This window comes from Molothrus ater, chromosome 2 (genome assembly GCF_012460135.2).
Source record: "Molothrus ater isolate BHLD 08-10-18 breed brown headed cowbird chromosome 2, BPBGC_Mater_1.1, whole genome shotgun sequence".
Classification (NCBI taxonomy): domain Eukaryota; kingdom Metazoa; phylum Chordata; class Aves; order Passeriformes; family Icteridae; genus Molothrus; species Molothrus ater.
The window spans coordinates 38,342,485-39,269,308 of record NC_050479.2 but is presented as its reverse complement, the minus strand read 5'-3'; the positions used below and the strand labels follow the sequence as shown (position 1 = coordinate 39,269,308).

Sequence of the window (926,824 nt, the reverse complement as noted above, 5' to 3'; positions counted from 1 at the left end):
CAGTTAATTTGTACGTTTAAACATCACCGCGATTTCCTCCTAAGAAAGTGTGATTAAGCATTGAACTGGTAGCACCAAATGTTCGCAGAAGCTTCTCTAAAAAAACCCTATTAAAACCTTAATATGCTGAAATTGGATGAGAACTCCTGGCTCTGTGCCAGGGAGTGACATACAATTTGGAGTGGGGTTTTTAAGATGTTTGCATTATCAAGCGTCAAATTAACAAGGTTATTTCATGTCTCCTTTGAGGCTTTAACTCTTGAGTGAAGCACTGCTTTGGGAAGGCTTTGGTGGTTGCCACCCATAACTGCCTGCTGACACCTGCTTTGCAACATCTGCTCTGCAACACGGGCAGTTCTGCTGCGTGTGAGGCAGCAGCTGAGCCAGCACAACTGCCAGGCTCGTCTATTATTCAGCTGTCTATGTGGAGCTCCTGCTTTTAAGATGGAAGTCTGTAACTTGTGCCTTGTGTTAAACAGCCCCCACAAAGTGTCTGAGGTGCTTCTCGGTGGTGAAGGGGCGCAAAGCCGGCGACCTGCTGTCATCAAGCACACAAAGCTCTGTGAACTGATTGCAGGCTTCTAGTCCCCGTGGTACCAGAGCTGAAATAGATATGCAAAGACCTGCGAACCACTCAATTGAGCCTTGTGCTTTAAAATGATCTTATCTGTTCTGGCTTTGTCCCTGATTTAGTGATCTAAATGGGCACAATGAGGAAGCTTTGCGTTTCATAATTTGCCATTGTGAAATGGTAAAAGTGAAAGATGTCTTTATGGCTTTTGGGTCATTTTGCCTTATAAATACAAGGTAAACCATGAGATAATCGACAAAAGCGTGTGTTCTAGGTTTCTGCTTCTACAATCCAAAGCATTGAGATTTTTATCGCTTCCTAAAAATAGCTGATTTACCATATTATTTCATGATTAGGGAGTGCTGGTTCATGTTTCCTGACATTTCCTTACTGTTTCAGCTTCCACCCCCCAAACTACCACAGGTGCGTATTATCAAGTCAAATTCTTGTCAACAAGAATTCTCAAATTCAACAATCTTCCTGAGATTATAACATGTATAGAATTTTTAATTAGTGTTTGTTAATGGAAGGGCCCTTACTCAGAAGAAAGGGGCCCAATTTTGAAAGAAATTCCTTAGTTGGAAAAGGCAGTATATAATGTATTCAATCTTATCTTCTATAACTTCTAATGAAGTAAATGAAATTTCTGTTCATGCTTAAGTTTGCCCATATGTAAGAATTTATTTTAATTTAAGCATATGTAAATATATGTAAGGTTCTGTGAATCAAGGTTGAGATTTGCTTCACCAGACTCACTGTGACACTTGCCAGACTTGTACTATTTGACTCACTTTCACATTTCTATGTTTTGTTCTGTAGCTAGTTTGACTGTATCACATTTGCTGATGTATTTATTTTTACTAATGGCCCATTTGAATCACATACTCTTCTTAGTAGCTCCTTTGCTCACATTTCTTGGATGTCTGCACATCTTTGATCTGTGCTTCATAACTGGAATTTCATTTGTTTAGTGTGTCTGCTGGTATCATCAGTTCTGGTCAAATATATATATTTCCACACAGCCAGATGCACATATGGTATAAATCACCTCATCACCACTTATGTCAATACAATAACAGTGATTAACATTTCTGCATGAACTAGTTAACACGGGCAGAAGGCTCTGCTTCCCATTATTTTCCATTTAGAAATAACATTTTTTTTCTTAGGGCTTTATTATTTTGCTTTTTATAATATGGTAGCTTTTATGATGACCTTCTGTTCTGCTTTAATTAACATGAAGAACTGCAGAGCAAATACCTGTTCTGGAGAGTTCCCTGGTTCCCTCAAAATCTGATTTAAATCAGCTACAGTTGCATAATTTATCTTCAGTCTGCTTCTTTGGAGGGTTATTATAGCATTTCAATTTGAAGCAGTTCCTAAATACAACACATTTTTTTTTTTAATCTGCAGTTTCTGGGAGGGTTGTGTGTATGAAGTGAGTATCTCCTCTCTCTGTAGTTTTCTCAGCATGCTAAATTGATCTGCCTAAGTGGCTATTGCATCCTTATTTTTAGCAGCCTGCCATTGCAGATCTGCACAAAGGGCAGCCTTGCTTTTGTAAGAAAGGAGGGTGCAAAACCCGTCATATTTCAAGGGATCAACACTTGACAGTGTCACAGTGACTTTGCAGACAAAGGGATAAAATGTCAGGGACTGTGGTAATGCAGGATTCAACCAAAACAGTTCAGAAGCTTAAAAAGGCTGTCAGTTGCTACCACAGTCGTTTTTGGAACAGCTGTGTCTTCTCCACGGCCTGGATTTTACCATCATAAATGTGGCCTTGGCCATTGAGAGCCACTGCTTGTGCCTGTAGGTAACCTGCAGCTGGTCCCTACCTGTTCCCTATGGTTGGGGTATGCACAGGCATTTTATATGCAAGTATTTCATAAAGAATAGGCATATTTTCTCTACTGTTGTTAATAGTATTTTGATGGTCTCTTCCTCTAGACAGCTGATGTCCCAATTAATTACCCTGAATGAGGCATTTGAAGTAGCAGGTCTCAGGCAGCTTGTTTGGAATGTCATGTGTTGTACATGTGTGTGTGTCTGTAAGTACACATACATATGCAGAGACAAGCAAACTCCTATGCCTGGTGCAGTTGCAATGTTGATCAACTGTAAGCCATAAAAACAAAATAGAAATGAGACAGAAGTTAAATGAGATTGTCACAAGAGGAGTACAATGAATGGAGCCTTGTTTCCTGCCTTTTCTGTGTCTTCCTACACCTCCTTGCTTTACTAACTGTGGTTCCCCTTGTGACCCATGTAAGTCATCCTCATTACGATCCCTCAGTATTTCTCACTTTGCTTTTTGGCTTGCCACCTGCTCCAGGTTTGCTTTATTCTGTGACTGACCACAGCTATGGGTGTGTTTGCTGGTGAACAGCCTGCCCAGACTTCCTGGCCAGGCAGTCACCATGCAGAATTGGTGACAGCTGGGTCTGTGTGAAAGGGTCTGTCGGGTTGCTGCCATTTATACAGCCATTATGGGCTTTTTTTAAAATGAAACATGCAGGAACTGAACATGCTTGAGGCTCCTGTACTTTGATAACTCTGGGTTAAATGGAACAGAAGTTATTGGAAAAGGATTGACAGAAAGACCCTACAACTCTAATTTTCTTTTGAATTGAGGCTTCCAGTGAAGTACTGAAAATCCTTTAGCCCTGCTGCTGTAGCCATATCCCTGCTCACTGGTTGAGAATGAGCAGGTCCATTGAAGGCTTGGTGCTACTATGTTTTGCTGCTACTAAAATGTTTAGGGTAGAGTTGAAGGATTATGGTTCACAGTCTTAAATTGTGTTAAAAGTATATATTTAATCACACATTCTCCTTAAGAAATATATATATAGAACAATTAATTCTGAATGTGAGAGTTATGTGTTCTTTTCAATAAAAAAAGAAAATGTAGTAGGTCAAAGACTTGTGGATAACAAAGATTCTGCTATTCTGTTGTTCTGAATCATAAGAATACTCATCACTGCTTCTCACTGTAGTACTTTAGACTTAGTACAAGCTATACTTCAGCTTTTATGGGAAAAATAGAGAACTGTCTATCAATAATCAACCTAAACCTTTCAAGGAAAGCACCAATGTAGTTATGCCAGCTTGTTACAAATTCACCATTAATATTGAACTACTTCACTCTGAGCATCTGCCTAGCTTTTTGTTAGAGAAAATACACCTCTGTTTGCCAGACATTGAAATTAAAATAACTATCTGTTCTTGACACAAAGAAGCAGAAGATAAAAAAAGAAAATTTAAATGGAAAGTGGAACTCTTAAATCATTTTCAAAGGTTCTCAAATTTCCTTCCTAAAATTATTTCAAGCTGTATGAGGAAAAGATTGGAGACACACTCTGAATGATTGCATGTGCTAACATTATGATTTAAGAATGTTTCCAAGTTTTACATTTTAAAATTGTATTGTCCTAATCAAGAGGCTGTACGAGCATCTCTGTTGTCAGAATCAATTTGCAATTCATTACTTTTGTCCTCCCTTTAATCGTGTTTTAACTACACACACATACACACACAAATATAAATAAAAATAGGCACTTTTAAAGACTGCTGCATCCATCTTAAAGTTTAGTTGATTAAAACTTTAATGTACTCTTTATAAAATTGCATTGGGCCATATATTAAAAGATTAGGAAAATTATAATCTGCTGCAGAAACTTTCCAGCATCTAAAGAAGCTTCTCTTGAAAAGCATTAGAAACCCTGGTCAGAGCACCAGAAAAATTATTTGCCTTTCCTTGTAATACCTAATGTTAGCACTTTGGACCTTCATTTTACACTCACATAGCAATTTGCCTAAATAAAATATAGTGCTGAATGTGGTAAATCAGTCAGATGATGTCATTTTGTACTGAGTAGTATAAAATTATGATGATGTAAAGTAGAAGAAAGAATGATTTGGGGCCTCTACCTTTTCCTGTTATTTTTAACTTTTAAACCATGAGTCTAACCTTGTCTTTTATTTCCTTTCCACACACCAGCTTACCTAACAATGAGTTCCATGAGATCCTGAAAGTTCATCTGCATGTGAAGAACTCCATACCTGAGGCCTATATTTAAAAAGTAGGAGGGAAAAAGGGATTTTTGATCTCTAAAAGTGAGAACTCTAGGGAAATACATACAATGAAATACTATAACACAATGAAAAAAAGAGAAGTTAATAGTGCATGATTTATATCAGTTTATAACCCAGTTTATAACTTCTAAGTCAAAATCTTTAGTGAAAGATCTTAAAACTGCATCTTTGTTTGAGGTATAGCTGAAGAGCAGCATGATCCAACAGGCAACCATTAGACACCATCAGACAGCAGGCCAGGATATCAGAGTAACACTGACATCAACCATAGAAATTATTTTAAAATAATTTATTTTCTTGTTGCTTTTATTTGTGAAATCAAATTGTTATTCTTACTAAAATAATTTTGTTTCATATAATTGTGGCTATAAGCATGAGATCATACAGTAATGCTTGCATTTTTAGTGTCTACCCAAGAAAGAGATATTTAAGACCTATGAGTTACTGTAGAGTGTAGTTAGAGTGGATGCTTTTAGATAATTTCCAGCTGTGATTTGTAAATAACATTTTTCTTTCTTTCCCTTCTTGCTCAGTGGTAATTATAGCTATATAACAAATTTAAGAAGGAATACTTTATCTATATCTATACAATCTATCATTGTTTTCATCTAGAGTGCTTGGCAAAGGAAAGCATCTTGCTTTAGAGGTGGAAAACCTGAAGAATAATGAGATAAAGTTGCTTTTCCATGATTGACAGTAATTCAATGGCAAGAACAAGAAACAGAACCCAACAGAGCTGTTCATAACATAATGTTTTTCTTCTAGTGAGGAGTTCTGAGGTTTCACAAAAACAAGCTGAGCTAGAAGGATGTTAAAACCCCAGCAGTTTCAAAGGACACAAACTGCACTCTTCTTCCACCCATCCAAGAGAGCTCCATCTCAGGAGAAATGGGACTGACTTTTTCAACTACCCAATTATCTTCTAGAAGACTTCTTGTTGATGGAAGGTGGATTTGATAGGACACTCCTGGGCAGGCTGCCAGGCACTGAATTTTACACCTCTCTCTCTGACCCTCTAAGAGGAGAGAAAAAGGATTGTTCTTTTCTCTCTCCCCACCCTGACTTCAGTTTTTGCCTCCCAGTCTTGAATATTTTTGCCTGTTATTTTGACTTTCTCCTGTGAGGAAGTTATTGAGAAAGATTTCACAACCAGCTTTGTAATCCTGTGTATGTAGCTTGTAAAAGAGACCCTTTTTCATGAGTTGGCCTGAACAACTTGTGGTCTGTTGAGCACCTGGCTTTCTACAGAGTGTGTAACATTTTTTCTTGTCTTTCTGGTTTCTACTGAAATGCAATTATTCTTTCCCCCCCCCAATTAACTAAGGCCTGTGGGTGAGACTCCTGTAGTGATAGATATTACAAAAAACATAGCAAAGACAGAATTCCTGCCCCAAAGAGATAATTTGTAGCCCAGAATTTTGCAACATTTAAATGGGTAGAGCAGCATTTATCTAATAACATCTAGTAGATCTGGTAAGGAGTAAGGCAGGGCCATCCTTCTATTGGTGGTGTTCCTTTGCATGGACAGAGGCAAACTACTGATGTGCTCCTCTGTTCTGATAATGCTATAGAGCTCATTAAATCTCCTTTTTGCAAGGAAGGCCTGAGGCCTATTAATTACCCTGATTTTTCCTATGTAAAATGGGAAGAATGCTACTAATCTGTTGACAAGTCTGCATGAAGCTGTCCAACTGTGAAATAATGTTGAAAATTTCATTTTCTGAGAGATACTGTCATCTCCTTTTGGTTTTTTTTTTCCTAAATGAGTTAGTAAAGCACTTCTCTCTCATTACCATGGAGACTTAATATTTTATTGCAAAAATTGTAATTGCAAGCAAGTTTCAAGGTTTCAAGCAGATTTTCCAGAAATCAGGTCAATTGATGAAGTACCTGCACTCGGTGTTGGCTGCTGCAGTGCACATCACTTTCATTCTAAGTCTTATTTACATTCCAAGCCTCAGGGCTCAGCTGCCAGCAAATCAATCGTGGAATTGTTGGGCTGTTATAAATTCTGCAATAGGATCATAAAGGAAAAATAGCTTCACTGAAGGGTAAACTTGTTTGGATCTACCCCGGGGTGTGTCAGAATAGAAATGTGTGCGTGTAAGCAGTGACTGCAAAAGAGTTGATGCCCCACAAGAACATATATGGGTTGGCTTGCCCATAGCAGGTTGTTCTTGTAACCACAGCAAAAGATAGATGACTCAGTGCATGAAAAATCAATTAATTATAAACATCTCTTGCAATTATTAGTTTGATTTACTAAGAAAGAAAAAGAAAGAAAAGCCTTAGTGGCTATTTTCTCACTATTTTTTAACACATAAAAAAGAAAAGTGAATAAATTAAAAAAAAAAGTCAAAAAGAAGAAGAAATGCCTCTAGTCTGCAAACTGGAAGTAAAAATATCAACCATGCAGTTCAGCCCCACTCCTTGAGGCAAATATATGGAGAGCTTTCAGCAAGCCTGCCTCTGAACTTTGTGTAGAAACCTTCAGGCAGGATTCAAAGACATAAGAGATTTCTTGACCGCATCTTGATGGAAGAACTTTTCTACTCATGTTTCTTACTCTTATATTTATTCCCTTCCAAATGAGTCAGAAGTATCAAGAAATTGTTCCACAGATGCAGTGGCCTATGGAACATGATCAAACACAGGCCAGGCATTAGTTATTTTTATGAAAGATATCTGGCTTTACGGAGCCCTTGGCAACCCACGTGCATTTGCAGCACTTACAGTTTTTATCAGCATCTGCTTGAGGACCCAGCTCTGAAAAGTTCCAGGTGCTCCAAACGTGTGTGTGCTGACTTCAGTGGCAGTAGTTGTATGAAAGCATTGACACTTGGGTGGGGAAGGTTGGAGCCAGGCAGAACTATAGCCCTAGCTGGTATGTACAGACATTCACATTAGCTTTTAAGCTTTCCTTTGCCAATCACATTTAGTTTGAAAACCATTTTGGAAGATATCAGAGATATCAGCTGCCTCTGAGCAAGTTTGCTGTCTTCAGGATCAAGTCCTGGTGATGCCATGTCCCTCACCTCAAATGCCAGCACTCTGGTGTGCTGCACAAATTTTGTCTTGTCCTGTACTCTCTTGCCTAAATTATTCCTTGGTACAACACTACAGGGAGCTGTCAGGAAATACAGTTGTGTAGGTTTATCAAGGAAACATTCATGAAGGACCAAATTAATCCAAAAGGAGACATCTTCTGTTCCTGCAAGGCTACTATGGTGCTCACTAACAGCAGAACTAAATGCAAAGTCTAGTACTAGACTACTAACCCCATTAGATGTAAAATAATAAGACCAGGGTTTAACTGTATTTCTACTCTTAAATTCTGGATATCATGAGAACTGATACTGGAACTCCATATTCTGAAAATGCATTATAAAATACTTTATTTGTGTGGTTTTTTAGCATATCACATTGTCTGAAATACTGGGCAGTACTCAAGAAATGGTGCACTGATACATGAAGAGGAATTTTATCTTTTCTATTTAGTGGAATGAGAGAGAAGGGAAAAATAGAGGAAGGAGAAAAAAATTAAGACCCAAGGCAATAATTATAGCAGGCAATAATTCCAATTATGTTGTCCCAGAAAGTTCTATAACACGAATTTTTAAATATTTGCTTTCATGCAGTTGTGTTCCCTTAAATATGTAGCAAAAGATTAATATCTCTTGACTGCAATAATAACAAAATTTTTTGCAACTGACTTGTGCTCATGTTGTTGATTTTATTATTCCCTCAGGAGTCATTATTTTGTGTTTAGCTTCACCAAGTCTCATTCTGAAATGGTGCACCATGATCTGTATCACATCATTTAAGTAGTATGGTAGAGCTGGTTCATAGATTTTAGCACTTATCTTAAGTATTTATCCATTTCTGAAATAAAAATAAAACCAATAGAAAACTTTGAGAAATATTTTCTAAAATATTTTTAGAGGCTGCAGTCTTCTTTGGAATGGTGTGAAAAAATTGTTTATTAAGATTGTATGGGGTCCAAACAGAGTGATATCTCAGTGGCTGCCCATGCTGTTGCACACTCAATAGTTTTGGAAAAGGGATTTCAGCTTCTTGAGTAGTGAATCTTCTGGCACCATTCATGTGCACTACCTTCACACATCATTGCTTCCACCTTACAGCTGAGAGATGAGCAATAACCTTGCCAATTTCAGCTTGATTTTTATCAGTTCAGGACTAGCCTTTCCCACTTAAGATCTTGATTGTCTAATGAGAAAATGAAAAGGAACATGTGGGGAAGGGAGGAATTTTTTTCTAATGGCTAAATTTCCTCTTGCTCTAAATTCCTTTGTGTGACTCCACTGGTTACCAGTAGAGATTAAGACTACCCTTATTAGGCTACTGTAAATTCCTGCCACAAACTGAAAACTAATTTTCTGAATCCCATGCAAATAGCATACCTCTAGGCCATCCAGTTTTATTACCACCTTTATTTCTTTTTTTTTTTTGCTGTTGAGGGTGTATTGAGATCTCACATTAAGCCATCTGTCAAATTCAAAAGGTGTTTCTTGCAAGAAAGGATATTGCCTGTGTGTCACATCTAACTACTATTTTTTATCTTTTGGCTTAAGTTATTTAACTACCTAAATAAATCATCTACCATATAAAGTGTTCATGTTCTTTCTCTCATGAGCAGCAAAGAAAACAAGCACATATGATTATTATTGTTATAGGCATTATTCTAACTCTTTAAACACAGAAGCAGCACTAAAAGTTTGTTAGAAAAACAGCTACTTGAGGAGCTGCTTTCCATAGGTAAATCTAGATCTTGTAGGCAGACCTATGGTCCTTTTAGGCATTCTAGGCTATTCCCAAGGGGACACTGCTGTCACTTCATGGAAGTTTTGGTTCAGGGGACATCTAGTGCATCAAAACCACAAATTGTATCCTGGGCTGCATGAAAAGGATTTTGACCAGTAGGTCAAGGAAGGTAATTCGCTCTATTCCACTGTCATAAGACTCCACCTGGAGTGCTGTGTCCAGGTCTGAGGCCCCCAGGATAAGGAGGAGGTGGACCTTTTGGAGGCCAGGGGAGAGCCATGAGGATGAGGAGGGGGCTGGAGCACCTCTCCTATGAAGGCAGGCTGAGAGAGCTGGGGTTCCTCAGCTGGCAGAAAGGCTCCAGGAAGACCTTAGAACAGCCTTCCAGTACCTAGAGGGGGCTGATAAGAGAGCTGGAGAGGGACTTCTTGAGAGAGCATGTGGTGAGAGGACAAGAGGCAATGGCCTAAAACTGGAAGAAGGTAGGTTTAAATTGGCATTAGGAAGAATTTCTTCAGTATGAGGGTGGTGAGACACCAGAGCAGGTTGCACAGGGGTCCTCTGTCTGCCCCATTCCTGGAAGTCTTCTAGACCAGGTTGGATGGAGCTTTAACCTGATCTTGTGGAAGATGTCCCTGTCCATGGAATTGAAACTAGATGGTCTTTAAGGTGTCTTCCAACTCAAACCATTCTATGAGTCTGTGATTTTATGATTCTATGATTCTGTGAAAATTGCCTGCTTTAAATGTGTACACCAGCTTCATTTTGGTTGTTGACAATTCTCAAGATTCAAGATGAAACAAGAGTCCCTTCTTCCAAGGTAGTAAATGATGAATTATTGGTTTTTAAATGTGAGAAAGTGTACTCATTGTAAATTCATTCAGTATTGTTTTACCAGTAATAGTTAAGTAATATCTAAGCAAGAAAAGAGTCCTCACAGCAGGTCCCAAAGTACCATTTAAGGTGGTGTTGTGTGTACTCACTGGAGAATGACTATCAAGGTCCACTGGAAGACTTGAGGAAATCCTTATCACTGTGAATAAGAATGGATAAGGAATCATCAGTAAGTCACAACTAACAAAGTGCAGGAAAAGAAATCTATGTGTGTAGACAGAGATATACATACACATATACAGACACATCTATCTATCTATCTATCTATCTATCTATCTATCTATCTATCTATCTATCTATCTATCTATCTAATCTATCTATCTATCATCTATCTATCTATCTATCTATCATCTATCTATCTATCTATCTATCTATCTATCTATCTATCTATCTATCTAATCTATCTATCTATCATCTATCTATCTATCTATCATCTATCTATCTATCTATCTATCTATCTATCTAATCTATCTATCTATCATCTATCTATCTATCTATCATCTATCTATCTATCTATCTATCTATCTATCTATCTATCTATCTATCTATCTATCTATCTATCTGTCTATGTGAGTAACTCTAATGACTGCTGAAAATAGCTCTGGAAACATGCTTGTAAGGGAATAAGAGCAGCTTTTTAACTATCTCCCAAAAACTTCATTGTTATTTTGGAGCATTCGCCATACTGCTGTTCTTTTCTGTTGTACATGACAGTTTTTGTGGCTTTGCCAGTAGAGGTTTTAAGCCTCTTCATTGCAACAGAATGGAAGTTTTGTGACTCCCAAAACTCAATGTCTATTAAACTCAATGTTACTCAATGTCTATTAAACAAATGACGAGTGACTTCAGAGGATTGAATAAGTGCATTCTTAAGACCCCATCTGTATTTCCTCTGCCTTGTTAGTGGGAGTCTGAAGGGCTGGAGAGGAACTTACACACAAGTGTATGTATGAAAAGCCAGATGATAGTTTTAACTGACTAAGGTCAGAAGTAAATTTCAGTGAGTCATCTTGACTTGGTTTCTCTTTGTTTATACACATTTGGTCCATATTCAGTATGTTCTGTTATAAAAGGCAAAGTTGAAGCAAGTAGTAGCTCCATCTGAGAGCAGTCATACATTCCTAAGGGTTTTCAGAGGTTTTCAAAGACAGCTTTGATGACCTAAATACAGAGCAAAGACTTGCCATATTTGACTTATAGCCATATTCTTATGACAAAAACATGTAGCAGATAAAACAGATACAGTAATTATTGAACCAGATAACAGAGAAGCTATTTTTGACAAACACATTTAAGTATGGCACATATGCAAAGTATTTCTGTGCCTTCTCCAAAAGATAACCCAGTAATTTTTTGGGATAAACAAAATGTCTAGCCACCCACTAGATGGTGGCAAGGAGCATAGTTAGGTAAAATTGTATGTACAGCAGTGTATGAAGTTTCTTCTTAGCAGTAGAACCAGATTAATCTGCCACCAGATTCTCCCACATAAGTAGACATTAGAGCCAATCCTGCTGAATAGTAGGAAAGTCTTTTTAATGGTGGTCTGGGATAATAGATTTTCCCAGTTAACCATGCTGTAGAGCAGCAAGAAAAACAATAGTTGGTGTCTGTGTGGGTGTGGGGTGCTAAATGGTACAAACAGTTCTACTGTTGAGATAACTCCAGCAACAGAATTATTTCCCAGTGGTAGCTGTTTCATAGAGCTCCAAAAGTGCACTGATATGTTCAGAAAAACAAAAGAGAAGTGACAGCAAATGCTTTTTTTTCCTGAGACAGAATAGTGATCCTGGTGAGTTAGAATATCAAAACAAAGGCTATGTGACAGCTGAAGGGCCTGCCTGTGCTTTCCCTCTCTCTGATCTGTGCTGTATCTCATTAGTTTCCTTCAGCAGTGGGAGGTAAGGGCCCTCACAGGCACACAGTCAGAACCACCAGCAGCCAGTCCAAGCCAACTCTTTTCCAGAAGGCATCATGCACAGTACACCTAGAACACCACCTTCCTCATTCGTTGCCATAGGGGTGGTGAATTTAAGGGAAGTAGTAAGCAGGAAAGAATCAGTACCTGACTCTGGAGAGGTGAAGTTGAGCACAGAAGGCACCTTTAATGTCTGCATGCCCTGTTATAAAAATGAGATACCCCCCCCCCCCCCCCCCCACCAAGAAGGATTCCCATGTTCTGTATCATCTGCAAAGGGCTAGTTGGTACCTTGCTGACAAGAGTTTATTGTTTGGGAACATAGCTGTGGAACTGCTAAGGGATCAGCAGAATTTTGCCTGCACTTTTAAATTGAGTAGGGGTACCCTCCCCAGACACTGCCCTGCATGGTAGGTGAGCCATAAATACCAAAACAGCCTAACAAAGCTGCCTGAGAGTCAGAGAATGTGCTACTGTATTTGGTGAGGGTTGGCTGCTGCAGCCACTGGCAGTTTAAAGGGAAGGATGTGCATTGGTGGAAGTTTTTTTGCTATAGCCTACAGAAGGAATAAAATACATAATAAATGAATATAAGAAAATATATTGTGCATGAAAGTACTTAACCCTAAGCCAAATGTTTGCTCAAGACTCCCAGATTTTGGTTCAGTAGAAATGACCACAGTAAACTTTGTAGACATGCAAAATTTCCTCATCGCTCCAAGAAGTGTGGAAAAGCAAGCTGTCTGAGAATGTCACTTCTCACTACCAAGTGATTAATTGAATAAGTGAGTTTAACAATGAAAGAAGAGGGAGTACATTGAACAGAGTAAAAACAACAGGGAGGTTGTAGCAAACAGGGCAGGATTCTTTTGATTCCACTTTAGGTATCTACAGTGCAGCCTGAGTCCTCATCTCTCCAGTGAGTGACTAATAAAAAAGCTGGGTACTACCTTCCTACCATCAGCATATTTTGGCAAGAGTGGATCTGAATGTGATTTCACCACTTACCCAATTATAGGACGCTGAGTAGTGTGCTGTCCTGTCCTCTTCAATCCCATGTTGCAAGCTGCATCTTTACTCTGGATGATTGCCATGTAACATTGTGCATCCTGACCTTCTGGAGTAACAATCCCATCTTTACCCCAGATTTACAGAGTGACTCTTTTTTTTTGGTAGAATCACCTTTCAGCATTGCACAATAGCTACTGTAAACTTAGCCTGCTGCAGTCTGTCTGCTTAGTGATTTTGTCCCTTTAAATACCTTGCTAACCATAGATGCTAACAGAGTGCCTATCTTCTGTTACAGGCCTTATAGCACCAAGCTTAGCCAGAAATAACCTAGTTTGTTTGAAAAAAAATCCTATTTTACTTTGTATAGTTTTTAAACCACCAGTGATGCACAGGGAAAGCAAATAAAAGGCTCTATAGATCGTCTGTCTGGGAATCCGTATGTTCAAAGCTCTTGTGAGGTTTTTGCCTAGCCCACAATTCAAGCACATTAAGAAAGGCTGACACCTGCAGTCACAGATAATTAGATCAAACAAAAACAACTATAGGATGATGAAGAATGAATTAGGAAAGTCTCTGCTTCAATCACAATGGCTGGTTAAAGTCACAAAGGCTATAAATAGCCCTCAATTCCACTCTGCGTTAACAGCAATCTAGAAAATGTTTCCCAGGCCCTCTATCTTGTGCTAAATTTAAGATTAAGGCACCCCAGCTCTCAAAAAAAAAAAAAAAGAAAAGAAAAGAACAAGTGCTTTTTTGTTCTTATCAGCAACAGAAATGTGATTTTGACAGTGCTGCCTACTGCACTGAGTAAACAGGTGTACTGTGTTGGACTTTCAACCAGACTGTGTATTCTGAATGACCCTTCAGATAAATTTATGCTGCTGACTCTGAAGTGTACAACATCTTAAGCAAGTCACATTGCTAAATATGCTGAAAGTTTCAGAAAATACTAAGGTGTAGATTTGCTATTGCTCTTTGAGTTTGGGTCTGATTTAGATCTAAAGCTTTGGGTCACGATCATTTGTTTCCACACAACTCCTAAAAAGGTTGAGGATTTTCTCTCTGCAGCAGGAATGCTGCCAAGGCAGAATACTTTGAGCAGTCATTCATTTTCAGATCATGACCAAGTGTGTCCAAGTGATGCACAGGAAGCAAATTAGTGACTTGAGGGCTAACTATCAAGACTAAATTATGAGTCAGGCAGACCAGTCTGTCAGTGTGAACTTGGTGGAAGATGCCCTGCAGATCATTTTATCTCACATTTGCTTGATCAGCATACCTGGGGACACATGAGCACAGGAAGCTGTTGTGTACACTGTAAATGAATGGAAGGCAGAACACACTGTGCTCACATGTGTCCTTACACAGCATTAGAGACAAATTTTTCTTTTCTTGGTTAACTACCACACAAACTCTTTGTTTCACAGTTAGCTGCTGGATATTTTTTTATACTTGTTCTAAAGCTCCAGAGAGGTTTCTGGTTATCAACAGGCTATGTAGAGTAAATGCCCGTTTTAATGTGCCCGATCTTTGGCAAAGATTGCATCCCTTAAGGAATTTCCTGCTTAAAAATGTTATCCTAATTGTGTTAGAATTTACAATTTCTGAAGGAAAGCAACGTCACTCTGAAAATTTTAGTACCTTGTCAGACTGGTAGAATTGCCAACTCTTGCAGAACACAAAATGTTCATTCCTCTTCCTCTTTGCTGGAACTGCTCCTGAAGATGTGAAGTTTTGAATGGGATTTATATTTCCCCTTCTAAGAAGACCTTTAGACAACAGACGGAGGTAAATTTACATCACTTGAAGTGAGGTTGGTGTAACTGATCACATGTAGCTCTTTATCTACATCTGAGCTACTCATTCTGGGCTTCTTTATAGTCAACAGGAAGAAAAAAAGCACCCATAGATCCCCAGTCTTATTTTAGAGATTTGCATTGGCTGAAGCTAAAATGTAATATAATAAAGCCTGTCTCCTTTGACACTAGAAACTCCCATTTTCTGGTCTCATGATCTTTCCAAAGAGCATTCTAGGAGCCAGCCCCTGATGAAAGTCTCTCAGCGTAACAAATATTTTTAATTTTTACTAAAAGTATTAAATAAATGATACAATAATGCAGAAGAATGCAATACAGATAGTGCATTAAGAATTCATATCTTCAATAATATGAAATATATTAAAAATTATTATTACAATAATAACCAAGGGATAAAAACAAATGAAAAGGAGAGATTAGGTGTTTGAATTCAAATTTTACATTTTACCAAAATAGTGCTATTAGGTTGTTAACCTATTTTGGATGAATCTAATTTACCCAAGTTTAAAGATGAACAGCTTGAGATAATCTGCAGATGGAAACCCCAGAATGAGCACTGACTCAATGCAAAGTACTCCTGCAGATCATAACTCTTCTATTATTTTAACTCTGATATAAAACCAGCTTAATATATGTAATAATTTATTATGAATTCTAAATTATATTAATCTATAAAAGATAAATGAGTGAATTACTGATAATACAAAACTGACTCACTTTTAGCTGAGGTAAATGTTAAAAATCCCATTTGTGAACGAGCTGGCTTCTCTAGTTTTTCTCATAGGAGGCTCTGACACATTTCTTGAATGTGAATGTTTTCACTAGCAGTATTTTCTGGTAATTTGATTTCCCATAAAAATTTTCATCCATGTACATTTTTGTAAAGCACTGCTTATGTTATTAACCTCAGTATTTAATAAACCAGGCTGTGATATGTGAATAACGATTTATTGGTAGGTCTGTAGAAGCCTCTACATGCTACACGTCATACCTGCCACCTGTTTTTGTAGTGCTTCTGAATAAAACCACAAATCCAAAGCCGTGAGGGCCATTGGAGTTGGTCAGATAGGAAAAAAATCCAGAAGAACTCCACATTGTTTTCAAATTTGCAGGTTAGTCTCATCTCTCATTTTAACACCAATTATATATATGATCTTGAACATAACTTACTTTTCATCTCAAGTCCTAACCTCTGTGAATAATTTCAGCTACCTTATTTTTGCAATCCAGCATTGGTCCAAAATCCATTGGATTCAGCAAGAGCTTTTCAGCTGACTCTCAAATGAACTTTGGATCAGTTCCTCAATAAATACAGATCAAATACAGGGAAAACCAGCTTCCTAGGATGTTCTGTCAGGATTTTCTGTTTACCATTACATTTTATAATGATAGCCTCTTCAGCTTTTTACACAGAAATTGCCTCAGATCAGTTGAAAGACCTTTTTCTCTTTTTAATAAAAACACATTTTAAATATCTCTTGAGATCTGGTCTGCTGACACCAGCTGAAAAATATGCAATTACATTATGCATGACTCTTGACTGTTCAGTGTATGAAAACCCCTCCTCTGCTATAGTCTTTTAATCATTGGAATGTTATGCTAAATGTTTGTGGTTTATTATTTCTTATAAATGTGGCAATCAAGTGATGAATATGTGTTGTTAATAAGAATACTGATTTGGTATTAATAAAGTCAAAAAGAAATTAATTCACTAAGCATCAGAGAGATCATTTTCAAGCGCATCAGTTTGCAAAGAGGCTTCACAATAAAGAGGGTTTAGGGAGGGGAAGTTGTTTACTGCTCTGGTGTTATGTCTTTCTAAGTAATTTAACATTCTCCTCCTTCCATGTTTTCATATTTTGATAACTATTATGATTCACTGGATGTAAAATGAATACTTAACTGCATTTATTGCCTTTACCAGTTATTTCAAAGTTGGGACTAAAGACACACAACTGAAGAGTTACAAAGGGGCAGCAGATCCTTTTGAAACATATCAAGGAATGAATCTCCTGTGTTCCAAGCTTCTGGCATTGCTTAGGCTTAACTTTCAGAATATCCAGTACTTTGCTAGAAAATGTAAAACATAAGCATAAAGAAGATCAAGATTATGTAGTATATAATTATGTATATATAAATACATAATATTAAATAAACATTAATAAAGGACAAATTGGAATGAATATAGGAAAAACCTGCTTTGCAGATTGGAGCAAAACACCTTGAGGTTATTTTATTCAGGGTGAAAATATTGAGCAGCAGCAGACCTCAAGTAACATCAAGTGTAACACAAGTGTATGCAAGATAAAATTATGATGGAAAGAATAATATATGACATAAAGGTAAAAGAAAATGGTATAAATTAGAATAAATTTTGTCAAGTGAGGTTTATGCCTGAATAGCTGAATTTGTTTTTTGGGTAACAGGTTTTATAAAGCAGAAAGATATGAAGGATCCAATTTTTTTAGTAATGAACTATGGGGTTGATCTGACTAAATGCATGTGTCCGGTCTGGTGACCTCTATTTCTGAACTACTCACCTCATGCTCCCCTTTTCTAGCAGTGCAAAAATAGCTCCTTTAGGGTATGATTCATCCCATCCTGAAATAAACATCTAAAATAAGCCCGATGAATCACACCTACAAGTGCTTATTTCTCTCCATTGAGTGCAAAGTTAGCCAGGGGTGACTAGCTCAGATGCAGATGACCACTCTAAAGACATCTGAAGCTAAATGGAAGTAGCTCCACTGAGACAAATTTACTAGGAAAGCATCTGAAATTATGCTTTCCTGGTAAATTTGCCTGTAGGAAACTGCTCATTAATAACACAGAGGTACAAACTTTGAGATAAGTTAGGAAGTTGTTTAAAGTGTATATGAGAATGAGCAATATTGCGAAAAATATGTAATGGGTTGAAGGGAACTACTAGGACCATTTTTCATGGATCAGCCTTGGAGTGCATCTGGGTATTTTCTTTTATGATTTTGGCATGAGAAGTAGGATTGAACTAATGATATCTATTATGGAACTGGGTCACACTGTTGATATGGAAGAGAATGAGGATACATGAAAAATTAGATGAGCTTGATAACAGTAAAGTGGAAAAAAGATGAAATTTAATAGAAGAAAAATGAAATATTTTTGAAAATCTGAACATATTGCCTCGGTGCCTTAAGTGTATTTTGAAAAACATAGATATATAATTATGACAGGAAAATTAAAAAAAAAAATATTCTGTTCAATCATCTCTGAAACTAAAAAGCAATAGAACCTCCAGAGTTTTTGCCATTCTGCATAGTTAAGAATACTGCTGCTGTGGCTGAACTGAACATTTGGGAACTTGTTCTCTGGACTTCTTTAGGGAGTCTAAGGTCCCTGAAGACTGCAGTGTCTCTAAGCTTTTTCTAATTATACCTAACAAATTAACAGTCAGTATTGCCACATTTCAAAGTCAGCAGATAGAAGCAGAATGGACAAGCCTATTTTCTGGTCAATGGCATAGCTGCTCTCATGCCCAAGAGGTATGCAATGCAGCCAGTGCAGAACTTGACCATCTGGTTGAGAGAAAGGCACTCTTTATTCTTCAGGGGCAGCAAAGAATTAAAAAGTCAGAGAGGTTAAAAGGGTGTGCTAAGAATGTCTTGCTTTCCAGCAGTGTTTTTTAACAAGGACCAAAGAGAGGACCTAGCTCTAACTTTAAGTTTTGTTGCTCTATTTTAATCATGATTGTTTCACTCAAGGAAGTGACAGGAACCCAGATAACCGTAATTCCATTTCAGGGGTATTGCCACTGGCTTGTTCCTTATTATTTGCTTGAACTGTGGCCCACCTGTACTGAGAGATGAGAGATTAAAGTTCCCTTCTCTCAGTAGGATACAAACCCAAATGCTGGTCGCTGGGGGGAAAAATGACATTCAAGTCTTCTACTGATCTGGTAAATTCTGTAATAATTAATCTTTTCCTGATCTCAGGCAAATTGTTTCATGACCATCTTTTTAATCTGATGGGATGATAAGAGTCATCTGTTGAAATGTTGCCCAGAGGCTGCAGATGCCCCATACTTAGAAATATTCAAGGTCAGTTTGGGTGGGGCTCGGAGTAACCTGGTCTACTTGAAGATGTCCCTGTGCTCTGCAGGGAGGCTGGAACCAGATGACTTTAAAGTTCTTTTCCATCCCAAATGGTCTATAATTCTATGAATACAGAAGTCAATATCTGAACAGTTACACAGAATCACAGAATATTCTGAGTTAGAAGTGATCAACGAGTCCAATTCTTAAGTGAATGGCCCTAGTGAGGATCAAACTGGTGAGCTTGCCATTATTAGCACCATGCTCTAACCAACTGAGCCAATTTGTTGTCTAGAAACTATCTATAGGAGTGCAAATAATGTGATTTGTGACTTGGGTTATCTCAAGATTGATGCTGAAAAGTAGACAAATTAATCTTTCTGGGAGTGCTCACATCTCTCCCTTTACTCACATCTCTCCTATTTACTGAGTGTAAATAGAGCCTGGCTATCTCATCGACATGTAGATTTTATAGGTAAGACATTACAGGTCTGTATATGTGTAACTTAGGTACTTCAGTCAAAGATGGTTTTTCTCTCTGAATTCCTTTCACATTCGTTCAATGCTTTCATTCCAAATCCAAGTTCTGCAAAATTCCCCATTCCTCTCACTTGGCATTGCTCATGGTGCAGTTTACATGTTGCTCCTTTCAGTGCTTTGGCTATTGCAAAGCTCATCTAGACCACATACCTTTTCTATGGACTGCAGGCCCCTGACTCAGCATTTTGGAGCTCACTCTTAGACTTGGTGGATAATTTCCAGGTGATGGAGTGCTGAATATCTTTATTGCTCATAGACAAATGAGCTATCAGGGTGTCTCAGCACTTTTGAAATGTAGGGATCTAGAAATTCAGTCTGGGTGAGAGTTCAGCCAAGAGCAGATGGTGAACATTCCGTACCACCCTGACATGGCATCCTGCTCTGTACATGGCACAGAGGAATAAAGTGAAGACATCTGAATCTCAGCTCCTTTGTAAAACTCTCATTTCTGCCCCTCAGAAGAGTGGAACCCTGCTTTAATGTACAGATTTTTGACACAAAGCATCAGTTTTAAATTGATGTGCTAGAATTTTGTGCCCCAAAAATTAGGGGGAAGGAAGTAAACCTTTCCTTTTTCCGCATCAGGCTCTGTTTTCTTAAGGCCTGTTCTCTGTCATAATCTCTTCAGTGTCAGAACTCGTTTTTTCCAATCAGTCACCTACAGGCAGTAGGGCAATGATTTTGTGGTGTGATGATTTATGAGGGTGAGTAAAGAATGACTTGGTTTTTATGGCTTGTATTTCAGAAAATTTTGAAGGCTGAAAGTAACCCAAGTGAGCATACAGAAAACAATGGCTCCGGCGTTTAGAACAAAACAAACCAAAACAATTTTTCAACAAATTTAAAAGCAAGAGAAACAAAACTAGCACAGGGTGGCTGATAATTTCTGTGCCTTTCTGAAGGATGATTCATACTCATCCCTGCTGGGTATATATTTTGGAGAAAAATTTAGAATACCTCAAGCTATTTTCCTTTTTTGCTCACTTCTCATCTGTATCACCAAACATCCCTACTGTGTGTTTTGGTTCTCAGGAGGAGGGGATTCTGTAGCTCTATGTGAATGCCTTGATGGGGTTCAGCTATCATACCAAGAATAGGAACAGACTATATTTAATGCCATTTTCTTGTTCTTTTGAACTCCACATCACTCCTGACATTGTTACACTAGAGTTCAGAAAAACTGTCTGTCTTTTATATGATGTTAGAATGGAAGTCCTGTTAAACTTTTTCTTCTCCACTGCAATTTGCCATTTGCTTTCCTTCTCAAAACTTGTCAGTTTTTCAACAAGGCTTAGGTAAAAATTTTGACATATACCATTACTCCCACCATGCCTTTTGCAATGCCAGCTATTCTCATGATTTGTGAAAATTTGGACTGTCTCCAGGAGAATGGACTGAAGCATTGGAGAAAGTCACTGTAGTGTCCTTTCACACTGCTGCACTGGCCACAGCAGCTCTGCTCTCACCTTTCCTGTGCTAGCTGCTCTTTGCTGCCCCAAGCCGTGGACCTCAAGCTGACAGAGGGAACTGAACTTGCCGAAGAAGGTGAAGACACGAGCTGCCTGCTGCTACCAGCAGCTGTGGGGAAAGGCAGGCTGCTCCTACCTGTGGGCAGCAGGTGCTCATGAAGTAAGTGCCAAAGAGCATTTGGGGAAGCAGTACATGTGTCACCTGGCACCGGAGTACTAGTGAAGCCAAGAGGTTGCCACTTTTTCACTCAGCGCAGTGACACACAGTGAAGTGGAAGATGAGCCTGTGCAGTCCCAAAGTCCCAAAGCTGAGGATAAAGACCTAGGAATGATTTCCCAGTCCTGTCAATTGTGTATCCTGTGCAAAATGTAAGTGGAAATTATTCCAAAGTAGTGTGCTGCATGTATGGGAAAAACCCTAAAGTGGTAGAGTATATGTCTAAAATTACCATTTGTTCCCTTGTTAAAAGGAGTGCCCTTTATCCCCTTCCCTAGGCTGCCTATATAATTTCTTGCTCTTAAGAACACTTGGCAATCTCAACTGTGTTTAATCCAGGTAGTGAGGAAATTGCTCTGGCTCTGTTCTTTTATTCACATGTGGCATGTCAGAATAGAAAGTTGTAACTTTTTTAAGATCTTCTTCTATCAAAATGCTTTTAAAGTGTACTTGTAAGTAAAAGGTTCCATTTGGCTTCACTTTTTTAATAGCAGCATTAAACATAAATACAAATCAGTTGGGCTGTAATATTTAAAGTGCTAATAAAAGCTGGAAAATTAAGAACTAGGATTTAATGTCCAGGGTGAATGCTCCAGAAGTTTCCAAGCACCATCTAACCTTATGTAACAGCTCTGGGGATTTACTTTGTCTCCTAAAGGAAAAAAAAAAAACAAAACCTTCTCATTAAAAACTGCAGAAATAAAAATAAATAAAATTTGAGATGAGCAACATATTTTGTTAATTCCAAGGAAGGTCTAGTTTCATAGTGACACTAAAGGAAATTCACTATCCATTTTCTTTCTTCTGTCTCTCTACCTTGAATGACTTCATGACTTCAAGTCCCTCCTAAACACAGCCTTGTGAGTGCATTGGATGTACTTTTTGACTCAGCAGTCAGTTTAGAATTCAGTCAAATAATTTTTCCTTGATTTTTGTAGCCTTTTCCTGGCAGCATTTGGCCAATGGCAGTCATTATCAGGACAATGGCAACAAAATATGTGTCAGGGAAGCCCACATGCCTACCTGACAAACCACAACCTTTCTGAAGCTACTACACAAGACTTCTTCTAAAATAGGCATTGCATTTCTTGCAGCTGGGGTCACTTGGAACTGTACCAGAACCCTAGTGTTCTCTCAGTAGTGTAAAATATCTGAATTCTCCTTTAGTAACTCTTTGGGGCTTCATAAATGGTAAAAACAGAAAAATGTGTTCAAAACAAAATAATGTGCTTTGTTTTAATTTTGAGATGTTACATCTAAGCATGGAGGGAGGGAGTGTGCATTAATTCAAAAGAAAGGTGTAATTTATTTTGCCCAATTTAAACCATGGGAAAGAAGAACAATCCAAGGAACTGCAGGCTGGATGACCTCATCTCAATCCCTGAAAAGGTGTTGGAGCAGCTAACCCTGGAAAACTTTGCCTAAGGTAATAAGGACAAGAAAGTGATTTGATTTAGATAGCAAGGATTGATGAAGGGAAAATCATACATCATAATCCTAAAAGCCCTCTATGATTCCATGACTGACTTGGAGGGCAAGGAGAAGAGTAGCAGATCTTGAGGTTAGCAAGGCTTTCAAACCTGTCTTCTGTAAAAGCCTTGCAGAAAAAATGTTGAAATACAGACTAGATAAACTAACATTAACACTGAAAGCCTGGATGTGTGATAGAGTGCAGCCTCAGCAGATTTCCAGATTATAAAAAGGAGGATTGGTTGGAGGATTGGTTATTATGTGGTGGCTGTGCTACCAGTTCATAGGGACCTTGACAGGCGGGAGAATCAGGAATCCCATGAAATGCAGCAAAGGTAAATGCAAAATTCTTTGCAGAAAAGGACTTGGGGATCTTCAAAGATATTATGTTCTTGCAGAAAAGAACAGAGTAGGTAATCTTTCCCCTCTAGTGGCATCTGTGTCCAGCTCTGGGCTCCTCTGTACAAGAGATATACAGACATGCTGGAGTTAGTCTAGCAAAAGATCTCAAAGATGATTATGGATTTGGAGCATCTGACATGTGAGAAGAAGCTGAGAGAACTGTGACTGTTCCACCTGGAGAAGATTCAGCTGGGGGTCTTATCAACATACATGAGTACTTGAAGGGTGCAAGGAAAGGAGCTCCACACTCTTTAATGTCGGTGCCCAGTGACAAGAGACAATGGACACAAATTGAAACAGAGCAAATTCCATTTAAGCACAAGAAAACACTAATTTCCTGGGTGGTAAGACTTGTAAAACATAGGGATGGTTTGCCCAAGTAGTTTGTGGGGTGCCGACTCTTACAGGCATTCAAAACCTGACTGGGCCCGCTGAAGGGCTTCTACAAGTGGTCACACATCATGACTTCTTATTCCACCAGTGCCATCTGCTGTATAGGAACTAGAAACAAACACCTCAGGAAAAATGTTAATTTTCAGGAGTATGGCTCTTTGCATATTTACTAAATCATCGGGTTCTGACTGGAGGAATTACAAAGAACAGATGCTTACTGATACAGCAGCTCACACCCTACCGAGAGAATAATGTAGCAGTCCTTGCTCTACTTGCTAAAATATATTTAAATTTAAAATGGCCTTGCATTGTTTCATTTCTCTGTGTTATAATGAACATTCATTTCAGTGAATGATCCAATAGAAAAATTGGCTTTAGTTTTTACCCAAATTTCCTGAGGGCTTCAAAACAATAAACGCTTTGGCTACATGTATTGGCATTTACTGCACACCAGGGATATGTTCCTCCCATTCTGCTGCATTGAGGAGGAAGAATATTATCACCCACATATCTCATTGTTACTTCCATTACAATTGCTCTCCGGTGATGCAATTCAGAAACGAGGCATTTTTCATTAATTTAGTTTACCATGGAAACCCGAGTGAGATAATCTACTTCTGCTGAGTCTGTTGGTAGTAGAGAGGATTTTTTTTTCTGAGATATGGCTGTGTTTCCTGCCACCACATCCTTGTGTCATGCTCTTGGCTGTAAATAAGGCTGAAGCAGTACATATGCGTGTGTACCTATGGTATCTCTGTGTGGGCATATGGGAGGCGTCCATGTGCTCATGCACACACACACACACGTTTGTGAAGACATACGTGGTCAGGGGCAGGTTGTGCTACCTCAGCCCTCCAGTACAGACATGGTCTTGAGCTAAATCCCTTCACTGTCTATTCCTCAGGGTGGGAAGAGATCACAGGTGATGTCCCCATTTACCCCGTGGATGGCTCAGCAAAGCTCCCACTCTCCAGCCTGGTGTAAGAGTGCCCAAAGGTGCAGGTCAGGGCCATTTTTGGGTGAACAGTACTTTTACAGGAAAACTGCAGTTTTGATTTGATTGAAAATGTTTGTGAAATGGTGATTCTTTCTGAAAAATGAAAAGGCTTTGTTCTGATATTTTTAAAGTGCTCTTTCAACTATGTTTCAAAATCATGCTTCACTACTGCATTTAACAAAATACGTCATGATTTATTCTGGCTAAAAGTAGAAACAACATTAGGAATATGTTAAAGAATAAAGGGAGATAAAACATCTCATTTGGGTTTGATTAAAATTTTTTCTTACCTTAGGTCCTTTCTTCACTTCTTCTTATTCAAATGAAGGAAATTGAAAAAAAAATCTTGGAATTTATTCCAAATCCTTTCCTTTCCTTTCCTTTCCTTTCCTTTCCTTTCCTTTCCTTTCCTTTCCTTTCCTTTCCTTTCCTTTCCTTTCCTTTCCTTTCCTTTCCTTTCCTTTCCTTTCCTTTCCTTTCCTTTCCTTTCCTTTCCTTTCCTTTCCTTTCCTTTCCTTTCCTTTCCTTTCCTTTCCTTTCCTTTCCTTTCCTTTCCTTTCCTTTCCTTTCCTTTCCTTCCCTTCCTTCCTTCCTTTCCTTCCTTCCTTCCCTTCCCTTCCCTTCCCTTCCCTTCCCTTCCCTTCCCTTCCCTTCCCTTCCCTTCCCTTCCCTTCCCTTCCCTTCCGCCAAGCTTTTGTTTTTGGGCTTTTAAACTACCTGCAGTAAGGCCTAATTTTGAATGACTTTGACCTGGATCAGGCTTGGCTAATAAGGGTCTAATGTAATGTAGCCTCCACCTTAACTATGCTGTGATTTGCAGGCAAGATAACTTAGATGAATTAATCCTATTGGATCTCATTGATTATATTTCATTTTAGGCAAGTTCTTATGCTAACATGTTTTCCTCCATCTACACCAGGGAAAAGGTGAAATTTAAATTAATTCCTGACTAGAGAAGCTTGGACTGCCTCTTTGCTGGAAACAGAAAATCAGTGGCGTGGCAGCTGGGAATTTCAACATGAGGTTAGTGTATTTAATGGCAAACTCATTCTTTCCATATAACAATTGGTGTCAGAAGATACCTGAATTTAAAGTAAAATATAGATATAAAAGAGCATTGATGTCATATTTCACCTGCTAATGGATAGCTGACAGTTTCTGAGAGAACTTCTAAATGTCTTTGCTGGTTACAGATAAAGCTGTTCACTGAGTAGTTGGAAAAATTAAAAATGAAATATTTTGTTTAGCTTTGCACCCTTCATCCTTTCCACTTGGAGCATGCACATCTCTGCAAGTTCCTGTGCCATTCCCTGTGTGGTGTTGATCTTCTCTTTTCTGGTTCTCACATTCACAGTACTACAAATATCCTTGGCATCTCCTTTAATGTCCCCTACAGTACTTTATTGTCACTAATAAAAGAAGTTTTTATGAGAATTGTGACAAAATGATAATTTTTGATAATAAAGGACATCTTAAAAATATGACCTATCTGTGGTCTGATAGAAAAGGGCTTGAAATTGTTGCTCAGAAAGGCTGTTCAGAAGGGCTGCTTTGTATCTCAGTGGCTGACTGATGCTGAGACCTCGAAGCTATGACTTCAAATGTACATCTACTTAAATATTTAATTACTGACTTTTTACATTATATTAATCAGGAAACATACTTCTGTATTTCCTACAATAGAGGCTTAGGAAAAACTGGATATAACATTATTTATTGCAATATTTTATTCAATCAAACTACAGTTGTCAGGACTTGGAACATTCTCTTTCTTCACTTTCCACAGAGAAATCATGATCCTTGGTCTGGATCAAAGGTTCAGTCCTCTTCACAGTACAGAGCTCTTGCCAATAAATCTTGCCTAAGTGTTTTGTAACACATTTGTTTACTTGTCTCCCCAAAGGGTGATATTTTCCTTTTAGTTGGTAGAAAGGTCCCTCACCAAAAAGACAGAATGTTTTTTCTTATTTCTTGGATTTTTCTTTCCTTAGGGAACCAGTAGTTTCCTATGCTTTAATTTTGGTTTATTTTAGGTTTTCTGTGCCCTCACAATGGTCCTCTTGGTGCTAATTCACAAACCTTGTGGGTGAGAATTCTTCCTGGATAACTTGCAACACAAGAACATTATTCTGCTTTCTCCCTTTCACTCTGGTAAGACTCAGCCCCTGGCTGAGCCCCACACTCATGTACGGTAAAGTATTTCCTTCATTGCTGTGCTGGTACCCTGCCATCTCTGCTCTCATAAAAGAAGGCTAACACTGCAGTTAAAAGGGAGTAGGAAAAGAGGTAAAATACAGGTTCTCACATCCAGCCAATTAAAATACATTGTTTCATGTAGCTACAGGATGATGAAAAGAATTAATTTTTCACAAATCACTTTTTCCGGTCCCCTTTTGTGGCCTACATCTTATGCACTCTTGTAATTTCTTTTAATAAAATGATAGTTTAAGTGTCTCACTTTGCACTGTTTCATTTTTTTCCTTTTTGGCATACGACACAGGGATGTTCTCTCACAGGGAATCAGAGGAAAGTGGTTTCCTAATCCTGTTCCCAAGATTACTCCTCTTTGCAAGGCAATTTATTTAAAGCACTTATATACCTATTCTAATTATCCCATCTCTGGCTGGCAATGAATGTCCACATTGAACACAGTTATTGATTAAAAAGATGGTAAACAAATCTAAATAATGACCTTATTAATTTTTCTTGTCAGAATGGGAATAATGAAATACATTTGACAAAGTAGATGTGGAGGAATGGCTACGTGACAGGGGCCACGTTCTGGACCAAGAATCAGGAGGATGCAGCTAATCTGGGTCTCTGCACCTGCAAACACTGTGTCCTTGAGCATGGCTGTGGTACAATGACAAGTCATGAGAGAGACATGAGAAAAGAAAGATGTAACCCCTAAGGTATGAGGAAGAGCTGATATTGTAGTATAGCCAATAGATTGCTTAGCTTGCAGAATATGTATGAGCTTATTACTTGTTGTGCATAAAAGTCTGATGCTCTCTTCAATAAACGAAGCTTGCTAAACACTTATATTGAGCGTCCAAGTTTCCCTCACCACGACAAGTAGGTAAGTGGTGAAGGTTCTTGAGTCTGTGTGACCCTGACAGAGGCCTGAGCCAAAAGTAAGGTGTAACATGGATCTAGAGATCTTGGTTTTGACAAGATAGGCAGAGTCTGTTAATCCATACAATAGAAAGGCTGTAGATCATTCAGGCAGCAAAGGTTAAGCAAAATATCAGGGAAAGAAATTTCTAGACGATAGCAGGGCAATGTCCTGCATGTGTTCCAGACCAGTAGACAAGTCAAACACAGATATTATGCATACCAATTTTTTTCAGGAAGCCAATAAACATGCCATGTTAAAGTCTTATTTCACCCCCTTACAGACAAAAAGAAATATAGGATTTAGGAAAGGAAAGGTTAAACAGATCATCTTGTGTTGCCACATTTCTCTTCATAGAGAAAAGCAAGGCACAATTCTTCCCAAGAATATTTCTGGGTTTCACATTCTCTGAACCTCAGAGAAAGGAAAAACAATTCCTACCTGATTTGCTGTGCCTGTGTAGTGCCAAAGTAGAATGCAATATGGAGATTGTTTACCCAAAGTGATGGTGTTTTGCTTCCTTGGCCTATCAGGGCCAAGTATGTGTGTGTGTCAGGACTGTCAGCTGACAGTCATGAGATTCAGTGCAGTGTGTGCAGAGCAGAGCGCTTGGCAGATTCAGTTTAGATGTAATGTAACATAGTGTAATATAATATAGAATAATATAGTATCATAAAGTAATTAATTAGCCTTCTGATAAGATGGAGTCAGATGCATCATTCTCTCCCCCTTGTCAGGGGCAAAAATATCCACTATAATCTTGCCTCTCTTATTATAACCAAAACCTTCCTTTTAGAGTCCATGTCCTTTTTTGGGCCAACGACTACTCAAGCTTTTTCTGGCTCGTCCTAAAATCTAAGGGTACCCAACTAAGGGTACCCCTAACAATAAAACACTTAAGTGTATATAAGCTTGTGGATGAAAATTAGTGTAGGATTTCCTGAATTTTCTATATGTAAATTTTCATTATAGGTATGGCATTAACGAGGTTATAAAAAGCAAAGAAGCTGGCCATGTGTCTCTAATTTATCAGACTTTACAAGAGCACATTAGCTGGACTCTGTTTTTAATTTTCATGCTTTGTATGTATTTCCTGTAAGTACATTGGCCTTTTGGCAAGAAACAGCAGGAAACTGGAAGCTACCAAAGAAATTTATTTTTCTCAAAGTCACGACTCCATTGACAGCAGGGATGGTTCTGGTAGGACCCAACTGCCCTGAGCAGCCACATCTGAAATCCCCACTTATGCATCCTCTTTCCCATGGCCCAGGAGCCCTATTTTGACTCAGCTGTGGGCACTTAGCCCTGACCCTAAGTCACACTGTGAGTTCTGGCTTATTGTTTACCTTGTCTGTCTGTGGACCCTACTCCTGGTCCCTGGCTCTGGCCTCTGCACTGACACTCTGTGGGATGGTGCTCACTAGGGAGGGCTCAGTCTGGGGTCTGCCCAGCTGTTGGCTCAGTCCCCACCTGTACTTCTGCTCCCTGACTGCACCTCTTGGAAAAATGGCTTTAGGGCTTCTCCTCTCATCCTTATTTATGGCATTGTGTGTGGACCCTTTGTTTAGGTCTTTTTTCCATCAGTGATGCTGGCTATAGGAACAGATTATTACCTCAGTGAGCTCTAGACAACATACTCCTGGTCAATATATAACAGCTTGGGAATCTGTTCTTTGAATTTTGAGCAACCAAGTAAGGTGCTTGCCTGGTAGTTGTTATTGATTTCTGTATGTTTGTGCCTGGGTCATCAAATGAACACACCGCATCTAGACAGGTTATGGAGACTTCCTCAAATCAGTACCTTAATTTTCAAGAGAAAATCTTTTCATCTCTCTAGAGAAACAGGCTCATGATCTTCTCTGTTTTAAATCAGACTGTCAGGGTGTTTCTGTGAAGGTGACTGTTATTAGCTCTGTGCCAGTTTTTCTTTGATGTAACTGAAAGGTAGCATAAATCAATTTTCTAGACTGAGCTGATTTCTTAGGAACTGTTTTTCCTAAACATCACCTTTATCATATAATGTTAATCAAAGAGATCAAACAGTAGACAAGCAGCTCAGAGATTTATTGCTCTTTGTCAAACACTCTGTGCACTTGGCTAAAACTGGATCAGCTCTCACAGAACCCAAGTGGTTCTCTATGAAACAGCACAGCAGAACCTACAGGTTGAAAGATGGCCCAGACTTTCAAGAACCAGCATGACAGTAACAGAGGAAGCAAAAAATTTAGTTCTCCAGGCATCATTTCCCTGGCTGAAAATAGTCTTTTACTTGCACTGCCAAATTTAATTTTGTGTAGCTTTTTATGTATGGGAGGAATTACCTTCCAAAAGAATAGTATTTCATGGATTATTATCACTTCAAACTCCCAAAGATGAAGGCTGATTTACAGAAAATAGCAACTGCCTATGGGGTTTTAATTATTATTTAGATTTTCAGTTTTTTGTTTGTTTAATTATTTGCAGTGAAATAAGGTGGCTTTTTTTCCCCCTGTTGTACTATTTTAAGAAAGTGTTTTTGTTTTTGTTTTGTTTTTGTGCTTGTTTTGTTTTGTTTTTTTCATGTGCTAAGTGTACTAAAACAGAACAAAACATAAAAATGAGAGAATCATGGAATCAGTAAGCACACCTCTTCAGATTACAAGTTTATTTCAAAGGAGGAGAAGTAGGAGGGAGAGAGGGAGGGAGAAGGTAGTGATGTGTCCTCATCTTCCTGCTACCTGGTGTTCCCATTTCCCATCTGAGTGATCTGAATTCGGGGATGTGACATTGGGACACTAGTAGGAAGAGTACCAGCTGTTTTGTCTGCCTAATGGGATCAAGCAAGGCGGGTGGTAATAAATATGGATAGGCTGAATTTGTCCTCAAGGTCATGCCATGTGTGGCAGTGTAGAGGCAGCTTCTTCTGTTGTAGCTGCTCCAGTTTATAAATTGCATCCATGCCTAAATTCAAGCTCTTGCTCCAATTTATATTTAGAATATTGCTGAAGATGCTTAGGTTCATTATCCTCTTCAGCATCTCATGTAAGTAATTTGGATTGCAATGTCTAATCCTGTTTATATCTTGTTTTGAGGCAGCTTGCCCTTCTAGTAGAGCTCCTGTGAAGGCAGAGGAGCTCCACCTGGACAGACATACTGCCTTAAGGCTGTCATGGCCTTGTGAAATGGGTGTGTTACAGCCTTTCATATTTCAGTGTTCCAGTCCCTTCCATGCTTCTTAAGCATATAGTTCTTGTTGAATAAGTTTTTAATGCAATAGGTGCTGCTTTATGACAAACCTGAATAATGACATATCTTGGAAAGGTGTGTATGGCTAATAATGAATCTTCTCATCTTTCATGATCATTTATTACTTGCTAAATTCTCAAGGGTCTAACTAAGAAAATACTTAACTGACTGCTAATGCACTGGCCAGCATAAAATTCATCATTACTTAAGCATAACACATTGTTCTCCGGGGTATTCTATGAATAGTGTATGTCTTCAACATGTTTTCAAAGAGTCTACACAATGGCTTGGTGAAGCAATTAATTTACCATTTATGTTTTTTACCAGAACAGAATGTTTTTATATCATATTTTTGCAAATGGAAGACCATAATTTAATCTTGGCTCTTTTGTTAGAATTTAATGATCAAAACAAAGCAAAAACTCAACAGCCCCAGACACCTGTCTGTTTCTTTTAATGTTTTATATGTCTTAACATCAATGCATCAATGTATATTATGAATAGATGAATGAATAAATTAAGAAACCATATTGTCTGCTCTCCTTTAGCTCATATTCATTGCAGTGATTTATCTGATCTCCATAAAGAGGCTGGTTACTGTTGCTGAAAATATTAGTTCTTCAGAGAATGAAACATTCAGTTGTTAACATGGCTCCAGGCAGTTTTTTCACATCTGAATGCTAGGAAGATGCACATGATTTATTTTATGTATGGGAACGCATACCAGAGTCCAATCTCAAGAATACTTTCTGCACCCTGTTATTTTTGCACACATTATACTGCACCTTTTGTATTGAAATTTTTGCTTCTGCACCAAAACATTATTTTTTGTTATTTGCTACTTATATAATATACTGATGATTAATTAATTTCTTTTTTTCCATTCACATTACTGATTTTAATGGCCAGTAGTTAGCTGGTAAGCTATCTCAGCCTGCTAAAAAAGTCCTAGGAGTGTACTTCAATTACCAGGGCTATTGAGCATGTCAGAAATTACAAGGGGAAATGAGATTTTTATGGCTCTGGATCTCAACATGACAGGTAATAAAGTTGTTTCTGGGACAGTATCACCTCTCACAACAAGTCAAGTGTGCTGGTTTTTACCTAATTCCTGCAATGGAGGAACTTTTATTGTCTCTTCTTTTGCACTGGGCTGAATATGTAAGCTATTCATTTTCTGTTGTGAATACTCACATACCATCAAGTGTTTGACCTAAAATATACATTGCACAGCTGTTCAAGGGCATGGAATATTACCCATTTTTTATATTGTATGATAAATGGGAAAATGCTTATAATAATGTACAGAAATCATGACTTTCTCTGTCATGAATCAATGAGCCTGGAAACAGAGAAAACCTAAGAAAGAACTTGTTCCTGATACTCTTGGAACCAAAGGGATATTTCATTAGAGAATGCTTTAAAGTTCTTCTTATCTGTTAAGGAGACTTAAATTACATGGCATGAGCTACTAACCAGCTGTGCTATAATATTATGCAAGGTTTTTGATTGCTCAGAGAAGCAACGCTGTACACCGTATTTAGTTATTTGTGATTTTATGCTAAGTTTTGCAATCTGGTACTGTCACTTGTCTTAATGCATTAACAGTTTGAATATTCATGTGGGCTCATGCAGCTGCAATTTTTGTTTTTCAGATACGACAAATAAAGCCTACTCCCGTGAAACTGCATTAACTGTGAGGTAGTGATACTTTGTACACTGCTGAATATCTACCTCCGGCACTGACATTTGCTAGGTAATTTAAGAGTTACCTTCTACTATGTGTAATTGAATAGCTGGCATCAGGTGACTTTCTCCAAGAGGAACAGAATTAGTTGCTAATTATTCATTAGTCTAATGGATAATTGGGATAAGCTAAATGTATTTCATTACAAATAGAAGGCTGTTTAAACACTGCAGTCATCACTTGGGCCCCATACATAGATAGTGTGTCTATCTCTGTTTTGTTTTTGATTCCAAGTTTTGCCAAAAGCAATTGAGGATGATCTTGTCCTGTTTTCACATCTGTAAGATTTTTGTGCTCATAGGAGCTACTGGAGCATCCGCATAAGCTGGTATTATAAGTAATCACCAAATCTTTTTTGCAGCTCAAGCTATAGCACAGATTGCTTTGGCCATTATCCTTTCCTTACCACTATTTGCCTCACTGCCAGGTCACCCTTTGTTAGAGTGCATGAGTTAGGTCTGGACAGAGCTGCTGGACAAAAACTCCATCACCAAGAAATAATTTCCATTTGCAAAAATATAAACAGATGTTTTATAGACGTCTCCTACATTCATATCATTGGAGGACTATAGGCCATGACTAACACCTTGAGTTTCTGTGTATAATTATCTTGCATCCTTTTTTTTTTGTCCTCTGTGAACTATGAGTTTTTATTTGCTTTTCTTTTTACACTGCATAGTGCCTGCCTCACTGGTGCCACCACAAGTATCTTACTACAAACATTTGCTTCAGACAAAGAGAAGTCAGGTGACTATACTCACCTCTGACTTTCCCTCTGAAAGTCATGGATCTCTCTTTGTTTTGGTCTTCACGCACAGCCTGAAGCTAGATTGTGTGAACATGCCCAAGTACTTGCAAATATTTGGGTGTGAGTCTGACCCTTTGCAGGCAATGCTTTACCTGCTCAGGATCTGTGGAACCTAACATTGTGGTTCTGTGGAGCAGTGTCATCTGGCAGCCTCTCCCAGTGCTATTTGGAATTGCTTGCATGAGCTAAAGAGCGTAGGTTTTGATTTATTATATGGCTGTGTCTATTTCATACTTAGCAGGTTAGCACAGTGCTCTAGCTCAAGTAAGATGTGACATACACCATCTTCATCTTTATACTGTATTTTGGACACTGTTTGTCATCAAAGCCTTTGGCACAATCTCCTCTGGCATATTCCTGGGAAAGCTGGCAGCCCACAGCTTGGACAGGAGCACTCTTTGCTGGGTTAAGAGCTGGCTGCATGGCCAGGGCCAGAGAGTGGTGATGAACAGTGCTGCATCCAGCTGGCATCCAGTCACCAGTGGAATTCCCTGGGGCTCCCACTTGGGCCAGTCCTGTTTAATATCTTTATTGATGACATGGATGAGGGGATTGAGTCTACCCTTAACAAATTCATGGACAACACTAAATTGAGTCAGCTTTTGATCTGCAGCAGGGTAGGAAGACTCTGCAGAGGGATCTGGACAGGTTGTCTGGGTGGGTTGAGACCAGCAGCATGAGGTTCAAAAAGTTCTGAGTCCTACACTTTGGCCACAACAACGCCATGCAGCAGTAGAGTTTAGGGTCAGAGTGGTTGGATAGCAGCCAGGCAGGAAAGGATCTGGAGGTGCTGGTCAATAGTGGCTGACCATGAGCCAGTGCGTGCCCAGGTGGCCAAGAGGGTCAGTGGCATCCTGGCCTGTATGAGCAATAGTGTGGCCAGCAGGAGCAGGGCAGTGATTGTCCCCCTGTACTCAGCACTGGTGAGGCTGCACCTTGAATCCTGTGTCCAGCTGTGTGCCCCTGAATTCAGGAAGGAATTGGGGTGCTGGAGTGAGTTCAGAGAAGGGCAATGGAACTGGAAAAGGGTCTGGAGCAAGCCTTATAAAGAGCAGCTGAGGGAGCTGGGGTTGTTTGCCCTGGAGAAAAGGAGACTCAAGGGAGACCTACTGCTCTCTACAAACACCTGAAAGGAGGTGTAGCCAGGTGGGGTCTTCTCTTAAGTGACATGACAAGAGGAAACAGCCTCAAGCTGAAGTAGGGAAGGCTTATGTTGGACATTAGGAAGAATTTTTTAAACAGAAAGAAAGATCAGACATTATAACGGGCTTCTCAGGAAGGTGATGGAGTCACTGTCCGTAGAGGTGTTTAAGGGTTAAAGACTGGATGAGCCATTTAGCCCCATGGTCTAGTTGACATGATGGTGTTTGGTCATAGGTTTATGATCTTGAGACATCTTTTCCAGTCTGGTTTATTCTGTGATCTTAAGGCATCTTGAGGAGATATTAAGGGTCAAGAAATTCTACCTAGGGCAGACATAGTGTAGGATGCCCTAGCTTTTCCTATTATTCACATCTTCCCCTTTTGTTTCATGCAAGGATGACAGAAGGCATAGGCCTAGTATCTGCTGTCCTTCTATCATCATCCACCTTCCCTTCCTTCTGTGGGTCCTTCTGAAGGCAATTGTTCATATTTTTGCTATCTGAAATCTGGGTCATTGGTTTACAATCGGCTGGCATTTTCTGTGCCTGCAGTTTTGCTCAATTTTTAATTATTTCATGCTATTTAATTTCATATTATGTTGGACAAAGCAATTTCAAATATTGCACAATACTCTGCAAATCAAATTTCTAGCACTAATAACACTGAGGTGGATTGTTGTTTATATGAAGAAAAGTTTTATCGAAGAGGGAACAAGCAAGGGAAGTTTTTGCACATGAAGCTTCTGCTGCATTTTTCTACTCAAATGTAGGATGGGGAGAATCTTTGCAGTGCTGTTGTGAGATCTAGATTCCATTAATCTAGCTAACGGTGACACCACCATGGATAGGAGCTTTCCATGCTGGAACTCAGGCATTGGTACTAATTTCCTGACACCTTACCTTTCCTCTCCTGAAACCAGGTCACTCTGCTGTTATCTCTGATCTTCAAGTGGGAAAGTTTGATTGTTTGACCCAACCAAATAAGACTGCAGTGAATAAAACAGAGTTCTCCCGTGGAGACACTGACAAGGTCAGATGAAGGCAAGCATAGATTGAATCAGATCCCTTAGTCTCAAAGTATGCTTCACTCTTAAAACTTCCTTGTTCACCTACTTCTTTGCCCTCATAGAACAACTTCTTGCTGAGGCATTTGGATAAGAACTTAGGACTTGCATGTGCATGCCACAGGGAGCTATAATATTAGTGGTTTATTTCTATTAAGCTGGATGTAAGAATCTTTGAATTAAATTTCTAGCATAGAAGAAGGAAGAGTGATTTATTTCCTGCATTTGTATTACAGCTTTTACTAATTTTTTTCTTACTCTAGTTTTACGCAGCCTCTCTTTCCCCTATAAATTATTGATTTTTAGACAAATAACTGTTCCACTGCCAGAAGTTAAGTGTCTTTTTCTTCCAGGCATATGAGCTGGCCCTCAGCTTGAGCTCTGAGATTCACTCAAGTAGAATTTATGCACAATAGAATTGATTGGCTCTCTTTGCATGACTACTTGCCCATGTGGGTTAAATACCCAGAGAGTAAACTTTGAAATACGTGTGTGTGTTGAAACAACAACAACAACAAAAGATAAATCATCCAAATGCCTTAGTAACTGCCTTTTCCATTAAAACCCCTGCTCCCTGTTGGAGGCTTGGCTGCCTCACTTCAAGTTTCCTGGGGAGCATGCAGATCTCTGAGCAGAGCCTGCTCTTCGCTGTCAGTGTCGCAGGTCGAGGAGCAGTGGTTTGCAGAAGTGAAAAACCCAGAGGGAAGATGAAAAGCAGGGAACCATTAGGGTTAGAGTGACAGGTGGACAAAACCACAGTGACTCCTCTCATATTGCTCCTGTATTTCAGTAGGATATTGTGCACATTTCAGCTTTCAGTGTGGGTGAATCTGGGTCAGGTGGAAAGTGCTCTGTTCAGAATGAGGCTCCTCACTCAAAGAGAAAGGAAACAGTATTAAAAGCACAGGCTCACTCACACGTGTGACAGCTGTGGGTAACTGGGAAGATTTCTAATAAGATAGTTTTATTTTACAGCTCACCTGTCAAGGTGTATGTGTAGAGTGAGTAATGCTAGTTGCAGGGAGTTTTCAGTGCTCTAAAAGTGGAGGAGGGGATGTAGAATAAATGTGCATACAGATGGGTGAAACAGGGAAAGCAAAGCAAAGCAAAGTACCCTACCTACAGACTGGGCTGCCTAGAGCTAATTCTTCAGTGGAAATATAATTATGTTGAGGAGTAGAGGAGGTTTTTAAAATCCACCTCCACCTTAGACAAATTAGAGAAGTTTCTATCTAGTAAAATTTTTCCTTTCAATGTTTGGTTTGAATGTGAGAATTTTCTTCAACACTTGATCACTTCCAAACTTAAAGTTTCATTTTATCTGCTTTCAGAGGTGTTGCTTACTCAAGGTTTTTGTGGCAGCAGCCTCATTTGCAAAGCCCATCTTCATCTCTCGTGTATATTCATTTAAGCTCTTCTTTTGAATTGATCTGAAACATGGTTTTCCAATATTTCCTGGTTGTGGTACTAGTGGGACCCTGTATCATGTTTGGTGTTTGTTCCATGTATCTCCCAGAGTATGTCTCCACAGATGCTGTGCTGATGCACCATGCATATCTTCACCATTTCAAACAGTGAAATTCACTTCTGTTTTGAGGTTCTATTGCCATCATTTGTATTAGCTCAGAGTCCTGTTGATGAGACATTCTCCGAATGCTGCAGTTGTGTTTGAGTAGTTTCTCTCAGATCAGGGTGTGAGTGAATTCAGAGTGCAGGTGTCATGAACGAGTGAAGATAGTTGAAATCCATTTTCTGCCTTATTTTTCAGTTGCTTCTTAATGTGCCATTTTAGAGAGTAAATTGGCTCAAACTTGGAAATTATTTGTGTACATGACTCCTATAAATATTCAGTTTTCCGTGGCATTTTTGAAACATCTCTTCCTTTTATCAATTACTGATCTTGTTGACAACAGACTGTTATCTTGAGAGATATTAAATCTCTGTAGCTGTCAGAGACTTGAGCTGGATATCAGCATACGCTCAAAGGGTCATGGAGATACAAAAATATTTTTCATCTTGGAAAGCCCACTGAACCACTGGCAGGGGAGAACAGGAACTCATTTTCTTATTCCTGTGGAATCATCAGCATTCCAGCAGTGGAAGGAAAACAGATCTTAGTTGGTTTTGGTGCTAGATTTGTATTTCTTAAATACAATGGTGAGATAGTCATGTATGATCAGCACCTTGGTGTCTTTGGTTAACATTTCCTCCCACTATATTGCTGGACCCTTTGTCTTCATCTGCGTGGTGATGCTTGTGACCTACTAACAAAAAAGAGGAAAGCTGTGCTATCTTCATCTCCAGGAGGATAATTGCCAGCTGACTTTCAACTCTTTCATCAGCTTTCATCATCAATGTTAATTTGATGTGCTCCATATACAGCCCCTGAAACTGCTCCTTGCTCTCTCATGCTTGACAACACTTTCCTAAGCAACTTCCAACACAGCTGTCACTGGAGAGTTCTGCTAAACACACTTGGTTGAATTGCTTGCATTTCACCTGCTGTGTATTGTGGGAGAATTTGAGGCTGTATTTCTTACAGTTCAAGGAAATGGAGTCCAAGAATGACTCTTAGCAGAGATGGGATTCATCTCATCTGATGATGGCCTTCTAAAACTGGGCATGCAGCTAGACCTAGTTATATGAAATGTCCTGTACCTTCACTGGCAAGGCCTGGGATTAGGTTATTTTTGTTATCTACCTTCCTACAAGCCTACCTCTTTCCATGCTCAAGTTCCTCTAATCACATAATGATTTTTTCTATGGTGCTTTACTGTGAATATGCAAACACTTCAATTGTCCATTGGTATCTACAAGTTCAGGTAAAAAACTATAATTCTTTGGGTTTTCAAAGTGTTTTTCACTTTGAAAGATACAGTACAAAGTCCTTTTTCAGCTGTCACCAAAGTCTGTGGAAATAAAAGGAAGCTGCACACAAAAGATCAGAAGGTAATGTAAAATGGATATGGAATAAAAAGAAGGAAGTGCATAAAGAGACTAAAGGGCATGGCTGAAGGAGGGTAAAGGAAGAAAGCAAACTTCCTCCCACATCTGTCTTTTAAGATTTCAATATTTAATTAAACATTGAGTATAATAACCTGTAATAACCGCATCTTGGGCTAATAAAGTCCTTGTCCTTCAGCCATGGAATCTATTAGTCCAGATTTTGCATATTACCTTATAAATAAAAAGTACCCTCAAGTTATTATTATAATTGGGTTCTTGAGTTGTTAATTTCCACTTTGGAAAAATGAACAGCAGCATGTTCAGCTAAGTCCAAAAGCTACAAAGCAAGGCAGAATGAGGGAGACAATTAGGACTTTTCAGTATGAAAATGTCCAGGTGGATGTTGTGTCTGTGTATAATGCTTTCAGATGTTCAGAGTCAAGCATCTGTTTTCAAAGATACTGGAAGAACATTTATTCCAGTTGAAATGTTGATCTAATGTGTGGTTTGTTCTGGCCCTATTTCTCTGAAAACCCTCCAGGTATTTCTGTGTGTTTGGATTGACATAGTCTTAGGTTTTAGGGCTTAAGGGCACTGCTTGAAATAAACAGAATGGACACTTAAAGTCTCTTTTCTAGTTTCTCTATCTAGTTTGCCTATCTCATTATTTAATGTGGGTGTGGAAGCATAATAAAATACCTTCTCTTAAAATGATGCATTTCTTGTATATACATCAACGTTGCTGAGGTCATATATTAACTATAATGAACATCCTTCCTCAATGTCTTGGTGAAAGCTGGAATTTTTCTAGTCATGTCTGTGTAGAACAAATGAATTTTGGTATTCTTCATTCAAGTGGTTTGCAGCATGTTTTCAAATAATAAATATACATTTAATGCCCACTACCCAGGAAGAATATTGACTTCCAGCAATTTAGGGTGATAAGTACTGAGTGCTGTGAAATTGTTTCTTCTCTGTGGTGCTATTTGTTTCTGGGTTTAAAAATGTAAAAAAGACAAGAAACCCAAAATTTCAAGCATTATTAAACTACAATAGAAAGTAATTTTTTGTTTGATTGCATGACAAGATGTAATCTTGTTTTTTTTGACCCAGTATTACTACTCTTAACCAGGAGTCCTGGAACTGCAAAAAGTATGTTGATTCCTTTTCAAAATTATGATACTGGGGATGTGTGGTTTTATGTTTCCTTCATATCCTTAAGTGTTTGAGATTGAAGCTGTAGAGATTATTCATTTACTTTGCACATAACATAGCACAGTATAGCTGGGAAAAAACCAAATTCTTAAAAGCATGAAAGCCTCAATAAATTCCATAAATAATAATTTGGTTGAGCAAACAATGAATATTTAAGAAAAATCCCCTAGCTACAATATTTAAATACAGTAAATGAAGACTGTGTTCCACTAAGGTTGTGCTGTTGCCAACATTAAAGTGACTTTGCTAAACTTTTTTGCTAAACTTTTCAGGCATGTGAAAGAGGATCATCCCTTCACTCAGCATTACCTGAAAGTGAACAATTGCACACAATATCCTGTGTCTTAATCTTCAAAACTTTTCCATGGACATGTGCACTATCCATAATTTTTTCCATGTCTGAAATCTGTCTCTTGAGGCTGTAGGAACTCTCACAGATACTGTGCCGTGTTGGAGAAGTATTACCAGCTACTCTCACAGTTACTCAAAGATTGTTTGCTAATCATTGAATATAAACAGTAAATGTAGCATGAGTAATTTAAATCCATTCTTATAGTCAAAGGCAGTAAATTCTATAGATTTTTTTCATTGTTTTCAATAGTAGAAAGAAACCCAGAAGAATATCTGCTTATTTCTTAGTTCTGGAAGCTTACATTTTCTCATACATTGAATTACAGATCTCCCTTGCTTATAACTTTTAAGCAGATAAAGCATATTTGGTTCCTACAAGATTCCCATCTTCCTTTGCTGTTGCATACAACAAGTTGGTGTATCTCTTCTACTGTCTGCTGTTTTATAAATTCTCTCTTCATTTCTTGCCAAACTGATGGAGAACCAAGGTGTTTCTTGTTGACAATTTGGAATATATTTCTTCTAGGATAACTTTATAGCTTATGCAAATAAGGGACTAATCTGCTTGTCTAACAGTTACAACTGCATACAACTCTGCATACATACTCCATCAATGATCCCTGCAACATTCTATTATATCCCTGACTTTTAGGTTCATGAAACACATATACTTGCCAAAAATTTTTCAAATGTCTCTATCAGGCACTTCATAAATTGCTGATTGCTAAAAATCAAGTATAATCTAAAAAGAGAAGGCTCCTTCTCTGACATGAGAAAGAGAATTCCCAATAATTTAATGCTGGTTGGTTGCTGTTGATCAAAACTCTATGGCAGATATGAGACCTTCTTTTGCAGAATACACTAAGTTGCAAGTTAGAACTTATGTATAAACTCAGCCTACTGGCAAAGGGAACACTGTAAAATTTATATTCTGCCAGGACATAACCTGATTCTACATTCTTCTGCCAGTTTGTGATGTTATTGACTCAGTGAGATCATTGCTCCTTCAAGCACCAAGCACTCTACACAAGTGCTTCTGTTTGCCTATGCAAGAATAATTTAGCAAGTCTATGAATCCCTGAAGATGAAATTACTTTGTTCACATTTAGAAAGATCTATAAGCAGTGCAAATTCCACTCCCAGCCTCAAGCTGCTTAATTGCAGATGCTGCACTTCTCACCTTGGCCAATCTTGTGTCCATTTGAGTGCATTCAGCACTGGCTCATTTTGTACCAGCACAATTCTGTCAAATATGTGGGAACCCATGAGGTTGTGCCCTGGGACACAGCTGGAATAGACTCTTGGATGCACACCTGTGTGCCAAGTGATGTGATGGATGAGCCTCTCCTTGCGTAGCAGCACAGAGCTGAGCTGTAACATCAAGCTGTCACAGTTCTCTGCTCGAGGACCCTACAAATTTGATGCAGTTAATTGGAGGGTCCCAGGCCTGGCAGCAACTTTGCACAAGCACCTGCTGCTGATGGCACCCCTGGTGTGATCTGCTGGCGCCCTGGTATGTGGCAGTGCTCTCTGCTATGCCTGCACGCTGACACCATCCAGGGAATGGCATCTCTGCTGCTGCCACAAAATATTTTCACAAATTCTTTTCAAGGCAAGGGTGAAAGTGCATCTTATGGTCCATGCAGTTTCATTTTGCTTGTGCTTGCGGGGTACTTTCAAGTAAAAACTGGATTGAAATATGGAAGATCTTTGAGCAGCAGATTTTTGTACGTAAGCTCAGATCTGACTTTTATTTGAAAGTAACCTTCTTGAAAGCACTCACATTTTTATGCACTCACATTAGTGATTACTATTTTTGTCGCCTTCCAAAAGTGGGTTATGTTTGGTCTAGTTTTAGAAATAATAGCTGTAACATATGATAGGAATCACTGAGCTTAAGTGGGAAAACCAAATACAGTAGAACATTTGGGATGAAAAAAATGAAATATTTATGGAAGCTGAAGTTACAAACTCTGAAAGAATATTTTGTTATCTATCCACTAGAAGATCCTGCAAAATAGTACTTGGGTAGGCTGACCCTCTGTGGGGTGGTTGGTATTCCCTGGAGATATAATGGCTACAACTAATCTGTAATATGGCTGAGAAAATTAAATATTGATTTAAGGCTAGGTCTGATGTTTCACAGTGTTATTAAATTCAATTCAGTGGTGTTAATTCTACGTTTCACACTTTCTCAGACGATTACACCATCATTTCAGTTTCCCCAGCAACACAATCCTTGGATTCTTTTTACTCAGAAAATCTTGTGAAGAATTATGAGTAAATAGAGCATATGAGAGCATGTGCACGTATGCATGCAAAAGAATTTTTCTTTTAAAACTGGTTATGTTAGAACTAATTTTTTCTTTGATTTTCTCATATCAGAGTTACTCTCTAATTTCTGACTTATGAATGTCAAAGATTTCTTTCAGTCTTCCTTTACAGTTTTTCACTGTTCATAGACAGTTGTGGAATTGTGCTAAATGGGAAACATGCTTCTAAGCAGATAAAGGTCTTAGTAGTATTTTTGTCTTTAAAAGCAGTGTTTAAGGTCTGCTTTCTGCCCTGAAACCTCTGACTATGAGCTATGAGATGCCTGCACACATCATTGGTGAATTACAGTTTGGTTTGGCATCTGTTTGCCCTGTGTGTCCTTTCACAGGCAGGCACAGGAGCGGGCCCCACATCCTTCTCAAAGTCAGCCCAAATGTCACGAATTGGCCAATTCTGCTTTACAGTTATCCCAGTGAACATCAAACTAATTAGGTCATTTAATACTTCAGCCTGCTGGGTTTGCTGTCTGCCAGTGTGAGTGGGACACTGGCAGCCCAAAGGGCAGAGCTCATTTCGGAGCCTGCTGGTGGCTCCTGCTTCTCCAGGAAGGAGAGTGAAGTAAGTGTTGTGAGGAAGAGCTCTGCCTTCCTCCTTGGCTGTGCCCATGCTGCTGATGGTGGCAGGGTGAGGATGATTCCCATGCCATGCTGCCTCCCCTTGCCCAGAGAGCTGTCCTCTGGGCAGGGCAGCTCTTCCTCTCTGTGCTGCATTTGGGTGCTGCTGTCCTTTGCATTTAGCATGACTCCTGTTTATTGCCCTCAAATGCCATAAATATTGGGTCTGCTTTTTCCAATGCTAAGAAATAGAAGTAATGTGAGGTTGTGTTATTTTTACAGCATAAATCTAAGTGTGTATTTTATCTGCTCCAGGATGTGGAGTGAGGATCCTGAGAGTGCAGAGCCTGCTAGGGTAGCAATTGAAGGCTGCATGGATAGAAGGTGGCAAAACCAATGTATGTCTTCTTTATAACTACCTTGTGAGATCTTGGGGGCAAGTTATACCTTGAAATGTCCCTGGACATTGTCATGAAGGCAGTTTTGTGTGGTGCCCCAAAACAGAGCCAGGGGAGAGGGAGCCACTCACTGATGGTCCCAAGCTCAGTGCTTCAATTTACTCCCTGGAAAGCAAATGTGCTCTCTGTTCTAATAGGAGGTCAGGCCCTAAACTTACATGCTCACATAGGCTTTTTTCCCCCTTCTCATATAGAAACAGGAGAAATAAAATCTTTATTGTGAGAAAGACTCTGGAATTATCTCAGGTTTTCAATACCATGTCAACATAGTTTGAAGGTTTTACTTCCACCAGTGTTGCAAGATTTATCTGTTTCTGTAATTCCAAAAGGCAATATAAATTTTGAAAATAGATTTCCCAATCTCTGAAAGCAATTGTTGTCTTGAAAGTGGAGACAACCTTGAATGAAATATATGTGAGGGACAGAGTGAGGGAGAGACAGAACTTCATCTTGCAATTCTGGCTTCTGCTGTGTGATCTACAGAGATAAGAATGAAATGAGAAAAAAAGAAGTATTGTTCTTGCTAAATTAGTCCCACGATACTTCTGACCAAAAATTACTGACTGAACCACGTGCTTTGGTAAAGAATAGGTAGTGTTTTGTTTTGACTAATTTTATGTACACTGGGAGCTGAAATGAGCCCATATGTTTGATGTGTTGTAATAACCTTCTCTTAAAATCTAAGGAATTGATGTTGGATTAAAACACTGTGCTTAAAGAGAGACATAAATATTTAAGAGAGTGATACTTTAGAAGAGACAGAGAAATTAAAATAGCAACCATTAGAAAAACTGTTACAATATTAAAAGACCCAATTGAACATGTCAGCTGATCTTTTAAATACGGAATGTTAATAAGGCCATCCTGTTATTATGATTGCATATTATTATGAAGGGTACCTGGGTATAAAGAATCCAGTCATATAAGCAAATGTATTTTTAAAAACTACCAGAAATTGCTATGAAGAGAGATGTTCTATAATAAATCTTTAATACAGTATTCACACATTTGTTCCTATTTTTAAAACACTGCTTTCTATGCGTAGCCCTCTGAATTCACAGTCATTAATATTTGGTATTTTCACAGAGCTCCTTTTGAAAACAAGAAACACATCTCTTAAAGGTTTTGTTTCCCACCATGATTTTCCTTTCACCTGATGTAAATCTGTACTTTTCTTTTCACCTGATCTCATCTGTGTCTATCACTGACTTGACAGAACAGTGGGTTTAACATCCTAGCTCAGCTGCATTACACTGTAGTTCATGTACCAGAGAGCCATCAGCATGTCCAGACACACTGAGCTGTCATAAATCTCACTCCTAGCCTGGCTAGAGCAGCTCCTCAGCTCAGCTTCTTCAGTTTGTTTCTGTGATACAGAAATGCTCAGGTATCACTTCCTATAAGGAAAATAACCACCCCAGATATAGGTAAATTTCTGGTGTTAAACAGCAGATATCAGGCTATAAGGAATCTTTAGTGAAATGGCTCTCCAGGAGGATGTCTGCTGGATACCTTTTTTCATCATTTATATATACATATTTTCTGACAATATTTCCCAATATCTGTTTGTGGTTTTTTAGTTGTCAAAGACAAAAAACAGGGGAAAGGGAAGACTTCAATTTATTAATAACACAATAGTTTTTGAAGCTGGAGTTTCTATTTGGAAGCACTGGAGGGAGGGTGGAATAAAAAGGGCAGAAGTCATCTGTCCCCAGATGTACACCAAGTGTTAGGGCCAAGATGGGATTGGCTATTTATCATATCTACACAGCCCTGGTAGGTGTGACAGGTAAGATCCAAGGGGGACCCGTGTGCTTCTGGAGATGCAGATGCAGTGCAGGTGTGATGTCCTGGAGTATTGCAAATGGTGCTTTGTTTGGGCAGCTAAATCAGGCCCCAGCAGTGCAGGATTGCTCTAAGTATTTTCTCCTCTCATTCTTGGTTGAAAAGCAGCACTAATGAGACTGAGACTGCTACTTCTCTCTCGCTATTTTTCTCTCTCTCCTTACTAATGGAGCCACTAATGGTGGTTTTAGTCCTGCAGTAATTATTACTCTGACCTGAAGCACAAGCTCATTGAGTGGAGTCAACTGGTAATGACTTTCAGTCACAAGTGATTTGAATGATTTTGAACCAGTGACCCAGCTGCTGAGGTGAAAGTTGCTATAATTATTCCTCTGAGCAATTTTATTTCCTCTGGATTAGTTTATTTTACTATTCTTCTCACAGTTTAATGAAAGAAACAAGAGTTGCATGTCTGAAGGCAAGTCTAAATGGATAGTTATTTAATCTCCCACCTGTGTCTACACATGAAATGGAGGTGTTTGAGCTAACAGAGGTCTGAGACAGTGAATCATTTACTGCAGCACTACATGCAGCTGAGCACTTCCCACTACTGAATATGTGCCCAGATCTGCTCTGCTGAGGTCTATGAGAAGTTCAGCTGCTATGTTGCCACTCACTACTGCAGGTTTTTGCTAGCTCAGATGTTTCTTCACTACTCTCCCTTTCCCTGTGTAGCTGCACTGCTTGTAATTTTGCCTGTGCTATCCTGTCATGAGTCCTGCCCCACTTTGGACTCCTCCATTTTAGTAATGTACCAGGTCCTTCTGTACAAGATGCAGACTTCTCCTGTTGCCTGGAGCCACCTCTGACAGCCTGGTGTCACCTCTCACTTGACTGGTTTTGATTGACAAGTCACTAGTCAGCCTGACAGGGACCATGGTGTTTGTGTCTATGTGCCTGTGGATCTCTGTGAGGACAGTGTTCAACACTGAGGACTGCAAATGTGAACTCCCCCTAAGATACCTGTTTTTCAAAGATGGGTAAGGCTAGAATTGTAAAGCTGCAGGATTTTCTTCTAGAAATGCATTATTCTAAAATGGTTTAGGCAAGATTTTAGCACCAACAAGGTTGATTTATTCCTCTTTTCCTTCATCACCTGCAGACAGCACTGGCTAAAAGGTACAGGCTGAAAATTTTGTAGATGTTAGGAATTTCACACACAGATAGATGCTCTTTGCCAGTGACAGACCATCAGTTTCCATCAGCATTACCTTCCATTTGGAAGGTATGGCTTCTTTCTGGCTTAAGAAATTCCTTTTGACATCCTCCTGGCTTTTGAAGCTGTACAACTCCTTCTAATGCATTGTCCTGGATTTCTGAGGAATTTCTCATTGTTCATTGCAATCAGGTTTTAAAGCATTGGTGTCAGAACCTGTTCATGTTCATGGAGTTTTTAGCTCTGGTAAATTGTACAGGTTTTTCAGGTAAAGCACTGACATTGCAAATGTGGATTCAAATTTAAATTAAATTATGTTTATTTAGATGCCTCATTATATTGCTTTGCTTTTTTATGAAATTCAGTAATATCTTTGGGTATAGCTTTGGCTTTTTTTTTTTTTATATTTGTTTACAGTTGGGTGAGCAGACTGATGCATTGAACAAAAAGTGAACTTTAACCACTTGCCAACATGAACAATGAGGGAGTTAATGAGGTCAGATCTGCCAACAGCAAAACTGTGGAACCTGTTTGCTGTACAAACAAAGCCAAACCAGTGAACCAGTTTTGTAGTTCATGCTAAAAAAAGCAGTGAATCAGACAAATAAAATGGGATGTGAAACAGAAACTGGAGACCAGGGTTCTTCCACTGGGGCTGAGAATCATGCCCCCTTTTTCACTGTCTTTGTCCTGGTAAGTTTGAGGGTTTCTTTCTATGCCGTGGAACACATTCAGTGGTAGAAATGAGGAAATTTTACTGTTTATTTCCACAGATCAAAATAATCTGTAGAATTTTGAATGAAGCCCAAAGGACAAGTCATATGGAGTTTCTCTAATCAAAACATCTGCTATTGAAGAAGAGGATGGATGTGAGCTGTTACTTCATATGCTAAATGAGTGCCCAGAAAAGACTGGTAGTTTGAAAATTAATGCCCTAGATTAAAATTGTTTTAATTTTAATATTGTATATTTTTTATTGTATAGGACTAAAAAGATGTCTTTCATTCAATCTGCTGCCTTTTGGTAGTGCACTTGGTGTCTTTTCAAATGTAATAACTAAATTTACACATGTACCTATGTAAGACTGGATTTCTTGGATTCCAGCTGTATTTTGCACTACCCCATCTCTTAAAAATCTCGTATCTTAAATAATTCAGGAAGGATAAGTAGAGTTGTTTTCCTGCAAGTGGAGACAGTGCACATGATGACCAATTGAAACAGGTAACTCATTGAAAAATTACATATGGAAATTGCTACCTCCAGAAGATCCACTCCAAATGTCTATGTTTTTAGGATTCTGTTTGAATATCATGTTGTGAAGGACTCTTGATATCTATATACATTTTTTTCCAGGATGAAGGATGGTCTGAAGTGTAAGACATCAAATGCCAAGTATTTTACAGAGCTTATTCCTGTTGCATGTCTTGCTATCTAGTCTATGGCAGCCTTGAAGTCTGTGAAGTCTAGAAGTGTAGTTTGTGAAATAGCCTACAGCCCAGAAATCCATGAAAGTGATCCGTAAAAAAAAAAAGATGTGGAATTTTGAGATTACCAAATCTTTATTTAATCTGTAATAAATTCCTTGTGTTTTTATACACTGGGAAAATGAATTTGATTAAATTGAACATTGTTCATTTTTCAGGTAAATGACATGGTCCAAGGAATTTTGTCTGAGTATTAAAAAAAGCAGTAGTTGACTTCTGTTTCATTAACATCAGGAGCATTTTATTATTTTCATTTACTTTTTCTTTCCAGTAAAGATATTTGAAACACCCAAGTGCCAGAGAAATGTAACCAGCATTTCAGGTCCCACAGAGTTTTTGAATCAATTTCCTGGCTTTGAAGTTCTGACTTCATATAGGTGTAATTGTGTATGTATATATATGTATGCCAGTTCATGCAGACTAGAGACAGTACATTTAAGAAATAGAGGTTATTTGTCCTTCTCTCACCAACAGCTGGGAACAATTTGTATTACTTAATTTACTCCATTATTGTAGCAAAAGTGTGCTGTTACAAGAATGCATGCAGGTCCTCACTGGAAGGGTGGCAGAAGGGAGGGGGACAGAGGTGGCGGAAGAATTTGACTAAGGAAATTTGAAAGCCAAGGGAAAGTTTGGAGGTAAAGTATAAAGTGGCAAAGATATTGATGATAAATTTGCAAACTCTTATTTTGTATGAGAAGCTGAGTACTGACACATTAAACCTTTTATACTGCAATTGAATTTTGGGAATTTTTCAGTTCTTATATTTACATAAATATTTTTAAAACCGAAACTTCTAATATTTTGCAGAAAGTATATCAGGAACAATTTCTGCAATGATTTCTTCATGCAGAGTTATTTTACAATTTAATTGTTTCCATGCCTGTGAATTAAGTAGGCCAAGATTCTTCCCAGAGGGGATTTTTATTGTGAATCTGACTACCTAATCCATTTTAAATTGGCAGTTTATAACTGACACTTCATTAAATTGCAACTTCTGCATGCTGCTACACTTGGTGCTTCAAGTTGGTTAGCTGGGACCTGATCCTGTATCCTTGCTTACACAAGTAAAATTACAGAGGTATCATCAGTCACTGCATAAATGAGGTCTCCAGAAAAATATATTTTGATTAGTTCAATAATTGTCTGTAACTGTTCCTGGTCTTTTATATGTGACTGCTTTTGGATGTAACTGTATAATTCTGCACATGTTTTAGTCCTTCATTAACAGTCACAATAAATTGTGCAGCTGGTGTGAGATAATTGCATCTGTGGGGCATAGCAACATGCAAGATAGATATACCAGTTCCCTGAGGTTGTGATTAGTCCATAGGAACCATTCTCCCTTGAGTCGTTTGGAATTAGCCTAAATCTTTCTTATAGGAAAGAGTCAGCATAATGAAAAATTTGTAGCTGCAGTTCAAAATCTTTAAAAAAGTTAGGTGACAAAGGGGGGTGGGGGAGAAGGCAAAATGATTTAACTGCTTACATGCCACACTACACTTCCTTGTGCCAGAAAGTAGAACAAAGAATAATCGTTTAAATGAAACATTTAGTGACTTCTGCTAAGGATGCTATGTGCCTACAAATGTGCCTACAAATGTGCCTATACAGCTTTGAGAGTCTTGCTACCTACCTGCCACTCAAGTTCCTCCATCTGAAGATGGGGCTAAAATTCTCACAGGCTAATGTAGAAGAACAATATTCATTTGGTATCAGTGGAAATGCACAGAGGGAAGTCAGTGTTCTTCAGAGTAATTTACTAAGTTCAGACATATTTCTTATTACTGTGGGTTTGGTTGTGACCCTCATGGATACAGTTTTTATGCAGGACCCATGCTTCTGATCCAGATAGACTTAAAAATTCTTTACACCATTGTAGTTGTCAGTGGTGATGCACAATTATGGACAAGTTCAAATAGTCTGGCAGACCAGACTGCACAGAAAGATAATGTGAGGATACTTCCTGGGTTCACTTATTTAGGTTTACTGATGATATTGATGACTAAGGACACTCTAGCTCAGAGGATGACTCCACTTCCATCAAATTATATGTGTGTTCTCTGTATGACATCTGGAAAAATGTATGTTCTAGTCATATACAACAACTGAGTTCCCTATTTTGTTTGCAGCAGTGAAAAAACTAAAAGCACTGAAAACTAAGAATAAGCAAGGTTATGAGGTCTGCCCTTGTAGTTTTAGTAAACAGAGGTCTACAGCAGATATTTTCTTTGTGATTTCCTGAGTGTGCTGGGGTACTTCCCAAAGCTAATTTTTTTTTATAGGAGCTATAAGAGTCTTTTAATTAAATGTTCAGGTGCCAAAAGATTAGAGCAGAAATGCTCTTTCCTTCCAGATTTTACAATGAAGACAGAGAAGAATCTCATTAATATTACAGAAGGAGTGAAAACTTCTTGAAGGCAGGGAGGAAACTTTGCCGAGCAAATAAAATAATTCCTGAGAGTACAAGAAGCATTTGAATCTTTGAGAAAGTTCTTCATTATTAGGGGAATTTTTGTTGGCAGAGTACTTGGCATCATGTACATTGCAGCCATATGCTTTACAATTCATGGGAGTCAAGTATAACTCAAGAAAAATATTACCACTTATTTAATCCTTCTACAGCTCCAGAAGTAAGTGTCAGATTTGTTGAAAAATATTGATTTTTTTTACAGTCTGTTGAAGGATTGATTCTCACTTTTCTCTGTCTCAGGAAGAATGTTTCACCAGAAAGTCACATTTGTACCAGGGGACAAAGCAAACAAACAGAAGCACAGTTTATACTTGATAATGTAGTCAGGTCAATTGTGTTTGAAGCCCCTTCAGCTGCAGCAGTTGTTGACAACCTTCACAACTAAATCAAGTTGGATTTCTTTTGTTTATTTTCTTTGGAACCATTCATATATAAACGCCTCTGAAAAATAGAGCTTCAAATGGGAAGTTTCCCTCTTGGCTTCCAAGCTGACTTGTGTGAAATCTGACCTTTTGAACTCACGCTTCATTACCTTAGAGGTGCATGAAGACAAATCACTGAAAGTTTAGGCAGGCACTAGTTTATTCCACACAATGCACAAAAATTCCCAGAACTGCATAAAAGATTCCAGTCAGTGGGAGCTGTTTGACTCAGATGCTGTTTGGAGAGGTGGGAGCTGTTGACCTGATATTTAATTGTTTTCTCATATGCTTCAGTTTCAGACAGCTTCAGTTTCAACGTATATTCACCAGAGGCTCAAAAAAATACCATGTTCTTTACTTCCAAAATATCTTATTCTCCATTGTTCTTGAGGACTTTCATTATATTATGTGAATGGTACTTTTATACCTGGTTTCCTGATGATGTTATAAAGCAATCTTGTGTTTATTTCTTGTGAAATTACTTTACAAACTTGGTCTTTTGATTTTTCACACATCATTTCACAAAAGCACAGCATAGATTTTAACTTCTCTCAGCATAAATGTCAATGCTCCAGTTTGTCTTACTGAAATGAGCATTTGCAGTTGAGGAAATAGAGAAAGAAAGGGAAATTATAATATCAATCACACAGATGGCTTGATACTGTGTGGTACCCACCACTACACTTTTAACACCCAGTTTTATCCTCTACTGGTCACTTGCTCTGGCAATGACTGGCAATTTAGCTTTGCCTAAAAGTTTTACCTTCTTGGTTACAAAAAAAAAAGATTAGGAAGTTAATTTTGTACTCAGTCTACACAACCACAGGGCTGCATAGTGTTTTTCTATCTGTTAAAAATGTAATAAAATGTATTCTCTTCTCCTTGAGGTAGCACTAGAGGGAAGTCACTTTACTAGGTGCTTTGAAAGGAGGTACCTAGAACTGTAAATTGTTCTTTTCCAAATTCTGAGTTAGTTCAGTGCCAGAGTTTTTTAGGACATTTCTTACAGTGTTTATTCCTGTTAAGGATGTCTTTTTCTTGTCTTTTGCCAAGTTTGTTCATCACTGATACTGATTTATCTGTGTAGAAACCTCTATGAATAGGGGCAAGAGTGACAAAATCTGGCCTGCAGTAAAGAACGGATTATTCAGAATTAAAAAAAAAAATCAAGTGGTAAAGCCAAGCAGACACTGAGTGTCATTTGCACTGACAATTGAGCATTCAGACATGAATTATTTATGCCAACCTCATGCAAAATCCTGAGGAACTTGTTATATAACATTAGATATTTCATTAGCAGTCCGAAGTTTGAGCACTGTGCATAATGCCCGTGATAGCTGAACAGCCTCTTCACAACTGAATGTTTATTTGGAAAGTGAAAAGCTTGTTAAAAGCCTCAGAATAAAATAATGCAAACTTTTTGTTATGGATTTTAAAGTCATGATGGTTAACAAATCATTTACCCTGTTAATATGTTAGTAATTCCTATCTGAATAGGTCTGGCTCAATAATTGTTGCAAGACATCATTCATTTGTATTGCTCCAGAGAACATACACTGTCTGAATTCTCTTCATGAATTCCTTTCCACTTCACACATAAATATGGTACTTGGCATTCTGTCCTTGATGATGTATAATAGCAATTTGCTTCTGACCTCAAGGTCACTTTCTTTTTGTGTGTGCTACAAGCTGAGATTTTGGGAAGCGTGTATGAATGCTTATAGTAGAGCTGGTGCTCTGTAATAACCCCTCTTGCTACGTGATAAACACTTAATTACTTCTTGGATGATCTGGTATTCTGAAGATACAGACCTTTTAAAGTTGAGTTTGCTGTGCCTCATGTATGCCAAACTTTATTTCATGGACTGGAAGGAGATATTTACCTACTTCCTTCCTTATATACCAAAGCACTTCCATACTGAGTTTGGTCTACTGTTTGCAGACTTAAAATTTTTTATTACTGTTTGCCTCTTATTTCCAAGACCTGAGTTTCATAATTGAGTAGGCTCAGACTAAGGATCTGCCTCAGGGAAGGCAACTGAAGCCTCTCCACTGGGAAAACATACTTCTTTATCATAAAATTGAGTTTAGTATGACTGTTGTAATTAAAAGTAGGACTGTGGTATATAGCTTTTAACCCACATACTCACAATTCAGTAAATGCTGTAAAACCCTTACATGAATTTGTAAGCTAAAGAGTTTTAAAAGCATGATAGAGAGGAACAATAAGATCTATCATGGAGCCTGGAGTGGTGGCTGGCAGCCCTTGCCCCAAAGGACATTCTAGATACAAAGAAGAAAGAGGTTAGAGGTGATTGTTCCCTTTCCCCAAGGCTGGCCAGTACACATACTATCCAGAAGAAAAAAGAAACAAGCAAGGCAACTCTCTGATGGGAAAACTCAAAGAGCAAGTAACAGTAGGTGATGTTATTAATTATTTGATTGTACCAATATGAAAAATGTTAAGAAGCAGGAAAAGATATTTTTTTGCTGAGATCATGTACATTGACACGTGAGTCTTCTCTGTTTAGAGATGGAGCTGAAGTTATAGACAGTAGTTCCTAGAGGTGTCAAAGGAAAAAAAAAGCTAAATGAGTAGGCTTCAACAGCCTCCAAAAGCCTCCTAAAAAAATATATTTTTTTTTGCTGTAGGTCACTATGACCTGTTAATCAACTCTCTGCTTCAGTTTTGCAGGTACTCTCTGTCATCCTCTCGTCACATGTGCCAATGACACTTCCTTAGCCCTTCTGATGGTTTTTCAGAAGCATTTGGAGCAAGGGACTGATGATTTGTCTAAACTTCTGAAAAGTAAGTCTTCTGCTGTCTGAGAAAGGCTTTCTAAAGATCAGCTTTGAACTGGAGCACTCAGGGCACAAAGTGCACTGTTAAGAAGTGTGGCCTCAGCCGACATGCATCTGGCATCCACTTCTGTAGGCTTTGTGATTTTCTTTATAGTTGTACTAATTAAAATTTGTGTGACTTGAAAAATTTTAATCTATGAACACCCCCTTTTTTTATGTGTATTTCAAGCCTTTTGTGTTTTCAGATGTTTTCTAAACTGTCTCATCTTAAATACATGACTAATGTATGACAGAGGGAAGAGGTTATATACACTTGCCTGAAATGAAGGTTAAGTACCTGAAATGGGGGAACACAACTATTAGACTCGAGCTTTTCATTCAAGACATTTCATTTCAGCTTTTATAAAACTAGGGTCAAGATGCAACCTGTAGAACAGATGATGCATGCAGCCTCTAGTCTGTTTTAAAGATGAATATAAGAAGAAAAAGGTATCTTCAGGAATTTAAGAATGGTAAGCCATATTGTGATTTAAAAAATGTAGAAAGAGCAGAAGGAGTAAGTGCAACAGTCTGTGACTGCTTTCCACCCTCATGGTTCTGATTTACCTTGAGGAACAGATTTACATTTGTTGCTTATTTAGAAATTTCTAAAAAAAATGGAGAGCAACAGAAAACGGGAGTGTGAAATTCAAAAGAACAACACAGAAACACTGTGGTAGTAAGAAAGAAAGTAGTGGGGCTTTTTCAAACTGCTCTTTCACCATCAAGGAGTTCTGATCAGGAAGCTGGAGAAGGTTATTTGCTTCTGCCTTTTTATTCTTCTCTCTTTCTTTCACTTCGGATTTGCATCTCTCTTGACATTTAAAATCAAAACTGTCCAGCAAATTCAAGCAAAATTCAAGGATTACTTGCTCTATAAATATGTGCTTTTTGGCAAAACTGTTTGAAGAGGGGAAAAAAATTTCCTATGCTCCAGCTCTTAACTGTGCTGCAGCAGATAACAAGAGAGTATAAGTAACTGGTTTTGTATAATTTATATACAATGTGATTCTGTGTTACATACAAACATAGGAGCAGGCACCACAACAGAAAAAGTATGTTTTGATAATTCTGTCTATGGTTAGATGGGTATCAATTACATTTATAGGTGAAAGAGAAGGAAATATGTTTATTTTCCAACATTACCTACCACCCTGAGACAGGCCCACAATTTTCATTTGTCCTGTTGATTTCTATAGACTGGAATATTAATTCTCATTTTGCAATAAGAACAATCAAAATTTATATTGTTTCTCAAGTGCTCAAATGCTAAAGTCTAATATTTCATTCTGCCACGAGTTTGCAAATAAAGGAAGAAAATGTTTCTTTAGGAAAAGAATTGCTGCAGTAGTAACATGCAAGATGTCTTTACACGGAGTGTGAGGTTTATTTAGAAGGACTGTTAGGGTAGAAAAGGTGAATTTGTTTTCCCTGTTCTTGTTTGCATTGTTGGTGTTAAGATCCCAAACTGAATGAAATCAGTTCTTTTTGAGTTGTTATTTTTTCTGCCAGACAATGAGAGCAGTTTCTCAGCATGGTAAAGGAGAGCTTTTGAAGGAAAAGAAAAATGTTTTTTGTTGCTTATATATTTCCTGGCAACTCTTCTTCAGGAAGCTTGTGATTTTCCAAGATATCCCTTGACCTGATCTAAAAAGTTAAATAATCTTGATATGGAAGATGTGAGAGCCTGAAAGTGTGAGACTCTGCAGTCTTAGAAAAGCTAGTAATCATTTGTGTTCTTCAGTGCCACGGCATGAATGGCCAAGTGACATCAGGACTCTGCTCCTGCAGATTCAGCAGCAGTGAGACCATCCTTGTGAGGGCTTCCTCTTCTATCAGGAATTTTTCTTTCCCACTGGCAGCTCTGAGCAAGTATCTAAACATTTTTCCCATCACTACAAATGAAGATAACTCTTACCTACTGCACTGAGCCTCTGTAAGACTTAATTAGATAATATTTCCAAAAGATTTTGAAAATGCTGTAGTATCACGGAAACATAGTGATTTGATCTTCAGTTTCTGACTGTTACCAGATTAAGGCAGGGGTGATATCTCTGGCATGAGCAGTGGGATGGATGAAGATGTTCTGCTTCTGGCTTGGATGTCAGTATGTCATAATGCACAAGGCTCCTCTGTGGATGGTAGCAGTTTGCTCCTGATGCCACGTAGATGTGTAGCCTCTGATTCTGTACAGTAATGCCATCCTTGGTGCATTTTGCATTGCACACTTGATGCTATTTTTGTGCTGATTTCATGTTGCTGTAATTCCATCGATTTCAGCAATACCTCATTTATAGAAAAAAGTGTAGAGTCTGTGCAGTCTCTGTATAGAGTTTGAATTCAGCCTAATAGGATTCATTTTTGCCTTTATAAGAGCAAGCCTTTTCTCTTTTCATTTATTCTGTTCAGGGTTACCATGCACAGGTTGTTTGATTGTAACTCTTATTATGGTGGATAACAATTGCTATTATTAGTGTTTCTTGCTGGGGTATCTGGGAGAAATGCAAATGGAAAAGCCATGCTCTGGAAGACTGAAATGGCTGGATTGGTTGTACTTTTGAGGCATGTTTTCAGTTTTCCATAGAATCAAATTTTGCTTCTATTTTTATTCTACTTTCACAGACATAAACACACTTTGACCAGTCCCTTAAAACTTTAACAGCACTTACTAAACCCATGAGACTGCTTTGTGCTTTACATCAGCTGAGAAGTGTTGAAGCTCTGGCAATCTTCACAAATCCCACACCATGTTTGTCCTTGTTCTTGCAGTCTGTGACAACTCTGGCAATGGCCCCAAAAGCCATCAAAATCACTTTTTCACTTGGATTATTGAAACTATCAAAGATCTCTGTAAATATATCTTGGAGCCCTTTCTTCTGCAAAACCAGACGTGTTTAAAGGGCTGAAATAGCTGCCATTTGCTATAATCTGGATGTAGAGGAAAATTATTAGAAAGCACCAATCTGATGGTGCATGCACTCAGCCATCTGCTACAGGGACAGTGAACTTTTCAGGCAAGAAAGGAAGATATTTTCCACTTTCTTTCAGATTCCTGTCTTGCCATAGTGATAGTGCATGATGTTTGGACCCTGCTGTAGCCTTTCTTACTGAGGTTTTTCTGAGCAAAATGTGGGATTTTTTTGTTACAAGAAACAACTTTTTGGTTGAATTCACTAATGATCTGCAAGGATTCAAAGCCATGAAGAAAAAACTCCCTGCTTCTGCAGGTGCAGAGCAGCATTTCCAATTCTGAGAAGATCAGCTTAGAATTTAGGTCAACTAGCTGTTTCTTCAAGTGGCCCAGAATGTACTTGTCTTTTAATACTCTGTAAGTGGATTCAGTACAGAATAGACAGAACAAAAAAAAAGTGACCATCAAACTGATGTAAGAGGTATTCTAACATTCACCATTTTCAAACCTCTCAGCTGTCTTACAGCTAAGAAAATTGGCACTTGTAAAATCTACTTTCCTCTGGTTATGAGCATCATCCTTGCTTGGTGCCTTAGTCTTTGAAATGCTCATGGTTTCTTTCTGCAGCCCTTTAAGACTTTTTTGTGTTGTGCTTCTCATGGTGTTGTTCTTGTGCTATTATTCCCACCATGCTATACCTGCAAATCCTCCTGTTCAAGGCATGATTGGACAGGGCTCTGAGCAATCTGGTCTAGTGGAAGGTGCTCCTGCCCTTCCACTAGACCAGGCTGGAACCAGGTGATATTTAGTGGGAAGGTTGGAACTAGGTGATGTTTAAGACCCCTTTTATCCCAAACCTTTGTAAGAGATTTTAAGCTTGTTATGATGAGCAATATGAATCCTTGCAGATTCCTCATGTGAAGCAATTGCTACCTGTGTGGAATTGGCACCTTTATAGCCACATTCTCATAGTCCTTAATTGAAGCTTTTCATTTACCTCAGGGGAAAAGCAAGATTTATTAAATAACAGTGTAGATAATAATAACAAATAATCAATAAGTATTACTCAATGATGTGCATGCACAGAGATTGACAATAGATGTCTATGCAACACCTGCAGCTGATCAAAATGTTCACCAGTCAGTGGGAACAGTCAGAAGGAGTTCTAACAAAAAGTATCAGAACTATGGAAAGGGCCTGGTGAAAGACCATCATCAACTTTTTTAGTTCTTGGTATCAACCTTGAAGTCAATGGAGGAAACCAGGCAAAGAGCCCACAAATGAAAATTTGTGCTTATAAGTCTATCTCAATATTCTTTTTGCAACACTATTCTAATATATGCCAAGGCAGCATTAAAGCCCAGGATGTCTCAGTGATCAGTATGAATAATTCTTCTGTTCAGGAAGTCTGACATAGTCTCAGATACCCCTAATCCTTTAAAACAGGAAGGAGGCTTAGCCCTGTAACTGAGCTCATTGCTTCAGCACCCACTAGTGCAAAAAGGGAAACACTTTGGTAAAAGGGTAAAAATTGAGTCTGTGGCATTGCTTGACAATGGTCTGTAGGATAAATGTGATTCCTCTTAATGATAGAGAAGAAGGAATAGTACAAGGGAGGGGACATTATTGAGCTGGTAAATTGCATTGTCCAACCAAATGAATTCAGAGTGTATTTCCCTTATCTAGAGAAAAAAACACCTTCCAGGTAGGTCTCTGGCATTGATAAACAATTCAAGATTGTTGATAAATTTAATCAAGGAGGATTTCTCCTTCCTAATAGTAGTTTAGGATAGTAGTTTAGTTTTCAGAGTGTCAGGTGTATAGCTAGATTTAGGACAAAATGTGGACCATCAAAAATCAGCTGGCAGGCCTCCACAGGTAGCCCAAGGCATATAGCAAAATCATTGAAGTTCCACCATAATTTAAATTTGGGAACTCTGTCCTTGTAAATTTTAGGATTGGATTCTCCTTTTTCCCTCAATGTTTTCTAATGTACTAGGCAGAATGACATTGTGGGGTTTGTGTTGATTAGGTCTATTGAAAAGCTTACCAGCCTTCTTCACAATGAAGAACTGTCTGGCTTTGAAATAGGAAAGTATGGACACCCAAATGTCCTCAGCTATTGAGACATGAGGGTAGCTGGTTTGGGCTCTGAGCCCTGCCACTGTACCCTGCCTGCATGGGACTAATGGAATCAGCATAGCTGCTGCTTCTATTTCCCTGATGCCACATTCATTATTTTTTTATGCTGATAACCAACATGCACAGTTGGATTATCAGTGCTATTTTCCAAACGGTATTAAATAAAGTGATTTTCAATATCCCAATATAGAATGTGACTGGAATCCCTTTGTGGCTTCACTAAAATTTCACTTGACTTCAGATCTGGACTTCCTTTGCACCACCATGCTATGAGTAGGAAAGTAATTAAATTAAATGCTGATGATTAGCTGCTCCTTATTTAAGTAAAGACAAAGGACGAGTGTCACTTTTGGAGTTACCTTCCTTGTGTTTTGTTCACTTTAAATGTGTCTTCTTCTCTCAGAATAAAAATCAAGCAGGCAGGCAAGCAAGACACCCAGATACCAGATGAGTATCTCTGGGGTTTTGTTCTTCTAATCTTCTGGTTAGCACAATTGAAAGCATAGTTCCCTACATGTCTCGGTGAAGTGAGCTGCTCTGCTTGGCTTAGCACAAGCCTGATAAACCATGCTAATAACAGCTGCCTTTTCACTCCATTGCCATTATTGCAGCATCTTATGCTTTTTAGATACCTTTACTTACAAAATACTGAGTTTCAGTGCACAGTCTTCTGCAAGAAAAGAAAAGACAGATAAAACACCAAAATGCAAACTCTGAAAGTAGACCAAATGGAAGACAGGCAACAGATGTTTCCAAGTGTTGGAAAATTTGTTGGGTTTTTGTTTGTGTTTGAAGACAAAATAGGAAAATAGCCATTTCTTGTCCTATTTGCAAGTAACTTTCTGCTGACAGGTTTTATTTTGCAATCATCAGTGTTAGCTAGAGCACATATTTTTACTCAGCCTGGGGCATTATTATTGTAAATGTCTGCTATTAATTTTATGCAAACTACTTTGAAATGATTCTGTCTGAAATTTTTGTAAAGCAACTGTCCTAAAAGCCTCCCTTGTGAACTTCCTCATTCAAATTATTTTTTTGGAGTTGATCTCAGAGTGTAGTCTGTGAGCAGTCTTCCTCTGTTCCTTGTAAAAATAGGATTATCCATTACATTAACATTTAATTACCTCACTAAATGGGATGCTTTGAATCTGCCCTCTAGGCCATTCATAACATCTGGGTGACTCACTAAGTAATGTGTCTGAATGACCAGGAAGATTAATACAGGAATATAAAACCACTCATAGGCCCTTAGCTTTCCTTATTACAGAATATTATAGACAAGGCTTCTGTTGCCTGGGAAAAAAAAAGTATTTAACTTGACAATAGTCTGTAATCTTGTTGTCTTTGCAATAAATACACTTTGCAATTGTCCCAATCCGCAACAAATAACACGTTATTGTCACTCCAGCTGACAGCAGAGGGATGCTGTCACCAGTAATAACAATTGCCACTGGCCAGGTAGCAGCAGTACTGTTATTACCCTCCACTGCTATAACTGTGTGAGGATGGCTTGAGGTGTTCTTGATCAAATTTCAGGTTTTAAGATAAGTATGATGATTTTTTTCTTCAATAGGTAGGCAACAATTCTCCCATTTTAGTAAGAATTTTTTTTTCTGAAGAAAACAATATCATAAGGCCAAAAGGATTTTTTTTTTAAATCTGTAAAGTAAGTAGGCTAAATAAAGAGAGAGGCCAAGCAGCAAAAGATGAAAAATCTGCAGTATTCCTGGTAAGAAAATAGAGGATCACACTGAATCATTTATCTCTATGAGTTCAGGCACACTGAGCTTTTTGCCAAACAACATGATCCCTTCCTCATTGATTTTTTTAGCTAACAGTCCTAAATGTCCCTTTTAAGGTAAATAGAAACCTGAACACAAAAATGATTGTATCTTGAAAGAAAAGGTCAAACAAATGGATTGTTACTGTTTGATTTTTTTCCCTTTAAAATCATGTCTAAATTCAGTAATAAGAATAAAAAAGTCCAAACAAATATCAGTCAGCACAGAGTCTGGAGCCATTCTGGACTTAAGTCTTCTGCCAATGTTTCTCATGAATTCTCAGTTGTCATCTGCTAGGAGAGAAAGGATTAAGGGGATTTTACCCAAGCCCTGTTATATAATTGGAATCAAATATTCTTTCAAAGCTTCTCTCTTTAAGGGCCACTTTTTCTGTGACTAGAAGCCAAAATAAAAAACCTGAAAGAGGCAATGGTGGAGCTCCCCATCCCAAACCCTCTTGAGAGACCCACACAAGGCCTCTCATGCTGTCCCTCTCTCCTCACAGCTCTGATGTTCCCTCCTAGTCTGATTTCCAGTGACCATATATAACCATAATCCTTCAGGAATGTTCCTTGATTATGAGACAAGGCAACACTTTATCCTGAGCCTGCCTGCATGTTCTGGCAGCAACAGGCAGCAGGTAAGCATGATCCTCAAAGCTGTGACTTAATTCACAGCTTTTAAACTTGTTGAAGTAAAGTTTAGGGGGTTTTTGTCACTTTAAGGAGCTCTACAAGAATTTGGAGGCTGGTTTTTTTTTTGGCTCTGCCAGTTGAATCAAATGGCTGTAAATTGAAGAAAACATACTGATCATACCAGGTGTTACCAAACCTCTTCCCTGTCATTTCTGCTGAGGAAGTGAGGCAGGGAGTAGCTATGGGAAAGGGTGGAGGGACTGGACTTTCAGCTATCTATTTACCATTTCTGCCCCCAAAAATGAGCCTTGAGCCAGAACCCATGCAAAGTTAGCAGGATTACCTCGAGCTCCTGTGCACATTTACTCTCATCTACTCTGTTTTAACCTTCTCACACTGTCTTGCAGATAAAGCATTCCCTGTTGCACCCTCCATCCCATGATGAACCATGGTTCTCCTGTCTGGTCAGTCTGGAGAAGCAGAGACCAGCAAATTAATTTATACTATCATTTTGGGCATACACCTCTTATCTGTCAGAAGGGAGGATGTCTCAGAAGGGCTGTGTGCTTTTCAGCTAGCAAGCACACAGCTTCTGCAGCTGCCTGCCTGGCAATGACTTCCTGGGAAGCCCGAAGGTGGAAATAAACAATATCTATGGACTGTGTCATGTGGAAAAAAAATAAGACTAATTCAGTTTAACTTTCTCCTGTATATTCATTCCTCCTTCTGGTCTGTGTCTGAACAAGGTGGAATTCAGCATTTGAGTGAGACTGATTTGCAGCTCTGTGAAAGAATCGTCTGCCAAATAAACAACCCAGCTTCAGAGGTGGGAAGAGCCAATAGCTTCACCCTTCAGAGCAGTCACTACACTGCCTAACAGCTACAGCAGAACCTGACAGGGCTGGGAATTTTGCAAAATGAGATCATGACACAAACATAAACGAGTAGATATGAGATGGTTTAGTAATCCATGTATTTTCCTGCTCTAATCACTGGGCTTCTGATTATTCCTCATCTCTTCTGACAATGTATATTAAAAAAAGTGTTTATTTCAGATCATAGTCCAACAGGGGCACTAATTCATTTCTGAAAAGATTGTACGTGAAAGCCTGAGATGAGACATTTTCAGAAGAGTGTCCTCCCTGTTTTCTGCTACTTTCTGAGACTGAAAATATGAAATGTCATTAATGTGGTTTTTGAATTTTGGTATTTTTTCACACTTCTACCTTTGTCCATCAACATCTAAAAACTGAAAGGATGTGGAAAATAAATGAGGATCAACAGAAGATAAATAAAATTTAATTAAGCCCTAAAAAGGCTTTGTTTACATGGAGCCAATCAGTATGTTGATACCAGCTTTTGACCAACACGACAATGTTGTTTTCTGATTTTCAGACTGTTTACTCTTGTACAAACAGATCAGAAATGCTCCTAGCAACCCTGGGGAGGAACTGCTAATTGAATCAGTTTATTTGAAACATGGGGGAACCGCAGCCTGCTTGCAAGCCTGTGCCACTGTCTAGGACTATTTAGCACAGTGCTGCATTTTAAGACTCAAAATTAGGAGAAACAGTGGATTTGCTCCAAAGATTTGCCTCTGTCTGGTGTGGCACTGCTGAGGCTGGGGATACACCAAAGTTACTTGATGGTTTGTCATTCCCAGATGGTGAAGAGCTAATTGTCATCACCTGCCTGCCAGGTGGAGGGCCCTTGGACCCACTGCACTCCTTGTGTTGTTGGTCCCTAATCTACCCTGGAAAATATACACCAGACATTTTAAGCAAATTAACTGCTAGATCTTTGCTAGCTCAGCTCCTCCTTCCAAAGGGAGCAGATTGGCACAGCTGGCTACCTGATCAGCTCTGCATCCTCCATCAAAGAGCAAGGAAAACCAACAGAATGTGAGCAAGGGAGGGAGAGCTCTTCACTCAGCACACCTGGGACCTGCTGAGGATGTGTCACAGGCAAATTCAGATCCCCTGCTGGTACAGGGAAAATATTTCTCGTGTTCCAGAATGAAGATTTCTATCCCTGGGGAGGTGCATGGAAAAAGAAACTCACAAAAAATACATAGAAATTGTGGAGAAGGAATTCTCAGAAATAAGGAATTCTGACTGCTCCAAAATTCTACTGTATTCTTTGTATTGCTTTGAAGCTCCTTTGAGATCAAAATCAGCACTGCTGAAGCTGCTTGGGCATGAACTTTTGCTGTCTCTTTTAAGCCAACCACAGCTACAGGATCCAGCTTATAACTGAGGGTAGATGGGTGAATTTTTCAGGAGTCTGAAGCAAATGGGAAAAAACTTGTTTGTGACATCAATGCACTGAAAAGATAAGAAAGGTACCACAGCAGTATAACTAAAGTTTCAGTTTGGCAGCTCTGGGGCTGGGTTAATAACCTGTCACAGCAGGTTTCCAAACCTCTCTAATCACAGTTTGTGAAGTAAGTTGAACTGTATGTCATGTGTGGAAGGAATACAAAGGACATGTAGCAAACATCTGGAAAAAGAGCTATAAGGAGGCAAAGCCAGACACCAAGAAAAGTATAAACATCAAGAGGTAGAGAGAAGGAAGCCTTTGTCAAGGAGCAAGTTTCAGGTGCACTGGGAGTAAATTCTCAACATACAGAGAGAAGGCTGAGGACATAAATATGCCAAGAAAAGCCACTTCCCAGCAGAGAATTAGAACAGGACAAGAAAAGAGCCCATCAAACAAGAATGACAGAATGAGATGCTGGCTTATTCTGAAAACACAGGCACCATTACCAAGCCTGAGGCAGCAGTGTGCTGGGTTTCAGGATCCCATTCATGATACTTCCAGAAAAAGCTCTTCCCCTGCTTAAGTCTGCCGCATTTCCTGTGCCCCAAGACCAGCATGAGAAAATTCTGGATACCTGCATGGATGCTGTGGATACTCAGCACCTCTGGGAAAGCAAGGGGACAAGAAATGCCAAGCCAGGTAAAACTTGCAATCCACCTAACCCACTGTGCTACCTTTCCCCTCCTGTCAGCACTGGTTGCTTCAAAAGGAGACTTGAGATGTGTGGAGCTGACAGCAGGTAATCTCTCCCTCACAATATTGCTGTGAAGGATGACTTTGTTGCCCTTCCCTTACCTCCAGTAAGAGATTCTAAAATGTCATTTCAATGAAATATAACATGGCTCATGACATCCACATTTTAAATGCTGGCATGAATCTCTAGGTGTCTTCCCATGGGACAAAAATCCTCAGTGACCTTTCGGGTGAATTACAATACTGACTAAGCAGTGTGGATAAGCAGCACACTAAAATTTTCCTGTTTACTGATTAACATCTATGTATAGAGGAAGAGAATGGACATGAACATGTCTGTCCTTATCTCACCTGGTATCTGCAGGAATTTAGAGTGGGGTCTCTGGCCTCCAGCCTGCAGATACCCAGCCTGGAATGATGTATTCTGAGTATCCCAGCACAGGGCTGGCCTGAAAAAAAAAGCAAAACAACCAACCAAGTTTGCTTTTCTTTTTGTTTGCACTGGAGATACTGAAATCACTGGTGCTTAACAGTAGAGGATTGAGCAGAATTTTAGGATGAGTGGAGGAATCTGAGTGGTCTGAGGCATGGTTAAGTGTTGATGTAAGTACTTTGCCCTCCCTTTCCTTTGACTGCCTTTGGTAGTTTTCTTTTTAAAGAGCATAGAAGCCAAAAAAAAATGAATGCAAAACTAGGATGCTTAACTCTGAAGAGCTGAGCTGCCATCCTCTGAGTGAGAGGAACAGCAGCCAGCTACAGATGTGAGCATCTGAAAATGAATCCTGTAAACTCAAAGAACTAAATCTAAGGACTAGGAACTTAATAATTTACAAAGAGTGCTTGTAAATAATTTAAAGGTTGCAAGAGAGCCATTCCTTGGCCTGAAATCAGTTAGTCTGGTTGCCTTCTTGTACTTCTCAGGCTGTAAGCTCTTCCAGGGAGAGGATTTGGACACTGTCTGTTCTTGTTCAGCCCCCAGTGAAGCACAAATGTTGGGAGGAATTAAAAATAATAAATCAACAGGGCCATTAGCTAGCAAATAGTAACCCCAAAAATAAAAAAGGGAGGTACTTCTTGCTGGTCCAGAGGAGCATAAACCTGTTTGGAGGGAACAATCAGGGCAAGACAAGATTTCTCCACTCATTACATGGCCAAATATGGGGAAAATTTCAGAAGGCAAAAATGTCACTTTGACCCCGAAGAGATAATTTCCATGATAATACCTAGCTCTTTTCAAATGCATGGGACACTACACACCATCACAGATTCCTAAAGTAAGAAATTAAGTTGGTGTCATCCTTTCTGGCCACCTGGCTCTTGAGACAGGTGCAATGGGCACTGTCTGTGGCATGATGGTCTGTCAACAGAAGTAGGTATTGGGTTGCAAAAAGGTCAGCCCAAGAAGTTCAAGTCAGGCAAAGTTTTAAGCAACCAAAGAATGGGGAAAAAAATCAGGAAATCTTAGCTTAGACTTTGTTACCAGAACTGCCTGTACTCCCATTTCTCTTTCCTCAAAACATCAGAGATCACTTTTCTCAAAAACAGGCCTGTCTTTTTTTCCTTATGGTTACAGGAACACAGCAGTCATTGGACTCAACCCTCTTCCTTCCTTTCCTCCTGATCCCAGCAGTTAGAGCATCACAAAATACAAGTTTTTGCTTTTCTCAGGAGGTATATCTACTTCTAAGCCAGCAGTGAAAAGAAATCCCAGCATGAGAAGAACAAGTGTTCTTTAGTATAAAATGTCATTTTTTGAATCAAAAGCAAACCCAAAGTTTAAACAGTTGTGTTTAGTACAGATGCATGCTGTTAAGAAGTATCCACAGTGTGTCCTGACTTCACAAGTTACACTTTGCCTGGTGTTCACAGTTTTGTGCAAGGCTGTCAAATCTTCAGGTATGAGCCCATTCCTGTTGCTTCTTTTCCCTGTAAATTATTTCTGGACATCATTGACAGCTTCAGTTGTTTTGCAAAAGGATAAACATTCCAAAGGTCATTGCACTTCTTTGAACATTGTGAGGGTGGTTGCTGACTAGAGAAGTCCTCTTGGGCCCGGATGGTGTGACACTGTCCTTTACTGACACCATAAGAATTAAACAGGAGAGATGAACTATAAATGTCTCAATTCTGACAATAGCTTCACTGCTGCTTGCAGCTTCTTAGGGACCAAGATCAGTCAGCTACAATATTCAAGTCTGACAGTAATCAGACTTTATTAGCATCTCACAGAACCACTTGTTCCTTCCTAACCTCTCCTGAAATTGGAATGTGAAATATGTTCCTGTTGCTGTCCTGAATATTTATGTGCTACCACTGCCCATGTGTGAGGGCAAATAATCTCATGTAAAAATGTCTGCCCTATAGTATGTAGATAAAAAGACATCTTTATTGGATATTTAAAAACATAACATGTTTTTGTATTGTTTTTTATTTAAATGCCACACAAGATCAATATTATTATGGAACAGATGAAAAATACGTGTAGAACTCGTTCATTAGCTGTTGGCAGATAAAAATCAGAGTGGGTGGACATGAAATAGCACCTTCAGATGTTGACTGCTTGATAAATACCTGGATTGTAATTGCATCTCCAGAAATCAGCTCTAAAAATAGAGTGAGACAAAAGAAAATGAGATGTGAATAAGAATTTATAATGGTATTTTGTATAATGTCTCCTTCATTAGCATCCATCTGGACAGAGCTGATTAAGTCTCTTAGCACACGTCACTAGGCAGGAGAGATGAAGATGAAAGGATATTCAACAGCAGACAGCCACAAAGTTGTACCATCAGTACAATGAATGCATAAACACTGACAACCTGCAGGCAGGCTGCCCTGCATTTCCCCTGCTTTACTTCTCTCTGGTGCTGTGCCATGTGATTCAAAAATGTGGTTTCAACCCAGACTTATCCTGCCCGCAATTCCCCTCACTGGGTAATGAATGCGGAGGGCAATGCACATCCTTGTCAAAGGCTCAAATCCAGGCAGAAGGGCCAAAGTTGGCAGAGGCAATTCTAAAGACTGGGGAAAAAATGCATTCTGTACAGACAACTAATTAGAAAAATTGGATATAGTATTCAGGCTGTTGTGCTGAGCTGAAAAACAAACCAGCACAGGATAGATTTTCAGGTAACAGGCAATTCATTATCAAAAAAACATATTTCACATTGAAAAGATTTACTGTCCATAATAATCTTTTTGGATTAATGGCTTTAATTAGCAGAAAAATAGCAGACTCAAGCTTGAATCAATCTGCAAATATACCCCACTCTCTTTGTTAATGAAGGTGTTTTTAACTTTAAAAAGAAGTCAGGCATGGAATGAGGCTTTTTTTTTTTTTGCAAAATTTTTCCTTAAAATATCAATTTAAAAATCAAGACATTATAAATACAAACTCAAGCAGATCATGCATTCTGAGATATACAGGCTTAGTCAGAAATCAGATAGAAAATATCTTTTAGTAGGAACCATCAGGAGAATTACTACAAAACTACTTAGATCAGAGGGAGTTCCTATATTTCTAGCATTACTTTCCAAAAGAGCTAAGTCTGTGTGAACTCTCTGTGGCTGAACTCAACCCAGTGTGAAGCCTGAAAGTCTCAAAAATAGTAAAGATCCTGAGCTTCCTCTAAAAGAAAGCTTTAGCATAATTTCTCATCTCACTGGGTAGCTGAGGCACCACCCAGGAGAGATATCTGTTAAGACCTCTAAGAGAGAGAAAAGCTTTGTTTAGAGCTTGGAGTTTCTTGCAATCTAAAAGTGCACATGAAGAGAAACCCTGCCTGTGAGGAGGAATCTGTCTGTGCCCTGTGATGAGTATCTGCAAAGCTAAACAGGGAAAAGTAATTTTGAACATCAATGGTAAGGCTACCAAGTGCTTGGGAATGGCTGAGCAAGATGGGGGGATGGCACAGGAACTCTTTCCCATTCCTTTTTGGGATAGAGAGCATGTTAGTGAGAATGGCTGATTTCCAGGGCTTCTGCTGCTGGCAGCTGAGCTGAGCCAGAAGGTTTTGGTGTCCCTTTCTGCTTTGCCAACAAATGCTGTGAAGAGTTTTATTAGTCTGGACGGCGTAGCAGAGTTCATCTGCAAATACCTGATCCTGTTTTGGGAACTCTAGCAGTTCTCCTTCTCCTGGCTGACCCTATGCCATGCTCCCCATGCCATCCTTTTCTTAGCAGTCTTGACAGCTTTCCCCATTGGAGAGAGGCTGGCTCATTCCCAGCTCTTCTCACTCAGGCTGTAGACTGTGCTAACCCACACTTTTTCCCCTGAACATTTGTATCTTGATTTCCCATGGAAACAAGCCTGGAATGATCCCTTCTCCTGTCTGTGGGTCTCTCTCCTCACTCCTAATAACTCTTGAACTCAGTAGCTGTTTTCAGCCAGTTTTGACAGAGAGGCAGAGGTCTCAAAAGTAATTATGTTTTTACCAGTTTTATAAAAATGAGCATTTGGGTGGATGAGAAATGGGAGTATGAACATTTGTGAATTCACCCCTGGCTTTTGTCTGATCCCTCTGGCATCTTGGCATTGCTGAATGTGTCAGTCCAAGGATCACTGCCAATGTATTTTGTGGGAAGACATTGCACGTATTTGTGGTGCTAATGGAAAGTACTTGTGTAATTTGGCAAACACAAATAATATCAGAGGACACAAATAGCAAAAAATTGAGGCTTTGTCACATGAGATGCTCATAGAGTTACTTATCCTGCATGAGTGAAAGACCTTTTTGCAGCCAACATTAGAAAATATGTTCATCAGTTCATCTCTAGTCTATGAAGCTGTTAAGCTAATTGCAGGCCAAGTGAAAGGTTTCATGGCAGAAGTATCACAGAATCACAGAATTAGCTGAGTTGGAAGGGACCCATAAGGATCATTGGGTCCAACTTCTGGCTCTGCACAGAACCATCCCCAAGGGTCATCCCACAATACCATGTGTCCAAGGGCATTTTCCAAGTGCATCTTGTGCCAGTTCCAGTGCCCAAACACCCACTGGGTGAAGAATCTTTTTCTAATATCCAACCTAAACCTTCCCTGACACAACTTCAGGGTCCTGTTGCTGGTCACTACAGAGATCACTGTCTGCCCCTTCTCTTCCCTCACGAGGAAGTTGTAGACTGCAATGTGGTGTCACCTCAGTCTCCTCCAGGCTGAACAGTCCAAGTGACCTCAGCTGCTCCTCATACAGCTTCCCCTCAAGGCCCTTCACAATCTTTGTTGCCCTCCTCTGGATACTCTCTAATATTTAATATCTTTCTGATATTGGGACACCCAAAACTGCACAGAATATTCAAGGTGAGGCCACCCCAGTGCAGAGCAGAGCAGGACAATCCCCTCCCTTGCCTGCCTGGTGATGCTGAGCCTCATGTCCCCCAGGACATGCTTGGCCCTCCTGGCTGCCAGGCACTGCTGGCTCATGTTCAATTTGCCATCGACCAGGATCCCCACATCCCTAAAATAATTTGATCAGTGCTGAAATACAAGGCAGGCCAAAATTCAGAGAGCAAAAATAAGGGGCCTCTGCATGTTTAACAGTTGATTTAAAACCAATGGGGAATGTTATGTCCTGAACTAGGAAGTGTCATTGTTCCATTATTCCTCCATCTGCTGTATATAATAAGGATTGATGCTCTAATAATGTATTTTGTAGATAGGTTGCTTATGACACCATACATCAGAAGAATGAAACCCTTTAGACAACATCACTGTAAATATCTCCCAAGCAGCACCATTCTGCTGATACTTACTAGAAAATTTGATTGTGTTCAGGATGGGGACCAGACATGTCTGTGAGCAATAATTGCTCTGAAGCTATCTTGTTCTACATAGAGACCCAAAATTTCTTAGAGTTACATAAAGCAGCCTGACTATTACTCCCACAGTGAAGCATAGAAGCAAAATCATGCTACTATGTTATGAGCTATTCATGATTACAGATCAAAAGAAAGATCTCTTGTAGATGAGCCACAAACTTGCCTAAACAGTGGTTATGAGCTTGCAAGTTTGTTTTGCCTACTTTTCTTGTTGAATATTGTCTGCTATGAAATACAAATATCCTTCTAGCTTTCCCTGTTTCCATGAAAATCTCCAAAGCTGTGAAAACAGAAATGTTGAGAAAGAAATGCTTTATATCATTATGAATTTGCTGACATAAATGCGTACTAATCAGAGTGATAAATTTCTGTCTGATCCAAGCAGTAAAATAAAATAAAAAGGACGTATTTGTGCCAGCATACATCAAAACCCCTTGAGCTGTGCTCCTCTGTCAGACTTCATAAATACTGGATCTGTCATCCCAATTCCACTGCAGCTCTGCAGACAAGACTGTAGGAATGTACTTATTTGATATGATTATGATATAAACTTCATGTCTGATCCCTCTCTCCCTCATAAAGTGGAATATTAGATTAGACGTTACCATGTGTGCATCGTAATCAGCTGTCTTTTCACTGACTTCTTTTTGATCAATGAGAGAACAATTTTGCTTATTTTACTCAAGCCAAGAAAAAGCTAATTATATTCTTTTTTGAACAAGTGATGTTATTAAATTTGATAGAATTGGCTCCAAATAAAATACAGAACTTGGAAAAACAATTATTTCTATTATTAGCAACAAGGCACATTCACTCTGCCATAACTGTGGAGGTACTTGAAATAATCTGTCTTCTTGTCACTATTGTGGAAGGCAAAGACAAAGTGAAAAGTACCAAATAGCTGCACTTGAGACGGGTGTACTGCATCTCTACCAGCACTGCAACCTGTATGTCAGCCACTTGACTTAAGGTAGTTTGGGAGGGAGCTCCTCAGAGGAAAGAGAGACAGACAGTTAAAAGGCTTCCCCCCAGATTCACCTCCTTTTATCTTCTGTGGTGTCTGTTTTTATCTAATCCCTCCCTTGGCAGTAGGGCAGCATGCTAATGAGCAGCTACCTGGTGCAGCTGGGGCTGTAATTGGAGAATAATTAATGCTGGTGTCAAAACCCTGTTCTGAGGTTTATCAAACACTGTGGGGCTATGCATGAGTACATTGGAGCTCATCTATATGTGAGGATCAAGAAAAGGGACTAAAGATACTTTTCTTTCCCAAGCCTGTAATGAAACAGTAAACATCTGATAAATGGATGTTGCTCCAGTTCAGCTCTTTGTCCCTTTCAAAGACTTACTATTATGCTCAGCTTCTTATAATTACTTCTTTATGTGGGTTTCTACAGAGTAGAACTTTGCATTTGCAATGGGGCTGCAAATTAATTGAACATTATTTCCTCTGCTCTCACACTAGAATTTTTTTTCAATGAATCCTTTTAGAGAAAGGCAGTGACAATATACTGAAGTGAACAGTCAAAGATATTTAAATTGGCTTCTAGATTAATGCAAGCAAATGTCCAGGCCACAGCTTGCTGGTGTTTACAGCTTCATCTTCAAGTGTCGAACTATGCATTTTATCTATTTATTAGAAATTCTTGGGGCAGCTTTTAACTTACTACCAGCAATGTTTTTGTGTGTTTTCTCAAATATGTGTCCTCTTGAACAGCCAACTGAAGTTAGAGGAACAATAGGAAATAGTTTTGCGTGTCTAAGAAGAGACATCCACTTTGTTGAAGGCGAAAATTTTGGAGAACAAACGTGATTTATTTTACAGTTTTCCTGTATGGAGTATCCCCTCTAAAGCTATGGTATATATGCTACACTATCAAAATATTTTACAAGGTTGCTTTGCTGTCACCAAGAAATTTTCTTAAGAAACATATCACAGAATAAAATCTGAATAATGCAAATGCTTGCTTTCTTTCTAAAGCCAAATATTTGGCTTTATGTATTCCAAATGATTTTTTTTTAGGAAATTGAATTATTCTGGATTCTTTCTCTAGAAATGGGGTAAGGCCTTTAAACAGAAATAGTATTTTTAATTTCAATCAACTAGACTTTTAAAAATATGTTTTATTCAGCAAAATTTATTTTTGATTTGCTGTAAATAACTAGAAAATGGTTACTTGAAATTATGGACTTGTAAACTCCTTTTTAGCATTTTATATAATGGCATTTCTGAGCTCAGCTAAAATATCTGTAGTGGAAACAAAGCCCCTATACTAAGTTGCATTTGTACCATGAAGAACATCCAGTGGCAAAATGCACAGTCTGGGCAATGTCACAGCTAAAACAGCACATTCTTCCTATAGAGAACCTATTTGCATAAATGAAAATTACATGTGTCCTGGTAAAGCACCATTATTTTATATTATATAAATATAACTTATTCAAATAGGTTTAAAGGCAAGCATGTGTGATAGCCTCCCACTATTTAATTCCTATAAACAAGCAAGTACGAAATTACCACACACTTACTGGCTATAATCTGATACTAATTAATAAGGAAAAAAACCCAAATATTTTTTCTGCTGAAAGATGAATAAAACATGTCACACAGCACACATCATCTACTGTAGAATTAATAAAAAATTTTGATTAATGACTCAGTGTCAGTGGCCACAGCTATGGTGCACCTTGGTTTGGTCAGTGGCATGATGGGTGTTTAGGGGCATACCTGGGTAGTCTAATCAACCATCAGAAAAGGTTTGGATGTATTTAAAGGTCACCCTGCTGGCTGGGTGTAGAAAAGAAGAAAAACTGAAACCAGAGTGGTAATTGTCAGAATGCAGTTGTTCTGCCAGGGGGGAAGGAAAAGAAGTGGGATTTTGAGCACACACACACACAATAGAGCAGGGCTATTATGCTTGGTGTTCCCAGCTTGTCTTCCAAGGTTCAAACAGAGGAAGAGTCTTTATGAAGATAAAAGGAAATCAATACATGAGAATTAAACTGCAACAATTGTGTTTTCTTTCCTGTGTGAGCAAAATGGCCAATGCAGTGCCTTGCAGTCAAAGCATAGTTTAAACAAAAACTTTAAGAGGAAGGATTTGAAGCAGGTTACCAGAGGGTGGAAAGGCTTTGCTCATTTTTAGGAAAGCCATGTGGAGGCAGAGCACTTGTGCAAGCTCTGCATCAGGAAGGGAGAGCTTACAATTGATGCTGATTTGGTGATTTAGAGGAAGTAAGTTCCTCTAAATTTGGAGAGAAGGAGACAGACCTCTGTAGCAGTGGGAGGGTCTGCTGGCATGTCCAGCAGTGCTGGTGCTGCAGTGCTACTCCTCAGGCCATGGCCAGCAGGTGCCTGAAGCTGCCTGCCCTGTGCTAGATGTTTGCAGGACCTGCTTTTCCTCTGACCTGATCTTGGACTTAGCTCCTGGCTCAGCCAGTGGCCAGAGCCTGGGATCTCCCCATGTTTTGCTATTTCAGAGGTGCCATGTCAGAATCTCTTCTACTGCCCATCTGGATTAGCAGCCTCTCTGCAAGAGACTGGTACAAATTCCTTGTTGAGGTGTTTGTTCAAATGCTTTTTGGGAGAGTAAGGAGAAAATGGTGCATCCCACCCTGCAGTGGAGGGTGGCAAAAGGGCAGGTGCAGAGGTGGGAGTTGGTTTCATCAACCCAAAACACTGTACTTCAGGCCCCCATGAGAATTCATTCACAGTGGGTCACTCAGGTGAGGTATCTTTTCTTCCCATATGTGATGATCTAATCCTTTGCCAGAAAGGCATAAAAATTTGAGTTAGGTATCAACTAATATTAAATTCCTGGCCACTGAGGCACAATTTCTCCAGCCAAACCAGAAAAGTAGCAGGACTCTCCCACTCAGTCAGAAGAGAGAGAGAGAGCTAGCAGTCCCTCACTTCCTTTTATTTCAACCCCTGCCAGGTGGAAGGAGATAAAAAATAGCAAATCTCAAGTATTTCCTTTCTCCCCTGCCCTTACTGCTAAACTAAATAGAAAAATAAATTCTTGATAACTAAGCAGAGCTCCAAACTGATGCTTGCAAGTCATTATAGTATGTAGATTTGTTTTCTTTATACACAAAACTAGAATCAAAATCCCATATAAGCTTCTTTTGGCAGTATCTGAAATTACATGCCTGATCTTTTTATGCAGCAATCCCTCACTGAAAATGTTTCTGCAATTTAAATGCAGTGTGAAGCATTTACTGTTCATACTCTATGCAAAGGTCTGAGGGAGAAAACAGGAATTAATCTTATTGGAGTCATTAATGTGACTGTCTTCAGCTAAGCAGGATAGTGCTGTGTTCCTGGTTAAACTGGGGCCTCAAACTGTATTTTTTTATGGTCACATATAAACTGGCCCATAATAGTGTATCAATAAACCCCAATTACACTCAGGAAAATACTAAAAGCAAAGCTCAAGTGAAGCTCAATAAAGTCTACAGGCAAATTAGAGCTGTGTGGAATAGTGACATCCATCTGGTATTTTTCAGTGACTTCTAGTCAATTACTACATTTCATCACATGTAATCCTCTTTTATCTTCTGTTCCTGCTGCTACAGTAATTCTCACTCTGCTACATCTGTGGCTTTACTGTGAATTTTTATCACCTATGTGTAAGTGGACCTTTTTTTTTTTCCACTAGCAGTTGTGCTGTACATGCTTGGAAAAGAAAAAAAAGAGCAATCAAAATCCAACCCAAGGAAAAGAAAGATTTAATTGCAAGAGAAGTGAATCACAAACTTAAAGACTGCAAGGAAAGAACATAAAATAAATAAATTCAGATATGGCAGATAATATTGAGCAAGGCAAAGGTAACTTTCGACTCAGAACACGAATTGTTGAAAACATGGTGTAGGTTGAAGTGTCTGGAGTGACATGCATTTTTAACAAGCTTCTATGATTCGATCATATCTGTGACAACCTGTTAAAAAAGAGCATTCTAAAATAAGTTATAATTGTATTTTTCTTAAAGAAGGAAACTTCGGCTGTCATGTTCTCATGACGAACACTAAATCCAGAAATATATTATTTGTATATGTTGAAAAATAGAAGGTTAAACCTGCAGCACAAGAGTTGATTTTACAGCTCTAGTACTCTGTGCTAGTCTATTAACATGTTAAATCCTACAAAGAATTCTAGTGATTTTTGTGCAGATGTAGAGCAGGAAAGGAAAATCTTCCCCATTTCACAGCTCTGTGCAAAAGATAGGCATCACATAAACCTTTATATCAGGAGGGACTGCTCTCTTGGGGCTTCAGACAGAGAAACCAGGCTTGGTGTAAATGGTGAGTTTGTCTGGGAATATTGACTGATGTATGGAGCCATCCTGACAGGTGCTCCAAAATCAGGGGGCACTTCCAGATAAGTAATCAATCAGCTGAAGGAGTGCAAGTGAGAATAGAGCCACACAGGAAAATATGGGAAAACTAGTGAGGAATGCATGGTATGGATCCATGCCCTGGCTCTTCTGCATTCTCGCAAGCACTCATTTTCATGATGTTTTCAGGGGACTGACACCCCTTCCCCAGAGAGGCAATTGAAAATGTCATCCAGTGGCATGATCTTTTTCTAGAAATGTGGCTTTCCCTCCCAAGTACAAATTCCCAGTGGAGTGCAGCTGCTTGTACATTTTTTGTTTGGAAGTTATTTGGCTGAAGATGAGATAAAAACAAACTAGACCTGAGCTTGCTGAGCCAAGTGAAACAGAGACTGATTGCTCCTTTCAAGTACCTCAGGGAAACAGGATTCTGTAAGGCAGAAGACAAGGCAGGGAGCAGAACTAAGAAATATTAGCAGGCTAGTACTATATATCATCTTCAAATTAGGTGTTTAAACAGAGGAAGAATGAGGGTCAGGAGCTGCTTCCTCAGGTATGGAGCTGATTCCCTGTAAGAACAGAGGCTGCAAGAGGTTTGAGGAAATTCAAGATAGTGCACAAACAGCTGAAGAAAAAAATAAAGTGACATGATTGAAAGATGCAACAGGAAACAGGATTTGTTTGTGTAGGAAGGTCTTTTCAGGCCTATGAAAAATGCTTTTTTAACTTTAAAAACAAGAAAAACTGATTGAAATATTTCTCCATTTGTCCATTTTTCTCCTTGTCTATTTCTCCATTTTGAATAAAAATATCATGTATAATGTCAATGCAAATTGCAAATGAGAAATAGTTTAAAATGCATATATTGCTCCTATTTTAAGTTCCAGGATTCAAGTTCAGGAAAACTTCTTCCCCCCAAATGCCAGCCAAATGTGGCAGAGGAACACTGCTGCCCCAAGGATGATGGTGCAGCAGTACTTTTGGTGTATTCAGAACCATTACAGCTCTAGAAAAATGGCTCCTCATACCCCCTAAAATCACTCTGAAGAGTCAAATCTATTCCTCTGTTGTGGTTTGCTTGAGGCTGGCACCAAATGTCACCCATTTGTCATGAATCAGGGGCTAGAGCCAGGAGCTGGCAGGAAGGATGGCAGAGCTCCCCAGACCACCTCGCTGCCTGGATGCTCTCATTCAAATGTCACTCAGTTCCCACAGTAAGCAAATAAGGAGCTGCCACGTGAGAACTGATAGACACCTTAAGTCCCGGTAATAAAACTTGTTATGCATTATTTACTCAGCACTGACAGCTTGCTCCACACTGTGCGCACAAATCAGTGTGTTCTCTGCCTGTGGGAGCTTTTGATCTCAGGGATTAAAAATCCAAAGGTTCAGGAGACAATCTGAATCTGGATTACTGCACCCATCATTCTGGCCTGCTGCTGTCTGGACTGCATATTTCCTTTCCAATGCACAGCTGTTAATTTCCTCTCTGTGGAAACCAAGATGCACCAAGGGATCTTGACCTTTCTGTAGTTGGGACACTGCTGAGACATGTACCCAAGTACCAGGAAATGGTTCAGATTTTTAATCCCCACATAGTCTTAAGCAGCTCTATATCCTATGAAAGCAGAATACCTGGAAGAACTGAATCAGTTATTCACAATGTGCATATAACTTCTTACCCACATGTCTCAGTGCTCCTGTGTATTTCTTTTCTCAACAGGTCTAGAGAGAATTACAGTGATGTGCACATCAATGCCTGTCTCAGAGATTGCTCAAACGCCTTCACAACCTGGGATCGTGACATTTGAAAATATCCAAGTTCAGTGTGTCTTAGTTTTGAAAGATAAATGTCTGCTAAGGAAGGCAGGAGCCTCCCCTGAAATGGAGAATGTAAACTCCCTCTGAATTGCTATAAATTTAAGATTAAGGGGCTCTCAGGCAAAAATATGGGAGCAGGAATAACAGTTCTTTATTAGGGAAGAAAATAAAAAGATAAAATAAACAATGCAGTAAGCTAAAACAATACTGACAGAGTCAGAACACAACCTGACACTCTGTTGGTCAGGGTGTTGGTAGCAGTCCAATTGGAATTGTGGCTGCAGTCCTGCTGGAGTGTCAGATATGGTTCTATTGGAACAGGGATCCTCTAGAAAGGTGTAGTTTTCCTCTGAAGATCCAGTGGAAGAGGCAGCTGCTCCTCCGGGAAATCCAGTGGAGAAGCTGTGCTGGTGTTCTAGAATCTCAAGATTACATCCGGGTAGGAATGCTTGGCTCCTCCCTCTGGGCGGAGCATCTCACAATGGGATGCTGTAGTTCTTATCAGCCATGCAGTGACATTATTATCAGCCTGTTATCAGCAGATGTCTCCCCAGAGGGAGGAGTGGTTGTGGAAGAGATAAGGAAAACTGCCCACTTAACAGAAGACAACTGCCATACAGATGGCAAATAGGATACAATTTGCTTGGCAATCCAGGACAAGTGTCTCCAAATGACATCAAAACAAGCTGACACAGAGACCAGGAAATGCCTAAAATTAGCTGACTGGATATGCCAAGAGCAGAGATATCTGAATCCCATAATTCTCCAAAACCTCAGTTGCTACTTTTTTTCCTCTTGTGTGGCACCTTGTTTCATACAGGAGCATTTGATCAGTGCTTAACCTGGACTAAGATCAAGGGCATTCCTCAGCTGGGGCAATGTCAGATGTACCACCCAGCGGGCTAAACAAGGACCTCAGCACTGTGGGAGAAGCTCTCTCCAGTTGTCCTGGAGTGGCTGCATTGCAAAGCAGCCTTGCTAATTTCTAAAGACTGACATGATTCAGCACACAGGATGTGAAGGGGGATGGCCATTCTGTGTACAGAGGGAAATGGATAAAAAAGTGGAAAAGGAAGAAGGAAAGACACTGAAATAACTGATGGAGCACAGGGACAGGAGGAAGAGAAAAAAAAAGAAAGTGAAAGGAGCTGCAAACAATTTAATTTGTATGCTGACTCTGAAGAGCTCTTTCGAAAATGAGTAAAGGTCAGTGAGCATTTATATTTTAGCCCTTTTTGTGTGTGTGTGTGTGTTTTGGGCACAATGAAGGTTACTGGGTCAGCAGGAAGGGGATTCAGTTCAATGATAAAGAAACTCAAATCCAAGTCTTTATGTATCTCTACTGAGCTGTGAGTACAAGCTCCTGCTACAGCCAGTGGAGGTCTAGGGGAATGACAGTGGCCTATGTGTAGGTGATGGATTGGTGCATTCTGAGATGCCATAGAGTATCCCAGATAATTCTCTGCAGGTACCAGGTGTATCACTGAATTTATTACACCTTGAAAATCTGCTCAGTGACAAACAAGATATCTCAAAATTATTCCAGATACCTAAGTGTAAGCAACTAAATCATGCACCTGGTCAGCAGAATCTGAGAGACTGAAAGAGGTGTTTTTTTAACCCTTGCAAATGATGCTCAGGGGTTGATGACTGTGCCAGCTGAAGAGGAATTCAATCCATCTCATCAACCTAAGCATCACCCTGGGGGATCTCTCCTGAGATCACTGATGGTGCCCAGCAGTCTGTCCAGTGCCTCTTCCCATGCTGGTTGCTCTCCTAGTTCTGGGTACAGAACAATTTCCAGGTCTTGCTGCTTTCTCAATTGTCAAGAAATATTTTCAATAATTATGTTGCAACCCTCTGCCCTACAACACAATCAGTCTTTATGAAGTTGTAGTGGGAAGACTCACAGGTGTCCATTAGCTGCTGCTGATTGATGTAATTCTTTTTATTTTGACCACTCTTGACCTTTAATTGCAAAATCAGAGATTTTTCAAAATGCTGCAGTCACACAGCCCATTGTTCCAGGTTTAAGTGATGAAATGGTCCCTGGCTTTTACTCTTGGAACTGGCTTCCAAACCAGTGTCAGGTCAGATGAGATGAATAGGGTTACAAAGCAGTACAAGAATTGATGCTCTGATTTCACAATTTTTGCTTTAGCATTTTAGGCCAAAACATTTTAAGGTTCAGAGCTACAGAACAAGAAAATTCAGCGGCCTTTTTAAAAGCTATCTCATGTTCCCTAAAACCGCCATTCTTCTGTCCTTTTCCATGTCCTGTGTCCATCCATTCACATTTTGCTTTTCTTTGGGGAGCAGAGTTGGTTGTGGTTTCAGAGGAAGATGACATGTATGTTTTTATTCAAGGGGTGACTAAAGAAAACACAAGTGAATGCCTTGAGTCCTCTACTGAAATCAAACCTTTGGAGACATAATTGTAAAAAGTGTGGGGTGATCTAAGACAAGCTGTGAAGGAAAGCTAATGTCAGGAGATGGGATCAAAGGCATCTAAGCTGCAGAGGCCAATCTTATTTATGCCACCTTTTTCAGCATTAGACAAACTGCAGCAGACAAGCTATGCTGACTTTAGCTTTTGTTTTGCAAAACCTTTTGATGCACATTTTGCAAAACCAAGTCAGAACAGTATGAATCTAGGTTTGCATTTATTCAGGATGTCAATGTCAGGGTCAGGAGAGGAAAGGGATTCTTGAAAAGAAAAAGCTAATGTTTTCTTGGTTGATTTCTGCTCTAAAGCTCAAACATGTGATTAACCTTTCTAATGCTCCTGCCTGATTTTCAGGCTATTGAGGAAGCCAGGCACCTTGTTTTTCTCAGTTTTGTATTTAATAAGGTTGTGTACATCTGTTAGAAGTCTCGAATCAGTCAAACTTGAACATATGGCAAAGTAAGGTCAATGAGACTATTTGCAAGCTTACAGTTAAGTGTGTGGATGGGAACTTTGCTGAGTCAGGGCCATATTGACTCACAAGGCAAACTGGCACATAGATTGATATTTAGCTGTTAAGAAGCAAAAATAATTGCCTGCTTCTTCCAAACTTTTTTTTTCCTTTTAATACGTCTCTTTCATAGGAAATATACAAAACTATAAACATGAATACACACACACACACAGAAGAGAGAACAAATTCTGTCAAGAATTCCAAAAGAAGAGTAAAACCAAGGGAATTTTATATGAAACTCTACTGAGCTGCCCTTTGTTCTCAGCTTCCTCTGAAAGTTAACTTTCCATATCATGCCTTCCAGAGTGTGCCAATGAAAAATCCATATCTTATAATATATATAATATATTAAAGCTTGCACAATGTGTGCAAACTGAATCAGTGGGGTGTGGCTGACTTGACATGAACCAACAGTCACTTGGTTGTTGTTTTCATAACCCTTACTGGAATTAGGCACTCATACTGAAGATGCAAATATTTATTCTCAAAGACATATAGCGACATGAAGAAGGTGGATGAAAACAAAGCGAGAGAAGCAAAGAATAAACAGTTGGTCAACTTCGAAGTGAACATGTCAGGATAAAACCTTCAGCTCAGCTAAACTAAAGAAAAGAGGAATGAGAGAAAGTGATATGAGAGTAGGGAGTTGAGTTTGGGAGCAGTATGTCTGTCAGAGGAGAGAGTGCTACAGGACACCAAAGTAGAGTTTGAAGCATGGACCTGAAATTGTGACAAGAGGGGGTACTAACTGTATAGCTCTGTATAAGTCTGTCCAAGAATGTAGTGTGAAGGGAGAGCTGTGGAAGGAAGGCTGTGTGCTCCTCCCCAGTGCAGAGTCACCTGTGGAGGCCAGGTTTTTGGTCAGTCTAAGGAATTTGCTGCCCAGCACTTTGTGTATCCAGTCCTAATACTTGTTTCCAAGCTTGTAACCATATTTAAGAAGGGTTGTGGCCCTGATGGATGGAGAAGGAGGAGTTTTGCACTTTGGGCAATGGAGACTTCCAAGAGGTCCAAAGGTGTAGTGGTCGACATGCTCATGAATTGGGAAAATCTTTGGTGGGAGTGTCTGACTCTGGAAAACAAAAAACTGGTGATTCAAAATGGCAAAGCCCACTTCTCACAGCTGTCTGTTGAGCACCATGATGTCTGGGTTTTGGATGACATTACACTGGTGAGCCACTCTGTAGTTTGGGTCTGACAGTGCCATGCCACACCACGCCACTGCTGTTCCTCTTGACAGAAGAACATCTGCATGGCAGAAGCACAGCATTGGAGCCCTGCTGGAGAAAGGGCTGTGCTCCTCCTGTTGTGGCTCCTGTCACCACATTCATCTCCTCAGCTCCTGGCTGGACTGGGAAACCTCACCCACTGAGGACACAGGGGAAAACTGGCTGTCATACCCAAGTGGTATTACAGCAGCAAGTCACAGTTGACACATTTTTTTTTCTGTGTCTTTTACCTATGTGTGTGTATTGGAGCATGGAGTAAGGGTGGAAAATTAGTCTCAAAATTGTCTATCAACAAGCAGTTGCATTTTAAGTTTTTATGGCCAGTCTCACTGGTTAACAAACTGAACATGAGCTCCCACTGTGATGTGCTAGCTGAGAGTGTAGAGGTAGCCAAGGAGGTGTAAAGAGCAGGATGTCATGCAGGAGTGGAGGGAGTGTGTATTCATCCCCTGCCCTCCCATACAGCAAAAGCAGAATTGTTTGCAAAATACTGTGCCTCATGCTAGTACCAGGCTTAAAAAGAAAAAAAAAAAACAAACAATAAAAGATGAAAACTGGAGAGATTTTAGCAAAGATAATTTTAGGAATCAAAAGGTATTTTAGCATATTTTAGCAACAAACATCTGCAATTACAGGTATGGAAAATATACTCTGGCATAAGGGTCTTGTGGAAGCAGCCCCTTTATCCTGAAAAGAAGATTTGAAGCTGAGCTGAGAGCAGCCTTTGAACACCCCTGGAGAGGATGGGAGTATCTGACACCACTGAATTGCTAACCTGGTAGAAGAAGCAAGAGCCTGTGTATGTGTTTGGACTGCCAGCCAAAGCTTGACATTTCGACGGGGATTAGCAGTTTTATGTAGCAAAGTTAATTAATTGTTGGAGTGATTTACCGAGGGATGTGTCTTTAATTCAAAAGTGATTTGGCTTCAAAAATATACTGTTTACCTTAAATAGGCATTAGCCTACTGTTTTGTAGGAATGTGACCCATATAACCAGAACAACTTAGATGACCTTAAAATCTACTGAACTATTATTTTTTAAAACCAACCCAGGTTATCTCTTCTCAAATATTTTAGTTGCTAACCCAATCACATCACCATCTTAGGGGAATTATTCATAATTATGGAGCAGAGTCTCCTCTCAAGGGGAAAAAGGTAGAGGCAGCATTTTCTTTCCATTGTTTAAATAAGTCAGAGCTTGGATACAGGAGAATGCATAAGAAATAGCAGCTGCGTTCAGTGAGGTCAATCCAAAAGGAGCCATAGCATAGCAGCAATTTTAGGGAAACAAAAATTAAATATGGGGAAGACTCTAGGTTAGTAATGTTTGTTTCAAAGAAAGGACAGCAAAAACAATTGTTGTCCTGGTCAAAATGCACAATGCATGTTCTGACTTAAAAAGAAAAAAATTAGGACAACAATACAAAACAAGTCAAGTCAAAACAAACCAAACCAAATTTATTCACACTTTATGTAGAACAGAGACTCTAGAAAAAGATGAGAGATATCATGTGACAGTCATGGCAAAAATAACACACTTTATAGTTCTGAACTTAAAAACAAAGTAATTTATGTCAGAGAAAATAGAGTTCAATTTGAGCTATTTCTGAAGTGGATGTAAGTAATGAAAAAATGTCAGCCTATGAATTCTGCATTTGCAGTTAGAGAGTAGGCAATGGCATAATGTGAATATGTGAATAATAAGATACTACAGACACTTGTGGAAGCAGAGGGAAAAGCTGAAAGGTGTTTTTAGATGCGATTCTGAATTTGACTGACTTTTTAACAGCATTCACAAAGCCTACCATTTTCATAGTATGCCTAATATTTCATGTCTGGTGCTGAGTTTTACACTGAGATTAATATTAACAATAATACACATTTGAACTGGAGGAGGTGAAACAAACTATGTGAAGATCACATCTGCTCAGCACTCACTTGTCTTCCTGTACTCGGACCCTTGTTTACTATTCCCCAATAAGTACATATGTCCTGTTTGAACAAATAAAAATCTTTCAGGAAAAACCAAGCCAAAGCAGCCCCTCCTTCCTCACCTCAACCAGTTGCGAGGTGAAGATGATGGTGATTCAACCCATTCCTTCTGCAATATGCAGTCTTTACATTACTTTGCACTGCATTTGCAAAGCAATTCTAATTTACTGAGTAGGTCATGTAGCTTATTGATGCTGTGAGTTGCACTCACACAGTTTGTCATTTTGGTATCAGTGAGATTCCTTGAATGTATAATATCTACTCAGTGGGACTGAGGCTTCCAAACTGGGACTTGGAGGATATAAATGGCTTGTGCCCTACAGCAATAGCGGCAGTGCCCTGGTGTGGATTTGCAAAGTGTGACAGAGACTTCAAATGAGGGACACAAAAAAATTAATTATGCAGACAACTGAAATTGCTGAGGATCCCTTCCTTTAGGGGAAAAATTCTTTCTGGTACCAGAGGCTCATGATTATTTATTTCTGCTCATAATTTTCCATTACAAAAGTGTGAAGACACTAATCTGTGTCAAAGGGAGATGGTTTTTGAATTAAAATTTGAAGCATCCTCAGGAGGCAGGGGGATATGTGCTTAAAATGTGACTTGAGGGACAAAGATAGAAGAGACTACTTGGGGGAACAAGGATACTCCCTTAGAAGGGGGGTAATGATGAAAAGACTCAGGATATGTTTAAACAGAAGTGCAAAAGTGAGCTGTCCCATGTTCAGCTTCCCCAGTAACTCACATGGGGAAAGCTGCATGTAACTCTTGCTATTTTCAAAGCTTCCTTTCCTGTGGAAAGCAGGCACAGGAACAGGAGTGACAGTGTCTGGTCAGGTTTTGGCTGCTGCCTGCAGCATGCTGCATGGCCAGAGTGTGCACCTTGAGCAGGGTTTTGAGCCCCGTTGAAGCCTGGGGATTGGCCTTCCCCATGCCAGGAGGAAGGGGCAGCAGTCAAATTCTTGCCATTAGTGAATGACTCCAGAATAGTCTGCAAGCTGCCACATGCCCTAAGCACTCCCATGTCCGTATCAAAAATGCAAGAATGCACAATGAGGAGGCACCTCACATGAACATTGCATTACACATATATACAAACCTAATTAGCTCATGTAGTGTTTAGACCAAGAATACAAGGGATATTATCAAGAAAGTCTTAATATTTCAAGAACTAGGGGAGTGAGAGCATGCAGGACAAATGAGGCTATTTATGAATTCAGTGGTAGAGTGAGTGTTATATAATTCTCTGAATAGGAATATAGAATTTATTTATATTAATATAAAAATTAATTCTTTGATTTAGGTCCCATTTTTTTCTGAAACAGAAATGGCTTGCTTGTAGTTTGTTCATGTTGTGAACTGATAGAGAAGCAGATAGTTTTGGCCTACCTGAATATATTAGCAGGCTTATTCATGTCACTGAGACATTTTGGCTGAATTGGCAACACCTTTGTCTTCTAACTTCAGAAAGATCAGTCTGGCTTAGCACAGGTTGCTTTCCCCATCTTCCTTTACTGAGATAAAGCCTTTTTGTCTGAAAATACTTCTCATTCTGGGGTTCAACTCCCTTCACGCTTTGCTGGGTTAATTTGTGTAAAACAAGAAGAAAACTAGATGGCATTGGGTTTCGAGGGAGCTTTAAAGCCTGAAGCAGGAACTGAAAGAGAAGTGCTGGAGAGCATCACACACATCAGCTTTGTGCTTGACATCCAGATGCCAGCATCAGCTTTAGATACCTGCCCTTAAAGAACACGCTTTGGCTATAAATATTCCAGTGAGAAAGAGAGGTGGGACTGATGTGTCACAGCTTTGATCTTCTCTGGGTGAGCTGAAGAAGACAGCTTGATCCTGTGCCTGGGCTCTTTGCTGATGCGTGCTCAGCAGCAACACACATCTACAGAGCCCAGGCCCGAGTGAACAAAACTCACATAGTCAAACTTTCAAGACTTCACTGAGTAAAAAGGAGCAAATATAAAAAAGAATTTTTTGAATAGAAATTAAAGAAATATCATCCTTTAGGAAGAATTGTTTCGGATTGACAAGTCTCTGTCAGACTGTCCTGCTGTGAATTTGGAGAGCTGGACTGGAGGGAAGTGAGACCTTCCACAGACAATTTAGTGGTGCAAATTGTTATTCTCAATGATATTGCATTGGAACTTAAGCATGCACTGCAAAAGATTGCCTCCATCCCCAGGGAAACAGTGATGTCAAGAGACAGAATAATCTCAGAGCTTGAGAGTACACACAGGCAGGGAGGACGACGTCAGCGGCACAAGGCTACACAGCAGGTCAGCAGCAGAGGAGCACAAAATTCCAGTCCCTGACCTGGATTGTGCTTCCTACCCAGCTCTCAGCCTTGCAGCCACAAGAGGCTTCCCACCCTTAGTGTTAAGTCTTAAAATAAACAAAGTGATAGCATCCCATATGTGGTCCCTGAATTAGTGCATAATGGAAACCGGTTTTACAATCTCTTACATTGTTACCCTGCTGCTGCTGTCACTTTTCAGCAAGATGCCCCAGACAGCAGTCTGGCTCAGCAATGACAATTTCAATTAAAGACATTTGTTTTCACATCCTTTTAACAGTTTCCTCATGGTGAGAAGTGCCTCCTCTCCCCACGTGAATTTGGGGCACAGGACTGTGAACAAAACATGTATGTTTCTCTCTGTGCAGAAGACTTAATTCCATTGTGGCTTCATTTGGCCTTGTGCTGTAGCAGAGCCATAGTGTTGCACTATTGTGTACCTCACAATGCTGATATTAGGGAGTTTACTTTCCCTAAGCAAATATTCTCTGTTTAGCCTTTTTCAAATGTAGAAACAAAAGCAACTATCATACAAACAAAAATGGAACTCTTGTGTAAGGCAGTAAGTTTGTTTGCTATGATATCCAGCCTGTAATTATGCTGTTACTAGGTTGCAGATCATATTTCTGCAACATCTGGGGTTAAGTACACTTTATCTTGCTGTACACATATTTAAATAAGTTGAGACATTTTATAGGTTAATGTACGGACACTGCAAAGTAAACACATTTTTTCAGCTATTTAATAGGGTTTTTTTCCACAATCAGCATGCTAGGTTTAAGGAAATATTTGTGATGTGCTGCAAATATGTACATTTTTTAAAGGAAAATGATGGGTTTTGCCCATTAGCAACAAAATCTTCTTCCTCCAAAGAGCCTATTTCTCTGCCAGTACCCAAGTTCACTATGTTTCACAGTACCAGCAAGTAGTCAAGGGATCACGACCTGCCCTGCATTCGAAAATGATATGCAGATATGTTCATGTTTGATATGACAGGCAGGCATGAATAAAACTGTCCTGGCGTTTTTGACCTTGCAGGAAACAATACTCACTAGCAGTGATTAAAACCTGGCCTGGGGTGAGACAGCAACCTGGTCTCTCCCTTTGCAGGATTGCTTGATATCTTTTTATCTACCTCAGCTTTAGAGGTACCTCCCTACTTAATTTGAAAGATCCTCTAGTGTTTATTATTAATTATTATGAATTGTCTGTGAACAGTCTCCCTGAAATGACTGTTTCTTGAGAGATGGGTACCTACTTTTTTCCCTAAACTATGTAGCAGGTACTTTCTTAAATTCCTGCAGAATGACAAAAGGTAGGTACATTCAGGCCCTACCTGCGTCATAACATCTCTCACCCTGTATGCAGAGGTCTAGAAGCTGCAGCACTCATCCAGACTGGGAGAAACTCAAAAGGAATGATCAAAAGGCTGAGGCAAGCTCACCTGAGGGGCTGCTCCTCTCCAGCCATCACTGGGACAGACAAGAATCTGGTGAGTTGACAACTTACTTCTGACATTGCCCTGGGTCCTTGTATAACTCTGTGTCCTGCATTTCTGTCTGGGAAGTGGCCAACTATAGCTCAGATCATCCCAGGGCAGCACTAGGGGCTGTTAATTCTCAGGAGGGGTACAGGAGGAAGCATCTGTGACCTGACCGAGAAGCTCAATATTCTTTAGTTTTCTTGTATTTTCAATGGAAGCATTAATTATTTATCAGAAATGGATTTCAAATGCTTTATTTCCTTACATGAGAAGTGCATGGAAGGTTCTTTCCAAGTGTCCTGGAAGCTGTGTTGGGTAGAAAGACCATTCCCTCTCACTGAGCACCAAGAACTTCAGCTGCTTCTGAGACATACTTAAGTCAGGCACCTAAACCAAGTGGACTGGAAAATCATGTTTTTTCTCTCTATTGCATCAACAAATGACACCATTGTGTTGCCTTTCTGTGTGAGTTCAGCATCTCTTGTGGGATTGGAACCAAGGACCATCCAAGTAAAATGCAGAGTCCATATCATTCCACATAGATCTAGGTTTTTTGAATAAAGGTGAAAATAGTCTAAATATAGAGGAAGTGATGGGGAGAGGTGATGGGATCAGTATAATTTTAACTGGACACTTATGTTTAGATATTAAAGTCATATTACCAGACTGCCTTCCTTTTTCAAGAGGACACAGAGCCCTGGGCAGAGAGTAGCTTAGAAAGGGCAAAAACAGGTGACAGGAATGGGATGAGCAAGTAGGATATGAAAAATGGCAGAGATTGGTTGTACTTCAAGGAACATGGAAGAGTAGAACCCTTATGGCACAAAGCAGTAGATGTAAAAAAGAGAATATATTAAGAGTTTTAATTAAAAGACAGCTCTAGACAACCAGAAAAGTGAATGCACCAAGTCAAGGAAGTCAAATGGATACTTGTGTTATATGAAATTTAAAACAATGACAACAAAAATTTTAGAAAAATCACCCTGTTTCTCTTATTCAACTCAAAAACTGAAGTGAGGTTCTGCTGACCTCCATGGGACAAGCATTCTGAAGAATCCTGCTGTTGAATCCTGAGTCCGACCAGGTTTTGTGGCATATGCAAAAGTAAAGGATGTTTCCTCAGTCAGGAAAGCAAAATTAAGTAAAGTGGTTTTTTTTTTGTAATTTTCAAAGTTCAGTAAATAGTTCTGGAGTTTTCATGTTCAAATGCACACATATCCTATAAGCATGTGGTATTACTTATTTTGTGTGTCTTTCTTCATATTTCTCTCTTTCTTCCACTGCAAAATAGACCAGCTTAAAGTAATATATATGTTACAGAACCTGCTATTTTGTAGAACTCACCCTAAAGATCAGTGTTCCAGAACAAAAATAAACAAAAGCATATTTTTACCAGCTAAATAATATGATCTGGATTCATTAGCAATGGAAAGAGGATAAGGTAAAAGTGAAACTATCTATGTATGACTGAAGCTTTAGTGTATATGAATAGTATAAGGCACAGTTGTGCAAGACTTGAAGCTGATTTGACTTTTCATTGACTTCAGTGGCCCCTTGAGAATATCAATCGATAATTGAATAGATTAAAACAAGAGGTCTCTAGAAAGCAAATATTAGAGAACTGTTTCAGTGTATTGACAATATAGCAATTTAATCTTGGCACGAGAACAAACATATCTACCAAATGTCAAAGTAAATAAATGTGTTTTTTAGAATTGTTGGTAATTTTACAGAGCTGGGGTCATGCTAAAATCTCCTTGTGTGTCCAAGGAGAAGGTGTGGCCTAAACCAGTTAATAGTTAAGAGGGAGATTGAGGTGGATGGTTTCAGGGTTCATCTCAGGTAAGACAGATACTTAAAATGCCTGAGATGAGCAGAAGGACCTGGACATTGAAAGTGCCTATTCCTTTCTGTTAGATAGTTATCTTGGTCTAGATAAGTAATCAGCAGGCAATCAGAGTTAAATAATGATCTTCTCCACTGGTCATGGCTGTTACACAAAGTTCAAGAGATGGAGGAGAGATACTCATCACCCATGACTGGGAGACCTTAGCACCAGCTAAAGTGGGCAGCAGAGAAAAATGATGACAAACACACATGAAGTGACAACTTCAAATGTCCACCAGGCATCAGAACTCCTTTTCCTCACTGGCCACTTGAGGAACTGACATTGGTAGGCCTGGATGCCTGTTGATCTGAATCATTCTTTGGTCTCTTGGGCTCAGATATGTTTGCCAGTCACCAGGATCATTAATTTAAGTAGTATGAAAATGGCCCCTAGGTATTAATAAAACAACAGTTTTCAGATGCCAAAAAATTGTTTCTGTGAATGACATCTCTCCTAATCATCACAGAAATGCCCTGTGCTTGTACAAAAAAATCTGAATTGAAGAAGGACCTAGAGTGGAGATGCTACACTGTAAAAGATTGAAATCTCTTTTTTTTTTTTTTTTTTCTGGTAGATGAGGAATTCCCAGAACTCAGGTTGGTAGCCCACAAAATTCTGGACAATTTGAATTCTCTCTTAGAGACCTGTGTAGTTATCTCTGAGTGTTGATTAGTTTTTGTGGTAGAGATGATAATTCTCTGGAGAATGGTGATAGTAGAAAATAAGTTTTTTTCAAGCTGTTTGTACAAACTCCTTTTTTATGTTATCCAAGACTGTGTTATTCTGTTAGCACTGCAGAACCAAAGAAAACTTGTGAACTCATCCCCTGGGGCATACCCATCTTGACAGAATGATTAATTAATTTCTAGTACCACCTGCTGTGCTTGGGAATGTTTGTCTTGCTGTAGCTGCACAAGTTAGAAGGAGGCTGGTTTGTCTGGCAGGATCTGAATGGAATTTAAAGAGTGATCAAAATCAACATTACCTCTTTCTGTATTGACAGAGAAATGGGGAAAACAAAGCTGGAGCTGCTCTCAGCAAAGGCAGGAAAGGGGAGCATCTGAATGTGCTCTAGATCCATAAGAAACTAGTTCTTACATTCATAGTGTTCCACAGAACTGATGATTTTCTGTTGGTTTCAGGAGTGATTCAGGCTGGGAAAGCCAGAAAATAACATACTCTGTGATCTTTTATGGTGACTGCCTCCTCACCACTCTCTGGTACATAATGGTACTTGCTGCTCATTTTCCCTTTGTAGTTTGATTTGTGGGGGTTTTGAAATGTCAAAACACAGTTTACCCACTTTTTATATACTCATAAATCCAACTAAATAATAAAATAAAAATTGGGCCATTTATTCAGTCACTTTCTGGTGTAGAATGTCATTTAAAAAATACAGCTTAGCTGCAGGGTAAGCAATCTTTCAGCATTATGTTTCCAATCTGTCAATCTGATCAGAGCTTAAAGGACTCCCATTCTCTCTTTTCCATAGAAACAAAACACTTGCTCAACAGTAAATATAGCTTAAGCTGCCTAACAGACAATGTGCATCTCTGCTTCTCCATTGTCATTATCTTGGAAAATTGGCCAGTTGTCAGCTGAATGGAGCTTGGCACCAGGCATTTTGAAGGCCATTGAGTGGCTCAGTATAGAGGATTTGGCAGCACAAACATTGACAGATTCTGGAGAAAATATGTGTCAGGGATGAATCTCATTCCACTTTTGTGATCATGAAAGTCATCACATATTTGCACATGTATATAACACAAAGGTTATATATCCTGAGTTATGACTTTGGCCTCATCTACTTCTTTACAAGATCCCTTTTCAGTGCTGAAGTTGATCAATGAATTTAAGCTTCCTCTTTTTTTCTTTAAGGCTAAGGCAGCCCTGTCCTGTTCTACTATTTGGACTTCATAACACTGGTTTCAAAGCTGGTTCTTTGTTTCAACAGTGCTGAAATAAAGGACTACACTGGTGCTATACTACAGAAATAAAGAACACCAGTGCTGAAATAAAGAACTAGAGTGCTATATTAATTCTTTTTTCACCATTATAGTTTTCTATAACAAATCTCTAAGAGGAGAAACTTGGCTCCTGTTTCTGAACACTGTGGTAGCAAAATTAATGGGAGGTTGCAAGGTCTTAAGTTGTCATGATTAGGGATGCATTATGGATGATCTGTAGTAAGTAGAGCTGCATGAGGCAGCAGACTATGAGTTTCTTGCTGACCGAAAGAAAATCTCATTTCTTAAATTGCAACAGCTGAAACAAACCTAAAAACCTGCAGATATTCAAGCTGATTCAAGCTGCCTAATTTCATTTTTTCCCAGTGTTTTAGTCTTCTTTTGTTTTGTTTAGTTTTAGCAGGAAATAGTAAAACTTCAATTCCTTTTGAAGGCTAAAACTGCATACTGAAGATATTCAGCAGAAAGGCCCAGAGTTATTATTTGCCCTGGAAGATATAAGTCAGAAGCCTGGAGAAATAAATATCCTAGCTGTATTCCAAGAGTAAAGAAATGGTACAATTTGTTTATTTTCTGAGTTTGGTATAAGCAATTCATATGTTATTTCTGGGTGGTCATGAAGTTTATACTGAAAAGATTATTCTGTGGCTACAAAACAAAGCCAAACCACAAATATTTAAACAGCTAAGAAGATTTTATAGTGAGAGCCACTGAAAAAACCCTATTTTGAAAAGTCTGTCAGTGAAGGAGACAGATGACAAATTTTTGAAAATTCCTTCAGAAAAGGTTTAGACAAAGTCAGTGGGAAACTCTCCACCATCTGATGTACTCAAGGTAACATTTGTAAATGTTAAAAATGTTGATTGTAGTTGTATGAGTTTAAAGTTTTATCTCAGTGTATTTTTTCCTAAAATAACAAGGAGTGTTGGACATGAGTGTATGAAATAAGGTGATGCTTCAGTATAATTTTCCAGCAAAGTGACCTTTTCTAATAATTGGTATTTCCTCTTCCATACTTGCTAGTGAAACCTATCAGGGAACATAATCCTATTGTTGTATCCTCAGCAACCTCTGGATGCAGGACCAAGATAATTCAGAGCTAGGCATCCAAGTATGAGTATGAAAGATTAATTTTTAAAAAATGCACAAAATTCTCTAGACCTGTTTTCTGGCTTGATTTTCAGCAAATTAGAATAATTTTAAACTTTGCTGATTTCGGGGGAAGCAACAGTTGAGACCTCACTCCAGAAATAGGGTTCACATAGATGGGATTAAGTTTGATCTAAATGTGGGTTTATGTCTAGCATTCTTTTCAAGAAAACTATAAAGAAGAGGAGAAGAACTAAAACCCCAACGTTTTAAGGTCTTCTGGATCTGTAAATAGGAAAGCTAGCTCATAAATACCAGTCCAGGATAGAGATTTAATTCTAGGCAAATAAGTTTAAAGTGATATAATTTTATATATCACTGGGGCTGTTGGAAAAAAAAAATGAAACAAGCTGTATCAGGTGGAATTTATCTCATCCACCAGAAGCCATGGAAAAATTAGATGTCTGTAAAGAGTTTATAATTTAGGCTCATGCTGTAGGCAGCAAAGTCATACCTTCCAGAGGACTCCATATCCCCCTATCTTAGGCACCTACTTTTACATGGGATAGGCTTTTCTCTGAAGATGTCTTTATTTCTCTTCTGACTACAAGGAAGATTTAAATAACTTGATTTCATTTGAAACCTGCTGTTTACAGCTCTATATAGACAAAATAAGACTGAAAAATAAAAATGGGAAATATGAAATAAATACATATTAAAAAATTTGAGAAATACAAGGCAGAAAAAATGAACCCAATGTAAAGGTCTTTGTGGAAATAAAATTATTAATTATACTTACATTGAAGGATGAAAACAAAAAAAATAAGTGAACTTAAAAAAAAAAGAAAAGCTATCATTAAATTACAAGAGCTTTACATTTAAGCAATCCACTGACTTCTCCTTTCATGACCTTCTTCTTAGATAAAGAAAAAGATAGCAAATAATTTTAACTATGGCTTTTGTTTATATTTTTGGGTCTGATTTTTTTTTTTTTTTGACCCTGAGTCACTAATTGCACAGCAAAGGCAAACTGAGAGTAATCTGCAGCTGGATCAAACTGCATTGTTTCACAGTGGTATTTTCATGGCAACCAAAAAGCCTCTCCATGCTTTGGAAGAAAGTATTGGGGCTATACAACATCACCAGAGCATTCCAATTACCCATCTGTCCTAGGGTGACGTTATGATGCCTGTATCCCCATTCATGTGTTCTGTTAATGTTGGATATTATGTTCTGTACCTTTAAGACCGGCTCTGAAGAGGGAAAGTTTTGTTTTGGTTTTCTTATCAGCCTGGCGGGACACAGAGACTGCAGCTTTTGCTTTTGCTGCTTTTGCTTTTTGCTTTGCTCTCTCGCTCTTGCTTGCTTTTGCTCTTTAGCTAGTTCAGCTAAACTGTCCAATTTCTTCCTGGACTGTTTCTCCTTTCCTTTTTCTGATCATTTCAAACCTGCTCCGGACTGGGACCTGGGAAACACCAAGATCCTGCACCTTGTGGCTGCAGCAGCTGCCCCAGCGCCGGAGGGACTGAGAACAGAGTGACCACCCCCAAGAGAGACTTTCTGAATTTGTCATCTCTTTCAGAGCGGTGTCATCCGGTATTGTTCATTCTGTGTGCTGGGGGTGCTGTGCTTGTTAAATAAACAGGTTCTTTCCACTCCTCTCCGAGGAATCCTTCCCGAACCGGCTGGGGGGAGGGGCTGTGTGGGTTTGCTTACTGGAGGAGCCCTAATTTGGAAATTCTCCTCCAAATTTGCCCTAAACCACGACAACATCAAATTATGGTTTTTTTTTCCTGATCCACTGACATGCACTAACATAATCTCTGTGACTCTCCCTTCAGTAGATGATATACATAATCACCTATTTAGGGATGCAGTGGTATTAAATATTTGTGTGGTGTCTTGGTCTTGTCTTTATACAAAAGTGTCCTGGTTCTGCATGTGAAATATGGTTTAGCAAGATACCAAGGAAAACTTAATTTCACCATAGCCTGTCACACTGGTTACCTCCACCTTCCATGAATCTAAAGAGCAATCTTTTCAGGAAATTCTGCAGAAGTAAAATAAAATCAAAATAGGTGGTGGTCAAGCTACTATATCCCCTTTACAAGAACTGTATTTTGCAGTGAATGAAAGATACAGAAACCATAGTGGTGAGAGAGAAGAATTCCATATGAATATATGGATATTAGTTATTCAGATAGGGAAAAGCTTGCATTTAACCACATGATGTAAAGCAAAACATCTGGGGACTTCTGATTCCTGAATAGTACACAGATTATGGCTAACTGTAAATAACCATGAACAAAGAATATCTCAGTAGCCAATATTTTTCTCTGTTGGTATCAAATGAAATTCATTTGGTATCAGCTGGAGTTTTTATAGTCCTAATGGAAGTTATTTTCAGTTATCACGTCAGCCCATAAGTATACAAAGGCAGCAATTTTGCTGGTAATCTGGAGATCAGTTTGTATGTAGGGGGTATACTTTAGACTCTTTCTGCAATGCAGGCTTTTATCTTAATAAATGTGGTGAATCATAAATAAAAAGGAAATGATAGAAAAAGAACATTCAGCTGGGGCTAAGGCTGGATTTGGAAGCATTTCATAGCATGAATGTCTGAACTCTCCAACATGCTGTCCAGTAAGCCCTGGCTCAGTGGAGAACCAAGGAACCTGAGAACTAAATAGAACTGAATTTTTCTTTACAATAACTCCTCTGATACTTCTTTAACACATTACACAAGACAAAATCTAGTTGAATGCTGTTGAGATGTGCAACATACACAAAATTGCAATTCTTTTTAATAAACTCATGAATTTTAGCATGTAGCATTTAGAAAATGCCAAAGGATTAAGTAATCCAATAAATAAGGAATGGTTTAACTCTGCCTTTTTTATAGTTCTGCAAATCCTATCAGCAATGCCAGTCTTTAATTGTGGTATGTTGATTAGTATTTCAATACTCTTTGTTAAGAGGTAAATCAATTCTCCAAAATTGCATTTTTAGAAGAGCTTTCATATTTCACAGCTCTGTTACTCATTTTCTCTAATGACAATTTTAACAGTAGCTAGTTAAAATTTATCTAGTGTAATGCATACCCAGTGTTTAGAAGTTACAGAATGTGTTGTTGCAGCATGTACAGACAATTTGGCTGTGCAAGAGAGTAGGGCCAGGCTCTCCAGAGGTAATACAGCTGAATTTTCTTTTACTGATTAAAATGTAAGTGACTGTCAATGCTAGTGGCCCTTAAAGACGAACTGCAATTTTCTAATGCCTACCAGCGCCATTATAGCTGTGTGAGGAACATATTGCTGTCCTACACAGTGTTTTCTGGATCCAGGGATCCAGCTCCTGGATCCAGGAGCTCCAACTGTCCCACTGGGACAACTATCAGGGCACACAACAGTTCCATCCAGGCTTGACCAGTAAAACACCTTCCCACTGAAAACAGAGTGAAGTGTGAGAGTACATGATATAGAGCCAAGTTCCTTGGCTAGAGGATGGTCTGATCTATTCTATTCTATTCTATTCTATTCTATTCTATTCTATTCTATTCTATTCTATTCTATTCTATTCTATTCGTGGTTGTGTCTCAACTGGAGATCATCAAACTTGGAAGTGATCCCATATCCCACCCCCTGGCTGCCTGCCTGTGATGCTTTCTGCAGCAGCTACTTGCTAGTTGCCTGTACATTTGTGTAGGGAATATATTTTTACTCACCATGTAATTATATGCACTATTTTGCTTTATGATACCTGTTATTAATGTTGATGATGTAACACAGTCTGTCAAACTGTTTGTTGATTTTACATCATAAATGTAGAGCATCATCAGCTAACGAGATAAACAAAAGCAACCAGCTGAACACAGAACATATTGCTATGGGCTTTTAACAATGTTAAATTCAACATTTACCACTTTTTTACCACTTCAGGTAAAATTTGAATAATAAAGAAGGCACATCCTCTAATTTTGTAAAGAATGAAAAGTTCAAAGTAATACAACAGTTCAAATGTTTTCTTTATTCAGTGAAAAACACTATTGTTTCAAGCTAAAATGCAGAAAACCAAAAAAACTGGATAATCCTAACCTGTCACAGATTATCAGTCTTTTTGTGTTTGAATCCCAGTAGTGAACCTGCTTTTATGTAGTCACAATAGTTACAGGGACATAATTTGAAAACAGCACTAGATTCATAATTTTCTATTTAGGTAACAAACCATTTTGATGCAATTGCTTGGTTATAGCTCTTTATTGGCAACTATCTTTGCCCGTGCAAATAGTTAAACATCAGCCCACATTCTTTTTGATATTCTAGGAAAACAACTGAGTCATGAAACCTACCTGAACTGACAGACAAAGGTAAACTTTCAGCTGCTGTATGTAACTAAGATGACAAGAACATTTTTCCCAGCACTACTGAGATTTGGATCTTCATTGCCTTTCCCTTGAAGCAGTCCGTTCCACTTTAACAAAGAAGTTCCAAGGCTGTTAAAATCCCAGCATCACCATGACATCCATGCTCACTTTGCATTCATGACTGTAAGGCAGTACAGAATTAGGATTCTTCTGGTGAGTACAGGTGCTCTCATTTCACACTAAGGACCAAGCGGGGTGAAGATCAATGTCTGCATTGATATTAAAGCAAAACCACTGAAGTGACATCCTGAACTGCATTAAATACCAAGTTCCTTGCCTGGAGGACAGTCTGATCTATTCTATTCTATTCTATTCTATTCTATTCTATTCTATTCTATTCTATTCTATTCTATTCTATTCTATTCTATTCTATTCCATTCCATTCCATTCCATTCCATTCCATTCCATTCCATTCCATTCCACTCTCCTGTGGTGTGCTGTGCCCTTCTGTCCTGTCCTAGTCTTTGTAGTGGTCTCACTATGAAAAGAGGTCCAGCATTTTTTCAGAAGTTTATTAAGCATCATACTTAACATCTCTCACACTGAGATCACTTTTTCCTGCATTTTTTTCCTCTGGGAAAAGAATAACATGTGTAGTGGTGTGTTTATGCTGGGTGGGACACACTTGGAGACTTTCTTCTGCTTTGCAAGTCAGCCTCTATTTGCTCTAAAGAGACATCCAAAATGCAACAAGTGCAGGGTTCTGTGACAGTCCTTATTTTCCAAGGTAGCTCAATCTGTGTAGTCCTGCATCCTCCAGTCCCTTGCGTAAGCTGCTTGTCTGAAACAGGAAAGCTATACACTTACAAGAGAAAAGTGCATTATACCAGCAGAAGAGAATTGTCAGCTATGTAGTCAGCCTGCAGCAGGCTTAAAGAGATGAAGACTGAAAGAAGAAGTGCAAGAACTTGAGCCTTACAAGACGTGCAAGGATTTCTTATGAGAATTTCCTTTAGGGAAGGGAAACGGAATCTTGCAATTTCAATGGGGACCAATTGGGCAATGTTTGATCCACGTCCCTGCACTTCATGGCATCCCATGTCTTTTGATGGCTTTCACTTTGGCAATGACTTTTTTGGTTTTTTGGTTTTTTTTTTAGTATCCATGCCATGTCTCTCATATCTTCAGCTCAAAGTTGTGCCTTCCTCCTTGATTTTTTCTCCTGATATTGCAATATTTGTGAGCTTAATTTTGGCATGTTTTGGTCCTTAGCACTGCACCTCATTTCCTCCCAGACCATTTTCTGGTAGTCACTAAATGTCCCAATTTTCTGTTTTTTTTGGTTTTTTTCAGTTGTATTTCATTTGATGCTATCTCCTTTCCAGTGTGTTTGTGAGCCTTTCTTTTCTGATTTGCAAGATTCCCCTTCCTGAAAGGAAATGAAATTTTCTAGGATGGCAATCAGAAAGCAGGAAAATGTTATTATATCCTCCCAGGCTGCTGTCTTGATGAAGATTACTGCTGAATATTCTGTTCTAGTTGTAATCCATATTCATTTATTATTTTTGTCCATATGGAAGCAGTAAAGGCATTTATAGGAAACGAAAGATCAATAGACAAATGATAGTATGCAGTTTCATAACCACACAGAACTAACTTGACTTCTTAGGAATGCTACTACAAAAGAACTTTGTGTCACTAAAGAAAACAGTGTGGGGACCTGAATTTGCCTATGTGGATGTGAACTCCCCTCTCTGCAAACCTTTCAGAACATTTTCCTTTGCTTTTCTACCCAATCGATTGTTCTAAGTAAATGATGGATATGAAAAGAGTTAAAGTAAATATTGGGAGACATTGAAAAGGGAGGTGGAGTCTCCTCTTGCCATGCTTCAGGGCAGATTTAAACTGATTAAGCAAACTTGAGACCTACTTTGAGAAGACATCACCACAGCTCATCCTACAGCCAAGCTCTGAAGTGATCCCAGGAAATGGCAACAGCATTGAAAGCAGCTGATCAATCACAGGCAGTACTGTGGCTGTTCTCATTCTACCTTGTAGCCTACATCCACAACTGTCAGTTTGCAGGTGGTAACTTAAGCTGAGTGTGTAGTTAGCCTTTGCCTCATTTCTCTTTCTGCTTGATTAGTCTGGAGAAGTTGGATGTTTGGCTAACAGCAGGATGAATCAATACCATCTTCTTCAAGGATTAGCAGGCAACTGGATGTGACAAAGACAAGGTTCCTCTAGAGAATGAGTGTTTTGGTGTGACACAGGCCTAGGCTGGTTGTGACTGTCTTCCAGCAGCCAAGAGATGGCTCACAGCTGCCCAGTGACACTTCTGTCTCAGCCTGGGGTTGCTTTGTGGGTGAGGGTGCTGAGCCCTGGCAATGAAAGCAGGATGGAAGCTGTGGTGCTCAGCCTGATGGATTCTCAGTAAGAAAAAGTGACCCATCAAATGTTGTCTTCACATGACACTGCCATGTAGGAATTTACTGTAGTTAACTTGGGGCTCTTCTGTGGAAAAAGCAGGTGGTGCGCAAGAATAGGAATGGGCAGTCATACTACCCTCAATTATAACAGTAACCATGTATTCTAAGACTGTATTTCAAATATTGATAGACCATGTACAATGCAATAAATGCAGTACCATTCTAGTAATTAGTGGTCCTAGGCTATCTTTCAAAGAAAGCTGCATTTAGAGCATTTATGCATTTGCATTCTGTGAAATTGTACTTGACACAGAATTTCTAAGAAATGGAAAAATGATTGAGACATGATTGAGGGACTCTCTCTTGTCTCCAGTTTTTCATATGATAGCTGATCTGAATTTCTTTTAAGTTGAAGGCTGCTGTGATGACACTGAGTATCCTTTAAATCTGATTTATCAATTCCACTGAGATTACTTGCAGATATTAAGGCTGAGCAGGTATTTGCAGATTTGAGCTGATATTTATCAAGTATAAAACTGCAGTAATAGTCTGAAGCCTAGAAAAATTATGATTCATTTCTAATGATGAAGAAAAGGACTAATTTTTTACAGGCAGTGATGCAAAGTTTGCAGTTCTCAAACTAAAAAAAAAAATCCCAAAGCTGTAGTAGAGACACTGAACAAGTTCCAAAACTATAAAAATAAGCAGAGTAAACCAGTAAATAATGAATATTGCAATGACATGTAGATTAAGAATAAAATTTGAATATTTATAATGTTATTGTGCTAAAAAAACCAGTTTGAATGATTAGGAAATCACCTTATTTTTTTCTGAATAAATAAATTGCTGCCTCTGCCTCCATCCAATTCCACATTCAAAACTGCATGACTTGAGTAATATGAGAGGAGAAAAAAATCTTAACAAATGTTTTCTGTGCTTTGCAGTAGACATCTGTCATGGCTGAGTATTGCTAATAATGAAAAAGATACAAGCACCATACCCAGATGCCAGAATTCTACAAACATTGTCAGCTGAAAGTTTGGGAAGAACATGCATTTATCAGGTTTCCAAAATGAAATTTGGTTTCCTGTCCTGTTCCATCGCCGAGTGTAGAAGTTCAAACTAATTTTCTGTTATCTTATTTAGTTATTGTTTTATATTATCTGTGTCACCAGCTTTTCCTATCTTCTAGATTAGCTTTATCTGATGTTTGCAGAGTGTTTTCTTATTAGCAGTGAACAAAATGTCAAGTTTCACTGATTTTCAGAGCCAGATTCTTACTTCTTTCCATTTCCTAAAGAGACCATTGAATTCCTACTGTTGAGAAAACTGCCTTTTCTTAAAGCACAAATCATGCTCTTTTCCATTCTAGAAGGTGCTGCTTAAAAAAAACCAACAACAAAAAATCAAAATACAGCATGATAAAATAATGATACTAAGCATCATTATATCATGAACACAGCTTGGAAAGAGTATCTTGCCTCTGTGACTGAGCTAGCATCTGAAGTGTCTTTCCAATGGAAGTCAACAGAGATGTATCAGGCAATTTTTTTAAATTGACTCAGCATTGGCTATCCTGCCAGGGAAAATGCAGAGAAAATTCAAACTCAGTTTTGGGGTTTTTTTTTACATTTCATCTTTTATAAAAGGAAGAAAGGAACAACTGATACACAAATAAAATGCTTTGACATTTAAGTATTTAGTAGACAGAAAAAAAATCCCATGATCTTTTCTTTGATGTTAATTTCTTGGCATTTTTGAGCAAAAAATGCCAAGAAATGGCACTACAGCTCCATTAAAACCAAATAAATTAATACACTGCCTGCGTTTCATCTGTTGGTGTCACAGGAATTCTTTATTGAATTAATGCAACCAATAAACTCTCTAGAACTGATCTTATAATAAAAACTTCTGGATAACATTAGACACACTGAGGACCAAACTTTCTAACATATAGGCAAAAAAATATTAGTAGTGATCTTTGTTTTCAGCTTCCCTTTATTTTTGAAGTTGAACTGAAGAATTCTTGAAGGGATTCTTCTTTTCTCTTTTTGTCTTCCTTTCAAAAAATCACCCAAACATTTAAAATAAGTGTTCTGTGAGCATACTGAGTCTGTAAAGAGAAAGAGGCAGCTCCAGCAGATAACTTTTCTTGTTCTCAGGTGATTGTCAGGTAGGTAGGATGAGCTGCCCTTGAAAGGAATCTCTTTCTGTCCTTTGCCAGATGGGTTTGTGAGGAAGAACTCATACCATCTTAGCTGAACCTTTTCACACACAAAAAAATATAGCCAGACGCAGGTTTCAGCATAGGATATCTTGCTGAGGTCTTTGCTTCTGACAGATCTCAACAATAGCAAAAGTACCTGCTTTTCAAATGTCTATAAGTGTTTTATTTGACCTGCTGTGTTAATAGCCAGGTACAGAACAAGTAAAAGGAAAAAAAAAAAAAGAACATTTGGCATAAACACTATAAATATGCTGCAAATAGCTATGTCTTTTTTATCAGTGTCATTTTGATGTTTTCTCCAAGTGAGAGATTCAGAAATCACAAAGACTGTAGGGGAGAAATGGACCAAACTAGTTATCAGCACTCTGGTGCATAGCCATCATGTTTTGTGAAACCAGAAGAGAGCTGTGGCAACCCCCCAGACTGCTATTCCAACCAGTGGCACTATTCCAGGCCTTTTCTGACAGTTGCAAAGGTGTATTTGGCAATGGTGTATTCCCAGGTTCTTATTCTGTGCTCTCAGGTGCCAAGAAGATATGTGGTCATTTCAGGGAAATCAATGCAGTCTTCAAGATTATATTTCATGATAGACACTCACCTATTGACCATGACATCAGTTTTAATCAATTTTTATAAAGGTTTTAGTTCACATTTAAGGAACTTGTATGGAGGCAGAAAACTTACTGGAGATTTAGGGAGTTATATGATCATGCAGTAAAAATGTCAAAATATTAGTAATAAAAAAAATTGATCTTACCTCCTGTTAATATAGGTTGTATTTTTCAGAGGACAGCTGGTTTTAAGGGACTCAGTGCTCAGTCTTCATTATTGTCCTCTGAGATGGGATGAATGGGAAATAGCCACTTCCTATATTGGAGTTACTAGAGACACCTCATGGGTCTTTGAGTTCATTAATTTCACTGAAATCCCTTCTGAAATGCAAGGAGTAGCAATGATGTTCTAAAAAACTGAACTTACTTTTGCATTTGGAGGCAGAACACATTCTGTGATTTATTCACTGAATGTTTTATAAATGTAATTACAGAACAGTACAGATCACCTATCTTCAATCATTGTCCCCAGTAATGAAAAAGGCATTGTTGACTCCACTGCTGTGAAGAGTAAGCTTGAGACAAAAGTTCAACTCACACCAAGAGAATGATAAAATACACATCCTTTGCATAGAGGAGAACTGATATTTAAGGCAGTGTCAGAGGGATAGGTAAAGAGCTGTACAGAAAAAGATTTTAAATACTATTTTTTGTTCATCACACAGAGACAGTGAATTCTTTCTTGGGCAACCCAGACCTGTATCTATCTTAACTCACATAAAAGTCAACAATATTTTTATGTCTTGATTTTGCACACTGAAAATAAACTCTTGCAACTTTCTGAAGGCATAGAATTGCCATGCCTTCTCCTGAGAATAATTTTGAAGTAACTACGTTAGTTTTCCATGCTAAATGTCCACTCTTTTTGTTGCAGTTTTTGAAAATTAAGAGCACTTCATCTTGAAAGGTAAGTTAGACTTTTGAAAGTAAGTCCTACCTTACTGAAAGAAAAGCAAAATTTCTTCAGTGGGTCCAAAATACTTCAACTTCTACTTCAACCTTCAATAGAGTAGTATCTATGCAGGGATTTGGTTATCATTACAGGTCTATGAAGTGCAAACATTTAATTGCCTGTGAAGTTACATCATAGAGAAAATAGTATCTTAAATGTTAATTATGGCCTTTTCTTTATTGCAAGTTATTTTATCTGAGGAGAAAAATCCCAGTAAACTTTTTAATCTAAAATAATTACTTAGATTATTAGGTCCCCTAATGTCATCTGAAGATTCACAGTGAAATTTCACTTTTATGGCCAATTGACACCAAATAGCAAGAACAGACCTGAGGGCAGATTGAGCAGACTACTTATTTTTACAGCTGAATTCAGCCAGCACACCAGCTGTGTAATTCCACCAGATATTACTACTTTCAAGGCAAATGTGGACATTATTTTTTCTGAAGGAATGTAGTGCAGCACTATAAGGCTTTTGGACCTTGTCCCCTAAACCAAGATTGTATGAAGCTTCAGTACTCTGATCATACCTTTAATAAATAAGATATTTGAGAAAAGGGACCCTCTGACCAGCCTTCACACTGTAGAAACAACTCACAGCTTTCTTTAATTTTCTGTGATTGCATTTTGAGGAAAATATGACTAAAATGGAAATTTTTAGGCAAAAGAGTTAAATGAAAGAAATAATCTGTCAATCTAGAAAACTATTCTCAGCTGGGAGTTGGAACCTTCTGTTTGGTTAGTCATACCAGTCTCAGTACAGTCTGTCACTTTAGGAGATTTCCCTCTGCATAAATTGGAGCGCTACATTGCTGGTGGAGTGAACGGCCCCAGCCAGGCCTGCATGAAGATAATCCTTGTGCATTTGCAGAGGTGGCCATCCAGCAAAAAGCTTTCTCTTCCCAGGCCACAGGGGCTTCATCAGCCAGTATTTAATAACTCTGTATTCAGAATGGTGACCTGGAATTCCCAGTCACACTCACACTCACCCCCCAGAAAAAACTCCCTGATGGCTCCTTCCCCATCCACTCACAGCCTGTAAATGCACCCACTCATTGGGGTTTGCTTACAGCTCAGGCACTGTTTCTCCTTTCCAGGCTTCTGAGCTTTCTGTAATGCAGCAAATGTGCTATTGATTTCAGAGGGATCACTCATGTGATTAAAATGGCCATGTGGGCCGTGTGTTAAATTGCCTACAGCACCAACACTCACTCAGCCATTTTCCATGGCAGTCTGTAGGTACAGAATCCCTCTGCAAGAATATAGGGACCACCGTGGTCTCTATACAGGTTCACTACCTGCACACAGTCTGTACAGCTATCTATTCTCTCTGACTATGGCTAAATGTGTATTATTTCCTGGTGGAGTACAAGAACATTATGCTTTTCTGAATCCTCTACAAGCCTCTGATTTCTAGCAGCTTGAGGGAGAATTTGATTGAGTTCTAGTTTCTAAGAATTTAGTAGCTGTCAGTGAATTTTCTTTCCATGAGCATAAAAAGTGTCCTGAACTTTTATAAGTGCTTCATCCCAGGGCAATGGGTTCTTCCACAGCTCAGTTAGGACCTCTCTTTTATGCCTACTCTGCATGAGTGCCGCTCATCACGTTTTTTGTAATATAAATTCATTTGAAGGTGTTTTCTAACTTTTTTTAAGGGTATAATATATAATAACTATAATTAAATTTTACTGCATTATAAATTGATATAAATAATATAATTGATATTATATATATTATATGTGTATTATTATGTATTATAATATAATTGATATTATAGTATATATTATATTATTTATCATATTTTACTTCAGTGTCGTGCATTGCATTGTACATTTGGACTTTTTATAACCTACATAACTATGAAAAATAGTAAAGCCAGTTAAGTCAGAGAAACTATGTACAGTTAGGCCCAAGATAGAACCCCAACTACTTTATGAGGTCCCTACACACATCTTACAGTGCTTCAGGGTCTCACATTTTACCACCTTCACTATTTTACCACTGAAAGTTATGGGACTTGTCACTGGCTTCCATGAGAGCAATACTGAGCTACATATGAACTATTCAAGGTCACATAGGTATAAAGTATCAGGTGCAGGAAATGAACCTGTATCTCCTGATTCCTATGTATTTCTTTAGCCTCAAGGGGAACCTTTGTTCCTTTGCTTTTATTTAAAAATATTTTTACCAAAACATATTAGTTAGTCCATGATGTTGCATGAATAATTCTTCTTAAAGTAAGACTTGGTTACTTTTCTCATACATTTTTGATCTAGAAAGAAAAAGAACATGCAATATCTTCCAGATAACGAAGTTCTCTGTTGAAAAATTAATGGATTAATTTTGTACTTCCCATTGATCAGATCTTCAGGCTCATAAGCCAAACCCTAGTGTTTCTTACAGGAATCAAAATCTAAAATCTTGTTCCATGCTTGCCCACAATTTTGGACACTTTTGCATAAGCTAACAATAAAATGAGGACTACTCCAGGCCCTGGAGATGTTGAACACAGGCAGAATATAGGTTGGATAGTTAGTTGGTGCCAAACCTTTGCACTCAGTTATCAGTGTCCTGGAACATGTGGAAAGACATGACTAAGTCCATGATCTTTTCATTTTATGATAATGTACTGACAAAATATGAGAAAAGGGGTTGTGAAAAACACATTTCAGTACTTAAAATACTTTTGAAATTCATCCCCCAACACTTCTCTGAACAACCTCAGTCTTTTGGAAAGTTTTTTCCCATATTATTTATATTAAGGACCATAAGGGACAGCCAGCCAGAAATATGGAAGTCTTCTAAAGGCAGAAATACTATTTATAACAGAATGTTCCCATGCTGACAAATAGACCAGATTCTATGGCAAGAGAAAAACAACTTAGAAATAAAAGGGCAGTAATCTCCATTATGATGTTTGCCTCTAAACATTCTCTGAAGACATTTTATAAACCCATTTGCAGGAAATGAATCCATACCAGATATGAGATTAGGAGGGTGAGAACAGCATAAGCAACTATTTATGTACACTGACCACAGAAACTATATCAGATTGGCTGTCAGTCTCTGTGGAGTAAGTTGAACAGCCCCTGACACTGGGGATTTATTCCTTTGCTTGTGCTATTTTGTTCCTGGAGAAAGCTGTGGAATTACTGCTGTTTGCTGACACTTGCAGAAGTGTGGCTATCACCTCACAAACATCAAGAAAATATGATAAGGATCTGAATTAATTAAAAAAGAAAAGCAAAAGGGAATTATTGATTTCATTGGGAAGTGCTGCTACCTATGATGTAACATACGTGGGAGATATAGGATACTGCAATTAGCACTTGGGATGTGATGTAGCACAGGATTTGCATCACTAGCCAAGCACTTTGCAGATTTGGACTGTGCCAGGACCAACAGCACAGGTCTGGCACCTTTCTTTGTTGCTGCATTTGCTCTTTGCTGTGGTATTGGTGGGAAGGAAAGAGCAGGACATGTAAGTGTATTTCTCATGTTGTGTCTAGTACAGGTTGAAGCATGTGTTGCTTCTTTCTAGTCAGAGACAGACAATCTTCTTCATGTTCTGTCATTTACCCATAATGTGTTACAGTGACACTCTTCAAATAACTTTGAAATTACTTTCACACCACCTTTACAGGCAGGCAAGATTATTGCTATATAGAATATGAACAAATGTGTTTGAAATCATTCTATTATCTAGTATATCAAATAATAATGAATAACATTGAAGCATTGGTTATAAGTGTAAATTTTCAACAGAAATAGACACTGAATAGTACCAAACCTTTACAACTGATAATTTTATTTTGATTTTAGCATGCTAATAATAGTTATAATTAGAAGTTAATATGTTAATAATTTTATGTTATTGAATTCCGTGGATGTAGCTCCATCTTATAGAGTTGACAGAAAAAATTCTCTTGATTCCTTGCTTGGAGAAGTCTTGACTGTTAGTGAAGCCTTGTTAGCAGTGATATAGATTATTACAGCATTTTCACTTTGTTTCCTTTTCAGATCTGTCAGTCCATGTCTCCAGACTTTCATAAAACGATTTTGCTTCTTAAAAACACAAAAGCTGTCTGAAGACTGAACTTTTCTAATGTCTGTGTTTCTACCGTTTGAACAATTTTCATGCTGTTTTTCACAAACTCTGTCTGGCTGCATTTTTTTATGCTTTTAACTAGAAGTTTTGTCCTAGCTCTATATCATCTTAATGGTTTTTGATCCCATAGTTCAGTGAACTTCTGCATTGTCTTCATTTTACTTCCAAGCCTTGAATCCTGATCTGAGGCTGTGTTCTCTGCTCCAAGTCGCCTAATTGCCTTTTTCTCTAATCCCCATTACACTCTACTTGGGAACTCCACAAGCCTGCCAAGAAAGACTGTATGTCGAAGGCTGGAGACATGACTTTGTTATTGCTTCACAAAGGATGCTGAGCCGGGTTCACCTGCTCAAAGACTTCTTAGCAGGGTCTGTAGCTAGAAACATACATAGGCGGTAGTCCTGAAAGTTACTTTGGGGGAAAAATATTAGAAATAGAAGAGAGAGCAAGTAGAAGAACAAAGCAGAAAGGCTTTTCCTAGGTCCATCCAGGAGAAAAAGTGATGAGGCTCCCTTGTAAAACACTCTCTGCAGATGACCTCTCTAGTGCATTAGGATCCCTTGTCCGCCCAGAAAAGTTTCCTAGAGTCACTACATTTTCTTTTTTCAGAACCTGATCAAACCCTCTTCTGTTGTGTTGCTTACAATGCTATTAGCAGTGATAGGAATATGCTTTGATGAGGAGTAGGTGCTGCTCTTGGTTGTAAAGCTCAGTGCATGCATATTATCATAGAATCATAGAATCATAGAATATTAAAGGGTTGGAATGGATCTTAAGGAGCATCTAGTCCCAACCTTTCCTGCTGTGGGCAGGCACATCTGCCACTGGACCAGGCTGGTCAAGGCCTTATCCAACTTAGCTCTGATCACTGCCAGGGTTGGGGCATCCACAGCTTCCCTGGGCAGCCTGCTCCAGCATCTCACCACTCTCACAGTAAAGAATTTCTTCCTAACATCTAACTTAAATTTCCCCTCTTTCAACTTGCAGCCATTACTCCTTGTCCTATCAGTACAGTTCCTGACAAAGACACCCTCTTGGTTTCCCTGCAGGCTCCCTTCAGATACTGGAAGGCTGCTATGAGGTCTCCACACAACCTTCTCTTCTCCAGGCTGAACAGCCCCGACTTCCTCAGCCTGTCTTCAACAGGGGAGATGCTCCAGCCCTCTTACCCACTTTGTGGCCCTTCTCTGGACTTGCTCCACCAGTTCCATGTCCTTCCTATGCTGGTGGTACTGGAGCAGGACGCAGTGCTCCAGGGGGAGTCTCACAAGAGCAGAGCAGAGGGGAACAATCACCTCCTTCGACCCATGGGCCACACTGGTTTTGATGCAGCCCAGGATTTAATTGTCTTTCTGGGCTGTGGGCTCACACTGCTGGTTTATGCTGAGTTTTTCATCCATCACCAACCACCAGGTCTTTCTCCACAGGATTGCTCTCAATCCCTTCTCTGCTCAGCCTGTAAGAATGCCTAGAATTGCCATGAACCAGGTATAGAACCTTGCACACTGCTTTGTTGAACTCCATGAATTTTTAATAAACCCACCTCTAAAGCCAGTCAAGGTGTCTCTGAATGGCATTATTGTCTCTCTTAATATAAATCAAATACTACAAGCAAGGGTAGGAGAAAGTGGGATTCTCATGCCAAAAACAAAAAGAAGATTCTGTAATGACACCTAGCAGAGTTTGGAGATGCAAGGCTGTGAGAATAGCAAGATGAGAGCAAATAATTTTAGAGCAAAAAGGGAAAAATCCAGCACTGGAGAATCTGGAAAATGCTGCTTTTTTAGCTTGACTGAGAGGGTACTGAGCTGGCAGGGAAAGGCAGGCTGCAGAATTGTGACTGCAGCACCCACAGCAATGTAAAAGATATTTTGGGCACTGAACAACCTTATGAAGTCCAAGAGTTTCCCTAAATTTTTCACTTCTTATATGGTAATATATTTCAAGTTCCATTCTTTATAAGATTATTATATAGTTCAAATTTCTTTAAAACACCCTGATAACTGTCCTGTTCTTCCTTGCTTAACTGCAGAGCTTGAGCCTCTGACAGGAAATATTAAAAAAGGGTTTTTGAAGCATGAGGAAAAGATGGGTTGTTTTCCATTCTTCATGTGCTCTGAAAAGTTAATTAAGAGATAAGTGAAGAACATGGCTGTGAAAGTAGGAGAAGTGCTTGTACTATGAGTATCAACTAAGTCTAATAGATCCCATTCACCCCAGAATGATGGATTTTCTAATAAGCCAAGCCAGCACGTAGCCTACTTTGCATATTCTGGCTGGGACCCCAGAGAGGAGCTACCTTTTATACAAATGAAGTCTGAGTAATCTTAGGTATCTCAGAAAGCACAAATCTTGATATCCAAGGAAGAAAAGAAAAAGCTATAATTTCTGATTTGGTTGTTAGGGCTCACTTCATGACCAAACTCCATTTTTTGTAAGGAAGAGTCTTTCCCCTTCAAACCTTGCCACTCTTACTTTGGTAGCTTTGAAAAGGCCCTTGAAAAATCTCCTCTCTACATTGCCTCTGCTGCCTTGGTGGACATGGCAGAAATTCCTTTCTGTGTGTCCTGTACCCTCCCATTACAAACTCTGGCCATTTGGAGGTTCCCTGTTGCTTTCCTCAGAAAAGAAGGCAGTTTTCAGAGCTTGACATCTCAGTGGGATAATGGAAATAAACCAGTAGGTGTGACCTATGTGTCAGGGTGCAACACTCTCCAAAAAAGTTTTGAGGGTAACTCTAGGGTACCAAGAGCTTCTTCTCAGGAATGAGAAGATAATTCAGAATCTTGAGTCCGGATGGAGACACATACATTGGCCATGATTGCTGCCTGTGGATGGTGGATCTGGCAATACCAGTGGGCTTTGTGTCACACACAACAACTTCTTCCACTGAATTATAGCCACCAAATGTTAGAACAGATGATGCAAAATCATCCAGTTCTCTTCAACTCTCTCCAGGTAAAGTTGCCTCTGTTCCCAACATTATCAGGAGGGAAGGACAGAGGTGAGCTCTTTACGTGTTCTCTGTTGCTCAGTATAGCTGCAATACAGTGGGATAACAAGTGTTGCTAACAGAGCAACAGATCCTAACAGATGAAAGCAGACATTTCCATTTTAGATATATATAAAAACATCCAAGGCATTTATGTTAGAGGAAACTTTGGGACTACAGACCTGCAAAGTGACATATGCATGTGTTTCCTAATTTGCTACAGGCAAAATCAGTCAGGTAATCTTCAACCAAATATTTAAACTGTCTAAGACAATCAGTCTGAGTTTGCTTGAGAAGAATTATGGTGCTGTTCCGCTGTCACATTGGGCAATGGTTTCTGACAAGGGGTAGTCAGCCTCTCTAGAGCTGGATAGGGAAAAGAAAAGCATTCCTGTTGCCTAGAAATGCTTGTACAATTCAGCCTTTGGGAGGTAGCGTCACTTCCAGGCTGACTGTCAGAACCTCACTTGTGTTTGGCTGTAGCACAGGAGGGAAGCTGATGTCAGTTGGAAAATGTACATGGCTATGTAGAGATTTCATGGCATTGGTATTAGTGGCTTGCTTGCAGTCAGTTCCCTAATAGATCTGGGACACTAATGGGATTCACTAGGGAAGCTTCTAGTGCTATTAAAAACTTCTCCTGAGATAAAGTGCATGGTCCTGAGGGCAACACTAGACTTTATTATCCTCCATGGGCTCAACCTGGGACCACCCTCCCAGGATTCTGGGCCCCATTTCATCTCAGCCATGCCCATCCCAGCTCCAGCAAAGCTGCAGGAGTGTCTGTGCTCGGCCCTGCATCTCTGCTAACTCTGGCCAGCCTGGGAGCCCAGCTTGCTGCTTCCCAGAAGTGTCAGAGGCTGTTGGTGTCCCTGTTACTGGTCCCAGCTCTACCCAGAACACTCACCCCTGAGGTTGCCATAGCACCCTGCTCCCCAGTTCCATGGGAACAACTGGTCACTGGTGAGCTTGGATGTTACATTTCTTGTATAAAATAACTCTGTCTGCCAACAGCAGTTAAGTAGGTCTGAAGGATTCTTTCCAAGCCAACTGTGTGTGTGCAGTGCACTGGTTTATACTGAGCCCTGTACTGCCATTGCACTTGCTCTGCCATCCTGGGTATGAGTCTCACACTTTTAGCTCTTTACATTGGCCTGCTTTCCAGAGTCTCATTCCCCAGTCTGTATATACATCCAGGATATTCCCACCCCAGGTGCAGAATCTGGCACTTTCTCTTGTTGAATTTCATATGGTTGGTGATTACCCAGGCCTTTAATTTGTCAAAGTCTCTCTGCAGGGCTTCTCTGCCTTCGAGGGAGACAGCAGCTCCTCCCAAAACTATTGTCCGTGAACTTGTACAAATATTTCCTGCTATTTGTAAAAGAATGTCCTAATTCAACTGCCATTTACAAAGCAGACATCCTTTAGACTGTTAGTGCTGATAAGGAATGCAGTACCTCCTTCAAGGTCCTGACCACACAAATTGTCCATCAAGGTAACACAAGAACACCCTTAGGAGTATCAGTCCCATGCTTTATCTGTACAAGCTCTCTTTCAGTAATGAACACACTTTTTATTTCCTTGTTTAGACACCAGCAGAGAGATGTGGTTTTGCATTTTACTAAGTGTATGCAACTCCATTAACAGTAAGAGAGATTGGAATGTGCGGCAAGAGAGGCTATATCCTAAGGCATTCATCTTTCATCTCTGCTGGAGAATAGTACTGTGTTTATCTGGGAGTACAGAAATTTCATCCTGGTCTTTTTGTGTAAATTCTATATAAACTGATAACTAACAAGTGCCATTTTTTCCCATGAGATGTTTTTAATGATAATTTTCTCTGTTTACCAATTGTGGAATATCAGCAGGTCATAGACTACCATAGATTACCTCTAAATCCCAAAGGCATTTATTAGATATGAGAAAAAAAAACCCCAAACAATGTGGTTCTGACAGAAAGGATATTTTGTCTCATTGATAAGATGTGAGATTTGATGGGAAATAACCTAGATCTCATTTTACTTGGGTGTGCTTAAAAGTTCTGTAAGAATTCATAAAACTACGAAGAAAAGAAATCTGTGTTAAAAATGGAAAAATATGTGTTTTATCTCTGTGTGTTTCTACCAAATATTGAAACTTGCAAGCCAGCCTAAAGGTAGGCTTGTAACCAAGTATAGACGCTGATGTTTGGATCTGCTTTTCAAAGGGAAGTTCTATATACATAGGTTTGAAGTCTGTGGCTTTTAAGTGAAGGTACCTTTTTCTCTTATGAAGTTGGAGAGAGCTACAAAAGTCGGATTTGAAAAATTGGCCGCAATCTGTATTTTCATGTCTATAATCTATGAATGAAATGTCTCAGAAAATGTTCCTGGGAAACTCTTTATTCCACTGAGAAAAAGATTAGAGAAAATGAAAACTGAAATGGGGTTGCAGTTAAGTAGGACTGGCAATTTGTCACTGGTGTGGGACTAGGAGAGCAGAGTGAGTGACACTGGGGCTGAAACACTGACAAATGTCTTCAGAGTGAAATTAACAGCAGTGTATTTGATAGAAGTGAATTTTCTTCCTTTATTCAATGTTTTTGTGTCAGAAATTGGAAAATGCAATGGCGCAATTATTTCTTTATTGTATTGGCATGGCTTCAAGTGACTGCCATTTCACACTGATTGAAGATTATAGTTGCTAACTATGCTACTGTAGAAATTGCAGAAGCTTTCCCCCTTCCATCTAAAAAGTGTTATGCTCAACAAAAATAGTCACTCTGTGCTAGGAGTTGCAGTTCAGAAGTTTGTCCCACAGGTTTTCTATTGTACTAAAGCAGTGAGATCCAGGGAATGAAGAAAGAATGAAGATACAGAAGAAAATTTTTTTCCAGTCTGACCCTTGTAGCTAAAACACTGGAACACCTTGTTCAAGTCAATGTGCTCTTTATGCATGTTCAAAAGGACATAACTTTCCCTTCATTTGCCAGTGAAGTGCCTTATATTTCACAATGTTTTAATTGGAAAGAATGACCTACATGCAGTCCAGAGATTCAGTGGTGGTATGTATGAATAACAAAAGTCAAAGGCTGAGGTAAAGCTTGAATCATCACCTCATTCTTTTTTATTTTTTAATTATGTGCTAGGAACATTACAGGCTAGGTGACTTCCTAAAACACTGATTCAGGTGTGAAATAAAATGCAATGATCTGTCATTTTATCAAACTACCCATGCATTGTTGAAAGGCTGCTGGGGATGGTAGAGCCTGAATTAATTTATACATTCATTGGCTACAGAGCTCTGAACTCCTCCATACTTCTGCTATAAAAGAATTCACATGTGAGTTTAATTAATGCTTGGTTTTAGAGTTATTCATTATGATTTACTATGTTGTTATGGTTTATTGTATATGTTTCATTTGAAAGGAGTTGACAAATTTGTGTCTGGAAGAGATGGCATTTTTAATTTTGCAGGTGATTAAAAGTATAGTCCAAATTCTGTCCCTAGATTTCACTTAATTCCTCTGAGACAGAGTCTGGCTTTAGTTTACAATAGACTTATGCAAGTCTTCACAGAAAGCTCATTTGCACAGTGTTGAAAGGATGATGTTCTACAAGGTATATAAAGCAGTTCAGCTTGTCTTTAACAGCAAACAAACTCATGTAGGTTCAAGCTAATTACTTTTTGGCACTGAGGGACCTGAAATCTTAGTTGCTTGTTCTTATCAGACACTTATAAATTAACTGCCAAAAGACCCCAAACTTGTGTGAGTTCTGTGGCTTATTGCTTCAGCCAAAGGGAGCATAAAAGCTTTATATATCAATTTGTAAAATACATGGATATTGTCACTTGAACTCTTTGTAAGACCATCATTTGTCTTAAGTTCACTTTACCCACTTACATTTTTAAAAGTTTGGTGCTGAGGTACCTAGGCAACTACTGGAAAAACTCCTTCGGAATGCATCTTACAAAAGTTAGAAACTGCTTAGCTGAGACAATGTAACAATTCCTGGTTAGAGAAGCAGATCTCCCACTGACGTGAGAATGCTCAGGATTGGACCTTTTGTGAATACATTTGTATTCTTATAGACCTCTGTGGCTTTTGCCATACTTTTCTGAACTACTTTCTATGTTAGGAAGGGCCTGACCATAAATCCAGAATACACCTAGATCATATTTTACTTGAATCTTCACATGAAATGGTTTATGTTGCATTCTAGAACACTATAAACTAAAATAATTTAATTTTATAGTCTGTTTTTTCTTTCTGTCATTGAGTTCAGCCGAAATGTTAATCTCTGAATCTATATGCGGACTAAAGAAGAAAGTTTCAAAACCAAGTGACTGGTATTGATTTCAGACATCTGATCATAGTTAGTCAATTGGAAAGTACTGGCCTGAGATACCTTGTACTTCAGAAGATTTCTCATGTAATAACTCTTTGAAACCTGATTATGCTTCATTTCAAATGGTGTTATTGACCTGTGCATGGAAAAGACCTTTCTTCAGAGAATTTTCATTTCATATATTCTTCTGCTGCTTTGCTTTGCTTTGGTTTTAAAATGTGTCTTTAGGGATTTTCTGAAGTGGTTAGTAACTAGGAAAATATTCCTGTGTCTTCTCATATACACAACTCCATGACTGTCTTGCTACTCACTATTGTTTGGAATGCAGCCAAATGAATTATTAGTGGCAATTGTTCAGTTGATGATTAATGTCTCAGCCTTCAGAAATGGTGAGAGAGAGCCAATAATTGTTAAGAGCTATAAAAGGCATTTCATGAGGATATGCATGCAGCCTTACAGAAAAGTATTTGCTCTTCTCTCTCCTGCTTTAGATCCATGTCTGCTTTTCTTTTATCTGCAAGCAGAAAATTGAAAGCTGTTTTGTTGTTTTACTCTCCTTTTTTTGAGGGCTTCATTACTTGATCTGGTGCCAGCATCTGTGTAACTACTAGTCAAATTTGTCTATTAAAGATAAACATTTTTTTTTTTCAGAAAACTCAAATCAAACATGAATGGAGCTTTTCCCCACATACTTTCCTTTCTCCCTCATTCAGATTCTGGTTGCAACTGGCAGCAGATACTGCAACAGTCTGATTTGTCAAATCTGTGTACTGTTGTACTTTGTGAGTACACATTTGTGCCTCCAATCTCTGCTTTATATTCTAATTTTGTATGTTCATTTCCTCCATTTCCTTTTTCTCAGTATATGATTATCTTATTTTTTGGTCAGTGAATATGCCCTTTGTGATACTGTAGTTTAGTCTAGAAGACTGCAGAAAAGGAGGACCCTCGTAAGAATTCCCATCCCTCCCCAAATATACCCATAATTAATATTCCCATAGGTTTCACTTACCCTAGTGTGAACAAGATATGAACAATCCAAGTTGGTGGAGTTGAGAAAAGGGCATAAGTGAGATGAGAATCCATCTGAAGGGATTCCATCAGATCTCCATCTTGCACCATCTGAGCAAGGTGCTTCAGGAATTTCTAAAATGCATAAATTACTGTGTCACTGCTTTCAGATTTCGTATGAAAAATCTAATTGCAGATCTGATTTGCATCCATGACAGAACACCAGTTAGAGCTTATGGAAATATATAATTTCTGCAGTCTTCATGTCCAAATCTAATTCTGAAAAGATTCCTCTGTAGCTGTAACTTGTGATCACTGAAGAAAATTTTGTATTAATCAGATTAGAATTATATAAAAAAAAGGTGTAGTGAATGGGCATATTTTACTTGTAAGACTTTAGTGTGTGTGTAATCCACAAGTAGACAGTTGACTGGGAATTTGCAGTCGACCTGGAGAGATGAGTATCACTGCATAGCTTCCCTGAATGCTGCTGCTGAGCAAACCACAGAGGAGTCCCATTAAAGAAAAGGGAAAAAAAAGTTAATTCTTTACAGCAGGTAAACAAATGTTCCCTGGAGCATTCATTTTGCCTTCCCTTTGGAAAGATGAACTTCCCTGGTGAAACATGCTGAGACCACTAGTTGTCTCTCTCAGGACATCTTCATTTTGATTAAGTCTGGATGCAATTTCTTCAAATCATCTTCACCATCTATGAGTTTAATGCATAAATTTAAACTCCTTTTTCAGTCAGTAGAGGGGAAGGGGCTCTGAAGAAGGCAGCTCATCCCTTCTTTGGACAGTGGTTTGAAAGTGCAGTGTCACAATCAGCCTTTGTGAGATGTGATGGTGTTGAAATGATGGGCCCCAAGCCACCTTCTGTCCCTAGCCTAGAACCTGTGCTGCCTTCCCTGCAGTGGGTCTAGACAACCTTCCATAGATAGGGTGAATATCAGTTTGGATTTTCCTATCTCTTTCCTGTAACTATAGGAGATGCTAATTAGATGATACAAACTGGGTGAGATGAATCTTCCCCTTGAATGGGAAAGTAAGAATAACTTGTTATGGACATAATGCAATACTCAGCTTAATTTTTGTACAGAAAAGCATCCAAACTACAGTCTGCCAGAAGAAGTTAATACCCAGAGAGGTTTTTGGGGAAGCTATGTCTAGCTGCTGTGCTTTCCTGGGAATTTATCCAGTATTTGTTTCCAAACTTTCATAGGATTTTATGGAAGTAAATGAAAATGTTTGTCTCCCTCTTCTTCTCTTAGTATTTTTCTTCACTCCTCATTCTTTGCTTTCATAATCTCTAACAAACACTTTGTAAGATTTTGAATAACAGTGCTTTCTTCAGGTAAGATCATCTAGGTAACTTGGGAACCCAGAAACTGAATCATCCTTTTGTTAGAGATAAGCAGAATTCTGAATTTATTTTAGTTTATTTTTTTGTTTTTTTTTTTTTTTTTTTTTTTTTTTTTTTTTTTTGGTGAAAAAGGGAGTCTCAAGTAATTAATTCAGGTGCAAAGATTTATGTTTTAAGAAGTCTTCCAAGGCTAAGTTTACTCTCACCTTAGTTACTGAATATTTATATCCATGACAGAAGCCCCATCTGGGAGACTAGTTGCCCCTGCTCACCTTTGCCAAATTACATCTGTGTGGTTTCTCTGAGATCTGCAAATGGAGGAACTTTGGCAGTAGCCTTTCTCTTGCTTTTTATAATTACAGGATTTTCTCATTTGCTAAGTAGGCTGATTTCACAGAAATTATAACCAATTATAAGACAGATACATGTGTAACCTGCAGTTAGGTGGGTTGAATCCCATCTAGACTGGTCATGCCAGACTGCCTTCACAGAAAAACAAGCTGAAATGGGTCAAGAATTTAAAATAATTGCTATCCCTCCATTAGTCTAAATGAGCATTTAAAAATAATGCTGGAGTTAACTCTTCAGCAGCACAAAGTGCATTAATTGTGTGAGGGGAATGCACATTTGAAAATTTCAATTAGACTTCATTGAGGGTTGCCAAAAGTTCAATGTGAATTGGAGCCTAAATATTGCAACTGGGCATTCCTCTTAAGTTCATCTGCCCAGGATTAAGTCAATAGTGAAAAGGATGTTATCAATTAGATTGTATAACAAGTGACTGTTTGACTTAATTACCTGCAGTACTATCCTGGCTGTAAAAGATGCACTAGCAGTACATATTTGCTTCCAAAACAGACAACTCAGTTTCTCTAAAATCACATTGAAACAGAGGTTAAAATACCTCTGTGACACTTTCTCATGGCTCAGTGAATGCAGTAACAAAAAAACCCTTATGTCTCTCACTTTGCCAAGTTGAGTGATGCCTAATAATCAAGAATGTCAAATTACCTCTAGGCTCAGGGACAGAACAGGCTGTATTGTCCTGTTCCTGAAAAGGCATGACCAAATGTACCTATGGCTTACAAAAAACTTAATAATTAAAAAGGCAGGTTTTCTTTTGTCCAGTTCTTCCAGCATAGTTATTAATACACATCCTTTTCTCAATTTTTTCCTAGGAATAGAACAGCAGTTTAAACAAAAGTAGCTCCATTATATTTCTACATTGCTTTTCCTTGTCTTTATTCTGTTCTGGTGACAAGTTCACTTGAAGGTTAAGAAAGTCTAATCACATTAGCTGTAAGTGTTAACAGTGAGGAGTTGTTGGATGCAATGATTTTCCTGGTGATAAAGCTGAATAAAGAAGTTCCTACATCCTCTCAAACCCATCAACACATATCTGTCCTCTGGAGGCAAGCTAATCCCCTCTTCTTAATTTTGTCCAGATAGCTGAGATAAATTTATATTTATGATCTAAATGGGATGAAGAAAGTGATCCAGATTCTGGAATATTGTTCAAAAATTGTTTGTGGTTTTTTTGTTAGGTTTTTTCTTTAAATCTTCACTTGATCTCTGTTTATAGTCAAATGAAAAATTAAGAGATTTAGACAAATTCCAGGCAATTCAAGCTCACACACATTCAATGAAATAAAAAACAGGATAAAAGGCAAACCCATAGCAACTTGATATACTTCTGCTTTTTATTAGCTGGGTGAGCCTTGACTTCCGTTCATTCAGATTTTAAAGACATCAATGATTTTTCCTAGCATAAAAACCTTTCATTTTTCTATTTCCTCATTATAGATATGGAGGATGTTGCGAGTTACATTTCTTCAGTGCCTCAGTATTTTTCCTGTTTGATGCTGAGATTCAGATGATCTTTTGACAGCTGCTTGCAGAGAATTTGCTGGGATTAGCAAACCATCATAGATCAGGCATAACCAATTACTTTTGTTGGTTAATAAAAGAACAACAGAAGTGTGTTGTCTTTTAGAAATAGTTTCATTTGTGCTGCTGGTTATGAAACACAGTGGTGAGGGTCTGATGTGGTTTGGCCCCAGCCAGAAGCTCAGCCACTCACAACCACTCAACGCCCTGGTGGGATGGGAGAGAGAATCAGAAACCACAGAAAAAATGAGACAACTCATGGATTGAGATATAGACAGTTTAATAGTTGAAGCAAAGCAAAGCAAGGGATTAATTCACCACTTCCTGTGGGCAGGCAGGTGTTCAGGCATCCACAGGTGAACTGGGCTTCATTATCTGCAATGGTGACTTGGGAAGGAAAACAGCATTGTTCCAAACATCCCCCCTTCCTTTTTCTTCCCCCAGCTCTATATGCTGAGTATAACACCATGTGGTTTGGGATATCCCTCTGGTCAGTTGGGATCCCCTGGCAGTGTCCCTCCCAACTCCTTTTGCACCCCCAACTTATTTCATTGGTAGGGTGAGAGGCAGAAAAAGCCTCGACTATGCGCAAGCACTGCTCAGCAACAGCTGAAACATCCCTGAGTTATCAACACTGTTTGCAGCACAAATCTAAAACAGTCCCATGCCAGCTATGGTGGAAAAAATTAACTCTATTCCAGCCCAAACCAGCACAGGATCATATACAACTCGCTGGCATTTGATTGCGAGGGTTTTCTCAATGCACATCCATTTTTGATCAAAGGCTCACACTGGTTGAATTCTCTGACTAGACAGCTGTACTTGACCATAAAGTCTGCTATAAAGAATGTACTTTGTACCTCATACTCCATAATCTCTCAAGGTTCCTCAACAGCTTCAAAGCAACTTCAGTGGTAGCAAACTTCTGCTTACTTTTCGTCCAGCTACTCTTGTAGCAAAGACGTTGTGATGGGTGGAGCAGTCCTTTGAACTCAGCCAGGAAAGCAGGACATGTGCAACAGATTTCCTGCACAGGTGTTTGGTTTATCCACCAGTTGGACAGCCCCTATCTTTGCCATTCTTGAGACAAGTTTTCAGTCAGCTTCTGCTATGGACAAGATGTCAGAATATACTTCTTTTAGAGTAGGTGTTTCATTAGGAAAATCTTATGTAAGGGGAGGAACCATTTTATTCCCAAGGATGGCTACTTTTGCTTTTTTTTTCCTCTTCTGAGAGTGAATAGAAGCTCCTAAATTAAATTGATTTGAATTATGCAGTAAGGATACAGAAGCAATCTGTTCAGATCTGCAGCGGCTCTAAACCACAATGGCTCAGATGCTTCATGGTCACAAGACTTGGCTCAACCAAAATCAACCTGTATATAAGAATTCTGCATTTTAATCAGCATGATCAGAGTGTTCTTCCCCACTGGTCTGTACTGCAAAATATCTACTTGGTGGAAAAATGTCATTAAGCACTTAACAGTAGTTCTTATGCTATATGACTCACAGACTTCTGCTCTGTAACTTTTCTGGGGTTGGTAGGCTGTTTTGTCCAAAGCTACATTTGGCAATTTTTTTAAAAGAAATCTCAGGTTGAAGTGACTGGAAGTTTTACTTAAATGAAGATGACACTCTCTGATTTACTGTTCTGTCTTAAAAATGATGAACAGCCACTGTGCTTAATCATGGCCTTGATAAGCTCTAGAAGGCTATGGCTCAGACACTGCTGGCTCAATCTCTCTTTGGGATGGCTTTTTGACAAAGAATAAGGTGGAATCAATTTGATATGTAACAGGTCACAGATCATTTATTTTTCTGATCTTCAAAAAATAGTCAAATGCAGTGAAGATTTACAACAAGATTTATGCACATTATGTTAATGCATCCCTACAGTCTTAATTTCAAAGTTTTCATAGTTCTGTCAGTGAATTTGATTCAACATTATAATAAAAGTCAGTCTAATTTTCCTGGCTTTCAACACACCTTTATTTTCAGCAAATCAAGCTTGCAATAACAAGAATCAGAGTCATAGACTATCAGTGCATAGTAACAGATGAATCTGCCAGGATAAGTAGCCATCTTTCACAAAGGGTGCATTGATTTATCTTCATTAAGGCATAGAAACCAACCACAACACATCACACTTGACCATTTACTTGTCTACCTTCCGATTTACATCCCTGGATCCTTCCATCAATTAAAAGAGAGGTGTTAACCCCATTTGCTGAAGTTACTGAAGACTTAATTTTGACCTTGTTTTTTTGTTACTGAAAATTTTCAAGTGCTTCTATTTCTGGAAACCCCCTTTAAGAACTCAGTGGAGCATTGCTAAGGGCTTATGCAAGCATTCCTCTGCAGAATCAGGTAGGTAAAAGTAAAAATTACTCAAATATTTCTTTTCTGCCCTAAGGGGGTGGAATGAGAGAGATTGGCAAAATTGATGAGGCATTTTCAAGTTCAGTGTGATTTAAAAAGAGCCCAAGTTTTAAGTGACTGTGTATGAAATTATATGAGATGAGTGAAAAGGCTTGAGGCTGTGAGTGGAATTTGGCAGGGAAACATCATTTGCTGAAAAGAAGCAACTATGCTTCTTTTGTGGGGAATTGGCTTCATTTGACCAAGCTAAAAGCCTTGTCAAATTATGAGCTGTAGCTGTAAAATATGCAGCTTTTAAAAAGTGCGCAGCACACATATGCATGGCAAACTTACTACATAATGAAAAGTCTAGTCAGGTAAATTGCTGCAATTCAGAGAAGGCTTCTTGAAAAAGGTACCTAGCAAGCCTTGTCAGGCACTAAATGACTGCTTGTGCAAGAAAGGGTTCCTGCTGACTTAGTAGGAGGTGTTATGTTGCACTTATACCTCCTAGGGATACATTGATTCCTGGCTATTGTCAGGGACAAGACAATGGACGAAATAGGATTTTGGTTTAGTTCTGTGTGGCAACTCCTATATTTCTAAGAATGTAAATTTTGCCTAAAACTGCAAAGCTAGTATTGTAATCTGGGTTCCCCTAGGCAAAGCTCATTGCATTACTGAATGGAAATAATATTTAGTGTGTCTAGTTTCATCATCAGAGATTTTGCCATGCTGCAAGGAAGCCACTGGGCCAAGATCCCTGTTAATTTTAATTTCTGTCAGTAATTATGGACATTTTCCTCTGCAGGCCAAATTCCCAGCTGAAGGCTCGAGGGTGGCTTTTTCTGCATATTCTGAGTCTGTTGGAGAAGCTGTCCATAGAGCTGCTCAGTACTGCTGCTGCTTAGCAGTGTCCATTGGCCTCCACATCAACTGTGCAGTGATTTCAGTGTCATTTCTCAAATCTCAGCCGAAACAACAGACTGGGATAAGTAAACTTTTGTTTAAAAAAGATGACAGACAATGTCAAATGAAAGAAGCACAGCTCTGTAGGAGTTTTCTGTAGGAATAGGGGTTTCACTGTCAAAGGTATTGGAGAGCTCAGGTCCATCTGAAATTATGTCTCAAGTTCCCATTCATTTCATCTGAGGAAAAAAAGAAACAGCTTTGTATTATCTTATTAGCTTTATGACACTTAGTTTCTTTTGGTCTTGATTCTTAAAATAACTCTTTAAAATAACTCCTTAACTGCACTGTATTTCATATTACACATGCTTCCTCTTTAATATACATTGCTTGCCATCAATTCACATGCAAGTTCTATCCAACACATCTGCTGGAAGTACCTACTCCTGAGAGTGCTAATCTCAACATTTACTTAGTTATGCACTCATACTAAACATCCCCAGCTAATACAAAAGGCAATTAGTTTGCTGATTCATGGACTCTCTTACTTCAGTTTCAGCTAGGAGCAATAAAAATTAAGGTTGAATGTGCCTTTGAAAAGGCAGTCTGGTTTACATGAGAACTTTGAGCTGAATGACGATTGATGTTTTGTTCAGTACTGGCACAGACTTCTCCTTTGGGGAGCTGTTGAGCTCCTTGAAGAGAGAAACCCATTTAGGAGGGCTGCCCAAGGAAGAACCACGGATCCCCTCATCCACATTACAAGAGGGGGGTGAACCTGAACCCAAATGCCTACCACACAAAAAAATCCAGCAAACAGCACAGGAGAGCTGGTCCTGGTTGGAACTGTTTGGTTAAGAACAGCATCAAGGAATCCTACCATATTCAGCAAGCTGATCATTTGTAAAAGGAAAACTTTGAAGAAACAGTCATTTGAGCTCCTGTGTGTTTCAGCTCTTGGAAGCAAGCAGGGCATGATGCCATATTTCCCCCTCTCTGGGACTTGTTTCAGGAGGCTGACTCCCGAAGAGCTGTCAGCCAGCTGTGCTTCTTAGCAGCGATGCTGAAGCGTTGACTCAGGAAAGGAGGTAGGAGGCATTTAAATCACTGTCTCAGGCTGCCAAGATCAAAGCAGAAGTTGCACATTTTTAAAAGTGTAATGTGGCAGAACATCTAACAGCTGTAGCATGGCAGTGCAGCCAGTGCTAGGAGTGCAACACATGAGTGGCCCTTGCCTAGGACATGGCTGGTGGCACCAGCAGGAGTTGCCTACCCCAGTGGGAGAGTGAAGGGGGAGAGACCCAGAGCCTCCTTCTAGAGGGCTGCAGCAGAAAAATGAACTTGACACTGTTCTGGGAAAAATAAGGCAAAGAAGCGGAAGAGAAACATCCCCCGATTTGGAGAAGGAGCAGACAGCTGCAGGTTTTGACTTCACAGTGGCATTAGATCTTTAAGGACCCATGCCCAGAAGCTCTCAGTCACCAGAGGGCAAAATAAATAGACTTTGTATGGTGCCCACTCTTAACTCTGTCATTACAAAATTCAACTGATTGAAATTGCTGCTGACACAGGGAAGAAAGCTGGGTAATTACGCAGCCATGTCACTACTCTTGTTTAATTTGTATTACAAAAGCAGCCAGAAACAGGAGGCATTTCTCTGTCACTGTGTGTTACACAAATATAGAACAAAGAGATGGTCCCTTTCCTCAAAACCTGCAATTTTAATATCCACAGACAAGAAACCTTAAGAGACAGGAAAAATGTTGAGATACATGAGAGGTAGCGGGCCAAGCATTTCCCAAGGACCTGCTTGTGGGGAGGGAGGAAGGGAGGGAGGGAGGAGGAGGAAGAGAGGGCTGCAGAGGAGGAAGGCACATACAACCTCTGGCTGACACAGCAGAGCTGCTGAAAGGTTGTGTGGACTGAGTGAAATGGCAAAGTCATGGGGTCAGGGAGAAAACCTTTGTGGTGATGTGCCGGCCGCACATCAATAGCACAAGGTGACATTTGTAATTTCTGTGGCAAAATCTGTTGCACTGGCTGAGGCAAAGAATTTTAATGGTGGGAGGAAGTCAGAAAAACAGCCAGCACATGTACAAGTGCATCCCAGGCAGTCTGTGTCATCTCTGAAGAGGAGAAAGCTGGAATACAGGTAAGGACAGTGGGGCTTCAGTAAGTTTGTGGGGCTTGACAGTCAATTGTAGCCAAAGGCATTTCCTTAAAAAAAAAAAAAAAAAGAAAAGAAAAGAAAAATCCAGACAATTCCCTCACTGCCACAGGATTCAGACCTTGCAAAAGATGTCAGTCTGACAGTCCTGGAGCCTGAAGCCCTCTCATTATCCAGAGAGCAGGTGCAGCACAGGGAGCGGAAGGACAGGATTTTGGTGCTGATCTAACAAGCCTGCCTTTAGCAGTAAGATGCCACTTTTCTGTGACAGATAAATTGTTGATCTCCTGATGGAGTCTGCAATTTGGTGGTAGGAGCAGTGGAGTTCAGAGACTGATTGCACTCTTACTGAGAGCTGAGGTGAGGCAAAGCACCCGCTTTGGATCTCTTGAGTGAGAAGACTGTCAGAAGCAGTGCCTTACAGTCAAAACACATTACATTGTAATTTAACCCAGCACCTCACAGACCAAAAATTAGAGCCCCACTTCAACACTACATCTTCTCACCAAATTTCTTTATCTTGGCTTTCAGATACTTGAATCATTCAATATCTTCCAAATTCCTCTATTGGACCTTATTGTCCTTCCTGACCTGCCTCAATAACTAGGGATATGAAGATTTTAGGAGAAACTATTGAGAAGGGTATGACACAATTCTGATGTAGAATTAGCAGAGCCACTTCACATGGATGCTGCACCCAATCATATTTACCTTCACCTGGAAGTGCTTTTCATTGCTTGTAATATGGTAAAATGCACATATGAACCATGGTCCACCTCTCAGCATCTCCTCTGCCAGCCAGCTCCTAGAATACCTGACAAGGGCCTCTTCTTTCTGACTTAGATATGAGGATGTCTCATTTCAATGTCATAATTTCCTACAACTCCAATCTCTAGTCCTAATCTATCTCCATGGATGGAGCAGAGTTTATAGGTTGTTAAAACACAAATTTATTCTAAACTATGGATTTAGTACATTTGGAGAACTTGGAAAGCTCTGATAAATCAAAAACTCTTCATGTCTTAGAAATGTGTGATAGGTATGTACATAAAGTTTTTTCTTAATTTTTGCTCATGTCTTCAACAATTTTGCATCTCTTTCTCAGCCTTGAAATCCTTATTGCCAGAGTTCACTGTTAGCCATAGTTTAACTCAGGGTTTTAGTTTGTTGTCTTCTGTTTTCAGTCAAACCAGCTTGTAAACCCCCTGCACTCACTTAACAGCTGTAATTACACTGGTTGTGCTCATGAGTTTCACTGGTTTTACCAAGTCCCTGAAGTACTATCAGTATTTTCCAGGATATCTGTGTACCTTTTTGACTTGCATTTTGATATTCTGAACTGCCACTGCAAATGTCACTGCTTTCCAACATCGGTCCAAAATGAAACATTAGTTTCAGGAAGGTTCTTCCCTACTTCCTCTTCAGATACAGATTATCTCTCTTTGTGCAACATAAAATGTGAACTTTATAAAATACTTCCCCACCACCCTTTTTGATGTCATAGCAGCACTCTCCATCAGCATCAAATAGGTAGGATACCTCTTCTTGTCTGATTTAAAATGTGGAATAGGATATAAAATGAATATTTTTATACCATTGCTTTCCACTTTTGCTATTTGCATCTATGTTATTTGAAAGGATGCTTATTTTCTTCTGAGTATTGCCTTCTGTTTTGAGTGGCTTTTAGTGCCTTTATAAGTAGTGACTGCTTTCCTCATCCATATTTGTGGCATTTCTTTTAACCCATTCTTTAGGCATCCAATCTTTAACTATTGATTTGTTTAAATTTTTTTAAATTAAATATCAATGCTTAACCCTTTTTTCAAAGCAAGGGATTTCTTGCCCAAAAGATTTCTGCAGACTTTAATTTTAGAGCATTTGGGAATCTCATTTAAAATTATGAGCTATGCCAATAGTTTCTTTAATTTTTAGAAAATGTGTTTTCAAAGACGTACCTTGATACAACATCTATGGGTATTCTGTCTGTTTCTACAACACATGTGCAATTAAATATTTTTCACTGCTACCTAGGCAACAGTTAATTTTTAGGTAATTTTGTACTAGTGATTGGCTCATAGAATACTGCATACCCTGGAAACAGGCACTTACTGCTTTGTGTGAGAAAAAAACTCTCTGCTCTAAACAGCAGCTATTTACTGTCAGATGTAAGCAATCACTGTAAAGTCATCTAAAAATATAGAATGCCTTTAAGCAATGGTCATTAAATTTTCATAATATGCACTATTCTATTACCTCAACAAGTTACTCATCCAAGTAACTTGGGTAACTTCTGAAGTTATCTGTAGCAAATGATCAGCCCTCCAGAGTGGGAAGACAGGTAATGTATCAATTCAGAATATCTTGTTTTGTGAGGTATTCAGTCCATTTGATTCACATACACCCTAGGGGAAACACATGGGTTCAGGAACATTCTGCTGTTTCTGGACTGTCAGCATCAAGACATGCACTTCTCCCACCTGTGTAAAAGTGAAAAGTTGCTAGGTGTGACTAGGACATGGACTCAAAGTTCTGGACTTTGTGTAAAATTGGTCTGATCCTGCCTGGCAGTTCTGTTGTTAAGGAGGGACTAAATGGGTGAGTGTGATGGCTCCTTATTCTACAGGGCTCTGAAACTACAGCTTGGAGTCTCCTGAATCCTTGTTTTGCTCTTTTCTGGGTGAGCTGACAACACCTAACTGCTCATATCATCACTGAGGCCATGTCAAACCCTCACAGGAGCATTACTGTTGTCCAGGGTGGCAGAGTCACATTCTGAAGTTCTGCATCCAGTGACTGGAAAATCTGCCTCCATGTCCCTTTGGTCAGGAAGAAGTCATTAGGTCAGATTATATTGCCAGTTATTCATTTTTAAGATAGGAAGATGGGGCTGTACATATTGATGGACAGAAATTGTACATCTATTTCAGCATCAAGCAGGGTAAACCTCCCCAAAGGGATTGTGTACACCCCATGCCTGGAAGTGTTCAAGGCCAGGTTGGATGGGGCTCTGAGCAACCTGGTCTAATGGAGGGTGTCCCTGCCCTTGGCAGGGGACCTGGAACTGGGTGATCTTTAAGGTCCCTTCCAGCCCCAACCATTCCATGTGATTCCAAAATTCTATAAAACAGGACATAACTCCCCAACCTTACATATTTTAAAGACTTGGGTAAGATAACCACTCAGCTTTTTAAGTGGTTGCCATAGGAGGAAAGAGAAACATTACCTGCAGTGAAAGAGAGCTAAAGCAAGTCTGTGAGGTACTGTTCTGCTTTATCTCAGTCACTTCACTGTCAATGGGGAATTGGGCATGGCAGGCATCCAAATACTCAGCTTTTTACTACCAGTGATGTTCCCTTTAATGTTTTTGTCTTTGAGGGAAATTCATCAGATGTAAAAGCTGAAGACATGTTCTGATCATCCTTCATTATTGTTGTTCCATATGTGTTTTAATACAGCTGACCCCAAATGTTCAGAATCCACAAATGACATTCCTGTAAGTGATCTTGAGTTAGAAGCCAGAAATTTTAAAGACAAAAAAACCTAAAAGTAATAAAAAGCTTTTTAATTTTCTTATCTTTTATGAGCTATTATTCTGGATGTGTCATTATTATAAGGATTCTTTTGTGAAATTTAAGTCTTGATATTTTTCCTTTTCCTTTTCCCTTTTCCCTTTTCCCTTTCCCTTTCCCTTTTGTTGTTTTATTCCTTTTTTTGTTTTTAATGAACACAAAACCCCCTTGACTATTTAACATAACATTTAAAAAAGTAATTTTACTTTTTTTGGAGTGCTGACTGTGGAGGTTAAATTCATTAAATTGAAGTGTCTGTCTGTGCTTCTATGTCTGCTTATGTACTGTGTGTCAAGCCTCTCTTGCAGGCCTTGGAGAATTCTGGAGGAATTGCCTTGGATAAACAGAGCTTTAGAGTCATTTTAGGTCAGACAGTCCCCAGAGTTTCTTCCAGAAAGAGCAGTCTTCCATAAGTTTGAGTTGTGCCTGCCCACCCTGTGTACCTATCTGGGATATTGATGAGCATCCCAATCCCTTATGGAATCTGGACATCTGAAATTGGTAAGGTGATGTGTGGGTGCCTGATGAATCCCTCTGCACACACCACTTAAGGAGGGGTCTGCTCAGGTATGCTAAACACAGCCATGCCATCCATCTCTGATGCCCTGAAGCACCTGAGACGCCTGAGCTGGACTGACAGAGCTGATGTGATGCTCATTCTCTGAGGTCATGGTGTGGAGGTAGCTGGGAGATTTCCATGGAGTTTATTTGGAACTAAGAGACCCAGCTCACACCTTGAACTGTCTTCAGCTGTGAACAGAATCCATGTTTGGTTGTTACAAGGTGCAAACATGTGCAATTTAAATCTCATGTAGGTATTTCATCCAGTGGTATTTGTACTACAAGATGTTACATCTGTACAAACAAAAATGAGACATTCTCCTTTGTGTAAGGAAAAAAAAAGGCAATGATTGCATAAACAATGGCTGGGGGTTTTTTTTGGCTCAATTTCCAGATTATTAATTTTTGTCTTTGTATGTCAGTGTTTTCTTTCAGTTCTGTGATGTATTTTGAAATCTGTACTGCACACTTTCTAAATTCCCAAATGACTTATTAGAGAAGCACACCAAATTATGGGTTTTCAATGGCAAGATGGGTATCTGCCTCTTTGCATATGCATTTTATGTAAAAATACAAGCATGCTTCTAATTTGCTCGCTACAGTGTGACCTTTGTATTATGGTTTTGCTATGGGAGTTTCAAAAATTGTTTCAGACCAGTGGATCATGTCTGAAGGAACAAAACAGCAAATATATTGTAGCTTTTTATTAAGGCTAATGCATGCTAATAAATGCTAATGCCATTTTCTAAAGTACCAAATTGTGATATTAGACTCCAGCATAAGAATCTGTGGATTAGTCTCAGGTAGTTGAGGGATGGAAAGACTTCTAAGCTTGAAGATCACAGTAAGAAAGGGGAAATGGAAAACTCAGGGAAGGAAGCATGTATTTTGAAACACTAAAGTCAGGTTTCTTTTATGATATGGGTCTCTGTCCAGACCTTCCCTGTTTTTCCCTAAGGCTCATGTGTCTGTAAGTCTTGTGCTTCTGCCAGCCCCAAGGATCACATCCAGTGCCTGCTGGTGTGTGAAACAGTGGTAGGTGCTTGGTATGGGCAATCAAACTAAAGGCAAAGGCTTGGGGCTTCACTGTTTGCCAAGATCATTAGATCTCAGATATTTGGCCTGGCTGTGCTGCTTTTACCCAGCAGACATGTCTGGTGTCCTCCCTGTGCTGTCTGAACGCCCCCTCCTTATATTTGAAGGATTCCTCTGCTCCAGAGTCTTGGGATACTAAATTTAGGTACGTTTGAGCCTTCCTAGTATCACTGAAAGAAGCTATGTCTCCCCCAGTGTAGCTCAGGAGGTTGCTATATTTCAAGAGGGAAACATCCTAGTCTGGTCTTCCCAGCACACAGAAAGGGAGGTTTTACTCTGCCTTGTAATGATAAAGCAGAAATCTGCCCTGACCAAACTGGAATCCCAGAAGTTAAGTATACCTGTGAAAAAAAGCAAAAGAGAAGGGATTTTCTCAGCATGAAGTCAGTCATCGATGAAGAAAATACTGGAAAGGATAGAGAAAAATTAATGCTAAGGATTGAGTTGTTATAGAACCTTGTTAACTGAGGGGCTAGCAGCCATTTCTACCATCTCTGAGGTGAACTACAGAATTGTGAGGGCTTTACATGTTCTATTCTTCTGGCTGAGCCAGACAACTGGTTATCACAAGAACTCTTATTTATTATACCCCAGGGTAGAAGTGAATGATGCATGAATATAATTCTTTCTCTCTGCTGTAATTCTGAGACCTGCCCCAGCAGGCTGTGGCAACAGCTGCCCACCCACAAACACAGAGCTGTGTGGTAAGGCTATTGTGAAGAAGATTACTTAATTGGATTGATAATACAATTACATAGACCCAGAAATAATCACACAAATAAACAGAAATCTCCTAACTGGAAAGAACTGTTTTTTAAACTTGTCACTTCAAGAGTGACAGAGAACATAGATTTCCACTGCAGAACTAAAAAAAAAAATCTGTTCAGATTTTTAAAATAAACTTCTTTAAAGTTGAAGTCTCAGAGATAAACTTCTTTAAAGTTGATGTCTTAGAGGAATCTGGGTGAGTCTGAGCCCTGCTCATGCCATGCAGCCAAACCTTTGGTGCTCAGGGATGGAGCTGTGGCTGCAGAAACCTCTTGTGGTGCAGCCATCAGAAGCACTGCAAAAGCTGGAAGTGAGACTCATCGAACATTGAAAGAAGGAGCTGTCAGTGTCTTTATGTCTCCCTTTATTATTTGTAAAGTATTTGGAATAAAGCAGTTGCTGTAAGCATTTTCCCGCCTTCTTAGCTTTGTTACTTCCCTTCTGTCCACTTTTAACCAGAGTACAATAACAGCACAGTTGAGAAGAGACAGCATGTTTTTGGTACCCTAAAATCAGAGGCTTGCTGTGCCTGGCTAGTATTGCCACCCAGTAGCCAGGGGGAAAGTTGATGGTTTTGCTTGTCTGGTACACTGAAAAATGCCTCACCCAACAAATTAGAGAAAGAAAATAATGACTGAACACACAAAATAGCCAACAAAATGACAGCTAGGTGATGACAGTAATTTGTAATCTTGAGAATGAATTTTGTTCACTGAGTCTGCAGGGATCTCACACTCTGTTTGTGAAACAAGGTCTTTAAAAATGGACAGAAATACTAAAATGGCCACAATACTTGCTTTTGTAAGTGATGAAGCAATCACCTTCAAACATTAACCAGGACTCTGCAACGTGACTTGGGTCTGTAGCTGAAAACAACCCAAATACATGAGTTCCTTTCAAAAATGTTTTTCATTAAAGAGTTCTGGAAAAATATGAGAATAAGAGAAGCTGAATCTCTCTTTAAATAATACAGAGAAGCAGTTAGTTGTACTTTTTTTTTCTGCTGTTATTAACTGCATTCTGTATGTTATCCACTTTTAAAAATCCTCTGGAGATGCTCTTTTTTCTTATATTATGTTTCTATTTCTGAAGTGAAGCTCTGGACCCACTGAAATGTATAGAAGTCTTGTCTAGCCTGTTGGCAAGGAGTCATATCTGGTTCACCTCAGCAGCCCAAACAAAAAGCCATGCTTTTCTATAATCCAAGCTATTTGTTTTTCTGATATCCCTTCCTCATTCCTCTGCTGTCTTACTGAGGAAATGTGTTCTCATTCTTCCTTCTTCACTGATAGCACTGGAAGTAGGTGCAAGAAGGTGCCCAAGGAGCACAATAACTGTGGGAACAGATGTAATTAGCTCTATTATTGACACCATCGGCAGCTATGCAGTGAGGGTTTATGTATTATTTGGAGTATGATGGAGCTGAATAACCATGTTTGCAGGCAGAGAAAAATAGTTTGATCAATCCACACATTCTTCTTTTTCATATTGAAATGACTTTTTAATATTTGTCAATAAATAATAGAAACCTGTTGAGGGATTCAGTCATTCATTAGGTTGGAGTGACATAATTTTATTAATATGAGGTGTCTTTGCACAAGTAACAAGAGTGAGTGGAGAAAACTAGGTTTTACCTTTAATTTATACTTGCAGTAGTTGGGTGCTTTTTGCATATGTGTGGAGTAAGGAAAGCCAAGCTTCAAAGAAAATGGACAACTATATTTATTGCAAAAAGACCTGTTAATAAACAGGCTGGGAGAAGGACAAACAAGTTAAATGTTATGGGCAAAAATCAGTGGAGCCTGTGTAAACTCATCAATTAAACCTTGCAGAGTCTGGTGGGGCAGTCTGCATGGGAGCTGTGACCTCTGCTGTTACTGACTGAGACCAGCCTTTTCTAATTAACATGACTCTCCAGGGACCACTGAATTGATGATGAGTTTTGTGCAGGTACCTGATCACCATTGCAAATAGAAGCTCAGAAATTCAGATTGCAGGTGCTTCACTCTGTGCTGCTGAGATGAATTTTCTCTGTGCATGCAGAATGTGGAGTCCTACAAAACTGTTACCCAGGCACTGCTCTGAAAATTCAGCCCACAGAACTCAGCTTCTTTTTCATTCTTGTCATTCAGCCTTACTGAGACTGTGACCTTCCCTTTATATGATTTTATTTAAGCGATAAATTGCCTACTCCATGAGAGTGTATTTTCTCATACTCTCATGATTTTCAATAGTATTTAAATACACCAGAGGTTTTTGCTTTGTCTACTTCTGGTCAGAGGTTGCCGCATATGGACACTTTTGCCTCAACAGAGAAGAGGAATGCCTTATTAAAACTAGTTTCTATTACATGACCTTTTCAAAAACCCTTTTACATTTTACTTAAGATTCTCAAGAAGTTGAAAGGCTATATTCACATTACATTTCTGTTCCATTTCATTTCCTCACTCCTATCTTGCAATATTTAGAAACAGGACTTCAATCTAGCTTTGAAGAAGAGACTAATTCTTATTGGAATGCAAACAGGACCTTCTTAGAAACAACATGATATCCTTACATGATGAACATACAGGCAATGAACAATGCCTAAATAATCTGGGCTGCCCTTCCATTAGGAAAATTAGAAGTGTCAGAATTTTGGCCTATGCCAAACCATACAGCCGGGATCAGTTACAAATGCATGGGCTGGCTTCAGGTTTCACATACTCCCAAGCAAACTGGCAAACATTCTCATTCCTCTCCCTTATGTGTCGTAAGCAAATTTCAAATAATTCTTGGAATAAAGTCACAGGTCAGGCAAGAAAGCTGCTCAGAAAAGGGTATTGGAAGTAAAAGGTGTAAAGCTGGAAATAGTTTTGTCTTTGCTACAGTAAGGTGAAGTCAGAGATACAAGTGAAGAGATGTCCCACAACTTCCCGATGAAATCCAACAGGGAGGGAGCTGGTGAAGGGATACAGAGAAGATCTGGGGTTTCAGCTGTGACAGAAGCCACAGGGGAAAAATAAAAATAATAGAAAAAGAAAGATGATGTCAAAAAGCTTGGAAATTGAAGGGTTTGGTTGTAAAGTTGAGATTCTGTGAGGAGTCCCACTGAATATTAACCCTTGGTGAGGTGTGGAGGTCCTCAGCAGCCAGCTCACATTTTCAATGCAAATTTGCCAACATAATTTAAAATGCCTGGTGTTTGCTTCTACAATGGCATTACCCCCATTTTCTGAAGAAAGGATCATGTAAAGATCAGTGAAACAAGGGTTAACATCCCTGGGAACTTCAATTTAATGTTTCTTTCTCAGAAGCCCGTTTCTGGTGTCGTGCTGGGATGCTAACAGATGAAGCATGTCTGGACCCATGTCCCTTAATATTTCAACCTTTTATCTTCTGGTCCAGTGAAGAAGTGGTGCAGAACTGAAATGCCACCCATACTGTGACAATTCAATTGTTGTTTTATATTTTAAAAATGTCCTGTTGTTCACAGAAATTTGACACCAACAAAAACCCAATAGGAACTAGATGGAATTATTTACTTGCCTAAAACACCAGCTTCTTTATCTGCAGGAAATCCATGTCTCTTTTGTAAATATCTGCTAGTGATGGGGGGCCAGCTGGATTAAAATAACTGAGGAGTTAAAGTATCAACCCAGGAAAAATGCTCATTAAAAATAGTGCAAACCCAAAAGGAAGCCATCCAAAAGTGTTGCCATTGTTCCTTAACTTTTTGTTGTATCTTAGAACACAAAATGAAGTTTGAGATTATGTGACACACCAATCCCAACAGCTTGAGTACTTTTATTTGTAAAGTTTATAAATTACACATTTTTATATTTTTTTATGATTTTGGACTTTTACATTCCCATCTTCCCAATTCAAATATGTTTGCTGCAAGTGGAAAGGATGACAGCAAAACACTTCAGAACTGCTTCCAATTATACTGACCTTGAATTGTAAATCCTTTTCTAGCAGGATAAGCTGGCTACTGCTGCACCTAAACTAGGGCTGGTTGACCAAGAGCTTCTAAACATGAAGGTGTGCAATAGTGGGTGACAAATTATCAGTACGTGCATGTACAAGGCTGAACCCACATTTGAATATAATTCAAGAAATATGTGGTTTGGTGTCCTAGGGATTGTGCATGTCACATGTGTTCATTTGATTCTGTGAACAAGTAGTAATGGGACCCTACAAAACCTCTGAAACAAAACAGGAAGAGGTATTTGAAACAAACTCTCCATTTACAGCAATAATTCTGTATCCTTTCCTGTGCTGTATAACACACGGTTTTATATCAGCTATGTGAGAAAGGAAAATTGCTTTTATATAAAATAACTGATTTTGAAATTGAAAAGCGAGTAAGAGCACTATGTGTACAAAATAAATTTGTAATATAAGTGCTCTCAATAAAAGGGGACTGTTATTTTTTCAATCATCTTTTATTTCTGGAGTTGCTAAAATATTTACTACTACATGGCAGTAAGAGAAAACCAAGTGATTATTGACGTATTCTCTAATTAATCATTTTCCTCTTCCAGAACTATGTTAGCATCATCATTACTCCTATTTTATTAACAAAAGATGAAAAAATAGGCATAATTCAAAACTGTTGCTTAGTACAACATGGATGGGTGTTTAAAAACCAGACAAAGTCAAGCAGACAAGCAGAAGTAAAATGATTAATGATTTCTTCAAAAAGCACCATTGATTTAATAATTTGGGGCTGAATGTGGTGCATTTTGGAAAGCCCAATTAACTGCTGGTTAGGAGGAGATAACTGTGTGGAATGCCCTTGTTGAGTGCGTAAAGACAGTGGTGTCTAAAGGTTAAAAATGGATGCAGGAGAAAATGCTTGGAAACAATTCAGGGCTGAACATGCATGAGGTCAAGTGTGAAAACTGCTTCCTGCTTATTCTGTTTCTTATCTCCAAGCAGAGAAGAAATCAATAAACCTGTATAGTGCACATTTCTGAATAAGAACTAGCCACCCCATCCTGAGTAATCCATCCACGTGAGCTCCATGCATTGACTAGAATAAAAAAGAAAAAAAGGACCTTTTTTCTCCATTGCCACAAGTTAGGAACAGTATTTTACCTCTTCCCTTTGGTGCTGCTTTAGACACGGATTAGCTCATGGCCACTGCACACCTGAGAGGAACATAAAAGGTAACCTTTGGCTATTTGGATATAAAATGAAAATACATCAAACAAACTGCTTTGACTTAAGCAGACTCTGCAGGTGAAGCTGAAACATCCCAGAATGGGCAGAATACTTCCCCTAATTCATGGAGCAGCATTCTATCATCCTCTTATCTTTCTTTCCTTCTTTTTAAACATAGGTGATTACCTACAGGAGCCAAGGCAGGAACCACAGACCCCATTCCATGAGTCAGTTCCTTTCAGTCAGTGCAGATGATTTTCTTTTCTCCATTAGCAAACATTGATTTTCCTAGTTTTGTTTCTTTGGACCTATACGCTGCAAAGCTCCACCTGCTCCCATTGTGCTGCTGCAGATCATCAGTAACACCAAGAAAAGCTCTGACAATAATAAAGGCTACTTACCTGCTGCTTTTGAGACAGCAGAGCAAGGACAAAAGCACAAAAGGATGCAGAATAAAGATGCTCTGGTGGTTAATCCCTTCTCAAAACCTTCCTCTATTGTGGTGCCAGCAGCAAAACTTGACAGTGGTCAGGCTGTGGCTGAGCAGAGACCTCTGCACGATGCTGTGGCGGGAAGTATCATCTCAACTTGTGGTCTCTTCTACTTCTCTGTCCAGCTTACCCATCACTTGTAAAATATTTTAGGTAGGCACCATCTTTCCAACTGCTATGCCACAGGGAAATGCCACACTGTGCTGTTTAAACCCAGTCTAGATAAAAGAGGCCTATTTACCTATTATTGACATATAAGGTAACAAGAAACCACTGAAATATCTATTCAAGACAAATGCAACCGGCAAACCACAGCACTAGATGTTGAAAAAACCTTAATGAATGCCCATTAATTTCTGAAGATCCTTCTATAACAAACCCCAGGATGTTTTAATCCCATGCCTTCCTGCAGTCCCCTTGGCAGCCAGTGTCCTGCAGTGCCATGCGTGGGTGTCTCAGCCTCATGGGGAGCCCTGCTGCTCCCCCAGCCTGCTGAACCCCAGCCCCAGGCCCTGGCATTTCCAGAGAGCCACCTCTGCTGTGTAACTTAACCCAGGGTCCTTACTTAAAACATCAGGGTGTGGCTGTCACACCTGTGTCCTCATGTAACACGTGTGTTATTTTGCCGTGCGCTTTGTGGCCCCATTGAGCAATCCAGAGGTGCTGATGTGCTTGTGTTGGAACCTGGGCTTGGCAACACAGTGGGGGAAAATCCTGGTTTGGTCTCTCGTTTCGCAGGGAGAGCAGAAACTGATTGAACTTTTTTATTTTTAATTGAAGTATGTCAGGATTTAGCTACCACTGCTATGACAAAAGGCTTTTGCAGAACCATCCTTTCTCTGAGGCTTAGAAATATATGTTTAATTTCCATCCTAAATTTATTCATGGCCACTTTTTACCCACCAGTGCTTGCACAAGCAATGTTCATTAGTCTGAATATCAGCTATTTCACAGGCTGCAGCACTGGAGGCCTGGTAGGAAGCTCCAACAGCCAGGCAGACTTGTGGGCATCCTAAATCCATTTTTCAAGGAATTCATCAAGGCTGGAGGAACAGCTTGGTGTGATAGCTGCATGGAAGCCAGACTCTCAGCTGGGGGGGAATGCTAGCAACAGTAGGAAAGATTTCTGGATGAAAACCAATAAATGCATTGTTACACAGGATTTTACATGCAGTGGGACACAGTTAGCTTCACTTGAGAGAAGAAGCCAAATTTTCCTTGGTCGTTATCTATCTCCCACACCTGATGCAAGATGACTTCCAAGGGAAGAGAGAAACTCTTCAGAAGAAAAATCTTCATCTGGATATTCAGCTACACTAACATAGATTTTATTAAACAAAAGGAAGAACAGATTACTGCTTCAGTTTGCAGGCAAGAGTGCTGAACTCAGCGTGGAACACTTTGCCAGTGTCCATGTGGCCTCCCAGGGGAGCCTCTTTGACAGCTCATGTGATAAGTGAAGAAGTAATTTGTGGGTTTGTATCTGTGAACTTGTTTTGCTAATTTATAGTCCTATTGGGAGACAGCAGCCTCTCTCTCAGAACACAACCTGCTCCTCATTGCTGTGTTCTCTTCTTCCAACCAGGATCACTTGAGAAGTTTTCAGCTTCAAGAATCTGTAGATGATCAACAAAACTCCCATGGAGGGAGGGCACCAGTTCTCTTTTCTCAGGATCTTCATCAGTTCTCAAATGAGGAAAAAAAATATCTTTTTCATGCACAGCTAAATCAAATAATCAGAGACATCCCTGGCACAAACAGTGTTGATGCTGTGCTCTGTTTTATTGCCCACAGGCTAGGGATCTTACCTTGCCTAAGTATCTCCAAAATGTAGCGTAAGGTGTCCAAGTTAAGTCACAATTTCTTTTTGCCACTCGTAGAGAAGTCCTGGAACTGCTGCTGCTGCTCCCAAACTGCCATGAGCCTGGAGGTGCCTTTGCACACATGCCTTATCCATACTGAATTAATTTGCAGTTTTTAAGTGTCCTGGATTTCTGTGTATAGCATCCAGTTTTGACTGTTTGCCTAACAAGCAACATTTTCTTACCTAAGGCTAGTGAATCAGCTTGCTCTACCTGAGAAGGAGAAAATACTTTCCATAATTTTCATGTCATCACCTTTTCAAACCACATCAAGAAATGAATCTGAGTATTTATATATTTTTTACTACATTTATATAAAGTGCAGACTGTTAGCTTTGGTTTTAAAATATTGCCTTCTCAGAGTTCACTGATGACTTTCAGATAGCTGGGAGCATGTTATGGCTCTGGCAGACATCCTGGGAAATTTATGAGTGCAACAAATCTCCAGTTCTTCAGGGGTCTTTGAATAAACTTCCATGCCAGCATAATGAAAACAAGCAGCAAGCTGCTGTTGGTAGTGAGGGACCTTATAAGACTGCCCTGGGATAGGAGGTTCTGGAACTTAACAACCTTTATACTCTAAGTTCTGCTTTTAAAATGTAGATGCAAATAATTGTGTGTGGTTGTGAACTAAGATCAAAAAGAATGAACTGTGGAAAGAGATTTATGTGTGAGGGTCATTTCTCAGTTTGGGCAGGGTAAGTCAGCTGGATGAGAAGTAGTTTTATTTAAAAGCATATGGCAAAATTAGGAAATAATTCTGCTGAAGTCAGACTCCTAAGATTTCAGGTTAGTTCGGCAGATGATGTAGTGCCAGGACTGTGTCTTTGAGGAATAGACTACTTGAGCTGCAAGTCTGGCTAGTAATAGGACAGAACTTATGCAAGGCAGTTTGTCTCTGGAATTCAGAAGCTGATTGAGCTGTCATGTTTCAGGTAGCCACATATCAGAGACAAATTTCTTTCAAGATGATTCATGTTGTTTGTGCATATTTTGCATGTCAGATGGGGCCCATGCTGGACTCACACAGTGATGTTATACTTTCATACAGGATCCTGTGATGATGGGGATTGGAACTAGATGATCTCTAGGGTCTCCTTCCAATCTAGACCATTCTGTGATTCTAGGAGGATTTGCCCTTGGTCTGTCTCTTAAAGGAGAAGGCCACATGGTATTTGGCTGCTGTTGAGAGAGTCAGTGTCCAAACTGAGCTTTGAGCATGGGGCTCTGCCAAAGATCCCAGATATTTCTGTGTGTGGGGACACAGAAGGAGGAAGAGCCCTAGTGGCAGAGGTTTGTGGAGTAGGAAGCACCTGGATAAGTCTGACACTCAGCAGTGGCATTGTCTGGTAAGCTGAGAAGCCCACCCAGCTGAGTTGTGTCACGTTTACCCCCATAAACTGCAGACTGCAAAGGGACAATCCTCAGCCACTACACAGCCACAGATACATTCAGATTTCTGTAAGAGAAAACTTTTCCATGCTACAGCCCAGGGATGAGTGCTGAGATATCTTCCAGTGCTTCAAAAGAAGCTGATTTTGGTAAAAGACACTTTTAGTTGACAGTAGACACAGTGAGCCTTCCTTTGAAGCAGACAGGAGCAAGGCAGTAGTGGGGCTGTGAGCATTATCTAGCATTTTGATAGGGCAGGAGCACTTCTGCTCAGGGATTTGGGAAAGTTCTCCTCAGCAAGCAGTGTCACAGAACCTGGTTGCTGGAGAGGCCCCAGGCTGTGGGCTGCAGGGAAGGAGCTGAAGAAGCTTTAGAGCCTGGCACATGTGAGCAGGGCATGGCTGTCACTGGGGACCTTGGTTATGGCATGTGAGATCTGCAGCACTGCCTTGTGCCACTGGCTTTTGCAGGTGTTTCCTCCAGTGCCTGGACACCTGAAAGCTGTGTCCCACGGGCTAGACACCTCTGCAACAGCATTTTAAAAAATGTTCTATTCCTGTTGTATAGAGGCTCTCCATGTCCACAGTGGTGTGGCCCCAGGCTTTTCTCCACAGGAATTTAAAGATACGGGGTCTTAGAGTCCTTTGGGGAAATGTTTCCTCTTTCTATGCATTTTAGAGCATCAAGGAGACCTGAGCTTAGCAGAAACTGTCAGATAAAAAGCATTGCTTTTGTGTGTCTCCCAGATATATATAGAGGAAAGTACCATTCTTGGCAAGGAGAGCTTTCTCTGAAAAAAAGTAGATGCTAAAATAATTATTATTTGGAGCCTGAAGGGCTTAACTTTGCGAACTCAGAGTAATTTTAAAGCAAATCTACTCTAAAGTTTGTTTCAACTAGGTTCTTTCATCACTGATCTCAGCAAAAGAACAGTGGCCAGGGCTTTCATGTCTGGTAGCTCATATTGCATTTATGTTTACATGTCCTGCAGTGCCCCTCATCAGTAGGAAACAGTAAAATAAAAAAAAGAAATTAAAATCTGCTTCTATGCTGCCTTGTTTTGTCTGTTGTTACTAACAGATTCACGGCAGAAGAGTAACAATTAAAAACTGCTGGAGCCACTTTGGGTCAATTTTTATTATTTGTGACACTAGGAATGAAATTCTAATTACGGGTCAACGTAGCAGAGGTTTACTACTCTTGCCAGAGAAGTCACAGCCATATTTTCACTGAGATCACACAGTTTGCTGCTTCAGGGAGGCATCATGCCAAAGAGGATACAATCAATGACAGATTGCCTCAGGTGAGCACACTAAGGCCATAGGACATGTCAGGTATGAAGATATTTGGGAAAGATAAGCAAGGATCCATTTGTGTTGGTGGTAGCTTGGCCAGAGGTGTTTTATCTAGTGGACAAGAAACCTTTGAGACCTTCATAGCACAAATAAATGCAAGGAGAAACTTGTTACTGCACCTCTGTTTGGCAAATGATGAACCATTGGTATCCCAAATCACCCAACCAGCTTCATGGCAGCAGGCTTACAAGACTCACAAAGCAAGGTGAAGAAAGGGATTTAAAAGCACATTTTTGAAATCAGGAGGCCACACTTCTAGTCCCTGAGTAGACCTTGTCAAATGTCCCTGGGCACTGTGCAGTCTTTTTAGGCCTTTTGTTTTACTTGTAGATCAGACAGGTTTCTGCTGGCTAGACCTATTCTTTATTCTGTCTCATCTCAGTAAAAAGGGAAAAAGCTTTTCCACAATGTGCCACACAACACGAGGACTATTGTTCACCATGGTAGTACAACAAACTGTACCAGAAAAGGCTTGTCTTCTACTTTATGTGGCATTTCAATATATATTCATTATAATTCTGTGAAATACTTCTATAATATCGTGGAAATAGAAAGCAAACGTTCCAGTAGGATGGTTCTGATCAAAACTGTTTCATCTCCTTTGTATTGCTTACTACTTCAGAAGACCAAAAAAGGGCACAAATACTATTAAAAGATTTTTTCCCCATTCGAGTATTTAAAGTTTTTCTTTTCATTGCTGCTACAGGCCTAACCATAAAACCAGAAGATTAGCTTCACTGAACCAATCTAAAGATCCAATACCCTGTCTTTGGCAGAGAGCAATGACAGATGCTTGGAGAAGGAATGTAAGAAATAGCACATTTATAGAGTGATCTTTCCCCTGGTATGCACTAGCTGTTCCCAGCAATAACCATTTAAGAGTTTGCTGTGCCAGCCGTGGCATCCAGACCATCATGTTTAATGAGGAACTCCTCTCACGGGGCTGTCACCAGGTTGTTGTAATTAGGTCCTAGGTAATTTTGCATCAGCTGGAGCTGGGCAGAATCCAGATGCCTCCTGAAAAGGGCTCCAAGGTGCAGTCCCTGGGGCAGACCTCTTGCAGAAGGTGGAGCTGCCACTCATCCACTCCTGGGGCAGTGGGCAGCTGTGTGTGCTGAGACCCAGCCTCCAACACACCCTGGGCACAGGTGCTCTGCTGCACAATGCTGTTCCTTGGGGTGAGATGGCAGTTGAAGAAAAAAAGAAATAAAGGAAGAAATATGAAACACAAGCCTTTCCAAGAGCCTTCCTGTAAACTTATACTGCTGGTAAGATGTAATTTTGCATGTTTTGGGAAAAGAGGTAAAACCTGTGTATACTTCCCTATGGTTTATTGATACATTTTTCAAGGAACAGAGCAGCCTTCTTTGTGAAGGTGTTAAGTGACTGAATGAAGGTGATGGTCTTAAACTGAAAGAGAGTAGGTTTAAATTAGATATCTGGAAGGAATTCAGTGATGTGGCACTGGAGCAGGTTACCCAGAGCAGTTGTGGATGCCCCATCCCTGGAAGTGTTCATTGTTTGATGACCTTTGAGCAACCTGACCTAATGAAAGGTGTTCCTGCCTGTGTCCCTTCCAAACCAAACCATTCTATGATTCTATAAGTCTATGGTTCTTGTTTCACTCCATTGTGAAAAACAAGGGAGGAAACATGTATGACACATGTTTGAGACAGCAGAAAGCACCTTCAATTAGAGAACTGCTGCTTTTGCTTTCTACCTCTTTCACCCATTGCTCTGTAACAGAAAAGCTTCAAGAGAGACCAACCTCATCTTTTCCACTATCTGAACATATCCCAGATTCATTTTCAGTGGTTCTTGTGTATCACTCCTTCTCACCTCACTAATATTGACTAATTCTCTATGCTGACAAGCTTGTGCAGCTTCAGCCAGATTCCTTTGTTTGAGGCACTTTTATTGAAGAGAGGTTCACACCTGAAATAAAGCAGGGTGTCACAGTTCTGGTTCTTGGTTCCAGTAATGCCCTTAGCTTTCAAGCAGCCTGAAATACCTGATACACCATCATCTACAAGAGGAAATGTTTTCCCTTTGTGCTCTAAGGAATTAATTCTCCCTCTGACTATTAATTTTGCAGTGCACTATGCACTCACTTGCAGGTGTTAGTGAAGATAATCTTTGTGCCAATTAAAGCTCTGACTTGGCACAGAGACGATACAGCTTTGCAGGTTGCTTTTCTCCTGCCTGGAGAACATATGTTTCCCTCTTCTTTCCACACCCCAGCTTTGGGGACAGCACAGTGATAAACAGTGGCATGACCTGTCTTCCTGAGCTGTTCCCTATGATTTTAAACAGAAGTCACCAGAGTGACATCCGAGGCAATGGTTGTCCCTGATTACCCAGCCTTGCACAGCTGTTGTGTGAACTCACCCTTACTACCAGTATGGTCCCATGTCCTTTGCAAATGACCCCAAAGCCCACGGGCTACTCGATGACCCTTGAGTTGGGTTCCCCTTTCACAGCTGCACCCCTGCTACCATGACATTGCTGGCACCTCAAGGACCAGCCCCATACCAGTTAGTAATGACAAAGCAACAGCAGGTTCCTGCAAGGCCCAGCCTACTCACTCCAAAAGATGGAAAGAAAGCTAAAATCTGCAGGAAAGCCCTGTAAAGATCTCCTGAAAAATTATTTTATGCATCTTGCATTCTACCTTTGCTGCTGTCCATTGTACAACTTTAGGATTTGCAGCCATTGCAGGGCTTTCTTAAGTAGACACACTTAGGAAAAAAACCATCCAGACCCTCCTCATCTTCCTCTTTGTGGGTTGAGGAAAGTGATGCTTGGGAACAGGTTGCCCAGAGACACTGTGGACACGTCATCCCTGGATGTGTTAAAGGTCAGGTGTGATGGGGCTTTGAGAAACCTCATCTAGTGGAAGGTGTCCCTGCCCATGTCTGGTGTCATTGAACTAGATGATCTTCAATGTTCCTTTCAACCCAAACCATTCTATGATTCAATGACTTTCTCTCCTTCATCTTTCCCCTGTGCCTTTACTGCCTCAATCCTCCCACCACTGCATAACTCAAACTTTGCTGCAGCATGCTTGCATTTATCAACAGAATGATCACAGAAATTTCCAGCAATTCCTCCACATGGGCTGACCCTCAGCTCCCCCTTCCTAACTAAATGTTGGAAATGGAAAGAAACAATAGAAGTTATAAACACTGATTTGGCTCCAGATTACATTTCCTGTTGATAGGTATCCCACTACACACAGGAAAGAAAAAGCTCTCTCTCTCGTTGCTTCCCTGGCACGCAAAAGCTGAGCAATGCAGACAGTGTTTAACTGTGATACCAAATGAGAAAGACAATCACAAGAGCAAACCTGCCCTCACTGGAAGGTAGCAGTGCCTTGTGTGCTCACAGGTTGTGGGCTGCTTCCTGGGCACCACCTTGCAGGGCACTTGCAGCAATTTTCAGATGCAGATGTGCAGTGGAGTTTTCAAGTGAAATTCATGCACAGTTCAAGCTGACCTTGTTCAGAGTTTACCTAGGAAATGTTTTGATATGGCAGAAAGTCTTATGGTTCATGTTAGCTGAACCCTTGAGGAGGAAGCCCAGATGTAATTAGAAGTGAAGATGTGGGCATGTAACTGAATGTGGGTGAACCACAACTGGACAAGTCACTGCACACAGCTGGGAGCTGCACATGTGAGCATATGGAGTGGAAATGAACCACTTTAGTCCAAAGCCCGTTGCATCTGTCCATTAGGAAGGACATCATGAGCTGACTGCAGGTGCAGGGAAACTTCATGCTGCTTTTAGTTGACATTGTGCTTCATTCTGTGCTTTTCTTCCCCTCCTTCCTCTTACCGTAAAAATTGTTACAAAAAAATTACCCCAAGAACTCACTGTTTTCTTGATGAAGCACAGAAAGCAAGTTGTACTTTCAAATATTTCTCAAAATGATTAACGGTCCATCAACAAATATAATCTGTTATGGTATTTCTCATCTAACCATACCTTGTATGTGAACATATGTGAGTACTTGCAGCCAGGCAAAGAAATTCCAGAAACAAAAAACAGGCACCATGAAAAGCAGGCATCACTGTTCAAATTATTGAGCAGAATTTCTGTGTCCAAAAAGTGAAACATGTATTTATCTTGTGGCATAAGGCTTTTGGCATCCATTTCTTCAGCTTTAGTATCTGGATTTTGAAAATGGTCTCACTCCCAAATTTTCCTGAGAATTGATATGCAAATTTAAACAGCATTCCATCTGACATGCAAATATCATAGTCACTGGAGATACAGAAAATGGAATGCTGTTGCTAACTCAATCTTCTATTACAACTTCTGTGCAAATCATATACAAGTGGGAATTAAAATGTCATTAGTTTCCCAAAAAGTCATGCTTCCACAAACAAAATCAAGCAGTGTTTTTACAAGTACTATAAGGTTAATGGAGGTCCCTTGTTGTATAATGATGGTAGAAATATCATGTCACTGTGGCATCTAAACATTCTACAAACCAAAATAATTAAACCAATATTAAACCACCACTACAATGAGGATCAAACTACTTTACCTTGTGTGAATGAGTGCAGAGACCAGTGTGAAGTAACGCCAGCCCTCTAGTGTTAAAAAAGAGTTTACATTTGTCATAGTTCTGTGATACCTTGGTAGAAGGCTCAGCTATTAGAAGTTGTTGAAATGGTCCCTTTTTGGCAACTCTGACTGTCCATCTCCAGGGGAATATAATGTTTGATTATAACTGGGGATGACTGATCGTATATTAAAACGCTGTAGTTAGATAACCTCAGAAAACAAGTCTTAGAGATTGTACAAAAACCTTCTCCTGATGAAAAACACTGATTTACTTGAAAATAGAAAGGGTTTGGTGAAAGCAATCTGAGCCCAAGTTGACTGTAGGTGTATAGACATGTGCTTTGTTCAGCTCAGTCACCTGGGTAAGGCAAGGAATGTATCTCAGCAGCCATAGTGTGAAACTGAGGATGGCCTGCATGTGCTGTGCCGTGGCAGGAAGGCTTGTAGAAATATTGGGGGTTAAAGAGCTACTCACACCCCATCCAAGGACTGCACGAGGTGGAGGAAGTCATAGCCAACAAAGACTCATCTGAAATGACTCCTCATGGGTGGTTCTTGGTGCAAATTGTCCCAAAATGCCCAGTAATATCTTGTGGCAAATCGGTTGGAGTGTCACATGGCAGAGCCAGGGCTGCCCTGGCACTGGGTTCCATGGATGCTCAGGCAGCAGGGAGGCAGCTGCTCCTGAGACAGCTTCTAGTTATCATCTCATCTGCTGCCAGAGACCATAAGAAGGGCCTCCTCTACTCAAAGGACTTAGCACCACATAATTAAAGGTGTGGATATTAAGACGGCTGATGTGTAGACCTGTGGGAGCACTCTTACCATTAGAATAAAAGCAAGGTTATTTGGGTTTAAACATAGATCAATATAAAAAAATCTTTAAACTGAAATAAGCATTTCCACAGGTATTTAAAGTGATTTAGAGAAATCAATTTGCAATAACAGGTTAAATTTAAGCTGGTGCAACTTCCTCACGTAGATAATCCCTTACACATACACACTGAATTGATGAATGCATATGAAGTTGAAATACATCTGTAGGCCAGCATCAGATAAATATCCTAGCTGTTGATGATGCAATTAAGATGAAGGTTTTAATACCTGGATTTTTAAATCTGGGGCATTTTACAGACCTCAGAAGAAGCAACTGGAGTTGCAGAGTAAATGGGTCAGTTCAGAGCATTGTACTTTCTGATGGAAGAGCTGGAGCCGAACAACTGCATTTGACATCTTCTCAATCACAGCAACCAAACCTGTTACTGGATCACACCCTCAAGATTGTCTGCAGCATAGGGGTGGATAAATTATAGACCTAATATCACTGATCTAAAAGTGTTGGTAAGAAAGCTTAGGCAAGCCTTTCTGTGTCTGTTGGCTGCTCTTGGCTGCCCAAGCACCATGGGGACAGAGGTGACCCTGCCCTTGCTGAGCAGCCTGAGGGGACCTGCCTCTTCTCATCCACTGATGACATTTTCAGAGCTTTAACTCCTCCCCACTGTGGGTACAGTGAAAAAGCAGAGTTTTTCAATGGAGGACAGAGGCACAGCTGCATCTACCAGCTTTGATAAGGAAGTGATTGTCTTAATCAGCTGGGTGGCCAGGGCCAGCAGTGCCTACAAGCACTTTAAAACTCACCACCAAGTGTCTGGTCACACTGGAGGACTTGGCAGGCAGTTGAGAAGGAACTGGGATGAGTGATTTGACTTGGAAGGATCTTAAAAGCTGATCTAGTTCAAGCCCCCTGTCATAGGCAGAGACACCTTCCACTAGACCAAGTTGCTGAAAGCCTGATCCAACCTGGTCCTGAACACTCCCAGGGATGGGCAATCCACAACTTCTTGGGGCGACCTGTTCCAGTTCCTCACCACCCTCAAAGTGAATAATTTCTTGCTAATATCTAATTTAAATCTACCCACTTTCAGTTTAAGGCCATTAACCCTTGTCTTGTCACTACAGGCCTTGATAAAATGTCTCTCTGCCTTACTTATCATCATCCTTTAGGTACTGGAAGGTGCTATAAAGTCTCTTCTGAGCCTTCTCTTCCTCAGGCTGAACAGCCCCATAGGAGAAGTGATCCAGCCCTCTCATTATCTTCGTGGCCCTTCTCTGGATTTGCTCTAAGAGATCCATGTCTTGTTTGTGTCAGGAACCCCAGAGCTGGACACAGCACTCCAGGTGGGATCTCACCAGAGCAGAGTGGAGAGGGAGAATCCCCTCAGTCTACCTCCTGGTCACCCTGCATTTGGTGCAGCCCAGGATATGGTTTGCTTTCTGGGATGGAAGCTCACATTCCTGGGTCATGACCAGTTTTTCAGCCAGATGAACCTTTTTCTGCGGGACTTAAAAAAATAAATTGGGTGACTTTTTATGCATGATAAAAATGTATGGGGAAAATCAGTTTATCATAACAAAGTATTAATAATTTTTAGTCAAATACAGGAAATAGGTTTCAAAGAGATTTAAAAATTAAAAGTAGAGACAAAAAGTGAAAGCTCTTCATTTCACAGCAGGTGCATTTGAAAAACGGAGACATTAAGAAAAAAAGTAAAACTTTCTTTGTTTTCTTAGATTGGTGAGAACAACCAAGAAGCTTATCTTTACATAGAAACAGAGATTTATTTATTTTTAAATAACTGCTAAAATAAAAAAAGGAAAACCCCCCAAAACTAAAACTCAATGGCCAAGTAACTACTTTTCCTTTTTCCTTTTTCCTTTTTCCTTTTTCCTTTTTCCTTTTTCCTTTTTCCTTTTTCCTTTTTCCTTTTTCCTTTTTCTCTTTTTCTCTTTTTCTCTTTTATTTCTCCGTTTTTAAATGTGCAGTGATAAGATTCCCCAGGCAGTATGAATTTAGAAAATCTGAGGAGCAATGACTTGATCTGTATAACATGTAGTTCTATAGAATAAGTGCTGAGAGAAAAAACCAATACTTACTACCCTTATAAACTGGCATCATATACATTATAGTGAAATCATAACTGTTGAATCCCTCATTTCTTGGGAGGACATGCTGAAAATGGAGAATATACATAGACACTGTCCACTGTACATGAAATTGGACATAAAAGAAAACCAGAAACAGAAGTAAAACATAAAAGAAAACCAGCAAATGGGGCATGAGAGAGAATGTAGCACCCAGCTTCTCTGCCAATGAACTCAAGGGCTAACCCTCTTCCTTAACCTTTGGGGGAAGATGTACTTACCGACAGCAATCCCACCAGAGTGACTTCCAACATGTGGAGGACCCAGTCAGAACCTGACTGCCCATCTCTAGGACACACTGATATCTGCTGGTATGAATCAGTTTGTTTCCAACCTCAGCAAAATAAAGTAATTCCCATTGAGACACTGGAGGCTTTTGGTTGATGCTTAAATTCAGAAAGAAGAAAAGGTTAATATCAACAGCTTTTCAGGCTGATGGATAGTGTCTGGGGTTTTCTTCTCCCTTTTCTACACATACCAAAGACATTTCTTGTGTTTCCAGTAGGACACCTGTATATGAAACACACTTTTGTAGGTGCCCAGGTAATTCACTCAAATTCCCCAGGGCAGATATGCAAGTCAGGTAAAAGTATGAAACCAGTAAGGGTACTGGAATAAGCATCTGAGACAGGAACCTGTGGAAGGGCGACAAAGTGCTACTGCCCATACACTTAGCTCATTGATGGGTTAATAACTTCATGCTTAGAGGTTCTTCATTGAGAACAATGGGCAACAGCTGCTAATGGGGTCTGACACCAGTGCCCTTGGGATGAAGAGGAAGGTTAATTGAATTCTAGTGAGGCTCCCTTTGTGCGGCTGCGCAGATGGCTGGAGTCCCGGCACTCCACAGCCCAGCTCGCAGTCCAGGTGCTTGCCCGACTCTGGGTCAGGTCCGCACCTGTGGGTCCGCAGTCCACGGGAGGGCGAAAGCCACGAATGCGCGCGAGAGGAAAGGGAGGACTCAGGTAGCTGAAGGAAGTCAGATTTATTCGTCTGACAAGGCGGGTGCAGGACGGGGAGGGATAACCTGGGAGTGCCTGAGCTACCCGAGCCACAGAAAACTGAAGTGCAACACTTTATAAAGACAGGGGGCGGGTAGGGGTGTACACATACAGCAACGAATAGGAACATTAATACTTGGATACATAGTACAAGTGACAGGTTGAATCAACGAATCAAAGAAAATTTGAGGAGGGGCCCCAGCTCTTGTCCAATCACCCGACGCCCAGGAGAGAAGAATCTAGAAGAAAAGGACGGGCCGCTGGGTGACAGACAAGGGCCTGGGGCGGGGAAGAACTTGGATACATTGCGGGACCATGGCAACCTAGGTGGAGCAAATGGATTGACAAGAAACTGCCCAAGGCAGGGACAAACCACCGCATCTCAGGGCAGGGGAGAACTGGGATGAACCAAAACAGAACACCACATCTCCCCCTTTTTTGTTTAAAAAGAAGAGGAGAGGGGTGGGACAACAAAACTTTTTGGGCAACAAACTTAGTCTCTTAGAGAAACAGCTTCGGGATCAATTTCTCTGGAGGCGTCAGGGTCTTCAGGATCAGAATTTGCTTCTGATTGAAAAGACGTGTCTTCCCACGAGTTCTCTTCAGGGAAATTGGTGGACTGAAGATGGAGGACTTCTGGTGAGTGGGCTAACTTAAAGATGAGTCTCTGGACACAGCCCCAAAGGATTGCTCCCGAAATCAAAATAACGATTAAAGTGAAACACACATACACAACGGATTTCAAAACAGACGCGACCCAGCCCGACAATCCCCACCCTGTAAACAGGTCCCCCAGCCAGTCTGCAGTTTGTTGTTTGATGTTTGAAATTAGTCCATGCATCTTGTCGATGGCGACTCTCGCATCTTCGGCTCGAGAGGACAAGTTCATGCAGCAAAGGCCCTCAAATTCCTCGCACCTATGATTGTGGAGCAGCAACAGAAAATCTATTGCTGCCCTATTTTGCAAAGTCGCCTGCCGAGTCATTTTCTCATCATATAGGAGGTCTGAAAGGGCGGCTGAGGTAAAATTGGCTTGTTTCTCCACCCAGCACTCTAGGCGGGCCAATTCGCCTAGAGATTTGGCGATAGACACCCACGGCAAAAAGATGGTGAGTGCTACGATTTTTGGCTTAGCCCAATGTTCAATGACTGAGTCACAGTCAGGATCAAGATCTTTTAGGTCTCTTTTCGCGCGGGCCGAATCAGAGGTCGAATTCAGGCTGTGGCTCTTGTTTCTCCAATCATAAATTTGGGTGATGTTGGGGGTCAACAGCGACAGCCGACCAAATGCGCAAGGGCCTCCTATGTGGTGAGAGGGGATGCCTGCCCAAGCTCGGTCTCCGCAAATGAAAAAAATGCCCCTGGGGAGGGCCAACGGCTTTCCACCCGGGGTGGAGGAGAGTGGAACCTTAATGGGTCTTTTGCACCACCGGGCGGCCTGATACCTGGGGTCGGATGGGTTCAGGACCGTGTACCCTTTCTCCCCGGGACGGGGGGTAAACCGAAACTGGATACAGACGGGAGCAACTGCGGAACCAAGCAGATGGAGCTCCTGGGGTTCGGAGTCTAAAGGAACAAGACCTCGGACTCCGTCTCTCCAGGCACTCCAAAAGGTTGCGATGGCATCGCGGGTTGTGGACAACGAAAAAGCGTAATTAAAGGGAGGGGGTAATTCTGAAGGAGGGAGAGGGATCCCCACAAGGCAGGACGACATCGGGTCCTTTGCTGCGCCGGTGTCCAGGCAGATGTGATCTTGCCCTAGGGCCTCCGCAAGAGTGCGCCAGACATTCGCTTTGGGCTGGGGGACGATCCACGCGTAGGTGACAAGCTGCGCGGACCACAGGATGGTTGCGAACAGGAGGAGGTGATTTCGGGTCCGGCTCATGTCTGCAAAAGAACTAAAAACACAGGAAGTCAGGCACAACAAGAGATTAAAGGTAAGGGGATTCTGGGCCAAACAGGTAACGTATCTCAGGAAGGATGTCAAGGGGGTCAGGGGGTCTCTTCTTCCGCCTCCAATGCGCCACCTGGACTTGCTCGACTGTTGTCCTGTGTTTCGCCCCCTTTGGTACGTAAGGCCGTACCCATTTGGAGGGGACCCACTTGGGGCCTGAGGGAGTAGAAACACAGGCGTATCCTCTCCCCCAGGTCACAAGGTTGAAGGGCCCCTCTGTCTTCCAGGTCTCCGGATCCTTAATGAGGACCGGAGGCCTGGATTCAGGCTGCAGCTGGTTGTGTTTCCCAAAGTGCCTAACCATCGGAGGATTTAGGTTCTCGAACGAGCAGTTCAGGAAGTTGAGGGTGAACATTGCTCGTGCGAGACGGATGTGGGGGGGCTCAACCTTCATTGCCGCTTTCTGATGTTCGAGAACTTTTTTCAGGCTCTGGTGGGCCCTCTCCACCATGGCTTGGCCTGTCGGGGAATAGGGGATGCCGGTCTTATGCTCTATTCCCCATTGCTGCAGGAACTGGCGCAATTCCTTGGACGTGTACGCTGGCCCATTGTCTGTTTTAATGAGTTTGGGGATGCCCAGGACGGCGAATGCTTGAAGCAAGTGCTTCTCACAATCCACCGCCCTTTCACCTGTGTGGGCGGAGGCGTAGATAGCACCGGAAAAGGTATCAATCGACACATGCACAAAGCTCAACCGGCCGAAGGCGGGGATATGTGTGACATCCATTTGCCACACCTCACAACTCGACAGACCACGAGGGTTTGTCCCCAGGCCCATAGATGGCATCTGGTGGGACTGACACTGGGGACATGTTGCCACAATCGCTCTGGCCTGTTCGCGGGTGAGGTGGAACTGGCGAACCAGGCCAGGAGCGTTCTGGTGGAACCGCTGGTGGCTCAGTTTGGCCTGCCCGAAAAGATCAGGGAGCGGGGCTACTTGAACAGGAGAGGCAAGAGCGTCTGCACGCCTATTGCCCTCCGCAATGTACCCCGGCAAATCTGTGTGGGACCGGACATGCATCACGTAAAAGGGTTGCTCTCGGTGGGAGACTAGAGTGACAAGTTTCGAGAGCAACTCGAAAAGTCGGATGTTTGAGACATCTTGGAGGATGGCACCTTCTGCTCTGGATACTACACCAGCAACATATGCCGAATCTGTGACCAGATTGAAAGGCTCGGAAAACCTCTCGAACGCCCTGACGACTGCATCCAACTCAGCTACCTGTGGTGAGCCTTCAACCACTGCAATGTCTGCCTCCCACCGCTGAGTTTGAGGATCCCGCCAAGTCATCACTGACTTGTGGGATGCTCCGGATGCGTCTGTAAAAACTGTCAAGGCGTCAAGGGGAACTCTGCTTTGAACCGACTTGATTGTTAATGTAAATTCTTGATTGAACAATTTGTGGGCCGGCCGATTAACTGAAATTTGGCCGGTGTAGCTATCCAGGGCTAATTGAAGCATTTCATTAGTTTCAAAGACGTTCTCAAACATCCTCATTTTGAGGTGGCCCGAATCAAATTTAATAGGGACGTGAATGCATTCCAGGTCCACACCTGCCAGCTCCCTGATCCGTGATCTTGCCTTCCGGATCAGGTCCGCCACCAGCTCAAGTGGCTGTGTCATTCTTTTGGACCTGTGATGGCTGAGGAACACCCACTCTATTATCAGGAGGGGGTCCCCCGAGCCCTGGTCCTTGCTCTTTTTGATGTTGCTGTCCCATTGAAAGAGCAGCCCATGGAGGTGTGGCAATTTTCCCAGCACTATAAAACGAAAGGGCAGGCCCGGTTGGTAACGATGGGCCTGCCTGGCCGCAATTGAACTTTGAATCTTTTCCAGCGCTGCCTGGGCCTCCGGGGTAAGGGTCCTGGGAGAACAGAGCTCCTCTCCCCCTTTCAACAAATTGAAAAGGGGGGCTAGGTCTTCGGTGGGGATGCCTAGCCAAGGCCTTACCCAATTTAATGACCCGCACAGCTGATGGACATCAGCCAAACTCTTGATATTTGTCTTAATTGCCAATTTTTGAGGAACAATGGTCCTCTTTGTGATCTCAAGGCCAAGGTACTTCCAAGGCGGCATCCGTTGAATTTTGTCTTGCGCCAATTCAAACCCTGCAGCAACCAACGCATTGGTTGTCAGGTCAAGAGCATGGGCTAGCAAGTCATCGGTCGGCGCACAAATCAGAATGTCATCCATATAATGATGAATGACGACGTTTTCCACCGCTGCACGGATCGGGGACAGCAGGGAAGCGACGTACCACTGGCAGATCACAGGGCTGCATTTCATGCCCTGCGGAAGGACTGTCCAGTGGTAGCGCTTGCCTGGGGCTTCACGGTTGATGGAGGGAACCGTGAAGGCAAAACGTGGCGCGTCTTCCGGGTGTAGGGGAATTTGAAAGAAACAGTCTTTAATATCAACGATGGCCAGATTCCAATTTTGGGGGAGCATTGTTGGGGAGGGCATCCCTGGTTGAAGAGACCCCATGTCTTTTATGATGGCATTGATTTGCCGGAGGTCGTGCAAGAGTCGCCACTTATCTTTGTTTGGCTTTTTGATAACAAAAACGGGGGAGTTCCAGGGCGACATGGACTCCACCAAATGGCCTTTACGCACTTGTTCTTGCACGAGCTCGTTGAGCGCCGCTAATTTTTGTTTATTGAGCGGCCACTGCGCCACCTGAACTGGTGTATCAGAAAGCCAATTCAGTTTCCAGGTGGGGCGCTCACCAGTGGCCGCCGCCCGAAAAACCTGGGGAGCCGCAGGTAGGTCAATTCTGGCTCCCCACTGGGCTAAAAGGTCTCTTCCCCACAGGGGCTCTGTGTAATCCAAGACAAAGGGACGGACTGAGGCCAATTGTCCGTCAGGCCCCGTAATTTGTACAACGCTCTTTGATTGTTTCGCTAATTGAAGACCCCCTACACCTCGGATCTGCCCAGGAGCGTTTTGCAGATCCCAATGTGACGGCCATTCCCGAGAGGGAATGACCGTGACATCTGCCCCGGTGTCTAGCAGGCCGCACATTGCGACTCTCTCTCCTCCTTTAGAAAGCTGACACATTATTTTCGGCTTCTCCCGCCCGAGGGCTTGAGCCCAGGCCACCGAGTACTGCTGTGATGACTCAGGCTGAGCGCTTGATGGAGATGCTGTACTCGGGCTCAGCTCTGACACTCGGATGGCCTGTGCGATGACTTGGCCTTTGGGCATGAAAAGAGGAGGGCTGACACAGTGCAGCAGGAGTGAAAACTGCTCCGAGCCCGCCGATAGCAGACCCGGCACAATTTCCACTCCCGGTGGAGTCGTCTTTGTGTCTCCGAGTACGATATACTTGCAGCGCACCCGCTCCCAATCCTCCGGGCACTCCGGAAGTACAGCAACCTGATGAAAATCGGCGGAACGAAGATGGAGTGGCTCCGCGAGCTGCAGCCTGCAGGAGGAAACACAAGACAAGGTAGTTAATTCTGTCTGAGTTGGGCGAGAAGTCAAGTCCGGTGATGGTGGAGGCTGACTCCCTTCATTCCCCCCTTCTCCCCTAGGTGTTATGGTGCCAGGGTCTGCCTCCTTATTTCTGTCCTGGCGCAGGGGGGCACTGCGCTGCAAAATTAGTTTTTTTGAGGCGGCCTTTCTGGGGCCCCCTGCTGTGCCTTCTTGAATTCGTAAAACTGCTTCCTCAGTGGACACTGAGGCATCCAGTGCCCGACCTTGCCGCACAGATGGCAAGGTGCAGCTGTTTGATTGGGAGCAGAGGCTGATGGTGGAGTCGGCCCCTTGAGGGCAGGACAACAGTCGGCAGGTGGAGTGGTCTCCTCAGCGGCAGCAGCGACGTGACGGGGGGGCGTCCTTTGGCGGTGGATGACGGCGGGAGGCGCTCCAGCGGGTGATGGAACTAAAACCTTTTTCCCACACACCTCAAGCATTTCACGTAGCGTGGGAGACGGCTCCAGGGGAAGGCTGTTGATGGCCTCGCGGCAGGCCGGGTTCGCGTTTAGAAACGCTACTTGCTTTAATAGTTCGGCCCGCACACTCTCGCTTTCCACTTGGCTGTTGATCGATTTCCGGAGTCGCTCAACAAACTCTAAGAATGGTTCTTCCGCGCCCTGAAACACTTGAGAGTATGGGATCTGAGGCGCTGCCGCTCGCAACCCCAGGAACGCTTTCTCTGCTGCTCGAGCAGTCTGTTGCAGTGCCTCTAAGGGGATGGCTCTCGCTTGGGAGTGGCCATCCGCCCAGTTCCCGGTCCCTAGAAGATGGTCTACTGAGAGCACTTCCCCCGATGTGCTAAGGCCGGAGCTCGGGCTGTCCCATAGGGACGGGAGCACCTTCAGGATCTCCTTTCTCCATGCTCCCTCCCAAATCACCTGCTCGGTGGGGTTGAGGAGGCAGGAGAAAACTCTGCGAAGATCGGCTGGTGTTAATGCCGACTCCGACAGAGCGGCCTGAAGGAGTCCCCGAAAATATTCAGAGTCCCGCCCGAACTCTTTTTGGGCCTTGCACAGCTCCTTCATAGAGGAGTGGGAGAAGGGGACCCACTGCGCCAGCGTCGCACCCTCCCTCACAGGATGGAAAGCGACCGGGGCGGCTGACGGGACAACAGCCGGCTCCGTCCTCCGGCATCCCGCGCCTCCTCCCCCCCCCCCCACGGAACCGTGGGAAACGGAAGGGGAGGCGTGGGAACCGGAAGTGGGAGAGGAGGAGGCGCGGCGTGGGAACTGGGTGGGAGGATCTACAACAGACTGCCCGCCCCCTTGGGAGGAGCTTGCCGACTCCATAAGGAAGGCAGGAGGCGGAGGGAGGAGAGGAGAAGGGGGAGGAGTTGAGGGAGGAGACGGAGGCGGAGGAAGGGGAGGGGAAGAAGAGGGAAGGGCGGGAGAAGGGAAGGGGTTGGGCTTAGGGTTTGGAGGATTTTGGGAAGAAGAAGGGGGGTTTCCCGCCACAACCACGCGGTCTCCGCCATCTTGTGGCTTAGAGGAGCCATTTTGATGGGGAGACTGAAAACGAACTTTGGACTTAACAGGGGTAGTGGGGGTAGGAGCGGAGGGTACTGGGTTAGGCTCCCCAGGAGACTGGCCAGGTCTTCTGGGGCGAGGGGTCCGAGCTGGGGGGGAGCCCAGGGAATGGTGGACACCTGGCGCGGGGCTGGCGCGGGCTGCTCTCCCCCGGGACTCAGAGCGGGAAAGAGGGTTACGGGAACGAGGGACAGGGGCAGAGGGACAGGGAGAACTGGGGCAGAACTGGGGATCTGGTGGCTGCCTTTCAGAATCAAATTTAGATTTTTGAGCAGACTTTAAAAGAGAAATCCAATATAAGTGTCTCCCCAGCGAACGCTCCCCGGTCTGGATATCCCTCAGTAATTTAGATTGGACTCTCTTTAAGAAAATGGGGTCCAGAACCGAGGCTGGAGAAACTTCTGGAAAGCTGGAGGTCAGCCACCGGACTAAGCATTTTATTTCTTTTTTATTAACTTTAGACTTCCCTCCCCCCAGGGATCCCACAACTTGGTAATAAATCCCTTTTTGAGTTGCGGACAGTTTAGCACCCATCCCGCGAAAATGGAAATTGGGGAAATCTGCAACTCAACTCAACCCAAATACTGCAGGGAAAGTTAAAGAAACCGAAATGAAAAGAGAAAAAGGGGAACCCAACCCGGCCCTTGCTCTAGGAAGAGAAGGAAAGAAAAGACGCAGAAAAGAGCAAGGTGGTGATGCCGCAAACGGCCCCAAGAAACTCACCCTGCCGGTGGGTCCAACGAAAGCTGCAGTACAGGGGAGGTCTCACGCGCAGGACAGTTCCTTGAGGTGCTGCAAGGAGGTGCTGTCCTTATCCCCCAGGAGCACCGCTCCTCTAAAACGAGGGCGTGCTGCACTAAGGGGCGGCTTGTCGCCCAGCAGGAAATTTATAATCCAAATTCGCAAGGCAGCAGGCTCCGGTCCCAGCCGACAGCTCTCCAGGGGGACTCCCCGGGTGACTCCTCGAAGCTGTGCTGGAACGGCGGCGTCCTATGGCTGCCCCACGTTGGGCGCCAAGCCTGCGGCTGCGCAGATGGCTGGAGTCCCGGCACTCCACAGCCCAGCTCGCAGTCCAGGTGCTTGCCCGACTCTGGGTCAGGTCCGCACCTGTGGGTCCGCAGTCCACGGGAGGGCGAAAGCCACGAATGCGCGCGAGAGGAAAGGGAGGACTCAGGTAGCTGAAGGAAGTCAGATTTATTCGTCTGACAAGGCGGGTGCAGGACGGGGAGGGATAACCTGGGAGTGCCTGAGCTACCCGAGCCACAGAAAACTGAAGTGCAACACTTTATAAAGACAGGGGGCGGGTAGGGGTGTACACATACAGCAACGAATAGGAACATTAATACTTGGATACATAGTACAAGTGACAGGTTGAATCAACGAATCAAAGAAAATTTGAGGAGGGGCCCCAGCTCTTGTCCAATCACCCGACGCCCAGGAGAGAAGAATCTAGAAGAAAAGGACGGGCCGCTGGGTGACAGACAAGGGCCTGGGGCGGGGAAGAACTTGGATACATTGCGGGACCATGGCAACCTAGGTGGAGCAAATGGATTGACAAGAAACTGCCCAAGGCAGGGACAAACCACCGCATCTCAGGGCAGGGGAGAACTGGGATGAACCAAAACAGAACACCACACCTTTGTGTTTCAGAGCAATTGAACAAACCAGGGCAGCCAACTTCCCAGCACCAGCCTATGCATTGTGGCAAGCTCATCTGTGGTGTGACTAAATTGCCTTCAATAGCAGGAATGAATTCAGCCTCTGAAAGCCAGATTCAGGGAGACTGAGATAATCCTATTGGAAATTTTGATTGACAGCTCAGGCCAGTGTTTGTTTTTGGATGTGGAAGTATTGCAGAAGGAATGGGCATTTTGGATGGGAGGTTGCTTGCTGGTCCTCCAAATGCACTCTTACAACAGTGCAAACTCTTCTACTTCAGTTATTCATGGACACTCTAATCTGCATGGGCATGTTGTGAATAAAAGAAGAGAACAAAATAGATTATTCTCACAAAGTTATTCACTTGCTCTTGGCATTTAATCTTCTTTGGCTTCTCAGAAGCTGTGATACTGGTCTCTGAATGCAGACAATTCTGAATGTAATGCTATTTTGAAGATGTTTAAGCCTGATTGCTCCACATTAGTTAAAACAAAGATGGTATTTTCAGGTTGTAAACGCATACTTTATGTTTTTGGTTCTTAATTCAGTTGGATGTCTTCCAAAAGCAGATGGTTTCAGGTTATTAGTTTCTTCATTAAAAAAGTGATTGTCTGAAATCTGACCCGACTTTGGAATGATATTGACATACATCCTTGCTGTGTGTTCTCAGACTTCCCACAAGCAGGTTTTTATTTGAGCACTGACAATATGCACTACTCTTTTTGTCCAACAAAGCCATGAACACTTTTATAACTTGCTTCCTATGAAACAGATCTTTCTTATTGGATGAAAAGAAGCCTAAACAACTTCCTTTTTTTCATTTGTATAGGGTGACTCTGCAGGTAGTAATATTCCCCAAGCAATTTTTTACCTTTGCTTAAGATCTATTCCTAAGGCTTTTCTCTAAGGCTGTCTGGACTCTCTGACTTCCTGACACACTGTTTGCTTTTTGTGTCTCTCCATTGTTGGTGCAATCTCTTTGAACTCCAGTCATTCTTCAACTCTCTTCTCTGCTTTTCACCTTCATGTACAAATGTGCATTGGTTTCTCTGCTGCAGAGTATGACCCTCTTTAGTTATGTTGGCAGTACTGTGCAAGGGAGGTTTTTACCTTTAACTGGTTGCTTGTGTGCCTGTGTATATATTATTTTAATAACTTCATTCCACTTCCAATATTTGCAAAAGTAAAATGGTGCACGCACCCACACCCACACCCACCCATACACACACCCACACACACATATCCAGGCTCTGAAGCAAAGAAAAAGTGGGTTAAATAAAAATAAATAATGAACAGTCCTATCTAGTGCCATCTTTTGATTGAGACCCCTTGCGGCAGTACTGATGAGGTCAGTTGCTGGATTGAAAAAACCAAAGACCCTCAATTGCAAGAGTTTGAAAGCACCTCTACATAATCCTGTACAAACCACAGAGATTGTTACTATGCAGGATTATCACATACAGCCAATGCAGTTTACAATGAAAACCAAAGGGAGGAATATTGCTTAAAGCAACTCACTTTTATTGACAGTGTACGGTAAGGCAAGGAAAAAATGTTTGCCAGATTTTTTAAAAAGAAGGCTTGCAGCAAGAATGATCTGCAGTTCAATGTATTATTGAACTGTCAAAGATACTCTCTTTTATAAATCCAATATTTGTCTTTTTCTTATATATACAAAAGCTCAACTTAAGCACAAAACAGAACAAAATAATGAATTTGCATATGAAGTTTTGTTGATGGTTCATGTTCTAGTAAACAAGAGAATGCATATATTCTTTTACTATAGTTACAGTTGACTAGATTTAAACTTAAATATACTCCAAAACACATAAACCCCCCACAAAATACAGATGAGTTCAATATCATTATTTTAGAAAAAAAAATCTAAACAATGTTCAACCATACACTGGGAAAAAACATTGCCAGATGCCAAGAAAGCTGTATTTCATAGTAAAAACTAATTTTGCATTTTTGGTGAAGGCATCTGTGTGTTTTCACTGTTGTATTCTGGCCATTTTAAATTAATATCTTGGCCAGAAAAAAATTGCAAAACACTGGCTTTTGTCTGTTTTGAAAGGATATATTTTTGAAGTGGTGATGTAAATAAACTGTGAGCCTCTTACAAGATCTCACATCAGGCCATGTTAGAGCAAACTATCATTTCCATAGGAAACAATGGTAACAGAAAGGTCCCACCTCTGCTATAAAACCTAGTCAGGGGCCAAGCAACAAAATCTGCAACCTCTCAGTTCTTCCCTGAGGGAAGGGCACAATTTTACCCCACCTTTTTCTGACAGCCTTAGATTTGGGAACTAGCAAACATGGTTGTGTTTTGTGGTTCTCCTTCTCCACCTCCATATCTGTATAGCATTGGCCTTTCACTGGAACAGCTTTTATGAAAGCGATAGCTGCTTTTCACTGGCAATAATGTAGCGCTACTGGTGCCTCCTAAAACAAGTGAAGGCCAACATGCCAAACATGATGTGCTGGGATAAAAGGGACAAAGGTACTCAGCCACAGCACAGTGCCATGCCTTACCTTTGCAGGCCTGTAGCATGAGCAGTAACCTTGGTAAGTAAAATTCTACCTATGCATCAAAACTGAATGTATTTTTAAAGACATACAATATTACTTTGTAATTAGAATCCCCAACATGCTAATTTTTATCACAGACAAGAAGAAAACCTTAGGAGTACACAAGCAAAATGGGACCCAATTAAAAGAAGAATAATGACACCACACATATATGTAACCAGTATATGCTGAAAATGAAGCATAAACACATGTTTTTAATGTGAAAATCTTCTGCTGGATGCTTAAATGCACAGTTCTTCATGTATTTATTTTCCTTTACCCCCACCCCATTTTCTCTATGAAAATCAAGCTCTTTGAATAATTAACCAAACCTCAAAGATATTTACATTTTAAAAGCCAATTCTTCACCTTCTAATTTTAAAATAAGTAATCCTGTATCTTGCATATTTTAAAAAAAGGTCCAGTGAAAGCTTAGAATTGTAATTCAGTATCTGTACTTAGTAAAAATACTTCCCTTGAACACGAAGTCAGTGCTGACCTCTTCAGGTCATTTGTGAATAATAAAATTTTTCTAAAGAAATATTACTAAGTAAGGAAAACACAATGAGAAGAAATACATTACCCCTGTATTGTAAAGTGTTGCCACTTTAAAGTATGGTAAAGGTTGAAGGACAACACAGAGGTGAGTATATCAAATTTTCACTATGATTTTACAGAACACATGACACCTTTCAATGCTCTGTCTGCTAAAGGCATTATAGTCTTTCTGGCTTTGTTAGTACTGCTATAGTATACAAGTTTCTTAGAGTACAGTTAGTACCTACAGAAATAAATTCTAACACAGAAGTGTGGGCTTCATATGGCAGGAGGATAAGCATAAGAGAAAATTTATGACATTGATTTTAAAGAAATCATACATCACAGCATCTTTAATTCAGCATAGAAAATTAGATTGTGACTGATATGACTTAAATATTTCTCAGATATCAAGAAGGTCCTCTCCACTTTCATCACTCTCCACAGTTAATTGTCTTGTCCACCATTTCTTGACTTCTGATCCACAGGAAGCAGCATCAGACATGGGATTCATTTTGCATGCAACAGATTTCATAGTTGAACGTCCACCAAAACGGAGGTTGACTGAAGACACTGAATGGCTTATTGGTTTGGGGGCTAGGAAATTAAACAGAAAGTTCAGAGAGTTCTGTATTAAAGTAGATCTGCTTGAACATTTTTGCTTAGAATTCAGGTATAGAGAACTAGTTAGACTAGGGCACCTTTAAAGGGATTTAGTTCAGAAAGGGTAGGGCTTTGTTCTAATTTGTTTGTTTGTTTGTTTTCCCAGCTCCAGATGTTCACACTGCTCCCACTAATCTGCTGGCAGAGCAGTTTAACTGAGCAGTGCCTCATTTCCTTCTGCTGGGATAACTGATGCAAAAGATCTCTTCTTATCCAGCTAATTGCAACCTAAATGATTTAGGCAGTACTTACATGAGCTAACCTGCTGGCAAAACAGTGAAAGTAGTAAATGTGAGGAAGGGGGGTGTGGGTGGGGAGATGCTTTTAGGATTGGCAGCCACATCTAGAAAGTGACACTTTACAATAGCCTAGGGGTTGAGACAGGTACAAGTTGCTGGTATGGCACTAAACTACATGTCTAAGTATATAAGCCCCACAACTGATCTTAATTATGCTATTCACGATCTGAAATACCTGTCTGCTGTACTGGAGGCAGACTACTTATAATACAGCTGTATTGTGCATGGAAATGACCCTCTTTTTCAGGACCATCCACTGAGGAACGTTCAAAACTGACACAGACAAGATCAGTGCTAAGAAAGGAACCATGGGCTATTCATTCTTTCAAGATTTCTCACTTGAAAAACCTGTGCAGTTGACTACCAGGAGTATGACTCCTCCTTAGCATACTTCCTCTCACTCTTTCTCTCTTTTCCAACAAAATGTTGATCTTTGCTGCTCAGTGATATTTAAATGGAAATAATGGATTGAAAGCTTTCTATTAAATTATCCTGTTTCTTGGACAAGTACACTGGCAACAAAAATAGGGTCAATGGTAGTCCACAGAACAGCATTACTGTCCCTCCTGTTTCCACTTAGATACGATTAGGGTCTGAACAGTGAGAGCAGCACTCTGATTCAGAATAGGACTGACTGATGTAAAAGGTCCTGAGCAAATGTATGAAAAAGTAAAACATGTAACCACTTGCACAGGGCAATGCTTGAGCCCATCCTCCAAACTTTCTGAATTGTGAAGAAAGGAAGAAACTGCTTTATTCCAACAGGCATGAGGACAGGAAAGCCCTGATGTGGGTCCAAGCAGCAGCCAGGAGGGAGAATTGTGAATCATGAAGCCTTTCTTGGCCTTGTTATTGCACAACAGCAATTTTGCATGTGGGGACTTTACTGATAAACCTTTTTCACTTACCTGATGGCAAGCGCCATTGTCCAAATTTCCGCTGAGGTTTCCCAGCATCTCCAGTGTCTTGTCTATAGCCACCTCTGTCAGAAAGTGTTGGGCTGAGGAGCTGCTGCTGGCTACTTGTCTGGACAGAGAAAAAGGAATCTCAGTTATAGCTCCCCTAGGTAACCCTAGGAAGGGATACCTTTCTATTCTGTTTCAAGCTTTATCAATGAATACAAACAAAACATATTGCCATGGTTAGGGCAGCATGCTTTCTGCTCTTTAATACCTCAGAAAACTACTACTGACAGACAAAAGCAGAAAGGTCATGTGGGCTCCCAAAGGCATTTGTCCCATTGAAGGCTATGAAATTATTCTCAGCCTACTACAACCATTGTGGAAAGCCCTTATGCTGTACCTTCTATATTTCCTATTCTGCTCAGAGGTCCCAGCATGCCCAGTGTTCTCCCTCTCAGTGTAAACACTACTTCAGAATGCCTGAACTGGAAAGCTTCACATCTCCAATCCTGCACACAGCTCATGCAAGAGCTGAAAGCTGGGGCTGACAGAGTTGTACAGCTGAGTTTGCCCTTTATGGTGATAGCTAGACAGCTAAATATGTTGGGGAATTTCTGCCTTAGAGCATCTTGCCTTTGCATCTGATGGCAAAGACTGAAGCAAAACAAGGTATTATTTTTTAATTTTTTTTTCAGTTAAAATGATGTTTAAAAAAGAACAAATAAGAAATATGGAAGTTTTCTGAATTTGTTATGAGTAGCTGATAGTTTTCTGGATAACATACCTCTGGCTGTGCGCTGTTATCTTGATTAAGAGCATTCATATCTTCACTTGGCTGTGTTGTCTCAATGCTGGGAGGATTCAGAAACCGGCTCAGCTCCTGCTGCTGGCTCTCTCGCAGGCTGTGGATAATGCTGCATGACTGCTGCTGTTTCTGTCAAGGTACAGTATGTGATGAAGAAAATGTTCTCATTGCTCTGTCACACCAAAGTGTTTGATTTTTTAAAAAAGTATTCCAAATATTTAACTGAACAGTGAACACCAGCTGTGGATTCCAGGTGCATCAATAAAGATCCATGTATTAGATGTTGCTATTTAAATAAAGTGAATTCTAGCATACTTCTAACCTTTAGGGAATAGAGGATGAAATTTATGAACTACATTAAGTGGAAGGCACATTGCTCAATGGTTGGTTTAAACCCAGAGTTTAAACATGCACAAAGTTTTGAACTTATCATTTAAAAGTTCTTGCAAAGAAAAAGAAACCAGGAAATTGACAGAGATTCACAGGGAATTACATAGACTCATAGGGAATTACATGAAGACAATGAAAAATTTCTGATTTCTTTCATGAGCTTTGGAGGAGGCTTTCAATAAAACTGAATAAAATAGTAGTGAAAACCTTGGGACTAAGTATAGATTTACAGTACAAATAGAAAAACAAACCTAGTATCATTACAATTTTACAATCTAATTTTCTTTTAAATTAAAATAAACAGCACTTAGGAATGGTTTCACTTTCCTGAGTAGTTTTCACATGATCCCTCTAGGGAGACTTAGAGAATAATAAGAGAATTTCAAAATATATCTTAACTTCCATAATTACATTCAGTTTATAAAAGGTTCAGAGAATGTGAAATGATCTGAACCATATTATTAGAGTGAAATGAATAGCATATTTACTTTATCACAGTGTAGTTCAATATCATAATGAAATGAACAACAGAGTTGAACAAACCCAGAACTGAGAGCTGAGATTAAATTTACTGCCATTATTATCACAGAGATGAAATAAAAATGAAACTATGTATCATTGAACACTGATGTTTCAGCTGGAATGTACATCATATTCAAAATATCCAGCTAAGTATTTGCATAAATTTACAAACGGAAGACAGATGCCATGATGACAAATCACTATGGAAAATCTTCTATCACAAGAAGTAATTTTTTATAAAAACAAAAAATATGTGTGTCAAAACCTGGAGTCAGACTCATACTAGCTGAAAAATCAGTCATCAATGCAACCAGGCTGTGACTTGGTCCATACACCTGCTTTCCATGTAGACACTCTGCTCATTTGCACACACAGTAACTGTAATGGCTCACTCAAATGATTTATCTTAATACAGGCTCCATCTGGAGAGTCATCTACAGGTTTCTCATCTGCCAGCAGAGGCAAGGAAACTATACAATTACATTATCTGAGGAAGGATTAGGCCTATAAAATTCCATCTAATAATTTTTTTTTCTTAATTCCTTTGACTTTGGTCTCTGCATATGCACCTTCCTGTTGCATTGAAAAGACACATAAAGTTTGGGCAGGAAGACAGTTTTTGCCTTCAAAAGATGCTTATTTTTGTAGCACTGTAGAGCCACAACCAACAGCTCTATTTTTGTAGAGCTGTAACAAACTTTTTTTTGCTCAGTTAGCAACTGCTACATATTTCAAATAAGTATTATCATGACTCCAAAGTAAATGAAGCATAGGGACAAAGATTCCAGCATTGTTGAGCAGTTCAATTTATGCAACCATTTAGATACTACTTTATCTTGACTTACTGCTCTGATTCGCTTTAAGCACTTTTTCAGCCACATTCGTATGGTCTGTTTGGCCACCTCCTCTTCTATGGTATATTCCAGTTGCTCCCTGGCAAGCAGCTCTTCCAGTTGAAGACTTTTTCTGATATCAACAGACCTATATGAAAGCATGCTGGAAGAAAAACAATTTATTTTTAAATTCTGGTGTCTTTGCATTTTTTAGGGAATCAAAGCTCATACTTAAGACCTTGGTGTGAAAATATATAATTCAGGTGTGCACAGTAAATTCACATTTGAAGCTAAAAAAAAATTGCTGAGATGATTCTAGAAAAGACTTAATGTGCTCAAAACAAAGACCTTATCACCAACATCCAGCCCTCCAGTACAGGTGATCTGCTGAACTGTAAGTAATTAGGGCATTTGTGGTGGTTTGGGCTTTTTCCCCCCCTAAGTATTTACACTTGGATAATGTTCCCATTTCTATTTTATTTCTAGTCAGGCTCACTGTCATGTTGCTTCACTTGAAGGTACATTTCATTAGTTGGGATACAAGAGGAGCATGTGACTGTAGTTTGTGACAAACCTCCTGCAATGAAAATGTTAAAATTACTTAGAGCTGATTCTCTAGGACCTGTGTTTGCCATCACTAATATTTTTGTAGGGAAAAAAAAGGGAAATCTAATTTTTGTAAAACATTTAAAATTACAGTGCCTCTGGCTACCAGTCTTGCCTTCTCCCGAGCCTAATGGATACCTGATAGCCTGGAAAGAAACACAGGCTGTTATATCTGTTCTAAAAATGTGGATAAAATCTCAGTGTACCTGAGCACGTCATGAAAAGTGACATCGCCACCGTTGTGGAGCCGCTCCATTTCATAGCACATGTGCTTGAACAGCAGCTTGTCCTTGTCGAGATCCACCTCCAGCCTGCCTCGCAGAAGCCTCAGCAGGAATTTCACTCGGAAGGTAGGGATTACGCCCTGTGTTAAATCACACAATTGATGGTAAATTATTACTGTGATCTAACAACCAACTCAGACATTCAACTTGATCACTGAGAGAAAAACTATTTCTCCTAGCACATTAAAGTCACTGTGAACTCATTGCTGAAGAATGTGCACACTCAACCAGTTCTTCAACAAATTCACAGAAGTCTTTGTGGTTATTTGACTCATATACAATGAGAATCTATGCCGTTCATTTTTCCAGAATTTTTCAAAATTGCTTGGGGATTTAGTTCCCCCATTTGCATTCATCTGTAATTAGAATCATATTCCCAAAGAGCTGCCTTTGTGAAATGGAAATTAAACTATAGTTTAAACACTCAAAGCCATATCTATAATTTGTTGTAAACCTGTGCCCTTCTCTGTGCATCTCTGAATGAGCAGGAGAATGTTGAGAGTTTACTGGCTTTTTAAAGGTTATCTGCTCTAAGAGGCAGCACATCCTGCACTTTAGGTGACAACAACTTCTATCTGTTGTAACAAAATTAAGACTGAGTGTTCATCTCTCTGAAATTGCGGTATTCACAATCTTCAAATATCTTTTGTTCTGCTAAACAAGCCTCATCAGGACTATTTTTGCTGTAAGGTGTTCCACATCAGAGAGATTCTGCCAGTGCTGGGCACCATGGATTCAGAACTTTCTACCCTCATGAGTACAGACTTCAGCTTCCCTCTCCAGCACAGCCATGAGCCAACTACAGACAACCACTACTTTCACCATAATGTTGTTCACACTCAAATATCAGTGATGTCATTAATCATTCAGATTATGATTTAATTTGTGTGGGCATCTGAGCAGCTCAGTCTCCTAGATGTCGTTCTTGTTTCAGAATCACAGAATGGTTGAGGTTTGAAGGAAACTCTGGACCTCACCTTGTCTCACCCCTCTGCTTAATCAGGGTCTCCTAAAGCCAGGATCAGGTCCAGAGGGTTTTTGAATATCTCTAAGGATGGACACTCCACAAACTCCCTAGGAAAACCTGTGCCAGTGCTCAGTCATCATCACAATGACAAACAGTTCCCTGATGTTGAGAGGTAACTCTTGTGTTTCAGGTTGTGCCTGCTGCCTCCAGCCCTGTCACTGGGCATCCCTGAGCAGAGCCTGGCTCTGTCCTCTTTGCACCCTCCCTGCAGGTATTTATACACATTGATGGGATCCCCCTGAGCCTTCTCCAGGCTGAACAGTGCCAATTTTCTCAGCCTTTCCTCTCAGGGGACTGCTCCAGTCTCTTCATCATCTCTGTGTCCCTTTGCTGGACTCTCTCCAGTATGTCCATGTCTCTGTGCACAGAAGAGACGAGAACCAAACCAGGATTCCAGCTGTGGCCTCAGCAGTGCTGAGCAGAGCAAAAGGACCCTCTCTGCCTTGGTCTGCTGGCAATACTTTGTCTAATGCTGCCCAGGATACCATTGGCCCTCTTTTCTGCAAGGGCAATGGTGGCTCATGTTCAGCTTGGTGTCCACGGGGGCCCCTAAAGGTCTCGTACTGCCAAGCTGCTTTCCAGCTGGGTGGCCTCAGCACGCACTGTGCCTTGGTTTATTCTTCTCCAGGTGCAACACTTTTGCAGTTTTCCTTGTGGAACTTCATGAGGCTTCTGAGCCCACTTCTCCAGCCTGTGAGGGTCCCTCTGCATGGCAACACGACTCTGTGGCATATGAGCCACTCTGCCCAGCTTGGTGTCATCAGAAAATGTACCGGGGGTACTCTCTGCCACTCTGTTCATGTCATTAATGAGGATATTGAACAGGACTGGAGCCAATATTGATCCCTGGGGAACACAAGAAGTTCCTGGCCTCCAACTAGAACCTGTCCTGCCCACCCTCACCCTCTGAGCCTGCCTATGCAGACAGTTTTCAGTCCACTTCATCTCACCCAGCCCATATTTGATTAGCCTCCCCATAAGAATTTTGCCGTGCTGAAATCTCAGCGAAGATCTTCTGAAAATCAGACACATAAAATGGATATGAATCTGTAGACTTCCAAGGGAATTCAGGGAGCTGTGAGGAAAGATGCTATTCATCCTATAAATAGGTATGTTTGTTTGTAAAACTGCTATTATAAGCACTTCACAGAATACAGGTTAATATCCGAAGGGCCATGAACAGCATTAGATCATGCTCACATCTCAAATTTGAACAGTAACTGCTCAGAGAATTTTGTCACACTTTTCCCCCCTCATATTCCTTTTCAAGAAAAACTGGTAATTTACTGTATCTCTTCTTATTATCAAGAAATTATTATTTCTTACCTCTCTTTTGTCATCAACCATGTTCCATATTATTTGAAAATGCCTTAGGTCATTATAACTTAAAAGCTGATCTTCTTCAGTTGAGTAAAACAATGAGAAATTCTCCACAATGATAGCTGAAAACCACAAGAAGAAAATACACCCAAAAGAAAGCCTGTAGTTACACTGTAACATCTAATTCTGTTGTGCAAACTCCACATTAACAAATGCCTGTATGTTAAGACAAGGATTTTGAAAGCATAATATACTGTCTTGCCACACCAATATTCACCATGCTTTTTAAAAACTGTATCTCAAGTGCTGGTGAGATGCCTAATCTAACATCTAAGATCAACTAGGTGAATTCCAATGATGTTTGAACAAAGGTTAACTGAAGAAATAAGACCTGAGAAAACAGTGTTCTGTAGGGCAACTCTACTCTACAAATAGAAAGTATCTCTTTGTTCCAAAAGCTTTCCTTCCCAAGCTTCCTGAGATGTAGCATTCTCATGCCAAAGAAGTATCAAAATCATTATATGCATGCAAGGTAACATTGAAGGTACAAGGTAGCCTCATATTGAACAGCACAACAGACTCACATCTAACATACTACATGCCAAGATGTACCTTGTTGGTATTAATGTCTATTTTCACTTACCAACAAGCAAATTTAGCATGATGTATGCAATGATGACATAGAAAGAACAGAAATACATGAGAGCACCAGCGTAATTTCCACAGTCTGTTTTCCAGTAGGTGCTGTTATCTGGTGTACAAAATGGAGGCTGGACCTTCAAAACAAAAGAAAACAAAGTAAAAAAAAATTATAATAATCAATCTAATATTTAAGACTATTATTTCTTTAAGGCTTCCCAATTAGGGAATAATACTGTGGGCATTATTGTGGGCATGTTGCTTCTCTTCCATGAGTAAACAAAAATCAGGAGAGAGAGTTATGACAATAAAGGCTGGGGCATAGATCTTACCACCACATAGAGGGCACATTGTGCATTATGCCATTATACAGGAACAAGCTGGTGCTCTGAAGTACAGTGATTTTCAAAATGTTTCTTCCCTGCCCATTAATTTTAAAAAGGAGAGGCATATGATCTTCCTTGCAATCCAAGCACAGATGAACATTTACTTGGGCAAAATATAATGATTCAAGGAGGAATTTTGAGGTCATCAAGACTGTCATTCACATAGAATAAGGCAAAGTGCAGGAATCAAAGACAAGGCAAATCTGAAAAGACACCTTGCCCCAGTCAAAGCAGAGATAATAGTGAAAAAGTGACTTACTGCATTTCTGATTTTGAAACCATCTGTTTATTTTTGGTTTTAAATCATCTAATGGCTTAGCTTTATGAAATACCATACTGTAAGTCTGAGGCTGGAACTGCAATTTGTGCATCATGTTCTGAAGTTTAGTGAACATTATTTTCTTGAAGAGATAAAGGCAAGTCCAACATTCCTTGTACAAAGTTAAGATACTGAAAACAGTTTGAGATGGAAGGGTATCTCTCATTTCTTGTCTACTTATCTCTGGCAGTATTGTAATTACCATGCAGTCATGCATAATTTTGTTCCAGTCTTCTCCAGTAACTATTCTGAAGAGTACAGTAATAGCCTTGCCAGCTGATGAAAAATTTGCATGTCTGTTTTAAAGAAAGAGAGAGAGAAAGATTGAGAGAATCACTTCACTTCCTAGAATAAAAATGTTGGCAAGAAAAAAATGTTTCCATTTTCTACCGTTCTTCTATTTTAAACAAAAAATAATTACAGTATTCGAATGAGCCCATTAAATTATTTATTTAATGACTTAAGATACAATAACTGAACTCTAGCTCAGAAGAGGTCTGAGTATGTTAGCTCATTTTAGCCAGAACTAAAGAAAACTCAAGGCCAGATCCCATTTCCTGCCTTCATTTTCTTTTGTAAGCCTGATGATATTGGGAAATCTCCAGCTAACAGCCAGTTCAAAGAACTGCCTCCTTTCTGTATCAGCCTGCTCTGTGGATCCTGTTCCTGGGTGATGCCAGTAAGATGCAGTAGGTGCACTGTGTTTCAGCCTCTTGTGGGCTAGCACAGTACTGCTTGGGTCATATTTCAGCTGGCATAACAAAGAGCAGCTCTCAGTCTGCTCTGGGTTGGATCAGGTGTCATTTGTCCAATGCACAAAGACTGGAAAGATGGCTCAGTGTTTCCTATCAGAAATTCTGTTTAGAGCTCTTCAGCCAGACCTGCAGATCTGTCTCTTTTTTACCACAGATAAACTTCTCTAGCAGAATGTGATTTCTTCAGGCTGTTTAAAAAACATCCCTGTGAGGTGGGAACTCCATACTGTACCTGTTAATGTTCTCTCCGTATTTCACTGTACCAAATAACACCACTCCAGCAAAAGCATAACAAAGGAGCAGTAAGAACATGCCCACTATGATGAAGAAACTCTTGTACATGCTGACAACCACAGTCAGGAGAAGCATTTTCAGTGTTACCTGGAAAGACAGAGAAAAAGCAATCCATGACAGCATTCAGGAAATCCAAGATAAAACATAAACGTGAGTTCTTGCACTTGCCATTTTTACAAAAAATCCTTTAGACACATTCATTAATGGATGAGCTCAGTAAAATGGTACATTATGAATGTGATTTGAACTGTGTGTGCTTTTTACTTGTTACAGACATCAGCATATCTTCCTCATTTACAAGGTCAAGATGTTGCTCCTTGGAAAGTAATAAGGATAATACAGTGCAGGATATTACAGTGGTGGTACAGCATAAGCTTAACTATAATATCCCAGGATCAGTATTCTCCTGAAGTATCAGCACTGTCATTGCATGAACAGTGGTGCAGTAAACTACTTTGGGCTAATCTAAAAGTGATCCTAACTGTTAGACAGAAATCACAGATACTGCTGCCTACGTAAAGGAAAACTTTCACGTACAGAGAAAGAGATTTTCTTAAGATCAGTACAGCTTCTTTAAGCCAGTAATTTCTCATGGGAGTTTGTGAAAGACCAGGGAGACCTTCCAGAAGTCTTCCAGTACCTAAGTGGGGGTGACAAGAGAGCTGGAGAGGGACTTTTTACAAGAGCATGCAGTGACAGAACAAGAGTAAGTGGCTTAAGCTGAAAGAGGTGAGGTTTAGATTTGGTATTGGGAAGAAATTCATTGTGAGAATGGTGAGGACTAGAACACGTTGCCCAAAGAAGCTGTGGACACTCCATTCCTGGAAGTGTTCAAGGACAGGTTGAATGGGGTTTTGAGTAACTTGGTCTAGTAGCAGGTGTCTCTGCCCATGGCAGGGGGGTTGGAATGAGATGATCTTTAGGGTCCCTTCCAACCCAAACCACTCTGTGAGTCTATGATTCTGCAAAGTTGGCCAAAGAACACAAAATGAGAGCATAATTTTGAAAACTTCATAGGCTGTGTGAAGTTTTGATAATAGATAATACTTTTCCATGCACGTACATTTTACATTTTACTCTTGATAAATTTATTGCCCTAGAATGTCCTAACACTCTTAAAAACTTTGGATATGATAAAAAACCCCTTTAATGGGACCGAGGGTGTTATTTTTCTTTATAATCATGCCAAATTCCTGCTGACCTTTAGTCATCACATTGCATTAGGACAGGTAAATTCGTGTAACTAATACAGCTGGTAACATGAAAGTACAAATGACTAGGTTAAAACCTGGAAAAAAACTTTAGAATCAATCAGAAAGCTTTGAAGGCAATCACGTGGTCTGGCTGCATAGGAGAAGCAAGGATTTTTCATTTGACTTCCAAGGCTCAACAGGCTCTGTGTAGTTTGATTTAAAGAAAACTTTTTATATTTACTGAACAAACCCTTTGACTTACTGTTCTTAACCCTGGCAACCTAGTACAGCAGTTTTTTCATCACATTTACTTTAATATGTCAGACTTCACAGAAGATATTTGGATAGTCTAAGAAGTTCTACAGCAAGGGAATGCAGTGTCACCACTTGTTAAATAAATATGTTAGTTCTCTGCTTATGCTTATTCTGCCAGTCTACTCTCAATTATACCAGAAGAAATCCAATCACAAAAGAAATGTAAACTTGAGAAGTGACTTGCTTTGTCACCATCCCAGTGTTTCCAGAAGAACATTTTGGCCCGAAATTGTTTTTAAATTGAATATAAATCCTTTATTGTGACAAGACATACATTGTAGAGACAAAAGACACAGACCTTTCTTTTTTCTGGAAAAAGAAACTTTTTAAAAAGAGCACTCTCATAATAAGATGATGCATTCAACCACCACTACAATAGTCTCACAGTGAAAATAAAAAACAGCATGCCCATCACACCTCACTGAAATGGAAAGGGCTGAAAGTAGCACAGTGTATGTTCAGAATTGTAGAGAGCATTTTAAAATGTTTCTTTTTGTAGAGAGCATTTTAAAAGCTGTGGTATTGCAGCTGCACTTTGTTTTCTAAAAAAAAATCAGCTTTTCCAGTAACCATAGCACTATTATACAATCTACTTAAAATCCTGACATTTTAAGCACATGTAAAATTGCAGACTGCTGTTTGAATTTTTTTTCCCTAGAAAACAGAGCCTTTCAGAATTTGCATGAGAGATGCACAGCATCTAGTCCTTTAATCTATATATGAGCACTGCAGTAATTGTAGTTCCTAATTTATACTTACATGCTTCCCACAAATGGAGAAAAACCTGAAGACAATTACACATGCCCCCATCATGTATGTGTATGCATTCTGGAACACAAATACAAAAGACTTAAAACATGGTCCCCCAGGAATCCCTTGAACAAATCTCGGTAACTGATTTTTTAGTAATGTAGGGCAGTCCCCATATGAAATAAGAGAAATCATAATTAGCAACAGTATAAAGAACACAAACCCAATCTCCCCACACATCAAGCCAAAACCCCTTCAGTCCTCTATTAATTATGTCCATCAGGCTTGGTGTATTTGTCTAGGAAGCTGCTGGATTACAGAAACTCCTCAGGTCTTCCAAGCTATTTAGTAGCAGGGAGAAACTGTGAATATCAGGGCAAAATGACTAATCACATGAAACAGGCTTTTCTTCAAACAGAACATGGGGCAGGCAAGAGAAAATCCTGCAGACATTATCGGGTTGTGACTTTGACAACTTGTGAATGATGACAATTATCAACCATCCCTTCTTCTTCCCGTGTAAATAAAGAAACTAGGAGTGCAGTTAAATTTTAAAAATTGGTGTGAAATGAAGGGAGAGCTGATTTCCTCCTCTCTCTCCTTCATGTCTTCATGAATTAAACACTGACCCTTAACCAAAACCAGTGCTACAGAATCACTGTTGGGTTTGGGAGGGTTTGTATAGTTCAGCAGTTTTGAACTATGCCTTCTTCCAGTCCTCTGGTCCTGTCTGTATTCTGTACCTTGCCTCTTTCTTCCTTCATGCTCATAAGATCTTTGTTAGAAGTGCTCTCACTCTCTTCAGTCTCCTTCCTTTTGTCACTTAGATCCCTCCTAAAGGCTTGTTTTCTACCACATTTACAGACTCTAACTTGTATCAGTAAGACGATTTTTGCACTACATGATTGTACAAGACAATAATTCTTAGCATCAAGCTTAGTTTCTTTCAGACTTATTTCAGCCTTATTAAACTCTCAAAGATTTATCTGTATATATAGCAGCAATCCCCCTGCTGGTGTCTCAAGAAAAAACAGTTTTAATCACTGGAATTGCATTTTGTATATCTTACCAGTAAAGCAAAGTGAAGTATGACCCATATAACTCCAAGAGATGTCACCAAGAGATCATACCGATTTCTTCTGCTTTGCCAGAAGCCAGAAGGTGACATGGCAATAATCTTCATTGTGACCTATGGATAAAAGAATTTCTCACTTGTAATGAAGAAATTATTATCCCTTGCCATGAGATCCTCTTCCGTTCTCCAAAATGTTTTATTGGGTTCATTTTATGAAATAGTTTCAAACAACAAGGGCCAGGTTTCACCTCAGCTAAATATTCCCATGTGGACTACCTGGATAATATTAGCTTCCCTTAGGTGGAGGAAAACTGGTACACAGATGACCAAGACCAAGGGATAAACAGCATTCTGAATTGTCTCTCTGCCTCCATCAAGTATCAAAGACAGGAGAGCAGCTAACAACCTCAGACTGAATGCTTAATGTATAGATTGCTGAGGTGAATGTGGGGTTAAAATAGCTTTAAGTTAAACGAGTTAAACAAGTCATGTCAATAACATGTAGCTAAAAAAGGTAGCAGTATCCTATCTAGCTAACTGTCTGTAAGCAAGCTAAAATCACATAAACACATTTCAACTCAGGAATATAATTGTGTTCTGCAGCACCTACAGCTCAAATTTATTAAGAAGCTTTCCTATATTGCAAATATTTCTTGCTTTAAGGAATACTCTGCACTCTGCACCATCTGTACTCAGCAGCATGGAAGATAAAAAAGCTAAGAACAGTAAAGGCAGTATATTTGACAGTGTACCTGGTAAAAGACAGCTTCCAAAGTGCTTGACATTTCCAGTTTAGGTAACATGAATGCAGATGAGAAGCTCAAGAATAGATACTAATAGTTACAGAAATAGTCACAACAGGTAATGGATACCAAAGTAGAGTGATGTATGTAGAGGGAACACTTAAAAGTTTCTCACACACAAGTTGTATTAAATCTCAGAACAGGTTATGAGTTACTTTATAAAGACTTTAAATGTCAGGCATTTATTATTTTATTTTTTCTATCCCACCTTGCAACCCTGCCATTTAACATTTCTGAAAACAACCCCAAATATAAGAGGACACTAGCTTGAGGTAAAAGGCTGATTTTCCAGTTAGCTTTTTGTTTTATAATGTTTTCTGAAGCCTGACTACAAAGCGATCAACATGGTCTCTGAATCTCTAATTACTATTTGAGTTACTAAGGTATCTTGCCTTCAGTTACCTGAGATGCCCTGGAGAATTGAAGAGGGATGGATGGGTCTGGCAGGGGTGACAGAAGACCTGTAAATGTTCCTGGCCTTGTGGAGTGGCTAGTGGAGGTAACTGAATCTCACCCTTCATCTTCCCCAATCACAGTAACAGCTTAAACACCTACCTCACATGTAGAATTTAAACACCTAACTTTAGGTGTCCATAATCTTGACCTGAATACCACACCGTGGAAATAAAAAATCACATCATCTTTACTCTGTCATCATCAATGTGGTAACAAAAGTGAGATCTTCAAATTCTTCCAATTTTCTATACCACATATATATGATGTGAGAAGTAGAGGTTTAAAGCGGAATCAGGAGTTGTTAGATTGGACAGAGGGCCATCAGCTATGCAGAAAGCAGACTTTGTGACCAGACTATGCTGCATTAGGGAAGATCTTTAGCAGGAAGCTGCTTCCTCTCTCCATAAATTTTGTGCACTCACAGTGTGATAGCTTGCCTGTTGAGACAGTCAACAAATTTTTCCTGGCTCTGACAAAGTTCCTTTGAAATCCTAGAAGTGTATTTGTTTCCCCTGACAGTATAAGAGAAAAAAGTATTTCCAAAGACATAGTTACTAGGTAAATTAAAACCTGCCTGTGTATGACACAAATAAAACTTTTCTGTGTTTTCTCAGTCTCTCTAGAGATATTGATTTCTCCTGGGTAGGGAAAAAAGAAGCAACAACATGGACATACTCTAGCTACAGCTGCTACAAGGTATTCACTTCATTTTTTATTCATCACTACTGGCAAAACCTATCAATGGAACATAGGAACTGTCAGATTGGATTAGAGCAGTGGGAAACGTAGTCTACTATCCTGTTTCTGATAGTGGTCAGTATCAGCTATTCAGAGGGGACTGACAAGAAAAGTAGTCAACCAAAAACTTATAAAGAATTATGTACTATCCTAACCACAGAGGAAGCATCTTCTTTAATCTTAAATGGATATCCTTATACATTAAAAAAGTATATGTTTTCCAAAATTTGTTTAAACCATTAGATTCTAGGCTTATGAAAATAGGCTAAATACACCTTGCAGAGTTTGTAATAACAATATTCTCATAGATAGAGAACTGCTACTACACTGGAGCCAGACTTGTGCAGCAAAAGATAGACAATACTGGAGAGTAGCTTATAAAATACTGGACAATACTGGAGCTGGAGAGTAGCTTATAAAAAGATATTAAAATGAAGTATGATATTTAAACCAAAACAAAGCTGAGAGAGGTTTGATTTTGTCACAGGTACAGAAGAGTGGGGATTAACACACCAGACAAAACATAAATGGGTGAAGCAGAACTTCTGCGAGGCAACACAGACCTTTTGTTGTATGGAGGGAATGTAATATGAGATGTTCCACAAGAAAAGAGTTCACTGGGTTCACCAAAACACACTGTAAAATACTCAGCCTTGAATATATGTTAAAAGACACAAAGCTCAAGGTGTAGAGAAGTATGACTATAACACATTAAAAGTTTATTCTTATAATACATGTTTAAAGACAAGTGACATAGAGAACCCTGAATGTACACATTCAGAAATAAACACCCTAGTGAAGAATGAGAAACATCCCTAAAGACAAATGAAATATATACATACAAGTCTTAATCTCAAGAAGTCAAAAAATATATTACTTTACCTCAAGGACAAAAATGAAGGTGAAAACAACAGACATTGTTGCTAAAGGCACAGTTACTGGATCTGCAGCATCCCACTGAAAAGCAAGCATAATCCATTAATAGAAGAATAGCTATTAAACAGAATAAATGCCTCTTTACTGCCTTAACTTTTATTAAGCGTTTTTTTAATGAATGAATTTCACTTTAAAATATACTCAGAAAGGAATGGCATTTTGGTATACTTCTCTCTCAGATCTCCACCTTAACTAGAAATTATAAATAGTGGACCAGACTACAAAAAGGCAGAAATTGACTGAACTCCACAAGTAACAATTAATCTACAGTGATCTATGCCAGCTGGGACTGCTGTATCTAGAAATCACATTTCCTTGCATTCATCACACTAATGGCTCAATTGGTGTTAGAAAATGTGCAAACACATGCTGTACTACTGTACTTACCTTAACTGATAACAACACAGACTGGGCCAGGACAAGTACAGCAATAGTTCTCTTAAAAAATGGATGCTGAGTTATATCATACATCTTTGCTCTAAAGCCATCATTATCTGAAAAAGAAAGAGTTTGAGGAGGAGAGTTAAAATACACAGTAACTTCCCCCCCTATTTCTTGACATATTTTCCATGTTCATTAGAGGCAAAATAATCCTTTCCCATTTTCAAAATACATTTCTAATTTTCTGCCACAATTTTCCATATCAAATAGGGCTTCTGAACATATAATTTCAAATACTGAACACCAGTGTTGCATGAAAGCTTTGGTACTTTTAGGGCAAGTGCATCATTCAACTGCTGTCAGGTTAATACATTCCATTCATATCATTACAGCCAACTGCAAATATTTTTCATTTAGAAAATAAATTTTTCATTAAGGCTTATCCTAAAACCATCGAAGCACAACCTTTTTAGGGTTGATTTTAATAGCCTTATGGAGAGATCTGTAGTTGGAGCCTGTTTCCACATTAACATATGCACAACCTCCTAGTGGCCTCACGATTACAGTTTTAATTTGAATCGCAGACTCCTGGGGAATTACGAACACTAGGGCTCAACATGAATAAAATCAAAATATCTTTGATACCCGGACGAGGTGGGAGATGAAGAGGTTGTGCTATCTTCAGTCTGCTTTTCAGATCTTCCCATCGTCTCTGATCTACAGTCAGCAAAGCTGTCCCCTTAATAAACAAAGAGAAGCATATAAAGCTTTTGTCATTTAACAGCATTGTAACATGAAAACAACATTCTCTTTGGTGCCTGAAATAAAGTTACATGCACAACTTCCCTGAAACAACACACTGCTTGGGGAAAGGAGTCTGAAGTATCAGCTGTTACCCAAGAGGATTTCTGGATGCATTAGCTGTGAGTTTCTGGGACTCAACTCAGCAGGCACAGTTGCTGCTCTTTGTAGCAGCAGCCCATTGTGGGCAATGAAACACTGCAGGAGGTCTTCCATTTGACTGGATGTCATTTGCCAGGAAGCAGAGTGGTGGATTTTGTCTGGACTTTGCAGAAGAAAGGCCTGTGGCTTACTAGTGTCACTAGTTTCTTCAGGGAAGGAGCCCTCCAGGAGACCACTGTTGGTCCCCACAGCTCTTCTGCTTGGGATGTAATTGAAATAAAATAATAGTATGCTATGAATCTACAAGAGCTCTCCACAGAGGAAGCACAAAGAGAGGTGAAGACACACCTTTAGGGTGGATGGTTGTAGCTGGCAATGTGTATAAATGTTCACATAACAGAGCAAACTTCAAACAGAATTGAACATTATCTAAAATGACCTTCAAATCGAGTTCCTTATCACTTTAGAGTAATAAAATCTCACAGAAGGATTCTAGAGTTACAAAAACAAAGGGTTTACCTTTTCAAGGTAAATGTCAAAATCCTGTCTCCCAGACACTTGCCTCCTGTCCCTGTCAGAAAGAGCCACACTGAGCTGGCTGAGGGCTGGCATGATCTTTGCCCTTACCTGGGCATTGGCTTGTGTAGATGCTGGAACTGTGGCTGGCTATGCAACTGATAAGGTCAGGATTTCTCCCTGTTAGTGAACATGATCTCTTTAGGGAGCTGTGTCCCTAGATGGTACCCTGGGAAGAGGTGCCTTCCAACACAATGCAGACAAAGTGAAGATGTAAAGATGCTGACTACTTCTGTCAGGCCCAAACGGCACCATTCAGAAACACTTAGATTAAAAGGTAACACATGCCCCCAAGGAGCGTGTCTGCTTTATATTCTTGGAGAATCTTCACTGCAAACAAGACAAAAGGTGGCAAAAAGGTGGATTTTTGTTAAAACTAGTGGTGCCGAATTGCTTTGTTCCTCAGAAACTGCCAGTTCCACAAGCAGGATCACAAGGGAACCACAGAGCAGAGTACGGTGAGCAGGGCTAGGGCTGGAGGAGCTGTGCTTGCATTTGGGCTTCAGCTCAAAGCGCCAGTTCTTGAGTCGTTCACACCTTCACTGCTGCCTGAACTCCTGGGGCTTGGGAGCTGAGACAAGTGGGGACTGAAATGGGGTTGGGGGTTGGAATAATTTGGGCTTTTGCCCTGTCATTGGGACAACCAACGACAGAGCCCAGAGCTTACTGTGGTACTTCCCAGTCCAATGTTTCCACACTTGCAGTTCCAACAACTCATATGAAAAACTAGAGCATATCTGAAATGATTATAAATTTTTCTTTCTAGAAAATTGTTTGTTCTCATTTAAAACAGTTTGTTCAGTAATTGCCTAACTCTCACCCTCATCAACTACTCCTGTAATTGTTCTAACTGTATATCAGCCATGAATTTTCTAAAGAAAATATCTACTTTAAACACTAATACATTGGTTAAGTAACTAGATTTAAGAAAATGCGACTGAACTTCACACTGTGGATTGTTTTGCTCTCTACTTTCTGGGCTAGTAGCAAGCCATCTCTCTACATTATTTTTTTTTTTAGTTTCTGGACATTTATTCACTCCACTTGAATATTAATTGGGCTGAAACTCTTGCCCATTTAATTAACATTAATATTTTCAACTCAAATCTGAAAACATTTTCTTTTCTCTATAGTATGTACATAAAAACTAATGAGTAGCCAAGGAAAAGGAAAGAAAAACAAACATTACATGCCACTACTGGTTACTAAGAAACAACTGAAGAAGCTGAACCAGAAGATATAAATGATTTATATCATGTGAATTCTATAGAATTAAATAGAATAGAATTAAAAAGAATAGAATTTAGAATTAAATAGAATTTAAATATCATGTGAATTCTATAGAAATATATTGTTCAGTGTAATTTACAGTGAACTGTTACTAGTGAGCAAGGACAAAAAACATAAAGCTTCTTGTATTCATGTGTGTATTGAAACATTTGAAGGAAAAGTAATATTGCATAGATGAACAAAAAGTGACAAAAAGCATCTATAAAAATCCAGTGGGGTTCTCATACTGCAGAAATTTCAGCTTTGTTAATCCACAAGATAAATTTAGTGAATAAGAAAAGGAATTATTCATACATTGCTCCTTGTTCTGTAGAGCAGATATATTTTAACAGGAATGACTGCACTTCATCTTACCAAAATTACACTGATGTTATGCAAACATAAAAATACCTTCAAAACAGTAGAAGTTTTAGGCTATTTATTTGGCTCACAACGTGCTTGACCCCACTTCAAGATGCCTTGCTTGCGCACATTAATGCACAGTAACGTGCTGCTCGTTTCCCTTCTGGAAGGAGTCAAGTGGTTTCCCTGATGGCCAAACTAAATGGTTGTGTTTGCTACTGGGCTCGGGTCAGGGGCAGAGCCAGCACCCAGCTCCAGAACAAGCACACCGAGCTGTCACACATCTCCATGCCCCATAGCATGTAGTCATCCTTTCCCTCAGAGCCATGAGTGGTGAAATTATCTCATTATTTTTGTGACTTTGAACAGAAAGAGGAAAAAGTTAATAAAAATTTTGTCTCTATGCCTCAGAGGCACCACAAGAGGCTCAGGAAAACCCCTCAAATTAAAGGTTGCGAAGCGTGCGTGCAGCAATCCCATCCAGAGGATTCTACCTTTTAACAAGTATAGACATAAACTGCTCTGAAACAATTCCCTTGAGGGCAGGTTTTTCTACTTTTCAGGGTAATCCAAAAAGCCCAAGTGAACTTGCCTAGAACACTAGCTGCCTTTTTATCTGAGTGATGGACAATTATTTTTACAATGTACACTGCGGTTTGTAAAGAAAAAGCCACACACTTTGGATCTGAAATACTGCAATGGCAGGGTTCTTAAGAGACCCCTTCATTGCAACACAGGCAAGCATAACACATCTTTTTATCTGCCGCCACATGTATACTTACATCAAACTAAGCAGCATCTGTAAATACATAGTGCTTTATGTTCAGTCTCCATCTAGCAGCACAGCTGCACTAGAAATAAAGTCTAACAGCTTTGATAGAGTGTGTGATGGATCGCTGTCATCACAGGCTTTGATCTTCTAGCAAGTATGGATAAGGTGTATCTGAAGCCATATTTGCAGTCTTGCAAAATGTAAGCTTGGTAAGCCAGTATTATAAGCAGCCTTACCAGGTAACGTAGACATTGTAAATAAGTTTCATGTTTCTCACCGAGCCAGTTCTACACTCAATAAACCCTCTCACTCAGAATAAACCACCTTACTTAGTACCTTGTTTTCATTAAAATTAGCGATGACAACTCCAACAAAAAGGGTCAGTCCAATCATGCAGCCAAGGAATACAAAAACATGGATGTAGATTCCATGGATCTGAATAGACAGAAATAAGATTAATAGTTAAAAAAAAGAAGACCTCATAGTTATTTGTTGCAGAATTCAAAGAGTCTGATGTATTTTCTTACCGGCCCAACACGATGAATTATAACATCTCTGACTTCCACCCAGCCTTTTAATGACAGAACTTCAAATAGTGCCAGCATTGCATTGCCCACATTATCAAAATTAAAATTCCGAGGATTTGCCCTGAAATGCAGTATACAAATAGGTGTAACCAGCAGTAAAGTTGTTCTATTTGTTACCTTGATTCTTCATAGTCTAACATTTAAATACTTCGCAAAGTTGTGGTGAAAGTCTCTGAAACATATCAAAGATCCATATCAGGAATAAGAAAACAATAGCAACAGTAATAAATATGTAAACATAATTTTTTAGATCCCTATGTATGTTTTACTTTCTTACTCAGAGTTTGACTCACAGCAATAAAGCTTATAACATGTTCAAGGCTGGGCTGGATGGTGCTTTGAGCAACCCGGTATAGTGCAAGTTGTCCCTGCTCATGGCAGGGGGGTTGAAACTAGAGAATCTTTACAATTCCTTCCAACCCAAACCATTCTATGACTCTATGTTGCTGCATTTTAAAGCTTTTGCCAGTAAAATAAGAAAAAAAACATTGTTGATGGAAAAAATTGATCTGATGGCATTGGCCAGATTCTAAAATAGATTTACCTGCAGGAAATTATTTTCTAACCCAATAAAAGATTTGGACTCCATGGTCAGTGAGATTGTTTAAAAAATGTTGTTCCCTATTTTATTATCTGAGGAACTGATAGCATAAAGCAAAACTTAAAAGAGGACATGAGAGGATACCACATCTTCATGGCTTTTCTATCATGTGCTCTGACCTTTTTTATCAGTTGAGATTAAAGAGAATGTTTCCAGCTGAACATTAAAAGTACTCTCTTTGGGCTAGGTTAGCATGTTGCTCTGTCTCTACAACCCAAGCCAGATAATCCAAGCAGCCCAATTAATTTTCAACAGTTTATAAGGTAAATAGTTGTATTCCAGAAGAGTTATTAAGTCTTTGGTGCTTTTGAATCCAACCATTCAGTGAAAAGAGAGCTCTCAGATGTAGATACTTCTTTTTAATGCAGTCTTTATACAGACATCTGTCTTGAAAATCTGGCCTGACAGCCAACAGGTGGCATAAATGTCTTTGCGGTAAAACATTTTTCTGCAATAACAAAACATTCCCCGAAGTTTACAGTTATGCTGATTAAGACAGTTTTTGCTTATTTCTGGACCAAGCTGAACAGGATTGAATTTGCTTACTCGAGGAAGAATTTCTCTGAAGCTTACAGAAACAAAGACTTCTGCAGATGTCAGAGTTTTACTGACTGTTCAAATCACAGAACACTATTTCTTTAGTGTAGGGTGGCTCTGAATCTACCACTGCTGGTACATTCTTTATCCACACACATGGCCAATTAAAATAATTGTGGCTGTTAAGCTGATTTTGCAAAATGCCAACCAAATGAAAACTGTAAACAATTAAAAGAGTAAGCTTTGCCTGTTCAGGTGTTGGGAAATATTAAATGTATTAGAATACAAATTAAAAAGCATACATTAGCTTTTAAATGAGTTTTACTGCACTTCTGTACCAGATAGACCACAAGGACTCCCCGCACTGGAAAAAGAAAGAAACTGCTGGCTGGCATGGTTGATGGCCATAGAAGAGAAAGGCTGTTTTTAGACATGATATAATCATTTGTTTTTATGGATAGCTGTAGGCAGGTTGATTTCCATTTCTTTTCCTTCCTATCTTTTCATATTTATTCTTAGGTTCTATTGTTGCTTTATGGCTCTCAGGTTGCCTTCATAATAGTACTAAAGAATAACTAAGTGATGATACTTTTCAAGAAAATAACTCCCAATGTAATAATAACCAAATCAAATCTAATTCCTATATAGTTTCAGTACCTAGAGGTTTTTTTCCTTCCTTTCTGGTTTATGAAATGGAGGTCAAGTCTGGAAAATGTCATATATTTGGCTTTTTACTAAATATGCCAGAATTTTTACTCTTAGTATCATTTGAATTACAACAAAACCCCTCCATCAGTGATTTAATGTCATCACATTTGAGCCATTTTTTCTACACCAACAGTTGCATTTTTGAAGAAATAAAGGCCAAAGTGTAGCAACTCACCAGACTCGTGGCACCCAAAATCCAGGCTTTTTCTCTCCAGGTCTTAACTTTAAATTGAGATTTTTGGAAACACTTACATTTATTCTGAAGATGCCATGACAATCCTCCTATAGTGAAATAAACCACAGCCTGAGATTAAACAGAAGCCTGTGAGAGATGCTAACATGCCAGCATAAACAGCACATTTGCCATGATGGGAAAGCAATATACACAGAAATGAAGGGTTATTTATAAATCTGTGATTAATAGTCATGGACCTTTACCCAAATGAAAAATCCATCTTAGTAAGTGTTCCATATACCCTTTTCCTTCAGGACTGACAGTGCTTTTCAATTTGCAAGACTACGTGGCCTTTCACCTCTTTCCTAAAGAATACTGCTCTCTTTAGGTCATGATGATATTTCTCCAAATACTAAATATGCCAGGAGTAAGAAACACAGATAACTTTCTCCATGCAACCTACTTGGCATCCCCATTGATTTGGACATCAAGCAGTCTAACCTGTTTTTCAGCTGTGGACCTAGGAATGCAAAGGTGTTATCTTCCACTATTAATTCCATGTGCCAGCCAGTCCTTTGCAGGAAACATGACATTCATTTGACAACTTTTTTAAGACAGTCCCAAATATTTGGACCTGCTTTAGTTATTATATGGAAACCCATCCTTACCCTCATTTGCTGACCTCTTAATCACCTTTCCCTCCATCATCCTGCTTCTGAACAAGAAAGAGCCCAAGACCTCTGTTTCTCATATGACAGCTCTGATTGCCCCTCTTGCTTTCCCCAGCAGGCAAAAATGGCACAGCATACCATTATTTTGAAGCAGAAAAGCAGTTCTTACCCTAGAGATGATGTGAGGGTCATTGCATTTAGCCAGTTTTCCAGCAAACAGCTGCACTCCAAAGCTTGCAAAAACAAGCATTAAAGTCAGCAAAAGAATAGAAACCTGTAAAGATGAAGTTGGATTTGTTAAACTCTTCTTCTGCAGACTTGAAAAAGGGGGTCAGCTCCCTTGGTGAACTGCAGGGAGGATCTTTTTGTGGTATAAACCTGGAGATATGGCTTTGGTGACAGACACGTTTCTTTAGGTTCTGGTCCAGTAACCAGGTGCAGTGTTATATTAGTCTTATTTTTAACATGCAGATAAGGATAAAATCTTTCTTGTGCTCAGTGTACCACCTTACTAAATTCTGTATGCATAAGAATTGACACTTAATTTAAAGGAACTGTTTGAGTACTTGCATATGTGCTGTTCCTGTTTTGCTGATTCAGGCTAATTAATCTGATTAAGCCCCTGGAAGATATTTGATTCCAGGATAGCTCCAGTAAAGATAAGCATGAGCAAATTAAGATGTAAATATCTTCAATAGAATATAGTATTTATGAAATGCCAACTAGCTTGATACTTTTTGTCCTTGCTCTATCACTGTCTGCAAATATTTTGTAGCTTAGTGTTTTATAACAACCTGACCTAATAAAGCCTTCTGTTAAGGAATAAGATGGCTGTTGCTTAGGCTGACCAATACCACATGGGGTCCCAAGACAATAGATTATGTCTGATCAAGCAATCACAGACTCCATTGTTGTTCTTATTACTGTAAGTCTGGCCATGATCATAATAATAACAACAATGACATAAGAATGAGATTCAGATCTGTGGTGAACAGCTGTATTGGTTTTGGCTGCCTCTCAAGAAGCTTGAAGGTAGAGACCTGTAGTCAGAAACCAGGTTTACTTTTGTTCTTGCAGAGCTTCCATACACTACTTCTCATATTCCTTGACCAAGCAGAACTGTGAAAAAGGGGCAGATTTTTTACAGTAGTCTTCCTATGTAATTATGACTAAAAGTATGCTAAACAAAAGTACAGTTTCTAAAAGAATTATTACAATAGCTTTACTCAGTATGAGTTACTTATATTCTAATTTTTAGCCTGTTGTGTGGTCATCTGCAGTGATACCACAATGAAAAGTAACAGACAACAATGGTGAAAAGGATAGAAAACATGAATTTTATATCAAAATGTTATCTTACTCCCTCATTGTTATCTTACTCCTTTATATATTTTTGCAAGAAAAAAAAATTGGCACATACCAAAAAAATTTCCTTGAAGCCACTAAACAGCTCTCGGACCACTTTCCTCATCTGAGGGACCAGTTTGAAAATTCGAAGAGGTCGGAGGCAGCGGAGCACCATTAAGAGCTGAGCTCCAGATTTGGCAGGGACATTCTGAGGCATCCAGCACAAGAATATCAAACTCACCTGGAAGTGACAGGACATGCAAAGGCAAAGAAGGATCAGGCTTACAATGTCTTACTTGGCATAGACACAGCACAGAAGGTCAATGAAGGTCTCTACCTTAAAATTAAAGAATAAGGCAAAAGAGCATCTAATTTAGAAAAAGGGCTTAGATCTCTTATGTCCTCGCTATTGTCCTAACTAATTGGCATCAGCTTGTCTTTGTCTCGCCCTTTGACTCAAAATCCATTTATATGCTTAATTAGATGGAATAGTTCCAAAAGCAGAAATCAATTTGGCTGACTCAAAACAGGGACACAAACTATATTCTTTGAGGAGGCAGGATTATTTCTCTTCCTCTTTCTAATTTCAGAGATTCTACCCTGGAACTGAGAAATCTTCACCTGCAAAGTCTGTTAACAGTTTCCCTGACAGTTTTTCCTATCACTTTGTAACAGGCATAAGTTGTTTTGTCACTATGTGGTTTCATTACATGAATGTTATGTTTTTGGAAGTGTTTTCAAACAGCATAGCTGTGTCGTGTAACCTGAACAAAATCGGACAAATGGTTATCAATTTAACATCTCTTAAGTGCTTCCTATTTTTTAAAAGCCAGTGTTATAATAGGGGGACAGAGGTGAGAGTATTACAAGAAGTAAGTGCACAAAAACTGGAGGATCAAGATGATATCAGCAATTATTTAAGACCTGATATAATTTGTTAAAAAGAAAGTGATAAAAGGCAGCTGCCCCACCAAAACAAACAAATTTAACCATCCAGACTTTCTTCCACAGTCTTTCAAGATCACTGCAGTCATATTTGGAATATCCAAACTACACCACTGAAATTTTTCCTTCAGACAAGCAGAAGGATTCAGAGACATTTCAAGAAACTAAAGCACACAGAAATTATGCATACTACAGTAGGAGTTTTGTGCAAGTATGCATATTTTTATTTCTGCTAACAATAAAATCTTTGATACAAATTGATCGTGACAAATTTTATGCAGCACATCTGCCTGGTGGATTAATCTCTGAAAGATTTAATCTAAATCCATCAAAGCCATTTTTCTCAGTAATTTCTTAAGTTAGAAAATATTTCATACTGTATTATACTGAGCACTGGCTTTGACACATTGTATGGTATTTACTGTCGTACGTGAAGAGGAAATGGACACCCTCTTGTATTTTAATGGAATGCAAGAGATTTCCCAGAAACTGTTGAGAACTGTTGAGAAACTTTTTTCCTGAGAACCACCACTGATAGATATGGGATATAGGTTTCTTTGCTTTCTTCTATAGCAACACCAGCAACAAAGATGTGCCCTCTGTCAAATGGTAAATGGTTTTGAAACACCTTCAATAAAGCAGGAATTCTGTACAGAGGGGAAGAAGCAATTAATATCTATGAAACAGGTAAAATTAAAATTCTCCTGCATAAAAATGCTGAAATGAGCTCAGAGTTCTCAAGTTTCCTCTGAAGGAAAATCAGATCTGATACTTAAAACATATTAACAAATAAAGAATTAAAAGGAGTTATACAAGGACCCCACACTGAATTGCCAGGTGTTTATCACATCCATGTATCACTACTATTTGTATCAGGGTACAGAGACAAACTTCTTCACATTACTAAACATTTATATAACCAAATATATCAGAGTTAAGAATGCCACAAAACCCTTCCATAAATATAAAAACTTACAAGATATATAAATATGTCCATAACTCCTCCAAAGTCCCTAATGACAGCTGTTGGTGTAAAGAACAAGCCATCTGCCATAATCTTCAGATTAAGCTCAATGCTCATGAATATTACAAAAACATATTCAGCAATCTGAAAACAAAAGCAGAGAACAACCATAATTTAAGAACAGGCAGTGGAGAAAAGCAAGGTGACTGTAGTTAAGTAATTGTAAAATGATTCAGTGGCAGTACCTGGAGTGTTGGAGCATGCATAACTCTTCTAAAAGGGGATTCGAACATCATGGAAATGCAGGAGCATATTGTAACAATGATCATGACCCAGTCCAGGTAAGTAACCAAACCCAGCAAGTCACTGCAAATGATACACAAGGAAATGCCATTACAGAAATGCCCAGATCTCTGTGTACTTGATTTGTGCCTACACTACAGTTAAGTGCTTTCCTAAGAAAATAAATTGAGCTGAGAAGTGTCAAAGATTTTGGTATTTCAGAAATGCATAATAAAACTAGAGAAGTTGCATGCAAGTGAAGAAGAAAAGTCTGATTAAAAATCATCTTCCTGTTCATCCTTCTCCCCAAAAAACTCCATGGTGAGAAAAACCTTTTGGAAAAAAAAAAAAAAGAAAATAAGTACACATGTGCATGCACATTTACACACATCCATGCACGTGTGCACACACACACTTATACTGCAGGCTTATGAGACCAAGCAAAGTTACTTTTGCAGTGCTTACTAAAGCTGATGGTATTTGGTATTTTTCACAGCTCCAGTAACAGGATCTGTTTTAGAACTATAAAAAGAAGAAAAGATACAGTCATTTACATTTTATTTTAGTCAGCATTATAATTACACCATGCATCCATCAACTCTAAGTAATTTCTGTCCAAAATCAAGGCTCAATTTTATCCTGTCAGTATTTTAAATGTCTGTATAAGTTTCATTTAATTCTATGCAATTTCAGTCATATTATCAACACAACTAGGAGCCCTTTAACTCATTGCATACCTGTAATTCCTCTAAGATTCTTTGAACTGACAGGTGTTTTTGGGTCTTGATTTTGTAAACAAGGACTTAATCTTGTAATTTTTTTGGGGAATAAGCGGGATAACTTGCTACTGAATTTTAGGCACCAAAATGCTCTTTACAATTACTTCAAAACTTCTTGGACCGTGGCTGTATGAGGCTCTGAGCAACCTGGCTTAGTGAAAGATGTCCCTGTCCAAGGCAGAGGGGCTGGAACTAGATGATCCTTAAGGCCCCTTGCATCTCAAACCACTCTATGATTCTGTGGTCATATGATACCCCTCAGTTAATACACACACAGACACACACACACACACAGAGACACACACACATACAGACAGACACACACATCCTTCCACAAGCTCTATGTGTTTTATTACTTTAATCTTTTTCTGATTAATATTTTTAGAATTCTCTATATCTGAAATTTCCCATGTAATTGCCGTGCTCCACCTGCCATATCCAAACAGCCATTAGGCAGTCAAAGAGTGAGAACCACTCTATAAGTAATATGCACATATATAGGTGACATGAGTTAAGTTCCTGCTGCAGCAATTATTTATCAATTTCATACAAAGCAGAATGACTGCTGCAGGAGATGCTACAAGAATACTTTCCAAGAAGCCTCCCCTGACTCACTGGTTATAGGCACTTTTACTTATCTTCCAACTCCCGCAGGAAATCATGCCAAGACAGGATCTGCACTGACATATCCTATATTTCATTGGAGGGCTCTAGCCATTGGGATGTGAAATTACCATTACTTCCTTGCTGAGCTTAAAGTGAAAAATGGACTGAACAGACTTGAGGAATTACCACCAGAGAAATTTCATGGTTATGAATTACAGGAAGGAATGCACAAGACATCCAAGGAGAACGAGGAACATCTTCCACAGACCAGGTTTATCCACTTACACCAGTATGCACACAGAACATACTGGATTAAGTGTCTTCCCACTGAAGCCACTGACTTTTGCTTCTTAAACTCTTTCCTCTCCCTACATTCTACACAGCAGCATTCCTCAGCCTTTTTTCATTAGATGAAAATATGCACCCTATCAGTTCAAAAGGATATCTAGAATAATTTACTTGATAAGCTAGATGGGACAACAAATAAAGCAGGGAGGATTTAAGAAAATTAAATAAAGAAGACTGTTTAAGAAAATCAGTTTATTCTTGTAAATGGAAACATTTTATTTAAGCTGCTTTAATATAAATATCCTGTTACCATTGGCCATTTAGCAATGCTAAGAGGCACTGACAAGTACTTGCTAAGTGGATTTGATTGACTGTTTGTGTGTTTTGTTTTTCTGTTTTAATTTGCAACTGCTTCATGGACCAGTGCACCACAATCAAGTTAGCAGTTGCACAGAAAAGTAGGGATGTAGCTCAAGGACATGTGTCTACAAAGGTGGCAGAAACTTAAATATAGGTATGGTTGAAACTGAGTATCTAACCATCCTGTCATGCTAACTAGAAGTAGTTTGCTGAAGGGCACAGAGAAAATCAATGGTAAAACAGCTGCTGAAACCAGTCCTTCTAAGGGCCAAGCTCATGGCCTTGAGCTATCTTCTGTCTTACACTGCTCTATGCAAGGTGACATGCATTAACCCTTTAAAATCCTGGTGCCAGCAAGAGACAGAGGTTTAAAAAAAGAGTTGTGAGATGATTTTATAGAAAGCTGCTTGTACATGGATTTCTATCTGCCACACTCACATATACCTACAGCTTAGTTGCTGAGCCTTCCCAGTTTTCATTCGGTTTCAGCTTTTCTCCTTTTATCTCCCACAGCTGAACACCTCCCCAGCCCATTCTGAGTCCCTTTTTACGGGCTACAGAGTATTTGTGTGAGCAGAGGTGCAATTCATTTCTCTTCACCTTCTTCTGTTCTATGAATAACTGTTGGTGAATAAAAACTTCTTGCCTTATGATGAGGAATAAGAAGGGAATAGCAAGCTTTTGTTTACAAGTGGGAAACATTAGCCTTTCCTTTCAGCTCATGCTTGCAGTTTTCCCACAGTCTTGTCTATCTCAGCATCACAGACTGCTCAAACACGTCTCCCCTAACAGAGCAGTTTATTGCTTCCTTTCCTCCAGCAGCAAGACTACACCACAGACACTGGCTGCCAGCTTGTGTGGTGACCATATTGTATGCAGTTTTCCTTGGAAAAGGAAAGTTAGAGCTTGGACATGGAGGTAAGCAGCCATGGAACCAAGGTTGCTACAAAATGAACTTACGCATTAAAGCGAGCCCGTACCACCACTCGGCAGAAGTTCCTGAATCTGTGCTCACGGCCAACTATGAACAGGGGTTTATCAAAATATGGGTGATTCTCTCGCAGCTCCTCCTCCTGGACTTTCCTTTTGAAAAAAACATAAATTATTAAGTGTTACACGTTATCCCTGGCAAAAATCCCTTACACTTTGCTCTTTTATTCATGTTGACTCTTAATACTTTTAACTTCATACAGAGAATAGTTAATACAGAAGATGTACACTCAGACTTCTGATTTTTAAATACCTTTTCATTTCAGCTTGTTCCTTTTTTTCTTGGATCATCTTTATCTCACTGTCTTCTCTCTGTGCATTTCTGTATCTCACTGTGTTGGAGTGCTAGAAGCAAAATGATTCCTTTTAATCGAGGTCTAAGGGTTGTTATTTTTTAATGTTTCAGATGAAAGCAAGATATGGTATTTTGCATAGAAATATTCAAATGAAAGATCTTTATTTCCAAATGTACTGCACATCAACTCAGTCAAGCATATTGCACAGCATTTTCTATCTACAGCGTAAAGCTCCTTATTTTCATCAAGGTTAATTTCAGTTCTAATTTCATGCTTGAAGCTCCATCCAATCTAACTTTTAACTTTAAAAACAGAGGTCCTCTAAGACCAGCCAACCTCTCTTAACTGGAATGAATGCAATCAAAGTTACTAAGGGCTAAGACTGGGAAAGAATAGGCATGCAGATCATACAGGTAGTGACTGCTGAGTGCAGGGATGAGTGAGAGGGAGGAAGGAAGCAAGGCAGGATGCTGTCTGAGCTCATGCAGTGGAGGGAACAATCAGCATTACTATTCTGAGTTATGCAAGGCTTTGAAGCACTCCTGGTGGGGTAATGCTGCTGGCTATCCTACAAGCAAAGCCACACTGCTTTAGTTACCTTTAAAGACTGAGATTGTTTGGAAATGGGGTGACTAATAGAGTATCTTGAAATTTCATTGCCACAGAGATCCACAAAATATCATACGAATTTTCAGAAATGAAAACGCACTGAACTGCATGAAATTACACCACAGTGAAATCCATGATTACTATTCCCCCTTTCAGTCTTTGTCCCTTTGTCTGACAGTTCTGCTGCCTGGAAAATATTGCTATACTTCCATCAGAAATTTTGAACTGCTGTTTTCCCAGCCTGAGTGATTTGTATAATTCCAGAGTAACGCTTTTTAAAGTATTCTGGGCAGCAATTGTTGTGTTCCTAATGCAGTGTCTACAGATTCAGTGAATCTATCTCAGCAAGTGTTCCAAAACCATAAGTCTATCAGTGAAATAACCATGTCAATTATTTTGAGGATAATTCTAATGCAGTTACAGCATTTGTCTTATGACTTCCTTTCAAGATTTGAAAAGACAAACTGCAAGTGAGTTCATAAATAGAATTAGTCCTACACAAGCATTTATTTGATAGCATATATTCTAATTTCTTTTGTTCTCAAACTGAAACCAGAATTTCTATGAGGACTTACATCTTGAGTCAATGTTTCAAGAGATTTTCCTCTGCTGATTCGCTGGCTGTTCGAACCATGTCTCAGTGACCTGAAACAATCATAATCAATTTAAAAATACATCTCAAGATGAAATTTTGACCTTTATAAGATGACCATTATAAAGCACTTCTCTTCAGCCACCCAGTATCTTGAATTCTTATCATTTTTCTCTTGCTAACATCAGAAGCTTATATGCTTTTCAATTGTCTACAATCTGGTCTAACATAAGCCAATTTCTGTCCTTCTGATCTTTAAATTGATAGCTTTGTAGTTGGTAAAGGAAATGACATTTGAAATAAAAAGGCATTTTTTCCATTTATACAGTACAATGAATTTCATTATGGTTACAATAAAGAATGTAGAATTCAGTTCTTTTTACAAGTAGGTTTTGGCTCTTCACATGTTAGGGATTGTTCAAATTTAATTCCCTTTGCCACCTTTATTTTAAGAATATTTTAAACCCATCCTTTTTGTCCATTATTACCTGCGTTCTTGTCGTATATGATGCTGGACACTAAGTATTGACCTTTCCTTTGCTGGCTGCCCCTCAAATGATCCGCTCAGCATGCGTTGTCTGGTGCAGGCCCTATGAAGAAATGTAAAGATGATGACGCAGAGTTTTCAGTATAAATTATGATTTCAGAGGTAGCACATTCAGAGAAATCAGCTTGGCTTTGTGGAAATGCCAAAAAGCTTGGCTTTTTGGAAATCAGTGGGGAGCAAGTACTTCAAGAACAATAGACAATATCCGTACAAGAGCAATGGACTTTCCATGAAAATATTTCCCAAGCAATGGACTCCCACTCTGCAACACAACTGGTTGTGTTGCATACAAAAGTCATAACATCTATGACTTTTTTTCAATTTGCTGCAAAATATTTGGTCTCTCAAGACTTCACTAAGAGTGAAAGGCATCAAGCAATGCACTAACCATCAGTAAAACCAGTTTCTCAGCAATAAAGAAAGGAATAGAAAAGTACAACAGAAATTTTAGTCCCTTTTAGGGCTATACATACACATTTAGGACCTAGAACATAACTTGGAGTGTTCAAAATAACTGGTACCATATCCAGTATGAAATAAAAAGCTGCATATTGCTGATATTCTGTAATATGAAATGTCTGCTCTCTGGGAATGCAGTCAACTTGCAGCATTTTGTTGTGTGGGTTTTCTCACTTGTTTCCTCATAGTTAATTTTGGCAAACACATTTTACACATTTTGGTAGAAATTAGTATTTGTTGGCCAGTAAGTGTGCCACAGCTAAACAGAGCATTTATCTTGATGGCTACAGTGAAATTGATTTGCTTATGAAAAAGAGAGGTTTCCACTAAAAGAGCTCAGACAGATCCCTCTGATGGCTGAGAAATAGAATTTCAACACTTGAAACATGTTTTAACTTTCCAGAATGGTTCAATTTAAAGTTTACAGTATGCACTCCTTATTGCTCATTTTGTGTTATGAGATCATTTAGAGAAACACAAGACCCAGCTGGTAATATTCCATACTTTTTATTGAACTGAATCCTCATTTTTTTTCTGAAAAGATAAAAAACGATACACCCTTTGTGTAACCACTCTATCTGCCAGTCTGTAAGGCTTAGATAAATGCCTTGACAGCATGGGATGATCATTCTTGATGGCAAAAGGTGTCCATGGCATATTCTTTCCCCACCGTGGCTTTGTTTTTCACTCTTCTCCACTTTTTCTCCTTTTGGATTTAAACACATAAATGATACACGTAGGAATCCCAACTGATATCTGGAACAAAAATGAGAAGCTTAGAATGCTTGTCAGTGTCACCACTGCCAATCAGATTAGCATCCTAGAAAAATACATTGTGCGACACTTGCTATAGAAAGCATCAGGTTACACTACACTGAACTAAAGCATTATGACATATAAGAAAATTACTGCATGTCTTATAAAACATAGCTCATCTTAGACAAATCATGAACATTTTAATACCAAAGGATTTAAAGCATTACATTGTGGAGGATGATGCCACATAACACTGTCAGAAAACAACTGAGATACTTGAACACCTTTGCAATTTTTGACTGAATAAAAGGAAAAAAAAAAGAATTATTTCCCAAAAATACATTCGATCTCACTCCATTAAAATGACAATCCAGTTTTTCCCAGCAGAGACAATGAAAATTCTGGGGTTTGAGTTCTCTTCTCTTGGTGTGACGAAGAGGCTAACTTATCTCTTTTTTCCCCTGTAGATATAAATTATTATGCTCTGCTTCTAATTGCTAAAAATTATTTTCTTGACATAAAAACATAACTTGTACATCAACTTTTCATGCTCTTGTAAGTAGCAAATTGAATTCCAAGTTACATAAACACTTAGTATTCATAATAAAAGACAGCTTTTAATGCTCTAGCAATAAATTCTTTACCTGAGTAATGAACAAGATGGCTTATTTAATTGTTAATAATACTGTGAAATAGACGTAGCCATATACTATGGACACACTATGGCAGAATGGGCATGCATAAAAACTAACACCTGCAGAAAGACTTAGTATTGTTTATGATCTCTAAGTTAGATTCCTAAATCTATATTTAGCTTTTACATCCATTGCCTCATTTTCAATACTCCTGGAAGCCCTGCAGCTCTTGTGAAGTCAACAGAGAAATAATGAAATACCTGATAATAATGAATACAGAGCAATAATGCTCTGTTGTTTAGCACAGAGATCAGAAATTTTAATCAAGTAATTTCAAAGAAACATTTATGTATTTCCCAAGAAGAAGACCTGCTGCAAAGTCCTTGTCTACTTTTGATAGCCTCTCTCCTGGAATTTTCCACTTTATGGGAATTACTGCCTTGGGAATTAATCTTCCTTGCATGAACTCTTAGTAAGAGCCATGCTTAGTTATCCTTTTGACTCAGAATCTGGGTATTTTTCAGCTGCTTAGACACCGAGAGTTGCAGATCTTTGGGGACTTTTGAAAAATATGGCAGGTGCCATGAATTTTTAAGAATTGCAGAGTTGCCAGTTTTAAAGTCTGCAGTAGGGGTGGTGTTCTCACTGTAGACACACACACATACGCGCTTCCTCTCAGAGCCTGCCTGTGAGCCATGTGTCCAGGCTTTGAGCCAACTCATAGCCCATGGAGATGTAGGGCCCAATCAAATTGGCTGCACAGAGGTGGCCAGAATCACCTGCCATGCCTTGGAGTATTTTTTTTTTTTTTTCCTTCCAGCTGCTGCTCCAGCAGGGTACAATACCCCTAAAAATTGGTGTATTACCTGCCATCTTCCAGAGGATGTTTTGGACATCCTCTGGCATCTCACACATTACTGTATGTCCATATGTGAACAACTTCATTGAATGCTTGGTGAATTAATTTAATTAATGATGTTGGAAGGTATTAAAGTACCATAAAGTGGGCATCTAAAGACAAAGCACCCAGGTAAAGATCTCACTGGGCTCCATTACCTTTATTGATTAGATCTCCATCACTAGATAGTAGAGTTCATCCCTTAGCTTACAGGCAGACTTGGAGCTGAATCCCACACCAGCCACCATCAGCATGCCACAATGTGAAAAATTCAGTCCTATGTGGTTTGAAAATCAGAGTTTTAAAAAACCACTTTTCTTGCCTTGATACATTTTCATGTAACTGTAGCTGGTCAGAATCTTTTGACCTTCAAACAACAGAGGCACAATTACCCTTTTTAGCTAAAATTGCCCTTTTCATCTTCTTATACCACCTCTCTGTAATATTAGATAGGTTTATTTTCATTTGTGGAGAAATAAAGAAGGTATGAAACAAAGGAGAAGAGACAAGAAATATCTCAAGCTTCTGGACTTTGTACTCACCTTGCAGAATTCTGAACACAGTTCAGCAGCTGCCATCCACATGCTCCAAATTTGCCTTGAAAAGTGCAACTGTAATAAAATATCCTGAAGAGAAAATGCAATTTCTTAGGTAACCAGAAAGCCAGGTGAAGATCACATAGAACAAGACAATACTGGGATACCATGTAATTTCTATCACCTAGTTTGTATTACCTGCAACCAATTAGAAGGTCCACACTTTTGACGTCCTTCAAACTATTTCATGCTTTGGAATTCCTGAAAAATAAGTTGTGAATAGAGTGTTCAAGTAACATTCTTTAACCAAATGTAAAATGTTAGAGGTTTTGATCAAGAATTCAAAATACTATACCTTTCATGAATATTCTGAAGTCTCTTGAAGAGGGTTAAGCCTGTGGCTCACGCTTGGATTTTTTAGTTAGGCATCCATTCCGCAACAAGTATTCACTCATATTGCATTCCAGTATAACACTGCTTTGGGGTTTTTTTTCTGTACTTTAATGTGTGAGTATTTATGTAGTAATTTTAGCAACTGCATATATTACTATGCACTTTTGTCGTTCTCTCTGAAACACGCTCGTACTTAAGCCTTAGTAGTGTGGGGCACTTCAGTGCAGTTATCAGCATCATTCAGCATTGTTTTAACTCTCTAGGACTCTCTATCCTACTAAATCATTCTATGCTCTCATTATAATTCCATAGAACTTGGAATAGATGGTTAAATGTGACAGACGACAATTTATGGGGATCCACCTGAGAGGCATGGTAGTGTTTCTTCCTTTCATTTATAAATTTAATTTAATAAGGCACTTTTTGAATAGCAAGCACAATGTACATTTTTACCACATGTACTCTACTGCTCTTTGTGGGAAAAATATACTATTTTTTAAAGAAATCTGAATCTGGCTGGTGAAATAAAATGGATTATTAATGCAATTTGGATAAGTCAGTTTTTTCTTGTTTTCTTCCTTATGTCTCTAAAGAAAAAAATCAAATAGTCACTTATTTTCTTTGGTGACCGCTCAGGCAGTAGAGCTATAGTAAGAGATTTTCTTTCCTTAGCAATTTTTATTGTGATTATCATTCTTGCCCTGCTGTTTTAGCTTCTCTTGTCACAGATGTTTATATAATAGCAATTTTTTATTGGACTGTAGAAGAATCAATAAAAGCAATGCAAAAGAAGAAATCTCAAGTGGCTATCCAGTCTACCACCTCTCTCAAAATGGGATCAATTCCATACCTGCAGTGTTGGAGATTCCATAGCCCAAAAACTTGGCTCACAACTGTGCTTTGCAGTAATCCATAATACGGTGTTCCTTTGGCATAAACCCCATGAAACAGAGTAACTTCTTTCCAATGGGTATGTGCATTCCAGTATTCCTTTTTGTTTGTCTTTGCATCAGGCAAGTGAAATCCAGTGATGTTGTACTCTTGTAGAGATTTAGGAAGGTGGTGACTAAGTCTGGATGTTGCATGGGGTGCCAAAAATCATCAACAGAACTTACCTGGAACTTACCTCAGAACTTTGTTCTGAGAAATGCATGGGGTTAAGCCCTCAAAGTTATGAAGAAAGAAATCATACTCTTAAGAGAGAAAACATAAAATATATGCCAAGAAATTTGTTGTGAGTCAGAACCAACTAATACAAGTCAGTTGTTTAACAAAGGCAAATTTCTAATAAAGGATACCAAAGGTATATCTTCTAGGATCATAGAATCATTTAGGTTGGAAAAGATCTTTGATCATTATCTGCATTAGTGTTCAGGAAGATTTTATTTACAGATAAAATTTATAGCTTTCCTAGAAATCACTATGTTTTGCAGAAATACTTGTAAGAACAAAGTCTGAATTATCTTCTAGCATATTCACAAACTAGAATAGGATCCTTAATTCAAGTAATTCTTTCTCCCCTTTCTTCCTTCCCCATGTGCCCCTCACCACCCCCCAGCATTCTTAATTAAAATAAAGATAAACGCACTTCTTTCAGTTAGTTGTTTATGAAATGCAATGTTCCACTTAAGCATGAATTATGTTACTCCCTCAGGATCAGAAAACACATCAGACAAATCTTGTCTAGAACAGTGAAAATCCTATTGCACACCCCTAGCATCAGTTTACGGTTTGACAATAGCATCAGCTATAATGAAAAGCTGCCCATTTGGAAAAAAAACCCCAACGTTTCCCAAACTGTCACAATATATATTTTATATGTAAGTTGTAGAGTCTCCTTCCCTGGAGATATTCAAAAGGTGTCTGGATGTGGTTCTGGACAATTTGTTCTGGGTGGCTTGCTTGAGCAGGAAGGTTGGACCAGACGACCTCCAGAGGTCCCTTCCAATCTCAACCATTCTCTGATTCTGTGAAGCATGGTTTAATGCACACCAAAATCAGGTTTTGCACTACTGACACTTTGATTATATTTTAGACTATGTGAGATTACTTTTAATTTGCTCATTTTCCCCACCATTCTGTGCTGTTTACAATTTATCCTCAGCACTGGAGAGAACAAACTGATTTATACACAACAGTTTGACTGGACCTGCTCTACTCTCTCTACTTCAGAAAGCCAGTGGGACTAATAAGGACTAGACCCCATTCTTAGATAACAATGGAACAAGGAATGAGGGTCAGGAGAACCACAGGCACAAAAATTGCTTTTAAGAGAAAAAGCAGTGCTTGCAGCAACAGAATGAGAGAAAAGTGTGAAGCACTGAAGATATGCAGGAGAAAGTAAATATGCTAGAAGTGGTTATTGCTGCTGAGGGAAATGCACTGTAATTCTCAGTAAGGAATGGAACTGTTTGCAATTCAGAGGCACTATTAAAATGGATCTTGTTTCAAAAAAGTTGTTCTAAAGGTCACTAACTTGTACTTTATTTCATTTTTCAAGGTTGAGGTCTCCACCTCAGAATGGATTTATGTGAAGAGGTAAGGCCCTTGTGCTCTGCCACTGGTAATGGTGACGCAAAACACTGATCAGGGTCAAAGTACCAGGACAGTAGTTACTACGTCCTTGAATTGTATCCCATGCCTAATTGCACAAGGACCTCAAGGAGGCAAGGTGAAGGTGCTTCTAAACAAGGATGCTCAGAAATGAGACATCTCCCTCGAGGTGTGCAAGAAAGCTGCAGGAAAACAAAGATACCCAAGACATCAGCTTTGCTGCATTATGTAACAGCAGATGAACAGGTGAGACACCTAGGACTGAGTCCATGAACCATCTCTCTTGGTGTGCAAGGGCTATTGATGTCCTTCATCATCTTGGGGAAGATGTCTAGCTGCAGTTCAGCATATGAAAAGGAATAAAGTTTGGATAGAGAAGGATGCACAAAAGAGACATGAAAGTACCTATGTGTAATGCATGGTCCTTCTATACAGCTGGTTATATTGAAACATTCACAATTTGACTAAAAATAATTTGGCAAGCTTTAAAAAGTGTGTGGAGGGGGGATGGTCAGAGGTGGACTTAGGCTGGAACAGAATTGAAATTCCCTTTAAGCACAGCAATTTTATCAAGCTGAAGTTGCCCATGGCCAGCTTTACTTTACAGAGGTATTGCTTTGGAAAAATTCTTATTAATTCAGGTAGACAAAAATGAAGATTATGCTGGAAGCAATTTTTTCAGAAGGGACATTCTGAGTTATCTCTTACTGTTCTTGGCATAAATGCCATTTCTTTTTTTGTCAGATACTCTGAATAGCTGAGAGTCATCTAAATTTATGAAGGAGTTTACAGCATTTACAACTAAAGCAAAAATAAGACCTAGAATCTCTCATGTGTTGGGAGTTTGAATTTTCCTGTGTTATTTAAACTGAATCTTAAGTTTCAGCTGCAAATCTTATCACTTCTCTTCCTGTTTTTAAAATTCCCTTGCATCAACAGTGCTGTCACTGTCATTAACAGGGAAACACTGGCAGTGCTCAGGACCAGTCAGCCCATCACTGGCAATCTCTGTCAGCTTGCACACCAGATATGCCATGAACACAATCTTCATATGCTGGAACAGATGCATTACAAGTGTCATTAGATCAGAACTTATTTAACAATTTTCAGTCAATAGCAAGGAACAATAAAGAGTATTTGTTCTTTTTCTCGGTAGAGAGAAGACTCTGTAAGACTCTTTGTAAGTGATTTACAAGCAGCCCAAGAAAGCATTAGAGGACACATGATCCATGTTTTTCTTACTTGACAGAAGTTCTCTCCTTTTCTCTGTGTTCCTCAAAGTTTATTGCTGATGATCCAGGAGATAGATTGGAAAACTCATTAAAGGTAGATTAAATTATCAGAGTAAACAGATAATTGAAAATAAAATAGTAAATTAGTAAATGAAAATTTCATTCTTCTGCCTCTGAAACTTCAGAGGAATCCAGGTGAATTGATAAGAAGTCCTTTTACATACAAGACTGGCAGAAGCCATGATCTGAAGGACCAAGTGGAATTCAGCAGGATTGAAACTGGCAGGACTGCTTTCTGGTTCTGTCCTTGTATCCCTGAGAACTTAGTGAAGTCCAAACAATGGTTTTCTCAGATTCTCCTCCCACTATTTCAGACTTCTCCTGAAAAGGAGGAAGTTCTGTGCAGATGGGAAAATTCTGAATATCAATTTCCAGAATTTAATTTTTTTCTCCTATCTAAGAAAGAATGGAGTTTCAATGATATCAGGGATTAAGAAAAAAAAAGAATATGTAAAAGTAGAGTTCTTTTCCTTTGTCTATGTTTTTCCTCTGCAGTGTAGCGTATGAAACACACCAAACACACTGACATTTGTGGAACCCTGGAAGTGTCAATAACATTTCACAGTTCTCATATAATACAGAATTTCATTACAAATGTTTTACTGAAATACTGTCAGGATGCCTAAACATGTATTGTTAGAAGTATTTTGCTTAATCTATCTGTAACAGTAATTTCTGTAAAATCAAGGCACACAAGTGAAAGAAATGCTTACAAATACTGCACTAAATTTTGTTAAGATTGAATACTTACAGTATAGCAGTTACATTTATCAATAATATTTTTACAATGAATGTTCATTTGAATTAGTAATTGTTTATGTTGTCATTACATCGGTTTAAACACAGAAAAGGTTTCATGTTAATTTCTACAGTTCTCTCTGTGCTGTATTCTTATAGAGCATTAAAAAGGACCAGAGCTGCAAAACCCCTCAAATGGTATTCAAGAAAATTCATAATTCAGAAATCACACAAAACCCCTAGTTCACTGCTCCTCATAAAGCATTGCCTTACTTAATCTGTACTTTTTAGATCAGTACTCCTGTTAATACTGTGTATTTACCTGGCACCTCTCACTGACAAAATGCAAACATAAATATAAAAATTGTGACCTATAAATTCTTTCCATTATTAATGCACCTTACGTTGAGAATAGTCATTCCAATGTAAAACCAACAGTGGCATGAAACAATGCAGCACTGAGTTACCTAAATGATAACTTCAGAAATGGGTCCTGGAGACTTAGGCTTGCATTATTCACTTACAGTGCTGACTACTTACTTGATATGGAAGATCAAAAGGAGTGATCATTATTACAGCATTCAGAAAACCTTTCTACAAAAGTCATGGTTCTGAAATCTTCTTCACTGTCCATTTGGTACTTAGCTGTAGTCTATGTTTTTTACTGCACAATCCCTGCAAACATTTATGCACAGATATTTGCAAGAACTGGACTAGACTTCTAAAATAACACCCCTTAGGAACAGACATGGTTCATTGAGAAGGAAGAAGTGAAAAGAGCTGAAATATGATCTTACTGCATGATACAATTGAAATATATATTGAAGAAGTACAATCTCTTTTTGCTGTTCAAGCATATAAAATAGCCAAAGAACAATTTATCTTTGCTAAAGAAAGCAACAGATGTACTACAAAGCAATACATTATTATGAATATTATACATGCAGTAACATTAGTAATAAACAGGGTTGTGCAAAATCAGATGACCGTCAAAACAGTATCAAATCACATCTGACTCTTACCTTAGAATTTTATTGATTGCTGTCTCTTTTTCCAGAAGGTTTCTTGCTCTGATGCTGAAAACAGATTTACGGAGCTATAAAATTAAGAAAAAGACAGCATACTTTTTAATTGTCTTAAAATATATCTTGTGCATGTCACAGAGCAATTAAATATTATGATGCTGACTGCATAAAAAGGATGGTGGAAAACAATCAAAATACTTATGTACATCTTTTGGCCTTCCAATCCCAATCATTAGGTAGTTCTGTGTAGAAAGAAGTAGATAGTTTTGCTGGCTAGCACAAATTTGCTTTATTACACATTTCTTCTTCAATTGGCCAAATCACACTGTTTTGCTATTCCTTTTCCACTTTGGATTTTAACTAGGCTTGATCATACTCTGGAGATGCCTTGATTGTACAAAAGAAGAAGCAAGCAAAGCTCAGACGTATCATTTCAATGCCTTTTTTTTTTCTCAGAGATGCAAACTAAAAATGTGTTAGGCAAAATATGCTTATGCTTGCCTCTGGTCATGAACAGTTTCAGGAATCTTCTTGTGAACAGGAGTCCTGAGCATGAAATGAAAGGACTGAGATACGTGGAAAAAGACAAGCAAGTGATTAACAAACATGGCACATCAAGGAGCAAACCGCAGCTGAAAAAATTAGCTCAGGAATTGCACCTGTGATGAACAGAAAGCCTCTGGCACATTGTAAGACTTAAATCTGTCAACTGTTTGGAGATCATTATCTTGAGGAAAATATTTCAGAAAGCTTTGGAAAGTTAGCAGTCTGTGTCCTGGTTTTGATCAATCTGAAATGGAATCTTTAAGCACATTTCTTTACGTGTTCTTTAAATTTTCTAAAACTAGCTAAATCCAGAGTCATTCGACAAATAATTTTGGCAGAACTTCTCTGAAGACTCATATTGACTCTGAGTCCAGTAAGATCTTACTTTGTAGATAAACAGAAGGCTAGAAAATCCCTTAAAAACTTGTTAATTATACTGGCTGTACTTAATAAAATGGATTTTGCTTTTTAAAACACAACTGTTATAGCAAGCTACAATCCCTTTCCTACCCCTTGCCTATACAAGTGTGGCTCCTTTAACCTTTCTCATGTCCTAGCTCTTTTCTGTACAACCTGCAGAAGTAATAACACAGATGATTTGAAAACTGCCCCATTTTGAGAATCTCTGGGTTCCTTAAATGACCGGCAGCTTGAAAATGGAAATGAGGTATGCAACACTTCAGAATATAGTTTGGAAAATAAGGTATTGAAATTTCAGTTAAGATTAAAGAAAGAGTAATAAACTTGTTGAATATTTGAATATAAACAAGAAAAAATTCCATTGCTTGGATATGGTAAACATAAAAATAAACTGAAATTCCTAGTATGAGATATACCTGTTGAGGAATACATCTAGTGCAGGCAGCTGGGTGTGCAGCTGCAGGTTAAGCTCTGGAGGTGCAGGAGCCTGAGCCCAAGGCAAGAGGCCATGAACTGATGACCCTTTGCCTAACAAAGGCCACAGGGACCTGTGGTACTCAAAGACATGGCAGGAGCTGATGACCCCAGACTTTTGCTTGCTTAGACTGTGAGGGTATAAATGTCCTGGGTGCCTTTGCTTGGGGGTCTCTCCTTCGAGGAACCCAGCTCAAGCTGCTATTTTGTTATCCAGTTGTTGCACCAAGATTAAATAATTTTAAGGATCTGGATGTCTGGCACTCTGCTTTGGGAAAGCTGAGGTCGAGCTGGTGAGGAAACCTGGTGTGACTGTGTGAGTGTGGGGTGTTTAGCTGGGCACCAGCTCAGGTGATGCAAGAGTGAGTGCCAAAGGGGCTCCTGGATAGTCAGACAGGGAAGTAATATACCATGATAATAAATATTCTGTAGGTATAAATATGTCATATATTGAAACACATTTGTGTAGGTTTTAACTCATTTGCAGTATCTTGACACAGGTTTAGTGTATCAGCATTGTACTTTACTAGGGCTCAAACTTATGGGAATAATGAGGGTGGAAAACCAGAAGTTTTGTCTCAGTTCCTTTTCCTGTTCTGAACAGCTGCTTTAGAATAATTGCAACTACATGAAACATCAGAGAAAAAAAAAAGTGTGACCTAGTAATGTGTTACGTTCATTTATTTCCAGTAACAATTCCTGTTAGCATCTTAGGAATTGAAAAGATTTCAAACATAGGAATCATTAATTTCCTACTCATTTTCTAGTTTTTACCCATTTGGTTTCAGTAAAAAAATCTGAGTCATACATATGTTTCCTGAAATTTTCTACAGCTCCTTATCTGTCATAAACCACTTCTTTCCAGTGTTTAAATTAAGTCACAGAACACCTTGGCCTTAAAGGTTGTGGCCCAAACAAGGAAATTCACCCAGGTTGTCAACAAGAGAACATGTCCTGGGAAAGCAGGAATGAGGAGTCTATGTATTTCTAAAGACTCCACAAGGATGTTGAGCATTCATTTAGTGCTTCCACAAGCCAAATATTAAGCTACCTAGTGTCAGCAAGAAGAAGAGCATCTAAAGAAAAACTGGCAGGTCTAGGACAAGGGATACTTATCAGGGACTGCTGAGCCCTCGCTGTTGGCAGCAAGACTAACAAAGCAGACAATGGTGTATGTTTTGCATAAAACCACTGCTAATTCCCTATGCCACCCCAGCTGGAAATGGTTTGACCCCCTGTGCTTGATACCTTCAATGAACACCATAGTTGTCTGCTGGGGATGTGCAAAAGCAGTGCTGTACTACGATATTTGGCTGTCACACAGCCAGAGGTACATCAGCCAGAGAGGTGAAGGGAAGCTGTAGGAAGGAGTGTATGTCTGGAGCCACTGAGATGGGAGAGAACTGGGCTCTGTTCACATTTTCAAAGCTGTTCATGAATTTTATTTAGTGATGCTAGAGCAATAGAATTACAGAATTGTGTAATATGCTGAGTTGAAATGAACTCAAAGGATCACAAAGTCCAACTCCTGCCCCTGCACAGGACACCTGAGGAGTCACACCATGTGCCTGAGAGCACTGTCCTAACACTTCTTGGACTCTGTCAGGCTGGTGCTGCGGCCACTTCCCTGGGGAGCCTGTTACAGTGCCCAACCTCCCTCTGGGGGAAGAACCTTTTTCTAATATCCAACCCAAACCTCTCCTGATACAACTTAAGGCTCTTCCTTCTGGTCCTGTCACTGGTCACCACAGAGAAGAAATCAGTGCTTGTCCCTCCTCTTCCCCTCATGAGGAAGTTGTAGACTGTGATGAGGTTTCCTCTCACTCTCCTCTCCTCCAGGCAGAAGAGATCAAGTGACCTGAACTGCTCCTCATATGGCTTCCCCTCCATGCCTAAGAAGTCACAGGTATGGAGAAAGAGATGAGAACAGGGTGTTGCATCACATTATTTGTGCAGAGTGCAAAATTTACTTTTCCTTCACTTTTTTTTCAAGAGTAGCTGCGGAACTTGCAGCTGAGACAGGACATCACTGGGCACTGATTTTGGCCTAAGCACACCCAATGGACTGAAGCTGAGGTGAAGTTTCGAAGGTTTTCTTACAATCCGGTCTGTGTATGGACTGTGACGGAATTTAGATTGGAGACAGGTATCCATTCTTTAATCTAGGAATACATAGGCATATACAAGATCCTAGAGAGTTTGGTGCTAGAGGTCTCAGTGGTCCAAAATGGAATTCACAAAACAACCTAGGCACTTCCAAGGATTATGACTTTTGAAGACAATGGTCCTTCTTTCTCTTTCTGACAGAACCAGGAGCCATTCCTTCAGTAGAACACTGGTGAATTTATCTTGAGTTAAAAATATCCAGAAGAAGGAATACAAGAAAGTACTTTTGGATAAGCACAATTGATCTATTTTTCATGTTCAAAGGAGTCAGTAGGCAGTCAAATAGCAACACACATATGTCAATACACATGCTGAAGAAAATCAAACATTACTATAGATTTTTAAAATATGCACCCTTATTTCTATATTAGATAAATTAACTAAACTACTTCCCATTTAATTTTCCAAATATGCATAGCACACCAGGCAAATGTAGTGGGACTATACAAACAGAAAATGGGGGTGATGATCAGTATTTTGTTTAATAATGTCTAGATGCCTCATGCTGGTGTACAATGAGGCTGGCAATTAAAACTTGTGATACCTGCCGAGTTCTGGAATGTTGCAGAGGAAATTATAAATAGTGTTAACATACAAAAGACATTACTCAATCAGACAATGGGAAATTAAATAAGTAGAGTACACTCTACTGAGGTTATTTTAGGGTGTATATGTCTAGCCTGCTGGGTTTTTTTATTACAGATTGTGCTGCACTGTGAGGACACCCTCAGTGTATCTTTATTAGCCTTTATTTATTTATTTATTTACTTCTCTCTACCACCAATAAGAACACTTCATGCAGGAACCACAGTGCCATATAGCTTTCTGCTAAAGAACATTTTTTTTAGCATATGACACTGTCTTGAAATCACCTAACAGCATCTGATCACTCTAAAATACGCTTTCAGCAACACACCTAAAATAACTCTCACAAAAAGGATTTGCTGTGGCAGGTCAGCAAATTCCCACGAGTATTTCCTGAATGCAAATGTTTTAGATGGATATAATGTGCTGCTGCTAAACCATGATAAAGCTTGTGTCTTCGTTCTTACATTTCTTTGAGCTTATTTACACAGACATGACCACAGAATTATGGAATCTGCAGGTAGTGCTTCTCTTCCACAAGTGTTGACATTCTTTGCTGCTGTCGGCAGGACAGACTTCAGACAGACAAAATAATTCAGTTCAGTTAGAGTGAACTTGGTCTAAATGCTACATCCCATGAAATCCCATTTGTCGACAAGAACAAAGCCACCGTTGTAAAATAAGCTAAATCACAGAACATTGTTGCTCTGCAAGTGCCACCCGCTGCTTTGAAAAGGTACTGCAGACACTTTCAATAACAATGTTTATTTAGTAGCACCTTTCAAAAATCTAGGCTTTCTACCCTGGAAGAAGAAAATCCTTGGCATAAGATCAAAAGCAAAGCACCACAAGAAAATACCTTGTGAAGTGTCAGGAAGTGACTGTGGACCAGTTCTACATACTAGATGTACTGGCACAGCACTGCTGACTTCAGGGGACGTATGCCAATTTACACCAGCTAAGACATAACTGAATGGTTTTACGTTTTGAGAAATGCTGTACATTTTGGTTTACTAAGGTTTGACGTGTTTCTCTAGAAACATGTTTGTAGTGCCCAGATCTCAGCAAATGCTAAATAAAGCAATTATTTTCAACTTGAATTTGATAAACAATTGTATTCTATCAAGAGGTAAAATCTGTGGTGATGTAGTGTATGATTTTTGTATCAGACTGCTTCAAAGCTGGCAGAAGAGACAAGTGTTGGTGGCTGTTCAGGAATACAAAGTCATAAAGACAAGGTCGTAAATAAATCATGAGATATGAATATCTGAAATGTTTGCTTGACAGTAGAATAAAACCAGTTCATGCAGTGCATTTTCATAATGTAATTTCTTAGGTTTTATATGAAAATAAGGAGTTTTGGCCTAGTGCTGTTAATAATGCTCTTACAGGCAACTGCAGGACCATAGGGGAATAGTCTGCTGTGCCATGCCAGAAATTCCAAGGAAGGGAAAAAAAAAAATCACCCAAAGCTTCTGTTTTAGTTCGGAATTTGTTGTATGCCAATATAGACTTGCAGAATGAACAGATTATTAGGTACTATATCGTTATTTAAACATTGTTATTTAAAGCTTCTGGGGAAAATACAAAAAGTCAGTACAATAAGCAATGTATCAGAATAATTTTCATGAAAGAGCAAGGAAATATTTGGGGAGAATTTGTTCAAAGCTCGAGCGTTCCATAAAACGTAGGATATTCCTAGCCCACAGGAATTTGCTGTGTAGCCTCTCAAATGCAAATATTTGTTCAACAACATTCTACCATATCTTTGGTTTGAAGAGATTGGACTCTTCCAAAATGAGTGCAACAAAAGTCATATGAAGAGTGACAGAAGACCAGACTGCAAGTTTTTGGTAGATACCTAACAAATCGTTCACAAAATTTTAAGCAAGTTAAGCAACTATAGGTAGCAGGGAACTTCTTAAGCTCTCTTGAAACCTTTGCATAAAGGCTGAAATTACAAGAGAGAGAGAGATCACTATTCCATTTCCCTCCCTCAAAGTAGAGCTAAGTATTTTCATTTGGACTTTGAAAATCTGGCCCTTTGTGAGGTTGTCCAATGTAAGAAACAGGCTCACTACACAGTCAAGAAAGTGATCTAGCATTATATAAGTGCCCCAAGAACTCAAAGGCTGTCCCTTTTGGATCAGATGTCTAGAATGAGAAGTGGGTATAATCTCCTTAACTCCTGGGAGTCATTGACCCAAAACAGGCTTGATTCATTCTGTAGCCCTTGATTGCTGCCTCTCTCTTAAGGAAGGTAAAGTTCTTCTAATTAGCTGGCTACTGGTCTGGAAAATCTACACATCTCTTCATAACCAAGAACTTTTTTAATTAGGTCTGAAAATGGACAAGGCTAATATTAGCACTCATAAAATCTCCAAAAACCTAAAGGGGAGATAGTCCATCCTCCACACATGGAGGAGCAGTTCCAGGGAAGGAGAAGGATCCCTCTCTTTTATGCCTTATAGTAACATGGTTGGTTTTTTTCCCCTTTGGTATACCTGAGTTTTAAACTTTCATAGGTTTAATGGGTAGATTTTTCATAAAAATATAGAATGGTTTGGGTTGAAAGGGACCTTGAAAGACCATCTAGTCCAATCCCTCTGCAACGTGCAGGAACATCTTCAACTAGATCAGGTTGCTTAGAGCCTGATCCAATCTGAAAGAAAATGTTTTCAGGAATGGGGAACTCACCATCTTGCTGGGCAACTTGTTTCACTGTTTTACTATTGTCATCATATTGTAAATCTCCCATACCTTCTAGGTGATTTCTCATGGGCAGCTCCTTGCAGCATTGACTCCTTCTTCTTCACAGTACAGAAAACAAACTCCATCTCGCTGCACTCTCCTCTCAACCAGCTAACCCACTCTTTTGTAGCGCTCGTCTCCTTATTGGACACAGGTGTGGCCTATTAAGGGTAGGCCTGTTCCTAATATTTGGCGATTAGTACAGCTGCAACTCCTCAGGTGTGAGACTACCTTCTGCACTATCTTTATTTCCTAAATTCTATCCCTCCACATTTTACCACTGTCACCATAAAAAAAAAAAATTCCTTCTATCTAGCCTGACTCTACCCTCATTTAGTTTTAAACCATTACCCCTTGTCCTATTGCTATAGCCCCTTGTAAAAAAAGTCCTTCCCCATACTATAAGCCCCCTTCAACTACTGAAAGGCTGCTATAAGGTTTCCCCAGAAGTTTCTTTCTCCAGGCTGAAATACCTTCTTTCAGCTTGTTCTCATAGGAGAGGCAATTCATCCCTCTGATCATAGTGGCAAGTGCAGCCTGGGACAAATTTGCTTACTTTTGTTTTCTATCTACTCAGTGCAGGAGTCAGGGATGCCCTGTGAAAAGCTGATGAAGAGCACAGGGAGATTACTCATGGCAGCCAACAGCAGGTGGAACTAAGAACTCCAGGCCAAGCTGATGTGGGGTTTTTATACATTTGGCTGGGTGTACAGTGCTGGAGGAGAAGTCTCCTCTCCACACTCTGAGCTGGGGATCTTGAAACTCTAGGGAAGAAGGGATTGTCAGGCTGGGCTGGACTTGGAATGGAAGATATGGACAGGGAGTTTCAAGGGAGAGGTAAGGAAAACTATTGCTTCTGGTTGTACAAGCACATGCACTTGCCTTCACTAGAAAGAAGTGATCATTACTATTGTTAATCAGTTCTTGTGAATGAGTCCTGTGAGTGGATGGAGGAGACTGAAGGGCCTGGAGATGGAGATCTGGATTCTTTGGTAGAAACAGGAAAAAGTAATGAAGAAGGTTCAAACAGAAGGGCTTTCCTGTAACTCAGTCCCTCATTGTCTCTTTCCTCCACACCAAACTAATGTGTGCTCTTTGTTAAAGTACAATTGCACTAAAACTTTTTCATGTATTTTTTTTGATTAAAGAAAAAAGAGAAGTATGATCTTATCATTGTATTTTAATACATCTCCACAGCCTTTGTATCAAACACTTGAAATATTGATGAAGTAGAAAGCAAATGCCAGAAGGAAGTCCTGAATTATGGCTCTTTTTGAAAATGGCAAAGTATCCAGTCCCTGGCCTCTTTTCTCTCAAAATGCAATTGAAAACTGGAATTCTTTCAGGCAGACTTTTGAACATACTATGCAGAGGCAAGAGTGACAAAGCAATTTAAAATCATCAGAAGTCAGAGACAGACCACAACAGAAGAGTCTTGCTACTATTGCCGTTGTGTGTTCTCCACTCTGAAGGCAAACATGGCTAGAGAGGTAAAACATTACCAGCTCAAAAGTGTATTTAATAAAATCCCTAATGAGAAAGAAATCTATAAATTGGTTATTTAGACACAGGGACATTTTTATCTATCCATGTTATATGAAAACCACAAAATCTTTAAAAAGCAAAGGAAACAAAGAGGTCAGCTGATTTTCAGTAAACCTAAAATACATCACTGTATTTATGTATATTAACTTCATTAGAAAGAACTGATGAGAACAGACATGGCACAAAAATCATCTTTGAAAATCACGACTGTAATGAGCAAGAAAATGTTGGACTCATAAGCCATTGTCATTCCGGCAGGTACATTGTTTTAATGACTTTTCTGAATGCCATAACAAGACAGATTTTGGCATTATCCTATGAATGTCATAAATAGGTAAGACTTGAAGCACTTGGCTCTGTTTAATTAACAAGTGGTATATGGAAACCAAAATTGTAGGACAGAATTAAATTCAGAAAAATTAGGAAAATGAAGAAAAAGTTTGAATTATTTTTGTTGATATGCACTAAATTCCGCAATGATTGCTTCAGAAAAAATGTAATATTTAGTAGTATTTAAAAACAAATAATCTTTTCCATTTGGAATACATGTGCAATTACACTTTACTAGTTTCTGCTATATTCAAAATTAATGTCATAAAATTATTCTTTCAAATTACTTACAGAAAATAATAAAAAGGAACACAACACTACTGTATCTTTTTCAGTTGTGCTTTGCACAACTGAATGCCCAAAATAAAGTTCAGAGAGGTTGATTAACTTGGGACATAAGTTTATTACAGTAAGAAACAGAAATTCTGAACATTGTAATTTATGAATAGATATTCTATCCTTAGTTTTAAGGAAAAAAGTACAGATAGCACTTATGAGCATGTCTTCAACCCTGATGGTTTTCTGGAAGGTATCTTGGGACATCTGGTCTTTTATACTAAAATATATGCCTTAGAAAACCTGAAAGGCTATTTCAACTTTTACAATTACAAATACTTTCTGCGAAGAAAAATCCTTTTGGAATACTCTCAGAAGATTGGTTTGTTTTTTTTTCCTCAAGAAACAGAATAGTTAAAGAAGCTGAGCATAGGTCAGGAAAAAAACCCATCACAGAACATATATCCAGATTAAACAAAAACATCAAGATTAGGTGGCATGTCTCAGCAGTTCAAAAAGCAGTATCTATGATATTAACAAAATATGTTAAACACAGATTTCAGCACGAGGTCTGCTGCTGAATATTCACAGTCCTCCATGGTCATGGCTCTGGCTACCTCTGAGATCAGCTTTCACTTCCTGACCACAACCTCCCTTCACAAAGGTACATTCTGCTGCAAGCAGGGAATCAGTGGGAGAGCCACATGGTGTGGGAGACCAAGCTTTCCCAGGAGCTAGACCTTAGTGCTGCACCTGGCTCCCACCAGACAAAGGAATGGCTACTAACTGCTTTGCTTGCAGAACTAAAACCAGAACTCATACATGTGAAAGGAGTCAGCAAAGAAACAGGATGATAGAAGGGAGAGAAAATAGAAAATACATTGCTACTATCCAATTAATCTTATAAGTGGTGAAATAAGGGAGCTAACTTGATTATATTCCTTCAATTAAGTGGGAGATGCTCCAAGTCCGAAGTATAAAATACATGGATATATTAAATGCTCTCATACTTTCTTTTGCAATTCACTCCTGCTTTGCCACTTTGTTGTGGACATGCACATGGGTTATCAGTACTATCTGTACATTTTGAACCATAAGCATTTTCAAAGTTCATCTCATGAGTCTGTCAGTCTTGAACTTTAATCTAACAGCCATGTGCTGTGTTGTTGGGCCAAGGATAATTAACCAGTTTAGAAGTGTCCATCTCACAATAATTTTCTGCAAGGTTTGGTAAAACTTGAATGTCTCTTAGGAAAGCACTTTGAAGGGTTTCTGTGCCCCTCTGATTCCAGTCTTGAAGTTAAGAAGGCAAAGCCAATGCTCTACAGCCAACTCAGATGTATTCCACTGGACACCTGATTTGTTGTAAATCTCACGTTAATTTAATTCTTTGTCCTCCTGAAACTTGCTGCAACTATACTTCAGGCTATGTGAAAGCCACTGAGATGTCCTTATTTTCTGCCAACTTCCTATCTTCTCATGCACCCACTCACACTAAAATTATGTTTCCATACTTCATCCAGTGCTTCTGGCCAAGAATTTACTGAAATATTGGTTATCTAAGGAAATTCCCAGCATACTGTGAATAATATTCATACAAGTGTAGAAGTATAAAAGAACACTTTCCTCTCTGTCCCTAATACTCCCCTTTTCCCTCACCTACAATGTACATTTAATGCCCTAAATCCCTCTTTTAATCTTGTACTTTTTCCAAGAATTCTTCCTTCTTTTACCAGAAAATACCTTCACAGTGCTTTCTACTACCACTGGGGGAATGCTGACCGATCTGAACAATCCTGGTTTCTCTAATTCGACCATGGGTTCTTCAACTCATGGCCTGCAGACGACATCAGGACAGACTCGATCAGCACACAGGAGGGTAGGTGTGTGGCAAGATCACTGAGGTTTAGTAAATTTGCTCTGCAGGACCTCAAGTGGAGAGCAAAAAATGACCATCCTGCATTTCCAGCAGTGTTAAGTTCAGAGAAGCCCAGAGAATCCCAGTTTTACACACCAAATGTTACAGATAATAATAAACAACTCAAACAAAGCACAGTGCTAAGCTGCCTATCAAGCATCTGTTTGTGTGAGAGCCCAGGTGTTGCTGGCACTGGATACAGAAGGAAGAACATGGTACAATCTGTATCCACACACCTACTCAGACTCCACATACTGACAGAGAATTCTTAGGGGATGTACAAAATGTAAAGGGCATTTAGGTATCTAAAAGTGATTTCTTATAATAGTGCTTGGTTAGTTTATAACTTTCACAGCAGTTTAAAAATTTGGAAGAGAAAACACCATGGAACCCACAGACTTGACAACAAAAAAAGGAGTATAGCAAAGAAATCTATTTCCCAAAGATGTTATTTTGATTTGGCATAGATGAAAATCATATCAAATGGATTGTAGTCATAGTTACAGTGATTTACACCAAAAATAATTTTTCCAGTTCTTTTGAGAAGGTAGAATTCCTTGAAAAAAAAAAAAAGAGGAAGGCACTGAAAATCTACTCCCCCTTTACACCTTAACTTTTAAAGGAAGTGGGTAATTATAATAATTATAATACTGAAAACACTAACTAAATTCATTCTATAACAGAACATATATAAAATCTGCTTTATTGATCAGCACAAATTATGGGCAGATTGATTCTAAACACAATTCCATATAGTGGCAGATTTTTATAGAAAGAAAAAAAAAGAATATTGCTGAAGCGGAAATAAGGGGAAAATAGGGGAATGTAAGGGATTCCTATCAATTAAACAGGTGTGGAACACAGAGATACTGACTTAAGTCCAGGAATAACTGGAGGGACGAGCCACAGTTCAGCTACCACAAAGGAAGGACAGAGTCAGATCTGCCAGCAGGATCTCACCTTTTGATTCTACCTTTTTAATTCCACTTTTTCCTCATCAACTACAATGCAAAAGCATGTGAAAAGTTTCTGAAGCCATCCCACTGCTCACAGGAGCAGTGGGAAGGCATCCTGCCAGGCACTGAGATCAGTAAAATGTTTTGTGATGTTTCTTTTTTTACAAGAAAAGTAAAGTATAAATGTAAGGTTAATACTGAAGCACAACCAGTCATTCCAAGTTTGTTTTAAGGATATTTTTAAGAAGATTTGATCATACAAAAATTAGGTTGTCTTGGCAACTGTAACTATAGAAAGCTAGAATAATTACTTTCAAAAATCCTTCTTAGTGCTATCTCCTCTTAATAGGAATGTGTAAAATATCTTGTTTTTAGCTGCATTTATCAGAAATACTACTCATCGTTGTTCCTACCCTTGAGGTATGGGGATACTAAAGTATGTGCCTAAAGCAGCTTGAATAGTGCAAAACCAATTTGCAAATGCTTATTTAAATTCAAAAATTAAAGTCAGATAATGCATATTTGCTTTTGAAGGGAAGCGAAAATTTGAAAAGAATGCAGCATTCTGTTTTCATACTGCAAGATATCATTGAATAAACTGTGCCATGTATTCATCTGTCTTCAAACACAGTAACAATTCACTTTTTTAAACAGCAAGCAAAAGGAATTAAGATGGAATTTAATATATCTAAAATATATTCATGTAAACAGATCTACTGAGCCACTGCACAGCTCTGCATTGCATACTCTGGACTTACCTGTGTGGCTGAGACAACTTTAAGGTCTTTGTTCATCTCTTCATTACATGGTAGAAATGTACTCTGATTACCCTGGCATAGTGTTTGAGATCCATTATTAGTGATGTTTGGCACAGTTCTGCTAGCCCCTAGGTTTACCATTTAATAACTTATCCAGTTTTCCTGCTGTGCTTGTTAAAGCAGATGATGTCCATGTAGGCTTGACTACTTCCTACAGCCTTCTTGGCCTGATATGCCACATTTTGCCACAGTCCTCCCTCCCAGGTCATGATGCTCAGCTTTGGTTTACTGATGCCATAGAATACACCAGCCACAAGAACAGGCTCTTGCACAGAACTAGAGATGGCAATTAACACTAGTTTACAAATTGTCTATTTTAATTCATTATCAGAGGAGTAATGTTTTCCCCGACTGTCCTTTCCCAATTCTGCCTCTTAGCTCTGCAACTCTGCCTGTATGAATGCTGCCCTGGGTTATGGCTACAAACACACACTAGGAAAGCCAGTTATACTATAGAACAGTAATGCATAGGCTCTATTTTCTTGTCTGTGATTGTGTAACTTAAAATGTATTTAAAAAACACGGATGTTAATATTCAAAGAGGATTCAACAGTGAACAATACTGAAACATAATAATACTGAAAGTACTTTTCTTTTGTCTATAAAAATGTCACTAAATTATGCAATATTATAAGTGGTCAAGGACTGATATCTCTGTAGATGCCACTAGAAATCTGGGAAACCACTTATCTTCCATGATGCACATGAATATTTTTTCTCACCCCTTTAGTTTTATAAGGTGTCAGAAGTCAGATACAGGTACTTATGCTGCTGGCATCATCATCATCATCATGGTCATCATTCCAAGCAGTGCTAGTATTTTTTCAAATCTAACCATCCATGGGAGATTAGCAGCTTTTAGCATAATGGGTATCAAATATATCTGTTCAGGGTCAGTTTTCTAGTGACTTCCAGGCTTACAGATAGAGTAATGGCCTCTAAATAATTAGAATAATTTTAAATTTTTACTCAACTTCAGTGATTACACAGAGATATTAATAACTTATCCAATTTTTCTGCTCTGCTTGTTAAAGTAAATGATGTCCATTTAGGCTTTATTCCTTCCTTCACACTTCCATCAGTGAAGTGTGTTTTCAAGGTTGCAGTAGTATTCAAGGCATTCAAAAATCCACTGTGATATTCAGAAACTTTAATTTTCCACTAGCTTCTCAGTGATTAGCAGCAGAACTGTTTCAAAAAATTTCTTCAGATGATGCATGCATTAAACAACTAATGTATCAAATCTTGAATTTTGAATTCAAAGGAGACGGGAAAATTTAAACCAGAATAGGATCTGCTATGATGTCGGTTTTAGGCTGAATTAAACATAACCTTTTAGCCTACATTCAATCATCCTAGCTTTAATTCACTTTTTATGTAGTTTGACAAACTGAATAATTTGATTCCTTTTCTCATAATACTCTAGGCAAGATATATACTACCCTATACTCTTGATTTACCTTTTGATCAATATATCTGTTTTCTTCAATGGCTGATCTTTTAGAGTGGTCACATGAGGAAGAAGATGCTGAAGGAAGTCTTCGCAGCAAACAGCTCGTATCTTGCTGCTGGCGATCAATAAACTGCTTCATAAAACTTTCCCTTGGGAACAAATAGAGGATATTGACACATTAAAACCCCAAGAAGAGTTAATATTTGGTTTTCCTTCTGACATGTCACAATCCATTAGTGCTGAGATGGATAAACTCCTGAGAAAAAGTTGTACTGGGGAATAGATGCATAAATGAACAGAACAACTGATAATACCTGAATTCATTTATTAAAGAAATCCATAACTGAATTGGGAGTTGGATTTCTTGCATGTAGATTGAAAAAAAAAATTGCTTTTATTATTTATTTATTTACCAATTAATGTGCTAAATATTTCAAGTGCCTTTTGCAGTTTTCAGCTCTTTTGAGCTCATTAAACAGCAAGTTGTTACTTCAATGTAAATCAAATGCTGATATAATCCAAATGAAACATACTCTCTGCATGAAATTCTTTCTTGAAGATTTCAAACAACATCTGTTCACATAACTGCTTTGAATGTCATTATTAAGGCACTTCAACAATTCTGTGCCTCACATATGCCATGTTTAAAAAGCAGAAGCATTTCTGTTTACAACAAATATACATTCATCTTACCATATTTTAAGTTCAGTAGAGCTGCCTCTTTCAGTGTGAACTATGTCAAAACTAACTTTTCTCTGGAGAGATATTGCTACATAGTACAATAGCTTCAGATTTAAAGATATGATTTGCTAGTGCTAGTTTGAAGTCTGTTTCAGTAGTTAATAGGATCATGAGTACAGAATATGCTGGAAAAAACACAACTAGAAAGAAATAACAAAAAAGACTAGGACTAGGAGAAGAACACCCTCCATATATAACCAAAGGGTACTTTGATACTAAAAGTAAAGCATCTGTGATTGTTTCCTTGAAATCTGGAAGGTTGCTTTTCATGACCCTTCTGACCAGCATTATTCCTTTTGTTCAGCTAAGGTACTACAAACAGGTCAAGCCAGTTGACTTAGCTTCCTTGTGAATTTAATCAAAAGAAATGTAACCTTGGTAGACTCAAACAATGGCAGCAATCCTTCACATCGTTCTCTCTTCTGGCATGTGCTTGTTGAGGACATTGACACGGGCACTTAAAGGATCTGTTCAGCCAGCTTGTGGCATGGCAGCAGACTTTGCAGCCTGTATATACTAGAGAGGCCCTTGGATTTCTGTCAGACTTTTTTGACACCACGGAAAAATAATTGTACTCTAACTGATGATCACAGATTTGCAGAATGGTTTGGGTTGGAAGGGACCTTAGAGATCATCTTGTTCCACCTTGCCTGCCATGGGCAGGGACACCTTCCACTAGACCAGGTTGTTCAGAGCTCCATCCAGCCTGGCCTTGAACACTTCCAGGGGTGTGGAAGCATCCACAGCTTCTCTGGGCAACCTGTGCCAGTGCCTCACCACCCCCACAGTAAAGAATGATCAAGTAGATCACTGAGCATCTGATCTTTAGTTAAGGTGAGTTTCACAGGAAAAAGGTAACTACATAAATACAAAAAAAGGACAAGGTCATCACAGGCTAACTGGTATTAGATGCTCTGTTTTATCCTCTCTAATGATTTACTGCCATTTCACCCTAGCTTTAAAAACCTCCATGAGAACCCATTAGACTGCAAGTCATCTATATGAGCCAAGAAACTAAAATCCAAAGGAAAGGAGAAACAACACAATTTTCAGTTATATTGTACTTGTGTCAGTTCTGATCAGTCTAGCTGCTTTCACGAATAAGGTATAAGGAATGCTAGTATTGTTTTTCCTCAAATGAGAGAAATGAGGTATACCCAAAATGCCACATCTTTTGAATGCCTATGTTAATTCTGTTTCATTTCTTATTTTCTGAACTATCTGCCTAACAGACAAGAAAAAAAAAGTTAAATATTTTGGGTGTTATGTGGCCCCAAAAAAGTTTACAACATGCTAGCAAAGGAAATATTTCAATACCTTATTTTTGGAACTGTGAAATCTGAAGGAAGCTTTGAGATTTTCACCATTTGTGGCCTGTTTGGAAATTTTTCAAAGATGCGTAGACGCAAGGGAAGCTTCTCCTTTGTATCTGCATTAGCTTCACTTTGCTTTAGCTGAAAACAAAGAAATAAAAAAATAACAGAAAGGAAAATTTGCTCTATAATATCCCACTCATTTTTCAGAATCCAAATAACAACAATGGCAATAATTGAAAGAAGCAGAAGATGGCAGCAAAGACCTACAGAAGGTAAATTTGATACAAGTTAATGGCTTGTGCTAGAAGATTACAAATGCCTAACAATACCATGCTTTTAACCGACAGACATAAAATGGGAAGATTGCTAATAATTTTAATTTTAAAGTACAAAGCATATTTGTGCCCTATTCAATATGCTTATTTCTATGTTTTCTTCATAGATTGTAACACTTTCATCAAATAAACACCCAAGACCTTTTCTTATTAGGCACATCTTCCTGTATATGCTGAAAGCTCTCTGACACAAAGAAAACACAGCACTTTAAAAGGCAAGAAATTTTAAGAGAATCCAGCTCCCAGAACACAAAATAAGAGGACAATTGCATGTAGATGAGTATTATAAGTAATGACAACGAACTCAAAAGAATCCATCTACATCAGTGATACTCAGCTATGGCAAATCATATAACAAATGTTGTATTTATAATTATCCAAAACCAATTATTCAATGGAATATCACCCAACCAAATACAGAAAAGACAGATACATGTATATACATGGACAGGTGATGGCTAAAAATATAAGATAAACAGATATGATATAGAGATATGATTCCTGAATACTGATTACCTTATGTAGCAATTCAGGTGTGTTATTGCAACAAAATACAAAGTCAAAAAGAAGCAGTGAAATTAATTTTCACATTTATTTTAAACTGTATGCGTATTGTATACTATTTGAGCATGCATCCAACTGAAATTCCAATTCTTCATCTCATCCCTGCTTGTAAGCAAAGGATTAGAAGCTTAAATTTTAAAAGACATTTTCACCATCAGCACCTGCAGGGAATACTGTTGATAGACACCAGCTACAGATTTTTACCAGGGGCAATAGCCCAGGAATTCAAACAGAGCTTTAATTCTCATTTGCCCTGCCTAGTGAAATGCATGTTCCCACAGCATGCTGTAGAAGAAAAACTGCTCTGCTGCACTGTCATGCTATGAGCAACATCACCACTTCCAGCCACAGGACAGCTTAAAATGAAAATCAGTTCATAGTCAGTTGGATAGAAGTTGTCATGTGGGCTGAAAACTGCAGAAAACTGAACAGCTACAAACAAAGGCTAATAATTAATGGTAAAGCTGATTCAGAATAAAAGGGGAATGTTGCATAAATCTGTATTGTGTCCAGTCTTGTTTCATTGCTCTATTAATCCTTAAAAGGAAGAAATTATGACTTTGGCGCACATGATATTAAAATGTGAAGAGTTGCAAATACTACATTGGACAAGGAAAAGGGCACATTTAGAAACAGTGGCAGGAAATAAGAGACTGAAAGAATTCTAGATAAAGAATAAGAGCAGAAACTAAACAAGAACTTGGACTTCAATATAGCATCAAAAGGCCAGTTTGAGCACCAACTGCATTACCAGCCAAAGGTTATGTTCACAACAAAGCTTTGTTGGTTAGATATTACAGGGGTATGAAGAATGATACACAACTTCCCAGCTCATTTCTGTGCTGCTTTGAAGAGAACATATCTGGGTATGCATAAATTTCTAAATGCTGTTTAACCATTTTCTCACTGACAAGAAAAAATAGTGCTGAAGAGAGCCATGAAACCAGGGGAGAGCTGTGTTAACCAACTGGGACAAAAGAGAAAAAGAAGAGAAAGACTTAAAGGGTCCCATTATTTACTCCCCATCTACTATAACTGATAAAGTAAGAGCAGGGGAGATGGAGCAAATTTAAGTAATAAATATTTGAAAATAAATTACTTCAAGAATACAATAGTGTATACAAAATAAAGGAATGAGAGAACAAAAATAAGAAACAGAATTTCTAGAGTGAGAATAAAGATTACTAGCCTTATGGGAAAATCTCTGAGTGTTCAGAGAGCTCTCCAGAGGGAAGTGCCTTATAATTTCAAAATCAGACTAGTCAGAGCCCCTGAAATGTCATAGTATTGCCAAAAGAGATCTTTCACTGAAAAGGAAATTAATTAGATAATCTAACAGGGCTTTTCTGCAACACTCTACTGTTGAAAGCTTTGGGAAGGGATTATTTTTAGAGGAAAGAAAGGTTTCCAGTTTCTGACACTTGTTTTTCAGTAAGAAAACATTGCATAAATATGCATATTTTAGGCACAGACAATGTCACTTAGAGCTATGAACTCCTGTTTTCATAATTCAGTGTATACAGAATACAGAGCACTGCAATGTTGCTTAAGTCTAAGTGCAGAACAGAGCACAGAGACATTGAAAGCAGAAAACTGTATAGTTCAAAAGGTAAAGAAGGGGATAGGAGAATGATTTAAGATAGACTTTAAAAAAACCTAAAGTCAAGGCAGTTCTATAGAATATCTCCAATTATTCATGCTGTGATAATATTACATACTGGGGAGTGTGAGGCATTTAGCTTCCCTGAGTTCTTCTCTGTGCACTTAGGGTGTAATTGTTGCTCCACACGACACACATCCTGGTTTGTATTGCTGCTTAGAATCTTTGTATTTCAACTTTCTCTAACACTTGACAAACACAGATTTTTAAAGGTACAGGATTATTTGAAATGGGGCTATGACGGTGCAGAATGTTTCTAGCAACAGTTAGACCCAACTAACCCAATAAACTCAAAATATCCAGACATTTTTCTCTATGATTTCTGGATTTTATTTCTTACTCTTACTATTGATAAAGAAATGCACACTGGCCTGATTTGCTCTGCATAGCCCTCCATCTGCAGCCCAAGAGCCTACTGGAAATGCTCAACAATGTTTTGTCAGCCTAGGCTGGCTAAATTCTCTTGTGGATGGTAAAAACATTAACATCTGTAAAGCCATTGAAGAATTTCTTCGTCTATGTCACTACTTATACGCTGCTTGAGTTTACAGTAGAAGATTTATTGCACAACACATACAGTACACCTGTCCACTCTGAACACAGATGCACTTTTCCAAATAGCACTTAAATGGCGAGGAATGTCAGAGAGGATATTTTAATTTGGGATTCTGTGTTTTTTTGAATAATACTTACAGGTCCCTGAACACCAAGCTCTCCCTGATCTGTTCACATATTTGTCTTATATCAATCCAAAAGACAGCTGTGAGGAAAGGCAGACTTATAGGTGAAAAGAATGTTTGTGTGACCCTTTTCTCACAGAAAGCAATATGGCCATGTCTCCATTTGGTCTGGAGCAGTTTGACATCTGAATCACCAGCACTTCTTATCTTCTGGCTGAGTTTATGGGCTGTGTTGGTAGGCAAACCAGATTCTTCTGGAAGGAAACAAACTGCAGGCTCCACCTTGGCTACTCAAAAATGCAGTCTGAGCTTAAGGATCCCAAGCAATGGCTGGTCCTTAGGATGGCTTTGAACCCCATGTGTGATGGGAGAGGTAGTCCAGTGTGAGACTGAATCTATTCTGAAGAGAATCCTTCTGATCTGGACACACTGTGAATGGGGTGGCAGCAGACACTGCTATATTGTCCCAATTCTCTCCAATGGCACAGGTGTTATGTGGTATTGTCTTAGCCATCTTACTTATTGCAGCTGCAGTTGTAAATTTATTTTTGACTTCAAGGCTTCCTTACAAAAATGTGATTGCCAAAAACACCTTTGGTATAATTAAGATCTGGGCCCTTAGAAATGAAGAGAACTTGTAAGTGGTTGTCCTAAATATACACAGTAAAAGGAGTGGTGGTGAAAGTGGAGGATTGAGGAAGGCAGGACACAATAAAGGAGACAGCAGGTAATGACTGTACATGAAAAAAAGGTCATCCAGACAGTAATCACTGTAAATGTGGTCAGGGTGAAAGTAGTGAGTTCTCTTAAAGTACATACTGCAACTCCTTTAATAGCAGAGCTGCTGAAAAATCTCTAGAGAATTGGAATGAGACAATCATCAGGAGCTGATTAGGAGGGCTGCATTTCCATAATCTTCCTCTGTGTTTGGCAGAAGAAACATGCCACAGTGCATTTCAGATATTCAGGTGAATGCAAGGCAGTGTCAAACCTGCCCTCCAGCTGACATCCACTCCTGTGGAAGCAGGATGTGAGAAGTATCTGCACATGCAGAACTCTCCTGATTTTCTCAGGGGGAATGGTCTGAAAGGTGGAAGTGCTCCAGGGTCTAGTAATATGAACAAGATCACTTTAACAGTTCAAAGGACAAACTAATATGAGTATCTCTTAATATCACTGATTTGCATTTAGGGACAGAAACAACCTCAAAAGTAAATCTTGCCCAAACAAATCAAAAGCTCAAATTTAACAAAGTCAATGAGTTTTTAAGATATTGACACTTTGGTAAGAACATGCTAAAGGAGATAAAGAATTAACCATATCTAAAGGGAAAGACCAACCCCTTATGACTTTGTTTTGTTCTCTATTCATTTAGTTCTCATCATGGAAGAGGAGCCAGTAAAGTGCAAAACTGAAAGAGTGAAAGATGCAGTTTTCATATGGTATATGAGGAAAGCGTATATGAAGTTCACTTAAACGCTCTGTAAGTATTTCAATGAAATCAAATTATTAAAAAACCCATACAGCAATGCTCTAACTCTTTCATTTTACTTGACAGGCTGAAATGAATCATTCCAAATAAAAAGTTTAGCCACTGATGTCCACACAACCTATTTAGGAACTGGCCAGCTGCCCAGAATAATTTCATGGGGACTGAAAAGTTTAAACCTTTTACCAAAGTCCAGAAGGTCTCACTAGTGGATGATTTTAAATGATATTGTTTGGTACATTACAGGGCACTGCTAAATATCAACATTTTTCACTGCAAATCTTCTTTAGGGGCTGTATTTGAAGAATAAAATGACAACACAGTATCTGTATTGCATGTTTAGCCTATCATGCTCTCCAACACCAAACACTGAGCACAAGAGTGCACATGGATAAAAAACATTACAAACTGATACCAGCACCCAATCAACAGTTTTGCAGAATTTTTTATTTATCCAAGTCCTCAGATTTACCATCACCTTTGCTCATCAAAAGGAGCTTTGAATGAAACCCAAGCTATTAGCATTAAATGACAATAATTAAAAACCTAAAAATCAGGAAGGCAGATTAAATGAGATTTTTTTTTCCTTTCTGTTATTCTGAAATCCTATTGATCTGGCAGACTTTTGGGTGTGAATGAGCTGTATTAAAAGAAGATATACATATGGGTAAGCTGTCACATCACACACTCAGATTTGCCATCAAATTGTAACAACATTTTTGTACCTGCATTTGCTTTAAAATTCAACACAAATCAGATGTTCAGTTAGTATTATTTACACCTGCAATTTCATTTACAATGAAGAAAAATGTTGAATTTGTTTGAGCACCCTGCACTATGAAATAAAAGGAAGGTAAAATCAACCTGGAAATTTGGGTAAAAAAGATGGATAAATAGAATTTGGGTAAAACTAACACTCACAGTGTTAAAAAGAAGTATTTATGAAGTGTGGATCTTATTAGTATGTCTACAGTGCTATATAAAAGATTGACAAAAGCCTAACCCCTTGCCTAAAGTCGCATGGCACATGGTGACCTCAAGCCATAATATTTGCCTCTTTCTTCTAGGCCCTGTGTGGTGGCCCTGAGACATAATGACACCAGTAATTTTTCTCCAGCTTTTCCAATTCTTCACAGCATCTAAAACAACATGTGAGCTTTTGTGTGCAATTCTCCTGCACAGAACCTCTGTAGGATGACATTTGGGTTGTGCATTGCCTAACTGAGAGGCAGTTTGGTGGCAGGTGCAAGAGCACTACAGAACTCTCTATCTCAGAGCCCAACCCGGTGGAGCCTTGTCTCTTCTTTCTTTGAAAGCAATCTCTCAATTAAAATATTACTTGAACTATATCAAATTATTGTCTGGAATAAAGTACCAGGAGCTACAGGAGAGAGCTAGCAGTGAGCGAAAAGTTTTGCAGCATGCACAGATAAGGGTTCAATGTTGGAGCTTGTTCTCTTGTCCTCTTTTACTGCTTAGATGTACCAGTAGTGAATTTCACCCTTTGGGTTCACCTAAACAAAGGGGACGTTGCAAGCAGTAAAAAATTCTCCCATGTAGGCATGGCTAAACAGAACCTAAACTGATTTTAACTGTGTTCAGCACTGCCATGGGGAATTTTCAGAGAAATATACCAGAAGCTATGATCACAGTGGTGTTGGCATTCAGAGTAGAGACTGCACTGTTGATAATATAAGAGTAAAATAAACTAAAAAAGTTCCTGACAGATGGAGGAACCAGACTACATTCATTTCCCATAGGCACAAGATCTGTTTCTTTAATAAACAACTCTGTAACAGGGTTTATATGCTGTGTGTAGTATGGTTTGGTACTGTGACTACTGTATCCTAATTGATCATTTAGATAACTTTTTCTAAGTTTTGCACTAGATCTTCCAAATTTAACAGATATTGAATAAGATTTCACAAATGTGGGATTTTTAATAACTTCCAGTAATTGTAGCTCCTATCAGTTCTTCAGAAACAAACGCTGCCAACATAAGATTTCAATTCAAATACTGGAAAACTTATCTAGCAAAATTTGGCTAAGATATAGTCTGTTTATCTAAAAGAAGACAGGAACCCAAATTTTCATAGTTTCTGTGATCAACTGAGATAAATAAGATGAATTTTTCAGAGCTATTACTTCATACCGACTACAGCCCGGCAAATACTGCTACATGGTTTACACTTTAGCCTTATTTCCAAATATTTTTGCCTCTGCAAGGGCAAGTATTATACAATGAAAAGAAAATAGGGCAATCCAAGATTCTGTGCAGGGAGAGGTTGCAATCAGGCCCCAGGAATGTGCTTACCCAGACTAGGTTCAACCTTCTTGCCCTTAAACTAAAGTATCCACCTAAATTAATTTAGTTATGTCTTTTTATAGCCGAAAGTTATGAAGAGACACTTGTAGAAGTCAGTTCAGATCTTAGGTTGGCTATTTATTTCACACATTTACTTTTATTCCATTGACTAAATAGGGAACTTGAATCCAGTATGTGCTTTAAATCAGATGCCTGACTCCCAGTGATAGCCAGGATGAATCTAGGCCACAATATCTATGATGGCATTCATCTCAGCTAATGACAGTCCTCCAAATGGGATGCAAATGGTACAATCTTCTAGGCACTTATATTCAACTGGAAAAGGTATCTCAGATATTGGCTCATCCCATACTAACACATAAGTGAGAGAAGCCAGATGGACTGTCACCTCAGGGTGACTGCTTCACTGGATACAGGGGCAGGGTAAGGCTACACCTGTGCCAGTAGTGGGCTATGGGTCTAAGAACTGGAGCGAGATCCCTCACTGTGTTATACTGTTAGCAAGACTGACAGCACCCTTTCTGGCCAGCTCGCTCTCTCCCTGATCATGCCTGAGCACAGTTTGGCACTTGTCCCAACTGGGCATGCTCCCTGTAGGCAGCATGGGCACCTCCCTTTAAATGGTAGCTAGTTTTGGGAGAGGAAAATAACTTGTATGTACAAGCCAGGCTGTGCCAGCTGGCCAGCTCTAAGGACAGAGAGCCTGTCCTGGACAGCTTTCTCTCTTGATGCAGATTGGTTAAATTACTATCTTTGACAAGATGCTCTAGTGTAAGGATGATAAAACAGTTTATACATTCATAGAATCATTCAGGTTGAAAAAGCCCTCTAAGAGCATACAGTCAAACCATTGACCTAATGCTGCCAAATACTTATCTTAGATAAGCTAAATCACACTTTTATTTAAAAACTGTTCAGAGGTAGGTACATATTTTGATAGATAGTTTAAAATAGATAATGAAAATGAAACAAATTTAATGCTAACATGCCTAACTATTCTTTTAATTGCTATTTCATATATAAGTACCATAATGAACATGAAAAATACCATTTTCATAGTCATTATTTTTCTCTTGGCATGAGTAGCAGATACATTTTTTTTCCTATACAAAGGTTAGTGAGCTACAAAAAAAAATTCCATTATAACAGAAAATGCATTACATGCTCCATTTCACCAGGGGAAACTTGAGACTTCGTATAAACTAGGTATCATTATTTGTTATGAACTATATATGTGATGAACAACAAGCAACTAAAATATTTTCAAGTGAACAAAGGCACAAGATGTATGAGGTCTGCTCTTATACAAAGGTAAAAATTCAATATTTGTTGTCGTTATGTGGCAAAGGTTCCATATTGTTGTCTCCTTATTGCAAGGGTTTCATGCCTCCTTGCTGTTTCTCATAGGCAGCTCCTCCAAGCACTGACTCTTCCTTCCTCTCACAGTTGCCCAACAACTCCAATTCCCCTCTCAATCAGCCAACCCACTCTTTTATAACACTCTTCTTCTTATTGGCTACAGCTGTGGCCTGTTAAAGTCAGGCCTGTTCCCAATCTCTAATAATTGGCTCAGCTGCAACTCCTTAGGGGTAAGATTACTTTCTATACTACTTTTATTTCCGTATATTCTATCCCCCTACGAATATTGACCAGTTACAATGTGTTCATCTTCAAGATTTAGGGTTAAATTAATTTCAGCCTGAAAGGGTGGTTCTGCATGGGAAGCAAACAAATTACCACTGCAAGACAACGCAGAGACTCTTGATATTTGCTTTCCTATCCTAGTTTCCACACAAAGAAAGATTCCTGGAGGTAGCTTTGCAAATGGTCCTTGCCTAAATGTAGCTGAGACAGACATCTTCATCTGCCCTGACAGGTTTGCAAGAAAACAGAGCCAATCTGGGAAATTTTAATTTTGTGGGCAGACTTTCAAAGGTTGTCACCACAGGCAGCTCCCATTTACGTAAAAAAGAGCTGAAGACACCCAGTGAACCAGGTTGTGATTGACTAAGGAAGTCATCATCTTGATTTTCTATCAGGATAAAGACAGCCAGAGGTATTTAAAATACTGAAGAGCAGAGAGGTCATAGGGATAAATGACTCAATCTGCAGAGAATGTGTAGGTCCCTGCCCACAGTTTAACAAAGGAAGATAACTTTTACCTAGGTCTTCTTGGACCTAAGTATAGAAAGCCTGAAATTTTTCCCCATATATGCAAAACTTTTATTCCACGTGATTAGTATAGGCTGCCCTATGCATTGTGTGGGGTATTACATGAGATAGATCACCACTGAACTGGAAGGGACAGAAGGCATATCTAACTTGGCTCACTACTTACTTTCATCTGCATGGTAGCAAACACACCCTGCTGGGTTTGGCTGAGGTAGAGGTAATTTCTTCATAGTGGCTGACATGGGGCTGTGTTTTGCCTTCTCACTGCAAGCAGTGCTGACAACATAGGGATGTTTTCCTTATTACTGTGCAGCACTTCAACAGAATTAAGGCCTCTTCTGCCACTCACCCCACTCCACCAGCAAGGAGGCTGGGTATACACAAGAGGTTGGGAGCTGACCCCAGCTGACCAAAGGGATATTTCAGACCATATGCCATCATGCTCAGTATATAAAGCTGGGGAAAGAAGGAGAATGGGGGATGTTTGGAATGATCGTATCTTTTCCCATGTCACCAATACATGTGATGGAAGATGGCTTTCCTAGGGATGGCTGTACACCTGCCTGCCCATGGGAAATAGTGAATGAATCCTTATTTTGCTTTGCTTGCATCTATGGGTTTTTCTTTACCAATTAAACTGTCTGTATCTCAGCTCATGAGTTTTCTCACTTTTACTCTTCTGATTCTTAAAGGAGCAACTGTGTGGCTGGGGTTAAACCTTGATACATACCTCTGGTACGTGAACATAATTCCAATTTTCAAATCCAACCTACATGATCCAAATGAATTGTGAGTGCTGCTTGGGGATGGAAGAAGTTTTGTGTAGATGCTGAAAAATTTTTGTCACAGACTGTGATGTAGGTGCTTGTGCAACAGATGGCATTTTGTTTCTGTTGGCCGTGTCAATGCAAACTTCTGTTTCCTTCTTTTAAGGCATGCTATAGTGAGTTTGGACACTCTTGTAAATGGATACTTTGCTGGCACAGGCCAATATTACAAAATCTTCTAACACACAAATGATCTCTACGAAGACCAAAAAGATGAGACACCAGATAAATATTCCTAAAAACCCACTTACGTAAGTACCAAATGTGATAATGAGTTCATTATTCTTGCTCTTATTCACAGGAGTAAGCAAACATCAACCACAGTGCACAGTACTTTTTCTAAACTTTTTTTCCAAGTGCTTTTACTATAAACACTATTATCAATTGCATTTGTTTCCTCAAATGCATTCAGCTAAATATGCATGTGGCTGTACACTTGATCTGATCTCCATGTAATTTATTTGTTTGGGATTGCCACATTGAAGAGTGTCTGTGCAGGGACCACAAAAATTTCTTCTGTAATGTAGTTCTAGAGAATATAAAGGAACACTCTTCACAAAGAGACCTAATCACAGGACAGGAAGCAAAGAATAAGCCATTTGCTTAATGATAAAGAGTCTCTCTAGACAGAACAAAGCAATTCTTCACTATGAAGACATCCACTGGAATAAGCTGCCTAGACAAGCAAAGGAAATTTTATCACTGGAGATGTCCAGGAGCTGACCTGATAGGACTCAGGGTAACCTCATCTAATGGCCTGCTCTTAATACAGGTTAGACAGGTGCTCTTCAGAATTCTTTTCCAGCATAGACTTTTATGTGATTCTATGATTTGCTGATAGCTATGAACTGCAGGACAACAGATAATTATGCTCTTCAGTTTTACTGCTGTGCATAGGAATACATCCTCTCTTAAAAACTTCTACTTTTTTCCAAGTCATTACTGGGGTCTATTAGATTCTCTAAGAAGAAAATGAATACAACTTAGATCTGAGTATTTGCCATCCACATAATGGAGTATTTTTTACAATCAAATATCTTTACTTAGAAAATGTAACTGAAGTTGAGAAAAAATTCACAGATGTAGCGGAGGCCAAAATCCAGGACATTTCTTTAAAGAGGAGAGACTTGAGACTTTTTCTTTGCACAAATTAGCTGCTCCTTGCCTTTTTGTGGATGGTTGGTTTGCTCGTTTTGAACTAGAGGCAGAACATTTAATTTGACATAAGTGGCCTGAATCTTAGATTCATTACAGTTATACAGTATTTTTCCAGTACAGAAATTCAGAGAGAAGATTTATTTTACTAAAGGACACACAGAGACAAACCTATACAAGTGGTAAATGGGAGGTCATAAAGGCTGATCCAAACTACTTCAGAAACCTTCATGGCTGGGCTAGATGAAAACAGAAATAATTTGATGTTACTGGCTGCTCTTTCTCCCACACAAGTTTGCTGATGAAATTTTAGCCAGGGCTAGATTCCTGAGTGCTGTTATTCTTCCCTTTCACAAGAGATGGGGATTGTTTTCTTTGTATCCTTGTGGTTATGGACTGCTTCTTTAAAGAGAAAGATATGTGTAAAAATTCTCCCTTCATTCTGAAATAGTGCTCCCACTCACTGGATATTATGCAGGAAAATCCTGCAGGCTTCCTCATCTTCTGTCACAGTTTTAAAAGAGTGCCAGGTCCATTCTTGAGGAACTATAGAAGGAGAAGTCCTCTGAATTCTAAGTGGAAAAGAAGTGCCCGTCTTAGGCTCCAAAAAATGCAGTAAAAATATAATTAATCAGTTATTCTAAGCTGCTAGCTCTTTTTAATGAAGGAGGAATTAAATCTCACGCAGAGGCCAGGCCTCTACTTTCTTTTTCAAGAATGCAGAAGTTAATTACAATGTGTACACAAGTACATATATTCACAGGCTCCTATGGGCATAAAGCACAGTTCAGAAAAGGCAACGCAGACCTCTGTGGCACAGAAGGGCACAAAGGCAAACTCAGCATGGGTTTTCATGAATCCAACTGCTATAGAAATAAACAGCAATGCTACATAAACCCTTCATTTCAAACTGCTGCAGGACTGTCCCTTAATTCAGAGGATGGAGCATCTAAAATCACCTATGTGCCCTGAAAAGCACTTGCCTTTTCCTTTGCTATCAACCAAATAAAACAAAAAGATTAAATGAGTTCCTGGTGATATAAAAGCTAGGTAAGCATTTTATCCCCTGGTGAAATACACAAATCAGCAGAAGCTCACATTTACATTTTTGTTACTGCTATTCTCACCTTCATAGCAAACACAATTCCCATCCCTCTTCCTTGAAAAAATGTGTGCTTTGAATATGATTCTTGGCTAGAATATTGAAAGGTCTCTATTTTATACCATTTTATACCATAAAAACTTCCTCCAGGAGAAACCCTCTTGATTTTTCTGAGTTTTTTGGGCAGATTGCATATACCAGGAACTGGGGACTTGTGAATGAATACTTAAGTGTTTGTTTCACCATTAAAAATAAAACATATCACCCAGAATTTGTGATCCATTGATGCTCTTTTTAAAAAAGGTGACAGATGAGGTAAGAGATAGAAAAAAAATTCAAACAACACTCGTGTCCTGAAGTTACAGCCATTAAAGGACTTTCAAAAATGTTTTAGTTAGTAAAGAAGAAATAGTCTAGCATGAGTAGTTTTCAAGATGACCTTATTTTCCAGTCTCAAAAGGTTGCCTTGTCTTCTAGAAATGGGCAGTCTCTGTAAAGCATACTACTTTTGAAATAATGCCTATTTAATTGTTCTGCATATGTCCCAGAAATGGGAGACCAACTTGAATTTTGTGAAAATTCTGTCTTTCCTCTATGATGAAAAGAAGAATTTTATGCATTTTATGTAGTCCATTAAATTCAGTGTGGAACCATTACTGTACTTTTCCTTGGTTAATGAAATGTGCTTGACACTTATCTTCCCTGCAACTTGTTAAAAATCCATTCACATGGAATCAGATATAATGAAAAGGTAATTTTTCATTTTTATTCTATTTTATAGTTATTTCCCATTTAGAATTACCTCAAGCACTGCTCTCAGAATAAAAATACTCTGGAGACAAGTAACTCTAACTAGGCTTAAAAAAGCTCCTTGATTTTCGCACACAAATTCACATATATAAAATTTTATGCCAAATGTGTTTAAATTAGATATACCAATTATAACACCTTGTTCACACAATATGTTCATGAAAAATCACTATGCTGAAACTCCCACTTTAATGCTGAAGCCTCAGCACACAAGATTTGGAAGTGATGCAACTGCTGAAATTGTCAGTGGTGTCTTCCTGGATCTTCTGAATGCCTAGAGGTGCTTGGTGAAAGGCACAGGGCTCCATCAACATATTCTGACCAAACGTGTTCAGCATCCCAAATCCTGTCTTTTCCAACTCCTCCTCTACTGACAGACAAAATGTCACTTCTGAGATACCACTCAACGTAGCTTTTGAAGCCATGTACTTGAAAAGCCAATTACCACTGTTTGACTTGTCATTGTGGTATCAATTAAAAGCAGTAGTGAACTATTGATAAGAATCAGGGGAGAAGGGAGCAGAGGGGAAGAAAAGCTCCTTCACACTGAAAAGTAAAACTGGGTCATAGAGTGTGAGTACAGTTTTGCTCCTCACTGAATAAAGGAGTTGTTAATAGGTCTGTCAAAATGATATTTGCATTACCAGGATAGTGAGACTCATTGGTATTAACCAAAGTAACATCAGAACTGTCTTCTGAATGAATAAGGACGGTATCTGGATGGCCTAGACTTCCCCTATAAACACCCTGCTTTCCAACACTAAGCTGCCTCACCAGAAAAGAGATCTAAGGAGAGCAAGTGAAGACAAAGGGAAAGCAAAATATTAAATCCATGGAAAGCAGGACCAATGAAACACCATCAAGCTAGCTGCATGCAGGGAGACAGGACTTCCTGGTACTTTTCTATTATGGACTAGGTATTGGAATTCTTGTTAAAAATAAAACAAGAAAACTTTCAAGAAAAGACATCACAGAAATTCTATCCTAGTAATTTCACATGCTGACTTATTTACTTTGAAAAAACAACAATAAAAGAGGAGGTTTGTAAAAAATATGAAGCGTGACTTTTTCCAAGATGTGTTAGTTTAACTGCCAAATTTTCTTGCGAAAGGAGATCACTTAAAATACAGTTACCCAGTGAAAAGAAACTTTGGTCTGATTCTGAAGTTAAATGTACAGGTGCACAAAGACATAACACAGAGTAATAACAGGCACTGTAGGAAAGACAGAGCACTGAAGAAGCATTTGAGTGGAATGACTGAACATCACAGGCTAGAGGGCATCAAATGAAAAAATCAAAAGGAAGGCTCGTTAGTTGAAAAAGAAATATCTTTTCACAAGGTGCATTGTTAAATTTATCTTTGCTACTGAAGGTAGTAAATGCTAGAATATATACATTTTTGAAAACAGATTTAACAAGCAAGAAAAAAAATCCATCAAGAACTACTAGACAAAGATACATCATGTAGGACACTGGAAGTTCCTGTGTCCCTGGAAAGTGACTATCACTCAAGTATGGAATATCAGCAGAGAAAGAAATATCCCTTTGTGATTTCCCTTTTCTTGTGTTAGTTCCTAAACACATTTTTCTGGCAACTGTCAAGGAACTATACATTGATCCAGGAAGACCTTTGCTTTTGTCCAGAAGACTTGTTGGTTTATTCCAAGCCTAGAGATTCTTCTGCTGTAAGCTTATTAATAAATTTTTGTATTGCTATTTGGCACTATTTTTTTAACCAGAAACATATATGGTGAAATTCTGCCAATCACTGGTCACAAGGAACTGCCAAGCAATTGTGAACGCCTTGGTTCCACTCTCAGGTGACACTGATAGTGAGAGTGCAATATGCTAAGGCTGCAGGGTCAATTCCACTATGGGCTATTCTCTGTTGGACTTGATGATCCTTGTAAATCCCTTCACAAGGATCATCTCACAAGGATCAGCTCAGAAGAGTCTGTGATTTAGTGATATAACTAGAGAGGCATGAAGATATGGGTTACTAGGATGTGAGGTTTTCCTCTTATGTCAGTGACCATCATGCTGAATACCAAGCAACACCACACTTAAAAAGAAGTCATTTTAATGTAGGGGTCTGAAAGGATTTATGTTCAAACAGTACTCTTGAGTTACCAAAAATAAGTCTTTAGTAGGACAGTCCACTGCCAATACAAATAAGATTTGTAGTTACTCCATATCATTTCATGGATGAAAATGGATGAGATAATATTGTGGAACTAACACAGGCTCAATGGGAGGAAAAAAGTGCTAAACAGAAGGAAGCTCATTAGAGGCACTATTGGAGATGTTAAGGATTTAAGGATTTTGTTTTAAAGAAGGATATAAGGCATACATGTACATTTTTAAGATTTGGGAATATATTCAGCACTTTCATAAAATTGGCATGACTTTGAAAGGAATCTCTTGTTCTGCAAACCATAACAATCGATCATTTTGAAAAACTCTGTATATTTGACAATTTTGTTATGTGTAGGTGCATATGTGCACACCTGCATTGACCTATGCATGCGTACCAAAGGTATTTGCAGGACCTGAAATGGAGAAAAAATTTAATGATTCTGAAATGGTTGGCACATATGCGTATGCCTGTGTAGTTCCAAAATCACAAACTGCTTGTATTAGAGAGCAAAAATATATTCCATGTTTTTATGGTAAACAGACCCAAAATACACATTTAGGATATGATAATCAGATGCATAGAATAGAAAAACAAACATTTGCAAGTACACTCAGGAGGTCTAAAATTTCTTATACTCTTTTCAAAGAACATGGAAACAAGTGCAGAGGGAAGAGTTTGTCCTGACATTTTGATCAGTGCTTTTTTGCCCTGAACATAATTGCTTATACTACTGCCTAGAGGGTACCTCATCCTCCCTGAATTCACGTTATTTTTAGTGCAGAATGGACTGTAGCACATTGCAAGCTTTTTAACTGCCTCAAGGCACTGACTGTATAACCAAAATACATCTGATTCAGAGGGTTTTTTGTATGTTTTAGAAGATAAATTTTAAAGTAGATAAATCTACTTTTTTACCCTGGCAAGAGGCTTGGACAAGATGATCTTCCAACCCTAATGATCCTCTGTTCTCACTGTGAAAGATCTTATGACTTTCTCCTGCCCCTGCTCAGTCAAAATTGTCCCATTACTTTAAGATTAGGGAGAGCCAGGGAAATTCCCACACATAAGCATAAAAATATGCATACTCAGTCACACCTTAAAGATAAAAAGGTATCTGTTGAAATTCTTACCATCTCTTACAAATTGCAACTTTCAACAAGTTTCCGCAAGTATTTTTTTCCACTTATCTTCACTAATACTTAAATGCATTACAGGCTTTCAAGTCAGTTTTTTAACACAAACACATTTGAAACAGAAAATATGAGTAGTGCCAAATATCAATGTAAATCCCATCGTTGTTCTCATAGAGAAAATCTGTTACAACTCCTGAACAAGCTGCAGCTTCAGCAAATGAGCTCTGAAAATTTGATCTCTTAGAACTTAACCAGAAAATAATTTTCTTCTGACATCAAGAAGGCTTTTTAGAGAAGCTTGATGCAGATCTGTTGATATCACTATTCAAAGATTAAAAATAACAGACACCACTAACAGTTTCAGTTCCTAGAGCCATTGCAAACAGCTTGATTATATTTTCTTAACTCTTAAATCCACATTAAGAAAAAGTGGGTTTTTTGTACTGCTTCTGGCATCCCATGATGCCATAATTATACATTCAATTATCCTTCATAGCAGACAAGCTTTCCTCTCCTACCAGAACCAAGGTTAGGTAGAACTTGACCTCACTCATAGTACTGGAGAACATGGACTTCAGTTTGGCTGACAGTCAGATTTTAACCCATCTTCTTTCTATGACAAGTTCTGCTTGTCTTTCTATTAGCCCTCACCTCTGTAAGGCTCACACAGGGGCTTAATTATGACTTATTGACAAAAACTAATGGATGAATGCAGAAATATTTATTCTTAGAAGCTTACAGTGCACTTACTTCAGGTTGCTCCCTTTATTTGTTTTACAGACAATAATAGAAAAAGGCAGCAGCAGGAGCATCTAGCAGAAGCTATAAAAATAGCATGAATTTTCACTAGAGAAAAAAAAAAATCACTGTTTCAGTTGTTAGAACTGCTTTACATGAAGACATTATGAATATCTGAAGGGAAAAAGTGTATATAAACCAAATTTCACAGCTTAGTATCTAGAAATAGTGAAAAAAGCAAACAAAAAATGAAAATACATAAATATACAGGATGACTGCTTCACCAGTCATCATAAATTTATAGTCAAGAGGTCAGTAGTAAAACCTTGGCCTTCTCTTCCTGGTATCTAATTTCAACAGAACAACAACAAGAACAAAAATCCTCAAACCTAAAAATGAGTGAAAATCTGCAGCCATCCCAAGCACTGAAAGCAGAAAGATGCTATGTGTGCAAGAGACAAAATAGCTAATAGAAGATTGGGCTGCAGACCTGACTTCCATATTTCATTCTAGAAAGCATTATTAAAACATTTTTATCTCTTTATTAGTGTTACTCTCATGTTGGAAACCTACTTTGTGTGAAAGCTTTGTCTCGCATCATGAATTTCAGCAATAGGTATTTGCCTGGGACACAGAAACACTTATAAAAGATTATTAGAAGGATGTTTTAGTCCAAAAAAGAGAGGAGTGAACACTCCCAGAGCAAGACCCAACTTGCAAAATGAGAGATACCCTTAAAAATGAGAGATTTAAAGAAACCAGTGCTGCATCTGTGGATTTATGGAAGCTCTCCTAATGAATAGATTATTGTTTTGCGAATTTCCAACAGTGGATGGATAAGTAAACTCCTTTCCTTAGAGAAGTGATCACTGGGACTAAGAAATGTATGGCCTAATGTGAAGGAAAGATGGAACTAACTGTTTCTGGATGTGAAAGAAAAAAAACAGCAGCTGAGAAAATGGGAATCATAATGGTGGTGAGTGGAGAAAGGTGATAAACACATTGGCAAGAATAATACTGGAACAACATAGTAAACTCAAAAAAGGAATTCCAGTATCTTGGTATTGATGCAGTAACCCTTGTTAACATATCATTGCAGAGACTATAAGATGGATATCCTCAAAATCTTGGCACAGCAGTGAGAGCCTCATTCTCTGGGGAAGCAATTATTTGTATCTTTGTCTTTTAAGACCAAACATAACTACAAAGTCTTAGCAGAAGACATTAAAATGTGCGACAGCAACAGTTCTGACCTATTCCCATAGCAAATGGTGAATGTCTGGTTTCACACAGACTGCTCTGCTTTTGCCTCTCAGTATACCTTTTGCTCCACAAGTGAGACAGGGCCTGTACTGCCTTCTGAACCAACTCAGGTGGAGGTCAGGAACCTCTACAAAGATCCTGTTAAATTTGTGCCACGTTCCTTTAAAAAACTACCTGAAGTGCCAATGCCAGGGACCTGCTATTTTATGAACCTAAATTCACAAATGCAGGCTTTGTTTTCTGCTGTGAGTGAAGAAAGATGACCAGCTTTGAATGTTGACTTTTATCCTTTGTTGTCATTATCATCTAAGTCTCTAACCTAAATTAGGATCCCAGCCTAGGCACTTCAGTAAGGTGCCTGCTGTTACACACTATGATTTTTTGCTCATTAATGTGAAAGCACCCATGTGATTAAATGCCAATGAAACACAAGTTCCTAATTCATTAAACTTGGGTATTTATGTCGTTTAATGTTATCCACTGAAAATCAGGCATTTTGCCTAATTAACTGTCTAGACTTCCCCTGTAACAGAAAATAGAGAGCACCCTACTTGGATGGGATGAATCATTCCCTGGAGGGTAACAATGACTACAGGCAAGTGCAGATGACTAGCTTAGATGACATGCCTAACTTTTTGCACAGTTAACAAAGTGACACGAATCCTGTCTCTTGAAACTTCAGAAAACTCCAACCTTTATCTAAATGAATGAGAATTTTTTTCCTTGAATATGTGTTCAAAAACTTGAAGATAGTTGCTTCTAAACTCCTGAGAGCTAGATTAAATATAAAAACATTAAAACTTTTCTTATGATGCTTACTGCATAAGCATACAGTATTATCATAATTTATTTTTTTCAGTCTATGTCAGAAGGTAATCTTACTTCTTTCTTATAAATAATAGCATTTAAGTGCATAAAATTTTTACTCTTGGGAGATTTATTAATATGGATTAAAATGTGAATCCAATTGCTCTGAGTTAGCAATGAAAAGCACAGACACTGGAATCAAAGTAATAATTGCAAAATCAACAAATGATTGCACATTAATTTAGGATCAAAAGTACAAATTGTGCTTCTTCTCTCTGGCTTAGAGACAAACAAAGCTGAATACTATAGGAATCACAGTAAGAAAATTTTATGTTTGCTCTGGGGATGTAAGTTTGGATTGTTTGGCATATAAATACTGCTTTAGTTAATAAAAATTCCAACTCTATAAGCAAATAAGTATATATAAGTTTTCAAAAATCAATAGGATATTGTAGTGATCAGTCATGCAACAATAAAAAATATTTTATTCTACTTAATATAAATATTTGATTTGAAAGTTCTATTCAAATGCACTTTATAGAAAAATGTAGAAGGACTCAGCACTATCTCTTTAGAGACTGACTTGCTTTGTCTTGACTAAAATTAACCAAAATTCCACTTATGTATTCTTGCATAAAAGGGAAGTAGTGTCAAATTCATATTTAGAATACATGTGCCAGAATTATCTTTACCAAAGTTCAGACATCAGATGCTCTCCCTTTAGATAGTAGGCTCCTGAAAGTCTTATTCTAAATCAGGGATTTTTTAATTTGAGTAGTGAAGAAGGAAAAGCAACTGTGTAGTAATAACAAAAAAGGATTAATTGCTATGTTTCCCTGACACCAAGAACAGAAAAAATAGAGAAGATAAGAGGGATTAACACATAAATATTTATTAGGTTTTTAAATTCTTTTCAAAGATGTCTCTACTGTGGTGCCATATTCTGGAAAATTAGGTGGCAGTAGATTCCAGTATAGACTTCCACATTGCCTCCATCACCATCACCACTACCACCAACAAAAACCTCTAAGCATTATAGAATGAGACTCCATGATAGCTCTGCCATTTTTGACAGCACTCAGATCCTAATTTACTTTATTCTACTGCAACTGCTCCTTTTTATGAGATAGATTGCCTAATGGATTCCTTTTATTTCTTTTATGCTTTTGCTGTAAAAGCTCTGCAAAAACCTCTAAAGTTTGCTTAACTGCCTCTTTTTTCCAAAGCTTCTAAGCATTTCAAAATGTGACTGAACCACTGGCATCAAATTGAAGTGTTCAGACATTAAATACTCTTGAAAACAAGAATCTATCTCAGCAGACAGAAGCAGAAAAGAATCTATCATTATCGCCAAGCTTCTTAATGAAAATTTCTGCTTTCGATATCAAAGAGTTAAAAGTGAGATTTAAGAGAAAAAATTACCATGGTAAAAATCTGTTACTTTTCAAATATAATTCTAAAGGCATCTCATTAAAAAAAAAAAGTATACTATATGTAGAAATAGATACATACCATGATATATAGGTGTGTGTGTGTATATAAAATGATCTATAGGCACATATACATATATAAATCTCAAAGCACTTGCTGCTTTGATACGGATTTAAGAGAAAATAAATATGATATGTATTTTATGGTGTGAAGCAGAACTGGAGGGAAAGGAACCTGTACATTTGACAAGTACCTTCATTGGTGAGTATGTGAATTGAATCAAATTAGAAGAAAAATGTCCCTGCTGCATATTGTTGTTTACTCCTCCAAGAATTTCTGTGGCCAGGTAGTAAGGAATGGGGAAAATATTTTCAGTAATGGATGCCATTTGTACTAATGTTGTGAGTGTGCACTAGTGAGCGTGTGTGTGATATGACAGAAATCTGATCTTCCTTAAGGGATTTTCTCTTTCAAGCAGAAAACTACACTTGTGTGAGATTTCAACAATTTAAGAGTGGATGTATGTTCCTGATTGATTCAAGGGGTCTATGAGCTAAACCTGACTTTTTTTGATTCTTCATCATGCTGGAATTTGTGTATGAACCTGGGGATATCAATTCAGCTTTGATTTTCCAGTAGGAAAATAGGGACACAATAATCTTATCTGACACAAGCTCTAAGATAAACCCTCCAAAGTTAGTGAGGTAAACTGGGTTTGTTATCACAAGCGTAAGGTAAACAAAGAAAATTTTATATTTTATATTGTTAGAATTATATATAGATATAAAAAATACATATGTTTTATGGTGGAATTCCAGGAAACAGGATTACAGAGGTAAGATTTCATGATCAAGGAAGTCAGACCATAGCTCATTCTCAGAGATGCTTGAGATGCTTGTTCTTTCCCTTGTGGAATTATAAAACAGTAAAATGACCATGCACATGGTTTTAGCCACCAAGATGGGTTCATCCTTATGGTATTTGCAAATTTTTTCTGAAATCCAGTTCAGATTCTGAAACACCAGGGGTGTAAGAATGAGTGCACTAGGTTAGATCAAAGGTCCATCAGTCCAGTACCCTTTTTCTGTCAAGGACCAGCCAAAGGGTTCTGAGATATAAGAACAGATCAGAGACAGACTAGTCTTATTTCCTGTCTGCTTTCCCAGGAAAAGTGGGATATGCACTTGAGAAGCAATGCCATAAAGGTTTCATTGCTGTAAACCACAGATTATGCTGCAGATGAAGGAAAGATAGTTCATACAGTGAGGGTGGCTTGGGGTGGCTTCAAATTTTCCTGCAGTTGCCCTATTAAAAAATGTCTCTCAAAAATTGCCCTCCAAAAGTATCTGCTACTCTTCAGTGACTAGAGAAGGAAATCCGCATGAATATTTCAAACTGCACATACAATGTTATAATATATTGGTGAAGTGAGGTGAATTCTACCCAGGTGTTCAAACTTGCAGAAATTTTTAAGGAACTTCACTGGCTGCAAAAGCTGTTAAAGGAGCAGGTACTAAAACTGTAGAGTAAGCTCAGAATAGAGTTGTCAACAAGGCAAACATGAGTTTCTCCGTATAGAATGAAGCTATGGGAAACCTGAAGGTTTAAACCATTCTGATAGGAAACAAAAACCCATAAAAATAAAGGCATATTAAGGAGAGGGCATAAAACTAGACAAGAATAATACATGTGCAGGCTTTTATATTAATAATAAAACTTAAAAAAACCCCATAGTTGCATTAGAATTTCTGTTATTAAAATCCCACAATGCTGACACAAAACACATCTCAGGAACTTGGTCGAAGTAACAGGCAGTAGAATCCTACAGAATCAGATTATGCAGAACAGGCAACGTATTATCCAGGTGGAGAGGGAGAGTACCTGGCACCAGTGAAAGACTGGTGCTATATGTTACAGAAATTCTTCAATCAATGTAGTGAATAAGGTCAATGCATTTAAAACCAGCACAGGAACCACGTGCATTGAAACTGTGTCTTGAACTGGAAGAAATTTTCTGCACGTGTGTAAATGAGGACTATAAAGTAATTTCAAAATGCAAAATAGTACTCAAAGCCAAAAGACAAGCAGTAATAACACTGGAAAGCCTTTATTTACCCTCATGTGTGTTTAGGAAAGGGAAGAAGAAAAATATTAACTTTTTACTCATAAGTGACTCCTTGCTGACTTACATAGCCAGAGAACAACTAAGTGAAGAAGTATCTCATGGTTTAGTACTGGGCAAGATCTATTATATGGCATAAATATCAAAAAGCTCTTCTGTAGCAGTGATAAAAATGGTCTATATTCAGATCTTACTTAACAAGTAGAAGGTCAAATCTATCTATTACACTGAATTTAAATGAAAAAAATACTTAAAATCATAAAGCCATAAAGCTTTTGAAAAGAAATTTAAAGGAATGGATAAATGACAGAATCTGGGAAGGGCAGGTGTATGGAGTAGCTTTAAATATCCTGTTTTATTAGCAGAGATACCGTGTTTTATCTACCAGCTACAGAAAAAACTCCAAGAAGGTCAACAAGACCAGCAATGTAAAAATGAGTGCAAAGAAGACTTAAAAGTAAATGGATATGTTTCAGAAAAGAAAGCCATCTGCTAAGCAAAGGATTGATAAAACAAAACCCCAACATAAATTTTAGAGCTTTTTTGGTATAAAAATAATGGCAGATCATTAAGGACTTTGAGGGAATAGTTTCTAAAGAAATAAACTCTAATAAGAAAGCTTTTAAGAACACAAGGAAAGCAGAAAGTCTAAAAGAGAAACAGACTATTAATTGAGTGTGTTCTGAAAAATAAAACCAAAGCAAGAAATTAAAATAAAGAGTGCTGGCCACAGACAGGGTCAAGAAGGCCCTAAACTCTGCCAAAGACTGATCTACAAAAATGTCAAGAGAAAGTTTTTGGAAGATAACTGACACAAGGTCAATTTGTTACTCCCTAACACCTGATAGCACTCTCTCAAGACTTCTAAAGGATCTCAGAGATAGCAAGGCTGACATACAGTAGTGGTAGATAATTTGTAACCTAAATAAGCTCTGGAGTGAGAGGAAAGGAAATTGGCAAATGTGACTAACTTTAAAAGAGGGATTCAGGGTAGAGCATGAGAGGTGAGAACCTAATCAGTCTGACTTGATATAGGCAAATTGATAAAAATATGTAGCAGTGGAATCAGTAAATATGTGGAAAATATAACAGGAAAAGTTAAAACAGCTGCTGCAAGAGAAAGTCATGCTTCAAAATCTGTTAAGGGTGATGAATTTCTAAAAAGAAAGTCAATGCTTTATCACAAAAGGCAGAAGACATCAAAGAAATCCTCTCAGTTTCTTTTAGAACTTTGGGACCATAGTTTAGGGAGCGTGTGGAGAAGACAGGCATAGATGAGAAGGAATTCAGGATTGTAGTTTTGTAGTTGATAGATTTCTTGTGCCTAATTTTGATATCATCTGTATAACTGATGTACTGAAGGCCCGAGGAAAGGGCCTCATGGCAAGATGAGCAGGATCACGGTCAAATCTGGAGACTCAGTAGAGTGTTAGGGTCAGCCTGGGTCACGGCAGAGGGTCAAGTTTATTGCACAGCTAGATGGTGACTATGAGCTATAGCACAAACACTTTTCACTTGAGCTATGATGGCAGAGATAGACAAGAGGATGAGATGTGGCAGAGGTTGGGAGATGCATTGCAAATCATTAGAGCTATAAGGATAGAGAAAATTATTCTGTTCTTAAACCAGCTGAATGGTGTCTTAGGAAAGCAGATTCTATTCTTATGTGTACCTGTGCTGCTAAGTAAATCACTTAATCTTTCCCAAGTTTTATGTCTGTTCTACATACTTATGAGGGGTACCATAAAAGCCAGAAAGGAGATTAATTTAATAGTTTTGTATTCATAGTAAAGCCTGAATACTGTGCAATAAATAATGCACAGGAACACACACTGCACAATAAATGGACTAGTGGCTCGTTAAAATAAGCTCTATCTACTCTTTGCATTGAGGCAAGACTTTTGGAATTAATATTATGGAATGGGGTAATTAAAAACTGAATCATGATGTATATCCTTAACTAAATTTGTACTGGCGTATTTAATTCTAAAGGTTTACTTTCTTTTAAATAAATTATATTATAATCTTACTTAAAATCTCCTAGTCTTTTAATGCATTTTTGCTTTTATTTATTCATATTTAAATACATTTACTGAAACAACATGAATACCAAATGTTTACATACTATTTTACTTTCTAGAGTACATTGCAAACACTAACTAATTAGTCCTTTACCAATAATCTGAAAGCTAAGTAATAACATTTTTCTTATCAAGTTCCAGAAAAGAAATTAAGCCATAACTAATAAGAACACAGCTCAAAAGGGATTATTAGGCAGGTGTGATTTCTGCCACAGATATATTCTCCTTCCTTCCTAGAAAATCATTCAGTGTTTCATCATCTGAAAATGCCCTGGGACTTGAGCTTTACAGCCCATAAAGGCAGGGAAAAACATACATCCCCAAGGAGAGAGAGCATTACAATTTCATAATTTTCAACCAATGAATGTCTTTTACATTAACAGCTTGAATTATTTGACTTCTCTCTTAGAATGCTATTCATCTTTTAATTATAGATGTCAAAAATTTTTCTGTGCAGCAATACAGGTTTATTTTTTATAGAAATTGTCTTGATTAGAACATAACAATTACCTTACAATCCTGCTTATTCTTAAAGTCCATTTTTAAACTGAAAATTCAAAATATCATTCAATTAAGAAAACTCTTTCTTGCTTTATCTTCTGAGATAAGACAAGCAATATTTCAGCGCAGTAGAGCACAGTCACTGTCAGCACTGAACCTGTGATACCATCATATTTACCCCTCATGAAACCTTTTCTGTTCTAGCAGCTGTACATTCATTCCAGCAACCTCATATCATTGAGCTCCAGGAACTGACTCCTTGCCTCTTTTCACCTTAGGAATTTTTAAAATATGCAACACTTTGTACAACATCCATTTGTTTGCATAAAATACCAGAAGGGAATGCATTCAGTAGAACTGAGTAATACTCTATGAGGAGCTGATAGTGAGGCCCTGGAAAATGTTAAAGATAGACTCTGAAAATGTTAGGCTTTGTGTTTTGCCAGATCACTGCACCTGCATAAGCAGTACGATAAATGATATAATTGTTAGATGTGATAATTGTTTAGTAATTAAATATAATTATTGTATAATAATAAGAAAAATAATGAGAAACTATGTTAGAAATTTAAAGGTGGGCCACGAGGAGCCATGCTTGGCTGAAATCTTTGTATACAATCGAGCAATATAAGTTTAATAATTAACATGAAAGTTATATAACGATAGAATATAAAAACATGTTCAACCCAAATGCATATCAGAGTCAGATTTGGGTTGAATACCCCTGACACCCAGAGCTCTTCAATAAAAAGCACCTACATATAATCGCTCTTGTGATTATGTGTTTCTGAATGCTAACAGAGCCACTACTGCTCAAGAAAACATTTCAAAAACATAAGTACAAATGAACCACTGTCAGCCACCTTGGACATTTTCATGCATCAGAATGGTGTATAATATGCATTGTAATGCATGTAGAACCCATATACCATTATGGCATTCAACTCAGTGGGTATTTCCAATGGCAAAGTGCTGTGATCTGGTTAGATGCCTTCTTGGGTCATGGAGTGGGATGGTAGCTAGAAGGTCTGGTGGCTGGGGCAGAAGTTCTGATGTAGTTATACTGCTATAGTCTCAAAGCTACGAAGTTGAGAGATCTTAAAACAAATTATATTTATGTCTTGCATTTAAATGTTCTCTGTTGCTATCACAGAGACAGAATTCCTGCCAGGCTAATAAAATTTCAGACTGAAATGTGGCAAGCATTGCTAGTGGTGGTCTCTCATTATTGCTTTTTGTTCACCACTTCCAAAACCAGCAGCTAAAGCACAAAGCCATGCTGCTGCCATTTAATAGGCAAAGGTGTGGACTTTTAAAGTGGTTTATGAATCAAAGATGTTTCACACAAAAGCCACTGGATTTCACATCTCAAGCGCTTCACTTCAGAAAATTGATTTGTGCTCCTAACTCACGCAGACAACATGAAAAATTTCCTGTAAGATTATCAGTATGATATGACATTGCTTACCACACATCTGAGCCCTTTTCATTTCAGATCATTTTACCTCTTGAGACTGGTAAAGAGAAAAATGAATGCCTTTGATTTGGCCTACTCAGTTTGCATACTCAAGACTGTCCCACCATCCCAAAATCATCTGTAAGATCTCTCACATATGTAAACTCGTAAACTGAAACCCAGTATTTGCATTTCATTGTCACAGAAAATACTTGTCCTTTTAACTTATTTCAGGTTTGCAATACATATGGATATTTAATACCGCAACAGCAAAAGCAGCATTGATTTCTGCATTGAATTCTCTAAAGAAAAAATAAAAGTATATAATATTGTCATGTAGAACTTCAGCATAAAATATCTCAGTTGTCTGGGTGATTATTTTTCAAGAATTGAATGAACCTAATTCTATGGCAATTGCTAATGCACATGAAAGATGAACAAAAGCTGTTGAAATGATGGCTATAAGCCAAATATTACAGGAGAATTTCCCATGTGTTAGCTCATGCTATTTCATGCGTGAAATAGGGAAACATTGATGACTTTGCTTCTCTTTGTACAGATTAAAGCACAACTATATATTTATTTAAAAACTATGGATACCTTCCTCTCTGGTGGTTTGTGCACAAGGGCAGAAAGGCCAACCTGAATTCTCTATTTGCATTTGTTTTATGTGATTGACATTTGGGGTTTCAGGTATGAGAGAATGTCTTCTTGGTCCCCAAATGAAGAGAATCAATCAAGTTAACTCTTCCAAGCATCTTTAGCCCTCCCCTAACACATTGACCTGAGTGTGCTCTGCTCCTTCCTAACTGTGGACCCTCTTCCCATTACCCTTCCCTGCAGTGGAGCTGTGCTGTGCTCATAAAGCAAGGGGAGGGATATCTTTCACTAGGTTATGTTGTTGCTATCAGATTTCTAAAGTCCATACCTCTTTGACATATTCTCATGGCTGCAGCTCTTCGCAGACTCCTTCTTCTGCATGCTGTTCTCTCTCAGGTCAGAGCTCTTCCAAGGCTCTCCCTGACTGGCTAACCCACACCCTTTCATCCCAGTTATCTTCATTGGTTACAGCTGCTCATTAAGGACATCACAGCTGCAGCCCATCAAGGGCAACTGGGACCTCTGGGGCAAAGCCTCCATACAGATATTCAAATACAATACACCTCCTCTACTATAAGGTTATAAGCAAAAACATGGCCTAGCTGTGATTTTAATTTTTTTTTTTAATTACAAGAGTATCTAAATTAAATTTGATTGAATACTAAGCCAAATTTCTACATCTCTTTTACAATATCTTAATTTTTCCTTAAGGTTGGTGGGACAGTACACTATCTAAGAAAATACTGCTATTTACCTCTACATGTAACGTTTTGTTCATTGTGATGAAGATGTTTCCCAGCTTTTGCCACACAAAATACCAGTAAAGTAAAATGCCTTATTGAAACTAATTTCAAGCACAATAAAAATATGTTCTTACTTGTTTAAGTTTCTTTAGATCTTCATCAAGTTCCAAGTTGTCCAAAATAACAGCAACAAACAAGCTGAGTAGAATCTACAAAACAATTGTAAGTGATTTGTTAAAGTTTATCTTATTTTTCTAAAGAAGTATTATTAAATAACATGGAAAAATGACAGCCCTGCTGATGTAAATAGGATTCTTGCCTTTGACATCTGTTGAACTAGTATCATTTGCTACTATCTATCTGCTAGGCCTTTTGCAAGTAGTAAACTGTTTTGTATCTTACCATACAATTATTGTGAGTTTAAAAATGCTAAATTCTAGGTTTTATGACCAATGAATTATATATGGGTATTAAAATGTACTTCATATGAAGAGAAAATTAAACAATCAGAAATAGTAGCAACAAACAACAACAATAATAATAACAATGACAATAACAACAACAATAATAAAAGAAATACAAAGCAAAATCCTAAAACATCTTGTAAAGCTAAGGTGGTTTTCAATTAAGGTGTGACTTTTTAGTCACCTGACAGTCATTTACTTTATGGCCTTCCTTTATGCTCAGAGTGCCTCTGTGAAAAGTAGCTAACTCCACTCTGGAAGAAAAGTAAGCTGGTTCATTATTTGCATACATCACATGTACAGGAAACTCATGTCACAGAAGAGGAAAGTCAAGTGTCTCAATTTACTCAACATTAAATGTTGTTTAGATATATTTCTAGGAGGAAAAATCCCAGGGAGAAAAAAGTGTGCATCACTATCAGACTATTACATTTCCCTTGCATACAGATGCTGACCAGAGGGCAAAGGAGCTGGAAATGTGACTGATATAGGTGAGAAGCAGACAGAATTAGGAGTATGGTAGGTGAGGGAGGATACCACTGTTCAGCATATATTATCAGACAACTTCTATCTAAGGCAGTAAATATATGTACACATGTATAAGTCAACAGCCGCCAGCAACTGCCAAGGTTTTAGTCTCTGAGGTTCGATGCAAACATCCTCAAAAGCACTGAGCTTCTAATGGCGAGCACCAATTTCTGATATATCAGAGGGGTACCAGAAGGTATCCTAACTCATTTTTAAAAAAGAGTTACAGGCCTACAATTTTTCTGTGGTCTTGGACCACTGAGTGACAGCCAGAGCAAACATATCCTTCCACCGCTACTTGTAAATGAAGTGTAAGTTTGCCTGTCACACTGGAAATTTATTCCCCACCTATACAAAAGATGAAAAGCGGCTTAATATACCAGACAAGGAGTTTAATATACCAGACAAGGAACTTTAACTGCATCGAAGTTGAGTGGATCTTATTCCAAAGCAGGATTTTCTTTTCCTCCATAAACTATAAAAGTACAGAAGACATAGGAAGGACTCTGGACCATAAATTTAAAAAATGTCAGTGCTCAGAAAAAAAAAAAAGTTCTTTTAACAAGAAGCTGGCTTTAGCTGGGATTAGAAGAATCCCAGGCAGCACCCTCCAGTATCCTGAACATCCCAGTGGCCATACTGGCCATCCGCACAGATGGATCAACACTCACTGGATAATCACCCCCAGGATCCTGGACATCTCATGATTTAGACTGATGCTGCTGGAACAATGCTGAAACCAGGCTCAGCAACCCCCCAGCTGGATGAACACTGGAAGCAGCACTAGTGATCACTTTTGCTCTCTTTTTCTGTCTCTCTTTCTGTCTTTAATTCATCTATACCCCTTTAATGTCTCTTTTACCTTTCACCTTACTCCATTATCCAAAACCCACTGCCATGTGCTTATATAGTAGGTCACAGACTAACATACTAATTTCCATGCCAAGTGGAACTTTCTGGTTGTTTGTGGACCCTCTGACTTTTGTCATTCCTTTTGACCAACAAGCATTTATGAAAACTACTTTGATCCCTAGTTGCTAATGAAGAATTTTGCTATAATTCTGTTAAGATTTTACAGTATGGTGATTTGCTTCTTTAGATATCCTGTTCATTATATGATACTCAGTACATGCTGCTCAAAGCATAACAGTTAAGGAAGTTCAGTTCCATGCAAAAAAGAAGTACAGCACTCGTTAAATATATCATCCCTTACAGTCTTGCTGATTCATGCACTGATATGTATCAAGGCAAGACTTTCATTAACTCCCTTTTTGTTTTTTTCCAACAAGAACCAAAGAAAATGTACCACAAAAGAGAACTTAAATGCAAACTTGTTATTTGTTTAACTTCCTCTGCCACCATCTCAACTAATTTACAGTCCTTATTTCCAAGAGAGTGATCTTTTTTGGGCTTCAATTTTTCTTTGCCTTCTTATGTGAAACCGATTAATTTCTTTCCAAGTCTCTACAGTCTGCTCTGCCAAATGCCTGCAATTATCATTCTCAATTCTAATTGTCCCCCCTTTTCTGGTTGGTGAAAGTAATTTCTTCATTTGACTTTACTCTTGTTATTCTCTGATGGCTGTTTATTCTTAGAATGCTTCTTTTTGGTTTTAGTAGCAGCCCAACCATTTTCATGCTCCCTTACTAGTTCCATGTTATTTTGTTTTAAATTTCTTTTGCCTACAGACAACTCTGTCCTACATAGTTTTCCCTTCCAAGGTCTGAGGAAGATCTTAGAATTGAAACCAAAATTTCATAAATCCAAATAATCCTGCAAAGTTTTCTTTGCAGGGTTTTTTCATTCATGTAGAATTTGCATAGGTGCATGAGAACAAAAGTGTACCCTTATGGAGCAAAGCAAGGGCTGTGTATTTAAATGCAAATTCCCTACAAAAGAACTGAGGATGGTGTACAGAAAAGTGACTTCACTCCTAGGAAAATCAGTGCTTTCAGTAAACAAATAGAGAAGTCCCAGATGATTCTTTCAAATTAAGGAACATAAAACAGAATACTAAAATTGCTCTTACAGCTAAATTATTTCTCAATTAAGATGTGAATTTTTAGCAGAGAGGTCACTTGACACAATTTTACTTTATGGACTTGCTTAATACTCATCTAAGAAGTAAAAATGAATTACTGATTAGAAAATATTCTTGATGAAGAATCAAAAAAACATCAATAAGATTCTCTTACCAGTAACTGCTTTCAACTCTATGACCAAAAACTCACTTTCTTTTTGCTTTATAACCTCAATTCCCAAGTTTAACTGATCACTCCAGCATGAAAAGTTGCAATTTCTGACCCTTGTGAGCAAATTACATGTCCTATATATCTTATACATACATTTGTTTGGCTTATACTTTGATGTGATTAAGCAGCTCTAAGAGCAGGAAATGCACTTTATTGCCATTTATAAAGTGGTCAAGTTTTCAATCCATATGAAGGAATCCATTGCACCCACAATTGTAGTCCAACTATTCAGTCTTTAGAAGTGAAATGGGATATAGTGTAAAGTAAAAGAAGTAAATAGAAGCCGGTGGAGATTGTAGAAATACAATTAGTACCTTATGTAAGTAGACATCTGAGCAAAGAAAGAAAATGGAATGAACAAAATGAAAATAAGACTAAGTGAATGGAAAATAAAAAATGAGCATAGTAGGAGTGAATAAAGGGTGCATAAAATGATTATTTTCCTGATTGTGGTATTTTATCTGTGGGGTATTAAAATAAAATAACAAGCCCTTATTGATAGAGAATAATCAAAGAGAGTTTTCCTTCCCATTTTCTCTATGAAGAATGTAATAATCACACATGAAATACATAGAGGGAAAAAAAAGTTGTTCTTTGTTTTTTTTATACACATTTCTGTTTGCATGCAGGAACTGCTGTATTAGTTCTTATCATTTATTGCTTGATATACTATATCATACATTTTCCATGCATTGATTTTGTATCAGGCAACAGGACAGTAGGGATGACTAGTTAAGGGTTTAAATAGTAAGGTTTTACACTTCTCACTTTAATTGCTGTTGCCAAGAGAATGCAATGAAAGCTGAGGGGACCGGTTCTAAATGACAAATAAAATAAAATCACAGCTCTGAAATCATTAGAGCTGTGAAGGTACAAGGCAGATAACAATTATATTGTTAGTCTGGTGGTGTGACTTGGATCTAAGAAGAACACCTCACACCAGAACAAAGCTCACCACCTCGTGTCACATGGCTGAAGGCTAAATTTATTCTACCACATCCATGAACTAAAAGCTGCCTATGCTAAAAATGAGCATCACAATTAGTTTTAACTAGCTGAGAATAATAAGTAGTACAAGAGCTAGGAGAGTAATTCAAAATGAAATGAAGCCCAACACATTTGCGAGTGAAAACTTACCAGAGTAGCAAAAAGATGATACAGTATAAAATAAATAGCAACTACTGGTGCCCACATATGTCCTACAGCATTCAGTGTCTGATCCATGACATCCACCCATCCTTCCTGTGTGAGAATCTGAAACATTGACATGAATGCCTGCAAGAAATAATATTGCAAACATATTAATGAATTATACTAATATGGTTTTATTGACACATTCCTAAAACTGATTTAAAAGAGATGCATACCTCTTTTGGTTTTCTTTTTTAAACCTTAGAAATGCGTTTAACTTTTAAAGCCAAGTAAAAGGCTACTCATGAGCTAAAGGAGAAATAAATAGCTTGATCTTTGGCAGAACTGTAATCTTCAATTGTTAACACAGTCCTAGCTAGCTTCATTAGCACATACAAGGAACCTTTTGGTTTTCTTCATGGACGAAAAAATAGGATAAATATCCTGAGCATCAGAGATCATTGTTTTGAATATGATACTGTATTGTGATTTTTTGATTATGCTTTCTCTTCTATGTTTCCTCTCTCTAAATATACCTATAATAAAGTGTTATAATTAAATGCGACCACAAATTATGTTATCTTAATAGCAGAAGCATTTGAGGACTCCACAGACAAGATTAACCAACACATGGCAAGCTCTCTGCACCTGCACTTGATTCAGCCAGTCAGATTTTTCCTCTATATTTTTTAAATAGTATTTTTTGTGGAACTACCCTTGCAACATTTTCAAACTCCTTGAGACTAGGTATATATATCAAAAATAGAGGAAATAATGGGAATGGTTCAAACAATTTCTTTATTTAGTGATAGGAACATATGAAATTAGATAAGCCTAGAACCCTTAGAAATTAGATAAGCCCAGACACCTTTGAGACCCCAGCTGGAGCCTACAGCACCAACCACAATTGAACTCAGCATGAGCAATGTGCAACTGCAAGATGTATATCCTACACAGACATTGAGGAATGCACACTGCCTAGAAAACAGAAGTTTGAGTGTGGTATCAAAGTGAAATATCTTGACAGTCTCAACTGTCTCAATGAGGCCAAACTACTGCACAAGTTTATTTTGCTTTTGCCTGATATTGAAAGTATTCTCTTTCCAGACAGAAAGGATCAAAGCTGGTATCTTACTGAAGTTTATGCAAAACAAAAAAAGTGTTAGAAACTGAAAACAACAATGCAGCTTACAGCTAACAGGATTCCTAGAATTCAAAATGTTAACACAGTTGCAAGGATGAATTAGATCTGTGCTCAGTGTGTCCAGCAGCAGCAGATTAACACATTAATGTGGTGGCACAAAGAGAAAAGGATTCTTGTCAAACCTGTGAGAAAACAGTATCCAGACAGCCCTTCACTGCAACTTACCCTGGGCCAAAACCTGTGCTGGAAAAGCTGAAAATATGTAGCTATACAAACTTATGTGCTTGGGAAACAATGAAATGGTTCTAATTAATTTTTAAAGCTGATGGGAAAAGTAACTGTGTGGGACACCCCAAATTTATATTATTATTATTATAAACTGCAGGAAAATACTTTGCTTGGGCTCTTTATCAAGTTTATCAAGTTTTTCAAACAAAACACTGATTTCTATAAGATATTTCTTCCAATGTTTCTTCTAAACCAAACCATTAAGGTTACATCCCCACCCTTAGGGGAGTCCACTCCAGATTGTGACTACTCACCTGCAGTAAAAGAAAATTTACTCTAGAGAAGTCTGTCCATGTGCATGCACACAGCACTTGGTTTTGGCTCTATGAGAGATCCCTATGGCTTACAAGCATTAATATTTGGTGACAGGAAGCTGGTTCAAACTATATGAAGGGGGATGTGGCATGACTTGCTATATGCTATTTCTGCATTGTGAAATCCAGTCTATATCAAGGGCTATCTGCCTAAAATTTGAAAGGAGGGCCTGCAGTTACAAAACATTCTGAGATGGGGTAACAGGGCTGGGTAAGGCAGGGACAATCTAATCCAGTGCATCTTTTTATACAGGCACTGCATAAAAGACACTGCCTTTTTGGAGTGCCCAGTGTGAGAGGACAATTTCCATATCTGTACCCAGGGATTACCTTGGAGAAAGCTCACTGGAACCAGAAAAGAAGTGGCAGAAGGTACTAAGCAGTATCAGAAGACCTCTGATACTGCCTGTCCATTCTTTCAGTGACCACAGATAGGATCCTAGCAGTAAAGCTTTTTCTCCTCTGCTGGTTAAAATAACACATATTTTAAAGTGCAGAAACTGAATCATGCTGCCTCTAGGTCATATTTGGAGGAAGAACTATGAATTTTTACTCTGTTACAGGGTTCACAAACATTTAGCTGCTGAGGGTTTTATAAGTCATTTGCCTGCTTACTCACACAAAAAAGCCCCTCATCAAAGTCCATCTTGGTTTCTTATTGCTTCTGTGTTCTGTGGCACTCTGAAGTAGACAGAAGCACAAACACCCTGCTAGATTAAGACCAAGAAGTCTGACTGTTGTTTTTACAGTTGCTTTTCAGAATTCACGCTAATCAAATTTTCAGAGATGCTTAAACCTACAAGTCCAAATTACAAGAAGTGAAGCTGAGATGGATATGGAGCAGACCAAGGCATCCAAATGAGAAATCACACGTGTTCAGAGAGAAGTTAAACATCAGACTTTAATTTCTACACCAGAAACATCTTGACCAAATGTAAAGTCCCAGGCTTTCTTTTGAGCGTGCAGATCCCACAGAGGACAAAGGCTACCATGAACTAGAAGTAGCAGAGAAAAATGCTGGCAACTACTTTTCTGTAAATTCTTTAGGGTGGTTTAAGTCTTTGGTATGTCAAGTATTTGGAGAGGCCAAGCACAAGGGCTGAAATTTCCACAGTGCCCTCTGCTTTATGTTTCTGCCAGTGATCTTGTCCTTAACCAGCACATTGCCAATCTGCAGCCACATCTACCCTTCAAATGTGCGTCCCCTCCCAGCCATGTGCACAGAATCTACACTGTGCAAAATTACAAACTTTTACTAACTCTTTTCCTTATTAGAGAATCATTTGCTCCCCATGAAAGACATGTAGAGAAAGAAACATTTGGGATCTTTATCTAGGAAAAGCCTTTTCTAGCCAGCTGAGCATGAACGAAACAAGAAGAAAACTCCTTTAGATCTGCCAGGGGTGCTTTAGGGTGAAGAATACAAGGACCCCATCAGTGTTCAGCCCTGCTTCTTATGTCTCAGGTTCCCTTTGTGATGGGGAGCTGAAGCTAAATCAGGCAGTTGTCATTGCCTGCACTCAGAGCCAGTGGCCATCATACCTGATTGATGTGGCACTGCTTGCTGAAGCATGAGGTGGGCACTATATTAAATAACACACCCCACTGCTGGCTTTAAAAACACCCGAGGGACTGGATAACTGAACTAGGGCAGCATCCTTCCTTCTGAATAACACTTAATTACCACAGCTTACTGCTTTAAAAATATATATATATTCTACTCAATTTTTCAAGTTATAAAAATACCTTCAGTATTATGTTGTGAATTCATCATTAAAACAATTAATTAATGTGGAGAAGATATTAATTTAATATCAAAAAATCTAATCTTCCATCAAAACCAGTTCTCAGTAAAGCATATAGTTTTATAAAATGGCCTTTCAATGTATTTTAAGCATTTTTTTATGATATTAAATTCCAGTATAATTCAAAACATCAGTTTTAAGTAAATAAGGCAATGCACAATGAATATGTGCTTTGCACCGAGCAATCTTCTTTGGAGCAAGTTATTTTTAACTGAAAGGTGTACCTCCCACTGTTTATTTTAAAATTAATTTGAAATGCAACTAGCTGACAGAATCAACATCTGTGAAGACGAGACTTAGAAATTTATGCAAATGGTGATTTTCTGAATTAATTTGTGTTATAGAAAAGACTGTCAATTACTTTGAGTATTTATGCCCTATTACTTAATGAGCTGTTTGATGATGGAAGTCAAACTACCTTTTTATTTATAGTGTAAGATTGGCAAAGGTTTGGTAGAATATATGAGCCAAAGTGCCATTTCTGACTTGTCCAACTGTTACAGAGGTGGTGCCAAACAAATTACTACTTACAGTTATAATGTACTTGTCTTGTAACTGGTGCTTGCCCACAAAATTTAAGGGACCAAATTCCACCGGCCTAATTCATGGAAGCAGTTCTACAATCATAGGGATTGCTTCTGCAAATTAAGTTAATGGGATTTAGGACATTGCTGCAACATCCTCCTACCAGCAGAAACTTATGTTTTCCTCCTGACACAGTCACAAGGACTCAGTAACACCCTAAAGAAGAGTAGCCATCCTTTAAAAATGTGGCAGTGATACTGAGATTTTAACTGAATCAGAGAGTTAAGACTGCATTGTTCATCTTTTTTTAATCGGTGTTGCTAAGGTTGAACTAATATCTCACATCATGAACTTTTTTCAAGGTCAAGACTAGGAGCCACTAGCTTTTGTGAAAACTGGGGAATTGTTGTTGGGATTAGTTGGGCCTGGCTTTCATCTTGTATTAACCCGTTTAAAAGAAGGGCAGCATTCCCAACTTTGTAAATTGAGACAGAGCAGTCGGCACAAGGCTGCAAACTTCAAAAGAAACCAGGGCATGGAAGTCAGAGACACTAACAATGTGTTTTTTTCTCCATACAGTGAATTTTCTTAGCAGCCACCCTACACCTATGTGTTCTTCAGGGGGCCCCACCACCCTGTCCTTCCTCATGGCTCAATATGTGGAGCCCAAGAAGACATGCAAAAATAAGAGATAGCAGATGGTTAAAAACAGTAAAGCAAACATCTATATTTTTGTACTTAGCATTAGAGAGAAAGCCAGTCCATTTGGCAAGTTGTAATGGCCAAAAGAAGGGTGAAATTAGTAGCTATGGCAACAGTGAGCTTGTGCCTATTGATTTTCATCAGGAAACCATGTGAAAACATGCAATTTAGAGGCATTAGCAAAAGGAGGAGGTCTATTTGTTCCAAAGCCCATACTGTGCCTTCTTATAAAGCACTTAGTTTCAAAATGATTTTAGGTTTTGTCTGTTTCAATGTAGAAAGCACTTTAATGTAGAAACTCAAAATTTAGCCTTTAGTGTCACCATTTTTGTTATCATGCTTGTACTCCCTGTATTTTTAACTGAAAAACTCACAACAACAATCCTGGCTATTTAAGGTTTGCTGTTCTTTGAGGGTAAGCTCCTTATCATTTATCCTAGCAAATTCTGGTATTGCAGACTTAATATGATCGCATATATTATATAGCATGTCTTCAGTCATGTTCTGAAAATAATTAGAATTGTCTTATTGCGAACCGATTCAGTGATCTTTCTTCAGGGAAGAAAATTGGAGAAGTCCTAAACTTTGCTAGGAAGACAAACTCCTTCAGAGGTATGCCACCATTTCACACCATCAATCACAATTTTGAGTACAAAATTTTCACTGACTTTTAACCTAATAAGAGATGCTTTACTATAAAACTACAAAAAGAAACCACACACTGTAAATTTTACGCTTCTGAAACAAATATAACAGGGTGAATTGAATACATCAAAAAAATACAGAGGCACTCATGCTTCTGGCTATCATATGAAAAAGAAATATTGAAAACATTTCAATTCAGTTTTTCTGTAATACTCTTCTATTGTTGTTAACAGCTCTTCTCTTTTTCCAGTACTTAAGTCATAAAATAGATGGGCAAAGGCATGTCCTGTTTGTAAAAACATTGTATAATTTGTTGGCAAAAATATTTTCTCACTCTTAAAACATGTATTTAGTATTTACATATACCTGTTAAAATTCAATATGCTAGAAGCCTTTATTGAAGCTTAAATGGCAGCAGATTAAAATGCTCAAAAAAAATCCAAAACTTTACTAATGTATTGATATAAATTGGCCATTTTTCATTGCAAGTGGATCTTTCTCATGTACTTATATTAATTTATCTAGTTAAAGTGTGAAGATGATTGCAATCCTGTCTTATTTTGATCATACTACAATTATTGATTCAGGACTTTCACTGACATTTTGCATAAATAATAAAATAATTTCAAAACTAAATTCCATGGCAATTTGAAACCTGCAGTTTTTTTCAGAAGTTGTACATGGGAAATGAGAATAGAATATGGTGGCAATATCACCTGATTTAGAGACCTGACTTAATTAGGAAAGCTTAAGTTTTATTTAATTTTTTTATTCAGTATTTAGTGAATTATACTGAATATCTAACTCTAGTGGCTGCTTTTCTAAACATGTTTTCCAAAATAGAAAGCATGGTGTTGCATTATTCCCTGAGGGAGGCATTTTTTGTTCCACATTGGATGGCCAGCTTCCCATAGATCAACTTCAGCTTGATAATTACAAATTGTTGTTTAGCCACTTTGTTCGCTAAATACATGACCCTTGAGACTGCCTTATTCATTGTTATTTAATTGTTCCAACCAATGCACTTCCACTAAAATAGATACATTGGATAACCAAACTGGAATGACAGAAACAAATAAATTGTCACTGGAATCAATCCATGTACACTCAGTCTAATCCAGTATTAAAGAAATTGCACTATTTTCATTCAGAACAGTGTGTTTTAACAAATACATTAGCTCCAATTTCCACTGATTTTCAATGTTCTGTTCTGAATTAATGTAATGCCCATAAATATCCATTATTTATACCCAAAAGGCAAACACTTATTTTGTCAATGCAGTCAGGTTTTATAACCCTGTGTAAAACAAGCATTCCTGTACAAATCAAGAACAACCACTTTCATAATAGGAAGGTAAAAATCATGTGTATATATGTTTTATATAAATTCTTGGGCTATATTCATGCCTGTGGACACAATTCTCTTCCTGTTACATGAGAGAGTACTGTTAAGCTGTATGCTGTGCTGTGTCATCATCACAGTGCATGGGTAAAATTTCTCTGTGTTCCCTTGACAGCAGAAATAGAATACACATCACAAGGAAACATAGTTTTCACTACAGAAGGACAACAGGGAGACTATTACACCCAGAAAATACAATTTTTAAAAACCTATACATATGGAGATAAACTGCTTCATGTTTCTCTGAAGGAAAGGAAGACCGCTAATATAATAAGAAATATGATAGAATCTGTCCAGGTTTGGGCTGGGACAGAATTAATTTTCTTCCTAGTAGCTGGCACAGTGCTATATTTTGGATTTAAGATGAGAATGATGCTGATAATACCCTGATGTTTAGTTGGTGCTGAGCAGTGCTTGCACAGTGTCAGGGCCCTTCCTGCCTCTCACTGTGCCAGTGAACAAGCTGAGGTTGTTATGAGAGGTAGGACAAGTGACTGCAAATGACCAAAGGGATATCCCATCACATATGGCATCATGGTCACCATATAAACTAGGGGAAAGCTGGTTATGGGCTGCAGACTGGAAGCTGGCTGAGCATCAGCCAACATATACTGAGCAATGGCACTGTGAGCCACTGATTTTGTATATTCTAATTCTTGTACCATTATTGTCTCCCCTTCCATTTCTGTCCTCCTAAAATTTCTCTATCTCAGCCCACAAATTTTACTTCCCCCCCCACAATTCTCTCCTCTATCCCACTGCAGGGGGAGGATTGAACAAGTGGCTATGTAATGTTCAGCTCTACTGGCCAGGTTAAACCCAACAGAATCACAGAATCATTAGGATGGAAAGGACCTTTAAGATCACTGAGTCCAATCATTTACCAAACACTGCCAAGTCTGCCATCAATGGTAAGAAAATATCCACAATAAGAAAATAGTGACATCCAATGAGTAATCAGTGCTTTTTATACTTGCCCTTGGAAAGGTTGTAAATCTATCCAGTTCTTCCACAAAGCAAAACATCTGTAAACTGATTGCTGACATTACAATTAAAAGGCTGGCAGTAAATACTACCAAACTTCCAAGTTTTTTTCCTGGTCCAAAGATCTTATACACAAAATCCTCCAAAGCGGGAGAAATCTTTATAAGCCGAACTACTCTAAGAACCTGCAAAGAAAGAGAAAAATGCAACCGTATCAATTATTTATCACATTAATCAGAAACTTTCAAAATATCAGACATTCATGGCAAAAAAGGGACCTAAAGCCTTGTAGACCCATAAATATCAAGTTGCCACCACTTGTAATAGATGACATGTTGTTAGGTTAAAACCACAAAACCAGGAAGATAAGCAGCATTGAGGCATACAGGCATGGGATGATTGTACAGGCATGGGAGGAGCCAAGGGGTCTCCAAGGCTGTAGTCAACTCACTGATCATGAAGAGTCATTACAGACATGCAATTGGGTGAAGCTGGTTTTGGGGTAACAAAGACATAGACAAAACACACCACAGTTATTAAATATGAATGTAATGTGAAATTAGAGACCAAAGGAGGTTCACAGTGTGTTACCAAACATAAGAATGCCTCCAGGTAGGAGTCAAAGTGCATCAGTGTAGATTTAGCAACTAAGAATCTACTGAAGTGCTAGGTAAATGGCTTCAGTTTGATTATCATCACTGTTAAAATTTCATTCTTATACTAAATAGGCAGGGTCTTGAACAGCTTTGACAAAAGCTCTGCTTTGAGCAGCAGGCTCAATGAAGTGGCTTTGAAAGGCCACTTCTAACTTAGATTTCTCTGATTTTATGAGGTTAGCTATATCAGGTTACATATTCACATAAAGAACTGCCAAGTCTTCTTCCCCAGATCATGTTTCTATTTCACTGACCTGAAGTAAAATTGTTTGGCATTGTGTACTACATAACCTAGTAAATTTGGTAATGAACATATTTTGCTATTTCATATTATATATAACATGGGAAATTTTGGGTTGTGTTTCTCAGTATCAGAGAAAGTCAGTATCTCACAACAGCATTTTCCCCTGACATATCTGACACTTCTCAGTACTGGCAGCAAAACTTTGATCTTGTGTGGAACTCCTGACCCATTCACTGCTGAGTCTACTTTGAAAGAGCTGCTGACAGCTCTGATTCTCCTGTTTCTGCCATTGGTGTTGACTTGTGACAAGAACATCAGTATCAACAACAGGCATGGCAGCAACATTAGTTGCTGAAGACAATGGACAGCAGCATATGGGGCAACTGAGATTCTGCAGTTCATAGGAAGAAAAAGGGTCTCTATTTCAAGGCATCACCTGGGTTTCCACAAGAATCATATTGAAACTGAAAAGTAGGAATTACAGTGCAATTATTGTCTGACCTTATGTACAAATCAAATACAATTACTATGCTGTTTTTGGAAAGAAAATAAGTGTGACAGAAGTTGTTCATACAGCGAGCTCGCTGTAGTCCTGTAGCTTGCTAATAGCGCACGCCTTTGGATTTCCTTGAAGCTTACCTTCCTACCCATTTGTAAGGTATGCAGAATATGCTTGTCATCTAGATTTAACTACCAAAGGTGGGGGGAGAAAGAGAGAGCCAACTCAAGAGAGCAACTTATTCCAAACATACCAGAGCCCGTACATGAGATGGGATAAGAATCCACTGTCTTCAGTGACAAAAGAGACTCCTAGATTCACAGGTTACACTAGACAGCTTAACTTTCACAATCTTAGCACAAGGTGAGATAAAGTCCTTTCTTTCATATTGGTACCACGACTATATTGCATATAATCTGAGTACATGAAACCGACTACCAAGGCAGATAGTGAGATGAGTGAGATTTCCAAGTACTATTAAAATGTAAACATGGTGCCTTCTTACTTACAAATACTCATGGTGTAAATGTTAGCTCTGTTCCCATCAATGCTAGTTTCAACACAGACCCCAGTGGGGAGAAGATTTCATACTAGTTGGTATTCCCAGTGGTGTTTTAGATAAACTCAATTATCTGCCTTACTTTTTTCCCTTTTCTTTGGGGAACTTTAATTGACCTTTAAGCCACACACTAATCTTATTGATACTATTTGGTTTCTTCATTTATTTTCATTAGGTAACAAACTGAATCTAGCAAAAGTACATTCTAATGAATTTATGCATTTTGTGTAATTAGATTGCAAATTGTATTATATTTAAGAGCCGTAGAACATACACTATTTGGATTAAATATAAAAAATATGTTAAAAACAAATCAAAATTAATAATACAAAAAAGGAACCATAGCTCTCTTACAAATAATGTCTGCATCTCCTGCAAGGGATGACAGTTATTCAGAAAATGACTCAGCAGTATTTTCCCCAAGCACAAATACAATACCATCTCTTTAGTCCAGTATAGGTTAAATTCTGTTTAAATATCTTCCTTTTATGCTGGTTCATTACAGATCTCTGCAATAATATGCAAAATCTGTTATTTCTCCACTAATTTTATGTCCTACAGATATAGCTAGATAACAGTCCTTTGCTGTAGTCTTTCACAGAGGGCTCTGCAAAGCCATCTTGAATGAATGCACAGTGAATGCAAGGAAGATAGGTGGGAGGGTGGACAGTAGCCAATGTAGTAAAGACTGAGTGATGTGTTGGCAAAAGGTAGTGATCTAGACCAATGAATAATGCAAACTGAAATGTACGCAAGACAACCCAAACAATAATTCTTGCTTGCTATCCTGGAATGTGTCAAGAAGGACTTCTGTTTTCAGTAATCTGTTTTGTTGGCTGAAAAGGAACACATTTACGCTGTCATCACAAATACCTAAATGCCTGGAAATCTGCCTAACATTAAGACATATTCATGTGAAAAAGGCATTTTGACCTTGGTTGATTTAAAAATGTGTTATCTAGCTTGCCCAGAACTTAACTGTGGAGGAGTATGGCGTGTACCTTACATGACTGACTTCAAAGGTATTCTGCAACCTTCCAATCATTCACCTCCTAGGGGACTTGGATTGCAAAATACAACCCAAATCTTTCAGTGTAGCAGGTATTTCTGCTTGTAAAATGTATGTCTTTCATATATTTTGGAAAAAAAAAAAATCACATCCTGAAATTATCTGTCATAAAAGCTAGCACTGTGTAACTAAAAAAACCAAACATCACCACCATCACTTCTCCACTAAACTAATTAAATCCATTAAAAAGAAAAGACTTATTATTTATTACCAGCATCTGCCTACATTTTAATCATACTTTCAATCCCATGAGTTAGTGATGATGTCATCCATTTAGTCCAATATTCATAATTTATGCTGAAAATTCTTACAAAGAAACCACCAGTCATAAGCGGACTATGTCCTAATAAATATCAACCAATTATTAACTAAATTGCTGGCTGGTTTAACTGAGAGCTCCCAGCTACGCTCCCTGTGCTGTGCTCCTGACACATCATCCTTCCTTGCACCTTAGATGCATCATGCTGCATAGAGTAACAACATTCTACATATTTGGACAGCAAAATCAAAGCTCTAATGACTTAAAAGGCTTCAAATTATAGCAGGTGAAAACAAAATAGATTTTTTCATCCTGAAAGCTTTCTTGAGAAGGTTTGCAGAACCATTTAGAAAAAATACAGGATGACATTTGCAGAAATCTGAAAAGGCCTTTATGTTTCAACCCACACTTGGGGAGACTGCTTCCCCCATGCTGTATTCATGTTGACAATATGTGTCACTATAACATTTATTGACAGAACACTGTCTGATGATTTATTATTTTCCCCTTTTGAGTATTACTTATTCACTATGCCAACTCATTGCTGAATAATGGCCAGATATAAATCCTTTAATATTTATATTCTTAAAAAACCCCTTTCTTTAGTACTGTGGAACATAACTCATAATGAATCCCAGTGCTTTCTCCCAAAACTGGATCAACTCTAAGCACTTGAAGGAGGATGAATGGGGAATTGGTTGGTCTGGCTGACAGGAAGAATCAGTCAGAATAATAAGTCAGAATTAATCAATCTTTTTTTGTCTCCCTTTCCTGCTCTTCCCCCAAGTGAAAATGCAAGAAGAGCCTCACACTCCATCTAGATAGGGAATGGCTGGAGAGCTAAAAAAACCCAAGTCTAGGATGATTCTGAAGAAATTTTCTCAGAAGACTCACAGTAACTTATCTCAGCATGTGACTGCCACAGAGATGAAGACTTGGAGAAACAACAGCAAGTGAATTGATGCCGCAGGGAGAGCAGCCAGGAAAGTAGTGGTGGACACTATGGGAATGTGATGTTGTAAACAGCTGTGTAATAGGTCAAGGCTCAGTGAAGAACAATGAAGAAACAAACCAGAACTTACTGAACAGTTCAGCTCAGATAAGAAATGAGAGTTACTGATAACAGAAAGGACTTCTCAGCAAAGTTGGAAAGAATGCTATTTTTTTAAATCCACCCAATGAACATAGTTAAAAACAGAGATTTTTTTTATTTTGAAGTCGTTCTCAAAATGGGTCAATACTGTGAGGAAATTGAAATTTGTGAAATGTGGATGGGTAACATTTTAATTTGGTATATAGGGTAAAAAGTAAAAGTAGCTGATCATACCTGAAAATATGTAAATTGAGAGTGATAGAGGTCTGGATAAATATGGAGAGTGGTTCCAATTACAAGCAGCAACTCAAACTTGTGGAGAGATGAGCTGATGTATCCTGTGAAGCCCAAACACCAGATCTTCAGAAGAGCTTCTAAATCAAACAGAACTGTAAAAGCAACCTAGATGGATATATAAAATAAGAAAGATGCATTCAAAACACCGAGTTAAATGAGAAGTTTCTATGTCATGATGTCTATCAGGGCTTTGTATGGCAAAAATAAAGATCTTCATAATATTTAACAAAACCAACCATATTTTAAACAGAATAAACAATAATAGATTTCACTTCATAGAATTTTCTAGACTCAACACAGACAGGTGGATTTCATTATTTGGAAAGCATGAATTATTAAATCCATCCAGATGACCTTTCATTTTATATATATAAAAAAGAAAATATGATGACATGACTTTTTCAAAATATGAAGCAACACATATGAGGTTTTTGAAGAATTTCAAGAGATCTAAGAAAGACACCAAAGTTTGAAAATTGCTACTTCAATTTTCTAAAACATCCATAGTAATACAACAACCAAAACAGGTAGAAAAGAGGTAATGGTTTTTAAACACCTAAAACAAATTTTAAAAGGAGAGGAAATTCAAAGTCAGTCCAGAATTAGTTAATTTTCATAATGATGTTAAAGAACTTGGACATGGTGGGAAGTTACAGGAGAAGAAATCTACTTGTAGGGAATGACTTTGGGATTCTTCCAGAGACCTTTCTTGAAATATTTGCACAGCAAAATGCATAATGTTCAGTTTGAAGAAAAGCATAGGTGTACATCTTCAAGATTTATTTTCTCTTACTTCTCTCATTACCAAAAATCCTGTTAGCTGGGCACACTTCCTCATCTGCCTTCTCATTTTACCACTGTATAGACTTTGAGATGCTCTCTTCCACACTTTCCAACAGCCAGGATATGCAATGGAAATGCTTTTCTGTGACTCAGAAATGTTCCTCTCTGACCCTTTACACACATTGAGGTTTAAAAGAGACCCTAAAATAACACTAGTTTATATCTAATTGCCACTAATACTTTCAAAGTGTAGTAGAAATAAAGAAAATATAGCTTAAATCTCCTTTGAAGACAAGAATTATAAGTCTGTTAAAATGAGAGACTAATTGACTGTGGGGCATGAGGTCTACTGAATTTGGCAGGGGATAAAAGATTTAGAGACTAAGATTTTAATCCTGACCCTGACAATGAAAATGTCGGGAATGCTGCCTTAAAAATTTAAACTCTGCAGTCCATCAAAAATATGTTTATCAACATGAAAGAGGGAGGTTGTGAGATAGCTAAATAAAATTTTACGTATTTTATGTGTACAGGACTGTCACCAGAAAGAGTGGATATGGAAATTAAACACTGAAGTTTATGACAGACAGTGTAGGGACACATTTATGCCTTTATCCTCAAATGGATCTTGCCAGTTTTACAGCCTGTGTTCTGAGATCTCAAAGAGCTCTAGGAGAGCAATAAGCCAGGTTTGGAGAGACTACTCCTTTACATGAAAATCTCTAAGACACCAGAAAAATGTTTTAGCAAAAAACCCTTAAAAGTAAAGCTCACTTTTAATGACACAATATCTAACTGAGTCCTAAAAGAAGAAGGCCATTGAATTGGGCAAAATGGAACTGTGGTTAGAAAGCAGCTGGGATTCAACTCAGAGCAGGTGGAATAACAATGACATTTAAATACACACATACAAACTTCAGAGCACATAGGCTTCCTATTAGAACAAGACTAACAAATATGATGTTAAGTGTATTTTAATTTATTCTAAAAATGTGTGGGCAGGATCATTTGCATTTCACATACTTGTCAAATGAATTCAAACCACTGGCACTTAAAAATGTATCAAATGGTTTGTGTAACATCTGATTACATTTATACACCTGTCTTCCTGCTGACAGAGCTTGTATTTTTTTCCTTCCTTATAATTAATTACAGGAGAAGATTCAGAATATCTGACTAGAACTTTTTGTTAGGTGTGAAATTAAATACAATTTTATAGTTTTGTGGGGTTTGTTTAAAGCTGGAATAATTCCTTTCATTGCTGTAAAGAGAAGGCAAAAGCAAACTTAGAAGCCAGAGCAGAAAACACGGGTGTAACACATAAGCAGGTGCCAAGCAGTCACCCTCCACTATGTTGCCAATTCTGCTTTGGGGAGGACAAAGAGGAGCTAAGAGGAATGGGCCATTTCCTTTTTGGTCACCTGGAAGCTTCATCAACATTACCTTTTGCTAGTAGCCACTCAACACCTTTTTTTGGCAGAGGCAGAGCTCACTATCAGTCAGCATCCAATCGCGACAGACTCATTTACTGCATCTTACTTGAAAGGTTATCAAGCTGCCAGTAAAGATAAGAATTCTTCCAAGAAGGATCAGTGGGATTAAGGGCACAGACCTCTAACACTTCCCTCACTACCAGATCTGACAGTATTCAATCCTTCCTTCATCCAGGTCAGGGCAAAGGCCACCCAAAGGCAGCAGTGCAAGGGGACAGGTTACAAAAGGAATCTAGGAGAAACTATAAAGGAGCACCTGGTTTTGGACTCGTATTCAGACAGTATTTGTAGAAATTGTATGCAACTCAAATTAGACAGCTAGTATGTAACATGTTATAATGGAAGAAACATATAAAAACCAACATCCACCACTATTCTGTCTAGGTATTGAGCACCTAAAGTCAGCAGCCTCATTAAAAATTACCAAAGTGTGTTTGAAGCTCTACTCTTTCCAGGATACTGCACTGGGGTTTTGAGTCATCCTGTTAAAATTTCGATTAATCTGCAGGACTGGTGCATACCAGTTGAAATGCCTGTCAGAACCTCTTATTTACTACTGGGTATACAATATTATACAAACAATGGGATCTGGGTATAGATTAACTCCTTTTACCTTCTTGCTTAGCCTTTGCCTTCATGAGTTTGTTTTTCCTTTCCAACAATGAAAACAGGTTTCTTTTATTGGTATAGGGCATCTCAATAAATTAATTTAGATTTTCCCACTGACTTTAAGTGGATGAATTTCTGCAATTCTAGGCCACTACAATGTGTGATACACAGGATGGACCAAGTGAGATATTTCATTAGACATGTCTTCTCCTAAAGCCAGCAGCTTCCAAGACAACTTCTGGAAAATGTATCAGAAAGCCAGATATGCTTACTGTAGTCTATCTGGCTATTTCCTGTAGCAAAGTGAATCCTCACTGCTATTGGCAGCTCAAGTCAGCTCCCACTAAAGGGAAAGCTTTCTGTAGCCTACTCTGATGGAAAAGGTAGAGCAACAGCATTGCATCCTGCTCCAACTAGTCTTCACCAAGAAAACAAACACTGTGGAATAATCTGCATTGCCTGAGTATTCAGTTTCCTCAAGGCTCTTAAAAATATTTCTTTTGTGCATCCTTTGTGCTACAAAAACCAAGTTTCACAACAACCAAATAGGAAATGACACCAGCTTATTGATTTTTTCTCTCTCCCAGGATTTTTTATTCTGCTCTTCTGATACTTTGTTCCTCCTTCCATAACATACTAGGGTTTTGTTAGTTTGATTTTTATAGTGCCTCTAGTAAAAGCTTCACAGGATTAAAAAAATGAAAAATAAAACCAGGAAATCCAATAAATGGACATAAGAAATGCTTTACAAATAAAAAAAACCCCACCTTTCTCTATCTCAGAATACTTTGCCTCATATACTTGGAAATGTAAAAAGCCAAACAAATGATTTTTCTGACAACCTTTTCACTAAGAAATCAATTATCTAAGCTATGCAGAAAGAGAAAAATGTATTGTTAGAGAAAACTGTACATTGCTTATAGGAGAGACACAGACAGTCTACATTATGGACTCACCTTGAATAAACCCTGGCAAGTATTTCTACTGGAAAAAAAACCCTGAAAACTTTATACTTGAAATGTTGAAGAGATTGTTTCTAGCACTGATTAATAAAAGCATAATTATACTATATATTCAGAGCCAAAATAGAAATAGGACATGCAATGTTCCCTATTTTGAATATAAATAGAATTAATGCTTTTTTGTTAAGAATCCAGGCTCTACTTGCTGTATCCTGGGCACAAAGCAAAAATGCCTGCTGCAAAGAGTTCATGGCCTCAGGCTTTAATGTTGACTTAATTATTTGTTTCCAGCCACGGATATTGTACCAGATTTGCCTGTGTCAGAGTTAATTTTCCCCACCATAGTTTGCATGTTGCTATTTTGGATTTGTGCCCGACACAGTGTTGATAACTCAGGGATGTTTCAGCTGTTGCTGAGCAGTGCTCGCATGAAGTCAAGGCTTTCTCTGCCTCTCACCCCACCAGTGATCAGGCTGGGCGTGCACAAGGAGCTGGGAGGAGGGGACACAGCCAGGACAGATGATCCCAACTGAACACAAGGATATCCTATGCCACAGGGCATTGTGCCCGGCATATTAGGCTGGAGGAAGCAGAAGGAAGGAGGGGCATATTTAAAGTGATGCTGCTTGTCTTCCCAAGTTACTGTTATGGCTGATGGAGTCTGGCTTTCCTGGAGATGGTTTCGCTGTCTATGGGAAATGGTGAATGAATCCCTTGCTTTGCTTTGCTTGTGTGTATGACTTTTGCTTTACCTATTAAACTGTTTTTTATCTCAACCCATGAGTTGTCTCACTTTTACTATGACCATTCTCTGCCCCATCCCACTGAGGCAGAGTGAACAAGAGGATGCACAGGGCTGAGCTGCTGGCTGGGGTTAAACTATGATGGAGATGAAAATGAGTTTCCCTCAGTTCTACTCTAAGATCTGTGGAGTGTTTTATGACAACCCAGCATTTGCTGGTTTTATTCCAATATCTTATTTTCAAGATAATAATTTTCATATTCATGTTGTTTTTCAAATAGTCTCAGAACCTGAGATAAAATAAAGACAATTCATTTCACAATTATTCTTGTAATTGTTGTCCGTGCCAACATTGACTCAATATTCATACAAAATCCAGCAATCCCCAGCATCATGAGAGACAATGAAGAATGATGCAGCACTGCTGTCTTTATAATTTGCACTTTTTTAAAGGTTTGTACTCTGGTGTGGTTTCTAACAGGTTTTTTTTGCTCTCATTTCTGTCCCAGAACTGGTGAACTCTCAGTTTCATACAATTTTAAGAGATCAAATACAAATTCTAAAGCTAAGATAAAAAATATGTATCAATTCAATCTTCCTTAAAAAAGGAGATTCATAAAGCATTGTACTGTTATAAGGACTAAAGGGCTTAAAGCTGGGCATGTGAGTCTGAATATCAAAAATATTTAGACATAGAAAACTACACAACAACCAAAACCAGAGAAACAACCAAGAATATTCTGCTATCATTCACTCTAGTCTAAGAGTGACCCCTCTGGCTCCAAAGGACTGTGTAACTATTGAAGCCAGGGAAAGTGCAGTAAGCATGAAGAAGAAATGAGCCCAATCCAGGCAAGGTTCTAGGATCTCTAGTGCATGCGCTACAGTGAGATCCTTGATCAGCTAATGACTCAAGCAGGCTCCCTGTCAGAATGTCACTTGTAGCTAAACTTAACTGGTTCAGCAGCACTTAACAGACTCCTCCTTTGCAAAATTCATGACTGCATAAATGGGTATTTTGGTGGTGTGCTCTTGTGATTGCTGAAGCCAGACTACTTGTAACAGTATTTTGGTTATGCTAAGGGACCTTCTGGCAGCTAAGTATATAATCTTTATATAAATAAAGATTATTTAGGAAGAAGTTCTATATTATATTTTTAAATACAATGCTTTGTGATCTTTTTAAAGTTAAATTCTTCTGAATGTTACACTCCTGCTAGAAAAAGATAGGAACTCAGCAGCCATGCATTGCCTGCAGATGTTACCCTTAAGCCTCAGCTCACTACCACTAACATTTTGTTTGAGGAAATTACCTTTCAAAAGGTTGTAAGATAGGGCTGTCAGCCACTGTCAGACAGAGGAAGTTGAAAAAGTGAGCAAAGTATTCTTGGAATGCTTGAGGGAATAAAAAATTACACACTAAAATGTTCTTGACAATCACATTTTTTACTTTAGCTTATCTTGAAAATTACCCAGATAGTCGTTTTACCATACCCACCTCAGCAAGGTAAAATTCATCATATTGTCTCTTGAAATTTTCTCCTTTATAGTAGTTGCTAGCAGCAACAATCACATCGACAGCAACCATACTTAGTATGAACATATGAAACACAGATGACCTCATCATTTTCTACAAAAGAAAAAATAAATGTTATCATCAAAAGGAGTCAAACCATGTGCATTTTAAAGTTATATTAGATTGTCAAAGCATAGTCAGTATAATAATATGTTATTCTAAAGCTTCTTTATATGATTTTCATGTTTTAAGCTTTAAAATATGTTTGAATATATTGCTTCAAATGGTTCACATGTGTAGGTTTTGAGATTTTTTGGTACTTTTTAATTTCTCTTTGCCAATTGACTTCTTACTGAAGGTTTATAATTTAATATGATATCCATTACTTTAGTATGTTCTAAAGCATAAAGAGCACATCTATCTAGTCATTTGGCCTTGTTCAATACTCCTGCATTATGATTTATTCATGTAAATCACAATGACTTATTGTTCAGGAAAAAGTTACATCAATGTCTATCTTATGCACTGCTTTTGCTCAAGAAACATGTTTTATGGGATTCACCTGATGTCAAACTAGTGCCTAAATGAATAAAACACATCTATATACAGTAGATATACACATCTGAGCCTATGAGCTATGAAGTACTCACAGATAATTCACACATCTGTGTACTTAATGCTTTGTGTCACTGCTGCTGCAGCCACACAGGAGAGAAGAGAGAAAGAGAGGCACAGAGCGGTGTCCAGGAGTTTACATCTGTGAGATGCTAAAACATTACTGATATGCAGAAGTTCAAAGAAGTAACTTCTAAGCACTCATCACAAAGACCATGAACTTATGATTTCCCCTAAAAGCCTAACCACTTCCCGCACTGGGTCAGCCACAGTAAAAGCTAGAGTCAAACACAGAATGTACTGTTATTAAACATACTGTTCTGTTCAAAACAGAACGTACTGTTATTTTACATTAAAAAATGTAAAAAATATTTGAATGAATGGTGACTAATATTGATATTGTTTTACACATTTCCACAAATAATACAGTTCAGGTTTTCAATACGAGTAAGTTATGTACCCTTATGGTTCCTTGTGTTTGTGTGTAAGTTGTACCTACTGTGGAAAAGGCCATTTTTATTTGTTCCTAAGTTTATACATAGAAGTGCCTAACAAAATCTCAGGAATAAGAGAACTAAAAATTTAGAAGAACTCTGCCTCCTTTCATCTTTTCCTTAAAAAGGTACTGGTTTATGTACACATAATCACATAATTATTTATGTTGGAAGGGACTTCTTGAGATCTAGTCTGGTGCTGCCTGCTTAAGCACAGTCAGCTAGAACAGGTATTCCAGAACTTTGTTCAGTTAGAGTTTGAGTATCTTGCAGGATGAAGGCTCTGCAACCCATCTGTGCAATCTGTTCCACTGACCACCTTCACAGTGGAAGAGTCTTTTGTTTTGTTCAGCTGTTCCTCATGGGTCCAGACTTTCTCCCAAAACTCAGGGGCTTGAGATTCCTGAAGGTCAGTCGTACCTATCAAGATGGGTGAAAAAGGCCTCAACCATTTCTATGCCACTGCCTTGCCTTGCAAGGTCTCCTAATTCTTTCAACAGCAGGCTCACATTTTTCTAGTTTTCCTTTTGCTTCTCTTATATGTAGAAGCCTTTCTTGTTGCCTTCCATGTCATGGCAGATTCAATCCTGTAACTCCACTCTCAGACAGGGTATTTGTAGTTCTCCTGGGCCACTTGGCCCTGATTCCATCTCTTGTATGCTTCCTTTTCAATTCTGAGTTTTGTCCAGAGCTACTGGTTCAATTATGTGGACCTCCTGTCTTGTTTGTTTGATTTCCTGCACTTGGAAGGAGACCATTTTTTAACTTGAAGGAGGAAGATCCTTGAAAATCAACCAATTCTTCCAGAACCTATAATATCTATGACTGTGTCCTATGGGATTCTTCTAAGCAGACACCTGAACATGAAAAATCTGAACACCAGGGTTGTGGTCCTATCTTTTGGCCTTGTTCCTTCTTTGAAGGTTCCTGAACTCCACATTCTCATGGTCATTGCCAAAAAGACTGCTCCTGAATTTCACAACCTGACCAATTTCTCCTTCCTGGCTAGTATGATAAGCCTCCAGAACACCTGATCTCATCAGTACACATTTTAGGAAGTTACCACCCCTGCAATGCAGAAAGCTGGACTGTTTTCTGCTGTATTGTCCTTCTAGCAGAGTAGTTACACTGCCCCAGGAGAACTGAGGCTTGTGAATGTGAAACTCATAGAATCATGGAACAGTTTAGGTTGAAAGGAATCTCAAAGATCGTCTACTTCAGAAGGATGCAAAATTTAAGAAACACACATCTTTACATTCGTAAGATATATTAACACATTAGGATATTCATATATAGAGTTGTAAAACACTGTCTCAGTCTTTAATGAGCTGAGATTGTTATATTCATGAATAGTCAGCATTAACATTTTATGTGAAATCCTGCCTGAAACCCAGTCTTAACCCAGCTACTCTTATACAGGATTGTTGGGTGCTTCTTTTTTGAAGAAACTAGAACATAATTTAGGATGTATGGGAGGCTGCAAGGACTAGTACTTGTTCAGCTTTTAGCAAAGCCTTGTGCCTGTCTATTGATGAATTCATCCCCTCTTGAATTCCACTGGAGTTTAAGATAGCTTGTTTAAAAAGCTGAATGGAGACTAAGCACATATTTACAAGCATACAAACTGATAGAATTGCCTCTTGTCTCTTAATATCTCAATTTTTTGTGTGAATTACAGATAGCATTGCAGACAGAAGCAAAACCTTTCTTATACAAGCTGGCTTCCTTTTGACCCTAGTGACATAAAATGGTTGTATTTTCTATTCTAGAAAGGGAGGTTCAGGAGAGAAGCTTTACATTTAGAAATTTACAGAACAAGCAGGGGTTAATAATACCTAAAGCACAGGTAAGTCACCAAAATAGTGGCTAAATAAGGTCTTGCTTTTATTTTTAATCCACAAGGCAAGCTATAAGAATACAATAATGAAAGGTAGGGCTGCTGGCATCAATCATGCATTTTTTTTCAGTGATATGATTCAAAACAGGTGTCATTCTACCCTTTACATTTCCATTTCACACAAATTCTAACCAGATAGTTAGTCTCTCCGCATATTTTACACTGTATTTTTAATGGTGTCAAAATTTCCATCATAATAATGAAGTATTCTGTCTCAATTGTGAAAGTACTTGCTAAAAGAAACTAGCAAGTGAGGTTGCAAAAGCCACTTTTATCTCCCTTCACAGGGAAGCAAAATGGTAATACAGGAAAAATAAAAATGCATAAATTGTCTTCATATGCATGTACATACACGCACACTTTGTGATCTTCTATGTCCTCAAGTGACATAGCCACATGTGCTTTAAAAATTCCAGGGATGGTGACTCCACCACTTCCCTGAGCAGTCTATTCCAATGTTTGACAGCCCTTTCCATTAAGAAATTTCTTCTAATAGCTAATGTAAACCTCCCATGGTGCAACTTGAAGTCATTTCCTTTCATCCTGTCACTTGTAACATGGAGAAAAGACTGACCACCACCTTACTAAAATCTCATTACATATAGTTATAGAGAGGAATAAGGTCCTCCCTGAGCCTCCTGTTTTCCAGGCTAAACATCCTCAGCTCCCTCCCTCCTCATAGGACTTGTGCTCCAGCCCATTCACCAGGGTTCTTGCCCTTCTCTGGACTCTCTGCAGCACCTTTTATTTTTCAGTAAGATTCAATAAAGCTTGTTGTCAAGGTTGCCTTCCCAATTAAACAGAAAGTAAACTATTTAGGTAATAGGAAGTATTACACTGGCATAAGATGATTCAACATTAAGATAATAAGGAAGGAGGCTCAGACAGGACTCAAGCCAGGCACAGGCAATGTAAAGGCAGAAACAGCTGGCTGAGGCAACAAATTAAGAGATAGCTGTGGTGAGGAACAATAAAAGCACCTAGGTGCTTGCAGAGAGACAGAGAGCACACAGAGCCAGCAAGGTGAAGGCATCTGAACAAATACCTCCACCACACACAGAGCAAGAATGCTATGCTGAGGAGATTTAAAAAAAAAAAAAATCATTATTTTTAAATCCCAGGACAAGCCAGTTCATAGGGGCCAGATTGGTATCTGTGTTTCTTGTTTTTTTCCTACGTCATGTCAGACTCTAGCTGCTCACTTGTCATGAATGCTGTGCATGATAAGCAGCTTTCCTGCTGGCATCTCACACAGCTTGCTGCATCTTTAGGAGATCAATCACAGTGCTCTAACCCACACACCTACCGTGCCCAGCTTTCCCCCTACTCTAATCTGCCTTAGTTTGTTCTTTCTACATCACAGAATTTTAATTTGTGTTTGCACCCTTAAAACACTTCAGATACACCTCTGCTGCTATGTTCGACCATGAGAATCCACTGTCTCTTTGTGTATTTCTGTATTTGGAATGAGGCCTAAATAAAAGCTGAATTTAGTCCACAGCTCTTGCCCAAGCCTTGAAAGTCATTCTGGATCATCAGATCAGCAGTGTATCATTTGGATTACAGCCCTTTTCAGAGCACACAGGCATGGAAAATTCTCCATGCAAACTTGAAAGAGAAGACATAATGCCAATTTTTGTTCTTGTTTAATTTACTGACCTTTTTTCAGCCCTTCGATGTGTGTTTCTTAAGCAGTGTAGGAATGAGATGAAAGAAATGTTCTGATGTTGCTGTCAGCCAGATACATGGTAAATTGTATCTAATATTAAACTGGATGTAAGATTAGCTGTGTTGAAGAAGTCTCAAGTGAAATGCCCTGCTGCTGTCATCAATCAACTACAACAGTGATGAATTTCTTACATTTACTATGAATTACCTATAATGCTGGCATCTGACTTCATGCAGGATGCTAATTCTCAGTGTCCAGGACACTGAAGAACCTGTATGGCACAGTGCTTTAGAGATGCAGTGGCTATAAAAACCAGTACATAACAAACTTTGTTAATCATCCAAATTCTTTCATTGTTTGGAAATACGCAAAGGAGCTATGGATTTGTTTGTGCTCAGATGGGAATTTCATGAATGCAAAAAACACTTCTAAAATACTACTCATTTATTTAACACTAGGGACATGCTTGGTGCAGCTGAGGAACTCTGAATGAAAAACTGTATTAAATATCCTGGATTCACCCAAAAAAATCAAGTAATGACACTGCAATTGCTGACAGGTAGAGACGACCTGGCTCACTTAGTCTTACAGAGCATTACAATGCGTGGCCTAAAGCAGTCTTTTGTCACTCCAGTAGTATCAGAATGGGGTACATTGCTTTAATACTCCTCCCACGCTCCTGCATGGCAGAGGAAGGATGAGTGACATAAATTTGCCTTTGCCAGCTCACTGCCCTGGAGAACATCCACAGCAGCTGCCACTTTGTACAGCCAGCACCACAGATGCTGGCTCAGGAAAGCAGTGGTCCATGTGAAATGCAGTCACTAAGCAAACTGGAATTATTGAATATAAAACTACCTTTTCCTAACGCTAGATTCCTTTTGGGGGCTTGATATGTACATCAGGTCAGGTCTCTGTATCACCATCCTTCATATAGCAATTTTTTTTCAAGTCCACAGTAGATCTTACTAAGCAAGACGATAAATGTTGCAAACTTGTAGGGTATGACAGACTTAATAATGAAAGAACCCATGGGCCCTGATATTACTAACTGAAAACTGACCCAGCTGATAATGTTTAATATCATCATGTGAAACCTTGAAAGAGGTGTCTTCAAAGAACTCAATGGTTTCAGTTTAGACCTACAGAAATTTAGACTTCATCTGATAATACTAACAGCGGTGGTGATCGAAGAAAACAAAAAACCCTGACAAATAGTCTTGAAGAAAAAAAAATTACCTAAAAAGCCATCAAACTTATTAGTACTGAGCAAGACATGGTGAGGATCTGATATGCAGAAAAGCTTTGCTTATTTTGGCTATTTAGTGTTTGAAAAGCTTTGACTGCATAATTGTCAAACTAGCAGGGTAGCTCATGAAAGTACCAAACCAATTAATGAACAGTGTAAACATCATTTAACTAAAAGGCTTTGATAATCACTATATGGGTAAGCTTTTTTTCAGATTTTGATACTCTTGAATTGTGCATTCATCAATGGTAAAAACACAATTGTATCTGTATTTCTTTATATTTTAGATATACTTTAATACTTCATAAACCAATAGTATCTCCTCCTCTGTGTTATAATGGAATAGCTCTGGCAAGCTTCTTACTCCCTTTTAGCCTTCATTGGTTTTTGCTATTTGCACAAGGAAGCTAGATTCTGCTAAAAAATTCCAGCCAAGCTTCCAGCTATACCTGTTTAAAGACCTTGTACTGGCTACATGATCACTGTGGTTAAGTTTACACCTATAATTTTAATAATGCTGTATGTATCCTGTACTCCTGTCTATACACACCTACTGGAAGACCATACTTTCTGGTACTTAGAATAGACTTTGATTCTTTAAAGCTTACATTTGTGCTAATCCAGCCTTATTTACTTATGGGCCTGTTGGAGCCTAGATCCTATCACTGCAGTGGCATGAAGGCAAATGCAAGTCCCAGCTTATTTCCATGCACAGAATCACCGTGATGTGTGGAGATGCTTTCTGGAACAGAACTGCCAAGCTTATGGTACCCATTCACTTCATAAAGCCCAGTTAGCTGGAGTCATGTGGGCATCACAGAATACAGAAAACTTGCTCAGAAGAGCTAACAAAGCATGACTCAAGTTCATTATAGCAGCTTGGAAAACACTAGGTCAAATAATAGCAAAATGAAAGTATTGCAAGTCAATTCTCATTCTTTCTAGACATTTCAGAGGTTGGCCCATGACTCCTAAATACATATAAAGGTATTATGGATTTTATAGAGCAGAGTCAGTTTAAGGTGTATGCAAAGAATTTATACCACTAAGAAAAGAACATGATTGCCAGTCATTCTTGATTAAATGTTGAAATCAGGACACATCAAAAGCTTCAGAAATAATGTAGAAGACTAGAAATAGCAAAATCCCCTTGACTTTAGGACTCTATGACACAAGATTTCTAAGAGTCACTAAGCAAAGATTCAATCCTGGCCTAAAGAAAAGGGCAAGCTTTTTTGTCCTATACATGTTTAGTATACTTATGGTGTTTATTTAGTCTTTTTTTTTTTTTGCAAAGTGCTTGAAGATACCTTGAATATGAAAGAAGCTTTAGAAAATCACATTCTATACACTGCTAATCACATATAATTCATAGCGTGAATAGGATAAATTTGATTTTCATCTTGTTGGTTAATGGCCATCTGAGCAAGTACAAAATTGTGAAATTGCAGAAAATTTTCTCTTTTGTTTTCAGGACATTGTAGAGCATTTTACAAGCTATGTAACTAATTTTCTATAAACCATTTTGCTTTCAACTTACTTTATGACTGCCTGACAAAGATATGCTTGTGAGGAGAATTTAGCAATTATTCCCATGCTCTGCAATCTGAACATTTTGGAAAATTATTAAGCATTAACCAGAAATGTTATGGGAACAAGTTTTTTAAAACCTTATATTGATGCAGTTATATATCAGTGTGGGACATTAAAAAACCTTGTAAATCTGAGAAAACATCTACTGTATTTGAGATGAACTTCAATGCAGGGATGAATTCAAATAATGCAACCTCATTAAGTAACAAGGTGAAGGATGAGTTTAAAAGATGCTGGAAGAAGTTGCTTTTAGATACTGCAAAGGAAATAAGTCAGAAGCCACAACTCAGAAGTTTGGTGATGTCGAGGGGGCAGTCTTGGCTTTACAGTACAGACCAATTGTCCCACTGATATGAGAGCAGGGTGGTTCTTCAGCAATTTTGTCTACAGACTTGCTTTAACATTTTTATGATGTAGAGAAGAGGTTCTTAGTGTTGTGATGTAGTAGAGATGAAATGTAAAGACCCTTTAAGATCCACAGTCCAATGAAAAATCTGCTTAGAAACTCTATGTTACTGTCAGATCACCTTAGCACAGAGAACCTTTGTTATCAGCTGCAGGAAATAATTTAGGTGGTATGGTGATAGTCAAGGAAGGGAAATGGTCCCCAAAACACAAATATCATAACTCTTGCAGTTTTAGAATATGCATTTGGAAACTTTTCTATAAATGTTTTCTGGCTGCAGCAGAGTTGACACTGGCCTGGCGGAAAGAGCACTATAGACAGTAAACTGTCCTGGCTAATAAAATATTCTACAAATTCACTTTGCTGTGCTTCTCTTTCTACCTTCTACTGCATCTGATTAGGATACAAAGCTCAAGGTAGCCACTGTATCTGTATTTTCACAGGGTCTCCTACCATGCAGCCTTAAAACAAGCTGGAAATGGGATGACTATTGAATAATGATAATGTTTCAAGACATGCAAATATGTTCTCCAATCAGTAAGCATAAGATTCTATGCTACCACAATAAGGTTGTAAGGCAACAAATGTAATTTTCAGATGTCATGGCATAGCTAAAATCATAAAGAAATCAGAAGTAGTTAAGATCTTCCAATAATCTAAATGTCTTTGTAATATTTGAAAATACAGGTGAGTCATTAATTTGCCATATTTACACAGACTCTCCTGCCTTTTAGCATAGCTAATTTTGATTTGAAAATTAAAAGCTACTTTAAAAAAAGGCAAACTGAATTCTGATCAAAGGAACAAAGTAAAGCCAATAAGACAGCAAGAATGAGAAAATACACACTTAGGAAGTAAACAAATGGAAATAATGATAGAAAGCCTAATGAAGAGAAATGAAAAACTCTTATCTTAGACTTTTTTAAGTAACCAAGCCTTTAAGGCTAAAGTTTCTGTGAGAAATTAGATACTTTTTTTCCCCCTTACATCCCAGATTTGAAAGCCAAATTTCTATTTCTGCTATAGAACTAAAGAATGTGTTGCATATGCCTCTTTCAGACTAGCTGCATCCTGTTAATTCACATCCTGCAACAACAGAATAAAGCAGTAGCATAGATACATTTCTGTACGCCTCTTAGAACAGCAGCCACTTTTCTCCTCCCACAAACTTCTAACAGAACAGTCAAAAAGAAAGTGGTGACTCTTCTGCCCTAAAAATACATGAAATAATGGCTTCTTTGAAATGAAACGACCCTCCTCCCCACCAATTTATAAATCAGCTAACACAGTATGTCATTTTCTTTTGCAAGAAGAGAGAGAGGAAGCAAGCAGCCTTTCAGCAACAGCAATCTGACTTAGAGAAATTGAGAGCAGCTGCTGCAACATAAAAGAAATCTAAAAATACTACTTAAATTGTTCATGATAACAACAATGCATAAAAATTGTTACCTACCTGTAAGATTTTTAGAACTGTTAATAAGTATATCATCACCTCAGCAGTAATTTTCTCTAAAGCTACATAGTATGAAATGCAAAACATAACCCAAATAATATGAAGTTTTATTCTTTTTTCCTAAATATAGCAATACAGATCAATTCAGAAAATATGAGTAAAAATAATTAGTGAGTAAATGTGCAATCAAATAGGCCAAATTAATTTTTGTTTTATATCTAGTGACTTCATCAAAGCTGTAGGGTGGACATCCACTCTCTACTTTACTAAGGTGTGATTAATCACACCCCTGTCCTATGGGGATTAATATGCTCCCTAGTCCCAGAGTATTTGCAAAGAGAAAGAGCAAAAGTTCTTTTCTTCTGACAATAAAAAAAACTGAACTAGTTTAAAATCACAACTCTAAATGCATTTAACTTTAGTGCATTTTATATGTATTAAAAGCCATTTAACCTTGATGCATTTTATGTGTTAACTTTAATGCATTTAACCTGTTTGGGTGACCACTGACTGAAACAGGTTGCTCAGAGAGGTTGTGGAATCTCCCTCACTGGAGATATTCAAGAATCCTCTGGATGCAATCCTGTGCAATGTGCTCTAGTGTGATCCTGCTTAAGCAGGGAGTTGGACCACAAGTCCCACAGTGGTGCCATCCAACCTTAGCCAGTCTGTGAACCTCAGGTACAGGAAGAGGTAATAGACACATTCCCAACTCCTCACATTATGGATAACCACCACATAAACGCATAATTATATAAAAAATATATGTATGCACATATATACATTTATATAAATAGACACTTTTAGGGCAGGCCAAATTTATAGCCAATTGCTGATGCTGTCCTGAGTCAATCACCTTATAATGGATGCACTTGACATTTTTTATCTGTATTTTCTAATTTCTTCTCTGAAAACTCCAACTGATTCACTATCTGCATTATAACATTATCTATGTTTACATACTGTTGCTGAATCCTCTAGATATAATATTCTATTTTATGCATGTCAACAATGCTAACATTTCCCATGTTTTCATATTTATATTTTGAAAATATGTTGACTACAAAAGAAAAATAAAAGAAGTAATCATGTTTGGCTTACTCTGCAGCAAAATAGCTCCATCTCTAATACTAAATCTATTTGCTACTATTTAGAAGCTGTGCCATTTATGAGCTGTGATACATGATGTATTTCTCACTCCTTCAGATGCACACTAAACATAATTTTGACATGTAATTGATTATTACAGGGGCTTCAACTTTTCCCTGGATTTCAGGGAGGGTGAGTGGCGCTGGAAAGAATCTGGACCCTATCTGTGCTGTAATTTTTTTCAATGCCTTCAAAATTTCTGTAACTTTTATATTTTAGATCTCTAGGAACTTCACTTCCAACAAATTTCAATTAACACTTGTTCCTTGAATTATATGCCTTTGAAGATTTCACCTGGAAGGCATCCCTGAAATTGCTTCAATAGACTACTTACTCTTTCACTTACATATCAATTCAAGAATCATGTCTCTGAAATGTCATTTATTAACCAGGTGTGAATCAGCCATTTTTACTGCCTCTGTTTCCTTTGGCCTTTTATTTCTCAATTAATTAGAATAATTTTTATTTTTATGTTATTGCAGTACTGGTGATTTACTAGCTGTTTTATAAATGTGAGGGAAAAGGTTGCTGTTATTATAATGATTAACTCATGAGCTGAAAGAGCAGAAGACCATAATGTAAGCATTGCACCTCATTCTTCAATTAGTACTTAGGATCATTGTGAAATCCTTCAGAATTCTTTATATTATTTTTAGGAAATTACCCGTGTACCAAGACAGGTGCAGCCATGTTGGAGAGTGGTGAAACACACTACCTGCCCTTCCCTTTTTTGTCCCCTCACAGTTTAAACCACATGGTCAGGAATTCAGTGCAGAATCTGTTTCAGAGTGGCCTCGTGGCTGCGCCAGCTCCAATGAATGAGCTGCTCATATCAGAGTTGGTAGCTCCTGACTCTGCAGATGCTCTGCAGGGGACAAGGCTCAGTGCTGGCCACATGTGCTGTAACCCAGCTCTCACAACAGGGTTCATCTCATGGATGACTTACGTGGGTGCTCTGCTGATAGTGTAAAGTGACAGGAGGCAGGAGAGAGCTTACAGAACTCAAAATGTGTTGGATGACTGAAAATGTAAAACCTGCTGTTAGGAAGACTTTAAAGCATATCTTTTCTTTTGGCCTCATGAAAAAACAACATAGAGAGAATTTCATGATAAGTAGAGATGGAATTTCTATTTGCCTGCAACCTCTTGTACAATGATGAAGCACTATTTTAAATTCCCAACTACTGAGAAAGCACTAACTGCAACAATTTAACAGAAAAGAACAAGAAAAGAAAAGAAAGAGAGATGGGAAACAATTTTCTTTATTTTGAGGAAGTGACGGTGAAACAAAATTAAATTCAAATTCTGAAAGGAAGCTTTTGCTTTTCTGACATGGAAACAGTAAAAATATGTCCATGTAAATTGCTTTTCTAACTTCAAAACATACATGTGGAAGCATCTAGTTCTGTCATTGGACAACCTGCTATCAGCGTTTCCATACAGCACGAGAACCTGGAAAATGAGATTCTAAAAACGCAATTATTCATGGAAGGAAACAAATTTTTCAGTGGATTTTCTTCCTGCTATCATTGAAAGCACACTAAGATAAAACCTTCCTTCATGGAAAAGTTTTATACACAGCTAGACCTCCTTATATTCTCTTGGTACTTATTCCAGCTTTTTATCTTAGTACAATGATTATTATAACATGTGTGCTTCGAAATTCTTTGGATGGCTGAGCTAAATTTCAGTGTTTTTTCACAGCTTTGGTATTGTTGAGCTGTTTAAAACTTAGAGAAGTACTTGATCAGCATTAAAAAAATTAGAATACTTCAGCTTTTCATAACTTCCCTTCTGAACTAAAAACTGCCAAATGTGTGCTTTAGGCAATTAAGACAACTCTATGCAGAATTAATGAAAATATTTTCCTGGGTCAGACTGGCCATTTGTATCTACCATTGGTTTCTGCAATTAAGGAATTAAGACAACTCCAATTAACCAGGAATTAATGAAAATCTTTTCCTGGGTCATACTGGTCATTTGTATTGATTATTGGTTTCTGATTGCAATGCCTTGCTTCACAGAGTACATTAATCTTCTTAGTTACTGGATGTACTGCATTTGTCTTGGGAACATGGTGTACAGTGTAGTTCAGACTGTCAACTTCTACCTCCTTTGGAAGCCTATATAAATAAATATCAAACATTCTAATAGAATTTCCACCTTTTGATTAGAACAGTTTTTCCTTGCATTTTCCTTGCATAATTTAATTAGCACACTCTCGAACTCGTGATTTACATATAAAAAGCAGAGATGACTTTGAAATAAATCAAATGCTCCATTAAAGAAGTGATCAGATGAATAATTAGAAGCAAAAAAAAAATTTTTTGCACTTAGGCTCAAAACCTACTTTCTAGTAAAGTGGCTTCCAATCAAACAAAATTTAACAAACAGAGAAGAACCATAGAAGTATTTCTCCCTACCTGAAATAGCACGGGAAACTGTGCACAATTTAGGCTCTATTTCCTTGGGCAAGGGGATAGCAGAGCTAATCAGAGATTTTGATTGCCATTAATTCAGAGGGCAAGGGGCAGTGATTTGCTTGATACTTCCTTTTTTCTTGCAAAGCATCTGGTCTCCAGCTTCATCTGCCAGACTACCTTTACTGCAACCAAGCCGGGATATCCCTTTTTCCTTCAGTAAGGTAAAACCAGTGGTTAGACCTGTCTAACCAAAAGATCTGGAAAGACTACGCAGTTTAACGTGGCTTGGATGAAACACAGTAGCATCCCAGAATGAAAACACATTTATTGCTTTTAACTGCTTCCATCTCACAGGTAGTAGCGGAAGAAACTATTTACCCACTTGCCAAAAAAGTCATTATGGTAAGGCTGGATTTGGACTGGACCACATAGGAACTGTGTCTTGTAAATCTCCTGGAGATCCTAGAGTTATAGGACAAAGGAGACTGTAACATTCTGGTTATATTCTAGAAACATTCACACAACTTCCAATGTTTTGTTTTGTTGGTTTTTTTTGTTTTTTTTTTTACAAATAAGATTAAGAAAAGTTCAAAATTTACATGGAATATAAAAAGAAATAAGCATAATGTGTAGTGTTCATAACTATGGTCATACTTAGAGCATAAAACCAAGCATGTCCTACAAAAGATAAACTAACAGATGCACCAAATGCAGGTCTTCTTTCAAAGGCTGGGAGATTGTGTGTAGAGGGGTACAAGGCAATTTTCGGACTTCTTTCACCATTTCAGCTTCACAGAGCTGTGTTAACTTCTGCTCATCTATAACCAGCAAACTAAAGAGTAGTTCAGTTGCATTTAGTGCTGATTTGTAACACAGAAAGCTTTAACACTACCTAGAAAAGAGCTGCTTCACTGAATGCTACTAGAGATGATTGGGATTACACAAAATAAAATAGGATTGATCAAGCAGTAAAAACATTAGAGACACATAAGGTAATGTGTGATTTTGGATGAAAATTATAAATTCTGGGGCATGCCCTCAATACTGAGAAGAGACATGGATAGAGGTTGATTAATAAGGGAGAGTAAAGAAAATACATAATTTTCCTTTCCTACAAATTCCTGAACTCTTAAAAAACCCAAAACCTCTTCTCCCTATAACCCACCCTTTAAAAAATTATTCCCACATGCCCTCTAATGAATTTTGCCTTCAGAAATACTTTCTTGATGTGAAAGCGTAGGGGCAGGGATTTAAGACCTGTTCACAGCAGGAAAGGACATAAAAGCAGAATAACAGCAAAGGAGGAAAAATGAAAAACAGGTTTAATACCATGGTGAACTTACTAAGAGTGTTTGACAGAAATGTGGGGGGATCTTGTAGGGAAATTGCTGTTCATGAGCTGTGAAACTCATTCTACAAAAAGGATTTGTATGGGCCTCACTTCTAGCTCCTCTTCTTCAGCTAGTGAGTGCATTGTCTGCCTGAAAACATAGAACATTAATTCAGGCTAAGAATTAATAAGAAAGAAAATTAAATAAAAGAAGAAGGCAGGTTAAAAGTTTGCCATCAGCACACACACAGCTGTTTTTAAAAGTTTAATTAATAAAAATTCTATAATTGTGATTTGATTTTGCTATATGCTAAATCAAAATGAAGCAGCTAATTAGTAAACTAAATCTCATCTGGTCTGTATGGAAGAGTTTCTATTGAAGTGAACTTCAAAGGATTTCTTTAAAAATATGAGCATCAAACATTTTTTGAACAACAAAGGAATATCCTTTGATAGAAAAAATGCTGTTGTCCTATATTTGTAACATGTAATTCTTATTTGATAATTCTCAATGGAATTCTAAGGTATCTCATAATACTTTAGAAAAGTAGAAGTATACTCTAATTAAATGATAAAACAAACTAATAACATGTCTGACAATATTGGTGCAAGTTCTGCAAATTTAAATGTTTTCTTATTTGAAAATCATTCAGCCTATTTTATATTATTTTATATTTTTCCAAAGAAGACCTATAGCACTTTTAAAAATTGTCACATTAATATATATCATTTATAGTCATTCCAGAAAAATGGGAAAATAAAGAAATTCCAGATTTTTTTAAAGTGATAGATTGATATAACTTTTTGACTATGTCAAGTATGAAGAAATTTGTCCTTTTTGAAAACCATCTCTTCAATTATGGAACTGAAATACATCCAAAACTGAATGTTTCTCCTTATGACCATGATGACAGTTTAGACCTACAGGAAGAGTAAAGCTTACTGAAAATGCTTTACCACAATATGTTATTCAGTATTTCCACTGTGAATTCAGGTGGAATCTTAACATTTAAATGACCAAGGTATTGAGTTATCCTCAATGACTGTCTTAAAAATACACAAACCATCTCTTGTTGATGCCTTTTTCTTTTGATTATGAAGTACCTTAGGAGATCAACTCCTATCAGTATATTTAATTGCCAGACTCATAAGACTGCCAAATAAATTTCATTCCTTCTATGTCTGTACAGCCATACCTATGCATAGCTATCTATTCTTGCCCTCATTCTCACCCCTAAGGCTTTTAAGTATTTTTAAAATTAATTTCTAGCTAATATTGCTATCCCACCAGTGCAAAGAATAAAATCATTAAAATTAAAATGGTATCTATCACTGCCATACATCCCCTTCTAAGCTGCAGTTTTATTCCATTGTTCACCCTTTACACACTGTATCTTACTATTCTTTTAAACAACCAGCAGGATTAACCTTTCTGGTTGTATATATAATGATTAATGCTGAATTGAAACAATCTGCACAGGTTAAACTGTACACTAATTTACAATGTGAGAGGGAGCTTTATGTCAAAAAGGAACTTCAGTGCCAGCATTAATACATGCAGTTTTCCAAGTGATCTGCAAAAGTAACTACACCAGTTTATCATCCTGTCATTTCAATGATGATGCAAGTTCATAATGCTTTTTGTTGAATACACTTGCAAAATCACAATTCACAAAAATAAATAAGTTTGTGGAATACAACATGAGTTATACATACACTTACCTGTCTCAATATAAACTCCTTACTGGTTTATGAAAACACAGCACACTCACATGCTGAAGAGTTTTCTTAGAGGTCAAGAGTTTCAAAGCAGTCAAGTGGATTTAGACATGTAAGTTCCACTTAAGTAACAAAATAATCAAAAAGCAATTCTTGGAATTCCTGCAATTCTTGGAATTCCTGAAGCATAGTACATCATTAATTGTGAGAACCAGGCCATGTTCTAGAAATGTGTTCAATGTTAGAAAGAGGCAGTAAAGTAAATTTAAGGAACTCCCTTTTTTCATTATATTTTTAGCTGGAAAAAATAAACAGCTAATTTCTCCCATACATCCCTAAGTCTTCATGTTTTTAAGGAGGAATACTTAGCAAGTGCATGACTCTTTCACATCATGGGTTTTTTTATTGTTTTGGTTTGGTTTTTATTCTTTTTGTTTTTCTTCCAAGACTGTTCAATATGTAGCTTTGTTTCAGTCTGCCATTTTTGATGACTACAAACCCATTCTGCTATATTTAATTGTTCTACATTTAAAATATTAGAAATTAAATTCTTCTGCAGAGCAGTGGTAAAACTCTCACTGAATTTGATGGTGCAAGGGTTCTATTTCTTCTCTTCTGTGCATCCCTTAAACAGAAAGGGGAAAAAAACCCTGTGATAGTCTCATCTCATGCCCTTCCCTCCTTACCTCTTCTCTCAGGAACAGGTAGAAGATCAAGCATTAGTGTTTGACTCAACTTAGCTTTGCTGTGCACTGAGAATCCCCCATCAATTTCCTCTCAGAAACCCAGTAAAAGAGCAGTGAATCATGCTCTTTTGCAGCTCAGTGAATAAAAACCTGCCTCAGAATACTCAGCTGGAAGACTGACAAGCTAAAGTTGGTATTTCTGTATCACACACATACATTTGCCCAAGTATTATTGCAGGCAGATCTTTCCTGTATGTTTGGTTTTAGTTTACACAATGGCAGTCTCAGCTATAACAAACTCCACTCAATTTGCTATATCCCCTAGGAATTTACTCCTATCACTTCTTGAAGGGTGCTATTCACTGGCACCTCTAAGTCTCCTGACATAAATTGGAAGATGCCAATGCTGTAACTCAGCTATACCTTGCCTGACTTCATCCACATCCTTTGCAATCTTCATGCGAAGCACATTCAGTAGTATCCTTGAAAAAAAGACATTGCTACCTGTTCCCATGGAAATCCTTCTGGACTAGTAGCAGCACAGGAGCCACTGTGGTTCCACAGAGCATACAAAAGGCATGAATTCAGCAGAAAAGCAAGACCTCCACCAGAAGAAATGGATCAGATTATCTTCCAGAGACAGAACATGAGATTGTTCACCCATAACAAACTTGCTCAGGGAGCTCTTCCAGTTGTTTTCATTGTTTCTGTCTTGTTTCAGTGACTCATATGCATAAAGTTGTACAAATGTGTATCCATGTGAGTGGAGGAGCACATTTATAAGTTCTGATTAAGTGGCAGCAACGAAAGAGATGGAGAGTAGCTCTAAATAGTGGAGGCTGATAACCTGGCTAAGGACAGATATTATAGACCAAAGTTTGCTGAATCCTGGCTAAAGAAGAAAGAAATAAGAATTTAAGGGTCTGTGAACAGATCTATTGGTAGTGGCTTCTGTGCTATGAAGCATTAGGAAATTTTACTTTGGGCAGAGGATGAAATGGACCTACTAAGTGTAAAAATAGTAAGACTTCTCTTGCAAGCAACCATGAATACTCAGTGACAGGTAGTTTCTAAGTAAAAGAGAAATGGCTTAAAGGATACTGAAGAAAACTGAGATATTCAGGATGATAGTTCTGAGCCAAAAGAATAACAGACTGGATAGCAAAGGTTTATGCAGCTAAAGAGAGGATGAAGGAGGGAATTGGATGTACAGTCTGCTTTCACTAATTAGTGTTTCAGTTCCTCCTCTCAGTTATCTAGGATCAGGGAAGTGAAGGCCAGAAATAACGAGGCATGGCACATGTACTGCCAACTCCCCTATTTTAGCAGTGTCTGTAGTAAAACACCTGAAATCAAGCCCACTAGTGAATATATCTGCTTTCCTCAGATCTTCTGAAAAGTTTATGACAGAGAAAAGGAAATTATTTATATACACCCTTGGTAATGGGCAATTAATGAAATGTCACTACATATAATATATGCACCAGGTGGCATTAATGGCAAAATAATATATGACACTTAAAGTATGATGTTTCAGGCTACTATTCAAAGGATAAGATGAAGATTCAATGAAAATGACTGATAATGGAAATTATTATGGAAGTTCCTGAAACACTGCAATTTAAATATGTTGTGGGTCTAGGCCTATAAAAATGGAAAAGTCTGTCACAAATGTTAAGACTGTGTGATTATTAAGAGATGTCTCTGCCTGAATTAAGGTGCCAGCAAGACCATATGTCGAAGTCAATAGTACTAATCCTATTTAAAATAAAATTTGAAGTAGAGAGATAGAAAGAAATAGAAGAGAAAGGAGGGTGGGGAGAGGAGAAAAAGAGAGAGAGAGAGAGATATCAAGAAGACAGTCACCACTCATGGATCCAGCAGCACCTCATTGATCCTCTTTCACCCCAGCTTCTTGGTGGCAGGGGGTACTGAGGTCATTCAAAACTTTTCACTATTTATCCATTTTACTAAACACTGAGAATGCTGACTGATTCCCACTAGAGGCAAGGGAATATTCCCTTGCCTCTAGTGGGAATCAGTCTGCATTCTCAGTGTTTCTCATCTTCTGGGTTGGTGAGTTTCTGGGGTAGGTGGGCCATGAGTTGGTTATGGTGATCTCCCCCTTCTGGAATTACTCTTTACCCAGTCAGAGCTGATTTCAGCACAGTTGCTGAGTTGGCTTTCCTCGTGGCTGCATTCTTTATGTCCATTACCAGAGATGCATTCTTCTCCCCCAGATTTGTTTACATACCCCAAGGTCTGAGATTGCACTTGAACAGTAGTACCACCTTTCTCTTATCTCAATCAGCTTGAAGATCTGAATCTACTGTATTGCACTGCAGCCTACAGCTTGTTAAAATGCATAGGGCAGGTAAAGATGTGGCTTTTCAGGTATTACTTTAAAAATTCACAAAGGATAAAGGATGTAGACTTTGATATGATTGTGCAAATACTCTCTGTAAAACAGCAGCATTTATGTGAATCAAATCACTCATAAGAAAATATGATTTTGAAAACTCTAGGTACCTTCTAATTATTTCAATAGGATTTAATAAATGCAAAATACTTGTGAAAATCCAGTATGCATGTTTACTGAAGCAGGACTTTTCTTCATCTTCACATCAGAAATAGATTATTAAGGCCTAGTGAAGACAAAGGAGGTAGACTTTGGCTCTTGTGAGTCACATGAAAAACACTGGCACACCTAAAATAGGAAGGTAAACACCTGCAGTACAATGCAATCTGTAGAGTGATGGGCACCACTGTATTCAGACCCTCCAGTGCCCTCTGGCAGTGCTCATTGCTTTCCACTGGCTCTGTGTCACTATGGTCCTACCACTGGCATCTGCCTGGGGCTTAAGGACACATGAGATAAGTCTGGACCACACTGATTCTCAAGAGTCACCTAAGAGACCCCAAGAGTAACAAAAAGATATTACAAAGTGATTTGCTTTAAAAGGTTTCAAAAATCTAAAAAATTACTCTAAAAAGAACAAAATAATAACATACAGAGTTGCAGTACAGGATATTCTTTACAGTCCTAGTGACAAGAGAGCTTTGTGAAATATTAGAAATATGGAAAATACTGAGGGGTAAAACAACCTGCATGAAGCATACAAACCAAAACCCTGCTAGTTTTGTTCTAAGACTCTGCAGTCTTCCACTTTGCTCAAATTTGTGGTCCAAATTACACCTCCAAAAGAAGTCATGCTGCTCCTGCTGCTGCTCCTAACACTTTGATTGCTCTAATTGTGCTAAGCACAGAAAAGCCACATGACAATTTAAATACCTGTTTTCAATTTGATAGGATTTGAAACACTGGACATATTTAACCCCAGAAGTAAGTAAAATTTTCTAAAGGAAATTCAGCTGAACTTCAGTTTTAGTGGCATTGCTGAATAGTTCCTATAATCCACTGATGCTCATGTGCCCCAAAATTTCTAAATACCAATTATAAGCACAATCTGTACCGAAGTCCATAGCTAAAAAAATTCTAGAAAAATGGTACACTCTGCCTGTTTAGGTCAAAGCAAAAAGACTGAAGTAAAAAAAAAACCAACAAAACAGACAAAAAAACCAAAAAACCAAGGAAAACACTTAAATGAAGCAAAAAACAATTTTCATATTTTTATTGTAGAAGATTTTTGCTTTATTAATTTGACCATGATGTTGTAGGAACTGAATGTCACTGCCTAATGAGTGAACTCTGGTGGTGGGTTGACCCTGCCTGGAGACCAGGTTCCTATTGACCCACTCTATCACTCCCCTCCTCAGCTGGAAAGAGTGGGGGAGAGAAAAAGCTTGTCAAGACAAAGGCAACTTAATAAAGTACAAGCAAAGGCTGCATGTGAAGCAAAAGGAAAACAAAGGATTTATTCTCTACTTCTTATCAATTATTTATTATCTTATCAGCAGGTAAAGTCCAGACACTTCCTGGAAAGCAGGGCTTCAGCATGCATAGCATTTTCTCTAGAAGACGCCTTTTGTAATAACAAGTATGTGTGTGTCCTCTCCTTTCTCTTAAAGGCATTCCTTTATAACTGAACAGACATCCTATGGTATAGAACATCCCTTTGGTCCTCCAAGCTCAGATGTCCTGGCTGTGTACCCTCTCCAGATCTTGCCCAGCCCCAGCCTACTGGCAAGGGGAAGATGTTGGAGAGAGCCTTTATGCTGTTCAAGCACTGCTCAGCAGCAGCCAAAACATCTTTTTTAACAAAGCACAGCACTATGAGAGCTTCTGTGGGGAAAACTATCTCCATCTCAGCCAGACACAACATGTCTGTACAGACCAGTACAAAAGAAGGTCAAGATTTATAAAAATTCCTTATGTAAAATTTATTTCTTCTGGAGCAGGTTTTCTGTAGGCCCATTTGAAAATCAGGGGCTACACAAAAGGTTCTACTTTAAGCTTGTCAAAAACCACAAAGTTCAAAGACCTTGACTAACTGTGTCAGCCAATCCTTGTGGCAGGATGGCCAAGCCCAGGAAGTGGTGGTGAATGGAGTTACATCCAGCTGGCAGCTGGTCACCACTGGGGTTCCCCAGGGCTCAGTGCTGGGGCTAGTCCTGTGTAAATATCTTTATCAATTGACTAGACAAGGGAATTGAGCAAACCCACAGTCAGCTCACAGAGCACACCAAGTACGGAAGTGTAGATCTGCTGGAGGGCAGGAAGGCTCTGCAGAGGGATCTGAACAGGATGGATCAATGGTCCAAGGCCAATGGCAGGAGGTTCAACAAGGCCAAGTGCTGGGTCCTGCACTTGGGTCACAACAGCCCCATGTAGCACTGCAGGGCTGGAGGCGAGTGGGTGGAAAACTGCACAGCAGAAAAGGACCTGGGCTGCTGGTCCAGAGCTGTTGAACATGAGCTGGCAGTGAGCCCAGGTGGCCAAGAAGGCCAATGGCATCCTGGCCTGTATCAGCAATAGTGTGGCCAGCAGGAGCAGGACAGTGATTGCTCCCCTGTACTCAGCACTTGTGAGGCTACACCTCAAGTCCTGTGCTCAGTTTTGGGCCCCTCACTACAAAAAAGACACTGAAGTGTGGAATTGTGTCCAGAGAAGGGCAACAGAACTGGAGAATGGTCTTATGAGGAATGGCTGAAGGAGCTGGGGTTGTTTAGTCTACCTGAAATAAGATTGTAGTGAGGTGGGGACCCAAGTGACAAGTCTTCTCCAAAGTGACAAGTGACAAAATGAGAAAAAATGGCCTCAACTTTCACCAGGGGAGGTTTAGATTGGATATTAAGAAAAATTTCTTCACAGAAAGGGTTCTCAGGCATTGGAATAGGCTGCCCAAGGAAGTGATGGAAGTGTTCAAAAAACCTGAGGGAATGAGGGAAATGGTTTAGAGATGAACATGGCAGTGTTGGGTAAATGATTGGACCTCTATGATCTTAGAGGACTTTTCCAACCCTAACAATTCAATTATTATATGATATAACTCTGACATACAATGGGTTTTGAAAATCTACTGCCTGAGATGAATTCAAAATACTTAATCCTAAATCTCCCTAGAAGATGCCAAGGGCCTGATGTGACCAAGTTTCCTGCTGCAGCAGGCTCTCCTCTAATAAGAACTATTGCCAAGGAAAACCACAAACCACTACCCTTTTATAAGCCTAATCATAGTTAAACACTTGTCCATTTTGTCTTTCTGATGTGATTCCAATCTTTTAAGTCTGCAGGAAAATTCCATGTTCAAACTGAGTAAGTTGTGCTTTATTTTTTTAAAATGCAAATCAGTGAGAACAATAACATGTTTTCTTTCTTTTATTGTTTACTTTCAGGAGCTATATTGCTACAAACTGTGGCTACTAATTTACTTTGGTTGCAATGAACAAGAACAGACAGTTCAGAAAGCAAATGGAAAGCTATGGAGAAGAAGCTACAAACTGTGTTTAACTCATTGTTAACATATGTGGTTTGGTATAATAGTTACAAAGAAAAATACGGGCAGGCAAGAAAGAGAGGAAGCAGGAAGATTAGGAGGGAGGTTGTACACCTTGGAAACTGGCAATAGGCATGCAGTTCTGTATCCTCTTTTTTAAGAAATTACTTTTCTTTTTGATGCATGTACGCAATACCAGAGAAAGAAAAGCATAGACAAAATTACAATAGAGATTTAATAACTATTAAGTTAATTAATATTTGTTAATGTCAGAATGTTGCCTATGGGAAGATTTAAAAGTTGTCTTAAAAATGACAGCCCTGTCACCAAATACATAAATGTCTTTTTATAAAGCTCCTTACTGATATTCAAAGTCTATTTCCCTTTTTGATGTTTCCTGAGCTTTGGGAGTTCTATATTTATACACAGGCATAAACAAAAAACAACCACGTCCCATGACTGATGTTTATAATCCTCAGACATCCCTACCTGCCCTCTTGTTAGTGATTGCGTGTTACAACAGCCCGTGCTCCTGACTGTCAAGTTTTGTTGTTTCAATTCTTTGTTTCATTGAAACTGAGCACCCATCTCAAAATTGCAACCAATAATCTTTGCACTCTTTTGTGCTATTTCTGCATAATTTCAGGAAAATTATTTCATTAATCTGCAACTGTAATCAATTAAAATGCCGCACTGTTACTTTATGTAACTTCTTCCTACAAAGAAGTTCCGGAGGCCAAAATGATAAATGGGTTAAAAAAAAGAAAGGCTAGACAAGTAGATAGGTGATAAATCCATCAATAGATACTAAATATAATGGCCCTAATTTAACATCCACTTCAGAAAGTCCCTAAATGATTTACTGCTGGAGTGCAAGGCAGGGAATGAGGGCATAATCGGGTATCCAGAAGTTCAGAGAAGGATAAGCTATATATGATTATTTCTGGGACTGGACAATTTCTAAGACATGGCAAATGCACTGTTTATCTGCTAGTTTTATGAGCACTGCAGGGTTTCCATTAATCTATGACATTCCTGGATATCCCTACAAAAAAAGGAATCAAAAGGAAAGCAATGTGTTAAAGTTATTTTTTTTGGGGGGATAGCCCCCCAAATGGGCTTTAATCTTATTAAATATGAATTATTGATCAAAATACTGTGAAAAGAAAGCAAAATCTTAAAATCTGGATAAACTCAAACATTTTACTAATCTCACCATGCATTATTGTTTCAGTTCTATCAAACCAAACTAAAATGAGTGTAGACTTCCTAAAAAAATCATGCATTTAAAGGCTTTGCAATATATTGAAGGCATTCTTTACTTATTAAGACTCTAGTGAGAGATATGTTAGCTATTTTCAGAGGGCTTGGGTGAGTTTTTTTTACTCAGGAACATGATGCATAAATTTGAATCTATGAAAGAGTTAATCAGACTGGGAAATATATAACCTGCCTTTAGGACACATTCAATTAATATGCATTCTTCTGACCTTTCTTAGCTAAGTATATTGCCACTCAATATCCTGTGAAGTATGAGTTCTTAGTAAAAGATAGCCAGGACTCTACTGCCCTGTATAATTTTAATTAAAATTCGCAGTAAGTTTGGTTTTATTAATTTTTCTCTGGGCTTTGCAAACATTACTGCTGCAAAAATGAAAGGGAATATTATTAAAAGTTCTGTTTCAACACTTTCATGAGTTTGGGCCTGTCCTTTGGTGGAAGTCTACTTATTTAGTGTATTGAGTTATTTGGAATTTAGTTCCTCAACACATTATATTGTGCATTGGGAGAGGAAATATTCTAATGGCTAAGGGAATGGAGAAAGACTCTGGAGATCTGGGTTCAATTTATTGGCTAAGCCAAAATTTCCTGTAGACCTTGAGAAAACTACTTAACAGGTTTCTTGCTGTTCACATTCCTTATCGTGGAAAAATATATCTCTGTGAGATTTGGCTACTGTGGTATTTAAACATACTAAGTAACTGCTTGAGAGGCACTGCAATAAAATAGGACTGTGTTGAGTTGGGAAATAGATATATCCAGCTCTCTAAAGCAGGGAGTGATGGAGAAAAGAATAACTTGACTTTTGTGTTATGTGTTTACAAAAAAATGTCCCTAATATATGCTTGGGAAGACACTTAGAATCATAGAATATCTTGAGTTGGAAGAGACCCATAAGGATCACCAAGTTCAATTACTTCCATCTACAACCAATTCCCATGGACCAGCTAGATCTGCTGGGTTTTACTAGTCTGGTCTTGTATAATGATGCTTCTCCCACAGACCAGGGTTTCGCCCTGTCAGGCCTTGCTAGCTGAGGTAGAACATTGCAATGGTGAATGGAGCACTGCAGGCCTGGAGCTATGTCTGAGGAAACAATAATTCAGACAGAGATACCCTGCAGGCTCTGTGCAGAGCCTTTTTAACTAGCTTTATCTCACACAAACGTGTGGTGGTTGCACCAAACTGCTCAGTTAGGTAAAACAAATGGGGAGGTTAACCATGTCTTCTATGGCAGCTAATCTACAAAGAGGTTTTACAAAGGAGGTCCAGAATCCCACCTGGTGAGTAGTGTGTGAGTAGTATGTTTATCCTGCTGGGTAGGTGAGTGACACTGGGCTTGCCAAGATACCCCTCTTGTCTCTCCCAGAGCCCACCTGCCTGTCCTCAGGGCGCACTGCACATGGGCAGAGCACAACTAACATGCATGGGCAGATATGGGATCTGCAAGGGACTCTTGCATACAGCAGCATAATAGGTAACAGTAAATCAGACAAGAGGGCAAGAAAAATGGGCACTATTATGGTGCTTTTGAAGAACTTTAACTCAGTCACCCAAGTTTTCCTTAATTTTACAGAAGTGGCTGGAAGTGGCAACATGAAAAATTAGTATGGTTTCTGATTATGACACATCCTAATGCAGGCTGTGGAAGGTTTTATTTTGGTATAATGGTTTTGTGTTTATTGTATTTTTCTTTTGAGTGTTCCCAAAGGTGCTTTGTGGTCTTTTGTTACTTGTTCTCACTGTTCCCTATGACTGGCATTGATTTAAAATATTGATTTTCTTTTCTTACTGAAAAATAATCTTTGTGTTTTCCATTTCACCAGGAACCATTTAGCACAAATTCATGCTGAGGCTCCACGTTGCCACATTATTTTGCTGTTGTTGATATTACTTTAACATATTATAGTGTGTTAGAACTTCCTGCCGACCATGAGTTACTCCTACAAGCTCAGTAGGAAGCTGTCAGTTCACAAATAAAGAAAAACTGAGGACTATTTTTTAGAAAAAAAGCCTTGAAAAATTCTTTGAGCATGTATTTACCCTTTAAAGGCACATTGTGTCTCTTATTTTTCTTTTCCTATTAATTTTAGAGGTTGCTAATAATTTTGTCACTATTTTCTTTTTGTCTTTCTGTCTGCAAATACTTGTAAAGAACACATACTCATTTAAAGCTGACCTGGAAAGATGCAAGTCATATCTTCCATGCAACTGTGGTTGGTATTACTAACTACAAATAATGACATCTTCAGCTTTCTCAATACATAGTTTTGTAATGAACAGAAAAATTATGAACAGTTTCCCACTGTGGCTCCTGTGGGAAACAAGCCAGACAGCAATACCCTGTTCATGTTAATAGTTTGGGCAAAAATGAAATGCACAGCTCAAGATAGAATGATATTTAGAAAAAGCTTGAGGACACTGTGTCTGATGTGTCAGCATGAATGGAAGTGGTCACTTACAAACTCCATGTGCTCTCCTACTCTGACACTAAAATCTTCAACAGATAAAATATTCACTTTTAATCATATGTGCTTCACCTAGGAAAGAAATAGAAGGTCACAAAGCTATGATCTGAGCAAGCAAATGACATTGTTATTATTACAGCACTTTTGAACATATGATTAGTGTCAGAAATTTAAGCATACCTTTTTGCATCAAAAAAGGTCAGTCCTTCATGCTACGTATTATCTCAATTTGTTAAAAGAATTCTGTAAAATTACAGAATTCTAGAGAAACTTGAAGGAGACTAAAATATGAAAAGCAATATCCAAAGGCATAAAAAAAGCCATAGAGGGTGGAGGACATGGCCAGAGAAGAAGGAATTGAGTGTTTTAGCAGCTTCATGATGGTTATATTAAATATGAGAGAGACATGAAACAAAGCAGTACTTAGGGATTTTCACTGCAGGAATAACAGAAAAGAATACACAAGTGGGTTTAATCTTCTTTTCTTTCATGGGAAGTAATTATTGGTGAACAGGAAAAGTTGGAAGTCTATTTATATACTAATTTGATCTTTAGTGTAACTTAGGAATTAACAGCAGAAGGTATTTGTCATATTCACTTCTTACTACAGTGGCTTTCATTAAATGATATACATGTATTTCTTCCAGTTAACTGGGATCCTCTCTTACAGTGGAAGAAAAATCTCTCTTTCAGTTTGCTAAAATTAAGTTTTGATTTAAATGAGTTTATTATTTGAGTACAGGAGTTTATTTAGAAGAAGATTAAGTGATTCTAAATCCTAAATTTCTGAGGCTGCAAATAAAAAAACCACCGTTTTTATTTTATGCCCTGTTCTCATTTAGAAAGCCTAGAAATTGCATCAGTTGACAGAAGCTTGGACACTTCAGTGATGCACTTAGCACTGAAACAGTACTGAAAACCAACCACATTAGTTTTACTGAGGGGACTCGGGAGCAGAGTATGGCAAGTGTAATGTAACAGCAAACGGGTAGTTTTGGTGAGGTAACAGAAAATGAGGAGGAATGGAAGGCTCTGCAGAGAAACTAAACATGTGGGCAACAGAAGAACATACACAATATAGTCCAGCCCCATCCCACTTGGTATCCTCAGTTGTATCTGGGGAGATAGTAAATACTGGGCATTATGAAAAAAAACCCAAAGAGACTTCCATTGTTTTCTACTTGTACATAGAGTATGGGAAGAAATGGAGAAAGTGTGGTGAATAGTGTAAAGGGGTGGATACCCCAATATCTGACTAACTCTCAGAAACTGGCTGGGGATTCACAAATGAGCTGCTGTTAAATTTGTGCTCAGTTTTAGCTTTATACTATTTCAGAAGCTGTTACTATCTTCTGCTGTTTGCTTGCCTTGTTTTTTCAGAGGCCTTAACCATAGTAGCAGCTGCAACTGAAGGGACAGTGTGGGGATTGACTGACATGGACTTTGCTTATGCCAGCAAAGCAAAGCTAGTTTATTACACAGTTTAACAGTATTTATAGGTCAATATGTTCATACAAAATTTTCTACTCTGATCCCTTTGTCCTGGTGTACGTTAGAAACACAATCTTCTGATTATTGTTCTTATGCTAGTAATATCCTTTGTTATTTCTTTCACTGGTAAGGTCTTTGTTACATCTTCTTTTGTTAAAGTGGTCAGTGTTAGAAGGTCAGAGTGACCAGACATGATGTCTTCACTTCTGTTCTTGCCCTGAGTTTATCTCTCCTTTGGCTTTCACTGTACCAGGGCCAAAAGGTCTGTGGAGCTACCCAGTTCAGCTTCTGTAGCTGTCTGATCTCTGACAGGACTGAAAGATGATGATTTACTCCTGGGACACCTCAGTTCCCTCTCTTGCCTGATAATATAAACTGGCATCCACTTTAGTTTATGTTACTTAAAGAAGGTATGAATTCAGATGGCTGAAATGATTGCAGTTTATTCAGCTCAAGGAAGGAGGGGACAGGACAAATAAAATGTAAATAAAAGTGGTAAGAACCACTATCCTTTTATGTTATGAATTAAAAGATAATCTTATAACATTAGAGTACCAAACATATTTTGCCCATATACTTTTTTTTTTTTTTTTTTTTGCATACTGTAATTCACCATTTTGTATTGAAAGAGACCAGAAAAACAGCAAGCTTCTCAAACACCGGGAGCCCCTCTGCTGAACTTGAGTTGGTTTGTCAATATTCATACTGTACCGGGGGCCCAAAACCAGACACAGTATCTGGATCAGGCTTACCAGTGCTGAACAACAGGAGATAATTCCTTCCACACAATGACCCAGGATCGTGTCGACCTCCTCTGTTGCCAGGGAAGGCTGCTGGCTCCTGTTCAGCATGCTGCCTACTGAGACTCCCAGGGCCTTTTCAGCAGAGCCCAGCCTCAGCTTTTGCCACAGCTGGTTTCTCCTGAAGTGCAGCCTGTCCTTAGTGAATTTAAGCTAATGTCCCTGCTGGTCCTTTCCCCAGGCCTGCTTAGGTCCCCCTGAATAGCAGCTCTGCCTTAACTGTTCCCTTCCCAATCTTGCAGTATGGACACATGTGCTGCGTCCGCTCTCACAGACATTAATCTACCATTTAAAGATGTAAATTTGTGAAGAACTCTTAAATTTTAAATAGATTTGAGGCTTGTCATTTGATACATGTGAAGTAAAGAGCAACCAGAAGTCAGGCAGTGTTTTTCTATCCCAATTGAGGTAAGCTCATTCTAACAGAGAGTGGGGCTTTGCATTACTCCAAGGTGGGAGGAGAGAGAATGAGACTATCAGAACCTGCCCTTCAGTGCTTCAGATTCCCTGTCACAAAAAAATGTCAACATGAAACATTTGGGATAGCGATAGGCTGCTGCATGGGGAAGAGTCTGAACACAGTCCTGCACTTGCATGAGCACCAGAAAAAAAAAAGTTATCCATTATTTTTTCCATAAAATGATTACCTAATATTCACAGATGCCATCTCTAGAAAGGTACTAGTATGTTCTCATAAAATCAATGAATCACAGAATAGTTAGGGTTAGAAGGAGATTGTCTAGTCCAACCCCCTGCCAAGTGAGGGTCACCTAGAACAGTGACACAGGAATGTATCCCTTAGGTTTTGAATGTCACCAGAGATGGAGTCTCCATGACCCCCCTAGGAGCCTGTAAAAAAGTGTTTTGTAAGATACCTGTTTTCTTTGTGACTTTGGTTCTCAGTCAGGAATGCTACATAACTTATATTAGTGGTCCTGTGGATTTAAATTTTGAATTGATTTTAATGCCTTTTAAGAGAAAAGAAGATGAGTCTGTTGGGGATGTAACATAGACTTTAAACAATTAAAAAATTTACTGTCAGAATCAGATGTAGGGCAGAACTCTGGGGCCATATCCTGCAGCAGTCCAGTGTAGCCATTAAGACTCTGCAACATCAACATGTTTAAGAAAGGCTTAAGGTTTTATTAAACCAAAAACCCCCACCATTCTCTGCTGAATTCAGTGTTATGCTTCTTCACCTTCATTTTTCCATGTTCTGTACAGTTGCCTACTGAGACAATATTGCATTTTTTTTTGTAGCTTGTCAGGATATATACCCTGAAACAATTGAGGAATTAAAGGACACAGGGTTTAGCTGAGTTCTTTCACTCCTAAACTTATTAATAATATGTAATTTCTGCCAGAGTTAGGTTTCAAAGCTAATACCCTGCCAAAATAAGTGTCAGCTTACAACTCTCATAGCTATCTCTTTTGTTTTGCAGATACTCTTTGCATATGTTGCCTGGAAGAATGTAAGAAGAAGTTGCAAATTTGCTTATAATACAGCAAATTTGACCACCAAAAATCAAGTGCATCAAGATTTGTCAGCCAGCCTTTGGTTTTTAATCAGAAATCGTTTGGGTTTTTTCCCAAATAAAATCAGGGTCAGTCCCTAAGATCCAAACACATGGAAGTATCTACTTGTAGGAACTCCTAACAAAGAGAAATGGAAGAATGTTCATGGCATAGGTGATCACCTTAAATACACAAGTTAAGATCAGATGTGGCATTTGCAATTCTCATTTACAATTTCTCTTAGAAATTCTTTGTTCTTTTTTTTTTTTTGTTGTTAAGCAAAAAATGCTTGTTTTCTAATCATCAATCTCACCAACATTATTAAGTGTAAAGCTTAAAGGCAAGCAGTTAATCATCCTAGTTAATGCAGTGGAGGAGGGAAAGGTGATGGTAGTCAGCAACAGCCTGTATATATGGCTATAAGGTATTGTACTTAAGAGGTAGAAGGCTTTCTGCATAATGTCCTTTGTCATCCCACTGGGGATATATTTACACTGTGAGTTTGTCTTCTCCTGTTTTGTTTCCAATTCCCCAGTGTGCCACAACACCTCCTTAACTTTCAACATCTTCTGGTGGGGAGCCCACAAGAATGGAGGAAGACAGGTTGAAAGACTAGGTACAGTCCACATCTATTCTGCCCATCTGAGGTGAAGTGTGGAACAGTTTTATTCCATGCACCAAAGTCAATCCTCCAATACTGCCTCCAACAGCCCTATGTCTTCCCCATGAATCACACAACCCATGTAGACCAGACTCAGGTCTCCATGCTACCAAAATCACTCAAACAGGGACACTGAGAGCCAGAGAGTTACCCAGGACAGCTACTAAAATTTACAAAGATGGAAACTCCACCACTTCCCTGGGCAGCCTTGCCAGCACTCAGTCACCACCAGAGTAAAAAACTGCTTCTTGGTGTTCAGAGAGAGCCTCCCATTGTTTAATGCTGTGCCCTTTGCTTATGGTCCTGTCTGTGAAAGAGGTTGTTAATGCTTTTGCAGGGCACCAAGGCAATGGAAGTTAGTTTATATCTTACTTACCAGTGTCTAACTAAACAGGTAGCACAGGACAGCCCCTGCAAAATCTCTGGTTCATGTCAGGGAAAATAGGAGTATGAACTGCAGGAATTGCAGAGATGTCCCCGGTGCCATCAACAACTCGTGATTGCGGTGCTTGGCACTAGACAGGTCTTTAATCTCAAATGTGTGAAATACTTCCTCCAGTTAACTTAACAAGTGTTTTTCTATGAGAATTTAGCCTGCAAACCCACAAATCCCAGAAGCACAAGTCTTTAAAATCAGGCAGGAGATAGGGACTGCTGCTTCTATTTAAAACTTTTCAGAGCTGTTTAAATTGTTGCTACATCTATTTAGTTTCTCTCCACAATATTATCAGCTGTTATTGCTATACCACAACCACCACACACCACCTCTGAACTCCATTAGGTTCCTACAGGTAGCTGGAACCTATCCATGGCTATGGAGAAACGCATCTCCACACCACCTACAACCTCTATATTCCACACCTCTGCACCCCATCATTGTCCTACAAATAGAATGCATACATGTATGGGACATGCAGATATCTAAAAATACAGATAAATAAAGTGTACCTAAGAATAAATCTGAGACCCGCACAGAGGAACCTAGGTGGTTGGAAGCCACCAGTGCTGAGTATTTTAGGGGTTCCTAGGAGCTGGCTGCACAGCTCTCTGATATTGGCCCAATGCAAAACAAGAAACAAAAAAAAATATATATATAACTGATTTTTATAGTAATTTCCATATGTCTTTAAAAAAAAACCCTGGATTGAAATTTATTGTAGTCATGCTTTATAGCTCACTGCTGCTGAAGGAAGCAGTTCTCACATTCCTAGACTGCTCCTACTAATGTTCTGGGCCCTTTCTTGTGTCAGAAAAAACATTTTTGCAGCTGCAGGGAGTCTGATCAATAACAAATTCACTCCTCTCCTCCTGCCAACTTTAACTCCATTTCCCGAACAAGTGCATAAATACAGTGCCAGCTCAGGCACATAGTGAGAGGGAAGTATAGCAATGAGAAAGGGTAAGACTATCTTCTTTCTGCAATTCTCACATTATGACCTGATGCAGACCAAAAAATCCATTTCTCAGACATTTTAAAATCATTAGATCACCCTACTATGTAGACCAGTAGTTAAAAAACCACAAAAAGTATTACATCACACTGAATACTTATATTAATGAATGCAGAGGTATCTAATGCATGGAAGTTCCAAATTATACAAAGCAAGTCTTACAGCTCAACTCTTATTTCTGATATCTAAAAGTTAGAGTGTGCATAAGACACATAAAACATAGAACAGCAATCCTGTTCACTGCCTCCATGATGACAACACCAACTCAATACAGCTTATTTGTCAATAGGGACAGTAATGCCATGAAAGATAAACTTCCTAATGGAAATTAGGACATGGACTTCATATAGTTAATGGACTATTGGACTAATGGACACATAATGGAGTTCATGCAGTTTAATGTCTTAAAAAGGGTGCTAAAGCACTGTTTCAGAGCTACCCCTATTTCACGAAAGGATGAAGAACAAGAGGGAAACTGCCGATTGAGTGGTAAATATAAGAAGTTGAATGCATGAGGTTTATGTCCACTGGAACACAATTAACTGTGTTCACATGATTCCCAAACTGGGCAAAAATGCAATGCCACAAAGGCAGACTAGGTAACTCAGATGGTATCTTAATTTTCATCTGAAGTTTTCACAGTGAGTTCACCTATATTTTATCCACATACTGGAGACTGTTACTTGAGAACACCACAAATGATGTTCCTGTTGCTGTCAAAATCAAGAATTAAATTTGGGAATACGAATAATCTATTAAGACATATGCAATAATCAAATATATGGCAGTGGTTTGGCAAAGAGATATTTGAGAATGAACAGCTTGTGGAGGGGATGGAAGGTACTTGCCAGCTTAGGGTTCAGCAATGTACATGCTGCCAACAAGAATGTGTATTTTAGCTTACACGTTAAACCAAACATAACCAAAATACATTGCCAGAAAATGCTATAGTAGATTTGGCCTTCTATTCTGGAGTTTGTTTTATCCAGAAATGACATTATTTAGCTTGCAAATAAAATTTTAAGTGGCTGTACAGTGCTCTGTTCTAAAAATGGATTTATAAAAACATTACCTATCTTAGTCTGGATTTATCTAAACAATGAGGATAGAGTTTCACAAATTAACTTCTATCCAAGTAGGAATATCAAATCTGGAAGTTTCAAACACAGTATAGCTTTCTCCCTACATGCTTCTTCTCCCTTTTTTGTGTGCCTATTTTCACAACGGAACAAGAGAAATTAGGCACTTCTGTGTTTATTATGATTAATAATGCTTCTTGGCATATGTATTGTATTTTGCACTTAATAAACAAGCATTTATGATGCAAATATCCTAGGAATGGAATATATTTGTATACAAATTCTGAGAGATAGAACATGATTAACTATTTTATTTTATATTTTACAATCGTAAATCTTTCTCTCATAAGCACATAAAACAACACCTTATCAGGAAGGATTTTTCCAACCTTTCCCTTTGGGTGTGGTACATCTTTATTTGTTGATCTGTGATTTTCAAGAAAAAAATTAACAATGCAGAAAGCAATAGGTTCAAAAAATATATGACTAAGACTATGGTAGTTATTTCTCAGTATAATTTCCCTATAGCAACATTTGAGTGATGCTGGTAACACACACACATTTATTAAAAAGCAATGTCATACCTGTAGACATGCAGGAGCTCTGCCTTGGGGTTTATTCACATCAACAGCCACAAGCTGCCAACCTCCAGCAGCATCTTCATGAAACATCTTGAAAGGGAAGACTGTTGTCAGAAATGTTTTGTGTGGCAATAAATACAAGTGAGATCTAATACATTCCCCTTAAGGACCAGCATGCATTTTCATGATAGCTAGTTTAAAATAACAGAGGAATGATTCTTTCTGCTACAGAAAAAAAGTAACATGCTTTTTCCAACAATTGTCTGATTTTACCCAGACAACATCAAACACAATGTGTTTCTATTAGTCCTAATATAGAAAACAATTCAGTTAATCTGCAACCAGACCAGCATCATTAGATAGTGGTACCTGTTCAGAATAATTTCCTTACTAAGATAAGCTTATCCTAAGAAAAAACAAATACATTGCAACCACATAAATAAGCTACATAAATAAAAGGTGCATTTGGTAATCTTTTTTACTGGCAAAATTATTTTACTGCAACGACCACTTTATTTTTGTTGCACTGATGCATATCAGCAAGAGTAGCTGGACAGTCCTTATGTATAATTTCACAGAGATTAAAATTCCTGTAAATAACTGAATGTTTCCAAGCTCTAATGATGGCAATGGAAAAGGCTTTCTTGACCACAGTGGTATTCACATTTTATCAATAGCCTCTGGAAGAGCAGACATAGGCATTCTGTTTCATTGGGTTTTTTTCCTCAGAAATTAGGACACAAAATGATGCTGGACATAAGGAACAGTGAGACACCATACCTAAAGGTGATTAAAACTCTCCTTGAAAATGTCCTTGAAAGAAAATGAATGGTTCTAGCATTTTGAGTGGCCACCTGCATATACTATGAAATGAAGTGTGGCAAAGTTCCCACCTCACTCCCACCTTTTCTTTGACACCCAGCACCCAAACGAGCCACCTCAAGAACACAGCCACAGGAGGGTGGTTGAAGCTTAAAAGTCATCCTGAGAGAAGTGCTCATTAGACTGGGGACAGTGTCACCCAAATATGGCTGTAATTCCTCCAAGTCTTTATTTAGCATCTCTGCACTGGGAAGAGTTGCCAACTAAGATCAGCACAGTTATTCCTCTTACCATGTTTTTAAGTAGATTGCTAAAGTGCTTTAGAAGAACCTTTTATCCTTTTATAGAGAACCCCTTCCTAGACTTCGACTCCTGGACACTCATTTCTTTTCTACAGGAATAAGTTTGAAGAACAGCTCAGTAATGTAAGTGGGAAAATTAAGGCATAGCTCTCAAGGCTACTTCATGCACAAAACAAACATGGATTTTAACTTTTCTCTGGTGCTCTGGAACAAGAAATCCTGCAGGATATTTTCTGTCCTTCTTAATACAGAAAAAGATAAATAATTTCTGCAGTTTGGTAACCTGGACTCTCTTGTCCCATTATGTCACTGACTTGAGGAATGAAGCAGCCATTAGAAAACATTTGCTTGTCTGCAGCCAGCAAGCTATTTTTAATTTGCATGATGCAGATTATATTCAACATATTCATGCTCTTTGGCATCATGACATCATTTTGGATATTTTATGTTTTTTAATGTTGGCTGCTTCTTGTGTTTCCCTACATTGAACTCTCTGTTTCATCCTCTAGTTCAGAGTATGTTGGATAAGCCTATATGGCTCAGAATTTGTCCTATGAACATTAAGTTCCTCAGGCTAAGCATATGTTGTGTAGAGAAGTCCTTGTTTTTAGACTTTAAATTGATATCACAAAGTCTGCTTTGAAAAAGACATATATATAGAGTAGAAATTACTGCCACAAAGTCTATTTGAGGCAAAAAGTATAGCAGGCAGAAGAAAAGGACTAGATTTACATATGGATTACAGGAATATAAAAAAGAATATAAAAATATTCAATAATTAATTTTGAAAACTTAAATCCTTTGGCTTAGTAAAATAAATAATCTCCAGCTACATGGTTAGAAAAAATTCCCTCGTGGGTATGTTTCACATATCTGCCTTTCTAAGAGCTTTTGCAGGCAGTTGGTACTGGTTCTTCTCAGAGATGGCAAACTGCACTGCCCTGGAAAAGCCTGGTCTTTTGCCCATTTGGGACACATAATCTGATTGTTAAAATAATGAGTGAGAGAATTTAAATCTCAGCCCAGTAGCTCTTCTTTTTCATACTGGGTTATTTCCCACTACTTAGCCCACCCTTCCTATCATGGTTTCTTCTTACCCATTATTTCTATTCAGTGTCTCACTTTCTGTGGCTGCCCCAGCTGTGAGCATGGCTCTTTCCTTGCCCTACAACCTATTCTCCCTTGGTCTCAACACACCCTTCTCAGTTCCAGGACCAGCTTCCCCAAACACTTCAGCTACCCTCTGACTCCTCTTCTTCCAGCTACTTTGGGATTTCAGCTCTTATTTCTTAGCACAGAAAGTGATATCCTACAGCCCTGACTTCAAACCCACCAATGACATGATAAAAAAGCATTATCATACTTTGTTAAAAAGAATACAAACACACAATAGCCATATGGAGAAATGTATTACGGTCTCCATTATTCCTTTCTAAGAAAGACAAGTTAGATAATGCAACCAAGAATTAAAATTTTTATGAAAATTCATATATCAGGTTTAGAATATAGGTACCAACGTGCAAAGTCAAATATATCGTATATGACAAGAACTTTTTGCTTATTATTAATTAATGAACTAAACCAAATCAAATCCCCAGAGAATCTCAGCATCTCAAGTGCTTCACCTGGGTGGTGGCAGTTGAAGTAGTACTGCTCCTGGACCCCCACATCTGCTGGAACTGCACTCTAATTTCTGCAAATGTCTCAATGATGACTGCAATAAAAACATTCTGTAAAAGAAGAAGAAAGAATGGCTGACACAAAGCTCAGCAAGCAGAAAAGAGAAGAAATTAATTCTAATATGATCTATGTTTCAGAACAATTTCAAAAGACATGTTTTCAGTACCTTAACAAGCCAGGCCAGAAAGAAAATTAAGGTGATGAAATAGAAATATGAACGCCATCGGGGAAAACTGTCAATTGCTCGGTACATAAGGAACACCCAGCCTTCCTGAGAAGCAGCTTCGTAAACCGTAAATATGCTTGTGCCTGTCAGAGGAAAAAATGAAAATGTTTGTCATTAAGCCTCCCTGAAAGTTTTCAGTATCAGCAAAAAAACTTTTATCTATCCTATTTTTGTTTTTTCTAAAGGAGGAGAGGGCTCCCCTCTCCTCCTTCAAAGTTTTTCAGGTGCATGTCCACATTTATTCCTTTTGCAGTTGAATATTAATTGGTATCAGATCAGACTGACTCTCTTCCCTCCCTGGACAGACACGTATAATCCCTTAGAAGAGTTCACTGCCAGTATGAAAATGCCTCCAAAGGCAGAATTTGTCCCATCATTTGCATTCAGCAGCATCCCTGAGAAAAAGGCAGATTTAACAAGAATCAACATTCAGTAGGTTAAAGAAATCACTTTTAATATCAGCAACAGCATCAGCAATACACCAAGAAGGTGCCTGATACGAGCAAGCACAGTAAGCACCTACAGCAAGCTACAGAACTGTTTTGAAATTCAGGTAGTAGCTGCATTAACATACATCTGTTGCCTTTAAAAAGCACTTTTAAGTTGAACTTGCTATATCACTCTTGAGGGGGTGGAGAGAAGATGAAAGGAAAATGATGAGAGACCTTTTTGTGCAGAAACCACTTTTGAATAACAGCTATAAAGCTACTAATTTTAAACACAAAGTCCAAACTCAACCTAATGTCTGAGTGATAATATGCTCTAGCCAGCTTGGCCTTCCTCTGTATCTCTGCAATGAAAGCTTCAAAATATAGACCAGTTATGGTTTGTAAGTCATTCTTGTTTAAAGCAATTTTATGTTCCAAAAAGAAACAAAATTAAACTGTGAAATTAAACTGTGAAATCTCACAAACTGCTGTGAAATCACAGAATTGTCCTACAGCCACCCGCCAGCTCTGCTCCACTACTGCTTCGTTTCATGGAATGGCTTTGATAAAGAGAGGGAGCATGAGGAGCGCTGCCCTTAGCAAAACACAGCAGCTGCTAGCAACATAAAGATAGAAAGCTGACTATCTGATCCTTTTCACAGAGAAAGAAGTGGTTCTGGGCAGAAATTCCAGACTCCAGGAGTTTCCCCCAAAATCACAGCAGCCTATAAGGAGTGCTACTATTTTCCTGTTGAATTTGTAACATCTATATCCTTTGTTCTGCTAACAGGGATGGGATGAACATGGAACCAGTTTTGTCTCAGGGTATCCCTTCTGCAGGTAAATTTTCACTGATGAGGGGAGAGAGGGAAAAATTTAATTTTTTCTGTATAACACCTGCTTTTGATAGGTAGGTGTCAAATGGTCAAGATGGGCATGGTGGGTAGGCAAAACTGATAGTTTATTTAGTTACTGGATTCCTTGCTTTTTACTGCACGTGGTTCTCAGGACCAAGGGAAAGAAATGAAAATAAAAGGAAAGGAAAAGCATTCAAGCATAGAAAGTAAAACCATTTCTATTACTTTAGAAGAAAAAGTGGTCTCTATCAATACTGAAATACTCATCAGTGGTTATTTCATGGGTATTTTACATTTCAAAAATTCAAAATGTAATGGTTCAATTGTCTAATAATATACTGTTGCTGAACTGATTAAATTATTGAACAAAACAGTGCTGTTGAGGACAGGCAGAGATTAAGGGAAAAAAAAGAATCTATTAAAAGTTGCTGGCTAGGAAACTGTCATTAGTCATTACCAATGGGAAAGTCACAGTGAAAATTAGTAAAATAGAGGGGATGTCATGCAAAGTATTTATAACACTTGATTGGGCCATCTGCCACAGTAAAGCAATACTGTGAATGGACAAAAATGCACAATTAACCCAATTAAAATGGCTTTGCCTGTGTCACTAAAGTAAAAATGTCTCTATAGTGTATAACTGGTAGAGGTACTCTTAAGACTGTCAGAAAGCAATCCCTCTTAAGAATATACATTCTTGCTTAACATATGCGACTAGAAAGTAATAGAACTTTCATTACTGATGCCAGGAACCATGCTTTTCACTTGGAAATCCTCTTTCATATAGAATAAGGGATGAAGAATAAGGGATGCAACACCATAAAATGTTTTGCTTTGAAAAAGAAGAATTATTCTTAGTTAACATCTACCTTACTGCATGTTTTTGCTCTTCTGTTTTGTTTTTTGTTTTCTGATTATTTCTTTAATTTTGGACTACATCTTCCTAAAGCCAATGAGTAAGTTATTAAAAGACTCTCCTCTCACAGCAACATATTCTGTTTTTCTCACCATGTTCAAAGCCATATGGAGGGTGAGAAAATATCAAAATTTTAAGTGATGGTAGGATACATCCCAAAAAACCAGACATGGGAATGCTGCCATAAATGAAACCTAACATATGCCCCTCAGATCAAATGGCAAATTTATTGTTTTCCACAGATGTCTGTATTCTATCTGTGACAAAGTGTCTTTTCCTACTAGTTCAAAGGGCTTACGCAATGACAGCGTAGTGCTAAGAGTCTCATGGTTAAGGCATGGGAACATAGATCCCTCAGCAGCAGGAATTTGGGTATTACAGGGAATGAGAACTTGAAAACCTGCAGGGCCTGGGTATTCAATACACAACAGAATACAGTCACCTCTTGTCAAAATCCTGAACATTAGGATCATCATTTATGCAAAGTAACTGCAGGCATCAGTGAGACTTTTCAGCCATGAAAAAGCTTTGAATTATGAAGAGAGTTAAACACATGGTTGTTATGATACTGCTCATCAGCTTAAGCATGTTGGCATGGGCAGCTTGATGAATTTGAGACATAAAAAGATGTAGAAAATATTTATGATAATTTTCCTATTTGTTTTAGTAAATGGTTAAACCTTGAAAGCATTAGATATTAATTTGGGAGGAACTTTCTGACAACAAAATAGGTAAAATAAAGTAACATGCTTTGAAGGTTTTGTGTTTTGTTTGAACTTGTCTAAGAAATTCCATTTTGATGTTATAATAAAACAATTCCTTTAAACACAATAATAGTTAAACAAAAAAAAAAAAAAGAAGAAAACACTTCTCAGTAGAGATTTAAACTCAGGAAATCAACATCATAATCTGTATCAATCTCAAATGACTACTTTTATCTAACCAAGAAACACTTCTACCTTTGGAAATGTTTTACAATAGTACGTGGTTAACATTAAATAGAAAACTAAAAAAGTTCAGAAAATGAAATATTTAGTGAAATACTGGGAAAGATATTGAATCTTGTTCACTTTATGTGACATTTTCACTAGCTCCATACTGTATAGAAGACAAGACAGCAATCAGAGATAAACTGTATCCTTACTGATATTGTGTGTTTAGGATATGGGGATTCAGCAGCAGAGTGCAGGGGGCTTATTTCTTCTTCAATACATGTGCCTTTCAGATCTAGAAGATGGCAACATTAGTCTGAAGGGGCTAAATAATGGTGGAGAAAGTAATTGATTTAACATCTAAATAATTGCAATAAAAGAAAATTCTAACGGTATCCATGCCTAATCAGGAAGCAAGGCAACCTGGCTCTTCCATGCTCTACAGATGAGTAGATTACCAGGGAAACAAAAAGAATTAGAAGAGCCAGGGAAAAAAGTGATCATTTTTCTCAGGGGAGTAAAATCACCTATCCTTTTAAATTTTTTTTAATTACTCTCTTTTAAATTACTCTTTCTTTTAAATTACTAAGGATTATAGAAAATGTATTTTTTAAAAACATAGGGACTCAAAGTTAACAGAAAAATAGTATTACTAAGCAGGCATGGTCTTTAATGTAGTGTATTTTATATTTATGCACATTTTGTAAATATACAGGATTTTCTGCTTGTTTCTGAGACTCTGATACACCACACTCTGTGACATCATCTCCTTCTATAACCAGCTCATGCTGCAAATGGACATAATGAAAAAGGAGTGCACTGAATAACTCTGTGGTTTTATAATAGTAGAATTAAAGGAGCAGAGCTAAAAAATCACATAAAAATTCACTGAGTTGGAAAACAGAACCATTTCCTCCTAACTGGATGATGCATTCTTGCTTCTTGATTCAAAATCCCATATTATCTGCTGAAGAGTTGTCTTTCATTAATTAATATCTGTGCTATGTGTAGCTATTCCAAGTGAGATGCAAAAACTGAAAACTAAGTTTACCTATGCATTAACACCAGCAATTTCTGCATGTGTAAGTTATGTTTATAGACTACCTTGGCTTACCATGTTAGGATTTTCTCAGTTTTCTTGTGACTGCTGTGAAGATGCTGAGAAGGAAAATCTACAGGAGGGACACTTTAGGTACAAAAACCAAAAAACCAAAAAACCAAAAACCAAACCAAACAAAACAAAAACAAACAAAAAGTTTGCTTTTAAAATTTCTTGTTTTTTTTTTTTTAATCAGGAATTATTCAGATAAGTAAAAATTCATGCGTTGTTATTAAAGGCCTAAACTACTACCCAGTGCCACGCATGAAAGGCAGCAGAAGCCCGGCAGCGCCGCGCTCCTTTCCCTTGCTTTACAGCAGCCGCTAGATGGGAGTCGTGCACCTCGGCCACATCTGGAACATCAGCCGGCGGGGGCGGCGGAGCGTCCAGCCCGGAGAGCACAGACTGTGTCAGCCTCCCGCTGCGCCAGCTAAAGGATTGATTCTCCTATTTGCCGGTAAAGCTAAGCCGCCTCCTGGCAGGTGCTGCTGTCTAATTTCACTGTGTCGCGCTGCACGCTGAAAGGCAGCCTTCCTTAGCACGGCCCTGTGAGTGACTGCCCATAAAGCAATGACCTCTGCCTTAGCTATGGAAATGTTATCATGCCTGTTCTGTCCCTGCTTACCTTCACTCATAAAATCACAAAGCTGCATTTTACTTCAGGGCATGGGTATTTCAGTTGACCAGTCAGCTTTCAATTTATCTTTCAGTATTAAGGTATTTGTAAAACACTGCATGCGGTCAGGGTTTTCCAAGTGTTTTACACTACTGTTTCAGTGAAACTAGAAAGGACTAAAAATTGTCCAGAAATGCAAGGACAAGGTTGTTAACACCTCTGGGAAGCAGCTGGCAGGCAGGATTGAAATCAACTAAAAAATCAACTAATCCTGAATGGCTTAATGGGGTTGCTTGCCCCTGAGTGAGCAACCTATTTTACTTTCCCACACCAACTCTCACCAGCCAGTCTGACAGCTAACAGAAATTAGGAGGAAAAGAAAAAAAACCCAAAACATGCTAACGCTCTACTCTTCTCTTGAAACCTCAAGCCCCAGTGCCATTTTCCTGTTACTAAGCTGCTGAAAAACTGATTTACAACAGCAGAAAAAACCCACACTGCCAGTCTAACACAGTCTTTTAAACCTTGCTAAGCATAGTGACTTAAAATATACAGTAGTGATGTGTACTGATTCTTCATTTTGAAAATCTATTTGCTTATGAGAAGATGAAGCTTTTATGTATGAGAAAAGACTATAAACAGACTGTACAGATAAAAGCACCAATATGGAGATAGAGAACATTGCAAATGTAAGTTCTAGGATCAATGCAATCTGATCTACATACTTAGTAATAAAAATACAGAAAATCACAGAATTCACAGAATTTCTAGGTTGGAAGAGACCTTCAAGATCATCAAGTCTAACCCATGCCTAACACCTCAATTAAACCAGTCAACTTCTGGGGAAAAAAATGGACTTTTCTGCACTGTTTGCACATATTTTAGAAATGTGTGCAATATTTAGAAGTCAGCTTACCAATATGAATGTAGCAATGCTGCCCACACGTATTGACTGCACAGGGTTCAATAGGAGCGTGTTCTGGGTAAAGAAGTCCATGCTTTGTTGTACTAATAATGTCTTACATGTGATAGTACTTAATAGTAGTACTTCATAGACAGTACTGATGTAGTATTTTATGCTTTGAAAAGAGAAATCTGCTTTACATTTTTTAACAAGTCCAAGGTATAAAGAAAGATGAACATTCTTCAGAATGACTTTATGTGTGCTTTGTTTATGGACATTTAGCCAGAATAGCATTTATATCTGCTTTTCTTTAATAACTTTTTGATTAAAGTAGCTATAGATTTACAAATAATTTAACAAATAGGGATCCAAAATGTCAACAGAGCTCATAAGCTGACTCTATGTGCAGAAATACTGTCTGCTTTTTCCTTTTGGCAATTAGACAGCTATAGGACTGTCTGTCTTATAATCACTTCTGTGAGTGTGGGGAGGCAACTTTATAAATGTAGTGGCAGCTGATGAGAATCAAGTAAACGCTGAGCTGTAGCACACAGCTAGCTGGAAACTCTGCAGCACAGTCAAGCCTCCCACCTCTTCTTCACTCTAGAGGGTATTCTTAAGGACACAACTGTTCTCAGATCTCTGGGGTCTCATCTTCAGCAGAACGGGCAGAGCTTCAGGCTGAAGCCTAGAAGTAGGACACTGCCATAGCTGTGCTTCTCCTTATCAAACTGTAAAAAACTCTTCAGATCTAGAAACCAAGAGTACAGAAATCCCTAGGCCTTGGCTTTAAGAGTGATGAATGCTGTGAAGATGGGCCAGACACCACCTCAGTCTTTCCAATGAAACACTTCTGATTTCAAGTACAGTCATAGTGGAGTCAATGCCTGTTTCAGTAAACGTTATGACAAAACTGTATAACATAAAAAAGTGCAATGGAGGAACCTCTATAATTTAATAACTTATTCCTTTGAAAATGAACAATCTTTTTATAGGACTGTTACTTCTTCTTTTAAAATGCATTACATATGTAGACACATTTATAGAGTAAAAGTGGCAGCTAAGAAATCAAGATTTAGAAATTCCCCCAAATTGTTACATTTTAAATTTAATGAACACTTTAAGGGTTATCATATTAAAGAGAATAGTTTAAGGCAGAATTCTTACTACAGATATTAAGTATTTGGATTGCCATTCAGCCAAATGCTGGGAATGACTATTAAAAACAGGGTAGTGATGGATTACTTTGTTAGAGAGAAAACAAAGTATGCAAATCTTTTTTCACATAAAGCATGCAAATTCAGCACTGAATTTTATACACTATTAATCAAAACTATTCACTTGTTGCATTAGCTTTTCCAATAGTGACAGACAGAGCAATCTAATTCAGTTTAAGTACAATCATGAAACAGCAAAGCTGCTTGGTCCTAAAGCTCTATTTCAGTTTCATTTGGCTCCTCTGAGCATCACCTGTGAATTGTAGGTGTTTCTCTGAGGATGTACTTGCTCTCTTAAAATGAAGAGGTCAGCGCCTTTCTCTTGAATGGATAACATTTTCAAAAGCAGGTGCATGAGATTTTACCACAATCAGTGGTAAAACTGCTGTCATCTTAAATAAGATGCTTTTAAAAATCTGCCCCAAAGAATCCCAATCTGATTTGCTTCAGTTATAGTGCACATCTGAACAAGATTTTATTCTTGTATAAAAGTTTCACCAAAGGGCAGCAGTGGAAAATCCCAACTAACAAGATCTGCTGAGCATTCAATGAACATAAGACAGTAAGAGCACTTAGATCAATGCATTTCTCTAAGAAAAAATAACAGACAGTAAAGCTGGTTAAGTAGACATTATGAAAACCGATACATGTTAGAAATCTCATTAGCCTCCACACATCTGAATAACAGCAGCAAATATACAGTGTCAAATGCATCCTAACAGACTAATCCAACTGAAGAGACAATAATTTCCCCTCCTAAATGGAAGGAAGGAGCTCTATGATTGACTGTTTCAAGAAAACCCAAATGAAACTCATTCAATGACTTGTTTATCTATTACTAACTACTCCCTGGTGCCTTTACATGCCACTAAAAGGAAAATAATTCATCTACTTTGTTGAGGTGAGGGACTGGTTTGCCCACTATCCTAATACATGGAGTTAGAAATAGTGTGGAGATACAGACAAGTGGTTTAGTGAGCCAATAGCACACTGAATCCCATAGCACCTTTATGAGATAAGCATATTATCCTGGTTCAGAGATGGCTGAATTAAGTTAGGGACTCTGAGACTCTCCTCAAGCAGTGACACAATCAATGTCTAAGATGAAACAAAGATTTCTGATTTTACAAGCGCTGGGTGTCAAAAGAGAAAAAAACTGCTTTGCTTGTTTTTTTTTTTTTAGTAAAAAAACCAAAACCATACATGGATGTCAGCAAAAAGCCATCAACTTTTTTTCCTTTCCTTCAGAAAACAAAATACTAAATTGGAAAGAAAACCAATTCTTGTAACATCTGACTTCTTTTATTCTGGACTGTCTTAAAGAAAGTATTTGCATGACCAGAGATCTACTGAATATCAAAAGAATTCTTGGAAGACTAGCACTAATGGACTAAAGCAGCTGGCAGATTTAATAGGAGATGAAAATCAAAACTTTGGCAAGAAAAGTTGTATAAACTGCCAGGTATTTCTTAGGAGAGAGAATTTCCAAAGTTTTAATACACTCTGTTTAAACCTTGTTTTCAGTATTATCTGCTTCTGCAGAACTTCTTTCTGATCTTTATGCGCTGCTGAAAATAATCCCACACACCCATAACAGAAATTTCTGGGATTTCTCACTGTCAAATCAGTGTGGGGTTTTTTTTTCTCAGATAGGCCTTTTTCTTTTTTTCTCAGCATCAAGTTTACCTGCAAAGATGTTTATTCTTTGAGTAGGTGTGTGTCAGCTCTGTGCTTTGACTCAAAGCTGCATTAATTTTCTACAGACCAATGATATTTAACGTATTTTTTCTTCAAAGCTTTTTGCTAAAGTGGAAAATGTGGCATTTTGTACTGAGACACATGAACAACACATGGTTTGAAAAAAAGGGCTGTGTATGAAAAAATAAGTTTTGGCATTGCTCATTGAAGCAGTTTCTCAAGAAATACACATCAGACCTACTCTGAGCAATCTTTTATCAAAGGATGAGCTAAAGAGATCTCATTTTCCATATGAAAATTATTTTCAGTGGGTGAAATAAAATCAGAGCTTTTAGATCTGAAGGTGCAAACAAGTGCTATGCATAAATTCAAGGTTGATTTTTTGCATGCCATTTACTTCACAGGGACTACCTCTTTGTCTACTCTTCAATTAAAAAAAGAAAACCTTGGAAGTCTATCCACTCCCTTCACTGAAGTAAAAGGCACCTCTAAAAACACACATAAAGATATTTACTGCTGCATGTTATAAACATGTTATCCTCAGCAATGTGTCTGCAAATCCTACCCTGGCTTGGGTAGAAATTTTGTGTTGTTACATTATGGTCCCATATTTTTCCTTATGAGTAACAAATCCCTATCCTTGTTTGTTAAGTTCTGCCAGTATATTTCTGTAACATTTTGAAGAAGAAAATTATGTTCCCAACTTTTAAATCACACTGCCCAAAGTCAGGCATGTGAGCTGATGTTCAGATAGCTGGATATAGTCAGATTCTTTGAGACATGGAAGGTCACAAATTAAAAATTTTCAACCCTGGCCTAAATGCTAGTACTTGAAGCAAAAGAAGAATCTATCAATCCTTTGGTAGAAACAGAGTTAAATTTATAGTTCATTTAAGTCCCCACAAAACATAAAAGGTGCTGGGAAAAAGGTATATTTTATCAACATGGTGTTTACAAAACACTTATTAAATTACCTGCCACATTAAAAAAAAACCCAGAGATTAATACTATAAGATGCAGTCATGAGAAAAAAGCACAACTGTTTCCAGACCCATTAATTCTACAATCTCTCAGAAATGGGCTTCCTAAATGAAGAGAAATGCAACAGGAGAACCTCAAAGAAATATCTGCTTCCAAAACTGACCATCAGGCAGATCTCTGGTACCCTGGCACTAAAACCCTTTCTAGTTAACTTTCCTAAGAAGATTGTAAAAGTACCAACTAAATGCTGTTAGTTAGGATTCACATGCTCGAATCAGAGATAATTGTAATTGATAAGAAACAACTGCTAACAGACAATAGAAAGCACTGGAATAACTGAGAGTTTGTCTCCTTGGAGCTTTTTAAGAACACATCAGCTAGGCATCTCTAAGAAATAAGATAGGAACAGGTGACTCAGTCCCAGAGTGGCCTGGCAATGAGCTTGACCTTCAAATAGATATCTTTTTTAGGTTCATACTAATTTTCTCCAATTAGAGAATTGGAGAAAGCAATAAAGAATTCTCTAAAGCCAGTGCAGCATCTTATCTTTACTAGTTATTAAAACAAAAAAATATATTACCATGGGTAAAATAATCTGTATTTGTTTAAGCTGCACATAGACACTACAAAGAAATTAAGATCAAAGTTCAAAAATCACCTTGCATTAGGGTTTTGCCTGGAAAGTGTTGTAGGAGTGGTGGTGCCGACTGAAGTTCCATTGCTTCTGAACTGGTTAAATCATATTTTTCAGCAAATAAAACATTTTTATTTTTCTTCCATAAAGGAAGCATTCATGAGTCATAGGTTGTGGTTCTAACTTCTGTAAAGTAAGAGATGTAAAAAACACTGGGAATAAATAAAATGCCATGCAGGACATGATTTAATGATAAATTTACTCTGTAAGGTTCTGACTACTGTGCTAAAAGCACTACAGCCATATGACACGAAGTAGTGATTTGCTATAAGCTGAGTCTGCCCCTTAAAATCACCCTTTTTTTTTTGAGGGCTTCATTTTGTAATGAAAGGTTGAACTGGCATTGTTTGTCTGCACCCCGACTTCCTCCAGAGCAGGTCTGCTCTTCTATTTCCAGCATAAAGCTGTCCTAAAGGCATTAAGTTGGTATAATTTCAGCATTCTGTGCCACCCTCAGTGACACTGACAATAACTCATTCATGTGCCCTGCCTCATCCTAAGCAATCACATGCCAAACCACAGCCTGAGGCTACTGCAAAGTAGCTTTCCTGTGGGCACTCAGGGAGTGAAACACTGTAGCTCCAGCTCCCCGACCTGATCTTTGGATGGATGTGCCTGCACCACGTCTGGCTCCCTCCAGCCTCAGCACACACCTTCAGCACTATTCCAAATAGGCTCACATCCTCAGCATCTTCCACTGGCTGACATTCCCACCTGCCATACATTCCTTCTGTATTGGGTTATGAAATCACATCCCTGGCAGGCTGCAACAGTGCGATGTGACACAATGCTCATGGAAATTTTGGACTGAAAGGTCTCATGTTTTTGATTTATGTTTTAGGGTCACAAGGGTGACTTATGGGGTTAGTGGAGATCAGAATCAACTTCTGTACATATGGATATCAACCATTCAGCTCTAGAATGGACCAGGCTTGAGCTGGTGGACCTGTCAATCCACATCATACTGTTTGCAGACCAAAGATCAATGCCAAGTACAGGATTTTATTAACGGAAATCCTGCCCCTGAAACAGTTCCACAGTTCAGGTTTCCACAGTATATGGCTCAGCAGCACTATGCATCTGAAAGATACATGGCCAAATATCCAAGTGTGAATACAACCAAGGGCAGTATGAAGTTCCCAAGTTCAGCCTCCCAAGAAATAGAACACACAGAGGGCAAAATAACACTAAGTACTTGTCTCTGGCCATAAAGAAAGGCAAAGGATAATACTGGCATTGAAACAAGTAGACATGAAATTGAGGTAGGCTGAATTCAGGTATTTTCCAATCAGAGAAATTAAGTCCTGAAAGAGTTTTTAATCCCGTTTTGCCTCTTTTTCTAAGTCAGGACTTCACAGTTTCAAGAAGAATGGATGTGACAGAGTTCCTATGGTCACAAGAAGGAGTAGACAAAAGCATCACCAGTTCTTACCAGGTTCTTACCATATGAAAAACAAGGCCAAACCAAACCCTAATTTCAATAGACCCCAGTTGTTTTAAATAACACAGTCTGAATCCTCAAGTAGAAAATAGTACAAAAATAAATTTTCATTTTCATTGGCTTCCTGACAGAGAAGATTTCTAAGAATTCTTCTAATGAAGTTATGCAGGAAAGATTAACACTGTGGTCTGGGCAGGAAGAACTCAGCAATGTGGCTGATTAAATAAAGTACTGCACAACAGCTGGGGAAAGTAATTCTTTAGTACAGTGTCTGGTTTTGTTACAAAGCATGTGTTCACTCTGAATTGCACTGAAATTCTCTAGTGAAAACTGAGTTCCTGAGTTGCACCTTCCCCCTTGTGCCTGAGGACATTGTGGACACAGGTGCAGTTGTGCATCTGTCTGTGGAAAATGAATTGCATATAAAACTAACAATATCTCTATACTTTGGTCAAAAATGTTCACTGCAGAATCTCTAACAATTTGAACACTCTAGAAGCTGCTGTCAGCATAGCAGGTCAAATCTACTTATAATTCTAATATTTAACTGAAATGAAAGACTACTTAAAGACTGAAGGAACCAAACATGTTTAGAAAGGAAGGAAAAAAAAGAAAAAAAGAAAAAGAAAAGAAAAAGAAAAAGAAAAAGAAAAAGAAAAAGAAAAAGAAAAAGAAAAAGAAAAAGAAAAAGAAAAAGAAAAAGAAAAAGAAAAAGAAAAAGAAAAAGAAAAAGAAAAAGAAAAAGAAAAAGAAAAAGGGGTCACAGCTCTTGGAGATCTTAAGAGTCCACAGGTCTATGAAAGCATCTGTGTTATGGATTTCATAGCATTTCTAAGGAATGAATGAAATCAGAAAACATCTGGAACTAGACATCCCAATAGAGACTTGTTTGTCTGGTATAACATAAAGCATAATATAGGAACAATTTGGTAAAGTATTTGAGCAGAGAATAGAAACAGACAGGTGAAGTAACTAAAAGAGTTTATTTCACTTAGGTTTAAGACACCTGTGAAACTGCTGTAGAAAACAGGTTAACTACAGTTTGAATAAGGGCACAATAGAAGAAGCATTCTTCAGTGGATAAAACGACCAGGTAAAAGCCTTCAAAGACTAATCTGATTTTGAAATAACCATGTAGACATCTATTAAATTAATCCTATAACCTTCCCAGATCAACTATTCAAAACTAATATTCTCCTGTGACACTCCAAAATCTCTTCAGAATTTCTCTTAATGCTCAAATGACTGCAGTCAATATCCTCAGCTATTTCCAGAGCATTTACCATCTTGCTTTGTGAATGCCAGTAAAATACATATTCATGGCTATGGTATAATAATGGTAGAGTGCTGAACTTTTAAATGCTTTTCAAAGGATGCAATTTCCATTCATCACTACTACCCTTCCATGAATCCTCATTATTGCTACATAGTTTTGTATTTGCTAATAAGGACAAAAATAAAATATCCAGGTAATGACAGAATTATGATTCTACCTGAACAAAAAAAGAAAATAGGAGAAAGAAAATGCATATGGCCTTTGCTCTAGATTAAACAGTAATTCAACTAAAGCATTTTGCCTCAAAGAGAGAGGCAGGTAGACATTTAATTAATTGTCACTTAACCTCAGAATTATATTTAAAATGCCTAAAACATCAGATGTAAAACAAATGTAAGAAAAATATTAACATGTACAATATAGCAATGGCTAATGCAGAAGGATTTGTAAGTAGTACACATACCAGTATAAAAAACCATGCAAAACCTGCCACTGGCAGGTAATTAGAAGAAACTAATGCCACAGTTCATCAGAAGAGACATTCAGAAGTCCTGCTGTGACTAATATATCTTATTTGAATTTGTCAGCCCCAGGGTAACTTCTTTCAAGATGAATCAGCTATGTGTAGAGTCAGCTCCTCAAGATATAGAACAGATTTCTGAAGTTTTTATCTTGTACACATTACCATGGAGCATCTGTGCTCCACTAACAGTTAGATGCCCCTGTCTCAATGATGACTGACAAAAGTCTTTTCACAGTAGATTTTCGAACTGTTTTCACTTTTTTGGATTTTATGCAAGAAATAATTTAAATTCTTTCAGTATCATTAATTTAAAATGTGTGCAGCTTAGCTGGAATTGAGCTCAAAGTCATCCAAGTTCACTGTAGCTGTGTAAATTAAGTGCCAAAATTTGGAGCTTAGTTATTGCAATATTCTTCATATTGGAAAGAAAAAGGTCATACTGTTGTATGGCTAACTCATTTTTGGATGTGAACTGTGATGCTTAACTTGAGGGTTGATACAGCAATGAAGTGAGACAAAGTAATGATCATTATGGTACTCTCCACAGCAAGGTGGCAATAGCATAGATTTGTTGGAAAAGCAGAGGATAAAAGAGGAAAGAGAAAAAAAGTCCTCTAAAAGACTTTTTGGATGAGAGTGGAGAAGGCTGATGGTAGTATGGGAGATGTATGTTGACATTTCCCGAGATGGCCAGTCAGTCCTTCTCTGGAGACAGAATTGCCTATCTTCAAAAAGTCTTAAAATCTGCTCCATATTTAGGAATACCTCCAAAGCAGCTAGAACAATTAAGCAGTCTGTTGACTGAAAATATCTGTAGATATTTTAGGAAAAATAGCAATTATTTGCATATTGAAACAATTCATGGAACAAAAATATCCCTATGGCAAAGAGATCAAGATGTATTTCCCAATACAGTGCCCTAAGTATAGAGTAAGAGAGAAGTGGTAACTATTTGTAAGATGCGTTTAAAATATATTAAAAAAATTTAGTCAGATCACCTTGCTAGATACTGCAAGATCTAGCTCTCAGTTTGTTTACAACCAAAACTTATGATCAGAGTAAGGAATACACAAGGTATTTAATGTTCTTAGAGAAGATTTTGGTCTTTCAAGTCATTCCTGTTCTTTCCCAGTTGCTATGAGAAAGGCAGTAACTGTAAGTAAATGGTCTAGCAAGTCTTAAAGAAGTATTCCAATATTTCACAGCAGATCCAAAATATTATACTATTCTTTTAGCTTGTACCCTAGATCTTTTCCAATACCACTCAATGCATACTAGATATTGTGTAAGAATTTCTTCACAGGGCAATGCCATGACATTGACAATGGCGTAGAATACAGTAGCTACTGAAAGCCTCTAAGAACAATAGAGAAAAGACACATGGGAAAACAAACATTCAGTATTTAAATATTTTAGTAACAGAGTAATAAAGTGAGACTGGGCACAATTTGATGAAAAAGGAGCATGGCATTACATATTTGCCACACGGTAGCAGCTTGTATGAAGCCAGTTACCACACACAAGCTGATGTGCTGGAGAGTCACACCTAAGCTGCTGCTCTGTGTGTGCTCTCCCAACTAGAGAAGCCATCTCTGAATTTGATTTTCTGGAATAGCATTATTTCCCCTTATTCCCCAGCAGAAAGGGGAAAGTTAAGCTGGAAGCTGGCCCTGTGTTACCAAATCAAAGATCTTAAATCAAAAATTATTTGGTAAACTGCTCTAATTACAGTAACAGAGGTTATGTTGCATGAGTATTGCACTTTGTATTTTTAGTCGGTGGTTTTGCTCATTTTCACCAACTTTATGAAAATGATGTCTAATAATGAAATCTCACGAGACAAGGTAAAAAACCACGTGTCCCATGCATTACACAAGTGTTGAAGGTCAAAGCCTGTAAACCGGTCACATCCTACAACTCTTGTCTGAAAGTGAAAATCTTCCACTGTGAAAACAATTACCTCTATTCCCAGTAACTGCAGCTTTCATTATGCAGCACTACATTGTCTTAATGGCACTGACTGATAATTAAACCAATAGGATCTAATTTTCTTGGTATGGAATGACAGGTTTCTAATTGCTTGACTTCATTCTCTGTCTGTTGGCTAAGAGTTTTCTGCTCCTTATCATGGCTGAAATTAGTCACACCTTGTGTTTCTAGGCTGTTCTCATACTTGTCACACATTTAACTGCTCTTTCTATTTTTTCACATTGTTCTTCATTCCTTGTCAGATTGTGAGTTGTGGAGTAGATATCCACACAAACAGTTATTGTCTTTGACATAAGCCTTTCTTCAACTCTCATGAAGAGTGAAAACTGGTGGGCTGGGAGGTTGGTTTTGCTTGAAGCAGCTCTTTCTGTTTGTTTCCTTACTAAATCCCCGTTAAGAAAATTATCTTAGTGTGCATTTATTTCTCTTTGACCATGGTATTCCTAGCACACGCGTGTCCCTTGGATGCTTTACTTAGCCTCTCAAATGATCTGACCCTTTGGTTGGCATTCTGCACTGGGGAAAAAGAAATGTCACTGAAGAGAATAGACTTGAGTGGTTTATCTCACACTTTCCATTGGAATTATAAATAAACTGTAGCAGTAGTTCCAAAGCAAATTTCCTCCTCTGCCTTCACAGAATGTGTAGCATAAAATCATGCTGGGAGGCCTTGCTGTGCTAGAAAAGGCGCAGTAGAAAGTAACCATGAGAAAGTTGCTGTGGAAATAACATTTACACTGCCTGTAACTCACACACAGCAGTGGGCACTGGCAGGCTGAAGGGTTTCCAGGGGATGCAGTGCAAAGGTTGTCCCCAGCTAGGGGTGCCCTCTGGGAGCTTGTATCCTGCAGAACCAGCTGCAATGTCTCCAGCACCATATTTCCCAGCAAGCTCTTATCCAGGCCTCCTCAAACCCTTATGCTGTGGCACATATGTCTGTCCTCTTGAGATGCAGCACAGGAGCAAGAGGTGGGGATACTTAAGTGGTTCACTAAGTACCCAACAGCTGTGGTGCCAGTGAGCTCTCCAAGGCTCTACTGCATTGAGGTTGTTTTTTTGGGTTTTTTTTTGGTTTTTTTTTTGATTTTTTTTTTGGTTGTTTTTTTTTTAATTACACTTTGATCTTCTACCAATCTCAGGAGAAAACTTACTTTTATAGAATTTAAGACTATGCTACTTTAGATAAATTAAGAAACAGTACACAAAAGTTTTATGTCAATAAGGCATCAATTCATCTGAGGTGATATAGCTTACAATTCAAAAAAACCTAACAAGATGCAAAACTTGCATTTGACCTGCCTCAACTTTCAGTTTCTTATACCCTTCTAATAAGTCTGCCTTTCTGCCACATTTTGCTCTTTCACCTTTTTCAGCTTATGATCAGTGACAGTTTGTGGGCCTTTTACCTAACATCGGCAAGTATGAATTATAATTTTTTTAACATTGTCATCTTTGTCATCACTGTAACACAAGTATTTATTAGCTAGCATATTATAAAGGAAACTTCAAAAATAAATACTTTGAAAATGAAATCTAAACAAAATAGTTCAGAGTGGAAAAACGCTTTCTGCATTCTCAGGAGAAGATGGGAATGAAAGAGTGATAGAAAGAAGTGCACAGCACAGACGTTGGACAGGTGATTAAATTCTGTGCAGCATACCATAACAACACAGGTGATACATCAAAATAGCAAAAGATGCCCACCAGGAAAGGTCCACAATTACAAATAAAATAGAGAACAAAAGAAAAAGAAAAGTTTTCTGGAAAGTTGTTTTATTCCATTATAGATTCACCTATTTAGAAACCAACACTAATACAGAACACCCCAAAATGGCAGGGGAAAGAATGCTCCACTGAAGATTCTCAGCAGCAGTAAAAGAAACTCAGAAGTTTTCTGCAACTGTCAGTACAACTATACTAATCTAGTCACATTAGTTTCACCTGATTGCCTGGTTTAATGCAAGACTCAATTACTTTGGGATTAACACAGCAATAAATAAAAATTCTGGAGGGCTGCTCAAATTCCTTTAAGTATCCAAAACTCTACAACTTCCCACATACCAATTGTTAGTGTAAGAGCTAACTCTACAGACATTATTTGTTCATTTTTTTCCTAATCCACTGCTTAAAAAGTCTTAATTAACTAGGAAACTAAAATGGCTTAAGTGAGAAAATTCAAGCCCACAGGAACATCAAATACTAAAGGAAGGGGGTTTTCAGTGTTGTTTTGTTGGGGTTTTTTGTTTATTTGTTTGGGTGTGAGGTTTTGTTTGTTTTGATTTCTTTGTTTGTTTTGGCTTTTTTCAGGTGTTTGGTTTTGTTTGTTTGCTTGTTTGTTTTTTTATTCAGGCCACTTCTTCCATTGTCCAAAATCAGAAGTATTGTCTTAGTATCCTCTGTGGGTTGAGGTATCCCTAACACAGAAATACAAAGTGCTCACTGTGACCATGAGTAACAGCGAATATTTACATATCAGTCATGTCTGTGGACCCACACAGGTACAAGCAGTTTAAGCAGTCAGTGTGTGCTGTAAATTGGCAGGACAATGCTGCCTCAGCTGCAGGGAAGTGGGGCAGCAGCTGCCTTCTTGTCCACATATTATGGTGCTTTCTCCCACAGAAATCAAGCAGGAATACTGCTACAGGGTCACAACAGTAGGTGGCAACAGACACAGTATACAGAACCAAGACCTCAGACATGCAATCTCACCAGCTGAGATATAAATTTGTTAAACTCACTGGTTTTCCACTGAACATTCAGGGTTGAAAGGCCTGTTCAGTCCTATAGCAATAATAATTTTGCCATGTGCCACAGAATTTTTGCTAAGCAGAGCTAATTGCGACTCATCTTAAAATTTCTATCAGTGCCACATTGTTTGTTAACTACCATATCTCATCTTTAGCAGGAAGAAACGGTGACTTACATGCATTGGCCTGCTTTCTATAAACCTTTTCCATAACTATTGAGTGAGAAAAACTGCATTTTTAAAGTATCTAAAAGGTTAATCACTTACATATATAGTTAAGAGAGGGTTGTGATCCCTGTCCTGCCAGGCTACAGGAGCAAGTGATTTACAAAAGATAAACAATATATATATATTTATGACCAAAGGAGTCAGTAAATAAGGGCCAATCCCTCGGTGTCTGCTCAACAGATACCTCCATACTGAGGATATCAGCATTTCTAAAATGCTGCTAGCCAGTTGTCCTGGGAAATGCCTAAAGACATGTTAGTGTGATTATAAGGTTTATGAAACCTCAAATAAACTTAAATCTAAATGGAGAATGGAAATCTAAATGGGAACGGAATATTATAATGAGGACAGGGTTGTCACCAAATAAAGAAAAACTTTTGCAGAATTAACAACCCATTATGATTGTCTTTGGGCCCTGCCAATATAGCAGCACAAATGTTCTCACAGCACTGTATCTGAATAAAACATAGACGCCTCTATTTGGAGCTGAGCTGAAGTTCATAAAGAAATGAACCATAAGCATTCATTTAAGGGGGTCAAGGGACAAGCATAAGGTGGGACATCCTTGCCATAGAAGCAGTGGACCACCACGATCCCACCCCACAACAGCACAGTTGTGGAAACTGCAGAACTGATGATCCACTTGGAAAATTATGCAGCTAATTTTTAAGTTCCTGCTAATATTTATCATCCAAAAGGTGCAGAAATAGGATCAAAACATAATTTGCAGAATGTGAGGATAGGTCAAGGTAAAAAAATATTGCTGTCTGTTGTCTACAAGGCGTTGGTTTACCAGACTCTGTTTTACCATGCAATACAACATAGGCACATGCCATGGACACTGCCAAGGCTGGGAATATTTGTGTCCTGTAAGCACACTTTGGTAAGGTAAGTTTACCTAGTCTTCACTTTTGTTTCTGCTCAAAAGCACTAAGTCTCTTAACTGTTGCCCTTCCTTAGTTCTTAGTACCCGAATTAATGATTATGTTAATTATGTATGTTAATTAGCAGTAAAAGAAATAAGTGAAATTCACTGAGTGGAGACAGTGAATTTGGAGAGAGAGAGTGGAGACCAGTGCCTCAGCTGGTGTCAGGGCTCTACTGCTCTCTGTCTGCAAGGCCTAGGAAGGAATTCCAATGGAAAAACATAAAAAATCTATCACCATTTTTGAAGTAATGATTTCTAGTGGTTTCTCAATCAGTGGACTAATGAGGCATGCTTTAAGTCATTTTGGCTCACATTTAGAAAATATGTGTTTCATTACTAGACAATCTGAATGGCTTCCCTAATTACATTCTGACACCTTCACACATTAACATCACTATCACTTGTCATGTTACCACATGGTAACTCCACAGGTTGAAGTAATGGATGAAGAGAGCTTTTTACTAGACACTGTGCATGAAAGTACCTGAATCAAAGAGCTGCATTAGTGGAATAAAGTAGACCTGCTTATAAAAGTATTTAATACTATGATATACTTGCTAGAATAAACAGAGCATGAAGACTCAATACATGTATCAAGCATACATATAATCCATAGATTTAAAGAGTCTGACTGAAAGTTTTGATGAAATCATTATTGAACCAATGCTTATTTTGTAAGAGCTCAACCTTTCAGTCTTTAATGAGTACAATTAAATAAAGGCTCTGACTAAACAATGACATCCCCTCACTGCTTTCTATCATCATACCAAATGACTCAGATCCCAGGGATCTGGGCTGCAGTAGTGATGCTGATCTGCATTTCTGGCCCTTTATGTCTGTGCAAAGTGACACCAGATTCATTCAGGAGACATGATTGTGTGAAAGAGCAGTGGAGGAACAAAGGACACATATTGGGAGTCTGACAAAAACTCTTGCAATCCTTTTCACTATCTGTTGTATCTCCAACATTGAGCAAATAACCTTCTAATGTAAAGTTTATTCTGCTCATCAACCCATAATTAACTGCTTTTCATGGAGGTTGAAGCCTCAGAGCTGGTAAAGAAGTCAGTTGCTTAGGACAACTAATCAATCATAATCCACCTGCCCCTCTTGCCTATGCCAGGGACCTGGAAAGACCAAGTGGCTGCTAATCCTGCCACCAAGAGCCAAGCCACCTGGGTCAGGTGGGTGGGTAGTGACAGAGTAACTAAAAGGTCAGCTTCTGCCACCAGTGAAGGACACGTTTCTCATCCAGTGGCAGCTGGAATGTCAAGTCAGATTTTCAAGTGTTCTCTTTCATCTTGGCATGCCTTGTTAACATTCAGCCTCCTAAGTGTTAAAGGTGGCTTTGTCCATCTTGGGATAAGGTGGTCCACGGAGAAAAATTTGAAATAATTTCACAGAACAATGACAAAGAGAAAGTCTGTATAGAACTCCCTTTAGAACCAGCCTCCAGTTGCTTGCTTTCCTAAGGTGCCTGCAGCAGGAATTCCTGCTGCCCCAGAGTCAGAGAAAAAAGGAAGGAACCATGCTCTGCTCAGCCTGTGCATAGAGATTAGTAGGGCATCCTTCCAGAATGGAGGTCTCTTGCTTTGACCACTGCACTACTATAGAAAAACATGGGTCACATCTACTTTAGCTTTAAGAATTTGTATCAAATTAATCATATATATGTCCACATAAACAAATGGACTTGTAGCTCTGAATGCTTGCAGTTTCTAGAAGTATCTAATTTGACATCTGATTTAGACTCACTTTTCAGCTTTTATTTTAGACTGGTGTGAGCATCCTTCCTCCTTCTTTAGATTTTTGTTAAGTGCTTATGACATCACACCACTCAAACTCTGTAGCCATTCTGAATTCTAATCCAAGAGATAGGATGTTTCCCAGTCTCTTGGAAGCATTAAAATCTCTCATGAAAATGTACTTAATGGATTGTGGCAGATCCAGATTCACAGCACACTAACTTAATTTCTTCCTTCTGAACAACGCACCTAATGCCACCCAATCTTCCGGTGTAAGAGCAATGCCTTTGCAATGCCAAAGGGTTGCACATGCACAAGTATTTTCCCCATCCTATGAGAACTTGTAAGAGAACCAAAATAACTGCCATGTTCAGTAGATAAAATTTTAATTCGTTCATAAGAAGGGGTTCTATTGATCATTGCATATTTTATTAAAACAATACCTATAAGTGAATTGAGGAAATTTGACCCCACTGTGAAGTTTCATTTCACAGACATTAAATTAGGTTCACTTTTAATCTAGCCACGGCAGACATTTTTCACAGTGACATATAAACTTTTATCATATAGTTATCAATTTTTAAAAGGCCCTTATATATACAATTTCTGGGTCCCACATTAGAAGAAGCCCTTTTAATAAAAGCAGGAAATATCTGAGACCCAAAGCTCTGTTGCTGTTTTACAGGCCATAAATCAGATGATTTTGCTGGCTCACCGTGCCAATGAACGGCATTCACTTCTGCTGTAAGGCAAGTAACGTTAATACAGATGTAGTCTTCACATATGGGTTTTGAAGCACTCTTACCATCAAAATTTGTTTTCTTTGTGATAGAATATGTGTGCTTATGTCCTATATATAAAGTGGTCATTAATATGGTAGGCTTTGTCAAACACTCTTTGCAGGTACAAGAAGTAATTAGTCTCATTTAACAGGGTACTGGCCCTAGCAATTGATAGGTGGGTTGATAATAAGGATAGAATTAGATCTTCTCCTTTCAGAATGATCTTTCATGGCCTAAAAGTTCTCTTGCTTACTTTGTAGAATATTTTTAAACCTTAGGTATCTTTATTCAGGACTTCCTTTTCCTTTTGAGACAATTTGAAGCAATATGTAGCACTGTAAATCATGAAAAAACCTTCTCCAGAATTATGTGAAAAGTAAAATCACTGATGTGCTGCAAGTCTACATCTGTAGATGATTGCAGATGATTGCACCCGTGAGGCATGTGGAATGATTACTAGCTGATGTAACAAAAACCTGAATGCAAAAGATACTGCGTGGAAAGTGCAGGTAAGGAGGAAATCTGTACAGGATCCAACCACAGGCGGGATTCTGGCATATTTGTATCCAGGAGGCACCTTTTTCATCAGCACCCACACAGACAGCTCTGCCAGCATCCTTAGTGTGGCCCTGATAGCAATTGCTGCCATGCTAAATATTGACTAAAGGTAGATGCACACTCAGATAAACAGTGAGATGTAACGTAGAAGTATTTGTCATAGCCCTCCAATTCCCAAGACTTGTATGCTCTCATTTAATCCAACAAAGATATATATGCTTTTTAGGTATATCAGATGCAAATACTTAAACAAATACAATCATATGACCAATAATTTTTACAATTAGTAGTGTCTGTTCACAAAAAAAGTAATTTTTCCTCAATATTTAGCTTAACTTTTTTACACACTCCATAATACTGTCACACTCTCAAGCTACACCCTCTGCAATTAAACATAGCTAGGGAAAAAACAGAGAAGAGAATAAAATCAGAGAGAAGAAACATCTAGAAGGCTAGCTGTGAATGTACCTGATGCTCTAAGTGGGAGACAAGGATGAAGGCTGTTCTAAGATGAAGAAAACATCAACCTTTCTACAGAAGCCCAAATCAAAACCAGCTAAGAATTCTGAGAAAGAGAAGAGCGTGTCAATACCATACAGGTAGAGACAATAGCAAGGAATTTTGCTACCCACATCCACACAGTCAGCCAAGCCTTTCATTCATATACTTTCTCTTACTTCCACTCAGCCTGACAGGTAGCATTCAAAAATCTTTCAGGCATCCTGAAGAATAAAGAATTCAATTTTATATTAAGGCTCACACTGTGTAAGAACAACACCTACTTAAGAAGCCAAGTTCTGTGTCTAACTGTTGGAAACTTGGATTTCTACTGAGTTCATGAGCAATTTACTATTGGAAATCAGGAACTTCCTGTAGGCTCCCATCAGGTGGAACCTGATGAAGCTGAAGTCAGCTCACCCTAGAGGGGTATCACTCTTTCCTTACTATTCACTCCTCCCATTTCAGAACTTCCCAAACAAAAGAATTTGAGGTACTGAGAGCTTTGATAATTGGTTCATATTTCATTAATTTAGTTTCATGAACAGTTATGAGATAGACCTCTGTGACTTTTGCTTGTAACTTTTCCAGGGGTACTGCCAGACAGAACTTCCCTGGATTTTAGTAACTCAGTCTTAGAGATTACACTGCAAAACTGGCAATACTAATTGGTGTTTATTTAATTCTGCATGCATTCTAGCAATATGTACATTAAAAGACAGAGGCATTAGCTGTAGATATATGCTGATGTGGCCCATGTTGAAAAAAATGATCTTCACAAGCATCTTGTGTAAGTTTCATGTTATTAATGTACATTAAAGGATGCAGGCACTTGAGGACCTATGACACAAATCTTCCTGTATCATTGCTGTACCAATGTAGAGGCAAGTTTTGTAAACAGAAAGGAAACACTACATATTTTAAAAGGCTTTTAACATTGTCTCATCATGACAACACACAGGAATATGGCTAGGTGACACTACTCTGTGATGGGAGCAAAACCATTTGTTAGGTGTCCTTACCAGCAACTATTCATGAAACACTGACAGAAAAGAAGATTATCAAACAAAGTTCCAGAGTCTGACCTTGGTCTGGTTCTATTTGTTTTTTCACTCTTGATCAAATTGTTTGAAAATAAATTATACTCATGTAATTTAAAGATAAAAGTAAACTAAAAGGCAGCGGAAGTAATTAGGAGGAGAGAATTAAAACTCCTGAAGATCTTGCAAACTGAAGAAATAGTCTGGAAAAACAAAAGTAAGTATGCTATTCAACAGAGACAAATGCAAGGGTATACATTTGAAAAAAAATACAAATAAAGACAAATAAAGGATGGGAAACAGTGATGTCAGGTCTTTCAGTAGGACACAAGGGCTGTAATAAATTAGAAAAACATGAAAAAGGAAAACATCTCACTGATATGTAGAAATTGTAGCAGAGCTTAAAACCACACAAAATAATGGCTCTGCTGGGGTATTCTGACAGTACTGCATTTCAGCTAGGTGGTGGATCACCCAGAGAAGGTCTAGAGAAGGAGAGTAAGAATTCAAGCTATAAAATATACATCTTCTAGCAAAAGACTGAAACATTTACAGCCATATGAAAAGTATAATGAAAGATGCAGGCAAGCTTTTTTTAAGGTTTTGTCCATGCCAGTAGTGAATAAGATGAGAAATTATGATCTTAAATTCCATAAAGAAGAAAGATCCAGGTTATACTTTATGAAAATCTTCCTAAGAGGACATACAATGAAGCAACACAATAAGTTGCCTGGAAAGACTATGAAGTCTGCTTCTCATCAGAAGGAGATGGCCTAAATTATTTTGACAAGATAACTTCACATCTATCAGTAGTCTATAACGATGTTCTTCCTTAAACAATACATATATACTTGCATGGAAACATACATAAAACAGGTAACTCGAACACCTCAAAATTAAAAAAGGAAAACTTGGAAAATAAATATATTTTATTTATTTAAATAAGTACCAAGACGTACACTATCATCTCTCCAACCTTCATCCTTTAAAGTCAAAGCCACTTATAAAAATGGGACCAGGGCATGGCCAAAATCAAGGTATTTTCCAAATACGAAGCTACCTAATTGGCATAGTCACAATATTAAAAACTCTGATAACTTTTATCTGATTAGGACAGTTTGGTCTTCACCCAGTAATAAAATGGTAAAAATCCATCCTTTTTCCTTTTAAGAGAAGAAAAAAACCAGAAATTATCAAATTCAAATAGCTTGTACTTATATGCCACAAATTAAGAGTTACTAATTATACAGTTGCTGCCAAACTGCTACACTCTTGTGATTTTTGTAATGATAGATTTGAGGATCCAACAGGACAGGCTGCATCATAATATCTGCAAATGAAATACCAATGAATGTACCAAAAAAGTAGTATAATTAGATAGAAAATATTTATTTAATTACTTACCCGCACACAAAAAGATGCATCACAAAATGGATATTTATAAAATATTGAGCTTGCAGGTTATAATCCTTTTCATAATAATCCTAATTTGAGGAAGCTTATTTAACACTTTTTAGGAAAGCTTCTGTGTTTTATCCAGTATTTTAAAATTTAGTTATCAGCCTTCAATTAATATTCAATTTAACTTCTGGCTACTATTCTGAGGAGTGTTATATCCTGGTTCCCTATTTCTAGACAAAAACAATAAGTCTTTCAGTATAAGTCTCCTAGGTCTATTAGCAATCTCTGACCTTTAAAATGCAATACTCAGAAATAAATATTGATAAGGCATAACACTGTGACTCGGGAGACCAGAGTTTCAGCCTTGTTTTTTTAGCTTGTTTTGAAGGCATCCATGGACAAACTATTTCACCTGTCTTTGCCAACCTGCCCCCATCATTAAAAACAAGCTGGTGTCCTTTATTAAGCACTCTCATTCAACTCTTCTACCCACTGAAGCTTTTCTAAGACACTGCAACTGGTTTTCCCTGGTGGGCAGCTGGAACAACAGCTTTCAATGCCAAAAAATACTTTTTTCATAACAAGATAAGAAGAGTGATTTCAATCTGAGGCCTAATTATTCTGGCAATATCCCTACCTCATGCTCTTCTTCCAAACTACCTGGAACTACAGAACTTGAATGTGGATGGTTTTACGTTCTAGCGTGAACTCAGCCCACGTTCATCCAGGCATGACAGTAAATCTGAAGGCTGACTGAGAGATAAGATAGGATTATCCCTTTGAGATCTACAGAAGAAAAAAAATTATAGAAGATTTGGTACTATCTATGGTGTTATCTATTTAACAGTACTGGAACAAATGGTATACTTCTGACTTGCAGAGGGAACAGAAGGTAGCTTGGCTGAAATCAGGTTTTTCTCCCTTTCTCACAAGTGAAAAGAAAGGACATAAATGGCAGGTTTTGTTCATTAATTATTTGGTATCCCAGAGTACTTGTAGCAGGACTCTGAGACTTCCTTGAAACTCTGTGGCTCATTGTGTATATCCAGAAACCTGAATATTCAGGAACCAACTGAAGCAATTTCTGCTACAAAGGCTTTCAATACTCAAAAAAACTTCTTGGATTTCAGTCACTATACCTTTTCATTACCTTCCAATTCAGCTGAGGCCAGGATAGCAGTCTGGAGCTCAAGCCAGAAGAATAAAAAAAAACCAAAAACCCACACAAAAAAATCCTTATCAGAGTCAAAGCAATGCATCAGAAAGAACTCACCCTGTGGGTATGCTCTGTCATTTGAAGGTACTTTCCTACCTGTCCTGAAATGAAAATTTACAGCTACAGGCTTCTGTTGGACCTTTGTCTGCTCAATAAATGTGAAATAACCACAATGTTTTGACAGAGTAACTGCATATATTCCATTTGGATGTGGAACTTACCACAGCTGCCCATGCTCTTGCCACCTTTCCTGCTTTTGTGTTCTACACTCATTTCCTCATGGGGATGGCACAACACATTGCAGCTGTCAGAGAATGTATTTTCCTGGTAACTGCAGGGTTTTGCACAGAACACAAATTGGACCTGTATTGCAAAATCCACCTGACTCTCAATCATTTTTCTGGCTGATGTTCTGACTTATACAGTTCGGATTAAGATTGCCACAGATACAGGATATAATTTTTTGTCCCATCTTCTCCTTAGTAACAAGATGATTATCAAAGTAATTCTGATTTTTTTATAGGAATTACTACTGAAATTAGACAAACAGAAGGGATTTTATGCTCTAAAATGAATCAAATATAAAACCAGAAATTAGTCATTGCATTTGCATACTGGTGATAATCAACAGTTAACTCCTTATAAAGACATGTTTTAAAGGTATTTAAATCCTGGGATCCCAGGCAATGCAAAAATATACCATAACTGCAAAGCAAATAGCACAACTTCTCTTTCTGGCATGTGCTCTACCTGAGTAGAATACTGATTGCACTTGATGTCTTTTCATCACAGACATGAACTATCTGTTCCATTCATTTCAAAAACAGTTTTAAATGAATACTGAAATGGATTTTACCAGTAAGACAGACCTATCTCATTAAAGCCACTGTAGCCCAGCTCTTGCCTGCTAAGTCCCAGATCTTCAAGGTCCATGCATTTAAATCCAGGTGGGCATTGGTAACCTTCTTCTAGCTCTCTGGAACAGTGGGTGTCTGGGATAGCTAAATTATTCCAGGTTACATTTCTGTGAAAAATACAAAATTAAGTTGTTACATAAACTCAATTCATAGCAAAACTAAATATTTGAAAGTGAGAGGACTAAAGGGAAAAGTTCATCAGCTGTTATTTTTACTATCTGATGTTCTTTGGTATACACTGTTTTCATTAATTAAGCAGTTATTGCAAAGGGCAAGCTAACACACTCCTAAAACTTCATCCTTATGTAATGACAGTACAAATACTACCAGCAGAAATTTCATACTAATGTGTAGAGACTCCATAAAAAAATGGAGACTCTCCAAGAAATAGAAGAGTTAACATTCAGCAGCCCCAACTGTTTTTTAATGCAATTTGAAGACAGTATTTCAGGCTCCTTTGCAGATCCTGAGAGTGTGTTGAACTAGAGTCAGTACTATGACTTTGACTTACAATGGCATTACCTGTGCTTGCTTTGACACTCCTTAGAAGGATGCTTGTGGATGACTTGTCATACACATACACTTGTGGATCACTAGAGTATGTATTCAGCCTCTTGTAACTTGCTCAGTACAGGTTCCCATCACAGATGAAGGGTCACAGGAAAGAAGCCAAACCACTACATGTCTAGTGCAATTAGTATCTAGGCACTGCTGTGACTGAAACAGATCTCTGACTTACTTTTAGGTCAGTCCAATGATTTGGTATAAGAGACGAAAAAATCTGAACTGGTTTGAACTGGGGCAAGGTAATTTATATAAGCAACCGTATTTTCAAATAGAAAGATCACGAGACAAGGGCCAGTGCCCCAACACAATGTCACAGTGTTGGCTATTTTTACTGTTGTCAGATGTTGTCATCTTATTGCAAGGTTCCATACTGTTGTCTCCTTATCATAAAAGTTTCATACCTTCTTGGTGTTTCTCATGGGCAGCTCCTCCAAGCACTGACTCTTTCCTCTCCATCAAGTAGCCAACTGACTCCAGTTCCCTTCTCAACCACCCAACCCACTCTTTTATAGCACTCTGCTTCTCATTGGTTACAGCTGTGTCCTGTTAAAGTCAGGCCTGTTCTTAATATTTGATAATTGGCCCAGCTGCAACTCCTTAGGGGTAAGATTACTTTCTACACTATCTTTATTTTCTTATATTCTAACCCCCTACAGTCAGAGGCTGAGCACTACTTGTTTTCCCAGTTTCTCTAGCAGGTGTGGTTGAGCTGCTGGAGGCATTGTCACACTGAAGCACAACAGGAATTTAGGTAGTCCCAGCACTAAGGGCCACAGAAACTAAAAGGATAAGGAGGACAAGGTTGTTGCTCTCTGTGCTATTAAATATATACCTATGGCATGGATGCATAAATATGGGTTATCTAAATACTCCCAAACTTTGGGAAGGAGAAGCTTAGGCAGTTGATTCCCCCTAATCTCTTACAGTGCCTAGTTAATGATCACAATACACAATCCTTTGCCACAGACTGATCACCCCATTTTCCCAGAATTTAGTTAAGAGGTAACCTTAGGAAACCACCCCCTCCACCCTGAGCAGGTCCCTGCCAGGATCTGCAAAGCAACACAGCCCAGAAATGGGGACTCATGTTACTTGTGCTATAGGGCTGCTGGGCAAATCCAAGAGAAGAAAGGTACAAATAAGACTCCAACTCTGCTGAATGAGCACACAGCTAAGCAACAACTGTTTTTCTCCCCGCTTGTACTCTCACCTAGAAAATGAAAAATCCTGATTTTTGGTTCAGTTCTAGGGCAATTTCAAATCAGACATAAAAAGCTAATCACAATGAGTTCTGGTCTGAGGAAAAAAAAGGCAATAGCATTTTCCATTCTTATTCAGGTTAATTTTGACTTCCTGCTTACTGCACAAACTATTTATATAAAACACCCAAAATGAATTGCTGAAAGTTATGAAAAAAATGCTGTTGTATTCACTCTGTTATCCAGAGGCATCAACCAGTGTCTTAAAATACAAAATTTCAAATTATCTCGCTTGTCCACAGAAAAGGTGAAACTTTTCAGCCTGCCCTTTAATATAATTAGCATCTTCTTGTTCTTCTGAAAGTCCTTTTCCTTTAATCTAACTCACAGAAGTATTTTGACAACTAAACTGGGTGAACAGAAGCTTTAATTATGTTTTTTTTTATTGCTTTTATGCACTGCATGGAATAGCATTACATTATTTGAAACCTGCCAGTGTGAAAACAAAACATCCTACAAAATTTTTCCCTAGGCAATTATAAATGCAGATAAATAATAATTGTGGTATCTATCCTGTAGCCATTTCTTCATGATACCAGAGAGACATATATATCTGCATGGATGCACACACAGACATGTACAATTCCAGATGGTTTTAAAGAACACCCTGAAATGTAGCAGTGTGCATAACTAAAAAGACAGACAGATCCACAAGCATATGTGTATTTGTTCCAGGTTTGTAAACATGCTCAGCACATGTCATTCAAGTATTTCAAAATTAATCTGTTCACCCTAATTTCTTTAAACTAGATGTTAATTCATACCCAGTTTCATGTTTTATGTTAGATTTATGATACTGCTATCCAAAAGCCATTATCATATATGGGATTAACATAAAACAATATTTTACATATATTTTTAGAAATTAGAATTATTCATTGGCACAGGCAGATTCAGATCCCCAGCTACTAGTAGCCAATGAATTACACATTATGGCTTGCATTAGAAAATCCCTCAAATCCCAAGAGGGCAGCAGCGTGAGGGAATATTATTAAAAGCATTGCTGGCTCTCAATCACTGCAATGCAAAGCATTCACTTAAGTGCTTTCTTTAAACTTAGATAATTTTTTTAATTTAACCTCCTCTTGAAGGGAAAAAAAAAAGCTGTCTCTGTGCACTGAGTATGATTTAGGCTAAAAATGGAGGTTCTCTGCTTATAGTAACTGTACAGATACAGGCCTTTTTGGATCACTGTCCTTCGGGAAGTTGTGTTCTGCCTCAAGACACAAATAAGCATAGACTGGTACACATGGACTAGAGAACATTAGATATCTAGAAGTGGCTAGAATATCACCAGATGTTTTCAGTATAAGATGATTTAAATTTTATTCCTCATTGACCATACTCATTATCAATTAAGTACTGAGATACTGATTCAGCCCATAACTAGTTTTAAGCATCTCAAAAGTCCAGTTAGGCAACGTGCTTAAATGTCTTGCTGAACAGGATAAATTGCCTAGATAAATTTATGAACAAGAAATAATTTGTCCCAATAGTCCCACAATATTTCTGTGCAGAGTCTGTGGAGTGCAGCATCAACCCAACAGGCGAGCTGAGAAATTAGTTCTCTACAGGAACACCAAGGATGGGGAAGGAGATAATTGACTCTACTTCACTTGATAGGCATCCTTCAATACCAAGATTGTTGCAAAAGACATAGGACTGTTACTCTGACATGTTTTTATGTCTGAAGAATGTTATGATTACATACATATGTATGCCACATGAAGGACATGAATTGATATCACTTGGGAGTACAGTGCCTGTTTTCCATGGCATCTGTTACAAAACTGGTCTTTCAACCACCATGCGCTCATGTGAGAACAATCCCTCTTTCAGCACCTTCTCCTTATCAGATCAGTTCTTCAAAGAGGGGTTTTCACACCCTAAGAGACAAATTACCATGGAAGATTCTAGCTTCCTGTTTTCTGTTAGCCTGACTTTCTCTGCTGAAAATAGAGATGGGGGGAAAAAAAAGGGATTTTTTTTAATTCTGGTATTCTATTAATTTTCTAGGATAACACCAGAAAGCCATTCCAAATTAGAAAGCTTCTTGTGCAGTTTCCAGGTCCAGAAAATCTGAAAAAAAACCCCCAAAAAAAACCTAAGTAGTGTACTTATTGGTTTATTGTTAAGGTATAAGGAATAATTTGAAATGGTTGATTAAGTAAAGAAGTTAATAAGTAAAACTTAACTGGAGCTGAAAGGTTTTCTGTATTTGTTAAAAGGAACCCTGTGTTTGTCCCTGTACAAAACCAGGCTGCCCAGCTGCTGACTGGAGAGATACTGCATGTTAAAAATATCATAGCAGACATAAAAAATGGCTGGTCAACCATGATGCAAATAAGTAGCAATGGTGCAGCTTCCAAAGAGGGAGCAATACATTAACTGGGGCTCAGAGGAATTGGCACTGTGTTCTGTGCTATCTATTTCCATTAGTGACCTGGGAGACCCTATGAACCCAGCTACATCAAAATCACACCAAGCATATGATGAAGGAGAACAAAAACCTTTGAGAACAGAGAATGATTATGCAGTTCTGAAGACTTTAAAGGTTACTCTCAGTAACTGTGATTTAATGTCAAGCAACAAATTCAGAAAGTGATAGAACCTAAACAAAAAATGGACACTGCTGTATAGAAAGTACTAATACCAAAATAAGCTTAGATCACATGACTGATAAAAGATTTTTCTTTTAGATATCAAGAATTATAGGTTTTTTCTTTTGCTAGACATCTAACTGAACATGGAATTTTGAAAAAAAATAATCCAATCCTATATGTTTCAGAAGAGATGCTTCTGCTTTGCCATATTGCCAGAACACAAGGGAAAAGCACCAAGCTAGTGAGACTCTAGCAATAAATAAATAAATCCAGAGAACTCCATGTTACACAGACCTTTTTCCTGAAGCTCAAATTAAATGAATGCTGAGCTAGGATCTCTCAGTAAATGCTTTCTGATGAAGTAATACTGTGTTTCTACATTGACTTTAGACAAGTTATCTGATGAATATTAATACACTGCTCTCTTACATATATAGGTCAATGATATCTAATAATTTGTCTTTATTCTGAAAATCAGGGTCATCTACTACCACAAAACAACTTCCCTGCACTATTCAACACAATTATTATAGTCCACAAACTATTTTTTAAAGCTTTAAATTTTATCTCACATCAGTATTTTATGAAATGAGATGTAAATTAAAAGCTGAATTCATACTGGGAAAGTAAGGTCAGCTGTGTCATAATCATCCTGTTTTTTTGGTGCTTTTTTTGAAACAACAGAATACAAAAGCAAAATATGTATAGATGTATATTAATAGTAGTGGAACCTCTGAAGTCACAACTCTGATATAGAAAATGCTAATTGCTAGGGTAGCAAACAAAAACTTAGTTTTTACAAATATATTTCTAATTCAATGAATCATAAAAAAGAACAGATTCTCACACCAAATGCAGAATAAGTTGTTTAATCACCAACACTTCACACTCTAGATTTAAAGCTCCCTCCCACAACTGAGTCAATGTAAATAGCCAAAACTTGTAACTCAATTTTATTTTCCTCACACTGATTACTGCTGCCTTGGGGATGCCTCATGGTAGCCATCAGTATTTAGATGCTGATCTAGGAGGTCCCAGGTCTCTGAGAGCTCTGTGTCCTACTTAAGCATCTTGAATACATCAGTAACACCAAATGCCTGCCCAGGGGTAAGTGCATCAAGTTAAAAACCCTTCAAGTTAAAAAAAAATGACACTTCCTATGATCAGCCAAGTCCTTAGCCTTAGTTTGTTTTCCCCCCTGTACCTTCAGCCAGTTATAGAGCATATAATCTTGTTCTCCAACCAAAAGAATTTCCTTAAGGAAGAGAATTTACAGAGATAAAAAGAAAAAATACTCATGGCATAACTATAATTAATTGCTGTAATTTTATACCAATAGAAATGAGAAAATCTGTGGTTAAGATTTTTATGACAATATTATACAGAAACATTGTGCAGAAAGGAAGTTTTAAATTACTTTTCTAATTAGACCTTATCCTATTAAAGGCTCAGATAATTCATGGCAATTGCTATACACCTGATGATACCATTAGGTAGTAAAAATATTTGAATTTTTATTTAGTATTCCGAGTTACATTTGTTTTCAGAAACTCTGGGAAGTTGAAAGACAGGAAGCCTAGATGGAAAATTTCTTGCTTTTTATCTGATTCCTTGCAAAAAGTGAAATTGAGAAAGGTTAAAGTTTATTTGTTGCATAGTGACCATGAAAACAATCTAAGTACCTAGGCAAATTTCCTTTGATTTTTCCTTTTATATGTATCTCTTATTTCCAAAGCCATGTCTTAATTCTTTGTGTGCTCATCCAATCAAGTACTTTTCTCCTTCTTCTTTTCCTTCTCTAAGTGGGAAACTCTGCACATACAACAAACATACACTGCTGTCAAGAGATAGCTCCTAGACTACTTCCTTACACTAGTGCTCTTTTTATGGGCCTAACAATAATAACAGCTGCTTCTGCACAATTGTTAGAATAGTAACAATATTGTGCTATTGTATTTGTAACAGCTTTGTTTGTATCACAAAGTCTTCTGTTTACTATTTTAATAATTATTACCCCATTATGATCTCAGCTTAACAAGGACAATATTAACAAATAAATCATGGATATTGATATCTGTAAAATTTGCAGTAGTAAGTCATTATGATTGGGCATAATTTTTTCAACTTTGCACTCAGTCTTGTCCCTGTAGTGAGACACACATATGATTGTTAACTTCAGTGAAATGGCACCATACTGCAATTGAGTTTTACTGATACACCTTCTAATTGGTGCAGAAATAGATGGTAACTTAGAACAATGCTGCTGCTGGAGCCATTACAGGTTCGAGAGAATCTAGGACTGTCATCCAAAATCACTGGTGAAAATGAAAGAAATGTCAGAGAGTAGCTCTCTGGTTTAAGGACTGCAGATTTGTTTAGGCATAATTCTTCCTCTGATGTTTTCTAATCTTAATATTCCTGAGTATTCCCAAGGGTCATTTTTAAATATTTTACTTTTGGTCAAATTTAAATCTAAAGTTTCATGTACCATACTTTCAGAGCCAGTTTCCTGTTTTTAATCCAACAACAAAATCTGTGTTATCTTTTAAACTCTAAGTGCAAAGTTTTCATCCATATTTAATGTTTCTCATAATTATATCTGTAATTATAACTATAAAGCTTTCAACTCTTTCTGGTAACAGATTTTGTCTTATATCTATTCATTACTTTTATCATATTGAAAGATAAGATAGGGCATGCTTAAGGACTCATGGCTTTACAAACAGCATAAACACAAAGCTTAAGATTTGGCAACGTTCCGTATTTTACATTTTAGCTTGGCAAACATAGATTCTACTAATCAAGAATTAGTAACTGAAGAGAATACCAGACAGCATCTGCTAGGGATAATTATATTCAAATCAACAAGCCCAAATAACCGAGGGCATCTCTTCCATTAATTTTTGATAAATCTTGAAATAGCAGGGAAATTCCGGAAGAATGCTAATGTGCCATTAATTTTTAAAGAACAAGCAGCCCAAGTGCTTAGCCTAACATCAAGCAAGACAAAAGAAAGAGCAAGCTGATAAAAAGCCTAGTTGGTAAAGAGTAAAGAACATTAATGTAATAAGTGGCAGCCAGAATGGATTTAGAGAAAATAATACTCATCATAGCAACATGATTTTTGTAAGATTACAGATTTGTCAAATGAAATTGCCTATCTTGGACTTTGTAAAGCAATTCATTCAGTAACATATGGCTGATTAAAAAGTTGGCACTATATAATATCAATAAAGTACCAGCTAAATGGGCTGAAAACTGATTAACTGACATGTCAAAAACACTTCCCAGTGAAATTATCAAAATGATCTACCAGAAAAAATGAGGGAGAAACATACGAAAATAAGAATAAGGGTGGAAACACAAATAACAATAAGAACAAGGCATTATGACAAGTTATCGGAATTACTTGGTTAGCTTGATCAAATAACCTAAAATATGCTTTAATACAGCCAAATGCAAGGTTATAATGGCAGGATCACTGGCCTGTGGCCTATGCATTAAAAGGGATAAGAGGATGGAAATACTATGTTATAGAATATAGGTGCCACACAAAATTTGAGATGAGGGGATATAACAAGGCATCCTCTCATATTAGTCCCAATAACATCATGGCAAGAAGAAACTGCTTCCCCAGACTGTACACACAAAAGCAATAATGAATTAATGTTCTTCTGCATATGAAACTCATACAAATTATGATTAGTATTACATACAGATTTTTGATCACAGTTTTAATATTTTAAAAACTGAAGAAGTCATAGAAAAAATGAAAATGATAACACTGAAGAAGATGGTTTGCAGAAAAAGATCTAAAGAGCTAAATAATGTTAGTTTATTGAAACACATATTGAAAGGTGCTTCAATTGTTCTAAGTGGATTCACACAGAGAAAATACTAGGAATTAAGGTTCTGTGTAATCTGGCATAAAAAATTATAACAAGAATAAGATTAGAAAGCTAACAGTAGAAGCCAGACAAATTAAAATTATGAATTAGGAACACTTTTTAACAATGAAATAGTTTTTGTAAGAAACAAAAAGTTCCCTTGCTTATGACTGTTCTTCTGCAAACCAGTCAAGAATAGATACACACCTAGGAGATGCACTGGAGTCAGACACAGGCTATAAGGTGTCATAGAAGGGAAAAAATTGAAGCCTGACTAGATGATACAATAGTTACTTTTAATTTTAAATTCAATATATAGATACTGTAATATCTTACTAGTGCTAATATATTTTCTTTCAGTAATTTTCCCCAATGTAAATTACTTTTTTAATATCTTGCAATTGAGCTTAGATCTTTTATTCACTATTTATCTGTTCACATTCAGGCTTCTGTATTGGGGGGGGGTTGCCAGTTTTCACAATCTTGTAGTGTCTAAATTGGAGTCCGTGGATGGAACTTGGATAATCTTACTTTTTTTCTCATTTTAGAAGACAAAAATTACTTACATGTTTATTCAACAAATTAAGAAAAGTAATGGTCTTATGCACTTTCTTCTCCTGCCCATATTCAGTAATAAGGCACCACATCAGATTGCCTATTATGTGAGGCAGCAATACTGAGTAAAGTTGGGTTTGATTTTGATTGTAGTATTTTTTCATTTCACATGTGACCTAAGTTAGGATCTAAAAATGTACCTTTGATGCTGCTTCTATTGCTACTCACTGCACAGGAATTTTGAACAGATTCAGATTAAATCACCAACCTTATCTCACACTTCAGGGTGCAAAAGTTCAAAGATCCAACACCTCTTTGCTGAACCTCTAGAACGAGCTGCACAAGTAAAGACTTCAGGTCTGATGTCCTGACTTACCCTACCTCATTTTAGGCAATGAAGGTAGAGAGAGGGAAATACAACTCCAGAGGTTCAAGATCAGTGGGTTCATCCACACCTTAAGCACCCTTCTCTCTCTGACAGCTAGAGAGGAAATTCAGGGTATTTAGATTCCTAGCACAGCTGCTATCATCAAAGTCAGATGATTCTGTTCTCATGGCAGATCTCATGGCTTATGTTACACAAAGGTGTCACAAAATGAACCAAATGAGAATGCCCAAATGAAAACAGGATGGTTGCAGGTACTCAACAAATTTGACAAGCTATTGGTTTGATCACTTGTTACTGGCATTAGAGGAAATTAAATTCAACTTACTCAGCCATTACCCTTCAAAGTAACTAAGTACTGAAGTTCACCACAGAAAAATGAGTGAAAGAAGAAATATATCCTATGGAAAGTGCTGAAATGTACACACAAGTACTAGAAAAAAAGCTCAAAAAAGAAAATGTCAGAAGTTCCAGTATACATTTTTTATAAAGTAACATGCACAAACAGTACTAGTTTGAGATTTCATCAAATTCCACATGACATAACAAATCTATGATGCCCCATTTTTGTGGCTGCAACAGTCAATCCTGACACAGCTGAATTCAAATGGCAATTGCATGATATGTATGCTAATGCAAAACTTATTTCAGAAGAATCAAAATAACATGAATTAATGGCATTTACACAATGAAGGAGGCTGTCACTCTAAGTGCTTAATATACAGGACATAAACAGAAGAGTTAAAATCAAATCCAGCTAGCTTGCATGAATCTGCATGTCATTGAGGTATATTAAATTAGACTTATTTACAAGTTGAAGTGATCTCATACATATAGTACCAAAACAGCATTAATTTATAGTATTTAGAAGAAAGATTAAAAATCACCTCTCTTGTCTTTTAAATTGCAACATCGTGAACTGAAATTTGTATAACAATCTAAGCTGAAGACTCTATCCAAGTTATTTTAAAGTATTTAGTGATTTTGAAGCTCAGGACCACTCCAAAAAATCTTAATGTTATATATTGGAGTACTCTGGATGAAATATAGAAAAATATCTTCTAAGTTGCTGTCTAACCACTATAAGGAAAACACAGGGCAAATAATCTGCACTGGAGGATTTGAAAATCCCAAGATTGACATTCATCTGGGAATTACTTCCATCAAACCTTACTTGCACTTTTGGATGCCTCACCCACAAAGCAGAGTTAGCTGCATCCAATGAGTGGGGAAAGTTTTCCTGACTCTTTCTTTGGACCACTGCAACATGCAGTTTTATCTCACTAGACTTTTTCCTTAGTCACCAGACAGGGTGATCTTCAGCATGAAAAGAAAATACTGCCCTGAATCCAAATCTGAACTACATGCAAAACTAATTCCTTCCTAAAGGTTGTGTTGCAAAGTGTGAAGACCATACACAGGATGTCTTCATCAAATGCATTTACACACACCAGTCACAAACATCTGAAATGGCAGGAGATGTGATTAGCCCAGAAAAAGGGGATGCTACCACTGAGAACCTAAGAAAAAGTTTTCAACATCGTCCAGCTATCTCAAAAAGGAAACTACCATTTGATGACTGGCCATCTGACAAGGCCCATCTGCCAAAGCTCTCACTTCACCTGGGAAAAAGCAGCTTGATATCTCCATTTGATAGCATGACTGGTACTCAAAGTATGCAGGAAGACTTACTGCCAAAACTGGATTGCTGTTTTATCTGGTGAAAGGGCTTCTCTGTCAGGGCATTGCAGGCAAGAAGTATTATTAAAATACACAGCTGCAGACCTACAGTAAGGTCAAATAACTTTTTCAGGGATCTAAAATATTGCTGGGTTTCCAAGAGACCAAAATGTAAAATCTCAAATTGGTCTAGCCTTCAAGCCTTCAGGCTGCCTCCAGCTCTAAAGAAAAATTGAATGAGGTATTGACAGATTGTAACCAAAGCTTTGTCCTCAAATAGCAGCTGAAAAGCCCTTCTCATTAACCTGCCAGGTAGAAGGTGTACAATAAGTTGGTTTGGATTGTAGTTTTAATACTGCTGCCGGGCAATGGCCATGACAATTAATAAAAGAGTCAGACAGCACAAAAGGCTAAACTGTACCAGGTAGTGACTCTTGCTTCTGCTGCCTTGGCAGGTCCCCCTAAGAAGGAGAAGGCATGAGGACGCTAAGCCTTTATTTGAGTAAAAAGCATGTTTTGGTGGGAGGTTTGGACTTTCCATGTCCAAAAGGATGAAAAATGAAGTTGGAACATTCATGAATAGGCTCTCACCTTAGTTGGTACACAAAAGGAGAGAAAACAATAAAAACTGCAGGCAGCCACTCTCACTTCTGTCCTAATGTACAATAGCTCTGCATCCAATCCTCCTCACTTTCAATGTGTCTCCCTTTAAAAGGGATGTAGTAAAGGCAAATTGTTCTTCAGATGCCCAGGATAACAATACTTGACCCTTTGTTATGTCAAGAAGGACTACATAAAATCACAGAAAAATAAGGTTGGATATGAACACTCTACAGGACATTAAATATAGTTCTCTGCCCCAGTCTATTTCTACTTTTCTCGAGAGAAGTTCCCACAGGCTGTTTTAAAGATCCTCAGGAGTGAAACTGGGAGCCTGTCTAAGAAATAGGTGCAACTTTATACCTACCACTGCAAACTTTTTTCCTAATGTCCTGTCTAACATGAAATTTTCATCCTGAAATTTTGTACATGTACTTCTTATTCTAGTGTATTACAGAAAGTGTGACCATGTTCCCTTTTGCACAGAATATTCCCATATTCTGTGCAAAAGTGCTTATCCACACAAAACCTGTGATATGTCTACTACTCTTTTAAAGTTAAAAAACTGCTGAACAATCTTTATCAATTCTGCTCTCTCTCTATATATATTTGCTCCTTTAGACTCTCTCCAGATGATGCCCATAGGTTGTAAGACACTACAATTTTACATTTTTACATGTGCACAGTACTATTGATCTCCGTTCCTCCATTATGCTTCTAAATCACTTTATGCAGAACTACCTTTTCCACATGACTCACTATGCTGTATTTGTACAGCTGGTTTTTCCTAAGTGCAGTATGTTGTCCCTGCTGCCTTTCATCTAACTTTTCAGAGCATTTCTTCCATTTTTCAAGACTGTTTGCATTCTAATCTTGCCTTCCGAAACATGTGCAGTCCTTCCCAACCTCACATCATCCTCAGTGCAATAAGTGTACCACCATGCAGGATATTAATGAAACTCCACAAAGCACATGGCAGAATTATGAGGATCTCTGTTCTTTCTGTTCTGATATTAATAGCATCCCATTGAGCATGTTTTTAAGCAGTTTTGGACCTATTCTATGATTATTTTCACCTCAACCATGTTTCTCCTGCCAGCTTACAAAAATGTCCTGTGAGACTGCTACAAAGCCTTTCTAAATGAAAGAAATATGACATTCATTTCACATGGCTGTTATACTGCCATAGGCAATTATATGTATTTGACATGGTTCATCCTTTAGAAATCCATATTAGCTCCTACTCACTTCCTTGTTTTCTTCCAACTGCTTACAAAAGTTTTGTTTATTTACCACAGAATTCTTTCAGGGAAAGAAGTTAAGCCTAAGTATCCCAGATATAACTCCCTGGCTTTTCTTGTCCTGTCTCCTTCCTCCTTTTGTAGACTTCTACCGTTTTCCTGCTTCCCACCCACTCTCCACAAGTTCTCAGAACTAATAAAATAGCTGAGATGATGGCTTCAGTGTGCTCACAAATATCTTGGGATGGATGAGTATCCCAGCATTTCCCAGGCCTTATTGAATTGCATTAATGCAAGGGAGAGGAATAGAATTTAGGCATCACATTCAACTTCCAGGCAACAATGCAAAACTGAAAACAGTCCCCTGGTTTTCAAAATAGTGTATTAAACAGATCACTCATGAAAAGAGATCTGAAACAATATGGAAACAGATCTCTTTCAAAATTCTTTCTCAGCATTCCTTACAAATGCTTGCACATCTAGAAGTGATTCTTTCGCACAGCATTTCAAGGTTAAATTAGATGTACTGTTATTTAACCTGTGAATGTCAGGACATCCACAGCCTTCTCTATTAGTTGCCTGGATTCTTCTTGCAATATAAGGAACAGAATTTTCCTAGCTTCCTTTATGTTTAAGAAATCAACTCTTCAATCACCCATCAGGCAGATTCAGTGGAGATCACTCTTGGGATTCCATTTTTCTGGGAATGTCTGGTCTTTCCCTCAATTTTGTGATACACTGGAGGAAATTCTGACTTCTGGAATCCTGGTCTCTTGCTGGTTTCCATGGAAAGCTCAGTACTCACCAGGCATTATTTCTGGTAAAAATCTTGTGGCTCAATATAAAACTTTCCCTACAGCAAAAAGGAGATTATGTTATTCAAATTCTTGTATTTACACTGAGCCAATTTCCAAATAATGTATAAAATCCACTCTAGTTTACTCAAAAAAACTTATTCTTAAAAAAATCTCATAAAAACTGACCAGCTGAGAAGAAATTCAATCAACTTTGATGTCTGCACTGAGACAGAGAATTGTGTAAACTTAGACCGCTCCAAATCTTAATACAGACAAGTACATGTCATTACTGAGCCACCAGGAGCTGAAATAATTGGGTTCTCATCATTCTATCCTAGACCATCACTAAAAAGTCATCTTTTTGTTTAAAACTGAGCTGGAAAAACAAAAACAGTGTAAAATATGTGTTAAATTAATTAACAATGTAATTATTTTGGGTAACTATCCATATCACAATTCTAATAAAAAACATGATTTCTGCTCAGAAAACACATGCCCCATGAAAGTGACAAGAGCTCAACTCCTGAAGTCTCTATCTCCTGGGCACCAATACTGCTCCCACACCAGCACTCTCATCCGTTCTTCTGACATGAAGTAAACTGAATTACTTCCCTTTATGACTGATGCTGTATTTTAATTGGTTTTGGTTGGGGTTTAAATAACATCAGGCTGGGAAAAGTAAATTTTTTTCCATTTCTCTTGTCCCTGAGGAGTTTATCCTAGAGACATGCTACCAGTAAGAGAGATTGCAAATAAGTCCCAAAGACAGTAATAAAGCAGATCTGGTTGTCCACTAAAATCAATAAATTAATGTGCTCTGTTAAAGAAGTCCTATTACACTGATTTTTCGAGCTTGGGCTTTGATTTCTTCCCTTTCTCAGAAACCTAATTACTCATTCTTACTTTCCCACTGCTGATGTAAGACAGAATCTCAAATTCCTTTTGTTCTTTTTAATTGTATTTATTTCCACTATTAGATATTGTGGTGAACTTTCAGCTTCAGAGTCTTTGAAGCTGTTTTCTGACATTTTCGTGGCTTATCCATAGACAGATGGAAAGATGACCAGAAGCCTCTTAGATCTTTCCATTACTCAGTAATTACTTTTCTTATCTGTTTTCCTGGGCATCTCCTGCTTTAAACAAGAAACTTTGCAAAGAAGGATTTTAGATTGACCTCCATGGTAACAGGCAGACAGGCCTACAGAAATATTCAGCCTATACCTTATCAAAAGTGTTAAAAAAGGCACCTTAAAGAATGACTTTGCGAAAATAGGTGAGTACTACAATTTATGGCAGTTAGCCATTTTTCTCTTTTGATGAGACTTTCTTTCCCTTAGCTCCAGTGCGGATTGAGATCTACAAAAGGAAAATTTACTGTTGTGGAATACATATAAACCGATCATGTGCTTTGGAATTATTCTTGAGTAGTCAAATGTATCTTGGGAGTAAAAATAAAGAAAGCTGTAAGTTGCTACAGAACTGATATAGAAAAAATTTCTTTCTCCTGTACTGTGTGAAAGTACCTTTTGTATACTGGAGGTTACCAAGAGTAAAGTACAGTAGATCTGGGAACACAACTATTTTCACCTTATATTGTATATCTCTGAAATTAATCTCAGATATAACAAAAAAAAAAAAACCACAAACAGAAAAACAACCCTGTCAAACTGTTTAAAGTATATAGATTTATCAAGATAATTGGATTATATATTTCAAACGCACCATCTTTTAAGCAACTAAAGAAGATCCACACTATGGAAATCTACATAATATACCAATTCTTGACGGGAAAAGAGATATTGGTTGAAGATATCATCAAGAAAAAATTTTTACAGCATAGTTGAAAAAAGATAAGTCATGATCACAAGGAAATAGAGTAATAAAATTGTATAAGAAGAAGACAACGTTCCTTATAGGGAAGACAATTGTAAGAGTACAGGAAAAAAAGGACTTATCAAATGACAACAATAAACTTTTCAGCCTTTGTAAGCAAGTCAGATTTTGCTGATTTCTCAGACAGAATGAAAACTCAGATTGTGGTTAGCTTACTTCAGTATTTTTGTTTGTCATAGCTAACATCAGAAAATGACTCAGGAGGTGGAGAGACAGGAGGTCAGGCAGTGTGGGCATTGAGAAGGATGGAAAGATAAAAGAACTTGCTGCAGTCAGAGGCAATAAGTGTCTGATGAAGACACCATGTCCTTTCAAATAAAAAAGAATAGGAAGATTTTAAGACACCATTTTAAAAAGAAATTTGACTCTCTCATAATAATAATTCATAAGGCAGTAGACTTAAAAGTGATTTCTAAAATGTCAGAAATAGATCAAATCTTGACCACAAAAATAAGATTTTACCCTTCCTGTTTGCCATGGAGTTCTGCATAATAAGAGGCAAATCACCTAAAATTAAAGCTCTCACAGGTGGTCACTAATTGGAAACCTTTTCATTTTTCTAATCTTGACTTGGGAGCCCAAGATCTGGTTTGAAAAAAATAATGAAAATTTACAGCTGTGTATCATTAAAGACAGAAGTTATTTAAGGACAAGTACAGCCAACTCTGGCCACTCTCCATTGCCTGGAACTGAGCCACCTGAAACAGAGAGACAGACAGACAGACTCAACCTCTGAGAAGAATGTTTAACCCTCATTATAAAATTGAGAAACTGAACCTCAAAGACAAAAGTAAAATTTGGCAAGGCAATTTTCATACTTTTGTGCTCTATTACATCCCAGCTAATAAACTTTCCTGGATTCAGAAGTGACATGTCCCCTTCTTTCTAACTATATTTTGGACCAATATCTGTCCATATTGGCCTCTTTTTGCACCAGAACTGTTATTTCTTTCTCTATATTTGTTTTTCTAGCCCATGGTGGGAATTATAAATTCTGGAGCTAACTCCAGGAAAGGTCAGTCCTGATCTATGTGAAGAAGGCCCACCCTAACTCCAACCTGAGCTTTTGCACTACATTCCTCAAAATTTAAAACAGGAACAAATAGGTGTAAGTCTTCACAACATATAATGATGGGTATTACAGACAAGAAGAGGAAATCAGTATTTTCAAAGTAGAAATGAGCAGTATGCCAAAACTGAGGTATACATCCACATGTCAATAACAAAGAAAAAAAGTATCTTTTTCTTTGGAGGAGCACCATTCATCAGAATAATTGGAGGAACAACTTTCAGGGAAAAAAGTGGTGTCCAGTGTAACTGTAGTCATCATACACAATCATGGGAGCCCATTTAAAATTAAAAGTCTGGTCTGGAGATGGCAAAAGTGATTAACTGCTTACTGAAGGTGCCTATCCCAGGAACCTTAAAAGTAACTTAAATTAGATTTCTAATACTTATACAGTTAAAAACATATACTTGATATTGAAAGAAAAAGGAGTTAAGGCTAGATATTCAACCTCACGTCTGAAATTCCCTCTGTTCTGCATACTTGACTTTTCCAACTTTAACCTATTTAGGCAGATTTTAAATTTCATTTTATACACTGGATATTTGTCCCTTTTAAGGTTTTCCTGTAATCCAGCCTTTCAAAAACCTAAAATTGAAGTGTTTCTGTATACCATTTGAAAAAAAATACTAATGCTTATTCAGAGAGCAGCCTGACATGTACAGAAAAAATTAACAGAATTTTATGGGCAGCACCAAAGTTACAAAATTAAATTTCCATATGGCAAACATTACGATGTCACGTTTCATCTTTTTCTGCTGATTTCAAGGAAAAGTTATATTCAGTGACACAAGCAATTACATGATGACCAATCTTTCCTGCACTGTGTATTCCACTAATTTTTTTTTAAATAACATTCCATAACTCACAGAATTGCAGACTTTCTCATTACTACAAGCAAATTTTTTACAAAGAATTTTTGTCCCTATGTCTACAGGAAGCTGTCAAAATATCTGTGCTATAAAGATTTTCTCTTAAAAAGAGAGGAACAGTTAGAATGAAAGAACATATCTTCATGAAGTATATGAAGATCAGCTCCATATTTTACTATATCATTGATTATATAATTAGGAAAATGTCCCAAAGTAATTTTCTTTTTAATATAACAAAATACCATATTTTGGTATTTGGTCTAGCATGTTCTCAAATGATTTTATAACCTTTTTTGGACCTGCTGCTTCTAATTTTATATTTGATAGTTTTTAGGTTCTATTTTAGAAAAAGCTTTAACACAAAGTGTTGCAATCATTAGAAATTTTATTCAGCTCACTAGCAGATTAAGTGGTATTTTGCTTTCTTACAATGCTTACTCTATTAATTTTATGTTCTGACAAATTCAAAAGAGGAATAAAAGGATCCAATTTTGAATAAAATAAAGGCCACAACTCCAGAGCCAACATCTCCCTATCCAAAGGAACAGGGACCAAACAAAGAAACAGATGCAATATGTTTCTCACAATGTAATGGTACTCAAGGACACAGTCAAACCCTCAATTCAACAGGACAGGTAAGCATAGTATCTGTGATTTTGTGAGCCATCTCAGTGACTCAAGAGGCTACATTGTACTTTGAGATAATCCTGTGGTTAAGTACATGTTGAATCAAGAACATGATGTATACTCAATCACCAGCATAAAATATTTATCATCAGTATTTTGCAAAGGCTGGGCAAAAAAAGGGTCTTTGACTCAGAGCATCAGGTCACAGAGAATTATTACTTCAGAAAGGGCCTGAGATACTGGAAGAGGTTGCCCAGAGAGGTGGTAGATGCCCCATCCCTGGCAACATGCAAGGTCAGGTTGGACAGGAGCTCTGAGCAGCCTGATCTAGTTGAAGAAGTCCCTGCCCATTGCAGGGAGGTTGGACCAGATGACTGCTAAAGGTCCCTTCCAGCCCAAACTATTCTGTGATTGTATGATTCTAGGCTGTCTTTAGGTCTTGGCCCATAAAAAGACATTCTAGGGAAAGAAAGAAGAGAAGAGTGCAAAAGGTGATAAATCATCAGTGACCCAGGTCGGCCTCAAGTGGCAACACTCTTTGTAAAAGTCCCCTCTGCTTTCCTGCTCTGTCACCTCCCTGCCCCACTCAACATACACAGTCACTCAGCCCCCTAAGTCAGACCATAGCCAAATGCTACAAATTGTAACCTCTCTGTCACATTTAAAATTTGTATTTTTCCTAATTCTTACTACTTTTGTTTCCTCAATTTGCCTTAGTGCATTTTGCTGGACTGCTTTTAATCTATCAAGAACATTTTATATCTACTAATGCCAACTAAAATAAAATGTAAGCAATGAAAGAACAGGCCCACATCATGCCTGCACAGGTGAACTTACCCTGGCTGTGTGTCGTCAGTCACACAATGGTATGTAAAAGTTCCAAACATCTGCACACCCAGGATCCCATACAGGAGAAGAAAGAACAGAAGGAAAATTGAAACGCTCCATATTTGCTCTCCAGAACGCCTGGCAAAAAGATAAACAGGTCACTGAAAGCACAGGCAATGAGAAGCCTCCTCTGAAAAGAATAGAATCTATAGAATAGAAAATATGCTCGTGCAAAGAGAGCAGTATTTCATCCTGCAAAACATTTCTCCTTAAAACTTCTCTCACTCTGTGCACAAACAGAAAACGGGGCTGTGATTTTTTTCTAAGTCCCTAAGTCAGGGTAATTAAACCAGCTGAAAACTGCAAAGGGTGGGAGAAACACCCAAATAAAATTTGCAAAATCTGGCTTTTGTAAAATAGTATTTAATGACTCATACAGATAAGATACAGTAATGAAATAAACTTGATACCGAATAAAGACCAAAAACTCTTTCACATTACCATGACATGTTTTTTGCCACTACATGCTGTACCAAGCAGACTTACATGTGTTTCTTTTCCTATCTGTATACACACCAATATAAGCACACTGGCAACTGGAATGGTCAGGGCATATGATCATGTAATGTTATTTATAAATATTACCCTACTAAGGGTATTCACTTTGATTATTAAATGGCCATATTCATTGAACAGAATTTACTGCCATTCATTGAAAATTGCTTGCTACATTTATTAGCAAAAATACGTAAAAATTTATTTAAACATTTGAAATTTCTGATTGTTTTCTAAAAAACTTAATGACTCCCTAAATATAGAAAATAGCAAGAATTTTTTAGCCAGAACTAAAACTCAGGAGAAAAATGCCCATTAAGCATGAAGGGTCATTGATTGACTATACAGTCAGTCTTTTAAGTCAAAACTTAAATAAGCTCTGATATTTTTCAGACAACAGCCTTACTTACTTCAAGATATTTGTTATCCTAGTTCTTGGCAGTTCAAAACGAAAATATATTCGGAATGCTCGAATCATAATGAGTGGTCGTGGAATCCGTAACATGCCCCAAGGTGACATTTGGTCAACTATTTCAGCTATTTCAAACACCTACAAAAAAAAGAATCAAGTTTGTCTTGAAAACCCTGTCCTGCACCTGTGTTCACTTCCAGAGCTTTTAAAAGTATTAATACTATACATGTTTTTTATTTTAATTTGCAATCTTGGATTACTTTACAGTTTATTTCTACCACACTCATTAGAAAGAAAAGTATTTCCAAATACTTTAATTCACTTCTAAATTACCCTGATGAAAATCACAAAATATACTCTGCCCATGTTCATAATGTTTGAGTCTCAAACAACTCAAGAAGACTGTGCCAGCTGCCTGTTTCTGTGCCAGTCTTACCCCAAATTTCTCACAACATTGCTGGAAGTATTAATATATTTCCAAAATGAAAATCAGTATCTGTTAACATTGCACAGCACTAAGGTTTTTACTGTGATATAACAGTACATGTACACAGACTGCCTATAAGTTGCAACATGTTTATAAATTCTCCATTTAATTCCAAGTGCATAACAAAACTGTACATGATCTCCTAGACTCCACTTACAATATAAATTTCAGCCAAGGCACAGGACAGGGAACCATTTCTTCAATACACTGACAGGTTATGCACTCAATAAAGAGTATTTGGCTGAATGATTGGGTGCAAATATCTTGTTTTAATCCTTGTCTCTCACTCTCAGAGAGTAACTGCTTGATTTAATGTTTGTTCAAAGTACTAAGAAAATGGAGAGGGAACCTGGTAATGCATAAACTGGGTAATGTACAGTTCTTATCTGTAACAATCAACCTTCATTCTGCATGTGTACGAGATGTACCAAAGTTTCCCCTGTGTAAAAAGCAGAAAATTACAATGTGTGGTAAATTTGTCAGAAATTTTATAAGTGCCTAACAGCAATCACTACAGAACTTTTACAATCCTTATGTTATTGTAAGCTCAATGTCACAGTTTTCAATCTGTTCTTTCCCAGAAAACCTGCAACAGTTAAGGACTGATTGATTTGCAGGACAAAAATTCCCCTATACCTTAACGCTGCCATTTTTTGGAAAAAGTACAAGTTCCTTGCTTTATAAAAAATTATCAAACTGCTTCAAATGTTTTGGGTTTTTTTCATTGTGCTTTAATATGAGTTTTGGAAAATGGTTTGTTAGGTATGAGTGACACTGTATGAAACCACTCCACTCACTATATTATTACAACTACAGAATGGCACACATCTACCATTGGAATAATTCTCCCTTTAGGCGCCTGAGATAGTCACTATGGCACCTACTAGACTCACTGGATGGAAATGAGCACAACTGTCATGTGGAGTAAGAGAGAAATGTCTCTCTGAAGATCCTGTTTCTCCTTCTGTCTGCACAGGGTTTATCTTAACAAGCTTCAGATCAAATAAGAAAAAATAATCAAGATAAATTCTACTACTAATATAGATATGCTGCAATGTGCAATTATAAATCTGTTGAATTCAGCATGGTTTTTTAAAACAATTTGATCCATGTACAAGTATACTTCCACAAATCACATTTATTTGATTGGGCCATGTATTTTTCACAATTAAGGAACTATTCATTGTAAAAGGAAGTGTAATGATTACCTGTAAAACCAGTGACACCCAAAGACAAAAGACCATGAATCCATCAAACACACACCAACGATCCTTTACATAGGAGCTATCACCCTACAAGAAAGGAAAGCTAAGAGGTTAATTTTTGTTTATTGTCAGAATTTACAAACATCGTTAGTAAGAGCTCTTAAAAGAGCTCTTTAAAAGTGCACAGCTCTTCCTATGCATTTTTAAAAGGCCACTTTTCAAAGACTCCAAAAGACTAGTATCTGGATCAGAATATACTGGAAACATATACACATTGTGTGGGCGAATAAATACTAACTTCATTCTTGCATGATATTTCTAAGTTTGTGTCAAAAAAACCTTACAAAGACTGCTGTAAATCAAAAATCACACAAAAAATGAACACTGGACTTACTTTTCCATTGTATTTTCCGTTATAAAATATTTACACAGGAAGATCAGTGAAAATGCTGGCAATCTAGCATTGTGCTATTCAATTATTTCAGTACTGTTGAACAGCTTCAATTAAATCAGTATCATTTTACATTCATTTTTTCGTAAATTTTCAATCATGTTGCATGCTCTGGAGAAGCCTTGCTATTTCAAAAGCACTTGACAGTAACCACTGTAACATAAGAACATGGCTTTGGTGACAGTCCAATCCAGAGATTACTCCTAAAAGGCAGCAAGAATTCTGCATCCAAGCTCAGTTTCCTTTATTCTGCACTATTCTCAACCTCTGTTCCAGTTTGCATGTTTCAATATCCTCATGTTCCACACCATTCCTGACAACATGCCCTCTACTGGAAGCTATAAAAACAGGCCCTCTACTACAAGCTATAAAAACACTTCTTTGTTGGGCTGCTAATCCCTGACACTTCACTTCAAACACTGAACTTAAAAATATATACATTTATTAGACAGATTATGGCTGAGTGTTAGATGGCTTTGTGTACTTCGTGGAGCACAGAGGAAGTTGGGGAAAAATGCATGTAGAGAGATGAAGCTTGTTGAAAGGCAGACTAGACAAAAATACACCTAAGGAAAGTGGATATCCCATTCATGTAGAAACATATGCAGAGAAAATGACAGAGCATCTCAGGGCACAAAATCACACCTTTTTAAATGAAGTTTCCCACAGATTTAATAAGTCTTCCCTGTCTTATACGCTCTTTGGGTCCTCTTAAGTGATCTTCCAGGTGCAAATGGCAATGTTTGACATCCACTTTTCACAGCTCTAATTGGAGAAAAATTATTGTCATGTCTCAAGAATCTTGAAAGCCATTACTGGACTTTGGCCTCATAGGTGAGTCCTGGCTTTATAAACATTTTTCTTTATCTCAGTTATAGTTATTTCAATATTTTTTTAAATTCTCAGCATTATCATTGATTTTAAAAGCACAGACAAGATGTTTGGTTTTAATCTAATATTTTCAGTGACATCCACTATCCTAAAAATGATTTATTATTTCTTGCAGTAGGTGACAGCATGATATATTGTGTAAATAGAGACAAAATACATTTTAAAAATTTATTTCAGCTGCAAAAATTCTTCAGGGTAGAAGTGAACTGTTAGGGAATCAGGAAAATACAGTACGTGATTTTCAAATCAGAAGTAGAGAACAGAGAACTTTGGCACTATTTTCAGACAAAGATTTTCTAACACATAAGGATGTTAAAGTTCTCAATCAAGAACTATGAGGAGGAAGACTGCAAATCAGGGAAGCAACAAAACAGAAACTTTTGCATCATAATTCTAGCCTGTCATTCCTGAAGAAAATAGACTTAGTTCCCCACATAAACTCTGATTATTAGTTACTAATCAGTAACTCTTCACTCAGGACTGAGAGAACTCAACTATTTAGTGGTTATGCTCAGTACCTGCGAAGCAGAAACATATATTTCTCCACAGATATCAGCTACTCACACTCTAAATCTCTTTCTCTGGAACAAATCTCCAATGAGATTTACATCAACATGCTACTTGAGTCCTTCAATTGTGGCTCTGAACAAAAATGCTGATTGGTCTTTCTCTTGCTGAAGAACTCCTTGAAAATTACTTTTCTCCTCTTAAGCACCCTTTGTCTAAACAAAAAGTCTTCCTTGAGTTTTGCTGTGCAGATATGAGCAGGAACTTAGGCAGGAGTCCCTGTATTCACCCTCCTCTGAATAACCCACCAAGTTCTCCCTGAAAGCCAAATCTTTTTTTAGAAACTGCTTTTTCTCTCCACAATAGATGTGGTATGATTGAAGCAGCTTTGCTGTTTTCTCTTTACAAAGGAAGATGTCATGACCCTTTCCAGTCTTCTCACCACTTAGGCTGCTGCTGCAGCAGCTTAGTGCTCTTCACTGTCACACCCAGCCTGCATCCACCACCACACCCTCCCAGTAAGGGCAGCTTTCAGCATCACCCACAGAAACTCAGCACACCTGAATTACATCTGGAGAAACTACTCCTTTTAGGGGAGCTCCTGGCTCTTTTCACTTTGATGTAGAGAGGCTTTAGCTAAATCCTATTAATGTCATTTGCTGCTTGTCTGGCAGTGGATGTGGCAGGGAATCTTTAATGCTTTTATACTGTCTATTGACATGTGGATGTTAGTTGCTATTGGAAGCATTTTTAAGGCAGGAGCACATTCTGCTTAATGCAAAAATCAGAATATAGGTGCTACTTCCATGAAAAATCTAATTCTGGCTAAACACAGGCTAGAATTTTTATTAATAGCAATGAACAGTGAGTTTCATTCACACTTGAAAAAAATCTTCAGGCTGAAATACCATGCTCATGGTCAATGACAGCAAATAAATGACATTTAAATACCTCTGGTGACATTGTACCTAAAATAGCTCAAGTATTGCAATGTGTTAACCCCACAACCTTTTTCCATTGTGTCTGCTGAAATCTGAGAATTATTGATGAAGTTTCATTTAGCATTTTTTCTGAATGCACTAGTCCAGAACATGAAGGATTAGTACTGTAGACAAGAAGCCTTGTACACTAATCAAAACCTCTTAAAGTCATTAAAATTGCTGACTCCCTACTGCCTACAGTGGAGAGCGGATTCTTGATGTGCACAGCAAGTCCTGAAAACTTCTCCAGCAACACAAGTTACAGCCTATCTAGACAACAAATTCATTTGCCACTCCTCCAAAATAAAGCACCACAAGGTGTCGGAAGATTCACTTTCTCAAGTGTGCTGAGCACATTAAAGATAAAATGCCTATAGCCAATATTAGGTGCCCTAAACAATCATTATACAAGTTCACAAGGGAAAAAAATTAAGACCTAACGCATTGAAAATGTGAGTCAGTACAAAATACAGAGAGAACTACAGACAGAACTAATAACACTTGAGGCAGTCACTCCATGAGAGCCATTACAGTTTAACTCATATGAGAAAGGAAGACTAGACAGACTGCAATTTTTTAATAAACGCTTATTTCATTATCAACCTTGCTGAAAACAAAATCTCTATTAAATTAATCCCCAAACTGCATAAAGCAATCTACTTGTCTGCTAATTTTCTCAAGTGATTTCAGTATCTCAGTGGTAAGGTAGACAGCTTAGCTAGATGATAGCACAGACATGCCCAAGGTCATTTCTGCCCTGCTTGTCTCTTAACACCTCAGGAACACCTTGGGATGAATAGCAAATCCCTGCAAATCAACAGCCTTCTCTGCCTCCTTGCTTGCCTTCAGAAATTTTTGTTTCCCTCTCATCCCTGACTACAACCTGTTCTCTCAACCCTTCCCTCCTGCCTCTTTCCAGCTGACCCTGTCTGAAAGCTAAATAAAAGAAGTAATATGATATTTACCCTGAATAATCAGATTTACCATCATTTGGAAAGGAACCCTGCAGTGTTAGATCTCTCATTAGAACCCCAGTCTCCCACTTTTCCTCACAGTCTCTGACAAACAGGATAGCTGAAAGAATGCAGAGATGTAGGGGAATAGAATATAATTAAGTAAAAGTAGTATAGAAAGTAATCTTATTCCCTAAAGAGTTGCAGCCGGGTTAATTATTAAACATTAGGAGCAGGCCTGATTTTAACAGGCCACACCTGTAGCCAATCAGAAGAGTGTTATAAAAGAGTGGATTGGTTGGCTGAGGGGAGTTGAAGTCAGCTGGCTGCTGTGAGGACAAGGAAGAGTTAGTGCTTAGGGGAGCTGCCAACAAGAAACATCAAGGAGGTATGAAACTCTAGCAATATAGAACCTTTGTAATGTACTGACAATAGCCCTCTTGCACTATAATGACAACACAGAGAGACCAGCAAGATCAGTAACAATGAGCTACTGTGCCATTCTATGATGATTACTGGGTCCTGCATGTGCAGGTAGTGGTAAACAAAGCACATCATCAACTCTGGTGTATCTTTCCAATCATCCCGTGGGCTACTTTGTAAAGCACTACAAACAAGCGTTAACGTGCAGAGGCTGACGTTACTGGAGATTTTAGGAGCGACAAAAAGAGAACAGGATGAAATAGAAGGAATAGAGGAATTAAGAATTTGGGAGTGTATTTTTTCCCCTCCAGATGCTGTGTTCATTATAACAGAAAAAGCAAGCTAGAAGAGAGAGTGCAGCTGAGTTAGGGAAACCAACCTTCCCTCCCCCACTCTCTGACTCCACACAAACACTGCAGGGCACAGAGGTTTGAGTGGGACACAAAAGTAAATCAGAGCTCAAGGAAGCACCTTGCCTGACCTCTCTCTCCTTGCATATGCAGATACAAATGTACTCACAGAGGGTATGTATCTCCTACCTGGTCACAGACTATGCATACATTCCTTACATTTTTGTTTCACCTTCAAACTTTTCCTATTTACTTAAAAACCTGCAGTTTATAGTTGGCTTAGTAGCAGAACAAGATGGCCAATCCAAACTGACAAACACTTTCAATATTTACTCACACAGTAAAGACAATGAAGAAATATGGCCTAATCAAGAAGGAAAACTGCATCTGACTGTTCTCAATTCTCCTTTTCCATCTCTCAAAATAAAACTATTTCACTAATGTCCTCATGTGTCGAACAAAGGGCAGGAAACAAAAGCAATTGTGAATGGCTTAGTTAGGACCATGCTAATAACTAAAGAAAAACTGAAATATTTTAAATGGGTGATTCACCTCTAAGTTTGTCCTCTACAACAGTGATAGGATCACTTCAAAATAACCCAAAATATATTTACCATAAAACTCTGTATTAGGGGGAAAAAAGGAACAATGTATGTATGTGGGAATGACACAACTTCTCATTTTCTGCATGTCTTCTTTATCATAAAGTATCTTCATTCATAAAGAAGGAACTTAAAATATACTCACATAACAGCAACTGACTTGAAACAGCCAATGGAATTACAATTTTAAAATTAACTCTGAATGGCTACAAGTATAATATCATAACTTTATCATCACTGAACTAAACAAGTTCAATTTGTAATTACTAATAGATAATGTAATATTGAGAGTAAGCTTCTGTTCTATGCTAGAAAAAAAGAAAAAATCATTCTATGTTACAGCACAAATCTCAAAATTACTCTGTTTTTAATTGATACAATGAAACACAGCTCTTGCTAGTCCTTTGGGTAAGAGATGAGCCACACATGCTACGGACCGAACAACATAGTTTCAATTGATTATTACAAAAACCCCTATAATCACTAAAGAACCACTACTTCATCCTTTGCAATCATTACAATAATTGATTTTGAATTGAATTTGTTGAGATTTTCAGATTGTTTAGGAAACGCCAATAAAGATACAAGGCTAAAGAACTACTCACTAAAGAACAGTTTCAAACCTGTTTTTAAGGCAGACTAAATTATTGTTAATATATGTAATTAACTATACTAAATTTAGTATTTCATGTTTCATATCATACTGGGTGGATATTAAACTATAGTGTTCACATTTCATATGTTGTTTTTAACAGAAAAAAAAACAATCAAAAAGTCTATAAAGGAACAAACAATTCTGGCTGTGAAGCAAAACTCAAGACTTTAGATGGACAAACAAGGACCATTTTACTTGCTAATAATCCTATAATAATCCCAGTGTTTTCTGTAAAAAAAAAATGGGGTGGGGGAATTAGTAAGAGTTAAAAAACAGTGTTTTAAACCAAAACTGTTAAGTTAAACAATCCCCACAAAACAAAAAGAAGAGCACACAGCCCCCCCCCAACCCCAAACCAGGGACAAGCATCAATGTGTTACCCAACTCACTTCATGAAGTATGAAAGTATTGAAGGGAATAACTGTTTCCACAATACAGTGGAAGGGAATACCACAACAGACCACCTGTGTCACCCACAAAATTTTAGAGCATCTCAGTTCAACCCAGTGTCAAGTACTTTGGACTGACCACTGTTGAGAGCCTCTGGGCACATTCTTCATATCTAGCCCCTAGAGAAGAGATGCTAATACCCAACAGAAATATGGCTCCTAAACCCTTGAGGAAGGGAGCTTTGCTGCTATATTATATGGCTGCTCTCCTGATAAACCACCTTACCATTGCAGCTGGGTGCCAACATGCCCTGCAGAGAGTTTATGGGTTACTGCACTGAAAGTCTGAATTTCATTTCCCTCTCCATCTGCTCATTAGCCATCTGTATTCAGTGCCCCAGGTATTGCCTTACTAGCTGACTTGGCTTCCCTGAACATCTTATGGGTTCAGCAAATCTGAAAGTGGCTGATCAGGAGGATTAATAGGATTCCCCTACATGGTGGAGCACTCACTGTTTCCAGGAAGCACACAGAAAAAAAAATCTCCATTGTGAGAGCAGTCAAACACCCAAACGTGTTGCCCAGAGAAATGTTAGCATGTTTTTTGCTAGAAATACTTAAGACTCAATTTCACAAAACCCTGACTAAAGAACTCTGACCCTGCTTTGAGCAAGAGGTTGGTCCAGACTATCTCTTCAGGTTCCTACCAACCCAGCCTGTTGCCTAGTTGTGGACATCTAAGCCAATCTCCTCCAAATGCCAGTTTTGTGGGGTTAACTCCAGTTCTACATCTAGTTCCACAAGCATGGACATCTGGTCATTCTTGGAAGTACTCTGCAGTCTCAGAGAGGTGATGTGAAATAAACACTGCTGTGCTTCATTCAGCAGTATTCTCCCCTCCCCTAGCTCCAGTGTTTATGGTGGATGCAATAGGCAGATTGGGATCCAAATGTTTCAAGGTGAAAGCTTTTAATTTGCAGTATCAAATATTGCCTGGAGGCTGAACAGGAAGTTTTGATAGGCAAATAGTCTCATCTAACATGACAAAACTCTGATTTATGATTGACATTCAAAGCTTTCATTCAACAGAAAAAAAAATCCACAATGATGAGGATTGGAATACATAAGAAGGAGGCACTTTCCAGAAAGAGGATTGTATCATTTGGTAATTGGCATTATAAAATGCTGAAGAATACTTTTTTTTTTTTTGCTACAGAGACCAGGAAAAGTTTATTGAAACAAAAATCCTAGTATAGCTGTAAGAAATCCATATTTATATTAATGGTGGAAAACACAATACCGTGAAATCCAATTTTACATTCGGCTTATTCCCTTAAAAATCCCACATAAATTTCATCATTTTCGTGAAAATACAGCTGCACAGAAATGCTCTTATTCCTTTCAACAGGGATCTGGATGGCATTAAGGTTTGTTTATCTTCATGTCTATTTTGATCCTTTCAAATTAAGAGAGAAGACAACATGGGAGAAAAATAAAATAGAATGTTTTAGTTATAGCAGACTTTCTTGAAAATGCAAATTTCAATGCAGAAAGGCACATTAGGAATGAATTTCTCTCTCTTGCTACCTGAAAACATGTTATCCAGTATGTTGGTTTCACTGCTTTCCCAATAAATGTATCATTTTACTTTGACATGAAGTAATACATTTAAAATATCTCTCAATAAAGCTGTTCTCATGAAGAATAACAAGAATGTAATCCTTGAAAGTGCTATTGGAGACAGAAAAAATAACATTACCAAAAAGTAAAGTTTTGTTCATCTAATTGGTCTGTATATTTCTAGCTACATTATGAAATTCAGTGAAATTCAGTTTTTCTTAGTAACTTTTAGGTTAAATTTTGATCACCATCAAGTCACTAAGTATTTTATTATATGGACACATAATTCAATCCATGCCCCGGAATAATTTCTCACTAAAAACTTCCATGACCCCTTGACCAATTAGAATAAATACCATTTTTATTTTAGAAATACTGCCTATGTACTTTCACCAAGTAATTTAAATGCATTTGATTTTCTAATGTGTTAATGCAAAAATGGAGCAAAAAGCCCCACTGTGTAATATGAGTCATTACTTTCCTGTAATAAACACTCCAATAAACCAGACACAAGTAACCATAGAAACAGGTGCATATATTCCAGAGCCATGGTCTCTAACCTTCCCTGGCCCACAGGCAGTAACACCCAACTAGCAGCATGCTGCAGGCAACTTCCAATTTCTTTTCCTCATGATAATCAGTTTTAATTTCTTTAATTTCCTGTGACTGGAAACAGCAGCAGAGTATTTTATGAGCAACACAATCCCAGTAGCCTGGGAACAGATGTCCTTACGATGGCTGTAGACACTTAGCAAAGCAGCAACAAACACAGGAAAAAGGTGAGACAGAAGAATCAACTTTTGTAGACTCTCGTATTCAAATAATGGATATAAATACTTTTTATATAAAATAATATTTAAAACTAACAATCACAGCTCCAACACTAAAATATTCCAGTATTAAGTTTTTAAACAATTAAAAATAACCTATTATTTGCCAGCACAGGATAACATGGGACCTGCACTACACATCTAGGTTTCCAACAACATTATAGACAGTATAAAATTCCATTTTTTAATATACGTATATCTATATATATATATGTGTATTTTAGTATCATCTGTTTTTGAAAAGAATTTTTAACAAGGATAAGTAGTTTTCATCTTATAATTGCAAAGCATAGGGTAAAACAGAAACTCAAATCTTATGACAAATGGTCTTTTTTGTGTTTGCTCTGTGAGCTTTTTATGACCACAAGTAAGTAGTTTTCTCATTCTATTTTTACCCCTTCACTCTGTTTAGTCAAAGCATCCCAAGATTTTCTTATCCTTGCCACTGATTCCATTGGTTATGTCCCTACCCTCAAGGTCAAGGTTCTCAATTTTGTTTGTGAGAACATCCTGAGACAGAGCTTTCAGCATAGAAATCATAAGCACATCAGACCACATTATTGCTGGATGACAAGACACAGGTATTCTGTTTTCCTATCCCACCCTTGAAAAGAATGCAATTTCATGATCCTTAACTCATTTATTAACTATGGGTATGTGGCATTTCTAAAGTCGTGGAGTAAAATTAATTTCAAAACTTCAATCTTCTCTTTTCAGTCTGTAATGCAACAGAAATACCCTTGACAAAGTTACCAAAAGCTGGTAAGCTGGTGAAACACCCTTGACAGTGTTTCACCATAATCCTATTAATATTTCAATCACTTATCAGAAAGATTAAACTATTTCTGTAATTTCTCCATTCTTGTTTGATAAAAATGGCATGTTAATTAAAACTACTGAAAAGAACACAAAACAGAAACTTGTCATCAAGTGCAGTAAACATCAGATCTGTAACTGATAACTCAAGACAAAGTTATGAATTAGGATGATTATGGAAGAAATTAATTTAAGCATAAATGAGTTAATGCCATAAATGTTAAAAATAATTTAGCATCACATTGTGTGTATACTTTTTGTAGTCCCCACCTTTCCACTGATATGAGTTAGAGAAATTGCTGACTGGGAGATACCTACAGGTGAAGTGTTAGCCTGTGTGCTTTAAGCTTCCCTTTCTATCAATGGGAAAAAACCTCAGATAAATTATCCTCTGAAAGAGCCTACTTTAGACACAAACAACTAATTTCAGACCCTGCAGTCCCTCAAGTTAGTGCTGATGAATATTATTTTTCTTTTACTATTTCAAGCCAAAAAATCTATTTTTTGCAAGCTCCATCCTCAATTCTCTCCTCTTGAGCAGACAGACAGCAACCACAGCAACCAAAGCACCTATGAGAAAAATAATGAAGAAACGATGAGGAAAATGTTCTCTCTGAACAGGACAAATGCTGCCTGGAAAAACCCAACATGCTGGAAGCCACTGATTTCAGTTAACTAAGTATTTTGTTGGTTTTAGTACTAGATAGAAGCAAGGTAAAGTGCTCCCATCTATTTGAGACTGTTTTGGTAGCAGAAGCAGCTTAGCTCCAGTTCCTGTCTGAATTCACCAAGAATGCAGAAAGCTAATGGTGTAACCATTCACTTCTGCCCCTTGCAAAGTTCTTAAGTCAGTGAAGAGCACACAGTGCTACTGAAATGAGACTCTGACAAATCTACTCACAACTACTTCGGTTAGTACAAAAGTTTTGCTGTAAATGTAATTGATTTAACAATGGGGAAAATGTTAAGGACCATTACTTAAGACTTTTTGCAATCCTATTTGTTAGCTGACATGTGTCACAACTGCACAGTAAAAAATAGGATATTTCTATTAAATTCAGCGCAGTGCTTGTGTTGTATAAAAAATTCTCATTTTCAGCATTAAGTGTCAAAGAGGCTTTTTTAACAGACAGGAGAAAGAACACTCACTTTTTTTTTTTTTTACCATGTAACTCTCTTAATGGAGGATAGGATAAACCATGCCTTCTTTTCACAACAAGATTTCAGTGTAGGTTCACTCATACCATCCTGACAGTGATTAGAAGGTGCAAGGGGGATGCAGTCTAATGAAGAAAATTTCATATACCCTAACAGTGTCTATGGAACGAAACTATATGCACTCATCTTTCATTCCCTAAAGGCTGAATTATCATCTGAGATAACTGTTACTTGGTTCCTTTTTGTTACAGTTTTTGGCACATTTTCCTCTTTGGTTATTTTATTATACATAATGCCACCAGTGCAACTGTGTCTAATATAAGCAATTTACCTGGAATATTTCTGTCTCCCCATACACAAGCTGAAAATAAATACTTCTAATAAATGTAAAAGATACCTTTAAAGTAAGGTATCCTTACCCATGTGAGATGACCTTCAGAAGATGCATTACTAGAAAGCATAAGGTAAGTTTTTCATTCTACTGATTAAAAAAAATAAAGACCTTCTGTCACAGGTTAGGATGCTCTATTTCTTTGAGAAGTCCAATGCTCATCTAACAACACATCTGTTTTAGGCTTGAGAGTTATCCTTCATTTCTTCAATTCCACCCCAGCTCCTTTTTCAAGGGGGGTATAATTTATGAAAATTTCCTTGAATCAGAAAACAGACTGTATGTCAAGCACATACAGTCATGCTCTTAAATGACATATGAGTGGGCACATCAATGTGAACTTTGATTCTGAGAGACCGTAAGACTTGTCAGTTAAGTTCCAGGTTGACTCATGAACTATTTTGACAGACCCAAAGAGTAGTTCCTTCATGGTGCTCTCAGAAGCCTGCCAATCAATCACTAAGTTATGCAGCAGACATAAACTGCATGTAATTTGGAAAGCGCTTTAAATTTTATTGATGATAAAATGAAGGAGATTGATCTGCTTTCATTTGACAGACAATACTTCCTTAATGCAGCTGATTCTTCCAAAGCTCTTTCTGGCCAAGGAGCATGAAACATGACAGGAATCAGAACCAAAGAGTCACTGAACCCTGTTTACATTCTGGGAACTAAAGAGCATTAGAACAAATCTAGGATCGATTGAAGGAAGTGGAATTCTGAACTGAAAAGATCATGAAAATACCAACGTCAAATTTAATTCAGCAAGCTTTAACTACACATTTGCAAATATGCAACTAGCTTTAACTATTACATTTTTATTACATTTACTATCCCAAGCCATCATTCTTCAATAATGTTTTTTTAATTCAATATAGATTATTGTTTAGAATGCAAGCATAAGAATATGTCCTAAGAAACAAACTGACTTGCTCTAATTCTGTCTCAGTCTCACATAAAACTTCACAAACAAACCACAGCAAATTCTTACTGCTTGTACTTAACAACGGAGACAAACATTAGGCAGACTGTCCTAGAACATTGTTTTTAATGATATTTCAACCAGTAAGAAATTACAGCCTGAATTTAATTTTTCAGATACAAGTTTCAAAGTAAAGACAGATGTATTAATAGCATTAGTTCACTTGTTCATGACATGTGTCAGTAGCTGCATGGGCAGCCCAAAGTTTGGACAGATTTCACAAGCACAGCAACAATAAACCAGAAGAACACACGAGTAATAAAAGATACAATACCACTGCAAGATTTCACTTTAACTTTTCTTCTGGGATAAGAAAACTTTTGGAGGGAGGCATTGGTTTCTTTTGTCACTTAGTTTACACATGGAAAAGGGAAACTTTCTACAGACAAAAGGCTACCAGTTTCAGAAACTACTTTTCTTTTCTAAAATGCCCTGGAAAGCAATAGAAGTGTACTTTTCATTTGTCCTCAGAAGGAGTTAATTCGACATTTTCAAAATCTTCCTAGCTCAGCTATACTTACATTGTTATTAATTGGGACTTAAGTGGAAGGTGCCTAACTTCTCCATAACTTAGGTTTCTTGCTGGACTATAATTTTGCATAATCATGGTTCAAAGGTTTTCTTAGCATTTCAATTCCTCAAGCATTTATGGAAATACTGATTCACTGTAAAGTTCAGTAGAATCATATTGCAATGCATTAATTGATACTACACTCACTAAAAGACTTGAATTCATATAAATTAGAACATTGCAGTAAAAAATTGCCTTATATAAAGAGGTTTCATATACAAACATCTTTAATAAATGCTAATAGGTTTCTAAGCAGTGCCTTATTTACTTCATTTGCCACTATCTTTGGCAGTCCATGGATCAATATGCCCTTGGCAAAATTATAATATTAAACTAGTATTTTCCCTAGAAACAATAATTCAAAGAATAAGTCAAATAATTCACTAAAAAAGATTATTCCTTGAACAGCATTTAAAGAAAAATGGAAAATTTTGATTAAAAATTACCAGAAATATTTTTTGCATAAGGTTGGTAAAGTATTGGAATTGGCTGCTTAAAGAGCTTGTGGAATTTTCATCCTTGGAGGAGTCTGAGATTCATCTGGAAAACCCAAGCCAAGGGCAATGTTATCTAACTGGACCTGCTTTGGGCAGGAGATCAGACAGATGACCTCTGGAAGTCCCTTACTTCTAAATTGTTCTTAGACAATTCCCCAAATGGCACCAAAGAAGGCACTTAATTTCAGAGTAATTATATTTACTGATGAATACTACAAGATATTAAGTTTTAAGCAAATCCTCAATTGTTAAAATAACAATAAATGCAGCCATTTTCTACTTAAACTCTCCTTGCATAACAGTGGTTATATCTAATCTATTTTACTGTACTTTTATCTAATAAATGAAGAGCAAAATATCAGTGCACAGAAGAAATTATCTGTGTTGTTATTGATACATTTACAACATGAATTGAGGCAATGGGACCAACTCCAGACAGCTGTCAATTCTGCATGCCCAGACTCATCATACATACTTCAAAGACAAGCTCATCTACAAGAATCAGAGACAAGTTCCTCCTGTGCAGAGCAGCTAAGGACTCCAAGTCTGTCTAGTTCAGAGAACAGGAAGCTGAGGCAAAACCTTGTTGCTCTCTACAGCTTCCTGAAGGGAGAAAGTGGAGAATGAGGCGCTGATTTCTTTGTGACAGGATGCATGGAAATGGTTCAAAGCTGTGTCATGGAAGGTTCAGACTGGTAATTAGGAAGCATTTCATAAAGAGGGTAGTGAAAGACTGGAACAGACTTCCTAAAGAGATGGTTGATGCCCAAACCCTGTGCTTAAGAGGCATTTGGACAGTGTACTTAGCAAAATACTTCAAGTTTTGGTCAGCCCTGAATTGGTCAGGCAGTAGGACTAGATTATGATTGTAGTTCCCTTCCAATGGTCCCTTCAAACTATTCTATTCTAGTCTAGTCTAGTCTAGTCTATCTATCACAGAATAAGCTGAGTTGGAATAATAATGATCACTGAGTCCAATTCCCAGCCCTGTCACCCCATGTGCTTGAGAATACTGTCCATTCCTCTTGAACTCTGTCAAGCTGGTGCTGGCGACCACTTCCCTGGGGAGCCTGTTCCAGTGCCCAAACACCCTCTGGATGATAATATCCAACCTAAGCCACCCCTGACACAACTTCAGGCCATTCCTTCAGGTCTGTCACTGGTTACCAGAGAGAAAAGACATCAGTATCTGCCCCTTCTCTTCCTTTCATGAAGAAGTTGCAGACTGCAGTGAGATCTCCCCTCTGTCTCCTCTTCTCCAGGCTGAACAGACCAAGTACCCTCAGCCACTTCTCATAAGTCTGTCCCTCAAGGCCCTTCATCATCTTTGTTGCACTCCTTTGGACACTCTCTGATAGTTTAATATCTTATAATGTAGTACTCAAAACTGCTGACTCATATTCAGCTTTCTGTAGACCAGGACACCCAGGTCCCTTTCCATGGCACTGCTTTCCAGCATCTCATTCCCAGTCTGTACTGTACATCCAGGGTTGGCCCATCCCAGGTGCAGAATCCAGCACTTTCCCTTGCTGAATTTCATATGGGTTGTGATTGCCCAGCCCCTGATTTAGTTGAGGCCTCTCTGCAGGCCCTCCCTGCCCTCAAGGGAGGCAACAGCTCCTCCCAGTTTTGTAGTATCTGTGAACTTGCTCAGTATCTATTCCAATCTTGTGTCGAAGTCATTAATGAAGATGTTGAAGGCCACAGAGCTGAGGAGCCTCTGGAACCCCACTAGTCATAGGTCACCTGTCTGATGTCACCCCATTCACTGTAACCCTTTGTGCCTGACTCATGAGCCAGATGCTCATCCATCACATCATCTGTTTGTCCAGTTGTGTGCTGGACATTTTGTCCAGAGGAATCCCGTGAGAGATAGGATTTACTGAAATCCAAAAAGATTACATCCAATGGCTTCCCTTGATCAGCTAGCTGGCTTACATTCTCATAAAAGGAAATCAGATTTGCTAAGCAGGACTTTCCCTTCACGAAGCTGTGCTGACATTGTCTTTCAGGTGTTTTTCAATACCTCCCAGAATAATCTTCTCCATAACTTTACCAGACACCCAAGTAAGCCTGAAAGGCAAGTTGTTTCTGGGATGCTCCTTCTTGCCCTTGTTGAAAATCAGGACAACATTTGCCAGCTTCCAGTCAGCTGGGACATCTCCAGATTCCCAAGACCACTCAAAAATCATCGTGAGAAGTTTTTTGGTGACATAAGCAGCTCTTTGAGGATTCTTTGCTATATCCCATCAGGCTTCATAGATTTGTAGGGATCCAGCTGGAGCAACAGATACTGAACATTTTCAGGGACAACTGGGAGATGATCATTCTGATAGTCATGGTCTCCACTTCAGAGGCTGAGATCCCCTTGGTCCATCATTCATGTTGAACACAGAGGCAAAGAATGTGTTAAACACCTCTGCCTTCTCCATGTCCCTGTTTGTGAGGTGACCATTCTCATCCTGTTAAAGGCTGATGTTATCCTACACTTCCTATTGCTATTAATATACTTGAAAAAACTCTTTTTATTGTCCCTCACAGTTCTGGCAGATTTAACTCCAGCTGATCGTGGGCACATTAATTTTCTCCCCACAGTGACAAGCAGTATCTTCACATCTTTCCATGTCACCTGACCTTGCTGGTCATACATCTTTCTTTTTTTTTTGCTTTATTTCCAAGAGAAAACTTTGTTAAACCAAGTCTGCTTGACTTCTGACATTTGGGAATTGCCTGGTCCTGTTTCATGAGGACATGATGTTTAAAAAGTGACCAGAACAGATGGACCCCAGCACCTGCAAAAAACATTTTCCTTAGGGACCTCACTTACTAATTCCCTGAACAGCCTAAAGTTTGCTCTTCTCATGTCCAGAGATGAGGTTTTGCTGTCATTTTTCCTTTTGTCAACAGAGATTTTAAACTCTTGCCAAGACAGCTGCCGATGTCCATTCATCAGATCGATTCTGTTGACAAGCAGTACATCAAGGAGAGCATCCTTTTGAGTCAGCTCTCTTAGGACATGTTCCATAAAATTGTCATCCAGGTTTTTTAAGAATTTTCTGGCCCAGGTTGTATCGTCTATGTACAGCTCCCAGGTAATTTCTGGCAAGTTAAAGTCCATCATAAGGACAATAGCAATCCTTAATATTCATTCTCACAAACCCACAAATTTAAACAACCCAGTAAAGACAACAGGCTATGCAACAGCATATCTTTATATCTTTCATAGACCCTAGGTGTTCACTGTGAGTGAAATTGGTATTTACATATTCAAAAGATCAGAAATCAAGCCTTGTACAAAAGTCACACTTTTGCCCCCCCCTCTCTCTGCATTAATATCTACATTTCCTTTTTTCTGCAAAGGCTGTTCTGGTTGTAATAGTAACTTTTTATTCCCACACTGTTCAAATGTTCACGATGGTCACTAATTCCCTATGCATAATCCTGTGTCCACATCTTCACTTTCTTCATGGACATCTCTAAACAAGAGAGCTCAGACAGCAGCAAGAAACAGCACTTCACAAAGGATTACTCTGGCTTTACACAACCCATGATGACTTTCTCAGAATCATCTTATTTCAGTAACTTTCTAAATATTAATATTGACAAACTTTTACTATTAATATTCATTAAGTGTGATGACACAATAGCTCAGTTTTTCTGAGTTTGCTATCTGCAAACTCAGAAGAAATTAAGATCTTAAGTACAGATATCTCTGGAGTCACCAGACATTTAAGGAATTAAAGGCAATGATAACATAACACACATTATCTATTATGTGCAGTAGTGCCATAATTGCATTGTCAGTAAGGTATGCAAGTGGATTTTGTACATGAAAGCCAAATTTGTATCTTTTTGCAGAAGACTAGAAACAATCAATAAAATAATGGTACCAAATAATGATTTCTAAAATATTCTGCAATTTTGCAGCCTCCAATCCACTTATACAAATTAGCCCAGCAACAGCAGCAGTCATATGACAAGAGAAGTATTTTGTTTACCAACATGGACTATATCAAGGTAAAAAAAATTCAAACCAAGATCACTTTATCAACTAGCTCACAGTAAGACTCCTGTTCTTATTTAGGTAAAGTAAACATACAACAACACATCCATCCACATGAAATGAAAATCAAAATTCTAAGTCATATATGGACCAACAGACATTTACAAAATAATTCTTGCTAATGTGTATGTAGCTTATTTTTCCTTTAATTCTTTCTATTAATAAAATTAAACTATCTGTTTTCTTAATAGGAAACCTTTACTATGAATGCTTGCATTACATTTTGGGGGGATTAAATATGCAGTAAAGCTACATCTTTATCCATCTGTCTTTTCAGTTTATACGCCATGGTGTTGCCTGCAGTTAAAAACAATCATAGCAAGAAGAGCTGGCAAGTTAAAAAACAAATACCAAATGTTATTAGCATACATTCAGATCACTGGAAGCACACAGAGAATACTGTTTAAATGCTTACCTTAACTATCCCACGGATATGCATTTTTGCTATCATCTCTGCAGTGTAAAGAAACATCAACAGAGTATCAAGAGCAAATGTCACATACTGGAGAGGCGGATAATGCTCGAAGGTTTTTGGAGTGTTCATACACACAGAAATAACACTGATGATGGCACAAATTCGTAGTAAAGAGTGCACCCACTGAAGAAAAAAATAAAAACAAACAAAACCCAAACAGGAGATATTACAAGATTGCTTTGATGTTCAAAAAACCCTCAAATATTTAGTTTCCATATCTTATCCTGGCAGTCTTTTGTAAACCCATGTCTGTGTCATTTTACATCACAATCCACATATAAAAGGTCTTCAACCAAAAGTAAGCACTCCTAAATTACTTATACATACATAGACATGTATATACTTTTATTAGTTAGTTAGTGAGGTTGTATAAGTCAGAAAACATGGATTAAGAGCCAAGAAACTGAGAATAAGGATTCTATCATTTCTACTTTGTGGCACTTGTAATTCAATTTCTTTTCAAATGGCAACCCATCAAATTTATGGGTAGACAATAGGTAGAATTAGTTGAAGTTTGGAGGATGGATTAAATAAAATATTGGTGGAAAATTTTAGTTCACCACTTAAGAAGAAATTATTTTTAAATCTGTTCACAACTCAGAAAAAATAAATGAGAGTCACAGGACTCAAAGCTACCTTCTGATTATGAAAATAATAAATATAAAAAGAACAAATATAAAAGAGACTATATCACAGACAGCTACTTCTTTCAGGATTCACTTTTGCTCCAATCAAGTTTTGTTGCTATAGGAGAACAGTTCATTTCTATTACTAATTAGGACTCAGTTCCACTCCTCATTGCCAGTCAGAGAGGGACAAGTAACTAAAATGCAGAATGCATCAATATGGAGGTTTAGGGTTGGATTTTTTCCTTTTAAATCAAAATATGACTGAAACATCTTGAAGTCAGGCAAGTATAATGAATCATATTTAGTAAGGTCTTACCTATTGTAACAAAAAGGAAAAGATACTTCATCAAGAAAAAAATCTTTAAACAAAAAAACCTGAAGTATATTTATCAAAATTTTTCATCTAGGGAAAAATTCTAGACTCATTTACAATGTACCTCAGACCTTTTGATATCCAAAAGACAGCTACCCAATTTAACACTCACTGTTCACTCACTTAAATCTAATGATATCTGATCTAATGATATGAATTGAATAGTTCTATCATTTGCATACTCTGAGCTCAGATTAATCATTTAGAAGCAGAATGCACCTTATGAATGATCTCCACCATCCCTTTAACATCCACTTTGTTTTGAACCTTGTTTCAACTGAAACAATTAACATAAGTATACAAAACTTGTTCTCTAACACAGTAAAGTGCCAGCATTACAAACACTAAGCAATATACAAGTAGTCCATCATCATGACAAAGAAAAATTATTCCATGAGAACCTCGTGCGTTGTGTGATGAGAAATGTAGGTGAATATCCATCATATATTTATCTGCAATGACATTTTGAGTTTATTACAGCAGCCAATACAAACACTCTACTTAAATAACTGACAAGACAACAGCCATATATTAATTCATGCTAAATAGTTTTAGGTGTTAAAACTCAGCAGCAAAGCTGAGGAGATCTGGCATCCTTGCTACAAATGAGATGATGTTTTTCTTAAATGAATGCAATGATAGCAACAGGTATTATTTCAGAATATTTTACTTCCTGCTTTAAAAAAGTAAAAAATTATACACTAAGAGAAATGTGAAAATGTCTTCTCTGCAAAACCAGAAATTATTCACAATATTGGAATCCTGAATCCATGCTCACTCCTGAATAAATAATTAATTCATAACAAATATAGTTACATGGTAAAGACATTTTCTTAATACTGTACAGTCTATTAATAACTCCACTCCTAATGAAATTTTCCCCAGTTTCAAGTTGCCAGACACTTTTACACCTCTCTTTTTCTCAAGGCAGGTTTTAGGTTAAAACATGGTATGAGAAAAATGAGAGCTGTACTTCAAAATAAACAACCAAAATAACAACACTTTTATGTTCATAAATGTTTTAAAAGGAGATATTTGAAAATCCAAAGTGCTTATTGATGGCTACCACTTGAGCAACGAAATCCTCCTTTTAATATCCTTTTCAAAAGCTAATTTTTTATTAACTTGTAATTTAAACAAACATGTTAGGAACCAGAAACCTTGAAAGGATGGCTGTTTTAAAAGAATCAATCAGATGAACTGGTTGGAAAATACTGCTTGATCATCCCTAATTTTGGAATAGCCAAAAGAAACTATTTTGTTTAGTCTTTCATGTTTTTCAAAAATTTAACTGGTACGCAATGCAACTATAGTTCAAAACTATTTTCTGACTAATATCTAATTCTGAATTTTTGTGGAAGTCATATTTCAACAATTCAACTTACACTTCACTTAAAATTAGTAATTACAGAAAGAGATACCTACTGGTTTGTTAATCCATAGAATATCTGCATTGTCTGACAAAGATTCATCAGGACCAAAATCTGTAACTGGCTGGGCTTCCACCCTTGAACTCTGTTTCCTTTTTAGCATCCTGAAGTTAACTTCTCTTATCTATAATCATGAAACCTCCTTGGTGAAAAAAAGACAGAAAACATTAATTCACTTCAGCAGTTTTACAAAGCATTTTAAACTGTTTTATAAACAACCTAAAGCATTTTGTTTTCATGCACACTTCTTTTGTACTTACTGACTAATAGGATATTGATTTTATTAAATATAAATCACTGACATGACACTCGTTAGTTTACCAAAAAATTACACAAAGCTATGCAACACAAACTATTACCAGAAATTTAGCAACACTGACAGAGAATTTGTTCTGAAAATATGCAAAGAATTCTATTGCTGTGAACTTCAACACAGAGTAAACACTGGATGAATTTGACCTGGAGCCATTTAATTAAATGGTGACATTTCCATTTATTACACTAGGCTAAGATAAATCCCAACATGCCAAAGGCAAACGGGCAATGTTAAGCAGCCAATAGATGTTAATGTTATTTACTGAAATCAGAAGAGCCTTTTTGCAATTAACATTGTTTTTCTAATAAGTATTTTCTAAAGTATTTTTCTAATACTTTTTTTGATGTTAACAATTATCTATCCGACAGCCAGAAAGTTGTCTGTCTCTGATGAAAACATGTTGTTTCCACAAGGTCAGGCTGCGTCTGGCCATTCCTGCATGGATGGCACTGACTAAGCCTTCTGTATGCTCAGCCATGTGAGCCACAACTAAGGGACATGCCATGAGAGCTGTAAGGTTGAGTTAGAGCTTAGTATTGACTTTCCCACAGACACAGTTCATGGATCCCAGAGTCTAAACAAATCCAAGCAGATGAGGAAGATGCAGTCTTCTGAGAAGTAATTATCTGCCCTTGAAATACAATTCTATTGTTCATGAATAGAACCCCTGAGAGACCTTTTTTTTTTTGTTTCCCAGCAAAGTAGGGGGAGGAAGAAAGCAAGATCTTGGGATGTTGTTCTGGACCTTTACTTTGGACCAACTGTTTGCAGGTGACAATGCCCTGTGACAACCAAAAGTTTGTCAAAACTAGTTTAAGATAGAATCATAGAATGGTTTGAGCTCAAAGTAACCTTTAAAGATAATCTAACCCAACTCCCCTGCCATGGGCAGGGATATCTTTCACTAGATCAGGTTGCTGAAAGCCCTATCTACTTTTCAATGATAGGGCTACCACAACTTCTCTGAACAGCTTGTTTGTACGTCTCACCACTTTCATTGTAAAGAATTTTTTCCTTATGTCTACCCTGAATCTTCCCTTTTCCAGTTTAACTCTGTTGCTCCCTCGTCCTGTCACTACAAGCCCTGGTAATTACAGCCACAAGTATCACAATGACACATTCTCTAACATGAATGCAGGGAACACTGTGCTCGATTAAGCTGGAGGCAATAGTGGGCTCAGACTGCAGAAGTGCTTATGTGCTTGGTCTCAGCTGGCCTTTTAAATCTCATGGGCTGCTGCTTCATGTCCAAACATTATGCTTGCATCTTTTCTGTCTCTTCTTTCTAGCTGTTATGGCAAATGTAAACCCTTAATCTAATTCCAATTCCCTCAAAGTCTACCCCTGCTCTGTATTCTCTTTCAGATTCAAGAGGTTGGTTCCTGTCTCTGTAAAAGCAAGTCTGAACCACTGGTCTTTGTACTCAGCACACAGTAACGGGGCTGAGGTCCTGTACTGATGTTCCCAGCTGGAGGAGCTGACATTATGAAACAACTGATTTTTAAAAATAAAAAGAAATAATCTAAAGGCACAAAATAAGTGATAATTTCTGACACCTGTTTTCATTTTAAATGGTCATTCACAGCAATCTTAGCTTAAGTAAAACTGGTAAGCTGTCACTAAACACATGCAAACACTGTAAAGTTAATATTATATATTAATAACCCTTCTCTAACAAATGAAGAATGAAATAATATTCACAGAGGTTGCATGCTCTCTCCATGTTCATGCTCAAACTTCATGTTCTACTTTTGTTTTGTAACCGAATTCACTACTTTCTCCTCTTAAGCATTTTTTTTCCATTTTCTCCTATTTATTTCCCAGTGTAATAGATTAACCTTTTTTCTCTATTTAGACCAAAGCACAACCAGAAATGCTTCAAGTCTCAGAGCTGCTGGTGTGCTTTTTGAGGGCATGAAACCTTCAAATGGCTTTATTTAGCATAGTAATAAGAAGTTACTGCAATGCCTTGGGAGCTTCATTTCCCAAAAACTTAGGGGGAAAAACACTGCCTAAAATGTTTCTTACAAGTATGTTCCTTGGAAATTGTTACTCAAAAGCTAATCAGTGAAATAACAAAATAATAATTTTATATTTACTATTTCTGGTAATGGCTATTACCGTGCTCTAGTAAGCTTTTAAGAAAAGATGTAGCAGTAAACAGAGAATTAATTCGATAAGTGCAATCAATAATTATGAGAAAAGGTTCAGGATAGGAAAAACTGATTTTTTGTTTAGCCAATTGCAGATTATTTTTAAATAAATGATGGTCTAAATAACAAGCTATGTCCATTTAGGTAAAAAAAAAGCAAATAATTATAAACAGTCTATTAGAAAGACTATGTTGTTTTTATGCTTTTCTCAGTATTGCTTATTTATATGTTTGATGTGTAGGAAGATTAGCCGTACCCTTCTAATAAAATTCCCACTTATCCTTTTACCCAGTGCCTCTTTCTTTGTTCAAGTAATTTTTAATTGGTCCAGGCACAGAAAATAACATGAACTTTAGATGTTCATAATAGATGTCCATAATGGATTCAGTTCACGTAGTAAAATGACAGAAATCACAGAATATTCTGAGTTGGAAGGGACCCAGAAGGATCATCAAGTCCAACTCTTAAGTGACTGGCACATATAGATATCAAACCCACAGCTTTGGCATTAGTAGCACCATGCTCTGACCAACTCAGCTAATCAGTGTTGTGACTAAAGAGATTAGAATTCTTATTTTTAAGAGGCAGCTTTGAATAAACAAATCTCCATGTATATAAAACCAAATGGAAGGGAGGAAATGTTATGGAATAAAAGAACCAGCTTGCTTACTTCTCTACTTGAAATGACCAGAAATGCACACAAAAATTCAGAATGAAGATGACAGATGAATAATATTTTGTAAATGGTCTTTAGCAAGATTATTCAAACTAGAGCATAGTTGCTTTCAAACTTTTATGCAACTGTTTTTGCTCTTCTCACTACTTTTAGTTTACCAGGGAACACACACTTTTGCATGTGCTGCAGTTTTGGAACTCTGCCATGTATGTAAAGGATTTTAACCCTTGGACTACTATTCCCTTTTGCACTTGTTTCTTCAGGGAGGAACCAGCTGAAGGATGAAGAGAAAGGGAGCTTTGCATGAACTCCTTCCAGCATGCGACACGCAGCGAGCACTGCACCAAGCTGTACCAATGGGGAGGATGTGGCCCTCCCTAACCCTGATACAAATCCACCCCTGCAGTTCCTGCATTGATTCCGACATACGTCATTAGGTCTTTCTTTGATCACAACCTGTTATTAATGTGAAAGGCTAAATACATTCCCTAGGATGTATTTCTAGCTGCAGTGTTTTTAAGACATACTGGGTGCGGGGTGAAGACAGGCTCTTAAGACAGGAAAATACCATTGAGTTTTGGGGCTACAACCACTTCTCATTTCTTTGCAGTACCTTCTTCATAGTAGCAATGAAAATTCACATTGCAGGTGTCAACCTTTCAGGGAGCAATGTACTGTGTTTTAAATTTTTCTTCTATTTTTAGAAGAAAAGGCAAATTAAAAGGAATAAAACTAAACAGAAAATTACTCACTCTCTGAGCCTCTCAGATCCATTAAGGTAGCCTTGTTCTCTTCCTTTCTATCACTGAACTTGCAGGCATGTTCTGCAACCTCTACACTTTCTAAACCACCCCCACCCACTAAATTTGCAGCTTCTGCTGAAATGAAAGTATGCCAGGACAATGGTTGGGGTGAACATAAGACCCACTGTGCACTTGGGAAAAAAAAAGAGTTAGAAGAAGATATAACCCAGTTTGCAATATTCCCACTAAGTGCAAGACACTCCTTCTGCTGGAAATATGCAGTTCCTAAAAAAATCAAAAGACAAATTTTAAAAAGTAGCTGATCCTCCACAACATCAAAAGCTGAGAAATCTGAGTCTTGCTTATAAAGCAAGCTCACTGTATATAGCATAATCTGCTCAAAAGATCTCTATCACAAAGTCAGGAAAACATGCTTATAAAGGCTCTGGCTGATAAAGAAGGCAGCTGAAAAATTACTTCACAGAAATATCAACAGGAAAACAAAGCAGATATTTCTACAACTTATGGAGAGAGAATTCAAAAGTCAGACAAATCCTTGGAATGCCTGGCTTTCAACATACTTTTTTCTCACTGCCTATTGACTTTGTCACCTAAGATCATGTGAGCACTGCCTGAAGGTCCTCCCAAGGCAGGCCACCTACGAGCATTCTCTTCAATTTTCTCTTTGAAAATGTCAACTCTGCTTCCAACTTCTCCCAGAGCAGGGACACAGAATGTGGCACACACTTCAAGACAATAATTACAAATGTGAGAACTAAAACAGGTGACAGGAAGATGATGTGAACACCCGTACACATAGCATGATGACAAAACCCCATTTCCATACTATACATTAAAAAACCCCCAAAGTACAGGTTACCTTAAAGAAATTGATTGCTCTTAACTTCAGTATGCATTACACGGTTATAGGAAAAATGTACTGTTCCCATTCTTTCATCAATAGCCTTCCCCTTTCCTTCTTTGCAAATTGACACTGTTTCTCTATTGCCTGCTCCTTGCATCCACAGCTTCTTCCATCCCTGATTGTGGGTATGGGTACAGTTAAATGGCATTTCAGCCTTTGTTTTCATGTAGCAAAAATCTGAAGTGAGCAAGCTGCATCCACAACAGTATAGATATATTTATTTCAGAAGGGTAAAGACAGTATTCCAGTAGATACAATCACAAGGCACATGCTGCCACAGATGCTATTAACTCATAACTAATTTCAAGTAAGAGCTTATTTCAGTATTTTTTCTCCGTGTGGTATCACTATTGTATCTGATGAAATGTTCTGAAAGATCTCTTTGTTATTTAAGCATGATATACTGCTAATAACAGACCAAATTTTAGTATTTACTAAAAAGAAAGTTGCTTCCTCACAAAGAAGGTGCACTGAAGGAAATATTCTAAAAATAGTTACATTCAAATTTTCAAATCATTTGGATAGATGTAGGAAAGAATGACTGATGTAATATTGTACTTACTAACAGGATCCCAGACCAAAAATACAAGGACTGAGGTTCAAAACTGAGAAAAGTTTAAAAATTGCTTGAGGCTGCCAATGTAAGAACATCTAGTCTGAAAACAGGCAGGTGTTCACACTTCAGCTCTTCACTCACAACACACTTCCTGTGTTTTGCCTTCTTATCAGCTAAGGACAATGCTCTTACAATATTTATTTTTTACATATAAATTCTTACTCTCAGATGTCACCAAAATAACACCCAGCAAGCAGAATCAAATATCTCATTGCATACAAAGGCAGATCTCTTGTGAGTCAGATATAGAGTCTACTGCTACTGTAACATAATTTTGTTCTCTTTACTTTAACCCTTCTAACATCTGCAATATACAATTTTGAAGAAACTACACACACACTGTGAAGTGATGCAGCCACAAACAGAACTTTTTAAATTTCAAATGGAATTGCTTAGCTTTTCCATATTTTCTTAATTAAGAGATTTGGTTGAGTAAAAAAAAAAAAAAAAAAAAAAAGCCAGAACAACTGAAGATGATTTTTAAAATGATTCTTATATCACATTCCACTACACTTCTTTTACATACAAAATAGAGATCCAGGTACACCAAAGTCATCTTTGTAGTGAAGAGCAGGTACACTCTCACATTTCTAAGTCCCAACTCCCCATGTATCCCAAAGGTGGAACACATCCAAGCATGAAGCAGCTACTTCCCTGTACAAGTAGCCAGCTTTTGCTTTTCAGTGGAAACCAAGACTGGTGAGCACCCTCCACCTCCCCATAACAGGCTAGTTGTTGGCATGACTGGATAACACAATAGCTTTCCAAGTTCTACAATTAAACTGTCAGAATGGCTGATAAAATGCTGAAACATAATGATGGCCACTGAATGAACAGTAATCATATAAAATATAAAATACATAGAAAACACCAATGGCAATGTATTTCCTTCCCAAATACATTTGCACAGTTTAACAGCTGGTTTACTCTGAAAGTTCGCTTGGACTGTGAGCTACCTCCCCACCATTTGCTGACCTAAGATCAGTCAACTGCAGTGTGATTTATATAAATACACGAGCCCATTGCTGACAAAAAGACACATAGCAACAACCTTAGTAAGAATCATGCTGGTTAAAACCAGAGAGCAGTGTTCTGGAATCTTCTTTTGCAGCATAACCCATGTCCAGGTGGAAAATGTGTTTAACCCTTTGTGAACGTAAGGGGACAGGCAGTACCGTGTCATTGATTGAGTGGATTCAAGGAGCAACCCATCCTTTCTTTACAATATCCCACATTCAGTAACATGCTCTGAGTGCTGTGGATCAATTTTTCAAGGTTTAAAGAAGGGATTCCTTCCCAGAATGATACACGGGTGGAAAGGAGCTTCTCTGTAGGCAGATGGTTGGCAGCATGCCTGCTTAAGTGATTATTTAATGTTTCTGGGATTTTGTTGTATCATTAATTACATGCTAGAACCTTGTATATCCATCTTCTCACTATTTAAATACATGAAAATTAAAATAAATGGTTGTTATACTCTTTTAGATTTATTACATTTTTTGCTAAAATAATTATTAAAGAAACTGAAATATTCTAGATCATCTTTCCTTGCCAAATTCTTTCTTTTCTATCCTTTAAGAAACTGCCAGCAAAAAAATCTAATGCCTATATATCTTAAACTTGAAGTCCTGAAAACAGAATTAGGACTTTTTCTTTTCGTACCCTCTTATCTTCCCTTTGAAACAAACTAACTGACATGCCCTTGCTGCAGGGCAGTTCCTAGAAGTGACACCATAACCTCTGGTACTTTATGTACTGAATGCAAATGCTTTATTTTGGAGGGAAGAAAAAAAGAAAGGAAAACTGAGCTCATAGAATCATAAGCCAGTTCAAGTTGGAAGGACCTCAACTCTGCTCTTGTGAGATTCCATCTAGGTTTTCCAGGGGCCCAGTTCCAGGATGTGCAACACAAGACATTGATCTGTTGGAATTAATCCAGAGGAGGCCACAAAGACGGGCTGGAGCACCTCTCCTATGAAGATAGGCTGAGAGAGTTGGAGCTGTTTGGCCTGGAGCTTTCTCCAGGGAGACCTTAGAGCAGTTTTCCAGTACCTAAAGGGTGTTACAGTCCCTGGGGAGGGACTTTTCACAAGGATATATAGTGATAAGTTTAGATTAGATATTAGAAAGAAATTCTTTACTATGAGGGTGGTGAGGCACAGGAACAGGTTTCCCAGAGAAGCTGTGGATGTCCCATCCCTGTCAGTACTCAAGGCCAGGCTGGATAGGGCTTTGAGCAGTCTTGTCTAATGGAAGCTGTCCCTGCCCAGAGCAGTGGGGCTGGAACTAGATGATCTTTAAGGTCCCTTACAATCCAAACCATAACTTGGTTCTATGATCTCAGAAGGTCTCCAATCATATCTCCTGCTCAAGCATTATCAACTCTGGTGACAGCCCAGGCTATTGCAGTTTACTCAGGCTACTCCAGTGTGGTCTTGAAAATCTCCAGCAAAGAAGGTTTTTTGAGCAACTTGTTTCACTACTTGATTGTCCTCACCATGAAGGGAAAAACAAAACAAAACAAAAACAATGATAAAAGATGAAAATATCACAGAAAATAGAGAAAGGAAAAAGATATTACCTAGCAGAATCAAGAAAATTTGCAACTGTAATTTAGGACTGGTATTTTGCAAAGCAAGATGTATATCAGTTTTTAACCAATCCAGGAAACTTCAGTTGAAATAAAAGATGCTATGAAGGTAATGAAAGGGAGAAGAGAGAAAGGTTGAAAGGGAAAGAAAATATGATTCAACCTGTAACACTCACATTAGGCTGACTTTGCTCTTTATCCCCAGAAGATTTTGTGTTCAAAACCTACAGAAGATCCAACCATGGAAGCATTCTATTAATAACGCAGTAAAAATTATTTTTGAATGCAACACCTCTAGTTTACTCAAAAACACATCGGACATCTTATTTGTAACAGACTGAACTCCTAAATACCTAGGCAGGTGGGGAAGAAACCAACCTCCCCAGAAGCCAGAACCAGCTCTGTCTCATCATGAGCTACTCATGCCTCAACCAGACATTCTCATCTGTAGAAGTCTTCTAGGGCCAGGTCCAGCAGCCCATTACTCCCTACAACACAGTGTGATAGTACTCATCTTCTACTGTGAAGGTTTAAGACACAAAATGTATTTGACTCAAAGATAGGTTTGGATGAATGCCAAACAGATCTACACAGTGCTCATGGTACCAGTAGTATCCTGGAGCTGGAAATAAGTCAAAACAGAGTAAGTTATATTTCCAGGTGGTATAGCTCAATGAACTGTGATGGGGACGACATTTCAGATTAATATAAAACAGATGCACCAAACAGGAAGACTAAAGCACAAATTGTTGCAGTTTTGAGAGTTACCAAGCTCAAACGATAAAAAAAAAAAAAAAGCCAAAACCAAAACCAAACCAAAACGAACAAAACAACAATGCACCAATTGAAAACAAATCCAACTGTTCCTACAAGTCTCCAAAGGTATATGTAAATAATTGAAGACAGCTGGAGACTTCTAGCATCCAGTTAGACCAACTCGAAGAAATGTGATTTCTCATCCTCTTCCTGAAGTTAAGAAACTTCAGCTTTTGCGATTCAAGCCGCAGAGGATAGTTCATTGTTAATATGTATCATTTCTCTGTTGATCACTCAAAGGGCAGGTGGAATGGGGCTACTGGGAAAGGAAATGAAAACAAACAATAAAATGAACCAGGAAATTGATGATGCTTAAGACAAACACAAAAGACTCAAACAGCATTTAGTTAGCGTTTCCTCGGTGTAAATATTTGCCTGGATGCAACAACGGTTAACCTACCAAATCATAGCTGACTTAAAAGGCACGTTTGCACATTAAGAAACCTTAATCCTTTCTCGAAATGCGTCTCAGATTTTACTGAGAGTACTAAAACAAAAAGATGTCAATAACAAAAAAATATTAAGCACCTCTATTCGATGTACGAACCACTGACACTGCACGTTAAATAGATTTAGCCCAGGCCTGGGTACATGGCTCCCTCCAACCACGCCAAGCCCGCAGCCCCTGAGGGAACTCTCCGCGGTGCCCATCCCCGTGCCCATCCCCAGGCACCCCATGAAATGAGTGCCCCCCGAAGAGGCCTGTTGGCCGCACGGCCCCGCTCTGCCTCAGCGACGAGGCTGCGGAGGGCCCCGGGGGAGGCCGGCGGCGCCGGCCCGGAGCGCCCCCTCCCACCGCGCGGGAAGGACGGCCGGGGCGGGCGATGCGGAGGGCGCCGCCGCCCCTTCCCCCTGCCGCGGAGCCAGGCGGGCCTCTGGCCGCGCCCGTCCCTTCCCTGGGAGCCGCCAGCGTTCCCGGCACAGCCGCGGCGGCCGCCGGCACCGAGGGGCCGTGGAGGGGGGCGGGGAGGCGCGGGGCCCCACCGCGCTGCGGGAGCGAGCCGCGCCCGCCGCCTCCGACCTACCGCCAGCATCTCCCTTCATGGCGCGGTCGGGAGCGGCCCCCGCGGGTGTGCGGGCGTTGCGGTGCTGTGCCAGCCTCGCACGCCGCCCTCTCCGCGATGGATCGGGGCGGCGGGGCCCGCCCGGCGGCGGCCGCTTTCAGTCTCTCGGCAACGGCGGCGGGGGCGGGCGGGGAGGGAGCAGGTGCGGAGGAGACGTTGCCGACCGCGCACGGGCGCCTCGGAACAAACAGACCCCCGCCGTGCTCACGAACCCGGCTGCGAAGAGAGGTGGCTTAGCGACCCCGCCGCCGGGGGTGATCCCCGCGGCGGTCCCGTCTCGCAGAACACCGCCACAGCGGCTCGGAACTGTGCTCGCTGCGCCCCGAAACACACGAGGGGTGCCCGGCACGGGCCGGAGCCCGCACTGCGCTCTGCCAGCAGCAGCGCCCGCCGGGGCGCCACTTGCTGCGGCAGTTTGGTAGGGCTCTAGTTCGGGCTTCAGCCTTTTTGTGTCTTGGTTGGTTTGGGGTTTGTTTTTCATTTTATTCATTATGCTCTTCAAGTGCTAGGATAGGTGATTTATTTTGGTAAGAAACCCTATTTGTACACCTTAGGCCTTTTTATAGTGCTGGTGCACTTCTTTGCCCCGACTTCACTGGGTGGTCTAGTTAATTTTCATATTACTGAAGGGCCATGGTAAAGCCCAGTCTCGAGCTCCACAGGGAAAAAAAAATCATTAAAATATCTTCACTTGTTGGACGAGATGGTCTTAGGGGTCTTTCCAGCCTAAATGATTGTATGGAAAAGATACCACAAATAAACAGATGAAGAAATACTTGGAAAATTGTTTCTGTAAATCAGGTTGACATGTTCCAATCTGTATTTTATCTTCTTGCACAAATAAGAAAAAAAAAAAGTAAATTTGTGGAAAATTTATGTTTAAATGAAAATGTATGGTGGGGAATGTGATCCTATAACTTTCTGGAGATGGTAGAGATGTGGAATAAGATTCAAAAGACAAAGCCCTTAGCAAAATACCCCAGAAAGCTGAAGGAAAGTGTATGGCATAAATTGTATTAGGTTCCTTTAAATTATATCTATTTGATGCTGGCAACCAAAACTAATAAGCCAGTTAGGAGTTGGCCTCAGGATTACAGATGCAGTCCTGCCAGCAGTACTTACATGTATTACCAGCATTAGCAATTCCAGTGAATTTAAGCACCTAATTTTAGTGTTTGCAGTTTTTGATAGCAGTCAGCTGATGTTTCATGAGAAAAAATTTGTAAAGCAAAACAATTTAAGAATAAATGTGCTGACAAATAATACTCTTCCTATTTTGTCTCTTCCTCCCCACTTAACATTTCATTATTTGGAATAAGTTGCTAGGCAGCATTTTGCTGTTGGTGATAGCATCTCATAAATGAAAACTGACAGTTGCAAACAGTGAGATGTTGCAGCTATATCTAAACAAAAGAAATCAACATTTGCCAGCGGATGTGACTTTGTGTAACATTTTTCCTATGGATATACTGGCCTCTGAAAAATAACTCTCGATAGAACAATTTTCCAGTTGGAAGGGACCTCAGGAGGCCATCTGGTCTGACTGATCTGCTTAAACCAGACTCAGAGATGAGATCACACCAGCTTGCTCAGGGCTTTATCCAGTTGGGTCTTGAAAGCCTCCCAAGACAGACACTGCACAGCCTCCCTGGTAAGCTTGTTTCTGTAATGGACCGTCCTCATGCCGAAAGATTTTTTTTTGGACCCTCCCTTGTCAGCAGTCTCTCCTCCTGCAATGCACCCTTGGGAATTGCCCAGCTTTGTCCTCTTGACGGCTTCCTCATAGAATCTGGCAGACTGCTCCTAGGTGCCCCCAAAGCCATCCTTCCTTCAGGCTGAAAAAGCCAAGCTCCTTCAGCCTCTCCTCATGGAGCACGTGCTCCAGTTCCAACCTCCTTGGTGGCCTGCCAAGGCCTGCCAATACTGAATTCATGTATTAGCATCTGTCATGTGTTGGAGGGGGGTTCAAGATATGCTGCAGTAATTTAGATACTGTTTAATGAGTTCCCAAAAAGAAGGGATTCATTTCCCTACATGTGGTTTGTATTAGATGGAATACGTGTTTCCTTATGTATTTGGCACTTTTGGTGTTGTGTTAGGTAACATATTGTTACTACCTGCCCTTACTCTGTGGAGCACAAGCTGCTAATGGGAACCCACACTTTCAGCAGAAGACTGGATTCTCTCTGACAGCCTGTCTTGAGCACAACTGGCATCAGATGATGCTAATGCTGGAAGAAAGGTTTAGCCCTTGATACCTTGATGTAGCTGCCTGTGTGCAAAGGTGAAACAGTAGTCTTCCATTCACAGAATTGTGCAGACGATGAAGGTCTTCTGTTTGCAAGGAAAAGCCCTTTCTTGCTTTGCTATTTAACCACAAATTTACTTTCAGATGTGGCACACATCTGAAAAGCATGAACATTTTCATACTTGAGTGGTGTATAGGAGGCATGTGAGGATAAAACTTAAATATATATTAAAAACTTGATATAATTTTGCAAAAAACCTGTTAGTCCTTTAAAGTCTGTAACAATGTCTAATATTTAGGGCTGAAGTCTGTTTTAATTCTGATTTAGGAAATTCACACTGACCTACAAAGCAAGCCATAAACATAAAGACAGAATTTGGGAGTTAATCTTACCACATTACTTTACAGTAATGTTAAATAGGTCAAAAGGAAAGATATTTCTTAGTAAAGATTTACCTCTCATCTCTACAAATCAAGACCAGATAAAGGAATTTCCCTATTCATCCTTCAAACTTCAACACATGTTTGAAATTGGCCATGGCAGAATGTCCATTTAGAAGAAAATTCTGGGGACTTGCATTGAGTATTCAAGGGGAGAATTTTCAATCTTACCTGTAACTTTCATTTCTGTAACATAATCTGGAAACAACCAAAAAGAAACCCCAAAAAAACGTGGTGGGGGGAGGAATTCAAAGCATCTATTTATTCTACATGTTTCCTTACAGAATTTGGATTCAAGTCAAATTCTCTCAAGCCCTGGTTTTATTTCTGAATTTATTTGAACTTTATTTGCTTTATTGTCCTTACTTTCCCTAAGTATCTGTTAAATAGCTGAAGAGTAATGTAAACAAATTTTAACAACATCCCAAAGAGCTGATCTTACTGGGATTGCCATTGTTGGAATTTGATTTACCACTTATGAAAGAGCACAGAACTTGATCAGATTTCAGACTGTCTACAATTACTAAAAGAATTCATGAAATATTAATTTTGAAATTATGCTTGAGCTTTTAAAAAAGGTCACAAAATATCATTTAGCAATTCAGAATTAAACTTCAGACCCAAAGTAAGATTTAATAATCATTTTGGCATAGGATACAAGTCAAAACCTGCTAAATTCCTGCCTGTTGCTCTTTAGCCTCAGGGTGCCCAAGTCCTTAGTCATCTTAATGGTGGTTACCACAAATTTCTCCCATAGTCTGAAGTCCTGCTCTGCACATGCTGAGCAGCACCCTGGTGTTATTGGGGCCCCACGTGAATCAGATGAGCTGAGCAGCCCAGTTTGCTTCCACCTATCCCTTTATGGCTCTGGTTCCTGGTGGTTTCACTCAGAAGCCTGTAACCGTAACAGAAATGGTCACAGAGCAACATCAGGCAAGTGACAGCAAGAGAAACTCAGTAAATGCTCATGAGTAACTTTGATTGGGATGGGTTAAAAACTGTCATTCTTGAGTGTCTGTGATGTGTCAACATTGATCAACTATAATAAAGGACATGGAGTATGGTTTTCTTAATTTCACATCTCAAGGAGAGTCTGAAGTCCACTGCTAACTGTAGAATTAGTTTGCTTTCAGTAGGTACAGTGTTTTCCCACGCTTCCTTTTTCTTAATTTCTGTCTCTTCTTCATGTTTGGTTTAACAGCAAGCAGTGCAAGACAGAGCATTGAAGCCATACAAGATGGTTGCTGTTGCCCTGGAGAATCTGGTGTGCATGTGTTTAATTTAGGCACTCAACCTAAGTTACTACAGTTCTGCCCTGAAGAAGTCAGCAGCATCCATTTTTTAAATTTGCTGTCCTGAGGAACAGCTCTTTGATCAAAATGATGAGAATGATCCTTCATTATAACTTATTCAAGAAACTAGCTAAAAGGATCACAAACAAGATAGTCTTTCACACTGTTTCGGATTTTTGAAGACTCCCAACATCAAGAAACCTTGTTCCTTTGAGAAATAAGGCACAAATTGAACATAAAGTAATAATTTATGGTGAAAAATTTTATGCCTTTTATTTCCTTTCTTGGGGTCTTCACTATTACTGTTATCTCAGCTTATGACAGAGCTTTAATTGCTTTCTGAAATAAATGCTAAATAGTTAAGAACACAGTAGACTGTCTTTTAAAATGCACTGTTGTTGCTGGGCTTTCTTGCAAGATCATGCTGAAATATTTTCTTCTTCCTTAAAGCCTCTGTAAAAGCAGGGTATTATTGCTGTGTAGGGGAATTCACTAGCAAACACTGAGCAAAACAAAAGACAAAAGACCTACCAGCTATTTAAAGTTTCAACTGAGGCATGAAGGAGTAAACTAAGGTTTTACCCTAGAGTATAACAAAATAACATCTTGATTAATGTTGGCCTATGAACTGTTTGGGTAGCTTATACTCTGTACTGTTTGGGCCAGCTACATTCAGACCAGCTCAGCTTTTATCTTGTTCTAACCTTGATCCTGTAACTCCAAAAGCTATTTGTATTCCCTGTGTGATACCATCAGCTGTCCCAGATTCCATGTCATGTCAGCAAAATTAACACAAGGTTTTCAGTTCTGTGCAGTTCTGGTGTAGTCTGTCTCCTGCTCCCTTCCAGGGATGGCATTGACCAGCACAGCGATGACTCTCAACAGTTGCATGCATTTCTGAACTCTTCAATTCAGACAGATTTTAGTTAACTTTTTGCTTCATGGCTATTAAAGTGGTTTGCATTAGATCTTTACAGCCACCTAGTTTAGTGATTGTATATTTTTCACTGGACACTTAAAGAAGAATCACTGGACACTTAAAATTCTCCTCGTTCCACATTTTATGGAGAAACACTAATTGCTTGATATGTGGGATTTTCAACTTCTGGTTAATTTTAGAAAATTTTGATGTAACTGAATGCCTCTACATTTGAATGCTTCAGTCTCCACTCTTACAAACCCATGCTGCTACTAAAATGGCTTCAATGGAAACCCGGGAGGAATATTTGACAGATTTTGATGGTTTCCATTTTTTAAAGCTTAAACTGTTCACTTTATGTGCATTTTGATTTGTTTTCTTAAAAAGAAAATCCTTAAGAATGGCATGGAATGTATTTTGCAAAGCTGATAGCTTTATTAAGTGACAACAAAATTAAAATGTTCACTGTAACAAAGGCTGTAATAAAGGAGTTGACAGAGTCCATCTGCCTCTCCATACTGAATCAAACCTAATTCAATAGCAAATTATGCCATCAGCGTCATAGAATTATGGAATATTATGGAATATTTGAGGTTGGAAAGGATCTCTGGAGATGGCCTAGTCTACCCTATCTGCCCAGAGCAGGACAGCCTAAAGCACGTTGTTCAAACCCTGTCCAGATGGCTTTTGACTATGTCCAGGGGTGAACATTGCTGAGCATTCTGCTCCAGGATGAGGCCACTCTTAGAGTAAAATAGCTTTATCCTTTTTTCCCCTTTTTAAAAAATATTATTCTTATTTGATTTATTATAAAAACAATTCTGGCAAAATTAAAGTTAAGATATTGTTTGCCTTTAAAAAAGAAATCACTGCCTATGAATTATCTTGTTTTACTCCCAGGCTTGCAGCTTAGTTTTTACACAGTTCAGAAGACTATGAAATCACAAAAATAGCCTTCACCAGTTTGGATAGGAAATTACCTTACTGATTCCTCTGCTGGTCAATAAAATTGCAGGGAAAAGATTAGAGATTATCCTTATCTCTCTACCTAATCCTGCAAACTTTTATGAAGAACAGTAACAGGGAAACACTTTAAAAATGAGGTTCAAGTGTAAGTGTGCTTAACACCACCTATTTTTTAATTACATGTCTTTATTTGAAGTAATTTTAAGTCTGACAAGTATTATTTAAACCTGTTGCCTATTTTGAAGTGGCTGTTTAGTATTAGCAGGTGTGTTCCAGCTTCTCCTCATCAGCAATAAGTTGACTTTCTTTTTTCTACCTTTATTCTGCAAGAAGTGGCATTACCACTTGTAAACTATACATTTACCAAGCACCCTGCATGTATAGAGCCTTAGTATGAAACTCCAATACTTAGGAAAAGTTGCGTTTTACAACTGCTGTTCTTCTTGTAGGTGTATGTTATCCAGTAGAGAAAAAGTTCCTTAGGGTTGTGTACAGGAGTGGCTGAAAGGAAGTGAACAGTTTTCAAGACAACATGTCGGGTTCCCATTTAGAAAGAGACTGACTCCTTTTAAATTGAATTTACAGCCTGTTTGGAAGCCAATTAGCTCCTGAATACATACACATCATATATATGTATATATAAATATGTATATACACACTTTACGCATGTTTATACATGCATGCATAAAAATATTCTAGGCTTAAATGATTAAAAAATAATCTAAGAAAAGGTCAAAATCTATTAAGGGAGCACTGAGATATTGTATTAGAGACAGGTACACATGAAAGCATTTATGAAGTTTAAGCTCTAGATACACATTTCGAATATTGCATCCTTCGACTGTATAAGTATGCCTTCTCCAAATTTGAAAAGTCCACAGCAAAAAGGTGTGTATTTCTTCAAAACATGACAGATGTAAAAAAAATAAGACAGTGATAAGTTCATCATACCATGGTGAATGTCTTCTCCCTGTACATATGAAGTTATAGTTTGTAGTCTGCTTGAAAGTCTTCTGAATACCTGTCAGCAACAGTCTGCTCAGGGAAAAAGGAGGAAGATGAACAGATGGCAGCCTTTAAAGTTGTGGATTAAAGATAAATTTAGTGCTAAAAGGGAATTACTATTGTTTAAAATGCAAAGCTTTCTCTTTATTCTTCTCTAAATTGAGACTTCAGGCAGTACAATTTTTGACAATCACATTGTTCTTAAAAGTGCTCTTTTCTGTAATCCAAAGGGTCTTAATTTATGAATATTTTTTTACTGCAGCATTATAAATACATTTCAAAAACTATCACACAGATAGAACACATAATGCTGCATTAAGCATGGACTTCAAAGTTCAAGGACTGTCAGAAATAAATATTTATTGATTTGCCTGCCAATATTACTTCCCTTTTCACTAGATTCATCAAAGTAAGTCAAACGCATGGGATTAGCAGGACTGTAAACATTCACAGGACTGAAGCCAACAGATCACTCAATACAGGATTTTTATGATTTGTGTTGCTTGAGAAAACATTTTAACACACTTGCAATATGAAATACACTATAAAGGGCGACAAAACTGGTAAAAAGTAGATTTGGTTTGCAACAGCTGTATGTGGGGCTTTTAGATTTTTCTACATCCTAATTCTCCTTGCTTGTATCTTAAGGTAAAGTTACGTGTCATAAAGAAGGTAGTACACTAAGGGTAGGCAGTTGCACTTCACAATTTCAACATAACTTACTAAAATATGACAAAAGTCTTGTGTTTTAATAGTCCATTGGAATAATTTTTTCCTTTAACCTGTATATCTTCAGGGACTAATAATATATGTTAACAAATATGCAAGAGCAGATTTTGTCCAATCTCTTCTTTTGAATTTCGATAAAGTTTTATCCTCCAGTTAAGTGGGCACTTGACCGAAAACAGGCCCCAAACTAGATTTTAAAGGTTCTTTTGTCATATATAAGGCCAGCAGAACAAAGTCAAATGCTTGATGCTTTTTTTTTTTTTTTTGCAGAAATGCAGAAATATAACTAGCAGAACTAGTTATGGTAGCAGGAATGCTGTGAATTGCAGCCTTGAGTTCACTATGTAAAATGTAAGACACCCACTTAAACTCATAGGAACGGCAGCCTCTGAGTCAGAATTTTAACTAAATCTTAAGATGTTTTCTGGAACAGTATAATCTGTGGTATTTTAGATACTTAATATGAAATTAAAACAAGAGTTTTTCATTCTGAGGAAGGTACTGAGGGCTTTAATCTCCAATACAGGCATCAAAACCAGTGAAACCTTCTTTCAGCTGCCTGCTTTAAAAATGCATGTGTGTGTGTGTGCAGACTAGGACACCTATAACTTATCTTCTTTTGTGGTCAAAGTTTATTTCTTTAAAAGCTTTCCATCCCAGGGAGGCATCAGGCAAACAGCAAATTCCCAGGACAGCTAGAGGGATCTAAAACTTTTCTGCAGCATAAAGAGCACGTGGCCATATCTGCCAAAGTTGATTCATTTGGAGAGACTATCCTTCCTTTTAGCTTAGTTTTAAAGCAATTCAAAAATCTCCCACTGCTGAGATGAAGTATTGGACTGTGTTTTAATAAGGCATTAGGAAATGGCAAACTAATAATACTTTTAATGTGCAGTCAGTCATGCTGGTGCGGGTCGGCAGCCTGCAGTGTCGCACGGCGCTGTGACGTCAGCAGGTGACCTCAGGCTAAGGAGGGAAGGGACGGACCTGGGGAGGCAGGCGCCAGGGAGGTGCTCCAGCAGGCAGGCAGGGATGCTGCAGCTGGGGAGCGCCGCTCCTGTCTCCCGGTCGGCACAAGTTTCACAGATTATCCCAAGCAGCCGTCTGTCAAAGGACAGGGGGATACACATACCTCAAATACTTACGGTGCCTCTACTTTGAGAATGAGACAGTTCGTTCACATCTGTGAACGGGCCACTTTTAAAACATCAAAATAAACCATCTGGCTGCGCAACTGTTTCTAATTACTTCCCTGCCTAGACTGTAAACTTCGGGGTTTGGCACCGGCCTCCTTCCCAGAGCGCTGCCCAAATCCCGCTTCCAGGCAGCTAATCAGAGCCACTGCAGCACGGCGGGAGCAGCGCTGGAGCCGGGCTTGTCCAGCGCGCAGCTCTCCGCGCGCCTGCTGCCTCTGTCCGCCCGTCCGTCCGCCCGTCTGTCCGCCCGTCCGTCCGCGCCAGGTGCGCTCGGCACAGCTCGCAGCATGCTCGCACCGGGGCTGCTGGGGCTGCTGCTGCTGCTGGGCCCCGCGCTGCCGGCCGGGCCCCCGGCCCTGCGGTAAGTGCGGCTCTCAGCTCTCACGGGGGGGGCGGCTGATTTTGAGGTGCCCGGAGTGTGGAAGCTGGGCTTGCGGAGGGAGCGGTGGAGCACTTTGTTGGCTCTTCCTCTGCCTCCTTAAAGGTGACGCTGAGGGAAGCACTCCGAGTCACTGGGAGCCTCAGTAGGTAAGGGCATGTGCAGACTGCAGAGTTACTGGCAACGATGCATTTGATGCCCAAAATGCACACTGAAAGCAGTGAAGGGAGAAGAGCTGGCTAGTGATAACTCTTTACACCCACACTCCCCAGATTCTGCTGCCTGAGTGGAGCAAACACCCTAACCACAGAACCCTGCTTATTGCTGCACTTTGGTGTGGGGGCACAGTGAGGTGCGCTGCCCTTCACTCTCCACCTCCACCACAGCCAGCACACACTGATTCCTGAGGCCAGTGCCTCCTTTGCGCCAGAGCCTTGCAAAATCTGCTATCTGAGAAGGGCAGGTTCTTTTCATCTCCATCTTCAGTATTCCTTAGCATTGTGAAGACCTGTTTTTGGCCTAAGCAGTCCTATGATTGCCTATGTTTTTCCTATGATTCAGGTCCTGATGAGCCAAAGTGTGATTTTCCCTGAGTATGTGCTGAAAGTCGTGATCCCCACATGCTCTGGTGCATGGTACAATTGCATGCAGAGCTGCAAATGTACGGATCTAGAATTGGATTTTGCTGCCTTTACCAAAACCACAGCCAGAACCTACAATATTGTGTGGAAAGCCACAATTACTTTGGTTTCCTCTTCCATTGGAAGCATGGATCATATATGTCTGACAACCAGAAGGATTACTTTGGCAAACATATTTTATTAGAATCAACCTTAAGTGTGCTGTATGATATATATTCCTGTTATGCTACCCAGATGTTTGGATGTATATGGCATCTCTAAACTTTTTGAAGTAATTAAGATCAAAATGGTTCATGATGGATAATCAAACCCTAAGTGTCTGTGTATATGTGCCTGATGGGAAAGTAGATGAGGCCAATGTAGTTAAAAAGGTAAGTAAAATAAAGTATAAGCATTCTTGCGGGTAGCAATGAGGTTTCTGATGAAAACAAAGAAAACTGGGTGATTTGAGACAAGTAATAATTTGCAGCCATAGCTGAAGAGGTGGTAAGAACAATATTCTGGGTATTGACTGAAGCCAGTGACAGGAGGGTGGTCTGAAATGAGCCAAGCTCTCACTGGCTCTGAGCTGCAGCCCCGGCTTTGACCACAGCTCATTCAGTTTGCTGTCCCGCACAGGAGCGCTTTGGGTATCCCTGCTTCCTGCCGGCTGTCCCAGGCTGAGTCGGAGCTCAGGTGCCGTGTCCCAGGGGGGAAGCTGTGCAGTGACAGAGGCAGGTGTGAGTGTGGAGTCTGCATCTGCCAAGTGACCGAGTCTGGCAAATACTACGGTCCCCTCTGTGAGTGCCACGACTGGGTGTGCGAGACCTACGACGGGAAAATCTGCACAGGTAAGGAAGCCCTGATGGTGACAGAAGTTTAAGAAATTAGGAGTATATATTAAAACCAGGAACACAGCACACTGATACAGTGGAGACATGATTATATATGGGTCCCTGAAACGTGACTCTAAATGGAATTGTGGGCACATCCAAGGATTTTACCAGATTAAAGGATGGAAGTTACAGGCACTGTGTCTGCCATAAAATGGGACTTAGCTTTGAGCAAGATTGATCTGCATCAGGGGCAAAAGCAGAAGTTGCTTTAGGTTGGAGGCTCTGCAAACTATATTTTAAGTCTAATATAGTATGTAATATTGATCACATTTTTATATATTTCTTCATTTGAATTGCTTGCCTAATGATGGTTTATGGTATCTACCCTGGCTTTAAACTATTTACAAAGAATCAGTTTTGTCCAGTGACTATTATTTTTTTCTTCTGCTATAAAAAAAAAGACTTACTGTAAGATGTACCACACTCATATTTGCTATATAAACATGAAAACTCTGTTTTTCTCTAAGTAATGATAATACTTTCCAAATAAAGACTTAAAACAATGTAATTGTATTGTGGTTTCAGGGATTTCCCCGCTGACACTGTATTCTTTAATAACATACATTTCTGGGACAAATTTAGTTCCTTCCAGTTGTTGGAACATGTCGCTTGGTTTACATCTAAGCATTATCGCTCTTTCATCTTTCCAGCTGTCTTTACTTAAGTTTCTGGGTTATTTTGGTCAGATTTTCATCTTTTTTTCTTTTTTTCTTTCTTTTTTTTTTTTTTTAAGCAGCTTAGAATAGGATTTTAGAAAAAAGCAGGGAAAAGAAATGCCATCACATTCCTAAGGGGATTCAGCCTGGAGCTTGATGAAAGGGGCCAGAAGGGTACTTCATTTCTACTATCCCCGTTTCAACAGCTTTACCAGATTCACAGAAACGTGTCATCTTTTCAGGCCAAAACCTGCAATTAGGTCAATGGGAATGTTACAGAAATTCTTCTAGTAAGAGGACAATACAAATGCATTCCAGCATTTGGTTTGGCAAATTCTGTAGGAAAAAGGACCAAACTTACTTTAGCAACAATTTATGCAGGAAGTCCAGTAATAACATGAAAAGACCAAGAATGGGATTATGAGAAAAAGATTTGTATTTGGCACCTGTGGCTTTAGAGTTCTGTAGAGAAACTGATTCATAGACTCTGCAGTAAGCAGTATTAAATCCCCCTACATAAGAAATATCATAGCCTTTCACTGCTTTGCTGTCCCAAACATCAATTTTTTGATTGGTACTGTTATTTCAAAGTGCTTGCTGTTGCTGCTGGGTTAATTGCATAAAGGGAAACTGAAAGCGCCTTCAATTTTAGTATTCTACTGTAAATTCCACCATCATGTTCCTGTTAATATCATGAACAGTGGCTGCAAGTTTTTAAAGGTCTTTGGTGGTATAGTGTGCTCACAGAATAAACAGAGCCAAGAGATCTCTTAACAATATTTAGCTTTTGGGTAGCACTTCATGCTGCAGTTCAAAGATGTGAATGCTAAGTGATTAAATGTTTTTTTAAAAACGATTTTCTGTACTTGTCACTTTGTCACTCCTAGCTGGAGTATTGAAGCCGTGTTACCATGTTATCACTGAGATGTGAGATAATTTGAATTCTCTCTTCTGGAAAAAAAAAAAAAGTAGTAAAAAATTCAGTACAAAGTCCTGGGGAGGAAAACAACTGTGAAGGGTACAGGAGTTTAGCTTTCTTCGTTTGGGCTTATCGACTATTATGCTAAAAATCCAGCTGACTTTGTTGTAGTCCAGGGCTGCCCAGCAATGCAGGAGAGCAGCCCCAGGTAACTCCTCCAGAGCTGGGATCCAGTTGGTGAAGCACCTCCTTTCAGGCTGTGCTTGTTGCCCTCTTCATTTTTCCACCATGTTTTTAGTCACTGAAATTGTATGTATGTGGGAGGAAGGGAGCATAGAGAAGAAGGTCAGATCTAGGATAACTCTAGGCAAGAGACTGGAACTTAAGTTGTATGAATAATATTTTCCCTTACCCAGCTATTCAGTGAACTGCATCCAGTAATGTTTCTTAACATTACATCACCAGGCCAATTTTCAGTGCATGACATATTTCTCTTTCTTTGCATTTTTGGGCCATTTTTTGACTTAATGATGAAATTGTGTTTCCTCTAGTGAATAGCCATAATGTCTTTCTGCAGTTCTATATCTGTTTCCTGCTTTAATTTTTTTTTTCATATTTTTATTTTGATATTTGCTGTCCCTTTTAATTGTGGATCTCTCCTGACATAGGCAACAGCAGTAACTGCTGGCTGGTACAACATGGAGAACTTCTAGACACTCTTTCAACATCCCTCTAGAAAGGCATGGTATTTGAGGCTAATGCTGTTTAAAACACGCTACTTTTCAAGCTGCCAGAGTGAGTCCTTTTTCAAGTGACTGATGTCTGATCACCAGTGATGTTCATATTCAGAGATGGACAGGCGGAGTTGTTTGAGTCACGAATGCCAAAGATAGCTGTGTTTCCCTGCCAGTCAACTCAGACATACCTCCACTTCCCTTGCATGTCCCAAGCTGAACAAAAGATTAAGTTGCTCAATATGCAGCTCATTATCTTAAAGGCACTTTCTGTGTCAGATCCTCTTTCTGCACCAGTTATTGAACAATTGTATTCTGGAGAGAGAAGGCCTGAAGGTAAAGAAAATGTCAGCTATCCATCTGATTGATTTGCTTTTTCTAATAAACCTTTTATAAAAATGGGAAAGAGATTATGCCATGAGTAATGAAGAAGAACAGATTTAAATGTTGCTGTCCTTTTATTTTCCCTTGAGACTTTGCTGTATTTCTCTCCCATTATGATTCCAGGTGCTTTAGAGGGAGTTCAAATAATTTTCTTGCCTTTTATCCCACTGGGATTGATAAAGTAACAGGTGATCCCTCATGGAGTCAGAAACAAAGAAGAGAGAAAACAAGTACTGTGTGCGATCTGAATCACTAAGTCTCCAGTCCTCCTCCTGACCTTTTTATTTGCTTTATGTATCATGGGGTGTAGAGGAAATCAAGTAGATACTGTCCTGTCATTCTTTTTGCAATGTCAGGGACATCTTTATTTTGTCTTTTGTTACCGATATTCAGGGAGATGAGCTAAGAGGAGGCAGACTGAATAAAAAACAATCAGATCCCCAAAAGATTTATGCTTCATTCAGAAGAGACAATATACTTGTTGCTGTCTTTTTGCAGATAGTAGTTCTGACCTCAGACAGTTGCATATTGCCTCAGGCTTTCTTAGCATAAGTGGAGCCCATATTGTGTGCAAGGGAAAGTGGAATACAGGACTAATTCCTGTCACATCACTGCTTGATACCTATTGCTCTGCGGGGTTTTTGCAGTATAGTGGAAAATCCATTTTAGTGAATTTTTTGTGGGTTTTGTTTGTTTGTTTGTTTGTTTGTTCATTTGGGATTTTGGTTTTTTTTTTGTTTTGTTTTGTTTTGGTTGGTTGGTTGGTTGGTTTGGGTTTTTTTATTCTTTTATTGTTTTTTTTTTTAATCTTTTACTGTGTCTGCAGTTAATGAAAAACTAAACTAAGCATAGATTTCCTTGGCCAACTGAAGTGGGAACACTTAAGATGTTCTTAGAGAATGCACCACAAGAACTGTCAGCTGGAACATGTATGATTGCACTGTTTGTAGTAGGTGAGATGAAAAGACAGATACAATTTGGTGACAATATAGGCAGCAACACATGAAGAAGGCTTGTCTTTGCTCAGAACTGTATTTGTTATCTTTGGTTTTTTTCATAGTTATTAAGATTTTATGAATAAATTTTCTTCCAAACTGAAGTACCTTTTGCACCTACTGAAAAATGATGGCACAGTCTGATTTTCCATAAGCAGTTGCTGTGGAACTTGCTGTTTTTCAGGTCAATGAAAGATTTTTTCTTTCTCCAAAGCTGTGGGTGCTGTACCTATTTTAATACTAGCTCAGCAGTATAATGCTGGCATTAGTCATCAGTTTTCGCAAACAGAGGTATTATCATGCATAACACAAAGGACAAAAGAATTTAAGTGCCACTATTTCCTGGTCTGTAAGGTTTTAAACTATATAGAGAACACAAGTGAAAAATTAAATTGACAAGGAATAGATGTAGAAATAACAAGATAAATCCAAAATGAAGTATTAATATAATACATACATATGCATCCATGGAAGTTTATTGGATATATGGTACTATATAGCAGTTTGAGAGAGTTAGGAATTTGAAGATGGAATTTGGTGAACATTTTGGGCTGAGGACTGCTCTTTGCACAGAAACTGAATAGTGTCTTTAGGCAGAGCTATCGAAGTTGAGCTGGAAAGGCTCTAACAAATGTGCTTTTGTATTCATACCGAAGGGAGGTCTGACACGCTGATTGTTCATTGAGCAGCATTTCTTGCTAAAAGTGTGAAGAAAAGTCAGCCTGTGACCTGCATTGATTGCCATTTGATCCAAAGTGAAATTCAAAGCCCTGGATTTTGAGAACAGGTATAAGCCTCTTCTCTGTCAGAGGCCATGTTTGCAAAGATTCAACTGTGGCACACCTGGCCATTGGAGACAAAGCCTCCTTAAAAGATCAAGTTAAAAATAGGGCAGGAGGCTACTGACGAAAATGGAGGTTGCAGTTCTGCTCTGACCTAGTTTGCTTTAGTCCAGACTTCAGAACTTGGCATTTTGTGACTTTTCCTCCCAGAGCAGGGGTGTGTAGGTGTGATAATAGCATCCATATTCATCTCAAAACAGGTTCCTCGGGTTCTAGAAGAAGTGAAATCGTGATAGCGTAGACCTCATTGCAGGTTCATTTCCTTGCTAAGTGCTTGAGGTCCCAGCAGACACAAAAAACACAAGCTAAAGCCTGTATTATTCTCAACTTTGTGCTCTTGGTACCTGATCTAGGTAAAATCAAGCAGCCTTTGATACACTGACAATTGTTGTAGTTCCAAGTGCAGTGTGTGGGTTCATAGCAATGGTGTGTGAGGCAGGAGGAAGCTTAGACACAAAAACTGCAGGGGGGATTAATGGAAGGGAAGCATCTTAAAAGTAACTTATTAAATTTTATGTACCTAGTTGCTTGGCCCTCATTTTGAGCACCTTTATTTGTAGATGCTACTGATGGAAAATAGGTGTTAGTTTAAAAAGTAAAAGTGAGTGTGTTGGGCATGTGGAAGAGTAAAGACTTTTACAGCACCTAGCAGAGCTGGAATGTAGCCCCTCAGGCTGGCAGCAACAGCAAAACAAGGTGGGGAGCAGCATCTCCTTCACCTTTTGTCCTTCTGTAGTCCGGGGTGCCGTGCTTATCCATTGCAGAGAAAAAAAACAAACCTTTGTGTGACTTTTGTCGATGCAAATAAGTGTTCTGAAGTGTGTTTGGAATTTTTATGCTCCTCAGAGGCTGATAATCAACTGAAGTATATTTTTATTTATTTGAAAGAATTCTCTTTATGAAAAAATGGCTTACATAGACTGTATGTATTAACATTCTATTTGTGTTTCAGAATCATTATTATGAAAAAGATATGGTGAATAGAAAGTAGATGGTGTATTTAATGTTACAAGTGTTTATTAATTTTTTTACCTGCTTTAACAGTGGATAGGTGTCAGCATGTGTTCTTATGACAGCCTTTTTTGGACTGACTGTCTTGATATAATTTTCTATGCTTATTTAAAGTTTTATTGTTGGTAGCTGATCCTGTCAAGGATTTCAAACAATCATCACCTATGGCACTGTACTGTAGACCTTTCAATGTTAGTGTTCCCAAGTAATTTGTCTTTAAAACGAACATCACTGATTGAAAAGTTCCTATGAGCTTTTCTGAGAGGAAAGGACTCATTGCTAGAGCTGTCCAGGAAAAAGGGCAATTTGTGCCTAAAAAGTACTGGAGTTTGATTTTGGCCATGCAAAGGAGGACCCCATAGTATATATGTGGTACCAGAATTTACCAGTGTTTTAACTGGGGGGTTGTGGTGGTTGAGGCCATGTTATGGTGTGTTTATGGTGTACACAGTTGTACTGCTGGATTCAAATTTCCTTTGGAAATGGAAGGACTATGAAGGGAAAAAACCCTGTTCTTCTTTCAAACACTATTTTTAAAGGTTATTTAAAAGCTTAATTTCTCAGTGATGGAAGGAGTAATTTTTGCAGATAAGGGTTTGTGTACATTTTGTCCATTGGGAGTGGGCTGGAACACCAGCTTGAGCAGTTGCATGACCATATTGTTGTATGTAGAAGAATAAGGATTCAAGAGACTTTAACTGGAGTTGCACCTGTCCCCTTTCTTGAAAGAGCTGCTTTGCCCTTCTGCCTGTCCACCTGAGTAGCATCAGTGGTACAATCTGGGACACCTTCTTGTCAGTGACCTGAAGAGTGGCAGTCAGAGCTTTTGGAGTCCTATCTGGGTCGTTTTTATGGGGAAGGTCCCTGGGAGTGCCAGCTCTGACACTGCCAGGAGTGAGCTGAGTACTAACTTTGTGATTTGGAAAACGTCACAGCCGAATGCTGTTGCCTTGGCAGCTCCATGCAGCAGCAGATGTTCTAACTAGAGCACCTGGTCACAGTGTTTTGTTCCTGGGGGCAATTCTAGGCTGGGGACATTGTGAGTGGGCTGGGGGAGAATCCTCCTGTGACCCAAAGAAACTACCAAAGTCTACCTTTCTCAGGCATGCTTTTTCAGGTTGTCTGCCTTCAGCAGGTCCTGTTCAATCTTTTCAACCAGGTGGTGTCTGTTATTTTAAATATTGGGGATATTAGCTTTTATGATCCAGAGTTAGAGGCTACTGAATGTAAAAATAGCTCATTTAAGTATTTTTCCTGGTTTGCATATAATTTTCTATCTACTTAAAAGGCTGTATTAAAGTTATTAAAATTTTGAACCTGTGTGGTTGACAGCTAAGAAATGCTGAATCTATCTACCTTTGTTGAAGAGTCCTGTGCATTTGCACTATTATACATCTTTTAATTTTATATTCATTATGTTTTCTCCAGTGAACTTATGCAGCAACAACAGGAGGAAAATAGTCACTTCCTGGTGTTTGAAATGGTTTAGTTTACAAACTTGGTAACAGGTTGAAAGCAAGTTAAAATGTTTATTATTTACCTTAATCCATTCATTTGCCTGAAATGTTTGGAACACACATGGCAAACAGTTTGGTAACACGGCAGCGTCAGTTAACGGAGGTTTCTTGGCACCCCATTTCCTTACTCCAAATGTTTTAAACAGTATTTTCCAGAAAGTAAGTGGATACTTGTGAAACTCAATGGTACAAGCTCATTGAGTCTCAGAAGCCAAAAGCCCCTCTTCAAAAAATCCTGTTCCTCTCCACTTCCTGAAATGTCCAGACTCATTTCTTGTCTGGCCTTACCCCTTTGGAAATTATTGGATACAAGAAGAGTTGGTATAAAATTTGAATGTCTTTTCAGCAGATGAAGATACAGGCATTTTTAAGAGATTAATAATTAATGGTATTCTGTGAACAAAAGCTAAATTTGCATAATCCAAAACATTTCTGTGTCCATATCTCCTGTGAGTAATGTGGTTCCTCCCAAAAATGCAAGCCCCACTTCAAATGTGGGGAACATGCTTGGTATATGGAACTGAACTGTGATGGTCACTGCATCCAGCTCTCATATCCACACTTCTTTGCAGTTCTTGCAACAAATTACTAGAAGGTATGTGTTTTTCTTCTGATACTGAAGAGAGGGGAAGTTGAGGATACACCTTCTGATCATCTAAGGCTGATAATGAGACTCCAAAGAAAACCAAGTGTCTGAGTCCTTCCTAGGGGCTCTCAAACCACCAAGTCCCTATGAGGTATAAGAATAAAATCTGTTAGTATTAAAACTATCAGTTAAGGCTGTGTCAAAACCACATTTTATGTTTCATGTTTTAGTCCTAAAAATACTATTTCCTACAAAAAAAAAAATCATGCATTTTTTTTCCTAAGAGCTACCTGTGCATTAGGTGTGCAGTAATTATTGATTGTGTATTATCCAAGTGAGAGCAACTTGGTTTTATGAAAACACTCAGTGTATTTCAGCTTAAAAGTGTTCCACGTATAAATAGGGAGGTGAATTTGTAGCAGGTCAATCCCACAGAGAACTGTAGGTGCAGTGATATGCCTGGTGGATTGTGTTCCAGACCACCATCCTCAAAAGGGTTGTTTGTAAAGTCATGCTTTGAAGGGTTACTGGAGAAGTTCAGACCTCTTACTTTAGCAACAGGAAGGAACTGAAATGGAGGACGACCAATTTCATGTCATGAGCATACCTGGAGAAGGACCAAATCATGCTGGATGTTGGTGATGCCATGACAAAAAGTCACATAAGAACATATTGCACTGTGGTTCTCCTGAATGCTTTTTCTGAATTGTGCCTTTTAATCACTATATACTTTATATGAAAAAAACACGCTGTCTCACAGAACATACCACACTTTTACCCTAATTGTCTTGACAGTTTCAGTCCTTTTTCAACAGCTTTTAAGCTGGAAAGAATAGTGGCAGGGAATAAATTGTACATCTGTAGTCTAACATGCAGAGGTAAGGCAGAATCGTAGAAATGAGTATTACAATTTTATTTTTTTTTCTGGTGCCTTTTAAGTCTGGTAGATTCTGTGGGAAGCAGATAACCAGTAAGAAATATATTTAAAAATCAGAAAATTGTCTTGAAGCACTTAATTGAAGCACTGTTGTTGCACTGGTACTTCTAATGACTGTCTTTTGAAATAATTTTATTTAATTCTCGCTTCTGTTTCAAGCCACAGATAATCCTCATCAGAGACACAGGAAGTATATTGAAGCACAATTCCTAGGCTGTGCTTAGGAAGAGATCAAGTTGCCAGCTATCACTGAAGGAAAATTGACCATCATCTACATCCAGTTTCTCTGGATGGGAATAGAGAATGTAGGAGCTATTGCAATGGGTATAACTACTTTACATTTATGTGAGTTTGCCTGTAGTTGGCATTTGTGGAAATCCTTTTGTCCAGCAAACCCAGATACAGTGAATTTTTTCTTTCTCCAGAACATTTTCATTTCTCATTCACAGGGCTTTAGGGCATCATCCTACAGTGAAAAGTACTGGAATATTTCTTACTGCCCTTTTTTTTCCCCCAAGGCTGCTTAGTTAATCGAAGCATAGCAGAGAAATTTTAGAGTGTATCATTGGCATTGGTCATAAACAGAGAGATTTAAATGTGGCATAGATTTCTGTATCACAATAAAAAATAATTGTCTCTTCAAAATTTATAATGTTTAACTTCCTACAAGCTTTGTGTAGACATACAACAAAAAATTGATTGGAGATGGGATTGGCAAAATTACCAAACCTCAGTCATGTACTTTTGGATTGGATTTAGGAGTGGATCCTGTCACTCATCTTTACTCTTCAGGTTAAAAATATGTTTTAATAAAAGCAGATGGTGTGGCTGCTTTTTATGTTTTTCCAAAGCTAAACAAAAGCCAATGTTTTCTGCTGACAAAAGTCTAATGAAATCATTAAAGTTATGCCAACAGAGAATTGGTTTCATGGCAATTCTGGCCCTTGTTTGGCCAAAATCTCTGGGTAATAGCAGACAAAATTACAGCAGCAAAATATAGACCCTGTCATTTACCTGCAAGTGGTAATGGTAAAACAATAACAATAACGACATCTCAAAAGTTTTGAATGCTTTTAAGCTTGATAGCATTTTACATGATTTTCTATTTTGTTTTCCTTTTGAGTATTGTGCTACTTTAAAGAGTTATATGTTACTTAGTGGTAATTTGACAGGACATTGACCAAAATAATTTTTCTCCAAAATGTCAGAGTTAGACTTAGCAGGAATGAGAGTTATGTGAGAAAACATTCTGATAAATGAAAACCCATTTTTCAAAGATTTAAACTCAGATGTATAAATGAAGGAATTGTTTGAACTGAGAGATCTATCCCAGATTTTATTAAATGGTCTGTTGGTTTGGAAAGCCATAATAAAATTAAGATTTTGTAATCGGATAAGAAGGGTAAGTCTCAACTCCCTCTCCTGTCACCATCCTAAAGCTTTTGTATATGACCTTTTGTAAATTAGGAAATTCCATTCTAAATGTATCAACTGCTTTAAATGTATGTCTGGTACACTTACATACAGGTTAGAAAAGCTTTTATTTGAAAATATTGTCCAGAAAGTAGAACATGATTTCTCTGTAGCTAGTTTCAAAAGGTCGTCTCACTTGAGAATTTCTGAATGAAGTTCTTGCTGGATAATATCTTGAAGGATAATATTTAAAGAATACAGTGACCACAGGCTTCCTTTTATTTCATGGGTGCCTATCAAAGGAACTCAGAGGTTTTTAAAATAATCTCTTTCTGGAGCGTCATGTATCGAGCTCTTTCAACACAATATCATAAGTCCTCTGGCCTTTCATTGGCTTCCAGTTCTCTGTATTTTTGCATTTCAGGTGTTGTCTTGGCTTTTCCTCCATCTTTTTCTGCATGAGCTGTGGTTGCCACTCTCACTCTCAGCATTTTGGTTGTATCCAATTGCCAATTTGTTTTACTAATTCCATTCCCTCTTGACAGAGTCTTTTCTGCTTTTTGAGTGGTCTGTATCTGGCTCAGTTCCTTGGCACTGCTCCTCACAATTGTCCTACTCCATTCCTCCGGCTCATCAAAGAACAGTTGTTTCCATGAGGAGCTGAGTGGAAGTCAGATCCACCTTGGCTCTCTTTACACTCCCTGGTGGCTCCTTCTCCAACCAATAACCTCTGCTCTTGTGTCCCAGGGATCTCAAAGGAGGCATGTCATCAAGACGAGCTGAGCTGTTTTGGGTATTCACAGACTTTGTAGAAGTTAACCGCAGTTGTGTGTAATCTAACACTCTTTCCTAGCTCATGCTTTATTTGTGCAGGTTGTTCAGTTGTAGGGGAGCATGTTAGGATATGAATCTAAACCACAGAAACTTTAAAATAGGCATAAATCAGGTGTACACTCCTGTATCTTCATTTCTGCTTCCTTCACCCGTTTCTCCTCCCTAAGAAAGGTGGCACAGCACACTGAAATATTATGGTTTGCTTTAGTTTCTTCCAACCTGTCCATTATGCTTTTTATTCCCAAGAAATGGAATGATTTTGACCACAGTAAAAAGCTTGTCTTAGGGAGACTGTGGAATCTCTTGCTGGGGGTTTAAGAACAGTTAGGACGAGTCAAGAGGGATCAACACACACTTGTTTTTGAGTCCAGCCAAAGAAGTGGATCAGATGATCTCTTCTGACCAGACTTCTCTTCAGAGGTCTCTGAGGCTGATTTTATTTGATGCTGCTGTGAAACCAATCCTCGGTTTGATACTCTGCCTTAGTGAGGAGGATCTGTGGTAGTACAAACACAGTTTTTGTCACGCTGTAATGTTTCTGAATGTAATACTTTATTGAAACTGATGCATAACCATTGATTTTAATCTATTAATACAAAAAACTTTAATTTTCTGCAGTGTTTATAATACTTTATAAAATATGAGTGTGTTTTTAAATGACCACATTTTTAAATGACCACTATGGAGTCTCTAAGCAGGAGTTGCGGGTTCTGTGTGGGTGCAGGCAGATCCCTCCTTAACGGGTCCCGCTGGAGTGTCTCCACCGCTTACACGCACACACAGTCTCGGATGTTTATCTGAAGGCGTGACCAGAGAGAACGAGGACTCAAGGGCACAAGTGCTGCTCCAACTGGCTTTAATAGCGGGATGTCCTAAAGAGCAGGGCGGGAAGGAAAGTGGGGTACAACCTCAGCTGAAGGGAGCCGGTGTCGGGGTGCTCGAGCCCCAATCCCAGCTGGGACCGGGGTTTATAAAGGGGGAAGGGTAGGCGGGGTTGGGGTACAATTCAACCACTAGGGAAAGGGTAAAGAGGAGGGCACAAGGTGGGGTGATTGGGGGTACACCAATAGGAAATTGGGGAGAGGGTGTTCTTGGGGAGAGGTCCAATGAGGGAGCAGGGTACAGGGAATTTTCTAGAAGGGAGGGAGTGGGTTACAAACGATTGATGTTCGAATCGTCCCAAGGCATTCCCACCCCATCTTCCCCCGTCCCCTCCTCCCAGAGGCTTGCTTCTGAAAACAAGCTTGCTTGTTTTAAGTTTAGGCATCTTTTCAATAGAAAGGCATAAATTACTGTTTCTAGATACAAGTGGTAAATAGACTTCTGTAACAAGCTCAGAGTCATGGAAAACATGTTTTATCCAATACTTGAAATTTGATGGAAAAATAACAGTCAAAGCATTGAACAGAAACATTTATTTTTTTAATTTCCTTCACTTTAACAAATGGATTCTCAGTCAACTACTGACCTTATGGAGTTATGACAAAATGAACAAAATACCAAGTGAGACTGAATGGTTGCCCTGCCATTTGACATACACCAAAATAGACCATGTTAAAAATTATATTCTAGAAGCTCTTAATTCTTGTTGGGTCCATTAAACATCAAATAACATAATTCCTACTTAAACAGGAACCACATCTGGTCTGCATTTTTCAATGGAAGCAAATGAGTATAAATATTTTGTCAGATAATGAAACAGGGGAAGCAAGTAGTACTATATTGGCTTTTATTTTTTTAACTGCTGCCATGCTGACAATGTACGTTCCCTATATTGTCTCAATGCAAAATTATACTTGTAGAAAGTTAATTATTCTTAGACAGCAATGAACTGAACCCTGTATTGGTAGCTGAAAACATTATTTCGATTTGTGATAAGTCAAAAGGTGTTGCCATTGTTGAGGGACAGAACTTCCATTCCTGATTTCTTTCATATCACCGGCCATTGGGAAATTGCCCCTACTATTCCCTTCTTCAGCTAAATCACCCATGAATACACAGGGTAATTCTATATACGCAGCATACAGCACAGGTCTGGATGAATATTTCTTCTTCCTTGTTTCATTCTCTTGATCTTCCTGCATTCCCTAAGCATATGGTATTCATCACACTTGTGCACATTTGTAGGAAGGAAATGGGGAATTCCACCCACAGAAAGCTTCCCCAGTCTTCTCTTTTTCTCCTGTATCCAATGAACATGAAAACATCAACTTCTCCTTTCGCCCAGTGTTCCCCACATCCCTTTAGACAAGCCCTTCCTGGAGCTGTGTTTTGGTCTGGCTGACACTGTGTCATTCAACTGCTGCTGCTGCTGAGAAGCCATGAAATCAGAAAGTGCTCTACTAAGGGAAGCATCTGCATTTCTGGGCTGTGTATTCTATAAAAATAAATAACTTTGTGGTGCTTAAAATTTTTTGTTAGGTTAACCCCAGAAGAAAAGCAGTACTTTTAATGGGTGATGCTACTTCATCTGTGCTATGTGACAGAATTGTCACCTCACCAATGCAGTGACAGAAGCTGATGTAGAGGAGTCCAATTGTCTTCACATAATGCACATTCCCACTGTACCCTCTTGATCTGTCTTCTCTTCCCATGTGAGTCACATAAGTGGTTTTAAATGTCTTTCAGTGAGTCATATAGTTTTGCTAATTTAGTCCCTACTTTAATGTCACTGTATACAGAGTTACTTTCTTACCTAAAAACTAAAACTTCAGTTGGTCATCTACTCGACACCTTTATACTAATACTTGCTTTCCTTAAGCAGACTTTTTTGATTTGTTTTTTTGATCATAGCAGTGTCAAAACCTCAAGCTCTTGTTTCTATTCTGAACTGTCAGTTTGAATTTTTAAATCCTTTCTCAAAAACGGATCAGACTGAGCATTACATTGGCTACATACCTCCTAACACCTTCTGGCAAGCATCAGAAGCCAAGAGTTCCACTCTGCTGTGTCTTACTGCTTGGCTGAAAAAGAATGAAAATGCACGTAGAAAAATTTAATGTGGTGAAAGTGAGAAGAAAAGGATCAAAGGCTGGAAACAAATGTAAAAACTTCATATACAAGGGACAGCTGGAATGTATGAAGCCTCATGCAGTACAAAATGTTCCTCAGAAAAGGAAAATGTAGGTCTGTTATAGCAGCAACAGTTTTTAAACAGTAACTTAATTTTGTGATGGTAACATTCACAAAATTCCTAGCTCAGTGGTTTCATGCTGCCTGCAAATGGGGGAGACAAATGCCTGAAGACATTGTGCATGTGGTATAGAAAAGAGAGACTAAACTGACAGATGCCAAAAATCAATAGGGAAATATGAATGCCTTTCTAGGCAAACAGCTAGGCAGGGAAATCCTATTTTAGACATTTGGATAAGCAAGATTTATTTCTAGAAGAAATGTAAGAGAGAGCCAAAAATGATGATTTGTTTGACTGCTGTGTTAAAACATATTGTATTGGCATTATATGCTTTGACATTAAAATAAAATGAGGAAGGAAATAAGCATAGTTCAATATCTTCATTCTTTCCCCCCAGTACTAGATTTTTCCAAGGTACTGCTTTAATAATAAAAGCATTTTCCTACTCCTTATATAATAGAAGAAATGCAATTTAAATTAGTTTTTTTTCATTCCCCACCCAAAATACTGGAATGTGTCAAATAAGCATTTACAGGTAATACTTGCACCATAGCTTTTGAACTTGTAAGTTTGAAAACTAAACGAGAAGCAGTCCGAATGCAGTGGAGTGATTTGGTGAGCAGAGCATCACCATCTGAAAACTGAGAGTCTTTTTTCTGGTTTCTATAGAGACAAATCAGTGAAGTCAGACTTAACTGATTTTTTTGTTGTTTTGAGATATAAACCTTAAAAACTAAGATTCCTTGATTTTTAAATGGAATATAGGCATCTTTAATGGCTGTAAGGGCCATCTGTTCTGCTGTTCTTGCATGCAGTTTCTCTGTTGCTGCAGTGTGTACATTGAGCAAGCATACACTTGGACATACCTGGCTTTCAGACAGTTCCAGAGGCAATACAGCAAGATTAGTTCTGTCAGGAGCTACTTAGTCTACAAATGTATCTTGAAACCATTTGTTTTTTTTCTTTTCAAAATGTTGTTCTAGTGGTGTGTAGAGATTTCAGTTAATCTTTTCTGCTGATTTCCAAACATCTTATAGTAGGATGTGCTACAGAAGGCTCTCTGAAGAGAGTGTATTGCATACCATTTATATCAGTTCAACTCTTGAACTGAGTGTTTTCTCCCAAATGTGTTTCCACCTGTATTTTAGTATGACTGAGAAATTTGATCACCTCTGCTGTTTTGCAAATAGTGTAAGAATGCTCTCTGATTTACAAATCCTGGGGAATGAAAAGTGATGTAGAGCTGTACAGTCTGCTGAATAGATTTGTGAGGCTGTAAATATTTTAAGCTAGTATTGCCACAAAATTTCAAGATGTGTTTTTTGGTTCCTGAGTAATGAGAATTGGTCCTCAGAATCTCATAAACAATTGTCCAGTTGGTAATTGACAGAAACACTGGTATTGGAACAAATTGTGTAGAGGATGCCTAGAGGCAACTGTTCATCCTACAGGATGATCAGGACAATTTCATCAGAGGATGAAAGAGAGCATTTCATCATAGAGGATGAAATGAAAGGGAAGTAGATAGGAGTCAATACAGTTATTAATACCTATTAAAAACAACAGTCATTTTGATTTGTTGCTCTGCCTGCCTGCAAAACTTCAGTTACTTTGCCAGCAGTGTTTGTAGTCGTCACAGTAACATTAGCACATGCAAAAAGGAATTAGGTGCAAGTAGTGAAGGGTACATTGGTATTTGTTTTTCAGATAGCAGAAATGACAGGGTTAGGAAAATTAAATTTCTGCAATATTACTATGAGCTGTGCTGAGATGGAATTTTCAGGCTCTTTTTCTTACTGCTGTGGAGAGTAACTGTCTTTGTGTAATGACTTTGATTGTGTCACACATTCAACATTACCAGCAAACTATGCTTCACGATCAGAAGAAGAATTTTAGTACTCCTTTCTGAAATTCAGATGTATACATCCAGTTTTACTTCCCACCAGTAGTTGGGGTTTTCTTGGTTTTGTTTTTGTTGCTTGCTTGCTTTTTTTTGTTGGTTTTTTTTGGGTTTTTTTTTTTTGTTTTTTTTTTGCTTTTGTGTAAAATGCTGGTTCTGATGATCAAGCAGAAATATTGGCAGGAGAAAAATGGAAAAAAGTATACATGAGTCTGAAACCCCTCTGAATCAATTCCTTTTTCTATATACCTTTTATTATAAGTATACAATAATATATTTTTGTGTCACAGAATAAGCCTTGTCTAGAGATGTTTTTTGCCATCTTTTTAGCAGCAGTAGATAAATGGTGAAAACAGAAAGAATGGTCTTGTTTGCAGCCAGTTTACCAGAATAGTATCAGAGATATTTAAGGAAGAACACTTGTGGAGATTGGCCAGTCCAGACTTCTGCTGAAGGAGGGCTGTCTTCAGAGTTGCTCAGGGTTGTCTTACACATGAAGTCAAAGTATGTCGATGTGACAAGAAAAAAAAATCAGAAGCACAGATTAACTTCTGTTGAAATAATACTTAATTATCTGACTCATTTGACAAAAATTAGGAACAGTTAAAAATAATTTTTGACATGAGGAGAGGTGGCTTATGAAACTAAACTGATTTATTTTGCAATTTTTTTAAATGAAAAGTATAATAATTTTATCCTGGGAGATTTTTTTTTTTAATAAAGTTCTTTAATTTACATCAGAAAAAATCAAGTACAGAAAAGGAGAAACTATTGTGGATTGTCTTTTGAGGAAAACCTGTTAATTAAGGTAGTTCTGCCTACTTCTTTAGCACACAATCAGTCCATCTGCCCCAGGTTACTTCGTGTTTCCCATACTTCTTTGACCTCTCAAGCCACTAGGAGATTTGGCTTTTGCTGTTGCATATATGCTAACTGGTTGCAGTGATTGTTCCCAGGTTTCTCTGTGGAGTGTGTGATGAACATTTGGGCATGTCCTGTTGGAAGACAAGTGGTAGATGGTGCATGGCGCATGATAGAAAGCAGAGGGCTAAACTTGCTTACTAGTGCTAAGCAGTTTTGAAGTTTGAAGATCTTAATAGTTCATAAACTGAAAATACACTAAAAGAATGAACATGAAAATTTCATCATTCAAATTAAAAAAAAAAAAATCAAACAAGAAAATTTGGATTTATTGCTTGGGTCCAAATATGTCCCTCTTGATGGAAGATGAAGTCGTAAAACTTCTATCTGTGTCTCAAACTTCGTGCCTGGTAAATCATGCCTTTATCAAGCTGGTTTGTCACTGGTCATGAAAGGCTTAATGACTCCAAGACTCACAGTTTCTGGGAGCTTCAGTCAAAGGTTTTTTCTTAGCACTTGATTACAGCCTAACAAAGGCAGCAGCTTTGATACTTCTTAAAACATGACTAAGAATTCGAAGGTCTTGTTGCCCCGGCTGAATTTGACTGTGGAATAGGTTTTGTTAACCTTGTGTCTCATCCTTCCTTTTATAAAAGGGACATAATTACCATCTTTCCATAATAAAAACTATTTTGCATGGTGGTTGAAGACTTCCACAGAACTGTTTCATGTTAAAAAAATGCTCAATCTCATCTTGTCGGTTAAGCCTGATTTCATGAATAAATCTGCCAGGAAAAAAAAGTTAAATAAAAAACCACCTAGGTGACCCTTTGCTCTATTCATCCATCAGCAGGGAAGTAAACAGTTTGTCTATGATTGCCTGTCTCACTTATCTATTACAGTCTGTTTGTTCTTCCTACCCTGTAATTACTCCATTGGATCTGCTGAAATATCCTCTGATTCACATTCAAACTATTTTCAGAAACACCCTTTAATTCTGGCATGATATTTCATTGCTCAGTAAATATGAAGAGGTGCTCAAGATTTGCTTTATTACAAAGTTCTGGATGGCACTGTGAACTTATTGCTGTGTAAGGTTCCAGTTTGGCAGCACCTAAAAACTGATTTCCTGCCTGAACTGAATGCCAAGAGTTGGAGGCAGGAACAGTGGGTGGCACAAACTTGCTCCTCCCCAGTACTAATAAGCTAAGTCAAGGCAGTCCCCCTTCAGGGGGATGTTGTAGGTAGCTTCCCCAGCTGGGCCAGATGTTAAGACCATGACTAAATTGAAAACTCCTGCTGCAAGGAAGTTAATGGAGGTGACCTAAAAGAATGAGTGATTGCTGGGCTGCATCATGCACACTGAAATGAATGTGGTGAGCACAGGAAGGCAGCCACCTTGGGGCATGGAGTTTTTTCCTTATTTTATTTTTTTCCTACTTGCATTTAGCTTTTAATTCTTTGTCTAATATTTCTGAGATATAGTTCTGAACCTTGCTTTAGCATTATTGGATGTATGCTGTAATTTACTATTGGAAATTGATGCTCCCAGGGATTTCTGTGTACAGGTTTTTGATGTAAAATAGAGTCCTGAAAATTTATAGGATAAAAGCATAGCAAAACCCTTGCTGAGCCAAGTAGCTACATTTAGGACCATCTCTTATCCTTACCTAATGTCATTTCAAGAAAAAGTTTAAAAAAAATGTCTACTTTATATATGAATCAATTGAATAAACCAAAGGTATGTTTTTCCTAGATTTGAAGAGGAAAGCAAAAACTCTGTAGTGCTCAAATATTCAGAAATCCACACTGCTCTTAGTAACAAAAAGAAACAAAAGAAAAATTACTGATAGTAACTTTAGAAGAGACAGTACATTGAGAAAGGCAACAACAGGCTTTACAAAATTATCACTTCAGTTTTTTGAATGAAGGGTAATGAATTTATATGCAGATGTAAGATGGGTATAGCACCTTTGGAAAATGTGTCACACAGAAATCTGTCGATAACATTAACAACTTTTTAAAGGAAAACATTTAAAACATAGGAGAAAGCTGGGCTTCACTCTCCTTTAAGTAGTGTATTTTTCTTTGATGCTACTTTGTTTTATTAAGCACCGACACTTACAGACCCTTTTATTGTCTTCACAGCTGTCAGTCTATTCACATGAAGCATGCTTAAATTAAAATTCTGACTCTTGCCAGTTATATCTCACACTTTTCTTGGAAAAAGATAATTTTCACTGTACATGGTTGAAAGTTGCTCTATTGTGAACATACTTTGCATAATTACAACTAGGGTAATGCAAGAAATTACATATTATGCCCTTTTCCCCTGGATTATGCAAATAAACACCAGAAGAAAGGTACCTAACTTAGATACTCTGACTTATAAGGGTTTTTTGTTGTTTCCTTTTTTTTTTCCCAAGTTGCATTTCTAATTCTTTTTACCTTATTGATTTAAGATTTAATCTGCTTTAATGCAGATTAAGCCCAGGTTGGTTTTACTAGTTAAATCTTTCTTTCATTTATTGCCTTGGCTGTTACTGTAAACTGTAGTCAAACACTGTTGTGTTTAGAAATATTGCCCTAAAATAGTACTAAAATACTTTCCAATATGAGATACCAATAGAACTGAATAGAAAAAGTAAAATTGGTCAACAGTCTAATTAAATTATCCGTAGTATACAGTCTTATTGCTATTAAAAAATGTAATGCAAAATTGTTGGCAAGTATGAGAAAAAATAAATTCACAGGTCAAATAGTACCTTGGGAGTGAAAGAAATTTTAACACTCCACTGTTTCCTTTTTCCCTTATCCACTTCTTTCCCTTTAATTAGAAGACATTGCTTCTTACAGAATTTAGTAAGGAGAGACAAAGATGAGACATAAATACTGAAAGACTTATTACCTGCAAGTTTAAACAGCTTTGATGTGTTAAATTTTCTACTAACATTACATAAAAAATTGAAGTAAAAAATAAAGCAGGTAAAAAGACTACAAATTTAGGCAGTTTAATTCATAAATTGTTTAAAAAATGCCCCACAACACTTTTGATACCAAGAATTGTTCACAGGACAGTAACACCTACTCCTATACTATTTTATATCTTTTAAAAATAATGTATCTGTCCCACTACTGCAGAATAATATATAATTAAACAGAAAACTATCACAGTGACCGCCACTTTGGGAAACAATTTGAAAACAACACATCTTTCAATTATTAAAAGATGTGTTATTTTTGACTATGCTAGGTAAAAAAATCTCTTCTTAAGAACACGGTGGCAGTTCTTAGCACTGCTGAGTACTTTGGCAGAAAAAGCAAATTTGTTCAATGAGTATTAATGTTCTGTATTTGAAAATAGTGACAAACTATCATATGATATATAAAAAATACCATTTAAACTTTTGTTATCAAGGGTCCAATTAAATATTTTTTTGAGATTAAAATAAATAATTTAAAGTTTAAGCATGAAAACTTGCTCACCAGAATTATAACATAATGCTCAGCCTGCATATTATTTTTATTAGAACTAAAGATGATATATAATAGTAACATTAAAAACTCCAAATCAAATGATCCAGGTGACTAATGAAGTGTTCTAAGTTTGGGATGAAATAACAGAAGGACTGTCTTGGGATTGGGTTGATAAAGAATTAATGAATAGGAATATAATTTATAATTGTCAACCTGGTTTTATAGATTTTTTTAAAAATTAATTTTCTTCAAATTAACTTGACTTCATTCTTTAAAGAAATTACCAGTTTGGTTGTTTAAGTGCTTGTTTAGCTGGGACACCTTTATTTTGTGTTGCATTTGTTTTCTATTGAAAGTCTTCCAATTTAGATAAAAATTTTGCCATTATTAGTGTTTACATTAAGCAGTCTCAGAAGCAGGCTCTTATTTTTTGATGGGATTCTCATTTTATTGATGTATTTAGAGTGAACTTCTACTAACAGTCACTAATCAATTTATTTTCTCAAAGGAACCTGCTGATTTAAAAAGGCATTGGATATTGATAACAATTTACGAGAAAGTGAGACTGGCAGAATGGTTGATAAAGATATTTTCTAACATTATTATTAGTAGATAATCAGGGAAGCATTAAATAGAACTAAAGGAATTCACAATTCAAAAAGAATGTACAGTAAAGAGAGCCTCAGTTGAAGGACCAAGAATCATGCACATGGTGGGGGATAAAGAATGACTCCCTAGATAAACTCAAATTTGATGGAATTAACAAGATATGACTTGCTTTTGTCCCAGTGTATTAATACCTTTTCAAAGGTATTAATTTTAGAGAAAAGATGACCACAGATACATGCTGAAGAAGTACATGTGATGCCTTCACACAGGTCAAAAATTGTCTGCCCTTTGAAGAACTGAGAGGATTTTCTTGTTCAGAATGCCACTTTTCTGGCTTGAATTGGTTTGAGTCATAGACCCCAGGACTGAGATGGCATTTTAAGTCAGCACCTGAAAATGAGTGTGGAGCTACCTGGGACAAGAGCTCATGGCTGCAGGTCGTGCCTGCATTGCTTTGTTCACCCTTAGACAGATTTGTTATTTGCAGTTGCTATCCTGGCTTTTTCAGTATTGTGCTTAAAATATATGACATAAAAATTTCTGTTTCCTTACCTGTGTGTTACAGGAGGCCTGCTACCTGCAGTGAGCTCAAAGGACCTTGTCACACAGCACAGCAAGTGAAGTGAGCCACCTATGAAATAATGCACCTTTTTGCTTTTCTTTGTCTTTGGCAGAGGTATATGGGGGGCATAGTGGACAGAATTGTGCCAGTCCAGAACCATGAGGTCAAGCCATCAGCATGGGTGTGCCTCACACACTCTGGATTGAGAGGTTATTCTGGCTCAGGTGAAGTGACTCTTCAGTCAAGGGTAGGTCCTTGAGTACAGGGTCAAGTACATCTGGTCTCTGCAGTTCAGGCTTAAAGATCTCCACTGTAAATCTGTGAGTCTACTGAATGTACTCCTTTCATAAGGGGAAAGCAGCTTTACAGCATTGCCCTGTAGATTACCAGGGTTCTTTATGTTTTATTTACCCTCAGGGGATGTCTAAGTTTTGTGAGCCAGGATGATGAGGGCATATAGCACTAGAATAGTGATATGTCTGACTCACCAAGGATGCTCATGTGATCCATGTTCTGTTCATGGATCTGGTGCTTGATGATTAGGGGAAATAGGTCCTAAGGGCCAAGAAAGCTCAAGAGTAGTAAAAGAAGTAGCAAAAGGACCAGAATTTTCTTTTCATCATGAAATTTGTAATATTGACTCTGGGCAGGGAGTAGGCAATGTCCAGCTTTAACACCCAGAGTATTCTTTACAGAGTCAGACAGAAAATAAAGTCTGTATCTTGCAAGGCTGTCATGGAAAGTGGCCAATGTGTGGACATCACTTTGATTAACTCATAAAATAATAGTATTGAAATAATAGTATTTAACAACAATTATTACAAGAAAGATGATTGCATCCTACTGATATGCTCTCTATGGATTCCTTAAGAAAATTACTTGGCAGTATGAGCAGAGGGGAAAACACTGATTGAAATTGGCACTGACCATTCACAGTGGACTGTCTGTGTATAACTAGAAAGGTTGCACATTGCAAATCAGTTATGAATATAATGAACTACTGAATATGAAAATTGGAAGTAAATATCACACTGAACAAAAATGAATGAAAACTAGCCTTAAATTTAATGTCTGAATTGAGAAAATAATAATGCTGAGGAAATAGAATTATTTTTTATGGAAAAGGGTATTATTTATCCCTTTGTTGTGTAATTTAATTAGTTTAACAAGGCTAAATTTTCAAACTTTTGAGATACTTTTCAACTAGATTCCATAGAAACAGTGGAAAAACAAACAGTATGATAGATTTTGGAAAGATTCAGATATATTAAATCGATGAGTTAATAGATGGGGACTGTTATTGAATCCTTTTAAATGTGAAAAAAAGCCTGTAGGAATATAGAATGAATACAGTGGTATCTGCTTGTGGGAAGCTTGTTTCAGAGCCCAGGAAAGAGAATACAAGATGTGCTATAGAAGCAAATCATTTAGTTGTGAATTCAGTTAGTGGGAGTGGAGGAAAGAGGGGCAGTAGAAAACACTACCTGGGGAGATATGTCTGTGGTAGAAAGACATCACTTCCCTTCCTAGTCAAGGAAGGATGGGTGAGGGGGCAGCTTCAGGGAGGGCATGGCATTTTCAGGCTGCATCATCCTCATTATTATCTCAATTTCTCCCATGTTTCAGCTCAGAGGACCCTAGAGGTTTGTCCTCAGAAGTAATAAAAGCAGGTTTATAGTAAAGGTCCCAACCAGTCCTTATTGGCCTTTTCACCAATAGCTCCAGCTTTCTCCCAGGGCCAATTTGTGCTTTCTGATTGAGATGAGAAGGAAATTAAATCTTTCTTGTGCAAATTGGAATTGCACTTGCAGTTCCTAGGGTGGGTGGGGGTGGAAAAAAAGCACTTGTGGCATTGGTTTTAAAACAGTGGCAAAAGGATTTTGTTTGAGGAAAGTACATGTTGGTTATTTAGGAGGTGAGAGTGTGTTAATGCTTTGCAGACCTATGCCTCCCTTGGCAAATAGATTTACAAGGATACTAGGTAGTGTTTCCATGGCAATGCTCAGGCCTTTTGTCAGCATTTTTCAAATGAGGATAGAGAGGTGCAACACTGGGCAGTACAGGGCAAACACTTTTGCTTCCAAGCACCCAGAGGAAACTGACCCTTCTGAACTTCTGTGAGGCATGAAAAGGCAAGAGGCAACGAGGTGTTGGCTGTGAGAGGCTTTTTGTAGCATAGTCTGTATATCATTCCAGATAGAAAAAAGCTTTAGACTGCCTTTTCAGGGAGTTCAAACAGAACACCTCTGATGCTGATGCAAGAAGAGAAGTCACAGAAGGAGAGGTAAAGGCTGCTTCTGCAAAGGAGCAGCTGTTTAACAATACACATAAATCATTATTTAGTCAGATGGTAACTGGCTGTTGGACTTGAGACCTGAACAAAGTCTGATCCATGGGACTGAAGGGATGATTATATACTCAAGTACATGCAGACAAGCAGATAAATTCTGCTCCTATTTAACTGGCTTTTTTTCAGTTGTGAGTAGTCATTCCAGTGCATTTGGATGAAGGATTAATTTTGCTTAGAGGCCTGTCCAGAGTTCTGAGATGTTAATCTTTTTTTTTCCTTTTCGTTTTTAAGCCTGAGCTTGGCCATAGGCCTCTGCCTGGGCAGGCTAGACAAAGGATGTGTCCTGGAAAATGGTGGGGAGGAAGGACTTCTGAGTCCTCAGTAGAGGATTGCAACAATAGACAGATCTGTAGACTTTTTAGATTTGCCCAGAATTTCTCACAAAGGGCATTTTTTGAACACTGTTACCTGAGAGCATCTTTGTGTGGATGCTGGACCATGAAAAAGCTTTTAAGTTAGTATGTGAAAGAATGTCTCTAAATTCACAATTTAGACTCTCTCTTAGCTGAAGTAGTTGATTACATCAGTAGATGCAAACTTGTGGAAGTCACAAGTCAAGCAGGAAAGAACATTTTCAAAAAAAAACTTCTGGTTCTGGATGCTGTGTATATTTTTATATTTATCAGGGATACACTTTGCACCACGAGCCTCTCAGTAGATCTTTGTGTTAGTTTTAGCTAGAATTTATGGATATGCAAATAAACCCCTCACATAAGCTGAGAAAACACTGCAGTAGTAGGTGCTGTCACAGCAGGATGATGGCAGTGAGACTGAAATGAACTAGGGACACCATTTGAAAGAACAAGCTGGAAATTGTGACTTTCTTTAAGGTGCTCACAGGCATTCTACTAAGGAGCATACAGGGCATACTCAGTGTTTTCAATGCAAATCATGAATTTATTGATTCACTAATCAACCCACAGGTGAATGATGGTAATAGGACTGCTTCTGCATCAAGCTTAGGATGGTAAGCACACCTTTTTGATGTTAATGAGCTATCAGCAAACTGCAGCAAAATCATGTGCTGGGTGCTGGTGGTGATGTGCCACAGGGCTCTGTTGTTATCAGCACTGACTGGAGAAAAATATTTCTGGATCATTAGAAGCCTTAGGATAGACAGTGGTCTCAAAAGAGACTGTGGTTCCCCAGGTCTGGGGACACAGTTGGTGCCCTCAGTCTCTGGCTAAGGCAGAGGCTGGGGAGATGGTGCCCTTGCTGCAGGTAGAGGGTGTCACCAAAATTAAGGGGGTGCAGGAGGAGCCAGATCTCTCCACACCATGTAGCTGCAGGAACCAGGGTGCGCAGCTGTATTGAAAGAGAGATATGCAGAGTGTACATTTTTTATGACTGGAAAATTATGACAAAGCCCAAAACTTGTGGCTTCTGGCACTCAATGACAGACAGAGCCAGAGCAGCACCAGGAGAGAGCAGCAAGACATCACTGTGGCAGGGAATGGAGGTCACAGTCTGGTGGCCCAACCTGCTGTCAGGGGTTGTTTGTTGCTGGTCAGAGTTAAGGACCTGAGACTTGGGGAGAGTGCTGAGCCTGGTCCAGCCCTCAAGTTATTGACCCTGCTGCTCTTCCATGTGATACAGGGGAGACCTGGAGCTTATGAAGTGTGACTATATGGCACTGGGTGTAAGGGGAAAGACCTGGGGCTCCAGATCTTACTGATGAAGGATGAATGGCTCTTATTTTTAAACAAAGATCTAAATTAATTTTGAGAGATCCAGTTATTCCTCTAGTTTTCATGATCTCTTTAGAAATTAACTAGCTGGTAGAATCCTTGCAACTTCAGTATTCAGAATCCTTGAATAAACTTCAGTAAGTTTTAAAGCTCTTTTAAACCTAAGTTTAATATGTACATATAATGTGCAAAAGTACTGCACTCCTTCTAAGAGCAAAGTCAAAGTCTTTGAAGTTTGGAAACCCATACCTCTTTTCCTTTCAGTGCCAGGATGTATTTTACTCACAAAGGCCTTCAGAGTTTATGCCAAAGATTAGGTCTTATTTTTTTTATGGTTAGTGGGGATCCAAATTATTGTTCATATTAGCTTGAACTCACTTCTGTTGTACTTGTTACCGTTATAAGATTTGTCTCTTTTCCCATGGAAAAGTGTAACTACTTCAAACATTAAAAAAAGGAAAAAGCTCATAATTGATGTTTGGTAATTAGAGGCATAGGAACTCAAGCTAGGCTGTAGGCTGTCTTAGCATTATTAGTTATATTTTGCCAACAAAAGATTCAGCTAGTACTGCAGCAGAGACCAGTGACCAAGTCACACCAATGACCGCTAGAAGTTTTAATTTTTAATATCTCTAGTATTTCACTGCAGAGAAAAGCAAGAATGAAAATTAAGGGCAGTATTTCTAATTTTGGTCCATTGGGATGGCTGTAGGAAAGTGTCTTGGAAAAATAAAAAAAATTAATTCCTATTGATATCACTAAATGCTGTGATTTTGCAAAGACTCTAAAGTCATACTCTGTCATCAGTCTCTCAATGATTTTCTAGTTGTCATAGGCAAATGCTGTAGTCTAGAGTTCATTCAATATTCCTATTACTCCACTGAAAAACTGGTCAACTTTGTTTATTTATTTTTAATATTATTTTTTACTTATTTTATTATGATTTGTCTCAGAAATATTTTTTATGTATTGCAGAAATAGATTTCTGTTTCAATTACTTCTTACCATGTGACAGTGGTTACAGCAAATTAAAGATGCATTTATCAATCAGCTGTTTGGTAACTTCCTTTCTCCTGTGATTATTCTAAACTTTCTTGACAACACTTGACAAAGTGAAAGCATGGTCCGAAATGAGCATTTTTCCCTTGATTAAACATTGGTCATTAATTTTGTACTATAGTAAGTTCTGGTAGGATTCCTGTGCTGAGTTTTGGGTGCACTTGTGTAGCAGAAACATCTGGTTATTTGGCAGAATCTTCAGACAAATGTGTTTCCAGCTTCAGAGCTGTCTCCTCATTTGCCTTATGACTTGGCTTTTCTTGGCAGATTGACTCAAATTCCTTAATGCCATTTTTTTTCCCTGATTTTCTTTTTATGATAAAGGCAATAATTCAAATGTTCTAAGTCAATGTTTATTCTCTGGAAGTTCATCTTGGAATATCACTGAAAGAGCACAGGTGACTGGAATGAAAAGTCTGGATGTAGTATAACTTAGTTAAATTAAAAATAAAAATATCTTCTGTCTGGTTTCATGTAGCATAAAAAATAGCTGAAAATTTTAATCAGTATGGTGACATATGCTGTCCAAACTCTAATAACTGTGATACTTACTGTCCTGGAAGGCATTATGTTCTGACAGTATTTGCACAAAATGTATCTCAGTGTTCTACTCTATGTAAATTCTTGTAATTGGAGCCACCAGGGCCGATGAGAAAGCCCTAGGAAATCTGACAACATTTCTCAATGCATGCTGTATGCTGAAAAAGTAAAATAGCTTTACAGAAAAACTAACTGGCTGAATGTGGGGAAGTTCTGATAGTAGTTCTTTCAATACAGCTGATCAAGAACAAATATCACGGTAATATACAGTAATAACATGGTAATGTTCTTGACAGAACTGTAAACTATACCCAGCTCTGTCAAGAACATTATCTATTCTGAGCACACTGACAAGGAATATGTTCATGCATCTTCAGCATCACAGATGGTTACAATTTGCTAATATTTTCCAACCAAGTGCCCTATCAATTGATCATTCCCTATTGACAGAATGCTCCAAATAATTTTGTTCTGTACACCTACACTGTTCTTTTCTATGGCTGTTCCTGGAAAAACATAGGGAGCTGTTCTTGGAAAAGCAAAGGGAGCTGAGTGCCTTATGCCCACATTTGCTTTTACAAATTAGGTCTGTTTATAATGATTATGGCCTTTTAGGTTGTGCTTACTTTCTTATTTTTTTATTATGATTTCTGTAGTGAGTTCTTCTTTCCCATGACAAAGATGAGTAACACAATCCTGCTGGATACTCAAATTTTGATCTTTTTTATCTCATTCTTATAAATGCTCTCAGGGAGGGTTATATGCTTCACATTATTTTGCTAGAATAAATTTGACTAGCCCTGGAGGCAAGATTAATCTCTTCTGATGCAGATTCTTTTTCAAATGCCAAGACCAGGTGGCAAGGCTTGGTGTGAATGGGATTGTAAGGGGTTTAGGCAATTTTTTCAGCATGTAATTCCTTAGCCTGGTTTATTACAGCCAGACCATTCATCTGGTTACATCCACTGAACATCCATCTTCATGACTCCACCTGCTATTTCTCTCCCATTTTGCAGCATAGTGCATGCAAAGTTCCTTTGTGTTTCAGGGCTGAGTGGATGCTTCATCTGAGACCCACAAACCATGACTTGCCTGTCCATAAAACTGTTGGGCAGCAGACAATTTCTAAACTGAGGTAGCTAAAGATTTATGTAAATGCTACATAGTGAAAAAACAGGAAGACTGGAAAAGATTTTGTGAGGACCTACAGGCTTGCTTCAGCTTTTTTATTATGAAACTCAGTTCAGTGATTTGTCATTGATCTGCCTTTAAAATTAATTCTGATTAATATTTTAAGTTGTTTGAAAGGTATCCTATTCGGACTCAATGATCCTTTTTCAACTATAAAAATGCTAAGGTTCTATGCTTCTGTGACTTGGCAGCGCTCCCATGTCATCTGTACATAAATGTGTGCTGTGCTGCTGTATTTAGTGAGCTATCAATGGATAGAAAAGCAGTGCTGGAGCAGGGTCTGAAATATTCAGATTTAGGAAAGATGAAAGAAATCCTGTGTTGCCACTTGTGAATATTTTATTCCTAATACAATAGAGCAATTATTCAAAAGTATGTTCGCAATATGAAAATATGTTCCTTGTGGTGCTATGAAAATAGTTCTGCCCTTAGCATGACTGCTGCAAAAAGTGATGGACAAACAAGCAAATGCAGCTTTAGTTACTTTTAAAACAGTATACAAAAGCCTTCATATCTTTCTTTTTTTTCCAACTATTTTATTTTTTTTTTAAAAACATCCTCCCTGTTCCACTTGTAGGCATAGGCACTTCAGTATAAATGAATACTGATGATGAATTAATTCAGTCTACAGTACATCTGCATAGACTAAAAGTAGGTTATTGTAAAAAGCTCCACTTTCTTGCCAAAGTGATAACTTGGTGCCAGCAGAGGCCCTACAGTGGAGTATATGACACTAAAAATTAATCTGGCTTTTTAAAACTGTCTGTAAAATGTCACTGTAGCATTTTATTTTTATCTCCTAATTGTCTATCGCTATCTTGTTTACATGCTTTCCCTGTTTATCTTATTCTCTCACCTTACTCTTGCTGTTTAAAGGTATTGACTTTGGTTTAATTTTCTTTTTTTTTCAAATAAATTGTGGATTTTTCTATCCCCTACATTGGGCCAGCTCTAATTTTCTCTTGCATCCTACTAGACTTGAAGCGGGAGAAATAATTAATCTCTGGATTTTGAAAGATATTGAAGTATGAGTGCTCAGGATTCATTCCTAGTAGGGCAGTGCTGCAGGTATTTCTTGGATGGAGTCTTAGACTAAGAGTTGGAGAAAAGTATCAAGTTTTGTGGCTTTCAAGGAAATGAATAGGGAGCCAGAACCACAGAGCCAAAGCTGTAGAAATATTTTGGGAGTCCAAAGAAGCCAGTTTAGGGGACTTCTTAAAAACCCAGTTTCTCACTTTGTTGAGAAGAAAATGTATATATACCTTTCATTTTTTCTTTTTTTTTTTTTTTTTCCTGTGCAATGCAGTAGTATTACATAGGTATGTGTGTATTTTAACTTGTAGGAACTGTGTTAACTAATCTGTGTCATACTGAAAATGAGGTGCTTCATTCATGTTTCAATGTGTGAACCTAAGTAAATTCTAGGTGTTAGAATCAATGGAAAAAGAAAAATACATATTGCTAAATTGTGCCACTGTTTGTGGTAATGTTTGCATGTTAAACCTGACACCACTATAACTATTACATTTTTCCTTGCTGAATCCTTGCAGAAATTAATTATCCAGTTTGGAAGTTTAAAAAAACCACTGACAGTGAATTTATCTAACAGGCTTTCTTAGGTGAAGAAATTTGGCACTCTTTACCCTTAGAGACCAGAAAAACATGGAGTACAAACTACAAAGGCTTGACTTGCACAGATTTGTGTAGTCTACCTTACTAATTGCTCTGAAATTCCTCATTGGCTGCTGTATTTTTATAAGATGAAGAGAAAATTAGTGTGCTGTTGCAATTTATAAATAATTCTTGCACATTTAACTCGTAATTTTCATCATTAGTCAGGAAGCAATTAACATTTTAAATGCTAATTTTTAGACTATTAAAGAAATATCCGCTGATATTAGACTGCTGAGATGGGGGAGTGCCATGGAAGATTATTATAGCTTGAAGGCTGTAGAGGAGAATACTATGTGTTTCAATTCAGTGTCAGCAGGAAGTCATATGGTGCAATTCTATAGAAATCTGGGAGATTTATTTTAACCTCTGGAGGAAAAATAGCAAAGCAGAGTTATATAGAAAGCCTTACCTGAGACAGAAATTTAAATGTAAAGCAAAGCAGAGGTGTTTTGAATGTAAGAGTTCTATTGTTTTTTTAAGCAGGACATTTAGATTTCTCCATTTTTGCACTTCTAGCATTAGAAGTTTTTCCCTTGTAGTCTTTTCCTGTTTTAAAGTTAGAGAGGTCATGTTAAAATGATGACATCTGGACATCTTTGACATCTAAGGCTAGTAATTATATGTAAGCAGACATTCCCACCAATGGGATATGCAAAGGACTGGGTTTCCACTTTAATCTTCATATTGCTGTTCATTCCAGTCAGCAGAGGAGAAGGTTAGTAGAAAAAAACAAAGTCCAAACCAATAAGGACAAACATAAACAGCTGGAAGTTCAAAACATTCAAAAAAACATCAATGCATTAACTGAAACTCACTTTTCTGGAGCAATTGTCCTCTCTAAAACACATCTAATGTTGGATTTACCTGATTTCCAAGGCATGTTACAATGGAATTATTTCACTGGTTCAATACTTGGAAAATTAAACATTGTCTAAAATTGCAAATTTACACTAAAAAGAGGAGAAAAGCCACTGAAGTGTTTTAGCAAGTCTTAGGTTCATATGTGTGGCTGCAAGACTTTGCAAGGCCAGAAAATTACCAATAGCTGCAGACTCTTGTCCAAAACCCATGACTGATCCATACAATAAACACCTACCTTAAAAACCAAATCATTTGTAGAAAGTCACAAATGCAGATGACAGTCAAATCAGTATGTACAGCCCTTCTAGCTTTTCTTACTGGTGTAAGCTCACAATGAGCCCTCACATTTTCATTTGAAACAAAAATTTCTTGACTTGGGCAAAGGAAGAGGCTCTGCAGAATGGCCTGTCCTCTCTTTCTTCCAGGAGCCTGTAAAGCTACTATGCATCAAATGACACTCATGGCACTTTCAGACCATTGTATAAGAAAATTCTTGGAACAGAAATGGAAAGCTGGAATTGTGAGAGGTGTTTCTATCCTGTTCTGGTGAAATTAGGGTGGAAACTGCTCCTGAAAATAGCATGATTTTTTGTTCCCTGGTGTTTTGTCCTTTCTCTCTGCTTCAGAGAGACTGAGCTAGAGTACCAGGACAGAATGTGCGGGGACCTGGGTGACACAAGATCCTAAGGATGAAATATGATTTCAACAAGACTATTTTTTATTTTGAAAGCTTTCACTGGAAATGAATGCCATGGCATAGGAAGTATGACTTCACCTTGGCTTTGTAGCTTAATAGCATGTGGGAGGTCTCCTGTGCTCAGGTCAGTACAAGATCATGCAGACATCTTTATACAAGTCCTGGTGTTCCCTTCCTTCTAAGTGGGTTAATAAGTTTAGAAGAATTCTCTCACTGATCTATTTCTGCCAGAAATGGTAAAAGGGAGTGATTCTGGCTGTGCATTATGGGAGGGGAAAAATGCATGCTGAAACAGCTTAAAGCACAAAGAAAAAGGTAGTATAACTTGATTAAGAATTTAGTCTCCATTAGCTGCTACAAGTGTATAGAATAATTTGATTATTGCATCTCAATCACACCTTCATCCCAGTTTGAAACTAGCTGAGTATCCAGCTCTGTGCTTTCAGTATTCTGCAGTTTACAATCCTCAGTGTCTTAATGGTATTGCTGTTCTTAAAAAGAGAGAGTATTTTGATACTGCTTACTCCTACACACATTCCCATGTGTAGCCCAACCTAAAACATCCTGACCTATTATATGTTATTGCTGGAAGGTCTGGAGGTATTTTGCAAGACTAACACAGATGAAAGGCAATTCCAGAGAGTCAAAGAATGTAAGAGTTCCTTGCCAAGCCACTTTCCATTATTTACCAGCAGCCCTGGCTAGCCAGGGGGGTCCCAGTTGACTGGAGCTCTGCAAATGTGATGTCCATCTACCAGAAGGGCTGGAAGGAGGATCTGGGGGACCACAGGCCTGTCAGTCTGACCTCAGGGCTGGGGAAGCTCATGGAGCAGATCATCCTGAGTGCCATCACCAGCATGCCCAGCACAACCAGGGGACCAGGCAAGCCAGCATGGGTTTAGGAAGGGCAGGTCCTGCTTGACCAACTGGATCTCTTTCTATAGCAAGGTAACCCGTTGCATAGATGAGGAAAAAGGCTGTGGCTATTGAATGTCTGGACTTCAGTAAAGTCTTTGATGTTGTTTCTCACAACATTCTAACTACAACTGCTAGATCAAAAACTCTTGAGTTTTCAATGCAGCTCTCTTTTGGAAAGTGCAGAGGCAAAAAATCTGTTTGAAATGCAAGTTAACTGAATTGCATTTTTCCTTCAAGGCAGCCATTGTGTGAAAAAGGAAAAGAAAATACTTCCTATATTGAATTAATAAATAAAAAGTATGCATAATAAGATCCTGTTGCCATTCACATTTGATCTCTCAATTTCCTTCCAAAGAAAAGGTAGTTTAAGAAAAGTCATTGCAAAAGTGAAAGATTGAAAAAGAATGTGCTAAGAAAAAGAACAAAATTCAACTTGTTCTAATTGCTTTTCTCAAAATCTGCTGATGATTTGTACTGAAAAAATGCCCACTTTCTATTTCAAGAGAATTTTTAAGCAGACCCACTACATTTTTGTGCTTTACCCATTATTGATGTGTGGTGGAGGCTTATTTTCCTAATATATTTTTAAAGACCTTTAAAAAATTATTTTGACATTTTGTGGCAGCATGTAGAATGGTAAATATGTCTTAGTCTACCATTTTAGTTATTTCCTATTCTTCTTGCAATACCTTTGCAAAATGTATACTTTTTTGTGCTAATTAAAGTATATTTATTTTTATAGTAAATATGTACCTATATTTTATATATGTGTGGAGGGATGCACGTATCTGTATGTGGAAATGATTTGTCTGAAAAAGCATTGGGAAAACTTCCAGGTAGCTTTATGACTTATTTAATGCCAGAAGAACAATGTGCAATATTTAGCTCTGTGTTCAAAGGCTTTATGACCTGTTCTTTCTTTTAAACATCCGTGGAGAAATTAAGCACCAGATACACATATTGAAATGCTGAGTGGGATATTGTGTACTCTTCCTGCTAGTGCTTGTTTTTATTTAGATTATCAACTTTAGTAAAATCACAAACTATTATTTCTATTTGTTTTAAAAAATTGTCATGAAACAGATATTACCTTACAGATATTGCTGAAGAGCAATAAACACTTAGTAAGGCTATGTATTAGTGGGGATCTGGGGGTAGGGAATGTAATTTATTTGTTGATTTGGAATTTTTTTAACTTCAGAATAATAACAATTATCTGGTGATGAGAAATTCCAACCTGATAGACCTGGAAATAGTCTCTTCAAAATTGGCATCTTGCCCTATCATAGGTCCCAATGGAGGTATCATCTTTTAAATTGAAGAGAAATGCCACAGCATTATCTGGGACAAGAGATAAACTTAAATTCTTTAAGGTAGTTTTACTGCCTTTGCTTCCACATGATATCCCTGATAAAAAGTTGTGTATGGAGACCAAATTATAATGGTTTTTGATAATTTAGTAATAGGGAGGAGCACAGTCCTGCAGTTCTCTTCTGTTTAGAACTTAGTTCTTTCCTGAGTGTTTTCCCTACATTTTTCTCTACCATCTGTGGCAATTTCTTTCACTTCATGCAAATACTGTGGTATCCTTTTCACTATGATCTTGCATTCCAGTCACTGAAGAACTAAATACTCACCTACCTAATACAAAGGTTAATATCCAGACCACATGGTCCACCTAGGTGATATTTTCTAAATATTGTTTTAGTTTCTTTTTGATTGCAGTTATTTACAGAGCTATATTCTTTCAAGATACCTACTTTCATGCAGAATATTCATCCCGAAATATTTCCAAATTCTTGGTTGATCATCGTAGGGGGATAGAATATAAGAAAATAAAGATAGTGTAGAAAGTAATCGTACTCCTAAGGAGTTGCAGCTGGGCCAATTATCAAAAATTAGGAATAGGCCTGGCTTTAACAGGCCACAGCTGTAACCAATGAGAAGAAGAGTGCTATAAAAGAGTGGGGTGGGTGGTTGAGAAGGCAACTGGAGTCAGTTGGCTACTTTGTGAGGAAGAAAGCATCAGTCAGTGCTTGGGGGAGCTGCCCATGAGAAACACCAAGAAGGTATGAAACTTTTGTGATAAGGAGACAACAGCATGGAATAAGATGACAACAGATGATCAGTACTTCCTGTCTTTATAAAGTATTATCAAGGAATAATCTTTTTACCAGTGCTTTTCATACTAAATTTTTTCTTGTTTCTGCTACCAGGCACTATTTTTCACCTAGAGTAACCTTCAAACCCTCAGTATACCAATAAAAATTAGTATATGGTTAGTTCCCTGCCATATTTATGTATTACAATTTTCTACTTTACATTCTATGTCTTTAAATAGTTTTTATGTTTGTTGCAGTCTTTTTGGAATCTAGGTATGTTATTATATTGGTTTCTCATTCTAAGTATGTGTTATTCAAAGTATTTTTGCTAATATTACAAAACCATAGAATGGCCAGGATTGGAAGGGACATTGAAGATCATTTAGTTCCAGCCCCCCTGCCATGGGCAAGGACATCTTCCACTAGATCTGTTTACTCAGAGCTTCATCCAGCTTGGCCTTGGACAGCTCCCAGGACTGAGCATCCATATCTGGGTAACCTGTTCCAGTGCCATTACGGTAAAGATTTTTTCTGAATTTCTAATCTAAATCTATTCTCCTTAATTTATAGCTGTTGTCCCTTGTCCTACAGCTACATGTCCTTATTTTTCCTATGAAAAGCCAAAAGCGTTTGGAGAAAAAATAAAACACAAACCAAAAATCCCTCACGTGTTTATCTTTAGATGAGTTTGTCTGTGTAAAGAGATTATATAAAGTATTTGTATGCAAGATATTTTGTGACTAAATAAATTCTGAACAGCAGCTATGATGCCAGAATGCTTAAACCTGAAGCAATTTATGGACCTCTATTGTGTGTGCAGGAAATGGAATGACATCTGGCACTTGTTGCTAGGCAAAATGTGCCCACCAAATAGCACTTAGAAATAATCCAGCAGTTTAACTAGTAGGAATGCTAAATTGCTTCCAAGGCAGTTTGCCTGTGATGTATTTCTAAAATGAATATAAACTTCTTTTCCTAACCAGTAATTTATGCCCACAAAGTGTAAACCCCACTGCTTGTGGGGGCAGTCAGCCCCATGTGGGAAAAAAATCCCAACTTTCTGGGATGTACCGAGCACCTCTCAAGAACATTGATTTCAGTTGGAGTTAACAAAATATACAATTACTTTGTAGTGCAGAAAATTAGGGTCTTGAAAATCAGCACCCATACACACTGTGAGGGGTGTGGATGTAGGAAAGAAGTTTAGTCAGTCTTTTCAGTAGGTTCAGCATTCACTTCATGTCTGTTCTAGCCCATAGACACTGAAGTGAAAGAGAAATTATTGTGTTTGTGATGGTGGACTGGAGAGGTCCAGGCAAGACATCCTTCAGAGTATTTCTGACACTATACAAAGTAGCAATAACCTATCTTTTTAGATTAGAGGAAATTGTGCTTGAATATTATGTAAGCAATCAGGTGAGCCATGTAGAAGATATTAGAAACACGTGTGATAATTTATATCTGTTTGCTTGATCTTAAAGCATTTCTAAGACTTAAAAAAATATCCACTGTCTAACTAGGATTAAACCAAGCAGTGTTCATAAGAAATTCATGAAGGTGCACTTTTTCCAAGAAAATCACACTATTATATATGTATTTTTTTTACTTGTAATGGAGAAAGATTGCCTAACTTTTATTTTTTATTTGAATATAAGTTTATTTCATTATGATCTAACTTGTTTTTTTGTTATGGACTTCTATATTATAGATCTCTACCAAAGACCCCAGTTGAATACATATTGTAGCTTTGATTGGCAACTGTAATATGAATGAGCTTCTGCTTCGCTCAGTGATTGTCATTCACACATTCTTTGCAGAGAGCATGAATTTGAACTAATGGCAAGAAAATTAAACAGTTCTTCTATTGATTTGTTAATTCTTCTTGTTATAAAGGCATTTCCTTTAGGGAAATTGCATTCTGTTTGGGAATATCTTCTGCAAGGCCTGAATTGATTCTTGATGTGATCAAATCTCATCCTTTTGACTGACAAGGTTGATTCTTTCTGCCAAGAGTTTTATGGTTTTTTTTTTTTTGCATTTTCTATGTCATTACTTTCTTCTTCCTTCACGTCTTTATTTGGAGTATATGTTTTAATGATTGTCTATATTTCTTCACCTTCCTTTCTTTTATTTCTTCTGAATCCTCACTTCAGTCACATGGTTTTATTGTCTGTGGTGCACATTATATACCAGTCTTTTCTACTCACCTGATGCTGCCTCTTCTTCTCTCCTTGGTTTCTTTTTTCATTTCCTCAGACTCTAATTTCTTCTTCACTTGCTTCTAGGTTCCTTGCACATGTTCTATTTAATACTGTCCTCTGCCTACCCCTACTGCCACAGCCATTTAAAGCAATTGACGTCTTCACCTGGTTCCTATCCCTTCCTCTCCTCCCCAGTATTTTGCATTCCCCTTTCAGCCTATACTTTTATCCTTTGTCTTTTTTCCTATGGGCAAGCCTTGACTTAAAGAATCTATTAAGAAGAAATATGTTCATCATCGCTTTTAAAATTTTAAGTACCATTTACAAAGTAGTTATTTTGATCTTGCGTTTGTGTACACTTTTTTTGTATAAGCCATCATAGTCAGCCTTAACTTAATCCATATTCATAAGTTTCAGGATTGGCTCGAATTTGTTGTCCTTGTCTAATCTATCTTTCAAATTGATCTGCTTCTTAAATCAACTAACATATCCATAGTAAACAGACATTATTAATTTCTGTGATAATTGATTTTCCACAGAGTATGAAAGCTAGTTAGGGCTGCACATTGGGGAAGCTCTGGGAAACAAAGCTGTGCTCCCCAAAAGGAGAACAGGGGCACTTGGAGTTGTTCTTGTTTTTTAAAGTCCTATTTTAACTGTTATTAATTGTATTATTTTTGGGTTTTGTGACTTTAGTAAGGTTTTTTTTCCTAGATAATTCTTTTTGTCTCTTTTTAAAAATTCTATTAATAAACCATTTAATTCACTGACTAGTAAAGGTCTTAGAGTAACTGGAATGGGTTTGTGATTATGTCAAGCTTGAAGAGGCATGAATAACCAGCATGGACAGAAAAATTGAGTGCAGTTCGTGTTGTGTTCCTATTAGTTTGTCTCAGTTAGAAGGAAAAATAGCTTGTTTTTATTCATGATTTCTGAGCTGTCCATGCTTGCTCCTTTTAGTTTCTAGACCTTTTACTCCCACCTTCTTCCTCAAAATGTTTTAAAAGTGTAGAAGTCCTAAGGAATAAAAAAAATAAATTACTCTATTATCAAGATAGCTTGGTGAAGCCTTGTGTTTTGCTCCTTTTTTTTTCCTATTGTGTCCTTTAAAATGTTCATTCTCTTCATCTCAAACTCAGAAGAGCAATGGAAGTCTTGTTTACAGAATCTGTAATTTTAGAGGGTTTTTTTCCTCCTCTTTTTTTCATTTATTGCAACAAAAGCTTTTAGGAGTTTTATCTTTTGAAAGGTGACAGAGAATCTACCCTTTTTTCTGTGCATGTAAGAGATTTGTTATCAAAAGGCACCTAGCATCCTTTGTTAGAACAGCCTTCGTTTCTTGCTGCTGTGATTGAGCTTTTGAAGATCCTCTGGTTTCATTAGATGAGAAGACACCTCTGTCATGAGCAAGAGTGATTAAACTAGATCTTGAAACCAGACATGATCAAATCAATATGAATTTTGCCTTTGACTTCATCTGGCCACTCTCTTCTGTATCCTTCTCATTCTGTATGTTCTCTTCCATTCTTTCCTGGCTGCCTACTCTCTAAGACGGAAATTCACAGTGCAAAGAGTAGGGACAAGCCCCCTGACCTCTGTGGTCTGAGTGTAAAGACAGTGACTGGCTCACCTTGAACACCTTGGGAACATTAGCTAAACTCACTTGTTTTACATGTCTTCTGGTATGTTCTATTCCATATCTATAAAAACTGGGCAATTTTTTTCACCACAGTTTCTGTGAATGTAAATGTCCACACAAGTACCTAGTAATTGATTGTGATATGCTAAGATGATGTGGTAAGAGGACTATATAAATATCTGAAATTAAAAGAATTCAGGGTTTCACCTGAAATTACTTCAGAACTTTGAGCTTCAAACTTTGTAAGGAATGGAAAATGTCATTCAATTGTTTGGATTTTTTCTTTCTAAATTCATTACTTATTACCATTACATTTAAATGTGCATTGAGGAGAATAACAACATAAAGAGACTGAGAAGCTCCAATTATACCACCCACACCTAGGAATAATCTTTTTACACTAAGAATCTGGAACAATGTTTTAAAAGCAAATAAAACAATCTGTTCACCCTATCCCTTATGTTCTTTTAATTGAGAAGATTTCCCTGATTTATTTTGAACCAAGAAATAAAAATAGAGTTAATTTCAGTTTGCCATGAATTGCAGGCTCTGGTATTTTTAAAAGGTATAATACTGTGCTGATTACTCTTTGTTTAGAAGGATGGTAATCTGTGCATACTCTCACAGTTGGAGCTCTGTTCCCACCTGCCAGCTATTTTCTCACTGTTTCTCTGGGCAAGGAGGTTTTTGTGTTGCTTTTGATGCAAAGACTAAATAATATAATAGCTCCTACTCTGCAAAAGCCTTTTCCTAAGTTGTCTGGCCTTTTACAGAAAGGTCTGAGCATGTTCACCCACGCAATTATGGTGATGTGCCCAAGGCACTTAAGTTAGTAATCTCTCTATCTTACTAATATGCCTACATTGTTTTTCAGACTGTGCTGTGCAGAACTGTGAGGTGCCATGAACTCTGAAGTTTTCAAAAAGGCAACTGAAGAAATCAGTTCTAATATATATTTCACAAAATATAAGAGGTTTCTGAAAATGATCACGTTATCTGGGAAATGTCTAAGGGTCTAAAAGCAGGAATATGTTATATCCTAGTAAAGACTTTTCTCCAGGCATAAAATCTAAATCAAAGCAAGCTGCTTGTTGGAGCCACTGGCTGTAGTACTTTCATAATTGTCTCAAAATAAATTACCTATCTTATCTATCTATTATTATATTATCATATTACTTTAAATAAATTATTTATATAAAGCTATTGGGAAGTGTCCAAAGAAGGGCCTGGAGGGAAATCAATACAAGGAGTAGCTGAGGTAGTTTGTTTTCTTCAGCCTGGAGAAGAGGAGACTGAGGGAATACCTCACTGCAGTTGCAGCTTCCTTATGAGGGGGAGAGGAGGGGCAGGTGCTGATCCTTGTAGTGACAGGACCTGAGGGGATGATATAAAGATGTGTCAGGGGATATGCGAAGAATATCTTCACTGGGACAGGCTCCCAGGGAAGTGGTCACAGCACCATCCTGACAGAGTTTCAGAAGAATTTGGACAATGCTCTCAGGCACAGGGTGTGACTCTTGTGGTACTCCTGTGCAGGGCCAGGAGCTGGACTTTGATGATTCTTGTCAGTCCCTTCCAACTCAGAATATTCTGTGACACATCTGGAAAAAAGTGAACTTTTTTTTCATCCCTGCCCCCTCCTTCTCTCTGGCAGTCTTCCTACTTATAAAGAAAATGCGATGTATTCCTAAAGAATCATATTTTGAATGCCTGATTTCTTTACTAGTCCTATTATTCCACTTGCTGAGCCTTCCTTCTGACAGATTCAAGTCACTGGATGAGGAATATTGAGGAATATGAGTGAGGATGCTGCCAATCCAGACCTGACCTTTTCTTGCAGACGCTGCAATTGCAATATATTTTAGCCTGTTATCTCGGGAATTAAATTTCTCAAATACCCTATACCATGTTGTGGAAAGTGAAGTCTATTTAATTTCACTGAGGAGCCAGTGCACAGCTTGGTAAATTGGTAAGTCTGTACTTTGAAGAATGTGATAACAACAGGTGCTGCAGGAGGTTTGGCTGGACTGTAGAAAAACTATCAACCTGAGGCATGTTCTAGGAAGCAAGATCCATCTTTATTTTGCTGAACTTCAGATTCTTCTTGAAACTGATAAAGAAAACACTGCAATCTCTGAACAAGTTAAAACTTCACAAATATTTATCTTTTCTGAAAGCATAGGGAAAAGTTTTAGTGTTGAGAGATTATTAGTATTCAAAAAGCAAGGGAAGAAAGACCTAGTACCCAGCTGTACAGTGGGGGAGAAGTATAGCCAAAACAATTATTGAGGAGCATTTGTTTAACATTTGGCAGGAGATAAATGCAGGCACAGCTTTACTCAGAATTGTATTTAATTTTTGATCCATGATCTTCATTAGAATGTTGAGGTATAACCCTTATATGTGTCAGATATTTTCAAAACTTTCTAAAGTGAGATTTTGAGGCACCCATGTTTTTTTCCTCTACTAATGGTCTATTAAAACTATGTGCAATGCTCAGTTGGTTTTTAAATGTTAGTGCAAGCTTGAATACTCTGGTTTTATGCACCTCTTATTTTGTAATGAGTTTTCCCCATATGCTAACAAAAGTTTTGGAGACATTAGTGACTCAATTTCAGGGATTACTAGGTGATATTTAACAATTTAAATTTGTGACAAGCTGCTGTTTCCAATTTCTGTTTTCTGTGTCGTGTGTATCTATGTTGTTTAAAGAGAAAGGGACCAGATATCCTACCAGACATAATTCTAAGGAACATGGTTAATTATATTTATGATCTTGAGCTATAGGAGGAATGTGCAATCCCTTAATTTCCTACGTATGTAAAAACACCATTTAAAAACCATTAAATAAAATTATCCATTTCAATTAGTTATATTTATCTTGAAATGATGCCTAAATTTTGTAAAGCATATACAACTTTGATAACAACTATTTCTATCTCTAAGAGATAACACTTAATATAATTTCAGATGAGAAGGCACATCATCTAGGGGATCCTGGGTTTGAAAATCAAACTCTTTGGATCACCAATCAGTCATTTCTTAAGCACAATTCCTGAAAAACAGTAACTTTCATGATGGCGATAGATTTCTTTAAAGTGTAGTCATTGCAGGAGGCCTGTAGTTGTTTTGTGAGGACGTGTGCCCTTTTCTGCCCTCCAGCTCACAATGGAGATACAGCATAAAGTTTTTAGCTTCTAACTCAGTGTTGGCTCCACAGTCATCAAACAGGCCTTGAGGTTCTCCTGTGTGCAGCTCAGAATTGTGCCAGGCTTGTAATTTTGACCCTTTTGCCACTAGGTTTGCCATGCTGTAAATAGTACTTGACTCACTTTTGTACTCTTGGGAGCAGTCTTACCCAGCTGGCTTGTTCCATGTAATATTTCTGTAACTGGCATGTTTAACGTTCACTTTGTTGACCAGCAGAGAAGCAGAAATGGTAGAATGTCTGGGATTTCATTAGAGAATGCTCAAGAGAATTGTTACACAACTGTGCTAGAGTTTGTTGTTAATCCTTGTGATAAAGGCTCTCGGACTCCATAAGGTGTTGTTTAAAATAGCTTTTATTGGTATCTTTAATTGGAGATAAGACGAGAAGGACAAAAAGAAATAGAACAGATAATCTTACATCTCTTTAGGTTGTGCAGCATCAGAAGGACTTCTAATCAAGGCATGTCAGGCTGCCTGAATTCTGTCTGCGCTGAGGTTCACCAGTGTGTGGCCTTCACACCTCTTATGGGATATTCTCTGAGGTAACTATTGTGGGTCATTTTGAATGTCAAACAAAAGCATGTTCACATGAGAACTTTAAGAAAAAGGCAAAGCCACACAGATGGCCATTTATTTCATATGTAGTAAATGAAATGTTACACTGCTAATCTGACCTCATCTGGTCCTTAAAGCAAGTTTCAGGTGTCAGCCTGTGCTCGATGTAAACTGCAGTACCAGCTGCATTCATTTTGAATATGCAGTGTGTATAACATAGCTTTACTCCTAAATAACTTTCTGATATTTTCCTCCCCTCAGTGACCTGATACACTGGTAACACTTGGTTTTTATTTAGCAAGATATATTTTAGCCCTACCATCTTTAGCTATATCTTCAGTACTAATGACCCAGGCATTTGGAGGCACAGTTTTTTATAAATTCATGTGCCCTTTTTTAAAAAAAAACAAATAACTCTGCAGCATTTGTGGGTTTTTCATAGGGGGATGGTGATATTTTTAATCTCACAGGGAGCCAGAAATTGTCCTTCACTGAGGTTTGGTTCATCTCTTTTAGACTTACAGATCCTAAAAGGTTATGTGTAGCCACAGACCATGGAAGGAGCCAGTGGAAGGTATCGGGGACAACGTTTGTTAGTCAACCTGAAGCACACACCAAACTGACTGGACTCAGGAAATGGGGTTGTACTGGCTTTTTTGCCTTTGTGCAGATGATTTTCCTTACAGTAGTTGGTATGTGGCTGTGTCTTGTATCTGTGCTGCAGTGTTGAAAACACAGGGATGTTTCAGCTGTTGCTGAGCAGTGCTTGCGCAGAGTCAAGGCTTTTTCTGCCTCTCACCCCACAAGGGAACAAGCTGGGGTGCACAAGGAGCTGGATCAGGATAGGTGACCCCAGCTGACTTTGGGCATGTCCTGTATGGTGTCATGCTCAGCATAGATAGTTTGGGAAAGAAGGAGGGATGGCATTTCTCTTCCCAAATTTGGGAAAGAAGGAGGGATGGCATTTCTCTTCCCAAATCACCGTCGTGTTTGATACAGAGCAGCTTTCCTGAGGATGGCTGAACACCTGCCTGCCAATGGGAAGTGGTGAATGAATTCCTTGTTTTGCCTTGTTTGTGTGCACAGCTTTTACTTTACCTATTAAACAGTCTTTACCTCAACCCATGAGTTTTCTCGCTTCTTCCATTCCAGTTCTCTCCCCCATCCTACAAGGGGTGACTTCTCTGAAAGTTATCTTACGGAAAGGAGTTAAATCTCTCAGGTGTAATTTTGTTTGACATGTGCAGTATCTGTGCAAAAATCTACACTGGGACAGTAATATATGGAAAAGCAGTCCTCTAAAAAAGCTAAAAAATACTTACTCTGCCTATTTAAAGATCTTCTTACTTAAAAGTTGATTATTTTTGATCTTCAGAAAAGAGAAACCATTTGGTTAAAAATAAGTAGGAAATCTTTCACAGAAGAATTGAATTATTAATGTTAGCCTTGACTCTAGACTGTTTTGATGGATAAAACTAATTTATCTCTGTCTCCCTGAGATATTTATATCATCTGTCTAAACAGCATGAGTCACATTTAAAATGATATCAACTTGTGCCACCTCCAGGATAACAAACTGGAGCTGGTTCAGCTAAGTGTTGCTTTCCTTTATTTTTATCATTCAAAATATGCCAATTGATTTTTGAGTCAGTTCACTGTACAGGGAATTTGAATCCATAGCCAAGAGGGGAAAAAGAGATGTCACTGATCAGCAGTGACATTTATGCTTGCTTGTATTTTGGACATTCTTACTACAGGTAGAGGAATGTGGGTTGTCTTTGTTTCTTGATGTATGTTTATGTACAGATAGGCACAAATTTTTCAATACTAAGTACACATGTGTAGTAATAAAACACATAGGTTTTTTTACAAATACAGCTGTGGTTTTTTTATACATTTCAAGTAAAAGACTCAAGCTATGTGAAAGACCGTTTGGTCTCAGAGCACTGTCCGGTACTAAGAGTGCTAAAAGTACGCATTACCCCTGCCATGTGTTGCAGCTGCAAACAATGAAATTGGAATAGAAATGTTTGGAAAACTTTTATCTCTTGCTCACTTTTTATTTTTTTTCTAAACCATGATGAAAAAATTATTTTAGGATTTTTCATGAAATTAACTTCCAAAAACTTTTTTTTACATAATTTTGAATTCTTTGATATTAAAAATAATTATTAAAAGAATTATTAGACATTATGCTTTTTTTTTTTTGCATTTACTTGCTGAAAACATTAGTTTCTAATACCTTGTTAGGCATTTAAGCAGAAGCAGGATGGAAACATAAAAAGGGCTACACAATTGTATAACCTGACACAAAGAGTTGTGTGCTGAGAAATTTTAAGAGCACAGGAGACAATCTCACCTATATCTGTTTCATGCTGAGACAGATATTTGAGAGGGGGAAAAAATTCAAAAATTTATTTGAAGTAATAGACCATGTAAAAGAGTGAAAATTCTTGCTTCTTTCAGAAACGGTTGCTCTGAAATTCTGAAATATAGGATTATAGTAGCATATATAAAAATAAAAAAAGTACTATGACCAGAATATGCAATAAAAATCTTATTATAATTTAGTTTCTAATCTTGTCAGTAGAATTGCAATTGTCAGTAAATATAGTTTTAAATTCCAAGACTAAATAAAATCATTCATGATGACCTCTTTGGGCAGAGAAAGATAACTATGATGTCAGTAGTGGAGAGTATTCAGACATTCCAGGTGGCTGCAATTTTTTAGATTTTATTTTTAATTTTTTTAAATTTCAGTTTAATTTTCTCATCTATTTTAGGTTTTAAAGATACTGATTTTAAGGTATTTTTTGATCTGATCCATAGATTCTTATTATATGTATTTATCTAATACATGTCATGTATGACATTGATTTAAATTTTAAGTGTTTTCTTAAAATACTCTTCTGCAAATGCTAATACATTTTATCTCCAAATTTAGCAATAGTGCTTTTAAATTAGCTTATTTGCACATATTGCTGTGAATACTTTAGAGTATGTATACTAGAAATAGCCACTGTGTTTAGTTGATTAATAACCTGGAAATTAAATACCATCAGCAGTCATGCCCTCACACTTATCTCTGGTAATTTTTCTCTATTTTAATGCAGGTTCTGATTGACTTTTTTTCATTTTAGAACACTGTTTGATATTTGTTTACTAAAACACTGTTCTAAGTGATCCCTCCAACACATGGTGCAAGTGGAATTTTTTTTGCTTTTTCCATAGGAAGTTCCTACAGTCATTTGTTTAGGTTTAATCCACACTCTGTTGGAGTTAGGATTTAACATTTATGAAGCTTTCATTATCAAGGTGCTTCCAGTAATAACTAGATTGAGATGGTTTGTCATCAGTTTTCATTTTAACTCTGAAAATCCATTTCAGAAAAACTTAAATGTGTTTGGGGAATCCAATCACTGCAGAGCATTGAGAGGCAAACTGTGCTACAGACCTTGTGTGCTCGTCTGTGTCACTCAGTCTCTCGGGCTCCCCACAGCCCAGTGCTCAGTGGTTTTCTCTCTTCCTCTGGGCCGCTCCGAGGTCTGGACACCTTAAATAAATGTGGATAAATTGGTTTAATGTGAGAGGATCTAAGTTCGAATGTAGTGAGTTTTCTTTTCATTTTTAATAGCCTTTTGAGAGAGAGATAAGGTTAAGTTTCTTTTCATCCTTAAAGGTCTCTCCTGTGTTGCTTTTAAAATCTCTGATGAAATTCTTATCAGGACTGTGGCTTGTTGATAAAGGAGCTTCACTGACAAAATTGGCTTGAAATGTTCTGTTATCATCAGGCTGCTTTTCCCTTGAAATTTCCTCCTGGATTTTTGAGCATTGTTTCTAAATTCCAGTCCTCTTGGTCAATCCATAGTTTAACCTCATCCTGTCAGCACAAGGAGAATAACAAGTGGTTGTGATGTGAAGGAGGAGACAGTATTCTTGTGAAAACCCCAGTGTCAAGAAGACCTGGCTTTTGTTGGAGGCAATGCAACATAGACAACTAGGACCCCAACCCTAAAAAGAGATTAATTAAAGATACCGAGATGGAGAAAAAAGTAATAATACCAACTTCTTATTTTTTCCCCCCTAAAACTGCAACTCAAATGATTCTTAAAAAGGAGATTCAGAGAAATGCTTCATCTGAGTTCAAGTCACAGATATTGAGAATCTCAAATGCAGTTAAATAGAGTAGTCCATTTTGCAAATCCTATTTTAGTGTAATCTGAAATGTTTTCCCTAGCTTTTCATTGTTGTAAAGTAGCACAATCTCTTTCACTTACTACTGGAAAGAAAGTTATCCATTTGGAAAGAAATATTGAAAACATCCTCATTGTGCTGGTCTAGGTTGAAAGTGCAGAACAATGTTTTAATTTTTTTTTCAAAATTTTCTACTCTTAGAATTGAATTATCCTTCCTATCCAATATCCCAATCAGAATTTGGAATCCATAACAAAAAATTCTTCATATTTCTTCACCTATTTAATGAATTGGTTTTTTCAGATTTAAAAAGCACTTCAGAAATCATTCATGGGTTTCTAAAAATGCATAGTAATGTGCCGAATTAATTTATCATTCCAGCTGCTGATTTTCTTCTGATGACTAACTTCATGCTTGAGAGAGAAATCCTTAGCGTAAGCATCTCACCTGCCTGTATAAGATTGATTCCATTACAATTTTAAAATTGCCCTCAATTGTGTTCTTACATAGAATAATTGGGCTTTTGCTATCAAAAACATGTGGCAGCAAGGATGTCTGAGTATATTTTAGTGTCTGGCAAGCTGGATCTTTGCACTCAAGTATGACACATCTTTTGATGTGAGGGTTACTTTGCTATAACTCATGTGGCACAACCACATAAATAGGTATTGTTCCAAAGGCAGTATTTCCAGTTGTGTCAATGAGCCAAGCATTTATTTAAAAGCTTTGGCAGTTTAATAATCACATGACCATAGTTTCACAGTTCCTTCTAGACATGGAGGACTCTATTTGTCTTGCTGAGAAAAATGGTGACTGTAATTTCAAAGGTAGCATGTTGCTTCATTGGGCTGTTTGTTTGTTTTTAAACTAGCTACCTCTAGTCATACATAACATCTGAAAGCTCTGAAGTACCAAGATGTTTATCCTTACCAAAATTTCTATGACAAAATCAATTATCAATATTTTCTTTATAAAGAAGTGTTTTTAAGCTCATCATTTGGACTCCTGGTGATGTTTTTGTGTGGCAGAGGTTATCCAGAGAATGAAAGATAGAGGTGTTAAACCTAGTCACCTTTTTTCAATTTAAGGTCTTAACATGAAGACCAGTCTTCTCTTATTTTTTCTTTCTGTTAAGGAGTCTACATTTTTGTGCTCTACCACTGCTCTGTAGAAAAGATAGTCATGGCAGATAAACATGCATACATTCACACATGCTCTTAGGAAGAGCATGGGAGGTGACAAACCAAGTAGTTTGTTTTGACTGATTTCATTGCCTATGGAAAGTTTAAGCACAAGGATGTAGCCAATTTCAGTCACAGTGAATGTAATGTAATAAAAAATATTAAAGAAAACTGGTACAAACGTGGAGAGAGTCTTTTCCAGTAAGATGCACAAAAAACCCAATACTACTGCTGAATGATGCAATTTCTTCTGACCCATAAAAACCAAATCCATGCTCAAACTTAGTTTCTGGTCCATCCAATAATTATTTAATAAAATTGTTTTTATAAAGCAATGCAGTTCAACCTGTAACTAAGCTGACATCCTGCTCCTTTTTCTATTCAAAATATGTCAGAATATTTAAACCCTGACATTGAATATTGTATAGATAAGTGAAGCAAAAGAACATAAATGAATGATCTGTATTTTCATGCAAAGGTATCTAATGATGCATCAAACTCCAAAGTCCCAGCTTTCCAGCAGTTTAGTGAAAAAAGACAGACAACCTCTGAGGTCTGTTCAGCCCACACAGGACCTGAGTCACTCTGCAGAAGTGCCTGTCTCTCATGATAGATTACACACAGAGCTCAGCAAAAGCAGGCTTCCAAATCGATGCCCTGAATATTTGCAATACAGATGTGTTTTCAGAACTTCTTATCAGAGATTTTACCTTTGTATCTTCACTATTGGACCTGTAGGTGTGCAAATATATAGTAGAAAAATATTTTAGAAGGCACTTAGGTTGAGGTCAAGAGTCTAAGCAGAAAAGTATGTGATCAGAGCCAAATGCTTGTGGTTTAAATTGCCATCTTTTTGCTCAGATATTTTAATTCCCAACCAGTTGTAACTTTGCAAGTGACTAAAATTCTGCAAATGTTTTCTCTGGATAACTTGACTTAGTCTTCCAAAGTGTAGAGACCTAATGACAGTTTGCAAGGATAAACTGGGCTCAGGACCATATCCAATACATTGTGTGAATAATTTCAAATGCAGATTTGTTACCTCTTCCTGTCCCTAGTGATATATCCCCAATGGTACATCTCAGATACTTGTCAGCTGAAGGCTTAGTCACACCATGTTTCCAGAGCTGATGTCAATATGCAGTCACATTCTTCTTGCTGTTTCCAGCTGGGGAGGTATTAGCCTGTGACATCATTTCCTTGCCCCTAGTGTGTAATTCTGTGCCTTTATTTCCAATTTCAACCCACTTTTACTACTTCAGTCCTTCAGTTTGTCAGTCCAGTTATTTCTGTATGATCTCTCATCTTCACCTCTCTAGTGAGGTTTTACAGGTTTGTCATTGCCAAATGTTATTTGTATTATCTGAACTTCATTGTCAGTATCAGTAAAACACAGAGTTCCAAAAACATCATTTGAAACATAGCCATACATCTTCTATTCCAGTAATATGCCTTTTTGTCCTAATATTGTTTCCTTCCTTTAAACTATGTTGTGATTCTTTGGCATTTCTAGAGCATTTTTTCCTTTCATGGGAGGCGTTGTGTCCAACACATATGATCCTATCACATGGATTTCCTATGTTCCTTTTCTAAGAATATTCATTATCTCAAACAAGATATGCCAGGTTATTTTGGCTCAATGATAGTCTATTTTGGGGTAAAGCTGTTATTCATTATATTCCATTTTCATTACTTCAGTGTCTGTAGCTATGCAATGCTTCATAGTTTATTTCAAATCCTGGCACAGCTCAGGAGGTAACAGGCATTTTTTTTGATGTTGTCTGGATCATGTACACTCCTTTTCCTTAAAAGAAATAAAAGCTAGGTTTTACTTTTCAGACCCTTGATTGCCAGCCTGATAGATTCATTAATAGTCTTTGTTGCTGAACTGCCCTTTTTATGTACAAGTATTTTAAGTACTCTCACATGGAGGTTATGAAGTCTTGCCCTCTTGATCCAAACACTTCCTTAAAAATAGTTTTATGTCTTTGTTTTCTTCTCATCTTGGATGAGTAATTTTCATTTCCAGAGAGCATGTCATTAGCCACACTGCATTTGCTACTGGTAGTCAACATCCCCATATTAGTTTTGTTTTACACTGCCTGTAAATTGTCTTTAATCTTAACTGTTTTTTTCTGCTTGGTGAAGCCACTCTTTTTTCCTGTTTTCTTTTTATTTGGATGATGAAAGTACATTTTAGTACTTGAAATTTTGCAAGATCTGACCCTGCCTAACATTTTCTGTTCTCACTTTCTTCATATATTTTCTACACATCTGACAGTTTTCCTCGCTTATTAATTTTATATTACAGCCTAAAAGCTTTCTGCATAGTCCAGATATACTCTCTGATGTGACTGCTCATCTAGTTAGAAATGGAGCCATTTGCTATAGAATGTTTCTCCCTCCCAATGTTTGAAACTGCAAGTTTTTCACAGTCTTCAGAGAGCCTTTTTCTTAAAGGAATTATTGCATTTCCTTGAGTCTTCCTATTTTTTTTCTTTTTTTTGTTGATGTGTTGTTGATGATGATTTTAGTGGATTTCTGATTTATTTGTGTTTAGAATTTATTTGTGTTGCAGTTATCTTTTTAAAAAATGGAATGAATGTGTCATCACTTTGAGATACAGCTTTCTTGACCAGCAATTTAGTGAGGTCTTATACTTCACTTTTCTCAAGTTCTTTGTCACATCCTCAAATAACTGGGTCTACCTTTTATTGCTAAAATTTATTTTTTGGGAAGTTGCAATCTCACCTCATAGCTTTCATAGTGATAGTTACTCCTTATTTACTATTTCATAAAATTATATGCTTTCTAAATAATGCAGAAATTTATACACAACAAATGGGATCCTACAAAAACCTCTCTTAAAGAAAAGGGTTTTTTATATTACCCACTAATTAACTTCTATGCTTTCTCTAATTTTCTTACAGTTTATCACATACTTAGTTTGTACTTCATCACATCATTATTTTTGTCTTGAGGAAGGCAATAGTATTGGTACATGTGGGTGGTGTGGGAAATAAGCAAAAAGGGGATTCCTATGTCAAACTGACTTGCAGATCAATTGCATTATCCATGTGACAGGGAAAATGCAGTGAGGTATACAAGTTATTGCAGGCAGTTATAGCCCTCTACACTTCAATGTAGTCCTTTCAACCAGATTTTTGTGCAGAATATTGCCATTGCTCTACAATTTAAAAAAAAATTCAAATGGCAAAATTATGAAAATCATGTGTGCAATCTTATAAATTCATACTAGTTAGATTCCTGACAGTTTCTTTCAGTTGCATGCAAATGATCTTTCATTATGTCTCAAAATTTTATTAATTTTGGATTTTTGGTGTTTTCTTGTTAATTAACTCCTCTGCATAACCTCTTTCATGAGAATATTCTATTCATTTTCTTTCACAGACTGTGTTGCATTTTAAGTGAAATTATTAATTTCCTTCATGCATCATGTGTTAGATCTCTAACTGAGAGAGGTTAGTGCTGCTGGACCATTGGTAATAATTGATTCAGAGTGGTTTCTGCCTTACTCTGTCATTTAGACATGGGAATGGGAAAATGAGTCCTACTTTTATTAGAATATCTTTTCTTCACCAGCAGACATCAAACTGTTAAATCACAATAGTGCCTAATATAAAGAATGCAAAGTCATAGTGACAAGTAATCCTTCAAGGGAAGGAAAATTGATATGTTTTTTCTTTACATTTTTGTAAACTACCCTAGGATTTATCACCACTTTCTGGATTGGCTTTGTGCTGTTGTCTGTCAGTGAAGCAGAGTAGTTAGTAGAGTAGGTTTTATTCTGTATTTTATGTCCTTTTTTTTCTTTTACTTTACCAATGGAGAGTTATTCAGCAGTTTTTAAGATGGCAACTCATGTTTTGAAACAATAACTAACATATTCTCTTATGTTTTTGGTTTATGTTTTTTGCAGCTATTGAACTGTATCTTGTCTTAGGACCATGTTGGAAGGCAAGCAAAGTTTTCTTGAGCAACAAAAGAATTTTTTTCTTATTAAAATTGTCATTTACAATAGTTATTTAAACTCCTCTTACTGGCATCAGACTGGGCTTGTATTTTTCAGGCAGTTGACTCTAACCAGGGGAATAGATGTATTTAAAATAGACTGCAATTAGATTCTGGTTTTAAGATGCATTGATAGGATGGGAATATTATGTAAATCAGATATATATTTAAAAGATATGTATTTTAAAATTTAATTCTCTGTTTTGAAAGAGATGCAATGGTTTTCACATTTGCTACCTAAAATTGTATAGGAATGCTACAGCATGAAGTACTAAAAGTTTGCTCCTGGAAGTTAGTGTAAAAAATGATACTTTGTATGCAACATAAATAGTGAAAATTGTCCAGCCTCTCATCCACCAGTGCCCCCAAGTCCTTCTGGGCAGGGCTGCTCCTGGTCTGTTCATCCCTCAGCCTGTGTTGATACTGGGCGTTGCCCCAGCCCAGGTGCAGCACCTTGCTCTTGGTCTTGTTAATCCACATGAGATTCCAAGGGACCTTCTTCTTGAGCCTGTCCATGTCCCTCTGGATGGCATCACATTCTTCAGGTGTGTCAGCTACCCCACTCAGCTTGGTGACATCTCCCAATTTGCTGATGGTGCACTTGATCCCTTTGTCTATGTCATTAGGAAGATAATCAATAACACTGGTCGCAGTACAGATCCCTGAGGGATTCCACCTGTCAGTAGCGTCCTCCAGGACTCTCAGTGTGACCCCCAACCAAGTCCTTGTGCACCTAACACCTCACCCATCAAATCTATCTCTCTCCACTTTAGAGAAGGATGTTGTGGGCAACTGTGCCTAATGCACTACAGAAGTTCAGATAAATGACATCTGTGGCTCTTCCCTTGTTCACTGATGTAGTCATTCCATCGCAGAATGGCAAAAGTTGGTCAAGCAGGCCTTGGCCCTTGGTGGAGCCATGTGCTGGCTGTCTCCCTGCTATTTTTAATTGCATATGAACTCTGTTAAGTTAATCTGTTAGTCATATTCATTTAAAGATGTAATTGATGGAATCTATTTTAAAAGCTGGATAAGAAAATACCACTTTCTGAATGAGGAAAGAAGGGTCTTGACACACTCTTTCCTTCCTTTGCTAGGCCATGGAAAGTGTGACTGTGGGAAGTGCAAATGTGATGAAGGCTGGTATGGTGAAGCTTGTCAGTATCCAACTACTTGCAATCTTACAAGGAAGAAAAGCAATGAAATGTGCAAGAATTCTCAAGATATCATCTGTTCTGGTGCAGGTAAGATGTCTTTTGTTGCTTTTGATACCTTAGTGCTCTCCCAGTGTTATCTTGAGAGTCACTGTCATTTCTAACTAGTACTTTTGTAGAGTATGTTTCAAGAGACTCAGAGTAACTGTAGGTGAACTAAAATGTTTAATTTTCCCATAGGCTTATTTCTGTGCATATAATGTACGCTGATTAGGAACACCTACTTTAATACTCTGATTTATCCACAGCTGCTGTGAATTGATGAAACTGCAACTGTGCAATTTATTTTCCTTATCAGAATGTTGTTGCAATGGCATTAACAAAGGAAGTGATGTAACTTCTATCAAGTGTTTGTGTTTACAGAATCCAGAAATGGCATTTGCAAATATTTTTCCTGGACATTAATAGGCTGTGCAATTTTTTGAGACACTTTAGAATTGTACCTGTGATTATTAAAATCAGTTGTAGAAGATGCGTTGAATCATTTAAAGGAGCATTTCCATCTTCACTATTCTGATTTGGTAACACTCTATACTCTAATTGTTTAGTTTTATAAACATCCTAACTTAAATAGGTCTTTTCCTTGAAAAAAAAATCAGAGGAAAACCAAATGGCATTTTAGAAGACTTTATTAAAGAATGGTACCATTTTAAAGGGCATTTTCTACCAATTAAGTTTTGTGCCCAGAAACTGCCTTCTGGTTTTTCCATTACATTGACCTCCAAGTGGAAAAATGTTTTAAGAATGCCACTTTTGCTCACCATTGCTGGTCTTTAATTTGTGTTGGAATCCACACATTTTCATACAAGTAAATTTCTCACAAGTTAGTTGCTGACATGAGCAAAAAATCCCAAGCATTTGTGGGACTTGTTAGAGAGAAGGTAGAGGGTAAGAAACCAGTTCAAGATAAAACTATTAGCATGCAGCACACTGAGTAAATGATACACTTAATGTCTAACATAGATGTATGAAACTTGCTATCGAGAGAGCCATGAGAGATAGCTAAATGAGAAACTGACTTTCAAAAATAAGTATATCTCCCTGTACTTAGTCAAACTTCTTAAAGAGCCTCTTTCTTTCCTTGGTTAGTAGTGACCCCAGTCTTCACAGGAAAATGAACATAGCTTAACAGCCACTCCAAGTAGCTAAGGGGGAAGTGTTTGTGGCATCATGAGAAGAATAAATGGTTTTGCTTTTGCTGATATTAAACAGGACAGGAATTCCAGTGAGACTGACTAGGGAGTTTGGCTAACTTTGATGGACTGTATTTTGCCTTGGTGGGATTGCCTTTTGATCTGCTACTAACATTGTCATTGAGGTCTGGGCTCTGTTTTGTAATTGTCAACAAAAGATAGGAAGGGATGGCATGAGCTGTTACAAACACAGATAATTATTTATTGTAGCTTTTTTCAGTAACCAATCGAGATCCACCTAAAAATTCATTTTTCTGACTTAGTTCCTAATCATTTGTCAGAACAACTAGGGTATCCTACCTAAACTGAGGTTCTCTATGTGAGCAATCTTCTCTTTCCCCAGTGGAAGGAATGAACGTTTTTATTATACACCAGCTCTCTGACCTGTTTAGAATCTCTGACCAGTATAAGAATCAATTTTCTGTAGTATCTTCTTTCCTGTTCAGGAATTATCTGTAATCATGACAGTTTTCTCAAAAATTGCATTTGTATTTGTTTGCTACAAGTATTTGTAGCAAATAACTCTAGCTCTGTAGGCTACTTATGTTGTATTGTCAGTTGTAGTATCATTATTTTTACCTTACTATATTAGCTCTTGCATACATTTTTACAATTTACTCTTTTAGAATGACCATGTCTGTCACAAAGCCCAATACTTCTGTTCTTTGGATTAATGTGGCATTTATTAAAAGTCATGCTATGCTTGTGAGGGTAAAAACATCAACTGGTTTCTGCAATCTTGTGTAATATCAGCATAAAACTTCTATTTTGGAGAACTTCTCTGATGCCAATAACTGTGTTTTCAAAAATACACGTGGATGTCATGTGAGGAGTATGGATGTTGTGAAGTGAATTTTAAAAAAATCTGTACTTGCTGGCATAGTGATGCCATTGACTACCGAAACAACTTGTTTGAGACCACTGACCACAAGGCCTCAGTAATGTGATATTGCACAAAGTGCCCACCCTTTCAATTTTAATAAAGGTAGGGACAAGGGGGTTGTTAATATGAGTGGCATAGTAATACTTTTGTTTCTAATGTCATTTCATGTACTTGTGATTTTTTTTTTTTTTTTTTTTTTTTTTACTGTGGAACTCATTCATACAGTTATTCATGATCTCAGGTCAGATAGCCTCTCTGAGGGAAAAGAAGGGATTATTCTTTCACAGGGAGCAATAAAAGAATTTCTTCCTATTAAAGAGAGCAGGTCATGGAGGCAGGCAGCCACTGAGCTGAGGGGCTGCTTTCCTCAAAACCAAGGAGCAAATGTGTGACATGATGAGGCGTGATACAAGAGAAATCTGTTTACAAATCCATTTGCATCCTTTGCTGCATTGCCTGAATGCTCTGGCTTTTCATTATGTCAGAAACTTTTTTGGTGGGTTTTTTTGCTTGTTTGGTTTTTTTTTTTTTTGTTTTTTTTTTTTTTTTTGTGGTTTATGCTGTGAAAAAAAACAGCTTTACGCTTTGAAGGCACTTGAATGCTCTGTCTCTGTACAGCTAAGATTAAGCTTTTTGTTGGTATGGATAATTTCTGTGTCTGTCTTTATCTGTGTGGATGATCTTTAGATTTCAGCCTTCTCAGAAATAAAATATGTACCATCTCTGACACACTAATTAAACTCTTTCTATAATCTGCAGTCATTGGGTAATGTCTCTTAAATGTTTACAGGCACATGTCAGTGTGGCAGGTGCCAATGTGCTAACTCAGAAGAAAATGGACTGGTATATGGCAAATTTTGTGAATGTGATGACAGAGAATGCATTGATGATGAAACAGGAGAGATTTGTACAGGTATGTATCTCAGTGAGCGCAAGAAAAGTGAAGATTAATGCAGGCTATTATTTAATTGCATTGTTCTACAAAATATCTTTACTGAACGTATGACTTAACATAAAAGTACCTCTATTTGCAAGACTTCACACTGCAAATTGTAAGTGCAAATTTCAGATGTAAAAATGAGCTAACCATAAGGTTAAAGAACGAATAAATCCTGTGACATTCTCCTCTTTTTGGAAGAACTGCAAAGAGAATTGTACATGATAAATCACTAAGCTAATTCATAGCTTAGTGTGTCTGTCTTCAGTAGAATATATATGAGGAATGCGAATGCTTTGTGACACAGATAAGTGAGCAGAATGGAGAACATATGGAAAAAAACCCAAAAAACAAACTAGAACATAGATTATTAGGGATTTTGTCAAGGAAGCAAAAATTAAAAATATCAGGAATAAATGTAGGATGATAACTCAGAATCAGGAAGATGAGAAGAGAAAGGATTCAATAATGAATTTCATCTGTGATAGGAAAGGCAAAAAAATAAGATGAAATTAACTCTGCTGATAGACAGAAAAGCAACCAAAATTCAAACTGTTCTTTCATGTCATTATAAGGCAGGAACCAGGCAGTCAAATATTGTGCAATACACACCATTTATGGCATTATAAATGCTGTTGCTTGTGTTGAGAAGGAGGCTTGTCTTTGAGCTGAAAGGTGCTAGAAACATTGTTCAAGATTCTGTCCATATGCCCACAAGAGTGTTCCAGTCTGCTCCTAGACTATTCATATCTGGTGGTAGTGCTTCCTGTGTGTGTGTGTCTGAAGAAAGAGTACTTGTGTAAAATCTGTCTTTCCCTCACACAGACAGCAAAATACATTCTATTTATTTAAGGGCCTTTGAAGGCAAAAAGAACTTTCTTTTTTTTTAATCCTGGGACTAAGTAGGGATTTTAAATGAGGGTATGCAGAATGGTCCTCTGAAGTCCAGATTCGGGAGCTCTTAGAATAGTAAGAATTGCAACTACTTAATTTAAAAGCTTTATGCTGTGAAGCACATGGCACAGGTGCACACCTTAGCAGATGAAAATATTGTGGAGCTGGTTTCACCCAGACTTGAATGATGCAGTCATCTTTTTTGGGATATGTATGTATTGTTAAAAGAACATCTGAAAGATTAATTTTGAAAATAATTCTCCTTAATGAACTGGTTTAGCCATGTTCAAAAATTTTCTTGACAGAGGGGAAGAAGGGAAGCCATATACAATGTAGTTGGTGTGTAATAAATCAAGATCTCCTTACTGCAACTAGCTGAGGAGTCAAGAACACACAATGTGTTATTAGACAGGCCAAGTATGTGTCCTACATTGATGTGTAAAGCTGTGCTTAAATTTTAATGATTACAGTCTTCAAAATTTATCCATAAAGTAAAAAAAAAAAAAAATTATAAAAATTATCTTGTCAGTTAGTGTTTATTGATTAATCTATGGTTAAAGGAAAACCAGCTCTAAAATAGAGGGGAAAAGTGTAGTTTAGATATCTTTTGTCTGATTTTACGTATTCATACATGGACTATAAATTGTTACTATTCTGAATCTAGCGGTAAAAGTTTTTAAAAGAAAAGATCAAAACAGTGAAATTGTTAATGCCTTTTAAAAACTTGCCTCTTTCTCACTGTACAAAATTTGTTTTGGCTTAAGGCCATGGAAAGTGTTACTGTGGAAACTGTTACTGTGAGGCTGGTTGGCATGGAGATAAATGTGAATTCCAGTGTGACATCACCCCCTGGGAGATCAAGAAGAGATGCACATCTCCAGATGGCAAAATCTGCAGCAACAGAGGTGTGTCATTTGCATGGACTTTCTAGACATGTTTATATAGTTGGCTTTTATTTCACTCTATGCATTCAGTACAGTAGGACATAGATTGTGTTTGCTGAGAGTTTCTACTTGTTCTCACCTATTTCAGCTCTGGATATACACTTTCAACTGGGTAGTTACCTGTGTTTAGGTATAAACTTACACATATTCACATCCACTTCTTGATTAAGTAAACTCAAGTTGTTCTCATTCTTTATTTTTGTAATAAGACTGAGCAGGATAATTTGTTATTTAGTACATATTTGTTTTGGTAAGAGACCTGCCTTGCAAAATAAATATTACCAGATTTTTGACTTTAAACAGATTGGTGCTGTAAGGTCACAGAACTGTATGTCAATCACTCTTAAAGAAGACTTAAGACCCACAATGGAATTTGGAAATGGAGAATGGGGCAAATGAAAACACAAAGCATTTAATTTCCACTACAATCAAAAAAACACCTGTGAAGTGTTCAGTAACAATGCTGAGGAATGTATAAACTTCACACAGTTTTTCTAACTACATAAGGTTTTATCTGCACACAGTTTTGGAATTTGAATTTTACTTTATACTTCTGTCTAAATTTTTCCCATTTTTGGAAAAAAAAACAAACACAAAATAAGGTTGCTTTTCACTAGCTGCTGTGAACAAGGAGTTAAAAAAATAGGGTGTTCTTTTTGGCAATAAACCAGAATAATTATAGTAGTACATAAGCAAGAGTCACATAGATACTTCTCTTAAAAGCATCTCTACTGGCAAAACCTGCTGTATTGTGAACATCCAATCATCCTGAGAGCATTTAGAAACCTCTCTTCTCATAATTAGGCTCAAATTGAAACTTTGGCTCAAATACAGAGATCATGTAGGTTCATTTAGTCTCGAGACTTCAGCATAAAATTTTCATGTAGTTCTGGAAATAATAGGTATCAAAGTGTCATCATATCAGATGCTTTCTTTGCACTGAGAAAGTAATTTCTTGGCAAAGAATTTCTCGTCAAAGCAAGCTTTTAATCAAATATGAAATTTTAATGTGTGATTATTTCTTTAAACTAGCATTGCAATAGGAGAAATTATGTGAATAGCATAGCTGATGCTCTGAGTAGCTGCAGCCTCCAATGCAAAGGTACATTTGTGTGATACTTTCATGCCTTTAGCCTCTCATGTATTTGTGATTTTATCTTCATAAGAGTTTTGTAGGCTTCTGACAATGTGAAGTTGCTTTCCAGCAAAGTATTTCTGCTCCATTTAGTCCTACTTACCCAGTTTTCTGTGTTTATACATCTTGTGATATAAGTACAGTTCATCTTGCCAGTCTTGAGCCTTCTAAAAATCAAATATTGAGGCTAACCTTGCTACCCACCCTCCTTCAGTGCTAAGATGGATAAATTTTTCTTATCTTTTCCCCTGCACTATCTAGTCAAACAGTTTAGACCACATGTGAAAATTTAGATTTTTAAACTTTGATGAGATTATGTTCTGCATTCTGACATCCAGGACAGCTGATCTAAATTAATTTGAAGTTGTTTCTTGGAGGATTAATCACTCTCCAGAGGCATTTCCTGGTTTGGTTGGTTGGTTGGATGGTTTTTTTCTTCTTTAGTAATGCCACTGAATTGTGAAAATATAAAAAATTAGGCACAGGTTTCTTGAGGGCTGTCTCAGGGTTCTTAGCATTATATAGGGCTGTAGCTCTTCCTGCTCATGTCATGCATGCTGGGTTGTGTAAAGCTTCTCCTTTTATTAGAGAATGTGCCCATATCTAAGTGTACTGTTTAGTCATCCTGTCCTGTTGTCCTCAAACACATTATATTGTTTAGAGCAACCTAAATATGATGACAAATGTGTTGGCAGAGTAGCAGAAGGTGAAGCCACTCTGCAAAAAATGAACTGCATGCATTCAGTAAGGTCAGGCTGCTTCTGTGAGCCTGTTAGCATCTCAAAAAAAGTAGTGAGTGTGTTGCCCTAAAGCATATTTGGATTTCTGAATAAGGAAATTTGTTGTTGTTCTTGTTGATTGGGGGTTTTCGCTCAGATTTTCCTAAATAAGTAGGGTTCATATTCTCTGCATATTAGTAAAATATGCAAATTTGTTTTCTGTTATTCACATTTCTTCTTATTGTAAGCAACAGGGTGTGGCCCTGAATATTGACTTGGGAAAGTGGAGGTGTATCCTTTCATGTAGATCTGTGCTGCTGTTCTTCTTAGGTAAAGAATGACTTCCCAGACATTTTCGGCTGTGTTAATTTGGATTCTCTTGTTGTTTAAATGTTTATGCTTTATCAACCATTAATTATCCCCTGTGCCCAAGCCCAAGTCATTTAAACAGAATTGATTTTTATTGTCATTACTGACAGGGCAAATTACTGTTGATGTCAAAGATGTACAACTGTTCTGTGAGCTACATTTCTTGTTGACTCCTAGCAAGGCTCAACAGCAAAAAGAAACATGAACAGGAAGCCAATTTTTTTGTTTAAAGTATTGCTACTAAATAACCATAGAAGGTTTCAAATCATAGAGGATAAGCGCACACTCAAGATTATCACTTGCAGCTTTGAAATTGCATCTCTGTGAGCACTGAAAATTCACAAGTGTAAATTCCTGTAATCAAAGTGCTGTTACTCTAAATTACACAGTTAATCTTCTATCTCTGTCTTTTTTTTTAATTGTAATTTTTTTTTTTACATTTTTAGGCACATGTGTATGTGGGGAATGTACGTGCCATGATGTGGACCCAACTGGAGACTGGGGAGATATTCATGGAGATACTTGTGAGTGTGATGAAAGAAACTGCAAAGCAGTGTATGACAGATATTCTGATGACTTCTGTTCAGGTAAGGTTTGTGTGTAAAGGGGACTTAGGTGTAGTTTTATAAAAAACCTTCAAACTGGTCTGATCTTCCTCTTCCCTAGTGCTCCAATTCTCATTTTCCTATCGTAAAATATACCAAGCTTGGGGGGCAGGACGGGGCTTGGAGGAGGCTTTTTAAATTAAAGACATAATTATGTATTTTTTTCCATGCCATGTAACAAAATCCTATAAATATTAGATTCTTTTAGGAAGAATCTTTTAGATTCTTCTAATACTTTTGTGTTCACAGTAACCTAATGAACTGGATAATGGTTGAAAATTTAAAATTTAGGTGTATCATTTCTTGGGAAAATCGGAAAGTTCATTAAATCGGACTGTGTTGTTGTTTCATTTTGTATGGCAGAGAGATAGATGATAATAAAGAAGAAGAAATTCAAGGAAGAGTAAGTAAATGAGTCAATGGAAAACAGTCCCCTAAGAATACATGAGACAAATTGACATAAGACCAAGTAGAGCATCAATACTTGAAAAATATGAATATGTGGCCCAGCTGCACTTCTGTAGCTGTCGCCCAGACTGTACATCTTAGACACATCCATCTTCATTTTTCTTCTACTTGGACTTGAGAGCATTATATCCAAAACAATTAATATCCATCCATTCATTCATCCATCCATCCAGCCATGGTTTTGCAGTTTAGATGTTCCATGTATCAGCTAACAAAAGCTGAGATTCTGAGAGAGACTTTGCATGCAATTTTGTGTGAATACTAATAAAGATGGTAACACTAGGTGGGAGAGAAGGACTTCGTTCAATACACAGCATGCAATTTGTGCACATAGGAATTCTGCAAAAGCAAATGAATGTGATTTCAAAGGGACTTTACAGATTGGAGGTTGTCAGGTTCAGTGCATCCTGTAAAAACCTGGTCTGGCCTAATTAATAACAGGAAGAATGCAGTCACATCAAGGACAATAATGTTGTCATATATTTTCCTCCTATTCCTAGAGTTAGATATGTCCCACAGAAAGATCACTGGAGTTGTCTGTAGTAGAGAAAGAAAGTTGAAACTAGCACGGTACATAAAATGTTCAGCTTTTTATTTGCCTGTTTAAAAAGTAAAAAGTTTCTCAACAGTTGTGGGGCTTTTTTTGTGTGGGTTTTTTTTTTATTTTTTGGTTTGGTTTGGGTTTTTTTGTTTTGGTTTTAATAAATTTAGAGGAATCACTAGCTAATAAAATGGGGGGAAAAGAAGCTATTCCAAAAACCTTCAGTGACTTAGTTTACTAGTTACTGTTCAACCACTTGCAGATATTATATATTTATTTAAGCATTTATTTAATGAATAAGCTGGAATGATGTAGAGCTGTGTGCAGTCACAAAGTCATGAGAGCAGCAGGAAGATTGAGTTGGTTGTCAGTTTTTGAATGTATCACTGTGTTGCTGTCAGGGATTTTAGCACTCAGGGACTGATCAAAATATCAGCATCAGCTAAGGAATGCAAAGCTACAAATCAACAAGGTAAATGCATTCTATAGTTAATGGTGAACACAAGAGTTTGAGACCTAATTAAATTAAATCAAACCTTGTCATCTACAACTAATGCTGTGAAACTGAAAAAGTCATGCATGAACTCCCCTTTCCTGGACAATACTGCCTTTGCAGCTGCTGCTGCCCAGGATGGTAATGGTTGTAAGAAAGCAGAGGGTAAGAAAGTACAGACAGATACAAATGAGATTGGGGGAAGATATTGCCATTTGGCATTGGATTAAGGACTGGTACATTGGTCTTTGTTACACAGACATAACTGTAAATGAAGAAAACTTAGATATGAAAGGAAGGACTCATATGGCTTGCTTGGTGTGACTAAAACTCAAGTATAATTTTGTTTTTCCATCTCCTCATCAAAAATTTTAGTACTAATTTTTTTTATCCAGTCCCTTTCCATTATGTTTTAGAAAACCCTAATTTAGTCTTAGCTGGCCATCCAAGTATACTTTCCTAAAATAGATTGTGCAAAAAAATCCATTTGCACATGAAGCAGTGTTAACAATATCTTCTAGTCATGCTGTTTAGTCTTGTTTCAGAAATAGAAAAGATGCATAAGTTTTAATTTTGGTTTATTGTGGTAGTCAGGCAGAATCTGCAATTAAATCAAACATTTAATAGAGGAATTGTAGTGGGACAGGTTTTTTAATTGCTTACATGAAATTTTTATTGCACAAAGTGTACATGCATTAGGTCTATCTGAAAAATAACCTCATTGTTTCTCACAATTATTTGTAAATTGATTTGGGATGAATCCAAGAGTGATTAGTTAGATTAGGGAAAATAATCCATCTCTCTTAAAACCTTCATCAAAAAGAGATGATACAAAATTGTCTTGTTCTGTCTACCTAATAGGTAGAGACAGGCAACTACTTTGTCCTGAGTAGCATAGAGAAATTATAGGAAATCCTGTTTTCATGTAAAGAGCTTCACTGTGACTGAATGAAATTCTATGTTTATTCAATAAAATACAAACAACAGGAATTGACAGCCCTGATGTGAGGATTTAACATCACACGAGGGCAGCTCCCTCCAGAAACTTCATATGACTTGAGGTGACTTTATTTCACAGTATATCATACTGACTACTAGATGCCTTCTTTTAACACCTAAAGTGCCATTCAGGATGTTCCTGAATTATTGTCTTTCAGAAGTCTTCTTGACATTAAAGTGATTATCTTAATTTAAAGAGATAATAGCTCTCATGAATTGACATGGGAAGAAAACATGCTTCCATTAAGAAAATTTGTCTGGTGACACATTTCATTAGTTCCTGTGCTGTGGCTTTAGCAAAGAAACTATTGTATGAAAATATCTAATCCTCCCATAAGTATCTCTCTGGGTCAGGGATCATAAATCCAATTCACAACCTGTCAGCAGGTACACATGAAAGCAAAGGAAAGAATTATGGGATCAGAGAACGGTTTGTGTTGGAAGAAACCTTAAAAATCATCTGGTTTCAACCACTACCAGGGACTCCTTCCCTGCAGGGACACCTTCCAGTAGACTGGGTTGCTCAAATCCCCATCCAGGCATCCCTTGAATATTTCAAGGGATGGGCACCCACAGCTTCTCTAGGCAGCTTGTTCCAGAGCCTCACCATTCCCACAGTAAAGAATTTCTTCCTTGTAATCTAATCTAAACTTATCCTCTAAACAAGAGGAAGCCTGTAATGCTTTTCAATGAAAACAACTAATGTAAAGAAAAGTTATTTTGTGCAGTTAATAAGACTTGCATTTTGGGAAGTAATCTGATGAGTCCTAGAATGATTGCTTCCTCCCATTTTCTCCTTGTGAACTAATAAACTAATACATTTTATAAATTGGTACTTAAGTGCAAGTTGGTTAAAAAGAGATATAAATCTGTTACTATGGCTTTCAAGAAGAACATGTATAGAAAAATGGACATTGGAGCAATGCTTTGGTCCTGTGTCCAATGAATGACAACTGTGTGAAAATTGTGAGAGATTTAAACTGCTGTCTGAGCTCATGAAAATAGATATTTGATTTTATGGCAAGGAATATTGTTTTGCTGATTCTCAGGCTTTTCTTAGGAACATTTTGCATTGCCAGAATCTCAATGCTTCTTGCAAAGAGCATAAAGAGGGAGAAGGACAATTATCTTTTTTTTTTAGTTTTTCTTGAGAAAAGCTCAAGAAAAATTGCATATGTTTGCTTTTATATAAAGGAAATATATGTGCAGGGAATAGTCTCAGACATGCCGTAAGATAGCAAAAACCACATCTAATTGTCCTACTGAAATGAGAATTGATTATGTCCAATATTTCAAAATTTTATTATTTGTATTTCACTGTTTAGTAGAAGACACTGGTTTGAGGCTTGGAATTTATGAGACAATGATTGTCTCTAGTGGATCATGTTGATTGCAAGTAGATAAAGGATGGTTTTGATATATCTCTTAGAGAATATGCTGCAACCATGGTAGAAAAAGAACATAAAAGTAAATATTGCCTTATGACATTCCACATTTCCAAATGGTGGTAAAATGTGTATTTTTAATCTCTATTCCACCCTTTTGCATTAGACCATGTGCTAAGTGGCTAAACATCCCTTAAGGAAAAAAACAGAAAGGGGAATATGGTCAAAATGGAATGGTAGACAGTGCTATTTTCAGAAACAAAAGTAGGTATAATGGATTGGTTGTATTTTTTGCAAGTCTCATTACTGAATGAAGCTCCAACTTTGATAAAGTTCATCCAATTAAGAGTTTTTTATACCTCACCAGAATGGAGGTTAATCTTGAATTGTATTCATTATAAAGGTCATGGACAGTGTAATTGTGGAAGATGTGACTGTAAAGAAGGATGGACTGGGAAAAAGTGTGAACATCCACATTCGTGTCCAATGTCAGTTGAAGAAAGTGCTAAGAAATGCCAAGGAAATTCCAATTTACCTTGCTCTGGAAGAGGTAAGCACATTTCTGGAAGAATTTTCATGCCCTTTAAATGTACTTCCATTAAAAGAATTTTTACAGATGCCCAGCATTACTAGTAATGAAAAATGTGTACCTTCTTAGCTTACTGTGCATGAATTACACCTGTATAACTTGTGATTTAGGAGGAGGGAGGAGAAGAATACAGAGGTCACATATTTTTTCCTTCTTTGTGTTTTATTTTACATGTCTTAACATTCATTTTGAAGGTTTTCAAGGATGCTTTGAAAATTGCTGTAGTTAAGTCTTTACTAAAGATAGATTAAAAACATGGATTTAGTCTGGGCATTTTTTGACAAAAGCAGCATAGGATTTTCAGCCTGTGTAAAATGTTGTGGCACCATTGTGATAAGGACTGTTTGGATTTACTCTAAGAAACTGCCCATTAAGTGCAGGACTGACTTCTATAAAATGCAGCTGAGCTTCAGCACAGTTTGCTAGTTGGCCATTGGCTTTTCATTTGAAAGCATTTCTTTGTGACACTGTAGCCTTTTTAAGAGCTTTGACTAAAAATACCCACTAAGTCATGCACTCACTTAAAAGATACATTGCAAGCAATTTTTCTCAGAAGTAAAAGGACCTAATTTTCCTCTGTCACTGTGTGAAATGTGGTTTTCTGCAGAGAGAAGAGAGAAAAGTAAATACAAGACAGAATATTTCCAGAACTGGTAATTGAAGTTGTTATGAATTCTGCCCATTTAAGTATTTTCTGGGATAGGCCTAAAGCTTCTCTTGAAGGACTGCATTTGACCCTTAATGTCAGTTCATTTGTGATTTATTCTTTCACTAATACTATCTAACATAGTCAAAAATTGTATGCTGTTCACCCAAGTTATCTCTGTGATAATTGTACCATTTTCCCCCTGTAATTGTATAGCAGCTCATTTACTTCCTAAATGTAGTATTAGGAGTATCTTAAAAGAACTATGTATTAACAGACAGTTGCTTGCTCTTTTCTTAACTAAGCTTCAGTTTTCCAGTTAATTGTCTCTCTCTTTTCCTGCTAAAATTTTACAACAGAATTTTTTGCTACAAGTTAGTTGGAGAATGGGCATCTGTAGAGAATTAACTGCATTTTATTTTTCATGCTTGCAGGAATGATAACTAAAAGAAAGGAGCATTGGCTTTTGAGTCAATTTTTTATTTTTTTAATACTGTTTCTTTTTTTTCTTGTCCTTATGGATGTTGAAGCTCTCTTTTTTCATCTGCTTCACAAAAAGTCATGTATCTTGAGAGCTTGGAGTCAGTTCTATGATTTAGTTGCATTGTCCTCTGTGAAGACAGAGGAAAAACAAAAATCATAAAAACAAGTTTAATTTGAATAAATGTATAATATTGAATTTTTAAAATTGAGTACAATAAGAAGAGTAAATATAAAGATTTTAACATTAATGACAAATTCTACCCTTTTGGCCTTCTGCATAAACACCTAATGATGTTGGCAGTGTTCTGCTGTTGAGATCCTGGCAGTGAAATAGGTAATTTTCAGGTGAAATAGTTTGACTGAGTGACCTGTTGGTCAACATTTTCAAAAGCAGTATCGATGGGAACAAATGCTTAATTGATAGTGGCTTTCAATGAACTTTGACTTTCAAACAAGAAGAGATCACTAAGGTATTCAAGGAGTGCAAAAGGCACATATGTGGATGTAGGACATAATATGATAGACAGCTGCTGTATTGAAGGAACAAGACATTCTGCAATTCCAGGCTAGAAAAAAAAAATCCCCATGAAAACTTCCATTTAAAAATGGAAAGCGGTATCTTGTTTTAGTTCTATGAACAATTTTGTTTAAGACATTGGGAAGATGTTTTGGTCTACTCATCTTTGTTTTACTAGACAGTGTATTTTTTTTTACCCTGGACTCCTTGAATTTCCCCTTTTTCCATGATCCTTTAAATAAAAGAAAAGTGTAAGAAAATTTCTGAACTGCTAAAGTAGGGGTTAGTTCCTATGAAAAATTGTCATTGGACTTGCATAGTTAAATTTGGGGCCATTTGGAAATCTCACTTCTTGTCATGGGAAGAAGTGTGATACGAGCAGATGAATCAAAATAAGGTTTTCTAATCAAATACAATTGATTTCAAGTCTTCAGGAGTGGGAAACACTATAGAATTGTAAAAACATCCCAAATTTTTCTGATGTCCTTAGAGAGGATTGTGTGATGAGGAGAGTCTGAAAAGGAAAAGGAGATTTTGTCTTTTCCATTTGAAAATGATGGTACAACAACAGTTATCCTTGCCCAGGTCACTAATCCACTGTACTGCCAAAGTTGAGTACTTAATGTCCTTATTTAGTGGGATTTTTTGGTAAGGCAGTTCCTGTATGGAATAGAATACACAACAGAATTCTCAGAGATGCAGGTGCATGACTTTATGATTTGGCCATGTATTGTTTCCTTAAAGACTGTATTCTGTTCATCTGTACCTTTTTTTTTAGATTTAGATACTTTTGATGTTTACAGCAATAGGAACTAAGAGAATTGGTGCATTCCCACCCAGATTTTGAGAATCCTGTAACTATCAGTCGTGTAATCTCAAGAAGAGAAAAAAAGGTATAGAAAAGAAAGAACAGGGAAAGAAAATGAGGGTTTGTAACCTTTAACGTATCAGGAGTATATAAAAGTTGTATTAAAAATTATAGAGAATTGAAAAGAGGTTAGAGGAACACAATTAGATAACCACTTTCTATAAAATGCTATAAATTAGGATTTCTCAGTCTGTATTTTGCTCTTCTGAGGGTAGATGAAACGACCTTTGATTTCAGACTGTAATTCCCTTCCTGATTTTCCCCACTCACAAGAATAGCAAGCTGTTTCATGGGTGCTGCTCAGCATGTGGGGATATCATAGAGGCTGCCAGAAAAGTATTACACCATAGTCTTATATTTCTTAGCTGCTCCAGTGGGTGAAGGAGAGAGAAGTCTTCCATTGACATGCTGAGTAGCAAAGGAAAATGTCTGCACGCTGAAATGGTCTTATAAAGACAGAGCAATTATAAATTCTCTCTATTACATCAATCAGGTTGTCTATACCATATACGAGGCTATGTATAAGGTGAGAGAAGATTACAAGAAAATTTTGGGAATAAAAACCTATTAAGTACTTTCCAAAAATTACTTTCCCTACAAAAGTCTTTTGAGGGTGAGGATTGATTCTAGGCATGATCATTCATATAAAGTGAAGAATTCCTTCTATGCTCTTATTCCCAAGAGTGTTGCTTTTTTTTCCAACTTGCTCCGTGACTTTTAGCTTAGATGTAAAACTTTCACTTTTTCACAGTGAAAATCTGTTACTTTTAAGAACACACTGTACATCAAGACCAGTGTCAGACATAAAGGAAAAAACATACCAAAAATCATTATGGTTTGAAATAAAGAGGTACTATATTTTTGTCAGGATTAAGGGAAAAGACAAACCATTTTCTCTTTAAAATGCACATCACTCACTTGAGTTTTCCCTTCAGGTACAAAGCAGATGTAAAAATAGTTTTAATAAAAAAGACTTTAGGAAGAGAATTGAAAATAAAAATATTAGGTTTTGAGAATAATAGATGAGAGAGGTTTTCTCAAAAAAATCTTGTTTTCCTCACTTACCCTTGGTGAGTGCAGCCATTCCATGGCAGATTTACAAAGCCAGATAATGGAAAAAATATTCTTATTGGTATTTTAGCATTTAAATATCTTCTCTAAAATTGCTTTTATTTATTTGTCACATGGAGAAAATGAAACTATTTCTTTATTGGTGAAATTCCCCCTTACACTTATGCTCTAGCATGGGCTAACTGAAAAATGAAGGGATTTTTTGGTTCTCTACATAAAAGATTTCTGTTGTTTTTGAAAAGGCCCCCAAGCCCCATTTTCAAAACACTAAATCATTCATTCAAAAATTGTGTGTCATTTTGAAAGTTTACCAACAGCAATAACTTTGCCCTTTTTTCTCCATTTAAAATTATTAGATTTTGATTATCTTAGTGGAAGAGCAACAGTGTTCAATGCATTCTTAAAGATTCCTTTGGTGAGCTAAGACAGTGACTCAGTCCCTTGTGTTCTGTAATGCTATTGCCAGTCTGGCCAGATACCATCTCCTGAAGTCTGAAAGCAAAGGTCAGTGATGACTCCACAGAGCAGAGCCATTGGCCAGTGCTTGCTGCAAAGACTTAATCCTTTTCTGGAGCATCTTGTGTGTCTTTTTGTATGATACACAGTTTGTGCTGCTCTCAAACATCTCATTGCATAGAAATTGTTGTATCAACTGTGGTAGATTCCAGTTGATACAAAATGGAGAATATAAACAGAAGGAAAGAGAAACACACATGAGATAATCGTATCTGTGCAGTGACGAGAGTAGATGGAACCTAGATAAAAATAATGTGCTAAATAGCTGCCTAAAACCAGGTATAACTATACAACTGTCTTCTGACCTTTGTGAAGTCTTATATGACTCATGGAAAAGATGACATTAAACACTCAGCTTGTGCATAATTTTGGGTTGGATCATTAACTACTATAGCTTCATATAACCTTTGAATTACATAATTCAGTAAATATTCAAGATTTTTAAATGTATACAAACTGTAATGTGGAAACCTGATCTTTTCATCTCTACAACAGGTAAGTCCCTACATCTGGGTATGATGCCTTAAAAGGGTAGAAAGGCTGCTGGTGGCATGTGTCACATCAGGAGAACTAGTTCTGTTCCATTACCACTGGAACCTCATTGAGTATAGTTCTATAATGTTATAGTTTTGGTTCTTTTGTTCTAAGTGCAGTTATTAGTTAAGGACTTTGGGGTCTCCCCCTAGTATGACATTGCCAAAATTGATAAACAAAAGAAATTTCCTGTTTCTATTAGACACTTACAGAAGAACATTGCTTCTGAAGCTTATGGCTTGTTGACTCAGTAAGGAGAGATGATAGTGGAAGTTGCTATTTGAATAATTCGCTATACTTTCTACATGACAGGATGGGGTCAGAGCAGAAAAGTATAAACAATCCTAAGGTAAAATCTAGGTTACTACCCTTGCTACTAGCTCTTTACTGCAGCCCCTTATTATGCAAATTGTGCTGTTTAATTGAAGTGTAAATTACTCTAATGTACATCATCTCTGAATTTGGCATGCTGTTTCCATTCATTTTGCATGACCCCTGCATTCTGAAGGAGGTCTTAATTAAAGCACTATAGTTGACAGCCTGGCAGCAAGTAGCATTATCAGCTGGTGTAACAAGAACAGAACACAAATTCAAGTCATGTGTCACATCTCTAGCTTGCATCTCATCAACTTTGAGATCAAGCTCTTCTACATCTGTGTGCTTCAAGCAGAGAGGTACTCTTGCTGTGCTATTACTTTAATGCTGAATGAGCTGGTATAACAGCATTTGTCATACAATTTGGAATACTCTTATATGCTGGACTGGCACTTTGCACTCCACTTGTTGTCTGTTGAAGTCTAAGGAAAAAATAGAAATAAATAGTTGGATCCCACTCCTTTTAGATTTGTATATTAATAGTTTAGATCACTGATTTTAAACAGCTTCTCTGATTCAGGCTCTGTTTGAGCCTTTCTCTCTAAATTGAAGCAGGATCTTCTGGAAGCTGTCTTTGTTAGGAAAGCTTCCAAATTTTAATTTTTTTCTGGGTTTTTTTTTTTTTTGAAATGAGAAAGTGCTCAGGAGCTCATCACTTCAGTTTTTCTCTGTAGAGAAAGATACTTACTTATGACCCACCTATAGCACTCCTTGCTGTTTTTACCTTATACTGTTGTATTTCTGGGAGACATCAAGTAGGGACAGAGGAACTAAAGGAGAACATTTAATATTTTTGGTGAACCCTTACTGGCAGTGCTTATAATTAAGTAGTAAAAAAATGGTTCATGAAGTACTTTGTATCTGCATAAATGCTTTCTTAATCTGTTCTGGAAGAAGCAGGGTGTGTTGGAAGATGTCTGTCTCTGAGATGCAGGTGATATTACAAGTGTGTGGTAATTCTGTAATAGAACTTTTTACTGTTCTGAATTTTCTCACTTGTTTTCATGGTAAGAATTTTGAGAAGCAGTAAAGAATTGAGGAAAAATAATGCATCTGGTTTAGGATAATACTTAGGAATAAAGGCTATGGGATAAAAGCCCATTATAAGAAAGGAATCTTTAAACCATGGCATCAGTGGCTGGTAGAGTAACTACCACAGATGCCAGCTCACCAACATTAATTTAGCATGCTCTTTTTCAATATAGCATGTTTTCATTAAAATATATTTCATTTTATTCTCACCAGTAAATAAGGCAGTAAAGGACAAAAAAAATTCTGATGTTTAAATGGAATATTTAAGAGGCCAGATCAATTATTTATATATGATATATCTGATTATTCATCTGTGATATATTAATATGTGATTACTTATTATGAGTGTGGTAGGTGTCTGCTACAGACCACCTGATCAAGAAAAGATTTAAAAGAAGCTTTGCAGTCTTAGAGCTGGAGAAAGCCTCAAGGTTGGAGGCCTTGCTAATCACAGCCAGTTTACATGGGATTTTTTCCAACCATATGCCTATTGGAGTGTGTTTGGAAGCACTTGTTTAGGTAAGGTTAATCTGAAGGGTAAGAATGGTTAGGGTACAAATGGCAGAAAATCTGTGAAATAACAGACTTAACTGCTCAAGTGTTTTTCTGATGGCTGTAAGCCCTGACCACTGACAATATGAAAAATACCTCTTATTTTCTCAGTCATGCCTCTGAAATGCTACCACTTCTGCACACTTTGCAAACTTCTTGGGTGTGATGTCTTCCTCATTCTTGTTCTCTTGATCATAATTCTTTCTCCAACAAGGACCTCTTTCATCTGTGAAATGACATCTGTGAATGAAAACATCTGTGAGAGACCTTGAAGGCCAGGACTGCCTTTCTGACAGCTAGCTATCTTCTGTGCACAGTGTCTTCCATATCCCAGTCTTGATTAATTTTCTTTACCTTTATTTCCCCATTTCAATTTTTCTGACTCTCGTTTGCTACTCTAAAAGTCATTATTCAGTAGTTGTTAGTGAATCTTGGACGTAGTTGGCCTTTTTTTCAGGCACCCGTGTTTTTTTCAAATTGTTTGAACTTGATTTCTTTAGCAGAGTGGGGAACATAATACAAAATGCAAACCGAGGGGGGAAAAAATCATATTCACCTATTTGTTTAATCATATTTACCTATTTCTTCTATAATACAAAAGTCTCAATATCGAAATTGTTATCCAGAAAAACAGTGTGTGAGAAATAATAGTTTTCCCTAATACTATGTGTGAATTTGGGTTAAATTTTAATGCTTGTTCTATTTGTATTCTAGTGAGACTTATAAATGTAGATGATTACTATATTTTAGAAGAATTCACCTATATATTAATGTCTATTTACCTATATATTAATATTTGTAGTAGATCATTGTCTTAAATTAGCAAGCCAAATTATGCTGTTTACAACTGAAAGAACATGCTTAGGATTAAAAATGTTCAGAAATAGTGGATTCTTGTAAGTGCTACACTTTGCTACAGGCTGGCAATTTTAGAATGTTTTCCAGCAGAGGATTGCTGTAATTATCATAATTGCTATTACCTAATCAAAGACTGGACTGACACTCATTTATACTAGACTTCCTCTAAATCTACATTCTGGTCTGTCTCTTTCATTTGATTAGATAGTGAGCTGCAGATAGACCCACAACGCATCAAGGCCTCTGATGGATGGTATGTGCTTGTAAGAGCCTAGAAAACAAATATATTGTTGTCAATGCTGGACAGAGAAACTGCATGTTTTTAAGCACTAAATCCTGACAGTCAGAGATTTGAAGTTTCTTTTGTTTCTGCTGAAGGATGCCTAACATACATGAAATACATTTGACTTTTTATATAATAAACTGATTTTAAGGAGGTAGAATGTAAGCTATGCATTCCAGTCAGTGAAGATATAACCAATTAAAATTATTATTAATTTTTAAAGTAGCTTAGATTTTTGCTGCTCCAAATTGTCATCCTATTTTGGTTCACTTCAGATGTCTGACCAGAAGTCAGGGTTTATGAATGTCTTGAGTACTTTCAGAGATACAGGAATTATTCACACTGATGAAAAAATTATTCATTGTAATGTGCAAGGGTAATTTTAAGAATGAACGCTTTTGCAATGCATACAACATGAGACATAGATGCAAGTTAATTTTGCGTTTGTGCAAGTGACATAGCTATTTGAAATGGAAGTACCTTTAGGTACCTTCTCTCATGACTTTGGTATATCAAGTATTCTTAGTTAAATCACAGTAAGAGGAAATATTCCAAAAGAATCTCTGCTGGAAAAAAGAAGCAATTGAGATGTGTGCATGTGCTTATGCAAGAGCTGATTAGATTTCACAGTTTGTTCACTAGAACAAATATCTCCTGTAAAGTCATGAAGTTGTACGATGCAGCAAAAACTGAGATTGTTTGTATTGTCGAAAATATTTACTCATCACCATAAGAAATGTATGTATATTGAAATATTAGTGCATGAGTCAACTTGCATTTGGAAATGCACTTGTGTGTGCACAACAGAGTCAAGTCATCATGGTAAATAGATGCTAGCTGTTGTAAACACAGAAGAATGTTCTGGGTGAAGTTCATCTTAAATTTAACTAGACATAAAAATATGATACTTCAGCCTTTGTTTTGGTGGAATGATTGTATTTCTAAATCAGAAATTACTTTCCCATTTCTTCTATATGTCTATGTTACTACAATATGAATTGCTATAATTCATAATTTATCCTATTGTCCTTAAAAGAATTACTATCAGGCTAACCTTTAGATGCCGGCATTTGAGTTCTATGAATCATTGCAATTTACCAAATTATTTACCCCAAATGTAATGTCTTACTACAGTATAAATAAAGGTAATAGAAGTCTGCTGGAGCAAGGAACCTCTGCTGTTGATATGCAGATAAAAGTCCTTTTCCTGAATACTTGTCATTTTAGAGTCTTTTGACTGCCTTCGCAGTGACATCTTTACTAGTAAATTAAATAGTTCTGTGGCACCCCAAGGCACTGAAACATGCTTGTCTAAAGCTGGATTGATAGAAAAGCCACTGGGCCACTTTTGCCCTGTGCTAGCTAGGATTCTCTCCAAATAATTCCTACTAGAAGCTCAGGAATTGATGTGGGCTAGTGATGGGTCCCAGTAGGCAGTCTGGATGAGGCTGCCTTCATGGAAGATGTTTTGATAGTACAGATGCCATTTCTTCCATGCCAGTTGGCCTCAGTGCCAGGGAACTGTCCCAGACCAATTTAATTCACAAGTAAAGAGACATCTGTCAAATACTGTGGTTATTCTCATGAAGATTGAATTTCTTTCTGCACTGAAGTTGGTGTGGTAGCTAGGAGGCCTTCAGGAAAAGGTGACAGAAAGGAATTTCCAGTACACAATGTCAAGGACCCACCACTTACTCTGAACCTGTTATCTGCTCTGCACCTTCAAGGCAGCAACTTGTGTAAAATAAATTGATCAGTTCTGACCCCAAATTGTTTTTGTATAGTATGATAGATGATTAATAGGTTCCTAGGCTGATTGAGTAATTTGATTTCTGCCTTACTTTGTGCTTATAAAAATTTTTACTTAAAATACCTGAAAGATCCTGAAAACTCAAATGAAACCAATTTTTAAGCTAAAAACTGTTAAGAATTGCAAATATTCAGATTGTTGGTGAATACCATGTCATGTTTTTCTAGGATCTGCTTTTTGGAAAGGAAGTCTGGACTTGATAGAATAATTTAGGAGATCTATCATTCTGTGGGAAAAATGAAACATCACCCTTTTTCTTAACTAGAATTAAATCTGACCAGGTTCTAACCTAATCAATGCTTACTTGCTTATCTGTTTCATAATTTCTTGTTTGAGCAGTTCCCTATTTTTCTGCAAGTATTTTGCTATGTTTTACTTATGTTATAAACTGACCCATGGTAACTGCACATCAGTAGGGTATTTGAAGCACATAGGGACAAGGATTAAAAATTTCTTTATATTCTATTTGAAAGAAAGGTAATAAAAAGCTAAGCCTTTTTTTTTCTGGTAGTCAAAACTAGACTTGCATGTTTATATCAATAGTTATGTTCTGCTTTATTAAATTCCAAAGTGCTGTTTGCCAACTTTGCATGAAGCACTGACTGGTACATTAGAGATACAGGTATTTCTAAGAGTCAGAACAAAGGTAATTTATTAAGTAATTTAATCTCATTTTCAAAGTATGTAGGGTTTCCTATTAAGAAAAAAAAGTCCATATTTCTTTAATCAAACTTTTAGAAGTTAATACATTTAGCAAATGCTGAATTCAAATCAACTGACTGATATTTAAGCAGAATTTCTACTGTATTACTTTCAGAGGTTTCTTCTTTGGTGTGAGCCTACATAGTGATCAATATTTGATTTATGAGGGAAAAAAACCCAGTATCTTGAAAAAGCATCTTTTTTTCTGATAAAATTAAAAAGTGTTCTAAGTTGCTGTTAAGTAAAATGTCTGCAAAACTATATTCTTTAGAGTTTTGGAAGTCCATTAAATACCTATTTATAAAACTCAGCAACATTTTCTTGTGGAAAGTGCTTTAATATATTTTGTTCCGTGTGATTTTATAAGCATTTGTATCCTTGCTTTGCACAGAAAAACTGAAATGAAAGCATAAGCCCCCTGAGAGAGAGATATGGAATTGTTTCCCTACTTTTACACGCTTTTAGAGATGTTTGTGTATTGTGAGATCTGAGTACAGACTGGACTAAATATTTTAAATGGAAGCAAGGAACATGGAGAGAAGTGCAGCTGGGGGAAATACTGGCTTTTGATCTCTCATTGAGAGTTTTTGCAGTTACTAGTAAATAGTGGGAAGTATCTTTAAAAAAAAAGCCTAAATACCTTTAAAATATTTGTGGGATATAAGTCTAAATATTTATATGAAATCTGGGGAAATAACGCTACAGTAAGCTTGTTTTCTGCAATTTAAGTTTGGAGAAAACTTGTGCAAAGTTCGGGGACAGTTCAAAATCAGGAAAAGTCAGGCTGAAAGCTAATCTCCATACTGAGAAATTGCTAACAAAAGTTCTTCCCAGTCAAAATCTTTGTCCCAGAATTTGTGGTTCTCTTTCTGAGCCAGGGTTTCACAAGAAAGAACTAGAAATTGCTGTAATACATTATGTCATTTTGTTTCCTGAGTGCCACTAATGCACTTCTCTTACAGGAACTGCTGAAGTTTTTCTAGTAGGCCTGTGGGTTCAAATGCTTTGCCCTTTCCTTGCCACCTTCATTTGTCGAGTGCTCAGAATACTTTCAGGAGACAGCTTTGTCAGTTCTGTTAGAAAAATTATTTTATGGCATACTTGAAGTCAGATATTTGTCCATGTCTTTGTTCTTTTTAGTTTGTCGTTTTAATCACGCTTCATAAAGCCAATAAGGAAAGACATGACCCAAAAAATAAGTGCTTCTGATTAAATCATACTTTCAGTAAAATTTACTGTTACCTCAGCTCTCCAGTTCTAAAATTTAAAGCATAGTGTTGGGTAAAACCAAGCAAAACAACTTTCTTACATTACACAGCTTTTCAGAGCAACAGATAAATACGAGATTCAAGAAGCTGCTGTTTCATAAACATAATAATCTTTGCTGAATCTGGTCCCTCTGAGACATAGAAGTAGAGAGGGATGGGAAAATCAGATAATAACCATTACTGGTGTTATCTGAACCTTTGGATTTTTTAGTTGTTTTGGATTTTTTTGTCTGTTTGTTGGTTTGTGGGTTTTTTCCCCTTTTTCCCCTCTCATGGGTCATAGTTGTCACTTTAAAGATAGCGTATCTGCAGAAATGCTGCTCCTAATTATTTATGAAGTGCAATATGTGCATCTTTCTTTCTCATAGGTACTATAAGTAATTAGTATCTACTTTACTTACTATAAATTAGTCATTGCCTAATTACATGTTTCAAAATGACAGCACTTTAACAATGAATGTTTTTGAAAATTTGTAGGAATTCAATTTATGTTGAATGTGAAACTAGGTGTCTTGTGGGGTCCCTTCATCAGTTTACTCAAGAATCTTTTAATAGCATTTTCTGCCTCACTGAGGCCACCATAGGAACATGGTGTGTTTGGAGTAAATTTATTAATAACAACCCCTTGATAGCTGTACATGTCTTTCTGCTCATTGTGAGAGGTGTCCATTTAGTAACTATGGTGGTGCTGTGTATGTTTATAAGGCTGTGGCACCACACACAAAAACATCCTTCCTTCTGAGTGGATTGTGAACCCAGTCTGTTATTTCCCACTAGGGACTTGTTTCCAAACATAAGGCAATGATTAAGAATAGATATTGAAGAGGAACCTGGAACATAACACCTTCTTTCAAATTTAGAGATTTATTTTTAAAGAAATGACCTTAGGACTTGTTTGCAGTGTATGAAAGTGGCAACCTTACCCCACCTAGCAACTCATAAACAGTGCTACTTATTGTTATTGCCGGTAGATGGCATTCTTTATATTAACTAAATAACTAACAGTTTCAAAGTTTTTTGCCAGGTTTTTTTTGGGGGGAAGGAGAGTGGATGATAGACATTTGCTTTTCAGGGTCTTCATGGAAATCATACATGCCTGCTACTTTGAAATGTCTGTCAGAATTCCTTACTTTAATTCATCAAAGCAATCTTACTGGTTTTTGTTTCTTTGCCAAAATGAAAGTAATTATGGAATAATGTAATGATGTAATTAACTCAGTGATTTCTACTTTTATTTTGGGTGAGGAAGAGGAAATGGTTTTTCTTTTCCTCTTTTGGGAGCTAGAATACTTAATGGAGAGTTAAGTGTTAAATATTATTGCTACTTTCATTCTAGAAAACTCCTTTAAAGAATTTTTTTCTGCGCTATTGCTTACTGTCTGCAGCACCTACAGACACAACCATTTCTTCTGTAGTAGATCTGTGCCAGAAGAGGGAATAACTCAGTGACCCAAGACCAGGTGTAGTGTATAGCTCTTCAAATGTTTGGTGGCTTTTTTTTTCCCTGTTTCAATGCTTAACCTAAAGCCCAGTAAAGTTAACAAGGAGATGTACACTGGCATAAGAAATTTTGTGGAATTCTGTTTCAATGCATGCTGAAATAAGAGGGCTGCTCTCAAAGAAAGGTATGTTGATGGAACTTTTTTAGAAGATTTTTCATGCATTAATCATATTGGAATCCATGACCTTTGCAAAGAAAAATGAACAACTGAAGTGTAGAAGATATTTCAAGATCCATTAAAATTCAAAATGTATTGCATATTCCAGTGCATAATCCAGTTATTGATCATTGTGGCTTTTGCATGTGCTGAATGTTTATTTCACAGGCACCAACAATAGATAGGAGCCATACACCCCTGAAGGTGTGTGGACTAAAACTGTAATTTTCCCAGCTGGGATACTGGAATAGAGTACACTTGGTTCAGTTTGATATCACATGTGGACACATTCCATCACATTATGCCTGTAAAATTGATCCATACCTAGATGTGAGCTCAAGGTGAGTGTGAGCAGCAGCCTCTCATATTCTGGGCAAATGAGGCTTCTCTGGCTGGAGGAGGGACTGCCAAATGCAGAACACTTTCCAGCTACCCACTATTAGTGACAATGAATATGTATCTGTGAAATAATGAATTCATACCAGCGATTGCTCAGTTTCTAAACCTAGCCTTTGCAGTGACCTTCAGCCTTTAATAAAGTACAGCTGTGTCAAACTAAAGAATAAAGTTAGAAGACCCTCTGTGTCAGCAGGTCAATTGACCTGGACAAACTTAACACTCTCTAACGTAGAAGAAAAAAATTAGACTTTCACCTAACTTCATATTTGTGCTTACTGGAAGAAAAATCTGTTATTCCCAGGACTATCAGAAGCTCTGTGGGTTGTGACCTGCTTGCAGTGGTGATTCTTGTCACGACCTTGTAGTTAGAGAACCAAGTTGAGAGTCAGGAAAGGTGTTTGAACCGTGTTTAAGATTATGGGCAAAATGCCCATGGAGAGAATATTTAGGTGTATCAGTAATGCTCTGCTACCCAAAGGTTATTCCATTTACTCAGTCTTTGTTGGAAATGGCCTTCAGAAACTGTGCTTTCTCAGAGAAAATACTACCTCAAAACATTAGGAATCACATTATTTTATGTAGAGAAATAAGGTATTTATCCCCCACTGCACAAAGGTTCAGATTTTTATACAGAACATGCACTGGAGCATAACTGAAGAGTAGCTCAAAGTGTCTCCCACACTTTAAAGTTTCATATAAGCTTTGAATGAACTCTGAAGATAAAGGGATTTAATATAAACCAGAAATGCCACTAATAAATGCAGACATTTCTAGGTATGTAATGACTTACTAGAATTCTGTTGTATGCTTATCTGTTGAATTAGAGGTACAATTTAATATTTGTGAACTAAAATTTATTTAATATCCTAATCCATGCCTTTGCCAAAAAGCACAGACTACTAACCCACTTTATCATTATTGGATTGATATTTAATTTGAGTTGGCATGCAAATGTTATGAATTCTGAATCTTTTTATTCAAGTTTTTACCTCTAGTATCATTTTTTTGAGCTTGTGCCCAGATGAGTAACAGTTTTGTTTTAATAGTTTCAGTATGTTTTAATACTTAAAAGCTGTTACCATAAGCAAGAAATATGCTGATCTTTTCCCCTCTTCTTCTGGATGTAGAAAGAAAGGAATATCTAATCTGAACAATCAGAACTTTGTTTTGTACTAGCTATCTTCTTGTTTCACATCACACATTCCAAGATTTTTTGATACCTCTGGGTGACCTTAGATGATCCCTTAGAAATTGGAATGTGATGCATCATTGATTATCATATAGTACAGACACCTGCAAGATGTAATCAACATAGAGGTCTCTTGGTCATGTATATATGAAGCTGTCAATTTGTTTATTGACTTTCTACACTGACTAGTCCTAGGTGACTGATTTTTGACTGGAGATATCACCATGATCTTATGGTCAAGAAAATATTTGTCCAGGTTTTGTAAGGATACAGAGGAATAGCAATTGAATAATAAACATATAATCATAACTTTATAATAATTTTCAGTAATTTACACAGCAAAAATGATAATGGTGAATAGAGGGAAATTGTAAGAAGTGTAAATATGGCTCTATCATTTCCTAAGCCTTAAGGGTTCTTTGGTGGCAATGTCCACAAAGAAAGATGCAGGAAAAAAAAAAAAACCTCAGAAAGACAGAAGGAAGGGTATTACAAATATAAACACAAATGTATTAACTAATAATAACACATGTTTTCCAGAAGTCTGAAATTAAATGGTAAGTGTAATGATGAACAGTTGCACCTAAATCAAAGCAAGTTGTGCAAAAATCTGTCACCTCTAAAATTATCTTACACACCAAACTTCAGACATTAATTACTCTTGGGTCATCTCAGTGAATATATTTACAGTAGGTCACATGAATTTCAGAGTAAACCTCTCATTCCATTCATGATGTTGAGCACTGTCAAGCTTAGGAGCATCTTGCAGGGATCATCAGTCTTCTGGGCAGGGAACTTGAACATCAGTGTAAGCAAGTTGTATCAGTTTCTATTGAGATCAGATAGATAATTTATCAGATGACAGACTTTCAAGGATGATGAAGGCAGATACTCTGTAGAAAGAAAAGTGATCTACAAGGATTTGTTCTGTTCAGCAGTTTTTCTTTCTTCTATGCTTAACTTGTAACTACTTGAGGCTATTCTCATTACAGCAAACAGTTATGACATTTGACATGGTGTGTTTGGGTTGGCTGGATCTAGCTGCAATGCAAATAGGACATGCAAACATAGCCAGTGGTAAGTAATATCTTAAATGAGATCTGAGGCTCCATTAGGTGTGACCAATAACTCACACTAAGTGACTAAATGACCTTAGAAATAGTGCCCACTGATGTGGAATTGCATAAATGGACTGTCACTTTGTCATATAACATGTATCTGTATTTCTGAAGAGTTTTTTCTGAGATGCTAAATGTGGTTCTTTCTCAATGGGAGTGACTCATATAATCACAAATTTGATATTGTGATATTTTTGGGTATTATTCCATCTTGTCTATCTAGCTTGGTGTTAAAGTCTTCAGAGTGTTACACATTGAACAGAATCAGCAAGGTGACATAATCTCTTCTAGATTAATTCAAAAGGATTGTGGAGCAATAGATCATTTAGATAATGGAGTGCTGTAATGATTTATGCTACTTAAAATCCTGTAAAATAGAAATTTCTTTCCTCAGCGATGGGTGACTTCTTGACAGCTATATTTTATGAGCTAGAAAAAGGCTATATCACCTCCAATACAGCAGGTTCTCTTTGGGTATTAACATGCCTAGATTTCTGATGCTGGAGCGTTTAGTCATCGTTAGGGTGGATGACTGTAGGCATCATAATTTCAAATGTAAATCTTAATTTTCATTTATCTTGCTTGTGACTCTGTAAGAATTCATATCTGTGAACAAATGAGTGGAATTTACTTACACAGACATTCATGGAATCTCAGTAGCACTGCAATTTTATTATTTTAAATTTAGTGCAAAGCTTGGCTCAGAAAACCAACAGAATGTTTCAGTTTTCTTCCAGAGGCAAGTAAATAAGCCAGTCAGGGACCTGATTACAATCTTAACGTGGAATTACTTTATGTCAGTAAGGATTGTGCTGTGCTAAAGGCAATGAACTCTGCATTATATTACAGGGAACAGGTTACAGTCTCTAAACTCTCTTGTCAGAATCCTAAATGTGTTGTGCTCTACATTTTTTACATTTTTTTGAGTAGGTTTTGGTGAATTTTCATATTACTGGTATGTGTCTAGAATATGATTTGCTTAATAATGGCAGAAATGTTTCAGTGTAAGGCGCTGTCATCAATCACAAAAAGTCACATAATCCATGTATGATGTAAACCTTTACTCAGCTTTTTTAAACTCCTTTGGAGACAGTGGAGGCTGAATGTAGAAACATTTATGAGAGGATGAAGTGTTCCTGCTGTATCTGAATATCTACACATAGCTCAGTAGTAAAGAAGTAAAAAAAAAAAAAGGATAAACTCCAAATAATGTAAAATAGACTTTGAAATTGAAGAAGAACTTGAAATGCAAAAACACTGGGAAAATATCCATTCTCTTTTTCTCCTCTGCTGGTGGCAGATATCAAAGTGGTAGTGGGGGTTGCAGGTACAGCCTCTGTGAGGTGGGAGTTGGTTACAGGCAACTCCAGGCAACCCACCACAGGGCATGGCTCAGGCCCTCAAACACAGGGAGTGGTGCCACTGGGAAAGTGTATGTTGGAAAATGATGGACAGGGAAGAGAGAAACAGCAGTGTGAACACTGTGGTTAGAGAGAAGGAAAAAAAGGAGAAGGAGGTGCTCCATGGCAGAACACATCCACTGAAGCCCATGGAGGACCCACACCGGAGCAGGGGAGAAATGTGAGGAGGAAGAAGGCAGAGATGACCTGACCAGAACTTCCATTGCCCTTTCCCCCTGTGCCCTTTATGGCAGGAAAGAAGTCTCCTGAGTGCAATAGTGAAGCTGAACATGGGAAAGGGATAAGATATGTTTAGTTTTAATGTTTGCCTTTTTGTTTCCAAGTACCCAAACGAGTAATTAAAGATCTGTTTATTCTTACCAGATATTAAATATTCATTGCTAATAGTTAAATATTTATATTATTCTTATGGTGAAAATTTTCTCCAGGTTGGGTCTGTTTTGCCCACTGAATTTAACTTTGAAAAAAGAATTCACAATTCTGATATTTGGATTCCATACAGGCACATACTGAGGTCATTAGTTTCTGTTTTATTTATGAATGAAGGTGTATCTTCAAGAAAAGTCTATGACTCTCATTTGGAATGTGAAGCCAGCACTTTCTCTGACTGCATTTTGATTTTAAAAGACTTTTCTTACTATAAACATTTGCAATCCAATTATCTGACAGGTCATTGAAACTGTCTCCTTTACTCCATAAAAGAATTAAAAATAAGTAAGCATTAATTCCAGGGCTGGCCCTTTAGCAAAGAGAAAAAAAAGTTCCTTGTTCCCACAAAATCAATGCAGTTTTAATTGATTCATTTCTCAAGTGGTAGTTATCCTTAATCAAGATGAAATCAAGACTAAAAATCGTTGCATGAAATTTTGTGTAATGATGGTGATTGCTGTTGTGGACTAAGACTGAATAATGACTACTAATACCTGGTCTGAATGGTACAGGTAGGTAAAAGCACAAACTGTCAATACTTGCATAGAATTTCATTACAACTATGTTCTGCATGGTCTTGATGTCACATAAAAAGAAATATCTGGGTATTTCAAATAAGCAATCCAAAAATCATAATTCAGGAGGTGTACTTTCAATGCACTGTATATTCATTGCACTGCACTTGGTTTTGGGTAATAGTATGTTTGAAATAAGGTCAAGTAGTACCAAAGTCAGAATTTCTTTACAATTAGTGCTAAGTAGCCAGCAGGATAGGAAAGAATGGTAGATAAAAAAATAAGGCAAACATTTCTAACAATAGTAAAAGATGATGCTATAGTAAGCATCACTAAGTGATGTGATTAGTGGAACCTCTTCTCCATTCCAGGAGGCCCCAAATAAGGGTGATTCTAACTGGGCCTGTGGCAAAGCTTGCCGTGTGATTTTTACACTTACAGTGTATGCAATGCTGTGAGTTTCACGAAGGAAGACATCACAGGATGGTTTTGTGGTTTGCAGGTACCTTCAAGGTAACCTCTTGCTTCAAACTGAGATAGCTCAGATCCCTTTTAATATTTGTTTTTTCAAAGACACCACATTAGTGTTAAGGAAGGATAAAATACTGCATGGTGAGTCTTTTAAATGGCTCGATTTGTGTGAGAGTAGATGCATAATGGCAGGCTAATGATTCTACTCTGTCTATATGTTCAATAAACCAAACTGAGGTTTATTTTTAGGCTCTGCATTTAGTCACCAGCTTCATTTCAATTACAATTTGTATTCTCTTAGAGCCTCTGCTCTCCACTGGGGAGTTACAGCAGTATTTTTTTAAACACTGTAAGCCTGTGTGGCAACAAGTGATGACTTCTGTCTGAAGAGGTTTCCTGTGTAAGGAGGGACTGTTCTGTTCCACTGTCAATAATTAAGGGCACATGGGAACAAAGGGGAACATTCCCTTCTCAGAATTAGTGTACCTGAGATTTTAACTGTTCTCTTGTCTTTTGTGTTATAATGTCACTTTCTCTGCTCTGAGGTTTGACAAAATATATGTTTTATTGTGAGGCCTGATATTCCCCTGTAAGTAGTACATTATCAGATATTTCAAAACAGCATGATGGAATATTTTCAACTTTTAATCTGAAATACTGAGTAACATCTGCTTTCACTGCCCGTAATGGGGTTCAAGAACCTTTATAATTGCCTACCATCTTAATGGATCCATGAAGAGCAATTACAGTAATTGATATTTCAAAACAACACAGATTAATTAGATTGAACCATACATTTATTGCTAGCTTCATATTTACTCTGTTAGGAATTTTTTTCACTGCTTTTTATTTAGTGTGATTTGGATTTGTATTTGGTGTCATGAACACTTTTGACAAAGAAATAATGGGCAGTTCTGGTAATGAAGACAGACTTGGTACCTGGATGAGAAATTTCATCGTGGTTATCTATTTGATTTTTTAGTTCATGCCTTTTAACTTCTGTCAGTTGATTCAAAGAGGACTTTGGGATACCATAAGGAACAGCAAAATTTTCAAAACAAAATGAAACCTCTTGCAGACTTATTTTTGAGTGCTATTTGATGGCAACTGAAAGAAATATCTTCATTTTATGAGTGCAAAGTGCAAATGCATAAATGGCAATGATGTTTTCAATTTAACCTGCAACATCAGTGTATGCAAAATCATGTAAGATTACATATTCATAGCTGCATTCAAAACACTGTCCATGATGATGATTGTTTCCATTCTTAGGAGTCAGTGAGAAGTGTCTACACCTGTTTCCAAGTTTTGACCTTCATTTGAAGGTGTTGGAATGATATTTCTGATTGTTCTTTGAATTCCCTGGGGAGAGATGGAGAAAATTTTGAGGATGGAACAAGGCAAGGAGTGATTGCCCCCTGCTCCCCCTTTTTTTTCCCTTTCATTTTACATTCCTAGAAACTTATTGCTTTGACACCTGGAAAGAAATGGGCTTCTCTGTACATTCAACCAAGCGAGAATGATAATAGTTCATGAATTATATATGCCCTTTTCTCATCTGATTTTTTTTATAATTATTATGCCTGCTTTGGGATCTATAAGCAATCTTGAAGGAGCCCTGCTTTTCTGTGAGGGATGCATGGTAGGGAGCTGAGTTTTTTAATGCAGAGTTTGTCATAGAAAACTGAATTATTATGAATCTTCTGGAGCTCTTCATGGTTAATGAAGGGATACAGAATGAGATACAATTTTTATGCTAAATCAGAATCTCTGTGTGTTTTGGCAGATTTATTCAAATAACCAACAACTGATACTTCATGACAGGTGATACCTCAGTTTCCAATTTATAAACAGGGTAGCACAAAAATCTTTCAGTGTTTTCTGTAAATATAAATAGATGATGTCTTTCATCTATATATATTGTGAGGTTACAGTCAAACTGCTTTGTGTAAACATGACATCTGAATTTCTCCTATGGATAGGGAAAAGAGAAAAAAAGAGTGCAAAACATCTGCATGTATTCCTTAGTCAAGTTGTTGGGTGCAGAAATATCTGAGCCTATTTACTTAGACTTTTTGTTCCTATTGAAACTATCTTTTTTTTTTCCCTGAATCACTGCAAAATCTACATTTGTCTTTTCAACTATTTCAGACACATCCTGCAGATACAGCTAATTAAGAGCCAACCACTAGTTGGAGTTTCCCTCAGAGCTTTCCACTGATTTGTTTTTGTTTATGATGTGCTTTGTTTGCTTCATTTCAGTGATACATTTGTGTAGTCTTATTTAGCCTTTTCAGCTTCAAGTTACTGGAGCATCAGTGCACACAGCATGAAAAGAAATGAGTCATTCACCCATTCCCAATCTTTTGTTTCCTCAGCTGATTGAAGGGTTCAATAAATTACTGTGGTTCATAATGACTATAAAAGTTAAACACTATTTTTATCTATTCAGCTGTGTTTTAAATACAGCATTGGGATCTATCATTCTGTCATGGAGAGAGGCTCTGGAAGCATTTGACAACTTATAATCTTTCCTCCTTCACATATTCATAAGACAGAAAAATTATGCATGCAAGCAATAACTTTACACATTAATTATTGAGTCAGATATCAGGACGACCATAACTTTATGAAAGACAATGCATAGAATGCACTTTGATTTGAAGAAAAGATGAAGTTCAAAGGGAAAGATCTCAAGGTTTGAATAACAACAGATAATTTCCTGTCCTTCCTTCTCTATGCTTTATCTAGGTCTTGGGCCAGAATATCTACACTGTGAAATCCCCAAAGGAAGAGCAGAAGTGAGCAGCAGAAGATCCAGCTGTTCACTGGGCTCCTTAATGGGCTTGGGCAATGCCTGACTGGTGCTGATTACAGATGGTGTAATGAGATCCTTCTCTCACTAAATCACTTGTGTTTCCTAGCATGCTGCAAGGAGTCAGCAGGGCCATGACACTATCACTTTCTGTATTGTTTTCTTCCTGGAAAGAAGATGAAGCCAGACAACTGCCTTGCCCAGATCATGCAGCAAGAGTCATAGTCTTCTACTACATCCTTCTGCCTTCTTTATGTCTTTATTATTTGGCTTAATCAATCAATGCACCTGTCTCAGTATATTGAACAGTGATAAGATAGCTTCCCGATTTGTTCATGACTGTTGGTGACTCATACTTCTAATTTCAAGTAATTCAACTGGCTGTATTGTGGAAGCCCCTGAACTCAGACTATTATTGGGGTTTTTTTTGATGGTAGCATTCATAATTTGTCCTGGTATTATACAGGAATAATTCACTGAAATAATTTTTTCAAAAAAGAGAGAGAAGAACACTTCTATTGCCATTTCATCTACACACTGCAACACAGAAACAACACTTAGTAGGAGTTAACCTGTGCTCCTGAATAATCTTTTGCAGATTAAAAAATTGCTCAGGTATACTGAGCAATCCTTTTCATTCAAGTGACATTTGAATTTGACTCTTCCCACAGCCCTTTTTATTCCAATAACATGGGCAAGATATGAAATGAATTTAGTGCAGAATGAAAAATGGCTGATGTCTTTAACCTGCAGAGTCTCATGATAATCTCTATAGATTAGAGCCCTTTACTTTAAAATAATAAATACTCTGTTTTAGTGATTTTGGGTTTTTTCTCTATGTGAGGACAAAACATTTGCAGTTATCTATATACTTGTATGTAACTGAACAAACACAGTAGCATTGACACTTTGGCATGATTGCACAATTTGTGTGTGTTCAGCTGTATATCCTGCTATACAAAGCTCAGATAAGATCTGAATTGTGTTATTTGGAATTGCTAAGCTTTTGTATTTCAGAGGCTTTATTCTGCTGTCATGCTTCTCTTGCCAGAAATTGTACTTGTGTCTCCTAGAATACTTTTTTTTTTTGAGATGTGCATCGGTATGCTTTACACTCCACATTCCAGCATTCTGCTGGAAAAACTGGCTGTTCATGACTTTTGGATGGGTGCACTCTTCACTGGGTGAAAAACTGGCTGAATAGCTGGGCCCAGAGTGTGGTGGTGAGTGGAGTTACATCCAGTTGGTAGCTGGTCACCAGGGTTGTTTCCCAGGGCTCAGTACTGGGACCTGTTAGTCCTGTTCAATATCCTTATCGAGGAGCTGGGTGAAGGGATCAAGTGCACCCTCAGTCTGTTTCCCAGTGACACTAAGTTGAGCAGGAGTGTTGATCTGCTGGGGAACTGGAAGACTGCAGAGAGATCTGGACTGGCTGGATTGATGAGCCAAGGTATGAAGGTCAGCAATGCAAAGGGATAGGTCTTGCCCTGGGGTCAAAACAACCCTATGAAGTGCTACAGGCTTGGGCAAGAGTGGCCTGAGAGCTGCTCAGCAGAAACGACTGGCAGCTGGCTCACCATGAGCCAGCAGTGTGCCCAGGTGGCCAAGGACTTCTGTGGCATATTGACCTGTATCTAGAATAGAATGGCCAGCAGGACCAGGGCACTGATCATTCCCTTGTACCTGGCAATGGGTCAGGCCACACCTCGAGTAATGTGTCCAGTTCTGGGCCTCTCACTTCAAAATGACAGTGAGGTGCTGCAGCGTGTCCACAGAAGGGCAACGGAACTGGGGAAGAGCCTAGAAAACGTGCGCTGCGAGGAGCAGCTGAGGCAAGTGATGCTGTTCAGAGAAGGTAAATATTTGGGCTCAGAGAGGACCTATTGCTCTCTACAACTACAACTACTCTCTCTCTATCTATTCTGCCATCTCTCAAATGAAAGGACAAAAGGAAATTGTATTAAATTCTACCAGGGGAAGATTAGATAATAAAAATCATTCACTGCAATGTGCATGTGGTTAGGTATTGGAGTAAGTTGATGATGGAGATGGTGGAGTCACTGTGTCCGAAAGTGCTCAAGAGGTGTTGGAATGTGGCACCTGGGGATATGGTGTATGGGGGCATTATGGTTGTGCTGAGTTGACGGTAGGACAGATGACCTTGAAGGTCTGTTCCAACCTTGATGATTTTGTGATTTGCTGAACTTGTCTTGAGATCCTACAGTAGCTCTTGTGCTAGAGCACAGGCAAACCATCAGGTGTTAATTACAGTCAGTGCTACTGACTGACTTCAAATGCGAACATCTTTTTATGCAAGGTATTTGATTCTTTGATCAAAGAAAACTGAAAAATAAGTTGAAATGTCTTTATAGAACATTTAGCAAGATTTATGCTTTCTTAGTTTCATTCTTGCCTTATTTCTGATGGGGCGTCTTACTAACTTTCATCTTCCCTAGGAAATATATTTATAATAAATGTGGAGACCAGTTTTCATAGGATAAGAGTCTTTCTTTCTAGATGAGTGCCATTTCTAACTCTGAGCTTCTTTGCTGAGGTACCCAGTGCGGCAAGAAAAGTAAATTAGTGCAAGTATCACTGTTTTGAAGGTAGCTGGCAAAAGCAACACTCTTAAGAATTAATTTCTGTGTTACTTAGAAGTAAGTAAAATATGTTGCTCTATTGATTCTGGACCTAATTTATGTATTTGGAAATAGCATAGCCTCTAATTAACAAAGAGTATAAAGCCTTTGCAAAACAAATACATAACTTCATTTTCAAAGAATTGTAGGGTGGGCATATTGAGTTCTATAAAAAATTCCACTTCCCAGATTATTTCTTTTTTTTTTTTATGAATCAGAAACTGTTGAGTGCAAATGTGTATTGTGTAGTTCCACCACAAGCTTTTGGGAAACCTTTATTTGTTTTTCCCAAAACTCCCTCAAGGATCACTAATTAATCGAACTTTTTTTTTCTTCACCTTCTGTAGGAGAAATATCATAATAACTCATCTTGAAATTCTGTAATTTTCTACATAATCAAAAGCCATGAACATCTTGTTGCTATGGTAGTCCAGTAGAGGAAAAAATTTTAAATGAAAGAAAAATATTTTAGTGTGAGGGTGACCACACACTGGAAAAGGTTGCCTAGAGATTTTATGTGATCTTTGTCTTTGGAGTTGTTCAAAACCAAACTCGACACCATTCTGGGCAGGCAGCTGTAGGTCACCCTGTGCTGAGGAGGGAGGTTGGACTGAATGGTCTCCAGGGGTGCCTTCCCACCTCAACAATTTTGTGATCCCTGTTGATGACACTGTGACTTAGATTAGCTGAAAAGACTTTCCCACAAGGACACATTAATCTGTTGAATTTTGTGGCATGGCTTCATGGTAACAGTTTAATTTTTCCATTAATACAAATGAATTATTTTCAATTAAAGATAATATATTGCAGTCCCATAGGAGTAGAATAATTTGTCCATCTCTTTTCTAATTTGAGATGGTGTGAATTCATTTTAATAGGCTAACATCTCAGAGTAGTTGTTATGTATGTCAATGCAAAGGAAGAGCTAAAACACTCCTAAGTGTGTTTATCTCTCTGGTTTACATATCTATGCAGACATTGCTGTTGATTTATCTTGTGCTGGGTTTCCTTTTTTACTTGTGTAACAAGTACATGAAAACTGGATGGTTACTCGTTACTTAACCACTCAGGATCTCATTCACTTGGAGCACCACTGCCTGGACCACACTCACCACCACTGCCTGGACCTAACATTCACAGCAAGAGGGAGCTGAAGTGGGGACTTAAGAGAGCTGCTCCTTCTGTTTTTCAGGTTTTGGAAGCATACATCCCTTGCTGGTCACTTTATGGTTCACATTAGCCTTTGTGCTGCCTAGTGGGGCTCTACTTTGTTTCGAGATATTTGGAGCCACAGGCATACTTAAATTTGAGTTTATTTTCATTAAGTATCTATATGCAGAAAACAAACATATGAACTTCCACACAGCTTGAGTTCCAGACACATCTGCCTAGTTACCATGGACTGACTGCATTTGATCAAGGTCTTTGTATGGTATGTACAGCTGTCTAGGAATTAATATGATTATTCAAAAAATTTATTATTTCATTAGGAACATAGACCGCTGTTCTTCAGCATTGATAAGAGTTTGTCCACGAGGTCTTCTACAGAAAGTCCTGAGTTTGTGTTTCCTATGCAAGATCCAGCCATGCAAGATCCAGCTCCAGAGATGAAAACATACTAGTGAAGCAGCATGCTTGAGATGTTGAATTCTCCTAACATCTATGTTCATGATGATAACTTAGTTCTGGATCCAGTTTTGTTTGAAAAGATTGTACAGATCAATCATTAAAACTTCTATATACTTCCTAGCAGAAGCAGGAGGATGAGGTGAAGGCTGACATGGAATTTCTTGCCCTTTAGTGTTGTGCATCCAGGGCTTGTTCTGTGTGAAACTTTTTACAAGAACAGGTAGTGATAGGACAAGGGGAATGGCTTTAAAGTGGAAGAGAGTAGATTTAGATGACATGTAAGGAAGACTTTCTTTCCTGCAAGGGTGGTGAGGCACTGGAACAGGTTGCCCAGAGAAGATATGGATGCTCCATTCCTGGAAGTGTTCAAGACCAAGTTGGAAAGTGTTCTGAGCACTCTGGTCTAGTGGGAGGTGTCTCTGCCTATGACAGGGAGGTTGGAAGTATATAACCTTTAAGATCCCTCCCAAGCCAAACCTTTTTGTGATTCTGTGAAATACAGAATTTTACCATTTGACTTATGAGCAGATTTCATGATGTTGCAGATCTGTGTGCATGCACTACTGTATCTGCCATTCCAAATTCTTCTCCATTTGGAAGTTATTTAAATTGGACATTTCTAAATGGTGGTGAGGTTATTTTCCTTAGAATTATAGTGATCTTCTGTGTCATAAGTCATGTGATCATGTGATTTTGATGCAGCATGCTGTGAAAGCTCAGCATTTTTTGCATTTTTCCTTAAGAAACATCCATACATGTGGTCTTGCCTGGGGTTCATATAAAAATTAATACCTGCATCCATCTGTACTACCAATTTTCAGATCAAGTTATTTTCAGGGAAGAATTCTTATGAAAAATTATTGCATTTGCAGTATAGAATCAGAAGCATTGAATCATAGATTCGTTTGGGTTGGAAGGGACCTCTAAAGGTCATTTAGTCCAACCCCTTTGTGTCGCAGACATCTTTTTATGAAAATCCTTCCTTGAAGTTTTTTCCTCCTGAGAAGCTGAGAAGCTTCAGAGACAAAATGTAAACAATGGTTATCTGCTGCTGTGGAATGCAACAGGCAGGTCTGTGATTGGTCTCATATAGATGTTTAGAATTAATAGCCAATCACAGCCCAGCTGGCTTAGACACAGTCGCTGAGCCACAAACCTTTGCTATCATTCTTTCTTTTCTATTCTTAGCTTAGCTAACCTTCTGAGAAACCTTTTCTTCTATTCTTTTATTATAGTTTTAATGTAATATATATAATAAAATAATAAATCAAGCCTTCTGAAATATGGAGTCAAATCCTCGTCTCTTCCCTCATCCCAAGACCCCTGTGACCACCATCACACCTTTGCAGTGAGCAGACATGTTCAGCCTGTTCCAGTCTTTCAATACCCTCATTATAAAAAATGTCTTCCTTATATCTAATCTGATTCTACCCTCTTTTTGGTTTAAAACCATTTCCCCCTGTCATATCAAAATATTGCACTCGGCTTGTCTCTTAACATTTGAGATGGAGCTTGTTTTGTTTTGTGTACTGATTTTATTGGTCTACTGAACACTGAAACTGTGCTCAACAGTGGTGACTTTTTTTGGATAAGCCTAGGTTGTCTTTCAATTAGATACAAAAGTGAGGCGGGGTTGTGTATAGTTTCAAGTGTATTACTTACACTGTGTAAACTATTCAAATTGTGGATAGTTTTCCATTGTGCCATGAAACTTCTTGAGAAAATACATTTCTTTTTCATTAATTCCAGCTATAAATAAAGTAGTGGAGAAGCAGATAGAGATTGGTGTAATGTTTCCTGTTGTGATCTTTGAGACAGAATGGATGAATGAGTCATTCATTTAAGTAGCAGTGCTGATAATGAAGGCTTCAAGAAAGATATTAAATTCTGTCATTGTGATCTGCCTGTGCTCGGGCTCTGGATCCTGAAAGCAACACTCCCAGACTGTCCAGGTCTGCTGCAACACAGCCTGCTCTGGCAGTTGCCTGCTGATGCTTTGCCTGTTAACCCCTTTTACCATCAAAGCTTCTGAAAGCCAGACTATTACTGTGCAAAGTGGAGAGTCCTGATGTCTCTGGCTGTGATGCTGAAATGCACGCAGCCTCACTGCTGGGGAGAAGGCAGGACTGCTGCTCTTGGGAAGGAAGTAGAGAGTGATTGACTTTTAAAAATAAATGCTTCATTTCTGTGTTTGTACGTGCACTGCAGGAGTTTTGGTGTGTTTTGCATGCTACTGATGTCATAGTACATGATGGTTGCTGATTGTTTTCAGCTAATGTCTCCACTGCTCTTTTTCCCTCTCACAACTGAGTATCAGTTTCTGCCCTTGTATCTACAATTTCCACCCCCCTGTAACTTATGCCTCCCACTATTTCTCACAGAAAAATAAAGAGTTCTACTGATTATTTTTCTTATTTCTTCCCACTCCCTCAGCACCAAGCCTCACTAGCCTTCCCACTCCAGGAAGGGGGAAATGAAAATAGCAACAAAATTAGTAATCCTTCTGCGCAGACTCTTATTTGCTACTGCCAGTGCTCTTCCACAACTCAGATTCCTGGGTAGAAGGGTTAAAATCCAAGCAGTTGCTGGAACCTTACATCTTGCTGTATAAGAATCTAATAACACAGAAGTTTTTCAGTTGCATGGAGCTACTGAGGGGAAGACTTAAATACAATTTCCTTATGACTATATTAGCAAAGAGGAGCCAAACCACATTCTTTGAAGAAACAAATGCTCTTTAGATCATTACTGCTTGCTGTTATAAACAAACAGAGGAAAAGCAAAACAAAAAATTATTAGCTTAGACAAGTGATTTGTAGAATTAATTGGTTTTTAAGTATAGCATTAAACTGTTGCTTTTATATATCTGAATTATTTAGAGTGCTTTTCTCTAGAACAGCAGTAAAACGAGACCCCACATTAATGCTGTATTTAAAACAATTTTCAGAACTTTAAAATTGGTAACACCATGTCCGTTTTGTTTCTATAATAAAAAGTTTATGGCAAGTATGGTATACTCCATCTGGGCCTGATTTCCAACTGAAATCAGGTATGACAGAGATTGTGAAACTAATGTGTTCTATCTGGTTAGCCATAATTTGGGGTGTTTTTTGTTTGGTTGGTTAGAGTTTTGTTTTTGTTTGTTTGTTTGGGGTTTTTTGTAGTTGTTGTTTGGGGTGGTTTTTTTGTATTTGCTAAACAGACATTTTTTTGGATTTGTTTTTTTTTTGTATTTGCTAACCTCTGACATTTCCTGGAAGAGGACTGAAATGAATTTTTGGTAGTCTGTAAAAATCCATAAGAGCAGGCATGGCTTTAGCATTAATTCATGGCATGCTAAACTCAGAGATGGCATCCTAATGCTGGAACAATGTTTCTCACCACTAGGATTTGCCTCCTGCCTGCTCTTTCATATCGCTTCAGTCTCTCACAGTGAAAGCCATGAACAACAGACGCTACTTAAACATGCTGCAAAGCTTCAGGGTTCATCTGCAGTGGTTATTGTAAACCACAGACTGGGCTTTACAGCTGAGTTTGCTCCAGGGACAGCCACCTTCCCTGTCTTGGGGGAATGTGAGGATGTGAGGTTTTTTCATAAGACCACTTTGCAGGCTGACTGCTTTTAATTCACTGGTTGCTAGTGCTCTGCTTCTCAGGGGCTGTAATCCTGCTTCTTTGTTGTAGACAAGCAGGTGGATTGCTAGTGATTGCCTGAATTTAGATCCAAGGTGAAACTCAGAAGGTGCAACCATGCACCATGATCCTGAGGGTGGCAAGTGTGTAAGAGGTAGGGCGGCCATAGCACTGATGGAAAAATGTTTCTCAGACAAGAACTGGTAAAGCTGGTAAAGTTTTGAAACATGGTGGTGGAGGAAACAGTGTTTCTTTCTCTTGCTTCAGTGGCCTGTAAAATAATATATTACTTCATACTTCAGCAAGGTGGATGTCTTGATTAATCTGAGCAGTCTTGCTATGGAAATGGAGTCCAATTATGTATTATGGAAAATATATTGGCTCTTTCTATAGATAAAGTAATTTTGACTTGGAAAGAAATTATTTTGCTTTTAGAGGATATGATAGGATTTTACTCTCTTCCCACCAATGTTTGACCTAGCTATTTTGTTTAATTCTCTTTTAGTGACAATTTTCTTCAAATTGGAAAAATTTTCCTGAAAACACCTGGGTTTCCATTTGCTGGAATATCTTCTGCAGAATTACTCATCCTCATCCCTTTGGCACACCTTTGCAGTTTGGAGATTAATTCGCCTCATTTTGCAAAGTGTCAGTCACAGGCTCTCCTTCTTACTTTGTTCTTTCTTTTGGCTGATCATTTCACTTTCTGTCCTCTCACCATTACCCACTTATTCTTCTGTGGGCTCTGCTGCTTACCTGCCTCCCGTGCCTGTTCCTCAGGGATGAGAGCAGACCTCGTCGCTCTCTACAACGACCCAAAAGGAGGTTGTAGCAAATTGGTCTCTTCTCCCAAGTAACAAGTAGGAGAACAAGAGGAACTGGCCTCAAGTTGCACCAGGGAAAGTTTTAGATGGGATATTAGGAAAAGTTTCTTCACTGAAAGCGTGTTCAGGCAGTGGAAAAGGCTGCCCAGGGAAGTGGTTGAGTCACCATCCCTGAAGGTATTTAAAAGACATAAAGCTGTTGCACTTAGATGTGTTTTACTGGTGGCCTTGGCAATGATGGGTTAATGGTTGGACTTGGTGTTACCAGTGATCTTTTCCAACCTAAATGATTTTGTGATTCAGTCACTTGTAGGCATCTTTGCTCTTCTTTCCTTCCATTTTGAATCTTAATTTCTCAGGATGTTTGGAGCAATCCAAACTTATCCTTCAAGCTTTATTCTTCTGTGTAAAGCGTTTTGCTTTTATGTCCTGACTTCATGACCAACGGTTTTCCATTCATCTCATCTAAGTATGAACTGTAAAAATCCTTTTTGCCAGATTTACAAGTTTTGGATATATCTGGCCTTAAGTCTACTCTCATATGATTTCATTACTCATCCAAATTAATGCTTCATCCTTATCTCTGCCATTCATCTGGGTATACTTTCTTTGGTGGAACTTAGATTACATTTCTTACGTGTACATATTCCAGAGCATACTTACCATATGTAAGAGGTTGTTTTAATGTTCTTCTCTTCTCATCATATCCCATCTTCTCTTTCCTCTGAAACCATTCAGATAGTTTTTCCTGCTCCTAACTTTAAATGTAAAAGCACTAAAAAATAAAGAAATAGCTCCAAGAAACCTCTCCCACCTTTAAATAGACATCTCCATTGTGTTTCTACTTTGTTGACTTTCACTGCTTTACCAGTGAACTTTAGTTAGGCTTAAAAATGTACTGAAATAAACTTTTATAAGGTTTATTTGAAAAATGTAGTTTACATGAAGGGTTGACCCTTGCTAACCCTAACCTCAACCCTTTCATTCCTCTCCCCTGGAATAACCTTGCTCTAAAGTTGTGAAGAACTGTTCCTAAATAGCTGCAGGGGTAGGGAGTTGCATTTGCCTTTAGATTTCTGTAATAGTGACTGCTGTCTCTGGGAACACTATGTTCTCCATACATTCATTAGTGGGAAATAGGCAGATTTAGTTTACAGTTTGCTGGACATGCTTAGAAAAAGTACTTTGGGGGAGAAAAGGTACACAAATTGCTACAGCAGCTAGCTTTGATGCATTCTTTCTCTATACAGAAAGATAAAAACCTTCAGGGTTCACTGGATAGGCCCAGATTTCTCTCCTCAGTTGTTTTTGGCTTGGCAGATACTTTTTTGCTAGAATATTATAGTGAATATTGCTTTTTCCTTGAAAGGATTGCTATTTTTTTCCTAGCCAGCAATCTTATTTCTGATGAAGTTTTAAATATTTAATAGAGCAATTGGTCTGTAGAAAGAACTATTTGCCTTGTCTTTGTTATTCTTACATGATGACTGAGGAAATTGACAAAGCAGTACTTTGTGTAGTATCTATACTTATTTCCAAAACAGAAGAGGATAGATGTTTTCAATTTAGCATAGAATTCCCTACAGTACTTATCAGGCTTTACAGTCTTAGCATTTTTAATCAGTTGTAAAAGATCGTCTTACTCTCTGATTTATATAATAGACCTTAGGTTTTCTATTTTTTTGCGTCATTTAACTTCAGAATGTTTCCAATGCTATAAAAAAATGACATTTTGTTAATCGTACTTTCATGTTTAATTTTTCTATGTATCAATGTTGATAACAGTATCACTTTTTAAACAGTGACTTTTAAAGACAGAAATGATTAGTCATAAACCAAAAGAGATACAATATTTAATATCATGCATATGACTGAAATTTTCTTCAACATCTTGTTGAGTAAAGTTTTCAAGGGGCTAATGACTGGTCATTGAATTCTCCAGTTGCTGGAAGGCTCTTAATGTTTTCTGAGGAACACTGGGGACTCTTCTTTCTCTTCCCTCTTGAGAGAAACTATGGGAGGAATTGAGAGTTATATAAAACTTCCCGGGCACTCCCAGAAGTTCTTCTTGTGTATAGTCTAACAGTCTCTGCACTAAGGAGAAAAATACTTCCTGGCTCCCTGGTTTCCACTCAGTTTCAAGCACCTCTTTTGCCCACTGATGGTGTTTCCTCCTCTCCTGTCTAGTGCCTGGCACTGGCCAAGTGAGGCTCTCCCAGACATCCCTGTTTTCAGTGCCCCACGGAGAACAGACACAGAGCAGTTGGTGACAGAGTGGATCAGGACTGAAAGCAGCTGGTGGAGAAGAACCAGGTTGGCTGCACAACAAGACTGCTGTGTTTTGCATCTACACCTTAAACACACAGGTTAATCTGTTGGTTGTGGCCGACCAGCAAAATAAAGGTCAGTTGTAGCCAAGACAGAAATTTGGCAGGAGCAAATCTCCTTTAGCAGTGATCTTTCTAGAAGTTTTGGGGCTAATTCACACTGTAATTCACACTTACCAGTGTCCTTGCCTGCTCATGAGGTTCTATCATGACAGATGAGCCAAGAGGGAATTACTTTCAAGGACTTTAAACAAGTACGCACCTGTAGAGTGATACATAATGTGCCTGGCCGGTCCTTTGAGAACCCTTGAGTCACTGGTTTGTGCTATGCACTCTTCTTGAAATCTGCAAACCCAGGGTTACTTGCAATGGAGAATTTACTACTAATACTTCAAATCATAGAGTGGGGAAATGAAGGATTGTGTCATTTTCTGAAGATAAACTTTGCATTTAAAAAGCTGTTACTCCTTCAAAAGCTGTTACTTCTTCATTCCATATTGGATACTTTTCCACAGAGCCAGCCTTTTTGGGTGCTGGGAAAAAGCATTATTTCACAGATGCCATTAAATTTGGGGCAAAGATTTTAAGAGCCATAAGGCAGTGTCTCTACAACAGATTAGAGAGCCTTGTAACAAGTGGCTAGTGCACAATCTTGCCAGTTGGCAGCAAAAAAGGAAAAATTTGCTTAAGAGTAAGGGTAAGAGCATTTTAGCTTGGAACAACTCAGTAGATGATGCAGTTGCTAGGAAATGTCTTTCATTTCTGGAAAAAGTCTTGAGGTGAAAGTTAATCAATAAGGTAGATACAGTGTGATGTCATTTGTTGCCATGGTTTCTGAACTTGGCAGTCTGTTATCTGCAAATAGTATTGATGGTTGCTATGCAGTCAAATATTTTCATATTGTTGTTTTACTGTTATTAAGCACTTTAATCTTAGCTAAAGCTTCAAAGCACAGACCACTTAGGAGTTTAAATGTTTTAATAGGTAGGCTTCTATTACAACCCTAAAATATCTTGAATTTTTCTATCTAATAAATAACAGGCTTCAGCAGGAAGTGAACAAGGTTAACATTTTGGTGATTAAATTTCCACAAAGCAGTTGACATTTTCTAGTAAATTAATCTGCAAATTAGATAACTCTGTGGAATGAGTGCTATGACTCTTTACATGGCAGATCATGTGAAAAAGGGGGTGAGCAGTCAATCATCTGGATGATAAGGCAGTCAAATGTATGAAGCTCTAAATGGCTGAAAAGCCATGATGGTTTCTTGAACAATGGCCTTTTGTTTCATGTATCTTCCACAATGGGATTGTGAAGTCTTTATTATGTTTGGGTTTTGCTAGAAAATATTTTGTAACAGCTGAATAAGCTGAAAAGGAAATGAGACTTATTTTTCCTGATAGTTGTCAGTGTGAAGAGAAAGCATTCTCAGGTCAGATCTTTTAAATCAAACATAACTTCATTTTTAATGTTCTATGGAGATGTTAGTTTTAGTAGAATGCTTTGTATTCTTTGCTTGATTTAGTGGCATCTCTTGCAGTATTTTTTCTTCATAGTTTGAGTTTTTGAAAGCATTTTGGGGGGAAAGAATGAAAAAGAGATGAGCAGAGGAAGGGAATTTAAAAATCAGATGATGGCTTGCTGAATTCTAGGGTTTGTACATCTTAAGAGTGAAATTTGCCATGCTGTCTATTTTTCTCTTTTTCCCCAATGTATTCCTTCTCCTCCCCTTCAATTTGCACTGCTCTCTGCCTTAACAACACATTTCTTTAGAAAGTGTTTTGCCACCTTCTTTCCTGTCTTTTCACACATCTCTCCTCTTTGTGGTGACTTTGACTATCACCTTTCATTTGAACAGAGAAGTAATTGCCTTCCTAGTCCTACTTGTCCCCTTAATATAGGGAATGAACTGTCAAGGATGCACTCCCAGTGGGAGAACCTGAGGAAGATGTCATGAGGAAAAGTGATGCCTACAGCCAAAATCCTGCTCCTACAAAGAGGGCAGGGGTGTCCTGGGTGACTCCTTTCCTGGAACTCCTCTAGAAATTCCCTGTTGGCTGTGCAGAAATACAAAAGGAGCTTTTGAGTGCATCCTCAAAGCAGGGCTACTTAGAGCAGGCAGATGGAGGAGACGTGTCAGCTTGATGATGACAGCAGATGTCAAGCTAACAATCTGAAAAGGAAGCTAGGAGAGCAGCAGTACTTCTTACCAAAATTTTTAAAGAGAGGGAGGGGAAAAAGTGAAAAACCAAAAGTAGAATAAAAAGAAAGGCAGCATGGAAAAGGAGATACAAATCAGTGTTGCTGACTGGCAGGAGCTCTGAAAGACTATCTGATGCTAAATCTGTAAAGTGGTGCTGTTGAGTGGAATTATCTAAAGAAGTATTTCACTATTAAGCTGTCACAAAGAAAAAGCATTTACTTCAGGTGCCATATGCCAACTGTGCAATCAGACTTCCAGTCATACATCCTGTGTGTTCTAAGGCTGGGGGACAAGTCTCAGCTGTTTGAAGTCACCCTTCCATGAAACTTGCTTTTACAATACTGGATGTTCAGTTGCTTGCACTGTTGTGAAGGTTGCATTGTTTGGGATAGCATACTTTTATTTTTTGAGATCTTTTTATCTTATTTTATCTTTTTCTATCTGGGGTTTTTGTGTTTTAGGTTTTATACCCTTAAGAACAAACGAAACTATCAGACTTTCTTTGGTACTCTTTCACATCATAAAGCAATGAAATTTTTAAAAAATTAAAATAAACATACTTTTTCTGTTTAAGAAAATATGCCCATGATACCTGTTATATAAGGGAAGTCTTGTACTTTGTACTAGTGAAGAACTTGATAAAACATACTGTAGTGGAAAGTCTCAGGCAGCTTTAACAAAAGACTTTCTTAATTTGTGAATTTCTGCTGTTTTCCTTAGGCCAAACATTTACATACATTTACTTCAGACCTTTTGATAGTTCTAAATGTGGTAGCTGATGCAGTTATTGCAGCTGAGAGGTGACCAGTAAGACTAAGAAAAATACAGCTATTTAACCTAATTATATACTTCAGCTACTGTTCATGTTATTTGAATAAAAATCTCAGAACTTGCCGTTAAAAGTTTGCTTTAGTGTACAAAATTCTTGAAAAAAAAACCCACAAAATTCTGAAGTTTGTAAATTACTTTAGATTTATTAAAGCTGTTTCATTTCATTTTATGTTGGTATGATTCAGCTAAGCCCTTCTCTGGAGCTTTTATATCTTTCATTGAGGTCTTGGGTCAGTGATGCTGCAAATAGTCTTTTTATTGAGTAGACTCAAGGCATGTTTACTTTCTGTATACTGATTTAGAAAGAGAAAGCTAGTTCTCAATCCAAACCCAAGCAAGTAGTTGTTCTTGTAATAACTGCCAAATGTTTTTTCTTGTGTATGAGGAGATAAATGCATAAATTTATTCTTCATAATACAGTGCAGAAAAAAAAAGAAGTGATTGTTGATTGAACATTTTGTGGAAAACTCAATTGTGATGCAATTTTCAAATTATCTCCACAAAAACAAGTCCTTCATCCCAAACCCCCTAACAGTCCCCAGACTTTCATTGTTTGAGTGAGATCAGTCAGATATTTAAAGAAGTTCAAAGGACACTTTTGTATGTGCTTGAGATGCTTCCAAAGGTTCCCTTCTTCTGACCCCTCGTAAACCACCCAACAAACCAGATCCAAGAATTGCCAGCATTTCAAAACCCAAGGATCCTTTCATGTATAAAGCAGAATTATTTTTTATCTAGTCTATACAATATTTATATATATATATATATTTTTTTTTTTAAGCCAATCTAGATGGGAATTAATTCCAGGAAATTTTTGGAATAGGACATACAAAACACACAATGCATGGCCACTAAGAAATCTCTAGCTGTTTCCTGCTTGAGTCTAAATTTCTGCACATTGATCAAACTCAGCTGGAGTGTGCTGCTCTGACCCCCTCTGACTGAGGCACCACCCTATTTTTTTGCAAGTGTTGCATTTTGTTTTCCAATTTTGTGGTACTCTTTGTTCCCTTTACTGGTCTTTTATTCCCTCCACCATTCAATCAGTGAATTACCTTTTGCCTTACTTGAATCTGCTACCTTCTGTTACTTCCTTTCAGCCACATCTGCTTCCCCTCACCCTTTATGTGCACTGAAACTTTGTGATCTTCAGTACAAATCTTCCCATCCCTCCTCTCTGATTTGCCATTTCTGAACCTGAACATTGTTTTAGATCATCTTGCTCACATCCAGCATGAAATGAGTTCTGTTGGCAGAAGGACACAGCAGCTTTACTGAATGTGCTCAAGTTGCCTGAGATTATGTGATAAAAAAGAAATTGCAATTTCTGATAGGTAATGCTTTCAGATGTTAAGCCTGGGACAGCCATGGGGCAGAAAAGTCCTTACTAAAGGCAGATTCCCTCCTATTTATCAGTAGCCTGAAACACCATTTTTTTGATATACCAGATGAACCTGACTTGCTTTTACCACGCTCTCAGTGCAATTTGGCCCTGTCTTCCTTTCACAAAAAACCAAAAACATAAACAGAAGAAAGGCTTTGTTTATTTGTTTTCATTTAGAAGATAAAAATTCATCATCCTGCACAGAAAAATCCTTTATGCTATAGAGTTACAGGCAGGGAAAGACAATGAAGTATATCTTATTATATTCAGTGTTTATTTTTACATTGAAAGCTGTTACTATCTCTTCCTTTGCTGGCCAAAACAGGGTAAAAATGCTTTATTAAAAAATTATATACTTCTAGCATAGAGTTTTAAAATTACCTCTACAAAGGAGACTTTCAGTCAATCCATATAGGCAACTGGAAATTTGTTTGAATGCAAGCAGCTAATCGTCACAGCAATTTGCATGGGGACAGGTTTAATGTAAATCTAGAAACTGTTTAGTTATGTTTTATAAATGTTGGACACGAGGAATGAAAAAACTCTATAGTAAATGGGGAATAAAATCAAAAGCTAAAAGCTTACCGCATTTTTCTTTAAAATTCTAGAGTCAATTATCTAATGAACTGGTGTTTTGATGAGATGTGGCACTTTAATTCCCTTTAAAAACAAAAAATCCCAACCTAAGCTGATCTTTTGTCACTCTTCAAGCACTAACAATTATTAGTGATAAGTTAATACTCCTATTGACATCAATGGGAGGAAGAAGTGTGAGGAAATATTAAGACTGTAGGCAAATAAATGTCTTGTATAATTATTCTATTCTTAGCATCTTGCATTGCAGTAAGTAGCTTAAGCCTTTCAATGCTAATGGCTCATATAACTTCCATGATAAAGCTGCCTTCATCTGAAGCCATCTGATAATGACATTTACCCTCCCTGTTTAGCGAGGAAAAGTAGAAGCCATTGCTGTAAAATGTCTGAGGTCAACTGGTTTCTTTTTACACAAAAAGTGTAGCTCTTGCACAGATGGTTGAGAAGGTGCAGAATGTTGTATTCATCCCATGTTTAATTGTTTCTGTATGCCTTGGAATTTAAAGAAAATTTAGGATGTATGGCAGTAGCTTTCCTTGTAGGTTGCTATGGTAAACCTAATATTCTATACAAAGAAGGAGTATGTTTAGTAAAGTGCTGATGCCTTTTCACTATAATGTGAGCTTCAAATTACTTTTGCATGATTGAATTTGTTTGGTAAGTATTTTATCACAGTAGCTAAGAGAAGAAGATCACAGAATAAGGTGTGGCTTCTGATATTTCAGCAGCAGATGCATACTCTATAGTTAGCTGTTCAGAAGCAATAGGACTTTAGTTCTTTGTTAAATTATCTCCTTAGAGTAAGCCCAACTTACATAATCTAACCAAAATCTCACTACTTTTGGAGGCAGAATATTTTTGTAGCCAGTACAAAGTGGCATTTATTTAGTGGCACTGTTAAATAATTTCTCATGCTGAATTTTTAATGTTTGTAAAAATAAAGGAACTAATAATTTGAGTATCAATTTCAGCAGCAGTGTAATAAACTACTACAATTGTATTTTTGAATATTTAAATATAAAGAAATAGCACAAAAAAATCCTTTTCCAGAGCACTTGCTGACTGAAGTTTCTGTCTATTTTCAAGACACTTTCAATTCTGCTGAGTCTGCAGTCAGATGATCTAAACCATATTTAGGTGTAATTTAGGTGAGAGCCAGGAAAAAAAAAAAAAAAAAAAAAAAAAAAAAAGGCACAGGTTGAGAAAGTAGGGCCTAAATTCTCTTTGATCATGTATTTCTTGCATGAAAAAATGTGTTTGATCTGTCTAGGGATGGGCTTCCCTCCATTTTTCTGCTGGTGAAACTGTTGCACATTAGCTAAAATGAATAAATATTTCTTGCAGCAGGGACTGAGAGGAGCCTGTTCCCATTGCAGCACAAGGGACCAGCCACTGGACTCTGACTTATTAAATTAAGCATTACAGAAGATAATGCTTAGTTACAGAACATGCAGGATCCTCATTACAGGACCTTCCTTTGTTCATTCCTCTTGAGGATTTTCCATCTCTAAAGACTCCTCTAGTCAAAGCAGTTTGCTTAAAATGATTTTACCATCTTCAGGCATCCTTATTATAGCAATGTCTGGCCTGGAGACCACTGCTGAAGATTCTCCTTTTGTTTGTGTCACAGTCTCCACAACAGATGGGTCCTGTTCATCAGGAGCCTCTCAGCCTGCAGGTCCCTGACTGTTCCTTGGGACAGGCTGATGTGGCACTTTTGCAAAAGTGATCAGGTTGCCTAAGGTAAAAGCATAAAAAGCCACAAATTAGACTCAATAAAATTCTCAGTATATTTAAGCACTAAGGATTTTTTTCCAACTTCTAATGTGGCTGTCCTTGACAAATAATTATAGCCTAGAGAATGCAGGCCAATAGCATCATTTTTTCTGTAGGCAATCATATCTTAAATTTTGACACGATTACTCAGCACAACTCTATTTCATGATGCAGTAGATGCACTTCCAGTAAAAAGTTTCTTTCTGAAAAAAGTATCCTCATATAATTGACAATGAAACATAGTTTTTAAACTATGCATATAATAAAAGTATTAAGTATTTATTCTAATTCTCTTTTGTATGTCTTTGCTAAAATTCTTGCCCTTTATGTCCTTCTAGATTGAATCCTGGTGCATAAAATGTCAGCTCAGAAGTGCAATGTATGTTGAAGCTTGGGAAGATGAAGAGTACAGAAGTTGTAAAATGAGCTTAGAATTTTTTTTTCATAAGTAAAAAGATTTCTCCCTATTCCAACTTAGACTGACTGTTTTCTTTAAATAAGAAAAAAAAAGCCAAACAAAAAATAAACCCCACAAACAAATATAACAAATTAGGGTTAGAAGTTGAGAAAGGAGGTAATCATTTGTTCGGTACCTTACCCTAAAAGGTTTTACTGTCATGACACCTACAGTTAAAAAACCTCTACTGAGGTTTTCATTAACAGTCCTTTCCCGTTCAATAAAATATTTCAGCAAATGCTGGAAAAAATTAGTGCAGTGTGTTGTGAACTCTCTGGTTGCATAATGAAAGGCTGCACTTGGAGGATATTTTTTTACTTTCCCGCAATACTATAAATTTGGGGGTTGCATTCAGTAGAGCAGTGACCAGGCCCAAGCTGAGTTTCATTGATGCTGTGACTAAATTAAATAAATAAGGGCAGGTTTTCTGCATCCTAGTCCATATCCATGGTGGCCATTTTTTACACAAAATATCCCTTCCCAAGCCCATCAAATGTATGAGTTCGGTCCATGATTTGTGCCATTTTTAGAACGTTCTTTCCCCAGAATTGCATAAAATAATTTAAAAACATACAGAGGCAAATTTTTAGAAGTTAGGGCCTGTTATTTGAACTGAGTTTGTCTCAGATATGTGCAGTGTAGGACTGTCCTGGATTTTAATTTTTTTCACATCTGGCCATTTAGTACTCAATGCTCTTAGGGTTTTGGAGTGAACTCCGTGGGAACTTGGATAAATCTGTTGTCCCTTTAAGTCCAGAGGACCTCTCCTGTAAATAGATTGATGGAAGGGGAGACTGTGACAGAAGTTGTGCTCATTTCCCCAGATCTAGACAAGAAAAATTACAGGGATTTTGCTTTCAAAAAGTTGACAGTATTTGAAGAATTATTTTGCTACATGAATAGAGAGTATCTTAGATGCTCTGTGCATAGACTATTTAATTCTGACCACATTTATGCTGGTGTTTCTGAGATATGTGCTAAATATTTTAGATCAACTATAGAGGTTAATTATGCAGATAAGCATGGACCAGCTCAGTTATGCTAAGTTCAGATATGAAAAACATGCAGTGCTAGTGATTGCTTATTGTTTCCATTTCCACTAAGATTATAACAGTGATATACTTTCCATCTGGTTGCCATGGAGGAGGAATAGTTTTGTTTTGCTATGATTTTGTTTGTTTGTTTGTTTGTTTTAAATTGTGTTTATGAGTTATACTTTAATCAATGCAGTGTGACTTGTAGTTTGCCTTTGGGGTCAGGATGCAGCATAAACTTGGGGTTTATTCAATCTATTTTACTTTACTGAAATCATGACTCTAACAATTATTTATTCTTGCAGGGAGATGTGAATGTGGCCAATGCACTTGTTTCCCTCCAGGAGACAACAGAGTTCATGGCAAAAACTGTGAATGTGATGATCGACAGTGTGAAAATGCAGATGGCGATGTCTGTGGGGGTATGTGTTCACTTAATATCACATAACATAGCAGAATTTAACAGCACAACAGAACTGAATCTTGACTGTATATAGCTTTCTGTTCCCCTTGATTTTATAGAATAATGTCACTATAGACTATTTACATCATTCATTGATGGCAGAATTTTGTTAAAAACAAGCACTAGAAGTATTGAACATGTTAGAAAATATTTATTTTAAGACTTTATGTGTGCTAATACATAAATGGAAGTGCTGTATTCCATCAGTTCCATCAGACACTTAAACAAAAACCTAGAACATTAGGTAACCTTACGTTGTATGTAGTTGTGATCCTTTATTGAGGGTGTTGTAATAAATCTAAAAGTACTGATGACCAGAAAAACTTTTAAATATTTTGTATTCACTAACAGTGATATGCCTGTTTTCTAAAAAAGTAGCAAAATATGTTATGAAAGAATGTAAAATGCTTGAGAGACAGTGTCATAGTAATTGTAGATGCAGATGGTTTATTTAAGTATTGGCAGTGAAAGCCTTACATTGTGATATTTCAGTAAAGTATGTTGGTGTTTAGCAGTATTTCAAGGTAGTTTTGGATGTGTAAGTGCATGCATACCACATGGTATTTTATAAGCAGCCAAATAATATTTATCATGAACGCTCTCTTTCTAGTTTTTCTGTGCTTTGTTTTTAAAATGACTCTTTGATTCTAAATGTTAACTAAGTTGTTCGTATGAACAATGGCACATTGAATTGTATTCCTTATTTCTATGCAGAAAAAAAAATTTATTGCTTCATGTTCCTCATGTACATAAAAAATTCTGACTACAGGGAATATTCCTTCAAGGTGTCTGCCATGCAGAATATAGACATATATAGGAAATTTTGTTTTGAATATCTAACTAGCCAAAAAAATAGTTTACAGCATTCAGAGTAATTCAATAATATCAGTGTATAGGAAAAAAATTTGATTTTGTGTAAAAGACATTAAAAAAACCCACTGAAAATCAGTTTCATATTTGTTAGATGTTAAATAGTTGGGACATAAAATTCATCATTATCCATGCTAAAAATATCTCATTTGTTTATATCACTCATATTTTACATTATTACTTCTCCATCTCTTTCTTTTAAAATGACTCTATGTCATTTTAATGCTTCTGTCTCAGGCTGAACTTCCTGAAATATCTTGCTGAACTGTTTATTCTTTATGTTTCCTTGTCCTCTTTTCATTGCTATTTTTCTACCACTGTTGCTGCCTAGGCAATCACAGTAAGGACATAAGCCCTTGCTAGTAAATCTGTCTTCAGAGCATTATAAACTGGACTGTGTGGGGTCTGACAGTGAGCACTGAGTGCCTGTAAGCACAAAGAAGGAAGAGCAGTGTTTTCAGGTTAAATGCATACTGAACTGAGAAATGTGAGTGACAACCAAAATTATTTGAATAAGAATTGTTACTGGCCTTCTCCAGCCAGCAGAGACTGATTAATAGCTTGCTTTCCAGACCAGCTGTCCATGCAACGATAGAAAGACATGAGGTGAAAGCTATGATAAATTAGGGTACAACTGAATGAGATCCCATGGCCATGTTTCTGCATGATGGTAGTGAGTCATTCGCTTAAAAATTCAGCTGTCCATCAATGCAGTACCAAGAATAGAGACTTAATGCCTCCACAAAGACAGAGGTTGCAGGAGGACACAGCATAGATTTCACAGCACTCTGCTATTAGAAATTGATTCATATAATTATGGAATCACAGAACAGTTTGGGTTGAAGGGGACCTTTAAAGATCAGCTAGTCCAACCACTCCTGACATGGGCGAGGAACCTTTTCACTAAGACCAGGCTGCTCAGAGCTCCATCCAACCTGGCCTTAAACATTCTCAGGGGTAGGAAATCCACAGCTCTTGCAACCTGTTGCAAGTCTCCACACTCTAATAATAAAAAAATCTCTTCCTTATGTGTCAGCTAAACCCATTTCCTTTCAGTTTAAAACCATTACCCTTTGTTCTGTCACTACAGACCGTGGTAAAAAAAAATCTCTCTTGGTCTTATACTCCTCCTTTCTAATATTGAGAGGTCACAGTAAGGTCTCCCCAGAGCCTTCTCTTCTCCAGGCTAAACAATCTCAAAGCTGTCGGCCATAAGAGAGGTGCTCCACCCTCTGATCATTTTTAGAGATAGTCTCTGGACCTGCTCCAACAGATTCATGTCTTCCTTCTACTAGAGACCACAGAGCTCCAGGTGGGGTCTCACCAGAGTGGAATGGAGGGGGAGACTCACCTTCCTTGACCTGCTTTCCAGGTCTTTTCTTCATGCTCCTTTTTCTGTGCCTCTGTACATAGACTTAATGTGCTAAGACAGGAGAAGGTGTCTCACGCAGCCTTTTCAGGATAGATATGTTCTACCTAATGGCCCTTGCCCTATTGTTCAGGTTTTTTGATTATGTAAGATTTTCCCAGGTTTACTTCAGTGTTGATCCACAAAAGTATTTAACATCACATTTCCTTTGGCTTCACTTGGTTCTTTGAGTCCTTCATGTGCAAGTTAAGTGGTTTTAGTGTGCACTTGTGACCAAAGAATCACATGTTTGCCAGCACAAGTCTTTGGCAACTCTGTGTTGCTTTTTTACACCAGGCTTGATATTTACTCATCCTGTAACCTGGTGAGACATACTTCTCTCTGCCCTCTGAGGTTATGGCTGAGCTGCTTGCTGCAGATGCATCCTAGGGTTTCAAGTGGTATTTATTTCCTTTATGTGTCCAGTCATGTTTTCCAGTGATTTCAGCACCGGATGCTCCACCTCTCTGGGCCAGCTATTGTCCATTACGACTTTTTTCTCTTTCAGTATTGAGGGCAGGCAGACAGGAACTCAGAACAGTAAAGATCAATTTGAAATGGATTTGATAATGCACTTAATTCCATTCACTTCAGTTTGTTCTCTGGATGATTATTGGCCTAGCTATGAGTTCTTGTCACAGCCAAGTAGCAGCCATTAAAGGAATAAAACAAAACATTTGGGGTCCTCTGCATACCACAAGTTCCTGTAGAATTGTGCTGATCAAAAACTCTGCAATGAAACTAAACCAAACAAAAACAGTAAAAAGTTGGTTGAAACTAGGATCACTAGCAAAGGCTTAAACTTGTAACAGGTAACTCGTGTACTAAGATACCTATAGGTAACAAGATTGTTACCTATGGGTGTATCCATTTTGTATTATATCAGTGTATCATTCTGTGCTTCAAATAGTGGGCCACCAATAAGAATTAGAACATTGCTTTGATAAGGCCTTTTAATGTTTAGTCATAAATGTTTCCAGTGTCTTTAAGAATAAGAAACAACTAAGACTGGTCATTCCAGTAAACCTGTTCTTTGTCACTCATGAGAGTGGAATATTTTAAGTCTGATCTCTTTATTTTCAAGTGAGCAATTCCATTTGGATAACTTTTTAGTAATTGTTTTGGCCAGAGCACATAAAAATACAATCATCACCAAAATGCAATTCTAACACTGTAGGGAATCTAGTTGTGTCATGCCACATCAAAGAGTAAATGCAGATTATCTTTTTTTTTTTGTTAATTCCAATGCCTTTAGTGATCATTAGTTTGACATTCTTGTTGTACTAAAAAGGTTTCCAGAAGCTGGAGGAGTTGACTTATTCTTGGAGCAAATGCTGAGGTAATTTTTATTTCACTCCTTACACAGATTTGCCTTCACACCTCTCTCTTCATGAAGTGTCAGAAAACAGCTCTGCAAAAACTCTGCTTGAGATTTTACTGGAGGAGAATTTAGTGGTGTTTTTGTTTTGTTTTTTTTTTAGGAAATCCACTAGTAAATTAATTTTCCCCACTCAGACGCATCTTTTGTTGATTTCATCCTCTTGCATTCTCATGCCCAAATATAAGCATCAAAGTGTCTGCATATAATAGTTTTGGTCAGGATTCCTTGTGTGCGACACAGAACATGGATAAGAGATGCCACCCATCAAGTTTTCTGTAGGACTTTTTATTTCTTCTCAACCAACAATAAAAAACAGGTCTTTAAATACATCTATTATATATTCAGGACCCAAAAGTTAGGGTGATCCTTTTGACTCAAAATTTTTCTTACTTTTATCTCTGTAAACTTGAGGCAAGTCAGGTACCTGTTGTCTGTGCTTCCTGATTTTTGACATTCTTAGTTTGTGACATGCTGTTCTTGTTGAGGTTATGAGGAAAAGAATGACACAAGTTTTTTTCTGTGTCTGCATCGACATCTCTTGTTGTTGAGCTTCTGCCAAGTCATCATGACATATTGTTGTTCTGTGAGAGTGCAGACCTTCTGATTTTGACAAAATAATACATTCCTTAGTTTACTCCTGTGACTGTGTTGTTGGTTATCAATGCAGTTCATTTGATCTCATTCTGGGGTTTCTTCTGACACCCACTTACACATTTTCATCCATGCATCATTTGCACCAGTATTAATATTTCCAATGTTATACTCTATGAATTGTCAGAGAAGGGAAAATCTGGAGTTTATAAGACATACATCTACCTTAAGCCACAGTTCCCAGCTTTCCAATGATTTAAACTTTTAAATCTGAGACAGAAACTTCCATATCACATTCTTATAGTGATGGATTCCTGGATTGCACAGTCATCACCAGGATGTACAATGCTAAAGCTCCCTCTCAAAGTCTGGTATAAGTTGCCCCTAATTGCCATGTTCTTTGAATATAAAATTTTCATAACTATCCAGCCAGACTAAATAATTGGATTCAGAGGAAGGTCTGCCTTTTTTTTTTTTTTGAATACAAGATATACAACAGGAAATGTAAAATCTTTCTTTTTTATGGAAATTCTAGGTCCATGCTGCAGAAATCATTAATGACATTTATTTTTGTGATCTGTTCAGTGGAGCAGAAGCATGATATTTTCAGAGATCATGTTCTTATGAGGACCAGTAAGACCACAACCATAGAAATGAGAGAGCTATGATTAATTATATGCTTCATTAAGCAAAGCTAAGTATGGAACAGTTGCTGTCAGACAATTTCCTCATTTCTTGCACTAATGTTGATCCACAGAAACAGAAGTATATAAGAAATTTGTAGAAATCTCTAATATATGTAAAAAACAAATTAGGAAAGGAAAATAATACCTGTCACTCTCCCAAACAAAGACAGGTTTTGGCTCTGACTGGTCTGAGAATTCAGAAATATGACTCCTGATCTACCATGGCTTCTCTGACTATACGGCACATAATTTCAAAGTCTTCAGCCACCTAAATTAAAGCAATTTTTATCACCTGTGATTCCAAAGGCAACCCTTGCCTGACCCCAGCTTGGCTCCACAAGGACGCAGCAGTGCCTGTCTGGCTGCTGCCATCATGAGGATGTCCTTGATGCCTTAGGGCATGTCCAATGCCACAGGGCATCTGAATTAAACCTCTGATTTCTCTGAGGTTCTTACCATGTTAAAATAAAAGTTTATATCCTGTCCCACAGCTCTTTCATCTGTTCTATCAAAGAGTCTTTAGAGCAGGGACCATATTCTTTTGATAGAGGAAACTAAAGAACATAAAATTGTTGCAGAATTCAGTACTATATATGGATAGTGAATATACTAGATAGATATACTCTATATATCTGTATGAATAGAGAATTTTTATTATGGTATGTGTTATTGAAAAATGAAATTTATTTTCCTGGGGCAAAAAAACCCAAAACCCAAAAAATACAGAAAACCCAACCAACAGTTCATGCACATTTACTGAGCAAAACTGATGCAAACAAAGGTGAAAGTGATGGTATTAAATAGTGGAGAATTCATAGTTTAACTGGAGTAAAACTAATGTGAATCAGGGTTTTATCCTGACAATTCTAAGAGGAGAGTTAATGATTCAGTGCCTCTGTCCTTGTCTTTAACTGCTTCATCCTAGCTCTGAGGCACATCTAGGGGCAGAAACAAATAAATTTGGAACAACCAGTAGGTATTAGATTCAAGAGTGATGATTACAGCTAGTACAGGTATTAATGGCATTGCATAGTCTGTATTAAATTAAATTAATTTTAATTTTTTCTAATTTTTTTTAAATGGACTACAGGTTTATGTCCTGGTCACCCAGACATTTGTGTGGGTGTATGAAAAGTCAACGCTACATAGATGCACAGAGAACTAAGTTTGTTTAGCTTTTCAGATAGCATAAAATATGATTCAGGTTTGCAAAAAACATTTTAATTTAATTTTTCTGCTCAAATGGGCAATGAAGAAATTGCTAGTACATTAACATTCAAGTTGATTAATAGATATTAATTTTGTGAATCCAAAAGGTGCTTTTCTGTTGAGCTCTTTTATTAGGCTTTAAATAGCCATTACACTATTCCCATGCTTCCCCCACATTGAATTCTGTGCATTTTGTGCAGCAAGAGCCTGTCTCTGAGCAGGCCATGCTCTCAGAACTCTTAAGACATTAAGCCCACGCCACCATCACTTGAAAGGTTGTTGCAATAGTCATCACCCTTGTTTGAAATGCTGGTTCATTTCTTACATGATTTTGTCTGTGTCAGGTTTTCTCTCGCTTTGTCTTTTTCTGGAACTTTGAGAATACTTTTTCTGATACCCTCTGAATTCCTCAGAACTTTTTAGTACTCTTCCAAGTTTTGCCAAAATCTCTTGAAACATGGATATCACAGAGTTGCAGGACTTTAACACCATCTCATCAGTGCTATAATTTTGCTCCTCCTCACTTTTCTCCATGTAGGTAGATGTGAGAATGACATTGGCCCTTTTTGCTGCAGTGTTTCACTTGAAGGTGCTACTGGACTGCCTGACTGTTGCGTTACTCAAACTGGAGCCATAGTCCACCTTCATTAGACTTAGACAAGACTAACTGACCTACTTTGAAAATGTAGTAGACAGTCAGTATTTTAATTCACATCTATATTAGGTTTCTCCAGCTGCAGTTGTTACAACTGTTCTGGCCTTCTGGTATTAAATAAAAACCAAAAAATAAAAATCAGTGTTCAAAGAACATTTTTAGCATCTCATTTAGCATATTTGGGCAGGGTAATGAAGCCTGCTCACCTTGAAATATTTCTTGCAGATATATGTGGTTTAATATTCTATTCTGATAATAATATAATGAAAAGTTCTGTGATTTAGAAGAAAAAATAAAAATGGAAATCCTGTTCCTATTTAAATACAACAAAAAATATTTGTTTCATTTTCTAGGTGTTCTATATCAGGTATCCTGTGTTATGCTGCAATTTTTCATATTCTTATTACACTTCTAAAACTTTTTATTTCTCATTCATTTAAAATGCATTAGATACATTACTTGTATTAGTCTGAGAAACTTCTGTTCCTGAGATGCCAAATTGTGCTTGGGTCTGGCCCCAGTTTGCCCTTCAGGAATATCATCTGTTTGTAATGGTTAGTCTGTAAATAAGAACCAGTTTCCTCTATAAGGATTACTTCCATTTTTCATTGTGTTGGTGCTCCCCTATAGTGGTGCCTTTTGTATTATAAAATGATTCTGCAGGTTTTTGGGGAACACCGACAACAGCTGCATGAGTAATCCTAAACCAAAATTTCCTACAACAACAGAATTTCAGTTCCAGGCCTGGCAAGAAATAATTCATCATGGTGCCCAGTTTGGTTAGGGCTGATTTAGGTTATAATGAGCCCCTGCTAGTAATCTGCCACATCTTGCTTTTTTGCTGAATTCATATTTCACAGTTAAATCTTGTGGTTATTTGAGTTATAATTCTAAGGAAAATGACAGAGTATTTGGCACCATCTTTTTTGTCTTCTTTGCCCCTCCCACGTCACAGTCTTTACTCTTTGAGATAAATTTTTAAAACATTTTTGATTATTTAAAGCTCATTAACATAACTTTTTATGAATAAGCATTTAAAATGCAGTTTGTTTGTGATTTTAACTGTTTTCTGCTAGATCTGAAATATTGATAGACCAACACTTCTCAGTATACATGCTTAATCTGTATAGTTAGGGGTAAAGAAAAATCTCTAATTGAAGAACTCCAGCCAAAATGCATTGCTTAACATGATAAAATATTGATTTAACTATTCAGATTACCCCTTCCTTCTGTGATTTGCGAGGAGGCTATTCACAAGTAGACCATGTAAAGCAGTTGTTCTCAGACTACCACATTCACATGAGATAGCTGAGATGTAACAAGCAGTGGGCTGAGCTCTTGTACACTTGCCACCTCAGTGGATGAGGCATCCAGAAAGCTGCAGCTGCCCAAGCTGGTGTCAGCTAGGAACAAATATTAATTTTTAATGGATTATTTGAGACAAAAGAATCATTTATGGTTTGAAAATTTATATGGCATAAAGGAGGAGAGAAATTTCCTTTACAGAAAAGTGCCAGTCAAGTTTTCTGTGGTAAACTGCAAGCTCTGTTTCCTGCAAATGTATAGATTATTCATTACCTTTTTATTTGACTTGTGTAAAGGCTTTACAGATATGATCAGTCTCTTCATTCAGTAACACATAATGACTGAGAAAAAAATGCATTAAAATTATTTTCTCAGTGAAATTGCCATGGATTTCTTACTGTTCACTGCTAAAAGAGTAGAGGGGTTTGGATCTTCAGAAATAATTTTCCAGCAGTGGCATCCAGTTGTATATTTTGCTCTTAATTAGCTAAATTAATCTGAGTTCTAATCTCTCTGTTACTAATTTAAAATAAATAAGGTCGATAAAAATACTCTGACAGAAGCTTTATTTTAGTCAGTTCATAGACAATTGCATGACACCTATCTGGAAGGGGCATATAGGAAAGTACATATGCTTGTTTTCTATCTCTTGTATTTTGGGTTGTCATACAGTTGTTCTTGTTTCCCATTCTGACACAAAAGTTCAAGTAGCATCAATCTTTTATCATTGCAAGGTATCAATTTTTAGAAGTGGGTAGAAATACTGTCATAATAAGACTGTGTCATTGTTAACTGAGCCTTTAATATGATAAATATGATCAAAATATAATAGGCATCAATAATGTAATATGATAAAAAAACCTCAAAAATCAACACATTGTTTGGGATACAAAAATGAATTTGAATATTTAGATGCTGAAAATGACAACTCCAAGACTTTGGACCTCCCAGTATTTTTGTAATGAAAACTTTTAAGGTATTTGACTATCAGTAAACTTGAATGAATTTCACTTTCAGCAAACTACCAAGTTTGTCTCTCCTCTGGCCTTCTACCAGTGTTGCCTCTCAGTTTACAAAATCAAATTGCACTGGAGGCTCATGAGAAATCCACTAATCAGGAAAACTAAATAGCTGGTTTGCTTCCCTGCATCCCACAGCTCCTTGCTTTCCCAGATACTCCTACAGCTTGTTCCCTTCTTCCCAGTCCATGCTCCCAAATTATCTCAGTCCCTTCATTTCTCCTCCCTTGCCCTACACAGAAGATAGGATAGGGCAAAAGTCACTGGTATGTGTTTGCTTCCCTTGTAACTAATTAGCTAAGGAATTATTGTCTCTGATGCAGAAATATTATTCAAAGCTGAAAAATGTGATTCTGGCTGGGAGATATTTCTTCTTTTATCTCAATTCACCATTCCTATATTCTTCTCTATATTTGTTGACACTTTTCCCTTCTTCCTGGCCAAATTTTCTACTCAGCTTATTATTCAACATATTTTCAATTTTTTATTAACCTTTTTGCAAATAATTGTTTTAAAATTCTATTTTGTCTTTCCCCTCCCTTCTTTAAAGTGTGAGTTATGGCTTCCTTGACCTATCCCTCACTTGTTTTCTGCACATCATTAGGGCACCCTTTTTAACACAAGAAGGAGAGAACTGGAGAAGGCCATCCTGCTGGGAAGGGATGCTGGGTGCTGTCCACCCATCAGTCTGTCTATCCCATAGCACACACTTCATGCTGAAGAGGTCTGACACTGTGACCACAGTCACAGTCACAGCAACCACAGTGACAGGTTTCTGCTTGTCTTGCTCATAACCAACCTTGGTGTCATTACAGGCCATGGTATCTGCTCATGTGGCCGATGCATTTGCCAGGATGGGTGGTTTGGAAAGTTGTGCCAGCACTCAAGGAAGTGCAACATGACGGAGGAGGAGAGCAGAAGTCTCTGCGAGTCAGCGGATGGCATATTGTGCTCCGGGAAGGGTAAGATCTGCCAGCTGAGCTACCCTGTGTCAGTGCCTGACAGAGGAAAATAATCACGCTCTGGAAGACTAATGTGCATGGCGGGGGGTTGTTGTTCAGTAACCCTCTCTTTCAAAGGCACTCATTATTAAAAGGATGTTAAAGGATGCTCTGTAATGCACTTGCATCCATTTTGTCAGTCACCCACCCCAGCCGTACACGTTCAGCAGCGTTGCTCTCCTATGCAATTTTTTTGTAGCATATAATTTCCTGTATGTGTTTAGCTGATGGTCTGTGGGGAACAGCTGCACATTATAAACTAACTGTTATTGCTCCTTCCACTCTGGGGAAAAGGGCACTACCCACAGTAAAACTCCAGTGGGGAAGATGGCAAATGTAATATATTGGACAACAGTATGTGGAGGAAAGTGTTTAAAAGCAATTTGGTACCCTTAATTCCTCTGCTCCCCAAAACAGCTGCAAAGGAAAAGTAGATGCCTGCAACCCCCACAAATGAATCCTATAAACTTTCTCATTTACTAATTTTCATTCATCTGGTTGCATCAGCTTCAGTTCAGCTCTAAAAAAGATTGCCACAGGGAAGAATAAAAGTTAGAAAATCTTGATAATTATCTGAAATTGTTCTCTGAGGTTCTTACCTTGCAGTCTTTCAGGCTAGGAAATTGCATTAATGGAAAGAGGGCTTTTTAGCTCCCCCGTAGTGCAAATTGCCTATTTTTGTATATAATATGTCTGAAGGAGAATAGACAAAAAAAAGACTGGTTGGAGGCTAGAATGCATTCAATCCAGACTCTGTGTGTCATTTCCTATATTTGTATGTCCCTTGCATAGACAGGAAAGAAATCTGCCAGCTGGAAAAACCAGTTAGGAGCCCTCTACAACAGGCGGATTTCCAGTTTTCCCTTTGGTAACTTTAATTTCAGTGCAGAGGAAATTTAAATGGGGTTTCCAGCCCAGGCTTCAACTATCTGTATTATCACTTATCAAAATTCTCCCTATTGCACCATTTAATTTTGTTTTAGGGCTTTTTCCCCCTCAGTTGATGCAGTGTCATAAAAAATAAGAAAGTTGCACTGTTTCTCTTTTTTTTCCAGATGGGACTATCTTTAAATTAGTATATGTGTAAGAGTGAGTGAGTTATAGAAATGAGAAATAGAAATTACTCTGTTTTACTGCAGAAGTTGACCTTTTTTCTCTTAATGTGTGCCTCACTGAGATTTTTTTATATAAAGCAGGAAGGTGAAGGAATATGCTTGGTACCAATAAAATGCACTATGTAAGATTCTGTATAAGTATAAACATGAAAAATGATGCTGATTTTTAAAATATTCATATTATCTGCTATCTTTTTCTAAGGATGGCTGATGACAGTTATTCCAGCCTGGGGTCTTACTATGAGGACAATTAGCTTTGAACATGTTGCAAGGGTACCATTTACTTTGTTGCAAGGGTACCATTTACATGTGTTGCAAGGGTACCATTTACTTTGAGGCTTTGGGAGTAGATAATCCATTAGGAATTTGCAGATATCAAGAATTTTTTACCTCTGTTGGCTATGCTGCTGGGGTGTGTCTTGGGATCTGGTCACTTTTATAATCTGTAGCAGCCTGAAAGGTGCTCTAGTGTTGTCCTTTCCAAACTGACCCATTCTGTGATTCTGTGACCCTAAATCCATACACAGAAAGAGTGGTGGGATTTTTTTTTTTTTTTTTCCTTTGGGGGAAATAATTTCTTTGGCCCCTGAGCACACATTAGAGAAATCACCTCCATAAGACATCTACAGCAGTGTGTGGCCAGTAAACATCCAAGGAGGCTACTATCTCCTTCCTCTTCTCTGAGCAGGATGGGAATCACAGGCAAAGACAGTCTAGTTATAAATTATATATATTAAATTATTATTAATTTTGCTGCAATGCTCTTTTTTTTCCTTTTTTCCCTTTTTTTTTTTTTCTTTCCAGATCTGTTCTTGATGCTAAGATATGTGTCTGGAAATCAAGTCTTACTGGATATTCATAATTTAGAACACCGTTCATAGATAGTGAAGCACTATCCAGGAACCAAAATGGAAAATTTTTCTTTCTGATTCATTACAATGAGAAAAAAAATATTACTGGTCAAATAAAAGGGAATTTCAAACCTGTGCACTAATGGTGGTTTTTCCATTTTTGTTGGAAACCTAGCTGTGATATGCAAGTGCTAAAATGGACTGAGGATAGCTTGAGTTTCTGTATATAGGTTTTAATAGACTGTGAAGAGTCCTGGTTTTCAGCAGATAACTGCTGAACACTATCAGAAAATTGCACTCTGCTAATATAAGCAAAGTTGGGCATCCACATTCCTAGGCTGTTTTCAGAATCTTGGCTCACTGACTGTGCCACCTGTAGCAAAAGCTCTTCCCAAGGAAAACAGCAACACCCACCACGCTGTTGCCTCCCTGGCAGTAAAGATAGGGCTGTACATGGTGACTGTAATGGTGCAGGATGTGGGCAAGGTAATGAGCCAAATCCCATCCGAGAGGAGCTGGCTGGGATCCCAGGAAACACCCTGCAACTCATTGGACTCAATTAAACTGAGGAGCCTCCCAGAGCAGCATGCCCTGTTCGGGGAGCAGACTTGATACATTTGTTTCCCTAACAGATTTTGCATTTTGGAGCCTTATCTTCCTTGCTTGACTTGGTGTTAAATTTGCTGCATCTTCTACAAAATGGCTTTAAGCATTGTGGGCATCCCTCAGTAGCAGGATCAGTGCTTGCTGATGCAGAATCACTTCAGGCTTCTTACAGAGTAATACTCTTAATAACTGCTGTAATTTCACTAAAATCCTCATACTATTCCTCATTATTTTCAGATGTCAGTACCTTGCAGTTTGTATAATCAGAGGTATTTGGTTGAAATTGCCCTCAAGTATATCTTAGTGTACCTCTTATAGAGCAACCCTATGATATGTCTGCTGTCCTCCACTGCCTCCTTATACAACAGCATTTTTGATCCTTGTAGGGAATGTCAGTATTTTCTATGCCAGTGGCCCTGTAAGCAATACTCAGAACCCATAGAAAAAGTAGATGCTTAATCAAATACTTCCATCCTCAAATGTTCTAATCACTAGCTCTTCCTGAATATATTTACATGTTCCATATGTTACAAGTTAAAGCATTTCCCTAAAATTAGGCAATGAGTTAATTTTTGTGAATTCGAAATAAGCATTAAATTACATATTTAATTACAAATCAGATACTCTGCTGAGACTGTTCTGAAGTTTTCAAGAATTAAGCTTCAGTATTTATGGGAAAAGGAAGGGAAAATTTGTTGCTCTCAACATATGCAACTTTTTTTCTTTAAATGTATTAGGATTATTACTATGGATTTTATTCAGAGGCCACTGAAAGAAGTGGGAAGATGGAAAAGCATGATTTTATAGGCTTTGGCTCAGGCCCTGTTGAGTAACCCATGAATCCTTTTTTGGCTACATTTTGACATATCCAAGCTTCCTTCTATATATTTTTTTATGTAATAATGCATTCAACACATTGGTGACTTTTTAATGGAATGATTCTGGAAACATTGCAGGAGGCCAGGATTTTCAAGTGAATTTAGCTCATTTATAAGCATCTTCTGTAAAAGGTCAACAGCTTCTTTTGTGAGATTTTTTTTTAACTCAGCCCCTCACAGATTAAAATTTTGCACCTATTCTTTGCTATAATTAATCTGGGTTTTTTACATTTTTTTAACATTGATTTCTGCTGTTACCCCTTCTTAGGGCTAGATCCATAAAATGATTTTTGCTTAGCAGTTAGTAAGATCCCCACTTCAGTGTTTAAGTGCATGAAATCTGCACAGGGCCAGGCTGCTGAAGATGAGATCTGTAAAAGCCAAGTCTCTTCAGCCAAATGCTGGAATCATTCAGGAGGAATTACCATCTCCTTGTGCCATTTCTAATTGCAGAAAAGCCTCTTTCACACACTTCTCAGGCTTCCTGACGCATGATTGTCCAGGGGCACCTGTCACTTTCCACAATTCAGAGCCACAAACCTTCTCCTAAGGGTAAGGACATCTCAGAGTCTTCTCTTCAAGGGAGGTTCCTGGTGCTCTGTGGGTTGTGGCATCACCTGAATTTGACCCCGCAGTCCCTGCTTTGCCTGTGAAGGTGTGGCCTGACATCCTTGAGGAGAAGAACAGCTTGTCCCAACAAGTGTTGTTAGGGCACACTGCAGGAACGAGACAATTGCTGAGTTGTCATTACGTGCACAAATTTTTTCTGACCTGAGCAAATGTTCAGTAAGTCCATGGGAGGTGGAGAAGTTTCATTCATGGTGGTGAAGATTTTGGGGGTCTATAGATGTTAGTCTTGGGCACTGCTGGTCTTTTGTGAGCTCACCCCTAAAAGCTTTAGATGAGGAAGACTATTTTCTTCCTGGGTGTGATTTTACTGCCTTCAGTAACAACGGTTTGGGGACAATTTGAACTTTGCTAGTAGAAAAAAGTAAAATAGAAGTTACTGGGGAGAGAAGCCCTGATTGTAGGTCTCTAAAACCAAAAGAAATCTTCAAAATGTGAGTCCTGATTAATTTAAATAGCAGGATCAAAGCTATTAGTAGTAACATCCCATCATACTCCAACTCATGCCAAAAGAAGCCTTTCATTCAAAAGCCTTTTAGCTTGATTATTTTCTTTTATGCAACAGCCTTTTAGGCAGGATTTTGTGCACATGCACGTGTGCGTATGTGTGCATATGTGTGACTTTGGTTGTTATTTTCTAGTCTGAATGTGCCAGTACTCTTTGACTGTGAGTAATAATTTTTGTGATTTCAGGCTCCTGCCACTGTGGAAAGTGCATCTGTTCACCCCAGGAATGGTACATTTCGGGTGATTTCTGTGAATGTGATGACAGAGACTGTGACAAACATGATGGTCTCATTTGCACAGGTGCAGTATAGGCTAACACTTAATTGCTTCAGGAAACAAACTGAGTTGATGGGAATTATGTTAGACAAAGCCCAGCTTCTCCTTTCCCCACTGATGGAGGAAGCACATTTGCTGGTTATTCAAACCTGCTGTAATTGTTTCTTCATGCAGTGCAATGATCAACATAAGGTTTCAAAACAACAGTTAAAAGCCTGAGTGTGAATTTAAATAAGTAAGCCAGCTATGGAATCTGTCAACAATTCTCTCTGCAATAGACTACAAGTTACTGGGTTTTGGCAAGGAACACAGTGCCATCATTATGGTTTCCTTAGCTTTTGTTCTTTTACTGGACATTCCATGTGTGTAATGCATTTTAAGTCGCAGACAAAATTCACTGGTGGGTTAGTAAAATAGATTTTTACAGGTTAGGGGCATAGTTGTGTGGGTTAAGAGAGCTTCCTAGCAATCAGACAATTGTCGGTGGGAGGCTGGAAGAGCTGATAGCTTTTCTTGTGATGTGATGGTAAATGATTCAAGCAGCTTCACCTTAACATTGTCTGAATATGCAGGTGGCAGATGTCGATGGAAATGGGCAAGCTGCCAACAAACCCTTGTGACAAGCGTAGTGACAAGAAGCAACCTGGGAATTGCTAAATTAACTCACTGGCTGCTTCCTGTTACAAATCTTAATTTTAGAAAATCTTTGCTGAGCAATTATTAGATGTGGAAGAACTCTGCAAGCCAATTAGAGTGAGAGTGGGAAGACTGACACTAGTAAATGGTGTCTTCCAGCTAGCCCCATTAGCAAGGGTCATTTTCTGGAGACAACTAACCAGTATAACAAGAAAAGGAGCCTTATCTGTAGCTCTAATGCCTAATCATGGATCTTCATAAAGTCAGAAGGAAGAGGAGTTTATGTAGATACAAAAGTTATAGAGGTCTCAAACTCAGCATCCAAGGGTCATAAAAATATGACCCCAATTTAAATAAAATTAATAGGTGGGTCTCAGCTGTTCCACTGCTGCAAAATAGGGCCAGGACATTTTTCACTTAACACAGAGTTTGAGATAGGATTTATTTGTATAGCACTTCTGAGATTTTAGGTTTAAAGTTTTTCATGCTCAAAGCCATGGTTTAATTGCTAGTCTGTTGATAGGTTCTAATGGCTTTTTCTTTATGAATAATAGTTAATCTTGTTTTTCTTTGTACCTGGAGGCACAGTGTGAACACTTAGCCTCACCAGCTGGGTACAAACACTGTGAAGTGTACAAAATTACACTTCACCATACACAATTTCAATATTTGTAATACTGCTGATGGAATTATTGAGAACATGCTATTAATGCCATGTAAGTATAGGTGTGGGATGGCTTCTTAATGCAATGGTACAGTAATTGCTTCCTTCCAAAGGAAAAAGGGGACAATAAAGGAACAATACATCTACTTTAGTATAGCTTTTTACTTCCCATAAAACACATTTTAATGTAGTACATTTCAATTATTATAATTGTCCTTTATTCATTCTATTCTAGGTAACGGTGTTTGTAGCTGTGGAAACTGTGAGTGCTGGGAAGGATGGAATGGAAATGCTTGTGAAATCTGGCTGGGGAGAGAATACCCTTAATGGAGGATGTCAAAGATTGAGGAGGGTTTTTTTGTTTGTTTTTCCTTAGGCTGCTAGGAGATTTAATTTCAGAAGTATCTGGGTGTGGGTATGCATGAACGCACACATACATGGTTGTAAATACCTTAGAACACATTTGAGGATCTGCTCCTTAAAGAAATGCATCAGAAAACTAAACAAGGGAGCACGACAGCCCAAGCTCTAGAGGGTGAAGTCATAAAATACTGGCCCTATGGAACTTCTCCAGAGAATTTTTTCTAAATTCAGTGGAACCGATATTATACCTGTAATGACTATTTCTTTGAGCAACCTGAGGCAAAGGTATAAGAAGACCCTTTTTTCAACTTTATTTACTTGGTTGTCACGTCTCCTTGTCAGTATGCAACAATTCACCTGTAGAAGAGTAGCACTGGTGAAATATTGTCAAATAATTAATTTGATTTCTTTTATGGTATTTGAAAAATACATTATTTGACCCTTTTCTTTTCTTTCCAACAGTCCTGATTATAAACCAACTCATAAATTGAGAGAAAATATTATAGATATAATATTAATGATTTTTTAATTTGGTCAATTGTGTAACTGAGGTCCGATTAGGTGACACTCATAGACTAAAGACCCAGAATGTTTGAATGGGAACCTTTTCCACAGGAGAACTTTTAGTTTCTGTGGTTGATATGTCAGAAAGTTGTTTATCTAATCTACATATTACAATACTTTAAAATACATAACCTATAGAAACATATGGAGCAAAACGAATAAAGATATAAAAGTATGATTGCCTATTCTGCATATATATTCTGCAACTCACATGTACTTCTCTTGTACTGTTCTACATATCTACAGCTGCCTCCTACATGTAAAGCAAATTTTTTAATATTAGTAACTTTTAGGATTTTACTCTTAGAAATCACTATTCAGGACAGATTTCCCTGTCACACGTGGAATTCACTGAATTTAACTGCATTTGTAGAAATAGGGAACCTTAACATCAACTGACTTGAAAAATCATCTGTGCTATGCAGTAGCTTGGTCTCAGCTAAAGATATTTGGACAATGTTGACAAAGTAATTAAAGTTTTAATACAGTAAATACAAACAAAGCAGTGGTATGAACAAAAATTTTATTTTTATTTTCCAATGGTGAAATGCTGCTCAGTGTGAAATTCACATTGAGTTATGAATGATGCACAACTATTGGGACTTCCCTAACTTATTTACATATGAGTCTCTTATTTTTTTGTACATGTCGATTTGGCAGCCCTTGAATTCTTTAGAGCAAAAAAAAAAAGAAATATATATTTTAGTTTCAAAATTGTTTACATTTTGTGAAACCATGATTGAGCAATAAATTGATTAAATGGCTCCAAAATACTTCTTTTAGATACCAAACTTTAACATTGTGGTTTAGGTGCCAAGGTCCTGATTTTTGAAGAGGTGCATGACTCAGAAATAATGGAACTATGTATTAACAAAAAAAAAAAATCCATTATTAGTCTAGAAATAACTTTTCTTTTAGAAAGAACAGTTTTGAAATAGGAAAATACAATGGTACAGAACATGGGTAGAATGCAAAATTTCAAATCAATTTATTTAACTGCTTTATTATTCCCCTGTCCCATATAGCTTGCTTTTTAACTTTAACCACTTTTTTTTTGCCTCTTAACCTGGATTCTTTCTTTCTAAAAATGAAGCTTGTGAAGCCCATATTCTCAGGGAGTACCATTACCAAACATCCAACTAATATATAAGCTAATGCAGATAAATAACTAGACATACATCCCAAAGCTGCTAGCTACTCTCTTACCAGATTACCAAAGTATCAGGCAGAGTTCTAAACTGTATTCATAACACATAAAGAATCCTCAAAGTGAAATTCGTCTCGAAATTTTAATTTATGTTTGTACTTAAAACCCTAAAACTCCATGGAGCTCTACAGGAATATTTTCTTAAGTTTTAACATATATGCATTTTTCCAACCCTAGTGTCTGGAGAGCACAAATTGTTGCTTTTATTTATATCTATGAATAATGAATACCGCTGACCTGAATCATCTCATAATCACTGGGTTTGTTGCATATACATTCATCTGCTGAATCAGAGTGTAAACAATGAAGGATACAAAGTTCTCCTTGCTTTCCTTCCATTTATATTAAATACTGTATTAAGAAAATACTACATAATCAAAACTCTATTCTGGTGTCAGTAGATGCTTTTGACTTGTTTCATGGCATCAAAACATATATTGTAGATCAGCTGTGGTATTTCAGGTACTCATTCATATATAAAAGAACAATTCTTTAGGTGGTTCCAGTGTCATATTTGATACATTTTTTGTCATTTGTTTTAATTTTAAGTTTATATATTTAAAGAGTACAAAGTAATTTTTACTTTGATTTATTTATACCAATCAGCTCCAACCTTTTTGACTACTGATGGATTATGTAGTCATAGTATTTCAAAAAGGGTTATCCAAGTTGTTTTTAACTTACATACGGAAAAAATCAGAATATCTAAGACAGCTACTCTCTGTGGTTCCTTTAAATGCAATTACCAAACAAAATGGTGCTATTACTATAAACCTGAAAGTATTAACTAAGACTACTAAAAACGGAATGTACACATTAATTCTTTTCCAATTTTTCTTTTGTTTCCTATAATGTTGCTTGAACATTTCCCCTGCTCTTCCTGCAGAGGTAACTGGTGATGTGATACCCAGCATATCTGTTTTGTGGCTCATTTCCTCTCTAGAAAGATGAAATCAGAAGGAATAAGATTATTATTCCACATATTTGAATATAATAGCTGTATTAATAAAATTTTATCCTTTTCCCTTGTTTCATTCCCTGTGATGGGAATTCCAGATACATAAACTGTAAATGCAGGAAGAGGCATAAGGAAGTGAAACTTACTACTTGATTTTTCACTGCTAGTGACTGTAAAAACCTGCTTCCATGCCTGTGACAAAAGGCAAAACCAAATTGGATAAATGGGGACTTTTTACTGATTAGATTGATAAACCTTGTAAACAAAGAGATATTATAGCCTTGTTTTCTTCTTATGTGAGAAAGAACACAATCCAGAAGTGTGCCATTGCTTCTATAATAGACTTGCAGGATTACACCTGTTGTGTATAACATATCTGTAATATCACCTATAAAAACCTGTGGATTGATTTGCTTCTATAATTTATTAACCTGCTTGTGATCCTTTTTTTTCCCCCCACTGGCTTTATTCTTTTTTAGAAACACATAGATGTATTTAATCATGTACCTGCTCTCACTTTCTGATATATTGCCCTTGCTTCTTTGCAGAATGACATCTCACTTTGTAGCTAAATGGTACAGCTAAATGATATTGGGATGAAGAAAGCTAAGTTGAATATTTCTGTGACTAAATAATTGAACAAAAAAATTTATTACATCTTTAAAAATAATTCATAGCATTTGCATTAGTCATCACAGAAAAAAACCCTGTTATTAAACATTTTAGAATGCATTGCATGAAATATGAATTTATCTAAAGAGCCATTTAAAAGAAAGAGAACCTTCTTATGTAGTCTAATTTTGCTTCCATTCCCATTTGAATGTAGCTGAATAATGTATTCTTTATAGCAATAAACAGATGGATCATCATGATATGCTTTTACTGCATGGACCAAACTGCTTTCATACCTCATTGCTTAAACTAGTTTTAAACCAAGACAAAAATTTCCCCATATATATAAAGGTAAAGCCAGGGTTCTTAGTATTGTTTCAGGTATATACCATAGTCAAAGTGAATTGCTTTACTTTATATCTGGTGAAGGGGAGGGCCTGGGAGGGGTTTATTAAGAACCAACATTTATGAAAATGACAGTATATTAAAAAATCAATTGAGAATGGCTAAAAAACCCAGAAAATGAAGCAAAAACTCTGTTATGTGAACTACAAAGCACTTAAAAGGAGCTAGAGACCCTTCTATAGGCTCTGTCTTGTGAGCAGCCTCATAAGGGTTCTTGTGAATTTATAAAATTTTTGAAGTACAGTAAAATGGTGCTTTGTTGAAGTAGTTCTTATCTCCTCAAAAGTGGATCTCTAAAACTGTGCAGGTGTGACTGATTTTGCCAAATAGAACTGTAGCTGAAATACAGATCAAAAAAGAGAAGAAAATGACTGTGCAGTGTTAACATATAAAATGGCAAGATGAGGTTAGATTTCAGTGTGAACAGTCTCTAAGAGATTAGAGAAAACCCAGAAGAACAAAATACAATGCAAGCATGCAAAAGACCTGGAACGCTGCAGATTCACGGACAGCTGCACATGTAAGTACAAAAACCCCAATCTGTAAATACAAATTGATTCCATCAGGTTTACTATACAGTACTTTAGTAGTAACAGACAGTTGAAAACAGCTTTCACTTAACAGCGAAATTAATTTTAGAGGGAAGAAAATGGTGAAGTCTCATCCTGGAGAACAGCAAGAGAGGTATTATATTAAGGAGCTGAAATTTTCTTTGGCATGGTAAAGGGGGAGAACTGAGTTTGCCAACCTATTTACATGAAGTTTCACCATCCTGTGGCCAGTGCAATGATGCTTTGCACAGTCTACTTCTTACATAAACTTTTCTGTTGGTTTCCAGTATGCCTTCATATAAATGTTTTATTCATCATGTTGAATCTGTGTATACAACAAATAAGAATAAACACAAACTGTACAATGCAGACAAACTCTTTGCATATATGTATGTAAATTTGTAACACTGACCAACAGTTCTTTGACAGACACAACCTACAACATGCAGTTAGTTCATCCTTGTCGTACTCTTCCCATGCAACAGATGAGACAAGACAAAATTAAAGGGAGGAAACAAAGCACAAAGATACCTGTGTTATGTTTAAACAGATTGTAGGAAAATAAAAAATCAGGGCATTGATTCATTGGATTAAACACTCATGAATTGAGCCCACAGAAACAAAACCAGAAAAGAAAAAGGCAAAAAGCTGTATTTCCAGTATGTACTAACTGCTTAAAGAAATTAAATCTGCCCTTAATTATAGCCTCCCAAACTGGTTCACAGATCATAGTTACTCAGGACCAAAAGGTTAATGTTAAAAATAATGTTTATGTAGGATCAGGCAATGAACCAGATCCTCCTTGCATGGCTCAGCCAGGTCTCTAGCCCTGTCTCTCCTCAGGCTCTTACACTGGGTGTGTAAGACAGCTGAATGGGGCATGAATTCGTGTATTCCCTCCTCCTGAATCAGGTGAGAGAGAATGTAGCCTTCAGCTGTTTTATCTTACTTGAAATATTGTGAAGTTCTCCTCTCACTGTTGCAGGAAGGCCTGGGGCCATGGCGGGGCCGGCCGCCAGTGCAGCGTCAAGGCTGCTGCCTCTCCTGGGTCCTGCAGCCCCCAGCTCGCCATCTGAGTTGCTTTGGTTTGATTTTTTTTCCTCAGGGATGGTGCACAAATCCCACTGGACCAGATGGGACGAGAAGGGCACACTGAAGTTTTTAATAAAGTGTTGTTTTTCCCTGCACACACAGATTTAGTGCTAGCAGGCAAGGGCACAGTCTTAAGTCAAAGTTTCTTTGCATTTTTATCACAGTTTTACATTAGGTTTTTATTTTATTTTTCTCTACATGGATAGAGGGCTTCATGCTTAACTCATTCCCTCCCTAGAAAGACCCAACATCAAGCATTATCTTGCTGTTCTCATATCACACATACAAAAAGAAGTCTGACCTACAGAAAAAAGAAAAAGTTTATCTAGAATGTAGCAGCTTTACAGTAGCCTCCTTGAAGAGTGCACTAAATGTTGCTTATAAAAACAGAACACATTTGAAAACTAGTATGAAGAGTTCATTCAGACTGAATCAGACTGTTCAGCTGAGCAGACAGGGAATTTGAAATAATCAGCAGTCTCTGTCAGGGACTTCAGCACAAAGATGTGATAAAACAAATTGCCAGAAATACAGTGCTAAAAAAGGAACGGATGGTTTCCTCTTTTTGTCTTAAAATATCAAGGTAACAGCAAGAGGCCATGAGAGTGTTGCCACACAGTTTTCCAGACTGAGATACAGTTTGATCTTTGCTGCCATTTCTAAGAAACAAATTCCTTCTTAAGCATACAGAGAGTGCCTATATTTTTCAACTTCTGAAACCCTGTGACTAAGTGTGCAAAAACTTCAGTGGCATCTCTGTGGCATTCTCTAAATCTTTCCCCTGCCCTCCTTCATCCCCTGCAACACTGGCTTAATTGTTCACAAGTGACAAACTCAAAGGGTTGATGTTGTTCCTGGTAATATGATCCAAGGCTTCAATTTTATGATGTTTTTGATTTCTTCTAGGTTCATGTAAGAGAAAGTACAGTATATAGAGATCAAGGCAAGGCACCTTCAATCTAGCAATTTGGTGGGCATGTTATCCTAGGAAGCTGGGTGGAGGTACATACTGGGATATCAGTGAAATACATAGGACTGGACTTTGCATGCTTAGCTAAAAATAAAAATAAAGTTTTGTAATATGTCCAGTTTTAAAACGTCATTTTTTAAAACACCAGAAATATTAAACTATAATTTGTAACTACCCTTTGCATTGGTGCTGCAAAAAAGAACACAACAACATCCTTGCCCATGCTTTGCTAAGTAGGTGTGGGATTCAGCCAAAAATAACAATGGCATTAAGTTCAGTTCCTTAAAAACAGGAAAGGATTATATTTAAAATGGATTTAGGTAGCGCAATTCTGATTAGTCTTACTTTTTTTTCTTTTATTTGTGGTGGTTGTTTTTCAAACAATGAAGATTTAGTAGATGAAAAATGAGCCTTAATTCAGGCCTACAAGGCCTATAAAATTCTTTGGACCCACTTTTCCAAAAATGAGTGGGTCTTGCTCGCTGGGCAAGGCAAATGTTACCATTACCAGTAAGCCTGTGATATGTATAAAACACACACACAAAAAGAAACTATAGGGATGCCAAACACACGTTTCAGAAAACTCCCCATTGGTTGTGTTTGACACTCTTCCCTCCACTTTAATGCCAACCTCAGAAGCACAGTATCTGTTACTAAAGAGTATTCACATTTAATCAATATTTTAAGCCAGAGACAATGATCCTATTCTTTATAGATATAATTTTTAATAATAGATTTTTGAAGGCTTCCTGATTCCCTGATTGCTTTCAAAACTAAGCCACCGGCAACACTTAAGTTATAGAGAAACACAATCCCTGCAAAAGGTCACAAACAGTGGAGCGAGCAGCCTTATAAAAAAGGGAAGAAGAGAAATCCATAATAGCACAGGTTTACAGCATCTAACTAGAAATTACTTGATTATTTGTGTGCTACAAAATAGAACTTAAACACATGGATTTTGCTGAAACTGGACTCAAAAAGGGATTATGGGCAATTGTCAGCAGGCAAGGTATCAAGTGTACTTGTGAAGTATGTCATTCACATGAAGTGTCACAGTCACAGAAAAGATATTAAAAAGGCATTCCAATATCTGGTAGGGCATTCCATGGTCTGAGTTTAGCTGGTTCATCCAGGTGTCTTCTCGTTGTGGTGGAGCTACATGTTGAGATTTATCCACTTGCAACAACTCAGTTCAGAAACAGGAATGGGCAAGCTGGTGACCTGCCACAAGCTGATCCACAGACACTGCCGAGGGGAAGTCTGGCAAGGATAAATCACTCAACTGTACTTGGGACTCAGTAAAGTCACAACACCTGTGAGGATCTGGCTATGTCGTCTTGCTCTTGTTCACTGGTTTGCCTCCATTCATTATTGCAGATGCACTTGTGCTTTTACTTGGAGTTACCCCAGCCTTTGGCACTGTTTCTCCAATATCATGCAAAGATGGTTCTCGGTACATGGCAACTGAGGGGAAGGAAGAGAAAGGGAGAAGCATTTTAAACAATGTATAACATATGAGAGTTTATCTCAAATAGGATTAATTTTCTATGTTCCTCTTGCATACCAGGGACACTGTTTATTTTGACAGATGCTGGTTTTGCACCACTGCTTGACCCTCCAAAATTCTCACACTTCTTCTGCCTCTGACTTAAAAATTCATTAGGAGCCTGCATTCTTGCTTATTTAATGGATACTATAGCTTGGAAATGAAAAACTAGTGTTCTTTCTTTGCATAAGGCACACAAAATTGTACATGTGTATACCCATGTGTATGTATATACAACCCTAAAATAAACATTAAATAAACATGCGAGCTTTTGGAAGTAAAATGTGTTAAGACAGATTGTAATTAAAAAATGGGATCATACAATATAGTTGTCTAGATTTAAGTGTTCTTAGTCATAGATTGCAAGACTAGGCTAGGGTCCAGTTCTACAAAGTTACATGTACATCAGTTTTCCAAATTTGAGGAATTTGGCCATGGTCTTTTCTTCAGGTGTGCCCTGAAGAAATGTCCAGGATATGTGGAGAGTACAAAAGTTGTTTGGGGGTTTTCCCACCTCATTTCCAAAAACATTTGCAGTAGCCACTGATCTCCACTGAATGTAGAAGTGCAGAAAACTCCCAATTAAACTATTAACTGAATTCTTAGAGGAATTAGAAGTTTTTCCCTTGGCTTCAGTTCCTATCTCACCCCTTCAAATCCTTTGAGGGAAACACATGTATTCAATTACACAGTTCAAGCATTAAGCTGACTTAATGATTAATGCTCTTGGATAATTCAATTTCATTTTCCATGTCACTCTATCAGGTAATATTTCCACTTATACCTAACTCCAGTTGCATTTATTTATATCAGAGCAATGTTAAAAGAGGTGTCACAGCAGTCAAAGGTATTAATCAGCACACTGATTTCCAGACTGGGTGTGTGCTACCACAGAGAGCACAATTCCTTCATCCCTTGGCTAATTAGAGTAGGAGGCTGGAGCATCAAAGTACTGACCTTGATCTTCAATGGTGTGAAGTTTCATAATAAATGTAAACGGCCCCATAGCATCATTAATCAAATACTTGTTCTAACATTTCCAGTGACATGATCTAAATCCTTTTATAGCTTCTTAAAGACAGAAATTAAATGTCTTCTGTGGAGTACATAAGGCTGGTTATGATCTATATCTTCAGAGTGGCCCATAAATGTGTTTAGGGCACTTAGCTGATTAATTAAAAGAGCTTGGTGAAATAACACTGTGACCTACAAAATTATCACATTGAACAACATGAAATGGAACTATAAAGTAAGGAATTATGTAGCAGAACTGTCATATTTGATGATTCTCATAGGCAATGTAAATCAAGTTATTTCTAAGCATTGTCTGAGCTATTTTGATGACGTCTGATCATCCAAACATTATTTTTAAAAATTAACTTCTTTCCTAGTACATAAAAATTTGCATTGCTTTAAAAAATGCACTGGCATTCCCTCCCTGTAAGTCTTAATATAAAAAGATCAAGATATAAATTATTAGTATGGTTCAGAGCTTATGAAACAACTGTAAACTTTCACAAGACAGGGAAAGCACAAAGGCATCAAACTGACTTCAAATAAACATAAGTTAATTCTGATTCTTTCCTTATGATGAAACTAAAGTGCTTGACAAACTGATCGTTCAATCAAAGATTTTAAGTTAAATATCAAAAGAAATTGGACTGCTAACCAAAGCATTACTCAAGTATGTGTTTTCAGATGGTAAGAAATGAGATAATTTTTAGAATGACTATGACTATTTTCAGAGGCTTTGTGCAAGAATTAAATCAATAAGTAGTGCCATCAGGACAAGAAGCAAAAGGCAGCATATAAGTACATACATATGTATTTATATGTAAATACATAGGATAACACAAAAGTTTCAAGATATTAATGGATTTTTCAGAGAATGTGACATCATTTATGGTGTGTAAGGTTACTGTGATTTTTATTTGCTCCTAACTTGGTTTAAAGGCCAACTTACATTACACCACTTGGCGTAGTAATACATCATGATTTATAGAGAGACCTTTGTGTTTTGTATTAGAAAGCTTTTACTTAAAAATGCTGACATTTTATCCATTCCCTTTATAACTCCCAATCTTCAATATTCATTATCTCATACTGCCTAATGAAAGGATTATTTTCTCACTGTAAGATTCACAATATTTTTTGGCCCTAACCATGTAATATTTTAAAAGAAGCACTATTCCACAAAAAAATTATTTTCTTGTAGAATGACCACTTAGTCCCTGGAAAAATGTTTTTACATATGCCCTTTGTAGCATCACTACATGAAAGCACAAAACTGCTCCATGAAACTTGGGAGTGGCATTGGGATTGGTCCCTGGTGTGAGGCGTGCATATGGAGTAAGGGCAATTCGGAAACCACTCCCTCTTCTTGTGAGATGTATAGGAGAGTCTGCCAGAGATGGACTGAGCCTCACCTTCCAATGGCTTGGGTAGAAAATGAGCTGCTGGTTTTGTTTTCTTCACTCTGTTTCCTTTCATGACCTGCCCTTCTTTGTTCAGCCCCAAGAACCAGGCCCTTCCGGACTCCTGTTGTCTGTAGAGCATGGATGAGTAGATTACATAATAATTTTCAAAAACAGACTCCTTGAATTTGCACTCTGGTGTAAAAAGTTCCTGTGGGAAGAAAAACAAATGTTAAATGGTATCTCTAAAGAGCAGGATTTGTTTTGTTAACTTACAAATACCTCGTGATAAGTTTTACATATTATTTAAGATAAGGTTCTGCTTTAAGATCAGGAGTTCTGTCTGTGTTTGGAAGACCTCTAGTGAACTTAACCATGCATGCCTCAGTTTACCCATCTGTGCTATAGAGACAGTATATTTTTAAAGTAGAAAGAAAGCCACACAGGCATAAAAGCACTATTTAAAATACAGGCATAATTATTGTTATTATGCTTCTTTCTCTGATAGGATGGACTTACAAAGATTAAAAAAGTCTATGCAAAAATAGTATTAATGAGATAACAGTTGTTCTGTTTTAACTGCATGCAGCAGGCTCCCTCTTGTTTACAGCAACTAATATTTGATGCTTAAGGTGCTGCTACCAACATTCAGCATTCCCTGTAGTCCAGGAAAATACCACCACAGGGAAATACTATTCTGATATACAAATTTCTGGACAAAGAATAGTAATTCCTACTGGCATCCTCAGCAAATATTTCAAAACTGGAATTTTTTTTCAGAAGTCACATTCAGTAACAGCAGTTATCCTAAACTCTTTATAGGTTAATCTAAGCATAAACATCTGTAGTCCAGCAGCCAAATAATTTTTAAAAAATATATATTAATAATACAAGTAACTAACAAAATAAACAGTATGAATATCCATTGAGATAGAGATTAACAAAATTCTTTGAAAAAACCCAGCAAGTTAATAAGCAAATAAATATACATTTAAAATATCACAAGAAAATAGCATTCCATGTGAATGTGATTTTCCGTCTGTGGACCCATCTGCTGAAGCCTGTAGAAGAAATAAGACATAAAAAGAGGAGGTAGATGTGGGAAAGGGGGAAGTAGCTTGCTAAGATTCAGAGCTCAAAGTTCTCAGCTCTGAATACTCTTTATATTTCTTTTAGTTATCTTTCCCAAAAAGAAAAAAAAAAAATCTGGAAACTTCACATCTTTTCACTTCTCCACTCACAGTATTTTTTTCCATTCCTTTTTATTCCTGGCCCCATGCAGTACTGAGTTAACACCCAGCAGGCAATGTATTTTCAGGGTCTCTATGCCATCCCCAGCTGCCTATATATTGTAAGAATTTCACAGCTGTTTCTGCCACATATTTACTTTCTGGAAATCAAAGTCCTTAAAGACACAGTTCCCCATACCAAAATGCACAGATTAAAGACTTTTCTGAACGTGCACTGAATGTCACTTGGTGCACAATCTAGTTCTCCTAATGTGGTGGGGTACATGGTATTTGTACTGCCATGGCTTGAGTTACCACCTGTAAGCAAAGCTGTCTTGAAGAAAACCAGGCATACTATTAGTAGTCCCAGTCTTTGAGCTTCAGATTAAAAAAAAAAATAATGTGTTTTATGCAGCAAGAAACTAAAAGCAGGATCAGCTTGGAAATAATTTGTGAGCCTGCCCTAAAATAGGTTTCTTTGGCTGTGTCAGCCAGTACACTTAGTGTCTACAGGTCAGACTCTTACAGGATGCAAAAACAAATCTGAATTGTGCAATGGCATCCTTTTGCACTACCACATCTTTACCCTCCATGTGTACAACTGCATACCAACTGCATATATAGGGATATGTATATATACACATGCAAAAATGCAAATAGGGACTGTACTAGAGGCACTGAATACTGATGACAGGAAAACACCTTAACTGCACAGTCTCCTTTGCCATGGGGCTTTTTCTCTCTCTGTTCAAAACTTTAAGACATCTGTTGTTTGTGTTACTCTCCTTTCTCCTCCACTGATTTCAAGTCACAGTAGGGCTCAAGGAGACTCAAAATAAAACCAGAAGGCAGGGAGGCATGCTAGAGGGAATGCCTGTTAAAGCCTAGCACAAGCATTTACATGCAAGTCATGTTCCTTGGCTGTTGAAACAGCAGATGCTAATCAGGAAATGCCTACACAGCTCTCCTTATTGCCTACTTCACTGAAAATGCTACCCCCTGTGTTCCCCATGAAGTTTTACTTCCTTGTAAAGCTCAATTACCATAAACACTACTTCTTAGCCAATACTCACATTTTTTGTGCTATAAACAAAAGCTGTTTGTCATTCTCTGTTCCTCCCTACTAGAGCTGCTTGGCTGCCTCTAAACACTATTTGTACGTTTTCCCTAACAATATCCATTATTGATAGTTAAACAAGGTTCCTTCAATTCATATCCCTTCTCTGAATCAAACCAGTCTCTTTCCTCTCTCATTTCTTTGGTATTGCAGTAGTGTTTCTCACAGTGCACAGTATATGAAGTAGTAGGGGTTTACTTTACCAAGTAAAAAACGCAAAAATATAGATTATGGCAATGCAATTACTTGGCTACTCCTGGTTGTAGACTAATAGACTGGATAAACTGGCATCATTACTACTATGTAGTTATAAAAAACATAATAATACTCTGATTTTTTTTTTTTTTCATACAAGGAAGAGTCAAACCCAAATACTGTATTCTGCCTAAAACTACTGCAGCTATCCTACTCCAGATACTCCAGATCCTTGGGTAGGACAACAGCTTTGGACTCATAAAGTGTATTCATAAAGTGTATTAGGAGGCTATTCTGCCTGGGTTAAACTCTCAGTCCCTTAAATATATGTTACTTTAAAACAGACTAATAGTTCCAGCAGTGTGGAGAGTATTCATTAATGAAAATTAGGCACCTGACAATTACTATACTAAACTGCAGACACCAGTTCCTCTAAGGAAAGACTTCTGAAATGGCCCCTTCCCTGGGGCTTGGGTGAAATTGAATATTTCTAAGAGTGGTGCCTAAAGTGTCTTGCCTCAGACACCGTCTCAGCTGGCTGAAAATTGCTTCTGTATTTTCTGCAGTAAAGTAGCCATAACACCCAAGGTGTTGGTTTTGCATGTACCTAGGTCAAATCTAGATCTGCATATCTTAGACTTAACCCAGTGAGAACTCCCAGAAAATTACTAATGTGCTAATAGCATTGACTTTAAAAAAATAATCCATGGATGACTTTATTTAAACCTATTGTTGGAGTAGAGGCAGTACAGGGTGTTTTATAAGGGAAACGGAGTGGTGAGGACACTCCCCTAGGCTACCTTCCTATCTGTATCCAACCTGAAGCAATCCAAATCTGCATCTGGCTGACATGAATAATTTAGATCTTCCCTGCAAGAATGACTTTTTGGGTTTTGATCCCAGGACATTTTGTATTAGGAAGTGAAAGAATAAATTGCAAAACCAGATATGACTTGCAAACAAGAATTTGTGCTCAGGATTTCTCTTTCAAGGTCAGAGCCCAGATTTAACCTGTAGTTATATATAAAAAGTGGTTTTATCCTGTCAAAGTAACATTTGACAAATAAAGTGTATACCAGCTGCCAATTTTCAAAACCCCAGGAATGGGTTTTGGCTGTGAAGTGCAATCTGATACAGCTTCCTGGGTGCCAGAGAAATGAAGGACATGTTAAATTGCACTTTGCTGAGAAGAATTCTCACTTGGATATTTTTCTAGATTCTCATCAAATTTTTGCTTGATGTGAGTCTTATTTGGAGATATTTTAATTCTAGTTACAGTAGCATTAATTGCTAATTAAAGATTGTGAGCTCAAACTTGTGGAATCAAAAGTTCTGTCATTGCAGAGTTCTTAGTTTTGGGGCCCCCACCAGCATTGCCAGATCTTAGCATTATACTATTCAAAATGATGGGATTTTACCTCATGGAATCATGTGGTGATATCAGAATCTACTTTCATATAAGAACAAAACACAAAAGAAATAAAATAAAAAGAGCCATTATCCACTTCTGAAATCTGTGACTTTCTGAAAAGAGCTCAAGTTACTTGTGGTGTCAACACAAAGATATAAGGGGTTGTTGAAAGTAATTCAGATGACAACTGAGATGAATTCCCTACCAAGTAATGTCTTCCTGTCAATCAAAAGCTGAGGTCTGACATGATGAAGCTGAGCCTCAATGCCAATCAATACTATGGCCCTGTAGCAAGTGGCTATCATTCAAAATCAAAGTAATCAAAGTACAGCAAACTCAGTTGTCCCACAAGCCATTGAGTAATTGAAAATATTTGAATGGATTATTAGTGTAACTTCCCATTGCTGTGATTTTACAATTTAGTTTGTTCAAGCTAGTTAGGTTTATAGAAGTTACACATATCCATTCTTAGTCATGACTTTTCACTCAAAATAAACCCCACAAAGCACAGCATTTTCCTATACCAGTTCTCAAAAAGAAGAAATATGCTGTGAACCACAGAGTTACAAAGCAAAACTAGCATGACAACACAACTAGCCACATAGCTTCCAGACATTGCTTACAAATTAAATGGACACCTGCAGTGTTAAATTATATTTCTGTTCAGTAAACCAAGAATGGACTGTCAGGGCTGAACAAAAAGTAACCTTTCATTGCACACCACGAGAGACAGCGTAATAACCTGGCTCTGCAATGGTCAGCTGTACCAACAATAAGGGCTCCCACAAAAGTTTCCTACCTTCTAGTCCTGAACCTTTAAGCCTCTTTAGTTTTGTGTTTTATTCTGAAATATATGAAGGAAGGGCATTGGTTACAGCTCACAGAAGTGATAAAGCTACCAGATATCCTCTTGAATTTTAGCCAGCAGCAAACAAGGAGGCAGTGGACTCCGCTGGAGATGGGCACAACAGGACTTGTTAATCAACCAGGCAGCAAAAGCACAGCTATAGGCTGGACTAGCTGCAGTTTCTGCTTGGTGCCATGCAGAAAACACAATTGCAATACAAACTCAAAGAGACTGTCAGGCAAGGGACAGCCAGGCTAATCAAGCACTGTAAAAAACCCTGGTACTATTCATTACTTGCACCTAAATGTATAGGTTATGGAACAGGACCTCAGAGCTTTTGAAGTACAGTCCATGTGGAATCTGCCTGATGCAAACACCTCACAATCCAAAAAAAACCAACATATCCAATCAATGGTATCAGCGCAGTAGGAGGTGGCTATTATAATTTTTTTTTTTTTTTTTTTGAAATGATGACAAAGAATTCTTAAGAACAGACTGGAGAGAGGGCAACATGAGCTTTGTGGAGGCTTATAGGAAATTTCTGCAGAGAGAGAAAAGCAGCACAGAGTCAGCACAAAAATGTTTTGGGAGTTAGAGGATAGCAACACAGGAATAAAAAAAAGGAAATGACATTTTAATAGTGGATAGAAAGGTTGGAAATGACTCATGAAGACTGGTCTTAAGGTTGAAAAGAAGCAGTCTGCTTAATGAGGAAAATGCACTCAGAAATAAGTGAAAATAATCAAGGTGGGAAATGAACTTTGTGGCAGAGTTCTGAACGGAGACTGTGGGGGTAGCACTGTGTTCCTCAGTGCAGGAGGGGAGGATGCTGCAGTGATCAAAGTGTGAAAGGATGAGATCCCAGAAAACAGCTGCAGTGGGGTGGAACAGCAAGAGGCCTTGTCACAGACATATTTGTGCAGCAAAACCTGTAAGAACAGGAGGCTTCTCCTGCATGTTACACTTGGAATACACTGAAATTGATATTCCAATAACTTGCTGCACATTGAATTAGGTGAGTTAGACTACCTTCTTACAGTAAACCTACAAAGCTTACATGTTTTAAGAGTCTACAGTTTGAAATCATCTTGTGCATGAGCTCCTCTTCAAATGGCAGAAAACACAGCAACACATGGTTACGTACCTCGTGAATTAAGAAGAAATTTATATTCTACTTCCTTCAGGTTGAGAAGACATTTAGTGTATCTAGGCCTAAAGAAACCCTAATACAAACATAATTTTTAAACATCAGAACAAGAACAAGAAAAGTTGGCAGAATTTTCTATGTGCAAACTGGCCAAGTAAGATACCAAGGAACACAAGACTTTAGCTGCCACTGCAAGCTTTGCAGTCAATTACTAACTTCAAAAGTAAAGGCAGTAATAGCTGAACCTGACAATCCTATAGATATTCTATGCAAGCAGTAAACACTCACAGCCCCTTTCAAACACTTTCCACCATTACTAAATATGGTCTTTAAAAAAGAAGAAAGTTATAAAAAGACTATTTGCTATCATGCAGGTAAAAACCAGGGATGATTCTTGCTGGTTAAAGAACCACTGAGAGTACATTAAAATGTCAGCGTGTAAAAGAAAACTTTTAGCTATGATTTCTGTATCTCACTTCCAAGTTCTTTAAAGACTTGAAAATGTGGCTATAACTGCTTATACAGAAATAAAACACTTTTGACTAAATTTAGGCAAAAGTCAATGTAAATTAAGATTATTGCAAATATTAGCTCTTACTTAACTAGGATTCTAATTAGCAGGGATATGAATGGTAATATTGATCATGTAGCAATTCTTTTATTCATGTACATTTATAAGCACCTCAAATGAGGTCATGAATAAAATGCACATAATATACATAAAGATAAGCTAACAAAAAATAGTTTGAACATATATCTGTGTGTTTAAGAGGATCACAGAATCACAAAAGAGCTAGGGTTGCAAGGGACCTTTTGAGATAATCTAGTCCAACACTCTTAACACCAATCAAAGTCTGGCTTAACTTTATGTGCAGATTGGAATCATGGAATCATTAGAGTTGGGAAAGGCCTCCAAGATCATCAAGTTCAACCTTTGACTGAACACCACCATGTCAACTAAACCACAGCACTAAGTGCCACATCCAGTCATTTCTTGAACACCTCCAGGGAGGGTGACTCCACCTCTTCCCTGGGCAGCCTGTTCCAATGCATAAATACTCTCTCAGTGAAGAAATTCCTTCTGATGTCAAACCTTCCCTGTGCAGTTTAGGGCATTTCCTATTGTCCTGTGTCTGCCTGGGAGAAGAGGATGACCCTCACCTGCCTACAGCCTCCTTTCAGGTAGTTGTACAGAGTGATAAGGCAAAACCAGAATTTACCGTTTTGTTTTACAAAAATTTCCCTACCTCACAACAGATAGGTTACCTTACTTACAACTAGAAGCTATGGCCATACTGATCTATAATTTATTAAAAACAATAATATTCTTTATGGAAGGCAGAGCACAGAGCACATGCTCTTTCATAAATTTACCATTTGAAAAGATGAAACAATGATGTCAGATAAAAGAATATTTTAACTAATAACTGCATGAATGATACCAAATTACTACTTATATATACTAGACAGGAGAAGTAATATATTTCTCTCTCCTTCTTACATAAAAGCTACTATTATGTTACAAGCAGTGCTCTGGTATTAATCTTCTTTTGACCACTATCTACAATTCATAGCCATCAACTCAGTGGGACACAGCTGAGATAGAACAAATTTCCTTGATATGAGCATTTCTGATAAATGTTATTTAAAGTTGGACAATTTGACTCAAAAAATGACTTCATGTTTGTGAAATGCAGCCCATCATGAAGACCAGAAACATAACCAACACACTGGGAATGAGTGAGTAGAGGTTGTTCAAACACAAGAGAAAGTTTGAGGCAGCAGCCTGGAAAAGGTTACTAATTTTCAAAACTGTCTTCATGACACTCATTGAAAAACTAGAATGCTCCACTAAATGCTCAAGAGTAGAACCACAAAAAAAGTGCTGCTTCCCCTGAATAAAAGAAGCAAAATTTATTTTAGAAATATTATTGAGAAGCCAAATTTGTACTTATGGGTTTGGTCTGGGAATGGTCTGCAGCCCACCAAGAGCCATCACATCTTATAGCCTATGGTCAAGTATCCCCATAGGCACATGAAGGAGAGAGAAGTTATTTTCTGTTTAATTTCAACTCTGAACTTTCACAGAAATGTGTAATTTTTTGCTTGGGTACATCTTAGGATTTAAAGAAAACTCAGCCAGAATCCTTGTATCACTGAAATGAGATATTTGTTCTCCCGGAGCATAATCTCCTTCCCACCTAATCCTCAGCATCTACCTTCCCTTAAGATTCAAATATGCAGTAAAAATTGCTTTAAGGCTTCAGCTTAAACACCAACAGTAACTCCTTGCTGTATCAACACAGAGAGACATCTTTTATCTCCTGTACAGCATCTGTGATTAAAGGAACCCAGTATCAATAAGAAAGGCAGATGCCCCAAGGCATGACTAAGAGAAATTGCTTGTATTGTAAGAAATATTTCCTTCCAGTAATGTCATGGGGGGTTTTGGAGAAGAAGATGAGTAAACCAGCCTATATTTGATGGTCACTTCAACTCAGAACAGCCATAATTCATCAGCTTGCTGACAGCACCAGGCTCTCATCTAGAAAAGGTCAGTGCCAAGGGAAAAATGGGATGGCACTAAATTAAGGGACTGAAAGGAGGATTTAACAATATAGCTGTTGAAACAAACCATGATGGGCTGGGGAGGAAATTCTCCTCCAGTTGCCTATCAATTCACCATCCTGTCCCTGGATGAATAATGCAGGAGGAATACAGAGACACTCAGTCATAGACCAAACCTTTCCAAGTGACAGTGGAATTTTTTGACACAAGTTTATCCAGACACTTGCACTCATTACTGTAGACAATCTTCTGCAATGTAAATGTCTCACATAAAACAAGGTATAAAGAAAAACTCAAAAATAGCTATTGAAATGGCCAAAAAGAACAGAGGAGGATGATGATGTTTTCTAGTTATTTACCACAAGGAAATTTCTGCTCCTCTCTAATACACTGAAATATTGGATAAAAAAATTATTAGAGTTTTTGCCACTATTGTGCAACATCAGATGGGATGGTATATTTTCATATATACAATGTTTTTGTAGACCTCTCAGTATGATAGTATACATGTCCATAACTATGTACAAATGCAAAAGTAAACATAAATAGGTGCAAATTTAGAGGTATTTTTCAAGGTATAATTTAGGCTCTTTCAGTTCTACATGTTCCTTCCAAAAGATGTGTGAACTTATGAAAGTTCAAAATGGGTGTAATTTACAAGCTGAGAAGCTAGAAAAAGTTGCAAGAACACTCAAGCTAAATGAAGTGGCCTACTTTAGTGTACTCTTTTCTATTTCTTTTTCCTGTACAGTTGTGAGCCTGTTTTTCTGCTTGCAGCCTTTCTTTACGACCTGTCAGTGTATGAATTACACTGTCTAAAAATCAACTATTATAAAAGACAGGGGCTGGAATAAATAGAAGTCAGGAGGGTAGGTTTTATGAAGTTATAATTATATGGTTTTTATATGGCATTCCTGCTAATGTTTCTTTCTCATCCTTTTGCTATTTTACACTCAGTGTTCATAAGAAGAACATGAGAGGTAAATTCAGAGGAACCTGAGTCTGAAGAGACTTTTGTAAGGCAAAACTATTGCATAATGAATGCCATCCTGTCTCTGAGAAAATGCAGTAGCTGAGTCTTCTCTTAGTCTCACAACTCAGTATGATCTGCAGTTGATCCCTAAATGCGGGGAAGCACAGGGAACAGAGACAACTTTAACAACAAACTTTAACTGTTTGTTACTTAGCTCTTGTTATATAGCAAATATGTGTTTTAGGAGAAGCCACCAACGTCTTCCTTCTTTCACTGTGCATCTTTTTACCCATCTTTGTTCTTCTTCTTTGAAAACACAACCACATATTCAATAGGCTTTCCCCATTTCCTTCCAAAGCACCTTTCACATATGAAGACAAAGGGCTGTAAATCCATTCTCTGTTCTTTTTCATTCTCTCCTTTTCCAATGAGAGGATAGAAAATGATGGACATCAAACCAGAAAGACAGCCAAAACCTGACAGGCTGACAAGCTCTTAAATATTCTGTACCATTTCCCGTTTCATGTATTTTCATTCTTTCATAGAGATAGATGCCTACAGCACTGTTCCACTTAAAAATAAAAAGTCAGTGCCCATAAGATGGGACATCCAACAAAGTGCTGCCTGCCATGAAATATCTGTTCAGAAAATATAACACAAGAGCAAACTTGCCTGTCCTGAAATTAATAAATGTAAGCAAAAATCCTAAAAGTCTTTCTAGTATAGGAAATATTCATATATATATTTATGTATACATAAAATGCAAAAAGCAGTGTTCACTTAAAATATTTCAGTTCATCTAGGGACCTAAAAATGTTTTCTATTATTGTTTAATTTTCACACATCTACATAATTGTTACTTCAAGTATCCATTATCAGAAGAAACTTGAAGTACAGAGGCTCACACCCAAACATTCAAAAACTGTATCATGAATCTGTACAAAAGAAATTATGTCTCCTGTTTTAACTAAACAATTAATGGGGTATAAAATGTCAGCCACTAAAAAGTATTTTTGTGGAATGGCATCACACCATTAACCAGTTGGAAAATGTGAAAAGAAACAAGTCAGGCACTTTTGGGTATATGTTTATATGCTAAAACCCCAGAAATTTAATGTATCTCATTAGAAAGGAGATGATTACATGCAACTCCTAACACACTCAGCAGTGATGGTTGTTTTTGTTATGCATGGGTAACTCCAAGGTGGTTATATCTACATCTTGATATTCAGATAAAATTCCTCTTTCAGCAGCAAACTTTTAAGGTTTGATTATGTACAAGATGAATACAGATGCCTGGAAAAACCTGTAAAGGTACAAAAATCAGAGTGGTAGCAAAGGGTTATGGCTTTTTATTTGCCTCAGTGTTACAATATGCATTGCAGAACCAAAAAAAAAAAAATTGAAGTAGTTATATCAAGTAGTTTTCATAACAAGAAACAAACCAAAATTTTTGTCCGGAGCTGCTGGCTACAGTGTTATAATCAATTCCACTACTTACTCAAGGTGCTAGAAATCTGATAATTTCTTAAAAAATCAGTTGTATCAAGACACTTAGACACTTTGTAACTCACTGTCTGTTATAGGATATTCCTATAGCTATCCTGACAAAGTCAGCACTTAGTGTTGCATGGACATAACACATTTATTCTAGAGCAGCTTCAATCTATTCATGAACTATCCTGGTGAATAATGAGATGAAAATATACAACTTTTAACCCTTTTAATCTACTCCTGAGGAAGGTAGACTGTAAAACATAACAGCTTCTTCAAAGACGCTCAGATTTTTTGAATACATTTCCAAGAGAGCAATGAGGTTTTATTTGAGATTACAGTTGCTTTTATGGCTGCTTGGAATTTATTGTACATCAACTATGTTCCTGAAAAATGGAAGATCTTCCTCTTTGTCAACATGGCAGTAAAAATGTATTATCCATGGACTTGAGTGGCTAATTGCAAGGATAAACTGAGCTAGAAAGCATAAATTACTATTGAACTGTATATAAAAACAGTTGGAGGATCAGGGTCAAAACTCCAGCCAGTTCAAAACTGTAAGGTGACCTGTAACCTGCCATCAACTGGTAAAAGGGACATAATGGGTACACATATTAACATGGTCCCTGCTACATCATCTGTAAGAAGCAGGGACAAACTGCTAAAAGCAAATACCATTTTAAGGTCTTAGAAACAGCCCTTTGATTTCTAAAGCAAAAAGCATGAAGATGAAAATATCAGGTATTTTGATTTCCAAGTTTCTTGGAAGCACACTTTTTTATTGGTTCACCAAAGATGAGCACAGTTTTCATATGTCCCTGTCACAAGAAAGGTGCATCAAGCCATGCTGCACACAAATTCTGAACTTCAAGAAATAATTCAAAAGAGCTGGAAAGAGGCTGAACTTCAGCCACTGAGTTGGTGAGCCCCAACTAATGCCTGGTGATTGATGCCTCTGTAGTCACCCTGATCTCAGCTGCCTCCTTGCTTACAAGATTGTGGGTTTTTTTTTGGTATTAATATTTGTTGATCTACATTCCATTTTTCTTGTCCATTCCCTTCAAGTCTTTCAAGAACCTTTGTCCCCCAGCAATCAAACCATCAACATATTAAAATATTGCTACAGGCCAGAGGAACTCCTTGTCCTGAGAATGCCATAGTGATTATACACCTGTTTCTATACCTATATATGCTGAGGAATGTAACTGTTTACTTTGACCTTAGGTTTGACTGCCTGCTTATACTTTCATGTTTAGAGCTATAAATATGCAATTTGCTTATCCTCAGCTTTATCTGGATTTCCAATTTCTCCCCCTGTCCTAAAGGCATTGCATGACACGTGTGCATAAAATCTATCAAAATTACATGTATGTTCTGCTGTTATCCCCATTGGATTATCTCACTAAGTTCTTAAAAAAAGCAAAAATGCAGATTAAGAACCTGTGTTTAGGCTTAAACTTCCTTTTTTGTTTTTACATTTCTCTTAGCTTCTGCCTTTTGCATTGGTCCAGATATTTACAAGGAGTCCCATGTGAGTCTGTGTATAAGAACCTATTTTTCAATACTTTACTCATCACAACTGAATTTGATTCTCATGCTTGTATTAAAGAATTAGATATGGATGTGTTTCTTTCCCCTGAAAACTCCCAGTACTGTTTCTTTGTATAATCAACAGATTATTTTTGCCTTGCTGCTCGTAATGCCTTACAAAACATGATTTTTTAGAGACATGAGCTCCACGGAAGAGGCAAGCAAATGTGACCTTTGGGCTGGGACTGGAGCAGTTGGTGTGACTCAGTGCCTGTCAGGGCTGATCTCATTGGTGCTGACTCGCAGGGGCCCCAGGGACTGCCCTGTGCTGCCACCTCTCCAGCCCTGCCCTCTCCAGCCCTGGCACACCCCGTGCAAGGGGCCAGCCTGCAGCACTGGGATCACTCACAAATGAGCAACACACTCTCTCTGCCCATCATCTGCAGGGGCCAAGGTCAGAGTGGAACACAGACACAATTTAAAATGCATGAAAACAATGACTGGGGGAAGAGCAAATGAAAGAGTGGACATGGAAAGGGAGCTTTGAAAGATTTGAAAAATTTCCCAAACTATGAACTATTGTATGTACTGTGCTGCCCTGTTTTCTTTTTTTATTCTTTTTCTTTCTTTTTTTTTTAGCTGTGAGTTTTAACCTATCACCTATATAATGGTATTTATTAATGCCACTTCTTTTGCAAAGACTCCAGACAGCTACTGAAAAAAACCCCACTGAAGTTTAGAAATTATTACCCACTATTGTTCTGTTCAAATACCTGATTTCTGTAATGGATAGGGTATAAAGGGTGGGAAAATAGCACTAAGGAGACCAAGTCTGCTCATAAAGGGTTGGAGCTGCTGTATTTCATGTAAGAAAATTGAGATGCAGAGTCATCACAGAAGGAATCAAACAACTGATCATGTAATTGAGCATCTAAAACTTACAGCAGGTGGCAGCTCCTCTGCCTCTCTAAGAGCAAATTAACAAGAAAAAAACCCAAGCAAGCCAAACCATTTAGATATTTTTGAAATGTGGATAGTTTTCTACTGTTATTTTTTTATTCACTGAATCTCTCAAACAGCAACAGCAAAAAAAAAAAAAAAAGAAAAAAAGAAGAAGACAATAAGAAGACAATTCTTATACATTGACTTAATCATTTGGCAGACCTACCAGTGCTTAAAACAAAATGGGAGCAGCAACTGGTTGGGTTTTTTTCCAAACAATAACACAGGCTTATTATTGAGTAAAAGATAAGCATTTCTCTTTTAATCCAAATTTAGAGATTGGTTCATGGTATAATTTGTCTGAGTCCTCGACAATGTAACATCTCCTTGGCATTTAGACCTGATCCTCTGCACTGACACATCACCTTGCACATTCAGTACTTCACCAGCATTCAGAGGTGCCAGCGGGAAGCACCAAGATATTTGGGAAATCTCAGGGTGTGAATCAGGCTGCCAGTAACAGGCTGTGACATTCCAAATGAGACTGCTAAGAAAAAGGAGAAGCCCTCTTCTTCAGGATGTGCACAGGCACGATGCTCTGTCAGTGATTAAGAGATGAGTGCTGCTGCTGCAGGGAGCTGCCTCTGCAGTCGTGCTCACAGGTGTGCCTCCTCTGCTGCTTCTGGAAACCCTTCAGCCTGGCAGCTGAACTCTTCCATGGAAAAAAGCAGCAACTGAAACAATGCTGCCAGTAAACATAAAATCAGAGGCATTATATATACCTGCCTACACAAGTCACTAATTTCAGTGAACAAACTTCAATTCCTTTATGTACTTGCATGAGATCAGCAATTAGAAAAGAGGGAGTCACTGTGAATAGCACTCACAGTTTCTGCTCAGGCACTCAGTCCCCCGCAGTAACAAGAACATGTTGTTTACATTCTGTGTGATTTACATCAATAACAAAACTGGTATTTCACCAAAAGACAAACAGAAAACTTTTTTATCCTTTTCATTTCTGTCAAGCTTTATGTCTTCAAAGGTCTGCACTAGTATTTCCACCCACCATTGCCAGCAAAAAGAATCACAGAATCATAGAATGAATTGGGCTGGAAGAGACCTTAAAGATCGTCCAGTTCCAAACCCCTTTCCCACAGGCAGGGAAAAGGGTTTGGAATGGAAAGGGGTTTTCCCTTTCCATTCAATCAGGTTGCTCAGAACCCCATCCACCCTGATCTTGAGCACATCCAGGGATGGGGCATCCATGACTTCCCTGGGCAACCAGTTTCTGTGCCTCACCACACTGAGGGTAAATAATTTCTTCTGAATATCTGATCTAAATGTACTCGTCTTTCATTTCAAATAAATAAATTGGCGGAAAAGCCTTTGGAGTACATCTAGAAAAATCTGTAAAATTGAGATTAAAGCCAGTGTTCTCAAAGGTGATCTCTGATTTTGAGATTATTTTCTAACAGCAATACCTGGAGGCCAGATGGTCAGCCACGCAATGCTGGGCAACCTCTGCTTCACTCTCAGCTGCTCTAGTGCTCCTGAAAATCAGGCCAGGAATTTTGGTGCCTCAGATATAGAGCTGTGGAAATCTACCCAGAAACATTTTCCCCTAAACTCACAAAATCAGTCCCATTTTTCAATCCAGCTGAAGTGCTCTTCTTGCCAGTGCTAGGTCTCCTCAGGAAGCCCCAGAGCATTTTCACCACTCATTGTCACTGTTATCCCTATGCTGTCCTGTCTATTCCTCTTGTACCATACTCAAAAAAGAGTTAGATATCTCACTATCAAACTTAAAAAAAACCAGTCCAGATCTAAACACATATTCAGATCAAATGCAATTCAGAGCTGTGGTTGCAAATCAATCCTCAAACCTATTTAATGTGAGGGTGAATAGATTTTCTATTGGTTTCATCGGTGTGTTTAAGAAAAAGGAAATCCACTAATTGAGTTTAGAATCAAAAAATTGATCAGAAGTGCATGGGACAAAGTTGTGCTATAGGACAGAGAAAAAGCAGTACAGATGTGCAAGGTCTCAAGTCATAGGAATCAAAAGCAGATTTCATTTGGGCTGAGACACTGTGGGTAAATGAACAGGTACAAAAATATTGCTTATAGAAACCTCTCCTCCCATATATCCAGTGAAGTGCTAGGGTTTGTTTACAGAGCTTCTTGTGAATTTTATCACTGCAGAATGGCATTTTTAATCATTAAAATTAAAAAAGTACCTGGGATCAGCTGAACAGATAAGGTGGTCCTCAGATGGGCCTGAGGACTGATACTCAAGTCTGGACATGCTGCAGCTATGCCTCATTTTTGGCACGAGGGGAGCACTTTAGCTGTCAAATCTTCCTGCCACTCCTTCCTTTTTAAAAAGCACTCACCCAGCTTTCTCCAGAAAATGCTAGGACAGACACTGACCTCAGGATGGAAAGACAAGCAGATCATAGGAATCTCCCTGCTTTGTCAGCCTTCCTCCCAAACTGAATCCATGCAGGACACTTATCCAGATCTGGAATGTGAAAGGGGAGGTTCACAGGATAGCTAAGTTGCTACAGGTCACAGCCTGACAATCTAAAAGGAGGCAGAATTCTGTATAAGATATTTTATCTGAGTTCTGAAGTGAGCAGGAAATTCCTGTTGCTCTGAAGTGATATCCAGGGGAGAACAATCCATCCCCTGCCTCAGCCAATCAATTTGTGTTAGCAAAGCTTTTTCAGGAGATGAACTTAAGTAAATGGAGTCATGCTTACAAAGAAAAGGGGCAAAAACTCTCTCTGCTTTATTTTTCTAACTTATCACTGCCTCCAGAATGCTATTTTAAGTATTTAATTATTTACTGTTATCAATAATAATAAAGTGCTGCAATATTTGAGAAAAAAATCTCCCTTCTCTACTCCCAGAGTATCTGTCTCTTGCCTGACACTACTAAGGCTCATGACTTGTACAACACCCACAGTCTGCATAACTCTTACAAAAAAGTTATCTGGTACCTCAGATTGTGCATCTGTTAGATATGACTGATTCAAATCCCATCTACATTGGGTCACAAAGCAGAGGTAAAATTTTGAAGTATTACAACCCACAGAAAACTGATACAAAAATAATCAGGATCCTCACTGGAAGATAAGAATTCATATTTTAAGTGCTTGGCTCCATGTGTCTGATAAAAGTATACTTGATTTTAGTACTGAAGGTGAGTTTTTCTCTATGGTTAAATGCTAAATTGTATATTGAGATTAAAGGAAGAATTATACAGCTCCCCCTGGCTGGAAATTTCACCAAATACCAACCAGTAAATACCTAAGATTTCTGTCTGGGCGTTCACATCAGCATCACTCCATGCCCACCATCACCTAAAAGCAATAGCCAGCCTGCAGAGTGAGCTTCACAGGCCCTTAATGAGAGCCCTGAGTTTAGGATAAACAGGTACACCGTGAGGACACCACAGGGATGCCATTAAAGGCAATTGCTCCGGGAGCAGCCTGGCTCCTGCTGGGGATACTCCTGTTCCTGGCATGGGGGAAGCAGGAGTTGGTGCTGGGGCAGGGAGCAGCCTCCCTCCCTGGCACCTCCCCAGGGTGTGCACAACCAGAGCACAGGGATTGTGATCTGCTTGGGACTGGCCATGGGGCACAGCAGCTGTAAACAGGGACCTGAGCCTCCCAGACAGATGGATGGAGCCATGACAGATGTCCAACATCATCTCCTTTTGGATTCTTCCAGGAGGTCCAGCAGTAAGGGTGGGCAGATGAAAGAACCTGTTCCTGGCTGGGTTATGGCTCAATTTATGAATATTAAAATAGGCTCTCTCTCCCTTCACTGAAACTCAGAAGATGCCAAACCTTCATTATCTTGGCCATTTCTTTATTATGCTTTTATTAGATTCCACTTCTAAAATCATGCCCTCAAGCAATTTAATTTTTACATCTTTTTAACTTTTGGGGAGTATGTTTGATCATAGGTCACTCCTTGTTTAATTCTCAGGATAAAAGCCTTCTGTAGGTATCACCACATTTAAAAGTAAATAAATTACTCCTTACATTTCACAAAATATATTCTTCTTAATTTTTAATTCACTGCTCCAAAAGGAAAACCCAAATAGAAAATGAAAAAAAAAAGGGGGAAATCATTCCTTAACAAAATTCTGGTTTACATCCATTTAAATGAAATGCTAAGCAGTGTGCAAAAATTATATTAGCATAATTTTATGTATTTTAATAGCCTGAGTATTTACCAGACTTGCTGAAACCTCTATCAGGAGTCAATCCTCAGGGCCAATGAGCAAAATGGCATATAGACAGAACTGAGTAAAAATTTCCTGGAATAATTGATAGTCCTTAATGTGTTTATTTGTCTAAATATAATATTTATATGATTGTCATTTATGAAATTAGTTAAAGAAACATAAAATGTTATGAGCTGTAATTTATTTTATTAAAATAAAAATCAGGAATGCATTACTTGTATGGATAGTCTAATCTGAATTTGATCCCTGTTGTTGGGCACTCTGAGTCTTCCTAAGGCTCAGAAGCTGCAGGTACATTACTTTCAGAAAAATGTTCATCATGAAGAATAGAGAGGCCTTACCACACTCAGGAGAGTTCTTATTATGTTTGCTTTCTATGGATTAAAACTGTCCAGTGCCTTGGATAATAAAGACCCAAACTACAAACACTTATAAATATAAACAAACCTTATTAGTATTGCTGATGTCAGAAGAACACTCATACATGTACATAAACTAAAGTACATTAAAAAGTCCTTATTTGAAGAGAGGTACTCTGTGAAGAATTCCATGTATTTATCGATGCTGGCTCCCTTAAGCAGTCATGGAAATGGCCTCACATTTATCTGCCACTGAGAAAGTCACAGTTGAAAACTGTGAGATTTGGAACCTGATCTATGGCAAAATGCCTGGATTAGGATACATTTCTCCCCTATCCTTTCATACCTCAGATATTTATTCTGAAATGAAAACTGCTTTCACAAAATATTACTCTGCATGAGTAAGTTAGTTGCACACGATGTGAATGACAGTGAAGGGAAATAGGTCAGCTGTGCTGTTAAAAAAAAGAAAAGAAGAAAAGAAACAAAAAAGAAAGAGAATACAGCAGCTAATCTAAAACCAGAAAAAAATAATAAAGAAAGTTTAAAAAGTCCTATACTGTTTAAAAATGTTCAAAGTCCCTTCCTTTTGTTTTATTAAATTTGTATTTTTTTCTGTGTTTCTGTTTTCCTCATACTACAAGATGATCCAATCTTTTTCTTGTGAAAGGTCAGATGTCCATTTCCTCAATGGCAAAAAAATTCTCACATTTTATTTGTAACAGAGAAAGCATTATCATTTAAACATCTGTTTTGGCAAAAAAATGAGCCCTTTTTCCATCCCAAAAATTATGTATTTCTCAAATACAGTCCTTGCTAAAATATTCCCTTCCACTGCCTCTCTCTATAACTATTGTAGATGCCAGTCTAGGCAAAACTGAATGGTTTTCTGAGCTCATCTGGAATCTGAATTAAATGAGTTTCTTCCTCCAGTGATGTGTAAGTGTCTTCCTTCTTGTGTACCTCCTTACAAACCCACTGAGTGGTATTTGGATTGGGACACAGCTTATTAGGACAGAAATCTAAATATATGGGATATTGTATGAGACCAAAATTAAAGGATGTTAGGATATTATTTCAATTATTAAGAAATAATTGATTTTAATGTCCAGTTCATTAAACTGATTTACAAGAACTTTTTGAAAGATAAATGAAACTCCTGAAGTGGAACAGGCAGTAACTAGCACAGAGAACAAACAAAACTATTTCCTATAGTAGCATTAAGTGGTTTAGATGCCCTGAGCAATGCTTTGTTTGGATTCTGAATGCCTCAGTGCTTAAACACATCTGTGACATAAAAAGTCAGTCAGATCTAATGTATTAGCAGGAGAAAAAATGCTGTAAGCTCTAAATCAGAACATGGCACTCAATTGTCAGAGGTAAGCCCAGGCTTCACTGAAGAAGCTATAAGCACCATGCTGTTACTTGGCCACTTGGTGCCCCTTCTTCCAGTGTGGGCATCCAAACCCGCAGTCATCTCTGCCTTGAGATGAATGTGCTACAGCATTTAAAGACATCATTAAAAGTACTTGAGTTCTTTTAGATTTTCCCTTTGTGTTCTGATGTCCTTATTAATTCAGAACAGGTTTCAGGGGTTCCCTTATAGTTGCAAAGAAAAGCTGCAGCACCTCTTGGATTTTTACTGATAAGCAAATGAGACCTGAGTACACAGAGAGGTGATGACCTGTTTGGAGAGGTGAGCTGAATCATTTCACTGCTAAGAACTACTTGTTCAGAAAAGCCCTGCAACAGAAGGGGCTCCTGCTTGTGGAGCAAGAATAAGAAAGATGAAGGTATGTCCTGTCCAAATCAACCCTTTATGTTTGTTACAGCCACAAGAAGCAGAGTGAAATAATGGGTTTCCCCATTCTTCTCCTGAGGTGAAGGAGAGCCTGCTGTGATTTCCAGAAGTGGAGGCAAGTAAGAGCGGCCTCATTGCTTCCATCAGGCCACTGGCTGGGTGTTGGGCTGGTGAACATTATTCACGACTTTTCAGGCTCTATTTGGGCTTGTCTGGCCTGCCTGGAGCTTTGCTTGTTTAGCTGTAGCAGCAGACTTCAGCATAACTCAGGTTAAAAGAGGCTTCAGAAGGCCCAACCAGAAACAGAGTCAGATATGAGAGGATGCGGCAAACGCTTTTTCCCTTGCTATTAGTTTATCTTCTACATTGTTGACAAGGAAGGAAAGAAAAAAATTAAATTAAACTCGATACTTGCTCTCTGTTTTCAGATCTCATAATTTTTAAATCAATGTTTTTCAATTACTTGTGAGGAACAGTACAGTGCTGTAGCAACAGCAAAATGGTTTTGCAGTAACATTTTTCTAAGGCATTTCTAACTCAGGCCATATTTAAATCAGCTTTTATCAGACGCTAGTTACTGTACTGTGAAACCAAACTCTTCAAATTCCAAGCGTTCACTTTAAACATGTGAAATTTCTTCCAAAATAAGTACCCCCTCTTAACTGAATTACCAAGAAAAGAAGGAAAAGCTAGAAAGATCAAGTAGGATCTAAAAATCACAGAGATCTGATATTAATAGAAGAGTAAGAATGCTCACTGAAGTTGATGCCAAACAATAGTAGTTATTCATGTAATTTAAAATTACATCTTTTAGTGGCAATCCCTACACTCTGCATACCTGTTGAGAAGCCTTCTTTCTGCTTCTGAAGAAAGCCAGAAGCAAAATTCTCAGTCAAAAAAGGCATGCCACCATTTTCTGTTCACATTGTTTTTCTGATTAATTTTATAGATTTAGAAAGAAATTATTATTTAAAAAAGATTTCATTTGTGGAAATACTAATAAATACTTAATTATCCGTACATTGATTTTTTAAAATTTGTGATGAACTTCTGCAGAGTATCAGCCTTGATACTCCTATTCACCAAATTGTTAATGACCTTTATCATGCCATAAGAAACAGAAGTAACCTACTGTCCTAATCACTTACCACTTTTAAAACAACATATGGCTGAGGTTGAATACATTTTTGAGAATTCTGTTTGGCAAAATTACAGCCTAAAATACTCTTTCCTTTAAATTCTATTAAGATTACATCATTAATATAGCCTAAATATATAGGTATTACTCTAATGTATTTCAATCTTAACTGAGTAACATTATATATTTTAGGTGCTTCACAGAACTAAGTAAACGCTCCTGTTCCCATCATCCTGCTGCAATAAAAGCAAAGAGAGATCCTGAGATTAAAAACCCTGTGAAGTAAAAGCAAAGGCATATTTGCATCTTCTAAAATACCCACACAGATAAAATCATTCTAAACCTGCTTAACACTCTGGGCTTACCTTATCTTATTTACTCTCTTTTCTGTACCACTCTTTCTTCATCTAAGTGCCTGCAGTCCCTTCCCACCTGTGCCCATCAAATCGCTTAATGTCACTTCCAACGTCCTGCACCTCTCCATGCTTGGTGAGGGCATCACCTGAGCCTGGGACTACTGGGAAACACAGCCTCTGAAAGCACCCAATCCAACTGGGCCCTGGACTCATCACCCACGTGAAAATCTGACTCCAAGATGTTCAGAAAAAATTACTTTATTATTAAATACCATCATTTTACCCATAGCAACACTAAAGAATAAAATGGATGGGAAAACACAGATTTGCCTATGCACCACTTTGCAGAGAGACAGGGAAACAATAGGATGGAAAAGTGCAGGACCTTTCCTGACATCTCTTCCACAGCCAAAAAAACTAAATGTTGACTGAGATAATTTTTGTGCCTCAGATATGAAGCCTGTCAAGGATTTTGCAGCATATGTGTAGCAGTACATAGAGAAATAAGCTTTGCAATGACTTTCAGTCAGAGACTAGGACTGTAGCCAATCTTTATTATAATTTTTCAGAGCAGAAAAATTACTGTTTTGGAGGCAATCACCTCATAATGCTTGAGAGCAGATTTAGCTAACAAAAACTCCACAAAAAAACAAGACAAAGTAGCAAAGTTGTTATTCTGAAAGTGTGGGAGGGAGCAAATGAGCATCTTTTTGTGAAGCACATAAGGAGAAAATTCTCAGATCAGAAGCAAATCAGAGTGCAGGTGTATACAATTTACAGTTAAAGAAATAAAAGAACAGCAGGCTATTGCAAAAATAGAGCCACTCTTAGACCAAGTATATAAGCAGCAAAGTGAGGATTCTGTCCTGCAAATTTCTGAGCTCTCCTGCCCTAATCTAGAATAAATGGAAGTGGATAACATGCTATTAACTCTATGAAGATAAAAACTTGATCTCTTTCTGGGGCATTTGGACATTTTCAAAGCGCATTTTTTGAGAATAACAATTCTGTATCTCATTCACTGTGTAAAAGGTCATTTTGATCTCACTCCTGGCAGACTAGCGTAAATAAATGAAATGAAAATTATTGTCCACACACCAGGAGTGGCAAACTAACTGCTGTACTACCCAGCAGGCTTACTGCTGGTCTTAATTAAATACTTTCACAAATTCAGAATCCTGGCTTTGATTGGGATCAGCATCTTCTCCCTGAAAGCTCCATCACGGGGCAGATTTGCCCGGCCCTCGGAGGAGACGCGGTGCTGAGCGTCTGTGTGGCCGCTTGCCAAGCGATACTTTCGTGGAACTCCTGGAGCAAAGCATCGCACTCTGGCACATTCTGCCAGCTGTCCCATATTCTCCAGCACAGTGACAAAATAAAACATCTCATTATTTGACTTTTCCCCATGCTAATCCATGCTGCTTGGCCAACCAGTGTGAAACTAAATAGCTGATGGCATTTTTTAGGGGAAAAAAAGCCCAAATCTAGGGGTTCTCAGGACTGTGGAATTACTCCAAAAGGCTTACTGATGAGTCATTATCCAGCTGTCTGAAGCTTTTAACAGCAAAGACATTAAAAACATATTACCACTGCACAGCTTTCGCTCCAGGTCCTTGCTCCAGATGATTTTTTTGCCTCTATGTACCGCTATCTACATTCTTTGCAGGATACTTATTCATGTACTGCTAACTACAATCATTGCAGAATACTTATTCACTGAGAATTCTGCTTATACCTCAATATTGAAGAGCTGTTGGATGGCCTTGGATGGTGCTGTTTAGAACAGTGGTTGTAAATCTATTATTTCCTTACACTACATCTGCATCAGCCAAATTTTTCTGCTTGTCTCTTTTTCCACAGATGCCCTGAGGAAAAGTTTCATTCTAGGCAATGACCTACATTAGGGCAGGCTTGCTGCTGCAGCTCTGGGGAGCACCTTTCAGTGATGTTCTGCCTCCCCACTGCTGAGCTCTAACTCCAGATTGTTTTTCTTGCAAACTCTCTTGCTCAGCTTCAGTCTTCTAGGAAATAACCTGAATATCTTAAGAAAAATAATCCCAGGAACTATTCAGAAAGGATTTAATTACTTGATACTAGCTGTCAGTGAAAAAAACCTTCTGCTCGTGCCAGAGAGATAAAAAAACACCAAGAAAGAACAGGAAGACTGAAAGCATCAGGAGAGGTGATTCTTCCCCTCCACTCCATTCTCATGAGTGCCTGCTTGAGTGCTGTTTCAGCTTTGGGGTCCCCAGCATAAGAAGGATGTGGATCTCTTAGAGCAAGCCCAGAGAATGTCCATGAAGATGATCAGAGTGCTGAAGCATCTTTACTACGAAGATAGGAAGCCAAGATAGTTGGGGTTGTTCAGCCTGAAGAAGAGAAGGCTGCAGAAAGACCTTCCAGAGGCCTTGTAGTACCTAAGGGGGGCAATGAGACATGTGGACACCAACTCTTTACAAGAATATTTAGTGATACGGCAAGGGGGAATGCCTTTAAACTGAAAGAGGGTAGATTTAGATTAGGTATTAGGGAGAAATTCTTTACTGTGAGAGGGATAAGATACAGGAGGTTGACCAGAGAAATTGTGGATGCCTCATCCCTAAAAGTGTTCAAGGCTAGGTTGGACAGGGCTCTGAACAACCTGGTCTAGTGTAGGGTGTCCCTTCCTGTGGCAAGGGGGCTGGAATTAGATAATTTTTAAAGTCCTTTCCAATCCAAATCATTCCATGATTCAATGTCCTGTTTAGGGTATAACTGCTGTAACTACACCCTCCTGGAACACAGGAAACACCCTCTACACTACAATATCCAGTAGCAGTGGATATAAAGGATCTTTCTGGCATAACTTTAACTATCAAGTCTTTTGTAGCCTCTTGAGAGACTGATGTACCTCCACAGAGAGACCCCTTGCAACCTATGAGTTGAAGACATGTAAAACCAGTTCTCTTGAACTGGTCATAAAGAATGCATAGGACAATCTCATAGGACAATTGTCTCATGCTAATTGCTGAAGTTCAGAAAAAAAACCCCAAAAATACTGAATAGGAAACACATTGAACAGTGTTATAACTGTAAGCAGCATGTCCTTGAATAACTTATACAAATGAATGTACAACCTCTCTTATTTTGTGCTCAGTATCACAGGGATCGATACTGCCAGCAATCCATCAGTATCTAGCACAGATACTTCTCTATAAATAAAAATTCTGGATGAGCACTTAAAAGCAATTGGCATCGAGGCATCTCAAGGTTTGAAGTGGTGCTGGTGTTTACTACTCAGCTTCACTGAGTGCACACTGCAACAGAGAAAAACCCAGAAATATCCCTATATGTTAGAATAAACTAATTATCAAAAAAGTATATGTAACTATTTAAAAAGTATATGAAATAATCATTGGCTCATGCTCCAGATTGTGTTCAGATAGAGAGAACATATGGTCCATACAATAGGATTCTCAGGCCCTACAAATACAACCCACAAGGCTTCAATTATAGGATCAGGCATAATACAATTTGTAGAAGAGAAAGGGAAAAAAAACCCCAACAAATGACAGTTGTTTGGTTTGTGGTAAGTGAAGTTTAAAGATGATTGGCTAGGATTGCTCAGGCAATCTATCTACATCTCCATACTACATCTATCACCATAGCAACTGCAGCTTTGGAAGTGTTTCCAAGACTCTAAGAGTAATTAATTTCACAGGAGATGTAAAACTGGTTCCCTATTCTTTTATAAAGGAGTTAGATTGATAATGCCAAGTACCCAAACAGCCTAAACACAATAGTTATCACAATTTACTTTGTAGGTTCATTTTCTTACTGTTTACACTGTTTTTTAATAGTTCATTGCATGCATGCCATTTTAGGAAGGTGGAGAAGAAGAACAGGCTCAGTCCACAAAGACTGGAAACCTGTGAGCTAGTCCAAGGCAAATAGGAAGTCCTGGGCAGCAGTCTGGTCACTGCTTGCAGGTGACAGGGAATCCAGACAGCAGGCAGTGTCTGCTCCTTGCAGGACATGGGAGAGGTCTGTGCTAACACACCTCTCCTCATCTTCTGAACTTGTAGTACACACACTATCTAAAGAAACCAATATTCCATGTAAGCAAAAGCTAGCTCCACAATTGTATGGCATCCCTTACACTTTCTCTTATGTGTGGCAGCCAAACAGGAACTGACACCAGTTTTTGCTCTGGTCACTGGCTTTAATATCAGCTAGAACTGTCTCTACCAAAAAATCATACTGCTGGAAAAAACATCCTATTAATCATCCCCTGCACTGCTCAGTCTTTCAGAAACCAACAAACAGAGGCAATTGTGTTTAGAGAGACATGAGATACTATGATTTAATTGAAAGATACAGATTATTTCTGGACACAAAATTTTTCTTCTAGACAGAAGCTTGAATAAAACAATGACTATAAATTTATTTAAGTATATTTTAAAAGATGTGGTTTTCTAGAAAAGGATAATGCATGAAAATCCAGGTGCAGAGGAACTCCCTCCTCCTCCTCATCAGTCCCCCTTCTCTAATGGTGCTCTCTGTGTCCCATCTGTGTGCTTATGCATTTTATCAAAAAATACATGCTCTTCATCTCCACCTTGTTTCTGGCTCACAACCACCTAGCTTTGAAACCAGCGTTACCGGTGAATCTTTAGGCAGAATATTGCACTTAAATATCCATTTCCTGAAGTAAAATACAGAGAAAAAGGGCAACATTCTTAAAGTCAAGTCGTGCATATTTCAGAAGAAGGACAGCTCCCAAAAGTCATTTCACTGGCTGGTCCTGGTAACATCTGAGCTGGCACCAGCCCAAAAAACTTCTGCTTTTTCCTCAAACTGCCACTCATCAGCAATGGTCTTCCTGCAACCAGGATTTCACATGACAGCTCATCATCATTAGTAGCCTTATTACATTGCTTTCATTACAACTGACTTCTTTTCCTTTCCCGCCTTGTAGTTTTCAGAGCCAAATACTTTGGGAGCTTCTAATTATCATTATTTCCTCTTCACGGACTGGTCCTAAATTTGTCATGGGTTCCTCTGTTGGTATTCATTTACCCTTTTAATCTCTTGGGCAGGCAGTTATCACCACATACCTACTTCTTACCATTATCAGCAATCTTTTCTTAAATGCTATGCAGAAATGTGAAAGTATTTAAAGGTCATAGCAAGCATAAGAAGCAGAGTGGTGGGACTACACTGAAGTAGCAATTAAAAAGCCTACTTCAACTGATTACTTATATTTGAAAAATATTCCTGTTCCCCTCAGCTTTTCATCAAGGAGGGATGAGGTTGGAAAAGATTTTGAACCCAAACCTATAGAAAAGTGTCTGAACCAGCTACTCAGACCACAAGGTTGTCAAGGCAGCCAGATGAAAAAGTCCTCCTGGTCATGGTGCAAAACTGTCCCAGCCTTACTCGACAAATTCCAGACTAATCTCACTATGGGTTTAGCTGGAAACTGCACCCCTCCTCTGAAACTTTAATGAGTGTGTGCTAGATTAATTAATTGTAAGAGATTTTCCCAGGAGCAGAGAATGCCCCAGTGACCCGAGATCAGCACAGCAATGCTATTTACATTCATACGAGACAAATCATGTCTGCTTTGGCTGCTCTCACATAAACTGACCAGGCACATTGACAAACAGGGGACAATAGTCTCTACAGCAATGTGGTATCACATTATAAAGCCATTTACTCTGATTTAAACAATTTAAATTAGATTTGGCATATTAGATTTTTTCTACAGTCAAAAGATTTCCTTGTTCACAGTTGTTTTCTTGCAGTAATTTTCATTTCAGAACAGTACGGTCAAAATTAGCTACTTATTTAAAATAGTTTGACAATTAAACATCTCTAGTCACTAAATATACAAATAAATATAAAAAAATCCCATAACAATTCAGAAGACAGAAAAAACTTAGAACTCCTGTGTCACTACAAACCCCCCACTCAACACAAGACGTGAATGAGGATGTCTGATCTTCCCCACTTTAGGTACCTGAATTTGGAGACTTTCTAAAGAACAATTTAGTTTAAGCTAACCTAAATGTCATCCAGCAGCTCTTGAGCTCACTGTATATCACCACAACATCTCCTAAAACCACTATGGCCCAGGGACAAAAATGAGAGGCAGGCAGCTGAATCTCAGCTTGATGACAACAAGAGTCATTTTAAGCAGAAATGCCCAGTTAAATATTAATAAACTTAGTTAGCAGACACTGTTTGTCATTATAGTAGGGCAAAAGAGCTCAAGTAGGAGCCAATAAAACTTTTCCTGTAAGTGAAATGCCCTGTAATTACTTGAACTAAATTACATTATTAATAGTCTGGGACATGCAGTCACTTCCACTCTTTTTTCAGAGAAAGAACTTGGTCTTCCCTCTTCATCTCTCTCACAAATACATTGTAATCCAATTAACACTTTATCTAACCTTTATCAGCACCTTCTTCAAACAAGTTCTGAAAAGGAAATGAAAAAATATGTTCAGCTGTGCATAACAAGGAATTCAAATAGTCCAAAGTACTTTTCTATAATTACTGAGAAATAATTGAGAGTTTTAAAAGACTGTTTCTCTCCAGATACATGCAGGTAGGTACACTGAAGAGAAATATTTGTGCAAATAGTACATGCCCTATATACAAATAGAAAAACAGTTTTCATGGGAAAACTCCAAATTAAATAATATACTATATTTTTAAATGTGTTTTTCTCTTCAATTTGGACAGACTCTAAAGACTGCACCCAGAAAACCCCCCAAAATTAGTTCTAGATTATAATTATCAAATGTATGCTGTACAGAAATGGGGTCTTTGGGGCTAACTTTTACAGCCATTATCCAAATTTCGGGTGTGCTAATCTTTAGAAATGAATGAAATATGCACTGCAGGGGAACAAGACTACAAAACTCTTTAACAAAACAATAAATTTCATGCTTAAAAATCTCTTTACCACCAGAAATTAAATCTACTGCTGCTACTTCTCAGTACTTTTTTTTGGTCTGGCGGGTGGCATCCCTGCCCATGGCAGGGGAGTGGAACTGGATGATCTCAAAGATCCCTTCCAATCTCTGATTCTGTGATTCTATTTGTGTAGCCAAATGCTGTTTACTTTAAATTTTTTGCTGACTGACTTTGCAGTTTGCAATAATTCTTCATAGGTATCCTTGCTTCCAAAGGTGCAGTTCAGGATACCATGTCAGGCTGATTTTACTCTTGTGCTTTCAGGCATAGTTTTGCTTCAGCAATGGTAGGTTTTTAAATATTTCAGGCACGTTGCTGTTGTGATCCTCAAACAGCATCAAGAATTCAAATAAAAACTATTTTTGTTTTGGTCAAGTGAAAGGGACAAATTTGAAAAATGTTAAACACCTAATTGCCTCTTGGGTCTGAATACAAAAATTCAAAATTGCCTGTGACTGGAAATTACATATTTTTGTCTGTAAATTTCTGCTGTTGAACGAAATCTTTTTTTTCTGTTTGCCAAAGCAAAAACTCAAATATTCAGAATACTGTTACAGAAAGCATCTATCACTAAGGTAAAAGAGTGGTGTGCTACTATGATGCTTGCTAAATGGAAGAGTAAACAGAACACTTTCCAAAAAGGAAAGATGACTATTTTTTTTTACCTGGAGTAATATTTTAATTTATATCTGAATTGAACTTTCATTCTTTTAATTTATTCAAACTATTCAAACAATTAAATTTGAAAGATTCCACAATACCATATCAATGCCAGCTTGACAATTTTTTCACCCTTGTCTGGAAATCATGATGATCCTTTTTTGCATCACTATTCAAAAGTGCCTCAAAAGTAATCTAAGAAATCTGAGAAATGTTTGTCTTGATAAATTGAAGTCTCTGCAAATGGGACTGAAATCTGTGAATAACCAGGAGATGAAATACAAAAAATTAATGAAAAGAAAGTCTATGTTCAAACATTAACATGCTCTCCAAAAAGAACTGCCCAAAGTGTGAGCTTGTGGTCACAGCAGGATATATAGAGGAAACAGCTGGAGGAGCTGGAAGACCTCTAAGGCATCTTTACCCTGGGTTTACCCTCTCCAGAATGCCATTTCCATCATTTAAAGACACAGTGAAGAGAACAGAAGTCTGTTTACTCATTAGATTTCTGGTTGATGAGCAAACAAACCTTTCATATTCACAGTTAGAAGCACATGGAGCCCGTGCATAAACCTTTACCTGTAGGCTCTCACTTCACTTTCAGATATCATGGGTTGCCAAAGTGAAGCTGAAATCACCAGCATGCTTCAAATACCACCGGTTTGCAGCTGTAGGTCTGTAATTAAAAGCCATGTTTGACATCTGATTTTAACTGACACCCATATATATAGCTTTAGGCTGGTCTCCACTCTCATTGTGGTTTGTGTAACATTAATTGAAATGCTTCCCTTGAAGGGAAACTTTCTGATGGCCAACCGAGTAAACAGCTTGGGTTCCAGTTCCCTTCAATCATCCTACTGATGTGATCCAGTAGGAAGTGCTTTTAAACCCGAACTGTCACTAAAGATCAAAGCTCAAGGTTAAAATAAGAAAGAAACAGATATCTGAATTTTTTCCATGCCAAAAAAAAAAAAAAAAAGGTTCAGACAGAACTGTGTTTAGAGATGCCAGCTTGGAAACAGACCAAATGAATAAGAGCCTGTATGCTACAGGGATACAAAGAAGTCAGGAAAACCCAGTCAAATACCCCAAGGCAACCTAAAAATCCCTCTAACGCCCTTCTGACCAAGCATGTTTATTAAATTATGACTTGTTCTAGTAATGCTGGGTTGAAACCACTGTAGATTTGGATAAGAGAGTTTTTGTATTAAACAGATTAACAAGAGCTCTTGCTTATTAAGTCAGAATTGCATCTATATATTGAAATTCAGTGACCCTTTTCCCAGTTGTTGTTAACTAAGAACAATTCACAGGAGATTTTCCTGGTACTTAACAGCCTTTTGCATTTCACTGCTTTCACTTTTTACTAAGCAAGAATTGAAAAGAATTGGAATATTGGAACTGGTTTCCAAATCAGAATATAAGATAGTATTTTGAGCAGTAGACAATTTTAACTAGCCATAGATGCAATGCAAGTGGAAACGCCCTTTTATTCAAACTATTACTTTCACTGTAATTAAGAAAAGTGCTTTTTCAGACTATACTTTCTATGCATGATATGCTGTGAAGTAGCTTTTAAAGAAACATATACTTCAAGTTGAAAGAATTTCATTAGACAGATATCTCCATCTGCACTGAAGGTACTGGAGCAAGTCAACCACCTCTCTTCTTTTTCACACATCAGCAAATCAGCCTTGAAATGCATCTCCCCACAAGCTCACCTACCTGACTCTACCTGAAAGATTTACATCCTAACAACAACTGAAGCCAAGAGCAGCAAACACCATTTGTTCCCTTAAATTCTGAATTGAAAGATATCTATAAAATTAAACTAAGCATCCAACTGCAACAACAAAGGGCTAAAATAAACTGGTTTGTTTTTTTTTTTAAGATCAGCTTGCCCATGTACAAAGGCTTGGACAGACACAAGATTTTCCCCAAACAACTGCTGACATGTCTCCTCAGACACCTCCACAGTAAATGTTTCACTGCATACACTGCTGAAAACACTATTTCCAGCCTTAGGGGACTTTGCAGTAAATCTGACAGTTCTCAGCCTTTAAGTTAAAAGTACTGTTCATTTTAACCCTAGAAGAGATTGGTCACAAATCACCAGATTTTGAAATGTCTACAAGGGCTTTTTTTGTTCAAAGTTTTCCTTCATAACTTATAACAAGAAATTTCATCATAGACTACTGGAACCAGGGTACTTAGGGAAGCAGGAAAATACACAAACATGAGAGAACAGAAACATACTGCTACTTTCTCAAGATTAAATCAATGTTTCTTATTTACTTAGCTGGTAATAAAATTCACAGGCTTCCCAGCATTTGGCTTGAAAATATGAGGACATTGCCTGTTTTGATTTACAAGGTGTTGACTTCTTCAGTGACACCACCAAGGGGGACCATAAAGAAGCACTTCTTTACTACTCTGTAGGCATTGCCATCTATCTTATCTTAATCACTTTGAGCACTATTTCAGGAATGATCCCTGCCATAACTCAAAAGCCATGCACAAGTACTTCAACCTTTACAAAGCTTAGACACAATTTCAAATGCTTTTGCATTTCAGAACAAAGATTTCTTACTGGGTGCACAAAAAACCTTTAGCATTCAGCAAGGGAGGTACAACCACTGTTCTTTCTCCTTACTGACCAAGGAAATAATTACTACTGAGAGCTTATGGAGACCATTACAGAATGTGAGACAAGAGTGAAAATAAGTGATTCATATATACATATATATAAAAGAAAAGCTATTTGGTTTACATTTCTAATTGACAGATCATCTATTTAGAATGGAAGCAAATACGGCCTACAAGAAAAACTGCTCAGTAACACACTGTAAAGAATTTGTGTTCAGATGCCTTTCAACATGAGTGATTCAGATGAACAATAATAAAAGTTTCTTTTAATTCTTAAGAGCTTCATTCAAGATTTGACGACCAAAAAATTGTCCAAAAAGTTGCACAGTATAAGATGAATGCAGTTACTGGGATGCTTATTTTATATATAATAACAGATGCTTTAGTTTTACAAGTCATTAGAATAAACATATGTCATACTGCAAAGAAAAGAGATGAGAAATTCTTCCCATTATCTTCTCTCTCTTTCCCCTGTTCAATGACAAGATTATTAATTGTAGATGGCAAAGGAAAATGTCTTTTATGTGCACAGCTGCACAGTTATGTGCTAGAGATATTTTATGATTCTATGAACTTCAGATACAAAGTAAAATTCAAAATGTTGTGAAGCAACCTTCCAGTGCTGCATGAACTGATTTTAAACCACAGAAGTGAACACACACACACAAAAAAAAATTAACTTAAAATCATGAATACTTTTCTCTCACTTCAGCCAACACTTGCTGAAATTCCCAGAGTAAATCTCTTACAGTATAAATTTTATTTCTCTTTCCCCTGATCTCCCACCCACGGGAGCCCCTAAAAGGGAAGCGCAGGGAGAAGTGCACTCACTGAAACACTGCCTGGAATAGAGATACAGATACATCTGGCTGAAATAGCCAACCACTGGATGTCACTGTTACTCCACACGGAGTAAGCAAATACAACCATGAAATTACCACAACCACAGAGCAGCTGTCTACTTTTAGATACTTCAGAATACAACAACAACAATAAGAAGAATAAAAGCCCTTTCAAAAATACGGTGAATTTAAAATTTAGGAAGAGTTCAAGGAAAAACCATGCTTGGAAAACAAAGTGTTAGGGAAGCTTCAGTGCAAAGGGTGGTCAATGGTAGCCAAGTAACTGTGCCAAATTTTGGCTTTGAAAGAAACTAAAGGAAGAGATGGCTTTTCCTTCAGAATGGGAGAGCAGTTTCTTCTTCAAGTGCTTTATATTTGTTGCTTGTGGGACTCCAGGCTGTTTCCAATTGCAACCAATTACATATAGCCATTGATCTCCAAGTATTTTTCTAGTTGGAAGAAGACTGACTCACATCACTTATTTAGGTAGGAGTACAAAGACATACATGCACGTGTTAAAAAAACTCCCATCAGTCCTCAGCTGAATATCCTTTTCAGAGAATGGCTTTCAGTTCCATTATTTTCCCATGAACAAATTGTTTTTCTGGTGTAATATGTTCTATGCTGCTTCACATTGGATTGTAAACAGAAATTTCAATATTTTTACAAAGAAAATAAACCAAGCAGCTTATGTTCTCCCTAGAATGCAAAATTTCCCTTCTTAATCCCAAGTGATTTTCTCTGCACCAGCTTTGAACATGAAACTGCTTCAATCTACTGGATAAGGCAAAAACCTATTTCTTTTTCTTTTGTATATCATGCTTCACCAAGCAATTGTTTTATCCTTATTTTAACCTCCTCACCTGGCTGTCTCTACTATTTCCAGTAGCCCTTGAAAATGCAGAAATAACTCAGCTTGCTATTTCCAACATCACCTCCAAAAAGCAAAATGAATCTGAGGCCATAGAATCTGAAGAGACCTTACTTCGATTTAATGTGTAACTAATTATGCTTAACAAAAAGTATGCTCCCAGTAAATGTGAGGTCTGTAAAAAAGCAAAAGTAGCCCTCCTTTTTAAGGGGTTATGATTTATTAATTAATACATTCATGTTATTTTTTTAGAATCACTTCAACTTCCATTAGAAATTTAATCTGATATTTCTTAGATACTTTCTTCTTTCAAATTAAATGTGTTAGGAATCAAGAGTTCATAATGAGAGTTTTGAAAGGTGTCTAAAATATGCAATCATAAATAAGGAAATATAGTTCCTAAATACCAGAATTTATACAGGTTTTTTACTATAAAATTCAGCATTGATTACGTATTTTTACATAGCAGAAAAACACACAAAACAGGTGTGGGTCAGCACTTAGAGAAGATTGAACAGTTGTGTAAATTGTTTGTGAATTAAAGATGCAGGAAATAAATAGCCACAGTAAAGATATTTCAGTCAAACATAGCTTTTTCAGTGTTTTTCTAGCTCCACATGAGAGAAGATGAGAGTTGGCCTTTGCTGAATAGCTCATCAAACCTGGCTTGTCACTGAAATCGTCAGGACACACGGTCCCAGAACGTCCCAATGTGTACATGGAACCCCCCCATGCGATGACCACAGACTCTGGCTACCTGTTCCTGTGACCAGGATATTGACCACAGTTTAGTAATGAAATTGAGTTTTGTGGAAGCATTTGTATTGATGGAAATCATTCACTGGAATAATGGACCGTAAAAGGCAGACAACGATATGGCACATCACATGTTCGCTGGCCATAAAATAGATTTTTGCTCATAGTTTACAGTTGCTTGACTTCTGTTTTCACTTACTGACTAGCCAAAGGATATGTGGGTCATTCAAAACTACAGTCAGCAACACAGATTCTGCCACCAACCGTGCTTTTTACTTCAATAGAAAGGCAGAAATTGGTCAGAGAAGATTCATGAAAGCAGAAAAAATCTCTCAAAAGGTTTTTCTATTGTCTTTACATTGTCATGAAGATAAAGTCTAGGCAATAGGAAAAGGGGCTTGAGGGTACCAGTGGAGCCCTGATTACTGGAAGACCTCATACAGTATATTACCAGACAGTGCAAAATACTGAAATTCTACAGAAAGTACCTTGAGGCATTTTCTGGCCTTAGATAAGTTCTAGTTTGAATTTTTCTCCCTTTAATCTTTTTGCACTGACTTTAAACAATTCCCTCTTCCATGGTGGGTACTTACAGCTCCTGGTGCTGCCTGCCACGGAGGAGCTCTGACATTGAGAGGGGATTTTCTTTGATGAACTGTAACAATATCTGTGTACAAGGCTGCATTCTCTTCACCCTTCATAATGGGATTGCTCATTAAATGGAAGGTAAACATATTAAGAATGACAATTTCCATCAAATCATTCAATTTAGGAAAGGACAGATGCTCCTTGCAAAGTCAAATAGTATGGCAAGGTTATCCGTAATAGGGATTTTACAGTACAGTTGTCAGCATTGAGAGATCATCTGTTTACCCACAGGTATCACTGTCACTGTCCTTGGGCTTTTCCTTAGGCAGGGGAGAAAAGTGACAAATGACAGAAGCATGCACAGGATCTATGGCCTTGTGCATTCAAAAGATGTTGATCCTGCAGAGGTGACCACTGCTTTCAGACTCACTTTTAGATGCATCCTTTGTTTATGCAAGAATAAAATAGAAAAGTTCAGTGGCAAAGGTGCCAGAACTGCACAAACATTTAAATACTGTAGGGGCTGATCTCCATTTGCTTCTGAGCTTGGTGGTTATTACTGTGAATAGTCTTACTAAAATTAATGGAAGTACTCAAGCAAATAGAGCTTCTAATGCCTTAAATTTCCTGAGTCTTGAGGTCCACAGGTGCATAAATGTAGATCATTACACCCACATGGAGTCCCCTGACTTCCCCCAAAAAACCTTCATTTAGGTGAAATCATCTGCCCACACTGTTCTTTTTTTAAGGATTAGAAATGCAGTTTGTGGCATAACATACCAGGCAATTTTTCTGAACTTCAACAAGAAATTCATTGTTTCTTGTTCAGACAGACAAGGAGAAGCTATTGTAAAGATACAATATAAGTGCCAAAATAGAATGAAGATTGAAATAAATGTGAATATAGAGACCGTCCAGAATTGGTTTTGCAGCCATAAAGAACCTCTGCTTTTATACAGTCATAAAATCCTCAACAACAGTTTGCAGAACAGATTTAATTTTTTTAAGGTTTTTCTGCTTTTCATCTGGAAGCTGCATAGTCTTTTGGACATGTTGATGGTCACTCACCAACATTTGTCTTCAGCTTCTACTTTAGAGACAGAAAGCATTGAAAGAGTAAAGACCACAAAATTTTTTTTATACCAGTGTCTCAACATGGTGCTGTTTTGTACACATGTTCCTGCCCTTCTTCTACCTTCCCCCTCTTTCAGGTTTTAGCCAAAGCTTACAGAAATTCAAAGTAACTGAGCACATGAAAGCTCAGAGAGATAATGTGCTAGATCCAATCTTTCTGTTTGAATAGTTCCTGGTGGATATGCAAGTAAAGATTACATCAAACAACTTCTAAGACTCAGTTCCACCATAAAACTAGCCCTAAAAATTCACCATATGATATTATTCTGATTAATCACAACATAAATTATTATGGATACTGTATTTAGTGAATGGTCTGGTATCCATTTATTTTAAGAATTTTGCATTTTATCAATTAAGTTAGAACTACTTTGAAGACTGCATGCAATATTGGATCTGGTAATAGCTCCCCACCTGGAAAGTAAATTGGATATTTAACTCTGCATTTACATTAGACACATTATATTGGTACACTGGATTCACTCTGAATCCAAATTTTCTGCTGATTTCTGTAACGTGTGCCAGGCCAATCCATGAATGGATTACCTTTATCAAACTCCACATGATACAACTCAAATGTAAAGCTTTTGGGCAATTGCTGAAAGGGCTCCTTTTCTCAAAAATCACAACTGCAAAATGAATGCAAATTATCACACCCAATTAAGTGCATAATAAATGCATAGGAAGCCTACTCTCACCTAGGTGTAAAATACACATGCTCCCAATGGGCTGCTGAGTCTCTGCTGACTTGCAGTTAGGGAGCAAGGGTGGGCCCATTGAAGTCCTGACTCCAGCGACACAGAAACCAGCCAACAGCTCTGGAAACTAAGCTACTCCATAAAGTACAAAATGCTAAAAACCCAGACAACTTTCTCAGGCCAGGAAAACATGGGGATCATTCCAGGTTTGGTGAAATGCTGCTCAGCAGGGAATTAACTAATAATGAGCAGGAGACTTCTCTTGTCAGTCCCTTTTTTATCTCTCTGGCGAGAGAGAGAAAATGTCACATCACTGTTTCTCCCCATGGAGAAGAAAGGATGTGTTTGTAGGTATGTGCAAATATTTATGACTGACAAGTAATGTATCTTGTAAAATCTTTCAGGCAAGAACCATATCCTCTATATTTTGTATCTTTTTATAGCATCAAACCATCACAAAAATCTTTACAAACACCTGACAGCTTATTTTGTACAAAAGAACTGAACATGCATTATTTTTCTAAAAGTGAAAGAGCTGACTAAGATGGATCTCCAGCAAGCATTCTCCTTTTTAATACAAACAGGTATTACTAGGGAAATCCTCATTCTAAAGCTGTGCCAATATATGAAAAGGGTAAATGGACTGACTGCATGTCAGTTAACACAGCAACAGTCGGGTGCATCAATCACCAGGCAAGAAAAGAACCAATCAGAGCAAAAATTGTACTGGATTTAATTGGTAATTAAAACTTGGACATTTAAGTAGTCAATTCGCCATTATACTATGGATAACATCATAGAAAATGTTTGGTTTTTTTTAAGAGAAATACCGATTTAGTCATTTCCTTAAATTTGGTAGCTGACAAAGGAAAAGAAACTGTGTCCATACATACCATATATCAACTTGTAAAAGCATCTTACTTGATACTTTACAGAATTTTGACTGAAAAAATTAAGACATGTCTCAGTGATATCTCTCCTGGAAAACATCCTAAATGAGAAAAATGTGTACTGGCTGAACTGCTTGTAAAAGGGGCAAATTGAAACAAAATATCTTCATAAAGCCACGTGGAGACTCAGCTATTTAGGAAGAAAATGAAAATAAAAATTCTAAAACAAAGATTAAGAATCATATAAAATGCAAACTTTTAACAGGACAGAAGGTCAGTGGAGATGAATTCTCAGTGCATCGTGCTTTGGCAAACAGGGGTTACAGTAATCTGGACTTAATAAACCAAAGCCAAGTGGAAGTGGCATTATCTCTCTACACAACACGATCAGGTCAGTGATGGAAAGGTATTTTTATTTCTGATGCCCATTCTTTTACCTTTGGAAGCTTGGGAATAAGCAGCTGTGGAGCTGGCCAGCATTGCGTTTATCTACTCTTTCATCACAGTTCTCTTTGGAAGATGTATATCACATACCTTTGAGGACTGGTTCAATGTTCACTGGTCAAAATGGCTGGCTGAATGGGGTTGTATCATGTCACAATATTGTGTGTGCCCTACACTTAGAGGAAATGCTAGTGATCTTCCCTTTGCCCTCCCCTAATACCCATGGTGTTATCACCCTATTATAAAAAGGAGGATCTAATGCAAAAGTGATAGGTAAGCATTCCCTTAACAAAAACTTCAAAGAAGTTTGCTGTATGTGGGCAAGGAAATAAATATTCCTAGCAAAAACACTGAAAAATTTTAAAATCAATTCTTCCTTATTTATACAATTATTTTATACAAGAACTGAATGTTAAAAATAAAAATACTTTTTATAGTCCATTCTTGCTAAATCTCTATTGTATAGTTATGAAGGCATCTTTGGCTTCCAGAATAAGAGTGTAAAGCATTCAGATGTGAAAAAAAAATTTTTGGCAACTTATATTAACATGAATTATCATCATTGGTTATGCCATGAACTCAGAAAATGTTTCTACAATTTATTGCATGCCCGCAGAGAAATACTCTGACTAAAACTGTTCAAGACACAGCAGTATCTGCTCAACCAGGAAAAGAGTCCACATCATAGCTTTGCAAGAAATAACTTGATATGACAGAATATCTGATAAAAATATTCCTCTGCAAAAATACAACAAAATGCTTCAATTTTACTAAATCCCAAAAGGTTGCAAAACCACCAGAAATTGGAAATTATTTCTGGTTGTCTTATGAGAGGGAAAATAGCAAGTTGCAATCGGGATATAACCTCTCCATTCTAACAGAGAGAAGCTTTTCAAGATAGATTTTATGCTCCAGAGGATGCAGAAGTCTGGGGAGTGAAAAGAAGGATCACTGTTGCAGATAATTTCTAAACCATTCTGAATTCAGGGCAAAATGCAGCCTAAATGCCACAAAATCAAAAACTTGGGCTCCCCAGTCCATTCCCATCCTAAAGCAAGCATAAATCTTACTAAATCTTGGGATATCCTTATCATTTGCATTTATCTCCTTTTCATTTTTCTATTATTCTATATTTTCTATAATTTTATTCATTAATTTGACATTATTTTGGCATTTGCAGCACCATCTCTGGCTCTACACTGAAAATATCATCCAAGGTTTCCTTTGTATCACCACAGAGCAAGTCAGATAAAAAAATAATAAATAATACAGAAAAGAGTTCAGATGTCAGTGTTCAAAAATTTTAAAAGAAAAATAGGTATTTTTGGTCATTCATGATAATAAACATATAAAATATACTCATTTTGAATGCTCAGGTATTTCTCACTCTCATAGTCAGCATTAATGTTTTTCAGTAGGGAAGTATAGACAACAGGGCTAATTCAAATTTTAATTAGCAATGTCATAAGTAATCGAACAGGATAACAACACTAATTAAATTCACAGTTTATACTAAATTGAAAGTTTCTGTAAATCTTCATGGGATTTGGGATATAGTGCAAAGGAACAATAACTTACCAAGAGCAAATATTCCCCAGACCTGAGGATTGCCCTATATTAGTAGCCTCTATTAACAGCTAATTGAAAACTAAGTTTTTAAATTCTCAATAACACACACCATATTTTATTAAAATGTGCTCACTCTGATATAAGAGACTAATACTAAAGAAAATACACATGGAGGAAATGAGAAATAAAAGCACGTGCTTTGGTGAAAGCATCTTGGAACACACAAAGTAGGAGATTTTGACAGCATTTCTCCCAGTGTAAGTCCCAAAGACACTTGGTTAGCTGGGATTTAAGGAATGTAGAGAGGTATGCATAGCACAACTTTTTATTAAGAATTTGGGATCTCAGTTATATATTGCTGTACTCATAGAACTGATTGCTTAAACCACGTCTTTGCTGATTATAATCTTGAGGGTATCCTGTGCTGCTTGAAGCTACTCCATGCTGCTAAATGGGAGCAATTTTGGAAGAAATTCAACCACAGAGGTGGTTGAAAGGGTTCATTCATTCATTCATACTTTTTAAAACAAATTTATAAAGGTTAATGAGGAGGAGACAAAATCAAAAATTCCACATCCAAATATGTATGTAGAAAAAAGGGGTGCTCAAAGAGATAGAAACAGACATAATTAAAAATAACAGGATTCACATTTCCAAAAGTAAAACCAGATATTGATAAACTAGCTGGACTAATGCCTTTTCAACCATTAAATTCCTCTTCATTGTCCTACATTTAATTTCAGACATCGTCTAAGAATTAATATCAGCTAATAGACTTGTTATCTTCCTTATTAGTGCTCCTTATGCTAAGCTACACTGCTGTATTGGACAGCTGCCATTCCTATTTTATTTAAATATTGTAAACTAAATATATTTAAGACACTAACTGTGGCCAAACACTAAAAATAAAGGAAAGAAATCTGAGAAAGAAAGTGGAGTTTATATGTCTAAATGAACCCAATCCATTTAATAAAGCATTATCAAATAACCAAGAATAAGAATAATGCTATTTGACAAAGGAAAATTGCAGGTGGGATCGATCTTTTATATCATAAATATCTATCAAACTGAGATGATGCTAAATCCATTTAAAAGGATTTAGCCTTTAGAGGGCTTTAGAGGATAAAGTTTAAAATGTATCCCATATCTCACTGGCTGCTCAAATGTTTATATCAAGAAAGAGCTGCAATCAAGGCAAGACTGAGTTTTTATTATAGAGAGGTGTTTTGAAATGGGACCAACAACTAGATAGAAGGCAATGTAGATCTTGCTATTTTCATATAATTTTTCTTGTAAATTTTCTAGTAGTTTATCAGAAGCATGAATTTTTATGCTATTAATACATTTGGTTCCATATTTTTTTATTACTTTGTGTATTCTGTGTGATGACTTGCAGGTAGCTTTGCCATTGCCAATATCTTATCATAATTTCAGTCTCATGTTTAGGTTGAAACATTGAATTTTCATTAATTTTTTTAAATCCTTATATTGAGACAGTCTGAACAAGTGGACAAAGACTGAGGATCAGCATGTGAGTAACTGAGCAGCACTCACTCCTGAGGGTGCTACACAGTCACCTGGGGGGTGCTACTACAAAAGGAGGCAGTTGAAAGACAGCAATCTACAGCTTCAGGTTTTCAGAAGTTTTTGACCCTGTCAAACCAAATGGCACACAATGGACTGACTGCAATTTTTTCAGTACACAAGAGGAACAAGAGTGTCAAAGATGAAGCACTAGAAGCCAAGAGTATATCTCTTTTGTGTGTGTAACTTATTGAAACTGATAACTGAAGAGAACAAAAAATATATACATGTTTGAGACTTAAGCTGTTTTTAAAAATTATTTTCCTAAACTAAATATTATCCAAATGGATGGTGAAAAAGATGAACTAGTTGAATGTGTGTACCTCATCATCTCAGCCCTGATGTCCTGCCCTAGTAAAAAGATTGATTATGCCAGAATTCATTGCACCAATGTTGGACCTGTGCTTTGAAGGTTCAGAAAACAAATTTAGCCTAATTAAGAGACTTTCTTGTGACTCCTCTATCCTCTATCTTACTGAATAGGGTGATAGAGGGACTGAACTCGTGAGTGAAGCATGCCATGGGATATCTAAAGCCTGGGGCAAACCTGGGCTGTTTCTCACTGTAGTAAGGCATTACTCCCTGTTTTGCACAACCACAGGTAAAAAATAACACACTTTACTCACCACTGGCTTTTATCTGAAATCAAACATGATGGTACCAAGTCAAGGGGGATGACAGATTTGAATTCAGGTGATGCCCTGCATTATTACATGACTAAACTTTCCTGTCCAGCTCCCATACAAGGTTTTCCTGTGGTTCTCTTGCACAGCAAGTGCCCAGTTTTAATATCTTAGCAACTAAAGAGATGAAGAGACACAGACAATTGGCATTGGCCCTTGACAGCCTTTATACCACTGTGAAGGCAAACACAGCTGCTAGACCTTCCTCAGTCCACAAGCTTATAGAAATGGTTCAGATTTTCTCTTTAAACCATTTTCCATCTATTACACCAAGTTCAAGTTATGTGAAGTGCACTGTCAAGAATCTGTGGTCAGGAAGCTCAGTCAAAAGGTATCTCTGAAAGAAGAACAGAAACAGTTGCTGTTTTCTTCTGGGACTCCAAGTTCCCCAAGCACAAAAATAGACAACCAGAGAGCAAGGAAAAGTTTCCCTAATTTTATCTGCAGGACTGTTAATGAATCAACTAGAGGGTAGGCTTGGATCTTTTGGGCAACATTTTTTTTTAATTTATTTTTTTAATTTTTAGATTATTATAATAAGAAGTGAAATGGCAAGAGTTTATGTATCAGTCCACATATAGTTAACTTCAGCAAGCTGATTCACAAAACGTAGCTGAAGGACACAAGTGTAAAAATACTCCTGGGCAGACCCTTCAGAATATGCAGCTATGTTACAAAACTGTTTACTTCTTTTACAATCAATTCTGTTTACTCTCAATTCTAGAAAAATCATCCACTGCTGAAATTCCTCTGGCTCCTTCCTTCTTCCTAATTTCACCTGCAGTTTTCTAAGCCACAGAATACCCACGAAACCATGAGAACCTCTGCTTACCACTCAGTGGTGTGAGGACAGACCTGTCTAGCAGAAATAGCAAAGAAAGAACGAGAGGGAAAGAAGGAAATAAATTAATATTTTTACTTGCTGGTCTTGTCTAATACTTTTAGGGATGTATGAGTATAGCCTAATCCCCTCAGATCACTTCCTTTTCACAGAATTTGATATTGCACAAGCTAGGTTATTTTGAAATATCATCGCTCCCTTCACAGCTCTACTGCAAGGCATGTCACAGTAAGCAGCACTCAAATAAGTAAAACATGACTACCCAAATGTTTAAATTATGCAAAATGCTAACAATATTCTAAATACAGGAAAAGTGTTTCTTTAATGCTCTTTTCTGACAGTTCACCACAACTCCATCCATTTCAAAGGCTTCTGCTCCCCACACAGAATTAAATAGCTGCTACGAAGGTGCTTTGAACAAGACCTGCCATCAGTGGGATAGGAACACAAGCAGCCTGGGGATTAGTATCAAACAGTCCCCCAACAGAAAGATTATGAAGCAAGCAAGGACATCTAAAGAGAGAAATCTAGGTTGAGGAATTATCTTGAGAGAGATATCTTCCAGAAAATATATCAAATATGGTTTATGCTGTAAAGTATCTTCTGTCAGCACGGTCCAGGGCATACATGTATTCTAGTCTAATTTCAGTCCTGACAGCTGAACTCTGACCTTCTGCAAATAAAGTAATAGCAATCCTTGGAGTTATGTGACCCTTTGATTGATGCTTGTGCATTGTGATGGTCTGTGTAAGTGTGTGGCAGCACAAACACCTCCAATGCCAATGTGGCCGTGCCATTGTGTCCATAAAACTGGCACTGCTGGCTGGATTTTCTAACTCTGCTACCCAAGGATTAAATGACTATACATCCACAAGCTTTAAGATGTCACTGTGTCTTGGAAATGCCCTTTCTTTGCCTAGGTCATCAAGGGGATAACCACAAGTAGATGCTACTGCCCTAGAAAAGGAAAGGTATCCTGGCTGTTTTTTCAGTCTGAAGATAAAACAGAACAGTACAGAAGGTCAGCTGCCAGAAATCAGAAGGAATATAGATGTTCCTCTGGAAAAGAAGACACAAAATCTAATGGAAGATGCTCTTTACCACATGGGGAAAACTGAGATCTGAAACAAGAAAACAAAGGACATAAAAAAGGAGTGCTGCCACAATGCTGTGTAGGGCTTAATGCCATTTTGTACTGGGATCAGTGCCATTCCAGGAACAAGGAATACTCTTGCAATGCTGAGGGAAAGGCTACCCAGTATCAAAAGGCAAGGAAGAGTTCATAGAGTTCATAGAGAAAGGAAACACAGAAGACACAATAAAGTCAACCAAATAAAGTCTGGATTTATAAAGAAAACAATTTATCAGAGGCTTATAATGTAGACAAAAGCATGCATGCTCTCAAAGAAAACAAATTGAAATGTTTTGTGGAACATTACTGATTTAAGTTGATTTAAGTTAATTTAAGTGTGGCAAGGATCTAAAAGTTTATCAGTAAAGAATTCAGAAACTGGCTACTTGGACTATGCCACGTTGCAAACATACTAATAACAACTCCTCAAAAGTAGTGTCTCTACCCAAAAATAAAGTGTTTTCTGTATTCAAGACCAAAATGCCAAGTGCAAAGGAAACTGCTTGCATGTTGCACTTTAATTCAATAATCAGACAAATTACAGAATGTTGTAAGAACAAAACATTATCAACTGTAGTTCCTCTGAGATTAATTTTAGATTTTTTATACCAGCGCACAGCTATTTAAATTTTTCTGGAGTAATGACTGATTTGCTGTCTCACTTTTTTCTAAAAAGAAAATAAATTTTATCATACCATGGGGGAGGAAGGAAAACAAAGACTCTTCTCGTGTTCAGATGGTGGTGGAGGAGGAGGTGCTGGCCCAAACCACTGGCCCACATTGTTATGCAATGTCCTCATGCTCCAGTGAGGAAAAATGTGTGTCACAGTGAGTACACACTCATCTGCCTGTCTTTTCTCTGCTCCAGCAGGTCACCTCTGAGTAACACACGTAGGCATTGTCAGCTCCACGATTTCTTGCAGCAACAGCAGCAATATTTGGTGAGTTAGGATCTGGATGTTGTCCTGTGATACTTCTGCTGCCAAACCAGCTTGTGCCCGCTCCAACAGTAAATAATTCTGTGTCATCTCTGTTACAGTTTTGTGAGGTAGAGACTAGTCTTGCCCCAAAAGAGTTGCTGTTGGGATAGTAATGGCACTGAACACTCCTGCTTGGCCTCAAAATTTGCTGTCTGTGGATGATGAACATGCTTATCCTAGATTTTCTGATAGCAAAATAATTACTGTTGTCCAAATCTAGGCAGGACAGCAAGCTGCATTTCCATCACCAAGCCAGCTCTTGCTTGTCTCACAGCTGATGGCATTGCAGACAGGAAAAGCATGATGCACAGTTTCAGGAATTATATCCCTCTGTTTGAAGGTTCTGCAACAGCCAAAACACAACTGTATTTTCCCACACTTGCTACTGAGTATTTAATGGGCTCACAACTACTACTCCACCATAAGCAACCTGTATGGCATGTAAATGCCTGTGTCATCTGTGGACTTTCATTTGCTGTCTTCATCATGCATTTCTCAAATGATCTAATTTCCAGTATAGCATGATTGACTGCTCTACCAATTGCTTTGAATGAAGGAAAACAAAATAATTGGTTACACATACTCTAAAACAAAGTGCCTTAGTTCATTTTTCCAAAATAGAAGCTTCTGATGAGGAAGTTGTAAAGAGAGTGAAAGTTAGTTTGAGTAACAGTGGTCAGGAAAAAAGTTGGAGATAGTGGCTGGATGCTTTAAAAAAATCCCTATAATGGAGAAGACAAAAAAATGAAATTTTAGGAAGTTCGATCCTCATCACCTACACACCCTGAGAGAAGCTCTTTTATAGCAAGACACAATGCTGCATGCCTGGAAATATTAGGACATAGGGTATGTAGTGCTGCAATTAATTTCTGCCACTGCAAAACATGGTTGCGAGAAATGAGTGCCTTAGAAAAAGATTAAAATATGAAAGACATGGAAAACCATAAAAAACTTAGAAGTTGTGTGCTACCAGATATTTTAGTAGCACAACATTTTAGTACACTGATGAGTACTTGCAAGTGGCAGCAGTTGGATTTTGATCTATGCTGGATTAAAAAATAAATAATCCAGGCTGAATCTTTTGAAATCCTAGAAGAATTAATGTGAACTATTCCCCTTATTATGTAAGAAGATGCAATAAATAAACTGAAGTAGCATAAAAATGTTTAAAACAAAATAAAATACTTTTAAAAGGTATGTATACTTTTAAAAGGAGTATATTTGACTGCCTACTGATTTAAAAGTCTATTGATTTACTGACTGTTTAGGAATATGAATCAAGACTCTCATATAGACTAATTACTAGGGAACACTATCTTCTACTGAGTATACTAAAATATCACAGTGTCGGTAACATATGAAGGTAAATCCTACATCTGCAATGGCAGTTCCAAAACACACTGGTGTACTTGTCAATCAGAAGACTGTACAATCTCCAAATTTAAAGCAATTGAGAAATAATTGTGGATTACAGCTTTCACCCAGTTACTCTGTGCATGGGGAAATCCCTGGGGTTACAAGACTCCTTTTATAAACATGTATAGAACAAACAGCACTATATTAAGATGTAGTACAAATATTTGGCTCATTGCTTCATGGTTCATGGATACTTTACTGATGGAAAATAGGCTGCTTTTGTGTTTCATTAACCTTTTCATTATCTTGAGCATAAATCAATGCTGCTCCTCTAAGAATGAAGGGATAGAAAACTGTGAGGAAAAAAAAAATGAAATTCAATGATCTCTACAATTTAGTCACACATCCATATTAAATTCAGCACTGATGAACAAATGCTGGTCATATGTGTTATATTACACAGGTATTAATCAAAATATTTATATCTTGCAATTGTGTAAGCTGGTATGCATACATTTTCTTGTTAAAAAGAATATATCAAGAATGCGCTAGGAATTGTAAAATGATAACATTAAATGTGTGCTTCTCATTCTTCTAAAAGATGTCTAAACTATCATTAGTAAAAGATTAAGCAAGAGCCCTAACATTCCTTTGCTTTTGAAAACAGTATGATATTGAATGCCTTTAAGAGCTAAATTTGGTGCTGTGATCCAGTGAGAGTCTGGAAACCCTCCAATCCGACTCCTCAAAGGCAGTAGACACAATACTTAGAAGCAATGACATTTTAAGGCACAGAAAAGCTTTTATTGACCCTAAAGTTATTCCTGATTGCCCTGGGGTACAGGCAAACCTAAATCCTTATTTTGGGATATGAGCAGAAAATGCTTCTCTGACAGAATCAAAAAGAAAAATCAAAATGTGCTTGTTCTGCATTCTCTCAAAAGATTCCAAATAAATCCACCCAGATCATAATGACAGAAAATAAGTAATGTATATCTCTCTAGTCTGCCACAGTTTTGTTCCAGATGGATAGAGGGAGGAAAGAGAGGAGGAGACTTTATTAATCATGGTTCTCTATATAGCTTTAGCTACCTTCTTAGAGAGCTCATTTCAGAGGGCTTTTATGCTGGAGATCTGTGTATCAGAAAAGTTATGTAACAAAAATTCATCAAGACTAGGCAGCCACACCCAAATCTGGATAGATTTACGTGTGTGTTAATTCTTCTCCAAAATGATCTAAAAATTCTAACTATTTTATCAGCCTAAACTGACTTTCTGGAAGAAGAATTTCTCTGCTGCTGGGTTGGAGACAATTTATAACAGAGTGTGATGGCTTAATTATGAAAAGATGGGCATCAGGGAACTGCACAAGAATTGTTCAGGTGGAACTCCACAGCTGAGAATTCCAACACGCTTTTTCAGAAAGCATTGCCATAGCCAGTATTTGAGTTAGCTGCCACTAAACAGATGCAGCTCTGCTTAGGGTGAGTGGAACCAGGAGGCAAAGCTCTGTATCTGGTCTCTACCAGCACTCCACCAGGCAGTGCTGCAATAATGCTGTGGGTGCACGATAGCAAGAAACAACGTGTAAAGGCAGACCGGAGAATAAAGAGCATAAAGTGGTATTAAATATTTCAAATAACAAAGGTGTTGAATGGTGAACAATTAACTTTTTTTTTTACACCTCTTCCTTTTCAATTGCCAGGTGCATGAACAGACTAGATTTTGTCCTATATTACATCTATAAAATAGCAGAGAGAAAAGTGAGGTTTGGTGCATTGGAGGTGTTAAAAAGTGTCTCTAATCTGGACTAGGATGCCACAGCACACCCTAGGGAATATCCCTCCTCTTGCTTGGGATCCTGTCCCAGAGATACCAGTCACCTGTGCAGGTGACAGTCATGGAAGAGCTCTCAGAATTTTTCCAGTTACCTGTAGAGGTTGGTTACTGCAGATTTCAGGGACTTGCTGACTTGCTGGGTCTGCTTGACTTCCCCTTACTCCAAGGGCACATCCTGGTCCTGAGAGTGATGTTTCAATATTGGGAACAAATGGAAACAAAACTGTTTCTTATTCCTTAACCTTTTCACCCACAATTTTGCCCTCAAGACCTCATTCAGACCTTTGTCACACCTGCTCCATCTAACTACTTCTCTACAGAACAGCATGTGAAGGAATCTGAGAATTAATTCTGCTGATCTGAAGTCACCAGGGAATTTGCCAGTGCACATTAGTCATTTGCCTCATGGGATAACATGTCAGAAAGAAAATAGCAAAAATATATCAGGCAACCTAATGTGTCTGATGCTTTACACAACACATTACAAGAATGAAAGATATTAAGCTTTGATACAGTCACAAAGCAAAGGAAAAAAAAAAACATGTCATTTTAAAGAGAGATTTACATGGAAGCCCAGTTGAATTTGTGGATAATGAGACTCTACTGCAGCTTTGTCTTCTGTACAGATTTCTCCATTACATTACAAAATCTGTACAGAAGACAGGCATGTTTAAACAACTTTAAGACTGTAAATATCACCTGTGATGTGCAGGAAAAGTGTAGGTTAGTGGTGACAATTTCAACTTCAGTTGTCTCTTTTGGCCTAGATCTCAAGAGGAAAAAATCTATTTGAAGCCTTTTCAGTGCACAGTGAATAGCTGAAACAAGGACCATTTTTAACTTCTATTTTATTTTTGCTCACTTGCCTACTTTGTCTCAGATTTTTACCTCTAGTCTTCATTACCAAGTTTTGATAATGGCTTCCAGCCCACCAGTTCCCAAGTCTATAAAAAGAGTCATAATGAAAATTATCACAATTATAAAAGAAAATTTAAACAGCCATTTAAACAAACAGACATGTAACCAGTTTTCTTTTGTGATACATTTTTGTTAGGACAAAGTGTGTTTTGGACTCCTCCAGGCTTAGAGACTAAATTACTTCCTTTTTCACCAGCCTGAATAAAATCACAGAATTACAGAATTACAGAATATGCTGAGTTGGATGGCACCCATGAGGATTGTCGAGTCCAACTCCTGGCCCTGCACAGCACCATCTCCAAGAATCACACCCTGTGCCTGAGAGCGTTGTCCAAATGCTCCTTTAACTCTGTCAGGCTGGCAGAAGTGACCACTTCACTGGGGAGAAATATCTCCTTCACATTTACACTGTCTGCATGAATTGCTAAGCAAACACTTTTTAGTTACTATTATTATAAACTAAGAAATCTTCAGTTTTCCTTGTTCATGAAAGATTCAAGTATGATTTCTTTAATCCACATCACTTATCAATGATCTGTGAAACTGAAATATAAAAATCAGTATTTTTAAAGCCAAACCAGAAAATTTAGGGAAGTACTAAAAAAGGCAGAAAAATTATGAGAAAAGAAGAAAAGCACCTTATTATTTAATATCTCAGAATTTCTTATGTTTATGTTTTTCATTAGTCTCTCTGATGATAAGAAAATTATATTATCAGACATATAGCTTTGAACCGTGTGCATTGAGCACCTGATCCGGATGTAGTGGGGAGCACCTCAGTTAAGCAGGGGACACAGGAGAAATTCCAAGATTGAAACATGTCTGGGGGCTCCTCACAATCCCAGCCATGAGGGAGAGAGAAAGCCACGCAGCCATGTGCAGTAAACCTGCCAGCTGCCAGCCACCCCTCAAGCCCTAAGTGCCAGCATGCCTATTCCTCTTCAATGACTGCTGCTATTGTACCTGGCACTGAATCATCCCTGGTCCTGCTGAGGAAGCATGAAAGTTGATAAAAAAGGGCTACAGAAAATGGTTTATGAGAAGATGTCCCAGTGTGTTGTGATCCAACAGCCAGCCCACAGCAGATGCCTCCCCAGCATGGCTGGACTGGGACTGCTCACGCCAGCCGAGCCGATCCCTCACAGCAGGCAGCACAGGCAGGCAGCAGAGCAGTCTGACACACCAAGACTCAACAGATTTGTTATTTCTTACATCTGAAGGGTAAGGAAGACAACTAATAAACACTGTGTAATGATCCCTAGTGGCAAACTGTAAAAAGATTTATTGATTTTTAGCCATTTGTTTCATCCTCTGAAGCAAGCTGTGTTTTGACACATACAATACAGTATGGCATGGAAAACTCTGAACATATGAAAAAAATCTATAATTTCATCAAGTTCTGGAGAGAATGATTTGGTTTACAGGAAAGTACTATGACATGGCCTAAGGACCAAGTTTTAACACTCTTGAAGAGAATACAGAGAATATGAAGCCAGCCAAGCCATAAACAGGAGAAAAGGACACTGTGAGGGAATGGTAAGTGTGACCCAGGGAAGGAAGTTTGCCCGTCAGGCACAGCCTTGCAATAAGCTGGTATTTAGTACCATTTGCTCTGAATGAGCAATGACTAGGAGAGGTCAACTGACTTGGGCTTCACAAGTTAAATCTGCTGCTTGTAGCAGCAATGCTGTTAAGTGCATATTACTAAGCATATAGAAATTCAGGGCACAAAATTATAGTTTAACTGGTCATTGAGAAAATGTATTTTTTCTATTCATATTTCTCTACTTAGATTCAGTCCTTTCCAAAACTATGCAACAGAAAGACAAAAAGTTAGCAAAGAGATGACCTCAAGCTTATCCATACCTGGGTTTAAGTACAGCCCAGAACTCAACTCGGTTCAGCCCTAAAGATGACCTCTAGACTAGGGATTTGGTGACTAAAAAAATCCTGTCACTGAATTCAAATACTTGAGGCAGCATGTCTCACTAAGAGCTATACTTATCATGCACAAGAGTGTGATTGTGAAATTCAGTGAATGCTTCTACAGATATCTCTGTAGATATGCAACTGTGCTATGAAATCTCAGTATATCAGATCCCCTACCAAACACAGGACTTCTCAACATAAAGACTAATGGTTATTTAAGAGCTTTTAAAAAAGACATTTATAAACTAAAATATGAATTTTTACATAAAAATCTCAATGTGGATTTTTTTTTATAGATTTCAAAATTTGTGTACATAAATCCTACCATTTTCTTATCAATTTTAAACCTAAGTACACTATGGAGATTTGCACACCATTAAGTCAATGAAGTTCTGTCTTGTTTTCTCATTAAAGGTGCTGTATATGGAATCAAAACTATTACAAAGATGCTACTCTTACTGTTTGGAGGAGCCCTTTGCAGAAGGATAAATAGTGTATCAGTGTATCTTTGTACTGTGAGCAAAACCACAGGAACTTTTAAGAAACCATACTGGTGGAACCATTTCTTGTAGTATATGAAACATGGGAAATAAGGCTGGGCTTGAATTATATTTTGAATGGAATACAGAAGGAAGCAAAACACCATAAGAGAACCATTTGCATCTGGTCTATTTTGCCAAGCAAGGTCTTAAGATCAAGTGGGAAGTCAGAGGCAAGAACTGCAACATCACAAAGGCTGAGACGTGGAGGTCAAATGCCATGATGTCGGCAGTATTAGAAATTGCTTCAATTTGGATCAATTTTGATCACATGAATGAGAACCAACTTCCTTTCTCCTGCAGCCTAAAATCATCTCCCAGATTAATTTCTTTTTTAATCTGTTGACAAGGAGTAATGGAATATCTTGTCCGAGCTGAATTTTTGGAAGGAGCTTGTACAGCTGTGCAATACAGAAGAGCTGAGTGAATCCTACATCACAACACCTGAGGCTGTGTGGAGATCTCCCACTTCTCTGCTATGACAGCTCTGTAACCAGAAGTCTCACAGGTCTGGAATCTCAGACCACGAGGATTCTATTTACAGTACTTGTTAAACAATGAAGGTGCAAACACCAATGCTATAATTGACCCCTTCATGTTTGCAAACCACACTGGAGAAGGAAAGCAATAGGTTTGGTTTTTTTAATTCTGAAGGATATCCAGCTCATTAAAAGCCATTGTTGATGGCAAAAATAGATACTTTGAAAACCCACAAATCTGTGTATTTTTAGAAATTTGAATAAAACACCAAATAGAAAGAAAAGAACTGCTTTGAACAGGGTTGGTTGGCAGGGATTTTAAAATTTTTTCTTTTCACTTCTTCAAATCTTCAAATTTAGTAGTTCATAAAATTAATAAACAAACAATTACAAATAGAATTTGATTTAAATATTAGCCATGGAACAGGCAGGTGCTTTTCCAGAACAAAAGCAAACACTGAAACTTTCTCCTATATAGAAAAAAGTGAAAAATATACTATCTATTAGCTTAGTAAAGCCAAATCTGAACAATCACAGAGTCTGCAAAACCAATTTTTTCAAACTTGCCAGTCTTACTTCTGAAAAGGCTCTCGGTTACTCATCCCAGTGAAAACTCTAGAGCAAAAAAAGGGAAATAAAAAAGGTACCTAATCTACTATGGTAATATGTGAAAACAGGAGATTTATATCAGATGCCAAGGTAAGGCATGAAGATAATGCAAAACAATTGACTTGGGTGTCCTCAAACACACCAAATAATTTAGGTTGTCAGTTTTACACCTATGTATTCTTCTAAAACATGCAAAATCAGTTGTGTCACTACTGTCTAATAGTTACTGTTATTGATATGCCACATTAATCTGTTGCTTTACCTGAGTTAAGTCTTTTCTGTCTGAAATATTAAAACATTAATGATAAATCCCCTTAATGGTACTGCCTTTATTACATAAAGCACAGATGCATCCTTGATAGGTGCTGAAAAGAAACAGACACAAGAAAAAACCCCATCTATTTCTATTTACTATATAGCCACTTACACATCATTGCACTATGTACTGTATCTCAGTTTTATAACAAACACTGTTCAGCTGTTCAACTCAAGCACAATAAATAATTTTTACAGCATTGATTTGCAAATTTTACTCACTGAATTGCATTGCTTCAGCCATTTGAAATGAATGCAATTGTTACCAGTAATAATGATTTCCTTTACCAACACAACACCCTCATTAAACCACAAACAAATCATGAAACTGCCCCAGATTCAATAAAAAAAAATCTGTCCTTTTATCAGAAAGGAAGTATTGCTAAGTCCCTCTAAAGTTAGCTGCATCTGAAAATTTTAAACCAAGAGGCAGAATGACTTTTCTTTATGAAAGACTCATGTAGTACATAGATTTCTGTGTGCATGAAAAGTAAAAATTGATTTTTCATATGTACAAAAAGCCAAATGATTTTAATTAGATCCATAATAATAACTGTGCTGTTGTTTGTTCTGAGCTAATGACTTCCTTTTCTTTTTATTGCTTATGTCCTCACAAATTTTTTATATACACCTACTGTTGTTCCAATTGTTTTTGTTATTTAGAGATAATATTTCGCACTAATAAAGGATATTAAGATTATATATATTATATAAGTGACAATAAATGAAATACATTTTTATTGCACATTTTTTAAATTTTTGTATGTGAAAAAAAAATTACAAGCAAAGTTCCACATCAAATCTTCTACCCCTGTTTTATGTTTTGAGCCAAAAAAAAAATAGGATCAGAAAGAATTATATGAATCAGTGATTAAGAACTGAACAAAACTTAGCTTTTCATATTTCACATGTGTCTAGTCTTGCTTATGGTCTGAGTTTTAACAAGTAGCTCTTGTTAAAGAAAATTAAAATATAATCACAGCCACTGTCAATGATACATTAGGAGCACTCTTCAGTCATGTTTTGAGCTAAAAATGCACTCAGAAATAAATTACTGTGTTTCCCCTGCATGGCTGCAAGTACGAAACCAGGTGTGTCACTCCTAAAATCACACTAATTAGACCACAGACACAAAATTCTGAAAATACTTGTAGGATTTCCTAGAGCTAGTGCAGAAAGCTCTCAGTATGTGATATGTGCCATCTATGGTAATGTAGCACTGTCAGCCCTGGCAGTGGTATAGTGATTCTTTGAAATGGGGGAGTAAAAAGCAAAATGAGCTTTTGCAGCCTCTGTGGCTGATGGCAGACAGAGGTCACTTGTGTACCTGTCCTCTCAGAAACAGCTTGGGCCACAAGGACCCACATCCTGAGACCTCAAGGTCCGTAAATGCACCACAGCAGGTACCCCACAGGACAGCACAGAGGAGCAGTAACCTGTCTGCACATCTCCTTGTGGCTCCTGTCCTGTATCACCCTCCTGGACCAAGGTCTCAGCAAAACAGGTGCTCTGCAAACATGATCACAGATTCTTTACAGGTTGGTTAGGGTAACCCCTGTGCCCACACCTAGGCCCTACATGCTGACTCTGTTTTGCAAGAATGGTGAGTATTGGCACATCTTTTTAAGAGGCAGAAATCTCCCTGGCATCCATCCCTGTCTCCTGGGACTGGTCTGAGAAGGAGGAAAAAAACAGGATCAGAAAGCTCAGGAAACAGTCAAGGTGGCATCACTTTGACACAGGAGGTCTTAAATTGCACACTAATACAGCTCTTGGCTAATTACCATACAAGAAATAAATAACAGCAGCGATGTTTTCTTTCAAGAGCAAGAAGCACAGGAGGCTGTTGCTAAGCTGAGAAACTGCACAACTCACCTCTTGAACCTGCAATTTAAATCTTTATATTGAATTTGGTACCTACAAAGTATGACAAATATCATTGCACCATCAAGGAGTGGTATCTAGCATGATGCCAGCTGTTGGCTGTTACCAAAGATACAGAATACTGTTGCTGAGATTACAATCTGGGGTAACACAAAAATAGAAAAACTTCACAGAGGTAAAGCTGATGTGGATGTGGCCCTGAAAAATCTTTAAAAACTGCCTTTACTCTGCCTGTTTCATGCTGTGTAGTTAGTAAGCACACAGCAGACAGCAGAATTACAGCAGTATAGACCTGGCTGCAGTCCCATTGAAACAGGCTCCACAGAGAAGGGTCATACCAGAACAAAGTCCATCTAGCCCTCTAACACAGGCCAGCAGCCAAAATTATATTAATGTAGAAAGAGAAAAAAAACCCCAAACCCAAACAATGATGGGATGAGTAACCAAACCTACAGAAACAACAAAACAGTAAGCCTATGATACATAGAAAATCCCTATGACTACTTTCTTTAAAAAAGGGAAAAAAAAAGCACAAACCCATAAATCACACTCAGGTATGTTCCTAGTGTGCTGGTGGACTATAAAAAATAGAATGCTTGTGCCCATTGCATAACCTCCTTTCTTATAAAAGCAATAACAACAGAATTTGCATGTAGTACAAGAGGGATGGGTAAGGTGGAGGCAGATCTCTCTCAGTGAAGAAGAACAATGTTTTAACAATTAATTTCTTTACAGAAGTCTTAGAAGATATTGGGCACTATCTTTGTGACTTGCAGAAACTGGATGATTAGTTCTGGATAAAGGATACAGGGATATTATAATTTAGTTCTGGACTTTAAATTGTGGAATTTCCATATTTTCAATTAAATATTTAAATAACTTCACTATATACAATGGAGGAAGAGTTTTAGGAATTTAGCATGCTGAGCTACACAGACAGCCACAACCTCTATATAATTTGTTTCGTTCATGGTGACTACAGTTATAATATAATGCTCTGCCAAAAAACCACACCAAAACCTTCAAAACAATTAGCCATTGCTGTAGTTTGTGGCTGCTTTTTGTTGTTTATGGCTTAATTAAAAGCTTAAATTTATCACTAAACAAAATGAACATGCAGTCCACAGGAACTGACTTCACAAGGCTATCAAGAAAGCATTACCACCATGACACTAAGTAATTTTGTGTGACAAGGACCATAATTTAGCATATAAGGAATTTGTATTCCAAAGGAAAACAAAAGTGACACCAGATTTATCACTGAATGAAAGACTCACAGTGTAGAAAGGACTACCTGCCCTAGGATAGACATTCAAGTTAGGGTGTAATTCAGAAAGTTTAATTATCTGGACAATAGCCTCTGAAAAATTACGCAGTAATTCAGTTTAGTTATCTTCAGTAACATATCTCCTAATCTGTGTCCGTATAGAGAACAATCGCCTCAGTAGTAATTCTACACTCCAAAAATACTGGGGTCTAGAACTTTCCTTACAGCAAACAAAATCAAGGTAAACTTATGCTCTACAATTAAGTTGAAGAAAGTCATCACACTCATTTAAATATTCTTTCAGTCATAAATTCTTGGACCTGGTCTATGAAAACTACTGAATATTATTATTTTATTTTGAAGGAAGTAATATTAGAGAAGAGTGTCTTCATTGCCAGTCTCTATTAGTCAGAGGATGCAGACCTGTCTTCCAATGGTAATAGCTGTATTCCATGGCAGTGCCCATAATTTCACTTCTTGAAGCTTCTATACTTGCACACTACTAAAGCAAGCTAAAAACATCAAGAAAACTCATAGCACTGGATTACCTCAAATATTTTCTAACCTACTTGTGGTAATGGAAGAAAATTGGTGCAGTAGGTTTATGTGGGTCTGAAATGTTTGACTGAACAAGAACTTTGGCTATTTATCTTTTATTGCATGCATGCAAAATTCAAGCATCACCTTTGCACAATACTATTTTGTTCTGAAACATTTTGGTCAATGTAAAAAAAAAAAAGTTCAAATACTCATGCTTTTATTTTTGGTGTTGTGGAGGCTTTTTAAGTCTTGAGGTCATAAACATCTGATTGCTTCCTAATCTCTGTAATATTTCTAAAGTATATTTTACCTTCACAGCAAGCTCAAAGGTTGTGCCCTACTGCACAGCCATGTCATATTAAACTGTCCTCAAGAGAATTTATAGGCATTAAAACTATTTCTAGTTTTTGCTAGAAAATAAGTCAGAGGGGAATGAAGAAGTGGTGCACAAAGCAAGCTTAAACTGAAGCTTCTTGGGAAGACATACTTTAAAATGCAAAAAAAAGTCACATGAGATTTCACAGAAAGAGTTCCTCAAGGAATATGTACTTCAGTTATTACTCTTATACAGCATGCTAGTGGAATCTCCTGGAACATAGTTTACTTCTTACTTGTGATAAAATTTCCCTTATTGACAACTAATGTTTTGAAGGTTTTTTTGAAAATGCAAAAAAATGAGAGTATGCAGCATTTAAAACTTCATCGATGACTTCAGTGAAATATTTTTCTAATCTTAACACAGGTTATTAAAATTGTTTTCCTGTGGTTTTCTAACTTTTTTCCCTTTCAGTAGCATGAAATATTGTACTAGTGGTAGGATTATTATGCCATTTCTGAACTACCATCTGTGCTCATTTTATCTTTGCACATTCAAATGAAATAGAACGTTGACTATGACTCTAGCTTTGGACAAGAAACTAACAAAACAATCAGTAGGAACCACTGGGAAAAGTAAATTAAAAACTACAGGAATTGGACAAAGTATTATTAGAAGGATTTTCTATGCTCCATGTTGCTTACTGGATTTAACTTCTATTTTGAATCATTCCTATTTCCCTTCCTATATTCTTCTTTTTGCATGTGATGATTCAAAATAAAGCTCTAAGATGTATTTTGTAAGGACTGGGATAAGAAATTTGGGGATTGATACTAGTGCTGTAACTACCTGTCTGCAGATATCCAGAGCACTAGGTTTTGTTTATCAACAAAATTCAACAGTTTCCCTTTCATGTAGCAAAAGACTGCTTTTAAGACAGAGTGTATAAATATTACCAATATATTGGGTTGAAATGAAAATATTCTTGGATGATAAAATTGGGGATAGAGAGGGAAGGAGAGGATCAGGGGAGGAGGGAAAATGAGCCTTACAGAGAAGGAGGACAGAAGAAGCATAACGGGGGTGTTCTTGTTCTACTTTTTGGAGCATAAGTTAAGTTCCCTCTCTGTTAGGTCAGCTCCCCACTAACCCACACAGAATCAGAGAATCATAGAATCCTGATTTGGAAGAGACCCACATCATGTGCCTTCGAGTCCAAAGACTTCTGCACATCGCTGTTTCCATTTGTTCTACAATTTGTAAAAATTTTTAACTTTTTATCATGTGTCACATGAAAATGGAAGTATTAAAGGAAATTAACCCAAACCTTATAGTACCAAAATTTTTTAAAAGATTCCACTAAGTTTTTTTAGTTCTCTGAAGCAGACCTTCAAATACCATGAACACACGATGAAACATTTTCTAGGGATTTACATTAGAAGAAAAAGATTTAATTGATTAATTTCTACATTAAAAAAGGTTAAGCTGAAAGCACACCTAAGAAAGCAATACCATGGAAAGGCTTTTTCAACAGTATGTAAAGAGGAAAACAAAGGAAGAGCTATATTACAGACTAATATGACTTCTATTGATGCTATAGATAGAATTTAAGTTTACATAATAAACCTGTATTCTGCAGGTAAAATTCACAAATTACCTTTCCAATTTCAACAGGAAGAAAAAAGGTATATATTTATTCACATATTTTCACATCATTTACTTCCAGTAACATTTGTTTCTATGATCCTTTTATTCATAGGTCATTCTCATTTCAAAGCAATCTCTGCATCAATTTCTATTTTGTGAAGCCCAAAGCGAAAGGCATATAATACACTATGTACATGATGAACTACACTTAAGAAAAGCATTCAAGGAGATGTAATAAGCTCCCAGGGCCAGAAGTTCTGACAAGAGAGGACAGGTCCCTTGCAATGCCACACTGACACCTAAGTAACGTAGATGTTACTTAATTTTTTCAGAACATTAGAAAAAATGGTAGTTTAATTCTAAGATAATATTTTTTGTTGCATTAGCTTTATTGCACAGATTAGCTATAAAGCCATTTTAATATAAAGATGCGGAAATAAAAGCACCCTTTAAGTTTCCACCTTAAATCTTTCATTATTACATTACTTTTAAGATGAAAGAGAAACTACTAAGTACATCTCATCAAAAAGAAAGAAGCCTGTTCAATTTTATTGAACTAACACCTCTCAAATATAAAAACTTCACAAGTTATGTCACTGAATTAGGTACAGAGGTCTGAATAAAAGTATAGCTATTTTTCTAAGCATTATTTACGTTTCAAATTACCTTTGATGCTAACAAAGGAGTGGGTGCCAAGTCTAAGAAGGTTTAACAGAATATGGCCTAGAATGCTTTTCATCTCATTTCATTTTACTTAATTGCTACCCATGAAATATGGATTTTATATTTTTAAATGATGTGATTTTGAAATCATTATGTATTATGCAATGTGTATGCTAAATCTGACATCTGAAATGATAAGTTATATTTGATCTGTTCAGTAAATCTGTTCATTGCTTTTTTTACTACTCTCCACTGCAGAAGTTGCACCTAGCAAACTAAAACAGTCTTATTTAGGGAAACTTTTCCAAGATTCATTAGAAAATACCAAAAGCTGTACCTGGTCCTGCTTTGTCTTCATCTACAGAATAGCTAGGAGATATCCATGGTCAAGACCAAATGAGCCAGATCAGGTTGTGAAGGTTAAGTTTTATCTGCATAGTTATCAGGTGGCTGAATATAAAACTCCTCTGGAAGAAATTACAACTTAGTCCCTGGGTTAAGGCAACCCAGTTAGCTAACTAAACAGGCTTGAGGGAAGAAATAGCTACCAGAAATAGAAAATAAAAAACAGAAGACAAAAAGCTCATTTTTAGAAAGCTACTTTACATGAGGTTTTAGCCCCCAGCAAACAAACTGTATGAAAAAGATGTTTTCTCGCTGTTCTGCCACTGTTTACCATTTAGTTAAAATGATAAAAAGAGAGGACTTTTACTGAATCTACTGACGACGCATTTCTGGAGACAGAATGTGGATGAACAATGCAATTTTTCCATGGTTTAGTGGCAGAAATCAGAGTACTCCACACTGCAGACTACATCAGGCTTGATGCAGAAATAATTTCACAGCTTCGTTAAATTCACTCTACTATAAAGTTACCTCAAATCGTTTGAATCTGTCAATAATTTCTATAGACATTTCCCATGTGATAGAAGGCCTTGTGACTACGTTCAAACCACATGCTATGGTGCTATGTTGAATTTTTTATGACTTTCACAATCAAGAAAGCAATGGGAAATTCAGACACCTGCTTCCTAAGCCCATCAGAGCCTGGACTGAAACACTCTAGAGAAAGATCTAGAAGCTCTGTGCAGACTGGCTTCTACTGTTACATATTCGCATATCTCAAATCTCTGCTCCATAATTGACACTTAATATATATTTATGTTACCATGATCAATTAAACTCTTCTCAATTAAACAGCCTCTGAAATGTTATTATTTTTTAAAAGGAAGACAAGAAAGCTTACTGGCATTCTTGTACAGCACGCATGGGAGTAACAAAGCTACATTCATTTCTGCATGTCAAATTTTTTGGGGTCTCCAGGTGAAATTTGTCAAAAGAAGTTTCTGCCACTATGACATTATGGGCATTTATTGGCACTGCTAAGGCTCTAGTTTCACTCATGGAAGCAACAGAGTTCCCTTCTCACTAAAGCTACCCAAAAGCATGGAAACTGCCGAAGTGTGTGAGAAATCCTTGGCATATTCCTTTATAAGTGCAATATAAGATTATAATTTTAATAACCTGTCCTACAAAAGCCTGCCTTCCTATCAATATTTCAACATTGATGTTTAGAATGGAATGTGACAAAGAAGAAGGTGTTAATGAAAATATTTGCTTTTTTTTGATTGTTACTTGTTTTACCTATTCATACTATAGAATAAATAAATGAATCTATTTATTTGATTGTCTTTTTACAGTTTAAAGTAGATATTTACTTTGGAATAAAAGAACAGTATGCCACCTTAACAAGAACTTCTCCAGCAGAGCTGGCTTTCCAGGTCTCTCCAATCATGGAGTGATACCAAGTTGACATTAACAGAAAGATACTACTAACAATCTTAAGCATAGCTAGAGAACATCCTACAGTCTACCAGTGACAGGAACTGAGCCAGAAACCTTTAGAAAAAGCATCAGGCCGCGAAGTGCCAAATAAAATTCTTTCTTCCATTCAGAGACAAAGGAAAAACAGAATAGCGCTACTTTAACAAATAGGACTTGACAAAAAAAGAAAGAAAATAGATGCGGGCATTTTCCAACATTTCTTGTTTGGACAAAGTGAAGAAAGTGAAGAAAAGGAGGTTGTTTCAACTTCTTAGAATAAAAATTACATATGAACAAACCTATTTACAGAACTTCTGAAGTCCATCTCTTTCACAAAAAATATGACTTAGTCTAATTATAAATATATGAGCTAACACACCCCTTCATGCATATAAAAAAATAAGAGCCTTTTTAAATGAACTTGTATTTATGAAGTTCTTTTTTTATTATCTAGAATTTTTACTAAAAATTATGGAAAGATTTCAGAATTATCTCCATTCCTAAAAATCTTGAAAATTTGGTTGAGTATTTTTTTTTGTTTTCTGCATTTTTTGGATTATTTACCTTATTAAAAAATAATTTCCTAGATGAATTTCAAGCATCTCTTTCAAAGTAGTTTTAATTTTTATTTAATACCTAGAATGCCTAGTGTTGCAATTCCTTTACAGCAGCAATATCTATGTTAACAGCTAAATTGTGGAGTTATTTTTTGGCTTTTCATTTAAACAACTAATCAGCATTTTCTTCATATTTCCATGAGTAATGTTTTATTGTTCAAATCTTTTAATGAAGCTTCTACCACTATAGGCTCACACAAAAATTAGTCTGTGGAGTCATGAGGATAACAATGCTACAGTGCAATTTTTAAGACCAGGATTGTGGAACTCCATGCTATATTTCTGAGTTTGATGTATCTGCAAACAAATAAAACTGAGCATGCCTCATCACAACTAATAAAATCTTTGATCTGCTAGAATAAAATGTCATTTAGTGTGAATGTTGCATGTTGTCTGTCTCTAACATGGCCCATGTCCCTGCACTTCCTATTTGGGTAACTCCAACAATTTCAAGTGAGGCTATGTATACCATGGCTAGTTCCTGACAATATTCACTAGTGAGGCTGTTTTCATATAGTGAGACTGTTTTCACATGATTGACAGAGTTTGAAGTGAACCTAATATAATCTACCTGTGGATCACCTAATCCTAATCCTTTCCCTGTCTCCTTCTTTCTCAATGTCATACTTGCACATCCAAAGCTGTGAGTTGGACAAAGTAGTTTAGATACTACCTCACTATTCCTCATGTTCCATCTATAGAGCAGTCACCTCCACATGATAATCCCTGAAAATAAAAAAAAATCAGTTGGTTTATCTTCTACTCTAATTGTGTCAATTGAAGAAAAGTGACTTTCACAGTTCTGAGCACCAGGCAGAACACTGATACTTGTCAAAGATGACAGTGAACGTTCTGTAAGTATTAAGGGACATACCAATTTTATCTTCTATTCTGTTTTCAAATGCTATTCTTCAGCCACCTTCAATAGTCAGATGAATGCTAAATGGGTGATAGAATCGCCTCAGCTGATGCTTCCTGAAGTTGTCACTTTCAATGCCTGAAAGGCTGATTCCTTCATCTCCTTTGCTGCTGGTGCCAATAGATACTTGAAAATGAAGAGACAAGGGCACACTCCTGATCATCAAATGTCAAGAAGAAAATAGTCAACTCAGTCCTCCTCAAGAACAACTAAATGTTGAAACAGAATATTAAATGCTGCATCTTCCTATGTTACCCTAACCCTTAAGAGAAGTTCTCCAGAGAAAAAAGGGGTGGGGGAGGGGAAGAGGAAAGTACAAGGTTGAAAGCAGGTTGAAATTAAAAATGTAGTTCTACTAACAGCATTTGTTAGTATATGATAGATATCAGCATTTGTTAGATATCATACTGAATAAAATGAAGGAATTCTCCCTGATATATTCTGTTCAAGAAGCTGAAAGAGAATGATGCTTACACTTCTACAAATCCTTCCAGTACCTACTGAAGGTATAGGTATAGCTTCAGACCCCACTGGAGCAAATGGAAAAATTTCTACCAAATCTAAAAGTTATTCTATACCATTTTAAAAACAAAAGTAACTCTACAGAGACTGCACTTCCAGATGGTTCTGTATTAATTATACTTTACTCTTAGTCTGACTAGACTATTCTTTCATTATCACACCATCATGCATTTTGTACTTTCCTTGGCAAGGAACATCCAAACCCATCCTGGGGTAAAGAAAAAATACCAACAAGAATTTTGGAATGTTGTTAATCCCAGGCAGGTCTTCTTTTTATTTATAAATTTATAAAAATTAAACCTTTATTTTTTTTTTAATTTCTTTTTTTTTTTTTTTTAATAAATCCATGCTCATCCAGTAATGCATAATACTGGGGAGAGAAACAGCAGTCCTTGGGAAATAGGTTAAAATAAATCTCATACTTCTACCTATTCCTAACAGCATCTAAGCTGCTTTTAAGATCTTTTCATAATATTATTCTCTTTCCTGATGATCTGGGCTGTGCTAAGTTTTGGCCTGTAGCCTGAACAGCAATGTGAAAGGGTATAACTGCTTAGGGGACATTAGTCACAACACGGAAGTCACATGCTGGCCAAGAGGGACATGAAAAAAGAGAACATATTATGCTTCTGAAATGTTGGCTATATTTTGTTTTGTGCCTGTGGTATAAAACCCTTTCTCTATCTTTTTAAAATTCACCAGCTGTTAGGCAATTCTGCAATAAGTAAACAATTCCATGGTGAATTAGGCAATCACATCTCTTTTGTGGAAAACTTTGGGTCTTTAGCTCTGTACATCTGTGGAGTCACAAAGTACTGGTATTTAATTTTCATGTTGAGACATTGTTTTCAGTTTTGCAGACACAATCACACTAAAGATTAAGTAATACCATGTAAACACCTGGTAATGCTAAAAAATCTTATCAGCCTGTTAATGAGCCAAAGCCTTCCATAACATGACATGCTACTGGAAAAAGAAAGAAAGAGAAAGAATTAAGCCTTCAGGTTTTTGTTTCGCTTACTCATAGTACAAAGTTTTCCTACCTTGTACTGTCTATTAAGCACAGGTATTCATGGTTTTCCAGGTAGTGGCATCATGTCACTTTTTATTACAAAATATTTAGTGACAAATGTATCAGGAGAAGAGAATGTGGAGAAGAGTCACATCTGAATTCAAACACAATGGGGTGACTTGTCTGCTCACCCCTCCTCATTTTTTTGCTGCAGTAAAATTCAGGTTTTACTGCTGATTTTTCTTCAGATTTATGATTCCTTGTGAGACACCCTCAGGGAGAGCAAATATGTCCCCAAGGCTGTATTTGTAGTCTGCTAAAAAAAAGAATCCTTGTCAAATCAACAAGAATCAGTCAAGAGAGCTTCTCATCTGGCAGTGAATAGAATACGCTGAATAAGCACTGCACAACAAACTCACCAGTTTAAACCTTCCAAGAGGGACTTCTGAAAATGCTCTGTTATGCCAACCCTGATACCTATGAGATCAGCTACTGTAATTAGCATCAGAACTAGGCCAACACTTGGTACTCCGAAAAACTTCAGATCCCTTCAATATTCAGGCAGTATTTTAGAAATTTAAAATTGGAATTTTGAATTACACTAAGCTGTGGGCAGAAAAGGTTCCAACATTGCCAGGAGTTATTCTGATGCCATGCCACAAGTAGTGCCTGGTCAAGCAACAAGAATGAACCTCAAACTTTCCTTTGGCATGTCTGTTTTCACCTACAACTGCCTCTGACTGAATGGCATCCCAAATGACAGAAAGAGAAGAGGGCAGTAAAGAGCCACATCCTGTTCAATTCCTGGGCCTCTATGGGAATGAAGATACATGATATTTGTCTAAATGAGCATAATGAGCATATAAAATCATGTACTATCCATGGAAATACATCAAGGAATACTGTTAGGGAAAGCTGCCAGCAGGTAAAGAGGAAGATTAAGGAATTTGACAAACCAAGAGGGAAATCTAGACTTGATGTTATCTAACTTTGTACAAGCTGCTGGATGCTTGCTTTCTTACTCAGTTTTGTATAGACACAAATATCACTGTTAACACACTTATTAAAGTTGTAAATGAACTGTAATCGACAAATAGTTAGTTACAAATTTACAAAAAGGGACACAAAAAGTGGCCCATAGCTCTCCATTCTGAAGCTTAGCTCGCCAGGAAGGTTTCAGGGATAATCCCAGCCTTTTCTGTGAACATATTTGCCCACACACGGTCATAGGTCCTGCAAGGCTGCACACAAGATCTTGTCCCTGGCCACAGAAAATCCCATGGGGAAAGGTGGTGGGAGCAGCCCTGTCCCCAAGAGGGGGGACTGTGAACACCCTTGGGCAGGTGCCAGATTAACAAACTCTGCCAACGTGTGGGAGGCCAAGGTAAGGGGTCATTAGTCAGGACATGCAGAATCAGCATTTCTGTGGGCCTCCCCAGATGGCCAAGCTTGCAGACAGGATCCAGCCCATGGCTAAAGCTGCCTTAGAAACAGAAACATCCCAATTTTTTTTCACAGGGCATATGGGAAGATTACAGGGATATAAATTATCACTGACCATCATTCACTAGGCTTAGCCACACATTCACCTGTTCAAATGAAAAAATGAATACGCCACAACAATAAAATAAATGTCTATGATGGCAGTGTGAAAAAAGACCCTTAAAAATCAAGAATAATGAGAAACCTGTTACAAAAATAAAATGGATGTTGTATATAAATCAGTCATCAAATGCATCTATGGCTTTTTTCAACATTTGGTATTTACAAAACTGTCTTCCATACAAGACCCTGTTGTACAGAGTTGCACACTACAATAACATTTTTAATATATCGTCCTTCTTTTGAAGTCTAATCATAAGGATGACACAGAATGATGATACAGATGATACAGAACTATGTTGTAAAGATATGATGATAATTTAATACACAGACACTTGTGCCCACACCATCCCTTTATAGGATATGAGGGGTACCTTAGAAAGTTCTCTGAAATTATAGGATGCTTGCATAATCTTCTTTAATTACCATTCAATGGTAAATACCATTCTTTTGTCTTGATACTATCAGATATAAACTGAATATTCTTATATTTAAAATTTTAGAGAAATTAAAAAAAAAGACAAAATATGCATTTCACTATTTCATTTCTGCTAGGTGATGTGGATTTTTTTTCTCACATAATGAAAGCAAATTTTTGCTTCAGCATCTGACTGAAGCAATTCTTCAGACAAACAGAAATATTTTTTTGAAAATAGACTAAATGTCTAAAAGCTCTCAGTTAATTTCTGTTCATCTGTCTATCAATCTAGACACATACCTTTTGGAAATAGCCCTGAATAACAGAAGATGCATTAACTATGCAGTTACAGAAGTGATAGCACCACATGTGTCTAAGTGTTCTACTCCACAGAAAGTTTTCTTACCTATGCCTCTTGACAATGCAATAGGAAGTCTTTTCTACCCTGTAAGTACCCAACTTATTATGAAATGGATTTCAACTTACCAAAAAATCCTCCCAATATTGTCTTTAATATTTTCAATATTCATTAACCATTAATGGAAAGAAGTAGTAGAAGTTTGTTTTGGAAGCATGTTTTTTGATAATTGTCTAAAATTTGAGAGATTCCAAGTCCTGGGTAGCCTCCTTCCTTGCTTGGATGCAATGAATGAGTAAGATTAAACAGTAATGAATAGAAAATTAGAAATTTCAAATGTGATCCTTTTTGGTTGGGAAGTGACAATTAGAAAGGAAGTAAGTGAACAGAAGGCAGGAGTGGTATATAATAGAGAGTGAGATGCATTCAACATTTAGGGTTATTGACAACCCCAAATTTCTAAGAGCAACAAAGCAGAGAATAAAGAAACATCCAGAATAGTGTAGTTGTATTTATGCAACAAAACAAACATTGGCCAAAAATACAGGGATGTTACCATGAGAGACAGAATTGCCAGGAGCAGAAATTTGACAGACTTGATTAGGCTGCTGGTCCATCAAGCCTGGCTCAGCCTTCAGCTGTGACCATTGCACAACAGCTCAGAGACAAACCTCCTTCAGAGCAACGGCTCTATATGATGCTGTACATTGGGGAAAGCATTCCTCTCAGTCCCTGTGGCAGTCATCCTACTTCCTGAAGCATGAGATTAGGTTACCTCATTTTAGCATACCTACCTACAGCTACTATTCCTTGTCATACAATTATTGAAAAATGTTCAGCTGCAGCTCTGTGACCATCCATACTTTGGCAAGTTTGGAAGTGCAACTGTTATTCTTGGGGCATTTATATACATTCCAGGGAGAGAGAGCACATATAGTAAGAGATGTTTTGCACAGGGATAGGAGAAATATACATGAGAAAGGAAAATGAATAATTAAAGCAAGTATGAAACTGTTTTTACTGATAAAAATTCAGCTAGATCCTGGATACTGTAGACATTAATGAAACAATCAGGACATAAATACTTGGTTTAAGTGGCAAGAAACAGAGCTGCAAGATTTGAGTCAAGTTCTGTTATTACTCCCAGAAAAATATTTAAATTCCAGGAGGAAAATACAGCCATAGAGTAAGAAGCCACACGAAAATACTGTATCCTTATGTATTCTAAGTGGCATTTTTCATTAAACAAAATGGTTCATGAACAGTAGTTCAAATAGTAGCCATTTGTGGGTATGAAACACTCAGAAAGGTCATAATCAACATAAGCATGAGACTTGAACAATAGTGATATCATCCTAAACATTTCTACAATGACGATGTCATTATAAGGTTTTCTGCAATACTGTTCTGCTCCACTGTGCTATTTATCCACTTTCTTATATCCCTTCTTATCACAGTCTCCTCATGTCAGCCTCCTTCCATTCATCTCTTCCCTTCTCACTTCTCTACTGCCTTATCAAACTCTCATGTGTCTCTGTATGCCTCCTTTTTTTACCTTATCTTGTGTGTGAAAGCATTGGCTTCAGCACATTCAATCAAAAATGTGCTGAAAACCTAACCCACTGAAGAAAAGTCATGGACTTAGTATGTATTTTGTACCCCTTTTCTACAACATGCTGTAGAAGGCACATTTGACACTCTAGTACAATATAGAAGGGCTATGTTATTAGTTGTTACTGAAGTGCTACCACGGAATAAATACATTCATTAGCAATTCTCTGTATTTATTTTTGGAAGGCAACCTGAGAGACAAACTATCTACCTCCAAAAACAGATATAAATAAGCATAAATCATGCAGATGTTTTCCTCCTCCCTGTCAGTGTATTTCAACTGCTGGAACATGCTGAACTTGTTTACCTTTTGAGAGATGCAGCCTAGTTTACAGAGGAACACAGCCCTGAAACATGCTGTATCCCTCTCAAAAAACCTTTTTCAATATGAAGTAAATATAGGCCACTTTCTAACTGATCCCAAAATGAATAAAAAATAACTAGAAATGCAAAAAATGTTATAGATATGTAAGGAAGCACTTTAGTGGTAAGCCCCTGAAATAAGGGATTTTGCATAAGGTCTGTGCTTTTACACTCTTAAAAATATTACATAATCAGTTTTCAAAAGTCATTACCAGAAGTCTTTACCAGGAGCTGTGATTTTCAAATAATTAAAAATACCCATTTTCCTCTTTCCAAAGTGAGCCACAATACTTCCATGATACAGATAATGGCAAGTGAAATAAGGTCCTGTCCTTTTTTTAGTAAAGTCTGTGCTGGAAGATAAATGTGTGGGAGCAGGTTGAGACCCTAAAGCATAAGTCTGACATAAGAAAGAAAACAATGTTCTCTATTGATCACAACATTATGAGACACTCCACTCTGATGTGCTTACATTTACAAAACTACAGATACCTCAAGAGCAGTGAGATTTTCCCTTTTCTGATATTTAGTATACTTTTGACCACTAGAAATAAAAGTCTACATCTTTTCCCAGAGCAAGCTTTATTTGTTACTTTTTCTATAAACAGATATATTCCCGACTATTTCTACAATACTTTGCAAGGTGTAGAATGATCCAAAGGTGGAGAATGACCAAACCATAGGTCAACTACTGTTGTAACAATGTTGTCCTGATGTCAACATGAACTCCTTTTTGATTATTCTTGTAAAAAAATTAAAATTTTAAAACATCATGTTTCCTCTTTGGCTTTGTCTAGTCTAAACTCCCTTCTGCTTTGTTTATTATAAGGTTTTATGCATCTTTGAATCTTCAAAGTACTGCACATGATAAGCTTTGCTATTCCAAAGCATAAAGTGAGGCTCTATGAAAAGCTAGACAAAATTTATTTTTCATTTGACTTTGAATTGAATATTAGAAATACAGACTACTTCAGTTCTCACTCTTTTCCAGGCTTCACTGAAGGTGCTCCTATGTTCTTCCTTGAGGCTGAATTTTGTTCTCCTCAGAGAGGTCAATTATGTGGGCTTAAAGAAGTGGCAGAAATAACGGCATTGGGAAGCCGCTGAAATGTCAGGAGAAAGCCTCAAAGGCTTTTTTTTCAGGTGAGAGTTGCCGGAGCGGTAGAACAAATACACTGCTCAGCAACAGATATTGATGTTCTCTCTCTTTCATGAAGGCTGTGACACAGACTGATATCTTACTGCAACAGAAACGCTGCCCCAACCAACACCCTTCCAACACCCTCAACACTGTGTACTGCGGCAGATCAAAAAAACAAACCCCCACCTCACCAGAAGATTATTCTGTTAAGTGAGTAGTGCAACATTCCTAATTCTAAAATACTTTACAAAAAGTTGGTAAAACCTCTCCAGTACTTTCTAGATCCTTCCAGTGAGGTTCCCACTATCCCATACCCAGAAGAGGACCTCTGGAGCCACAGTGAGCAATGGTCGAAGAGGGGACCAGGGAGGTCAGAGCTGGCCTTGCAGGCTCAGTCATCTTTTAAAGCATCAGTCTTACTAAGAAACCATGCACTGAATTCCTATGACTTTGATATATGCTGCTGGACAATATCACAGGTGTACTCTTTCCTCTCTGCTTTAGTTCACATCTCTGGTCTCAGAAAATTTGCAGAAGAAGTGGTGAAAGAGGAAACGCAAAGAAGAAAACACAAGCAGGTTAAGATGTTCTAGACAGGATTTTTCCTTGTCTGCATTTTGAATTTTCCTTTTTCTTTTACTCTGATACCCACCAGACAGGTAGTACAGTGACAAACTGCTCCTATGATGAAAAAGGGAACCAGTAGCCCTTCCAAACACTCCCAAATATATCAAATAATTTTGGAGAAAAATCCATTGCTGTAAACCCTGAAGACTCTCATATCCTCATCACAGGATAATAGGAATCATAAAATGGACTAACATTTTATAAATTTTACCTCTGAATTTATCCTGCTAAGATAGCAGGAAATCCTAGAAGCAAAACAAAACCTGCAGCCCCCTGGAAGCTGAACTAATGAACCACTTGCAAAGGGAGTTGATCAAAATTAACATCAAACCCAACGAAAGCTTCTGCCAAGTACTGTACTGCCATCTTCTTGCTGCAGGCAATACCTGTTCCCCATGGAGAATCCCTGCAGCTGTGCCACTTTTTCAGTCCATGGAGCCAGTTTCATTGCTTTTGATTTTGACAAGACAAAATCTGAAAATGAAACCTCATCTTGCTCACCCTTTCAAAAGGAAGAAAGGAATAAGGCATAATTTTTGACTTTAGCATATGAAGTCCATAACTATAATTTCAAAAATCTTGCTAGTACCTGAGATGGCTCTTTGTGGAAAAATCCAGATTCTCCAACTAGCTTTCACAGTTATTTAGTCAGTCATAAATATTAAATTATTCACAGTTCATTACGCCATCTAAAATTAATTTCAACTCACTTTAATAATTCTCATTGCTCACTAACATACATATAGAACTAGAAAGCTTATTTCCAGTAGCCTATTTACCAGTAGGTAAATATATCCTATTTATGACTAGATACATATCAATATACAGATGTAAGTGTGTGTATATGTACATATACACACACAAAGAAATAAAGTTGGACACAGCAATCCAAAGCTTCAAAATAGGTGAGTTTCATGGATAGCCTTTAAGTGAGCTAACCCTTAAAAGAACAAGGAAAAACACAACATGAAAAGGCTCTTGTTCTCATATTTCATATGACAGAAAATAATTATTTATGGTATTACAATAATAAATTTAAATCCATAGAAAAAACAGGTTATGATTTTGGAAAAAAAATTGGAAAATTTCTCAGGAATTTTGCAAAACCCTGTCAAACTCCAAAGATTCTTCTCCTTTATTTGATAAGACTTTGATAAAGTATGTTAGAGACTCTGGCTCAATCAATTCTCAAAGGACAGAATACAAATCTCAAGCGCTGCAGCAGGCAAAATAGGTACGAAAAGCTCTTGAGATTGATCTTCCTACACAATTTGCTGTCCTCCTCTTTCTCTTCCAAGAAATACTGACATAGCACTCCTCTATGAAGCTTCTGCACATTTTTCTAGTTCTAATTCTGAGAAACAGTTGAAAAAATCCTTTGAAACAGTTGAAAAATAAATATGGCAGAATAAAGGGGAAAAAATTATTGACTCTCAAACTGATGTAAACAATCATTAAAAAAAGGATTTAAAAAAAGACAAGAAACAATGTAAATTTTCATCTGACAATCTTTTAGTAAAACTAGTCTGTCACTGTAAGTTCATTTTCTTCTAAAAGCGCACACAGCACCTTCACACATAATACCTTTCCTGTCAGTGCTGTTGCTTAATTAGTCAATGTGACGTGAACCTTATGATAAAAATAATTGAGTTGGGGCCTTCAGTCTCTGAAGAGAGGCATCAACATGTAGGGTATTCTCACAAGGTACAGCTTTCATATACTGTGAATATGAGTGTGATGGGAAGAAGGGACACCAAGCTGTTGTGCATTGGAGGGCTATACAGAACTTCAGTCTCAACTTATACCAAAAATGCTACTTAGTCTACAAGGCATGATTACTTTTTTCCCAATCTTTATAAGAAATTTGTAATAAATATAAATATATGTACATTTTAACTAGCATTCCCATTATGCAGCAGTTTTTTCAGTGATGGCACGTGGCAGATGAAAGTTGGAAAACTTTTTTCTCCCATTCTCTCCTAAATAGCCAAGGGAAAAACATGTAACATGTAATACAGAACTTCTGCATTCAGGTGCAACACATGTACAGATATGAAAGAGTCAAAAAGTTCACCAAGACAGTAATAGAAAGTGATTGGTTAAAACAATTTTTCTGCAAATGGTAAATTTTCTGCATACACTATTTCTTCATCTTGATCTTCAGGAGAAGACAGACTTCTCTCTGATGCTTTGTCATTTTATATTCAAAAGTATTAATCTTTAAGGTGAAAGCAGGCAATTGCTGAGACAAAAATGTATTTCCAGTGTTGTCAAGACATTAATATGAAACAAACAAACCTGTATTACAGCACTGATGTTTTGAAATCAATATCTTTAAATTTTTGATCAAATGTTATTTTTTTCTTGAAAAAAGTGTAAGTGGAAAATATTTTCATAGACATAACAAAGACACTGTGTTTTATAATGTGTCAATTTGTAATTTAATGGGCCACTCATCTTTCATTCTCTGCACAAGGAAGAGTAAGCAGTACATTATAAAAACACTCCTTGCCTCACTTAACTTCATTTAATTTGAATCATTTCCAGAATAATACATAAAAACAGTGCCTACCACAATTTATACACATGTGGTCCCCCTGCAAAATTAACCATCAGGAAACAGTACATCTTCTGAAATTTTTATTTCTTTCTAGGGGACTGAGAACGCACTTCAGGAACAGTGCTGGGCAAGAATGTACTATTCACTGTGCCAACACATTAAAAAAAAAAATGCTTTTCATGCCATGATCCAGAAATTACCTCCCACCAGAAGGAGGTAACTGGAAAGTTAGTAATTCATTTTCCTCCCATGGAACTGGAAAGTCAGTAATTCATTTTCTCTAATAGCACTAAGTTTTTTCTTCAAGTTTTCTTCCTTCTGATAGCAAATATTGCATGTTTTCCTGTGATAGAATTTTTATTTTGAACAGATGTAAAAAAAAATGTAGCCAATATTGCTTGAGTTTCCAGAAGGCATTTTGTGAGGAGGAATTTTCTCTTTGTCTTGACATTGGCATTCAAGATTAGTTCCATTTTTTCTTCCTAATTAGCTTTTGCAAGACAATTGTGTGTTTGAAACAAACAGAATACTTTCCCTCAGGGCATCAGAAACTTAATCTTTCCCATTTCCTTTCAATGGACATTGAAGACAAAGCAGTGTATTGTAACTCAGTTGGGAATTAAGAACTATGTGACGCAAAAAATGGAAAAAGCGCTATGTAAATAAATTTAACATAGATGTCAATAAAAATATAGTAATGAAAAATCCTTTAAGCCACCTTGTTAATACCTGACAGAACTGCCCGTTCACATTAAAGGCTGTCTGCCTTTCAAAGGAAGTTAAGACCCTAAATTTAAACAAAACTGAGGAATTATATATTCACAACACACTGAGTGATTAGCATCAAATCATTTGAAATACCATAAACAATCTGAGGTCTTTCTGGTCACTTTATCCAGCAGTCTTCTTTGTGACTCAAAAAGACTTTTTTAAAACTTTGATCATTCTACAGAGGTAATAGTCCCTCCTTATATCTGATATCAAAAAATCAGTAATGCTAAGCATACAGTTACAAGATTATTGTGATAAACCATAAGGCTGTTAATAACCTTTTAGATGGAAGTTGCACTCATAAATCTTATCAGCAAAATTAATGGTTAGAGTGGTTTTTGGATTCTGATCAACAGGACTCTAAGAAAATAATTGCAGGTCCTTATTTAAAAATTTTGAAGAACTGAAATGAAAATTATAATCTTTGTGGTATATGGCACTCTACTATGAAAGCCTGCCAGGAAAAGAGCTCTATGGTGTGCTTTTTTAGGATTGCTAACATTCAGACTTTCATATGTAGTACACAGTAATTTCTACTGTGTCCCATTTACAGATAATGCTACACACAAGCACGGTGTGTGCAACATACACAGACATTGCAGAACTTCTTAAAAGTGGACACTCATCTCATTCCTGTGTAGACTTCAACTTCAGCTGTGCCTCCTAAACAGATCCAGTAAGGTACTTACTGATGTGTAGAGGAAACCTTCTCCATTTAGGGCTATATACAACCCAGTCTTTACACCCTGGATAGCGACAACTCGAAGTCCCACTGGTATAAGGTTGAATAAAGCTGTGAAGAAAACACACGTTCAGACATAAATATGCTACAGTTAATACAATTGTCTAGTAAACATAATAAGCAGAAAAGAAAGAAAATCAGTTCTGCATATTTTTTGTTATGCTTTTAAAATCAGACTAACTCAGAAAATCTTTCTTCTTTGATTCTGGCAAGTAGCTCTTTATTTTCCTGGGCATCTTTATGGTTTTCAACTAAAAGGTGCTCTCGTCAAAGACTGATATCAAGGGATCTGTGATTTCAATTTTTTTTTTCTTTTTTGAATGATATATTTGATACAAGCAGTATCAAATGGTGTCAGGCAATGACAGAGGCTTATCATAGTTCATAAAAGCACTGAAATATGTGCTTGATTCTAAATGGGCATAAATGTTATTGAAGAGAATACAGAACTTGGGGTAATATTTAGAAAATAATCAGAAAACCACCTAATAACAAATACCCTAGAAATACTATCTACCTCTGTAGTAATCGAAACAGCCACAACTTTGATTACTGTCTGAAAAAAGACCAGTGTGAAGAGTGGGAGTTTACCAGCCTCACCACAGAAAAACACAAGTTGTATAAGTAGGTGGCATGAACCAATTATTCTAAAACTTATGCCAGCACACACCTATATTTCATTTACTGACTCATGCTAGAACATTAGATGCAAATCACACATCAGTTTTGGAAGAAAAGACCAGGATGACACAAAGTTTATGCTAAGTGTTTTTCCACTGTGGATAAGCCAGGGACTCCCAAGTCCTTGGATGAAAACCAAAAGCACAACCTGTGTATCCAACATATGCAGTGGGGACTATGTTTATACCAAGTCAAGTGTCAGGAACACAGTAACACCTACAGTGAATTCCTCAAAATTTAAGAAGGACATCCATAGGTGTGACCAAAAAATGTACTGAATGAGGCTGTCTGTAATCAGAATGCCATAGCTAAAGCCCAAACCAAGAGAAAAAAATAATGTAATTGCAGTGGATAAATACATTTCTCAAGGTGCAAAAATTCCTGTTTGGTCGAAGAACAAAAATCCATCCAGTTTTTTTATGATGAATATGATCAAGTCTTTACAACTGAGAAAAAAAACCAAACATAGGTAGACATATAGAAATATAGGCATGTATAAAAAAAAAAAGAGACACCTTTCCTTCTGCATTTTCATGCAAAAAATAATGTATAACATCAGATAATTTTAGGAATACACGAAGCCAATTTAAAGCTAGGAATTGAAGCAGAGTTCTTCCTAGAGTGGTAGAAAGAAAAATATATTGTAAAGAGCTCTAGAAGAACTGAAAACAATTTGGCAGGTTTACAAAGAAAATAAAAGAGATAACAAGAATTAGCACAAATAGATTTTAATTTCTGTCATTTCCAAAATTCTCCATTATGATAGGACATTACAGTGCTGTTTACTAAAAAAAATATTTGGCACAGATAAGGTTCCCTCTCTAATTAATGCAAAACAGTGAAATATGGCACTCACAGAAAAGATATCCTAAGAGTATATAGGCTAAAGACTGCATGGCTTGAGGGCTTTTAGTTCAACGTAATTTGGAAGTCAAAAAATAGTCATAAATTCCTCATTGTCCATTCATTTTATTATCCTCAAAGGAAACAATGTCAAAACCAGCAAAATCACTGTTGTGGGTTGTAGAGGGGGAGTCTGTCACAGCAAAACAAAGTATCAGATGGCAACTGAGTTTGGATTTTTTCCTAGAAAAAAAGAAATTGCAGGAGCAAACCATGCTAAAGGGACTGAAGAAACAACTGAAGGGACACAAGGAAGGAAAAACAAACAATACTTATATAAAGAAAAGAGGTGAACACAAAAGACAAGTCAGCCATGAGAAGTAAGTCAGCTAATGAAAAATAACTCATAGTCATAGTGGTTCAGTCAAAAATTCTGAAATGCAGATATTATTTACCATATTACCAATAAAAATAAAGCTCCAAAGCTAGAAAAAAAAAAATCCAACCACCACTGAACAAGAATTACAGGCCTGTAACCACTGAACAAGAATTACAGGCCTGTAACAATTACAGCAGTGTCTTGTGCAGCCTATAAAGTTAGTGAAGTGGCTTATAGCTGCTGGTGAATTCAGAAAGCACTGTGGAAGGCATGTAATGCATCTTTTACTGTCACCAAATTTTAATTGGAGATTTTCAGAGATCCTTTAATTAGTCTAAACCCTTAAAATTTTAGAGTGTGACCTGAAATGCTGCAATTCTGCACAGTCAGAATATTCAATAAGCTTCACAAAATCCTTCGGACTTGAGGGAAACTAGGGAGGCCAGTCTACATTCAGCTATCAATTGACAAATGTTCAGCAATGTGTTTCATACTGGGGACAGCAAAACATACACCAGTAAGGCACAGCATGTGGTTTTAATGCACTTTGAAGCAGACCAAAAGAAATTTGATTTCCTCCAGAACCAGACTGGAGGAAATCTTCACTGAGCAAGACTCTTGTATTCAATTAGACATTTCAAACATTCCTAGGATTCACCTGTGGCATACCTCACTCTAGTAAAAACCTGCTCTAAGAAAAGCAGAAAGCCTTCTAGAGTCTGCTGGCATTCCAGTTCTGCACAGCCAAACATATGTTCTTATCTGAGGGGGTTGCTAAAATGAGCCATGTCCCCTGCTTCCTTCTCTGTTTAAGAAAATGATCTGAAACCAAAACCTGGGGAGTGAGGTCCCTGAACATCTTTATGTGCCTAAAGCCAGTTCAGTGAGTCTACAGATGAGCTGAGAGGGGGAGCAGCCCCCAACAGCCCAGAAAATACAGCGGTGCCTGGTGCTCAGTGTTCCCATGCTGCACGCTTAAGTAGAAAGCCTGGCAATTCCAAATGTAAGTAGGATGTGGGAGCAGCAGGGAAGACAAGGGAACTGATTGGCGAAAATGGTGCAAGTAAAACCCTTTTTCCTTGTCAGTGCTAAGAGTGCACACTCCCTTAGCTTTGCTTTGTATTCTATTTAAACCACAGCTATAAAGCATTTGGGTTCTCTGCCTTTTCTTAAGCCTGCAAGCCTACTCCCACCACAAAAAAGATCAGAAAATGGCGATGGAGACAGTTAGCAGGAAAAACTGCCATGAAAAGGTTATTTGTTTAGGTTTCATGGAGGAGACTTGCAGGAACTCCAAATCTGAGTTGGATTCTAATCCTCAAAAAGTTTCAGCAAAAGTTTGAGTCCATTTTTTTAATAAGCAATCACTCCTTTCTTGAGCAAAATACAAAACTGTCGTTTAACTCTTTCCTTCTTTTATGTTACACCAACACAGTCCATTAACTTGAAATCTGAAATGCCTGAAATCAGATATTTCCATATACTTGTGGAAGACTATTTGGGTACAATTTACTTGTAGCTGCAAGAAAATTGCTATTACAGATCACTGTTTTTCTCAGGAATCTTGCTACAGACTGATTGCTTAAGAGTTCTGAACTTGCAGCCTCTTCTGCAAGCACACTGCCCTTGTGGCAGTTAACAAAACTTTCCAAAGTACCAAATCTCCAATCAGATCAAGGCAACTACTTCTTCAATTTATTTTCATCTGCAGGCCCACAGGCAAAAATGACAACTCCATCAAAATATCTTTTAGATTGGCAATGACTGCAAGGAGTGTGGTGCTCAGAGATTTGTCCATCCATTTCTTGTGGAGCAAACCAATGCAAACCAATTCTAGCTGCCTGATCTTACAGAAGACATAATTAAAACTTTTTTTTTTTAGTATGACTGAACATTTACCTGTCAGACTAAGATTATCCCAGTGGGAGAAACAGGCTTACCTAACGCCCAGAGGTGGTGTAAATAGATGAGTAAATGCCTGTATAATTCTTTGAAGACAAACTTCAGTAAAAACCAGTGCAAGCATCAGGCTGCAAATATTTCAGTGCAGTAATCCAAAATTAACATGCATTAATCCAAATTTAAGAGCACTGCAGGTGGTTTTTTTCCTAATCTTTATGTGCTTTATTTCTATCTAATTATCTCCTTTACCTTACAAGGGTGCTGTAAAGGTTATTTTATGAGTACCTTCAAACTAAAATATGATAGTGGTAGGTATTTTTTAAAGACATTAAAAAGTTAATGCTTCCACATTCAATTTGGAAGATATAAATAGAAGTATGCATTAAAAGATGAAAATAAAGGAATGTTAAATGGTTGCAGGATTTCTTGAAGAGCAGCTCTACCAGTTACCAAGCACCACAAAGGAAGTAAAGCATGTTGCAGCATAATAAAAGATGTGCACAGCACAACCAAGTAAAATTTTCTTGGATAATATTCACTTTTTCATTTATCAGTTTATGAAATAAGACTACCAATAAGTAATGCTCTTTTAATCAGAGAATATTATAAACATGTTACAAACACAACTGTAATTTCAAAAGGGTTACAAATTGCAAAATGTGTGTTACAATCAGGTCTGTCAACTATAAAGGAAAGTATCCTCATTTACCTTGCATTTTTTCAGTGGTCGTTGGCTGAGATACACTCTAGGTGAATTAAAAAAAGCTATAGAGCTGAAAGATTCAGGGTTTCAATCTCAGAAATTAAAAAGTTGGAATTGTCTGTTTCTCAAATTTATTAGTCTTCCTACTAAACCTACCCTTCATTCATGAGACAAAACTTTGAAGATAGACCAAAGCCTAAAACTGAGCTGGTTTAGGTGGGGAGGACAGGAGGAAAATGTAATGCTTGTTACTACAAGGACATAAGGAAATCGTTTATATCTCTTTATGATTTCTGTGCAGAAGCTTGTTTTTCCTAATTAATAATGATGAGGCCAGTGAAGCAAGCTGCATTTGCACCTGTGAAGTCCAGGAACATGAGAGTGAGTGTGACAGCTACACTGAGTAGGACCTCAGTAACCAAAGCTACAGCTTTAACCACAGCCACTCCTGCTTTTGCTACAAGCAAGACACAAACCAAACCAGAAACTGAAAGGTATTAGAGAAATTAAATTAAAAAAAAAAAAAACAAAAACAACAAAAAACAGCTAAAACAAGATATCACTGTGACTGGGGCAAAAAAAAAAAAATACAGACTGTGCAGACAAGATTGTTTGGCTAACAACCTTAATTTAGGGAAGTGATTTAAGGAAACTCAGCACCATTAACAAATAGGTGCATTAATTACCATTGTTTCATTAAACATCATTATCTTGGAAAAGTTATAAAAAGAAGTTACAACAATGAACTGAAACCTGTTGGTCTGTTTCTGTTTAGGTTGGGTTCTAATATCATGGCCATCAACACGAGCAGACGAAAGTACATTCATGCAATTGCACATCAAGTCTTCCTTCTTTTTTCATGCAAGTTTTTGCATACAGTGATGCACTAAAAATTTTGTCATCTCTCTCTGCAGTTTCTAGCCTTTACTCAAACTGGGACAATAAGCAGCTGATTAAAACAGCTGGTACAACTCATTTTGACTTCAGATAGAAGCAAATTTTAATCTTAGTTTGAGGTACTTTTCTATAACAAAAGGGTGTAAAGTTATGTTTACTGACATACATGTAAAATGAGTACAAAATGATATAGGCACTTGAGGGAATTTTAACTCCAAGTACTTCTCTAACTGCTTGACACAGAATACATGGCAACAGCACAAAAAGTAGCAGCATGACTAAGCTTCAAACAGTTTCCTTGCTGAAGACAAAAAAGAAACTGCATCTTTTTTCTCTCCCTCACTCCTCGCTCCCTCTGGCTTCTCTGACACCCAGTTACTCAGTGGGCTCTCTTCAGGGACAGTGACTAGTCAGAAGACAGGTGGAAGGCTGGCAAAGATGCACACCCTTTGGCAGTCTGTATTTCCTTCTTTCTATGAAACACACTTTGAATGGAAGTCATCCTCACTATCCAGGCAGGTATTCTATCAGTCCTACAGACAGCTGATATGTGTCCATCCCTTCACCCACTGGGCACATTAAATGGGCAGCCTGCAAGCACCACAGTCAGAGGCAGGATCTTCTCCCTTGGGCAGCTGCCAAAAGTTATTCACTTGTAAGCCTCAGACAGAAATTACCATGTTAAGGAGCTCAAAAAATAAAATATCAAAACACTGGAAATTCTATCCGTGAGAAAATTATTGTTTTAAAGCGAAAGAAAGAAGGAAAAACATCATATGCTGCAATAAAAAAAGCAGTAGGAAAAAAAGTTCAACAGGAAATGAAAGGTAACAAAGTGGAAAGGGAAAAAAACTAAGACTGGCAGCACAAAAGAAACAAACACATATTCATACAATAATAAATATACCAAATGGGTAAATCTTTTCAGCTCTTAATAGGGTTGATACATATATATCAACAAAATTTCAGATGTAGACTGTAGGCCTTCCTGGCAAACACATTAATTTTGCGCTCTTCTGTTCTAAACTGTCTTTCCAAAAAATATTGGAAAATTGGAGTAGTTAAGAAAAAATTAATCCCACCAGTTGAAGACAGAAAAAACAAAAAGACTTTGTGGGAAAAAAATGCCACAATTTTTTAACCAAAAAATAATTTTCAGTAAAACAAAATAACTAACAATATTTATCCAAAATACACAATACTTCTATATGGTATTTGGTTGAGTTTGGAGCAGTTCAATATTTCAGAATATTCATAATATAGAACATTTATTCTGCATTTTGGAAAAAGAATAAGGAAGATGGGCAGAGAGCTGGAAAATCAGAAATGCACAGAAGAGGAGAAAGAGTAAAAAAAAAAAAGAAGACAATTTGTAAAGATGACAACATGAAAAAGAGAAAAGTAAGGCCACTGTGATCTATCTTTGAAATGACTCCACATCTGTAGAGATCTTAGAGTTAAAAAACCTCTCCGAAATAACAATAAAACATTACAAAATTGTTGCAGTCCTACACATCTTCTTGCTGAAGCTAAGAATAAGAGAGAGGGGCAGAGAGACAGAGATCTGCATTTATACCCTAAGAGAGTTCTGAGACCTCATCTAGGCAAAGCTTCTATAAAAAGTGAGAATAATCTTGTCTTTTTTAAGGTTGTAGTGTGTACTCCAGTACTGAAGTGGGCATGAGAGATAGACACATGGAGGGAAGAAAAGAAACAAGGGTGGGAGTGGGATGGGGAGGACATGGAAGGGGAACAAAAACACTTGAAAAACAAGCAGAGAGATACACATAAAAATGTATTAAACAACTTTTCTCTATTAAAAAACTCCAAACCAAATAATAAAAGATGATCATGCTATCTGCTGATGAAAGGTGTTAAAAATGACAACTAAAACAGGAACCTTACCAATGTAAGGCAGAAAACTCAAATACTTTAATTTCTGCAGCCTAATTTCAACATTTTTAAGGAAACTAAGGGGTTATTTATATATGCATAATAAGAAAATAAATCTTGTGTATTAAAAGTGTTTAAAATAAAATTTGAGATGACACAGAAATGTTACTTAAATATGTCATGGTAATTAAAATAAACAAAACACAAATCAACTATTTTTAGAGTAAGAATAGGTTTGTTTAATTACCATTTGCAGCTGAAGTTATGAAACATATATATATGCTCATTGAACGAAAATACGTAGCAGTATCATAGGAAAAGCATACCAAAGCAGCAACCCACACAGCCTTTCAAGACCTCTTTTGTTTGGAACATTTTTAAAAACTGCCACTTTTGCCATCTCTACAGTGGCAAAAATCTCTTAACATCATTGGAATTCTGGCTAGCAAAGGATTTTTAGCCCCGAAATTTTTAGTACCTTCAGCAAGTTAATTTAGCATTAGCATTTTTATGAAGGTCTTTGATAGTTTATCATACATTTATTTGCTTGTAAATTTGGATTTTTCTGGGAAATTTAGTTTCCATGTCTTGTTGTTTCTTTGTTATTTATCAGAAGATAAGAAATTTTTGTTGGATAAAGAATTCTTATTAAAAAATTCTTTTAATATAATTTTACCACTTTTATAAAATTACCAGAAGACATTCATTGGCCTAAATATCTCCCTCCTAAGGTCCGTGAGCTCTTAACACCTTCCCCTTTCAGAGGCAACACATTTAGGCCAATGTCCTGCACGAGCCATGCTGGTGATCACCAGGCTTCGAAGGGACAGAACCCTCCTCCTTGGGACACAACACATTCAGAAACCCTCCAAAGGCAGGCAGGCAGGCAGGCAGGCATTCCCACGGTGCCTGTGCAAACACATTCGAGCGGTGCGGTCTGCGTGTGCGATTAACACATTCCCCTGGGGCAGTCACTTACTAGAATTACTGCTGTCATCCTTGGTTCCATCGAGACTTCCATCGGGGTGCATTTGCAAGTAGTAGCCTTGCCTGCAATATAACCTGGTCACTATACCCTTGAGCTGGGGATCTGAAAGACAAACATATTTTGTCACTAGCCTCAAAACTTTTTCCAAGAGTTATCCCTACTTCTCTCACTGTAGGAGGATGTTTGGTGAAGCAGCAATGCTGTCTTAAAAGTAAGCACTACAACAGGATGTGTGCTGATGGAGATGGAGAAAAATCTCTCTGCAGAGTGTTGTTAGGTCAGTTCTATGTCTGTTCTCTACCTCCAACATCCTTCATTATAATTAATACAGGTAAAACAGAGGAAAAAAGAACATCCGAAATACCCACAGACAAAAGCTTAAACCATATTAAGCCCTGCAAAAAATTGTAGACTATAGCAACAAGTTTTATAGAAACTAACAAAACATTTGAAAAACCCTACTGGTTTCATATATGTTAGCAACTTACTGTACTGCACATAAGGTTTAGGAAACTGGGAGGAAAAGGTCTGTTTCCTTTCCTAGCAAAAGTGGTAAATCTTTTGGGTACAATTTGTAACAGTACCATCTGAAGTTCTCAGAATATTTTAACCAAGCTAAAAGCAGATCCAACTCACCTGCCCTCTCCCACCCCCCAGGTAATAACACTCAAAATCAGGGCAAGACATAGCCTTTGTTCAGCAGAAAGAAAAAGCTGAAAAAGCTCTCAGTAAGATAAAGCTAGGGGAAATCCAGGTAGTTTGGAACAACGAAGGTTCTCCATTTAATATTCTGTGTTTATGAAAACTGCCAATAATTGCGCAGGGAGTGCCGAGCCACAAACTCTTTGATTCACAGCACAGATGTTGTCTTACCAAACCACAAACTGAGCTGTTAGAAAATTATTTCACAGAAAGAAGGCATCACATCTTTAAAAAACTCAACAGAACTACCTCTAGGTGATATCAATATTAATATTGTTAAACGTTAACTATTAGGCCAATTTCCAGATGGCCAGTACATAAATTTGTGAGGACATTGGCATTAAAATATCTATATCATATCACGCTTAGCTGTGCAATAATGAATTAAATTCATAAATACTCTGATACAGATATATAATAAATAAACATGTGAACTTCAAAGGAAGACAGAAAGTATTTTCATGCATGCCTGTGGGCAGAATACAAAATTTGTGTATAATTGCTCTCACAATTAATCATGCTGGGTTACTTAGAGTATCCTAAAGGGATGTGAAAACAAACAGCGATAAACAAAACTGCCTCTAAATAGTATGTACTGAAATTTCTGTAGAGGCTCACTTCTATGAAATTATCCTGCAAATGTTTTTATTGAATATCCAAATTACAAAGTCATATTAAACAATAAGCCCATCTGAATTAAAAATACAAGTTTAACTGTAAATATAATAAAAAAACTGTTACTATAAATAGTAACACTGTAAGACTTCCAAGGCATGAAAATAAATAATATGGACAATCAAAGATCAAAATATAAGCATATTGCAACTTAAATTTTTAAAATTTATTTAAACTGGAAATTTTGCTTTCTGTTAATTTTACATTATCAAAAGTTTGTCTTTAAGTATGAATACTCAGAAACAAATATTTTAAAAAATTTAAACATGTCAAACTGTAATTCATTTGAATGTATTAACTCCATCAATTTCATCAGGTGATTCAAAAGTATTTTCAAAATTTAAAAATGAAAATTGAGTTCCTTTTACACAGGCACTATTCCTATCAATGTATGCTTTCAATGAGTACTTCAAATTGACAATTTTAAACATGCTGGCTTAACACTCATTAAAAAGGCATCTTTAAATAAAAATATAATAAAATATTGTTAAAGCTAGATCTTTAAAAATTATAAATAGGAAAATTATCAGCATTTTGAAAAACACTTTCTATACCCAAGGAATCATGAATAAATTATTTTTTATCAACATTTTCTAGTGCAAAGAAGTTTCATAGGAAGGCAAAGTAGAGTCAACTCACTGTCACCCACTGTTTACATCTACTGCTTCAAGGGAAAAATGTCAAACTTAGAAGTCATTTTCAAAGTTGTTTTTTTATACTCATTCTATTCATTTTTCTAAATTGAAAAATTAAATATAATTTCTAATAATCATTCATCTGTTTTCATCAAAAGCATTATTTAAAATTAACCCTGCTTTACCAGCTATCCAAAATTATATCTGAATTAAAGAGAAGTGACACATCAATCTTGATGCGAGTCATAATAAGCAATAGTCACAAAGACTACTCCATACAGCTTCAAGGTAAATATCTCCAAGATGAAGCAGACAATCCTTTCAGGCAAGAAGTTTATCTCTTCACCTTGCAGAAAGATAAATTACCCTTTCACATCCTTGTTGAGACATCTGAGCAAGCAGAGAAGAGAAATCTGCTAGTCCCTGCATTTCTGTAGCATTTCATCTACCCTTTGTCTCTTAATAATATTACAGGAACAGTCAGCTTCAGATGATTTGCAAATGAGTTTCTCAAATCCTTGTTGACCACACTTTTTTTTTTTTTTTTTACTGTTTTCTAGACAGGAGGAGTGAGCAACAATGCCCAGAAACAACAGCAGAAGAGTGGTGCTGGGTGTGTCACCTTTATATAACTCTCACCAGAGTGACAAAGACAGACAGACCAGCATTTATCCTTACCCTTTAACCCCCACACTTGCTTTTATCTTCCCACATGTAAGAGAAAGAAAATGGCAAGAAAATACAGGAAAAAAAATCAGAAACAAGATAAGAGCATACAACCTCACCAAAGAGCTCATGATTTTATGACAGAAAATCATGAACTCATGATTATATCATAGAAATTTGGTTACTAGTTCTCTTTGTGTCCTAGCTGCCACAGTGAGGTTATTTTGTGAACAATATAATTTGTATTTAATTTCAAACACCTTGATTTCAGGGCAAATGAAACTGAAAAAAAGCAAACTTCACTGTGCATCAAAAATTATGGAACAGTTCAGCATTTCCTAATGATTTTCATCAATCTTTTTTTGAACCTTGATTTCTAAGGTTGAAAATAGTTCAGCATGACATGTCAGCAATGCCATACACTGGGAAAAATTATTCTGACTTGTCATTATTAAGGTTGTCTCTTAAAATTCAAAGCTGTACCGAATGGACAAAGCAACAGCTCCTTAAGCCTCTCTTTCACACTAATCTGTGTGACAGCAGCCACTTGCAGCCCACTTTTCTTGCTTTTTTTCCTTGTCAGTGGTGATGGCAGGATGCATGATTGCAGTTAGCATGAACACTCTGTCAGTAGCTTTTCTGATGTTCTCAACAAAGGCAGAGTTTAATTAAGATGTCTTCTCTCTCAAATAGTGGCTACAAAAATGGCTTTCCATTAACTCATGACAGGCTGGGTGCAGCTCTTGCTCTAGCACAATTATGACACTTCATGTTTTGAATTGTGAATATTTTCTGTTCACAGAGAGGATGGCTTTCACATGTACTTCCCCACTCCAACACACTGCCAGGACGGATGTATTTAGAAAGTTTATAGATTTAAAATAACCTAGGGAAAAAACTTATTAAATATGAGTGTTAACACATAGTTGAATTTAAAACATTAAAAGAACAGTGGTGAATATGCCTATTGTATATTTTAAAAATTAGTCCCTTGGCATCCACTCAAGTTTTAATGTTTAGTTTTTATCAGAGAAAAGCTTTTTTTTTTACTGTCATTATTTATTTCCTCCCTCTTCTGTGCAAAAGTACTAAATAAAAGTCTGCTGACAAGCGAATGCTTAATTTGGGGGACGGGGGGGGGTGGGGGGAGTCTCACATCAACTCACATTCTTATGGAGAATAAACTGCACTATCCAGTCAGCCACCAGTCTGCCACAAAATGAGTTGCTCAGTGAGCCAGGTAAAAGCCAGTATTTAGAGGTACAGTGTGCTCAGATAGCAGAGCACCAAACCCATGGTAACAGCTCCAGGTACTTCATGTTTTACTCATCCTTTATTCTTTGCACTTCCGTCCAGCAGTTTTTACCTGTGGATATTTTAGTACTAAAAGTACCACTCATATTGGTCCAGAAAAAAAAAACAAAACAAAACAAAAAAACAGAGCATTTTTTATTTAAGGTTTATGGTACCCTGATAGTCACCATGACTTGGCTGTCATGTCTTGCTCACTGATGTTATGGTCAGCATTTGTTAGGAATCTTCTCCCTCACCTATTAAACTTTATTGAACTATCATAAAACCCCATTATAGTCTGTATTCAGATTTTTTTAAAAAGTCTACCCCCCCCAAATCCTGCAACCACAAAATTCCTTTTATACCTGGGAAGTAAAATACCCACCCAAAGTTTAGAGTGTCTCATCCACTCCAGCCACATCTCCCTATTATTTTGTAAGGCCTGGAAAGAGCAAAAAGCCCCTTTTCTTGACTTCTCACACAAGAGTACTCTAACAGTAGTGTGTTACGTGTAGGCTATGTTGGACTGGAATTCTTGCCATCTCTCTTGCTGAAGTGTCTCTACTTTGTATAATAATTAATTACCCCCTGCAGGCAGGTTAGACCCCATCCACAATACCACAGTTCAAGACATCTTCAACCCCTCACCAACTTCTGCACAGAAACTTACTGCTGCTTTAGATTAATGTCTGGATACTTTTTCAGACTTAAAACACATCTCTGTAGTGCTTAGTATTTTAGAAACTTTCCACTAAGCAATTCAGCGCTGGAAGCAGGGAAAAAATTCCACGTTAAAAATTACATTTTATTTTTTGGATTCTCATTTCAGGTATTTCAGTTCCCACTGGAACGCTTTTCCCAGTTTTCAAAAGTCATCTTCTTCTCAAGTGTACTGCTTCTGCTCTACTGTAACAGTACTCAAACAGGTACAGTCGTTACAGATGATCACATCACATTTCACCTTGTTTATGCCAAGCCATGCATTGTCATTCCAGCACATAAAAGCGCAGGGTCCTCTGAAAAGTGTTATACAATCTCAACAGCAAGCTTCCTGAAGCTAGTACATTGCCAATGGGGAATTCAAAATACAGAACTTTGTACTTCATTTAAAGGTGATAAAATCCTAAATAGGCATCTAAAGCCATCCCTCATTATTAAAGTCTTCAGCTGTTCCAATGATACAGCTCCTGCATTCAAAAGCTTTATACGCTCTTAACTTCTTTATTAGACTGTCCTATCACCTGGTGTCTTAATGTTTCCAAGTTTCTGATCGCTTTTTTTACTTTCTCTCATTGTTAACAGAAATAATAAAATCTGAACGTTTATTTTATATGCTAGTGCTCTCTCATTTTAATATTTCTTCAATATCTCACAATATGCATTAGAAAATTAAACTTTAATTAAAAACCTAAGAGAAAAATATTTTTGAAAGAAAGTTTTGCTCTATTCAGGGCAAAAGGGAAAAGCACATAATGTGAACTCAGAAAAGCAATAGCTTCCATTATTCCCTGTTCCCATAAGTAATAATAGTACTTGTTCTGAAACGAGGTGGCTTTCTCTTTGCTCACTTATTTTTCCGTTCTCATGATGATTACAGGGCACTCAACTTTGGTGTTTATTTTTAACTCTACTTTTTGTCCATTTATGCCTCACATCACAAGCTCATCTCCTGCAGAACCCCGCTTTGAGAGCGCGGTGAGGAGACAGAGAGTCCTCCCACGTTCCTGTGCTGCCATTGTCATTGGCACTTCCACAGCGTTTATGAAATTTCCTGGTAAACTATGAAAGCAAGCTGGAGTTCTGCAAAATGGTTGCTTTTCTTAAAAGGCCCCTTTGTGCTGGCATCCTTGCCTTTGTGTTGCAAATGTTTTTATGTTAACAGCAAAATGTGCTCCCTTTCCATTTGTGGGTGCTCACATTTTTTCTCTGGGTCTCACAATGCATTTCAAACTACATAAGCCTTGTTTCTTGCTATATGGCTTTACTCGAACAAATATGATCATCAACAGAATTACAGGAACTTGGCTGCTAGCTGGAATAATTTATATCTGTTCAGATTTACAAGTTGATTGGATTCAATAGACTTGTCTACAGCATAACAATTAACAGCCTCCTTTACCACACATATTATTTTGAAGGGTATTTTTTGGAAAGGGAAGAAGATTAGATTGTTCAGAAAACACTTTGTTCCAAAATCAATATTTTACACGAGCATGGTAGCTGAATTTTAGTAAATTCATTAAATAATTTACATTTCTCTTCCTACTGGACTATACTCTATAAATCTGATGGTTCTGATCTTGCAACACATGGATTTTTTTGAAAATTCCCACCTAAAAACTGCCTTCCACTTTTGACTATGTTTCTTCTACTAAAATCCACTACAATTCAAAACTAAACTAATACACTAAAACACACTAAAATTCAAAGATCTCAAATTCCTTAATATCTAAATGATATCTTAGTTTATGTTATACACAGAAATACTGAGAAGAAGCTGGTCTCTACTGCCAAGCTTACTTAGAAAGCACCAGTCACAGCTTAATATATTTAACTATAAAGCATGATCTTCCACTAATGAAAAAGCCCCATCTCAGCAACTGTATTCACTTTCTCAATTTACTCTGAAACACTAAAATTTCTACTGTCTAAATTCCATGTAAGAGAAGTCTTGCTATTACAGTTTTTTATTTGTTCTTTTCATTTTACATAAACCTAAAAAATACCCAATATGTCTTACTGAACCTTACTAATGTAGATAAAATAACATTCTAGTACCATGTTTTGGAGCTGTTCCTGTACCTGAATATCTTAGCTTTACCTGGCACATTCTTGATTCTAAATTGCAACAGCAAAACATTAACATTATAAAAAATACTGCTTAATGTTTCTCTTGAAAAGAAAAAAACCATTAAGCAATAGATCCCAGAAATAGGTAATTTGTGTCTTCAATTTGCAATAATCTCTACTTTGTTATCTTTCCATGAAAAGCCTTTGCCAAACACAAAATGTAATTTTGCTCACACTCAAAAAATATCAAAGCACAATAACATGACAGCTTCTATTACCATTTAAACTGTGTATAAAATTTGACTAATGCACTGCCCCTGGAATCAGTAAATAAATGGGATTTAAGAATGAGATTTCTCTAAAGATGTCACTGAATGCTGAAAGCACAATAGGATGGGCATAGATGACCTTTACACATGTAATTGAATTTATTTCACATAGCACCTAACTCACCAAAGAATGCATTTGATACTCCCCTTCCTAAATAATTTCAGGTTTTAGAAGTCAATGTTTAAATATTGCATTTATTTTCACAAGCTTTACTACTTATCTCCTTGCATGCTGCATTACTAAGCAATGAAATATCTGAAGTGAGCTTCTATTTCTTTCACCAACTGACTTAGAAATAATTTTCAAAGTGCCCAAACAGTCTATTTTACAAGTATTCAAAGCCATCAGGGCAATTGCTAATGGAGAGAGGATAACAGGATAATTTTAATGCAAAGTATTGAATTCTACTTGACATTCCATTTCAGGAAGCTTCCATAACACCAAGTGGCAGGGGTCTTTAACTTGTTACTAACTTTATTTAATTCTTGACAGAATACATAAAAGTCCACAAAATGAAGTATATTTCCTCTGCTTAGATATGAAAACCATCACATCTGAAATATGCTTGTCAAGAACATAGTATATTATATTTAGTTTTATGTTTTGCCAATGGCTCAAAATATTAAAATAATCTATTAACATTACGTTCAAGAAATTTTAATTTACCAACTAGTTTTAAAATTGGAGAAAAAGAGAAGATGCACTGCCAATGAACTGGGACAAAGAAGATTTTTTTTTCCTAGTTGAAGTGGAAATTAGAAATTGTAAAATATAGAATCATAGACTCATTTCATTTGGAAACACCTTTAAGATGTTAAGTCCTACTGTTAACCCAGCACTGCCATGTCCACCACCGTGTTCCCTAGTGCCAAGTCTGTACATTTTTTATATACTTTTATACTTTTATATACTTCCAGGGATGATGATTCTTCCTGGGGCAGCCTGTTTCAATGCTTTCACCCTTCCAGTGAGGAAATTTTTTTTCTAATATCCAACTTAAACCTTCCCTGGTACAATTTGAGGCCATTTCCTCTTGTCCTGCCACTCATTACCTGGGAGAAGTGGCTGACCCCCATCTGGCTACAGACTCCTTTCAGGCAGTTGTAGAGAGTGATAAGGCCCCCCCTGAGCCTTCTTTTCTGCAGTCTGAACAACCCCTGCTCCCTCAGCCATTCCCTATAAGATTTTTTTCCCATAAGATGTGTCAGAGACACATTGCAGAGCAAAGATTCAATTTTCTTTGACAGCTGAAGAACTTAAAAGCTTTCCTGATTTCAGGTGCAGCAGATTTCAAATATCTCCTAATGCAGAAGTCTCATTTTTTACTGCCACCATAGATGCATTACTACATTTTATAAAATTTTGATAATCAAAAATCATCATTTCTATGACAGTTTGCTGAGATGAGCAGAATGAGTTGAGATTTGTGCAGGTTTAAATATATAAATCAGAAAGGCAAAAGAAACAGGAATTATCCTTTTTCATCAGTACTAACAAATTAGTGCACAAATGTAAACTCTTGATTAACAAAATAAAAGTATTAAGTAGTAACCAAAGATAAATAAATCTGTTTCAAATTTTAAAAACTTATTTAAAGGAAATAAAGGTGCTGATAAAACAGTCACATTTTAATTAAGTATTCAATAATGTACAAAACAAAAAGATTTCTTCTTTATATCAGACAGGAAAACATTTACTATGAAAAAATTTGGACCAATAAACTGACTTAAAACTTTTAAAAAAGTAGAAAAGTAAGAATTTTACATAGTAGAATATTGTATATTCTATGTATATTTTTAATTATTATTTAATTAATTATTATTAATTAATTATTATTGATTAATATTGTATATTCTATGTATATTTATAAATTATTATTTAATCCTTATGCTTTAACATAAATCATCATTGTCAAACTATGTCACTGGCTGAACAGATTTCCTTACAAAGACAAAATTTGTTTACAAAGAAATCACAGCAAAATAAGATCTGTTAAGTGCAAATTGCATTTCAGTCCTCTTCATGAAGAAGCAATATTACTGGAGATGCAGGAATTCAAACGAGTATTGATTGCAAAATGGATAATCCCATTGTGAAAAGGAAATAAATATATTTTCATATTTGTTATTAGTTAAGAACATTATTGTTTCTGTATAAAGCAAGATTACAGAGGTTCCATCAGACAAGGGAAAATTTGTGCTGTTAGTATGAATACAATAACTTATTTACTTAGGAAAATATTTATTTGTCTAGGAAAGCATGAATGTACTGGCATTAATTCTTAGAGAAGAGCTACAAAAGAATTTTTAATATCATTACACATACAGTGTCATCAGGAAATTTTTAACAATTTAAATAGCACTACAGTTCTCTTTCAAAAAGGGTTGCTGTTTTCACTTATAAACTCCAAAACCACTAAGGGCAACAGAAGTGAAAAGGAGGAAGCATTACCAAAAAAAGTATAATAGAGTGTGTTCTGCTTTTTAAATTTATTTATTTATTAAGAAATTACATACCCAAGAAATGTGATGAGTTACCAGAAGCAGATTAGTAAGAACTATTTGAACCAGAAATAGCAAGTCATATTAAAGATTAAGTTCTTTCTTTTTTTTTGCAGTGTAACTAATTGTTGCCTGGGAATGCTCTTTAACCAGGCAAAAAATAGCAGACAATTTCCTATAGTTTATTCTACTATTTGCACAAGCACTTGCATGTTTTCTCTGTGAGATGGAGAGACAGAAAGAGAAGCGATGCACGGCTGCTCTCATTTCCTGAGATAATTTTTTTCCAAAATCTCCCTGTGAGAAAGAGAAAAGTCCATTCAGCCTGCAGATTGCAAGGCTTTGTAATCTGTGGTATTAAACAACATTCAGAAATACTAAGAGTAGCAGCTTGAAAAACTGATTTTCAAACTGAGACAAGAAAATAATCCCCTGCACTTGAAGAACAGAGTCTGAATCTTTTCAAATTCTGAATAAGAGAATAATTTCTTCTATCATTGGTATGACAAAACTATGCCTCTTCACTGAAACTATTCTCTGCTTATTTTTTGAGTTTGGGGTTAACTTGGGCCACACCTTCAAGGCTTTTTCGTCTTCTCCTCTTCTCTGCTACCCAAGAAAACTTGGAATACACAGAAAGAAAACAAACTGTTATGAAGTTACATGACCCCAGGATCTGGGCTTTAAGGAAATCAGTGGAATTTGACACTAATGATACAGGACAATCACAGGAAACTGTGACAGGCAGTCACTCAGCTGAAACCTCTTTGAGGGACTTCAGCACAAACAACTTTGTTTCTCTGGAACTTCTCTTTCTTTCAAGACTGACTCTAGCAAGAACAAAAAGGCATGGCTACAATTGGCAAATTCCATTTATTCTACCTAATGCTCCTGAAGGTAAAAAAACAAATCAAAAAACCCCAAACAAAATCAAACTGTTTACCCCACTTAGATTCCCCTGTTTTGGAAACACTGTTTAGTCCAGATATTTAGCTAATAATCAGAAGTATACTCATAGCATCTATGAGAAAATGTGCAGAATCAGTTCAGATCAACTTGATTATTGACTAATAAGGAGTAAATCTTCCAGTTCTGAATCTTTTGATATTGTAATGGTGACACACTATGCAGAGACTACCCAGCCACTCACTGCCACCTACAGAAAATGAAAGTATTCTATAACATATCACAAGATTAAAAATACCTGCTAGGTTTTGGAGGAGCTCAAAGTTGGTTCATGTTTTGATGATGCCCAAAAATACCTCAAAAACACTGAGAGGTCTTTCAATCTCTAAATCTAAATTTTATTACAACATAGACCAGAACATATAGCTTTTAAATATATAACCTGAAAATGAAATAAAAAATAAGAGCTTTATAAGGAATCTCCCATCCTATCTAGTGAAATTTTGCAGTGATTTAGTGATCTGTTTTTTTCATGTCCTGCTTTGCCTCCAGTGCAGCTCTCCCATGATGGACAACTGGCTATGCATCTACCACACATACTTTCTTAATGTGTTCAGATTGCAAGCCTTCCTTCTGCTGTTTCTCACATCCTGTCTTTCACTCCCTACCTACTGTCCTCTCATTCCTTTATTGTTTCCCAGCTGTATTCTTCTTCAGGTATTGTTTTCCAGCTGTGCATGCACAATAATAGACTATTCAAGAGGAATAAGATAACCCTCTACCCTGCTGCCCAATCACATCTTAACTTCAATAACAAAATAGATTTGTAAGCTTATACAAATCAAACAAATTTGCCTTCAGTCACATATTTCCTTCTTTATAAATGTATAGAAACAGATTCTCTTCAGGCTGTGAACTTAACAGAAAATACAAACTCCACCTTGTAGCTACCAGGAAATGCAGTGCACTCTATAATTTCAGGTTGTATCATAGAGATATATCAGGACAAAGACCCAAACCCACCAGCAACTTCTTCAACCATCCAGCTATCAAGGGCATTTTGCAGAGTAGTAAGTCAGACTGAAGAACCATGGCAGTTTCAAATTTGTATTCTCTGTCAAGATGTGTAATACAAACTGACAAAAAAACCCAAACCAAAATATCGTCTTCAAAGCTCCTAAGCCACCACTTCCATAACTGTGGCTTCTTTCTTCACTGTCTGCTTGGCTAAAAGAGTTAAAAGCATCATCATTCCTTGTCAAGCCTGGCATCATCTCTTACTTTCTTACAGATGTCCAATTATTTGTGAAGATACTAAACGAGGCAAATTCCAAACATCCTTTTCTGGTATCTCTCAATAAAGTAACAGGTGACATTCCTCTAACCACATATGAACATCTCCCCTGAGGTAGTGATCTTTAACTCTTTCAAGAGCAAGTAGTGAGGAACACATAGCTTATTCTGAGGGACAGGCCAAAATGCACTGAATTAAGTACACCTGAGAGAGCTATTTATGCACCCAAAACATCTATCATTGTGCTCTTCAGACCTGTTCACACTGTGGAGACACCATTGCTCTCTGCACTTTGGACAAGTCTTTCCCCCCAGGACTCAACTCCAGCCCTGTCAGACTATTCTGGTTGGACTAGAATTATGGCCAGCTCCAGACAGCTGCTCATTCACTCTTAGGTTGTGTTAGGAACCCTACCTATACCACAGACATGCAACCATATGGGCACAACTAAATTTAAACTAGCTTGCTTAGCATCCTCAACTATCAGCTGAGGATTTTTCTCACACGAGGACTTCCACTCCACCCTTCAATTTGAAGCTTGTCCTGAAAACTACTTTATAGAACATACAAGTTTAAATAGCACGTTTTAAACAGAAATCAAAAGCAATTTCATTCCCCAGATCCATGTGCTACTGTAACAATAAGTTGTGAGAGCCAGTCAAGACTGAGGTGTCTTTCACCAGCATTTAGGAGAGCCAACAGGTATGCTTCTAGGGAAAAAATGACAACATTTTCTGAGTATTAATATTAAACCCTCTTTATATCTCTTATATTTCCTGCACATTTATTATACCGACAACTTAAATGCTATTAGAAGCTGAAAGATTACAGATATTGAAAAGTAGGAATTTGTCCCTGGGATTTCCACAGCAAGTTCTGCCTGTGCCTGGTGGTGCTGCAGCTCTGCCATCAGCCCGGAGCATGGAGCATGGAGCAGTTGCAACAAGGGCCATGAATTTTACTCTGTGATAATGTCCTAAAGATAGCTCTCAACTGGATGTTTCAGATCTCCTTAGCTTCCCAGTGCTGGGCCTGAGCTGCCTGTCCTTCCTTCATTTTCTAACCCTCACATGCCCATACTCAGGCTGTCCAATGAGCAATCCAAGGACTGATCCTCTGTACCATGAGCAGAGGTGTTGCTGGTTCTTCACCTGTAATACAGCAGGTGAAATATCAAGTGCCTTCGTATCCTAATACATCTCCAGTGCAGATTTACACACACTTCAGCTGTGTTTCACAGCTGAAACACCTAGCACTTCTACTTTTTATCAGGACATAAATTCAAGCTTCTCCAGCTCCCATGGCCAGTCAGGAAGAACAAACAAGCAGGATATTACTAATTTAGAAAAGAATCTGAAATTAATCTACTTCCTTTTCAATGAAGCTCAGTTTGTAGCAGAAGTCTTGTTTGTTTTTCAGAGACCTTTGAAAAAGTTCTCTGTTTCTCAACTCAAATGCAGCAGAAGTGTCCAAGATAACCCTTCAGATTTGACACACAAGCCCAACACCTTTCTCTAGAAAAAGTGAGATTAGCCTTCATTATGCCTTATTAAGTTCTTCACTTAAATCTGTGGCAGCAGCCTCATCAAGTGGGTTTTTAATTATTTCAACCTGTATGCAAAGTCTAGATTTACCAGAGAAGGAAGCGGAAGAAAAGGGGAAAGAGGAAGTAAAAGCTCCCAGGATTCTGACTCATGCACTTGTCAGCTTCTTGCTGCTACAAAACCCACCTATCATATTTTTCTCTGTGTATTTTGCAGAAAAACACAACTGGTCACACCAAAACAAAAAAAAATTGCCATGAACTCAGACTTTAAATCCTTTGTTTCCTTACAAATGAAATAGTTTGTTCAATATAAAACCATTAAAACTATAAAGTTCAACAGACTGACAACATGAAAAAAAGACTTGTTTCAAAACTGAGGAAAAAATTCAAAATTGAGAAATATCTATCTGAAAACAGAAGCTTTACTCCAGACTGTTCCCAGGTTCACACCTTTTCCCTACAAGGAGAAACATGGTTAAAATCTGTGAAGAATATTTCATTATTTTGAGTTCTACATTGGAAAGAAAAGTAGTTTGAAACATATACCAAATAATCTAGCTAAACCAGAGGCACATAAATCTTTTCCAGCTGAGTCAATGGGACTGATTCTGATGCTTCTGGTTCCAGTCCAGTTCAGATGTATATGAAAGGACCTGAAATCTAAAGAACTTGTGATAGGTATATGCCCAATTTGGAAACAGAGAAACCAAAGAAGCAGAGTATTACTGCCAGATTCAGATTCTCATAAGAGTAGGACCTATACCCTCTCACTGGGAAAGTGTTATGTCTTGAGAGAAGACAAGTGCCTTCCATAGAATTTGCCTGGCTGCCTCCTGAAATCTCCAGATGTCCAGCTCTAATGCAAAGAAAACCAAAGCTAGTTTTTAATTTCTGCCTAAAACGGCATCAAAAGTTGCTTCTGCGTTTCTATTTAGCATTCTTTAATTTCAGAACATGGTTAGCCTTGAATATTTTGAAATACATATTTTAAAGGCCATAGAGTTATTAATTGAAATTATTGTTCAGGTTCAAAGTCAAGCTTCTTCCATGACATTTAGGTTAAAAAACCTGTATTTTCTACAAGATTTTTAATGTGCCCTATTAGTTACAGCATTCTGTGGACTCTAGTGACTATGTTACTTGGAGTCCAGCAGCATGAAGATGGTGAGGGTAGCACTGAGGGCAAAGCACAGAGGGCTCACTCAGGAGAGGAGCGAGATCAGGCTCCACTTTGGAGGGGACTGGGCTGGTCCAGGGCACAGGGGCATGTTTCCTGGAGGATCATAAGCACTGGCCTCATATGTAAAGTCACAGTAAAAAGACTCCTCTGCCAGCAGATTTCCACGCCATACCTAAGCACAAGGGATTAGAATCACCCTCACTTTACAGACAACAAAATAAAAGAACCAAGAGGATGAGCAGTTTGTCCAATGGAGCAGTACAAATGCGGTTTTCTGCTTCCTAGTCCAGTAGGTAGATGTCCCTGCCAGGCTACAGAGAAGGACTTAATAGGACAGGAAAAGACACAATTAATAACTGGGCAGACAGAAAGCACTATTTACAAGCATGTCAGAGGCCATGAGTTAAACATTGCTTGTGTTTCTTTCTGTAAAGCAGTATTAACCCCACTGTTGAGGGAAACGGATTTCAAAAAAGAGGAATTTAAAGTGGGGGGAAGTGAAAGGGAAAAGGCTTGCCACTCTTAATAAAATAAAAAGATGTCAGTGCAAATAGACATCATTTATTACAAACCTCCTATCTGAGTAACAAAATGTCATCTACTGATGAATGCAACTGGAAGGGGGAAAAAAAATAAAAAGAAACTTTTGTCAACAGTTTCCAAACAATTTCAAATCAAACAATTTTCTTCTAAAATTATGTTTTGGTTAATTCATGTTAACTACTGGATATATGTTGTCCAGAATACATAATTTCTCAGGGGAATTGCCTCCTCTGAAAAGTTGCAAATTCTTTCAATGGCAGTTTTTGCATACCATAAATAGCTCTAAGACTTTTCTAAAAGTCCTGCGACATGTCATAGAATCACAGAATGACTTGGATTAGAAAGGAATTTAAAGATCGTGTAGTTCCAATCCCACTGCCATAGGCAGGGGACATCTTCTACTACACCAGGTTGCTCAAAACCCCATCCAACCTGGCCTTGAACAGTGCCAGGGATGGGCCACCCACAATTTTTCTGGGCATCCTAAATTTAAAGCTGAGTAAATTAGAAATTTTTGTGCAAATTACTTTACATATTGTTGGGACAACAGCAAAAATCTAAAATTTTGAAGTTCTCAAAATCTCCTAAATAACCAAACATTGCTAAATGCTTCTGGTTTATATCACAGAACTGTCTATACTCCAGGCATGATAAAAGACAATAAATGTTAGTGACAAGAGCTACAATTAAAATAATCAGAATATTTTGGATGATAGAAATGGAAGGGAGACAACTCCAGGTAAATGGTAGGAAATTTTAGACTTCAAAATATATTTATTGCACCCTAAAACACTCCTTGTTCTTAAGAAATCTGACTTTTCTGTGAGAGAAGAATCCCGTTTTCTCCTCAGCTCTGCTGCCACTGCAGCACAAGGGAAGGCTCCCAAAGGTTCAGGCTCCCAGCTCCACCAGGCAGCCTGCTGTCTGTCCAGGCTCTGGAAACTGGGAGGCTGTCAAGAGGAATATAGCTTTGTTTTGGGATCTAAAGTAACACTGTGGGTCTCAGCTCTCCCCAGACCTGCTGTGCAGCATTTCAGGAAGGGGAAAAAGACTACTTCTAGAGCAGACTCCATGACTAGAGTCCTTAGGACTTCTACATCTGATGCAGTCCTTCTTGGCTCCCTTCACAGCTAGTGGGTGTCATGAATTACTTCCAAGAAATAAATATTTTTAATTAATTGCATGTCAGTCAAAATATGAACCTACAAGTTACCCAAGTTTTGGTGTCTCCATAGCAAGAATTTTCATTCAACTAGGTGAACCTAATCCCAAGGTTCTAGAGTAGATCCATGGCCACCTTTTCACTGGTTGGAAAACGTACTTTGTTTTTCCTGGAAGTTCAGCAGAATCAAAATATCCTACTAGAACATTCAGATTCAATGGTAAATGACCACAACAAATAATCAATGATGTAACAGATGATTGCAAAGAAACTTGTCAGAGAAAGGTTGTGAGTCATCTGAATCCAGCCAATATGGAAATCCTTTGAAATGTCATCCTTAAAGAGGAACTTTTTCAAAACTGAACTTAGCAGGAAATTATTTCCTAGCAGGTAGAAGAGGAAAAGGTGCTAAACAACTGTTTCTCTCCAAATAAATTAAAATGACTACCTTAAAGTCAGGATTCCATACAAATAAGTGATAATGGTTAAACCTCCTCTGAAAGACACACCTGAAGGGCAACAGCCCCTCTGCCTTTGTAACAATCACCCACAGCATTCCAGAAGTTAGATTAGTTCCCATCCTACTTGACACCTGTCTTATACAGCCCCTTGAAGAAACAAGTTTGAGACCTTTCAACAGAAAAACACACACTGCATAAAGCAAACACATCTAGTATCCATTCATAGCATACAGGTAGCAATAGTGAACATGTGCCACAGGTATTAAAATAATCAACTGGTGTCTAAAAATCAGCATGTGGATGTGGGAAAATGCATAAAACCAGCCTCAAGGGGGTTAAAGTTTATGTCTTTGTTTAACAGAAAAATGGTTCTAAGACATTGAAGAAATTCTTGTTTTGCTTTATCTGCCTACAACTACCATTGCTCCACATCACTAAACCATCTCTGAAAATGTCCTGGCATTTGTAATAAACATCAGTCACCTGTTATCTACATCAATGTATTTTGCAAAAAGCTTTCCAGACAGAACTAAGCAGAAAATAATGTTCCCATTGTAAAATACTATTTTAGGATAAAGCCCATAATAAAGGTTTCTAAAAAAAAAGGGAAAACATTTCCAGAGTTACTCACATCAGCTTGGTAACCAATGCAGGTTGGGATTAAAGGCTTTTTATCTAAAACAAAGTGAGTAGGAACTCAAGACTTGAAATGTCCACATGACAGAAAAGTGTTCAAGCTGCAGATCTGCTTTTTTATGCTCACGGGTCTAAAAAAAATTCTCCGGCCTTCAGACTGTTTTCTAGCAGAAATTTTAACAAAGTTCTCCTGTTTTGATGGAAGCTTGGCATTTGGCCTAACCTGACAGACCAGTAAAATAGTTTCAGGCAAAACCAAAATATCAGTCCAAAAAACCTCTACCAGAGGGCCAGAAAAAAAATGTGCCTCATTTGCCTGGGAAGAAGGATCATGTGTGACAATTTCACTTTACTTGCTCACCATAAAATATCTAGTCAATTCTTTTCTCCTTTCCTTGATGATGATATAGAGCCCTAAAGAACTGCTCCATTTTTGTGTGTTTTGAGGTTTTTGTTTTGTTTTTTATGGGGTTTTTTTGAAAAAAGCAATTATAGTTACAAGCACAAAAAATAAAGCAAAATGCAAAGCTAAACATACTGCAGCAGAAGGTCACTTGAAGGTCACTTGAAGAAGTCACTTGAAGAAGTTACCCAGATCTCATATTCATTAGGGCAGAGTTTCATTACTGCTACAACAGCAGTAGACAATCTCAAAATTAGCACAAACGTGTGCACTTTCTACCCCCTCTAGCACAGGTGACTTTCCATTGTCATCACTTTGTCACTATGTGAAAGCACAAACCCTTACAAAGCTTATGTTTGGCTGCTAAAAATAAAGCATAGCTAAATGAAGCTAATGTCTTAAAACATAATCTTTTATCTCAGTTTGCTAAACCAAGGACCATACACATCTCTGCTTCCCTAGAATGATGACTGGAACTTTCTAACCTACGCAGCTCCTGACATTAAACTTCACATGTTGCTGTACTTCCATTGCTGAAGTTTGGCAGGTTTGCTTACATTTGATAGTGCAGCTCCCCTAAGAATGCAAGCTAGAAGACCGATGCCATGTATTGAAACTGATTTGGATGTCAAACATGACTCATTTTAATAAGCACTCAGTAAAATTTCCATCTACAAAATAATTTGCCTTATATTTTAAACCAATTCTGATTCTTTATAAGACAAATAATAGCTTGATACTTGTTTTGGCTCGGGAATGGGGAGAGGGGGGAAGGTTGGTTTTTTTTAAAGCTTCCATTCAATTAAAACCTTTAAATGAAACAGCATTTATTTCTAATAGGCCACTGCAGTTTAATGAATCCACAGGTCTATTTCCTTATATTCAAAGTGGACATGAACATGAAGGAAGATATATTTTTGATTCATATGTGTACTACTTCCAGGATTACTTCTGATGGATTTATTGTCTGGTCTCACAGTCTTGCTTGCTGGTTGCAGTGATGAACTCAGAATGAGGAGCAAATTCTGCAGCTTCATGTGTTAAAATGAAAAACTCAGTCTTTAAAGATTTATATAACTTCTGCAATTTACAGAAATTAGTGAAATGGGTTCAAAATCTTTGATTTTGTTTACCATAACCTGTACAAAAGTTGATTATGGTCATTAGCAGATTCCATAATTGCAGTCCCACAACAAACCAGTTATATTTTATTTTCCCTTTACAGAATTGAAATGAATTCCAAGTATCTGCCTATTATACTAATAGAAAGGATTAAGAAAAAATAAGTTCAGTGAAATCTACTGGGGATACAGGGACAGACCTGAAGTTCAGCCACAGTAGAGTTTGACTTCAACCCCAATGCACTGACTGAAATTACATTAATTGCTGTCAGGTAGTTGGTTGTCACAAAACAACTGTTACTCCCAATAGTCATGTTTTAATGCATGAAACTGAAGAATCAGGACAGATAGGAGGCATTACAAAACCAATGAAATAAAATTTAAAGTCTGAATAATTCATATAACTACTTTTTGAACAAATCTGGTGTATCTGGCATAGTTTTTTAGATGAGACAAGATATGAATGGCAGATTTGCCAGAGTTTTCCCCCATACCATCCCCCTCCTTGGGTAATCAGGTGTTTTACCAATATGGTAACTCAGGATTTGTCTGTCAAAACAGGCTTTGACTGGAAATGCTGTTCTGACAAAATAGAAAACACAGCATGCTTTGCAGTGAAAAACTCCACAAGCCTAAACGTCAGTTTGCTTTCCCAGATGACAGAACAGTCATTTTCTAAACAGCTTTGTTTAATAAGTTGTTGGTATTGCTACTACACTGATTTTCAAGCTGAAGCTTTTCAGAAGGCAGAGCAGTTTCCAATGCACTACATCCTTCTGTTTGGACCTTCTTAGGGAGAAGACCACAAAAGACTACTACTTCATTTTTGGGTTTTGAGTAGTCTCAAGGTGTGGACTTAAGGCATCACACCTTGCAGTGGTCTAAATTTTGTCACAGCATAGGTAACAAAAACCTGTGGTCTTGTCTACATCAGTGTCATATTCTTCTATTCAAGAGTCCAAGTGCTCATGGAAACAATATTACCACCTTAACTACTTGCCTCAGCAGTCATGTAAATACCCAGAGCATTCATATCCAGCAACCTTAACATTTAATAGCATAACTCATCTGCAGACCCACCCTATTGCTAGGATAGTCAAAAGAACTCATTCTCTTTTACTGCTTTTTTACTAATTTAATTTGGGGGCACATAGTTACCCAAGTGGCATATAAGCTCTAGGGTATTTGTTCCACTGGTCTCCTTGGAACAAGATGTGAGATCCAGTGCTGATTGATTTTACCTTAATGACTGAGCAACAGCCTCATGGAAAACCTTATTTCAGCCTTATCTCTGCAATGAAGAAGGGTGGCAACACAGTCCCTGGGATTCCAAATGGCAGGACTGTGCAACTGTGTGTTGGGATGGTTGGAAAACAATACTGTTCTCTTTCAAAAGCATCTCTGATGAAGTTTAGAGGCAAAGGGCTTTCAGAGCTATAGAAATTCATATTTCTTTTTCTTCTGCAGGAATGCAAATAGGAAAATTTCTGTCTTGCTCTAAATACAGTCTGAATGACCCCAATTAAGAAAATCTATTCAATTTTTTCATCTTCCTCTAAACAGAAACTTAGATACAAGTCTACTTCAACATAAAAACTAGTGCCATACAGAATCAGCTCACTGATGACCTGCCTCAGAGTAGCTTATAAAAAACTGATCTAATGCCTCCCTACAAAGAGAGAAGAATAAACATAACTACCCATACAATCAAAATGTGGAAAACCCAACTGCATCCAGTGTACAAAAAGGCCAAGGTCCAATTCATCATGAAAATATTCTCTCAAAGCTCAACAAAGGATAAAAAAAAATAATACTGGTATTTCAACAGTTTTCCACCAAAGATACTTTTCTGTTTCCATGGCAGTAGCCAGTAGAGTCCAAAACTGTGTAATTTTCATGTTACTTCAAAACAAGAAAAAGTAAAAAAAAAAGAAAAAAGCCTTCTCAGAGATAAAAATTCAACCCAATAACCAAATGGAGGCACTCAGGACTCAAAGAACTGTCAACATACTAAAGCCACTGTGCAAGACATTGCTGATATTATGGCAGAAGTGAAGAAACATTTTTTCACTTCCTACACAACTATGACATATCCCTAAAAAAGAACTCAGTATGCCACAATCTATTGGACTCAGGATGTGAGTTGTGCCATTAGTCCACTGGTGTCACATCTGAACAGCCCTGGAAAATCAACAGCAAACGTCTAAATTGTCCCTAAGTAATAACACACATCTATCTGGAAACCAGTTGGAACAAACACCATTATGCATGTAAATATTGCACAATCAAAAACTAAATAGAGTAAGTAGAATAAAAATAAGTAACAAGTAGTCAAAGACTATTTCTACATCAGATCATGTTTGTTGTAGTTTGGGTCGTCCTTAATACAGTTGATTGCAACAAAACTACCTCAAAGTAAGCAAAACCTTTTTGCTGCTTCAGGCTACAAATGTAGCTGGTATCCCCACTATAACTAGGAATTAAAGTTCTGAAGTTATCCTAAAACTTATATTCTAAGTTCATTCAATTCAAAGAGAGTGCTTCAAACAACTCCTGTTATGTCCTGGATGGATGTTAATACCAGGACAGAAATAATAAAAAAGCCTAAAAAATATCTTGTCTTTACAGATCTGTTTAATCTAGAAGTACTAAGATCTCTAGCCACATTGCTCAAGTACATTTAGCTTTCCCTTTCCATACCTTAACGTGATTGAAATTTCTTAAAATTTAGCCAAAATTTTCAGTGAATGTTTTTGTAAAAACATCAGCAACATTTTGCCACTAGTTAATTCCCCACAACTACTTTTCTTCAAGCCATGTACTACTTACACCTAAACACTCAGCAAAGAGTAGAAAACAGGCTGATCTTCCTTGCATCCCTCCCTATATTTGAAGCAAATGCAAACTGTGAAAACCAAAATAAAAATACTCTGTGAAGTTGGTAACGAGCTGACAAAATTATAGCTAAGAACCTCTAAGCATAAACAACTTCTAAGATGAGATTCACTATGGTCTCCACAGTTCAGCCACTGAGGCTGCTTAAACCATTTTAATCTGTTTTTATTTAAGCTCTGGAAGTGGAGAGAGTTTTAGTTACTCAGATCCTGAATTGTTGACTGTTTATCCCTGACAAATTTTGAGCACAACCTGCTCGCTAGTATCCATTGACCTAAAAACATACACCAGTAATTCAACAGAACTGTTTGCTTACTGTGCCAGTCAATTTCAACCATTATGTTTGCACCATAAACCACTGGTAAACAGGATGATGATTGATTGATTGAATTACACTGACTATAATAAGTGGCCTTGAGATGGTTATTGGCTTGATCCAATCACTTTGTCATCACAACAATGAGATAGAAATTACTATTCATACTTTGGTTTAATTGCAACAAGATTATTCAGGCTTAACCTGCATTGATTTCTGTAACTTTCAACTTTATGAACACCTGATGAGTCTATTTCTCTCTTGTTAGAGAAAAATACTTTCAAAACAAAAAAAGTCTGAGAGTGCTGATAAACCTTTCTAAAATAGAGAACTAGAGAGTATGGCTAATGGGAATGCTTTAGTTTTCCTTCCTTTCTGTGGTTTGGATTCAATTATCTTATCTCTACTGTGATGTTCACAGTTTCCAAAGAAAGATGGCTGCTTATTAGTGGAATTCAGGGTTTCCAAAGTATTATAATGCATATAAATCTGAGCCATCAACTCATTTTGATTTATTTACATGCAATTTTTTTTGCTCATTTTACACAGAACTTGCAACAGATTATTTGTTATACAGAGCAGCACATATTAATTTTGCAAAGATTCCCCAAATCATGTGCATTACATCAAAGATCCGATTTTAGGGTAGTAACATCACAACCTTACAGTTGTTTAGTACATATAAGCAACTCAGACAACAGAATTTAATGAATTAATTTACATATACCAAAGTGCTAAAATTCTATAGTTCTCAGTTGTACATAAACTGCAAATTTGGGGACATCTGACTTGAGAGGTGAAATTAAAAAAACTTGTATTTCTTTTTCCTTAAATAGTTCCTCAAAAAGTCACTACTGAAGCTCTGTGGAAGCAGGTATCTCATTTGTTTAGCAAAAGTCTGTGGATACATAAACTAGAATGACAGATATTTCTACTTTGTCAGAAACACTGTGAAGTTGGATTTATCAATCTAATGCCTTGAAGAATTCAGCCATACACTAATCTCTGAACAAAAAAGAAAAGAAACAAAAAACCAAAAACAAACAAAAAACCCCAACAAACCTCTTATCAGAATTCAGACTGTTATTTTAAGCAAGACCAAACTATGTTAATTAGGAAGTTAAGACTACAGTATTGATTTTTTATTTTTTGTGAAAAATAGGTAAGTAATATGTGCACCAGTCTCTGCTTGGAGTTTGTGATAAACACAAAAGTTTATTATCCAAAGGAAGAGTAAAAGAAAGTAAATACAAAGATCCAAAGAAAGAATAAAAGTGTTCAGATGAAAAAACTACTTGCTTGGTTGTAAGAACTGATGATGACAATGATGTATATTGTTCACTATCAATAATTTTCTAATGAGTACCTTAGGAGGAACAAAAAAATTTTCAAATCCTTAAAACATATACAAGCTAAGTTCAATAATACTTGAGAGAAGCAAAAAAAGTTGTCTTTTTTTCAGATTACCTATATCAGCAGAGATCAGTCTCTCAATTTTTCAGCTCCAGGAATAGTTTTCTATTCAAAAATTCTAAAGTATCTTGTGCTATTTTAAAATTATTCCTACTTCTTGGCACAGTCATGATCCCAGATAATTTATAAGATGATGAAAAGGAATTACTAGCGGGAGGAATTAAACATTAATTTATTGTGTGTCCTTACACAACCATACTTAGGTCTTCATCTTGTAGTCAGGCCTCCAGTTGCCTGATGGCAAGTGTGGCTAGTCCTCAGGACTGATGCCAGAAGTGTACTGCCATGTACAAGCCTGGCCAGACCTCCAAGAAGGCAAAACTTGCTCTGGACACAAGGGGAAACTTGCTAAATTTTGCTGCTGCAAAGCCCTTCCTACCATGCAAGTTTCTTTCTAATGCCATAGGAAGAGATTCAATAGTTCATGGAATCTTATTTTTATTGGCTTTAATAATACAGTTTAAAATGCTGTTTGGAACAAAATATTACACGTTTCATGTGTATTTGCTTTGATTACATAGAAGGAACTGTTCTCATTACACAGCAAGAAAAGTGAAAGAAGAAAATAGAGCAGTGAAGTTTAAGAGTTCATTTATTTAGTAGTTGCTGGTATACAGATTACAGTGGCAAATTTTTCAACTCATCAGAATTTCACATGAAGAGATACAAATCACTAATTAAGGTAGAGGAATCCAAGTCTCAGTTATACATAAACTACATAGATGAAAATGAGAGGAGCATCTGCTCAAGCTGGAATGTTCACAATGCATAAAGCATTGAGTGTGTGAATAACTAAACACTCTTTCAACATCTGTTGAAAGATTTTGGAATACTTACTATAATCCATGAACTACAGAGGTACAAGGAGGAGTGGCTGGAAAAATTTCTTACTTCACCACATTTCTGAACATATGAATTTGTTATAAGATTGTTCCTCAAAACAAAGCAAAGAAGAAATAATCAAGATTAAAACAAAAACAAATGTAAACACTTATTTACTTTATATTCTAGCAAGAAGGCTGCTCTTTATGAGTTACCAACAAGCTTCACACACCATTTTAATCACAAAAGTTAAGTCTGCTGTTGTATGACAAACTCTGCTGCAAATTTGGAAAAAAATCATAAGAACCTTCAATTGGTTCATTGTAGAAATGCTCTTTTTCAAAAAGAGCATTTTCATGACCTAAGAATTACATATATGCAATGCTTTTACATTAGTAGGTTTATACAAGCCATAAATTTATTACTGAAGTAGTTACCTTTCACAGAAAATCATCTTCCACACTACAGAAAATACTAAAATAAAAGCATTGTAAATTTACTAAAAAGAAATTCCCAGCCATTGCTGTAGTTTTAAATGGTAAGTAAGGAAGTCTGTCTGTCTGTCTGTCTGTCTGTCTGTCTCTCTCTCTCTACCACTCAGGGAGTGCAAATGCTCATCAAAATCAAACAAGAAGCACCTATAACACATTATTGCATTAAGGGAGACCCTGGTTCTAGCTCCTACCTCTAGGCTCATAGTTCCACAAGAATCTTTACTGCAAATAAACCTGCTGACCTTTTCTTAAGCCTGACATATCTGCTATGCTCTGAGTGACTTTGAAATTCAGTAATAAAAATGCCTTGAGGCTTCAAAAGTACCTTTTCATTAGGACATGAAATTCCACTCATATTCACCTGTAAAAAGAACCATTAAAATGCAGATTAATTTAAAACTAATTTCCTTCCTTCCTTCCTTCCTTCCTTCCTTCCTTCCTTCCTTCCTTCCTTCCTTCCTTCCTTCCTTCCTTCCTTCCTTCCTTCCTTCCTTCCTTCCTTCCTTCCTTCCTTCCTTCCTTCCTTCCTTCCTTCCTTCCTTCCTTCCTTCCTTCCTTCCTTCCTTCCTTCCTTCCTTCCTTCCTTCCTTCCTTCCTTCCTTCCTTCCTTCCTTCCTTCCTTCCTTCCTTCCTTCCTTCCTTCCTTCCTTCCTTCCTTCCTTCCTTCCCTCCTCCCTCCCTCCCTCCCTCCCTCCCTAAAAAAACACTTAAAACCATCTAACAACCAAAACTACATGCTTTCTAGGGCCAGGCTTCACAGTATTAAAGGAGGAGCAGCTACATTTAGTAACTTGGACACATCTTCAAATTTGCAAAATAAAGTCGAAGAGGCCGGCTTTGCAATGGGAATGATAGTAAATGATGGTGTTTTTTATTTTTTATTTTTAAAATTAACTTCTCCAGAGAGAACAGGTTGTGTGCTTGCGTTTCATAAAGTTCAATTCTTCTTACATGAAGCAAAACACTTGATTAATTATTTTTTTTAAATGTTGAGTTCAATAATTTCTTTTTGCTGATTACTGCCAATAAGCTGTCCAGTCTTGGTTCAATTTACAGTGATTTTATAGCACAGTAACTCCAATGCCTTTCAAAAGTTCTACACCTGGTTAAGGGATTAGAATCAAGATCACAGATGTAATTAAATTGTTTAATTTAGCTACATCCTAGGGATTATACTTTATATCCCAGAAAAAGGATATTCTTCACATTCCTATTTCAGTCACCTGTCTCTAGCTTCATTTATGAGAATCTGACTGAACATCCAATATCATGCTTATTAGCTTCTACTCACCGCTTTACAAAATGGCATCCATAACAACTGGGAATTCTGAAAACCTTGTAGAAACAAGGTTGCTGTAACTTTTTTTCAACACGGTCCATCTATATAAATTTCATATGAAGCTTTTGCCATTTAATCTTTCCAATCTTATACTAGCTTTCCTTAGAAGTACAAAAATTCTCCATTTTTTGGTTATGTATTTATCTACAGAAATATAAATTTAGGAAAATTTAGGTAACTATTGCTGAAAACAGCTATAGTTTATAACATAGAATCAGAACTTGGTAGTCATGGACTCTACTCCTGCCCATCTCTAACTTAATGGAAATATATACTCCTAAATCCTGGCATCAAAAGCAGCTAGGTTCTTCCTTGGCACCAGGAAAGTATGTTCCTTCATGTTCAGTCCCACAGGAAAATAAATTGGAATATCTACACTGGACCTCAGCAGGTTATCTTATTTGTATAATTGAAATGACAAACTAAACTCCTGAAGTCCAGAAATGTTACAGCTACAATATAATGAAAGCATGTTGCTGATTTTTGACCATAATAAATTTAAAGCTCTGCTAATTTTCTCATCCTTTTCTACCATGGAATAGGAATCTTTTTTCTATTTTCACACTGTTCAGTGGATGGCAGAGCCTAAGATCTGAGATGATAATAATAATAATAATAATAATAATAATAATAATAATAATAATAATAATAATAACTCTTGAAAACAAAAGTGTGCCAGCTTCAAAGGGATTCAGTAAAAGCTGATGGCACAATAAGAGTACATGCCAGGAGTACATCTTCCTATTTATCACTGACTCCAGTACTTGTATAAGGCAGAAAGGAGCTTACATATGACCAAGTAAGACAGACCTCTGTTTACTCACTATGAAAAATGGGCATCCACAATTGTGTATCTTCAAAACTATGCTTAGAGTCTAAATCAAAAGACTTCAACAGAAAAATGTTCTGTAATTAACTTTTTGAGTGTTATCTCTATATTGAAATTAATTACTTCTGTCTGTAAGCTGCTGACTTGAAAATTCAAATCAAATTTTAAGGTCCAGATTTTGTTTGATTGAAATCAGAGCCTGAAACAATAAAAAATTACATCTGTTAATAGATTATATATTGTTTAAAGATAGGATTCTGTCTTTAAATACAGTGTAGAAACCTACCTCACCTCTAACATTTCTATTGGTACATCACCACGAATCAGAAACCACCTGCAATGCAATCTCCCTTATTATCTATAATAATCAGATAATTTAGTTCTACAATACATTTAATAGATACAATAAGGCATATACTTAACAGGACTATCTGTGGACTGAAACTGCCTGAACTTTAGAGAGCCAGAAGATCACTCAAGCTTGAAGAGTTCGTTTTCTAATGAAGAGTTAAATTGCCAATTACTAAGTGAAGACATTCAAAAGTAATATTAGTATGTGAAAGATATTCTGAAATGACACTGCTACAACACTATCTGTACATTAAATGCCCACTATTCTATCACCCCTGTTTGAGATATTTCTAAAAATCAATAGTCCCTAAAATTATGTTACCATTTTCAAGCTTTTTTTTTCCCATTTGCTCTCAAAGCCAACTCATTCATCACATTTAGACCTACCAGTACCAGCTTAGAATAAAGATTTCATCCCAGGCATTACCGTATTTTTTTTAAGCTTCTGATAGCAAGCAAGGGTTGATGTCAAATACTGAATGCATGGGAAAGAAAGCTTGAGACTGAGTCTAGAAAGTCATGTTTTCAAAAATATTTTTTAAGTATGCTTAGAATATATTACATGAAATGTAGCATATTTACACAGTTTCAGTTTGTGATTATTATGCAGTCCTTTGAACAGGTTAGTGAAGGGAAAAAATGAATGATTTCTTAAACAGACTGTTAAGACTGTGTTTATACTTCCAAAAGGGTTGTGGGTTAATCAATTTCATTTGAAGAAATGTAATGAAAAACAAGCAACATCAGTTCAATACCCTGAGAAACAGACAGCCTTGCACCTAGACAATGCAAGACCTGTGGACTTTAGTGAACTGCCAAGAAGAATTAATTCTGAGGACAATCTCATAGGAAAGCACAGACACTTGTCTTGGTCTGCTGAAACTTTGAGCAAGGCAGATCATGCAGTGCTGGAGCTTACTGGTGGGAGCTGATGTGGTTTCTGAAGCTTTGGGAAACAAGTCCTGTACACTCACAGGCACAGATCCCCATTTCAGTTCCACTTCGTTCCACAAGTGGGAGAAGTAGAAACTACTTTGGGCACTATGTATATTGGGAATTATCTTATATCTGAGATTATGGGCCACTCCCACATCTGCCAAAAAACATTAGCTGATCTACTGATGAGTTTTCCAAAAAATGCTTTCTTTGGAGATTTAAATTACCTTTGTACATGCAGTAAAATCTAATCAGTGCATTTTCTGAACACGTTCCCTAGGTCTCTCTTTCTTATAAATATTAATGTACAAAATCAGGGGCCAAGCCATCCCAAGATTCATACACTCTATGCATAAATTTAGAAGTTCTTAATGTGGTATTAGCACACAGAAACAGTAAACATCACACTTGGTTTTTAATACATTTAAATGTTGAGTATTTTTCAGTAGAATACTCCCAAGGGACCTAATTAACCAAATGAAGATTTTTCAGATTAGCAAAGCAGCTAGATACATAGATGAAAATACAGGCTAAGAAGTTTGAATTTGCACCAATGACAAGCATATGTTTTAATCTCTGTACTTTGTAGATGCATGAGGTGAAGTGACATTTATTTTCTTCTTTTCATTGGGTAGCCCCAGGTTAGATAAGGTTATTTCACATGAAAACAAAATATCTGTCAATCCTCCCACTTGTGATTGTATTAACATAAATTAAACATTAAACTATTATAACTAAACAACCTGCAATGCAAGAGAGGATGATTCAAAATTGATTGATGTCTGGCATCAGATAGGCAAGATCTTGGCTTCATGGTTATTTGGAAATTAATGACAGTTATTTGTTTAACAGATGACAGGTAGAACAAAATAAAAATTAAATAAATTTGAAATATCATAATACTAAACAATATGAATCAAAGATGTCCAGTAAATGAAAATGGTTTCATCCACTCAGTAGATTAGCAGACAAGTCTTCCACAGAAATCACTTTGGCAGTTTAATTCATTTATCAAAGTCTTAGAAAGGCTGTTTAAAACTACTCTGGCATCTATTATTGGAGCAAATATTTAAGTGAATACAAATATTACTCTTTATTCTGTGTGAGCTCCTGGATGTATCTTTAATGCTACCATTTCTAAATGTTAGTCTCCCAAAGCACACTTCCATTGATATTTTAGTATGCCCCTAAAGGAAGGACCATGAACAGAGAATTTGTCACAGTGACAGAAAAAAAAAATTCATCAGGGTATACATCAGATTGAAGCATTTTATGCATTCATAATAACTTCATTTTTTTCTAAAATAAATCCCACTGAACAACACCAGTACTAACAGGCATTTTTAAAGAAGAATTTAAAAATCAAGAATATTTTTTAAAGCTTGCTGACATGTTTGTATGTGTGCATATATTGTGTATATCTATTTATCTAATTCACATTAGTACATATATGTACAAGGTTAAATGTGTATTTTTAATTTAAAAAGCAGCATCACCAGTTTTTGCTGCCTGATTGTTTCAAAGATGGAAAGACAGTAACTTTTCATATGTAAGTACAAAGCAAAACACATTTTTATTCCAAGAAAAGCAGTCTTGCTTTTACTGCTCTACATAAAAAAAAGAATTGTACATATAATTCTACTCTTCCACTGAATTGTAGAGAATGCTACAGATGGTTTGTCACATCTTGATTAGCTCATTTTTCACAATGCTCTTGTGACACTCTGTATCATTTACACAAGGTTTATTTGTCAAAATCCCATAGCACCTTTCTGACAACAGATGTTTTGAAATTCATCCTATTTTGCTTGGCAAAGACTTATTTTAATGGATTTGACAGTATGATTTCAGTGACAAATTCACTGGTCATTTAAGTCAGTTTAGAAAACCTGAAACCTGACTCTGATAAATGTTCGTTTTGGAACTCTTATAATGTATTTTAAAGAAATTGCCCTTATAAAATGTGGTTTGTTTGGGTTTTTTCACAAATGATTATTCACTCAAAACTATCCTGCACAAGATGTTTAAGTAACAACTTTGGCTTGATTGCTTCTTCAGTTTGTCTCTTAAATAGAATGCAACTTTGAATCCACAGGTATTCCATGCATCAGGAACAGAGATAGTAAAAGCTGTGATAGTATTTTTTTCAGCAGGAATTCTTACAGATGAGCAGTAATTCTGAGACCTTAATGTAAACCCATGGATAAATATCCCCATGTCTCATCATGAAGGAAGATAAACTCAGGGGTCTGATACTGCAGGTTTTACTGGTGAACAGCCCTTGTTCTGACTGTTCTTGCTGAAATGTTCTGTGTCAGTGGTACAGGTTAACAGCAGAGTTATGTTCTAATTCAGGTCTCTTTTTCAGGAATGTGACAAAGTGCCTTATGAAAAATGAATGAATGAAAAAGGATGAATTCAAAAGTCTCTTTAAAGCCCCTTCTCACCTAAAAAAATGTTTGGCATCTCAGTGCTGCAAGGCAGTCCTCTCTTCCTCAAATGTTAATAATGTCAAATACAGAGTTTTTCCCCAAAAAAGATGGCACAGGTGGTCAAACACAATTGCTGTTAGTAATCCCTAAACTTGTTTTCCTGAAGAGTATCACTTATAAAAATCCACCATCATAAACCAGATACTCTAGTCTTTTAAAGAACACATAGACCTCTCTGAAAAAAGCCACCATAGATTTTGCCACTGACATTTTCCTGCTCATCTTTGCTGTATCCCTGTACTATCTAAAAATGCAAGATTTGGCTTGCATTAGGAGTTACAACAAATAATTTTACTGCAAGAAAGCCATGTAAAAATAAAATTGTGTGGACTTTGTTGATTTATGTTTTTTTCAAATGGGAGCCATGGAAAAGAAGGAGGAAGCATTAATTAGGAGACTTCCCTGATTATGCTTAAAATGCTCTTCTGACCCAACCTAAAGAGGAGCTGTAGTATACATACCAAACCACAACACATGGTGGCATTCTATATAATGCAACAGAGGGTGGTTTGTACTTTATCACTGAATTGTAGGTATTTGCCATGTTTCAAGTGATACTTAAGATTTTTCACTCTTCACAATATAATCATTTTGTTATAAAAACTTGTTTCCTGAGGACATAGAGTAAGTCTTACCATTTCTGAATGCTGCTTAATACCACAATTTTTTTAAAAAATTAGAGAAGTCACGGCAACACCGTTTTACTCCTTTTATTTCTAGGGTTCTAATACAAAGTACTGGATAGGATGCAATCACCACGGTACCACTTTTCTCCATTGATTCCTGGTCATCTACCCTGAAGAAGAGCTAACCTGCAAAACCTGCTGGTCTGCAGGGCAAGGCCCTGGCTGGGAACGGGCAACAGGCACCTGGGTACCCACAGGGATGCCGAGAAGCTCTCCCCCAGCTGCCGGGTGTGCCTCACCTCTCACTGCGCGCTGACTGGGAAGTCACCGAGCAGCGGGGGGAACCCCTTCACTACAGCCAGGCTGCACCTGCACATTGGTGGCTCAGGGAAGGGGCTGGCGACCCACGGCCCCCGGACACCGGGCACCCAGAGCGCCGTGCGCTCTTTGTCCTTCAGAGAGAAACACAGGCGAGACGGGGAGGTGCGGGGCGGCGGGCAGGGCTCCCCGAGGGGCTTGCTGCACCTGTCGTGACCCACACCGGAGCCCCGGAGCCGGCAGCCGGGCAGCCAGGCTGGCCCCGGGGGTCCCGACCGAAGGTCCGCAGGCTGCAGCCCGCGAGCCCTCGCCCGCTGCCGGGGAGCCGGGAGCCGCCGGCGGGCAGGACCCGGGGCGGCGCCCGGCCCGGGAAGTTTCTCGCCACAGGTTGCCCCCTCCCGCCCGCCCCCCGGGAGCCGCGGGCGGGCCCGGCCACAGGGACGCACCTTGGCGCCGCAACCGCCGCTTCTTGAGCCCGAAGATGCGGACCTTGGAGAAGATGTCCACCAGGTTGCCATTGCAGAGCCCGCGGTTCTTGTTGGGGCTGTTCCGCCTCCTGCTGGCCGAGGGCCGGTCCCAGTGCTGCTCCCTCGCCTGCCGCTTCTGGCGGATCAAGCCGCTGGCGATGGCCGCTGCCATGGCTGCTCGCCGGCTCGCCCACGCCGGGCAGGGAGGAGGGAGGCGGCGAGGTGCTCAGCCCCGGCGGGATCCCATCCCCGGGGGCGAGGGCGAGCGGGAGCCTCCTCCGGCCCCAGGCGCGGCTGCGGAGGGGCACCCGCACCGTGCGGCCGGCGGGAGCTGCCGCCGCCAAGGGTCACCGCATGGGTGCCCCGCCGTCCCCCCCCGCCGTGTCCCGGCGCAGGGGCTCCTGCTCGGGCGGGCGTCTGCCGGCGGGCTGGCGGAGCGAGCGGGACTCGGGGCAGAGCCGCGCCCGGTCGGCTCCGGTCGGGTCGGGTCGATCGGGTCGGGTCGGGTCCGCCCGACAGCGTCGCCTCCCGGGGCTGCCCCTCAGCCCCGAGCCGCCGCCCGCTCACCCGGCGCTGCCATCGCCACGGCCGGGGCGGCTACCGCCGCCTCTTCCCGGCTCCCGCCTGATGATTGCCAAGTGCTTCAGAAATCAGCATCTGGAGAGAGCAATCTTCTTCTCCGGCGAGAGCTGTAATCACGGCTCCTCGGTCCCACCCCGCTCCAGCCTCCCCTACACACGCACACACACACACACACGCACACACACACACACACACACAGAGGCACGCACCGCTGGAGCTTTTTTTTTGTCCTCCCCAAGGCGAGGGGCGGCGAGGGTGCAAGCAGTGGAGGAGGGGGAATGGGGAAAGACAGAAGAAAAAAGCACAGAGGGAGAGAGGCGGAGGGACGGGGTGATGCTGATGTGGTTTTCTGGTGGGAACCGGGAGGTTCCCGGTGGATCTGCCGCCAGCTGCCTCTGCCCCCCGTTAGGTTTCCGGGTGGCTTCGTGCGGGGCTCCCTTCCCGGGAAAGAAGGAGGGCTCTGCGAGCTGCCAGAGGGGCGTATGGCCCTCCCCGTTCTCCTTCGCCCGCCCCGGCACACCGAGGATCCCTCGCACGCACCCTCTCTCCAGCTCCCCGGCAGCGGCACCCTGCCGGCCGCCCCCCCGCCCCCAGCGGTGACACCGGCACCTGTCCCCGTCCCCAGGCGGGGAAGCCGCGAGGCAGGGCAGGCGGGACACCGCGGAAGCCGGGAGGCAGGGCAGGCGGGCGAGGGACACCGCGCTCCGCCAAGGACACCCTGCCCCGCGCAGTGCCCCCGCCCGACCGCCGCTCCTCGGCCCCCATGCAGGAACGGACCGAGCAGGAGGGAACTCTGGGGGGAGACGCGCTTCTGCTTCATGGGAAGGTTTTGGAGCCGTGAGCTGAGGGGCTGAGGGGACCTTCAACTCAAATATCAAAGGGAATTGCATGGGGCACCCACAAACAGCCACAGCAGGTGGATTTACTAATCCCCAGCACCGTGTAAAATTAGAGGATATGTCTTAGTGCACTTAAGGAAGCACCAGCCAAGCTCACTAGACACAGAAAACCTAAGAAGTATCTGCCCCGAGAAGTTCATAAGGCACTGCAAATAGTAAATACCATGTAATATAAGACATCCCACTTATTTCCTTTCATCTTTTCCTGTTGGCTCGTCTCCCTTTTCAAATAATGGCCCAAAGGTTTTTGGATTTACTTTCTGCAAGTCTAACGGTTAAACTTCCTGAAGTTTTAGCTAGCCAGAGGAAATTAGAGAAAGAAAACAAGCAGCTACACAGAAAAATATTGTTAGTCTATAAAGAAAGGCAGATGCTTGCACATGCAATTATCATGTATTATCTATTTTTATACTGTTTTCACAGTGCTCTAATCTCTTATTAGATGGTTTTGAGGGTTATTTGTTTTGCTTTGGTGCTTTTTTGTTTTGGTTTGGTTTTGTTTTTTTTTTGTTTTTGTGGTTGTTTTGGGGGGTTTTTTAACGGGCTTGAAAGTGTAAATATTCATCCAGAAAAATTCCCTCTTTTGCAATACAGAACCAAGAACAGGTTCTTGTTTCAGCAGAGGCTTCAGCTTCTTTGATATTGACCATTTTTCCCCCTAAATCCTTTAATCTACAAAGCGCTATTTTTATACAGAGGGCAAAAGTGTATGGTGGGAACTCCAGTATACAGGGATTTTGTATTAATACTAGACCAACTAGGAACAGAACATGCACAATCGGATCTGGATAATACATTTTAATTCTATTTAAAAGTGTCTCTAAAGAGATTCAGCTAAGACTCATTGGATTTTCTATCTGGCAATTTTTACAGAGCAGCAATTTCCTTACAACAGTTACAATTGCCTTAACTAATGCAATTAGACAGAGAGGTGGTTATTAAAAAATAAAATTAAATTTCAGTGTAGTATTTTTGCATACTGCTTTCTTTTTCCTTCCTCCTCAAAAGTGGACAAGACACGGAGTGGTGTTCCTTCAGACCCCTCAAGAGGGAAGCGCTCCCCTGAGTGCTGCCCCAGTGGGCCTGCCCGGCCCCGGTCCCTGTCCCGGCCGCGGTCCCGGTCCCGGTCCCGGGGTGTCTCTGCCTGCAGCACCATGGACAGCGGAGCGGCGGTGGCCGCGCACGGCTCAGGGACACCCACCCTGTCCCCGCCCGGGGAGCTGGCAGGACACAGCCCAAAGTCAGCTCGACTTGGCTGCTGGCTCCAAACAAAGGAATGAATGAGAGGGAGTAGAGTGAAACAGAGGCCAACCACCCACTATCTCTCATTTTCTCAGGAATGCAGAGGTATAATACATACATACAACACTAAAATTTGCATGAGAAACTCTCTCCAAAAGGGTGTGGGTCCCAAGTTCCTCTTTATAGCATCAGATGATGCTGTGCATCATATACTATCTACTACTATTGTTCCTCTCTATATTCTCCTTCAAATCCTGGGCCTTTGCCAAAACACTGACATTTCTCAACCACATGATGCTCGGGGTGATGGCAAAGAAAAGCAAGAGAGAGGGTGAAAACGGGCAGTATGCCTATAGACAAAGAGAAAATGTGTTTCTTACTCCAGAGATTAAAAAGAAAAAGAAAAAAAGAAAAGCTTTGTACTCACATCTCAGAAATGCAGAGCAGTTGTTTACATCTTGGGGTTTTACAAAGAAAACTCAAGAGAGCCATCTGGTGTCCTAACCTGCGATAAAATGTGTGCAATTCTAGTCAAAGTGAAGGGTCTGCTAACAGATGGATTGCACAAGTATGAACATATCAGATACCTTAAAAACTGGGAACTGTATGAGTATATGCATTTAGGGCAAAAATTTAGGATATATCTATACCTAGATATATCCTAGGTATGACATTTTCTACATCAAAACAGAGTTTTATCTCTGATTAACAAAACTTTGGATATGAAAACAAATTATTAAAAGGCAAAGAGGGGGAGAAAAGGCTTTCAGTGCTTTCTAGTCTCCCATCTATTAATTTCTAACTGGTATTTTATTATGGAATTCAAAAGTTTTCTAAACAAAAACATTATAGAATCTATAAAATTGCTTTCTTTGATGAATTTTGTAGTAAAAAATTAAATGTATATAAAGTGTGTATAAAATACTTGGGTTTTTTTATGTTAGGGGATGAAACATTATTATTCCTTTTTTTTTAATGTATTACCAGGAAGAAACCATATTCCATTTCAGCTAATTCAATATGTAAATTTCAATGTGACCTTTTTAGGCATGAAAGTTCAATACTAAAATATACACCATTGTTGTTTGCATATGTGCACGTACTAGAGATATATAAAATGCTTTTATAAGAAATTCAATTAGGAAAAATGGTATTTAATGCTTTATAATCTATTCTGCCTAGATCCATAAGCTACAAAATGTATAGAACTTAAAGTGTCATCTTTATGCCATCAACAGTATGGGCTTTGGTTTTTTTTCTTTTTTATTCATTTATTTTAACCTATTATATGTTTTGCAATAACTTGGATAATGTTACAAGCTGCAGAGTAATGCAGTTCAATGCAGCCATGAAAACTCTACAGAGATTTTCCTTTCATAAACTATTTCAATATAAACTAAAATATCTTCTAGAAGTATGCAGTCATGTGCACACACTCCACCCAAATTTTCTCCTCTCAGATATCCTGAAACCACTCTTGATATCAAAACCAAAACAAAATAAATCAAATAAAGCCCAAATATCTTACAAGCATATATTTTCTACAAGTGCAAAATGTCAGATTATTACTTTACTAATAAACATGTTTAAGTTTCATGAGCTATGGTGAAGTTTTTACTGCACTTGCCTGCAAACAGTAGGGCACACAGAGTTCAGTTGTCCAGTTAAATCCACTGGAAGATGATGAGGTAAAGTCAGCTTACATTCTGGAAGTCATTAACAAAGTATAGTGAATCTAGATGTTCTTTCAGACTCTACAGAGTTTTGTGTCTTTGCAAATGTTTGTTTTTTTCCTTTGGAAGATGTTGTGTTCTATAGTAGCACAAGTACTAGCACCTTACTCCTTATACCATTCAAAACAGAAAGGATAGTCTAGGGGTAAAAAGTACCAACTTAGGCCTAACAATTGAAAGGCATGCATAAAAATACATCTAGACCACTGGGAAAATGTATTATTCCAAGAAGAGACATTTCAGGAATGGAGAAATTACTTGTTTCTAAATAGTGATGAATTTATTTAATCACCCTTGTGGTGCTTCTGATCAGACTGATTGCCAAATTACTGTTTCCAGCTGAAGTTGTAATTCTGATTTGTTGCTTCTGACAAAACAAATTATTGAAGGTTGCTGGTAGTTTAGGTGGACCATAATTAAAGTGCCTGAATTCAATGTACGTACTAAGACCCCTCCACTCCTTCAAATATTATAAGAAAATGTGATACAGTCCTACAAATAGAATTGTTCATGTAATTGCAAACTGATATCTTCCCAAGGCACACAGTGTGTACGTATAGGGGGGATGGGTGTTGGTAAGCAACAGTAACTTTCAATTCTTGTTTTAAATGTCTTGGGGGAAAAAGATGGAGCAAGAGAAGTAATGACTTGAACAAGGTGAAACATAATCTATGGCTTACTCTATAGGTTGGTAAGTGTTCAATTGTACAAAACTGAACAAGCTAGAAAAAGGTTTGTCAACTTAAAAGATCACATCTTTCATAAGCAGACCAGTATGAACATATTAAAACATAGATAATAATTCCTTTTTCAGATAGATTATATGCATTCCATGTTTATAAGAAGACTAGTACAGTATGTTTGTACAATGAGCTGTTAACAGTTTAAATTAGGTCAGTTTTATATGTTCTTGTCTATTGATCTGTATATAATTCTCCTTATAAGTTATTGTTAATTTCCCAAAAGGCAATGTACTATGAAGCACTGAAATTTAAAATCCTTAACACCCTGAACACTTGAGTGATAAGACTTTGATAAGACTTTGAAGATAAGACTCATTGATAAGACTTTAAAGAACATTGGGAACAAAATTTGTTTAACATGATAATATGTTTCACAGAATTTGGATTTCTATCATTTCACACTTCTTTGTGTCAAAAGCACTCAGCTTTCAGTCTTGGCATTCACAATGTACTTGAGGGGCCAAAATCATACCTATAAAAATTTACTAAATACATGGAAGGTCCTATGGAGTGACTTGTTTAAATAGATCAGGTGAATCTGTTTAATTAAGACAAAAGTAAGCTTCCAATATATTGTTCAAAGGACTGCACATATTTTAACCAGCTTCTTCACAGGATTTGGCTTATGTATCCAACTCATAAGAAAAAACATTAAAACATGATTCCTGTATATGCAAGAATAAATTAATGCACCATGCAAGGCAGTCTAGCATTAGATGACTGGTTATGCAGAGAACTATCAAAACATTCTATTCAAGTACATAACACGATTCAAATGCATAACACCTACAATGCTGCCTATAGCAACTCAGGTGCAGTATTTCTTCTGCATTCACCCATTCACTTCTTTCATATGTTACATTCATTTCTTTCACATGTTACATTCATTTCTTTCACATATTTCCTGAGATACATCCATAACTCAAAGGACTAAGTACCTCTACACTAGATATTGACTAATTCTTTAGACATTGATTCTTAGATTTCTTAGATTCTTAGATTTCTTTTACTTTTGCTTTTTTTTTTAACTTTGCTGTCCCCCTTTCCAATGCTAAATTGCATGGATTATCCTGTAGTAATGAGGACTATTCTTATGAATAGTCCTGTGTCTAGTAAAATACCTGCTTCAATTCAGAGTTTCATTTTTTATTCCATGGGCTAACTCTTCATCCTTCAACAGGGGGAAAAAGGTGGATGAAGATTCTTAATGCTATTTTTAACAATTGATCTTTTGGCCAGATAAGATGTATGATTACAGATGCTAACTTCTAGCAAAGCTCCTGTGACATCTTTCATGACCCTTTCTGTTTTTCACTCCATCTTTACTTCTGATACCACTTCTTTTCAGACCAGGTGAACAAAAGAAACCAGCTGGGTTGACAGGAGTATCTGTACAGCACAGAGATCATATAAGGGTCACCAAAACAGCTCACCTAGACCCAAAACTTAAACCCAGTAAGTCTCTTTTAAACAATTAATGACAACAGTGAAGGAAGAAAAAATAAATAAATAATCAAGACCATTTTCAGTATATAATCCGAAAAAGTAATTAAAATCAAATACTTTGTGGTTTCTGCAGTGACATATATAATATTTTATCTTTAAAAATGAAATAATCTCTTCAAAGAGAGGTTTTTAATAACTAATAACAGATACATATTACCATTAATTTCGTTCTTACTAAAGCTAATAGCAGATCTGCCACAAGACTGCTTCAAACAAGGCTCTGGTGACACAAGCCAGAAAAAGGACTTTCATTAAAGAAAAACAAACACAAACACAAACAGCACCGCCCCCCCCCCCGCCCTCCCCATCTTTGGTCCACTCAGCTGCAGAGAGCAGTTTAAGATTTAGAGGCCTAAAAACAGCATGGAGAGCTTCTTCATTAATATGCACAGCTTAAGCCAACATCTGTTGTGTTTACTTATCTAGCCACAGCAGGACTTGTCTGCTTGGCCTGACTTCTGGAACATGCAACAGACTTTGCTGTTATTCTCTCAAGAACTGAAAGTCCCTGTAAGGTGAGTCTGCTTAATTTTGTTCTACAGAAACAAAGGAAACACTGTCCCTAAGAAATTCAGTCTCTACAATGAATTGGCTCTGGAGTCAGTACAGCTGGCAGAGCATGTAAGCTGCTCTACCTGTTTCATGCTACTCTCCAGTGAGGATTTCCTGCACCTAGAACATATTTGCAAATGGATTTCTTGCTTTCCCTGGAACCAGTATGAAAATACTCATATATGACAATATGAGAAAAAAATGTGCAGTACTTCTGAACCCTTAGAACAAGGAAGATGTTGGATTTTGACCATCTCACAGAGATCCAGGAGAAAAAGCACTTTATATGCATTAAAATAAAATACTGAACAGAAAAGATAGTATGAGCGGAGATGTACATAAATTGCTATCTTGAGAAGCAGAAGAATGATTCCCTCAAAATGCATCTAATAATCTTTTAAGTATAAAAAGTGATTTTTACCAGTGACAGGAGGAGCTGCAGCATGTCTGCCCATGCACATGAATGCACTCATGCACACACAAAAACATCCAGAACAACACTTTGTTTCTTGGAAGAAAGCATGAAAATTACTCCCTGCCAAATAATCTAGGAAAAAATGGTCTTATTTTCTGCTATGTGACCTAGAATTGACAGTGTGATTAATTTCACAAAATAACTTTCAGATAGTCATCTTTGTTTGCAATTATTCTACTTTTGATTAACTTTTGAATAACTTTTGATTTGCAATCCCTTTGATACTATTTTAAAGACATTTACAAGGAAAAAAAACCCCAAAAATAAAAATAGCATCCCATTTTTTTCTTGATCAAGAGGGAAGGTCATACAGTATTTCTCTGGGTACTGAAGGGAGAAAATATAAATAAAGAGCAATTCTGGCTAATACCATGTTCATCTAAAAGGTAAGCCTTGATTCCCTCTCAAGTCTAATCAAATAGACATGACCCTTCCTTTGGGGTTCAGACATAACCAATATCCTCTGAAAAAAGTCCCATACTCTGTTTCCCTGTTCCCCTTTCCAAACAAACAGAAAATTCAGTGCATTGTCTAATACTTTCATTGAATGCAATAAATTGATGACTGATATAAATCTCTGAATAACAAGTATGGCTAGCTTCTTTTCAGTTAATCTAGATTTTTAGAAGTATCTGACAAGCTAATATAGTTTATATTAGCATAGGAACAGATTTTTCCTTTCTCCCCCTCAATGTTTGTTTCACTCTATATTATTTTCTTTCACTGAAAGATTTCCTTTGCATTGACACACTATTGTTAAGAAAAAGATGCAAACAAATATTATCTATTACAAAAAAAAAAAAAAAAAAAAAAAAAAAAAAAAAAAAAAGCGCCAGGAGGAAACTTTTCAGATTTCACCCTTCTCTTCTCTCTTTGATAATCAGTTTAATTCAGCTCTAGCTTCATCAACAGCAGTGGTACTTGCTGTATGAGCATTTCCATTTTACTTCCTCCAAAACAGAAACATTTATTTCTTCTGCACTTTTTTATGTCTTTAAAAAAACCTAACAAAATCAGTAAAGAATGCTTTGACTTAAGGAGAAAAAAAGGAACTTAAGAACTCCTGCTTACCCATCTTGTTACTTATACGATCATCAAGATCATATCAAAACATCAAGACAAATTTCACAGACTTTTGCTATCTTTTTATTTATTTTGTATGATGATGATGCTAGATATAATATAATGAATACTAGAATTATTTTTAAATCCTGAAAAAATTGGAGTCCCTGCTTATGTTACTGTGGTGATATTCCTGGCTATTAGTTCAAATACCATAGTATTTATTATTAGTGGTAATAGCATGAATACTTCTAATATAGTGACCTTATTTTACAACCCAGTCTTACAGAGTCAATACAAAATATCCGACATTTAAGACTTAACTCATCAAAACCTTTTAACATCATATCTCTCTAAAGTGCAGTGCAATTATCTGATTTGCCAGCAGTGGACACTGTTTGTCTAGTTATTCACAGATATATTGACTGAGGAATATCTTGCAACACATACTGGCATATTTTTCTTTAATTCCTTGCACTGCAAGTAATTAAAAAAAAAAAAAAAGGAGTTATTTGTACCAGGCATCAGCTAAGTAAAAGTTGTGTGGTAGAAATATTTTTCAACATCTGTGTAATAGCATACTGAACCTTTAAAAAAAAGAAAAACTTTAAGTAGCTTTAGGAAAAATAAATATAGTCTTATTCACATGGGGTTGGTTTCTACCTTAATCATAATAATTTCAAGTTGTAGAAGATGTTCTGATGTGAAAAATTAACAATTATTTGCTTGTATTTTTCATAGAGTGATGTTTATGAGACAAACTGTACAGGCTTTGCATTTTTCTATAAAATTCTTGTAAATAATGACATGAGCAAGCTAAAAATTCTAAGAAGAATATTTACTTGAGTTTCCTCTACCATTTGTTGAATAACACAATTGTTCAAGATCTGCAAAGGATATGCTTTACCCCTGATATTTTTACAGGAGCTTTGACGTTAAGCTGAAAAGTAGGGTTTTTTAGGATGAAAGAATAGATAGCTATAAGACCAACACAAAGAGTTGCAAAAGGTTTAGTAGAAATCAGCCTCGCTAGCTGGAAGACAGTTTCCATTCATCTTAAAAATAGAAAGTAAGTGTTAGCATTTTTAAAAAGCCATGCACAGGTTTAATCACATATAATATTATCTTAGGCACTATTAAAAAAGTTACAGCAATCACCTACTTATCTCATTATTCAAATGATTCATTAGGCTCCTAAAATGCCTATCAGTCTAACACTTAAATAAATGCAGTTCTCATGCAAGAATGTCCAGTATCTTAATAGTATAATTAGCTCATTTTCTGCCTAATGCAGCTGAAACCTCATAAACAGGGCCCAACAGTCTGCTGCCACTATGTGTACACAGGACACCCACAGAGGCTATCAGAACTATGCTTTTTGTCATATGAAAAGTCAATTGTATTCAGTGGCAGTGATGCCTTAAGTTTTAGCCTTCATCTTTTCCAGATTCTGTACTGCATTAGTATATAACTCTGAACTTCATTTAAAGTACTAAAAGTTATCTTCACAGTTTAGTCAGACAAAATCCTTTTCTAGCCTGAGAACCAAGGAACCACTGCAGCTTCAGGCCCAAAAAGTATAAACAGGAATTGAGGAGAGCAATCTGGGAGGATGGGACTTCATAACCTCAAGCTGTAATTGGACAATTTGCCCCAATATGTAAATTGACCCAAACTTTTTAAAGAGTGAAAACTTGTGACCCAGCATCCATCTTGGGTACAGCCACAGCCAGGCCCTTGTACTTCCCAAGTTGTATCCGTTGAAGGCCTTTAAATAAATACCTACTTTATTCCTTTAACTCTGTCTACCCTCTGTTCTAGGCAGCCTTGAGAGCCTAAGACTATTGTGAAATTGCCTCCCAGAAAGCTGGGAACCTCAGACATATTGGTGTGAGGTCTAGCTTCTAGCAGACTGCATTCCAATTTCTGAGAATCTGGAGTATCCACTTGGTCAATGACTTTTTCAGTATTTTATTTTATGTTTTTTATTTTATGTATAAAAGTGGCTTAGAAGCCATCAGTCAGTGCATGAACAGGCAAAACAAGAATACTTGGACTAGAGTCAGAGACTGCTGAAACTTCCTTCCAGCCACATCAGCTCTTCAACCTGCTCAGTCTTTGACACAGGTAAGCAAAACACTGTCCCTGCCCAAATCCCACTTTTCCCAAGCAATCTACCTTAAAACTGAACTCACTACTGGTGGACAAGGTTTCTCTTCAAACTCAATCCCCTGGGACATATTTATTACCAAAAATCTGTAAGCATCCCTTGCATTGCCTTTATGTGTTCAGGTAGGTCTTGTATTTACAGACACAAACTTAAATTAAAATTTATCCCAAGTCTCAGGGCTTTTTTTTACTTATTTCCAGACTTAGTTTAAACTCTATGGAAACTTGATTTAGCTACAGATGTAGGGAGGAAGAGCTAAATTAATACCAGGAAACAGCCTGATGAGTGGAAGCTCTCTTTGATGAAATCCAAACTGTGCTCTGTAAATAATAAGTGAGAGGTTCTGGCTATGCTAGACTGACAAGGAAGAACAGAAGTCATTAGAAACAGAACAATCTGGCAGCCAGATTGCTCTGAACCTTAGGTCCTTTGCTAATATTCTCTCTCTAGAGACAAAGCCATCCTTTCTGGGCCTTAAAGCTCAAAGACAAACAATGTACATGTAATTTTTTATTGTGAAGAAAGGAGGAAAGTTTAAAGTTATGGTGGCAGTTTTACACATGTGGAATAGGGTACTATACCACTCTCTAAGTATCAGGCATATAAGTACGTTTTTGGTGATTTTGTTTACTATTGTGTCATACAAAATAATAGTGCTTTGATGCTACTCAAAATTTTTAAATTAACTGCTAAAACCTTGGATACAGGCAGATCAACTTTGCATTGAATCAATTTTTAAAAAAAACATCGTCATTAAAAAAAAAAATTGACCAACAGCAGCAGACCTGGATCTGAACAGCATACAGGTATTTCTAAATCTAATGGTTTTCTTTTTCCCAAGACAGAAAAACACTTCTGTTTTACAACAACTGAAAATGTATGCAAAAAAAGGATTAAAAATATTTTATCTGATAAGGTGCCTGAGCACAATTTATTTCTGAAATTATTTATGAATATAAGTCAGCACATTTAAAAATGTGGAGCTGCTGGCAATTTAAACCTTGACTGCTTCTTACATGCTTCACAAGACATGGGATTTTCTGAAGCACAGATAATCTTTACCACTTCCAGTATATTTTCAAAATATTATTTTCTGATGCCCTTGATTTATGACCCACAACATTCAAACTTTCCCTCTACAAGGAGGTGATCTATCAATGGTCTACACAGGCTCAAATATGATTATCAGCAGTTGCCTGACAAAGCTTAAGCAACTTAGGTCTCAGACTCAAAAAGTTTCTCCAAAGATCATCACAGGACAAAATTTCCTATATTTTTACCTAAAATATTATTTTAATGATTATGCTTTATAAAGGCATAGATTTATATATGAAATTAAACACACAGCAACGCACAATTTGCCCACTGCCAAAGATGAAATGTAAGACTGAGTCTAGAAAACAAAACTTCAAAGAGCCTGTCAGGAGTGAATTTAAATGAAAAGATAGGTAGAAGATGGAAGGGCATAAGAAAATGTGTCTTGAAAAGTCCTCAGAATTTTTTAACAAGGATAAAGGAATTAAGGTTTGAGACATGTACACTGACACATGTGAAAACACAAATGAGAGACTAAAAAAAAATATAAATAAAGATGTTGTTCAAAGAAATCTGTGACCAATTTAGTGATCTAAGCAAATTTCGAATCTATCATTACTAAATTAAGACTATTTTCTTTATTCCAAGTATTAAAGAAAACAAATGAAGCTACAGAAAAGCCTTTTTGAACTGAAAGAACAAATCTCTTTTGCAGACTGAAATATGAATTGGCCATTTTTTTCTATAAAAAATAATAGTTGGTGAGAAAAAATTCCAGAAAAATTGTACTTACTTATTTAAAAAAAGAAAAAAATTGAAGAGTATCATACTCTTACCAATCAACAAACCTGATCTAACTGAAATGGAAATCTATACCATAATTTATGATATAGAGCAAAGTTAGAGCAAGTATTTTAACAATTTCAGTCATCACTAATTACTTGGCATTAGACAGAAAGGAATAGTATAATATCTAAGGAAAGATAGAGTGATTATTAATGGAGAAGCCTTGCTATGCCTTTTTCTGATTCTCTCCAAACAAAAACTAGCACCTTTTTTCACGTACAAAAATTAAGGCAGACTAGTGGATTTGCTGGGAAAATCTCCTTCATAAGACAGCTAACTTAACATGAATTGTCACAGAGTTTCAGTTAACAGTGGTATTCAGCACCCTGCATGTACAATCATTTTTCCAACACAGATTCTAAGGTGCTGAATGCAAGACTCCATTCCTCTTCCACTGGCCTTAAAAGTAGCTTTTAGATTTAGATTCCTAGGCCTAATTCTAACTCTCTGAAATGTACCTCTGATGCTTCAAACACAATGAAGTATTTAAGTTCCTATAGGGGTTTATACCAGCAAAAAGAAGTTTGAGATAAGCTTTTTAGAAAAAAAAAATTCAAAGTTATTTAAAAAGCTATCAGTTTTCTGTAGCTAATAAGTGGCTGTTTCAAAAAGACTTTCTGTATTCCAGCATAAATTGAAATATCCTGGATTTCCTTTTTTTCCTGCTTAGAGTGCTCAAGCCCATCAGAAATCTTTAGGCCATTTAAATTTTCTCACAAAAGCCAGCAAGGGTGCTAATTAAAAGATTATGTAAAACAGTTAGAATGTGAGGCACTGTAGCAATATAAATTATCAGGGATAAGCCCCTTTCATGCATTCAGTTATACGTGCTGGAGCTTTAATATTTTGTATTGTAGCTCTGATCATTTCTCCTGCTTATTCAGTGATGCCTGAACACATCCCAAGACAGATCTTCTTTCTCTTCTGACTATACTTAATCAACATTCTAACACATTAACAAAAATCTGGTGTACATGTACTTCTTTGCACACAGGGGCTCCCACAGTGACCTTAAAGCTGAGAGGAAAGTAACTGCAGATTTATTATCTAGCAAGCAGAAATTAATAGTACTGTGAGCATCTATTCTCTGTGATAAGAGCTGGCTATCTCCTCACTATTTCTCTGCAGATAAGTGGCAAGATTGTAAATGCTTCCAGCTTTTGGGCTGGAAGTGAGGAAGGGAAATGAAAGCATTAGATGAAAATCTGGGATGCTCTATGTTGTAAAGCCCTCCCAGCTTCCAATACATATTCAGAAAAAAAAAAAAAAGGAGCATCAGCCATTTTCACACACACTGAGTTTGAAAGAATATTTCCATTTTAAAGCTTCTTACATTAAAATACTATATAATCCATTGGTCTTTTGTAGGAGCTTAATGCTAATTTTGTTCATTGAACAAAGTCAGGTATTAAAAAATATTCTTGATGCAGTTCTGCCATAAAACTAAACACTATACCTTATTTAGCTAAGACACAATACACAAGTTTACTCATTCTAACCATCAGCACACATTGACATTGCCTTGGGAAAATGAATTTTAACTTCATTTGCATTTAAAGTCAGGCTAGAGATACTGCCCTGCTCTGGGTTGCTCTGCTACCAGCTAAACACAGAACTACAAGCAAAAAAAGCCCCTCTATTTTTCCAAGATCTCCTTGTGGATACTCAATTTTCAAATATATATTAATGACAACAAACTGATTTTTTCTCAAATGTATTTTCTCTGTCCCTTTTCTCTATTTGGTAGACAGCACCAGTGATGAACTTGTTTCTCTGTTCCTTTACTTTGTTAACTTTTCATATTGCCACCAAAAATCACAACCCTTGCACATTGCTGAGATTCAGTCTGTGCTATTTTTGAATTGTTTATTACTTTTTTTTTAGCTTCCTGATAATCAAATCTTATTTTCTCCTTTGTGGCAGAGCTTTCCTTTGGAAACCACTGAGGTACCCCCATAGTGTTATACTGCTCTGTGTATGTGGTATCTCCTGTAAGGACTGAGCCTCTATGATAGCTGAGACAAGACGAATCCTGCAGCCCACTGGTGATCTCCATATGCTAAACATTTCTGTTTTCATCACCTATCCATCCCACTAAGGCTTTCTCCCACAATACAAAATATAAGAGGAAATCAGTGCTGCTTCCAGCATAAGAGTATTTGTAAAGTTTTGATGTAGAGCACAAAGCTGTACATCCTTTAACATAAATTAAACTATATAGACTACTTAACTTTAGTATAAATATGGCCATATTCTCAGTGGTGTCCATGTAGTTTTAGTGTTGTGGTAATTACAATTATTAATACAGGAAAGGAAATGAACAGTAGGTAGATTTTAAAAGACAAAAAATAGTTTTTTTCTCTGATAAACTCAATATTACTGTCAATTAGAGGCAATTTCCTTGCGTATCCTCTCCCCAGATAACATGGTAAATAAAGCAACAAACACCCTAAACTACACATTTAGAAAATTAAAATTTTATAAGTAAAAAAAATAAAAAAACAACAACCCCCCCCCAGTATGTATTCTTTAAAAGCCAAGATTATAAAGGATCAGAACAATCTAATTCACTTGTAATGTTGCCTTAACTGATAACTTGACAATTGAAATTACTTGTTATTTTATGACAAATAAACACAAAAGCCAGGTAATACAATTTCATTCAGAAGCTGAACATTAGAGTGACAGAAATGTTGCCCTATTCCCCTTTGCCTACTCTCTAACCAGCAGCTGGCACAAAGGGCAACAATAGTGCTTAAGCTCACCCAAAACACACTGTTATGTACTACAGTTTCCTCACTACAAGATCAAAGAGAATTCCTTTATTCTTTGTGTAATACTGATTCAACTCAAGCTCCAAACAATGCTAATATTACTCAAATTATTGAAAACACCCTCATGTTTATTATGACCCCTTAAGAAATCTTCAGCCAATCAAGGAAACATTGTTAAGACAACACTGTGGGAATCCGGAGTGGGAGATTATGCAGAAATGTGTATGTAACACATACAAGCCTTAAGAACTCTTTGAGGATTCAGATTTGCAGTTGATACAGATTTATAGTAACAGAAGATGCAAAGAACTAGACTGAGGTCACCTAAACATCACTAGAAGTTTGAAATTTAGGCTCTCTCTACATGGATCAACTTGTCCAAAGGAGATAAACACCCACCGAGACTTTGGAAAAATCTCACCACCCTCTACTGATTATAAACAAATCAGTGCTCCTAATAATTAGTTGAAATGTGAGAGGGAAGCATTCAACAGCTTTGGTACAATAGGAACTATTTTTGCATCCAGCTTCTTAAAAGGAGCTCTCTGATCTCAATTTGGGTTAATATCTGTCCCTTTTTCATTGTGCACATCAAGATTTTACAAGCCTATTTTGTCCAACCTGCAGATAGGCTATCTTCACTCTTTCAGTCCTGTCTTTTGCTAACTATTCCTTCTCTTCTTTTCTGGAGATCTCCCCAGGTGTGAGAGCGATACTGCAGAAGTGTTCTTTCTCTGCTGAAGACCAGGCTCAGACCAGAATCAGAGAAGACATGAAGCAGGGTGAAGCTGCTTTGCTTTGGAGCACCCGTGTTGTGTCAAGCTGCAGTTGGCATAGTGCCATTTGTGTGCTGAATCACAGAACTGCTCAGGTTGGAAAAGACCTTTAAGACCATCAAGCTGGTATGAAACAGGAGAGGGAACACTGATTTGTTTAGCACAGTCAACTTGTCTTTGTGTTTATATGGTCACAAATGTCACAACTTTCTGTAGATACAGTACAAAGATATTCAAATGAAAAGTGCAGAGAGAAATGAAAATTCATTAGCTGCATCTATTTTAGCTCAATAATTTCCCATGGAATCAATGCATTCAAATCTTGCAAGAGTCAGTAGAAAATGTGGACATGCTAGATACATTGTAAGAAGATCTCAGGGATTAAGGGACAATACTAATGATTTATTTTTATTTTATTTTATTTTACTATCCTGAGCAGTAAGAATGATGAATAACCTTGGAGGATTATTATGCTCTTGGTTAATTCAGTAATACTTTTTTAATAACCTGAGTTAATAATCTTTGTGAATCACATGACATCAGACATGATTCCAGTACATAACAGTGGCAGAAATTATTGAATGTATTTTCTGTCTCACTAGCTTCTGCCTCCAATTTTTTGCCCTCTCTTGCTTTTTCCCTCTACCCACAATCTTTGCCTTTTCCTTCAGATTTCTAAATCCTGTAAGTTACTCACCTATCTTCTAAGGGACTTTTAGACTAAACACTCTAGAGTAAAGACCTGTCCTACCAATAGGAAATGAAAGCCAGGAAACCTCTCTTTCTTCTGTTACAAGGCTACCAAATTACCTGCTGCTCCCTTCTCTTAGAAGGTATTTGCTGCACAGGGTACAGCCTGAACAGAAGAAAGAGATTGTCCCTTCTCATTGCCTGGTTTCTAAACTGCCATTCCTAAACCCCTCCTGTTTGTAAAAGGTGTGTAGCTAAGATCTCTTTATCTATACAGGCATCTATATATTTCTACCTATAGTCCAAAGCAAGTAAATCTATAACAGAAGAGGCTCTTTTAAAAATTATCATAATTTTATTCCGTGCTAGCTGTGCACCATGGCAGGAGAAATTAAATAAATCTAATGTTTAACATAGCAAAGAAAGTTCTGAGCCCAACCTCCAGAAAAGGCTGTGGCTGTAAATACCAAGTTAACAAATACAAACAATTCCAGAGTAGCTTATAGCACTACTGAAGAAAAGAAGTAAAATTTTATTTTGTTAGTAGAGACAAGGAACTACAGGTAAAACAAATTTTATGCACAAATTTTTTTTTTTTTGCTTGACAGAGATACTGCCTTTGCACTCAAATGCCAGTAAAATTTCATGTTTAAAAGCCACATGAAAAAATTGACTATATTCATTTTAGTTAAACAAACAAGAATTAAAAGAAAAAAGCTTGAAAGTAACCTAGTGCTCAGGGGTGACAACTCTGCAACCTATTACAGGTGGAGTTGACATGGCTTTAAAACTAATTTTAAATTAGATAACAAAAATCAAGGGATCTCGTTTGCTGGTCATTTGTGAAAATCTCAACTCTCCATGCTGCCTATAAAAAGTTTGCAATATCAGCCACTATTTTGAATATCCTAAGATAAATATGTACAATATTTTTGGAAGCAGAAGGAATTGTCTTTTGACATTATTCCCCTGTTGCTGTGGAAAGGTGATGTTTCTCTGGTTCAAACAAAATTTTATCTGAATGAAGAATTTAATATATTAGCATACAAAAGGATTATATTCTAGTTAGCAGAAAACCAGCAAATCTTTTTTTTTTTCTTTTTTTGACATAGCCTAAAAGCAAAAGGTGTAAATTCAAGGAATATTGTCAGATGCCTGTGCTAGAAGCCATTTAATGAGAAAGATTCACAGCAGGTGTCTTAACCATTAACAAACCCAAGAGCTACAAATTAAACATTGACAGGCAATTTGGGAACATCTAGCTATTCCTCACTTCTTGCATATAATGGTGCAGTAGAAGCAAAATTAATTGCCATGTCGATGTCAGCAAGATGCACAAAAGAAATGTCAATGATTAGTCAGTGAATGTTCCCACCAAGACACTGAATATGTTCAGACAACTTCTCTCCTCTTATGCAACTTATCCTCAGCTTTGAATCTCTGGAAGAGGCAGAGCTCAGCAATAAAGAGCCAAGAATAGGGATCCATCCCTTGTTTTGAAAGTGATTAGAGGTATAGAAATGCAACTTCCTGGTCACAGAAGATGTGGTCATTCTGTGGTGATGAAAGGTCTTAGCCAAGAGCACATTTCTCTTTGCACTTGCTCTGTGTCTATTTAGATAGATATTCAGTTCCTGAACAAAATGCAGTCTCATTTGCAGTTTTCATTTATCCACTAGTCTCAAGCTCCCTTAGTGCACTGCTTCCCTCTTTGAGTGACCAACAGCTTTAAGGGGAGTAAAGCAGCTCACACATCCAATAGAAAAAATGGCATTAGTTTTAGCAGGTCACCCTGCAGGACATTCATGCTGATCCTGCTCCCCATGTAGTCACAGTGCTGGAGGGCAGAGAAGATGAATGTGAGACCACAAAGAACCTTAGTCCTCCCAGATTAATGGTTTTATAAAAGCTTGGTATATTTTCTTAAAAGGTCTAGTGCTCTGTAAGAGGTGGTTGCCTTGCATGCCCAAACTTCTGAAGTTAGTCTGGCAACTGTTAGCAGAAGTGTTACTGCTACTGGAAGTCTATGACCGTAATATTCCATCACAACTTCATAACTGAGTTGCATTTTTTTAAATCAATGGAAAGCTACTTTAATGAATATTCCTAAGGTTTTTTTTGTAAAGAGACAGTATCTCATGCAAATATTAGGGCAATATCAAAGTCAATGCCAGGGATATACAATGATTTAAACACTCTCTGTATTGATAGAAAGGAGATGCTGTGGACACATGGAATTTTCAGGCTACTGTATTATGTTCACAAATGTTCTTCTGTAGTTCAGCATTGTGATTACTAGATCAGCTACTAAGTTACCTTTAGAACACAAAGCTATAGAATAAATGTTAAAGCAAATTATTTTGATTTAACCTGTATGAGATCTCAGATATTAAGCAAATATAGAGCAGTCTGACCCAAGTCTTGGTCATGACTTCTGCAATACAGGGCTTTTAAGATTTGACCTCTGATACTTGACACAAAAACTGTCATTCCATGGGACAAGTCCTGCAAAGATCTGTGGTTCTGTGGTCCTATCTTGGCTTTCCCTGTGTAGCAAATGAACTTTAGTGGCTTTATTAACCTACTTGTGAATTCAGATAATTTATAGGAGGTTGTAGAAAGGTGGGGTTTGGCATCCTCTCCAAAGCCACAAGTGACAGGACAAGAAGAAATGGCCTCGAGCTGCGCCACAGCAGGTTCAGGTTGTACATCAGGAAGAATTTCTGCACTGAAAGGAAGCATTGCAATGGCCTGCCGAGGAAAGTGATGGAGGCAGCATCCCTGGAAGGATTCAAGAAACTACTGGACACGTCCCTTAGTTCTGTGGTGTAGTTGATGTGGTGGGGTTCAGTCAGAGATTGAACTTGATGATCTTGGAGGTCTTTTCCAACCTTCATGATTCTGTGATTGTGTAAAATTGTTCACTGACCTGTTTCCCCAATTATTTCAAACATGCACATTCAATGAGTGGGTTGCGTGAGACACAGAAACTGCATATTTCTATTTGTTATAATGTTGAAAACCTCTTTCATTTCAGCCCACTTCATAGCAAGTGCTTATTTTTATTACAGTGATAGTACTAATGAAGTGACTTTTCATGGAATCAATAGCAAAATGTCAATGATTTTGATAGATCAGACCCAAAATAGCTGCCAATTACAGTACTCCAAATTTATTTTGAATGTGTTTAAAAATGTTTATCTCTGTTGAGGCAGTTGGGGAAGAGCTGCTCGCTATTTAAGCTTGAAAATTTATTTGTGCAACAGGAAATATAAGAGAAGGATAATAATATACTGCATTATACATGGTTTCTGCTTTTCTGTTGTGGTGGATCAGGGCACGTTACACAGTTTAATGAAAACCATTAGAAATTTGTGTCCGAAAGTTACATATGGTGAAATAACTGTCCTTTATAAGGAAAGGCTTCAATGATGAGAAAATTTGTGGCATCTCCTCAAAAAAGGTGTGATTTTAAATGCCTGGACCCCAAACACCAGCCTGGTATAAAGTAGTAGTAGTGAATTTGTCTTAAGTAGTATAAATAAAAGTAGGGCAAAAAGATGCTGGATGCTTGAAAATTAATTTCATTTTTAAAAATGTATTTTGGACAGAAATCACACTCAGATTGCTCTGGTCAATAATTTCTAAAGCAATTTAAAGGAAGTTCCTGAAGAAACTCCTAAACTCTTCCATCACATAAACAGGAAGCTCACTTCCTAGGAAATGGTCATGTGTTTATCACCCCAGTTTTGAGCTTCTCAGCTGAGACCAAGGCTTTCAAAGGCAGGCTCCTGAGGCAATGCTTTTAGGGTAACAATCTACCCACCAACACTTGCAAAGGCTGATAATCTCCAATTTGGAAGGCCAACCCAAAATCCTTGCCCAAGGTTAATAATGTCAGTCATGCTACAGGACAGTAAAAATCACTGAGCCCTTTTGATGTACTCATACAAATTCCCAGTGTTTCATAAATAAATCATACATAAACTAGTAGTCAGCAGCTTATAAATAATTTTTAAAATAACCTCATGTTTTGAAAATTGAAATAAGAATGACTGGAATGAACACTGAGGAAGATAGCCATAACAACTGATATTCAATGGAATAGTTGCCTATATAAATTAGCTCATAAGGAAGATGTTAAGAAATCTTTTGAACAGCCTAATTTCAGCAAAATATGTTTATAAATATTATTTATTTATTGAAAAAACTTTAAATTTTTTGAAAAAGAAATTGAAAAAAGACTTTGAAAATTCCTTAAAAAATATGTCTTCACTTTTTATTGTCCAGCTATTGTACCATGTTAATGTGTGAGAACAAGGAAGCAGAACAAAGCTACAAATAGAAGCCAAAAAAAAAAAAACCTAAAAAAAAAGAGGGGGTGGGGGAGGTAATTTAAATTATTATTTGTGGCAGTGGAATACATATGGTGAAAACTAAATTTAGATTGGCTGTGATCCCACATATCCCATTAATTTTGGCTTTCAGACACAGAAAGACTGTTTGAAGCAGCCTCAGCACAGTGGGGTCCTGGCCCAAGACACAGAGGTATCAGATGGGAAGAGTAACCATGCGTAAATATTCATACTCATATATACAGCAGACAGGAAGCAATGCATATAATAATCCACATAGCCATTCTTCCATGTCCCTGAAATGTCTCTCTGAAATGTATCTGCATGAAGATCAGATATTTGTCCTTAATCACAACATTTTATTGTCTAACCGGGCACAAGAAGAGCTTATGCACTCCACTGCTGACAGGGAAGAAATTTGTAAGTGAAATATTAAGTTTAGTGTGAACAAAATGAATGGAAGGGTGATTTTGTATAGAGGTGAAGGAGGGAAAGAGAATGAATGCGCAGGTATGCAAGGGAACAATCTTTGATTTACAGGATATAGTTTTCAGCTTCAGAGAAAGAGTTAGTCAAGAGTATCCCTAAATTACAGTCAGATCTTGACTGGAAAACATGCTCAAAGAAATCTGTCCGCAAATTTTGCAGAAATCTGATTTTTTTTAATTCCAGTGATTGATCTGTAGGCTCAGTCCTCATTACACCACTTCTCACCTTACACCATTTCTCATCAGACCAAAACCCTGAATTTTTTGTATGACGAATTTTCCTCTTGAAAAAGAACAAGGAAAGACTTTTTTTTATTGTCACCTGGCATTCCACAACTGTGCCCCCAGTAGCTTCTGTAGCCTGATTGGCATTATGGGTGCTAGAGACCCATACCCTGGAAAAACTGTGTAGGGAGAAAAGTTCCCCCAGAAAAGGAATCCTGGGAACTCAGGATTCAAATTCCCCTATCAAAGAAAAGCTATTGCAACCCAGATCTGGAATTAAAAAAAAATCTGTACTCCATCATCTATCACCTTGCATTTGTGTACCAAACTGAGAGTCACAGTGCCAAGTGAAGTGTCCCATGCTGTATTTGTCTGTGTACCAAACATGACCTGACAAAGAGGAAACTGTGCCTGTTTTACATACTACAGGCCTATCCACTTAAGTCTGTGTTCAGATATAAATGAGCACTATTAGAATTGTTCCATATGATCTCACATTTTAAAAAATCCAGATTAAATTATTCAGACTTAATTGGTTATTCTTCCTAGTTTTCTTTGTTTCTGCAAAGTTGCCTAAATGAAGTATGCTAATGAAAGGTGTGCTTATCATTCTTGTGACCTCTGAAGAGAGATTTTACTTGGGAAAGTGATAGAAGTGAGAATAGGAAAAATAAAGAAGCTGGAAAAACACAACTACACTGTTGTTTTTTTTCTCCTACACCCCTACCCTTTCTTTCTATTTTGATCTATTGTATCCCACAACTTGATAAAAAGACTAAATTAAGGACAGTATTTGAAATTAAAATATGAATTAATTGCTTCATTAGGGTTTGCAGGTTCCATTCTAGAGTGAAATACACAACTGAAGTTTGACATAAAAGTAAGCTGTGTTCAGGGTACAGTAAAAACCACAGTAATGTTTCAAGTGTAATATTGCAAACTACTACAAGTCAGTGGGAACACATTAGCTGTTTCTGACTGTCAAAACAAGACAAGCTATGATTCAAAGAAAAAATAGCTATTTTTACTACTGAAGTTCTGCAGTTGGCCCTAAGTTACAGGTGAGGGCACTATAAGCAAAAATAAAACCTTGGTACAGGCTAAATGCAGATACTTTTAAAGTGAAATATCTTTAAAAGGCACAATGAAAACATCCTCACTGACATTTCAAATCAAAAACAGTAAATCTCAAATTGAAAAGGGTTTTCTATCTGGTATTTCAATACAATTATTTAGAGAACAATTGAAGCTTTTTGCTGTAAAATACATACTATATGCACATGCATATAGACATTTGAAGATAATTACCAAAACTCAAAATTCATATAACCAAACTAATGAAAATTTAAATCTTCTGCCCAGTGCACCTAGGTAGGGAGTGATCTGAGAGAAAACAATAGAAATAGAAATAAGATACTAACAGCAATAGAAATAACATACTAATTCAGATATTTTCCTCTATGATTATCAAACCTCACTTGATAACTTTGCAGGAGACCTGATATTCTAAGGTAGCTCTGTCTTTACTGAGTAAATGAGACTGCAGAGCATTTCTATACTTTTTCAAAAAGGTATCTGATATAAAAAATACATCATACACTCAGAATTATTTGAAGTTTAAATGTTAGTACTTTCTTTTCTAAATTGCTAAATATGGTTTTAATATTAGAAACTAGTATCTTTCTGGTATTACCTTTATTTTGCAAATATGAAAGGCATTTTGAAAGACAGCTACCATGACTTTTCTATTAAATATATTATTTCAGTTCAAAATACTTAATTGAATTGAGCAGGAAAAAAGGCCACATTTAGTCACTGATGTAAATGAGATTATTTTAAAGAACACTCAGCATCAAACTGTTCCTCTGATAGTGAGGAACTTTTTCTATTTAATTCACTAAGCACACAATTTTAACGGTCAGCAAGAAATGAATAAAGTCTTTATTTAAAAGTTTTGAATATGGTTGGAATCTTGACCTCATAATAATTTTTTACAGTCTAGGATATGGAATAATGTAAATGTAAGACACTTTTTTAGAATGACTGATAGAAAAAAATCCCAACTGGGTTGTCTGAAAACTGGGGTGAGAGAACTGAAGATGCTGGCATGTGCATGCCTAAGAGTGGAGTCTAATATATTTGGCTCCCTTTGAGTAAAATTCTTAAAAATAAACAAAGACAAAAATGCCCGAGAAATAAAAGAAAAACCTTCAAGAATATGAAGAAAGAAGAAAAAATAAGTAAAGAAAAAAAATAGCTATATTCTCTGGGATTTTAAAACTCATGAGACTTCCAACAGTTTACAACCTTGAGCTATTATTGCATTATTTTAATGAAACTATGTAAGCAGAAATACTCTGTAATGAAGAACTTCATGCAGAGAAGACAAATGGAAATATTTGACTCATTTACCAGAAGTCTGTTGTCTTTTGTGAAGCACTAGACATTAGTTCCAAACCCTAAGTTATTAAAATTTTTAACTAATCCAAGTTCTGCATGCTCTTTGACACTGGACTATCAAATGCCTAAAAGTTTGGATCTGGCCCCACACTTAAAAATGATGGGATACACACATAAACAAAGTCAGCCTGGCAAACAGAGGGACTCCCAGCAGGACTCAGTGCTGAAACTTGGGATTTCAGGCTGATTTTCCCATGCATCTTTACACTGCAAGAGCTAGTCAGCTCAAATTCTAGTAGGTCAAAATTCTAGCTGGGCCAAAACTACAAACTGTGTGCCTAAGTGGTTTGCTCAGTGCCTCCTTTAGTCACAGCAACACTGGCAGAGCTGTCCAAGCCCAGGATGGTCCCCAGGATCCCAAGAAAGGGAGCAAAGTTGTCTGTTAGACACATGGTGGGGGTGAGCAACAAGGAGGATGATGATGATGAAGATGCAGTCAGCATTCCCAGAACACTGCAAGGGGACACTTTTCTTCAGGAAATGCACTTTTCTAACATTTTGAAAGCTTAAGTACCTACAATGAGCCGGAGGACACAAAATAAAGCCAATGATGTCACAAGAAGGCAAATATAATTTTTCTTTCAACTCAGAGCAGTCAGGCTACCACCTCCTGTTTCATATTTTGAGAGAAAGTGAGCACTACTTTCATGCACAAATATTTTAGGTTAAACCTCTACCACTTAGTAAGACTTTGATAATGTTACATTTGAGCAACTGCAGTCAAAACAGAACTACAAAAATAACAATGCAGTGTCTTGTTTTTTCATTAGCAAAAGCACACGCAATAAAAGAAAAATCACAAGCTGTCACATAAATTTCATCATTTAACAAAAATAAATTCTCTTTCTTTTTTTAATAGAAACAGGATGAATATAGATATTCATATGATCTATATTCCTTTCACAAAAGTAAATTTTACGGAATCTTCCATGCGAATGAAATTAAACAGTTGGTATTTATCAAACAAATTGTGAGAACGCTGTCTGGTAAAACACAAATTAAAATCTATTGCTGAAGTTAAAAATATCTATAAAAATGACTCTGATGGCACCTACCCATGTTATTTAAAAGTCTAAGTTCCTCCCAACAAAGACGGTAAGCCTGCTTTCTCACCTTTCTTCTTCCACCATCCTTGTTACCACCAAAGCTGTTGCTGATGCAAGTGTCATGCAGATCATATACTTTCTAGGGCCTTCAAATATCTATATACCTTATATCTATATATTACCAATCACCATTTTCCCAGTTTCAACTTTTTTTTACTCCAAAGTGGTAAAACTGTGGTTTTAAGTAATAATTTTAGATAATGCAATCCAACTTTGGCAATTTGTGATGGATGAAACTTAATTTTCATTACAAATAATTTTAATCACATTTATAACACCAAACAGAAAATCACCTATACTGTGTAAACACCAAAAAGTTTCCATCAGAGCACAACTAAAGAAACTCGCTTCAAACAGGTTCAAAAATGTGGTATCAAACTGTGTTAGAAATAATTTATTTCATGAGGGACACAAAAATACTGGCTGTGGGAAAATGGCATAAACAGTTGAGGCTTTCAGCAATGCTCTGCCAATATCAATCAATGGCAAAGGGAGGAGAGCCTCGAGCTATAAGGACTGCTATGCCTCAATTAAGAAACCAAATATTTTTGGAGATCAGGAGCCCACTGAAGGAAGTAATTAGCCCAAGAAATGGCTGTACTTATGACACGATGTCTAAGTACTTCAGGGGAGAAATCTTTTTCAAGACTGCACACAGTTTGGAGTCAGCAGCAATATTTACCTAATACCAATGCAGATTTATGGCCAATGATCAAAAAGAAAAATACCATTTTCATGCTCTAGCATCCATTTCCAAAACCCTCCTGATACTGGTTCAGTCAGATTTACCTTATTAAATTTGTTTGGGATTTCAGGCCTGCATGACAAATAAAACTGAATTAATTTGTTGTCTCTTGCAGTGAAGAAAGCTACATGTGTAAGAAGAGAATATTTTTTTACTAACCCAAAGCATTATCTTAGCAAGACTAAGTATGCATGTCATAATAACCCAATATTCATGCCAATTAGTGTCTGAAAAGAATTTCTGATTTTTAGGCTAAGACAAATATATTCTCACACATTTCTGCATGAGATAAATGAATTTAGTAAATGGCTAAAGTAGCAATGTGTTTATATATCATGACTTATATTCTTTAAAAAAATTAATTGCCTTGTTTCCTCTGGATTTTACTCTTGCCCTAGCTGGGAATATAATTAAATATTTAACTTCACCTATTTATGCAACCACAGAAAACGAGGTACTTACTATTGCAAAGAAGACAAGAAAAGGGATTAAAGGTCAAATGTTTGAAGGCTGCATCCCAAATAATGACCAAGCAAGCACAGGAGAAAGCAAAAAAGCCAGAATAGATTTGCATATCATTAATGAACTGCATTACATATTTTAAAAAATGTGTATGTGGGTGCACACTGCAGACAGATGACAAATCAATTCTTCAGGACAACTACGCATTATGATTCTTAAATGCTAACAAATTCCAACAGTCAAGTACCACATTCACTTGAGATATGATGCTGATATCCCACAGATGAAAAATTATTAGCAAATTTTGTACCTGCACTTCCATAAAGAAGCTTAGAGGTTACATTTAAGATAATCAAATGCAACATATTAAATATCAACAGGTTCTTAATGGATTAAATTTATTACATTGAAAGGAAAGACAAATCCAAGAAGGGAGGGAATATTTTGATATACGGAGTGAAGCTTCATTGGATTATTCTTTGGTGCTTTTATATCGAAATTCATGTTTCCTCTAAAGTAGTGCTAGTCTTAACAAGTGATGTCAACTTTAAAACATGCCTGAAGAACAGAATGAGGCCTGGTGGTGAAACAATTTATGAAATGATGCATAAATAGCCTGTGCAGTTTCCCTGTGAGACTTGACAAAACATACTGGACTCTATCCAGACATCAAAATGTAATTAAGTATGATTTATTATGTATATTCATGGATTATTCACGTCTGAACACTTTGCTAGCTCCAAGTGCATCAGATTATTTGGCCCTGATCTAAAAAATATTTTAAGTGAAAAATCAAATTAGAGCAAGTTTTTCTGGAGGAAATAATTTTTTCTTTGTCTTTCTCTACACATCAAGAGCAATTAATAGTTTGAGATATTGCATTAGTGTTAGACCATTAATCTAAATATTTAAAATAGAGACAGATGGTGCCAATACAACACACAGTGTGGTCCTGCAGGAAAGAGAGCCTAACTATGGGAGCAACACCAATATTCCATATGTTCAGGCTGGTGGAAAACACATTAAACAGAAAATTATTTGGTCCCAACAGCAACAGAATTGCCACACTTCCTACCTGAACCAACAATTGTCAAACCAGTTCAAGAACCACCCCATGCCAAATCTCTACATTTTCATGCCTTTGTCAGGACACTTTTCAAATACACCAAGAAATGGTTCCACTGAGCCAAGAGAGGCTCCATTTCCTCTCATTTCTAAAGATGAAAAATCTCTTACCTCTACAATCCTGCCACATTAGTCTTAGCCTGTTGTGTTCTTGATCTAGTGGATTGCAATTTTCATTTAAAGAAGTGGCATATGATGATTAAGAAAGGAAGACGTGCATTTTCCCCTTTCTCTACTGGGGGTTTGTCAATGTTCTGCAAATTTCAGTGTGGCTTAAACAACTTTTACAAGACTTTGAGGAAAAACACAAATACCACAGCCCACCCCTCCAGTACTAAAGGGGTTATCATTGGCCATGTGCCTGACAAACACATCACTACTATTTCCTTTTTTTAAAGTACGCCTGCATTAACGTTCTTGTGCACTGAAAACTCTTCCCTCCTCCAAGGTTTCATTTGGCCCTCCTTTTGGTGGAGCAAATCACCAAATTTGAGACCCTTTAATTAGTCACATTTCTATGAAATTCTGTGTGGTACTAGCGCAGTGGGAGGGCAGTCACTGGCTGAGGCCACTGAGAATCTCTTACAACACTAATATTTTGCTGCATTTCATATCCTCCTATCAAACCCAAATAGAGGTGTTTGCAAATCCTATAGACTGTTTAGCTGTAAAAATGTATTGGAAGAATGCAGAGAGGAAAGGGAATAAATAACAGAATTTGTTCTGGAATAAAAATGAATTCAGATGAGAAGGTTATTTAGGTTGAAAGAAAGACACCTAGTCAGCAAGAAAGTGTTGTAACAAAGTCTTAAGCAAAATGCAGGAAAAATACCTCTATTTCCAAAAGGAAAAAATAATGTAAAATTTTTTGGGTTTTAGCTATTGTGCTATATAAATAATATTGTTTAATTTTATTTATTTATTTATTTATTTGAAAATGCTTAGCATCTTGTTGCTATGGCAACAATTTGCTTTGCTGAGTGCATCTTTGTTAACATTCACTTGCTGTAGTAATGTTTCCATCACCATCTGGCAGTGACAATTTTTTTTGCTTGAGTGAAAATTCCTCTAAAGTATAAAAATCAGGCCAGTTATTTTTAGAAAGCTGACTGCCCCAGCTCTTACTGACTTTGCAGAGTTCCACTCAGAACTTCTGTAAATTCAGTCATGTGATATTGATAACTTAAAGAAGGGGATAAGCAACAGTGTGAAGAATGATTGAGTTACAAAGCTGACCAGTTGTCCTTTTACCTTTGATAGAGAATGTTTAGCCTTCAATTTTTTTCAAGAAGGGAGCTAAGCTGAATCATGCTTTAAAGACCACATACCCCATCTCAGCTCCTTTGCTTCACTAAAATTCATTGATACTAAGCAGATAGCAAAATGAACTCCATTATTGGTAAGATGTGATCCAGAATATTGCATGAAGACTGGGAAACCCTCAGTTTCCATGGTAAATCATTTGACTCCAATACATTTCATAAGCATGTTTAACATTCCATACTCTGTGGGTCAAATTGAAATAATGTAATCACAGTTATTTACCCAAATAAATAAGGTAAGAACTCAGAGGAACGGCAAAAACTGGGTATATACTGACCATGATCCAGTCTGGACAAATATAGAAGCAAGAATTCTTTCAAACATAGGCCTCCCTTATGTCTACATTTTGACATTTCAGTAACTCTTCTGAATTCTCCTCTAATCCAGAGAACAATACAACTGTATCACAAGTATAAAATCAGTATTATTTTACTCTTAGAAATAATCTAAGTGCTACCAAATATTTATCATAACAAACTTCTTTGGTCATGCTTCTATTTTGCAAATCTGGTTATTTGCTATATGTGAAGAGTGTACATGAAGTCTTTTTTCCAGATCACTCATCCAAGCATCTGCCACTGCTGATTTCTCCCTTCAAAGTCCAGAGCATAAGACCAGAGAGCTCTGTTCTGCTCCCTGCAGTGAACATAAAAGATAGGCTTCTTCATATGAAAAAAATTTGCTTTCCATGTGTGCTTATATACAGACAAATCTCTACCTCAGCGATGTTTTTTTGGCCCTGAAAGTAAATGCTTTCAGCAAAAAAAGAAAAAATTGACAGTACATGAGAGGCTGATATTTGTAAACAGAGGAGACAGCAACACGTAGCTTGGCCAGAAATTTGATGGAAGAAATGTATTGATGGTCACAAAGGGAGAGTGGAGAAGATGCAATGACTTTTAAATTCTAGGCCTGTTCCATAAAGTTTGAAAGCTTTGTAGAACACCTATGTTTAAAACTGAGAATATTTAATGTGGAAACTTGAGAAAGAATCTGAAAAAGAAACCCAAAATATTGAGTCCTATGTTGCACATATTAAATTATTAATATTTCTCAGTAAGAACTCTGTAAGTTACCTTAGAGAAATTACTAAATGTATGGTTATCTTTGATGATTCAATATTTCTCAGGGTTGGTATCTCAAAACAACTCCCAAACAGCAATTTTACAAAATCTAGGTGGGTTTTCATTTGTGTTTTGGTTTTGATTGGTTGGTTGGTTGGTTGGTTGGTTAGTTGTTTTTACATTGCTGCAAGCTTCCCCTATTTTACAGTGGACTATTTATTGGGTAAGGTTCTTTTAACAGTTTTGAAGAAATACACTGTCAATTTATTAAACATGAGATGAGCTATTTTTTAAAAGACTGAGAAGGAAATTCACTATTAAATATATAGTTTCACTTTTTAAAGGATGTTAACATATGTAAGATAACTTCAGAAAGGTCATAGTCTAAGAAGAAGACCATTACCAATTTCCTAACCAGAAAAGAGAATGATAGCTTGGAGTTCCTTAGACAAAAGAATAAAGTTTTTATTTTCTTCTTTATAAGGTAAAGAAATCTAACTTATATTGAAGACCATTAATTCTTTGTGTTACATATCATTATAAAGGGCATAGTTCTTTTCTCTGGGAAAAAGGTGATCTGTTGAAATGAGAAAAATTGCATCTTCTAATCTCTTTTTATAGAGAAAATTTAATACACATATTTACACAGGCAGAAGAAATTATCTAAAAGTTACATGAACAAAACCAGCAGAACTCTTGGAGCTACATATTTCTTGAATGGATTTGTGAAATGATAATTTACGACACTCGAGCCATAAGAATGCTGTTAAGACAAGCATCTAACTCTGCTCAGATTGTTAGGAAGGATCAGCTTCTGGTAGGGCCAATCTCTCTCTATTGAGCATGAAAAAGCAGCCCTGTACCTTAGTGAGGATAAAGAAAGCTAAGCTGAATCATAAATCTGTTTGTCAGTCATCTCCAGCACTGGTGGGCAGGTCAGACACAGCTTCACAAAAGACAGCAGTGCTGGAATATGAAGGAAGCAGTAGCATGAATATAAATGTTTAAAAATTATTTTTATTTTTATTAGCAGAATTAGACTGGAGTTAATTTCATAGATTGAGAGAATCATAAAATGGTTTGAGTTTGCTTCCCCACGCACTACAGGCTTGCCTCAAAGCCAGGAAAACTAATATTCTGCTAATTCTCTTTCTTGGGAAGTAGTAGCATAAGAAGCCTGCTTCTTCTTTTTGTCTGATGTCAATTTTGTTTGGACACCAAGTCCATGACTAACAATTTTCTCTCCACAGTATCTTCAGAATCCCATCTCAGAGTTTAATAAGAGAAATCTCTTCTCTTACTACTGCTAATGAGAATTATAAATAGCTTGAAAAAGGCAGGCAAAAAGTGGATGGGCATATTTACAAACTTGTTATAGTAATTTTAAACTAAAATGTCTGAAGCAGTGGGCCAAAAATTATTTTAAAGGTAACAATCAAATTATAAAATAAACATAATATATTTAGCATAAGGCAAGAAAATTTTAAGCTATGGTCAAAGAAAACCAGACAAAAGTATATATCAGCAGCTAAATAGACATCAGCATAGGACTCCTATTAATCTGATTTGTTATACCAGAACAGCAGTTTTCAGGTACTGATGCAATTCAAACCATGACACCTTTCTAATTTACACTGTAAAAATTCAAGATGACTGAAGAACTAGAATTTCTTTTCAAAATGAACTTCATACTGTAAGTATTCAGTCTCAAAACATACCCTTCAGTATTCTTAAGAGCTCTATTTCATTACTTATAACGGAAAAATTATGAGAATCTAGCAAATTGTACAAAATACACCCACACAACTGCTACTAAGTATTTATTTATGCCCATAGGAACGCGTTGCTTAAAAAGGGTTTTTATTCTTAGCAAAATATATAACTAATTCACCACATTAGGAGCATTGTTGCAAAAATTTTTATGCAGAAAACAGCAAATAGAAGACTGACATGCTGCAACATATATTTTTCATTTATAAATCAGAAAAAATGGATACTGGTTTCTTTGCTGCTAGCACAGATTTCTAGGTGATGCAGAGTTACCAAGGACTCTCTACAAGTCCCCAAGTACCACTGTTCCTCTTCACTGCAAGTAGTACAAGAATGACTGCTCCACACCTGTTCCCATTACAATATCATTCATCCACATGCCAAGATAAAGATATTATGTACACCAGTATAACCTGGAGGTGGTGGCCCCTCCACTCTAGGCCAAGAAAAACTCTTGAAATTAAAATGAACAACATTTTAGTCTGCATGGACAGATGATTTTTTGAATTACGTAGATGAATCACAATCCCATTAAAAAAAAAAGGAAGAAACCCAAGCCTTCTGCACCCAGCTCAAACAGAACTTAATTGACAGTAATTATTAATCCTTTTGAAACTTTTAAAGTGCCATTATTGTTGACATCTTAGTAGCCCATGCATTTTCTATCAAACAGACAGCTCTATTCAATATGTGTCATGTCTAGGCAATAAAGTAATCCTGAAAATTAATGATAATGTTATAAACCTCAGAATAAAAGCAATTAACTTTTTTTTCAAAATACCAATGGTACAAAACCTCTAGATCTTAATTAGTTCTTTATCATCTTATTTCATATTTTTCCACAATATACAGTTATTATTTAATTGAAATATACTTTGGGGATTCATTTTCCATCATGATGGAGTAGTTTTGCTCCACGTTGACAATGTCAACTTGTCTGGGAAGAATCTCTCCACTGAAAGTCTGAATTTCCTTGCATTGGGTTTGTGTGGCCAGGTTTTAGTAGCTGGGAAACACAGGGGTGGCTTCTGTAAGGAGCTGCCAGAAGTTTTCCCCACGTCCAGCAGAGCCAATGCCAGCTGGCTCCAGGATGGACCCACTGCTGGCCAAGGCTGAGCCCATCAGGAATGATAGTAATGCCTCAGTGATAAAGTATTTAAGAAGGGGAAAAAAGTATTGTCCAGATGTAATTGCTCTCTGAGAAGAGAGAAGGAGAGGAACAGCCCTGCAAACACCAAGGTCAGCGAAGAAGGAAAGGGAGGAGGTGCTCCAGGTGCTGGAGCTGAAATTCCCCTGCAGCTCAGGGTGAACGCCATGGTGAGGCAGCTGTGATCCTGCAGCCCATGGTTGTCAATGGGAGTGCAGAAATCCACCTGCAGCCTGTGGGGGAGCCCACACTGTAGCAGGTGGATGCCTGAGACGAGGCTGTGAACTCATGAGAAGCCCATGCTGGAGCAGGCTCCCATCTGGGACCTGCAGATCCATGGAGAGAGTAGCCCATGTTGGAACAAGTTTCCTGCTAGGACTTGTGATTCTGTGCCCCATGATGAGGCAGCCTTTTCCTGAAAGACTGCACCCTATGGAAGAGTGATCCACATTAGAGCAGTTCATGGAGAACTGTTGGCTGTGGGATGAAGTTGTGTTGAAGAAGTTTGTGGAGAATGGCTTCTTGTGGGAGGAGTCCCACGCTGGAGCAGGGTAAGGACTCCCCTCCCTGAGCAGCGGCAGGAACAACGTGTGATGAACTGACCATAACTCCCATTCCCCATCTCCCACCACTGCTTACTTTTCATTATCCTGCTATGATTTTGTTAGTAATAAATTCAATTATTATCTCCAAGTCTGTTTTGCCTGTGATGGTATTTGAAGAATGATGTCTCCTGGTTCTAAACTCAACCCATGAATCTCTTATAATACTTTCTCTCCCCTGTCCAGTTGTGGAGGGGAGTGACTGAGAGGGTTCGGTGGGTGCCCAGTATCCATCCAGGGTCAACCCACTACATTCCTCTTAAATGGACCAAGCAGAGAGAGATCACACAAAATCCCTTTATTTCTATTTTCACAGTAGAAAGAAAAGAATTACCTTGATCACAGGCGTTGGGTCAGGCCATAAACAATAACATGCTGAGGATTAAAGTAATCCACTATAACATGTTTTTCTCACAGAAAAAAAAAAATTCTGTTTTACTAAGTATCAGACAGATAAAATTTATTTTACCTTTTCCATTTAGTTTTTTGACACACGATCTGTGCAGATCAGTTAATGTACAGGATCTGATCCCTTATGTACTGTTACCAAGAGAAGTGCACTATGCTGTTGAGAATTTACTGTGTTCTGTTCTTGTTTTCAACTGAAATGGAAAAGCTTTCCGACCATCACGGTGAATACAAATGCAGCTCTTGTTTCCTAATTATCACAGCTATTCAGACCTTGAAAATATGACTTGTTTTTGCTGTAGCTGTACTGTGCAGATCTTAGGGGTGTCATAGAAACTAGGAATGATTCACTGAGAAGGCATGTTCCTTCTCAGTCAATAGTGAACCAACAATCCAGAACAATGCAAAGAAAAATTGGTCTAGTGAAGATTGTATCTTCCTTGAAACAAGTTTTTGACACATCATTTGCTTTTCTCTATTCCTTTTGATTACTAAATTCAATAAAGCATTTTCCCCATATTTTTTTTTTTTGCTACAGCTCTGATGTTTTATGTATCTCTCTGATAAGCAGCTTATACCTTTTTAACAAGAGGGAAGAAATTAGAACTTTATGACAGAAAAAATCTCATAAAAACCTACATCAAATGACAATGACTTTTTAATACCTTCTCCATTTTTGAGTGAAATGTTCAAACACTACACAACACAGTACTTTTTAAAGTGTAGAAATAGAAACAATACAATTTCTCTGCCTAATAGCAATCTTGTTTTACAAAAAGGACTTGTTTACCTCTAGATAATCCGTATTATGCCTAGCTGAGTACCATCACAATGTGTCATTCAAAGATTCCGCAAATAGAATTTAAGTTTACAACATTTTCATGAAGCTTGAACCAGAAAATCAGGCAGTTCTCTATCATCTCTATAGCATAAGTTTTTCAAAAAGATAGCACAGTCTATACATGTAGCTCATCTTAGTTTAAATAGGATGATTACTCTTTCCCCATCACAGCTGTTTTCTCCAAAATCCCCAAGTACAGTAGCCTGTTAAATCTTTTTGAAGATACTGGATGACTAGAAGACTTAGAACCTGGTCAGTTTAAGTTCAGCCAATTTGTGTCCAAGAGTAAGCACAATCTGATTCACTACCTTTGTGTTGTATGTAATATTTCATTGGCATTCTTTCTTAAAACACTGCAGGCACTTAACTAACAAAAACTGGGAAGATGTGTTTTTAAAAAAAGCAGCAAATAGCAGTACAACGTATCATCATGTGATTGAGAAAATTCTGCTAAGACTGGTAGGTAGGGAGAGACAAAGGAGAAAGGGAAAATTACATACCACTATTTGTGTTTGTTGTAGTCCTCCCTCTTCTTCCACCCTACAAAACAAGATCCCATACAGCAAGCGTTATCTACCTACTAGGAAGCAGGAGGCAAAAAGACTGTCAATCACAGGGGTATTACATACAGAAAACTTCCACCCTTTCTCCCCTTTGCAGTCCATAAAAAAAAAAAAAGAAAAAAAAAATTAGAATAAGGAAATATTCTATTATGCAGAAAGCATAATATAAAAAAGGGGAAAGAGGGAGGAAGATAGGATGGCAGAAAACAAGACTATGACAAAGACAATTACTAGTATGTAATTTAGACCTTTTTAATTTCTGTCTCCTCCCATCCTATAAAACAAGATTCCATACAACAAGCAGAAGTGGTAAGAAATGAAACTGGGAGACAGGACTGTCTAAATTGCCAGCCTGAAGAATTCTTCAATTAAATTATGTCTTAAGCACCAAGTCTTGATCAAATGATTGAATCTCAGCTTTGCATATAACAAATACTGCTACTTCAGTCCTTGGTCTCGAAGACTGAAATGCTTCCAGTGGGCTACTTATGAGCAGGTACATACCAAAGATTTTTCTGTACCCAATTGAGTATCTTCATAGCACTGCTTATTTCTAGCATTTCTAAAAGCTTTCTTTCTCATGGAATGAAACAGACCTCTTCTTCAAATGAGTGTGATCTAGGTCAGGGGTGATACAAGGACATCTGATGGCTCTTAAGTGACCAAGAGGTAAAGCAGTTAATGTGTAATGCTGAAAACTTAAGGAGAAAAACACATACAGCTCATCTGTATCTCATTTAGTTCAGAAAAATAATGAATTCTGACTCCAGTGACTGTTTGTGTAGAAGGAAATTATAGGGCTCAAAGAAACTTTTTTATGTTGAACACTTGGAATATCCATATTTTGAAATAAGGAATATCCTTGCTTACTGCCAAAGTTGCATCTTGAATACAGCAGGCACAGAAATTTCTTGAGCATTAAAAAGAGGTTTTTGATGATCTTACTGGAAGGAGGAATTAACACCCAATCAGAGATTACTCGATAACAAAACGGTCCTAAAATAAGAGATCTCAACAGATGTAAAACAGTGTCAATGCTTAAAAATGTAAAGAGAAACTAATGCTGCAACTATAAGACAAATAGGATGCAATTATTACCAGAATTGTAGGTAAGTTCAAGGAGATTGAAAGAATATTTTTTGAAATACGTTCATTTCTGCAGCAGGTTATGGCACTGCTTTTATACACATTTAAGTAGGCAACAAAGCCAAGAGAGGAGGAGAGGACAGATTAGATATTCATGCAATCACTGGTCAAATATTACAACAGGACAAGCATTAGAAAGGAAGTTTCCTGACATGTTAAATAAATGCATCTTCTAACTGCTAGTTCTGGATCATAAATTACCTGGTTTCAAGAAAATCAGAAACCATTCTTCTATATCACTTCCCATAGCAGTAACAGTTTGTTCACCAAGCCATAGAAACTGGAATATAGTTAAGCTGTACACTTTGAAATGTTACAGTACTGGGAAGCTTGCAAACTTTAGAGACTGATCTTTTTCTTAAATGACCTTTATAAAAATTTTACCTACACAAGATGCAAAGGTTTGAACATAAAAAATTAAAATTCCTCAGCTCCTTATGAAATCTCCTTTAGAACAATATAATTAAGTCACATGGGGTAGACAGAGCAAGAGGGAACAGCAGTATGATGGAAGAAGCAAAATCCAAGACAACATAAGCTGGTTCTTCTCAATAGTAAATCCAACAGAAGAAAACCTTGAGGCTGGCTGAAGATAAATAACCCAATTTAAAAAAAATTAATTAACTTAGAATCAGAGAAACTGTGAGAAAACAGAAATGTACTGCCATTCTTGGAAAAAAGAGGAATTAAACTAGAAAGCAAAATAAATTACATATTTGCCTTATGGTAGCTACAAAATAATCTGTAAACTTCTATTTCCATGTAGCAAAGAGAAGATACTTGTTGATGACAGCCAAGAAAACTGAAGAGCTACAGGTCACAAGAGAACAAAAGAATGCAGCACTACCAGATGATCCACTGGGTTAGGGAATACAAGGGAAACTGGGTCCTATAGATGCTCCAAGTAGCAGGCAAATGATAGAGCCACTGCAATACCCAGCAATTTCTGGCTGCCCAAATCTGCCACTCATGTCTGCTTTACCTGAACCAGAACCATCAACCATGCTCAAATGATCTTTTCACAAGGGCAGGCAAACAAAGGAAATACCTTTAAACTGAAAACCAGCAGGTTTAAATTTCATGTTAGGAAGAAATTTTTCACTGTGAGAGTGGTGAGGTGCTGGGATGAGCTGCCCAGAGAATTTGTAGGTGCCTCATTCCAGGCAGTGTTCAAGGCAAGCTGGATGAGGCTTTGAGTAACCTGGTCTAGCAGAAGGTGTTTCTGCCTGTGGCAGGGGTGTTGGAACTAAAGAATCTTTAATCTCCCTTCCAACCCAAACTATTCTATTACTCCGTGATTCTATGATTATATAGATTGCTATGCAGATCCAGAGAACACAACACTTCTGCCCTGCTACCTACAGAATTTTTTTTCCAGAGAAGAAAGGCAGAAATTCAAATAAGGAGTTGGAATGGAACCCAAAGCATGGGGTTGCTCTTCTGACTTTATGTCTGTGGAAGCTGTTTTGACCCTACAGGCTTCTGGAGTTCCAGTCAAGTCCAGCTTATACACATCAGCCACTGAAGACAGAAGACAGCAGGCTTGGATTTCCCTTGGGAGTTAAAGCTTTGCTCCTTCAAACACTTTTTATTCAGCAGCAATAATCTTCGTAGACCCAGCAGTCAGACTGCATCATCTTTATATGCAGTTTGCTGTCAGACACACGCTGCCTGTTCAGATTAATTGGAGTAAAGCCTGCCCAGAGTACCCAAGGAGGCCCAAATCTCACAGCACAGAGCTGGTAATATGAGCATAATGCTCTTAGGCCCGTAAACTCTGCACTTAGTCATCCTCATTCCAAATAACACATATGATTTTCTCACCATAAAGATGTTAATGGCCATGACGACAGAGAGCACATTAAGAGATGTTGTTCACTTGTGGTATTGGGAAGACCCTTTGGAATGAAAAGCTCGCCAAAAAATATTTAAGCAATTCCTACAGTGCCAAATTTGTACTTTAGCGAAAATCATCAAAACGTTGATTTCAATTAAACATATTTTAACTAACATGAAATACATAATTTCTTTTGTATAATATATAATAAATATTTAATATATTAATATATATAGTATATATAATATATAATATATATAATATATATTATATATATTAATAATATATAATACATAATTTCTTCTTTCTCCTTCAGAAAAAATGCTTGATCTTAAGCAGCGTTGCTGAAGTTGCAGAAGTTTCATTGGTTGCAGTGATTTCCTCATACAAAAGATATAACATTGGAAATACCTGCTGAAAAACTGTACTCAAAGTCTGAATTGGCTATTTTTTGGTACTAAATATCATAACCTAAAGAGTTTTGAAAATTCACCTAGAAATCTGTGAAAAGATTATTTTTTTTTCCCTCAGAAGAAAACTATCCCATTTGTAAGTTCCCCTACCAATCTGCAAAGCAATTGGGTTTTTTGGTAAAGTTATTTTTATCTGTGTAAATCTAATTATTTGAAGAACAGGTCCCACTGGTCCGCACAGCACCAGCCACAATGCTGGATCAGAAGCAGGCAGTACAGACAGAAAAAGCAAGGAATCTATTTCTGTAGGAGGGACAGTCTTTTCTAGGTGGGACACGCTCTGTTTAGCAAGTGGTGAATGTGCACAGAATAAAGAGTTTGAAGTGAATGCCTATTTTAAAAAGAGAATGACTAAATAATAAGAACAGTTACAAAAAGACCACCTTTTGGGCAGAGAAGATGAAGGACAGTTATACTGATTGTAAAGAACACCTCAGCTGCCAGAATACTTGGAGGGGGAGGAAATACAAAGGAAAAGACCCAAGGATTTCATGGAAAAAAAAAAGAAAAAAAAAAAGAAAAAGCAAAAATTGAAATTTCTCTCAGAAATCTGAAAAGACGCTGTGCTCAGTTATATCTGCAGCCTGAATTTTAGCATGAGCATTACCAGAAGACATACATCTGAAAATAGCATTCAAATACTGGAACTTCTGTTTTCCTTGATAGTCTGTTTGGGAAAGGAGGAGGAAAGATTTTTAAAAGTAGAAAACAAAAAGGAAAAAATTACCAAAAAAACTAACCAGTGAACCCTGGAACACTAAGGAGAAGAATGAGGAAATGAGACAGCTCCTACCAACTGACCACTCTGCCAGGATGTCAGTGATATTGGATATTTCTGTGGCGACATGCAGCGCTCACAGATAGAACAAAGTGATTTCCACACTACTGCAAGAGACAGACAACCTGTGACACATGAGCAAATAGTGTTGACAAAAGTTTGAATACGTTTTTCCCCCTCAGGTACCTTTGAGGCATGTACAAGAAGAGATACACCTCATGCCTGAGCACCCTGTTGTTTTTTGAAAGCCAAAGCCTTCAGCTCAAAGCCCAAGTGTTAAGAGAGCCAGTGGGCTAGTATAGAGTGCAACTGAATTGTTTCCACCTCCCACTATTCAATTTTCTTTGTTTCCTCATTTCAAATTGGTGGAGCTATCATGCTTGTTGTGAGGAAAGTTATTTTGTGGGCCAAAGTAAGAAGCAACATATGAAATTAAATTAAGATAAGTGTGAAAAATAGGACAGAAAATGTCTTTGGTTAAGGTTCACCTATCTCTGGAAGATGAGCATAGAGTTCAATCACCGCACAATAGCAGCATTTTAGATGTTGGAAAGACACCTTAGATATTTTTCCTTCTGTAAGAAAGGAAGGAAAAAAGGGAGAAAATACATACTAGATGAGAATATGGAGTTTGTTTTTCAGGCCTTTACTCCTATAAGAATGTTACTCAGAAAGTAAAAAAAATATAAATCTAAAAATATAAATCTACTAAATGTAGATTTGTATCAAAGAGGCCAGACATTTTTCAGACACATTTTAAATGGGCTTCATGAGACCACATACTGTGTTTCTCCAGAGTCTTTTCATTTTTTGTTATCTTTACAGTGAAAATAAGGGTTAATAGATTCTAGAATGGGATTTAATGTGCAGGCCAGTTAGGCTTGTATACTCATTAGCTCACTATAATGCACATATTGGAGCTTACAATGAACTGTAGACATTTCTTTTTTTTTTTTGAAAGGTAACTAACCTCCTCTGGCTCAACAGCCCGCATAGAACAACCAAAGTTACCCTGCATGCACATAACAGCTCAAAAATTGCAATATAAATAATAATTATTGTCTAGTCACCACAGTTAATCACTCACTGCACTGTGGACAGGCAATGTGTCAAGCAAATACCAGCTGTAAAAATGCAGCCATATAATTAAATGAGTTAATTTCATTTATAAATGAGCACCTTTTGCTCTCCCAAGTTTGCTTCATAAACAATTAGGGTTTCATAATATCATGTTTTTTGTTAAAAAAGCTATTTTTACATGAAGAAAATTACATGCAAGATTGGAAGAAAAGATAGCATAAACTTCTAGGATGTAAGCACTGCAGTTAAATGCAGATCTTATGGGACATGGTCATGGGAACTGAAGGAAAACCAGAAACTCAGAAAAGAAATAAAAATTGTTCTACTAGGCTCATACAGTAAATACTAGAATAACACCATATTGCAACTAAGCTCCATTATATTTCCTGCACTGATCTATTTAAGAGAGATGCTGCTTCAAGGAAGGATGTCATTCCCCAGTTGTATGGAAGTTAGAGCACCAACCACTTTGCTTGGTTCTGCAGCACACAGTGCATTTCTGACCTGGGACTAGGCCTTTGTGGTACTACTACAGTACAAGTAACATGTCCAACTATACAATTTTTATATTGTTTTGTAACATGTCTAACTGTACAATCTTTGTGCAAAGTTGTTCAGCTGTGGCTCTTTGTCCATCATTTATTTGGAAAGATTACTTGAGTTTTTGATTCCACATCAAGATAGAAACACTTGTGATATTTTGACTTTCTGGCAATAGAAACATACTTTTTTGTGTGTTTGAGGATATGCAATAAATGATTAGCTTTCCAATGTAAATCAGCAATCTAAATGTGAATCTGATAAAATAATTATAATACCACCCCAAATTTCTGTGAACAATATACAATGGTCATCATGAAAGATAAGAGAAAATCTTCTAGAGAAAAGATGCAAAGGCTGCTATAAAACAGAAAAGCAGGAACATGTGATGAGAAGATAAATGTTTGTACATGTTGGTTTTACATGAAAGTCAGCAATGTTAATGACAAGATACCCAACCTGGAGGAGAAAGTCTTACTCCAAGCTACGCAAGCTGAACTCCCATATAAGCAGAGTGAGGACTTACATTTGGAGGAGAGAAAAGAATTGGAGACAACAGAATAACAGAATAGTGTGCATGTGTGTGTGCATGCCTGTGTGTGTCAGGGGGAGACTAACTCAGAAGAAACTAAAATAGAAGACAATTAGCAGATGAGGGAAGCAGACATTTAAAAGAGCTGTAAATAGATTTTAAGAAACTATAATTAGTCTCAAAAAGAAGAAATACATGAAAGAAACATCCACACAGTAAGTAGAGAGCAGAGAAATAAATTGCACCTCAACATCTTTCTAAAAATCTCAGTTTCCTGTAGATCTCACTAGCACATTGACTGCCAAAAATAGCTTTAGAACCTATAAAAATACATTTATGTGTTTAGACACACAATTAAATGCTGAAGGTTGTAGAATTGCATTTGAATACTGAGGTCTTTCTGTATGCTTTGATAATTCACTCTAACATGTAAGAACTGGGCTGTTTTTTAACTTGTAACTCTTCCCAAGCACTAGAATAAGAGCTAAGTTGACCAATAACAGCTGTAGAAATGTTGATTATGTCCCCTCAGTACGTTGCTAGCTTACTTTGTCTTTAAAGTATATTATGTGCTGAAGCAATAAGAACACATTATGTTGGTCTGTAACAGCTTGAATCCAGAGCTGGCATTTTGTCCAGTCTGCAGATCAGACAGCTGTTGAGTGGTACCTAACCTGCATCAGCAATTATTCTTATGTGTCCAACACATTGTGCACAATGACAAATGTCTGGTTTGTTTCCTAATCTATTTTATTTTCATTCCTTGTTCTTCTACTAAAAAAACCCTCAAGAATGAGCTCAAAAAGAAAGAAAGAAACTCTAAACTCCATGGAAAATTAAGTATTTATGTGCCTTTTGTACATTTTAAAGCCCCTTTTCACACTAAGTATTACTCACACTTTGTAAGTTGTTGTAACTTGCCACATAGACTAACAATTAAAGACTAGATTTGTGCACATTCACTTGGTCCTGTTATAGTTCTCCAGTAAGTGAATAAATGAATACTGACCTATCTCCTCGACATGATAGCCTGAAAAAAAAGCCATTAAGAAATTCTTTGTGGATAATTTTTGTAATTGCCCAGCTTCCACTCAGGTACCGAAAAAGGATTTTCCAAAATGCTTAGCAACGGACATATTTAGCATATTCCAAAAAAGCTGATGCCTTATTTTGATAGCTATATAAGATAGAAGTATTTTGCCAGTGTTTGAGAAAAAGATAAACCTAGTTTAGAAAAACTAATCTTCTTCCATTGACACCAAAAGTAAATCACCTTAATGTAACTGTAATTAATTTGGACGTGAAAAATATTTCCAGCATGATGTCCAGCTCTGCAAACATGACAAGTGGAAAAATTATAAAGCCTGCTACACACACTCTTAACTTTGTGAAATAATAAGGAAGGACAGTATAAAACTTAATCAGATTAAGATGCAAAGCAAGAATCTGCTTACCTAAATGTACTCAGAGCTTCTGAAATAGAAAGTATATTTACCAAGTGAATAAAGCATTAAAGCTCCTAACATGTAAAATAAAAGAATCATGTGGGTTAAATACTTTATTACCCTGGTCTGATGGAAGATTTTAATTTCCTTACCAGATATCCTTCAAAAGAGTATAATTTGATCTGGCTTCATATCCCACTACTGAATATTTCACATAAAAAGTTTTGAATGGATTTCCACCTCAAAGAATTTCAAAATTTTGCAGCAAATTAGGCAAACATGACCGAATTTCACTTCGTATCAGTCAACATGGTAATCATACGCATGATAAATTTTCTGCAGCAAAACTGCCCTAAGAAAGGCTATCCATATTCTCACAAATGAGCCCCAAGATATATGTCAGAGCCTCCCTGACCTGTAGCACTGCTCCTGCCAACCTGCACATCATTAAGCAATGGATAATATCTGTAAATACCCGGGAATGGCAGAGTTCAGCGCACCTATGCATGTGCAGTGTGTGCTTTCCCTCTTACTTCTCACACATGAGCATTGTTTATAGAGCAGGGAACATGAACAAAGAGCCAGGTGATGTGCAGTAGTGTAGGAAATGGGGTCTGTCACATCACAAGTGTCTGAAGCCAGCAGTGTCTCCCACCAATCCACTTGTGGAGGTTCCTCAGAGGAACACAGGACAGACATTTTTAAGGATGACAGTAATCTCCATTCTTGATCTCTGCAACAGTTGACAGTCAGGGAGATCCTAGGTCAAACTGTCCAGTCTTCTCCAAATTTCTGCAGCAGACTGATATTCAATTGGCCAGGGAAAAAATCTGCTCAAATGTTCAAATTTCTGATGTTATCCCAAGATCATTGTGGAATATTCTGACTGTGGCAAGGACTCAGAGCTGCATTTAATCCAGCATTATGCAATCACCAGAGAGGAAAATTAATCCCTGAACAAAGCAGTTCAAGGGAAGCAGCACCGGGTACTGCAAGGAAGAGGATATGCTGAACGAGCCAGCAAATTGAAAGAGTTGGAAATTGAAGGGTTCCCTGCAATATCTGTAGGGCTCTTAGCACTTCCCATGATGAGTTGTTGGGTCTTCAAGTTAAAGAAACCTCTGAGAGTCTTAGAGGGTTTAGAAAACAACAGCACTTGTTCTGTTTTGCCATTTTCATCTCAAAAGATGTAACGTAACCTGGAAAAAAAGAAATCATACCATCCAAAAAAGTAAAATATCTAATTTAATGACATCAACACCTCAGTCTGGAATACTGTAGCTAAAAAATCGTAAATCAAAATTCTTCCATTTTAAAGGTGATTAAAAACACAAATAAATATAAAAATTTTGTAAATAAATACAGATGGACACTTACTTCAATCCGAACAATTGGGTTGTAGCCAATCAATCACACACACATCCATCAGAACTAGGAACTTGTCTTTGTAGTGTGAAGACAAACTATATCCAACACTTAAGGGAAAAGTAATATTGACACTGAAGTACAGCTGAGAACTTTAGCTAACATCTTAAATGCCAAATCTCACCACCACCACCCCCTGCTGATGCAAAAGGAACCTCTTCTGTACTTACCCGTATGCAAGGAGTTATAGTAGGATACAGTAGGCTGAAGGTTCAACTTAAAAATCCTGCATGGATACTCACTATGTATCATCACAGTTAACCCCTAATTATTAGGAAAATCAAGAGGATAAACACCAGAAAATTATGAAAGAATTGCATCTAAATTTTAAGGTTTTAATCATCATATTCGACATCAAATTTAGGTCAATAAATGAACTGGGGTTTTTTACCAACAGTATTGCATCTTAATCAATATCTTGCACAACAAGCCACAGTTTCGGCACACTCTCTTTATTTCAGCAATTTTAAAAATGCAGTGTAAAATATAGTTAAATTATTCTCTAATATCTTTGGCTCTAGGGAACAGAAAGCTTCCCAATTCTACCCAGTTAAAAAATTTTCACTAACTTCTACATGAAAATAAGCTTTCCAAATCTTACTGAAGTTTTCTCATGCTACTAGGAAATTCTTTGAATATATTAAAGAGTTTTATTAAAAAAAAATAAAAAGAGGAAAAGAAGATAAAAGCTATAAGATTCTTCTCTTCCCAGGGAAAATGTCCTTCTTAGCTGGCAGCAGGAAGAATGACAAACACGCTGTTCCTGAACTGAGACAAGAGGAAATCAGCTGTTATTGACATAGAGGGATGATGCTGCCACACTTCAAGGAGACTCTATGTGCAAGAACACCAAACCTTCTGGACATAGTGTCCTCACATGGGACAAACTCAGCCCACTGTGAAACTACCACATGTTAAGTCACTTGAAGCATGTGAATGCAACTTTTCCAGCCTCATAATGCCTCTTATATGGGATTTCTGAAGTAGAACTTCAGCAGCCTGGAAGAAAATTTTTTGTTGTTTGTTTGTTTGTATTTTGGGGTTTTTTGTTGTGTTTTTGGTGTGTCTTTGTTTTTGTTATTAGTACTTGGGAGAACTTGCTGTATTTGAAGAATTTGATTATTGGCCACATTTCTCACTATGCTAAGCATGGTTTACAGTTCAATGCCAAGGAGCATTTACAAGATACTTTCTTCTGTGCATTCACCTTGAATTTTCATAACTTCTCTTTTTCTCACTTGGGCTCAAATTCATCCTAGCAGGATACTCTAAGAAAATCTATCCAAATGAAGACTGGAAGTGATAACTCTTTATATTTTCATTTAGAGCACCTCTCAATCCCACTTCCTCAAAATCCCAATTTAAAAAAACCCAAGAGATTGTATTATTTGTAAAATTCTTCCCAATGATTGAGGTTTAAATAATTATTCTTTCTATGAAAAGCGAAATTACAAGGTATTTATAAAGCTAAAAAAGAATATGTAATTTTACTATAAAGGAATCAATTTACTACAGAGTGAAAGTTGCCCAGGTGTTATAAATTTACTATTATCAGAAGAAAGGGAACAAAAATATTTAACTATTCATTCTAGTCAAACCATGTAATAGAAACAAAACACGTCTACAATTATGCTACCCTTACTCACATGAAAAATAGCAAAGAGGAGAAAATAGAAGAAATTAGAAATTTCCTTCTCATAAGAACATTTACTTTATATGCTATAAAGACATACAATTTGGTCAAATTCCAAAATGCACATTAAGTGTTCATCATCCAAAATAATTTGAGATAAAATACACAGGTGTCATGTCTGAAATTATGAGGAGGTAAGAGTTCAACCAGTCACATATATTTCTGTACAGAAGCCACAACAAGCAGTACTCCTGAGCGCCTTCCAAAATATAAAATGATTAAACACTATTAATCAGGTAAAACTTTGCATCCCTGTAAATTCCCTAAAAGCCTTGCCTCCAAAATCCAGTATGAATCAACTGCCTTGCAGCTGGGGATATCAGTCTAAAAGCCACTTCCACAGGAAAAAATATCTGAGTTCTCCTTCATCCTCCAGAGCTCCAGTAATTTTTTGTCCACATCTCCTTCATCCTCTTGATGGACCAGGATTTATCAGAAGGCTTTGCTCTCCCAGCAATTTGCCCTGATGGTACTCAGGATCAGGTAAAAAAGCAGCAAGAGGCACTAAGACAACAGAAATCAGACCCATCAGCATCAGCTAAATCTGGGGTCTTGGACACAGCTGTTACGCACATCACTATCAAGACTGCTCCCCTCTGCAGTGATGAAGAGTTAATTGACATGCAGGAGTAGCATCTTTGTTAACAAGTATTTGTTGATCACGACAAATGGTACCAGATAAATGACATAATAAAACTTTCTATTCAGTTTTCACTGGATTCTTTGTGATGGGGAGTGGGTATGACTGTTGTAATCCTTGCCGTCTTCATAAACACTTCTCTTTCATCCTTATCCTTTTACAGCTTTTCCATCTTCCTGTTTAAGCTCACCAACTTATTTCTTATTCTCCTTTCTCCCCTCCCACAGATGTGGATTTTTTCAGTCTCTAAATCTCTCCTAGAAACCAGAACTGGGAAGGCAAATCTGAAGATGCCCAGCAAGCTCATCAAAATAGCAGCACTGACTTGACAGCTTTGGTCCACCAAAACACTTCACAAAGGACATTCATGTTCAAGCAAAAATTTGATTTAGATATCATTGCAGAGAGAGCAGATATGCTCTTTGTTTTGGGCTGAAACTCTGTGTTGTACCATGAACTGGACCCTAAAGGTGAGAACCCTGAACATTTGTATTGAATACAAAATAAAAAATTAATTTGAGCCTTTATTTTTAAATTAAAATTAATTGAGACTTTACTAACTCTTCCAGTAAACAAGGATTTGACTTTGTGAAAAATTTGACTCTTCAAAAGTATTTGAAATTTTAAATATTCCTTCAGGATAAAATTACAACAGAATTGGCTGAAGAATATATGAATGCAAGTTATGGAGCAACAAATGAATTGTGGAGAAAAAAACCCTTTTAAATATCAGACTAGTGATATTTGGGAACACCTTACTCAGAAGTATAATGGAAAAGAAGAAAAAATATCACTATCTGACATGGAAAAAATTAAAAATGGATAGCTGTTCTGCCTGCAGTATTAAGAGAGTGAAACTCTACACAAGTTTTTCAGTCTTTATTCTTAAATTCCTGACAATTATGACCAAACAAAATGATCTTCAAATTTGAGGAAAGTCAAAATAGCAAAATTTTGCAAATAATGTAAATATACATATTTTCACCTTTTCACACATAAAAAGGTGAAAATTTTTGTAACTTTTTAAGGTGAATGAAAGGGAAGAAAGTGCAGGAAGATAATAATAACAAAGCTTTTTTTTTTAGTTACTTCTATTCAGCAGGAACCTGAAAAGGCAGGAAGTTAATTATACTCGGTAAATAAAGTTTTCAAGAGAATACCTTTGGTAAGTATAACAGGTTCTCTGAAACTGCAACCATTATTTATTGCACCCATCTGTTCAGAAACACTTATTAATGGCAATGTTTCTGGAGAAAGCGACACGTACTGAATTTAAACAGACGTCTCAATGCCTAGGTAATATCAGAAATTCCCCTGTGCAATTTTTTCTATATTTCTAAGGTCCCCCACCTTCAGTTCTGTGACTCATTATTATTATTATTATTATTATTATCCTTAACATTAAAGTCTGAGACATTTCAAATGCATTCCGGAATTTCAGAAAAGCGCAAGACGCAGCTATTCCCCACAACGAGTGAAGGCACCACTGCACACAGCAGTAAATCTCTGTTTGTCTTCCACAGCAACAGCGTCTTTTATACACCATTCATGTGGGCTTTTGTAACATCGTTCAGAAAAGCACTGTAAGCAATATTATAAATTCAGCACTGCCAGCATGGTGCTTACATTTTCACATTAACTGATGCTTTTGTCCCTGATAAGTAGAGATATGGTTTCTGATATTCGATCAACTTGGAAACGCTAAAATAAATGCCCCGTTGATAAAAGGGTTTGGAATAAATCACTCTTATCTGGCCAGGGAAGTGCCAATGATAAATTCCAGAGAACAGAAATTATGACGGGCTGTGCAAAGCATGGGGGCTCTTCTGTGCTCTCTCCAGCCTCCTCTTTGACTGCATCCACCCAGCTCCACACTCTCCCTCGCCTGGTGCCTCTGCTCAGGAAACAGGGAGAAGACCATGTGCAAGGAACAGGAGACTTGCATATCATGATGGTGGAAAAACACAAACCATGTCACAAGACAAATTTATGTATGTAAACATGCATACCTTTGTCTGCACTGATCTATGGAATTTACTGCCTCTGAATTTTGTCTTGCTACATATACAGTACGAGATCACAAGGAATAGAAAAGAAATATCTACTTTAACACTGGAACAAAAATTTATGTATTTAAGGGGATTAATTTTAACTGAACCTCAGTACATGTTATTAAACAGAAATGATTGAGCATTTTTAGGAAAACTATAAAAAGGTTGTTAAAAACACTTCTGACCCTGTTTTTGGTCATGTAATTGAAATATTATGCAGTTATACACTTCATTTAAATGTATATGATCCTGAATTAAGAAAAATTACAGTAATTCAAACTTGCAGCTACTCATCTATATTCAATAATATGTGAAAAAAGTAGAAAGAAGAGAAAGATCAGACAGGCCAATCTCCCATAGGTTATACAGTCATGCAGCCACTGAGAAGCCACAGAAAACACTTTTTAAGCTTTGTAATAAAGACATATTTTGTTCATGAGAATACAAAGCTTAAGATTTTAGACTTGAAAAAAAAAAAGAAATTTTCAGCTAGTTTCTGGATGTGCCTTTGGAAATTGCAAACTTTTCTGTCAGCTGTTGGCTGATAAAACCAATTTTCAATATCCAAAGGTTTGGCATTTTTTCCCATGAAGAAATCCCAAAATAATGCCAATGATAAAAATTAAGATTGCACTCCACCAAACATGCTTACAGCTTGGTTCAATGCCTCATCTCCACTAACCAACTATGATTCAGGTGGGGTGTGTCCTGGGGAAAGCCACCCATCAAAATAATGAAACAAAACACACACACTCCATCTCCTCTGAGTCGCTTCACCATCTTTTTGTTATTTTCCACACTGTGTCCCATTCAACTTAATTTGCTCCAACAGTGGTATTATGGTTTTATCACAACAGCCAAAGTTTTAAATTCTTCTAGGTAACGTTGAATAAGAAGCATAGCTTAGACTAATGGAGTTGCCCAATAAGCTGTTCTGGTTTTCTTCTAAATGCACTAGCAAAATAAGAAACTCATAAAACATTCTAAGGTAGACAATGATTGTACCTTTTCAATTACATTTACAGAACGTTATGGCACAAAAGAGAACTCTGAGAAAGATTCAATAATCAGGAACAGAAGATATATTATTAATACTACCATAAAACTGCAACAATCCTGATCAATACATAAAATTCTTTTTCTGTTAAAAAAGAAATAGAACTCACCAGTACTCCTTTTTATTTACTTACAGTTGAAGAAATTTAATTTGGAAATAAAAACAAGGACCCCACACTACACTCATAAAATTCAGTAAATTGTAAGATCGGCTATTTTCAGGTTATTAGGTAATATATAATACTTACTGCTGAATCATTTACAAATATAAAATGTATTATTGGCTAGACAGTCCACATAAAAAAATGACCTTTAAAAATATACCAGAAATAAAGAAAAAACTAGAACATATAAAGGAAAAATGTAATTTACTTTGCAAAATCTGTCTTCTTCCTGTATACAGATTAATTAATACAAATTCTTTTAATCTAACTCATGCATCATTGGATTAACTTGGATGCAAGTAATTATATCTGCTTAACTTCACAAATTTTCAAGGTAAATCCAGTGCACTACAGTTATTTATTTCCATAACACTTCATTCTTTTTTTTTTCTACTTCAGCTTGTGCTAAAACAAGAAATTATTATGAGGCAATATACTGAGACAAGAAATCCAATTGCTATTTGACCGCGGAGATATATCCTATTTGAAGACTTCAAACCATGCATCACTAATTGTCACAAAAAGTTTTTCCTCCTGTTAACAAGAGAAAAATTAATGAGCTAGAGGAGCACTATCTGAAACAAGAATAATGCAAAGAACATCACAAAGGGCATGAAATTGGAAGGCATAAGGCCCAGAGTTCCAGTCTCAGTTTGTCATTCCTTACAAATGATATGTAATTTTTAGGACTTGCAAAGGAAAGGCTTGATAGGTTTGGGATGGGTAGGAAAAGAATCCTGCAGCTTTACAGAGATAAATCAGGTGAATACAAATATGTGCAGATTCCAGACAGTTAGCAAATAATGGAAGCAACACTTTTTGTTGTTATCTCTTCATTTCATCTAATTAAAACTTGGAAAAGGATGCTGAAGAAAATGCAAAAAAGGCAAAAACGTGAAAAGATCAAAATGGAAATTTTATGTGATTCATTTGGTTGTTTATTTTTTCTGGTAAAGAAGAACAGTTATTACCTAAGTGGGGGGTAAAACAGAGACTAAGATTTTTCAAGACCTGGATTTAGTCTATCCTTTAGATGAAATTAATCTACAGGCTTTCTGCAGTTCAGATGCTGAACTGCATCTAATACTGCCAGGAATTTCTTCTTTTATTCACATGCATGTTCTTCTTTCATTATCTTAGCTTCTCTTTCACAAGTGCTAGGACAATTTAAATTTCCCAGTTGGATAACTTATTGAATTTGTTATAACCTGCATGAAAAAAAAAAAAATGAACAGGCCAAAATGAATATGACCTCTTTTAACAGTTCTTATATTTAATTCCAACTGCAAATGTCAAGATTTTCATGAAACAACTTCAGAAAGAAAAACTGTTGATAGGGAAAGGAATAGCTGTGAAGATGACTATGTCAGATTTTGGCTTCTTTGTCCTTTCTCTAAAGGTTCCAGGTATCAGATTTGATGTTAAAATCAGTAAAGGGAGATGATGGGGAATGAAAAAAATAATTAATAAAGACTTAAATGTTTATTTACCATAAAGTGATTTGCAAAACACTAGTCTGTTATGCCAACTTTCCACTCCTTATTTCTGTTTATTTAAACTCTTTTAGGTCCTGTTCAGAATCTTAATAGAAATTAGGAGTTTTCTCCTACTACCTCTGTATTTCACTTAGTGGTCCAAAAGCAGACTATCAGCAATTTCTTCATGAAGTGATGAAGTGAAGAGTGATATTGTCTTCTTAAAACTTAATTTGAAAAAACACAGAGATATGGAACAGATGTTAAAAGATGTCAAAATAATCACTTGCCAAATCTAAATATTTGGCTGGAATATATTTTTCACTTTTCACAAGAATGGATTTTTTTTTTTTTTTTAATGGGAAGTGGAAAGAAAATAAAATGGGGGGAGAAGGCAGCCTGGAGAATATTTAAATCGCATCCCCAGCAAGTGCAACACTTGGTATATGGAAACCCCATATAAAATCTACTTGATGCAAAACCTTTTAACCTTGGTCTCCATACCCCAGCGAATTTTGATTACCAGGCTTTTTTGGTCCAGTGACTAAATACAGTAAAATGACAAACAAATTGCAGTTAGGTCTGAACTGGATGATTAGCTATTCTGAGACATACGCACGTGCGTGTTAGCTCATCTCCAGTCATTCAGCTTGCTGCAGAACAGAATGAATTTAAATTCTGACATGTCCTATGGACAGGGAATCCACCCCTCCCAACTGTTCCTGCATACCATTATACTTCAAAGGATTTTACACCAAGGATGATCAGAGGACTGGGAAGCCTGCCATATGAGGAAAGGCTGAGAGAGCTGGGGTTGCTCAGCCTGGAGAAAGGAATGCTTAGGAGAGACCTCATTACGATGTTCCATTATTTAAAGGATGACTAAAAGGAAGGTGAGAGTCCTCTTTTTGCACATGGAAAAGCTGAGATGGAATAGGTACAATTTACCCCTGAGGAGATTCCAATTGGATGGAAGAAGAACATTTTTGACATTGAAAACAATCAGCCATTGGAACATTTTCCCTATAGAAGTGGTGGATTCCCCAGAATTGAGCACTTTTAAGATTTGACTGGACAGGGTCCTCTTGGGCCATCTTGTCTGGACTGTGCTTTCACCAAGAAATTTGGACCAGATGATCTGTAAGGTTCCTTCCAACCTGCTATTCTATGGTACTATGAGATATTTTCTTTTACAGAGTGGCATTAAAAATGCCACAAATCATCCAATGGACAACAAAAAAACCCCATCTTCTTTTAAGTGTATTCACTTAAAATTCACTTAAACATACATCCTACTTCTTAACATTTTAATTTTCAACAAATACATGTAATTAAAATTATTATAAAATAAGTAGGATGACTTTATTTAACAAAAGTCAAAGTATGATTCACCACACAAAATTGTTTTCCATAGCAACTGCTGAAAAAAACTGTTATTATTCATGCACTCTCATACATACATGTAGAACTATAAAAGTAAAGCCAGTATTTAATTTTTTCCTAATGGTGCAGCCAAAAATCTAGATCCCATGCAAGGAAAATAAAATTTAGGAAGATTTTCTTGGAATGGATAGCTGGTTTTCTTTTTGAGGGGAGGGTAGAGGTCAGGTTGGGTGGGGGTGGTGGAATATGACTATGCTTGTATTTTTTCTTTTAAAGAAAATGCATTAGTCAGATCCAGGAAACAGTTGATATAGGAAAGGGAAAAAAAAAATCCCTAAACTCAGACATTGGTTGCTTCCATCAGCATAACACATTCTGGATTTTAGGTAAAAGTTCAGAATGCATTCTGTTGAAAAATATTGAGAAATGCCAGGAAAAACCCTAGCATTTTAATTGTTTTACCTAGAAGTGTTGCACAAACTAGAATCAGCATTGAGAGCAATACTGCTGTCACTGGGAAGGATAAGAGTTTTCTGTAAACTCAGAAGTGCCACAGAGAACATATAAAGAGAGCAAGTGCATGAGAACTCTGACACTGGGGAAGCTGTGAGAGAACAGGCATGAAAGAAATAAAATCTCAGGGTCAAGCTCTTTGTCACTGAATGCTGTAGATGAATCAAGGCATCAACAGACTTGAAAATTGATTTGACCAGTTCTCAGGCAAAATTTCTGAGTCAAATTAATAAAAGTACACTGCCTCTGACTCAGGAAGCACCTAAACTTCTTGTTAGCGGAAAACTACGTTCTGGAAAAAGCACTCCTACTTGCTCACCCTGTTCTTACTGTTTTCCAGTTATCTATTATTGGGTTATGGCAAACAGAGTTGGTTGGACCTTTGTATTGAATAAGTAAATTTGAACATGCTGCATACTGCTGCCTACATACCTGCCTTTAGATCACCGTATCAATATAATCAAGATAATCAATCCCAAACAGTGAATTCCCATCTAGGAAAAAAAGTGAGCCCAACTCTGGTCTATGCTATATGGCATGAGCCTGGGTGCCATCTGTGGCAGCAGGGAAGGACAGAGAACCTCAGCCTGCCTCTCCCTCCTCCTCTCAGCACAAGTCTGAACCAGGAAGCACAAGGAGCACACACGAAGGACAATCATGCTCCCACAGTGTGCCAGCAATGAGCATCCTGCAGCTGATCATATGCCAGTACATTTTAAGGTCCATCAGGAGCCTGTTCACAAGATATATTTGCTTTAGAATAGAAAAAGTCAGTGCTGCTTTTAGCAAAACAGACCAAGTCAGCTCAGCAGAAATAATCAAATTAAAAAAAAAACAAAAACAAAACCAAAAAACAACCAACCAACCAACCAACCAAAAAAAAACCCAACAACCCTGGTCACAAAGAATACAACACTGGTAAAGCATGAGATGGACAATGCCATGGGTACATTCAATTGGCCAGCATGCTGACCCAAAACCAATACTGGAGGGATCCAAACAAATCCAAATGAGCTTTAGAGAAAGGTCTGCACATGGAGAGATTTGCAGTTCCTCCCAATTGGCTGGCCACAAATGCTTCTCTTCTCTCAAAATAAAAGACAACAAACAAAAACCCTACCAAATAACCCTTCCCAAGATGACAAAACCTGGTCAAAATGCAATAAAATGAGGTGCTTGAAATGTGCTATTTTTAAATGAGCAGATTTTATTTGAGGTAGCATTCCTTTAAATCAGTTAATGCATGCTAGTAGAAATTTCGATGAATAATGCAGCTTGGTATTAATACTCGAGACACTAAATATGCTTTACAACAATTTGCTTTAAAGAGACATACAAGTTCCAGAAGGTGAGGGTGAAAACTGTGGAAGAAAATCCTAAAATAAAACAAACAGCAGAGGGAGGAAGCAAATGTCTTCAAACAAAATCACCCTATTTTTAAACTAGTCCCATTTTTGTGTCTTTAACATACATATTTCATTTTTCTCCTATAATAGAGAAAAGACAACAGTTTTTATCAATTGTTCACATTTCTAGGCTCAATTTCCCTATGGCATACAGCTCATTATAAAATATATTACTAATAAATTATCTTTTTCTTCAACTATATCCTGCCATTAAATACAGGGTTATTACTTCCTTATAAATACATACTGCTTTATCACCAGAAAACCTGGAACTGGGGCAAAAGAAGGCTTCACCATAAAAAAAAAAAAAAATTCTCTTTTTTTTCCTTTGGTCAGTTTTTGCAGGGGAGGTCTTACTGTTGACACTTTAGGCTTTATTCTCATTGATTACAAATTTGCACTCTCAGTTGTTTAATTAAAATGCATGATGGTTCTGTGTTACTATGATGGAATTCTTCATCAGGAAAAGAAATACAAGAAATTATCAATATTGAAAGCTGGCAACTTTCTTCATTCCCTTGAAAATTTGATATCAAGTAATATTTGAATTTAAATATTGCTGTTCCTGCAATTTGCAATGGGTTGGTGTTAGTTATGCCACAGGCTTGTGTTACACAATGAGGTTTCATGAGAAAACTCTGCTGCCTGCACAATTCATTCTGCTGAGCAATGAAATGCTTTGGTGTCCATTAGAGGAAGTTTCATGTGACCCTCAGGACAACAGATATGTCACTGGAGACAGAGGGCCCTGGATGTTGCAGGAAGCAGATACTCATGAGGATTTCTTACTGGTACTCAGAAGTAATTGCAGCTTTCGCACTGCACTGGTTCTGCAATATGTCATCAAGAACTCCATGGCTACTCCTCCATCTCTGTCTAGAAGCTGTGAGCATGTCCCAGTGCCTCACAGTCTTGCAGTGAAACTCAAATTGGCTCCTGTGATAGAGTGCCCCACTCACTAAATGTGCCTAGCCAGGCAGTCCTGCAGGACTCTCTGTTGGTGCTTTTTTGGAGGAGTGGTGACCAACCAGTGGTCACCCAAGACCACCTTCTTGAGGCAAGGGTGCCTAGGAATAGATCATGTCAATGAGACATACTAAAGCCAGGAGGATCTCTGTGCTGGTATCTGTTTTCATTGTGCAGCTGGAGATATGACTGCAAGAGACACTGTAAGATTTTTACAGGCCATTCCTGACTGAGGTCATCCTGATACAGCAGTGGCAAAAACGGATTTCAGTGCTAAGCGGATGCTATCAATACTAGTTAAAACAAGTAAGAAAAAACAACAAACAAACAAAACCCTACAAAAATGCCAGACTCCATGCCCTCCTGCTATCAATGACCCAATGAAACCTCCACAACACTAACAATTTTTCCTTTACTCATTATACCAGTACTGTCAAATTACTTATTCTCAGTAGTGACTTAGGGATTTGAAACGAGAAAGCAGCTACAATCTCTTTTTAAAAATTTCATTAGCAAGGAAAAAAGCCTCCCTATTCATTTTCTTCTCAAAGAAAATAAGCTGAGATGTTTTGACTGAGCTTCAGATTTGGACTTAAAACAGTTAACTGACAGGTATTGGAAAAATTAACTAATTTATTGCTAAACAACACACAAAGGGGAGTTAAATGCTTTTAATTTTCCCTGAAGTACTTTTCTGTGGATGGAAGGAGGGAAATAGAGATAGCCTATTAATAAGAATAAATAAGTATTCTATTAATGGACACAAGTAAGGAGAAGTATCTTTATCTTCTTTTTCCCTATCCCAATTCCACATCAAGATCATATTAATCACATGATAACCTCCAATAACTATGCACAAGATTGTTCTCAAATCCATAACTTTCAAACACATTTACCACCAAGATTTTCATTATCCCTCACAGATATTTATACTCCCTCAAGCACAGTATTTTTAAGATTGTTACAAATTTAAAATGTTTCAGAATATTTAAACAACTCCCTATACCCTTCACATCCTGATGGAAATCTCTGTTTTGAGTAGAAAAACAGTACAATTTACAACATGAACCTCACCATCTATTCAACTTTGCAGCAATGTGCTTTCAGATAGCTTATCTGAGGAATCACATGTTAAATGTAGGTTTTTAGCTTTTTCTATGCAATACGATGCAGTCTTGCAAGGCTATGAAAGCAGCAGAACAAGATTAGACTGTGTTCTGTCTCCTAGTAAAATCTAAAATTTCGAATGTGAACCAAACCTAGCCTCAATAAAGAAGCAGTGATACAGCCCTGGAGTCTGCCCTGCTCCAGCCTCTCCACCTCTGGGCATGGGGAATCATTTCTGGGCATCACTCCCCATGATTCAGTCACAGCTTTACACGATCTGCGCCATGAGTGCAGACAGCAGCATGATCAGTGAGACAAAAATGAATTGGAACAGCAGAAAGACAGAAGCTGCAGCTCCTGGTCCCTCCTGCCAGGCAGGATTTGGCCCCTCCTGGCCAGTGAAGAAGCACAAGCAGAAGGAGCACAGGCTCGCTCTGGCACAGGCTGCTTTGTGCCAAGGCCTGTGAGCAGATCCAGTCCCGAACAGTCCAAATGAGGAACTTAGCAAAAGCCTGCAGAAGCCAGAGACATCTGTTCACCCTGTGTCTTTTCACTGATCCCCCCAAGAGAAAGTACTGCTGATGCGTTTTCTGCCGCTCTCCATATGCACATAGGGCCTCTGCTCTCACCAGCAATTTATCACAGAGCTTTGCTGGCCCTCCAGGGCTGACACCCATCATTTCTCTGCTGTAAATTAAAAAACCAGATCCCTGTACACTATCCTATGAATTTTAGAAGTTGTTTGAGCCAGTAGGCGGTGGTACTTTGCAGAGCATGTGTACCAGCACTACAGTGGAGGCACAGGAGCTACCACAGATCATTCTCTCTTTGATGAACCCTGTGTGCTGCAGTGCCAGCCATACCAAATCACTGCCTTGTGTGCTTGTCCCCAGCAAGCATCACCTTCTGGAAGAAAGCTGAACATAACAGCACTTTAGCCTTAGTAATCCACACACTCACAACATAAAGCAGCTGAGGAATTTTTGACAATTTGTTTCTCTAAGATTAGTTCTCCCATCTAAGAAAAAGATTCTTTGGTAAGTATTCAACTAGAAAATACCTTTCAACTAGAAAATTTAAAATGTGAATCTCAGAGGACAGACAGTTAGATGCTGTTATAGAATAAGATGTCTAATCCTTGTTTCTAGCAAATGTCTAGCATCACTTTAAAATATAGACTACAATTGCAGAATAAAAAACAGGGGCTCAATTTTTTTTTGAAAGGTCTGCATGTCTCTGGTAAAATGAACACATTATTAACTCCTAAATGGGGCAGCAAGTGGGAAGAAATGCTAGTAGAGATTTTCAGGAGAGAAGCAAGAGAGTGAAAAATTCTCATCCCTGTACTGAATAGAAAACCTGAATTTGCTCAGTATCATACTGGTGCTAAGCAATACTCTGATGCAGCTGTTGCTGCTTTGTCCCTCCTCCTGTGCTTACAAACTCTCAGAGAAGTACTGCAATGTGAAAGACAGAAGATGAGCTGGGGCTGACCCTGGAGATCCCTGTGCTCAAATTCAAATACATCTTTTTTATATTTTTTTATCATAGCTTCTTTTCAGGTGCAGTCAGAGGAGACAACATACTTACACAAGGGAGAAGCACTTCAGTGATAATCCTTCCAAGTTATAGAAAGCATTTTTCACAGCAGGCAGGGAAAACATAGTGGTGATACTAGCACTGCTGGTAGGTTTGTCATTTAAAGATTGAGTAATTGTGGTGAACCATCATATCAGCCCAACCTCCCTCTGCCTCAGGGCCAGGCTTGTGTCATTCTGAGTTCATGGGGAAGTTAGGGTAGGGAACATCCTCCAAAATTCTTCAGAGCAATGAACTAATTTAATGCAGGCATCTGTATTTCATTCTTACAACATGCTCTCATAATTAACTTTCTGTTATCTTTGTATAAATCACTTAAGGATTGCTCCCATATTGGAAAGTAATTATGACACTGACAATTATGCTGGTTTTATTCCCCTTATTCAGCTGTTTCGTTGTTAAAATAAATTACTGTCTCTAAGAAAGGCCTAGTGGTCAACAAATATTATAGGTTTTTTTAGCCTTGTTTTAAGTGCTGTACTAATTTTTTCTCTTGTTACTAACATATTTGGTTTTTGTTTCAAGGTGGTTATGCCTACAGAATATCATCTCTAGGTTTTGGCATGAGCAAACCTTACTCCAAAGAGACCTAAGCACTGAGAGTGAAAACAAAAGCATTCCATAAAGGTACTGGCAGCTTTATAATGATGAGCAGTCCTTTCTAATATATTCTTTGTTTTTTTCATTTGGGCTTTTTGTGATGTCATTTAAAGAGTTTTTATCACTTTACAAGAAGTCCAGGGAAAATGTTCCCATCTCCACCAACATAATTATTAAACTGAGATATATGCCCAGTTTCAAAGGCATTGATGGGCAGGCTTCTTTGCTCTCTCAAAAAGTGTGGATAAAAACCAAGAGGCCATAAGGCTTTTTAATCTACAAGTTTTTGTAAAACAGACAAGAGGAGTGAAGCCTCACTGAGGCACACACTTCTGAGGGTAGACTTTCAGTATGTTATTAACTGGGGTGATAGGCCAGAGTTCTGCAAAAGCATCTGAGTTTACTTTACCCAAATGTACCATCATACAGCCTCAAATACCAGTACCTTCATACTTGGAGATTATTAGCAGAAGATATGATATGGGAGAAAGGTGTTTAAAACACATTTACATAAATAAAATTCAAGAATAGCAGTGCTGCTTCTAGCAGCATTCATTACAGGCTGCTGAAAATGAGTCTGTTACCACAGTAACCAAGCTAATATTGGCTTTCCAGCTTGCAGACATTAAATCCCTTAAATACAGGTGCAAACGATGAATTCAGAGTTTTGGAGTGGGTAAATTTTCTCTGCCACAAATGTCAGAATGGAAGGAAGAAGATACTATAAATTTTTATGGTAAAGATACAGTTAATCAGTTACCCAAGAAGTGAAGTGGAGAAGCTTGTAGTAGTAATGAAATTTGGACTGGATGGAGCACAAACCCTGTGTACCACAATATTGTTTTTACTCAGAAATAATGGGCATTATTTGAAAAGCTATTCTGGTGCGGTGTAAGGTGAACTAGAATTCATTTCAATCCCTTTACAGAGCAAAATATAGATCAGTTTTTTGGTCCAGTCATCAGGTGAGGTCCTGAATACAAGCAAGGAGGTTGAAACAGAGCATCCTTCCCATATTATTTCTGAAGTAAAAAACTTCTCAGGTATATTATACTCTGAGGGAGCCGTGCTGTGCTAGCCTCTCCTGCCAAACAGGTATTACAAACAGGCTGCACGTGGTTGCAAGTCATAGATACCTAATTTTTCCCCCACTTAATGATTAGTACTGAATTCAAGGAGAACATTCACTGCTAACTCTTTCTAGAAATATTTTAAAGACACACATTTTAACAGGGTTGGGTTATTTTATTTATACATATATTGCTCTTTAGTTTTGTACATTAATGGCATCCTAAGAAAAGAAAAAGATCCTTACAAACTAGAAGTTTTAAAAATCATACAAAGGATCTACATATTCTAATGACATTCTCAATTTAACATTAAGTATTTTAAAATAGAACTGCATGCTGCAATTCAATTGTTATTACATCACGTACTTAAAATAGATAAATATATGCATCTTCATACAATATCTGAGTCTACTAACTAGCATCATCTCTTGAGAAATCTCTGCAAGTTAAAGAACATGAGTGTTGGGGGAACAGAGGCCAAAAGATGCCTGTCAGCCTCAGGGGCTGTGGATGACACCAGGGTGCCCTAACCTCTCTGAAGGACTGTGCTTGAGGTGAGATTTCTGAGTCACTTCTTTTTCTCACCCTCTGACTGACTCAAGCATTTCAAGAAAGCATGACAGAGGTAGGGAGGCAGCGACAAAAGCCACTCTGGGAGTAGCTGGGGCAGGTTGGACCTGATTAGGAGAGCTCCCTCAAGGAGCCCCAGATTGTAAGATCCATATTTCAGGGTGACTAAGGTGACATTTTCCAACCTACCTGTGATTTTATCAAAATTATTTCAGATGTTTACCAAATACTAGAAATGAACCACAAAGCAATGAAAGAGGAGGTAAATAACAGTGTTTCCATTGCTGTAGGTTTAATCAGAAATTTTACTTAGTGATTCACTCAAAAGATTTTAATAAATCTTTCCTCTCTGAAGTTTGACTGTCAGAGATGACATTTCAGATTCAAGAAATCTCTGAAGCACATTAGACAGCACTGTTGAAACTTTCTGTTTTCAGTGAGCAAAGGATAAGCCCAGCAGGTTCTTATATCACAGATCACAAATGTTGGTGCAATGTTCTTGTTCAGTTTTAATAAGAGTTGCTGTCTTCTACTGTCATTCTTCAGCATCATGCTCTTTTAAGAATCTGTGGTGGTCCACAGGGGGCTTCTGTATTAAATCTTAAAACTTGTCAATAAAAAGGCAATTTAGAATACCAAACACTTAAATAACAGACACATTACTGAAGCATGTCACTATCCTGAAATCTGTTTTTACCTTTTGCATAGGATAGTAACACCTTGAAGACTAAGCAGCATGACAGAGTAAAGTCACTGTTTTACAAATCAGCACAGATCAGGCAGACCTTTATAAATCCTGCCAGCTGGTGTACTATAAACAAGAATCTATACTGATTGTTTGTTATGCAGTTCCTAAGCATATATATGTAAGTAAAATAAAAATATTCTAGTTTGGATGTAAAATAAAAATATTCTAAGATGACTGATGCATGGAGAAAAGGAATACCATAGGCTGCTCTTGCATAAAAAATGCTGAGAAAAATTTGTTTTTTCTACACTGATCTATGGGGTTTTTTCAGATAAATGTACAGAGCAGTATCCTACAAATAAATGTGTCTCAAATTGTTAATAAGTAATATAAAGTATGTTTCCCTTTTATTCTCTCACTTTCGACCTTATACCAGAAAGTTGCAAAGGTTTTGTGAAGAGTTGACCATCCAGGCTCCCAAGCAGTGGTTCAGTGTGTGGGCAAACACCAAGATTGAAGCACTCAGTGTCACTTACTGACCTCTGTGGTTTTGTTTTTTTTTCCTGTAAGGAAGGGAAGGACGTTCCCTGTACTGCTTTTCCGCCATTCACAGTCAAACCCCTTGTGTCAACACACCAAGGATGTTAAGAGCGTTCACTTGACAGAGTACATCTAAATGTCAACTCTTGCAGTTTGCAATGGAAGGTAAGTCAATATAAGAGGTATTTTGACAAACAGAAGACAGTCTTAAATAAGTCTTCACTTAAGATATCTGGTTGACTTAATATCTAATAGGAAGTTTTGACCAGAGTGCAAAACTGAAACTAAGAACTGATTTCCATAAAATCTCCAATAGCTATTACCAGTTATATGATATCAATATTATCTAACATAATATCAATATTATCTAACATAATATTGAAATGTTGCAAAACCTTAAATTTTTTCCCTTTAATATTTAATTACAAATTGATATAAAATATAATCCATCAGCTTCAGACTTTCAAAAAATGTTGATTAAATGCAGAAAGACTCCAAGTTTCTAAAGCTTCTGTTTCTCTGCCTTGAGGGCCTCAATATTAAACTCTGTCATTAAAGGAAAACTAGCTGAGGTTACAATAATGAGTCTAAGCAATGTAGAAAATACCCACTATATTTTTAAGAAGGCTCATTAAATGACAAGTCTTAATAAGAAGACTAAACCATTGCATCATGGGACTGTTAAAATCCAAATAGAGGTGATACTGAATCGAGAGCCTTACAAAAACTCTGAAATTCTATCAACAGGCAGGCTTGTCATATCTGCATGACATGGTATCACTGATGTTTTTGTGACAGGTCCCACTCTTCATAAAATTATGCTCACTGACTCAAGTAAACTTCATCCTCTGATATCTTAGTCACTGCATCTCCTGTGGTGTCTTCAAGCTCTGATAACAAACAAACCTGGTTGCAGCGCTCTCTATCATACTATTCTTACTTTAAAAGGAAACAAAATGTACTGACCCATTGCATTTTCCAGCTGTCATATAAGCATAATTAGTACCAGAATTTTTTAACCTTGTCACTGACTCAGAACTTTGCGGTTAGTTTTTCAGAACATCTTCAGCAGAAATTACCAAATATGCAGGTAGTAAAATACTCTGTTTTTTAGCTCATGTTTAACTTCCCCTCTGACTCTTAAATAGGCAATGTGGCACTAGTTCTATCATGTTTTCACAGCTTTCCTTAAAGCAAAAGAATTCATTATTTCTGTCTTTTCTCTATCATGCTTGATAACTTCATAACTCAAACTGATATTGGTGCAGAAATTCTGATATATCAAGACTCATATGCTAACTGAACTACTTGCTATGCACATGATCTTTACCAGGGTCTAACAGCTCCAGTCACTCACTCTTCCTTAATTAATTTATTCTCATTATTTAATATTCCTTAAGAGTCTGGGTAATGTCAGTCACGTCAGCTATCACTTGTACACAGAATATATTCTATGAAATTATTGAAATGTATACTAACAACACTGCATATAAATAAGTACTTTAAGTTTCAGAACTTTGTCATTTTCCATCTACTTTTAGAAAAATAAAACAGCCTTTCAGAATTGCAGTGCAGTTATGATTTTTTCAAAAATATGAAATATTCTGGAAGATTTGACAGGTATATGCTGGTTTAACACTTGCAAGATAAATAAATAGCCTGGACCAGACACTAATGTCTGACTGTCAATTTTGCCATTTGAGAAACAGTCACATAATATATCAACATGGCATAAAGAACTCAATCTTGCAATTTTGCAAGCTGCCATATAAGACAGTGAAGTGTCTCAACAGTGCTTCAAGAAAAGATGATGTATTCTTGCTATGATGAAGAAAATATTAACATTTGAGGAAGACAACTGCTGTTTACCAGCAATCCCTAAACACAGGCTTAGTTTATTTTCCAGTTTCCTTAATCCACCCCCAAAAGCCCTAACTGTTTTCAGGGCTTCCTGCAACATTTCTCCATTGGTATAATTTCCTTTAACATAACCAGTCATAGTGTCATGGCATATAATGGTATATAAGCTGCATCTATTACAAAAGGAACCACATTTGCCTTGTCATCTTCACATTCGGTTTAATTTCTCATAATATGGTAGCTTACAGATTTCTTTTTGATGTTATAGAGCATGTTGTTTATTATGGAATTATGTCCTTACTCTAGAGAAAGCCTGAAAAGCCAATTTGTTTTAAAAGAAAATCTATATTGAAATTCCCTCACTAAACTCATTTATCGGTTGGGCTTCTAGCGGTGAAGAATTTTTTTTTTGTCAAGAGATTAAATATACAACACAAAAGGAAAATATAATATGTAAGACTAAACAATTTTTTTTTAATGATGGGATACAAAACTGTTCTCATTTTTATAAAAGTAAGAAGATTCATTCCCTCAAGGGACTGTCACTGAACTGAGCTAAAAACAGACAGGAGGATAGCAGCACACAGCCCACAAGAACTACGCCCTCCAAAGCTTGTGTCATATTTTCCTAACCTCCTCCTTCCCATTGAAAAATGTGTGCCAATCATCATTCATGCATCTTCAGACCCAGCTGAAGTTAGCAGTTCCCCAGTTTCAGGAAGTGAGATAAAAGAAGTGAGAAAACCCACAGACTGCTGCTCTGGGCACCCATAATCTCTAAGTGGTTTGAGACAAGTTGCAGCCAGAGGAGAAAGATGTTGCATAAACACACTAATTGGTCAGGCAAAGTTTTCCTCTGAAAACTATCAAAATTACCTTTGTACTTTCACATCTATTATTTCATTTTATAGTTCTTTAAAAGAAAATTACGCCTGGTTTACATTGGAACAATTCCTTTGTAGGGTATCTATCTAAAATTTTGGTATAAATTAAGCAGAAATATCAGTTGGTGTGTTGGGTTTTCTTTTTAAGTAACTGTGATCTTCAAGTAAATTCTACAACTTCAGCATTATGGCCAAAATTCTGCTGTCATTTGAAATGGGACAGGATCCAGCAGAATACTTTCCTTTTCACCATGTAGCTTTGGCCTGAAGAGTTTCGTAGTGGTTTCCATCATACAAGACAAATATCTAATTTCAACACATTCTTAATGAAAATATTTTCAGCTAGAAAATAATTGAATGGCAGAAAAATTTAATTGTTTAAGGAAAAAAAACACAAGGAGGCTGCTTGGCTGTTTTATACCTGCAAAGTAGCAGGAACAAATAAGGGGGGCAATCCAGAGATTTTGTTCTGTCCAGGTGAGGAAGTGCCTGTCTTTGTCCCTAATGAGAAAAGAAAAACCAACAGGACTTCAGAAAGCTTTGGCCAGGTGGTGCCAATGCCCTTCTTGCTGCAGCTTTCTGTTATGGGGTCCTCAGTAAATGCTCATACTTTCTCAACATCCCCAAAATGCTGCTGTGGGTGTTGTAAAGCATCCTCTGACCACACATGACTGAAACAGGTATTTCCTTTGAGAGAAGGTAATCGCTGAGACCGAGTTGGATTTTTTTACACGTGATAAAAGCACAATTAAAAATGGCATTTTTGTAGGAAATTCAGTTCTAATGGAAATGATCAGCACCCATAGCAGAGGGAAAAAGAGGCCTTCCAAAACTGTAATGTAGTAAAATTTTAGCTGTGCTCTGATCTGTGCATTGACTATCTCTCGTTCCCCTGCTGACACCCTGCCAGTGAAAGAAACATTGGAGAAAAAAAAGTAGCAATGCTTCACTGAAAACACTATTTGTTGATTTAACTCTATCACCAGAGCACAGTGGTTTGTTAATTTAGACTTTTGCAGTTCTGCTAAACTGAGTAAATTATGTCATCAAGCCCAGAAGCAATTCTAGAAATAGTGACACAATTTCTTTTCAGATAATAAAATCCTCTGAAGGACACAGACAGAGCTGGATGAAAAATAAAAAAAAAAATCACAAAAATGTTTTGCAAGTTTTTTTCTTGCAACTTTTTAGAGTTTTGACATCTTGTGAAAAAGCCTCCTCTCCACCAAAAGCACATTAGCCAGAAAGGCACTGCACCAGTGTACACCTAACACAAACACATGTGCCTAGGTTCCTCACATATTGAAGAAATAGCCTGAACTCTGAAATGCCACTTATTCCAAGAGAGATTTGTCTCATTTAAAAAAATAAATTAGGTCCTGGAAAAGCCTGTCAAAAATTTGGCAACATGCCTGATTTTGATAAAATTTGATGGGTTTTGACATAGGCAAGTGAGATATTGGAGCAAGAGCTAATTAGAAATAATTCCTGCCTTCAGTACTTGATTTGAGTACAAGCATTAGGGCAGGTTTCTGGGGTTCAAACTGTAAGATTGTAGCAAAACCTGGCTGCTTGTGAATAAAACTGCAATCCCACAACAAGCTGTGCTCAAGCACATTGGCTTCTCTAGGTCTCTGATCAAGATGACTGAGAAGGAGTGCAAATCTTATTCAGAGAAAATAAAAATAGAAGCTAAGAAAAAGCAGCTCAGAAAAGATTGTTGTCTACCCTCTGTTTCTGTAGCATAATTCCTTGGGATTATACTTCACCTCCCACTGAGAACTCCCAATGTTAACATCAACCAGTAAACCTGTCTGAATTAGTGCTGACATCCTGAATTATTTAAACAAGAAATTCTTCACAAAAAGGTGCTTTCAAAATCAGAAGAGAATTATTTTTGCTGCTGCTCTGTTCTAAAGCTAAGAAGTGAGAAAGTAAAAGCCTTCCCCAAATATGCTGCAGATGATATCAGCATCAGGAGCCATCAGCAGGTGAACATTCTCCCCTAAGATAATGCTTCCATACCTTTTAAAAGAATACAGGGGGGACTTGGAGGGACAGTCCTGGGAAACCCTTTCTCTACTGCTATTTCTGAGCTTGGAGTATACTCTTGTTTACTAGCTCCAGCTCACTCACTAACACCCTTGAGGTTTTTTGCCCTGACCCCAGTAAATGAGAAGTGTAAGATAAGGAGGCACAAGGTACAGCCTAGAGATACTGACCCTATTGCTGCAGTGCCTAATGAACATGAAAATAACCATGCCAAATACTGATTTGTATCTATGCCACCAACTCCACTCCCCCTCCCAAACCTGCTCTCTGGTCTCCTCCTCCTCTTTGCCTCTCTTCTGAAGCGCGGCTGCTGAAGCAGCTCTCGGCTCGGTGGCTGCAGCCCAGGGGAGCAGCAGCAGCTGGAGTGTAACCTCTACTGCTGGGATGGCAGCAGCTTGGCCAGCTGATCCCAGTCTTGGGGTGGAAAGTGCAAGGAAGAAATATTTCTGCACTCTTAATATCTCTGAACTGTTAATATTTCTGCAGGCTTTAATTCATGCAGTCAAGCAAGAGACTCTACCAGTCACTCACTGACTGAGTTGTGGTATGGTTTGTGCCGTGGTATCTTTTTCATGTTGAGCATTGCTTTTTTTCCCTAAAGACCAATAACTTCTGTAGACAGTGGGATGCACTATTACATACAGCTCTGCTCCCCCCCAAAAAGGGGTGGCAGAGAAGTACTGCGAGTCACAAAATCAGACAAGAAAAAAATCTGGTCAGAACATATGCCTCTTCACGCATGAGACAAGACTGAACAATGAATGACATCATCTGTATCTTTGTTAACCCATTTTCAGGAATCTAGGGTCCCTTGATAGTTGAATTTAGAAAGACAACTAGTTTTTGCATTTGCAAACTGAGGTACCTGCAGTGTTTTTTTTCTTCTGGCAACTTGTTTAGCTTTTATGCAAATAATATCATTTATTTGAGCCATTTGCAACATTAAACATGGAATTGAGAGGAGAGCTTGCATGACCAAACTGCACAACCATATGAGAATGAGATGGTTTCCAATGATAGTTACATTAAGCTTACATTTGCAGAATAAATAATTCAATCCTCATGCTTCACATTTAAATATTTATACAAATACACTGCTTGTCACAATTAGTATGATTAAACTGTTAAGAAAAAGGAACTGTGCAAGAAATGAGACTTCATCCAGGAGGAGAAGCTATTTATGTTGAAATAAATTATGTGAAATTACTGTAGCAGCAGCAGGTCAGGAAACAATCCCCCAAATCCACAGAAAGATTTGACCCCCAGTCCAGTTTCTACCAACCTTTTTTTTTAATTTAGCAAACAAGGGCATGAGCTTATTTTCTTCTTTGTCTCACAGAATCATGAGACATGTTTTTCTATTTCCCCCATGAAAAGCCTTATTTATAGACTGAAAACACACTGTATTTTACAGACTATTTTTCTGCATCATTTTCCTTTACAGTGTGCTCAGGAGAAATTATTTGCTTTCACAGCACACTTGCCACTGCTCCTTAAAGCAGGAAGGGAAATGTTAAAGGAAAACTTTGTCCCTTAGTCTCAAGGGCATTTCTCAGGAAACTTCAAAAATCCTAAACAGCCTCAGAGAGAAGCCTGGATATGCAATCCTGTTTGTAGATCAAAATAGGGATCACTTCTGATCTGTGTGAGGTCTGGTGCTACAAATTATAGGGGGACTGAGAGAGCTTCCCTCTCTAGGAGGAAGTAACCATCTCACTGGCACTAGTTTGGATGTGACTGAGGGTAACCCAGAGCTTCACAGGACATTTTGTAGTACTACTGGGAATTCTAGCTCTGACTGTATGTGCAATACTGCAGACTCCTGCAACAGGACAGGAATAGACAAGTGGGTCACCTTGGTCTGAGACAATTCATTCCCTTTTTTAAAGTAATCAAAGGAAAAAGAGGATGATGAGTCTATTCCATTGCTGACCAACTACAAGCGGTAAATTCATGTAATATCATCATAAAAGAGCATTCACTGCACAACACAATCAGCTGGTGGGATGGACTCTGCAGGACAAGCCAGACTGTCAAACCAGCCTCCAGTTCAAGCTATAAAGGATCTGCCCTTCCATCAAAGGACGCTGACTAGACACTTTGTCCAGAGGATAAATAAATATCCTTATTGTTTCTATCTATTTATTTTAGTACCTTTTTTGGAATAAGCCTATGGGACCCAGACTAGGAATGCTGCAAAAATTCATAAATGTTGCAAAAATTCACAAATGCCTGTTGCACCTTCAGTGGTGATTGGAGGTGCAAGAGCACAAAGAGTGGGAAGGAAAGTGTGGGATGCTGCATTTAACTGCCAAGAACCTGCTGAAGAGTTTTATTTGTTTTTTGATTCAATGAGACCAAAAATTTAGTTGTTGTATCTATGAAGCAAGCTAGATTCCTGAATTTAAGTGACATTTGTCTTTTTTATTTTGTTGACGTTATTTATTAATTTGATTATATATTTTGTTGACGTTTCCTAACATTCCATTTTCTCCTATTTTACCCTTCAAGTAAAAAGTTTTTCTTTTCCTATTTCTGCACATCAATGAATACATGAATTAGGTTCAAACGACAGTGAGACACTCGAAGAGGTTCTGTTTTAACTCCCAGTACCAAAAATGAGTGCAGGCAGCTTTGGGAAAAGCTCTTTGCCACCTGGATTTAAGTTTAGAAGAGCTCTAGCAAGCCTGAACATAGTCACCTTTACTGCTGACACCTGGAAGAAGGTTAAACATAATTACATACACCCAAATGAATCCATAACCAAGGAGAAGACTAGCACACTCAGAATCAAAAACAAGCAAACAAAAAAATTTTAAAAATAGGTTTGACTATTTTTCCAAAGCCTGTTCAAACAAGGAAAAAACCTGGTGGACACTATGGAAAATCCTGCTTCCCTACTATACAGGCAGAAGTTAAATATGCAGCTACAATCCTCAAGAAATAAAAAGATAGCTGTATTCATACAAGGAATTGATGTAGAACTTACACTATTGAGAAAAGCTGCCAGCACACCACAGATCTGCTCTCCTACAGTTAAGTAAGAGAAGCAAGAGGCATCACAGGCTTCACTTTTGTGCAAAAGTATGAGGGGAAAGTTAATATCCATGATGTGGGTATTTATCCTCCTTTCTACCCTTTTTAACAATAGGTATAAAGTTTCACTTTTTCCAGTCATCTTAGACTTTTTGAGTAAATGGATTACTAGAACCCTTTGCTTTCTTCCTTTTTATTTCTGTCACCAAAACAGAGCAAAAAGAAAGATTTCTGTGTCAGAGAGATCAGCCATCAGGAACTTTATTATTATATTTATTACTACCTAGAGAAACTTCCTCCCCAACAGTCCTCAATGCTGGCAACCTGCTGAGAGAAAGAAGAGTGCTTTAGCTCTTTGCTGTACCTGCCAACAATTTCCTGACATTTTAAAGCAGCTGGGAAAAGGCTTCATTTTCACATTGATGATGCAGCAATTCAGTAAAGAAAGATTCCTGTCAAGATCTTTGTGAAGAGACTTTTACAAACCAGGACTTATCATAGGACCTGTGTATCAAGGGAGTTTTTTGCCTTTTTTTTTTTTCTTGAATGTTAATAGCTTAATGAAATGTAATGAAGTACTTGTAGCAGAGAACAACACTCTACATGGTTTAACCTGGACTTGTCAGTCCCACCGGATTGTTTGTAACCTGAAGAAATTCTCCAGCTCTGTTTTCTGCTCAAGGGTTTGTGCCAGTCCAAGGCTCTCACTAGAAGATGTAGGAACAAAGGACTGTACACTGGGTTTTCTTTTAGAAGTAGAGCTGATAATAAACATTCAGGAAATTATGACAAAATGTTTGGGGTGTGGGAAAGGTTTACAATTATTTTCCATCCCTTCTAGTATAGCCTGGACCAAGATATAAAGCTATTTCTCCCAAATATCACACATATGTTCAATGTCTCATACAATTTAAAATTACCAAAGCATACCGGTTAATGGGGGATGTTAAGTATCAGCCTAAAATGTTTTTCTTCAAAGAACCATGCAGTACTGGAATTTGAGAGACAGTCCTTCCCTTACCTCTCCACTGCCCCCTGGTTTTTTCTTAGTTTGTACTCAGCCATGATCATACCACTTCCCAACAGTCACGTAGTCAAAGCTCATTTCATTCCATCAGTAATGCAATAAATCATTTAGAAAAACATTATTCACTGCCAGCTGAGTCTGACTCAGGAAAGAAATCGTCCAGAGGTTGCAGAAGACATTGAACTTTTAACCATACTACTAATTACCCTGATCTCACGATGTGCTACTTTCTAGTCATTATCCCTGGAATATGAAGTTTCAGAAAAAAAAGCTAAAAGCAAATCCATTATTAAGCAGGAGAGAATTAAAAAGTTAACCAATAGTCCCTTCTCTGTAACAAAGAATAAAAAGCAATTACAGTGGCAAAACATTTTCAGTTTTTGTTTTCAGAGTGCCAGTACATCTACCATGTAACTAACTAAATTTTATCATTTTATTATAGATACAATAGGTATTTTACTACATACCTTCAGCATCACATGCAGATGCTCACTACATATAAGAAATATTTTTTTTCTTGTAGATAAGATACTTTGATTTAAATATTTGCACTAGCACAAGTGAAAGCATAATCAGGACCCATTCCCTTTTGGAATTGAACAGAAGTTGAAGAGAAGCTTAACAATAATTAAAAAAAAAAAGAAAAAAAAAAAGAAGTATTTTATGAAAGATGCTAATAGGCATGTTTCTTTTTGACATTCTTAGAAAAGCATCTGGTCTTCACACTTTAGGGAGAACAGTTTCAGTACTCGCATGGTTAAGATGTCTGACTTCTTTTAAGCTTGCATCCCAAAAAAAGTTTATCTTCAATCCTTCTAACAAAAAGCAGCTTTCTTCACACTGCAGTGAAGGACCTTTTACCTTGTGATGCAGCAAAATATGCCTAATTGCTCATTGAGACCTTTTCTTTTGTTTGTTCAGATGGCCTTAGATAACCTTTATTGAATTCAGTTGCATTTTCTCAGGTGGAAACTGTAAGCCATTTAGTATACAGGCTTCCCAATATTTTAAGGATACTGTCCAGGAGAGGCAAAGTCTGAAGGAAAAAGCCTGTTAATCACAAATTCCCACTACTCTCTACAAATATAGGGTGTTTTACCAGATTCAAAGTGTTAACATTAAAGATGCAATTCTGATAGGACACTTATTAATATTCACAGATCAAAGCTTCTTAGAAAGCTGAGATAAAACTATGCATATGTAGTAGAAACACACTGTAATTTTGGCTTATGGTCTCAAAAATATTGTACATTTTGTGACTGACATAAGGCAGGATCCTGAAATTAAAAAAAAACAACAAAAAAACCATGTTAATTCTACAAGTTGTTCTGATTTGCAGATGTGCAGCTGAGATACCAGGCCTGATAAACCCCTGAGCAAATGGGATGGAGGGCAAATAGGATAAGGTTGGTGATCTAATGAAACCCTGTATCCCATGCTTTCATTAGTTAATTACCCACTAGAGAAATCAATATGACTCATCTGCATGCTGCACAAGTGCAAAGGGGACTGAAGCTGCAAGTCCCTGAGCGTGGAGGTGAGGGGTTAGACCCACAGTTAGTTTTAATCAGCTGTAAAAAAGAAACTGCACCCCAAAAAAGCTGAAAACCATTTCAGCAGGGCACTGGTTGGTCATGAAAATAATGAAAATAATTTGGAAAATCTTGTACATAAATACTGTCATGTAACTATTGATTTTTAGTTTATCCTCATAATCAGACTACTAATGCAACCACTTGGCTAAATAGATATCCAATCCTAGTTTCAGAAATACAACATGAAGAATCCTGCTTAATTGCAAAGTAGTGCACTGATACTCATCAGTTGAACAAGCAGAGCAACACAGAAAACCATATGCCACAAGAAAGAGTCCATGATTAAAGTCCTAGCCTTGGATGTAGACTCAATTTTTCACTCTCCCATAAACCTCTCAATTTATTGCTACTAAATGTACAGAGTGGCTGAGAATATTCTAACACCAGACATCAGAAGATCAAAACTTAAAAATGTCTGCACTGAATCCATAAAAGGACTTAAAAATAGTCCACTGAGGGAAACAGCTGTCTTAAATTAGGCATATCTAAATGGCAATGTCTAAATAATGTGAAATTTTAAAAATCTTGTTCAAAAAGCAGAATAGAAAATTCAGAGCTAGACTGAGAGCAAGCATAAAATGCCCAAGGAGAATTAGACATAAATCAAGAGATTCATACTGCTTGTGCAAGTCATCAAAAACTAAGCAGGGGGAAATACCATTAACAAGAGACATGAGCTCATATTCCTTGGAGCTTCCGATTCTTAAGTCAGCTTGGAACCTGCAGTCCTGACTTTGGTGTGCCAAGCAGTGCCACAACTCATCTTTCTAAGGAACAAGAGGCAGGGAAGGGAGTGTTGTTTCCTTGAACTCCAGAATTCAAGTGTTTTTCCTTCAGGACTGGTGTTGGCCTCAAGGCATTCCATGGACGAAGGACCAGAGTCACAGGTTGGGAATGGGCTGCACCATGCAGCCAGAGGAGAGAGACACTGATGTAGCTGCACAACAGCTGGCCATACACCAAAGACTGACTTTTAGGTCTTGTTGCCTGAGACCATTGCTACAGCTTCCAGGAAATACTCATATAAATTGGGTAAATTTTATCTTTTATCAGTGCTGACAGTAGTTCTACAAGCATAAAACAATCAAGTGTAATTGCAAGAAAAATATTTAGGAAACTGAAAATCAAAACCTTAAGAGTGGGTGTTGTCATACCATCAAGCTCAATGCATGTTTTAGACCATAAAACAAGTGCAAAACTTTTCTACCTTTCCTAATCCTTTTCCAAGCTGATTTACAGCAAGGACAGCCTTGGGATTAAGGTGCTCAAGCAGAAGCCTGTAGCCACACTGTGAGAAGTCTCTTTAAGGATAGATTTAGCAGTTTCAACAGTTAAAAGGATTTCTTCTTTTACCCTATTCTTACTCTTGACTATTTCATGCATCTGGCAGAGGTTTTACAACATATGCTAAGCAGGTTTTTTTCTTTTCCTTCCTTAGTAAGGAAAAATCAACCAAATAGAAAACATGAACATCTGAGGGACAGAGGAAAAAGAAAACCAACAAACTTGTGTACTTCTAAAAGAAAAATAAAAAAAATCAACCAAAAAAAGAAACTGTGCTCTTTCCATGTGTTGTGTCTCACCACAGAACTACTGGTTTGAATTTAGATTGACTAGGCTGAGATAGCCCCTTTGAAGTACTTCAGAAAGCATAAAGTAATAAACATAAAAATTTTAGATCTCCCATTTGTTTAAAAAAAACTTTCACAAAAACCCTACCCAGTTTAAGAGTAGGGCATTGTTTTGGTTTTGATACACGCAACTGGAATCACAATAAAAGGCAAATCTGGGAATGCATGCCAGAAGTCAAGGTCACACTGAAGATGCTCAATCTTCAAGGAGAAAAGCTGGGGAAACCACATCATTGACTTGTAAACACAGGAGCATTTGTAAAGGAGCTAGGTCAGGACACCAAGCTCAGGACAATAAATAACTGGGGAGGACTTTTGGCTCTAAGCCCTATTAATGGTAAAACTCATATGAATTCATTTGACGTTGCTTGAAGATATGCCTCGAAACTAGATAAAATCCTGTGCAATCTAAAACTTTGCTCAGATTATGCAACAGCCCCCTGTGCTATAAGAATAAGCCTAGAAACAAAAATGCTTGAATGTCTTCTGCCTCAGTAAATAATGCCAACACAGAAATTTCTTCCTACAACCATCACTTAATTATTGACTGAAAGAACTTAAGACTCCAGAAATGCTGATTCATAATAAAGCTTATTTTCACTTACACTTGCCCAAATAAGAGAGTTTACAGAGCCCTCCAGAGTCACTGGAACCTCAGTTTAGCACAAGGTGACAGACTTCAAGAGATCTTATGTCCCTCAGTCACTGTGACTGTTGGTGTCAAGCAGTCACTTCCAGAACAAGGGTGACAAAGGGCACAAGCCATATGCTGTTTGTATTGCAACAGCCTTCTGAAAAAAGGCTCTGTCTATAACTTACATGTGTGAAACTGTTACTCATTTAAATTTCAAATTGGCAGTGGAAAAAATACATACTGTGGCACTTGGTTGGGTATCCACCTTGAGTTTGAATACGGGTCCTCTCTAATTTCCCTAAAGATCCTCCATGCTAAATATAAATACATGTCTATGTTCCCAAGAACACCATGTATCTCCAACAGGAGATTACAGGCCTCAATTTCCTTTACATGGAACTCAGAAGGATTTCATTTTTGTCAGAATAATTTCGAAATGAGTCCATACTCTGGTCTTGTTATTGTGGGCACAAATTGATTCGTTCCTCCCTCCTAGATTTAAAAAAAAAATAAAAAAATAGAGAGCACAATCTAAAACAATCTTAAAACTTATCATTTTACCTTGCATTGCATTTTGTGATACTCTGATATTACTTATTTTCTTTAGCTCCTTATTGACCTTCCTCTCCTTTCCTGATTTCTAAAACATAAATTTGTTTTGAACCATTAGCTTCACTTGCTTTCCACTCTACCTGGGAGCTAACTAATTTCTTGTACTCCTGGATCCAACAGAGCAAGAAAAAGGGAAATGCTTTCTCTAATCCTAGAGTAGGTTCTCATTGTCTTTCAAATCCATTTTCACAGGAGATGCAAATGCAGGTGTCCAAAACATTAACGGCATCCCTTTGAAACAGAAAGCTCAGTTTTTGGGGAGAGACACCATCCCCTGTCAGTGTGAAAGCTTAACACTTACTCTCTACAGAAAGGAACACTTTTAGGCACAATGACAGTGAGATTTTAAGAGGAAGATTACATTTCCATTGGGTATTGTAAGCATAAGGCGTCTGTGTCTGAAAATAACACAATTTTACCAATTCTTCTAAGTTACCTTCAGACATGTTCCTTCTTCACTACTGAAATGGCAAATTCTGTCATATGAACAATGTTAATCCTCAGAGTTCAGTCTTTTGTATATGCTCCTTCTAGCACAGATCTCACAGGAAGAAACATATTTTCTTTAAAAGTAGTTAAAGTCAAGATCTGTTATACTTTACAATAATTATTTTTCTAATTCTTTCTCCAAGCATTTGACCAATAATTACAGAAGGCAGCAGACTAAAGAATTCTAAAGAAAATGGTGTATCAATGTGGAAGGCACTAATAACAATTTCACTTATATCTTCACCTAACAGAGTTTCACTTTTATACATTTTAGTTTTTTCACAGTTAGAATTCTTGACAACTTTATTAATAATATATACCGAAAAAATGTAGACTGAATTAATTCCCTCACTTACAGGACCTCTTCTTTATTGCTTAGTGATCTCACTGAGGTATATGACCTGGATAAAGGACAGGACCCAAGAGGCTTTGGGGCAGAGATCCAAACCTAACCACTGAGAAAGAAAGTGGGAAGGCCCAACCAACCCTGCACACAAAGACACACTGCAAAGCCCAGTACTATCCTTTGCTCTAAATGCAAGGCTTAGCTGATTCCATGGATGGATTTACAGCACAGATTTTACTGCTCACGCAGAGATTTATTGAGCTGTAACAAATTACAAGACACCCTGGAAACAGGTTGCTAGTGCTCATCCTGTGAGATTGCTGAACTCCACTGACAGACTGGCTGAGATGAGGGCAGTGCCTCTGGGCTAAATTTTTACAGTAGCTGCCAGGAGACACACACCACAGATTTAACACGTCATGTTACTTGAAACTATGTACACATGCACACACAAAAAAAGCCCTGAAAAGTGTAATTCTGGTATAAAGCTGAACATGTCAGCAAATAACAGTTTCAATTCCAAACTCACACCCTTCCAAAACTCCCCCTGCCAATTCTGCAGAAGTGTGAGATTATTTTGATAGCAAGTTATCTGTGACAATAATACAAATATGTTCATTTCCCACAAAGAAAAAAGATAATACATGACTCAATAAGTCTGTTAAAAAAAATAAAAAACCCACAGGGTACAGACATTCAATGAAAACAGAGATCCAAACCAATTCTACATCATCCATTTTAAGACTGCATGAAGGAGTTATGTTCATTCTTCATTCTTGCTGAACCATTGTGGAACGACAGGAACCACACAATCCATCAAATCTAAAAATTGTTTTTTTCCATGATCTTTTTTAAAAAAATGGGTTTCAAACAGTATCGAGGTAATAAAAACAGTCTAGAATCACCACACACTGCATGAGGACTGAATTCAAAGCAGCAAGTCCTTTCAAAATACCCATTCAACTCAGATCCTACTTTACTTCTCCATCCCAAAAATTGCAAATACAAATTCCACAAAATAGCCTCAGGGGAAAAATATTAAGTACCAAATCTAGTGAAATTTCTGTTGTGAAAAAAGAATGCTATTTTTCAAATTCTGCAGTTTCATAAACATTATTTAATATTAATATTATGTCTTTTACTGCTTGTATTGTCTCATTAGTGCCACGGTCAAAAAACACTCAAATTTACTCTATAAAGATATGCTTTGTATTTACACAGTTTTGTGTTTTTTTCTTTTAGGATTACTTTCCAAGTGTTTGGGAGAAGAATTACAAAAAGGCCACAGTTTGCTGCACACATTTTGTGCAATGACAGTTATTAGATTTTACATGAGAACAGTGGTGCTCCCGTATGCCTTATGTTTCCAAAAACAACTCACTGAGGGAATGCATTCCTGTAGCCAAATACTACTTCAACAGTGGTAGCTGTCCAGTATCTTACCAATAATGCTGTACTAGCACAGACCATTAAAGGAAATAAAGCTGCAATCCTGGGATACCAGATCACCCCTCAGTCAACTGGATCTGGGAACTGGGGGCATACCTCGCCCTACTGGAAGTGAGACCTCCTCCACTCTTTTATAAAGGATGTTGGGTTTAGAAAAGTGGTTGGACAAAGAGAGTTTTGATGAGCATTGTGTTGAGAATCAGTACGGACAGGGAAAAGGAACAAGCATTTCTCCCTCTCAGATCTGGCTGAAGAGAGAAATTAACTATTCCACAGGACACCAGAGAAGGGAGAATCATCTGTGCTTAGTGGGGCAGCATCTCCTCTATATAAAGAGATTCAATATTATCACAGCTGGGGAAAAAAAGGCAGAGATGTGACAGTCTGTTCAAGAGAGTATCAGAAGATAACATGTCTTTCTAAAAGTTGTTAATGTATTAAGTAGCACTGAAAGGAAAAGTGCTGAAAACATTACACACAGGAGAAATAACAGGGAAGAGAGGAAAGTATCTTTTAAATTACAGGTACTGGTAAACCAAATGGCTCATGGAAGCTGTATTTCACCAGCACAGCTAGCATAGTTGTGACAGCCAAGATACACCTGGTTAAAACCAGTTTTTCTTAATTTAACATATATCAAATAATGCAGCAGAGAGGGAGACACAATTCTGTCTAAAGCTGCCCAGCTTCCTTTCCAGAGCAAATAAGTCATTGCTACAGCAAAAAATAAAAATATGATCTCACACCTCACTTCATTTGGTGTGTTTTGACAAATTACTGAAAAACTCCAATTCTTCAGAATCACATCTATTCAAGAATATTTATAGGCTCCCTCTACATGCAAATCCCCTCCTTTTCACTAAAAAAGACATGTCTCCAAGAATGACTAACTGGAAAGGGCAATACAGGCATCCTTATTGGTAATTACAGTTGCAGTAGACTGCCATCCTCATGGGCTTGCATGTTCCTCCATGGCTCCACGCATCAAAAAAGAGAAACTAAAACTGAAGAAAGCTACTGTAGGACAATTTTATGACCATTTTATGTCAAATTCCATTGTATTATGCCGGAGACTGATGACTAACTTCAGTGCAGAAGTAAAAGCTGAAATGCGATGCTAGAAGTTTGAATGGGAGGTAGGTAGACCTGGCTGTGGGATCTTGCCATTAGAAGCTGAGGAAAGGCTCTGAGTCCATGCACTGCAGTAAAAGGTTATCAAACAAGTTCTAAAATCCCCACAAGGAAAACATCATTACAACTTCTTAGCACGTGCTACTTCCACAGCTTGTTCTTTTACTTATCTAAGGCAACAACTTGTTGACCAATGACAGACTTTCTAAATTAAAATTAAATCTAAAACTTAACTCAAAGTTTGCTATAAAAAATGCAGTCTTTGGTATGTATTTAATTCACCTGTGTGTTAGGATGAACAGATGAACCCACAGCATTAAAGCAAGGAGACAAATTTTAAAAAGGGACATTATACTGCTAGTACAACTTCTTATTTCTCATCTGATTTCTGGAAAGAAGAATTTCCAAGGAAAAAAACCCCTCAATGATAAAGATTCAACAAATAACCATATTTTTTGTGTATTAGTGATAATTCAAGAGAAGAAGCAGGTCTCTGCAAGTGTCCTGCCTCTGAAGAGCTTGAAATTTGATTTTTTCACTATATCAGCTCAAGAAAATATAAGCGTATTGTAAACCAAGTCAAAGGAAATAAAAGATGAACTGAAGGCCAAAAAATTTGCTAGCAAAGTGATGCTATAAACATTGTATGTTTAATGATACAATGAAGCCAGAATCCATGCTGCTTGCTTAGAGACAAGTCAGAAGGATGATAAATGCCAGGAGTTGACAGGAACAGCAGCTCCTCCAAAAGCAGCCAGCAGCTATTCCTGCAGTAGCATCCCCTGACAGGAACACACAGGTGGTAAAGCTCTTTCAGGTGATTTTCTATGGAATAGATCCTCCATTCTGCTTCTTGCATCTATCAGCTCTCTGGCTGGCACAAAATGCTAACAGATATGTGTACACAAAGCATTTCAAAGTTACAGAGTCTCTTTCTTGATTGTTACCTGTCCATGAATGTTTACAGGGGTGGCAGGGGAATCTTGTAATTAAGTCTATACAGGCTGAAAAAAAGCTCCAAAGGCAGTATATCACCATGAAAAATTTAGCTTTTCAGTTTGTGTTATAGTACATTATCACAAGTGAAACTGTGGGACACATGAGTCACTTCAGATATTGCACATGGCTGGGCATTTTAACAGCTCTGACAAATAATACTTTTGACAACCAGTAGAGCTAGTACTTCTAAAAAGAATAGAAATAATTTTTTAAAAGCCAATAAGATCCAGCAACTTTTCAAATGTAAAATTTAAGCTGACAGTGATCTTATAGAAAAGTTGGTTATTTCAGAGTTTCCTACCAAGACCCAAACAGCAATAAAACCATATTGGAAGCAGAAGCACTGATGCATGGGCAAGCAAGGACAGTTCTCAAACTTTTTAGAAAATTATTTTGTACACAAATGCATTTCATCTGTGTGAGAACTTGAGCAAAGTAACTGAATGCATAATAAATTATAACTTTTTTTAAATTAGCACTGTTTGTTCACCTTAAAGGTTTCATTACTGACAAATGCATCTTAAAAGAAAGGAGAAAAAAATTCCAAATTATTTATATTAGACAAATGATAGAACATGACGGTTCATTAATTCAAACAAATTAAATTCCTTAATGTAAGAGTTTCAATATATCAGACAGATCTTACAAACTTACCAAGCGAACATATGTCTACTTTTGATCAACTATAAGCATTTAGTTAATTTTTTCTTGCCACAGCCTCATCTTGCAAAGATTTATAGCTCTTTAATTTTTATGCTGCAATGTAGTCCCAGATCTCAGTGGAACTATTCATGTCATTAAATGTAGAAAATACACATACATCTTTTGCAAGAGTGGGACCCAATTCTCAGACCAAGCTCCAGATTCAAGTAATAAGTCAATATTTAAGCAGAGGAAAAGGCTGCCAAGTGCCTATATCATTCATTCAATTACCAGAACGTATGCTAAGGACAAAAGAAGAAAAAACCCCTCCTTGCTAGCAGAGCATGTAGGCAAGCCATTCAAGGGAATATGTATTCTGAGTAACAATTGACAAGTTTCAAGTCTGTGGAAATTTTAAAAATGAATATGCAAAAGAATGTCTGCTGATTTCAATGTAATTCATACTTTCACCTCAACATCTGAAAATACAGACTTTATTCTGTTACTATTTTTTTTCCCTTTTGTAGTTATAGGCACATTTTTAATTCAATGGAAATGCAATGAAATGTTAAAGGCAAATGTTACGGTAAAAGCAGGGAAATGAGAAGACCTAAATCTTGCAGAAGTAAAATCCTGAGCTAGGAATAAAGAAAAAGGCTTTTATTGTTCTTCTATGCCTAAATTCACTTTAATTTGCTCTGTAACTTAGAAATTAGGCTGGATTACAGTTCTTGATTCAGACTCCTGACTCTGGGTTCCTGTAGTCCCTTTATAACCATTCAAGACCTAGTCAGTGTCAGTGTCTGGTCAGTGTCTCCAATGGGCACAGAAGAAGAGTCATTTCACCACGAGCAGCCATTGGTTCTGCCCATCTGAGCAGCAGCCTCTGCTCCACTGGGCATATTTACTGCTTCTCTATTGGCTCCAACAGGTGCCCAGGCATTTGCTCCTGTTGGCAAATTCTTGAACGTCTCCGTTTGGACCTGAACCACACCCCTCATTAGTGTCAGTATTACAGGGATTTTTCTAAACCCAGAGAGAAAAAGTAAACCCCTTTCAGAGAAAGTTCATCCCCTCCAAAGTAGGTGTAGAACAGTTTGGACATACTCTCTTCCAGGAGTGCCTGCCCTGCTCCCAGCACCACCAGGCAAAGTTTAGTGGCTTACTTTGGACCAGACATACTGAAGGAGACTCATCACACTTTAAAAATAGATGGTGCTGTCACTTAACTTCAGATCAGTGAAAAAATCCCACTACTGGGACTCCCTGGAAAGGTTGGTCCTCAGTATAAGTTTGCTCATCTGAAATCTATTTCACTTAAACCAGCATTCAGCAAAGCCTACAGGAGCTTGACTGAATGGCAAGATGAGCAGTGGTCATGCAAGCTTGGCTTATACTGGTGGCCATCAGGAGCCCATTTCTTCTTAGGCAAACCCACCATTTTTGCCCATGCCCCATCTCCGAACATGACAATTTAGTAACTTTACTATAAAATGGATGAGCTTTGTTTCCATTTTCTGAAACTTTTGTTTCACCCTCATTGCTATTAACCCCTGCTACTATTTGACTTCAGCAAAACAGCTCTCAATTCTGTTTATTACTATTTAATTTTGCACATGCTTTCTCCCCTCAGTTTCATTGTACTGCTGGGTTCCCCATCCTGCTCTGGGTCTGTAACTAACATCTGTTTCAACAAATCTGTCTGCTCACCATTCCACCTTCTTTTATGGGCTTTGGCAATAGTCAGTAAGCTCCTTTCCCTCTCACTGATTACAGCTGCCCTATTTTCTTTTCCCCACCTCCCGAGGTGTACCATCCATATAACTGATGTCACTATGGGGCCATTTTTCCACCTTATGTAAAATCTCCTTCCCTGTGCCCTATCCTTTCACTGGTTTTACTGCTGCACAGATATGGCTGGGATTTTTTTAATGTCTCAAACCCCAAAGTAGTGCTTCAGATTATGTACTTAAAAACTAGGAATGAATACTGGATGCAATCTCCAAGCCACAAAGCTAATAGACCCTGAGGATCAAGTTCTTTCAGAACAGATATAAAAAAAAACTGATGGAAGCCAATGGTTTCACTGCTTAGGCATGGAGGCATGCTGCAGTCAAAAGGGGGTGATCTGTCTTCTCTGTCTACAACTAACATGGTCATTAAATCATAGAATTGTAGAATGGCTTGGGTTGGAAGGGGCCTTAAAGATCATCTATTTCCAGCCCCCCTGCCATGAGCAGGGGCACCTTTCACTAGACCAGGTTGCTCAAAGACTCATCCAATCCAGGTGAAGCACCCTGAACTTGGTCTTGTTAAACCCCAAGAGATTCCCATGGGCCTCCTTCTTGAGCTTGTCCACGTCCCTCTGGACGACATCCTGTCCTTGAGGTGTGTCAACAGCACCACGCTGCTTGGTGACATCTGCTGAGGGTGAAATTTGCTGAGGGTGCACTCAATCCCTTTGCCTATGTCATTTATGAAGATATTAAGTAACACTGGTCCAAAGTCAGACCTCTGATGTTAACTGGGACTCTGAGCCATAGACCACTGCCCTCTGGATACAACTGTCTGACCAATTCCTTATCCACCCAACAGTTCACCCATCAAATCTGTCTCTCTCCAATTTAGAGAAGGATATTGTGGGGGACAGTATCAAAGGCTTTACAGAACTTCAGATAAATGGCATCTTTAGCTCTTCCCTTGTGCACTGATGTAGTCACTCCATCACAGAAGGCCACTGGTTTGGTCAGGCAGGACTTGCCCTTGTGAAGCTGTGCTGGCTGTGTCCAATCACCTCCCTGTTCTCCATGTCCCTTAGCACAGCATCTAGGAGGCATCTGTTCCATGATCTTTCCAGCCACAGAGGCTGAGGCTGACAGTTTTGATTGATAGTTCCCTGGGTCCTCCTTTCTACCCTTTTTAACGATAGGTATAAAGTTTCACTTTTTCCAGTCATCTTAGACTTTACCTGACTGGGTGAGTTACATCAATCTCTACTTAACAATGGTTTCTTCTTGCTAGCTTTAGTATAACTGCATTGATAAAATTGCTTTGATATAGTGCCCTATACTACAATATACTATACACTACTGGTAGTTTCAGCTTTCATACTGAGAGGTAAATAATTCTGACTGAGATCTTTTGTCTAATCATTTGTCATGATAAATAATTCATTTGATATAAATATATCTGATTTACCATCTTTAATCCTGCAGGACAAGGTTCCTTAAGCCATTGACAGTTTGTGGCTGATTGGACCCAGGCTCCTCTCTCAGAATGAGTTAAGAATGCAAAGGGCTCCTTTCTGCATCTCATGGTTCAACAACGGGGCTCCTCTAACTAACTTTGTCTGAAGCTTCCACTCCTACTGGTGACAAAGGGTGGGAAGACCTTTTCATAACTTGCCAGCAGATTTTCAGGAAGAGAGTTCACCACATTTTGGAATAATAAAGTCCTGTTTCCAATTATTGAAATCTGAGCAGACAAAAGTGCAAGGAGACACTGCTTCACTGTGACTCGAGCTGTGTTGAACATGACATCTCACCATCTGCCTTCATCTCCACATCTGCTCTTGAGAAGAGGGACTTCATAATGAACTATGAACAAAAAAAAGGGTGTGCATCTAAAACTGGATAGGTGTGGACAGATCCTGAAGCTAAGCCCTTAGACCTTTATGGTATGTCACTTAAACCAGAGAAAACCCTCTTCTGAAGGAAAAATTGTTCAAAGCAAGCAGTATCTGAACAACTTCTGCAGCCATCAGTGCCAGAGGCATATTTCAACAGTGCAAAAGCCTGCACTTCTGGAAAAGATATGAATTTGTGGTGTGACATTCTAAAGAGAGAGGCTGAAACTAAGGAAATATTTTTGGTGCTCCAGAGTTAGAAAGAAGTTTTCAGGTCTTTCAAAATCTTCACAGTTTATTATCACTTATTGATTAATAAACTAGCAGTTATATAAATGACCAGCCAGTGAAGTATCTAACTTGGAATAGATTTAGTAAAGTAGAAGTTACGCTTATCCTCTGTACACAGTTTCTGAAGTTTAAGTTAAAGTCCTGGGTCCACTGAATTAATAGAAATTTTTAACTGATCCCTGTAGTGCAAGATTTCACCAGCTGTTCTGTTTGTTCAGACAGGTATTGAATTCTTGACTTTGAACTTATGTTTTGCCATACTAGCTTTAGAGTGTTTCAAATGCACATGAAACCCTGAAAAGTAGGAATATCCACTATGTCCACTGCAAGCTTCCACAGCAAAGTCAATTACAGCAGTGCAAGTATATCATTTTCAGAAATACCAGTAGTTATATCACTTTCCAATACTGAACAAACAAAAAATGCATACTAGTGGTAGAGTTAGAGCAAATCCCTGTCTCCTGAAAACTGCTTCCAAGCATGGAAATGATTTTTTTTGTTGTTCTTATCATTCTTATCATTTTACAAATACAATATCCCTGCAACTGCCACAGTCAAAAAGTAGAAAAGCCATTCTACAATAAGGCAAACAGCAGATTGTGCCATTTGAACTGTCATATACAAGTAGAATTTATTTAAAGTAAAAGGACAGACTGATATTATGGATTTACACATAGGCAATTTGTGAGGTCTTAAGAGCTCAAGTCAACAGAAGTTGAATATTAATGTAGCTTGTTTATTGCATTTTCCAAAATAATTATAATAAACTTACACTGACTGTAAAAAAATCATCTTAGTGACTTTTACATGGCACATTAGTGCTGCTTCGTTGGCAGGCAGTAATTTGTTAATCCAAGGTGGTCAAATTATTGTGATTTATGTAACTGTACTCTTTTCATATAACCCCTGTTGAATATCAATTACTTCATACCTGATACTTAAGTTTAGAATTGGGACAAGCCATTTCTCCCACATGGAACAAATGTGGCTCAAAATGCCTGGATAACTTGATTTTTCTGATTCTTGTATCTCTTATTTGGGGCAAATCACCATTTCAAGCAATTTTTATGAAGCAATGTTTGCAAATGTGAGGTGCTTTGAAACTGACAGTGATAAGTGCCTCTAGCATTCTGAAATTACAGATTAGAAAAGATCTGTCATAAGTCTTCATAAATGTACTTTTCCCTATCTCAGCTTAGATAAAAGTGGCAACTACTAGGACAAACAGGAATTTGTTGGATGCTTTTTACTATATCCTTGAAAAATCATGGTAAGTGCACAGATTGCCTCTGCATGGATGATGATCACTACTTTTAGCAAATAACAAGAATTTGGAATAGCAAAAGCAGAGCTGAATTCAGGACTTCAAGTCTTACATACTCTAGTGAGACTTTCCACAGATTGAGAGGAACTGACTATTTGGGCTACAAATAGTCCTACTTAATAACAGTATTTCCTCTCTGTGACTTTGCACCAAAGCAGCAGCTCTTACTTTTTAGGCTATGTTTCCATCACTGGCAGCCAGGCAAACACTAGGATTCCTTAAGTTACACCAAAACTACAGTGCTGGCTCAGAAAAGACCTAGTGCTCCTCACATGCACACCTCTCCTTGGCACAGCTGGCTTTCCCGGGGCAGAACAAGAGGGCTGGCAGGAGAAAAGAAGAGGAAAGAAAAAGGTAGGCATCCTCCATGCATCCCAAGGTGCTGCCTGGGTGTAGCTGGGAATCACCCCTTGGAGCTCTGATGCACCTCAGTACAAACAACAGATGCCCCATAACTCCTGATGAACACTAAAATATTTAAACACATAGTCTCTGTAAAACTCCACGTGGTGCTGAGGACACAGGTTCAGAAGTGACAAGGGACAGAACTGAGCCCTAGGGACAGCTCAGTGCTGTTGCCATTACTGCTGTCTGTATTGCAGCAGCAATATTGACAGCAATCAGATCAGATCCCTTGCACTGCACTGTGTGTGGATGCACAAGATGGCAGTTTTCCACCCAGGAAGGTTTTGTGTTCTAAATTTAAATGAGATCTCATTTATAAATAGCAACAGAACAATGTCTGTTAAATAGTCTCCTTTGCCAGCATCATGATGATTCCAAATTGCATCAATGGAAGCAGAGAAAATTAACAGCTTTGCCTTAGTCCTTTGTATGTTATGTTGGGGAACTTGTCAATATGACTCCATTCCCAGCACTTCTATTCCTGTAATTTGAAGTAATAAAGCCCTCAGAATAGAATAGAATGTCCACAAAGACAAACTATCTAAACCAGAAATGGCAAGAGAATTAAGGTTAAAAGTTCAAAGTTGATGGTACTGCCCATAGCAACTGCTGAGATTGACTGTGCTTCTTGAAAATAAAAAAAAAATTAAAAAAAAAAAAAACAACCCAGAAAGCAAGAAATCACACAATGCAAAAGTAAGAATTAACTTTCTTATTTTGTAGTGGAAGTCCCCTACAGTTAGATATTGACTCCTTTTTTTTAGCAGTTGGATACAGCATGCTATACAACTTGGTTTCAGTGTGCTACTCACCAGAAAGTGTTGGTCTCCATTATATTACTGAAGCTTATGAAGGCATAGTTAAATGCCATGCAAATAACAAACCACAGTGCATTTTACTAGATGGCTGCTCAAAAGTTCATTGTAGGTACCCAGGAAATCTACACAGATAGCATTCAGAATGGCAGGAGTTACTTACTAAGTGCACCACTAGGAGCAGCATCAACAGCAATGCAGGAAAACAACTGAAAAGAGAATAGGTCTGATGTATTGGATGTATTGCTGCACTACCCGAGTTTCACATGGCTCTTACACCAGCAGTTTTCCCAGGAATTGGTCCAATTCCATTTTGCTGGACAGAGTTAGAGTGGTTTTAGGCAGAGTAACACAGCAATGAATCAAATTTTCTACAAACTCCCATTATAGATTTCTCCTGTCAGAAACCAGGAGGAAATACGAGATATCTTCAAAAGTAACTGCAAATAGATATCTTCACAGTGATCATACATTAAGAAAGAGGAGCAAAATGCTTACTGAGGCAAAAAAAACGTGGAAAAAAGTTACTTTCATTACCAAAGTTGTGACATGTAGTAGAGATTTGAGGAGATAGAACATTTCCTTGCAAAGTAACAACATGCATATATTCTGAGAACCTGACTGCTCAGATGCAGAGGAAGACTCTGTTGCAGCCTCCATGAGGCAGAGCTGCACTATATATTAAAATTATAACCCAACACAACACAATCCAATATGCCATGCAGGTTGTATGGTGCTACAGGCTCAGGCTTGCTGGGAAGGCTAAAGCCACAAAGACAGGATCAGCACCCAGGAGGCTGCTGTCCTCATTGTCAACAGCATTTTAGAAGGCACCTAGGAAAGATTAAGATTTGTATTCTTGTTCCCAAGGGGTTTTTTTTTTTGGTTTGTTTGTTTTGTTGTTTTTTTGGTGGTTTTTTGTTGTTGTTGTTGTTGTTGTTGTTGGTTGGTTGGTTGGTTTTTTTGGGGTTTTTTTTTTTGGTTTTTTTTTTTTTGTTTAGTTTTTTTTTGCTTTTTTTTGCTGTTGTTTGTTTTTTGGGTTTTTTTGTTGTTCTTGTTGGGCTGGTGGTTTTTTGGTTTTTTTCTTTTTTTTCTTAATTTAGTTTACTACAAATAGTATGTATCTAGATATGAAAGAGGAATATATAACAGTTCATTACTAGCCACTAAGCGTAAAAAAATCCTATTTTTAAAGCATTCTGGTGAAAACAAGTAAAGGCAGATATCAGAGCACAAAGAAAAAATATCATGTATAGGAAGGTTTGTAAGGGAATTGCTGATTTGAAATCAAAGCCAAAGGAAAAATATGCTGAAAGATGCAGAGCTATGATGACCTCACATTCAAAGGAAGAGGACTTCTGATAATGGAGAACAGGAGTGAGACTCAAAAAAGGGGGTTTAATACTAGCAAATTTTAATACTAGCAAATACCATACCGCAAAATTTATTAGGGTTAACAAATTGGTGTACATGTGAATATGAAAAGAGAGATCCTAGAATGGAGAAGAAAAATGGGAGGAGAGAGCCAGGTTAATTAGATAAGGCAAACTTTATTAAAAGGGAAATACTGTGGGTGGGGATTCAGAGAAATTAATTCTGGAATTTGGATGAATTAAGTGTGCTACTTGAAGCAGGTCACATTTCCAGGGATCTGGCTGGGGCACCATCCACCTGCCCAGCCTGAAAAAAAAATCACAGCTAAACTCTTGGTTAACGGCTGTACACATTCTGAACACAGCCTGTGAGGTTTTAGGTGTTCTGGGGTTTTCTGATGTTAAGCCTTAACCAGTGTGGAATCAAATATTCCTTCCTGAAAATACTAAGTTGCTGGGGTTTCTTTCAGTTTCTTGTCCTGGGCTTCTGTTTGCCCAGATAATATACATCATTATCCAGAGAAACTGCAGAATGAGGGCAATAGCTAGATGCCTTGAAATGGAATGAAATAGAATTAAGTATTTATTGCAGTATGGGAGGAGTGTGCATGGTATGAGAAAATACCAAGGTCTTGGACAGAAAATGAACACTGTCAGAGTTCTATCTGTTACCAAAATTTGTTCTTACATCTCCAATTAAGTACACTCAAGTAGTTGTTTGAAGTTCTCTTTTGTTTTTTAAGGTGAACCCCTAGGAATGTGTGGGTATCACGTAAAAGCCTTGATGGACCAATAACCTTTGCAGTCGATGTGAGGAAACAATGAGACTGTTTGCCAATGCAACAGAAGAAGCAAACTAACTAGAAAATGAAACCAAGCAAAATCAAAAGAAGAAAGTGTGAAATTTAAGGTTATTAAAAAGAAATAAAATCAAATGAGCTGTTTGAAGAGTTCAAATTTTAGTGCTTCTATTAAGCCAATGATGGCAGCATACTCAATGAAGAGAAGTACATTTAAAGCATGTACAGCAGAATATTTTATAAAGTGCTAGCATATATTCTTGCTGTAAGAGAATATTCTAACAGTAAAACAAAACAAAATTTTTGAGAATCATTGGCTACCACAAGCAGGAAACATATACTCTTTTTATCCATAAGGAAAGATTCTGCAAATGCTATCTGAAATTCACACACTTCTGATAATGACTGCAGGTATTCTGCCTTTTTTGCATGTTTTTTTGTTGGTGTTTCTTTGTTTGTTTTTATAAGGAATAATCTGGCAAATTTTAATATCAAGCTTCAGTTTTCAGGACAAAGTCCCTGCTGGCACCCTTTGAATCATTAGTTTTTTAGGCAGACGAATAATGAATGGATACCTTTTGTTTTCAGAATGTTATGCAAAATTAAACAGGACTACAAGGTGCAAACCAATCCAGGCTTGACTTCTCAGTGTCAATACTCATTTGTGTATCATGTTTAAAATGCATGGGTTGAAGAGAGAATGAAACAGATTTCAGATATGTTGCTAGACACATGTGAGATTATGCATATGATAAATCTGCCTAAAATTTAAAGCCACTTTCAAATGAAAGACATTCATGCAAACTATGCAACACACATGAATCTCCTCCCACAAAAAAGACAGAAATAAATGAAAAAAGTAATAAAAGCTCTCCTAGTTATTGTGACTTTTCTGTGCCCATTCACAAGGCTCCTTTTAAATTTATAATATTAATTCCCAAAGGAAACCTCAGAAGGAAAAGGCATTCTGTCTTCAGCAGAAGGGATATAGAGGCAAGGAGCACAGGGAATTCATGAGGAATGAGCTATATTAACCTACTCCGTCTCTAGTCTTTCTCTTTTCTCTCAAAAGAAAGGAGGAGATTCTAGGTTAACAGCTTCTCCATTGGCAGTACGACATCATTCCTGATCCTAAGAACTTTAAATGTCCACCCTCACAGATTAGCCAGTATTAAACAGTTAAGGAGTCAACCATACTAATTTCCATACTAACATGCATGATTTTTTAATTATCATTTTCATCAACAATATCTTCCCTTTTCTAATTTTTTTTTTAAATCTGTGGCTGGTTAAGATCACCAAGTTATCTGATTTGTAGCAATTTCCCTATTACTTTGGAACTCCCAAATCAAATTGTGTTAACTGGTGAACCTTAACCACCATAAATCAGAAGGCCCTGGTAAACTAAGACATGCATTGCAGTTTCTTCCACCCACAAACACCAGTAAGATTCCTGGGAGTCCTACAAAGCAAACCAGCAAAGGATCATCTCTGGTGAGTTACGCCCAACATTTCAGTTGCAAGTGGGAAAAGGGTGCGAAATAGCCTTAGGCTTCCAGAATTGCACATTCATCAGTTAAAAAAATAGAAAATAGGAAAAAAGGAGAGAGATAAACTCAGTTTGTCTGACCAAAGCATGTGTAAAATACAAAGCAAATTCAGTGTATATGCCTTGTCAAAACTGGCAGCAAGAGAACACAAAACATTGTCTTAACTATTTTAGGTCTATTAGGAACAGCTGAAAACCAGCACATTACAGAGGATATTTGCTAAGAGTAAGCCAAAGATTATTGTGATGGCAAGCAATAAAAAACTGAAACTGCTTCCATACATGGGAAATTATGTTCAATTCACTAATTCCATAGGTTTGCTCAATCTTCATAAAACATAATGGGAAACTGCACACAGACAAGATAAAACACATGATGAAATTTACTTTTGTGTAGCAATGCTCATAAGCAGGACCCCTGCAGAGCTGGATATAGCACTCACAATCAACAGGCAGCCCCCCTGCAGATTCATTAAAGCATCACAATAGAACTTAAAGTAAACCCAACTTTTTTCTTCTTACTTCAGAGCCATATTACTTGTAGTTTCCGTCCTAAGCTCCTCCCTGGTAAAGAAAGAATTAATGAAACTCCCTAAGAGTTTTAATGTCTTGACAGGTTTGTTAGTATTCAAAAGCTTTAAATGAGGAATGCAATTACAGTTCTCATGATGCAGCTGAAAAAGCCTACAAACCACTTCAGTTCCACTTAATTTTTACTGCAAGTGGACAATGTCCAGTACAGGAAATCCTGGTTACTGCTGTTGACCACGACTATTTCTGCTGCAGAATGCAGCTGCTATGGACTCTTGGGTTCTTAAAGGATTAGTTATGCTTTGAGATATGAATAGGTTGGAAAGTTGCTGCAAAATTAAGGTCACCTTACAGAACATTTTGCCAATACATAATATAGTTTTGTACACATAACTACATGAAAAGTGAATTGTGCTGAAAGACCAAATTGATTATACAACATAAAGAGTGTTTTCCTGTGAAACAGGATTATATAAAGAGCAATATGAAGTTAAAATAGTACATAGACATCACAATGAGCACTTGTACAGAAGAGTCCACCTACCATGTGCGATTCCAGTTGCAAGTTGTTTCTTCTTTAATCGTCTCCTCCCTGAGGCTTTGTGCATATTGAAACACATGAACGTAACCCCCAAAAATGCCTAGCACAACGCAAATGCTAGCAATTATCTGTTTCTTTCAATTTTGTTTAGTAAAAAAAGTAAAAGATCAGTCCTGTTGTTTTTCACCTACTCTGCACCAGATGAGTCCTGCAAACACCAACAGGCCTCTTTTCTCATGTAACAGGTTGGTAGAGAATGCGGAGAACTCAACAACCAAGGCTATAAGAGCAAGAATGTGGGAGCCTGAGCGGAGCAGAAATAGAAATTGTATCACTGTCACACACAGCGAACAAGAACACTCAAATACCAAGTTGGTAAAAAGGTCATAACTCATGCCATGTATGCCAAAGAAGGACTTTTCAAATCCAGCAGCGGGTATAGCCATGGCCTTTGAAAGAGAGGGACTACCATGGCTTCTGTGGTAGATGAACAGGTATAGTACATTTGTATCCTCATGCCTAGACATGGGAAGCTTTTAAGAGTCTTTTAAGTAAAGCTATGTAAGTTTCTGAGAGTCTTGGGAGGAGTGGATTGTCTGTGGGAAGGGAGGAGTTAACAGGGAGGGTGGCCTGGGCTGGAGGAATGCTGGGCAGCTAGTGAGAGCAATGAAGATAAGAGCAGGGCATTAGGGCAGGATAAAAATGCTGTGGGGATCACATTGGGGAATACAAGGCTGGGGAGGTGTACCTTTGCTGCAGAAGGGCTAAAACCTGTTACTGCTAGGAGAAGATGGTGAGGGCAGGAGGAAAGACCAAAGAAAGACATTTCAGACATCACATAATGTGAGAGGAAAAGAGAAAACTGAGTTGGCGAAGGTAACTGTTACAAGTGTGCTGGATAAAACAGAGTGGATAGGAGAGGAGAAGGTGAGGATCACAACTCTCAAAGGAAGATAACTGAGAAGCTTACACAGAAATGACAGGTAAAATGGGTAGAGAAGTACAAGTCAGAGGACAGCTAGCAGGGTCTTGATGCGTGGCACAGGGGGTTTGGAATGATCCCTGTCTATACCTGACCTGCTTCTTGTGAAAACAAATCACCCCCAGCTGACCAATGCAGATCACAATCACCTGCCTGAAACAGCCTGTGCAGCCGCAAAATGGTTCATGTGCAACCCACATGAAACACTAGCCACAGTGAATTAACTGTGCATTCAGTCAGAGATGAGATGTGTTAAAGCAGCTGGAAATAGTGTCTGCAGGGCTTTTTTTGAAAGAACAAAAGCCATATGGGTCCACAGTCACATGTTAAATGCAACTATTGTCTGTGGTTATTAGAGGGGTGCCAGAGGGAGATGCAGTCCAGTTAGGGTGAGCTAACATTCAAAATCTCAGCGCTGGAATCTCTTGCACGTGATTATGGGTCCGTTGAACCCTGCTAACACAAACAGTCTGGATGCAGAAGGGCAGGTTGCATGGCTGGCAATACTCTCCAGGAGGGAACAGACCCCAAGGAACCTAATGAAAAGGAGAAAGCAAATATGTACAAAAGTAAAAGATACAAGCAGTTTTAATGCTTGTTAATACAGGCCCTAAAGATACACAAGCAAGTGGAAAGTAAAGACAAGATGGACCCCTGCAGTTCTGTATATGGGGCTTGACTGCAGGATAGCAGAGAGGGTTTTTTGTATTTTTATTTTCCCAAGAATTCTGCGTGAGTCGTGAAGATGGCATTGGAATTAGAATAATTGTGTTTCAAATTCAAAATTGAATGCCCGGGAGAAGATACAACCAAATGGAATAAGAAACCAAGAACCACCTTCATGCATAAGTTGGCACAAGTGTATGCTAGAAATCAAAGAGAAGATCTCAAGAGCCAAGGGTTGAAACCAAGAGCGGGTGATCTCCAGCAATATGAAAGCAACACTTGCAGCTCCACTACCTGAGGAATATTTAGACTTTAAGATTGGGCAGAACCACTTGCTCAACCCTTTGGGAGACAACAGATTCAGGTGTAATTAGCCAGGAGATACTTATAGCGCCAATCCTGCTGTAGATGTAAGGATTGGTTCTAGCTTGTTGAGAGAGTTTGCTGCTGTTACTGATGTCTTGAAACACACTGGGTGCCTGACACAACACAGCTTGACAAGTCTTTGGGTAGGGGTGATGGTATTGTATGCAGCAAGACAGGAGAAAAATGACAGTTTAAGTAATGATCTCTGGCTGAGAAAATTATTTTAGTCTGGGTCTCAGAAATTGTTTGTGCAGGGGTAATGCAGCAACAGAAAGCCCTGCAGCAATCTTGGTTACACAGTGGTGAGTGGCAGTGAAAGCACCAGCTGAAACACTCCAGGCATGAGTGGCAAGAGAAGTTGGCACACATATGCTCAAGATAAGTTGCTGTAGAAGGATTAATACATTTATGTTCAGATCCAAAACCTCAGAAATCACATGAACGTCCAAGTGAGGCTAAGAAAGGGTTGTGACCCACTATTATTAGCCCAGTGGTTATGGAGTACTAGTTCAATGACCCAGCTTATGTAATTATCAAAGAGTGATGAAAGGATCTGGAGTCTGGTTTTCAGGCCAGTAAACACTGCCACTCCACAAACAGCACCTTGTGTTAGACTGCCAAAACCCATGTCCACAGAATTACAAGGACAAAAGCAGCTTTCAGTCATGGATGTATAAATCTGTATTTTCTTAATCAGTCTGTTATTGGGGGTGGGTTTTTTTTTTTCTTTTCCATAGAAAGTAGGGCTGGTATAAGTTTGTTTCTATATTTCAAGGGAAGCAATATGACTTCATGTAAATTCCTTGAGTTTCACAATGATATTCCAGTATGCCAAGACATTCACACTACCTGAATGAGTGAAAAATTAATACATGAGTGAAGGAAAAGCAAAATATCATAGATGCTGTAGTAAATGTCCATTGGTTTTGTTGAAAAATTTTACATTTCTTATAACTAAGAATGTTCATATATCATCCATACACACAAAATTAGTGTTAGGGTAGTAGGGAAAAAGAGACAGAGCATTCTGCACTGCCCATAATTCCTGTGACTGCTAAAGGAGTAAAGTATATGATTTATACGAGGAATAAAAACCCTTAACATCATTAGAAATCTACCTATTTCAATATCTGGAATATCTCTCAAAATTACTGTGTTTAAGAGCAGGAAGAAAATTTTGTACAGTAAATTCCTTAAAACTAATTTCCTCAAAGGATATACACCATGAAAAAGAAGTCAGTCTTTCCATATCTTTTTCCAGTATAAAAATCATCAGCCTTGGATGACTTTTTATTACTCACTTTTGCAACCAGCAAACATAGTGTACAGGAGCTAGTTATTGAAAATAACAATTTGGCTTTTTGTAAAGCAATTGACACTGCAGTTATCTGAATGGCTGCTTGATAGGAACTGTTTGCAACCTACCCTGGTTTCTGCTTTTCTAGAACTGATTCTTGTGGAGTTACAACCCAAACTTCATCTCAATGGTAAAATTAGACTGGAATATTTTAAGAATTGCAATGTTAGTGTAACTGAACAGCTTAAAAATCAGCAATAGCACCTGTAATTTAACATTTAAAGTTACTAAGAGTTTTTAAATAGCACAGAACAAAAGCCAGCTTAAATGAAGCAAGCTAGTAGTAATATTAGAGTGACAGTTGAACTTAAATTGCTGGTTTACCCCTGTATTTTCATTAAAATTGATAATCTTTCTCAAAGGCTCTGTAAATTGCTGGACCACAGAAGGTAGATGGACAGCAGTGAAAAGTTGAGCCTGCCTGTGTGAAGATGATCTTGTTCTGAACAAACAGTAACCAACCAGCTGCCAACTGCAGCTTCTCTTTAGGGCTGACCCCACCCTTTTTTACTGCTCTTTTACTGGTGACTTGGACACTCACTTCTTTAAGAGAGTGATAATAGAGCCAGGAATACACAGCTGCAGTGAGATGGCACCAGAACATCCCTGTGGCTGGAACATGGAAGACAGTTACCCCGTGTGGGTTGGGGAAAAGAGGAGAGACACGACACCAGTGTTCATGCTGGGGCTCAGGGCATTTGCAGGTGGCTGAACACTGGGCTGCAAGCAGAGCCTTTGCCTCAGCACAACACATCCTCATGGGCTGTGGGCAGCTTCCTGAAGGCCCCCGTGGTGCCCTGGGCTTGCCTTACTGCCCTGTCTGGGGAACACAGTGAAACAGCAGCATGACAGACAACTAGCTTAAAAGCTGCTACTCATTCAAAAATCCATGTACATATTTAGGGTAAACTTTAGTGACCAAGGTTTTTCCCTTTGCACCATTTTTCTTTCTCTGCTAAGCTGAAAGACAAGGGTGTCTATGCTAAGAAGTGAAGGCAGCTGGGCATGGCTGGGGAAAAGAGAAGTCACTCTGCATTTCCCTGCATCAGCAGGTGAGAGGGCTTTCAAATGTCAGTATTCTCATCCTTAATGACAGCAGCCTCTTTGAAAGGCTCTTTGACAGCAGCTCGATGCAAAGGGAGGATTCTTTCCTATTCTATCCGACACTTTACAGCACCATGCTTTGTGAAAGCTGAAAATACTTTTCAGTTACAAAATAATTTTTTCTGTGGTTTTCCAAATCATAGACAAAGGAAAATTAATAAGATACAACAATTATTCTCCACATTATAGAAGAAAAAAAATGATCTTACAATGGTAAGATGGCCACATACAATGGTAATTTCAGTTGATCTATGATCAGGTACAGAATGTTGGGTCTGTATTTCTTCACCCCTCATGTAGTTTGAATAGCAATGATATAGCCACTGCACCGTGCTGTCTTGGTGATGAATGAAATTAAAAGAATTGCCAGGAAAATCTGCACCTTCTATTCTAGTGACACCTTGTTTCTTCAGTGCTTTTAAAACTCAATTTTTAAATGCATTAAGTTTAATCTAATTTGTAAAACAGTACTTCCAAGAGCAAAGTTTATACTGGAAAAGAAAGTAGCCTGATCTTTTCCTAATACATTAAACTCAAATCACTGTGGAAGATTATAGCAACCAGGAGCCTAAACAATCTGTCTGCTCAAGAAATATCCTTGAAGACTACCATCCAGAAATTTTCAAGCTCTTCCATCCCAAACAAAATACTGCTTTAATGTACTGAAGGAGAAAAAGTGGTTTAAATGAACTTTCATTAAAATCTTAATTAGTTAAAATACATTTAATTTTCATTAATTTTCTCTGTTAACTATTATGAATGTTTTTTCTTTAATTTATTTTTTTCTATTGCTTCATACGTTCTCCCGATTAATTCACTTTGTGGTGCTTATAGGCTTAAGTGCAGGCTTCACCACAGGACCTTTTCTGGTGCTGCTATCAGCTGTGAATCCCATTCTCACATGCATCACCAACTAGCAGTGTAAGGGCAGCTTGACTCCAGATATCTCCATTCACAGAGTAGAAAGCATTTGATAAACTCAAGATACTTCCACTTAGTCCCTGATCTGGAACCTCCACATTGTGTGTGTAGACAGTGCAGGCTTTTATGCCAGAGAATGATAAAGATGTTCAATAGGCTCCTGTTTTAACAGAAGTTCAAGTCCTACATCAGCAGCAGAAGTATAAAGTCCAGCGTAATGTTATGGCAAAATCCATTATTTAACCTTAGGATTTCATGTACTGCACCACTTGAGCTTTATCATTGCAGTCTATAATGTAATAATAGTCATTTCAGTGAAATTGCAAAGCTCTGCCACAAACACAGTCTTCTTCACTGTAATACAAGATTTACAAGGCAATATATAGAACTGAAAAATTTTAAAACCTGATGAGGATGTTTGAGGCAACAGAGCACTTTACAATAGTTAGTGGTAGCAGATGGATGACAAAAATGAGTCATGATAATATGAGTTTTCTGTAGAGGTGTGGGCAAAACAGATGTTATGTCTCTTTTTTTCTTAATGCTCCAACAGATCTTTTTTCCCAGTGTCTTCTTTAACCCAGATCTCTTTCCAGTACAATTCCCTTTGCTCCTGCTGTTCTCTGCACAGGAGGGCAGATGCTGCTCCCTTACTCCCAGTCTGTTTGCCATTAAGCAGGTTGGGTTTCTCATGGGGTTGCAGGTGCCCACAGGCACACAAGTTGCCCAGCACAGGAGCAACAGCTTATGGTATTGACCCAAACCATGTGTCATGCTTTTGTCTCCTTTCTTGCTCTCACAGCCTGAATATTTAAGAAGAGAAAGGAAAACACTGTCCTGGTCCACCTAGGAGCCAAGAAACAGCTGCCTAGTGGTGTCACAAGACACCTCACCAGCATCTCCCTCCCCTTCTCTTGCAGATACTTTATCTTATCAAAGGTCTGCTTTCCTTGTTCTGTAATATACTCTACAAGTTAATACCCACAAGCCACCCTTAGATCAGCAATGAAAGGAAGCAATTTAACAATGAAGAAATGGCTGATCCATATTGTCATATTCTCCTCCAGGACAGTGGGTTTTGTACCTTATTATTTGTTTATTTGTGTTTGTTTGGGTTTTTTGGGGGGGTTGTGTTTTGGTTTTGGGGTTTTTTTTGGTTTGGTTTTTTTTGTTGTTGTTGTTGTTTGTTTGTTTTTTGGGGTTTTTTTTGGTTTTTGGTTTTGGTTTTGTTGGGTTTTTTTTTTTTTTTTGTTTGCATTGTTTTGCCTCTGGAAGCAATGCCCGTATTTTCTATTCCTCATGTCTGATGTGAAGTAGCAGTAACTTGATATGAAGGACATCTTGAAATATTCTGCCTTTGTGAATATGAATGTAGGAATCTGCAGAAACTGTGAATGAACATTTACAACAAACTGTGAGCCTCCTACTGATGCACTCAGATACAAAACAGGAGGCGAGAGAGGGAAGGAAAAGAGATGAATTTGTTTTCCTAGCAAACAGCTGTCTTCTTTAACAGAAGAAACTAAAAAGAAAACAGTGTGTGAAGAGGCCAAAAGCTGCATTAATTACACTATTTTTAGATGCTACAAGCACAATTTTGATAAACACGCTAAACTGTGAAAAAAATGTACTGTCAATGCAATTAAGTCTTTTTCATGGTGCAGCATCATCAATGCATGTGCCTGCTGAGAATATATTGTAGGCTGTGCAATGCAGTTTCCCTTTGATTAATGATTCAAGGCAATCAGTAGGGACCATACCAACTCCTGGGGGATGCCACAGCAAGCAAGCACAATGTCATCATTTAATTTCTTCTCTTGACCTACATTACAGAGTGAAGACTCAGTCACTATTAAGGGCCAAATTCCAGACATGGTTACAGAAAAGCAACTCCCACAGGGTTAAGACTAACATGTACAGAGCTTGGGAGAAAAATTTGTACTGGAGACTAATTCTTGGATATTTGGAGGGATGCTAATTATTTGTTTATTTAGATCAAGTGCGGGATATCAGAATGTGACAGACTAATCCTTAAGCTACTTTTAATGGCCAGGCTGCTGTGAGTTACTCATACCAGAAAAGCAATTCCTCCAGCCAGGAAACATCTAGATCTTGTTTCTCAGCTAGTTAGTAATTCTGTTTAGCCAAAGCATGGCATTAGAGCTGGTGTTCTATCAGGATAGACCTAGAAGTCAGCCTGAAATAATCCTTTTTGCTGGAGGCAGCCAGTAGTGACATCAGTCTGTCAGCTACATTGCTCTCCTTCAGTGACACGAAGTCCTCCATTTCACGCCAGTGGGCAGTGACCATATTATCTCATGAAGAATTCAGAGCTGAGTGAGGTAACACTGCAGATGTGGTTTCATAGCCTTCAGCACTTAGAAAACACTAGGAAGCCCAAAATGCTGTAGCACCTCCTTCAAACATCATTTTCTACTGTTTGGGAGGCAAAACTGCCCTCTGCTTCCTGAACCAGCTCTCTGTACAGTATTTATTCTTTCCCAAGGACTCAGTTATTGTCTTCAAGTACATCATTGTTTCAAGCAAGGATAAGTGAAAGGCCAACATTAGCAACATTGCCAACAGCAGTGCTACTCTGACATGCTGAAATTTTCTACAGTGAGGATAAAGCTCATCTGCACTAGAGGCATCATTTTCTCCAGGGCTAACTGTTTGGAATGCACTTCCTGAATAACAAAAGGGCATCTCTATGTGCAAAAGCTATTTTCAGCTTTGACTTAATTTATAAACTCAAAGCATCTCCACTATTTTCATTTTTCCCATAAGGAATGGATGCAAGAATAGACATGATGGATGCTAGTCACAATACTTTCTGAACTCCAGAAAGCTGCCCAGACACCTCAGAATGAAAATTTACATGATATGAAATGGAAGAAAAGAATATAAATGCTTTGATACATGAGATTGCAGATGAGAATAATTCTGGCTGTAGTGGAAATTGTCAGTTTAAGCAGCTTCACTGGATTGTTAAACAGGAACACAGCTACCAGTGGAAGCTTAATATTTTTGCTAAGTAAAAGTAGTATAAAACTTCCTACTTTTCCTATCTTTAAAGGTACTAATTTAAATCCCTATGATGTTGATTTTGAAATGTCCACAGAGTCATGTACACTGAAAACTGACTTCAAATTTGTGAATTGCCACCCATTAAGTACTTCCTCTGAGTACGGTCATAAAAAAGATCCAGAACAAAACAGCACACTCTGTTCTCAGGAAGCCCGCAAGGAGCTACTTCTGGCCTAGCATAAAACAATGCAGGCAGTAATGCTAGTACTCTGAGGAATGTCTACTAAATTTGAAATTGACCAAAACTTGCAAAGACATGTATTATTTGGAACATTAAAAAGAAATTTGTATTTTCAACTTTTAGTGCATAAGAAAGTTGATATTAAATTTGCTAAGTCACAGCATCTCTTATGTACTTATAGGCTGTTCATCAGCTGTCACGGGCTGCCATGGTTTTCCTTACCTTCAAACCAGAGACGGCTTAGTGCCTGCACCTTTCCAAATGGAGTGGCACATAAAGCTCACTGTCTCACAGAAAGAGTCTTGAATTAATCACTTTTTAAGCTTTATATGTTACATAAACCCAGTTATTTCTGTTGCTGAATCCATATAACTGGTATGTACTTCTTAAACTACTAACTTGTCTAAGCTACTTAAGGGAAATTAAGTCCTTTTATAAATATAAGGCATAAAAATACAACTTTCATTTTATTTGTCCCATCCTCATGTATCTATCTCTCTTTATATAAAGAAGTGTTCCATTATCCCTGAAAACAGTAAAACTTTTTGCCCTCAAAATCTAGATTTCAAAATCCTTCAAGCACCTGGAACTGTGCTTCCAAGCTTAAGCAGTACTAGTGCAAGACTGAGAGAGTAAGAAGTAAAGTTAATTTATTGACAGACAATCTCTATTCCAAGGATCTCAATTACTCATTAACTTCTTCATATAAAAACAGGTCCTTAGACCAAGCACAAGAACCAATGTATCCCATTTGCTGCCCTCCCCTTGTAAGCCCTACCAGCTAATGACCTCTGTCCTCAACAATTACAAGATTTAATTGGACCACTTTCAGCAGGAGAAAGGAGAGCAAACCACTCACTCTACATCACAGACCTCTATTCCCTGAAGACATACTTTAGGCACTTAAATCCCTCATTAGCAAGACCTCAAATGTACATTTTGCTATTGGAAAAATAAGTAAGAAGAAGCCAATCTAAGTTTAAGAATAAATTGGCTAATCTTATTTTAAAGAATGTAGGACTAAAAGTTCTTTAGAAGAGCTCCTCTTGCTTCTCTGACAGTAGAGAAAACCTGTGCGTGGTCCTGGAGCAAGAACCCCTTTCCCTGAACTCTGTTGCTGCTGCCTTCCTGTCTCATGTTCTCATGTCTACATTCATCCTCCCCACAGTCACTGGATTGGAAAAGCACAATTTGATAAAAATCAAAACTGACAAACTATCTACCTGATCAAGTGCTTCGATGTCCTTAGAGACCAAAATTCAAGTCCTAAATAGGAAGAACATAAGACTTCAGGGACCACCTAGATAGGATGGCAGCACTAACTGCTATCCCATGGGAGCTTAGAGGCAGAAAGGCCAGAAGAGGGGAGGACAGTAATTATCCTTGTGAAGATTCACATTGGTGTGTCAAACAGAGATCACATTTTTACAAGGCCATTGATGAGTACACCCTGAAGCAGCTGTGAAGGCAGCCCACAAACCAGGACACTTCTCTTAACCTTGTCCTCACTATCACATGAGTGACTTGGCTCAAAACTGCACATGTGAATCAAGATAAACTCTGCCCTTGCAGGAACAACAAAAGACAAAGGGAAACACCATAATTTTGCTCTATTTCAGGAGATAGAGCCACACAAAGATAAAGAAACTTGTTTAAAATGAGCAGCTAAGAGAATTAAAACCTGACAGTCAGTGTGGAGATTGTTGAAGGAGCAACACTGATGAATGCATACCACAGATTTTTTTTGAAGGTATTTTTAGAAAGGGTAGAAAACTCATGATGACTGAACAGCAGGTTAGGGAGGTAATTAGAAACAAGAAGTTTCTAATTTGACAAAGCTGTGTCAAACCTAAGAAAAAATGAATTTATCATGAACCCTGGCATATTAACTATAAAATCATAACCAAGAGGGCCCAAAATAGGGTTTGAAGAGCAACTGTCAAAAGAAATTAAACTAAATATAAAATCTTTCTTCAAGCACATCAGTAACAAGAAGTTTGGCAAAGTCTGTAAGGCAAATAGTTGATCAAAGTACTCAAGAGCAACATGACAAAGGACAGAATTGCAAAGAATAAAGTAAGTTTTTGTATTAGTGTTCACTGTAAAAAAAAAAAAGATGGGCAGAATGCTGAAATTTTTTTTCTGGGTGGCCTCTGTAAAGGATACCTCTGAATTCTGTCATATTTTACAGTTACTTTAAAGCAATGAGTAGTAAATTGCAAAACCCCTCTAGCATACAGTACGCAGTTCAAAGAGAAATCAGGGATGAAATCAGCATTTACCAGCAGTAGTGAGCAACCTTTCCATACAAAGATGTCAAAATACCTGGAAAGGGTAAGTGCAAGTTGAGTTTTTCAAAGGTGGTTAGGTGATAATTAGATTTGGATACCCAAAGAACAACAACAGAGATGGTGAAGGGTCTAGAGCACAAATCTTATGAGGAGCAGCTGAGGGAACCAGTGTTGTTTAGCATGGAGAAGAAGAGATGAGGATTGGCACCTTAACATTCTCTACAACTGCCTGACAGGAGATTGTGGCAAGGTGAGGGGTCATTCCCTTCTCGCAGGTAACAAGTGACAGGACAAAAGGAAATGGCCTCAAGTGGGGCTAGAAGAGGTTTAGATTAGTTAGGAAAAATTTCTTCAACAATTATCAAGCACTGGGACACGTTGCCCAAGGAAGTGGTGGAGTCACCATCCCTGGAGGTATTTAAAAGATGTGCAGATGTGGCACTTAGGGACATGGTTTAGTGGTGGAATTGGCAGAGTTAACTTTATGTTGGACTCAATGATCTTACAGGTCTTTTCCGCCCTAAATGTTTCTCTGATTCGATATAAGGAAAATTCATAAGAGACCTTATGTTTTAATAATACAGAATGTGATTTTATCTTCATCAGTAAGAATATGACTAATTTATTTTCAATACTTGAATAATTGTTTATATGGTAAAGAATTTCAGCCGCCATGTCCCTCACAGCACACTCCTTGAGACACTAATTTTGGATTATTAATTCAGTGGAAGATTGAATGCAACAGGTTACAAGAAAAAAATACATTATCATTCAAAGTAAAATAAAAGTACTGTAATAAATAGTGCCAAAATGCCTGCCTGAAAATAGGCTGCTCAAAGTCTTTGAGATATTTTTAATGTCTTTCCTTTCGTGTGTTAGAGTGTCTGCCTCTAAACTGTTTGTTCCTTTCATTGGGGCAGGCTTACCTAAATGACCTGAACTTGGAAAAAAATTTGCTAGAAATGACCTAGCAAAGAGATATTTTTTTAATGTGTTGCACTTTGGTCCTATTCTCAATATGCTGAAAGATTGTATTTCTCAATTTTTATGCAGCCTTTTCAGAGCAGTCCTTTCAAAGTGATACTGCTCCCCATTTTTACCCATATGTCTGCTTGTATGGACAAAGGGGATGTCAGAGCCAATGCCTTTTCCAGGACCAATCTTCATCCCCTTTCCCCTGAACTATGCACATGGGACTTTTCCTCTCAGAAATTTAAGTGAGATCTATCTTGCCTAACTATAGCTATCCACAAGTTTCATTCTTATATTTTCTCTTAATACTATCATCATTGTGTAAGTCCAAGGATATATCTGATTTTGTGTTCTGTTTCTATCAATGGCTATAGCCACCCACTGGATGAGAGTGAAAACAGGGACAACCACATAGAACCATAAGAATGGTGTGGGTTGGAAGGAACCTTGAAAGACCATCTAATAAAACTCTGCCTTGGGCAGGCACACCTTTCACTAGGTCACTAGATCAGGTTGCTCAGAGCCCCATCCATAACCTTACCTGAACAGGACTCCCCTGAATACTTTCCTAGCTTCCAGATGTTTTTCACTGTGATAATTTACAGAGCCTGATGTGATTTCTGGGTTACTAACCCCAACAGAAGCTTCTTCCAAGCACTTGTCCATTTCCTCCTAGAGACCATGTAACCTTCAATTACTCACAACATTGCTTATCAGCAAGCTCCTTGGTTCTGATTCCAATCCCATGAAAAAATTTTGTTTTTTCTGTTTTGTAATGGGCTTCTCAGGTTAATTTCATGTCCCTAGTTCTTGTACTTGAAGAGGCAGCAGCAGCATCTCCTTTTGCCATGGCATTCATGATTTTAGAATTATTATATGCCTGTCTCCTCCATGTCCACCATCTCTATGTCATCTATTTGTGTCATCTGTTGTGGGTTAACCTTGGCTGGCTGTTGGGTGCTTGCCAAGCTGCTCTATCATTTTCCTCTCTGTAAAAAGAACAGGGGACAAAATTGGAAAAAAATAAAAGCGTATGGGTAGAAATAAGGACAGGGAGAGATCACACTTCCTTTTTTGTTGTGGGAGAAACTTGACTTAGGGAAATTAATTTAATTTATTGACAAACACAGTAAGATAGCAAGAAATAAGATAAAATCTAAAAACTTCTTCTCCCGCTTTCCCTTTTCTTCTCAGGCTTAGCTTCCCTACAGACATCTCTACCTTTTTCTCTGTGAGCAGAATAGAAGATGGGGAATGGGGCTTTCAGTCAACTCCTTGTGCATTGTATCTGCTGCTCCTTGTTCCTCACACTCTTCAAGCATGGGGTCACTCTCATGGGATACAGTCCTTCTCGAAGTGCTCCCCACAGGCTGCAGTTCTTCGCAAACCCTTTCCACTGGGTACAGTCTTCAGGAACAGGCTGCCTCAGTAGGGCCCCCCTTAGGGTCACAAGTCCTCCCAGAAAAACTGCTTAACCATGGGCTCTTCTCTCCGTGGGCTCAGAGGTTCTGCCAGGACCCTGCTCCAGCATGATCATCCCATGGAGTCATAGCCTTCTTTGGGTACCCCACCTGCTCTGGCACGGGGTCCTCCAGATATCTGCTTCAACATGGACCTCCATGGAGTGCAGGGGCTCCCCATGGGCTGCAGGGGAGTCTTTGCTCTGGTGCCTGGAGCATCCCCTCCCTCACATTCTTCACGTATTCACAGCTGCCTCTCCCACATATTCTCACAGTGCTCTCCCAGACGCTGTTACCCAGCAATTTTTGCCCTTTCTGAAATACATTATCCCAGAATCACTACCATCATCACAAGGGGGTTTCATCTCCAGTGGCAGGTCTGTCTTGGAGCCAGGTAACATTGGCTCTATCAGACACAGGGGAACCTTCTGGCCTCTTCTCAGAGAAGCCACCTCTGCAGTTCACCCTGCTACCAAAACTTTGCAGTGGGACCCCAATACACATGGACAGCCCACCAAGTCACAGCTTGTATGGAAGCTGTTCCCTGCCTTTGACTGTTTACTGGTTTTTCCTGAATATTTATTTCCTTTTCTGCAACATGACCTTTTTGAGAAGAGAGAATATGAACAATACAGTGTTCAAGATATGGATGAACCACAGACTTGCAAACATACACTTTTCTTTTATAGTTTTCTACACACACACATGTTCTTTTATAGTTTTCTGTTATTTTCCTATCAATTCCTAGCACTTGACTCTTTCTGATTGTTACTGAGATGGTAGGTCCATAAAAATAACTGTCATAATCAATAATGCCTCTGTGAAATTAATGGTTTTCCAAAACAGAGAGATTTTTCCAGCCTTCTTAGCTAAAATCTCCCATTTTCTATCTTACTATACCTCTGGTTTTGATTAAACATATATTTACTGAATATTTGGGATGAAAATTAGTAATAGTAAAAAGCTGAAAATAACAAGAATGTTGAAGCCATTTGCATGGCTCCTGCTTGTGTAAACAAGCCCTACTAGCATTACTTTTTCCTCACGTATTAATTCAACTTTTATCACACAGTAAAAGGGAGAAAGGCAAGAAATACTCATAAAAAATAAGAAAAACATTTATTTGCCTGTGACCAAGCCAAATACTTGCCTACCATCCAGATTAGGATACATTTACTGCCACCCTGAACCCATGAGAAGCACTCAGCAAACCAGGTGATGCTTGGTATGCCAAGCAGCTGGGTCTAGAGATGCTATAATGAGTCTGAAGTTTTAATTTTCCCTAGGGAAATATAAATCCTGCATGCATTCAACTGCTGTATTTCTGATACACGTGTTTGCCTAGAGAAGATAATGAGATATTTATAAGTGGCATGATACATTACCCCATAAAATTGATGAGTGATCCATGCATCACACTCCAAGAGAATCAAAAAATTAATCAGTCACAAACTATCCCTTCGTGCTTCTGAATTCTAATTTCTTAGAGGAGCTGTGGAAACTGTAAACTATTAAGAAGGCAAAAGTTAACATTCTGCAATAACACATGATTTATCCATCTGATTTGAAAACTACCTAATGGAAAGATTTACGTGCTTATCTCTTTCCTTAAATAACACAGGTGAATGATGCAGTCAGAAGTGCAAAACAATAGAAAAAATCCACAAAAATTGCATGTTCAGGAGCTTTTGGCAGGGAGAAGAGCTATCCAAAACCATGACGGCATACAGCCTAGGCAGGAAGCCTTTCATTGTGAATGATACAGGTTATGGGATTATCTTTCAGAAGTATCTTTCAATAATTTGTGAAGAACTGTTCAAGGGCTGGAATAGATGGATGACTGGAGAAAGCACACCTCCACCATTACAATATAAGAGCCAAAAACTTGGCATGAGTCTTTGGACATGAGAATTCATTTCACTTTTGAGCTGCTCCTGAGGCACTGTAAGTATTACCTGTTCCTTGCCTGGAGCTGGCTATAATTCAGTCTTAGACAAGATGTACTTAGAAAAGATGTGTCTTTCAGAGCCCTGCAAAGTTCAGAAATATTCACAACAGAGAGTTACTCCACACTGATTCAATGCCTACTTTAACTAAATCTATAGTTTAAAAATCCCCACAGATATTTCTAGTGAGAGACATCGAAGAGGCTGTTCTTCAGTTCATTGATTCAGCTAGATTTTGGGTTGTCTGTAATCCCTAAACACTGAGTAATTTCATAGATGGAAGAGTTAATTGTATCAGATAAGACTGAGATACTTGGTTCAGGAGGAAGAAGGACAAAGTAAAAGCAAGCAGAACTATGTTCAACTGAACCCACTGAGTTAATCTGGTTTGCTCTCTTATACCCTTTACAAAGACATTTGCTTCCATCTCCTTTATCACTGTTATTTCACTCTTTCTTTTGAACTTTTGGATTAAATGACTATTGAAAATCTTAGCAAATACCTCCTAAGATTTTTGAAATTTTTCTTTTCAAAAGAAAAGTCATGGCTTAAATTTATTTCAGCTTGTAAAATAAGAAACTTTCAACCCTGCCAAGATAGGAAAAATATTTTAAAAATTACTTGGAAGCAAGCATCAGCTATATAAAAGACACCTGACAGAAACTTGAGCAAATTACTATCAGGCACAATGTTCACCTTAATATTCAGATGAACCGAAATGATTTTTATGAGTTTTACTGTCCCTCTTGACCCCTGTACTGAATAAAAAACCAGGATACAAGTTCCTCCAAGCTGTGGAGATCCCCACTAAGGAAAAAAAGGAATTTTAGGTTTACATTCAGAGGCATCTAATTAAATAGAGAAAATTACACTCATGCAGATAGTACCCATCCAATTGTTAGTGCACACGTGGACTCTGCAGCATGTATATTCTAATACCGAATGTAAAATGAAAGTTTTTAATAACTCTAGAAGGCTCAAATGGATATTATAATGACTTTTAAACAATATTCCTTATTGTTAAAAGATCTCCATTTAAGGAGAGAATTGCTAATCCATTTGCTTCTTTATTTCTGATTTTGTTTTAGAAAGGGGTAAATTACACAAATATTTTACATTCCATGCAATGCTCAGTCACAAATAAATCAAGTGGAGAGTAAAGATTAATTTCTGGTGGAAACAAGAAAAAGAAAATAAGGCCTGTTATTCTGCAATATAGGAGTGAAAAAAACAAGGAAATGACAAATATAATTAATATGATAAGGGACAAGATTTTTCTGAGAAGCATGAAGTTAGCCTAAAACTGAGGTAACAAATCTCAGTGTCTATGAATTAAATATTTTATATTCCCTCCAACTGGAAACAACTATGGCAATGAATATATTTCTGTCTTTTAATTTAAGTTCTTATTCACCTGCATATTTATGAATGCAGTCCAGCAACTATTAGCAACATTCCTATCAGTCCCATGTGGTCTCTGCATCCATCACCTATTTCTCATTGGAATTTTTTCATGCTAATTCCCACCTTCTCTAAATTGTCTGGTTTCTACATAATTTTATTTTAAAACTTTTTCAAAATATTATGACAAGGTGACTATTAAAGTGCCTTATCTTTTAATACTTAATTTTCTAGGGACTGACTACTAAAGGAGGATGTTCAACATTATATTTTTTTTTTCCTTAGGAAGCTTGGATTTTCTCAAATTTGCCTCTTTTTCAAATTCTAAATTGGCAAGCAGTTATGATTCCCTCCCTCAGCAAGATCAAAAATTCACCCTTGTTCTCAGGGTTGTCTTTTACTGGATCTCTCCATTTACACTGCTGGTACATTTGAAGATACATGCTTTGCAATACCTCTGCCCAGAAGGACAAGGACTGCCTGTGAAATTTGAACGGCATCACTATGGGCAAGGTAGAAGAAAGAGAGAAAGAAAGTAACAAACAAAACTGTCCAGCCCAAAACTTTGCTTTAATCAGTACCATTTTCTCTTCTTCCATCTGACCTTTTCAAAACTAAGATGAAGATTACTTTAAATGAGGTGTACAAAACTACAAACACCAGCTAGTTGTCCTAGTAGTTTTCTTTGGGGAAAACTTCTATTTGAAAGAAGTGAGTCATTGGTTTCTGGGCTTTCCAAATGACAAAATGCCTTCACTGCACTTCCCTCAAGCACTGCTCTACTTGCCTTCTGTAGCGTTGGATTCTTGTTGGCAACAGTAGCTAGTTTTTGCTTCCGGACTGGATTATCCTCTGAGACCCCTACTCTCCCTGAAAACAGAAATCAAGTTCCATGGAGAAAATACAAAAGCATAAGCAGACTTATTTCTATAAACAGCAAAAGAATAGCATATTTCTAGAAAGTTCTAAAATAAGATAACAAAGCCAAGAAATTAAAAGCAGAACTAGTTTTGCTGGTTTTGAGATAACTGTGGGCAGCTAAGCTAATTCCTGAAGCTAGAGATTTGCTCAAGCCACCACACTTGCACCTGGGCAAGCTGCAGATACTGGGCTCCCTAAGGCAGCCCAGAGGGAGTAGGCACCTCATACACTTATCCTTCCACAGTCAAGGTAACACAGTGGGGCCCAAAAGGGATTGCAAGAACCAGGAAACCTGAATTTGGGTTCTTGCTCTTCAAATAGTACCAACCTTTGCTGAAGCGAATGAAACAGAGTCCAGGTTTAGGAGACCTGTGTGCAAACCAATAAAGTGAACAGAAAGACCAACTAGAGTGTATGGAACAAGACACTGCTGGGGAATTACTGTACCTGCACCAATGCCCAGCTATGTTAATGTTGAACCCTGCCTACAGCTGCTAACTCTAGTGTGAAGACACCTGAGCCCTTACTGGCACAGCAGTCTGGAGACATCCTGTGTGCCAGGAACAATGGCTGCCCACAACACAACTCCCTGTCTAATCAGAGATTTTGTCAGTGTTCCATGGGTTTCTTCCCACATGAACAGCGTGCCTCCCATCCAGGCTATTGCTGGGGCAGCAGTGACTCACTGCACCCTCGCCAAAGTACTCAGGACTTTGCCATGAAAACAGCCACCATGCAACCTTTACTCCTCACAATTTCCCCTTGAACCTTTGTCACAGACTTTATTTCTCCATGCCCTGCAGAAACTTTTTTCTGACACTTTCATGCCCTGAATAGAGAACACCCAAATCAGCTTCCTCATGTGTTTTTAGCAGTGCTTGCACTGAGTTTCTACTTCGAATGTGAGAACAGGATGCCCTGACAAAACAGCTCCACATCCCAAGCCCAAGTGTGCCGTCTGCCACAATAACTGTTCTGATTAAAATAGAAAGCATTACTGAATGTAGACAAAAAAGGCCATGAAGTACAGATTGCTAAGGTCAGAAGGATTCTGCAAATGGGTTGTGACTTACAGTACAATCATTTACATTTACAGTACTGACACTAAAACCAATGCTCTAAGTGCAATATCAGTGTGCTTCTCAATGCTTTTTAAAGAAACGGTTTTTTTTCTAAAATGCTCAGAGGAAGGTGAATTCTCAGCATGAGCTAATATGCTCAGAAACCTCATTGAAAGACTTCCCACACATACAAAGTAATACTAAGCAGCACAGATCTAGTGGAATTTAATTGTGTAGATATAATTAGAGTTTAAAATTTATTTTCAAATGAAAATGCAGCATTTTAATACCTACTGTTTCCTGAACAAAAACTTTCATTTCATCAATACAAACCTTGGACTCTTATGTCAAGATTTTCTCAACTTACTTAGAGCACCTGTAAACTTTCACTCTGTCCACTGTGTAAATTTCTATAGTGCACTGTAATTTCTATAGTTTTGCATAAACATTCCAGGCTTTTAAATTAAGGTATAAGGTATTGAATCAGTTTTACATATATTTATATGTTTTTTTTTTCCAAAAAAAGGAAACTTTCAGAAATAGAAGAAAGTTTTAAATAAATTCTTGAAAACAGTAGCTTCACTGATCAGTATTGCTAAGTGAGAGAAATGGTCTCCCCATATTTCTGTTATGCCTTGAGAGAAGGATATAGTCATAAATATGAGAAAGCAGAAGTCTTCCAAGCTGCCAAAATATTTGGACATCATATAACTTTCCCCATGATAATATAATAACCTGCTGCATCTGCTTGCCTTTATTGAAGTATATGTGGGAAATTTCTTCCTCATGTTAATAGCTGTGCCTTGGAATAGTGGGATACTGTCACAAGGTAGTATTTTACAGTTTCGTCTGACCTCTCAATTTTCCTTCATGATGTGTACTTTCTACCACTACTGCTTTCTGAGAACTTGGAGGAAAGGTCAGAACACTTTTGTCTAGAAGTGAGCAAATTAATAATTACTTGATAGGTATTTAGTTCTTTAAGAAATGCCAACTGATTTTGTCCAAATATAAACTAATATTATGCATGGACATGTTAATATTTATCTTGAATTCCAGATATGAGTTCTATACAGCTACCTCTTAAATTACTGTCCTAAAATGTATTTGTTATCTTGACATGACAACACAGTTAGCAACAAACTAATTCACATCACTGAAAAATGATATCTATATATAGTGTTATAAGGTGAGGGCTAGAAACACAGTGACTGAAAATGCCAAGACAAAGCTCTTTTGACCCACATCTCACTGCCAAGTCCAGGAAATGAAGTCCATGCTTGACTCTTATCAGCACTCCTTGGAATCTGGCAGCACAAGAGGGTAATCATACAGCAGTGTCGCAGTGTCAGTGCCCTGTCAACCGGGGCCTTGCAACCACAAAACAGAGCCCTTGTCTGCCCAGGAATAATATCTAAAACAGGCTCAGCAAAGCACAAATGAAGGGCTAATAATCTCTGCCCTAGAGAGTACACCCTCTGGCAGTTTGATACTGCACTGAAATTCACAAGCACGGCTCTTTGGTCAGTGCCAACACCCTGAAATATCCATAAAACTCTGCACAGTCTATTGCTTCTGCTTATGAAGCTGAGAAAGAGTTGGTACTTTAAAAGAAAAGCTACAGATAAAAAGTGTCAGGGTGGGAGAAATGCAAGTAAACAAGTTCAGGTGTTTAAATTTTTTACTATTTATTTATTATGCCTATTTTTTCTTTTCCTTCTTCATCAGCGTTTTTTTTTCCTAACATGCTGAATAGGCCTTCAGCTCTGGGTTTTGTTTCTCCATCTGATTCATCCCACCCAGGATCTATGAAGTTGACAGCATGCTATACAATTTCTCTCTGCTTATTTCTTCCCCCTGCAGGTTTACGATAGTGAATTTACTGCAGCAGAGAAAATATCATTCTGACCAAATTTTGAAAAATGTTTCTGTATACTTTTGAATGAGGTGATTTATTTATTTTTAGTCTGTAATTTTTCTTACAATGTTTCAATAAATCCATTATCTAGCAAATCAAGGAAATTATAGGGAGAAATGTCTTAATGCACCAAGGAACACATTTTTATTGTAACGTTTGGGTATTATAAAGAGCTGTGATTGCCTCCAAAAAACTTACTTCAAGGGGACACAATGGTACAGTTTTTTTAAATGGTATGTGCTAGCTCATTCTCAAAGCATCCTTGCTGGTTGCTCTCTTCCTGTCCTCTCTTTGTACAGGAGGTTCATTGAATCACAGCTTTTCTGCCTGCCTGAGTTTCACCCACTCGTTATCAGGAATGAATCACATCTCCGTAGCATCTCCACTCCTCCCAGCCAGTCTCCAAACAGAAGAACCAGCCCACAGATCAGCTCCTGATCTCAGTCATGTGAGCGATTCTCCCACCCCAGCGGATGTGGGCGACCACCTGTGGTTGGGTGTGCACAGCTTGGCACTGGCTGGGTGGGTACAGCTGGGCACTGGGGCTGCACAGCACCAGGGATGCCAGGGGAGCCCTGTCCCAAGCAGTGGGAAGTCATAAACTTATAAGAGCCACCACAGTACTTGCTGAAAAGTCTCTTTCCTTCCCATGCTGTCTCTCTTTACTTGTGAAATGACCCCACTACTCCCCTTAACACGGTTCTAAGTCAAAGTTTCTAACCCGCACTTTATTGGCACCACCCAGAAGCTATTGCATTTTTCACTTATACTGCAGGTAATGCTTTAACCCCATTCCTGAAAGGGACTTAGATTATTGACTGATATATGGTTCAAAAATAGCTAGTCTATCTTTTTCTTCTTTTTTTTTTTCCCTGAAACTTGTAAAAGCAGCTGACAACCTGGGGTTCAGATTGTCCCATATTTCAAAAGAGAAATAGATGTTCTACTCATATAGAAATTACTGTCTATTGTACTCCTGAAGTCCTGGAGCTGTGTTAAGCTTTTCCACCAAAGATAAAATAAATACATTCACACTAACAGCTTCTTTTGACAGTTTTTGTTATTTTTACTTTATGCACATGGTTTTTTAAAAAGAGGCTTTACTGCCCAGAGCTTTCTTTCCAGAGACCATTCTTCATTATATCATATCAAATAAAGTAACAGAAAGAACACAGTGGGACAGGAGAGCAGAAGAGGAGTGGGAAAGAGCAAATAGGGAAAAAAAAAATGAGCTCCTCAGAGCTCAGGAACACAGTGTCATTCAAATCATGTCAATACTGATGGCTGAGCTTTCCCTCAGGAGAGAGGCAAGAGTGAGAGCAGTTGACAGAGCAGAGCTTGGAAAGAAATGATTATACCAACTAGCTTTGAGATTCTAAGTGCCTCACTATGAATATGTCATTTTGGAATATCATTTTTTTGGCTTTTTATGAATTCAAGGATAATTCAGAAATCCTTGGGTTTCTGGACATTCAGGGTTCATCTTTCTTGCCCAAAAAGCCATAGCGTATCCCCTTTTAAATATCTATAACTACGTGACCTGGCTATCCCAGCTGAGATAGTCACATCCCTAAAGTTAAAAATACTATTTCAAAGGACTGACCACTAAAACATTACAAGACACCTAATTAATATAAGCATCACCATATTATATAAGAGTATGTATTATTCAGATTGCACTCTTGAAAACTGTGTGAAGACTCATAATGCATCCCAACATGCTGAAGTTACTGGATGAAGGCACAGAAGTGGAGCAGGACAGCAGATCTAATCTGAAAAAAAAAATTAATTCCTTTGACAGAAAGAATAAAAATTGTGACGGGTGAGTAAAGGAACAACAATAAAGTATTCAAAAGAATAAAATAATTTTTATCCTATTTTTGACTAATTTATTGCTGGTTTGGGGTTCAGAGGAGAGGTGGAAGAAGACTACATGGGAAGGAAAACTAGGGAAGCAAGTAAACTAAAAGGATGAACACTCTTCACTACTACTCCTTTCATCCTTTTCCAGAGCCACAGACCCATTAGGACAGTGAGGAATCTCCTACTTTTTGAGTGCTGTCCCAGTAAGACTTGGCAGAGAGGTGGGATGTAGATTTACTATCACACCCATGACCTTTGGCCAAATCTTGAGCAAGTCCTGGGAGATACTTGGTTTGTACTGCCACCTATTTCTCTCCCATCTGGGAGTCTCATTTTGACATGCAAGGCCATCTCTTCTACAAGACAATATTTCTGTGAACTTGTGACAAATGAGGTAACTCAATAATAGTCTCAACAGCCCAATCCTGCTGCAGGTTCACCACATCACAGAGCAGCTGATGAGACCATGTGTTCTGCCTACATCTTTCCAGCACCTGAGACAAGAATGGCTTTTTCTATTTTTGCTGCTTTCTTCTAGTACATTTTGTCTTAAGAAAAAAAAAAAAAAAAAAACAAAAAAAAACTTTAAACCAGAAGTCCATCTCAACTAACTTTTTCTCCTCCATCCCTTCCCCAGTACCTAAGGGAATTGTCAAATGGTCATTAATTCTAAATATAGTAAAAGGCACTCAAGCAGGACTTTTACCCATCAAAAACAACAACAACAACAAAAAGTCAGACAAAAACCAAAACTAGAACAAAACAAAATAAAACCACACATTTTCTAGAAATAAATAAAAGGAAATTTAAAAGGAACACAAAATCACAAAAATGGAAGTCAGTTCCTGTTTAACATTTCCATTGCTTGTCCTTACCTCTTCCCCTCTTTCTCATCTATCCTGCACAAGGAAAGATGTGCTAATATTAAAGAAGCCCACTGTACCTATTGATATCTGCAGTAGCATGTATCCCCCTGTAACAAGAACAGATCTGTAAAACAGAGAAGCCAGCTTTAGGGACTTGACATCCACTAAAAAGCTGATATAGCTGCACTCCCAGTTATTCAAAACTGGAAATGATCTCTGAATTCATTATGACAAAGAGAGAGACACTTAAACGCCTTTAATTCTCTAGGTTTATTTATAGAAACACAATGTAACTCTGTTTCTTCCCCTATGTGAGAAAGTGCTACACTATTATTAGTAACACCAAACAAACATTATATGGATTTCAGAGTTACCCATTTTAGCAGTGAAATTGCTAAGGTAATGAAGCAATATTTATAATACTATATAAGCCTTCTCATTATTATATTCAGAGAAGATACTCTGATGCTCAACTACTTCAGCTTAGCAAAAGCTCACACATCAGCTGTTTTGTTGGAGTGGGGGGTGGAATCTGACTGCAGCTTCTTGTTTGAGATATCTTTTCCTACACTTTGTTCCTGGATCAGTGTTTCACTTCTGTGTTTGCTGGATATATACTTTTCCATATTTCTCCATAAGTGCATTCAAAAAAAAATCACATTCTTTAATATATACAGCAAACAATTAAAGAGAAATTTAAATTAAGGTATTTGTGTTGATGGGCATTTTGTAACTGGCAAAGCCAGCTGTTGCAACCAGCATTCCTTTGCAAACATGCCATACCTCGCTTGTTTTGGGCCTCCATATTTACGTGGTATTGAAGATTCAGACTTCTAAGTCAACTTTAACATTCAGGAGAAAATGGAAAAAGTGAAAAAAAATTAATTTTCAAAAAATATACAGCAGAAGGAAGAAAGGAGCAGTTGGGTAAACAAAATTTTCATGACCAATCCTTACATGGAAGTGAAACCCACTTGGAAATCATCCATCTCCATGCTTGCCATCACTGTTGTGGAATTTTTCTTACCAAAATAAGTTAGGTTTTCTCCAATCTTTCTTGTTGCTTTTGCTTAAATTTCAAGAAAATATAAACCAAAACTGTCTCTAGAGGGAGATCTGGTTTTATGCTCTCTCAATCTGCTCTATATAATTGGTTATATTTGTAACCAATCTACAGTATAATACAAAGATTAGCCCAAATGTTAAAAATATCTATAGCTATGCTAAAATTTCAAATAACAAATATTTGAGAGTATTCAAAAAGGAAACATCTATAAAATCACAATTCAGTGTTTTCTTGACAGGCAAAATATATCAGTCATTAATTGCAATTTAACTTCCACACATGAGAGCAGGTACTTACTATTAGCAAAATTATTTTCTAAAAAAGCAGGAAAAAACCTCTCCCTGTGTTACTCCCATGCAGGGGCACCGTGAGAACAGGAGGAGGAAGACAGGCAGATGAAGGAAGATGTAGAACTCATAGGCCAGTAACTACCCAACCCCTATTCCTGTTTGAGCTTTCAGTTATGCGAAAGAATTGCAGTGCTGTCCAGGTGGGCACATTGTCACCTGGCTGCTCTGATGTTGGGATCATGGTGCCAGTAACCTGGATTTAGAGGTTAAGGAAGTCAAGCAGGCTAACACATTTTTCTAGATCCCCTCAGTAGCAGAACACAGGACACAATTTGCTTTCATCTGGATGGGTGCCCAGTGCACCTGTAATTGACTGTTACAGGGGTGGAAATACAGCCCTATCATCTGCCATGGGCTGATCCAGACTTTAATGGAATAGGGTGAAGCTCTGAAATTCATGCAATACATGGATGTTGTTATTGTGTGGGGCAACACATCAAAACAAGTTTTTGAGAAGGGGAAGACAATAGTCCAGATCTTTCTCAAAGCTAGTTTCACCATAAAACAAAGTAAAGTCAACGGACTTGCCAAGACATTCACTTTTTAGGAATGAAATGGTAAGATGGAGGTTGCCAGACCCCAGTGGATGAAAGTAACAAGATAACAGCAATGTCTCCACCAACAAGCAAAAAAGTCAACACAGGCTTTCTTAGGCATTGTGGGGTTTTGGGCACTATGCTGAAGGGCCCCCACTGTATCATGAACTACCATGAAATAAAAAGCATATGAATAAATTCACTGATGAGTCATGTCATATTGTAGGAGAACACCAAAGGTAGAAAGCTGTTGTATGGAGTACACATGACAAGTCACAGAAACTGCTGAAGGACAAGGTGAATTGAGTCTGTTTGTAGAATTGAAAGCCATCAAGCTGGCTTTCAACATTGCTGAATGATAAAAAATGGCCAATACTTTATAATGAGTCATGGACAGTGGCAAATGTCCTGTGAGAGTGGCTACAGCAATGGAAGCAGAGCAACTGACAGCATAGAGTTAAACTCATCTGTGTTGCTGAATTATGGCTGCTTCTGGTAGTAAAAGTACATAATGTATATGCTTCTGTACCCAAGAGCTGGGCCACTGAAAAACACAAAAACAAATCAGCAGGTGGGTCAGGCTGCTGTGATGGAAGTGGCTCGTTTGAATCTGCACTGGCAATGGATTATTTAGAGCCCAATGGGCTCATGACACCTCAGCCATCAAGGAAGAGTTGCAACATATAGATGGGCCCATAGATGGATTGGACTGAGCCATTGACACTGTTGCATAGGCTATTCATCAATATGAAATGTGCTGCAATCAAGCAGGCCAAGCACTTAAAACCTCTCTGGTATGGATGAGGATGGCTGAAATATAAATATGGGGAGGTCTGGCAGACTGACTATATCACACTTCTTCAAACCCTCTCAGACAAGCAGCACGTGCTTACAATGATGGAAGAAACCACCAGATGGCTGGAAACATATCCCTTGCCCCACTCCATCACCAAGAACATGACCTTGGGCCTTAAAAAGCAAGTTTTATGGTGACATGACATCCCAAAAACAATTAGCCCAGACAAGGGTACTCCAAATTGGTACAATTCCAAAACAACCTCATGGACACCTGGACCAAAGAGCATGGCATTTAGTGGGTAAATCACATCCCCCATCATGCACCAGTCTCCAGGAAAATCAAATCATACAATGGACTTCAAAGACTACACTTTGAGAGAAATGGGTGGAGGGATCTTCAAATATTGTGGTATACATCAAGAAAAAGCCACCTGGTTAGTTAACTCTAAGAAATCTGCCAATTGAAGGGCCTTGCCGAGTCAAACCTTTAACATACTGTAGAAGAGGATAAAGTCACTGTAGTGCACATAAAAATAGGCTGCAGAAGACAGTTTAGATTACCTCTGCTTCAGGCAATGGCAAACACATTTGTGAGACAGCTTTTCTCAATGACCTGGATGCGCTTGGTAGGTAATGAGACAGGATGGGGAAGTCTGATCTGTGCTTCAGTGAGATTTGATTTCAGGTAATAGCCAGTGATTTGAATTACATTATGTTAGCTGCTATATAATACCGTATGTCCTCACTACAACAGTTGCTATATGTTCATGTCAATGACATGACAGGGATAATTGCCCAGATTACTGAAGAATGAGTGTTGATGAATCTGGGCAAAGTGCAACAATGATAGACCTGGACAAACACAGAAATGATGGAACCTGAACTGGCTTCAGCATGGAGCAATCCAACACCACAAACAGCTTCCTGCCCTGACGGACTGCTATGATGGATACAGCTCAAAGTCACAGACTAAACTATCTCAGTGGATACTCTAGAGGAATGGCCCATAGACTAAGAGAATTATATGTGCATGTATATATCAATAGACTGGAAAGAATGTGTTGGAATATTGGGAACTCACCATGATAGAAATGGTATAGAATATGGGATAGGTATTGCCATGGTTTCAGCTGGAAGAGAGTTTTTTTTTTTCCTAGTAGCTGGTACAGTGCTGTGTTTTGAATTTAGGATGAGAATAATGTTGATAACACACTGATGCTTTAGTTGTTGCTAAGAAGTGTTTACATAAAGTCAAGGCCTTTTCTGCCTCTCAACCCACACCACCAAAGTGAACAGGCTGGGGGTGCACAAGCATTTCTGTCCTATTAAATTGTCACTATCTGAGCTCAAGAGTTTTACTTTTTGTTTCTCACAAAATTCTCACTCATCCCACTGGGGTGGTGAGTGAAAGAGCGAGCAGCTGTGTGGTGTTTAGCCACCTGATGGGTTAAAACATGACACCATTTCAGCTCTAATATGACTCACATTCAGCTATGGATCATCAAAGATCTACAAAAGTACAAATAATTTGAAATTCTTCAGAATTGCATGTCATCTGCTTCCCTTCAACATACATCCTTCAAGTTTGAAAAAAAAAAAAAAATAAAAAATCACTAAGCAAACCAGATATTCTGGGGCAAGCATTCAGCATTGATAGTTTCATTTCTATGTTTAAACTTGCAAGCAACTAAAAATAGCACCTTCCAATGCAAAAACAAAGAAAAGAAGATAAATTCTTACTTGGTATCTCATAAAAATATAAAAATCATAAAATTATAAATTGCAGTGTGGCTTGCACTGCACCGCCTACAAGTTGGGGAGAGGCTATTCTCAATAATATGTAGTGAGATGACAGAGGGGAATGGATTCAAACTGAAAGAGAATAGGTTTAGATTAAGACATTAGGAGGAAATTCTTTACTGTAAGGGTGGTGAGGCACTGGAAGAGGTTTCCAAGAGAAGTTGTGGATGCCCCATCCCTGGCAGTGTTCAAGGCCAGGCTGGATGGCGCTCTGACTAACCTGGTCTAGTGAAAGGTGTCCCTGTTTTGGCAGGGAAGGTTGAAGTAGATGATCTTTAAGGTCCCTTCCAACCCAGGCCATTTCATGTTTCTATGACTCTGTAATTTTCATTTAAACAATCTTTTGCAAGTGTCTGACTGCCTTGTTTAGAAAGATTCTACCTGAAACACTTCTGATGCCTGTGAATACTCTTAAAGATCTTAGCAGAGGTCTGTGGGGCTCTGTGGCCTCAGCTGAGGCTCCCTAGGAAATACAGAAGTATCTTCTGTATGGAGGTACAGAAATCTCACTGGTCCGGTCCACTCCTGTTTCTTAAGAGACTTAGAAAGTTGTTTAAACTTGTACCACCTTATTGTATCCTTCCACCACTTAGGGAAGAGTGACTGGCATGCATTGCTGGCCTTCTTCTCTTCTAGAGGTGAGGTGTGCTACATGATCCACCATAGAAAATGCAGGGAAGAAAATAATGAAATACTCTTTACTGCCTGTAATAAGTGGTTTATTCATACAGTTATGGAAAACATTTTGAAACAGCTAAGATTAAACACCACAGGAAGCTGCTGAGGTACATTATTTATCAATATGATCTGCACCAGTATTTGGCTCCCTCATCCTGCAAGTAATTTCCACTATGCAGTGCTTTACCAGGCACTAATTGGTAGCTCTGTAGGTACTCTTAGAGTATATTTTCCTTTGCCTTCAAAAGTCAAACAGTGAAAAATAATGTTCTAGGCTGATATTTTTATCCCAATTTTTATTCCTTTAAGGAAAGACTACAGGAATAACTGCTAAAATTTGAAACATGGCTCGTGGTCCTAATAGACTACTAATTTTGGATTTTACTTCATATTATAAGAAAAAGGGTTTTCATGTGAATAAAGAGGTTCATTGCTTTTGCAAGCATAGCAAAAAAATTGTTTTAGCATTTAGGAGAATATGCTTTGAATTTGGTTTTACAAGCATTTTAATATTGCAGTAAATTTACGCACATTTTTCTGTAACTTAATGGTGGTTGCCTGTCAAATTATCAATGATTACTCATTCATTTCAGGTGTGATTCACAACCAACAAGAAAAATTTCCTTGCAACACGATATCTTCAGACAACATCTATTTACAGGTACAAATGTGCTGCTGTTCGAAGGTGATGAAAACACTTGAGTCCTATAAATGTCCAAGTTAATCATTCCTTGAAGAAAGCAAATTTTAGACTTTTTAAGAAGGCCATCCTCATGAACAGTAAGGGAAGAGATGCTCCATAGGTTACAACAATAAAACTCCTCTGCAATTTACTGAGGTTTCTTTTTTTGCAGCAGACCTATGATCTGTTGCTTACATAAAGTCTGGGAAGCAAAGAATTTCATTATTAAGGGTTTTAGAAAGCAATTATGGTATGCTTACCAGTGACACAACACTCCAAAGTTACTTCTTTGCTTTGGTGTTTTACTTCATTTCCAACATCTCAAGGTTAGAAAATCTATTACACAAAGAAGTCTTTGCCAATAAGTGGTATACAACAGCTCAGTTTTCACTGTTACCTCTCATGCTCAGAAAAGGATGTAAAACTTAGAATCATAGAATCATTAAGGTCAGAAGAGATCTCCAAGATCACTGAGTGCATTCAGCTAAGATTTGTATGATGTTGTCTATAGTAATTCTGTAGTTGAGAATTAAATTTTAAGCTACTTTGAGGTGAAAAGAGCAAATTAAGGTAGAAGTTTGCAAATTTGGAAGGGATGCTACCATCACCTCAGACCACTATCCTATCCTATCCTTGGGTAGTTATGTGGTTCTTGGGGGAATTACAGAATTCCCCCAAGAACCACAGACCTGAATAATTGTAGGAGTCCTTACATTCCCTCCACTTGGTCAAAATCCATGCTGAACATGATGCAAGACCTTGGGGATGTAAAGCATAGATGGATACACTAGTTGCTTTCACTTCTAGACTTGATGGCTTATACTCTGAAGTTACAACTAAAGACTTGATCCTTATGTTTTAAAATCATTTATTCACAAATGCCCAAAATCTAATAGAAATTACATTATAGGACAGGGAAAACTAGCAATATATAGCTATTATGTATACCTAATCCCATTCTTTTTAGTTTATTCATTCCCAAACACAATTTCTAAAAGAAGAAAGTACAAGTACACAATAATGACCTGGATTTATTTTCTCCCCACTCATCTGTATAGGAGGAGATTGAAGTGCTTTTCCGAGAACAGCTATGTCACAAGATGTGATATTCCTCTCTAGAGGCTGCCTCAGTACCGTATAAAGCTTATTTTGATGATACCTTTACAACAACTGAGGCACAAAAGACCATTTCTTGTACTCAATAGACTCTTGCTAGGCTGCATCAGCTGTATACAAGGGCAGGGATGGGGACAGAGGAGGTAGAACATGCTGCTCTCTCAACACCCACCAGCTGGCACTTACAAGCTCTTCTCCTCACTCATGGTGTGTCCAGCACAGTGTCCACTCAAGGCTAACAGCTTTTCCAGAATTTCCTTTCCTTTTCATGCTTTCTTTCTCCCTGTCCATACCCCTGCTTAGCTGTAGGATGTTGAGGAACCTGCACATTATAGGCACCTTAATTCTCTACAGTGCATCCATTTTTTAATTCAGTCAAGACCACCAAGAAGCATGCTAATGTCAGCTGTGCCAAGGGTACTTGAAAAGCTGATTGAGCCTCGGACCCCACTCCAGGAGATGAGATCCATGAGCATTCCTTCAAAGCTCAGAGCGGTGCTATGCCTGTGGAATGCTGCTACGCCTCAGCATTTCTGTACTTTGCCATGTTTGTAGGAAAACGTTCCCTTCAAGCATTAGCCATCTGGCAACGTTTGCTTATCAAATCTTTCTGCATGCCTCAAGGGACAGCTGTGGGCAGATCTAAGGCAGTAACAAATGCACCAGATTAGGCCCTTGGTCTTTAAAAATTTTGTCTATTTTAGTGGAGAGTAGGGAGAAGGGGAATATTTATCATGATACCTTATATGCTCTTTATAATTGCCACATATTTTAGTAGATATACCTCTCCTATACAAAAAACCAGGCAGTGCTTTCAAAACACTCAAAAAGCTAGCCTAGGTATAATTGCAGCTGGAATACTCAAATCAACTCAAAATATCTTAAACTGTTCATTACATCATAGCCAAACCTAACACCTGAGAATAGGGTGCTGACTTACTTGAGGAATACTTGTATGACTAACCAACCATGCGCTTGAATTCAAGTTTCAGAATCAAGCCAATAGCTGGCAATTTATTCTAGTTCACAGATTCTTGTATTTGCAAAACACAGTTGCAAATTTTTTTATTCGCCCTTCAAAAGATATAAATTCACTCAGAATGAAGTGATGTCAGGCTTAAGGGAAGAAAAGCAACCCAGTAGTAGGATTTATGATTTTGTTGTTTGGAAGGCTGCTAACTCAAGCTCCCTGCCTCCCTTTTTTATTTTTATACGAGTACATAAGGAATTTCTGTCAGAACAATCAGTCAGAGAAACATTAAACACTATACTCGATGGAATACATCCAGTAAATAATCACACTGGAAACAGTTTATCTCAAAGAAATTGAAGTGCATGGGCTCCAGCTCTTAAGTAAAATACTTTCTTATGATTTAAATGAAGACACCACCAATTCAGAAGATAAATCTCTCTCTTTTCATCTATTCTGCCTCTGCATATCCAGTACTTACTAATATTGATGCTCAAACTCAGGAAAGAGCACACTTTACAGATTAAAACCTCTCAATCCCTCACTTCCCAATTTAAAAAATCTTGTCTGAACACACAAAAATTGATATATTACCTTACATTCTGTGAAAGCTAAATATAATTTTATTTTGTTAATTCATGGAATCACTCAGGTTGGAAGAGACATCAGAAGGCTTATAGTCCAACCTTTTTCTCATATGAGAGTCTACTCTGAGGGACAACCAGGTCACTCAGGGCTTTACCATATTACATCTTGAAACCCTGCAAGAACGCTGCTGCACAATCTCTATGGGCATGTCCTGTCCCACGGCCCAAGTGTCCTCCTGAGAAGGACATAGGATACACTCCCAAAAAACAATGCCACTTTTCCCATTTGTGGTAGTTTGACAGGAAATGTGTTTTTTGGGATGCTGTGTTTTTGGCCAATAGATATTCAGACTTTAATATTGGCATTTAACCTGGCCATTGAGACATAGACACGCCTCTGAGAACATGGGGTTAAAAGCAGAGCTCTCCCCTGGGAGGGTCCTCTTGGGTTTCCGGTGGGAAAGAGTTCGGGTCTCTCCCCCGGCCCAGCTGCTGGCTGGGCAGGGGGAGGGGAAAGCCATGTGGCCGAGAGAAGTAGGCCTGAGCCCGGGGGTGGAAGGGTGGAAGAGAGAGAGAGAGAGACACCGGGAGCCATCGAGCAGCCCCCCCGAGAGACACAGAGAGAGAGAGAAAGAGAGCCGCTGCCTGGGACTGTAACCTTGAGACTTGATAAACATGGGCCTGCGCCGGCAGCACGGCTGGGACGGAGAAGAGGGGGGGGTTCAGCCAGCCGCTTGTAAGAGCTTTTAACCCCTTTTTAGAGAATGAGAACTTTACAGATCATTGACCTCTCCTAGAAGATAGAGTGGAAGATGAAGAAAGAAATGGGCCAGTGTGAGAGAAGTCTAGGCGAGTGAGAGATAGTAGAAGAATAGAGAAGAATCCTAGTGAGAAGAGATGATGGAGTAGCTTTTGCTAGACTCTTTTTGTATAGCCATAGACAGAACCATGTTCCTTGTGACACAGAGACTGCATTCTAAGAAGAGGCAATGACCTCAGAACCAAGAGAGTTCAGTGTTGATGCCCCTCAGCCCCAGGAAGTGAAAAAATATGGGGGGGACAGGTGTCCCAAAGGAGAGATTGTGGAGACAGGTGTCCCAAAGGAGAGACTGTGCCTTTTTTAGATCGGGACAGAGCATCCTTAAAAGACAACCCTAGAAGCAGTTCTAGTCCGTGTTCAGTGATAAGAGCACTGGACATGAAAGGAAGAGGTCACGACAGCAGATGTACTCCGGGCGGTGCCACGAGTGACACAGAAACACACGAGGCTTCAGCTGTGTTTCCAGGAGAAGCCCATGGTACAAGAAAGACTCCTCTCCTCTTGATGAACTGAAGATTGATTGTCTAAAAAGTGGTGCTGGACCGAAAGTTAGTGATTTGAAGAACCAAATGTATTGTGTTAGAAATTTAGTGGGAAGAAGAAGAAATGCACTTGTTAAGTTTTCATTTTCCCTGTGTGTGTGTTCCTTTTTATCTGTAGTTGTAGAGTAGTTAATAAAGTTCTGTTTCTTTTTTCCCTAAGTAAGAGCCTGCTTTGCTTATTCCTAGTCACATCTCACAGCAGAAACCAGAGAGAAAGTATCTTCATAGAGGCACTGGCATTGTGCCAGTGTCAAACCATGACACCATTTTCCTGTCTGTGGCCACTGCCTCAGAGATGGGCTCAGACTCCTTAGTTCCCTCCCTGTGGGCACCATGCTCCTGTGGTTAGGTCCTCTGAAGCCATCTCCGCCTCAGGCTGAATAAGCCTCTCTTCCTCAGCCTGCCCAGCACTGACCAATTTTGACCAATCCCCCACTGCAGGCCTTCACATAAGGCCTTGTTGGATTTCACTAATCCTCTTCTTTACACCCTTCTGGATGGCAGCCCTACCTCAAACATATTGAGGACCTCAGTTTGTTGACATTGCCTTTCATGTCCTCCTCCCAGTTGGTTGGACATTGACGAAGTTATTGAGTAGGTACAGACCCCTGCAGTGCACTTGTAACTGAACTCCAGGAAGAGCACAACCACTGAACTTTATTTAGCCTGACCATCCATTCTTTTCACCCATCTGATAGTCCATTATCTAGTCTGGAATGTCCTAACTAACTCCTGACTGAAGAATACAGGTGCAGATGGTGCGGAAAGCTTCGCTTGAGTCGTAAATGCCCTTCACTGTTCTTCCCTAGTCCAGCAATCCAATAAATGAAAAAAAGCCAGTTGGGTTTGTCGGACATGTTTTGCTCTTGGCAAATTAATGCTAATGGCTCCCAGTTACCATCTATATGTGCCCAGAAATGTGCTCTAAGAAGACCTTTTCTAGGACATCCACAGGGGTCACAGTGAGGCTGAAACTTTGTAGCTTCCCAAGATAGTCCTTTCTGCCTTTACAGCGACGAGTGCAACATTTGCTTCTTCCACTCACTGGGAACCTACCCTGCTCTCAGGGACTTTGAGAGATGATAGAAAGTGGCCTTGCAAGTACATCAGTCAGGTCTCTAAGCAGCCTTAAAGGCAGCCAGTCTGGTCCTGTCCTCATCCTGTGCTGGGCATTCTCCTCATCCTCCAAAGCTTTCCCTGAGCTCAAGGCCTGAAAGACTTTTCTGATGAAGACTAAGGCAAAGAAGGCACTGAGTCTATCAGCCCTACCCATGGCCCCTGTTATTTAATCACACATCCTATTCACCAGTGTGTCACATTTTCCTTCTCTAGCCCTTCAGTAAATCCCTTAAATAGTCTTTTTCCTACCTGAAAATGATGTACTACAAGACTTCACACACAACAAGGCTCACTTTGGGAAAGGCAGGTGGGGAGTTTTCAAAATCGAAGGGCCTTGAGGTTTTATTTTAAAACAAAAATGAGACTTAATGTATCAATTTATTAATTCTCTAATATACATACAGATATATATATGTATAGTTGTAGCCATAAACACTAAGCACAGGACTTGGGAAGTCTGTAACTCAAGACAAATAATTATTTTGCAACTAAATCCTTTCTTTCCTTATATGCTCAGACTGTGTCTGAATTCAAAGATCATTTCAAGTAGCATAAATTTAATCTGAGTGCTCTGTTAGAACAAATGTTGCATGTTACTTTGCATGTGTCCCTCTTCACTGCAATCAATAAACACCAGTATGGCAAAAAGGGAATAGGAGACAATTTATTCCTCAGTTGTCCTGTGGAAAAAGGGAGTTAATGCAAAGGTACAGTGTAGGCAGATCTACTGACTGCTGTGAAAGGGACTCAATGCAATCAACAGACTAATCCTTTACATGCACATTTTAAACTTTCACTAAACAACAGTACACAAGCTGAAAAGAATAATATTAAGAAATTAGAGATTCCTCAAGCAGACAGATGCAGAGATCAAAGACAGTAAAAGGGTAATCAGAGTTCAATGCTGAAAAATATTCAGTATTGTAAACAGACATGAATGTCAGCAGCTCTTTCAAGATATGAGGATGTCATAGGATCACTTCACACCCTGGAGAATAAATGTAGCAAATATTGATTTGAGCAAAACAGTTTGTAGAAGAGTGTGATCTGTAAAACAAAAAAAGTGTTTCAAACAAACAAAGCATGGTACACATTAACTCAAACATAAATCAATTTTTAGCTGAGAATTTACAAAGAAATGGGACAAATATGGAGTACATATTTTTTCACAGCTGAGTAATACTCTGATCAACCATGTGCTTTGTAAACACCTGCCTGCATGTCAGGTCAGATGAATCAATCCCATCTGAGTTCCTTCTTCTTCAAACACAGTTATTTTCCCTCTTCTAGACAATGAGAAACCTTCTTAGAGGTGACTCATGTACATGGCTGTAGCTGAATTTTTATGATGTGAAACTTATTCTGTTCAAGACAACATTTTGTTTGGCAAGAAGTAGCCAAAGAACTCCACCTTGCAAATGTGTGCCTGGTCTCTGAGTCCTAAGTGGTCACTATGAAAACACTTGGACAACATACAACCACATAAATGCATGGGCAAGCCTTGGGTCAGCCTTGCTGAGGTACGCAGACCTTAGAAGGGCAGTGGGAGAAGCACTCAGAGAGACCTCCATGAGCAGAATAGCCCTGTTCCACATCCTGCTACCAGGTAATGTCCTGAAGATCTGCTGGCTTCTCTTATTAAATGGGTATGGAAAGAAATCCAAAGGCTACATGAGCACACACAGACACAATTACTGGCAGAATTACTGGCATTCCTGGACACCACTACACAAAGCAATTCTTAGCTGTTAGGTTATTATTGTTGTTGTTATTATTATTATTATTACTACTACTAGTTTGTGTCAAAAATTCAGTTCTTAAATAAAGCGCTATAAGAATAATTGCAGGTTTAGATAAATTGAAATCTTGAGCTAAAAAATGTAATTTTTTATTGACTAACAGCAAGAAGGAAGCACCTAACCCAAATCTTAGTTCCTAAGTAAGACGATACAAAATACACTTCTAAAGATGTCACTCAGACTGAACTTTCAGCAACCTCTTTGGTCACACTTGGTAGGCACAGAAAGGTCATGGACCAGGTCTGACTCCTGCTCCTGAAGGACAGTGCTTTTCATATAATTATTATTGGTAGAACTGTTTCACACAAAGTGCAAAACAGCTGTTCCAGCACAGATTTCAATTCACTTTGGCCTGGGGCTTAAGGAAATGTGGTGTTGTTTTGGTGGAAAAACATGCATTGCTGCCTCTCAGTAATCCTTGAGCACTGAGACAAGGATTCAACGTAGATGTGATAAATGCCAGCACCCTAAGTAGCTTGCTTCATTGTCCATCACAGAAATTGATTGTACCTGTGTGGTTTGGATGATCAGGGAATTTTGTAAAACCTAATGAAAAAAAAAGCCCCTTCTGAAGGGGTTCATATCAAAGTTCATATCAACACAGAGTCTTGAAAGGTCTTAACCTTCCTCTTGCTTGGGCACAGCTTTTCACAGTGCTGCAAATCCAAGAGACCCTTCTGCTCCTGATGATTATTTGCTTTCTTTTAGTCTCACAGTGATGTTTGCTTAATTTCTTCCTCAGGATCCTTTCTCTAACCACCTATTTTGCAAAAATTCATTTTATTTGCACCTCACAAAATTCCATTCTTGTATGCGATTTTCCCATTACAGGTTTGCTCATCTTTTCCTGGCTAAACACACAAGTGAAAGGACCCCAAGCATCATAGCAGCATGACATATATGTCTGAACAAGATAATTTATGCAGAGAAGTGAGCCACTTCAAAATACTCATTTGCTTCACTTACTTATTCACATGTACAGCTTCACCAATGTTAGCCAGAAGTACAGAAGTTCAGCAATGAGACATTAAGCCTCAAAATCCCCTTCCTGAAAAATCTGAAAATACATCAGTGAATTTAACTTCTCATACAGTGCTATGACTGAAGAATCTCCTTAGGCCACAAGTTAAAAATACATTTTTTCATACCTATTCAAGTGCCCAGTAATTCAAAACAGAATCACTTATTTGACCTGCTACCTGAAATTCTGCTCTTTAGAAGCTGTTAGTCACTGCAATAATTTCTTTTCTGTCTTAAGCTAAGGCAATCATTTTTTCACCAGAATTAAAATGATATAACTACTGTGGGGCATTTTTTCTCATAAATTGAGACCAAGAAGACAAGAGACAGCTAGTGAATAAAAGTTTGATAAAGTTTATGGTTTCAAGAGAAACAACAGCTATTCACTCATTCTTACTGAACTAATGCTTTTTAGTAAAACAAAAATAAGCTTGCTTTTTCCATTCCAGAACATTTAAAATAAATGTTCAGTATTATTGGAATGTAGTAAATCGTGAGGATTCTCTTATCCAAATTACAGGTATTGAAGAATGGGTGAAAAAGCAAGGAACATTTCTTCATCCACTTTGTGTTCATTGCAGAAATAATTAAAGTGCCACACTAATAAAATCAGTTCTAGAAAAAGTAAGAGGTGCATATTTTACAAGGCTATACCTTCTGAGTTATTTGGGACAGATTTGATAAATAGAGCATCATACTACACCTTAATTCACTAAAACATTAATATCCTCCCAACCTGTCAAAATGTTTATAGTAGGATAAAGTTCTTTTTTTTTCTCTAGGGGATTTGCTGTTTTAATAATTTTTTACTTCATGTTTCAATCAAAATAAAGACTTTAAGCATTATTATTCAATAAATGAATACAAAACCCAAAAACTTTCTCAGCTTGGTCAAATATGAACATATTATTTGGCAACTAAAATTTGTTCCCATCTTAGGACATTCATTCTACTAAAGGAACTGAGAGGTAACACCTGAGAGCTCAAGGTTTCCTTGCAACTGGACCTTCCTATGGAGGTGTAATATCTGCACTGTGCAATCCCCATTAATTACAGAGATACTCTGGAGGAGGAGCATGGTTTGACCCCCTTTCTTGAAATCTCAATCTAAAATGAAAATAAAGTAGAATTAAAATTAGTAATTTTCTCCTTTGAAAACTTTTAATCTCTGCCCCCCCAAAAAGTTTGTTCAACATCTTATTTTTAATTGATTTCCTATTTTGGCAACCTCACAGAGTACTAAATGAAGAAGTTTACCCTGTTTGATGCTATGAAAAACACTGGAATGGGAAAAAATATCTTAAGGAATGATTTTCATTAAGAGTTTCATCTTTTTTTCATTTGTTCTTTTTTTCATGTGATATTTCTCAAATTTGTTATGGCTTTACATGTGTTCATCAGTACTGTACTTACAAATCAGGGAAATTTCCTTTTTCAGATTTTCATCTTGTCAAAAAAAAAAAAAGAATTACGCCACTAAAACCTTACTAACTTGTCATCCTACCCACGTGAACAAAATGTAAGTACATATAATATGTCAGATGAAAGCAATCAGGAAAAATCTATTACTTTGCATTGTGTTCATCTATGACCAGAAATCCTGAGACTTTTGATGCAAATATCAAATTAACAGGCAAAACATTTAAAATGCAGGCTTGGAAAAGAGGAAAACAATAGTTATAGGGGAAGGAAAGGAATATAATTTTGTTTAATGCAATTATTCAGTGAAAATAAAGTAGGTTGTGTTTTCAGCCTGCAGCAATCCTAAACAAAGCAGATACTCCCAGGTGTAGTGTTATTCTACAAAGCTTTATGCCTCATCCTAAGAAAGAGCTTGAATCTCCATACCAGTAAACACCCAAGGGGTGGGTCACAAAAAAGATAGCATTTCCTGTTTATTCCTGTCAGCTCCCTTTACATATTGTTGCAACTGACACTTTTTAAAATATTAAACATCATGAAAGAAACAGAGCCTCAGATTTGAAATAAAGAGCAATAAGGTGAGTCCACCAAGGAAGTGATAATCACTAGAGCTTGCATTCACCCCACCTGCCTGCCAGTTTAAAGATCATGAACACTTAATGAATTTGGAAACCCAAGGAAATCAGGGCATTACTCTTTACAAATAACGTCAATATTAAAAAGGATTTGACTTCCTACCCAAAAAAATCTGTAGGTTGTAATAACTCTTATTGGAATAACAGTCAATTCTCACATCAATTCCCACCTTCCTTGAATCCTCAGTTTCAAAATCAGTAAGATTTTTGTGGATTTAATATTTAATTTTCATCCAGGATCCAAAAGCCTTTTGAGATGTAAACTTACAAAACTAAAGCATACATTGTTCTCTCCACTCACAAAAAATAAAATAAAAAGAGGTGCTGTATCAAGCTGGAAGGCTTGTCTACAAAAGTGAGCTGATAAGGTTGAATTTATAGCTGTTTCAAGGCAACTCAAATGCCCATATCTTGAAGACACAAGTGTTGGGCCCATGTCAGGAGATGCTGGCAGGTGGGGTGGCCATGTCAACACACTACCTTTGGCACCAGTGTGATTTAGATCCACTTAGGCTGCATGAGGAATTACACATTATGCTATTTTAGCATACTTCATAGTAATGTCTTTGTGTTACAGGCCTGGTGCAATTTGCCAAAAAACTGACAATAAGTTTGTCTCTATGCAGATACTCTAGCAAGAGAAGCAGAGGAGTAGCAAAGTCAGGTCCAGACAAAAATGGAGGGACTAAATGAATTAACTCCAGGTGTGATTTCATGACAACTCAAACTAATCTGTGGTGGAGCTGTCACACACTCCCTTCAGCCCTAAACCTAAATTCAGCTGGAAAAAACATGTTAGTGGAAAGCAGGGTCTCCCACAACTCCAGCTAACACTACTTCATGCAGCCTTGATAAGAAAGACCTGAGGGTGTTGGTTGACAAGAACTCAACATGAGCCAGCAATGTGCACTTGCAGCCAGGAAGCCAAGTGTATCCAAGGAGCAGCAAACAGTCCAGGGAGGTGATTCTGCCTTGTGAGACCCCAAGTGGAGTCCTGCATTCAGCTCTGGGGAGCACAACATAAAAAGGGCATGAGCCTGTCAGAGCAAGTCCAGAAGAAGGCCATGAAGACGATCAGAAGGCTGGAATACCTCTGCTATGAAGACAGTCTGAGATGACTGAGGTTATTCAGCCTTGAGAAGGCTCTGGGGGACATTTCAGCAGTATTCCAGTACCGAAAGGGGGCCTTCAAGGAGCTGGAGGGGCACTTTTTACAAGAGCTTGTAGTGACAGGAAAAGGGGAAATAGCTTTGGACTGAAGTGCAAGTTAAGATTAGATATAAGGAAGAAATCCTGTGTGTAGTGAGGCACTGGAACAGGTTCCCAGAGAAGCTGTGAACACCCCATCCCTGGAAGTGTTCAAGGCCAGGGTGGACAAGGTTTTGAGCAAACTGGTTTTCATGGCAAAGGTTTCCTGCCCATAGCACAGAGGTTGCCACTAGATGATTGGTAAGGTCCCTTCCAACCCAAACTGTTCTGTGATGATTCTATGGTTCTACCTTATTCTATCACTAATATTGCAGCTCCAGGGTATTTGCAATAGGTAGCCAAATGACAGACCTTCCCATGCTTCATTGCAGCACAGACACAAACCACTTGGTTCTGCCCCACACCAATTTTAGAACTCAGGTAACATTAACATGTGGCCTGTACAAGAGGTATTGCCTACACTGGCCTCTGGAGTTCTGGGCATATAGATGTGGACTAAAACCTGGGAAACTTCCCCAGCAGTAGGAGGAACCCAAAACCTCTATTCATTACTGCTGCTATACAGCTTACTGCTTTGAAGGGTGTGGTAGGTGGAAAAAAGGCTTTGTTAAAATGCTACAGATCTGCACTTGATCCTGGTGTTTCTTTACAACCTCAATATTGTCTGGCTGTGTATGATTACCCACACAATTCTTTCATTCATCCACTAAAACAGAACACCCTACTAGAGATAAGAGACCAACTTCAGCCATAACTCCATTCAGAGCAGAGAAGTTTCATTATTGAAAATGAACCATTTTCTAGAAATTTAATTGTTTTGTACTCTGCAAAAACTCTTACACTCAGGTTAAGCTGATGAGTTGCATTTTGTGAACACAATGGTAGATATCCAGAAACTGCTTCAACTTCTTGTAGGAAAATTAATTTACTAACTTTGGGTAAGGGGCTCCTTTTTTTTTCCCCTCCCTACACCACAGCATTTCTAAACACAACAGCAGATAGCTGTTCCATCTGGATTCTCATTAATTAGTGAAATGCCAGCTGATCCTGTCATTTCCCACCAAACTTTCTTCCCAGATGCAAAGTCTGACTGTCACCCTCTAAGTTTTCTTCTAGTAGGGTCCTCTCAATTTAAAGTTAACTCAAGCATTTTCATTACCATTTTTCCTACTCCAGCACACTAAAAACTATTAAAAAGTGTAATTGGGTTATAAAAGTGATAGATATCTAAAAACTATTATATTTTATTTTTCTCATATTTACTTCAACTTTTACTTCAGCAGTGTAGGAAGAATGCACATTCCAGCTACACTGATTTTAGCACTGCAATAAATTAAAATATACTGGAATAATATGCAGCATGCATTTGTAGGAAAATTATGACAGCTTTCATACCAATTATTCTCTCTAAGTATTTACAGGGAAGATTTAGGTAAGCATGCCATTGAAAAGAACAAGCTGCCAAATACTCCGCTCACAGAAATCTTTTTTTTTTTTAATTTGTATATGGTAAATCTGGGTTTTCCCCATTCATATTATGGAAATATTCTTTTCATCCTCTTACACAATGCTATTTATCACATTTGTCTTTATCTTTCTACAGTGACCATGACTATATCTGATTTTCAGAAATTAAATGACATTTTTAAATTAAATTTAAATTTATAAAGGATATTATTTATGTTATAAATCAGGATTTGTATCCTTACTTGTCAAACACTAATATGAAAATTACTCATATACAAAATCCTTTGTATATGCATTGAAAACTTAGACTTCAGATAAGACTTCTCAAAACAATAAATCTGAAGGAGAAGGGTGATCTTCAGGTAAAGGCTATGAACCTGCACTTCAAGAACTTCTGTCAGGATGAAAAACCTGCATCTTGTAACTCCATTAACAAAATGTAAATAGTAATTATATGACTATATGGGTCAGTGGGGCATAATGAAAATACAAATCAAAATTATACAGTATCATAGAATGAGAGAGCCACTGGGGTTTTTCGGTTGTAAAAGACCTTTACAGTCATCACATCCAAATGTTGACACAGCATTGCCAAGTTCACAACCAAACCATGTCCCCAAGTGCTGCATCTACACATCTTTTAATACCTCCAGACATGCTGGCCCCACCATTCCCTGGGCAGCCTGTTCCAATGCTTGACAACCCTTTCTGCGAAAAACTTTTCCTAACATTCAGCCTAAACCTCACCTGGTGCAACCTGAGGCCATTTCCTTTTGTCCTATTACTTGTTAGCTGGGAGAAGAGACCATGTCCCCCACTTCCTGCCCCACAGTTGTAGGAAGTGATAAGGTCTCCTGAGTGTCCTCTTGTCCAGGCTAAACACCCCAAGCTCTCTCAGCTGCTCCTCACAGGATTTGTGCTCCAGAGCCTTCACCAGCTTCATCAGCCCTTCTCTGGACACGCTCCACTGTGTCAATGTCCTTCTTGTAATGAGGGACCCAAAACTGAACTCAGAATTTAAGGTCCTGATCACTGACCCAATCCTGCTGGCCACACTATTGCTGATACAGGCACAAGTTATTGCAGACACCAGCAGGGATAGGTAAAAAACTTCAGTGGCATTCTCAAAAATAAGGAGCAAAATGGCTTTAACATGAGCAGAGCAGGAGGATGTTCCCTCCTGGGAATGAGCCCTATCTTTACTGGGGTCATACCTGAATGTGGCCCAAAAAGCAAGTTAGGAATAGGAAAAGCACAACAATTGCTTCACGGAAGAAGGATAATTTAGCACAGCTCTCCCTCCCAAGCACCAGAGGCCAGGGTATAAAGAGGGCAAGCAGAGGTGAACAACCCCTCAGCCTTCTTTCAAATCCACCTGAAATATCATGGCAGCACTGTTGAAGAAAGATGAAACAGCTTCTGTGAAATGCAGATTCAAAAGTACTTATCTGCTGTCTAGTAAAAACCTGCTCTGAAAGCAAGCTAGAGGCCATCTTGATGTCTTTATATGAAAATACTCCCTTCAAAATAGGTATGTTTACCTTGCCTACTACCAGTAGTTACCTGTTGACCTCAATGGCTGTTTTTACCTTCTTGCCTTGAGTTTTGAATACATACAGAGCTGTCTGGAAATAAAAGAAAGAAAAAGAAAGAAAAAGAAAGAAAAAGAAAGAAAGAAAAAGAAAAAGAAAGAAAGAAAAAGAAAGAAAAAGAAAGAAAAAGAAAGAAAAAGAAAGAAAAAGAAAGAAAAAGAAAGAAAAAGAAAGAAAAAGAAAGAAAAAGAAAGAAAAAGAAAGAAAAAGAAAGAAAAAGCCTGCTGCCTTTGTGCATTAGACTTCCTTGTTAATGCATGTTCACTCTGCCTGATTTTAAAAAATACATTAAAATTTACATTTGTATGGAAGTAATTATTTACATATGAGAGGGAAAAGTCACTATAGTCACTATAAAAAAAAAATCACTGAAAATCACTATATATAGGTCTGTATATAATAAGACAGAGAAAACATAATTTATCAACTGAAAATAACATATGCAGACAAACTTACTGCCCTGAGAATACAGCAGTAAAATTGAAAAACATATCTCATCCCAATTTTTCTGAGATGTACCAAACATTGTCTATCCATCTTTTTGGAAAAGAATTAAAGAAACAAAAAACTATTTTTAAGGTGTTAGATATTGCAACAGCACATTAATGCTAGTATAACATTAGTCTCCAGGACTGTTTATTCCCAGATTTTGAAAAGTTAGGAACGTTAAGAAGTAGTTGCTGTTGACTTGGGGAAAATCCATTTTCTTTCAAGTTTTCAGGATGTATTCCTTTCTGACCCTTAGCAATTGTTTTGTCACCTTGAAAGCATGAAAGGAAAGCCTCCTAAATGTTGACTATTGAAATTTGGGACAATTAGTGAAAAGAAAGTTCACAGAATGCTTGTCCTGTCTCCAGCAACTGCTACAGCTGATCATTAGAGACATCATACTGTGGAAGATGACACATTGTAGAGATTTGTCTTGTTACTAAATCTCTCCAAGTATGCCCTCTACTCTCAAGAAATCCCAAAAACTCCAAAGTGAAAATATGGATCTGAACTTCCCTCCTAATAAATGTTGCAAGCCATAGGTATGATTCATTACTAAGGACAAGAAGTCACTTTTCTTTAAATCAGAAGAAATATTCTAAAGTGTAATTTAGGGCAAAAAATTAGTAAATCCTCAAAACAAGCTGAAATTAGAAAATATAAACATGACCACCAAGTTTTAAAATAATGCTGTCAGGCCATATTTATAATTCAATCTGTATACACAAAAAAAGAAATTCCTTCTGGCTAGTCTCTAAATTTCCTCCAGAATTTATGGTTCAGTCTTACTCTCATGGTAATGAGTTATAAATCTTTAACTGAAATGAAGACTTAGGAGTCTTTTAATTTTATTGGAGGACATATGGATCTTCCACTCAAGTAAATTTATTGCTGAGTCTTAGTATTTTTTCTCAACAGTACAATATTATTACTTTCTAATTGTTCAAGATTTTTCATTTTGACACTGATTTACAGTACCTGTTAATAACAGTATTGCTTCTATTTCCTGCAACCAGAGGTGACCTGGCTGCCTAAGGTTCCTTTGGTGATGATGCTGCATACGCAGATTTGAATCATGGATTTCTAGCAATTAATCTCTCCCACTGGTTGTCCTATTTCAACCAATGTAAAGGTTAATCTACGCCAAACAGAAGGGTTTTCAGATTTCTTACAGTTAGGAAATATCTGTTTCCCTTTGCTATTAATTTGTAGATGCCTGCAGTTCACTGAATGCTGAAAATTATGCAAATAGTGTCATACACTTTCAGGTTAGACATAATGAACATACACCTTTCAAAAAAAAAAATCAAATCAAGTTTGGTCATTTTTAAAATCTATGAATTAGCTTCTGTACATGGGGTTCATCTCTGAAGACTTTATCAAGATAAGGTATAGTCTTCCAGTTATAAAAGATGGAAACATAATTTCTATGCCCCTCTGTTCCTTAATAAAAGCAAGACTTCTTTCTGATGTTATTATTCAAAAATTCTGACATCTCTAGCAAGTACTAACATGGCTAGTAGCATATTAAAATCTGCATATTTGAAAGAAGGAAAGAAAGCTGTAAAAAGAGACATATTCTGTAGGAATAAGTACAAACTGGAGAAATCCCACCATAAAAGGATGTTTTGACAATTAGTGGAAGAGTGTCACCTGTATTGTGCAATATTATTGTTACACTAGTTCATGATCAAATACACAGAACTAAAAATATTTTCTTCCATCTTTTGATTTCTGAAAGTTCAGAGTAAGATTTCTAATTTGGATTTGGATCATTTATACTCTCGTAACCTCCCTCTGTGTTGTTCCCATTGATTTTAACCTAATATGACACTTTTAGAAAGGGTTTATTTATTTCCACATGGAAGCTGAAAAGTACAATGTCAATTCTTTCTCTTTGAAAGATGCAAATTGAAACAGCTCTAGCTGCCAGCTCTCTACACTTCATAGCCCCACACATTGTTTCCAGTCAATGCAGGTAACAGAAGATGTAGTCTAGAAAACAATTCAGTGACCCATCCAGAACAAGACAACTGAAACAAACAGAAGATAATGGATCTGGTTGGTGCTCCTAGGAAGCAAGGAATGTGTGGTATGGCAAAGGCTGGCACAGCAATTAAAAGAGAAAGCACCCAAAACCAGCCAGATGTTCAGCTGAACAACATGAAGGTGAGGAACACTGAGGCAGTCTCATGAGCAAGGCAGCAATTCAAACTGCTTCTTTTGTGTCTTCTCTCTGCTGGTACCATGTACTGGAGGCACAGAAAGAAGTTCAGTTAGGATGAGACTAGAGCAGGACAAAAGGACTGTATGACTTAGAGTCAATCAGGTATTTTTCATTTGGGCCTGGTTCAGAGTGTTGTATGGATGTGATTAGCTCTGCCATGATACCACATCAAGACTTGAATAGAGAATCCCATAAAGCACATGGCACCCTTTGATGAAAAAATTGTCTAGGTGCTATAGAAATTTCTCATAAACACAGTAGAGATGTTTGTTTTGGGTACAGGATAGAGGGAGGAGGGTCTGTTCCACAACACCTATCACAGATAAAACACTTATTACAGTATAAAACAGCTCTCATAGAAACATCTAAAGACATTTTATAAATACTGATGAAGTCTCCTGAGACCCCGACAATTTTCAGCAATAATATGCTTGTCTTGTGGAAAGTTACTCTGCTGTCTGGAGGAGTTATCAAATTGCACAAGACCATAAATGTTTAACAAAGCTCTCACTAAATGTAGGTTATTGCAGAAGAACTGTAAGAAAATATCATGGCATAAAGATGGGGTAGGAAGGGAGGGGAGCTGATCTCCCCTGAGAGTGATTCTCCACATTTCTAACTCCAGATGTTTACAGCTACTGCCTGTCACCAGCCTGCCACCGAGGACACACCACCCTTCTTGCAGGACAGGCTCAGACCTCAATGCTATTTAAGCCTTTTATTTCAGAGAAATAAAAAGAGAGAATCACCCATCTTACTTCCCCTTTGCTACAGCTCAGTGCCTTGCTGGACTACAGCAGCAATGGCAGGAGAGATGCTTACCTTACTTCCCCATCTCTGCGATAAATTTATGGCTCAAAAGACACGCAGCTGAAAGTGGCTTTATTTTTTAAGTACACAATTTCCTGCCCCCTAATACACTCATCTTAATATGCCTGTAATCTTGTTAGTAGACAAGTACTTGGAAGCAAACTGCAAAAAGTCCATTAAGTGTTGTGAACACTCTCAGCCTAGGTGCAATTTTAATTTAACTAATGTTCTTTAATAACGTAGCACCTGACAGGCAAAAGTATTTCTGTTCAAAAAAGACAGTGCATGCAAATTTAATTGACTATTAACTTTATGAATACATAACATTAAGCAAATTATATTATTAAAAATTAGGTTCTTACACATAAGATCCAGTTGCTAAAACAATAACTCTCAGCACTAATAGCATTTTGACTTTTATACCTATAAAACTATTATTATGCACTTATTGCACTACAGTGATGATAGTGCTTTCTCTCACAACCAGAAAGGGAAACATTTACGAGCAACTGAGAAAAAAAAACAAAAAATAAAAAAATTGAACTATCCCAACACATCACAAAAAAGGCATTTAAGACTTAAGCCTTTTTTTTTTTTTTGCTGAAGTTATGGATATTTTATTAAATCAGCTCTCAGTTTGTCCATTTACATCACAATGGAAAAAAAGAGGCCTGGCTACCTGTCAGTGCCAAGTCAGACCAGTGACTGAAATCTGCATGATCACCGGTCCTTATTAGCACAGTCACTCCTCCTGTGCTCCCGGGTCACAAGGACAAGTGATGGGCTCTGGAAGCCAATTCTCTGGCTTCCAGAGAATGTCAAACCTTGAACTGCCTTCCTACTCACTAAACTCACCACACTGAATATGTAAGCAGGTTGTTCTTGACACCACAGGCACCTCAAGTACTTTTTAAGTATCAAAAAGAACTAATTTATCAGGCTGGAATTGCAGAAGGGGGAGTGGCTGTTTACCATACAAAAATGCCCTCATATTCTATATTTAATTGGCAATGAAATCACAAAAAAATCAGTTGTGACTGGACTTCAGGTGAACACCCAGATGGACAGTGACTGACTTAATGTGTTTTGCCTGTCCTTAGTGATATAAAAATTGCCACAATAAAAAAAGTTGCAGAAGAGTTTATAAAGGCTTTGGCAGACCAGAATACAAATTATTATGACTTATTGCCAAATCTTCAAGAGTTTTGGTATTGCTGTATTTTTTTCTCTCTCCTTGAAGTTTTCCTACTCCCTCAGCTTATTAAGTCTTATGCAGCTTCTGTTGTTATCATGAAACACTCAGAATATATTTCTCAAGTTAGTGTTTAGAGTGTATGTCAGACCTGTTTATCAAAGACAGGGCAGACTTATGCTACTGCTTCCTTCTGGGAAAAAGTTAATTGGCAATTGCAAGAAGTCATCTGTGTGAACTAAGTCCACTAGATACCAAAGATGAAGACCCTTTTCTGATACAGCTTTGCAAAATCCCAGCAAGGGAAAATACAAATTTGATATTGAAAATGAAGGAAGTATTAACAGTGACCAAAATTTTCACCTGAAAAAAAATAAAATACTATATAAGTATGTATATAAATATGAACAAACATTCAAGGTTCCAGATATGAGTTTTATTTACATCCTCATTTCTTAATGCAAAGAGAGTTCACTAGGATTGAATTACAAATATTTTTCCAACCATTTAATGGGAAACTGTCATTTCCCCTATCTATTTTACATATTCAAATAATATCTTAAGGTGATAAAAGCAAAAATTTAGTCTGCCTCAGATATTTCCTTAATTTAGTCAGAAACAGTATTATTGATGAGTAGTATTCAGTAACAGTAAAAATACACAAGTACAATGCGTGCAGCTGGAGAGTCAGAAACCTCTATCAACAAAGAGCAAGCTGATATTTTTCCTTCAAAAAGGCTCATCCACGTATCTTTTATATTCTTCCTTTAAACCAACCCTTCAAATAATAGATTTAAAACCAATGTATCAAATGTGGTTAACAATTCAGAGTGCATATATAAAAGTAGATGCCTTAAAAAGGCAGTGTTAGATTTCTTAGCAGCACGCCTGGCTTTGCCTTTTATTCATGCAAAAGAGAGATAAATTAAACAATCTGAGACAGTTTTAACTGGAGCTTTAGGCAGCCTTGCTAAACTACTTGGTTATCTGGATGAGAGAGTTCTCCTTTCCACCAACCTTTTTATCAAATAACCTCATCTGTTTTACCTGGCTTCTGTAGAGAGACATGCCCTGTAATTTGGGAATTTTCATATTTTATTTCTAGTAGTTACATACTATCAGTTAAATACTCCTTTCTTTTTAAATCTAAGCCTCAGGTCCTTTCATTAAACATTGGAATGTAAAGAGAACTCAATATATATGGCAAATACAGCAAGCAATGAATAGACTTTTGGATCATCCTAGAATTTTCTCCTAATCAGGTTTACCTCCACTCCTGTTACTAGAATAGAAGGTTGGATGAGTTCCCTTTTAGCTGTAAGAAAGCTTCAGGATCTATAGAATTACAGTAAGAGAGCAGACTTCATTTGTGCCACTTCAGTTCTCTTCTCTCCGTATGTGGGAGTATCATCAAACATAGGACTAGAAGGTTCATTAAAGATCATTTAGTCAAACTTGAAGCCCTGAGACAGCATAAAACATACACAAAAAGATGTAGGTAAGATGATAATCTCTATCTGCCATTAAGGACCATTTTATTTTAAATTTTGGGAGAATGTATAGTGTGCTGACAAAAATCTTTCCTGATTTGAATTCATTTCTTAGGGGCAATTCTGAAAACATGCTTATGTATTACTCATTAAGCAAAGACTTAATTCTCCTTCAGTCATTTGATTTGCCTGTGAAAGAAAAGCACAGTATCTGAAAATGTGCCAAACACAGACAGAAAACAAAAAATATGGTAAAGTTGAAGGACTTGCTTCTTTGTGTTTAAGTTTGTTAAAGTGATGTTTAATGAAAAATGGTGATATTGAAAAATTATCTTTTCTGTACTTTGGGTATGAAATAATTGGATAATTTATATGAAAAGTAGGCAGAACTTTTTCTAAACTATAAAATAATTAAGAATTAATTCCATTAATTTTTAAATTCAAATATTGCCATTTTTAAAGTCAATGATGATATCATCTTACTGTAAATCTAAAGAATAACTATAGACTACAGATCTGTATTTAAACCTAAATTTACTTCCTCCAGCCAAGTCTGTTGTGTTGATAAATATCCAAGCTTCTACTGTGGAAAAAGGAGATATGCCAAACTTGCTATGTGATGGGCTTATAGAGAAATTGCAATGATTTTAAGCTTATGCTTGACAATAACAGAAGATATTTCACTTAGCACAGAAACGCAGCCTTAAAGTTCTGTTTCTAGATATTATATACACACACACTATAATTACAAGGAACTTTAAAAAACTCGTTTTTAAGATATTTTGATATTGCAGATACATTTTTAATTTAAAGAATCACAGAATCACCCAATGGGTAGGGTTGTAAGGGACCACAGTGGGTCATCTGGTCCAACCTTGTTGCTCAAGCAGGGTCATCCCTGAGTACATGGCATAGGATTGCGTCCAGGAGGTTCACAACCTCTCTGGGCAATCTCTTCTATTGCACAGTCACCCACAAAGTAGAGAAGTTCATCGTCACATTTAGGTGGAACTTCTCGTGCATCAGTCTCTGCCCATTTTCTTCAGTCCTACTGTTTAGCAGCACCAAGCAGAGCCTGGCTCCACCCTTCAATACTTAGAGACATTCATGAGGCCCCCTCTCAGTCATCTCTTCTCAAGGAGGAACAGGTACATCTCCCTCAGCCTTTACCCACAGGAGAGATGCTCCTGTCCCTTCATTCTCTTTGTCACCCTCCACTGGACCTACTCCAGGAGCTCCTGTCTTTCTTTCACTGAGGAGCCCAGAACTGGACACAGAACTCCAGATGTGGCCTCACAGGGCTGAGTAGAAGGGCAGGATCACCTCCCTCAATCTCATGGCAATGCTCTTCCTGAAGAGCCCTGCTAGCTCATAGACACCTTGTTGCCCACCAGGACCCCCAGGTCATTCTCTGCAGAGCTGCTTTCCAGCAAGCTGGCCCCAGCCTGCCCTGGTGCTGGGGTTATTCTTCACCAGGTTCAGGATGCTGCCTTTGCTGAATTTTGTATTGTTCTTTGTCCATGTTTCCAACCTGTCGAGGCCCTTCTGAAGGGCTGAAAAGCCCTCTGGGGTATTGGCCACACCTCCCAGCTCTGTGTTGTTAGTGAACTTGCTGAGAAGACATCTGTCCCTTCATCCAAGTCATTGATGAATAAGGTAAACAACCCTGGGCCCAGTACTGTACCTTGGAGGGGACCTGATAGTGACAGGCCTCCAACAAGACCCTGTGCCACTGACTGCAACCCTCTGGGATCTGCTGTTCAGCCAGTTCTTAACCCACCTCACTGCCCACTCATCCAGTCCACACTTCCTGAGTTTGCCTACGAGAATCTTGTGAGAGACAGTGTTGAAATCCTTGCTGAATTCAAGGTAGAGAGTACCCACTGCTACCCCTCCATCCAAGGAGCTGTTTCATCAAAGAATATGACTATGGTTGCTAAGTCACTTAGTCATTCAGCCTCTACGAAATGCTGAAGAATTAGGAGGGCCCATTCTTTAGGGTATACTAGAGTTAGGAGACACCATTTCCTCAAAATGTTTTTTTCCACAATGCCTTTGTAAATACATCAGCTTCATGGTGCACATTTGATGAAGATTCATACTACATTTAATTAATGTTGGATGCTTAGTCCAATGTCTTATTTACTAAAAATGATTCGAACCCTAGTTTGAAAGAACTATCACTGATTTCCTTATGGTTTTTTTGAGGGCTGCCACCATTTACACTAAACAAAAGCTTCAGGACAATTCAGCTTCACAAGTGAGGCCTATAGCAGCAATCCTGATTTCCCAGCTGGGAATTTGTGACACAGTGGCATCATGTGAGACAGGTCTACAAATACCAACTCAAACTTAGGCAAACTGAGGTACATGGAAGCTTGTACATATGCTTCAGTTCAGTTCAGACAGAACTGAACATATTTTAATGGGAAAAACAGCTGATGTGAAGGGACAAGATAACCTTGTCCCTTCCACAGCAAAATTTCACAATCCTCCTCCAAATTAGTGAAATGCTCCTTTAAAGTGGTGCTGTGAGATAGTCTAGCACATAGAAAAACTTGGCAGGCTTGCCAAATTTCATAGTTAGGAAGGACCTGAGGTGGTTTGGTTTTTTCCCCTCTCTCTCTCTTTGTGAATTTCTCCCCTGAAGATCTAAGGGAAGCAATTCCTATGAATCAGCAGAGCTTTGGGGCAAGTGGCTGAGCCATAGGTTTCTGCAGCAGCCATCAGACCTCAACATACATCCAGTGGCAAAAAGTGGCTGTGCCACCACCTCCTACTGCCCAAATCCTATATAGAAACAAAGTTTCTAAACAGGATAAAGTGGAGTTTAAGGTAAATCCCGAGAAACTTCTGTAGTGCTCATGCTCTAGAGCTGTCACAATGATGACATTCAAATATTAACTTCTGCACTTACATGGTATTCTTTGGGACAATTTATATGTGGCCAAGCCAAGTTATCTCTTATATAGGTATTTAAATCTGAGTTAGTTGCCCTAGGCTCTCTTTACAGTCAATAGACAGAAACAGTTCTAGGGTATGATTCAACTCCTCCTAAGGCAGGTGTTCAAAATAGGTCAGATGAATCATGCCCTAAAAGCATCTGTTTCTTTCCATTGACAGTGAAGGGGTGTCTTGGTTTAGGGCAAATTTGGGTGGAGATTCTAAACGGGGTTCTTCTAGAAAAGCAGATTTAAGTGGTTTTTCTCTTAACTGGTTTGGGAAAAGATTTTTTATGAGAAAAGTGGAAAAAACTGTTTATTTAACAAGCAAAGTATTCACAAGCATAGAAAATGAATATTAAACAATAAAACTTCTTGCTGTTCTGAAGAGATGGCAAATTCAGCAAGCCCTTGTTGTGGGGTCAAACTCAGCTTGCTCAGTTTCTTATCAGTCCCTCCTGTGCTGGAAAATACATCCCAGGCCCTGGTGGGCCAAAGGCATGAGCTTTGGGTTTTTAGTTTAGAGCAGGTTTGAACAGTTCTGAGAAAAAGAAAAACTACAGTCTAGGCAACTTTTCTGCCTCAGCTAGCTAAAAACTAATTAAAAGCAAAGGAGAGCTTTCTTGTGCTGTCTGTGCTGCAGACAATACAGTCTGTAAGAACAAACTGCAGAGGAGTGAGCGCAGTTTCTGAAAAGTGCGCGCTTCTTTTTCCCCTCCTTCACTCTCAGAATCAGTCTTAAAGGTGTAGAACTTAATATCCAGCATAAACAGAACAGACAATTGGGGATACAAGCATCATAAAGTCACCTGAGGACATTGGGCCAACACCAACAAGCTCAAATGCAAACTTGTGTCACATAAAAGATTTTTGGGGAGCTGAACCCTACTCATGCTCATACAAAGAGGTTGACTACCAGGACTCAGGTTTGCCAGGGGCAGCCTTGCTGGGAAAAAAAGGCTCTTATTTACCCATCCTCAAACCCATTCCCAAAAGTGCATCTTTATTTTTTTCCCCTCCAAATAGCTGTTTTTCTATTCCCTAATTTCAGAGGCTCGTGTCACCTTGAGCCTCACAGCATGCCCTTCTACCAGCACTCCTCTAAGTGCTCTCCCTACTTCCTTAGGCACTTCCCCTCCTCTGCAGCCTTCTCCTGAGTGCATTTATCCCTTGCAGCTGCATTTCATCATCCCATCTGCTGTCTTGCCAGTGCCTATGTTAACCATTTCTCTGCTTGAAAGAGCTTGTAAACTCTACCCCACACCATGACTTCAGATATTTTAATAGCATTTGTCTGTACTGTACACACTGAAAAGCACATTAGCTTGTTGCACTTGGAGGAAATGGTCTGGAGAAGTGATAAAACATAATGTAAAGATTTAACACATCTGGCTCCTTTTGAAATAAGAACAAATTTGCGGAGCTTTTTTCCCTTCAAAAATTATTCTAGTCCTCTAGAACCCTGCCGTAATACTGAAAATATTACAGCAGCATAGTAATGGAATCTATAGTTCAACCATGATTAAAATGAAGCATGCAAGTTTACAAGGAAGTTGCATGAATGAAGAAACTGCATCTTTTTTCCTTCCAAGGGCAACCACAGTCTATACACTTCAGGCAAAAAAAAAGTCAATAATTTCACACAAGTTAGAGGTTACAGTACCATGCACCAATACAAAACAGCAGCAGCAGCAGCACAGACAACTCCACAAAAAAAAGAGAGACGAAGGCAGTGTCTCATGAATTCTTAAATCATTAAGGAATGAACTCACTCCTACAATCTGTAAAGGAATAAATCTGTTCTGAAGAACAAGGCTACTTGGAGAAAGGAAGAGTATCTAATCACTTTCCTTTTGATCTGAAAATTCATATTTTAAGTCTCACTATGTGTGGCTGAAAGAACAAGAATTGAAGGTAAAAATAAAAGTATAAATATTAAAAATGCTGTATGAAATCCTCATCTCTGTGAAGTTTTCCTAGTACCTAAACAGTAGGTATCATATAGAAGAGTGAAAAGCACACAATAAACAGAATATCTTTTGTCTCTAAAATATATGAATGTTTTTCCCATTTCTAAGCCTTATTTTTCCAATCCCAAGTCATCAACTCATCCAGGCCTGAGAAAAAACAAAAGCATATAGTAGTCCTCGATTTTAACTGTACAAAATGGAAGTGTTCAATGACCTGGATGGGGCTCTGAACAGCCTGGTCTAGTGGAAGGGTCCCTGCCCATGGCAAAGGGGTTGGAACTACGTGAACTTTAAGGTCCCTTCCAACCAAAACCATTCTGTGTTTATAGGTCTATGAAAATAAAGATGTTATTTTAATTTTATGTATATTAAAAGCATTAATGAATTAAATGGAACAATTCATTTACATTTAGTTACATGCATGCTTGCAGGATTACAGCCTATTTCATGACTAAGTGTATTTCAAAACCTGCAACTCCAATGAATTTTCCTATCATTTTATCATTTATCTTTTTTGTATGGTTCAAAAGAGATATAAAAGTATGAATATAAGGTAGCAAAAATTATCATCATTGTGTTTAACATTCTTTTCTCCTCTTGATGAAGTAGAAGAGAGTGTCAGACACATGAATGGAACAATAATTTCAATACAGTAAGAATGCTTCAGTGTGGCTCCGTGGTGAAATATTTTTTTAACTTAACTGTTGCTATATAGTTTTATTATTCAGCACTAAGGAACATGATTGCTGCCAGTCATTTGAATGATCAATAAAAAGAAATGTGCCCAAAACAAACATTAAAAGACTTTATTAAAAGCCTGTAATTGGCATACTGGGGCAGCTTCAAATCTCTGCCCCTTGTTTAGGTAAGAAAACCAGAGAGAAAGACATTTGACTTCCTGCACTTACAGGACAGGTACTAGGTACTGTTTTTACCTTTCATAGAGCAGCTGCCTCTAGAAAAAATAAATTGAAACTCAACTTCACACCATTTCTCAAAACCTGACTGTAAAGACATTTTTAATCTGGCATAACTCAGCGTCTCTTACTGAAAAACAAAAAATAAAAGGACTTCACTTCCAACAGATATCTTACATAAATCAAATTTATCCATCAGAAGAAGTACTTACCATCGCTCATGCTAAAATACCGTAACTCTTTGTCACAGTCAGCATCTTCTTTTGCAATCTGGTGGAACAGGATTGGCCTGTAGGTCAGTTCAATAAGCCATGAGGAAACAAAAGGTGAAATTGCCAAAAATTTCTGAGGAGATAATTAATTTCTACTAGATTTCTGAGTTTCCAGGAAAGCCTCATGTATTGTTAAGTGGGAAATTGAAAAAAGAATGAACTGGAAGGATATTATTTTGCAAGAGATTGCTTATATGAGATTTGTTGAGCAGATTGACATCTATAACAATAAAATTTATTTATGGTTCATGCAGCCAACAGAAAAAAAAAATGAGATTGAAGCTGATTTAGGTTGGCCAAATGCATCCTTGGGAAATGAAACAAACTGTATCTTTGTATCAGCATACGACTGACAGGACTTGGAGCAAACTGATACTGTTAAGTGCCCTCCAATGGCCATGTGCCAATACTGTTATCATGTCCTAAGAGTCTTGTCCCTAGCTATCTGCCAAAGTTATCTGCTGTGCTGGTTTTGACTGTGGAAGAGTTAATTTTCATCACAGGAGCTGGAGTGGGGCTGTGTTTTGGATTTGTGCTCCAAGCAGCGTTGATAACTCAGGGATGCTTCAGCTGTTGCTGAGCAGCCCTTGCACAGAGCCAAAGCCTTTTCTGCCTCTCACCCCAGCAGCAAGCAGGCTGGGGGTGCACAAGGAGCTGGGAGGAGGGGACACAGCCAGGACAGCTGACCCCAACTGACCAGAGGGATGTCCCATACCCTATGGTGTCATGGTCAGCATATAAAGCTGGGGAAAGGGGGAAGTTTGGAATGATGGTGTTTGTCTTCCTAAGACACCATTAGGCACGATGGAACCCAGATTTCCTGGAAATGGAAACACCTGCCAATCCATGGGAAGCTGTGAATGAATTCTTTGCTTTGCCTGTGTGCATGGATTTTGTTTTCCCTACTGAACTGCCTTTATCTCATCCCATGAGTTTTCTCACTTTTACTCTTCCAGTTCTCTCCCACATCCTGATGCAAGGACAGTGAGTGGCTGTGTGGGGTTTACTTGGACAAAATTTTCCCAGAAGGAATAACAGCAATGATTTTCCAAGTCTATTTTGATTGTCTTCTCAAGTACTACCTTGGTATTACCAGCACTGTCAAAGAAATCAAGTTATCTTCCTTCAGCCTTTTTAGCCAAATATTGGCTAATTAAGTGTCAGGAATAAAAATGTACATTAGTTATGATATATATCACTGTGAATGATCATCTCTCTCAGATTTCTCCAAGAGTTCCACAAGTCTTTTTGTCCACATGTGCAAGCATCAACACAATCAAATAACTTAAATAACTATTTCTGTGCTTCATCTCCCATTCTGAAGCGATACTAAGGCTATGGAAACTCCAGTCCACAGAATCTCAATCAGCAAGAGCAGAGTAAAAAAAAATCACCAATTAAAAATTATTTTTAATTTTCTCCATTGATTATGAATGGCTTTGGGAATTGGGGCAGGTGTTCAAGATTTCTAGCCAATGTATTTCTCTCCAATGCCACTATGACACCACTATGCAGAAAGCCTTAGGACCAGTGATATTTTCTTCAGTACTCATTATTTCTGTTTCTCCTTTTCATTTATTGCATTGACCAAGCAGTACAACCTTTGCATTCTTTCTATAGCATTACAGTCTCAGTTACCTACCCAGTATCAGCAGTTCCCCCACTCCTGTGGTAGTTTTCTTTATTTCTGAAGAGGAAATTTATCAATACATTGGGGGTGTAAGCATGTGTGTGAAAGTCCAAGCATCTCCCACACCCTTCACATTATTACTGGTTCCATAATTCTTGAACCAGGTCCCCCCAAACTTTTAGGAAGAGTTTAGGTGGGAGAATTTGGGTGCTTTCTGTTTTTTGAACATTTAAACAGCACTTTTGAATAATTTCCTTACTTTTCTCTTGCAGGCCCTAGAGCTAAGTATATATTAAATAATTTAACTGAATGTCTGATTTTATATTGCTTTAAGAACTAGAACCTTAAGAAAATTTCCTAATCAATGCTAGATTCAATGCCTGTGAGCAACATAGTCCTTTTAAGTCTATCTAGAGAAGTTCTTTCGCTGTGTACCATAACCCGAGAGGCTTTGTACCTGCCATTTACAAAACCAGATAATTAAACAAAAAATGCATTAAGCTTAATTTGCATTGAAATTAATCTCTACAGAGCAAATATTTGTTGATCATGAAACAGCAGCTCAGAATCAAGAGTGTTATTTTCTGGTGGTAACTACTTGCAACAATAATTGACATTTCTCATTTAAGCAAAAGTTCTTCTGACCAACATGTCAATACACAGTTGACAAACAGTGGAGATAAACAGTGGCAAAGGGGTAAAAGATTTTACCTGCTACTGTGAACACATGTGAAAGCACATGTGCATGCATCTCCAGTTAGAGTTTTATTATTTCAGTTATTCCAAAAATAATGGAATGAATATAAAATGGCAGGTTTTTGTTGTTTGGATACATGCCAGAAAGCAATTTTCAAGCTTAATTGAAAGACTTGTTTAAATTGTTTTCACAGTTTTACACACTTAAACATTATCTTTTGTACCATTCTTTAAATATGCATTGAGCTTAGCCAAGCTGTTAAAAAAAAATATAAATGGCTCTGAAATTTAAGTGAAAACAAAGAAAATCCCAGTTGCTCTCTAACAAGGAAATTTAATTCCTCACCCACTGACTTCATAGGGCAGTCTGCTCTGCTTTCTAAATACAGGTGCTTGGGCCATGTACAATTCTTAGAACATGCAAGAGACAGTGTAGGCTGAGCTGGAGCTGAGCACATATCTTGGGCAATCTGCAGAACAACTTCACATCCATTTTACAAAGAAAATTAAGCTACTCTTAAGCAAGATTTTGCACCTGTCTTGAGTCTTGTTGGCACAATCTGCAGATGCCAGCAGATAATTTACACTCAAACTTTAGGTGGTGAAGCCATGATCTAAGGAAATAATAAAGTTCCTCATACTTCAAATGGAGAACAGGAAATGCCTGTCTAACAAAAAAAAAACAGATTCCAGCAAAATGGCTCTGCCTTTGGATACTTCTGAGGTATTCAACTCTTTCCACTTGTATTTCTATGAAAAAAGTTTAGTAGATTAATTTAAATTTCAGGGAATCAGTAGCCTAAAACTGAAGCTCATGTTAGATAAAAGTCCTTTCTATTAAGCTTTGTTTGATGACAACACCTACTTGCAACAAATTCTGACCCCTCAATCTCATATACTGCTATTAATTAAATATTTATTGACTTCTGTGATGTTAATGCATTCAGTTATGGATGCACAGTTGAGCAGAAAATTCAGACAGAGGTTTTCTGGTATTCATGAGAAACCTGGTGACGAGAGGCGCGCACTAACGGACTGGTAAACCTGAGTGAAAATCAGCAGAAGAAAAGAAAAAGACAAGAAAAAATACGTGAGTTATAGTGTATGTTTTTAAGGTATTCTTTTCTTATTCCACAGAGGTTAAGAGGAATAGGAGCTTTTGTAAATGTTAAACTGAAGAACTACAAAAAATTAGGATGTTAGTAAATTAAAGGAGATTAAATTAATGATTTCAGTAACAATTGTGATTCTGAGATCGCTCTCCAAATGCACCTTTGGGAATATAAAGAAAAACTGTCTGAATAAATAGAAAGCAGGGACAACACTGTAATAAAAACTACTGAGAAGATGGAGATGAAAGAAGGAGTGCTACTTTGGATGAAGCCTATCATACTGTGCAGCTGTTTTGGAAAAGCCACAGGCAAGTAAGTGCTGGAAAACTGTAAGAACATGAGACTGGCTTAGACAGGAAAAAGAAGGACAACATTTTGCAAATGTATTATTCATTGTAACTACTCATGGTCTTTTATTAGAACAAGTATGAAGAGCAAAACAGGTACAGCAATACCAGTAAAAGGTACATGTGGGTATAAAAAATACCAGTAATATCCCAATAACATTTTATTAACATTTTAAAAACACTAAAGCACAAGAGATTTTGCAACTGAATGATTCCACTACATGTAATTCCTAGGTAATACAAAGGATGTTATTATGTATTTAAGCTTTTTTATTTGGGTTTTTTTTGTTTATTTACAGTTCAGTTTTTTTATTTAGATAAATTTGGTTTGTTTAGGGTTGGTTTTTTTACTTAGATAAATTGTGATTTTTTTTTTCTACACCCTGTTCATGAAAAAGATATCTTAAGCTCTTTAAATGAGAAGACTCTACTAAAACTATATGTTTGCAATGACTTAAGACAAGCCCCTATTTCTTCTCCAGGCAAAATTAAAAAAAAACAAACACCATGGGCAAGTCAAAATACCAACACAAACTCCATCTTATCTCTATAAATTTACACAGAAATGAGCCAAAAAATGTTTTAAATTTACCTTTGATAGCAACTGGAAAGAAAAATGAATGCTCAGAAGAGATGGGCAACATTCCTTGTAAATAAAAGGAAAAACAACAGGCCTTGTTGTTCACAGCCATATAAGCTTTGACTACTACTGTCTTTAAATGTCAGAGCATATAAGCATTTAATTAATATGTTCATATTTATAGCTTTCCCTGTATATTTCCATGGGCACACTTAGAATAATGTTCTCGTGCTTCTGCAGCAGGGGAAAAAACTCCCACTGGTGAGGTAAAACTGAACCACACACTGGAGACTGCAGAACCACTTCGAGCCTTGCTCGGATACAACTTATGTTCCTATAGTGGAGTTACCAGAGGTGTGCAAGGAGAATAGATCTGGCATATCAATAAGGGGCTATTTTGAGCAGTGGAGATTAAAGTCAGAGCTTTAGAGAAGGATGACGCAAAGAAGAGTTTCTTTTCATTTTGAAATTTTGCAGAAGGCGCTAATGTCTGCTTCCAGCATGAATTCGGTCTCTTTTATGTCAAGCCAGTATTGCAAGCCAGTACTATAGCTGGGGAAGAACAGAGCTTCAAAATGAAAACTGGTTTCAGCTTCAGGCTGCAGTTCAGTAAATGTAACTCTAGCTAAATTTAGCTTTTCCTTTTTTATAAAACCAGAAACCTGTGCAACTCTATCAAAGTAGTTGGACCAATTTTTTTATTTGATGGCAAATGATGCTGGTGCCAGGTAAAAGAAGTTAATGCTTCACTGCTGAACTAAAGCATAAGAAGATGCTTTATAATGGAACTGAGAAGGAGTAGAACAGTGAAATGGTTGTGGAAAAGCAAATTGAAAGGCTGTAAGAGAGTAAAAGGTAGCTGCTGAAAGGCATAGAAAGTTCTATAAAGAGAGAAAAATGAGGTTATTTTACAATCATGAGAGAAGGAATAAGTTTTTGTCATCAGTTGGAATGCATTTTTTTTTTAATTTATTTACTTTATTAAAATTCAATTGGATTCGGGTTTGGGCTTCAAGTAAGTTAACCAAAAAAACACCTAAAACTTAAAGTTCTTAAGCTATTCTTTTTTAACTCACACACCACTGTTGACGACAAGACCTTGTAAAACTATTCTATACAGATGCAGTTTGTTAAAAGCATGACATTCTCTACTGCAGCAAATGATGCAGGAAATACAAGACTGTAAAGTGTGGAGATTGCCATAAATAACAGGGCAGCAAGAATATTATTTTTAGTATTGACAATTCTTAATATTTTGGTTTATTTGTTTTTGCCAGTACTTTAGTATGTAGAAAAATAATTTTTTTACTGTCTAAAATTAAATTAATATGATTGGATGCAATGTATATGCTTAGATATGTACATGACTTCAAAAGTGGTCAATCTTTGGAAGCTCCTACTGTGTCAGATTCTGGATTCATTGTCTGAGACACACAGCACAACTTTGACCACCAAGAAGTGTCCTGTCTAACTTTAACCAGCACTCCAGAGAGTCTCCTAAAAGTCTTCTTTCATATTAGCCAGCAGTACATTTAATGGCACTTCACACCTATAGTGTTCCTGCCTAAAATAATTAACTTTCAGAATTAAATGCCTACAGATATTTCTGAACAGTATTAATGTCACATACTGTACACCTTGGAATACTATATATTTAGATGTCTGAAAATGACATTATGACATAACTGAGTAAAAATCTGTTCCCAGCATTTTTGTTGACAAAGGCCCCAACTCTCTGGATCCCACACAGAACTAGAATATGATAAAGTTTATCTTTGTCTTTCTCCCTTTCAGTGTGACTGTGTCCAAGATAACATGCAGCCAAATTTTAGGAATACCTCTCATATAACACTATAATGGATTTTTGAATTATTTTTATTATTCTTATAATAACCTGTAATAAAGAGGTTGACACATTCTTGAGTTTTTCCTTAAAAACAGTCAAGTGCTTAAATCTTGACATCTTAAAATTTATATTTTTACCACAATCCATTGTCATCAATGTGTTCAACTAGTTTGTGTCAGCTAGTTTGCAAGCAAATAATTAAAAGCAAAGGGTAAAGCTAAGAAGGTGGGAAGAAATGAAATTAAACTATTCACAGTAACTTTAACACCATCTGCTAAGGTACATAAAGTCTCAAAAAACAGTATAAGCTAGCCAAAAATTAATCATGCTACATAAAATTCAGAAGTGTGTTGTATTTTTTTGTTAAATGCAGTAACAGGCAAGTATAGGAGTTCAGTATTAAGATGAAAAATGACATGGGTTTACATGTTCAATATTATTTAAATACTATTTTTGGAGGTCTAAGCAGCGTCTTTTGGAAGGAGAAGTTCAGACATCCTCACTTCAGTATCCAGCACTCGGCAGTTACTCAAAGAGGTGCTGGAGCATAAGCCAACATCTATTTTTAGTACAATTTCACCAAAGGAGGACTTCACTAAAAGGAAGAAAAGGAAGTCCAGATAGGATGAAACTACACATGAGGTAGTTTCACCAGTCATGCTTTGGGTTTCATCAGTCTTGGCAGGAAGAACTGGAATAGGTGGGCAAAATTTTTGATCACCAATAAGGTCCCCTTCCTTAGTCAGCATCTAGAGCATACTTGGGCAGGGTAAAAGGTTAGAAGACGAGCCTGTCCAAATCACATAGGTGAAAAGTCAGTCTTGAAAATTAAGTGAGCATTTTTGTTGCCCTGTGTGCTTTATGGTGCTGAGCAACCATGTTCTCCATGGGCAACTTTGCTCAGGATCTTTTGCAGAGGCCTGGAAGGAGCTGTGGCACAGGCAAACTTCCTAATGGCCAGGGCCACAGAAGAGACCTTCAGCATGAGAATAAAGCCACTACAGAAAATACTGCTTTTCTGGAAAGTACCGTGTTTGTCTCCCTGTACCCTGGGATCTTCCTACCAGACAGACCATTTGCTAAGTACTACTTGAATATGAAGAGACTGAGGCAATCAGGGAAAACCATTGTATGCTTATCTACACTTTCCCACAAGAATAACCAAAACTAATTTTTTCAAGTTCAGAACTGTTCCCCAACATCAAACAGAAAGAATTCTCCTGCTGAATTGGACAGAAGCATAACCAAGATGCAGAAAAGGTATGATGAGTTGTATGCAAATCCAGTGGAAGGAGAGTGTTCTGCAAGGGCAAACATTAATTTCCTTTCTCCACATCCAGCACTTTTCCACTTCTCTGCTCTTCAGAATAAAGGGCAAATGCTCCCAGTACTGTGACCACCCAAGCACTCTCATTTTCATATAACTGTATTGTTATTATGCATAATTGTAATAAGAAAACTTGGACAGCACACCTGCATGAAGTGCTTGAATCAGCTTATAAATGTTACTGTGTTACACAAAAATTGCATGGCCTCTGTCAAATCAAACACATTGAAATCTACATTAAGCCTTAATTCTCTTCCTAACAGCTCTCTAATAATCACTAAGCACTCCAATTGCACAAAATGTAAAAGCCATTACAGATGCTTATTAAGTTTAGAAACCTTCCATCACCAAATTTAAATAGAGTTCCCTTCAAAGGGGTCCCAAATATATGTCCAGTTTGATATTACTTTGCCACCAAGCTCACTGGAAGATTTATAAGCAAAGTTTTCTTGTGAAGGACTCCAGTGAAAGAAAGTGAAGAAAATGCTAATACATTTCTTAGATTTCTTTATGAGTTATGCAGTAAAATGTACTGGTCTGCGTGAGCCTGACTTTTCAAGGTTAAAGAGAGAGGGTTTGAGCATGACAGTATTTGGAAGGAAATGTGGTGATTATCCGTTCCACAGTGTAAAAAGGCAAAAACTGCTGTGTGGTATTCCCAGCCATCCAGCAACTCACTGCAATTGCAGATTGCAGCATCAAACAGGAGGGCAACTGGCATCCCTTCTGGGTGAACACCTGCAGTATAACAGAAGAGCTCTGCTAATGGAAGCATCTGAAAACTCACTGTAACATCTATTCAGTCATGAGTCTAAAAATCCATGATAGCCAGGAAGTAATTTCAATTTTTTATAGCCTTGCTATTTGCGAAGACAGCAGACTTTAGCAAGAAAACAGGAATATAGGTAGTGATGGAGGGTGTTTCCTATCAAATTCCAGGTACTCTTAAGAAACTCTCATTTTTTTTCTTCTATGATCTTCTGTTCCTGTTCCTATTCCAGGGTGGTTACCAAAGAGCTTCCCATACCTCCAAAGTTTTGAGAAAAAGAAGGGGTAGTTAAAAAGAGATTCCTAACTGACCTTCTAACTGACCAAATCTGGGTAGTGAATCCAAATGTGCCTCCTAAGGTTGAGCACTGAGCTCTGCTCCAGAAGACAGCAGTTGTCTGCAGATCTCAACTATCAGAAGCAGTCCAAATCTAACTAAATTGTTCTGGTACAGAAATAGTAGTCATTTTAGAGCATTCTTGTAGGCAAGGCCTCACTTGTAACAACTGATCTGCAGTGGCACAGCTATAATGATTTCACCACAAAAAGTAGAATAAATTCTTAAACTCAACTATCAGCACAAATTCATCAGTTTTTTGGACCAATCTAGCTGCAAAGCCACAAAAGGCTCGCAGGGTCTAAAATATTCAGCATTGCCTCATCTAGTGGAGACAGAAGCTTTTAGGAAGAAAACTGGCACATCCAAGACTTCACTGAGATGTAAATCTTCCAAGGTTAAAACTGAAGCTGAAGCCCGGAGTTAGTTGATGCCATGGCAGTGACAAAAGCTAGATTAGGTGATATTGTCTCATGGGTTTGGAGAAAGGCTTATCATCAGCCTTATGAGCCCTATAGGTAATTAGGAATTTATGAGTCCTCTGCTCTTACCATGGCACATTGGGGTGCAGATGTACTCCTTTCCTCCATATGAGTGGAAAAAACTGTCACATTCAGAAACAAGGAAAAGATAGTACTGAGGATACAAAGTGATACTGCTATTTCAGGTCAGACTGAAAAGAGTTCTGACTCAAATTATGGGTGGCTGGAAATAACATAAAGACGCTTGTTTCTATTTGTGATCACCTCAAGAACGGGCTGACCACTTCAGCAGCTGGATTTCAGCATTTCTTGCGCTCTGGTGGTGGAGCAGAGCTCAGAGCAGTATGAAATATATTGCCCAGGATTCTGGATAATGTGATTTGGTATCTAAAAGCCAGATGCCTTTCTAAGGCATCAGCAGATATGTGTGACTAGGAGAGATTAGGCATGCTCCACACAATTTCTCTTACTACCACAGCTGCCTATCTTGTGCTGATGCAAAGAAAATCCTCCCAGCCTTGACCCAGCTGGTTACCCTTAGTCTTCTTCTGCAATGAGTGGATCAAACAAGGTAATTGATGAACAGGCCTATTGCCTCGTTTGGCAGGAAGCACATCAAAAGCTTATGGTGCCTGTGCTTGCCCTGGAGAAAGTACAGCCCAGTATTTCATCTGGGATTTGGGACCTGATTCCAGTCCCCTGGAAGGGTTGGAGGGATGAGCATGTGCTGCCCACTGCCCCTCATGGGACCAGCTGTGTGGTGTTGTTTTGCCGGGGAGCTTTGTTCTTGGACAGATGAAGAGCCACAGGCCATCCATGAGAGCCCCAGGCCCCTTGCTTTGGGGCAGATGTGTGAGTCACCTTATGTTTAATACTCACATCTCCTGCACACCCTGCTGTGAATTTGGGCCCCACTGAGCCACCTCTTTGCTGCAAAAACAAGAGTGCAGCAGCTCTTACATAAAGGGCTGGAGATGGGCGGTGGAGGAGGGACAGAGGTGTCTTCCCACAATATCCTGTCTCGGGGAGTCTGCCAGGAGACAAAGCAGGCTCTCTGGAAGCAGTTCAGCTTCCTGTGTTGTTGAATAGGTCTGAATCCACTGTGCTCCTACTGTCTCTCTTTAGACTTGAGAATTATTGGGTACGGAACAATGAAATTTTGCCCAAATGAGCTCTGCTGTGCAGATTTGCACAGAGCACAGATTTGCAAGAGCACCTTTATCTATTGCCATAAGAAAGAAACAGATCAAACAATCTCACTAAATGAGTTAACAGCCTCTGGCACACCTTCAAGAGATGCACAGTATCTGAAAGACACCACTTTAGTGGTTTATCCTTTCTCCCCCCCACAACAAGGCTCAGATCACAGATAGGTGAGTGCCCAGCTTTCATTTAAGCCAATGCTGGGCCTTCACTCACAACAGCCTTTTTGAGGTGCAGCTTGTGACTCAGCAACAAAGAGAACAACCAGCTGATCACTGATTATTTATTTAGTTATTCTGAATTTTGACATAATTTCTCTTTTGCACTGCTTTTGATTTTGCAATTTCCTTTTATGTAATTTCCTCTGGTGAAAAAGAAAGCACCCTACAGATTCTCCAGTCACTGAGTAGCTAGTGAGCATAAACAAGCCCTGGAAGAACCACTCTGCACAATTATTTACAGGAAAAAAAAAACCTAACTTGAATAAACTTGAACATATCAACCTGAACAGCTAAGTTTCATTGCTTCAGAACAGTTGAACCTCTTAAAAAATCTTTGAAAGGATGTCAGAATTACACAGTGGCTTTTATTACCTTTAGGTTTAGTAACCAGTGTGTTAAGAGCTACTTCCCAAAATTGAAGGGCCACTTACAGCAGACATGCTTTCCCCTTTTAGACAGCAGTAATCTATTGGCAGGGCAACCACTGCCAAAACACACTGAACCTGTTCTAAATAAATGAAAGAAATTAAGGATGGGGAAAAAAAAGTAGTTTACTCTTGGAATGTTTTTCTCATTTTTTCTAATTGCATGTTTATCTTATGGTCCTTACGCTGAAAAAAGTTGGAGCATGAATCTGAGCTTCAAAATATCTCACCAATTTTTCCCTTACACTTTTCAAGCCTGAGTCCTATTACATGGCGCAAACATTTAATGACACAAATATTGCTTGTCATGAAGAATTATTTCCAGACAAAAAGCTATTACGAGAATCCATCTAATGATATGAGTAATGTGACACACAGTGACACCATTCCTTTGAGGCTTTTTTCTGTATTACTGGCTTTCCCAACTGGCTTTTAAGAGCATGATGATCCACTTACTGATTATGAACAATCTCATCAGCACTAACAACGTCCTCGAGACTCAGTGCTATGTCTCCTTTGAAATACTTCTATCAATAGCCAAGGATCACATTGTAATTATCAAAGACATCAGAGGTAATTCAAACTATTTTGTAGCCTATTACAAGTACTTTGGATATACTGCATCCTTTCCTGCTTGCAGATGACCCAGATGTGCCCTAAACACTTCAAATTTAACAACCTCTGACCTATACAACACTTGCTCATAATGCAAAGTGAGATAACTTTTTTAGGGCTCCCCTGGTTTCAGCTGGGATAGAGTTAATTTCTTCCCAGTGCTGGGTTTTGGATACAGAATGAGAGTGACATCGATAACACTCGGATGTCTTGGGTTTTTATAAGTTGAGTTCATAGTAAACCAAGGAATATTTTTTTTGGCCCTCCCCCTCTGGCATTGAGGACATCCACAAAAAACCCCCAAAAACTCAATAAGAGGGAGCATAGCTAGGACAGGTGACCTGAGCTGGCCAAAGGGATATTCCACACTATGGAACACCATACCCAGTACATAAACTGGAAGAGTTACATGGAAGGGGGGCCAATTAAATGGGTTCAGAAACAGGGCCTGCATGAGCCAGCAGTTCATGAGCAATTGTATTGTGCATCACATGTTTGGATTTTTCCCTTTCCCTTTTTATTACCTTTATTAAAATTACTTACTATTACTATTTTATTTTACTTTGCTTTCAATTATTAAACTATTCTTACCTAAACCCTCAAGTTTTACCTTTGATTCTCCTCCCCTGTCCACCAGGGCAAGGGCTGGAGAGAGGAAGGTTGGGCAAGTGTCTGATGGTGCTTTGCTGCCAGCTGGGCTTAAACCACAGTAACAGTTTATATATTCCTAGAAAGAACCTATCCCATCACCCACAGCAGCTGAAGTTAAGCACTAGATGGTGTTTTCTTCTCTTTAAATTTCTATACAGGCAGTTTCTTTGCAAGCCACATTATTTGAATACTGGGTTCATGTACTGACAGTTACCTCAGTTTCTCTAAGGAACAAGAAAGAACTTTCTCTGTGACCTTAAGAAAAAGATGCTCATATTCCCCACAACTGCATAGCCAGAAACAGATGCCTTTTGCAGTAGTCCACCAACATGTTGCAGTCATTACTATTGTTAGGACTCCAGTTCTTTCTCTAAACCATACTTTGAACATTAATTGTTAATTAATTAAAAAGTAAGTAGGCATCTTTCTAGTGAAAGCTGCATGCAAATCAACACAGTTTCAATAAGATATTGGAAAAATTAGATTTAGATTAGATTTTTGGACAGCATTAAATGTTCTGAATTGGACAGCATGTACAAGGAGAAGTTTTCAAACATCATTACTATTCCTAACAAACTATCAAGCCTCCCAAATGCCTTAAAATGTATACTTGATTTTATTTGAAAAAGAGCATCTTTAAAATTAAGATTTGTTGCTATTTCATAGATCAGAAATTATTTACATTTTATAGGTCAGAATTTATTTAAATTATTATCTACAGACTGCTTATGAGAAGATTAAATGGGGCCACTTTCCTCTCTCTCTCTCTCATCTTCTTTACATGCATCCAAAAATGCTTTTCTAAGCCATAAAATCACCTCTTAGCAGCAACATACCTCTAACAAACATCAGGGGCTAGTTTTCAAGAAGAAGAAGAAGAAGAAGAAGAAAGGGAGTTTAAGCTCTTATCAAGCTCCAACCCCCCAGCTCCTCATACCACTCATTGTTCCTCATCATCTCCCTTCCCTGCCACAGTCCTGGCAACTCAGCACTTCCCAGCTGCTTTGCAGCCCACAGGGAGAAGCAGCAGAGCCCCTGCACAGCCAGGGTTGGGGTTACATGTGCACAGGCACAGGTACACACCACCTTCCCTGGCCCTGGAGCCTTGTTGTGTCAGAGCACCTCCAGCACATGACCCACATGGGCCTACAGTGCGACCAAAAATCTTGATGAGACCCAGATAACTCCACCATGTGACAATTAAACTTGGCCCTGCTCACAGATACGAAAAGAAAAAATTGAAATCCCTCTCAAAGCAGGCCCTGAACACATGCTGCTTGCTGTCTGCATCTTCATTGATGATGTGCCTCATTTGTCGCCCAGTCCAATGTGGGGAAGCTGAACCATATGCTCTGTGGCCATTAGTAAACCCATAGCACTTGTCTATAAGAAAAAAATCTGCAGGAATACACATGAAATCCAACACTTTCCTCCCAAGAAACCTCATTTATACTCTTGCACTGTGTATGGGGGAAAACATTTCACAAACAAAACACCCTTCTATGATCCCAGACCCATTGAAAATTGACCAATCCAGCACTGGGTGAGAAGAGGATGCACAGGAAGAATATTGCAGAAATGCACCACAGCAACAAATCATTGTGAATAATTTAACAGCCACCGGAATACCACATCCCTTTTCTCACACACAGATTCATCAATTTCACTGTCTTCAGATCGATACCTTCATGTTTACAGACTGAGGAACTCTGCACTCTCATCAGGCACTGCTTTAAGCAGCTGAGACTTTTAAAGCAGGGACAAACACTGCAGAACAGCTATGCTGTACTGTTCTGTTACTATTATTTGTTTTCTCAGTATGCTTCCCCAGGGATAGAAGTGCACTCCACAGTGTACAAACAACATCAAACCACTATCTTCAAAGCACGATAAAGAGACCAAAGTGAAACACAATTCTGAGGATGACCTTTCTGTGCTATTATCTGCAGTGCAGTAATTAATTTTATCTGCTATGCACAAATGAAATGAATGGAGTCTTTTCAAAATATGTGAATGAATAGATGAACAAGTGAATAAATAAATAAATGGAAATCATGAGAAGCCTCTTCCAATAAATCTCCCTTTGTTTCACTTTGTGAAGCTGTACACAGGGGCAAAAAATGAAAGACAACCCTATGTCTCTGTTTTGAAGTGCACACTTATTCACTCTGAAGTGCTACAAAGAATATTTTGGCTTCAGATGCCAAGAAAACCTTTTAACAAATGGGACTTGATTCAATCTATCATCTAATATCAGGGAACAAAACAACCCTGATGTCATTTATGCTTTCAGGGGCACCAGCAAAAAGTCTACCTGGACTTGGTGGCCCAGGTATTTCCTGGGTAAGGGTGGGCTTGGTGGACTGTGTCACTTGTCACCTGTGGGTAACAGGTCTAGTTTATAATGGAGTCAACTGGGAAGCCAGAGAAGAAAGCTCTGCACAAGTATTATTGGGCTATACGGTAAGCAGCTCAAACAACTGCTTAAAATGTAAAGTTTCTAGCAAGGCAAACCACAATATTACATAGCACACAGCCTAGCTATTCTTAAAATAGACCATCACAGGCAGATGTCACAGACAAAAACCAAAGTGGCATTCTTGCATGCATTTTAAAATGCATTTTCCTATCCCTCCTCCCCAAATTTTAGCAACAGAAATGCTTCTGACCTTAATCCAATGTTATCAGGCCTTGTATTTCCCAAAAAAGTCCTAGAAAAGAGTTAAGCAGAGCCAAGAGATCCGCTTGGCTTTGGCTTTGCAAATACCTTGGCTCTGCCCCCTGATGAGTACTAGTCATCAACACCTGTGAACAGTTTAAGGTAATAGTCCACCAATTAATTACAGGTGCTCAGAGATTTTTTTCCATTAGAAGTATAAATACTTTTTCATTTGTTACAAATACACAAATATAATGTTACCTCCCCTCTTCCCTTTCCAGTAAAATGAGTATCATAAAGAGGCTGAGAGTTCCCAAAGAAAGGAACGGTTCATTTCAAAATGTCATTTTAACTTTTGCAATGGTGTAACAATAATGACTGAGGTCACTTTTCCTTGTCCTTCTGCTGATCCATTCATTGGTAGGAGTGAGACACCGTGAAGTGTTCTGGGCACACTCAAGTCCTCTCTACTGTTCTTAACTGCAGAACTATTGTTAACCCCAGGGCTCAGCCACACAGTGCTATGTGGTGCTAACTCCACACTCTGAAGTCATTAAAAATTTTGAGGATCTAGTTGGGGGATTGCCTGCACATTAGGTCACTGGCCCCTGTTGGTATCTAATTTGCACTGATCACTCAATCATGTAAAGCTGTATGTTAATTAGGCCAATAACTGAAACATATTGTGAGAAGATTTAAGCTTTGCAAAGCTGACAAAGATTACTGAAGTATCAAACAAAAGAGGAATGAGATATCCCGTTTCAAGTCAGATGATTAATTGTATTAATGATTTCTTTTTAAAAAATTGAATTTTTTTTAATCCTTAATTGAAAAAATTAAGTTAAATGCCAGAAGAGAGAAAGCTCTTTAGTCGTCTACTACCACAAACAGTGGCAGCTCCTGAAACCAGAAATGCCATTGCAAACCAGTAATAAAGAAGCACAATTTCTCCTTACTTTATAAAAAATTCTTGCAGTACTTCAGAGCTTTTTTCCTTTAAATTTTGAAATTAGAATAGTACATTACAATGAGAGCTTTTTATTAAAAAATTCTAATAAATGTGTAGTCTTCGTGTTCATGATGAAAAGCTTGAAAATACCACATGAAAAAGGGGTAAAAAGAAGATATCAAAAAAAAAAAGATTTCACTGCCAGATAATCCATATATTTGACAAGTATTTTATATTTTTTAAGGAAGTATATAAAAGACTGCTTGGATGCCTTTTCATTGTTATAAATTTTCAAGCATTTAAATTCTTTATAGGTATGATTCCACTTACTTTGCAGGTGAAGAGAGGCATAAAATAATTTGAGAGCCAGGGCTCAGAAATGTTTGGAAGCCTTATTTTCTTCCATATTGTGTAACCAAAATGAGCTACTCTGGACTGCATTTTGAGGTTTTGAAGATAATTGCTCTCGCTGATGTTTTTTCAGGTTTCTCAATACAGAAAAAAGAAATGTTACCAGGACTTTTTTTCTTTTAAGAGTTCCACAACTTGGGAATTGACTCAATAGGTTGTCCCAGAAATCCCTAAATGGTTGGTATGCTGCAGACATGTTTAAGCTCTTCTCTTTTGAAGAAATTTTCTGATTTTATGTGCTACACCTTCCAAAGGACATTAAGTTAAGAATTCTTACATTCTTGGGAGAATAGGCATCACTTTATCCTGCGAGTGATCTCAGGGATTACAGTAAGAATTTTAAAGGATAAGAGACATTACTTGACTTGAGTAAAGAAAGAAAAATCTGGTTAAACTTAAACATGAGATTTTCAGGGATTTTACAAGTCTCAGAAGGATTACTGAGTTAAATAATGCTTTATTTGAAAAATTTCTGTTACATTCTACACAAGAAAACATGGGTTATACCCCAGCAATGAAGCTGTGCTAACATAAAAATCTCACCGTTAACAATCCTCAGCTGTATTTTAAGCCCATTTGGGGTTTTTAGTTCATGGTGATATTTTACAGTTTTAAATTAACACATTGTGAAACCCTGTCATTTCTTTTTTTTTCTACCAGCAGGTAGATGCAAAGTTGATTGCCTAATAAAACAGCAATGCTACAAGAAACAAATTAGCACCAAACCTCTTCAGAAGAAAATTGCATAAAGGCATAAATAATCAGTTAATAAAATCACAGAAGTTAAATTAATCAGCTCATAAAAAGTGATGCATTTCAGCATGATGTCATCCCAAAGATACACCTTTCAAAGAAGGCTTTTTTTTCTACAGCCAACATTTAGGTTTTGTTTTTAAACTGCTACAGAACAAATGAGAATTTATCATTAAAAAGAAATTACTTATTTCCTCTTACTATCTGTATGCTGTATATCTGCAGTTTGCATGCTGTATATCTGACTGAGTTCCTTCAGGTCATGGTCTAATTTTATTTTTACTGGAGAAAAAAACCCAAAACCTTAACTTATTTTGCTTTTACACATCAGTTTCTATCACTGCCAGAAGATGTTTACTGCAGCTAGTCAAGCCTGAGGAAGACTTTCCTATTGATTATTGGATTTTACCCAGTATAACAATTTACCACTAATTCTTATTTTGATAAGGTCAAACTGGAGGGAGAATATTCCTTGGATAGAAAAAGATGATGAAATAAAACACAACCTGTCCAAGAAATGCCATATAACAGGTACCTTTTCTGAAATGTATACTTCTAAATCTTCCAAACAAAGAGTCCAATAATTTAAAAAAATAAATTTATTACTTCAAGCGGCACTTATCAGTTTTAATTTATGTTAATATATCTTTCTTCATTCACAGAACTCTCAGTATGAAAAACCGAACTTTAATTGGGAGCTCAGGCTTAACAGAATCAATATTCAGCAGGTTGTGCAATCTGCCCAGATCTCTTTAGATAAGTTTCCACTGCTGTGTTTGAGGCAAGACTGAGCATCACGATTTCAGAATGACTAAAATCAAGACAAGAGCAAATGGCTAAATCAAGTTAAGGTAAATCTTCTTGCTGAAATTACAGTTTGGAGGCAGACATTTATGTGCTAATACACTGCAGAATTAAAGTCTCTGTGTCTTGCTGCTTCACAATAGTATTTACTGAAAAATAATAACCAGAATTTTTTCTTCAGAAGGACTTAATATCACTCTTCAGGTGTCTATATTGTCAGTAACTTTTTCATGTATAAAATAGGGGGTTTTTATCTAGCTTTCAAATTCCTTCATAAAAACTTGAAATATACTGAAAGAAACAGAAATAGAATTAGTATTATGACAGAAATAGAAATTAGTGACAGAAATAGAAATTAGTATTATGTCATTTGCAGCATCTCTTCATCTGTCTTTCATTAAGGACTTTAAAATTGCTGTCTTCACACAAAGAAGAAAGCAACTTAAACCACTTGTAAAATATTTTTATATACTTTTGATTGCGGGCTGAAGAATGTGACAGAGGAAATTTCATTGAATTTCATTGAAATTTCATTGAACAGGTCTGACTCTTCTGGGGTTGACAACAAGGAAATAAAAATTTTTACTACACAGCTTTCAATTGATGATGTTTGGCTTTGCTGAATGCTGCAGCAAAAAGGCTGGTAAATCCATGGAAATAAATGCTCATCCTAAGTTTCATTTATCTCTAGACAAGATAGTGTCTACAAACAGAAGTATTCTTAGCTGCAGATGAAGATGCCTTGTCAAAACTGAAAGCAGTTTATACAGTATGCATTCTTATATTTCAAGATATTCCTAATTATTTTAAAATATAACCAAAGAGCCAACAGATTCTTTTCACTGAGATTATGTAATAACAAATATTTTTGAAACATTTTGTTGTTTCCTTGGTCTGAGGCATCAGTGGTCACAGAGAAAAATATATTCTTTCAAACAAGTAATTAATTTTAAAAAGTGTTACATGATTGACTATTCATAAAGTTTCTATCCTACTGTGTGGCAAACTGCAGTACTTTATTTTTTATCATAGTTAATTCATCAGTATGAATAATTATGCATCAAATGTAGCAAACCAACATATTTACTCCAGAATCTTCTTTATTATGTACTGTATTTTCTTATTTTATAATGTTATTACTGCAAAAGTTTCAAGAATTCTGTTCTTGAGCTATGCTGGGGTTGGGTTTGTGATCTGCTTGTTTTGCATGCTGCCCTACATCTGACAGTCATTCGTGAGCGATTGAGAAATTTATTCTGCACAAACTCCAGTAAGTCTTACTGCTATCTCTGCAGATGCATGAAAACTGCTCTCCTACTCACTTCTGAAAAAGTAAAGCTTCTCTTTTTGTACTTTGACTCACCAGTGTGATGTTACCACCATGGCAGCACTGAATATAAATATGAACAGATTGACTAAGAATATTTTTGTAATATCAAAATGTAGACTTTAATAATTTTAGATGTTCTTTCATCCCTCACATTCAACAGACTTGAGATTCAGCACCCTGAAAATATTGCATTCACCTCTGTAATCTATCTGCCTTAAATATGAAGATAAATTTTATTTATCTTTCAATATTAAAGTAATCTGTTCATAAATCTGAAGAAGAAATTTAAGCTTTTAGGGTATTTTTAAGTTCCTGTATAGATCTAATTATACAATACCTAATACCATACTTATTCCAAATTAAATATACACTGCTCAACTTGGAATAGCAGGGCATTTTGGGGAAAAGAAAGAATGGCCAGTGAAAATAAAAATATAAATCAGAATTCAAATTTGGGGCACAAACATCTGTGGTTTCTTCAGAATTTACCATCTCTTTTTTGTTAGGTCATTCAGAGTCCAAACTGTAGTCACAGTGGTGGAAGTGAGGGAGATGTTTAGTAGCAGTCTTTCACTTCAGCTCTCCTACAAAACTTCAGCCATTGGGGTGCCCATTTTGCCTACTGACTTGGCATCTTCATTCCAGCATCTTCTTAGTGACTAAGAATAAAGCAGCACCAGAGTAAAAGTTATCTTCCCTTACTCCTGCACATGGCCTGCTGAGACTGGATGAAAATTTCTTGAGAGGGCTAATGAAGGAAGAAAAATCCAGATTTTACTTGACAGTAAAATCCATACTAGATAGTTCAGTCCCTTTGTTTCACAGTACTGTCACATTTCAGAACAAAATGGGAGAGGAGAGCCTCTCCATTAAAGATTTGTAGCTGATTTTTATCCAAAACATTCTTCTCAGGCTGCATTTTACCTTGAAGAGGAGATTTAATAAATGCCTGAACTGCTTCATGTTCTTCTACAAAGGTTTGACAGATTGAGCCTTCCAAATGGTCATAGGACGAAAGAGTAAGAAAATCTCTGTCCACTCTAATTAGAGGAGCATTTTTCTCTCAGAAACAAACTGACGTATGGATATCATAAAATACTGGCAGTATATTCCCTGAAAGTCCCCAGACCTTTAGCCATATTTAGCTAACGCTGGACAAAAGCAAAGATGAACTGTGTCTCAGAGACCTGAAGCCTTACTTGGACCAAAATTCTACTAGGAAATTTGGCCAAGATCAGACAGTGGAGGACTCACCTAGTTTTCATACCATACATCTCAATGTCTTAGATAATAGCAAAGGGTTTTTTCTTCTTAACCATCATATCAGTCCGTCTGCCATGATCTAGTTAACATTAAGTCTTTGCTGTGTACCACAAAAAAAGATAACCACAAAAAAGGGCCAGCAGATGTCAAACATTTAAACTTGAAAACCTCGAAGGGAACAAAGAAGATATTTAGTAATGCAAAAGTCTTCCTAAAATTAATTCCTTTAAGTGACACAGAAAAACCCTGTTATTTCTTCAGAGGATGACAAAATTCCTTAAGAGAACTTGAGAAGAAAAAAAAAAAATACTGCTACTGAGAAATGCAGAGGCTGAGAAACAAGTGAATTCAACCTTTAGAAATTATAAATTGGGAAGAGATCTTAGTGGCATTTTTAAAGCTTTCTTTCTAAACATCTAGCATCACCTTTCTGAATGGCAGTGTGATGTAAGTGAGCTTAGGTCACACTTTTAGGGTTGTAACTGCATTATCTGGGTCCTCCTTCTGGAACAAACAAGCATAATACCTTCAAAGGTGGCATTCCAAGCAAGGAGCCATTAGGATAGTCAGCAGCTCTTCCCAGGTCTTTGCATTCAAGGCTGCTAACATTTAGAAGTTATCTGAATATCAGACAGATTCTATTTCTTTCACACAGATTTTTTTCACCACAAACCCATCTGTATTTTTTTTGTAACTACCTCTGAGATGAAGTACTGGTGAAGACTAGACTCTGGTAGTTTTAAAAATATTTATGACTTCCAGACTCCACCCTAATCTATCTTTTGATCTATATTCTATCTGGGAGGTATAAAACCCCCTTATGTTCACTAGGGCTCTGCAGTATCTTAGCTCAAGAAAGCATGCAGCTTTCATCCTGAGGTGAGCATATCCAAGTACAGTCAAGAAAAGTGTCTTTTTTAACAGAGCACTGTGTGTCCTTAAATTCATTATCCTTTACACTCAGTGTTAAATTACTAGAAATATAAGGCATGTCCATTAAAAAAAAGTTTAAATGAAAAATTTGAGAATAAGAAGCTATCAAAAATAGAGATTAGTGGTTTGAGAGGAATTTCAATGGTTCTTTCCTTCATTACTACTGCATGCCATGTCCTTTGAGAAATGCTGATTTTTGCTCTCTGTGCAGGGCAGTCAAAGCTTCATTTTACAATGAATGCAATATGACTGTAACCAGTCTCTAATTCCAGTTTTTAGACATTTATTGAGGGAGGGAAAAAAAAAAGTAAGAAAGAAAGGAGGTGGCAAATGTACTAGGAGGCAGAGGAGAGAAATTGTGCATGTATGTGTGTGGGAGAGCAGAATGAGTTCAGAAGAAAAAAGTCAGCTTTAAATCTCCTTTCTGCCTTAACCCAGATGTCTTTGCATCATCAGATTTTGGTGCAGCATCCAACATCAAGACTCATTTTCTGCTGGTAAACTAATTTACAGGAATCATTTAAGAATGAACTTCCTTTAGTAGAAACTACATAACAATGAACTGAATCAGAAATTGCTGCTTCTGCAAGTAGTAGTTAGGACACTGAAAGAAGGAGATTAGGATTTGAAATAATAAATAGATTTTTTTTAAAAAGGGAGACAGGGAAATTGAAAACAAGAAGAGAGGAGGCTGAGAAAGTGATGGAAAATATGTAACGGTGTATATAAAATACCATATAGCGATATATACAATATACCAGAAAGATCCTACCTGACCCATTTCTCTTTCTCCTGCCATTCATTTGACATCAGGAAATACTGACGGACCAAAGATTTTATTATTGAAAGGCATTTGAATCTTATGCTTGGTAAATTATATTTTTTGAGATTATAAATTACTGCATCACTATTACCCCTCCTAAGAGCTGCAGAATTATCACAGTGTGCATAAACAGCCTAGCAACAAGACCCATGAGATTTATGGTCATAAAACACTTTCACTTTGTTGCAGTATGTTTACATTTAAAAGATGTAGTTTAATTAATGATCATGTCAGGAACTGAAGAAAATAAGAAAGGTGACTGCTGACCATGTTTTAGGTGCATTAATTCTGAAATAAACCTGTACAAAAAAAAAGCTTTATTCTGCCTGTACAAATAAATTATAAATTAAATCATTCATCATTTTTAGTCCTCAGTTATGAAAAAGATGACTTCATTCCAAAAAAAATAAGGGTAGAATTGGCAGATAAAAAAAATTATCTTTCAGGAGAAGCAGCCATCTAAATTAGATTGCCCCTTTATGAGTAAGCAGAAAAGATTACTGTGAGACTAAGCAGATCTACAGAAAAAGGCCTGGAAAAACACACCTTTACTGCAGAAAAACTCTCAAAGACAGAAGCTAAAGACTTCTAGTCTTTTAAGAGATTCACATTCCAGAATTCAAGAATTTGGTTGGGGAGTCCTATTACACTAAAACAAATGCAAGTGAGAAAATATCAAACCTACTGGCAAAAGGAAAATGTGTTACATGGACGTTTCCAAAGATTTTAGAGAAAGCAAAGTATAAAATATTAGTACTGCAAGAACTACCAGCTTTGGGGATTTCGATAATACTTGACAATGAATGGATCTGACTCTAAAACTGTTTTTTAAGAATATCAAACTGAGAAAAGCACAGAAGCATCCCACCATCTCTTCCCTACTTACATGGGACTAAAACAGGACTTAGACCCATGATTTCCCAGGGTTATCCCAAAGTTTGCTCAAAACTCTTTAACCATCTCAACAAAAATCAAACCCCAGCAAATGGTGGGCTTGCTCGTAGTGACCTTGTACTGAAACTCATTTGTTAAGCTACAATTTTATTTTTTAGAAAAGAAGACATGGGGTAGAGACACAGAAAAGAAAGGCAAAACACTGGATGCTTTCCATTTCTCTAAGTTAAGATCCAAATGTAACATCAAGATGATGCTAATATTATACAAGCTTGCTGCACTGCACCAAACTCACAGAACATACTGCACTACTTAAAACACTGCCACACTCTCTCTACAAGCAGGCTGACATAAAAAAGCCTCCTAAGTTATTTCTAGCATTAAGCTGTTCATCAGTCAGAGAAAGCATTCATTTAATCATCTTAAAAGGGTGTAATATTTTGCTGTGTTATCCATTCATTGTGATGTATTCAACATTATGTGATCTGCAGAAGAAAAATTCAAAACAATTGTGGTTTTCCACTGCACAGAAGGTTCCTTTTGTGAGCAAAAAGACAATTCTTCACCTGTATCATTGACATTAGGCCCACAAGGACTTTCTGTTATAGAGGATCACACAGTTTTACAACACATAGGATCAGCTGGGAAATAAATAGTATAAATGTCATGTTACACTGCAGGAACAAAAGAAAAAAAGTGTTGAAATATTTATAATACATATATCAACCTTTGTGCAGCTAAAACAGAGAAATCTGATTAATTCTATGAGAGCTTTAGTAACAGAACTCAAGGAGAAGCTTCTTCACAGGAGAAAAACACATAACATTTGCCTCCCCCACCAGCTTAAATTTTATCAACCATGGTAGTCCCAGCATCAAATCCCAATCCAAAATACTGGCAAAGGATATAAGATATCAAGAAGGTCTATTCCCATGCTATATACACATCCTACACTGCACCTGTGGGTTTTATCTGCTCAATTATCCTTATGTTTAGATTGTCCTGGCATTCTCCATATCCTTAATATGGGACAAACAGATCTTGTCAGGTACATTTTACCTGTTAGCTGGCCAATGAACACCTCTAGAAAAGGTCCAGAGACTTTGGTTAGATAAACATATGCCTGTTGGGCACAAATATACACATCTGAGCATAGGCAAACTTTCTTTCAGAGTATTAAAATATTAAAGCTGTTTCTTACAGGTTTTTAGCTAGGTGTGTGTAGCCTTGTTTTAAAAAGGAAGGGCATCACCCAAAAGATGCAAGGCAAGCTGTACAAGCTGGCTTCACAGCCAGAGGCCATCTCCTGGCTCACTTTATTTACCAGTAAAGACATAAAAAGTTCAGCCTACAAAGAGGCTGAGAAGTCACTTGCTATCTGTAGAGAACAGGAGATTTTAATACTTTTGTGATGGCAAGTAGCCGGTCAGCTAGAAGAACCAAGATGATTTCAGCTGCTGACCTGTGGTCTATGCTGTAGAAAAGGAGTGAAAAAATCCCAAGGTCTGTGCCTCTGAAAGCTGGGATACCTAGCTTGTGCACTCTCTGTCTTAATAGGGACAAGCTTATCATAATGTTCTACTTAGAGGAACCCTGTAAGACTTTTTTTTTCTTTCAAATAAATGCCCTCCAGTTTCCGGTTTTCCTTACTAACAACCAAGACTCTGTCAGGAATCACAGACACCCTCAGGAAAGGTAATGCAGACCACAGCAGATCTGCTTGAGGCACTGATTTTTCCACAGACTATCACAAATCTCCATTTTAAGATTTAAAACTGATGACAGATGCCAGGCCAGATCGCTGTCCCTCAGGTGCACTGGGGTAAGTGCCAGGGTCAGACAATTTTGTGCTAGAAGCTGGACAAGGAGCATGACCTAATTCCAGCACATGTATACTTCTCATGCCAGAAGTACCTCCAGTGGTGTTACTAGCAGTGTCCCATATGGCCTATTTCTGTTCTCATTTTGATACCAAAACACTGCTCATTACTTATACACCACCATCAATCCAGTGATTTTACCAGCTCTGTGACTTCTACCAGACATAGCTCTGAAAAATCTTGGGAAATCTAATCAAATAAAAGGGAATAACCTGCAGAGCACCAATGGAATTATTATACATAAGCCAAATTTGTTGCTAGTGATTTTCCAGAACTAAATAAAACAAATGCTTTTTCTTCGACAGCACCCTGAACTTTTCTGCTTATAAACCCTTGACAAAGAGTACACACGGACATTGGAAGTATTTCACAGACTATTCCATGACAATGAACTTGCACTCATAAAAGCCTTCTAGCACTTAGGGAAAGATGATACCAGAAGATATGGTAGAACAGTGAAGAAGAATAGGGCAGATTACAAACCAGAAAAACGTAAGAAATAAAAGTAAGGGTAAAGGAAAGAAAGGTGAAGAAAATGAGAATTCCATGCTGTAGTTGTACTGAGGTATCTGCAAGTCTTAAATACTTGTCACTCACATAGGAGAGGAGAGGAGAAATAAGTCAAAAATATATTATGTATCTACAGGAAGTGTATTTTTATATTTAAAACCATCTGTCTTACAAAAGTTCAGGTCGCATCATTGAGTTAGATAATTATAAGCCCTTCCAAAGACCCAGTTTTAGTAGAAAATGCTAACTTCGTATGAGTTCCTGGCCTGAAATAGCTGTAGGCTTTGCTCATGCATGACAGAGGCAAAATGGATGTGGTCAAAACCCTTTCAGCTTCAGAAATTGCTGCTCCCTAAGGGAAGGTGGAGTTGCAATTTTAAGATGGCTCGAAGTCACCAAGACCCCAAAAGCCACAGGATCCATGACTCAGAGTGCAATGACAGAGTGAACAGCATCCCCCTGAGGATTTGGGTGGTGAGATTTATTTAACAACCAGTGAGACAAGAGTTTTATTTTACTTGATTATGAGGCACTTACACCTCCACTGCCCCCACTGCCCCACTGCCATGGCTATTAGACCTTGCTATCTATTTCCAGCAGGCATATTGCTGCTGGTTCAGGACAGTCAGGCAGAAAGTCAAGTTAGTTCCTACCATGTCACTGCTCACCATGATCCATGCTGGTTGCCACAAGACAAGGTACCTGGATGTCCCCTGGCACCCATCTGCTGTTGGATCTTTGGGATCACTTCCATGATCTTTATTCCAACCAAGTTCTTCACCTTCACCTTTCCAGGCTCTTTCTTCTTTCAGAGATGTGTTTCTTTTCATAAACACTTACTGATATCACCTCTTCTTTCCAGCACTCCAAGCCCTGAGTTCTCCTCATCTAAACAGTCTACATGCAGAAGTGTGTGATTAGGTGATTAGACACCTAATTGTTGTTTCTGCTCATGTTTCTCTTAGCTGAAGAACTGAGGACAAGACACTTTTGCTTAGTCCAGATGTTACCAAAGTTTACAAGCAAGTTATGGTGGCTGCAGCCAGCAAGTAGCAGGTTTCTGCTCAAGAGTTCAGCAGCTCAACTTGAGACACTCACCTGCACACACAAGTACATCCACTTATCTGCCCCCTCATGGCTTTCACAGTTAAATCCATTTTTTCATCTATGACAGTTATTCCACCTCATACCAGGCAATGACACCTAAAAACTAGAAACATGGTATTTTGTAGATGCAATACACACCTGTGAGAGTGCACATGCCAGTTCCTGCTCCAAAGATTGATTTTAATGACATTAGATGAACATTTCTCAGCTCAGTTTGGGACCACAGTAGTTCCTTCTCAAATGGTAGTGAGCTTGCTTTCCATGGAGACAGGAAGTCAGAAAGAAGACAAGCTTCCCTTCTCCTTACAGAGCTATTCCTACCAAGTGGTACCGGCCAATTTCCTGGGAGCTGGAAGTTTTGGCTAGGAAAGTGAACCAGCATTTGCTCCTTGCTGCCTGAGTGGCTCAGTGTGTTCAGATCAGATTAGCAGTGCTCCAGAGGGTAAAGGAGAAGCAGCTTTGGATCCAAATGACGCTTAAGTGCAAGCCATTTGATCATATCAAGAATCAGAGAGCCTTTGCCTTCACAGAAGTCACACTGCAGGTGTCCAAGAGAGCAGAACTCACAATGCCCTTCCTAGGGTAGGAAGATGAACAGCAGTTTCCACATCACAACATCACAATTTTGTGCACTGGCTGCGGAATTCTGCGTGAGACACATTTAGATTCTCAGAAAATCCTTTTGGGGTACAGCCTTTTCTGTTTCAGTCAGATTCCTGGAATGTGCTTGGTACTATCATTAAGAAGTCTCAGCTGCAAAGCCAATGATTGATGTGATCAAACAAGGCATCCATATGACTTGCCAGATATAATACTGTTATACATTCCTCACTCTTGCACAGATGCCAGCACAAGCCTGGCTTTCTCCTTTCCAATAACGTGGGAAACAGGCAACAGAAGTCACTTCACAGAGGCAAAGGCAGCAACAGGAGTTGCTACCTATTATGATACAGTGTCTCAGGGTGACATAAAGAAAATATACAGGATTCAAAAGGATTTTGAATGTAGGGGTTTCTGTTTGGAAATAAAGGCTAACAAAAAATTCCTACAGACTCTCATATTCTTCTTTCAAAAGATTCTGAAATGCTACAATAATGTTGCAGTATACACTGCCAACCTTCCCACAAGAATTAGACTCAGAGAGAAAATAATTCATGCTCAATCCTTTTCCAAAGCAAGGCAACCTGACAGGTGACAAAGAACTTGTCAGGTCTTCTCATGGAGACCAGTTGTTTAGACATTCTCCTTCTTGTAAAATGGGTGGTGAGGCCAGCAAGCACTATCAACCTCCTCAGAGAACAATGAGTATTAATGGGACACTTACACTTGATTGTGAAGCTCACAGTCTGCCCAAATGTGTCCTGTCCCAAAATGCTCTGATAAGGAGTAAAAAAATGCTCCAGATATTTTTGACTGTGAACTGGTGTCATTAAATGTTCCATCAAGGTAAATGACAATCTTTTAAGCAGCCAAGGCAAACCAAACCAGAGTTGAAGTTTCCTTTGTTTTCAGAACTTTTGTTGCTTGGAATGACAGAGAGGAACACAGCCCGCAGATTCCACTGCAATCATCCACTTCCAAAGCAGACATAATGGAGTAAAAGCCAATGCCACATAGATATTACAAAGCATCAGTGCATACATGGTTGAGTCCCTGGTGCTGCTTTATCTCAAATGCTTAAGGCATCACATTAATTTTGACTAAAATGTCAATGTTTTGGGAGCGCATCTGAAATAATAAGCCTGTTACAACACTAAAGTTTTGTGCATGTTTTCTATATCTTAAAGGAAAGGGAGGAAATAATAAAATTAAAGATTTTCTGAATGGCAAACTCTCCTAAATATGAAACCAAAAATGCAATGCAAGTAGTTATTATTACCCGCTCTATGCATATATGTAGTCAAATTCTTTTTATAGCTTTTTAGAATGGCAGCCTCTATGTTCTACCTCAGCAAATTCTGTTCAAAGGGACTGGAGAGTGGATCCACTCTGAAGCTGCAGACAGCTGTGAGGATTTCCCATAGCTCTGTATTATTCCTCATATTTCTAGCAAATGCTGAAGACTGACACCAAGAATAACGCCAGGAGAAATGTAAACCATAAACTAGCCAAATATAAAGTAGGTCCTTGTAAAATGACAAACCAAAGGGCAAGGTGGTTTTGCAGTACAGATAATGCTACATGCTGCCATAGGAAAATATTTAATATTGATGGTCTGCTGAGTATTACTATTTTTATTACCACATTAGCATCAAAGTCAACATCAAGAGCCCATGTCCCTGTCTTACCACATTCAGTTCAAATATTTCTATTATGAAGTTAAAGTTCTTGAGATCTCAGGGCACCACAACAGACCAAATGATGGCGATTATAATCAGATCATATTCTCTACACAGTAGCCATCTGAATTTACTCAGCCTAGTAAGAGACAGAACAAAGCATCTGCACTAGATACATTGCTGCATCTGCATGCTATACAGACAGATAACAAAGGACAGACTAATACTGAGAAACAGCTTCCTCCAGAGGAATAATCTTCATTCCTCTGTGCCAAAAAGTCACAAGAGATGACAGCCTTAGCCCCTACTTTTAATGCAAGTTGCCTCACAGTAGGAGAAACAGAATTGTTCAGCCTACAAGAAAATGACACAACCAGTAACAATTGTACAATATCTGTGTAATCACCATGCTTTAACTGCATAACATCAAGCCATGAAAACTATTTTCCCTTCTGTATAAGCGATTGCAGAAGACAGGAGCTCTGCCTAAAGATGAGGTGGAATGATGATACAAAACACTTTTCCATTCCTGAGAGTAGTTGTGAAGAGGAGGTATGGGCTGATAACTGTTTTGTGACTTCTGAGCTCCTTAAAGCAGGAAGTCTACAGAGGAGATGGGAAAGGCTGGAGGGAAGTAAAGGGAAGAAAATTAAGTTTAAAATATCTCATTACTGTTACAGTCTCATCATCTTCTTCTCATGCCTCTCATGTACATGTTGAAGTTTCCTCTGAAGAGACTTGGAAATCAATGCACTACTTTTGCTGAGAATAGCACAAAAATTCCCACACAGGAGGAAGAGGGATTACTGAGCCTGAATAGAGAGATCTGCACATTTGCATTATGGCTAATGAGAACCAACTGCACAAATTGCAGGCAATTTGGTCAGCCAATAATGGCTGTTTCCAGGGACAGTTTAAGTGTCTGTATACTGCACTTTCCCTGGCCAAATCTGTACGACACAGGCAGAAGCAGAGCTCAGGTGCTGATAATGCTCAAGTACAGTAATGAGATTACTGTTGGTAACAAGGTTGTAGCTGTGTATCTGTGCTTCACCTCCTTGTCAGATTTAGGTGAACACTAGTTCAGGAATATCTGAACCTTCTCTGATCATATCTTTCTTCTTCAACAGAAAATAACCAAAGCTATATGCATGTTATGAAAAGCAAGCAGGAGGCAGGAATCTGCCCTCTCTAACTGGCATGTATGTTTTAAAGCACTGCTAACCCTTCACAACTGAAGTGTCAGAGGCTGATACAATCAATGGAGTAATCATCTTTAAAAATCCCCAAGAGAGGTTTACCAGGTTACCCCTTTTACATAGGCAAACAGAATACCATCTCGTGGCCAACTACTGCCTCCTAAACTTGCATTTGTAAATGTTGTTTGGCAAACAAATAAAATACGGTCAAATATAAACTGAAATCAAGTTATTTATAACTAACAGCAGATAGGCATAAAGTTTCATTCTTCTTCCATGTTATTTGTGACTCATTAAACAACCTCCATAAAATCAACATCCTGTGATCCAGAATCAGATGCTCAGAGTGCACTGGTTACATTGAGAGGAAAAATATTTATTCCTGTACATTGATAATTGCATAGTATTCCTGTCCAGTCTGGAACTTTTTTTTTTTCAGAAGTCTATAAAATAATTTGTGACAAAAAGAAAAAATATTTAAATTATGTCTATAGCACCACTAAGAAAGATAAGAAGCCTGCAGCAGACAAAATGCATTTATATCTTCTTTTATATTTCTCAATGTTCTTTTTTTTGTACTTGTCTTTGAGGGCAAACGGTGGAATAATTAACATATTGTCTAAATGTACTTGGTTTTGCTAGTTTATATTTTAAAATATACAAGAATCTATTTGCATGGATTGTCTCATAAGAGGCTTAAGTGATTCAGGCATCATTCTGCCACTCTTCCTAGATTTTTTTCTCAGTACAGGTAAATATGATCTGCTGGGTTTTTTGGCTTCAACAACTTATCTCCTGGTGTCAACAAGAAAATACATTCTCCAAACTATGGAATTGATTTCAGCTGGAAGCGAAGTCAGTCCTACCAAAGCATGGAGTTGTTTTGCCTGTCCATCTGAATGGTTACCCTGGTGCCGGCAACATGAGGACTCACACTGGCAAATAAAAAAAATAAAAGCCCAAAATCCATGGCTTCTTACAGCTGAAAAAGGTCACTGGAAGTAAAAAGCAATATTTTCAGTGACAGTAGGTAATTTTGGAGCCTACATATCATCCTCTTCCAGCATTTAAAAAGACAAGGCCAGACTGCGCACGAAAGTGCCTGAGGCACAGGGAGCCTCTATATGAATTTCAGCAGTATCCAGGGACTGAAATCGTATTAATTTGAGCTTGTTCAGACTTGTCAATGGACTGGTCATCCTCTGCAGTAAACAGTTGCTGTACAATGGCAGAACCCCAGGAAATTCCCTGCTTTACCATAGGCTATTGGTAAAATCATTTTTACTAGACCGTATGAATGCCACAGTTGCTTTCTTCCTGTAACTGCCTGAATCCCTCTGCTGATAATTTATTAGGTTTCTCTGTTTGAAAAGCTGCAGGTGGTAATAGAATACCCAGAAATTTAAGACATGTTCACAGTTTGATGTGATGGAGTTCATAAAATATAATTACTGTAGGGTCATATGAGCACTGTATTATGAAGGTGTGGAAACCAGTCTGATTTTATGAACTCCCTGTGTACACCTTTGTTAAATGAGACAGCTTATATTTTAATTTTTATAAAAACCTGACATATCTATTATTATTTTTACTTTCATTTATATATGAAATCTAAGGCAGTGCTGTCATCACTAAGTAATGGATATTCTTGAATATTGAAAAATATTCTGCTTAATGAAAACACCATCCAAGAAGATGGTTAGATCAGGAAAGTGGAGCTAGGGAGTTTAAAAATAAAAAGTAAATCATTATGAGACAAGGAACATTAATCCAGCTATCAAGATCTCCTACTGAAATAAACGAGAAAAGGAAGTTGAATTTTTTTAAGATAGATGGTCCTCTATCTCTAGGTGAGAGGAAGGAGGAGATTCCAGCATACACAGGAATAAACCAGATCCTAGTTCTATAGCTTCTTGTACTAAATGAAAGTTTGGATTTCCTGAAAAGGGGGTGCTGGGTGTCTCCAGCATCTCAGGAAGCCATAGGAAAACCTAAGCCCCTGCATAGTACCACTCTGGGCCAGCAGTGCACTCACAGGACCCCAGCTCACCCTGCTCATTACACAGCCAAAACTACAGGGTCATGCTGAAGTCACTAAGAGATGACAAACCCCTTTTTTTGGTCAAAGACAAAACAAGAAAGAATGCCAGAACTGGAGTGCTCCCAAATTAGAGGAAGCTTAAGGGAAGTGTGGTTTTGTTTGCAGAGCACCATATGGCAGGAAAACATCCCTCTGCAACACCATTTATGATTGCTAAATTAACTAGGGATGCATTGTGAAGGGGTGCAATTTGATATTTACCCACTTTTTTATAGATGGCTGTTTATGTGGAATACAATGTCCCACACGCAGAACATGTCCTGCTAATTTATTTATTTTTATCTAGCACTTCATTGAGAGATTGCAGCAAACCACACACAAGGAAATAAGATGCATGAGCAGTTGTCACTTCTGTATTCTTTTGACATGAAATACATTTTATTATTATTCAGCATATCCGTCATCTTCATCCCCTCTCTTAGCTCTAGAAATTCCAGCTATATTGTAAATCACGTGTATAAACTCTGATATTCCCAGCATATCAAAATATATATCTTCCATATGTTTTAGTGCATCCTGCATCATTTGAGGTTTGAAATATGCAGGAGAGAACCAATTTGTCTTTTCATTGAATCAAGCCCTTAAAAAAAAAAAAAGAAACAGAGATCCACTGTGAAAGGGACAAAAAAAATCCAGCAAAAAGCATAGACTAAGCAATGAATAATTTCATCTCAAATTATGTTTTTAAGGAACACATCAAACTCACTATTTCCTCAAAGGCAATAGTAAATTCTAATATTCCACTTATGTATTCTTTTCTCCCAATTTTCCTATGCATTTAGGGCAGACAGTTGATACAGTGTCAGCATAATACTGGGAGAAAACACAAATGTATAGATCCTCAAGATAAGTCAGCCAGCTCCAGTATCTCATCTCTTTACCTTTTTGTACTGTTCTACTGTTTGTAAAGGTGCACCCCTAAGTCCTGTTGTTGATTGAATGCACCATTCTCATTTAGACAGGCAGCTGGCAAGGACAAGGCTATTCATGATGTCTGGTAAATGAAATACTAAATCTACATAAATTGAGAATGAAATACTAAATCTACATAAATTGAGAATGAAATACTAAATCTACATAAATTGAGAATTGACATCTATACTATGGATATCTTTTCCGCTGCCTGACCCTGCCTTGGATATCAAGGTTGACAATGTGGATGGAATAATTCATGTCAAAGTAAAAAGGCCATATTAGATGGTCAAATTAGATGGCCTATTCTGTAACTTCCATTAGGAGCACAAAAACCCCTGGATATGCTTCCAAGTGAATTCACTGCTTGGGACCATAGTTGCCTCATTATCTAACAGGATCTGGCTGAAGAATTGAAGTGCGTATTTAAGGTGGTGGTTTAACTCAGTGATTGCAGAGATGCTTTGCAGAAGACAATGAGGGGCACTTTTGATACCAGCTGGACCATTCATCTGAAAGGAAGACAATCACAGAAAATACTTGATCCCTAAAATCCAAAGCTCTGACCAAAACTATCCAACCAGGGGTCATATATGCAACCTGGAAGAGGTGACAGAGCCATGGTAAGGAGGAAAGGCATCTGTAAGGGCTCAATGGTGACTACTGAGCTTTTGGAAGAAGTGGGGGTGGGAACAGCTATTTAACTGCAGCAGCACTGGCTGAAGAGATTTCCTGGAATTATAGAATATAAGGCACTAGACCAGGTTGCTCAGAGCCCCATCCAACCTGGCCTTAAAACACATTTCCAGGGAGGGGGCATCCAGACCTGCTCTGGGCAACCTGTTTCAGTGCCTCACCACCCTCACAGTAAACAACTTCTTTCTAATATCTAATCTAAACCTACCCTCTTTCACTTTGAAGCCTTATTCCCCTTGTCCTGTTACTACATGCCCTTGTAAAAAGTTCCTCTCCATTTCTCTTGTAGGCTCCCTTCAGGTACTGGAATGCAGCCATTAGGTCACCCAAAATTCTTCTTTTCTCCGGGCTGAATAATCCAAATTCTCTCAGCCATTCCTCATAGGAGAGGTGCTTCATGCCTGTATTCATCCTGGTGTCATCCACCAAGTCCTCCCCTGGACCTGCTCCAACAACATCCTTCCTGTGCTGGGGACCCCAGAGCTGGACACAGCCCTACAGGTGGAGACTCATCAGAGGGGCAAAATCACCTGCCTTGACCTGCTTGGTCCCACTGCTTTTGGTGCCATCCAGGATATGATTGGCTTTCTGGGCTGTGACTGCACACAGCCAAGCCATGGCCAGGCTCTGATCCACCAGCACCTCCAAGCCCTCACAGGGCTGCTCTGGCTCGGTCTATCCCCCAGCCTGTGTTGATACCAGGGTTTGCCTCCAGCCCAGGTGCAGAACCTTGCTCTTGGTTTTGTCAAACTTCATGAGATTCCCTTGGGCTCACTTCTCAATGTCCAGATCAAGACATCAAGCTAGCTAGTGAAATCCCCTTGCTGCTTTTCAGAAGATCAGGAATGAAAGACTGAGATTGGCAAAATTGCATGAGAAAAAACTGCCTTTAGAGAGAAAGTGGCTTAGAAAATCCTGTCTTCCCAGATCAGACTATAGTGAAAGGTTGTTTAGCCACTAACTGCCTGGCAGATTTGAGGTTATCAGAGGATAAGGAATTCTTGGGGGGGGGGGGGGTGGGGTGGGGGGGGGCTGGAAAAGGGTGGTTTGTGGGCTTATAAGAACGTTAAAAGCAAAGAAACAAGCAAATACACACATAAACCCCTCATTTCCCAACAATTCTGGACTGATTATGAAGCTCCTGTTATACTGGAGCACGATATATTACTTACATTAATTTGAAAATATTCTCTCTATTCCCATTCTTAAGCTGGACAAGCATCTTCAAGCTTTATTATTACTCCAGTTTGTCTAAAGATGAAGACTGCGAAATCCTGATTAAGTATACAGAAGAATGAACTACAGTTCAGGATGAGAGCAATTAGTAGACACCCCTTACACTAATCTTGCTGCAACAGCCTTTTTTTGTTTGTCTTAAGATGACAAATGAGCAGGAAAGCTAAAATTTCTTGAAGCTTTATATTTTATACTACAAAGCTTGTCTGTCAAATAATTCATCTTTATTCCTTTACTCAACCATTTCTTTCAGACAAGATAAGTTGCTAAACTCTTAATTGTCAAAACTATTGTTCATACTACAGCATTTGACTCATCTTAGGAAGCAAATAAATGCTGGGCAGTGATCATAAGCCAGCTGGAACCTCTCCTGTAAGATGCCTTGATGTCAGGGACCAAGAGAACTTCTTTTCCTTGTTGATTGTGTACTCTGATTCCTTTGAAAGGCTTACAGCATTAGTATATTTTAATCTACATACAAAATGAAGGTCTACATTTCATCCATTATGAAGTCTAGTAGCTGTGAATGGGAAATTAGAAAAAGACATTAAGAACCTCGAGAAATCACCTTCTACCCTTGGAGGAAAAGAAAAGACATGTATGTTAAGAGCAGGATATCTCTTAATGTATAAACCCAGAATTTTCCATACATAAATCAGTTGACCTGATTGCAACAAGTACTTAAATCAGAGATTCATATTGATGATTTCTGAACAGGAGAGTAACTGCTATCAACAGTGTTAAATAATATACATGAAGACACCGCCCTCTGTATTCTCTCCGGACACTGTAAAATAATAGAGATCTGCTTTCATATTTTGCCACACAAAATCCCCAGTGATAGCCCACACTGAACACCAGCAGAGAAATGAGAATTATCTCATTTGAGGAACAGAATAACACAACCTTGACTTTTTTCTCAGTCATAAGATAAAATACCAAATACTTGCTGAGGGATAGCAACAAAAACAACTTTATTTTTCCATTTCACCTTCCATATATTACAGCAGAAACCAAAAGAAAATCTGTCGCAGCAGAAAAATTGTAATGACTGTTTTACAAGTCTCTCTTAAAGGTCAGTGGGAGTCAGAGACTGTAGTGTAACAAGGCTCAAAGCTCACTGTAAGAACGTTAGACATCAGAAATCACTACACATGGCTGGAAAGCCCTTGGTTGTGACAGTTACATATCATCTACTTATTCTTATCAGGATGAAGTTTGCAAAGGACTCAAAATCTCAGAGAGGTAACTGAAGGACAAAATAGAACTTTCTCAAGCTGTTTGGACTTCCTGATTTGACTTTTTCATCATAACAAAACCGGAAAGTTCCACTAATGAGAAAAGCCTGGGACTGAGGGTAAACAGTAGAGAGCATATACTACACATCATCCCAAGTGGAGAGGCAACATATACAGGAGGCATGGACAAAGAGACAGGCCATTCAAACGACTAGATGACTAGCCCCAGAGTGGGAAAACAGCCAAGAGAAGATCCAGCCATAAGTGCTACAGGTTATGACTTGTAGGAAGATGTGCTGGTGCTTGGGGCGGCAAGAAGGGGCCTTGGCAAAGACCCCAGCAAGAGTAAGCAAACAGGCATGTCTATATGGCACCATTCAGGTTTAAGAAGCAGTGCAGTCATGTTAATGTGAACTTCTCCCAGACACTTTTCTTGCAACAAAATTAAAAAATCTCAAGAGCCCACATTGCCACCTCAACCACACAGCTCAAAGGGAGCCTTTGAACATTGTATTGCAACTTGCCAGATTTTTATGGTACACCTACACAGCTAAATCATAGAAGTTTTCCCATAGCTTATCTGATATTTCATCACATAACTGAATCCTGGATTTACTATCCTCCCTAAAAACCCCTAGTTACTCTTCTGTGGACACTTTATAAAGTACAAACTGTGCCAAATGGCAGTGGAAACAAAGACCATGTGATGTGCTCCAACTATGTCCCAAGGTCTGCAGGGTTAAGCACATGCTCCTCAGCCAAGGATTGCAGCAGCCTGAGTATCACACATCAAAATGCTGCTCTGAAAGGCAGCCACACATTCCCCACGCAGGGCCCAGAGAAGAACCAGTAACAGGTACCATGCTGTTGCCAGCCAGCCAGCCAGCTCTGGAGAAGCTAATCCTAAAAAAAGTGGTCTTCAAGATCCTTGGTATTCCTTTATTTAGCAGAAGATGTAGCCCTTAGTGTCTAAAAGAAACATATAAAAAGTCTTGGAGCCAGCACTTTGAGGATGTAGACCCTTGATGCAGAAGGAAATAAAGAAAAGGAGAGGGCTTTGACCCATAACAAAGGGGGCACCCTCCCAATAAGATTAAGATCAGCTCTGCACCCCCAAAAATGAATTGAAAGTCCTTTAATTCTGCTGCCAAAGTATGTAGGAGGATTGAGAAACTTACAGGCTAGATGTTATTTCTTGGAAAAGGTTTCTCTTTGCTTAGTTCTCATTTTGCTTATTTGATGGACTTTTTAACCAAGCTGGGCAGGCCTGGATAGAAGTTAGTTAGGGGTCCTGCTGAGTCAGCTGCTTGGAGGCCTAAATATGCTACAGCAGTTTTGATGAGCCTCAGTAAGGATGCCTGTAAAACCCTTAGAAGGGTGGAGTATTCCCACCAGGATCCTCAGAAGCTGGTGACTACTACCCTGTAGGCTATGTATGGACATTCTTTGTGACATCTCCTTTGCCTGACTACTCATCTTTCACATCAAGGGACTTAAATTTGCAGCCTTTAGGCTATTAAATTAATTAAAATACACAGTGCTCAGGATGGAAAGGCTGCTGATCTGGCTTCTGTAAAGATGTCAAAAAAAAATTACCTTTCCTCTGAGTCTGAACAAAATCAAATTATACACAGAGTAGATTAGATTAGAGAAGATCTGTTTCTTAAAGTACCTTATCTGTTCTATTCTCATGCTACTCAGTCAAAGCAGGCAGATTCACTGAATGCTGTTTATATCTCTGAGCCTCATGCTTGCATAGGGATCAAATTCTGATCCTGTAAATGTTTTACTCATTCCAACAATGATATTTATAATCTTCATCTGGCTCCAAAGCAGAGGATTTTAGCAAAAAGAGTAAGTAAACTGGGATGGATGTATAAGTGCCTTAATGGCTCCTGCTAAGTCTCAGTGATCCTCTTACAGGTACACAGGCTATAATGGATCACAAATAGACAAGGTAATGCAAAGTGCTTCCTGCATAGCTCACCTTCATGGCAGAACAGAAACAGTGCTCACTGACAAGATCAGGGAACTGAGCCTTTTTCAAAAATGCATCAGTGGTTCAGAAGCTGCCACAGTTCCAGTGGGCATGAGTGAGATGAAGGCTCATGTTCAGAGGAGCTCAGTGCTTGAGGATTCCCTCAGAAGGAAATGTGAGGAAGCATCTAGCCCTGCTCCCAGCCCAAAGGCAGCAGCAGCTACACTCCCACACCATGTGAGAACCACTCAGTGTATGGAAGAAGCAGTGAATTTTATCTCTCACCTGAGAGTCAGTCAGAGGTCGCAGATGAGCTTTAGTCTCGCATACGAGGGTGAAGGGTGCACACAGGTTCACTGTTTTTTTCTGAATATATGTGCTGACATTACTGCAAACTGAGCTTACCTTGTATCATTAAGCAGTCACTGCTATTATAACAGCAGTGCTTTGCATGTCATCGTCTGTAAAAGAGGATTCCCTTCTATTGCATACATGGAGTTATTTTTCCAGGATGGGTTGTCATCTGGTGGAAACACAGCACTATGAAAGTGCTGTGAAATGAAATTCTATGAAAGCTATGAAATTCTTGAATAAAACATTCTCATGCCACTGGAAAGAGCAACCCCAAAAATATTAAATAAAAGGAGTTCCTTCTTGCCCTTTTGAAAGGAAGTCTATCAAAGGACTTTTCAATTTTTCAAGAAGTGAAAGTCTAGGCAAGTGTTATTGTGTTATCTCCTGCTTAAGAGGTAGCTAACAAACCATCTCAAGCAGCCTTAAATTGAAAATATTACAAGTAAATCACAATTGCATCACTTTTCCATGTAACAATTGACCACTATCTTTCTATGCAAACACACACACAGAGGGGTTCTGCATTGCCCTGCATTCACTTAGTTCTTTCAAATTTTCTGGTAAACTAGAAAAGCATTTGAATATCAAATAGAGACAATAGAGACAACAATAATAATTAAACAATAGAGACTCAATTGTTTTAGTTCCTTTAGGAATTTTTATCTTGCCTTAGGTTTAAAAGATGTGTTTTTATCATTCTACTACGCTGAGTACGCTTGCTTGGAGACAGCTATTGTTATTGAGCTTTCTTTCATCAAATTCTGAAAATTAAATGCATTTAATATTTTATGTAAGCATTTCTAAAATTATAAACTGTGTTTAGGTCATTTTTTTTTTAAAGAAGATCTTTCAATCAAAATTAGTTCAAAAGCATAACATTGAGAGGTGGCCCTATATATTCACACATAGAAAAACTCACTTATAAAAATGTCACAGCTTTTAAGTGTACCATCTTTCTAATAGCAGGCTCCTAATTAGGTAATATTTGTTATGCATGTGTCTAAGACCTTTCAGAACTATAAACAAAACCTTTACTGCTGTGGGACCAAACATTTTACACTCACTCACGAAATTTGTACATCATTTGAAAATGCAGTGGGTGGCTGCATATTTTGTACTGAAGAGGACAGAGTACTGAAAACTGCCAGGAGCAAGCAAATTATTTGTAGCAGTGTGTATTTATTCAAGGTCAGCCACCTGAAGCAGCTGGGAGGTTGAGAAAACTGATGTCCCTGACAGGAACATATTAATGAACATTCAACAGTGTTTAAGTACAATTCACCCGCTTCCCCTGAATCCTGCCTTATCAGCTCCACAGCTGCTGGATGCTCACAAAACACTCACCTAACTTCCACATAAACAGTGCTTATGGCTGCTGCTTGTGTTGTGTTTAAGTTTTGGAACTTTTTCCACTACAATAGGGAAAAAGGAACTTCTTTAATAACGGAACTTTTTCCCTCTCTATGATGGGGAAATGACAGTAAGAAGTGAGAAGGACAAAAAGATGGAAGAAAGGGATAAACATCACAAATGCCACTTTATTGTATTCTGAGGAGTCATGAGCATCTAATGTTAGCTCAAAGATAAATAACCACCTCAAGGCTACCTTCTTTGTCAGCAATATTTAGCACCTTGCACAGGCCTTAAGAACAGTGAAATCAGTTAATTGCACAATAAATTTGAGTGATGAGATGAATAAATGTTTGATTTCCTCAGTTAGCACTGTATTTCCTTAAATTTATCTAGTCTATTATGTATATCAGAACAGTATAGAGTGATGAGACCTCTTCTTCTTAGTCCCTCTTAGTGTAAAATTCATTTGCATGCCAAAGGAAAATTTGTTTAGATTTCTGAAAATGTAAGAAGGGAAAGAAAGCCACACAAAGTTATTCAATTAGAACAGTAAGCGACTAAAAGACTGAAAAAATGAATGATTCATCAACCTGAATCCAAGAAAATAAAAGGAAACCTTAACTTTTAAGAATTGACATTACAGTAACTTATAGAGACCTCTGCAATGGTATGGAATTGTATCAGGCTCCTGTGTAGGTTGAAGAAATGCAACACATGATAGCAGTCCATGCCAATCCACTGGAACCTCAAAATCATCTCATAAAATAGCATTAGCATTTCTGCAGACAAACCTGGCAGGCAACTTGGATAAACATTTTCACTGGTACAAAAACATTTTCAGCAAATGTTCCACAAAACATTTTTTTCATTAGAAAGCAGAAATTTTGAAGTATTTTTTCCCTTGAAGATAACATTGCATAAGACTGTATTTGCAATCCTCTCTGAATCCTGCCTCCAGGGTGAGAGCCCAGAGTGCTAAGGAGTCACATCAGATGTCCAGTGTCACGCAACGTACATTTGAATAAACTAAGCCTTGGGACAACTTAAAACTACAGAGCAGCAGAATCAATGAGAGGATCTCAGGACTTTAGCTTGTCAGAGTGACCCTGAGATGCATTAGAAAAATCTCTTTTCCCAGCCCAGCAGTCGAAGAAGGAGTCAGAGCTCTTCATTTCTCAGTCTCAGAATTTTATAGATAAGAAGCAATTAACAACCTTTTCTCCTGTCCAGCTGAGGTCCACTCAGCAAGACAGTCAGAGGCACTCTGCCTGCCCCCAGGGCAGTGTTATCTTTTTATACTAAAACTACATGTACAATATTTACAATTACCTTCCAATACCTATCATCTATGTTAGACAGTGAGCTTCTACTCTAAACCAATCTAAAAGTGCCAACATCACAGCAGAAGACAGAGGCCAAGAAGAAGAAGGAGAAAGGCTGGACATGCCCAGATTCCTCCATCCTGCTCGTTGAACCCCCATTCTAAAACCCCAAAAAATCTATTCTTCACCCCATGACAAACTAACTATTTTTCTACTTAAACTTTCTTGACTTGTAATTCTTCATATAAGGTTGGTAATTGTTTTTTCCAAGGGCTAAATCAAAGGCACAGGGGTCTTGAGCTCTGTGCCAAGGTCTCTGAGCCCCCTGGGCAGGAGCTCTAGCCCTCCAGGGCAGCCAGAGGAATTTCCTGGGTTCCAACAAGAGGAAAGTTGATTTACTCTGACTGTAAGGCAGGAATAAGTTGAGCTATCATAGAGCGTGACTGATCCCTCCTGGTCTCCTTTGGAGCACCTTCTTTCATTTGATGTTCAGGTGCCAACTATGATCACTGCTATTAGTGAGGGAAAAAAAAAAATCACTCTCTTCAGAAAGCCTGACACACAGACTAGAAAATTTCTCACTGTATTACTCATTTTTTAATAAAGTCCTTTTTATAAAATATATCTTAAAAGCAACAGACAAGGCATAGTGTGTTTATGTAAAATCTCTGGTCAGGTACTCCCTTAAAAGCAGTATTCTATTGCAGCCTCCAAGTAAATACATTAATAAAGAAAAATCAAGTAGCACAATGTAACAATCCAATAACCTCATTTGTAGTGTGATATGGCTAGATCATTCATTTGTACCATGACTACATATTGAAGCTCTTAAACTACAGAGACACATCCCAGCTGCTTCTGTTTGCTGCCTTATCTGATTCAGAAGGTGCCCTAAGCCACGTCCCTGGGCTCTGGCAGGCAGACCACTTCAGCTCCTGCACTAGACTCAATTCTGTGCTGGGCCAAAGGGGCAGAGAATGGGGAGCAATGTTCTTGGGTGTGCAACCAAACACAGTGTTCCCTTCAGAGCTGTTTGGGGACGATACTGCTGCTGCCTTCTACTCCTCTTTCCGTATGGAGGGTGCATATGTGTTTTCTTTCCCCCCTCCCCACTCCTGCTGCGGCAGGCATTTTAAATTCTGAATAGTCTGAACCAAGCTCAAGTCAATCCAAAGCATCACAGCCCTTTGCACTGCCCTCCCCAGCCCACCTGCCCAACACAGACACAGAAGAGACAGTGGCAGTACAGGAGCTCTGGGAACACAGACACACTGGTGATGGAAAAAAGACCCTCAGGTTAAATGCTGATCTATATTCCAGTAGCAATAAAGCGCTAATTTAGACAAGTTCTCATTTCTCTTCATTATGTCACCATTTCCTTTGTAGGCATTCATTTCTTTCTCTCTGGCTCTGCAAAGCAAGTCAGACCTGCACAGCAAAGAGCTGCTGTACACACCTGAACTTTTTAAGGACCTTGCAATCTGGAAAGTCAGATTTTTCTCTATCTGCACCCATGGCTATTTCTTTCATATTAATAAGATTACAAAGACTCCATGGGATGAGTTAAAAACACTCTAACATTTTCTTAATATAGGAAATAAAGCAAAAACACTTTTGGTGAAGTAATTTTAAATGGATACTACAAAATAATTCCCTTTATCCACATACCAGGCACTAATACCTTATGAAAATCAAACTGTATATCAGACCCTAAGCAAAGATTTGCCTTTGTCAAACACTAACTTGGGCTTAGGTTTAACTTTGGCAGGCAGGGATTCCATAAGAAACATCTCTCAGTCATTATGTGTTTGGTACAACATTCTTAAATTGAGTTTGTATTTCCTTAAAACTGTTTTTTTTCTTATTTTTAGGTGACAACTACCAAATACAACTTTCCACAGTAAAATGACACTCTTCAAAAAACTATAGTGTATTCTGACCTTGCAAACCCCGCTTGATGCACTGCCTCAGCAACAAACTGCACAATGGTAAACAAACTTTACCACTTAAAGGGTTGGTTTTGAAGTTCACCCACTGAAGGTAAAATATTACTCGAACTCCTCACATGGGAGCTACTGAACTAGAAGAACGTTTTCCTTTCCAGACTTATGCTGGACAACATCTAACTTAGCTGAAGTGTTTAAAAATGAAGGCATTCATATTATTTGCATTTTATGTTTGGTAAAACACAGGAGTCTATTTTGGTATGGCAAGTACAACCTTCTAGAGTTGTCTTTTCCTCTTTAGTGACTGTTTAAATGCCTTAAGGGAAATAGTTAACATTCAGCCTTACAGATTTCAAAAATCAAGCAAAATGGATTCCACTCACAAGACTCACATTTTCTTGAAGCTGCAGAACAAACCAGGTAGCAAAACATTTCCTCTTTGCTTCACCAAGATTTCAGCTTATCTACATTGGAATTTAGGGTACTAAAAGGCACAAGAGCAAAATAAATGTCTCAAGTGTCTCCCTTACTATTTTCATTACAGTGGAAAATAAATACTTTCAGGAATTTTTTACCAATTTTGAATAATATCCTTCTAGCGATAGGCTTCTTCAGGAAACCAATAAACACTCAATTTTCTCAGCATTTTGGTAAAATACAAGGAAAAGTGTTGTCTTATAGTGCAAGAGTCCTACTGTCTTGACATTGCAAGGGTTCCATATTGCTAGGGTTTCATACTGCCTTGATGTTTCTCGTAGGCAGCTCCTCTAGGCACTGACTCTTCCTCATCCTCACAGCAGCCAGCTGACTCCAGGTCCCCCCAATCAACCAATCCACTCTTTTATAGCACTCTTCTGATTGGCTACAGCTGTGGCCTGTTAACATCAGGCCTGCTCCTAACCCTTAATAATTGGCTCAGCTGCAACTCTTTAGGGGTAAGATCACTTTCTATACCACCTTCATTTACTTATGTTCTATCCCCCTACAGAAAAGCACACAAAAGCAAACTCCCCTGGAGTTCAGCTTTTATGCAACACCTGATATGTTTCATTTTTACAACCCTCATAGGCTTGTTGGAAGTAATTTATTGAAAACATGTTTATATTCTTGCTAAGTTTTCAGTTTACACAAAGCAAATAATGAAATATTTTATATACCCCACAGGAACAAAAAATTTATATGTATATTTACTTAAATGTACTTATTTAGTGTTCTCTTGTGCATGCAAATCTAAAACAACCAGCTCATCTGGGAATCAAGGGTATGAAAAATTTAGGAACTGGCCCCATCATATCTATTTGCTATTGAACAGAGATGTCAGCAGGCTTTGAATAACTAGCTAGAGCTGAGGTTCTTCTGTCTTAAAGCTAGACTGTTGTTGTTGTATTATTTCTAGAGTCCCATAATGATATTATCAGACTTCTAAAGTCCATACCTCTTTGGCATATTCTCATGGCTGTAGATCTTCACTGACTCCTTCTGCTGCATGCTGTTCTCTCTCTGGTCAGGGCTCCTCCAAGGCTCTCCCTGACTGGCTAACCCACCCCCTTTCATCCCAGTCATCTTCATTGGTTACAGCTGCAGCTCAATTAAGGACATCGCAGCTGCAGCCCATCAAGGGCAACTGGACCTCTGGGGCAAAGCCTATATACAGATATTCAAATACATTTCCTCTACTATACTAGACCAGAATAATGATTATTTCTTATTTTAGAAAAAAAATAAGTCTTAGAAAAAAATCAAGTTCTTGTCTGAAGAAGTGATACTGTCGACTACAGCAAGAACAGATACATCAGTACATGTGATACATTATAGACAGAAATGCAAAAACCTCTCCAGAAGCACTGATAATCTATCTCAGCAATGCCTCAGATAAAATATTTCTGAGAACAGAGATTCACTCACTCACCACATCAGTGTTATCCTTGGCCTCAGCATCTGAGAGCAGAAGCAGAGTTTTATACATCTATAAGCAAAGTGCATCAATCAGGGTCCAAGTTAAAAAATTCAGGATTGACTAACTAAGGGAAACAAAACTAAAACAACTCTGCTGCAACTGAGTTCTTGAAAACATCAGATTTTCAGAGTGAATTAGTTAATTCTAAAGTTTTGATATCATCAAAACAGAGTTGTAGCCAAGTCTAAAAATCTCCTATTTATTTGAAGGAAGCTGTTCATTTTCTGACCCACCACATAAATGACACTTTCAGTGCTGTTGCTCCCTGCCCAGATGTTAAGCAAAACTGGCAATTTTCTGTCTGGCTCACCTTTATATATCAAGCACTGTCCTGCAAGACACAAGACAAATATCACAGAGTAGATTTGCTCTGCCCACATCACTCTTTCCACCTAGACATTACAGTAATACAACAGTCAAAGGAGAGGAGTCTGAGTGTTTCCCAGGTTGGTCAGCACAGAAACAGGAGTCCTGTCCACATTGCCACATGTTCAGAAAACCATAGGCAAATGCCCATTACATAAATATAGATCAGACCCACAATGCACAAGAATAATCTTCCCTTCCTGGGATGCCTGCCTATGCACTGAACAGGCTGTTTGCTTTGAGATGTGGCAAAATTGATGCATTTTTTTGAGTATCTGACATTCTACTCATGTCCAGATCAACTTAATGGCACATACATAGTTACTGTTACCCCAGATTAAACAGGCTCATTCTGCAAAGGACTAGAATATGCTCTTGAATATATGGCACCTCTATATTTTCAGTTCTCTGCAGTGCAAAATTGGACCTTGACATAATTTTATGCTGTTCAAAGCTACAGCATAACTTCTGCTGTTTATAACTGCTGAGGATCTTATCCTTTCCACCCAGGAAGGGGAAGAAAGGACCAAGGAGTTTTTTTCTCTAGGACTCCCATACAGCAGCCTTTGCAATCTTGTTCTGGTGATAAAATCTGCTGTGGAGCTGGTGAAGATACTAGACAAAAATCACTCCTGATTCAGCTCCAAAATACATATTTTCTAATTTTAACTACATTCTTCCAAGCTAAATATCAGATAGACAAAAAAAATTGAAATAATGTGGATTTACATAAGACACATGCAACACTTGGGAGCTTGTGAATTAATAGAAAAAAGCAAGAAACTGTTTATTCCAAAACACTGTTTATTTTTTAAAAACTAAAAATTATAAACAATGGAATGGAATATGGAATTTGCCATATCTTTAGTGTTGCTGCACCTCATCAGAGAGTGACACTCGATAAAAATAAATTTGCAAATTACCTGTAGGGAAAAAAAACCCATAACATTTGAACCTTTAGTATGCATATTAAAATAAAGGAGATGTAAACAATCTTGCAAGCTTACTGCAGAAATGGAAGGTGTATGCAACTTTCAACTCAGCCTCTCCTGAATTTTGAAGGGTATGAAAAAATAAAGTTGTTTACTGACACTGAACTTAAAGTTAGTAAAGTAAAAGATGATTCCTTTCAGGATTTTCTTGATGACTGAATCACTTCCTATCCTTTTAAAACACCTTCTTTAGCTATTGGTGAGTGTCTTGCTTTAGCACTTGAGTGTAACTACCTTTGAATCATCAGATTCAATTAGTGGCAACATCTTACCTAAAGAGCAAAGCTAAATCAGATTAAGAGGATGAGAGGGAGCACAAAGTGGTTTAGAGTGAAAAAGAACTAGATGTATTCACTATAAAATAGCTGTTTCTCTTGGGGAGTAAGTCAGTGTCCTGCAAGTGTTTAAAGATTACTAAAGCTATTTTTGGGAAAAGAGCTGATTTAAGACACAATGAAAAGAATTTAAATTAAATGTTAGGATTAAATCAGAAAGAAGCACATGTACGTGTCTTTCCAGAAAAAGCACCCTGCACCCAGTCATAAAGCAGTCTGGCAGGATAAAAAGTAAAAAAATCTCTTTTTCTAGGGGTTTGAAAATAAAAGTCACTATTATTTCATTAATTAAGTAATAATAAAGTAATTCCCTATGGAAGTACAGGAAATGGCCTTGTGTTTCCAGGAGACAAGAGTGATAGGGGCTCCCATCCTGGCAGCCACAGTAGAATGCTATTCTGTGTGATGGGACCATCTCCTCCTACCAACGCTGTTCAACAAAGGCAGAAACACCAGAGATTGGTGCAAGTCATACTTTTCTCACCTTTTTACTTCTTCCAGCAACTCTGGTGCCTAAAGTAACAGTGTTTACTGCTTCCTCCTGTGCCAGCCCCACTTGGGGACACCTAAAGACATGGCTTTTGTAAGGAATGGCTTTGCTCTGGTTTCACATCCACACAGCACAAAGAAGCACAGGAAGTTCTGACCATGGTAGGCAATGCCCTACCTTGACACTCGTATCAGGAGCTAAACGTGCCTCTTTGCAATCTTTTTATTAAACAATGCAATTATCATTGCACAGGTTGCCTAGATACAGTCTCCCATAACTGTATGACATGGAATGAGGTCAGCTGAGTGATTGGGACTGTTATTTGTCTTTTAATCTCTTGTCAGTCAATACGACATTGCAATATATGAGCTAATAGATCCTTCAAACTTCATATACATGCCTCAGCTATCTCAGAAGATGACAAGTGAGACAGTATCCATTCAATGATTTACTTGACAAAAACACTAAACTTCTAACAATTTCAATAGAGATTAATGTGAAAATTTTTAGTATTTCTGAAAAGCTGCTCTGTTCACGACTGTAATGTTAGTGTTATCTGCAGACCACAGAAGCAGTAAAGGCCAGTAAAATGTTATCTGTTCCTTCTTTCCCTGTAAGTCCAAACTGTTTTGGAATCAAGATCATGTAGTTCAGTGTAGCTTTTCCATAATTACAAAATGACTTTATGTTAGGCAGCCACAGCAAACATTTTAAACCCCTATATTTTATATAGAAATCAGCAGCTGAAAAGGATTGCTCTGGTTCTCTCAGGTGCTTTGGAGTGCATTAACAAATATGTGAGCTGCTCCCTTACAAAACAGAGGAGAGATCTCGGCTGTTGGACTCATCGTGCGTGGTCAGGCAGAGCAGAACGGGCTGAGAACGGAAGAACACAGCAGGACTTACCCCGTGCTTGGGAGGCAGAACCAAGAAGAAACTAAGCTTTCAAGTGCATTGAAATAGGACTGCTGGAAGCCTTTGCTTCAACAATTTGTTTGCTAAACTGTGCTAAACTTTCAGTTTGCACTGTGGTTTCTAGTAACATTGTCTGGAGTTATCTCTCCAGGAGTATTTGAGGCCCTTCACTGTCACAGAATTAATGTGTTGATTGCTGCCAGCACTGCTACCAGACTTGTTCCATTGCCAGATTTTGAATCCTTCAAAATATTTCAGAGATCATGAAAATCACGTAGAAGAAAAAGATGAGACACACTACCCGAATGTACAGGTAGATGTTTTCCCAGAATCAATTTATTTACAAACTTCCTGGGACTGCTTCCAGACCTAGAAGCACATATATGTCCATTTTTTCCAGAAATAAGTGGATGCTTCCAGTATCACACTATATAAGGAAAACAAACGGGCATAAAAGGATTTGGAAATGAACAGAATCACTTTTACATTACCAATTGTTTTTTCTACTCTTTTAAATGCCTTCTGTCAAAGTGTCACAAAATTATTATTATATATCCTTTGTCTCTCTCCTTTTCCCCTGCCATTTACACATCACCATCTCACATACATAAACCTGTACAGCTCAGCCAGTCTGCACCAATTATTGTCCAAGCCTGATCTTTCAAAAGCTAGTAGATCCCATTGTATTTAACATTTGGTTTCTTCAACATACATTTTTAACACCAAAGAAATATTATTTTTGTAAAACTGTGAAGCCATTCAGGTATTATGGAAAATACAAAAAGACCTCAAGAGGCTAAAACATCCTGTGAAGAAAGAAAGATAAAATGTTAAGAAAACATAAAGAAAAATAAAATGCCTTGTAGAAAATAACCCAACTGAAGTATTCAACAATACAGTTCTGACACTTTCTACTTGACCAGATAATGTGCTTTACAAGATGTTGGGAATAATTCTTCCATCCTACACCTGAGGTACCCAAGGTATTAAATTATTATTATAAAAGAGAGTGAAGAAAAATGTGAGTAATAGAGATATGCAGGGTGTCTGGGGTGTTATGTGCCAGGTCACAGAATGAAGCTCAGGGTCTGAGGAAGGCATGGGAATGTTTTTGTTGTGGTAGGATTCTTCCATGTTCCTCTTTTAAAATTGTTCCCTATCATAATCAACCAGTTATTTTGTTTTCTTTGTTGGTTTATTTTCTGAATATGGGTAAACTTGTGACAGACTCTATTCCCATGCAAGGGAATAAAAGCAGAAATCTCCCATTGCCACCTTAATGCCAATGTCTGTTCCTTGCATTTACCCTCCCTTGGGTCTAGGGAGGAAAACTAGTGATGCAAACACCTCATCCTCCCTGGAGACGGTAAGAAACCTCTGGGCTTATGTGATAAAAGGTTTTTCTTCTACACTGAGATTGTGTTTGCCTTATAAGAAAACAAAACACAAAAAAAAAAAACAACCAACCAACAAAAAAACCCAACACAAAACAAAACAAAACAAACAAACAAACAAAAAACAGAAAAAAACCCAACACCAAAACACCCAAGCCCACATTTTCTGAAATATCTCCTTTATTTTGTTTGCGTTTTAGGGCAGTTGGTGGGATTATCTTTATGGACTCACCCCTCTTCTCCTTCTTTCTGGGCTTTTTCTGCTGTTCCACTTACAGAGAAGGTGTAAATATGATGTATACAAGACACCATCAGTGAGACAGAGGATAAGCATACACTTAGAATTTTGCTGAGCCAGTAGTCATTCCCAGGCTAAGAAACAACTCAAATGCCCTGAGGACTGTGTGTTTATGTAGGCTATCACTGTTTCAAAGCTCAATTTTAGGAAGCACCAACCCCTAGTGTATGTAGAAAAAAGTTCTGTCTTGCTACTTCCCTCAGTTGTTAATAATTATCATAATTCCAAGCAAGCTCCCAATTAGTGTGAGCTAAATATTCAACCCTTCCCTTCATAGTTTCCTAAATGAGAATCTCTTAGTATAAATAAACATAATACTTAGTTTCATTTAAATATAGGCAAGATTCAGTGCTTACTTTTAAAATTATTCCTAGAGATACTGTTCAAATACTTCATGCCTGATCTTTACCTAGCTGTTATATCCATCTAAAAGAGTTAAGTGTTTTAAAAATAAAAAGGTCCCTCTTCCATGGGCTCTTGTTTAATTTTTTTTTTTAAAGTGTTACAGGCAGAGTGTGGAGAGCTTTTAAACTGATTATATAACCCACAGAAAGATCCATTCACTCCTTAGTCATCACTAACACTATTAAGCGAGCAGCTGCAATCCACACACCCATTTTTTGCTTTTATCATGAAAACAGAATGAAATTTATCAGTTATCAAACACAATGCCTTCTCTGTATGAATAAATTATCTTGCAGTTATAACTTACAAAATGTTCCCATCTCTATTCATACCAAATGCATCAAGTCGTTCGGATGACAGAACGCTACAAAAATTATCCGAACTGTCAGGAAGCTCGGATGACTTATTGTAAAAAAATTATTCCAATTTTTACTAACTCAAAACAGAAGCAAAAAGGGAAAAAAGAGAAGCCTTTCAAGAATATTGGTCATATATAGTTCAGAGTGAATCATCACTGACTAAATCATGTTTGTTCTTTCTAAGGAATCAATGATTTACATCTTAACGACACTTGACAGGGAAGTCATGATCCCTTCTTTCAAACAAATCTCCCCCCCAAAAAGCAATGTATGAAATTCTGAAAGTATCAATAACTTTAACAAATGAACTTACAGTAACAAATATCTTCTTACATTTTGCCATCAGATAATGTCACCCATAAAATGATGAAAAGCCTGAATGATTAAAGTCATATGTGATTATTTTTGCTTGTCATTTTTGCTTTGTCTCTGACAAGCTACACTCCAGCTGAAAGGAGCTACATGGATGAGGGAGAGCTATACTGAACTTACTGATAGATCTGGAAACTAGGAGAGGTCTTTAACCTGTTTTTTATGATTCTGCAACTGAAATCTGGTCACATGTGTTTGATAAATATTTACATAACTGAAAAGAATGTCTAAATCTATAAAAGAAAGCACTTTTTTGGTCCATTTCAGTGATTAAAAAGCCAGTTCAAGGTTTATGTTCACACAAAATAGTGTAAGTCTTTTCAAAAATACTTTTCATAAAATAAAATTGGGATTTCTTAAATCTATAAAAGAAGGTTAAAAATAAACTTTTTTTTCTTTTCTGTAGACAGAAACTTCTTCCTTGTCAACTGCAAAAACTTCAAGCAGTTTTCACTTGAGCTGAGTCAACACAGATTGAGCTGAAGCATCTGGTCCTATGAAAGCTGCTGTGAGAGTTTGCAGAATTTTAAATCCTATTTCAGGAGCATCGTGGTGACACTGTAATTATCACACTGCACTACTAAATAGGCTTGAGCTCCATTTTAAACACACAGAGCTTGTGCTCCAGCACAGCCCAGAAACAGTAAGACAGGCCTGTCTGGTGGTGTGACTATTCCAGGAATGTCTCCTACAGCAGCACCCTCAGAGCTCTTCAGTTAAGGACAAAAGAAATAATGAAATAGGCAATTATTAAATTACTCTTTGGGAGAAAAATAAAATCTTTCTAATCCCTCAGTAATAATTAAAGTTTGGTTTATGCCTCAAAGTGTTAAGATATGGAATTTTCCAAAGTCACAGAGGTGGATTCCCAGCATGTAGGCTACTGTCACAGCACTGAAGGCCACAGCTGAGGTACCAGCCCACTTCTTGGTGCTTCTTTCTATTCTCTGCTGTGTGTCTGATTGCTTTATACATTGTATGAACCTTTTAACCCTAATTCATTACATCACTGATATCCATTTGAATTGTTGATCTACAGGAGTTTATTGCAGTACAAATATTTAATTTGCTTTCCTTTTAGTTGTCCTTTAGTTTGCTTGCCCCTGCATCTCTGAGTAATCAGAGTTTCAATTTACCTTTTTCATCCATTTGCACTCTTTAGTCTCCATATCCTTTCTGAACTGAGTGGTCACAATTTTTTAAATAATTTTTCTCCCTTCATGACTTCTCTCTTTCTGCTATTCCAGTATTTTGAAAAAAAAACCTCATTATTGATCTTCAGTCATATTCCTAACAGTGGAGAAAACCCCTCACTGTCAGTAGAATAATAATTGACAGAGAGAACAGAATCCTCCACATTGTTCCCAGGGAGGAAAAAAAAAAGGCTTTACTGATTTGCCCCACATGCAACGAGGTCCCAACAAGAGGAGGCACCTCCTCTTTCAGGCTCCACATGAGGGAGCTGGCCTGAAATGGAAATGCTCAGAGAAAGTATGGGACCTTTGTAGACCTTCATGTGGCACCAGCTGACTGAAAAGTTTCAACCTTGTTGCATGCACTCTACACAAACCACAGTCTTGGCATTTTATTTATAAATGTTAAAATAAAAATACCAGTCAAATGTGTTAAAGTTGGAAGGAATTCACTCCAATGCCTTTGACCTTGTGATCCATGACACACATCATCTATAATCAAATTACAAAATGTACCCATTCTGCCTATAATTTCCTAAGTAACATCTTGAAGCATCATCTTTTTGATGTGAACTTACAACATGACCTTCATTCCCTTAATGCCCTAGGAATTTTCTAGGGACAGCAGCAGACAGAATATACCACTGATAGCAAAAGGAACAATATTTGACCTTTCTGTTGTTATTAATAAACAAACTGCATGCCATTTCCTCAGCATAGCACACAGAAAGAAATCTTTCTGTGCCATACTCTGCCCTTCCTTCCTTCCTTCCTTCCTTCCTTCCTTCCTTCCTTCCTTCCTTCCTTCCTTCCTTCCTTCCTTCCTTCCTTCCTTCCTTCCTTCCTTCCTTCCTTCCTTCCTTCCTTCCTTCCTTCCTTCCTTCCTTCCTTCCTTCCTTCCTTCCTTCCTTCCTTCCTTCCTTCCTTCCTTCCTTCCTTCCTTCCTTCCTCCTTCCCTCCCTCCCTTCCTCCCTCCCTCCCTCATTTTTTCAAGTGACTTCTATCCTACTTGTCTTGTACTTGTATGTATAATTCCATCTTGTACCTATATAATTCCATTTTGTATCTGTATAGGTCCCCATTAGTTTATTCCAGGTTATGTTTAAAAATCTGTGTGGCTGTGCTGCTGTTGCACCAATTATTTTAAAACTCTTTAATTTGCCAAGCACACCTCATTTTTCCTTATACTCTAATATTTTTCTGAAGTGATGCTCTCCTGAGTATACCTAAAGGAGTGTTTCTCCTGCACCAACCTTAACCCTGTTTCCTTTGATCAGACATTATCCAAACTAAAAATAAGACAGCTAAAAATCCTTCCACATGATCACAGACAACATATAAAATTGAGCTTTACAAAATGACAGAAAAAACTTTAATTGGTCTGCTCTGCCTGTGTATAGATAAAACAACTGACAGGAAGGAGGTAAAGTGAGGCATCACCTGGACCTCTGCTACTCTAGTGTTTGGTTTATCCATGAAAAAAACAGGAGCACATTGCCCTGATAGTGGAAAAGAAAGGTGGGAAATTCCCTTGATTGACTGAAGTTGAAGATGTATTACCTCAGAAAAAGATGTTCTGCAATGCCAATCTGTGCAAAAAAAGAACTTTTACATGAAACATCTTCATTTGTCTGCTAATATATAAAAGGAGTTCAAATGTTGAACCAGGTGGCCGAGAGAGGTTATTGGCATCCTTGGGAATATTCAACATTGACCCTGAGCAGCCTTATCTGGTCAGGCCCACTATGAGCAGGTATTGAACCAGATTAATTCCAGAAGCCCCGTCCAAACTAAATTACCCCATGACTCTGTATCTCAGATGCTTCGTTTTGGATGTATTGAAAAGCAAGTCTGCCTCAGACCTTATCCCTAAAAGGAAGCAAGTATCAGTGTACATACTGTGCTTATAAAAGCCATGGCCTCAAAGCAAAGACACAGAGTCTATAAACCCTCCAATGCCACTGTGATTAGGAGATACCCAATTGCAAGGGGTTTTTTGTTCCCTGAACCTACCACTTGGTCACTGGAAAACAGGAGATCTGTAAATTTATAATGACAAGGAGCTCTTGAAAAAACACTCCTTGTTTTCAGATTTGGACAATCACAATCTTTCTTAATTTTCAAAATAATATCTTCTTACTGCCTATACAAGTGTCTTTTGTATTTCCCATTGGAAGTATTTAAATATCTGGCCATCTTTCATGTTATATCAGCTCAGCTTGAACTCACAGAAGTCTTCGCTAAACTGGGACATGTTTTAAGTATGGAGACAGAAAAGATGAGAATCCTTGATGGCTAAACGATTACTTGAAAGAAGAATAAATCTGGTATTCATTTGTAAAGGAGAAAGGAGAACTGAGTTTTTAAAACCTAAGACTAAATAAGGCTAATTCAGAATTATGAACTTCCTATTCAAAGAGAAATCTAAGATACAATGCCAAGACTCAAATTTAAAGAAATGAAGACATGATATAAAGTATTCTAGATTTCAATGTGACCAGACCTGTCTAAACATTCATTGGTTACAGCCAGAGAGTATTTTCAAAAGCTGTTGCAACATGAGCCTGCACGCAAAATGTAAAATGCAAAATGCAAATAGTAGGAGTTGTCATTAATCACTTTTCATGCAACTGGCAAGGCCACCTAGACACAGGAGACACCTATGGCAAACACTATTACTATGAAGCTTTTAAGAAGTGAAGCAAGGAGGCTTTTAGTCAAGCAAATACCACCCTCTAAATCTGTCTATAACAAGGACTGATTTTCTCCTCTATGTTTCTCATCAGAGCATACATTAGTGGGAAGAAATTACAGTACTGTGCAGATGGTTCCTCCCTGTTAAAATGAAGGCATTTAGGGGAGAAGAAAATAGAATTTGCCTACTAAGGAATTTGTTTCCTTCTAGTAGTTTTGGGTAAAAGTAGGAAAAATACTTATATAACAGAAAATCCACGAAGAAAAGTATAAAGTACAGGTACAACCTCCCTTTGATACTCTAATGCATTAAAACCCCTAAAAGTGAAATTAGTATGTGCACACATCTTTGTTAACACAAACTGAATGTTATGTTTTTAATTAGAGGTGATAACACAGTCAAAACCTATTTTAATGATTGAGACAAAAAGCTTCCTGGATGTGAGTGCTGTAGTCTAAAGTGATGACAGCGCTGAAGTGATGGGTTCATCTACACAACTGATAAACATGAAAGGAACCTAGAAGGGCTTATTTTCCCTAGAAATGTCTGCAAAGGAATGGTTTTCTGACAAGTCATTTATCTACTTTCTAATATAGGAAATCACAAAGACCCCTTATTAAATAAGGATATGTTCTAGAACTGAGGTCAGAAGAAATGTGAGCATCCATCGAAGAGCTCACAGAGAAATGTCACTTTAAAACCCTGTAGCATGTAAGACATGTTAAACAAGATGAAAGGCAACAAATGTGTTTAATTTTAATGTGCCTAATCTTTGAGGCCAAAAAGCCTACTTCAGCTTCTAGGGTGGGTTTTCTGTTATGTGTGTGGGCAGACATATCAGCCATATATCAGCACTGGGGAAAAAAAGACAAAAAACTTTTAAAAAATCAAATCACTTAGAATTTTCTGAAAAAATTCTCTCATAGCTTCTAATTCAAAACTCTAATTGAAGCAAAGACTTGTATTTAAATAAAGCTAGTTTTTTGTCTCCTGGGAAATCTGCATTTCCAAAGCAGAATGTAGGGTAAATTCTGAGGTTAGTGATGTCCAAAAGGAAAAGGGGAATTACAGAAGTGGAGGCAGGCTATACAAGAGGAAAATTCCTCTGTTACTAGTATCAATTCCTTCCTTTCAATGACTAAAACTATGGCAATGCATCAGTTTTTATGGCAGGGTACTGGCCTAGCAAAAAAACCAAACAAAAACAAACAAAAAACAAAAACAAAACAAAACCAAACAAACTAAAAAAAAAAACCACAAAAAAACCCCAAACCAAAACAAAAAAAGAAGCACAAAAACAAAAACAAAACCAAAAAAAAAACCAAAACAAACAAAAAACCCAAAAATAATGAGAAGAAAAAAAAAAAAAAGCCAAACCCCCAAAAAACTAGGAGAGCTTATTCACAGCAGTAGCTAAAACAACAGCATACAGACCCTTTGCCTAGTGTGGACAAAGATAAAACAATCCTTTTTCTGTGCTTTAAGCAGTGTCAGGTGACCCAAGGAGAATTCCAATTTAGAAAAGCTACCAAGTTAAATAATTTGGTTTTAACCTATGCATATTTTCCAGAAAGGTACTGTGTCTAGATCTGAAGACATAAGGAAGCAGAAAATACAGTTCTTAATAATTTGTTCCATCTATCAGGCATTTTGATCACTAACAAAATTATACCGATTTTGGAGTTTGTCCAGTCTGAGCTATCAGATATAAGTTTCTCCTGTGTCTTTGAATCATAGAATAGAATAAAGGTTTGGGTTGGAAGGAACCACAAAGGTCATATAGCTCCAACCTCCCTGCGTGGACAGGGACACCTTCTGCTAGACCAGTTTGCTCAACCTGGACTTAAACACTTCAAGGAATAGGGCATCCAAAATGACACTGCACAACATGTTTCAGTGCCTTACCACTCTCACAGGAAAGATTTTTTTCCTAATATCTGATCTAAACCTACTGCCTTTCAGTTTAAAGCCATTCCTGTTGTCCTATCACCACACACCCTTGTAAAAAGTTCCTCTCCATCTTTCTTGCAGGCTCCCTTCAGGTACTGGAAGATTGCAATTAGGTCACTCCAAAACCTTCTCCAGGATGAACAATCCAAATCCCCTCAGCTTTTCCTTATTAAAGAAGAGTTCCATCCCTCTAATCATCTTGGTGGCCTCCTCTGGATTTTATCCAGCAGCTCCATGTCCTTCCCATGCTGGGAACCCCAGAGCTGGATTCAGCACTGCAGGTGGGGTATCACCAGAGCAGAGTAGAGGGGCAGAATGTCCTTCCTTGCCCTGCTGCCCACGCTGCTTTTGAAGACCTACCTTTATGCAGTCCTTCTTTCTGTAAATATGGTCTCCATCCTATGTCCCAGTGTATATTTGCTCTAGCAGACAGACCTTCCCAACAATCCAAGTTATGCCCTGTGATCACACTTCCCAGAAGGTGCAGCTCCCCCTACGTGACCTGTTTCTTTTTGTTTGTATTAAATCAACAGTATCTTTTAAATTTATTCTTGGAAGTTTGTGAAAACAAAACAAGCAACCTCTCAGGTCTCAATATCCTTTGAACAAACAATTTTTCCAGAATTATACTAACAATTTTATATTTTTCATTTCATGTTGGATTGACACTTTTGCCACTATTTCTTTAGTTCTTGATCTACTAAATGGAAAATAAATGTCCCACCATTTAGACACACACAGCCCTTTGGGGCCAGATGAGATTCATTGCAGGGCACTAAGGGAGCTGGTGGAAAGGCTCACCAAGCCATTTTCCATCATTTACCAGCAGTCCTGGTTCACCTGTAGTACTCGCATTTCAAGAGCCAGTGACCAAGAGAAGGAAGTCAATTTCATGAAGAGATATAGAGAATAAGCTCCAAATATCAAGTGGTTATAAGATATTTCAGCTACGCATCCAAAAGTGACATATGCTTAATCTCTAAAATTATTAGAGATTATACAATTCTCCCCTGGAAAGCTTTTTTCGCAGTATGCAGGACTTGGAGCTATTCTCAGATTTCTCCTCTTAAAGAAGCTGAAATCAGTTTAAGAAATAACTACAAGCCACTAAGTAACAGTGACAAAAAAAAGTTCAATTTCCTCCATGGAATAATCATAGCATAAAAGGACATTGTTGCACTAGTCTTCTGAGAGGAGTATTTTTTAAAAACAAAAGTGAAGAAATTAATCAAAAAGACACAGAAGGAAAGTGAATACGCTAAACACTTTAACCACAGTATGAAGAAAATTCAGGATTTTTGAATAGTTTGGGTGGTAAAATACCAATATTTATGTCTTTAAATAGTAGCAAAGGAGAAACAAAAGAGAATGGGAAAGGAGGGAGTATTTCTATGCTTCAGAGAAGAGGTTTAGGCAATAGAAATAAGTAGTCAATAGGAAGAAATTAACACAGATAAAATGTTCATGAGAGAAGAACACGGACATCCTGCAGAAGAGCTCAGTGAAGACACCTGCTCACCCTACAAATCAATAAAACAAGCAATGCCAGGATACAATCTGAAAAAAAAAGTAATTTTGGATTTGATTATAAAGCTTGTGGGTGAACCAGTACAGCCTTAATTGGGACACCATGTTTTGTTCTCTGAAAGGGAAGAAGAGCAACAGACAGTGCAGGTAATTCCCTCCACCCCAAGCCTGTAGAGCCACAGAAAGACCAGAAGAGATGGTGAATAAAGATATTAAGGTAAAAGTGGCAGATACTTCAAGGAGGTAGGCAAAAAAAAAAACAAACAAAAAACCCTAAACAAAATTTTTAAAGGGAGCGAATGCATGAGCAGGTAAATCTTACATCCACTTTCCTATTCATGGTGATAAAGGTGATAAAAAGACTGAATAGCCATAAAATTAAAAGAAAATTTTCAATTAAATGTTGCATAAATCCATAGTTTGCTCTTCTGCTGTAGAGGCTAGAATTTACAGTTCACAAAGAAAAAGTACTTTTATAGATAGCACTTCAATTGTACACATAAAAGTTCATAAAGAGTTTTGAAAAAGTTTAGGTACTAGCACTTCCTAGATTAAGGAGCAAAGTCAAAAATGCTTGTTTGATAAATAAAAAACAGAAGATATAGTTGAGCTTCCTGGGCCAACTGGGTTTTAGCAGTAAATGACAGATAGTGCAGGGCCCTTGAGAGGGAAGATAAGGATGCCACAGAGAGATGAAGAGTCCAGGAATACAGACCAAGTAAGTGCTTAGAAAAATAACTTTGTGTCAGGTGCATGTACTTTGCAAGGCCTACCTCTCCTCTTTCCCCACGTTTCCCAGAGGGAGATACAAATTCAGGTGAAAGAGAAGGGGAAAACCCCAAGAGAAAAAACAGCAAACAAGATCATCAAGGTCATATTGTGCCCAAATATTTGCAATATACAATCAGGACACATAACCTAACATTTCAAGCAGACATATATATATATATATATATATATATATATATATATGTATATATTTGTATATATATATATTTTATGTATATATTTATATATATGTATATATATATTTATATATATATGTATATATATTTATATATATGTATATATATTTATATATATGTATATATATGTATATATGTGGCAAAAGTCTTCTGCTGCATTCACGGTGTTAGGATTTAAGTTTTGGTGCAGGTATAATATTGAATGCTGTGCAATATTCCTTAGAGGTCCTTCTGCATTAGATATCTTTAGTTTCTCATGAAAACTTGTTTCCCGGGGGCTAAGACTCCAGGTATAAATTTAATTACTGTTCAGAGGAAACAGCCCATGGTGCCACAAAGTGTACTCATAAAGCTGTGTTTAGGAAACAGGTAAGTGGTAGAATGTGCCACTGTATAACTCTGCCCAGCCTCCAGTACTGCTGTGTGGCAGACCTTCACAGTTCTGCACATGAACCAAAATTGCTCACTAAGTTGGTACTATTCTGCTTCAACTCATTAATGAGAATCTGTTGAGAAATAATCGCTTTAGACAATGAGATCTTACATTTCCTGATGGACTGAATGGAAACAATGTCTCCTTTTTAGTAATCTTCTCTCTGTCTTTTAAAGCTGCTTTTTTTCTCTCTCTCTCTTTTTTTTTTTTTGTGTGTGTGTGGGTTTTGGGTTTTTTTTTTTTCTTTTCTTTTTGGTTTGGTATGGTTTGTTGGTTTTTTTCGCATGGAAACAAACAGTCTACCTTTGAGAAGGAGACAGGAAAGTATTGAGTGGTCCTTGGGTTGAGTCACACAGTCACTGCAGATGGAGTAGAACAAAATTATCAAGATAAAACACATTTCTTGATCAAGTCATTGATCACTTTTCCTGCTCCCTACAATCTAGGTGAAATTGATGTGGTCTAACACAGGAATATTATGTTAGACAGTGAGATCTGAGCAAACCAGCCTGATCACTCCTTATCCAATGGAAATAAACTAGCATTTGCAAAGAGGAATCCAGCTCAGCCCAAATAATGTGTCTAAAAATGGTCAAATGAAACACTTTCTGAAATTGCCCATTTCCCTCCATCAGCTATGAAACTAAATTAGGACTACCAGATCAAATTTAGAAGTTTAATTCTATCATGTCTAGACCATGAAAAGAGTCAAAACCTCCTTCTTGTTTCTATATGTCTACCCAGAATATTCTAACATACGCTTAAACTTCTCCCTTCCCTTCAGCTTTTTAAAGCTTGTTATTCTGGGTGCATGCTAATTGTCATAGAACTGGTCCAAACTCAACAAGGGAGTGGGAAAAGGAACACACTGAACATCCATCTGCTTACCCCTTGCAGATCTTTGTAGGATGTCCTGACACTGAATAAAATTTTTGGCACCAAAGCCTTTGAAATTTCCAAGACCAAATACCAAGATTGGATCCCACTTTTCTATGCCCACACCCTGATGCATACTTCTCCTAAGAAAATGCATGCTGCATTGATTTATCCTCTTCTTGTCATCTGACAATATACAAAAAGGTCTCATTTCAGTCACTTTCAAGTCAGCTTCTACAAAATATGTTTTTAAGCAAAAAACACTTCATCTGTGTCACCTCACTTAGAATTCAAGTAGTGTGTGTCCTCAGATGAGTCAGCTCATGGAGCCCAGAACCTCTTGAATCAAGGCCTGAGCTCCCATACATTTTCATAGGAGCAGAGCAAGACACCCCAGCTCTGAACTGAGGACCTGCCTCAGAACAACCTGTGCCACTGATGCACCAGCCCATCTCCCACAGAAGCCCAACACTACAGTTCAAATGGCTAAATTAGATGGAAAATTAAGAAGCATTGCTTTGCCAACAGGGTGGTTGAAAACTGGAACAGCTTCCTGTAGAGGTGGTTGATTCCCAATGTCTGTCAGTGTGTAAGAGGCATTTGGACAATGCACTTAGCAACGCACTTTAACTTTTGATTATCTCTGAATTGGTTGGAACAGTTGGACTAGATGAATGTTGTAGGTCCCGTCCAATTGAAATATTGTATTCCATTCTATTGTTTTCTACTCTATTCTATCCAAAATATCCCTTTGCTTTGCTAATATAAATTGCATTTACACTTCTAAGGTGTATACACTTATTATTCTTAGGACATTCTGTGGAATCTTTTCACTGCCAGAAATGAAGTCAGAAGAGATACAACCCAACTTATTCTTCCCTTCTCTTGCCTCCATAAAAAAAAACAGAAGTGAAGAAAACCTTCAGAGTGGTGATAGATTATAAAAACCTGCACTGAAAGTAGAATAAGTTGAAAGGCCACAAGACCAATCTGCAGTACTGTGCAGCTGGCTCAGCCTTTTGTGGAAAGACCAGTTTCCCTACATGGTTCCATCATTCTTTTGCACCCTGTATCAGGAAATCCTCCCTACTGCAGGGAAAAAAACATCTCTCTCCTACATGTTTCTTCTGTATCTCCTGAAGCAATGCAAAAAATAGGAAGGAAGAAGATCTGGATAAACCTCATTAGTAATTCACAGCCCTGCAGATGGCCACTGGGAGCCAGTAAATTTTTTGGCAGACCCTGGACAGACAGCTATGTAAATTCTTCTGCTTTCCATCACCAGCATCAAACAGCTCTGTACAGCCAAGACAGAGAAAAGGCAGATTTTCTCCAGATCTCTCTACTGGCCTAGACATCAGCCATCAGCCAGGCAGTCAGTTGAAAGCTGCTGGTAAGATGATGGGAGGTAAAAAACTGAGCTTACAAATGTACCCTCTTCAATCACATCAATGCCCCAAACTCCTGTTCTTGCTTCCCAAATATTATTCTAGTGGCCCTTGCCTTTCACCAGTTAACAGCTGCTTTCCCATCACACCCCTGTTCAAAAGCAAAACTTACAAAATGGCATTAAAAATCCTTTTCCTATTTTGATTTCAACACCTCCAACATCTTTGCCAAAAGAGCAATTGCTGGCTGCTTCTTTTGTTCACAGGTGGGCACTAGAAAAATCAGCTATTCAACTCTGCAACACTAGATTAATTCTTAAACTGATTTCAATTTTGAACATTAGCAGACTTTCCTGTTGAAGTCCAAACTAATTTATAAATACACTGCATGCTTGTTTTTTGGAGAAAACCTCCCTTGTTTTACTACTTATAGAAGCTCCTGGTAAAGCAGTATTAGTGCAACCATGATTTGGCATTGTTTGCTTTTAACAGCCCTCAGTATGTGCAGGTAATGATAGAGCTGACAACCAACAATCTTCTCCTAATGAAGGAAAGGTTTCATTCCACCTGGAGCAAGAGCAGTGGGAGTTAATTCCTGGAGAGAAAGAATTATAGGCATCAGACAGCCTTGAAAAAAAAAGCCTGAAATATCCATGTCCTGTTTCATTTATTTATCTTTTAAGGAACTGAAATTTTGGTATGGAATTTCTAGATGAAATTCTGTAATTGCTTGGTAACAACATTTCCTCACATAACTTATATTTCATCTGAAAAAAAAAAAAGTCTCTCTCCCCTTCCTTTTCAGGTAAGTGCTTTGGAAAGTCATCAAGAATGTCACAAATTATTTTATTTTATAATGATTTCATTTACACCTCATTGCAAACCAGTTCGAGGGCAAATTTGTTTATTGCTTACGGGATTAACTTTTAATTGTTTCCAGGAAACCTTATGAAGTTTCTTCTAGGACTGAAACTTCATTATGTGTAACAATATATAAATTTGCATAAATTATTACAAATATTAGAAAATGTCCATATCTAGAATTTTATTTTATTTTATTGCTTACACCTCTGAAAAACAAAACATAATGGTGAAGCAAGATGATAATCACTGTATATATCATCTCACAATGATTAAAAACTTGAATAGCTGAGTCCCATTTCTATTCCCATTTAAACTAAAAGAAGCAAAACCATAGATAAATAATTCATAGATTTCATTGTCAAATAAATTAAGATTAGCTTATACTGGATCTTGATATTAACCTTAGTTTCCCTGACCTAACAAGAGAGAATCTGAGAAAAATCCAACTATATACAGATGGACTGAAAAAAAATTGGAAATTTATTTTAAAAATGCAGAAGTTATAAAACACATTTGGATGAAAAAAAGAAATACATCACAATGCATTGAGTCCATTCATTTCTTGACTGTGAAGTTGTTTACATGGCCAGACTGACTGCATTTGGGGGGTGAGGAAGAAATCCCAAACCTGAACTCTCCAGTACGCCAAATAATTTTAAATACTTCATGAAATTTTGTACTAACAGACAATGCACTAATTCAGGCCCAACAAACATGATTTTTTTCTTCAAAATCTTCTTCTATAAACAGCTGCCTTTTCTATCATCCATTTAGCTCCCATCTCCTAAGTTATCCCATTTCCAAAGACACAATTACTGCATTTTAACAGGATGCATCCCCTTTGAAACTAAAAAAGAACATAATACACAGTGCAATAAATCTCCTAAAACACTTAAGAGCCTCTTCTGGTATTAACCATTTCTAGTAGACTTGCTCATGTCTGAAAATATAAAAGACTATGTACCAGTGATGCAAGGACAGAACTGTAGATAACAAGGAATAATAGGAGATCTCTTCATCTCTTAAACTACAGTTATGTTTAAATAGATGTGCATGTGTGTGCACTATATATAGTCACTGCTGTCACTAGAATCTATATTCAAATGTGGCTTTAAATTTGAGAATAACAAACAGTTGGAAAGCTTAACCTCTGGAAAGAGTACTAATGAAACCCCATAGTTAAAGTACTGCTCTGTGTCTCTCTGACATCATAATTTGATCTTAAAAATACTTACCAGGCCTGAACATTGACAGATACAAGAAACAGAAATAATATTCTCTCAAAACCTAAAGAATAATTAAACTTAATTAATCATTACAAAGAAATAAATTGAATTTGCAAGGCTAATCAGAAAAACATTATATTAAATATTGCACGTAAGTTTTTTACTCTCTCGTTGTTGAGCAGCAAAGGATTTTGCTGTTAATGCTTCAAACTGAACAGATCTTACTCTTTCTGAAAAGGGAAGCCTTATTTATAGTTAACCTACATTAACAACAATAAACACTGGGGCCAGCACTGGCACTCAGCCCCATTGTCAGGTATTTTGGTGAGTTTTTGACCCCAACAGCCACTGACATGCATGGGGATCCTTCTGATGGTGACTGCAGCAGAGTAGGGACTCTGCAGTGTGTGATCATGATCCCCCAAATGACTAGCTCCATCTTGGGAAGAATGTCAGTCCCCGGCTGAATGTCAGTCCCTGGCTCTGCAGGGTAACTGAGGGACCTCCTCTGAAGTGCCAGGAAGGTCCTGCTGTTCTGAAACCCACGGCCAATCTTTGATCACACAGACTTGGAGCACAGAGTGGAGAGCTAATAGTCAAAATTTCAAAGTAGTACTACTGCCAGTTCAGGTTTTTTCCATATTTTCCTTGTTGACTGTTATAAACTAAAAATATCACATCTTCAGTATTTCATAACTTGGTGATTTAAGTTCAGCTAATCAGAAAAATTCTATAAACATGAGTAGCTTGATATTAAATGCTCAGAAACAATTCCTTTCTGAATTGTTTCTCAAGTGACTTACATTCATGACTCTGTAAATCTCATGAAATCATGCTATCTATCTCACAGTATTTAAAACCATTATTGTCACTTTCCAGATGCCAATGAATCTTGGTAATTTTCCTAATCAAGTTGCAGCATTTACATATCACAGTGAGAAACACTTTTAAAAAACACATCATCAGCAGCTAAGATAGATATTTCTTTTTTATTAACAGAGTCAGTAGGCAGTTTTCAAGGCAGATTTTTAAGAAACTTGTGAGGATTTCAAATAGATGTTATTTTCTATCAGTGAAATTGATAAAAAAGTAAATGGAAGGAAGGAAAAACCACAGAGGGGAATACATTTTACAGTTCTCTCTATCAACACATGCTTCAGGTGACCAAGGCAAAATATGAAGGTGATATATTACTTTTGCCTAGTGATCTCCTGCCATAAACCTGCACAAAAATCTCCTATGAGCCTGCATCTGATCTGAGAATAGACAGCAGAAGACATTGTCTGAAAGCTGAATGTCTTGGCATTTCTTCGCTTTTTTTTTATGGTGGAATACAGATACTTGTTCCTACTATTAGTGACTCTACCACAAAAATAATTTAATTTGGTCTTATTTTATGAGATGTTTTATTAATTCTCTTTTAAGGAAAAAATATTAAAAATACAAAAAAAAAAATTACTTTTATACATGAAGAAACTGTTTTAGAAACCAGACAACCCTGATAAATGTACAAATATTCAACAACCACCAGAGAAAAACAAACAGCAATATAGAAAAGGTTATCTCAGATCTTTTACTTCCTTCATGCAGGGAGCTATTCTTAAAAAACTATGTATATGTCACTGCAATAGTATTTGGGAAGATGACTAATATTATTTTGACCTATTTTGACATTAGTAGTTTCAGAATATAAAGTCCTTGTTTAAAGGAAACAATGAATGGAAAGGTCTCAAGGACAGATATTAAAGCCCAAGTCCAAGCAGAAGAAAAAATATTATCATAGATGGAAAAAGTTCTTATTAAACAAATGCTTTACAGTATTATGAAAAAAATTCTAGGAATGTTTTGCCAAAGATTTTTCTTTCCCTGGGTAGCGGCATTAAGTCCTGCTACTCCTTATCACCCCACAATCTCTTTAAAAACACTGGTTTCCATGGTGGAACACTTTGGAGCTCACTAGAAAGCCTCAGAGCAGGATGTGTGGGGAAAGACCTTGCTGCTCAGGCAACTGCTGCTCGGGTGTGCAGAGCAGGATGGCTGGTCCTACCTGCCAAAAGGAGGTCCCCCTCAAAAACCTGCTCTGTGGAGCATAGTAAAAGGGGTGGTAGGGAGCTGTACAGTCCCTACATTACCACGAGGGACATTTGTGTGTGCTTGTGTGTTTCTCTGTGTCAGGACACAGTTTCACAAACACCTGTTCTCAGAGGCAAAGTCATTTTAAGAACTGCCAAAGCCTACTTTGGCTTTAGGTCCCTGTACATCTGCCACAGCTCGTGGATGCAGCAGTTGTGCACTTTTGCTAAAAAATTATCTTTAACACAGAATATTTCCCAGCCTTGGGGGGCAGAATGGATCCACAGACTACGTGTACCTCAACAATCACAAGCTGAGTTGGGGAGGTTGGAACTGGAAGCCAAGTCCAGACTTTCTCAGCCACCTTCACATGTGCAAATAGGTTGAGAAAGGGCACAGGTGTGTCCTCTTCAAATTTTTCTGAGTGATTTTTACTCAGACTATAAGGAAAGAATTAAAAAGAAATGAGGTCAAAGCTGCAAGTGACGCACTGCTTATTGTTTCAGCTTCTCACCTTCCAGTTACACCATTAGATCAACAGCTACTGTGTAAAAATGAGTGTAGCCATATCTACACAATAAAATAAGAAAAGTTAGAACAAGAAGAGAACAGAAGAGTGAAAGGAAGGTGATGAAAGGAAAGAAACAGAAAGCTGCAACCTTTGGGAAAAGAAAATCAATCAAAGCCAAGCCTAGGGTCCCACAAATTAAGAAGGATGTGAAGACCATAGAATGCTTCCAAAGGAGGACAATAAAACTGGAGAAATAGGGCTGGAAGGCTACAGCCCTCATAGGCTGGTCTACTTCAGAGAAAAGGAGGCTGAAGGAAGACTTCATTGCTCGCTACAGTTTCCTGTGGAGGGGAAATGGAGAGAGAGGTGCTGACCTCTTCTCCCTGGTACTCAGTAACAAAACACGTGGGAATGGTTCATAGCTCCACATATGGAAGTTTAGACTAGACTCTAGGAAGCACTTCTTTCCTGAGAGGGTGCTCAGACTCTGCAATGGGATTCCCAGAGAGGTGGTTGATGCCCCAAGACTGTCAGCATTTAAGAGACACTTGAACAATGCACTTAAAAACATGCTTCAGCTTTTGGTCAGCCCCAAATTGGTCAGGCAGCAGGACTAGATAGATGGTGGCTGGGGATCCCCTTCCAACTGAAATAGTCTATTCCATTGATCCTTTTGACCTCCTCTATTATGTTCTAGTCTATAAATTACAGAGGAGAAAGCATGTGATGTATAGTTTGCTTTTCCTACATTCATATGCCATATGGAGACTCTAGTAAAGTATGGCTCTGTGATTAAGCAATCCCAGCTGCTAAAATGATAAAACAAGTAAAACATCCAAGGATTTCTCCTTTTTTTCCCCTCATGAAAAGGACAGGAAAACCAACAAAATTTGACATATCTGTTCCATTTGACAGACACTTCATTTTGGTCATTTATATGTAAAACAAAGGGCTGGTAGGCCTTAAAGGGAAGTTGAACCAGCAATCTCCATGACATCTTACATGGCAGGTCAAGCTCTTATACATACAACTCCTTACATATGGGCCACTATCCTCTTTAAAAAAAAAATTGAATAAAGATAAGCAAAAGAAATACTAGAACGGCATGCTCCTCTTGTTTCCTTTACTATTCAAAATGCTTGTACAGAAAAACTTTCTAATTTTTAGTTTCTTAGAGTAGAAATAATGAAAGACTTTGAAGCTACAGACTATTTCTGGCAGAAATTAACCATACTGTGTTCTTCTTTTAAAGCATACTGAGGCAACCACTATGTGCTTATTAGGCTCATTTCCTCAGCCACAGCAAGCCAAGTCCAACAGTCAGCAACCACGTTAAGCAGACGGACTTTTTGTGTTGAGTTACCTTGCCTTTACTTCTGGCACACACTGCCAGCTTTCACTACTCTGTCTGACTCAATATTTCTAAAGCAATGTTCCCACACCTTCCTACATATACTTGGCACAGCCCTTTGACCTGCTTCAGCACTACAAACCTACATAGCTAGCACTTGCAGAGAAGGAGCTTAAGAAGCCCATGAATTTTTTTTTTTTAAGTCTAACTAGCTGTTCCTAACCAGCCTGGGCAAAAGAATTGCTGTCAAACCTTGACATTTCTCCTGAACCACTAAGCAGAGTGCCTACCACCAGAGGAGGGACACATTGAGTGTCATTGAGTTATAGGCAGAAGAGAAGTGATGATTCTCAAATGAGAAGCAAAGTAAAGCTATTCAGCAAATGAGCTCTGGAATGAAATGAAGCAATCCACATAAGACAATTACCTAAAACATTAATTGCAGAACAGGGCAAATAAACCAAAGTCATGTAATACAAGCACTGCAGGAAAAAAAGACATGAGATGTCTAAATTTATTAACTTATCAAAAGGATAACATTTATATAAGCTGAAAGATGTCAATAAACTTTAGCAAGCAGTCAGCTCCATTTGTGTTAAATCTTCCTTAGCTTCTCTAAAGATGCCACTTCTGGGATGAAGAGGGTGTCCTTTGTGCCTCCATCTGGGAACTGAGGATGAGTCATTGCCAGAAGAACACTGCTGAAGGACAAAGCCCATCTTTTAATACCTAATCATGAAAATTAAGCTGTTTTACTATAACTATGATATGTTGTTGTAATTAGGATGTCACTGTGTTTCCAGGTAGATTTGGTCTATGCTAAAACCTCATTTTTATAGCCTGTGGTTCCCTGAATGATGATCTAATTGCTAGCCTGTGAGACTTGTGAAGGCATAAAATTATTCCACCATTTTGTACCTGTGACTATTTCATTTGACTCTTTCTGTTCCATTCTAGTTGAAATGCAAAAAAACAGCAACTTTCACAGCATGCTATGAGAAGTCTCCAAAAGTCATTGCTAGTCCCTCTCAAGCATATTTGGATCTTACTCTTTGTCTTTCTTACCTCTATGTCTTACTCCATGTTTTTTTCATTTCAGCCAGCACCACAACAGAGTTTGAGGCTTTGGGGTATCACTTAAGACCTGAAGTGTCTGCTGAGCTATACTAGAACCAGTGGAGATGCCAGCAAAGACAAATCTGATTGCTTCCACAGGACAGCTTTGCAGCACTTACTGTAGCCTCAAAGACTTCCTGAGATCTGCTGACAACAATTCAAAGACCCCTTGATCCAAGCAAACTAGCATGTATCAGCTAGAACATAGAAAATTAGTTAACTTCCTCATTTTTATCTTGAACCCAGCTCAGAATTACATGTTACTGAAATCCCTCAACCTCTCTCTTTAACTTCTTTGTCCCCAGATAGCATTACTTGCACTGCCAATCTGCATTCAGCTGCTGAGACTTCCCATTTTAAAACTGTGTCAAGACACTGATGATGTTTTGACAGTGCAGGTTGTAATGTAGAACATTTGACACAGCTTGGAAAGAGGTAAAAAAAAATCTATTTCAAGTGCAGGAGCAACCAGTTTTTTTGATGTTTAAAAACAAAAAAAGCCAGCCCATTGCAATAAAATCAGCCATAGACAAAGACATGCTTGCTGGTAGAGTTGATTATATTAAGATGGTGTCTTCTTGACACAGGAGATCTGAGCTACATATTATTATGCCCTAAACTTCCAATTTTTAAAATATGATTGTTCAGAGTTACCTTTCTAAGTCAGTGTAAGTGCCATATTTCCAAATGTGATGAAAACCAAGTTGTGGTGCAATGGCTTCTACATTTATAGTGTGCTGAATTTAGTATGATTAATATTTTGATAAAACCAATCTGCTTATTTAGATGTCTAAATAAGGGCTGAGCTAGCACACCAAATTTCAGACAGATGAAAATTATTTGCCATCAAAACATGAAACGTCTGCAGTGAAAATTCTGACACATTCTTAACAGTAATAGCAATTAAAAGTCCTAGAATAATGACTTGTTCTCAGAAAAAGAGTTAATGTCATTAAGACCACTATGCCTGCCACTTGAATCCCATACTACAGGAGGATGTGCCTTGGCAAGCAAGAGGGGTTTTTAAATGCATTTGTGCAGTTCCTGGTCAATGAGTGGGTAATAGACATTTGTTCTAGAAGCAACTCATGGCCAAAGGGTTCTCTTAGAGCAGTAAAATCATAAAGCTTTGGGTGTCCAAGAGAGAAGTCCGGGTTTCTGACACATCTCCAACATGATCACCAGCAAGGTTCTGGGGAGCAGAGGGACAAGGAAGCAGAAGTGAGCATTGTGAGAGGCATTGTGTCAATAGTTCCACAATCAGCCAGGGGCAAGGCCTATCAAATGTCTAGTTCTTTTTTTTTTTTATTTTAAGAAATAAACACAGGACACAAAACCTGTACTTTACAAAACAAACCATGGTCTAGAATAGGGACATATTTTGAAGCATAAGAAATGTGTGCATGTTTTTGACTGGCTCCTTATGTTTAATTCATTGCTTTCCATGCTTAGCCCTTGATTTTTCTCCTGCTGTTGATGGTGGCTCCTCAGACACTCTCTGCACTGGGTTGCACTTTGTTTTTATTCCAGTATGAAAAACTGGGTTGCAATGAGTAAAATGTCAGAAATGGATTCTTAGACAGGTGATACTCAAAATAAGAAGCTACCATACCACCTGTGCTTTTACAAAATGTTGTGTCACACTGTCATGAGGTAACCATCATGTTGCTGTGACTCAGTGAAGTTCTTTGTTGCAAGATACTCTCTGATCCAAAGGCATAGACACACACAAGAAAAGGGAAAGAACGTGATGATTTTTTTTTTTTCTGACTAGCCACAGTGGATTGAAAATAAAACAGTAAAGCTGTGGCAGCTACAATTATTTGCTGTGAAAAAGCAAACATTCCAAGTCTGCAAGAGGAATCAGACAGATGATAAATTAATTCAGAATTCTTAATTCAGCCAACCTTGTCATGCTTATGATCATTTTGCATATGCCCTCAGTACATATGAAACTCATCCACAGCATTGCTTAAATTCTTCACTCTGCATTCAAGACTTTCATGCTTCTTTGGCAGTACACAGACAGAATGAAGCAACATTCAACAGGGGAGTTGAAGAGTAAGCATGAATTTGGAGCAAATAGCTTCTGCATTAGTCTGTCTTGGAGACTTCAGTGGCATGCCAGGAGTCTGCCAGAGTAAGAGATCTACAGTAAGCACTTTATTACAGCTCAGGGGCTATCATTAATTGAGTGGGAAAGATAAAACTCTCTTCAAATCCCTCACTAAACCAAAATGCATTCTCCTGTCAAGAATAATACAATAAATATAAGCCTCCTAATGAAGTATTATTTCCCTCTCTTTCATCCACATGAAAGCCTAGAAAGAGGATGCTGCACTGCAGAATTGTCCATGATTGCAATGTCCCCATTCCTACTGGAAATTCTTGCATTTGCCAGGCTGAGGCAACCAGCGCTCCTGAGTATGAAACATTGTCTCCAAAACACACACATGAATAAAGCCTAGCATGGTTCACAGAAACCTGCAAGCAACTGTTTCCTGCTCAATATACTTTGCATTGCTCGCTTAGTCTTCTGAAGAACTGAATCTTAGGAAGACTAAAATGATGGCAGCAAGGAGAAAAGCAGATGGAAGTGGACAAATTCTTCGATAATATCACTCTCCACAATGAATGCCTGCCCTGAGATCATGAAGACCTTCAGTAACTAGGCTGTTCACTTGAATTTATGTCTGCTTCTGAATATCTAACTGGAAACACTACAATAAAAACATCTTCCACTTACCTGGGTTTAAAGAAGGTTGGACTTGATCTCGTCAAATGAAAGCTGAGCTTTAATGCCCTCAAATGGAAAGCCCCCAGTTATTCACATAGCTGTGGTTTTCAGTAGCCTTTAGAATCCACCTGTCTCTTTATGATGTTTCTAATTTTTAAAGGAACTAATTCAATCACAACAGAGAAATCAATAACACGTGATTAGTGCATCACAACCTGCCTGCCCTGTTAAATGATGAGTTAAATTCCATAGTAGAAAAATCTCTTCTTTAAAAGCTGAGTGTCATGAAACCAGCTTCACGTGATCCTCCAGAACACCAGTATCCCACTACAGCAATAGGGCTGCCATTTTCTACAGTGAAATTCATAAAAGCATTAGAACTCTTTCCTGACATCACACTCAGGGCTGGAACTAACTTCTAGAAGAGGAAAAAAAATCAACAACCTTCACAGAAAATCCTAAAAGCTACTGTCCCCAAGGAAATCAAAAGAATTGTATAGGTCTGTTACTATTTGGGAAGTAGAGACAGTAATAGTCACTGACATGCACTTTTTATGTGCGATGTACTTGAGTAATACTGAATGAAGCCATAAGCAAAGATCCACCTTTGCTCTTCTTTCTGAGCACTTTGGCTCTACAGATCAAAGCATAACTACATTACTTGTTCTGATTACATACAAGTGAAGAAGGAAATGCATGAACTGATACCTATAAATGCTGAGATCGGCAGAAAGCAGGAAGATAGAAAAAATCCTCTTGGCATTATTGATCCTCACCAATGGACACAGCCAAGCCAGAGCCAGTTATTAAGCTCAAGCTACTTTTGTGATTTCTTTGTCTCTCTTTTCCCTTCTGTGCAAGGTACAAATCACAAGTGTCATCACATTTCTTGTCAGAGTCTGAATTAGGAAAATAGCTATGAGTTTTCTTTTTTATTTTTTCAGAAATTACAGCTGTTGAAATGAAGCTGTTACACAAAAAAGCAAAGTATCCTAAAAGCCACCAAAAGGTCTCTTTAATATAGAATTTTTTTGATCCAAAGCAACCACTGCTATTGCAGTTGCAGACTTCAAAATGGTCTTTTTAATCTTTAACACAGATTTATGCCTCCATAGTTCCATAACTTTCTGTAAAGAAATCACAAGCTTCAGTCTTATTACTATCAGGGTTTCTATGGCAAATTCTTTTCTTCTTTGGAAACAAATGACAGATTCAAGATTTTATATACACCCACATGGACATAAACACATTTTTTGGTTTACTGGATATATTCGCCTCCTCTCTGAAAGAAATATTAAAAAAGCCTGAGTGTGGAAAACTGTGAGAACAGAGAAGGGGTTTTCAGGCCTCAGAAACCAGGTATTATGCTATACCTGCATGTGTCCAAACATTCCTTGGCACTCCTGTCACACTTTAGAGAAATACAATCTGGTTTCCACAGGTAGAGGTGTGTACAGCAGCCTGAGCTATGCTAGCTTTGAGCCCACTAAAGATCTTCAGCTCCACATTCCATCTGTGTGGCCCCATGGAAATCCATGTTCATGCACCTGGCTAATTGCTGGTCATTTCCTCACAAGCAAGCAGCATTGACCCAACAGGAAATGCTTGTTTGATCTTTCTCTGCAGTCACTGGGGAAGATGGAAACACACCTAGTTTTCATCCTTTTTTGAAAGAATGGGGATGTATGATAGACACAGCAGCAAATGGATAAAGAAAAAAAGCTGCAATTTTTCATAGATAATAAAATAATGAATGAGTGAGGGATACTATTTAAGTCTACAGTTGCAAAAGACTGCTAGCAACAAAGCCTGACTTTGACCAGATAATACAATACAAATGATAATATTAAAAAAAGGAACAGCAGCAGCTACACCAATAGCAAAGATGAAAATCAGAAATACATTGTTTTCCAGAAAGGAAATTGTGACTGAAACTAAATAAGCAGAGTAACACACATGCTTTGCTTAGTGGCTGGCTGTGTAAGCCAGTGCTTCAGCAGCATGGAATTGTAAACTTAAAGAGTTGCTTTGACATTGTTCAACCCTGTGTAAGGATACAATATTTAGCATTATTCCAAATGTTTACAAAGCAATTGAAAGGAATGAACTGAAATCAATAATTTTAATTGTATAAGTATTTCGAAAAATATGCGTCAATTAGAAACAAAAAACTCCTAGTAATAGTAAAGTGTTGGTTACTGATATATAGGCTAAACATCAATAATAGGAACCACATTTAATGGCAGAAGCCTTTAAATAACTGAAAAAAATTAACAGCGTACTATGCATTATGCCACTTTAAAAAACAGTGGGTATTATACGCCCTCCATGAGTTTTGAATACGTCATAGAATGCTAGGAGTTACACATTTAGAATCATAAGCATTTGGCTATTTCCACAGAAATAGACAGATTGCTGCTAAGAATATTTAAAACATAAGCAGTATGTATGTAATCAAATTAATTCTGACGTTTACAACTTTGCATGACCTCAAGGAAATGCAGGCAAAGTACCTGCAATGCACCTGAAATCTGCTGTACCTGTCAATAAATTTTAAGACAGCATGATCTTTGAGAAGAAACATTCAGAGACATTCAGAGCCTGAAACAACTGCAAGAAGGCACTGGAAAAAAAGTATATTTATATATGTACTATTTTCAGACTCTCCTTCTTATCCCTGTAAAGACTGTTGTCAATGTTCAGTTATGAGCTTTAAATTAGAGAGAATGATGAACACAACACTAATAAATTACAATACCTGCAATGCTTTGGTTGTGAGTGAGCCCTATATAAACAAAGTGTATACAAAGCCATTTCATTTCTTCGGAGATTGTGACATTTATAAATTACTCTTTTATAAAATGAGATTAAGGTTGCTAAATGACCCGTGTAGGCACATTTTACTCCAAAATGAGATCCATAACTCATAACACAATATTGGTATAGGGATATCCATACAATACTCTGATCCTTTACACTCCAGTGGGCTTCCAATAGCAGTGCTGACTTCTGTCATGTTTTCTTTGTACCTTTCTTTAGTCACAGAAATATAGCACAGCAGTAGTTCCAGAAACAGATTTCACAAAACATACATGTGATGCACAGAAACCCCTGAGGCATTGTTCCCCCTTGTCAAGCAATCAGTGTGGTTCCCAGCCACAAGTTATTTCACAGCTGTGGCAATTTTTTTTTTAAATATGCACACTCTGGTGTGAAGGCAAGAAGCTGAAGTCCTCAAAAAACTATATCCAAACCCATGTACTTTAATAAATTATAAGAATTTGTCTGTATTAGAATGGCACTATCCTACCCAAGTCAAAAATAAGACTTTGCAAAAGTCATGGTACAGCAAAATGTTGCATCACTTCTGAGCACACCATTCAGCACATATTTATCCTTTCAATACCACTCTGAGGTAGAAAGGTGCACTCCTCATTTTGTAGTGAGGGATGTAAGAGAGATGCTTTGTTTATCCCAACCCTCCAGAAAATCTACAGACGTAACAGGAAAATACTTTGTCTCTGCTGTGCCAGCTACCATCCTTCGTGTTACCTTAAACACCATGATTTCTGATGTTTAAATTTGAAAATTTGGTACAAATCATATGACAATCCACACTAACAGTAGTGGATTGGTGGTAATTCACCTTTTTGTCTGCTTTTTTACAAGGATTTTCTGAACAGCTGCATTTACTGTACTCTTCAGACACAGAAGATGCTGTGTTCCCCAAATCTCTGATTTTTTTTTTTTTTTTTGCCTGTGCACGCAGGTTCAGCCTGAGAGTTATCAGAAAGTGGCTTTTGGGGGGCTGGTTGTGGTTTGAATTTATTTTTTGTTATTTTGATTCAAAAATATAATCCAACACAATAATATTTACAAATTGCAAACACCAAAATACCCCACTGCAACATTAAGAATTATGGAGTTTGATCTGTGTTTGGCTCCCACAATTCAGATAAAGACACTTACAAAATTGTGGAGCATTCCAATTTTTAAAATAAAATGTAAATTCTATTAGTTAACATGTTAAATGAGTATTCTGCTATTACAACACTACAGAATACTTATACTGAGAAAAATCCACAAGCTTCAAGGAGCCAGTAAATAAGCATCCCAAAAGGATCCTGTAAATATTGCCTATTGCTTGAGAATGTCATGTACCAGTTGTAGTACACAGTAAATCACACTGCAATTATACCTAATTAAAACCATGGACTCCTCCTACGTATTGTACTCCCAACCCTGGCTTTCTCATCCTGCTTAGCTTCTATGACACCACTATATCAGTCCTTTAAATTCCAGTCCTTGAATCTGTAAAGGAAACATATGCAGCGATGATCCTGAGTCTAACATTTTCCAGCCTGGTCATGAACACTGCTAGACAACTTAGTGAAGCAGCAGGTCTCTGACAAGCAGGCAAGTATTTGCCAGTGAGAATTGCCATTCTTTGGACAGCTTTATCATCAGAACTACTAACAGCTGTGCTTGAAACCAAGCTTTGGCTTCACTGCATTAAGCTTTGCTCACCACTCCTCTTTCCAACACAAGAACTGGTAATGGCATACACTGTTTAAATCCCCTTCAATTTATCCTGTCATATTTTATTCCAACAACATAAACTGTGATATTGCAAGATACTGAGTGTTATAAAGTACTGAGTGACTTTTACTCCTATGAATGTCAGGAAGAGTTCAGTTTCTTACAAAACTGGGTTGATATTCCCTATCTTCTGTGAACAAATAATCCATGAAAACAAACAAAACAATCTAACATGCTGCATTAAGTATATTTCCATGGCAAAGTATCAAAGTGTTCTTGCAGACATTGGCAATTTCTGTAAATATTTTGCCAGCCATAAAGTGAAAGCTATTAGCAGATTACAGACCTGCAATTCAACATGCAAATCCCCAGATCTAGTGTATTACTTATGGTTCACAAGCTTGAAGTGAGATCCAGAGAAATTTTAAGGATCTGTTATAAACTCCAGCAGACTTTTTATGCAGTGCTGCACAGAACGAAACTTCTTCAGATCACCTTCTTGAGATGTGAAGACATCACCAAGTTTGCAATACCCTTTATCCTTTAGGATCTCTCCCCTTATACTTCAGCTATACTGAAGTGGACATAGATGCAAAGGTACTGTTATCTATACTTCCCAATACTTTTAAACAGTTTAATGTTATATTTTCAAGTACATCTGATTTTCCAGTGAGCATACATGGTGTGACTTAAACTGTTGCTATCTGCATCCATATTATCTAAATACTAGCCTGGAAGATTTCTGCTTACAGATATACATTGAACCTGTCTGTATGAGGCTGGATATCTTATTCAAGATAAACCACTGTGCTGAGAAATAAAAAGGAATTTAAACACAGAAGAATACTATTATGTGCTAAAAATAAAAGGGCTTCATACAAAATTGTTGGTATTCAAGTAAGTATTGTTTTCATTCTATTACCTACATCATCATGTTATTTAAAAAATAAGCTATGATGGAGATGTAGCTACTTCATAGAATCTGATACGTAGACAATGTTTTAAAGCAAATTAAGACAAAATACTTCTTGTACAATTTAACTGAACTTAGGAATTCTCTGTAAAGTGAAAAAAAGATATTTCAATGGATTTCATAAAAGAAAGGAAATCTTATCACCTGAATGCCACCTGGCCCCTAAGCGTAAATAAAAAAAAAAAAAGTCCCACACTTGGCACTTGGAAGTGCCTTATTTAATTTTTTTTTATTTTCTTTGTGCCTGATGGCCAAAACTGTCAGCATCTATTGATATATCTACCTGTTGAATTATTTATATTGTAAGTGTAATATTATAAAAAACAGGGCCTGAGGCAAAGAACACCTTGCAACAGAACCATATTTATATTCATCTGAGAGCCAAGTGGAAAAACCGCTCCTGAATATTAATTTCAAATAAAATACAATTTAAATGAACTCAGTGGGGAACAATACCTATGCCTGATAATTTAAAAAAAGTTCTAAGTGCAACCAGTTAGATTTGACTAACATAATGCAGTGGTAACCAATGCATGAGAGTTTTCTAGATGAAATAAAGAACAAATTGCGTCCTACTGTTTCCAATCACAAGAATGGGATTAAAAAAAAAAAAAAAAGTAGAAAATAATATTCCAGCACTGTCTGTTGGGAAAAATGACCTGTCAGATCTATGACACTCTGCAGCATTTTGGAAAATCCTGAGATTTTTCCAAGTCATGCTAAGATCCAGATCATCTCTTAGCAACATAGTGCCAACTCCAACCATTTACTATAAGGAAGAGGCTGTATTTAAGTTGAAATTCACATTGGACTTCTGGTGTGCTCCACACCTTCAGTGGTCCCATGGCTGAAGCTGTGTGCCAGGATGTCACTGCAGAACCCCTCTGGCTGTGTGAACACAGGGTGCTCCCACAGGGAGGGGACTCTGCTACTGCTGCAGGACAGCTGAGCAGCAATCAGTGCTGGTCACTAAACAGGACCACAGCACAATCTGTACTGGTAAAAGCACCTCAGAAGGTCTCTGGTCCAACTTCCCCCACACAGCAGGGTGAGCTCCAAGATCATGCCATGTTTCTCAGGGCATTGTCCAGCTATATATATAATACTTCCAAGGATGGAGCCTGCATAACCTCCAGGGGCAGCCTGTGAGCTCAGCACACAGTGGGTGCCTACAGTCAGCAACTGGCCTGATATTCACTGCCCACATACACATCACATGCACTTGGAGCCCTCAAAAAAAAAAAAAAAAAAAAAAAACTTAATTGGCCTCGTCCTTCCCCCTCCACACTGTGCCAGTCAGTAATCACAGAATCACAGGATCACAGAATAAGCTGAGTTGGAAGGCACCCACAAGGATCATCGAGTCCAGCTCCCGGCCCTGCACAGCGCCATCCCCAAGAGTCACACCATGAATCACAGCTTATGAATCTCACCTCCCCCTCAGATGTAGTAAATGCAGCTCTTCTGCAGCACCAGAACTGCCTTCTGTCAGAAGTACCTTATTATCTGTAACTTCAGGAGAGAGGAAAATGAACACACCAGAGTTACACATTCATATATTTAAAAAAAAAAAAAAAAAAAAAAAAAACCCAAAAAAACCAAAATCAGTATTTATCACGTCTTTAAGCCTGTCCTCTAGTGAGCAATTTTTAAAGCAGCTTCCATGGATGATTTCATGTGTGCAGGTGTGACTCTCTTGGTTTCTTTCACTCTCTCAGGAGCTGATTATTTTCACTGTCTCTTAGAGAATCAAATCAGCAAGAGACAATGGGAAAGAGAATCAGGTCCTTATTTACAAAATAATCCATAAAAGCTTCTATTAATATAAAAGCAAACCGGACTTGTTGTGAACTTAACTTGGCTACATAACAATGTTTTCTAATGAATAAAGCAAAAGAAATACACAATAGTATTTTCATAATGCATCTAAAATATTAGTATGCTACAAGTTTTTATACGAGTCATGTAAGGGACATAAGGTTAAGGCATTAACAGAGAAATTATTTCATCTGTGGTTAAGGGTTCCAACCCACAGTCTGAAAGGTCTCTTTGCTTATGTCAGCTGCATGTTACACTAATGGTCACAACTCTCCTCTGATTTAGACTACTTATTCCAGATTATATTAAATCAAAGTCAAAATCATGGCACACTGCCCATCAATATCCCTGCATTTAAGAAAAATGCAGGTTTTTAAAACTCAAAACCAGAGCTTCAGCCTTTCTGATAGCTACTTATTGTAATCCTATTCATTTGTTTCCTAGAATTGTCTCAGCTATGGAGGGCTGCTGCTCTGTTCTATGACTTTTCACCTAACCATATAAAGAAGACATCTCTTCCAACAATTAATGCAAAAAGAAAGGCAGACAAAAAGGAGAGGTCTACCATGTAGGCTACTGTGCAATTGTAATTAAGCCTGAGAGTTAAAATAGGGATTTCAGTTTCTCCCTAAGGAAGCCATTCTTCAAGAAAGACTCACACAAAGGTTAGCCTTCTTTTTCTAATTGCATGAACAGAAAATGCTATAGAAAGACCATTCTAATTATAACTAAATTCATTTCTATCAAATCTGCAGTTGTACACACTTATAAATGTAAATTCAATAAGGCTCATCCTCCTCTTTCAATTCTTATGAACAGCTAACCTGAAAGCTCACCTTTTAATTGCACCTCTTGACATGTCAAACCATGTACAGGTATTGTGCTCAAAGGCACCAGTGCATAATCAAGCTGTAGAGCACCATAAAAACTACCTTCTGCCACAGAGCTCTACATATGCACAGGTGATGGCACACAGAATCTCATTAAATTCTTTATATTACCCTCCAGACTGGCTGTAAAAAGATGATGCCCATATAAATACATATGTATGTTTATGTGTGTGTGAGCATGTGTGTGCACACACACACAGACCAGCAGCACAAAGAAGTGGATATTGGACTGTCTGGAGAAATGGTGACAGTAGACTTCACTTGATTTGCCTTACTACAATGAAACTGAGTCATTTACTTCTCAGCTGGTGAGGCCTGCACTTCCCTAGAATCTCTGCACTTCCATCACCGCTCAGCTGCAGATCAGCAACTTAATCTCTATAGAAGAGTGAATAGCAGGTGAGACAGCTTAATGGAGCACATCTCCATACCCATCTTGATTATCAGATTTGGTTTTGGATTACATGCATTTTCCATGCAATATCAGGTTCAAGGCCCTAATCCCTATTTTTAAAGGTCTCAATGACTGAGCATCAAGATGTCTCATAGTTTGAATATTTGGATTTGGCAAATAAGTAAGGATTTGGCAAATAATTTCATCATTCTGGTAGAATGGAATCTTCTACAGTAATGCATTTCTCCATGAACTGCATCAATACCAGAGATGGGGTTCACCTTCCCTTCAAGTCACATTTCTTTCAATCTTCTCTAACAACATATATGCCTCTTTCTAAGAAATTAAACAGTTTGTTGGGCAATATAAAATTCCTATTTTATAAAAAAGATTACATGGCTAATATTATAATGTATAGTATATAATGTTATATGCCATAATTATATTATTAATATATTTGTTTATTAAGATGTCACATTAAACATTAATAATCTTTCATGCATTTCATGTTGAGAAGAGCAACAATAAGATTGGAGTCAGTGACCTTTCCTTAGTCCACAAATGCAGTGCTTTGCTTAGGTACAATAACAGATGTATGTCATTTTCCTATGGGAGGAAAATGGTAAGTGAGCCACAGGTTTTGTATGCAACTACAGCTTTTCTGTGTCTTGTACATGCCCGTCCACACCTGCCCATGTCCACGGATCAAAGAACTAGCAAAGCACTGGGAGATGTACTCACTACCTAAATACAGCCTAATTCTTTTACCATGCCTGTCCAACCAGACTAATCTTAGTTAGACCTAATGATCACTGCCCAGCTAGAGCTGGATCAAACGAGGTGTCCTGGGTAAAAACCCAGAGCAAAAGTCACTCTCTCACTGCTGGTTGCACATACCGACTGCACTGCTCCATCTAATCTCCTACCATTACAATATTTTAAGTTTCTGTTCTTCAGAGAAGGTTTACCAAGATATTTTGAATTCACCTCATTTTTACACAGTGGATTAGAAAGCTTTTCTCAGAACAAAATGAAATAAATCATCCTTGCTATTTCACTGTCTTTTCATTTAATCCTCAATTCACAAAACTGGGTCATTTTCAATGGTTTCACCACATGAAACAGTAAGGAATAATAATAGCCAGCAATTAAGTCAAATTTAGCACTTATTACTCAACAAGAATTGCCTAGGAACAGAACATGTTTTCCATAAATGCATTCATTGTTCAAAATTCTTTTAAGCATGTTTTATGCATTTGCATCCTCTCCTACAGATATTTAATAAGCTGCTCATTGCAAGAATGTATCACAAGTTGAATACTCACAATTCAAAATTAAAGTTAATTTGACAGAGTTTAAACTGAATGTGTCTTTTGCTGATTACAAGCATAGCTCATCTGATCTGCAGTATGTCCATTCATGAGTCTGAATTCCATATTTACTTTTCATTATTATTTCCTAATAATCATTAAAAACAATGGGATTTTTTTAACTACCTCTGTGAGTAACCATGTTCTGAAAAGATTCAAAATACCTACAGCAGGAGATAAAATAGCTTCACTGAGCTCTGTTCTGTCCTTGAGCACAAATCCAAGTGGCTATATACAATTGAAATCAGACTATAAAGTTCTAAAGATGAAAAATATGGTGTGTTTGACGTGAAATTAAAATAATTCTGCTTCTCTTCTGTACGCGTAAGTGAAAAATACGAGCTACAGTCTCGACGTGACACACACTTAGTGTCAACCATTAATGATTTCATAGCAAATACATAAGTGGTCCATTTTGTATTCATCAGCTTTGATATGCCGTCTGGCCTCAAAGACCCCTCTAAAATACGCACAAAGGCTGCAGTACCAGACATGCTTTTCTGGACCATTATCCTTTTCAAGCCATAATATAACCACTCATCTACTCCAAAGTTGAGGTTTTACATCTCTCCCTTTTTAATTTCAATTATAACTTGCAAAAGAAGTCAACATTCCCTTACAATACAAATCGCTCAGGTTGAATACTCATTACATGATCAAAATAGAAAGCGAGGAGTTAGAATAGGCAGGCTGTATTTATAACATCCTTTGACTGTACCCATCTTTGGTTTCCTAGCACAGAGAATCAAGCCTTTAAGTTAAAAATAGTCTTCAAATCTTTGGTCTTTAAGTTAAAATTAGTGCTTCAAAACATTCACACTTTGGGAATTATAGCTCGAGCAACAAATCTCACCATTTCAGTAACAACATGTGACAACGCTCCCCTGCAACACCCCAGAAGCCTCACATAATGGGATGTTCCCTATTAGGCAGAGGCTCGGGAGGCGCAGCAGCTCCGGCTTGGGCGGAACGTGGGCAGCGAGCCTGGAGCAGAGCACGGTGCCACAGACACTGTACTGCACACCCAGCCTCCATCCCACCGGCTCGGGGAGCGGACTTGTCATCGTGGTGAAGGTGACACCGCCACATGCCACAACAAAGTAAATCTGCTTCAGGTCCGTGTGGCACGTGTCCAGCCCACACACTGTTTCTCTTGCCGGCCCTCAGCCTGTGACTCGAGCAATTGACAACTGTGCAAAACAGGAGTGCAATAGGCAGACAGATCAGGTTTGGTATTTGAGCTCTGCACAGCTGCAGGAGGCCTCACACTGTCACAGCAGCAAAGGAGTCACCCCAGCATTCATTACTCCAGGCTGGTTAGCACCTAGCTCTCATTTATTTGCAGACTGGTAAAAATCAACAAGATTTTTCATTTCAGCTGGCTGTCTAACATGTTGTACACATTTACAAGTGTAAATTCAATAAGGCTCACCCTCGTCTTTCAATTCCTATGAACAGCTAACCTGAAAGCTCACTTTTTAATTGCATCTCTTGACATGTCAAACCATGTACAGGTATTGTGCTCACAGGCACCAGTGGATAATCAAGCTGTAGAGCACCATAAAAACTACCTTCTGCCATAAAGCTCTGCATGTGCACAGGTGATGGCACATAGAATCTCATTAATTCTTCATATTTGGATTTCCCAGTCTGACCATGGAACCAAGTGGAACCCTGTAACGAGACCATCAAGGTCTGTTTCCAGCCACTGTTTGGCACAAACAAACCACTGTATTGACCAAATCTCTGTACAGACTTTGTTGGCTAACATAGCCATTCATTAGAACTTACCACAGGTAATAATACTGGATAACTAAGATTTGTTCTTGTCTTGAAATCAAGAGCATATGTGAGAATAAAACAGAAAAATTAACTCCACCATATCTCTCTTCTAAATGCAATAAACTTGTGCATAAGATTTTTAATATCAATAGACTGATATTTAGAAGTGGTATTGGGTATTTTGTACAAAATTCAAATAAATAGGCACCAAATTAATAAAAATATAGCTTCCTCTTCAGCACTTAAATATCACAGTAATGGAGAAATACTCTAAAATGCTATATTGCCTCCCATTTTCTTTCAAGTTGCAAATTTTATCAAATTATACCGGGGTGTGTGTATCTATACACACACTTAGCATTGCCAAGATTATAGCCCACAAGCAAAATTAATATTATTACAAATAACATTTCCAAACTGTTCTTACCCCTTTCCTCACCTCACCTTCTCTCTGGGATCTGATTACATGCAAATAGAGGGTAAAATGGGGAAATACAGAGATTCTGGGCACCTGCTACACTTTTTGCTTTGCTTCTCTTTCCCTCACTTCACCCTGTGTAATGGGGAAGGATGGGTGAGGAGATACAGCGGGCTTCTTGGTTTGCCACACAGGTTGTCACTCCTGGGACAGCAGAAACTGGTGCAGGATATGCAACACCTGCCTCCACTGGAAGCATCCTGCATGCCAGTCCAAAGCCATCTTCCACTTTCCTGCACTGGCAGCCATCCCACCCTCTGCAGCCAGCACTGAAGCAGAACTGCTGAGCTGTCAGCAACTTCTCACAAGAGGCCAATTTTTACGCCGCATAATTGTAGCAAAAAAAAAAAAAAAAAAAATTCATGAGAGTTGGCAACCCATGTTAAATTTGCATGCATATCTGATTAGCTGTGTCTTTAGAAAACAGCCTTACAAAATTATTCATTTTATTTTTTTAAAGTCTGGATTGAATTCTGTCAAAATATAAAAGCCTGTTTTCTTCTTCCTTCCCTCCCTCCAAGTGAGTATAATCCAATTTTCCTTTGAAACTGTAACATTTTATTTCACATTGCTTGGGAGTTATGAGCAAAAAGAGAAAAACAGTAATAGGAGTGAAAAAAGAATTTGCCAGCTTCATCTTTATTTAAGCAGCCAGAGAATGAAATAGAACACTTCCCCACAGTTAGTCCTCTTCTTCCACCCACTTTCCCAGAAAATATCTAGAAGATAAGCCTCCAAACTGGTTAATCAAAGCTTTTGGAAGTCATTCTCAGGGGCAGTTTCATATATCCCCTACATGCCCTTAGCCTGAGTTCAAACTTCTGAGATCACGATACAGGAAGGGAGCCAGGATGTCACAGATCGAGGCACAGATGGGAGACCTGCTCTGGCTCACCTACACAGCTGGTGTCACAAGGCCAAAAACACAATTGCCATCCAGGCTAGAGTGTAAGGGCTATAGTGAACTCAGACAGGATTTTCGTGTTTGCCAGACTGGCTGGGACATATTTCCTGACACTGGAAACTGGGCATTGCAGGAAGACTGAGGTAGGAGAGTTGAGGTCACACTTTCTGACCCTGCAGAAGAATTTGGGTCTGACATGCTGTTGTTTCACCTTTACCTGTGAAAGCCTGAATGACAAATGCTGGGTTTCAGACTGTGACTGGGGCTGCCAAATGTCCATTTCACGTGGCAGTCTCAACTCACAGCTTGGCCCCTTTCACCCAGTAGCTACATGAAACCACCCCACCCATCCCTTCTCCCCAGTGAAGTCAAAGTAAGGAAGAACAAACACTTTCAATATGAGAGGAAGGACCCAGTCGGCCTCTTTACCTGCCCAGCTACTGCATATGACAATGCCTTTGCAACCTACCACCCCCTTCTCAAACCTGCATCAGAGCTTTCTACCCAAACATGAATCAGCTCACTTGAGCCATCTTCCCAATCACTGAGCCCTTGCAACAATCAGAAACTTCCAGCAAAAGTCAAAACCACCTGGTTTCCAAGATCAAACCACCTGCCTTCATCTCACCTTCACTCCACCTTCCTCAGTGCCTTCCTGGCACCCACAGCCCAAGGAGCAGACTCTCCAGCACACATCCCTGCTGCACAGCTCCAGTGCTCAGGCAAAGCTCAGCGCTCAGACAGTGAAGACAAAGAATAAAAAACAATAGAGAAGCAACACAAAACAATATACATCCATGTGTGAGGCAAAACTAAAAGCTCTCCTTTCCCTTCTCCTGTGGTTCCAAAGCATGTATTCTTTCTTCCATAAATGTGCATTGTGCAAACTGCCAAATGCTGCCATGAGAAAAGCTGTATCAAATTGGTTACACTTTCTTTACAATAATTCAGGCAGAATTTTGAATGCTGTATTTTGCTCCAAGTGAAATATCTGAGCACTGAAGCCATTTTTTAAAAGCAGTAGTTAAAAAAAAAAAATCAGATTTAATTTCAGGACTTCCATATAATGCCCTGGGTGTGTTTGTGTAACACTTCTGAAAAGAACAAGAGAGGAAAAAAGAGAGGCTTCATTTCAGAAAGTGCACAAAAGGAAACATTGCTGTGGTTACACTGATTTTCTCCCACTGCTTTGATACACAGGTGCTTACATACATTTGACAAACACCAAGCAATTAGGTACTAAGCTATTAGAGAGTATCCAAAGCAGGGCCACAGGGATGGTGAAAGGTCTGGAGAAGATGCCTTACAAGAGCAGCTGAGGTCTCTTCATCTGTTCAACCTGGAGGAGACTGAGGGGAGACCTTAGTGCAGCCCACAACTTCCTCAGGAAGGGAAGCAGAAGGGTGGGTACGGATTTCTTTACTCTCATAGCCAGCCACAGGGCTCCAGGAAATGGCATGAAACTGAGTCAGGGAAAGTTTAGGTTGGATATCAGAGAGAGCTTTTTCACTCTGAGTGGTTGGGCACTGGAACAGGCTCCTCAGGGAAGTGGTCACAGCATCAGCACTCAAAAGGTGTTTGGACAAAGCTCTCAGGCACATGGTGTGTCCCTTGGGAACGGTGCTGTGCAGGGCCAGGAGCTGGACTCAATCCTGAAGGGTCCCTTCCAACTCAGCATATTCTATAACTCCATGATTCTATGACTCTATGATTCTATGATAAAAATAAGCCTTCCATGAAGACTTCCTATTAAGGGTTAGAAAGCACAAACTAATAAGCCATTGTCAGTGTCATAAATAAAATCCATTTGCTTCTGCAGTGAAACGGCACCTTTCATTTTTTATTATCCTCTTACAGCTCTAAATAACATGGTCACCATAGGTCATTTTCTCTGTGGTGAAAGTTTATGCATTAGTTCATAAAAACAGAGCATAAAGTTTTGCCACTAAGAAAATACTGTGCCTGGTAATGGTGACATGTAAGTGATAAAGCAGGAAACAACAGAAAAACAAAGAAAATCTGGGAAGAAATGAACTATGAATCCTGCATACTTTTGTCACTTTGAAAGAGAAGCTGTAAATTCAAACTGCAACTGCAAGCATTTCTCTTCTCAAAGTCCTCAGAGCCTCTGTAGCTAAGCAGATGGCAGCCCTCAACCCTGAAAAGGGTTTGGAACTGAACTCCTGGTAAGGAACTGGCACCTACATTAGTTACATTCTGCACGTGCAAAGTTAAGCTCACACCAGTGAAAAGATGGCATCAGGGGTTTTTTAGTTCCAGATGACCACCAGTTTCAGAAGATCTAGACAGCTTTGGTGGTAGCCACTTGGATGTTTATGTATTGCACTCTTCAGTACACCACGTAATAGGAAACATTATTCACTTGGCCACAGTGCAGCACAAGTACACAGAGACAGCTTGATTTCTAATCACACCTGAGCTAATAAGTCCTCCTGAGACTTATTATTGTCAGCTTGAGCTGTCTGGAAACATCTTGCCCATATTTAAAAAAACTCTCAGTCAATCCTCTGAAAAGGTCTAGTGCATCCAGACGCCTGTAAAAGCACCACAGAAAACCTCAGACTGTGTTTTTCTAATAGACTTACTAGAATTTAGCAGCTAAAATCTCTGGCTGTGCTGTGCTTGCTTCAGCCAGGATTTTGATTGGTGAGTAAGGAGGATTTTCTCTCTGGTTGCTCCTAACCCCTTTCCCAAGCTGCCTGTGAGGTAGTCCCTACTGTGTGGCTCCAGAGCTCAGGCAAAGCTCAATGCTCAGGCAGTGAAGACAAAGAAAATAACCAATAGGCAGTCAAGTAATTAAAGTTCTACTAGAACAAAATTCATATAATGGAGATCAGTTAAGAAGAAAGTTAACCGCTCTACACACCCAAGGTTGCTTTACATCCAGGCCACTTACTCCTCCCTGGTACAACACCCTTCTAAACTACAGGATTTAATCCTGCTGAGGTAGTTGAAGCATTACAGCTTTCTAAAGTCAATTAGACCTAACATTTGAATGCTTGATTTTGTAGCTCCTTTTAATGAATTTTAATTTATTTGTTTGTTTTAATAATGTATTGACAAATATCATCAAGCAGCAACAAAAACAAGCTGAAAACAAGCACTATGCTTACACACACTAGGTTTAACTTGCCTCATATCCCTGGGAGCTATTTACATTTTTTTCAGATATCTGAATGCCAAAGTATTAAAGCTAGTGAGCAAAGAATGGTTTTAAGGTTAAGCCACTGAAAAATAAGTTTGTGTTCTTAGAAAGAGTATTATACAAAAATGTTAAATCATTATGCTTTTAAAGTCCTTTTCTTATTTCTAAACAGATAGAGGTTAGTAAGACTACTTTAGCCCACAGAAATTTTGGAGGTAATAAATAGCACCTGCATAATAATTTATGATCCAGGGATGGATACAACAAATAAAAGCAATTTATTTCTATTGGCTGTATTTTCTATAGTGCAACTGAAAAAAACCTGCATGTTCTAAACTGAATTTTCTATATACTACATAGTAACCAAAGGAATACAAAGCTCCTGGTGCATGCCCTGTTCTCTCAGAGCCTTCAGCACACCACTTAATGAATGCATTTAAATTGACCTAATTTTAAAAGGGGGGGGGGGGGGAAGGAAAACTACTACACATCTTATAGTTTCCATAGCACTAATTACCTTTACACTTTCTCTCCTCTCAAAAATATCAAAATGCTTGGAATGATCAAAGAAACCTGCCAAAAACTTCTACCCTTTTCCTCTTAAAATCACTACAGTTGGAAAATATTCCCCAGCTCTTTTGATTACTTCTATTCATACAGAAAAAATAGGCAATGCACTTGTTTCAGATATTATATTATGTGGCAGTCCTTCTAGGAAGTAAGTGCTGTTGTGACAGAAGAAAATCTCCACAGCACTACTGATGTGAAAGAAACCCTTTCACTTTTCATCAGCCGAGACACTCTCTACGGTGAGGGTGTGGCTAATTTTTCTCCTGAGGCTGTTGATATCTTGCTGCAGATCCAGCAGCTTAAATATAGGAGAATTGTCAACATTGTGCCCACATCAGATAGAGACATGCTTATGACTCCTGGGCAATTTTCTTTCACGTGCTCAAAGAGGGAAGGCTGCAGCCAAAGGAACTGGGGCATGACTTCTTTTCTTTGTTCTCCCACTGCCATCTCAGCCATCCAGACAAGGAACACATGTCTGCAGTGAAGATGTTTATTTACATCATATGCCCATGCATTAGCTTTGTGTCATAACCATGGTCAAGGAACTGATCTGAAAAAAAAAAAAACAGAAATACTAGGAAAAGGAGTGATCCCAACTCTGCAACAGGCAGGAGGTGGTTCTTTGTTCCCCCACTTTGTTGATTTCCAAAGTTGCCCTCACTCAACATAAACAGCTGAAAATACAGGCCAGTACTTCTACCCACATTGCACATGCTGTGTTCAAGTCATTTGGATATCAACCACATCCATCTTTGAACAGATGCTCAGAGTGCAGTCCAACAGGTAATAATGCTTTCACTTGTGTAAATATTGTATGTTAGCAACATGTGAACTACAGCCCAAATTCTGAAAGACACTAAAATCCCTCACCATTCATTTACCTGCTTAAACCCACAAGGAGGGGCCATTAGAAGTCACTATTTGTCAAATATTTTAAACAATATCCTGTAGCTTGTTATTTTAACTTCTGCAACCTTTCACAGTGGTGTACACTGTCAACTGAGCAGAGGAAATGAGAGAAACAGGAAACTTTAATGGCCATTTAAATAGAACTCACCATTACAGCACAGGGACAAATGAATGAGGAGCAGAAAGTGTCTAATAACACTTTGAAAAATATTACAAAAAAATTGTAAGAGTACTGGCTTTGCAGTTGTATCCCACATGGCATTAGGAATCTGTGTATTAGGTGCTTTTTTAATCGGCAGAATTGCAGCACTCCATGCGACACCAGAGATGGATTTGTTCTAACTGGAAGAAACGCAGTATTATTCTGCATCCTGCAGCCCATGGCTCTGCCTCTAGCCTTCTGGCTGCTGCAGAAACAGCAGAGACATGGCTTTTCCCACCTTGTCAAGAATCAACCTCCTGGACATCTCTCTATGCCCAGAATAGAAGAAATAAGTTTGTGCCAGCCACTCTGCAGGAAGATGAGGTAGAGAATGAGCTAAGCACTACTTTGTCCTTGGCATGCCAAGTGCAGAAATAAAGTATAATCTCAGCCTTACCATATGAATAGCACAACTTGAATGAGTGCACATTATTGTACAGGGATTTTCTTCAGATGTATCTGGCACAGTCAGCATGTAATTTTTGTGCTTTTTTTTTCATGACCATGGCAACACTCTGCCAAAGCAGAGGACTCAATAATAAAATCTTACCCTTTGTCACTGCATTTGGGAGAACCTGAATTTGGACAGAAAGCAGTAAGTACTGGGGGGTGCTGGGATGAAGAATAGTGACCATCTAAAACTCTATTTTAATTGTATGATGACATTTTTCTAAATCATTTTTATCCCTGAACAAGTATTCCAAGCAAGATAGGTTTGCAGTTTTGGTTCTAAAAGTGAAGAGATATATGACCACAACTCTAGTCCCTCCACTCCTATAGGTACTGTGACCTACTTAGTTTACAAGAGAGAACCAGCCACTGATAAGACAAATGAAGCATTACCTTCCTGTTACCTCTGGAACATTTACAAAGACTGATGAAAAATAACATAGAAATTTACATAGGATCAAGGTTAGCTAGAGTAAATAGTGAGTAATTTCTAGCTTTTAAAAGACTTTGCTAAGATGAAATACTTTCCTTATCTCCTACTGATGACTTTTCCCATTTATGTAAATAAAAAAATCATAGGCTAAAATATTAATAAATGAAATAGAATAGAATAGAATAGAATAGAATAGAATAGAATAGAATAGAATAGAATAGAATAGAATAGAATAGAATTCTCTCAGATACAATAATTTCTTAGGTTCTCAAGGATAAATCAAATAACTGGATTATTTGCAGGAACAATTAATCTCAAAACCAGTGAATTTGTAGTTAGCATCTTCATTAGCTAAAGTTTGAGACACAGACAGGCCTTGAGCCTGCTATGATTTTTTAATGACCGAGCTCATCATTAAACCTCTGAACATAATGAAAGGCATTGATAAAACTAGACAGCTGGGAAAGGTTGGTTAAGAAACAGAATGGTAATACAAACATAAAAACAAAATAGGCAAGTGACATCTTCCATTTCATATTCTTGCTAACTAAATAGATCCTATTCATTAAATAATCATAGGGAAATTTTCTCCCCAAGACTCATCCATGTCAGGGAGAATGCTCACACTTATTTAAAAGACCTTTGGTCTGAGGCTGAAAGGTCCCAAACAAATGGAAATTTTTGTAACACGGCTGATATCCCATGATACAACAACTAGGTCATGAGCTTTATCCCACCATTAGCATTACACCATACCTTCAAGAACATTTTGAGATCTGTTAACAGCAGAATGAGAATTTGTGTTATGTATTAACCTATTTATTTATCAGATTATCACTAGAATCGTTGAACTAAAAATCACCTGCAAAAAGCCCAAAATCTAATTGAACCAGCATCCACTGAAAAATCCTTTGTGCTTTTTTGTACATGCCAAACTATGAAATATCAGGGAACCAAAATTGTTCTCTAAGAGCTCTTTGTGCATCCATCATAAATATGACTAATTGGCTTCTGTTTAGACATTATCTTAAACTTTCATTACAGTATTGCCAAAAGTGAAGCAAAGTTGAGTGGACACAACTGAAATGCATGATGAAAACTACCAAAAAAGAACTAAAAAAAAAAAAAGTCCTTTATTAAGTATTAACAGTCTCATGGTACCCATGAGCAGGGAAGAGCAGGAAGGAAGAGGAATATACAGTGAATACTTTCAGTATAGTATACAGAAGAGAAGAAGGGCTCTTCATAGCCAAAGGAAACCGAATCTTTTTATCACATTTTGAAGAAGAGAACTTCCAGTAATAAGACCCCAAAATTTTGATTCTCAGCCACAAAATGTAAAGCTCCTTTGCTGAACATCTATCTACCAGCGGATTTACTGGCTTTGTTCTTTCCTCCCTCTACTCCATTCACACAGATCCCTCTGCACACAGGCTGGATGGCACAGTGAGCAGATCTTGTGCTCTCTCTAGAGAAACTTCAGTAGCCTTTTCCTTCCCCATCTGTTATTCAAATACACCATTATTTGCTCTGAGTGGATCTTGCTCTCAGAATGGCAGTATTTCCCCCAGAGTACCATAAACTCAAAGTTCAAAACCTCCTGGCTCCTAAGGAAAAGGCTTCTCCTGTTAGGAAACATCTCCATGCTGAAAGTCATCAGGTGATGGGGCCACACACCGTGCTCAAAAGATGGTCACTGCCACTAAGGTGCTGAAAGCTGTCACTGATTACTTCCTCTTGGCACTAAAGGAAAACAGGAGCAAGACCATGAACTCTCTTATGGAGCACAGCAGAAGTGTCCAAGCTCTCAGGCTTCTTTAAATCCGTTACAGTTTAAAATACAGGGAAACACACAGTGCAGCTGAGGCTCTGCACTACAGCAAAGGATGTGAACTGACAGCAGCCTTGTGCTGTACTCAAAGAAGCAGAGAGAGTGGTGAGGAAACTTTGCTACAAATCCCATCCCCAGGTGGAAAAATCTCCCCAGTCAGTGCTGTAAAGCAGGATTTTTCACTCTTTCTCTAATAAATTTGTTTGAAAGGAGGATGGGGAGAGAGACGAAAGCAGAAGGAGGAGAATAAGTACATGGACTGCAGTAGAGGTCATGGCACTGACAAAAATAATTTTCCCATGCTCATGTCTCCATCTCTGGAGGTATTCAAAACGTGACTGGGCATGGTCCTGGGCAATCCACTCTAAAAGACCCTGTTTTAGCAGGGGAGTTAGATGATCTCCAGAGGTCCCTTCCAACCCCAACTGTTCCGTGATTCTATGTTCTCTGTGGGCTAAGAAAAGGAAATACAGCTTAAAGTGCTGTGTAACAGGATAATCTCTAATTAGGTAACTGCATCTAGGGGCAAGAACAATCTGCCCAGTCATTAGCCGTGGGATATTCTGACAGAAATGGTGCCTTTTAATAGGGTTATTACAGGAAATATAGGAGCAACAGCTAATTAATTATCTTGTAGAAAGAGTGGTAACAATTTGCCCAGAACAAAACAGAAAAATATAAGAGCTTGTAAAAATATCTGAGCTGAAAAGATTCAGCTCCATCCTCTTGCTATGAAAGCACTGGTTGTGTTGAAAGTGCAGGTACGAGTTGAGTATGCAAAGTGCCACATTCCAGACACTCCTACTTACTAGCACTAAGACAATTGTTAATGTAGAACTGCTCACCACTAATTTAAACAAATTGCATATAATTGGTTCCTATAAACACTCCAGAAAACGGTTTCACTACCCCAGCTGCCTGTTTGATTGTATTCTCAGTTCAAAAGGCTTAGCACAGACTTGCAGAGGGTACCACGTTTAGGTATTAGAGTTTTTTGGCTTTTTTGCCCTCCTAGGTAAATATCTATGAACTTAAAGCAAGAATTGCTATATTTTGTTTCAGTGATGGAGCTTTATTTCTTAATAATGATTATTGCAGTCTACTAGGCAACATTTTACATACTGGCCTACATCCACCAGTGCTCTTTCAGAAGCTCTGTATACTCACCACTATATCTAACCTAAAAAGAATGAATATTTGTAGAACTATTCTTCAAAAAGTACTGCTAAGACCTACCAATGTCACATATTTCTAAACTATACTAGCCAGATCTTTCTGTGCTGGATTAAAAATTAAAAAAAAAACCCACCAATTAAAAAAAAAACTAAACAAGCAAAACCCAAATAAACAAAACCAAAACAAACAAACAAACAAAACTTTTTTTAAATGGTAGCACTCTAGCAGGGACTTAGGGCACTGTACATACCCCTGAGAGAGAAAACATTAGTGCTATGTACCAGGGACAAGGAGACTACCAGGTGACTCGCTTACTAATTTGTATACTGCAATGTAGGCAGTTTGAACTTTCATTCTCTGATATTACTTTTTTTAGAAGTATTTTTCAAAAGGATTAGAACTTCCTGCCAAGTCAGCCTTTCATTTAATAAATTTGCTTCGAGGTCCTTCATTGAAGACACATTGGGACTTTTGAAATCTATTTGTGTAACCTCCAGTTTGTTCTGGTTTTCACCGTTGCCTGTACCTAACTGAGCAATGACAAAACCAAGAACTTAGGGATTCTGAGAAAAAGCTCCATTCTCTCTACAGGAAAACCCAAGAGAACCATGTTCACATGGAACATGAATTGTTGTTCAGTCTTGCTGTTCACTTTCTGCTTGTTCTATTTGTTTTCTCTAGACCTAGATTAGTTTAACTAGATTAGTTAATGCCCTTGAGGGCAAACAGGGGGAGGCATGCTTGTTCTGCAAATTAGTCACTGTAAGATAAAATTACAAGAAGATGAAGTAGACCAAAGCTGATGTTGTAAGAATTATTCAAGTAATAGTAGATTAAGGGCAGAACTATTTAATCTGTACAAGAAATTTTTTGTCTTCCACATAAACAGGGACCTTCCCTTAGAAAAGCCATGGAGTGGTGGATTAGCAAGAAAGGATTTGATTATTTAAATCTAGCTAGATTTTAAAAAACCAAAGCAGCATGCCAAGGCCAAAAAACTTCTTTTCTTTTGTGAGAGCAAAGATTATTTACCACCATAAGAATGGTCCCATGTTCTGGCCATGGAGAGAATGCTTCCTTTATCCTCTTGTAAAACACATCTTTGGAGGTCTTTGATGACTTGAATATGACAGTGGAGCACTGCCATGTAAAGCAAATAGCAAGAAACTTCCTAGAAGAATTAAAGGATGGTGCTTTCAATTAGCATGACAAAAGGGAAAAGCACTATAAATGCAGAGACACCAAAAAACTTCATTTCTCCAGCCTAGAAGTAGGACTGAAAATAAGGTACTTTCACTCTTGAAAAGAACCTCAATACAGTTAGTTTGGCCCAAGTTGTCTTAATTGCCAAGCCATACAAAAATTCCTAGACATGCTACATTAATGTTCTACTAACAGAAGAAACAGTTTCCAAGATACCTAATACACTGAGAAAAGTATTTATACTGAAAGGAAAGGCTTTCATTTCTCTATTGCTAGGAAGACTTCACTGGCTTAGAAGATTTGACTTGACTTCCAAATTCAGGGTATTTAAAACAGCTTCAGAAATTCCAGCTTTTTCCTTTTTCCTTTAACAAGCTAACAGGCTGAATACAGCCCCCCACTGTGCCTTATTTTAATGCAAAACATAATTGTGTCCCATCATAAGAGCTCTTCATAACTATTTTTATTGTGAGCAATGAAAACATAAAAATCTCTGCTAAATGCAACACCCTTCTTAGCCCCAAATTAAGCAGTGATTCTTGGGTTTTTTCAGATATTCAACTTGTAAAGGAACAGTCACCTTAAGGGGTCTTCAACGGATGGATGAGAAAAGAAGAATTTACTGCTTGCATTCAATCTTCTCACATTTGGCATTAAATGCAAGAGTAAATATACCCTGTGCATCCTCACAGATAATCAAAGGACTTCAAGTGGCACAAACTGATTTTCCATAAAACTATTTAATGAAAAACAAAACACCCAACCAAAAACCATATGCAAACTGCTTTAGGCTGTCTAATTTTCATTACTTTAAGAAAAACACCCAAGTATTCTGGACCATACTGTCAGACTGTAAGCCAGACCCTTGAAATTCACAGACTGTGACCAGATTTAGTCTGCCAACATATTTAAAGCATCAATAATCAGAAAAAAACTATTTCTTTACTCATCTCCTCACAACTATATAAGCGAAGAGAACAACTGGTGGCCATGTAGGGAGAAATACATATCCTTAAAGGAAGATCAAGAAGTATGTGCAGCAACAATGCAGGTTGATGCCCATGTAGCTCAGAAAATAGAAAGTGGGTGTGCAGTAAAACAACAGGTTACTGGGATGACTGAAAGTGCTGACAAGTTTTGTTGCACATGCTCACACAAATGAATCCCAAATAAGGTTAGGGAGAAGGAAAGAAAGTACAAGACAGTGAAGCACAAGAAAAAAGATTTTATCCAGAGACAGAGGAAATTTCCTATCCTTCAGCTCTTCCTTACCCTGCAACTCCATCTTCCTGTTGTGAAAGAGAGAAAAAAGAGGAGATATGTTCCTTTCCCCAGCAAGATTGAGCTTTCCTTCCTGCCTGGTTCATCCTCCTCAGAAACTCGCTATGATTCATTCCCTGCAGACTCAGGTCTCTGCCGCTCAGCTGCCAGACTTGCTCTCAAGCAGGTATACTCTGCTCTCCTTCCTCCACCAGCTTTGCACAAGGTTAACCAAGGCCCATAGGAAGCCCCTTTCTAGCTGCTCCTTTCTCAAAGGATGAAGCTGGGATTCATCCACTTTATAGAAGCTTTAATAACCCCTTAGCTGGTCCAGGATGGTGTTATGCTGTTATTAGTCCAGGTACAGTTCCTCTCTGCAGCTGGGAGCACAAGTAAACCTCTACAAGCAGAGCTTGCCTTAACTTTCCTTACTGGGAGTGAAAGGCTTTTTCTGATCCTCTTTGGCTGTGTTCAGATTGTTAAATTAAAGAAGTGCTAGAGCCCTAGTCATCCACACTCTTCCTCAAGACCCAGGCACCACCTCAGCGAGCTCTCTCCAAGCTAATCTGCCAGGGAGGGTGGTAACTGTGGACATGAGCCAGCCAGAGCCATTTGGACTTGGATCAATCCCTGGCCCTTTTTAATTAAGCAATATAAATTCAGTCTTATGTTCCTGAACAACTAGGAGGAGTTTAAGGTGGGAGAATGGTATCAATGCCAAACTGAAGGTGGACAGTTCTTACTCACAATTCTGATTTGCCATCTGTTGATGAGAAGAAGAGACTGGTTTTCCCTTTGAAGTTACTTGAAGATCTCCAGTGTAAGCTTTTTGATGCAGATTTGTGGTCATCTTCAAGGACTGAATGGCACCCAACATTCTTGACCTGTTTCACTGTGAACTTAATAAACTATTGGAAGAAAAATAAAAATTAATACTGAACCTATAGTGCCTTCTTCTATGGTTTGTACCACCCAGGACATGGTGTCTTGCACAAAGATTTACACAGCTTAAGATCCATGGAAGTACATATTCTGTATTTTAAAAGCTGTCCTGTAGAACAGTTTGGAGGGGGATAATACATTTCCTCTCCCCTGCAGTTGCTGTGGCAACTACACAGGCTGTTTCAGTTTAGCTTGAGGGCCACCCTCAGGAGCTGACTCCTGTGCCATCATCTCTCCTGCAGGGGAGCCAGCAGGTGTCAGCCCCGGCAGCTGCAGCACACGCAGGACTCCACACGCCCATGCAGGTCCAAAGCATGGAGGGCTGCCAGACAGGAGGCTCTCAGGACATCCAGGAAGGCAGGAGGCCCTGGACACATGGCCTAAGGTCACCCTGGAGGCCACTTTTCCAGAGCTGGGCAGTGACAGCTGGTAGACTCAGGGGAGCATGGGAGCACCTTCATTTATAATAGCAAAGCAATGTTTACAAGGATATTTCACCTTTAGCAAGATAGCTATAAATGGAATAAATTGAGAAAAGCTAGACTCTCAAATATAAAACTCTCTCTATGTCCTTGGAAAGAAAGACTTCTAGAAATAGATGCTTTCCATGAAAATGTCCTTAAATTTCAGATCTATTTGCTCTTCAATTGATAAATAGCTTCAACAATTTCTAAATTATGCTTGCCTGTAGGACTCTGTTCACTAACCTATCTAAATGACTACAGACTCCTTTAATCTCTTTATTATTTACTTTATCATTTCTTTTGTCATTCTGGTTTTTCATCTCCCTCTGAGAATAAGTGGGAGAGAGAGCATCCCACACTATTCATGTATCATCCACATAGCCCCTGATAAAAACTCATCTAATGTACTAACATCACATTCTGGCTTACTTTTGTTCTAACTTCAGCAAGTTCCACCCCCAAATTCTTAACCTACATATATGACTACAAGGGTTTAGTATTTATCTTCTCCTCATCTTCTGTCTTAAATCTATTAGCAGGTGTTCTTTTTGGCAGCAAACCGAGACCATAGTTACTCTAGACAGCCACTGAAATCCAAGGAAAAGGAGCTCCAGAAAACATAACAAACCCTTGTTTTGCTGTTACTCCTGATTCCTTTTTAAAATATTTTAACGCAGACTGCACAAGGTACAGCCTATTTCTGCTTTAGTTATAAGGTCCAAAACTTCAGCCTCCCCTTTCATTCAATGGTAGCTGGCACAACTGGAATAAATCATTCTCATCCAGCATCTAAGAGAAACTTAGTAACCCTACAGTTAAAACTACCATGATACTCACCTTTATATACTTATGTTCAATTTTTTTTTTCTCATTTTGCTTAAAGACTTTTTTTTTTTATGAAAGAACCATATTTATGTAACCATCACGAGGAAAATCCTTAGAGTGTGTTTTCATCAATGGTGTATGGGAGTGGTCAAAATCAACATCCATGATGTTGAAGTGCTAAGAAAGCCAATGTCTTCAAAGACATGCTTTCACAGAAAACTTTCAGTCACGAGAGAATGTCTTACTGTGGCACACAGATCATTGGATTCATCTCCACTTCATGCCAGTAATGCTTCAGATACATCATTTCATATAAATTGCAAAGACCAATCAAAATGAGGAAAGACACTAGAACAGAAAATCACACACTTCCTCTATTCGCACTTCTTTGGTTCAAATTTCTCCTACCATAAGTAAACTTATTTCTTTTACCCAGATATGTATTACCTAGGAAACTACAAGAGGTTTTTTATCCTGTATTTTCACTCTTCCACAAACATTATCTGAGTTTAAAGTCCAGTTTGAAAACAAAGTAAAATCACCTTAAAAAATGTGGTTCTTCCATACATACACTACATAATGACTTGTTTGCTGTAAAATAATCCCATACTGCTTTCACATACCCTGTTCCATGGAAGAAACCATGCTACAAGTTTCAAAGGTAAGAGAACTCATCTATGCCATGTTTCAAAACTCTGTGCATATAGCCAGAGCTCAACAGTTCAGGACACAGGGTTTTAGTGACACACAGCCACTGGCTCTGCTACTAATGTCCCTGGTCAGCAGAAACCCTGGAACATGTAGCACTGAAGAGGCATGTTACAATCCTCTCACACAATAATGCCTCTAAACTAGGCCATCAAAAGTGAGCTCAAAGGTGAACAAGGTGAATCAAAAGTGAGCAAGATCCAAACCACAGGTTTACTCTGTCTGTGCCCTGCTGAGGGTATGGACACACAGGGCATGCCTTGCATCCACACAGGTTTTGCAGTTCTCTGGAATCTCTTCTGCTTGTGCCATGGCCACAAGCTTCAAAGAGATACAAAGCACCTAAGTGAACAGAAAAAGCCAGGATTTGGAAACAGCTCCCTACCAACACAAACAGGAAATGCTCAGCAATAATATCCAGAAAATTTCCCTGGATGCTGAGGAGTCCTGCTTCAACAGCAGAATCTCACACAAACCATTTTATCCTCAAGCAAGTAATATCCTCAAATGGTCCTCAAAACAAATGAAAAGGATAACATTTGTTATTAGGTCTTCTAAATCCTCTTGCTGATTTTACTGTCTTTTCCTAATCAATCACAGTTACTTTACAGCCTCTGCATTTCTTTACTTCTGCTACTGTAAATTAGCAGCAAGTGGGAAACCAACAATGTATACAGCTCATGCCCAACAAAAAAAAAAAGGCTAGTCCATCAGCCTACCCTTCATCCATCCTAAATACCTATTATACCATTAATAAAATAAGCCTGTGCAGTTCTTCTGCTCATGGTCACTAGCTAATTATTCAAAGTGGTGGAGAGGACTTAAAAATATCTGAAAGAAATACAATTAAGGGCTACTTTTCCTGAAAGACCTTATCCAAAGTAAAAAGGTGATATGCTTGCACAAGGAGAAGGTGAAAACACTCAAAGAGATGTGAGAGGCTATAATGGAGATGGCAGAGTTTGGGATGGATCAAGGTCATATTCATAGAGGTAATAAATGTCTGAGTAAAGCCGGGAGACTAGCAAATGTTGGCTATGAAACTCTGTGTAACCAGATTTTTTGAAGCAGAAAGTCTCCTTCACATGGGGACAAACACAAAAAAGAAAAAGAAAAAAGGATTTAAAACAACAAGTGACTAGGAAGAACTCTCTCAGGGGTGCAAAGCTTTACAAATTTTAATCCACCTGTTAGTGCTACTTTAAAATATGGATTTTATTGAAAGAGTACAAGCCACAAAATTGCACCTGGGTTTTAGACATCCTAAAGGTAGCTAACATTTGAGATCTTTGGTTGGTCTCCTAGTGAGATAATCTGCCTACATCACATTTAGGTCCAGTTTCTCAGAAACTATTAGCTCTCTGGGTTTGACTTGAAATTTCCAGTTCCAAGAAAATCAGAACTGTAAAGTGGCTCTTTGTGTCATAAGTACTACAACTTAATAGGGACTATTATTAATTTAATCCTCGTTAAGATATTCCTGATAGGTTACTCTATAAGATACTACTGTATTAATGATTTAACTGACATTTTTTTAAGCATTTCCCTGAGCTATAATTTTTCCACATCTTTTCCCACATCTTTTTTTTTTTAATGTATTTTCCACTATGTTTTGCACTGGTAGCTCCTCTTCATCTCATTCAATGTCAATAAATGTACCTCTGATATGTGCAGAAACTACTGAGCAATTGTAGTGCTCTATAGTACACTTCTTTAATGAGAAGCATGAACTGGGAACTGTTTAATCTGGACATTCTGTTTGATTGTAGAGGGACATGCTTAGAACTACATTTACTGAAGGAGTAACAAATCTGGCAAAGTTGCCTTCTTTAAATTAGCATTTTCTTCTCAAACTTCATTAAAGGGCAATCAAATTCCTGCCTATTTCCTTTGCTAGCATTGGTGAGAAGCAAGAGATTTATATGTAAACAGAAGCCTACTTTTATACACAACCTGTCTCTCCTGTTCAAACCATTCAACAACAGTATGAAATTCTAGTTTTCAGTCACACTAGAGCTTAATTCCTTAAAAGCTTCTTCAAGAGAGTAATATTCCACTTGTTTCCTCAAGAGAAAGGAGAAAAAACATGCCCTTTTCAGGACATAGTTCCTTATCCCATAGGCCTAGAAAATCCATAGAAATTAACTTCTTTTAGCTGGACAAAAGCAGCACATGCAAAGGGATGTGTGGGCTGCTACCTTATTTTTGTCCTCCTAAGCCAAAGATATCCTATGCCCACAGCAAAGGCAAGTTATACTGCATAGGAACTAAGATGACAGAAATGTCCAGGATTTCAGGACGGTTCAAGAAGGAAAAGGCACCATGAAAGAAGTGCTTTTCACCTGAAAAGCTCTCCATAATCACTAATCACAGACAGGGGGCAGGAATAGCAATGTTAGCCTCTGTTTTTCAACAGAAGAACCAAGGAGTAACCCACAGAAAGTGCAAACCCCTCCACATCCTTTTCACACAGCACGTGGTTATGTAGAGCTCACTGCTATGCAAAGTTTTTTGATGCCCAAAATAGAAATGCTGTTTGATAACTGAGGTTGTGTAGCTCTTTCAGAAGCCACTACACACAGTGACCTGAAAACAAGCTCCAACTTCACAGTCCAGTGACAGCTGAAAACTGTCACAGCTGATAGATGAGGAGAAGGATCAAATCCAAAGATTTGCCCATGTCTTACATTTTTTCTTACACCACTAATGCCCAGAGATGGAGACAGGATAGGATCAACAGCTAAGGCACAAATCCTGCACATTCTGTATCCTCACTATGTTCTTATCTTTCTACATGACAAAGCCATACACAAAAAACATGGATGACACAATGAATTTCAGTGAAAAGTGAAGTATATTCCTCTCTCAGCTCAGTAAAATACAGGCCTTTTGGGTATCTCCTTAGAACAATGTTTTCATAGAGGATTACAGTCTATTTGTATCACTGTCCTCGAGCAAAAGCCAAAAATTCCAAAGGAATTAAAATATTTAACCTTGGCTTGAGTCTACTGTCTGATAGGACCAGGTTCATTGTAGTGCCACAAAAAGATTAAGCCAAGTAATTTCCAAGACAGTGCCTACTGTATGCAAGGGCTAAACTCGTTCAGTGCAATTCCACATGCTGTTTCCAGTTAAAAGTCAAATAAGCAGGTATCAGAGTGAAAAGACAAAATACAGATATTAAAATTAGACTATCAATTTCTGCCAGCAACTATGTGCTACCTATTGTTATTTGACCCACACCACCATTTAATATTAACTCAAAAGATACTAAAATGTTTATTATGTTCACCCCAGTATAGTACCTAAACTAGTCATTTAATTTTACCGCAGAAGGTGTTATTAATCTGGTTTGTGCATTGAATATTACTACAGATATTGTTATTCTGACTTCTTGATGCAGTTTCATCAGCAACTGTTTACTCTCCTTGTAATATTAAACATGAATGCTTTTAACAGCATTTGCTACAAATACACCAAACCTGCATTCCATGTATCCATCAAATGCCTTTCACTTAATGATTTTTGAAGTTTTGGCCTCAAAAAGTTCTTTTCTGGAGTCAGTGTGCTCCTGTTTTGGATAACAGCTTTGTTAATTATTCACATGCTATTTTTCTTTACTGCAGAGTATATTAAAAAGAATACATGGCTTACATTTTGCTTGCTGTGTGTTCAGTCCATCATGGTGCCAAGCACCATCAGTTCCTTTTGCAGTTATTATTTTCAGTACTTCTGGGTGGATCTACTGTAAGGATTTACATCAAGAACACAATATTTTTTTAATAGCCTGTCTGAAGATGAATATACTCTTTTAAGCACTTTATTATATGGTCTCCAAAGAAAATATTTTCTTCTGGCTTACTTTGCTGTGACAATAGAAGCACACTCTGTGCAAGAAGGGGGCCCTTCCTGAACTAAACTTGGGTGCAGTCTGACGAAGTTTATTCCCAAGTAAACTGTTATCCTACTGTATACACATATAAACTCTTTCTGTACAGTGGCAAGTAGCTCTTGGACACATTAATTGTACATCAAGACACCTGCTACATCTCAGCAATTTTTTTTTCACAACAGACATTGTAAAGTTTTATGATCACTCGATGTTTTCTTACTCAGTGAGTTGTTCAGTAAACTAGTAATTTATCTTTGAAAAGCTATCATTCACTGAAATGTGAAAAACAAACAAGAGGGCCAACAGCACACCTGTGCAATGTTCAGAAATTGCCTGCAACTTCTAACAAGCAGGAAGGGAAGGCAGAGGTAAGTAACAGTGGGTCCAAAATCACAAAAGCCCTCTAAACCAGAACTTGGTGTAGAAACAAATCACTGCTCCCCAAGCAACATGATCTTCCTTGACTGAGTGGAACATGCTCTAGCAGGACTCAGTCTTTAGAGGCACGTTTGGCAAACATCTGTAAATATTCTGTTGAATTTGCACACAACCACTTCATTTATCCATTTGCAACCTAGACTCAGAGGATTTTATCCTAAATGTTGACTGTTCCTATGGAAACCTCAGTAGCGACCCCACCAGCTACAAAATTCACCTTCAGAGTCAGTGTAAGGGCCCAATTCCCATTTTTTTAGATTTATGAAGTCCTCTTGAAAAACTGGTTTCCAATTTCAAGCAACTCTCTCATCTTCAGATTATATTTTTACAGTCATTTACTGGACAGAAAATCTTTACAAAGGGACAAATTCAGAATGTCTAAATCACTCATTTTTTAGATTTGGAATCAATAGGAATTTTAGCTTAAAATTAATATACTTAATATAATCCTAGAAGGTTAAGTACAATAAACATCAAGCTCAAATGAAAAAAGCATACACATAAATATTTAAACCAATGATATCTGTAAATACATTTTTTGTATTTTCCTTAAGCCTAAGTCATCCTTTTTATATTTGAATTCATTTATAAATGACCTGTCATTAGCAGACATTGAACTAGGTGCAAACATTTTATTACAGTAGGGAGATGCATGAGCAGGCATAAATTTCACCCCTTAATAAGTAGAGTATGCAATTTAATTTGATCAAGAATAATTAAATTTATACAAATTCAGGAAATGTATTCCAGAGAGGACAAAACTTCAATAGGTGAAATACATGTAAATAGGCAGTTTTACATTTGAGCAAGAGAAACAGACCATGCCTCAATTCCCACTACAGGAAGTACAGTATTTAAGCAGTCAGAGCTGCTTTTCGGACTACATGACAGAAACTTCAAGGACCTGATTCCACAGCTCTTACTGTTTTTGTCTTTTGGTGGGAGGTTTTCTTTCTATGAGTACGGAAAGCAGTGGGGAGGCGAAATTTTTTCAGAATTCAGATAAAGACACAAACCTACTGTATAATTTATGGGCAGGACACAAGCTTCCATTTCAAACAGATCCTCACATGGCTGTGCTTAGAAACTTTTTCAAAATCATTAGCAACCAGGAAATACCAGACAAGCTATTTCATGAGTAGGAAATTAACATGGGACTATGCAGAGATTCCAGTTCAGCGGCAGCCTGGATTTCAGACTTACTGCTTTTAAAACAGGTTTTGTATTTGAAATTGATGTGAGATTGATACTAATTTCCTAAATCAAATCCTCCATCAGAAATATATTTATAGTAATGCCGATTGCCATCTACTCCCCTGTCATCATCCCTGACTGTGCTGGAGAGATGCTTCTCCTTGGGAGTGAATGGGAGGAAACCTGATCCATCCTCTGTCTGCTGGGTTGCCACCAGGAGTGAAATGTGATAGCAATTCCCGCCATGGGGGCATCTAGTATGCCAGCCAACACACCTCCCGTGGGCACCCAAACAGCTGGCATTTGGCAAAAAAAAATCTATTCACTTGCTGGACTTGCTTCAAAAAGCAACCAGAGATAATCTCCTTTCCCACTTCTCCTCAGGCCCCATATTCTCCCCATGACTTTGCCATTCCCTAGCCGAAGATACCCAGTTTGGAGGCTGGGGATGGTGGTGGGAAAGCCAGGAGGACAGTATCTTATTATAACAAGCCCTGGTTCAGAACTTATGGTTTGGAGCAGTTTTTAACTATTTGTGAGAAAAAGTCCCTTTGGTTTTGCACTTTTTAAAGTCCCCTCTGTGTGTATGACAAGCGGGAAGGGCAGAGTTAGACAGAAATAATTGCAAAAGCAAGTGAGGCCCAGGGAACCTGACACATGGCAAACATTTTCACGAGACAGAACACTGCAGATATGAGGGGCTTCACTGATTGTAGCACCATTACACTGAGGAACATCCAAAAATATTCAGTAGCTGAAAACAAAGCCACACCTATTGATTCCCAAAGTTTTTCTCCTCACGAAGAAAGGTAAAGAGGTAAATAATTGCAGCAATCAAACGCAGCTCCTCTATCGAGGATATCAAATCTGAAACCAAGGGGTTTCAGCCAACCATAAAACCAAAGCCTCCTGATGCAACGCTGCCAGAGACTTACACACAGCCCGTCGGACTCGCCATCCCTCCCTGCCGCACTTGTCCGCGTCTCCGGAGCTCTGAACGGTGCCGGTTACCGGTGCCGGTGGGGCGAGGCCCCCGGGGACGGCAGGGGAGCCCGGGAGGGGGTCCGCACATGGAGGGGGGGCTGCAGCCAGCGGTGGGGGGAAAACGCAAAGCAGAGAACATTTGGAAAGGAGCCACTCAGTCCCGTCTCTGGAAATAGACCAGCTCTAGGAAGGGACAAAAAAAAAGTGCAGCAGGCCGAAAATAGCTAAATAAACTGCAATTACAGCCAGCGTTAGTTGCCTAACCTGCCGGATTTTCTGCACGGTTGGATCAGCGGCAGATGCTCGCTCATCTGATGACTTTTGAGACTGAAAAGCCCAGAGGGTCCCGAAAAGTTTGGCGGCAAAGGGGGCGGGGGGCGGTAGCGGGGCCCCGTGCCGCAGCGGGGATGGGGTCGGGGAGCTGCCGCAGAGGGGGAGCCCCACGGCCCGGGGGCACCAGGCCAGGACGGGCATCGCGACACCGCTCCCCGCGCTCGACCCCAGCCTGAGTGGAGATGATCTGCCGTCAGAGCAACAGCGCCTGTGACCGAGCTACCAGCTAATCCGGCCAAGCGGATTATTAGCCTCCTCAGACAGAGAGCCGCAGTTCGGCGCTCCCGGAACGGAGTGCCAGCACGGGGCGTGCGGCTCGGCCGGGCTCGGCGTCCCGGCGGCTCCAAGTGGGAGCGGAGCAGAGCAGCGCACTGTGCGGGCGGGCAGCGACCCCGCGGACCTGGCCGGAGCCGTAGCACCCTTCAGGGCCCCACTCCGCGCCCCCTGCCCGCTCCCCCCCGCCCACCTCGCTCGCTTAGACGAGCTCCCCCCACTCCTTCAGAAGAGGGGCTCAGCCCTCCTCGGGCCAGCGCAGCCCTCGGCAGGCAGGGTGGCGGCGGGGGGAGTGCCGCTCCTGCCAGCCAAATCCACTCGGCGTCCCATGCAGAGGGAGCAGGGAAGTGCGGCAAAGTCCCCGGGGAGGTGGAAAGCTGTGCCGCGGTTGCCTGGCACTCCGAGGGACACAACTCGGCTTCAGGGGCCGATATCCTGACAGACTGCCCTCCGCAAAGAAGGAGCACCAATCTTTAGGGGTGGACCAGTGTGTGTGTGTGTGTGTGTGTGGAGGGGCACACGCCTCACCCCCCGGTATGCAAACTGAAAGGCCTAGAAACCACCAGCCCTCGTCCTGCCCCTGCCGCCCTCCTCCAAATCCCTTCCTCAGGAGCATCGCCTCTTGCCCAGAGCACCACGGCGCTGGAGCCGGCCCCCCCGGGGCTGGGAACGACGGCAGCGGGCAGGGCAGGCAGGGCCACGCCGCCGCTCTGCCCTGTCCCCTCTGCGGTCACGGCCCCTGCGTGCGTGGCCCGGGCCGGCGGAGAGGGGCATCCCCAGGGGCTGCGAGAGGTTGGTCGGCCGTCCTGACCCTGTCTGGCACATCCCGCCCGGGGGGGCGCACGGCTAGGAAGTGGCCCCCGGCTGGCTGCAGTGCTAAGGGACGAGTGAAGCGAAGGGCACTTTGCGGGAGGCTGAGCGCAGCCTCCGGCGGGGCATTTCAGCCTCTTTGGAATGCTAAGTGGCTGCTTTTCACTGCTGCGGCAGCGGCGGGGGGGAAAGGGGCGAGACGAGCTGGCAAACGGACGCCGGGGGCGGGGAAGGGTAAATCCGCCGAGGTGCCCACCTCGAGTCTGCACCGGACCTGGGCTGAGCAAAGCAGCAGCCGGCAGCCCGGCTGCCTTGAAGGAGAGGGGTGCGGGCTGCCAGGGCTGCTGCTTGTTGATGTTGGGGTGTCAGGCAACGAGAGCCTATGATCTACTACACTGCAGTGCCAGCGTCAGGAGCCTCCTGCTCGGGAGCTGCCACTGCAGGGCAGCCAGCACACACACACACCAGCGCGCACACACGGCATCCCTCCCCTCGCAGCCCGGGCTCCGGCGGCTCTCGCCTCCCCAGGCACGCAAGTGCTTGCAGACAACCTGCCGGCCGGGGTGAGCGAGCAAGGCGGCGTGGGGGACCAGAGGCCGGCCGAAGGGCCGGTGTTTCCCCAGAAAAGCTCCCGGCTCTCCCGCCCGCCGAGCATCCCTTCACGCCCACCTTGCTCGCCAAGCCGCGGGCTTGGCCGCACGGACGCCCCGAGCAAGAGGGATGCAACAGCAGCAGCGTGACCCCCAGGGACCAGGCGGCCCAGAGCACCTGCATTTGCATTTCTTATGTAATGTACTGCAAGTTTCCCCCTCGGAGCCGGGCTGAACCGAAGCGCATGATCCCGGCTGCCAGGCAGACATAGAGACGGACGCAGAGACACCGGTGCGTGGCACAGAGGGGTCATCCCGGCAGCGAGAGGCGGAGGAGCGGCACAGCCAACCCGGCGGTGCTGCTGCTGCCACTCGGCATAGCTGGCTGAGTTGCCGTCTGGGCACAAGCCCCAAGAAAGTGTCCATCCCCTTTCCTCACCACCCTCCACCCTCCTGGCCTTGAGTGCCGAGGGTGAGTGATAACGGGGAGCCCCCAGGCCGCGGGAGGGGGGTGTCTGGCTTGACTTTAGAAAGCCGAGCGAGGCGGTGGGTGGGTGTGTGTGCGTGTGGGGTGACATACTGCAAGCTATTCAGAAAGTGCTGTGCAGGACGCGAGCCCCGGCACACTCACCCACCGCAGGCAGGGCCGGCTAACACCAGCACAGGAGAGCCAGTCTCCTCTTCCCAAAACTGACTGGGGGGCCACCCGCGGTCGGGAGTGGGGGGCTCCACCGCCTTCCCCACAAGAAGGGTACTGATGTAAAAGTTTCCTCCTTGGAAATAGCACATAGGAACTAGGAGATGCCGGCTGGGCGAGGGTCGCCTTTGATTTTATTTTTTTACCCCTTTTCGGTGGTGACAGGGGCTGAAGCTAATACAAACCGCTCCTTGCTTATTCATACACGTATGCACATGCATGTCCGTGCTGGCCTCGATATATCCCCCCTTCTCCCCTCAGCAGGATTGCAGATCTACCTCGGCGAGCAACAGACAGGGTAGCATTAAAGAAAAACAACGCATTGCAATGGATTGCTTACCAGTTGGGTTCTTGTTTTTCTTAAGACTCTTGCCACAAAGACACTGCAGCATATGCGATCCTTTGCTGAAAATGTTCCAAAGAAACCACATTGATTTGGGCGAAAAGCAATCCAGCAGCTTATACACCCTGAGAAAGAAGAGATCCTTGTGGTTGCATAATAATAAATTGAGATCAGTTCTCCTGAAGAGGGGCACCAGTTTTATCATAGAAAAAGCGATTATATTCCGATCTTCTCCCAGTTTTTTTTCCTCACGTGGTATATTTCTTTGAGACTTTTCAACGGATGCTTTTTTTTCAGCCAGGCTGAACGGTTGTTCCCCCTAGACCAACAGTGAATTATAACCAAAAGCGTGGAGAGCAAATATAAGGAATCCCTTTTTTCAGCGTGAAGCCAAACGAAAAGTAAGGTAGTGAAATCCCAGCCGAGGCCAAAACCTCATCGGAGACACCGGCAAAACGCGGAAGAAAGATCCCCAGAGAGAAAACCATAGCCTGGTACTTGACTGCTAGGAGGATGGGTGGATCTGCAGAACAAAAGCCACGGCAGGATCCATCCTACTGAACGACTGCCATTGTGCAGCCCCGCGGCGGGAGAGCGCACCGCCAGCACCCGGCGAAGCCCGGCTGAGGCGCAGAGACCGCTGCCGGCCGCGGGCGCGGACCCCGCCCGCAGCCCCCGCCGATGCCCCGCAGCCCCCGCCGCCGCCCCGCGACGCCGCCCGCCCTCGCCCGCGCGGGCCGCTCGCCTCCGGCCCCGGCTGCCGCTGCGCCCGCTCCGCCGCGCAGGAGGCAGCACCCCCGCCCCGCGCCGCCCGCCCGCCGCAGCCTCGGCGCCCAGTCGCCGGCGGGCGCCGGGGGAGGAGGAGCCGCCGAGCCCCGCCGGCCCCGATCGCCGTCACGTAGCCACGTGCGGCCCGGCCCGGCCCGGCACCGCCCGCGGGCAGCACGGGTGGGCTGCCCCGGGCCGGCCGCCGAGCGCGCACCCCTGCGCCCCTCGCCCGGAGTGCCCCGGGCCCTGAAATCCGTCCCTCCCCCGAGTGTGGCTCTTGCCCGTCTCGGCCACGCCGTGGTCTCAACGGTCAGGAATGACCAAGGCAGTCGCGAGCTGAATAAATCAGCCCGAGAGGGGTGTTTCTTTCTGCAACCTGCTGGCACCAGACCTAGAGAGTGTCCTGGTGAGATCTGGGGGTTGCCCCAGCAGAGGAAAACACCGTATCTATGATGGTGTTGTGAAAAACGCCGATGATGCCATGAGCAGTGGAGTCCTGGGCCGGGAGTGGGGTTCCCGAGTACCACAAATGCCCAGAGAGGCAGTGCTAACACAAAGCACCTGCTGCACAGCCGGGTTGACAACACGGCCGTGGGCAGCCGGACCGGCTCCTGAGCAGCGCCAGTCAGTGCTCTCCATAGGCCCACCCAGGCAGCGCTGCCCTGTCACCAGCCCTCCCTGGCCTCTGCCAGAGGGCTGGACCAGCCAGCCCAGAGCGATTGCACCCACGCGTAGCAGTAGAGGCACTGTAAGAGCTGGAAGTTGATGCCCATGTTCTCCGTCTCCCCTTTAGAAGCTCTGTCGACTCTTTGGGTACTGGAAGATGTTGGGAGATAGGACAGAGAGCATGAACGAATGAGGGAAAATACTATGAGGTAGTAGTAAAATAAGAAGCTGCTGAGAAGAGGGTGGAAGGAGGAAGCAGGTGGGAGAACACAGGACAGTGAACAGCTCCCTCTCCCTCTCCTTCTCCCTCTCCCTCTCCCTCTCCTCCATCTCTCTCTCTCCTTCATTGCCAAAGTAATCTATATTTTCATGATCATCTTTAGCTCTTTGAAGAAACGTTTGCTCTTTGGCCATTCACTTTTTCCAGTATCAGAGTACAAACTGGAAGCTCCAGGACACTGTTTTCATGTATGGAATCTGTAATAATATTCACATTCCTTTAGACGTGGTCAGATGTTGGTGTTTTTCCTGAACCCATGGAAGTTTTCATTGCTCAAGGAAGTGTAAGACTAAAATATGAAAAGTGCAGAAGTTTGTGTGTGTGCTTTTTCTGCCTCGCCAGGATCTGTTGCTTATTGACGCTGAGAAATGCAGTAAACATTTGGTCAGCATACCAAAAAAACCCACCAGGAAAGAAAACTTTTTTGATAGTTTTAATTTCAATAAGATTCTGGATTTATACATATAGATGAGATGCTTGGTTACTAGATCCTGATCTACATTATATTTAAGTATCATTACCCTATTTTAGAAAGATGAAGAATCACACATAGGAATGAGTTGCTGTATTGTGAGAAGTAGCCCATGGAGTTTGCAGAACTTTGGAGAGTTCCCAACTCTGAGCACCCAAGTTTGTAGAAATAAAAAGAAGCAAAACTCAATAGATTAAATGTAAGGCAAAGGTCACAGAGGTGACAGTGCTTTTGGCAAAGAAGTGGCTTGGTCTCTAGTTCTGTCACCTTGGCTGTGCTGCCTGTTGAGCTAACACACTGTCCTGCCTGGTGTGTGGATGCTCCACAGGCTGCTGGGAAGACAAGCTGGCTCGGCCACCTTGCAGCCAGCTGGCTGGGAGTTCACAGCAGCCCTTGTGCTATTCATGGTAGCTCATATGTCACAACTCTCAACAAGCATAAAACTGATCTAGAGTATTCCCAAAATATCTGAGGCCTGTGTCTATCTCCTCTTGACCGCAGGAGCCAACAATATGTAGCTGGTGCAGCCTGTGATCTGTAGAAAACAAAAAGCTATTTACCAGCTTCCCACCCAAGCAATTGGTATATACGTCCCTCAGGCTAGCATGTAACTGCCTACTTTCTAAATGAGAGTAAAACTTCTCTGTAGCATCCCATTGTGTTCAGTTGTCAGGAACTGTGGCTATGGAACCCAAGGGGCCTGGTTCTGATGGTGGTAATATGATTTAAGGTTTATGAGAATTATAACAGAAGCAGAATTTTCCTATCTTAATTGAGACAACAAATACACACCTTGCCTCTCTGATAACTTAATGCCCTTGAAAAGGGCAGGCATGCAGAGAAATACCTGAGCAAGAGCACAAATTTATTCAAGATTCCTCTTTATGCAAAGTCAAAGTCAAGGAAAGATTAGCCTTTTGAAAAAAGAGGTGACCTAATGTGGAAAAACAAAAGCCAAAACGAAAAAGCCACAAAAACAAAACAAAAAAAAAAAAAAAAAAAACAAAAAAAAAAAAACCAAACCAAAAAAAACAAAACAAAACAAACAAAAAAAAAACCACAAACCAAAAGAACTTAGATATCTAGAGCCATCTGAAATGTCCTAGGACATTTTGCAAATTCAGGCATGGGAGATCTGATTCTGGATCTGTGGGAGACAAAGGCCCTTATGGAGCTGCAAGTGGAGACCACACAGTACATCCTAGAGAATCTCAAAAGGGCAGTGATTGCTACCTGTGGGTAAGCTGTTTTTTTTGAGCTTCTAAATCCTTATTGATTGCACAGGGGCTTAGTTACTCAGTTCATATACAGACACACACAGAGTTCAGTTTAGGCATCTTGCCCACAAGCTGTACCCTAAACTAAATGTTTATACCTGTAGACTCTTGATATCCTTGGAGACAGCTAGCTCTGAACACCTTCATCTCCTCCTCTTCTATGCCAGGGGCAGTGTCTGGAGGAGAAAGGGACAATGAAACCATCATATTTCATAATAGAGTTTTTTGACTGTTCCACAGAGAAAACATCAGAAAGAAGTCCCCAAGTACCAAAAGCAAGAGAGATAAAGGTACTGAGCCTTTTTGGAAGTGTCAGCATGTTCCTAGTGGAAAAGGGAATAAGGAGGAGTTGTCAGTCTCCCTTGATTCAGCATACAGGTGCACTTGCCCTGAGCAAATGAAGAATATGAATTTGAACAAATTTGGACAGGCTGATCCACCAGTTCCAGCATAGTACCAATTTCTGCAGGACTAGAAGGGTGACATTTCTTATCTGAGAAATGAAGAGAGAAAATGGGGAATAGACCATATTCTTACAAGCAAATGTTGGCCAAATCCATTGTTCCATATATACCAAAGTTATATATGGAGTTACCAAATATCAGGACTTTCCTGTTGTTCCACAGTGTTGAAAGGGCTGCAGGGAGTTCTTGTGGCAGAAAAACTGGTGATGCACTGGTGCCCTGTAGAGGTCATGCCTGCTTGAGTAGCCTGGGTAAAGGTGAACATACACAGAGGACCTGGGATTATTTCTGTTTACTAAAGTAAGTGGTTACTTTCATAAGCATGAGTGCTGTGCTCAATTTCCTGACTCTCTCCTACAGCTCATGACAGCATTGCTTGTGTGGGAAAGAATGAGCAAAGTGAATGGGAGAAAAAGCCTGGAGCTGCCTGCTCAGTAGAGGCTTAAGGTCCCTAGATGTTCAGCAGGACCAGTTGTGGAAGGAATCCTACTGTTTCCATAGAGAATAGCAAGATTTTATGAGACATTAACTGGGTGGTGGATGGGATATAAATGTGATGTGGATCTAGAAATACATGAAATGGTCAGAAATCCGGATCAGAAGCCCTGGCTGATAGCCTGTTTTGGACTAGAAACTCTGTGACAGGATTTACAAGGAGGTGCCAAGTTTGCTTTACTGAGCAATTTGTTGATTTTTATGTAGCAATGTGGAAAAGGAGCTTTATTCGAGGGTCAAGACTCTGGCATGCTGGGTCTGGTAAAACATAAAACTGTGCCTAGACTAGATCTATTTTTGCAGAGGAGAAAAAAAAATACCTAAATTGGAAGTAGCAGCCAGATTGAGGCAGCTCAGATATTGTCCCACGTTAGACAAAATATAATCTATTCATTAGTCTGTAAAACACTTGAGCAATGTTCAAAGGAACAGAAATGCTCTCTTATGCTCATCCTTAGCTGCATGAACATATTCCCTAGCAAATGTAAGGTCCAGTGGCCATAAACACTTATCAGTCCACTTGGATGTGTACCACCCCTGTTTTCCCCAAGGGAGGGGCTAAATGCAGGCCACCTGGCAGAGTGCAGAGTCAGCAAACGGAGTAGTGTATGATGCCATGTAGGTTTGCATGTCTTCAGGAAGCCCATTAAAATTCCTCCCATCCGACATGGAGCAAACTTGTCCAAGCAGGCTGTGGTAGCCATACTTGCCTCTGTCTAACCTACAGCACCCAAATGGCAGTGACTGCTTTTAGGGCACTGGGCAGGGGCTAGAAAGTGGTGAGAGATTTGGTGATTGAGTTTTTCAGCCTGCAGACATGTCTTGGCTGTGCTGGATGTGCTGCTGGGGGCTGTTCTGGTACCACATCCAAATGGCTTTAGCACAGAGCCTCCTCGACAGACCCAAAATTTGAGAGCAGAGCCCTGGCTACTCCATGATATACAAGCAGCTGTAAAGGCCTCTGGTTATGCCAGGAGGCTGGGCAACATCCCTGTTCAGATTGCAAGGCTAATTCCTCAGTGTTTTGCTCTGTGGAAACACAAATCTGTCATTGCAGAGATCGTAAACTGTAGGAAATCTGGGATCGTTGTGGTCATTCAGATAAAATACAGCTATGGGTAATAGAGCAGAAGGAATTAATTTTTAAACAAACCTGGTCCAGGCACTGCTTTCAAAGGCAGATTGAGCCTCTTTTCCTTCAATAACAGGAATTTCATAAAGTGCAGCAACATGTAGTTGCTGCATGTTGGGCAGAGGATAGTAATTTGAGAAATATAAAAATATTGAGGAAGCAGGTACAGTTAAGATAAATGTACTGCAAGAAATGTCTCACGGACTTAAGGACAATGGCATTGAAGAAGCAGTTAACTGTGGAACTAAGCAAATATTGCAGGTTTTAGGACAGAGGAATGACTTAAAATAGCTTAGTCTAAGTTGTTCAGGTGGTACAATGGTCTGGTATCTGTAGTTGCTTGATTTAATTTCAGATATGTGTAATTGCTATGAAGACTGACTAGTGAAACTTTTATAGTTCCTAAAGGGCAAAGCATTTGTGTTATAGCACTGTGGTCAAATTAAAAATGGGTGTTAGTGAAGGACAGCAAAATGCTTTACATGGTTAAGTGGAAGAAAATAATTCTACTTCAGCAGAGGTTTTGTGTCTCAGTTTATTGCATTCGAAAGATGTGAAGAAATCAAACTCTTTGGGAAAGAAGAAGATACTACAGTGTTTTTTTCACTGACTGAGCAGTAGAAGCAACAAAGTCTCTGAAAGATCCTTAGAACAGGTACACAGCACACACTGATGAGAGCATAAGGATAGCATGATACCTTGACCTTCATGATTCCAACTAGGAAGTATAATGTGTCAATCTGAATGAGAGTGTTATTGGTACAGAAAGCAGAGACTCAGCTCCTGCAGAGACAGAGAGAAGTACAGTGGTGACAAGCTTGAACACATTTGCAGATTGTTTGTCTTTGCCTTGGCACCATTTAGTAGGGCACCTTAAGGCAGTAGCTATGAAAAAAGATCCAATTAAAGCAGTGGGCATGAAAGGTGGTGTGGTGGGCTGCCAGGCTATTTAAACAAAGCATGGTGAAGTGTGAATACAATGCAACACTCTGGCTATGGGAATGGGTCACCAAAGAACAGAAAAAAATCTGTTTGTCATCAAAGCAAAACAGGGGAATTTGCAAACATCTACCTGCTGAAGACAGAGGACTTTTTTTCTGAAGTGTTTTAATCTGCAGTGTTTTCTTATCAACACATATTCTCCAAAACAATAATCATCATCCACAAGAGGAAATCAGAGTCCCCTAAAGGAATGGAATCCAAACCATTCATAATTTTAATCAAGTACATGTGTCTTTCTTTAGAACAAATTATTTTCCAGGCTTGACTTGATTATGTAGTGCATCAAACTCAGCCAGTGATATCAAACTGTCATAAGATAAAGAGTACCCTTCAAATAGATAAGTAAGAAATCGCTGGAGATAGAAGTCAACTCACCTATACAGTTGCCTGACATAGAAAATGATCTCACTGAAAAATTAGAGACTTGGCCATTAGAGACAAGAGGGGAAATCCTACCTGAGTATTTTTATCTTCTACTGATGATGCAGAGAACTGAATCCAGCCAACCTACAAATTGACCAGGAGCCAAAGTTGTAGAGCTGGAAGTAAGGGGCTCTCTTCAGGATGGAGAGTAATAATCTAATCCCTATGACCTGTCATTGCCATTATGTGTAACAACAGTCCAGGATAGCAAAGCACACACAGGCCAGGCATTGACTGGAGCTTTTTCTGTCTTTTGTGTTATGTGTAAGTTTGATGTCATGACACAAAAATTTGTGAATTGCCCAGGTAAATAAGACCAAAAAAATCCACAAAGCAGATAAAAGAATTAAAGATCTTAGTAAGCAGAGACAGTGTCAAGAGCTGTCATTTGGATTTTTTTCAGTGAGAACTCTCTACATGCCAGATTTTATTATCACTAATCATTTCCAAAGCTGAAGTGATCAAGAGGAATAAAGATACTTATTCTTTTTTTTTTTTTCCCTTGACCATAAAAGGATCCAAGGCTTACCCAAGACAGGACTAATTCAGATTTAGCGTGAGTACCTTGACAGGCAATTTTGCTGTACCACTGAGACACAACTGAGATTTGGAAATCTGTCCCCACAGCCAACCCACTTTTGCATTTTTTTTCCTGCATAAAATAAGAAACTCTTTTCTTGGTAAAGACTACAACAGGAAAACTATCCATTCTTTGGCTCCAAAGCTATGCTTTCTACTGTGTAATTTTTCTATATGTTCTATTTTGAAAGCACGTTAACATATGATCATTGGTGGGGGCAGCTGTAGTAAGATTATTTTTTTTAACTTCTAGGAATGCAGTTATTCTACAATGGTTGTATGAAGAGACTATTCAAGACTGAAATAAAATTTTTAGGCCTGATGGTAGTGATAGTGAGTGGATTTCAGCTCCTAGTTTAAAATACCTAAATGTAAGAGGTCTGCATGTATGTGCACATAATCTCTATACATCTATATATGAAATAGCAGTCTCTGTTCCTAAGGTAGTCAATGAGATTTCCTCAGCACAGTGAATGGAATGTCAAGAATTGAGAGTAGACTGTAGTTTAGTGTTTTTCTGCTCCTCTCAAAACAGACACCAGGTCTGCTTTGCACTGCATCAGCTGAAAACCACTATTGATTTCCCTGACCCTACTGACTAGCTTTCCATAATAGAGACTATGTTTAAAAGCCTTAATCTGCAAGTTGAGTCCAATCCTTTGTTACATATAGGTGATATGCCAGTAAACAGAGAAGGAAAACAAGCTGGTCTAATTTAAAAACTTGCCATACTGGCAATCAAATGAATGAAATAATAGGCAGACAGACATCGACTCCTGAAAAATACCCTCTGTGGGGACATGCTGGTTGCTGCACGTGCAAGTTAAGCCACATCAGTTTCACTTTCTACTATGATCACCTCCCACATAAACAGCTTGATCTTCTGAGGTGCTGAGAATTCGTACTTTCTGGAGCCAAGAAAAGCTGCAGCAGTACATTCAAATCTGAAAATTGGGACATTTATTTAGATTGCTATGTGGCAATGTTGATGTGAGCATCCAGTTTGAAAATGTTAGCACAGCTTCCACAGTGAGAAAGGAAAGCAGGTCCTGTGATTATTATTCCTTGTTCTTCCAGTCAACATCTTCCAGTTAGCATTTTTGCTTTTTTCTAGTTTTTTTTTCTCCTACAGATTCTGGCATTACAGTCTGCTGACTGATTTCAGTGATGGTCCCTCTTTGACACTTGTCATTTCCAGTTCTTTTCTCAATATTGTTACTGTTAAAGGTAGAGATTTGCACCACAGAGAATTCAAGTCCCCCCTTGCTTTCCTCCTTGTGCTGGCACATACAGAGAGAGTTGTAAATGATTCGGTAAGACCAGACCTTGGATTCATCATTATGATGCATTTATTCTTTATTTATGCTTAGGTATAAGTGGCTACAGAAGTGGTGTAAATTGGTGACCACAAAGTAATGGAAAGCAAGGTTTTTCCAAAGGCATTTACTATCCTGATTTACAGTCAGTCATTCTGACTTGTCTCTCTAGTGTTTGAAAGGTTTTAATCTGGAAGGAATTCACTCTAACATTTTCTGTTCTGCAGAAAATAAAGTAGCAAGGTCTATCTATAAATGAGAGTTATGTCTCAAGTCCATTTTTTTGGCAATATATATTTTATCGAAAAAGAAAAGAGTCTAGATTGGATTTAATTTTGCTACTCCAAAATTAAAAAAAAAAAAAAAAAACAACTCCAATAAAAATGGTGAAGGCAAAATAAACACAGTCTTACCTTAGCATGGAAGGTGCCAAATAAAACACACATAACTTCTTTCTTCATGTCCTTCTCTTCATGTCAGTATTTAGTAGATGTTTGTGCTGATAAAGCTGTTAATCTAGAACATCTTTCTAAATAACTTTTTAAATATTTTTTCCCCCCAAAAATTATTTCCTTTGAGTTATTCACATGTTTTTCAGATTTTTTTTCCCAACCAAATTATTAGTTTCAGGTCTGATCTGGGTAACTCACCAGCTTTTCAGCTACATTAACTTTTTTTTTTTTTTTTGAGTAGCTGCTTGTACTGCACAGAGTTTGCACAGAAATCACCAAAATTTTTTTGCTTAAAAGCTTTACTTTGTACTTGGAGCATGGGCCTTGGAGGTAAGTCTACTCTTTAATAAATTAAAACACATAGTGATGTACTTTTGTACTGCAAATGAATGAGAACATATTGTAAATAATAAATTACAAGAGAGACTGACAATCTATCTACTGCACCTCTTAGATCCTGCATTTATGTTACACTAAATGACTATGCTGTGCCTTGTGTTACAGAACCATAGAAAGAGGTCCCTCAAAATGAGGTTTGATAAAATGTGAGCATTGTTGGAAAACAAAGCCCAAGTTTGTTTCCCATATGCATCCTTAATAATCTGGAATCACTGTCAAATAACTGGAGTTGTTATTCCTTATTAGGCATACAAGTTAAGAGCAGAAGATGGCTAAGAATAATGGTCTTATCATCCTCTGTAGAGACATCTGAGCCATTCTGCTACTATCTTTTAAAGGAAAAAAACGTACTGCTCAGTGGCAGCGGTTCATTGACTTTCATTTAAAAGATAAAGCAACAAAGCATTAAAAAACAGAATTAAAACGATTTGCTTAACCCCATTTATGCATCTGAAGTCACATCTAGACCAGCAAAATCAAGAAACACAGAAATCAGCTTAACCAATATAACATGTTCGGATGCTGCAGCAGCTGCAAAAATTCTGCTATTAGTCCTTCCACAAAGGCTCATTTTCACACTGAATGGTGGCAAGATAAGGCTAGTATAAGTCATTTAAGAGTGAATAGATTACTGATTATATTTATTAATCCCACCTTCAACATGTATTAGGTTTCAATGGAGTTCTAGAAAGAATCCAATTTAAGTGACAGATGGCAAGGATGAAAATACTGCTGTGGAAAATCAGGCAAAGCAGAAAACAGTTGTGCCTTTTAATAAATAACCTAGAGTCCCATTTATATATATATATATATATATATATATATTCCTTGTGCATTCTGCATCCCATCTCAGGACTGCCTGAATCTGGACAGGAAAGAACATTTTCCAGACTTTCCAGTCAGCAGGGGTGGAGGCTGGGAAAGCATCTTCTGAGAAAAAGGCCATAGGAAGTAACAGACTTGCCTAGATATCTAGACATCTAGGATCTTACTATCCCTGGAATGTATTGGAATAACACAGAGGAAAATAAATAGTCAGCACATGTTGATTCAATAGTTTGAATAAACTCTGGTTTATACTCATCTCTCTTTACACTGTTCAGAAACTCATGGGAGTCATAGAACAATGTAGAAAGCATTACATATATGGGAAAATTTGAGTTTGCTTCATTTACAAGCATCTTCATAAACCCTTTATTAAAAAGAAATAAAATTGCATTAGCACTGATGAGAGACCAAGGAAAAAAAACCAGGCAGAGTCCTGCTGCAGTGTGCCCAGATCTGGTATAGGCATATTGCCATTTGAAAATGGAAGGAGTTTGGTTTAGGAATGATGGCCCCATTTCTTCCTTCTTAAAACATGCTTTGTAGGAACCAAGAAGAATAAATATGGTTTGATAAAGAAAATGTTTAGGTCATTCTTGATCTAAGCATAGAAAGAACCTGTAATATCCCTTTGGATTTCATTTGAAAGAGACAGGAAGTTAAAATGTATTTGACAACTGAAAATATGTTAGACCTGAAAACCTTAGCTAAAATAACAACTAAGATTATAACTTCTTTTTTTTTTCCACTATTAAGGCAGCAAATCTAAGTGTCATTGTGTTATTTCCAAGTTAGCTGCCACAAGGTATGATAAAATTTTAAGACTTCATTGCTTTTCTGAGGTAAGCCTGTTTATCAGGCATCAACTGACAAATAGGGCTAAAATATGGAGAGAAGATGAAAAACAGAACAAAACTTTCAGTTCCTCCCTCCAGCCACACTCAATTCTAAATGTACTGCTTTTTGTCGTTGTCCATCAACAGGAGTAAAAGATAACGTTCCACACAGCATTAAAAAAGGACACCACCAGCCTAGCTTTAATAAATTAAATCAAAATCTAATAAAGCTACTTTCTCAAAGGGCACCTGCCTCTGAGATCATTTCCTCTATATTCTTTCTCATTATTTAAACTAATTTTATCTAATTTAATTTTTTTATTACTTCTCTATTGTCTGCTGCTGTGAGACCATTTCTTCCCCGTACACAGATGCAAGCAGCTTGCAAAGATTCGTCTCAGGATGACTGCAAGTAGGACCAAAATTTCAGGGCCCCTTTATGCACCCACCTGTTAATTCTTTCTCCTCTTCCTTAACTTCAAGCTGAATGACTGAATGAAGCAATACTGGAAAAACACGTGACAAAAATGCACTTGGGCAAACAGCATTCCCATCTTGACTCTCACCTCACAACCCTGTACTCAATAGCTCAACCTCAGGCATGGTTTTGCTCAACATGACAATTATTTGGATCCCATACAAAGATCTGCTTCAATTACCTTGTTCTTTACAAAATCTAAGTTAATTTTTAGAGGTGTTTAATTTTTTAATCAGAGCTATCCCAAGGATGCACTAAGCATCTTATTCCCAGACCTACATCATTCAGAACCTAGCACACCCGATCAGGTATTTAATTCTCCATGGCAGCTTGGCAGTTATTCTGTGTGTTCCCTTATATGTTTTAGGTAGGCAGAAAATGAAAACCCCTCCTCACAAAGTGACGTCTCCAGTGTGTTACTGTCTGTTCCTGCTTCTTTCTCAGGGCCTCACAAAGTCTGACCATGCGCTTCTGAGACAGGGAGCAGCTTCTTAGATAAACATTCCTTACCCTAGCATCTGCAGGGATTCAGATGAGAGAAATAGTACTACTCACCAGCTGCTACATGGACCTACACATTCTCTGAACACTCAGAAAACATTTACAGATTAACTGATCTTAGTGAATAATATTTTCCTACTATCATCCTGCTAAGCTCGGCAACTTAAAGCTCAGATGATTTAAATTTAAGCAGCCATATTTAGAAGCTCTAGGTTTTCATCCTAGAGGAAACATGACTATTGAATTCTCATTTCTCTTTCGTTAAACTAGGGCATGACTCTGACGGCTGACACTCACTTCATATGCAAAGAAAAAAATTGGAAATAATCTCTCTCCAACTGAACAGTTCTGGTAGCACAGGCTGCATTTTCTGAAAGTGGTGTTTCAAAGAACATAGGCAGTGCTCTGCAGAAAGCTGGACAGTGCCACTTGTGGCAGCAGTGCTTGTCTCCATACCTAACCTCATCAAAAAAGCTAAATACAATTTTGGCATAATTTCCTAGTATTATTATCTATTCCATGTAAAAGGTTTTCTGTCATAGCCATAAAAATGTAAAGGCTTTAGAAAACAGCCCTGCAGTGGTACAAACCATTAATAAGATAGCCACATTTCCTAATTCCCACCCTTCACAGTGTTTCTCTATTCCTTGCTGCCTGATGGTGGCCAGCTAGCCCAAGCAGGCTAAACCACTCACCCTCACCTCTCTCCTGAGACAGCTGATGTCATTTGCATGCCCAGGGGCAATGAGCAGGTCAGTCTGACTAACTCACAGTGCTGACCCTCACACAACACTCAGATTCCCATTTATCTTCCTGGGATAGAGGCCAGACTTCATGGGCTTTGCTTATACTCCCACTTTTTCTTTATTGTTTCTGTTGCCTTCCCATCTGGTCTGGAGTCTTGGGTTTTGCAGCCATTTCTCTTTTCTGCCTTTCTGTCAGTTTTCATTTCTCAAGAAGAGAACATTGTTTTATAATATATCTGTTCCTCATTTCATATCCTGGAAAATGGACACACCTTTTCTTTGTACAGTGCCTCCTGACTTGAAAGTGTGAACTTATTCTGCTTCCAGCATAGCAACACCAGGAGCACCATTGGCCACAGATCTGTTCTCAATGCTAATTTAGTTCCTGTTGTGCTTTAACCACCAAAACCAAGACAGGTCACAGAATCACAGAATAACAGAAAAAGCTGAGTTGGACAGGACTGAAGAATCATCAAGTCCATCTCCTGGCCCTGCACAGCACCATCCCCAAGAGTCACACCATGCGCCCAAGGGTATTATCCAAAGGCTTCTTGAAGTCTGTCAGGCTGGTGCTGTAATCACTTCCCTGGGGAGCCTGTTCCAGTGCCAAATCACCATCTGGATAAAGAACTTTTTCTAATATCCAAACTAAACTTTCCCTGACACGCCTTCAGGCTGTTTTCTCAGGCTCCTGTCACTGTTCATCACGGAGAAGAGATCAGTACCTTTCCCTCCTCTTCCCCGCTTGAGGAAGTTGTAAACTGCAATGAGATCTTCCAGAACTATCTTCTCCATAACTTTACCAGGCACTGAAGTGAGGCTGACAGGCATGTAATTTCTAGAAAATCAGGAGATTTTGAAAACCAGGAGAACGTTCACCCACTTCCAGTCACCTGGGACATCTCCAGATTCCCAAGACAGCTCAAAAATCATCAAGATTTTGTGGTGACATCAGCTGCTCTTTGAGGATTCTTGGATGTATCCTCTCAGTCCCCATCAATTTGTAGGGATCTTGCTGGAGCAGCAGATCCCTCACAAGTTCAGGTTCACCTGGGAGTTGATCATTCCTGCAGTCATGGTCTGCCAGCTCAGGGCTGGAGACACCGTTGGACCTTTGATGGACCCTTGGTCCATCATCTATGTTGAAGACAGAGACAAACAATTGTTACACACCTTTGCCTTGTCCATGTCCCTGTTTGTGAGGCCACCATCCTCATCCTGTAATGGTCCTTACATAAAGCCATCAGGTCAAAAGGGAGTGCTTGTAAGCTCTCTGGTGGTGTTAGCCATGCAGGCCAGCTGGGACCACAAAGGAACAAGGCTCTTTAACTGGTTTTAAGCTACTGGCAGTTTAGAAGACAATTCAGTGGCATCCAGGAACATCTAAACAAGGCAATGAAACTGACACAAAAGTTGTTGCTGATGGAGGCTGTTTCCCAAGTTGTCTCTATCTACCTAAGAAACATGGCATAGCTGGCAACCACACTTTGGTTATAAAGCAATACGTGTGGAATAAAACCATTAAAGAACAATAAAAAATAGAATCCCATGAAGCCAGTGTACATGATGATCACTTATCAGAACATGGTTCTATTTTAACATATGGCCTGTAAAAAATGTTACTCAGTATATTTTAAAACCTAAAAGAGTGACCTTTTTAATTGCTGATGAAATTGGCTTGCTCCCCAGGCAGTCCAGTTTTGATGCAGCTACAAAGGAATTAACTGTTTTGAGACAAAAAATAAAAAATGCAAAACTTATATTTCCAGGAAATACCACAGATGAAAAAAGAAACTTGGAAATATGGTGTGTCTTTTAATTACAGTTTTTTAATATTCATCGTGAGAAGAAGTAGAAATCAAAGTTACCACAAGCCACCATTATAAGTATTAATTCAGCTGATTAAAAATTATATTAATAATTTAACCAGTTTTAATAATAGAATAACAGACTAGGTTTGATGAACTAATAATAAAAAGATTTATCTACAGACAGAAACACATTATGCACAGGGTACATCATTTCTCATATTCATAGAAGATCCATTTCTCTTATAATGAAAATATTGTAAGATTTGATCTACTGAAGCATACCCCAGTGTGACTGATGTAAACCTATCAGGGGAGCTATGCCAGACATGTTGATTCTTATCTTATTTTAACCCTGTTACTTTTCAAATAGTCATTTGTACAGCCTGACATGAGGTTCAATGCTGCTTTTTCGAAATCACTTTTCTTTTATTAAATGCCATAAAAGCATTTTCTTGTGAAGAAATCATAGCTCATTTTACATTTCTCTTAACAGCATTTACTTAACGACTTCACCACTTTGGAGTTACAGCTGGGACTGACTCATAAGATATTTATATAAAGGACTATTTTATCTTGTAGCTAAATTCCCATATACAGACAAACTCTAACCATAGATAGAGCAGGACAAGATTGGTACCAAGGAATGTGGGTTTATATTTAGGATTGCTGAAGATACAATTTTACAAAAAGCCTCTGAAGTGATCTCACTATTTATTCATTTCCTAATAGACCAACCTGAGCTTATTTCCAGGCAGAAAGTGCCTGTGAATCTTGCAGAAAGAAGCAGCTTTCACAATCCATCTGCTGCCCTCTTCTACCCAGAACATGTGGGCAGTTGCACAGCTGTATCAATTGGAACAGGCTCCCCAATTGTTCCTATCATAGCAAGCTCAAGGAGGCCTCTCAGTTATTTCCTAACAGAGCTAACTGACAGGTGTTGGTTCTTTTCAGATAGGCTCTCTGTTTAAATTGAAGTGGTATTTTTTTCATTTATCCCTGAAAAACAAAACAAGAACATTTAATGCTTTGACAAAGATGCCTTTTTTTCCCAGCATCTAGAGTTTTTCCAGTGAAGCAAATAAAAAAAAAAAAAGAAGACAATAATTTTAAATGACTGAAAACTCCAAATGATAGTCAAGACAGGCTAAAAGTGAGAGGCTGAGGAAAAAAAAAAAAAAGAGTAATTTTGTGGGGGAAAAAAGGGTGGTTTTTAGTTTAAAATAGGCTGGAAGTTTTGAACATTCCCTTTTCCCTGCTGTCAAACCAGGGGAAACGCAGACCCCTGCTGGTATCTGATATTCAGTATGGCTGAAGCCATTTCTCTTAATAGAGGCAGACTACTACAATTATCCATTGATGCTCCCTCTGAGGGCTCTGGGGTCAGCCTGGCTTGGTGCTCTCTGAGGCTCCCAGGCCCATGGGGCAGGTGTGTGCTTGATCACAGCCTTTGCAGGGAGGCAGCCTCATCCTTTGAGACACTTCACCCACTGCTGAGGATGGTGCCCATGAGCAACCACTCTCAAATTCCACTGACTTGTGGTGTTATGAGTTTATTCATTCTCATGGGCTTGGAGGAGGATTGGGATTTCCTCAGCTCTCGGGAGACCATCACATGCTCCCTTTCAGTTCCATCGCCTGCCTTCGAGTGGCTGTTTTCAGTAACTCTTTCTCCATCCATGTCCATGTGTCCCTGTAGACCCCATTAATGCAAACCCACACACAGGAGACTTTTATGACAAACTGGATTTTATTTTTGACAGCAGGAGAAGGAAGGGAGGAATGACCCTCCTAACCTACAATCTTAAAATGATAGTTGTATTTTTCTCCTAAAAACAGCTCTGGTTCTCTGCTTGATCTTGTTCACCACTGCGTTGCTTAGGAAAATGTTGTTTTAGGAATGCCTCAGATATTATGATAGATATGTGCTTTTATTCCTGATAATTGGAAAGGCTTGAAGAAAGCCACCCAATAAACCTGCAGATAGTACAACACTACAAAGGGAAGAACAGCAGTCACTGTAGGGTAAGTTAGCTACCTCAGTTAGTGTTTTGCTTGCACAGACTCTCCTTCCACAGAACTTATTATAATGAGTACTTTAAAACTCCTAGAGTGGTAAAACCACTCTGTCACATCAGATGGTATATGTGTTCATATATATATATGTATATATGCTTTCAGGATTCATTGAAATGATTCATTGACTTCCAAGGAACAAAGCTGACTGTCCACTCCCTGTACTTTCTTTGGCGTGGCAAAGTAAATAAAACACTATCTACCAGACTCCCTGGCTTTTTAAAGCTAATGCTCAAAGAATTATAAGTGTCTGTGACATGGCAGTATTTTATTCAGTGTTCTACCCGCTCTAGCTCAAAGGAGTCTTGGGCAGGGAGTGGAGTTCTGGGATGCTGTGACTAATGGGATTGTATATGAGGGGCTTTTTTTAATCTCAAAATGTCTTTTTTTTTTTTTTTTTTTTTTTACCCTGCCTGAAAAATCTCTTCCAAGAAGGTTTCTCTTGGATCAAGTTTGGAAGGCATGACTGAAAACAAGGAGTGGGATTTTGGTCTTCTGGGAAAAAGGATGGACAGCAATGCCCCAAGGTAAGGGTGTGGATCATCCAGATAAAACAGGTCCTGGTAGAGGTGAACCTGAGGTGTTGGACAACTGTACTAGTTCTAGGGAGAAGTACTAAAGCAATTCTCATTACCAATTGTTAAGTTTTCTGATACAGACATGCTACAGGTGCTGGACACCTCTGCCCTGAGTAAGAAGGATTGTTCCTGTGCTTGCTTGTATCTTCTACATTTATCTTTGCTTTATGAATGTATTTATAGCTTCTGGAAGCTCCTTTTCTTTGAACCACGAGGACAGGCACTCAGAGCCTCTTAGCTACTGGGCTCTTACTGTTTTTTGTAGAATCATAGAATATGCTGAGTTAAAAGGGACCCACAAGGATCATTGAGTCCAACTCCTGGCCCTGCACAGGACAGTTCCATGATCCACACCATGTACTTGACATCATTGTCCAAATGCTTCTTGAATTCTGTAAGGACTTCAGGCTTGGGGAGCCTGTTCCAATGCCCAATCACTCTCTGAATGAAAAATCTTCTAACATCCAGCCTAAACTTCCCCTGGCAGAGCTTCATGTCCATCCTTTTGGTCCTGTGACTACAGTGAAGAGATCCCTGTCTGCCCCTCTCTTCCCCACTCAAGGAAGTTGCAGACTTCAGTGAGGTCATCCCTCAGTCTCTGCTTCCCCAGGCTGAACAGACCTGACCTCAGCACTCCTCATAAGGCTTTCTTTTAAAGGCCTTCACCAAATTTTTTGCCTTCCTCTGGACACTCTCTAATAGTTTAATATCTTTCTTCCGTTGTGGCACCCAAAACTGCACACACTCTTCAAGGTGAGGCTGCCCCAGTGCAGAGCAGGACAATCCCCCCCCTTGCCCAGCTGGTGTGGTGTGCCTGATGTCCCCCAGGACACGCTTGTCCCTCCTGGCTGCCAGGCACTGCTGGCTTGTGTTCAGCTTGCCATTGACCAGGATCCCCAGGTCCCTTTCCACAGCACTGCTTTCCAGCCCCTCATTCCCCAGTCTGTACCTCCAGGGCTGTCCCATTCCAGGAGGCTGGTGATTGCCCAACCCTCGACTATTTCAAGGTCTCTCTGCAGAGCCCCTCTGCCTTCGAAGGAGTCAGCAGCTCCTCCCAGTTTAGTATCACAGACAGACTTAGCAAGACCCATAAAATGTGAAACCTTTTTCCTGGTCATAGCTGAGTCTAAACCTTTCGGCTTCTTGTGGAGACCCCAGTTTTGGGATGATTCTGGAATCTTGTATGCTATATCTAGATGTAGAAGTCACACATGGCTTATTGCACCAGTTCCTGCTGCTGGCTGAGAGACCCACAGATTCCCCCATGAGGAAGCAGGGCAGAGACAGGCTGCCCATCCACGCTGGCAGAGTGCACACATTGTAGCAGAGACTGAAAGGAGATGGGATTAAGAAGGGCCCAAAAGGCTCTCAGTAAGCAAAAATATTTAGGGTAACAAATGACACCAGATGGCTGGATTTGATGCTGTATTTATGAGGGAGATCAATTAAAAGAAGTACTGATTCCACCATTTAATGGAGTATGCCATCTTCAGAGGCCAGAGATGACTCTTAAATTACCTAAACTGACTTCTCATGTATTAAAGGCTTGTAAATGTCATCCACACATTCCGTTCTGAACACAATGACTTTAATTAGACTTAAATATTTCAATCTTCAAGCAACTAAACCCTTTGGTACGACAGAGTGGGAACAGACAAGATTGAGGCATCAGTCTGCAGTGAAGGGAATCTACTACATCTGAAAGGACCTCTTTTACTTAAATTGCAAAAAGTGCCATGAGTCTTTCCAGTATGAATATATTTTTCTTCCCAGAAGCATTTCTTTATAATCCCAAATCTGATGTTCAGTTTGACTTTAAGTAAATGTCAATCATCCATCTGTTGACAGGTGCATTTCAGAATACCAGTTCATCTGTTGTCCTGCTCCAGTCAAAGTCTGATGTCTTAGAATAAGGGAGAAAAATAGAGAAAACAAAATTTGGCCAGTTGTTGGTCTTACTGAAATGAGGAGCCTCAGGAACAGATTACAGCCATTTCTTGCTGACCTGCCACTTCTGTGGCACTGCACAGGCAAGAGTGTTGTACCTTCCTTGCCCTAGGAATATGTGGCTGAAGGTGGATGGCAGGGTGGTACTTCAAGCAACAAGATCCAAGGTAAGAAGGACCACAACCTCTTAGGCTTACTTTGGTACCTGTCTGTGCTATCTTCACACTCTCAGAAGCTGGATCCAATCCTATCTTTAGGACAACAACTAACGTCACCTTCCAATTATAGTGACTGCACCACCCTCCAAAATCAGTGTTAATTTATCATCTTCCCTGTTAGAAAACTGCATCATATGTCAAGGTGAATTTTCCTGACTTCTGCTCATTGGATCTGATTGTCTCATGTTATATAATACTGAATAGACTTCCAGTTTTACTTTCTTTCCTAAAAGCCAGAGCTACACACTTGTAAGATCTTTTTTTCCCCTACATGTGTGAGTAGCTACGCAAGATCTTATCTCAGCCTCCTTTTTATAAGCTGAATAGGAACAGCTTCTCATCTGAAGAGTTATTTTTAGCAATTTCATTTTATGACTCTTCCTCTGGAAGTGAGGATAGCAGAGCTGCTATGGTAGTCCAGCATCTTCCAGTAGCACAGCACATTACTGCAGCACAGAAGTACAGCTATTGTAGAACTATTACTGTGGCATGTTGCTCCTTGTGCAAAGGCAATATTGAATCTCTCCCCTGCACTTTGATGCTCCCTCTTTTTTCCTCAGTCAAGGAGGAACATCACCTTGATCAAGGGTGATGCTGGTATCTCTAAGGCAGGGTGACACTGAAAGCTGAAAGGAAGGTGATGACGATGGCCATCACCTTACGATTGAGTAAGCAAAAAAAAAAAAAGTTTCTGAGATCTGGAAACAGATTTCTTGAAAATATGTGGGGACAGGGGGAAGAAATTCCATTTGTAGTCATTGTGAAAGTGGAAAGTTAGGGTTTTTTTTATATTATATTAAAAAAAAAAACTGAATGAACTACTTAACTGTTACATGTCGTCGTGAACCTATTGCAACTTCTCCAGAAAGAAATTACAGCATTTTAAGATTCAAGGACAGGTCAAGGAAAAAAGTCAAACATAATAAATATTGACTGCCTCACTCTTCTTTTTAAAGTGAGGCTCAGAACCAAAAGGAAGAAAAAAGCTGAATACATGCCATGTTTGATATCAAAGATTTTGGCAGAGGTAGTTTTGAAGGTACATTTGAGACCTGTAAAGTGCTCTACTTACAGGGAAATGTGTTTAGCTCCCTGATGAAGTAGGTGAATTAAAATTTAGATGCAAGGCTCAAAAAAAGTGCCAGTGTGTCAAAAGCATATCACTTCAAAATGGTTTGAAGAAAAACAGGTTTATGTTGCTAGAGATGTTTCTCAAGATAATTTAAAAAATTATAGTTTTATAATAAGCAGTTTTGTCAGAATAGAGTAAAATATTTGTAAATGTATGTAGTTAACAAAGCAAGATTATTTGAGCTATGTGATAAAATGAATGTATTTTACCATCAGGAAAAACACAGAAAATAATTGTTCACTGCTTCTTCAGAAAAGAAGAAAAATGGAAATTCAAAACCAGCCATTTATTTCAGAACATATTTATCATCACTTAATGAACACCTATATGATATGTAAAGCACGTTTCTCTTCTTTAATAATCAGCAGCAAGTACATGAAAGAACTATGTCCAGATTTAAAAAATAAAATATCCATATATATAATTTACAACCATTTCATGTTTTAGTACAATATGTTTGCCTGAGTAGATCCTGAAAATTGTTCATTTATGCGGGCAAATTGAATAACTGCATATTCTTTGAAGAGGAAAATTTCATAAGATACAAAGGCTAGTTAGACACATGATTTCCACCATATCTCTACAGAAAATAGGTCCTTAATAGTTTGATTTTTGCACAGCTAAAAATCTTTCCTGCAATCACATAATCTTAAAAGGATGTTTTTCTTTTAGAAGAATACATATTCTTTCTCCCAAGTTATCAGTGGGGAGTGTAGCTCCACAGGATTTTGCATTTGTGATGATTTTTTCAGTTCTATAGGATGAGTCCCTATCAGAAACTCTCAGAATGAAAACTTATCATCTCGAAAAGATCTGATCTCTGAAACCAAATAAAAGCAAGAGAAACCAAAATGATAGAGTTGCCTCTACCATTCAAATTTGAAGCTGCAGTATTATAATCGTATTCTGACTTTGTTTGAGGAAGTTAAAGCAGAAGTTACAGAATTGCAGAATCTGACAGAGTGGTTTGAGTTGGAACGAACTTTTAAAGATCTTTGAGTCCAACCTCACTGCCAAGGGTAGATCTGGTGCTCAAAGCCTCATCCAGCCTGGCCTCAAAAACTTCCATGAACAGGACACTCACCACTTCTCTGGCAAAGCCGAAGGAATAAAGTAACCCAGGTGATTAATATTGTCGAGAAGGTGTCCAGCTAAGGATGCTGAGAGTTGAAACACTGCTGTGAGTTGGTTGTGACTAAGCGGGACCTGGATGACACATGGAATTGCTCAGGAACAGGGTTCTTTTCCCTGTGACTTCAGTGTTCTGAGCTTATTGAGTATGCTCCTTTAAAGTAGAGAGTTTGCCTTTGAAATTTTCCAGTCTGTATAGAATGATTAGTCTTGATTCTTTCTGTTCTTCCCTCCCCAGGAGCCCCTGTCACAGGCTTTGTTGTCCTGACACTATAGCCATTCACATAAATTGATTTTTTTATTATTATGTAGGAATCTAAAAACTGGTGGAGAACTAGACTACATAATTAAATATATTTATTCTCATGACAAATCCTAACACCCTTTAGCCACACATTTTTCCAATCACATGAATTTTTTGCAGTTCTACTTCAGAGAAACTAAATTTATTTTTTTCTTCATGGTCACTTGGATAAGCAGCAAAAAGATATATGGCAACAGCCTGTGTTTTAGCCATGGAGACAATCTCCTGTGATATCAGAAAAGCTGACAAGCCTGACCCTGAAGGTTACCGCAGTCCCAGCAGACGCTGGAGAAGGTCGATGTGCTATCTTTGGCCTTCAGCTAGTGCCAGGGAGACAAGCTACACTTACTGTTTACCAATCTGGTATCTTACAAAAGAAAAGATAGGTCAGAAACACAATTTTTTTTCTGTCTATGCTCTATTTTTGTCTCGCTGAAGAATGCCATTCTCCTCTTCCTTATTTTCTCCTTGCTTTTGTGCAGGGGCTTTTCTGTCTCAGCCAGCTCTGACACAGTAGGGATCTATACAAGAGAACCGAAAATAAGTATCTTCAGTATTCCTTGAGATGCAAACATTTTCCTCTAGCTCATCTTTCTGAAAAGCTCAAGAAGTAGAATCAAATTTTAATTTTTAAATTACTGAAATGTATACTTTTGTGCAATGGTTCCTTTAGAAGATGAGCTCAGAGATAAATCCAAAAAACCCTTAGTACTTAATTTTGACTGAAACCTGCCTTTCCTCTGGTCATCTTTCCCTTGAGGAAGTGTGTATTTCAATGCACAGGGAGGAATCTGCCCAACTGCCTCCAGCTTCTTGCTTCTTTCATTTTAGGATCTCCATTCCTGACCCTCTGCTTCTACTTAAAAAATTTTTTTCCTTGAACAGTTTTCCAGATTCTTTCTGAAAACTGAGTTTGTTTCTGTTGCATGCTGCTGTGCCATATGGACACCAGGAAATGTTCAGAGTAGCTGTGTTTCTAAGAGCCTAAAGCTATTCTGGCTTACGCTGGTAAATCATCTGCTGGTGGTGTCTAGGATTTGCTTAGGGAAAACGATATGTACAGTCCCACAGATGAAACTCATGCACCATTTGTTCCTCTGCAGCTGGTGCTGAAGTGCAATTTAAAAAACTACAGGCCACAGAACTTCTGAATCTGTTCTGCAGGGTTTTGGGCCTCTTCAGCCCTCCACCACCTTCCAAGGAGTGAATGAAAATTGATGTCAATAAGATAAGGTAATGGTGCTGTTGCAAGAAGTCTCACTTGATCATGTGGATTTTCCATTTTTCTTGCAGGACCATTGGCTTGAATTGACTGACACAGGGAGATGTAGTGAATTGCCAGGTGTCACTGAAGCTGGGTATTGGTAATTTGATCCTTTCCATCCCTAACTGCTATGATAGCCAGTTCAACAAGCATCAGCAAGATGTTAAATGAGTAGAATCAAAATTGTGAATATTTTCGTATTTTCATGTATTTCTCTATTTAAACAGTAGTTGAAATGAAAAGAAGATCATTTTAGGAAGACTGAAGCTTAAACAAAATACAACGAAGGAGTTATAAATGGCTTAAATGAAACTAATTGCATTCATGAACAGTAGGAAATCACTTTTTCTATGAATGAATGAATTTTCACTGCTTCCCAGTGTTTGCCTTTGTACTAAATATGTGTGTGTGTGCATGCATGTATTTAGGAATGACACCGTCTTCCTTGTTGTAGCTACTTGCAGGAACACCAAGTCACACTTCTCCATGAATTTAACAGAAGTGACAACACCAATTGTCACACAGCATTCCCAAGATGGATGGTGGGTAGGAAAAGGCAAAGCAGTAGGACACAGATTAGTGGTTTTGCTTTATTTTGCTAATGAAAACTGTATTTCCTTCTTCAGGGATGCCCTTTATCTGGCCGAGGAGTGGAAATTCACAATTTTCAAATGTGGTTATCATCTGCCTCTAGTGGAATCAATGCAGCGAGTTGAGTCTTCCAATCACTGCGGCTAACAATAATTCTTCTCTAATTTGTTCTTGTATTGAGTATTCATTCATTCTCATTTTGCTTAGTCTTTGAAAAGTAAACTAAGTCTGCAAATGTTTGATATTGATGTTGGGTCAGACTTCAGGTTTTGATATTTATCATTTTTTCAGTGAAATAGAACTTTTTAAAGACAGTTAATAAATCACTTTGTCAGCTGAAAAGTGAGCCACCAGAAAAAGAATGGAAGTAGTAAAAAGGCTTTTAAAAATATCTTACACATAGTCTGTGACTTCCTGTGAAAACTGTGGAAGGAACCTTTTCAGTCAGTTTCCTTCAATCCATTCCTGATTGCTCCCTGAAAATTTTTATGTGGGGTCTAGCATGAAATATGTGTGCACATGCCAAGGTGAAAGATAAATGTAGCTCTTTGTTCTCACTGTTTCCTCTGGATAAATCCAGTATATTGTAATGGAAATACCTGCAGGACCTGCAGCTCACCCCTACAGGCTCGTGTGAAAAGACATATATATCAGAAACTACCAGAACCAACGTGGCATTGCTAAAAACAGACTAACACCAACAATTGGCCAGTGACGTTTTCTGTGAGGCAATTAAATGTCCATTTCACTTGAATTTTTTTCTAAATGACAGATGGTTCGAAGCATGAAGTTATATGATTTGTGCAGCAGGGAGAAAGGGAGCTTCCCTGCAATGGGCAGAGCTGATCTGGGGCATGTGGGCAGATGATGGAATGCCACCAGGGCAAGGACAGACCCCTGAGCTGAGGGGTACAATTGAATCCTTTCATCTGGGCACACCCTCATTCTTGGTCGACTCTGAGGACTTCTACACCATCAAAGTGTGAACTGATCCTTTGCTTAAAGTTTAAATGCAGATTCCACTACCCCAGGTGTGGATTTGCTCAACTTCTGCTTAAATAAGTATACAGTAATTACAACAGTGTATCATGGAAACCTTGAAAACTTATTTCTAAATTTGCATCTCTTCCCCATGTAAAAGACCTCATCTGTGAAAAGGTTTAGTGTGAATTCAGTATTATTTGTTAAATTTCCATATATTATCAAAAAATTAAAGTTCAACGGATGTAAAAACCTCAGAGCCTGGAATGTTTTAATGACTGTCATTAACAGAAATAATTACGTTTTGCAGCAAAGTGAATTTATTCAACATTTGCTGTATTGGACAACAGGCATCACTTGTGCATGTCAGTGGCACCTTTAGTAATAAATTTTTTTATGTCAGTGACTGTTTTGGAGCATGTGATTGAGTGTGCGATATTCATGTCACAATTTTCAGCTATTTTCTCCAAAGCCTGATGATTGTTATTTTGTAACAGTTGAAAAAGCAATTTCGCTTTACTGGAATCTGTCATTGGACTGCTTTGACAATTACAGGATGTCCAACACATGTAGAATAAAGACAGGACAAAATTAGAACTGCTGCCCTTCTTTCAGTAGTGCTGTCATCAATATTCAGGACATCAGGCAGTGGGACATTGTGGTTTGCATGGTTCTTGTATTTCAATGCCTTCATAAAGCCAGAATTGAACATTTAAAACCTGAAGGAGAGGTGATAAACAGAACCAACATGAGGAATCTGTTAAGATGTTATCAATGCCCTCTTCACTGATGATGTTACTCTAATTAGAGCAGGTTAACTCCACTTATGTGTGTTACTTCAAGAAGCTATTTCTGAACATAACAAGCAGCAATGGGTCAGCTAGTCTTGAAGTGTGGGAGCTA

General features: G+C 38.1%; 3 protein-coding genes and 1 long non-coding RNA gene across 8 annotated transcripts; 1 reads left to right on the top strand and 3 right to left on the bottom strand.

The window, feature by feature from the left end:
• Positions 1–158,809: 158,809 nt before the first annotated feature.
• Positions 158,810–385,807, bottom strand: NALCN (sodium leak channel, non-selective). Its single transcript, XM_036406770.2, has 44 exons — positions 385,539–385,807; positions 375,674–375,820; positions 373,187–373,369; positions 355,646–355,729; positions 353,949–354,088; positions 352,993–353,121; positions 334,076–334,230; positions 306,434–306,576; positions 306,213–306,317; positions 303,467–303,553; positions 269,539–269,670; positions 263,389–263,556; positions 258,769–258,960; positions 250,973–251,110; positions 246,726–246,800; positions 218,460–218,596; positions 216,409–216,550; positions 202,161–202,234; positions 192,820–192,921; positions 192,315–192,384; positions 191,088–191,179; positions 190,805–190,927; positions 188,277–188,333; positions 187,775–187,895; positions 187,542–187,673; positions 185,694–185,861; positions 184,443–184,547; positions 183,603–183,709; positions 181,522–181,642; positions 181,331–181,429; positions 177,757–177,850; positions 177,118–177,224; positions 176,677–176,751; positions 173,792–173,911; positions 172,732–172,800; positions 170,403–170,551; positions 169,618–169,711; positions 168,715–168,847; positions 168,078–168,193; positions 165,647–165,804; positions 164,847–164,997; positions 163,069–163,218; positions 162,291–162,408; positions 158,810–161,017 (listed from the first exon to the last, which is right to left on the bottom strand). The coding sequence occupies exons 2-44, from the start codon at positions 375,779–375,781 to the stop codon at positions 160,824–160,826; spliced, it is 5,217 nt and encodes a 1,738-aa protein (XP_036262663.1). The 5' UTR covers positions 375,782–375,820; positions 385,539–385,807; the 3' UTR covers positions 158,810–160,823.
• On the bottom strand, positions 193,829–197,986 carry LOC118701848 (uncharacterized). Its single transcript, XR_004982596.1, has 3 exons — positions 196,361–197,986; positions 196,169–196,252; positions 193,829–194,093 (listed from the first exon to the last, which is right to left on the bottom strand). It is a non-coding gene; the product is annotated as an uncharacterized LOC118701848 (long non-coding RNA).
• An 8,511-nt stretch (positions 385,808–394,318) lies between the features above and the next one.
• Positions 394,319–522,671, top strand: ITGBL1 (integrin subunit beta like 1). Of its 2 annotated transcripts, XM_036390869.1 has the most exons (11): positions 394,319–394,734; positions 396,012–396,223; positions 448,828–448,974; positions 451,811–451,933; positions 453,616–453,756; positions 456,465–456,605; positions 460,913–461,059; positions 502,265–502,381; positions 512,362–512,508; positions 517,318–517,431; positions 518,943–522,671. In XM_036390869.1, exons 1-11 carry the CDS (start codon positions 394,661–394,663, stop codon positions 519,032–519,034), a joined length of 1,455 nt encoding a protein of 484 aa, XP_036246762.1. In that variant the 5' UTR covers positions 394,319–394,660; the 3' UTR covers positions 519,035–522,671. The 2 variants fall into 2 exon arrangements, with proteins under 2 accessions (XP_036246762.1, XP_036246771.1); XM_036390878.1 differs by lacking the exons at positions 517,318–517,431; positions 518,943–522,671 and adding an exon at positions 514,467–514,627.
• Positions 520,141–901,432, bottom strand: FGF14 (fibroblast growth factor 14). Of its 4 annotated transcripts, XM_036390911.2 has the most exons (6): positions 900,778–900,964; positions 679,618–679,657; positions 611,701–611,811; positions 603,371–603,474; positions 529,402–529,600; positions 520,141–526,893 (listed from the first exon to the last, which is right to left on the bottom strand). In XM_036390911.2, the coding sequence occupies exons 3-6, from the start codon at positions 611,750–611,752 to the stop codon at positions 526,757–526,759; spliced, it is 492 nt and encodes a 163-aa protein (XP_036246804.1). In that variant the 5' UTR covers positions 611,753–611,811; positions 679,618–679,657; positions 900,778–900,964; the 3' UTR covers positions 520,141–526,756. The 4 variants fall into 4 exon arrangements, with proteins under 4 accessions (XP_036246804.1, XP_036246782.1, XP_036246793.1 ...); XM_036390889.2 differs by lacking the exon at positions 679,618–679,657 and having other exon boundaries at positions 900,778–901,432; XM_036390900.2 differs by lacking the exons at positions 679,618–679,657; positions 900,778–900,964 and adding an exon at positions 643,891–644,882.
• Positions 901,433–926,824: the final 25,392 nt, after the last annotated feature.

Bases quoted from the DNA above. Each gene is read 5' to 3' on its own strand.
- ITGBL1 (XM_036390869.1), top strand. From the start codon at position 394,661: ATGCTCGCACCGGGGCTGCTGGGGCTGCTGCTGCTGCTGGGCCCCGCG. The intron at 502,382-512,361 runs GTATGTGTTCAC...GTGTCATTACAG, and splicing joins AGATGGCGATGTCTGTGGGG to GCCATGGTATCTGCTCATGT. The intron at 512,509-517,317 runs GTAAGATCTGCC...TTGTGATTTCAG, and splicing joins CATATTGTGCTCCGGGAAGG to GCTCCTGCCACTGTGGAAAG.
- FGF14 (XM_036390889.2), bottom strand. From the start codon at position 900,985: ATGATAAAACTGGTGCCCCTCTTCAGGAGAACTGATCTCAATTTATTA. The intron at 611,812-900,777 runs GTAAGCAATCCA...TTTGTCTTTCAG, and splicing joins GAAAAACAAGAACCCAACTG to ATCCCCAGCTCAAGGGTATA. The intron at 603,475-611,700 runs GTAAGTGACTGC...TTTTCTTCACAG, and splicing joins GGATGACAGCAGTAATTCTA to CTTTATTCAACCTTATACCA.
- NALCN (XM_036406770.2), bottom strand. From the start codon at position 375,781: ATGCTAAAAAGGAAACAGAGTTCAAGGGTGGAAGCCCAGCCAGTTACA. The intron at 184,548-185,693 runs GTATGTGCCAAT...TCATCTTTACAG, and splicing joins GCTTCAAGGAAATTTTTTTG to GTTTCTATTCTTTTGCTGAC. The intron at 177,851-181,330 runs GTACTAAGTAAG...TTGTTTATTAAG, and splicing joins CTAATTTTAATGAAAACAAG to GGGACAGCTTTGCTGACTGT.